General features: G+C 46.1%; 4 protein-coding genes across 7 annotated transcripts in view; 2 read left to right on the top strand and 2 right to left on the bottom strand.

The window, feature by feature from the left end:
- The window catches only part of POLR1H (RNA polymerase I subunit H), a 326,787-nt gene extending 87,379 nt beyond the window's left edge, over positions 1–239,408 (bottom strand). The window contains exons 1-4 of one of the 3 annotated variants that reach the window (XM_078669197.1): positions 238,752–239,079; positions 238,076–238,136; positions 203,860–203,991; positions 77,465–77,568 (exon numbers count right to left, since the gene is read on the bottom strand). In XM_078669197.1, coding sequence (XP_078525323.1) covers positions 77,465–77,568; positions 203,860–203,991; positions 238,076–238,097 — 258 coding nt within the window. In that variant the 5' untranslated portion in view covers positions 238,098–238,136; positions 238,752–239,079. Of the gene's footprint in view, positions 1–77,464; positions 77,569–203,859; positions 203,992–238,075; positions 238,137–238,751; positions 239,080–239,298 lie in introns of those variants that run through there. The other 2 variants (XM_078669200.1, XM_078669198.1) reach the window with 2 other exon arrangements.
- A 3-nt stretch (positions 239,409–239,411) lies between these two features.
- On the top strand, positions 239,412–277,440 carry DUSP23 (dual specificity phosphatase 23). Its single transcript, XM_078669196.1, has 3 exons — positions 239,412–239,561; positions 265,651–265,939; positions 275,627–277,440. Exons 2-3 carry the CDS (start codon positions 265,670–265,672, stop codon positions 275,810–275,812), a joined length of 456 nt encoding a protein of 151 aa, XP_078525322.1. The 5' UTR covers positions 239,412–239,561; positions 265,651–265,669; the 3' UTR covers positions 275,813–277,440.
- A 114,860-nt stretch (positions 277,441–392,300) lies between these two features.
- Positions 392,301–1,034,134, top strand: IGSF9 (immunoglobulin superfamily member 9). The gene is given in 22 exon segments (XM_078669195.1): positions 392,301–392,758; positions 498,353–498,847; positions 548,215–548,406; positions 662,404–662,556; positions 678,865–679,016; positions 705,867–705,984; positions 711,600–711,656; positions 711,659–711,734; positions 769,855–770,000; positions 772,066–772,208; positions 786,352–786,492; positions 797,491–797,607; positions 806,828–806,978; positions 833,752–833,875; positions 861,793–861,968; positions 888,506–888,756; positions 891,550–891,634; positions 916,880–917,050; positions 933,620–933,665; positions 934,124–935,737; positions 961,477–961,622; positions 1,030,369–1,034,134. Coding segments are annotated over 21 exon segments (4,338 nt in total). The 5' UTR covers positions 392,301–392,758; positions 498,353–498,789; the 3' UTR covers positions 1,030,590–1,034,134.
- LOC144798685 (uncharacterized) lies at positions 476,576–483,245 on the bottom strand. Of its 2 annotated transcripts, none has more exons than XM_078669681.1 (2): positions 482,173–483,245; positions 476,576–478,675 (listed from the first exon to the last, which is right to left on the bottom strand). In XM_078669681.1, the coding sequence occupies exons 1-2, from the start codon at positions 483,212–483,214 to the stop codon at positions 478,074–478,076; spliced, it is 1,644 nt and encodes a 547-aa protein (XP_078525807.1). In that variant the 5' UTR covers positions 483,215–483,245; the 3' UTR covers positions 476,576–478,073. The 2 variants fall into 2 exon arrangements, with proteins under 2 accessions (XP_078525807.1, XP_078525806.1); XM_078669680.1 differs by having other exon boundaries at positions 476,769–479,691.
- Positions 1,034,135–1,153,433: the final 119,299 nt, after the last annotated feature.

The following is a 1,153,433-nucleotide window of genomic DNA, read 5'->3' as shown; positions in this document are numbered from 1 at the left end:
AGCAACTTGGGGAGACAGGTGCTTCACTACAGCCACTGCTAAATTATGGAACACCCTCCCATTGCATATCAAAACTGCCCCCACCCTCATTAAATTCCGAAAGAGCCTTAAGACATGGCTTTTCTCCTCTGTCTAACTACCCTCAATGAGTAAGGAGTTTTCTGATCACCAGCGCCGAGACACCTGTATGGGTATTTGCGCGCTTTAAAAATAGCAAAAAATAAAATAAAATAAATAAATAAATTGGCTGGAATTTTACCTTCCAGCCAATGGGAAGGGGAGAGCGCGAAAAACACGCCCCCGAATCTGCCGGCCGGGATACCCCCGTGACGTCATTCCCCGGGCCGCGCTGTGATTGGCTGCCGGCCCGGGACTGACTTGTTTTTCTTGCGCATCCATTTCGGTGCTCAAACGAGGTCTGATTGTTTTTATTATCCATTAAGCACACCACTCGATTGATCCCTGTATTTATTAGGTCCTGGCATACGCTTGCTTTTTAAAGAAAACTATAGCTATAAACTAGCTCCAGATTTTGCATGGCAAAGTTTAAAGCAGCCCTGCACACACTGCCTGACATCTTAATCCTGTTATAAGCCGTTTCCGCCAGGGGTGGAAGCGCGTGCGCTGTGCCACCAGCTGCCAAGCGCTCCGCTCCCTGATTCCCAAAGTTCGCCACAACGCTGAGAAAGAGTGAGGTGGGGACGGGGGAGGGGGCGGAGGGCTGTCTGAAAGGGGTGCCTAATGGTCGCCACTTGCTCACAGTAACAATCAGCAAGGACTTGATCTAAAGTAGGGCACCAATACTGCAAAGTTAGAAGGGCCTGTCGAATGAACACAAAGGTCACCGTTCGTCACTCGGATGGGCGAGTGTACGGTTGGAGTTCACCAATCTCTGGGTCAGAATCACCCTCTGCCAAAGGCGCGTGGTCGGTCCCACTAAGGCAGGGCAGCACAGTGGACACCCTATGCTGACCTCCGTGACTGCGAGAGACAGAGGGGGCGGAGAGTACCCCAGTAATCTGTAGGAGGGGTGACGTCCCTTGGGAAACACTGAGCAAAACCCAAGCGACGCCAAGAAAGAGTCCGGACACTAACGCGCACTAACCAGGAAAGGAGCCTCCGAGCCATGGCCAGAGTCGGACCAGTATCTATCTACATGTCACGAAGTGCCACACCGTTCCCCAACAGCAGCTGGCACCAACGCCCACTGCACACCAGGCGCTTCTCTCCCTAATGGCCCGCCTATCTGACACGCATATTGACTCTTGCGCCAAGGCCGGGTTATCAGCGCGCAGGCAGGGTGGGAGTCGAAGGGAAACGGGCGGAGCCTGTTTAAGAAATAGAGTGAACTCTCCGGCCACCTCAGTTCGAGGCTGCTCTGCGCCTGGAAGACGCGGGCACCGTCCAACGCCTGCATCAGAGGCAGCTGTGAGGCAACGTCCAATCCTCGCGGTGAGTACCACCGGATATTCAAACTAGAAATTATATAATATTTGTGCTCGGCTCGTACTGCAGATGAACACCACAGATTTGGGGCATGAATGTCGCGTGTGAAAAAGTCCTTTCACATGGCTTTAGGTGGGCCGGGTCTCACCGGTGCTGAGCACCGGCAGTTTTTTTTAAAGGGGGCCTTGAAACGGGTCCTTATCAGGCTCTGTTTTGTGCCCTGGCACAGGCGGTCGGTTTTTTGCCAGACTGTAGTGGCATCAGGCACATCATATCGCTGCTCACACTGCTCACTTGTGTGTGTGTGTGACTGCTCCTGGGTGTGTGTGTGTGTGTATGTGACTGCTCCAGTGTGTGTGTGTGTGTGTGTGTGTGACTGCTCCTGGGTGTGTGTGTGTGTCTGCTCCAGGGTGTGTTTGTATGTGACTGCTCCAGTGTGTGTGTGCGTGTGTGACTGCTCCAGTGTGTGTGTGACTGCTCCAGTGTGTGTGTGTGACTGCTCCTGGGTGTGTGTGTGTGTATGTGACTGCTCCAGAGTGTGTGTGTGTGTGTATGTGACTGCTCCAGTGTGTGTGTGTGTGTGTGTGTGTGCGTGTGTGACTGCTCCAGTGTGTGTGTGTGTGTGTGTGTGTGTGTGTGACTGCTCTGGTTGTGTGTGTGGCTGGCTCTGGTTGTGTGTGGCTGGCTCTGGGTGTGTGTGGCTGGCTCTGGGTGTGTGTGTGGGTGGTAGTAATTGCTGTCTGCTGAGCTCGTCCGTAGGGTACAATAGTTCTCACATTTGCGAGAGATTAAACTATTGGCAATGTAAAAGACAATGCCATTTATTTATCTGTTTTCAAAACCAACACATACATACAAATTTTGTCATTTACAATGCCAATAGCTCTAACTTCTCCAAAGGCGAAACCGTTGCATTGTAAATGCTTGTTTTAAACGTCGCTCCTAATGGCAAGCAGAGGTGGGTTTAAATAACCGTGGCTGGTCACCACCTGCAAGTAGGGCAGAAAAAATGCAGCTGAAGGTGGTCAAAAGGGTAGCCGGACGTGGAAAATTCAGAAAGAGTCAACACAAATGTGCTACGCTGGAGGAGGAAGTCAGTCAATGCAAGAGCCTTGAGGCGTGACAGGAGCGTGACGTCAGAAGAACAAAGGATTCAAAAGAGTAAGCTTGTCCAGCGTATAGGGTGACCGGCCGCCTGTAAATTTCACAGACCGTCCATAATTTGGACCTCACGTCCGTTGTCCGTGAGGATACTTTTTATGGACGCCTTTTGTCCGTAATTTTGGGCCTTGCAGGGAAACAGAGCTGTTCCCTGCGAGAGGCCTCAGCTCCCTGATGGGGCGCCTCACACTCATCGTGCCAGCACAAGCGCAGCCCCAACCACCCATTGTCATTCTGTCTGCTACTGATTGCCTTGCACAGAACGATAATGGGCCAGTTTAGGGTCTTACAGCATGTGGTGGCCTCCTGCTGCTGTGGTCTTGAGTAGGGCATCCTTTCCAGGGAGAAGCCGCTTTCTCTCCAGTTTTGGCGAGCGTCAAGAAGTGCTAGCAACTTCCTCCTGAAACCACATATCATGAATAGAAAGAGAACTTGTCGTCGAGCCTTCTCAGGTGCTGCACCAAAGATCTGGAACTCTCTTCTACCTGATTTGCGCAGAATATCATCATTAACTGCTTTCAAATTTGAATCCAAAAAATTCCTAATGAACACATTTTCACCCTAATTTGGCCGATGTGCATTCGCGCGCAACAACTGATCATACAACAGGTGTTGATTGACTCTACATCCTTTTGCCAACCTGTGTTTGTGCTCCATGTTCCTCTCGGATGTAAGGCTTGCCCCCTGTAGCAGCCTGTTATTGACCTGCTTATTTCATTACTTGCTGTGTACCACCTGTCTGTGATTATTGTGACTGTAACTGTTTGGTATTCTTATATGATATCGTTATTGGATCTGTATTCTCCCTCTCTTCTCGTTGTGTATCACTTGTATGTGATTTTTGTGACTACAACTGTTTGGCATTCTTTACTGGAGTAGTACTCTCCATTTCATCCTTTTGTAAAGCGCTCTGATATACCTCGGGATCTGGTTTGCGCTATATAAAACTTTATTTAAAAAAATAATAATAAAAATAATAAATGCAAGTGCAAGAGGAAGGGCTGGGGAAGGTGGACTATATTGACTAATGGATTCAACAGTGTCGCTCTGTAAGAATTCTCTGGTCTGTTCACTGTGGAGAGGGCACAGGGAGTGCCAAAGAGGCCTTTATTGACTGTGCCTGTTCCCCCACTAGCGCTTTCCCTAGATCTGTGATAAAGAGGCTTCAAAACTACAGAGACAGGGATGACGTCCTGCAAAAAAGGAGAAAAGCTGTATATTTCATAATGGAAAATCCCAATGTGATATGGTTTCCAGACACACACCAACAGTGCAGCATCACATCACGCCTTTCTTGGAAGTAAAACAGAAACTGAGAGACATGGGGTGAAACACCTGCTCCTGTACCTCAAAATCTTGAGCAATAATTACATTTTTCTTTGAGGACACCAAAACAGCCAGGAATTGAGCAGGCGGGGATGCATATGCTGAATGGTGTACCGTCCCCCCTATACCCCCCCAGGGAACAATGCCCTAAAAGGACAACGGAACAGGGCAAGAACTGGGGAGAGGGACGACCTACACCAGCTCAAGCTAAAAGACAAAGAAGACTCTCTCGTAAAGAAAATCAAACGATTGCTGGTCCATCACTGAGAGAAAGCATTGACCTGGACTAGAGCCTCCTGAGTTCAGATTCCGAGACAGGCAGCCTCCCATAATGTGATGCAGATTACCCAGGTTAACCACGAGCACAGCGGGTGTCCTGCTCTGACTTTTGTCACTCACTCAAGCAGCGACTGCACCAGTGGAATCTCTATAACCCAGACACGAGGGAGGTTTCTAGTCCCATTTAGCAAACAGCTTATATGCAAAGATGGATGCATGAGTGGCTGGTGGAGGCTCCGCTCTCATCACTACGCTCTAGTCCCTGCTTCCTTGTGAGGAACTAGGGATCTGTTGGTTTGATGTTAAGTTGCTTATCGCAGAGGCTGCCTTCGAAGGGGGCCTAGAGGGCCGGCGCCATAACAGACGCCGGAGCCCTGTAAAGTTCCAATTCCAGCTGCCTAGAGGCAGAAGGGGCGCTTCCTTTTGGCAGATTTGCATCACCTGGCCATTGGGGGGGGCCAGGTGAGGTTTTGGAATCCCAAATCAGCAACCGCCCGTCTCGGCGGGAAAATCGGGGGGAGGGGGGCTGGGGGGTGGTCAGGTCTTTAAGTGGGGAAAAAAACCTGGGGGATGCTCTAAAAGGGGCGTGGCAAATTTCATAAAGGGGTGTAGCCGATCCGAGTAGGGGCGTGGTCTAAATCAAGATAACTAGCATTGTGTGCTTAAGAAAATCATGAAGTTGCATCCAGCAAAGGATAATAAAATAGGCAAAAAGATATTTTTATTAAGTATAAGCCATGAAATACCAAACACTTTCAAACATGTAAAAATTATATATGCCATTAATAATATTGCAGCCAATTACAAATGCACTGATATTATAGAACACAGGTGCGGGTAATGATGCAAGAAGGACGTAAAATACTTACATATACCACAATAAAATACAGCAGCAAATTATAATGGTGCAGCGTCCTTTGAGTGCGCACATACATTCTGCTGCATATACATTACTGCTGCGCACTTCACACCCTAACCCTGTAGAGGGCGCTTCTTTTTCACAATTGATATTTTCACCGAACGGACACCACTGCCAACATCTACAGGGTCCTTTAATTTCCCTACAGCGCACGGGCATCGCTCGTAGTCCGTATTTAAAAGCAACCGCTCTCCTCATATCCGCTTATACCCGTTGTCTAGGGCTTGCGTGGATTTCCCGCCGTTCGGGAGGTGACTAAAAAGTACAAGGGACAGTTAACTGTGCGGACTCGGGGGGACTGGGTAACCAGTGGTGCTCAATATTTGCCTTGATTTCCCTTCAGGGGGCTGTTCAATCTTTTCTACCCATACGCAGTGCTTTCTATGAAGGTGCTTTACCACCGCATATATAAATCAAGTCAGCATTGGCAGTGAGAGTGTTTTGAAAAAGATGAATGGTGCTTTGTGGCGGAATGATTAAAAAACAGCCATTAAAATACTCACGTCGCAGGCTTGCAGGCTGGGAGGGCAAGTCTTGTGTGGCTTCAGAAGGATCCTGGCTGAGATTTAGCGCTGCTCCCTAATACAGCCCATTACGATCTGTGGAGCTGGTAAGCGGCGCCAGAGGATTTTCGAGGAGTGTCATGTCAACTGATCATTTGACTGTTGCAGCTTGGCATATCTCTCCCCAGCTCTCACTGGGATCGCGCCCCTTCAATCTGTGGTATGCAGAAGTATTCCCCACTTGTGCAGACGTCCTGGGTTCGCGCCCTTGGTACCTTGTTGCAGCCCCCGTCAGCACAGGAGACGGTACTAGGCAGAAGGCACAAGACACTCCATGTTGTGGAACACCTTCAACCAACCCCGGTACTTGAAATTTCATCCTGGGAATTGTAGTCTTACTTTGCTAGAGAAGTCGTTTGTGAATCGGGGAAAGCAGGTTCGAGTCCGCTCAAACATCCTGTGATGCTGGATCCTCCAGGCCTGCGGCACAGCCGAGGCAGCGGAGCGGCGAAGTCAGTGGAGCGGCTGGAAATTCGATCAATGCGCGGCATCTGGCAACAGCGCGGCAACCCGAAGATGAGGAATCCTGCTCATTAGATCACCGAGCAAAGGGAAAATATGTGGCGTAGAATGATGCGCTGCCGAGTCCCGGGGGCAGCGCAGCACCCTGTCCACCTGGGCGGCTCATACTATTGCAGTCCAAACATGGTCCCAAACAAACAAAAGGCATGTTCGAGCCTTAGTTGCGTAGTTGAATTTGCTCCCCCTTTTTAATGCAAATGCATAGAGAGCCGTCTGCAGCCCACGGGGTAAGGATAAGCTGGTGTAGTGGGGCGAGGTTGTGGCATCAGGCTAGAGCAGCCTACTGGTGACCCCCCCCAAAAAAAAATCAGGTGCAATCCTAACGCCAGGACAGGAGTACTTTGGCCTAGTGGTTAGGGTTGCTATATCTTACGCCAAAGGTTATGTGCTCAAATCCTGATGTTTCAAATATATATATATATATATATATATATATATATATATCATCACACGTTTTGCCCGGAATGAGTCAGCCCACACAGGTAAGTAGGAGTAACCAGCTTTATTTCGTGAAGGAACGGCTTCAACTCCCAAATCGAATGCTTCGCCTTTAGTTCAGTCCTAGAGTTCCCGACGCGTTTCATGCCTCACCGGCATTTCCTCAGGGGATTCAGGCAGCAACTGGAGCACAGCACAGCATTAAAACGAGCACTTATTAAAGTAGTTAAGTCCCCGCCCTGGTGGGCGTGGCCACCGCCGTGGCCACTGGATCTTGTAGTGTTCGTTTGTAAACCTCCAGTGAGTTGCTCATGCTCTGTTCCACAGTGATGCTTATTAAAACCAAGTGGGTGGCTGAAGACAATCCGCTTGGGTGTTACTGCACAGGATAAGTTCATTCACCGTGGTTTACCTGTGCCAAAGCAGTGGCGCCGCTTGACACCACCGCAGGACTGCACGCAGGTACAGCTGGGCTTGACTCGCGGCTCAGGCTGGCCGCTAACATACCATCACACGTTTTGCCCGGAATGAGTCAGCCCACACAGGTAAGTAGGAGTAACCAGCTTTATTTCGTGAAGGAACGGCTTCAACTCCCAAATCGAATGCTTCGCCTTTAGTTCAGTCCTAGAGTTCCCGACGCGTTTCATGCCTCACCGGCATTTCCTCAGGGGATTCAGGCAGCAACTGGAGCACAGCACAGCATTAAAACGAGCACTTATTAAAGTAGTTAAGTCCCCGCCCTGGTGGGCGTGGCCACCGCCGTGGCCACTGGATCTTGTAGTGTTCGTTTGTAAACCTCCAGTGAGTTGCTCATGCTCTGTTCCACAGTGATGCTTATTAAAACCAAGTGGGTGGCTGAAGACAATCCGCTTGGGTGTTACTGCACAGGATAAGTTCATTCACCGTGGTTTACCTGTGCCAAAGCAGTGGCGCCGCTTGACACCACCGCAGGACTGCACGCAGGTACAGCTGGGCTTGACTCGCGGCTCAGGCTGGCCGCTAACATACCATCACACGTTTTGCCCGGAATGAGTCAGCCCACACAGGTAAGTAGGAGTAACCAGCTTTATTTCGTGAAGGAACGGCTTCAACTCCCAAATCGAATGCTTCGCCTTTAGTTCAGTCCTAGAGTTCCCGACGCGTTTCATGCCTCACCGGCATTTCCTCAGGGGATTCAGGCAGCAACTGGAGCACAGCACAGCATTAAAACGAGCACTTATTAAAGTAGTTAAGTCCCCGCCCTGGTGGGCGTGGCCACCGCCGTGGCCACTGGATCTTGTAGTGTTCGTTTGTAAACCTCCAGTGAGTTGCTCATGCTCTGTTCCACAGTGATGCTTATTAAAACCAAGTGGGTGGCTGAAGACAATCCGCTTGGGTGTTACTGCACAGGATAAGTTCATTCACCGTGGTTTACCTGTGCCAAAGCAGTGGCGCCGCTTGACACCACCGCAGGACTGCACGCAGGTACAGCTGGGCTTGACTCGCGGCTCAGGCTGGCCGCTAACATACCATCACACGTTTTGCCCGGAATGAGTCAGCCCACACAGGTAAGTAGGAGTAACCAGCTTTATTTCGTGAAGGAACGGCTTCAACTCCCAAATCGAATGCTTCGCCTTTAGTTCAGTCCTAGAGTTCCCGACGCGTTTCATGCCTCACCGGCATTTCCTCAGGGGATTCAGGCAGCAACTGGAGCACAGCACAGCATTAAAACGAGCACTTATTAAAGTAGTTAAGTCCCCGCCCTGGTGGGCGTGGCCACCGCCGTGGCCACTGGATCTTGTAGTGTTCGTTTGTAAACCTCCAGTGAGTTGCTCATGCTCTGTTCCACAGTGATGCTTATTAAAACCAAGTGGGTGGCTGAAGACAATCCGCTTGGGTGTTACTGCACAGGATAAGTTCATTCACCGTGGTTTACCTGTGCCAAAGCAGTGGCGCCGCTTGACACCACCGCAGGACTGCACGCAGGTACAGCTGGGCTTGACTCGCGGCTCAGGCTGGCCGCTAACATACCATCACACGTTTTGCCCGGAATGAGTCAGCCCACACAAGTAAGTAGGAGTAACCAGCTTTATTTCGTGAAGGAACGGCTTCAACTCCCAAATCGAATGCTTCGCCTTTAGTTCAGTCCTAGAGTTCCCGACGCGTTTCATGCCTCACCGGCATTTCCTCAGGGGATTCAGGCAGCAACTGGAGCACAGTTTTAATGCTGTGCTGTGCTCCAGTTGCTGCCTGAATCCCCTGAGGAAATGCCGGTGAGGCATGAAACGCGTCGGGAACTCTAGGACTGAACTAAAGGCGAAGCATTCGATTTGGGAGTTGAAGCCGTTCCTTCACGAAATAAAGCTGGTTACTCCTACTTACCTGTGTGGGCTGACTCATTCCGGGCAAAACGTGTGATGGTATGTTAGCGGCCAGCCTGAGCCGCGAGTCAAGCCCAGCTGTACCTGCGTGCAGTCCTGCGGTGGTGTCAAGCGGCGCCACTGCTTTGGCACAGGTAAACCACGGTGAATGAACTTATCCTGTGCAGTAACACCCAAGCGGATTGTCTTCAGCCACCCACTTGGTTTTAATAAGCATCACTGTGGAACAGAGCATGAGCAACTCACTGGAGGTTTACAAACGAACACTACAAGATCCAGTGGCCACGGCGGTGGCCACGCCCACCAGGGCGGGGACTTAACTACTTTAATAAGTGCTCGTTTTAATGCTGTGCTGTGCTCCAGTTGCTGCCTGAATCCCCTGAGGAAATGCCGGTGAGGCATGAAACGCGTCGGGAACTCTAGGACTGAACTAAAGGCGAAGCATTCGATTTGGGAGTTGAAGCCGTTCCTTCACGAAATAAAGCTGTGTGTTTACACTGACGAAGGACTTGACGTCCGAAACGCGTCTGTTGCACGAGTGTTTGTGGGCTGAATAAACTTTGCTGCTTTACCCCTGGAGTGCGCTTTTCGTTTCCTGAATGAAACGGTTCATGAGCTGGAATATATATATATATATATATATATACATATATATATATATATATATATATCAGTGAGTTCAAATTGAGCATGCCCCTGTGGTAAGGTAACTGGTGTCCACGTTGCGCTATACCAGGCGCGCAACATCCATTGGAATCAAAGGGCTTCACTACCTACTGCTTAAAGTTTCAGCCCCCCCCCCCGAAATTTTTTCTTAGCCCGCCCCGAAATGTGGCCCTAGTTGCGCCTCTGCGCTATACGAAACCGAGACACGAGTGTCTTTGAAGTTACAAGCTTTACAGCAAAAGTAGTAACAGGCTGTAATAGACAGGCAGAATGTACTAAGGGTTCAGTAGCTTCCACCCCCCTCCAAAAAAGGTTTGAAATACGCTAATACGCATTTAGATGTTTATACGCATTTGGGGCAATTGTGCACCTATGGTGTGACCATCAGGGTCAGGTTGTGGCGTAAGGCTAGAGCTGCAGACTTTCGATCTGTGGTTTGAGCCTCATGTCCCCTCGACATCTTATGATTCAAAAAATTAATATGTCCTTGTGTAATGTAACTCGTGCTCATGTTTGCTCCAAGTTTGCGCTCTATAAAAATGAAAAACGAGTCTCTTTGAAGTTACATCAAAAGCACTGACAGTTGCAGAGTTAAGATTTCAGTAGGTTCATGTGCTTTGGTCTGAAGGGTAATATACTTCGTTGTGCTACTGATCTCAATGGTCTTAGTCAAGACCACTTAGCAGCAAAGATAGGAGTGAAGCTATGTCCACCTTGCCACTACCAGCCACACGGGTACCCCATTATAGTTCACATACCACGAGGTCCATACATCTGGGGGTTAAGGGGGGCAGGGATCCCCCAAAGTAGTTGCTGAAATATCCAAACAAACCCGGAGGAATTATACTGCACACCTACATGTATGCACAAGGCTATTAACAAAACATTGAAACACTCAAGCCACATACACTGCAGATAGAATGATGGCGTCCACCACATTTACAGCAGTCCCATACCTCACTGTGATGCAAGCGCTTGAGTCTGTTTTCATTGGATGATGGAGAACTGGACTGGGGATGAGGGATGTAGACTACCCAGGGGAGGTTTGCTTATCGTATGTGACATTGGGCATACAACGATTTACAGGCATATAACGTGTTGCCCTGTATGATGCATATGCAAAGGGGAGGGCACGGAGCAGCACCCCAAGGCACAAAAAGTACTTGATTGAGTGTTGCTATGGATAGCCGAGGGGCTGCATGGGAAGCTGGTAGTGAGGGGAATAGGTGAAGTAGCAGATTATTCCCACCCAAAAGCCAGCTGTGGCAGCATCCAAAATAAACAAGCATTTACAATGCAATGGTTTTGCCTTTGTTAAAGTTAGAGCTATTGGCATTGCTCTTGACATTATTTTTATTTATGTTTTTTTTAAACATAAATAAATGGCATTGTCATTTACAATAGCAGGGCGGGGCCCAGGGAAGGGGGGCGAGGAGAGACGAAGGAGAGCTACGGGCTCAGGAAAGGAGGGGGGGCGAGGAGAGACAAAGGAGAGCTGCAGCTCAGGGAAGGGAGGGGCGAGGAGAGACGAAGGAGAGCTGCGGGCTCTTGTTGTAATGCTTGCATGGATGAGTTGGTGGATGCATGGATGGGTGCATGCATGGATGGGTGTATGGATGGGTGTATGGATAGATGCATGAATGGGTGGATGGATAGATGCATATATACAGCCAATCCCTCAACAATTTATGCAATCCACCAACCCATTCAACCAACAACCCATCCATGCATCCACCCATACATCCATGCATCATGCATACATCCATCCATCATGCATCCATCCACCCACTGCGTCCCACTCCGACCCCTCTAAATATAACTCATTTTTTCTGTATATAGAGATGACTGTATTCACTAGTATATGCAGTAGACCTTTCTACTCTAACATTCCTATGTGACTCTTGCACTACATCTATTCATATCCCTTCCATATGTATATAGAAATATAACGAGAAACAACAGTCTCTTCTTTGTGTGACTACATCTAGTACATTTCAATTGTTTTCCTGTTTGTATCTTTTACTTAACACATGTAAATCAAAGTCTTTAGGTTTGGCAACTGGTTCTTATGTAAAGCGCTCTGACACCTTTGGGTAAAGTTCGCGCTACATAAAATCACATTAAATAAAACTTTACCCCACAAATCCAACCATCCATTTGTGCCTAGGCTTACATTTTACGGCCTCGAAGCACACATAGAAGGGACAGTTTACTAAGTCGATGCTTTGTAGGGTGCATGGCAGGGGACAGTTTTAGGCGCCAAGGGAGGGTAGGGAGCAGAGTCAGAGTACTTCACGGAGGTAGGGGGCACTTTTTTATGGTTCAGGGCAGGTGGCTACGGTACTTTTTGGAGCATGGCCTTATTTTAAAGGGCTCAGTTCAGGTGGAGGAACGGCACAAAACACCAGGCAGACAGAGGGCAGAAGGACACAAAAACGAGGGGAAACAATTATAACTGAGGGCAGATTGGCACAAAAAAACAGGCAGACAGAGAAGAAGGACACAAAAACGAGGGGTGGGTGATTCTAACGGAGGGCAGAACGGCACAAATCACAAGGCAGACAGAGGGCAGAAGGACACAAAAACGAGGGGGGATGATTGTAACAGAGGGCAGAACGGCACTGTCATGTATTCCTATAGGTCCTGAATCGATCCCCCTATTCCTGACCCTATTCTAGTTAAACAAACCAACAAGTTAACTAGCAGTCAGCCCATGAGGCAGAAAACCCCCATGATGCAGATACCGTTATCTGACGCAGTCACACTACGGCACAGGAACGTGTTATCTGATTAGGTCATAACACTTGCGATCTAATTAGACAAGCGATATTCCTCCAGCCCCTGATAAGGCATACGGAGTTCTCATAACAAATCAAACCTATGACAACCTGGCAAAACCCTGCGGCCATTGTTTTGATTTCACCGAGAACTTTAGTAAAAGAATGTGCTAACGAGCAAGTCGTATGACATCTTTATTGACGTATCTATGTCCATCCTTACGTCAATCTCGGCACCTTAAAGGTATAAATATTACCGATCTTGCCATATGCAAAACACACGCGTGGTGACGAGACAGAGCAGCCATACTTGCCGAAGCCAAGAGCAGAGCAGACCCCGCTGGCAGCAGCCCCGCCTTCCTGACGCGCTGAGAGACGCGCTGCTTTCTCCTGCCGAGAATCCAGCACCGGCGTTTCCGGGTAGCCCTCGCAGGCAACCTGGAATATCGAGACCAGAGAGAGAGATACCATTCCTCATTCATCCTAAATTCCAGGTACAGAACTGAATAACCCCCCACAGAGAATTCTTTAGTTATTCACTTGGCAAAAACAAACTTAACTTAAACTGTAACTATCTATTCCCGCCCACGTATTAGACTTAGGTCAGGTACACGGGGTAGGCGTATCTAGAAACACCAGTTGAGTACGTTTAGTCAAATGTATATGTGTATATAATATATTTTATTCATTTTAAAACATCTTATGGCTTAGAAACCATATCAATGTTTTTACAGTATTATTTTATACTATTGCTTTTAATGTATGCACTTTACTTAGCTATAAGTATTGCAATAATATCGATCCATTTCTCTTGTATGAGAAAATAGACTGATCAATAAATAACACCTTTTTATTGAACACGCCCGTCTCTTCCTTTTCTCTACATTCTGATGAGACTAAGAATGCACGTACTGACTGAGTAAAATAATTTGCCTTTTGTTCACACGACTCTCGAGATTGACTCTTGATTAGGGGAGAGCAAAGTTGTCATGTTCTATGGTTGTCAGAAACTAAATCCCTTCTTGTCTAATCAGGGAAGTTAATTCCTCCTTGAACATTCGAGAAAGTTTCTAGTGAACTCTGAGCTAAGCTGGCAAACCCAAAACTTTAAGTCTAGTATCGACAGTAGTAGACCTAGTTAACGTCTGGCCTAGGCCTTTACTGCTGTAGGTATTATTCCAATGCGCAGAGCCTATTGGGAAGATAGGAACTACACTACATGGCGCCCAACGCGTTTGGAAAGGGCGATAAAACTAACGTAAGACATTTAGAGTAACTCAGTCGTGCTTTCTCACTCAGACCCCTTTTCCCAAATACTCCAAAGATGTCTGGAGTGGGTGAAAGGTTATATCCGCCAGACCTCGCAGGAGGGAACTCCTATGTATGGTTCTTGGTATAGTCAACGTTGAAGGATAAACAGTTCCAACATATTGTGCATCTAATCTTTGTTTCCATAAGAAACCTGATCTGCAAACAAACAAAATAACCTTCAGGACAGTAAAATGTCAGAAAATGAAGAAGAAAGAGAGGCAGTTAGATTAGCAGCTGACATAGCAGAAGCTGATACTGCACTACAAAATGCAGACCCGGATATAATACTCATCCCGGTCATTAAAAGAAAATCTATAACCTTGAAACTTATAGAAAATGGACTGACACCTAGAGGTGGCACAGTCATATTCGTAATTGAGGCACACGAATATCGGCAGACAGAGGTATATTATTCATGGATACATTTTCCAGCAGCAAATGCTGTAACAAAGTACTTCCACTATTACAAAATAGAGGAACCTCCTAATGAGTACACTCCTTTTGAGGAGGTGGAAGTACCACTCAAATTCCAAGAGCATTTGCTCTTATTTGATGGCGCCCTAAAACATAATAATCACATCACCAGGCTCGGTCCTTTAGGTAGACCAGGAGCAATGTGGCCGGTCCTAGCCGGATACACACCACATCCAGACATCAATGGGATGTCTGCAGCAGAACTGTTAACACAGCTAAAACAATTAATAAAAATTCATAGACAATTAGTTCAGTATGTGATGCGGACATCAACAATTCAGCCAGCGATTAAACTTCCACAGCTGACCCCTCAACAAGGGAACACAAATAAAATTACACCACAGAACATCCAATCCTGCCTAGGTAAAGTACCGACTAAACGGGAACAAATACCATTCTGGTTGGCACAGAAAATTACCCAAATAGAGGCGGTGTTTCCTGACACCACCCCGCTAGAAAAGCACAGGATTCTGACTATCTGTCTCCCAATGGGAATCGCACCACACATTGAGGACTGTGACACTTGGGGTACAGTCTTTGCTTCCATCTACACAAAAACGCACGGTGTTCCATCCATTTCGGTAATACCAGATGTGCTAAAACAAATTCAAGATGAATATGGTCCTGAACCCGCTTTAACTCTTGGTATGAAATTACTGAAAGACTTCAAGCAGGTCTCGGCTATATTATTAGCCAACATAAAAGGTGAAGCAGCAAACGTGGCGATCCGCCAGAGGTTAAAAGAGACAGATATAGCAGACCAACCAGCTGAAATTGCCAGAATCATAGAAAAATCCTATGAGGAACTAGGTAGGGACAGTTTAGGTGGAATACCAGTAAAACCGCAACTGACTGAAAGTCCTGAAAAAATATTTTTTAATAATAATTCACCAAAAAAGAACTGGGATGGAAACAAACAATCCAATCCTAAAGAAAAGAAATTCCAGTCCAGAGGAAGGTCTCCTAGGCGAAGGGAGAAATCTCCGAACCAAAGACACAGGTCACCGCAGAGTGACCCCTCTGGGAAAAGATATAACCTTAGAAATAGGGATAATATAAAAAAACCTGATAGATATCAAGACATTGATACGCGTCCCTCTCAATCTTTTCAGACTTCCTCGCAGAAATCGGAAAGAAGAGGACGATCAGAACAAAGAGAAGAGCACGCCAAGTCCAAAGACAAGGAACCTGCTCAGCTAAAAAAGAAATTACAATTTCCAAAAAAGAAGGTAGCCAGTATCAAGATAGTTAACAATGCCGAGAATACTGAGGACACAACTGAAAAACGGAGAGTGGGCTCCGACAATGCTAGACAGCGCAGCAGAAGTGAGCATAGCTCGCAAAGTCCTTATGAATCATCTGGGGACAGTGGACACGAATGAATATCTTCAAGTGGAAACTGCAGACACCAGGGTTAGCAAACCTCACAAGATATACGAGATAACATTACGTATAGAGGGAGATAAGACTAGGAAAATAAGGGGACTATTTTGGGATAATCTCTCCAAGGGCTATGACATCCTTCTAGCTGAAAAAGACTGGCCACCAGAGTTTGTCAGGGAGTGCCCTCATGGCGAAGAAGTAATTATGCCTGCCTTCTCAAATCAAATTCCAATTCATAAAAAATACACACTTGCTAGAAAGTGGGCAGTGGCTCTAGCACCTGCTTTATATAAAAATCATGTAGGATGGGATGAGGACTCCCCTCCTCACAAAATCCAGTTAAAATCACAACCTACTGCACAAAGGCAGTACCCAATTAAGCAAGAAGCTAAAAAACAGGTAAATGAAATACTAGATCAGCTAGAATACCAGGGGGTGATTGAAACTTGCACCTCACAAATGAACAATCCTTTGTTTCCGGTCTCCAAACCAGACAATTCATATCGTCTAGTTTTGGATTACCGACACCTTAACACATGTTGCAAAACTTTTGCAGTGCAAAACTCACACAGTGCTGCACTAATGAATAACATAGTGCGCAAAAAATACAAAACAACCTTAGACATCTCTAATGGATTCTTTTGTCAAAACATAGCACCAGAGAGCAGATATTTAACTGCATTCTCAGTAAATGGCACTCAAAAACAATTCTGTCGGTTAGCCCAGGGGTACAAGAACAGCCCGGGGGTATTCTCAGCGAGAGTAACAGAATTACTTCAACTATATGATGATGAAGCATTATCTTATGTCGATGACATTTACTTAACAGATGATGACTTGGAGACTCACTTGAAAAGAGTGAACACCATAATACTTGGGTTCGCTGCAGAGGGTTACAAATTCAACTTTAAAAAATCCAGAATTGCCCATCTGACAGTCCTGTTCTTAGGATATGAATTATCAAGCGAAGGCAAAAGCCTGGCTGACAATTTCCTAGAGAAATGTGCCGTACTCCAAGCACCTAGAACACTAAAAAACTTACAGTCGATTCTAGGCTTCCTAAATTTCGGAAGAACATACATTGCAAATTACGCAGAAAGGGTCAAACCCCTTTATGATCTAATGAAACCAGATTTTAAAAGATCCAATTGGACTCAAATACACACAGAAATTTTGAGATCCTTACAAACAGACATGCTAATTAAAACAAAATTAGAAACACGTGATAACACACGCAATCTTGTGATTCGAGTCATCCCAGGGAGATGCGGATTCACATACCTGACCTCTAATGAGGGAGAAAAGGTACCAATTGCATTCAAATCACACTTGTACACTAAGGATGAAATGAAATTTAGCCCAACGGAAAAAATTCTTACAGCAACACAGACAGCTATAGCAAAAGAACGAGCCCTGGCACAAGGTAAACGAATAATAATCGTGACACCAATACCAGCCCTAGAGGCAGTAACAAAGGCAAGCATTCCAAATGCTAAAGCACTCCATCCGAGATGGATACAATGGGCTAATTCTCTTGCTGCAACAGACGTGGTGTACAAATTTGATCCTTACTTAAAAACACAAGAATTTCTCCAATATGAATTTGAATGTCCTCCGCCAACCGAAATTCTGCCTCTAGACCACTACGGCTGTATAATATATACAGACGGATCAGCACAACCCGCAGTGGGGGGTAAGCAAGCTTACAGTGCTGCGTGCGCGATCGTTAAAGGTCGCTGGCACGAAGGAAAATTTAAACCAGCAATCACTAAAACACAATCTTTAGGAGATTGTACAGCTCAGCGAGCTGAACTACTGGCGTTCAAGATGGCGCTTGAAAATACCGATCGAGAATTCCCCACACTCATAGTGTGCGATTCGTATTATTGCGTTCAATCTTACAATGAATACTTGCAGATCTGGCTTCAGAATGGTTTCAAGGATGCGAAAGGTGGCACAATCAAGCATAAAATGCTCTGGGAACAAGTAGTTCTTTTACAAAAAGAACTACCAAAGACTCACGTGATACATACACTGAGTCATCAACGTGATGGCGTTCACGTTGCAGGGAATTCATTGGCTGATGAGGCCGTGAAGGCAGCTGTGCAAACGGCTTCCGTAGCTGCCGTCACCCGGTCAAAAACAAAAATAGACAGCGAAATATTACAAGCTGTCAGCGCTTCAGAAAAGGATTCGATAGAACCACTCCCTAAAGGCTTTCCAGTAAAATACTCATACATAACTGATGCAAACAATGTTCCTTTTGCTCGAATCCCTGGAGTGGGGGATAGGGCAATTCCAAACATGGAACATAGGTTAGGACTAATAATAGCGGCACATGAAGGGCTTGCTTCTATTCATGCTGGCGTCTCAGCCACAGTATCATTATTAAAGCAGAGATACTGGTGGCCACAAATGAGAAGACAAACAAGGAACTATGTTCTAGAATGTGAAATATGTCAAAAAATGAAAGCATCAACGGTGAGACGTCCAGCGCAGACGCCCCTTCTAATCTCGGATAAACCATTAGCATGTGTTTATCTAGATCACTGCGGTCCCTTACAAAGGGATGGTAACTATAAATATATCTTGGTCGCAGTGGATTCATGCACGAGATTCATATGGATGTGGCCCCAGCGAACGGCTGACGCCAGAACTGTTATAAAAGATTTGCGAGTCTTTATCGGCACATACGCAATTGGCATGCTGCATTCGGACAATGGTCCTGCTTTTAGCTCTCGGGCTTATAAGGAGGCCATGGTCAGCATGGGCGTGCAATTGCGGTACTCTTGTCCATTTCACCCTGAGGGGAACGGAATTGTTGAAAGAAAAAACCGTGACATAAAGCAATCTATAACGGCAAAGGTATTAGGTTCGGGAGCTGGGTGGGTCAAACATCTAATAAGTGTCCAACGTAGTCTCAATAACTTGCCAAGAAATTCTCTGAAGGGATTCAGTGCGTACGAATTATTATTTGGAACTAGGATGATGATCTCTGACATTGATAGTCAGACTTCAGTGGTGAAAGAAAAAAGCTTTGATATCAAAGACCGTTTGGCTATTTTGCAGGACTTAAACAAAACAAGAAAAGACCTGAGCAACATAAAGTTGAAACAACAGCCAACAACCACTGAAGAACCACCACCTGTCCCAGCAAGACCTGTCTGGATTCCAAAAGTCGGGGATCTAGTCAGGGAAAAGATCGCGGTAAAGAAGGAATTTGGGCCTTCTTACAGAAAAGCAGTTCCTGTCTTGTCTGTCAACGGGACAAGATCAGTTGTACTACCGCCACTTGCTGGTAAAAAGGAGAACCGAGTTGTATCCATCAACCTGGTAAAACCACAACATGTGGCCGATAACAAACAGTAGGCCAAGTGGACTCCCAATAAGTAGCAGAACACCAAGGTTTGATACCAGTACAGAGGTCCTAACGAAGAGGCTCATCACATTCGAAACGCCTACAGAAGAACAACAAGGACTATGCAACAATGCAATAGAACTAAGACCTCTGAATACCCAAATAAAAACATTTAGCAGAGACACACCAATCTACAATGAAGTACCAAGTGAAAATGCAAGAAACAGAAATCCTGAACCAATTGGAACAATTGACAGAACTGCATCCGGCTACTTCATTAAATTCGATGATTCCTCTGAGGGCTTCAGCGAATCAAAGACACAGCCATCATCAAAAACCTTTAAAGACAAAGCTAAGGAACTTTTGAGACAACTGAAAGAAACATATCTGATTTCTCCATGGATTGAATTTTGGGTGGGTTTTGGTGCATTTATCCTCATACTTTGGCTCATCATGGTACTTACTTTGGGACGCTTCGTTGAGGGAAAATATGCTAAAATGGACACAGCAAGTCAGAAAATCAACTTGATCCTCAAACCACACACATCTTCACACGTCGAGAAAAGAGAACTTTCTTCAGCCAACTTCACAGCCAATCCGATACCTGGTGGGGTAGCTTGGGACAACACTGACTATGAAATTTATGGTCCGGTCGAGATCCTGAAATATCCACACCAAATTAAGATCTCATTGAGTGACTTTGCAAAACCAAACTCATTTGCTGATGATTGGGACTTCGAAAGCATTAATAACATGATGTCTGACTTAGTAATGTCTGCTAAATTTACCAAACATGATTATTTGCAGGGTTCTACAAATTATGACAGTATGTATTGCTATAACCACTATGGTAACCACTTTCTACATAGATCTGCACAACCTAGAAATGTTTTAAATTATAATCAATGGGAACATTGTGCAACACCTCCAAAAGGGAGCTCAAGAACCGTTTACGACAAATATTCATATTTTTCAGGTTTTAACACAAGTAATGCTGAAGCATTTTATTTTAAATTGTCAAACAAGACAGGAACCAAAACCATGATAACCAACACAAAATTGTTATATTCAGACAAATTTTTTGAACAAATGAATACTTTTGGATTTGATTATTGGGACAAAAATGTTGAATTTAAAAGTGTTTGGGGTACAAAAGAATGGCAAGTACAGGGTATAGAAGCTTTGTTTAGAGCCTGCATGATCCCAGAACAAATGATATTTTTAGATGACACTGTTCAACAGACCACCTGTCTTGGCTTAGCCAAAATCAAAGATTTAAATAAACCGTCTATTCCAAAGCCAATAATGTTTAGCAATAACTCTGATACAGATGAAGAGATAGACGTAAACCATATATTAAACCAAAACAGAACACATCCTGAACTGGAAACAGTGGTTGATCTGGCCCACAGATACTAATAACTGTCAAGACAGATTCCTGAACAAAACACAGGGGTTCAAAATGACCAGGCCAGACCCTAGATATCCTCAAAGACATCACCCAGGGATAATAACAACCTACAGTGTGGGCAAATTATGCCTTCAGTGGCTACAAACTTCCACACTGGCAGAAATTAAGCAACACCTAACTTTACTTACTGATGGTGCTGACTTGCGTGATTTCACTTTGGGACCACGCAAACAGCGTCAAAAGCGTTTCATAGCAGCCTCTGTATATGCAGCATACAATGAGGCCTGGAAGGTTACTCAAATTGAAACAGCAGAGAGAATACGGGAAATTGACCGTATTAATTTGGAAAAATCACTTTCTGTAGTGGACAATGGGTTAATGACTCTGTCCTCCAGAATTTTTTCTTTGGACAGCATTGTGTCGTCAGCAATCGATATATTATCGCAAGACTTACTGCTATTACAACACGGTCCGTCACAATTGCGTTCTATTGTACAGCTTGGCTGGACGTTACAAAATCTGCGTTCAGGCTATGTGCCTTGGCGTTTAATCAACACAACGTCACTATTCCAAATCTTTAACCTTACTGATAGACAAATCAGTATGGCGCAAAAGGGTGCTGATTATACAATCTTGAGCATTGAAAAACTAGAAAGATTACCAATGACAATGTCAGAACGACCTGTCAATGAATGGATAATACATGGGATAATAAATATTCCAATCTCAACCTTCAGGTTTCAATACTGCCAAAAATATATACAGGCTGGCATGTACGAGAAATTGGGAAAGGGGTACCTTAAAACAACATGGAACCTGCCCTATTCACATGCATGTGTCAGTAATAAAGGACAGAAAGTGTTTCTTAGTGGCAACAATTGTGCGATGTCACTGAGTGGCACACTTCTGTGTAACGGAATTAGTTTGCATGGAGCCTGTGAAGGGAATTCATACAACCTTTCATGTCACCAGCAAGGCGCACCTGCAACAGAAATAGAACCATTCTTTCAAAGACTCTATAATGGGAGTTACATTCTTATTGTAGACCGCAGATGTTGTAGTCTTATGCCCGGGACTCCTTATCTTGTAACTACTACTGCGAAGGTCAAGTGCTGTGGACGCACATTGTTCCCCAGCTCCTTCCCAGACAGGGAGGCAAGGGCATGGCCCGATTTGAAAATTACTTCTATTCGAATAGATACTTTAAGCAGAATGAAAACAGTCCTTCTTCAGACGCCTACCAGGCTCTCGTCATCAAAAGAAACGTATGATCTACAAGTCGCAAGGACGACTGCAGAGATACATACATTATTATCAACTAATTCCCCCGTACATTTCGCGGAAATCCTGAATGAAATCTTAAATATTTCTGATACCAATGGGGTCTCAAAGGTATTTAAGACAGTATTTTCGATGGCATTAACACCATTCAAAGCCATACTGGGTATTTTTCCAGATTTCGTCAATTCGATTTTTGGCGGACTTCCCCTGATCCTGGGACTAATTGCAGGAATCCTATTCTTAGTCCTTATTTTTCGTTATGGCAACCCATGTCACAGACAAAACTCTTGCGACAAGGGAAGAAACAATCCTAGCCATTGGATACCGGGACCGGATATCAAAAATCCTGGGACTCTCCCGGCTTAGAGACCTGAACATGACTTGGTTTCTATCATTTCGACCAATGTGGCAAAGATGTGTTTTACCTGTATTGAGGTGTCTGCTATGCGGAGAAGAATGTGTGTTAGACACCTGTCTGACGCTACAATCGGATGCGCCGATGGATGCAGAAACATTGTTCAGCCCGATCAAGGTTCATGCTTTGTGCTGCCCTCAAAGGCTACCAATCCTGATGACGGCATTCGTGGAAGCTTCACCACTACGATTGATGGGTAGTGAAGTTCAAGATGAAAGCAGCATCGAACAGGTACGACCTTCTGTCAGTAATGCAAATCAGAATGTCAATGGAGATAATCATGCGCAAGAATGCATGATTACACCTATTTCCGAGTTAGTGGAACTTTCCCAGGAAGCTGTTGACAGTTTTTTCGAAAGCCTAAATGATATGATGTTCTCGCCAGAACAGAAATAGAGACTTTTGAACAAGCTCGCACACGGCGTTCCCTGAATTCGGCCTTCAACTTTAAAAATAAAGTCACATGAACATTTTCGCTCCAGTTCACGGACAGCAGTTTTTCCAGCAGCCCCAAATATTTTTGCATATTTTTCGGGACACTATCTTCTGCTTAAAGTAAGAACTATTCTTAGAGAACTAAGGTTTCTAAATTTTAGATAGCTTATAGACATTAGCTGCCCGCTGGCTTGTTCATAAAGATATTTTATTCTGTGATGGAATGGTCTCGAAACTTTTTTCTGTAAGAAACCATTTCATGTGTAATTCTCATATACCAAATAAGCAATAATGTATACAAATGCGATTACTTTGGCATTTTTCTACAGCTCGAGTGCATACCATATATATATGTCTGCAATTTTTTTTCAGTATATTTGAAAATTTCAAAATGCATTTATGTATTTTGGGGTGGTAAGGTATACACACTACTCTATAGTATGTTGTACTATGTTATACTATGCCTAGATTAGTAAATATGTCCATAGTTAGCGTGGAGTGGGTGTCATGTATTCCTATAGGTCCTGAATCGATCCCCCTATTCCTGACCCTATTCTAGTTAAACAAACCAACAAGTTAACTAGCAGTCAGCCCATGAGGCAGAAAACCCCCATGATGCAGATACCGTTATCTGACGCAGTCACACTACGGCACAGGAACGTGTTATCTGATTAGGTCATAACACTTGCGATCTAATTAGACAAGCGATATTCCTCCAGCCCCTGATAAGGCATACGGAGTTCTCATAACAAATCAAACCTATGACAACCTGGCAAAACCCTGCGGCCATTGTTTTGATTTCACCGAGAACTTTAGTAAAAGAATGTGCTAACGAGCAAGTCGTATGACATCTTTATTGACGTATCTATGTCCATCCTTACGTCAATCTCGGCACCTTAAAGGTATAAATATTACCGATCTTGCCATATGCAAAACACACGCGTGGTGACGAGACGGAGCAGCCATACTTGCCGAAGCCAAGAGCAGAGCAGACCCCGCTGGCAGCAGCCCCGCCTTCCTGACGCGCTGAGAGACGCGCTGCTTTCTCCTGCCGAGAATCCAGCACCGGCGTTTCCGGGTAGCCCTCGCAGGCAACCTGGAATATCGAGACCAGAGAGAGAAATACCATTCCTCATTCATCCTAAATTCCAGGTACAGAACTGAATAACCCCCCACAGAGAATTCTTTAGTTATTCACTTGGCAAAAACAAACTTAACTTAAACTGTAACTATCTATTCCCGCCCACGTATTAGACTTAGGTCAGGTACACGGGGTAGGCGTATCTAGAAACACCAGTTGAGTACGTTTAGTCAAATGTATATGTGCATATAATATATTTTATTCATTTTAAAACATCTTATGGCTCAGAAACCATATCAATGTTTTTACAGTATTATTTTATACTATTGCTTTTAATGTATGCACTTTACTTAGCTATAAGTATTGCAATAATATCGATCCATTTCTCTTGAATGAGAAAAGAGACTGATCAATAAATAACACCTTTTTATTGAACACGCCCGTCTCTTCCTTTTCTCTACATTCTGATGAGACTAAGAATGCACGTACTGACTGAGTAAAATAATTTGCCTTTTGTTCACACGACTCTCGAGATTGACTCTTGATTAGGGGAGAGCAAAGTTGTCATGTTCTATGGTTGTCAGAAACTAAATCCCTTCTTGTCTAATCAGGGAAGTTAATTCCTCCTTGAACATTCGAGAAAGTTTCTAGTGAACTCTGAGCTAAGCTGGCAAACCCAAAACTTTAAGTCTAGTATCGACAGTAGTAGACCTAGTTAACGTCTGGCCTAGGCCTTTACTGCTGTAGGTATTATTCCAATGCGCAGAGCCTATTGGGAAGATAGGAACTACACTACAGCACAAAACACCAGGCAGACAGAGGGAAGAAGGACACAAAAACGAGGGGGGGATGATTCTAACGGAGGGCAGAACGGCACAAAACACCAGGCAGACAGAGGGAAGGAGGACACAAAAACGAGGGGGGATGATTCTAACGGAGGGCAGAACGGCACAAATCACGAGGCAGAAAGAGGGCAGAAGGACACAAAAACGAGGGGGGATGATTGTAACAGAGGGCAGAACGGCAAAAAACACCAGGCAGACAGAGGGAAGAAGGACACAAAAACGAGGGGGGGGATGATTGTAACGGAGGGCAGATTGACAGAAAACACGAGGCAGACAGAGGGCAGAAGGACACAAAAACGAGGGGTGGATGATTATAACGGAGGGCAGAATGGCACAAAACACCAGGCACACCGAGGGAAGAAGGACACTAAAACGAGTGGAAACAATTATAACTGAGGGCAGATTGGCACAAAAAACTAGGCAGACAGAGGGCAGAAGGACACAAAAAAGAGAGGGAAGAAGGACACACAAGCTACGGCCGGAGGGGGCAGGCACAAAGGGAATACGGACAACGGGAGGGGTCGGGAGGAAACACAAACTACGGTCACAGATGCCAGCCAGTTATCCCCACATTGGGTCACGGGTCGAAATGCAGCCTCAGCCCCACCCCTGCCCCTTCTCTTAGACAGCAGGGACTGTTTATCACACCACAGCCCCCTCATGCTCTCACCTTAATGGTCTAGTCCATCTGGGGGGAGTCAGCCAGTTGCCCCCACATTGGGTAATCCTGGGGGGGAGCAGTAGCCCGTTCCAGTGTGGTCCCCTGTCTCCCGCTCGTGACACGCTCGTGTCGTCCGCTCGTGACACGCGATGCTTCCTGTTCCGGCTCCCTTCATTACGCTGTTTACTCAACCTTAGTCAATGAATGGTAGAGTCCTTCACCTAGGCAGAAGCGCGTCTCGGCGTATATAGCGTATCTTCCATGGTAATTTATGCTTTTCGGATTCCATTGACGACATGTCAACCATAAATGTATTATTTTTGTTCTTTCGAGAGCAAAGATTCGAGCGGGGGCCTTGTATGCTCCTCTCTCTCAAATAAGAAGCCGTGGCTAATAGTCTAGTATAACTCCCAGATTAAGGTTTATAAGGCGTCTAGCTTTCACAATCTGCGACGCCCTTGGTGCAGGAGCTGCTGAACGTGGCATCCCTTTTAATAAGATGTTCCATACTTTTAGTTCTTGCACTGTTACATAAAACAGAGTGCCTCTCAGACTTAAGAATCTTAAGAGGGGACAATTGTGTCAGAGAAAGAACAAAATGATTATAAAAGCAGAGAAGTGGTATCAGCCTAAACATCTGTTTCTCTCCGCCCCCCTGCTTGTCGGCTGGGCGAGAGCGTGTGGCTGTAAAGGTGGTGCAGTCCCCGCGGCGGGCGCCTTGCAGCGGCTCGGGGTCAGGCGAACCCTCGGTGCTTCTGGGATCACGGACGGCTTCACATGGCCTCTGCGAGCGATGGGCCAATCCCAGCGCGGCCCTGAGGCGAGCCCCCGATGACGTCAGAGCTCCTTGACCAATAGAAACGCGGCTCCCTCGTGCCAGCAGCCTATCAGAGCCTATCAGATACACACACATACAACCTTGACAGCTTTGTTTTTCTCGGTCTAAACCCTTCTCCAGAACGAGCTCTGCATATTTGTACCCGTCATTGCTTTCTGTCTCTTCGAGGACAAAATGCAGGTTACTGCTCAGCTTATAGCCCTGCAGGGCGTTGATGCCAATGTCGGGGTCTCGGGCATTCCCGACAGCAATGCGCGTTCCTGGCAACGTGGACTCCGATATATTTAAATCAACAGCATTCTTTAAAAAACTCGGGATGTTATCGTTAATATCCTGGATGTGCACGGAAACACGAACAAAGTTAAAAACAAATTAGACAGCGGGAGGGGGGGCGGGAACGGGTACACACTTACCTGCTCGGCAACATAAATCGCGCAGCCCACTCCTGCAAAAGGCAGGACGAGAGTAAACAAAACACGGCTTGAGAAGAAAAAAAAAAAGACCCCGCCCACCGCAGCGTGACGTCGCCAAAAGGAAAAATTCTCGGGATCGCCCCCGAATCTGGTCCGGGATTGACGGACAGAGCCGTCTCCCAATGGCTAGCCTCCATTTATGGAGCTAGCCAATGGGAGGAGGGGGCGGATACCCGACCCCACAGAGAAACATAAGATTTTGCTAGCGCATGCGTACTTCGTACGCATTGGCTAGGCAAAACCTAAAAAGGGGAAGTCAGGAGCCAATATGGCAAAACGCCAGAGATGCCCCCCTCCCCCTACCCCCCCAAAGTAAGACATGGGCAAGAGGTAATGGTCTGCCTCGGGGCGCTTCTAGGCAGCTGGAATTGGATCTTTACAGGGCTCCGGCATCTGTTATGGCGCCAGCCCTCGAGGCCCCCTTCGAAGGCAGTCTCTGCGATAAGCAACTTAACATCAAACCAACAGATCAGAAGTTCCTCACAAGAAAGCAGGGACTACAGCGTAGTGATAATGAGAGAGGAGCCTTCACCAGCCACTCATGCATCCATCTTCTCATATAAGCTGTTTGCTAAATGGGACTCGAAACCTCCCTCGCGTCTGGGTTATAGAGATTCTACTGGTGCAGTCGCTGCTTGAGTGAGTGACAAAAGTCAGAGCAGGACACCCGCTGTGCTCGTGGTTAACCTGGGTAATCTGCATCACATTATGGGAGGCTGCCTGTCTCGGAATCTGAACTCAGGAGGCTCTAGTCCAGGTCAATCCTTTCTCTCAGTGATGGACCAGCAAATCGCGTGCTTGTCTTTACGAGAGAGTCTTCTTTGTCTTCTAGCTTGAGCTGGTGTGGGTCGTCCCTCTTCCCAGTTCTTGCCCTGTTCCATTGTCCTTTTAGGGCATAGTTTCCTGGTTGGGTGGGGGAAAAAGGGTACACCATTCAGCATATGCATACTCGCCTGTTCAATTCCTGGCTGTTTTGGTGTCCTCAAAGAAAAATGTAATCATTGCCCAAGATTTTGAGGTACAGGAGCAGGTATTTCACCCCATGTCTCTCAGTTTCTTGTTACTACCAAGAAAGGCATCATTTGAAGCTGCACTGTTGGTGTGTGGTCTGGAAACCGTATCACCTTGGGATTTTCCATTAAGAAATATACAGCTTTGCTCCTTTTTTGCAAGAATTCGCAAATCCCCCCCCCCCAAATCTCTGCAGATGATACTGTCTTCAGAGCTGTGCAATGACAGATGATGGTCGAATAGCAAGCATACGCGTATTGATCTTCGAGTCCATGTTTATTAAAGAAATGGGGTAATATGACCCACAGGATCTTTCCCTTTCTTAGGGAAAATCACAATATTGGTCTCACCCCACAATTCTGGCACCTGACTGATTATAACAAAGAAGTTAAAAAGATCTCTTGGGATCAGAGCCAAGATATCCTCGAAAGTAGCATAGAAATCCAAGGGAATCTGATCACGGCCCAAGGCCTTACCTTGAGCCGAAGAACTAACAGCAGTTTCTACCTCTGTGAGAGCAATAGGTGCTTTCAGCCTTAAGGTTTCTACCTGGCCCAGTTTAAGCCAACAATACCATCCTGTAAATTGAAGAAAGTCCGTCATCGGTTGCCCGGAGCCAGGGGATGGCGTCGGGCCACGTTCCTATCCACAGGAGCCTCTGTGTTGGGCCTGCAGCAGGTGCCCAAAAGAACGTCTGTCAGTGCTTCATTAAAAGGCAGTAAGGGCTCCGAAGAGGTAGCCGCCGGTTGGAGCACTTCTGTCAGGAGGTTAGTCCTGGCGGCCACCGTAGGGAGTTCGAGATGGAGAGCCTCGGCTGCCCTGCATAAAACCACTGCGTAAAACCACTGCGTAACTGGCTCCCTCCTCTGTAGTCAAGACCACTGGCCTCTCCCAAATCCCAGTCCGCATAAGCACAGTCCTGTGCTAAAGGGTCCTCAGACCCCTCCCAGTCCTCCCCTTCCTCCGAAGTCTGTGGAACAGGCTCAAAATAAGAAGGAAGGATATAGGGCACAAAAGGCCCCATTGGCGTCGGTATTGGCGTCGGGCGACGTCGATTCGGCACCATGTCCGGGCTGAACCTGGGGATGTTGTCCCGAAGAGCAGGCGACGTCGGAAGCGGTGCCGGGGAGATTGGCACTGGTGGAGGAATCACAAGGTCAATCGGCGTCAATCGTGGTTCGATCACGGATCCCTGTGGGGCCTGCGGAGTCGGGGCCTGAGCCACCGGCGACACCGGGGCCGGAGCCCCCGGACATGGTAAAGCAGGACCCCCCCCGTCGGGCCCGCACGTCATGCAGGCGCACCGGCAGGGCCACATGGCGGCAGCAAGAATCTCTTGCACTGAGCAGGCGCGCCCCCACACCCGGAAAGGGGGGTAGACTGGAGGAGACGTCGCAGGCTCCGCCGGAGCCGCGGGGTTGGTACCATCCGCAACCTCGGCCGCGTCGCACGACAGGCGAGGGGAAGTCGAAGATCGACGATGCTTCTTCGAATTCTTCTTGGAATGCCTCAACTTACCTGACCCCGAGTACGAAGTCTTAGATCCAGAAGGATGGTGAGGAGGACTCCGCGACTGGTCCCTCGACCTCCCGCGGGACCAAGACCTTGAACGGTGCGCAGCCGACTGCCAGACTTCAAGCAACTTGCGGTACCGCTCCCGCAAAGTCTTCGGCGCCATGGCCCGGCAGTCGGGGCACGACTTGGGGTCGTGGTCGCGCCCCAGGGAGTAGAGACACGCGCGGTGGGGGTCCGTCACCGAAATCATGGAATGACAGTCCCCACAGTTCTTAAAACCGGGCATCCCTACGACACCAGGAGTCGATCAACTCGAAAAGATAAGGTAAGAGGCCTCAAAAAAATCTGTCAAAAATTACTGGGGGTACTTGTTCTTCCCGGATCTGCGCTTGCTGGCGCGGAAAAAGAAAGAACTGACGTCAGCGTGCGTGGGCGCGTCTAAGTAGCTCCCTCGACGTCATCCCGGCACCAACGACGCACTCGGAGCCGCACGACAACGCCTACCGACGCGCAGGGGTACTGCTGACTAAAAACTTTCCGGATCCAGTCTGACGCCTGGGGGTAATTCTAAGGTAAGGAATCTATCACTACGTGTTTCTTTCAGATATACCACTTTTAGAAAGTTGGCATTTTCTTACTTCAGCCATTTGGTGCCTGCTGCCTGTCTCTGATCACATGTCTGGGGTGGGTGACAGCAGGGCTTTGTATATTCCCCCTAGACAACCACACACATTGCGAGGTTAGGTGTGACTTAATGGACCATCCTGGTATGATAGGAGGGAGGGAGGGAGGGGCTGGACCTAGCTTTACTTACATCTGGAGAGACTGTGGCCTGTCCCCACACAAAGGGCAGCATCCCTCCATGTAGTGAGTCTGGCTCCAGGACAGGACCTCTGTGCATTTCAAAGGCCTATCTTTGAAGTCTCCCCCCACTTCAAAGGCCAAACTGCAGTACATTCCTTGACATGTGAAGACTCTGCCAGGAAGAAGGGATGCTGTGCTGCTGAAAGGACTGCCCCTCTGCTGGACTGCTGCTTTGCTGAACTCCTGCCTTGCTGTGCTGACCTGCTGACCTTTTGCCTGGTTGAGGGGACTGGTCCTGCATCACTTAAGCCCAGAGTGATTCCAAAGGTTGGCTAACTGGCTGGCCTCCTGATCTGAAGTCTTAGGGACGTAAAGACTTCCACCCAATCTGCTTTTACACCTTTACTCTACCATCTGTGAGTCTGCCTTGCCACAGAATTTCCCCATCCTAGTCCTTGACCCTTGGAAGTGGGCCTAAGGCATTCCCCAAGTGGAACAGATGCATTCTCTGCTGAGCGACACATCCCCGAGCAGACCAGATGCATCTCCTCGGCTGAGCGATCCATCTGCGAGCATAACCAATGCATCGCTGCTGTTGTTTGGATTGGATCCATCACAAAATACTTGCATCAAAGCTACATTCTCCATCTTGGGACTGATGCATCGTCTTCAGAACCGCCACTGAGCAATTCTTTTCTGGTGCAAGTTCTCCACATCCCCCATCAACGGCAGCCTTGGTGCCGTACCATCCAGCTTCCATGCTTATTGAAACAGACTCATCGTCTCAGCTGAACCTCCCATACTTAACACCGGCCTTTGCATCGCAAGCCACATCAACATCTCAGGACCTTGTACCGCAGCCTCATTACATCTAAAAACAATGCTTTGCCTCTACTGCGCTACACATCTTCGACACAGATCCATGCAACGCTATGAAACCAGGATTTAACGTACATTGGTTCAAAAGGCCTAACTATGTCCCTGTTGACAGCCGTTGTCAGTCTGAACTTTTGACTTTGTTCCGGTCCAGGCCAACCAGATATCCCTTAATAGCACTTTGTGATTTTCTGATACTACTTTTCATTTAAAACCTTAAAATTCAATATCTTAAATACTACGGAATGGATTTTTATTGTTCTGGTCTTGGTTGATTTATTAAATTATGGTCTATTCATCTAACCTTGTGTGGAATCTTTATGTGGTGTGTTCATTGTCTTACAATTTGAATTTTTTTATGAATTCTTTACACATTGCCTCTAAAGTTAAGCCTGACTGCTCTGTGCCAAGCTACCAGAGAGTGAGCACAGGTTAATTTAGGGTGTGCTTGTGCCTTACCCTGACAGGACTGTGGTTACTGCTTAACCAGGGTTTATACCCAATCAACTAGGAACCCAATTAACAGCAAAAGAGAAACAACTGACGGTGGACTACCCTTCCTGCACCTCTATGCCAGTTTCCTATTTTATCAAAAAGGACCCGCGCTACAGACCCAGACACCAACCGCCCTATGGTACCACTGTTTTCCAGATCATAGAATAATTCTTGAATGGTGTGCGCAGGAATACAAGTAATGTCCAGGGATTTGCTCTGGGAATTTTCAAAATTTCATTATTGATGATAATAAAAACGGTTCACAGAAAGACAGGGATTTTCAGCCAACGTGTTTTTTTTTTTTTTAAATTTTTCCAAAACCTTTATTTCACGCAATTACATTGTACACGGCGTGTAGCCTACAACCCTGGGGCCGGCAGCAGTTGTTCAATAATCACATTAGAGCACATCGGGGACTTATCACACAGCCATTCAGCCGACATCCCGGGGACTCGGCGGCGATCAAATTCAATCGTATTCAAGATAGTTTTCCATAGAGGCGGTAGTGCCTCGGCAGTAGAGACGCCGCGTCCCCACAAGTAAATGCACGTCCTCCTGTATACAAACAGTGTGCTCGCCATGCCCGACAGATCGCAGGGCAAATATCACTACCAAATGTGAGCGCAACACTCCTCTAAACTCCTCTAGGATCTCCGATTCGTCAGTAAGTACCACTCCCTTGGTTGTTAGTAACTAATCAATCACCAAAGGTCGTCGTTCCTGACGCATTAGTCTAGCTAAAACTGAGCTGGGCCTCTCCCCTTCTCCATATGTCCGAGCCGTGGCATACTTGCCCATATGTTGCACCTCCCTATCCGCCTCCTCATTATAGTCAGATATTAACGTGGTTATCTGTGCCGTAACATCGTCATGTGGGTTACTTTGCTGCCGCGCTTCCAGGTTCGCCAATTGTGTGTCGAGATGTTTTAATCTTTGTCTAATGGACTTAAGGACACTAGAATGTTTGGCCATGGCCATCCCTCTGATATAAACTTTGAACGCGTCCCACAAAGTCTGGAAACTATCCACTGATCCCAAGTTGGTTTCAAAGAAGGTATCAATATCATTTGCCAATTCGCCTCTGAATACCTCATCTAAAAGAGAATAAGGGGGAAAACGCCAGGTAAACGGCGGGATTCGTTTGTTTGGTACTCTCAACGTCAAAAGTATAGGGGAATGATCCGAGAGTGTACGCGGGAGCACCTCACAGCTCCGAACACAAGGGAGCGCCAAGTGTGAAATCAGGAAATAGTTTACTCTGGTAAGTATGTTGTGAACCGCCGAATAATGCGTGTATCCACCCTGTGCGGGGTGTCTGGTTCGCCAGACATCAGCAAGGTCAAGGCCAACCAGTTCCGCCTGCATGTGGGTGGCCGCCGCCGACTGCCGGCGGGGCGGACCGCTGGACCTGTCCAGGTCCGGATTGAACACAAAATTGAAGTCTCCCCCCAAAGCATTTCAGAAGAAGTGTGTGATCTACAGCGTCTGGCCAGCGCTGCGTAGAACTCAGGGTGGTCATAGTTGGGCCCATATACATTAATCACGATAAGATCGTGTCCTTTACCAACGCATCTGGTGATCAGATCGCGACCTTCCGAGTCAGCCTCAATCAGTGTCAGCTTCAAGTGGGACCGTGGATTAACCCATGTGACCACCCCCCTAGAGTGTTGTTACCCCCGTGTCCCTTAGCAGAAAGCATCTTACTCGTTGGGGGTGAGGTGTGACTCCTGGATCAGTGCCAGGTCAATGTGGTGTCTATGTAAATAGTTTAGCACTTTCCTAAGTTTGCGGTGATCGTTCAGCCCCCTCACATTCCAAGTCAAGATCTTCAATGCATCAGGCACACCGTCCCCAGCCATCACATTCGCGCCAGCCATTCCAGACGTGCAGCGGAAGCGTTATCCAAAGGTGTCTCCCCAGTACTGCAAACCAGGCTATGGGAGGCCATGTCAGTATCTATAGTACTCCTGTATGTAAACACGGGCAGCTCTCTGCCTGGCTCAACTTGTCGACCCCCCCGACCATACTACAACCTCCCGAAACAAACCCCCCCCCCCACCCACAGCAGACCACCCCCAACCTGGCCTGACAGGACCCGAACCCACCCACCAACTTACAACTCCCCACCTTCCCCTGATCACCTGAACCTAAACAGGCTTCCATAAGAACCATTATAGCCAAAAGCGCTAGGGCAGAGGTGGCAAGCGCAACCATACCACAGTGCATCAGCATTGAATATCCAACCGTTGCCCCAGCTCTACCGCCCTGTAGTAGTCTCTTAACGTGAGGTTTAAATCAATACTGTATGAGGATACTAAAGGCCTCGGCCTTCATCACCCCCCATCCTCAGCACTCATATCATTAGTACAGTTCAGCCACCATTTGTAATTGTTGACACGCTAAAGTCGTGTCCTCCTGCAATCTTGCACACCTCCACATGCTATCCAAAACATATACAGTGAAACGATCTCACCCAGCGATCGTGTCGCTTCTCCACCACAGGACTCTCTGCTTCCACGTATCAGCATATCTCGGCTTCCAAGGGTCCCTGCAATGCGAGCCGCAAGAGCACCAACTCAGTCAATCAACCCACAAGTCAAACAGTTCGGAGCCCTGAGAGTTTCTCATCCAGTTATTCCTGTTCGTCTAGGTGGCTGTTCTCATTCTGCTCCTCATTTTGACCTCTGGGACTACGCCTCTGCTCCTTGGACCATTCCTTAAAATATTTCTGGAGTTCTCTCGGATCCGTAAAGAAGTGAGAGTGTCCTTGTCTATTTATCCGCAGTTTCGCCGGGTACATCATAGCATAGTCTAGGCCAAGTTCCCGGAGCTGCTTTTTGTATGGGGCAAATTGCCGCCGCTCCTACTGTACTTTCGCAGTGAAATCAGGGTATAATGAGACATCCATGCCTTCGTATTGTAGTTTCCCTTTGTCTCTTGCAACCCTCAATGCTGTGTCCCGATCCCTGTAGTTCAATAGTTTCGCTATTATCGGTCTCGGGAGCGCGCCCGGGGTCCCAACGTGCGATGCGCTCTTTCAACTATAAACATCGGCGAAAAGACGTCCTCTCCCAACAGGGTGGTCAGGAGTTTCTCCACAAACAGTTCCATTTTCCCGGTTTGCGTTGTCTCTGCAATCCCCTTTATGCGTATGTTAGAGCGCCTCGAGCGGGCCTCCAAATCCTCTGACTTGTCCTGTATGACTTGGAGTAGTCTCGTGAACTGTTTGCGGTCTTTGTCCCATTCGGACTGTGCTTCTTCCACTTCTGTGAGACGTCGTTCTGACATGTCAATTCGCTCCGCATGTTTGTCCACACGCTCCGATATGCGATCCATTCGGTACGTCAGGGCGTCGATTTTCGAGCCTATGGACGCCATGCTGTCTTGTAACCCTTTTTCCATCGTCACCAGCATACCCTTAATGTCCGTATACAGTGAGCCATTCTGCCCCCTGCTTGACGGGGACGGCGCAGGTACCTGCGTATCCGGCTCCTTGCGTCGTCGCTGTTCGAAAGTCAGCTTGGACTGGGTTCTGTCGTTCTTGCCCATGGTTATATGTCGGCGTCCAAGTCATGCTGACTCCCAGCAAGTGAGTAGCAACTGTACTGACAACCGTGCTTCAGCCTCAAGGGCCGCTTAGCAGATCCCCGTGGCGAGGTGCAGCACCTCCACTCCCTCACCTCGCAAGGCCAACCACCAGTGCTGAAGGCTCGCACTGATCCGAACTATAGCACACCCTGTTGTGTCCCAGGAAGAGCCGTGGCGCACCCCACGGTCGCAGACGTCTAGATCTCGCCGCCGTCGTCTCACAGGCGTCGCATGGGCCAGTGCAGGGGAGTCCCGCCGTGATATCGTAAGGGGTTGGATAGCCGCAACTTGTTACCGCTCGCACAACTCCGTGCCCGTAGTTCCAATGTGGTCAGCCCCGAACGGTCTGAAAGCAAGCGCACCTCAGTTCCCTCTCTGGCCCCAGGGAGCTATGCCGTTCCTCCTTTCCAGACTCCTACCGCCTCCTGAGCGGGGTTCTCGGCGGGATTGTAGGGCGGCCAGGCTATTACAGAACACCGGTGCGAGCCTCAATGCAATCCGGCAGACCGTGCCTCCAGCCGTGCGTGCTCCCTATCCAGTGTGTATATACGCAAAATGTTGGGATAGTTGGTAAATCCCTCCAGGATGGCGTCCGCACTCCAACACCCCTCAAAGCGCGCAGCGCACCAAATCCACATATTCGTGCACACTGTAGCGCGATGGGTGTGCACGTGTTTAGCCTGAGGTGTGGGTCCCACAGGGCCTGCAGCGGATGCACCCACCTCCAGTCGGCCACTTCACCACGAGGCGTGCTTCGAACTGCTCTCTCCACAGCACTTTGCCTTCATGCGCTTCCCGCCACCCAGCGCTGGTCACATCAGGGGGATGGGGCAATTGTTTCAACACAGCTGCTCTCAATAGTGCAGAAACAGTCCCGAGTGCAGTCCATCCGTGTGCCTAGGACAGTATTAGTGGACATGGGGCAGGTTCCATTAATTACGGACACTTCCAGTAGTCAGCTGCTATTCCGCTGCCATGTCCATGAAAGGGGACCATGCAAGTCTCCGAGTCCCCCTCCCTCCGTCTCCTTGCCTCATCGCCGTCCGAGGAACCGACTCACATCAGGCACTGGCATGGACAGTTTCACATCCGTCTACCGCCGCTTTTCTCCGGGTCGCAGGCCAACCCCCGGTCCCTTCACAGCTCCGACCGGTACGGTGCCACCACTCCCCCGCCAGCCGCACGCAAGGGCACGTACAGCGGCACGCAGCCTAATCCAGTCCGCTGGTTCAGGCCTGGTCCGCAAGGAGACTCGCGGGTGTTTCAGCAGCTCCGCTCTCAGACGATTTTCAGCAGGGTGCCTGTCGAGTGTCCCCCACCGTCACTGTAGCATGTGCTGAGGCTTCAGGGGTATAATTCCTCAGTTATAGGAGGATTTTTAACAGGATTTTGTCGGCGATAGTGCGGAGCTCGGCCCCTACACGTCTTTCATCGGTGCCTGCAAGCTCCGCCCCCCAGCCAACGTGTTTCGTTCTCTTGGAGAACTTCATCAGGGCATCTCAGGGAAATACCCCTCTCGAAAAACAGAATATCAGAGTTCCCATAAATGTATTTGGAAGAAAATTGTCCTAAAAAACTAACTGGAAATGACTTGGACAATGGCGTAACCTCCAGCCCAAATAACAGCAGGACTCCAAAAATAATTAGAATCACGGGCTAAGTATGGAGATCCAAGGGAGAGTCTTCTATCAGTAAGGTTAGGTTAATCTAATTCGACGCAATATGTGGAAACTTTTCCCTATCCAAGTCGCTTTAAAAATGAGGTCCATTTACACTAATTATTCAGGAGCGGTGAACCGGTATCCATCTCAATAAAAGTCTGGCAAAGGCGCCCATCAAATATGTGGCATCTAAGAGGAATATTTCTTGTTCAAAATTTATGGATCTACTAATAGCAGTCGCAAAGTTACAATGAATCCTGAAGACTCCAGTTCAGCATTTCGGAAGCGGTGCTGACATCCGCCAGGCCGTATTGTGGCTACCGGGTTAGTTCCCATACTAGGCTTCAGGAATTTTAACTGGAGTCTTCAGGATTCATGGGCGAACTACAAGCATATGTTTGAGGAAGTCACCAGCTTGCAGCAAGTTTGTGAAAATATGTTGTTTACCTTGGTAGCAAATTCTAAGGTGCACCGGGTACAAATTTCCTACGGGCCTCCTAGACTGCCATGGTAAAGTCTGGGAATAAAGATATGGCATATCATTCAAAGTTGAGTGCACGCTTCTCCCTGGCCTGGCGGAGAGCGGTGTTGCGATCGCGATAGTTCAATAGGTGGGCAATGATTGGTCTAGGTGTAGTACCAGGTGGGGGGTCTAGCTATATGTGCTCTGTGGGCTCTCTCCACCTCTAGCATCTTAGGAGAAGGAGGTCACCTCAAACAGGGTTGTGAGTAGGCGTGCCACAAAGTCCTTCATCCGTCCAGTGTTTGCAGTTTTAGGGACACCTAAGATGCATATTTTGTTCCACCATGACTTCCACTCTAAATCTTCGTTTTTGACAGTTATAACTTTCAGGATGCGTTCCATTTGGAGAAGTTGTTCTCCTCTATGAGAAGATGCGTCCTCAAGAGTAGCGATCCTATGCCCTGCCTCATCAATGCGACCATCCGGTTGCTTCAATTTTTGGGATATGGAGTCCATTTGGGAGCACATGGAGTCCGTTTTGGACTTAATTGAGAAACTTTATTGGATTTTTGAATTATACACATTGCCATCATCTGGTACATGTCAATAAACCATAGCAGTTTACAACACATACAATCGACTCCTTTATCTTGCTGGATCTCCAAGCCCTAAGACCCTCAGTGTCCACTTCTTTGTCCTGGGTACAAGAGGGAGAGAATATCACATCTTCATGGCTCTTCTCAGGTCTCGGACAGCAGGTTTAGTCCTCTTCTGATCTTCCATGGGTCCGGTAGTGTACTTATGTGGTCTGGAAGTGGCACATATATGCCTGGCACAAGCAACTCCTTTGGAACGACCCCTGCAGACACCATCACCAAAGGGGTAAAGGTTCCTGGGGCTAACCCTAACCACTTTGGGCAAAAATCTTCAGCAACACTGAACTTGGGCTCCAAGAGCTAGGGTTGGTGTGGGGAGTGTGTTACAGTAACCCCGGTGTTCTCCCATATCTACCACTAACATCCAATTTTAGGCAGTCTGTGCACCCCCAACAGATGTCCAGTAAAATCAAAGCTTTACTTTCGGGACCAAGACAGTAGATACACACAAGGTGTTTTGGCATTCTCTTTTCCTCCTTTGAAGTACCCTCAAATGTTATAGGTAAACCCAGCAGACAGGTCTAACAAGCTGCGGCACAGCAATGGGAAAGAGTCCTAATTGTCTGGTGCACAGACAGACTGGTGGTACAAATGAAGGGCTCTGCCCATGTGTCAGCTAACATTTGCCTGTGACGGGGAGATCTCTTTGAAGCATGCCCCAAGTGTCATATAAAAATTCCCCGCAGATCTGTCAGACAGAAGTGACATTCAAGCAGGACTTGACACTAATGTCAAAGGCGATCCTCCCAGCATCCCCTGCATAGTCTATCAGGTTCAGATGGGACATCTCTGCCTATTTAGATCAGCCTATTGATTGCTCCTGGGAGCAGTTCATACCGCACCACAGGAGAACAATATGCTGCCAGGTGGCAGTGGAATTGGAAGGTACTGAAAAGGTCTTAGAAGCTTTAGGCAGGCAAAAAGGTAACTTTTCTAAAGTTTCTTCTCTGTAATAGTTAGACTATCATTTAAATTGATTTAGATTAACTATTATGAAGTGTCCTTGAAATATTTATATAGTCACTTTCTAGGTGGATATAACATTTATTAAACGTAATACTTCATCCCATTGCTTTCCCGTTGGACAACTAAACCTGCTGCAGTGAAAATAGCTTTGAGGGCATTCTCACTGTAAGGACATGTTTAACCTTACCATTGACATGTTGTACTGCCATAATGCAGTAAGCATACTTGTAGTGTAGTTCCTATATTCCCAATAGGCTCTGCGCATTGGAATAATATATACTATAGATTTGACGTAGGACTGAGGTCGACTAGGTCTCTATCGAATATATTAGACTTAATTGTGAGTGCCAGCTAGCTCAGAGGTCACTAGAAACTTTCTCGAATAAACAAGAAGGGATTAGTTTCTGACAACCGCATAAACATGACAACTTTGTTTCCCAAGAATACAAAAATGTATCTCTAGAGTCGTGGAAACAATAGATAGTTATTTCACTCAGTCAATCGTGCATGCTTCGTTTCAACAGAGGTGCAGAGAAATAGAGAGACGGGCGTTTTCAATAAAAAGTATTTATTGAACAGTCTTCTGTCTCATGCAGGAGAAATGAACTGCTACAATCATAATACTGGTTGCAAAGTACAATACGTACAGTACGAAGAGTATTATAAAACTATACTGTAAAAGCATGATATGGTTTATTTTTTTATTTTTTATTAAACAACTCCAGTTAATACAAAAGTCCATAAGAAAAAACATAACTAGAAAATGAAGCAATATGTACATCAAAAACAGATATTAAAAAAATAAGGACAATTTCATGAATTTATACAAAGTAGCTAGAATATGATATACATCTCATTTATCAAGCAATACAGTAATACAGAGAAAAATGTATAGTAATATTACATATTAAAAAAGGTCTTATATTGATCTTAACGCCGTGCTCCAAGCTGTTATAGGGGACCAGATCTTACTGCCCCGCATTCTAGATTGTCTTCCCCTGGTAGCATAGGTGGCTTTTTCCTGGTTAAACACCCCTAGAAAACGAGTTAGACACATTTGAAAGCTCGGTGGGTCTATGTCTTTCCAGCGAGCTGCAAGTATTATTCTATACACTGCTGTACCAATAAAAAGACTTGATTCCTCCTCCAAACTCAATTCAAGAGTGCTATCATAGCCCAGCATATATAAGGTGGGAGAGTCCGCTACTTTATGCCCAAACACCTCCTCCCAACATTCTAATATCATGGTCTTAAACAATGTTAGTTTATCATATTCATAAAACATGTGTATTAGAGTAGCTGGACCTATACCACATCTTGGAGACTCATCATTTATCCTTTTACCCCATGCATGCAGCTTTGCAGGAGTATAGTACAAATTATAGATAGTCTTATACAGCTGGGCTTTTAGGCTAGACGATAGAAGCAGGAGTGATGTTAATAATAGGCTCATGTCAATATCTACATTTGGGTTGGCCAGTTTACCAGCCCACAATACTTCAATATGCTCCAGGTCATCCTGTAATTTTTCCAGAAGCATCCCGTATATTATACCAATTCTGGTAGTAGTTTTACATATAATTTCTAGGAGTGGGATCCTTTCCAGTTTAATACTAGATGCTTTTAACCTTAGAATAGTATTAACTTGAATGAATTTAAAATAATTACCATTAGATACATTGAACTTTCTCTGTAAATTCGAAAAAGTGGCATACATATCATCGCCCAGAAAGTCCCAAGCTGTAATAATCCCCATGCCTTCCCATTTTTAGGTTTCGCCCTGGGCGTTGGCAACTGCATAGCAGTTGCCCCGCCCACGGCGAAACGTCATGATACTACATAGGGGCTTTGGTTCCGCCTCAGTCTCTCATTGGCTAGCTCCATAAATGGAGGCTAGCCATTGGGAGACAGAGGCTGTCAATCACGTTTTCTTGTGAAAACGCGATTCGGGGGCGTTTCTCGGTGGTTTTTTAAGTCCCGCACCTTTGTTCCGGGCCGCGCTCTCATTGGCTGCCGGCCCGGGACACCCCCGTGACGTCATCCCCGGGCCGCGCTGTGATTGGCTGGCCGGCCCGGGACCTGACTTGTTGTATTTATCAGAGCCGTCCAAGCCAATGCAGTTACATCGGCAGAAATTAGCAAATGAATCCCCAGACCTAAACAGATGACGGTATGCCTCTGGAGTTTTGGTTTCTTCTGTTCCTTTTGAAATTCGATTTATTGCCGGTTGCTGTCACGCCGTCGCATCTCTCCCCGGATCGGTTTTGTTTTGTTTCCCGGCGTGTGTGCAGCCGGGCCTGCTGTTTTGTAAAGCGACCTTCCAGGTCTTCCCCCCCCCCCCTGCGGTTCCTCAAGGTCGCGCGCCTGCGAACACCCCCCCCTCGCTCATTCCTATATTAAGAATGCGCGGGCCAGGGCGCCTGCTCTTGACAGTCACCGAGCCGTACATGGATTGGCTGCTCATGGACACACTAGCCGAATTCCTTGGCAGGCCGGGCGTTTGGTTCAGTCCAGCAATTCATTTTAGTTGCTGGACCGTCTGAGACAAACCAGGCCATCAAATTTAGGGCTTCACTGCCTTTGTGTCTTGTGGGTCATGTTCATTTAAACAGAGACTAGTGCATTACTTTTTTTTAACTTTCTTTTTATGGAAACATTTGTATTCAGTTTTCCAGAGACTGTACATTGATGCTCCTGACTCTTTTACTTCGAAAAGTTGTATAGCTCCCTTTCCTCATTTGCACGTTGTTCGACTAGCCTAAACCGATACTTTCAATGGTCTGTGACCCTTTTAGTCTTTACCCCGTCTTTTCTAACCTGTTAAAGATTTCCACCATCTTAGCTCTCCACCATCTTAGCTCTCCTTGGCTGTTCGGACCTGTCACGTACACAAACCATTGCAATATATTATATATTTTTTATATTACTTTTTTGCAAATCTTTGTAGATCCCGCTCTTTTCATACCTAGTAGAGATTCCACCAGGCACACGGTGTGTCACTGCTCATCACTTCCACTGTTTTCTCTTTCACTTCACAGGGCAGTTGCATTTCTGCACCCTCTCATTCCTTATGTGTCGAGTCCATTCTGCCCCCCCCCACAATGTTGTCAGTGTGTAATGTCTCCTGTGAGCGAACTTTTATTGCATTAGCGCTGTACTTTTTAATGATTTAATAGCTATCTCCTTGGGAGATGCAAGTGTCTTTGGCCTGTCAACATTCTCTAGTGGACTTGTCAGTTCCCCAGTGTCCATCTTTGTATTCTTGCATATTGCAGTGACTGTGTTCCGGAGTAAATCGAGAATATTCGGCCATTTGTGAAAAGCTATTTCAATATTCACTCAACGGAAAACCTGTTATCTACTCTCTCTGTGTGTGTGTGTGTGTGTGTGTGTGTGTGTCAGTCAGTCAGTCAGTCAGTCAGTCAGTCAGTCGGTCAGTCAAGTTTTCATGATAGCCTCTAACTTTGTAAATGATCCCCCGTGATTCATTGCTAAATCTGTTTCATGTGAATACTCAACAAATCAATCATGCCTTCTGGGCATACTTTGGATCCCACTGGTATGTGGTAACTCCCAGTTATGTAATCTTTGTCTCGACTAATATGAGTTGCATGTTGTCACCAGTGAGAACATCTGTCTCATTCATGAAGTGGAGATTTTCTTCCAGTTTCTTTTAGTCATGTATATGAGCCAATTTCATTGGTAATATGTAGCATTGCTAAGCACTGGAATTGCTACCGCAGCCATGTGGGGCAGTTTGTCATTTGCAGATTCCAAGATCTCCATTCACGACCCATCTTTACAATTCCGTATCTCCCCCAAATAATATCTCGAACTGGGACAGAGGGCATCTCTGCCTTTTCCTATTGTAAATTCATCTGACATGTCCACATTAGTACCAGTGCCCTGGGATTCGCGTACAAAATACAGTATTATAGGACCAGCAGTTTGTGTTGACTTCTTTGGAAAATATAGACGGTGAAATGGGAGTAAAAAAATGACCTATTGTAAATAAAAAACGGTATCATATTAGCCATAAGAGAGGATTTGTAGATTTTAAACTGCAGTTTATTCCACATCTTTATAGGCCAATTCACATTAAAAACTTGTTTTCAAAGTAGTTTCCTAGGTGATTGCACTCTATTTGCCGAGTTAAAAGTGAATAATCTATATATAAAACAAGTCCTTAAGGCTCAGATAGGGAGGGGTCTCCAGAAACTTTTAAATAGCTTCATAATCTTTCAGATCTGGGTCTTTATACGACTAAAACCAAATCATGCGCAATGGTTTGTTGGCAACCGCAAAGCAGACTAATCCCCTTTCATATCGGCGGAACAACCCTGAAATGTTCCTCTACATTTTCTTATTTGGGGGTACCATTCAAAAGCAGAGGCACCTGAAGGGGTAAGGGTTACACAGGGGTAGCGCCCCTGTGTAAATTTGCTTCCAGGTTCGGGTCTATGCCCTTAAATGCAGCAATTTACTATTTATAAAGTCAGACCCATATCAATCACTACATAAGGGGGAGGGGCATACTGACCCTTCACCCCTGCAGAGTAGCGAAACTCAATTTTGCAAAGACTTATGTCAGTCCCTCCTAGTATACCTGTAATTGTAGTCCATGAAGAGGTAGGTTTGCTCCATCTGGGAGTTACAGTAAGGAAGGGACCTGTACTATTGTGACTATCAATCTTGTCCAGGCCCAAAGCAGTTTTGACACAAATGGTGATTACAGCATCTGTAAATTTAACAGGGGAACATAAGTTCAAGTGTCTCATGTATGTAAATAATGAACTCCATGCTATCAATAGATCAGACCTGTTTTTTAAGCTGATGTCTATATACACTCAGTTCAGACCTTTGTGAAAAGAGAATTGTTAAATCGGCTAGAGGAAATGAAGTGGGGGCAATTTAAAGAAGGGGATGGTGGCGGCTTTCCTTCCACTATGTACAACACCACATATTGAGCCATATCTGTTAAAGGTCCCATGCCTTCAGAGATATCTGTCAAGATTTAGATTTGTCCTTGCTTACTTTCTGGTGTCTTACACCTCTGTGTTTGCTGTGAAAAACTTGGTTCCCTGCCCATGTAACTCAATTACGTCCCAATCACAACTGCATATGTTCTTTTCTGTGAGCTCTATAGAGAACAGAGAATTCTGATACTATTACCTTTTCTGAGAACCTTAAACATTACTTACAAGTGCTCCAGACTGATCAAGTATGTGTAACAGTATATCTCTTCTGTTGTCAAGTGCAGGCGTATAGTCTGGAAATAAGGATGATATATTTGATGCTTGCTGATTTTAAGGATCCATGGATTAGCAACTACTGTTGGAAAAAAATCTTTAAAAAAAATGTTTTAAATTCTAACATATTTGGGCGTTGTATTAGTTTATACGATAAACTACTTGTTGACATTGTATGACTGCTTAGTTAGCCCATAGAGGTCTGGGTAGTAATACAATTATTTTAAGTTATTTAAGTTTGCCTAAAATGTGTTTAGATTTTATTTTTATTTCCCAAATGCAGGAGAGCACCCGGGAATAGATAACGTTCCAAGTGAAGTAGCTTGTCCTCTAAATGCGAGGAAGGAGGAAAATTTAGCGAATTTTGAAGGATTGTTTTTAACCATTTTTTCTATGCACTAAGACTCTTTTTATACCGGGCTGCTTGCGAAATCATTTGCACAATTTTCTCGACTGCAAGTACCGTATACCGATAATGCATTGTATGGACATATATATATATACATATATATATATATATATACATATATATATATATATATATATATATATATATATATATATATATATATTCACGAAGGTTTTCCCAGTTGGATGTTCCCAAGGACAACAGATGACTCGCACTCCAGGGTCCGTGTTAACAATGTATGTTTATTGGCGATGCGTTTCGACCAGACGGTCTTTTTCACAAGCCAACTTCTTACAGTAACAAGCACTGGCGTTGCCAATAGGTCTCGCAGTAGGAAAGTTGGAGCTATTGGTTTTGTAAATGACATTTTATATTTATATATCATTATTGGCATTGTCAATAACAATCTATAAATATAAAATGTCATTTACAAAACCAATAGCTCCAACTTTCCAAATGCGAAACCTATTGGCAACGCCAGTGCTTGTTTAGCGATGTCATCGTTGGCCTGCATAGGGAGCAATGAGGAATGCCACAAAGGAGTGTATCGATTGAACCTAGGAATTAACATATATTTAGAAACTTTCGACCAAACTTTCCAAGCGCTAAAAATAACTTTGAATTTTACTTTTTTTAAATAGCTTGGCTCTAATTGTCTCAACAAGAGACGATTAGCTTTCATCCCAATTGATAGCTCATAGAGGTTATTTCTGTGCCCCCTGCATTCTCAGTGGAAGGAATGATGTTAAGGAGTGGTGCCATTTGTTGCAGAAAGGCAGCCCAGAAGTAGAGCAACATGTTGGGGATTGCTAGGCTGCCTCTATACTGTGTCAGTGATAGATATTTTAGGGATCTCCTAAAACTTTGCCGTACTTCCAAATAAATTTGGATAGCTGAGATTAGAGAGCCTTAATGAGATTATCCTCAACAATCAAGGGGATGGCCCGAAATAAATACAATACCCTGGGAAGTTCCCCCTGCCGATAATTGACAAATATAAGCTATTGACTTGGGCTAGGTCTTTTCTTATGGTGTTCATTAGTGGTTCGTAATTAAGTTTAGAGATGATTCGGACATCTGGATTTATACATACCCCTGGATATGTAGCTTTTTCCGCTCTTCTGGAGTCGATAAAATCAGTGTTATCGGTACACAGTATAATCGTTTTACCTTTATTGAGGGAATATCCAGAGTAGTAGCCATATGTTTATGTAATAGCCTCTATTTCTATAATTGCTTCAGCCGGGTTGGGTGTTAATACTACAACGTCGTCAGCGTACGCTAGTATTTCTGTTTCATATACGCCAACCACCACAGGTTTAATTGTTTGGCTTTCTAACAATTTCTAAATCAGGGGGTTAATATAAAGAGCGAACAAGATCGGGGAGCAAGGGCAGCCTTGCCTTGTTCCTCTTATTTGAATTGCACCAGATTCGAGACCCATTATTTGGAGCTTAGCTTTCGGATCTTGGTACATTGCTCTTATTGATTTTACAAAATTAGGCCCAAAGTTGTTATACTCCAAGACCAACAAATAACAATACGTTGGTGGAGGGCCTGAGGGATATTTACAGACCAGCCTAGGTTGTACCCCTCTCAAAACTAATAGAACAACAAGAAAACCTAGGGGTCTCTACAGGAAAATATCATGGAAAATCCCTATTTATTACCCTGACGTCTAGCATAGTACATCAAGAAAGGTCAAGACTAGATAGTTCTGACACAAGACAAGAAATGTTTAACAGGGGGCCACCTGTGATTGTAGATCAAAACTCTTGTAGGATTCCCATAAAAGACTTGTAATGATCAATGTTATCATTTGGTCATCCTTAGGGTCGTGTGTCTCTGGATCATTGAGACATAGATCGTACCCTATGGTTGATTAGGGTTCCGACCCACAATCACTGTTGGACCATGTGATATTGATCTGATGGAGTCAAGTGCAGTGCAAGAAATAATAAAAGTGGTGAGTTAAAATAGGATAGAGGACCAAAAATAGGAACTTTTTATTCGGGAAGGTCTCTTCCTGTTAAAACCAAGAACAGAGCAAAATTATATAGCAGTTTAACCAAATATCTGCATATGGGCCAACATGTTTCAGCCTAATGGGAAAAGGGAACCCAGGCTTTCTTCAGGGCCTCTGTTCTCATTGATAATGCTACTGCATATAGTGCAAAAAATATGCCACCAAAAAATGTAATAATGCAAAAGTGAATATAGATCTATAACAGCAAAGGATATATTTTCCGTCGTCTGTTGGGTCTCCTTGATGACACCTGGTGTGTTTGTTACATCCAGTGTGCCCGGGGACCAGACCTCACCTCTCCAGGACCTGGCTCAGGAACTGTGTGACCCCGCTCTGTCCGTCGTTGCCTCTAGCCGGTGCTGAGTCAGGGGGAGGCCAAGATCGCCCACAAGAACTCCCACGACACACGGTCGAAGGCCATCTCGGCGTCTAAGAGGATCATCGACATCTGGCCCCCCGTCCCGGACAGGATGTCAAAAAGTGAAATAGCTGGCGCGTGGCTTGGCTAGCGAGCATGGCGGTCGTGTGAGGCGAGAGCTCCGACCAGCCCTGTTGATATCCTGCTGTAATTTCCTGCCCTTGGACATCTGCAGGGCAAAGCTGAGCACCGTCGAGGTCGCCTGCCCTTCAGCGATACTCCGGTGTCTGCAAAGGGTGTGCTCCGGTGCTTTTGCGGAGCGAAAAACCCAGCGGCTGAAAGGGGCCTGCCGTGACGCGGGCGGAGAGCGGGCCGGGGCCTCTGGTGAGCGGCCAGGCCGGGACGCCTGTGGACCTGCGCCGATGAAGCACACAAGGAGTCGGCGCCTCGGTGGGTGGATGCCCCCCCCGGCTCGGCGGAGCATCGGGAGGTGCTGCTGGAGTGTCTGGTGCCGGTGGACTGGCTGCAATCGGGCCGCTGGATCCGTCCTCGGGAGTGCGGCCGTCATTTTGCGCTACACGCCGGGCGCCTTGAAGAGACAGGCGGCGCCGGTGCCTGGCCCAGCATTGGCAGACTCTGGGACGGTGGCGGCGGGGAGCTGAACGGGGGCCTCCCCCACCTTCCTTTTTCTTCATGGCCCTGGATGTGGCGGATCGGCCGGCCCAGCTGAACGGGAGAGGATTGGAACTGCTGAGGCTGTCGGCGCTGGCCCTGGGAGCACGGTGAGCCAGAGTGGACCTGTGTGGGGTGGAGAGTGCGGCGGCGGCGGCCCCCCACCCCCCTCCCTCCTTTTTCTCCCCAATCCCTGGCTGAGATCCTTGAGCAGCCACCATGCAGGATAATCTGGAGGGTCGGATCGGGCCACGGGGGAGGCTGTGAACTGAGGGGCCCTTGACTAGTGCGTAGGGGTGCCTGAGAGAAGGGAGTGGCGGCACATCGTTGTCACATCGTCCTGCTGTTCAAGGCGTGGGGAGCGGCCGCCGGTCCCACGTGTCTGAGACTGTGCTGAGGATTGCTGAGATGACACGGGACAGCACCGGTGGTGGTCAGAATAAGCAGGGGCCTATGGACAAGTTCACGGAGGCCGGACACGCCACTGGGTCGGTGGGGTCGCAAAGCCAGTCGCCCGATAATGCTGTCCTCCTGGCTGCCATCACCCAGTCCAGGGACATGCTCGATGCTAAAATCGGCGCGGTGGGCTCGGACGTGATGCTGCTTCGCCAGGACTTGAGGAAACGCAGTTGAAGGCATCACGGGCGCAGAGACTCGTATCTGGGAGGTGGAGGACGATGTGTCTATCCTGAAGAAGAAGATAGCGGATATGGAACGCTTGCAGAAGGGCCTGGCCCTGCGCGTCGAGGATGCTGAAGGGCGGGCTCGGTGGAACAACCTTCGCTTCGTGGGTTTTCCGGGGGGCTGCGAAGGGGACAGCGTGGAACGCTTCCTAACCCAGTGGCTGGAGGGCTGGCTTCCCCCGGAGGTGCTGTCTAGCTGCTTTGTGGTGGAGCGGGCCCACAGGGCCCTGACGCAGAAGACCCCCCCAGGGGCGCGTCCGAGGCCCATCATCTCCAAATTCCTCAATTACTCAACCGGGACACTATCCTGCGTCAGGCGCGGATTAAGGCCTCCCTAATGTGCAATAACACGAACATACTCATCTTTCCGGACTATACACGCCTAGTGCAACAGCAGCGACAATCCTTCCTGGCTGCTAAGGCGCGACTCCGAGGCCTCAAGCTCCAGTACGCCCTGTTGTACCCGGCCCGGCTGAGAGTCATTTTGCAGTCCTGCACGTTGTTCTTCGACTCCCCGGAGGAAGTGTTCAAATGGACGGACGAAACTGTCAAGCTGAGTGTCAATACGCCACCGGGGAGGGAATCGGATTCTTCCTCCAGCGGGATAGCTCGAGACAGCCTCAGGAGTCAGCGGCGACGGAACAGAAGAACGCGATCCGGGAACAGCTCTCGCTCTGGCTCCGCAGTCCGGCGGGGGGGTTCATCGTCGGAGCAGCAAACTGCAGTGAAGTGAAGCTGGAGACTTTTGGTTTGATTTGCATTCTGTTATGGGTGGATGTCTAGGTGGGCTAGTTCCTTCGGGCTGGGGGCCTTGCCTTGCAGGACTGGTCGGGAGGGAGTGACACCCTAGGGATATGGGGTACTGTTTGAGGATCCGTTGGAAGGGGTGGCCTTTGTTCCCCCGTTGGGGTCCAGGCTATACTCTGGCCGCGAAAGGTGCTTCCATGTTCGGGAGGTGCAGGGTGGGGGGTGGCGGGCCTTGTATAGCGGGGTGGGGTTTTGGGGTCTGTTTGTGCTTATCTTGATGCTGCCTTTTTGCCTTATTCTCTGTGTGTTGAGTCGTAGAAACACTACTAGCCTATTTAGAGTTGGTTCGCCATGTCTGATACTGAGGGGACGGGACGGGTAGCCCCAGGCTCCTTACGCTTCCTTAGCTGGAATGTGCGTGGGGTGCTGGACAAGGTGAAACGGGGAGCACTGCTTCAGTATGCCAAAAGGGCCGGGGCGGATGTTCTTCTACTCCAGGAGACCCACATGCTAGGCACGAAGGCGCTATGCCTGCAACGCTATGGGTTCCACCAGGTATACCTCTCCGGGTTCACCAGGGTGTCAAAAGGGGTAGCGATATTAATTCACCGCAGGGTCTCCTACATACATGATAGACTTTGGGCCGACACTCAGGGTCGATATGTGATTGTCCAGGGTAGAATAGGGGGAGACAGAGTAACCCTGGGTAGCATTTACGCTCCGCCGCCCTTGCAGTGGTCTCTTATGGAGCAGCTCATGGCTCTTTGGGGAGACATACCTGATGCCCTAGCTGTGGTTGGGGGGACTGGAACGATGTGATGGACCTGAGTTGCGATAGGTGGCATGGTGGTGCGACTGATGGGGTGAGGGCCCTCCCACGAAACTGCGCGCCCTGGCGACTGGACTGGACGGACACATGGAAACATATGCACGGCCTGCGTAGGCAATACACATATTATTCGACAGTTCATGACTCATTTTCCAGACTAGATTATATCTTCGTGCCCAGGGGACTGACACATAGGATAGTGTCGACTGCAGTTATGCAGAGAGTCTTTTCTGACCACTCACCGATAGCCCTCACATTTCGTATAGGTCCCGGCAGACAGCCTTTCAGGTGGCGGATGTCGGGGTGGCACTTGCTGAAAGAGAATTACTGGGAGCATTTGTCTAAAGAAATAAACTAATACTTTGTCTTAAATGTAGGTTCCATGGATTCTTCGGCCGCCATATGGGAGGCGATGAAGCCCACGATGTGGGGGGGGGTCGATATTTCTTGGTGCGCAGCGGCGCGTAGGGAGCAGCGACGTGATCTGGTGCTGCGAGAGGCGGCCATAGAGGCGCTGGAGCGGAGGGGTCGGGAGGTAGGCAGTGGACTGGCCAGACGACAGCTGGCGCTGGCTCAGTAGCAATACACTGCGGTTTTGATGGAAGAGGCTAGGCAGGCTTGGCTGGCCACACGTAGCCGGGTGTACCAGTGGGGCGATAAATCTAGTAAGATGTTACACCGCTTATGGCAGGGCACTCTACATGCCCAGCCGTTGCCCCGGTTGGTTGATTCAGAGGGGTTGCCTGTTACTGAGCACTCGGTCATTGCGGAGAGCTTCGCCGCATATTATGAGGAGTTGTATGCGCCTAGGGAGTGTCTGGCGGATGACGTAATCCAGCGGTTTATCAACGATCTACCCCCACGGTCAGTCACGGATGACGTAAGAGAGCAACTGGACAGGCCGCTGTCTGATGATGATGAGCTGGGCTCAGCTTTGGGGGAGCTGCGCCCTGGTAAGGCTCCCGGTCCTAATGGCTTTCCGTCTGAGTTTTTCAAGCGGTTTCACGTGCAGCTCGGGCCGCACTTTCGCCCGGTAATTGAGGAGGCGTGCGAGGGGGGATTGCTCCCCCCGGACTGGAGACATGCAGAGGTGGTGGTCCTTTTGAAACCAGGTCGACCCCCCGAAGACCATGCATCTTACCGCCCTATCTCCTTACTCAATATGGAGGCCAAGGTTTTTTGCTAAGGCCCTGGCCAACAGGCTCAAGCCCCATATCTCCAGCTTAGTCCATCCTGATCAGGCGGGATTTATGCCGCGGAGTGCGACTCGCCACAATATAAGACGCGCACACGTAGCGATCTCGGCCTGGGAGAGACTTGGGGAGCAGGCGGCGCTGTTACTAGCTGATATGGACAGGGCATTTGATTCCCTGAGCTGGGAATACTTATTCGCCCTCTTGCGGCGCCTGAATTTTGGTCCACGATTTATGTCTTACTTACGGTTATTATACACTGACCTTACGGCGTTGGTACGAGTGGGGGAGCAATATAGCGCTCCTTCCCGGTCCAGAGGGGCACTCGGCAGGGATGCCCCCTTTCCCCCTATCTCTTCGCGCTGGCCATGGAGCCCTTGGCGGTGTGGGTTCGTATAGATGCCCAGCTCAAGGGTTTCCGATGGGCACCGGGTCTCACCGACAAAATACCACTATATGCGGATGATGTCTTATTTTTTATTACTGATTTAGATCGCTCAGGCCACGCTTGCTTTGTATCTTAGAGATCTTCGGTGAACCCTCCGGTCTGTACATGAACCCGGCCAAGTCGACGTTGTGGGTGCTGGGTGGACAGAAACGGGTGGGCACATGGGCTTCGGGGCTACAGCTGGCGACCGGAGGGGTTAAGTATTTGGGGGTCTACCTGTCGGAAGAGGCGACTGCCTCCTGAGATCGCAACCTCACTTCAGTGTGGGATCGCACGCGTGAGGATCTGAAGGTCTGGTCCCGCATGCCCTTAACGATCTATGGCAGATCGGCGATCTTCAAAATGGTGGCGCTTCCCCGTCTACTGTACCAGCTACAGAACCATCTCTTTCAGATTATGCCCCATTGGTTCCGGCAGGTCAATTCTGCGCTGGGTGGGTTCCTATGGGAGGGGGGATTGCACGGGTGGCTTTGCTTACGTGTTTTCTGTCTACTTACTCGGGAGGGTTTGCTATGTCCGATATTCTTTCCTATTATCAGGCGGCGCATTTGTTGGTACTCAACGAATGGTGGTATGGGGACCGGGGCGACCCGGCCCACGCGGTAGAGCGACACTTGATGGGTACTGCGTCCGTCCATGCCCTGCTGTATTCTGCGCCGCTTCGGCGACGCCTCCCGTCCGCCACACAGGTGGTTTTCTCTGTCTGGAGGCGGGCTCTGAGTAGGATGGGATGGTGGAATGTGCTGACCCAGGAGACTCCTTTGTGGCGCAATGGTCGGTTTCCCGATCTGAATGCCCTGCGGGGCTTTGGAGGTTGGGATGCGATAGGGATCTCCTTGTTGGGCGATGTCATGATGGGCTGTACCCTGAAGTCCTTTCAGGATTTACAAGATGAGTACGGGATGCCACGTTCCCAATTTTTTTAATAGCTCCAGTTCAGGCACGCGCTGCTGCCTTACTTGACAGACGTAGGGTCCCTTCCTGAATTCAGCCCGATAGAGGCCAAAGTGTTCATGGGTGACCTCCCAGACAAGAAAATCTCACGTATTTACCAGACGTTGGTGCACCACTGCTCCACAGACCTACACAGACTTAGGGCAGCGTGGGGTGGGGACGTGGGGGACTTGGAGGAGGAGGAGGATTGGGCTGAGGCCCTGGCTAGTCCGAGGGGAGCGCCCATATCCACGCGCTTGCGACTGATTCAATTCAAATACTTACACCGCACATATTTCACCCGGATGCGCATTTGGAGGGCGGGCATGATCAGTTCTCCCGACTGCCTCTGCTGTGGTGTAGAGGAGGACACGCTTTTCCATACTGTGTGGGAGTGTTCGGCTCTGCAAGGGTTCTGGAGTGGGATGTTCATTTGTCTGTCTGAGGTTCTGGCGTGAGTGCTCCCGCGCACACCGAAATTAGCCCTGCTGCACGTGATGGAGGGGATAGGGGGCAATAGATATAAGCGCCACTTGCTAGTGCTCGGTCTAACGCTGGCAAAGAGAGACATTGCTAAGGCGTGGAAGGCGCCCCAAGCCCCGCCGCTGCCTACTTGGAAGAATGGGATGGACTTTTGTATGGGACTCGAGCAGCCTATATTCGTAGCCAGGGGATGCCCCATAAACATTTTAAGATATGGAAGCGATGGGCGGACTATCGTGGTCTGGACCTGGACCCGCCGCCTGAGCGGACTGACCTACCGGATATTTGACAAGTGGCTCCTGGATGGAGAGTAGGGAGTGTTTCGTTGGACTTGACATGCAATGTACAGATTCTACGTAATTAGGTGACAGCATTGGCACACATGGAGGGTGGGTGTTGGTTGTTTTGATGTAAAATGTCTAGGATTGTACTGCTGATATATTGATGTGTGCAGAAACTCCGGGTTTTGGAGCCTTGTATCATATGTGACCCCTGACAAATAAAATCTGTTTTAAAAAAAAAGTGAGCTAGCTATGCGAGTATGGTCCGTGGTACCCTTTCCAGGGATGAAGCAGTGCTGCCACGGGGAGACAAGACCCTCCCGAGCCGATTAGCCATGATCTTAGCGTATAGCTTTGAGTCCGAATTAATTAGTGAGATTGGGCGATATGGTGATGGAAGATCAGTGGGTTTGCCCATTTTAGAAAAAAATAATTATGTTGGTTTCTTTCCATGACTCAGGCGGAATGCCACTCCATTGTATACCAAGAAATAGATCAAGTAGCAGAGGCACTATAAACTCACCCAAAATTTTATATAATTCTAGAGGAATTTTATCGGGGCCTGCAGCTTTCCCTGAGGCTAGATCGGAAAGAGCAATTTGTAGTTCTGTAACAGTGATTTCTTTCTCAAGATCTTCTCTAGTTATAGCATCAATACCCATGCTCATACCTATATCAGTTATAAATTCCCTTAGAAAGTTTTTAGTTTCATCACTGTCGGCTAAGCTATCCTTCTGGTAGAGCTTTTGGTAATAGTGCTGAAACACTTCAACTATATCCTCTGTTTGTGTATGTACGTGGCTACCTGACTTAATGGATGAAATCACATTGTAAGAGATTTTCTGTCGAGTACGCAGGGCAAGTTGTTTACCAACACTTTCCACATTCTCATAAACATTTCTTTGGTGTACTCTATAAGTCTCTGCAGCTTTTTGGGTCAGCCCATTATTTAAGTCTGTTTTTAATAGAAGCATTCAGCGCATTGTGTGTTTCCCATCCTCCCCTCGAGCTATTAATGCGATATGTTCTTCTTCTATTCTGGCTAACTCAAGCATCCTTTAGTTGTTCTCGCTGTCGCGCTGTTTTTTGATTCTAGATACATAGCTACATAGCTAATTGTTTCCCCCCTAAGGGCAGCTTTAAAACAGTCCCATACCACACACCTAGGGGCACTAAATCGGTTTGTGTCAAAGAATCCTTGAGCCCAGCTTGTGATGTATTTAATATAATCACTATTAGTCAGGAGTTTCCTATCGAATGTCCAGTTAGAACGTTGTCTGCTAAAAATAGCCTAGGTCGATTGTGAGAATTAGGGCATTGTGGTCAGAAATTATTTTGGGATATTTAAGAACTTTAGCTTGGTTAGATAAGTCCCTCATTACAAATATATAGTCAATTCTGATGTACTTATTATGGCGGTCTGAAAAGTATGTATACCCAGGGTCTGGCTGGTCTTTAACATCCCAAACATCCACAAGGTCATAACTATCTCTAAGCAGGCTGATAGCGTTGAATACTCTCGGTTTGCGGCCTGAATATCTTTGCTGCCTCTGTTTGTTAAATGCAGACCCTAGCGAGATATTCAAATCACCGCAGAATATAAGTGATCCTGACCAGGAAGCAGGTTCAAGTTAAGGTCCAGATTTTCAAAAATAGAGAGATCATCCTGATTTGACCCTTAAACTGAACAGAGAGTTATACCCAGAGCCTGTTCGATGATAACCCATCTGCCATGAGTATCTGCTGCCTTACGTGTGGCTTGACCTATAAAGTTTTTAGCTAGTATAGCGACGCCACGAATATTTGTTGTTTGAGTAGTGCATGCCAGCAGATTATAGCCCCTAATTTTTAATAGATCCTTCTTATCCCAGGGCAGGTGAGTCTCTTGAAGACATATTATATCAGCATGGATTTGATTAATTATTTCACTCAGACGGGCGCGTTTATTCCTATCATGAAGCCCAGCCACATTCCATGTGCATATTGTTAGTCTCCCCATAAAAGTTTGTAAATTAATTCCGTGAGTGCTTGCGCTCCCAGTATTCTAGCTGTTTTTATTTTTTGGCATGATACATGTTCCTTTGATGTACTTTTTAATGGAAGTGTAAGATTGTTTATATCACTAGCTATTTCTATTTCCAACCTGAAGTTATTTTTTTTACCTGTTTTTACGCCCCTGCCCCCCCTCCACCACACCCCTGCCGCCTCCCCCCTCCCAGCTCATACCCAAAGGGAGGCAAACAGACTCCACGAGAGTCTGGTAGTGATTAACATGCAACACATGATCAGAGCCCGATCTATAAACATTTTTTTTTTTAAACTTGTACACTTCGAGATACCGATCTAAACATTTCATATCATATAGATTAATACATGAATACATTCTAATCCCCTGCGTAGACACGGAAATGCAAAAAAATAAGCCATATCGTTTCACTTCAATCAAATATTCTAATACCCATCAGATACACATCTAAGTGCATATGTTTGAGCGCAGCTAGCTTATTTTATCCCATCCAGATATTCTTGAGCTTTAATCTCGGAAAGAAAGAATTACGTTTGGCCTCCATGGATCACCTTGCGCCGTGCAGGGTTGTTTAAATAAACCTGCGCTTTTTTTTCTTGGAACGGCTTAATTAACTGGCGCAACTCCACCTTCTTTCGACGGTAGAGTGGCACAAATCGGGGCGCACAAAATAGGTGATCCCTTTGCTAGTGCGCTTAGCCTTGGGTGTGGCCTTCTCAAAAATTGCCTGCCGAAGCAGAAAATTTCCAAAAAAACCCAAGATAGCTCGGGGATAGGCCCCGGGTTTCGTCGGTAATTTCAGAGTAAACGGCATATGGTGGGCACGCTGGACTTCTGCATCCCAATTCCAGCTCAATAATTCTGGCAAAGAGTCACGGAGGAGGTTAATCACAAATAAGCAGGTGTCTTACCCCTCTGCTGCATCAGGTACCCCCAAAACGTGGAGATTATTTCTGTGCTGGCGGTTTTCAAAGTCCTCGAGTTTCCACCTAACGTCCACCAGCTCAGATTCGTGGGATTCAACTGGTTCTTGATTCGTAGCGAGTTCTGATTCATTAGAGAGCATCCTAGACTCCATCTCAGTCAGTCGATCCCCGAAAGAATTGCAAGTTTTTGTTAACTTTCGCACCACCCCTTGTACTTTGCGTAGGGCTGCCTGTGCATTGCGCCCATCCTGTGAAGTTTCCTATTGGTGGGATGCTATAGCTTGAAGCACCGTATCAAGAGTTGTGGGTGATGGGCCTACGAGTGATTGATGATCTGACTGTAGTGTCGGATTTGTTAAACAAGAGGGGCGAGTGAATTGGTCGGTAGGTAGTCCCAAGCCAGATCTGTTCCCACATATTGTTTCTTTTTTCGTTTCAGAGCTGTTTTAGATTTAACGGTGAAAGTTTCAGCTTTACCTCCACTAATGCTACCGCTTTCATCCGTTAGATATGATGTAGACTCATCCGACCATTCTGCCTCTACCTCTGCCTCATCAGAAAAAGAGAAGAAGTCACTAGGGTCTTTCTCCATATCTATGTTTGCCTCGGTATTATCAATATCTAGTTTTAATGTTAGTAGAGCTAATAGTACTTCGCTCTGAATTGAGGTTTGCCACCACAGCCTGAGATGTTTGAAGACCAAGCGCCGGCTTCTGTGAATTCTGCCTCTGAGTGCTGTTACACGCAGGGCTAACCATATTGCCCTCATCTATTATGCCAGTGTCGTTGCCCTCATTTACTATACCAGTGTCATTGTCAATAACAATTTCAGCAGTCACAATGCTTACTTCCTGAGTGGTTGTTGGCGCTTCATCGTGGCCTTTTGGAGCCTCCACGGCATTACTTTCGCCGTTCTTCGTCTTCTCATGTCCGGGGCCATCCATCAGTGTGAGTCCGCCTACGGCGGCGCTCATCTCTGCCGCCCTCAGCTCGCTGGTGGATGTGGTCTGACGCTTCCTCTCACGTTCCGGAAGCAATCCCGGGGCCCTGCGCAGCAGGTCGACAACTGATGGGCTGGTCGCGTCTCTCTTCCGGGCCACAGCTCCTTGCCTCGGTGACCCAGCAGCCGCAGATTCCGAGGCAGCCTTCTCCACAGCCCCCGTCGGATTGCCGACACCTCTCTGGCCAGACCGCTCAGCGATGTCCCGCTGGGCCAATCTGGCAGCTCTTGCTCGAACCGCAGCGGACAGTGAAGCCACAGCAACTTTCGGGGCCATTTCCGCGCTGCTACCGGTCTCGATGGATTTTACAAGGTAGGCACAGGTATCGGATTCCATCTGTACACTTGAAAGTGGCCTCAGCATATACCTAAGGAAGGCCCAGCCAATAACCGTATAGAGGGTAGATATTGGATTAAAACCCGGCTTCAGCAGTTTCTGGCAATCCTCTAGCATCACTTCGCTCTCTATTTTTTCCTCTCTGACTGCTCAAACCTTAAGCACCATGTCATCGGGGTTAGTCGGTATTCTCAAACATGAGATGTTGGGAGCTCTGAACCTGTGTGTGCACAGCGGTTACTGACAAACCACCATCTTGCCTCCTGGAGGTTCCTCTACTTTGTAGTAGTGGAACTCATGTGTTACTGGATTTGCTGCAGGGAACAGAATCCATGAATAGAATACCTCTGTCTGCCGATATTCATGTGCCTCTATAACAAATATTACTTTACCACCTCTCGATGATACTCCATTTGCTATACGTTTTATAGTGATTGTTTTCCTTATATTTACCGGGATGAATATAGCATCTGGGTTATTTTGTTGGAGACTTGTGTTGTCTAAAACTGCCTGAGCTGCTGCTGCAGCTCTCTCCCTTTCGTCGTCACTCTCTGGCATTTTGTTGACTGAAAGTTTGCAGAGCAAGTTTCAAGGAAACAAAGATAAGGTGCACAATATTTTTGGAACACTGTATCCTTCAACGTTGAACAAACCACTAACTAATACATAGGATTTTCATCCCACTCAGTTATGGCGGATATTATCCTTTCACCCACTCCAGACGTCTACTGGAGTATTTTACGGGAAAAAGGGGTCTGTGTGAAAAGCACGACTGAGTTACTCTAGTATCTAGCGTTAAATTATCGCCTTACCAAACGTTGGGCACCATGTAGTGTAGTTCCTATATTCCCAATAGGCTCTGAGCATTGGAATAATAAATACTATAGATTTTACGTAGGACTGATGTCGACTAGGTTTCTAACGAATATATTAGACTTAATTGTGAGTGCCAGCTAGCTCAGAGGTCACTAGAAACTTTCTAGAATAAACAAGAAGGGATTAGTTTCTCACAACCGCATAAACATGACAACTTTGTTTCCCAAGAATAAGAAATGTAGCTCTAGAGTCGTGGAAACAATAGATAGTTATTTCACTCAGTCAATCGTGCATGCTTCGTTTCACCAGAGGTGCAGAGAAATGGAGAGATGGGCGTTTTCAATAAAAAGTATTTATTGAACAGTCTTCTGTCTCATGCAGGAGAAATGAACTGCTACAATCGTAATACTGGTTGCAAAGTACAATGCGTACAGTACGGAGATCATTATAAAATAATACTGTAAAAGCATGATATGGTTTCTAAGCCATAAAATACATACATTAATAAATAAAGACTAAAAGTACTCAACTGATGCTTCTAAAATACGCCTACCCTGGTGTACCTAACCTAAGTCAGGTATGAGGGAAGAAGTAAGTGAGGTGTAGCTTAGTTTCAGTATTCTTTGCCAAGAATCTATTCAAGAGTTCTCTAAGGGTCTAATCAGCTCTGTACCTTGGTTTTAGAATGAAGGAGGTCTGGTATCTCTCTCTCAGGACTCGATTTCCCAACAACCCGCAAGGGTAGCTTGGAAACACTGGAGCTGGATTTCTCGGCAAGAAAAAAGACAGCGTCTCTCTCAGTGCATCTGCTGGAGGGTCGGCTTCCTTCCGCACTTGCTGCGGCGAGCTGTGTCGTGTAGGTAGATAGTCGAACTGCTCCAACCCACTGTGTGTTTGCCTGGGCAAGTGTGGGCATATTTATACCTTGAAGGTTCCTAGTTTGACGTAAGGTTGGACATAATAACGTCATCAAAGACTCAGTTCTTTGAAAACTCCATGAGTTCTTGGATAAATCAATATTCAAGCAAGGGGAAGTCCCTGACTGCTGAAAGCGGGTTTTTCCAAGAAATCGTTGTCGATTTTCGGAACTAGTGGAAGTAGCCATGCCGTATTTGGACTGCATAGGCTAAATCTAAATATGACAATAATAACTATGCCCCTGCACTTAGACATTTATGGGATGACAGATGGTAATTGTAAGAGGAAATTTACGGTTGACAGTTATTATATTTTTATACAAATCCAAACATGTAAAACATCTTCGAGAAAGAGTTCATATTCTTGAGTGTGGGTAATATCAGTAGAAACACAGTTCGTTCATAGTGTGGATACTTCAGTTTATTTGTTCCAATTCGTAAGCCAACACGTGTTTCATCGCAGGGAACAAGCGGCGAATCTTCAGGGCTGGATAAAAACATAAGGATACATTTTTTGGGGACATATTCATTCTATAGCACATTGAGTTAGTGACTTGGTGATGTCAACCCAATGTGAGCAAAGCATGCCATGTTATATGTGACTTCGTATAGTCTTCAATTGTTTACCATAGTAGTGACTATGGGTGAGACATGTGTCTGATGGTTGTAGAAACAGAAGCCGAATTTGTGGGTGAAATGGTGATGTGCAAGATTCTATCGTATCATCCACGCGTGATCCCAAGTGACTTGTAATAAGTGCCTAATTTTATACAAATTTAAAAATTGAAATAAATATAAACAAGTCATCGCAAAGGTCGAAATTCATCCATCTCGAACAGGTTTTAAATCTATTATTTGCATAGATCTATCGTGTGGAGACCTTATAACCCTTACGTATGTGCAAGTTGTTGGGTACGTGTTATACCTGAATAAGAAAAAGCTTTGAAGACTACAAAGAATCCGTATAGATCTCTAGTCTTTTGTCGTTAGGAATTTGGGTTGTTGAAGGTATTACGGCTTTATTCTATGTCTGTAAGTTGTATAGAAAAAACAGAAAGGAAACAAGGGAGATAGGATAAAAATCGTATTTTGAATAATCGGGAAAAACAGAATAGGATAACTAAGGAAAGTCCTCTCACCCTCGTAGAAAATATTTACGGGATGATCAGTCACAAGAAAACGCCCCGTCCGGGCGTTGCTCGAAAAATCCGGTCACAATCCAAATCGTTAAAAGGGTACCTGGGAAATATCAATTGTATGTACCCCAGTGAATGCACAGTCTAGTTGTTACATTGTTAGAAATGTATACAAGTAATGCTTGAGAAAGGCTTTCACAATGCAGTATTCTCACGAGTGCCTACCTTGTTCTGCACCGTGAGTTGAGTATACCGGGAGGAGAAAACGTTGCGAAGGAGGCGGGTGCGCCGTCTTGTCAACGTCGACAAAGTTCTGTTGAGAACATAATTGATTAGGAATGTCTTTGTTTGGTATTTTATGGTCTATGGTAAAGTACAAATGAATTTGTATAAAAGGGAGAAAATCCTTACTTTGTCAGTGTTAGTCTCCCTCTTTCAAGGTTCCCGGTCGCCGTGTTCCAGGTACGGACACGTGACCGGAAGTGAAACTGCCTTAAGTAGTGCTCACTCGTAGGGGAGAATGGACAACTAGAATGGCAACTGTGTTATCGTCAATAACGGTTGGCGTGGAGAAGAAGAGTTACTACTTCGCAATGCAAAAATCAAAACGGCCTTAAATATAGTTCACGATGATGAAGGAAAAGGTTGTTATTGAAGTGAACTGTCAGTGAAGAAATATAAAACAAAAAGGGGAAATAAAAATTATGTATAGAGACTTTCTTTGTAGAGTGAACAAGGGGGCGGGAGGTGAGGGGGTGGAACAGTTATTGTTCACTATTCTAACGATTCCAATGTGGTGCCATGTGATCAGATATCATTATTAACGAGTAATGGGCATTGGAATCTGACATATGAGGATACGTGTATGTATCAAGTACTGTCAATTATGTCAAAGAGCATGACGTAAAAGGTATGCATCACGTAGCGTTTCTGAATTGTGAATAGCGCAAGTACTGGATTAAGTTTGGACAGCCAGTAAGTTGCTGAGTCCTCTGGTCAGCTAAAAATGGGAATTGATCAACTTAGAAAAATAAAAACAAAGAACCTTTCCGAGATCATTATTCTTATCGTGAGCACCGAGTAAGTGATTGTGATATACACTTTTTCTGGTTATAAATACAAGCGAAAACAAAGCTATTTGGAGATGCCGTGGGACAATGTTACAGAAACAAAACATACTGTTATAGCATCAAATAGAACATACAGATTTTTGCAGGAATAGTAAAGATTAATTCATGAATCACTAAGTATTAATCTCCTAAATAAACTGAAGTATCCACACTATGAACGAACTGTGTTTCTACTGATATTACCCACACTCAAGAATATGAACTCTTTCTCGAAGATGTTTTACATGTTTGGATTTGTATAAAAATATAATAACTGTCAACCGTAAATTTCCTCTTACAATTACCATCTGTCATCCCATAAATGTCTAAGTGCAGGGGCATAGTTATTATTGTTTAATTTGAGTTGATCATTCTCACGGTCAACGTTTTGAGCGGTTTAGAGGTAACACCGCCCGCCTCATTGCCTAGACTCCTTAAAAATTCAGAAAGCACTTTGCGGATACTCAGGAAGTGCGCCCACCTATTTCTGGAAACTAAAAGACCTCTTAGTTGTTTTCATTGTTAAATCTAAATATGGTTATGATTTCTATGCCTATATAAGGATAGGGGGATTTATACCTATATATGGGCATGAAATCTGGAAAATTACACTAGGGTCCTAAATTCATATACAACACCCAATCCACTTTATTATGTTTAACATTACTAAATTATAAGCACTAAAACATATCTAAAAGCATGTGTTTACAATCCTACCCAAAATACACAAAATGCATTTGAGAAGGTTGCACACGAAAAATGAGCATTTGTACAGTACGCATTTAAAAGCAATAGGCGTCATTTAAAACATGAATTATGATGTTGGCAAAGCTAACTGAATGAATCATGTAATGACATTTATGAAATGGCTCTAAGTTACAGAATAAAAGGTTGAGACAATTCCATAGCAGTAATAATATACTGTTTGGTTTGCGGACAACGTCAAATATGGTCTCTGGGAAGTATTTAAAGAATTCATGTTCTCTAAGAATAGTTCTACTTTAAGCAGATTACTTTGTGCCAAAAGATTTTTCAAGATTGTTATGAAAAGTGAAGGTCGAATTCAGAGTTCATGGAACGCTGTGTGCAGATTTCAAAAGCTATTCTTGGTCTCAGGAGAAAACATTAAATCGTCTAGGCTGGCAAAGAAATCGTCTACCACAGTAGGTGAAAGTGGAACTACTTCATTAAGTAGATCAATTGTGCATAGATGAGAAGCATCGCCGTCAGCGTCATCCGCATTAGCAATGTTCGCAGTAGATGGTACCTGTGTGCCTGTTGTTCCACGTACCTCACCATTAGCTGTAGTTGCTGGTGATATCTCTACGAATGCGTTCATCAGGATTGGCAGCCGTTGGGGGCCACACGATGCATGAGTCGTTACCGGACCTAGCAAAGCGTCAACATCCGTTGGCAGTGCTGATGGAAGTGTAAGACAAACGTTCAACACGCATTCTTCTCCACAAAGCAGGCATCGTAGAACAGGTAAGATGCAATCTTGCCTTATTGGTCTGAACTAGAGAAACCATGCGGTGTTCAGATCTCTTAAACGAGCCAAGCCAAGAATCTGTGTAATTCTGTCACGGTACCGCATGGCTAGGAGGGCGTCCTCCATGGTAGTCTGGGTATCGCTGGTGACTGGACTTGCCATATCGGAGCAGAAGATACAAAAATAGAATTCCTGCTACAAGTCCCAAAAGAAGAGGCAGGCCTCCGAACACAGAGTGCACGAAATTTGGGAAAATGCCTAGGACTGCTTGAAAGGGTGCTAACAGTCCCGAAAAAACTGTCTTAAATACATGTACAATACCACTCGTATCAGACATGTTTAAGATACGACCTAACATTTCTGCGAAATGTATTGGATAATTCGTTGATAATAGGGCATGCATCTCTGCAGAAGTCCTTGCAATTTGCAGATCATACGTTTCTCTGGACGAGGACAGTGGCACAGTTTTTTACAAAAGAATGGCTTTCATTCTGCTTAAAGTATCTTTTCGTATAGAAGAGATAGTCACTGAAGGCCACAACAATGACTCCCCGTCTGTCTTCATTTTAGGAAACAATACTTGCATACAACAAGTGACCCTGGCTGACACACACATTCCACAACAGCTGTGATCACTCAACATTATGTAGCTACCATTGGATAGCTGCCTAAAAACTGGGTCTATCACTGCTGCTGGAGAACCGTGCAGGTGGCAAGAAAGGTTATTTGAAGAACCCTTGCAGGCTCTGTGTAAATTAATACCTTGACATAAAAGTGTACCACTTAGCGAGTTCTTACAATTTTTTCCACTAAGAAATACTTCCTTTTCCCCACTCCAACATTTGTGTGTGTATGGTAAATTCCAGGTTGACTTAATGTATTCTTTACCGAACCTTTCATACAGGCCTGCTGGTATGTGTCTTAAGCAATACTGAAACTGGAAAATCTTCACTGGTATCGTGATGGTGCCATGTATTATCCATTCCACGACTGGCTTCTCAGAAACAGTTAATGGTAATCTTTCCAGTTTTTCTATGCTCAGCACCGTATAGTCTGCTCCTCTTTGTGCCAAAGAGATTTGTTTATCTGTAAGGTTAAATACCGTAATAAATGACGTGGTGTTCATTAGACGCCATGGCACGTAGCCTGAACGGAGATTTTGCAATGTCCAGCCTAGCAGCATTATAGAACGTAATTGCGACTGGCCATGTTGTAACATTAGCAAGTCCTGCTCTATTATGTCAATGGCAGAGGATACAATGCTGTCCAAAGAATAGATTCTGGAGGACAGAGTTGTTAACCCATTGTCCACTACAGAGAGAGCTTTCTCTAAATTAATACGATCAATTTCTCGTATTCTTTCTGCAGTTTCTATTTGCGTGACTTTCCATGCTTCATTGTAAGCAGAGTATATACCGGCGTATATGAAACGTTTTTGACGTGGTTTACGAGGTCCAAGTAAGAAGTCTCATAAATCAACGCCTTCTTTAAGTAAAGTCAAGTGTTGTTTAATTTCTGGAAGTGTGGATTTCTGTAGCCATTCAAGGCAAAGTTTTCCTACACTGTATGTTGTAACTATCCCTGGATGTTGTCTCTGGCAATATCTTGGATCTGGCCTAGTTACAGTGAACCGTTGTGTTTTGTTCAGGAATCTATCTTGACAGTTATTAGTGTCTGTGGGACAGAATAGCCATTTTTTCCAATCAGCATTAGTTCAGTTCTAAAATCTGTTTTACGTCTACCTCCTCATCTGCAGTGCCATTACTGTCAGGTGTGGCTTTAGGTATGGACGGTTTGTTTAAATCTTTTATCTTAGCTAAGCCAAGACAAGATGTTTGTTGAACAGCGTCATTTAAAAACATTATTTGTTCTGGGATAATGCAGGCTCTGAATAAGGCTTCTAAACCTTGCACCTGCCAATCTTTTGTACCCCAGACAGTTTTTGTCTCAATGTTGTGTTTCCAAAAGTTAAAACCTAATGTAGACAGCTGAGCATAAAAGTTCGCAGAATAAATGTGTTTAGTATTAGTCAGCATGTTTTTCATTCCTGTCTTATTCACATTTTTTAAATAAAACGTGTCTGGATTTGTGACATTAAAACCTGAGAAGTATGGAAACTTGTCATAAAATGTTTTTGAGCTGCCCTTTGGCGGCGTTGGACAATGTTCCCATTGATTATAAGTAAAAACATATCTAGGGTTTGCAGATTTGTGCAAATAATGGTGACCATAATGATTAAAAAAATACATTTGTTCATAATCTGATGAACCTTCTAAGTATCATGTTATGTGAATTTAGCTGACATTTCTAAATCTGTCATCATGTTATTAACAGTTTCAAAGTCCCAATCATCAGAAAATCTGCTGGGTGAGACAAAATCACTCAAAGAAACCTTAAACTGCTGTGGAATCTTCAACAGCTCCACCGGGCCATAAATGCCATAATCAGTTGTGTCCCATGCTATACCACCAGGTATAGGAACGACTGTGATGTTCACTGATGACAGGTCTCTTCATTCACGATGAGATGATTTGTGAGGTTTCAGGAGCAAGTTGATGTTTTTACTTGCTGTGTCCATAGTACTGTATTTTCCATCTATCATATTTCCCAGACTTAAAACAAGAATGAGCCAAAGTAGGAGAAAAAGTACACCTCACACAATCCAAAATTCAACCCATGGTGAAACCAGATATATTTTTTCAAGTTGATGAAAGAGTTTTGTTATTTTTTCTTTGAAAGTTTTATTTGCTGGCGTAGTTTCAGGTTCACTGGGATCCTCAGAAAATGTATCAAAGTTGATGAAATAGCCAGAGGCAGTTCTATCAATTGTTGTGACTGCATCCAGATTTTTCGGAATCACTAGAGCTGTTTCTTCCTTTGTCATATTAGTATAGTCAAAGGCTATATCATTGTAGACAGGTGTTTCTTGACGAACTGTTATTTGGGTTTCAAGAGGTACAAGTTCCATGGCTTTGTTGCATAGTCCTTCTTTTCTTACTGCATGTTTATAAAAGGTGATTAGTCTTTCAGTTTGAACCTCTGGATTGTAGCAAGATTTATTCGTCTGCTACATCTCGGGAGTCCACTGAGCCTACTACTTATTATCGGCCACATGATGTGGTTTTACTAGGTCGATGGATACAGACCTGTTCTCCTTTCTTCCAGCAAGGGGCGGCAGTAACACTGTTCTTGATCCGTGGATTGCTAGCACAGGTACTGGTGTTCTGTAAGAAGGCCCAAATTCCTTCTTATCCGCGATCTTTTCTCTGACTAGATTCCCAATCTTTGGAATTCAGACAGGCCTTGCTGTGACAGGTGGTTTCTCTTCAGTGGTCGTTGGCTTTTGTGTTGTGTTGCTCAGACTTCTTCTTGTTTCATTTAAGTCCTGTAAAACAGCCAAACGGTCTTTGATATCAAAGGGTTTTTGTTCCACCACTGAAGTTTGACGATCAAGATCCTAGATGAGCATTCTAGTACCAAATAGTAATTCATATGGAGTGATTCCACCCAGAGAATTTCTTGGCAGATTATTAAGACAACGTTGGACATTTATTAGATGTTTGACCCATCCGTCACCCTAACCTAATACCCTGGCTGTTATAGATTGCTCTATGTCACGTTTTTTTCTTTCCACTACCGCATTTCCCACAGGATGGAATGGTCTTGAGTACCGCAATGCAACGCCCAAGCTGGGACGCTTTGTAAGCTCGAGAGCTAAACGCAGGACCCTGGTCAGAATGCAGCGTGCCGATTGCGTATGTGCCGATAAAGACTCGCAAATCTTTTAGAACAGTTCGGGCATCAGCCGAGCGCTGAGGCCACATCCAAATTAATCTTGTCATAATAGTTGTGGGACCGCATCCGTCTATGGTGACGTCTGCGTGTAGAAAGTCTAATGCTGTATAACAGTGGTGTCTGTACTGGGCTGGCTACACTGTAGTCAGGTACCTGGTGGCTTTCAAAAGTATGATCTCTATAACAGGTATCACAGTTAATTCCAAATTCGTAAACTTGGACGCTCATTCCCGGCCACCAGTACATCTCTTCTAATTCTATTAGAGATTTCAAGATCCCTTCATGTGTCAGACCCTCTCCCATATGTGCTTCGTGAACCAAAGCACCTCTCCGGTTCTTGTTTGGAATTACGCTATCCCCCACTCCAGGGATTCGAGCAAAAGGAACGGAGTTTGCATCAATTATGTATGTGTATCAGAGTGGATAATTTAGAGGTAACCCTGCATAGCTGCTTTTCATTGAGGCATTTACTGCTAGCATTGTTTCACCGTCTATTTTTGGTTTTTGAACGAGTGATTGCAGCTACGGAAGCCGTTTGCACAGCTGCCTTTGCGGCTTCATCTGCCAATGAATTCCCTGCAACGTGAATGCCATCACGCTGATGACTCAGTGTATGAATCATGCGAGTCCTTTGTAAATCTTTTTGTAATAGAACTACTTGTTTCCAAAGCATGTTATGCTTAATTGTGCCACCTTTTGCGCCTTTGAAACCATTTTTAACCCAGTTCTGCAGATATTCATTGTACGACTGGACGCAGTAATACGAATCGCACACTATGAGTGTGGGGAATTCGTGATTGGTATATTCAAGCGCCATCTTGAAAGCCTGTAGTTCAGCTCGCTGAGCTGTACAGTTTCTGAGTGATTGAGTTTTAGTGACCATAGGTCGAAATTTACCTTCACGCCAGCGACCTTTAACAATCGCGCACACAGCACTATAGGCTTGTTTACCCCCAATTGCGGGCTGTGCTGATCCGTCTGTATAAATTATACATCCGTTATGTTCTAGAGGCAGAATCTCGGTCGGCAGAGGACATTCGTGTTCATATTGTAGAAATTCTTGTGTTTTCAAGTAGGGGTCAAAAACGTATTCAACGTCTGTTGCAGCAAGAGAATTAACCCATTGTATCCATCTCGGATGTAAAGCCTTAGCATTGGGAATGCTCACTTGTCACAGCCTCTAAGGCAGGTACAGGTGTAACGATCATTATGCATTTACCCTGCGCGAGAGCTCTCTCTTTTGCTACTGCAGTTTGAATCGCTGTCAGAATCTTTTCTGTAGAAGTGAATTTAATTTCAGTTTGTGTGTACAAGTGTAATTTGTAAGCTATTGGTACCTTTTCACCTTCATTAAAGGTTAGGTATGTGAATCCACATCTCCCTGGGATGATCCGAATCACAAAGTTGCGTACGTTGTCGCGTGTCTGTAATTGTGTTTTTGCTAACATGTCTGTTTGCACTGAACGCAAAATTTCTGTATGTTTTTTAGTCCAATTAGTTGATTTGAAATCAGGTTTTATTAGTTCGTAGAGAGGTTTAACCCTTTCTGTGTAATTTAGAACATAAGTTCTTCCAAAATTCAGAAAACCTAGAATTGACTAAGTTTTTCAGCGTTTTTGGAGGTTGGAGCAGCGCACATTTCTCTAGAAAATTGCCTGCCGGGCTTTTGCCTTCAATAGATAATTCGTATCCTATGAATAGGACGTTGAGGTGGGCAATTCGTGATTTCTTAAAATTGAATTTGTACCCTTCAGAAGCGAACCCAAGTATTATGGTGTTTACTCTTTTCAAGTGCACGTCCAAATCATCGTCTGTAAGATAGATGTCATCGACATAAGATAATGCCTCATCATAATACGTTTGTAGTAACTCTGTTACTCTGGCTGAAAATAACCCTGGACTATTCTTGAATCCCTGGGGGAGATGGCAAAATTGCCGCTGTGACCCCAATATTGAGAAAGCGGTCAAGTTCCTGCTTTCTGGTGCATTGTTTTGACAGAAAAACCCATTTGAAATATCAAATGTGGTTTTATATTTTTTCCGCACAATGTTATTCATCAGTGCTGCACTGTGTGCATTTTGTACTGCAAAAGTTTTGCAACAAGAGTTTGAATGTCTGTAGTCCAAAACTAGACGATATGAATTGTCTGGTTTGGAGACAGGAAACAAAGGATTGTTCATAGATGAGGTGCATGTTTCAATCACCCCTAGGTTTTCAAGTTGATCTAAGATCTCCCTGACCTGTTTTTTAGCTTCTTGCTTAACTGGATACTGCCTTTGTGCAGTAGGTTGATTTTTTAACTGGATTTTATGGTGAGGAGAGTCCTCATCCCATTCTACGTGATTTTTGTATAATGCTGGAGCCTGGGCGACAGCCCATTTTCTGGCATAAGTGTATTTTTTATGAATTGGAATGTGATTTGAGAAGGCTGGCATAATTATCTCTTCGGCAGACAACAAAGAAAATTGCAATGAACCTCAACTGAATAGGTATTCTATGACAAAGATACCCATCAGTCACCACTCGGAACCGCCCTTCATCATTTGGGTTTCTTCCATTGCCATCTACCCAAGTAGGTTGTTCTCAAAGCAAAGAAGATCAAGGTGTATATAGATCTCCTTGGTTGAGTAAACCGGTAGTATGGTGTACCACTCCTTGAAAGAGTGGAATAGTGTAGGGTGACTGAGGCAGTGCAGTGCTAAAGGTGAAAGTGAAAATGAAATGTGTTTTAAAATTTGGATGAGGGAGTACAAAACAGTATTTATTCAGGTGATACTCACTCCACCAATGTTAAGAAATTTGTGAAGACAGTTTTGAAAATATATACTGTCCAAGGATGGAACTAGGTCTACATGTTTCAGCAATTCGGGGACAACTATGTCCTTGCTTTCTTCAGGACCTTATGACAAATTGACTGCTACTGCGAAATCATAAATGTGAAAATGTGATAATTAGTGACAAAACAAATTTTCAAAGACAAATACAGAGATCACCTGTGGTTTCTAGGTGAAAAAGGTCTTGTCTTGCTCTTTACAAGTTGTGTTGTTCACTAGAAAGGTCAGAGCGATACGTTCCTCATGACCCAATGGATTGTGCTCTTGTGCTCAGATATTCGTATGCGAATCTTGCGTGTCGTCATCCCCACGTATTTTAGCCCACACGGGCACGTAACCAAATACACCACTCGTTCACTGTTGCAATTAGTGAATTTAGTTTGTTTCCAAGGCCTAGATGTTCCTATGTCGATCTCTGTAGTTTTCTTGGTTTGAGGGCACGCCTGACATGAGCCACACGGGTGGTGTCCGACAACTGGAGGCAAATCCCATAACGTGCCCAAGGCCCTGGGCTGTTCTTCTCGGGGTCTCGTGTGGACCATTCTGTCTCTCAGATTAGGACCCCTCTTAAAGGAAAACAGGGGAGTCTGAATACTCATGTGACCAGAGTTGAGGATCGGCCAGTGTTTTTTATCCGACTTCTGGATCTTATTTGAAAGAGTTCCAAAGGTGTGTACGAAAGTGAGTCTTTCAAGAGGAGGTTTCGGGGCAGAAGGCTCCAACAAGGCTGATCGATTATTATTCATGGCCCGTTTCATGGATCGTTGTACTAGTCTCGGGGGGTAGTTGCGTGAAATCAGCTGTCTGGACAATACTGTAGAGTGTTCTTTGTATGCAGTAGTGGTAGAACAGTTTCTTTGAACCCGTAAAAATTGTCCAATGGGGAGATTCTCCCATAAGGACCGGGGGTGGTGACTGTTAAATAATAGGAGGGAATTTCTTGAGGTTGGTTTCCTATAAAGTTCAGACTGTAGGCCAACAGGAGTGGCCACAATCAAAAGATCAAGAAAAGCCAATTTAAGACCTCCTATCTCGATGGTAAACTTGAGGAAGTTGTTCCTGTTGTTTAACCATTCTAGAAACTCAATACATCTCTCACTCGAGCCACGCCATATGACCAACACGTCATCGATATACCTTCTCCAGGTTCTCAGATTATCGATGTAGGGGTTGTTGTCACCAAAAATGTATTGCTGTTCAAATGAATGGACGTACAAATTTGCCAGGCTGGGGGCGTAAACGCTCCCCATGCTTGTGCCAGACACCTGTAAATAGATGTCCTCTTCGAATCTGAAGAAATTTCGCTTCATGGCTAGAGTGGCACAAGCCATGATAAAGTGGACTGGTGTAATACTATCCAGGTCTCTTGAGTCCAACAAGTTATGGATGACTTCCAATGTCTCATCCTGAGGGATCGAGGTATAAAGAGCCTCAACATCGAAGGATACCAACAGGTCCGTCGTGACATCAAAATCAATGTTTGGTAACAGGCGTAGTACATCTGTAGTATCCTTTAGATACGTAGGCATTTCCTGAACCATTGGTCGCAGAAAATGATCCGTAAAGGTGGACAATGGTTCGAGAACCGATCCTATGCCTGAGATAATCGGACGGCCCGGGGGAGGTCTCTGCTGTTTATGGACCTTGAAGCATACGCCAAACCCCGTTATATTTGTTGTATATTATTTTTTTTTAAACATCTGGGCAATGTAACTGACATCTACTCTGAAACGTGTAAATAGGGTCCAGACATGTGTACGATATGCTCACAGGCGGCGCTTTTCCAATCCCAGGCAACGCCGCCTTTGTAATGTCAGAGACAGTCTAGCATTTTGGATTCCAATCTTATTATGCATATTACAAACATCGCATATCATGTTAGTTATTCGCTTCTGTTTTTCACAATTTTTCAAACCTGCATGTAAACCCCTTCGGGTTTCGGTTGACAAACATTCCCAGATCACTTGGATACCGTTCAACCAATAGAATGCCTCTTAACTAAATTTCCTGGGTCTGAGGAACATATCAGGGTCAGCTTTCCATTTTCACGAAAGCCTCTGAATACAACCTGGTATCCTAGACACCGATCTACCAATAGAATGCTATGTTTAACCGCATTTCCGGGGTCTGAGCAACGTATCAGATAATGGATACTGATACCACGTGACTACCTGGCCCAATGAGAACGGCCTTTATATTTCATCATTTGACAATCCGCTGGTACCTCCCCAGTCGGCTCAGACGCCGGCATCGAAGTACCGACGGATAGGTAAGCACACGATGGGGTCCGCTTTTACTCTATATATCGGTGGCATTTCTTCCTGTGACCACTCGCTATTGCTTTTATGAACTAGGTGATCTTTTTTGAATCACGAGCTGCAAAACTAAACAAGAGATTATCACTACTCTGCCTCTTGAAATAGAACACGCCTTTCTGGCGGTTCTTTCTGCTTCTTTAATCTCTTTTCTTCTAACTGGGGTCGTTTGCTACATGGGAGTCTTTTTCATGTTTAAGGGACGAATTTCTGATTTTGTCATTTATTTGTTTCTGTAGAGCGGTGCTTCACACTACCCCTGAGCCACTGCCAGGTGGGGTGAGGCCTACATTTCTTACAAGTCATGGTAAGAACCACTCTATTTTTTACATGGCATATAATTAATATATCCTGAAAAGTATGAGGTATAAATAAATAACGAATATGATCGTTTAATAGTCAGCATAGGGAGGCTGACTCGAGCTTTAGGTCTTTAATCTTCAGACCAGGCTATTTCCACTGTGATATGTGTTTGTGTGTGTGAATTTTTCCCGCTTGACACTTTATTTTTTGCTCTGACCTTTCTAGTGAACAACACAACTTGTAAAGAGCAAGACAAGACCTTTTTCACCTAGAAACCACAGATGATCTCTGTATTTGTCTTTGAAAATTTGTTTTGTCACTAATTATCACATTTTCACATTTATGATTTCGCAGTAGCAGTCAATTTGTCATAAGGTCCTGAAGAAAGCAAGGACATAGTTGTCCCCGAACTGCTGAAACATGTAGACCTAGTTCCATCCTTAGACAGTATATATTTTCAAAACTGTCTTCACACATTTTTTAACATTGGTGGAGTATCACCTGAATAAATACTGTTTTGTACTCCCTCATCCAAATTTTAAAACACATTTCATTTTCATTTTCACCTTTAGCACTGCACTGCCTCAGTCACCCTACACTATTCCACTCTTTCAAGGAGTGGTACACCATACTACCGGTTTACTCAACCAAGGAGATCTATATACATCTTGATCTTCTTTGCTTTGAGAACAACCTACTTGGGTAGATGGCAATGGAAGAAACCCAAATGATGAAGGGCGGTTCCGAGTGGTGACTGATGGGTATCTTTGTCATAGAATACCTATTCAGTTGAGGTTCATTGCAATTTTCTTTGTTGTCTGCCTTCACACACACCACAAATCATTTTTCTTTCAAGACCCTCTGGTATTTTTGTTGTTGTTATATAAGTATTGGGGACATACACAGAGTCTGGTCTATAAATATTCCCCTGGGTCCCACTTTATCGTTTTGTTGTTGTTGATAATTATCTCTTCACCATGTGGGCACTCCCTGACAAATTCAGGTGGCCAGTCTTGTTCAGCTAGAAGAATGTCATAACCCTTAGATAGCTTCTCCCAAAAGAGTGCCTTTATTTTTCTAGTTATGTCCCCCTCCATTCGGAGTGTTACTTCATATAACTTGTGGGGTACACTAACCCTGGTGTCGGCAGTTTCAACTTGAATGCATTCATTCAAGTCCACTGTCTCCAAATGATCCTTCAGGATCTTGCGAGCTATGGTGACCTCTGCTGCGCTGTCTAGCATTGTCTGGGCCCACTTCCCGTTCTTGAGTTGTGTCCTCAAGATCCTCGGCATGTCTGATCCTTACACTTGCTACCTTCTTCTTGGCGAATTGAGTTTTCTTATTTTTTGGAACGCGCTGTTCATCTTTGGACTTCACGCGTTCCTCCTTTTGTTCTGATCGTCCTCTTCTTTCGGATTTCTGCGAGGAAGTCTGAAAGGTACGAGAGGAACGTGTATCAATATCTTGATATCTATCAGGTTTTCTCAAAATATCCCTATTTCTGAGGTTATACCTCTTTTCAGAGGGCTCCTTTTGTGGAGACCTACCTCTGGACTGAGAGTGTTTCTCTTTAGGAAGCGTCTGTTTACTATTTTCCCACTTCTTTTTAGGAGTAGTGAGATTATTTTTAATAAAAACCTTTTCAGGATTTTCTGTTAGTTCGGGTTTTACTGGTTTCCACCCCAAACTATCTCTTCCTAGTTCTTCATAGGATTTTTCAATAATTCTTGCAAGTTCACGTGGTTGCTCTGTTATATCAGTTTCTTTTCGTTTTTGGCGGATTGCCACGGATGCTTCTTCACCTTTGATGTTAGCTAATAGTATAGCCGAGACCTGTTTGAAATCTTTTAGTAACTTCATACTAAGATTTAAGGCAGGTTCTGGTTCGTATTCATTTTGAATCTGTCTTAGGTCGTCTGGTATTACCGCCATAGACGGAACACCATGTGTTTTTGTGTAGACTGAAGCAAAGACTGTACCCCAAGTGTCACAGTCCTCCACGTATGGTGCGATCCCCATTGGTAAACAGATTGTCAGAATTCTGTGTTTCTCATGAGGTGTACTAACAGGGAATACTGCCTCTATTTGAGTAATTTTTTTAGTTAACCAGAACGGAATTTGTTCCCTTTTTTGCGGGCAATTTACCAATGACTGAATGTATAGTCTGTGGTGTAATTGTGTTTGTGTTCCCCTGGTGAGGAGTGTGCTGTGGAATCCTTACAGCAAGTTGGACTGTTAAAGTCAGCATGACATATTGAACCAACTGTCTATGTATTTTTATTAACTGTTTCAGCTGAGCTAACAGTTCTTGACCTGTCATTTGTTCAATGGCAGGATGTGGTGTATAGCTGGCTAGTACCGGCCATGTTGCTCCTGGTCTACCTAGTGGACCGAGCCTTGTGATGTGATTTTGATGTTGTAGGGCGCCTTTAAACCAGAGCTGATGCTCTTGGTAAGTTAGTGGAATTTCAACGTATTCCGCTGGAGGTTCCTCTACTTTGTAGTAGTGGAACTCGTGTGTTACTGGATTTGCTGCAGGGAACAGAATCCATGAATAGAATACCTCTGTCTGCCGATATTCATGTGCCTCTATAACCAATATTACTTTACCACCTCTCGATGATACTCCATTTTCTATAAGTTTTATAGTGATTGTTTTCCTTCTATTTACCGGGATGAATATAGCATCCGGGTTATTTTGTTGGAGACTTGTGTCGTCTAAAACTGCCTGAGCTGCTGCTGTAGCTCTCTCCCTTTCGTCACTCTCTGACATTTTGTTGACTGAAAGTTTGCAAAACAAGTTTCAAGGAAACAAAGATAAGGTGCACAATATTTTTGGAACACTGTATCTTTCAACGTTGAACAAACCAATAACCAATACATAGGATTTTTGTCCTACTCAGTTATGGCGGATATTATCCTTTCACCCACTCCAGACGTCTATTGGAGTATTTTACGGGAAAAAGGGGTCTGTGTGAAAAGCACGACTGAGTTACTCTAGTATCTAGCATTAAATTATCCCCTTACCAAACGTTGGGCGCCATGTAGTGTAGTTCCTATATTCCCAATAGGCTCTGCACATTGGAATAATATATACTATAGATTTGATGTAGGACTGAGTTCGACTAGGTCTTTATCGAATATATTAAACTTAATTGTGAGTGCCAGCTAGCTCAGAAGTCACTAGAAACTTTCTCGAATAAACAAGAAGGGAGTCGTTTCTGAAAACCGCATAAACATGACAACTTTGTTTCCCAAGAATAAGAAATGTATCTCTAGAGTCGCGGAAACAATAGATAGTTATTTCACTCAGTCAATCGTGCATGCTTCGTTTCACCAGAGGTGCAGAGAAATAGCGAGACGGGCGTTTTCAATAAAAAGTATTTATTGAACAGTCTTCTGTCTCATGCAGGAGAAATGAACTGCTACAATCGTAATACTGGTTGCAAAGTACAATGCGTACAGTACGAAGAGTATTATAAAATAATACTGTAAAAGCATGATATGGTTTCTAAGCCATAAAATACATAGAATACATACATTAATAAATAAAGACTAAAAGCACTCAACTGGTGCTTCTAAAATATGCCTACCCGGTGTACCTAACCTAAGTCTAGTACGAGGGAAGAAGTAAGTGAGGTCTAGCTTAGTTTCAGTATTCTTTGCCAAGTATCTATCCAAGAATTCTCTACGGGTCTAATCAGCTCCGTACCTAGGTTTTAGAATGAAGGAGGTCTGGTATCTCTCTCTCAGGACTCGATTTTCCAACAACCCGCAAGGGTAGCTTGGAAACACTGGAGCTGGATTTCTCGGCAAGAGAAAAGACAGCGTTTCTCTCAGTGCATCTGCTGGAGGGTGGGCTTCCTTCGGCACTTGCTGCGGCGAGCTGTGTCGTGTAGGTAGATAGTCGAACTGCTCCAAACCACCGTGTGTTTGCCTGGGCAAGTGTGGGTGTAAGGCTGTCCGAGTGTCTGATATATATAAAACAAAGAACGGGCTGTATTTTCCTTGTAGACTCTTTGTAAAGCACCTTTTATTGTCAGGACTTTGGTCTACTATGCAAGAGAAGCTTCTTATAGGTAACAACACATATTAAAGGAGAAGGAAAAAAAAACAAATGAGGATGAGGATGTTGTCGTCAGGGCAAGGCGTCCATTTCTTGGTCTCCACCTTTGGGACTTGATGTTCCTTCGGACTTCTCCCCGTCGGGCTCCAGGGAAGGGCAGAGGGCAGAAAAAGAGGGGGATCGGGATTAATCACACCTGTATTTCTTAAGGTTATATATTGTGTACTACCATCACCACGTAGTGAATAGGGAGGGGGAACAAAGGGGTTTTAAAGTAATAGGGCAGGGTGTGCGAGAGGGATGCCGACAACACCTGTGTTTTCTGCTGGTTACCCCATCAACCCCACCAGAACGAGCTCCCTTAATGGCACTTGCCTTGGTCCACGACCCGTCCACAGGGTCGTGGCATCCGGACCCGGGGCGTCCTCTCCCTCCTTGGGCCGCCGGGTATGCGCTTTGTATGTGCTCTTGGGTGTTTCTTCTCCACGCTCTGCTCCCTCCGCGGCTCCTCCTCTGCTGGTTCCTCCGGACGCTTGTCTCCTCCTCTGCTTGGTTCCTTCGGTCACTGGGCTCCTCCACCGCTTGACTCCTCTGACAGCTGGACTCCTCCACTGCTTGACTCCTCTGACAGCTGGGCTCCTCCACCGCTTGCCTCCTCCGACAGCTGGGCTCCTCTGTACCTCCAAGTCATGGCTTCATGACGGTCCCGCCCCTCCGTCCTTCGGGCAGTGTTTATATCATCCCTCTTCAGTGTTTGTGCACCTACGTCATTACCCAGAGCTAGACTGCTGGCGGCTTCCGGTCGCGTTAGGGAGTCCCCGCCCGTCTTCCTCCACTTCCGGTCGGCGGCTTCGGTGGCGTCCCGGTCCTCCTCACAGTGGGCATATTTATACCCTGAAGGTGCCTAGTTTGACGTAAGGTTGGACATAATAACGCCATCAAAGACTCAGTTCTTTGAAAACTCCATGAGTTCTTGGATAAATCAATATTCAAGCAAGGGGAAATCCCTGACTGCTGAAGGCGGGTTTTTCCAAGAAATCGTTGTGGATTTTCGGAACTAGTGGAAGTAGCCATGCCGTATTTGGACTGCATAGGCTAAGTCTAAATATGGTTATGATTTCTATGCCTATATAAGGATAGGGTGATTTATACCTATATGGGCATGAATCGGGAAAATTACACTAGAGTCCTAAATTCATATACAACATACTAAGGGATGACTTGCTAATATTGAAAAGGAAGATGTAGGCCTGTCTAAAGGGGTTATTTTTACATGAATGAATTTGCAGTTAAAACCCTTTCCACTATACTATACGTGGCAGGCCTGAAGTTATGTTTGTCCGGTCACTGCATTGGGTGGCAAAATAGGTGCTGCAGCGCACTTGTGACATTTAACTTTTAGGCCCTGGGTACAGCTTGGTACCAAATACTAGGGACTTATATTATAGGCAAGTTACATATGTCAATCAGATGTATATACAGTTTACCAGGTTGAAAGGAGGAGCACAAGCACGTAACCACTGGTTAGCAGGGGTAGAGTGTAAAAGGTTTTGTAGCCTGTAAGGTGACACTGCAAAAACAACAAATTTCCAACAGAGGAGTTTTAGAAGTGAACTACTCACCAAAGGCCCTTTGATCTCATCTTCCTCATCAGCCTCCAACTGTACAGACAGGGCATCACAGTTGTTGAAGATCATACAGGACTGTACTCGCTTGGCTTCAAAGTCTGAAAAAGAAAGAGCGAGAGTGTCATACACAAGTGTTCAGCTCACTGGGTAACAATGCAACAGAAGGCATGCAAGGGACAAGCCACCCCATCTGATACCTTTATATATTTGCACAATGAAACAAGAGTGGTGCACTTTTGTACTAGGAAAAGGAGTTTTGGGTGCCCCCCTACCGTGTCCTTAAAGATGAGATGGTATTTGGGCAAAATATGGAGTTGTAAATATAGAGACAAAACCAGATTAAAAAAAATATTTGTGATCCAAAATATTGTGATGCAGAAATATTGTCGTCAAGAATAGTGTATCTTCAGGTAAATAATATAGTTAAGAATTTCGTTGTTGTGAATATCATTTTTAAAGTATACAGTTGTAAAGAATATAATTTTTAAGTTGAGCCTGGGCAGCGCATGCGCTGCTCTGGGAGGCATGCTGTATTAGGGTATGGACCTGAAGCTCCGCCCACTCTTCGCCCATCTTTTCTATTGGCTGCTGTGACTGCCCTTTGTAAAATGTTGCTTTTGATTTGATAATATTATTAGTACTGCCTTAGCACCTCACTGTCTTCTTTTGTAACCTCCCATCAGGACTGGACCTTTAACTTGGCCGTACCCTATTGCTTGCATTAGCCCTTCCAGAGAACTCTTTTCCTAATTACGGAAAGACCACTGGTGGGAATGAACAGCAGCTTTAGCAATGGGGGCCGCATTTTTCTTTTGGTATTTATAGAACGCTCTGCACACTTACACTTTTACAATGGGGCCACACACACCACTAAAGGGACGGGCAGCGCAGCTCGTTCAAAACTTTTTTGTTGTTGTAACATTAAATCATGGCAGCTGCGCGTCTTGTGCGAAGCTCGCCCAACTCATTATCTTTAATTATAGTGGCTCGTGCAACGCCCTCAAGGATTTTCACACAATTACCACGATGATTATGTAGAACGAGTCACTATCAATTAACTGACCTATTACTTGTGTTAGGAAACGCCAGCTACTTGCCCAGCGGTGCTCTCGATGCTGCGTGTGAGCCGGCTGTCGTTGGCTTGGTGGACATTATCAGCAGACTTGGCAATCAGATTGAAACTAGGTGGTGAAGTACTTGCGGATTGAACTGAAATCGGTACAGAAAGTTCCTTGTGTACAAGTCATGAGTATGAAATCTTAAGTGAGCTTGGTGAATATTATGAATACTTGTGGACTGCCACGCTTCTGCCTTCCTATTTGCATACAAACCAGCTGACTTTCAGAGGTTCCTTCACTGTAAGAATCCTGTGCATGGGCGGTGTCACACAGAGCCTGTTGGATGTAAGGGCGTAACACCGAGCAAGGTGCAGCTCCCAGGGTGCCGAAGCACTGATACTCTTTTAATTTATCATGTGCACTCAGAGAGTACATGTGCCTGCAGTGCCTCTTCCTCGCCACTGCTTTCTGTCCTTGTTTTAACCCACCTACCATTGTTTCAAAACCCTCATCCTCCTCCCACTTTCCATTCTTTGTAACCCACTCTCCGTTTCACCCACCACCCCCTTTTCCACTGTCCTATATAAGTGTTTATTCGCAAGTAGATGTCAAAGGAAAATAATTCTTCCTCACTAGTACCACAACCAAAGTGTAAACATTCACAAAAAACTAAATTAATTTCTGTAGTTTCTGTGATGTATTCTTAGTCCCACTTCTTAGCCAGGTAAAGTAAGAAACAGCCAACGCATTTTTAAAAAAAATAAAATTATTTTAGGGGGGGTGGGGTCCGTTTTTTTTTGCCATTACCCCCGTGGATGAGACCACCGACCGCCACTGTGTGTCGATATGTCCAAGTCCCCAGATCCAGATTAGAGCTCGGACACAAGCACAAATATCTTTTTGGCGGAAGAAGGAAACTTACACCGAACGGGGTGACCTGCAAAACTCCATCAAGGTGTGTTACCACCTGTTGGACCTCGGTGTAACGGAGGAGGGCCCTTGTTTTCGGTCCATGGAACAGGAAAAGGCATAATCATAGGACCCGTGAAAAAAAAAACCCAAAAAAACCCGGAGATCCTACCTCTATTGTACCAAAAAGTCCCAAAAGACAAGCTTTTTCCTACTGCAAGATCTGGCCAAGTCCACCCTAGAAACTTCATATAGGGACGTCAGCCACCCCGAATATGTTGGAGGTATTGCGTCAACCCAGAAACTACAAATCTGTCTTCTTGCCAGGAGAATTGCGTAGAAGAGAAAAGATCTAGCATGCCCGGAGATGTTTTCGTCAGACCCAAAGATGATCAGGGGAAGGGTGATGCTCAATTTGATGTTAAGAATAGAGCACAGGGCATCCTTCACTTCCCCCAAAAGAGACAGATAGCGAGACAATCTTTAAACATGTGCACATCCGAAGCTTCGGGCAGGTCACATTTATTGCATTTCTTACCCGGCTGAAATTTTGCTAGCTTTTGGGGAGAGAGATATGCTCGATGTAATGTAAACAGATGGTTTCGCCTCAACCATGTTGGTTTCACGATCTTATGTGAAAGGCTAAAAGAGTCCAGCCACTTCTGCTCACATTGGGCACCCACCTCCCCTCCCCATAACTTTTCTGGGAGTTTTAAGTCTCCGTCTATCTCTTCCAGAATCGCCCAATACCAGCAAGAGACCTCCTTACCTCCCCCAGGCCTTGTTACCAATAGATTTTCCAGGTTGCTACATTTACCCAGGGGGACCCCCTTCCTACTTAATGCATGAGCCCAGCAAGCCAGTTGCATGTATTTGAAGCTGGGGAATCCAGGCCCAACTCTTTCCCGCAACTCTTCCCAAGATGCAATTGAGCCTCCTGCCAGCAAGTCTCCCTATTTCAAGATTTCGGCATCCTTTACTGGGCACGCCAATTTGTCTTTAAGACAAGATGGAGTACCCGGCGAATCCCACAAAGTAGCTAAGTTGGAAAAATAACCAAGCCCTATACGTTTCCTAAGTGTAGTCCAACTTCTGGCCAATGATTGAAGCATTTTTAATTTAATTTTTTTTAAATTTCTGGTCCCCGAACTTGAAAAGAAAGCCGTCAGGTGGAAGATCGGCACCTTCTAGCATGGCTTGAAACATCTTTCCCCAGGAGCTATCTGATGGTGTTTTTAGAAGCATTCTAGAATAAGATAGCTGAAATGCCCACGCGTAGTATTACAGGTCAGGAAGCGTTAAGGCTCCTTTTTCCCTCCTTCTCCTCAGCTTCTTCCAAGCCAACCTGGTGGCTCCATACCTCCAAATAAAGGAATTTATCTATTGTTGGCATTTAGCTACTTGCTTAATATCAAAAGCCATCGGGATGGAGTTAAACAGAAAGGTGTATTTGGGCAGGATAGACATTTTTACTAAATTAGTCCTCCCAAAGATGGATAAAGGGAGGTGATTCCATACTTTTAGCTGCTTCTGACATTCTTTATGTACTCGCTCCAAATTATGAGCAGCCGTCTTACTGACATCTTGGATGATTCTAATGCCAAGATAACGCATGGAGGTCGCAACCCCCAAATGCGTGCTTGTAGTGTTCCAGGCCATGATTTCCGTTTTATTAACATTAATCTCGTATCGGGAAACCTTGCCAAACTCCTCTGCCCTCTTAATCACTGTGGGAAAGGCCAGATCTAAATCAGATGTCGTTATAAGAATATAATCTGCATATAGGGCTACCCGCTTGTCCCACCCTCCAAAGCTAAATGATGGTATATTAGCCTCCTCTCTAAGAATCTGAGCACAGGGCTCGATATAGAGATTAAAAAGGAGGGGGGAGAGCGGGCAGCCCTGCCTTGTACCCCTTGAAATTTCGAAACGCGCGTTTCATCACCACTGTGACTTCCTCAAGGCTTATAATGTGTAATCTACGAGCCCTAATATCAATTTCTTTGGCTCCAATATCCCCGAAAATGCCGAGGGTTCTTGGCCCTGATTCGCAAATAAACGGCAGATGGCAAATTGTAGTGACTGATATCGATCCCCGCTTCTCCTATTATGTTCCGGGCATCAATGGGATCAAATGCGCATCTACTTCCAGCACCGAAAAAACACGGGCCCCAGTCAGAAGTACTCGGCCCGGCTGGCGTCGAAACAAAGTATACATGTACCTCAGAAAAGTCGTTTGGACAAAGTTCTAGTCTGTAAAATATTGACAGCAGCGAAAGAGTCTATGTTAGCAGAGTCTTCACACATATAAATGTCCACGACCTTGAAGTGTCATAACCAAAATCATTCCAAAGATATGTAAACTGCCATTTTGTTCAAGGCGCAGTTCAATTGTAGTATTCTGGGTACTATGATAAGACCCTGTCAATTAAGTGGCAACAGTTCCCGCACGCGATCCAGTCTCGTTTCACCGAACCATTGTCCTTTATGTTTCCGGCTGGCCTCCCTCATGTAGCTTGATTTATATCACCCCATCCATTCCTAGGTGTGTATTTGTGCCTTTTTGAGAACACCATAGAAGGCACTTCTTTGCTACAAACTGTTTCAGAATGAGAACATACAGTGTAGATTCAGGTGGAACACGGCTTGCACTCGAGTGCTTGCCGTCAAAGCACACTTTTTCTGGCTTTGACTGAGTTTTAACTGAGTTGGAAAAGATTTTGTAAGGTACAAGCTGTTTACAAGTTTATTTTATCAAAAACATAAGAACCGATTTCAAGAAATTCATAAATAACTGCACTGTGTTCCACTTCCAGATATATAATTATGGGATGCCGCTCATGCTTTGTTTGCGCCAGCGATGTGTCCCTGGGCCTGTCACGCACCAGGCTTCTGCCTTCTTGCCTGACTCTCAGAAATTCCTTGTGAGAATACTGGGCCTCCGCCTGTGCCACACACATCCGGTTAGATTTAAGGGTGTAGTACTGAGCAGGGTACAGCTCCCAAGCTGCCCCAGGACTGGGATGTTAGATGAAGGTTATTGTGGTAAATAAATAAATAATACCCTATTTTTGACTAGACTTATAGCATAACAGATAGCTCAATAAATAAGAGTCAAGATTCGAGGTAGTAGGAGTTTCTGCAGGTTTATTACAGCATAAGGACAGGGTCAGGACAACCTGCATGGGAATAGGACAATAAGGCCCGACAGCTGCCGGGGCTGGGTCTGGGATGAGCGCGCTAACATTCAATAACAAAACATTGACTTATATACATAGCGCAAACACATAGCAGTACATTGCAGTAGGCGTAACAGTAGGTGGAGTAGAAGGCGTGACGCGTAGCAGTCGCGAGAGATAACAGTAATAAGAGGTGTAACGGGGAGTTTACTTAGACATGTGATGCAAAACGTAACAGAATATGTCATGAATGGGCGGACACATAGGAGGAGGCTACCTAAGGAGCAGGGACCTCTGACCTAATGGTGCGCGAAAACTGGCAATGACGTGTTACTAGGAGAAGCTGGGGGCTATGAACTCTGTGCTAGGAGCAGAGACTGGAGTCTGGAGGGTCGGAGCGACATGTACCTAAACCCTATCTGGTATCTACTGTTTAGGGAACATGTTGATATAAACTAGAAGTCATGAGGGGAAGGCTAACCTGATTCTAAGACTGGACCATGCATTATTCTACATGTAGTGCGTGAAGAATATTAAATGACCATTAAATACAGTATTTCTCTAACATGGAGACGAGAAGGCTAGACAATGACGGAAACTATTGATGCAGTTCAGTAGCTTAGGAATGCAGAGGAGGAGGACTGAACTGATAACTGGAACTATAACATACTTTTGGCAGACTCAGAGGCAGAGCCAAGCTGCACCGGGCACTGCGAGGCAGGAAGTAAGTGAAGGGTCGAGGATACAGGTGGGGGCTGTATCGCTCCTCAGCGAGGCTTTCAGGAGACAGGAGCTGAATCTGTGGTCCGGGCCCTTTTGAGGCCTGGAAACGGAGACTTTATAATTGAATAACGTGCACACTGAGAAACGTGGCAACATGTCTTACATAGGCCTGATATTCGTAGTATTCACGAGGACTGGAAACTAACATATTAGAGGTGGACACAACTGTAATTGCGTCTTTAATCAGAAATGGGGAATAACATATGCATATTGATCATGCACACATAACATATGATGGATGAGGCGTAGGGACACAGAACATGGCAAAATTTACTTTTCCACATTCCCTCCTTGTCACTACGTTTCCATCAGGAAACATCAATATTCATGATACCGTCTATCATTTCATACAGTACCATTTGCTCGTCTCGAATTGTCTTGGAGCGGGATTTAGAACGGGGCTTGGGACTGGGAATACAAGAGGTAGCACACATGCTGCAAATCGCAGGGCCACATTGTATACAGAGGCAGCAGCTAAATATGATCGCTACTGCAATACCTAGAAAGGACAGGACTTTCCAACCCCATGCGGAAATTATATTCCAGAACCAACCGGACCATGTCCAGGTGCCTGGATCTTGGTGTAACAGATGGGCAATTTTATGGAGTCTGGTTATAGCTGAATAAACAGACGGCGCGTTATTTGGAATGAAAATACAACAACTGGATCCGAGAATTCTACAGGCCCCGCCCCTATCGGCCAGTATGACGTCAAGGACGAGACGATTCTGTAAAACGACAATTCTCATAAAGGATTGCTCTTCAGTTAAGTTACCTAGAGCGGAGGCAGTCTCATCTACTACTGCTTCAAGGGTTCTTGTTAACCTACGGATTAGCTTACTATTTACAACTGTACCTAAATAAGGGAAAACACCTTTATCAATATCAATGAATTGCTCTGCGGCAGTTTCAGTATAATCGACAATCGGGAGATTTCTCTTGTGTCTAGTGTGTACTAAGAAAGAATTCCTATGATAGTCAGGTGGGGCTAGAAAAACAGGTGGCAGTAGGAAAGCAATGTAACAGGTTCCCTCCCAATCGAGGGGCAGACGGACATATGCAGTTTGACCACAAATAAAATAAGAATGACGTGAAGCTTTAAAAATAGATTTCCTACTGTCACTATACTCGATAACAGTAGTACATTCACTATGACCTATATGTACAGAACCATAACTACGGACACATAATTCGCCTTTGACAGGTAGTACTGAAATAGCAGGTAAGTCTGGAGTAGTATCAGACTGAACATTCAGGACCATGAAATTCGACGAATAATTACCTAAATTATATACTTCGTTTTCTAGATCTAAACCTGTTCTGTGGGGAAGACCTTGCTTGTCTGGAAAACATGTACTGTTAAGAAAAGACATATCTGTTGAGGATGACGTTAACGTGGACCATGCTCCACACGAACCATTATGTGAGAATGGATAAGGAAACAGTGGCAGAACTCCCTTCGGTGTCTGGAAAGGGGGGAGTCGACCACACACCCAACAATTAGTGGCATTGCTGGTCTGGTGTGAATAATGTAACATACGGATAAATGTGTTATTACGCATAGCGAGGCGGTATGAATATTCGTGAGGGGGCAGATCACTAAACGTGTGCTCTACTGTAGCATGAGCAGACATATTTACATGAGGAACTGAAAAACACAGATAGAAAGCATAGCTGGTGCAGGAAATCATTATGCTGAGAAATAATACGAAACTCAGAAAAACGATACATTTGATTGAGCTTTGACTGACTCTCTCACTATGGGGGTCTATTTTATACATGTCAGAAACAGTCTAACCGTTTCACCTAGGGGAGGACTTATACAATCAAACTGGCTGACTTATTAGACCTGAGCTTTAACTTATACTCCTGTTGCGGAGTTTTCTCTAACAAGGGAGGGGTTGTAATAATGTCTGGTGCGGGACAGTCCTTTAAAACAATGTTCTGGCAATCCTTCGAATCCTGGGAAATGTTCTCGGAAATGCTTTTGAAGACTGGTTTCGGTCCTTTGAAAAGTTTTACATGAGAAAGGTGGACCCACCCCTTCCTGCCTTCCAACTTGACGGCAGTCCGGGTGGTCAAGAGGACCTGACGTGGCTCCTTCCAACGTGGTTCCAGCGGACTTGATCTGTCGAAATTTCTGATCATCACAAGGGATCCTGGAACGATCTCGTGCGGTGCCACCTCAGTATTGTCTGGAAATGCGGCGGCAACCTGTGAACGACATGAGTTGAGGGCAGACATCAAGGAAGCTAGGTAATCTGTCAGCATATTACATGAAACATCGGTAATACTTCGGGGTCTAGGAGTACCCCACATGTTAGGGGGGCGGCCGAATACGACCTCATACGGGGACAGACCTGATCTGGAATGTGCGACCATGCGCATATAAAACAAAGCGACTGGCAGAGCTACTAGCCAGTCTACACCTTTGTCTTTACAGACTTTTGCAATACGGATTTTCAGAGTCTGATTATGTCTCTCTACGAGACCGGCTGCTTCAGGATGGCGTACACAATGAAACTTCCACTGGTACCCTAACAACAGGGAAACGTGTTTCATGAGTTCAGATGAAAATGGCTGACCGTTATCAGAATATACGACTCTAGGGAGTCCGTATCTAGGGAAAAATTCACGAACCAACTGCTTGGCAGTGGTCGCGGCTGTGTAGTCTGGGACTGGATATGCTTCTGTCCACCTGGACAAAGCGCATACAACTACAAGGACATACTTGAAACCTCGACATCGCTCCATCTGAATATAATCCATCTGGAGGACCTCAAAAGGGTGGTCAGGGGGCTGGAAACCACCTTGTTCCACCGGAACACTTTTACCTGGATTAAACTGACAACATATCATACAGGTACGGACTTTCTGCTTGGCTGCAGCTCGTAAATGCTTATTGAACCAAATGTTCTGGATACTGTCTAACATAGCTTTTTCTCCTAAATGTGCTGGACTATGTGCGGTATTGATAATGACTTGAACTATAGAATCGGGGAGAAACCATGTGGCTCTACCCTTCGTTAACCATCCTTGATCTGTCTGGACCCCTCCTTGTACAGACCATTTCTTGATTTCCTCGGGAGTAGCATGTGACTGGATATCTATGACATCTTGAGTAGGGTCCTTAACTGTCATGCATGTAATCAGATCTGGAATATGTGTCTGATTAACTGGAATGTCTGGAGTCTGTGCTGTAAGCTTGGCTGTGCGGTCTGCTAAATCATTACCTTGGGAAATAATGTCAGTAACTTTCGTATGTGCTTTGCACTTCATGATAGCAATAGATGTCGGTAAATGTATGGCATCTAACAGGGCTTGAATAAGGAGACCATGCTGAATCTTGGTTCCATGAGAAGTCATGAAACCTCTCTCCTGCCAGAGCACTCCGAAGTCGTGTACAACTCCGAATGCGTAACGTGAATCTGTGTAAACATTAACCTTCAGGTTCTTGGCATGTATACAGGCTTGTGTCAGAGCAACTAGCTCTGCTGCTTGAGCGGACAGGGTATCAATACGGTGTGTTTCAATAACTTCAGTGTCAGTAGTCACTGCATACGCGGCGACTAGTTCTCCTGTACTAGTTCTCATACATGAACCATCCACATAAAGTGTCAGGTCAGGATCTGGTAACGGAATGTCTGTCAGGTCTTGTCTTGGCTTTGTCGTAATGTTAACTACTTCCACACAATCATGTGTGTCTGGATTTGAACTAACTGATGGTAACAGTGTAGCAGGATTCAGAACGTTGCAGCGTCTAATTTCTATGTGTGGCTGGAACAGTGTCAATTCATAACCTGTTAAACGTGCAATTGTCAAGTGCTGAGTTTGTGTTCGGTTTAAAAGAACTTCTACTGAATGTGGGACCTGTACTGTCAGGGAATGTCCTAAAACTATAGAATCACTTTGTCTGATAGCTAGTGCTGTGGCTGCAACTGACTTGAGGCACGCAGGCAACGCCTGGGCGACTGGATCTAATGTGCTCGAAAAATAAGCACAGGGCTTGTATTGACCTGCTTGATCTTGTGTGAGAACAGATAATGCTGTACCTTCGCGTTCAGTAACGAAAAGTGTAAAAGGCTTACTGTAGTTCGGTGTAGCTAGAACTGGAGCTTGACATAGGGCTTTCTTTAACTCGTTGAAACTAAGTGTATGTTCAGATGTCCAAGGGAGGACAGTCGATACGGCTGCCTCCTGTGTCGTTAACTGTATCAGTGGCTTGGCTAGAAATGCATACTGGGGAATCCATTGTCTACAATAAGAAGTAAGGCCGATAAAGGCACGTACCTCCTTCTGGGTTCTGGGCTGGGGAAGACTCGCTATTAACTGGATACGGTCGGGTGTCAACTGCCTACCCCTCTTGGACAGCAAGTGTCCTAAGTATACCACTTGCTGGACACAGAATTGAAGCTTCGAAGGTGACACCTTGTGCCCCATCTCGGCTAGAAAATACAGAACTGTAAGTGATGCTCGCTCACAGGCACATTCGGAACGGGCAGTGATCAGTAGATCATCGACATACTGGAGCAGGGCAGTGTCAGTTGGCATGTGAATATTGTCTAGCTGTCTCTTGAGTGCTTGACTGTAAATACTAGGGCTTTCTGTGAAACCTTGAGGAGCGCGTGTAAACATATAGCTCCTTCCATTTAAACAAAATCCGAAAAGAAACTGGCTGTCTGGATGAATTGGGACACTGAAAAATGCATTCTTGAGGTCTATGACAGTGAAAAACGTGGCTTCGGAATCAATGGCTGTTAACAGGGAAGAAATATCTGGGACAACTGGGTACTGAGGAATAATACATTTATTAAGCTCTCGTAAATCAATCACTAATCGATATACTGGGGGTGCATTTGGATCAGTACGTTTCATGACTGGAATGATCGGAGAATTACATACATTGGAGTCAGTTTCTACAACTACTCCTTGAGCCATGAGCTCGTCAATAATTTTGGATAAGGCTGCTACAGCCTCAGGTGGCAATCTATACTGCCTGATTCGTGGTAACACTACACCTGGTTTAAGAGTCACACGATAGGGTGTGATTTGCATGTAACCTACATCAGTTGGACCTTGCGCCCATAAATGCTGCGGAACATTAGACAATCTTGAATCAAAATCTCGTAATACATAGTGACCCTTAAAGTCACGTAGGAACAGACGTATTCCCTCTGGGGAACAGCAAATAACTGCACCTAATTCCTTCAGTGTCTTAATGCCTAATAGATTTTCTGGACATGACTTAGTAAGTAACAGATCAGTAGTACGGGACAATGGACCTACTTCTAGAGTAACTGGCTTAGATATCTCATTAACTATGGGTTTTCCTGAAAATCCAAGGGAAACATTTCTTGAGCCTGAGAGCGGAGCCCCTGGTACTTCGGCGTGACTAATTGTGGTCCTACTTGCCCCTGTATCGATCAAAAACTTTCTGTCTTTCCCTAATACTTGACTGTGAACATAGGGACCTTCTTGGTCTACAGGTATCTCGATGAGAGGCAAGCCTACCTCCCTCTCTAGGCTGTTTCATGAATATGACTGGTACTCTGGATACTCGGACTGTGCATACTGGTACATCTGCGATGTAACGTGCTGTGTTGCAGCAATAGGCTGCGGTACTGTAACTGTCTGTTGTGCATTCTGTGACTGAAGAGTCTGTGAAACTTGTTCTTGTCTAGGCGGACGTGGTCTTTCTTTAGTCTTACCAGTAGCTATGTTGTGTTTCAGAACTGCACACTCGTTTATAAAATGACCTGGCTGTTTACAATAATTGCAGTTCCCTTTAACGGGAGCCGCAAGATGACTGGCTTGATTCGGACCCCTCTTCTGACTGTCTTGAGGAATAGATTGTGCAACTAGCACTTTCATTTTCGTGTCTTTCATACGTTTTCTTTCGTGTTCTTGCTCTTCTCTGATTCTATTCTGGTGATACTGGAGCATCTGGAGCATCTGGGACGGAGTATTTGCTTGCCAGGTGCTTTCGACTTTCAAAACTCGGTTTTTAATTTGTGGACTTGAATTCTCGACTAATTTGGTAACGAAAAGATGAGGGTACGACTCACTACTTGTCTTGAGACCACTGTTGATACTGAAGCATTTCTCAAATCTAGAATAAAAATCACTAATGTCCTCATCTTGCTTCTGTTTACAGGCTGAGATTGCATCCCAGTCTTCTTTCCTAGTTGTCAATAATCTGGGTAAAACTTGAATCAATAATTCTGGTAATTCTTTACATTTATCTCCAAGACCGGTACCTGGTACTCGTGCCTTGTCTTCAGCTTCTAGAGCTGCCCAATCGATCTTTTTCTCTCCCACCTCCCATTCTTTTTCCTTTAACTTTTCATACACCCCTGCGGGTAGCAGGACCTTTAACATTTTAATGATATCTGGGTAAGTGTATTCTCCCATACGGAGCATGTCTTTTAATTCTCTATGGAACCCCGCTGGATCTTTGTCATGACTGGGAATTAATTTCTTCATTTCAAGGAGTTCCATCTTTGAAATCGGAGTGTATACAAACACTCGTTGCATTACGCCACCCGCCCCTTGGACTGGGTGGACTTCTCGTAGCGGATTCTGTCTGTCTATGTAAAATGGTTTACTTTCTGGGGGTGAGACATGAACAAAATGCGGATTCAGAAACGTTCTATATTTGTGACGCTGTTCTAGAATGACACTTATTAAATCGGTACCTAGACCTCTCCATCTGTTCTGGAGTAACTCGTTCAGGATATCATGTAACGGGCCTGGATCAGAATGTTGACCCTCATACAGGGTAATGAGGTGCTGGATCATATACATACCCACCAGTCGTTGCTCGGCTGGGGGCAGTTTCAGAAACATTTGTGCCACTATTTCGTCTGGAAAAGTGGTAGAATCAGTAATCCATCGGACTGCTGATCGGGCTAGTTCTTGTTCATGCATGGTACTTAATTCGCTATAACCGACTCGTGATTTCAGAATGTGATCGGTAGCTTGAAATACTTGTTCTAGAGAACCTCGTTCTGGTGCTGGATGATGAAAAATAGACATAGGTTCTAGACGTAAATGGCGATCTGGAAATCTGGATTTTCCTACATACGCTATTCTGGCGGGATTCTCGTCTTCCTCTTCAGGATCAGAGACACTTTCTTTCTCGCTTACTTGTGCTGCTTTACGCTGTTCGTGTAACCTTATTATTTCTTTACGAATTTTCTTGTACATACTTTCCATGGCACTAATGGTCTTGTGCTTACCCTCGGCTATATTATCACTCCACCTTGTCAGGATTCTCATTTCGGCGGGATCTTTAGACGGGTAATCTTGTTCTCTTATTAGACAATTGATCAGGAACTTTAATATCATGAGCTGAATCTCGGCTTTCCTTTGAGACATAATCTCGCCTATACTTTCTGGATCATCCCCTGTACGGATGAAACGATATATTCTGTCTAGATCTTCTTTCATATTTGGTAAGGTGACTAGATACTCGGTCACCCTTCTTACGCGTACGGAATATAAAACCATATTATACTCGCCTGGAACTGTGTCATAGACGCATTCGGCAAGGGCTTGTCTGATTTCTGTAACTGACTTATTACTTTTTGGAGTACGCTGTGATGCTTGAGCATGTAATTCGAGTGCTGACAAACGCTTGTGTGGCGGCGGGGTTTGAGGAGGACCTCCTCCTGCGGCCCCTAGACTAGAATCGTCGACTGACATTCTTCGTGCTTGCAGGGTCGGTAATTGTAACGTGGGCTGAACTTGTATGGCAGGCTGACCCGGGGGTACCGTAGCAGGTACTCCGGTGTCTGGAGGAACGGGAAGTGCCTGATTTACAGGGACAGGCGGAGCGCGAACAGGATTGGCATATTCGGGGACTGTGTCGTCCAGATAGGACGAAATAAAAATATCAGCTGCGGTCGGTTTGTGACGTAGTTTGGTCGGAACTAATGGTGGCGGGAAATTACTAGATGCCTCTGGGGTCGCTTTTGGCACTCCTTCGGCAAGAAGAGGATACATACCCTTAATAAGGGCATGCCTCTGTCTGTCTGACTGTTCGGCTTTGACTTGTTCACCTATCTCGATTAATTCTCTTTCTTGGGCTCGTTCCTGGGATTCTCTACTTAACTCTGACTTTCTGACTTCCTTTTCCGTTCTTCTATGAGCTTCCTTACGCCATAACTCGATGGCATCTTTCTGTGACTGTCTGGCTTTCTTTTTCCATAATGCTTCTTCTACTCGCATGATACATTCAGCATCCCATGTACCCGATACGGGCCATCTATACTTTTCTTCTAACTGTTTGGTATACTCTACCCATAAATCTAGATACAATATGGCGCTTATGCCATGTTTCTGATACATAAAGTGACCTGGACTGTCCCTAGGCGGGACAGGAACTGCTTCCTCTAACAGACCCTTTCTAGTTTTTAACTGACGTAACTTGGAAAATATAGGCATGACTGAACTGTAATCTGGACAAAATACAATACACAAAAAAAAACACGAAATCACATCGCACTCATACCACAACAGTAAATTACATGAAGAACATTATAAATAACAGTTCGAACAGAATATTACCTGGAATACTGAGAACAGAAAGAGAACAGATTTTCTCGAGAACGGAACAGACTAGAGTTACTGGATGCACTGCTGTAACAGTGCGGAACATACCGGTCCCATAAAGGGACACATCAAGACCCGTATCCACCTAGGTGAACACTTCGTTTGTGAGTCTGGGCACCACCAACCCACGGACCAGGAGTCAATTTAGATTGGTCCTGTCTAGATACTACCCCAGCAATGGTACTCACCGGGCAGCACGGAACGGAAGGCCTCGGACTGGACTGGACGACGGACGACGAATTTCGGACTTCGGACTTCAGTTACAGGTGGGCCTCCGGATACCTCGGACCTTGTACTCTCGGCTTGGGCTCTGGTCGGGACTCGCCGCGTTCCTCCACCGTCTCGTTCGGATGCTGGACCGCCTCCTCCGTCTCCTCCGTGGGCCTGAGGGATACTTGAGCAGAAATATCTGCCACTGCGCAGAAGAGTTCCGTCACGACTGCAGAGGGTCAGGGGGTCGGCGTGGCTTCACCGACGCGTGGGGAAAGGGCAAGTCCCTATTCGGGCGCCATTATGTGGTAAATAAATAAATAATACCCTATTTTTGACTAGACTTATAGCATAACAGATAGCTCAATAAATAAGAGTCAAGATTCGAGGTAGTAGGAGTTTCTGCAGGTTTATTACAGCATAAGGACAGGGTCAGGACAACCTGCATGGGAATAGGACAATAAGGCCCGACAGCTGCCGGGGCTGGGTCTGGGATGAGCGCGCTAACATTCAATAACAAAACATTGACTTATATACATAGCGCAAACACATAGCAGTACATTGCAGTAGGCGTAACAGTAGGTGGAGTAGAAGGCGTGACGCGTAGCAGTCGCGAGAGATAACAGTAATAAGAGGTGTAACGGGGAGTTTACTTAGACATGTGATGCAAAACGTAACAGAATATGTCATGAATGGGCGGACACATAGGAGGAGGCTACCTAAGGAGCAGGGACCTCTGACCTAATGGTGCGCGAAAACTGGCAATGACGTGTTACTAGGAGAAGCTGGGGGCTATGAACTCTGTGCTAGGAGCAGAGACTGGAGTCTGGAGGGTCGGAGCGACATGTACCTAAACCCTATCTGGTATCTACTGTTTAGGGAACATGTTGATATAAACTAGAAGTCATGAGGGGAAGGCTAACCTGATTCTAAGACTGGACCATGCATTATTCTACATGTAGTGCGTGAAGAATATTAAATGACCATTAAATACAGTATTTCTCTAACATGGAGACGAGAAGGCTAGACAATGACGGAAACTATTGATGCAGTTCAGTAGCTTAGGAATGCAGAGGAGGAGGACTGAACTGATAACTGGAACTATAACATACTTTTGGCAGACTCAGAGGCAGAGCCAAGCTGCACCGGGCACTGCGAGGCAGGAAGTAAGTGAAGGGTCGAGGATACAGGTGGGGGCTGTATCGCTCCTCAGCGAGGCTTTCAGGAGACAGGAGCTGAATCTGTGGTCCGGGCCCTTTTGAGGCCTGGAAACGGAGACTTTATAATTGAATAACGTGCACACTGAGAAACGTGGCAACATGTCTTACATAGGCCTGATATTCGTAGTATTCACGAGGACTGGAAACTAACATATTAGAGGTGGACACAACTGTAATTGCGTCTTTAATCAGAAATGGGGAATAACATATGCATATTGATCATGCACACATAACATATGATGGATGAGGCGTAGGGACACAGAACATGGCAAAATTTACTTTTCCACATTATGCAGGCAGACTCCACCTCTTATCTGAGCGGCTTTTCAAAATTTGGTTCTCCCGGTAATCACACTCCCCCGAGCACACATTATGGACACTACAATGAGGGACACAGGCCACTTCACTTGAATTGAATATAAGCATCTGTCCAGCATTTATTAATGAGTCCTTCCTGGATCCCCAAACAGATCTTCTTTCATGTACTCACCACTCTTGACTCTCTAAATATTATAGGTGGGCGAGCCAACAAATGAACTGGACACGAACCAGAGACAAGCCAACGGTCTGGCTCGAATCTTACAACCTGTTCTTGATGCGAGCATTGGAAATGTTTGCTGCGTATATGATAAAGTCTCTCCAAAAATAAAAAATGTTCAATAAATAAAAAAAACACTGACAAAGTCAATAGATCTTGCTTAGGAAAACCTTTTGGCTTTGCCAATGATTCTTTAATTAGTTCCTAAGCTGTATACAAATGATATGAAGAAATTTGTATCTCACTTTCAAATGAGTGTATGCTACATTGTACTGCTTATGTCTGTGTTCTTAGTCACAACTTTTTCCTTCTAAAACACTAGTGAAGGGCGTGGCCAAGATTGCGAGGTGAGCGGACGCACTCTCCGCGAGCTCCCACGAACCTAGGCCCCTAAACCGTGATTTTTGCAGATCTCCCCCCGGTCTGCTGGCGAATTGCACCGGAGGTGGTAGAGCATCGGTGGGTTCCTCCGGGGCCCTAGGCGACCCCCCGAAAAGCAGCGGCAGAGCTCCGAACGGCGAACAAGAGCCGGCGTGGAGCGGGGGAGGGGCCGAGAACCGAGGCCCACTGGCGGAGGTGGCAGGATAGCGGCCAGGCCTGGAGCGGCCCGAGCGGCATGCATCGCCTCCAAGGGGGGGCGAGACCTTGTTGGAGTCGCCGGTGGAGCCCCGCAGCGAGGAGGCGCCCAGCGCCGGACAGCGGCAGTATCGGGGCGCGTGACCCGCGCTGCTCATCTACGCAAGGCCGGGGACGTGGCCTACTGCTGAAGTGGCTTGAGCCCCTGCCGGTGACTGGACGGCTGCAGACCCGCTGCTGGTGGGGTGCAAGCGAGGAGCCGACGGCGGTGTGGTTACCGGCGAATGGCGAGAGCCCTGGGGTGGTGCCGAACCGCCGTCGAAGAGAGGAGTAGAGCCCCGGTTGGCCTTCACCGGTGAGCGCTGCCTTTTCGGCGGGCGGCCGGGAAGATGGCCGGCCTTTGCAGCGGAGGTTCGAGGCGCAGGCCGAGCTCCCGCAGATCCGGCCGGACCCCTGGTGGTGGAGGTGAGGAGCCGCAAGCGGGGAAGCCCCGGTCCAGAGGCAGCCCCCGGGGGCCTTAGCTCAAGAGAGCAGGAGAGCGTGACCGCACCCCCCCTTCTCCCCGGTGAGACACGAGGCAGACGCAGGACCGCCGGACCGGGCGGTGGCCTGGTGGGCCCCGAGACTAGCTGGGAATCCGGACCGTCTTGGAGCGGGGGCTCGCCGGAAACCGGGACGGGAGTGCGGCACACTTTACCGACTTGTCCCATGCGCGGGGCCTTCCTCTGAGTGCCCCTATAACAAAAGACAGGGGTGCAGCCGGGGTTGGCTGTAGCTCTGAAGGACAGACGCGGCGGCCCGAGGTGATCACTGAAAGGGATAGTGAGCACACCGCGGCGACATTGGCGGACAGTGGAGACAGCTAACCTGAGCGGCCAGTGGCACGAAAGGCCTGTGAACTGACGCACCCCTGGATTGTGCCTGGGAGATTCGGCAGGGGACGCAGTGGCGGCCTACCGCCGCACCCTGAAGCCTAAGGGAGAGCCTGCTGGACATTGCTAGAGGGACACGGCCTGGGAGTGGCCGTGAGGCTGTGACCCCGGCCGGGCCTGGGCAATCCGTAGGCCGCGGACGGCCGGAGGAGGATTGCAACCGGGCCGGTGTGGCCTGGGACGCCGGAGACGAGACCTGCCCGACAGTAGCGGATGCCCGGTGGGCCCAAGATCCTGTGAGACAGCGACAGCAGTGAGTGTGAGGAAGGCGGTGGTGAGGCCCGGACGCACTCCCTGGGACGAGCCCTACCGTGACCGATCTGGGGCTAGTGCTGGCCGCCGACCTCTGACAGAGTGCAGGGAGTGACCCAGAAGAGCTGCGGCAGGTGGGGCCGAACCGCTGCACCACCGGTTGGGAGAGACGAGCAGTGCCTTGGCAACAGCAGAGGTGGACTCCCGGAGTTGGTTGCTGTCCTTGAACATTGCTGACCTCTGAGGCTGGTCGACAAGCACGACAGGGCTCTTGCCCGGTGGTATCCTCTCATACGATGGCTGGCAACAGAGGGGGCAAGAAGGGGGACCGGACATTGCCAGAAATGCTGAACAGGGGCCCACCGAAACAGGACAAGGGGCAGCATTCGCCGGGCCCCTCGAGAGGCTCGCAGGATGCGAGAGGTGGGGAACCGCCGGTCACCAGATCCTTCCTGGAATCTCTCTTCAGCTCCCTGCGGGACAATTTCCAGACGTTGAAGCAGAAGGTGGCCGGAGAAATTCGTGAGGTGCGGAGAGAGGTTGATGGCCTGGGTGAAAGGATAGCTACCGTGGAAGGAGCGGGACACACACGGGATGAAGAAATCGAGCAGCTGCAGCAGGAAGTGCTGCGCCTGAGGGATCAACAGCTGGACCCCCAGGCGCACAATGAAGACCTCGAAAACCGGTCCCGCCGGAACAACATCCGGGTCCGGGGGGTGCCACTTAAAGAAGAGGGTGAGGACACTGCTGGGTACCTACAGGCCTTGTTTAGGGAGGTACTGGGTGAAGAGGAGGACGTCCCTATTAGAATTGACAGGCGCATAGAGTGGGCCTAACGTGTCGGGCTTCGGCGCCACCACCGGATATCCTGGCCTTTCTGCCTGACTTCCCGCTTAAGGAACGGATCCTCCGTGAATGAATGAATGAATGAATGAATGTGGGTTTTATAGAGCGCATAGTAACCCAGAAGCATCCCAGCGCTAAAACCGAGACAGCAGAGTCGGTGGAGTGCCAAGGAGAAAGGGAGGAGGAGATCAGGGGAAGAGGTGAGTTTTCAGTAGTTTCCTGAAACGGGAGTGATCGAATTCCGTCCTTAGTTTGAGAGGGAGGGTGTTCCATAGCCTAGCCGTGTTCACTGAGAATCGCCGACCTCCTGTACGTGCCTTTCTCACTCTGTGGACTGTAATCAAGCATTCGTGATCCAAACGGAGGGATCTTGTGGCTTTATAGGGCGTGATAAAGTTTTTGAGGATGAGGGGGCCCTTGTCCTGTAAGAGTTTGTGAGCCAGACAGAGAGCCTTGAATTTTACTCTTTCTCTTATTGGGAGCCAGTGCAGGAGTTTCAGAGCTGGTTTGGCCGAGGATCTGGCCGGGTTGTTGGTAAGAAGCCGGGCCGCGGCGTTCTGAATTCTTTGTAGTTTGTTAAGGGTGGCTTCAGGTGCTCCCAGGTAGATGGTGTTGCTGTAATCCAACCTGGAAAGGATCAGGCCTTGGATAAGCAGTTTCCGGGAGATTTGTGGGAGCAAGGGCAGAATTTTCCTGACTGATCTGAGAAGCCCGAAACAGATCCCAGCGTTTTTTTTTAGCTTGGGTTTTGAAGGACAGGTCTTTCTCTATCCAGATTCCTAAGCTCTTGATCTCTTCTTTGGGGGCCGGGGGTTCTCCCAGGCAGGTGGGCCAGATGTTTGGGGGAAGGGTGGGCCCCTTTTGACCGAGAAGCATGATTTCCGTTTTGGACCCGTTGAGTTTCAGAGCTGATTTGTTCATCCACCCATGGATTTCGGAAAGGCAGTTGTGAAGATTGGACGGTTCTTGGTTGGGATGGGATAGGGAAACTACCAGTTGGGTATCGTCAGCGTAGCTAATGATTTTCACTCCGAACGGGATCACTACCTCCTCCAGTGGGGACATGTAGACATTAAATAATGTCGGGCTGAGCGAAGAGCCCTGCGGTACTCCGCACTGGAGGGGGATCGCTAGGGAGCGGTTGTTATTCTCCCACACCTGGAAAGAACGGTGGTTTAGAAATGACGAGAGCCATGCCAGAGCGGTACCTTCCACCCCGATGTCTCTGAGTCGCTGGATTAGTACCCGGTGGTTGACAGTGTCGAAGGCCGCACTGAGGTCCAGGAGGATCACTGCCACTGATCCTCCTGCATCCAGAATACATCTGGTCTCCTCCACTACTGCCAGGAGGGCGGTGTACGTGCCCTGACTAGGGCGGAATCCAGTCTGAGAGTTCCTGAGGAGATTATTAGGCTCCAGAAAATGGGAGAGTTTTTTGTTCACTATTTTTTCGGTAATTTTACTGATTCCGGGAAGGAGGGAGATTGGCCTATAGTTGGCCAGGTCCAGCGGGTCCAGTAAAGGTTTTTTGAGAAGGGCTTTGACGACAGCAGCCTTCCAGCTGGGGGGGACCTTTCCCTGACATAGTGAAGAGTTGATGAGATCAGCTAGAGGGGGGGTGATAGTGGGTGCCACTTTTTTGAGGATGCGCATAGGCACCGGGTCGCTGGGGGAACCACTTTTAATAGTGGCAAGCGTTGTCAGGACTTCTTCTATTGTTACAGGGCCGAAAGTGTCTAGGTAGATGTCAGAGATAGCCGGGTGAGGGTTTGAGTCTAGGTCAGGTTTGAGAAGACCATTATCGTTTGCTCTATGGTTGACTTGGGGTAGGGTGGCGAGAATCTTGTGGATTTTCTCGTCGAAGTATTTTGCCAACTTATGGCATTTATCCTCGGAGGTGTTAAGAGCTGGGAGAGGGTCAGGGAAGCACGGAAGCAGCAGTCGCTGCACTTCCCAGGGCACCCGGTTGCTCTCTTCCAAGATCTGTCGGCAATCACGCTCCAGAAGCGCAAAGCATTTAAAATAGCAACAGACTTTTTGAGAGACCATGGGACACAATACTCCTGGGGCCACCCTTTCCGCCTCATCTTCCGATGGAACGGCACCCTGCACCAACTTCCCCAGGATACCTGCGAGGTACTGTGAATGACCGCGACGGACGGAGATGCACCTACTCCAAGGCGGCGACGCATCACCAGGGACGGCTGGCAACGGGTCTCTGGACGCCGGTCCTCTGAATCCTCTGCTCGACCGGACACGCCTACTATCCGAGCAGAAATGGACAATGCAGTGCGGGAGGTGGCCAGGGATACAGGCCCGAGTGACGTCGCGCTGACAGCCTAAGATGACTCCGGGGGGAGATCGACACAGCAGTCCTTGCAGCAGAGGTTTGGGGGTCTGGGGGGAGGGGTGGCGGGCGGGAGTGTAGTGGCTGGACGTCCACTTCAGTAACTTACCACAGACGTGTCCCCTGAGGACTGGACTGGGACTATGGGGTTCTGGAATTCAGCGAGGGCACAGGGAGGTGGGGGGAGGGGGTGTTGGGGTTGTTCTAAGTTGGGGTCAGGGGGGGAAGGGGTCGGGGGTGTTTTGGTTGGGGGTAGGGAACCCGGGGGGGGGGTAGGGGGGGTCGTCCAGTGCACTATGCAGGTCTTAGCCGCCCTAGCGGCATTCACGCACCTTGTGCCGCTCAGGCGGGAGTTTTACGCTTTTACTTCCATCATCTCACATGCCACCCACGACTCTTAAGGTAGTGACTCTTAATGTCAGGGGCCTCATCAACCCGGTCAAGAGACGGGCGGTGTTGTCTCTACTAGAGAGCACCCAAGCGGATATCTGTCTTCTTCAAGAGACCCACTTGCTTGCCCGTGACTCCCATAGGCTGCGCTCCCATAAGTTCCAGACACAATTCTTTTCTTCCAGCAACACTAAGACTGCGAGGGTAGCGATCCTAGTGGCCCGGCATTTCAGGGGGGAAGTCCTGCACAAACATGCAGAACACAAAGGCAGGCTGTTAGCTTACAGGTTTAGGATCAGGGGTGTTGCCCTTACGGTTGGGTCCCTGTATAGCCCTAATGACCAGCAGGAGCGCTTCTTAGGATCGGCACTGATAGACGTCACCGCCTCGCAGGACAGGCACATTATCATCGGAGGAGACTTCAATATGGTCTTCGACTCGGCCCTAGATAGATCCGCACAACGCTCTCCGCAAGCCGGGGAGTTCTCGGCCGGGTGTAAAGCACAGTTGTCGGAGGTGGACCTCCACGATCTCTGGTGCTGCATGCACCCCACTGATAGGGGGTATTCATATTACTCCCACGCACACAAAACGTACGCGAGACTGGACCATCTCCTGGTCACGACTCCAGTACGTGCTTTGGCCTCAACGATGGAGATGGGAGTGATATCCCTATCGGACCATGCCCCGGTCTCCACCACGCTATGCCTGCCGCCGGTATCTTGCCCTCCCAGGGTCTGGCGCCTTAGGGACACCTTATTGCACAGGAAGGTGGTGGTTAAACACATAGCCGGTGCTATCCGGGACTATTTGTCCCACAATGATAACTCCGACACCTCCCTGGCGACACAATGGGCGGCCTTGAAGGCTGTACTTAGGGGAGAATTTCTAGCCATCTCCTCGGCTGAAAATAAGGAACGGCAGAGTAAGAGGGATGAACTCACCCAGCGGGTCCGCGAGCTCGAACAGATACACCGCCGGACGGGGGCTCCCCGGATCTGGAAGCAGCTTAAAGAGGCAAGGAAGCTCCTGACGGCCCTGGACATGGACCGCGCGGAGTACGCTGCGCTTCGTTTGCGCCATACCTACTACACCGGGGGTGACCGCTGTGGCCGACTGCTGGCTAATAGGCTCCGGGTGACGCACCAGCGACAGTTGGTGAAGGAGATCTCGGACTCCACGGGGTCGATGGTCACGGAGGACGCCCATATTGCCGAAACCTTCCGCAGGTTTTACGCAGATCTCTACGCCGGGGATCCCCCGGATGATTCTGCGACAACGGCGTACTGGGACTCGGTCACCCTCCCTTCCCTGGCCCCCTCGCAGGCAGAGTACCTAGACAGAGAAATTCGAATCGAGGAGGTGGTCTCCGCCATCGCCAAACTTAAGCACGGTAAGGCTCCGGGGCCGGACGGATATACAGCTCTCTTTTATAAAACGTTTTGCACGTCGTTGGCTCCGCTCCTCACCCGCCTATTTAACTCGTTCGCTGCTCCGGGAGCCATCCCGCCTGACCTCCTACGGGCCTCTCTCACGGTCATCCCCAAGCCAGGAAAGGACCGGTCGCAATCCGGCTCCTACAGACCGATATCTCTCTTAAATGTAGATCTTAAGCTGTATACCGGGATCCTCGCAGCCCGACTAGCCCCCCCACCTACCGGGGATTCTGGAACCGGACCAGGCGGGATTCGTTCCGGGGCGGCAGACGGTGGACAACACCAAGAGGATCGTCCACCTTATAAAGAAGGCCCCCCAAATTCCTGGAGAAAGAATGATGTTGGCGGTGGACGCTGAAAAAGCGTTTGACTGGGGACACTGGCCCTATCTAGAACAAGTCCTGCTGAGGGTAGGTATAGGAGAGAAATTTCGATCCATGATCCTTAATTGCTATAAATTCCCGACAGCAGTAGTACGGATGAATGGTTACAGTTCACGGAGCTTTGACATTGAGAGGGGAACTAGACAGGGGTGCCCGCTCTCACCCCTGCTCTTCGCCCTTTATATGGAGCCCTTCGCCCAATGGATACGTACCAACCCGGCGGCCAGGGGGGTGCGGTTCGGGGGCTTTACTCACACCATAAGCCTCTATGCGGACGACATTATACTGTCGTTAGATGAACCCCGGTCTGCACTTCCGGTGTGCATTGAGGAGCTGGACTCCTTTGCTGCTGTCGCGGGCTTCAGAATGAATATGGGAAAATCGGTGGCCCTGGACGTATCCCTTGCGCCAGCCACAAGATCTTACCTACAAGGCCTGTTCCCGATGCTCTAGTCGTCGGATCTGGTGCCTTACCTGGGGATCCAGCTGGCTCCCACCTTGCCGGCTATGGTGACAGCTAACTACACCACCTTGGGTAAGAAGATCCGGGAGGAGCTCGGACGATGGAATCGCAGCACCCTTTCCTGGTTGGGCAGAATAGCTGCAGTAAAAATGACGGTCTTACCCCAGGTTCTGTACCTGTTCAGGGCCTTACCGCTCCAACCCCCCGCTGGGTGGATCCAACAGACGCAGGCAGACCTCTCGCGTTTTATTTGGCAAGGCAGAAAGCCCAGAATGCGGAGGACACTTTCTATGCTCGCCCCTGAGGCTGGAGGGCTAGGGATACCGGATCTCCGCAAATACTTCCAAGCGGCACAGCTGCGTTATCTCGTAGAATGGAGTAGGTGGGAATCGGACAAGCACTGGCTCTTCCAGGACCAGGCGGTGGCGGGCCGGCCTCTACAGGAGGTGCCATTTCTGCGCCGGACTCATCGCCCCGCGAATTTGTATGCCTCCTTTGTCACCAGGGTGCCCCTACGGGTCTGGGATGCCACCAACATCTTTCACAATCTTACCACATTCCCATCGCCACTCACACTGCTGGTAGACAATCCGGACTTTACTCCGGGGATGGAAAAGGGGGCATTTACCCACGGGCGAGCGGCCGGGTGTCGGGCCCAGTGTCATGTGTACGGCCCAGAGGGGGTCATCCCCTTCCCGCGCTTCCGACAGGTACACTCATTCCCAGAGTCCGAATGTCTCCGCTACATGCAGGTTTGCCACTGGGCACTACACCCACAGGTACGGGAGGCGGCCGATAGGCAACTCCTCCCTTATGAGAGATGGCTCATGACTCGCACGTCGGATGCGAAACTGATTACAGACCTCTATAAGCTACTGCAACCACCTTCTTCACACCTCTACAACCCGGGGAGGGAGCAATGGGAACGGGAATTGGGCAGGACACTGAGCCATAAGGAATGGGAGCAGATATCATACAGAGCAAGACACTCGGCATACCACAAGGGACTCACTGAAACACTGACTAAGGTCTCTACCTACTGGTACTATACCCCAGAACGAGTACATGAAATGGACCGTAGTAAGGACAGCGCTTGTTGGAGGGGATGCGGGCAAGTGGGCACACTGACACACATTCTATGGGAATGTCCGCTCCTAGACTCTTACTGGAAAGAAGTGTTAGATGAGATAGACTCCCATTTCGACACCGAACTGCCACGCTTCCCAGCATACATATTGTTAGGACTCCCAAACAGGTTAATGTATCCCCTTAGATCTCGCAGAGGCAGACAGATAGCTATTGCATTAGGCTCCGCAGTACAGAACATCCTACTACACTGGCGCACCACCACGCTTCCCTCTATCATAGACTGTGGCATGTATTGGGAATGGAGAAACTGTCGCTTACAGTGGCAGGGGATATAGAGCAATTTGATGATCTTTGGCAGCCGTTCCAGTCTCTACTGCTCACTGAAATCAGGGAACTCACCTGCCCCAAATACCTCCGCCTCTTAAGGCTCACGACACCTGCAGAATCGACCACTTGAATGGAAGCTGGGCTAGTTTCTTTCGCTAAAGAGCGACCAGGGTGGACAGCAAGGGATAGGCCTGCGCACTGGACGAGGGAGGGTAGGGGAAAGGGGATCCGGGAGTTGGGGCTTTGGGGGGAAATTCGGGAGTGGAGGGTTGTTATATTACTGCAACACTGCCTGTCTTTAAGTGTCGCGGCGGACTAGTCTGCGTTTGAGATGTCCTTTGGAGATGCTAACGCCGAGAGCACGGCCCTGGCCGCAGTGCCTTGACGCCTTATACGCCTCTGTATGTTTGTTTCTTTGTGTTGCACCAATAAAAATGCTTTAAACCTAAAACACTAGTGAAGCTTTATCTTAAAACATCTTACTTCCGAAGTGCTCACGTGTGGGTAGAGACACTTCACTAAAACACACAGGTAGGATGCAATATTGCACTGGTTCGGGGCAGTTTTGCACAAGTATTATACTTTTTGCAGTCACATTGGCACTTACCCGAAGAGGATTGCAAACATCTTTCATTTGGCCGATGGCACTCGCGGTCCTCTTTAAGGCATCCGAAAGATACAATTAACCAAACATTCTTACTTGCAGCTTGAAAGGTTTTGTTTGTTTGTTCAGCTGCAATACTTCAGCTAGAGTTCAGCCGCCAAAGTAAAATGTGTGGCAAAAATAAATGTGTCCATACCATCACATTTAAAATGGTGTGTTTCAGAGCACTTTTACAATTCAATACTTATTTAAATGGCAGACTACATTTTGGGTAAAAAAACACACAGTCCCCCCAAATCATGTAAACTGACACCTCTAAGTAAAGGTAAGGACATCTCTTTAGTAATCTCTTATAAGGTCCCAAAGGCGAGACCTATTGGCTATGCCAATGCTGGTTAGTTTAAAGTGTTTTAGTTTATATATTAATTGTGTGCTAGTATTGTTTGTAAAATTGTTAAAAATAATAATGTTAAAGTATGTGATTTTTTTTAAATTATGTACATTTTGTAAAATTGATTATTCTACTTATATTTTAGGTGTTGGTTGCTACATTTGTAGGGGAATAAGGTAGGAGGTTAATTAGGTAATTAATTTATAAATAATGTAATTGATTATTAATTATGTAAATAGGCTTTGTTATATTTTAGGTGTGGGCTGCTGGGTTTTGAAGGGTACACACTGCGAAGTTAAGCAATAATTATTTAACAATTAATTTATTCGTAATTTAATTGTTTATTAATGTAAATTGTGTAATATTTATATGTTTGTTCTATTTTAAGTGCAAGCTGCTGGGTTTGTAGGGGTATAGGGTGGAAAGTTAAGTAAATATCAATTATTATACATTATTTAATTGATAATTATGAACATTATGGAACACTGATTTATTTTTGTAAAATTTTAGTTGCAGGTTGCTAGGTTTATTGGGGTATAGGTTGGGAACTTAAGTAATTAATTTAACAAATATTAGTTAATTATCAGTTACGTTAATTGTACTATAGTTATTTATTTTAGTTACATTGTACACGTGGCCTGCTAGGTTTGTAGGGGTGTAGTGTGGGAAGTTAAGTAATGAAATAATTGTTTTAATTGATAATGATTAAATAGTTTAATAATCATGTACACTGTTTACTTTTTTAATGTATACTTTTTTTTGTTTATTTAATAATGTTCATATTAAGAGTTTTAGATTTGTTTTAAATTAATTCAGTTAGTCAAATATGTAATGTGTTTGAAGTGAAGTACGTTCCCTACTGTTGCTTAGACTAGAGTGGAATAGTACATTTTACCCCACCCAAATCCAATACTTTCCCTACTGTTGACCTATTTGGAGTGGGAATACTAAATGTAACCCCTCTGAAAGCCTAAGCTTTTACTACCATTGCATAACCTGGAGTGGGAATAGTATATATATTATTCCCAGTCTCCAATACTTTTCCTGACATCTTTTAAATATATATAATTTGTTTTTTTTAATTTGAATTTACTTGTTTATTTTAAAATATAAATATTATATCGAAACAGTACCCTTTCAGGGTTAGAGTGCCACATAAATTATGTAAAAAAGAAACAGCACTCTGGGCAGGTCCCAAGTTTAGGCGGAGGGCAGCTCCTGTATAGAGCACCCTATAACACCAGTGGCACTCTGAATCTGCTCACTTCAAAAATCTGTTTTTCTAGCATAGTATTAGTACAATGCCATCTGTGCCAAACTGTAAAATGCCTAAAGCTTTTTTACCATTCCAGGCAAACTGCTAGACAAACAGATGTGTGGAAGGGGGGCCTTTGGGGGAGGGGGGGTGTTGATATCCGGACGCCCCATTGCACACATTGTGGAAATGAGCCTTTTTAGTGGCCCACTGGTGCAGCGGTTCACCCTTATCTATCCACTGGTCCTTAAACCAACAAAATAGAGATTGGCACGGAAGCTGGAATATCAAGTAAACAAGTTTATTAACACTCATGAGTGGGACTACATCAATACAACACCCTTGGGCACTGTATGAGGTAGTACGTGGAATACAGAAACCAAGGGTCTTTTATACCCTGTTGGTTGCTGAGTAAGCATGGATGCTCAAATAGAAGGTACAGGCATTCACAGGTGGAGCTATCGAATAACATGGGCAGACAAATTTCACATGGTCAGCAAAGTGGGAGGGGAAACAGAACTGCTTACTTAAGTTGGAATAGCCTGACAGTTACATTCTAAAACAGGTGCATTCTAGCAGCTACTGGCCTTTCTGAGCTCAAACATTGCTCTAGCTTAGAATAGAAGAAGTTAACTAAAGCTGATGACTCAAGCAGAATAGAAAGGCAGGCAACAGTGAAGACGGCAGAATCACATGGCTAACACATTGCTGATAGATTGGGAAACAGCCATCCCATTGCACCAAGAGGATGAGCGACAAGATGGCGGATAACAGGGGCTGCCCGAGAGCCGGCTACTAAGAGCTTGCAAAGGGAGACCCAGGGCATCAGTGGGGAACATCCCACAAGAGAAGCAGCTGGAAGTGGTAAGCGCCGGGAGACATCCCTGACTCTCGTAGTGGGGGCCCTGACACATAGGACGGAGCGGACTGAAGGAGCCCGGGGCCCTCACGTCATGCCATAGTGCGATAGATATACAGGTTCCCTGCCTGAACCCCATATCAGAAAAAAGAGAGAGGGACCCAAATCACACATGGGTAGGGGACCAAAAGACAAATGTCAAGAGAAATCCCCTTGGAAACCGTTAAAACTGTTTTGTCAAACGTACAACACCACCAAACCTTTGTTCATAACTCGCACGCCAATCACCACACAATGAACCAAGGAAACTAATCAGTGCAAAAACAATTATAAAAAGTTGCATACAATTTATTGCAAGCGTTGTAACTAGCAACTTTACACCATTAAAAACACATTGTACAATTGGACAATAAAGTTTTAAAACAAATGTAAAAAAAGGGGGAGAAAAGAAACAGCTAGAACAAGTAGTTCCAAATCAGGAAACACAGTAGTTGAACATGTCAATATGTAAACACAGCTTTTACGCAAAACAAATTCATTGCCAAATAATCAAAAAGCAGATGTTTGCACTCATTAATTATCCGTGATAGTTTCCATACAACTAAGGCGTTGACGCGTTTCGGTGGGTCCAACCAGAATAACTCCCCACCTTCTTCAGGACAGAAAATTCTTCCCACTTTGTATATACAATTTCGAATAGAAATATTAAAACATACATATGTTAAAATTTGAACTGACTCCGTTCAATGGCTCACAATCCATACATCCACATTTTGTACTGAGAAATACACACTTCTTCTTGCAATCCACCAGGAAGGCACTATATTTATGTTGAAAGCCATGCCTAAATGGTATTGTGCAAACCATACACACATACTGTTATACTGAAAGATACCCTTTCAGTCGTACTTCGTCTTTCAAAATGCCAAGCAGGCATTATATTTATGTTAAAAGCATTGCCAGAATTGTATCGTGCTTGGGCTACTCTTACCGTAGTGCAGGTTATATAAAGGTAGTCAGTCTATAATTAAAGACAGACCTGCCTTCATGGAATTATACATAGGGCTCATCTAGTGAACAGAATGAACCAAGGTGTGGAGTAGTCTTCTATAGAGACTTCCTACACAAGTGTGAACTATACGCTAAACAATGATATTTGTCTAAATATATAGCATACAAGACCGGGCAAAAGTACCTTGTGAGTTCACTTCATCCACTGATATATAAACCAGTTGAATGTCTACAGATATTCATGTCACCAAAACACTGTAAAGAAAATCAAAAAAAGGGACCAAAGTCAAATTCCTGCACTATACATGTAACTCACAACCCATACCTCTCTCTATCTGCACAAAGTACCTTGAAATATCAAGTCAATCTACAGAGTAGCCGACGAGACGCTCCTTCCTAATTAAAATCCGGCCCTCCACGTGGCAACTAATACAGCTCAAGGACGAATATATCAGCCTAAGAAAAGGAAAAAACAGACAAAGGTCCGTATAGACACACAATAGTTCCATATAATTAAACACCGGACACTAGCCATAAAATTCCCAAGTTACCTGTTAGCATGTAAAAAACGGGAAAACATGCGAGGGAAGTCTCCGTAGTAAAATCCAGAAGAGCCCCTATATCCTTGTATATTCAAGGTCTTTAGCCCGATGGTATATCTCTAAAGAAAAAATATTTTATAAAAATGGATTAGCCCAGTTCATAGAATCAAAGCCTACCCACAGCCTCACATCTAAATCCTATTTAAAAAAAAGCCCATATCCCGACTTACTTGAGATATGGGTATCCTAGCAGAATAACTGGGAATCTGACACGGGGTGGAATACCTCCGTTGGCGTCTCTCCCCCGTCAAGATATTTCAGCGTGTTATATAGCGACCTCAATCAGCGTGTAATAGATACAACGATCAACAGCTGTGTGTAACACAGGGTCACGTGATACGACCTCCAATGGCGGGCGCCATCTTAGCCTGCCCACCCTATCTAAAAGTATCCGTCCAACAAAACTACAAATGCCCGCAGTCAGAGGGCTACTGCTCAAAATATGGAGTACCTGAGCATAGAATGACCATGGACAGAAATTATATTATATAAAAAACGCATATTATATAGAAAACGCTTTTTTGAAAAAACTATCATAACGGGGACATGGACTAAGTGGATAAGCCATCTTGCGATTGGCGGTTACTGGTGCATTAGTTATAAAAATGAATCCGCCTTCTTGAGAGTGGCAATAAACATACTACCAGATCTCTAGACCGAAACAATGCTCTCAACGAGGACATGAAGCAACTAAAGCGGCCTTAGTTGTATGGAAACTATCACGGATAATTAATGAATGCAAACATCTGCTTTTTGATTATTTGGCAATGAATTTGTTTTGCGTAAAAGCTGTGTTTACATATTGACATGTTCAACTACTGTGTTGTTTCCTGATTTGGAACTACTTGTTCTTGCTGTTTTTCTTTTGTCCCACCTTTTTAAATTAGTTTTAAAACTTTATTGTTCTATTGTACAATGTGTTTTTAATGGTGTAAAGTTGCTAGGTACAATGCTTGTAATAAATTGTATGCAACTTTTTATAATTGTTTTTGCACTGATTAGTTTCCTTGGCTCATTGTGTGGTGATTGGTGTGCGAGTTTAGTATGACAAAGGTTTGGTGGTGTTGTACGTTTGACAAAACAGTTTTAACGGTTCCCAAGGGGATTTCTCTTGACATTTGTCAATTTCCCTGCCTGAACCGCCAGAATACAATGCCACCCATTGCTGTGGGGGACTGTGGACCTCGCCCCAGCCCACCTCACCAACCAGAACCAGCTGCATTTAGTGATGGCAGAGGTGAGGCCTGCAGAGACGGCCAGTAGGGGGACTTTATTTGGCCAGAGGCGAGCAGGGGTTGGTGTGGTGGGCCCCCGGGAACAGAAGACCTCAGGAGAGGTGCCGGGAGCCCCTGGTAGAATAGAAGGGGTGAGTGCGCTGCCCCGCCGGCTCAACCGGGCTTTGCTCCTGTGGGCTTCTGTGGCAGGGCCTGAGTTCATACTACGTACTTCAGGCACCGGATTACCCTGCTGCAGGGAAGCCTGTAGTTGCCGCCCTGGGAGGAGCCGCTGGGGCAGGGTGCTGCAGTGGACTGGCAAACAGAGGAAATTGGCAGCAGCGTGTCGGCGGCAGGGATGGAGGCCCACATTCCTCCTCCCCCAAGCATTTTTTTGCCTCACCGTGATGCGCTGCTGCAGCCATAGCGGCATCTCCGGTGCCTCGCACTTAGTGCCTGGCGGTGCGTGGCACTAGGTGCATTAACCTGCTACATCCCTGGGGGTCGCCCCCTAACTAAGGCAGGGGTGGGGAATTCCTATTTCCCGACGCCTGAGACATCTAGATTTCTTAGGAGGGCAAGAGGTTTTAATTTGTATTTTGTCCAAAGGACAAGTAGACAGTCTTATGGTAATCCGATACACAGCTGTTCAACCATGTTAGTCACAGCCATGTTAATGAGCATCTCTGAGCAGTTTAATGGCAGTGAAAGGGTCAATGCAAAAGCCGGGGCCTGGACTTTAATTTCCCCAGAGCAGAACAACATGATAAAGCAGAACTCAAAGTTGCAGCCAGCTCCATAGGCTAGTGTGGCTTTCAGGCACTCCCCTGTTCCTTTTATTTTCTTCAAGCATGAGACAAACATCGAGCTTCTGCAGCTCCAGTACACTCATAGCACTGGCATGTAAGAGGCTGCCTTATCTGCCTCTTGGCCCCTTGCTCTGACTTGAACTGTAGGACCCCTGCCTTTTATTCTCTGCTCCACTCTTGCTCCTCATACGGCCCCAAGATCCCTGCTCATCTTCAACTCACTTTGCTTTCTCTTCTCATGCAGCTCGTGCACCCCCTTCTTTGCACTTTGCCTTTCCTGTTCACCTTATGTTTCACCCGGTGCCTAAACATGCTAAACCCACCCCACCACCCTCTCCGACAGCCCTGACCCGCTCCCCTTGGCCTCTCATATCTTACGTCATCCAGGGCTTACATTAAAGCTAAGTAGTTTCTTCATGAGGCTTTCATGCAGGCCTAAGGCCACCCCCATTTCTGTCCTTGCGCTAGGCCTCGCGTCTCACTTTGTGCCTGCACCAGGGGCATTTTGAACATACCGCTGTAGCAACTACAGCAGCTGTCGAGTTCTTGATGGGCCTCTTCAGTCTGCTGGTCCGCAGACAAAGGCATATAATGGATTTGTAAGGATGGGTGGGTGGGTGGGTGGGTGGGTGAGTGAGTGAGTGAGTGAAAGGGTGGATGATTGAAAGGATGGATGAATAGATGCATGGATGAATGAGTGAAAGGGTAGATGGATAGATACATGGATGAATAAGTGAAAGGGTGGATGTATAGATGCATAGATGAATAAGTGAAAGAGTGGATGATAGATGTATAAATTAATGAGTGAAAGGGTGGATGGATAGGTGCATGGATGAATGAGTAAAAGGCTGGATGGATAGATCCATGGATGAATGAGTGGAGTGAAAGGGTGGATGGATAGATGAGCGAAACAGAAGATGGATGGGGTGAAAGGGTGGATGGATGAGAGAAAGCATAAATGGAGGAAGTGAAAGGGTGGAAGGATATATGAGTGAAAAAGAGGATGGATGGGGTGAATGGATGGATGAGCGAAAGGATGGATGGAGGGATGAGTGAAAGGGTGGATGAATATGACTGAAAATGAGGATGTGTGGGGTGTAAGGATGGATGGATGAGCAAAAGGATGGATGAGTGAAAGGAAGGCAGGATGGATGAGTGAAAGGAAGGCGGGATGGATGAGTTTGATCGATAGGTTTGGAGATGGAAGGATAGGTTTGAACAGGGGCTTCGTGAATGCCCCACTTTTGCAGCTACAGTAGAGGTGGAGCTCTTGATGGGCCTCTTCAGTTTGCAGCTCGACAGACAAAGGCTCGTAATTAATGTGAAAGGGTGGGTGTGAGTGGATGGATGTGTGGGTTAAAGGAGTGAGTGTAAGGATGTCTGGCTAGGTGGATGGATGAATGAGTGAGTGACAGAGATGGCTGAGTAACGTGGATCGTGGATAGACAAAGGATGTTATAATGAAGGAAAAGATGAATGGATAGATGGGTTACAGGGTGTATGAATTAGGGAGCGAAAGGATGGATGAATGTAAAGATTAATGGATGGATGAGTGGAAGGCTGGATTGATGGATGGGTAGAAGGGTGGGTAGATGGATGTGTGAAAGGATGGATGGATGAGTGAAAGGGAGGATAGCTAGATGGATTGAGTGAAAAGGTGGGTGTATGGATGAGCGGAAGAATGGACCTATGGCTCAAATGGATAGGTTTGGAGATGGATGGGTAGGTTTGGATATGGATGAGCGAATGGACTGACAGATGAGCAGATGGACGAACAGATTGGTGAAAGGCTAATGGGTTAAAGAATGAGTGGATGACAATGTAAAGGTGAAATGCTAGATATCAGTGGGTGAAAGGATGAATGGATAGACGCTTAGCTGGAAGAGACAGAGCTATTCTGGAGAGGATTCCAATTACCTTTTTTTGCTTGCTTGGTGGCATAAGAGCTTTGGATCAAAGTTCGAGGGTATTTTAATTTTCTGGTTACTCACTTGGCCTGCACTATGCTCCTTTCTCTACCTGGGGATTATCAGGTAGGCGTGGTGCTGTTTGTCAGCGCGTTCCTACTAGACAGCCAGTATTTAGTCCATAAAGGCCACATTGCCAAAGAAATTCCTGGCACTGAACAAAACTACTTTATAAAAGAGCAGAATGATGTCACACACAATGAAGCTAGCCAATAGATAAGAAAAGAAAACTTTTTAATGAAAACAAAAGGTCTTGGTTAACTCAGATTTAATTAGGGGCTCAAATGTTACAGAAAGTCACAAAAGTGAACCCATGATATATGTCCTTGTATTAATGCAGATTTACATTTTTCATGAATTCACATGAATTTCCTTAAGTAGGCCAGGAAACCTTAATCCTAGAAAATATTTGTGAATTGCATTTTAGCATGAGCAAAGATGAATGTGCCCGGCAGAAATCTGTTGAGTGTTTATAAGTTCACTTTTTCCCCAACCACATTTTTTCCAGCCCTGGAAGAAACTTTACTTCTGCCGTTGTCAGGGGTAAATTTCCAACCTTCCTCAGTATGGGAAAAGATTAGAGAAGAGCTGGGGAAAACCCCCAAAATTCAAATCCATCTATAGTATAAGCCTGACATTACCAGAGAGGCTATTATAAGAGTCTTCTATAATGAGATTGCTGCCATTATTTGACGGCGCACGACATGGCACCAAAGGGACAAGTGGATTTTGTTACAGGACAGGTAGATTTATTAAGCTACTTGTCCCATGGACAAGTACATATTTCATTAAATTCCACACCCCTGGAAGGGGTAAAAAATGACTTGGCTATGGACCCTGAGGGATGCATCTTGGTTCTAGCAGCAAGCATCAGTGCAAACATGTATTAGGATCAGGACAAACAATACTGCCTTGCTTTCAAGCTGACTCTATAGGACGGCTGAGGAGGCGCATCTAGATGGGGGGCAAGCACCTGAGCCACGCCGGGGTAGAAAGAGTCTTCCACCTGAGGACCCAATAGGGAGGGTCCAATTAAGAGGGTGGCGAAATGGACACAGCACCCATATCACACAAGTGTCTATGGGCCCCACGGAGATGGCAAGGTCACAGGGAAGAGGGACACCAATATTCACGACTGGCCCCTGGACACTGCCTCGGGCTCAACAGGAGGGGTGGATGGACTGTTTCTAGAAGGCTGGGACAACGCTGCAGTGGACACTACACTTAAAGCAATCAAAGCCTCACGCAACAGGACGTGTTGTAATTAAAAATCAACATGCTGGTCACTGACCAGGCCTGCTTAGGGATGATCATAGATGACTGACTGAGAGGGTCACCACAACAGAGCGGACCCTGGAGGACTTACACCCTCAGGTGGCACTGATAAAGGGCGAAAAGGCTGCAATGGGTAGCAGAGTAAAGGTGCTTGAATTGCGGAAAGAAGATGCTGAGAACAGGACAAGATAAAATAATCTGCAGATTATGGGCCTGCCAGAGGGCATAGAGAACCAGAACATAGACATGGCGGCCTTCCTTTAAGACCGGCTTCGCACAGAGATTGCGCCAGACGGGTTCTCCTCATTGCAATAGAAAGAGCCCATTGGGTGCCTTGTGCTGCCTGGAGCAGGAACTAGGAAAAACCGAAAAAAGGTTGCCCCCTCTTTAATTTATGTCGGCTCCAAGGGAGTCCGGAATTCAATAAGATGCACAAACGAGCTCACCGACGCCAGAAACCAAAACAACTTTTTAGAAAAATATATTTTTATTCATTCTTTTTCAAATACACCGGATACTTTATCACAAAAACTCTTTTTATATATAATCATATAGTACTCCACAACATAATAAATTTGAAATGTGTTTATTCTTTACAGACTGTATGCTGTGTGCTGTGTACTCCTGTTTCACCCTCCCTCCGGTTGCCCTGATGAAGGTGTAGCCTTTTAATATCTGGCATTACACCGAAACGCGCGTTGGCGTTTGATTTCCTCTTCAGCTTCTAGATACCATCTGATCTCCTATTTTCCATTGTGGGAGAGTCTTCTGGACAGTTGATTGGTGCTACATCCAAGTCGGAAAGATTGTTGAGTGTCAGAAGAACTGAAGAATGCATTGGCTTATGTGTGTGTTGAATTTGTGGTATGTTAGTTTAGGTTGATTGTGTTGAAGTGTGACATCAGAGATGAGTGGGTGTGGGTGATGTATGTTTGATTCTCGAGTTTTATTATGTTGTGGAGTACTATATGATTATATATAAAAAGAATTTTTGTGATAAAGTATCCGATGTGTATTTAAAAAAGAATGAATAAAAATATGTTTATATTTTTCTAAAAAGTTGTTTTGGTTTCTGGTGTCAGTGAGCTCGTCTGTGCATCTTATTGAATTCCGGACTCCCTTGGAGCCGGCATAAATTAAAGAGGGGGCAACCTTTTTTCGGTTTTTCCTAGTTTCTGCTTTGCCCCTGCATGCTTGTCCCTTATCAGTTCCGTCAGGGGGCCTCTTATATTGATTGGCTGCCTGGAGCAGGGCCTCAGCCAGTGGTCGCCAAATTGCTGCATTTCAAAAATAGAGATTATATATTGACCTAAGGCCGAGGTAAGGGGGAGATTACTGTGGAGAACGAGAGGCATGACCTCTCCTGAATTTTCCAGAGCAGTGCAGCAGCAGCAGGCTTCATTCACAGAGGCCAAACTTCACTTATGGCAACTGGGCATCCCATATGCCATGTTATTTCCTGCACAAATCCGAGTCAGTCAAAAAGATTCAATACATTTGCAGAAGCCTCCGCCTGGGGCCCGCCCGACACCAGTCATTGCGAAGCTTTTGAACTATCATGACCGTGATGTTATCCTGAAGCAAGCACGACTTAAGGAACCATTACAGTACGATAATGCTCGCATCGTCATCTTTCCTGGTGGCCAAGGCTCGTCTGCGATATCTTAAGCTCCCCTACGCCCTGCCATATCCTGCTCGCCTGCGAGTAGTTTACCGCTCCCGTACTCACTCTTTTGACTTGCCAGAAGTGGCGTTTAAATGGACTGATGAAACAGTACGGGTGCAGGCCCATACACCACCTGGAATGGAGTCTGATTCCTCATTGTCGGGGGCGGCTCGGCGGGGGCCCCTGCTGAAATTGCAGAACACCAGAAGATCACGGTCCAGGTACCGCTCCAAGTCCCGCAAGGCGCCATCCCGGCCTGGCTCGGCCCGGGCCGACAGGCTTCTGCACCTTGACCGACACACCAATGAGGGGTGGCAGTGAAGTAGTTAATCTGTTCAGATCAGAGAGACTTACTGATGGGCTGGGTTCACTTAGTGGATCTGTGCTGAGTGCGAGAGTGCTAGGGTTAGATGGGTTGTGAGCTGGGGATCCGTTGGTTGGGGCAGGTCGGCCCTCCCGTTGGGGGGCGCAGGTCGTTCCCACCGTGACAGCTGCTTCATTGTTCTTGAAGTATAGGGTGGGGGGTTTGTTGGGTGGGAGGGTTGTTGAGTTGGTTGATTGCACTACATCACACTGACAGAGGGCTTATATACTCCCGCCGGGCTCATCTCCACGTCTGGGCAATGGCAGACACAGTACCATATGGCAGAACTCCCCTGTGGTGAGAGTAAGACCTTGGGTTCGCTTCGCTTTATCAGCTGGAACGTGAGGGGAGCCCTCGATAAAGTTAAACGTGGTGCCATACTTCAACAGGCCCAACGGGTTGGGGTGGACATTCTCATGCTGCAGGAGACACACCTTTTGGGGAATAAGGTTCTTTGCTTTCAGAGATATGGGTACCAGCAGGTGTACCACTCCTGCTTGTGAGGGGATCGCGAGGAGTGGCTATATTGATCCATCAAAGGGTTCCCTATGTACATGTCAAGCAATGGACCGACACTCAGGGGCGACACTTATTCCTGCAGGGAAAGGTTGGAGAGGAATCCCTAGTGCTAGGCAGCGTATATACCCCCCTCCATTAAAATGGAACTTAGTGGAGCGTATTATGACCATTTGGGTGGACGTGCCGGATGGGGTATCTCTGGTGGGGGGGGACTGCAATGATGTGATGGACATGGCAGCAGATCAATGGAGGGAGAGGGGGGCTACTGTGAGTGGTGGTACCACGAAACTACATTCCCTAGCAACAGGACTTGACTGGATAGATGCATGGCGACACCTGCATCGGGACGATCGGGAGTTCACGTATCTATCGTCGGTGCATGATTCTTATTCCAGACTCGATTATATTTTTGTCCCTTGAGTGCATGTGGGCAGGGCGGAGGCAGCGAACATTCTACTGAGAGGTTTGTCGAACCACTCCCAATAGCTCTTACCATACAGCTGGGACAGAGGAGGCAGCCATTCCGCTGGCGCTGGTCGGTGTGACATTTGCAAAATAATGACTATAGGGAGCACATGGGCATCACCATAGATGAATACCTGAGCGTGATTGTTGGGTCTGTTGTTGGGGCCGATGCGGTGTGGGCGGCAATGAAGCCTATCTTGAGGGGAAGGGACATATCTTGGTGTGCGGAGGCTCGTAGAGAACGTGGGGAGGCGCTATTTCGGACGGAGGCAGACATTGAAGACCTTGATCGCTGGGGTTGTGCAGCCAGGGGCGGGCAGGCTAGGCGGCAATTGCTGTTGGCCCACCAAAATTATGCTGCGCTCCTACTGGATGAGGCCCGACAGGCTTGGCTTGCGACGCGCAGTAGAGTATACCAATGGGGTGATAAAACGAGTAGGACGCTCCACAGGCTTTGCCATGGGATATATTATTCACAGACACTTCCGGGCATATTGGGCCCAGCTGGTGAGCCACTCAAGGAGCCACGGGCTCTGGCGGAAAGCTTTGCCGCATATTACGTGGATTTGTACGCCCCTTAAGAATGTGTCTCCAGACATGATCGATCGGTTCATTGCCGACCTCCCGCCCAGGGCACTATCGGATGCAGTGAGAGAGGAGTTGGAGCTCCCGTTCACTGATAAGGAGCTGGGAACCGCGCTGGGTAAACTCAACTCCGGGAAGGCTCCAGGGCCCAATGAGTTTCCTAGTGATTTTTTTAAACAATACTTTTTGCAGGTTGGTTCTCGTTATTGAGCAGTGGTAGAGGAGGCGCAAGATCGCGGCTTTCTCCCCCCGGACATGATGCATGCGGAGGTGGTGCTTTTTCATAAACCCGGCAGGCCACCGGATCAGAACGCATCATATAGACCCATCTCCTTACTGAATGTGGAGGCCAAAATCTTGGCGAAGGCCCTAGCAAATCGCCTACTATAGCACATTGCAACACTGGTTCACCCGGATCAGGCTGGTTTTATGCCTCAGCGGGCGACTAGGCACAACATTAGGTGGGTTAATACTGCAGTGGCGGCCATCCAACGACTGGGTGCTCTGGCAGCATTGCTGCTAGCAGACATAGATAGGGCGTTCGACTCCCTTAGTTGGGTATACCTCTTTGCACTGTTACGTCGGTTGAATCTCGGACCGCATTTCCTATCTTACTTGACCCTTCTATATACCGACCTCACGGCCTCCATGCAGGTAGCAGGTGCAGTCTCCTCCGTGTTTGCTATAGGTAGGGGAATGAGACAGGGTTGCCCCTTGTCTCCGTATCTATTTGCACTCGCAATGGAGCTACTGGCCACGTAGGTGCGTATGGACGCGCAGGTTCACGGCTTTGAATAGGCTCAGCGGTTGTCGGATAGGATCGCCATGTACGCGGACAACATTCTCTTCTTCCTCACAGAGGTGGATAGAATGGGACCCTGGCTCCTGCGTATTATGCAGATATTTGGGGAAACCGCTGGACTATATATGAATCCCCGCAAATCTATGCGGTCGTTGCTTGGAGGTCGGTGTGATCTGGGCAGCTGGGCATCGTCGATCCAGCTGGCGACGGGAGGACTGAAATACTTGGGTGTTTTTATAACACATATGCCTGCAGTCACCTGGGAGCGTAATCTAGTTCTGGTTTGGGAGCTAGTACGCAATGATATTAAGACCTGGTCCCATATGCCATTGACCATCTATGGCAGATCAGCCATATTTAGGATGGAGACACTCCCTCGTCTCCTCTATCAGTTGCAGAACCACCAGTATCCGATCCCCCCGTTGGTTCCAGAAAGTCAGCGCGGCCCTCGAGCAGTTCTTGTGGGAAGGGGGCAAGGTGCGTGTGGCCCTGCGGACGTGCTTTTTACCTACCTATAGTGGAGGACTAGTGTTGTCCGATATCCTGTCCTACTATCAAGCATCTCACTTACTCATATTGAACGAATGGTGGTATGGCAATCGGGAGGACCTGGCATACGCGGTAGAACGTCGGCGTATGGGTGATCACTCGCTGCATGCGGTATTGTACTCGGCACTGCTGCGGGGACCATTGCCCCCGGCAACAAAGGTTGTGTTCCAGGTTTGGAAGCAGGCACTGCGTAGAATGGGGTGGTGGAACAAGTTGACACAGGAGACCCCCCCTTTAGGATAATGGGCGCTTGCCGCAATTAGCTGCTTTGCAAGGTTTCAGAGAGTGGGATCTCAAATGGATCTCGGTCTTGGGGGATGTTATGGAGGGTCTGGCACTGAAATTGTTCCAGGACCTTCAGACGGAATTCCATATGCCACGGTCCCAATTTTTCGAATACCTTCAGTTCCAGCACACTTTGTCGCCCAGTCTGGTGGGGTTGGAGTCAGTGCCGGAGTTCAGCCCCCTGGAGGCAAACAGTCTTTATGGGGGAACTCAAGGACCGCAAGATATCTAGTATACATCAAACTCTGGTTATTCACTGCTCTTCCACACTGCAGAACCTCCGGGAGGATTGGGAAGGGGATTTAGGCCCTTTGGAGGAGGAGGATTGGGTGAAGGCCTTAGCCGCCCCGTGCGGGGCGACCATAGCAGTGCGTTTACGCCTGGTTCAGTTTAAATATTTGAATAGGGTCTATTACACGTGAATGTGGTTGTGGAGGGTGGGTTTGGTTGCCTCCCCGAGGTGTCTGAGATGTCACAGGGAGGATGGTACGCTGATGCATACAGTCTGGTAGTGTCTCTCTCTGGATCAGTTTTAGAGGGAGGTCTTCACTTGCTTAACAGAGGTTTTGGGCTTGGATCTTCCCTGTTCACCGAACCTAGCACTATTACACGCCCTGGAGGGGATAGACGGCAACGTCTATAAACGTCATCTATTACTGTTAGGTCTTACTTTGGCAAAGAGAGACATAGCGAGGGCGTGGAAGGCTCCGAGGCCCCCTGCAGTGGCCGCATGGAAGAATGGTCTGGACTTTTGTATGGGCCTTGAGAAACCTATCTTCATTGCTAGGGGATGCCCCCAAAACATTTCAAAATATGGAAACGGTGGGCAGACTATCGGGGATTGCTCCTAGACCCGGTTCCTGTAGAACGGGACCAGCGATTATAAAATTTGGGCTGCTTGGCGGGGACTCTGGGAGTGGTGTGGGGGGGTGGGACCATGGTGGGTAATTTGACTAACAATATTCGTGCAGCTCTGGTTAGGGTGGAGGAGTAGTGCAATCGGGGGGAGAGGGGGTGTTGGATTTATGTTGCATTTCCTTTAAGGTTTTATTGGATACAGCAGCGGAAAACGTCAAAGTCAATTCTGTATGTTGTGATTGTGCAGACGCCGCTGGGTTACAGGGCTCTGCTGTACATGTGCCGCTTGACCAATAAAATGTGTTTAAAAAAAAAAAATGATGATTCAATACAGTTCTTCATCACACCACACCAGCTCTGCGACTGGATTGAGCAGCTCCCTCAACATGAGAAAATGTGGAGCAGATTAATTCTAATCTGCTGGTGCAGGGTCACCACTCTTGCCACGGGTTCTTATCAAATAAGGAGGAACCAACACTGGAGTGCAGTCAAACCAAAGGTCATTTATTAATCATTCATGAATGGGTCTCCATCCAAAGAGCACCATAGAGATACTCAAGGAGAGAGCACACTTGAACGATGGTTACATGGGTTTTCATAGGGAATATCACATACATGGAACGCCCAGAGGTAAATTGAGCTCTGGGAAAAACACACAAATGAGACAATCGGTAAGAATCAAAAACCTTGGTGCCTTGTTTAACTGTCATGTCCTGAAGCTGCATGACAAGATAGGCTATCTGAGCAAACTTTATCAAAGGCTTTACCATTGTTTACAAAACACATGAGACCCACAGTGCAGACATCAGCTATTCTTTTTTTCTGACTTTGCAGGACAGGAAAAAGGTGAGCATGGATGAGGCACGGCGGAGTTAAAAAACGTGTGATTCAGATCCTAAAACGAGAGCTTCTGATTTTAAAGTTTCACAAACCGACCTCCCGTGGACAGACGGAGAAAAGGACTGAAACACCAACTGGTGACGCCTGCAGCGGGAGCGATCCCAACCAGAATGCAGTAGAGGTCATGGCGCCTATAAGCAAAAACAAATGAACCCCCTTGCCGGAGCAGGGAGATGGGAGAGAGAACTCCGACTCGGACCAGGCTTCAGGTTTCACCCGCACAAAGGAGGTTTCCCTCCCACAGGTTACCCCACGAACAGCAATTACCTCATTTAACATTATGAGACAGGGAGCAGTGGGACTACGCTTGGGGGTGGGAAGGATGGCAGAGTAGCCACAAGAGGTACTTTACACAAAGATATTGAAAGTGAATGTCTGCAGCGAGATTGGCTAGGTACATTTCTCTGATCGCCGGATGTGCACAACACAGGTGAGACATGCAGAGTACCACTACCGTATGGTGTCCGATCATAACCTGATACTCCTAGCACTAGACTGGCACAGGGAAGGTCTTCACATCCCAGACTGGTGCCTGTGAGTAGAGACCATAGATGACCCAGTATTCCAGCACACCACAGGAGAAGCCATCAGAGGTTACTTTGTTCACAATGCACAGTCAATGGCATCCCCGCTTACTGAATGGGATGCCCTTAAGGCAGTAATGCGGGGAAGATGCATTGCTAATGTAGTAGGGGCCAGGCGAATGCTGATCCAGGAGGTAGAAACTCAAGAGCGCATCTTGAGGGACTTAAAAAGGGTCTGCCCTGGAAACCCAGAACTACAACTACCACTCCTCGAAGCAAAATAACAATTAGCAGTACACATAGAAAAGGTCAGGGGCTTTGATTACAGAGAACATATGACCAGAGCACAAGCAGAGCGAGATAAAGTGGGAACACTTTTAGCCTGGCTCACCAATCTCATCCCTGAGGGTCCTTTATATAGGAACTGGAGTCAGCTGCAGAGGGAGAGCCTCTACAGACAGGCAGATATAAATAGTAGATTTGGGGAATATTACAAGGGATTGTATGCTCCCCCTCAAAGTCCCACCGGAGACCCTGACTGACTTTATGGGAACAGCGTCCTTATTGCTCCTTGGCGCAGAGGACTTGGATGACCTGAGAGACCCTGTAACAAAACAAGAGGTGCATGCTGCCATTAAGAACATGGCTCGAGGAAAAGTGCTGGGGACCTTGTGGAAATTAGCCTTTTTAGGGGCCCACTGGTGCAGGGGTTCACCCTTATCTATCCACTGGTCCTTAAAGCAACAAAACAGAGATTGGCACTGAAGCTGGAATATCAAGTAAACAAGTTTATTAACACTGATGAGTGGGACTACATCAATACAACACCCTTGGGCACTGTATGAGGTAGTACATGGAATACAGAAACCAAGGGTCTTTTATACCCTGTTGGTTGCTGAGTAAGCATGGATGCTCAAATAGAAGGTACAGGCATTCACAGGTGGAGCCATCGACTAACATAGGCAGACACATTTCACACGGTCAGCTAAGTGGGAGGGGAAACAGAACTTCTTACTTCAGTTGGAATAGCCTGACAGTTACATTCTAAAACAGGTGCATTCTAGCAGCTACTGGCCTTCCTGAGCTCAAACATTGCTCTAGCTTAGAATAGAAGAAGTTAACTAAAGCTGATGACTCAAGGAGAATAGAAAGGCAGGCAACAGTGAAGACGGCAGAATCACATGGCTAACACATTGTTGATGGATTGGGAAACAGTCATCCCAGTGCACCAAGAGGATAAGCGACAAGATGGTGGATTACAGGGTCTGCCTGAGAGCCGGCTACTAAGAGCTTGCAAAGCGAGACCCAGGGTAATGTGGGGAATATCCCACAAGAGAAGCAGCTGGAAGCGGTAAGCGCCGGGAGACATCCCCGACTCTCGTAGTGGGGGCCCTGACACATAGGACGGAGTGGAGTGAAGGAGCCCGGGGCCTTCACGTCGTGCCATAGTGCGATAGATATACAGGTTCCCTGCCTGAACCCCATATCAGAAAAAAGAGAGAGGGACCCAAATCACCACATGGGTAGGGTACCAAAAGACAAATGTCAAGAGAAATCCCCTTGGGAACCGTAAAAACTGTTTTGTCAAACGTACAACACCACCAAACCTTTGATCATAACTCGCACACCAATCACCACACAATGAACCAAGGAAACTAATCAGTGCAAAAACAATTATAAAAAGTTGCATACAATTTATTACAAGCGTTGTAGCTAGCAATTTTACACCATTAAAAACACATTGTACAATAGAACAATAAAGTTTTAAAACAAATTTTAAAAAGTGGGACAAAAGAAAAACAGCTAGAACAAGTAGTTCCAAATCAGGAAACACGGTAGTTGAACATGTCAATATGTAAACACAGCTTTTACGCAAAACAAATTCATTGCCAAATAACCACAAAGCAGATGTTTGCACTCATTAATTATCCGTGATAGTTTCCATACAACTATGGCGTTGACGCATTTCGGTGAGTCTAACCAGAATAACTCTCCACTTTCTTCAGGACAGAAAATTCTTCCCACTTTGTATATACAATTTCTAATAGAAATATAAAAACATACATATGTAAAAATTTTAACTGACTCGGTTCAATGGCTCACAATCCATACATCCACATTTTGTACTGAGAAATACACACTTCTTCTTGCAATCCACCAGGTAGGCACTATATTTATGTTGAAAGCCATGCCTAAATGGTATGGTGCAAACCATACACACATACTGTTATACTGAAAGATACCCATTCAGTTGTACTTCGTCTTTAAATATGCCAAGCAGGCATTATATTTCTGTTAAAAGCATTGCCAGAATTGTATCGTGCTTGGGCTACTTTTACCATAGTGCAGTTTATATAAAGGTAGTCAGTCTATAATTAAAGACAGACCTGCCTTCATGGAATTATACATAGGGCTCATCTAGTGAAAAGAATGATCCAAGGTGTGGAATAGTCTTTGTAGGAGAGTAGGGTCTGCTTTCCTATGGTCACCCCACTTTTTGCTTCACTGGTTTTGGACTTTAATGTGACTGTGGGCCTGGTCATCAGACCCACAGCCCTGCTGTTCTCTCTCTAAATTCACACCATGTACTTTAGGTACATCACCAATTGGGAATTGGGTCACTCTTGTGAGTCCCTGTACAGTGTACCATAGGTACCCAGGGCATAGGTGCACCCAAGGCCTACCAGGGGCTGCAGCGTATCTTATGCCACCCCTGGCTGGCCATCCAAACTGACACAACTGGCTGATCACTCAGCTGGGGAAAGATCGTGTAATCACCCCTTGTTTAGGTATAGTATTCCAAACCTACCATTATATATATATATAGACACATATGCACCTATAAGTCACTCCTATGGCAGGCCTTAACAATCCTGAAGGCAGAGTGCTTGGTTTTATGTGAGATGAGGCTCTAGCATGAGTTGAGCCTGTCTGCAGCATTGGGAACCATGTCCTTATAGCTGTTCTATGATATACCCATACCATATACTCTTAAGTGCATTATAATCCTCGCGGTTGAATGCTAACTTTGGTTTGGCTTTATCAAAACATGTCGTGTAAGGTGTCATACGCTTTGGAATACTACCCTCTCGCCAGTTTTGGTGACGGGGGTAGCTTTCCACCCTTCTAGAGGGAGAAGACATGTTGTTCCTACTAATCCCGGTTAAAGTTAACCAGAGCCCCAGCATCACAAAATGAATGCTGCTGCCACAGACACAAGTCTGAGTGTGAGAGATAACAAGGATCCCCTGATACCTTTAAGTTTCCTGGGTCAGGGCAGAATATCAAGTGTGAGTAAATTACCCAGGCAAATTGAACAAAACCAACTAACACATAAGAAAAAGTAATCAACTACAGTTTGTACATATTTAGAATACAAATTTAATACTTATTCCAGTTGCATACTAATTGATAAAATTGACATAATTATACACATAATATATAAAAAATATTTTGCATTATAACATATGCATGATTACAAAATATAAAACAATATACAAGCATAATAAAACTCCTGGATGGTTTTACTGTATCCTGTCTACGCGTTTCAACACTTTAACGTGCCTTCTTCAGGACTGTACCATCAATCTATATTTAGACTCGAATCAGGATAAGCTTCTACGGCCTAAGCAAGACAGTGCTTAATGCTGCATGGAGTTGGGTATCAAAGATGATAATATTCGTGTTGAGATAAAAAATCTTCAATATTTATTGTCCATAGGTGCCATATTTAGGTTAGTCAGACCGCATTGGTGATACATCATCTGTGATTATATTATTTACACATCACGATGGTTTGAGCTGCTAGCGTTTGGTACTCGTTATTCACGTTAGCTTGTTTCGCGTTTCATTAAGATGTCAGCGCAGCTTTTAGAATGTTGTTAAGCAGACGAAGAAAAACTCTGCACGTTCGATATTTCTCTGCTAACTCGTTTCACGCTCTCGTCGGCACTTATATGAGCACAACTTATTCTCGTGTTATCGAGTGGACCCTCTGGGCGGCGTCTCGACGGTTCTAACGGTATGGCATAACAGGGTGGTCACTCCTTGACCACAAGGGAGATTTCTTTCGTCTTCCAGTCAAAATGGAATGTAGAAGGTCCAGGATATATGTTGCAGAGTTTCGTCCAGGGTAATCTAAAGTCTTAGGGACTGATGTTCTATACTTATAGTAAGTTTAGGGGCTGAACTAACCTGGACCTGGGGACCTTTGTCCAGTTTTGCGCCAGAGCTGGGGCTGAGCGCCCCAGCAACCGGTTTGAACTGGGAAATGCATGGAGCACCTTATGTGCCCCAGTCAGTGTCTGAAAAGCATTCACTGAATGCAACCCACCCTGCTCCAATAGACTAACGCCTGTCTGGGGAGGTGCTGGCACCTCCCTGGACAGGAAACCTATTGTCCAGGACTCCCCTGCCGGAGTTTCGTCCAGCAGCAGGAGGGCAGACTCGTGTCTGCAGCAGCAGCAGCATCCATTTTGTGATGCTGGGGCTCCGTTTAACATTAACCGGGTTTAACAATAACTACATGTCTTCTCCCTCTAGAAGGGTGGAATGCTACCCCCGCCGCCAGAACTGGCGCGGGGGGGGGGGTAGTATTCCAAAGTGTTTGACACCTTACACGACATGTTTTGATAAAGCCAAACCAAAGTTAGCATTAACCGTGAGGATTATAATGCACTTAAGAGTATTTGGTATGGCTATATCATAGAACAGCTATAAGGAGATGGATCCGAAAGCTGCAGAGGGGCTCAGCTCATGCTAGGGCACCCTCTCACATATAACCAAGCACTCTGCCTCCAGGATTGTTAAGGCCTGCCATAGGAGTGACTTATAGGTTAATATGTGTGTATATATATATATATATATATATATATATATATATATATTACCTACTGGCGGTCGCCAGTAGGTATATATAGTTAGGATTGATTTCCATAGGGAAATCGCAACATTCTATTGGGAATAACTTTGGCGCCGGTTGAGGAATCTGCCTGAATGTTTCAGCAACTTTGCCTCGCGGCGCTCCGGTCCTTCCCTGTACGTTTGGGGGGGATTCGTCATGCGGGGGCCGAGATAAAAGGGGGGTCCCAAAACGTGTTTTCCCCATGTTAATTTCCATAGGGCGGTCTGTCGCTCAGCAGAAGCGAACCATCTGAAATATATGCTGAGAAGAAATTGGCACATTTTAAAAGCTGACAGTGTTATAGGTGAGGATGTTCCGGATTTCCCCCTGGTCACATTTAGAAAAGCAAGGTCTATTCGGGACCAACTGGTACATAGCCACCTAGAGAAAATACCTCCTAAAGAGAACACCTTAAGAAACATGAGAGGTTTCTTTCCTTGCCACAAGTGTAAGGCTTGTAAAAATAGCAAAAGGGCTCTCACATACACTATAAAAGATACAGGCATGGTGAAGAAAATCAGCAAGTTTATTACTTGCAGCACACCATACGTGGTATATTGTTTGGTGTGCCCATGCGGGCTCCAGTATATTGGGAGTACAGTTCATCCATTTAAAATCAGGATACTAGAGCACATGAGAGCTATTGACAAGGTGGACCAAGCGTACCCTGTTGCAAGACATTTTGCAGAAAAGCATAAGAGTGACCGCGATCAGCTACTATGTTATGGCCTAGACTTAGTCCCCGATAACATCAGAGGGGGGGACAGACTTAAGAAACTGCGTAGGTTGGAGTCTAGATATATCATCGACCTCCACACAAAAACACCATGGGGTATGAACAGCGGTGAGGATATGATGGTACACATTGGTACATAAGCTAGGTATAATCTGCAATGCAATATATGAGAAATAGATCAGAACCTGTAGATCTGTGGATAGGAGTGTATATATGTATATATGTACATAGAGACTATCGGAAGGAGAACTTTCCTAAATGAAGTAGGCACCTGCTTGTTTATTTGTGTACTTGTTTATTTGCTTGTTTTGTTTGCACATATCATTTTTCATTTGGATTGAAGTTTAATGAGTGCTATGAAGGCATAAGAGAAATGAAGTCATAATTAACCTTGGTGGTCCTCTATCTGCAACATTTTGCAATATTATGAAATTGATGAATTCGATTTAAAGATTTGTAGTAATGATAAAGCATTAGAAAAAACAATGAACTAAATGTATAGTAACTGTAAATAATGTATGGTTGATTTGTTTTTGCTCAGGATAAACAGACTTGAAAGTGGGTGTGGAAGGAGAATTGCCGATACACGGCTCAATTTTTTGTTAAATGGCATAATAGGTTAATCGATAATAAGTACAAAAAATGTACAGGTGATGCAGCTACAATCTTTGTACAATTACCTTTCGAAAAAACGTATGCCAAGAGTAGTTAAGCATGTTTAAAATAACGAATGTGCTTGTTAGTTGATTACATCATTGTAAATATTCACCACTCTAAGATGGTGCTGGTTTTAGCTAGCCAGCCGTTAGTCCTTCCTCTACCCTAAAGTGTGTTTATAAACGTGACGATGTCTCGGGGTCACCGACATTGAGAAAGGCTGAATGCCGAAACGCGAGGGCGTCTGTCTTGTCTAAATAAAAGCAACCTTTTTGAAAATATACCCCTGGAGTGCGGATAATTCTTTATCTGAGACTGGAAGAATTTGAGCAGCAATATATATATATATATATATATATATATATATATATATATATATATATATATATATATATATATTACCTACTGGCAGTCGCCAGTAGGTATATATAGTTAGGATTGATTTCCATAGGGAAATCGGAACATTCTATTGGGAATCATTTTGGCGCCGGTTGACGAATCTGCCTGAATTTTTCAGCAACTTTGCCTCGCGGCGCTCCGGTCCTTCCCTGAAAGTTTGGGGGGGATTCGTCAAGCGGGGGCCGATATAAAAGGGGGGTCCCAAAACGTGTTTTCCCCATGTTAATTTCCATAGGGCGGTCTGTCGCACTTTTAGCTCGAACGGCTGAATGGATTTTCACCAAACTTGGCAAAATTGTAGGGACTGGTACCCCGATGTGCCTTTGCTATGTCTCAAGATATATGCTCCAGTGGTTTTTACGAAAATTAACTTTGAAAAATATATATTGGGCTACATTGGGCTATATATATGTTAGAGCCCAAATGTAGCCCAATGTAGCCCAAAGATGGCCACCAGAGACAAAAAAAAACAAATGTAGCCCAAATATCAGCCAGATGTAGCCCAACTATAGCCCAATGACAGAATGTCCCAGAGTGTTCTAAAGTACAACTAGAGCGCTAACAGTCTTACTTATGACAAAAGTATGGCACACCTGAAGTCATCTTGATTGGAATAAAGTGTTAACACTTAAAACATTTAATTTGCAAAGGAACAAAATGAGGGGGTTCATTTTGCCATAGAAATTATGATTAGTGCTGAAGAAAGAAAAATTAGGGCACATTTTGAGTGACTTCTCAAATCCTCTTATATTTCATTAAAAAAAATTCTGATATGCAGTCTCCCAAGATGTCCACCAGAGACAAAAGAGCCCAAATGTAGCCCAAATATCAGCCAGATGTAGCCCAACTATAGCCCAATGACAGAATGTCCCAGAGTGTTCTAAAGAACAACTAGAACGCTAACAGTCTTACTTATGACAAAAGTATGGCACAACTGAAGTCATCTTGATTGGAATAAAGTGGTAACACTTAATACATTTATTTTGAAAAGGAACAAAATGAGGGGTTTCATTTTGCCATAGAAATTTTATATATATATATATATATATATATATATATATATATATATATATATATATATATATATATATATATATATATATATATATATATATATATATATATATATATCCCAGAAGCCGCTTGAGGGAATCAGATGCAGCGCGTTGTCTCCGGCATGCAACGAAAAGCAGACACGAACCCAGGTTGAGTGCAGAAAGTAGCGTTTATTTCTCGTTAGTCAGCCATAACGCGTTTCACCACCGGAGTGGCTTGATCACATGACAACGTTCAAACATTGAATGGACCATTAAGACAGCTAGCACCCTATGCACGTGACTGTGATGGTGATAGACATAAAGAAAAGGTGAAATACAACTATTTTCCTTCCTTCGAAAAAAGACTTGCTTTACAAAAACTGAAACTATTAAAAGCAAAGCATTCACCATCTGATAGGGATTTAGGAGTAACTCAGTAAAAAATACATGTAACGACCTAGGTTATTAACCATCGTAATTTACAAAAAACGGGAGAACTCATAACTTAAATGCATAAATAACAATATAAATATCTGGATCATTGCGTTAAGTTTAGAAGAAAGTAATAAGTGCAAATAGAAATATATAAGTACATGTTCTTAAAATGGTTATTTTCATACAAAAATAGATTCAGTATAAAAAATTCATTTCATATATTTACACAAGTATTTTTACCCGAGGGTTAAAGCCTATTGGTCATAACATAATTTTTAGCATAAATGCTTAGTTGTGGTATATCTGAGTATACTTTATTCTAAAAAAAACCCTCACGGGTATGTAATTACCCGAGGTCAAAAACAGATGGTAGTTGAAGGAAAATATTGGTTAAAGTGTCATTAGGTGCAGAAAGTGAATAAAGTGCATAAGTTTAAAAAACCTCAGTATAAAGGTTGTGAATTAGGAGAAGAAAATGGCAGCCACATGGGACAAAGTCCAATAAATGTGTGGTTTGGAAAATATTTTCATGCCGCTTGACAGGATGATTTAACTGAAAAGTTAAGTCTATGAACAAAAGGTTACAAGGAAAACGGGGAGGAAAAGGACACAAGGGACAGGTTCTCAATGCATCAAAAGATCGGGGGAGAGGAAACGAAATTGTCACTTCCAGGGGGGTTCAGTGAAATATTTATAATCATAAACAGGTGTGTAAATCCTCGGTGTTATTTAGTCCTCCAGGGCTTTTGCTATTGAAGTTCAGGATGTACCTTGTCTCCAACTTGTGCATTTTTTGTTCACGGTCACCTCCCTGTTTAGTTTTGGGAATCGTGTCGATGACATAGTACTTGAGATCCGTTAAGTTGTTCTCGTGGACCTCCCGAAAATGTCTCGCCACTGGGTAGGTAGGATCAGAGTTAGTGATTGCCCTAATGTGCTGCAATATCCTTACACTAGCTGGTAATTTGGTACTTCCCACGTACCGTAAGGGACACGTACATTCCAAGATGTAAATGGCGTACTCGGTTTTGCAGTGGAGGGATTTAGAAATTTTAATGTCTTTGCTGCTGAAAGCTGTACGGTAACTGGTTTTGTTGATGCCATAGGTACATGCTTTGCATGAATGACATTTTGTGAACCCCCGTGAGGTTTTCAACCAATCTTTGGAAGGAATAACTTCAGGGCAATTAGATACCAGGCTATTGTGAAGGGAAGTAGCCCTCTTGTAGGTGATACTGGGCTTTGCTGGCATGGTTTGGCCTATTACAGGATCAGAGCGAATAAGGGCCCAATTTTGATTAATGATTTTATTTATCGCACCTTTTTGGGCACTATAGGGCACAATGAGTCTGACCGTGCTGGGGTCTGGTGATTTGATGGATTCAGGTGTGGGTGGGTTATTTGTTTTTGGAACAAGGAGGAGGTTTCTATCCAGGTCCGCAGTTTTGTTGATGGCTGTTTGAATGATATGGATAGGGTAACCTCTGGCGAGGAATCTCTCCTTACATTCATTTTGTGCCATCACCAAATCGGTCGAATTGCTGCAAATCCTTTTTATTCGCAACATTTCCCCATAGGGGATGCTGCGAATAAGATGTTTGGGATGGAAACTGGTATAATGTAAGATGGAATTACCAGCTGTCTCCTTTCTGTAGAGCTTGGTTTCCAGTATATTTTCACGAATATATAGTTCTGTGTCTAGGAAATGAATGTTGGTATGGCTCATGGTGCAGGTGAAATCCAGATTGATATTGTTGGTATTCAAGAGGTTAACCCACTCCTGGGCCTCTTCCCTGGTGCCATTCCAGACAAAAATAAGGTCATCGATGTACCTATAATACATTTTGACATGTTTGTAATACCATTCACCTAGAGTACCCTTTAGGACCAGCTCCTCCCACCAGCCCATAAAAATGCAGGCATAGCTGGGGGAGAAGCTGGCCCCCATTGCCACCCCCCTCATTTGTTGGTAGAAAGTTTGATTAAAGGTGAACATGTTATGATGTAAACAAAAGGTCACCATATCTAACAGCATCTTGCTGTGTTCAGGGGAAGTGGGTCTATTTTTGGTGAGAAAATAACTCAAGGCTCTTATACCATCCTTATGATCTATACAGGTATAAAGGGATGATACATCCAAAGTAAGTAAGAGAAACCCAGGGTCCCAAACAAAGTCCTTGATTTTATCAAGAAAATCACTAGTGTCTCTTAGGTAAGAAACCAATCCAGTTACACAGTCCTGTAAGAAAAAGTCAATGTAGTTTGAGGTGTGTTCCAACAAACTATTCCTACCGGAAATGATGGGCCTTCCGGGAGGGTGCAGATAGTCCTTATGAACTTTAGGAATAAAGTAAATGTTGGGAATGGTGGGATGATCGATTTTCATGTACAGGTATTGTGGAAAAGTAAATTTTGCCATGTTATATGTGCCTACGTGTTCCCCATGTTATGTCATATGTGCATGATCGATATGCATGTATCCCCTTTCTGATCGATTAAAGACGCAATTACAGTTGTGTCCATCTCTAGTATGTCAGTTTCCAGTCTTCATGAATACAACGAATATTAGGCCTATGTAAAGCTACGTTGCCACGTTTTACAGTGTGCATGTTAATTCATTGAATTATCCCCGTTTCTAGGCCTCAAAAGGGCCCGGACTCAGATTCAGCTCCTGTTTCCTGAACCCTCTCCGAGGAGCGATACAGCCCCCACCTGTATCCCTGACCCTTCACTTACTTCATGCCTCGCAGTGCCCGGCTCGGCCTGGCTCTGCCTCCCAGTCTGCCAAGAGTATGTTATGTTTCTAGTTATCAGTCCAGCCCTCCTTCTCTGCATTCCTAAGCTACTGAATCACATCAATAGTTTCCGTCATGGTCTAGCCTTTATGTCTCCATGTAAGAGAAATACTGTATTAATATTCATAGAATATTCCTCGCACACACACTACATGTAGAATTATGCATGCACCAGTCTCAATGTCTGCTAGCCTTTGCCCTGATAACTTTTGGATTCTATCAACATGTACTATAAACACAAGATACTAGATATGCCTAGGTACATGTCGCTCTGACCCTCCAGACTTTCGTCTCCTCTTCTAGTGCAGAAGTCATAGCCCCCAGTTCTCCCTGGTAACACGTCATTGCCAGTCTGCGCGCACCACTAGGTTAAAGGTCCCAGCTGCTCAGGTAGCCCCCTCCATGTTTCCGCCCCGTTTATGACATATTCTATTACGTTTACATCACATGTCTATGTATACGCCCTGTACACACCTCTTGTTACACCCACTTTATGCCTTATCTTTCGCTACTGCTACGCCTACTGTATTGAATGCAATGTATTTGTTTAACTATAAATATTGTGCACTGTTATTAAAAGTTACCCCCTTATGCTCCCAGATCCTGCCCCCGGCAGCTGCCATCCTATTCCCATGCAGGCTGTCCTGTTCCTGTCCTTTTATGCCTGATTAAAGCCTGTAGACTTCAGCTACCTCGAATCTTGACTCTTATTTATTGAGCTATCTGTTATTAGAGTATCCTGAAAAATAGAACCGGTAATTAATTATTTATTTACCACATAATGGCGCCCGAATAGGGACTTGCCCTTTCCCCACGCGCCGGAGAAGCCACGCAGGCCCCCTGATCCTCTGCAGCCGTGACGGAACCATACCGGCCACGTGCAGATATTTCTGCTTCAAGTATCCCTCAGGCCCACGGAGGAGACGGAGGTTGCGGTCCAGCGTCCAGACGAGGCGGTGGAGGAACGCGGCGAGTCCCGACCAGAGCCCAAGCCGAGAGTCCAAGGTCCGAGGTATCCGGAGGCCCACCTGTAACTGAAGTCCGAAGTTCGTCCGTCCGTCGTCGTAGCAGTCCAGTCCAGTCCGAGGCCTTCCGTTCTTGCTGCCCGGTGAGTACCGTTGCTGGGGTAGTATCTAGACAGGGTCAATTAATTTGTCTCTGGTCCGTGGGTTTGGGTACACAGATCCAACACGAAGTGTCCACCTAGGTGGATGCGGGTCCTGACGTGTCTCTTTATGAGACCGGTAAGTTTCGTACTGTTTTAGCAGTGCATCTAGTCATTCCAGTAAGTTCTGTTCTGTTCTCGAGAAATTCATGTATTCTGTTTTCAGTATTCCAGGTAATATTCTGTCCGAACTGTTGTTTTAAATGTTATTTCATGTGTTTTCAATGTTGTGGTATGAGTGATTTGTTTTCTTAAGTTATTATTGTGTTTATCGTGTATTGTATTGTGTCCAGATTCCAGTCTAAGTTATGCCTCTGTTCACGAAGTTACGTCAGTTAAAAACCAGAAAAGGTCTGCTCGAAGAAGCAGTTCCTGTCCCGCCTAGTGACAGTCCAGGTCATTTTATGTATCAAAAGCATGGCATAAGTGCCATATTATATCTAGACTTATGGGTGGAGTACACCAAAGAATTAGAAGAAAAGTATAGATGGCCCATGTCAGGTACATGGGATGCCGGGTGCATCATGCGAGTAGAAGAAGCATTATGGAAAAAGAAATCCAGACAGTCCCAGAAAGATGCCATCGAGTTATGGCGCAAAGAATCTCATAAAAGAACCGAAAAAGAAATCAGAAAGTCAGAATTAAGTAGAGAATCCTCAGAAAGAGCCCAAGAAAGGGAATTAATCGAAGTAGGTGAACGAGTTAAAGCCGAACAGTCAGAGAGACAGAGAAATGCCCTTATTAAGGGTATGTATCCTCTTCTTGCCGAGGGCTTGCCAAAAGCAACCCCGGAAGCACCATGTAATTTCCCGCCGCCATTAGTTCCGATTAAGCTACGTCACAAACCGACCGCAGCTGATATTTTTCTCTCGTCCTATTTGGACGACACAGTCCCAGAGTATGCAAATCCTGTTCCGCCAGCTCCTGTAAATAATGTAATTCCTGTTCCTCCAGCCACCGGGGCACCTGTTACAGCACCTGTTACGGTACCCCCGGTCCAGCCCGTAGTACAAGTTCCCGCTACATCGGTCACTCTGCCAGCACGAAGAGTATCAGTCGACGATTCTAGTATAGGGGCCGCGGGGGGAGGTCCTCCTGGTACCCCGCCGCCACACAAACGTGTAACGTTAGTCGAGTTACATGAACGTGCGTTACAGCGTACGCCCAAATACCAGTCCGTTGCAGATATCAAACGAGCTCTCACCGAATGCCGTTATGATCCAGTCCCAGGCGATGATAATATGGTTATATATTCATTGCGTGTAAGACGGGTGACCGAGTATTTGGACACCCTACCGAATATGAAAGAAGATCTAGACAGAATATATCGTTTCATCCGTACAGGAGAAGATCCAGAAAGTATTGGCGAAATCATGTCTCTAAGGAAAGCTGAGACTCAGCTCATGCTTTTAAAGTTTCTAATTAATTGTTTAATAAGGGAACAAGATTATCCGACTAAAGACCCGACCGAAATCAGAGTCCTGACAAGGTGGAGTGATAATATAGCCGAGGGAAGACACAAGACACTCAGTAGTATAGAGAGTATGAACAAGAAAATTCGTAAGGAAATAATAAGGTTACACGAGAAACGCAAAGCAGCACAAGTAAGCGAGAAAGAAGACAACACTGATACTGAAGAGGTAGAAGACGAGAATACCGCCAGAATAGCGTATGTAGGTAAATCTAGACTTCTAGACCGACATTCACGCCTAGAACACAAGAAAGTTTTTCACCTTCCAGCACTAGAACAAGAGAATCTTGAACAAGTATTTCAAGCTACCGATCACATTCTGAAATCACGTATCGGTTATAGTGAACTTAGTACCATGCATGAACAAGAACTAGCCCGATCAGCAGTTCGATGGACTACTGATTCTACCACTTTTCCAGACGAAATAGTGGCACAAATGTTTCTGAAACTGCCCCCAGCCGAGCAGCGACTGGTGGGTATGTATATGATCCAGCACCTCATTACACTGTATGAGGGGCAACATTCTGATCCAGGTCCGTTACATGATGTTCTGAACGAGTTGCTCCAGTATAGATGGAAAGGTTTAGGTACCGATTTAATTAGTGTCATTCTAGAACAGCGCCACAAATATAGAACGTTTCTTAATCCGCATTTTGTTCACGTCTCACCTCCAGAAAGTAAACCATTTTACATAGATAGACAGCATCCGTTACGAGAAGTACACCCAGTTAGGACAGCGGGTGGTGAAATGCAACGAGTATTTGTTTACACCCCTATCACAAAGATGGAACTCTTAGAGATGAAAAAGTTAATTCCCTGTCACGACAAAGATCCAGCAGGGTTCCATCGAGAATTAAAAGACATGCTCCGTATGGGAGAATACACATATCCAGATATCATTAAAATGCTAAAAGTCCTGTTGCCCGCAGGGGTATATGAAAAACTCAAGGAAAAAGAATGGGAGGTGGGAGAGAAAAAGATTGATTGGACAGTTCTAGAAGCTGAAGATAAAATACGAGTACCAGGTACCGGTCTTGGGGACAAATGTAAAGAATTGCCAGAGTTATTGATTCAAGTTTTGCCAAGGTTACTAGCCACGAAAAAGGAAGATTGGGATGCAATCTCAGCATGCAAACAGAAACAGGATGAAGATACTAGTGATTTTCTATTCTAGATTTGAGAAATGCTTCATTATTAACAGTGGTTTGAAGACAGGTAGCGAGTCATACCCTCATCTTTTTGTTACCAAACTAGTCGAGAATTCAAGTCCACAAGTTAAAAATCGAGTTTTGAAAGTTGAAAGTACCTGGCAAGCTAGTACCCCGTCACAAATGCTTCAGATGCTCCAGTATCACCAGAATAGAATCAGGGAAGAGCAAGAACACGAAAAGAGACGTATGAAAGACACGAAAATGAAAGTACTAGTTGCACAATCTGTTCCACAAGACAGTCAGAAGAGGGGTCCGAATCAAGTCAGTCATCCTGCAGCTCCCGTTAAAGGGACATGCAATTACTGTAAACAGCCAGGTCATTTTATAAACAAGTGTGCAGTTCTGAAACACAACATAGCTACTGGTAAGACTAAAGAAAGACCACGTCCGCCTAGACAAGAACAAGTTTCACAGACTTCTCAGTCACCACAGAATGCACAACAGACAGTTCCAGCACCGCAGCCTATCGCTGCAACACAGCACGTTACACAGCAGATGTACCAGTATGCCCAGTCAGAGTATCCAGAGTATCAACAGTATTCATGAAACAGCCTAGAGAGGGAGGTAGGCTTGCCTCTCATCGAGATACCTGTAGATCAAGAGGGTCCCTATGTACACAGTCAAGTATTAGGGAAAGACAGAAAGTTTCTGATTGATACAGGGGCAAGTAGGACTACTATCAGTCATGACGAGGTTCCAGGGGCTCCGCTCTCAGGCTCTAGAAATGTTTCCCTTGGATTTTCAGGAAAGCCTATTGTGAACGAGATTTCAAAACCAGTTTCTCTAGAAATTGGTCCATTGTCCCGAACTACTGATTTATTACTTACGAAGTCATGTCCAGAAAATTTGTTAGGCATTAAAACATTGAAAGAATTAGGTGCAGTTATTTGCTGCTCCCCAGAAGGAATCCGATTGTTCTTAAGAGATTTTAAAGGTCACTATGTATTGCGTGATTTTGATCCAAGACTATCAAATGTACCGCAGCATTTATGGGCGCAAGGTCCAACTGATGTAGGTTTTATGCACATCAAGCCTCATCGTGTGACTCTCAAGCAAGGTATAATCTTGCCACGAATCAGACAATATAGATTGCCACCTGAGGCTGTAGCAGCCTTATCCAAAATTATTGATGAGCTCATTGCTCAAGGAGTGGTTGTAGAAACTGACTCCAATGTATGTAATTCTCCTATCATTCCAGTCATGAAACGTACTGATCCAAATGCACCTCCAGTATATCGATTAGTGATTGACCTTCGAGAACTTAATAAATGTATCATACCCCAGTACCCAGTAGTCCCAGATATTTCATCCCTATTGACAGCTATTGATTCTGAAGCTACGTTTTTCACTGTTATCGACCTCAAGAACGCATTTTTCAGTGTTCCGATTCATCCAGACAGCCAGTACCTTTTCGGATTCTGTTTAAATGGAAGGAGCTATAAATTCACACGAGCTCCTCAAGGTTTCACAGAAAGTCCTAGTATTTACAGTCAAGCACTTAAAAGACAACTAGACAACATTCACATGCCAACTGACACTGCCCTGCTCCAGTATGTCGATGATCTACTGATCACAGCCCGTTCTGAACGTGACTGCGAGCGAGCGTCACTTACAGTCCTGTATTTTCTGGCCGAGCAGGGGCACAAGGTGTCCCCTTCGAAGCTCCAGTTCTGTGTCCAGCAAGTGATCTACTTAGGCCACTTACTGTCCAAGTGGGGTAGGCAGTTGACACCAGATCGTATCCAGTTAATAGCGAGTCTTCCACAGCCCAAGACGCAGAAGGAGGTACGTGCTTTTATTGGCCTCACTTCTTACTGCAGACAATGGATTCCTCAGTATGCATTTCTAGCTAAGCCACTGATACAGTTAACGACACAGGAGGCAGCCGTATCGACTGTCCTCCCTTGGACATCTGAACATACACTTAGTTTTAATGAATTAAAGAAAGCCTTATGCCAAGCACCTGTTCTAGCTACACCGAACTACAGTAAGCCTTTTACACTTTTTGTAACAGAACGTGATGGTACTGCATTATCTGTTCTCACACAAGATCAAGCAGGACAGTACAAGCCTTGTGCTTATTTTTCGAGCACATTAGATCCAGTAGCCCAGGCTTTGCCTGCGTGCCTCAAGTCAGTTGCAGCCACAGCTCTAGCTATCAGACAAAGTGATTCCATAGTATTAGGACACTCCTTGACAGTACAAGTTCCACACTCCGTGGAAGTTCTTTTAAACCGAACACAGACACAGCACTTGACCATTGCACGTTTAACAGGTTATGAACTGACACTGTTCCAGCCACACATAGAAATCAGACGCTGCAACATTCTAAATCCTGCTACACTGTTACCGTCAGTTACTTCAAATCCTGCCACACATAACTGTGTAGAAGTCATTAACACTATGACTAAGCCAAGACAAGACCTGACAGACATTGCATTACCTAATCCCGACCTTACACTTTATGTGGATGGTTCATGTATGAGAACTAGTACAGGAGAACTAGTAGCCGCGTATGCAGTGACTACTGACACCGAAGTTATAGAAACACACCGTATTGACATCCTGTCTGCTCAAGCAGCAGAGCTAGTTGCTCTGACCCAAGCCTGCATACGTGCCAAGGACCTAAAAGTAAACATATATACAGATTCACGTTACGCATTCGGAGTTGTACACGACTTCGGAGTGCTCTGGCAGGAGAGAGGTTTCATGACTTCTCATGGAACCAAGATTCAGCATGGTCTCCTCATTCAAGCTCTGTTAGATGCAATACATTTACCGACAGCTATTGCTATCATGAAGTGCAAGGCACATACGAAAGTTACTGACATCATTTCCCAAGGTAACGATCTAGCAGATCGAACAGCCAAGTTTACAGCTCAGACACCAGACATTACAGTTAACAGGACACAGACATCCACTCCAGAACAGACTACTTGTATGACAGTTAAGGACCCTACACAAGATGTCATAGACATACAGTTACATGCTACTCCTGAAGAAATAAAGAAATGGTCCGAACAAGGAGGGGTCCAGACAGATCAAGGATGGGTGACGAAGGGAAAAGCCACATGGTTTCTCCCCGACTCTATGGTTCAAGTCATTATCAATACCGCACATAGTCCAGCACATCTAGGAGAAAAAGCTATGTTAGACAGTATCCAGAACCTTTGGTTTAACAAGCATTTACGAGCTGCAGCCAAGCAGAAAGTCCGTACTTGTATGATATGTTGCCAGTTCAATCCAGGTAAAAGTGTCCCGGTGGAACAAGGTGGATTCCAACCTCCTGACCACCCTTTTGAAGTCCTCCAGATGGATTATATTCAGATGGAGCGATGTCGAGGTTTCAAGTATGTCCTTGTAGTTGTATGCGCTTTGTCCAGGTGGACAGAAGCATATCCAGTTCCAGATTACACAGCAGCGACCACTGCCAAGCAGTTGGTTCGTGAATTTTTTCCCCGTTATGGACTCCCTAGGGTCGTGTATTCAGATAACGGCCAGCCATTCTCATCCGAGTTAATGAAACATGTTTCCCTTCTGTTAGGGTACCAGTGGAAGTTCCATTGTGTGCGCCATCCTGAAGCAGCCGGTCTCGTAGAGAGACATAACCAGACCCTGAAAATCCGTATTGCTAAGATATGCAAAGAGAAAGGTGTAGACTGGCTAGTTGCCCTGCCAGTTGCTTTATTCTACATGAGGATGGTTGCACATTCCAGATCAGGTCTGTCCCCGTACGAGGTCGTATTCGGCCGCCCCCCAAACATGTGGGGTACACCTAGACCCCGCAGTATTACAGATGTTTCCAGTAATATGCTGACAGATTACCTAGCTTCCTTGATGTCTGCCCTACACTCTTGTCGTTCACAGGTTGCCGCCGCATTTCCAGACAACACCGAGGTGAAACCGCATGAGGTCATTCCAGGCGACCTCGTATTGGTCAGGAACTTTGATCGTTCAAGTCCGCTGGAGCCTCGCTGGAAGGAACCGAGACTAGTCCTTCTGACCACCCGCACGGCCGTGAAGTTGGAGGGCCGCAAGGGATGGGTCCATCTGTCCCACGTCAAAAAATTCCATGGACTTTGTGAAAAATCTTTTGCAAAGGACTGTTCCATTTCTAAAGACTGCCTGAAACCAGAACTTAAATCTGAATTAAAAGTTCCTCTGTTAGAGAAAACTCCGCAGCAGGAGTATAAGTTAAAACTCCGGTCTAGTAAAATAAGTCAGCCAGTTTAATTGTCTAAGTCCCTCTCGGGTGAAACGGTTAGACAGGTTTCTGACATGTATGAGATAGACCCCCATAGTGAGAGAGTTAGTCAAAACTCTATCAGATGTATCGTTTTTCTAAGTTTCTTATTGTTTCTAAGTTTAATGGTTACCTGCACAAGTTATGCATTGCATTTATGTTTTCCAAGTTCACATGTAAATATGTTTTCTAATGCTACAGTAGAGCACACATTTAGTGATCTGCCTCCTCACGAGCTATCTTATCGTCTTGCTATGAGAAATAATACATTCATTAGAATGTTACACTATTCACACCAGACCAGCAATGCCACTAATTGTTGGGTGTGTGGTCGACTCCCCCCTTTCCAGACACCGAAGGGAGTTCTGCCACTCTTTCCTTATCCGTTTTCACATAATGGTTCGTGTGGAGCATGGTCCACGTTAACGTCATCCTCCAATGATATGTCCCTTCTGAATAGAACATGTTTTCCAGACAAGCAAGGTCTCCCCCATAGAACAGGGTTAGATCTAGAAAATGAAGTATATAATTTAGGTAATTATTCTTCGAATTTTATGGTATTGAATGTTCAGTCTGATACTACTCCAGACTTACCTGCTATTTCAGTACTACCAGTTAAAGGCGAATTATGTGTCAGAAAGAATGGTTCCGCACATGTAGGACATAGTGATTGTACTACTACTGTCAAGTATAGTGACAGTGGGAAATCTATTTTCAAAGCCTCACGTCATTCTTATTTTGTTTGTGGTCAGACCGCATATGTTCGTCTGCCCCTCGATTGGGATGGAACATGTTACATTGCCTTCCTACTGCCACCAGTTTTTCTAGCCCCATCTGATTATCACAGAAACACACATCTAGTACACGTCAGACATAGAAGGGAGATCGAGTCCCCAATTGTCGATCAAACTGAAACTACTCTAGAACAGTATCAAGACTTCAATAAAGGTTTCTTCTTCTTTATAGGACCTATCCAGAATAGTAAGCTAATCCGTAGGTTAACCAGAACCCTCGAAGCAGTAGTGAATGAGACTACTTCTGCTCTAGGTAACTTAACCGAAGAGCAATCTGCTATGAGATTTGTCGTGCTCCAAAATCGTCTCGTTCTTGACGTCATACTGGCCGATAGAGGAGGAGCATGTAGAGTCATCGGATCTAGTTGCTGCATTTTCATTCCTAATAACGCGCCGTCTGTTTATTCAGCTATAACCAGACTTCATAAAATTGCCCATCAGTTACACCAGAATCCAGGCACCTGGACATGGTCCGGTTGGCTCTGGAGTATTATATCTGCCTGGGGATGGAAAGTATTGTCATTCCTAGGCATTGCAGTAATGATCATATTCAGTTGCTGCCTCTGTATACAATGTGGCCCTGCGATTTGCGGCATGTGTGCTACCTCTTGTATTCCTAGTCCTAAGTCCCGTTCCAAGACAATTCGAGACGAGCAAATGATGCTATATGAAATGATAGATGGTATCATGAATATAGATGTTTCCTGATGGAAACGTAGGGCACAAGGAGGGAATGTGGAAAAGTAAATTTTGCCATGTTATATGTGCCTACGTGTTCCCCATGTTATGTCATATGTGCATGATCGATATGCATGTATCCCCTTTCTGATCGATTAAAGACGCAATTACAGTTGTGTCCATCTCTAGTATGTCAGTTTCCAGTCTTCATGAATACAACGAATATTAGGCCTATGTAAAGCTACGTTGCCACGTTTTACAGTGTGCACGTTAATTCATTGAATTATCCCAGTTTCTAGGCCTCAAAAGGGCCCGGACTCAGATTCAGCTCCTGTTTCGTGAACCCTCTGCGAGGAGCGATACAGCCCCCACCTGTATCCCTGACCCTTCACTTACTTCATGCCTCGCAGTGCCCGGCTCGGCCTGGCTCTGCCTCCCAGTCTGCCAAGAGTATGTTATGTTTCTAGTTATCAGTCCAGCCCTCCTTCTCTGCATTCCTAAGCTACTGAATCACATCAATAGTTTCCGTCATGGTCTAGCCTTTATGTCTCCATGTAAGAGAAATACTGTATTAATATTCATAGAATATTCCTCGCACACACACTACATGTAGAATTATGCATGCACCAGTCTCAATGTCTGCTAGCCTTTGCCCTGATAACTTTTGGATTCTATCAACATGTACTATAAACACAAGATACTAGATATGCCTAGGTACATGTCGCTCTGACCCTCCAGACTTTCGTCTCCTCTTCTAGTGCAGAAGTCATAGCCCCCAGTTCTCCCTGGTAACACGTCATTGCCAGTTTGCGCGCACCACTAGGTTAAAGGTCCCAGCTGCTCAGGTAGCCCCCTCCATGTTTCCGCCCCGTTTATGACATATTCTATTACGTTTACATCACATGTCTATGTATACGCCCTGTACACACCTCTTGTTACACCCACTTTATGCCTTATCTTTCGCGACTGCTACAAACTCCGCCTACTGCTACGCCTACTGTATTGAATGCAATGTATTTGTTTAACTATAAATATTGTGCACTGTTATTAAAAGTTACCCCCTTATGCTCCCAGATCCTGCCCCCGGCAGCTGCCATCCTATTCCCATGCAGGCTGTCCGGTTCCTGTCCTTTTATGCCTGATTAAAGCCTGTAGACTTCAGCTACCTCGAATCTTGACTCTTATTTATTGAGCTATCTGTTATTAGAGTATCCTGAAAAATAGAACCGGTAATTAATTATTTATTTACCACAGTATTCCTCTTTTGTAATTAAGCCAGCACTTTTCCAAGCTAGAAGTTTCAAATAAAATGAATTAGAGGTCTCTTTGACTGCTGACGCACTGCTGATTTTGTAACATTTGCGATCATTCAGTTGAGACATAGCTTCAATCATGTATTGGTTTTATCCCACAATACCACATTGCCTCCTTTGTCCGAATTTCGGATGACAATCTGATTGTTTTGTTGTATTTTGGCCACCAGATTGTCATACATTCTATTGCGCAAGATGTCGAGATTGGCTTCGGTGCAGACCAGCAAGGTCTGGGGCACTTCTCCTTTGCAGGGAAGCTGGAGCAAGCCTGGCGCAACCAGGAAAGCAAAGTAGTTTCAAGATTGGTCTTCTTGGGGGCTCACTAGCCAACGGACTAGGAACCGCGAAGACGCGTCGAGCTGAAATGCACAAAGCGGACCCACGGTTCACTCATGGAGTGTGGGCCTCTGAGATTCGGTGCAAAAGGGGAGCGGGGCTGGGGCTTCAAGCGCCCCAATGCACAACTTCGGGATACCTCGGGAAGTCGATGCAGGTAGCAAAATGCAGGCTGTCCAGGAGTTCCGGTCCCACGTCTCTCGTGTCCGCCACAGGTCTCAGCTTTGCTGGGAGCGAAGGTCGGGGTCAGAGATGTCTGGAAGTCCATGTCCTGTGTCGCAGATTCTTCAGGGCCCAGTGGGAGCAAAGATGCTGTTGGTGCTTGTTTGAACAGGGTGGTCACTCCTTGACCACAAGGGAGATTTCTTTAGTCTTCCAGTCGAAATGGAATGTAGAAGGTCCAGGATATATGTTGCAGAGTTTCGTCCAGGGTAATCTAAAGTCTTAGGGACTGATGTTCTATACTTATAGTAAGTTTAGGGGTTGAACTAACCTGGACCTGGGGACCTTTGTCCAGTTTTGCGCCTGAGCTGGGGCTGAGCGCCCCAGCAACCGGTTTGAACTGGGAAATGCATGGAGCACCTTATGTGCCCCAGTCAGTGTCTGAAAAGCATTCACTGAATGCAACCCACCCTGCTCCAATAGACTAACGCCTGTCTGGGGAGGTGCTGGCACCTCCCTGGACAGGAAACCTATTGTCCAGGACTCCCCTGCCGGAGTTTCGTCCAGCAGCAGGAGGGCAGACTCGTGTCTGCAGCAGCAGCAGCATCCATTTTGTGATGCTGGGGCTCCGTTTAACATTAACCGGGTTTAACAATAACTACATGTCTTCTCCCTCTAGAAGGGTGGAATGCTACCCCCGCCGCCAGAAGTGGCGCGGGGGGGGGGGGGGTAGTATTCCAAAGTGTTTGACACCTTACACGACATGTTTTGATAAAGCCAAACCAAAGTTAGCATTAACCGTGAGGATTATAATGCACTTAAGAGTATTTGGTATGGCTATATCATAGAACAGCTATAAGGAGATGGATCCGAAAGCTGCAGAGGGGCTCAGCTCATGCTAGGGCACCCTCTCACATATAACCAAGCACTCTGCCTCCAGGATTGTTAAGGCCTGCCATAGGAGTGACTTATAGGTTAATGTGTGTATATATATATATATATATATATATATATATATATATATATATATATATATATATATATATATATATATATATATATATATTACCTACTGGCGGTCGCCAGTGGGTATATATAGTTAGGATTTTTTCTCTATGGGTTTTTTGAAAATTCTATGTCTAATAACTTTGGCGTTTGTGGACGGAATTGGCTGAAATTTTCAGGAAAATGGCACATTTTGTTTCTGAGCAGCCCTTGAAAATTTGGGGGGGGTTCGTCCAGTGGGGGCCGAGAAAAAAGGGGGGTCCCAAAACGTGTTTTTAACATTGAGTTTTCCATAGGGCGGTTGGCCTCACTTTTAGCCCGAACGGCTGAATGGATTTGCACGAAACTTGGCAAAATTGTAGGGACTGGTAGCCCGATGTGCCTTTTGTAGGTCTCAATATATGTGCTCCAGTGGATTTTGAGAAATTAACGTTTAAAAAAAGATATATATCTGTAACAGCGGACCGGGCAGCGCTCTGGTTCGCGGACTTTTCGCGCAACGGAGCTTTGTGAAGCGAAGCTGATTGGTTCTCCGGCGTCTGTCAACATTCCAAACAGTCCGTAGCGGCCGCCATCTTGCCTCTCGGTAGGATCGAGAGACAAGAGGAGGTCAAAACAAAGGGGGAAATAACTATAAGGGGGCATAGTAGATCCTCGCTGACCCCCTAGGTTTGATGTGGAGGTTTTAAAAGGGCCCCGCGGGGCAAAAAAAAATAATAATAATAATAATCGAACGGCTGAATGGATTTGCACGAAACTTGGCAAAATTGTAGGGACTGGTAGCCCGATGTGCCTTTGCTAGGTCTCAATATATGTGCTTCAGTGGATTTTGAGAAATTAACGTTCAAAAAAAGATATATATCTGTAACAGCGCACCGCTTCGCGTACTTTTCGCGTTACGGAGCTTTGCGAAGCGAAGCTGATTGGCTCTCCGGTGTCTGTAAACATTCCAAACAGTACGTAGCGGCCGCCATCTTGTCTCTCGGTAGGATCGAGAGACAAGAGGAGGCCAAAGCGAAGGGGCAAATGACCATAAGGGGGCATAGTAGATCCTCGCTGACCCCCTAGGTTTGATGTGGAGGTTTTAAAAGGGCCCCGCGGGGCAAAAAAAAATAATAATAATAATAATCGAACGGCTGAATGGATTTGCACGAAACTTGGTAAAATATTAGGGACTGGTAGCCCGATGTGCCTTTGCTATGTCTCAATATATGTGCTTCAGTGCATTTTGAGAAATTAACATTCAAAAACAAGATATATATCTGTAACAGCGCTCCGCTTCGCGGAGATAAAATTATATCTGTATTACCTAGCTGTTGCTAACACCAGTTAGCGACGGCTAGTAGGAGATAGCGACCATCTTGGGTCCCACTTTGCATGTGAGTGATATTTATCACTAATGACATGCAAAGTGGGCATGCCAAGATGTTAGCGACTGGAAACAGTCGCTAACATCGCTATCTCCTATTATCAACTTTTGGAAATATTCGAGATACGCGCGAATATCTCCAAAAAGTAACAGCTGCCCTGAGCAGTTCTTAGCCATGTTATCCAATGGGAGGTGGATAACATGGCTAAGAGCATTAGCTCGGTAATGCATGAATATCGCGGAGTTTTCAGCGATATTAATGCATTGCGCTCGTTTTTTATCGTATTTGCGATAAACCTTGATAATAGCAAGGTTTATCTGCGATAATTTCTGACGGTAAAAAAATCTTTGCAATGCATCGTTAGGGATAAATATCGCTTAACTTTGGTAATATGCCCCAACGTCTGTTAACGTTCGATTCGAAGGAAATCAGGAATTGTTGAAAAACATTGTGTGCGCCATCTTGTCTTTTTTCAAATGCCACACTTTTGTCGTGCACGGCAGCCATTTTAGATGCCTTGACCAGACCCACTCTGTGCACGCTGTCGATCCTTAGCATGGCTCCCCACCCTCGCAAGCATCTCACCCAGGCAGTGGTCACCCCCGCTCTCTGTCTTATGCATGGGTAATAAACCTCCCCCCATCTGCGCTGCTCTTCCCTGAGAATCACACCCTGTGCCCGCCCGACACCTCCCTTTCGCCCTATTCACTACCGCACCCTCTGACACTCCTTTTCCTCTGTGTCCGATTGTCCAGGCCGGTCCTAGGCTATCAGCTAGCCCTGCAGATGTAGTTTATGGTCACAGCTGTAAAGAATCACCCCTCTTCAAAGGAGTTATAGTAGATCAAGGCCCACACTCGATGAGATCCGTCACAGCAGAAGCGTTGCTATTATCTGAAAACCATCCTGTATTGTGATTGGGGAGGGGACCGAGCGTGAAGCGGAAGATTCCAGGGATGACTCTTTGTACATCAAAGTTTTTACAATTATGTGTCACATTAAAAATATATAGCACTCCGACAAAGTAGTAAGATTATAAAACTTTAATAATTTATAAATATATACAAGAAAACAAAAATAGTAATAACATATAAACATTTTTAGGGAAAAACAACGAAGTAGCGGTCGGCTGTGCGAATAGTCCCAACGCAGCACAACGTCCAGATTTCCGGCGTGGGGCGTCGCGGGGGGTGGGTCATCAGTAGCAAACTGTTGTGCGAATAGTTCCAAGGCAGCAGAACGCGCCGAAATCTAGATGACACGAAAGTGATGTCTAGTAAGTTGCCACCCAGCAAATAACGGCGTGGGGCGTCGCGGGGGGTGGGTCATCAGTAGCAAACTGTTGTGCGAATAGTTCCAAGGCAGCAGAACGATGGCACCAAGGTGATGTCCAGTAAGTTGCCGCACTGGTTTTGGTATCCTACAATGCTGCTCCGAATAACGGCGTGGAGCGCCCCGGGGGAGGCGGCGTGAACGGGCCTCTCCAGGTGGAGTCTCATCTGTTTTAGTGGGGCGCCCCTTTACCGTTTCAGTTGCCATTCCGTCCGCTTTTGGTCCACTGTGTCAAAATCCGCCATTCAGCTGAGTTGCGCCCACTCTTGCGGTGCAGCGATAAGCGGCTGCCACAGGACTCTCAAAATGGCGGCAGGCTCTTTCCTTTTTGGGCGTGGTCCACTGAAATGGCCCTGGGACACCTTGGAAATCGGACGCTTGTCTGCTAGGTCTTGGACCCCATTCTCGAAAGCGTCCCCTCCGCCTTGAGAATTCATCAAAAGTTTTGGGGGCCCCGACTCCTGCAGGCTTCTGGTGGGGAGCGGCTGCCATGATTGCTCGCGGAATGACCACGACGGAGCTACGAGATGGTGGTGCTCTCATGCTGACGCCAGTTTAGTCTGAAACATCCAGAAACAAGGTGGGGCTTTCATCGTTTGGGGGAAAAAAAAAGTTTTCATCCAATGAAAAGTGTTGTTTTTAGGTCATATGATCAAGCCTTCCATCATTCGGAAACCAAAAGTAAAATGAACCAATGAAAAGTTTTATAAACAAGTCACATGACCTGTTATGCGGCATAGGGTATAAAATGCGGAGAAAATACGTTGGCACGTGAGGCGGCGTCAGTAGCGGACCGATGTGCGAATAGGCCGAAGGCAATACAACGCGCCAAGATCCGGATGGCACCGAGGTGGTTTCCAGCAAGTTGCAGCACTGGTGTGGCCATCCTACAATGCTGAAAGTCGGCGTGGGGCGCCCCGTTGGCCTGTGAGTTTGCGTCAGTAGCGGACCGATGTGCGAATAGGCCGAAGGCAGCACAACGCGCCAAGATCCGGATAGCACCGAGGTGGTGTCTAGTAAGTTGTCGCACTTCTGTGGCCATCCTACAATGTTGAAAGTCGGCGTGGGGCGCCCCGTTGGCCTGTGAGATGGCGTCAGTAGCGGACCGATGTGCGAATGGGGCCAAAGGCAGCGCAACAATATTTTCTGACTGACACCACAAGGCGCTGAGATGCCAAGATCCGGATGGCACCGAGGTGATGTCTAAGTTGCGGACTGATGTGCGAATGGGGCCAAAGGCAGCGTAACAATATTTTTTGTATGGAAGATACCACTAGGCGTTGAGATGCCAAGATTCGGATGGCACTGAGGTGATGTCTAGCAAGTTGGTGTGGTCATCCTACAATGCTGAAACTCGGCGTGGGTCGCCCCATTAGCCTGTGAGATGGCGTCAGTAGCGGACCGATGTGCGAATAGGCCGAAGGCAGCACAACGCGCCAAGATCCGGATGTCACCGTGGTGGTTTCATAGTTGAGAGGCACTTCATCTGCAGTGGGGCGCCGAGATCCGGATGGCACCGAGGTGATGTCTAGCAAGTTGCTGTACTGGTGTGGTCATCCTACAATGCTGAAACTCGGCGTGGGTCGCCCCATTAGCCTGTGAGATGGCGTCAGTAGCGGACCGATGTGCGAATAGGCCGAAGGCAGCACAACGCGCCAAGATCCGGATGTCACCGTGGTGGTTTCATAGTTGAGAGGCACTTCATCTGCAGTGGGGCGCCGAGATCCGGATGGCACCGAGGTGATGTCTAGCAAGTTGCTGTACTTGTGTGGTCATCCTACAATGCTGAAACTCGGCGTGGGTCGCCCCATTAGCCTGTGAGATGGCTGTTCTTTGGATTTGGGCCTGGTCCACCAAAATGGCCCTGGGACACCTTAGAACTCGGACGCTCGATTTTTTTTTCCTTTCCTGTACATGCAAAAAAAGGTAAATGCCCGGTACGTTACACGCTTCATCTGCCACGATGAACTCTCCAGAGGAACCGAAAAAAAATATAGTTGTGGTAACTATACCATGCATCGTCATATGGAGAGGTGGCACCAATTAATTATAGTGCTGCATAAAAGAGAGATTTGGAGGAGAACCCCTGACCTGCTAGTACATTCATCAAAGAAGTGGCACTGAGAGCTTCAGAGGCAAGGGAAACGGTCCCAAATATTTAGAAGAACTTTGGAAAGATTAAAATGACATGTTTAGATTGTAGCAAATTAATTTCATGTGGACAGATGAGTGTTACTCTAATAAATACAGCATATGAACATCATCATAGTCGATGGTTGGTAGAGACATTTTGACTATATCCTGGACCTGCCCGTCCTCGCCCAAAATGGCGCCAGAATAAATGGGAGTCGTAACTCCTTGTTGTGTACTGGTTGCAGAACATTGAAATCACGAGATACGTATGCAGTTTTGAAGCACATGGCGGGCGGGGACGAGAATTGATTGAATATTTCGACATCCCTATTGATATTAAGTTCTGATGTGTTATTGATTACTGTACTGTTGAAAGTTCGAATTAACGTCACCCATGGTACTTGCCCGCAAATGTATATCTAGATAATTTTATTGTAACTGGCCCTGTCGTATTTTAATTATAAAATGTACGTCCACCGATTCCGTAACTGTTAGACACCTTAGTTCTTGCAACCTAATGGCCCGCCCGTTACGTTCCTCTACAGTGTAAATGTCTATTCATCATATACGATTACAGTTTGCTCTGTGGCAGGCCCACGTGGTTATAGGCTCGTATTTGTATAATGAAATTTTCACAATAAAGGTTTTTAAAAGAAAACATGGTAGTAGTATATACATTGGTAAAGTTTTTAATAATAGTGACTGTTTTAGAATCATTAAAAGGCAAGTGAAATAAAGCAGACCAATTACATGAAGGGTAAAAGGTATAATACGAAGGAACGCAGTAAAGATAAATGGTCAAGGGCTGTTGTGTTTTCTATTCCTGCAACATAAAGTGATCGATAAGAATCTCATATTCAGGCGTATCGGCGACTAAGACAGCAGGTCGACCCTCTTTTGCTCAACGGCTCCGTCATGGGACGAAGAAACGCTCTTTTTCTCGAAAAAAGAATATATTTTACTTGCAGGACAGTTGTAAAATTTCCGGGAAAGTACATTAGCCTGGAACATTATAACATATATTTAAGAAAAAATAATGTTCGGAAGTAATGAAAAGCGTAATTTTTAGGTCATATGACCAAGCCTTTCATCATTACAATAAGAAAAGTAAAATGAACCAATGAAAAGTTTTATTAACAAGTCACATGACTTGTTATGCTTACGTTACGCGCTGCGCGCCCCGGATGACTTCCGGATGCGCTAACGCGGCGCGTCATATGACGCATTACGCGACAACGCAGGTACAGAATATAGTCAAAATGTCTCCACCAACCAGCGGTCGGAACACAACCCCTTTCAGCAGGCTAAATAGTTCTGTTAAATGACAACAGAAGGGACAGGCAACAAGAACCATCAGTCAAAGAGGGGAGAGCTAGTTCTTCTCTACCGGGTTACATTGGGGCGCTACCGGAACTGATCGAATTGGTAGTCTACAGTGTTTCTGGATGTTTCAGACTGAAGCTGGGGTTAGCATGAGAGCAGCACCATTTCGTAGCTCCGTCGTGGTCATTCCGCAACCAATCATGGCAGCCGTTCTTTATCGTTATTTTGGGCGGGGTGGGTGGCGGAGCCGAGCTGTTTTGCAGCCATCATTGTGTGGAGTTCAGTTCATCTCACTAGTTTTGTATTTGTCATGAGGGGTTGTTCCTAATGTTTCTATTTTAGCGAGGTCAAAAAGAGATCCCATTAGTGGCCTACTGATTTTGCTCGATTCCTTTTCTTTTTTTTTTACACGATTTTTCGTTATCTGCAAAGACTAAACAGAGTATTGCGACTCTGTGTTTGTTTGTAAATAGAGAATGAACCAAAGAGAACTCATTCTAAAACAGTAAATACTTGGATAACAATCAATCAAATGGAGAGAGAAGCAGGCACGACGGATTACAATGGGGGCAAAGACCTGCGTTAACTACCTTTCACTATCTGCAAAGAGAGAGTACTCCTAATAGAAATGAGGGGGGGGGGGGCACCATTCAAAGCAGATCAGTGTGCATAAACACGAAAATGTTTTCACTTACCACGTACTTGACATTCGACAGCTTATGATATTTGCTATTAAAAAACCATTGAAATTCACTGAAAAAACCATAGGTTATAGACCATATATAGTTAGGAATTAGCATTTACAAAACCTTGAAAATTCACTGAAAAAACCATAGGTTATAGACCATATGTAGTTAGGAATTAGCATTTAAAAAACCTTATTTTACTCACACAAAACCATTGAAATTCCATATATAGTTAGTTGCACTAACTATATATCGCGCACCTGCAATCCACTGCTGATCATGTCACATATTACATCATTCATGACATGGTCAGTGACATCACTGATGACATCACTGATGACATCTCAAATGACATCACTGATGACATCACTGATGACATCTCATTTGACATCATTCTTGTGCTAATACGATAAACCTCTTCAGACTCTAATATAACCTTAGATACACTCAGTGTATACAGACACTCACACACTGCCACTCATCCATGGAGTTACTCACACACCCAGTCAGTCATGCAAAGAAACAATCTCATCTCCATTTCTTCAACTATACAGTTAAACACACCTTACTTATTGAAACATATACTAACACATATTTACTCTCTTATACAATCCCTGATACAAGTTCACAATGATCGATACAACCACTCACTCATTCGGTGGCTCTCATGCACAGTTATTTATATATGCCAACTCTCACATGTACTGTGTTTTACATATGTACTTACTATGACATGTAGCATTGAGATATCCATTCACTCATCAATACACTCATGCACACAGTCAACTGCCCATGTAGCTGTTTCCACATGCACTCTTGAACTCATACACCTAGTGAATAAACTGTTCACACATCTATGCATAGAGTCACACACCTTCCAGCCACCCCCACACAAACTCAATCTCCCATAGAAATACTTGGGCAACCAATTAATAACACATATAGCCTCTCGTATAGCTAATGATCAACACATGCAGCAGTTTACAGAACAACAGACATAATGATGCACAAATTAAGACAGTTTAGTCACTAACCCATGCATTCAGTGAGACACATTTAATCACTCACTCATACAGTCAGTCACGCACCTACTAAATCCTTCATCCAGACACTTATACATCCACTCATTCTTCAATATGTAAGACATATTTTAACTTTACAGAAACATACAGTCACTGGATGTTGTCATCAGTGATGTCATCAGTGATGTCATTTGAGATGTCATCAGTGATGTCATCAGTGATGTCACTGACCATGTCATGAATGATGTAATATGTGACATGATCAGCAGTGGATTGCAGGTGCGCGATATATAGTTAGTGCAACTAACTATATATGGAATTTCAATGGTTTTGTGTGAGTAAAATAAGGTTTTTTAAATGCTAATTCCTAACTATATATGGTCTATAACCTATGGTTTTTTCAGTGAATATATATATATATATATATATATATATATATATATATATATTACCTACTGGCGGTCGCCAGTAGGTATACATAGTTAGGATTTTTTCTCTATGGGTTTTTTGAAAATTCTATGTCTAATAACTTTGGCGTTTGTGGACGGAATTGGCTGAAATTTTCAGGAAAATGGCACATTTTGTTTCTGAGCAGCCCTTGAAAATTTGGGGGGGGGTTCGTCAAGGGGGGGCCGAGAAAAAAGGGGGGTCCCAAAACGTGTTTTTAACATTGAGTTTTCCATAGGGCGGTTGGCCTCACTTTTAGCCCGAACGGCTGAATGGATTTGCACGAAACTTGGCAAAATTGTAGGGACTGGTAGCCCGATGTGCCTTTTGTAGGTCTCAATATATGTGCTCCAGTGGATTTTGAGAAATTAACGTTTAAAAAAAGATATATATCTGTAACAGCGGACCGGGCAGCGCTCTGGTTCGCGGACTTTTCGCGCAACGGAGCTTTGTGAAGCGAAGCTGATTGGTTCTCCGGCGTCTGTCAACATTCCAAACAGTCCGTAGCGGCCGCCATCTTGTCTCTCGGTAGGATCGAGAGACAAGAGGAGGTCAAAACAAAGGGGGAAATAACTATAAGGGGGCATAGTAGATCCTCGCTGACCCCCTAGGTTTGATGTGGAGGTTTTAAAAGGGCCCCGCGGGGCAAAAAAAAAACAAAATAATAATAATCGAACGGCTGAATGGATTTGCACGAAACTTGGCAAAATATTAGGGACTGGTAGCCCGATGTGCCTTTGCTAGGTCTCAATATATGTGCTCCAGTGGATTTTGAGAAATTAACGTTCAAAAAAAGATATATATCTGTAACAGCGCTCCGCTTCGCGTACTTTTCGCGTTACGGAGCTTTGCGAAGCTGATTGGTTCTCCGGCGTCTGTCAACATTCCAAACAGTCCGTAGCGGCCGCCATCTTGTCCCTCGGTAGGATTGAGAGACAAGAGGAGGCCAATGCGAAGGGGGAAATGACCATAAGGGGGCATAGTAGATCCTTCCTGACCTCTTAGGTTTGATGTACCATTTTGCCAAGTTTGGTGTAATTCCGTTCAGCCATTCAGGCTGTAGACGTATGTAAATGTCCTATGGAAAATTGCATGGGGAAAACACATTTGAAAGTGTTGAAATTTAGAACCAATTAAAATGTTACTTTGGTTTTGTATTTGTGTGTGATGAAAGTTAATTGGTTATGTATATATGTCAAATGAGAGGAAACCACAGCCATTTTGTGATACTACTGTCTGAGGTACATTTGTGAGGAATTTTTGGTGGTGAATTTCTGGTGTTTGATTTACACAGTACTAACACTTCTGCTACTTTTAAAAAGGTGAGTTGTTAATTTGTAAGGGGAACTATGTTGTACACTTGAAGATAATTTGAAAAATGTTTTCTGTTATTTATTTGCAGTCCTTCTGTTATAATAAATACTTGATAAAGTTAGTTTTATATTATGTATTACTAAAAACGATAAATGAAAGTGATTATTTTTTTCTGCAATTTACAGCAAGCAATTTCAAAATAAAATGGCTCACAATGAAGAGACCGTGGCAATTTCTTTTGAATTGTCCAACACATTGATTGAAATTGAGAGCACCAATAATGAAATATTGTCACAAGGAGGACATGACTTGTATGATTCCATTAGATTGATTGAAATGGACAGCACCAAGAATGAAATATTGTCACAAGGAGATGACTTGAATGATTCCACTACATTGATTGAAATTGAGAGCACCAATAATGAAATATTGTCACAAGGAGGAGATGGCTTGTATGATTCCATTAGATTGATTGAAATGGACAGCACCAATAATGAAATATTGTCACAAGGAGGAGATGACTTGAATGATTCCACTACATTGATTGAAATTGAGAGCACCAATAATGAAATATTGTCACGAGGAGATGACTTGAATGATTCCACTACATTGATTGAAATTGACAGCACCAATAATGAAATATTCTCACAAGGAGGAGATGACTTGAATGATTTTTTTGATCAATCTCTTGATGGCGAATTTATCGAGTGTTTGGAGACCATAGAGTTACAAGAATCATCATTGGAGACTTTTAATGAGGACATTGCTGATGAGGACATGTTACTAGTTCTTTCAAATTTAGAAAATTCTGAAGAATAAATTTATATTTAGAATTCAAAAATTGTTTGAGACATTATTCATTTTTATTTTTAATTTATGAGGTTGTAGCGAAGTGATTGTAGTATAAAATGAGACTTATAGTATAGAGTGCAACATTTTTATGTTACATGGTAAGTTTACTCATATTTACTTCCCTTCTGCCACTATATTATCTCCAATGTGTATTTGACATGTCTTCTTCATCTCCGGCCTCCTTTCTCTCACTGTGTGTCTCCGATGCATCTTATCGCTGCTATTTTGTGTAATTACAGAAGAGAGTAAAATAAAATAGTTCGGAACGTGAAAAGGGGGCAAAGTAGAGTACTCCTCACCCCCTAGGCCTTTTTAGGCGGTCCCAAAAGGATCAGTTTCTGCTTTCCTGAGAGATTATGGTATGAGTTCCATATACCACAATAACTTGCATTACAACATGCAAGATATCTATCTCCTATTACCAACTTTTGGAGATATTCGCGCTAAGCGCGAATATCTCCAAAAAGTAACACCTGCCCTGAGCAGTTCTTAGCCATGTTATCCAATGGGAGGTGGATAACATGGCTAAGAGCATTAGCTCGGTAATGCATGAATATCGCTGAGTTTTTAGCGATATTCATGCATTGCGGCCGTTTATTATCGCATTTGCGATAAACCTTGATAATAGTAAGGTTTATCTTCGATAATTTCTGACGATGCTTAGTGGTAAAAAATTGGTTGGTAAGCATCGTTAGCGATAAATATCGCTTAACTTTGGTAATATGCCCCAACGTCTGTTAACGTTCGATTCGAAGAAAATGAGGAAGTGTTGAAAAACATTGTCTGCGCCATCTTGCCTTTTTTGAAATGCCACACTTTTGTCGTGCACGGCAGCCATTTTAGATGTCTTGACCAGACCCACTCTCTGCACGCTGTCGATTCGTAGCATGGCTCCTCACCCACGCAAGCATCTTCCCTAGGCACTGGTCACCACCGCTCTCTGTCTTATGCATGGGCAATAAACCTCCCCCCATCTGCGCTGCTCTTCCCTGAGAATCACACTCTGTGCCCGCCCGACACCTCCCTTTCGCCCTATTCACTACTGCACCCTCTGACACTCCTCTTTCTCTGTGTCCGATTGTCCAGGCTATCAGCTAGCCCTGCAGATGTAGTTTATGGCCCCAGCTGTAAAGAATCACCCCTCTTCAAAGGAGTTATAGTAGATCAAGGCCCACACCCGATGAGATCCGTCACACCACACGTGTTCCTACTATCTGAAAACCAGCCTGTATTGTGATTGGGGAGGGGACCGAGCCTGAAGCGGAAGATTCCAGGAATGACTCTTTGTACATCAAAGTTTTTACAATTATGTGTCACATTAAAAATATATAGCACTCCAACAAAGTAGTAGGAATATAAAACTTTAATAACATATAAATATATACAACAAAACAAAAACAGTAAAAACATTTAAACAACGAAGAGACCGTGGCAATTTCTTTTTAATTATCCAATAGATTTATTGAAATTGACAGCACCAATAATGAAATATTCTTGTCAGTAGCGGTCTGTTGTGCGAATAGTTCCAAGGCAGCAGAACGCGCTGAAATCTAGATGGCACGAAAGTGATGTCTAGTAAGTTGCCGCCCAGCAAAAAACGGCGTGGGGCGCCGCGGGGGTGAGTGAGTCCAGTAGGCACCACAGCTATTCTTACCGGCATTGCAGAATTACTGCTGGGGACAATGCCTGTGCTGTAGCAGGGTCACAGCAGAAACAAAAAGGATTCTGTTGAAGATGTTGTTGGTTTTCAATTTGAAAACAGTTCTGGTGTCAACTGCTATGCTAATGTAGTGGTTAATGTTTTGTTTTCTCTAGAAAATGTAAAAGAGGGGGAGGCAGGCCAAAGTTCCGTTAAAAGGGCAAAGGAAAGGATCGGTGGTTTGAACTATCAGTCAAAAAGGGGAGGGGGTGCAATAATTTTTCCTACCGGGTCACACTGTGCTTTCACCGGAAGTGAGGTCTGCAGGATGCTAGTAATTCAAAGTGAGGCTGGCGCCAGCATGGGAGCGCCGACGTCCCGCGGATACAGTTTCGTCACTCCACGGGCGATCATGGCAGTCATTCCCCATCGGGGGTCGGAGACTCCCGCGGCTCCTCTAGAATCTTCAAGGTCGTGGAGGACTACGGTGGTGGAGTCAACCAGTGACCGGGCCATTTCTTTATGCTGGGCCCGCTCTTGCCAGGTCGACCGCCATTTTGAGAGTTCGGCAGCTACCGGCGATCGCGGGGTCACATGAGCGGACGGGCTCCACCCTGCCGGGCGAGACGTTGCAGCATGGCCACAGTGGAAGAACCGTTTTCCGGGCGCCTGGAGCGCTGAGGGTGCAGCTGGGAAGTCTCCACCTGGGGAGGCGGGAGAGGCCTGTTCGCACCGTCTCTCCCTCCCAGTGCACCCCACGGCGTCTCGCTTGAGATTTGTTATGGCCGGACCAGGCGATGAGGACGAGGGGGGGGTCGGAGGCATGTGCAAGACATCCCCCCCCAGTGTTGTCGCAGCCATTATAAAAGAAAGAAGTGTCCCGTCCGTCTTCGGGCCGGGCTTCCGGTGGATGTCGGCCGGACGCCCCTGGCTCTGGCCCCATGAACGGGTTTCTTGGTTTATCGGCTGCAGCCGGATCCCGTCGGCCTCGGCCCCCCGACCGTTGGTGGTCGGACCGGAAGAGCATGTGGCGGGACTACCTGCAACTCTCAAGGGCCACCGCGGCCGGACTGGGAGAGAGAGGGGAGGGTCGAGGAGACATTCCCCCCCCCTGCAACTGTTCAGCGTTGTAAAGGCAATCCCCTGGCCGGGTCCCGCTGGCCTCGGCCTCTCCTTCGGCTACACCCTACGTTAGGATCTCCTGGCCGAGGCGTGGCAGCAGGACCTGCCTTATATGGGCTGCTCCCGGCTGGGCGTAGCCGGAACCCTGCCCCACCTTGGAAGTTTCCAGAGTGGGGGTGGATGTTCTACTGACTTGCATTTTCCCTAGTCTATCGATTTTTTTGGCGTGGCAGGCGGTGGGACAGCGAGGGGTGATTTGGTTTCTCTTACTGTTTTTCTGGTCTCTCACCACTGGCATATTTTAACGTTTTCTTGTTTCTAGGACATTAATAGGTTTTATCATTACGTTATGTTATCGTTTCTTTGTTCGTTGTTTAATAAAAGTTCATGTTCATCAGTGGCCTACTGATTTTCGTTTTCCTATTTTTTTCTTTCCAGGTTGTTTCATGGTAAAGTTTCTGTTAACAGGATACAGTGATCACTTCGTTATTATTGCATATGTCCTTTTCACTAGGGGTGCTCTCTGGTCGGGCCAGATGACGTATCTCTAGTAAATGGTCCGGGTGAAAAAGGTGCATCAATCAGTGGGGAGTAGATAGGCATGACAGATTACAACGGGGGAGAACGGTCCGCATTACGTACCCTTTCACTACTTGCAAAGATTTTCCTACGTTTATTTGCAAACAGGGAATACCTCCAAAAAGAACTAATTCCCAAACAGTCAATGTTCGGACAATCAATCAATCAATGAGGAATGAAATAGGTACGACGTGTTAAAGGCTTGCGTTACCTACCCTTCACTATCTGCAAAGGGAGATAGAATATTCCTATTCTTCCTCGTTTGCAGGTAGAGAAGATCCTTAAGAGAATTAACTTCGAACAATTCAATGCTCGATTGAAACAATCAACAAGGGGTACTGTGAACACAAATGAACGCCGCTTATATACATACGCATTGCTATTTTCAACAGGTTGTTCCTAATGTTTCTATTTTAGCGAGGTCAAAAGAGATCCCATTAGTGGCCTACTGATTTTGCTCGATTCCTTTTGTTTTTTTACACGATTTTTCGCTATCTGCAAAGACTAAACAGAGTATTGCGACTCTGTGCTTGTTTGTAAATAGAGAATGAACCAAAGAGAACAAACAATCAAATGGAGAGAGAAGCAGGCACGACGGATTACAAAGGGGGCAAAGGGCTGCGTTAACTACCCTTCACTATCTGCAAAGAGAGAGTACTCCTAATAGAAATGAGGGGTGGGGGGCAGCAATCAAAGCAGATCAGTGTGCATAAACACGAAAATGTTTTTACTTACCACGTACTTGACATTCGACAGCTTATGATATTTGCTATTAAAAAACCATTGAAATTCACTGAAAAAACCATAGGTTATAGACCATATATAGTTAGGAATTAGCATTTACAAAACCTTGAAAATTCACTGAAAAAACCATAGGTTATAGACCATATATAGTTAGGAATTAGCATTTACAAAACCTTGAAAATTCACTGAAAAAACCATAGGTTATAGACCATATATAGTTAGGAATTAGCATTTACAAAACCTTATTTTACTCACACAAAACCATTGAAATTCCATATATAGTTAGTTGCACTAACTATATATCGCGCACCCGCAATCCACTGCTGATGATGTCACATATTACATCATTCATGACATGACACACACACACCCCACACACATACCCCCCACACACACACCACTCACTATTTTTTTTTATTTTTTTGAGGGGGTGCGCGCCCCGGTACACGTATCGGTACACGTACCGGTACGCGTACCCTGGAGAAAAAAAGAAAGACAGTTTTTTAAAAATGTAGCATTTTTATATAAATTGGAGGTAGTTCTGAAAAGAACTGTTTTTTTATTCTTATTGTTGTTTTATATTTTGTATTGTTTTTTTGCACCCCGCAACTTTAAAAAAGCAGGCCTAGGGGGTCAGGGTGTTTCTACTCTGGCCCCTTTGCGAGTTTCACACCTTTGCTTCACTGCTTTCTTGTGCCTTGGTTCGAACAAGGCACAAGATGGCTGCCAGGGACACCCAGTATGCAAGGGGAATTAGTTCCCCCCCTTCAAACATGCACGGGGGCTGCGTTGCAGAGAGGTGTAAAAAAGGGTGTGGCCTCATTACACCTCTATGCAATGCAGCCATCTGGTGCATACTGGAGGCTCCTGGTGGGCTAGTTGGCCCCCAGGGACCCCATTATGCAAGGGGAATTAGTTCCCCCTCTGCAAACGCGCCAGGCGGCTGCGTTGCAGAGAGGTGTAACAAGGGGCATAGCCTCATTACACCTCTGCAATGCAGCCCCCTGGCGCATACTGGAGGTTCCAGGTGGGCTAGTTGGCCCCCAGGGGCCCCCAGTATGCAGGGGGAATGAGTTCCCCCTCTTCAAACATGCATGCGTTGCAGAGAGGTGTAAAAAGGGCCGTGGCTTAATTACACCTCTCTGCAATGCAGTCCCCTGGTGCATACTGGAGATTCCTGGTCGGCTTTCAGGTCTTATATAGTTAGGAATTAGCATTAAAAAAACTTTGAAATTCACTGAAAAAACCATAGGTTTCAGGCCTTATATAGTTAGGAATTAGCATTTAAAAAACCTTTGAAATTCACTGAAAAAACCATAGGTTTCAGGCCTTGTATAGTTAGGAATTAGCATTTAAAAAACCTTGCAAATTCAATGAAAAAACCATAGGTTTCAGGCCTTATATAGTTAGGAATTAGCATTTAAAAAACCTTGCAAATTCACTGAAAAAAACATAGGTTTCAGGCCTTATATAGTTAGGAATTAGGCACAGGAAAGCAGAAAAACAAACGTGTAGAACACAAAAAGGGGGCAGGGTAGGAACACCCTGACCCCCTAGGGCTGCTCAGTTGGTCCCACTAGGATATTAATATATTTAAACGTTATCCGCTAATAGAATTAGCATTTAAAAAACCTTTGAAATTCACTGAAAAAACCATAGGTTTCAGGCCTTATATAGTTAGGAATTAGCATTTAAAAAACCTTTGAAATTCACTGAAAAAAACATAGGTTTCAGACCTTATATAGTTAGGAATTAGCATTTAAAAAAACCTTTGAAATTCACTGAAAAAACCATAGGTTTCAGGAGTTATATAGTTAGGAATTAGCTTTTACAAAACCTTTGAAATTCACTCAAAAAACTATATGTTTTAGTGGTGTTATAGTTAGCTGGACATTTTACTCATACAAAACCATTGAAATTGCTCCTATATAGTTAGTTGTACTAAGTATATATCGCGCACCCGCAATCCACTGCTGATGATGTCACATATTACATCATTCATGACATGGTCAGTGACATCACTGATGACATCTCAAATGACATCACTGATGACATCACTGATGACATCATCCACGTGACAATCACATACACCTTTTCATACACTATTACAATTTTTCATCACTCTTTGTAAAATACAGAGTATCATATTTTAATCCATTGTCACAGCAATACAAGTATCTAAAAATCCACTCAGTGATTCATACATGTATACATACATCTAATCCCTTACCTATGGATTCACTCATACATGCTGTCAATGAACAAAAGAACACTATCAAAAATAATTATACATCTATATCGACATTAAACAACAGCACGCATCCTATTCACATATGAAGTCATCCTACTCACTTATGCAAACAATGGATCATACCTACATATTTACTTAGCAAAACACTTATACAAACACCACTTCTTCTATTCATTTAGATAGTAAGTCATACTTAGTGAATTATAAAATCATTATTACAAGTATACAGTTATCCATACAGTCACTCACACAATCATTGTGTCTTATGTATACTTATTGTATACTTATTGTACTGGATTCAAGATAGCCTGGCTGATGAGGATTATGAATCCGAAACCGGTCCCAGGATGCTTGTTTCCGGTCCAGGGAAGACATGGCTTGGCAGTTCGGGCTGGACTGTTCCCATGAGGCACAGGGTCGGACTGATTTGCATATAGCCATGTCTGAACTGGGGTGGCCGAGTGAGCTAAAGAATGGTGATGGATTAAACCCAGATCAGTTGACTGGGGGTGAGTGTTTGATTTGCTCAAACGCTCCATCCATCATCCCCTTTTGTATCGCTTTGTTTGCCCTAAGTGTGGCAGGGTATGCTCAGACGTGAGTCCCTTGCTCACTTGGCCACTGGATTCAAGATAGCCTGGCTGATGAGGATTATGAATCCGCCAGTAGGTATATATAGTTAGGATTGATTTCCATAGGGAAATCGCAACATTCTATTGGGAATAACTTTGGCGCCGGTTGAGGAATCTGCCTGAATTTTTCAGCAACTTTGCCTCGCGGCGCTCCGGTCCTTCCCTGAACGTTTGGGGGGGGATTCGTCATGCGGGGGCCGAGATAAAAGGGGGGTCCCAAAACGTGTTTTCCCCATGTTAATTTCCATAGGGCGGTCTGTCGCACTTTTAGTTCGAACGGCTGAATGGATTTTCACCAAACTTGGCAAAATTGTAGGGACTGGTAGCCCGATGTGCCTTTGCCAAGTCTCAAGATATGTGCTCCAGAGGATTTTGAGTAATTTAGGTTAAAAAAAATGTATATATCTATGGCCGCGCCCCGGTACGCGCACCGGGGAGCGCTCCGTGCGCGCCACGCGACTTGCGCACGGGAAGCTGATTGGTTCTCGGGTGTCTGTAAACATTCAAAACAGTCCGCAGCGGCCGCCATCTTGTGTCTCGGTAGGATTGAGACACAAGAGGTGGCAAAAATCAAAGGGGGAAATGACCAAAAGGGGGCAGGGTAGACCCCCCCTGACCCCTAGGTTTGATGTGGGGGGCATTAAAGGGTCCCGCGGGGCAAATTTTTTTTTCTTTTCGTTTTTCGCGGGGGGAGCGCCCGGTACGCGCACCGGGGAGCGTACCGGGGAGCGTACCATGGGGAAAAATAGTGAAAAAAATTATATAATCATAATAATAAATAATAAAATAATCATTTTGAGTGATTACAGGTAGGGTAGCTCTGAAAAGAGCTTTTGGTTCTGTGGCTGTTTTAGGTACCTACAAGTACGTCCCACACACACCCACACGCACACAACCCCACACCTCCACACCCCTCACACACACCTCACCCCCACACCGACACCTTACACATCCACACCCACACATCCCACACACACTCACTCACACACACACCTCACCCCCCAACACACACACGCACACACAGATACCTCACAGACACACCTCACACATCCCACACACACACCTCCCCCCCCCACACACACACACACACGCACACCTCACAGACACACCCACACATCCCACACATACACACACATCCTACACACATACCCCCCACACCCACACACACCCCACACACACCTACGCCCCCCACCTACACCCAAACACCCCACACACCCACACCCACACATCCACATCCCCACCCACACAACCCACGCACCTACACACACCTCATCCCCCCTCAGACACACACACACACACACCTCTGACACACACCTCTGACACACACCTCACACACACACACACACTACACACACCTCACACACACACACACCCACACACACACTCCTCTCACACACACCCCCACACCCCCCCACACACACACCCACACACACACCCCACACACACACCCACACATCCTACACACACATACCTCACACACATACCCCCCCACACACACACCCCACACCCACCCCCCCCCACACACACCACACACACTCATTTTTTTTATTTTTTTGTGCCCCACACACATATCCCGACACACACACACCCCACACCCACCCCCCCACCCCCACCCCCACCATACCTCATACACCCACACCTCCACCCACACCCAAACACCCCACACACCCACACCCACACCATACACCCCCACCTACACCCACACACCCCCACCCACACACACCTCACTCCCCCCCCACACACACACACCTCACAGACACACCCCACACATCCCCCACACACACCTCACCCCCCCACACACACACACCTCTGACACACACACACACACACACCCCACACACACACCTCCACACACACATTCCTCACCCCCCCCACACACACACACACCCCACACACACACACATCCTACACACACACACCCCACACACATACCCCCCCACACACACACCCCACACCCACCCCCCCACTCACACACCACTCACACACACACTCATTTATTTTTATTTTTTTGAGGGGGTGCGCGCCCCGGTACACGTATCGGTACACGTACCGGTACGCGTACCCTGGAGAAAAAAAGAAAGACAGTTTTTTAAAAATGTAGCATTTTTATATAAATTGGAGGTAGTTCTGAAAAGAACTGTTTTTTTATTCTTATTGTTGTTTTATATTTTGTATTGTTTTTTTGCACCCCGCAACTTTAAAAAAAAAAAAAATATATATTTTGCCTTGGGGGTCCTTGTGGGACCCCCTGAGCAGGCCTAGGGGGTCATGGTGTTTCTACTCTGGCCCCTTTGCGAGTTTCACACCTTTGTTTCACTGCTTTCTTGTGCCTTGGTTCGAACAAGGCACAAGATGGCTGCCAGGGACACCCAGTATGCAAGGGGAATTAGTTCCCCCCCTTCAAACATGCACGGGGGCTGCGTTGCAGAGAGGTGTAAAAAAGGGTGTGGCCTCATTACACCTCTATGCAATGCAGCCATCTGGTGCATACTGGAGGCTCCTGGTGGGCTAGTTGGCCCCCAGGGACCCCATTATGCAAGGGGAATTAGTTCCCCCTCTGCAAACGCGCCAGGCGGCTGCGTTGCAGAGAGGTGTAACAAGGGGCATAGCCTCATTACACCTCTGCAATGCAGCCCCCTGGCGCATACTGGAGGTTCCAGGTGGGCTAGTTGCCCCCCAGGGGCCCCCAGTATGCAGGGGGAATGAGTTCCCCCTCTTCAAACATGCATGCGTTGCAGAGAGGTGTAAAAAGGGCCGTGGCTTAATTACACCGCTCTGCAATGCAGTCCCCTGGTGCATACTGGAGATTCCTGGTCGGCTTTCAGGTCTTATATAGTTAGGAATTAGCATTAAAAAAAACTTTGAAATTCACTGAAAAAACCATAGGTTTCAGGCCTTATATAGTTAGGAATTAGCATTTAAAAAACCTTTGAAATTCACTGAAAAAACCATAGGTTTCAGGCCTTGTATAGTTAGGAATTAGCATTTAAAAAACCTTTGAAAATTCACTGAAAAAAACCATAGGTTTCAGGCCTTATATAGTTAGGAATTAGCATTTAAAAAAAACCTTGCAAATTCACTGAAAAAACCATAGGTTTCAGGCCTTATATAGTTAGGAATTAGCATTTAAAAAACCTTGCAAATTCAATGAAAAAACCATAGGTTTCAGGCCTTATATAGTTAGGAATTAGCATTTAAAAAACCTTGCAAATTCACTGAAAAAAACATAGGTTTCAGGCCTTATATAGTTAGGAATTAGGCACAAGAAAGCAGAAAAACAAACGTGTAGAACACAAAAAGGGGGCAGTGTAGGAACACCCTGACCCCCTAGGGCTGCTCAGGTGGTCCCACTAGGATATTAATATATTTAAACGTTATCCGCTAATAGAATTAGCATTTAAAAAACCTTTGAAATTCACTGAAAAAACCATAGGTTTCAGGCCTTATATACTTAGGAATTAGCATTTAAAAAACCTTTGAAATTCACTGAAAAAAACATAGGTTTCAGACCTTATATAGTTAGGAATTAGCATTTAAAAAAACCTTTGAAATTCACTGAAAAAACCATAGGTTTCAGGAGTTATATAGTTAGGAATTAGCTTTTACAAAACCTTTGAAATTCACTCAAAAAACTATAAGTTTTAGTGGTGTTATAGTTAGCTGGACATTTTACTCATACAAAACCATTGAAATTGCTCCTATATAGTTAGTTGTACTAAGTATATATCGCGCACCCGCAATCCACTGCTGATGATGTCACATATTACATCATTCATGACATGGTCAGTGACATCACTGATGACATCTCAAATGACATCACTGATGACATCACTGATGACATCATCCACGTGACAATCACATACACCTTTTCATACACTATTACAATTTTTCATCACTCTTTGTAAAATACAGAGTATCATATTTTAATCCATTGTCACAGCAATACAAGTATCTAAAAATCCACTCAGTGATTCATACATGTATACATACATCTAATCCCTTACCTATGGATTCACTCATACATGCTGTCAATGAACAATAGAACACTATCAAAAATAATTATACATCTATATCGACATTAAACAACAGCACGCATCCTATTCACATATGAAGTCATCCTACTCACTTATGCAAACAATGGATCATACCTACAAATTTACTTAGCAAAACACTTATACAAACACCACTTCTTCTATTCATTTAGATAGTAAGTCATACTTAGTGAATTATAAAATCATTATTACAAGTATACAGTTATCCATACAGTCACTCACACAATCATTGTGTCTTATGTATACTTATTGTATACTTATTGTACCGGATTCAAGATAGCCTGGCTGATGAGGATTATGAATCCGAAACCGGTCCCAGGATGCTTGTTTCCGGTCCAGGGAAGACATGGCTTGGCAGTTCGGGCTGGACTGTTCCCATGAGGCACAGGGTCGGACTGATTTGCATATAGCCATGTCTGAACTGGGGTGGCCGAGTGAGCTAAAGAATGGTGATGGATTAAACCCAGATCAGTTGACTGGGGGTGAGTGTTTGATTTGCTCAAACGCTCCATCCATCATCCCCTTTTGTATCGCTTTGTTTGCCCTAAGTGTGGCAGGGTATGCTCAGACGTGAGTCCCTTGCTCACTTGGCCACTGGATTCAAGATAGCCTGGCTGATGAGGATTATGAATCCGAAACCGGTCCCAGGATGCTTGTTTCCGGTCCAGGGAAGACATGGCTTGGCAGTTCGGGCTGGACTGTTCCCATGAGGCACAGGGTCGGACTGATTTGCATATAGCCATGTCTGAACTGGGGTGGCCGAGTGAGCTAAAGAATGGTGATGGATTAAACCCAGATCAGTTGACTGGGGGTGAGTGTTTGATTTGCTCAAACGCTCCATCCATCATCCCCTTTTGTATCGCTTTGTTTGCCCTAAGTGTGGCAGGGTATGCTCAGACGTTAGTCCCTTGCTCACTTGGCCACTGGATTCAAGATAGCCTGGCTGATGAGGATTATGAATCCGAAACCGGTCCCAGGATGCTGGTTTCCGGTCCAGGGAAGACATGGCTTGGCAGTTCGGGCTGGACTGTTCCCATGAGGCACAGGGTCGGACTGATATGCATATAGCCATGTCTGAACTGGGGTGGCCGAGTGAGCTAAAGAATGGTGATGGATTAAACCCAGATCAGTTGACTGGGGGTGAGTGTTTGATTTGCTCAAACGCTCCATCCATCATCCCCTTTTGTATCGCTTTGTTTGCCCTAAGTGTGGCAGGGTATGCTCAGACGTGAGTCCCTTGCTCACTTGGCCACTGGATTCAAGATAGCCTGGCTGATGAGGATTATGAATCCGAAACCAGTCCCAGGATGCTTGTTTCCGGTCCAGGGAAGACATGGCTTGGCAGTTCGGGCTGGACTGTTCCCATGAGGCACAGGGTCGGACTGATTTGCATATAGCCATGTCTGAACTGGGGTGGCCGAGTGAGCAAAAGAATGGTGATGGATTAAACCCAGATCAGTTGACTGGGGGTGAGTGTTTGATTTGCTCAAACGCTCCATCCATCATCCCCTTTTGTATCGCTTTGTTTGCCCTAAGTGTGGCAGGGTATGCTCAGACGTGAGTCCCTTGCTCACTTGGCCACTGGATTCAAGATAGCCTGGCTGATGAGGATTATGAATCCGAAACCGGTCCCAGGATGCTTGTTTCCGGTCCAGGGAAGACATGGCTTGGCAGTTCGGGCTGGACTGTTCCCATGAGGCACAGGGTCGGACTGATTTGCATATAGCCATGTCTGAACTGGGGTGGCCGAGTGAGCTAAAGAATGGTGATGGATTAAACCCAGATCAGTTGACTGGGGGTGAGTGTTTGATTTGCTCAAACGCTCCATCCATCATCCCCTTTTGTATCGCTTTGTTTGCCCTAAGTGTGGCAGGGTATGCTCAGACGTGAGTCCCTTGCTCACTTGGCCACTGGATTCAAGATAGCCTGGCTGATGAGGATTATGAATCCGAAACCGGTCCCAGGATGCTTGTTTCCGGTCCAGGGAAGACATGGCTTGGCAGTTCGGGCTGGACTGTTCCCATGAGGCACAGGGTCGGACTGATTTGCATATAGCCATGTCTGAACTGGGGTGGCCGAGTGAGCTAAAGAATGGTGATGGATTAAACCCAGATCAGTTGACTGGGGGTGAGTGTTTGATTTGCTCAAACGCTCCATCCATCATCCCCTTTTGTATCGCTTTGTTTGCCCTAAGTGTGGCAGGGTATGCTCAGACGTTAGTCCCTTGCTCACTTGGCCACTGGATTCAAGATAGCCTGGCTGATGAGGATTATGAATCCGAAACCGGTCCCAGGATGCTTGTTTCCGGTCCAGGGAAGACATGGCTTGGCAGTTCGGGCTGGACTGTTCCCATGAGGCACAGGGTCGGACTGATATGCGTATAGCCATGTCTGAACTGGGGTGGCCAAGTGAGCTAAAGAATGGTGATGGATTAAACCCAGATCAGTTGACTGGGGGTGAGTGTTTGATTTGCTCAAACGCTCCATCCATCATCCCCTTTTGTATCGCTTTGTTTGCCCTAAGTGTGGCAGGGTATGCTCAGACGTGAGTCCCTTGCTCACTTGGCCACTGGATTCAAGATAGCCTGGCTGATGAGGATTATGAATCCGAAACCGGTCCCAGGATGCTTGTTTCCGGTCCAGGGAAGACATGGCTTGGCAGTTCGGGCTGGACTGTTCCCATGAGGCACAGGGTCGGACTGATTTGCATATAGCCATGTCTGAACTGGGGTGGCCGAGTGAGCAAAAGAATGGTGATGGATTAAACCCAGATCAGTTGACTGGGGGTGAGTGTTTGATTTGCTCAAACGCTCCATCCATCATCCCCTTTTGTATCGCTTTGTTTGCCCTAAGTGTGGCAGGGTATGCTCAGACGTGAGTCCCTTGCTCACTTGGCCACTGGATTCAAGATAGCCTGGCTGATGAGGATTATGAATCCGAAACCGGTCCCAGGATGCTTGTTTCCGGTCCAGGGAAGACATGGCTTGGCAGTTCGGGCTGGACTGTTCCCATGAGGCACAGGGTCGGACTGATTTGCATATAGCCATGTCTGAACTGGGGTGGCCGAGTGAGCTAAAGAATGGTGATGGATTAAACCCAGATCAGTTGACTGGGGGTGAGTGTTTGATTTGCTCAAACGCTCCATCCATCATCCCCTTTTGTATCGCTTTGTTTGCCCTAAGTGTGGCAGGGTATGCTCAGACGTGAGTCCCTTGCTCACTTGGCCACTGGATTCAAGATAGCCTGGCTGATGAGGATTATGAATCCGAAACCGGTCCCAGGATGCTTGTTTCCGGTCCAGGGAAGACATGGCTTGGCAGTTCGGGCTGGACTGTTCCCATGAGGCACAGGGTCGGACTGATTTGCATATAGCCATGTCTGAACTGGGGTGGCCGAGTGAGCAAAAGAATGGTGATGGAATAAACCCAGATCAGTTGACTGGGGGTGAGTGTTTGATTTGCTCAAACGCTCCATCCATCATCCCCTTTTGTATCGCTTTGTTTGCCATAAGTGTGGCAGGGTATGCTCAGACGTGAGTCCCTTGCTCACTTGGCCACTGGATTCAAGATAGCCTGGCTGATGAGGATTATGAATCCGAAACCGGTCCCAGGATGCTTGTTTCCGGTCCAGGGAAGACATGGCTTGGCAGTTCGGGCTGGACTGTTCCCATGAGGCACAGGGTCGGACTGATTTGCATATAGCCATGTCTGAACTGGGGTGGCCGAGTGAGCTAAAGAATGGTGATGGATTAAACCCAGATCAGTTGACTGGGGGTGAGTGTTTGATTTGCTCAAACGCTCCATCCATCATCCCCTTTTGTATCGCTTTGTTTGCCCTAAGTGTGGCAGGGTATGCTCAGACGTTAGTCCCTTGCTCACTTGGCCACTGGATTCAAGATAGCCTGGCTGATGAGGATTATGAATCCGAAACCGGTCCCAGGATGCTTGTTTCCGGTCCAGGGAAGACATGGCTTGGCAGTTCGGGCTGGACTGTTCCCATGAGGCACAGGGTCGGACTGATATGCATATAGCCATGTCTGAACTGGGGTGGCCGAGTGAGCTAAAGAATGGTGATGGATTAAACCCAGATCAGTTGACTGGGGGTGAGTGTTTGATTTGCTCAAACGCTCCATCCATCATCCCCTTTTGTATCGCTTTGTTTGCCCTAAGTGTGGCAGGGTATGCTCAGACGTGAGTCCCTTGCTCACTTGGCCACTGGATTCAAGATAGCCTGGCTGATGAGGATTATGAATCCGAAACCGGTCCCAGGATGCTTGTTTCCGGTCCAGGGAAGACATGGCTTGGCAGTTCGGGCTGGACTGTTCCCATGAGGCACAGGGTCGGACTGATTTGCATATAGCCATGTCTGAACTGGGGTGGCCGAGTGAGCAAAAGAATGGTGATGGATTAAACCCAGATCAGTTGACTGGGGGTGAGTGTTTGATTTGCTCAAACGCTCCATCCATCATCCCCTTTTGTATCGCTTTGTTTGCCCTAAGTGTGGCAGGGTATGCTCAGACGTGAGTCCCTTGCTCACTTGGCCACTGGATTCAAGATAGCCTGGCTGATGAGGATTATGAATCCGAAACCGGTCCCAGGATGCTTGTTTCCGGTCCAGGGAAGACATGGCTTGGCAGTTCGGGCTGGACTGTTCCCATGAGGCACAGGGTCGGACTGATTTGCATATAGCCATGTCTGAACTGGGGTGGCCGAGTGAGCTAAAGAATGGTGATGGATTAAACCCAGATCAGTTGACTGGGGGTGAGTGTTTGATTTGCTCAAACGCTCCATCCATCATCCCCTTTTGTATCGCTTTGTTCGCCCTAAGTGTGGCAGGGTATGCTCAGACGTGAGTCCCTTGCTCACTTGGCCACTGGATTCAAGATAGCCTGGCTGATGAGGATTATGAATCCGAAACCGGTCCCAGGATGCTTGTTTCCGGTCCAGGGAAGACATGGCTTGGCAGTTCGGGCTGGACTGTTCCCATGAGGCACAGGGTCGGACTGATTTGCATATAGCCATGTCTGAACTGGGGTGGCCGAGTGAGCAAAAGAATGGTGATGGAATAAACCCAGATCAGTTGACTGGGGGTGAGTGTTTGATTTGCTCAAACGCTCCATCCATCATCCCCTTTTGTATCGCTTTACTTATTTATATACAACAACTGACACATACACTGCCTTTTATTTTTCTAGTTTGTTGGACCTGTACCTTTGAGAAATATATTTGCTCATCACCACACCCATAAAGAGATTCCCTCACCCAAACTGTTAGAACATGTAGTTTTAACTTCATATATCTACTGAATAAACTATTCACACATCTTTGGACAGTCACACACCCTCCACCGAACCACACACACTTTCACACTCCCATACAAATACTCAGTTAACTAATCAATAACTAATATAGACTTTCACATAGCTAGTAACCAACTGTAGAATCAGTTTACACAACAACTGACAAAGTGATACAGATATTCACACAGTTTAGTCACTATCCACTATATTTAGTGAGACATTATAAATTGGTCAAATAAACAGTCAATTACACTGCTACTAAATCCTCCATCCAAATATTTATTTATATATCCACTCATTCTTCAATGCAAATTGCTATATATATAATGCATATTTAAATAACGAAGCAAACCACATTCACTGGATGATGTCATCAGTGATGTCATTTGAGATGTCATCAGTGATGTCACTGACCATGTCATGAATGATGTAATATGTGACATCATCAGCAGTGGATTGCGGGTGCGCGGTATATACTTAGTACAACTAACTATATAGGAGCAATTTCAATGGTTTTGTATGAGTAAAATGTCCAGCTAACTATAACACCACTAAAACTTATAGTTTTTTGAGTGAATTTCAAAGGTTTTGTAAAAGCTAATTCCTAACTATATAACTCCTGAAACCTATGTTTTTTTCAGTGAATATATATATATATATATATATATATATATATATATATATATATATATAGAGAGAGAGAGAGAGAGAGATATAGATATAGATATAGATATACTATATCTAAGTAATGGGTGATTACACCACCTTACCCAGGCTGTAAGTAAAGACCTGTGGTGTCAGTTTGGAAAGCTAACCAGGGGTGGCACAATACATGCTGCAGCCCCTGGTAGGCCTAGGGTGCACCTATGCCCTGGGTACCTATGGTACACTATACAGGGGCTCACAAGGGTGACCCAGTAACCAATCTGGTATGTACCGAAAGTACATGGTATCACTTTAGAGAGAGAACAGCTAGGCTGTGGGCCTGATTAGCAGGACCACAGCCATACCAAAGTCGAAAAACCAGAGAATCACAGTGTTGAAAATTAGTACGTTTTGATGAACATTATCTGCGCCATCTTGCCTCTTCCCCTGATGCCACACTTTTGTCGTGCGCGCCCGCCATTTTTTTTAGATGCCCCGATCAGAACGAACCCTTTTGCATGCCGCTGGCCCCTGACATAGCCCTTCGCCTTCACTAAACCTGCACGCTGACCACCCCCTGCTTGCACCTGCCTTGAGTCATAAACCCCTCTTCGGCGCTGCTCTGCCCCAGGCCCTCATCCTGTTCCCAGCGCGACACCTCCCTGCTTCCCTTTCATGATCTCCGGCCCTTAGACGCAAACCCCCTTTTCCCTGTGTGCCCGTTTTGTCTTCCCCGTTCCCAGGCCGACACCCAGCTCTGCCGATACCATTCCTTGCCCCTCCCCGTACAATAGAAAGCTTCCCCCATCAAAGGATCCCCGGGTTGATCAAAGCCCCCACTCCATGAGATCCGATCAAACCCCCCACATTCCGTGACTCGGCGGAATATCCAGCTGCGTGATACTCATCACCTGTTGTGACTAGGGTGGGGACTTCAACTGTAAATGTGTGTGGGAACGGGCCCAAAGGGGAGTTCCGGGAATGTCTTTTCCATACATCAAAGCTTTAACATGAATGTGTAATCTACAATAAAAGTCATAAACGTATGTATAAGAGGCCAGGCCTGAGGGATGCAGTTAGAGCACCTCAGAACGATACCTTCTGTCCGTTTCGTTGTGTTCTCCTCCGGAGAGAATAAAAACCTTGTTTCCTGCTTTCCAGTCTCCAGCGCCTGCCTCTTCATTGATTAATTAACTAGAGGGTCACAGAGGCAATACCGCCGGGCAAATATCGATTGTCCCCGACCCGACTCAGGTTTTTACAATTGGCGTCCCAAGCGTGGGGCCCATCAGCGACTCGTGGATCCAGTGGGAGAGGTCCCGACGACAGAGTGAACGACTGCAACGATCGGGAGAGCTCTTGCCCAATAGACCCTCGTCTGGCAGCCGATCATCCGAACTTCACTAGTTCCGAACAGACCTCTCTCGAGTGATCTACGGTCCTGACTGGGGACCATCAGGAGTGCCGTGAGAAATACGAGAAAAAGAGGACGATCGGGCGCTGGATTCGGAAGACAAGAAACTGTCCACATGGTCCGGGTAAGGTCGTGTAATCACGACAAGTTGCGAAATAATTGCTTGATTGTTTGATTGTTCAAAAATACTAGTATTGCTCTTTATTTATTTGGAGATTCACTGTCTACAAACGGAGAAACAACGGGCTCTCTCTTTGCAAGCAGTGGAGGATAGGTAGGGCAGCAGCCGTGCTTATTTTTTCTCCCCCACTCAATAATTACTTGAAACTGAACTGTTGTTCGCAAAACTATTGTTTCCTGGAGATTCCCTGTCTGCAAACAGGGAAGAGACCACCCTTTTTGCAGATAGTGAAAAGGGTAGGTAACGCAGATCTTTGCGGACCTACTCATTCTCCCCATTGTTATTTATTGGTCTTTTTGTTATTTTTGATCCATGAGGTATTCACTGCCTGCAAACAACGTTGAATAGAAATATTCTGTCCAGTCTTTGCACCTAGTGATAAGATAGGCAGTGCTGACTTTTTAGTCCCTCGTTACGAGCCGTCATGTCTGTCTTCTCCCCACTGATTAATAGCCTGTTTAGCCCGGACCGTGTATTAGAGGTGGACCATACAGCTCCACTAGAAGGCACCCCTAATAAGGACATGTTCATAAACTATGGATTAGTCACCATAGCCTATAATAAATTGTGGCACAGGTATACCGAAGAGAGTCAAGACAAACAGTGGCCACTGGCAGGATCCTTTGACCTTGATAAAATAGAAACGTTAGAAATAGCCCTTCGAAATAATAAGACAACGCCAATTATGCTTGACAGTCTCGGTATGTGGCGCAGAGAGGCTATGCTACGACAGAGAAAAGACGAGGACAAACCAAGTAGAGAAATATACCGACAGGACAACCCCAGGACATCGCTACCCACAACTTATCCCCCGACACTATGCAAAAGACGACCAGACTTAGGGCCAGACCAATGCGCTTTTTGTAGGTATGTCGGACACTGGAAAGCCCAATGCCCGACTCTACTGAGCGTGAGTAAAGGCAAAGGGCCGACAGGAACGACAGACCGGCAGTACGAGAAAAAGCGCGAGACAAAGAAGAACCCGACTTACATAGACAGACCAGACAGAACCACCACGTTTGATTATGCCCGATGGCACAGATTTCGCCAGGACAATTTCAGCGGCATGCTCAAGTTCTCCTAGGTCGGGCAACGACAAGACGGGAACCCAGCCTCGTTTCAAATTCACAGACGGAAAGAGATAATTATAACCAATAACTGTTTTATATTCGTCTTGGGTCTTTGTATGTCGTACTTGTACTGTCCCCCGTCTGAGTTTGTGTATGTAATGTACAAGTCTGCGTCATCCCTCTACACGTGTTTCCGTGTTATTCAACCTCTGTTAGCAGAAACTTAGCATAAGAGCAACCTGGAAAGAAAGAAATGGTAAAACAAAATCCGTAGACCATTAATGAACTTGAACTTTTAATTTAGCACAACAAACAAGGAATAATAACGGTAAACTGTAGAAAAATGAAAGTCAAACAGAACATTCGCCCCCCCCCCATTCTGGAACCTTCCAAAGTAGGGCAGGGTTACGGCTACGCCCAACCAACGGCAACCCATATAAGGCGGGCCCGGCCGCCAGCTCTTGGTCAGGAAATCTTAACGTATGGGGGAGCCGGAGGAGAGGCAGGAGCCAGCAGCCCGGGCAGTTGTAGGTAGTCCCGCCACATGTCTCCTCAGCCAGCCGCAACGGGCCTGGATAGACTCAAGTAGTCCCGCCACATGTCCAGAGGAGAACGAGGCACCTTTTTTCCTTTTCTCTTCCGTAACAGCCGCAGCAGCTCTGGACGGCGGGATGTCCTGCACGTACCTCCACAACAATTTGTCCAAGTTGGGCTGGGAGGGAGAGGCGACGCGGACGAGCCTCTCCCACCTCCACCGATAGGAGGTTTCCCAGCCCCCGGCCCGACGCCGAACACCCCCAGTCAGGCGATGGTGCCAATACTTCCACAGCACCGAACACACCATGGTGGCACCCCAGTACTTGCGCAGCACCGAACGTGCAATGGTGGCCATATTTTCGGAACACCGAACCTGCAATGACTGCACTGATACTCGTGCCGCGCCGAATGCGCGCCACAGGTGGCCATACCCCCACAGCACTGAGCACAGGACTTGGGGAACACCGGATGGGGAGAGACCTTCGTGCGGGCCGATGAAAAGGAGCAGCATGGGGTGCCCCGGAAGAAGGAGACGGCGCGAACGAGTCTCCCTCGCCCCCAGGTGGGGGCATCACAGCTGCACCCCAGCCGAACGTCCCGCTCTCACAAAACAGAGCCCTCTTCCTTTCACTCCGAAGGGTCTCTTCCACTCTTGCAAACTCGACGAGAGTGGCCCCTGGAGGGCCTCAAAATGGCGTCTGGGTCCGCTGGAAGGGCCCCGGCCACTAGAGTAACTTTGACCAGCAATATAACTCGAACATTTGCCCCCTGGAGCACGAGCCCCCATCTCCGACAGCATCTCCGCAGCCTTGAAGATCCTACAAAGGTCCCCGGCGGAACCTCCGGCCTTTGCAGGCTTCCGGTAAGGGACGGCTGCCTTGATCGCCAACGAAACAAACATGACATTGCCACTCCTTCTGTTAGCATGAATTCTAGAACTGCCGAAAAGGACTCTGGTCCAAACTGCCAGTAATGGGAAACATTTCCCCCTGATGCTGCTTCCGGACTGAGCCGGCCCCGCCCAAAATGACGCTGGTATCAATCGGAACTTACGAACACCTCGTGGTGTTCCTTCGCACTAATATAAACTTGATGTTCCGAGATTTTATATGATCCTTTGTACACTTGGCTAGAAAAGACAAGGAGAACTCACTCGACGAACAGTATGAAAGGATCCCCGTTACAAATGTTGATTACAAATGTACAATGTATTATATTTTTATAACTGATGTAAACCTCATTTACGACGCACACGTACGGTATGCATATAGGAAATCTGATTACCACTATTACGATTATGCTTCTAAATTATGAAAATAAATGCCCCCGAACCCCCAGCCAATTACTAGACGTTTTAGTCTCTTACAAATGAATGAGTAAAACTTTCCGATGTTTTTATTGCTGCAAACGACACCCCCCCACTGTACGCACTTTAGCCATTGCCACGACCGGCCAAATACGACCGCACCCTCATAATCCTCACGCTGAAATGATTTTGCAAAATAAAGTTTTTGAAACTATGGACGGGTATTGCATGCTTTATTTTAAAAATATGGGATCGGCGGGAAAGTTCTTTTCTGTGCACCCTACTCTGCTCTCTCTTTAAGGTTAAAAGAAGATGGTTGCCCAGCCCTGGAGGACGGATCGGATCGACAACACAACGCTCCGCCTTCAAAGTACGCGACTGACCCATGAACTATCGCGTAGAGGAAGACCTTGACTTCCAAGGATGGGTAAAACGAACTGTGTAAATGAGGGAATGTAAAAGGAGGGTGAAATGAAATAATGTAAATGTGATAAAGTACAACGTTCCAAAGTATCAGGGAACGGAGCTGACCCAAGAACCGAAGAACCTTAGAACGCCACAGCGTTGAAAGAGGTTTAAGGATCCCGATAGTGAGATACATCCTTTGACTAGATACCTCGCACTAAGCACCTCTGGTTTCCTTTTTACGTTTCCCCGCACACGACCTATATGGACACACTACCCCCCCCTCGACTCCAGAAACCATATCCCCGGGGACCCTGCCCCGAGGAGGAAAGACGAGTAAGAGGTAAGTAGAGGACTTATGAATCCATGTGTTTAAATATGCGCGAATGCCGTCTCCCCCACCCCCTTTTTCCTCCCTCTGCAGGTTACATCAGAGATTACAGCCGAGGTGTGGCGAAGATCTGAAGCCTTGCCATGTCTAATACACGAAGCGGACTAGCGCCGCAAGGTGGTGTCTAAGCACGCCTGCAAACTACTCATGTATCGAACAAACCCGAAAAATTAGCACAACCTGATAAAAAGTGATCACCCTTAAACCAGACCGGACGAATGAACCCATGTCACGTATGATGCGAAACTATGAGGGAATGTGTGTGTGTGTGACTGAGGCGTCGACCCAACTGGTCGAAGGACCGAGAATGCGAGAAGTGCGACAAAATGGTACCTCCTTTCTTCTTTCCTTTTTCTCAAGGCACGTCCCCTCTACCCTGTCTAATGCTCAAACTGCATGATTACAAGATTCTAACGCAGACCCGTGAATGCCCTTTACTGTGTAATGCACTAAATAGCCTTTCTTGAATACACTGCCACCCTCTCTGTTGCACGTGTACTATTTAGCCTGCCGTTGCACTCTCTCTCTCTCTCTCTCTCTCTCTCTCTCTCTCTCTCTCTCTCTCTCTCTCTCCCCCTATTTTTGCACTCCCACTCTTCCGAGTGATTAGCCCCGAAATTGGCAGACTGCCACCCCTAGCACACCACCTAATTGGCTTCAAATACCGTCAGTATTTGCACAAAAACTTGTCTTTAATACAATCACCCTGAGGCCGCGTCATTACCTCTCCTTTTCCGCTAGAAGTCAATGAACCAAGGTTGGGCCGTAAGGGAAAGGACAGGTAAGACGACAGAGGTTCCCTAATCTGGCCCGAAATAAGGGAACTACATGTCGACGGCTCCTATGGTATAAAACAAGGGCCTCAGAATACGCGACCCTCCCCTCCCCGAATTGTCGCAATACCCAAACCGGAAAAATGATCACCCCTGTTACCTCCCCTGTATCAGCCGCCCAAAAACCGGAATTATGAAACTACCCCTCATTTCCGGTTGTGAGAGATGGGTCGATTTATGCCCTTACCACAAGTTTCCTATGTCCCTGGTTGTTCCCCATAAAACCCCTGTCCTTCCTAATCAAGTAATCGGGCTGTAAAAGGTTACGTAGGATCCAGAGTGATGTTTTACAAGGTTAACAGACTAGTCCAAGGTAAAGAAATCATCGAAATGAACCCCGTAGTAGTTGAGAGGCAGGATGCATCGATAGAAAGGAAATGTTTAGCCATGTTCGTCTCTCAGCAAAATACCTGCGTAGTACCATGTTGACGACTCACAGTACCCTTTGTAAATGTAAAACTCTAGAGAAACGGCATATCTTTGCCAGGTTCGTCTCACGAAGGTGGGTCACTATCAGATGAACTGTCGTGACTGTAATAAATAATTGTAAAGGAAAGTCATAGTAAATCCAACAGGCCCGTCACCGGTCATTCATATGCCAGTTGTGAACACTAATATAACGGGCATTTTTCATTTTTTGCCTGGAGCTGGGAGAGAAATAGACTTTTTGATTATCTTCATCTGCAAATTCTCTAAAGACTGTCTTTTCAAACTTGTTTAAGGGTACTGCTGTTGGAGGAGAGAAGGACCGGATGTGGGAGCACGAGGCCTGACTACAGACTAAGGAACACCTGCGACATTAGCCAAGGCGAGACCACGACAGAAAAGAGCTGCAGGACGAGGCACTGTTTTCGACAACATGAGAAGAAAGGGTCGACCTGATGCCCCTGCTCGATGTCCAGTGTCTGTCGACAAGTCCCCGCTCTCTGAATTCGGTCACACGCCCGCCTATTTGAAGTCTCTCGTTCCCCTAGTTTGTTCCTAATTTGGCCTTGCTCCATCCCCCTTTTTCCTCTGACCTACCCTATGGACTGTTTCGTACACTCTTCTTCCATCTGAACTTTCTGACAATCACCTCAAAGGACACAGGGCGAAAAGGACCTTTCCGACCAGAAACACGAGGAAAGGGTCGTGCCCTGCAACGCAGAACTTAGAACAGAGCTGGACTTGTAGCTCCACCGCCGGTGCTCAACAGCGCCAACGAAAGGCAACAAAGAATGATGAGGACTCGTTAAACTTCGAACATTTGACATCCCCAATCGCCGTTTCTGCTAGACTTCATTTCTCTCCCAGCCGCCATTGTATTGATCATGCTCCAATCCGAACCTGATATATATGTAATAACCTGCCAGTATGAAATATGCTTGCTGCTCTCGCTACAGAATCGTTTTTGTATTGCATTCCTATGACTTTCCTGCTAAACAAATTGATCAAAGTTTATCAAATAGGCCCACCTCCTAAAAACTAGAAATGTTAAAATGTATTGTTTACGACTCTTTTCATCTAGGGTTCCTACCGTTTTCTTCCTCATGCCCACCTCAATAGAACCGAATAGAAAATGAACCAGCAAGATGTCTTGAATATGTTAAAGGGAGGACTGTTGAAAATTAGTACGTTTTGATGAACATTATCTGCGCCATCTTGCCTCTTCCCCTGATGCCACACTTTTGTCGTGCGCGCCCGCCATTTTTTTTAGATGCCCCGATCAGAACGAACCCTTTTGCATGCCGCTGGCCCCTGACATAGCCCTTCGCCTTCACTAAACCTGCACGCTGACCACCCCCTGCTTGCACCTGCCTTGAGTCATAAACCCCTCTTCGGCGCTGCTCTGCCCCAGGCCCTCATCCTGTTCCCAGCGCGACACCTCCCTGCTTCCCTTTCATGATCTCCGGCCCTTAGACGCAAACCCCCTTTTCCCTGTGTGCCCGTTTTGTCTTCCCCGTTCCCAGGCCGACACCCAGCTCTGCCTATACCATTCCTTGCCCCTCCCCGTACAATAGAAAGCTTCCCCCATCAAAGGATCCCCGGGTTGATCAAAGCCCCCACTCCATGAGATCCGATCAAACCCCCCACATTCCGTGACTCGGCGGAATATCCAGCTGCGTGATACTCATCACCTGTTGTGACTAGGGTGGGGACTTCAACTGTAAATGTGTGTGGGAACGGGCCCAAAGGGGAGTTCCGGGAATGTCTTTTCCATACATCAAAGCTTTAACATGAATGTGTAATCTACAATAAAAGTCATAAACGTATGTATAAGAGGCCAGGCCTGAGGGATGCAGTTAGAGCACCTCAGAACGATACCTTCTGTCCGTTTCGTTGTGTTCTCCTCCGGAGAGAATAAAAACCTTGTTTCCTGCTTTCCAGTCTCCAGCGCCTGCCTCTTCATTGATTAATTAACTAGAGGGTCACAGAGGCAATACCGCCGGGCAAATATCGATTGTCCCCGACCCGACTCAGGTTTTTACAACAGCAAAAAATTGGGGGTAATCATAGGAAGCAGACCCTACTCTCCTACAACCTCATGCCCAACGGTCTGGGGAAATTCTTCACCATAAAACCTGCGTACAGGGTCCTGGGTGGGTGACCCAAGCCCGGGGCGCCCCCGCACCCGCTGATTGCACGGGTTCTAAACTTCAGTGACAGACACTATCCTGCAATCCGCCCGAGCGGCGCCCCCCCCTGCGCTACGAGAATGCCACCCTCTCTTTCTTTCCTGATTTCACGCAGTTGGTGCAGAGGCAATGCAGGACTTTCCTCACCATCAAGAAGAAACTCAGGGACAAGGGACTTAAATATGCCATGATGTTCCCAGTGCGTCTGCGTGTGGAAGTGGATGGGAGAGCGTGGTTCTTCAACAATCCTGAAGTGGCTTCTGAAGACAGTCGTCCCGCCAGTGCCTCTGGGAGGGCGTGACCGAGGCGAGGATCAGGTACCACAGGAACAAGAATGAGAACCAGCGAATATACTTGCGGACTGCATGAACATGGTCCGGTACAGGGGTCATAGGACCCCAAGGTTGGACATGAGCTCTCGGCATACTATTGCACTTCAGCAAAGCATTCTATGAACACATGGGGACAATTTGCCTGTGAAAATGTGGGTTGGGGGGATGGAGGGATGGAGTGTCGGCCTTCCTCCTCTTTACTACCTTTAGGTATTTTCTAGTATTAGTGTATCGGGCGACAGGCACTCTGCCAGTTTGTTATGGGCAGACCCAGCGAGCAGGGGTGGAGGGAGGGGGGAGTGGGGTGTGTGTGTGTAATGTTCCTTAACTTTGAATTGTTGTTCACAGAATTGAGTTCTTCGACACCATCAAAGAGAAAAGCAGCGCTAGAGTGATTTCCAAAGATGAACAATGATGAGCACTAAACGAGAGTTAGGGGTCAGAGTACTCAGTTGGAGCGTAAATGGAGTGGGGGATAAGAACAAACGCGGCATGGTCAGCCAGTTTATTAGAAGACACACCCCAGACGCAATCCTTCTACAGGAGACACACCTAGTCGGAAACAAATGTATGGCCTTACATAGGGGAGGGTATAAACTGGTAGCACACGTGGGATTCACCTCTGGGTCACGAGGGGTTGGCATACTAATCAAGAATTAATTTCTCTTCACAATACAGGCCAATTGGTCAGACATATGAGGTAGATATATTGGGGTCTCGGCCTAATGGGAAGGGAAAACAGCGACATTCGTCCCAATCTACGTTCCACCCGGCTTACAGACAGACACATTCAAAGACATTGGCACGATTTTCTTATAATTTCCGATGGGCCTCCTGATAATGGGAGGAGATTTCAATGCAGTGCTGTCGGGTGAAATAGACAGATATCCACCACAGGACATTAGACAAGCTCAGAGATGGCTGCCAGACTTTCTAGAATCTGTGGGGCTGGTGGACGGATGGCGGACACACCACCCAGAAAAGACACAATAAACCCACGTATCAGGCGCACATCGTAGTCGTTCGCACATAGACTATATCCTTGTCCCGGCAGCACAGGCACGCGCTATCCGTGAGGTTGGTCATCTGGGGCGGGGCATCTCGGATCATTCTCCGGTGTGGATGAGAGTGGAGCTAGATCACACGAGCGTTGGAAGGGTAGCCCCCATAAACTCATGGTATTTGAAAGACCCGACCACCCGGAAGAGCATTGCAGAGGCCACTGATAGGAATTTCCAGACCCTATGGGAGGCATACAAAACAGTCATTCGGGGAGAGACGCTCTCCCTGATCGCGGGGATAAAGAGGGAAAGGAAAGGTGGATCTTGAGAGGGCAGAGGTGGAGTATTGAAGTCTGAAGACAAATTGGCCCAAGCCATAACCCCTGAAAACCTTCACCTCCTGAAATTGAGACAGGATGAGTTTAATAGCATCGCCAGGGACAGGGCCAGGGCGCAGAGTAGGGAGATCCAGAGTAGGGTATAAGAACATGGGGATAAGGCAGGAAAGCTAATAGCTTGGCTAGACAGAAGAGAGTGGGCGTCACGACTAGTGCCCGAGATAAGGGAGGTAACTCCAGTCCTATAACAGACCTGCAGGCCATAGCAGATACGTTTGCTGACTACTACCGTACGGTGTATAACAGGACCTGCGGGTTCTCAGAAGATTAAAACAGTGACCTGCTTAAAGACATTAGGCTACTCACACTCTCGGAAGAAAATAGGGAGTATCTGGAATCCCCACTAACTGAGGATGAGGTGGCACAGGCAATCAGGGGAGTGAACTAAGGAAAGGCAACAGGGCCCAATTGTATCCCCATTGAACTATACAAATTGAGGCCAAACAAGCTAGCCACCTACATCCGCACCATGTGACGGAAAGTAGAGACAAGGGAATGCTACCGTATGATCAACGTGTGGCCAACATAGTTGTCATATATAAAGAAGGCAAACCCAGGACTAGCTGTGCATCCTACAGATCAATATCGCTGCTAAACGTGAAACCGAAAGTCCTCGCGAAATTGCTGGCAACGCAGCTGATTAAAGTAATTAATACTCTGCTTCACCCTGACCAGTCGGGCTTTATGCCCCAATGCAATACTGCCCTTAAACCTGCGACAACTGCATGGAGTGCTCAGTAGAGCGTCCACCATACTGGAACCTACTGCTCTAGTATCATTAGACGCCACCATGGCGTTCGACATGGTGGAATGGCCCTATTTATTCGCGGTTTTAGACAAACTAGGGTTTGGCCCGGAGTTCACGAGCTGGATTTGTCTCCTGTATTCCGCCTGATGGCCCGGGTGGTGGTGAATAACCGCAAATCCCCAGATTTCCAGCTGAGCAGGGGTACTCGCCAGGGCTGCCCCTTGTCTCCGCTTCTCTTTGCGTTGGCACTGGAACCACTAGCGGCCTGGATCAGGCAAGATCGCGACATTCGCTGAATGCGGTGGTCCTTGGACTGGGAGGACAAGATATCCTTATACGCGGATGACATTCTCCTCTACATAACTTCTCCGAGAGCGTCATTGATTTGCCTCCTTGATGTACCGGCCATATTCGGGAGGTACTCTGGATTCATCATAAACTGGTCTAAGTCAGTTGTTTACGTCCTTCAGGGTGATCCGCCTATAATACCACGGAACTGCCCGATCAAGATTGCGCCTGAAGGCTTCCAATACCTCGGCATCTATGTGACGCTATATTTGAAGCTCCGCTTTGTCCGTAATCTGGATCCGCCCATCCAGAGGCTTAAAAGTGATGTCGCATATTGGAGATCCCTTCCTCTTTCCATGTTAGGTAGAGCGGTCCTATTCAAAATGATGGCCTTGCCTCGTTTTTTGTGTGCTCTTCAGAACACGATGGATCCTGTCCCAGCATCCTACTTTAAAGAAATAGAGAGTCTCCAAAGGAAACTTCTCTGGGACGGCAGGCCCTGCATAGCATTCTCTAAGTTAACTCTTAACTGGTACGATGGAGGTATTAGTCTTCCCAATCTAAAGAAATATTACCGGGCATCCCAACTCGCAGCTCCCAGGGGGGCGGGGGGGGCTATAACAGAGCATTATACGCCAGACCCCGTAGATTCCCACTAACCGAACCTACAGCATACGCCATCCAAGTATGGCATGCGGTCAACAAACATCTGAAATGGGACAATAAGCTCACTCTGGCCACTCCACTGTGGAGCTCTGAAAAACTGGGGAGCCTCTCGAAATCCAAGGGTTTTGCTAAATGGGACCTCATAGCGATCTCGCGAATCAAGGACGTCTGGGAGGAGGGAACGGTTCTTCCGTTCACTTCACCTAAAGTACAGTACAGCTTGGCAGATACGGAGTATTATCGTTATCTCCAAATCCGTCATGCATTGCTCACTCAGATACCAAGTAATACGACACTCACAGAAGCCTTCCCCCTGGAGGATAAAGTGCTGGACGGGCACCTCCCAGAAGAGACCATTTCTCTTATCTATAGGAAACTAATTAATAACATGACAGATCCACTACAGGTCCTCAAGGGAAAATGGAACAGTGATAGCTTAGAACTTGATGATGAGGACTGCAAGAGGTGATCTCTTCCCTGTGGGTAGTTGCAATCCAGGCCAGGATGAGATTAGTGCAGCTTAAAATATTACATAGGACTTCTATAACAGGGCCTTGCCTAGTCCCGATGGGAAGGGCAGAGAGTGTAGAAGAGGGTGTGGGGAGTTGGGGACGTTCATCCACATATTGTGGAACTGTCAGCAGATACAATTGTATTGGAGAGACATCCACCACACACTGTGGGCAGTACTGGGGGTCAACTTGCAGTCAGAGGCTCGGAGGCGTTTACTAAATGTTTGGAAGCCTACAGATCTCAACACGTACACGACACAATGAGCAACGCTAGCATACATGATAGCGAAAAGGAACATTGCACAGCAGTGGGGAGCAAGTCAGCTGCCCCAACTGAGGAGGTGGGAAGAAGACCTAGACTGGTGCATGTATAGAGAAAAGTCAGTCTATGTGGCCAGAGGGTGCCCTGGGAAATGGAGTTGGGTGTGGGGAGCGTGGAATCACTACAGAGGTGGCATTTGCCTCCCACCTTGTCGGCAGATCAACACTGAAACTCTTGAAACCCCTTGATTTAATCAGTATAATAACTGTGACTTCTCTTGAAATGTTCATGATGGTAATGAGAGATGATGAAGTTGCTTGCTTGTAAGTAATTGATGTGGTTTTGCCGAAACTGCTTAATAAAAAGAAATATTTTTAAAAAAAAAACAATGGTGTCTGCACTGGGCGTGCTACGGTGGACCCTTTTATCTGTTGACAGATATCGCACTTTAAGAAGTCTTTGGTCTGCTTTGTAAACCCTGGCCATCAATAGCATTGTTTCAGTAAAGAAACTGTCGCCGTAACTCCTGCATGCGCAGAACCCCGACCCTTGTGTGCTACCAAGATTAAACCTAACCTACAATCCATGTTTGGTATTACTCTATTCCCCACTCAGGAATCTGAGCAAATGGAACGTTGTTTGCATCTAACTTGTAGGAGTACTTGAGCGGAAACCTTTTGGTAGTGCTTTGCTGCTGTTGCGTGAAGCAATCACAGCTACCATTGTTCTACCGTCTACCCTTGTTTTTGAACGGGAGCTTACAGCTACGGACGCAGTGCGTACTGCCCCTGCAAGGCTTCATCAGCCAATGAATTCCCTTCAACGTGAACACCCTCACGTTGATGACTCAGTATGTGTATATCACGTGAGCTCTTGGTAGTATTTCTTCAACTCTGCTACATGTTCCCATAGTTTTCTATGTTTAATTGGGCCACCTTTTGCATCTCTGTACCCAATTTGTCCCCAACAGTGGAGATATTCGTTGTACAACTGGACACAGTAAAAGGAATCACACACTATCAGTGTGGGGAATTCTGGATCCGTATTTATCAGTACCAGTAACAGTGCTTTTAATTCTGCCAACTAAGCCATGCAATCTCCGAGAGACTGTGTTTTTGTACAGTTCGGATCTAATTTGCCATCCTGCATCCTACCTTTTACAATAGTGCATGCTACACTGTATTGTTGCTTGCTCCCTATGGCAGGTTGAGCAGATCCATCAGTATAAATAATGTATTCATACCGATCTAGAGGCATTACTTCATTTGGTAGATAATTTTCTTGTTCATATTGCAGGAATGCTTGTGTTTTTAAACTAGGGTCATATCTGTATTCTACGTCTGTTGCTTGCAGAGAGAGAATTAGCCCATTGTATCCATCTTGCATGTAACGCTTTTGCATTTGGGACATTTGCCTTTGTTGCAGCCTCTAAAGCCGATCCCGGGGTCATGACAATTATTAGTTTCCCCTGTGCCACCGCTCTTTCTCTCACTACAGCAGTCTGTACCGCCATCAGAATTTTTTCAGTTGGTGCAAAACGCATTTCAGCGTTAGTGTACAAATGCAATTTATATGCGATTGGTACGGTTTGACCCTCATTAAATGTTAAGTAGGTGTACCCAGATTGACCTGCAACTATGCGGATGACCAGGTTGCGTACGTTTACGTGTGTCTGTAGGTGTTTTGATGATAGCATATCGGCTTGTAGGGAAGGAAGGATATTTGTGTGTTCCTGTGTCCATTGTCTAACTGAAAAGTCAAGTCTTATTAGGTCGTTGAAAGGTTTTACTCTCTCTGTGTAATCCAAAATGTATGCTCTGCCAAAATTAAAAAATCCCAGTATGGACTGTACATTTTTTATATGATTATGGAGGATGTAGTAATGCGCACTTTTCTAAAAACAAAGTGGGCTGCCAGGCTTTTGCCTTCACTTGAAAGCTCATATCCCAAAAATAGGACATTGATGTGGGCTATCTTTGATTTTTTTAAATTAAATTTGTATCCTTCAGAGGCGAAAACCCCAAATAATGGTGCTTACCCTGGTCAAGTGTTCCATTAAGTCATCATCTGTCAGATAAATATCAGCTACATAGGATAATGCTTCTTAATCCAAATTCTGTAGTAACTCTGTTACCCTCCTTGAGAATAACCCCCGGCTATCCTTATACCCTTGGGGGATTCGACAAAATGGACGACTGGACCCTAGCGCTTAGAAGGCTGTCAAATATTTGCTTTCAGGTGCTATTTTTTGACAGAAAAATCCATTTGAGATATCTAATGTTGTTTTGTATTTTTTTCCGCACATGTTATTCATTAATGCGGCACTATGTGCATTCTGCACTGCAAACGTTTTTGTGTATGAGTTGAAGTGTCTGTAGTCTAAAACTAGACAATATGAATTGTCGGATTTCATTATGAGAAACAAAGGATTATTCATTGATGAGGTGCATGGTTCAATTACACCTTGGTATTCAAGTTGATCTAAGATCTCCCTGACCTATTTTTTAGCTTCCTGTTTTATGGAATACTGTCTTTGTGGAGTTGGGTTTGTTTTAATTGGAATAACATGGTGGGGTGACTCGTCATCCCACCCTACGTGGTTACGGTATAATGCTAGAGCAAGGGCTACTGCCCACTCCTGCGCGTATGCATGACTCAGGTGTCCGGGGACTAGGTCAGAGAAAGCTGGAAAAAATACAGTTTCCCCCTTTGGGCATTCCATAACAATAGTAGGCGGATAATATTTTTCCGCTAATAAGATGTCATAGCCCGAAGTCAGGTTCTCCCAAAAGAGACCCTTAACTTGTCTCGGCTTGTCCCCCTCCATTTGTAGTGTTATTTCATGTAACTTGTGTGGGACACTCACCCTAGTGTCAGGTGTTTTCCCCGTGATATACTCACTCAACTCTGCTGTCACAAGACATCCCATCAGGTTCCGGCATGCTATTGTTACTTCTGCCGTGCTGTCTAGCATCATCAGAGCCCATTCCCCGTTCAGTAGCTGAGTCCTCAGAATTCTGGGCATGTCTAACTTTGAGACCTGCTACCTTCTTTTTTAATTGAGGTTTTGCTTTTGGTTTTTCTTCTTTCTTTGAAGTGTAGTCTAAAGTGCGTTGCTTGTCTCTGGACTTTGTATGCTCTTCTTGTCTTTGATCTGACCGGCCTTCCCTCTCCACGTTTTTTGATGAACACTGAAAGGAACAAGAGGAACGAGTATCAGTATCCTAATACCGGTCAGGCTTTTTAATGTTATCTCTATTTCCAAGATTATATATCCTTTCTGGGGGCTTTTATTGAAGAGACTTTCCCCTGTAGTGAGATCAACTTTGTTGTTTATTATTGTCCCATTTCTCCTTTAAAGAAACTGGTGTTTGCTTTGCCTGTTCTTTAACCGAATCCCCCATTAATTGAGGTCTCTTCCTAACTCTGTATAGGCAGTTTAAATTATTTTAGGTAGTTCTGTCTCCTGTTGTAATGGAGTGAACTCTCTCAGGCGTTGGCGTATTGCCACTGATGCTGTGTCTCCTTTAATATTTGCCAATATTATAGCAGATACCTGGGCAAAGTTATTTAACCACTTCATCCCCAAGTTTAGAGCAGGCTCTGCTTCATACTCGTTCTGTATTTGTCTTAATACATCTGGTATATATTGCAGCAAAAATGGTGTCCCAAGAGGCATAATCCTCTATAGAGTGAGCTATCTCCATTGGAAAGCAAATAGTATGTATTCTATGCTTTTCCTTAGGACCAGGTGTGGAAACATCGCCTCAAGGTGTGTAATTTTCTGTGCTATCCAGAAGGGCATTTGTTCACGTTTTGTGGGCATTTTACCCATTACTGCGTGCAGTGTCTGAGATGTGATTTTTGTTATAAGAGCTTGGACTGGTCCTGGTTGTGTTGCCGGTGTAGGCTGAAGTGTGATTGTTCTCAACACAAACTGTGTCATGTTTCTGTAAAGTCTTATTAATTCTTTATGCTGTACAAGTAAGTCTCCTCCTGACAGTTGTCAATGTTAGGATGTGGTGTGTATGCTGCTAAAACTGGCCATGTTGCTCTGTCTCTCCTGAACGGACAGAGTCTTACTCTATTTCTTGTATGGGGGAGGCTGCTGTTAAACCAGTAGAGGTGTTCTTCATAAGTGAGTGGATTCTCAATGTCCTAATATGGACTAAACTCATTTGGTATATCGTCTTATAGATAGTAGTGAAATGTTTTCGTTTGTGCATTTGCCTGCTGGAATTTAATCCATGAAAATCATACCTCTGTTCTATATGATTTGTGTGCCTCAATCATGAAGGTCACTTGCTCACCCCTAATTGTAACACCTTATCCTACTAGTTTTAGGGTGACAGCATTTCTAACATCATCTGCAATATATATTGCATCTGCATTGTCTTCTTCCTAAGCAGAGAAGTTTAGTGCATTTCCTGCATCTGCGTCTCCCTGCTCAGTCATTATTTTTAGAATGGAGAGTGTTTCAAGGCAATTGAGATAAGGTGTTATGCACAATAGGAACACTGTATCCTTCAAGCTTGATTAAACCAACAGCCAATACATAGGAATTTTCATACTCGGCTGCGGCAGATTTTATTCCCTCCCACTCCAGAGGAATCTGGAGAATGTGAGTAGGGGTCTCTGAAAATAGCACGACTGAACTACTCAGATTTGACTGTTAAATAAGTGCCAATACCAACGTTGGCATCGCCATGTCGCGTAGTTCCTATAAGAACTATATAGGATCTCTGCGTTTAGACAACACACACTGTGGGACAGGTGTCCAGACGGATTCTAGACATGGCCACTGGGTATGTTGGCCTGTGTACCAGCTAGCTCACAATGCCCCTATAACCTCCTCTTACCAAGGAGAGAATAGTTCTTGGCAACTATCGAACATGACAACCCTGATCCCTCAGAACCGTGGACACAGTAACTTACTTTTTGCTCACTCACTCGTGCTCACTTGTTCTCAGAGAGATAAGAGAGATACACAGAATAAACGGTTGAGACGTTTTCAATAAGTATTTATTTAACAGTCATTATTCTAGAGTAAAATAAGTGCACTGAAATCACCAGTAGACAGTAACATATATAAATGAGTAACAGCACTAAGAAAGTAAAGATATGGTAGGTTTCTACCATTTTGCTAAAATCATTAATATAGGCGAGTATATAAAATACATGGCAATAAAATGCATACTACTACGATGCACCCTAACTAGATGTACCTAAGTGTACCTAGCATGTGAGTAGGTGTAAAGCCAAGAATCCCTCTGAGATAAAGCCAACTCCATTACATGATGTGAGACTGCGGGACCCCGTTCTGTTCACGAGCTGGACACCCCGCAAAGAATGTTCAGACCACTGAGAGCTGGAGTGTCTGCATGCAGGAACCTCAGCGTATCGCATCAGTGTGTCGGCACGGAAGTCGTGATCTACTCTCCCTATTTCAGAAAGATGTGATGTTTATATACCCTAAGGTATCCCCAGGGGGTTTTACCTCGCTGGGTCAGTGTCAGACTTAGGATGACATCAGGAATGAACTTTATACATAGTTATTATGCAGCAGATGATTGTCATGCTGTGATTCCAAGAAACTAAGAATCCTCATGCATAATTTATGAGACCAGTGTTCAGGGAAAAACCCTATGCACTGTGTATAGTATTGTAACTAGGTAAAAGGTCAGTCCCTCAAATCCGTTATGTATGCAATATAGGAGAGAATGTAGGTTACCTGGACCTATATGGGGGTCCCTCTATGGAATATAACAGAACTTCAGGTCCCACTACAGAGCCTGCATATGCCACCTGGCATGATCCACTAGTAGGGTGCAGGAGGCCATGAGACCCAGCAGTCTCAGGGTCATTCTGACCGAAACCTGTGATACAGGCTGAAAGATCGGAATCATAGACTGAATATCCAGGACTTGCTGTTCAGGAGGAGAGCCCGAAACTGCGCTGTGTCCAGAACCGCCCCAATGAAAAGGAGCCTCTGAGAGGGAATCAGGTGTAACTTCGGCATGTTGATAGTGAACCCCAGCGAATGTTGGAGGTCTGCCGAAGTCTGGAGATGGGAGACAACAGCCTGGGGCGAACTCACCTTCAACAGCCAGTCGTTGAGATAGGGGGAAGACTGGAACTCCTGATCTGCGCATATGAGCTACGACCACTGCCATTACTTTTGTGAACACCGAGGGTCGCTGGTTAGACCAAAGGGGAGCATGGTGAACTGAAAATGCTTGTGACCTACCATGAACCATAGGTAACGCTGGTGGGCAGGAAGGACAGGGATGTGAAAATAGGTGTACTGCAAGTCCAACGCTACGCTACCAAACTGTCTCCAGGGTCGAGGGCAGACAAGACCTGAGCCAATGTCAACATTTTGAAGCGATTGACGTCCCTGAGATCCAAGATAGGACGCAGGCCTTTGTCCTTCTTGGGTACCAGGAAGTAGTGGGAATAACAACCACAACCTACTTCTGCCACAGGGACTCGCTCAATGGCTCCCTTGGCCAAGAAAGCCGCAACTTCCTGACAGAGAAGGGCCAAGCGATCCTCCAACATGCGATGGAAAGCAGGTGACATGGAGGGAGGGGTAGGCTCTTAGAGGAGTGAGTAGCCCCTTTGGACTATCTGCCAAGCTGACCTGTCTGACATGAAGTTGTGCCAGTGGGGGAGGTGATGGCGAATCCTGCTGCACACTGGCAATTGGTGGCCCTGAAAAGTCAGACTAGGAAGGTTTGGAGGCTGCTGCAGGAGGGGCGCTGGTGGACTGGCCCGCCCGCTGGCCCCCAGACCCACAATGCTGGGTCCCACGTCCCCGGCCACGCAGAGGCTGGACAGCTTGAACAGGCCTGTGGCTCTGGGAGGAGCATGGTGGGGCGTAGCCACGAAAAGGGCGAAAGTGGACTCCGTGGGGCTAGAAGTGGTAGCGAGGCCCAAGGATCTGGCCATAGCCCTAGAATCCTTAATGCGCTCAAGCACTTGTCCGCTTTGTCACCGAACAAGCGATGGCCATCAAAGGGTATGACCAAAAGAGTCAATTGGACATCACCCGAAAATCCAGTGGCTCTCAGCCAGGTGTAGGGTCGCCGGGCTACAGACATTGAAATTGTCCTGCTTAGCGAGTCGGCGGTGTCCAGCCCACATCGTATGGCGAACTTTGCCGCATCTCTACCCTCAGCAACTGCCCGGGAGAGCACTGTCCGGGCCTCCTCCGGCACTGTGGCAGCACCTGCGCAACCGTGTCCCACACAGAGTGGGCGTAACGGCCCAAGAGACATGCAGTGTTCACCGACCGCAGCCCTAATTTGGCAGAAGAAAACTTCTTCTCAAAATAATTCAGTTTCTTGGATTCCCTATCCCTTTGGACGTGGAGGTTTGAACCACCAAGCTCCGATGGGTAGGGTGTTGGGAGAGTAAAGTGGAGTCACCCGGGGCCAGGCGGTGGCGTCAGGCAATCATCCTATCCACAGGAGTCCCTGTACTGGGCTTGGACCAGGTGCCCAGAAAGAGGGCTCTGAAGAGGCTGCTGCTGGTTGAAGCACCTCAGTCAGGTTAGTCCTCACTTCCACTGTAGGTAGCTAAAGGTAAAAGGCCTCAGCCACCTTACGCAACACCACAGTGTAGAAGGCTCCCTCCTCCGTGGCCACGGTAGGGGGAGAAAGCATACCAAGGACTGGGGATGTATCCAAACCACTGGCCTCACCCAGTTCCTCTCTCCAGTTTGGCTCTTTCACCTAGATCGATAGATATTAGACCCCTCCAAGTCCTACCCCCTTCCTATGGCTGCCACTCGGGCGATAAGGAATGCCAGGATATAACAGGTACAAAAGTACAGTCAGCGCAGGTACCGGCATCGGTTGACGCCAGTCCGGCTCAGTATCCATGTCAAGGTGTAGGCCAGGGTCGACGCCGACTGGTGCCACAACCGGAGACGGACGGGGCAGAGGTGTCGCCAATGGATTCTGCGCCAGAGGAGGTGTCATTAGGTCGATCGGCACCGATCTAGATCCAGGCCTGGATTCCTGGGGGCCCTGCGGCACTGGAGCTGAAGCCGCCAGCATCGAAGGCCTAGAACCACCAGCCGAGTCCGCAGGGTCCAAAGGCGCGCTGGCAGAGTCGGGCTGCCCAAAGATGGAGTGGAGGGCTTTGTAAAAGCTACAAAGTTGGACTGGGGTCGCCCCGGCTCCTGGGAAGGGACGGAGGCTCGGAGCCGACCCAACAGACTCCATGGGCAGAGCCGGACGACAACTTTCCGCAACCCCGGTTCGTCTGCGGGCGGAAGGGGAGAAGGCGAAGAACAAATGTGTTTCTTCGCCTTCCTTTTTTGCTTTGACATACCCGAAGATGAGTGATGGTGGTGACTCCGCAACCGGTCCCGTAATCTCACTCTTGACCAGGACCTCAAGGGGCACAGAGCTGACTGTCAGGCCTCGAGAAGCTTTCGGGACCGCTCGCGTAAAGACTTTGGGTTAATGGCCTGGTAGTCGGAGCACGACTCTGGGTCGTGGTCGCGCTCCTAACACCAGAGGCACACGAGATGTGGGTCCGTGACCAACATCAACTTGTGAAAGGAGTCACAAGGTTTGAAGCCGGTCCATCGATGTGACATCCCTTGCACCAGGAGTTGAACGACAAAAAAAGAAAAAAGACAACAAAAAAAAAAAGACAAAACGTCGAAAAAAATATTCAGGATACTGCTCTCTCAGGATCTGCGCAGAAAAAGAAAGAACTGATGTCAGCGCGCTGGGGCAGCGTCTAAGTAGATACCTCGCCGTCATTCCGGCAATTACGACACCAATGACAAACGCGGAATCGACTGACGTAACCTACTGACGCGCTCCATAACTAATAGTCTCTTTCAAATAAGGGTTTCAAGAGCGCAAGGCAGAGCTAGAAGAGAAAATATGCCTACAAGTGTCGATTTCCTGAAATCTTTCCGGAGGGATAAAATCTATATCTAGGGTGGCCAAAGCAGCCTGTACCACAAAGCTCGGATTAGATGGATATCTAAGAAGACAGGAGGGATAATCCAGAGTGGGACAATGCCTGTGAGAAATAGAGCAGTCCACAGGGAGTCCTGTTTCAGGTTTAGCTCAAGCACCCAATAGGATATCAAAGAGACCGTCACTATAAGGAAGGTGAGGCTCTATGCTTGACTGGGCAGGCTGTAGAACGCCAAGTAAAGTGTGTCTTGACAATTCCACAGAAGGAAGTTGTAAATCCTGTACAACCGAAACTCGATAGAGCATGTCCGCCAGAGCGGAACTAGTCTCCACAGACAAACCCCAGAGAGAGGCGACTGGAGAAGATTCAAAGCACTGGCATCACCCAAGTCAAGTAACCAGCTAGACTGCATAGGGGGGTGGAACGGTGTCAAAATGGTTCAGGACACACCATACCTTCTGTAGTACCTCTACTATCATGGACGTCAGAACAAAAAAAACAGAGGAAGGGAGTCTGAGACTGTCGGCTCCATTGGTGGTGCATCGTTTGCCATAACTGAAGCAGGGCGACGTGAGAAGGTGACGACTCAACGTTGGAAGGAGCATCGATCCACTGCAAAGGCACCACCACTGGAGCCGGCATACAAGAGCCAGATACCGAAGTTGGGGTTAGAAGACCAGAAGCCGGAACTGAAGGTGGCAGCCCTCGACAGGCTTTATACTGGTGTCGCTAAGGTGTCAAAAACAGGAGGCCGACCTGAAGTCGAAGGATGACCCACCGGCTTGGGCATAGGCACTCCAGAGGAAGGTGATGACTGAAATATAGAATTAAGAGATGTGGAATATGGTCTTATCTGAATCAAACATGCCCCGGATAGTGGATAGCTAGGGCAACGTGGGGTGGACTCATGCCTGACACTTCAACAGAAGAACAGAGACCAGCAGTCTGGAATGAAGGTGGGAGGCGCTGCGACTTCAACCGCCGATACTTCCCTCCGGACATTGAAAGAAAAGGACGCCCACGAGAACAGCTCCTAGAGTGGACAGCAGGCGGTCTATAGATCACGTTGGGGACAGAGTGCAATGAGAAGACTTCGCTGATTGTGATATCCGAGCCACAAAGAGCTACATGCGATGATGTCTTTGCGCCTTCAGTCGGAGCTGGCGACAAGAGTTGCACTCGTCGGAGTCATGGAGCTCACCCAGACACCACATGCAAACCGAGTGAGTCAGGCTTGAACCCCAAGGACTTTGAAAAAGGGTAGAAAAAGCTTGGTCAGCGAAACACGTCAAGTAAGCCGAAAATGGCCAGAGGATCTGCAGTGTGGATCTGCATAGATAGCGCAGAAAAGAAGGAACTGAGTCAGGGGGATGGCTTATATGGACTGCAGTGATGTCACATTCAGGAAACGATATTGCTACAGAGTCACTCGATGCCCCCTACCGACACGCAAAGGTACTGCTGAAAAAATGTCCCTATCCAGTCTGGCACCTGGGGTGGATTCCAAGATGAGGAATCTGCAGCTAGATTTCTCCATCAGATAAGGGAAGTAGTACGTTTTTAACCATAGGCTTATGTGAATGTGTGCTGGCACCAACCGCCTGGGTCCTGACTGCACTCTGAATTGCTATGCATGAATAAGGGGAAATTACACAGATTCAAATATTTTGCAAAATACTATAATTAACGTGAGCTGGTTGCTTCTACCAGATCTTGTTCGAAGCGCCTGGGTTTTCCTCTCTCTATTCGAACTTGCAATAAAACTGTCTCCACAACTGTGAATGTTTTGTCTCTCATTTGCAGTACCAGATTTTGTACCTTCACAAACTGGGGGCTCATCCGGGATCCCCAAAGTCAATCCAGATGGATGCGAGTCCCGTAGTCCAAGGGGCAGGTTGAGGAGCCAACTGACTTAGAAGGGATTGTGTGTACCACAGTCACAGTCTGAGAAGATCACCAGAGCCTCGAGACAGGAGGTGGATCCCAGTTGGATTCTTCAGAACCTGTGATACAGGGTTGTCGAGAACTGGTAAGATGTATGATGGGTATCTGTATGATGAATGAATAATATGACTGATGTCTCCTAATGTAACACGATGATGTCTCACTGGCTAGAAGGGGGATAAGTAGAATTGTTGTCCTAACAATAGATCCCTTGTACCGCAGTGATACAAAAGGTTAGCAAGTATCGTTAACATGGGTAATTGTGTGTCTTAAGGTATGGATGAGACGCAGCCCTGTCCACGAGATGGGTCCCCTGCGTGGCAAATGATGACAAAACAAGAAATGGAGACTGATGTTTTGTACAAATGGCATGAATATAGCATAAGCATAAGTGTAACGTGGGAAAAAACGAAATCATGCTCTTTGGAGAAGCCCCCCTTTTATGGACACCTGATTGGTGGCCAACTGACTTGGGCTCTTATCCGTCGCCCAAGCTCACAGTTAAAAATCTGGGTATTCGCTTAGACCAAGCCCTCAGCCTGAAGGAGCATGTTGCCCAAACAGCTGGCTCCTGCTTTCATGTAATAGGCCTGCTCCGCCGAGTGTTCTCCCTGCTCCCGGATTCTACCCACAAAACTCTAGTCCAGGCACTGGTACTAAGTCGCCTGGACTATTGTAATGGCCTGCTGATTTCGGCTAGTGATGCCTCATTCAGCAGGTTGCAGGTGGTACAGAACACTGCAGCACGGCTGGTCCATAATGTTTCACCTCGGATCCCCTCCCACCCTCTCCTTGTAAAGCTGCATTGGCTCCCTGACCGCCAACGGATCGAATTTAAAACATGCTGCACTATCCACAAGGCACTGGTCAATCTGTGACCTCTTTACCTCTCTGAGAAATTTCTACTCTACGTACCTCCAAGATCCCTCCACTCAGGTGCTTAACACCTTCTGGTGGTACCTCGAGTAAGAAGGACTAGACTAGGAGGAAAAGCTCTCTCTTATCTTGGCCACCACCTTTGGAACGAGCTCCCCCTCCATCTTAGACAGTGTCCAGAACATCTGCCATTTAGAAATGTGCTTAAGACCTTCTTGTTCTGTGTTCGCTGATCCTACTGGAATCTGTTGCCTCCCCTCACAGTCTGCTTCAAGCGCAGAGATACCCCTTCGGGGTCGATTCTAGCGCTATATAAACAAATAAATAAATATAATAAATAAATAAGACGCAATGGTGCAGTTCCCAGTAGATGGGACCTTTGATTTCGAGATATTGGTATATTTACGAGAGTGTATGTGTAAATTGGAAAAGAAAAAAATAAGATTAGGATCTGAAGTTCTTAACAAATGGGAAAAATATGCTAGACAGAAACATATTAAATATTAAAGACCGAAAGGGCTAGGGCATATGATGAGGTTAAATGGAAAGAAAAGGGAGAAGAAATGTCTCGAAAAACATCCCAGAAACAACAAACATTTGCAATGCAATAGGTCTCGCATTTACGCAAGATTGAGCTATTGACATTGCAAATAACAAAGCCTTTTATTTTTGTTTTAGTTTTCAAAGCATAAATGAAATGGCATTTTTATTTACAATGCCAATAGCTTAACCTTGCGTAAATGCGAGACCTATTGCATTGCAAATGCTTGTTCTTAGGATAATTGTTGAAAAGATTGCTTACCTGTGGAGTAGGTACCAGTTGTACATCAAGTGCACTGGCACCAGAGTCTGAAGGTGGGAGCGGAGCCGCTCTGCCCTGAGCCAGCTGACGTTATTTTCGAGGTATCCTGTTTATTTATTTTTAACTCAAAGCATGTGTGGGCCCTGGCTCTGTGTTTACTCTTTGGGGAGAGGTGAAGAAAGAGGGATACCAATGGAGTAGAAGAAAAGGAATAAATAAAGAAGAGAGACCTAATAAACGAAAGAAAAGGAGAGGTTAAAAGAACTGAGAGGTGAGGAAAATGTAGATGTCAGAAGAGAAGGGAGGATGAAGAGAAGGATGACTCAGACAAAGAATAAAAAAAGAGATAGAGGAAGGGGACACAGAGAAGAGCATGAGATGAATAAGAAGAAAGGACAAGACAGGGCGGCGAGAACGAAAGGCCTCTAAGCATCATTGGTGTAGCTCTGATTTGTGCAGCAAGTGCTGTGCCACTGGAGTCAACCACACTTCATTTATACCAGTATTTAAACACCAACCTTTCGCATACATGCCACTAAACCCGATTCAGAAGGGAGGTTCGATTTCGAAACCAAAAATGGCATAACTCCAGCTGTCTCCTACCTCGAATTGCCTTGGCTTCAAAATAAGTCGATAAGGAAAATAAGTTCCCCCGGTTCTTTGGGAAAATCTGCCACTTTCCTGCTTGAAAATGTTGATGCCGGGGAACCAATCTCCTTCCTACCAATAGGGCTATGACACCCAGGCTGCGCCACTTGCCCTCTGCGCCTGAAACGTGTACATCTAGCTCACTGGTTCAACGACCCTCTCTCTCCCAGTGACAGCGCTTCAAGCAAGATTAGCGCGAGACAGAGATGGTCGTTAAACAAGGAAAGACATAAAGGGAAAGACAGAAATGGGGACCAGCTGGCAAGAAAATGGGAGGAGAGCGATGGGGGGAAATGTTAGAGGTGGTAAGGAGTGAGCAAAGTACCGTGGCAGAGAATATATGCAGAGAGGCAAGGATGTAGGTATGTGGAAATATTGATGGGGTGATAGGGAGGGATGTAAGGAAGGCGAATGAGGGAGTGAATGGATAAAGATGGGCAAAAAGACAGATAAAACTCCTCCTCTCGCCAGCACTCTGTCCGGATGGGGATACACCGGAAGGTGCGTACGGCAGGATGACTGAAGCCTCTGTGGAGAAGAGGTGAACCGCTAGGCCCCAGCGCTCTTTGTCTGGCCTGTCATTCTTTTCCATCTAAGGCGCCTCGTCGCCAACGCGAGTGGTTTGAGGTCAACTTGGGTGGCTTCAAGACCTAAACAAATCACTGAATAAAACAAGCCCTTGTGACGTAGCATGTAAGGATCAAGTGCACCCGCCGTAAGGCGTGCCTTTCTCTGCGTGTGGCGCATGCGTGGTATAGCAGACACTACTGCCGCCATGTACGGGCACTTGGACCCGCAGCGCTCCCCGTCCCGGGATTTTAACAGCATCGTCCAGATCTGCAGCGCCAATGTACAGATGATCAGTGGCAACAGTGAGCATGATGGCACAAAAGTACAATAACAGAGGGCTTCTAGCTTTTATACTGAGGTCACCCACCCTTCAAAGAACAAGACGGAGCATGCCACGCTTGGAGCGCGCGTGCGCATTAAAAAAAAAGTGAAAATAACATGAAGCTTGCGAGGACGGAAGGGGGACAGGAGATGTGCACACTGCGTGTCTGTACAGGCGTGTTCACGAGCTCCAATTGCCCTATGCGTGCCCATCTCCTGTCTCCCTTCCGAGGCAAGTCAGCAATAATAGATCTCCCTGGCGACAGCGCTTCGCGCTGCGTCGCCAGGTGCGAGACCTAAAAAGGGATGTTTACAGTATAGAAAATTATACCTATTGCTCCTTTGCAGGAGGAGAACAGTATGGTCCATGATTTATTACAACGTGGAGGCTAGGGTAGACCACTTCCATATCAGCACAGAGAGAATGACAAGCATATGCAGAAAGACAAGTAAAGTGATAAGGAGGATGACTCAAAAATGTCTAGGAATTTATCAGTGGAGGAAATACGTGAAGTGACCGAGTTTCCCACCAGGGTGCAGGATTGCACCACCAGAGAGTAAGATATTGTATTTCCAAGTGGCTTTAACACCTCCATGTGGCATTAGGCTGTGAGGATGTTGAACAATAATATATGGAGGGAATGAACAGCTTTTAGAGTCAAATTTCCGAATGAAGAAAAATGCCTGCTCTCCATGCCTCCAGATCATAGAGAAATAGTTAGGCATAGACATAGTTGTAACATTGGGATTGAAGATTTTATGGACTTTCTGTAAATGTTTTTATAGCTTTATTTTTTCTATTAAGATGTTAACATAACAAGGGGAGGAGGCAATACCACAAATGGGTCCCTTGAGAGAAGTACCTCCATACCACGTCCCCTGGACCAAGTCATAATTACCGTCCTTTTCCAAAGATGACCCAGATATTAGAGAAAAGCCTGAGGAGGGCGGAGAAGATATTTAGGATTGGGGAGCTGACATACAATGATATTGAACAAATGTTTTTGTGCATTTTATCCCAGATATGTGGTGAAAGTATAGATATGAGGAAAGAACTGACCCTGAACAAAATTGTGATAATGTACAGAACGTGCAGAATACTAGAGATGCAGATATGAGAAAAGTACCTAAAATATTATCAAGCTTACCCTCAAATTTATTGCTAAGGACACAACAAATAGTGTAAAAGGTTGAATTGTCAGAAATTGAGAAGTTGCAAGCAGATAAAAGACAAGAATACCTCCACTTTCTTTTCTAGATGACAAAAGAGTTTTGCAGTTCAGCAAGCATTATCCAGATGCCTGATTATACAAAGGATTTCCACCCATTTGTGCATGAACATGGGCGTGCCTGGGGGCCCTTACACTGTATCATAGAGACAAGTAGAGACCAGATGCATATTTTTCCACAACACTACATGCAGTAGCCAAGGGACTGCCGGCATGCTTGCGCGGAGTTATGGCCCCCACGGTTTTAAACCAAGCCGAGATTTTGACATTGGGACATTCTGTCTATGTACATGTGCTACATTCTGTAGACCTTCTGTTAGACAGGATGCAGATAAAACATCTGACCAACGCACAGTTAACACATTATGAACTTTGGTTATTTTGAAGCATCACAAAATAAAATGACAGACTTTTCACACACTCGTCCCAGGCATAGATCTTGGGTTTAATACATGGTTACTTTGCTCCTCACCACATCAAGCCAGTTTGGACCCAGCCAGATGCAAATCAGTCTTGACCCTGCTTTCCATGGGAACAGTCCAGGCCCAAACTGCCAGGCCAAGTCTTCCCCGGACCAGAAACAAGCATCCTGGGACTGGTTTTGGATATCACCCCTCATCAGCAGGCTAGCTTGAATCCAGTGGCACAGCGAGCAAGGGACCCATGTATGGGAATACCCTTATCCACTTCGGGTGCACATAGCAATTTCACAAAATGGAAATGATGGACGGAGTGTTGAAACTTAGCAAACACTCATACTCAGTCACAGATCTGGGTTTAATCCATTGTAATTTTGCTCTCCACGTCACCCCAGTTTGGATCCAGCCATACGCAAGTCAGTCTTGACCCTGCTCCCCATGGGAACAGCCCAGCCTGAACTGCCAGGCCAGTCCTCCCTGAGCCAGAAACAAGCATCCTGGGACCCGTTTCGGGGTGTCATCTCTCATCAGCCCGGCTAGCTTGAATCCAGTGGCAGAGAAAGCAAGATACCCATGTCTGGGCATTTTTCAAAGCAGGACAGGCAAATACGACATGTTCAACAGTCTGTGAATCATTATAACATAAGGTGCATATGCTCTCCTCCCAGGTTACCTTCTACCATGCATCTCCCACAGTTTTTAACGGCAAACAATTTACTCAACATAGAATTATACATCTTCTTGCTTTGTGTTCTAAATTCCAAGTCAGATAAATTTGAAGAACTGCTGCCCGACATGATTGAATGATGTTTTTAAATCGACATTTCGCTATACATACCTCCATATCTTTTTCCATGGAGCAGGTGTACATAGTATGTTTTAAATACATTTTAAGATGAACATAACTCATTTCCTGGATATCTTATTTAGTTAAAGAAACGAGCTGGAGTGTAGTTAAAATATTAGTTCAAAATAATCCAGTACTCATGGTAGATGCAAAACATTCCAAAGCAAATACTCCTTGAGGACTTTTCTCTAGCATGTAGTAAACAAGGGTGCCACGGAAATATAGTGGTCAGCCCTCTTACAGAATTGCTCTCTAGCATTAATTCCAACCATAAAGCTGCTATAGAGACCATAGAGTTAAAGGTGAAGATAGTACAAAGATTTCCGCTCTACCTTATGCATAAAATGTTATTGGTCACTAGTTATTGTCTATAAGACATATAAAAGTGAAAGGGGAATATTCATTTTATATACTGTTAAAAGGTAATTGAAATGCCTATGCCCTGTTCTCCAGAAAGTGTTTCTAGTGCATTTCCACGGGGCAGCGCCTTATTTTATATATGTGCAAGATGCTCAGTGTCACTCGTTTGCCCACATTATTCTACCAAGATAAGTGTAGGATTTTACCATTTTTAAGATGGAATTAAGTGACCAATTATATTTTATATTTATCCGACCCCCCTCATGACCTTAGTTTTATTTATATTTGCCTTCAGGAATTGAGTATGTGGGCGTCTCTGAAGACCCTTAGAGGTCAGGTCCAGCAAAACAATGTTGTCTACATAAAGGAGTGTGCCTAAAGGATAAAAGCCTAATTTTGGGGCATACTCAGCACATCTGGAAAATCCACCATGTACAGTGAAAAAAGGAAGGGGGCAACAGGCACCCCTGTTTAAAACCATTTATGGTACGGATTCTCAGTCATACCCCACCTGCCTCCTAACATAACATGGCACCAAGTTTCAGTATGAAAGAAAATAAATTCTCACAGCACTCAACTTCCTCCAGAGGGTCTGCCTGTCTACCCTGTCAAAAGCAGTTGATTAATCAATAAAAGCTGCATAGACTTCCCCCTTCGCTTCACATATGCCTACAGATTAACATGTACTGCAGTTATATTATCGAAAGTTGAATGGCTTGCTTTAAAGCCTGCCTGCTCCAGTGGTATGATACACTTTTCCTCTGTAACAAGAGGGAACAGGCAATTATGTATCACATCTCGTAGATTGAGAGAAGATGAAGTAACTGTACCCATGTATTCAGTTTGGCCAATGCCTCCTGACCCTCACTACCAATAGCAGAAGGAGAGCATATTTATTTTGTCTGGGGACTGAAAGCAAACCCTTGGCTGTGGTTGGGGGGGGGCTTGTTATTTGGGCCTAGTGCTCTCCAAATCATACACAATCCTAAAGTACATATCAGCAAATATCTGCTAAAAACAGTATGGAGGGAGAAGGGAAATAGATCAGACTGAGATCTCTGCTCAGAAGTTTGGTGATTTGACACTATGCTATAAGTAGCATGGAATTCTAGAAGAATAAGGCAATTAGGCCGCCTTCTGGAAGCAACAATAAATGAAACAAGTGCCCTAGCAAACGTTAACAGTAGAAATTGTAGCCATGAGGAAGGTAACGTTTCAAAATCGTATGGTGCTCGGTATGCTTCAGGCTGAAAAAGGGGGCATGTGTAAAATCATATGTACGGAATGCTGTACATTTATACTCGATCAGACTAATGCCCTCATTGAAGGATGAAACGATTATGCAAATGATGGCTGTTTGAAAAAACTGAACGACCCTTTTATCTGTTACTTGATAGCTACTTTTCTATGGGCATGTATAAAAAGGATGGCATGCTGTTGATTTAGTAATGTATTAGCTAGCAAGAGACTGTGGTGTATATAACAGACTCTTCGGGAAGGTTACGTGGGGGGCATATTGTATTATTTTTAATCTGATGTTTTTATAATAAATGTTTCCCTTTTCTGTCGGTCACTATGGGACAGAACAGAACTGTTTGGTCAATGGGAGAATTTTTGATTTGTAGATGATTTATGAATCTTATTAGTGTGTATGATCCCTGTGTTATGGAGGAGAGAATTGTTTGATTTGTAATTTTTAACCCGATTTGTACTTTTATGATCTATGTTTTTAAACGGATCGAATGAAGTGAAATGAATGAACGGACACCGATGGAGGGGGGGAGAGAGGAGAGGTGAGGTGTTCAAAGGGCAGATTGAAAAAGCAGATAAAAGGGCACCATTGAGAACAGTAACTATTTTGTATCACTTGCAGCAGTTTATTCTGGTCTTACCCTTTGTGAAATAAATCTTGCCTTAAGCTCCCTTCTGAAAAGTGAGAAAGTGTGTGTGTGCGTAGAGAACTGTTTTCTGTATTTGTGCTACATCCATTATGAGTTATCTGAACCTTTTAAAGGAAGCAGAACATTTTTAACTACAGGCTTATGTGAATATGAGCCGGTGCGAACCATCTGGGTGCAGACTGTGCTTTCTGACACGCTATGTATGAATAATGGGAAATTGCACAGCTTAAAATATTTTGTGAACGGCTATAAATAATGTGAACTGGTTGCATCCAGCAGAGCTGTTCGAAGCGCCTGGCTTCACATCTCTCATTTTAACTTGCAATCAAACAGTCTGCACGACTGACTATGTCTCTCCCATTTGAAGTACCATATTTTGTGTGTTCCCACAACCCACTAGGAGAGGTCCATTCTCTCTCTCGTCTTCCATCGTGGGGCACAGAGCGACGGCAATGTACATTTTATAAAACACTACAGGTGTAGCAAGAGCACAGGAGCAGCACCACTGCATGTCTCGCATAACTACAGCATGTAGAGGGAAGGAACAGCAGGGCATGGTTGCCAAACTACAACACAGAACGGGTAGAAAGAAACAGGAGAAATGCAAACTTCACGCACAGCTGCATACCCTTCTCAGACAAAAAAAGGTAGTAGAACTACAGATGTCTTAAACATATTTGTCATTTACTGCATATATAGCAGCACAACTGTTAATACGAGTTAAAACTCACCTTTTACATTAATGCTATACTTGCACTGGGGGCATATGACAGCATCCTGCATCCCTGGCAAAGGTAGGACTGAGCCACAATCTGGGCAAAAGTCAGACTCCGAAGTGAAAAGCGAGCAGTGGATATCCATATCTGCAAAAATAAATTAGAAGGAAACTTGGAAAGAGTTTTTCTGTCAATACCACATCAAAGCTGATACCCATGTTTAGTTACCTCTATTCTTAATAAGGTGAAAGTAGGGAGCCCTGGAGGCTGGTGCCTCCAATAGCTCGGTAACACTCAAGTAACATCAGGTTGTTGGGTGGCAGGGCTATACGTCTGCATTTCAATTGGACAGACCTCAGTCTGCCACAAATTCCTTAGTTTTCCATGCAGACAGTCCGTCTTATGATTGTTTTTAATAGGGGTGATTAAATGAACAGTAAAAGGTTCTCACTCAGCACTGTATAAGGCTTATGCAGTTACAATTCTAAGAATCTATAGGATTCATTTCTCATAAACATTAAGAAGGGAAACAAAATGTGTCTTTGGACAGCGCCCAATTTAGCTTGGGTGCGATTATTCGTCATAATTATAATAAAGGACATTGATGCCTAAAAAACAAAGAAATAAGATGTGTTATTTACTTTTGTGTTATTGATGTAAATATCCAGGGATGTGTCCCAACAGTGTTTTGTAAAACCATTTAGCCCAACTGTAAACAATCTCAATTTTAGGAAGTAAGGTAATAAATGAAGGACTGCTTATTTAAATATCAATCAATTAAAGCTTTAGTTCGATATAGAAAATATCTTAAAAGCACATAACAATTAGAATGCAATACATTTTTGGTTAAAAAAAACGCTTCATAAATAGTTAAAAAACGAAGATAAAAAGACATTAAACCATTTACAGCTTTGAGCATGATTTTAAAAGTAAATATTAAATTAAAACTATTCGGAAAAATAAAGAGTTAAACAAAATAAAAGTGCACCCCAGGACATAGGATATCTTTTTCCGCCACTTCAAATCAGAAAAGGAATATTTAAAACCAACAATTCAAAAATACAGACTACAAGGAAGCCACTCAATTTGCAAACCCAGCCCTGCAGTACAAAAATAAAACTGTTAACTCACTGGGCACACTGAGCATAGTCCTGTATTAGAATACTTCGATTGATAATGTTCTGCCTTATACATGGACTATTGTAGTTGAACACATTACAAATATGTTATATTTTAAATCTTTCATATTCAACAGCCTCTTTGCAACTTCCAAGAACGTAAATATTTGTAATGTCTGTTGCATGTTACCACTTCTTATTCAGCGAATCATTGCCTCTACACGGACCCCCAGTTTAGTCGGTCACAGAGCCATCTCTTACGCTCACAAAAGATAGCAAGACAAAAACATACAAGCATTTGCAATGCACTAGGCCTCGCAGTTGAGAGATTTTGAGCTAATGCCTTTTATTTATGTGTTTAGAAAACCTGCAATAATAAAAGGCCTTGTCATTTACATTACCAATAGGTCAAAGTTTTGAAAATGCAAGACCTATTGCATTGCAAATGCTTGTTTGCACTGTCATTATAGAATTAGTTGTCTGTTTTCCATTATATAGGATGAATCTCTTTAGGAGATTTGGACTGGTGTTGTAGTTCTTAATGATAATTTTGAGGCTGGTCTATATCGATTTGTTTCTAAATGTATAATTAAATCCTACGAAACTCAAATTTAATTGTCAAGTGGATTATTATGTGACCAAATTGGTTACACTGTATCATAAACGTGATTGTTTTCTCCCTCTTACCTCCTAAGCTGCCAAAGAGACAGACATCCGCTACCTACCACCATGGGAAACAATTTCCATGGTGTGGCCTACTTAGATTGAGAAGGCCCAGCGCCAACATAAGAGAACAAGGCTCAAAACGAATTCTTTCTGAAAAAGAAATCTAACCCAGTGGATAAGATACCCTTCAATTAAGGAAAAGTAAATACTAAGGGAAAGTAACTACAAGCATTCACGAGCCCAACTACTAACAAGTATTTGCAATGCAATAGGTCTCGCAGTTACATGAGTTTGAGCTATTGGCATTGTAAATGACAATGCCTTTTATTTATGTTTTGGTTTTTAGAGCCTAAGTGTGAGGCATTGTCATTTACAATGCCAATAGGTTAAACTCTTGGTAATGCGAGACCTATTGCATTCCAAATGCTTGTTTTGTTTATGAAGTTTTATATAGTACGAACTAGACCCAAAGGTATTGGAGCGCTTTATATGAGCATCAGTTGCGTTTCAACCAGAGAGATTCATTTGCAAAATGGAAGCTGCGCACATAAAGTTGAAAAAAAAGTGAAAGTACACATTTATTGTACTGTTGGAAAAAAGAAACGATAAATCGCTACTGGAGGCTTGGAGGTGCAGTTCTGCATGTCAGTCAAATTTCTTGTAGTGGGTGCAGTCTGTGTGCTGAACTACAGTACGCCGGGTGGGGAGAAATAAATCGATGCTGCTTTAGATGCACTCTAGGTGTTGGAAATGGATGATACTACAAAATCTTTTTCAGGCAGAGTCGACGTCTGGTGAAGCAGCGTCGCTGCAGAGCTTTTGATTACCTCTTGGCGCTCCTATGAAGAGTGGGAAGTACTACAAACTCCTGACCAGTGGCACAACTGTCTCTAAAACTATCACGCAGTGAAAGACTATGCTGGTTCTCACAGCCAATCGCAAACCCACACTTTGACTCTGCGTATACTGACCCAATGAACAAAAAACAATTCTGTCCCTAGTTGCAGTTACACAGCCTCTCTACAGGGACCTCGTTTTGCCACAACCAATACATTGTTTCCTTATACCTTACTGTGGCACCTCTACTTCTGGCTTTTGCTGGCGAGTAGTGGGGGCGGGTCAGGGGGTGTCATGTGAGTCCGGGGAACGCAGCAGTGCTGGATGGCACAGAGCGCATCCGATACAAAGAAATTGAAAGTACGGTATGCCGCGCTGTTAAAAAGTATGAAATAAATGTTTGTAAGCTCTTTTTGGTGATGTGTGCATAAGAAAACAAAAGTGTGGCCACCACTTTACATATTTAGCATGGTGTGCACGCTATTATTAAAGTGAATGCAGGCCTGACCCGCTGTCAACGATTAAAAACAATAAACAAAAGAAAAGCACGTCTGCCATTATCTAATCTGAGGTGGCTGCTTAAATAAAACCAGACCTAACAAAAAAAAGTACTGGCACAGACAACAGAACACGGTTGAGACGGGTAGAGTAGAGAGGGTAGTGTACTGTTAGGGTGGGCGGGCTAGGAGCCAGGTGTCCAGAGGGAGGAAACAGGTTATGATTGGACGCAGCGGCAGAGCCTTGGGTGTAAGGAAGATAAGAGGCTGGAACAGCAAAGCCGAGTGGGTGGAGGGAGTAAAGTGATTGAAACTATGGACGCAAAGTCTAGCGCGTGCGTCTGTGCGTGGTGGGGGGGTTCAGGGTTACAGGCATCAGATATACAGTGCAAGGCTACAGAGCACACTGGTGAAGCCGATAAGACGTGTGGCGCTGGGGAAGCGGGATCTGTGAGCAGGCACGGTGTTGTTTTTAAACAAGCCCGTCAGAGGTCCGTGAACTCTGTTGCTTCCGTCTTTTTTCTGCTGCACAATAAACATTGACGCGCGAGGAGCAAGTTGCGAGGCTGCGACTGAAAAAAGAATGTTGCTGACGTGTGCTGCCTGTGTGGGCATGAAGGCACCGTGAAAACGTGCAGAGAAAAAACAGCGAGTTAAGTAGCAAACAGTGAGCTAACTGACCTCTACAATACCGGCGTGGTCTACGGCTCACGCACTCCCTCGCGAAAGTGAAAGCGTGGGAGAGCGCGAGAACAGACGTGCGCGTTCACCGCCCATGTCTGCTAAAGCGCGCGTTCAAACCCATTGTCTGCAATGGGTTTTTAAGCTCGTGCACATCTACTGTCCCAATTCGCACCCTACACAGCGACAATAAGACTCGCTTCGCGAGCGCGAGGCGAGACCTAAAAATGTGCAGAGCTAACTCCTGCTTGTTTGTTTACATATTCTAAATATTTTTTCTGTAAGCGTCTTACCCCAATGTGGCACAAAATCCATTATTGGGATTATTAACCTTCATTTAAATCTTGCCGGATAGCTTGTGGCTTGATATGGTTGTTTCTGAAGCTGGGCACGTGGATTTAAAACTACATCAAACATGAATCCTTTCCCAAATTAAATTTTTTCCATTGTGCACAAGATTGTTTCGACAAATGAATTTACAATGGATTTTAATGAAGTACGGAGAAACGCAATTTAATCAATTAAGGACATATAATTTTAGTGTCCTGTATGTAAAGTGGTGAAGTGCAGGAGCTGGGCTTACAAAACATATTTTTTTAGACTGTTAGCAATTTAACCATTAAACAGTACCTCATTGGGCGTGGCCAAGATGGCGGCGTGATCGGACGTCTCCCTCCGATGCTCCCGCCGACAGTGCACAGGCTAACCGGCCGTAATCGCCTCCTCTGTCGGTGGGCCAGTTACCCGGGAGTCGGAGGAGCATAGCAGATCGAGCGAGCACCGGCTTGGTGGCTCCGGGCGCCCGGCAGCAGTTGAAGGGCCGGAGCAGCGACGGAGGCTGGTGGGGGAAGTGCCGCAATACGGGCGGTGCGCTGGAAACCCCGAGGTGCGGATTGGCACCTGACTGAGCGAAGACCAGGGAACAGGGGTGCCGTGCAGAGCTGCTGATACACGACCGCGGGAGTGGTGAGCAGCGGTCCCCTTCTGTCACCGCTGGAAGAGGGAGAGGCCCCTGTACTGGCTGCAGATGAGTCCCCCCTGCCATTTTGTGCAGGTACGGCAGCTACGTGGAAAGTAGTGGACGGACGGCGGACCCCCCCCCGGGTCCCTCCTTTGCGGCTGGCGGCTGGTGTCGCGGGCCAGTGCTATGTGGGGGCCTGCTTGGAAGACTTTGCGCTGCCTGAGTGACCTGCTAGCGCTTGACGGCGGGATGGAATGGTCCCCATGAAGTTGGAGTGAGCCGCCATCTTGCGGAGCCTGGAGCCAGAACGGCGCGGATTTTGTGGTGAGGTGGCTGGCCAGACGGAAGCAGAGCGTGAGGCCCGTGGGGCGCCAAGAGGAACCAAGGGTGCAAGAGCCCTCTCCCCACTATCCCCCTGGGAGGTCTCGGGGGACTGCCCCGGCTGCATGAGGCGAGTGTTGGCGCCGGGCCCTGGGAGGCTGGGGCGGACGGCCATGCCGGTGTGAGGACCTGGTGAGGGAGGCTGAAGCCGGGACTGCAGTGGTGCATGTTTATTTATTTATTTATTTAAAAAATTTATAGAGCGCGACTGTCACCTGGCAGGTATCCTGGCGCTGTTAGCTACTCCTGGGGTTTATTGGCGGGGGGGGGGAATGGATTATGGCTGACCTGTTTAGAGGGGTGAAGGAAAGAGCCATGTTTTGATTCGTTTCCTGAAGGGGAGGAGATGAGGGATGTGCTGGCCGAAGTACTGGGCCGGGGGAGGCTTCCCGGCCCTATTGCAGACAGGATGCTGTAGACCTGGGCTGCTGCAGAGGGATCTGGCTGGCTGCACGGAGCTGTGGTGGTGAAGGGAGGCGGAAGCCCAGATAAGCGCAGAGTGGCCTAGGGACATCTCTTGAGTCAGGACGAGCCTTTGTATCTACACCGCCTACCTGGTTACTCCAGGTGGGACCCTGCTTCCCTGCAAAGGAGAAGCCCCATAGACCTTGCTGGTCTAAACCTAAGCGAATATTCGATTCCTGCATGGGTTGCATTTGCCAAGGCCTGTTGACTCCAATCCGGAAGCCGACGCCGCCAACAGCGAAATCCTTCGTGGGACCGTCCGTATCCAGCTCCTGGTCGTCGTCGACGCCTTCTGGTCCACGTGGCTGCAGAGTCAAGCTTCACGACATCACCTGATTGCTTCGTGACATCGCCTGGTTCCTTCCTGGTCACTGGCTAGTGACCCAGACTCTGTCCCCTCTGCTTTCAGGTACTCTTCATCCTCGATCCGCCCTTGGATCCAACCGGACACTTCTCTCCTGGTCGCCTGTGGCATCTTTTTCCAAGGCTCCATAGGATTCAGCGACGAAACCCGACACTATGCACCCGCTTCCTGTGGGTGACGTAACGCGAGTACTCCGGTGCTCCTGTGGGTATTAATTATCCTAGTGTCCTAGTTTTCAGTGGCTTTCTCCTAGTACATCTGGAAGTGTCCTAAAAGAACTAGTTTCTAATTCTTTCGTTCCTATTCTAACTCTATGGTAACTCACGTGTGTGACTAGACACTGCACAAGCATCTCGTGGGCCTCCTGCTCCCTAACTCTTGTTAGTACAGCGTAGCCCCAGCGATTCCCTAGGCCTATCCTTTGTTCGTGACGTGGTTCTTATACCACTATTTTAGTATATGGTTTTACGTGCCCCTAGGGCCCTACTGTATATTGTGCAACTTACTGTATGATAATAAAGTTTCTTGTTATGTGCTTTAGCCTCTGACCTCATAAAGAGTTCAGAGGGGTTGTGTTTATAATAAATACATATATATTTTATATATAACCTGTGTGGTGTCCTTTCATTTGGTATTCAAGCGGTTACATATGGTAAAACAGCTGGCTTCACATGCTCTCTGAAGTTCTAGCCTAAGACTGCTTTGTCGATGCTACCACTAGGATAGCTGGTCTATAAGGTTGACTTTACAACCATCACCATAAGGGTTGTTTGGACTGGTACAGGGTGCCCACTAGAATAGTGGACATCACATATCAGGCCAACGTCTCACACTCAGTTAAAACCAAGGAAATTAGGACAAACAATAACTCCAATAGCTGGGAGTTTGACGTGTCTTTACCCAGAAGAGCTCAGTAATTGGGTCAAAGAGTTAACTAAAGCTGATGTACAGCCTAAAATTGTAAATGTGAGTCAATTAAAAGTAGATTTGGAAGAAATGATTATGGGGACAATAAGTCCAGATAGGTTGGGAACTTACAATGACGAAGAGTTCTTGTTTTTGTGCAAAAGTATTACTTGTAGAGCAAATAACTTCCACAAACAATTGTCAGAAGTGGCGAGTGAATTTGGAATTGATGTTCAAAAATCAAAGGCGTTACAGAAAATGTACCGTATGGCTTTTACTGATAAAGATTTAGGGAGCTTGAATACGGCAGGAAAAAGATTGCAGATAAAAGAATTTGTGAATATCTTGAAGAAATGGTGAACAATAGAAAAATTGAGAATTAAATGGTTGAAAAAGAAGGAAGAAGCCAGTGGAAAGGGAATGTCTATGTTTCCACTAAAAGAAATTAAACAGACAGAAAAGAGTTTGTCCTATGAAAGAATTCCCAGGTGGAGGATACGTCCCTGTACCTTGGACTAGACAGATATATTGTCGTTCACCAATGATTTTCCTAAGTTACGAGAGAAACCGGTTGAGTGGTATAAGCAAGTTGATCGATCTGTGATGGTTTCCAAAGTATTACTGAAAGATTTGGATAGCTTATTTGAAATAGTAATTCCTGCTGATTTGTGGATAGATTGTAAGATTACTGTTGATTGGCCAAAAGATGAGTATCCAAGAGATGCAAAAACAGGTGCCCCATCTGAAGAGGTGATGAAAAAGTATCAAGTCATTATCTTTTTAAAGGGAAAGATCAGTCCAAAGGAAACAGATTGGGTTAAAATTGATAGAACAACTCAAGAGCCTAAGGAGTCTGTTCATGCCTGTTATGAGAGGCTGTTACAGGTGTTTAAACAGTATAGTTGGTTTGAGAATATTGTAGATCAAGATATGGGACATTTAGATATTGATTTATATATGGATTGAGACCCAAAATCAGCCATGATACAACAACATATGGTATGTTGGCAAAGCAAATCGATCAACGAGATTCTAAGATATGCCAAATATTGCAGCGACGACATTGAATCTCGTCTTACAAAGTTAAAGGAGAAGATGATCAGGACACAAGTGAAATTGGCAGAAAAACAAGAAACTAATAATGTTACACAAAAGCAGGGTAGGAGTGGACATGCAAACAATGACATTCGTGGGAAGTTTAAAATGAGTAAAGAAGAGGCTAAAAAGAAATATCCTGGTCATGCTTGCGGAAAGTTGGGGCACTGGAATAACGAGTGTAGACCTGTACATAAGGGTAACGGAGTAAATCAACATTTGAATCCACTGGTGCAGAGTGATGTGACTAGGCAGCAGAAACAGGTAGTTACGCTCCAGTTACAGGTGCCCCAACCGCCTATACCTCCTAACGTGAATTCTCGCATGCAGATGTACAGTGCAAATTCGGGATTTCAAGGAGAAGAGCAGTTTGGAAAGAGTCCATTAGTTACTCAGTATTTGGGGCATGGCAGTGAGCGTGAGTTGGATATGTCACAGTGACGGTGCCTGAGGGGGGAGGCAGAATGAGTACTTGCCGCATCTTTAGCGGTAGATCAGTCAGGTCCATTTATTGATGGAAAGGTAGAAGGAAAAACTATCACCTTCTTATTGGACACTGATGCTATCCGTTCCACTGTAAGAGCAGCGGAAATACCAAACCAACCCCTCTCGGGAGAAACTATCCAAGTTGTAGGCGTTGCATACAAACACTTAGAACTCCTGTCACAGCCCCGATAGAAGATCACATTGGAAATGTTAGAGACATGCATCGGTTTGTGGTGTGTGATACCAGTCTGGTGAATCTCTTGGGCAGGGATTTGTTATGCAAAATAAATTGCACTATTTATTGTACACCGGATGGTGTTGCAATAATGACACAGGATGGGGATGGCGAATACAAAATAATGATGGCCCAACGAGAATCAGAAGTAAGTGAATTAGATTCACTACTGACAGAGGAAGATTTTCCAGAAGAGTTAAAAGGCACAGTGAGATCAGATGTATGGGATTTTACAGGAAGGGAGATTGGATTAATGAGAAATGTGGACCCCATTCAGGTGATAGTGAAGGATGGAGCTGTGTACTCCAATACCCCTCAGTACAAAATGAGTCCAGAAGTAATTGCTTGAGTCACGCCTGCGATTGATCAGATGACTGAACAAGGAATTCTGAAAGAAGTATAGAGCAGTACTTGTAATTCACCCATTATTGGTATCAAAAAGCCTAACGGAAAGTATAGAATAGTACAGGATTTGAGAAAGGTGAATAAAATTGCTGTGCCATGTTGCCTAGTGGTACTGAACCCTGCTGTAATGTTATTCAAGATTCCAGGTGATGCTGAATGGTATACAGTCATTGATTTATGTCAGGCATTCTTTTCTATTCCTTTGCATCCGGATAGCCAATATTTATTTGCTTTCCAGTTTGGCAATTGTGTTTTGGCATGGTGCCGAGTTCCTCACGGTTGTACTGAAAGTCCCTCAATCTTTAATCAGATCTTAAAAAAAGATTTGGAAACACTAAAACTGCCCAGAAATTCTGTCTTGGTCCAATACATTGATGACCTATTACTGGAATATAAAACACAAGAAGCATGTGTAACTGATTCCATTGCTTTATTAACCATTTAGCTGAAGGAGGACACAAAGATTCCCCATCAAAGTTACAGTACTGTAGACAGGAAGTTCAGTACTTAGGCCATAAGATTGAAATGGGGTCTAAGGAAAGTGACACCAGAAAGAATCATTACAATCAAGAAAATGTATCAACACCGAAATCAGAAAGAAGTCAGGATGTTTTTGGGAATGGTTGGATATTGCAGACAGTGGCTATGTGGCTTTTCGTTGATTGCAAAACCTCTGCAAAGGTTGACCCGAAAGGATGTGAAGGACCTGATTGTATTGGATGAAGAGAATATGGAGTCTTTCAATCGATTGCGAAACAGTCTTTGTCAAGCACCTGTGTTGGGAATGCCAGATTATTCTAAAGAGTTTGCATTGTACTGTTGTGAAAGGGATGGATGTGCCCTTGCGGTCCTAACTCAGTAACATGGAATGGCAAGACGTCTAGTAGCTTATTTTTCCACTACTCTGGACTCTGTTGCCGTCGCATTACCTGGTTGTTTAAAAGCAGTAGCAGCCACTTGTGTACGCTTGGAACAGAGTGACTCAATTGTGATGGGTTACCCAGTGAAGGTCTATGTGCCTCACTATGTTGAGATACTTCTAACTGGTACTCATACTCAACATATGACAAATAGTAGGCTGACTAAATATGAGAGAATGATCCTAGGTGCTGAAAATGTGAAAGTGATAAGATGCACTACTGTGAATCCTGTCACTTTATTGCAAAATTCAAGATGTGAAGAGGTGAGAGAAGAAGCAGAACATGACTGTTTGGAAGTGACAGAGCTTTGCACTAAGCCCAGCCCAGATATTTCAGATCAACCGTTGGAGGAATCAGACTGTGAATTGTTTGTGGCCGGATCATGTATGAGGAATGCTAAGGGTGAATTGTGTGCTGGTTATGCTGTATGTACCTTGACCTGAGCCCTGGAAGACTCATGTCTAAAAGGCATAAATTCTGCCCAAGTTGCACAGCTGGTCGCTCTCACCAGAGCTTGTAAATTGGCAAAAGGTCTAAAAGTAATGATTTTCACCGACAGTCAGTACGGTTTTGGAGTTGTACATGACTTTGGTCAATTATGGATGCAAAGAGGATTCATGACCTGCTCTGGCTCACCAATTCGGAATGGGAAAACTGTAAAGGAATTACACGAAGCTTTACAGTTACCAAAAAGAGTTGCAGTTGTAAAATGTGCTGCACATCAATCTGGAGACGATAATGTGACCTGGGGTAACAGATACGCAGATCAATTGACACATTACTGTCCTTAAAATACCCTAGCCATAAATAGATCGATAGAAGGAGGAAATACTGAACGCCATCTTATGTTCACCACCACATTTGAAACGTGGGACGAGGTGAAACAAATGCAGGAAGAAGTTAGTGACAAAGAGAAGGAAGAATGGAAGAGAGCAGGTTGTAGGAAAAATGATGAAGAGATCTGGGTATACTATGATGGAAGACCAGTATTGCCAGATTCATTGCTTTCTCACATGGCCCGGATGTACCATGGGCATGCGCACATTGGACGAGATGCCATGGTAAGAATGTTCAAGCAATCCTGGTATAATCCCAAATTTAGGTTGATTCCTGAAAGCCTCTGCCAAAGGTGTGTTATCGGTCAGAAACAAAATCCAGGAAGGAAGACAGTTGTAAGTTGGGGTGTAATTGGTACAGCAGAGGGACCTTCTACCCGACTACAACTCGATTTTATTGTATTGCCGCCATGTAACGGACTAAAGTATGTCTTGGTCATTGTTTGTTTGTTTTCTCGCTGGGTGGAAGCCTACCCAACGAGAAGGAATGACAGTTTTACTGTAGCAAAACTGTTACTGAGAAAATTAATCCCGGTATTTGGTTTTCCCGGGATATAAATCAGATAGAGGATTACATTTTAATAATTAGATAATTCGAATGATCTGTGTTGCTTTACAAATTGAACAGACATTGCATTGTGCCTACAGACCAGAGGCATCCGGTATTGTGGAACAAATTAATGGCACGATAAAGTCAAGATTAGGGAAGGTGTGTGCATCCACAACACTAAAGTGGCCTGATGCGTTGCCCTTTATTAATGAGTCTCCGAAGTGTACCTGACAAAAAGGCTGGATTAAGTCCCCACGAGGTGCTGATGGGAATAGCAATGAGACATGCATACATACCTGCAAATAAATTGATGAACCTATCTGATGGTCGCGTACTGGACTATTGTAGAGGAATGGCGGATCCGGTGCGTTCTGTGTCTTGCCAGGTTGGAGAAGATTTTATGTAAAGAGAGTGAGCGACCCAATATACCCTTGCGGGCTTGGACAAATAATATGTTCAAAGAATGAGCCAGCAAGGGGTTTTGTTTAAAATTCTAGGTTGTTGCCACTGTGGGACTTAAATGAAAAAGTTATCCACACTACTATCAGTTAGTGGCTGAGTGTAATTTTTACTAAAACAAATCAATATTGTTACCACACTAACAAAATGAAAAAATACAAAAACCAGTTTTTTTTTGTCAAACGATTATTATTTTCTTTACAGCAAATGTAGAAAGGGTACTGTAAAATGTATTTGGGATATACAAGGAGCGTCCTATATACTCCTACAATACATCTCCAGATAAGTCTATACTGCTAAAGAGTGAAGACACAATGATTTCAAATCAACAAGATAAATGAAAATCAATGATGATTGGTAAATATCAAGCAGAGTTAGACTTTGTAGTCGACGTTTCGGTCTTTCGGAAATTGTTTCATAAGACCATCATCAGGACTTGAGTTTTGTGCATTAAAAATGATGACCCTGAGAGAAAATTCAGGTTCTGATACAAACACTTCACAAAAACGCTGTTGCTCCGACGCGGTCAACGCGAGTTGCTCCGTTCCTTTTGGATTTTTCAAATCGTGATAATCCATCCCCGTCTTCTGAAACCATATCAACAGTTGATAATTGGATTTTATCTGCTGTGCTTCAAAAACTATTCACACAAGTGCCTATTTTGCCTTGAAGCTCCGGATTTAATATTCTGCAGCACCTTATTGATTGGTCTCGACTAGCATCACTGACCCTCATGGGAAGTGTTTGTATCAGAACCTGAATTTTTCCTGAAAGCTTTCTCTTCTGTGCTCTACCATATCCAAAAACGGTCTTTCTTCATAATGCAATCCGCAAGTTAGATTATTATTATGAGCATAGTCTAGATCTAATGGTTTAATAAAATGGAAAAATTCACCCATATAACGTGCATGTTTCCCACTTTCTACTTTTTTCAGTCTTGGTATAATTAGGACTTTAGAAAATACTAAGTCTACATCTGTATATTGATACTCCAATTTACCTTCCATGTAAAATAGACTACTTAGTACACCTCATGAAATAGCATATGTTAAAGACAGATGATGGTAGGTTATACCCTCAGAGACGGACGGTGGTAATTTCAAGCAAATATTACAATCGCTCACATTCATGGTATTAGTATACTCAACAGTTTAGTAAATACATTTAAAGAGAAATCATTTGTTGATTCATCATGACGGAAAATACCTCCATCTGTTTGCATATCATTAGTTTTCGTTTTTTGTTTAGCAACCTCTTTCATTCTTCCATTAAAGACATTATTTGTGTTATTTCCCTCGTTATTCACATTAAAAATTGGTACGACAACAAATCATAAGATCCACAAGCAGGTTAGTAAAAGAACATTACATAAACAAAATGTAATACATCTACGTTTTAGTTTAGATTTTGATTGTCCAGTCACTTCGTTGCCTGCCATTTTAGTGTTCTACAAAAATTGGAAAAAGAGAAAAAAATCTAACAATTATTCTATGTTAAGGCCTAAGGAAACGATAAATGAACTCTTATAATAAAAATATATAAATAAAGGTCGTGTAATCCTACACCTAATGACGTTTGTCTTCACCGTCCTTGGAAATTTCCGAGTCCATAGATGTCTTGATCTGACAAAATAAATTTCCTTCATCTTAAATTGTAACTGTTCTTGCTAAGGTGGTCTTAATTTGTTCTCATCTTCTTTTTCAGTATCGCTGCTCTCGTGTTACTCACTTAGACCTAAACTTTCAAACTCATCGAGGATTACATAGGTCCATTCAGGGGCTTTGTATTTTCTGCAAGGAACTCTTGTTCTTTTCGATCGCCTTCTTTTGTTTTCAAGTAGACCTGCCTGATCTGTCTGACTTGAAATCTTGTTGCTTTGTTCTGGTCTTCTTCTTAATCTTCTTCTAACTATTCTGCATTTTAATCTTCTTGCCCCACTTGGCCAACAATCTCCCTTTCTAGGTTTCTTTGCCCGCACTATCTTATCACCTTCTGTGTTCTGTTCACCATTTCTCTTATTTTGTCTTATTTCTATCTGTTTTTCTTGGCTTTCTTGATATTCAGTCTCTGTAGGTTCAGTGCTTGATTATGTCTCACTAGCTATTTCTCCTTCTAATTCTTTCGAAGGCTCTTTTTCTTCATGAATGGTCTGTAATCTCATCGGTTTCTTCTCCTGTTTCAACAGCTATCTCACCTTCTCCTGGTTCAATAGCAGCCTCACCTTTTTCTGACTCAACAACAGTCTATTCTGTCCCAGTATCTGGTGCCCATTCTACTCAACTTGTGCTTGGCTGCTCATTGTCAAAAGGTTCATCAGAATCTGTCACTCCAGACTCTTCAGCTTAACACACTTCAGCTACTAGTTGTAGATTTTGGTTTCTCAGTTGCTGCTCTTCGGGTCTTTTGATTGGACTTGGGACTAAACTGGTATGGCTTGCATGAATCCAATTTGGCAAACCAAAACACTTCCATGCTGTGGTCATCACCAGTATGATCTGGTAAGGGTCGCTCCAACGGGGTTCTTGACATGTCTTCCTCACGTGCTTTTTCACTAGGACCCACTCTCCAGCATTCAGGTCGTGTGCTTGATCTCGCTGAGTCGGTGTGGCATCTCCTCCAACCTGTTCAAAGAATGAGCCAGCAAGGGGTTTTGTTGTTCATTCCTGGGCGCTGTCTTTTCTCGCCCCCCCCGTGCCCCTGATCGCTGTTCCCGCCGCTGCTGCCCCTGCGGCCCCGCCCCGCCGATTCGTTAACCCCTGCCTCCCCCGCCTCCCAGCTGCTCCTCCCTCCCAGCTCCCCTTAAAATGATGGCAGCTGCGCCGCTGGCGGGCCACTGGCGCGCCAAAAGCACGCCTAAGGCAAGCCCCGTCTGCACCTGTCCACGCCTGGACCGCGTCCAGCGCCAGAACCCCTGGACCCCGTGAACGCCACGATACCAGACTCCACTACGATGCCAGCAGCCTCTACGCACTCAACGCCGGCCTAAACCACACCTGCTTCCAGGCCACCCCGAAACGGACCCTTCTCCTGCCGCACCTGCAGCTTCACCTGCGACAAAACCACCAAACCTCCAAGGACTGGACCCAACCACCTCTGCTGCATACTCCTCAACACCCGCTCCGCACGCAAACACGCCGTCGAGCTCTGGGATCTGCTCGACACCTCCGCCCCAGACGTTGCCTTCCTGACCGAGACCTGGTGGAACGACTCCTCGGCGCCCGACATAGCCATAGCCATAGCCATCCCGGACGGCTACAAGATCACCCGCAGGGATCGCGCCAAGGGAAGCGGAGGAGGAATAGCCATCGTCCACAAGTCCACCCTCAAGGTCACCACCCACGCAGACGACACCCTCAACACTGCCAAACACCTACACTTCCGAATCCACACCGACCCCAACACCACCCTCAGAGGAACACTCATCTACAGACCCCGCGGACCCCGGGCTCAGTTCAGCAACTCCATCGCCGACCTCGCCAGCACCCACGCACTCGCCTCCACAGACTACATCCTCCTCGCGGACCTGAACTTCCACCTCGAGAACAACAACGCCAACTCCGCCACCCTGATCGCCAACCTCGCCAACCTCGGCCTCAGACAACTCGTCACCGCACCCACCCACGCCGCCGGCCACACGCTGGACCCCGTCTTCTCCACAAGCAGCCACGTCGCCTTCAACCACACCACCGAACTCCACTGGACCGACCACCACTGCATCCATTCACCTTCAAGAAACCAACCACGCACCACCGCACCCAACAGCTGCCTTGCCGCTGCTAGGGCAAAGTCACCGAAGACCCGCTGATCACCACCCTCGCCCAGAACTCACCCACTGACCCCACCAACCCAGACACCGCATCCCGTAACCTCAGACAGTGGATCGACGACTGCGCCAACATCCTCGCCCCGCTCAAGGAACCCTCCAACAGCCACGCCAGCAAGAGAGCCACCTGGTTCACCAACGAACTCCAGACCTCCAAACACGCATGCCGGAAACTGGAGAAAATATGGCTCCACGAACGCACACCGGACAACCACGCAGCCCACAAGGATGCCACCCGCAGACATCACCACCTCATCAGACTAGCCAAGAGATCCTCCTTCAAAGACCACTTGGATAACAACGCACACGACAGCAAAGAGCTCTTCAGCATCGTAAAGGAACTCTCCAACCCCAGCGCCAACCACATCCCGCCCTTGCAAGAACTGTGCGACTCACTAGCCATCTTCCTCCATCGCAAGATCGTTGACATCCACGACAGCTTCAACACCACAACCGCCCCAACTAAGCCAGACTCCACCTACCCTGTGAACACCACCAGTGCCATCCGCCTGACCTCCAGGTCCAACGTCAACGACGACGAGACACGCAAGGTCATGAACTCCATCCACTCAGGGTCTCCGTCAGACCCGTGCCCACACCACGTATTCAACAAAGCAGACACAGCCAAAGCAACCCAACTACGGAAGGTCATCAACATCTCCTTCGAAACAGCAACATTCCCGGAAAGCTGGAAGCACTTCGTAATCAACGCCCTCCTCAAGAAGCCCAAGGCGGACCCCAAAGACCTCAAGAACTTTGGGCCCATCTACCTGCTCCCGTTCCCGGCAAAGGTCATCGAAAAAATGGTCAACAAGCAACTGGCCCGCCACCTGGAAGACAACAACATCCTGGACCCACCCCAATCCGGATTCACACAAAACTATAGCACCAAGACAGCCCTCATCGCCGCCACAGACGACATCAGGTGCCAACTAGACAACGGCAAAACATCAGCCCTCACCCTCCTGGACCTGTCGGCCTCCTTCGACACGGTCTGCCATCGCACTCTAAAGACACGCCTACTAGAAGCCGGAATCCAAGAGAAGGCCCTTGACTGGACCACGTCCTTCCTCTCCGGCAGAACCCAGAGCGTCCGCCTCCCACCCTTCCAATCCGAAGCCATCAACATCATCTGCGGCATCCTCCAGGGATCATCCCTCAGCCCGACTCTGTTCAACATCTACATGGCCCCCCTCACACAAGTGGCTCACCATCACGACCTCAACATCATCTCCTACGCCGACGACACCTAGCTCATCCTCTCCCTCACCAAGAATCCACACACCGCCAAAACCAACTTTCACGAGAGAATGAAGGCCATCGCCGACTGGATGAGGAGCAGCCAGCTGAACTCGGACAAGACGGAGATCCTCATCCTCTGACCCACCCCCTCAGCCTGGGACGACTCCTGGTGGCCGATCACACTGGGAACAGCACCAACACCCACCAACCATGCACGCAACCTAGAAGTCATCCTCGACCCCTCCCTCTCCATGTCTAAGCAGGTCAACGCTGTCTCCTCCTCCTGCTACAACACCCTCCGCATGCTCCGCAGGATCTACAAGTGGATTCCGACCGAAACAAGAAAAACGGTTACACAGGCCCTCGTCAGCAGCAGACTGGACTACGGCAACGCACTCTACGCAGGAATCCCAGCCAAACACCTACGACGACTACAACGCATCCAAAACGCCTTCGCCCGACTGATCGTCAACGTCCCCCGCCGCAGCCACAGCACCCCCCACCTGAGAGACCTACATTGGCACCTCTTCGACAAGAGGATCACCTTCAAGCTCCTCACCCACGCACACAAAGTACTACACAACGCCGGACCAGCAAACCTGAACAGCAGACTCAGCTTCTACATCCCCACCCGCCAGCTCCGCTCCGCCAGCCCCGCACTCGCCGCTGTCCCCTGCATCCAACGAACGACCTCCGGCGGAAGATCCTTCGCCTACTTCGCCGCCAAGACCTGGAACACCCTCCCTACCCACATACGACAGCCCCAAGACCTACTCGCCTTCAGAAGACTCCTTAAGACCTGGCTCTTCGAGCAGTAGCAGAACCCCCTCCCCTCAGTGCCTTGGGACCCTCCCAGGTAAGTAGTGCACTCTACAAGTAGTCTGATTGATTGATTGATTGATTGATTGAAAAAGCTGCTAAGCTAAAAACACAAGAACCACCTTGGACATTTCGGGCCCGATGTAGGTGGCCATTACCGGTCGGTAACGGCCGAATTCGGCCGTTACCGACCGGTAAATGGGTCATTGAGATGTAGGGGGCTATATTTTACAGAATCGGTAAATTTACAGAATCGGTAAATTTACCGATTCTGTAAAATTCCTGATGTAGGTAGCACTGTTTCCAGTGCTACAGGCCTTTTAGATTCGGTATTTTACCACCCAATCCAATTGGATGGTGAAATACCGAATCCAGGTGTGCATGCACATCTGTGCATGCACACCTGTGCCATGTGACAGACAGACATGCCCTTAGGGCATGTCTGTGTGCCACATGGCACACATGCCTGTATTTGGGGTGCTAGAGGGTGTCAAAGTGACACCCCCTGCACCCTTGCTAAAATCGGTATTTACCGAATCGGTAAATACCGAATCGGTAATGCCCATTGATTCCTATGGGCTTCAATGCCCATAGGAATCAATGGGCATTACCGATTCGGTATTTACAGAATCGGTAAATACCGAATCTTAACGATTCGGTATTTACCGAATCAGAAATACCTACATCTCCCCTCCTCTTTTTTACCACTTCTTAAATACCGATTCGGTATGAATCGGTATTTAAGAAGTGGTAAAAAAGATTTACCTACATCGGGCCCTTCGTGAGGGAAAATATGAAAAGAGTGAAACTTATGCTGCAATGTCCCTGGACTGGTCACAGAAAGGAAAGGTGTGTTTGTTGAGAGCAAAGACTAACTACAACAATTATTTTATTGGCACTAGTGAATACGAGCATACTTTCCAAATTACTGGAGGTTGGGGATTAAAGGGTGTGACTGATCCGGTTTCCCATGGGATATATTATGTGTGTGGTAGAAAAGCATATTACAGGTTACCTGCCCACTAGTATGGGAGTTGTTACTTTGGGATTGTCTTTCCAAAGGTCTATCGTATAGACCAAAAAGATCATAGTGTCAAAGAAATAAAGCAAGGATGAACACGTAAAAAGAGAGCAAGTTTTTCTGAAATAGTAGGGGATTTATTTTCTACACTAATACACTCAGTTGGGGTAGTCCTAAATTCACATAAAATTCGAAAACTGTCTACAGTACTTGATCGTTTATCAACAAATACTGCTGGTGGATTTTCAATGATCGATACCGAAATGAGGCAATCAGATCAATGTTTTTGCAAAATAGACTTGCCCTTGACATTCTTTTGGCAACGTTGAAAATTCAACACTATTGTACCTATATCCCTGATAAAAGTAAAGGGATAGAGGGATATTTTAGGAACATTACTAAGCTGCTGTTTTTCAATATTTTGGAAAAGTCTTTTGGGAAAGATAGTAATGCCAGTGCTTTCAATAGCAACAATAGTTTTATTGATAATAATAGGGTATACATGTTGTAAGTACATGAAAAGAAGAAAAATTCTATTAGATAATAAGAATAAAAAGAGAGGAACAAAGAGAAAAAGAGATGAAAGAGTTAGATGAGATAAATGAAGAATATTATGATATAATGAAAAAACTAAATGAGAGTGCCATGAAATAAGAGAAAGTACTAAAACTCTAGATAAATTGAAAGGTGGTACTCGGTATGGTGAATATTTATGACGGCTTCAAAAGCCATCAGAGGGGGGAATTGATGGAGCGGGGTTTCGCAAACAGAAACCAGCCTGAATCAAGTACCGCTTTAATACGTACTAATTTTAAGTAGTATTAGTATGCAGCTACACACCACACATGGGGAATTTACCTTGTAGAATACATAGAATTAATCTTAGCAATACGTAAATGATCAAGTCTGTAATAATATTGTGTGTAGAATGTGTTTTGAATGTATTGCATGCAAAAGAAACAATTTATGGACGGAAGCTGGACAATGAAAACATTCAACCCCAAGTCACAAGGATCTGGGTTCAATCCATCATTCTTTTGCTCACCACACCACCCCAGTTCGGAGCCAGCCATATGCAAATCAGTCTTGACCCTGTTCCTTGTGGGAACAGTCCAGCCCGAACCGCCAAGCCAGGTCCTCCCTGGAATGGAAACAAGCATCCTGGGACCGGTTTCAGGGCATCACCCTTCATCAGCCAGGCTAGCTTGAATCCAGTGGTGTGGTGAGAATATCCCTAATTAGGATGGATATGCCCAAGCATGATTCCCTTGCTCACTGTGCCACTGGATTCAAGCTAGCTTGGCTGATTAAGAGTGACATCCCCTGAAACCGGTCCCAGGATGCTTGTTTACGGTCCAGGGAGGACCTGGCCAGGCAGTTCGGTCTGGACTGTTCCCATGGGGCACAGGATCAAGACTGATTTGCATATGGCTGGGTCCAAACTGGGGTGGTGTAGTGGGCAAAAGAACAATGGATTTAACCCAGATCTTTTGACTGGGGTAGAATGTTTGCATTTTCAGCATTCCATCCATCATTTATTTGCTATAACACTTTTCGTCCAAAGTGGGATGGGTATGCCCAGACGTGGGCTCCTTGCTCACTGTGCCACTGGATTCAAACTAGCCTGGCTGATGAAGGGTGACACATCCTGAAACGTGTACTAGGTTGCTTGTTTCCGGTCCAGGGAGGACCTGGCCTGGCAGTTTGGTCTGGACTGTTCCCATGGGGCACAAGGTCAAGACTGATTTGCATATGGCTGGGTCCAATCTGGGGTGGCGTAGCGGGCAAAAGAACTATGGATTTAATCCAGATCTTTTGACTGGGGAGAATGTTTGCATTGTCAGCATCCCATCCATCATTTGTTTGCTGTAACAGAATGAATGTATTGCATGGCATATTGCAAATATATGTAGTGAAAAAGCATGATGTGCGTTGTTTTGTTATAAAACATTTCTGCTTATGCTATGCTAGGGTAACTGTTAACATGGACTAGAGTTAAGGTGGGTGGTAAACAGTGAAGATTCCATTATCACATTATTATTAAATGACTGCTTTCCGTTCTTTTAGTAAATGGACGGTTCTCCATTTTGGGTCGTTAGTTGAACTGTGATGAGTGAAACTTGCAGCGCGCACAAACCACGTAGTGGAGTGGCCCAAGATGCTGAACAAACTGAAAGAGCATGGCACGGTGAAGGACATGATGTTTGACGTGCAGCCAACTCCAGAGGCTCCGTGTGAAAACCCACAAAATGTTAACTGTAATAAAAGTGTTCTTGATTTGATACATTCACCTCATGAGAGAATAGGAATGCATGCTGAATATGTTGGAACTAAAAGTTCGACAATGGGGTAGTCAAGGAAAGCATGACATAATGGTAGGATGATCATCCGCCCCCCCCTTTTGACCTATCATCTAGCTAGACGGGGTGTTTTAGCAACTTTAGTGTGATGAAATCTGTATTGGTAAGGGTATAAAGAATAGGTGATTTAGGGGCGGGTTGTAAGCGAGGACGGCAGACGAAGCTGCTGCATTAGGCATGAGGAGAGAAGGGTGCGTTGCCGATTGTCGGGTTGCAGAGAGGCCTAGCTGTTCCAGTCCTATCTTTATCCTGATCTTAGAGTCTTTAATCCCTGAATCTTTGTCTGGGGGTCCTCCACCGCTACCTAGGCCTGGGTGGTGGTTTTTTTCATTCTTGTTCTTTGGGTTGGTATATTTGATACTTAATCCATGTTCTATTGTCTCTTCATCTATCTTTCTCATATCAAGATTTGATTTATGCACTTCTGATGTCTCTTCATCTATCCCCTCATGCAACTTAATGTTATTTTGAGATTGATTTGTTGATGACTTTAGAGTGCATTTTCTCTCATGAGGTAAATTTAATGACTAATGCATTTGAGTTAGATACATTTAACAAATTAAAAACAATGAGTCTGTGATTATTTTTGTCTGATTATTGATTAACTGTTGCCTTCAATTTTTCAACTAATTGGTCCATCGACCAAGAAGACGAAAATTTGAACAAGAAGGTTTATAGTCGAAAAATGTTAATATTGAATATGAAGTGGTAAAAAATGTGTAAACTTGACACCAGAGCCACAGCGACTTGGGTGTATGTGTACGGGCCAAAGAAAATAAATAAATGAGTGTTTGTCCCTGTCCAATTTATTGGGTCTGCGCTGGATCACCCACTTCAGCCCTCTCGCCACCCCGAGACACGCCGTTGAACTTTCTTCCTGCACCTCCATGCGTGAACATCAGCCAAGGCATTCTAACATGTCCAAACAGGACACAGCTTTCGATAAGCCTCGCGCCAAAGAAACAGAATGTGAAGTGATGAAGTCTTGTATGCAAATAAGGACAGTTGCAAACGTGAACAAGTGCCAAGGCTGCCACCCTAGGATCCAGCAGCTGAGCTACAGCGTGGGCCACCACAGGCACTGCCTTCCTCGAGATAGGCTCTGCTTACACAATACCAGTGCCTGCTTTATGTGATTTCCACTGAATAAACAACAATCGCATGGTTATGCCCACAGAATTTTCACCGGTAGAAAAATGTACAAGCTTTAAGGGCTGTACAAAATTTCATTAAAATTACACTAAATTCAAACTATAAGAAAAACAGGCAAGCAAAACACCACAACGGCAATCCTCTTCTTTATAGCAAAAAAACACATCACACTGAGTCATCTCGGCCGCCGCAGGAATGCAAGCCTGACAAAACAAAAGCGTGCAGCGTGACGCTGGATGGCTGCAGTCAAACCCTCCGTGGCGAGCATCAAATGGCTGAGAGAGCCGAAAGTTCCAGTCAGGGCTGTCCTTCTTAAGACATGCTGTCTGCTGTGCCGGTGTTGTAACCGACTGGAACACCAGCAGGATTAGCCAAAATCCTCGATAAGTCTTGGTTCTCCATGTTCCCATGGCAATTAAATCTGCCTTTAAGCAGGCTTGTTAAATAAAGGCTGTGCCAGTTTAAAAGAAAAAAGTTGCGGCTGTGGGTTACAGCTCTTGCCCACGGCATATGTGCGCTCCGTGGCGGGGGGCGTTGAAGCAAGAAGCAGTGATAATGAGCGTGCAAGGAAAAAGAATGCATTAAAGCGGGTGCCATGCTGAAAGAAAGCATGGTGCTTGTGTACTGCGAGTGAAGCGGCCCCATGGTAATGAATAAGTTGTCCCCCAAAAAATACATTAAAGACCTACACTGTAATGAAACTGTAATTGGCCAGTGCTCCTGGCCTAAAAAGTGAAGTAATGTAACAGGAGCACCGGCCAATAAGGAAAATGGAAACAAAAGTGACGCACCACTGAACAAATGGCAAGCGCCAGGCGGGATTACACTCAGTACAAGTGATTACCACAGGTTTTGCAGACAGCGCATGTGCACTGATGCTCGATCTAAAAGTATGGGCAGAGAGAAGGAGAGGCTTCAACACCATACTGGACTACTGCATGCCTCGCAGATAGAGCAGCGCATGCGCGCTGCTGCTAGGCTCGACCTAAAAAATAGTACCTTTATCACAGCTCGATCTGCAGAAGTACAGCAATCAAGCAGAATCAATCTTTACTTGGCTCATGATGTAGTAGAAAGAAGAGGGAGTGAAACTGGCACACACTGGCCAATGAGAAGGCAGAAAATAAAGAGTGACAATGAAGTCAGTGAATGGTAAGCAAAGGGCAGGCTGCAAAAGCCCATTGTTGTATACAATATCTTTCACAAGCGACGGCATGTGGGAGGCCACTGCTCAATCCAATCTACTATTCAACTGGGCTGCCTTTACAATTAGTACACCACTGATTGCCAGCCTGCTTCAGAAGTCCTATGTTATCTGCTACTATGACCTCCCCACCACTGTAGATGTCGGAGTTGGATAAAAATGAAGACATTTTTTACACAATTACAAAAAAAGGCTGGTAAATGTCAAATTCTATAGAAATCAAAAAACAATGCTTTAAGCAGAAACTTCTGTGTCAAAGACTTGGACTTCTGCACTTTGTAGTTTGCAAATTGTAGTCTAGCACGCAAGCACTTAGTCCAACCTTTGTTACGCAAGCTAGGTTTTCGACTGTGTAGAGTAGCTCTGCTCCACTTAGTTTTTAAACGCAGATGAAACTTCATTATTTGCATGTGCCTTACTGAAAGCAGCCGTTCAGGCCAGAAAATCCACAGGTGGCCAACTTTCCTGCACCGACCCTCCCTATGTTGGACGGCGTTTGTAGGGGAGTAGGGTTTGCTTCCTATCGTCACCCCCACTTTTTGCTCTGATACACTGGTGTTTCGACTTTAGTGTGGCTGTGGGCCTGCTAATCTGACCCACAGCCCAGCTGTTCTCTCTCTAAATTCATACCATGTACTTTAGGTACATATCCAATTGGGTATTGGGTCACCTTGTGAGCCCCTGTATAGTGTACCATAGGTACCCAGGGCATAGGTGCATCCAAGGCCTACCAGGGGCTGCAGCATGTATTATGCCACCCCTGGCTGGCCATCCAAACTGACACAACTGGCTGATCACTCAGCTGGGGCAAGGTCGTGTAATAACCCCTTGCTTAGGTATAGTATCCCTATACCTACCATTACATATAGACACAGATATACCTATAAGTCACTCCTATGGCAGGCCTTAACAATCGTGGAGGCAGAGTGCTTGGTTTTATGTGAGATGGTGCTCTAGCATGAGCTGAGCCTGTCTGCAGCTTTCTGAACCATGTCCCTATAGCTGTTCTATGATATAGCCATACCATATACTCTTAAGTGCATTATAATCCTCGCGGTTAATGCTAACTTTGGTTTGGCTTTATCAAAACATGTCGTGTAAGGTGTCATACGCTTTGGAATACTACCCCACCCGCCAGCCAGTGGAGTAGTGTGGCTCACTGGTTAGAGGCAGCAGGCCTGAGAGCAGATGTCAGCCCGGGACCAGGGTTCAATTCCCGACGCGGCAGGGTCTTGGACCTGGGTCAGCGGACTCGATAATTCTCGCTTCGGTGCTTACTCTAATCAGGGGTTCCACTCGGCAACTCTGGGCATTAGCTTGCCTAATCTCCACAACGGCCCCACCAATTCCGGGGATGCCTGGCTCCACCTTGGGGACTCCCAGCAGGGACCATCCCACAGGGAAAGCCAGGACGGGTTCCCCAGAGTTATACAGCGCCGGGACGCCCCGTTGCTGGGGCAGCTGTGCGCTTTACAAGTATACTACATTTACATTTATTTACATTCCACCCTTCTAGAGGGAGAAGACATGTAGTTGTAGCTTTACCCGGTTAAAGTTAAACTGAGCCTCAGCATCACAAAATGGATGCTGCTGCCACAGACACGAGTCTGACCTCCTGCTGCTGGACGAAACTCCGGCAGGGGAGGCCTGGACAATAGGTTTCCTGCCTTGGGAGGTGCTAGCACCTCCCCAGACAGGCTATAGTGTATTGGGGCAGGGTGGGTTGAAAGAAATGAGACACTGCCTGGGGCACACAAGGTGCTCCATGCATAGCCCGGTTCAAACCAGTTGCCGGGGCACTCCAGCCCCAGCTCTGGCGCGAACCACCCCCTTCCCAGGTTCCACCCATAGGAGGGACCTAGCCGGTAATCCAGCCCCTTAGATTAGTATAAAGCTAGGAGCTGAGTCTAGAGACTTTAGATTATCCTGAACTGAAACTCTGAAACGAAACTCTGGACCTTCGACATTCTACTGCAACTAGAAGACTGAAGAATCTCCCTTGTGGTCAAGGAGTGACCACCCTGTGCAAATAGGCACCATCAGTGACTTGCCGGTTTGCTTTGTCGATGCTCCCGCTGGAACCCGAAGACTTAGCGACGCAGCCTCTGGACTTCCAGCCTTCTCTGACTCCGACCCACATCCACGGCAAAGCTGAGACCCGTGGCGGACACGAGAGACCGGACAACCTGCAGTACCTGCTTTTTGCTAACTGTGCAGCTTCTGAGGCGTCCTCGAAGTTGTGCATTGGGACCTGAGAAGCCCAAACCCCGAGCAGTAAGTGCACCGAAGCTCAGCCCTCCACACTCCACGAGTGCCGCGCGGGGCCTGTGCCTGCATTTCTCCTCGACGCGTTTTCGCGGTTGCTAGCCCGTTGGCTAGTGGCCCTCCTGAAGACACCCTATTGAATCAACCCTGCTTGCCTGCTTGCTCCTGCTTTCCTGTAAAGGGGAAGCTCCACAGACCTTTCTGATCTGAACTAGAAGCCGATCTTCCCTTCCTGCGTTGGTTGCCTTTGCCAAGGCTTGTTGACTCCAAGTCGGAAGCCGACATCGCCAACAGCGAGATCCTTCGTGGGACCGTCCGTATCCAGCTCCTGGTCGTCGTCGACGCCTCCTGGTCCACGTGGCTGCAGAGACAAGCTTCACTTCTTCACCTGATTGCATCTCGACATCGCCTGGTTCCTTCCTGGTCACTGGCTAGTGACCCAGACTCTGTCTCCTCTGCTTTCAGGTTCTTCACTTCCTCGATCCACCCTTAGATGCACCCGGACATCTTCCTCCTGGTCGCCTGCAGCATCTTCTTGCAGCTCTCCAAAGGATTCGACGACAAAACCCGACACGAAAGAACACCTATGCACCCTGCTTCCCTGGGTGAGGTAACTCGAGTACTCTGGTGCTCCCGTGGGTAATAACTATCCAAGTGTCCTACTTTAACTGGGTTTTCCCGTAGTCCACCCGGAAGTGTCCAAAATCAACTACTTTGTAAACTTTACGTTCCCATTGAAAGTCCATGAGAACCCGCGTGTGTGTTTAGACACTGCACACGCATCCTGTGGGACTCCTGCTTCCTAACCTTTGGTTATTCAGTGTAGCCTCAATGATTTCCAAGGCCCTAGGCCTACTCACCTTTTCTGAAGTGGCTCTTATACCCCTTACTTAGTATATGGTTCGTGAGGCCCCTAGGGCAGAATTGTATTTGTGCAACTTATAGTATGCTTATTGAGTAACTTGTGCTGTATCTCGAACTCTGACCTCATAAAGAGTGCAGAGGGGTTGTGTTAGAAATAAATACATATATATTTGATATATACCTGGTGTGGTGTCCTTTCATTTGGTATTCAAGGGATTATTGTTGGTAAAACAATTGGCTTCACATGCTCTCTGAAGTGTTAGCCTGAGACTGCTTTGTCCATGCTACCACTAGGATAGCTGGTCTATAAGGTTGACTTTACAACCATCACCATAAGGGTTGTTTGGACTGATACAGGGTGCCCACTAGAATAGTGGACATCACATACCAGGCCAACTTCTCACAGCGTTAGGTTGAGGTGGCCCCACCCAGGGCTTTAAGTACAATGAAAAAACTAGGGGGTCTCTAAAAGGGGCGTGGCCAAGGTAATTAAGGGCATGCCTTCAAAACATGTAGGCAAAAATTCTGCACTTAGCATAGTGTGCCGCCCGTCTTGTATTTTTCTGTTTCTGTCATTGCATCTAGATATATGATACAAAAAGTATTATCACACGTACAAGTCAGGACTATTGGCTTTGTCAATGTTGTTAGCTGCATATGATAAATTAGCAGCAACTCTCCACGTGGTGTCCTTCACCCTCCCCTCCTCTTTCCCGCCTTCATTACCTGTCTACTTTACTTCCCCAGCTCCTTCCCCCTCCCTTGAATCTTTCCCCTTGCTTGCTTTTCCCCTTACGTATCTGTGCTTATTGTTTATCTCGACCTTACAAGTAACTATGTTGCCATGCTCTAATAACTGTGTAACCTTTGTAACGATGTAACCTGTAACTATGATCTGATGCTCATGTAAAGTGCTCTGATACCTCCGGGTCTAGCTAGCGCTATATAAATCACCCTCAAAATAAAAATAAAAAATTCAATAGAATTAAAATGAAAAAGCTTCCACTTAAAGCCCTGGTGACACCACGACGATGTTGCTACTCCGAGTTTCAAAACGGGAATGGAATTAAAGAGAGAAAATGACTCTCTTTAAAGGATTTCCCTTCCCCTGCTGTCACTGCAGTCCGGAAAAAAATTGACCGCCTGTGCCAAGGCACAAAACAGAGCCCGATACAGACCCATTTCAAGGCCCCCTTTAAAAAACTGCCTGTGCTCAGACCCGATGAGACTCGGCCCACTTAAAGCCCTGTCTCCGCCTTTATTTTCAGTATCAGTTAGGAGCACACGTTAGACCCTTCTTGAGGTTTTTGTTCTCCTTTCTTAATTGCAAACTATGTTTGTGTTTTGTTAATATGGTTATACGATGAATTCAGAGACTTAAATCGCACTGATATAATCACACTTTGGATTGTTCTTAAATGAATGTAAATGTGTATTTATATTTTTGTTACACTATGGATTTGTGTCAGATATCAAGTGTTTTTATGGTCTCCTTATTTGACAAATAAAGAATTTGACTTCAATCAATCAATCAATCAATGACACTTGTAAAGCGCGCTACCTACCCGTAGGGTCTCAAGGCGCTGGGGGGGGGGGGTGCCGCTACTGCTCGAACAGCCAGGTCTTCAGCTTCCTCCTGAAGGAGAGGTGGTCTTGGGTCAGGCGCAGGTCGGTCGGGAGGGAGTTCCAGGTCTTGGCGGCCAGGTAGGAGAAGGACCTTCCTCCTGTAGTTGCTCTTCGGATGCGGGGGACGGCGGCGAGGGCGTGGTTGGCTGATCGAAGGTGGCGTCTGGGAGCGTAGAAGTTGACTCGGCTGTTGAGGTAGCTCGGGCCTTGGTCGTGTAGGGCTTTGTGTGCGTGGGTGAGGAGGCGGAAGGTGATTCTTTTGCTGACGGGGAGCCAGTGCAGGTCTCTGAGATGTCCGGAGATGTGACTGGTTCGTGGGATGTCGAGGATGAGTCTGGCTGAGGCGTTCTGGATCCGCTGGAGTCTCTTCTGGAGCTTGGCGGTGGTACCGGCGTAGAGGGCGTTGCCGTAGTCCAGGCGGCTGGTGACGAGGGCCTGGGTGACGGTCCTCCTGGTCTCGGTGGGGATCCACCAGAAGATCTTCCGTAGCATGCTTGGACTGCCTTTAAGAAGAGTGGAGTATATAATATACAAATGATTCTAATTTAACACATCCGTGCCACCACTGCCCTAATCCGTGAGTTCTACCCAAACCCTTATCACAGCGGTACAAAAGGGGGTGGTGATGGACGGAGCATCTGAACCAATCAAACACTCGCACCCAGTCAATAGATCGGGGTTTAATCCATCACTGTTCTTTAGCCCACTCTGCCACCCCAGTTCAGACATGGCCATATGCAAATCAGTCTGACCCTGTGCCTCATGGGAACAGTCCAGCCCGAACTGCCAAGCCATGCCTTCCCTGGACCGGAAACAAGCTTCCTAGGACCAGTTTCTGGCATTACAGCCGACTTCAGCCAGGCTTGCTTGAATCCAGTGGCAAAGTGAGCAAGGGACTCACGTCTGAGCATACCCTGCCAACTTATGGCGAAAGCGGTACAAAAGGGGGTGGTGATGGACGGAGCATCTGAACCAATCAAACACTCACACCCTGTCAACAGATCTGGGTTTAATCCATCACCGTTCTTTAGCCCACTCTGTCACCCCAGTTCAGACATGGCCATATGCAAATCAGTCTGACCCTGTGCCTCATGGGAACAGTCCTGCCTGAACTGCCAAGCCATGCCTTCCCTGGACCGGAAACAAGCTTCCTAGGACTGGTTTCTGGCATTACAGCCATCTTCAGCCAGGCTTGCTTGATTCCAGTGGCAAAGTGAACCAATCAAACACTCACACCCAGTCAACAGATCTGGGTTTAATCCATCACCGATCTTTAGCCCACTCTGCCACCACGACGATGTTGCTACTCCTGAATTTCAAAACGGGAATGAAATTCCAGAGAGAAAATTACTCTCTTTAAAGGATTTCCCTTCCCCTGCTGTCACTGCAGTCCGGAAAAAAAACGAATCGCCTGTGCCAAGGCACAAAACAGAGCCCGATACAGACCCAATTCAAGGCCCCCTTTAAAAAACTGCCTGTGCCCACTCTGCCACCCCCAGTTCAGACATGGCCATGTGCAAATCAGTCTGAACGGTGATGGATTAAACCCAGATTTGTTGACTGGGTGTGAGTGTTTGATTGGATCAGATGCTCCGTCCATCACCACCCCCTTTTGTACCAAACCCTTATCACAGCCCTACCCTACTCTCTACTTGGCATAGCCCTAGCAAACTCATTCCACTTCTTTGTAAGTCAAACTGTCCATCCATCCTGGTTCGTCCACTATGTCTATGCGCCCTAGCTCTGTTACTAGCCTCTGTCCCTTACCCCATTCCACAATTACAGCGTCAAGTCCTAGACTCGTTTTTTGGTACTTCGCTTTGCACTGATGACCCATGCCCTTCTTCCCATCACCTTCCCCAAACACACTTGCTTCCAACATTTCCTTCTCCCCTCTTGCCATAGTGCACTCTCCATCCTTCTCAAGCCAGGCAGCATTAGCACCGAGTGCCCCAGCCCTTACTATAAGCACCTACACTCCCACCTGCAAGGGGAACCTCAGTAACATCATCATCAAAGGAACTTTCAAATGCTTCTAGTCCTCTTTTGCCACTTCTCTCTCCACCACATTATCTCCAACCTTAGCCACAATAACCATAGCACCTCTTCTTTTGTTTAGTTGCAGTTTTGAACAGCGCGAACTATACCCGGAGGTATTTGTAGCATACACCAATAAAGCATGGAGAAAGATGTATTCAAGATTATGTTTATTATCAACAAGGACCCGCGGTAGCGGGATAACAACTAGCGTTAACAGGTCTCAGCTGTCATCTGTCACCGTGTACAAGTGACGTCACCTATATACAGAATGTGTTACCATGGTGATGTGGTGTGACGCTGCATTATAAACATGGAAAACATACTAACATGTACGACATCTCCCTTCCTTCATAAACAATAAACAGAAAACTATTCCATAATATAGTCTTTAAACTTGGCGGGCAATTTGACCACTCTGCCCGTTCTAGAAAGATGTCTTCCAGTTACGTTGCCCTCATTATCTCCCATGCTTGTTGCATTACACTCATTGCTTTCCTCACAGTTGTCTCCCCTAGTTCCATTCCGCACTGAAGTAGTGTCCACGGGACTGGAAGAGAATCCATCAAAACCTGCGTCTGAAACATCAGACGCTCCTTGACTGACTCTGGTGTGTGACCCATCTAGGTTACCACACGTGTCATCCCATTCTAGAATACTGTCATTTAGACCTCCTTCCTCCGTTCCTGCATTTTTCATTATGATCTGTTCTTGACCTTGTTTCAGTTTTACCACATCATCTTTACTGCGCCATCCCTCACCTTCAACTAGCACAGCTCCTCCAGTTGCTCTGTCGACTCTCAAAGGCCTGCTAAGCTTAGATTCTCCCTTAGCAACCAGACCAGGCTTCCTCACTAGCACCCAATCCCCAGGTACTATGACTTTATCTTTAGCACGATTGACATTGTCAGCATAAGCCTTATTCTTCAATTGTTTACACAGTATGTTCTCTCTTACATTGAGTTCTTTTTCACATACTTGTCTTGCTTCTACAGCTGCTGCTTTCCATTCACCTATTTTCGGCGTAATGACGCCGTTGCATACTCTTCCTCTCATCAGGAAAAATGGTGTAAACCCTGTTGCTTCCTTAGGAGTATTGTTATATGCATTTATTTTTACTTTGATAAAATCCTTTACATCCATGTCATTCGCAATAGCCATCTGGATTCCTTCTTTAAAGAATCTGTTGATCCTCTCAACTTGACCATTGCTTTTAGGACTATACAGGGGTGTTTTCTCCTGCACTATACCACGCTTTTCCAAGAAATCTACCATTGAACGCGATACAAGTTGTGATCCATTATCAGACACTATAGTTTTTGGTTGCCCTTCTCTCTCAAAGATTTTCTCCAGAAATGTTATGACTATTTCAGTAGTAATCATCCTCACAAACTTGTAACACACCCACTTAGTATAGTAGTCCGTCAAAACTATTAGATATTTACATTCGTCTAGTAGTAGATTGAAAGGTCCGGCAAAATCTATTGCAACCTTGGCCCAAGGTCCATCAGGGATTTGCACGATTTGCAGCTCATTTTTCTCCATTCTCCAATGTTTGTCTGACTTCAAACATTGCTCACAATTATCTACAGTATTTCTAACTTCGCTGTCCACACCTGGCCACCAATAGTACATTCTCAGAACATTTCTAGTGGCAGTGGTGCCAGGATGCCCTCTATGAGCCATCTGGATTATCTTTTGCCTGAGGCCTAGTGGCGGCACGAACATTTCACCTCTTTTCAGGAAACCATTTTCCATAGTCAATTCATCGCTCACTTGTTGGTAATTTTTTAGCTCCTTTGGTAAATTCCTCACATGTGGACAATTGGATTGTACATACTCCTTTACTTTGGCCAGGACATTGTCTCTCTTTGTACATTCTTCCCATTCCTCATCTTTTAGTGATCCTTCACACATTACGGTCGCGTCAATGTGTGCCACCACACATTCGTTGTCTTCCAGTACCTCATCATTGTTTTCCTTTACCGGTAACCGGGACAGACAATCCGCCCTACTGTTCTTTCCTCCTTTTATGTGTTCCATTCTGAAATTATACTCCTGAAGCTTTGACATGAGTCTGATAAGCCTTGAACTGGCATTGCCATTGCCACGCCCACTGCCGTCCATCATGTACACAAGGGGTTTGTGGTCCGTTACAAGCGTGAAACTTTTGCCCCACAAATAATCTTTGAGTTTGTGTACAGCCCACACACAGGCCAGAGTCTCACGTTCAATTGTACTGTAATGAAACTCAGTGTCATTTAACTTCCTGGAAATAAATGCAATTGTGTTTTCTTCATTACCTTTCCTTTGGCAGAACACAGCACCTATTCCCTCATTGCTAGCATCCACAGTTACGATGTTTTCTAGCTGCGGATCATATGGTTTTAATGCTGGCGCCTTAGCTATTTCCCTTTTGACAGTTTTGAATGCATCATCTTGTTCCATTCCCCATTCATATTTCACATTTTTCTTTAACAGTCTCCTAAGTGGCTCAACTTTTTCTGCATATTTACTGATAAACTTTGCGTAATACTCACTGAGGCCAAGGAATGACTTGAGGGTCTCTTTATTTTTTGGTTCAGGGGCCTCCCTTATTGCATGGATCAAATCATCTTTTGGCAAAATACCCTCAGCAGTCAGAACATGTCCTAAATATTCAATTTCCTTTGCCATGAATTTGCATTTGTCCTTAGCAACTGTCATGCCTCTACTTTCCAATACACTCAGAACTGTATCAATCAACTGTATGTGCTCGCTTTCCATGTTGGAGTGCAGTAATATGTCATCCTGAAAGGCTTCCACCCCTTTCATTTTCCCAAACAATACATCCATGAGTTTCTGGAAAACTCCTGAAGATGATGCTAGACCAAAAGGAAGTCTCACAAACCTAAATGCTCCAAATGGTGTACTGAAAGTTGTTAGTTGTTTTGATTTTTCAGACAAGCACACTTGATGGTACGCTGACCTTAAGTCTATAAGAGAAAAATACTTTGATCCAGATGTTGACTGAAGAATGTCCTTAATTTTTGGCAAGGGATGACAATTAATTACAATATTTCTATTAAGCGACCTCAGGTCGACACACAACCTAATTTCCCCTGTCACCTTCTTCTTTGATATAACTATGGCAGAAATCCATTCGGATTCTTCCGCCTCTTCAATCACACCTTCCCTCTTTAATTTTTCAAGCACTTCTCTTAATTCATTTTTCACTGACAAAGGCACAGATCTTACCTTGTGCTTACATGGAATAGCACCTTCTTTAAGCTTGATGTCATGACTGAATCCTTTTACACATCCAATAACATTTTTAAATACATCTTTATGTTTTTCCAAAATTTCACCCAATGTACTTTCTTCTCTCCCTACACAAATGCTGTTCATCCATTCCTCTCTTAGAATCACAGGGTCTTTTGCTCCCGGAACTAATACCACCCCCAGCTGGGCCAAATCTCTCCAACCTACCAGTATTCTCCCTTTTTCTGCTACGTAGACCTTTGTCTCAATCACTCTCCCTTTAAATGTTACGGTGTCAATGAAATATCCCAACATATTTATATCCTTCTCTCCAAAGGCTTTTGGATTCATATCAGATTCAGTCAACTGCACACCTTTCCACCTCTCTTCAAATAGGGTATCAGAAATTGTAGTTATTGGGGCACCAGAATCAGCAGTGAACTTTAACTCAACCTCCCCAATTTTTACATCACTAATGGGACCTTTTATTTTCCCATCCTCCATTTCTATGTACAACATAATAATAGCGCACATTTCTTCGTCAAAATTTCCAACTGTGTTTATGCTTGTACTATTGCTCATCCTTTTTGTTTTACATAAGGTAGAATAATGTCCATACCTCTTGCACTTTATACATTTTTTACCTACAGCTGGACAATTTTTAAAGTCAGCCAAGTGTTCACTAGAACCACATCTAAAACAGCATAACTGCTTACCTCCCACCTTTCTTTCACTCATACTTCTTTCGTTTGTCTTACCATCCCCTTTTTTCTTCTCCTGCAAGTAAAATACATTAGCATTATTTCCCGTAGATGACAATTCTTTTGTAGAAATTAAGGATCTTTCGATACCCCTAGCGATATCAATGACTTCTTGCAAACTTGGCCTTTTGCAAGCCAATAATCTCTCCTGCACCTTCCTCGTGTAGCAATAAAACACTATTTGGTCCCTTATGTAAATATCAGTCATTTCCTCATATTCGCACTCTACAGCTAAAACTCTTAAGCATGCAACATAGTCCTCGACAGACTCCCCTTCCTGTTGCTTCCTTTGAGCAAATTTATGCCTGGCAACCATTATATTTTATATATATATACGACAGTATTAGAACGTTTTACATGAGCACCAGTTGACATCACATTACACAAGATAACGTTCATTTTTATTTTTTAAGGCACGAGGGGATTAAGTGTTTGGTCAGAATCCCGAGAGGTTGAGCCAGCACCGGAGTTAAAGTTCCAGACGCAGATCGCGCTGCTCCGTCTCCTTTGCGCTGCAACTCAACAGCACCTCTATGATCTCAAACACCCGTACCCCCTGGTATTAATACTAAACAAGTACAATACACCTCCTACCAAAAACAGGAGCGACGTTCTCAAACGTGGGCCTTACCTCGCATCTACAGATTTCAAACTTCCAAGTCCCTTGATGTAGCTGCCAACTCTAACAAACTTCAATTTACGAAAGCAAATGAGATAGGTTGTTTTACGCTGATTCGCGTAGTAAGAGGCGGGATCAAGAGACCGTGCCGGTGCTGCAAACACGTTCATTGGTTAAAATAAAGATCCGTCCCTCCTCACATTCGCTAGTCACTTAAGTTCTCCAGACCCGTTGTGCCCCTTCTTGCCCTGCACCGGAAGAGATCGCCTCGTGCCAAACTAAGCATTATTACACTGCTGCACTTGAGCTGAGGGTGCAGCTTCAGTGCGTTTCGCTACTAACGGGCGTGCCAACTTCCCAGAGTCGTGAAACACGAGCGGAGGCTCAATCAGAATGCTTAACAAAATGCAGCCCGTGTACATATGTGTTATGTGACTTTTCATTGGCTGCGTTACATTGATATACAGGGCAGCAAAACCCAAAGAGACCCGTGTCAGGGAGATGGCATCTAGTGAAGTACAACCGAGGGGCCAACGGGCTCTCCACCCTAAAATCTTACCTTTGTTGTCTTATTTTTTCTCTGCTCCACGTCGCAAGTTATCACCCATTTCAAATGGGGATTTTTGATTGGAGAAAGCACGTAGGAGCGTCAGCAGTGACGTTCCACCAATGAGAGGGACAGCAGCTGAGATTGCAGGAAGTGCCGTGAAGTTTGCGGGCACAAAGCTCCTGTATTCCACTTTTGCTGCGTTTCCTTCCTAGTTTCCTGTGAATGTTTTTCTACCGTCGCCTCGCTGTGAAGGACTGCTGAAATCTGCACAGGTAAGAGGGCTTCTTCAAGGGGGGTGGATGTTATGGATGTTGGGCTGATGTTTGGCTGAAATGGAGGGAGGGGAAATCGACATGCCCAGCCTTCTGGAATTTCACAGGGTTAATTCCTACAGCTGAAATGCTCCCAGCTGCGGTGGGAGGCAAGGGGTCTCCTCTGCTAAAACCTAAAAATAACGTTTCGGTTTTAGCAGAGGATACTCCATGCTTCCCACTGGAATGTAACCCGGTCCAGGGAGGGTTCGCTTTTCCCAGAAAGGAGAAAAGGTTTATTTTAGAATTATACAGGCAGTAAAGTATGTATTGGCTTCCTAAACTGTATTGCACTCACAATTATATAGTGCTTTTTTATGGCTTACTGTGAGGGCTGAAGTACTTTTGGGGGGTTATGAGATATTCCTAGTCTTTTGTCTTCAGAAGTACCTGTAGGGCAGCTGTCCTTGGGCCTGCACAGAGAAGCTAAATTACACTATTTCAAACCTGTTTGTAAATATTTGGGGAATATTTAACTTTCTCTAAAATATTTCCGTACTGGAGTTCAACTATTACATAGGCCTCCCAGGCAATTGTGTGGAATGTTGCACTTGGGCTGCATTTAGAAGAGCACAGCAGGCAAGCTGGAAAATGTTATTTCTTTTAGAATTATACAGGCAGGCAGCAACACTTACAGGGCTAGAAGGGCTTCATTCCAAAAGAAAAATGCCAGCTATGTGTTGTATATACACCCTGCAAATTGCTTGTCTTGACACTAAATACGGGCTTATAAATAAAGAAGTACGTATTCATTTGCAATGTGACTTTACTGTCTCTGTTCCCTTTCAGTCATGGATCTTTCAGGCAGTCCTAGAACCCAATTTAATTTGCTTTCTATTTATATTTGCTGATCGAAGTATGCACAGATAAGTGCTGAAAATACAGTTTTAGGTGACTTCTTATTTTTGTACCGCCCATGACATCAAAATAAGAAGCTGGCGACCCTAATCATAAAATTGGAAGTTTGTTGAAGGATCAGCATGTTATTTATTTCCTCCACCCTCGATCCCTGCTTAATGCCATAATAGAAATAGTTTAACTTGTATTCCTACGCCGCCGTCAATAACATGCTGACATACTTTAAGTGTCTGGGAATGCACCCTACATTCAGACAACACACTCATTTTCGCCCTTAACTTTCATGCTCACCCTGCACTCACAACGATCACACAGTTCCCCATGCACCCACACCAGTCACCCGCCCACACTGCACTCAGTGATCACTCTGCACACGCAATGCACTTGCGCTGCTCACCCTGTACCTCACCCTGCAGTTGTACAAGCACACTACTCACCCTGCACTCATGTGACACTTCACTCACCTGTCCCCCTCAATTCTCACTCTGCAATCTCACTTCAATAAGCCTCTCACTAACCATACATTAATTTGTCCCACTCTGCACTTACATCCTCACCTAAATTCATATGGTCACCTCACTCACTCCTCTTATCCTACTCTCTCACTGTCACATGGCTTAATTTGCACTCACATGGGCACTCCTGCCACCCACACAGCGCAGAGGGTTAATGTGCTTGCTACAAAAACATGTACTATGCAGATGAAAGAACTGAGTGTGAGTAAACTATGAGTAGCGCTATAAGAAAGAAAGGTGCTATAGAGAGATGAGGTGCATTATTGGTGAGTGGTAGTGAGGTAATTCATGGAGGAGGAGGAAATTGCGTAGGGGGCACCAAAAAAGACTGTTGCAATGTGTGCAACCAGTGCTAGGGCCAGCCCTGTCTAAGAGTGTTAGCCCCCCCCCCCCCCCTGAACTTAGGGTCTAGTTTTGCCCCTGCACACAAGTATGGGTATGTCGTGCCCCATCAAGGTTTTCATCCTAAGTTAAAAAGGACACATTTACATGCCCTGAAATCCAGCCTTTCAGGGGACACCTTGATAGACAGCTCTGTTTTTGCCCTGATGGCTTGGAATAATTTCATAACAGATTCTTGTGAATACAGTTTTTTTTCCTCCGTATCTTTTTAATGTAGGTGATGTGATAGAGTCTATTACTATTTACAGAGAAATTTTGTTTCATGCAACAACCATACAGTTTATTTTAGATAAAAATGGGTACTCGCATAAGAGAAATTGGAGGATATCACAGATATTATTCGCTGTAAAATCAATGGGCTGCTGCTGCCTTACAACAGTGAAAACACACATCACTATCTCAGAATACTAGATGTAAACACTTTTAGAATTTCAACCATAGTGTGTGCACCGTTAGTAGCCTGGATAAAGAGGGTATGGCAGAGCTGAAAGTGAATCATAAATGCAAAACGGTTCTGAGCAGGGGGCCCCAAAATAGTTTTGGCCCAAGGCCCCCAAAATCCTTAACCTGTCCCGGTCACCACAAAGTCTGTCAGACAGCATTGCTCTGAAGTAAAATAGGCAACATCATGCATGTTTTATTAGTTCTATTTATTTAAACATAAGCCCGATGTGTCCTAGCCCCCCAAAGCTTTAGGCAAGCAACTTATCGTACCACTAAGGAATTCCCAATGAGGTGTTCGTTCAGTGCCCTCTCTGTGCACTTTGACATTTGTCTTCAGGTCCATAACAGGTTGGTGCGCAATGATCCCATTAACTCTGCCTAAAACATTTGTTAATGATTTCTAGAGAAGAATTGTTCCTTGTGTACCAGCTCTGAGCTACGGAGTGCTCAAACTCTGATAACACTGTCTCTCTTACATACACTCAAAGGTTTACATGGGTACACATTCTGTCAAACAAACACATAATAGTGCACGTGTGCCCACACACACACACACATCTATCACTAGCAGCCTTGAAAATGCTACAGAAGTTAGAGATTCAAAGCATCATGCACACATTATTGTACTTGGCATGATTCCACTTTGAAGATTGATTTGGGCTGAAAAAAGTATCCTTAAAATTCAAATTTCTGGCATTTTTAGGCTTTGTTTACATATAATGCTAACTCTTCATAGCTACCTGGGCGTGTAGAACGTTAGATGTCTGTAAAATCGGAGAGAGTGTGATTTATACTCCGAGCTGCTGACTTTGTAACTGGTCAGTCGGGTTTGAATCCTGGCCTTGGCACTACATCATGTGATCTTAGATAAAATAATGTAATTTATCTGTGTGTAATTTGTTGAATAAAGCTTATTTGATTGGATTGACAGAAAAAAACTTCACTAAGGCCCACATTTTGCATTGGATTGTGCCACTTTTTCAGAACAAGTCTAAAGCAAAGTTTGTTAAATCTCATAATGCACTTATGATTTACCTAATAAAAAACTAATGTGTGGGATCTTATCTGAAGTTAGTTAAACAAATATGAGGTTGGCTGCACCTGCACCCATCCAGCAACGCATTGGTCAGTGCACACACCCTCTGTGGCATAAATTTCAACCTAGACCAGTTCCTACTGCTACTGTATAGCTAACCTGGACGGAGAGGTAAGAATAAAAATTCACTTACTTAGGGGCGTGCTTCTTCTCAGCAGTTTGCCGGCCTCTCGGTCAGACAGATTCTCTCAACCGTCCTGGCGTCCTCAAAGGCAGCTACTCAAGGTAAGCCTGACCAGGGGAGGCTGGAGCAGGGGCCACAGCAGCACAGGCCAGGCCAGGACCAGTGCATGCCGTCTCCGAGCCTGACTCTGCGTGGGTGGGGTGAACGATGCGTGACTACTGAGTCTCCACTCCGTCCAGTGAGTGAGACTCGGGTCATACTCTGGGGACTCAGCAGGACTAGGAGTAATTTAAACGAAGGTCAGGAAGATGACGGTGTGTTACAGGCTCGCAGCAATCCAATCACTAGAGCGGGTCACGATGACACAGTCCCACACGTCCAGTAAAGTTCGGTCCACCGTCCGTCCCCCGCCAATTCTGAAAGAGAGAGCAGTGAGAGTGTGGGCATTAAAAATCACTGTGCGGGGGCTGGCCAAAACGTATGCCCTGGGCCGTCATTGGTAGACCCACATACATGGTACCACCGGCCGGCTTTAAACTACTAGGCTAGGGTGGGTGCGCAGCGCTGCACATGTGCAAGAGCAGGTGCGCTTGCACTTACAAATACACGTGTGCTGCGGCCTGCCTCACGTCTATGTGTGTGGGGGCAGTGGGTTTGGGGGTGGGCTGGCCGTGAACATACATAGGCTAAGGCAAGGAGCAGGCATATAGGCAAAACAGTCACGTGTCAATCGCACTGTGCGCACAGGCTGGGTTGGTCGGGGTCCTCCCCCCTCCAATCATACCTCAACAAACTCAGCGCGCTGTGCATTCATTCGCCAATCTGGATTCTGGACCTTGCCAACAAAACAATGCGCCACTGTGATAGGCACGCCACGGACTCCTCATGGTCGGCGCGCCCCAGCCAGTATTTTGCTCACAGTGGGCCTATATCTGCCCAAAAAGTAGCCCCCCGCCAGGTATGGGTTTTCCCTGCACAAATGAGAAAAATGTCACCCATTTGTGCGGGAAATAGTCCAATCTGCCAACACTGACCACAACATGCCCATATTTATCTCATGTACACCAGCCCAAACGGAGCCCAATTTGGGCCCGGGTCACACCATTGGCCAAAGCCCCTGGGGCGCAGGCCTCCCGTGCAGTGAGCTGCCCATCCAAAGCCCCACTGGCTATCGAGGCAGATTTTGAAATCCCCAAATGTCAGTGAAGTGAAACAACATGAAATCTCGTAGCATCTGCTGGAGTTTTCCCCTCCAAAATCAGCATTTGGGAGGTTGTTTGTCCACACCCGTGAAGCCACTGCTGGCTTTCTTTCCCTTAACTCATGCTGTTAAAAACTATGATAATAAAATGAATGCTGGTTCATCTCGAAGGAGTGGCTCTGAAGTCCCTAAAGGTGATTTACACTTTTGATACACTGTTCCCGCCTGTGCTTGGCAAAGAGATACACTAAAAGTGCCTATCTGAACCAGCAAAGATCGGTTCTCCCACCGCCATTCATGTGTAGAGGGAGGGGCCAACGTTTGACATTCTAAAACAAGCATTTGCAATGCAATAGGTCTCGCATTTGCGAGAGATTGAGCTATTGGCATTGTAAATGACAATGCCTTTTATCTATGTGTTTTGAGAACCTTCAAGCAGTGCGTAAACATGTATCTTGGACTTATAGCCCTTGCTTATGAGAAGCAAGGCTGTCAATAAAAGAGGCACAGTTACTGCCAGCCTTGCTTCTCGTAAGCAACCATTGTAAGTACGAAGTGCGTTTTTACACACCGTTTGCAGGTTTTCAAAACCTATAAGTAATAGGCGTTGTTATTTACACTGCCAATAGATCAAACTCTCGCAAATGCGAGACCTATTGCATTGCAAATTCTTGTTTTTAATATCTTGACTGGAGGCGGCCTGGAACCTCACACTTTAATGCAAATGCCACAGAGGAAAACAAAAGCACGCCGCTTGCATGCTGTTGCAGTTGTTCTGTCCCTGTATATAAGTGCAGACACCATAAGACTGTCAGATGGGGTGGTCTGTCCCAGTATTTACACACATCATTTAAATGTCACTATTTCTTTTATAGCACTATGTCGTGACGTTATGTGCTGTGATGGCACACGTCATGATGTTACTTGCATAGTGTCTAACTTGGTCAGTCCCCCCCCCCCTTCTTTTTATAGGAATTGTGTCCTGGAAATAAGGGAAGGTGAGGAACCAAAGGGGTGCAAGATTGAGGACAGTACACTAGGGTCAAATTCTGATGAACCCCCACTAATACTTTTGAAAACATGGCTTGGCGCCGACTGCTTGTGTAATGTGTGCTATGCCTGCTCTGAGCTGTTTGCATTCTGAGCATGGACTCTTCCAAAAGAAACTGTGACTGCTATTGATCCAGCGGCCTATAGGAAATATGCCATAAGAAATGCTACCCAACTCTATAACCTACTTCATAAAATACTACTCTAACTCATGGACCCATTAATCAAACATGACATATTTTGACCTACTGAATCAGGTGGTCAAATTAAACCTATATACACCTTATTTACAAATTATATACAAACTATATACAACCGCGGTAAATGATGACATTATTTGAACAAATCCTAACTATTTAAATGACCACCATGGCGATGGCATCTAGCTAATAGTAACCTGCGCTTCTGAATAACCAAGACCAGCTTGTTTTCAAAAGTAAGATTTTATTAACTAATTTTAGATTTAAGAATATAATTTTATAAATGCAATTTTATTAGAATCATAGCAAGCATGTTTGGAAAATATCATAGGGAAAATACAGTTTTAAGCAAAGAAATATAAGTTTAGCATTTCTAAAATCCTAAGTCCCTAGCTAAGCTAAATAAATGGAAATAAAGTAAAGTTCTTTGAGGATTCTTACGTGCTCCACGCAAAGTCCGACAGCACGACACCCTCATCTGAAAGTTAGAAAAGCAGCAGCCAGCCCATCCCTAGGGCATGGGTTTTTTATACCTTTCTATGCTAGCTAATCTAAGTAAAGGAAAATTTTCTGCAAAAGTCGATGTCTCATTGGTCCAAGAGTGACAAGTGACATGTCACCCACATTTCAAAACTTCCATTCGGTCATATTCTTTGGGACCATTGTCTTTCTTGTATGTGTTCCAAAGCTTCCTTGATTTGCAACAAATTTGAGCAAGAGTTCTCACTGACTTCATTTCACTTCCTCGGATGCCAAGTTATCAAATGTTCTTTCTACCGGTTTCTGACCTTGGCCACGTCCGACAAAATAATGACAACGCTTCTCCATTGTTCAGTGAATGTGATTTTGACGGAAACTTTTAAAATGGACATCTCATGCTCCTTGCAGAAATTAAATTCATCTTTTAGCAAACTCGAGCAAACTAGGCCCAAAAGCAGGCAACTTATTTTTCTAGTATAAAACAAACACAAGAAAAGTATTAATGCAGGAAATATTATTTATTCTGTTTCCACCCTTCGTTTACTAATTGATTAACCCTCCCAATTAGTCTAATGTTACCTAGCAAGAAGCAAACAAATAAAGCAGCATCTTATATCTACCAGTCTTCATGAATCCATGAAACCTTATATGCACCTAGAATAGTAGAAATGACATCACATAGACAAGGAAAGCAAAATAAGCACATGCCTCTTTTAAATCTGCTGCAGTTAGTAATGACAAAAACGAAAACGACAAAATTAATTTATTATTTTTGCACGAACAAAAGATGCAACAATTATGCACGTTTATGAGCACACATGTTAATGTCCCCGTGTGTAAAGTTTAATCTAGGTTGTGTTAGCATAACACATCACAAATCATTAATATTTTTATTTATGTTATGGAAATGTGACTTCACGAGTTTAAACAGATTTCTGTTTTCTATCCCGCTCCATCAACTCCCTCATCTGGTGATTAACAAATCACCACACCACCACCCAAAATTTGGAAATTTAGACTTTTTGGAAAATGATTCAAATTCATCTGTGTCAGTATTTCTAAAAATCTGTTTCTGCAAAATCCTTGCAATTGTCATAACGTGCTCTGTGTAATTCTTGTAACTCAATCTCCCTGTTGGAAATGGGATCCCCGGCTGGCCAGGGCTTTCGCCAAAGTCAGTCAGAGACCACCACTCCCAAGTCAGGGCAAGGGAGTTACACGCCAAGATAACCCCTACTCACCCTCTAGGTAACGTGGCGCGAGCAGCAAGGCTAAACTTGGAGGCGATGTAGGCTAAGTATTTGCGCACGCACCCCAGCAACAACAACCAAAGGCCCACCACAAAGGAAACTCCACACAAGGTTATATAAAAATAGCCTTTGTATTACACCAAAACACATTAGATAAAACACACACTTTACAATGTGCCAGAGGCACGGGCAGAATTTACAGGGGGATATTTACAAGACAGGGCCACCTGGACCACTGTCAGGAATCAGAAATAGCACTTAGTACATAGAATATAGCACAAAATAGCACACAACCAGTAATTACTTGTAACCAGGACCTCACTAGCACCACCTGTACTAGGGAGAAAACAACCACCTATGTATCACAATACCTGTAGGGGTGTAAGAGGAAAACACATGATGCAATGCATAACATTCATTCAGAGGTGTAAAGGCACATGACGCATAAACAATACATTCAGAGGTGCAAAAACAATAACAATTGCGCCAAACTCACGTAAGTCACCACCTGTGACTGTCCCTAGGCCAACTGGCCTCTCTGGGGCTAGGACGCCCTGTGTCCAATGTCAGGGGGGGCCTAAACGTAGCAGTTGCCCACAAAGTGCTGGGCAACTGGTGCAATTGAGGTTTGAGCCTTCTAGGGCTCAAGAACAACTAGGGGGCCAATGTGGGAACCTCGCTGGGCTCTCAGAACACTGGTGGGGCGAAAGGAAATGCCCCCTGGAGCCTCCTCTGGGCTCTAAACACACATGGCACCCAAAGAGCCTCACTGGGCTCTAAACACACATGGCACCCAAAGAGCCTCACTGGGCTCTAAACACATGGACTGCCCCCTTGAGCCTCGCAGGCTCTGAACACCGGAGGGGGGGGGCGCGAGCACCGACAATGTGCCCCGACAAGGTAGAGCCTCTCTGGCTCTAAACAAATGACGGGCCCCTCTGAGCCTCTCAGGGCTCTTTGCCAACAATTGCCCCCTGAGCCCTCCTGGGCTCTCTGCAATGAAAGGCCCCCACTGGTTGGAGCGGCCCCTGGCAACCGGGGCCGCTCTGTGCGCACAGCGGAACTGTCCCGCCCTCGGGGAGAGAGCACTGGGGGGGGGCGGGCACCGGCACGGCAATGTGCCCCGACGCCTCCCCCCTTCTCTGGGCAACACTGCACTCACCTCCTCGGAGGCTGCGGGGACGCTGGCAGTCTCCTCTTCTTGGGCGGCGGGGCTCTCCTCACCGCAATGGGGCCCCACCTACACCTTTCCGCCGCCTCTCCTCGCTGCTGGGCTCTCCTCTCCGGCGGCGAGGCGGGACTTCCGGTTGCTTCCCCGGGGCCGCGCACGGATTGGCCGGTCGGCCCTTCACTTCCGGGTCACCACGGGCAGCGCGGCGGCCCGATTCAGGCAGGCAGGCGGGGGATGAATTTACCGAGGGGTGGCCTCCCTCGAGGTAAATTGTAAATCAAAAACAGCGGCAATGTCCCGGGCAGGGTGGGCACCTGCCAGGGGACTCCACAATCAGCAAAAGCGGCGTGGGCAGCCGCGTAAGGACAACGACAGCGCTCCCAGCGCTCAGCTGATAAGCAAAGCGCTTCTAAGCGCTAGGGCCGCAAATAAAGCGCTTCCAACGCTTCAGGGGTAAGAGAAAGCGCTCTCAAGCGCTAAGGGCCACAAGGAAGCGCTTCCAAGCGCTAGAGGCAAAGTTCAGGCCCCAAAGTCCTTGTAGGCAGGCAGGGGGCAAGGCTGGGCCCAGAGCCAGCACACTGGGTCTCCAGGCAGGGAGACAGTCCAAGTGGCGGTCCTCTGGCCCAGCGTCAGCAGCAACAGCCCCCTCAGGATCCTGGAAAAAGAACAACTTCAGTGGGGACACAGCCCCATTTTTATACAGTGCATTCCTTTGTTCAAGGGTGCAGAGTGGGGGCGGAACCAGTCGCAGCTGGTTCTTGAGTACTCTGTTTACTTCAACCACCCTCTCTATTCACTGGCAGGGCTTGGGTCATTAGACACACCACAGGGGGGCGGAGCCAGCATTGTGTGGGGAAAACCCAGCCCATCCAGGACACAGGTACACTCCTCCCACACATTACTCATGCAAATCTCCCACTCACCACCGGGCAGACCCATCCAGACTTCCTGGAGCCTGGCATGCCAGCCAGCTCCAGCCAATCACATGCCAGCACCCTCACAGCACACGTACAGCCATGTCTAGAAATGGCGCTTCGCTACTAGACACATACAAGCCGCACATACCGTTGCGCAGCATTCATTCTCACGAGTTCACACATACCAGACTCAAGCCTGTACACCCCACGCATCAGGAACTACCAGGGACACATACATTCCCCATGCATTCCTATGGGCGGGCAGGCCTAGCTCAGCACATGCACTCAGAGTGCGCACGCACTTTCCACTGGGACACAGTGAAAGTGCGCAGAATCCCAAAAATCAACATTGCCAGGTCACCATTTAACGCAATTTCACGCAAAAAGTCTAGGGGTGAACCTGCCCTAAGGGCCAAAGTCCAACACTCCCTTTCTTCTTCTTTTTTGATTTTATAAATTCTTCTCTTTTCCTTCATTTGTTTCTTTCTCTTATGCAACAAACAACCGATTTTTGTCCGAATAAAAATGAATATTATCACAATCAAAGGTGCCAAAATCTTGCCAAGAACTGAACTTCCAATATCATGGAACCAATTTTTAATTGATTGGAATCTTTTTGAAAGTTTTTCTGTAAAATCTTCTACTTCTAATGGAATTATCTCTGAATGCATCTCTGTGATATTCTTAATGTACATCTCAATGTTCTTACTTTCGTCAGGGATATAGGTGCAACAATGTTGCACATGTAAAATGCCGCAGACTCCTCCCTCTTTTGCTAGGAGTATGTCTAAAGCAAGGCGATCTTGAATCACCATGGATCTAATTGCAATGACCTCAACATTCACTAATTGGAAACCATCAGCTGTATCTGTTAACAATCTGTCAACAATTGTAGACAATTTTCTGATTCTTCCTGCGTTCAGGGTTATACCTACAAAAGGTATCACTGCTTGAAAAATATCTCCCAAAACCTCTGTGAAAGTTTCTCTTTTAACCCTATTTACATAATTGTGAATTTTGAACAATCCTTCCGAATCTCTGTCAACATGGAACATTTTAGGGAAAACAATCCCAACATAACAAGTTCCATACCAGTGATCAGGAAGGTTGTAGTAAGCCTTGTCACCACAAACAAAATAAATTCCAGGAAAAATTGGATCTTTTCCACCTTTGAATCCCCAACCTCCCATGATCTGATATGTATCTTCACAATTACTTGCACCCACAAAGTAGTTATCAAAAAGTGTATTGTCTCTTCTAATGCAAAGCTTACCACTAATTGGTTTGTCTATGTGAACTGCAATATTATCAAGCATTTTGCCATTTAGCTTCTCATCCCCTTTCTGCCAGAACCTAGACTTAGTCTGCTTGACTATTTCATTTCTCTTGTAGATTGCTCTCCTCTTCAACTAGGTTCAAAAACTTCTTTCCTTCAGCACTTAGTTTGCAGGTTAGATTGTTCTTGTAAGCATACTCATAGGTGAGTTCATTAGTAACAAGGAAAAATTCCCTCATCTGTTTAGCTTTCTTATGCTTATTCAAAGCACCCTCAATTTTTAAATTTGCAAAAATTTCATCAAAATCTGAATAATAGTATTCTAAGCGTCCAGTTTGATAGAACAAGCTAGCTAACACACTGCATGTCACACCATATGTAAGAGGAAGCGTATTGTATGTTACTCCCTCAGAAACAGAAGCAGGTAATTTAACTCAGATGTAACAATCTTTTGCATCCATTACCTTGACATATTCACTCAAAAGCTTTGTGAATGTATTGCTTGAAAAATCACTAATAGATTTATCCTGATGAATGTTAGGTTGATGATCAATAACTTTGCCTGTTGCACTATGTTTGTCTTGACTAACTAAAGCTTTGCTTGTCATGTTGGCTTTGTGAAAATCTTTGTTAATTTCAAATGGAATAATAACAGCTAAAACTAACCAGAGCAGAATTAAAATGAGCAGACACACCAGAGTCATCTTACAGCATCTCTTAAAAATGGAACACCTTGAAGTACTCTGTTCCATGACGTAAGGCATCTTTGGTTAGTTTTGCCTTAAAAGAAAACAAAAACTATTTTAAAAATGAAATGATTAATTATTATTATTTACACCCCCCTTTAAAATATATATATATATATATATATATATATATGTCCTCCAAAGCGGTTCCTTCTCGGGAGCTCATGCAGCGCTCTCACATGTGCGGTATCCTGCGGCAGAACCCAGCCGCTTAATATTTCACCAAGACTTCCCCCCGCGGAGGAAAGCAACGGATCGCACAGCCAGTTTGGATTTAAGCAGCAATCCTTTTTATTTTATCAATTCACAGGGCAAATGGCGCATTGATCTACGCGTTTCGGTGTCACTCCACCTTGCTCACGATCACCGGGTTTGCCCCACCCATAAACATTTAAACACTGTGTTTACATTTTTTCTAACATTTCCTGTCACATGACCTGATAAGGATTATGGTCCTTGTAGTCTTTGCTGGATTGTTTGAAACAAAAATGTTAATAAAGTTTGCGCACCAAATTGCAAAATCAAAACTGTACAATGGTAATAAAGCTTGAACACCTACACCGCCTTCAATTAGGCTCATATGTCGCATTACAATTGTTTGTGCTGCCTTCCAATAGGCTTACTTCACATTTTAATTTTATAACTATAACACATTTTCAAAAGCGTTCGCTTAATTCCTATTTCCTTATCAATCTACAGGTGCACATGCAATTCTTCAGATTGATTCAACCCGTTCGGGTGCATAGTCCTCAGGTTAATGATGAATCTGGACTCAGCTCGCCTCAGTTTTTTAGCTCGGTCACCTCCCCGCTCTCCTTTGGTGATTGTTTGTATGCCATAAAATCTCAGTTTTAGCCAATCCCCTTGATGTAATTGTTCCATGTGTTTGGCTATGGCATTTGAGCGGTCCTTATGTATTGTTGCCCGCATGTGCTGTAAGATGCGATTTTTCAATTCCCCGGTGGTGCTTCCTACATATCGCAAAGGGCACGGGCATTCCACTATGTATACAGTGAATGGTGTCTTGCACGTGATGCATTGTTTTATTTGCCATTTCTTTTTGTTGGCCAATGTGATTTCTTTCGTTGGTTTGGCAATCTGACACATTTTGCATCCGTGGCATTTCACAAACCCCTTGGTTTTCAGCCAATCCTCCTGTCGTTTTTTCTGAAAATGGCTGTGTATTAGATGGTCCTTTAGATTTCTTGCACGCCTGTATGTGATTATTAACCGGTTAATAATGGATTTCTCCCAAGAAAGTGACAAAATATCCAAAATTCTCAGAAAAAATTGGAAACTCCTACAATTGGATAACACCGCAAAAGAATTGATGGGTACTCACCCTGTAATCACATACAGGCGTGCAAGAAATCTAAAGGACCATCTAATACACAGCCATTTTCAGAAAAAACGACAGGAGGATTGGCTGAAAACCAAGGGGTTTGTGAAATGCCACGGATGCAAAATGTGTCAGATTGCCAAACCAACGAAAGAAATCACATTGGCCAACAAAAAGAAATGGCAAATAAAACAATGCATCACGTGCAAGACACCATTCACTGTATACATAGTGGAATGCCCGTGCCCTTTGCGATATGTAGGAAGCACCACCGGGGAATTGAAAAATCGCATCTTACAGCACATGCGGGCAACAATACATAAGGACCGCTCAAATGCCATAGCCAAACACATGGAACAATTACATCAAGGGGATTGGCTAAAACTGAGATTTTATGGCATACAAACAATCACCAAAGGAGAGCGGGGAGGTGACCGAGCTAAAAAACTGAGGCGAGCTGAGTCCAGATTCATCATTAACCTGAGGACTATGCACCCGAACGGGTTGAATCAATCTGAAGAATTGCATGTGCACCTGTAGATTGATAAGGAAATAGGAATTAAGCGAACGCTTTTGAAAATGTGTTATAGTTATAAAATTAAAATGTGAAGTAAGCCTATTGGAAGGCAGCACAAACAATTGTAATGCGACATATGAGCCTAATTCAAGGCGGTGTAGGTGTTCAAGCTTTATTACCATTGTACAGTTTTGATTTTGCAATTTGGTGCGCAAACTTTATTAACATTTTTGTTTCAAACAATCCAGCAAAGACTACAAGGACCATAATCCTTATCAGGTCATGTGACAGGAAATGTTAGAAAAAATGTAAACACAGTGTTTAAATGTTTATGGGTGGGGCAAACCCGGTGATCGTGAGCAAGGTGGAGTGACACCGAAACGCGTAGATCAATGCGCCATTTGCCCTGTGAATTGATAAAATAAAAAGGATTGCTGCTTAAATCCAAACTGGCTGTGCGATCCGTTGCTTTCCTCCGCGGGGGGAAGTCTTGGTGAAAAATATATATATATATATGTATATATATATATATATATATATATATATATATATATATATATATATATATATATATATATATATATATATATATATATATATATATATATATATTTTTAAACCCTAACAGTATTTCTTCGACCTTATGTCACAAGTAAGTCTTCCTCAACTAAACAACTTTTCTTCGACCTTGTGTCACCTAACAAGATTTCTTCAGCCTTTTGCCAAAAATTAAAAACCCAAAAATCCAATAAAAAATTCTGTACTTCAATCATTGTCACTAATTTCTTCAATTTCTTCTTCTTCTTGACTACTATCGTAAATGTCAATGACAGGTGGAATTACTAGATAAGTCCACTCAGGAGATTTATATTTCTGATTTGGCTTTATAATCCTCTTTCCTTTTCTTGTCACTACTTCGATTTTTCTCCCAACTCCAACTTCCTTTTCAGAACCCTTTTGGCTACTGATTTCTTCCACCTGCTTCTTCGGTTTTTTGATCAACCTGACTCTCAAACTTCCACCAGGCCAGAAATCTGTTTTCCTCACGAATTTTCTCTTCGGTTCTGAAGCACTTGTCTCTGACTTCCAAGATCTTTTCTTTGGACTTCTACTTTCACCATCCACGTCACTTTCTTCAGTATCACAGTCTGAAACTTCAATTATTGACTCAGGAACTTCTCTATTCGGCAGTTTCACTCCTTCAGGAACTATGCTTTGTCTTCCATCACTGGTACTCGGTAATTCGTCTTCCTCCTCCTCTTCAATTACCTCCAACTTCCCAGATTCTGGTTTTCCGTTCCTTACTTCAGAGCTTAACTTCTGCTTTTCGATACTCTCCTGGTCAGAAATTTCTTTTGATTCAGCTTCTCTGTCCTCAATAGAACTTACTTCATTAATCTTCTTGACTGAATCTTCAGTCGTTTTTCCTTTTAATAGATTCTCTTCTTCTCCAGAATCTATTTCAATAATTTCCAAGTCTTTTCTTGTCAATTCCCCATTCACAGGCACAGGTTCCAGATGTCGACCTCTCTGTCGATCTTCAGAATCTGGATTTGTTTCACCTTCTACTTCAGAATCAGAATCTTCTGTAGTATCACTCTCAACATCAGAACTCTCAGGAGTAGGCACTGGAATAGTATGACTAGGATGAATCCACCTTTTCAATCCTCTGCATTTCACTGCATTTGTAGTGACCAAAATTATTTGTCTAGGCTTCTGCCACCTAGGAGCCAGACAATTTCTTCTTCGATGTACTTTTGTTCTGACCCAATCACCAGGTCTCAAATCATGTGTCTGAACTTTCTCATTTGATTGTGCTTCAGTTCCCACCTGATTAGACACAGAAGTCACTATATCAGATAACTTTTTACAGTAATCCAAAATAGCACTGTCATTTATGCTCAACAATTTGCCTACAGGTACAAAAGCTTGCCTCATGACTCTTCCCATCAGTATCTCATGAGGACTCAAACCTGTCTTTTTATCAGGTGTACTTCTCAATGACATTAAAACAAGTGGAAGAGCATCAGTCCACTTTACACCTGTTTCCAGACACATTTTTCCAATCCTGTTTTTAATAGTCCCATTAATCTGTTCAACCACCCCAGATGCCTCTGGTCTGTATGCACAATGTATTTTCTGCTCAATGCTTAATGCCTCACATATCAGCTTCATCAGTTTGTTATCAAAATGGCTTCCTCCATCACTCTCAATAGTGACTGGAAAACCGTACCTTGGGATGATTTCTCTGAGTAGCAGTTTTGCCTCTGTAACTGAATCACAATGTCGTGTAGGAAATGCTTCCACCCATCTTGAAAACAAACAAACAATCACAAGAACATATTTCAAACAATTGTGTAAGGGCATTTCAATGAAATCCATCTGCAACCTGGTAAAGGGACCACCCTCTCGACCAATTACCCCTGTACCCACAACTGTTTTTCTGTTTGGGTTCATTTGTTGGCATGACAAACACCTTTGACAAAAAGACTCTGCAATCGTTCTGAATTTTTTATTGAACCAAGTCTCTCGGAAAAGTCTGATCATAGAATCTCTTCCAAGGTGAGCTGGGCCATGATACAATCTGGCCATATCAGCAATCAAACAATTTGGTAAGACTATTCTGCCATCTTTGTAGGTCCACACTCCATCCTCATCACGTGGTCTACAATCTGCTCTTAACCACAGATCTTTTTCCTCATCATCTGCTTCATTTTGTAAATCTCTGATTTCCTGCCATGTCTCTACAACTGTTGTTAGCATTAATGAATTTGAATCAGATTCTTCACTTTTTCCCCGATTGAATGCACAACATTTTCTCGCACAGTATTTTGCTGTCTCATCTGCATAGGCATTGCCTTTTGAGATATAATCCACTCCTTTTGTGTGTGCAGCACACTTTACAATTGCGATCTCTTTCGGCAACTGTATGGCCTCAATTAATCTTTTGATGAAAACTGCATTTTTAATTGGTGACCCTGCTGAAGTCAAATAGCCTCTCTGAGACCAGAGCTGTCCATAATCATGCACAACTCCGTACCCATACTGACTATCAGTAATGATGGTAACTCTTTTGTCCTTTGATACTTCACAAGCACGAATTAAAGCAATCAATTCAGCCACCTGTGCTGAACGAATTCCTTCAAGACATGATGCTTCCTTAACATCTGCAACTGTACAGACCGAGTATGATGCTTTCAAAACACCTCCCTCTGTCCTCAGACAGGAGCCATCCACAAAGTAGACGACATCTGATTCAGGCAAAGGTACATCTTTAATGTCCTGCCTTGGTTTGGTGCAAAATTCCATGACATCCAAACACTCATGTTCCACTTCACTTTCATCAATAATTTCAGAATCAGGCAGTAATGCAGAAGGATTCAGATTCAATCATCTTGAAATGGAAACATTGTCTGCTCCTAGTATGATTTTCTCATACTTAGTCAGTCTGCTGCTGGTTAAATGTTGAGTTTTACCTCTTGTCAGTAGTATTTCAACCGAATGAGGCACAAAAACTTTCACAGGAAATCCCATTATGATTCCTTCGCTCTGCTCAAGACTGGCACTTGTAGCTGCAACTGCTTTCAAACAACCTGGTAATGCTTTTGCAATGGGATCAAGAACTGCAGAGAAGTATGCAATGGGTTTCTTTAGATTCCCATGTCTCTGGATTAACACAGACAATGCACACCCTTCTCTCTCACTGCAATACAGTTCAAAATCTTTCTCATAATTCGGCATGCCCAAAGCAGGAGCTTGACATAAGCTCTTTTTCAGGTTCTCAAAAGACTCCATCTCAGCCTCATTGAGAATAATTGGATCTTTCACATCAGACTTTGTCAATCTCTGTAGTGGTTTCGCAATTACCGAAAATCCACTTATCCATTGTCGACAGTAGCCAACCATTCCCAAAAACATTCTAACCTGTCTCTGTGTTCTTGGTGGTTGCATTGCTTGAATCATTTTTATTCTCTCAACTGTCACCTGCCTTTTTCCCTTTGCAATTCTGTGACCAAGATATTTCACTTCTTGTTTGCAAAACTGCAATTTTGCTGGAGACACCTTATGTCCCTCATCTGCAAGATGATTCAAAAGTATTATTGTGTCTGTCACACAATTCTCTCTTGTTTTAGCAGCTATCAACAAGTCGTCGATATACTGCACCAACGTAGACCTGCCAGGTAAATCTAAATCTTCCAAAGATCTTTTTAACAGCTCATTAAAAATCGAAGGACTCTCTGTATAGCCTTGAGGGATTCTACACCATGCGAGGGTCCTACTTTGAAATCTGAAAGCGAAGATTTCCTGACTCTCTGGGTGTAAAGGAACAGTAAAGAATGCATTGCAAAGATCAATGACAGTATACCATTCAGCATCATGTGGAATCTGATACAAGATGACTGCTGGGTTTGGAACCACAGGGCAACATGGAACAACAATCTGATTAACTTTTCTCAAATCTTGAACAATCCGGTACGTTCCATTCGATTTTTTAATTCCCATGATCGGTGAATTACAAGGGCTACTCTCAATTTCCTTTAAAACACCTTGTTTAATGAATTTTTCAATCACAGGTATAACTCCTTCAATTGTCTCTGCTTTCATCTTATACTGAGGAATATTAGGAAATTCTATTCCCTGCTTCAGTGTGATGTTGACTGGATCGACATGTTTCATCAGACCCATCTCATTCCCAGTCAAATCCCAAATTTCAGATTTCACTGTTTCCTTGAGTTCTTCTGGCAAATTTTCTTTTTCAAACGCAGGAAACAATTTTGTTTACTCTGTTTCCATCAACATCATTGTCATCCTGTACAAGCCATCTTCCTCCATTGTTTGTAATTCAACTCCTTCAGGAGAACAATATATTCTGCAATTCATCTTGCACAATATATCTCTGCCCAATAGATTCACTGGACTACTGTTACAAACCACAAATCTGTGTTTGTCTTTAAAATTTCCAATTTCAACTGGTACTGGATCAGTCAAATCAGTCCTAATTTGTTGATTGCTTACTCCGACAACTTGGATGGTATCCCCAGAGAGAGGTAGGTTTTCAATTTCCACTGATCTAACAGTAGAACGGGTAGCACCAGTGTCCACTAGAAAAGTGATGTCTACATCATTAACTTTCCCATTTACAAATGGACCAGACTGGTCAACCTCAAGAGTGGCTCCAACAACACACTCTTCCTCCTCTCTCGGGCACCGTCAGTAAAAATCATCAGAATCACTTTCCTGACCTTCTGTTAACAAAAACTGTTGTGAAGCATTTTGCACCTTTTGCCTTTGCGATTTTATTACCTGATCATCTCCTTGAAATCCCACACCAGAATTATATTTTTGCGTTCCCCCACAATTTGGAAAAGGAGGCTGTGGCAATTGACTCTGACGGTTATTCACCTGTTGCTGCAGCTGTCGCTGATGATTTAACTCGTTTAAATTCTGTTGCAACTGTAGCTGTTGCTGCAGGTCAACATCACTCTGCATCTGTGGATTTAACAATGGACTTTTTAAATTTCTAGGTGGTTTCTTACATTCGTCTCTCCAGTGTCCAATCTCGCCACAATTAAAACAAGGTAATCTTTGCTTCATCTCTTCAATCCTTGGGTTAATTTTTCTCACAAAATTATTACTTTTAAACTTCCCTTGACCTTGATTCGAATTTGTAGTTTGAACAAAATTTGTATTTTTATTACCAAGACTAGCAATCTGTTGCTCAGCCACTTTTACCTGAGCCCACATGGCTTTCTCCTTGAGCTTCTTTTGTCTCACTTCTAACTCATCACTGCAGTATTTTGCTTTTCTCAAAATGTCATCAACAGAAAGTGCTTGCCATCCGACAATACTATTCCTGATCATATCTGCAATTTCTGGTTTCAGGCCATAAACAAATCTGTAGACGAAATGACTCATATCTTTCTCGTCTAGTTTTTCATAGCCACTGTATTGTTTAAAAATCAACAGTAACCTTTCGTAAAATGAATGAACTGATTCTTTTGTTTCCTGGTTTGTTCTTTCTATCTTAACCCAATCGACCTCCTATGGTGGAATTTTGTTTTTCAACCAGTAAATCACTTTTTCATAAAAATCCATAACAATTGGATTTGGAGCACCTGTTTCTTTAATTCGCTCTGGTTCTATTTTTGGCCAACTTATGGCTATTTTGCATTCTGTCCAAAGATCTGATGGGACAGCAATATCAAAAAATCCATCCAGATCAATCCACAGAACTTTTGAGACTTTGATGAACCTGTCCACCTGCCTGTACCACTCGACTGGCTTTTCTCTCAGTCTTGGAAAATCATTTGTGAACAGCAATATGTCCTGTCTTGACCAAGGGACATGAACATATCCTCCACCTGCAATCTCTCTCATTGGAAATTGTTTTGACAATTTTTCCAATTTCTCATCTTCCTTCTTTCTTGTCCATTTCACTCTCCACTTACTCAATTCTCCCAGTTTTTTGATGTAAACAATCAAATCTTTTATGTGCATTATTCTTCCCATTGAGTTCAAATTCTCAATGTCACTTTCTGAAAAGTCTAATCTGTAATGTTTTGCAAAATTCTTTTGCCTGCTCAAATCCATTTCAAGTTCAGCTGCCAGTTCATCCAACTGATCATATTTGTTTTTTTGTTTTCCACTGAATACTCTTGCAAATGAACAGTAATTCATCATCTCGATAAAAATTTAAACTGTCAGGACCAATTGTACCAATTATTAATTCCTCAATATTTGCTTTTAATTTTGCAACATCAAGTTTAGGTTTTGTCACTCTGACTTCGGAACACTCAGCATCAGATTCTGCACCCATTGGTGATTTTGGTGATAAATCCTCATTAAAAGTCAAATTAGGCATTCTCCATCTTGAAGAGTTTATTTCAGATATGTCTGAGTAAAATTTTTCAGCAACCTTCTGAATTTCTGCATTTAAAGGAACAGTCAAACCTGTCTTATTAACTTCTCTTTGCTCAAAAACAGGCTGAACAGGACCAATGGTTACTGGAACTGTCACAGCTTCCATGCTTTTTGTTATTTGTCGAATTAATTCTTCCTATGATCGTAAATACTCAGAAGAATCTCCAGCCTCCACATTTCTGACTTCTCTCACATAATTTTTTGGAGCTTCCCTTGCTCTTGGAATTAATGAAAAATGTCTACCTTCATTACGGACATTTGCATTTGTCTCAGTTTCTGGTCTTCTTGGAGTTTCACGAATTTCACAATTATTTGGATAAATTTTAGGAGCTTCATTAATTGGAGGTGCACTCGGTGTAGTTTCTGTAGAAACCATCGGAGTAGACCATGACCTAGGGGGTCTCAAAGGCTCATTCCTTTTATCTGAAGTATAAATTTCTTCTAAAACTGCATCTTCAGATTCACTTTCTACAGGAGCATTATTTCTCTTTTCAGTTCTTTTTCCATCGGGAGAACCTAAAACCATCTCTCTAATTAAATAGAGTCCCTCACTCATGCTTCCCTGTCTCCACATTCGCATCCTGTCTTCATGTGTCTCTCTTCTATAACTCGGAACCTTAGGAGGTCTTTTAATTCCACTTGCTTCCCTTTGTAATTGATACATCTCATCCTCCCATTCAACTAAAGCTTCAAATTGAGTTGGTCTCGGCTTTGGAGTAAGAGCATTCATTTTCTCTCGCAAATTTCTTAAAACCTTTACATTAAATGAACCATCATCAGGCCAGGCCAAAGCACCATCATCCTTTGTGTAGTGTTTCCAAATATCAAACCACAAAACAGTATGATAACCATATTCACCTTCCATATACGCTGCAGGTGTTTTATACTTATGAAGTAATTTACCACCTCGCGTTTCAATTTTCTTATCGGGTGAAATACAATTTTTAAATTTCTGAAACAACGTTGGCTTTTTCTCAACGTGTTTAAAATGATAACTCAATTTTAAGAGTTAAATTCAATTAACAAATTCGTTCGTAAAATATTTCCGGGATGTTCCGCAAAAGCAACCAATCCGTGCGCGAAACACACCAACAAGCCAATAAGAGTTGAGCTACGTCACTTTTTTACTCTACCAATAAAAATGAAGATTTTCTGAAGAACTAATCGGCTTACAGTTCGTCAGAGATTCAAGAACCAATCAGGGCACAGCTTGTGACGTATATCACCCAATCCCAGCGCGGCTCTGTGACGTACACAGCAGCTGCGGTTTCTCACTTCTCACTCTTAGCGCTTACCCCTCCTTCACAAAATCTTTTCACAGCGCCATTTTGAAAACACTTTTTCAGTGGAAATTAATTTTTAACAATGACAATAAAGACTCATCTGTCTGTTTCTCTAAATAGGATAGTTTACATACATTCAAGTATTGTCATTCTCGGAATAGAAGGCTGCTATTCCCATAGAATATACACAATTGCCAGTACAGTAGTCTTTTTACTCTACCCTTCAAACAAGTAATTATGAACTCATTTCCCTCAGAACGCACAACTAAGTGACTGTCCGAAAGTTCCACTCGAACATAAATTACAAAACAAACTCGCCCCCTTCACACGGAAAAATCCCTAACTTCAAACACACATGAAATCCGTACAGGACTCTCACCTGTTTATAGAAATCATGCACCGTTAGTAGAATAACGACGTTATCCGTACAGGACTCTCACCTGTTTATAGATATAAAACATGTACCCTTACAGGACTCTCACCTGTTTATAGATAATCATGCACCGACATTATCCTACCCTTCACTCAAGCTCGAATATAACTAATACTCTTATCACAGTGAGTTTTACAACAGGCGCTTTGTCCCTATTCTCATGCTGTTCAAATTTCTTAGATAATCCTCACTATACAAGATTCACACCTAGCCCTAAAACTGTGTTGCACGGCCACAACACTTGTGATACACGACGATATCACTACTCAGAAACAGATCAAATGCCTTGTGTGACTACCTTCTCATCACACAATCTGTACCGGTACGACTTACATATAGCACGAGAACGAACTCAACATGTGTTAAACATCGATCCTATATCCATACCATAACATACCATAACACCTTGGTTACCCTTAGCAACCATCAATTTCTGCTACCAGAAGAATTGATCCAGCGGCCTATAGGAAATATGCCATAAGCAATGCTACCCAACTCTATAACCTACTTCATAAAATACTACTCTAACTCATGGACCCATTAATCAAACATGACATATTTTGACCTACTGAATCAGGTGGTCAAATTAAACCTATATACACCTTATTTACAAATTATATACAAACTATATACAACCGCGGTAAATGATGACATTATTTGAACAAATCCTAACTATTTAAATGACCACCATGGCGATGGCATCTAGCTAATAGTAACCTGCGCTTCTGAATAACCAAGACCAGCTTGTTTTCAAAAGTAAGATTTTATTAACTAATTTTAGATTTAAGAATATAATTTTATAAATGCAATTTTATTAGAATCATAGCAAGCATGTTTGGAAAATATCATAGGGAAAATACAGTTTTAAGCAAAGAAATATAAGTTTAGCATTTCTAAAATCCTAAGTCCCTAGCTAAGCTAAATAAATGGAAATAAAGTAAAGTTCTTTGAGGATTCTTACGTGCTCCACGCAAAGTCCGACAGCACGACACCCTCATCTGAAAGTTAGAAAAGCAGCAGCCAGCCCATCCCTAGGGCATGGGTTTTTTATACCTTTCTATGCTAGCTAATCTAAGTAAAGGAAAATTTTCTGCAAAAGTCGATGTCTCATTGGTCCAAGAGTGACAAGTGACATGTCACCCACATTTCAAAACTTCCATTCGGTCATATTCTTTGGGACCATTGTCTTTCTTGTATGTGTTCCAAAGCTTCCTTGATTTGCAACAAATTTGAGCAAGAGTTCTCACTGACTTCATTTCACTTCCTCGGATGCCAAGTTATCAAATGTTCTTTCTACCGGTTTCTGACCTTGGCCACGTCCGACAAAATAATGACAACGCTTCTCCATTGTTCAGTGAATGTGATTTTGACGGAAACTTTTAAAATGGACATCTCATGCTCCTTGCAGAAATTAAATTCATCTTTTAGCAAACTCGAGCAAACTAGGCCCAAAAGCAGACAACTTATTTTTCTAGTATAAAACAAACACAAGAAAAGTATTAATGCAGGAAATATTATTTATTCTGTTTCCACCCTTCGTTTACTAATTGATTAACCCTCCCAATTAGTCTGTTACCTAGCAAGAAGCAAACAAATAAAGCAGCATCTTATATCTACCAGTCTTCATGAATCCATGAAACCTTATATGCACCTAGAATAGTAGAAATGACATCACATAGACAAGGAAAGCAAAATAAGCACATGCCTCTTTTAAATCTGCTGCAGTTAGTAATGACAAAAACGAAAACGACAAAATTAATTTATTATTTTTGCACGAACAAAAGATGCAACAATTATGCACGTTTATGAGCACACATGTTAATGTCCCCGTGTGTAAAGTTTAATCTAGGTTGTGTTAGCATAACACCACAAATCATTAATATTTTTATTTATGTTATGGAAATGTGACTTCACGAGTTTAAACAGATTTCTGTTTTCTATCCCGCTCCATCACTATCCGTCAGTCACAACGTTCCTAAATACCAGAAAGAAGTGCTTTCAGGTGCTGAGAGCACAGTGGAGATTTTTTTAAAAGAAGAAACAGGAACTGGAGCAAGGCTCTCAGTTCCACTCAGATCAAAGAAAAGTAAACTGTATTCATGAAAAAATACATTTGTTTTGACTTTCTCAAGGCCCTCTTTGTATTTTAAGTTATCTGTGAAAAATGAGTGGCACTTGGGTGCTTGGACTAGGACGCTTCTCCACTTCTCGAAACACGGTCGAATCTGATGCAAGGACGCCAGATGCTTCTGCTACTAGACTCCTCCAGGAGGATGGCAGGCACAAAACTATGGATAAATAGAAATTTGTGTTTTGAAAGTCTGAGCCCCGGAAGTCTCTTCAACGCTTTAAAACTTTTTAGTTATGGGGCCTAAAAAATAAAAGAAAGACTATTGATTCCCAACGCCTAGCCGTGCAGCTGGCATTACGGCTAACACGCTCACCCAGGCGAAAATCAATTGGATGTAATCAGATATTTCCAGCAATTGGTTTACTTTGTGCGCCATGGATTCTTTCAGCGGTGCCATTAAGGAGGCCGAGCTGCCAGTTCAAGGCTGAAAATACAGCCGTTCCCTTTATTGGAGTCTTATTTTTCGCTTAAATCAAACAGATCTGTTTTGAAGCGTATTAAAGCGGCCCTCGCACTGATGGAAAATGAAAGCGCTGCCCTCAAAGGCTGCTTTGGCGGAAGAGGAAATTAGCGTTTAATACGATTGGCGACAGGATGGATGTGCGCGACAAGCAGGTGCAGCGGGCTACGGGGACAGAACAGTATTCCCTCTGGACGGAGCGAGGGGTGCAAATATGCTCTGCTGAGACTTGTCGATTACATGAAAAGAATAAATGTTTGTTGGTGGCGCAGGTTGTTGCTCTCACGGCGTATTAGCCTCAGTGCTCGCTCTGACAGGCCCTGGGGTGATGAAGTCACAGCCTTGTTAGTTTTTCAGAGCACTTCCCAGATGTGTAGTGGTCAGGGCCCGGCCTGGCGATGTAGAGAACAAGCATTGGCAGCGCAGCCGTGAAAGTGACACGGCCGCCCGGCCACGAAAGTGATCGCGATCAAGCGCGGCGAGCGATGCGCTTAATGAGCATGACGAGGAAAGCCATATGGCGCCTCTGCTCTAAGAGCGTGTAACCGCAAGCTGTAGGCCACAGTGGTAGCATTTTCTGAAGCCCTTACTAAAAGTCTCGCCAGAGCAGTGCATGTGCTGGCTCAGGCGAGAACTAAAAAAGAACTCTAAATAAGCAGATGCCCCACATCTGCCAAACTCTAAATTAGGTTCCCAGTGTGTGGTAGAATGAAACTGCATCAAAGACTTATGATATTTGTCGTGGTATTGTCTTTAATAAAAGTATTACTGAATAAAAGTGAAAGGTAAACCGTGCCAAAAAGAAAGGGAAAACAAGGACAGTTGTCTAAAACAAGTGTTAATTTCCAACAATCCCGGGGGAGTTCGGGATATTGTTTGGGTTCATACCTCAGCAAAATATTGTGGATGGTAAGTTTGTGTCTGCTGAGACATTTGGCCACTGTTTAGGTTTTAGACAGTGGTACACCTCTTAGTGTTCGAAAAATCCCCAGCACCTTCTTTTTGGACATTAAAATTGAGCCGAGAGTGACAACAGACAGGAGCTGGAACGTAACAATAATCAGGATCTTTTCCTTTCAAGCTTGTTTGTGGAACCAGTGCATCCATGGACTGATAAATAGGACATAACAGAATTTTTCTGAATACGCAAAACTGAAGAAATAACTTTCTTGTAATTTCATGGTGACACTATTTTATTTTAAGTGCTTTATTAAAAAACATTTTCTTTGATTCTAGTTGACTTTTCCAGAGAGTGATGGCACCACTGAATCCACCAAACTTTTCCTGGGTCGAACCGAACCTTCTGGCAGGTCTTGCACTGCCACGGCATCCAGGTCACTATGAGTACATGTACGCAGCTGGTATCCGCCACCTCGTGAGTTTGACAGAGCGGAACCCTCCTTACCACGACACATGCCCAGGCATTCAGCTTCATCACATTGGAATTGTAGATTTCTGCGCCCCATCTCTGGACCAGATTAAGCGCTTTATCAAGGTTGTGGAAGATGCCAGAACCAAGGGTGAGGTGAGTACTGGTGTGTGCTGCTTAGACTGAAATTAGAAAACATATTAAATGGTATGTGGTGGCCTGGTGGGCCATGGGTAGGGAGGTCAAGTTGTGGATCCGTGAAGGATCTGAGAGGTGGCAGAAAGAAACAGAAATTCTTGTGCTAGAAGTGTTGACAAAGCCAACAGGTCTTTCTTGATGCTTTTGCAGAACAATGTTTGTGCCTTTACTTATAAGATATGTTGGTGCCAGCGTTTTTTTGTGTTTAGTTAATTGCTAAGAACAGCACTGTTACAAAGAGAGAGTGTGTGTGTGTGTGTGCGTGTGAGAGATACAGTGGTGAGGAAGACGGTGGTGATGGTTACTAAAGATATTTTATTATAGCAGTCAGGTGATCTTAGCAGTGAAGGTTACATTTATACTATTGTATCATGTGTGATATTAGACCGCAGTAATTCATTTTGCGGATTTCATATCTTGTTTCAGTAGTTTTACATTGAGATACCTCGCATACCTTTCTATACAAGGTAGCAATTAATGTGTCACCTATCATCTAATTCACATTAGTGGAGGAGGCTTCTTTCATATTTTGAAAAAGCAGCGTTACCTAAAATTACAGATTATACTAGCATAGCAGCATTAAGTATTTTCACTTGTTTCTATAGATTTGTCTGTTCTTGCTTTTTACCTTATTTTCCACAATACTAAGGCCTTGATTACAAGTACGTCAGTGTTTTTTTAGCCCTGCATAAACCCCTGTTTGTTGGGTGGTAGTGACCACATTCAGTAATTACTGGGTGTTTTAAGTAGCTCAATCTTCGTTGCAATTTATCAGGGAAAGGTGTACAGTATTAACGGTACCTTACAGATTGTGGTGCGGGTAACACCAACATCTGCATGTTATTCCCCAGAAACTTGTAATAGAAACAACTTATCTCACCCAATAAATTAAATAGCCCAGGGTATCATTAGTTATCTGGTGTGATAAAAAGCACCTATATTCCAAAAAACATGGAATCAGAGCTTTAAATACATAGAGATGCAGCACATTGCACTCACAAAAGTGTTATCATCTGCCACAGAACAATGAAAATTGACAGTTTACAAGGTAAAATAAAAATATTCAACAGTGGGTATACCCGCTTCCTTTGGGTCTATTGGACTGAGAACAAAACAATAGGGAGTATAGAATCTTCACTGCTCTCACATATAAGTGTCACCACAATACTCCTGGTCTTACTTTTCCAGTTTAAAATGTAACTGTTCATTTGACTTTCACTCGAATGCGGATGACATCCATATTGTCATAAAACCACTGGTGTGTAATATTAATATGAGCAATGCATGGCCTACTTGGCCATATTGGTACACTAAATTAAAGACCGCTCCCTGCAAAATAATTTTGTAGAATGGAAAACATTATTTCCCCTCTAAAAGTCTACCCCGGTATACATCTGGTATGTTTTGTTTTTGTTTGAGTTAAATAAGGATTTGACTATAGACCCACAGATTAATACTACTCTAGACCACATTGTTTACAATCCACAGCTTGTTAAAAGGAAATTTAAATCTTCCTGGCCACATTCTCCCTGTGAGAAGTGAGTATACATTTCCTAATTACACTCTGGATATAAGAGGTCTCTAACTTTTTAGGCCTTGCATACCAACCAGCGTGAGCTGTCTGTTTTCAACAAATACCTTTTGTCAGATTATGATGAGCACAGAATCCGCCCATTACTTACCATTGCTTATCTTTACTGTTGCTCTCATTTGCTTGCTTTTTATTTGTTCTCTTGTGTGAGCTTGTCTTCTTGTGATTTTCCCTCCCCTGGAGCATGGACAGATTACTTGTGTACTTCCACTGCTTGCTTTTCAAGCGCTACATTTTTTCTATTGAGTGAAGCACTCCACAAAAGGGCATGTGCTTTCCAGTTGTCTCCCTTGTGTACTTCCCTGCCCTCACTCTGTATTGCTCTCTGTCACCTGTGTGCTTCTTCACCTTCCCTCCACGTTCCTCCTGCCCTCATGTACTTCTCCCTCCGTGTTGCTTTTTCACTCGTGCTTTTTCCTCGCCCTCTCCACATTGGCCTATCTCAACTGTTGCTTCTTCTCCCACCCCCCGGCCTACATGTTGCTTCCTGCTACCTGCGCTCTCCTCATTTGTTTCTCCTCGTCTACCCCTTTAGTGTTGGTTCCCCTTATTCTCCTCCTATGTGATGCTTCCCCAACCCCTGCCCTCTGTGTTGATCCCCATCACACGTGCTTCAATAATCAACTTGACAAATAAAAATAAAAAAAGCGATTGTGTCATTTTGTAGGTGGGCTTGTGTCTGGAAAAAGGGTGCACACACCATGGCATAACGCCTTTTTTTTTTTTTTTTTTTTGTGCTTTTATTTTAGCCATGCTGCACGGCATCGGGTTGCTGTACAGCATGGCTAAAAACTATTGGCCAACAGACCTAGTAGTTTTACCAGTCCTTGTTTTAAACAACGGATTACACTGAGGGGCTGAGTATTACTTCCTGTAACCCATCTTAATCCTCATGTAAAGCGCTCTGATACCTCAGGGACTAGACTGGCCTTCCTTGTCTCCTCGCTGTGTCTCCTACCCCCACCTCTTCCCTCCTTCATTCTTTGCTTGCCTTCCCCTATTCCTTTCCTTTCTCCCTGGAATCTCTTTCCCCCTGCCTGCTTTGTTTATCCTTGTGCCTATACTCAGCTTAATCTCCCTCTTGTCGCCCTTTTACAGTATCCCCATACCCACGCCATGAACTAACGGATGTAACTCGTAATTGACGTACCTTCTGTTACAATGTGTAACTTGCCACACATGTAACGCTATATAGTCTGACTCTCTAAATTGGCCCCCTCAAGTATGCCCTTGTCGGAAACACTCCTACTCCCCTTGTTTGGGATGGATCCAGCATCTTTTCCCTGGAGTCTTGGAGACCCTTCTGAGAGAGTCCACAGTGACAAGGGACTCTTACATAGTGGAGGACTGGGATTGATCCCCTTACCACTGGGAGCCGTCTCCTACCCTCGCAGAAGTCGGACACGGTGTTCAAGCTGGGTTTTTCTACCCCCTCCTTCTTCTTTCTTCTAAGTGTGCCTATGACCTAAGCACCCCTCGCGGCACCCGCGATTATACCAAAAAGCCGGTTTTATGGTCTGCTGAGCGGGTTTTTAGTGTTTATTTCTCTGATAGTGAAACAAATATTAGCTGCAGCCAGCACATATCCGTTCAGTCTTCCACTCGTTGCAAAACACCTATACAGTGTCTTTACAAATTCAAAACTGCCCCAATTTGAAAACATGGACCACTTTTCTTTCTATGTAATTCACTAATGGGGCCACTTTTATTTTGATGCCCGGCCATATATTCTGTTCCGGTCCGTACATGTGTGTGTGTGTCTCAAGTAAATGTAGTGTGGGGGATTTGTAGGGATTTCAGATGGTATAAGGGTATGTAGTTATCTGCTTGTAAGTTGGGTGGTTTGGTCTGATATATATATATATATATATATATATACATATATGTGGCCATATGTGGGGTGATGTGGGAGAGATGTGTTGGTAGGTATGAAAGGCTGAGAAGGTCTGTATGTGTGATGGTCCTGTAGTAAGGATGGGGCCCGTGTGAAGCCTTTGTGTGAGTGGTTTGGGGCTGGGATGAGATGAGTTGACGCTGAATGTGTGCGAATGTTTTTGATTTGGCAGACAAAAAGAGGGGCCAGAGGGGGTGGGTGGATGTTTGTAGAGGGAGGGACACTGAAGGCTGTGTTGGTGAAATTGTTATGGCACCTACTTTCCCACAGACGTGCACGCACATGATTACCAAACATAGGCCTTTTCTTCAAAGGACACATTTCTTATTATTTAAACTGGACTTGAGGTAATTTCCGGCCATTTTGGCACACGTTTGGGTCACACGAGAACGAGTGAGATTGTCGTTCACTCTAGGAGACTCTGACGAGGTCCGGGTTTCTCGGGGCAGCAGTAGACTCGCCAGCTGCACCCTTCTTTCTCTCTCCGGGTGCATTTTTCAAGCCGGCCCATAGGGGTCAGTGCAGTCCCACACCTGGGCAGAAGAAAAGCGTCTGTGGTATAGGCAGATTTATTGGAGTTGAATTTATCTCCGCAGATGCTTCCGGTGTATTCAAGTTTGCTGCTTGCATAGGTTCGAAGCGCTGAAATTCTGGTGTGATAGGGCGTGAAGAGATGGTGAAATGTGTCGGGGAGGGTGTGCGGTGGGCGTTGTTCAATTGGTAATGTTATGCCTGCCTCCCTGAGATGCCCAGTATGTGCTTTCAGGCAAATGTCCTCAGATGTCCTTTCGGAGAACCGTCGCCACTGGTGTGACCACGTATCGCTGACACAATATTCAATACAGACGTTTACATTAGAGGTTTTAAAGAGGTTTAAACGAGATTGTGACCCTTCAGGCTTGGTGTGTGGAGATGGAGGGAGTGTAGGAGTGCTGAAAAAGGCAGATATTTTTGAGCAAGAATACGACTCCTGTTTCAAATATGACCTCTGGCCCCAGTCTTTAAATTTGTGCAGATTCTGTTCACTCGTGGCTAGTTGGCAATTCGTTTCTAACAGGTTTGTCATTCTCATTTAACTCGCTTAGTATTACAGCCTTATAACCTATGCAATTTGTATTAGGGATTGCTGCCAACGAGTACTTACAGAAACCGCCGTACATTCACAAATGTTTCTAAAGAAATGTCTCTTTTAGCCCCGTCCTTTTCAGACGGGCTCGGCATGACTTACTGCTGCAGTAAAAGGTTCCTTATCTTCTTTATGGGGCGAAACAGATGGCCTCATAAAGATAAGAAACCTTTTACGCACTAGTAAGTCAAGTAAGCCAGTCTGAAAAGGACGGGGCTAAAAGAGAAAGAAGAACGTCACTAGGACCTCTTCTCCAATGGCTGGCCACTGTTTAGGACGCCAGCCAATGGTAAAGAGGGGCGGGGCTTAACCTCGCTAGAGAAAAATACTCTGTCATTAAATCTCGCCAGCTCGACTGCGCATGTGCGCAGTATTTCTCAGGTCGAGAGCTAACGAGGTCATAAAAAGTGGAGGAGGAAAGCAAAAAGTCGGGGTCCCGAGCACTTTATTAGGGATCTCTTCCTGCGTGAGTGAATAGATCTCTACCCCAAATTTGTTCAAATATGTTTATTAATTTCACTTTACAAATTGGAACAGAGAAATGCTTACATCACAACATTAGCATTGTAATGCGTTTCATTTTACCCATCATAATTGTATCTTTTCATAATAGAAGTAAATTACAATATAATAAAGTGATATAAGGCATTAACTTGTGCTAATCCATTACTGCTTCTTTGTGGTCTCATTTTACAATATAGACATAGTTTTTAATTCGGTGTTCACTATTGGGGCTTGGGCTTCACTCTGCATGCGAATACTGAAATTATACCGAAATGTGGTGGGTTTCCCCACTGATGGAAAGAGGTCAAAGGGAATGAAGGAAGAGGCAAATATTGATATTACTGTGTCTAGATGCTTGTTTAGATTTAATATGCACAAGCTGTAATCTGGTGGAGAATTGTAATCCGAAATCTGCATTGATGGGAGACATTACTTTACTGTGATCTCCTACGGATTAGATAGATCCCTGGCGCAGAGGGTCTCGTCTGCTCACAGTAAGCCACTCCATGTCAACCATATCTGGAGGCAGGATCGGGAAGGCAAGCCCTACAGAACATTCTGAGAACCGGGCTCCAGAAATTACCAATATGGGACTACAGGGGCCCCTGGAAAAACACATCACCAAGAAGCAGGGGGTGTTACTTGTGCCAATCCCCACAGAATCAGCTGAGCATATCATTTGTTGTTGACCAGCTTTGCTGGGTCTGAGGTGATTATATAGGGCTCCTGGTTTTCCGTTTAAACTGATTTTTACATATAAATACAGACCGAAAACATTTTTTCCTTTTTTCTATATTTATATGTTAAAACGGCAAACTACTAGTAAATTTTGCCAGGCTGCTGTGCTTCAGCCCAGAGTTGCCACACCCCTCTTCCTTTTGTTGCTGCCCCAGCCCTTCTTTTGACCTCAGCATCTGTTCGGTAAGTGTATTTGTGTGGCCTCAGGGGACAGATTAATGGCGCGCCACGCCATTAGGCTCCAAGAGCTTCGGACCCGCGAACCCCCCCTCATGTGTGTCAGCCCTGGCTGAGACAGTTTACCGGGCACATACAGCCGCACCCAAGTACTTCACAGGTCTAAGACCATTTATTTGCTAACAAGGCTTTGTTGTGTTTTCTGACCCCATCTTAGCGTTCCTGCCTCTCCTCTCTGCATATTGCTGGGAGAATCAGCCCCCGACATTTTTCATAGTCCCTACCCCGAAATTGGGCTCTACATCCCAGCCCAGGTAGAAGGGAGCAGGGCATTAGCAAAACAAAGGATTCTTGAGGATTCTTGGCAGGGCACATTAGTGAGCAATCACTGAGGTGTTACTCCTGCAGCGCCAAAGGAAGGCAACATGTGTCATCAATCTCCATAAAAAGGGGAATAGGGCACTCGAAAGTCAAACACGGACACCCACAAAGAAGCCTATTTTATCACATTGTTGCGGTTTGTGCTCGCTATTTCCCGCGCAGCAAAACAATTTGCGTAAACTCAAGTGTAAAGTTTTAAAATACCTTTCATACTTTACTGGGTGCTATTAACTTGAACCGTGTAGTTAATGGCCGAGGATGGTTCCATGAAAAATAAAGGGCCCTCTTTGCCAATATTCTCCCTCACAGACACCGCTATACTACCACGTGCACATTGGAGTGGACGGGTCTTGACTCTGCCACCACCAACCAAAGGCCCGCAAGCACACATTGCACCGAGAGTACCAGCAATACCTGCAAATCATGCAAGTGACCACATCACATTTCATGACGCCTGACATCATTGATGAGTAACAGAAATTCTGTCATGAAATGTAAGACCATTTTACAAGTAGCGGTGTGCAAATTGTAAACTTTACCGAAATTAGGTGAAATTAGAAACTTTTTCAGAATCCTTATCCTAGTCCCTGCATCTTGCAGTCCCATGAACCAAGTGTCTGCCAGCCCAGAATGGCAGTGGGCAAACACACTGGCTCATCGGCTACAAGATACGTGCTTGACATTGTCTGTAGTCCTGCCGCCATACAGGTGTTGTTAAATACAGTGTGAAAATAGTCAGCCTTATTAGATGCATGCAAGAAGCAATTCAGTCTTGTTTGCCCAGTGACCGAATATGCCGTAAGGTCGAACTAGATTTGTATTTGTTGTGGAAGCAGGTCAGAAATCTGTACAGTTTACTCAACTGAAATGGCATCGGTCGTTTCATTTCAGGATGCGTTACACATTCTGTATCCGCACTTTAAATTCGGCAACCATGCTGTGATGACACTGAACAGCACTGTGTTTTTATAATGGCAATAATACAATGCAGCATTTGTTTTACATCAAGGGCTGGTATTCTACATATACACGTTTTGTTAAAAAAAATGTTAATAAACGTTAGTGCGCAAACGCAGTTACACAAAGGAAAACTGAAATTCTCAAATTGAAAGGACTCGATAGTTATGTAGACAGGTGCAGCCTGTGTGAGGTTTTGCGTTGCCCCAGTCACTGTTTCCACTCCTATATTTGAGGACAATATTCCCCAGTGTAAAACTTTATTTCTCATTACACCGAGATCACCTTCTATTGCAAATACCTGGAGTTTAGCCGTCTCTCATTAGGCCCTTCCTCTGCTGCATGTGCCTGTACAGTGTTCAATGGTGAGTGGTGATTGTATATGCTGAGGGCTGTCCGAAATAATGTGGTCAGGCCCAGGATGTTGGGAAAACATTAGCCTATGTTATCTCTTGTTCTGGGTCTGCAACAACTAGTCCTAGATGCAAGCCTTTGAGCTGGACGCACACTTAACCCCATGTCTGCCTGCGGCATGGTGGCTTGTGGTGTCCCTTTTGCATTGTGACCGGTGTGTGTTGAGTTTGTTACAATTTAGTTTGTTGTTCCCTCGGCTCTTGTGTCTGTGTACTAGCAGTTGCACATGTGTTTTTGGGGACTGAAATAAATGTGGAAAAATACTAGCTGTAGCGTCGTCTTTTGCTTGTGGCAAAAATAAATGCGGATAAATACAGAAAAAAATGCCCAAAAAATAAATATGGATAAATACAGACAGAAATGGCAAAAAATAAATACCATAAAACAGGGAGCCCTAATTATACCCAAGAACAATGTTCCTTCAAAATGCTGTAAGATCGTGCAAGGAGGCTCTAATGTTCATCTACACTACCACAGTGCTGATGAACCTTGCACAAATTGGCAAGTTCTATGCGACAGCTGGAAGGACTCTACGAACAATGCAAAAATCGATCATGAAAGTTATTAAAACATGAGCTGCTGATCACCTACTGTGGCGGCAACACAGGCACCATATGATTTCTATACACCGTTTACCTGTACCACTGTTCATTCTTTTACATTGTACATTTTATTTTGGGAGTACTGTTTTTCCCATATGCCTGCCTAGGCATACAATAATTACATTTATGCTTGCACCACACAACATTGCATGAACACGCACCTATGCCTTACAGTTTTGCCCGGTGGTGCCTTTCTGCATTTGCTAAAAAAAAAATGAAAAGCTATCTGCTGCACCCATATTATTTTGCTGTTGCACTTTCAGATGTTCTTAAATTTATTATGGGTGACACGTCTTTACATTTTTATAGACCTTTTATTATTAGATGTAGTATGTTTTATGACTTAACACACACACAGTATTTGTAAATGATTTTAGGTAATCATACAATAAAGAATTTTAACCTACTTTACTGTGTTTGGTTAAGGTCCGATGTGTCTGTGGCTCTAAGGCACCAAAACAAGGTCTATCATTTGATTTGATTTTGGCCAACTCATAGAGGATTGTGTTCCACGCGATCTCTTTCTGATTACAATTTCTGCAGTTGTGGATCTTATCCAGGTACCTTTTTGGAGGTTGGCTGTCTGTCCCTGATTATTCGGCTGGTTATGTGGGCTCTGTTTCTGATCACATAACGCTGGGGAGGCAAATGAAGGCAATGGGTCTATGAACAATTACTCTATAATACATAGATGTATCCGTCCATGAACTGTGGGAAGTGATGACTGTAACCTTGATTAGTGTGCAAGATTACATACAGTACAGTGAGAATGTTATGTGTAATTGCACTTGGAGAGGTGATGGGGTCATACCCTAATCATAGTGTAATGGATGCAAGGCCTACCGTAATAGCATTGGGGGGGCTGTTGGATCTCCAGTTAATGCGAGAGTGCAAATTGTTATTTCTCTCACTAATTTCTGTAGAACGTTAAATGGCCTGACCTGGATTAAAAAGGCGGAACAACGTTTCTAACTTTGCTGGTGATAAATCTAATATTTAGTGTTGATCAGTTTTATTCTAGTCGTGATAAATGAATGCTAAGAAAAATACAGATATATATATTTTAGATTTATGGCATTTCTGAACAGCTTATGGAGTTGATTGATGAAAGTAAGTAATGTTCTGTTGTGTCTCAGTGTTCTTTAGCATACAGGGTGTTGTTGTCCACTATTTCTGAACTGGAAGATTCTCTGGTGTGCATGATTTTGTTTTTAAACTGCGATGTCCATATTCTGTTCTCTTGTGTCTTGTTGTTTCTCAGGGAGTTGCAGTGCACTGTCAACTTGGGTATGGGAGGACAGGCACTATGCTCGCCTGCTACCTGGTGAAAGCCAAGAAGGTGACTGGCATTGATGCCATCAATGAAATTCGCAGGCTGCGCCCAGGATCAATAGAGACATCTGAACAAGAAAAGGCCATCATCCAGTTTCATCACCATATCAAGTAACATCTCAGCTGACAAGGAGATGTGAACTACTAAATAAATTGCCAATTTAGTAATCAGGGACTGAAGTTCAGTTCACTTAACAGTCTGTCTATCATTATAATCCAGCCAGGGAGATTCTTTGCTGATCGTAATGAAACACCACTTGCTTGGGCTAGAGGTCCTCTTAGGATCCACCCTTACATTTGAATCTTAGGTGTCATCTGCAAGAGCATGAGGATCACAGAATGGAGTTCCCTGTAGTTTTTTCCTTCAGTTTTGAGTTTTTATATTTTTATCTTCTTAGCATAAACTAATTTGTTCTGGTATATCAAATATAATAAAATAGAAATATTTTGTTAACTGCTTAGATGTCTGTGATCATTTTCTGTCAACATCTAGATTTTAGTGAGACACAATAGTGAATTGAATTTTTTTAACTACTTGAATAAATCTACAACTTTGTGTCGCCCAAAATAATGCTCATCACCTGCTGTGTTGTGACCCTAATGTAACGCTTCAAATTAAATATGAAATTTGATTTTATAGAATTGAGACTTTTTTTTAAGCTACCATGAAAAACTCGAGAAAGAACCAAACCACCTGCTGCTTTTCATCATCCTGAAACTCATCTGATGTTTCCCAACACAGGACTAATATAAAACCACCGTTGCCTCCTGCTTCTATTCCCAAAATGCAATACAAAAATACAATTGTGCCCATCTCTTCGTTGGCTGCCTGCAAATTAGATGATCCCCTGCCATGCGTCCACATTGACTTTCCACACGAAAATGAAACCTGTGTTTTTGACCGATTCATATGAGTCCTGTAGATCCTCTGACTACCTCATACAATCCCGAATGACCGTGTGCGCTTGCTAAATGGTGTAACAAAGCACTGGATAGTTATTCATTGTGTTATAGGAAACACCGGATGTTCAGTCACTACATTATGGTAAACCTAGGATGGCACTACATTATGATAAGAGGCTTCTATAAGATGACTGAAGGCAGTCCAACCACTGATATATGCAGCTGGGAATGCCTTCCACCAAGTTTATGAGGGCTCGCATATTTGTTGTTGGCCATTGATCAAGTGGAGGTTTATTGTGTGTTCTATGTTGGTTGTCATGCATGAGTGCCAGAGGGTGTCTGCTGTTGTTTAATGGCGATCTTGTAGACGCAAATAAACATGCAGTGAAACAACCGAATGGTGTAAAACTGATATTTTTACTTGCAAATATATACCATCTTACACTTATTTGAACTCTGCATGTGTTTGGAAGCAGCCAGGTCTTTAACCCCTTGGCTGCGAAGCCTTTTCTCCCAAGAATGTTAATCCCTTTATTGTCTATTCGTGCTTAAGTCGCCATAACTTTATTATACTTAAGGTATCCAAGCCAAATATTTGTTTTCCAACATCCTAGGGTTTTCAAAGTTACCCAGAGTTTGTGGATTTCCCTGGAGGGGACTGAGAAAATAGCCTAAATATAGCCAATGTTGTGTTTTTTGTGAAAGATAGGAAAAAAGTGCTCTGCAAAAAAGTATGTTTATTTCCCTAGAAATTGCATCAATTATGGTTTGCTGCGCTAAAGTCACAATTTCACTGGCTTTCCGTAAGCTGCAGAGCTAAATAAAAAAAATAATACTTTTTTACCACTGTTTTGTCATTTTTCAAAGCGGTAGCCCATTTTTCCTAATTTGTTTGCTGTCAACCTACTTTCCGTTTGTGGTAGAAACCAGGGTGAAACCCATGGGTAATCCTGGAAAGCTATAGATTTCTGAAAAGTGAACATAGTTATGAATTCAGCAATGGGCCATTTGTGTGCAAGGGGTCCTTCAAAGTTTTCCCAAAGAAACTAACTGTTTAGCATGTGATAGAGCAAGATTTCGCATCGCGACTTGCTCGATTCATGAACCTCGAAACCGTTGTAACCTCGTAACGAATTGTACGTTTTACTAATATCTTTTATTTCCGATATATATGTATGATAGAGAAGCTTGCTTATGTGTTTTACTAATACGATTAATCTGTGTTTCTAAAATGGCCGCTGCTTGACTTTCCTCTTCTGCGCATGCGTCAGTCACACTCACGTGACTTCGTGTAGAGATAGTTTTGGAGGGAAAGGGTGCGCATGCGTAATAAGCAATAAGATGGCTATAACGTGGTGAAGCTTTGTGCTGCTGCTCTTGTGAAATTGTTTGTTGCACTTACCAATAATGCATAGTATATTTTTATAATGATGAACCTAAAATGTGAAATCATGACATGTAATACATTCATTTATTTTTATGTACTAATTTGTTTTCGCTTACTTTTCATGTATCCTCGGCACTGAGGGGTAATGGGGGCTTGGGAGTCCATCTTGGAGGGTACTTCTGCGCAGAATCAATCGATGGTGAAGATGGCATTGAAACCAAGCCAAAGAAGGTTGTTGGCAGAGCCTGCATGAGAACATGCACCTTCACCCAGCCAGAAGCATCTAGATTGTATTATATTGTAACACATTGTATTCTTTTGCATTGTATTCCGTGCGACTTCTCGTGGGAACCCCAAATCTTGCTAGGCGGCACCTTAGGATGCAAATTAGGCCTTAGAATAGTCTGTTCTGATTGGTGTGTTAACCAAAGCCTACCTTAGGACCAATCCAAATTGGGGATTCTGACACTTTGCAACATTTGGGGGGTGGTACCCTGTCCCAAAACAGTATAACTAGCCTAGGTTTAGCTAGAGAATTTGTCCGACTTGTCTGAATAGCTGACCTGTCACTGACCCAACGCACTCAATAGGTGACTTGATACAGAGGTGCTGCGGAGCTCTCAGTCCGAAATTTGACCATAGACTCTGAAGGTTTTACTGAACCTTAAGTGCTGGCGGAGCACTTTGCTGGGGAATTCGCTGACCCAATCGGGGTCCTGACTGATAGCTGCAGAGAGGGTGGAGCGCAGGCGTTGCTTCCGAACTGCGGGTGCTGGTCGTATCCTGGTGGTCCTGTCCTGATCCGAATCTAGGTTTCCTGTCCTGTCCTGGGGTGTCCATTCTGCACCTGCTGTCCCACTGAGGGTTATCCTTCCTTGAGGGTTTTCCTGTCCTTAACTGACCCGTGGCCAGGGTTGGTTTTCACACCAGTCTAGGTAAATATTGCTCTGAAATTCTTAAAACTGCACCTTTCTATTTTTCTGTCTTTGCTTCAATAAAGACATACCTTTGCACGTGATAATTTTCCATGCTTCCTCCTGCAACCATTGCATTTCATAAAGTCATTTGCATTTGATTTCATAGCGTGTTCCTATGTTACCCTACCTTTTAGAAATCATTTTCTGTATTGCAGTTTGCAACTTCCTGATATGGTTTTGGTTTTTCTCTCGAAAACTGACTAACTCAGATTTATAGCGTGTTCATCTTGCCCCTTATCTTAGTTTTCCTCTCACTTAGCGGGTTCCCTGTCGCACTTGTATTCTATTGATAAAGCTGTATGACTGCCCTTATTTGAATTTAAGATAAACTTTTCAAAACTTCCAGTTGTCCGTGGTCATTTTATAAAAAGCAAAGTCATATTTTGAATGGTGTATTTTGCTGCCTTTCCTTTTACAGCTAGCTCCCTGACCCATCGTGGTCATAGGTACCCATAACGGTGGATGGAAAGTTGGGTACACTGAAAATAAATCGAAAAGGAACTCACAATTATTGGTAGTAGATTGTGTGGGCACCTGATCAATGTATATGATAAAGTAAAGTATATGGGCCCGAAGCGGCGAAATTATTGGTCGGGTGACCCGCGATCTCTAGCAGTAATTTTCTGGTAGCAGAGTTCTGGTTAGGGACTAGTTAAAGGATAGGTAGGACTAGTTAGTCTAAGCTAAGTCGGATGCTGCTATAAGAGTAGGCGCTTCAAGAGAATTGATCACTCGCTTGAAAATTGTTTACTTTGAAAAATTATGAAATGTTTTAAAATTGTTGTTCTTGTTATTATACTGTTATATGTATTAATCCATTCGTACGTAAAGCGTCTTGCATGTTGTTAAGAATCCCCGGGGAATTGAATAGCGAGTGGTGAATAGAATCCATTCGCATTGAGGTCACCTGTTTTAAGGAAAGTTGGTGCAGGTTAGGCAGAACTGGAAGCACTAACTAGGGTTTTCTGAATATATGATTGAATAAATGTTAGTAACGAGGTTCATTGGCAAAATTCCCATTGTGGCGTAACCTAGTCAGGGTCACATCGGAAGAGTAGCGGGTTCATCGGAGCTTGGGAAGTAACAGGTGCCCCAATGCTAGTGTGAAGGGTAGGCAGAAGAGATCTACCCGTAGTGAGTGAAAAGTAAATGGAAGTAGTTTACTTGCAGCGAAATGAATTCTTTCCTGTCTAGACACTTGAGCACGGTGGCGAATGTGTATTCGTTGTAAATTAACCAAGCACTAAGCACTTTAAAAGGAAAGAAAGTTTCCGTTACCTTGTGAAGGAGGGACGTCACTCCGTGCCGCGCTGGGATTGGTAGACGCAGCGGGCTGATAGCGGAGCTGGAATTGTAAAGGAGGGGCGAACGCCGGAGCGTGGGAACTGTCTCCCGAAAGGGCCGCGCACCCATTGGTCGAGATTATTTGAACTCGTGCATTTCATTGGTCGCACGAAAATAAAAGACGCACTCGGATTGGAAGTGATTTTGTAAACAAAATCACTCGTAAAATCGTATGTGGCATTCGTATAGACCGCGTACCAGACCTGATCCACGTTATATGGGATTTGAGAACGATCAGTGGAAAGGAGTTAAAAACGACATTATGTACGGAACTAAGAGAAAAGTATCTCTTGTAAATAAGGTGAAGAATTATTTCAAAAAGGACAAGCCGATTAAAACTAGAGAAGGTGGTGTCATACCGCAACCTAACACTCCCGCATCTTTCATGATGTTCGATAAAGGGTACAACACGTGTATGGTTGGAGAATTGGGTGAAATACACGAAAGATGACGGGGTATTGGCTTTTCCGTTAGATGGAACATTTAACAGAAGAATTCCATTTAATTTGAGAACCCGAATGAATGATTTACATCCCAGACCTAGATTAACGCAGTATGAAGCGCTAGAGGAATGGGAAATCGAGGCTTTCGAAAGGGATAAGCCACGGATGGACAAAGGGTTAACTAAATTTTATCCAAAATTGAAGCAGGAAGCACGAGCTAAAAAGATGAAACAGTGGAGGCAGAATATGATAGTGGAGGGATTGTTTCCCATGATGCCAGCAGATGATCCTACTGGGGGACAGAAACGGTTGGAAAAATCTAAACATTGGGTGCCCATCGGAGAGTCGGATGATGAATTATTAGATGACCTATGTACAAGAAGTCCGCCTCCTTATAATGAGGGACATCGACCTTCCAGTACAGGAGATATTTCCCGAAGACTTCCTCCTCAGGAAGAAGTTAGGTCCGCAAGTGTAGGAGGGGGTTACCACATTCCTCCCTATACCGAGAGTCTAGGACCAGTGGATACCAGAAACATTTACCCCAGGATGTCAGCTAGTGGGGAGACAGGATATTCCCGTGAAGGAGATTTTTGTTCTCGACCTCCCTACGGAGGCGAGATGAGACCCTCAAGTTCAGGAATGCCGTTATTACAGTCACAGTATGAGGAAGAAAGAAGATCCCTAGGTACAGGAAGTTTATTCCCAAGAACAAATTATGGTGAAGGACCTAGTGAGACACATCCCACTGCCCCAAGTTATGCTCCCACACTAACCCCGCAGGTGTTACATGACAAATCCATAGAGAGATTACTGGAAGAAAAGGAGCGGGAGGTACTAGCAAAACAGAGAGCTGAGATCATTCAGAAAATGACCCAGTTAAATACCAGTCCTGAAGCATTGACAATCCCAGTAACAATCGGACCCGTAGTTTCATTGTACGGGGATCGGCATGAAAGTCCAAAACCTCCAGTTATTACTCCCGTAATAGCACAACCCAGACCAGAACCCTTAATTGTAGATGAACAGACGAGTGAGTGTGAGTCTGAAGTCTCACTGATGGATCTGCCCATTAGAAATACAGGGAAGAGAATGCAGAAAAGACATAATCCTTTCAATGCGAGGGAGATTCAAATGGAATCGACTTCGGGTACTAGAAGTGTCACTTTGGTCACACCTGAAGAAATTGAAAGATGGAGTCAAGAATTAGAGAAACAAACTTCGCAAACGAAACCTTTAGACCTCTACAAACTGAGAGTAGAAATAGAAGAATTAATGGCAGGAAACGTAGGATTAGACAGATTAAATACCTACTCTGAAGAAGAACTGTTGTTTATGTGCAAAAGTCTTACCCGCAATGTCCGAGTACTTCATGAAAAATTGACCGATACTGCTGCTAGTATGGGAATAGACATTTCAAAATCGAAACCCTTGCAGAAACCCTACCGAGCAGAATTTTCAGACAAAGATTTGGAAAACCTGAATGTGTCAGGGAAAAAGGCACAGGTCAAGGAACTATTGACAGTATTGCAGAAATGAGGAGACGTGGAAAAATGGAAAGCCAGATGGGCTAGGAAGAAAGATGAGGCCAGGTCTAGGCAGGTAACTCCCGAATTCGCTCTAAGAGAAGCTGAGAAACCAGAACAGTTATGCCCTATGCGTGAAGTGCCAGGGGGAAAATATGTACATGTCCCATGGTCTCGTCAGGATATTGTGTCTTTCACAAATGACTTCCCAAAATTACGAGAAAAACCGGTCGACTGGTACCGGCAGGTAGAGAGATTTGTAAAAGTGCAGAAATGCCTATGGAAAGACCTGGATGGGTTCTTCGACATAGTGGTCCCTGTAGATCTGTGGACTGAGTGTAAAATAGCCATCGCCTGGCCTAGTGAGGAATACCCGAGAGATGACAAAACAGCAGAACCATCGAAGGAAGTGATGAGGAAGTATGAACAAGTAATTCAACATTTGAAAATAAAAGTACCTGCAAAGGAAACTGATTGGACCAAGATAGATAGAACCACGCAGGAAAGGGACGAGACAGTGCACTCGTTTTATGAAAGGCTGTTGCAGGTGTTCAAAACATACAGTGGTATAGATAACATCGAGATGAAGGACATGACCCACTTCATTTACAGGTTTGTAAACGGTTTAAGACCCGAAATTTGTCAGTGGATAAAGGATAATAAAATCTGTTGGCATACCAAAAAGATAGATGAGGTCCTACGGTACGCAAAGTACTGTGAGGACGAAATGGCAGAAAAGAAAAAGGCCCTGAAGGAGAAGGTGATGTGGGCTCAAGTAAAGCTCGCAGAACAGCAAGAAAAGCAACTGAGTAAATTAATTAAAGTGACTCAGAACCAAGGTCCTGGGGGAGGGAATGGAGGAAAGCCCCGACCTAAAATGAGTAGGGAGGAAGCCAAAAAGAAATTTCCCTGCCATCAGTGCGGAGAAATTGGACATTGGCGAGACGAGTGTCCGTATTTACAAGTTGATAATGCCCAAACACCTGATTTAATTCCACAGACGCAGAATGAAAAGCAAAGAAAGACCCAGCAACAGGTAAAAACGATTCAAGTGCCTCGAGCGCCAAAGCCTATATTTAAAGGGAAGTCACCACAGGGTGATGATGTAGAAGTCTGGGGAGGGAATGAGGATAGAAATACAGCAACTGCGCAGTATTTGTTGAACGACACCTTTTTCTGTGACGACCAATACTGACGGGGCCTGAGAGGGGAGGACGAGGAGTGCGTACTTGGCGCCTCCTTGCCGGTAGACCAGTCTGGGCCATACATTGAAGGAAAGGTTGATGGAAATGATGTCACCTTTCTATTGGACACTGGTGCTACCCGTTCTACTGTGAGAACAGTGGACGTTCCAAACCTACCCCTCTCGGGAGAAGCAATCCAAGTAGTAGGAGTATCTAATCAATTAATTAGTACACCTGTTACCGAACCCATGGAGATCTCAATTGGAAACTTTAAACAAATGCACAGATTTGTTGTCTGTGATACCAGTCCGGTAAATTTACTGGGACGTGATTTGCTGTGCAAATTGAATTGTACCATCTTTTGCACACCAAAGGGCGTCGAAATTCAAAGCCCAGATGAAGACGGTACCTACAAGCTAATGCTAATTAGACCTGACTCAGAAATAAAACGAATGACTATACAGGACTTACCTGAAGAACTCCAGCAGACAGTGAAGTCAGAAGTGTGGGACTTTACTGGAAAGGATGTAGGGTTGATGAAAAACGTAGATCCCATACAGATAACAATGAAAGAAAATGCAGTTTACCCTAACACTAAGCCTTACAAAATGAGTGCCGAAGTGAGAGCAGGTGTTGCCATTGAAGTACAAAAATTGCTAGAAGCAAACATCATACCGGAAGTAATGAGTAGCCCGTGTAATTCACCCATTATGGGCATTAAGAAGCCTAGTGGCAAGTACTGAGTAGTGCAGGACCTGAGAAAGGTAAACAAAATTGTGGTTCCTTGCTGTCCCATTGTCCCAAACCCAGCAGTCATCCTGTATCAGATTCCCTGGGATGCTGAATGGTTCACTGTGATAGACCTATGTCATGCTTTCTTTTCGATCCCATTGCATCCAGAGAGCAAATTTATTTTCTCATTTGCTTTCAACAGTAACGTGTATGTCTGGAACAGGGTCCCCCAGGGGTACACAGAAAGCCCCTCTATCTTTAATCAGATCTTGAAAAAATGCCTTGAAACTTTAGTCTTACCTGGAAAATCTGTTTTAGTACAGTACATTGACGACCTGTTGGTGGCGTCTAAAAGCCATAGGGATTGCGTGGTTGACACCATTGCCCTACTGAATCACCTGAGTGAAAAGGGACATAAAGTGGCCCCTGGAAAATTACAGTTCTGTTCGAAATCAGTGAAATATCTGGGACACCAGATAGAAAAAGGTATCAGAAAAGTCACCTCAGAGAGAGTCAGAATAATTCAAAATATGCAGTTACCCCGTACTCAGAAAGAAATCAGAATGTTCCTCGGAGTTGTAGGTTATTGCAGGCAATGGATTGTGGGATTTGCAGTTCTTGCAAAGCCTTTGATACAAATGACAAAGAAAGGAGCAAAGGACCCAGTTGAATGGAATGACGAGAGCTTAACAGCTTTCACACAATTGCGAAATTGCCTGTGTACAGCCCCTGCTCTGGGAATGCCTGACTACTCCAAGGAGTTTGGTTTGTTCTGTGACACTTGTGACAATTGTGCATTGTCAGTCCTGACTCAGGAGCATGGGTTGACCAGAAGGCCTGTGGCATATTTTTCTGCCACTTTGGATCCAGTGGCTGCTGGACTACCTGGATGTCTAAAAGCTGTAGCTGCAACTTGCACCAGTTTAGAACAAAGTGAGTCTATCATTATGGGACATCCTGTAACTGTATATGTTCCACATGCAGTTGTGATCCTATTGACTCGTACAAAAACTCAGTATCTCACCCCTAGTCGGCTGACTAAATATGAGCGGATTCTCATGGGTGCTGCAAATATTGTTATTACCCGATGTAACATTTTAAACCCTGCCACTCTACTCCCTGACTCAATGGTAATGGAAGATAAGGGAGATAATGAGCATGACTGCATTAACCTGACAGAGTTCAGTACCAAACCTCGCCCAGACATTAAAGAAACTCCTTTGCCTGTGCATGATGTGGAATGGTTCGTGGATGGTTCCTGCCTAAGACATGAACTAGGAGGCCTAAGTGCTGCCTACGCTGTGGTCACGTTAAGCAAAATTGAAGAAGCATCTTATCTATTTGGAGTAAAGTCTGCACAAGTAGCCGAATTGATCGCCCTGATAAGAGCTTGCAAATTGGGAAAAGACAAAAAAGTAACAGTGTATACTGATAGTCAGTACTGTTACGGGGTTGTGCATGACTTTGGCCAATTATGGCTACAAAGAGAATTCCTGACTTCTTCAGGTACCCCCATTCGGAATGGAAAAGTTGTCCAAGACCTTTTAGAGGCAATCCAATTACCAAAAGAATTGGCAGTGGTCAAATGTGTTGCTCATAAGAAGGGCCTTGACCCTGTATCATTGGGAAATGATTTCGCTGATCGGGTGGCAAAACAATGTGCTATGGATCGACTGAGAATAAATCCCAATCGGGGTGGGGTTGGAAACAGCTGCCAACTTAGAATGTTTGAAGAAGTGCCTACTTGGGATGAAGTGAGAGAATGGCAGCATGTGACGCCCTGGGAAGAGAAAGAGAAATGGAAAGAACAAGGTTGTAAACCGAGACGTGAGGATGGTGTCATGGTGGGCCTGTGTTACCAAGACACCTGCTTGCCCCCATGGCTCGATTGATACATGAGGGATCACACATTGGGAGGGACGCCATGGTTCTGGTATTTCAACAGACTTGGTACAACAAGAAATTCAGGAAAGTAGCAGAGTCCCTTTGCCAGAGGTGCTTGACATGTCAGCAGTTCAACGCTGGCAAGAAAACAGAAGTTGAACTGATGAAAATTGGGAGATCAGGGGGTCCCTTTGTGAGAATACAAATTGATTTCATTACCATGCCTCGTTGTGAGGGAAAAAGGTATGTCCTAGTCATTGTCTGCCTATTTTCAAAGTGGGTGGAAGCTTACCCTGCCACACAGAATGACGCCATAACAGTAGCTAAGCTCCTACTAAAAGAGTTGATACCTAGGTTCGGGGTTCCAGTCTTTATTGACTCAGAGGCACTCATTTTCAGAATGAAATTTTGGCCCAGCTTTGCAAAGCATTCGGGATCACACAAAAGCTACACTGTGCATATCATCCAGAGGCTTCTGGAGTGGTAGAACAAATAAATGGCACTATAAAAAATAGATTGGCAAAAATATGTGATTCTACCGGCTTGAACTGGATAAAAGCCTTGCCTCTTGTTCTGATGGGACTCAGAAGCATTCCAGATCGAAGAACAGGCCTGAGCCCCCATGAGATATTGATGGGAAGAGTGATGAGACAAGCATGGGTACCAGGATACAAACTGTTAAGCATTTCTGATGATTTGGTACTTGAATACTGCAAGCAACTGGGTGACCAAGTGCGTTCTATCTCTCGCCAGATTGGGGCAGACGCCGTCGCCAACCCGACAACTCCAGTTCACAAATTGGTTCCTGGTGACTGGGTTAAGATAAAGAAGCATACTCGTTCAAGTTGCCTTGCGCCAAGGTGGGGGAAAAAGCGCCAAGTAATCCTGGTAACGACGACAGCAGTGAAGTGTGCAGGCGTTCCCAAGTGGATCCATGCCAGCCATACCCAGAAGGTGATACCAGACGAGGAGCCTGGAGCTGAAGGTCGTCCCGCTGAGGGGTCTACAGACGTTGGTCCTGAAGTAGCTGATATCAGACGGCCGAGCACCAGTCCCGTTGAGGGTCCTTTAGGCGTTGGTCCAGAGGCAGCCGATGACGTATGGCCAAGCACCAGTACTGCCGAGGATCCCACAGACGTTGGTCCGAAAGTAGCTGATGACGAGCTGCAAAGGATTTGGCCAGAGGATTGGATACCCATAATAGATCTTACTGGAGATCCACTGAGAACAAGAGAGCGAATAAGAGAAGATAGAGAGTGGAATAGAGAGGTCGAGCAAGGCATAGGCGAAGACCCTCAGATCATTGAGATTCACATCAAAACTGAGGATGAAGAAGAAGGTCAGACAGGGACAGAACAAGTGATCGATACTCCTCCACAGACTCCTGATATCGAAAAGGGACAGACTAGACATAGTGTAATAGTTCGAGCAGAAGAAAATCAAGGGATCGAAGTGCTCGAGCAGGATCAGACAGAACTAGGAGAACATGTTCAGGACATAGAAACAGAGACAGTTGAAAGCGAAACACAAAATACACCTGAACAAGGCCAGCTTAGTAACCAGGCAGAAGAAATAGATACAAGACCTGGGACTAGTCAGACAGAAAGGGAGAAGACAGAAATTGAAGTGCCACAAACAAGTGAAAATAAAAGGACATTAGAAGAAAGCCAAATAACAGTGCCAGCTAAAAGACTCAAGAAAAAGAAGCACATTGAGCCAAGGTATATTAAGAGACTAAGATTAAGCATAAAAACAGTCCAAGAGAAACTTGCAGACATAAGAAAAAGTCCCCGAATTGCAGAAATACCTGAAGATAACTCCAAGAGAAGGAGTGAAAGAATAAAAAGACAAAACGAAAAATACAAGGATCCAGAGTGGACCTACTTAATCTTGGAAAACTTTGAGGATCTTGATATTACTGACGAAAGCGACGGAGAACCAATTCCTGATTACTCTGCAGAGGAAGAGGAAGAACCTCTGTGAAATTGGTCAGCAATAAAATTACCTGGGAAAAGCTGCAAAGAGGGGTTAAAATTTCCTTCTGAGCCAAAATGTCTGATACAAACGTGAGTGGTAGACCTAGCCGCAGTTGTTGCAAAACATGCTGCAAAGTGTGTATATGTAGTATAGTTATAGTAATATTAATTTGGATAGGATTAACAGTTTTCATTCCCTTTATGGTTAGCAAAAATACTAATATTGACCCTACTCAGATTACCGACACTGAAGAACTGACAACACGAAGTGTAGAAAGACGTGAGAAAGCACTCAGACAGACAAAACGTGACTTAGAAGCATCAGATGAGGAAGGACTACATTACCACGGAGTTAGAAACAAGACACACTTAAATGTTTTCGCAAATTTGTTAGTGCATTATTTAGAAACTATGGAAATAGAAGATTGCTATGTCTGCATGAAGCTACCTACTTCTGTGTCTGAAGGCGTGACATATCATCACCTACCTCTGACCTATGGAATTTCCTGTAGTATTTTAGCAAGCTTATTTTACAAAAGAGGACCGTTACAGTACTATTACTCTAACAATGACGTGATCTTTTCTGAACTTCCCATTCGTGGAAATCTGAATCCTGTACATACCAAAAGTGACGTAATACGATATATGGGAGACTATTTTCTGACTATAGGCAATATAGACATAGCTGAAGCACACAGAGATAACTTGACCTGTACATTACATGAACAAGAAAATATATTTTTAAACATGGCAGAGAAAAGAAGGGAGAGTTTCCAAAGAAAGGCTAATGACAAGAAACAGAAAACACCTAAATGGGCTGAAAACATGGAAAGCACCTCAAATGGCGGGCCAGGGCCTGCTTTGTTGCTGGATTTCGAGAAGAAAGGGAAACTCTGTCTTCATCGCGAGAAGACTAGTTATTATAATAACATTTTCATTGGTTCCAGTCAATGTGAACACAATTACAAGGTAATTGGAGGTTGGGGATTTAAAAATGTGTCAGAGCCTGTGTTTCCTGGAATTTATTATATATGTGGAGACAAGGCTTATTTCAAATTGCCGTATCACTGGTATGGAAGCTGCTATTTTGGCATTGTTTTCCCGAGAATATACCATGTGAATGAAATTGCTGGAAGCAGTGAAAACACTAATGGCTTAGTGCGTAGTAAAAGAGAAAGCGTAGGTGAAATAATGGGTAGTATTTTTAGTGCACTGATACCTGGAGTGGGAGTGGTTCTGAACACTCACAGAATTTGCAAATTGTCCACAATAGTGGATGTGTTGTCTACTGACACAGCTCATGGATTCCTGCTGGTCAATACTGAAATGGTTGCGATCAGATCAATGGTTTTGCAGAACAGACTTGCTCTTGACACCTTATTAGCAAAAGAGGGCGGAGTCTGCCGGATGTTGAAAGCGCAACATTGTTGCACTTACATACCGGACAAAAGCGTACAGCTCAAAAGATATGTGAAAAACATTACTAATTTGGAAAAGGAACTCAAACCACTCGAGGTTGACAGTGCCTGGAAGAGACTAGTTGATGGTCTCTCCAATGTAGGTCATTGGTTTGCTAGTTTAGGTAAAAGCTTATTGTTTAAGGTACTGATGCCAATTGGAGTGATAGGTCTTATCCTATTTCTCATATTCGTCTGTTGCAAATGTCGCCAACACCGAAAGAAATACCAAGTGAATGCGAGAGGAGTGAAACGGAGTGCGGATGAACTTGAATTGGAAGAAATGAATAATCAGATTTATAAAAAGGTGAAAAATTCTCACCCTACCAAAACTGAGAAAGAGAAGCAGAATCGCTTGTTGGAAGAGATAGAGATGTACAAGGTGTGAAAGAAAGTTGGCATCTGGTTCCATTTTTTTGTGATGATAGTAAATATCATCAAAGAGGGGATTGATAGAGCAAGATTTCGCATCGCGACTTGCTCGATTCATGAACCTCGAAACCGTTGTAACCTCGTAACGAATTGTACGTTTTATTAATATCTTTTATTTCCGATATATATGTATGATAGAGAAGCTTGCTTATGTGTTTTACTAATACGATTAATCCGTGTTTCTAAAATGGCCGCTGCTTGACTTTCCTCTTCTGCGCATGCGTCAGTCACACTCACGTGACTTCGTGTAGAGATAGTTTTGGAGGGAAAGGGTGCGCATGCGTAATAAGCAATAAGATGGCTATAACGTGGTGAAGCTTTGTGCTGCTGCTCTTGTGAAATTGTTTGTTGCACTTACCAATAATGCATAGTATATTTTTATAATGATGAACCTAAAACGTGAAATCATGACATGTAATACATTCATTTATTTTTATGTACTAATTTGTTTTCGCTTACTTTTCATGTATCCTCGGCACTGAGGGGTAATGGGGGCTTGGGAGTCCATCTTGGAGGGTACTTCTGCGCAGAATCAATCGATGGTGAAGATGGCATTGAAACCAAGCCAAAGAAGGTTGTTGGCAGAGCCTGCATGAGAGCATGCACCTTCACCCAGCCAGAAGCATCTAGATTGTATTATATTGTAACACATTGTATTCTTTTGCATTGTATTCCGTGCGACTTCTCGTGGGAACCCCAAATCTTGCTAGGCGGCACCTTAGGATGCAAATTAGGCCTTAGAATAGTCTGTTCTGATTGGTGTGTTAACCAAAGCCTACCTTAGGACCAATCCAAATTGGGGATTCTGACACTTTGCAACATTTGGGGGGTGGTACCCTGTCCCAAAACAGTATAACTAGCCTAGGTTTAGCTAGAGAATTTGTCCGACTTGTCTGAATAGCTGACCTGTCACTGACCCAACGCACTCAATAGGTGACTTGATACAGAGGTGCTGCGGAGCTCTCTGTCCGAAATTTGACCATAGACTCTGAAGGTTTTACTGAACCTTAAGTGCTGGCGGAGCACTTTGCTGGGGAATTCGCTGACCCAATCGGGGTCCTGACTGATAGCTGCAGAGAGGGTGGAGCGCAGGCGTTGCTTCCGAACTGCGGGTGCTGGTCGTATCCTGGTGGTCCTGTCCTGATCCGAATCTGGGTTTCCTGTCCTGTCCTGGGGTGTCCATTCTGCACCTGCTGTCCCACTGAGGGTTATCCTTCCTTGAGGGTTTTCCTGTCCTTAACTGACCCGTGGCCAGGGTTGGTTTTCACACCAGTCTAGGTAAATATTGCTCTGAAATTCTTAAAACTGCACCTTTCTATTTTTCTGTCTTTGCTTCAATAAAGACATACCTTTGCACGTGATAATTTTCCATGCTTCCTCCTGCAACCATTGCATTTCATAAAGTCATTTGCATTTGATTTCATAGCGTGTTCCTATGTTACCCTACCTTTTAGAAATCATTTTCTGTATTGCAGTTTGCAACTTCCTGATATGGTTTTGGTTTTTCTCTCGAAAACTGACTAAGTAACTCAGATTTATAGCGTGTTCATCTTGCCCCTTATCTTAGTTTTCCTCTCACTTAGCGGGTTCCCTGTCGCACTTGTATTCTATTGATAAAGCTGTATGACTGCCCTTATTTGAATTTAAGATAAACTTTTCAAAACTTCCAGTTGTCCGTGGTCATTTTATAAAAAGCAAAGTCATATTTTGAATGGTGTATTTTGCTGCCTTTCCTTTTACAGCTAGCTCCCTGACCCATCGTGGTCATAGGTACCCATAACGGTGGATGGTAAGTTGGGTACACTGAAAATAAATCGAAAAGGAACTCACAATTATTGGTAGTAGATTGTGTGGGCACCTGATCAATGTATATGATAAAGTAAAGTATATGGGCCCGAAGCCAGAAGTGGCGAAATTATTGGTCGGGTGACCCGCGATCTCTAGCACATGTATACCCTCGCTGGTGACAAGCACTCTATATTTCGAATGACTGATTGATTGGTTGGTTGGTTTAACTGATGAAATAAAAATATTGAAAATAAGTAGGAAAAAACATCCATGTGTGACTACTTTTTTCATTTGTAACTTCTTTGCAGAATGACTGATTTGCAAAAGCAAAACACCATTATGTCTGCTAGATCTTTCTGGTTGCTGGAATATAAATATATATTCCCAAGAACTCGAGGTACCCACACCCAACAACTGAAATGCCCCTTACAATGGTTTTTCATTGTGTACCCAGAATAGAACAATTCATATTGTAAAATATAAAGACCAAAAATGGGTATCAAAAGTATGTATTTCTGAAGTAGATAGCAGATGAGTTTAGGAGCAGTGGTTATTTGTACTTCTCTACATTTGTGGATACCCACACTATCATGTGATTTAGGGAGCGTTTTTCAAAATTTCTTCTTTCTTACATACTGGCTTACATTTGGAAGGTTCAAATGCAGAGAAATACAATTGATAATAACCACTGTTCTACTAGTTGTGCAGCAGGTGACATTGACTCCCTAATTGAGGAAGTAGAGAGCCTATTAAAAGGCCACCCCAAGTGGGCCCCAAAACGGTTGCAATTTTTGCATTAAGCAAATGAAGGAGGAAAGCCCCAGGGACCAATCCAATGTCTAAGGGCACAACTAATTGTGAAGTGTATACTGATATTACTACAACCCAAACTCAGTCACAATCTAGTCAAATGGTCCTACTGCCTGCTCATGGTTGTACTATTATGATGATGGTGGAGGGAGGGGCAGCCCCGAATGTAGTATGTTCCAACCGATGTGACTCCCTTGCCTCAATGGAGAGCGCTGATGCTGAGGCCCACAACCAAATTGTATTAGGCCCAGGAACTGAATCAACTACCATCAATGCCGAACACGGAAGAACCATTGCTCCGAAACCTGCGAACACTAACACCCTTCTTGTGGAACTGGGCAAGCTTAAGTCTAACATGAAGGACCTTTCATCAGAAGTTATTGCCCTAAAGAGAATTGTAGGAACTTTGCTAGACAAGTTCAATAACATTCATTCTAGTATGACACAGGGAGCGGGGCCTGGCGATATGTATTTGACCAATTAAAAAGGGGAGAATGGAGGGGAGGAAAGGGTGGTATGGAGGGGCACGGATCCCATTGAACAATCCATCGACCCAACAAAAATACACCACTGCAAATAACTCCAACTATCACCAATGTTCCCAAGCTTGGCCACCTATGTATATGACGCAAGGGTTTCCAACTGCCCAGGCTACAACACAACAGAACTCACTCAAAAAGGGGTGCTACCACGGTGGAGCTCATGGCCTGGGAAAGGCAATAGGCAAAGAGCGGCCTGTGGAAAGAATTTTGGGGATACTATTGGAAGGCCATAATGCTACCAGAAGCAACCTACAGTCGAATGTTGTGCATGGGGAATATAATTTGAGACCTTGCCATGGGAGGATGGGCTCAACGAAGGTGAAGGGGAATCTGAAGGGAGTAGAAGCATGGGTGCGAAAAGCATATCTCCTAACGTTCGGTTGCAATAGGATGTTTTTGTTAAATGTATCCAAATTGTAAAGCAACACAAGGGGACTCAGGGAAACCGGGGATGCCCTAGTTAACAAAGCTATTCATTGTATTAGACCGGTGAGGCAGTGTTCTGCTATTATAAGATCAGATCTATTAAATGTGAAGCGTTGCCGAAAAAACAAAGACTCAGATCACATAATACTGGATCTTGCCTCCAGTGATTTAATAGAGGGGCTGGTTAACTTGGAGCAACGCGTTTTGCCCGTGACAGCACACAAATTCAGATCAAGTTTACACCCCAAGTATATTATTGCCTACTCCTAGGTATCTCCTACCCACAGGAATACAGTGCGCCCCCCAGATACTGTCACTAATCCCAACATACAGGTAGCCCTGGTGGATAGATCTATCTGACCTGCATTGGGATTGTTTCCTCACAGCGTTTCGCTGACCTCATCACAGGAAGGTAACCCTTAGAAGACTCCTAACATACTACCTTGGGCCTGCATTTCTTACGCAGAGAGGGGACAGTCCCCAATCCAGTCACTCACATGCCCGACCTCTTATGAGGCGGGCAAACACTATCTACCTGTGGTGTTGGGCCTCGGGCCCACATGGTGGGGAAAAGACGGACACAGGCAGACTGTTGTGTGGTGCGATAACTGGCCATGGGCACGTTCGCCCGGCCCCTTTTATTAACAGGGTCATCTGACTGGTGAAGCCTGTGGTGGGTGGGTGTAGTGTGTCTTACATCACAGGCTAAACACTAGACTGTATTCAGCCAGATACGACATCCCTCCCAAATTTTAATGAAAAAAACAAACAAAGAGTCCAACCTGTAATGAAAACGGATAAATAACACATACCACCAAATGAGTCTTTACAGGGGTTCCAGACTTGCCTTATTGCCGCTACCTGCCATTTGCCCTGCCCTGCTGCCGTAGAACAGTCAGTGGGGACTGCAACGTTCATCACTGCACCAGGGAGTCCGTTTCCCAGAGTCCCCGTGGCGCCTGGAAAAAGCGTCCTCAGAGAGTGCCAGGAGGCGCTTTTAAAATCGCCGTGGGGCTCCCGCAGCACAGGATGCGCGCGGGCGCTGCCCGGGCGAAGCCCGTCTTTGCCCGTCTCTGACCGGCTGGGCCCACTCTCTTGGCCTTTGTATCCTAATACAGTTAGAACATGATAGTAAGCTGTTATTCTTGCCTGACTCATTGATTAACTTTTGTGAATCCGCGTAATCTTCTGGCCTTGAGTTTGGACTGGAATTGATTGTTTTGTAACCATCCATATATAACAATCTAAAACACCATACATCAGCGTTTCCCAAACTGTGGTCCGCGGACCCCCAGGGGTCCGTTAGACATTCCCAGGGGGTCCGCAGGACTCGAGTGCCTGTCGTCGTAGTGAAAAATGAAACGCCTATGCGTCCTCACTGCACACAATAGCTGTGAACGTTGGCGCAGGGGCGGCGAGACCACAACAATACAATCGGGAGGCGGGGGCAGCGAATGGGCAGTCAGGGGGGTGGGGCCGCAGGGGGCACAGCGGCTGGGGAAACAAGTGGAACAGAAGGCAAAAGGGGCACAAAAACGAGGGAAAAAACGAGTGGCACAGAAGGGCACAAAAAACGAGTGGCACAGAGGGCAGAAAGGCACAAGACACGAGTGGAACAGAGGGCAGAAGGGCACAAAAAACGAGTGGCACAGAGTGCAGAAAGGCACAAAAAACGAGTGGAACAGAGGGCAGAAAGGCACAAAAAACGAGTGGACCAGAGGGCAAAAGGGCACAAAAAACGAGGGAAAAACGAGTGGCACAGAGGGCAGAAAGGCACAAAAAATGAGTGGAACAGAGGGCAGAAAGGCACAAAAAACTAGTGGAACAGGGTGCAGAAGGGCACATAAAACGAGGGAAAAACGAGTGGAACAGAGGGCAGAAAGGCACAAAACGAGGGAAAAACGAGTGGCACAGAGGGCAGAAAGGCACAAAAACGAGTGGAACAGAAGGCAAAAGGGGCACGAAAATGCGGGAAAAACGAGTGGCACAGAGGGCAGACGAGCACAATAAATGAGTGGCACAGAGGCAAAATACAGAATACAGCAATACAGGGGCAGCTAAGAATAGAAGGCAGAACGGGCAGAGAGGCACGGGGGCAGTGAGGGGAACAGAAGGGAAGAAAAAGGGGCACGGACCACGTACAGGCAGCGTGGGAAGACAGACAACAGCAGTCACAGACACGACAATGAAAATACAGGCAATACAATACAAGCCATAAAGCGTTGAAAGGCACATGTGTATAGGTTACCGTTACTTGGCAGGCAGGTAAAAATAGATGCAGCCAGGATCAGCAGTAGGATTTTCGTGCTGCTGTTTGATTGCTCACTTTCCACAAGCCCTTGGGTGAATTATGTGTGCTGTCAAGCTTTCATATTCAGACATATCAAGCTCTTATTCCGTGTACCCTTTGCAGTTTGTTGTTGGCAAGAGATGGGGCAGTGGGCATCCTAACAGGAGAGGGTCATGTCAGGTGCCACGCGAGGCCTCTCTGAAATATGCCTTAACTGCACTGCTCATCTCTTGGTGGTAAAATGTTGTTCTGCTAAATGTGACTAAAGATTATGTCTAACAGGGGTTTATGGTAATTGGCATAGCATTGTTCCATGATCTCGCTGAAACAATATGCCTCCTGTGCAGATACCTTCCTGCCATCTCTTGCACTTCCATGATGAACTCCTAATATAGACCTTGAATTTGCTCTGTACACTGGACTCATCGCTTTGTGCACTATACTGTTAGAATTTTCACAATATTCGCTGCTTCTTGGGACATGCCTTTATTATAAAATGCTTCATAAATGTATAATATTTTAGACCTTCTTAAACTGTGAATAGGTAAAAATGTTAATAATCCTCAATCATTTAACCTGTTGCTGTAAGGAAGGGTCGCTGCTCCAAGGCTCTGGAATGAGAATGTAGAGGTGCTGCTATGGCTGAGAGCAGGAGACTTGTACCACTAAATAATACACGGCTGTATGCATACATGTCCATGCCAATACACCCAATTCAGGCTGTCTCCCTCTTGAAATTGCCTCTGCTTCAAAAGACGTTTTTTTAAAGAAATTTAAATTGTACAAATTGCTTGGGGGTCCCCGGCTTCCAGTAGTGATTCAGTGGGGGTCCTCGGGAGTCAAAAGTTTGGGAACCACTGCCATACATAATTGTTCTGGCAAACATTCCAAAAAAGGGCTTTTCAGAAGTAGAGTCTTGGGAAACACTCAGAAATAAATCACTTCACTGGTTGGGCAGGAGATCAGGTTTAACCGAACAACTATTTAGTGAGTTCAAGATGGCGAGAAGGGTAAAGTGGGTCGGCAATTGTGAGAAAATATTTTCGGGAGACTGTATTGTTCTTACCTTTAGATCACCTCTGCTGGTTAAGAAAATTCTCTTGGGGGGGGGGGGGTTAATAATTTCTTAGAAATGGGTGCGATTAATATACTGCCGCTTGGTTTATTCTATCCTCCTCGGAACAGGCTTCAGGGTGTATCCAAGTTCAGTAACAACACATCAATCCAAGGCCATTTCTATGACATACCAACTTTTAATAAATTTAACTTACTATCAGGGTTGAAAGAAACCGACTGACTGCCCTTTTCAAATCTTAAGCATCCTGGGCCACGGGAAGTTTCGAACCTGGTTGATCAGCATCCAACAACACCATTATTTACCCTTAATCGGCCTTCACTTACAACCATTCCCACTCCAGAACCTACTATTCGTAGTGTACATCCCCAGCCCCCACCAGAGAATTTAGGCTTGGTTCTATCCAGGAGTGACATCATAAAACGAGTAGAAATTGGCCTTTTGAGGCTCCCCGAGCCACATGGAGGGGATATTATTCAAGGCCCTGTATGTTCTGGATCTCTGGGTGAACCTCACCTTAACATTGTTTATTGTTTATTGGAACGTAGCAGGCCTACGTTCCAAAATGGCCAATGACATCTGACTCAGATTTTGCAGGAAACTTTGATGTCCTTTGTCTCCAAGAGACATGGGCTACATCTGATATACACATAGAGGGCTATAAAACGTACTTCTTGCCAGCACTTCCCTCAACTTCCGGGAGAGCTGAAGGGGGCCTGATAACCTTCATCTCTAATCTTTTAGAGATTAAGAAAATTGTCCCATTTAAACTGGAATCTAATTTCCAAATAATAACTCTTCACCTGAGTAAAAGCGATACTCTTGTGCTTGTTAACTTTTATAACAACCTTCAACAGGGTGAGTTTAAAACAGTAATAAAGGACATTCTTCTTTCCTTGCAAGAACTAAAAAATCAAGCCGCTAAAAATCTCTTAATTATATGGGGGGGGGGGGTGATTTTAATTTAACTACATGTAGGCACGATAATAATCTAACTTGTGGTCTCCTGGATGAGAACGAAAATATCTTAACTCATTTTCCACATACAACAATTGGGGATTATCTGAACGAAACTTTATTTTTCTTGGAACTTGGGCTGGCGAATGAATTAGTGGTTCCTCCTGTTCCTCCTACTAGTACTTTTAACGGCAGGGGAGCGTCCAGTATTATAGATTTTATTTTCGTTTCAAGCAATGCTGCATCCTGTATTTTAAAACCCATGAAAATGCCACCAAAATACTCTGATTCTGGATAGGTTCAATGTGTATGCGCTCAAGTGGGATAAATTAGATCCACTTGTTATTACTACTGATGTAGTGAAAAACTCATTAACGTCCATTGAAAACTGTCTTGATCCCGTTACCTCTAATGAAGAGATTATGGATAATTTTGTGACCATAAGAAGAGCAGTAATAGAAGCTCTCACCATCAAATTAAAAGAAAGAAAGGGTAAAACCATAGGATGGTTTAACAACTTATGTACTAAAGCATACTCTTATTTAAAAGTAGCTCTTCACAAAACGGTCAGGGATAAACAGGAAATTGCCCATCTCAGAAAGGAGTACAATCAGGTTATAAAGTTTAGAAAAGCCGAACTGAAAAACGAATTATGGGAACAATTACATAAAAGCTGTACTATGAAGGACAATATCGCCTTTTGGAAAACTATTAAATCCCCATTCCTCTCAGAAGCTAGAGATCATCCTAAAATAGAAATAGTGATAGACGAAGCAACATGGGTAGAAAACTTTGGCGGATATTTGGCCTCCCCTCTCAGGAACACAATGCCCACAATGACATAGAAAGGATAAGCCCCCGAACCATGACAACTCCTTTTCCCATAGCCCTCGAATTCACTTATTTAGAACTAGAGCGAGCTTTGTTAGCTAGACAAGGGTCCCCAGTCGATTTTTTTAAACACAATTTTGAACTGTGGACTCCAATACTGACCAGAGTTCTCGAAGCATCATGTGCAGTCGGGCTGGTAGAATCCTGGTCAGACTCTATTCTGGTCCCGATCTTGAAAAAGGGTCATCGTCAGTCCCCCTCATGTTATCATCCCATATCCTTGTTGGATTCCCTAGGTAAAGTAGCGGGTCGTATCATTCTTGAGCATCTCCAACATTGGGCAGACAATAACATGATGCTCTCAGACTTACAATTCGGGTTCAGAGAAGGCCTTTGCACTACAGAACAAGCCCTTAACTGGACAAATATGTAAACGCAAAGGGTGAGAGTTTGTATATGGCCTACGTTGATTTATCTGCAGCCTTTGACTGCGTAAGCCATTCCAAACTATGGGCTATTTTAATAGAAATGGGGGTAGAGCCTCCTCTGGTAAATTTTTTACGCAAACTGTATTCCGATGCCAAGGCCAGAGTGAGATATGGCCTTGAGGGGGAATTAACTGCCTCATTCGGTGTGGAGAGGGGGGTTAGGCAGGGCTGTGTCCTGGCACCCTTTCTTTTTACACTCTACACAAATGGCTTGGAAATGCCATGGTAAAAGGGTGCCAGGACCTGCCCCTTATTGATAAACGCCCAATTCCCGCGTTACTCTACGCCGATGACGCCGTGATTTTAGCTCGCACCCCTCTAGAACTTCAACGTGCTCTTACGAGGTATCACACCTACATGTTTTTTCGCAATCAAAGAGAGAGCAAGGGATTTTGTCCACTTGAAAGTGGACCCGAGATTACTCCTATTCCCCTGGGAGGAATTATGTGAAAGCAAAAAGAGGAGTATCCCCAACGAAGATATAGAAGAAAAATCTCTGGAGTTTTTTGGCAAGAAGGAGAACATTCATCCTTTTGTTTGAAACCCCTCACTCACCAGCCTAGTGGTGACATGCTTCATCATCGGGGTCCACCCTGGTGACCTAGCGCCCCCAGGATGTGCTTCAACACCTGTAGTACAGTGGAGAGGGTTGTGACTGTAAGTGCAAAAAAATGTTAAAAATTGTCCTGGTTTAACTCAAAAATATGATTTTTATTATGGAGCAACTGAACAATATTAAAAACTTACTTGGCGAGATCCTGGTAGGAGAGTTACGACCAGAAGATCTCTATATGTGTTTGTGTGGATTGGTCACCATGTTTTTACCATATGGGCGGTTGCCCGGTATTCCTCAGGACCACAAAACAGGAGGACGGAAGGTGTGGGCCCCCTAAAAGGCGCACCCTGTCCTGATCCCCTGTGTACCTGCTGGTAAATGGCCAGTGGTATGTATGCTCAATCAAATAAATGAGCACGTGAAAAAGTAAAAAAAGAGACCTGTGAAAAGAAGAAGGTAAACAAAATTCAGTTATGATCATGCTTACTCTCCTGTAACGTCGTGAAGTGTCTCTGTGATGTGAAATTTCATGCCAATGAGGTTGATTATAACCCTCCGGGAGATAGGGTGTCCGTGCGAGGTGTTGCAGGGCATATATACTGATCAATAGGTGCGTGCATTGCTGCATGCAATATTGTTATAACACTCGAAAATATACTTGAAAGCATTCTTATCAATAGGTGCGTGCATTCATTGCATGCATTATCGACTCATAAGTTTTCAAGAGAGGGCGCGGAATTTACCGTCGTGTTCTCAGTCATTAGGCAGTGATTACAGATTAGGTGCTGCAATGAGTGCACATCATTATTGTGTTGCGTACGAGATCGTGAAAATAACGTACAAGACAGACACACATGTAACATTTAAGAGCACATATAAGCTGCATGGCATGGGCGAAGGCTTACTTAATTATAAGCTCTAGGGTGCTTCAACGGGCAGGGCGTAGGCTCTTTCACGTAATGGCACTATATTCTGCAATGGCGAAATTTGAGACGGTAAGAAACAAGCAGTGCCCAGGTTGGCCCGGTTCACAGAAGTGAACTGCGCCGTGAAGTCCGACAATCTGTCGGCTTCTCTAGAGAAAGGGGAGGTCTACTTACAGTTGCTGTGTGAAGGAACCGATTGAAACCTACTGCTATCGTCCTCTGCTCGGCTAGTGAATGCCATGCAGAGCGGTCTCGGTATTGAGACGTCGGCCGCTTCCGGGGTGGGCGTGGCCGCGTAGGGGAAGGGGGCGGGACAAGAAACGTCAAGTAGCGTGGTGACGTGTGGGCAGTACAGCGCTAAGGGATTATGGAAATGCGCTGTGAATTGCCTTGCCGAATATATACTATTCAAGTATATATACTCGCGTTATTCAATTGAATACGTGAAGGAGCACGGTGAATGGCATTATTGAGGTGATTATAGAAGTAAAAAGTAAAAGTGCCATCGTTGTGCAGGCGAATATGCTAAAGGGCATATTGACACCTCACACATTTGGTATGGATGTTCTGGTGTGGCATCATCGTATGGGACATTACCAGTTGGGGTGGTGACAGTATGTAGGCACCCCCGGGGTGTTTCGTGTCTTAAGGGGGCAGTGACAGTATGTAGAGGGCACCCTCAAGGTGTATTAGTAATTATGGGAGCAAGAGGAGACTATCCAATTGGAGAGTCATTAGAGGGGTACCTGGATATATTGATAGTGTCTATTAATAAGAAATAGTGGTGTTACTTGAGTACTGAGGCCCATGGAATATTGTCATTAAGACCGATCCTCTGGGTGGAAAGTCTATAAATCCACCGCTGTTCCTTTTCAAAGAGGCGTGTCTGTGCATTAGGACCTGGTTGAATTTGTTCGATCACAGTCCACCTCATGTGATTGGGGGTGTGATGTGCTGTTAGGAAATGGTCTGTGAGTCTTGTATTGTTCTTTTTGCACCTAATTGTACTACGATGCTCTGATATCCGTTGTTTCACTTTTCGTGTGGTCATTCCTATATAGGGTTTGCCGCAGCTGCATTTGATCAAGTATATAACGTAGGTACTGTTGCAGTTGGTGTGTGACCTCTGTTGCCAGACTTTCCCTTCTTCTAGATTCAGGGTCTTGGTGTTGTCGGTGAGGTGACAGACACTGCAGTCCCCACATCTGGAGTGTCCCGTGACTGGTGGAAGTCGCCACATTGCTGTAATGGTCGGATTGACTTGTTATTGTTGTTTTTGGTCTAGTGTTGACCAAAGTGTCTTTTAGGCTGCGTGCTTTCTTGTAAGAAAAGAGTGGTTTGTCCCATTTGTAGTTGCCCGTGTGGAGTATGGACCAGTGTTTTTTAATGCTTTTGCTCACATGGTTCGACACTGCATTATATGTTGTGACACATGTGAGTGGGATGACCTCATTGTTTTTAGGTGTGTCTTCAAGTAGTGCTTGTCGAGGTTGATTTCTGGCTCGCTTCTGACATTTTTTGATGATTTTTTCGGGGTATCCTCGACTGGTTAGTTTCTTCGTGAGGTCGTCCGCCTGGTTTTTGTAGTCGGACAATTTGCTACAGTTCCTTCTCAGTCGGAGGTACTGACCATAGGTTAGGTTTTCCCTAAGGGGGCGGGGGTGGAAGCTGTCATACCTCAGTAGGTTGTTTTTGGCTGTTAGCTTGAAGTGTGTCTTGGTTATTAGACTAAATATGTTCTAGTGACTGTCGTCATTAGACCCTTACCGCACTACCTTTGGCAGAGATCCGTCTGCCTTTGTAATCATGATTGAGAAACATTTGCTTGAAATTTTCAAAAAGTTTATTGATGTACTATTTTTCAAAAATTAAATGCGTTTGCATATGTCAGAAACAATCTATGTTGATTCTTTTTTGCTCAAACACTCAGTTCACTGATTTATTGAACTGAACATCGTTACACAGTTAATAAAAAAGAAAAGTTATCCTGTCCCAATGCATTTCGGGATGCTATCCCTTCGTCAGGGGCCCTGAAAAACATAATATGATAAACTAATATGGTGGAAACAGCAGAGGCCACAGGACACCTCTCCAAACAGGAAGCAGACTACTTAAGCAAAACAGAAGGCAAGATCCCTTATTTCTATGTGGTCCCCAAAATGCATAAAGGCAAGACTCCTCCCCCTGGTAGACCGATCGTATCAGGTATAGGTTCACTCCTAGAACCTCTGTCCAGATTCTGTGATTTCTTTCTGAAAACCATCGTACAAGGCACATCTACTTACCTGAGAGACACAAAGAGCCTACTAACACTCTTGGAAAACATCAGAATGGAACAAGACTATATCCTTGTAAGCTTTGATATAGAAAGTCTTTACATCAACATACCACAAGACGCTACGATCAACGTACTGAAGAACACACTGGACAATTCCATATGGGACTATCACACCCCAAAAGAATTTATCATACAATGTGCAACCTTCGCCCTCAAAAGAAATTTTTTTGAATATGAGGGCTCCCTGTACCTCCAAGTAGGGGGCACATCCATGGGCAGTGTTTTTGCCCCGAGTGTAGCGGGGCTCTATGTTTATGACTTTGAACAAAGATTCATCTTGGCCGCTGACAATCCCTATGGCAACCATATCAAGTTTTGGCGACGATACATAGACGACGTCTTTACCATCTGGCAAGGGCCACAAGAAACATTGATGTCATTTATTACCTGGCTCAACAATTGTGACCCCAATTTACGGTTTACACACTGCATAGACGTGAACAAGATGGTCTTCCTGGACATAGAAATCCAGAGAGACAATGACAGTCTAATAACCAAGACACACTTCAAGCCAACAGCCAAAAACAACCTACTGAGGTATTACAGCTTCCACCCCCGCCCCCTTAGGGAAAACCTACCCTATGGTCAGTACCTCCGACTGAGAAGGAACTGTAGCAAATTGTCTGACTACAAAAACCAGGCGGAAAACCTCACGAAGAAACTAACCAGTCTAGGATACCCCGAAAAAATCACCAAAAAATGTCAGAAGCGAGCCAGAAATCAGCCTCGACAAGCACTACTTGAAGACACACCTAAAAACAATGAGGTCATCCCACTCACATGTGTCACGACATATAATGCAGTGTCGAACCAGGTGAGCAAAAGCATTAAAAAACACTGGTCCATACTCCACACGGGCAACTACAAATGGGACAAACCACTCTTTTCTTACAAGAAAGCACGCAGCCTAAAAGACACTTTGGTCAACACTAGACCAAAAACAACAATAACAACAGTCAATCCGACCATTACAGCAATGTGGCGACTTCCACCAGTCACGGGACACTCCAGATGTGGGGACTGCAGTGTCTGTCACCTCACCGACAACACCAAGACCCTGAATCTAGAAGAAGGGAAAGTCTGGCAACAGAGGTCACACACCAACTGCAACAGTACCTACGTTATATACTTGATCAAATGCAGCTGCGGCAAACCCTATATAGGAATGACCACACGAAAAGTGAAACAACGGATATCAGAGCATCGTAGTACAATTAGGTGCAAAAAGAACAATACAAGACTCACAGACCATTTCCTAACAGCACATCACACCCCCAATGACATGAGGTGGACTGTGATCGAACAAATTCAACCAGGTCCTAATGCACAGACACGCCTCTTTGAAAAGGAACAGCTGTGGATTTGTAGACTTTCCACCCAGAGGATCGGTCTTAATGACAATATTCCATGGGCCTCAGTACTCAAGTAACACCACTATTTCTTATTAATAGACACTATCAATATATCCAGGTACCCCTCTAATGACTCTCCAATTGGATAGTCTCCTCTTGCTCCCATAATTACTAATACACCTTGAGGGTGCCCTCTACATACTGTCACTGCCCCCTTAAGACACGAAACACCCGGGGGTGCCTACATACTGTCACCACCCCAACTGGTAATGTCCCATACGATGATGCCACACCAGAACATCCATACCAAATGTGTGAGGTGTCAATATGCCCTTTAGCATATTCGCCTGCACAACGATGGCACTTTTACTTTTTACTTTTACTTCTATAATCACCTCAATAATGCCTTTCACCGTGCTCCTTCACGTATTCAATTGAATAACGCGAGTATATATACTTTAATAGTATATATTCGGCAAGGCAATTCACAGCGCATTTCCATAATCCCATAGCGCTGTACTGCCCACACGTCACCACGCTACTTGACGTTTCTTGTCCCGCCCCCTTCCCCTACGCGGCCACGCCCACCCCGGAAGCGGCCGACGTCTCAATACCGAGACCGCTCTGCACGGCATTCACTAGCCGAGCAGAGGACGATAGCAGTAGGTTTCAATCGGTTCCTTCACACAGCAACTGTAAGTAGACTTCCCCTTTCTCTAGAGAACCCGACAGATTGTCGGACTTCACGGCGCAGTTCACTTCTGTGAACCGGGCCAACCTGGGCACTACTCGTTTCTTACCGTCTCAAATTTCGCCATTGCAGAATATAGTGCCATTACGTGAAAGAACCTACGCCCTGCCCGTTGAAGCACCCTAGAGCTTATAATTAAGTAAGCCTTCGCCCATGCCATGCAGCTTATATGTGCTCTTAAATGTTACATGTGTGTCTGTCTTGTACGTTATTTTCACGTTCTCGTACGCAACACAATAATGATGTGCACTCATTGCAGCACCTAATCTGTAATCACTGCCTAATGACTGAGAACACGACGGTAAATTCGGCGCCCTCTCTTGAAAACTTATGAGTGCATAAGTCGATAATGCATGCAATGAATGCACGCACCTATTGATAAGAATGCTTTCAAGTATATTTTCGAGTGTTATAACAATATTGCATGCAGCAATGCACGCACCTATTGATCAGTATATATGCCCTGCAACACCTCGCACGGACACCCTATCTCCCGGAGGGTTATAATCAATCTCATTGGCATGAAATTTCACATCACAGAGACACTTCACGACGTTACAGGAGAGTAAGCATGATCATAACTGAATTTTGTTTACCTTCTTCTTTTCACAGGTCTCTTTTTTTACTTTTTCACGTGCTCATTTATTTGATTGAGCATACATACCACTGGCCATTTACCAGCAGGTACACAGGGGATCTGGACAGGGTGCGCCTTTTAGGGGGCCCACACCTTCCGTCCTCCTGTTTTTTGGTCCTGAGGAATACCGGGCAACCGCCCATATGGTAGAAACATGTTGACCAATCCACACAAACACGTATAGAGATCTTCTGGTCGTAACTCTCCTACCAGGATCTCGCCAAGTACGTTTTTAATATTGTTCAGTTGCTCCATAATAAAAATCATATTTTTGAGTTAAACCAGGACAATTTTTAACATTTTTTTGCACTTACAGTCACAACCCGCTCCACTGTACTACAGGTGTTGAAGCATATCCTGGGGGCGCTAGGTCACCAGGGTGGACCCCGACGATGAAGCATGTCACCACTAGGCTGGTGAGTGAGGGGTTTCAAACAAAAGGATGAATGTTCTCCTTCTTGCCAAAAAACTCCAGAGATTTTTCTTCTATATCTTCGTTGGGGATACTCCTCTTTTTGTTTTCACATCACACCTACATGGCCAACTTAGACCTAAGAATCAATATTAAAAAAACGTTTGTCATGCCTACAGGTTTTAGACTACAGAAAACAAGGGCCATTTTTAGGTTTCGCCTTTCGAAAGCTGCGCAAGCAGCGTTTCGCGCAGGCGAAAACGTTTGTGTACAGTGTGTGTGTGTAGTCCCGCCCCTCTGTTCCATTGGCTAGCTCCATAAATGGAGGCTAGCCATTGGAACAGAGATCTGTCCGTCATAGCCGGAGCAGATTCGGGGGCGATCCCGAGAATTTTAGGCTTTTGCCCACGTCATGCGGCTGTGGGCGGGTTTTTTTTTTTGTCGTCAAGGTTTGTTTTCGTCGTTTCTCTGAAGATGGCGGCCGGGCAGTAGCTTGTTTGTACAGGTCAGGACATTATTATGTTCGTGCCGTTAACCCGCCCCCCTCCCACTGTCCGTTTGCCCGTTCCCGACATTATTATGTTCGTGCCGTTAACCCGCCCCTCCCGCTGTTCGTTTGCCCGTTCCCGACATTATTATGTTCGTGCCGTTAACCCGCCCCCCTCCCGCTGTCCGTTTGCCCGTTCCCGCCCCCTCCCGCTGTCCGTGTGCCCGTGCTTAATGCTTGTTTTCCTTCCAAGCTGTGCTTCAAACCTAGTGAATGTAGTGAAGTGCTTCTCGGTGACACCGGGGGGCGCTGCCTAGAGCCTCATCAGCTCTACCCAGTTCTGGGAGCACCAGGGACAGAGCAGACACTCTTCAGAGGTCCAGCCCTTCATCACCGGTGCACAGTGGCAGCGGTGACGGGGACCAGCAATGTCTGTGAACACGAAGGGCAGTGCGGAGTGTCCTCCGCTGCCCCTCTGCGTGCTCCAGAGACAGAGCAGAGGTTCCCATAGCGCCCTGCTCTCTGCGTGAGTTTCACTGTCATTAGGGACGCTGTGCCGGGCAGCGCTAGACATAGAGCCGTGGCTCTCAGGGAGTCCGTCAGCTCAGGGGTACGGGTATTGGAGACAGGTGGACGAGCCCTGTCTGCCTATAAGGGCTCCGGGGATGAGGCAGAGGCTCTCCGAGCGTCCTGATGTCCGCACCAGGGATCTGGGGGTAGCGACATAGGGTCTGGTTTTTGGGACGCAAGAGACAGAGCCGAGGCCCTTGAAGCGCTCATCAGCTCATTCGTAGAGGCTGTGGGAACAGAGGGCCCAGCGCCAGCGACAAAGCTCTCAATCCCCAGTGATGGGGGAGTGGGGGGGGGGGGAAGAGGGCTTCTCGGTGCCTGACTTTGGCAGCATCAGGGAGAAGCCTCGTGCCAGAGGCCCCAGCAGTGGAAGTACCTGGTGTGAGAGGGACACAGGCTGCACCAGAGACTCCAGCAGCGCCAAAGAAGCAGGGAGTACGGGGAAGAAAGAGCGTCAAGATGCCCCGCTGCAGGGAATGTGATTAGTCAGTGTGCCGCGCTGGGAGAATCGGGGACAGAGGCTACAGCGGTGCATGCGGTGAGTAGCACCAGGCAGTGTCAGGATCATTCGGGACACCAGTGTTCATAGAAGCTGGGATTAGCAGCACCAGAGAACCACAAACGCAAAAGCTCTAGAGTGTCTAGCAAGTGCTGCACAGAAGGGCAGCTGATTGTACTGCAGTGCTGTGAAGCCCGGCATTAGGAGCACAGTGGACAGAGGCTGAGAGACAGAGTTTCCAAAGATGCTGGGGGTTAAAGGGGCCAAACACTGAGCTTGTTGCTGGCCCCGCTGCGGCCATTGTACGCAGGGCAGTTTTAAAGGCCTCGTGTTCCTCCCCATAGCAATGCTGTGTCTTTGCACTGGGGTCATCGGGTGCAATTCATGTCGATAAACCAGTTTTGGCGCCAATAATCCATTCTATAGGGCAGTTGCCCACAAGCCCAGTGAATGAATGAATACATTCTAATATTTCAATTAATTAAAATAGTTACAAAAGACTGGACGTGGTGTCCACAAGCCCAGTGTCTCTGTCACGGGGAAGTACAGTGTGACCACTTTTTTTTTCTCGTGTGTTGGGGCGCCGATGTATATATGTTTGCGATTGTAACTTCTGAACTGCACAGTCACAAATGGATCTCCGTGACAAACGCGGTAAGCCACCGAGCCTCAGCATAAAACACCGGTCTGCGATCTGCGTAGTATGTGCTCTTTGCAGCAGGAATATCAACCCACTGCGCTATCTTGGATGAGTCAAAACTGCCACTATGCAAAACGCTGATCTCTCTCCAGCAGGTACATTAATCGCCAGAGTTATCTTGACGCTTTTATTGTTGCCTGAAAACTTGGGGATACAAGGAACCCTCTGCAATGCTTTAATAAAAACTTGCTGCACTGCGACATCCCTACCCTCCCCTCATCCCCCCCCCCACAAGAACCACAGTCCAGTGCTCTTGTTGACCATTCAGTAACGTGACCTTTCCTCTAGTCTAGAGTGTATGTAACACACACCTTGCAATTTTTCACGTTGACAAAACAAACCATCAGAAGAAGAAACTGCCAACAATGCTCCATTGCAGAACCTCGATCCCAGTCCACACACCTAAAACCTCCCGCCATCACACAATATGCACAGCAAAAGTGGGCCCGCAGCATGAGTTTACCCACTTCCCCTCCTTGTTCTCGGGACAGCCCCAGCGAAGTGAATTCTGCAAGCAGCTGTGATTTCCTTTACCCTGCAGCAGTATGCAAACCCCGCCCCTTGTGCAAAAAGAGCACAATCTGCATTTCACTTCAGGATTTTGCTGGGATTGTGCTTCAGGCGCTGCTGGCTAAAGCCTATTGAAATTCACTCCCAGCCCCTTCCGGTTTAATTTTGTTTTATTGATAGTTGCATGCTGCTGTTACATTTTTTCAGTGTATGGCTGTAAAAAGAAGTTAATTAATTAAGCCTTCTCTTTAGAAAGAAGACTAATTAGGTGGTGTCATAAATCACCATCACCTAAATCATTCTAGTATTTTATGTTTGGGCAGTGCCTATTTACCCCACTTCTTCTTGCATAGCCGCCGTGTCCCGATTCTAAAACATGGCACTGGAGTCTTGTCCTTCTGGCTGCAGACACCGCTCCTTCTGCTGCCCACAATCACGCGCTGAACGTTGTGTATCAAAGCTATCTTCCTCCAAAGACTCGCTCTGCTGCCTCCTAGTCAGCTGTGGGCCTTTTGTGGCTCAAAAAGAGAAACCATGTTTTTTTTTTTTACATGAAAGTTTTGTTATAGCAGCTCAAGAAAGTGTCTTGTTGAAAGGGTGCCTGAACTAGCTGGCAAGATGGCACTGGAGATCCACACACTGGCGATGGACAAATTACCCTAGCCCAAGGCAGTTCTCTATGGTTGTAACAACAGCCCTTCGAGGTGAGGTTCGCTAAATCTGAGAAAAATTTGAAATTGACCCATAAATGGTAAATTATCCTAAATTCAATCTTAACACAACAACGCTGTCAAAAGTGAGCAGTAAGGTCCAGGCATACAAGCTCACCAATAAATCATTTTTACAAATGCAAGCTGTCCCTTTGCTTTTGGCCAGGATTAAAGTTCGGGTGGATTGCGATTGCGAGTTTTAAGAGGGGGAGTTTCTCCAGACCAGTGCTTATGGTCACACACTTGGGTCGTGGGGCCAAGTCAAATGTAAACCGTGTGAAAAAGGGGCATCTTGACTGTGCGGATATTTCCATGGGATCTGTTGTGATATCGTGTGTAGGTCACTGAATTCATTGACACATTTCCGTCTCATGAGTTGACGGATCTAGGGAACGTTCTAAATTTACCGTAAAGCTTTGGTAGGGCGCCCCTCACCTCTGTTAAGAGCCTATGGTGTGTAGAATACCGTAGAGCTTTGGTAGGGCGCCCCTTACCTCTGTTAAGAGCCTGTGGTGTGTAGATTACCGTAATAATAATAATAATAATAATACACATTTGTAAAGCGCACAATCACCCTTAAGGGTCTCTAGGCGCTGGGGGCCGTAGGGAAGATTAAGCAAGCTATTGCCCAGAGTCACATGGTGCTGGGCTAACCTGCCGCCGGAGCCGGGGATCGAACCGTGATCCCCAGATTCCAGAGTCAGTCGCCCTGGCCGCGGCGCCACACCTCTCCCCTGTAGAGCTGTGGTAGGGCGCCCCTCACCTCTGTTAAGAGATGTGCCAGAGATTAAACTATTGGTATTGTAAATGACAATGCCATTTATTTATCTGTTTTCAAAACCAACACATAAATACAAATTTTGTCATTTACAATGCCAATAGCTCAAACTTTTCAAAAGGCGAAACCATTGCATTGTAAATGCTTGTTATTGATAATACCAAACTTGAGAGCACAAACACGTACCCTTATTTAGGAATTTTAATAGATGATAAGTGTTCTTGGAGGCAGGCAATCGAGGCTAGAAAATTACTCTTTATTAGGGCTACTACAGCACTAGTCAATTTCTCTCAAAGATTAGGAAAGATGCCCCCTGCAGAACTGATCCAAATTTATCAGGCAAAATGCATAAGTACTGTGACTTACGGGGCAGGGGTGTGGGGTTATGGAAAGGTGGAAGCCTTACAAAAAGTGGAAAACTGTTTTTTGAGATACCTCCTCGCTGTACCGCGAGGTTTCTTGACCTATTGCTGTCATCTGGATCTGGGCCTCCCACATCTAACTGATATAGTTAAACTCCAACCAATTCTCTTCTGGCATCGTATCTGGTCGTCCAACAAAACTGCCTTTAGTCAAGCGCTTTTACAGGACTGTCTTTCCCTTGAAAATGTCCATAAGATTGGGTGGCGTGCTTATATTAAAAATGTTCTTTATGATCTGGGCATGGCAAAGTATTATCACACCCCTACATTAATTTCAGAATTATCTAGAAAAGGGATTAAAAATCTATGTTTGACACACCTAGAACAATTGCGACTGACCACCGAGGCAAGTAAAACTTCAGTTCAACATATGCTAACAGTCCAAACCACCTTGGTCATACAACCCTACCTAACCTTTAAATTGAGCAGTTACGAAAGATTTTTACTGACAAGGTTCAGGTTGAACATTTTTCATCGTTTGGTCACCTTTCCGAAAATAAATGACTGGTCAAAGAACTTACCAACTTGCCCCTGCTACCAAGTATCTATTCAATCCTCAATGCACACGGTTTTATTTTGCAAGTTTTACAATGAACCAAGGAAGCGTTGGCTAATCCCGATATCAAAAATCTTAGGCTTCCGAAGATGTCGTCCAGCCTTCCTCGTCCTCCAATTTCTAGAGGAAGAGTGCACTGCAAAAACCATGGCTCAATTTCTGAAGTTTTGCGTTCGCCATAGGTCAAATCTAGAGTAGATCTTGAATCTCATAGCCTGTCTAAGATAACACCTATCTCTTATTTCTTTGCACATACGAGTAGTTCTAGACTGTCTTTTAATATTTAGATTGTATTCTTGCATTTTATAACTTGGTTTGTTCGCCAATGTTTTTAACTTCTGTAATTTTGGAAGGATGACATTTTTAACTACTGTTTTATATGTAAAATTTCAAATGTACTTTTATGGTATTTCTAAAATCTGAAAACCGAATAAAGGATTATTTGATTTGATTTGATTTGAGTCTTTACAGGCCGTCAGCCAGGCAATACTGGAGCCTCGGACCGCATGGTTGGGTTGCCTTCAGTCACCGTGGCAATATTCTTCAGACCGGCCTGGTCTCGCGGTGTTGATGTATATGTATAAAAACTCAGTGTCGATGCATCTGGAGCTGTGGTGAAATCCACTTTGGATTCGGAGACAGTCTCTGTGAGTGAGGTCTTCCTGCAGAGTGACGTGCTTGGTGACCCTCCTTACTCCTGACTGCTGAGCGACGTTCGACTTGCCTTTCTCGCCTGGACTCCTCTGCCACTGGAGCCTCTTGGATGGCTTTCCTTGCTGGCTGTCATGGGACCATGTGGAGCGTGTGGGGCTTCTGTGCGCTGCGCAAAGGCGTCACTGAGGAACTGCCAGTGGATTCACAACCAAGTCGTTCATGTAGCCTCTGTGGGTGGTGTCGTTGTCTAGGCGTCGTCGCTGTCTGGACTCTAGTTCTGCACCATCCTCTGGTGAGCTTGTGGGCGACCGTCGTGCTTCCTGCGCCTGGCGTAGAGTTGTGGTCGACACATCTCTCCTACTCTGACTCCCTTCGCACGGGAACGCCGTCGAGGCCCTTGTCCCCTGAACTGCCACGTGACCGCGTGAGCTGTGCGGACCGTCTCGTAGTCTTAGGGGGTCGCTGCAGAACTCCCAACATGGCCACAGCCAAGTCTTGTGTAGTCCCCAAGGGCGGATCTTCCAGTGGCTGGATGTGCTTGACTTCGGCAGGCTGTAGGTTGACTGGGGTGAACAGACTGTTCCTGGGTGATTCGCCTCCTTGAGCTCTGGTTGTTCAGGGTGTGTGGATTCACTCGGGTGGCAGATGCTCCTTGGTGATGATGCACCTCGGAGGTGGTAACAGGATGTTGGTTTTCTTCAGTGGGCAGACAGGCGGTGATCTTCTGTCGGGGTGGCCTTAGGGAGTGAGGAGGACTTGAGGAACTTTGTGGCACTGCTCCGTTGTCTGCAGGCAGGTGCACTGCGAGGCGTTCGATGCTATCGATACCAAGCAGCCGGTGACAGGTGAGAGGACGGTCGAGAGGATGCAGATTGCGCTGCTTGCGGCTTACGGTTTGTCCTCCCGCGGAGCTGTCTCCAGTGACGTCTCTGCACCCCGGTGGCTGACTTGTGTGGATGAACACCTTCCTCAGTGCTGGAGCGAGTCCTTGGTCCTGTTGCTCTTCTCTGTTCCATCTTGCGCGCCTGTGCTGGTTGTCTGCCCTGTGGCGTGGTGCCACGCTCTTCACCTTCTTTTGACCAGGTTCTAACTTGGATGTGGCATCCTGCCTCCTATCTCATGTTGGCGCCACATGGACATCTCACTAGTCGCGTCAGTCTTGTGATGGTCTTCCATTCCTTTTGCGGGCATGTTGCTGACCTGTGCTCAGTCTTTTCCCTGCGAAGGTCTGAGCGGCCTGTTGCGGTGGTACGCAATGCACTCCGCCTTCGGGTGCTTCTCTCGGGCTTGCCATCCTGCTGGGCTTCGCTGTCCTTCGCTTCTTGGCACGTTCCTGTGCTGGGGTGGTCCTGGCCTCCTGGTTTCTTTTTGCTAGGTGTGGGTTTGAGGCTCCCCTTCTTTGAACTGTTGGGGGCGTCTTTCGCCTGATCTCTCCAGTGGCACTGGGAGCAACAGTTGTGAGGTGGTGCTGCCATCACCTGTGGTGCGAGTGTGGGACAGTCTTACTGTTGCTGAAGTCTTCTTGCTCTTAGCCATTTGCCTTTGACGCTATGGAGGGCGTGCTGCGGGCCTCCCAGTGTGCTGAGGACGCTGGCAATAGCGGGGGACTCTAAGGCTGGTGCGCTGTTCACACGCGGTACAAAAGGGGGTGGTGATGGACGGAGCCTCTGAACCAATCAAACACTCACACCCAGTCAACAGATCTGGGTTTAATCCATCACCGTTCTTTAGCCCACTCTGACACCCCAGTTCAGTTCACACGCAGCGGTGCAGGCATGCGGCCACCAGGGGCGCTGCACTCAGGCCTCTGCAACGCTTCTCCTCCTGTGCGCCATCCATGCGTGTGCGGGACAGCTTCTGCATTTGTGCAGGCTGGGGGTTTCGGTGCGCCCCGCGCACTGTTCAGCAGGCTGTGGTGGCGGGGTTACCGGCGGACGTTGCCAGAATTCAGGTGCCAGTTGGGTCAGGCAGCAGTAATTTCTATAGAGTGGCGCTTTTAGGGTTCTGCCGCCTGCTCAAATTCGCTCCTGTGGCAGCGTCTCCTTTCTTTCTCCTCCTTCTCCCAAAGTTGCACTTTGTGCCCTGTGTGCATATCTAATCTGTTTTGCTCGCGAGTAGGGAGCATGTTCGAGGACCTTCTGCATGAGATAATGCTGTGCCTAGTTGTTAGGGTGCAGTATCACCTCGGATTGCTAGGTGGCACCACAGCCGCTGCAATACTCCGCTCTTGTCAGGCTTCAAGCTTTTCTCTCCCAATGCGCTGTCCTGGCGCACCTTGGAGAGGCCGGTGTAGCAGACCTCACTAGTTGGGCGGACTGATGTAGGCAGAGTAAGCAATCCCAGGTGCGCTTTGGTTTACCCTTGGAGCTCCAGGGAATGCAGACATGAGGGTTATGTTTCCTTTTCCATGCAGTCTGTGGTGCGGTCTTCCGCTACACCATAGGCGCCGTGGATGCCGATACCGGCGTGGTGACGGCGGTGAGTGCCTTCTTTCAATCCTCTCGTCCAGGCGTGTCTGAGGGATCAATGCGGCCCTGCATGAGGTTGGAAACCTGAGCGCCTGATGGATGGGTTTTCCCTATGTCCTAGGGTTGCGGTTGGCGCCTCGTGTGTGATGCCAGAGTGGGCGAGGCTCCGCATTGCGCAGGTTGCTTGCGGGAAGGATAGGCGCTGCTGCAGGGCAGAAGCACTCTTACTCTCGCTGTCAGGGGCGGCTGGTACGCTGGTGTTGGTGCCGTGATTCAGTCACGCGCTATGGATGAGGGTGTGTTTCCTGCATGCCTTGTCTGGCGGGTCAAACACCACTGGCACGGCGTAGACTCAGCCGTCCTGCCTTCTGGTCACTCTCAGAGGGTCAGCGGGCGTGCAGGGTTGGTGGCGTTGCAGTGCCTCTCTTTGGCGCATCCAATGCAAGGTCGCAGCTGGCGGAGCTGCTTCTAGCTCTGGGGTAGTAGGGTCACTCAGGGTCGCTGCGTAGGGAGGTCTGCTGGGCTCCCTAGTTGTGGCAGAATGTGCCTGAGCGCGGTGGCGGCCATGTCCCATGCATGGTGAGGTACTGGGTTTTTCAGAACCGGTACCGAACCGGTAACCCAGTGGTGTCAGGGTACACCCTAAGACCTCGAGTACTTTCCTGATTCAGACCACAGAAACTCAGAGTCTTCTAGGTGAAGTCAAAGATCGAATTTATTGGCTGCAACCAAGTAACAGGCGTCCTAGAAGTACAACAACACGGTGTGTATATTCTCAGGAGACTGCTCAATCTTACAAAGCCAGTCTTCTCTTTTTATACAAAATATTATGCTTCAGGCAAACATTCTTAGATTTACAGTAGACTATTCACATATTTTCACTACAAAGAAAAAGCAGAGTCATGATGACAAGCCCACATTTCAGTTCGTCCAGCCCACAACAAATTACCCGGCAAGGCCCAACATTTTCATCAGATATCGGTGTACCCCCAATAAAAACGGGCACCTCCTCCTCATAAAACAAGACATATGTAAAGAATCAGGGACAGGTGTGAGCAAGGTTAGGCAGGGTGTGTGTGCGATGAAAAGGTTTATGGCATGTTGTGCCTTGATGCTATCTCGCTCGGCCACTGGGAAAGAAACTGGCCGGGCAGGTTCGGCCTGGGGCAATGGTTTCAGCTTGCCCAGGTCACAGAGAAGTCAATTAAGGTGTACGTGTCCTTTGGAATCGAATTTAGCTGTATTATAAGCCTATGTGAGGGCAACTCACAAAATGGCTGCTGTACACAAAATGGAAGCCAAGGGTTCAGGACGAAAATGATGATTTCAAGGTGAAATCGTCACTCGAATATGACGAAAATGCTTGTGCATAGTGTACTAGCCATTTTCGGTCTTTTGATACCAAAATCGTCATACTACGACAAAGTTTATTACACGAGTCCAGAATTTTCAGAACCACAAACCCTCCTTTTGCCCTTACATAGGCATTTTAACCTATCCTCATGCTAATCTGAGTCCAGGTCTATATTCCTAAAGTCATTGAGATGTTGCTGTAACTGGCCATAGAGCCCCTAGCGGCATTGTTGAGGGCGAGGGGAGCGGCCTGGGGGATCCCGCTGGCTGATGGTGTACATATAGTCTCGCTATACGCCGACGATTTACTTTTATATGTGCGAGACCTCACAGATGTGCCGGGCTCACTGTCCGACATTTTCCAAACATTCGCTGATATGTCCGGGCTCAAGGTGAATTGGGCGAAATCCGGAGTGTACCCGTTCGGCCCGGACGCGCAGGAATGCGACGTATCCTAGGGGGCGTCCGACTCACATGGTATCCACCGACTTTTAAATACCTCGGAGTGCACATTTATAGGGACACGCAGAATATATTGGAGGGCAACCTGGGGCGCGCTATATCCTCGCTGCGAGCCCAGATGAACTTATGGAAGACACTGCCTCTCAATGTGCCCAGTAGGGTAGCACTAGTCAAAATGATAGCGCTGCCCAGACTGCTCTACCACTTCGCCAATATCCCATTGTATGTTCCCACAAAAATATTCCGCGACCTGGAATCAATGGTACGTAACCTAATCTGGAACACAGGACGCCCCCGAGTGGCTCTGGCGAAACTCTACTCCCCAACTGCAGAAGGGGGGATGGCAGTCCCGAACCTAGAACTGTATTACCTGGCAGCACAGCTCCAATGGGTAACACACTGGCTGAGCGGCACGCACTTAGATGATACAGCCACCGCTACTTATGTATGGACACACACACAGGTGTGTGCATTGTTCCACCCCTTAACTAAGGGACCCCGCCCGCTGCCTATACACATGGCTGTGGCCCGAAAGTGCTTTCTCCGTAGCCTGCGGCTGACCCGGGAAGTCAAACCCTACGCTCCCGCGATTCCCCTGCTGGGGACCCCCAGGAGGAGCGGGACAGTGTTACAGCGAGCTCTTGAGAGCTGGACCACAGCTGGGGTGGAAACCATGGGCGACCTCTATGCAGACGGAGTTATGCTACAATTTGCGGAAGTAACGGAGGGCACGGGTCTGCCGGCGGGGCAGTTCCTGCTGCATGCGTCCATACTGCGGACGTATACGGAATCTTGGGGCGATATTCAGGAAGAACCGCCAATACACCACCTAATGCAATACCTGCATGTAATGGGCAACGGCTCTCATATTGTCCACTGGCTGGCACAGGCCTTACTCATGCACACGCAGCGGTCCACACAACCGATACGAGACAAGTGGGCGGCCCTCAGAGGGAGGGAATGGACGGACAAAGAGTGGACCATGATCCTAGCCAGCCCCGTGAATGTCCCGCGTAACTCCCGCTTCCGGACAATCCAATACTACATACTGCATCCGGCATATCTATCACCAGACAAGATCAACAGGTATTTCAGGATCGACACTGCCACCTGCCCCAGATGCAGCCTGCTGGGCGCGGATATTTTACATATGCTGTGGCACTGCCCTTCTCAAGCCTTATACTGGGGAGAGGTACATTCGCTCCTGACAAGCAGCACCGGCCCAGGGTTGCCACCCACATGGGAGGCTTGCATCCTGGGATTGTACAAAAGAAATAAACTCAATAGGATAGAAGCTAGGTTCTGGGACTTAGGCCTTATCACCGCCAAGCAACTAATTACTAAACACTGGAAGAGGGCAGAACCACCCATCCCTAAATACTGGTACGCTTCCTTCACCAACTGGGCTAGGGCGGAAAGCATGGCAATACACCGGGAGGAGATAGCGAACTTACGAAAATTTCCGATCGCACAGATATGGGATGACGTCCTCAGCTCCCTCCAGAAGGAGGGCACGGCCAGGGGGCTCGCTTAGGGACCGCCACAGGTGGGAAAACACAGGCGAAGAAGATGTGGGGACACCAAGGACACGGGGAACACGGCCCTCACACGACACACACATGCTCGGACTGCTGGAAATGCGGAGCTTGCACAGCTATGGGATGATGGCTCCCCCCCCGCCGCACAGCGCACAGAATGTAACAAACACCCGACGAGTGGGCCGCAGGCCCGGGCGCCCGCCCACACGAAGCAACAATTGTTTATGACAAGGAAAGATAACTACCTAGTCCTCATACAGGACGCACCCCCCCTCGCGTGCACTCTCCCTCTACACTCCCCCCCGAACATATTCCCCAGTTTCATTAGTTTTATCGAGATCCTATTTCTCAAATATGGCTCTTTCTTGCACGAGTACCACACCTGGGAGACACGCTTAGATGCCCAGACAGTTGTGAGACTTGAAACACGATGTGTCTACCCAACATAAGATCAGGCTACACCGCTTGTCCAAATACCGCAACACCCGCTGTACTGATGGTCGGAGGGGTTTCGACGCTCTGAGCCGGTGGCATGCACAGAGACACAGACAGACCAAACACGAGTACTTCATACACCTGCCACATAATGACATGCGCACAGGGTCTGTCGATGAACATTATGAGTCTCGGTACGGCGGACGCCGAATTGCTCCTAGATGACTCAGCCACCAAGCTGGGACACGTTGAAACGAACTGTCGAGTTTACAGAGTTATATTCCCCTTTTTTCTATATACTTATAAAAAGATAAAACAAGATGTCAATTACCTGCGCAACTTACATATGAGCATATGGGATACTGCTGATGTAATAATGATACCTCACAAGATGTGGTGATTGCAGGAGGTATATGCCTTCCTCTGTTTTCGTTTCTTTTACGAAATATCGCAAAGTTGCAGCCGGCCCGATGGGTTGTAGGCTTCGCTATATGTAATGCTCAATGATTCACTAATAAACGTCTTCCAAAAAATTTGAGATGTTGCTGTAACATCATCCTAGTACTTAGCTCGTCTCTTGATACAGGTTTCCTTACACATGATGTAGCACAGAGGCCATATATTTCAGGAGCACACTGCACGCACAGACAGAACAGGAAAAGAATGGCTAAGACCATCCCAATGACCATCAGAATTTTCCACCCCCAGGTGGATATCAGTTCCCAGAACCATCCCATTAACGACCAATCTCCTTTATCCACATGAATAGATTCGGAAATCTTATGCAGTTTGGAGATGGCCTGGTACACTGTTGGAGCGTTATCTGGAATGAAAACACAGCAACTCGATTGGATCATTTTACATACCCCACCTCGGTCTGCAAGTATGACGTCTAACGCGACCCTGTTCTGAAGGGTCATGAGACGGTCCGACTGGAGCTCAGCAGTCAAGTTACTAAGGGCACCGGCAGTTTCAACCACGGTGGATTCAACCACCCTTGTCATTTGCCTTATGTTTCTGCTGTTAACCATGGGTTCCAGAACGGCAGAAAACCCTTTACGAAGTCCCCAAATTCTTGTCCCGCAGTGTCTTCTTTGCTGAAGACACCTCTAACTATCCTTGTCTTGTGGTAATCTGCCGCAGCTGTGTAGGTGGGAGGCAGCAGGAACGAAACAAAACATGTGCCCGAAAAGTCAGGGGGCAACCATGTATAGGCTCTATCATGGCAGATGAAATAGGTACCCTTAGCTGCTAAGAACGGAGGGGAAGTCTGAGATGCAAAAACATATGTTTCAGTGCAGATGCTTTTCCCTAGCTGAGCTCTGGGATTCTTGCCAGTACCTTGCAGACACAGGTGACCCTGATGGGGTACAATCCAAATCGGGGAAGATCTCTTAGCTTGCTGTTTCTCACTCAGAGTAGCTCCATATCTGGTCACGTTCCATCCTATGTATACTAGTGTCTCATCTCTAGGGATAGTCTCGTAGGAAATATCTTCCTTAATCATGTCTACTATACCCTTAACTAGAGCACTATTCTTAGGATTGTCTTCCACAGAACGTAGGGGGTAGACTTCATGTGCATAGATGAACATTGTCCTGTATGCCCACACAGAACCATTGTGGCTGAAGGGCAGGACCAGATAAGGGATACCTTTATCCGTTGTGTGAGGCATAAGACCACACACCCAACAGTTGGTCGTGTTCATTACTAGTTGGTGTTGGTGCAAAAGCTGAACAAAGGAGTTATTAATAAACTCTAATCTCCTAGCGGATTCATGTTCAGGAAGGGGCTGAAAAGAGTGCGGGGAAACAGTAGAAGGAGGAGGTATAGGCGATGTAGTGGGTGCAAATGTCACTTGAAAAGAGAATAAAACATATCCTATCAAAAACATCATTACACTGAATAACATGAAAATGCACAATATCAAAAAGCTTTTCTTGGTCATCATTTTACATATTCTGCTTTTAAAGTTCATTTCCTTGGCAGATCTCTCTCATCTCGAAAAACTCCATCCTCTATAATATGCTGCTCGCGATGGTTGGGTGTTCTATGCTAAGGAATGCTTCTGTCAGTCCAGGGCAACTCCCTTAGACCAACCAGAACTGTCGACCTAACGTCTTCAGCTGCACCCCAAAGACTTTGGGCAACCGCGACCCTACAGCGGAACCCGGATGGTGGTTCGAAAAACAAAAATAAAAAAGTTTCTCAGATGGGAGAGCTGCACTTTCAAAAATAGCAAAAAGGAAAAATTTTATTTATTTGTCCATAGGTCTCGGCCTCAAATTATAACGTTTTCTCCCAGGTACTGTTTGGTCTTGGAAAAGGAGTTCAGGTTCTGTAGTGTCCAATCGAATTGACGGTGATACAGCTGGTTGCAAAATATTGTCACTTTCTTTCTCAGTAATTGTTCCTTTTATACGTGCATCACTGAAAGGCAGAAAACGAGGCACAGTTTCAGTCTCTGAGTCGGCGACACCCTCCTGGACCCACCAGTCGTACGGCAGAGGCAAAGGCACCCTCTTGCAATGTACACCGTGGACCCAGTGCTTCTTTCCTTCCACTCGAACAGCTGATCTTGTTGAAAGAAGGACGAGGTGTGGGCCGGTCCACCTGGGCTGGTCGTTCTTTGTTCGTTGAAAGTTTTTCACTAGAATCCAGGATCGATCTGATGTCCTGGAGCTTCAGAGACTTGAGGCAGAGTGTTGTGGACCTGTTGGTGTAAAACGCGCAATTTAGCCGTCAATTCGTACAAATAGTCAAGCAAAACAGGGTGTTCAATTTCACTGAATTTGGTGGGCCTTGGCACTCCCCATATGTTGGCCGGGCGGCCAAAAACTATCTCGTAAGGACTAAGTCCCACTCGCGAATGCACAGTCATTCTGGTTGATAGGAGTGCTAAAGGGAGAGTGTCAGGCCATTTAAGACCAGAGCTCGCTTGAATTTTGGCCAGTTTCAGCTTTTTTTTTTTGAGACCTTTATTAGTAGTTTCAACAAGAACACAGCCGAAGGCCTACAACCCAAGCCGGGCCAGCCGCTAATCGTTTCATACATATACCTCAATTGCATGAAGTTATACAAGGCAGTAGCAAAATACAATGCAGTACTGATTCTTGTGCCAATTTCCATTCACATTGTGAGCAGTCTCTTTTCAGAACATAATACATCAAACGTTCCCCCACCCAACATCCCCGGGGTCAGATCTAGGCACCAAAGAACTATAAACATGCGTAGGAGTAGCAAGAGTCAAGGCGGGAACATCGCATCGCTCCCCTGGCTGGTATGCTATCCGGTTGTACTTGGCCACCATAGTTAGTCACCAGGAGGAACCAGCAACTGGGCACAACTTGCGGAAATTAACAAGGAAGTCAGTGGGCCCGTGTATGTCACATTAGGTAGACACCTAGGTAGGAGGCTCCCCCTCCTCACACCTATGGCTCAGGCAATGTAACCTGCAGAGGAGAGCTATTTAATGATCCTCCTCATCCGTTAACTTCGACAACATATAGGCAGTATAGGGACCCCATATATCCCGTGGTCTGGAGGCTTCCGGTAGTTCCTCATAATAACAGAGCAATTGATCCCTACAGTACGCCAGATCGATGAGCCATAGTTTAACAGCCGGCGCCTGCTTCCCTCCCCATGCCATAGCAACTGGCCAGTTTCAGCTTTAGCGTGCCATTGTAGCATTCTACTAGTCCAGCTGATTGGGGGTGATTTGCAGCGTGAAATTTCTGATGAATGCCTAGCCCTTCACATACTTTCTTCATCACTCGACCCACAAATTCACTCCCATTGTCACTCCAGACCATTCTCGGCATTCCAAACCTGGGGAAGAACTCTTTCACAAGGGCTTTAGCTGTGGATAGGGCAGTATTGTCCTTTAGGGGGTAGGCTTCCACCCATCTTGACAAGGCACAAACAACAACGAGTACCTATTTTAAATTGTTGCACCTCTCCATGTGGATGAAATCTAGCTGCAAAACCTCGAACGGATACGTAGGAGGTGCAAAATGACCAGCTGGAGTTGGGATTCCCCTACCAGGATTGTATTTCAGACACACCATGCAATTCTTGACCACATTTTCTGCACACTTAGGAATTCCAGCATTTTGCCATACTGGAGCCAACAACTTGCAAATCCCTTTCACACTGATATGAGCCATTCCATGAGCCATTGTAACCACTGCAAGCACATACGCATCGGGTAGCAACCATCTCTGATGCTCTGACAATTCAATCCAACAACCATTGGCATCCAATTTACCCGTACTTTCTCTCCACACACTCAATTCTTTCTCTGTAGCTTCAGCTTGAATAGATTTCACACCTTCTATCGTGTCTTCACACATTCCAAAGTCACCAACCCATCTTGCAGGGCCTGCAACATACATTCGGCTCATCACATTCCTCGCTGTATCTTTTGCGATTTCGTCAGCAAATGCATTTCCACGACCAACATCATCAGTCACCTTCTTATGTGCACTGCATTTCACATTCGCAACTTGCAACGGCAAAGTAAGTGACTCAAGAAGCTCATTCACCAACTGACCATGCTGTATCTTTGCTCCATGCGAAGTCAGGAACCCACGTTCTTTCCACAATCGTCGAAAACTGTGAGCCACACCAAATGCATACTGGCTGTCGGTATAGATGGTCACTTTCATTCCTTTCGACAACACACATGCTCTCGTAAGTGCAATCAATTCTGCTGCTTGAGCTGAATTATGTGGGATACGTGCAGCTTCAACAATTGTATGCAAAGTCGTGACAGCATATGCTGCAGTCGTATCACCATTCGGAAGCTTTAAGCATGAACCATCCACCCATAAGGTACCATCACACTTTGCAAGGGGAGTATCCTGGAGGTCTATTCTCCCTTTCATTTCTTCTTCTGATCTAAGAAAACAATCATGCTGTTCTGAATCATCTAATTCCTCTACAATCGGCAACAACGTAGCTGGGTTAAGTGTGTTGCATCTTTTTATATGCACATGGCTTGCTAACAATGTCAACTCGTAACCTGACAATCGAGCACTAGTTAAGTGCTGTGTCTTGGTTCTGTTTAACAACGTGTCCACTGCATGTGGAACCATCACAATTAACGTGTTATTCATCACGAAACCAGCAGACTGTCGAATAGAAACAGCTGATGCCGCTGTTGCTCTTAAACAACTCGGCAATGCTTTAGCTACCGGATCCAAAGTCGACGAAAAATACGTGCATGGACGCTGCTTGTCTCCAAACAACTGTGTCAACACCGACAATGCACAACCTTCTTTCTCATGGACATACAATGTAAAGGGCTTTTTGTAGTCGGGGGTACCCAACACAGGAGCCGAACATAATGCACTGCGCAATTCAGAAAAACTTTTCTGACACTCTTCAGACCATGGGACGGGATTCGGTGTATCTTTACAAGTTAATGCCACCAGAGGTTTGGCCAGCAAGGAAAAATTTGGTATCCATTGCCTGCAATATGATGTAATGCCCAAGAAAGCACACACTTCTCTCTGTGTTCTTGGCACACTCAATTTCGCTATTGCCTGAATTCTTCCTGGGGTCATTTTCCTTCCCTCCTTCGATAAGAGATTACCTAAGTAGGTCACTTCTTGTCGACAATATTGCAATTTTGAGAGAGACACTTTGTGATGCAAATCACACAAATAACGCAACAATGACAACGTGGCTTCTTTACAGATTTCCTCAGTATCTGCAGCGACAAGTAAATCATCGACATACTGGACAAGGGTAGCACCATCAGGTAAAACAATCGTATCAAGCTGCGTTTTTAGAGCTTGACTATATATCGATGGACTTTCACAGTAGCCCTGTGGAGCGCGTTTAAAGCGGAAGCTTCGACCTCCTAAACTGAAGCCGAAAATATCCCTACTCTCATCTGCAATCGGGATGCTGAAGAAAGCATTCTTCAAGTCAATCACCGAGAACCAGGTGGCAGAAGCTGGAATCATAGTCAATAGGGCAGTAATGTCAGGTACAACTGGAAATTGTGGCACAACTATTTTATTCACCTCTCTAAGATCAATCACAAATCTATAAACAGGTGGCTGGGAAGGGTCAGTTCGCTTCAAACAGGCAGAACAGGACTATTGCAAACGTTGCCTCTTGTCTCTTCAATCACATATTTTTCAATCAGATCATAAATGATCACTAGTAAAGCTTTTTCACCTTCACTAGAAATTTTGTATTGGGGAATTCGTGGCATTTTAACATTGGCTTTCAATGTTACAACATATGGCGGTATTTCCAAGAGACCCACATCGTTAGGACCAGTAGCCCAAAGAATATTAGGAAGAAACGACAATTCTGTTGGAAGTTTGTCCTTTGACAAATACATTTGAGAAATCACTTTCTTACCCAATGTAAGTTGTACTCCTGAAGGAGAACAATATAGCATCGCATACAATCTTTTCAACAAGTCCAATCCTAACAAGTTTTCACCACAACCTGTCGTTAAAATAAGGGGTGCTTCGAATTCACAAGGTCCAACAGAAAGGGACAAAGGGTCAGAAATCGGATTTCTAACTGGGGCGCCAGAAAAACCTACTGATACATTCGTTTCGCCAGACAAAGGTGCGCCAGGGAGTTTAGAGTGCATAATAGAACTCTTTGTAGCACCAGTATCCAACAGAAAAGGTTCTGACACACCTGATGTAATCACCTCAACGTAAGGTCCACTCTGATCTACTGGAACTGAAACAACTTCCTCTCTTTGTATGGCTGTCCTAGCAATCATTACCTCCCATATGCTCATCCTCTGCATAGTAATCATCAGCATAGTACTGAGCTGTCCTACCAGACACATTATTCTGCTGATCAAAACTATTCATTGAATTCTGAGGCGGAAAGGAACGCGCATTTTGGGGGAAATTTCTACGTCCTCTACCTCTAGGTGCTTGTGAAATACCTCGACCTCTTGCACTGGAAACACCATTCATGCGCTGTAATAAAGCAGGACAACTACTTTTAAAATGACCCTCCTCTTTACAATATGCACACTGATTAGGGCCTACAGGAAAACGTTGTTGGGGATATTCGGTCCTTTGCGTGTCTCTCTGAAACTGCTGAGGTTGCTGATAGTTACTCTGACCACCACGATTTTGACCACCACGTGGCGGGTACGCTTGCTGTAACAGAACCTTCGTTTTTAACTCTTTAGTTTTCTTCTCTGCTCTATCTTTCTCATCTTTGTCCATATTTTCGTAGTACTGTGCAGTAGCCAATATCTGTGCTGAAGAGGAAACTGCCCAAGAACTTTCTGAATCTTTTAACTTCTTACACAACTCGGGCAACAAATTATGCACAAATTTATCGACGAACAACCGTTGTCCACCTTTTGTACTCATATCTTGACCACTGTGGTCGACAAACGTTTCTTCAAACCTGGTGAAGAAATCTGACACCGTTTCATCTTTCTTCTGCTTACACGCAGACAGCTTATCCCAATTCACACGCATCGCGGGCATTAAAGTTTTCATATAATTAATGATCCTACCAGGGAGATCTGCTACTTAAGGCTCGGGTTTAGCACCACCAACTTGTCGGGCATCTGCAGCAGTAATATTAGCCCATGAGTCACCTAACTCCTGATCACGATCTGCATGACGAATTTTTCCCCATAAAAGCTGTGGAACAACATTCCCAAACAACATGTCTATGTCAGCTAAATTCATGATGCATGAACCTGCAGTCTGTGACAATTCCTTGTAATACCCTGCAGGATTCTTACGGGGATCAGGCAATGTCTGTTTAAGGGCCAAGACTTCAGCTCGCTTCCATGGAACATGTACCCACACACGCTGAAAATGTGCTGGTATAGCTGGTGGAACATTACCAGGACCAGCCGCTACTTCTTCCTTCCATACAGGAGGAACTTCTCTCATGGGATATTGTCTTCCCTTCTTTTTAACAGAAGAATCAGACTCAAACAACGACCTGGAAACACCTTCAGTCCTAAGCGACAACAATGTCGCAACTGCTTTCTTAACATCTGAACCCACAATTGCGCCTTTTCCAAATTCGAACCGTACACGACACAACTCAGGCGGATTGGGCTCCAAATCATTTTCCTCTCTATCCTCACAAAGGAAAGTACACATTTTGTCAAAAACGTATCTCTGCTTCGGTTCTTCCCACTGATGGAAGACATCCATGACAGACTCTAGCCCGTACCTCGTCGGGTCGGTAACCCATTTATGTGCCAAATAATTCAACGTTTCCTTCTCCCTAGAATCAGGCAGTTGGCTACGCAACTGCTTACGCTCTGTGTCATGAGTTACACTTGTTGCTCCAAAGAGAGGATATAGAAGGCTAGCAACAGTGCTAGTCATTCTCTGGCGAACAGAGGGAGAAGTTGATGAAAGGACAGGCGGAAATGCAGGGTGAGGCAAGGCAGACGCAGAGGCAGTGTCAGGAGGAATACCAGGAGTGGGAGTCGCTATAGTAGTCAAAGTTGTAGGAAGTAAAGGCAGAGCAGATGTCAAAGCCGGTGACCCTTGAGGAGGCTGCACCGGAAGAGTAGGAACCAACTGAAGAGCAGCTGGTGGCTGTGGAGGAGCAGGAGGCAATACAACCAAAGGTTGCGCAACTAAAGGTTGCGGAGGTGCCGTAGCATTATGTGCGTAAAGGGGTGGCGAACTTAACAAATGCGACATTAGTGGATCTTTTTCAAGGTCTTTTGCTGCATCTTGCTGAAGAGGCGGCAAAACCGGATAACATTTATCGGTTACCATTTTACGTTGCCTGTGCAACTGCTCACTCATCTGTTCTTCTTCGTTATCTTTGAACTGCATAGCAGCTTGCATTATCGAGATACCCCTTTCTCTCTTATTTTTCTTCTCTAATTTAATTTCCTTCTGTTTGGCTTCCTTACACTATAGGCGGAAAGAGTCAAACATCGCCGGCCGGGCTTTCTTCTTAAAAAGTTTAACTTCTAGATTATCTAGGATTTCCGTGTCAAAGCTACCATATTGGGGCCATTTTAGAACACCATCTTTTCTGGTGTAGCGGATCCACACTTCATTATATGTGATGGGGCCTACTCCATGTTTCACATACAGTTCATAAGTTGGAGTTCCAATCGGAGGAACCGGACACGAGTCCTCCAATCGGGAATCCCTATTACAACCAAGACAAAACACATTTTCAAGTCTGCTAAGACCAGGCATCTTCGCTCACTAGTCTAGCTTCAAACTTCAAAGGATTATCGAATACGATATTCTCGTGAATACACGAGTCCTTCGGCTTTGGTACTTGCAGGTTCCAAATCAAAGATCCCGAAGGGATACCAAACTAAGAACCAACTAAGGACTGGGAGACGCTCCACTTATACTTAACTGAGATATCGATGAGGTCACCAGAAGACTCGTCTATCGTTTCGCTCTACCAAACATCAAGGGTCCAAATCAGGGCGATAGCCAGGGCAGCAGTCCTTCGTAGCCGTCGGGAAGCGGGGAACCTCGCAGCAAAGACTTTCGGACCACGTCGACATGCAGGGGTCGATGAAGTGGCGGCCTTCCTCCAGAATTTTCACACGAAGCTCGTCACGAACCTCTGGCTTGGACCAGTACCGTTGGTATCGCCCCACGTTTTGCGCCAGCTGAGGTACTGGGTTTTTTCAGAACTGGTACCGAACCGGTAACCCAGTGGTGTCAGGGTACACCCTAAGACCTCGAGTACTTTCCTGATTCAGACCACAGACACTCAGAGTCTTCTAGGTGAAGTCAAAGATCGAATTTATTGGCTGCAACCAAGTAACAGGCGTCCTAGAAGTACAACAACACGCTGTGTATATTCTCAGGAGACTGCTCAATCTTACAAAGCCAGTCTTCTATTTTTATACAAAATATTATGCTTCAGGCAAACATTCTTAGATTTACAGTAGACTATTCACATATTTTCACTACAAAGAAAAAGCAGAGTCATGATGACAAGCCCATATTTCAGTTCGTCCAGCCCACAACAAATTACCCGGCAAGGCCCAACATTTTCATCAGATATCGGTGTACCCCCAATAAAAACGGGCACCTCCTCCTCATAAAACAAGACATATGTAAAGAATCAGAGACAAGTGTGAGCAAGGTTAGGCAGGGTGTGTGTGCGATGAAAAGGTTTATGGCATGTTGTGCCTTGATGCTATCTCGCTCGGCCACTGGGAAAGAAACTGGCCGGGCAGGTTCGGCCTGGGGCAATGGTTTCAGCTTGCCCAGGTCACAGAGAAGTCAATTAAGGTGTACGTGTCCTTTGGAATCGAATTTAGCTGTATTATAAGCCTATGTGAGGGCAACTCACAAAATGGCAGCTGTACACAAAATTTAAGCCAAGGGTTCAGGACGAAAATGATGATTTCAAGGTGAAATCGTCACTCGAATATGACGAAAATGCTTGTGCATAGTGTACTAGCCATTTTCGGTCTTTTGATACAAAATCTTCATACTGCGACAAAGTTTATTACACGAGTCCAGAATTTTCAGAACCACAATGGCAGGCAGCTTCTGTATCCGTGCTGTCTTCCCCCCCAAGGCGCAGGGCTGTGTTGCGACGTGGAGCTTGACCCTCACTGCGGCCGGGGGCAGTGGCTCACAGGCTCATATCTCCACCGCCGCCCCCCCTCCTTCCCCCGAGGTAGCGTTGAGTAGCGGGCACGCGGGGTTTGCTAACCACCTCGTCGCCAATGTGGTGTTGGGCCTCAGGGTAAAGACGGACACAGGCAGACTGTAGTGTGGTGCTATAACTGGCCCAGGGCAAGTGCCCCCGGCCCCTTTTATTAACAGGGTCACCTGACTGGTGACGCCTGTGGTGGGTGGGTGTAGAGTGTCTTACATCACACGCTAAACACTAGACTGTATCCAGCCTGATACTACACTACCCATGAATCTGATCGGAAACTAAGACTACTGTCATGGAATCTTGCAGGACTCAAATTAAAGATTGCATGCAAAGACTGTCTTGGGTAGTTAATCTTAGCTTAGCTTTGCCTGCCTGCTTTGTTGAGGACTCCACCCGCGCTACACTTTCGTGCCCGAGGCGCTACAAAAGCGGACGCAGGCTGCTGTGGTGCCGGAAGCCCGTTAATCTTTGCCTACCTTTGCCTGCCTGCTTTGTTGGGGATTTTGCCCACGCTACACGTTCGCGCCCGGAGGCACTACAAAAGCGGGTGCGGGCTCCCCGGGCCAACGACGGGCCCGTCCACACCCAGAGGAGGCTGGGCTATCTCCCTAACTTCTTTGACCCAGGAAGCACGCAAGTAAGACTCTGTTGTATTGTCAATACTCACTGATTCAACTATTGCTATTGGCCCCCCCACGGAGCCTACTCTGGACCCTCTGACATATATAGATCTAGGGGTTGGGCTGCACTGATAGGTTCTTGATATTTTTTCAAGTATACTCCAATAGTCTGGGTCATAATCCAGCACTATCAACAAGGCATTGGGACCGCTTGTTAATATACGTTCTGATGTTAAATAATCAAAAATGTTAATCCAAAATTTCTGGATCAGGGGACACTGTGATATTATGTGCATCCAATTGGCAGAGGGATGATTGTGGCACCGAAAACACTGCCCTGATTGATTTGGATAGGCCTTAGCTATAAAGCTCGGAGTTCTATACAGTAGCCACTTACTAAAAAATAGCACCCTTTGCCAATTGGCCCCTCTGATCGTGCTGAAATGTAATTTATTTATTGTAGACCAGACTTTTGCATTAATTACCAACTCCGTATTTTTCCCATTTAATTATAGCCTTAGCTTCCAGATCTATCCTCTTGATTGAGGTAAGATGTTTTTTCCAATACCACTTTTTTTTTTAAACTGTATCTTCTAATAAGTCATGAACTAGACTTTTCTGATTGATAATCTGGACCAAGTCTAGATTACTAAAAAACTTCCTAAAAACGTTATATGACCCCAGGAGAAGAAAATTACTGGGAATTAAACAAGTCATTTCATATGACCCAGACTTCAGCCTACCTGACAAAACGATTAAACTCCTTTATATTGGAATGGCAGTTGCCAGGTCGCTTCTACTGCAAAGGTGGCAATCAGATCGAACACCATCAAAATATGAATGGATCTGGAAAATGGCACAGGTCAAAAGAAGTGAACGAGCGTATACCTTACGAACGGGTGGGCTGAAAAAAGTTTGATAAGATCTGGGCAGAGTTTTTCAATGGGGATGCTTAACTAGAAAGAATTGGTGGATTTTTAGGAAAAAGATAGTAGCAGCACACTTCGCTTAGAAGAGTTTGCGGGATTCAATTGAACTATTTAGGAACAAGTTATACTTTCGATATGTACTTTTACTAGATTCATATTTTAGGAATGGAAGATCTGAGAATATGGTTAAAATTGATGGTACTATGGGGCAATGGACGACATTTAATGGCAATCAGCATTTTAAGCTATTGGACTTGAAATGTTGTTTCTGGTTTATTAGCTTGAGGAATTCTTGATTAAGTGTTTGTTAAATTTTAATTCCTGCGAATCCAATGATGTCGATGAATTTTGATGTATGAATTTTGACATTTTGACATATGAATATTAAGGTGCTAATGTATGTAATATATGTATTTCAATATAAAAAAAGTATACTCCAATAGTCTATTTTGCCTTTTGCGCTCTTCTTCCAATCTTTTGTATTATTGATCACCGCTTTCATAATGGGAAAGAGGAAGGCTACTGAAGGGCCCATGGTTCCCACTAAACAGAAAAAAACAAAAAGAACAGGTAAATCATCTGGTGGGAACTGTCTCATTGATTGCATTGATAATTTAATCACCGAATGCAAGGACTTGCTACATTCTGAACCATAGGCATTTCAGGACTCTAACCACCTCGGACCCTACTCAAACAGGCACTTCTACATCCACTTTACAGCCACGCATACCTAGTATGTTTGGAAAGGTAGCTAAACAGCCTGTGGACAAGATGGTATCACTGGGAATTCTCTTAGTCCGGAGGCATTAGGATTATCTCACCCATCATTTTCAGCATAGGTTGTCTATTGTAGAAATCGATTTTTGCTGTTGCTGGACATGCCCGATGGGACTGTAGAGGGTATGGCAACCTCTGTTCCCCCTGTTTCTTTCCCTCCCAAACTCCTTTTGTGGATCATCTGACTCGCAATCCCAAATAAGCAGGGAATGTACATTGCTAGTTAATGAACTAAGGACTGAAGTGGGGGAACAAAAAACTGCCATATCTAAATTGGTCCTCATTATAAACAATTTAAGTGTGTAAATAACGCTGATACATCTATTATCCTGAACAGCCGGTACACACAGACCACCCAACCTATCCAACAGCTAGACATACAACAATCTGTGTTCTTACCTTTCATCTGTGATCAACAGGAGACCCATGGCACAAAAGAGATGGGAAGTCAGATTAGGAGACCCCCGCCTAGATGGCCAAATCTCCAGTATCCTTTGTATCCTCAGTATAACCAAAGTTACTCAAATAATCCTAGGATGCCTAATCCCCACCTGCTACAAGCTTCCTTTCCCCAGTTACTACTAAATCTTTGCACGCTTCTACTAATGGAGGGTTGAACTCTAAAACTCCCTCCTACACCAGAAATATGCCAATCAGAGAAATAAATTAATGATGATAAATGTTCCAAAACTACAGCCACATGAGAAGTTCGAATCCGAACATTCCCTTACAAATAAGACCACTCATTGGATAAGACATATTAGAGGGTGCAGTTGGATCATCAGCGAAGATATTCTCCATGCTCGAAGGACTCCCACGACTAATCCAATGTTTGATGTGATTGAATTATCTCTAAAAGATGCTAGAATGGTGGATGATTTAGTGGCACTAGACTTTAGGACAGATCCCTTAAACAATTCTCATATTAGATTCAAGTAGTGTAGAGTGGGATACGATTTATTGCAGGGTTGTACATCCCGGGTAGGGCCTTCATCACCATTACAAGATGTAGATTGACTCAGCAACACCAATAACTTTACCCTTCTCACATATGTACCTTCATGCACAATACTTCCAGAGGCTGATAATACCAACAAGTCTCCCGTAGCGAATCTACATCATGTGGCAAGTAACAATGTATCCTCTTCTAGTATTTCTGGTGTTACCAACTTCCCCCTTTTTTGGATTGCTTAATCCACCCATTGATAGCGAGCATCTTGCCGCTATAAAGACCTGTAGAGGCCCAACCATACTTAGAAATGAAGCAAATAATAGCTTAAATATAATATCCTGGAATTTGGCAGGGATATATCCTAAACTGCAAGTCCCAGAATGGCATGTTTATTAGTTCTAATGACGTTTGCATTTTCCAAGAAACTTGGGCAGTGGATAAGTTATATATAAATGGACTTATAGTGTGGAAGCAAAACCACCCAAAACAAAGGGCAGAGCAAGCTGGGGACTGATGATTTTTGTGAAGAAAACTATAGCTTGTAAATACAAACAGCTGATAATAGGATCTCAAGATATACTGGGGATTCAGCTTACTTTTTCAACAGGCCTCAACTTAACTATTTTCAATATCCACGCTAGGTCTGAACCCTATAACAACGAATCTGCAGTATTATCACAGTTAGATGATTTGGTGGGGGTATACCAATGCAACTCTAAGATCATAGTTGCAGGGGATTTTAATGCCATCTTTGAACCTTCTCCTTTATGAGATCTGGAGTATACCGAGTCTTGCATCGGTCAAAAAATTGTTATAGAGCAACGGCTGTGTCCCTGCCGTTTGCATCATTGGTCACAGGTAGGAGCCTGAGGGCTTGTAATGGGAGGACTGCTTCTGATAGGAGCAGGAAAACCACCTTCAAATGTGGCGTCAGCAAAAGCGTCCTTGTTGACGTCAGAATCTGGTCACTAGTTGAGGACATGTTAATTGCCCAGAGACCTGCCAGCGACCATAGTCCTTTGTAAAAAAATGAGGGGCTCGGACTGGACAGACAGCCATCTGGTTGCCTGTCCAGGGTGGACGAACCTGTTGTAACTAATAACCGTAGAAGAGTCACTTGGCCTAATGTACTCACAGACCCTCATTTATATGCTAGGATCTACATATAATTTGTACAATTTATGTCTGGTTTCTCCAGTAGCCTGGATTGCGAACACACCTGTGGATTAACCTCGATACACCCATTACATAATGATTTTTTGGGAGCATTGCAAGCTGCGTTTACACAAAAACAGCTTGGGTGGTATGCCTGCTATTAAAAGTATCAATAGATGGTTCAATTGTGAATGTAAATCAGCAAAGGCGGCCTTGCAGCTAGCCATTAAGGACAATAGCCAACCTGGGGTTCTTCAGCCACGCAACACATATAGAACTGCAATAACAAAAGCATAACGAGAATTTGCGGATATAAATTGGCAGGACCTGGTGCTAGCAGCCAATTGTAAAGACACCCGCCAGTTCTGGCACATCCTTGCAAAGGGTAATACAGATAGCTCAAACACTCCCAGTTATCACATTCAGCCGGAGGTTTGGGTTGTGCATTTTACAACACTATATTCTAAGAACTCAGAAGCTAATTGCATATACAATATAAGAACTGAAAAAAACACTTCTAATATTCTCCCTGCTATGCTCATGACTGACACAGTGCTACTTTTTAGTTTGGATGAGACTGTGCTAGCAATAAACAGACTTAAGGCAGTAAAGGCCCCTGGCCCCAATCAAATACCGGGTGACCTATATAAATGGGAACCTATGGTGTGGGATCCCTACATAAACATCTTAACAAATTGTATATCGGCTGGTGGGGCTATTCCTCCAACTTGGAGGGAAGCCGAGATAATCACCATACACAAGAAGGGTGATACTTCTGTCCCATCCAACTACAGACCAATTTGATTAATAGATAATCTGCAAAAAATATTCGCACCCCCAGTTCTGTATAAACTCCAGAGCTGGATGGATGACAAGATGATACTGTCCCCCTACCAAGCGAGTTTCCGTTCCAAAATCACCCCGTGTGACCAGGCTTTCAGATTTATTCGGCTAACCTGGAAATATGTGCTATTGAAAAAACAAAAGCTTTACGTGGCATTCGTTGACTTAACAGCTGCGTTCAACCTAGTGCCACGCTAACTGTTGTGGAAAGTAATGCTTGACCTAGGGATCCCAACTGAACTGGTGGCTTTGATAGCTAGACTCCACAAGGATAATTACACCCAGGTCAGATGAGGAACACTCGATGAATTAACTGACAATATACCGATGTAGCGTGGGGTGCGCCAGGGATGCGTGCTTGCTCCTACATTATTTTCTTTGTTTATTAATGATGTGGACAGCAGTTTACTGGACTGCAGGAATGACTCTCCTGTCATGAATGGCATGCCAAAGCCAACTTGGTTTAAGCATGCTGCAAGTTGGTTTACAACACTTGGTATTATGGGAACATCCAGAGAAGGCAAATAGAGGAGATTGTTGAAAGTTAAAGATTAGATATTGGGTGGCTGTGGAAGAACCCTACACCATGAGGTCAGTAAATAGCCAATTAGCTTCACAATTTTTATGTGCTAAGCCATGCCCTTCCTTTGAACCCTCCTGGATCAAATCACGCCACCACTTGCAAAAGTTTATATGTTAGATTTAGGTATGGTAACCTCCTACTACGGTTTCCTAGCAACCGGACTGCAGGTTTATCGCTAGAACTTTGCCCTGCATGTGCCAAAACAAAGGAGACAGAAGAGCACATTCTTTTTTTCTCAAAACACCCATAGAAGAGGAATACAACCGACCCGTTTAAACATTGGAGTTAGGCAACACCGGATTGCCTACAGAATCCTGAAAACTGATACTACAGGACCATTAGTCTATGCGGTCAGTTGTTTCCTATTCTCGTTCTGGATCAACGACAAAAGTTTTGCCCATAGCTGGCGCTGATCATTATTACAAAAATTAACCCCTGTGTTTTTAAAAATTGATCTAGTGGCACAGATGAACTGCATGCTGTATACAAAAATCTTATCACTGCTTCCCTAGTGTTGTGCCTTTTAAATACATGACAAGTTATACGATGCTTGTTTGATTACTGTATTTAGAATTTTAGCCAAGCCCTCCTTTACCCTTTTTAGATATGTCTGATGACTTTTTTAATTGTTTTAAAACCTACGTCTTGATCGTATTTGTATACTTTGATGGTTTTAAGTAAATAACCAAATAAAGTTATTCAACAGACATAGAGTGGGATTCACCAATCACAATATAGAAGCTACCCCGTCAAGGAAAGGTCGCCCTGCCGGTGGACTAATACTCTGGATCAAATCTAAAAGGGGGATTCACATTAAAAAACTCGAATTAGATAGCCCCAATTTACTAGCTGTAATTAGCCAAGACTCTGACACTAAAAGGGTCAACCCTTCTGGTAAACGTCTACAACAGGTTCAACTCACAACATCAAGACTCACCAACCATTGCGTATCTAGATACATTTCTTGAGATGGCTAGAGCACACCATCATCTAGTAGTAGCTGGGATCGTAAATGTAACATTTGAGCCTCTCAAAGCAACTAAAATCATCACTGACGAAGAAGATGGGGAATTAGGCATCCCATTGCTGAGCCACGAGAAACCAGCAAAGCACATGAGTAGCACTTCAAATAGCATCTTTTTCCTACAAACACAGGCTGAGGGCTGTGATTGGCCGCTCCATTTCCGATTCCCAACTTCATCATACATACAAGAGGGCAAACAGTAAAACCCCAATAGATTATTTTCTGATTGATGTCCACTTCTGGTCAACTCTTGTGGACATGTGGGCCATAGAAAGACATGACAGTGACCACAACGCTCTCTCTCAAGAACTTAAAGAAACATCATGCTCATCTGAGCTACTATTAGAACCCAAGTAACTTAACTGCATTATTACCAGGAATAATAGGAAGAGGGTTGGATGGCCACAAATAGAGAATAGTGCGGAGACCCTGGCACAAATATACAGTATAGCTAGTGACTTGCTGAAGACTCTAAAGGCTGATAATGTGGAAGAGCAAGTCAAGGTAGAATCATTCACAACCTTAGTTAAAACTATAAACACTTTTTTTCATAAAGTCCACAGTGGAAGGAGGAAGACCAACAGCAAAACAAATGTGTGGTTTAACGAAAACTGTGAATCGCCAGACCAAGCAATGATTGGAGCAATTAAGTCCGGCCTGGGATATAGGATGGCCATTGAGAGGAGGGTTTATAAAAATGTACAAAATGAGCCCCACAGGAACTGGCACATGGGGCTATTGCAAGATCTTTTAGTTGCAGCACGCACCAATAATGGCAGGGAATTCTGGCACCTAATTGCAAAAGGATCAAGATTTCAGGTAGTGGAAGAAGATTTCCACATTTTCCTACAGACATGGGAGGATCACTTTTCCAACGTATATGGAGGGCCAGTGGATGAGGATGCAGCGCCCATAGTACCCTTACTCCAAGGACCTAAAAATGACTGACTAACTCTTACCATAGAGTAAACCTTTTATGCAATTGCTACCACACACAGGAGGAAAGCTACAGGATTAGATCTGATACCAGGTGACCTCTTTCTATCAGAACCCCAAATATGGAGTGTCATACTCAACCACACATATAATACTATATTAAAAGGGGCAGAAATACCGGATTTCTGGCTAGGTGTGAGGTCGTCCCCATTTACAAACAAGCATTTGCAATGCAATAGGTCTCGCATTAGGAAAGTTTGAGCTATTGGTATTGTAAATGACATTTTTTATTTATGTTTTGTTTTTGAAAATAGCGAAATTAATAGCTTTGTCATTTACAATGCCAATAGTTATAACTTTCGCAAATGTGAGACCGATAGCATTTGTAATGCAATATGTGTTGTATTTACGTGACTTACATGTATTGATATTACAAATAACAATGGCTTTTAATTTTTCTAATTAATTAATACTTAAATAAAAGTTATTGTAATTTCTAATGGCAATAGCTTAAACTTTTGTAGGTGCAAAAGTTGAGGAACTCGGGATTGAATTTTCCCCAGATTAAAGTGCTCTGTTTTAACAAGAAGGGATTCAATTATAGAGTAGTTAAAAAAAAAAAAAAAAAGAGACAGTGGAGTCGACAACTATAGGAACCAATTCAGTATGTAATTTATAAACTTTACATACTTCTAAAAAGTGTCATTGGTGAACAACTACAAGAATGGAGCCTACATAGCAATTCAGACAGGTGAAAGTCCAGTTCGCAAGTCTACCACTATAAATGATGCACTCCTCTTTGAAAACCATCGATGTAATGGAAATGAAAAAAGGGTCTCTTGAAAAGTCCACTAACACAATACCAGATTTCTTCCGCGTTACAACAGCCCCCATTCTAAGAACATTGATATTTGCATACATTGCCGTTCACACTCATAACCTTGCACAAACAAAACATCTTAATAACAAAGAAAGTCAGACTTGCTGGCTTTTCTTTGCAGCACGCTGAACCTGAATGAAAGGTATAGTTAAGTGGCCTCAAATGTGCGCTATTCTTCCTCCTTCTAGTGCATGCTTACTGCAGACCGAGAAGCTCGCCTGGATGTCAGAAATGGCTGCCATGGTTACAAGAAGCGTCTGTGGGACGAGGCATAGCAGGGACACACAGCGTTCAGCTCCCCTGTAGATTTGGAGTGTAAGTGTATTGTGGTTTGATTGACAGAGCGCAGAGAATTTCTATTTTGGGATTATCGAGCGACAATTGTTAGCTTCAACAGGACCAATTCTTGACTGTGCTGAAACCCACTTATTAATGTCCAAGATGTGGTTATGATATTGGCACGCTATGAAAGTCTTTTTTGTGTGCAAATCGTACCAATCGTCGGTAACATACAACTCAATTTGGCACTTACCATTCTGTACACAAACACATGCAATGCTTAGAACATAAACAGAAAGCAGCCCGGGCTGAGCGAGAGGGCGGGGGCTGCCCGCGCATGTGCGCTCCGAGCCCCGGCGCCAAAGCGGAGTGTGGAGTGCGGCATCTGAAGTCCCGGGTCCCAGGAGGGGGCCCGGGTGAAGACCAGCGCTGCGGAGGAGACACGGAACACGCCGAAAGAGCCCGGTGAGTGGTGGGGGGTGGGGGGTGTACGCGCGTGTGTCTGTGTGTGTTCGAGTGTGTCTGTGCGTGTGTCTGTCTGTGTGCGCGTGCGTCTGTTTAAGGGGGGTGCGTGTGTGTATGCAGTGTGTGTGTGCCTGTGTATGCGTGTGGCTGTGTATGTGCGCATGCGTGAGTGTGCCTGTGTGAGTGTGTTTGCGCATGGGAATGAGGCACGAGAGGGGCACGGCGCCGTGCGCGCCCACGAGGTGAAATCTGCGCTCTACGCTCGTGCCCCTCTCGTGTCTACATTCCCAAATACGGCTGACAATAGGTCTTTCGCTACGCTCGACCTAAAAAGGAAATAAAAGTGACCTTGCAAATTACAGGCCCATCAGCCTTATAGACATCGCCCAAAAAATATTCTGCTGTCAATTGTTAGGGAGAATAAACAATAGGTTACGGGAGGGGGATCTACTTTCACCCCTGCAGGCAGGCTTCAGAGTGAAGACAAGCACCCTAGATCAGCGTTTCCGTTTTCTCCTCATTCAATGGAAACAATGGGAAGGGCACCCTATATGCGGTATTTGTAGATCTCCGCGCTGCCTTTGATTTAGTGCCAAGGGATAAACTTTGGGTAGCTTTGGATACATTTGGGATCCCAAACCATCTCCTGCATACCACCGAGAGACTACACACAAACAACTATGCCCAAATCAGATGGGGGAAAGAAGGTGGGCTCTCAAATTGGATAGGGGTGAGTCGTGGAGTAAGGCAAGGGTGCGTTCTCGCACCAACGCTTTTTACACTTGACATAAACGGCATGATCTCTACACTAACAGATTGAAAGAGCGACCCACCCAATCTTGCAGGCCAAGAGGTGCCTTCATTACTCTTTGCAGATTACACTTTACTCATTTCACGAACGCCGATGGGACTCCAAAATCTAGAAGACCAGTTTGGGAGGGCCTGTAGAGACCATGGATTAGAAATTAATACTAAAAAAATAAATTCATGGTTTTTAACCGTCCAAAGACCTTCAAGCGTAACATAATGTTGGGCTCAGCCAGATTAGAAGAAGTGAAACAATTTGATTATCTGGGGTTACGGTTTAAAAACACACTCTCTTGGTCACCGCAATTAATTAAATTAATAAATTGTGGGGACATATCAACGCAACCACCATTGAAACATCAGAAAATAAGTTTATTAGATCCGTTTTGGAGCTCCCACGAAATGCCCCAATAACGCTAATATGATTAGATCCTGGCATGAAGAGCATAGCTCATGTAATTCACTTGTGGCCTCTAATCTTCTGGATGTGTATTTGGTTAAATGAGATCCCATTGCCAATGAAAGAATCACTACAAGAAATACTACTGCTTGACACCAAAGGTAGTGTCCAATGGCTAACCCACATTAAACAATGGCTGGGTAAACTTGGCATGAGTGACCTATGGTTATGCCCCGGAAATATCCCAAAACAAATCTGTCAAATAGAAATACTTGAGCCAAGTAGAGGACACCTGACTAAAAGGGAACAATGCAGACAAAGACAAGATGCAGCAAGAAGAATTCTTGGAGAGAATGGAACAACCATTTGCAAGATCACTTTATTTAAAATTTAGATATGGCATCCTTCCAGTTAACAGCTTTGTTGGTTGCTGGAAGGGTGTCGATCTCTCAACCAGTTGTCCTGGGTGCTCTTGAATCAGAAAACCACTTTGTGTTTTTCTGCCCCATGTTTAAGCAAAGAGGAAGGACTTGGCTAATCCTGATCTGTCGAATTCTGGCAGCCAATCGCTTAGTAGAGGTTGTTAGAATCTTGAAAATCAATAGTACTGAATATTTAGTTTTTGACTTGTACTGATATTTATTCTACGCACGGTCGGCCCGAAGTAGAGCATTAAAAAACACGTAACGATTAGGGCCAGGGTAGTGTCTTTTATTGTGAAATATACTAGGACGCACCACTCAGTACATCCACTTCAGACATGCCATGTGGAGAAGTGTGGCTCAATGGTTAGAGCGGCAGACCCTGATGCAAAGGTCTGGCCCGGGACCAGGGTTCGATTCCCGCCTCGGCGGGTCTTGGGCTCAATTTCCCCGGACCTGATAATTCTCGCCTCGGTGCCTACTCTAATCATGGGTCCCACTCTGCAACTCTGGGCAATAGCTTGCTTAATCTCCACAACGGCCCCAGCAGCGCTGTGGATGCCTGGCTTCACCTTGGGGGTGCCCAGGAGTGGACATTTCATAGGAAAGCCAGGATGGGTTCCGCAGCGGTATGAATACAGCGCTACGAGGCCTCCGGGTAGAAGTGCGCTATATAAAATACAAACATTTACATTTACACATGTGACGGCTCAAACAACCATGCTGCGATTCTGTTCGCGGTGACTACCTTGATTTAAAAAAAAAAAAATTAATCTATTTTATTGACTTTTAAGTTAAGGTACAACATTAGGTATACCGGATCAAGCAGTGTTTGGGGGGGGGGACATCTAGCATATATGGTTCAGTGCATACATACATTAGAGTAACAGTTTGTCTAGTGCAGGAGGCGAAATAATCAAGGACAGAGCTTACAAGTACTTCTGCGAGTTGACACCAGGTGCATGAAGGAAAAAATGGATACTGTACGTGGGTAAGTGCACACAATGATCACATCTTTATCCTGCACATTAAGAGTCCTCCAAACCATGAGCACTGGAGAGCGTTTACTGCCACATGCCACTGCATGTATTGTCTCAAAGATCCTGCAGGAATGCTGGTGTTCAGCCGTAATTGAGTGTCCATCATAGATTCGTAATTAGAGAACAGAAATTGAAAACTGCGCGTATAACAGGGAAGGGGAAAAAGAAAAATAAAGAAGAGGGAATGCGGTTACACATATAACCAAGAACAGCCCGTATCTCCCCTCTTCATTTCTATGTGCAGAATTGCCCACAGCTCATGCAGCTAACAACGTCTGGCTACCATCTCATACCCAGGATGTGCTCCTATTGAGCATCACAATTAATCCATGCATATCTGCAAGAGAGTATTTTGGCTCATACGCTACAGCTGACTGCAAGGCCACTTGCTGTCTAAGGCTTGTGTGCCAGGGGGGCCCAAGAGTGGTGTGTCGAGGCTGCGTTGCAGCACATTGTATATGGTGGCCCAATATGTGGCAACAAGGGTTTTTCGCAATCCCAGGGTCTCCTCACGTTTAATGGCCAAACCTTCCGCTTTGGCCCATGCAAGCATAGTGCCGCCAAGCTTGTAGGCAGGGAGGGTCTGGTGCCTTCCATCTTTTGCTGATCAGCCGCTCGGCCACTATCATTCCCAGATCCATGGATCTGGATGTAACTTTCGTGTTAGGGGTTCTGCAAAATTTATGTAGCAAATATGTGGACCAAATGAAAGGCAGTTCCCGGTCAGTGCATTCTTGTAGCAGGGTGTCTACTTCCCTCCAATATGTACCCACCCTTAGGCAAGCCCAGAACATGTGTAGCAAATCAGCCCCTGTCTCACATCGCGGGCATGCAACATCTTCTCGATTAAAGTATTTATTGATGCTGGCCGTAGTGAGGTATGCTCTGTGGATGATGTAGGTCTGTATCTGCCTAAAGTGCATGTTCCTAGGGATGCGTGTGGGGCTTTCGAGTATCAGAGCCCATTCCTTGTCCGTGAGTTGGGCGCCCAGATCTTGTTCTCACTCGTGGCGAAGCGGTTGTGAGGCTGACTGCTGCATGAGCTTGGAGCGAGGCCGTAAACCAACATGTTAAGTGTCTGCCCCGTCCCATGACGTGTAAGTACTGCATGGTGAGATGTGTCTGCAGTTCTGTTGTGACATCGCCCCACCTGGCCATGAATGAGGCCACTAGTGCGCAGTGAGTAAGAAACTGCCCAGCCAGCAGCACTTCCTCGTCGCGAGCGTGGTATAGGGTGTGAGTGTCCCCTCGTGGTACAGGTCTCCCAGGGTGTGGATAACACTGTGGTGCCAGTCCCTGAGCGTAGTCAGTACTGATTGTCTGCTGGGAGTGCCCTTGAGGAGTATCGCCGGTGCATAAGGGAGCACACTGGGCAATACAAATAGACTTCTACAAAAGCAACGGTAGGCCACCGCACGTAACGGAGGCTCTGGCAGTTGTGTACGTGCCCCTGGGTGGAATAGTCAGATTATGCGGTCCAAGGTGTAGGGCGGCTGTGTGGTGGCTGTGGCTGCACAGTGTCTATCCGACAGCCAATGTGCAATCCACTGCAGCTGAGAGGCCAGGCAATAGTGCTCGAAACAGGGGGCCGCCAATCCACCCTGATGGTAGATACAACTTTTTCAGTGTCATCCTGTGTCTAGCATTACCCCAGATAAAATCCCTAAGGTGTCTCTCGAGGGCTGCGAAAAAGGAAGCTGGTACATAAAAAGGCAAATTCATGAAGTAGTATAGGAGTCGTGGGAGGACCACCATTTTAGATAGTGCTAACCTACCCATCACAGCCAGCGGCAGAGTACTCCAGAATGGCATTCTGCAACCTGATAGAGGTCACCGCTCTGCCTAGATTCCCCTCGAAAAGGTCCTGTGGGGGGGGAGGGGGCGGTAAATCTGCTCTCCCAGATAGCGAAACGAAGTGGGCGCCCATTGCACTGGGTTGCCACCTATAGTGATGCCCGGGTCACGCAGCCCATCTTTGAAAGGGTAGAGGCATGACTTAGCTACATTGACTTTCAATCCAGAAAGTGCAGCAAAGTCCTCCAGTAACTGGGCTAGTTGGGCGGGAACATGATTAATATCTCTGATACAAATGAGGAGGTAATCTGCGTAAAGCAAGACTTGGTGGGTAGCGTCTCCCAGAGGCACCCCATCCTCCAGTTGGGTGCGCAGCACTTCCCCCAACGGCTCCATCGTGAGTGCAAATAGAAGCGGGGATAGGGGACACCCCTGACGAGTGCCTCTTTGTACAGTAAGTCGGTCTGAAATGTAAGGGCCTACCTCGACTCTCACAGTAGGGACAGTATAGAGAAGGCGTACTAGTAGAATAAACTCAGGACCAAGGTTACATTTCTCAAACACCGCAAACAGGTAGGGCCACTCCAAGGAGTCGAAGGCCTTCTCGGGATTTAGCACAAGGCAGCCTGCGATGGGCCATTCCTCTGCTACATAGGTGGCCACTCTGAAGAACCGCCGTAAATTGAGCAAGGTACAGCATACAGGCACAAAGCCATTTTGATCTGTGTGGTCCAGCCCCGGAACGACCTGTGCCAGTCTCTCTGCCAGTATCTTCGCAAGTATCTTATAGTCAGTGTTGAGGAGAGCCAGGAGTCGGTAGGAGCCCATGTCCTACGGGTCTTTGCCCGGCTCCAACAAAGACACCAGATGCGCTTCACGCATGGAGGGAGGAAGCTGTCCTGTATCTAGGGCTGCTGCAAGCACCTCATCGAGATGTGGCTCCAGGGAGGCCTGGTAGGCTTTGTAGTACGTGGACGGCAGCCCATCCAGACCCGGGGCCTTCCCAGACGGCAGGGACTGAACAGTCATCCCAATCTCTACCTGCGATATCTGCTCGCCGAGCATCTCACTATGTTCTTCTGTTTCCACGGGCAGTTGTGGGCGGTCTAGGAACCCAGTCAGGTCGTATTCATTACAGCTATACTGGGATTGGTAGAGGTGTGCATAGTGTCGCGTTGCGTGACTAATAACAAACCCATGCGAGAACAGAGTGACCCTATGGGGGCACGAGTGTGCTCCTGCCGGATTAACCACGCTAATAGTCTGCCCGCTCTGTCTGCCGCAGTGTGAGTGCGGGTTGTGTGTGCATTGTAATTGTGGCACCGGAGTTGCTCTAGCAGTTCTGCATGCTCGGAGCGCAGTGTCTCCAGGTGTTGTGAGTCCCGGCCTACCCCTTCACCTTCTCGTTCAAAGCGTAGCAATTGGACTTCAATCCGCGTTAGGGAAGCAGACAATTGCTTATGTATATTCCAAGTGGCCCCCAAACTGTGGTCTCTGATTGATATTTTGAACGCTTCCCATTCAACAAGCGCATCACTGGCTGTGCCTTCATTCAGCTCGTAGTACATTAAAACCACTGTTCCCAGGGATGACCGAAACGTCAGGTCTTCCAGAGTCTCTGGTTGCAAGCGCCACGTGGGGACCGGATGACGGTGCGGTTCCCAGTGCAGTTGCAATAATAAGGGAGTGTGGTCAGAGTGGGTTCGCCCTAAGTACTCCGCCTCTTGGTTCAATGATAGCAATGCCGGCGAGGCCACTAGACTGTCCAGGCGGACATGTAATCCGTGCACTGCTGATTAATGAGAATAAATGCGGGCAGTTGGGTTTAAGAGTCTCCACACATCATGTAGGGCCTAGTCTAGTGCATCAGCTAACTAGCTAGTGCCTGCCCGTTAGATGCAGAGAGGGTGCTGTTGAGGGGCTGAAAAGATCAGTCTAAATCTACATTCAACACCGAGTTGAAGAGTTGAAGTCTCCTCCTAGTAGCCAGGGTTTCCCACTCCATCGGGCAGTTATTTCCGACAAGCGGGCAAGGGAGGAGGCGAGATCCGTGTTGGGGCATAGAGGGAGCCCAAAAGTATTTCTTGGCCGTTCAGGCGTCCTCTCACAAATGTGTACCGCCCATCTGTGTCATTTATGCTGTCCTCACTAACAAACTGGACTCCCGCCCTGACCCATATCATTGTGCCCCGCGCATGTGCTGAATACGTAGTGCCAAATACCTGGCCTCTCCACCTCCTAAGTAAGCGCTCCAGTTCAACCCTGGACATGTGTGTTTCTTAAAGCATTACTATTCCCGCCTTGCGGTGCTGTAGGTACAAGAAGATTGAGTAGCGTCTCGTGGGTGTGTGCATGCCGTGTTTGTTCCACATGATTACATGTGTTTGTGTTGTCAGATTAGTGTTCTGATGTAATATATGATACCAGCATCTCACACCAACCATCCTATTTGCCACATGCCTGGTAATTTGCCCCGCAGATTTACTCAGCATTACATAATTACTCTTGAGAAAATTAGCCACCTGATAGAAACTTAAACACAAAGCAACATTTTGGTTACCTAAGTGCGCCATTATTGCTTCCCACATAATTAATCAATCATGCTTAGAAAGGGGGAGGAGCTTCGTGCGCACCCAAGATGGTCGCGTGAGCACAGGGCTCCCGGACCCTCGCCACCTCCATCGACTATCCTGTACTTTATCCTGGTTCGGACGACGGGTGTTTACTGGCGCAGTTCTACTGATCATTTATCTGTTCCGAAAAACTTTTTGGGACTTCGGGGTCCAGAGCTACAGTTCGCCGCAGTTTTCTGGCCTGCTCCAAGGTGACGCCCCGAGCTATCTTGTCTGGCCTGCCGTCCAGTAAGTGAACAACAACGGATTGCCTGACTTGTATGGGCTGGCGACCGCTTTTGGTTTCGATTCCTGTCCGGAGATCAACCTGACTTTGTTAGCTACGTAGACGGCCGGACGTGCCTATACTTTTGGTCTATCCGCTTCTGATGCCGACCTGTCGTGGCTTTCAGTTTTGAGACTGGCACCATCTTCACTCTTTTGGTCCTGCATTTGCCACCGCAGTCACCATTTTCACCCGACAACAGGCGACCCGCACAGGTCCAGGATCTAAGATGGCCACCAAGCCAGAGAGCGAGAGGCGCAAGACTAGACCGGGCGTTCGAGGGAGTGCTCTGCAAACGAACATTATGGACCGGTACACCCTTACTAAAGGATCGCCGGGCGCAGCATCTAAACCCTCGACGGCAATGCCGGAGGACTCATCGATTGAGAGATTGCGAGATCTCATGGGCGCCATTACCGGTATGAAGGCTTCATTGGGGCAACAATATGAGGCCTTGACTCTCAAACTGGATACTGTGTCGATTGATGTCAATCTGATCAGGGCAGATTTGGCGAAGACAAACGAAAAGGTCAAATCCCTGGATCTCAAGACCACTAGCCTCGTCACTGACGTCTCTGACTTACAGGCTGAAGTCGGGAATCTGCGGAAAGCTAATGACTATTTCTCTGGGCGCCTAGAGGACTATGAAAGCCGTGCCAGGCGCAATAACATCCGCCTGATTGGGGTCCCGGAATCATCGACTGCTGCCTCGACGGACTTATTGGTGGAAGACCTGGTGCTGAATCACTTGGCGCCCAAGGGTCTCAGCAAGTTTTTCGCTGTCGAGCGCGCACATAGGATCCCCGGCGGTACGCCTAAATCGGGTGCTAACCCACGACCCATCATTGCGAGGATCTTTCATTTCCGGGACAGAGACGCTATCCTGCAGGCTTCGAGGCAGTCTGGTCCCATTGCCTTTGAGAACTCAACTGTCAGCTTCTATCCGGACTTTACACAACAGGTCCAGAAACAGAGGCTGGGGTTCCAAGGGGTCAAGAAAAGACTCCGGGAAAGGTCTATGAAGTATGCCATGCTCTTCCCGGCCCGTTTACGGGTGGTCCATAGGGATCGTACTTTTTTCTTTGACCATCCTGGGGTCATGAGTGACTGGCTTGACTCGCTGCCTACGGATCAAGAACCTTTGGAGGACTCTGGCAGATCGGATCGTGCGGACGGTGGCCCGACGGAGCAGGAGTAGATGTTGACTTTGACCCCGTACCCTTCATGTTGGCTTTGAACTATGCTATGCTGTGTTATTAATGTTTGCAAGTAATAGTCCTTTTGGGGGTGGGTGGGGGGTGAGCGGGTCCTTTCTCCTCCTGGGTTTTCTTTTCGTAGATTAGTTGGGTGGTTGGGCGACAGGCACACTGCAGTTTATGGGGCTTTTTGGTCTTCAGCAGGGGTGCGAGGTGGGGGGTATAGTTGTTTTGACATTGTTGGGGGGACTGGGTTGTTGGTTTGAATTTTATTGTTATTTGCAAGGCGAAGAAAAGGCAAACTCCTGTTTTATGCAGTTGCTTTGGGTGTGGGGCGGGGGAGGGGCTGAATTCGGGGATGGGGGGTAGGGGACTTCAGATATTGTGTTGGAACGTGAACGGGTTGGGGGATGGGATCAAGAGGAGGGTGGTGCTGCAATTGCTGAAACGTTTGTCTCCTGATGTTGTCTTACTGCAGGAGACTCATTTGCTTGGCAACAAGTGCTACGCTCTGAATAGGCGTGGTTATCGCCTTGTGGCGCACTCGGGTTTCACTTCGGGCTCCAGAGGGGCAGGCATTCTGGTTCGGACCTCCCTCCCCTTGGCCATTGATGATGTCATACTGGATGATAAGGGACGATACGCCGCCATTGTGGGGCGCTGGGAAGGGAAGGTTCTTATTCTGCTTTCCGTGTACGTGCCCCCGGGCCTCCAAGCCACCACATTCGCTGATCTGAGTGGACTTATCCTGGGTCTCCCCGAGGGTCTGCTTTTGGTTGGGGGTGATTTTAATGCGGTGGTCTCGGGGATGTGTGACCGTCACCCTCCCAGGGAACTGCCGAAGGCCCAGACTTGGTTGAGTGACTTCCTAGAGACGCTGGGGCTCACTGATTGCTGGCGCTTGCTTCACCCGGGGCAGTTGCAATATACCTATCATTCTGGTGCTCATGGTAGTCTCTCGAGGTTAGATCATATATTGCTGCCCTCGGCCCATGCCTCCCTCATACGGGAAGTTAAACATCTGGCAAGGGGTATCTCGGACCATTCTCCGCTTTGGCTGGTGGTTGATGCACGGCAGGGTTCGGCGGGCCGAGTGGCTCCGATTAACCCCTGGTACCCCAGGGTCAGGGCTGAGCTGGTTAAAACACACGATTGTTATTTTGCGGAAAATGTGGGCTCTGTTTCCTCCCCAAGTTTGCTTTGGGAAGCTTACAAGACTGTCATTCGTGGCCAGGCCCTCTCGTTGATTGGTAGCGTGAAGTTGGCCAACCGTGCTGAGATGGTTCGCCTTGAGGGGGAGGTCACAGCCCTGGAGGAGTGCTTGGAATCTGAGGTCTCCGCTGAGGGGTTACATCTATTGGAGTTGAAACAACATGAATACAGGGCTCTGGTTACGGAAGCTGCTAAGGAAATGGGAAGGGAACAGCAGGGCCGCCTGTATGACGTGGGTGATAAGGCTGGGAAATTACTTGCTTGGCTGGATAAGAGGGAGAATGCGAGTCGTGTCGTCCCTGTGATTGTTGCGGAGAATGGAGAGTGTTGTACTGACCCTGCTGATATTGTCACATGTTTTGCCGATTACTTCCGCGAGGTGTATTCCCAGGTGTCTGATCGATCTGAGCAGGATTCCCACCTGCTATTGCGGGATATTGCACTTCCCCGATTGCCTGACATTGATAGGGATGCTCTGGATGCGCCGCCTACTGTGGACGAGATTGCCGCTGCTGTCCGTTCGGTCCGATCCGGCAAGGCTTCGGGCCCTAATGGGCTCCCCATTGAACTATATAAACTACGCCCGGACACGCTAGCTCCACATCTGCGCTCTATGTTTCTCGAGTCTTTGGAGGTGGGTTCTCTCCCACCAGACCAGAGACTGGCCTCTATAGTCGTCATCCACAAAGATGGTAAACCTCGGGATCGATGTGCCTCTTTTAGACCCATTTCGTTGATTAATGCGGAGCCTAAAATTTTGGCCAGGCTGCTGGCGACACGTTTGGCGACTGTCATTGGGGACCTGGTTCACCCTGACCAATCCGGCTTTATACCGCAACGCAACACGGCGCTTAACCTCCGAAGGTTGCATGGCGTCTTGGCACGAGCCGAGACGCTACGTGAGCCCGCTATCTTGGCGTCCTTGGACGCTACAATGGCGTTTGATACGATTGAATGGCCGTATTTGTGGGCGGTTCTCGCCAAGTTTGGTTTCGGTCCGGAGTTTGTTCGGTGGGTCAAATTGCTTTACTCCGGTCCCATGGCTCAGGTGGTGGTCAATGGTCGGGTCTCTGCACCCTTTGCACTAGGCAGGGGAACGCGACAGGGCTGTCCCCTGTCCCCCTTGTTGTTTGCTCTCACCTTGGAACCGCTGGCGGCCTGGTTGAGGTGGGAGCCGTCCCTGAAGGGCATTAGATGGAATTCGGGGTTTGAAGACCGTGTATCTCTCTATGCTGATGATATTCTGCTGTATCTCACATCTCCCCGTAAATCCCTCATTGTACTGTTCGATGTCTTAACGTCCTTTCGCAAAAACTCGGGTCTTGTCATTAATTGGTCGAAGTCCTGTGTATACGTCCTGTCGGGAGACGCCCCTCTTCTGCCGAGTGGTTGTCCTATCGCGATTGTGAGAGATGGCTTTAAATACCTAGGCATTTTTATCACTCTGAATCCTGAACTGCGGTTTGACCGGAACTTGCTGCCCCCTCTTCAGCGCCTTCGGGCAGATGTTGTCGCTTGGGGGAAACTCCCTCTCTCTCCCCTAGGTAGGGCGGCATTGTTTAAGATGATGTCACTGCCCCGCTTCCTCTATGCATTGCAAAACACACTTGACATTGTCCCGGCTAAATATTTCCGTGAGGTTGAGAGTTTACAGAGATAACTGGTGTGGGGGGGTAGGCCCCGGATCGCCATCGCTAAACTGTCGCTCCCGTGGTACGACGGTGGAATTGCTTTGCCTGATATCCGTCGCTATTATTGGGCGTCTCAATTGGGGGCAATAAATCACTGCATGTATGGCCCTTTGCCGAATCCGGCCTTCGAGATGGACAAATGGTTGTTACCGGGGGGTGACTATAATAGAGCCCTCTACTCGAGAATCACCCCTCGAAACGTAACGGGCCCCACTAGGACGGCTGTCCAGGTGTGGAGACATGCTTCCATGGCGCTTGGGTGGACTGATAAATTGACTCGTGCCACCCCACTGTATGCATCCGATAGACTTGGCTCTCTCTGGCAGTCGAAGGGGTTTGATAGGTGGGACTTGATAGGTATCAGCAGGATTGATGATGTTTGGACTAAGGGGAGAATGAAGACGTTTGAAGAATTGAAAACCGAGTACGCTCTGAGCGATCGCGAGTTTTTTCGCTATGCGCAGGTCCGCCATGCGGTGCTCTCGGTCTTCCCTTCGGGTGTGGAGATTCCGGAGTCGTCCCCGCTTGAGGATAGGGTACTAGACGGACATGTTCCTGATAGTACGATTTCGCTTATTTATAAAAAACTGATCAACTCCAGGTCTGATCTCCTGTTTCGCCTTAGAGAGGTCTGGATTGGTGATGGGCTGGAGCTGGACGATGAGGACTGGCAGGCGGCGATCTCCTCCCCTAAAGAGGTGGCCATACAGGCGCGCCTTAGATTTGTGCAACTTAAAATCCTGCATAGAGTGTATGTGACTGGTCCCCGTTTGGTACACATGGGCTTTTCTGTGGATGGTTTGTGTCGGCGTGGATGCGGTCTCCTGGGCACCTTTTTACATATCATTTGGGAGTGCCCTGAGATAGTGCGATTCTGGACCAGTGTGCACGAGGTGATGAGTGAGGTTACGGGGGTGCGATCGATGCCAGAGGCTAGGAGATGCTTGCTGAATGTATGGGAACCGAATGACTACTCCGTATCGCAGCTTCGATGGGTGACCTTGGGCAATATGATCGCCAAAAGAGACGTCGCGCAACTGTGGGGCGCTCAGGGACCACCCGGGATTCGGAGGTGGAAACAAAACATGGACTGGTGCATGTTCAGGGAAAAAACTGTATATACTTCCCGAGGCACCCCCCGAAAATGGGGGAAGATATGGACTCAGTGGAACACTTACCGTGGTGATATATGTACCCCCCCTCTCCCTGACCCAGATGTTGAGCCTACGTCCCCGTAACCCGAGGGTTCCTCCACTTCTTACTGTGTATTGGATACATTTTGTTCCTCTGCCCCCCCCCCCATGTGAGAGTCTTTCTTGATGGAAAATACGCTCATTGGTTGACCTTCCCCGCTCCCCATTGTTTATATTGCTGTCTTCTCTTTTTCTTTATTCCTTGCAAGTTGTTTGTGTTTGTATTTATAAAATTAATAAAAAGTTAAAAAAAAAAAAATCATGCTTAGAAAAATCCTCAAGCTGATCGAAAACTAAAAACCCTGCCACACATGGAATATCCCTTTTAGACAACATTAAGTACCCGACCACTCAGTCTTGCATGGTATACTGGTATATGTCGTGATTTTAAGAACAGCTGCATTTGTACTGATAACACCAATTAAACCTTATATCTTGTTCTTTCGTAGAGTTTTGTCGACTGTAAAAAAAACTGGTAATTTAAATGTACTCTCATTTAACATATGATTTAATAAAAAATTATTGTAGGCCGATATTGTTTCACCTAGTTGTATTGTCAAATTAACCAGAGAGAACTGATAGTCTTTCGCAAAATGTGGTACTGCTAGACCACCATGCGCTGTGTCTAATTGAAGTGTAGATAATGTTACCCTAGTTTGCTCATTGTTCCACACAAACTTACAAATCATTACATCCAGTGCTTTAAAACAGGTCCAAGTAATTTTAAGGGGGAGATTAATAAAAAAAGAAAAATAACAGTGCGAGTATTGAGGTTTTAATCATGGAAATCCGGCCTATAGGTGATAAGTGCAAAAGGGTCCATTTATCTAATCATTTTTCTGACTTTCACCAGCATATTTCCATAGTTCAATGGAAACAATTGCGCATATTTGTTAGTTACAAAATACCAAAGTATCTGATAGGGTGTGATGGTACGAACTGTAAACATAGCAAAACCAAAGACGGCTGATTAGCCAGAAACCGGTCCCAGGATGCTTGTTTCCGGTACATGGAAGACATGGCTTGCAAGTTCTGGCTGGACTGTTCCCATGAGGCACAGGGTCAGACTGATTTGCATATGGCCATGTCTGAACTGGGGTGGCGGAGTGAGATAAAGAATGATGATGGATTAAACCCAGATCAGTTGACTGGGGGTGAGTGCTTGCATTCTTCAACACTACGTCCATCATCCCCTTTGGTTTTGCTTTGTTCACCCTAAATTGGCAGGCTATGCCCAGACATGGGTCCCTTGCTCACTTTGCCACTGGATTCAAGCTAGCCTGGCTGATGATGGCTGATTAGCCAGAAATCAGTCCCAGTATGCTTGTTTCTGGTCTAGGGAAGACATGGCTTGGCAGTACGGGCTGGACTGTTCCCATGAGGCACAGGGTCAGACTGATTTGCATATGGCCATGTCTTAACTGGGGTGGCGGAGTGAGCTAAAGGATGATGATGGATTAAACCCAGATCAGTTGACTGAGGGCGAGTGCTTGCATTGTTCAACACTCCGTCCATCATCCCCTTTGATTTTGCTTTGTTTGCCCTAAGTTGGCAGGGTATGCCCAGACGTGGGTCCCTTGCTCACTTTGCCACTGAATTCAAGCTAGCCTGGCTGATGACGGCTGATTAGCCAGAAACCGGTCCCAGGATGCTTGTTTCCGGTCCAGGGAAGACAAGGCTTGGCAGTTCGGGCTGGACTGTTCCCAAGAGGCACCGGGTCAGACTGATTTCCATATGGCCATGTCTGAACTGGGGTGGCGGAGTGAGCTAAAGAATGATGATGGATTAAAGCCAGATCAGTTGACTGGGGGTGAGTGTTTGATTTGCTCAGACGCTCCGTCCATCATCCCCTTTTGTATCGCTTTGTTCGCCCTAAGTTGGCAGGGTATGCTCAGACGTGAGTCCCTTGCTCACTTTGCCACTGGATTCAAGCTAGCCTGGCTGATGACGGCTGAAATGCCAGAAACCGGTCCCAGGATGCTTGTTTCCGGTCCAGGGAAGACATGGCTTAGGCAATTCGGGCTGGACTGTTCCCATGAGGCACAGGATCAGACTGATTTGCATATGGCCATGTCTGAACTGGGGTGGCGGAGTGAGCTAAAGAATGGTAATGGATTAAACCCAGATCAGTTGACTGGGGGTGAGTGTTTGATTTGCTCAGACTCTCCGTCCATCATCCCCTTTGGTATCTCTTTGTTCGCCCTAAGTTGGCAGGGTATGCTCGGACGTGAGTCCCTTGCTCTCTTTGCCACTGGATTCAAGCTAGCCTTGCTGATGGCGGCTGAAATGCCAGAAACCGGTCCCAGGATGCTTGTTTCCGGTCCAGGGAAGACATGGCTTTGGCAGTTCGGGCTGGACTGTTCCCATGAGGCACAGGGTCAGACTGATTTGCATATGGCCATGTCTGAACTGGGGTGGCGGAGTGAGCTAAAGAATGGTGATGGATTAAATCCAGATCAGTTGACTGGGGGTGAGTGTTTGATTTGCTCAGACGCTCCGTCCATCATCCCCTTTTGTATCGCTTTGTTTGCCTCAAGTTGGCAGGGTATGCTCAGACGTGAGTCCCTTGCTCACTTTGCCACTGGATTCAAGCTAGCCTGGCTGATGACGGCTGAAATGGAAGAAACCGGTCCCAAGATGCTTGTTTCCGGTCCAGGGAAGACATGGCTTTGGCAGGTCGGGCTGGACTGTTCCCATGAGGCACACGGTCAGACTGATTTGCATATGACCATGTCTGAACTGGGGTGGCGGAATGAGCTAAAGAATAGTGATGGAATAAACCCAGATCAGTTGACTGGGGGTGAGTGTTTGATATGCTCAGACGCCCCGTCCATCATCCCCTTTTGTATCGCTTTGTGCCTCGTTGGAGCAGGAGCTATACATAGCAAATTAACTCGGCAGGAGAACAACCTGTGGTATGCTCCCATCCTCATGTGCGTCTCCTGACCCCTCCGTGCCACCCGTGTCTCCCTCCCCATCCAGCTGTTGTAGTGTATTAAGCATGTGCTCCCAGCGTTCCGCTATGGGTTCCTTCCGGAGCCCCAACATTTCCTCCCTGCGCATGGCGGTCCACTCTACCAGAGCCCACGTCTGGAGGGAGGAAGTCCATGTCTGTACGCATGGTGGGTCACGCGCCTTCCACCTCCCTGCGAGGAGGCGCTTCACCACCACTAGCCCCAGGTCCAGGAAACGGGACGACACCTTGTCTTTGGGGGGTCTCCTGAAATGATGCAAAATGTACTCGGGCTAGTCAAAGGGTATAGTGCGGTTTGTGCATCTTCTTAGCAGCTCGCCAATGGCACTCCAGTAAGTGCCCAGCCCAGGACAGCTCCACAGTGTGTGCAGGGATCCCGCCCCCAGCTCTTTGCAACTGGGGCAGAACGCATCAGTATGACAGAAGTACTTGTTGATCAGCTCGGGTGTGAGGTAAGCCCTGTGGACAATGAAAAGTTGGATCTGGCGGAATCGCATGTTTCTGGGGATGCGCACCTGGCTTTTAAGGACCCTTTCCCACTCTTTGTCAGTTAGTGGCCGTCCCAGCTCCAGCTCCTACTTGCCTCTAAGGGGGTCCAAATTAGTTTCTGCATGCGCCCGTAAAGATGCCGCAAACCAGCGAACCAGGTGCTTGCCCCTTCCCATGACATGGAGATACTGCATAGTTAAATGCTGTGCAGGCTCTGTCGCCACGTCCCCCAATCTGGCAGACAGTTTTGCTATCAGCAAACGATGCATTAAGAACCCCCCAGGGGGTGCCCCTCCTCTCTTACCAGCGCTTCGTACGCCATGATTGCCCCATCTCTATAGAGATCGCCAAGCGTCTGAATGTCAGCCTCCCGCCACTCCGTGAGAATGGAGGATGTGAGCACCCCCTCACCACCAGGAGAGCCCTCCAACGGTATAGCAGGCGCGTAGGGAATCGTGGTACGGGTAAGGTGCAAGGTGATGCGGTAGCATTTGTATGCCACTGCCAGCAGGAGCGGGGTAGGGAGCTCTATCGCTGCTATTGGGTGGAAAAGCTTGGTTATACGTTCTAGTGAGTATGGCGGCAATGTCGTAGCCGTATCTTCCCTACCTCTATCCGCTAACCAGCGGGCGATCCATTGTAGCTGCGCAGCTAGGTAGTAGTGCTCAAAGCAGGGGGCAGCCAATCCCCCCCTGTCTGTTGGCAGGAAGAGTTTAGCTAGCGCCAGCCTGTGCCTGGAGGTGCCCCAGATAAAGTCCCGCAGCAACTTGTTAGGTAGGGAAAGGAGGAAGCCGGGATAAATAGAGGTAGGTTGACGAAGTAATACAGGAGTCGGGGGAGCATGACCATTTTGGCAAGAGCCACTCTGCCCGTGGTTGTCAGCGGGAGCGTGGGCCAAAAGAGTATCTGAGACCTGAGCGCTGCAACCGCCCTCCCAAGATTCCCATTGAATAGGTCAGCCAGGTGACGGTATATCTGGATCCCCAGATACCGAAAGGTGTCCGCTTTCCATTGGACTCGTGTGCCCTCGAGATGGTATCCCGGGTCTGCGGACCCTTCACTGAATGCGTAAAGGCAGGATTTACCCGCATTTACTCAGAGTCCCGACACATCCGCGAACGTATGTAGAAGCTGGGCCAATTGATCCGGTATGCATCCCACATCCCTCACAAACACCAGCAGATCGTCCACATAAAGCGATACCTGATGGACTGCGTCTCCCAGAGGGATGCCATCGCCAAGTGTCTGCCGAATGGCCACAGCCAGGGGTTCGATAACCAGCGCAAACAGCAGCGGGGACAGGGGACATCCCAGCCGGGTGCCCCGGCCCGCGGCCACCTCTTCTGAGATGTAAGGGCCAGGCGCACTCGAACTACGGGGTTCTTATATAAGAGATTAACCATTTGCAGAAATTCTAAATCAAGCCCATAGCGCATCAGTACTGCCGGCAGGTAACCCCACTCCAGGCAATCGAACGCCTTCTCCAGGTCTAATATCAGGCACCCTGCCCTAGGCCACTCCCTCGAGGCCTCAGCCGCCACTCTGAAATATCTCCTAAGGTTCAAGGACATGGATCTCGCTGTTACAAACCCGTTTTGGTCAGTGTGAATTAAATGAGGGACCACTGGTGCCAACCGTTCCGCAAGTACCTTAGCGAAGACCTTATAGTCCACGTTAAGCATTGCCAGCGGCCGATATGAGCCCAGGACTGTGGGGTTTCTGTCCGGCTTAGGCAGGGAAACCAAGAACGCCTCCCGCATAGAGGGGGGAAACAAGCCTTCTTCTATAGCCGTAGTATATACCTTGTGAAGTAATGGTGTCAGGACTTTCCTGTGAGCTTTATAGTATTCTGCAGGCAGGCCATCCGGCCCCGGGGTCTTCCCAGATGCCATAGACCGAATTGCCTCTCTGACCTCTTCCAGTGTGAGGGGTACACCAAGTGCATCCCTCTGTTCCTCAGAGGCATCGGGTAAGCGGATAGAGTCTAGGAACCCCTCCAAAACATGCCTGGGGCCAATACCCCAAGCCCTATACAGCTGTGTGCACTGATCAGTCAAGGCTCGGTGAAACTCCCCTTGTTGTACATAGAGCTCCTATCGGGGCACCGCGCCCCTCCCGCTGAATCAGCCAGGCCAGTAGTCGGCCCGCTCTATCCGCCCTAGCATGAGTTCTGGCTGTGTGCGCTGCATAGTTGTGACACCTTAACCTCTCCAGGAGCACCGCGTGTCTGGCCCGAAGGTCCCCTAGCTTACGCGAGTGCCCACCCGCACCTTCCACCTCCCTCTCGTATTATAGGAGCTCAGCTTCCAGGCGCTCCAGAGAGGTGGAGAGCGCTTTGCGTATATTCCAAGTGGCCCGCATGCAGTGCCCCCTGACAGCAATTTTGTGTGCATCCCACTCTACTATGGCGTTGCTCGCAGTCCCTTCATTGACGTCAAAGTAAGCGAGGAATGCCGTGCCTAATGAGGAGCGGAACTCCGCATCCTCCAACGCAGCAGGCTGTAGCCTCCACATGGGGACAGATGAACGGTCTGCCTCCCAACTAATCTGATACGACAGGGGGTTATGATCAGAGTGTGTTCTCCCCAGATATTCTGATTTTGCAATAAGTGGTAGCAGGGACTGGGTGCCCACTATTCTGTCCAACCGAACATGCAAATCGTGGACTGACGAGTAGTAGGAATGGACCCTGTCTAATGGATGCTGTACGCGCCATTTGTCATGTATCTTCCAGTGGGACAGCCAGCTCTGGAACGCTTGCGCATTGGACGCTACCGCTGCAGCTCGGAGGGGAGGGAAGGACCGGTCCAGGTGTACGTCCACCGCCATATTGAAGTCCCCGCAAAGCAGCCAGGGAAGGCCAGCATACGGATGGCGGACCTGGGTCAACTGTGTTAGGAAGGATGGTTGGTCTGTGTTCGGGCGTAAAGAGATCCTAGGAGGACCTCCTGGCCATTCAGCTGCCCATGCACCAGGGAATACCTGCCCTCTCGGTCCACCCTTGTTTCCTTGCAAATGAAGGGGACGCCCGCCCTTATCCATATCAGGGTGCCCCGTGCATGCGCAGAGAGGATCGTACCATATATTTGCCCCCTCCAGCATCTACGGAGTTTATCAAGTTCTGTCTGGGTCATGTGGGTCTCTTGCAAGAGGGCAATCCCAACCGCGTGCAGCTGCAGGTAGGAAAAGATAGAGTAGCGCTTTGATGGTGTGTGCATACCACGTATGTTCCAAGTTACTATGCTAGTGTGCGTCATGTGTCCGGATGTGTCGCACCAGCGTAGGGCAGGGGAGACGCCTCGGGGGGGGGGCCTAGTGTGTATCTGTGTGCCGCAACTGAAACATAACAACAACTGCAAACAGTACAACTAGTGGGGCGAATTCCCAACGGGGCATACATCCAAACCTCAAGGTGAACCACCAATGATGAAGTGTTAGTCCAGCGTAGTAGCTAGTGGTGTGCGTGTAATGTCAGCAACAAATCTACATTGTGCCCCTATCTTAAGCCTCCCGTGCTCGCAAGAGGAGCGTAGTGAAGCACAGGTTGGTCAGTCATGTAGGTTCGGCGTGGACCGCAGCTGTGGAGGCCCGCAGGTGCAGCATCTGCGCAGCACATCATGCCCTCAGGCCAGCGAGACAAGCCTTAGAAATACTCATACATTACATCAGGTAATAGATAACGCGCTCAGCGTATGAGACATTTCAGCAGCGTGCGCACAGACATATTAGAGAAATAGAATGTACAGAGTGCTCAAGGGCATGGGCCCTGAGAGGGTGCCTTATTGCATCACTTAACCACATGATCTGGTCCGCTGTTTGGGGTGTCGCTTCTGGCATGTTCAAGTCTTCGGAGAATACGGTAGATGGGGACGACGAACCACTCGTTCCCGGGTCACTGCGTGCCTGGGTCTCCAGGCGGGTAATATTGTTCGCTGCACCAAGTGTCGCCACTGCCTCAAGAGCTTCCTGCCGTTCAATTCTTATCTTCTCTGGGCTGGGCGCAACTGGGCCGGCCCCGTGTCCCGGCAAGCCCACCACATCCTGCGTCAATTTGATCTCCTCTCTTGCCAGCCGCCTTCCTCCGGACCTGTGGGTCTCGTTCCTTTCTATCTCCTCCAGCCTGTCCCAAACATCCAATGGGGCATCAAAAAATTCGGGCACCTTCCTTCAAGACCACATGGAGGCGAGAGGGGAACAAAGGAGTAAGGCAACCCCAGCTCTCGCATTTGTCGTTTCACCGCCATGTAGGTGCTCCTCCGTCTCTGAACCGCTGCCGTATAGTCCAGGAAGAACATCACCCGACTATTTTCCACCGTGAGGTCCCCCAGGTTCCTGGTTTCGCGAAGCACCACGTCACGATCTCGGTAGTTAAGGAGTTTGAAGAGGAACGGGCGGGGCCGAGCCCCCGGCCGGGGCTTCTGCGCTGGCACTCTGTGCGCCCTTTCCATCGCAAAGTGTGGTGACAGCACCCCCCGAGGCAGGAGTTCACGCAACCAGTTCTCGATGTACTGCTCCGGGTTTTTGCTCTCCTCATTCTCCGGAAGGCCTAACACCCGGATGTTGTTGCGCCGGGAGCGCCCTTCCGCGTCCTCCATGCGGTCTTCAAGCACGTGGACCCGGTAAATCATGTCTTGGAGCGCTATAGTGCGGTTTTGCACCACGGGCTGGATCTCCTGGAGTGTCTGATTCTGCATGACAACCGTCTCTGCCAGCTTACGATGGTCGGCATGTAGGAGAGTGAAATCTGACGTGACTTTATCAATCCGGGCTTTTAGCGACACTTTTCTTTGCTCCAGAGTGGTGCCGATCCGCTCCACCGCCGCCAGCACAGAGTTCATCTTGGCCGCAAGGGCCGCCGTCTGAGGTTCCATGTTGCCACTCTGATGCCCTAGGGGAGGGCCAAGAACCTCAACCTTCTGCTGTCTATTCTGGGATTTGACCCGCCGCCGGCCCATCACCAGTAGTTGCGCCGTAGGCATCCACGGATAGTCGTTGAGACGGGCGTGTGTAGTCAGCCACAGGTCCTCTGTGCCCGGGCCTCTTTTCAACAGCAGAGGAGGGAGTCACTGCACCAGTCCAATGGCCGTGCCAGCAGCAGGGGGGGGAGCTCCCTCCGTGGGGCGGTCACCGCCGCTGACAGGGGTCATGCCACGAATCGTTAGACGTCAACTCTGGGGATAGCTTAGGTGGCAGCCCTCCTTCCCCACATAGCACAGGGGTGCTTTGCGTTCTCCGCCTTCTCTAGGCGCCACCCCCTTGTGTGGCCTCGTCATCAAATGTTGTCCGGCTTCCCACTGGGGCCCTGAGGCAACGGGCGCTTCAATGCCGCAACAAGAGGAGTCCAACACGCCCAGGACCTCTTCGCCCGCCCCATGCTCCCTCTGCAAGCAGCGTTGCTCTTGCACTGGGTGTATGGACTCTTAGCTGCAGCGTGTTTGAAAATGCCGCTGTCTCCAAAATGGCGCCCAGGACCCTACGCACCAGGCCACAGCCACACGATCCACACCAGTAGGCCTCACCCCAGCACCACCATAGTAATGTTCGCACAACAGTCTCTTGAGTTAGCAGGCTGCCCCTTCAATCGCCTCACTAGGCGCAGTGTGATGCCTCGATTTCGTGCCAGCCCTGAGATCTCCCAGACATTTCTAGCTCGTAGGGGTGGCCGCCTCGGTTCTTCCCCGTCACCAGCTTGTCTCCTCACCACAACCCCTGCCGTGCCATCTACGAGCACCGGTAACACTCACAGTCTGCGCCTCCACTGCAGGTTAGGCCAGAATCTGGACTCGGGCTGCCTCCCAGTTGACCAGCATAGGAGTAGCAGCCGCGCCCTGTGTCCCCGAGCTCACCGCCGCTCCCCGCTGCAGTCTTCACCCCAGGTCTCAGCACCACACCAGCTGGGCTCCACCACAGTTGTTTCAAGTGTCGTGGGGCATCTACCGGGACACTTCCCCCAGTGCCTCGGCGCCTCCGCAGGCCCTCATTCGTCCGCCCCGGGTCCCGCTCCTCACCGTGGAGTATCAGCAGCAATGCAGGTGGGGCTGGCCACGGGTCTCAGCCAGCCCCAATCCTCAACCGGTGCAGGGCCCAGTCTCTGGTGGGTCTCAGGGGCCACCGTGCCCTTCACCAGAACCGATCCGTTCTCCGGCTCAGGCCCCCGGGGCTACCTCGCAGTGATTGCGGCAGTCCGCCCAAGCTGCAGGCCCAGGCCCCATCAGCAGTGCTCCGTTGTACGCCCGCCCTCCTGCTCCAGGCCACATCCCGACTCACAGTGCCCAGCAACAGCCACAATCAGCCCAGGATCATGGGGCCTGCAGATCCCTGAAGGGGCGCCACCTGGTTAGGCTCACCGGGGCGCCAGGGTCTACGGCAGCGCTTGACTCCTTCAGCAGTGTTTCGGCCCTGCTGCCGGCCCCGCCAACGGTCGTCTGGGCCCAGGGCACTTTTCGCGCCTCTCCCCGTCAGGACCGCTCTGCCACAGTTAGTCCAAGATCTCCGCTGCCGCAGCTCCGATCTGGGAGCTTCCAAGCCCGACGGGCTCCACGCCGCGTCCTTTCACCGTTCCCACACAGCAGGGATGCAGGAAGCACCTCAGGAGGATAAGCTGCAGGAAAAGTAGGGGTCTGAAGACGGAGCGCTAGCAGATCGCATCCGCCATGATGGCTGGCTGGCCACGCCCCCCCCCGCTGGGTGGTAGGACATTTGTATCGGCCCGGTGATCCTACAACTTTCCAACACAGAAATGTGTGAGAAATTTGATATTTTCAGCAAAATTTGAGGTTTGCAGGGGATTCTGGGTAGGAAAACGTTGGGGGACCCACGCAAGCAACTCCTTGCTGAACTCCCCTGGGTGTCTAGTTTTCAGAAATGTGTGGGTTTGGTAGGTTTCCCAAGATGGCCGCCGAGGCCGGGGGCCAAAAACCCAGGTGACCTCCCTTGCAAAACCCGGTTGTTTTGTGATAGGTCATTTTGATGTCTCCTCAATACGTTTTGGGCCCTTGCCTGTCACAGGTACTTGAACCACCCCCGTGAGTGAGGTATCATTTTTATCGGGAGACCTGTGGGAAAACTGGCTGGTAGGAAATATGTGAATCCACGCAGATTCCAGAACTTTCACTCACAGAAATTTGAGAAAAGTTTGATTTTTATCATCAAAATATGAGGTTTGCAGGGGATTCTGGGTGGGGAAACGTTGGGGAATCCATGCAAGCCATACCTCCCTAGACTTCCCTGGGTCTCTGTTTTTCAGAAATGTGTGAGTTTGGTAGGTTACCCTAGATGGCTGCCGACCCCAGGACAGAAAAAAAACACAGATGCCCCTTATGTCTCGAAAAATGACCTGTTTTTTAGGGAAACCTACCAACCCCACACATTTCTAAAAACTAGAGACCCGGGGTAGTCCAGGAAAGTATGGCTTGCATGGATCCCCCAATGTGTCTCTACCCTGAATCCCCTGCAAACCTCAAATGTTGATGAAAAAATCACTTTTTCCTCAATTTCTGTGTGGGAAAGTTGTAGGATCACCGGGCTGACACAAATTTCCTACCACCCAGCATTTCCCTAGGTCTCCAGACAAAAAAGGTATCTCACTTTTGTAGGTGGGTCAAGTACTCGCGACAGGCAAAGGCCCAAAACGTATTGTGGAGACATCAAAATTATCTATCACAAAACAACCTGGTTTTGCAAGGGGGTCACATGAGTTTTTGGTCCCGGGCTTGGCGGCCATCTAGGGAAACCTATCAAACCTACACTTTTCTGAACACTAGAGACCTTGGGAGTTCAGGGAGGTGTGGCTTGCGTGGATCTCCCAAAGTTTCCCTACCCAGAATCCCTGCAAACTTTGATGACAAAATAAAACAATTCTCAAATTTCTGTGTGGGAAAGTTGTAGGATCACCAAGCTGACACAAATTTCCTACCTCCAAGCGTTCCCCCAGGTCTCCCGATTAAAATGGTACCTCACTTGCATGGGTGGGTCAAGTACCCGCAACAGGCAAGGGGACAAAACGCATTTAGGAGACACCAAAAGGGGGTCATCTGGGTTTTTGGCCCGGGCTCGGCGGCCATCTTGGGAAACTACCAATCCTACACATTTCTGAAAACTAGACACCCGGGGGCGTACAGCGAGGTATGGCTTGCCTGGATCCCCCAACGTTTTCCTACCCAGAATCCCCTGCAAACCTCAAATGTAGCTGATAAAACCTACATTTTCCACATATTTTTGGGTGTAATCACCATGCCGGCGGACATGTCCTACCCCATAGCGTTCCCCTCAGTCTCCCGAGTAAAATGATACCTCACTTGTGTGGGTGAGGCAAGGGCTCGTGACTGGAAAGAGCCCAAAACTTAGGGATTAAGAGTATAGCACAGAGAATTCTAAGCTCTACATTTCTTTAAATAAGTTTTTAGCCAATTCGGCATTGGACACCCACACAAATGAGGTATCATTTTACTCAGGAGACTAAGGAGAACATTGTGGGTTAGGACATTTGTGCCGGCACAGTGATTCCACACAAAAATATGTAGAAAATGTGTTTTTTAGCTAAATTTGAGATTTGCAGGGGATTCTGGGTAGGAAAACATTGGGGGATGCACGCAAACCATACCTCGAAAGGACTACCCTGGGTGTCAAGTTTTCAGAAATATGTGGGTTTGGTAGTTTCCCAAGGTGACCACCAAGCCCGGGGCAAAAACCCTCGATTACCCCCTTGCAAAACCAAGTTGTTTTGTGATAGGTAATTTTGATGTCTCCTCAATACATTTTGGGCCCTTGTCTGTCGTGGGTACTTGACCCACCCACGTGAGTGAGATACCATTTTTATCGGGAGACCTGGGAGAATGCTGGGTGATAGGAAATTTGTGGATCTGCTGAGAATCCAGAACTTTCCCACACAGAAATTTCAGAATAAAAGTGATTTTTTTTCTGCTAAATGTGAGGTTTGCAGGGGATTCTGGGTAGGAAAACATTGGGGGGTCCACACAAGCCATACCTCGCTGGACTCCCCAGTGTCTCTAGTTTTCAGAAATATGTGAGTTTGGTAGGTTTCCTAAGATGGCCACCGAGCCCAGGGCCAAAATCCCAGGTGACCCCCCCCCCTTGGAAAACCAGATTATTTTGTGATAGGTCATTTTGAAGTCTCCTCAATACGTTTTGGGCCCTTGCCTGTCGCCGGTACTTAACCCACCCACGTGAGTGAGGTACCATTTTTATCGGGAGACCTTTAGGGATCGCTGGGTGGTAGGCAATTTGTGGATCCATGCAGATTCCAGAACTTTCCCACACAGAAATTTTAGAAAAAGTGATATTTACAGGTACATTTGAGGTTTGCAGGGGATTCTGAATAGGAAAACATTGGGGGAGCCACACAAGCCATACCTTGCTGGACTCCCCCAGGTGTCTAGTTATTAGAAATGTGCGGGTTTAGTAGATTTCCCAAGATGGCCACCAAGCCTGCGGCCAAAAACCCAGGTGACTCCCCTTGGAAAACCAGGTTGTTTTGTGATAGGTCATTTTGATGTCTGCTCAATACGTTTTGGGCCCTTGCCTATCGTGGGTACTTAGGGCACCCACATGAGTGAGGTACCATTTGTATCGGGCGACCTTTAGGGATTGCTGGGTGGCAGGAAATTTGTGGATCCATGCGGATTCCAGAACTTTCCCACACAGAAATTTGAGAAAAAGTGAATTTTTTCGGCAAAATTTGAGGTATGCAGGGATTCTGGGTAGGAAAACGTTGGGGGACCCATGCAGGTGGGGAAGCTGGGATTCTCATCTAGATTTTATCTTACCAAACTCGAGAATCCCAGGTCAGGTCGACTGGACCTTTTTACCTGCCTAGAAGCGTAGAGGGAAGATTTTTTAAACACATGACTTTAAATCACTCTAAACCCAAAATCAAATTCAAGGTAAAGAACCACCGACTACGAACTCAGTTAAAAATGTATTACATAGACAAGAATAACTGAACATACAGACATCTCAGCAAGAGATTCAGAAAATAAACCGGCACTAATATAATCCTTCGCAAAAGTCTCAGCCGACTTGGAATAAAAATCAAAGTCAATTCAAGAAGCATTAGGCATGCTATGATCGACAATGCAGGAAGTCTGGACTGCATTTACAGAAAGGAAAAGAATTTGGTTAGACTGTCCCTATGCTAATGCTAAAGTGACATCCCTACTTAACATCGCACCCAGGCAAGAATAAAGGTGTCAGCAGTGAAGACTTCATAAGAAGTACACTCACTTTTCAATGAGTAGCCTCAGCTACCGATCTCATTTTAAGATGCTCCTTCCTAAACCATACTCTGCCTTAAGTTTCCCAACTGTCTACATCCTGCCTTCCCCAAAGCCCAATCTCTGGCTCGGTCTACTCTTCTCTGTCTAGCAGTCTGCTCTCCACTAAAATCTGCTCAATACTGCACACCATCCGTGGTGTGCTGTCCCTAATACAAAACCCCCAAAACAGTCAACACGCCCCGAAGCACGCCCCTCTGGCAGGTACAGGTCCATGGATTTTTACAGCATGGCACCTCTCCATCGAGCGTCCGTTGGGGTGTCCTTGGGTCCCAGGCACCTTCCCCACCAAATGTTTCAGATGCACATTCCATTTGCATTTACTCGTCCTCACTCCTACCGGCCTAACTTCTAAACAATGGATCATTCTACCTAACAAGCTTTGTGGCCTTGCACCTGCAGGCCGAAATACGTGAGAAGCAACATTGCACACATTCGAAGTTACAATTCAATATTCGCTGAGGACAGCCTTTCCCAGGAGAGAGAAAATCATTTCTTTTTGACTAAGGCTAACCAAAGAATTACAGTTAGGCCTCTACTGGCTTCATCATATCCAAGGCCTTTGCATGTTTAAATACATTTCTAACACGGCATGGCATTACATTTCATCACTTTGAGGCATTAATTCTATTTTCAATGTAAGCAGCGTATCTCTCATGTTAAAAGCCTATGTTAATTCACTTATTAACATCTACGTGTGTACTTCAATAAAGCACATCATTCCTAATACGACATTTCACATATGATTACATTTTTACGTTATGCAACACACTATTTTCTAGTTAAGGCACTACATTAGTCTGTAATTAGCTGTAACACATTACTACATATTGCACTGATCCCCGGCCTAATGTTACATTTCTAAACCCATGCATTAGTAAGATCTTCTAAATATGCGGGTGCTGACTACGGGTGAATATGATGCACCCCTACAATTTTCAAAATAACATGGCGCTCTCTCAGTCCCCACCTTTGATGAACTGTGTCATCACATACTACACCATCATTAGGGGCAAGAGCCGACTTAAACAGAGCTTGTTGCCACTTTTCCTCTCTTGAGCATCTCCATGTTTTTCAGATTTCGATATTGACTGTCCCGCAGTCTCTCCATTCGCCTCTCCTGCATTTTCATTGACATCTCCAGTCTACTTGGCTTGCTCCACTTGTATGCTCTGATCAATCCCCATAGTCCAATCACAAATGCCACGACTATAATAATTGACTTTAGAATGTAGCCAAGAATTCCTTTTCCAAGATTTGCAAATCAACTTCCTACTTTGCCACAACCCTTTCCAACTTTTTCCCAAACAGTTTCTTCAGTCAAGTCTTCAATCTCATAGTGAATTGCGGTAATATTGCTTGTATATTTCTCAAAATCTTTACTGTTATCTGGTATATGAGTACAACATTCCTGAACCTTCAAAAGTTTACAGACTCCTCCCTCTTTTGCCAGAAGGACGTCTAAAGCAACACGGTTTTGTAAAACCATAGTCCTTATCAACAACATCTCACCTTCAACCAACACTAATGACTTAGCTGTATTTATTGACAACTCGTACACAACAGTCGCCAACCTTCTTATTTTCACATCATTCAAAATCACACCCAAAGTTAGTATCATAGCTCCAAAAATATCTCCAACCACAGCTGCTGCACTTTCACCTCGCTTCACTCTCACATGTTGTCCTTCTAAAAGCTCAAAGTCTTCTTATGATACATTTTAGGAAAAGTGATCGCTATTTCTCAGACAATCTCACATAGGCATTCCTTCCACAGACGAAATACACGCTCGGAATCACTTGCACCACGCCTTGCAAGAAATCCTTTGCATAATACTCCAAAGTGAAAGTATGCTCACATGTGGTGTGACCTACAGTGACATTTTCATAATAGGTCTGTGGTCTATGAATGCACAACTTTCCTTTCTGCACTTCATCTATAGCTATTGGACCATACTCCCTTTTGACTTGTGCAACTTCTCTTCGTCTGTCCAATCCACTTTACCCTGTCCTGAGTCTCGCAGCTGCTTTTGTTTTCGATATCTGTCGTCCACTTGATCTATGAATTTCTTCTCTGTATCTGACAACAGGCATGTCAGATTATAGCGATGAGCAAGGGCTGTATCCAGCTCCTGGGTCGGAATAAAATACGTTCTAAGCCTATCTTCTGCTTTGTAATAATCGTACTTGTTCAAGTGCTTGACAGCCGGTACTTCAGGAAGCACCGCATCATAATTGATTGCGTCCATAAAATATGCTAAGCAGCAAACTACATGAAATTCCATATGTCAATGGAAGGTGATGGTATCTAATACCCTCATCTACAGAAGCAGGCAACTGCATACACACATAACAATCTTTCGCATCCATTGCATCAATATATTCATACAACAACTTTGCATATGCATTAAGCTTGAAATTACCTCTAGGCAGATCTGCGTGTAACCTACGACTCTCCTCTAGTAGCAAAGCTCTTTCATCTCCTATTTTGACCTCTTTCTTGCTAGGAGTAGTAGGTGTAGGTGTTCCCTCAACCTCCACAGCCTGCTCATGTGTTGCCAACTACGAAACTACAACTACTAGAATAATGAAGAGTATCACTCCTCCTACATGTGTGCCTACAATGCACCTAGCTCTACGATTTGGGTATCCAGCCTCCATGGTCTCAAGACTAATTTCAATGAGTTTGTTCGGCAACAGCACACAAGAGTCTCTTTCTTCTTTTTCTTCTTATTGAAGCACTCGAACCACACCTCAAAGGCAAAAAATCCCCTCTTTAATTTCAGTTCCTTATTTACAGCAAACAGCAGACATCCCTAATCCTTCTCCGTCCTCTATGGGAAGTCCCTAAATTTCTTCTTCTTCCACTCGGACCTAGGTTATTTACAGCAAGATATTTACAGGAAAAGTCTCTTTAGTCCATAATCAGATTTGATCCAACCGCTTCTAACACATAAAAAGTTCAAGACGAAGAACAATAGACTGATGAGATGGTATTTCAGGACCAAATGTAGGAAAGATCAGTCTACTCAAAATCAGATGACGGATTCCACTCAGTATCGGGGGATTTGGAATGGTGATGGTCAGTACGCCTTCGATCTCAAGTCCCGGCACCAATAACAACACGTCCAGCTTGATGTTAGGACTGGTACTGATCACTGTAACTGCCGTCACCCTCCCCAATCTCAGTACACCTGGCATCAGTCACAGGGTAGGTCCACTCAGGAGTTGCGTACCTTCGGCAAGGTACCCTCGTTCGCCTTGATCTCCTCAGACCTCCACGAGCTTGCCCTTCTTCGCCTCCGTCCGCTTCAGACTCCTCAGACACAGGAGCAAGATCCCTTTCGGAGACCAACCTCAGGTACAGTTGCCTCTGTCTCTCCGGCCATTGCTCCTCTGCTCGGCTGGTTCTCTTGCCTTCTTCTTGTTCACTCTGCTCACAACTTACTTCAGCTGAGTTTGGCTCTGGGTCACCTTCACAGTCACTTCTCCTTTCTGAGGCAGTTTCAGCTTTGCTTCCGTCATGGCCCTCCTCAGCTTGATCTAGTGAGCAACCAGCTTAATCAGTCACCCTCACAGCTTGGCTTGTCCCCTCCTGTGGCCCTGCCACATCAGTTGGATTTTCATTCAGGAGAGGAGCTGTTTCTTCCAAGGTTGCTGGAACTCGACGGGTGTGTGAAGCGTGCACCCAGTTCAGCAGCCCTCCACACTTCACAGCAGTGTTCATGACTAGGATAACTTGGTAAGGTCCTTTCCAACGAACATCCAAGCAGCTTTTTCTCACGTTCTTCCGAACCAGTACCCAGTCCCCCAGGCTCAGGTGATGACAGAGATCACTGGAAGCCGGGACCAGTGCAGCCTGCACCTGATGGGACACAGAACAGATGACATCAGCGAGTCCCTTGCAATAATCAAGAATTAGATCATCTGTGATACTCAGCAAGGCTGTTGATGGCACCGATGGTAACCTCATTGCCCTACCCATCATCACTACATGAGGTGAGAGACTTGTTCTCCTGTCTGGGGTACTGCGCACACTCATTAACACCAAAGGCAAAGCATCAGGCCATTTCAGAGACTTGGATGAACACACTTTTGCCATTCCAGCTTTCAAAGTTCCGTTTATCTGCTCCACCATCCCAGAAGCCTCTGGATGATAACTACAATGGAGTCTTTGATCAATGTTCAGTGCTGTGCAAAGCATCTTCATGATCTCACTATGGAAGTGTGTTCCTCTGTCTGATTCCAAAGAGGTCGGAATCCCGAATCTAGGCACGAGTTCCCTCAACAACAGATTAGCTACTGTAAGTGTATCGCACCTGCGTGTCAGGTATGCCTCCACCCACCCTGAGAACACACACACCACCACCAAGATGTACCTCAACTGATTGCACCTAGGCATCTCAATGAAATCTAATTGCATCTGGTTGAAAGGTCCTCCAGACCTCCCATTGTGACTCATGGTAACTGCAGTTCTCTTTCCGACATTCATTTGTTGACACCTGACACACCTCTGACACACAGCTTCTGCCACCGTACAAAACGGTGTATTGTACCACGTCTGTCTGAACACTCACACCATTGCATCTCTCCCCAAATGTACTGCACCATGAATCTGTCTTGCCATCGGACTCAACAACTCATCCGGCAACACCTCTCTTCCATCACTTGAGACCCAAATGTCTACATCTCCTTTCACACAGCCTGAATTAATCCACACATTCTTCTCATGATCAAACACTTGTTCCTGCATGCACTTGAGCTTGTCCCAAGTATCTGCCATAGCTAGCATCATGTTGAACTCTGTTCTTTCTTGGCTCCCCTCTATGTCTTGTTCAGTAAAGGAGTAACCTTGTTCGGCACAGAAACGTGCAACTTCATCCGCATAGCGGTTTCCAAGCGACACTAAATCTGTCCACTTTCCATGAGCCGTGCACTTTACTACAGCAATTTCTTTAGGACATTGCAAAGCCTCTAGAAGCAACCTCACAAATTCCCCATTCCGAATGGGTGATCCAGACGATGTCATGTAACCTCTCTGGGACCATAACTGTCCGAAGTCATGAACCACACCAAACCCATACTGGCTATCAGTGTAGATGGTGATCCAAATCTGATCTGCTGCTAAGCAGGCATGAGTCAAGGAAATTATTTCAGCCACCTGAGCAAGGTATACTCCTTCCAGGCATGCAGCTTCAACAACTCCCGTAATGGTACATACAGCAAATGCTGCTCTCAACTGACCAACACTGTCTCTTATGCATGAACCATCAACAAAGAAAATTTCGTCAGGGTCAGTCAACGGTTCATCAACAATGTCAGGTCTGGAGGAGGAGCCTAGCTCGCGGACGTAATGGCCGCCTTTTAGCTCGGCTCCGTCGGCCCTCCGGCTAACTCCGACTATCCTGCCATATATCCTGCACTGCGACGCTACTTCCATACAGAATTCGAACTTTAAAAACCCACTCTTACTCACCGTCTGATCCGGAGGTCCCTTGGTGCTGTGGATCCGCAGCTGTGCCCTCGGTGAGATTGGGACCTCCGGGCGCTCGAGACCGGGACCTCGCCTGCGGGACCCGACCGGCGGAGAAGAGATTCCTGCGGGACCCGACCGGCGGAGAAGAGATTGCCGGCCCCTGCCGCGAAAGTGAGCCACTGGTGGGAACCGTTGTGCGTGTGCCCCGGAGATCCTGAACCGGCCCGATGACTGGGCCGTGCGGCTGGAGGGGGACGAGCTGTGTTGGGGGCTGACCGTGTGAAGGGGTCCCTTCGCCTTTGTCCTGTCCGGCGGTCCTGGACCCTGCGCCTGGCTCTCGCCTGTGGGGCCTGCCGCTGTTCGGAGGGGATCCCCCCCCATCGGGCGCTCTCCCATCCTGTGCCGGTGAGGCCGTTGTTGGGAACCTCCGGGGGTCTGTAAAGTCCTACATTTGGGAACTGTTTGGGGGCCCACGGTGGAGTGTGGGGCGGCGAAACTCACAAGATGGCTGCCGACAACGTGGGGGGTACTCCGCTCTGCACCGATGCTCCTTGCCGGCCGGATTGTGCAGAGGCGTGGGTGTGTACTCGAGCGCCCACGCCCGGAGATGTCCTGGACGCCTTGATGTCATTGTACGCTGTCTTGGCCCCCGGTGCCTCTGCTGACCCCGTGCGGCTCGCCGCCATTTTGGGCCGCCGCTCTTTCATGCACCCCTGTCATCCTGATGTCGCCATTGCTTTGCCCCCCTCGGCTGCGCCAGGAGTTGCTGTTGTTGTTCTTCGGCCGCTTGATGGGCCGGTGACTATTGACCCTCTGCTTCCTCGTCGCCTGGATTTCGAGGACTTCCACACGCCGCGGAGATCTGCTCCTTCCCGGGTACCTGGGACTCATGGTGGGCCGCTGTTTGCTCCCTCTTCGTTGGATTCGAACTTTTGTTCTGGAGGGATACCTTTGTACTGTCGAACTGCGCACCTGGACTCCGGCTTGCCTTTGCTTGCCCTGTTGTCGTTACTGCTACAATTGACTTGCTTAATTGACTTTTTGTATTCCCTCCGTACGAAAGCTCTACCTGATTTATATCATTGCCGTGACTCTGGACTACGTTATGATTATTTTTTGCTGGGTGGTCCGCTCTACATTATCTTTTATTGGGTTGGTTTCGTGATCAGGAAGGGTTGGGGGTGAGTTGCACGACATGATAGTTTGCTGGTATACCTGCCCATCGCATTGATGTTTGTATTCCCGACACGGTGAAACGTTACGATCTCTCCCTCCTCCCCCTCCCTGTGGTTCTTGCTGTATGTGAAGGTGTAGTACTGATTTGATACTTATTCATTTGTTGGTCGGGGGAGGGTAGTGGCCGAATGTGTTTGCTCATATCCTCTGGCTCCTCCCTCACGATTTATCTTTGTTTTGTATTCCCTCTTCTTCTATTTTTGTCTTCTTCCTCTACTTTTCTTTCACTATATTTCGGGTTTCGGATTAGGGCGACAGGCACGCTGTTTGGAGGGTAGGCCGTAGCCTTCTGCAGGGGTGCGGGGTGGGACGGGTGGGTGGGGTCTTTCAGATGTTTTCTCTTGGTTCTATGGCCCTTTTCTATCCCTTTATATCGGTGCCGCTTCTGTCCTCGCTTCTCAGGCTTGGGTGGGTTGGGGTCTATTGCTATGCCACTTTTCCCGGTTTCGATGCTTCGTTGCGACTGCCATACCCTTCTTTTCGCCAGCTATCGCTTTCTTCTGTACTATTAGCCGCGGGTTGCTTGGCCCGGGGTGGCGCCCATTTCGCACGGTTGTGTTTCTCTTTTATTTTTCTTTATTTTGTTCTTCTCCCTTCCTTTCCCCCCCCTTTTTTTGTCCTTTTTTGGTTCCTCTCCCTTGTTTCCTTCCTATTTCCCCCCCCTTCCCTTCTCTCTCCCCCCCCCCTTCCCCCTTTTTCCCAGGCTCGTATTGTGGGAAGTGGGCTGATTCGTACATTTTTTCGTTCCCCTTGCCTCCGTTAGCGTGTTATTGGGTGGGGGTCATTAGATCTTGGTAGCACTTGTATGCTTCTCCACTACATTTTGCGTCTGTTTTGTGCTACGGTCGTATCATGCCCTTACATCCTCCTCCCCCCACCCCCCCCTCCTCCTCTCGTTTTGGCATGGGTGTAATCCTGTTTTTGGGTTTTTCCGTATTTGTGAGTCAGTCATGAGCCTTGTCCCCTTATTATAAAATAGACCTCAATGATTATGATGTTGGGCCGTTATTGCTGCTTATCCCATTTCTAGCATTGTTCGATTATGTTTGCTTGCCTGCCACCTGGCCTTGTGTTGCCTATTTTGCCTCTTGATTGTCTCTGATTTGTGGCCGGCCGGATTGGTTGTAGGCCCGTACATGTTTATCCTGATAATGCAAATAAAGGTCTTCAAAAAAAAAAAAAAAAAACAATTTCAGGTCTGGTGCAAAGTTCAGTCACATCGAGACAATCATGGTCCGTGCAATCTTCATCAAGTGTGTTTGGCAACGGCATCAAGGTAGCAGGGTTCAAAACAGAACACCTCTTAAGGGTCACATTCTCCGCAGCAAGTATGACCTGCTCGTAGCGTGTGAGTCTATTATTTGTCAGGTGCTGTTTCTTGGTCATAGTCATTAACAATTCAACAGAATGAGGTACATACACAGTTAGCTGGTGACCCATAACAATGCTCTCACACCTTTCAATGCTGACACCTGTTGCAGCAACGGATTTGAGATATCCGGGCAACGCTGAAGCTACTGGATCTAAAGTAGCAGAAAAGTAGGCAACTGGTCTACAGACACCTTAATGATCCTGAACTAGGACTGCTAACGCACAACCTTCTCTTTCACAGCAGAATAGCGAAAAAGGCTTATTGTAGCCAGGCATTCCCAGCGCTGGAGCACGACAAAGGTGCTCTCGCAACTCAAGGAAAGCCTTCATACAGTTGTTGTCCCATGGTACCAGATCACTCACGTCCTCCTGCGTCAGTCTCTGCAAAGGCTTTGCCTTCAATGAGAAGTTGGCAATCCACTGACGACAGTATCCAACCATTCCTAGGAACATCCTGACCTCTCTCTGGGTTGAAGGAACCATCATGTTCATGATTGCCTCAATCCTATCGGGTGACACCTTCCTTTTGCCTTTCTCTATTCTGCAACCCAGATACTGCACCTCGTTCAAGCAGTAGTGTAACATATTTGGTGACACCTTGTGTCCATTATCTGCCAAATGATTCAATAAAGCGATGGTATCAATCCTACATGCATCTTCTGTCTCTGATGCCACAAGGAGGTCGTCTATGTACTGGACGATAACAGAGTTCTGCGGCAGTACTAGACTCTCAAGATTCTTTTTCAAGATCTGATTAAAGATCGATGGGCTCTCTGTGTACCCCTGAGGGATACGACACCGCGTTAAGACACAACTTTCCAGCTTGAAAGCGAAAAGAAATTGTCTCTCCTCATGCAGAGGTATCGAGACGAAAGCCTAACAAAGATCAATCACGGTGAACCACTCAGCTTGGCACGGGATCTGAAACACTATTACAGCTGGATTCAATACCACTGGACAACAGGGAACAACTATTTTGTTTATCCAGCGCAAATCCTGCACAATTCTGAATTTCCCGCTCGGTTTCTGCAATCCCATAATTGGCGAGTTACATGGACTGCCCAATATCTCCTTCAGAGTTTCCTGCTTAATCATAGACTCAATCACAGGCTTTATCCCTGCAATCGTCTCTGGAGTCAAATTATACTGTGGTGTTCTTGGGAACTCAACATTCTGCTTGATCTGAATCCTGATTGACTCAACTCTTTTAATCCATCCTATGTCTTCTCCTGTAAAGTCCCACACCTCCTGTGAAAGTGAATCTCTTAAGTCAGGTAGAAGTTCCTCCACTGTCAAGGCAGGTTACATTTCTATGCACACATGCTGATTCGCGACATTAAAGGTAGCATCATCATCATTCGTCTGCAGTTCCACTCCCTTTGGGGTGCAATAGATAGTACAGTTGAGCTTGCACAGAAGGTCCCTCCCTAATAAACAAACGGGATTCGAGTCACACACCACAAATTGATGTCTATCCCTGAACGTTCCTATCTTCACAGGAATCGGTTCGGTCAAGGGGTTTGTCATTTTCCTATTTGCAACACCTACAACTTGGATTGTTTGTCCCGAGAGGGGTAGGTTGGGGACTACTGCAGATCTCACAGTAGAACGGGTAGCACCAGTATCAACTAAAAAGGTGGCAGGGTGACCATCGACATCGGCTTCTACAAATGGTCCCCTCTGGTCTACCTCCAAAACTGCCCCAAGAGAGCAGTCTTCCTCCCCTCTCAGGCACCGTCATGCCAACGGATCTAGGTAACAATCATCGCCCTCATCAAAGAGTGCATCTGCTGGAAAGTCCGAGTCCCTGTCGAGATTCTCAGTGGCTGGGGAACTTTAACTCGTGGAGCCAAAGTCCCCCCGTTGACCTGGACCTGAACCACTTCTTCCTCCTGCTGCACCTGATTTGCAGGATTGAAGGGATACTTGCGTCTCCAGTGTCTAATCAGATGACACTGGTGGCACTCGGTATTCTTTTTCAAAGTTGCTAAATCAACCTTTGGTTTGGAATCATCTCCGTTTCCCTTTTTCTGACAATTCTGTCTCCTCCCCAGAGTACCTCCTCTGGACTGTGCTTGACCTCCCTTGTCTGCAGTTTGCATCTGAACCAACATTAACTTGTCTTTAAGCTTTTTGTGCTTCGAATCTATTTAATCACTACAGTACCTAGCATACCTCAAAATCTCATCCAGCGGTTTATTCTGCCAGCAAATCAAATGTTTTTTTTTAATTTATTTTTTTATTTGGGCCTTGAGATACACAGCTTGACTCGCCTACAACCCGGGGGCCGGCAGCGTCTACCAAAATAATGCATTCACTCTTAACACAGCTTGGTAGCCGACAACCAGGGGGTTCGGCAGCGTGTCTACTTGTTAAGCATGACAGTGCCACAAGTTTAAACGTTAGAGTAAGTCAGCAGGTCAGGATCAGGGGAATGTTCACGCCAAGAGACATATGTCACTGCTGTTCATCAGCCACTTCAACTTTTCAGAAAAAAGAACCCCCAACTTCCCCCCGTTACTTTCATGGTTGCAAAGGTATGCACGCAGTCTCTGGGTCCCATGTATAATATGGAATAAAAACATGTCAAACATTTGTCAGTATAGCAAAGTATCTTAAAATCAGGTTTTAAGCAGTCCTCCTACAGGACAGATTCAGCCAACTCCCTCCCCCACCCCCCTAGTTTCCCCGGAACAACCCCCTCGGGCATGATGGTAATGTGAATGAGTCTACAAGATTAATTCAGGTCACAGGAGTGAAGTCTGTATGTGACGTCTATAGTTGATTGCAGTGTGCAAAGGTGGCAGGTTGTGTCAAGTGGGATGGGCCAACGCAAGAACCCAGTGTCTTATACTGGTTAGCGCGAGTGGGAATCTTCAGTGTCCTCGTGGTCTTCCACCGCAGCCTCCTGCTGCGATCTAAGGTATGTTAGTAGAGGGCCCCAAATGTCTTTAGGTCTAGACTTCACCAGCATCTGCTCCGCATAGACCTGCAAGTTTTCCTGCCATGTCGTCATGTCCTGTATCCACTCCTTAAACTTAGAAGCTCTCCCTCTGCCCCAGCGGCATGCCACTTGGCGCCTCACTAACACTATACTAATGGCCAAGAATCTTCCGTGCGGGGTTGTGATATCGCCCGTGAGGCCCAGCAGGGCGATCGTAGGAAGTGGGTCGATAGAAAGGCCCAACATCACAGCGAGTCCAGCAAACACTTCTACCCAGTATTCCGCCACCTTGGGGCAGTTCCAGGCCAGGTTCATGAAGTCAGCCTGGCTCTGCCCGCATCGAAGGCACCGGTCATCTGGAAGGAGACCAATTCTGTGTAGGCGGGCTGGCGTGTGGTATAATCTGTGCAAGAACTTAAAATGTAGTAGACGAAGTCTGCTGCTACTCGATACGCGTTCCGTTTGCGCGCATGCCGATTCCCACTGCTCGTCTGTGAGCGGAACAGGCAGGTCCTGGTCCGATGCAGCTCTGGCCCTGGCCGGCAGTGGGGGGGGGGGGAATCAACCTGGCTCTTTTATATAGCACCGAAGTGGCGTGTTTCAGTGGGGCGCCCCGCAACATCAGATGGAAGGACTGAAATACATCTGGTTACGCTTTGTCGTATCCTGGTGTAAAGGAATAATTCCATGAATGTGGGAGGAGTGTCCCCGAAGAATTGCTCTTTGGACTGGAACTGTCCATCCAGGAATAAGTATCCAACTAGATAACAGCGTAATTTGGACATCATGTTCTGGCAGATTTTCTCAGTGGTGACACTTAGTAGCGGACAGGAGTGCAGGGGTATCCTAGGGGAGTAAAGATGTGTGAGTCCTTCAGCCTTCGCTAACCAGTACATTGCATTAACCGTGCAGTTCACAGTAGTGGGGTCGCTATTTTTACCTTTTGCGGGAGGAATATGTATCCCGCCGGAGGGACAGGCGCCATGTGTCCGTCCTCCACTGCCAGATGAGGCATGTAGGGCAGAGGGTGAAACCAATATACTGCAAAGTGCGCCTGCGCACTGTAGTAATATTGCTCGAAATCTGGGACGTCAAACCCGCCATATCTATACGGGAGCGACAGGGAGTCTAACTTCAATCGGGCCTGATTCCCGCCCCAGATCAGGCGAATGAGCTGAGTCTTCAGGGTAGCGAAGAAGTGCACCCCGGGATGGTAGGGTATGTTAATAAACAAATACAGAAATTTGGGGACAATCACCATTTTAATCAGCAATATACGCCCAGCCATTGAAAAGGGAAGTTTGAGCCAGGAAGTAATGTTGTCTGTCACACGGGTCATGACACGGCCATAGTTTGTCCTCATAAGTGTATCTTTATCCCTGGAGATATAAATCCCTAAATACCGAAAGTCCGAGTCTTCCCACTGCAGCGGGTAGTCAAGGGGCTGCGGGGCGGTGTTGTCCGTCAGCGGAAATACCGCTGATTTTCCCCAGTTTATCTGTACTCCCGCAAACATACCAAATGTAGTTATCTCCCTCAGTACGGGGTTAAGGTTTTCCCCCGGGTTGCGAATATAAAGGGTGATGTCATCCGCATACAGTGAGACCAGCACCTGTCGGGACGGATACAGCAGACCTCTGTGGTTATGGTGTTGCCGCAGCTTGGCGGCCAGGGGCTCAATAGCGAAAAAGCACGGGGGAAAGGGGGCAACCTTGTCTTGTCCCTCTGTTAATGCGGAAAGGGTCAGAACGAGGCCCATTGAGCAGTACCCTGGCTACCGGTGCTTCGTAGAGGAGTCTAATCCACTGCAGAAATTGTTCCGGCATGCCCATATAGGCCAATGTTCCCAACATGTAATCCCATTCCAGGGAGTCAAAGGCTTTGGTGGCATCCAAGAAGGTCGCCACCGCAGCACATTTGGGGTCTATATCCTGAAGGATCGCAAGTAGGGTCCGGAGGTTATGTGAGGTGGCCCTGTTAGGGACAAACCCTGCCTGGTCGGGAAGCACAATTTTCTCAAGAAGGAGATTCAGACTGGTGGCCAACACCTTGGCCAGAATCTTGGTGTCACTATTCAGTAGTGACAGGGAACGGTAGGAGTCACATTGGTCAGGAGCTTTCCCGGGCTTGAGCAAGGACAGTATATGCGCTTCTCTCATGGTGCCTGGGAAGTACGCCCTCTTCCAGCGCTTCATAGTATACTGCCTTGAGGATAGGAGCTAGGATATGGATATAGGTTTTATAGAAGTCAATGGGGATACCATCCGACCCCGGACATTTACCTGACTTCATGCTCATGATGGCGTCTTTGATTTCGTCCACCTCGAGTTCTAGCGCTAAGAACTTTTGTAATGCTGTTTGCCTACGTGAAGTGTAGAGGTCCTTGTAGTAGTTTGTCAGGATGTCCATCTGTCCCGGCAGTGATCTGCATGTGTCTCCCTGGGCATTCCGTAGCTCAGTCACATAATTTTGGAAGCGCGGGGGCCGCATTTCCCCAGCCAGCGCGCGCCCCGGTCTGTCGCCCTCTCCATAACGTCTGGCTCCACCCTGCTTACTCCGGAATCTACATTCTCGGTCAGCTTCCTCATTGTATGTCGTCAGTTTCTCCCGTATGCATGCATGAATAGGCCCTGGGTCCACACTGTTAGCAGCCACCCGTTCCAGAGCCTTAAGGTCTGTTTCCAGAGTGTGTAGTGTTCTGCGGAGATCCCTCAGAATACCGCCCCCCTTGGAAATGCACCACCCCCTGACAGTCACCTTAAAAGCCTCCCAAACGGTGGTGAGGCTCTCTACCGAGCCAGTATTTCTAGGGAAGAAGTCCGTCATTTCCTGTTCTAAGTCCATCCTAAAGGCGGTGTCTTGTTAGTGTGTGGGATTCAAACGCCAGCTCAGATAGGGAGTGAGGTCCACAGGGATCACCAGGGAGATCTTCACAGGGGAATGGTCCGAGTAGGTTCTAGCCATGTGCGCTGCCCCCTTAAGCCAGTGCGCCATGCCCTTCACCAGGAACAGATAGTCCAATCGGGCCCAGGAGTTATGGACGGAAGAGTGATGTGTCCTCTCCCTTTGTGTCCTGTGAAGTGAGCGCCATGCGTCAACCAAGCCCTCCTCCTCCACTACATCCCGTAGGGTCCGCTGCGATGTGGTGTGGTGCAGTGAAGTTGCGTGTGATCGGTCCCATGTAGGATTAACAACAGTGTTGAAGTCTCCTCCCCATACAAGATATCTGCAGCCTAGGGTTCTGATTTTACCTCTGAGTAAGTGAAGATAATGAGGATCGTCAACATTTGGCCCATAGTAGTTCACCAGTACAATATCGTGTGCTTGTAGCGTCCCCCACAAAATGCAGTACCGCCCCTCTGGATCCGACTCCCTCCCTCCCTCCCTCCCTCCCTCCCTCTACAAATCTTACCCCTCGCTTAACCAGGATAGCCACCCCGCGGGCATAAGAGGAATATGAGGTGAAACACCTATGAGAGGCCCAGCGTGTTGCAAATCGGGGGGATGTGCCCGTTGCCAAGTGCGTTTCCTGGAGGAAAGCGATATTAGCCTGGTGCCGATCCAAGTACCCTAAAACTTGCCGCCTCTTCCGAGGGTCATTGAGCCCCCGCACGTTCCATGACACAATAGTAAGTCCATCATCTATACCATCCCGTTCACCCGCCATTATCAAAACAGTAAATCAACCTTTGCCAAAGTGAGAGAGCTCCATCCTGTCACTCAATCCATTGCATAAGACAATTTGCATTCACCCGTCCCCCCCCACCCCCTCCCACATCGGCCACCCCAACTCGCCAAAGTAAAGCCCCCCCAACAGATTCCGTAGTACTCAGTGCCTCAGCCATACCTGTAGGCATGTAGATCAATGAAGAAACAAAGAAAAGGTAACTAGTCAAGGGGAACGCTCTCAAATGGGGACCACTAGGGGCTCCCGCCTATTCCACCACACCTCCCTATTTCACCCATCCACAACTCCCTGAAGCACAGGGAGTCAATTTGACGGGATGGAGGCAGGCTGCCAGGAGCATATTAGTGCCTGCAAGTCAATTAACATGGTTATACATCACCAGTCTGTCGATCGTCATAGTGCCACCTTGGCGTATCCCAGCCCTTAATCTCAGCAATGCTCCTATCAGGAAGGGTCCGATAAGGGTGAGTGAGAGCACGAGCGGCACCTTGCGGCCGCTTCTCGAGAGGATGATCTTCTGTCTTGTTTAAGGAATTCTTCGGCTTGTTGAGGAGTCTGAAGTATGTGTTGGCGCCCTCGATGATGGATCCGCAGTCTAGCCGGGTATAGCATTGCATATTGGATGCTACGGGATTGAAGTTGTTTCTTTACGGCGAGGAACTTTCGTCGCACATCCTGAACCGTTTGGGTGAAGTCGGGGTAAAATGATAGGATGGTGTTCTCAAATTTAACTTCACCCTTCTCCCTTGCCAGCCGCAGCAGTGTGTCCCTGTCCTGGTAATTAAGGAACCTCATGATGATTGGTCGCGGCGGTGCTCCCGGAGGGGGTCGCTGCGCTAAGGAGCGGTGCGCCCTCTCAATGACTAGCTGCGCAGAGAAAGAGTCCTTCCCAAACGGTTCTAGCAGTAGGTGTTCCATATACTCTTCCAGGCGGCCCGTGTTGGTCGTCTCGGCCAGGCCTAGCATGCGGACGTTATTTCTGCAAGAGCGCGCTTCCAATTCCTCATTTCTGTCAGCTACGAGTTTCAGTACTCTGTCCATTTGTGCCATTTGCTTCCTGTTAGTAGTTGCGCCATCCTCCAGATCCGACACTCTCTGTTCCACCTCCTTAATCCGAACTTCATGCCCATCCAGTTTCGCGACCACGTTATCCAGACGGAGGTTCATGGAGTCTATTTGGTTGTCTATGGAGGTGAGGCTTTGCTGCATACTGACTAGGAGGCTTTTCCAGTCTGCATCACGCGTGTCTGGCCGGTCGTCCCCTCCCTTGGTTGGGATGTTGCTCCCGGTGTTTTGCGAGTGTCAAATGGAAGCTTGGATTGCCTGGGTTCCGTCTTGCCCATCGTGTCGTGGGTCTAGGATGTCTGCAGCAATCTGGCAAGGAGGGATGCCCAAGACGAACCACTATTGCGCCCGTCCACGTCGTTGCAAGCAAGGGGAAGGTGAGGGATGACAATCCAGCCTCTGGAGACCGGAGGGCAGGATCACAGTAGCTAAGGCTTCCTACTAAGCTTGCCCGGGTGTTTCCTACCCCTCCAGCAGCGTGCAGCTTTACCAGCGTCCTCCTATCCGCATAAGCATTTGTTCAATGTTGAAGGATGGCAGGGATATGTGCAGTAATAGCAGATGGCGTAACTGTGCCGCCTTCTGGAGCATCGCCTATCTCCTCCCCACCGCAAAGTGTTTCCACATGAAGGGGCTCACAGCCTCCAGCAGAGTAGTATTGCGCCTTAAGAGAGTGTAGCGACGCCCCTACTTACAATGGCGATATGGAGCAAGACCCTCGCAGTCTCCATCACCACTGTGCCTTATTAATCCAGGGCAAGTAGCGCTTATGGCGTGCGCTCCCCCAGATATGTTGACAAAACTTCTCCTGGGCCGCTGTCAAATAATTGAAACAAGCAGCTACTAGCTCAATACTGATTCTAGACTTCCAATAATGTAATATTTTTAAATATAGACTCAAAGTTCATTTCTGCTTTTATTCCGCAGGCTCTCTAAGTACTGTTAACCTGACAACAGATTTTTTTCAAGGATATCATGCCCCCTTTGTTATGGTTTCTAGTCACTGTAAGTGGAATAAACATTAACTCGTCTTCCTGTTACATGACATTTGTCTTTGAGCCACCACTGTACTGTCCCTTCTTATTTCTGAAACAGACAATTCCTCAAACTGCTAATATGTAGAAACACAGAATAATTGCTTCTTAAACGAGCTCATATACACTTTTTAAATTTGGAAATAAATTAAAGCTCCACAAGGTGGCAGTGTTGTAGAAGATTTGATGCTGAAACGTGATTCACTTCAATTAAAGGTAAAATGTCACGTACATTGGTTCTGGCATAAAGTTGAATGTGTTCCGAACTCTCGGGCTAACTCTCATTCCACAAGATTTATGCAGATGGTCTCGCCTGCCGTCTAAGGCTCACCCGGCCTGCGAGGTGAAAATTGCGGCCCCTCACCTCATTCCGTCCTCCCGCTGCCAGCACCGGCTGTCGGTGGTGCTCCAGGCCTAGTTTACGGGCAGGGAATCTGCACGTGGGCCCCGGTGTCCTTGTCTGGCCCAGTCGCAGCTCCCCCTCCCCAGCAGGGCCTCCGGCGATGGTTTTGCGCGTTGCTGGGGCAGCGCTGGCCTCGCACCGATTAATTGCAAGGCTTCAGAGGGCAGGTGACATGCAGAGCCCAGCGGAGGTTTCTGGCGGCTTTTTCCCGGTGCAGAGCAGGCTCACGGTGTTTCCTCCGGTCGGCCGGCCTACTCCTCCCCGGCCTCGCGTAGTTCAGCCGGCCGTCCTGGTGCTCCGCCCTCTAACCTGTCCCTGCCGTACGGACGGCTTCTCTGCCGATTTTTGGCGCGGCGTGGCAGCTTCGGGGCTGGAAAGTCGCCCACGGCAGCAGCGCGTCTTCAGGCATGCATTTGTGGTGGTTTTCAGCCGATCGTGCCAGGCAGGATGAGGATTTTGTATGACTTTACTCCTGGCTCGGCAGGAGCTCTACGCGAAGGCGGCCATCACCGTCCAGCACCACCTAGCGCCTCTCAGCAAATCAAATGTTGTTGGATCATAAGACAGACCTCGGGTCTCAAGCCTAGAACAAACTTAGAAACAAACTGTCCCATGTCCTTAGGGTCCATTACATCTAACCCACTGTACTGCTTAAAAATGTGCAGAAGTCTCTCATAATACTCATGCACCGTCTCTTTAGGCTCCTGAACCATCCGATCTATCTTCACCCAGTCAATGTCCTGTGGTGGTACTTTATATTTCAGCCATGTAATCACCTGTTCGTACTTTTTCATAACTAAAGGTGATGGTCCATTTGTGGCAGCATCTCTATCTGGCTCAGAGGTGGGCCATTCGATAGCAACCTTGCATGTTACCCACAAATCTCCCGGAACCACAATGTCAAACAGAGTGTTCATGTCAATCCACAGCACTTTATAGATCTTGACGAACCTCTCTACCTGTTTGTACCACTCGACAGGGCTCTCTCTCAGCTTTAGGAAATCATTCGTAAATGCAGCCAAATCACCCCAACTCCAGGGCACATGTACATAGCCTCCATTGGCCACCTCCCATAAAGGGTATGCTCCAATTCCTACCATTCCTCCTTCTGGAAGAGGGGTCTCTGCCACACTCCTTCTAACACTCTTTTTCTTGACCACCTTTCTTCCCATTTGTCAACTCTGCTCCAGGCCTGTATCCCTATAATCAGTTTTCTAATGTGAGTCTTTAGTCCTATCACCCTTTTCTCTTCTAGATCCCGATCAGTATATTGCAGTCTGTGATTACCCTGCAACATCTTTGTCCTAGACAAGTCCACGTCATATTTGTTCGCCAATTCAGTCAACTTCTCGTGGGCCGACCAAGCTTTCCATGTCACATCCTTCGCTACAAACAGCAACTCATCTGGCTCATAAAGTTCCACTCTCTCTAAAGGCAAATTTCCCCCCACTATTTCATCCACCTCTGCTTTCAGTCGCATCACATCCAGTCTCTTTCCCTTTATTGCTGCCGTCAGAATACCTCGACTAGATGCATCACTCGATTCTCTACAAGCACTGTCTTGTTCCCTGCACCTGTTTGCCTCAGATGCGCCTCTGAAAGCCGTCCTGTTCTCTGCACTCTCATGGACCCAGTCCTCTCTTGACCTGTCATTCTGAGCTCCTTCAACTGTCTCCCATGTTCTTAAATCTGCCCTCAGTTCCCCAAGAGATTTTGGCCTTGGTTCCCTTAGATCCATCGGCCCTCTTGACGAGTCTGCCGTAGCTGGTAACGGGGTACTCGATTCCACAGGCCTCGACATTGGACTCAATCCACCCATCACTTAATTCCTACCAAAGCTAGTACTCCCTTCTATCCCTATCTGTGGTGGATTTCCACTTCTCATCTGCTCTGGATTGTACACTGACACCATGGGACCGATGGTAACCGGTAGTGTAAGAGCATCTGGCAACCTCTGAGAACTCATACTTTCTGCATTCTACATTTCCCCCATTGAGAGCTTTCCCACTACTTCAGTATTAGGTGGAGCTTGCGGTACCCTAGCGCTTTCTGTCGGGACTGATTTCTCCCCCTCTGCCTCTGGATTGTACGGAGGTGGTCTCTCAGATAACATCCTTTCTATCAAGCTGTCAACGTTCTTTTTCTGCGGGTCTCCTGTCTAAACTAACAGCGGATACAATTTGTCTCCCTCAATCGTCTGTACTCCCCACCTCTTTTCCAATGCATCCCACCTCGCATCTTGGAATGCCCTAACTGATCTTTTCAATCTTTCCTGTCGCCTGTCCCTGTTCCTTTCGTGTGCCGCCCTGATCCATGCATTCAATGCCTCAAACTGTGTTGGTCTAGGTAAAGGTCGCAAAGAAGCCATAATCGATTTCAACTGATATAACACTTCCAATCTAAAACTTCCGTATCTAGGAAAGGTCAACTCTTCATTTCGTTCAGTCATCTTGCACCAGTTTTCAAGCCACAATATAGTATGCAACCCCACATTTGTAGCCATGTAATGGGCTGGAGTATCCTCGGGCGGAGCCTCTTCCCCCCCCCCCATGCTCTAACTTCTTTTCTTTTCTGAACAAATCTCACAAAACTCTAAAACATTTCATGATGAAAACCCAACGTTTCTCCTTTCGCAGCGCTGTTTTACTTCCTGATGACAATCCACCAATCCCAGCGCAGCTTCACACCAACCGCCCTATCACAGCGCAGCACCTTTTGACGTCACTCGCCTCCACTTTCCACAGCAGTTCCCCTCCTTTACAGTTCGTCTCTCACTCACACACACGTCCCAATTATACATTGAAAAGATCACTTACGACCAAGCAATCACTGCGCTGACTATATGTCCACAGTCTGACTGTACGTCCACAGTCGCGTAATTGTCACCGAACTGGCAACTGTCTGTCCACGAAACGACCGGACAATCACCTCAACTGATAGGTTACAAACACACAGCAACTCACGACCAGCGTCAGTTACTCACGCACTCACACATTTGTTCCCCCTATCTCGGTACAGCGGGCAATCGATGGTACATCACGATCCCCTGAACAATGGTCGATAATTACTATGGGTGTACCGTACACCCGACCCACTTAAGCTACTCCTTGAGCCTAAGATTTTCCCGGGCTGCGCACACTCACAGCCTGATCTCCTTTCATACAACAGGCATTCCAACTCCTCAAGACATTACAACACAACACAACATATAAACACCGCAATCTAACAACATATAACCCTATTCATACTCACTCTCCCACAAACTGCTGCTTTTCGCCGCACCGTCACTCTCCGTCAGTTTCCATGAAATGCCGTCTTCCGCCAACAATCCACTGGGCACTCATCGCTTAATTTCTATGGGCCTTGGGAAATCCTTATCCTAATCTAGATCTTCCCTCGCTCTAGAAGGGAACCATCCTCTGCTACCAACTGGGGAAGCTGGGATTCTCATCTAGATTTTATCTTACCAAACTCGAGAATCCCAGGTGAGGTCGACTGGACCTTTTTACCTGCCTAGGAGCGTAGAGGGAAGATTTTTCAAACACATGACTTTAAATCACTCTAAACCCAAAATCGAATTCAAGATAAAGAACCACCGACTACGAACTCAGTTAAAAATGTATTACAAAGCCAAGAATAACTGAACATACAGACACCTCAGCAAGAGATTCAGAAAATAAACCGGCACTAATACAAACATAATCCTAGGCAGAAGTCTCAGTCGACTTAGAATAAAAATTAAAGTCAATTCAAGAAGCATTAGGCATGCTATGATCGACAATGCAGGAAGTCTGGACTGCATTTACAGAAAGGAAAATAATTTGGTTAGACTGTCCCTACACTAACGCTAAAGTGACATCCCTACTTAACATCGCACCCAGGCAAGAATAAAGGTGTTAGCAGTGAAGACTTCCTAAGAAATACACTAACTTTTCAATGAGTAGCCTCAGCTACCGAGCTCGTTCTAAGATGCTCCTTCCTACACCTTACTCTGCCTTAAGTTTCCCAACTCTCTATATCCTGCCTTTCCCAAAGCCCAATCTCTGGCTCTGTCTACTCCTCTCTGTCTACCAGCCTGCTCTCCACTAAAATCTGCTCAATTCTGCCCTCCACCCGCGTGGTGCTGTCCCTAATACAAAACCCCCAAAACAGTCAACACGCCCCAAAGCTCACCCCTCTGGCAGGTACAGGTCCACGGATTTTTCCAGCATGGCACCTCTCCACCGAGCGTCCGTTGGGGTATACTTGGGTCCCAGGCACCTTCTCCGCCAAATGTTGCAGATGCACATTCCATTTGCATTTACTCGTCCTCACTCCTACCGGCCTAACTTCTAAACAATGGAACATTCTACCTAACGAGCTTTGTGGCCTTGCACATGCAGGCCGAAATACGTGAAAAGCAACATTGCACACATTCGAAGTTACAATTCAAATTCGCCGAGGACAGCCTTTCCCAGGAGAGAGAAAATCATTTCTTTTCGACTAAGGCTAAACAAAGAATTACAGTTAGGCCTCTACTGGCTTCATCATATCCCAGACCTGTGCACGTTTAAATGCATTTTTAACATGGCATGACATTACATTTCATCACTTTAAGGCATTAATTCTATTTTCAATGTAAGCAGCGTATCTCTCATGTTAAAAGCCTATGTTAATTCACTTATTAACATCTACGTGTGTACTTCAATAAAGCACATCATTCCTAATACGACATTTCACATCTGATTACATTTCTACATTATGCAAAACATTATTTCTAGTTAAGGCACTACATTAGTTTGTAATTAGCTGTAACACATTACTACATATTGCACTGATCCCCGGCCTAATGTTACATTTCTAAACCCATGCATTAGTAAGATCCTCTAAATGTGCGGGTGCTGACTACGGGTGAATATGATGCACCCCTACAATTTTCAAAATAACATGGCGCTCTCTCAGTCCATACCTTGCTGGACTTCCCCAGGTGTCTAGTTTTCAGAGATGTGTAGGTTTGGTAATTTCCAAAGATGGCCGCCGAGCCTGGGGGCAAACCCACGTGACTCCCCTTGCAAAACCAGATTGTTTTCTGATAGGTCATTTTGATATCTCCTCAATACGTTTTGGGCCCTTGCCTATCGTGGGTACTTGAGGCACCCACATGAATGAGGTACCATTTTTATCAGAAGACCAGGGGTAACGCTGGGTGGTAGGAAATATGTGGATCTACGCAGATTCCAGACTTTCCACTACAGAAATGTGAGGAGCCAGACACATCACCCCATTCTGGATTCTCCTGGGTGTCCAGTTTTCAAAAATCAATATGTTTACTAGGTTTCCCTAGGTGTCTGCAGAGCTAGGGTTCAAAATCTACAGCTTGGCACTTTGCAAAAAAATGTGGTGTCCACGTTGTGCGTTGGGCCGTTTCCTGTCGCTGGCACTTGGCTTACCCATACAAGTGAGTACCATTTTTCTCGGAAGACTTTGGGGAATGCGGGACTGGTGAAATTTTGTGGATCCACGCAGATTCCAGAACCTCCCACCACAGAAATGTGAGGAAAATGTGTTTTTTGACAAAGTTTTAGGTTTGCAAGGGATTCTGGGTAACAGAACCTGGTGAGAGCCAGACAAGTCATCCCATCCTAGATTCCCATGGGTGTCTAGTTTTCAAAAATATATAGGTTTGCTAAGTTTCCTTAGGTCCCGGCAGAGCTAGGGTTCAAAATCTACAGTTAGGCACTTTGCAAAAAAAGCGTCCGTTTTCACTATGGAAATGTAGTGTGTCCATGTTGTATCCATGTTGCATTTTGGGCCGTTTCCTGTCACAGGCACTAGGCCTACCCACATTATTGAGGTACCAATTTTCATGGACGTCTTTGGGGAATGTGGGGTGGGTGGAATTTTGTGGATTCACGCAGATTCCAGAACTTTCCTCCACAGAAATATGAGGAAAATGTGTTTTTGGGGACACATTTTGAGGTTTGCAAGGTATTATGGGTAACAGAACCTGGTGAAAGCCAGACAAGTCACCCTATTCTGGATTCCCCTGGGTGTCTAGTTTCCAAAAATGTATAGGTTTGCTAGGTTTCCTTAGGTGCATGCAGAGCTAGGGTTCAAAATCTACAGCTAGGCACTTTGCAAAAAAAGGGTCAGTTTTCACAGTGAAAATGTGGTGTGTCCATGTTGCGTTTTGGGTCTTTTCCTGTTGCGGGCCCTAGGCCCGCAACAGAGAGGTACCATTTTTCTTGCAAGACTTTTGGGAATCGGTGGGAGGTAGAATTTTGTGGATCCACACAGATTCCAGAACTTTCCGTCACAGAAATGTGAGGAAAATGTGTTTTTTTGACTGATTTTGAGGTTTGCAAGGGATTCTGAGTAACTGAGCCTGGTGAAAGCCAGACAAGTCAACCCATCCTGGATTTTCCTGGGTGTCTAGTTTTCAAAAATGTATAGGTTTGCTAGGTTTCCCTAGGTGCCGGCAGAGCTTGGCTTCAAAATCTACAGCTAGGCACTTTACAAAAAAAGGGTCAGTTTTCACTGTGAAAATGTGGTGTGTCCACGTTGCGTTTTGGACCTTTTCCTGTCATGGGCACTATGCCTACCCAGACAAGTGAGATACCATTTTTCTTGGACGTGTTTCGGGAATGCGGGGTGGGAGAAATTTTGTGGATCCACATAGATTCCAAAACTTTCCACCACAGAAATGTGAGGAAAATGTGTTTTTTGACTGATTTTGAGGTTTGCAAGGGATTCTGAGTAACAGAACCTGGTGAGAGCCACACAAGTCACCCCATCCTGGATTCCCCTGGGTGTCTAGTTTTCAAAAATGTATAGGTTTGCTAGGTTTCCCTAGGTGCCGGCAGAGCTAGGGTTCAAAATCACAGCTAGGCACTTTGCAAAAAAAGGGTCTGTTTTCACTGTGAAAATGTGGTGTGTCCACGTTGCATTTTGGGCTGTTTCTTGTTGCGGCCAATACACCTACCCACACAAGTGAGGTATCATTTTTATTGGGAGACTTAGGGGAACACAAAATTGTGGAGCAACTGTTATTATCTATTGACTTTCAATGCATTTCTGCCTTCCAAATGTAAGACAATGTGTAAAAAATAAGTCACTTTGAAAAATGACCTATAATTCACATGCTGGTATGGGTACCCACAATTTCAGAGATGTGCAAATAGCTACTGTTTCTAAACTCTATATTTTGTTCCTATTTCAGTAATACATAGGTGACTTTCATACCGATTTTCCCTGTTTATATTTTTCCAAATAAATTGCTATATACCTGGTACACAATAAAAAGACGCTGCTCAGTTATTGGCTCTGGGTTCGTCTGGTTCTTGGTGAACCTACAAGTCCTATATCTCCCCACAACCAGAAAGGTCCAGCGGATGTAGCGTATATTGCTTTCAAACATCTGTCATACTTAGTAGAAGTTACAGGTGAAAACATTGGCACAAATTACTGTTTTTTTAAAACTTATTTTCATCATCATAATTTATTTATTTTGGTGTATACACCATAAAAGAACAAGCACATATAAATTTAAACAATGCTAAAACAGTTTACAAAAGCTAAAAGTCAGTATAAAAACAATTTTGAATTAAAAATACATTTGAAATTTAAAACAGTGAGAAGGTTAATCATAAAGCTTAGTCCATGGTTAAAGTTTAAGAAATGTCATCCTGTCCCACCACATGGAACTTAGAAAACGCAATACCGAGTAGACAATAAAAAGTTCAGTATTATATTTTAGGAGCCTGAATGCTTCTTTACAGTGTGTTGTGCCAAAGTTCCTACACAACTGGATCAACCATCTGTGCATAATGTTGTGGTAACCCTGGCAAAAGAATACATGGAGTTATTTTCAATTTTTTCTATTTTCAACTGTTAGTTTCTATACGAAAACCTTGAAGGATCTAGACAAATGACCCCTTGCTGAATTCAAAATGTTGTCTACTTTTCAAAAATGTATAGCTTTCATACCCATTTTTACCATTAACTGGCAGGAGGTTGAAAGCACAAAAAATAGCAAAAATAGGCTATGTCCCAGAAAAATGCCAAAACTGTGTAACAAAATGTGGTTTTCTGACAAAAGTTTACTTGTCCGTGTAAGCTGGGAAGATGGTCATTTTAGCACTACAACCCCTTTGTTGATACCATATGCAGGGAAAAAATAGATGCTTTCATCTATAGTCCTCCCCCCCCAAAAAAAAAATGTTGCTGTATTTTGGCTAATTTCTGGGTCCCCTCCAGGGGAAGCCACAAACCCTGAGTACCTTTAGAATCCATGTGATGTTGAAAGAAAAGGACGCAAATTTGTCATGAATAGTTTAGGTGGTCAAAAAGTTACAGGGGCCTAAGCGCGAACTACCTCAAATAGGCAAAAAAAAGGCTTAGCAGGGGGGGGGGCGGGGGGGAGGCCTAGCAGCAAAGGGGTTAAGGCACTCTGACCGCTGACTATTCAGATATAAATAAAACTCCTTCCTTAATTCCAAAAGAAGCACTCTCTGGAAGCAGGAATGAAACATTAACAATACTCATAGCATGACACAAGAAAAGTAAAACTTCTCCTGGTGTTAGCAGAGGCCCAGAGCATGTTTACTTTAAAGAATTAGTAACAAAATGTTTTGCGGACAGCAGCACTGTTAAGACAGACTTAAAAACACACCACTGTGTTACTGGGCCATGTGGTGGGACGTCTAGCAAAACGAGGCCAAGCTGTCAGAGCTGCCTTTCCTAAAACTGAGGAATGACGCTCGAGTCCTCTGCTTGTCAGGGTTCAGTACTGACTACCCGCCGCAAGAGGGCACCAGAGACTTTCAGCACAGCACATGAATCTTGGGCGTAGAGCCAAAGAATCACTTGCTGTGCTGAAAGTCTCTGGTTTGCAGTACCAGATCTGTGCCAGGAGAGGCGCTAAAGAAGAGCAGCACGTGCCTTTGCTGTCTCTATTCTCTCACAGAGGCGAGACTGCCTGACTGAGCGCAGTAGCTCCAATACGTCACGTTAGAGGTTTGAATGCCGCGCTACGATTGGCTGTCGCTATGGAGACGAGAGGCGCAGGTGAGCCTCCCCCCATATTGTTTTGATGGAAGTTTCAGGTTGCGGAGGGGTTTGGGGCATTTGTAAGGCTTTGGGGCGGGGAGTAACCTTGCGCAGCTAGGCCGGACGGCACCTGCAGCTTGGCTGTGCGTGATGTGGGAAATTTGTGACGGGCAGGGTTCTTGTAGCAAGAGAAGCACAGACCAAATTGCAGGATAGAGTGTATAGTTTTTTTTTATTTCAAATGATTTTATTGAGAAAAATGTTAACAACACAGAAGAAGGTGGGAATAGGACAACGAGGTAGTAGGTAGCCTGTGCATATTGCACAACAAACAACGTCCATATATTATAACACACGCGGTGTATATAGCAGGATAGACTGAATGCATACTGGAAGAGTGCATATAGTAAGGACAATAAGGGGGGCATGTGCACATGGAGTGACAGACTAACACGATGCATGTACCAACCATCTTTAAACGTGTATGTTGCAGTACAGCTATTGTGCATTTCGCAGATACGGTGTATAGAGTAGAACATGCGGCTTGTATAGTTCATTTGATTATGCATTTAACCGGGCACGCAGAATACCTATATCAGGGCAGGCAGGGTGCATAGAATAGAGTAAAACAGTACATACAGCATTACAGATAATGCTTTCAAGCATGATCACAGCAGGACATCTAAACTTTACTGAATTCAGTGTTTGTGGAATTATAGACTATACATACACTGAACATAACAGCAGAAAATCTTAACATAACAGCAGAAAATCTTAACATAACAGCAGAAAATATGTATTTATACGGAGCAGACGCACGGTGATATAATAAACATGCGACCTGTAGGTGAGATAGTGAATATAAATAAAGATATGGGGGCATAGGCAAATGGTACACATATATATACATATATATATACATATATATATATATATATATATATATATATATATATATATATATATATATATATATATATATATATATATATATATATATTTTTTTTTTTTCTTTAAGGCTGACATATTTGATACTTTCATTAAAAAAGGCCAAAAGTGACAGGATGTATCTATGGTTCAGCACTGGCTGGCGCGGAGTGTTTAAAGTAAAGTGGGACATTACAGGGGGAGAAATACACTATATAGTAGGGCAGATAGGCTGCCTTGCAGTGGGACACTGTGACTGCTTCCCTTACTTTGCAGCAATGTGCGCAGCGACTGCCTCCTGAAAGGGCAGTCAATGATCCCTGGGTGGATTAAGACCCCTCCCCCCATGACCAAGGGACAGAGGCCAGCTCTGCGAGTGAGCAGCCTGCGCCAGGAAGCTGAGAGCAGGCAGAGGCAGTGCAGCCAGGCAGTAGCCAGCTGGCTAACCGAGGAGCAAGCCAGGCGGAGAGCCTCAGGGCACAACCAGGAAGAGGACAGACAGCCTGCAGCTGACTAACCGAGGAGCAAGCCCCAGGGCACAACCAGGAAGAGGACAGACAGCCTGCTGCCCAACGCAGCACAGGAGTACTCCCGCAGTGTCCAGGGTGCTGAGAGCGACGGAGGCGACATCGGAACGGGGAAGGACACAGGGACTCGGTCGGAAAGAGGGACTCCGGCTCGATCGGCAGGGCGGCCCGGGGCAGAAAGCCTCTCTTGAGGGCGCACTCTGTCCGGGGACAGAGCAACTCAGTCTGGGGGGACAGTCTCCGGTTGAGACGGGTGCCTCATCTCGTGCTGATACCCCTGATAGTGGAGGATGCAAAGGGAGGATCCGGCACTGTAAGGTAGGCATTTATCACTTTTCATCCTCGGTGCTCCCGCGTGCTAAGCGCATAGACAAAGGCGCCGCACAAGTTAAAGTAATGAAGACATATGTTTTATTCCCGCAACAGTTCTCTCATGTAACGTAACTGGTTCTATTGTACAGTGCTCTGACACCTTCGGGTAAAGTCCGCGCTCTATAAAAATGCATTAAATAAATAAATCGAATAAATAAAAACTCTGCTTTGGATACAACAGCACATTGAGCCTCTCGGGTACAGGTGGGTGTGGTGGTAGAATTGTTTCCCGAAGGCTACAAAGTGATCTCTCCAGACAGACTCGTGTTTTTTCTTCTTCTTCTTGGAGTCCTTAGAAAACAACTGGTGATGGCACCTCGTACCTGGATACTTAGTGTAAGCCCAGGAAGCGTTTCTGCCTCCCAACTTTATTTAGAGGTGCAAATACATTACACCGAACTGTCACCCACGGGTGGCTATTGTATAATATGAAAACAGTTAGCAGTGTTAACTGGTGGGGTGGGAAATGCAGCCACATCTAGTGCAGAATCATAACAAATAAATATATATCAACACATATCCATATTAATGTAGCTAAACATCTCAATCAAATGTTTTTATTTAGTAACTCCCTCGCTGGTTTAATATTGGATGTGGCAAACGACAATCCAGACTTTTCAAAGTCCGTTTAAAGCTCTGGGGTCTCCACGTGCTCCTAGTTCGCCTCGTTTGATTGGCTGAAATCTTGGCACCGCGCACCCCCTGGGTACTGTCCCTGCTTCCCTACGCCATACAGCGAGCCAAAGCCCCTCGCTCGCATTTTCAACAAGCCTTTGTAATGCAACAAAGTCTCGCAATTACGCGAGCTTGAGCTCTTGGCATTGCAAATGACAATGCCTTTTGTTTATGTTCTGGTTTTTGAAACATAAATATAAGGCATTGTCATTTACCATGCCAATAGCTTAAACTCGCGTAAATGCCAGTCAGTCAAGTTTATTTGTTTGATTATTTAAAATCTTACAAAAATGCTTAAAATATCACCAAGTATAAAAAATGTAAAATTATATACATGATTTTTCTAATATCGCATAGTTAATAAAATACAAAAATATTCTCATCAAGTTTTTTACCAATAACACATAACATTTTTACAAATGCGGAGTTCATTAATACGTCTTTAGGGTTTAGGCATGCCATCAAAGCTTGTTTACATGTCGTTACTCCACGAGCATTGAATAGTCTCTTAAGGGTGATTTTCCTTTCAACTTCTAACGCGTAAATGCGAGACCTATTGCATTGCAAATGCTTGTTTTATTTACAAGAGATTTCTCATGCACAGTGCAATCGAACTCTAATAATAGCAAAAATAGGCCTCTGCAAAAGTTGTGCGGTGATGCCAGACCTAATGAAGATTGGCTTATACATGTCCTCTGAGGTTAGTACACCGAAGGCAGGGCTTGAGTCGGGGTTCCACGTGGGTGGAAGGCGTCCCCCCACTTCTTTCACAGGGTGGATGACGTCCACCCTGCCAAGAAGGTGAGCCCCACTGAAAAAGATGCTGATTTCGTACCGGGGTAATTTCCAAACACCTGGACACATTCAGCAGCGCCTGCAGGTTGTTGTCTGCTTTCCATCACAACAACGTGCAGGCGGGGACGGGGCTCTCTTATTTCTGACTCCTGCTGGGATGCTCTGCCATAACAAAGGCCGAGTCTCAGGGGTCCTCAAGCCTCCTTTTGTTGGAGTTTCCTGGCTGGCAGCAGTTAGGAGCCTCACACCTGATGCAACTGCAGCAAAGGGGAAACAAAGGCTCGCACCTTGTTAGCACCTCACATATACTTAGGAGAGGCAGCTTTTCACTTTGTTCAGGCTCTGTTTATTGATTTGCGTGCACTGTTAGAACATCAGATGTGTTGGTCTTTCCCAGTATTTGCACAAACTAAATTGCATTTATATACGCTTATTAACCTTGAGGAGGCTTTGTAATAATTTAAATAATCACTATTTCTTTTAAAGCACTATGGCTAGAGAAAGCTTAATGCTGACAAAAGGTAACATTGGTTTATGTGAAGTTTACAAAAGTGTGAATCTTCTGCCTAAATCAGGAGGGTTTGCAAGTATACTCGAAATGTGATCAAATGTACTCATGATACACCTGCTAAACATATATGTGAGGGCTTAAGATCTGAGATCACTTCTTGTGATGCCAGTTCCTGTGATGTCACGTGCTGTGATGTCACAACGCCATGATGTCACACGCTGCAATGCCACACCCTGCGATGCCACTTGCATACTGATTAACTAGGTGAGTCCCCCCACTTCTTTTTTAGGACTTGTGCTCTGACCGTAGGGTTATTGTGAGACACAAGGCTTATTGAAATGCCATACACCCCAAGTAGCACAAACATAGTCATATTGAGAGCTTAAATTCTCACAATGCATTTTCAAGAATGTTTAAAAATTAAATTAAAATAAACACCACTCTATAAGATAACCTGAGTGGGTTGCACTGGGGTGGATCACAGACTGTCCACGAAAAAGACAGAAATTGCTGTCCTACATGGCGAAATCGGATACAGCGAGTTGCGTTTTTGTTACACTAAACAGCTCACCTGGTTTGACACCTTAATTCACATATTATCATTCCTTACATCGCAGCCCCCTGTTTCAGTGACAGGCACATTCCATGGATCAGGAGACATGAAATAATACGGCATAGGGGGAGATTCCGAAGGACACAAAAGAAGAAATAAAAAGCATTTGCAATGCAATAGGACACACATTTAATATCCATGAAAAAGAAAAAAACAGCAGTAATAGAGAAGAGTTGGGCCTACAATTTTTTTTTAAAGTGACACCTTAAAAAAAGATTGTTTTTGAATGGAGCAACTGGTGAGCATCAGGTAGACTATAAATATATATAAATATAAATGTCTGCCTCCACGCATCTCTTCTTGTAGGCCTTTTTACGGCAGAATGCTAATTTGCATTCAGCAAATTTTTTAAATTTTATTTTATTTTAAAAGTTTTGTATAGCGCTAGCTAGATCCATAGGTATCAGAGCGCTTCACACACACATTGTGAAAAACAGAAGGGCCCTACATTACCCAGAAGGCTGACAGTAAGTACGCAAATCACGGATAAAGAATACAGCATGAACAATAAATAATTGTGCAAAAAAACAAGGTGATTAGCATAGTCCGTTCACCAACAATCCTTGAATGGGAGACAACTCGGAATATTGAGGTCTATGTTAGTTGACGTAGTTCAGGAAAGTATTTGTTAAGGAGATGGAGTTTGAGGTCCCTTTTGAAACAGGAGAAGGAGGGGTTGCATCTGAGGACCCCAGGGAGAGCGATCCATATCCTGGGAGCGTTGCCAGAAAACGATCGGAAGTGGGTGGTTTTCTTTTTCATTTTTGGTGGAATGAAAAGGAGTGAGTTGGAGCTTCTCAGGGTTCTGGTTTGCCCTGCTCTTACCAGCTTGTTGTTCAGGTAGTTGGGGGCCGGAGACTGGAGGGTTTTGTGTGTGATGCAGGCCAGCTTGTAAATACATCTCCCTTCCATGGGAAGCAATTTGAGGGAGTTGAGAGCTGGAGTGATGTGTTCAAATCTTTTTACTCCAGATACAAGACAAGCGGCCATGTTCAGCACTGCCCTAAGAGGGGCTAGGTGAGCTTTTGGAGTGCCTGTAAGGATGGCGTTCCCGTAGTCGATTTTAGAGGGAACCAGGGACTGAACTACTGTCTTGAAGTCCTCATGGGGCAGAAAAGGTTTCAATTTCTTGAGGTGTTTTAGAGAGAAAAAAGCACTTTTTGCAGAGTTTGTGATGTGGGCCTCCATAGATAGGTTCTTGGCAAGGGTGATGCCTAGAGACTTAACTGAGTCGGATAGAACGAGGGGGCAGTTTAGGGCAACCAGATTCTTGAGCCACTCTTGGATAGGACGATGGTTGCTTTTTGGATAGAATAGGATCAGTTCCGTTTTATCTGGGTTGAGCTTTAAGTGGTTGACGTTGAACCAGGTTTGGATCTCCATTAGAGTGGTATTGAGGTGTTGGGTGTCATCGGGGGACTTGATTTTTAAATAGATTTGGGTGTCATCCTCGTAAAGGTGGTAACTCACTCCAGCTTTTTTCAAGACGATTGTGAGGGGCTCCATGAAGAGATTGAAGAGGGACGGGGAGAGGATCGAGCCTTGTGGTACCCCAAGTGTTACCTTTGTTGGGTTCGAGAGACAGGAGTTGATTTTAATTTGTTGCGAGCGATGCTGGAGGAAAGAGGTGAACCATTTTAGTACAGTGCCATTTATGCCGGAGCGCTTCGACAAGGTCTCCAGAAGAGCTGGATGATTAACCGTGTCGAATGCCGCAGATAGGTCAATAAGGATGAGTAGGCAGGCATCACCGTCATCTAAGGCTTTGCGAATGTCATCCCAGACGTTGAGTATGGCTGTTTCAAAAGACTAACAAAGTACTTTTGTTGGGAAAATGATGTCGATGTTTTCTTTGGTGAGTTTTTTTTTTACCTGAAAGTCACCGTTTGGATAAAAAAATGGTATACAAGGCAAAAGTGGGATGTACCTTCGAGAGATTTCTGGGTAAATAAACTCAAATAGCTCAAAAGTACAAAGAGCGTCCAAAAGACCTGTGGACTGTTGCAACCTTCCCTCTTTTACATCAAGGTTTGAAAACTCTTCTTGGAGGCTCTTGTTGCAACGACTGAAGTGCTTATTTACGCTAGAGTCACGAACGAAACAGTAACCTTCCACAGTAATACCACGGATATAAGTTTTTGGAAACACTGAAAAGAGCAATATCATTACATGTATATATTAAATAAAGGAGGTGACATACACAGCTCTCTAAGGATTTAAAAATATTTATAAAAGTTTTCCTCCGTCTTTCGATTTGCAAAGCACACTCACGTTTAGTTCATTAGGCACAAGCAGCGCAGGTTAGAAGTGTACCACTGACATGCACGTTGAAAACGATTATTAAACGTCAAGAGAAATGCACGTTTGGTGTGCGCTATAGAAGTTACACACATTAAGTTAACTTCCATTCTCACTGCCTTCCGTCCTTTTGCTTGGCATAAATTATCATAAACCTGCTCTTCAAATCTCATGGTGGACGGTTGCAGGGTTGACTGCGAGCACTCCACGGTGTTGTAAGATCACAGTTTCGACAACAAAAGAGAAAATCCTTTGTCAATACAGTATCGCATTTCATAGTGCCTACTACTGTTTTGCTCCGCCCACTCGATGTTTAGAATCATGGCAAACCCGCCCATCAGAGGCGGTCTCTGTTTACATTCGTGCTGCAGGGTCTATACGCGCACGGTGGCCATTTCAGTAATGTATTTGCTACAGCCGCCGCAAAAAGCCTTTGAAAAGGCTAACAAAAGCATGTTCAGTATAAGCAAATCAGAAATGCCCGTGATTGGATAACGTTTAAAAATAGTTGCAAAATAATTGTATTGATGAAACGGTGAACTAAGTATAGTCACGCCCATCTAAAGCTCCCGCCTCCCTTTTCTTTTTGAGCAAAATGCACAGACTTCACGAAAACATTTGTAGAAAAAAAATGTTCTATAGCGCACACCAATTATATTGCAGTGTCACATTTATGTTTTTAACCACTGGGCGACTAAGTGATTTGCTACCTCCGGCGCATTGAACGCAACACTGACCCGGCAACACCAAGCAGCTGCTAATAACAAGCATTTACAATGCAATGGTCTCATCTTTGTTAAAGTTAGAGCTATTGGTATTGCAAATGTTATTTTTTTCATTTATTGTTTTTTTTAAACTGATAAATATATGTTATTGTCATTTACAATTGCAATTGTTAAGCATTAGAGAGTAGTAGAGAGTATTAGCAGTGATTAATGGATAGTAGAAAGTGACTAGTTGATTAATAGAGAGTATACTTGTATAGAGTAGTGTAGGAGTGAGTTGTAGGCAATAGTAGTTAGTGAGTATTGTAGATTAGTGGAGAGTAGTATAGAGTGAGTAGTAGATAGTGTGTAGAGAGCGTGTAGGAGTTAGTGAGTAGTAGAGACCGAGTAGTAGTGAGTAATGAAAATTAGTAGATAGAAATAGATGTAGTGTAGGGAGTTATAGATAGTATATGGAGCAGTATATTTATTTAGTATAGTGAGTAGCGAATGACTTAAAATAGAGTATATATTAGAGAGCAGTAGTTAGTACTTTTTAGTATTAGAGTGTAGTAGAGAGTAGTATAGTAGGAGAGAGTGAGTTTATATCGAGTTTTTATGAAAATACTTTCAAACAAGCATTGCTACACTCCTCTTATGGGCTTCACACTGATTACAATATTTATCAATATTTACCCAGAGGCATACTGCGCGGTATTGTACCAACGTCTAAATAACTCCGATGACCATAATGCATCGGGGCACGGTAATCTGAGCTATTGATACCTCCGACATGTGATGTAACGAATCAACTGTAAATGAAATAGACACTTAGAAGGTCCAAAATGGAAAGGGAGACCAGAAAAGGATGAAATGGCATTAAATGCATAAATCACCCCTGAAAGCCATTAACGCTGACGTGATGGAGCAGAGCCACAACAAAAGTTTTTTGTGAAGTTCGTCAGATTTGAACGTGTGAAAGAAACGCTGCCGGCTTCTCATTCGGACCCGACTGATTCCCAGCATCCAAACACCTGACTGGTAAACCTGTCGATCTGAATTATAAACTCCCAGTCGGGCCCTGTATTTGAATCTTGCCCCTTCACAGCATTTCCCAATGAGGCACCCTTCACGTCTTTATTTTGCAGTCCAACGCGGTGAGGGTGACCGGCCTCACACTGGGTGATCTCAGGAATCACCACTGGTTTTGTCCGCTTAGGACCTTTATGGTGTTCCCTGCCAGTACTTTACCCCTTGTCCTCCTCTATTGGTCTTGTTTTACACATCATTTAACTGAACCAGCAACCAATATAGCTGTAATTTTAGGTAACGTTTACCTCAGAGACCCCTATGGACCCAAGAACACCGCCCCTAAGTGCAACACCACCTCAACACTTGGCTGAACGATGGCAAGAATTTCTTGCTCTGTAAATATGTAATATATAATTGTCCAAGCCTAATCACTGTCAAAATGTAATCCTGAGTGAATTTGCAATTTGTATATATAGAACTCTAAACTCTAGTATATGTAGTAGACCTTTGTATTTACTACCACTCCTATGTGAACTTGGAGTTTATCTGTTTATATCTCTTCCTTGAGTGACTTTACGACTTTTACATTGGCAATTTTTTCAGTTTGTATCTCTTATGTAATCTCATGTAATCCAAAGTCCTCATGCAACGCAACTAGTTATTTTGGAAAGCGCTCTGACACCTTCGGGTAATGTTCGCGCTATATAAAATCGCATTAAATAAAAGAAATAAAATAAACCCCAGCCAGGCGCCCTGGGCCAAAGCCCCTCTTCAGCAATGGCCACCACTAGCACTGAGCCGTTCAGCACATCCTCGTCAGATAGGGCTCCCACTTGACCCCTCCGCGTGGAGCCAGTAACAGTATGTCAGGTGAGCCAGGCATACATAGGCATCTCCTGCAGGCACCACAAGAACAGGCTCCTCCCTGGTAGGCCTCCCACTGAGTACATGGCGTGGGGGCGGATGGTGAATTGTAGTGGGACTGGTTTGGGGCTTAAGGGAATGTTTGGCATGTCACCTCATTTAGAATGCTGTTGTTAAGAATGCTATGATGTATTTGGCGTGTGCGTCCCCGAGGGTTCGATCAGCTGTTGGTGATCGTGATCCGAGGGAACACACTGCTCCGCACCGTGGCTTAAGAAACCTTTGTCTTGAATAAAGAGGAAGACGCACTTCAATCTACCTGTAACTTTCTGGAGTTTCTTCTTTTAACATTTGGCGACGCTGGGAGTTTCTTTTGCCACCTGCAAGTTTCTTGCTGGAACCCGCAGAAGGATCTCTATTCACGGATATTGGGAGGACGGAGAGCATCGCCTGCTGAGGAATTCCTCCTCACATCCTGCAGCCCCTTTCCTCCGCCGCTTGTTCATTGCACCTCCGGCTCCGGCCCTCCTGGCTTTATTTAATTTTAGTTTTACCAGTTCATGGAAGTGCGGGTTTCATTGCCTCTCGTGCCCACTTTCCGCTCACTACTATAACTACACCCTCCTCCCTTTCACCCGCGTCATCCGTTGCTACCGCACCCCTCCCTGGTTCCAATTTTTTTTTTTAGTTTAGTTATAAAAAAAAGATGAGTGCCCAGCAGGTGCTAAACGCTACTGATCAACTCAAGCCTTTTCTTTTTGTACTTCAGCAGAGTTCTTTTTGCTGTTTAAAATGACTGCTGTCGACAATGTTTGAACTGTAACTTAAATTTACAAATACAAAGCCAACAGGGCTTTTGGTGCACCAGGGCGTGTGCGCGAGCATTTTTATATCTCCGCACATTTTCACACATTGGTTGCCATCATGGAGTTATTTTATTGTCTGTGGAAACCTGTTCCAAGATGGCAGTGGGTGCATCATGTCGTGATGATGCTCCAGCAGCGATTTTTTTTTCTTTTTAAGAATGCTTTAGACATAAGCATTAGCAAAGCAATAATAGCCTAACACTGGTATATAAAGTGAGACCTGTTGGGTCTACTAGTACATTTTTTAGAATATACATTTTATTGTTAGGATATTTTTGTTATATTTAACCCAGTGCTAATAAAGCAATCAATGCTTATGCTATATTCTCAAGTATTTATACCAGCATGGGGTTTCTGCTGGAAAGTCAGTGTTGCCTTTTTTGTTTCTGTAGTTCTGAAAGTCAATGTGCCATATACATGTCACTGTGAATGTTGTTATAGACTTCACTTGTTAACTATATCTATTAATTTTAATATTTAACTTTGACCGAGCATAACAGAGCTGTTGTATTATTGTCAGAATCAAGTAACATTTTTGTGAGGCAGGTTGTGAGTTTTGGAATGACTCTTTGAAAAGGCAAGCTGTCACATAGTGAAATGGAAAAAGCTATTTGAGTACAAAGTAAGAAGATTAAATAACCAAAATACTTTTAATGTAAATTAGTTACGCAAGTAGGTCAGTTTTTATCTGCTTTTATATGTGTTTTATTTGTAAACAATATTAAACTATTAATACAATACATACTGAAAGCCAGATGAAAAGAATGAACCATGAGACTCATTGTAGAAAAGCAGAATGGCATCTGATAAATACAGTAGAGGAACCAGAAAGACATTGGAGTCTGTGGTGCCCACTAGAGCATCTTACAGATACCACGAAGAACCGGATCACAGTAGAGGACAGAGGGACCCCTGGGGACTTGAGTAGAGTGCTCGAGAGCCCCACCTCCTGAAGTCCCTTGAGAGTCCCTCCCCCTCCTGAAGCCCCTTTGCTACTCTCTTCTCTTTTGCTATGTCCCCCTCCTGTTCCCATCTGACAGATTTCCTCTCCATCCTTTCTTTTTCCTCCCCCTTTCCCTTCACAACGCCCCTTCCACCTCCTCTCGTTATGAGACTCCCCACTTCCTCTTGTTCCATTCCGAACGCTCCCTGGCCCTTCCTCCCCTTCCCCCTTCGTCCTCTACATCCCCTTCCTTCTCTGTGCCTACTTTCCCTCCTTCTCATGTCTCGTTTCAACCCCCCCTTCTCCAGGCTCTCTCTCTCTTACCCACTTGATCCCACTCTGTCCCCTTCTTTAGTTCCCCCTTCCTGCCTAGCCTCTTCTCCCTGGAAAGACATGGCTTGGCAGTTGGGCTGAACTGTTCCCATGAGGCACAGGGTCAGACTGATTTGCATATGGCCATGTCTGATCTGGGGTGGCGGAGTGAGCTAAAGAACGGTGATGGATTAAACCCAGATCAATTGACTCGGGTGAGTGTTTGATTTGCTCAAACGCTCCGTCCATCATCCACTTTGGTATATTTATTGAGAGATATTGTTTCATAAAATGTTTACCCATCGTTTAAACAATTTCGTTTAATAAACACATTTTATTTGCAATTTTCAGCAAACACATAAGTGCACTCCTGCCAACCACCTGTCGCCATCCAACCCACAGTTCGGCTGTAAACTCTACAGATTTGTCTGTACTGGCCACTCAGATTCCGCTGTGCCTTGCAGTTCATATTAGTCCCACTATTTTTGGCACACACGTACACGTGCATATTTCTTCGGACATCTTGTGCCCTGTAGATGTTGTCCTCCAGTTTGTTGTGCATTATCATGCTTGGGTGGGACCAATGAAATAACCACCAACATCTGATCACCTCTATTCCCTCCAATGTTTTCGCAGATCCTCAATAGACCCACTTTGAGTGTGAGGTCAATGTGCCTCCCAAGAACCCGTGCAAACATTATAGCAATATGCCTCCAGTATGGCACAATGCCAGGGCACTGCCAGACCATGTGAAAGAAGTCTCTATCAGGATGGGTGCATTGGAAACATTTGTGCATGGAGAGGTGTCTGGCCTGCCAGAGGCGGCGGGCGTTCCGCTCAGAGCAGCAGTACTCAGCTGCGGCCTCCCTCAGTGCACAGCGTGCCTCTGTGCAGCAGGCAATCCTCCAGTCAGCTACTGGTCTCTGGTCTGAGGATCTCGTAAAATCTCTGCCTCCCATGTAGGGCCTCACACCTCACAGACATGCACAGGAGAGTAGGCGGGCCCATGCGAGGATCAACAGCGTCAGGCTATTTCTCCTGGGGTCCAGCCCACCAGCACGCAGCGGGCCCTAACGTCACTCCCAGGGGCCCCCTATTCCAGGGGGCCACTCAGCCGTTCACCTCCGGCCGCAGTACTCACAGGATCAGTAATACAATCGACAGCCGGGTCTGAGGATCTCACCAGCGTAGGTAGCAGGCAGCTGACCAGGCATGATCAGCTCCCTTATGAGGTCTGAGTATGGCACAGGCACTGTCAGGCAGATAGCCCGCTTCTGTGTCGCAAGACAAACAGCGTCCTCGCCAGGGGCGGCTCCTTCATGTGGGTAGAAGAGCACCGCCCCATTGCTTTCTTGCAGTGCGAGAAGCTGAAACATAAAATGGTATAATAGATACCATTTTATTTTTTTGCTTTTCGCACTGCAAGAAAGCAGAAGATTTTGGTTGGGGGCGGGCGGGTCTGCTCTAGGGCAGGGGAGGAGTGTCTTGCCCACTGCTGAGGGCACTGACTGTTTGGTCGGGCCACTGGGGCTGACCAAACAAAGTCATGTGCACTCTGCCTTTTCTCCATGTAGGCTGCATGCAGCTTACATGAAGAATAAGGTCTCCCCATAGAGACGCCTGGCTGGTCGGCGTCCCGACCAATCACAATGCTGCAATGGCATAGTTGTGATTGGCTTAGGGGAGGGAGGCTCCCTGTTTCCTGTTCAGGAGAGGAGCAGAGAAGCAGAGAGACGACACAGGATTTCAAAGGTAGGTTAACTTTTCTTTTTAATTAAACCTCACCCGGCGCGACCACCTCCCGCGAGTCATGCCGGCTGCAACTGGTCCTCGCCCATCAACAACCACAGGCCTGCCAAAATCCGCAACCACTGGCGGAGTCCTCCTGGTGACCAGGACACAGGAACAGGCAGCGACTGGTCCAGCAGCCTCCACAGGCCGGGATCAAGCAGGTACCACTCTGAGGTGTGACCTCACCCAGGAATCGCCCCAGCTCCTCACAAGAGCAGCAGGTTGCAGTCCCCAAGTCCCCGCAGCAGACATGGACGTTTTCACGGCAGGAGTCTGCAGGATAATGTGGTTGGGAGATGGTGCTCTCTAGAGGCACGTCCCATCCGCCATCTTGCTGCCCACGCCCCCTACTCTTGTGCTGTTACTTATATATCTATGAGCCACAATGGCACTCCTGTGAGCTCCTGTTAATTGGGCCCAGATTGGGGGTGTCTCCAGCTCAGAAGCAAAAATGCCTTTCTATTAGAACGTCCCCACAATACCCTTGCAGATAAGCAAATACAGTGTCCAGCAACGAGAATTATCTTTTTTCTAACCACCCTCCCAGTTTTAGGGGATAAGGGACTAAATAAAGTAATTTGCACAACACAGGCCCACACATTTTGCATAAGCAGAAACCCGGGACACTTAAGATTAAAAAGTCTATTTTTATCGCTGCCATGTAACCTAATTTCATGTTTCACACTGTTACCCCACCATGGCTTTTTACTATCATTGTACATTACAAAACTTGAACAAAGCGCCACCCCAGTGGTGGCGTCCCTGGATGCACAGCCGGGTGTCCAATAATGGAGCAACCCAAATGAATCAAAAGTAAAACATTGATCAGTTCTCAAAATAAATGTATTGAATCCTCATGGATGATTGCTCATTAATAGCTGAATTCATCTCATTCAAATCTTGACAGGAAAAATACTTTAGTGAGTCAGATTAGCGATCCATTACAAAACTTGTCATTGCCCTCTTGCTAAAAATGTGTATTGGCTTCCAGCTCCCATAATGCTTTGGGTTTATAGCTGGAAACCAGGCTTGCCAGAATATGCCAAACGAGGTGAGCCCCCCTTGCAGATACATGTCTTGAATTTGTGCATCATGTTTTTCGGGGATTGAAAACATCATTGGAAGGAAGTGATATGACTACTGCATGAAGTGCATCATCAGATAGACCCTGACATGGCAAGTGCACGTTGTGAGTGAAGCCTGTGTTAGTGTGTCACTTGTTTGTCTTCTGTTCGCAATAGGCTCAGAGATCTATATGTTGCCATTGCAGCGACTGCCCGAGATGTCTCAGAGTGTGGTGATGTTTTATTTAGTGCCATTTTAGGGAAACAAATCTGCCTGAAGAAGTGTGAGCGGGAGTAACGGAAGAAAAACAACACCGTCTTTCTCTGTTCAGCTCACGCCCACTACAGCCATTTATTGTTGAACCTAGAGAACTACCTAGTCTTTGGCTTTATCCTGGCTGCATTATTTCTGTTGTGTGCCAGCTATAGCATTTTAGAAATGATGTTTCTTAAATGGCATTAATATATGCTCACCTGTATGTCAATCCTTATGTACTGTGAGCAATATAGTGTTAAAACAACAGTTGATGGATAAAATGCAGAACAATGTCATACATTCAGTACAGAGATCTGGGCCTATATCCAACGTTTGTTTGCTCACCATGCCATTCCAGTTTGAACCCAGCCATATGCAAATCAGTCTTGACCCTGTGCCCCATGGGAACAGTCCAGCCCGAACTGCCATGCCAGGTCTCCCTGGACTGGAAACAAGCATCCTAGGGCCGGTTTCGGGCTTCCAGCCCTCATCAGCCAAGGTAGCTTGATTCCAGTGGCATGGAGAGCACGGAACTCACGTCTGAGCATACCCGTTGCACTCGGGGTGACAAATACAAAAACAACAGTTGATGGACAGAATGCAGAAAAATGTCATGCATCAACCCCAGTACAGATATCTGGGCCTAAATCCATTGTTTTTTTGCTCACCATGCCATTCCAGTTTGAACCCAGCCATATGCAAATCAGTCTTTACCCTGTGCCCTATGGGAACAGTCCAGCCGAACTGCCAAGCCAAGTCCTCCCTGGACTGGAAACAAGCATCCTAGGACCGGTTTCGGGCTTTCAACCCTCATCAGCCAGGATAGCTTGATTCCAGTGGCTTGGAGAGCACGCGACACCGTAGGAATAAATTCAACAGTTGCAACAAAACTGTCATATCGCCAATGAGATTACTATGGTGGGCTTACAATTATATCCCTCATAAACTGTTACTAATCAAACAATAAAGACTGCCAAAGGACTTTCCCCAAAGTTAATTTCGAACCAGTCTTAGGAATCAGATTTGAAATGTAAGTCTCTAAGAGCGGATGGAAAAGGGGATAGATAAACTAACCTATTCTTTTTTGTGCATATCAACCCTTGATGCATAAACTGGAATTATACAGAACCAGAAAAAGGACCTGCCGTCTATCACAGTGTCTGGACAAGGGCCCTCATCGCAACCCCAACTGGCCCAAAAGACAGGCGTGGGTTGGATTGGACCAATCAAAGTTAGCTGCCCAATAGGGGTCACATCATTTGAATTTTCACGGGTTTCCCGCAACAGTAACTATTGGTTGTCTGGGGGCAACGAGGTCGCCTTGCCAGTCAACAGGGGTAGAAGTACAGGTTAAACAAGCATTAAAAATGCAATGGGTCTCGCCTTTTATTAAGTTAAAGCCATTTGCTTTGCTAAACAATACCATTAGCAAAGCAAATGGCTTTAACTTAATTAAAGGCGAGATCTATTGCATTTTCAATGCTTGTTATTATATATAGACGGTTTGGAATCCTTCCTTGCCCAACATGCTGCCGATGTGTCTTTGGCTGGAAAACGCTCAATACCAAGCATGCTATATGCAGACGACCCAGTCCTTTTAGCCAGAATCGCAAATGCTCAACACATTGTATTATATGCTTTTTATGGTTTTTATGAGTGATCTTTGCACTTTTTGGCAGCCTTCCCTTATCAGGGAGGCAGGTTCCCAAGCCTTCCAAAATGCCCTTGTGACAACTTGTCTCAGCAAAGTAGTATTCATCTTACATTATTTTGCACCTTATATAGCACTGCACTGCACGGAAACGATGTTTAGTCTGAAACCTGCAGGCATATACTCTAAGATACTGTAAGCAAGGTATGGTAGATCTGCAACGTCTTGAGACACACGAAATGTGATGTGCAGCAGTATTACATTTTATATGCACAATTTTAGCAGTGAGGAAAAGGTACGAATTGGTGCAATGAATAATATTTGCACGTCTTAATTCCTCTGGATGTTAATGGATTTTAAATATGTGTTGACTTTATTAGTAGTGGATGAATTATTTTGTATGCACAAGTCGAGTGTATTCTGAACTGAAATAGCGAGTTTTTAATGTAACTTTTACGTAATTTTTCAGAACAAAGTTGTTTTTGAGTTTGAGACCTCTTTTCTCTTGAAGTGTATATTGTACTTAGTATTGCGTTCCTTCCGGAGTCTTATAAATTCGATCTCAGCTTCCGGGGTATTGTGTATTGTCTGCAGTAGAGTCCCGTGTGAGGTAAGCGCTTGGCTGTCTGGCTGCTACCTGACACCTTTAGGGTTCCATTGTATGCGGTGTTTGAAGCAAAGTGGGATAGGGTAGCGCACAATCGCGCGCAGACAAAACAATGTAAGGTTGGCAATGCCGGGGAACCTGCTGGGCCAGTTATGATCTTCTGGGAAGAGCAAGGTGGCCTCTCTCCGCAGACTCGGTTAGGTTCCCTAACACACACCAGATTGTTTCTTCGCTTTTAATGCGGAAGAATAAAGAAAAAATAGAAAATAGCTATCGGTTTGCACTCGCCTGACTAGAGTTTACACTTTAGCCAAAAAAGCAGTGGAAATGTAACTAGCAGGTGTGGTCAGAGAATGGCGCAGAGTGTTTTTTAAAGCAGATAATAGTATAAATACTCCGCAGCACATCTGCCACACAAGTGAAACAATTAACATTAACTTATAATAATGTCGAATGCCAGTAGTTAAAAATAAAAAATAAAGGGGCATATTATCAAGGGGGTTTATCTCCGCTTTTTTGGCTTTAAAAGCCAAGAAAGCGGAGATAAAATTATCTCCCTATTACCTAGCTGTCGCTAATACCAGTTAGCGACAGCTAGTAGGAGATAGCGACCATCTTGGGCCCCGCTTTGCATGTCAGTGAAATTTATCACTAATGGCATGCAAAGTGGGCGTGCCAAGATGTTAGCGACTGGAAACAGTCGCTAACATCGCTATCTCCTATTACCAACTTTTGGAGATATTCGCGCTAAGCGCGATGATCTCCAAAAGCTAACACCTGCCCCTGAGCAGTTCTTAGCCATGTTATCCAATGGTAGGTGGATAACATGGCTAAGAGCATTAGCTCGGTAATGCATGAATATCGCTGACTTTTCAGCGATATTCATGCATTTCGGCCGCTTTTTATCGCTTAGGAGATAAACCTTGATAATAGCAAGGTTCCTAAGCGATAAAAATCGCCGCAGCTCGGCGATACAAATATTGCCACTAAGCCAACATAGCGATAATTATTGCTAGTTGTTGGTAATATGCCCCAAAATACTTTAAAATCGAACTGTACTAGAATGGTGAAACTGGCTATAAAAAGCAGTTGCACTATTTAAGGAGAAAATCAGAAGCAGTATAACTTAGGGCCATATTATCAAGAAAGGGCGATACATTATCGCCGCTTTTATCGGCAGGAAATTGCCGCTAAAGCAGCGTTAATGGGCTTGATATTATGCCCTTGTGAATTCCCATAGAAGCCCAGGTTAACACCAGAACCTGGGCTTCTATGGGAATTCACAAGGGCATTTTATCAAGCCCATTATCGCCGCTTTAGCGGCGGTTTCCTGCCGATTAAAGCGGCGATAATGTATCGCCATTTCTTGATAATATGGCCCCTGGTTCCTTTTGCCCACTTCAATTTCTGTATGAGACTCAATCGAAAACATGCATGCAGGCAAGGGTACGACTGAAACGTACTGTATGCTGCAGCGTTGTGCAATGCGGAGGAAGAACCGTCCACGTACTGTACCAACAAGCATGGCAAAGCCAATAGATCTCGCCCATGCGAGGCTTATTGCTTTGACGTTGTATTTTTGCATGGTTGTACAGCAGCATGGCTAAATGTGTTAGGGAAAAAATTGTTACATGAGGGAGGGTGGGAGGAAACAACAACACGGACAACGGCAGGGTGGGAGGGAATAGAGGTGGGGGAGCCTACAAATTAACTAGGGAGTGCCGAGCCAAGGTGGAACGAACCAAGAGTTTGGCTTGGATCTTAGAGGCCATGCACAAGTTAAGCCCTGAGAAATGTTTGCATTGTAATTCATACAACAAACATTATGTAAAATATGACAAAGTCTATTCAAAATTCAAAAACCGTGTATTGAAGTGTGGAAGCTTTGACATTAATACATCACATTACACATGGTCGCATTTAAATGCGCAGGGATATTAAGTAATTTGCCTAGAATCACAGGATGTTGAGCTGATGTAGAGACTCAAAACTGGTTCCCCAATTTCTCAAATCAGCAGCTCTGGCCATATCCCCACGTCTTGGGTAGCGAGAATGGCAGACAGAAGACACATAAAAGTTTGGCTCGATATAGGCTGAAGGTTCCAACAAGATTGTGAACTGATCCAGAGCCAGGCTTCAGGCTCGAACCTGGCTCAAGCTTTCAGTGGCTCGCTCACCTCTAAGAGGGAAGAAGCCACATGGACAATGGGAGGGATATGACACAGCCTGCACTGGTTGAGTCATAGTGATTTTATTTCGTACGGTGTGTGGGGAGAGACAACACAGACAGTGGGAGGGTGGTTTTAAATGAAGAAGAAGCAACACGGACAACAGGAGTGTGGTAAGTGGCAGTGAAGGAGGAACACTGACAACTGGAGAGTGGGTGTGGAAGGGAAGAAGCTTCAGTCTGCTGTCCCTGCCCAAATTAATCCACGATACACCTTGAGAAATTTGTAAGGAGAGAAGACTCCTGCTGGTGCCATCATTTCTCATTACCTGGAAACTGAAATCTTCCGCAATCATCACTTGCATCAAATCTCAGATTTACCCCAGGCTCAGAATGAGGTGCCATATATGGAGTTTAGAGGGTAAAAAAAGATATTTGTTGAATCTTTGATAACTGCTTATCGCGGAAGTGTGTTAAAATGTTCACCTCAAATGTGAGAAAACAGAGTGAACATTGCAGCTGATTGCCTTTTTTCTCTCCCAGTCATGTCACTCTATTTCAAAGGCTGTTTGGGAATGGGGTGTGACTGGCAACAGCAAGACATGAAACAGAAAAAGACTAGTTTTGGGCAGATGAACTGTCTCTCAATTCAGTCAAATGACCTTCCAAACACAAGCTGCTCAGTCAAACATAAGAGTTATTATGCTGGCAGTCCACTTTCAAACAGGAACTGATTAAAAGGCTGGTAGAAAATATAAAATGGTAAAAAAAAAGGGTATGACACTGCCTGTTCTGGTTGTCATAGTGCTTTTTTAGGTCTCGCCTGACCCAGCGCTTTCTCTGGCCTGGTGAGACTTCAAGTAAGGCCTTCAAAAAATGCTACAGCCGGCTACAGCTTGCAGTGCATGTGCGCAGGCACGCGCTTCAGCAGATGCGCCATTTGGCGTGATTACTGCTGCACGCGCACCACTTGCGTGCTTCCCCGCGATCACTTTCGCTTTCACGGCCGCACGGCCAATGCTAGTCCTTAGTAAAACTTGTGTACATAATTCCCTAACTATTTCAGAGGGTTCTGGAATAATGCTAGCACCTCTGTATATGTTAACATGTAGCTCGAAGCCAGTCACCCTCTGCTCCTTCCAGGGCCTCTGGAGCTAATTTACTTCAGGGGGGCATTGTGCTCAAAGAGAGGCCCTCCCATGCCGCCATTTTTTTTTCCTTAATGAATCTAATAGGCTGACTCTGTGCGTCTCATAATCGCGGGGAATTCTTCTTTCATGTCACACTTCAAACTCTCCATGTTTCAGAACCTGCACAGCGTTTGCTTGTGGTTTGTTGTGGTTTTTATCTCTCGTCCCAGCTTCTTGTGACCTTGACTTCCCCGGCCTGCCTTTGAATATTAATAAAGCTCTTGAAAGGGGGATGGCGCATGTCGCCTGCTATTATTAACACGCAAATAAGCGCAAAGGGTGTAATGCGCTTTTCAAGCATTTTCCCTGCTTTGAGCTCGCCCTCTTTCATTTGGCGAAGGAAAGTTTTCGGAAGGGGCGGACGTCCTCGGCACCTGAAGCGTCGCCATGTTGCTGCGTACCTGGCTGTACTGATCTGTGGCTTGTTTTCCGAAGGCGGCGTCTGTTACGAATGTCTGGCTGGTTTTGCCCTTTATTTCTTTTTGATATCGCTGATGGTACTTCACCTGATGCAGACAGGGAGAGAGGGCGGGAAAGCACACAGTGTTAGGCGACTAATCACGCGACCCACTTTCTCTTCATGCTCTGCATGCTTGCTGCCTGGTGTCCTATCATGCACATGCTTACACCTCTCAGCCCCATCTCCACTAGAAGCGTCTCCCTCAATGTACCCATCTTAGAACTCTAAAGAAGTGAAATGCCTCCAGTAGACTTCAATGGCGAACCCCTCCTTGGTAACCTAGCTCCTAATCAATCATTTGTTCATCTCCTTTGATTTCACTGTGCTCATACTGCAAAACCTCCCCTTCACTGGAGGCTAAACAGGTTGGGATATATGTATTCTTTTAATTATTATTATTATTATTTTATTGATTGAGAGATAAAGAAAACAACTCCCCCCCCCCCCAGTTTTTATCCCCAGACCTCCTCCCAACCCAACCCACACTTAAATCAACACAGATTTCATTCCTGTGGTGGTGCATCAACTTTAAAAATACTGTCAATATACATTAACATGTTTAAAGTGCCAAGTGCTATACGTGCAAAGCTGTGCGTCTATGCAATCCATTCTCTCAAGCCTGTAACATAGCAGCATAAATGTTTAAAGTGAAAAAAGTGCTAAATGCAGATAGTGCCATGAATACATTAAAAGGGTCATGAAGCTGAGCATTATTCCTATTTAAGCTTATTTCTTTAGTTGAGCCACCACATCTCATAAGACACCCTGCCTTACAGATAAGCTTACTGTGCTATAACACACATTGTACCCAATGGCAAGGCTAACACTGTTAGATATTATCCCATGCCATCGTGCAATATATAACAAGCATTGGCATTAGGTCTCGCTTTTGGGACCTTATAAGTATTTAGTTATGCAACACAATATCCTTGGTGCAACACCATCAACTGTTGCATGGCTAAACACTTATAAGGAACAAGGTTTAGCCATGCAACAGCTGATGTTGTTGCACCAAGGATATTGTGCTGCATAACTAAATACTTATAAGGTCCCAAAAGCGAGACCTATTAGCTATGCCAATGCTTGTTTTCTTAAGCTGGTTGGATGGGGGAACACAGACGTTAGGAGGGAACAAGCAACATTGACAACGGGAGGGTAGGAGGGAAGAAGCAACTCATACAATGGGATGGTAAAAAAAACTATGTCGTAGCCAGCAAGGAACAAGTCGCAAAAGTACAGCAATAATTTTTCTGTGTTTTGTTTGTGAGCAATATATTGTTCTACGGTTCCTAAAATATAGCAGGACTGTGTATTAAACCAGCACGTACTTCAGATTATAGAGACTTAGTCCACATATACCATCAGTAAGTGTTGGTGGGTTTCAGCTAGCTTACAGGACAATATTCAACCGCTAAACCAACCAAGGTAACCAATGTTATGGGCAACCTTGAACATGGCACTCTGATTCTCTAGGAATCAGTGGAAACTATCTAACACATTCGTTTGGTCACTCTTGCATGCCCAAGGTAACACTAGAAAGATACGACAATGCATTTTCAAACATTTATTGAAATTATCGTATTCTTGCAAAGAAAGCATGAGCTGCAATTATTAGAAAGATGAGACATGTTAATGTAATCAGCATTATTAGAATGGTAAACAATATGAACAATTCAACCATGTTAATTTTTGCTAATGTTTGCTTACTCCTGCCTGTATCTAATGCTATACTAAAGAGAGCATACTGAGAGCACAATTCTGCCAGATCAATTGTGCGAGCCCAACACCCATACCTTGGTCATAGGTGTCAGGAAGCCGGTCGAAGTGAACAGGTAATCTTCTTTAGCAGGAAGGAGTTCAGAGTTAACAGGGCTGTATCTCCATCACAGTTTACAGCAGTTCCTTGATTTATTTATTTATAAAGTTTTATAAAGCGCAAACAAGATCCCGAAGGATATCAGAGCGCTTTACAAAGATATCCCCAGCATGGAAATGCTCCTCTCAAACAGCTCAGCACAGAAGCTGTTTATATAAAAAAAAGTACTGTTCTTATCAACTGTTGCTTAGCAGCTCATTTGGTTTCATCTAGCTAAAATGAATTATCTCCTAACGAGCACAGAAAGAACGGAAAACAGTGGTATCATGTTCTTCATGTACGACCCTGGAACTAACTGTTTAGCCTACAGGGCTTCAGTGTCTATCAGCGATACACAGACAGCACATTCATGCATTAGCTGAAAGTGTGGCAAAAGGCCACACGGGAAAGAGATGTCAAATTAAGGAGTTGATTCTAAAATGGAGACTACACTTGCACTGTGTAACAATATATATATGTGTGTGTGTGTATTTATATTTGTGAATCCATTGGAAGCCTATAATTCTAGAGGAAAGTGTACAATGTCTTAATGACAGGCTGGTTAGATAAGTATTGCCAATTGCAAAAGCTGTTTGATAGATTCAGATCACCAATGACAAATAATGCACTCAATCTAAATATTATTCCCGGTTTCAACCTATCCCCAGTATACACTGCCTTTCCTGACTAATCGAAACTAAGCAATCAGTACTTGGTTCATGCTACAGAGAGGTAGAAACGAAAGAACAGGAAGTGACATCTGAACACGCTGGCCAATTGGGAGACAGCATATAAGATTATCAATGAAGCCAAATAATGGTTAGCAGTGGGTGGGCTCCAAGCACCATTTAGTACACAAAATATCTCACAAGTAACCGAGCATGTGTGCTGTCTCAGGTGATACCTAAAAAACACAAGAGTGGGTCACTGAACACCATTAATTGTATATTGATTCATCTATTTTAGACAGGATTTAGGTGACATAAACTACGTTTATTCCAAAGTTATATAAAACGGTAAAATACCAGCACCTTGGATGCAAATAGCTATGAAGTAATCCACCAGTGCAGAATTGTCCAGTCCTCTCTCATCTAATCTGACTCTACCCCATTCTATTACAAAAAAACGAATTTTGACATCACAATGGAAACACTACTGCTGACCTCACATTCCAAAATGTCCTCCATCCTAAGCATTTCAAAATTCCCAAACCTATCTGCACTTTAATATCCCAGAACTCCTCTTGGTCTCAAGACCCCAAAACTACTTAAGACCCAACAGGTCTGAAATTCCTTTGGACCTTCCAGCCCCAAATGTTCTTCTGATTTGCTCCAGAACTCTAGAATTGCTTTCCTCCATTTTTTTTAGATGTAACTAAAGGAAGACTCCGCCCTCTGATGCTAATGGTCTTTTGTGAATATAATAACAGTTTTATACATCTTTTTTAAGTATTCTACAATGTCAACCATGCTAAGTTGGCATCAGAGCACTGTACGATAGAAGATGTAAAAGATACAAATAACAGTGATCGACCAATACACAGGCATCAAAACGTGTTTGGCATGTGCCAGATAATAAACAGGACAACTTAGAAAACAAGCATTAACAAAGCCAATACGTTTGCCGTGCGCTGTCAACCATGTAGCTTTGTCAGTGCATGTTTTGTTATGGATATTGTAAAATGTTGTTGTGGGATGAGCTGCCTAGCCAACACCCTTGGCTGACACCTGTATAAAGAAAATACATTGCCTAAAAGTAAAACAGTTTTGTGGTCTCAAAAACTACACAGTTTCATCATTGTCTCCGGTGCTGAAGGAACAATTTTTGTTTGTGGGTGATGCTTTTTTGGGGTGTGCTTCCCTCCACGCCCTCTGGCCCATTTGTTTCTCTCCCAGACAGTGTCTCTCCCTGGGGTGCCTCTGCCCCCTGCACTCCACGTTGCTCACTTTCATCCGTGTTCACTCCCGCTTGTTGCTTCTCCTCCACCTGCTGTGTTGCTTCACCCCCATCCCCTCCAAAACAGTTACAGCCATTATTTAGTTTCTCACGCTCATACACTACATTTTAAAATAGTGCATTTGTGCAACTTTTTTTTTACTTACTGATCCATCTTGGATCAGTAAATTTAAGAAAGTGTCCTTTTGTAGACGTGGATGTGTGTTGAACACGTGCACGCACATTCAAAAGGATGCCGCTGCCTTTCCTCCATATCGTTCTTTTTTTTTTAGGTCTCAGCTGGCGTGGCTGCGCACATGCCCAGCTAGCTCGGCGAGATTTTATGTTTTTGAGGAGCTTTCAGTAACAGGCTTTAAGTCCCGCCCCTCTTTTCCATTGGCCGGCGTCACCGTTTATGCTAAACGGTGGCCAGCCATTGGAAAAGAGGTTTGTATGACGTAGACTTTTCTCTTTTTCAGGCGGCCCACTTGCACGGGCTCGTCTGATTTCCGTTCGTCGCAAAAGCTTTCTTATCTTCATGGGGCCATGTGTTTCAAACACATGGCCCCATAAAGACAAGAAATCGTTTTGCGACAGACGGAAGTGAAAGCGGACTGTGCTTGATTTTTTATTGTTTGTGTTGTGTTGGCGAAGTGACCGGGACCCTTCGCCAGACATGAAACCATCTAGGAGTCTGGATTTGTTAAACCTGGTGTTGGAAAAATCCGAAGTACAAATCCAACAATACAGCGTGCTGTTCCCTAAAAACTGCTACTGCCTGGTGCCAGCAAACGTACTCGAGCCGTTCATGGGCGCAATACTTGCGGTACACCAGACAAGATACCGGAACCCTTTGTCAGGCATGAAACCTTCTGGGAGTCCGAATTTGTTAAACCTGGTGTTGGAAAAATCAGAGTTACAAATCCCACAATACAGCGTGCTGTTTCCTAAAAGCTGCTACTGCCTGGTGCCGGCAAACGTACTAGAGCCGTTCATGGGCACAATACTTGCGGTACACCCAACACGATCGGGCCAGGCCTTGGTGTTCTGCGGTGCGGTGCGCACGTGAAAGGAGTTGTGAAATAACAGCTCTGCCATCAGGTTGCTTTTTTACCATGTTTGCCCACTACTCCTACATTAACGGGCAGCTTACTCATGCCTTTTTTCCTTATATATTTATATTCTTTAAGGAATACTTTATGACTAAGTGCCAAGTGCCAGTTAGGCCCCTGGAAGCTTCCCACATAGCTCGAGCTGAAGCTGGCTGGTAATGCATTTGTTCGTGCCCTTTGACCACTTGTCCATAGTAATATTATTTTTAAGAGCCGGTCTTTGGTCCGTTAATGGCCCTTTGCATTCTTCACAGCAGCAGTCGGTGTGGCCAGGTAGAGAGGGGTTGTGTGAAGAGTACATTTCTAAATGACGCTGGGCTTCTAAAGAGCAGGGTCTGGTTTGCACCAGGTTGCGGGCTAGTGTGTTCGGAGTGAGTTATGTGTTGGTTGGTGTCCTGGGCAGAAGTGTAATGTCCCCCCGTGGTTGTGGTGTTTATGTCGTATTTCAGATAGAGATCTTTGGTCGTGGATATGTGAATTTGGTAACTCAATGAAACCTCCAGGAAAAAAAAACTATCGACACCATGTACCACAATCCTTTAGTTTTAGAGAGACCATTTAGTCGTCCGCTTAATGGCTGTCTCGGTGTTGGTCTTGCCTGTGTGTTGGGATATGTGTATTTGTGTTTGGTATATCCTAGTGAATGTTCTTTGCCTGGTTGAGTGATGTATCAGTTGTGTGGTTGATTATGTTGAATGTAGTTGGTGTGGTGTTGATTGCAAGACGGTACAGCTACTTTTATGTGAGTGTGTTTGAGAGATTCCTACCTTGTGTTGTGTTTGAGAGATTCATACCTTGTGTTGTGCTTGAGAGCGTGCTATTGATGTCTGTGGAGTTTTCTGTGTTTTTGGCAGCGTTGTAAATATTCGGTGCAACTGAAACTGATTCACTATGACATGGACCATAAGCTGACAATGCAATTTCCCTTTGGAGGGCAGTGTGAAGCCGGAGTGATTACTACATAAATGCCGTAGCACCAAATGTGTTACTACTGCTTCTGTATCTAAACAAGTTGTGTTTTTTTTATGAATATGCATTTGGCTGACCTTGACACTGGCATTCATATGTCTGAAAGATACATTACACATAAAAGACAATGTTGCTCCCTTTTTCTCAACTCAGATGCCCTCTTCACCTACCGCAGGAGATTTACTTGATAAATCAAAGTATATCTGTACAGTTTGAACTACCCACCGGGCAAAAGTCTCTTTAGTCATTGCAGTACCCAATGCCTGTAGTGCATGCGCTACAAGAAATTGCTTAAACTTCCTGATAGCCTTTGGCTCCTGTGCAGAGTATATTACATCTCTTTTCACATCCAACATATGTAATGCTTTATCTGCAGCATTTGTTAGTTTTTGGAAACAAGCATTTAAAATGCAATAGGTCTCGCCTTTCATTAAGTTAAAGCCATTTGCTTTGCTATACAATACCATTAGCAAAGCAAATGGCTTTAACTTAATCAAAGGTGAGACCTACTGCATTTTCAATGCTTGTTTTCATTAGCCGTGCTGCACAGCAGCTGCAATACTGTACAGCATAACTAAAACAATTACCAAAGATTGTAAGTTTTGTAGGAGAGACATATTGGCTTTGCCAATGCTTGTTTCATTTAGAACAGTTTTGTTCTTTATGGCTTGAGAAACGCCTGAAAGGTACAAAGTTAGCAAGATGTATCCCGAAACAAAGTTATATGAATTTTGATGAAATTTAGGCTGGTGTAGTTTACACACATTCCCACCGGAAGCAACACTGCAGACTTCCAAGGCTTCAACTAGATCTTTCTTTTTAATTCATGTTTGTTTGGAAAATGACTGAAGACGACAGTCGTTATAGTTATAAAATGTTTCCTGGGAAAGCTGTCAGCATCGTACTTCTGTTAGCACGTTCAGTTTGTTAAAATCCTTTTCTTTTTTAACAGCCACCAATTTGCAACATAATTTCTCCCACACAGAAGACATTTTAGTACGAACATGTTAAAGCTTGGGAACTGTTTGCACGGGATCTGCCATAGAACTGCATTATCGTCCTCTGCCCGCATTACGTCACCTCTTGGCAGGCACCTAAGGCTAATATTTTCCTTTCTGAAGCCTTTTTTCTTTTTAGTCCGTACATATCCAAAAGCAAAAACATCTGCATTTTCATATTGTTAATTCATGCTTTTGTGATATCCAGGGAGTTATTTTCAGAGAATTAAGGGGCATATTACTAAGATTAAGCGATATTTATCGCTTAACACGGTTAGCGGCAATATTATTATCGCCGAGCTCCGCCGATTATTATCGCAGATAAACCTTGCTATTATCAAAGTTTATCTCAAAAGCGATAAAAATGGGCCGTAATGCATGAATATCGCTGAAAAGTCCGCGTTATTCATGCATTCCCGAGCTAATGCTCTTAGCCATGTTATCCACCTACCATTGGATAACATGGCTAAGAACTGCTCTGGGCAGGCGTTAGCTTTTGGAGATATTCGCGCTTAGCGCGAATATTTCCAAAAGTACGCCTTTGTAGGTAATAGGAGATAGCGATGTTACAGTCGCTAACATCTTGGCACGCCCACTTTGCATTTCATTAGCGATAAATATCGCTGACATGCAAAGTGGGCCCCAAGATGATCGCTATCTCCTACTAGCTGTCGCTAACTGGTGTTAGCGACAGCTAGGTAATAGGGCGATAAAATTATCGCCGCTTTAGCGGGAAAAATTCCAGCTAAAACGGCGATAAGGCCCTTGGTAATATGCCCCTAAGTTTTCAACTTCTAGTGAGTATATTTAAAACACTCTATGCTCAACATTGACCCCAAACCAGCCCTTGAGTCCCTTGCTCACTGCTCCATCAGGATTCAAGCAAGCCGGGCCGAAGACGGCTGTAATGCCAGAAACCGGTCCCTGGAAGCTTGTTTCCTTTCCAGTGAAGAATTGGCTTGGTAGTTTGGTCTGCCCTGTTCCCATGATGCACTGGGCCAGGGACAGACTAATTTGCATATAGCCGGGTTCTGAACTGGGATGGTGCAGTGAGCTAAAAAACGGTGATGGATAAAGCCCTGATCTGTTGACTGGGTAGGAGTGTTCTGATTAACTCAGATACTCTGTCCATCACCACCCCCTTTTTGAAATTATTTTGGCCACCATGAGTGTGGAAGGGTATGCTCAGACATGAGTCCCTTGCTCACTGCACCATCAGGATTCAAGCAAGCCGGGCCGAAGACGGCTGTAATGCCAGAAACCGGTCCCCGGAAGCTTGTTTCCTTTCCAGTGAAGAATTGGCTTGGTAGTTTGGTCTGCCCTGTTCCCATGATGCACTGGGCCAGGGACAGACTAATTTGCATATAGCCGGGTTCTGAACTGGGATGGTGCAGTGAGCTAAAAAATGGTGATGGATAAAGCCCTGATCTGTTGACTGGGTAGGAGTGTTCTGATTAACTCAGATACTCTGTCCATCACCACCCCCTTTTTGAAATTATTTTGGCCACCATGAGTGTGGAAGGGTATGCTCAGACATGAGTCCCTTGCTCACTGCACCATCAGGATTCAAGCAAGCCGGGCTGAAGACGGCTGTAATGCCAGAAACCGGTCCCCGGAAGCTTGTTTCCTTTCCAGTGAAGAATTGGCTTGGTAGTTTGGTCTGCCCTGTTCCCATGATGCACTGGGCCAGGGACAGACTAATTTGCATATAGCCGGGTTCTGAACTGGGATGGTGCAGTGAGCTAAAAAACGGTGATGGATAAAGCCCTGATCTGTTGACTGGGTAGGAGTGTTCTGATTAACTCAGATACTCTGTCCATCACCACCCCCTTTTTGAAATTATTTTGGCCACCATGAGTGTGGAAGGGTATGCTCAGACATGAGTCCCTTGCTCACTGCACCATCAGGATTCAAGCAAGCCGGGCCGAAGACAGCTGTAATGCCAGAAACCGGTCCCCGGAAGCTTGTTTCCTTTCCAGTGAAGAATTGGCTTGGTAGTTTGGTCTGCCCTGTTCCCATGATGCACTGGGCCAGGGACAGACTAATTTGCATATAGCCGGGTTCTGAACTGGGATGGTGCAGTGAGCTAAAAAACGGTGATGGATAAAGCCCTGATCTGTTGACTGGGTAGGAGTGTTCTGATTAACTCAGATACTCTGTCCATCACCACCCCCTTTTTGAAATTATTTTGGCCACCATGAGTGTGGAAGGGTATGCTCAGACATGAGTCCCTTGCTCACTGCACCATCAGGATTCAAGCAAGCCGGGCCGAAGACGGCTGTTATGCCAGAAACCGGTCCCCGGAAGATTGTTTCCTTTCCAGTGAAGAATTGGCTTGGTAGTTTGGTCTGCCCTCTTCCCATGATGCACTGGGCCAGGGACAGACTAATTTGCATATAGCCGGGTTCTGAACTGGGATGGTGCAGTGAGCTAAAAAACGGTGATGTATAAAGCCCTGATCTGTTGACTGGGTAGGAGTGTTCTGATTAACTCAGATACTCTGTACATCACCACCCCCTTTTTGAAATTATTTTGGCCACCATGAGTGTGTAAGAGTATGCTCAGACATGAGTCCCTTGCTCACTGCACCATCAGGATTCAAGCAAGCCGGGCCGAAGACGGCTGTAATGCCAGAAACCGGTCCCCGGAAGCTTGTTTCCTTTCCAGTGAAGAATTGGCTTGGTAGTTTGGTCTGCCCTGTTCCCATGATGCACTGGGCCAGGGACAGACTAATTTGCATGTAGCCGGGTTCTGAACTGGGATGGTGCAGTGAGCTAAAAAACGGTGATGGATAAAGCCCTGATCTGTTGACTGGGTAGGAGTGTTCTGATTAACTCAGATACTCTGTCCATCACCACCCCCTTTTTGAAATTATTTTGGCCACCATAAGTGTGGAAGGGTATGCTCAGACATGAGTCCCTTGCTCACTGCACCATCAGGATTCAAGCAAGCCGGGTCGAAGACGGCTGTAATGCCAGAAACCGGTCCCCGGAAGCTTGTTTCCTTTCCAGTGAAGAATTGGCTTGGTAGTTTGGTCTGCCCTGTTCCCATGATGCACTGGGCCAGGGACAGACTAATTTGCATATAGCCGGGTTCTGAACTGGGATGGTGCAGTGAGCTAAAAAAACGGTGATGGATAAAGCCCTGATCGGTTGACTGGGTAGGAGTGTTCTGATTAACTCAGATACTCTGTCCATCACCACCCCCTTTTTGAAATTACCCAAACCAGCCCTGGCAAAAGTGTCGAAACCAGCCCTATGGTGAGCAGAGGCGCAACTAGACCCAAACTTTGTGAGGGGAGCTACCTGGTCAACCAAAGGAGGCGGTGCTAACACTTCAAGCAAATTGACAGAGCTATCTTTAGAGTCAATGGAAAATAGAGTGGTACGTTGTGCATTTTAAACATATTGGACAAAAAAGGATACGATTACAACAAACTTTTAATAAATAAATACACGGATGCAAAAAAGTATTTTTCTGACATTTGTAGACCTGAGTAGTGCCTTTGACTGTGTCATACATAAACAGCTGTGGGATGCGCTTGGTGCTATGGGAGTTGAACCTCCACTAATCCTATTTATGAGAGAATTGTACAGTGAAGCGGGGCCCAGAGTAAGATATGGGAAAGATGGCGAAATTTCTAAAAAGTTTTGAATCCAGAAAGGGATAAGGCAAGGGTGCGTGCTCGCCCCTTTCCTTTTTACGTTGTATATTAACGGCCTAGGACAATTTTTAATTGATTCTTGTAAGGATTATCCTTTTATTAATGGATCCCCGGTACCTATCTTATTATATGCAGATGATGCCGTTTTAATGAGTAGAACCCAGGTTGGACTACAAATGATGGTGACACATTTTGTGGAGTATATGGAAATGAGGGGCCTGAAGGTTAACAGTAGCAAAACCTATACCATGAAATGTGGAGCCAAGCGAGGAAAAAAATGTGCCATCCACATAGAAAATAGCAAGATTGATTGCACTGAATTTTTTCCTAGCTGGGTATTGTCTTTGAACATTCTGGCTCATAGTCTGCTGCAATACACGCAAGGAAACAAATGTTTCTGAGAGCCTCGGGTGCTTTAAAGAACTTTGCGAAGAGACTTGGGCGCAGACCAGTCCCCGAACTAATAGATATTTATAAAGCCAAATGTATTTCTACTGCTGTATATGGTTCAGGCATCTGGGGTATCTCTAATGTTAGCGCTTTGCAGTTAGTTGAAAATGCTTTTTTACGTTATCTTTTAGCAGTTCCTAATTCTACTTCTACCTATATCTGTCACAGAGAACTTGGTCTACCATATATTTCGGACATAATTATTACCAATGTAATTTTATTATGGCACAAGATCTGGACAATGGAAGAGATGAGTTTTAACAGAGAGATATTCATGGACTGCCTAAAGCTGGATAGGGTTTGTAAGATTGGTTGGTTATGTTTCATTAAAATGTTATCAATTAAGATCGGTAGACCAGAATTTTATGATTGCCCCTCAAGCTTGAGAAGTGTGTCCAGGAAAATGCTAAAAGATCTCTGTATGAATTTTCTCAGTATCAAGAGATGGCTAGAGGAATGTAGTAAAGTGAGCGTGAGAGACAACAATTTGCTTATAACAAACTGGGGTTTGCAATTATATCTGACCATTGTACAGGGTAGCTATGAAGGATGCTCCTTACTCGATTTAGTCTGGGCAATTTTCATAAGCTTGTTAGCTTCCCCAAAATCATGGACTGGTCTGAAGATACATTTATCTGTCCATGTGATGATATGTCGAGACAAACCACCTTACATACCACGCTGTTCTGCAGATTCTATGTACTTCCAAGAAAAAGGTTCCTAAAGCCAATTTTGTTATTACTAGGCCTAAGACAGTGTCGTATTGCTTTTCTTAAATTACAAATGCTGGAATGTGAAAAGTGTATTGAACACGTGGTGCCTTTTTTTAAAAGCAGTGATTAAATATAGAAATTCTATGGACTAGGAAAGATCAATTAATTTGTATAGGTAAAATATTTTAATATACTGGTTTTATTCTGTATTTTATCTCGTATTTTTATAGTGATTATTGTGCTTTTATGATCTTTTTGTAAGCTCGAATAAAGCATCTTTCTGATTCTGATTCTGATTACAACAAACTTTTTTAGTGGATGTTACAACATTTATAGGCTTCTGACAGATCTTTAAAAAGGCGAATACTTGATTTGATAATAATACAAATAGCTTCTACAGTTATCAATGCAAAGCACTTTAGAATCTTTAAAATGTAGTGCAAGATGAGAACCCTTTCTGGCAATTCTCTGAAAATGCCTTCCGTAAAATGACATTAAGTTTATGAAATATTTTGTATTCAATTTTGAGAAAGTCGCTCCTACTTGATTGTTGACCAAAGGGTAATTTTCAGTCTGTTCATCGGGACGTTGTAACTTTTGCTTATTTGAGGCTGAACACATGTACTTTTATTTTACAGTACATTCTGAGAAACTGGTCAAAGAGGCATTTACTTTAGAAGACCGATGAAGGCCCCTGTTCAAACATAAATGATATGTGCTATCTCTCAGTCTAGTAGGTCAGGCATCAGACATCTGACTTATCTCTCAGATGACAATGTTCCATCACCAAAGAACAAAAATCACAACCTATCCTTTCTACGTGGTTTCTGCTAAAATTACTACTAGTCCTACTTTTAGTGCCTGAGGTCACCAACTACATATTGAAAACATGCACATGCACAACTCTAGTTGAGCTGTTACTTGTGAAATAATGGTAGCATTAACAACACAAGCTTTCAGGTGGCACAGAATAGAAAGAAGGTATTTCGTCAAGATTCTCGTTTGGAGGTGGCAAGACGACCCCACTGCAAAAGCAAGAGGATCCCAGTGGAAATGCCATGACAGTAATGTATTCTGATGTCATTCAATACAGCCACAGAGGTAGTGTTGGTGCCTAAACCTGTCCTTAATCTCATCCATTTAGCATCTAGTAAGCAATGCTCTTCAAGATGTTTAGAAATCCATTAAGCAAGAACTTCTCACCAATTTTAGTGACTGCTGGCAAGAGAAAGAGGAGCCTGTAATTATCTTTTACCCTTTGGTCTCAGTCCTCTTCTTCCAAAAGAGTTTGACAACCCCTTTTTTTCCATCCATTAGTGACAGTTTTGGACTAAAAGAAGTATTACATATAAAGGTAAAATCTGATGTAACAACCGCAGGTCCTAATCGGACAAACATCATCTAGACTGTTAGAGTCTATGAAGTTGCAGCAGTTTGAAAAACTGTCAAACTAGGTGAATTTGGTGTTCCCAAGCTGAGCCTAATACATTGTAAGCTGTGAGAAGTTGGCCTGATGTATGATGTCCACAATTCTGTGGGCACCTTGTATCAGTCCAAACAATCCCTTATGGTGGTGGTTGTAAGTCAACCTTAAAAGACAAGCTATCCTAATGGTAGCATGGACTAAGCAGCCTTCAGGCTAAACTCAAGAGGGCATGTGAAGCCAGCTGTTTTACCATATGCAATCCTGTAATATCAAATGAAAGGACACCACACAAGTTATATATTATAAAAATATATGTATTTATTACTAGAATAATCCCCTATACTCTTTATGAGTATAGAAGCACAAGTGTTTAAACAAAAGCACAGTTTAACATATGAAAGTTGCACGTTTATGGATGAGGCCGGTGGCCACTCAAACCATATATCAAAAAAGTGGTATAAGTATCACTTTACGAACAGTGGTAAGACCTGGGGCCTTGGGAATCGCTGGGACTACACTGGACTAACAGCAGTTAGGACAGGAGTAGCCCGCGGGAATCGGGTGCAGCGCTAAAAGCACACGCATTCACCAATGCAAAGTCAATGGTGCGTAAAAGTTACAAAGCTACGGTTTTAGGAGTCTTCCGACTGGAATAGAATTACCACACTTTAAACTAGGACACTAGAGGTGTAAACCACTACAGGAGCACCGGCGTTCACGAGTTACCTCACCCACAGGAAGCGGGTGCATAGGTGCCAAAGTGTGTCGGGTTTCGTCGTGCAGTTCTATGGAGCCTGGAGATGAAGATGCTGCAGGCGGCCAGGAGAGGAGAGTCCGGTTGGATCCAAGGGTAGATCGAAGATGTAGAGTACCTGAAAGCAGAAGGGACAGAGTCTGGGTCACTAGCCAGTGACCAGGAAGGAACCAGGAAGCAACCAGGCGATGTCGGGCGCAATCAGGTGGTTGTCGTGAAGCTTGTCTCCGCTGCCACATGGACTCGGGGGCATCGAGGATGACCAGGGTCGAATCACGAGCTGTCCCACGAAGTCTCTCGCTGTCGGCGGTGTCGGCTTCCGGATTGGAGTCAACGGGCCTTGGCAAAGGCAACCCACGCAGGATTGGAAGATCGCTTCTTTCTCGGAACCGCAAGGTCAGAGGGGTTGCTCCTTTTCTGGGGAGCGAGGGCCAGTCTGGAGCAACCAGACTAGCAGAGCAAATTCAAAGGTTCGTCGGTACTGGGGCCACTAGCCAACGGGCTAGCGACTGGACCAACGCGTCGAGCAGGAAAATGCAAAAGGGCCCCACGCAGCACTCAGTGAGTGTGAAGGGGAGATCTTCGGTGCAAAAGCTGCTCGGGGCTGGGGCTTCTCAAACCCCAATGCACAGCTTCGAGGGAGCCTCGGGAGCTGCACGGTCAGCACTTCGTAGTTTTTCCAAGATGGCCGGCCCCACGCTTCAGGTCGCCTCCACGGGTCTCAGATTCGCTGGGACTGTGGATCGGGCTGTTGGAAGGCAGGAACGCTGGGTCTTGTCGATCTCTGTCGCTCGAGTTCCGGCGGGAACTGCAACAAAGCAAACGGCGAGGGGCTGGATGGTGCCTGTTTGCACAGGGTGGTCACTCCTTGACCACAAGGGAGATTCTTCAGTCTTCTACGTCGAGTAGGATGTCAAAGGGTCCAGAGTTTCGTTTCATAAGTTTCAGTCAGGATAATCTGAGGTGCATTGGCACAGCTCCTACCTTTATTCCAAATCAAGGGGCTGGATATCCTGCTAGGTCCCTCCTATGGGTGGGACCCAGGAAGGGGGTGGTTACATCCCTTTCCCTTTGTCCAGTTTCGCGCCAGAGCTGGGGCTGGAGTGCCCAGAACCGGTTTGACTGGATTTTGCATGGGACACCTTGTGTGCCCCAGGCAGTGTCTAGTTTCATTCAACCCTCCCTGCTCCAATCCACTATCTCCTGTCTGAGGTGGTGTAGCACCTCCCTGTGACAGGAAACCCTTTGTCCAGGCCTCCTCTGCCAAGTTTCGGTCAGCAGCAGGAGGTCAGACTTGTGTTGAGGCAGCAGCATCCATTTTGTGATGCTGAGGCTCTGGTTAGTTAACCGCGTTTAAAGAAAGTAACATGTCTTCTCCCTCTAGAAGGGTGGAATGCTACCCCCGTCGCCAGAACTGGCGAGGGTGTAGTATTCCAAAGTGTATGACACCTTACACAACATGTTTTGATAAAGCCAAACCAAAGTTAGCAATAACCGCGAGGATTATAATGCACTTTAGAGTATATGGTATGGCAATACCCTGGAACAGCAGTAAGGAAATGGTTCCGAACACTGCAGACAGGCTCAGCTCATGCTAGAGCACCATCTCACATAAAACCAAGCACTCTGCCTCCAGGATTGTTAAGGCCTGCCATAGGAGTGACTTATAGGTATATATGTGTCCAGATATATGTTTAGACATAGGTATACTATATCTAAGCAAGGGGTGATTACACGACCTTGCCCCAGCTGAGTGATCAGTCAGTTGTGTCAGTTTGGATGGCCAGCCAGGGGTGGCAAAAGATGTGCTGCAGCCCCTGGTAGGCCTTGGATGCACCTATGCCCTGGGTACCTTTAGTACACTGTACAGGGGCTGATAAGGTGACCCAATCCAATTTAGTTATGCACCTAGGGTACAAAGAGTCCATTTTAAAGGGAGAGCAGATAGCCTGGGGCCCTGATTAGCAGGATCCCAGGCCAACTAAGTCGAAAACCAGCTACAAACATGAGGCAAAAAATCTGGGGTAACCATAGTCAGGTATCCACCTTCCTACATAAGCTATGTACCTATATGGCTTGTTTCATGCTATCATCATGATAGAAGCACCGATACAGATTTGGAGTTTAAGGCCATGGTTATCAATTATGTGGAATTCAGATTCTAATTAGTCACGCAGATAATTGTTGCTATCCTGGTGTGGAATATGGAATGGATAAAATAGTCAACTTCTCCTGAGTTCCCAATCTCAGAATGAAGCCTAATGTGTGGGATCAGCGTTTACCACACCAATTACTGCACGTTTTGCATTTATATATTACATTTTTATCACCATAGAGTTCCTCAGGTCTTCTCTGGTGAAATGTTTCAAGAGAAAATTGCAGAAAGTGGTAATTGGTGCACAACTCAGATTCCAGATCTGTGTGCAGACATCCAGTTGTATCCTAATATAAAACACAACTTTGAATCAGAGTTTAAGTTAAGTCTGTGAGTTTATAGTCAGTAGGGGATAGGTTATGTCAAAAGAGATTTGCTTATTCCCATTATTATGGCTTCACAGTGCTGTATGGCTTGAGTATGTTGTATTGTAACTGTATTTATGCAGTGCTTCATAGTCTTAACCTACTACCAAAGCGCATGTGCAGAGAGGTAGCACGCTACTTCATCAATCAAGGGTTTATAAAGCACGACTGCTCACCTGTGGAGGGTCTCAAGCCACTGGGGGTGGGGGAGGAGAGCTGGGTGGAGGATCATTCGAAGAGCCAGGTCTTGAGGTCCTTCTTGAATTGGGTCAGTGGCGGGGTGTTCCAGGTCCTGGCGGTAATGTAGGCGAATGAACTTCCTCCGATTCTGGTCTTTTGGATTCTGGGAACAGAGGCTAGGGCGAGATGAGCGGAACAGAGTTGTCTGGGGGGTACGTACAATGCCAGGCGGTGGTTGAGGTATGCTGGTCCTTCGTTGTGGAGAGCTTTGTAGGCCTGTGTGAGGAGCTTCGTGGAGGGCCATAGATGAAACAGTGTGTGTTTGTCTTGCAGCCTATTTGGGGAATGTTTGATGTCAAGCATTAGAACCAGAGTTATGCAGTTAATACATTTTGTTGTTATGACCCTGCATTCATTTGAAAACAGAGTAAGTAAGAGATAAGCGTCTTCAGCATTCAATTATAATTGATGGACAGAAATGTATAATTGCAGTCTAGCCTATGGCTGAAGTGTTTTGGTGTGTGGATATGAATGAAACCGCTGAAACTGTTGTAAACAAGTTTGTAGCTGTGTTTATAAATGGGTTTAGGACCAAAGTGTGTGGCTAGACACGGCTGCAGAAGCCAATATCTTCCACCTATGGGCTGGTCTGTGAACGTACAGTTCGAACCACTTAGAATATAGAACTAAGACCGTGCAGAGAAATGTTGGAGTTTACCTTCGGGTTGTGCAGGCAGTTGGGGCTTAAGAGTGCCTCCAGTCAACCCCAAAACTGCTGCTGTGGAACGAAAAAGCTATATGAATTTCAACGTACAGCCAGGGCTATAGGACCCACAATACACTTTGCCTAAGGCAGCAATTACCTTGAATCACGAAAGTAGACAGGCTTTGGAGAGCTGGGCAATTAATTAGATTAATTGCTAAAACTTGAATACAGAGTATATCACTTTTTAGGTCTCGCCTAGACGAAAGCAAAGCGAAGCTTTGCTGTCTAGAGCGAGACAACTTATGTTGTCACTTTTGGGGGAATGTGGACAGCAGACTGTCACGAGCTTCTCCTGCCGGAGATTTGACCTCGTGGGCGCGCACGTCGCCGTGCCCCTCTCGTGCCTCATATTTCCATGCGCACACAGCCAGCCCCCACACCCCTGCACACAGATTACACAGGCACACGCTGCAGCCCCCCCACCACGCACACACATACAGACACGCACGCATACACACGCCGCTGCCCCCTACCCCCCCCTGCACAGACACACACCCCCGCCCCATGCATCGGGAGATCTGCCATACCTTCAGGGGAAGGAGCGAGAGTGGCAGCAAAACCGGCAGCTTCCCCCAGACCGGGGGCGCATCCCCGCCAGCCTCCGCCAACATCGCTGAGAGCTGCGGTTGCAGGCCCCCAGCGTAAGAAACAGGCCCCCGCACACTGGGAATAGCAAAAGGGGACGAGATCCATGGCGCGCGACACGGCACAGGGAGGCGGTGCGCGCCACGTCTCCGTCGCTGCCTGGAACGTGTGCGCGTGCTCCGCAGCCTCTCGCGAGGACGCCTCCTTCTGGTTGTGGTTTGTAAAATAAATATATTTCCCAATGTTAGATGCAGGCGGATGCTCTCACTTTTAACCACCTGTTTGATCTCACTACATACATTCACCGCATTTTTTGTACCAAGTATTTTACTTAAAATTCTAATCGCTAACAGATGTCTCTTGGGCGCCCACACCCCTGCACACAGATTACACAGGCACACGCTACAGCCCCCCCACCACACACACACATACAGACACGCACGCATACACACGCCGCTGCCCCCTAACCCCCCCCTGCACAGACACACACCCCCGCCCCATGCATCGGGAGATCTGCCATACCTTCAGGGGAAGGAGCGAGAGTGGCAGCAAAACCGGCAGCTTCCCCCAGACCGGGGGCGCATCCCCGCCAGCCTCCGCCAACATCGCTGAGAGCTGCGGTTGCAGGCCCCCAGCGTAAGAAACAGGCCCCCGCACACTGGGAATAGCAAAAGGGGACGAGATCCATGGCGCGCGACACGGCACAGGGAGGCGGTGCGCGCCACGCCTCCGTCGCTGCCTGGAACGTGTGCGCGTGCTCCCCAGCCTCTAGCGAGCACGCCTCCTTCTGGTTGTGGTTTGTAAAATAAATATATTTCCCAATGTTAGATGCAATGGAAACAGAACGGAACAGGCTTGCCGATAACATCTGCGGTCTGCAAGGTGATCGGCTTGTATTTATTTATTTCCCCCTCCACTTTTTACTTTACTTTAATATGCGCGGCGCACGCTTTAGGCACCCCGCTCACTTTATTTATTTATTTCCCGCTCCACTTTTCTCGTGAAGCCCAACGCTCCATTCCTCTCCCTTCTCAACATACTCTGTTACTGGCCAGACACGAGCTGTTGGAATACAAGGGCCCAAGGTTACGCCCAGCACTGCAGCACCCCAGTAGCAGAGGCATGGCCGAGTCCGCTGGAAGACTGGGGAGCGTCGCCATCAACCGACAACAAAGAGCTACTGCGTGGGGAGACTACGGAGCATGTCCCAACCTGTGAGGGCGAAATAGAGCGCTCCCCTGCTTCCCCTCAAGAGACTCCCCCGAGCCCCGCAGGGAGCACTTCGACAGGCTCATCAGGCAGTCTAAGCTCTAATGTTATGCAAAGGGCTGCAGTGCAGATGGGAAAGAGTTCCGCCTGACCTTCGGCAGGACTCCTGCCTCCAAAAGAGCTTGCAGTGGCGGCAAGGGCAGCATCTCATAAATGAACGCTAAAAGTAGAAGGTTTCCCAAGGGCACCGAGCCGGTGAGGCAACAAAGCCGTCGCCGCGCTAAATTACAAAGATTTCATTAAAGGTAAGTCTTTCACTTATATATTCTCTCTGTTCGTGACATCATTATTCTCACAGTGCATTTCCAGTTAAGCATTTCAATTAAAGCAGGTGCCTTTCAAATGCTACAGTAGTTTTGTTAAACACATCTCTGAAGTTGACTACAGTACAAGGTCCATGTTGTATTGTTATGCCACCTACTGTTGTCACCTCTGCCCCCACTCGTTTCTGTCCATCCTGTGCTCCGATAGTGCTTCCACCTTGCCTACCCACAGTCTTCTGTCCTTTGTGCTCTCCCTCTCGACCCATGTTCACTTCGACCTCTCACTTTTCTGTGCTCTCTGCCCTATCCTGACTTTTGACAATACTGTCGTGCTCTCTGCCCTATCCTTACTTTTGACAGTACTCTCGTGCTCTCTACCCTATCCTGACTTTTGACAGTACTCTCGTGCTCTCTGCCCTATCTTGTGCTCTCTTCCCTATCCTGACTTCTGGCTGTACTCTCGTACTCTTTGCCCTATCCTGACTTTTGACACTACTCTCGTGCTCTCTGCCCTATCTTGTGCTCTCTTCCCTATCCTGACTTCTGGCTGTACTCTCGTACTCTCTGCCCTATCCTGACTTTTGACAGTACTCTCGTGCTCTCTGCCCTATCTTGTGCTCTCTGCCCTATTCTGACTTCTGGCTGTAATCTTGTTCTCTCTGCCCTATCCTAAGTTCTGGCTGTACTCTCGTGCTATCTGCCCTACCCTGACTTCTGACTGTACTCTCGTGCTCCCTTCTGCTAGCTGCCCTTAATCCTTTGTGCACCATCTGCTCCTTACCTACTGTCACATTCACCCTCATGCCATCTGTCTTCTTCGATCTCTGCTGCCCCTTTTCTCTCTGCCCTATGCTCACTTCCCGCTCCTCCCTGTTCTCCTTGTTTATTCTGCCCTCCGACTCTCTCGCATCCTCTCTGTGCTCACTGTCCCTATCCTGTCTGCCCTCCCCCTGTCCTCCGTGCCTGTTCTACCCTTGGGGTCTCTTCTACCTCTCCTCTCTGCCTCTACCCCCACCCTTTATACCCTCAGGGTTCACTGTGCACTGTCCCTTCACGTGCTCTCTGCCTCTGTTTACTGTCTCTGTCCTGTCTGCCCTCCCCTGTCCTCAGTGCCTATTTTACCCTTGGAGTCTGTTGTACCTCTCCTCTCTTCCCTGCGGCTCTCAGCCTCCACCCTTTATACCCTCAGGGTTCACTGTGCACTGTCCCTTCACATGCTCTCTGCCTCCTGCACTTCCTGTCACATTCACCTTCACGCTGCCCTTGGTTTCTGCCTCCATTCCTCCCTGCTCTCTGCCCCGACCCCTCTGCATAGTTTCCTCATTCTCAGAGTTTGACCCTCAGCAACAGAGAGAACAAGCATTTGCAATGCAATAGGTCTCGCATTTATGCGAGTCTGAGCTATTGACATTGCAAAGGACAATGCCTTTTATTTACATTTTAAAAACGAAAAGTAAAATAAAAGGCATTGTCATTTGCAATGTCAATAGCTCAAACTCGCGTAAATGCGAGACCTATTGCATTGCAAATGCTTGTTCAATTTCTGTTTAAAAAGTTGCCTAATGTTATGAAGGGGGTCAAAGCATTCAGAAAATAAAACAAAGCACTGTTTGCACAAGATATGCGCTTTGGGCCGCTCAAGAATTGGGGAAGGGCTATCTATACAAATGAGAACATAATATCACCACCTCTCTCTATTACTTTTTGATAGAATACTGCACTCTCTGTCTTTTGTTAAAGTTAAAGAGTCATGAAGTACCCCTGCTCTGCATTTGTTAATTAGCTGTACTGTGCGGAATCAACCCACAAGTACATTGCAAGTTTGAGTTTAGGCTCACGGATTGGAGAAGTACGGTACAGATTTGCCAGGTGGTATTTCACATGCTAGCCCCATTTCCGTGGGCGGATAAGCACACATTTATCATCTTCTTTAAGCAGGTGCTAAAAGTGTGTAGGTAGTTGTGGTAAAATTGTGCAGGGGTCTGTTGGAAGACAGGGTGGAGGAGCGGAGGGCGTTGGAGGATGAAGGAGGAAGATTGTCTGGCAGGGCGTAGCATTTAATCCTTTCCCTGTGCCTTGTGTGAGGTTTGAGCAGGGGTTGTGGAAGGGATGGGGCTACAATGCAGCCTTTTCCCACAGTGATTTAACTGCTGGACTTTCCTGATGGTAAAATGTGGTCATTATTCCTGTACTCAGTAAATTTGAGTGCAGAAACACGGACGTTCCACTGAAATTAAGTTCTGACCAGTTCCCAAACGAGCCCATGTAATTTATCGGCACCTTGCAAGCGGGCTGATTGGGCAAAGAGTGCAACATCATTAACCCCTTCGCCGCAGGGCTAATTCCCCCGCGGCGCGGGCGGAGGGGGCCGCGCGCGGCGCCGCGGTGCTCGTGACGAGCTCAGCTCGTCATGCAGCACAGTGGAGCTGTGACTCCGCCCACTCAATGGAACGCCCCGCACAGGAGGGGAATTATCCCTGCGTGGGTGTTCCGCAGCGGTTATGACGAGCTCAGCTCCACTGTGCCTCATGATGAGGTCGAAGGAGTTAAGCAAGAGAAAAACAAACTGCCTCCTCTGGCTATAAATGACTTCTGGATGATCTCAGAGGTTGACGTTTTTGGAATCTATTGAGAAGGATTCCCAAACTTAAAATGTTTTACAATAAGGGTTACCATACTTTAAAAAACAAACAATAAAACAAGCATTGGCATAGCCAATAGATCTCGCCTTTGGGACCTTATAAGTGTTTAGCCATGCAACAGTTGATGTTGTTGCACCAAGGATATTGTGCTGCATAACTAAATACTTTTATGGTCCCAAAAGCGAGACTTATTGGTTATGCCAATGCTTGTCTTACTTTAAGCCATGGTGCACAGCAGCCTGCGCTAAAGAGCAAAATGTAAAAAAAAACAGAGTGAGGGGTTGGCACATGAGGGAGGTGAAAAACACATTGGAGAGCGAGAGAGGTGGGTAGGAGAAACAAGGAAGGTGGGTTAAACACAACAGAAAAGCAGGAGTGAGTGGGAGTTTAGAAACAAAGGAAAGCGGGATAGAACATTTGTCCTTATATTTTAGTAAATTTCAAACTTTTTCCAATAACATGTTCCCAAAAGTTGAGTCTTTTGCTTGTAGCCAACACGAAAGCAGAAATGGTAAACTGCAGCAGAATTTGTACACAAATGCGCTCCTAGAAACAGGAAAACCAACGTTGTCCCACAATTATTATGTGATATTCTGAGGTATTTACAATCCAATCCGGCTTGTTTGCTGGTGATGCCTTTACCCTGCAGCAGATCTTGGACAACGCGTGCTGAGGTTTGATCTCCGAGCACCTTGAAAGAGGGAAGAGTCTGTATAAGGAGGAGCAGGAGGAGGGTGGGGCGATTCACAACAAGGGTTGAACGAAAACAACAGCGAGCAGGAAAAGGTACGGAGGCGATGGTAGGTCATAAGAACGGAGAGCTGGGTGGTCAAAAGAACGGCGAGCAGAGTGGTCAAAACAACGACGAGCAGGAAGGGAGGGCGTTAAAGCAATGATTAGCGGGGATTAGCGGGGAGTGAGGGAGGGTCAAAGCAACAATAAGAAGCGCACGCCTCGCGCTGAAGGTTGAAAAAGTACGTGCATATGATCTAAGTGCCGTCGTATCTATGGTGCCCAGGATCACACATGGATAACTCAGTGGTGTGTAGACAAGAAGGAGCGAAGCAAATAATGGAGTTGTCTGAAGTGAGCGATGTGTATATGTTGCCTGAAATAACAAGCGCGCACCTCATTGGAGTTGTCTGAAGTGAGCGCTGTGTATATGTTGCCTGAAATAACAAGCGCACGCCTAGCGCTGAAGGTTTAATTGGTTAACCTGCAAATTAAGGGGCTGCTTAGTTTGAACTGAGTCATTTGAGGCTTCATGGTGACTAAGGAGGTAATATACGAGTACCAGCTGAGTTCTGCTGTGTGTTCCTCCATTGAAAACATAAAACAAGCATTTACAATGCAATGGTTTCGCCTTTGGAAAAGTTAGAGCTATTGGCATTGCTCATGACATTTCTTTTTTTTTCTTTACTTCTAAATAAATGGCATTGTTGTTTACATTGCAATAGGTCTCACATTTGTTGGAGTTGGAGCTACTGGCATTGTAAATGGCAATGTTTTTTATTCATGCTTTGTTAGCAGTGGAGTGATATTTTTTTTTAAGTGCCCACTATACCATATTATAAGCTTTTATAGCAACTATACAGTAAAGCTATAGCTATTTTAACGTAAAAGGGTGTAAATGGATGAATACAAATACCAAAAAGAATCTTAAACTGTATGGTGGAATGTATAGCAGGTGACAGACTACCGATCACAACATACGTACTTTAAGTAATTGTGGAAACCATATGTAATAAAAAAATCGGTAGTATGGGGTGTCAATGACGCTTATGCAAATGATGCTCCGCTGGTGAAGTGGTCAGCTCTGTTTGCAGATGCAAAGTGGTGAAAGGTGAAGTATTCAGCTCTGTCTGCAGGCACAAAGGGATGAATGGTGAAGTGGTCACTCTTCAGCTGTGAACATGCTCTTTACTGTTGCTCATGGGCATCAAGAGAATCTGCCAGGTCTGAGTCATTTCAGACACCTTATGTGAGGGCTGGGGTTTGTAAATGCACCTACATTAAACACCACTAAGAGATGAAGCGATTTCTGTGACATCACGTGATTTTTCTCCAAAATGTTTTTTTCACTTTCACTTTTTGGGTTTTCCGGGATGGTCTGGCATAAGATTCCCGGTTCCACCATGATTCGTTTTGTACAATAAGAAAACACAATAACTAAAAATACTCTCAAACTACGGTTTAACAGAGACACCTTTTTCTGTGTAAAAAGCACCTCACCATGGACCAAGCAGGGGCACGTGCCCCTAATCCACAGCAGGATTGAGACACTTCTCTGACAGGAGTTGTGCCAACCCACCTGCAGCCAACGCCATGGGTCACAGGAACATGAGATAGAGAGAAGGGGAGGAGATAGAGAGAAGGGGAGGAGATAGAGAGGGGGGAGAGAGAAGGGGGGATGAGAGAGAGAAGGGGGGATGAGAGAGAGAGAAGGGGGGAGAGAGAGAGAGAGAAGGGGGAGAGAGAGAGAGAAGGGGGAGAGAGAGAGAGAAGGGGGGAGAGAGAGAGAGAAATGGGAAATAGGAGAGAGAAATGGGTGACAGAGAGAGAAATGGGTGACAGAGAGAAATGGGGGACAGAGAGAGAAATGGGGGACAGAGAGAGAAATGGGGGACAGAGAGAGAAATGGGTGACAGAGAGAGAAATGGGTGACAGAGAGAGAAATGGGGGACAGAGAGAGAAATGGGGGACAGAGAGAGAAATGGGGGACAGAGAGAGAAATGGGGGACAGAGAGAGAAATGGGGAAGAGTCTGGAAGGGTGAAACGAAAGGGAGAGAAGGCGATAGTTTGGGGGGTACAGGAAAGGGGCAGGAGGTGGACAGGCAATATAAATTTTAAAAACAAGCGGTAGATTTGGAAGAGGAAAGCAAAAGAAAGATAGGGCGAGTACAATGTATCAATGGAGGATGTGAGAGGATGGGAGGGAGAAAGGAAAGGAGGGGGCATACTAAGTGGAGAGGGGTGTGTGAGGACAACGGTGAGCGGGCAGGAGGGACGGCGAATGGAGGAGGTTGAGCTGGTCAGGGTGCGAGGAGAAGAACGAGAGGGAAAGGCAGAGCGAGGAACCAACGAGGAAATAGAGGGGAAACGCGAGAGGGGACGGCTGGGGCATAGGGGAGAGTGAGGGCAGAAGAGAGCCCCCCCCCCACACACACACACACACCCAGAGCAGTCACATACACACACACTCTGGAGCAGTCACACACACACACACACTGGAGCAGTCACACACACACACACACTCTGGAGCAGTCACACACACACACTCTGGAGCAGTCACACACACACACACACTCTGGAGCAGTCACACACACACACACACTCTGGAGCAGTCACACACACACTCTGGAGCAGTCACACACACACACACTCTGGAGCAGTCACACACACACACTGGAGCAGTCACACACACACACTGGAGCAGTCACATACACACACACAGTCTGGGGCAGTTACATACACACACACTGAGGCAGTCACATACACACACACCCTGGGGCAGTCACACACACACACACACACACACCCTGGAGCAGTCACACACACACACACACCCTGGAGCAGTCACACACGCACACACACACTGGAGCAGTGACATACACATACTGGAGCAGTCACACACACACACACACACACACACACACTGGAGCAGTCACATACACACACACACACACTGGAGCAGTCACATACACACACACTCTGGAGCAGTCACATACACACACACTCTGGAGCAGTCACATACACACACACCCTAGAGCCCCGGTGTGTCTAAGACGACAACGTACGTTTATCAAGCATCTCAACAAAGCATCAAGGGAACCCTGTTTTGCAAGACTATTTCACCTCAGTTATCATACCACAAATGAGCGGTTTTAAAAAAGAGACCATATTCCATATTTTTAATTGTACACCATGCACCCATAATGACATTTATCCCATATTCAGGTTTAACCATGCTCATTTTTGCGCCTCAAGTTCCTGCTGAATGACTTGTGCAGAGGTGGTCATGGTGCAGTCAATGAGGAGAAAGGTCACAGTTCAAACCCTCTAATCAATACCACTGTCGAGAAGGCTGCACAGATTTACCAGCCCTGGATTTAAAGGTATCCTGGCAACAGCATCACCCCACGCCTGGGCGCTGACAGCAGTGACGGATTCACAGGGAGAGGACCCCCGAGCGGTCACAAACTATCCCCGCGCGTGCCGAGCAAGAGGGCGGCGCACATGTTGACAAAGACAAAAGAAGCCTTGGCAAAGCCAGAATGTTTGGTTTGCATTTTGAGTGCCGGCTAAAACATTAAGAGCGCCTGATGCACAGGAAAAAACGAACTAACCGATTTTTATATACGATGCATCTACGGAATATGTACTTTAATGTGCCATGATTTCAGAGTTCTTTTGAGATATAAAATATTCCTTCATGCGCTGCAATGCAATCATTCCATAGCAGGCTGAATACTATACCACCACACGTCAGTGCTGAACGCTTACATCCCTCAGTCTTCTTGCCTATTAACCGACCTCATCTTAGCTATCCGTTTGTTTTTTGCCACATGTAGTTCCGCATTTATCAAGCGAAAACCAAAACAAAGGGCAACAACAAACATACACTGGAGATCTTTTAATAGAATATCCCATTTTCGGAGTTTTGGTACAACAGCGCACAGTGCATGTTCTGGACACAGGGGAAGCTATTTTAATCTAAAACTATAAACTACACTCTGCAATTTCCCAAACGTCATATTCATGCTATTAGCGTAGATGGGATGAAAAGTATGACATTAGGACCCCACCAGGATGGAACATAGCAAAAATAAATGGTCATGTTCCTTTTAAAATAAAATAAAAATCTGATTGAAAAACGACGTGTCTATAGCAGTCCAAGTGTGCACGTGTTCACACAAATAAAGTGAGGCGCCTCCTGGCACGTGGCAAGGACAAAAGGTAATTTCGGTGAAATGCCATCTGCCACTCAGCCGCCCTGTACCTCAGGCAGCCTCCCTAACGTCTAAAGTCAAATCATTTCTTCTTTTTCGGACATCAAAGGGCTGTAATACAAAGTTTCTCTTTTTCTGCCCAGAAACAGTGTTCATTTTCCAAATCCTTCGTGTACACGTTTCACTTATCCCTTGTGCAGCCTCTGATGTGCCTGTCACCTTGCACACTTTTTATCTGAAAAGAAAAAAGCAGCTGCTACTTCCAAGACAAAACGCCTCGTGGAACACGTACGAAGTGGGAAGTGGGAAGTTGCAGCATAGCGCTGGCGGTACACGGACGGATGGGGGGGGGTCGCAAACGGACAGCGGGAGCGGGAACGGCGCAAGAAAAATAAAACAGCACTCACTGTGGTGTTTCCCAAATAAAGTAGACACTCACCTGGAGAGGGAGGCGGGGATCTGCTGTAGGAGGGGAGGGGGAGAGCGGAGGCCGTGTTACAACGGCATCGGGACCGGCTGCGGCTCGGGAGGCGGGGATCTGCTGTGGGAGGGGAGAGGGAGGCGGGGATCTGCAGTGGGAGGGGAGAAGGAGGCGGGGAGAGCGGATCGGGATCAGCTGCGGCTCGGGAGGCGGGGATCTGCAGTGGGAGGGGAGAGGGAGGCGGGGAGAGCGGATCGACATTAAGAGCGCCTGATGCACAGGAAAAAACGAACTAACCGATTTTTATATACGATGCATCTACGGAATATGTACTTTAATGTGCCATGATTTCAGAGTTCTTTTGAGAGGGGGGGGCGCAAACGGACAGCGGGAGCGGGAACGGCGCAAGAAAAATAAAGCAGCACTCACCTGGAGAGGGAGGCGGGGATCTGCTGTAGGAGGGGAGGGGGAGAGCGGAGGCCGTGTTACAACGGCATCGGGACCGGCTGCGGCTCGGGAGGCGGGGATCTGCTGTAGGAGGGGAGGGGGAGAGCGGAGGCCGTGTTACAACGGCATCGGGACCGGCTGCGGCTCGGGAGGCGGGGATCTGCAGTGGGAGGGGAGAGGGAGGCGGGGAGAGCGGATCGGCGGGAGAGGACACGGACGACGGGAGGGGGGCGGGAGAGAACGCAGCACTGCAAACTTGGGAAATGCTTAAAACAAAGAGCACAGAGGTACGAGGCACAGAACGAAGTAAGTTGCAAACAGAGACTCCACAATAGTCTGTGTACATCTGTCCAAACCGACGTTCGCACGGTAAAGCCAGACCAGTGCTCGTTTTATACCCGAAAGAGCAGCAGGAACGATAAACACAGGATCCATCCGATGTCGCATGTACCACCAACAGAGTCTATAATGACGGCAGTAATTTAAGCACAGCCACGGCCACAGAGAGCTGCTCTGCAGAAGGTTAGCGCTTTGGGTCATAAGCAAATGCAAATGCGTTACCAAGTACACTGCAGCCGAGCGCTCACGGCTGCCTGTCCCACAGGCTGCGCTTCATTGCGGTCCGACATAACTAAAAATGTCAAGCGGGAGGGGGCGGGAAAGGGGGAGGAGAGACGCAGAAGACGGCCGGAGCAGGAAGGCGGGTGCCGGCTCAATGCCGGACCAGATTCGGGGACGGGAGAGAACACGGACGACGGGAGGGGGGAGGGGGGCGGGAGAGGACACGGACGACGGGAGGGGGGCGGGAGAGAACACGGACGACGGGAGGGGGGCGGGAGAGGACACGGACGGCGGGAAAGGGGAGGGAACGGGGAAAAAACGTAACTCCGCCCTGGGAAAAAATCTCGGGAACGCCCCCGAATCTGGTCCGGCCTTGACGGACAGATCCGGCACTCAATGGCTAGCCTCCATTTATGGAGCTAGCCAATGAGAGCCGGGGGACGTTCCCGAAGTGCTTAGTGTCGACATAGGATTTTACCTGCGCTGAAGAGCTGCGCAGAGCGCAGCCTTCGGCAGGCGAAACCCAAAGAGGGTTGCACTTGGTATATATATATATATCGATTTAGAGTTCGACAAAGAGGGTACTCCACTGCACCGGCGACTGAGTACTCTATCTGCCAATCTCTCAGTCCACCGACACAATTTAGAGTGAGGTTTACACCAACTAAGAAAATTTACTCTGTTGACGTAAACCTTCCTCCGATTGCCCAACAGAGTGGGGGGACATCAGAGGAAGAAAATAACTCAATTCGCTCCATTTAGGGTGAACAGTGTTATATGTTTTATTTCCTGTCCCTTACTGCCAGGTAGAACCTGGCAGTAAGGGGCAGGAGAGAAAAGAACAAGCATTGGCCTAGCCAATAGGTCTCGCTTTTGGGACCTTATAAGTATTTAGTTTTGCAGCACAATATCCTTGGTGCAACAACATCAGCTGTTGCATGGCTAAACCTTGTACCTTATAAGTGTCTAGCCATGCAACAGTTGATGTTGTTGCACCAAGGATATTGTGCTGGATAACTAAACACTTAATGTCCCAAAGGCGAGTCCTATTGGCTATGCCAAAACTTGTTTAGCGATGTTGTGCAGCATGGATAAAGAGGAACCTCCATTAAAAAAAAAAAAAAGATGCTATTATACAGTCGCAGGAGCTGTGTAATTTTGTAGGTAAAAGCACAACACATGAACCCACCTACAGCGTGAGTGTGAAGTTTTCTTTTTTTTTATTTACTGATCCAAGTTGTACTGGTAAATAAAGAAAAACAAGCATTTGCAATGCAATAGGTCTCGCAATAGAAAAGTTTGAGCTTTTGGTGTGTAAAATGTAAATTTTTTTAATTATTGTTTATGTTTTTCAAAATATAAAAGTATTAATTTTGTTATTAGAAATGCCAATAGTTATAAAGTTAGCAAATGTTACATCTATAGCATTAGTAAAGGTACATGTTTAGTTTTCCCCTGTCTTACTTGTATTGATCTGACAAATCACAATGTTTTAACAAGAACAGAAGTGAAAACATTTAAAATCTTTTTATGACATTCGTAATAAAGCTTGAAACATTGACAGTAAATATTTGAACCAGTTGTTGTTGAATTGTTGCACAGATTGATGCTGTGGTGGCGCTGAGTGATGTTGTTTTGGGGACAAGTGATGCTGTGGCGTTCAGTGATGCTGTTGTAGAGCATAGTGATGTTGTGGTGCCCCTGAGTGATGCTGTGGTGGTGCTGAGTGGTGCTGTGGTGGTGCTGAGTGATGCTGTGGTGGTGCAGAGTGGTGCTGTGGTGGTGCTGAGTGGTGCTGTGGTGGTGTTGAGTGATGCTGTGGTGGTGCTGAGTAATGCTGTTGTGGTGCTGAGTGGTGCTGTGGTGGTGCTGAGTGATAATGTGCTGGTGCTGAGTGATAATGTGGTGGTGCTGAGTAATAATGTGGTGGTGCTGAGTGGTGCTGTGGTGGTGCTGAGTGATGCTGTAGTGGTGCTGAGTGATGCTGTAGTGGTGCTGAGTGATGCTGTAGTGGTGCTGAGTGATGCTGTGGTGATGCTGTGGTGATGTTGAGTGATAATGTGGTGGTGCTGAGTGATGCTGGGGTAGCGCTGAGTGATAATGTGGTGGTGCTGAGTGATGCTGGGGTATCGCTGACTGATGATGTGGTAATGCTGAGTGGTGCTGGGGTGGCGCTGGTTGATGCTGTGGTGGTGCTGAGTGATACTGTGGTGGTGCTGAGTGGTGCTGTGGTGGTGCTGTGGTGGTGCTGTGGTGGTGCTGAGTGATGCTATGGTGGTGCTGAGTGATGCTGTGGTGGTGCTGAGTGATGCTGTGGTGGTGCTGAGTGGGGCTGTGGTGGTGCTGAGTGATGATGTGGTGGTGCTGAGTGATGCTGTAGTGGTGCTGAGTGATGCTGTGGTGGTGCTGAGTGATGCTGTGGTGGTGCTGAGAGGGGCTGTGGTGGTGCTGAGTGGTGCTGTGGTGGTGCTGAGTGATAATGTGGTGGTGCTGATTGATAATGTGGTGGTGCTGATTGATGCTGGGGTTGCGGCGAGCGATGCTGGGGTTGCGCTGAGTGATGCAGGGGTTGCGCTGAGTAATGCAGGAGTTGCGCTGAGTGATGCTGGTGTTGCGCTGAGTGATGCTGGGGTTGCGCTGAGTGATGCTGGGGTTGCGCTGAGTGATGCTGGGGTTGCGCTGAGTGATGCTGGGGTTGCGCCGAGTGATGCAGGGGTTGCGCTGAGTGATGCAGGGTTTGCGCTGAGTGATGCTGGGGTTGCGCTGAGTGATGCTGGGGTTGCAAGGGGGAAAAACGATCCTAACAGGGGCAGAAAGGCACAAAAAGTGAGTCTAACAGAGGGCAGAAGGGCAGAAAAACAAGGGAAAAAACAAGTCTAATAGGGGCAGAAGGGCACAAAAAACGGGTCTAACAGGGGCAGAAGGGCACAACAAACGAGTCTAATAGGGGCAGAAGGGCAGAAAAACAAGGGAAAAACTAGTCTAACAGGGGGCAGAAGGGCACAAAAAAGCGAGTCTAACAGAGGGCAGAAGGGCAGAAAAATTATAAACAAGCATTGAAAATGCAATAGGTCTCGCAATAGAAGAGTTTGACATTTTTCGTTTTGCAAATGGATGAGTGACACCTATAGCATTTGGAATGCAACATGTTTTGTATTTACGTGACTTATATGGCAGCTCTGGTCGTTATGCTACATCTCTAGATAGTTTTATCTTTCGCAAATGTGACACCTATTGTAACACAATATGTGTTGTGAGGGTGAGTGAGGGTGAGGGGTTGAGGGTGAGGGGTTGAGGGTGAGGGGTTGAGGGTGAGTGAGGGTGAGGGTGAGTGAGGCTGAGGGGTTGAGGGTGAGGTGTTGAGGGTGAGTGAGGGTGAGGTGTTGAGGGTGAGTGAGGGTGAGGGGTTGAGGGTGAGTGAGGGTGAGGGTGAGTGAGGGTGAGGGGTTGAGGGTGAGTGAGGGTGAGGGTGAGGCTGAGGGGTTGAGGGTGAGTGAGGGTGAGTGAGAGTGAGGGTGAGTGAGGGGTTGAGGGTGAAGGGTTGAGGGTGGGTGAGGGTGAGGGGTTGAGGGTGAGTGAGGGTGAGGGGTTGAGGGTGAGTGTGGGTGAGGGTGAGTGAGGGTGAGGTGTTGAGGGTGAGTGAGGGTGAGGGGTTGAGGGTGAGTGAGGGTGAGGGTGAGTGAGTGTGAGGGGTTGAGGGTGAGTGAGGGTAAGGGTGAGTGGGGTTGAGGGTGAGTGAGGGTGAGGGTGAGGGTGAGGCTGAGGGGTTGAGGGTGAGTGAGGGTGAGTGAGAGTGAGGGTGAGTGAGAGGTTGAGGGTGAAGGGTTGAGGGTGGGTGAGGGTGAGGGGTTGAGGGTGAGTGAGGGTGAGGGGTTGAGGGGTTGAGGGTGAGTGAGGGTGAGGCGTTGAGGGTGGGTGAGGGTGTGGGTGAGGGTGAGTGAGGGTGAGGATGAGTGAGGGTGAGGGTGAGGGTGAGTGAGGGTGAGTGAGGGTGAGGGTGAGTGAGGGTGAGTGAGGGTGAGGGGTTGAGGGTGAGTGAGGGTGAGTGAGGGTGAGTGAGGGTGAGGGTGAGTGAGGGTGAGGGTGAGTGAGGGTGAGGGTGAGTGAGGGCGAGGGTGAGTGAGGGTGAGTGAGGGTGAGTGAGGGTGAGTGAGGGTGAGGGGTTGAGTGAGGGTGAGGGTGAGGGGTTGAGGGTGAGGGGTTGAGGGTGAGTGAGGGTGAGGGGTTGAGGGTGAGTGAGGGTGAGGGGTTGAGGGTGAGTGAGGGTGAGTGAGGGTGAGGGGTTGAGGGTAAGTGAGGGTGAGTGAGGGTGAGGGTGAGGGGTTGAGGGTGAGTGAGGGTGAGGGGTTGAGGGTGAGGGGTTGAGGGTGAGGGGTTGAGGGTGAGGGCTTGAGGGTGAGGGGTTGAGGGTGAGTGAGGGTGAGTGAGGGTGAGTGAGGGTGAGTGAGGGTGAGGGGTTGAGGGTGAGTGAGGGTGAGTGAGGGTGAGTGAGGGTGAGTGAGGGTGAGGGGTTGAGGGTGAGTGAGGGTGAGTGAGGGTGAGTGAGGGTAAGTGAGGGTGAGTGAGGGTAAGTGAGGGTGAGTGAGGGTGAGTGAGGGTGAGTGAGGGTGAGTGAGGGCGAGGGTGAGTGAGGGTGAGGGGTTGAGGGTGAGGGGTTGAGGGTGAGGGGTTGAGGGTGAGGGGTTGAGGGTGAGTGAGGGTGAGTGAGGGTGAGGGGTTGAGGGTGAGTGAGGGTGAGGGGGAGTGAGGGTGAGGGGTTGAGGGTGAGTGAGGGTGAGGGTGAGTCAGGGTGAGTGAGGGGTTGAGGGTGAGTGAGGGTGAGTGAGGGGTTGAGGGTGAGTGAGGGGTTGAGGGTGAGTGAGGGTGAGGGTGAGTGAGGGTGAGGGTGAGTGAGGGTGAGGGTGAGTGAGGGTGAGTGTGAGTGAGGGTGAGTGAGGGTGAGGGTGAGTGAGGGTGGGTGAGGGTGAGTGAGGGTGAGGGTGGGTGAGTGAGGGTGAGTGAGGGTGAGTGAGGGTGAGGGGGTGAGGGTGAGTGAGGGTGAGTGAGGGTGAGGGGTTGAGGGTGAGTGAGGGTGAGGGGTTGAGGGTGAGTGAGGGTGAGTGAGGGTGAGTGAGGGTAAGTGAGGGTGAGTGAGGGTGAGTGAGGGGTTGAGGGTGAGTGAGGGTGAGGGTGAGGGGTTGAGGGTGAGGGGTTGAGGGTGAGGGGTTGAGGGTGAGTGAGGGTGGGTGAGGGGTTGAGGGTGAGTGAGGGTGAGTGAGGGTGAGTGAGGGTGAGGGGTTGAGGGTGAGTGAGGGTGAGGGGTTGAGGGTGAGTGAGGGTGAGTGAGGGTGAGTGAGGGTAAGTGAGGGTGAGTGAGGGTAAGTGAGGGTGAGTGAGGGTGAGTGAGGGTGAGTGAGGGTGAGTGAGGGTGAGGGTGAGTGAGGGTGAGGGGTTGAGGGTGAGGGGTTGAGGGTGAGTGAGGGTGAGGGGTTGAGGGTGAGTGAGGGTGAGTGAGGGGTTGAGGGTGAGTGAGGTTGAGGGTGAGTCAGGGTGAGTGAGGGGTTGAGGGTGAGTGAGGGTGAGTGAGGGGTTGAGGGTGAGTGAGGGGTTGAGGGTGAGTGAGGGTGAGGGTGAGTGAGGGTGAGGGTGAGTGAGGGTGAGGGTGAGTGAGGGTGAGTGTGAGTGAGGGTGAGGGTGAGTGAGGGTGAGGGTGAGTGAGGGTGGGTGAGGGTGAGTGAGGGTGAGGGTGAGTGAGGGTGAGGGTGGGTGAGGGTGAGTGAGGGTGAGTGAGGGTGAGTGAGGGTGAGTGAGGGTGAGGGTGAGTGAGGGTGAGGGTGAGTGAGGGTGAGTGAGGGTGAGGGTGAGTGAGGGTGAGTGAGGGTGAGGGTGAGTGAGGGTGAGTGAGGGTGAGTGAGGGGGAGTGAGGGGGAGTGAGGGGGAGTGAGGGTGAGGGGTTGAGGGTGAGTGAGGGTGAGGGTGAGTGAGGGTGAGGGGTTGAGGGTGAGGGGTTGAGGGTGAGGGGTTGAGGGTGAGTGAGGGTGAGTGAGGGTGAGGGGTTGAGGGTGAGGGGTTGAGGGTGAGTGAGGGTGAGTGAGGGTGAGGGGTTGAGGGTAAGTGAGGGTGAGGGTGAGTGAGGGTGAGGGGTTGAGGGTGGGTGAGGGTGAGTGAGGGTGAGGGGTTGAGGGTGAGTGAGGGTGAGGGTGAGTGAGGGTGAGGGTGAGTGAGGGTGAGGGGTTGAGGGTGAGTGAGGGTGAGGGGTTGAGGGTGAGTGAGGGTGAGGGGTTGAGGGTGAGGGGTTGAGGGTGAGGCATCCTGATTGTGATACAAAAAAACATAGTGATGTACTAGTGAACGCCACGCACCTGAGTGCACAATGAAACCAGACTGATGTACTAGTGAGAATAATAGGACATGACGGGATGCTGGTAGCGGGCCACATTGAGTTAAGATGGCACTGACCCATGACCAGGTTTTAAGATGGCGGATGAGGGCCCCTTGTTCGGTTCTGCAGGGGTGACGAGTTTAAAACTCCCCACTTCCCTGTTGCTCCAAGGGAGACCTGGTTCACTAAATTCAAAATTGTACCACTATATTACGAGGAAGTTGACAAAAATAACACAAAGAAATATACAAACAGCGTCTTTCAGTGATATCACAGGACAGTCAGACGGCCTGACCTCTGACCCGCGCCCTCCCGGACACGTGGCTCTTGGCTTCACGTTCGTAGCCCGCGGCCGATAAAGAGTTAAAAAAAAAAAATCAAAATATATATATATGGGCAACACATTGTGTCCAAATGGGTGCCAATGAGTTCCAGATGTGAGAAGCTGCGCTCCCAACCCCTGGCTGCTCCTAAATAAAGGAAAGTATTCCTGCAATTCAGCTGCAGCCGCCGCTGCCAAGAACAACTCCCAGATAGGGTGGGGAGAGTGTTAGGGAACACGGGGGGGGGGCTGCAGAGACGCGTCTGTGAGTGGAGACAGAGAGAGAACGAGACAGCGGGCAGAATGAGAGTGGAGATAGGTAGAGCATTGGGGGGGGGGGGCGAGGGGTGAGGTTAAAAAGCACGTGAGATGTGTGAACCCCTGAAGGGGCTAGGGTAGAAGGGTGTTCTGGGGATATCGGGGTTGGGGGCGGGGGAATCTCGCGGGTGCAAAGTTGAAACTGCATAGCTGTGTGTGTGCAGGGGGAGGCTGAAGTATGGAGTAAGGGTGGGGGGGGTGGGGGGTGTCAGATCCATGGGATAGCGGAGAAGGGAGCGTGAGAACAGGAGCAGAGAGGAAAAGGGGTGAAAAGCATTGCTGGTGAGAAGTTATGGGAAAACACAGGCGGGGGAGGGAAGTGAATGGCAGGGCCCGAGAGTGCAGGAGGGGTCACACAAGTGTGAGAAACAAAGGAACGCAGCTAAAGCTAGAGGCGATCCTGTGTGTGAGAGGAGCGGGTTGTAGTGAATCGTTGACCAACGAGAAGCGGAAAGGAGAGAGAAAAGGAGAGAGAGAAACAGATGGTAGAGAGGAGAGAGAGAACCCGAAGGGAGATGAACTCTACACACAAGGGAGAAGCTTAAGAGAGAGAAATCATTGCAAGATTGGAGGAGGAGAGGGAAACAGGAGACGAGGGAACCTATAGCGGCGCCACTGGCATGCGCTGACATCAATTCTCTTTTTTTCCTCACCACTAGACATGGATCCAAATATCCCTCTTATCTCTTTGAGACTCCGATTACCTCTTCAAATTGTAAAACAGACGGAGGGCATTGCTGTGGGGAGGGGGTGTAGGAGAAATGCACACGGCGGGCAGGGGAGGGGGCGGAGCGGGGAGAGCGGCATGTGGGTGTGAAGAAGCCGGGCCTTTGAAGTGAAGCTAAGCTTCACTTCAAAAGGTGTCGGAGGAATGCGGCTGAGGGAACAGACGGCGATTGCGGCTGAGGGAACTGATGTGCACGCGCTTTTAAGCTCAATGCACATGCGCATTGAGCTTAAAAGTCACGGGCACTGCAAGGAATCGCCACGATTCCTTGCTTGTTAGTTAAAGAGTGGTTAAGCCGCAATAGTCTCGCAAGCTCGATGCGCATGCGCATCGACAGGCGAGACCTAAAAAACGAGTCTAATAGGGGCAGAAAGGCACAAAAATGCTTGTTTTTTTACTGTTATTTTTCCACCACCGACGTGACCCAGTGCCCCCACCCTTCCCCGTGCGTAGCCAATGTTAAAAGAACACAGCGTAATAAACTAGATAGAGTAGTAGAAAGAGTGTGTGAGAAAGAAAGAATGAAGGGGAGAAAAGGTTATAGATGCACAAAGAAGAGGAGGAGAGTGTGTGTTTGTGGTTTGGATTTAACAAAAAGTTATGGTAAAGAAACTGTGCTGAAAGACTTGAAGTGAACCAATATGAGAAATGCTGGATTAGTGAGTGAGAGAGGAGTGAGAGAGAGAAAGGGAGTATGGGGAGGGGCACTAAGGGGGGGTGAGAAGTGGACCTGTACTCAGTATGATGATGTATATGAAGGGAGCATGTGTGAGCAGGCAGTTTAGAGAGGACATTTTTAGTTTAAGGGAGGGATGTAAAGGAGCAGTGGAATTGTGAGATGAGAGGTGTTGGTGGTAGTGTGAGGGAATGAGAGGGGCAGTGTGCTTGTGTGGAAAAGATGATAAGCTTTTTTGAACTGCAATGTAGAGATGGGTTGTATTTACATTTTTTTTGTGGAGTTGTGTAGTGAAAATATGTTGCCTGGTGTGATGCGGCATTATGTGGTTAGAAATTAAATGGTGTGAACTGTAGCGGAATTATGTAGAATGAGATAGTGTGTTATGTATTTAAATAAGTGGATTAGTTGAAAGCGCTGCTTGTGGGAATTTGCAGCAGCGGCTAGCACTTTAAACAGGATTGTTTATGTTAAGGGCTGGGCTTCCATTGTTTACATTATGAAGAGGGGGAAGGGGCTACACCGTGCACTTCTACACTGCAGTCACTGGTTCACAGCACAGGGGTCTGATGTAGACTAAGCGGTGTCTACAGTTTGTGAAACATTCGTCAATTGTGATTAAAGCAGCATCAGTTTGCAACACTTTTTTAAAAGCATTTGAAGTCATCACTTTATTCAGTTCGAAAACGAGTAATCGGGGGACCAGATGAAAGTCATGTATGGGGCTGCACAAAACCTCACCGAACATCCCTGACAAAATGGTCAATTAAGCTGGGCAAGTAAACACGTTTTAAAGGAGAATATAAGTGTACCTGGTAACAGCTTGCAGTTTAAAAGACTATATTCCACAAAATGCAACAACCCACTCGTTCCAGAAAATTAAATGTCTCTTATTTTTTTCCTCTGAAAATTGTTTGATAAAAAACATTTAATTTAATTCAGAGTTGCGATGTTGTGTTGTTCTGCTGAGTAGAGACACCATTAGCCAAATTACAGCGCACTGCTCCACGCTGTCCAATGGCGTACAAAAGCTCCTGATTGCAGTGGTGTCTGTGGGCGCTGTGGGCACAGATCATACTCCCCGACCACGGACATCCAGAGACCCGGAGCAGTGGGGGTCATGGATAACAGGATCAAATACCAAGCTGCTGGGAGAGGGAATGGGAATGGGAGGAGGACGGCAAGGAAGGACGCAACAGGCAGTCTGTCTGAAAGCTACAGGCAGAGAGCTCTGTGACTGCACCGAGCTCTTCACAAAACTAGTGGCCACCTTCAGAAAACATATAGAAACAAAGCCCTCCAATGTGCATAAGCATCACAAAAAACGAGGCAAGCTTCCCAAAATGTATTAAAACAAAGCCGTACAAAACATCATGCACAAGGGTCACGAATCACAAACAAGCTCTTGGCATTGCTGTGGGGAGGGGGGAGGGGGGGGGGGAAGAAATGCACGGCCTGGCGGCCGTGAAAGTGAAGTGAATAATTAGGGGAGGAGAGCGCACGCTGGGGGAAGCTTCAGATGCCAGTGGGAGGGAGGCTGGGAGGGAGGCTGATTGCTTTGATGTGGACCCTCAGATGGTGCCTGTGGGGGAAAAGCGCGTGCTTGTTCTCTACACTGCAGTCACTGGTTCACAGCACAGGGGTCTGATGTAGACTAAGCAGTGTCTACAGTTTGTGAAACATTTGTCAATTGTGATTAAAGCAGCATCAGTTTGCAACACTTTTTTAAAAGCATTTGAAGTCATCACTTTATTCAGTTCGAAAACGAGTAATCGGGGGACCAGATGAAAGTCATGTATGGGGCTGCACAAAACCTCACCGAACATCCCTGACAAAATGGTCAATTAAGCTGGGCAAGTAAACACGTTTTAAAGGAGAATATAAGTGTACCGGGTAACATCTTGGGGAGTGCAGGCGGGGGGGGGGAGGGAAGCCTGTGGGAGGGAAGCCTGTGGGAGGCTGATGCCTTTGATGTGAGACCAGGGGGGAGTAGAAATACGAGTCACGGCCTGCGGCCGTGAAAAGTGAAGTGAATAATTAGGGGAGGAGAACTGGCAGAGGCCAGCCGAGCGCACGCTGGGGAAGCCTGTGGGAGGGAGGCTGATGCCTTTCATGTGGGGAAATGCGCGTGCTTGTGGTCACGTGATTCACGTGAACTGTTGAAAATCCGCTTTTGAGAGACTTTTGAGAGCCTTGGGTTTAAGTCTTGGTTTAGCGGTGGTTTAGCGGCATTAGACTCGCATATTCATTCCTGCGGAATGGAATAGGCGAGACCTAATAAAGCAGTGCCAACGGTTTTTTTTTTTAAGGCGGGTGGAGGGAAATAACGAAAGCAGACCTCAGAAGCAACACGGAGAGTACTGGTGCAGGAAATATCACAGAGGATGGGGTCAGAAGCAACACGGATGGCGGCTGAACAAGAAGGGCGAGAGAGAGCAACGTGAAGCAAGTGAGAGCAGAAGCACACAGGATAAAGAGAGCAACGTGAAACGGGTAGAAGCACACAGGAAAAAACTACAGTACAGTGCTACTACAGTAGTGCTAGGCCCTAAACTGGCATGCCAAGCAGAGCGAACATGCAGGATTTACTCACAAACATATTGTGACTATTCACAGCAGTGTTTCGGTACTCCAAGAGACAGCAGTAAAGGTGTTCAGATTAGGCACTGCCATGCTCGCGAATGCCTTACCGTGCATAGCAGAAGTCAAAAGTGCTTCAGCACTGCACACTGCCACCACCACGCCACCAGTGCTGGAGGCGTGAAAGGGAGCAAAGGGGTCCTTGTATCATACCACAGTGAAGCTAAAAGCACCAGTGACGGTCTTACTGTAAACAGCAGGAGTCAATGGTGCTTCGGCACTGCACACCACGCACTACCCCCACCACGCCACCAGTGCTGGAGGCCTGGCAGGGAGCATGGGGTCCTTGTATCATAATAAAAGCACCAATGAATGACTTACCGTGCGTAGCAGGAATCAATGGTGTTTCGGCACTACACACCAAAGAAAGAGAGAGCATGCATGTGTGCGTGAGTGCCTGTGTGTATGCACGAGGGAGAGAGAGAAAGAGCGTGTGCGTGGGTCTGTGTATGTTTGTGTGTGAGAGAGGGAGAGAGAGTGCATGTGTACGTGCAAACGTGTGAGAGAGCGAGAGCGCGCATGTGTCCGTGCGTGGGTGTGTGTGAAAGAGAGAGAGAGTGCATGTGTTTGTGCATGTGTGTGTGTGAGAGAGAGAATGTGCAGGTGTGCGTGCCTGTGTGTGTGTGTGTGAGAGAGAGAGAGAGAGAGAGCGTGCATTTGTGCGTGCGTGTGTGTGAGAGGGGGAGAGAAAGAGAGCAGAGAGCATGCATGTGTGAGTATGCGTGTGTGTGAGTGCGAGAGAGCGTGCATATGTGCGTGTGTGTGTGTGAGAAAGAGAGAGCAAGCGTGCATGCGTGCCTTCCCTATGTGTGTGTGTGTGAGAGAGAGGGGGAGAGGGAGAGAGCGTTCATGTGTGCGTGCATGCGTGTGTGAGAGAGCGTTTGTTTGCGTGAAAGAGAGACAGAGTTGTAGGGAGAGCGGGTATATCCAATCAATGAGAGGAAAGGCGCCCCGCACCGGTTCTCACGCAATCTTTTTGTGTTTTAGGTATTTCCAATTCTGTGTTTTTCGGACCTCTGTAATATACACAAGAGGGACAAGCGGGGAGCGTGGAGTAGAGCAGGAAAAGGTGTGAGGGAACGCGCACACACCACCCTAACCTTTCACAACCGCATCCACTGCTGACTCCGCAGCTGCAGGAGAATCATTAACAGGCACCAGCCCTGAGCAGCTGGAATGAATGATGCACCACCTTGACAGGGAGCAGAGGCCTGCCTGCTGTCAAGCCATGGAATGCCTTACTGTGCATAGCAGAAGTCAAAAGTGCTTCGGCACTGCACACTGCTACTGCACACTGCCACCACCACGCAACCAGTGCTGGAGACGTGAAAGGGAGCAAAGGGGTCCTTGTATCATACCACAGTGCAGCTAAAAGCACCAGTGAAGGTCTTACTGTAACTACCCCCACCACGCCACCAGTGCTGGAGGCCTGGCAGGGAACATGGGGTCCTTGTATCATAATAAAAGCACCAATGAATGACTTACCGTGCGTAGCAGGAATCAATGGTGTTTCGGCACTACACACCAAAGAAAGAGAGAGAATGCATGTGTGCGTGAATGGCTGTGTGTGTGCGCGAAAGAGAGGGAGAGAAAGAGCGTGCGCGTTGGCGTGTGTATGTGTGTGAGAGAGAGGGCATGCATGTGTGCGTGCATGCGTGTGAGAGAGCGAGAGCTCGCATGTGTCTGTGCGTGGGTGTGTGTGAGAGAGAGAGAGAGTGCATGTGTTTGTGCGTGTGTGTGTGTGTGCGTGGGTGTGTGTGAGAGAGAGAGTGCATGTGTTTGTGCATGTGTGTGTGTGTGTGTGTGTGAGTGAGAGAATGTGCATGTGTGCATGTCTGTGTGTGTGAGAGAGAGAGCGTGCATGTGTGCGTGCATGTGTGTGAGAGAGGGGGAGAGAGAAAGAGAGCAGAGAGCCTGCATGTGTGAGTATGCATATGTGTGTGAGTGCGAGACAGCATGCATGTGTGCCTGTGTGTGTGTGTGTGACAAAGAAAGAGAGAGCGTGCATGTGTGCGTACCTGTGTGTGTGTGAGACAAAGGGAGAGAGAGAGCGTGCATGTGTGTGTGCATGCGTGTGTGAGAGAAGGAGAGAGAGAGCTTGTGTGCGTGAAAGAGAGAGAGAGAGTTGATGCTGCATGGAAGAGCATGTTGGGGATCCCACAGCAACCCTCGAACCCCTGTAGGCATGTGTTTCGCAGAAAACATGAATACGAGTCCAACTCGAGGTTTGTAGGCGTGTGTAGGGCACCCTGCCATCCCAGAACAGTAGACTGGGTGTTAACTCTGATACCAGTACGAGGAGCAGATACCAAATGTTATTCACTTATTTATTAATGGAGTTTTATAAAGCGCTAAGCCATGTTATTAAGGTGACTTCCTCGTACTTCGTGGTAATTATGGCACAGAATCTGGTCAGACCATGAGCTACAGAAGGATGGGAGTTCCAATAAGCCCTCGGTGCCCTAAAAAAGGATATTAACCCCTTAATAGGACCTGTTGAGGAAATGTTTAAAAACGGTCACACAAGTAATTTTTTTGTTTTCGAAATCCAGTATCTTTGTCAGACAGACTGTTTTTAAATTGCTACTGCTCATGGCGTGTGTTAAAGTCCATGTTGAAATATGTAGTAGAAGTGTAGTGTAAACATAAAAACACATCGCCATCTTGCAAATGTCAATTGAGGCTACATTTCCATTATAGAATGGCATCACAACAAGGGGTGCAACTATGGTGGAGTAAGCTTTTGGCTGCACATGTAACATCTTGCATGATAAGTAAAGAAACATTAGCAATCTAGCACGTGTATCCTTAGTAGCTGGATTTCCCCGATAATCGTGGAAAATCAATACAAAAGATTGTTTCCGAAGCAGTAAAATACAATTAAAAGATGGTGATTATGTTATTCGTTGTGCAGCTTATTGTCGACGTCAGCATTTGCCATATAAACGATCACCTAAAATCGACTGCCTAGTGTGAACGCCACTAACGAAAAGGGAGGAGGGAGAAGCCAGCAGAGCATCAAAGGGCTGGGCGAGAAGGGAGGGGGGAATGCGAGGAGCCAAGGACCCAGAAGGGGGAGGAGGGAAATGCGAGCAGCACTTCAAAGGGATAGGCAACCAAATGTGATGCAGTGCGCGCAACGAAATTCTTTTTATTTATTTATATGTTTACTTACCTGTTAAACTTCGTAATCCATACATTACTACCCCCCACCCTGCCCCTCCCCCTCCCCACGTCACCGCCCTGCAGAAACTCCTACTACCGACCGCGGCTGGGATAGGCTAAAAGGGAGGGGGGAATGCAAGGAGCACAGGAGCCTTAATGAGCATGAGGAATGCCGTATGGCATCTCTGCTCAAGCGCGCGCCCGAGCACATGCACTGCAAGCTGTAGCCGGCGCATTTTTTGGGTAGCATTTTTTGAAGCCCTTCTTACTTAAGGTCTGGCCAGACCATCTCAAGCGATGGGTTAGGCTCGACCTAAAAACGTATAGACCTCCACGGGAAAATACTCACTTGGTGTAGGGGTCATTACTTCTTTTTTTCTCCGAAAAAATCCTGCTTTAAGAGTTTGTTTTTGATTTGTATAAAAACTTTGGAAAAGATTAAAGGCCGGCTGTAATTTGATGATGCCATTCGTCCAACTTTTTCAATATTGGCAGGAACCGGGTTCCTGACAACGTATAAAGATGTCAGTCAACAGGGCCGGTGGACATCTCTTATTTTGGCGCATGGACTAAAGGCAGGGTGGCAGACATAAGTGCTCCACCACCTTGTCTGACCCTAAATCTGTTTGCACATTTTGCAGCCTCCTATCTTATAATGTCTGTAATGCAATTTAAAATAATAACTTTGTTCTTGACAGTGCTTTTAGACACAGGCTGGGCCCTCGTAGCACAATAAATACACGCAACTGTTCCCCAGTACACTTACCTTTTAGCCCAATGGTCATTGCAAGCTTATAGTTGAGGCAGACTCTGTTCTATGTGTCTGGTCGTCACATCAAGTCAATTTTTGAAAAATGCGTCCGAACAGTGCAAGGTACAACACAATTTTTCAGTTATCTTGCCTACGTGTTTTTCAAACTGGATTGTGGAAACCCGTCCGTATCTTGCCTAAGTGCTTTTAAAACTGTATTATGGCAACCCATCCCTAGAAACAGTCCCTGAACTTCAAGTTTGGGAGGTTCCTGCCCAGTCTCAGACCTGGCAGTAACTGGTCCTCAAAAATGACTGTAAAAACCCAGATTCATGAAGCCAAAATCGGCTCGCAAAGGGCCAGATTCTTAGAATCTGGCCCTTTGCGAGCGCTATTTTTGCATTTGGGATTCATCATCCCAAATGCAAAAATCGCAATTCTAGAAATCGCTAAATTGCGAATAATTGCATTTAAGGAATCTCAATTTGAGATTCCTTAAATGCAATTCATGTACCATTTTAAAATTGCGATTTCGCAATCTGGGGCCGCTATTTACCGCGAAGTCTAACTACGTGGTAAATAGCGAAAACTTGGAAAAATGCACTTTGGACATGTGTGTGCGCAACACCAGTGTACATTGCCATTTCAGGGGTGCTATAGGGTGTCCTTTGGACACCCTGGCACCCTTGAAATCGCTTCCGTATTTGCGATTCGCTAATTGCTAATCGCAAATAAGGAATGACTCCCCATTCATTCCTATGGGAGTTTCAAGTAGACGTGCTGACGTCAAATATGGAAGAGCCAGAAGACACGGTGTGCTTGTACACCCGGAGGGAGAAGAGCTAGGGAGGTTGGACGGAAGAAGAGAGTGAAAGCGAACTGCTGAGACGAAGCTGAGACGAACGGAGGAAGAAGGAGAGACCCCGAAGCCGGAAGAAACGCCAGGAGGCCAACGTTCCCTCGAGCTGCCCAGCCACTCACCCGGGGGAGATGTGTGGCTTCTCCAGGTGTGTGAGAAGATAAGGGGCTATTCATTCCTATGGGCCTTTAGGCCCATAGGAATGAATGGGAAAGCCATTCCTTATTTGCGATTAGCAATTAGCGAATCGCAAATAAGGAAGCAGTAGAAATCACAAAAAATATTGCGATTTCTACATGCATCCCGTTTTGTGAGTCTTTAATAGCCATTCCTTAATATTCGCTATTAAGGACTCGCAAAACAGGACTTTGATGAATCTGGGGGTTTGGCATTTCTTGTCAGAGACGCAATCCCTGTTTACATTTAAAATATTTTACATCGTACGGCGTTCCCTAACCGCGTTTTCTTTTTTTTCTGTAGTTTTTTTTAACATCATCTGACTCTTGTGTAGTGCATAGGTTGAACTGAGTACCTGGAGGTGTCTGAGTGAGTTCAGGTTGCATGTGAGTGTTTGTGATGGCTCACAGTTGAGAGCGCTGGAGTTTAGGCGGAAGGCAGTGAGTGCGAATTTCTCGGTGGGTCATAAATGTGTGCATATGTGCTTACCCAACCCTCCAAAGCACACAGAGCCGTGGTGGTATCTGTCAGATCATTATGGGAAAGTGTGAGCTTTGCAGCTGGAACATTTCAGAAAGATAGGAGATAAGAGGTGTAAGTATCCAACAGAGTCTGAGACATTCAGAAGGCACCTTCCACGGACCTTAGTAATGTTTAACTAAAGTCTCATGCTTTCAGAAATATTGTCAGTTCTAATTATTTACAACGAAATCATTCTTTTGATTAATTGAGTTGATACAGATAACAAGCATTGGCAAAGCCCGTAGCTTTGGCTTTTTTTTTGTGTCAGCTATATGTGTTGGCTGTTGTATGATAGGTCTGGATGCAATAAAAGAAAACTCAGTGAGCCAGCCAAATAGTGGTCAGATGGCACGCTGTATGAAGCGCAGGGTTTTAGTTTGCACGTTTTCAGCCACTCTCCTAATTTCATATGCTCTGCCGCTTGTAAAGTATTCCTTTATGCCTTTTTGGCCACAGCACTTTTAGAGACCACACTCCTTTTTACATTCCACTTAAAGCACTAAACAGTACTCAAGTCTGCAGCCCACCTGGGATGTTTCAGATTGGCAAAATGTCCAGTTCTGTGCACACCTATGTCGGTGGCAGTGCCATCTTCTCAGGCGTGTGCTACCCTATCCAGGGCCGGCCTAAGGCATGTGCAAGCTGTGCACCTGCACAGGGCCGCCAAATCCCAGGGGCCGCCACGCCAATATATATCCTTAGATACATATTTGCGTGGCAGCCCCTGGCAGGGATTTGGCGGCCTCAGGCCCCCTACCTACACTCCCTGCTCAGGGCCTCCGTGAGCCTCGAGCAGGCCCTGCCCTATCAATGGTAAGCGTTTGAAGCACAGCGGTTTTGAGAGAGCGGTTAGAGGAATATTTACAGATCGAACACTTAAAGCACATAGGGTATAAAAACACTTTGACAGCCTCACAGTTCATCGACAGTAGGATACAGTTCAGTATTGTGCAGACTCCAAGCGAGGTGACAGTACACACAGATTGGCCCCTGATGAAGGTACCACAGAGTACCGAAATACATTGGGCAGAACAGTGATACTGTGTTAAAAAATGTGTATATAACATTGAAATGTATATTGTAAATGTATAATCAGATGTAAAAGTGAATGTTACATTAACATGTTGAAGCAATTAACACTGAGGAAAGTGTGCAAAAGAAACTAAAAGATAACAAGCATTTGCAATGCAATAGGTCTCGCATTAGGAAAGTTTGAGCTATTGGTATTGTAAATGACACATTTTTTATTTATTTGCTTGTTTTGAAAATAGCGAAATTAATAGCTTTATCATTTACAATGCCAATAGTTTTATCTTTCGCAAATGTGACACCTATAACATTTGTAACACAATATGTGTTGTAGCACTGAGTGGTATTTGGAGTGTATGTTGCATTGAGCGTAGTGTAATTATGTGGCATGTAATTATGTGGTACTGAGTGGGATTTGAAGTGTATGTTGCATTGAGTGCTGTGTAATTATGTGGCGTGTAATTATGTGGCACTGAGTGGGATTTGGAGTATGTTGCATTGAGTTTAGTGTAATTATGTGGTGTGTAATTATGTGGCACTGAGTGGGATTTGGAGTATGTTGCATTGAGTTTAGTGTAATTATGTGGTGTGTAATTATGTGGCACTGAGTGGCATTTGAAGTGTATGTTGCATTGAGCGCAGTGTAATTATGTGGTGTGTAATTCTATGGCACTGAGTGGTATTTGTAGTGTATGTTGCATTGAGCGTAGTGTAATTATGTGGCGTGTAATTATGTGGCACTGAGTGGTATTTGGAGTGTATGTTGCATTGAGTGCAGTGTAATTATGTGGCGTGTAATTATGTGGCACTGAGTGGGATTTGGAGTGTATAGTGCATTGAGTGCAGTGTAATTATGTGGCGTGCAATTATGTGGCACTAAGTGGTATTTGGAGTGTATGTTGCATTGAGTGCAGTGTAATTATGTGGATTGTAATTATGTGGCACTGAGTGGGATTTGGAGTGTATGCTGCATTGAGTGCTGTGTAATTATGTGGGGTGTAATTATGTGGCACTGAGTGGTATTTGGAGTGTATGTTGCATTGTGCGCAGTGTAATTATGTGGAGTGTAATTATGTGGTCCCCCCAAAACAGTATCCATAGCGATGTAATTCTCTTCCCAATGAATATTGCAGTGAAGTCATAAGCAATACATTCGTTAATTTATACATATATGGGAAACTGTAACTTTAAAAAAGAGAGTGCATATATTTTACGCAATAGATATAAATAAACAACTGGTTTTAACATGACAGTTATCACCTATTCATTTAGAAGGATCAACCTACTGTATGTTTACATAATCAAACTCAATATACAAGGCATATCAAGAAAAAAAAAATTGGGATAAACACAGAGGAGGTGGTAACAGAATGGGTGGTGGAGGGAGAGCCACAGAGAGCTAAAGAAGAGAGCGAGGTATAGAGGAGGGTACAGAGATATAGAAAAGAGCTGAGTGAGGAGGTAAACGAGTGTGGGTGAGGGGGGACCCAAGGATAGACGCAAATAAAGGCAAAAATTGAGGAGGGAATGGTACAAAATGTGGAGGAGTGAGAGGGGAAGGTCCAACGGGAGATGAAGGAAGTGGGGACGGTAAGTGGTCGGGAGGAGTGAGTTAAGAGACAATGGAAACATTATTGAAAGGGGAGGAATGGTAAAAACTGAGGAGAGAAAAAAAGTGAGAGGAGCAAAGAAACAGAGATAACAAAAGACAGGTGCATGTAAAGAAATCAGGAGGGAGCTAAATTGGTTAAGGGGGCAGATGGGAGGAAGAGAAAAGGGGAAGAATGAAAATAAAATGGGAGAGAAAAAATTCGGCTGAATCTACCCCTGAATGCGAGTGTCCAAAAGAGGAGGGAGCCGACGCCTAGACTTGAACCGGTTTCCCAGTTCCAAAGTCGGCAGCTTTTGCCGTTATGCCACATTCTGACTCAAGTAATAGGGCCTGAACACAAACACGAACATTATTGATCAAAATATTCTCTGAAAAGTTGAGTTCTGTTATTTACAGCTCTGCGCTATGTCCGGGTTTAAGAACACGGGAGCTGGAAGACAATTGCCTGTTTCAGACCGACGCCCGTAAGCATCTTCGTTCATGGAGGGGTCGCGAGCTGAGTGGCGGGAGACTAAAGTGCGAGGACGATGACGGCATCTAAAGAGAGGAGGAGCGCCATGTGGGTCGGCGAGGGAGGATGAATGAGCTAAAAATAAAATGCTGTGGGGTTTGAGCGGCACATGACCCGGCCCTGGCATTTCTCCACACACCTGCCCACAGAAGCATTCTGGCCTTTCTAATGTTATTTCTCTGTAATACTGACCAGTTCCTCGCTCGTCAAGTTGCCAGAGCGCAGGGTTCTCAAGCCCTGCCGCCATGTGGCTCTATCCATTTCGGCTCATGAGATGGGGTTGTTAGACCACTCTAACACTATAGTAATTTAAGGCAAACAGACCCTGGAAAATGAAGAATACGAGGCTATTAAAAGAAGCACTGGTAAAGAGAACAGGTCTTGTTTTTATGTGCTAACACATACAGCAGTAGCGCTTTCAAGTGAGGCACACAGCAGGGAGTCCGCAGGAGCGGACAAACGGGGCTGTAGCTGAAGTTTAATTGTAAGGTAGGAGCGGAGGGCTACCACTAAATATCATTAGGCGATAGGCGAGAGATAAATAATGAGGCCGAGCTAAGACGTGATTAACAAAGTCTCAAACTACTGGCGGAAGAAGGCTCGTGGAAGCAATCCGATGGAGGCAAGGGGCAAAAGTAAATAAAAATAAAAAATAGGAAAAGTTGAGTCAGTGCCCTGGCACAGCTCTGCGTCTCCGAGTGTTCATGTGTTTTTGCAGTTTTATATAGCATGAACTCGACGCGATGGTATAGGAGCGCTTTTTACATGAGCACAAGTTGCATTACACAAGAACACATTTTTGTTAGCAACGGAGATTAAGTGATTTGCCCAGAATCACAACAGGATGTTGAGCCGACGCCTAGACTCGAACCCTGTTTCCCAGTTCCAAAGTCGGCAGCTTTTGCCGTTATGCCACATTCTGACTCAAGTAATAGGGCCTGAAGACAAACACGAACATTATTGATCAAAATATTCTCTGAAAAGTTGAGTTCTGTTATTTACAGCTCTGCGCTATGTCCGGGTTTAAGAACACGGGAGCTGGAAGACAATTGCCTGTTTCAGACCGACGCCCGTAAACATCTTCGTTCATAGAGGGGGCGCGAGCTGAGTGGCGGGAGACTGAAGTGCGAGGAGGATGACGGCATCTAAAGAGAGGAGGAGCGCCATGCATGTGGGTCAGCCAGGGAGGATGAATGAGATAACAAGAATGTGGCGTAATGCCCAGAGCTGCAAGCGAAAAGCTAGAAAGCCAGGTACAAGTTAGAATGTCAGCTCACTATACTGTGACTGTGGGAGAATTAGTTAATGTTCCTGCGGCTTTAAGAAGGCAATGTGTTCTTGTACTATGCAACTAGCTCTCATGTAAAAGTGGTGCCGAAGGGTGTGAAGGATGGGGGTGGGCGGGGAGCGTAGGGGTGGCTCGGGGCCGAAGTAATGACAAAGGGTGTGAAGGATGGGGGTGGGCGGGGAGCGTAGGGACGGCTCAGAGGCCTGAGGCAGAGCGCACCATATGGAGAGGGAGGGGGGTGGCAGTGGGAGGGTGATTGATGGGCGGGGCAGTGCTGGGGAAGCCTTTGATGTGGCCTGGCGGCCGTGGAAGCCGGGCCTTTGAAGTGAAGCTAAGCTTCACTTCAAAGGTGTCGGAGGAATGCGGGCGGCTGTGCACGCGCTTTTAAGCTCAATGCGCATGCGCATTGAGCTTAAAAGTCACGGGCACTGCAAGGAATCGCCACGATTCCTTGCAAGTTAGATAAAGAGTCGATGAGCCTCTATAGTCTCGCTTGCTCGATGCGCATGCGCATCGACAGGCGAGACCTAAAAATATGAACTAAAACAAGTAATTGTCTTTTGGTAAATTTGAATAGGATGTTTTCAAATTTTTGAAGGTGTACATCACCAAGTGAACAGTGCGCATCTATACGGGTGTGCAAACCCGATATAACCCATAGTTTCAAACAAGGAGTGACTACCCTCATTAGCCACAGCACCGGTGGATCAATTTGTAGAAGGATAATTATTGGAGTGCTCCTCACACCCCCATAACCTAAAACCCTATCAATGGAGGCACTTTACACTAATACCTCACTTTTATTGTACTTTTGCATGTCTTTTTCACCTTAAGTTCCCCCCACGAGAGCGTGGACGTTCACCTGTTGCAGCCAACTGGGGAGGTCATGCGCTCGTGCTTCTTCGCCACTCGTACACTTCTGAGGAGATTCAATGTTTTGGATGCCCCACAAGCGGCTGACCTTCACCCTCTGGCTGCCAACCTCCTTCCCAGGTATGCAGCCTCCCACGCCCTTGTTTGCACTGGTTAGCTGGCCTCTCTCTGTCGTGAAACACCTCACAATACTGCCTTTGTTTTTCAAGGGACTGTGCTTTATGAGAGGGCTTGAGACGGGTGCCTTTCCCACAAGCCAACAGGACCGACTTTTTCGCCAAATGGGTTTTTACAAAACCTGCCCGAAGAGCTTGAACGTTGAGCGTTGGCTGTTCTGCTGTCTGTTTGCTATTGTCGGTAGAACATGCAACCACCCTCTTTACGCACTAAGGAGCCTTCTGTTTACTCTGCACCTCGGGGCATATTATCAAGAACGGCGATAAAATTATCGCCGCTTTACAGCAGGAAACTGCCGCTAAACGGACGATAATGGACTTGATAATATGCCCTTGTGAATTCCCATAGAAACCCAGGTTAACACCAGAACCTGGGCTGCAATGGGAATTCACAAGGACATATTATCAAGCCCATTATCGCCGCTTTAGCGGCAGTTTGCTGCCTCTAAAGCGGTGATAATTTTATCGCCGTTCTTGATAATATGCCCCTTGTTATTACTGGCTTGGATCTATTCTGCGGCGTCATATCTCCTAGCATGTAAACAAACATTTTAGACGAGAGAAAGTTTCTGGCTCAGGTATGAGGGGCATATTAGCAAGAACCTCATTAAAATTATCGCCGTTTTAGTGGCAGGAAACTGCCGCTAAACAACATATGGATCCCCTAAGTACTGACACCACAGGCTACGACCAATGGATCCCCTAAGTACTAACACCACAGGCTACGACTAATGGATCCCTAAGTACTGACACCGCAGGCTACGACTAATGGATCCCCTAAGTACTGACACCACAGGCTATGACTAATGGATCCCCTAAGTACTGAGACCACAGGCTACGACTAATGGATCCCGTAAGTACTGACACCACAGGCTACTACCAATGGATCCCCTAAGTACTAACACCACAGGCTATGACTAATGGATCCCCTAAGTACTGAGACCACAGGCTACGACTAATGGATCCCGTAAGTACTGACACCACAGGCTACGACTAATGGATCCCCTAAGTACTGATACCACAGGCTACGAGTAATGGATCCCCTAAGTACTGACACCACAGGCTTTGACTAATGGATCCCCTAAGTACTGATAGCACAGGCTATGAGTAATGGATCCCCTAAGTACTGACACCACAGGCTTTGACTAATGGATCCCCTAAGTACTGACACCACAGGCTAAGACTAATGGATCCCCTAAGTACTGACACCACAGGCTACGACTAATGGATCCCCTAAGTACTGACGCCACAGGCTACGACTAATGGATCCCCTAAGTACTGGCATCACAAGGTACGACTAATGGATCCCCTAAGTACTGACACCACAGGCTACGACTCAGCTAGAATGTGACAGCCAGACAGACACATGCTACACTTATGCAGACGCCTCCACAACACCCCGCCTGCTAGGCTCAGCACTAGCTACTAGTTGCTACACATACCTCTCACAGAGCCCATTTTATTGTTCACTAGGTGATCCATGGCTCAGACCGATTTTGCTTTAAACCGAACTCAATATCTACGTCTGTAGGAGAAGATCTTGAGTTGCATCCTCTTAATCGTGCTGTGTTCTGAAAATCCAACATCGGCCGTCTGTACAGGCTATAAAACTTTATAAATAAATAAATACATTCATGAGCTCTGCCTGCACAAGTAAGAACCAGCTAGAATTCTGGGAAGCAAGAACGACAAGGCTGTACCCTAATACTGCATTTGGCAGGCACCATTTCAAAGATAGCTTAGTGTATAAGTAACCTCATCTCCAAGTCATATTCCGAATTACTTTTCAATTAAAAGCGTCGCTAGAGGCCTGCTCTTACATATTTGGAACACACATCTGAGCCATGCGATCTATACCTAACAGTCTACATATAGGTTCTACTCAAAACCCACCCTCTAAAAACCATATATGACAAACTAACTACTTACATGAAATGAAATGAGATGAAATTATTACGCACTTGTATAGCGCACGACTACCCGTAGGCATCTCGGTGCTTGTACGAATACCGCTGAGGAACCCTTCATGGCCTTTCCCTGTGAGGAGCCCACTCCTGGGCACCCCCAAGGTGAAGTCAGACATCCTCAGCGTTGTTGGGGCCGTTGTAGAGATTAAGCAAGCTATTGCCCAGAGGTGCAGAGTGGGACTCATGATTAGAATAGGCACCGAAGCGAGAATTATCAGCTCCGAGGAAATTGAGCCCGAGACCCGCCGAGGCGGGAATTGAACCCTAGTCCCAGCCAGACTACTGCATCAGGGTCTGCCGCTCTAACCATTGAGCCACACTTCTCTACATGACGATCAAGAAAGCACTTTGTGGGTCTTGTCACAGGTTTAAAGCGCATACCAAAGTATTCTAAAGTACAATAGAATGCAATATTTACAATGCAGCACTGTGGTCACACTTCGAATGGCCAGGCTCGGTCAGTAGCTCATGAATGATAGGAATATTAAATATGTTCTGCCAGGATATCCCGTAAAATAGAACACCCTTTGGCCGTATTAGTAAATCATTTTTTATGATTTAAACAAATTCACACAGGACACCTCCAAGAAAAAACATAAGAGCAGATGTTTAGTAAAAACCCTCTCCTCTTGAAATTCAAACAGATTGAAATGATATCACAGTAAACACCACAACGGTCCAATGAACTGTAAAAGAGGCCATCAGTGGCTGTAGGCAACGATCCACTACTTCAATACTAGAACAATTCCAATGTCACCAAGCCCTCATCCTACTGCAGCCTATTCCCCAGACAATCACCACTCCCCAAATCAGGAGCAAAGCAGCTCCATGCCCTATTACCAAACCCAAAACTGGAAACAGGTAAACAAACAGACCCCTATTAACAAGACTCTTCAATACATAGCCATACATGAAGGATTTAACTGCATCATCCTGGGTGAGCACACTGTACTTGCCCTCAAGGGTAAATGTAAGTTTGGCAGGAAAGTGAAGAGCAGATCATAACCCTTGAAAGTCTATTTGTTTGTTCACTGCCAACAGAGCTTTTAACCTTTTAAGAATGTCGGTGGCAGATCTGGGAGCAACACAACACGTCTTTCGTCCGCGTAGGCCTTCTCACAATCTGTTCTTCAACGTCTGGAGACAATAAGAGCACTTTTACCATGACACATTGAGTCTGTTTGCACCTCGGATCCTTAGTTGAACTCCCAACGCATTCAAATCAGGGGCTACTGCTTTGCATGAGGTAACTCTAAAAGACTTAAAAACTCTCTCCAGTTCTAATCTTAGGTTGGTTTCAGGGATCTCCAAAGGTGCCCACTGGCCTCAAAGTTTGGCACATCTCTGTATGTTCTTCAAGGTCTCCTGTCCATGAACTAGCTGCAGCACACTTTCTTGGACACACTTTAAATTTAAATTCTGCAAGTTTTCAAGGAAGAAGGTGTCAAAGCACAGCTCCACTTTCTCCAAAGCCTGCTCAAAGCCCATTAGGCGACCAGTGAGAGTATCCACTTTATTTTGCTTTACAACAGCAGGTGACTGTCAGCTGCCTGTGGCGTGCATTTATGATCTTGAGTAGTGACCTCTTGCTGTCTTTGAGAGTTCTGTGGGCTTTGCTGAGATCTGCAAAGATTCCAGAAGGGGCAGTGTCCTTTCACAAATCTCTGAAGTCACCACCAGCTCCTCCACTATGAACCAGTTCAGGCTGCCAGGGCTGCTAGAAGCTGAGGCACATCACTGACATCTTGACCTCCTGCAAGCTCTTTCCCTTTGGTCATGTGTTTTCCTGGGGGGAAAAGCCCGTGGTCCATTTATTAAGTGGGTTCTAACTTTGTTTGCTCTGTATGATTGGGGAAGGGAACTTAATATCCAACCTACTTGAATAGTAGCCCCCTTAAGGGCACCCACATTATGCCCCTTTTCCTCCTCATTACAATAATATAAAAAACATGCTAAGTGTTCCCACAATATAACAGTTTACAATATACAAAATCTCACACCCACCACATCCCACTTCAAGTCACCCATCCACCATATAACAACCTAAATAATATGCAGTCTTTTCCTCTAATAACCCAAAACATAAATCTCTTTCCCACCACATAGTATCCCAAATATATCACGCCTCCTACCCACACTATCATTATCTGAAACATATCTATCTAATCTGTTCCCATATAAGAACCCAAACATGCCTAATCTCCCGGCCACGGTATAACAACCCAACATTTTCTGTGGATCTTGTTGACAGAACCATTTGCATGTGTATCTGTGTTTTTGTTGTTTTTGTTTTACTTTTAATCATTGGTCTTTAATCAGTTGACATTACAGAGTATATTGCAATAGGTTTACATTGTCCATGTGATTTTACTGGGTACATCTTACCTTACATTGTTAGTGATGGTATCTCATGTTTTGTAACAGACAGTGCATATTTTTTTTATTTTTTTATATGCTCATTCATCATGCTCCGTTTGCTCTTTCCACATGTAGTTATTCTTACTGTAAGTCAGTATCTCCCATGCGTTCTTAGCACGAGTTTAAGAAGAAAAAATATCAGAACTCTTTAAATCAATAATCTACAATTGTCCCCAGTTTTGGTCTTAAGCATATCCAGTGTGGTGTGCATGGGTGTGATGCATGTGTTAGTCTTCAGCTATTGTCGCAGTACCAGGGGCTTTTTGTCTCGTACCATCCAGACAGATCGGTCGAACAGGCGTTTGTTGGAACTGCTCTTGTTAATTTTTTTTAATTTTTTTATTTTAGAGGTTTTATATATCGCTGGCTGCACCCAGGGGTATCAGAGCACTTTACATTTTTGAGACAAGAAGGTCAATAAGACAGGGGACATACATAGCATCAATGTATATAAACAACATAAAAGTCACCGCCTGACAGATTTCACAATGATAAATATGGGAAATAAGCACACCAAAATGTGGAAGATGTGATAATCAAAAATATCATAAGGCACAAATTGAAAAGAGAGCCGGAAAATTGTCCGGATAGGGAGGCCAGTGGAAGAGAACAGATGTAAGGAAGCTTCTCCCTACTGTCCCACAACCTCTAAAAAACGGTCGCCACATCCGTCCATTGGTCAGCCTGTGGTGTCCTACAGATCCCTCTGTGCTCCCCCCCAAGGGCTGCTCACTCCACCTGCGCCCAGCTTCCCACTTCTGTCTTCCACCTGCTATGGGGCGGGCCATTGGGATTTTTCCAGTGGTTGCGCAAAATCTCTGCAGGCCATTCCCAGAGTTAGTTCCAGAAATGTATCCCCCGGCTTCTTCTTGGGCTGACTGCTGTACAACCCCAGAAAGCATGTCTCTACCTTAAGTAGCTGATGTCTTACCAAAGTGGGCTCTTGTGCCTCGGTGATTTGCAACTAGAACATCCCAATGATCGGGCAATAATCCCAAATCATCTGCAAAAAGTCTGCGTCAGCGTGTGCGCGGTGGGGGCATCTCAGGTCTGTAGTGTTCAACACCACATTTAGCCTATGGGGGCAAGGTAAGTGTAGAGCAGGTAGTTAAAGTGTGCAAATTTGAGGCAGGTATTACACGTGTATGTGTACGTGCACACTTGCGCTTGTTCCCATTCCTTCCCCATGAATTATATACCGATATAGGCCTCTGACTTAACCCATGGGGTTGGCATATTGTCCGCTGGCATAGCCTCCGCTATTTTTTATAACCAGGAAATTAAGTGGCTACCATGCCCAAATGTTGTCAGTGTGTTTGCAGAAGTTCATGGTTGGGGGTTATGGATCCGTATCCCCGAACAGTCAGCACAGTGCTTGCACCACTTCTCCATATACTAGAAGCTGGTCTTCCCTGAGGCTGCTCCTTATAGTCGTCTCCTCCAGTGTGCTTAAAGAGCACCTGAAGGAACAGTCAGCCAGTGTGTAATCTCTGCCTCTGTCCAGGCTGCCATTCGGCGGACCGTCAGCGGCACCACAGGAGCATACAGTGGAGCCGATCCCACCCAGAGTGTTGCCCCCGTCCAGCGACAAAGGGCAATGTGAAGGAACTTTGGTTTACGGGTCCGTGTTGTGGATGTCCACAACATCATTGCTAGTATCATCTCCTCTTTGTGCGTGGCTCCTAATTCTCTCAGCTCCACTAAGCCTAGGACTACTAACCATCTGGCCAGTCATTGTAGGCGTGCTGCGTGGTAATAGCTTTAAAAGTCTGAATCTCCCAGTCCTCCCTTGTCTGTCGGTCACTAAAGCGTGCGCACCGGTACCCATTTCCACTGTCCACCCCAGATTTTTTCCTTGAGCATGATATTCAAGGTTCAGAACCAGGCTTTTGTGATCCACACCATCAAATTTGCCAAAAAAGTGAAGGACTCCAGGTAACATGATCATTTTTGTTAGGGCTATCCTAGTCATTATAGGCAGCTGAAGCATCTGCCAAAAAGGTTGTGCTACACCACAGAACACAAATGTCCCTCTATCATATCCGAGTCTGCGTGGTACACCCTAATCCCCAGGTATTTAAAAGCTTTACACACCCACTGGATTTCAAGCTGCTACACAACGTTAGGGGAACCCGCGAGGTCCGGTGATAACAGGAACATCCACGTTTTCTTCCCGTTAGTGCGTAGTGCGTAACCTAGAAACGTGTCCAACATCTTCCAGTAAACTAACACATCACGGGATACCCATCTGGGCCTCTCGCAGGTAGAGGAGCATATTCATGTACATCATTTAGGGGTCCCAGTTGCGACCCCTGACTTGCCCCTTGCAACCCCTGGCACTGCCTTTGCGACCCCTGGCCTGGCTTGGCCAGGAATACAGGGGCATCTCGTCCTTATGGATGTCGGTAGGGGCTCCACTTGCCGTGTTTTTCGGCAGTTTTTTTTTATTTCAGTAATAGTAAATACTGTCATATTATTGACTATTAGTGTAATCAAAAATGGAGTGCAGTTAGCTGAAATATGACCCTGTCCTGCAGCTGAGGCAAGTAAGAAATGCTTTAAAATGCATGTGGTGTGCATGTTTGCGGGTGAGAGTGTGCTTATGTACGAGAGAGTGTTTGTATGTGTGAATGTATGTGTATGTGTAAGCATCTGTGTGTGAGTGAAAATAAAGATCAAAAGGGGTGTCATGTCTTCTCTGCTACCCCTGGCCTTTAGGTGAATTGACATCCATGAGCACATTATCTGCATATACTCTCCATCATGGAGATGGATCCCCCTAGTGTGGCCCCTGTGTATCTCAAACAGGTGTGAAATGTAGCATCCTGTGCGCACCAATGTTTGCGTACCTGCATATAGTAACATAACCCATTTACCCCATCTTTCCCCTAGGGACATTATCAACATGACATCCTGCAAGCAATTCCACCTCAGCATATCAAACGCTTTCCTGATGTCCAAGGATAACACCACTACCTCGATATGGAGGGTTTGAGGCATGTCAGTTAGACCATGGTACAAACGTCTAATATTAAAGGAGGTATTGTGCTTAGAGATAAACCCAGTCGGATCCTCATGTACTGAGACAGGAAGATGGGACAGCAACTGATTTGCCAAGACCTTACTGAGGATTTTATAATATAAATTTAACATTGACCTGGGTTGGTAGGCTGATACAGTCGCAGTGTCCCCTGAGAGCTTAGGTACAGACACCACTAGGACCTTTCTGGTTGTCGCCGGCAGAGATCTGCAGTTCACTGCATTTGCGTACATATCAGCCAGTTTCAGGGCCTGGAAAGATGCAAAGCTTTGGGAGAACAGGGCTGGGAGACCGAATTTTCAAGGGGTCTTGTCGCACACCAACTCTTTGATGGCTGTCCTAATTTCGGGTTATGAGATGGGGCTCCAAGTGATTGCCTGTCCTCCACCATTAAACCTGGTAACACCACCATTGCAAGGAAAGCATCCAGTGCCTCACTCCTCACAGGCTATAGCCTCTCCTATCGGCACCAGGCGGGATCTTTAAAGGCCTCAAGTATCTTCTGTTGTGCATGAAAAATGTCTCCACCCGGGCAGAAGATCAGGGCAACAGGGTATCATCTGGACGGACCAACTATGATAGTAGCCCCCGTGGAGTGGGCAGCTGTCAGGTAGTCATGCCGCTTCAAAGAACAGAGCTTTTCCAATACCCGTGTGGGTTTCTCTTGCTCTTCCTGCAACGTGGGCTTAATTTGCGGGTAGTTAGGGAGCTCTCGCTCAATTGGCGAGTGCCGTTTTGCAGCGCGAATCCTTCTGGATTCACTATGCTGTGCATTATTCCGCGCTCTATTGGTTGGGTCCGTAATCGTAGGGGGTACATGTAGGTCGTGCACCGGGAAATTGAAAGAGTATTCTCTGCAGGCCACATTTTGCACTCTTCAGACAGCTTGTAAAGCTCAGTTGCCTATCAGATCCCTGAAGCCCTGTTACAACCATATCGCTGGATAATCTATGAGGGGAGGGACAGGCTTGTCCAGGGCGGTATCTGCTACACAGTTATTGTCTCCATCAGTAATAACAGTGTGTCAGGATCAGCAGACAAGATGTGGGAGAGGGATCCAAGAAATGTGGCTGTCTTACATTAGGGGCGTGACCACAAACAGTGGTTATCCTGTATCCGTTAAGCTAACCCATCAGGATGACATATCATCTATGTGTGTCGCCGTAGCCTCGTAGGGGATCCCAAGGTGCACCCAATTTCAGGGAACGCAAAATACCCATAACATGAATTTGTCTCCTCCACTTTCACTGGAGTTTGGTTGCCTCAGTTCTCACCAGATGTGCCTCTTGGAGGGGCGTCACATCTGTTCCTCAACGACATAAGAAAGACAGAACCTTGTACATCTTAATAAGAGACCCTAGTCCCCTGACATTCCAGGATAGAAAAGAGTATATGTTGTCACTCTCTCCATCAGGGAAAGCTTGCAGAACAGCCCTCTGCCCGCATCCACATCTGCAGCAACTGTGCCTTTACATCGCACTAGGCATCCACCGAGCCCACCACTGCTTTTCAGCCCCACCACTCTCATGAGCATTGAGAACCAGGAGTACATGCCAAAACTGGGTAAAAACATTAGAACTAATCCAAACTCCGCAACCCCAGGTCAATGCAGCGACAGCCCTCCATCCAAAACAGAAGATAGCAAACAGTTGTTTGTAGCAGACCCCCCCACGCTGAACAGTGTCTTCCGCTGAGGAAACCAATGGAACACTCGGTGTCAGCTGTGCCATAGTGGTCCAATATGTCTCAAAGAAAGTATGAACGAGATTTGGCCATAACCAGAGAACTCCCTTTTCCACATTACCAGGTACATAAGACACCACAGCACAATTCGCAAGCCCCTTTCCACACTTAAAGCATTATTAAGTCTGTTTTGATATTGCCAAATACAACAAGCATTTACAATGCAATGGTTTCGCCTTTTGAAAAGTTTGAGCTATTGGCATTGTAAATGACAATTTTTATTTATGTGTTGGTTTTGAAAATAAATAAATGGCATTGTCATTTACAATGCCAATAGCTTAATCTCTCGCAAATGCGAGACCTATAGCATTTGCAATGCAGTCCTCGCTATGAAGAGGCCGTGTGTGTTGGCACATCTCACAACGGAGGCACGTGTCATGCATAGAGTGGGATAAGTATCTTATGCTGAAGACACAGTTACACTGTGCAGGGAGAGAACGGTCATCTTGCAGTGCGAACATACATCTATCAGAGTGCTGACTGTGAAAGAAAGATGCTTATACTGAGGATATATATTTAAATATACACACACACACCTCACAGTAAACGCACACACACACCTCATAGTGAGTACACGCACATGCCCCAATGAAGGCGGGTGTACAGTGAGAGCACGTGCGTCTGACAAAGTATCCAAAGTAAAGTGTCCGGGTACATGAACCTCTCACACTGATGGCTCATGGACACCTTTTTGTGATAGCACAACGCTCCCCAAAGTCTCACAACAACTTTGTTTATTGATTTTTTGTGTGGCATGTTTTCAATGGACAGCACCTTTCTGTGTTTCTATTATTTGTTTAATGCATTTAATATTCCGATGTCATGTCGATCCCAAACACCCGATTTCTGCCGATCTGAATCCCTCACTGTTCCTCAGGCTTACTGTATATTTTAGACCGCACGAGCCGGCCACCGGTTTTAATTGTTACAGGGTGGACATAAAACGCATTCCTGCAGTGTTAAGCCGCCTCTGTCCCCACAGCTACAAGGGTCCGTACATTTCTGTTACCAGGGCTCTATCTGCGCGAACAGACTTTGACATCACTATGGTGTGTGCCGCTCCTGCCAGGTGCAACAAATCAAACAATTCGCTCTGATTGCCACTTGGCATCTCGTAGTAGCCAAAATGTATTTTATCTGCAGCTTCCACTGGTGATCCCGGACCTGTGGTACCGTTTGTACCTCTCTGCGGTCCCCGCCGTTCACGTTCCCGTGACCGCAGCATCGCTTCGAAGCTTCCGCCTGGGAGTTTCAAGCGCTGTAAAGAATGTACTTAAAAATAATAAACTCCAGAATCTTGTGAAAAGAATAAAATCCAGAATCTTGTGAGACCACGGCTGAAAACAGCGCGATCAACTGGCAAGTGTTCAATTCCCTACTTCCCTGAAAAAGATTTCACATGGACGGCAAATGTGTTCATTACCCCTCGTAGACACCGACATTCCTCTGATGTCTGCGATGAATACATGAATTAATGGGTGGGGAGGTGAATGCATTCATTGAATGAAATGCAGGCGGCATAGTCGTAATTCCGTACACAACTCGCTGGAGAAAAGCAAAAATACCAATCTTTCACCTTGAAATAATTAACGTTACTGCTGGAAGCTGGTCGTTTTACACATGGGCAAGGAGGGGGGACGGGAAAGGCACGGACAGCGGGAGGGGGGACGGCAAAGGCACGGACAGCGGGAGGGGGGGCAGGAAAGGCACGGACAGCGGGAGGGGGGGCAGGAAAGGCCCTCACCTGGACTTCTTCCGGCGGCGGTTGGCCTGCAATGACCAAAACAAACCTTCCCCCCACAAAAAAAAAATAGGAACCGCCCACCACCGCAATGACGTTGTCAAAGGGGCAGGATGAGTAAAAATGGCCGGAACGCCCCCAAATCTGCTCCGCAATTGACGGACAGACCTCTGTTCCAATGGCTAGCCTCCATTTATGGAGCTAGCCAATGGAACAGAGGGGCGGGACATAAGTACACATCTCTAGACATAAGCTTTCGCCTTGCGCAGAAAGTCTGCTGCGCAGCCTTTCGGCGAGGCGAAACCTAAAATCGTAGTAGGACCTAAAGTGTGCCTGTTTATACATTGATAAATATGTAAAGTTTCCTTTTTCATGACGAGCCCATTTCCACATTGCAAAGTATGCAAAATACCAAAGCACCACTGTCTGTTACCACATTGCCAAAGCACTGACTGTACGATTATGAAAAGCATCCCACTATTATGAAGATGTGCTCTTTATGCTTGCTTTGAGGTCCAGTGATTTGAGCAAATGTATTGTGAAAAAATAAGAAAAGTAGAAGCCTTTTTCTTTATTGTTGTACTTTGTCTGAAGGGATGTTAAACAAATGATTGCATTTTAATAGTAGCAACTAAGCGAATGAATGAATGTATGTCAAATGTCGCAGGACTGTACTGTGTGTCAAATAGCTTTGGGGGTAAACTCCTCTTCGCCAGTGGAGTTTGTGAAGTTTTGCCCACTCCGCGCTCCAAGTGCAGAATTTGGCAAAACTACAGCAACCGCGATGTGACAAAGTTTTTCTCACGCATGACTCGCCAACATTAACTTGATGATCAATGACAAGCATTTGCAATGCCATAGGTCTCGCAATTACAAGATTTTGAGCTATTGGAATTGTAAATGGCAATGCCTTTTATTTATGTGTTTAAAAAACCAGCAATAATAAAAGGCATTGTCATTTACAACACCAATAGGTAAAAGTTTCAAAAATGCAAGACCATTTGCATTGCAAATGCTTGTTACAAATGTTGTTAATTACACTTGTTGGCTTTGCCAGTTCTGAGAAACATAAACATAAAAACGGATTAACACGCACAGGTGAGAAATGAATAACAGGAGGGTGATTGGGTGTTCTTTTAAGATATAAAATAGTCCATCATGCATTCCAAAGTAAGTTTTTCCTGGAAGTCGTAATGACTTAAAAAACAGGGATCAGTGAGGCCTAGCTATACAGTCACACTGGAAGAACAAGGAGAAGTGATGTCTTATTCTGGAATAAACTGCTTGCTAAAGAGAAGATGATGGACTGAGCATTGAAACTTTTCAGGCACTCCTCAACCCCAAGTGACTCTTAGATCTGGGTTAAATCCATCAATGTTCTTCTGCTCACTTCGCTACCCCAGTTCAGACCCAACATATCAGCCTTGACCCTGTTCCTCATGAGAAGAGTCCAGCCCGGTTATCCCTGGACCAGAAACAAGAATCCTGGGACCGATTTCATTAGAAAGGCTAGCTTGAATTCAGTCAGTTATATGTGTGAACAGCTATCCATCTAGTAACAGTCTCGGTGGTATCAAAGGGAGAAACAGTATTTTGAAATGATATTGTTGAGACATCTCTTCCTGCGCAAAGTGAGGTCACTGCCCACTATCTATTCTAAACCCTTACTTGTTCAGAGCAAATTATGTATTTAAGTATCCTGGCTCCCAAAATTGCCCTTCTTGATCGCTGCAACTCAAAGGGATGCTGACTGAGCCTTCTGCAAAAGTCCTTCCACGGCTGTGCAAGCATACCGCTCCCAAGGTGCATGGCTACGCAAAGCTAAAAGACGTAGCATGTTCGAGACCGCGCTTAACCCCACCCTCTGCTCTACAAGCTGTTTCTAACTTCGGATCATGACAGGAAAGTGAAAGTGCAATTGAAAGTACATTTTCTAACTGTCAGCAGAAAGGACTACGGCTCTAAATGCGTAAAGCTTTCCGGTTTCGCTCTCAACCGTAGCACGATTGCCTATGCTCATGGTTCCTCACTGCGCTAATGATTTGGGTCACAGTCTGTGGCTGCCGCAGGAACCTCTCGAGGTCGAAGCTGCCGCCAGAACTAGGAGCTCCATAAGCCCCTCGGGCCGCCCCGCTTCCGCCGTCTACCATCAGCCCGAAAACCTGTACCGACCTGACCGCCGCCTCAACTGTCAACCGCTTCACCTGGAGCAACCAAAATGCAGCCAATCGACTCTTGCCACGTCATGCGACACGCGCATCACGGGACTTGGGGCCAACCAGAGTCACGGGATTTTGGGCTAACCACTACACCGGCAACTTGGGAAACCCGGAAAACAAAAACGTAGCTTCATCTTTACGAACCCCCAATCGATTTAAAATTGAATCTTTTAACTTGCCAATTAACTTTTGTTCTGCTTTATCAAACTACAAATGAATTTAGTATGCGTCTTAAAAACTCGGTCAAGTATACTAGACTTGTTTACGCTTCGATAGTCGCGAAGTCTCAAAAAAGTGGCCATGTTTGTGTCAGGCACGAACTCGCCATATCGTCGCGCGTTCACAGACCTGAATCGGCTCGTGCCCATACTAGAATCGGCTCGTGCACAGGTCTGTCTCCAGGTCTGCCTCCCTTGGAGGCAAACACGCGACTATAAGTCTCGTTGGCGGCAGCGCTTTGCGCTGCAACGCTAGCGAGACCTAAAAAACGAGTGCTAGACTGCCTTCTGGCGAGATTTCTCAACATGGGCGGTCGCGGCAGGTCGCTTCCGCTCGCGCTGAGAAAGTTGCCGCTTGAATTGCGAAAGCTGCTGCTCGAGTAGAAAATATACTCAAGAAGCAAAAAGAAGCACAGCCCTCTGGTGTGCCGCCAGGTGCAGTTCGCACTGAATTTACAGCGCAGAACAAGCTCCCAGTGCAATAAATCAGCATGAGCTATACTAGGACCAGAATTCTGTCACAGGTGGAACTCCCAGGAATCGCCCAGAGTTTTTAGATAACTCTGCAGAATTCCGCAGATTTAAACTCCACGCTTTCCACCCACTCCTCGTGTCAAATTATCGGCTGTTTTCACACGGTCACCCGATGAAGAGCTGATATCACACAGTGAAAGACAATGTGAGCTGGAAACCCTGTACAGACTGAGTTCACAGCTTGTGTGTTGAGGCGCTGCACAGCTGACGTCAAACTCGGGTTTTGTATGCTCACCAGGACCTTGACAACAGCCTAAGAAGCTTTCTCAGATTTTTGTTCGTGGTTAATGAATGTGCAATTCGTATATTTATTGAAAATATTGTACTATTGTAAGTCATGAAATAATTAAGCTCGTAGAATTGTCCTTTGGTGGTGAAGGGGAGGTAAGAGGATGTATTTACCAGTGATCAAACTGCCCAAATCCCAACTTTCCCACTTAAATTGTTGGTCCCTAGTACTTCTTCTTATTTTACTGTGCCTCGTTTTGATCGAGTGTACAATCTGAAAGCATCTTGAGTCGGATTAGGATGTGTGCTCAATAAACGCTTCCTTTGGGAGAGAGGGCGAGGGGTGGGAGAAAAGTAGACCAAAAGTTGTTTGTGTGTGTAAAAGGCCGCTTTATTAAGACACAGGTGCACATTACAAACACAAACCTTGGCAACGCCTTACAAAACTAAACCTCACTAAATAATTAAATAACTACAAATTCAGCCCCCCGGACCCTCCCCCACCCCTAAAACATTTGAGCCCTCCCGCTCCCAACAATACATCAATAAAAATATAACAGCATTATAACATTACGTCATCAATAAAATTACATCATCAATAAAACATTTCGTCATTAAACAAACATACGTCATCGTTAAAACTTTATTCGTCCAACCACAATTGCAATAACAACGGTCAGGTCCTCCATAACCATAAACCCTGCCTGACCCTGCACTCCTGCAGATACCCCCCCTCACAAAACTGAACGGTCAAACCATGACCAACATACCCCAGCACTTGTCAAAGAAATACTTGAACTAATACTCAACCAGCAATCTGCCTAAAAACCGTAATGATACCCAAAAACACCGCACAGCACCTGTGTCTAGCGACGGATACAAATACAAGAGAAACAACCCCTGCACACCGGTAGCCCACAAAACAGCCTTTTACTTAAAAAAGAAAATAGGGGCAAAAAACGCCCAAAAAATGGGGAAAAAACTGAGCAGCGAGGGGAAAAGCGGAGCATTTAAAGCGAAAAATTGAGGGAGGGAGGGTGGGACAAAAAGCTATGAGCCCACCTAGCCACCAGGTCACCAAACCTAAAATGGTGGCTGGTAGGCAGTGGGCGGGGGGTTTATAATTGGGCTATGCTGGTCCTACTGGACCAGCCCAATTCTAGAAACTTCTGTCCCTCTTAAAGGGACACCCCTCGCAGCTCTCCCAAACCGCCCGGGGGAGGAGACCTCCCGGCGGTCGGCTCCCTCCCCCAAGCCCCCCTTGGGAGAGAGGGCGAGGGGTGGGAGAAAAGTAGACCAAAAGTTGTTTGTGTGTGTAAAAGGCCGCTTTATTAAGACACAGGTGCACATTACAAACACAAACCTTGGCAACGCCTTACAAAACTAAACCTCACTAAATAATTAAATAACTACAAATTCAGCCCCCCGGACCCTCCCCCACCCCTAAAACATTTGAGCCCTCCCGCTCCCAACAATACATCAATAAAAATATAACAGCATTATAACATTACGTCATCAATAAAATTACATCATCAATAAAACATTTCGTCATTAAACAAACATACGTCATCGTTAAAACTTTATTCGTCCAACCACAATTGCAATAACAACGGTCAGGTCCTCCATAACCATAAACCCTGCCTGACCCTGCACTCCTGCAGATACCCCCCCCTCACAAAACTGAACGGTCAAACCATGACCAACATACCCCAGCACTTGTCAAAGAAATACTTGAACTAATACTCAACCAGCAATCTGCCTAAAAACCGTAATGATACCCAAAAACACCGCCACCCAGAAAGGTAGGCGGGGGAAGCAACGCCTCCCTTTCTGCCCCCCAACCGCAAAGCGAAAGACAACCAGAAAATCAACGCTGCATGGCCAAAGCCCGGGCTAAAACCTCACGAATCTCCAACAAGTAAAGTTCCATGCCCACCCGGGACAGATGAACTCCATCATCCCTAAAGAACTCAACAGCCTCAAACTTAATGTCCCTGTGTGAAATCCTACTGAAACCAAGGCTCCTACAGCAACGAGACACCTCCGAATTCACTTTCTTCCTAGCCCGATCGACAGCCCTGGGATTCACCGCTCCCCTCCATATCCTGCGAGGAATCAACTCTGTCCAAAAAACGTGACACCCAGCCCATCGTTCCTTAATGAGGCCTAAATCTCGTTTCATAGCTCGCAGCAAGACTACACCTTTCGTTGCACATAGGTCATTTTCTCCCAAATGAATGACTAAAATATCCGGGCAGACACCGCCCACCATGTTGTTGTTCAAACAAGGGATCAACTCTCTCCAGAGCATCCCACCTTTACCCTTCCAAAGAACGTTAAACATTCGATCATTGAAACCAAGTAGATCTCCAAAGTAACTCCTCGCCGCCTGGACTCTGGCCCACTTGACAAATGAATGCCCCACTATCCAGACCGTTACCACCGAGGAGCGAGGCCCAGCAACGGATCCTGAAAAAGAAAAAAGAGTTAGAATCCTGTGAAGGAGGATGACGCATGCGCCTCCTCCGCCGAGCTCCTCACGTAACGCTGGAAACAGTTAGAAGACCAGCGCCCCAATCGCTTAATATCCCTTTCAGACCAATTTCTGTGAAAAGCTTCAGTGGCAGCACCTATTCTGAAAGAGTGAGTACCATAAATATTGCCATCGAGACCTATGTGCTGTAGCGCTTTGCGCAAAACCATACGTAATTGATAAGGTGTTACAGGGGTGCCATTGATATGTTGGAAAACCAGGACTTCATCGCCACCCCCACACAAGGAACGCCAGCGCCGCGCAAGCAGTAGAGGGCAAGTAAGCTTCGGAGCACATGCCTGTAACCATACACCTTTCCCCTGACCCGTCTGATCCGTTTTAGAACTGGCCAACCATACATGAACTCCCTCATCATAACAGAAAACGTCCTTCCAAAACAATCCACACTTATACTTTGAACCCAACAACTCAGATACCCTGAAAGCACCAAAAAACATGAAAGCCATCAACATAGAGAAAAGACATGCCTCAAAATCATCTGAACAAACTAAAGGCAAAACCGTAATTAACCTGGCAAGAACTTGCCAAGATATAGGGGCTCTGGATCTACCAATGTGCCCTTGCTCCCTGGCCCAGCCCTCAAGCATCCTTCTACCAATTTCCCCCGCAGATGGAGGATAGCCCCACCACAACTTCCCCATGAAAGCAATCCCCGCCAGTTTCCCAGCAATGGTTACTTTGGTCAAACCCTTATCCATGAGGTCCAGTATAAAGTTGACCACATCATCCGACCGACTCGACAGATCCTCCCTTCTGACAGCACCAGATTCCAGAAATTCCTTCCACGCAAGGGAATACGCAGAACGCGTGGACACAGACAGAGAACCTACCACCAATTGAACGACCCGACCTCGCCGACGTGCCACAGATGACTCGGCATCGGAGTCGGGGATCTGTCCGCATCCTTCGCCAGACCACGGAATCTCTCCCACTGTGAACGAGACAGAGCATCCGCAATGTCATTGTCCACACCAGGAATGTGCAACGCACGAAAATGAATATCGTGTTTCAAACAACCAAGAACAAAAACTCTCATAAGTTTCAACACTTGTCCGTCCCTGGCCGATTGGCGATTCACTATCTCCACCACCGCCATGTTATCCACACGAAACAGCACTTTCTTGTGCGCCAATTCCTCCGCCCACAATGTCAAGGCGACCAATAAGGGGAACATTTCCAGAAAAGTGATGCTGCGACCTCCATTCAACCATTCATCAGGCCAACGTTCAGCACACCATTTGCCATTCCAAAAGAGCCCAAAACCATCACTGCCAGCAGCATCCGAAAACATTTGTACATCCCACTGAAAGTCAACCTCTCTGACCAAGGGGACACCATTGAAGGAGTTCAGAAAAAACTTCCACATTCTCAAATCCTCCTTGACGCCAGCAGACAGACGAACACGATGGTGGGGCAAATGATGACCTGCCAAAGCCCTGCCCAGTCTCCTACAAAAAGTCCTGCCCGCTCTCACCACTCTGCAGGCAAAATTCAAATGACCCAAAAGCACTTGAATCTTTTTCACCAACACTTTTCTCTTTGACAACATCACATCCAGTAATGCAATCATGTTGACCCTTTTGTCTTCCGGCAGTCGAGCAGACATACTCACAGAGTCTATTTCAATACCCAAAAAGGATAGGACAGTGGCAGGGCCCATTGTTTTCTCGGGCGCCAAAGGAACTCCCAAATCATCCATGAGCCCTTGGAATGTGTCCAGAGCCTTCTGGCACTCCGCGGAGCCCGGGGATCCAACAAAGAAAAAATCATCGAGATAGTGTGTTACCAGGGTATGACCGGACTGATGGGAAAAATACCATTGCAGAAAAGTACTAAAACACTCAAACAAGGCACATGATATGGAGCAGCCCATCGGCAGAGCCTTGTCCACGTACCACTTACCATTGAACTGAATACCTAAAAGGCTCCAATCGTCCGGGTGGACAGGCAATAGCCGAAAAGCAGACTTGATGTCACACTTAGCCATCTCAGCGGCTGCGCCCGCTGTCACAACAAGTGACATGGCCACGTCAACCGAAGAGTAAGAGACAGACACTGCCTCTGGGTCAATAAAATCATTAACAGACGACCCTTCAGGCCATGACAAATGTTGAATCAGGCGAAACTGTCCCGGTTCTTTCTTCGGGACAACTCCAACCGGTGAAACAATCAAGTTACGGATCGGCCAATCGTGAAACGGGCCAGCCATCCTCCCTTCATGTACTTCCTTAGTAAGTTTGTCTTGTACCACTGTGGCATGTTCAGAAGCTGATTTTAAATTGGCAGACCACCTCCGTTCCCTAGCACCTAAGTAACCGAGTCGGAACCCAAACTGAAAACCTTCCAACAGTGTAACTTTTGCTGACTGATCTTCGAAACCATGGAGGGCAATGCGCAGCCTTTCTAAATTAACTGGCGTACGAGCCCTTGGACCCAGCACCCTTAGCACCTCTGTATCCCCTTCCTCCTGAAAACTGTGAAGTCGTATTTGATGTTCCTGAAACTGTTTGCTTTCCCTGTGTACCGTCCGATGGCTGATTGTTCCAACACTTGGACAACGGGTGTTTCTTACCACAACCTGAGCATTCATGTTTAAATTTACAATACTCCCTGGTACATGAGCCCTTATTAAATTCCCAACAGAAACCAGACCCTGAGTACAAGGTTGCAGTGGCCCCCACCCCTCCCCGGGTGGGCTTCCCCTGAAAGGGCCGATAAACTAACGGCAAACCACTTGCCGTGAAAATGGTTTTCCCCCCTGACGCTGACCCCATTGTGTGTTGCCACAAGTCATTATCTATCTCCCCCCACTTAGCTTCCGGGTCCCAAGCCATTCTGGCCCTAAATTCCTCATCATATTGAGACCAAGCAAAACCACCCCCGGTGATCTGGGCCTTGCGAATGACGTCCATGTATTTAAAAAGGGACACGCTGCGCTCAGGGAACTTTTCGCAATATACACTAGCATAAATCAAAAATGCAGCTGTCCAGTTTTCAATAGTTAAAGGCACTCTGGGGCGTTTAGCCAGCTCAAACTCCTCCTCCTTAGACCCTTCTTTAGACCGGACTTCCCTGTGGAGTAGCTTCAGTAGTTCCACATACTCACCATTCCAAATTCGTTCCTTTGTACTTAACATGAGATGAGCACCTAACGGTTTCGTAACCCCCATGTAAGGCATTTTCTTGATTTTTAGTTCTTTACTGGCCACAGGCTCTTTAACTTTGCTGGAAGCACCAGCCATAACATGTCCTACCACTGTGTTCTGAATGTCTACCACATCATCTGTACCAACTGCTGTGTCTTTAACATATCGACCTTTAACCAAACGGCCATCACTACTAATCACTTCAGTTTCACCACCGGTACCCACAGACACCATCTTAGGTTTGGCCTGTGTGGCTGATTGCTCACCTGGCAACAGAGAGACCACTCTCGATGGCTCCGCCCGTGTCTCCGAGGTCAATGCATCCGGTCTGCGAGGCGCCCTACTCGATGGGCCGTGCTCTCTTCTCCCTTGCACTTGACTTTGGACCACTGGAGCCTGTAACACACTAGAAGAAACATGAGAGGGCACCCCCCTTTCCGGATCCCGCACTTCACCTTCTTCAGGACTGTCTTCGTCGTAGTCCAACACCACTGAATCGACAGTAGTGTGCAACAAATCACCACGGGTCTTACCTAACCCGGTATCAACCACCGTACATTTAAATGATTGTGAAACTCCAGGAGGGGGAGCAGGCTGTACACGCCCGTACCTCCCTGTGCGTTGACTCTGTAGCTCCTTAGCCGCCGGCAAGGCCTGCCACCTATACCTGCTACTCGTTGGGGCCAGCGGGGTCACGCCAGACCCTCGTGTGCTGGCCGCGGCGGGATCCCTCGGTGGAAAAGAGAGGGCCGCGCTAGGCATTCTCCTCACTTCCCCTTGGCGTGATGGGACTGGACCGCGCCCTGCCAAGTCTGGACCTCCGCACCTATTCCTATCCTGAAAAGAAAAAGTTTGGACTGGTGTGCTAGGGTCCCTGAAAACAACACCCGAAACAGACCTGGATCTCTGCAAATTATCCTCAACAACCCTCCCTTGCAACCTGTCCAAAGAACTCCCTCTAGGACAACCCCTCATAGGGCGTCCCCGGACCGGAGAATCACCAATCACCTCATCTTCATCGCTCACGTCCAAGTTACCCTCTGCCTCCGCCGGAGAGGAAGCCAGAAGAGGGGCCCTCGCGCCCCAAACTTGACCTTCACCCACCGACTGAAAACCACGTTGCGCCAAACTTGCAGTGCCAAAATGATCCCACCCAGGGGAGCCAAACATAACATATGGGCCTCTCACCTCACCTGACCAATTTGGGACCTCCCCAGCCCCTAAAACAGGCCCAACACGCCCCTGCCGAAAACCACCAGTCGGCCCCATCCTAGAACCATGCAAACCAGAACCCCTTGAACCACTCATGACAGGTTGGCAAACACCTGCCCCTGCACCCACAACCGTCCTTCCATACCCTGAAATCCCTGCACCGCGTACACGTCCTGCCACACTAGCATCACAAGGCAGTGGGGCACGGCCCACCTGCGATATGTTCCTGCCTACCTTTTGCAAACTTACATCCAACTCCATGAAACCATAAGCTCCGAAACCACCCAACCCGGAAACCTCCTGCCCTGAAACCAAACCAGAAACAGAACTCCCTTCACCCATCTGTGCCCATTCACCCTCCCCCCTCGAGCCCCCCCCCACAGACAACGCAGGACCCTCAGCGGAGCCAGGGGTAGAAAACAACAATGGGCTACCCACATTACCCTCCACATCCCTCATGCCAGTATCAGAAGCCTGACCCAAAACAGCTTGATGCCTAACAGGTGCCACCTCCTCGCAGTCCAACTCACCATGAGTAAAAACCACGTTTGCCTCCCTAGTTTCCCCAGCCTGCCTCTCAAAAACCACATAGCCGGGAGGTGACCCCAACAATAAATGTGCCGCCTCAGGAGCAAACTGCGAGTCCTCAACAGCCCACTGCACATTCTGAACCCCATGCACCAAACGCTCCTGGCCTGATACCTGCACCACACATGGAACAGAGCCTCTGCGCGCGCTACGAGCCGGGGCGGGCTCCACATGCTGCACTCGCCGCTCCACTAGCGGGTCCGAAGCGGAGCGCTTTTTGCTCCCCCCCCTGCCCCCCCTACCCCGCCCTCCCGCCGAGGCGGCCCTTGAAGTCACCGGACCAGAGAAAGGGGGAGCAGCAGCCTGGAATAACGGGGGGGGCGGCAGAGCGTCACTGGACACATGCGCCTGCCCCACTAAAGCGCCAGACGTAGTCGGAGCACCCCCCGCCCCCACCGCAACACCTACCTGACACTCTGGAGCTACGCGCGTCCCCCTACCGCCCTCACCAGACGGGCCGCGTAACGCCGGAGCTGCCGCCTCACTTGAAAACACACGCGCAGCCTTCTGAGGGGCCGGCTTCCTCGAACGGGACCGGCCCCTCTCGCTTACCTGGCTCGGGCGTCTCCTCTTCGGCGACGAGCACGCCAGCACCGCCGCCCCCACGCCAGCGGAGGCCTGGCGCTGGGGACGCGCCGGCACACCTCCAGAAATTAAATCCATGCGCCCTGCCTCAGCCAGCAGCCGCATCGCTTCCACAACACGAGAGTCTTCCATCGTAAAGTAGCAAGAGAATGTTAAAGACAATAACCTAAATACCCAATTCACAATACACGCACCACAAAAAGCTATGAGCCCACCTAGCCACCAGGTCACCAAACCTAAAATGGTGGCTGGTAGGCAGTGGGCGGGGGGTTTATAATTGGGCTATGCTGGTCCTACTGGACCAGCCCAATTCTAGAAACTTCTGTCCCTCTTAAAGGGACACCCCTCGCAGCTCTCCCAAACCGCCCGGGGGAGGAGACCTCCCGGCGGTCGGCTCCCTCCCCCAAGCCCCCCTTGTGTATGGTTTAAGAGTGAATAATGTCGCTCCACGAGAAAAACAATATTCGCCACATATACAGTGCCCAGAATCAGAGCAGCAGGGGCGTCGAAAAGTTTATTTTTAATTTCTATTATTTTAACAGGTGTCTATGTATTTATTTACGATAGCGTATTACATACAGCGAAACACAAGCGTTCAAGAAACAATCAATTTACAATTCGAAAACGCTTTAATGTCTATTGTACATGTAGTTTGCCGTGTCATTTACAAGTCGGATCTTTTGATGGCTTTCTCTCTAAATGTCCTGTCCTGACAGTGCGCTTCCGATAATGGCTTCCGCTGAAGAAGGGGATCCCCGCGCTTCCGCCTCGTGTGCCGTGAAGGATGGTGGAGCATTGTCCTGTGGCGTCAGATGTACCTGTCAGGAGGAGCAGGCTTTGCACCAGTCCCTAAGCAGGAGATAAGTAGCTCCCGGCTCCTGGTAACCGCGTTCCAAGAACTCGTCTTTATGAAGTGGCCGTGAGTCACTCGGGATAGTGTCTTAGCTTTCGTTCAAATGGAAGAAACACCATTGCAGGGAGTTTAAAGGTGTCCTTCCGTGTTCAAAACGTCGAATAAAACGGGCGACCATGCTTCCAAAATAGACTGAAATGAGTGGCAAACATTTTTATTAGTTTTCTTTCATTATAACCGTACACACCACCCCCACATATATCCCAAAGGCCAGTGGTGGTAAGCAGAAGCTTTCTTGACAGGCAATTGTTTGTACGTGGCATGTAGGGATGGGGCAGAGTTTGTTATGTACCAGTTTCTTAGGCGCCTCGTTTTCTCTGCACCAGCACAGTTGACCTTTCAAAGATCCCAGTCTCTCAGGAAATTCCATATTTCTTTTTTTTTTGTTTAAGAAATTTTTATCAAGATTTTTTCAAATACAACAAAAGCCATAATAGTACACATTAACATAAGTAAAATAAGCAATCAGGCATAAAGTCATAAGAGAAATATGTGATAATAAAGAGATAAAAGGGAAGAGAGAGAAGAAAGAGAAGGAGGAAAAGAAAAAAAGGTGAAGGAAAGAGAAAGAGAAAAAAAAAGAAAGAAATAGTGACAGAAATAGAGAATAGTATTATGAAGAAAAGGGGTTAACGAATATGAGGGTTAGAAGAGAGGTAAGTGGTAAAAGGAAGCCAAAGGAGTATTCCATATTTCTCATTAGACCAATGTGCGTTGACCATTGAGGGTTACTAAACACTCTACTCTACAATAGTTTCACTTTCTATGTACTAAATATACTAAATCTTACAAAGGGGTGTCAGGACCACATGGTTAATCTCCCAAAATAAGAAGACATAGTCAAAAGAGAGGTGATGAAAATAATTAGTAATTTAGATGTGTACGTTGCTTCCACTAAAGGTTGCATTGCTAAGACATTTTTCACTTGGACCCCTTTGCAGTAAGTTTGCCCATTGCACCTGCGCGTGGACTTAACCTGAAATTTAAGAAGCATTTTTCTTGCAGGGATACCCTCCAGACCTTTACTCATTATGCCTTTTCTTGCACGTGAGGGGGAGTCTTCTAACTTGAAACCTATGAATTATTCATATTTGTTGGTATTGTGTTTGAAAATTGTATTTGGTTGAACCCTGTCATTGATGGGAATGCACCTAAGCAAGCTGATTGGTTCTGTAGCGCTTGTTATATTGTTTTATCTATTTTATAGGACACAGATCACCACACTGGCATGGCTCTGCTGATTAAAAAAATGTGAGTGCTAATCAACTCTTGATCAAATCACTATTATCAGGGTGTACCAGTCTGATTCAGAAGCAAGACTTGATATTGCATTTCGCTATTCTGCTCCAATTCCATGGTGTCTTAATGGTTCAATGGACCAGTCAATGTTGTAATAAACCCTACTGCATTCTGGACTATAAAATTTGGCAACTTCTAGTGCATCATTCTCAGCTTCCGTGGGGCGTTTTCGGACATCCTGTCAAGGGAGGATTTTACCAAATGGTCACAGAAGAGGGGGCAAAAAAGTGCCTGCCAATATAAGTCTTATAACGAATGCTTTTATAACTTCCATGTTTAATCTAGCCTACAGACCGCTTTAAATGTTTTTTGTCAAAGCCTTATTGTCCCCAATACATCATAGTGGGCTTGGGTCAACTCCTTGCTCTTGATTGTTTGACTTTCTTGACTATCTGATTTCCCTACTTCGTATTTCATGGCTTTCCTCCCTTTTTTAGGTCTCGCCTGAGCCAGCACGCATGTGCTGCGCTGCGAGGCTTTAGTAAGGGCCTTAAACTAGGAATACATGCTTGTGCTTTTTAGGTCTCGCATGCCAATGCGCTTGCGCATTGCTGGCGAGATTATAGTAAGCGCAAAAGAACAGTCTACCAACGGCAGATTAGACACAGTTCATATGAGACAGGCGCGTGCACGAGGCCAACCACGTCACACCACCATTTGTCTGTGCCTCGCATCAGACTTAAAAGGCTGCCGCTCCCCCCCAATCACACTTCAAAGGCTGTTGCTCCCCCGTGTGCACATCACACACCAACTCTCCTACTTCCCCTCCCACGTGCTCTGCAGGTCACCATTTGCCAGCATGCAGCCGCTAGCGCTTTCATTCCTATCACTCCCCCCTCTCCTACTTCCCCTCCCACCTCCCAAACAGCATAGAGCCGCGAAGACTTGTTTTTAATCTTGCCTCCCCCTGGGATCCTCATGCACCCTTGGATCTTAATTAATGCACTCAGGCGCTGTGCTGCCTATAGCACAGCGCCTGGTTTCATGGTATTTTTTTTTTCAATTAATGTGCTCTGGTGCCGTGCTCCCTAGCATGGCGCCCGGTTTTATGTCTTTTTTCAACATTAATGTGCTCGGGCGCTGCACCTCCTAGCATGGCGCACGGTTTCCTGTTTATTTTTTAATTTAATGTGCTCAGACACCACACTGCCTAGTTAAATGCTTTTATCTACATAGATGGAGCTACACGCTGCAATCCGTGCGTTGCCCTACTCCGTGTGGGGCCCTCCCCCAGGCATTACTCATATTGCTGTTTTAAAAAAATGCTTTTCTCGACCTACATGCAGCTACACTCCGGGCTGTGCCCTACTCCGTGCTGTGCTCTTCTCTTCCTATGCTTTGACGCCGACTGCCACCTTCCGTCCGTCACTGCTAGTTTTTAAATGCTTCTATCAACATGCATGCAGCTACACGCTGCACTCCCTGCGGTGGCCTACTCCGTGCGGGGCCCTCCCCAAGGCATTACCTCATGTTACTGTTTTTAAAAAAAATGCTTTTCTCGACATACATTCAGCTACGCTCTGCACTTCGTGCTATGCCTTACTCCGTGCTGTGCTCGTGTCTCTCTCTGCTGTGACGTCCGACCGCCACTTCCGCCCGTCACTGCTTGTTTTTAAATGCTTCTATCTACATAGATGGAGCTACACGCTGCACTCCCTGCGGTGGCCTACTCTGTGTGGGGCCCTCCCCCAGGCATTACCTCATGTTGCTTTTTAAAACATACATGTAGCTACACGCTGCACTTCGTGCTGTAGGGCACAGCACGAAGTGCAACGCGTAGCTGCATGTATGTCGAGAAAAGCATTTTTTTCGACCCGCCGCCATTCACAGCACTCCGTGCTGTCCTCTTCTCCACCATTACGTCATATTGTATTTTTTACATGCTTTTCTCAACAGAAATGCAGCTACGCGCTGCCCTCCGTGCAGTGCCCTACTCCGTGCAGTGCCCTCCACCACCATTGCCTCATGTTGCTGGTTGACAAAAAGAAATGCTTCTGTTGACATAGCTGCAATTACGCGCTGCACTTAGTGCTCAATTATATAGCTGCGGTGACCCAATTTCTTAGAAACGATGTGCCGTGCCGTGATCAAGCACATTGTTTATCTGACTATTCTGTGTAAAAGAGGAGCACTGTAATATTGGCTAACTCCTCATATTGTACAGGCCATATCTACATGCAGGGTGTGGCTTACCATCTAGGGCGGCCGACTCTGAAGCTGAGGAAGCGGGTTCAAGTCTGGTGGGAGGCTCAATCATCCTGGGATTCTGGTCGAATCACTTAATCCTTAATTAATTAATTACCTAATTCCAGTTGCTAATGCAAAGACGTGTGAGATCAATTTTTAATTACTTATATAACTTATTATTAATTATTATTTGCAGAAAGTATGCAAGTTACTATTTGGAAACACTTCCGCAGTGATAAAAGTAAAAAGGCTGTTATCTGTCTGTCGCAAAGCCCAATAGGCAACAATTGCACAAGTTCTAAAATTAGAAGCAACTAAATATAAACCTGCTGGGCTCCTATATTGCTTCCACCCTGTCTACCCACAGTCTTCTGTCCTTTCGGTTCTCCCTCTCCACCCACGTTCACTTCTACCTTTCAGTGCTCTCTGCCATATCCTGACTTCTCACAGTACTCTCGTGCTCTCTGCCCTATCCTGACTTCTTGCAGTACTCTCATGCTCTCTGCCACATAATTACACGCCACATTATTACACAGCACTCAATGCAACATACCTTCCAAAACCCACTCAGTGCCACATAATTACACACCACATAATTACACTGCACTCAATGCAACATACACTCCAAATACCACTCAGTGCCACATAGTTACACGCAACATAATTACACTGCACTCAATGCAACATACACTTCAAATACCACTCAGTGCCACATAATTACCAGCAACATAATTACACTGCACTCAATGCAACATACAATCCAAATACAACTCAGTGCCACATAATTACACGCCACATAATTACACTGCACTCAATGCAACATACACTCCAAATCACACTCAGTGCCACATAATTACACGCCATATAATTACACTGCACTCAATGCAACATACACTGCAAATACCACTCAGTGCCACATAATTACACGCCACATAATTTCACTGCACTCAATGCAACATACACTCCAAATACCACTCAGTGCCACACAATTACACGCCACATAATTACACTGCACTCAATGCAACATACACTCCAGATACCACTCAGTGCCACATAATTACACGCCACATAATTACACTGCACTCAATGCAACATACACTCCAAATCCCATTCAGTGCCACATAATTACACGCCACATAATTACACTGCACTCAATGCAACATACACTCCAAATACCACTCAATGCCACATAATTACACGCCACATAATTACACTGCACTCAATGCAACTTACACTCCAAATCCCAGTCAGTGCCACATAATTACACGCCACATAATTACACTGCACTCAATGCAATATACACTCCAAATACCACTCAGTGCCACATAGTTACACGCCACATAATTACACTGCACTCAATGCAACATACAATCCAAATACAACTCAGTGCCACATAATTACACGTCACATAATTACACTGCACTCAATGCAACATACACTCCAAATCACACTCAGTGCCACATAATTACACGCCATATAATTACACTGCACTCAATGCAACATACACTGCAAATACCACTCAGTGCCACATAGTTACACACAACATAATTACACTGCACTCAATGCAACATACACTTCAAATACCTCTCAGTGCCACATAATTACACTGCACTCAATGCAACATACACTCCAAATACCACTCAGTGCCACATAGATACACGCCACATATTTACACTGCACTCAATGCAACATACACTCCAAATACCACTCAGTACCCAACGCACACACACAACCCCACACACATACACAACCCCACACACATACACAACCCCACACACAACCCCCCACACACACAACGCCACACACACACACAACCCCCCACACACACAACCCCACACACACACAACCCCCCACACACACACAACCCACACACACACAACCCCACACACACACTACCCCCCCCACACACAACCCCACACACATACAACCCCAAACACACACAACCCCCCCACACACACACAACCACACACACACAACCACAGCACACACACAAGCACACACACAACCATCTATCTATCTATCTATCTATCTATCTATCTATCTATCTATCTATCTATCTATCTATCTATCTATCTATCACCCTCACTATCTATCTATCTATTGCCCTCACTCTATCTATCTATTGCCCTCCCTCTATCTATCTATTACCCTCACTTTATCTATCTATCGCCCTCACTCTATCTATCGTCCTCACTCTATCATTGTATCCAAACTATTTATTTGGCCTAACACTTATTTCCACAATATTTTCCGTTATGGCTGGAAAGGACCTGCACTCAATGCAACATACACTCCAAATAATACCACTCAGTGCCACCTATTTACAGGCCACATAACTGCACTCTGAATGCAACATACACTCCACACAATACCACTCAGTGCCACTTAAATATATGCTACATAATTACACTGCACTCAATGCAACATACACTCCAAATAATACCACTTGGTGCCCCATAATTAGACGCCACATAAATACACTCTACTGAATACAACATGCACTCCCCATAGTACCACTCAGAGCCACATAATTACACGCCACATATTTACACTCTACTCAATGCAAAATAAATACACTCCACATAATACCACTCAATGCCATATAATTACACGCCACATACTTACACTTTACTCAATGCAACATATTATACTCCACATAATACCACACAGTGCCACATAATTATATGCTACATAATTACACTGCACTCAATGCAACATACACTCCAAATACCACTCGGTGCCACATAATTACCCACCACATAATTACACTTTACTGAATGCAACATTCACTCCACACAATACAACTCAGTGCCAATACAACTCAGTGCCACGTAAGTATTTGCTACATAATTACACTGCACTCAATGCAACATACACTCCACATAATGCCTCTCAGTGCCACATAATTACACGCCACATAATTACACTCTACTTAATGCTACATAAATACACTCCACATAATACCACACAGTGCAACATAAGTTTATGCTAAATAATTACACTGCACTCAATGCAACATACTCTCCAAATACCATTCAGTGCCACATAATTACACACCACATAATTACACTCTACTGAATGCAACATACACTCCATACAATACCATTCAGTGCCACATAATTAAATGCTACATAATTACACTGCACTTAATACAACATATACCCCAAACAATACCACTCAGTGCCACATAATTACACACAACATAATTACACTCTACTGAATGCAACATACACGCCACACAATGCCACATAATTGTATGCTACATAATTACACTGCACTCACATACACTCAAAATAATACTACTCTGTGCCACATAATTACACGCCACGTAATTACACTCTTCGCAATGCAACATACATACACTCCATATACCACTCAGTGCCACATAATTACACGCCACATATTTACACTCTACTCAATGCAACATAAATACACACAACATAATACCGTCAGTACCACATAATTACCCTCACATAATTTCACTCAATTCAATGCAACATAAATACACTCCACATAATACCACTCAGTGCCATATAATTACATGCCACATACTTACACTCTACTCAATGCAACATAAATACGCTCCACATAATACCACACAGTGCCAGAATATTATATGCTACATAATTACACTGCACTCAATGCAACATAAAATGAAAAATACCACTGAGTGCCACATAATTACCCGTCACACAATTACACTCTACTGAATGCAACATACACTCCACACAATACCACTCAGTGCCACATAATTATTTGCTACATAATTACACTGCACTCAATGCAACATACACTCCACATAATACCACTCAGTGCCACATAATTACACGCCACATAATTGCACTCAACTGAATACAACATACACTCTCCATAATACCACTCAGTGCCACATAATTACACACCACATAATTACATTCTACTCAATGCAACATAAATACACTCCACATAATATCACTCAGTGCCATATAATTACACGCCACATACTTACACTCTACTCAATGCAACATAAATACACTCCTCATAATACTACACAGTGCCACATAATTATATGCTACATAATTACACTGCACTCAATGCATTATACTCTCCAAATACCACTCAATTCCACATAATTACACACCACTTAATTACACTCTACTGAATGCAACATACACTCCACACAATACCACTCAGTGCCACATAATTATAAGCTACATGATTACAGTGCACTCAATGCAATATACACTCCAAATACCACTTTGTACCACATAATTACACATCACCTAATTACACTCTACTGAATGCAACATACAATCCACACAATACCACTCAGTGCCACATAATTATATGCAACATAATTACACTGCACTTAATGTAAAATACTCTCCAAATAATACTACTCAGTGCCACATAATTACACGCCACATAATTACACTCTATTCAATGCGACATAACATACACTCCATATAATATCACTCAGGGCCACATAATTACACGCCACATATTTGCACTTTACTCAATGCAACATAAATACATGCAACATAATACCACTCAGTACCACATAATTGCATGTCGCATAATTTCACTCAATTCAATACAACATAAATACACTCAACATATTACCACTCAGTGCCATATAATTACACGCTACAAATTTACACTCTACTCAATGCAACATTAATACACTCCACATAATACCACACAGTGCCACAAAATTATATGCTACATAATTCCAGTGCACTCAATGCAACATACACTCCAAATACCACTCGGTGCCACATAATTACACACCACATAAATACACTCTACTGAATGCAACATACACACCAAACAATACCACTCAGTGCCACATAATTATATGGTATGTAATTACACTGCATTCAATGCAACATACACTCCAAATAATCCCACTCAGTGCAACATAATTACAGGCCACATGATTACACTGTACTGAATACAACATACACTCCCCATAATACCAATCAATGCCACATAATTACACGCCACATGATTCCACTCAACTCAGTGCAACATAAATACACTCCACATAATACCACTCAGTGCCACATAATTACACACCACATAATTACACTCTACTCAATGCAACATAAATACACTCCACATAATACCACTCAGTGTGACATAGTTACACGCCACATAATTACACTCTACTCAATGCAACAAATACACCCCACATACCAGTCAGTGCCACATAAATACAAGCCACATAATTATACTCTTCTCAATGCAACATAAATACACTCCACATATTACCACTCAGTGTCACATAATTACACGCCACATAATAACACTCTACTCAATGCAACATAAATACACTCCATATATTACCACTTGGTGCCACATAATTACATGCCACATATTTACACTCTACTCAATGCAACATAAATAGACTCAACATAATACCACTCAGTACCACATAATTACGCTTCACATAATTACATTCTATTCAATGCAATAAATACACTCCACTTAATACCACTGTGGCACATAATTAGATGCCACATAATTATACTCTACTCAATGCAACATAAATACACTCCACAAAATACCACTTAGTGCGACATAATTACGCGCCACATATTTACTCTCTACTCAATGCGACATAAATACACTCCACATAATACCACTCAGTGCCACATAATTACACGCCACATAATTGCACTCTACTCAATATAAAGTAAATACACTCTACAGAAATGCACTCTATACCACATACCACAATCAACATAAATGCACTCCACACAATGACACAATTTCACTAAACATAAATTCACTCAACACCACAGTTCCAGGCCACACAATCCAACTCCATCATCAGTCTGCCCTTGGAATCTGGCATCTGTTGATTCTCCCCTAGTGTCCGTCCGCTGCTTGTGTTCTAATTAAATTACTGTTTTCCAACCTCCACTCCCCCGTTATTTATGCCCCGCTCCCCCATAACAAAAAAATTATAACAAACAGGCAGGAAGAAGTTGCCAGCAGTGCTAGTACAAAGAAAGTAGAAGATATTTTCATGTTAAAATCTTTTTTTAATCAGATTTTTCAGTTGTATATAGTGTCATCTTCGTCTGTATAAAGGTAACCAAAATGCTTAACACTTTTTATTAGAACTTTTCAACATGATGCACAGCAGCCACAATGCTCTACAACATAGCCAAAAGCTCTGGCTAAACACATAAGGTCCCAAAGGCGAGACCTATTGGCTGTGCCAATGCTTTTTTTTGTTTGTCCCACTTCGGGAGCATTTCTTCATTACAATTATGATTTGAGTCCTTCACTTGTTGATTCAGGAAACTACTGTTTTCTCTTGCCTTTAGCTCTCTGTGGGAGTGCATGTTTTTTCTTGTCTCCTCCCTTGTGTGTTTCATATCCCTTTACGTCCTTGCCGCTACCTGGACTCTCCGTATTGCCTAACCATCACCATCCCTGAATATACAAATATATTTACTAAATCTGCGAACCAGAGCGATATTTTATTTGCCATTGCAAAGTCAGATGAAAGTGGTTTGATAAAGCATGTATTGGGAACTTCTGAGGAGTGGGACACCTGTGACATTTCCCATTTTCGTCACCTTCAGTCACCTTTTAATCTTCTTCTGATTCACTCATTCAATCTCCTGACTGTCCCAACTTCTTTATATCAGCTGAAAGGCATTCCTCCCTGTTGAGACAGTAAGCATTTTCTTTGCCCTCGAACATGCTTTAGTTATATTCCCAACTCTGGGCGCTGTTCCCCTACAACTCTAATTACTCTAGAGTTGAGGAAATAACTCAGGACTCCTTTTTAAGCCCTCTCCCCATTCCATCACTTCGGCTGTTTTTTCTATGCCCTGTGACGGTGTCAAGGTGCTAGTTTCTTTGATCTGTTCTCACTTGTTGCCATATTTGTCATTTGGTCAAGTGCAGAGTAAACTACTTTCCGATCTACTCGTGGTCGTATTCAGGCCCGGACTGGCAGTTGCGGGCACCGGGCAATCCCCCGGTGCTCCGCAAGGGTGGGGGCCGGTTTTGGGCCCTGGGGGCCGTATTTGCAGCTTAGCTGCAAAATCGGCCCTGTAACAAAATCGGCCGAAAACCGGCCCCTGCAAAGAGCTCGGTCGCACCCCCAGGGGGCCGGCTGAGCACTTTGCCAGGGCCGATTTTGGTTCTCAGCCCGGCCCTGGTCGTATTCGCAACACCTACTCCACCTTTGAACTGGAACCTGCTTCTACTTACACCTGGTGTTTTCTCCCCCTTCATTCAACGTGAGCCCGCCTCTACACACTCTTCACATCTTATGTTCTTGAACTACTGTCGGCCACTTGCTTCTCCCATTTATACTTCCTGTTCAAAATAATTCCCTCTCTTTGTCCTCTTTCTCTCTGTCTTCATGAGCCTCGCACTCATTAATTTGCTAATAAAACTCCATGCATCTGACGTACCTGCTACCTTTACATTGCCAAAAGTGCTGCACAGCCTCACCCCGATCAACCTTACCATCTCTCTCGATTGCACAGACCCATTGTGGGTTGAAGCTGAGCTATTCACAAGCCTCTTGCGCCACTTTTGCATTATTTTTAACATGGGAAAAGTGATGTACGGATGAAGCAAGGGGCTTCTAAATTAGCCCCTTAGTGTTTTGGCTGTAAAAGTGGCGCAGAGTCATGATCACTGCTTCACTCAAGAAATTGGTTTTCTACGGCATGTAGTTCTGGAAAAAATAGTTTTGTTAACTTAGGTCTCAAAAACGGGAAAACCCCAAACTTTGGTTGTTATTATGGCCCTACAACCGTCACCCTTGGACACTCCTTAAGTGCCTTGTAGGAGACTCAAACATCACTTCATACTCTACTTATATTAGAGAGAATTTTATAGTACGTATTCTTCTGTGTAGTACTGACTTATTTAAATAATGTGGTTGTTTGGTCAGTTGTGGATCTGTCACAAGTAGGGGTGGGCGTAACATGATAACTTCCATGTAGTATAATCACACGCAATTGTCTAAAGATTCTGCATTTAGCACTATGGACGTGAGGTTGAATTTTATGTTAAGAAATAGTGCTAAATGCAACAGAACATGAATAGCAGCACAAGCAGCCGCTCACAGTCTCTAAAAGTGCACTTGGGGTAGAATTTTCCCCAACTTACTCCCGGCATTTAGCGCTAGTTTCTTAGTGCAAAATGGACCCTTGTGTCCGAAATGGATTTAATGTATATTACGTTAAAGCATAGCGCTAATGCAAAAGAACATAAAAAGCAGCTTGAGCAGGCCTGGTAAATGAGTTTTTGCAGTAAAATGTTTCCCTCCAAATTTCTCTTAATTCCTCGAGCAGACGTAATCAAGTTATCATCGGCTGTTCCACATCAAAGAGTAACGAGGAATAATCAAAATCACTCTGGAATAATTAAAATTACTCCCAGGAGTGTGATAAGACGCAAGGGGCCTCATTTATGAGGCTGTGCGTCACTTTTACGCCGCCGGTGCGTCACTTTTTGTGACGCACCAGTGGCGTAAAAAATGTGCCTTGTTGCACCATATTTACAAAGTGACGCATCTATGTAGATGCGTCACTTTGTAAACCCCTGCGCTATATTATACCTGCGCCAGGTATAATGTATGCAGGGGGGGCGTTCTGACGCGGATGTATGACATCACAACGCATGCTTTTACATCGCATGCCTTTACAACGCGGTATTTAGAACGAATACCTTTACAACGCATAGTGCTTTGGGGCGCTGAATAGTGAATAGTTTAATTTACTATTCCAACTCCAGTCCCCGTGGATAGTAGGGAAGGTGTTGGATAGTAAATTAAACTTATTCCCTATCCTAGAGCGCCCCCAGCGCAATGCGTTGTAATGGTTTGCGTTGTAAAAGTTGCGTCATAAAGGCACTGCGTGGTAAAAGTTGCGTTGTAAAGGATGTTTCCCTCTGACGCAGGAAAGGATCATAGAAGTGACGCAGTGAAATCTATAAGATTTCACTGTGCCACTTCTAGGATGTAAATGCGTCAATTTCTTACGCCTGCCTCACAGCAGGCGTGAGACTGACGCAGGCCCTTTCACATGGGGCTTGCCCCATGTGAAAGGACACATTGCTGGAGTTGCTTCACTTTTGTGACACACTCCAGCAATGCGTCACTTTTGCGCCATACAAATACGTCAGAAATACTGACGTATCTGTAACTCCTGGCGCCATGAGGCGTCATACTGTAAATATGACGCATCATTGGTGTCGCAAGGAGGGCGCAATGAAAAGTGACGCATCGTTGTTTTCACGCAGCGATGCGTCACTTTTCATAAATGAGGCCCAAGGTACTCACTGTGAGGATAGAGACCGCATGTGCTTCTTACCTGCACACCCAAGCTCAGCTGATGAGTCCGCTATATCATCCGTTCCGTTTTCCACCCAATCTGTAGGGGCATCATTTTTGCTTTAGGCACAAATATGTTTTGGGCGCATAAACCAAGACCTGTGTTCCACACATGGCAAGGTGCACAACTGATTAAAATAAATCCGTTCATTAAGTTTGCTTAATCTCATCTTCTACATAACGTGAAAGGATGTAATGTATAATGAGTCCACTTGAAAAGGCAGGGCTCTCGTTCATAGCTGGGGTACCTGGCATTTTACACCCGTATTAACTTTCCCTTTGACATGTCTTCTGTTTCTCTTACTTGCAGATCTCTATCCCTGGGAGCCCTACTCCAGGAAGTCAGATGTACCAGCCGGCGCGAGCAGCACAGCCAGAGACGTAGAAGTTGGTTCTGAGGATTGATCACCCAAAGTGTCTCCTTCATAAACCTAACAGCACAAACTCAATGATTACGCGGATTCTCCCTAAAGACTGTTTGGTGTCTTCTCCATCTCATACGGCTGCGTGGAAACTCGAGGCTGGTGGACTCCATATTCTACGCCGCCATATTTTTCTCGAAACATTACGTAACCACAAATCTATTATACCCGATGGGACATTCTTTTTGAAAGCAAAAGGAGAGGAAGTGGGCACTTGGTGCACTGTACTCTGTTTCCTACTCACCAGGTGGGCTGATATTCTTCAGGTTTTACTGGAAAAGGAAGACTTTGGACAGTCTGAACTTCAAACCGGGGTGTCTGTGCTATGCATTGGGGTTTATGGATTGCCTGTCTTGGCCTGGTCAACATCTACGTAACTGAAGGTAAGATGCTTTGTTACTTTAGTCTCTCTACCACAGCTGCCCTAGTCGAGGTTTATTAAGTGTCAAGAACCTGGGCATGTGTATCGAGCAAATATTTGTTTAAAGAAAGCAGTGATCACTTGCCCCTGAAAGGGTTATTTCTTCCTTATCTCAATCCCCTAACGAGCCTTCTCTGTGAGCATATCTTCCTAAGCAACGCTGCTTTGGTGACGTCCCTAATAATGACATGGGTGCTTGACAGCCTTTTTTTTATATGTCATGGCCGGTTAAGATCTGCTTGAAATAAATCACTGCGGCTACCTGTATAAGACTTCATGGGTCTGCATTTGGGGTGAGAGGAGGGGGAAGCGAGAGACTTCTTACAAGCTGTGTAGTACTTCGGTGAATTACTCGCATCAGGATATAGTGGTGGTAGATTTGGCCACCATCTGGACATATTTTGTTTGTGTGTAAGCCTACTGCAGTGTATGTAGTGAGTACGGCTTTTGTGAGGATTGGTATGTGCACGTAGCCTTACCCCAGAATGCATTAGAGGTGGATTCAGACTTCTGATTACGTACGTCATTGGTAGAAACACACCTCCTATATCAACACAAAAAGTACTGAATCCAGAGTCTGCGATATGGAACGTCTAGTTCAAGAAAATAATTCCCAGGAGGGTGCTGTTTGACTTTATTTATTTATTTATGTATGTGTTCCTCAAACAAACAACTCAAACCCCTCACCCACATTAGGTGACATGCTTCATTATTGGATTGGGGGATGCTCTGTCAGCCACAACAGATGTTGCACGCAGGCTTAGTTTGAGCTCTTTGTGCGCTATTTTTTGGTGTGAGTGTGTACATGGTTGGGGATCGAATATAGCACTTTACTACGTGATGTACTACATTGCGTGCTATTACAACGCGGTTGTTACAACAATTGTGTTGTTAGTACGCGATGCATTTACATCGCAAGTCTTTACAACGACTTCCACTAGTGGGCGCGCTGGACTTAGTAATAGTATCATTTACTATTCCTACTCCAGCTTGCGCAACAGTAGGGAATTAATTTCCAATATCTCAGCGCCCCCTAGTGGAAGTCTTTGTAAAGACTTGCAATGTAAATGCATTGCGTACTAACAATGCTATCGTTGTAACGACCGCGTTGTAAAGGTATCAGCGGTGTATTGACCGCGTTGTAAAGGTTGTTTCCCTAAGAAGGCAAAGGTGATGATTAGAGCTATTAGGGCCATTTATATCATTGTGGCTTTGGACTACATGTCTCAGTCCTTCTTTACCGCCTCCAAGAGTTAGGGGCTTTATTTAAGACCTGAAAGAGACCTTTATGATTCCTATTGTCCTATACTGATCCTCCTGTTTATGTGGTGTGTTTGGATGTAGGGAAAATGAAGTAAAAAAACGTTTAGAAAATTGTCACAGGTGAAGTCTCTGGCTCGTATGTATCGCTTGTGTACAAAAACCAATATATTAATAGTATTATTAAAAGATAAATATAAATTGTCAGTATTTCAAGGAAACATGCACACATATTCCATTCTAAAGGAGAGAGGGTTCTTTCTCCAATTGTGTTGAGCTCGTAAATTATTTCCTCCAACGCATGCGCCTCCATTCGTGCAGCACGCAAAACAGTAATGATAGGCGTGCGGTATAAGAATGTTTTCTCTTGTTTTTCCAAGCTGTAGTGCAAAACATGAGTCCTAAAGAACATCAATATTACAGTGCCTACGTTTGCCACCCTCCAATACAATAATTATGGGCCTACAATACCCACAAAGCACCATGCCATAGAAGACACTTGTAGCAAAAAGACGGATGAACCCACTTGATTAGCAGCCAATCAGCTCATAGTATGCGGGATATCATAATGTAACGAGACAATGATGAAATGTGAGATTCATACTTATTCTCCGGCTCTCTCTACGCCTCACTTCGAGGTAGCGGGGCCAATCAATCAGGTAGGGAGGGCATCCTTAAACTAACCTCTCACTTCCCCTCCCGCAAGGTGCAGATGGCAGCTGAGTGAGAGAGGAGGGTTGAGCGCAGGGTGGGGGGTGGGGGGTGAGGAGAGGATGAGAGAGGAGATATGACTTGACAGGCCTGTGTGCTCCACTTACCATCTGAGCTTTAAGAACTTACAGGCAAAGTAAGGAGACCTGTGAGCCCCACGGACACCGCAGGAGGGGGGAGCTGCAGAAGGACGAGGGCATTTGGAGGGAGGGGAGGTACAGAGACAGGAAAAGATATAGGGGCTATGTGAGGAGGGACGAGGGGAAGGGTGAGGAGAGAATTGCTTAAAGGGATGAGGGAGAAAGAAAAGAGAGGATATAGGAGAGAACAGATCAAGGAGAGGAGGCAGGCAGTCAAAGGCCGGCACTTGTTTCTCCGTGTCCTTCCAGGCCTTCGTGCGCGAGACGGCCCATCTGGAAGTGCGTATGTGAAAGAATTAAGGTTATAGAAGCATAGTGGGGAGATTAAGGTTTATCTGTATATCGAAAAAAAACGGCCCTGCTATTGTTTGGGAGACTATTTGCCATTCTAGGATATAAGTAGGCCCGAGTGAAAGTTTAATCGCAACAAATGAGAATATCGGAATTGCATGAATTTTATAAATTAATTTTTGTTATTTTGCTATTGTGAAATTTTGCTTACTTTTCAACCAGAGGGCACTAGTTCAAGGAGAAAAGTCCTCGCAAGAACGTTAGATCTGTGGTTGAGATGCATTTGTTCTCAAACCAGTCTCCTGCTGGTACCTTTTGTGACTTTTTTTATTACCTGGAGTAAGCCCTTGTGTGTAAATTTCATTTGAGATATTGGCCAAGAGCATTTTAGGAAATTTGCGTCATTTTTTGAGATATTTGTAAAAGAGACGTCGATTTTGAGAACAAAATTCACAATTTTGTCGACCCCCAGCGTGGAGTGGATCTCCTAATTAGTGGTGAGAAAACTGCATTCTGGTTAAACTCCCTGTTGTTCTTCATTGTTAATGGTAATGATACGGAGTTGTGAATACTTTCGCTGCCAGTAAGGAGTGTACAGCATGCAGCTATTCAGTCTTCATGCTACCAGCTCCTAATACAAGTTCTTTAAGATATTTAATTAATGCTTTTTATATCTAATTCTTCTAGCCTGGATGACAGGGGGAGAGAGTGATGGTAGTAAAAGGGAGGGGGCGGCATTTTTCAATTCTCGCCTAGGGTGGCAAAACACCTAGAAACGGCCACATACACCTAATGTGGACTGCAGGTCTTTACCAGGGTGGGTGTGTACACGAAGTTCGGCCACTAATTTATATATTTTTTATATTTTTGCCATTCTTTCATATTGCATATGTTTGCACACAAAAATATTTTAAAGAACCATAGGAAAGTCAGCTTTTTAGTTTTGCTAGTGCCTGTTTTTAGGTCTCGCCTATGGCATTGCTTTAGCAATGCTTGTTGGGCGAGATTATAGTAAGGCACGCAATGCCGAGAGCTTGTTTTTCTTTCAGCAACACCAAATTGCCGCACTCCAACAATGGCACCGCACTCCAACAATGGCACCCGTTCGTCCATTGTCAGCATTTCGGCGACTTCTAACATTTTCGTCCACTTTCCCTACGTGACTACGTTGGTGCTGTTGTGTTGCCTGGATGAAGTACCGAGATCCCTACAGCCCCTGCAGACCTGACGGGCAGAGGCAGAAGGTTTATTTACTTCAGATAAGTTAACCTTCTCCCTTCATCCGAAGATAACCTGGGTAACTTGACAACCTAAAGTTAATTATTAGGCATGGGTGGCTCGGCTTGTTATTAGCACTTATGAGATGTAGCGCATACCTGACCGGAAGGTATTGGAATGCTTTACATGAGCAGTACTTCTGTTCAAGAGGCAGCTCGCCACGCTTTGTTCCTCGACTTCCTTGTCGAAAACCATGACTTCAACAAATGCCGCTCACCCTCTTTTTCGCGATTTGTTCCACTGTGAAATGGATCCAAAAACACCACTATGGCTGCAAATATCTTCAGACATTTTTCTATCCAAACATGCAGCCATTGGTTTATAAGTGAGGCAGCAGCTCTTTTTCTCTTCCCTTTGCATGCCCCACACAACGTAAACGTTTCCATTCTCCAATGTTTTAGGGAATGCGCACTGCCTCAAAGAGTCTTTCCTCTACAGCAAGGCACTGCAGGGAGGGAGGAAAAGCACTCCCACCTCTCACGCTTGCTCTTTCAGGGATAGCACGGGGAGCCCCTTGCGGGCAGCGCCACCCTTCACAATAAATATATCAAGCCATGGCCGCCAGTCGGCTCGCTCCCTTTCTGCCTGGTCCTAATAATAGGGGGCTGATTCCCAGCTGTGGCGAAAGCATCAGTTCGTGAAATCAGTTTAAACTATTTACCTTAGCACTTGTTACATCTGCTCCAAGATTAGTACAGTAACGTACACCAGGCTACTTGTGGGTCATTGTTCCCTTTTCTTCTCAAGTTTATTTTCCTTAAACCGGAGAAATAAGGATTCCTCTCTAACGGGCTCCTTTGAACTAGCAGACGCTTAATCCAGAAGGGGTGGCAGAAGGACAAAGGTTTTTATATGCCACGTCAATTGCAGGGAAAAGGGGCGTGTGTGGTAAAGGATTACAAATTCTTATTGAAAATGATCCTGCTGCTGGAACCCTGGATGTTGTTTGTAGCTGTATTTGTACATTAACAAAACATTGCTTAACTTATGCCCTAAAATGTCATTACAGCTAATGATTTCAAGTTGTCATTTGCTTTCCTTGTCTGTAAACTTGTGAGTATGATACCAGGTAATGCTTTCCTCTAGGAGCCTTACTCAAGCAACTTGAGTCCGCTTATGCAAGTCCTTAGCTTAATAAATTCAACTAGTCCTATTGAAGCAAAACAAATCTACAAATCCCAGAGTGCTGTGGGTAGTTCAACCAAAAGCCCAACAGTGGCACATCTAGTCCCTTGTCACATTAAGATTTGCTGTGGTCCGACCAGCACTGGAATTTCTGGTCTTGGGTGACCTGAAGCTCTCTACTATTTCCTGCCACCCCCCCCCTTCTCTTGAATGTCAGCAGCCCAATAACAGTAAAATTACATACAACTCAGCTGGTTGTAAGAAAAACAGCTCTGCTGAGGCACATCTTATTTAGTTTCTTTTTGGCTCTAATCATTTTGGGACCTTAAACATTTTCCACGCAGCCCGCAGGTGTTCGCTGCTGAACTCTAATGACTTTGAACTAATAAATCATTGAGGGAATAGACATTCAGGTGTATGCTGAGAAAAACCGTAGTCACTTATTTTCTGCCAGAACAGTTCATTTGTTTAAAATGAACAGGAAAACAAGTAACGGGTATTTAGGATGCTCAAATCACAGAACAGTTTGTCGATCATCACACTCCACACTTTCCGTATTATTATTTACAACTTTTCTTTCTTTTGTTACTCTTTCCTTCCCTCTTCCTTCACAACATCCACCACCACTACGTCCACCACCACCATGTCCAATGCCACCATGTCCACCACCACCACGTCCACCACCACCACCACTACCACCACCACATCCACCACCACCATGTCCACAACCACCATGTCCACCCCCACCACGTCCACCACTACCACGTCCACCACCACCATGCCCACCACCACCACGTCCATCACCACCACGTCCATCACCACTATGTCCACAACCACCACGTCCACCACATCCACCACCACCATGTCCACCACAACCACACCCACCACCACCACGTCCACCACTGCATCCACCACCACCATGTCCACCACGTCCACCTTCACCACCACCACCACGTCCACCACCACTACTACCACCACACCCACCACCACCATGTCCACCACGTCCACCACAACATCCTCCACCACCACCATGTCCACAACCACCACGTCCACCACATCCACCACCTCCACCACCATGTCAACCCCCACGGCCACCACGAGGCCACTACCACATCCACTACCACCACGTCTACCTCCACCACCACCACATCCACTACCATTACCACGTCCACCACCAAGTCCACCACCACATCCACCACTACATCCACCACCACCACGTCCACCACCACCACGTCTACCACCACCACCATATCCACCACCCCCACGTCCACCACCACCATGTCCACCACCACCACCACCACCACATCCACCACCACCGCATCCACCACGTCCACCACCACCACCACCATGTATACCACCACCATGTCCACCACCACCATGTCCACCACCAGGTCCACCACAAGGCCACTACCACGTCCACCACCACCACCATGCCTACCTCCACCACATCCACTACCACCACCACTGCCACCACCAAGTCCAACACCAAGTCCACCACCACCACGTCCACCACCATCGCGTCCATGTCCACTGCGTCCACCACCATCGCGTCCGCGTCCACCACCACCGCGTCCACCATGTCCACCACCATGTCCACCACCAACACACCCACCACCACCTCCACCACCACGTCCACAACCACCACCTCCACCACCACGTCCACCACGACCACATCCACCACATCCACCCCATCCACCACCACTACGTCCACCACCACCATGTCCGCCACCACCACCACCTCCACCACCACCACGTCCACCACCACCATGTCCACCACCACCACGTCCACCACCACCACACCCACCACGTCCACCACGTCCACCACCACCACGTCCACCACCACCACGTCCACCACCACCATGTCCACCACCACCATGTCCACCACATCCACGTCCACCACCATCGCGTCCACGTCCACCGCATCCACCATCACCGCGTCCACCATGTCCACCACCATGTCCACCATCAACACCACCACATCCACCACCACACCCACCACCACCTTCACTTCCACCACCACGTCCACAACCACCACCTCCACCACCACATCCACATCCACCACATCCACCCCATCCACCACCACTGCGTCCACCACCACCACCTCCACCACCACCACCACCACCACGTCCACCACCACCACGTCCACCACCACCATGTCCACCACCACCACGTCCACCACCACGCCCATCACCACCACGTCCACCACCACGCCCATCACCACCACGTCCACCACCACCATGTCCACCACCACCATGTCCACCACATCCACCACCACCATGTCCACCACCACCACCATGGCCACCACCATGTCCACCATGAGGCCACCTCACTCAATCTATCTCTCTCACTCTATCTATCGCCCTCACTCTATCTATCGGTCGCCCTCACTCTATCTATCTGTCGCCCTCACTCTATCTATCGCCCTCACTCTATCTATTGCCCTCACTCTATCTCTCTATCTGTCGCCCTCACTCTATCTATCTGTCGCCCTCACTCTATTTATCGCCCTCACTCTATCTATCGCCCTCACTCTATCTATCTATCACCCTCACTCTATCTATCTATCGCACTCACTCTATCGCCATCACTCTATCTATCTATCGCCCTCACTCTATCTGTCTATATATCACCCTCACTCTATCTATCTATCTATCTATCTATCTATCTATCTATCTATCTATCTATCTATCTATCTATCTATCTATCTATCTATCACCTGCCCTCTATCTATCTTTCGCCCTCCCTCTATCTATCTATCGCCCTCCCTCTATCTATCTACTGCCCTCCCTCCCTCTATCTATCGCCCTCTCTATCTATCGCACTCACTCTATCGCATCACCACAGCATCACTCAGCACCACTATAGCATTACTCAGGGGCACCACAACATCACTATGCGCTACCTCTGCATCACTGAATGCCACAGCATCACTCGTCACCACCACAACATCACTCAGCGCCACAACAACATCACTCAGCGCCACCACAGCATCAATCTGTGCAACCATTTAACAACAACTGGTTCAAATATGTTCTCTCAATGTTTCAAGCTTTATTACAAATCTCACAAAAAGATGTTAATATTTCACTTCTGTTCTTGGATTTTCGTCACAATAAAATACACTGAACATAATCTTCACAAAAGTTATTTACAAAAGTTTAAGCTATTGCCATTATAAATTACAATAGCTTTTATTTAAGTATTAATTATTTAAAAAAATTTAAAGCAATTATTATTTGTAATATCAATACATGTAAGTAACGTAAATACAACACATATTGCATTACAAATGCTATAGGTGTCACATTTGCGAAAGTTAAAACTATTGGCATTGTAAATGACAAAGCTAATAATTTCGCTATTTTCAAAAGCAACACATACATAAAAAAATTGTCATTTACAATACCAATAGCTCAAACTTTCCTAATGCGAGACCTATCGCATTGCAAATGCTTGTTTCTGGAGGTTCAGCCCCTGCTTTGGGTCTAAGATTCAAGCCGGAATCTTGGCTCGTCTCTGTCTTGGCTCCTACCACGAATGATGACACCTGCACACCTTTACAGATGGAGGCCCGTCGACTTCTGCCTCTATGAACAAGGTGTTGTTGATTCTCTTGCCTCAGGTCACCTTCACATTATCTTCCTTTTTACAATATACCTGTGCAAAGTGAACAGGAAATAGTGTATTTGCTTGTACCGAGAGCTATTGTGCAATACTTTCCATAACATTATTCACAGAGGAAGTTATAGATTAACCCCGGTCGATACTTTGTCGTCCTCAGCGCCTGTGTAAAGGCTATGTGCTTTGATAGCTGCCACTCGAATTGCTACTGTAGCTGCACTTTAAGTACAGAGTGTGTAACTATGTAACAAGGTCATTTCTTTAACCCCTTCGATGCTCATGACGAGCTGAGCTCGTCATGCAGTACACTGGTCGTGTGCTCATGACGAGCTGAGCTCGTCATGAACAATGGGAATAAATCAGAAGTAGCACAGAGGGGGAATTGCTGCAGCACTGATGGTGTTAATGAATCTAAGCGATGCTCTTAATTTGAAGAATTGCAAAAAAACACATAGCACCGGTTGGGCCCCCGCGCCCTCATATATTCCTCGCACAGCTTCCTTTTCTCTCCACAGTGATTCAGACTCAGTACACGGCTGTTCAGAAAGAATCTTTCTGGAAACAACCCGGTTTCTTCACCCTACTTGTCCATGTGCTTATTTCCATAGGATATTGAAACACTCGCTGATTACACCAGTTGATTCTATATCTGCATCGCATGTTACGCTCTTTGTACTAGGCGAGTGGTTTGCAAGCGACTCTTTATCCACCAGGCTGCCTTACCAGTATTCCAGGCCTTGACTGGAGGTTACATGCAATGCTTTGCAGCCGACATGTCAAGACTGAGCTACTTTATTATCATCCAAATTTACACCGAGCAGACTACACATAGATTTGTGGATTTGTGCTCCACACACAAACATTTCTTGAGCTTTTTACCAGTATTGTGACCTGAGACTTTCTGGATCCACTGGTCCCATTTTTCAGTGCGTTGATGTAGCATGGGTAGGGCTTAATTGTAAAATAAAACTAACAGCAAGTGCAGACTCCAAAGATTTTCTGAGGAGGCCATTGCCAACAGCAACGAATGCTGGCGTTGCCAAATACCACGATTTTCTATTCTTAATACCACCTTGTGGCTCTTTCTTCCACCCTACACTTCTTGTCCCTTTATATCACTCTTACCAGTTCTTTAGGTTACAGCCTACACTGTCTGTTTTTCTAAAGACCCTTTGGGGAGATTCTGAAAATTGACCTGGGAATGCATTCTGCCCATTGCTTACCATTGCCATTTAAATCTTATTCTTATCTTGTCACCTTTGCTGGCCATTCAAAGCTAGATGTCAAATGTCAAGCTGTGTCTTCCAAGGGAGCTTGGTGTTTACCTTTCTTTTAGTGAGAGAATGTATGTGACAATCCATCCTGCTGAGTGCTCATGCAGGCTGTTGGATGTTATTTTTTCTAGCACACAACAAAAATGAATGGTGCTAATATTTTAGAGTACATCAGAATGAGAAAAGTAGAGATGAAGCATATTTTTTTGTAATTTTGAAGTGGGCTGGAAAAAAATATTTGAATACGATCACATCAATACATGATGACATTTCCACATATTATGGTTTGTGCTCGGTAAAACTGTATGTCTGTGCAAATGTAATGGCCATTTCAATTGGAAATGTGTTGTCTGTAATGGCAGTGCGCAATCACAGCACACTTCTCCACTATACACCACTCCACTCTAAACCACTTCACTCTCCAGCACTCTGCTCCACTCTAAACCCTTCCACTCTATGCAATGACACTTCTCTCTACGACACTCCACTGTAAGACACTGTACGACAGATCTCGCCACTCCACTGCACTCTATGCTTCTCCACTTATTCCACTGCACTCTACCCCACTTCAATCCTCCCCAATCCACTCCAATATACCACACTCCACTTAACTACAGTCTAGCTCAAGCGACTGCACTCTAATCTACCCCACTCCGCTCCACCCAATCTAGCACATACGACTCCATTCTAATCTACCCCACTCCAATCAATCTACCCAATCTTCTCCACACCACTGTATCCAGTCTAACCCACTTCACTCCAGTCTACATCACTTCACTCTACCAAACTCCAATCTACCCTATCCCAATCTACTCAGACCCGCTCTACTGTACCCAACCCTACCCTTCTCCAATATACCCCAATCTACCCCACTCCAGTCTAATCTGTCCAATCAAATCTAGCTCGATCTACCCCACTCCAGTCCAATTTACCCTACTCTAATCCACCCAATCTTCTTCACTCCAATGTACCCCACTTCACCCTAATCTAGCCCTCCACTCCACTCCATTCCATTCCAATCTACCCCACTCCAATTTACCCAATCTACCCCAGTCAACTACACTCCAATATTTCCAACTCCACTCTACCATACTCCACTGTACCCTACTCCAATCCACCCAATCTACTCCACTCCAGTGTAGCCTACTCCACTTCACTCAAATCTATCCCACGCCAGCCAGCCCACTCCAATCCAACCCACTCCACCCCAATCTACCCCACTCCAGTCTAGCCCAAGCTACTCCTCTCCAATCTAATCCACCCACTGTACCCCATTCTACTCTAATCTACCCCAATCCATTCCGATCTACCCCACTCTATACCACACTTGTCAAGATACACTCCGCGGAATCCGGATGCAGCAAGAATGGTCCACCTCCTGACCTCACCAACACCCTGATAATATATATATATATATACAGAGTATTCGAGTGATCAGGAAAGGGAAGGATAGGAAGGGAAAAGCGGGGAAAGGAACCTGAAATAACAATGCACACGATTAGTACTAATTCACATATACATCCTACACTGATATATTCTCGCTAATGTTTGTTATGCACCTTGAGTAAGCACAATGATTCTTCTGACATCTAAAGCACCACAAAAGGCTCTCTGGTGTCTTTCATACAGAGTTAATGCAATACACTCATGCAACCCAGCAACTATGTCAATTGTTATTGAAGGCCAACCTACCCAAGGTTCCAATAAGGAAAACCGAAAAGTGATGGGGAAACTCTTCCCAACAAAGATACACCAAACTGCTATTAAATGCCCCAAAAGTCATGAAAGAAAATCCATTAGAAAGAACACAAGGATTAAGCCTCCAGTGAATCGTTCCCTCCCCTTTCTTAGTCCAATGTACCAGAGAGACAAGAAGACGTGGTTACCTCACCAGTGCCTTCTGCTCATATAGCAAAGATTCCAACAATATGTACAAATATGTCCTCCAAACACGGTAAAGCGTGGTAGCAACCACTGCTTTCCGCTTTGGCACCTGTAATCCACAAAGAATATCGGCAAGGAAACATTAAATGGAAATCTATCCCTATCTTCGTAACAGCAATGCGTGGCCCTCTACCACCGCATCCCGCTCACTAAGGATCAACAGTAACAGCCGTCACTGCCAAATGTGAGGAGGTTAGTATGAAGGCGGGAAGCCTCTCCGCCAAATAACACGCCGCTCACCTCCGAGCTCCATAGCTCAGAATTCCAGCGATCGTGGAGCGAAACAGAATCCTTCTTCCAAAGGCATGTCTGAGCCCAAACACGCCGGTGCCTCGAACGCTCTCTCGACCGGGAAAAAGCAACCTGGAACAAACAAATTCACGCACGGCGTTGTGCGCGTCATCCCTCATTAAACGTCGTTCTCCCTGCCCTCTGCATCATGGGAGTTGTAGTCTTTAGGGCAATGTAGGCGCGGTTGCGCTAGATCCTGACAACACTCTACTCCAGTCTACTTCACTCCAGTGTACCCACTCTAATCTATCCATCTCCCCTCCACTCTAATCTATCCCACCTCACTCTGCTCACTGTACCCTGTGAGAAGTTGGCCTGATATGTGATGCCCACTATTCTAGTGGGCACCCTGCATCAGTTCAAACAACCCTTATGGTGATGGTTGTAAGTCAATCTTATAGACCAGCTATCCTAGTGGAAGCATGGACAAAGCAGTCTTAGGCTAACACTTCAGAGAGCATGTGAAGCCAATTGTTTTACCAATAATAATCCCTTGAATATCAAATGAAAGGACACCACACAAGGTATATATCAAATATATATGTATTTATTTCTAACACTACCCCTCTGCACTCTTTATAAGGTCAGAGTTCGAGATACAGCACAAGTTACTCAATAAGCATACTATAAGTTGCACAAATACAATTCTGCCCTAGGGGCCTCACGAACCATATACTAAAGAAGTGGTATAAGAACCACTTCAGGAAAGGTGAATAGGCCTAGGAAATCGGTGGGGCTACACAGAGTAACCAGAGGTTAGGAAGCAGGAGTCCCACAGGATGCGTGTGCAGTGCCTAAACACACACGCTGGTTCTCATAGACTTTCAATGGGAATGTAAAGTTTAGAAACTAGTTGATTTCGGACCTTCCGGGTGGACTACGGGAAAACCCAGTTAAAGTAGGACACTTGGATAGTTAATACCCACGGGAGCACTGGAGTACTCGACTTACCTCACCCAGGGAAGCCGAGTGCATAGGTGTTCTTTCGTGTCGGGTTTCGTCGTCGAATCCTATGGAGAGCTGCACAAAGATGCTGCAGGCGACCAGGAGGAAGATGTCCGGGTGGATCCAAGGGTGGATCGAGGAACTGAAGAACCTGAAAGCAGAGGGGACAGAGTCTGGGTCACTAGCCAGTGACCAGGAAGGAACCAGGCGATGTCGAGATGCAATCAGGTGAAGATGTGAAGATTGTCTCTGCAGCCACGTGGACCAGGAGGCGTCGACGACGACCAGGAGCTGGATACGGACTGCCCCACGAAGGATCTCGCTGTTGGCGGTGTCGGCTTCCAGATTGGAGTCAACAAGCCTTGGCAAAGGCAACCCACGCAGGAAGGGAAGATCGGCTTCTTGTTCAGACCAGCAAGGTCTAAGGAGCTTCCCCTTTACAGGAAAGCAAGAGCAAGCCCAGAGCAACTGGCCCCATGTGGCACTCGTGGAGTGTGGAGGGCTGAGCTTCGGTGCACTTACTGCCCGGGGTTTGGGCTTCTCAGGTCTCAATGCACAAATTCGAGGACGCCTCAGAAGCTGCACAGTTAGCAAAAAGCAGGTACTGCAGGTTGTCCGGTCCCACGTCTCTCGTGTCCGCCACGGGTCTCAGCTTTACTGTGGATGTGGGTCGGGTCAGAGAAGTCTGGAAGTCCAGAGGCTGCGTCACTAAGTCTTCGGGCTCCGGCGGGAGTGTCGACAAAGCAAACCGGCAAGTCACTGATGGTGCCTGTTTGCACAGGGTGTTCACTCCTTGACCACAAGGGAGATTCTTCAGTCTTCTAGTTGCAGTAGAATGTCGAAGGTCCAGAGTTTTGTTTCAGAGTTTCAATTCAGGATAATCTAAAGTCTCTAGACTCAGCTCCAAGCTTTATACTAATCAAAGGGGCTGGATTACCTGCTAGGTCCCTCCTATGGGTGGAACATGGGAAGGGGGTGGTTACACCCCTTTCCCTTTGTCCAGTTTCGCGCCAGAGCTGGGGCTGGAGTGCCCCAGCAACTGGTTTGAACCGGGCTATGCATGGAGCACCTTGTGTGCCTCAGGCAGTGTCTCATTTCATTCGGCCCACCCTGCCTCAATACACTATAGCCTGTCTGGGGAGGTGCTAGCACCTCCCAAGGCAGGACACCTATTGTCCAGGCCTCCCCTGCCGGAGTTTCGTCCATCAGCAGGAGGTCAGACTCGTGTCTGTGGCAGCAGCATCCATTTTGTGATGCTGAGGCTCTGTTTAACTTTAACCGGGTAAAGCTACAACTACATGTCTTCTCCCTCTAGAAGGGTGGAATGCTACCCCCGCCGCCAGGACTGGCGGAAGGGGGGGGGTAGTATTCCAAAGCGTATGACACCTTACACGACATGTTTTGATAAAGCCAAACCAAAGTTAGCATTAACCGCGAGGATTATAATGCACTTAAGAGTTTATGGTATGGCTATATCATAGAACAGCTATAAGGACATGGTTCCGAAAGCTGCAGACAGGCTCAGCTCATGCTAGAGCACCATCTCACATAAAACCAAGCACTCCAGGATTGTTAAGGCCTGCCATAGGAGTGACTTAGAGGTATATATGTGTCTATGTATAATGGTAGGTATAGGAATACTATACCTAAGCAAGGGGTGATTACACAACCTTGCCCCAGCTGAGTGATCAGCCAGTTGTGTCAGTTTGGATGCATGCTGCAGCCCCTGGTAGGCCTTGGATGCACCTATGCCCTAGGTACCTATGGTACACTATACAGGGGCTCACAAGGTGACCCAATACCCAATTGGATATGTACCTAAAGTACATGGAGTCCATTTTACAGTGAGAGCAGATACCATGGGGCCCTGAATAGCAGGATCCCAGGCCAACTAAGTCAAACACCAGCTAAACACTAGGCAACAAGTGGGGGTAACCATATAGTCAGATATCTACCTTCCTACATACCCTATTCAAATCCACCCAATCTACCCCACTCTACTCCGCTCCAATGTAGCTTACTTCACTCTACCCCACTCCACTGCACTCCAATCTATCCCACTCTAGTCACCCACTCCGCTCCAATCAAACCCACTCCATCCATCCCAATCTACCCCCTGCTAGTCTAGCCCAAGCTACTCCCCTCCAATCTGCTCCATCTGACTATAGCCCACTCTACCCCACTCCAATCTACCGCAATCCATTCCAATCTACCCCAGTCCACTCCAATCTACCTTACTCCACTCCACTCCAATATACCCCACTCCAGTACATCACACTCCAGTCTACTCAATCTACCCCACTCAAATCTTACCCATTCCAATCTACTGGACTCCATTCCAATTTACCCTAAGCTAATCAACCCAGTCTACACCACTCCACACCAATCAACCTGACTCCACTCTACCCCAACCCACTTCAATCTAACCTATCCACCCCACTCCACTCTTCCACAATCTGCCCCACTCGCCTACCCAATATACCTCACTCCACCCAAACCCATTTACTGCACTCTCATCTACACCCTATCCCTATATACCTCACTCCACTCTACCCCACTGCACTCTTAATCAACCCCATCTACACCAGTCCTATCTACCCCACTCCATACAAATCTAACCCACTCAATATACCTCACCCCATTCCTCTCCAATCTACCCCACTCCACTCAATCTATCCAACCCCATTCCATTCCACTCCAATCTATCCCAGTCTACTACACTCCAATCCACCCCACACTAAGTTACCCCACTACACTCCAATCTGCCCTACTACAATCTACCCCACTCCAGTCTACCTCACTCCACCCCAATATACCCCACTACAATTGACCCCACTCCACTCTAACCCAATCTACTCCACTCTATGCTACCCCAATCTACACCACTCCACTTGTCTACCCCAATATACTTTATCTACCCCACCCCACCCTGCCCCAGTCTACCCCACTCCACTCCAAACTACCCCGCTCTAATCTATCCCACTCCAATCCCATTTACCCCAATCCATTCCAATCTACCCTATTCTAATCCACCCAATCTACCTCTCGCCAAGTACCCCCCTCCACTCCACTCTATGTCACGTCAAAGTGCCCCACTGTTATCTACGCCACTCCACTCCAATCTACCCCAATACATTCCAATCTACCCTACTCTAATCCACCCAATCTACCCCACTCCACAGCAATCTGCCCCATGTCACTCTACCCCACTCACTTCAGTCTACACCAATCCACCGCACTCCACTCATCCCCAATCTACCCCATGCCACTCGTCTACCCCAATATACCTCATTCTACTCCAATCTACCCCATTCAATCCCACTCCTATCTACTGCACTCATATCTACCCAACTCTACCCCACTCCACTTCAATCTACCCAATCCACTGCACCATACTCCAATCTATCCCACTCCACTTCAATCTACCTCACTTTACCCCAGTATACCCCACTGCAATCTACCCTATTTCCGTAAACTCTGTCCCACTCCACTCGAAACCAATCTGCCGCACTCCACGCATTATGGGAACTATGATGGTTCTGGATTATTTAGTATCTAGTGACTCATTTGTTTGATGTTTTATCTATCATGATGTCTACAATATTTATGCTTGCCTTGTAACCCTTATCTAACTCAGACGAATTATAGGTTATGTAATTATGCTTCTATTAAGTTAATTTCTACTTTCTATAGTATTCTATTCCTGTTGGGTGCGATCTGACCCCCCTCTGGTAATGGAAAATACAGTGGGTGCTCTTGTTCTGTATACAGGTTGATTTAATCTTTGTATACTTTGGGGATTACTTTGGACCTTGGTTTTACATTCCTGCAACGGGGACGAAACACATGTTGGCTGCACTTTTCATGTGCTTCATACTTTGGATCACCAGAACTACTTGGATTAACAATACAAATTGAGAAAATGGACATAGCTTTGAATAGACTTGCCACCTGTCTTTCATTAGTTATCCATCGGGCCAAAGGATTGATTACTATACTCTGTTACCAGCTCTGTCCTTCACCCTAGTCTAAATCTGTTACCAAGAGGTTAGGGGTTCTTCATTTTTGGACACCTAGTGCTAGCAGATGATCCCTTTGAATGAGGACAGACACCAACGGTACCTTCACCCCCTTTTAAAACTGTACTTGTATGTCATAACTTTGTACAGTTATTAGGTGAATCAACATGATCTGCCTTGAGAGTTTGTGAATACCCATATACATTTGAGTTTGCAGGCATTCACAAACTCCTCTATGACTCTCTTGAACCTTGGAAAGTGTCAAAGAATTGCTTCGGCAAAGCACTAAAGGGAATTATTTTCCAGGGTGTGGTGGATAATGAAACACCCCAAAATTGTGTGGGGTAAAGCAGCTTCTCCACAGAGAAAATTATCTTCCGCGTATAAAAAAAACGTCCAGCTGCAAAGTAGTCTTTTACACTGGGGAAATTTACGGGATCTATAATCAGCATTTTGTAAATATTAGCATTCAAAAATGTATCATGACCAAAATATCACATGCCATTGCCTGTAGTGTGCCATGAAACCTCTTACTGGTACAGCATTCCAAGCCTACTGCTACCAATATTCGTGAATTTAAAAAAGTAGTAAATCTGCATCCGTACATAGGAGTGTCTACAGTAGGTCAGAGTTAGTACTTGTTTGGGGAAATTCGGACGAAAGCATGCTTTTAAATAAAGAAGTTCTCTCTGCATCAAAACGGGAGAGAAACCAACTCAAACATGAAAGAAAGAGGCCTGACTTGGGGCTAGCAGACACAACTAGTGTACCAAGAATGCATGTATTTCAGAGGTTCCAACCCTGACCCCCCTCCCCCCCCCTCCGCAGCTATGGCCCTGTTTATCCTTCTATCATACCTATTGTCTGCCGTTCTTTCTATGGAGCTGTAGGTCTTCCTCATTTTGCTGTTCCTTAATCCTGGAATCAAATCAACAGAGAACCATTGTGATAGCCATATGGCCAGGCCAGAGTCCCTTGGCAGGGCTTGTATTGATTTTAAATCTAACCCATTCTAGTACATGAAGTAATTTTTAACCATAGAGTTTTTAACCACTGCATCAACAAAACCTGACCAGTGTATCAATTTATTTAAGTAAATGATTGCTGTAAAAATGTTTATCTCCTGAGTAAATGTTTTGTGAACCTTTGTCTTTAGGCTTTTCCAATTTATGTTCTTTCTTCGTTTTATATCAAATAGCTGTTCTTGACTATCTCTCTTATGCAAACATGGCATGCTGGCATGGCATACTTGCAAAAACATACACAAAGGATTCTGGCTATTGAGCTTCTGAATAATATTTAGTAATCCCCTATTGTGTCAAAGGAAAAGTATGGTTGAGACTATACATACTGTGGGATGACTTTCGTATCAACAGACAGCCAAACAAATGAAAGGGTTGTCTACTTCGTGCATGTTATAATATAAATGTAACATGTTGTGGCTTTCGTGACAGAAAGTTTAACTTCTTCTATGGACACGGAGGTGAAGATTATGACCATCTTTCTCGTTTTAATTCAACTCCAACAGATTCAGTGTTTAATCTAAAACTATTGTAGTGTAGTTCCTATTATCCCAATAGGCTCTGCGCATTGGAATAATACCTTCAATAGTATAGACCTAGACCAGACGTTAACTAGGTCTACTACTGTCGATATTAGACTTAAAGTTTTGGGTTTGCCAGCTAGCTCAGAGTTCACTAGAAACTTTCTCGAATGTTCAGGAAGGAGTTAACTTCCCTGATTAGACAAGAAGGGATTTAGTTTCTGACAACCATAGAACATGACAACTTTGCTCTCCCCTAATCAAGAGTGTATCTCGAGAGTTGTGTGAACAAAAGGCAATTTATTTTACTCAGTCAGTACGTGCATTCTTAGTCTCATCAGATTGTAGAGAAAAGGAAGAGACGGGCGTGTTCAATAAAAGATGTTATTTATTGATCAGTCTCTTTTCTCGTACAAGAGAAATGGATCGATATTATTGCAATACTTATGGTTAAGTAAAGTGCATACATTAGAAGCAGAAGTATAAAATAATACTGTAAAAACATTGATATGGTTTCTAAGCCATATGAAGGTTTTAAAATGAATAAAATATATTACATACACATATACATTTGACTAAACGTACTCAACTGGTGTTTCTAAATACGCCTACCCCGTGTACCTGACCTAAGCCTAATACGTGGGCGGGAATAGAAAGTTACAGTTTAAGTTAAGTTTGTTTTTGCCAAGTGACTGACTAAAGAATTCTCTGCGAGGGGCTATTCAGTTCTGTACCTGGAAGTTAGGATGAATGAGTGATGGTATCTCTCGTCTCTGGTCTCGATATTCCAGGCTGCCTGCGAGGGCTACCCGGAAACGCCGGAGCTGGATTTCTCGGCAGGAGAAATAGGCAGCTGCTCGATTTCAGCGCGTCAAGAAGGCGGGGCTGCGCCAGCGGGGTCTGCTCTGCTCTGGGCTTTGGCAAGTCTGGCTGCTCCGTCCTCGTCACCACCGCGTGTGTTTGCATAGGGCAATATCGGTAATATTTATACCTTTAAGGTGCCGAGATTGACGTAAGGATGGACATAGATACGTCAATAAGGATGTCATACGACCAGGTCGTTAGCACATTCTTTTGCTGAAGTTCTCGGTGAAATCAAAACAATGGCCGCAGGGTTTTTCCCAGGTCTGTCATAGGTTTGATTTGTTATGAGAACTCCGTATGCCTTATCAGGGGCTGGAGGAATATCGCTTGTCTAATTAGATGGCAAGCGTTATGACCTAATCAGATAACACGTTCCTGTGCCGTAGTGTGGCTTTATCAGATAACGGTTCCTGCATCATGGGGGTTTTCTGCCTCATGGGCTGACTGCTAGTTAACTTGTTAGTTTGCTAACCAGAATAAGGTCAGGAATAGGGGGATCGATACAGAACCTATAGGAATACATCACACCCACTCCACGCTAACTATGGACATATTTACTAATCTATGCATAGTAAAACATAGTACAACATACTATAAAGTAGTGTGTATACCTTACCACCCCAAAATACATAAATGCATTTTGAAATTTACAAATATACGAAAAAAAAACAGTTACATGTATTGTATGCACTCAAGCTGTAGAATAATGCTAAAGTAATCACGCATTTGTATACATTATTGCTATTCGGTATATGAGAATTTACACATGAAATGGCTCTTAATACAGAAAAAAAGTTCGAGACCATTTCATCACAGAATAAAATATTCATGAACACGCCAGCGGGCAGCTAAAGTCTATAAGCTATCTAAGTTTAGAAATCTTAGTTCTCTAAGAATAGTTCTTACTTTAAGCAGAAGATAGTGTCCCGAAAAATATGCAAAAATATTTTGGGGCTGCTGAAAAAATTGCTGTCCGTGAACTGGAGCGAAATTTGTTCATGTGACTCTATTATTAAAGTTGAAGGCCAAATTCAGGGAACGCCGTGTGCGAGCTTGCTCAAAAGTCTCTATTTCTGCTCTGGTGAGAACATCATATCATTTAGACTCTCGAAAAAGTTGTCAACAGCTTCCTGGGAGAGTTCCACTAATTCGGAAATAGGTGTAACCATGCATTCGTGCGCATGATTGTCTCCATTGACATTCTGATTTGGATTGCTGACAGAAGGTCGTACCTGATCGATGCTGCTTTCATCTTGTACTTCACTACCCCTTAATCGTAGTGGTGAAGCTTCCACGAATGCCGTCATCAGGATTGGTAGCCTTTGAGGGCAGCACAAAGCGTGAGCCTTGATTGGACTCAACAATGTCTCTGCATCCATTGGCGCATCCGATTGTAGCGTCAGACAGGTGTCTAACATGCATTCTTCTCCGCATAGCAGGCACCTTAATACAGGTAAAACACATCGTTGCCACATTGATCGAAATGATAGAAACCAAGTCATGTTCAGGTCTCTAAGCCGGGATAGTCCCAGGATTTTTGATATCCGGTCCCGGTATCCAATGGCTAGGATTGTTTCTTCCCTTGTCGCAGGTGTTCTGTCTGTGACATGGTTTGCCATAACGAAATATAAGGACTAGGAATAGGATTCCTGCAATCAGTCCTAAAATGAGGGGAAGTCCGCCAAAAATCAAGTGGACGAAATCTGGAAAAATACCCAGTATGGCTTTGAATGGTGTTAATGCCATCGAAAATACTGTCTTAAATACTTTTGAGACACCGCTGGTATCAGAAATATTTAAGATTTCATTCAGGATTTCTGCGAAATGTATGGGGGAATTAGTTGATAACAATGAATGTATCTCTGCAGTCGTCCATGCGACTTGGAGATCATACGTTTCTTTTGATGACGTGAGCCTGGTAGGCGTCTGAAGAAGCACTGTTTTCATTCTGCTTAAAGTATCTATTCGAATAGAAGTAATTTTCAAGTTGGGCCATGCCCTTGCCTCCCTGTCTGGAAAGGAGCTGGGGAACAATGAGTGTCCACAGCACTTGACCTTCGCAGTCGTAGTTACGAGATAAGGAGTCCCGGGCATAAGACTACAACATCTGCGATCTACAATTAGAATGTAACTCCCATTATAGAGTCTTTGAAAGAATGGTTCAATCTCTGTAGCAGGTGCGCCTTGCTGGTGACATGAAAGGTTATTTGAGTTCCCTTCACAGGCTCCATGCAAACTAATTCCGTTACACAGAAGTGTACCGCTTAGTGACATTGCACAATTATTGCCACTAAGAAACACTTTCTGTCCTTTATTACTGACACATGCATGTGAATAGGGCAGGTTCCATGTTGTTTTTATGTACCCTTTTCCCAATTTCTCATACATGCCAGCCTGTATATATTTTTGGCAGTATTGAAACCTGAAGGTTGAAATTGGAATATTTATTATCCCATGTATTATCCATTCACTGACAGGTCGTTCTGACATTGTCACTGGTAATCTCTCAAGATTCTCAATGCTCAGGATTGTATAATCAGCTCCCTTTTGGGCCATACTGATTTGTCTATCAGTAAGGTTAAAGATATGGAATAGTGACGTTGTGTTGATTAAACGCCAAGGCACATAGCCTGAACGCAGATTTTGTAACGTCCAGCCAAGCTGTACAATAGAACGCAATTGAGACTGACCGTGTTGTAGCAACAGTAAGTCTTGCGATAATATGTCGATTGCTGAAGACACAATGCTGTCCAAAGAAAAAATTCTGGAGGGCAGAGTCATTAACCCATTGTCCACTACAGAAAGTGATTTTTCCAAATTAATACGGTCAATTTCCCGTATTCTCTCTGCTGTTTCAATTTGAGTAACCTTCCAGGCCTCATTGTATGCTGCATATACAGAGGCTGCTATGAAACGCTTTTGACGCTGTTTGCGTGGTCCCATAGTGAAATCACGCAAGTCAGCACCATCAGTAAGTAAAGTTAGGTGTTGCTTAATTTCTGCCAGTGTGGAAGTTTGTAGCCATTGAAGGCATAATTTGCCCACACTGTAGGTGGTTATTATCCCTGGGTGATGTCTTTGAGGATATCTAGGGTCTGGCCTGGTCATTTTGAACCCCTGTGTTTTGTTCAGGAATCTGTCTTGACAGTTATTAGTATCTGTGGGCCAGATCAACCACTGTTTCCAATCTGGATGTGTTCTGTTTTGGTTTAATACATAATTTACGTCTATCTCTTCATCTATAGAGCTATTGCTGTACATTGTTGGTTTTGGAATAGACGGTTTATTTAAGTCTTTGATTTTGGCTAGGCCAAGACAGGTAGTTTGTTGAACAGTGTCATTTAAAAATATAATTTGTTCTGGGATCATGCAGGCTCTAAACAAAGATTCTATACCCTGTACTTGCCATTCTTTTGTTCCCCAAACACTTTTCAATTCAACATTTTTGTCCCAATAATCAAAACCAAAAGTATTCATTTGTTCAAAGAAGGAATCTGAATATATCAATTTTGTGTTGGTTATCATGGTCTTCATCCCTGTCTTGTTTGACAATTTGAAATAAAATGTTTCAGCATTACTTATGTTAAAACCTGAAAAGTATGAATATTTGTCGTAAACGGTTCTTGAGCTTCCTTTTGGAGGGGTTGCACAATGTTCCCATTGATTATAATTTAAAACATTTCTAGGTTGTGCAGATCTATGTAGAAAATGGTTACCATAGTGGTTATAACAGTACATACTATCATAATTTGTAGAACCCTGCAAATAATCATGTTTGGTAAATTTAGCAGACATTACTAAGTCAGACATCATATTATTAATGCTTTCGAAGTCCCAATCATCAGCAAATGAGCTTGGTTTTACAAAGTCACTCAAAGAGATCTTAATTTGGTGTGGATATTTCAGGATTTCAACCGGACCATATATTTCGTAGTCTGTGTTGTCCCATGCTACCCCACCCGGTATAGGATTGGCTCTGAAGTTGACTGAAGAAAGTTCTCTTTTCTCGACGTGTGAAGATGTGTGTGGTTTGAGGATCAAGTTGATTTTCTGACTTGCTGTGTCCATTTTAGCATATTTTCCCTCAATGAAGCGTCCCAAAGTTAGTACCATGAGGAGCCAAAGTATGAGGATAAATGCACCAAAACCCACCCAAAATTCGATCCATGGAGAAATTAGATATGTTTCTTTCAGTTGTTTCAAAAGTTCTTTAGCTTTATCTTGAAAGGTTTTTGATGATGGCTGTGTCTTTGATTCACTGAAGCCTTCAGATGAATCATCGAAGTTTATGAAGTAGCCGGATGCAGTTCTGTCAATTGTTCCAATTGCTTCAGGATTACTGTTTCTTGCATTTTCACTTGGTACTTCATTATAGATTGGTGTGTCTCTCCTAAATGTTTTTATTTGGGTTTTCAGAGGTCTAAGTTCCATTGCAGTGTTGCATAGTCCTTGTTGTTCTTCTGTAGGCGTTTCGAATGTGATGAGCCTCTTAGTTAGGACCTCTGTACTGGTAGCAAACCTTGGTGTTCTGCTACTTATTGGGAGTCCACTTGGCCTACTATTTGTTATCGGCCACATGATTGTGGTTTTACCAGGTCGATGGATACAACTCGGTTCTCCTTTTTACCAGCAAGTGGCGGTAGTACAACTGATCTTGTCCCGTTGACAGACAAGACAGGAACTGCTTTTCTGTAAGAAGGCCCAAATTCCTTCTTTACCGCGATCTTTTCTCTGACTAGATCCCCGACTTTTGGAATCCAGACAGGTCTTGCTGGGACAGGTGGTGGTTCTTCAGTGGTTGTTGGCTGTTGTTTCAACTTTATGTTGCTCAGGTCTTTTCTTGTTTCATTTAAGTCCTGCAAAATAGCCAAACGGTCTTTGATATCAAAGCTTTTTTCCTTCACCACTGAAGTTTGACTGTCAAGATCAGAGATTAGCATCCTAGTTCCAAATAATAATTCGTACGGACTGAATCCCTTCAGAGAATTTCTTGGCAAGTTATTTAGACTACGTTGGACACTTATTAGATGTTTGACCCACCCAGCTCCCGAACCTAATACCTTTGCCGTTATAGATTGCTTTATGTCACGTTTTTTTCTTTCAACAATTCCGTTCCCCTCAGGGTGAAATGGACAAGAGTACCGCAATGTAACGCCCATGCTGACCATGGCCTCCTTATAAGCTCTAGAGCTAAAAGCAGGACCATGGTCCGAATGCAGCATTCCAATTGCGTATGTGCCGATAAAGACTCGCAAATCTTTTATAACAGTTCTGGCGTCAGCCGTTCGCTGGGGCCACATCCATATGAATCTCGTGCATGAGTCCACTGCAACCAAGATATATTTATAGTTACCATCCCTTTGTAAGGGACCACAGTGGTCTAGGTTGAAGTACCGAAAATTATATGATCCCCTCCCAACAATAATCATTACATTACCAAATCCCCTTACCATTACCAATAAGCAGTCGGTCGGCAGCGTAGAAGGTTCAAGCGTTTATTAGACAAACACAAAACTCTGCCAGAGGAGCTCCTTGCGACCTAACCCAAAAGGTCCGCCAAGAAGACTGCTGGCACATTGTCAGCACATCACATATATACAATTGCGTTGGCACCGGCATGGCCTAACATGGAAAAATACAAATTGGTACAAGCTAGTACAGTAATAGGAAAACCCATATAAGGCACACAAAGAGCTCCTGATTTCGCTCAGGCAGCAAGGTCAGACGGGTGACTCCCTTCTGTCTTCTCAGAGACAAACCACCCTGCACCCCTCCCGGAATGTGCTTATCGGCCCTTCCTCGGCTAACTACGACCTTGCCGAGCCTACCGAGCTGAAACAGCAGTTTCTGCAACAGTTGGTTTCTTTCCCAGGAGCAGGGCCTTTAGAGCTAAGGGAGAATAAGGCCTGTGCATGTACGATATTAAAGAAGGCCATAGTATGGTATTCATATAGCGTAACGTGGCATGAAGCTAAGTGAAAGTAAATACCGTAAATGCTAATTATGCATGTCTACAGTGTGAGTTTAGAGACACCATGCTAATCCTAACATATCGATTATCAATACTACGTGATCAGGAATCGATTCTGGTACCTCAAACCCTCCTTTTAGCGTGGTGGCGCTAAATGACAACAGACATCTACTCCTCGAATATTTCTTCATCGATGACCATCATATCATGTACCTCTTTCTGCAGCATTTGGGCTTTAACAGCGATAGGGGATGGGACACACAGAGTAGTGATACGGGAAGCACAGTAAGAACAGCAGGCTGGACCACAGTGCATCAAGACACAGCACGTAAAAATGATGGCAGCAGCTCCTCCTAAAATTAACATTATCTTCCATCCCCATGTGGCCAGAAGTCCCCAAAACCAACCTGACAATGACCAAGACCCATTGTCAACATGCATTTCGGAGGCAATGCGATGCAGTTTCTGGATGGCTAGATGGACGGAGGGGGCGGAGTCAGGAATATATACACAACAAGAACTGCCGATGACGCGGCATGCCCCACCCCGATCAGCTAAGATAACGTCTAGAACCATTCGATTTTGAAGCGCTACAAGGCGAGTAGCCTGAATTTCCACCGTTAGGTTTGTTAAAATATCAGTAGTGATATTAATGACGTTCTCCACTATTCTAGACAGTCTCCTAATTTCCCTACTATTGAAAATAGGCCCCCAAAAGGGTACTAGACCCTTGCTGAAATCCGTAAATTGCTGCAATGAAGTATCTGTCTGATCAACTTCAGTCATATCGAGCTGTCTACGTGCTCTGTGTAAGAGTGTACTACGGGAATGGCTCGAGGTCACCTCGGTGAAGCTTGCTATCGGTGTGCTTGTGATTGGAGCGGCTGGGTTCCCATGATACGACCGCATCGGGTATAACTGATGCGTTTTATGATAGTTGGAGGGAGCCACATAAACAGGGGGAAACAGAAAGGACAGATAACAGCGTCCCCCCCAGTTTCGTGGTAGCCAAGTGTATGCATGTTCCCCACACACGAAGTACACATTGTGGGGAGTAATCAAAGGAGGGCTAATACGTTTTCGCAGTCGATAGGTATAATTGCAGATGCTATTCCCCATTTGTACCTTACCTATCCCTTGCACACAAAATCCTGCAGAAACATTCAAAATAGGGATGGGGACAGTGCGGTCTCTGGTAACATTTCGTTCGATGAAAATCTGAAAGTATTGAGTGGCATTAAAGTCTTTAAAATCATACAGTTCATCTTGTAACCAAGTTTTGTTCATTACCGCTAAATACAGCTGTATACACCCTTGTGGGTCAATTATCACCTTATCCCCATGTCCTGTTCTATTATAAGCATAGTGCGTTCGAACATAATCAAGAATAATATTGTGCTCATTGACATCTAGATCCCTGAAATGCTCACTCCCATGCCGGTATATCGCCAGAAACAGTTTGTACCATGCTTCACAACTACCTAGATAAGACAGAGGGCGGGAGAGAAATAGATCATGATTGCGCACCACAGTAGGCAGGAGTCCACAAACCCAACAATCCGTGGCGTTAGTAACATTGTGCGTCTGATGCAACATTTCTATGAATACATTTTTAGCATATTTTTGGCGATGTCTTTCTTTGTGGGGCGCTAGGGTAAACAGGAAATGTTCGGGAGGTGCGGCAGTTGTGGGCAAAAACTTTTGTAATGGGTATTTATGTTCTAGGTATACAAACAGACTCATGAACACAGCTACTATAACAGTTATAGTTACAACAAAAGCTATTTTGACCTTCGTGGTCCATGTGGAAAACATTGGCTCATAAAAAGGTATGCGTCTAGGCGCAATAGGAAACTCTTCTTCTAGGATTACACGACCAAAAGGGTACATTGCTAGCTAAAAGTCCAGAAATAGGCCTAGCAGTCCGACCTGCCAGAGGGTTTCTTCGTTCCTGCGTCCGTCAGAGTCTCACAGGCAGACTCGTATCCCTTATTCCAAGGTAGAAGCCATATCCGTTTGAACAGAACCTTCTTTCTGAACAGAGCACAATGATTGAAAAGTTCCAGCTCTCAACGAGTTCAGTCCAGTGTCTTGCTCAGCGCTCAGACCGGTAGTCTAGCAAACCCTATCTTATGCAATGAAGTCCTTCCCTATCTCCTGACAATGTGGTCTGAGGCGCCGTGTGTCGGCCTTCTGGGCCGAAGATTGTATCGCTCACGGCCCAACACTTCAGGGTCAGAAAAGAGCACACCCGGGGCTTTCCGTACTGGTGACGTTTGGTCGTCTGGGGTACTTGAAACAGAATTCAACGCTATTGCACGCTCACTTGCAACTTCAGTGGAGACCAAGTCATCTGATCTCGCCGATCCTTCCTGTAGCCTCCGCTCAATCTCGCAGGCGTCAGAAAAGGGCACAAATGCGTCAGCTCTTTCAGTTTCCTGTGTTAGAATTTCCCCTGGACGTGACCGCTCACCAGGGAGTGGAAGTGGTAGTCGTTCAGATGCGAAACATGTATCCAATGTTTTCGGCCATCCACTTTAACCGCCGTCCGGGTGGCCAACAAAATCTGCCGTGGTTCAGACCATCTAGGAGCCAAGCTGGTGTCTCGCTCAAACTTTTTGACCAGGACCCACTGGCCGGGCTGTAAACGATGACCGGGGCCCTCTGGCAGTGGCTGCAGTACAGAAGCTACCTGCTGATGAACAGAACGAAGGTCTTTAGTCAAAGCATACAGGTAATCAATCAACATAGGATATTCAATATCTGCAAAAGAACGAGGTCGAGGTACCCCCCCACACGTTAGCAGGTCTCCCAAACAGTATCTCATATGGAGAGAGACCCGAACGTGAGTGCGGGGTGACACGTAAAGACATAAGGGCTAGAGGTAAAGTGTCAGGCCAGTTCAACCCCGTGCTCTCCTTTATTTTTGCCATTTTCAATTTTAGAATGCCATTGTACTTTTCCACGAGCCCTGCTGATTGGGGGTGTCGGGCAGCATGGAACTTTTGTTGTATGTGTAAGCCCTCGCAGATATGCCGCACAAGGGCCCCATGGAAATGTTGCCCGTTGTCCGACCAGATCAAGCGAGGCAATCCGAAGCGAGGCACAAACTCTTTCAGGAGAGCTTTTGCAGTTGCCAATGCTGTGTTCTCCTTAGTAGGGTATGCCTCAACCCATTTGCTAAATGCACAGACTACGACCAGTACATATTTGAGATTATTGACGCGGTCCATATGAATATAATCCATTTGGAGCACTTCAAAAGGCAATGCAGGTGGTGCGAAATTCCCGGCTAAAACAGTTTCTCCTTTTCCTGGATTATGCTGCAAGCAGACCATGCAATATTGGACCAAACGGACAGCCGTCCGTTGGATATTCGGATTATTCCAAACTGGATCTAAGATCCCACAGATACCTTTTGCTCCTATGTGTGCTGGTCCGTGTGCCATTGTTACCACAGCCTGTACTAATGCATTGGGCAGTAGCCATCTTTGTTTTTCAGTCAAGTCGATCCAACAATCATTTTCATCCAATCTCCCTATCTCTTGTTCCCATTTCTCTAGTTCCGCTGGGGTGGCTTCCTTCTGTAGTATTCTCACACTTTCCATAGTATTATCAAATAATCCACAGTCTCCCCCCACCCATCTAGTAGAGGAATGAACGTACATGGGTGACATCAGCGACTGAGCTGTCTGCTTGGCCACCTGGTCCGCAAAAGCATTGCCTTCTCCCACCTCATCCACAATCACTTTGTGAGCACTGCATTTGATAATAGCCACTTTCTTGGGGAGAGTGAGAGCATCCAACAACCTCAAAACCAGCTGCCCATTCTGTATTTTCTGACCGTGTGAAGTAAGGAAGCCCCTTTCTTTCCACAGCCGCCCAAAACTATGGGCTACGCCAAAGGCGTATTGGCTGTCCGTGTAAATGTTGACCTCTAGTCCCTCACTCAGCTCACAGGCTCGTAACAAGGCCATAAGTTCAGCGGCTTGGGCTGATCGGTGGGGTAGTCTAAGTGTTTCAACAACTGTTTTCAGGGTCGTGATCGCATATGCAGCTGTCGTTGTGCCATCTGTTAGTTTGAAACAGGAACCATCCACATATAGCTCTCCCTGGGGTTGATCTAAGGGTGTGTCTGTGAGGTCAATTCTACCCTTGGTCTCTTCCTCTGTGCGATATATGCAATCATGTAAATTAGTGTCCTGTTCACTCGTATGGAGTGGTAACAATGTGGCTGGGTTCAGTGTTGCACATCGAGTAATCGTAATATGTGGTGCAAATAAGGTCAGCTCATACCCAGTAAGGCGTGCACTCGTAAGATGCTGCGTTTTTGTTTTATTTAGCAAGGTGTCTACTGCATGCGGCACCATTACAGTCAAATTGGAATTTAAAACGAGTCCTTCTGATTGTCGGATGGCCACTGCTACTGCAGCCGTAGCCCTCAGACAGCTAGGAAGTGCTCTTGCAACATTATCCAATGTCGCTGACAAATAGGCGCACGGTCTTTGCTTACCTCCAAAGGCCTGCGTTAAAACAGACAATGAACAACCGTCGACCTCGTGTACATATAGTACAAAAGGTTTACGATAATCTGGAGTACCCAGAACAGGGGCAGAGCATAAAGCAGTTTTTAGAGAGTTAAAAGAGAGCTGACATTCATCCGTCCAGGGTAGGGGTTCATGCACATCTTTGGTAGTCAAATGCAACAAAGGTTTAGCCAGAAGTGAAAAATTAGGTATCCATTGGCGACAGTAAGATGTGATGCCAAGAAAAGCGCGGACTTCACGCTGCGTGCAAGGTACAGACATGTTAGAAATGGTAGCAATACGTTCAGGTGTTAGTCGTCTACCCTCCTTCGATAAGAGATGACCTAAGTAGGTCACCTCCTTTCGACAATACTGAAATTTAGATAAGGATACCTTGTTCCCCTTGACAGCCAAATGGTGCAACAATTTAACCGTAGCTTTTTTACATCCATCCTCTGTGTCAGATGCAATGAGTAAGTCATCTACGTATTGCAAAAGGACATTGCCATCCGGCAATTCTAAGTCATCCAACAGTGCCTTCAGAGCCTGGCTATATATACTCGGACTTTCAGTGTAGCCTTGAGGAGCGCGACAGAAGCGGAAGCTGCGTCCGGATATTGAAAATCCGAAGATCTGTCTGCTATCAGGGTGGATAGGAATGCTGAAGAAAGCATTTTTCAGGTCAATGACCGAAAAGTACTGTGCAGTCGGAGGAATCATGGTGAGAATGGTAGTGATATCGGTCACCACAGGATACTGTGGTACCACAATTTTGTTAACGGCTCGCAAATCAATCACAAAACGATAGGCAGCACCCATCTCCCCTTGGTCATGGTTCCTTTTCAAAATCGGGAGGATCGGGCTATTGCAAATATTGGCGTTTGTTTCTTCTACAACCCCTTTGTCAATCAGTTCCTGGATGATGTGCAATAAAGCCCGTTCCCCCGCCGGTGCTATTTTGTACTGTGGGATGCGTGGTAGTTTAGCGCCTTGCTTCAACGTGATGTGAACTGGGGGTATGTCCAGTACACCCACATCTGCGTCCCCTATCGCCCAAAGGGAGGTTGGGACGCCATCGAACTCCGGTGGAAGTCGTTCATTTTTCGTAAAACATTGTTTAACAGGTGTTACAGAGGGACGTATAGTTAGATAGACCCCATCCGCAGAACAATGTATAGTAGCATTCAACCTTTTCAGCATATCCAATCCCAACAGATTCTCCCCACAATTCGATGTCAATAGGAAAGGAGTGTCCATAGTGGCTGGACCAATCGTAAAGGGGATAGGTTTAGAGATGGGGCTTACAACGGGGACTCCGGAAAAACCCACCGAAACATTGTTTTGCCCGGACAGAGCTGCCCCTGGAACCAATGATCGAGCAACGGAACTGTTCATTGCTCCTGTGTCAATTAGAAAATTTTCAGATGTCCCCAACACTTCCCCTCTGATGTAGGGTCCCCTCTGATTGACCGGAATTGACACATGGCCCCCCCTCTGTCCCTGGCTATCCTATGCTGGGGCATATTCATCATCATTCCCTTCGGCATAGTCACCATGGTAGTATTGTCTGCGTTGGGGGTTATCAAAATGATTCCTTTCTGACCTGTCTTGTTGAACGTCTCTGTACTCGTCTCTATGCATATCACCTCGGTCGGGGCCCCCTCGTCCTCTACCTCGTCCGCGAATCGCTGCGTTCTGGGCGGCCAAGTATGGACACTGAGCCTTCCAGTGTCCCTCCTCTTTACAATAGGAACATTGGTTGATGCCGATTGACGGGGCTCCTCCTGAACCCCTTCCTGTCCCCGCCCCTCTCGTCATTGGGCCCCGACCACCTCTACCTCCTCCTTGCCCTCGAACCACTTGCTGTAACAGTACTCGAGTCTTCAGATCCTTAACCTTTTTATCCACCTTATCCTTATTTTCATTTTCTCTATGCTCGTAGTACTGGGCCATGCTGAGGATTACAGACGGGGAAGAGGTAGTCCAGGTACTCTCTGCCGCCTCCAGTCGTGCTGAAATTTCCGGAGCCAGGTTCGTAACGAACCTGTTAACGAACAACCTTGTGCCCCCTTCTGTGGCCAAATCTTGCCCGCTAAAATCAATAAAAACCTCTTCGAACCTGGTAAAGAAGTCGGACACACTTTCGTCCTTCTTTTGTCTACAGGCGGACAGTTTATCCCAATCGACTTTTCGGGGTGGGATCAGAGTATGCATAAAAGTTATTATTTTCGCTGGAAGAGAAGTTATTTCCACTCTTGGTTTGTCCCCTGGTTTGCGATCCTGGTCCCAGCCCCTTAACTCCTCCCACGTGCCACCAAATTCAGCATGATTAGAATCGTGCACCTGTCGCCATATATCAACCTGTACTAGCAGTCCGAAGAACAATTCAACATCGGCTAAAGTCATTACAGCTGACGCAGCTGCTTCGGTCAATTCTTTGTAGTACGCAGTAGGATTCTTCCGGGGATCTGGCAGCTGAGATTTCAACGCCAGTACTTCACTTCTTTTCCATGGGGTATAAACCCACTGTTCCTGGAACCGAGCCGCCACCCCTTGTCGTATGATCGCCTGATTACCATCTCGTTGTTCGGGGATTTCGGGATGATAGATTGGGTGTACTTCTCGCATAGGGTGTTGCGTAGTCCACTGTGGACTTTTCAAGAATAATCTGTCGCGATATTGTACCAAAGTGTCTACATTCTTAAATACTTCTTCCGGTGTTAGGCTAAATTTATGGGCCCAATCTCTGATAGTATACAGGATCTGGGGGGCTGTCCCGTCCCTAAAGTTTATTTCCCAAGATCCAATGAGCGAATTGGACATCTCGTATAGCACATGTTGTTGCATGACCGGCTCTAGATCCTTCACAGTACTCCATATGTCAATCAGGGTATATACTTCATTCCGTACCCACTTGATAGCCTGGTCTCCTAATGCTTCTTTTTCGCCATATTCTACAGATGCTCTAGTGAACAATCGCTTGCTATCTAGGCCCCCTACAGCTCCCCTCGGGGTCGGGTCAAACCCTCTGGGTGTAATACAAACTCGGGGGGAGGATATCTCCGGCATAGGGAGACTCAAGTGCGTCTGAGGGGAAGTGATCAGTTGTGTAGACTCGGGGACAAGCGTAGCCAAGGCCCCACCTTGAGGAGAGGAAACATCGTTATGTTGTTCATTGGTAACGGAGCCCCGTTCCTCGGGCGCAGATGCCCGTTGTCTAATTTCTGGCTGGACAGGTATTGCAGGGTATATACGCTCCGGGGCATATGGTGGGGGAGGCCTTGCATTTAACAATTCCTCAATCTCATCTTCCGCCCCTTCTCTGGCTACATAACATTGGTCTACCTGAAGTTTAAACCGCCTGTCTGCAATTTCAATATTTTGTTCTACCTTATTTTTATCATACGCGATAGCCTTCTGGGTAATAGTCTGTCCCTGCTCTATCTTCATTAATTTTTCAGATCGAATGCGTCGTCTCTTTGCTTCTTTCTGCCATTTGTTAAGGGTGTCGAACATCGACTGCCGGCTGCGTTTAATAAAAAGACGTTCTTGTAAATATGCCAGTTTTTGTTCATCGAAAGACCCTGTTTTTGGCCACTGTAATTCTATATTGTCCTTGGTGTATTTATGCCACAGAGAGTTAAAAATGAGGGGGCCAATACCATGCTTACAATACATAAAGTGGCTAGGTGTCCCCTCTGGGGGGTTCGGCTGACTCTCGTCTAACCTCCCTTCCTCACTATGGACACAACCAAAACACAATTTGCTAAGGCACGGCATATCGTATTATCTCGTTTCTAGCTGAAAAGGAATTTCTCCGTTAGTACAAATTCAACTAAATTAAATATCACGTTATCTTTGCGCTCTCATTCTCATGGCCATGACACCCATCATCCTCACATCCGTATTTTCCTTATACATCAGACAAACGTAAAACGTGACACATAAGTTCCAGCAATTGCAATCGAAAAAGTGGAGCCCGTCGGCTCCCACTTGAGGAGAACTCTTCTGCTAATTTATTCAAAAGGCTGCAAAAAACACGACCAACAACAGTCTCGTCCTCAGACTGCCTAAAGATAGTTACACAGGTTTTAAACCACAGACCGGTCTACAGGCCATCCGACAGCATTCATGGTTCACCTCCCGAACTGTTCTGGCTAAGCCCGCGTTTCAGCGCCGCTCCAGATTTGTCCGGGTGCTACCCAATCTCAACCATCGGCTTTCCCGAGAACAGTCCGGCCGAGCAGGAACCGCAGTTCCCCTAGGCGTATAATCCTTATCTTTAGTGTACCCAGAGCGTTCGCACGTGCAGTTCCACACTGCCCCCGTCGAACCTCCGACCAAATCCTCTCTGTGACAACTAATGCAAAGTCAGAGTTTCTCCGTGACCATGGGCCACCAAATGCTTAAATCCCGTTATTTAAATCTGCATATGCAATTCAACATATAACGAGACACAACACTCACCTGGTGCACGCAGGTTTGCCGGAACGTTCTTCACTGCCGACGTTTGCCCAGTATCAGCGCTGCAGGTTCTCGGGTTGCACCCGAAGGACTCCGGCGTGGGGTTACTAGCAGCTGAAGCCCTCCGGACCGGGAGGGCAGAGCAAAACCCCAATTTCTTATGCGTCTGGTCTGCAACTCTCCCGATCAAGAGGACCCCTTTCGATGTCGCCTGTGGCTACACAGGGACGACCCCAACGCGGAGTCCCGGCGGAGTCGCCAACTGAAGTACCGAAAATTATATGATCCCCTCCCAACAATAATCATTACATTACCAAATCCCCTTACCATTACCAATAAGCAGTCGGTCGGCAGCGTAGAAGGTTCAAGCGTTTATTAGACAAACACAAAACTCTGCCAGAGGAGCTCCTTGCGACCTAACCCAAAAGGTCCGCCAAGAAGACTGCTGGCACATTGTCAGCACATCACATATATACAATTGCGTTGGCACCGGCATGGCCTAACATGGAAAAATACAAATTGGTACAAGCTAGTACAGTAATAGGAAAACCCATATAAGGCACACAAAGAGCTCCTGATTTCGCTCAGGCAGCAAGGTCAGACGGGTGACTCCCTTCTGTCTTCTCAGAGACAAACCACCCTGCACCCCTCCCGGAATGTGCTTATCGGCCCTTCCTCGGCTAACTACGACCTTGCCGAGCCTACCGAGCTGAAACAGCAGTTTCTGCAACAGTTGGTTTCTTTCCCAGGAGCAGGGCCTTTAGAGCTAAGGGAGAATAAGGCCTGTGCATGTACGATATTAAAGAAGGCCATAGTATGGTATTCATATAGCGTAACGTGGCATGAAGCTAAGTGAAAGTAAATACCGTAAATGCTAATTATGCATGTCTACAGTGTGAGTTTAGAGACACCATGCTAATCCTAACATATCGATTATCAATACTACGTGATCAGGAATCGATTCTGGTACCTCAAACCCTCCTTTTAGCGTGGTGGCGCTAAATGACAACAGACATCTACTCCTCGAATATTTCTTCATCGATGACCATCATATCATGTACCTCTTTCTGCAGCATTTGGGCTTTAACAGCGATAGGGGATGGGACACACAGAGTAGTGATACGGGAAGCACAGTAAGAACAGCAGGCTGGACCACAGTGCATCAAGACACAGCACGTAAAAATGATGGCAGCAGCTCCTCCTAAAATTAACATTATCATCTTAATTTGGTGTGGATATTTCAGGATTTCAACCGGACCATATATTTCGTAGTCTGTGTTGTCCCATGCTACCCCACCCGGTATAGGATTGGCTCTGAAGTTGACTGAAGAAAGTTCTCTTTTCTCGACGTGTGAAGATGTGTGTGGTTTGAGGATCAAGTTGATTTTCTGACTTGCTGTGTCCATTTTAGCATATTTTCCCTCAATGAAGCGTCCCAAAGTTAGTACCATGAGGAGCCAAAGTATGAGGATAAATGCACCAAAACCCACCCAAAATTCGATCCATGGAGAAATTAGATATGTTTCTTTCAGTTGTTTCAAAAGTTCTTTAGCTTTATCTTGAAAGGTTTTTGATGATGGCTGTGTCTTTGATTCACTGAAGCCTTCAGATGAATCATCGAAGTTTATGAAGTAGCCGGATGCAGTTCTGTCAATTGTTCCAATTGCTTCAGGATTACTGTTTCTTGCATTTTCACTTGGTACTTCATTATAGATTGGTGTGTCTCTCCTAAATGTTTTTATTTGGGTTTTCAGAGGTCTAAGTTCCATTGCAGTGTTGCATAGTCCTTGTTGTTCTTCTGTAGGCGTTTCGAATGTGATGAGCCTCTTAGTTAGGACCTCTGTACTGGTAGCAAACCTTGGTGTTCTGCTACTTATTGGGAGTCCACTTGGCCTACTATTTGTTATCGGCCACATGATTGTGGTTTTACCAGGTCGATGGATACAACTCGGTTCTCCTTTTTACCAGCAAGTGGCGGTAGTACAACTGATCTTGTCCCGTTGACAGACAAGACAGGAACTGCTTTTCTGTAAGAAGGCCCAAATTCCTTCTTTACCGCGATCTTTTCTCTGACTAGATCCCCGACTTTTGGAATCCAGACAGGTCTTGCTGGGACAGGTGGTGGTTCTTCAGTGGTTGTTGGCTGTTGTTTCAACTTTATGTTGCTCAGGTCTTTTCTTGTTTCATTTAAGTCCTGCAAAATAGCCAAACGGTCTTTGATATCAAAGCTTTTTTCCTTCACCACTGAAGTTTGACTGTCAAGATCAGAGATTAGCATCCTAGTTCCAAATAATAATTCGTACGGACTGAATCCCTTCAGAGAATTTCTTGGCAAGTTATTTAGACTACGTTGGACACTTATTAGATGTTTGACCCACCCAGCTCCCGAACCTAATACCTTTGCCGTTATAGATTGCTTTATGTCACGGTTTTTTCTTTCAACAATTCCGTTCCCCTCAGGGTGAAATGGACAAGAGTACCGCAATGTAACGCCCATGCTGACCATGGCCTCCTTATAAGCTCTAGAGCTAAAAGCAGGACCATGGTCCGAATGCAGCATTCCAATTGCGTATGTGCCGATAAAGACTCGCAAATCTTTTATAACAGTTCTGGCGTCAGCCGTTCGCTGGGGCCACATCCATATGAATCTCGTGCATGAGTCCACTGCAACCAAGATATATTTATAGTTACCATCCCTTTGTAAGGGACCACAGTGGTCTAGGTAAACACAGGCTAATGGTTTATCCGAGATTAGAAGGGGCGTCTGCGCTGGACGTCTCACCGTTGATACTTTCATTTTTTGACATATTTCACATTCTAAAACATAATTCCTTGTTTGTCTTCTCATTTGTGGCCACCAGTATCTCTGTTTTAATAATGATACTGTGGCTGAGACGCCAGCATGTATAGAAGCAAGCCCTTCGTGTGCCGCTATTATAAGTTCTAACCTATGTTCCATGTTTGGAATTGCCCTATCCCCCACTCCAGGGATTCGAGCAAAAGGAACATTGTTTGTATCAGTTATGTATGAGTATTTTACAGGAAAGCCTTTCGGGAGTGTTTCTATCGAATCCTTTTCTGTAGCGCTGACCGCTTGTAATATTTCGCTGTCTATTTTTGTTTTTGACCGTGTGATGGCAGCTACGGAAGCCGTTTGCACAGCTGCCTTCGCGGCCTCATCAGCCAATGAATTCCCTGCAACGTGAACGCCATCACGTTGATGACTCAGCGTATGTATCACGTGAGTCTTTGGTAGTTCTTTTTGTAAAAGAACTACTTGTTCCCAGAGCATTTTATGCTTGATTGTGCCACCTTTCGCATCCTTGAAACCATTCTGAAGCCAGATCTGCAAGTATTCATTGTAAGACTGAACGCAATAATACGAATCGCACACTATGAGTGTGGGGAATTCTCGATCGGTATTTTCAAGCGCCATCTTGAATGCCAGTAGTTCAGCTCGCTGAGCTGTACAATCTCCTAGAGATTGTGTTTTAGTGATTGCTGGTTTAAATTTTCCTTCGTGCCAGCGACCTTTAACGATCGCGCATGCAGCACTGTAAGCTTGCTTACCCCCCACTGCGGGTTGTGCTGATCCGTCTGTATATATTATACAGCCGTAGTGTTCTAGAGGCAGAATTTCGGTCGGCGGAGGACATTCAAATTCATATTGGAGAAATTCTTGTGTTTTTAAGTAAGGATCAAATTCGTACACCACGTCTGTTGCAGCAAGAGAATTAGCCCATTGTATCCATCTCGGATGGAGCGCTTAAGCATTTGGAATGCTTGCTTTTGTTACAGCCTCTAAGGCTGGTATCGGTGTCATGATTATTATTCGTTTACCTTGTGCCAGGGCTCGTTCTTTTGCTATAGCTGTCTGTGTTGCGGTAAGAATTTTTTCCGTTGGGCTAAATTTCATTTCAGCCTTAGTGTACAAGTGTGATTTGAATGCAATTGGTACCTTTTCTCCCTCATTAGAGGTCAGGTATGTGAATCCGCATCTCCCTGGGATGACTCGAATCACGAGATTGCGTGTGTTATCACGTGTTTCTAATTTTGTTTTAATTAGCATGTCTGTTTGTAAGGATCTCAGAATTTCTGTGTGTATTTGAGTCCAATTAGTTCTTTTAAAATCTGGTTTTATTAGATCATAAAGGGGTTTAACCCTTTCTGCGTAATTTGCAATGTATGTTCTTCCGAAATTTAGGAAGCCTAGAATTGACTGTAGGTTTTTTAGTGTTCTAGGTGCTTGGAGTACGGCACATTTTTCTAGAAAATTGTCAGCCAGGCTTTTGCTTTCACTTGATAATTCATATCCTAAGAACAGGACTGTCAGATGGGCAATTCTGGATTTTTTAAAGTTGAATTTGTAACCCTCTGCTGCGAACCCAAGTATTATGGTGTTCACTCTCTTCAAGTGAGTATCCAAGTCATCATCTGTTAAGTATATGTCGTCGACATAAGATAATGCTTCATCATCATATATTTGTAGTAATTCTGTTACTCTCGCTGAGAATACTCCCGGGCTGTTCTTGTACCCCTGGGCTAACCGACAGAATTGTTTTTGAGTGCCATTTATTGAGAATGCAGACAAATATCTGCTCTCTGGTGCTATGTTTTGACAAAAGAATCCATTAGAGATGTCTAAGGTTGTTTTGTATTTTTTGCGCACTATGTTATTCATTAGTGCAGCACTATGCGAATTTTGCACTGCAAAAGTTTTGCAACATGAGTTAAGGTGTCGGTAATCCAAAACTAGACGATATGAATTGTCTGGTTTGGAGACCGGAAACAAAGGGTTGTTCATTTGTGAGGTGCAAGTTTCAATCACCCCCTGGTATTCTAGCTGATCTAGAATTTCTTTTACCTGTTTTTTAGCTTCTTGCTTAATTGGGTACTGCCTTTGTGCAGTAGGTTGTGATTTTAACTGGATTTTGTGAGGAGGAGAGTCCTCATCCCATCCTACGTGATTTTTAGGTCTCGGCCTGTAATCGCATCCGAAGGATGCGTCAGGCTGGAGACTTATAGCGAGCTGACACGGGGGAATGACGGACAAAAAACTGTCACGCGCTTCTCCCCGGCTGGATTCAGCTGCTTGCACGCGCACACTCACGCATGCGCACATCACAGCCGCGCACATCACAGTCACAGCCACACCTCCTCCCTCCCCCCCCCCCTTCGCCGCCGCACCTACACACACACAGAGCAGGCTGTTCACAACACATGCACACGCAGGCAGACACGAGCGCACACATACAGACACACACTACACCTCCCCAGAAAATGTCCTCTGTTCTCCATTGTAGGACTGTAGGTCCCTGCGGCAAAGTGTGGCAAAAACTTCATCTGGGGAGTGCTAGCCTATGTGGACAAAGGGAGTCTTGTGACTCGTACCTGGCCTTCAGTACTTCCCAGTAGGACCATTTACCCCTCAGTTGAGCCAAGACCATCATAAAGTCTAAAACTAGGCGCAAGGACAGATCAATGACACAGGGGTTTTCTGACCCCGAATGCTTTCTTGTCTTGTAAAGGGAGCTGCTGCTATTGCTGCTTTTCAGATAAGCCTCTGTGTGCATGTGTCCTCTGGCAGCATGTGCACGCTTGCGGTGTGAGACGGTTTCGGGTTTGTTATTACAGCCGGTTGTAAGATGGGAAGCAGTGCCTGGAGGCCTCTTGCTCGCTGTCCGCCGGGGGAGGCTGTGCTGGACGGCAGAGGTGGTTTGCATGGAGTGCGTGCGAGGGCTCTTTCCCAGCTGCTCTGCTCGGCTCTCTCTCAGTGAACGCGAAGTGCTTCTCTGTTTGTGCATCGATATATTTCTCAGCTGTGGCTGTTTGCTGAGGTCTGTCCGGGATATTGCAAAGTGATGGTGTGCTGTTGTCAGGTGGTGTGTCCTCTTGGTCTGACAGAGAAGTCATTAGCAGCAGTTTCCTGTGCAATCTCAGAAATGTACAGAAAATAGCTGCACTTCTGTGGTTTTCATCACGCAGTGTAAACAAGCCGCTCGGATTGTCACCAAATGAGGGCGAGAGAGAGGCACGCCGTAGGGTCAGCATAATTTAGAATAAGAAACTAAGCAATTGAAAAAACTTTACCGTGTATTGTAGTTTTTTCTTTTGGACATACCACAGTTCCAGGACTTGAAATATTTATTTCAGACTAAACCCATTAGCAGTGGGAAGTAAAAGCAGTCAGGACTGCTTAGTTCTAATGTTATTCCTCCTTTTCTATAACATTTTAAAACCGCTCGTCCCCTCTCCCTCCGCCCGCAGCTCTCCTTCGTCCTGCTCCCACCTCCCTCCCTCCGCTTTGCATGAAAAGAGCTGTTTTGCCTGCAGATAAGCCTCCGTGTGCATACGTCCTCCGGCGGCATGTGCACTCTTTCACTTTTGCCGCCGCTATTATCTCCGTGTAAAGGGAGCTGCTGCTATTGCTGCTTTTCAGATAAGCCTCTGTGTGCGTGCTCCCACTGGTGACATGTGCACTATTTCACTTTTGCTGCCACTATTATCTCTGTGTAAAGGGAGCTGCTGCTATTGCTGCTTTTCAGATAAGCCTCTGTGTGCATGTGTCCTCCGGCAGCATGTGCACGCTTGCGGTGTGAGACCCCATCAAAGTGTTTTTCACAAACACGGTAGAAGCAGTGTGAACATTCCCACCAAATAGTTCTGCCTTTGAAATCAACAAGTGTAGCTATTGTGATTGTAAATGACAATGCCATTTATTTAAATATTATGCTATTGGCAATCTAAATGACAATGCCATTGATGATTTAAAAAAAAAAGAAATGTCATGAGCAATGCCAATAGCTCTACCTTTAATGATGCCGAGACCATTGCATTGTAAATGCTTGTTATATAAAGCAGGAGCTAGAGCTACTGCCCACTTTCTAGCAAGTGCGTATTTTTTATGAATTGGGATGTGATTTGAGAAGGCAGGCATAATTATTTCTTCGCCATGAGGGCACGCCCTGACAAACTCTGGTGGCCAGTCTTTTTCAGCTAGAAGGATGTCATAGCCCTTGGAGAGATTATCCCAAAATAGTCCCCTTATTTTTCTAGTCTTATCCCCCTCTATACGTAATGTTATTTCGTATATTTTGTGAGGTTTGCTAACTCTGGTGTCTGCAGTTTCCACTTGAAGATATTCATTCGTGTCCACTGTCTCCAGATGATTCATAAGGACTTTGCGAGCTATGCTCACTTCTGCTGCGCTGTCTAGCATTGTCTGAGCCCATTCTCCGTTTTTCAGTTGTGTCCTCAGTATTCTCGGCATTGTTAACTACCTTGATACTGGCTACCTTCTTTTTTGGAAATTGTAATTTCTTTTTTAGCTGAGCAGGTTCCTTGTCTTTGGACTTGGCGTGCTCTTCTCTTTGTTCTGATCGTCCTCTTCTTTCCGATTTCTGCGAGGAAGTCTGAAAAGATTGAGAGGGACGTGTATCAATGTCTTGATATCTATCAGGCTTCTTTATATTATCCCTATTTCTAAGGTTATATCTTTTCCCAGAGGGGTCACTCTGGGGTGACCTGTGTCTTTGGTTCGGAGATTTTTCTCTTCGCCTAGGAGACCTTCCTCTGGACTGAAATTTCTTTTCTTTAGGATTGGATTGTTTGTTTCCATCCCAGCTCTTTTTCTGTGATGTTGAGTTATTATTAAAAAATATTTTTTCAGGACTTTCAATCAGTTGTGGTTTTACTGGTATTCCACCTAAACTATCTCTACCTAGTTCCTCATAGGATTTTTCTATGATTCTGGCAATTTCAGCTGGTTGGTCTGCTATATCTGTCTCCTTTAACCTCTGGCGGATCGCCACGTTTGCTGCTTCTCCCTTTATGTTGGCTAATAATATAGCTGAGACCTGCTTGAAGTCTTTTAGTAATTTCATACCAAGAGTTAAAGCGGGTTCTGGACCATATTCGTCTTGAATTTGTTTTAGCACATCTGGTATTACCGAAATGGATGGAACACCGTGCGTTTTTGTGTAGATGGAAGCAAAGACTGTACCCCAAGTGTCACAGTCCTCAATGTGTGGTGCGATTCCCATTGGAAGACAGATAGTCAGAATCCTGTGTTTTTCTAATGGGGTGGTGTCAGGAAACACCGCCTCTATTTGGGTGATTTTCTGTGCCAACCAGAATGGTATTTGTTCCCGTTTAGCCGGTACTTTACCTAGGCAGGACTGTATGTTCTGTGGTGTAATTTTATTTGTGTTCCCCTGGTGAGGGGTCAGCTGTGGAATTTTAATCGCTGGTTGAATTGTTGAAGTCCGCATCACATACTGGACTAATTGTCTGTGTATTTTTATTAGTTGTTTTAGCTGTGTTAAAAGGTTTGCTGCAGACATCCCATCGATGTCTGGATGTGGTGTGTATCCGGCTAGGACCGGCCACGTTGCTCCTGGTCTACCTAAAGGACCGAGCCTGGTGATGTGATTATTATGTTTTAGGGCGCCATCAAATAAGAGCAGGTGCTCTTGAAATTTGAGTGGTACTTCCACCTCCTCGAAAGGAGTGTACGTTTCAGGAGGTTCCTCTATTTTGTAATAGTGGAAGTACTTTGTTACAGCATTTGCTGCTGGAAAATGTATCCATGAATAGTATACCTCTGTCTGCCGATATTCGTGTGCCTCAATTACGAATATGACTGTACCACCTCTAGGTGTCAGTCCATTTTCTATAAGTTTTAAGGTTATAGATTTCCTTTTGATGACCGTGATGAGTATTATCTCCGGGTCTGCATTTTGTAGTGCAGTATCAGCTTCTGCTATGTCAGCTGCTAATCTAACTGCCTCTCTTTCTTCATCACTGTCTCCCATTTTACTGACAGGATGGTTATTTTGTTTGTTTGCAGATCAGGTTTCTTATGGAAACAAGGATTAGATGCACAATGTTTTGGAACGGTGTATCCTTCAACGTTGACTAAACCAAGTACCATACATAGGAGTTTCCTCCTGCGAGGTTTTGGAGGATATTACCTTTCACCCACTCCAGACGTCTTTGGAGTATTATGGGGAAAAGGGGTCTGAGTGAGAAAGCACGACTGAGTTACTCTAAATGTCTTACGTTAGTTTTATCGCCCTTTCCAAACACGTTGGGCGCCATGTAGTGTAGTTCCTATTATCCCAATAGGCTCTGCGCATTGGAATAATACCTTCAATAGTATAGGCCTAGACCAGACGTTAACTAGGTCTACTACTGTCGATATTAGACTTAAAGTTTTGGGTTTGCCAGCTAGCTCAGAGTTCACTAGAAACTTTCTCGAATGTTCAGGAAGGAATTAACTTCCCTGATTAGACAAGAAGGGATTTAGTTTCTGACAACCATAGAACATGACAACTTTGCTCTCCCCTAATCAAGAGTGTATCTCGAGAGTCGTGTGAACAAAAGGCAATTTATTTTACTCAGTCAGTACGTGCATTCTTAGTCTCATCAGATTGTAGAGAAAAGGAAGAGACGGGCGTGTTCAATAAAAGATGTTATTTATTGATCAGTCTCTTTTCTCGTACAAGAGAAATGGATCGATATTATTGCAATACTTATGGTTAAGTAAAGTGCATACATTAGAAGCAGAAGTATAAAATAATACTGTAAAAACATTGATATGGTTTCTAAGCCATATGAAGGTTTTAAAATGAATAAAATATATTACATACACATATACATTTGACTAAACGTACTCAACTGCTGTTTCTAAATACGCCTACCCCGTGTACCTGACCTAAGCCTAATACGTGGGCGGGAATAGAAAGTTACAGTTTAAGTTAAGTTTGTTTTTGCCAAGTGACTGACTAAAGAATTCTCTGCGAGGGGTTATTCAGTTCTGTACCTGGAAGTTAGGATGAATGAGTGATGGTATCTCTCGTCTCTGGTCTCGATATTCCAGGCTGCCTGCGAGGGCTACCCGGAAACGCCGGAGCTGGATTTCTCGGCAGGAGAAATAGGCAGCTGCTCGATTTCAGCGCGTCAAGAAGGCGGGGCTGCGCCAGCGGGGTCTGCTCTGCTCTGGGCTTTGGCAAGTCTGGCTGCTCCGTCCTCGTCACCACCGCGTGTGTTTGCATAGGGCAATATCGGTAATATTTATACCTTTAAGGTGCCGAGATTGACGTAAGGATGGACATAGATACGTCAATAAGGATGTCATACGACCAGGTCGTTAGCACATTCTTTTGCTGAAGTTCTCGGTGAAATCAAAACAATGGCCGCAGGGTTTTTCCCAGGTCTGTCATAGGTTTGATTTGTTATGAGAACTCCGTATGCCTTATCAGGGGCTGGAGGAATATCGCTTGTCTAATTAGATGGCAAGCGTTATGACCTAATCAGATAACACGTTCCTGTGCCGTAGTGTGGCTTTATCAGATAACGGTTCCTGCATCATGGGGGTTTTCTGCCTCATGGGCTGACTGCTAGTTAACTTGTTAGTTTGCTAACCAGAATAGGGTCAGGAATAGGGGGATCGATACAGAACCTATAGGAATACATCACACTATCTTTCCCATGAACCATACGAAAAAGGAAGTGGAAACAATTTCAACCAATCAGAACGCATGAATGTCCCCTAATACTCCCTGTCTCTCCTCTATGCTCCCTCTTTCTTCATGTAACAATGGCCCCAGACTTAAACTTTCTTGCTCTATTTTGGTATTCTCCAAACCGGAAATAGGACAAGAAAAATAAATCACAAGCTATTCATGAATCAAGACTGTATCACAAGAAAGAAAAAAATGTACATCAATTTCTTCGTACATTCAACAGTTTGTTGTGATTACCAGAAACAGTGTTGACATTATAGAGTCAGGACGATAAATAAAAATGCTTCAATACTTATACCAGAAGGAGACATCTGAATATTCATCAGTTATAAAATGTAAACATCCCTGTAAGTTCAGGGTAGAGCATGGTTCCTAAAAAGCCTTTTGTGGGATTAATCCTCACCTTTGTGTCCTCCATAGAATTGAAACTTTTTGTTCCGAAAGCTAGGAAATTTTACATTCTATGTCAAGACAAGAGGTGAGGAATATGCTCATTTTAAGCTTGTCCACCACCAAAGAAGCCATATCCTGGACTAGCTTAAAATAAAATCTCTTGAACATAGAATCTGAAGACCAGTCCGCTGCATTCATCATATCCTCTAGCCTTGTGCCCAAACAAAAAACTTTGGACGCCATGGCCCCTCATATAGAATAGGCTCCTAACCGAGACACATCAATGCCTAGCAGTGGTAGGAGAGGATACTGCCTTAAAGGGCTTCCTAATGGAAATAAAGAGCCAGTGTTTCCCAGGAGAGGGTAACTAATCTGTCTTATTTTCGTGGGCCTTAAGACAACGCACCACACATAGTTTGGAGTCTTTATTAAAAGCCGGGTAGGACACCATTTTTAATTATATTTCGTTCTTCTGGAGATGTGGAAAGTAACCCCTTCTGGAGTAAATTCTCTACCTGTAATGTCCAGAGCTCGAACATCTGAGACTCTGTGGCAAGAAACTAGACATAACAGCATTACCATCCTACCTGCGAGTTCTCTGCGACGTAGGTATTCATTATTTCGCCATGACGGAAATATATTTAGAACTGTGTTACCATCTCAAAATGAGGAATATTTTGACTTCAGAGGAAGAGAAAGTCTGATACGCCGCAACAATTTACCTACCAGCAGGTGTTACCCTACCAAATACCTTTGGTAGGTATTATGACGTGCAGAAATGGCTCATCTAAATGTGTTAATCCTCCTATAGGCCTGGCCATCCGATGAAAAGGAAGATAAGAAATTAATGACATGGACAATATCGGACCCCACAGGATCCTCACCCTGTTGTAGACACCAACAAACCCATTGTGACCATGCTGATCTATATAGCTTGACCGTGCCATCTGCCCGCAGTTTAGCCAGTAGCCTTTCAGCCTCCTGCGCCATGCCATTAGGGGCATCCTCCCTTGCAGACCAGTTGGTGAGGATTGCTGAGATGATTGCTTAGAAGGACTTGAGAGTGGGGTAGATGGATTGGAAAATCCCAAGAAAGGTGCAAAACAACTGAAAAACAGACTTGCGACCTCCATATGGGCGTTATGAGAACTATGTTCGCTTGTTGCCTCCTATCATTTGCACACAGCCTTGTTCTCATTACAAATGGGGGAAAGGCATAGCCCAGTTCCTGAGACTAATCCTGTAGGAACACGTCTGTCACCGCTGCAAACTGGTCCAGTTTCTAGCTGAAATACCGGCCACTTGATGATCCAGCCTTCGCGTAAAGAGATCCACTGTGAACAGTCCCCATCTGCTCTCGAGCGCTGCAAAGATCATCGAATCCAACTTCCACAGACTATTCGTACACTCTCTAGAGAACTAGTCTGCCACCTTATTGTTCCTGAGAGAGATTCCGCTGTGACCTTTGTGCCACCGCTCCTGCCTCAGAAGAAGCTAGATCCTCCAACTTAGGATCCCCTTTGATGAGAAGAGAGTGACATCTCTCTGTTGACAAGGCACAGTTTGCATTCCCTAAGAACATCACGGCCTGCTAGGCCCACACTGACAACACTTCTGGTGGAATGAGAGCATAAGATTGTTTTGCCTCCTCTGCCATATCTAGTATTTTTTGTGGGGGGCCCTATAACGTTGAGTTTATCCATCCTGGCAGGAACACCAAGATCTATCAGTGCTCCTCTTTGGGCAATGAATGTACTGCCCCAGGAACGTGGCCATCCACGACTCTTTAACTCCGGGTGAGCGCAACCTTACCAGTCTGCCAAGGGCACAGACATTCTGCCCGGAGATGGGCCCTCACCCCCTTCTCCTGGGGAGGGGGGGGGGTGTATGTGAAAGGCCATCCACCTGTTTAGCTACTTTATCCAGTGGCAATCACTTGGTATAACATGGGTGCATAAGGTCTTCAGGGTCCGACATATTAAAGGCCACAGCGCCTGCTTCCTAAGGCACAGGTGGAGATGCCTGAGACTGAAATTTGAGAAAGATGCCAGGGTTTGGAAGGACCCTGTTCATCTTTAGAATCCACGTCGGAGTCATTATCATCCCCATACGGGGCAGGAGCCTCGGGGGAGAGTCCTGGAATTGCAATTGGATGCCCTTGCCCCACATAAGGGCAGGAGCGGTAAAAAAAGGCTTTTTTCAGTCCCTCAAAGGCCCCTTGGTCAACTCCTGATTTCTGTTTATGTTTAGCCGGGCATTGCGTCTAAATAGGTGCTTCTTGGTGAGCTGACTGGATGGGGCTTTGAGAATCGAGATGCTCTATTCCCAAATTAGGGGGTCCTGGGTATACATAGACCAGTTCCAGGAGGTGCATCTCAATGGGTTCTATGGCTGAGCTCACAGCCTGGTGGATAGAGACATCAATCGCCTCACAGAACTCATCTTCCATGGGAAGTATGGAGACTGACTCCTCTTATATATACTCTCATTCCATACCCTGCATCATGGGCTAGGAGAGGTGTATAACTGTACATAAGGCAGGTTGTGCTATGGCACTGGAGCGAACCCAGCTCGGCTTTTTTGTGTCAAGGAGACACTAAGTGGGTCAATCCCTGGGCCAAGTGCATCCTGTTAATATATGTACATAGGGTAGTAGGCCTGGGCCTTGCCCCTACGGCGCAATGCCTTGGTAGATGAATAGCCAATAGGTACTTTCCTCACAGACGGGATAAAATGTGGGTTACTGACCCGAACTTGTCGGGTGCTGGCACCGCTTTGTTTTGATAAACTACAGATCTCTGCTGGGCGTTGAGGCTTCCAGGCCAGACGGGAGCCGGCATAGCAGAAGCTCCTTGGCAGCACCGGGAACTCGATTGACCCCCGAGTACCAGCGCGCTGACTAGGAACAGCGAGACACACTTTGCGAGCTTGCAATGTGATTTATTGCCCTGGATCGCATTCTAGAGTGTGTATAGCATAACCACCGTCATGCGGGCTCAACACCGTAAATGTTTACATATCGTGAGTGGAGCACTAAAATGGGCTCCCGCAGTGAACTGCACAACGGCAACCAGTAACAGAAAACACTTCAAGGCATTTGAAGAAGTTAAGCGCACGTTTCCCTGATAGCAAGTGCATGGAGCATAAACGGTAAACAGCGTTTACCACGAAACTTTTTCTCCGCAGGGAATCACAACGCAGTCGTAACAACGACCGCGTTGTGATTCCGCATACCATTTCTCCGCAAGTCGGAACAACGACTTGCGGAGGGGGGGTGTTGGATTTAAAATCCAACACCTTCCCTAGTGTCCGCACAGACTGGAGTTGGTATAGTACATTATACTATTCCAACATCCAGCGCCCCCCTCCGCAAGTCGTTGTTCTGTCTTGCGGAGTAATGGTATGCGGAATCACAACGTGGTCGTTGTAACGACCGCGTTGTGATTCCATGCAGGTAAAAAGACTGTGGGATAAGGACATAGATTCAGCATAAACAAAATGTAAGAGACTCATCTGAAGGTTGCTGGAGAAGGAAAGAAAGAGGAAACATAGAGGAGATACGGACTGTTATGGGACATTTATGCGTTCTGATTGGTTGAAATTGTTTGGATTTCTTTTCCTGATGGTTCCTGGGATAGATATTTTTTTATTAAATGTTGAGGTTGCTGGAGTTTAAATAAAGGGAGAAAGATTAGCATAATCCTAGCCACCGGTCCATAGATAAGATTTATTAATGTTATTTTTTTGATTAATGGTTTGTAGTCTTTATTTTGTCATTTAAGATTTTGAAAACAGGATATGTATTGCGAAATGAAAACTACTTTGACTTTTTGCTGGCAATGGCATAACATTGAAATGTCTTGAAACACAGTATTCATAAAGGAGTTTACATTCAATTTCCAAATGGGACTGGCACTCACATTATTATCATCTACTTCATCTCCCCCAATACCCTTTTCTTAACCTCATTTAGAACCAACAATGTCTTGGCTCTGTAGAGTTTTTAATGATGATCCAATGGCTAGAAATCTGGAGGTAACAACTGATTAAAGTCCTAATTCTTCTATTGACATTTAATTTTATTTTTAACAAATACATTTCCAAACACGCAGGATATTAACAATTTTTGTTTTTTCCCCATAGGTGCTGACAAGAAGGAGTCCCAGACTGTGATAGGGCGCATTGGGGAAAGTGCGATCCTGAAGTGTGACCTCCTGCCCTATGACGAGGACCGTCCTCCTCACTACGTCATCGAGTGGGTGCGCTTCGGCTTCCTTCTCCCTATCTTCATTAAGTTCGGCCTATATTCTCCGAGAGTGGATCCGGAGTACTTGGGTGAGACTTCTGTTTGTATGTCTGTGCATTAGCATTTGGGGTATCCGGTCTGAGCAAGCTGGGGTCCCACAATCCCATCTACACTTTCTTTTTGTGTTCATGTGTGATAATGATGTTGAGAATTGGGCGTTTTTGTGTTGGAAGTTTCCAGCTTCTTTTCAGATTGCAGGAGAGTTGGGGCAGTTCTGGTGTTGGTGGGTATGTTGTTCCACACCCTCAGCAGAGATGGAGAGGTTTGCTTTTGAGGATAGAGGGTGGGATTTTCAGACAAAAATCTAGAGCCAATCTGGTAGGAGGTAAGGTACGTATTTCATATTAGGCCACTAGGTTACTACAACAGCAGGTAGATCCTGTTAGGTTTCCAATCTACCGCCAAATGTGTCTCTGTTGTAGCTTCCACTCCTGACCACACACCACCATTCTAGTTCATATATATTGGGAATGTGTAAACACAGCATACTACATTTCACCCTTTCTTAAAAATAAACAAAACAGCAAACAGCCATTTCCTTGCATATAAAGTACAAGGATAATCATTCACAACCACTAAATCTCCAACATGTCTAACTTACACATTCAACCAAAAACAACTGTTAATCCCCGCATAGTCACACAAAATTAACTAATAGCAGTCCCAGGAACTCTTCGACAGGTCAAGACAAGAGGTTCCCCACAGCCGACTCCCCAAACCTCATGTCACACAAAGAAACTCAACAACAACAAGGTTGTGACTACCATTGCACAACGGTTCAAGATGTGAAACACACCAAAATACCTTTAGTGTGCTGATTTGAAGACCCACTTTACAGTTGTTATGGATTTATGTTATTAATAAGTGTATGCTGTCAGGATGTATAGGAATGCTGAAAAAAGCATTCTTCAGGTCTATGACAGAGAAGTGTGTGGCATCAGAAGGGACCATCATTAAGAGGGCTGTAATGTCGGGGACAACAGGATATTGGGAGATTGTTATTTTGTTAAGTGCTCTCAGGTCAATCACAAATCGGTATATTTTAGGGGAGAGAGCATCTCCATTGGTATTTTTAAGAACGGGAATAACGAGACTGTTACAGATATTGCCACGTATCTCCTCCACTACGCCCTTGTCCATCAATTCAGATATTATTGTCAAAAGGGCCAGTTCTCCTTCCGCGGGTAGTCAATACTGTCGGAGGCGGGGGAGAAGTGCACCTGGCTGGGTGCGTACCACATGAGGGGGAATGTTGAGACACCCTAATCAGGGTCTGATGATGCCCAGAAGGAGGAAGGTAAAGACAGCAACTCTGGTGGGAGGGGACCGGACCGATACATGTAGGAAGCTGCGGTGGGAGAAATTGTTAGGGATACACCTTGGGGACTACATGATATGGTCGCATACAGAGCTTTCAGTAAATCCATGCCTAACAAGTTTTCACTGCAACCTGTAGTAAGGACCAAGGGAGCGTCAACATGTGCAGGGTCAATATCGAGAGTGAGGGGTTCAGAGACAGGGCTGGTCACAGGTGTTCCTGCAAAACCCACGGAGACATTCATATTGCCAGAAAGGGGTGCCTCCGGGACTGACAGACGTGCAATAGAAGACCTGGTGGCCCCAGTATCCAAATGAAAATTCTTATTGTTCCCCACAACTGACATTTGAACATACAGTCCCCTTTGATCCACTGGAATTTGCACTCTGGTAATACCCCTTTCCTGGCTGTCCTATGCTTGGTAGGATCCTGTCTCATCAACTTCGTCATAATCATCATTGTAATAAGTGCGTGTTGCTTCGTACCCATCAAACCTGTTGGCCGGGCGCGGCCGGACGGGAGCGTCATCCCTGGGCCTACGTTCTTTATCCTGTGGATGGGGCGGGCCATGGTCCCTAGTCTGCCTCGCTTCCCTAGGAGCGCGAAGCTGAGTCTTCCCTGTTCGGATGTTTTCAGCTAACACGGGACACTCATCTATACAATAGCCGTACCCCTTACATTAAGCACACTGATCTGTTTGGAGGGCTCCCGTGCGTTGAGGGCTGGAGGGGGTAGACTGGCGAGCCCTCGGAAGGAGTTGGAGTAGAGGTCTAAAATTTCTGCGGGCATCGGGACCTCGGGGAGGGTAAGCCTGCTGCAGAAGTGCCTCAGTCTTAATATCCCTAACCTTCCTACTTTCCCTGTCTCTATCTTCATTCTCCCTATTCTCGTGATATTGTGCCATAGCCAAGATACCAGTCATAGTTTAGGCAGACCACGTACTTTCAACTTTCTTAAGCCTGGCGGAGATCTCAGGAAGCAAGTTGCTGACAAAGTTATCGACAAATACTGGGCCAGAACCTGGGGTCAGGGGATCCAAACCACTGTGTCCCTTGTATTCTGTCTCAAAACGGGTAAAGAAGTCAGCCACATTCTCATCTTTTCGATGCCTACAGGCGTTTATTTTATCCCAGTTAATGACAGTTTCCGGCAAAAGTGTTTTCATAAATGTCATTATTTTACCGGGCAAAGTCAGGATGGCAGCTTCTGGTTTAGTCCCTCCTACCCTTGCTTCTTCCATAGCCTTTAAGTCAGCCCATTTACCTCCCAATGCCACTTCATGGTCAGTATGTCGAATCTTGTCCCAAATTTCAGTGGGGACAACCGTACCAAAAAGTAAATCTGTATTCTCAAGAACGAGAGTACCTGCAGATATAATCTGACCGAATTCTCTGTAAAAGGCAGCCGGATTCTTCCAGGGATCTGGTAATTGTCCTTTTAACTGCATTACTTCTGACCTTTTCCAAGGAACATGAACCCAAAGCCTGCGCCAGTGTGCTTCAACAGCCCCGGCCATTATTTTGGGCATCGGTAAGTGCGTTAACAAAGACAGGGGCCGCCTCTCTCATTGGCATAGCTGTTTCCAGAGGGGTGTTAAGAAAAGCTGTCATATCACGGTAAGCCATTACAGCAGACATAGCGGCAAAAATCCCCTCTCCCTGAACATCGCCTCTTTTTATTTGTGACCTAAGGTCCATTAATTTGGTGGGTACCTGTTTAAGCGCATTCTCAAATCTTTGCATGACCAAAGTACACATATATTCGGCCCAAGTGGTCTGTTCCATAATCGTCCACTGAGAAAAGGTGGACCATATTTCTTTAAAGGTATAAATATTCCCGTTATTTATCCAACATTCACACTGTTGCCTCTGTAGGTCATTTTCTCGAAGGGACGAAAATCTGACTGCAGAGCGCAGGGAGGCCAGTTGGGGGGAATTCAACAATTTATATAAATCGTGCTTAACTGTAGACCACGGGGAAGTAGGAAACGGGCGGGTAGGGGTAAGGCCGCAGGGGTTGGGCGGATGGAGACTTGTTGTCATTCCCGCAGCGAGGACAGGGTTAACGGGCATGGTTGATGTCATAGGAAAAGTCAGGAGGGTCGGTGTGACAGGGAGAACAGTAGGAGGGGCAGTGGGGGCAGGAGTGGGTGGTGGCGGAGGGACATGCGGGGTGTGAGGCGTCAGGGCAGGGTACATTGGGGCATATGCAGGAGGGCTTTCTAGCATGGCATCAAGCAAGGAATCACCTTCTTCTCCCCCTTCCATATGGCCCTTCCCTTTCTCCTCACGAGCTGGATAACATTTTTGTACCCGTGCCCCATGCTCCCTATCGGCTATTTCTACTGATTTTGGGGCAGATGTATCATCCGTTTTTTTTCTTGCAAATGCTGCGATTCCTAAAAAAGCCGGGTTTGCGACAAAAAAATCGGCAAATGCGATGTATGAAGAAAATCGCATCGCAAAATTAAGGAATCGCAAAATTTGCGATTCCTTAATCTTGCGCTAACATTTAAGGAATCACAAAATGCGATTCCTTAAATGCTATGTAAGGAACAATAAAGTTTTGCAATTTCACACTAAGAAATCGCAAATTACCACCAATTTGTAGTTGGTGGTAATTTGCGAATTCTTTTACAAATGTACTTTTTTACATTTGTAAAGGTGCCATGTGGCGCTCATACACGCCATTAGGGCATGTATGTGCGCCATATGCGCACACATGTAAATTTCAGGGGTGCAGCAGGGTGTCCTTGAGACACCCTTGCACCCTTGAAATTATTCTCAATTTGCGATTAGCGAATTGCGAATCGCAAATTGAGAATAACTTCCCATTCCTTCCTACGGGCCTACTGGCCCATAGAAATGAATGGAAAACTATTCCTTAATTGCTATTAGCAATTTGCTAATCGCAATTTAGGAATTTTAAGAAATCGCTCAAAAAATAGCGATTTTCTACATAGATCCCAAATTGCAATTCTCAAATAGCGATTTCCCAAATATCGCTATTTGAGAATCGCAAATTATGGTGATGATACATCTGCCCCAATGTCATTTGATTTTGTAAATTTTCTCTGGCGTGGTCGGCCATTGACATACGTTCCTGTTTTCTTTCTTGAGCCTTCTGTTTTCTAGCTCTCTGCTCTATCTCTTTCCTCCAAAATCGGACAGATTCAAACATAGACGGGCGCGTTTTTATTTCTATTAATTGTTCCTCTAAGTTGGCGAGAACTTGGGAATTAAAGGAGCCATAAAGTGGCCACTGTAATTCCGCGTTACTTGTTTTTGTATGTTTACCCAGAATGAGGAAACCATTATGGCAGAAGGACCATGTTTAACATACATTGTATGGCCAGGGGTCCCTTCTGGAGGAAGCGGACAGTCCGCCTCCAGCTGGGAGTCCTGCGTACACATACAGCAACATAATCCCTTGAACTTACTACTGACTGGCATGCTTAAAAACAGATAACAGACACCAGCGGGTTTTTTTAAAACTCACCTCGCTTGCTTGGCTTTTGCAAAAGTCAATAACAGCAGAATCATACAGAACAGACACCAGCGGGTTTTTAAAACTTCACCTCGCTTGCTTGGCTTTGGCAAAAGTCAATAACAACTTGGCTTTTGCAAAAGTCACTAACAGAATCATACAGACTTGGTGGATGATCAGTCCACCCTTACCTTACAGGGGTAGTTCTCTTCTGCAGACGTAGGGCTGTGTCCTGCTCCAGAAATTATTTGCTAGGGGACTCCAGCGAGAACGCGGTCATGTGGCCCAGACCGGGTGTGGAGGGACAGTGGGCGAGTCGTTCGGTCTACCAGAATAAAAGAATCCCTCGGGTAGGGCGCCTCCGTCGGAGTCTCTCCGTGCACCTCCTCACATCCACTGGGCCTGACCTTCGTACTCATGGAGTTCCTGTTCAGGCGCCATTTGAAGAACCGGGATAACCCACTTACTGGGTCTCGGCGGCGGAGGAACCGCCCAAATCTTCCATACCTCCCATACTTAGTAAAAGGAGACACAGGAGCCGTCGTCTGCAGGAGAAACCCAGATTTATTTCAATAGCTCGGGCTATGGACCGAGTCCCAAGCTAGTCAGAAACAAAACCCAGGAGGCTGCTACTTCACTCTGTAGCTTACAAGCCTTTTATACATTTTTCATCCCAGTCTTTTGGCTGTCAGACCATTGTTTAATCACTCGGCTTTGATCAAGGCTCAGTTTTTCAGGTCATTGTTCAATTGCCTTGATCAAAGCCCCGTCCTTCAAGTCATTGTTTAATCACCCTGATCAGGGCCCAATAGTGAGACCATTGTCTAGATAACCTGATCACGGTGTCAAGGATGTTTACCAGGCTGGGAGCAGGAGATGGAAAACATGCTTGTTTATACAGGGCGTGGGTGTCTCATTGCTTTCTGTTGAACTGCAAAGAACAGGGGATTGGGTGTGCGACAGTTCCTGGGAAGAAATGCAGGCTGCAAGATGGTTTTTGTCGTGTCAGTTTAGATTTTCCTCAGGCATCAGCAGAAATTGACCAGGTGGGTCATGTGGAAGTGTTTGACACGAGATGGCAATGAAAAAAACAATGGAGTCCCGGTACAGATGATGCTGATCAGAAAAACACTTTTCCTCAGGTGATTGTGCTTGGGGTGAGAGTAGTGCGGGTAGTGTTGTAGTGTCGTAGTGTTTTAGGGTTTAGGGTAGTGTAGGGGTGGGAGTATTGTGGGTAGTGGTTTAGGGTAGTGTTGTAGTGTTTTAGGGTTTAGTGTACTGTAGGGTTGGGAGTAGTGTGGGTAGTGGTTTTGGGTAGTGTAGTGTCGTAGTGTTTTAGGGTTTAGGGTAGTGTTGTAGTGTTTGTGTAATGTAGTGTTTTATGGTTTAGGGTAGTGTAGTGTTTTAGGGTTTAGGGTAGTGTTGTAGTGTTTGTGTGGTGTCGTAGTGTTTTAGGGTTTAGGGTAGTGTTGTAGTGTTTGTGTAGTGTAGTGTTTTATGGTTTAGGGTAGTGTAGTGTTTGTGTAGTGTTTTAGGGTTTAGGGTAGTGTTGTAGTGTTTGTGTGGTGTAGTGTTTTAGGGTTTAGGGTAGTGTTGTAGTGTCTGTGTAGTGTTTTAGGTTTAGAGTGGTGTTGTAGTGTTTGTGTAGTGTAGTGGTTTAGGGTAGTATTGTAGTGTTTGTGTAGTGTAGTGTTGTAGTGTTTGTGTAGTGTAGTGTTTTAGGGTTTAGGGTAGTGTAGTGTTAGTGTAGTGTTTTAGGGTTGAGGGTAGTGTTGTAGTGTTTGTGTAGTGTAGTGTTTTAGGTTTAGGGTAGTGTTGCAGTGTTTGTGTAGTGTAATGTTTTAGGGTTTAGAGTAGTGTTGTAGTGTTTGTGTAGTGTTTAAGGTTTCATGGTAGTGTTGTAGTGTTTGTGTAATGTAGTGTTTTAGGGTTTAGAGTAGTGTTGTACTGTTTGTGTAGTATTTTAGGGTAGCGTTGTAGTGTTTGTGTAGTGTAGTGTTTTAGGGTAGTGTTTGTGTAGTGTAGTGTTTTAGGGTAGAGTTGTAGTGTTTGTGTAGTGTAGTGTTTTAGGGTTTAGGGTAGTGTTGTAGTGTTTGTGTAGTGTTTTAGGTTTTAGGGTAGTGTTGTAGTGTTAGTGTAGTGTTTTAGGGTATTGTCGGGGGGGTCGTGCAGAGTGGTGTAGTTTTATTGTAGGGAGAGGACTGGGAGTCGGGGGAGGGTTGTGCAGGGGTAAGGTAGAGTCACTTACCTTGCAAAATGTAACCACGAGTATAGCTCTACCACGCATGCCTTTGCGTTGTAATGGCATGCGTGGTAAAAGCAGAGTCGTGGCAACATTTTGCGTTGTAATGGCATGTTGTTGTCATTCACATCGCGTAGCAACACCCACGTTGTAATGGCATGCTTGGCATTGGTATGGTATGTAATGACATACATCCAGTCCAAGCCACGAATGGCACAGGAAGCCCTATTCCCTACTTCCATTAGAAAGCCTAATTCTACTCTTAGTCCCACACCTAGTCCAGCAACCAATCACACCAGAAGCCCTAATCGCTACTTCCAATCAAAGGCCTAGCCCTAGTCCCACCCTAGTCCCAACAGCCAATAACACAGGAGCCCTAGTCCCTGCTTCCAATAGAAATCCTAACCCTAGCCCTAGTCCCAACCCTACATTGATTGAATCACAGACATAGAAAACAATCAGAACCCTCAAATGACTTGTGTGCAAACAAGGGTCATTATCCATGTGCACCCACAAAATTATGCAGGCGCAATGTTTATTATTTATTTATTGATTAAATATGGCTCTGTAAACGATAAAGTAGTGGGCACTTTTTTCCACCTTAAAATGAAGGGGCAAACAGGAATGTGCTGCCTAGTGATGCCGCCCGCAAACCCCCCACGAATGGAGCGGAGTTCACCGCCCAGGCCTATTGAATATATCCCATTTGATGGTGGGAACAGAGAGCCCTCACCCCGCCAAAGATGGAAAAGATTACTCCGGGGGAAGATATTTTCTTCATGAAGGAAAAAAACGCTCGTTTGTGTTTCTTGCCCTGAACTGTACCCTCAGGGTAGCAGTGGGTGTGCCAGACACTGAAAGGGCAAATTATCTTTTTTTACATCGATCCTAGAATATTTGGGGAAAGAGCAACCTTCTCCCCAAATATTCCAGGGGGCACAGTTACTATTCTAACTCCACTCCTAGAACGAATTGGGGGAAAGTAATAAATTCCCCAGGTATTTTTAGGAAATACTTGGTTAAAGTAGTAATTTTGAATTGATAAATATGGCATATGGCATATATAAACAGGTGAATCACATAAAATACCTGCTTCAAGAACAGTGGTACCCACTCGGCTTTTCAATATTTTGCCATCAATAAAACGAGTAACATTTAGGGCCAGATGTAGGTAGCCTAATACCGGTCAGTAACGGACGAAATTACCGAATTTCGGCCGTTACCGACCGGTATTAGGCTTTCCAGATGTAGGAGGCCAAAAATGAAGGATTCGGTAAGTTACCGAATCGGTAATTTAAGGAATCGGTAAATTACCGAATTCTTAAATACCGATTGGGTAAATTACCGAATCCTGATATGTAGGGAGCACTCAAATGAGTGATTTTCCCATTTTAGGATTTGTTATTTACCACCAACTACAAGTTGGTGGTAAACAATGAAAACCTTTGAAAAAGCATTTTTTTTGCTTTTCCAATAGTGCCATGTTGCGGACATACATGCGGGCATGTAGGTCTGCAACATGTGCACCCATACACAATTGAGGGGTGCAACAGGGTGTCAAAGTGACACCCTGCCCCCCTTCAATGTTTTCCCCCTTTTACCGAATCGGTATTTACCGATTCGGTAATTGACATTCATTCCTATAGGCCTTCAGGCCCATAGGAATGAATGGCAATTACCGAATCGGTATTTACCGATTCGGTAATTACCGAATCTTAACGATTCGGTAATTTTTAACCTACATACCATTTTCCGAATTTAAAATACCGAATCGGTATGATTCGGTATTTTAGAGTCGGTAAAATGGAATTACCTACATCTGGCCCATAGTTTGGTAATAGTAATATGGAGATTTCAGCACTTAGAGACTTACATGATTTTTGAATGTGAAGATGATTACACAGCTGCCATTACTGCGAATGGCTAGTGTTTTGCTACAATATGCAGAGGCTCCTGTGGGCACTTCTAGTTCTGCTGCAAAAGGTTAAGATACAGCTGTTTACTCTGGCGGGAAAGAGGCAGAGTTTTGTCGTGCTGCTAAAGCGCTGGATGCACCCTGCAGTGTGGAGTGCTGGCGAGTGCCCTTCTGTTTTTTAAACCTTCCTTCCTGTATACTCTGAGCAGGAGGTTAATTGGGGCTTAGTACTGGGGTTAGTCGGTTCCGCTTTAATACATTCACTTAACACAGACTACTAGCAATTGCTTTCTGTGTTTTATGAAGTCCTATTTTTCACGAGGTCAGGGCTTTAAGTAGGATGAAAAAACTGGGGGAAGGTCTCTCAAAGTGGCGTAGCCGAAGGAATTATGGGCGTGGCATAAAAACACGTAAGCGAAAAATCTGTGCTTAGCATAGTGTGCTGGTATTTTGTTACTTCCAGATCTCTGTACTGGGGTGAATGTATGACAATGTTCTGCATTCTGTCCATCACCTGTTGTTTTTGCATTTGTTACTTCTGTCATTGCATCCAGATTTATAATACAAGTAACAATACACCTACAACACGTCGGGACTATTGACTTTGTCAATGGCTGTTGCCTATGATAAATAAGCACCATCTACAGCTTTGTTGTATATAACATTGAAAATGATTCAGTTCTGAAATGCTGAGACAATGAAAGAACATTAACGAGTCTCTTTGAAGTTACATCAAAGCAGTGGAGGGTGGCACTGCTGCAGAGTTCAGATTTGTTTTTCACCCTGAGGGTGAGGGCAAAAATGGAGAGCCCGATAGGGATCCGCCTCAGCACCTGCTCTTTAGATCTGCAGGTGCTGAGCACAGGCAGGACCCGCATACTTAAAGCCCTGCCCGAGGTCCCTCCATTTACTGTGTGTTGGAACAGTATCATTAAGGAGACGATGCTAGAAACCATGTCAAGGCTCTCAGTAATGTGGCTGGAGATGCATGTGCAATGCTCTCTTGTTTGACAGCTCTTTACGGGCTCTCTAATGGTTGTATGACGTTCCAACGCATACTTTTACAATGCACACCTTTACAACGCATTTTTTACAACGCAACATCCATTACAACGCATGCCATTACAACAATTTTTTTTAAACTACCTTTACAACGCATTCCATTACAACGCATACTACCTTTACAACGCATACCATTACAACGCATAACATTACATTGCATGTATGATAAGTATTGGATAGCAGAGGGGTAAAAATTACTATTCTAACTCCAGGGGGTGCAACAGTAGGGTAAGTGTTGGATGGTAATGGTATGCGTTGTAATGGTATGCATTGTAATGACTGCGTTGTAATGACATGCATTGTAATGGTATGCGTTGTAGTGTCATGCGTTGTAATGGTTGCGTTGTAAAGGTTGTTTCCCCTCTCTAATGCTTCACTTCCCAGCACTATTGTGTCTTCAAATTCTCTGGCATCCCCACTGTTGAAAGTTCACCCGGTCGCTGGCCTCCCCTACTGAGAACCAGTGATTTAAAATGTGCTTTTAGTTGCACATTCCCTAAACCTGTCTAACAGCTTGGTAGTTGTCCTGGTGGCCAAGAGTACAAGCATAATTGGTTTTACCTTTGTTGTTCATTGAAGAAGAGAATTAACAACTTCTCTTACCCTCTTCATAATTGTTTTCGTTTTTTACCTCATTTGGCTGGCAGCCGCTGGCCAGCAGATTGACTCGTATAGAAGTTACTAGGCCCTAGTTAGAGCACCTAAAACTCAACAGTTGCTCGATGCTGCCAAAATTCAGCTAAGCTCATTTCGGCAGCCTGATGGATCCAGCTCCGGCTCCTGCGTTATGGCAGGGAAGATTTGCCCCCATTGTCAGCAGCCTCAAAAAGGTAAAAAATAAAATGATAATAAAACATGTTTACTACCGTTTTATTTTTGCTCTTGGAGCCGAGGCTGGGGGGTGGAGCCATTGCGGTGGCGGCAGTCACAGGGGGAGTGGTGGGCACAGTTATCAATGCGCATGACAGTTTGGCTGGCTGTCTAAGGCCGGCCAAACCGTCATGCTCACTAAAGCTGTCTCCAACCCGAGCTGCGTTACGGGTTGGAGACAGCAGGCACAGGCTCCCAGTGTCCCTGTGAGCGCAAATCGAGGGTTCTGAGGCCAATCCTGACACTGCTGTTATGACATGAGAGCAGCTTCAGGATTGGCTACAGGGTAGCCTCGGAGCCTGTGCTGTCTGCAGTGGAACCTGAAGATCGGAGGAGTGGCGATGCAGCAGGTAAGTTCTTATTTGTATTTATTTTTTTATTTTTGTCTTCCTCCGTTGTCCGTCGCAACCCCCGCCTGACCTCTCTACCCTGACACTAGCCGCCACTGGATGTATCTTTTCTAGAAGATTGACCTTTCTAAGTGGCCTTTAAATCTTTTTCATCCTCTCAGTGCCATCTGTTTTTTAGGGTCTCGCAGGGCTCATCCTTAGACACTTTAAAATCTATGTCGGCCCAGTTTCGGATATTGTGGAAGCAGCTGGCGTCTGATTAATTGCTTATGCAGATGACACTCAACTCATTTTGTCATTAACATTCTACATAAAGAGTGAGCCTTCTCAGTTCAGGAACTGTTTGTCATAAGTTGCTGAATGGATGAGCCTTAAAGCTTAATGGAAGCTAACCGGACGTTTTGGTTGTAGGAAACCAGTCTGACATATGGGGCCTTCAATGGTGTCCGGAAACTGTGGTATACATTCCCACTCCTAAAGCGCCGGTGAAATATCTTATTATCTGGTTAGAAAGTCCCTAACCCCTGAACATCGAATTTAAAAAGTTTTGGCTTCCCCACACGCCTAAGAAAAATCGTTTGGACTTTCTCTGTACAAAACAATAATATTGAGGCTGTCATAATATCTCCCCTAGACTAGGCCTCAATCAAAGGATTACAGATTATAAAAAATGGGCACACCCCTAATCACCTGCTGGCCACCCAGCACTCCACCAACTGCATTGGCTTCCGGTTGAAAAGAGAATTTAATTCAAAGCGATTTGTGGAGAAGTGTGGCTCACTGGTTAGAAGCGGCAGTCCCTGAGGCAGAGGTCTGGCCCAGGACCAGGGCTCAATTCCTGACACGGCAGGGTCTTGGGCTCAATGTCCACGGACTCGATAATTCTTGCCTCGGTGCCTACTCTAATCATGGGTCCCACTCTGCAACTTTGGGCAATAGCTTGCTTAATCTCCACCTCGGCCCCAATAGCGCTGGGATGCCTGGCTTCACCTTGGGGGTGCCCAGGAGGTAGCATCTCACACGGAAAGCCAGGAAGGGTTCCACAGCGGTATACAGCGCCAGGATGGGGCAACAGTGCGCTTTACAAGTATACCTACATTTACATTTACATTTACATTTGCTTTGTCTACTGAGCCCTCCGTAATGTGGACCTGGGTACATCACACAAATAATTCAATCCTAATCCTTACCCCGCGCTCCCCGCCCTCACGTGCTCTGAAATCATTTAATTTCAGTTTAGGTGTGATTCCTCAACTAAAAAGCGCCAGACAGTGTGGTCCTTCCGTAAGGTCTGGAACGATCTCCCCCTTCAATTGCTTTCCAGTCCCAATGAACTCACTTTCGCAAACCGCTGAAGAACTGGCTCTTTTAAGCAGTGAGTCTATATGACGTTTTGGTAGTTTGTGGGCGCTGGAAAGCACCAGTCTGGGACAGTTATGTGTGGTAGGGATCCACGTGACATTAGCATCTATTACTTATTGTGTGGAAACATCATGTGCAAGAAACTTAATATTTTTGTACCAGTGGTGGCACAATCCAAATATGAGCCGGCGGTAACCAGTGACATTGAAGGCAGTACAGTAAATATGGCCTTTTAAATGATAAACATTTAAGATGGGCTACTGGGTAAACAGTAACCACCCTCAGCAACTCAGCCATACACTATTTCATAAGAAATGTCAGGCTTGTAATTAAACTCTAAGATTAGTTCTTACCTTCACCCAGTGGACCCACCACCACAATGGTTAGAAAAGACACTGCACAGCTTTGGCACGAGTAGAGTCCTGAAATTGGATTTGGGTCTAAGAAATGAAACCATAAAACGTCATTACGCACACCGTTACCTATGCCGGCAGCAGACCTGTTATCAAGGAATTCATTGTGGCGCCGTCCCCTGCATTTCCAAAGGGTGGACCCTCTGGTGACTTTCCTCTCACAGGTTCACTGGTGTACCTGGCTTATCTTTCAGAGTCAGTGCTGCTCCAGTTCCTCTCCAGGGTCCTTGTAAACATTGTATGGATTTGAACAGTGCTCCTCATCCCACTTTACAGTCCAAGAGCAATCCCAAAGTCCAGAGCCAGATGCCATTTGTTGGAATTTCAGTTCTTACAGTCACAACGTACAACTGCCGTACTGTTGTATTACGTTGAAGTAGGAGTTCATGTTAGTGCTTGGAGGGGTATGCTTTTCACATGCGTGGTTCGCACACATGTTGCACCGGTATTCTCAAGGTAGATGCAGTTCAGTCAAGCCATTCTACTCAAATCTCAATAGTTGCAGCAGTAGATGCTTGATCATGCTTATTTTACGCACAATAACTGAAAAACCTGGTTCAGCAGTCTCCTTGCACATGTCATGGCTTATGCCACTCATTCAAGAGGTATGGCATGCATGATTGCCTAGCAGCATTTGTGAAGGATGTTAGAAAGTATGGATCTATGTGTTGGAACTTGAAGTCAGTTGGATGCTATACTATATTAGAAAGTTTGAGTACAGAACAGTTGAAGGTCGACCAGCATTAGTTCATGAGGGATGGCCGTTTTTGTTTGTCTTCCTTAAATTCATAGTGCAGTGGACACCGAGAAACCACCTAGTCTTTACTGATGTGCCCAACAGCCAAGTGGACTGCGGAAGGAGGTGCTAGCTAATTCTAGCAGTCGGGTAGCTGACAGCCCCCCATAGGTATCTCCTCATAGTTGTCTTTCATTCCCAGTGAAACAGATGATAATAATTGTGCAATGACAACACATACCCCAAACCTTTACTACAAAAAAGGGCAGTTATTTAAGACAGGTTTCCAGCATAACTTCCTACCATTACAGAATACTTTATAAAACTAAAGTTCACTAATACATTACATTTCTCTCATTCTTCTCCCTTAAACTTGTAAACATTGCAACAACACTAGCTCATAAGCTTCCAGCTCTTTCCTTGCTTCTTCTATTCACAGCCTTTTCCTTGCATTCCCTAATCTCCCTCTCTCACCTCAGCCTGCATCCCCAAACAAGCTTCCATAGTGTTGTTCCAAAGCCCCAACCTAACTCTTCCCTTCCCCTGTGCCTCCCTCCTCCCCTGCTCCAACGGGGTGGATATACCCGCACCAGATTCTCCATCCCTCCAAACTACCCTCATCCTTAATGCTCTGACCTGGCTTACTGTGGTAACGCTGTCTCCATATCCCCCCAACTTTCAATGCCACCCAACAAATACTTTATTTTAAATATGAAAACAAATGGCGGGAGGTTCTGGGCCTCAACTTTCTCTACCTGTTCACTTGGTAAGTGGAGCCCGCAAGAGACTGGACCCTTGACCTCTTGCCCTTATATACCCTTCCTTTACAACCCGACCCATTCCTACCCTCAGCCTATCTTTTCTCCCCGTCTTGTGGCTTGGCACCTGGAGGGAGACTGTCCGTGGCCTCCCTCCCCCTGGGTCCCTATAAATGTAACTGCTGTTCCTCAGCTAGCAAAGGTGGCAGAGGCTGAAGTGATGGAAGAAGTGTCTCAGACCTCACCCAGCTCCATGGGTAAGAGCCAATGCCCGGAAAAGGGCTGGGATTTGCAGATTCATGAGAGTGATGTTTATCTGTAGGTACCAATCCATGTTTTTGGAGCTTATTGATTCTCATGCTCGGTTGGCATGCCATGCTTTGTAGGTCACTTTCAGCTCATGTTCTGGGGGTAATTCCTGCTCTGAATGATGTATTTTGAATTAGAAATACTGGAAAGAATGCATGCGTTTTGGAGGCTATTGTTTTATGAGAGACACTTCGTACTTGTGTTAGCACTTCTGATATTGTTTCAACATAGTCCATTTTTGAAAACTGATGTTGATATTCGTCAGAATTTTTTATTTTTATTTTAGGAGTTGCTTAATGTTTATACACAGAATCATTCCTTACCTTTTTGGGGGTAAGGTATTTGATATGTATGTAAGTCTACAACGTATGCCTTTTAGGAATTGTTCGGTGTTGATTTTCTGAAGACAATTGATATTTTAAAAGGACATTTTGAGAACATTTAGGGGCATATTCTCAAGAGCCCCTTGGGAAAAATACACATCACCACCCCACAGGCCACTGCCCTCACTCATAATCACCAGGGAAGGGACACTAAGGATACATCACTCTTTTCAGTCTCTGTGCTTCTCAACCCGTTTCTCATCACAAGTATCTCTTTTTATCTCCAGGTCTCCATCCAGTTTGGACTAAGTCCATCACTCATTTTCTCTGATAGCTTAAATCTCTCTGAACTGACCTAAATTCCACAACAGGTCTCATACTCACTCATAGGCTAACTTCGCTTCTCACTGAAGTGGATACTAAAGCTGGGATTGAGCCCATCTCCAGAAGCCCTGCTTGGCTCAGTCACCTTCCCAAGCTTCCCAAAGGCCGCACATGGTGGGCATATTATCAACAAAGTGGCGAAGAGAGGCATTAGCCATCTTGGCTTAACGTCTCTCTTCGCCACTTCAAAAACGCTAGGCTGCACCATATTACCAAGGATATGGTGCAGTCTAGCGCTTCCCTCTGCGCTCGCGATAGGTTTTACAACTTATCGCCAGTGCAGGCATCCTTGCACCAGAGTGCAAGGGTGTCTGCGAGCAGGGAGGTTTGTTTATGTTCAGGAAGGAGTTCCTTTCTGCACATAAACAAACCTTAAATGACAATTTGTAACTTACATGTGTGCTGCTTTATGCAGCACACATGTAAGTTACAAATTGGCATTTTTAAAAAGAGGTTTGTTTATGTACAGGAAGGGACACCTTCCTGTACATAAAGAAACCTAGGCATTTTGCATTTTCCATGTGTGCTGCACAAGGCAGCACACATGAAAAAAGCAAAAACGAGGAGAAATGAAGCATTTCACCTCGTTTCGCCACCTTATCACCAGGATTTTTCTGGTGTTAAATTCGGCGCTGCCACCTATTATCACCAAGCTTGATAATAGGTGGCAGCGTCGAAGTGAATGGGTGTTGCGGTGGAACGCCCACCGCAACACCCACAGCACGCCCTCTTTCACGATGAGTTTGTCGTGAAAGGGGCCCTATTACCAAGGCAGCGTTAAGTCAATTAACGTGGCTTTAAGCCACGTTAATTACCTTAACGCTGCCTTGATAATAGGGCGATGCAAATATCGCTGCGTTATCGACAGAAAAGTGCAGATAACGCGGCAATAAGGGGCTTGATAATATGCCCCATAGTTCATTAAAATGCCCCAGTCCGACCAGAGAGGCCCTTCTTAGCTACGTCCTAGCCCCATTCTCTGGAAGCTCTACTTGCTTCATTCGAGACTTATCCACCTCCTGTGGTCCTTCTTGGCTCGGCAGCATTTGAATCTCCAACCAAAGACCCCCTTGCCGGAGCCGCTCTAGCTCAACTTGTTGTCCAGCTAACTCTAAAGAGGGAGTGCTCAGCTCGATTTGCAGCCATCCACCTCTAGTTCACCTCCACAGATTCGACTTTGGCTCATCATAACTTTAGCCCGCACCCACCTAATGAAGTAACGATTACTGCACACTCCTGCAAAGGGCCATGTTTAGTTGAGTTTCCTCCTAACCGGCCCCCAGTGGCCCTGCTTGCCCTCTCTCTCGAGAATTGCTTTTTAAAAGTACACCAGATTTCAGGTCTGATTTTAAAAGTGCTCTGGACAAACAAGGTATTGCATACTAGCTGGTTTTCACACCACCATCCGGCCTCACTACCCCCTCAAGAAAACTGCCACCTTCAAATGAGTCAGGCTTTCCTCACAATAAAGACACAATTTGGAAACGTACTAGCTAACAGGAACACACATTAGCAAACCAATAGGCCTTGCCTATACATGAGCTTTTTGCTTTGCCAATGTGTTTTAGCCATGTTTACACCAGCGAGCTGCTGTCTAGAATGGATAAACCTTACTGGCTTAGAGGAGAGTGGTTTGGAACGTCGTAGAGAGGCATGGCGTAGAGTGGAGTGGAGACAAGTGACATAGAGTGTTGCTCAGTGGTAAAGAGTAACAGAGTAGAGTGATGTAAAGTGGTGTATAGTGCTGTGGATAGAGTGAAGTGGAGTGGAGTGGCATGGACTCGCGTAGAGTGGCATGGACTCGCGTAGAGTGTCAGGAATTGCTGTAGAGTGTTGTGGAGGGACTAGAGTGGAGTGAAGTAGATTGGAAGTGCGTAGAGTGGAGTAGAGTGACATACAGTTGAGTGGTATAGAATGGAGTAGGGTGGAATAAAGTGTCCTATAGTTGAGTAGCATAGAGTGTCCTATAGTTAAGTGTCGTAAAGTGGCGTGGAGTAGAGTGTCACCAAGTAGAGTGAAGTGGCATAGAGTGGAGTAAAGTGGCATGGAGTGGGATAGAGGGAGTTGCATATAGTGTAGTAAAGTGTTGTGGTGTAAAGTGTAGAAGATTAGCATAGAGTGAAGTGGCATATCATGTCATAGATAGGAGTGGCATAGAGTGTCATGGTGTGGCGAAGAGTGTCATGGAGTGGTGTGTCAGAGTGCAGAAGCTTAGTGTGGCATGGAGTGTTGTGGAAGGAGTAGAGGTTTATAGAGTGGAGTAGAGTGGTGGGATGTAGAGTGTCATGGAACGGCATAGAGTGGAGGAGTGTAGAGTGGAGTATAGCGTTGTGGAGTGGCATAGAGTTTCATAGCGTGGAGTGGCAAAGAGTGGAGTAGAGTGTCATAAAGTAGAGCAGACTAGAGTGGCATGGAGTGGCGTAGAGGGAGTTGAGCGGAGAAGAGTGTTGGAGAGTAGAGTGGCATAGAGTGGATAGATTGTCAGAGGGGATTGGCATAAAGTGGAGTAGAGTAGAATAGAGTGGAATAGAGAGGAGTGGCTTAGAGTGTTGTGGAGTGGCGTAGAGTAGGGTGGTGTAGTGGAGTAGTGTGTCGTAGAGTGGAGAAAAATGGCATGGAGTTGCGTAGAGGGAGTTGCATAGAGTGGAGTAGAGTGCTGCAGAGTAGCATAGAGTAGAGTAGAAAGTTTTAGAGTGGAGTGGCATAGAATGGAGTGGCGGGCATAGAGTGTCCTAGGGTGGAGTACAGGGTCGTAGAACGGAGTAGTGAGGAGTGGAGTGCTGTAGACTGGAGTAAAGCAGAGTGAAGTAGCGTAGAGTGGAATAAAGTGCCATAGAGTGGAGTGGTGAGTGGAGTGTTGTATTGTAGAGTAGAGAGGGATGCCGTAGAGTGGCATTTAATGTAGTGACATAGAGTGGAGTAGACAGGAGTGCTGTGTCATCAAATAAAGTGGAGTGGCATGTTGCAGAGTAGCGTGTTATAGAGTATCTCAGAATGAAGGGGCATAGTGTGGAGTGGCATGTCGTAGAGAGGAGTGGTGTGTGTAGAGTGGAGTGACGTGGTGTAAAGTGGAGTGACATGGCGTGGCCTAGAGTAGAGTGGAGTGATGTGTCATAAAGTGTAGTGGTGGAGTGGTGTGTCATAGAGTGACAAAGTGTAGGGGCATAGAGTGAAGCAGAATGTTGTAGAGTGGAGTTGTGTATAATGAAGTGGAATAATGTAAAGTATTAACACCATCGGCGCGGGGGGCGGAGGGGGGCCGCGCGCGGCGCTGATGACGAGCTCAGTTCGTCATGCAGCACGGTGGCTGTGTGCTGATGACGAGCTGAGCTCATCATGGCCACGCCCGCTCAATGGAACGCCCAGCACAGCGTGGTAATTATCCCCACGTGGGTGTTCCGCGGAGCTCATCATCAGCACACGGCCACCGTGCTGAATGAGGAGCTGAGCTCGTCATCGGCACTTTTTTAAATGTATTTATCGATCCAAACACATCCATTAAAAAAATCCTTGTGGCATTGTGTAGGTGTGTGCATGGGTGGTGCACAAGCCTACAAAAATATGCAATTGCAGCATCATATTTCCCGTTTTTTTTCTTTGTATTTTTAGCCATGCTTTACGACATCGGGGATGCAGTACAGTCAGGCTATAAACCATTAGCAAAGCCAATAGGTCCCAAAGGCAAGACATATAAAGGCAAGACATATTGTATTTGCCAATGCGTGCTGTACAACTAACTTCATACCGATTGATATGAGTGTAGTTACTGTGCCTTCGGTGTTCTTTCTGTTCTGCACATTGCTGCCCCAGCGTGCCACACAATCCCCTTCTAGGAGCACTTCTTTCTACCCTATACGTTATTTCTAATAAGAGACCTATATTTCCATAGGGGTTAGACTCACAATCACCGACGACAAGCGTTGAGTCGTGACTGAAGGCTGAGTGCGTTACCCCCTTGTCTAACACGCGTGCACAGTGGGTGCTGACACAGACACTAGGGCAAAGAGCTCAAAAGGGCCACTATATACTGCGGCCATGGTAGTAAATGAGGAGGGAGTGGAGGTAGGGGGAGGGGAGTGCATTGTTTGGTGAATAATGGACCCAGTCGTACCACCGCCTAACAGTTGAGGAGAAACAAAGGGCGGCTCTGGCTAGGGAGCAGAAGTCTGGCAGCCCATGCTCAGGACGCGGCTGTGTGATGGTTTGGAGAGCTGCAGAGCGTCTCCGCTCCGTTCACATTCAGCTGTCGGGTCGTTAATCCTTCCTCTTGGGGGAGGGGCGCTCGTGGGGGGAGAGAGGAAGCAGTGCGAGGTCAGGATGTGTACCTCGTCTATGGAAGGACGACCCTTCAGTGGCACGTGGCTGGGGGGCCGTAAGAGGATGCATGTATCACAAAGCACCTGGGGGCAGATTTACAAGCCCCTTGCGCCACTTTTGCGTCACTTTTCCCATGTTAAAAGTGACGCAAAACTGGCGCAGGGGAGTTGTAAATCTGCCCCCTGGTGTTGGCCCAGGGGGCGGCGAAGTGCTGTATTGCGTGGTTCGTGAATAGGGCCATGACGCAGTGTTGTCTCAAGCTTTGGGGGATCCAGCACTAAACGCTTGGCCCGGCCTCCCAAACCTAGTAATTGTATTTCCCTCGGAAGGATGAAAAGCTGGGAGCACCTACTAGGATTTAAAGCTGAGAATTGCAGGTTGCATTCAGGCATATAGAACATACGCATCAACCAAAACTAACTGCACCCACAATATAATAATTCACTCAAAACAAACACAGTTAAAATGCAGTTATGGCTATCAATCAAAACCCCTGAAATTCTTTAAGAGATAATCTTACAACTTTACCTGCCTTTAGGAGGCACTGGCCCGTCTAAAATTCTACAGCTTTCCAAATAGGTACCTGTGCTGTAAAAAGCAACGGAGACTCGATATATCTGTACAGTGCTATGTTTTTCCTTTACAAAGGAGCGCGTGTTGTGAGAATTAGTATTTTCCTACTGGGCCCTGCAGGCAGGCCATATACCCTGCAGTCTGTCTGCACCGACAGGCTCTGCCAGTAACCGCAGCTGTAAACATAAGGCACGGCAGCTGGCAGGTTGTAAAGTGGGAGCGATCATTTACTCAGAGAACAAAGTGCACTTCCTGGTCAGGTGATGGCCTGGCAGTCTTTGAAGCTTCGGAAGAACGGTTACGGGATCAAAAGGTTTCGCAATTTGTTTATCTCTTGTCACTGCTTTATTCCAAACAGGTCCCCGTTTATATGCGACTGCGTACAATATAACCGAAAACTGTCGTGTTGTCTGTTAAAAATATGAAATGGAGGCAAACATTCACAATTGAACCATCAGTCATGAACATTAATTTTCTTACTCTTGGCCTGTACTCCTTATCCCAGGAGTTGAATGTTTAACGGGGAATTCGACAGAGGCTGAGATATCAGAGGTATTATGATCAAAGCTTTTCAAGTCTCGTTATTTGGAGGAATGGCAAATGAGCATTGAAAAACTGAGGTGCAGATTTACAAGAACTGACGTATCACTGCATATCATCAGAGATGCGTCAGTTAAGTTGTGTCACGTTAAAAAAACCTTGCGCCACCATGGATGAGTCGCATTTGCAATGCGGCGCACCGTGGTGCAAGGATTGACAGATGCGTGACGCCTCTGTCGGCGTAAAGGTAACGCCGTGCTGGAGTCGTGTCACAAGCGTGATGTAACTCCAGCACTGCTCAGGGGCAGCCTATACTTGCTGTGCTGCCTCACTCCTTACGACTCCTTCAAACAGGCGTAAGGTTTTGACGCAGCAGCATCGTAAAAGTGACTCCGTGAAATCTTGTAGATTTCACTGCATCACTGTTACGAGGCTTTCTTGCGTGGGAAAGCCCACCCTGCATACATTATACCTGACGCAGGTAGATGCGTCAAGTTGTAAATTTGTCGCAACGTGGCGCATTGTTTACAACGCCACTGCATCACAGAAGTGACGCAACGCTGGCGTAAATGTGTCGCAAGGGGCTTGTAAATCTGCCCCTGAGAACGTTGCCCAAAGGTAAGGCAACCGTTCCACAGTGAACACCTTTGCAGTATACTGTTGAGAGAAACCGGTGAGCGTTTTCAACATCAAAAATATTTGCATAAATACCAATGTGACTTTCGGGTTAGACACAACATGTGGTGAATGCCACATCCGCAGGGTTCGAAGGCCAAACCGAATGTGTCTGTTGCTCCATCTCTATAAGAGGAAAGGTGGCGCATGGGTCCTAGCTCCAGGTTGCACGGTTACTGCAGGCGTGGCTATAGGCAGATGGGGTGGTCCTGGCAACCTTTCTTTTCAATCAGTATCTTTGTGTCAATTCGTACAAGGTACGCGGAGACCCAAATAGTGAAGCCAACCATGCAGTGGTGGAGCTGAGCGTATGTTAACGTTTCTACTGGTCTAAATTTATTATGTGTCGTGGCAAACATGCTTAGCATTTGAAATTATACTTTGGAGAGGGATTTAAGAGCCAGGGAGAGGGAGGAGAAAGGAGGATAGATGTTAACGGATCATTGTTGGACTACAGGAAGCTGAGCACTGATGTGAAAGGGTTAGAGCACCTTGGCAGTCACTTGTCGTGCTGCGGTGCAGGGTAGCAGTCGTGGGTTAATCTATGGAATAAAGTTCCTGCTTTAACCAAATTGGACTACAGTGTGGTGTTTCCTTCAGGCACTCATATTACATTTTATTGATGACCGATTTTGGATTTCGACACCCTGTCAATTTGGTTTATTGAATGGTATGCATCCCGTAGGGTTGTGACTGCATTTACCGCATTTCCATCTGTTGTATCTTACATGTTGTGTCCCTGCGTGGACACCATATTTGTTAGTGCTCTCTTGTGTCCCTGCGAGGACACCGTACCACCTGTATTGTCACCAGCTGTCAACTGGTACTTGACAGTTGACAGTTGATGCCTCACGGGAGTAGCCGTTTTACTTGCGCTCCATTCTGCCGGAGCCTGTGTTGGTGAATTAATTAAAGAACCTATCTTACTACAACTCCAATTGTCGGACCGTTCTTTACACCATCTTATTTGAATTTCGGCAGCATTTGTACTTTTGAGTCGTGACTCCTTCGTCCTCATTTGGCTGGTTTCCATCTTTTGGGCCTACGGTGGTCTAGAGTTCAGCTCAGCCGTAGCTGTTGAAAGTTGAGCAATCAGCAATATTTGATTCTCACCTTGTGAGCTTAGTGTAGCTGTTGTGGAGACTCGTGGAGAAGGTTTTTAAACTCGTGGGGGCTTATTTACCAGCCTCTTGTGCCACTTTTGCATCACTTTTCCCATGTTAGAAATTACGCAAAAGTGGTGCAAGGGCCTTCTAAATAAGCCCAGTGGTTTCCATTGAAGCCGCTTGCTCCTTCTCATGATAACCTTCTCACGATATCTGACTTCCTGAAACATTTGATTTAGCAAAACATGCTCTACTTTCTCCGGAAAGCACAATACTGTTGTTTTACTTCCTGACGCATTGGTACAGCAAAACAAGCACTACTTCCTCCAGAAAGCACGTAGACTGCGACCTCTGCGGCCATTTTAAAAGATTTGGGCATTTATCATTGAAGTTATTCATACACACAACATTGTGTGTTCCGTCCAGCACGCAGTGTTTTCCTGCTTTTTTCAGTGACATGCTCACGTCGTTTGCCTGTCCATGCTCTGTGATGGGCACACATTAAACAGTATTCTTCGTCATAATCTGCAACTTCACCATCGTCATCTTGCTGGTTTCTGTGACAAGAACACCATTTCTGGAATTCATGGTGACTGTGAGATTTCAAGTTATTTAATGTTATCTACTGTTTTACCCGCATTTTCCTCATTATCATCATTTATGGTTTGATTGGCATACCACTTTAATTGAATATTATTTTGTTCTTGTTTTTATTTACTTTTATTTTTGGCCACGCCCACTCTTGCCAGGCCACGCCCACTACAACCTACATTAATGTGCATTCCCCAGACGCGCAGCGGGCGCGCCGTCAGCGCGCCGAAGGCGCGCCAAAGGTAAGCCCGTCTGCGCCCGTCCGCGCCAGACCGGGCCCAGGGGCCAGCCAAGCTGGCTATTCTATCTCATACTCGGCTGACTCCCTGAGGGATCTACAACTCCCTAACCTTGCGCCCTCCCCCTCCACTATTAGACGCATCTCCATGACTGGTATCACTTCGTCCGATCGGCGCCCCACTAGTAGGAGCGCGCCCCCCACCCAAACTACCGAGAGCAACACTACCATCAGGGTCCTCTATTTGAACACCCGCTCCCTGGTAAAACACCACGCCGACATCTTCATTCTCCTATCCAACGAGAAACCGGACGTTCTCCTGCTCACCGAAACATGGCTGACTGCAGACTCTCTCCCTGACATCCTGGCGGCCCTCCCCCCAGACTATTACATTCTCCGTGCCGATCGACCAGGCAATCGCTCTGGGGGTGGAGTAGCGGCCATAATATCTAAATGCCTCACCTTCTTCTCCACTCCGTCCATCTCCCTCTTGGGAGTAGATAATCTTATCTTCAGCCTAAAGACGGACAGTGGGGCCTTAACACTCCTTCTCCTCTATCGTCCCCCCCAACAGATGCCTTCCTTCGCGGCCACCCTGACCGATCAGCTGATTAACCTTCTCACCTCTAACCCCAGATTCGCCCTCTTCGGTGACCTTAATTATTGGTTTAACGACCTCAACACTGGGCCCCACGCCTTGGAGGTCTTCGAGGCTCTCACCAGCCTCAACTTGACTCAACAAATCACCTCGCCTACTCACATTAAGGGCCACATTCTGGACCAGATATGGACCAAAAAACCAAACTCTCTCCCCCCCAACCGTCTCACCCTGTACCTGGTCAGACCACCACTTAATAGATACCACCCTCACGGTCAGTGGCAGAACTTCTACCCCACTGATGGCTGGCGGCCTCTCTCGCAAATGGAGTTCATATGACTCCGAAGGATTTCTTGCGACTCTCTCAGATACCTGGCCTGCGCTCGATTCGCGAACCAACATCGATAAACTAGAAAGTGACATAGGCACCTGGCTGCAGGCAGCCAGTGACCAATTTGCCCCTTTAATCAAATTCCCCCCAACCAGACACCACAACTCCCACAGATGGTTCTCGGACAACCTCAAAAAACTTAAACTGAAGGTACGTCAGCTGGAAAGGACATGGAGACGTAACTACTCTGAATCAGACAGATGCAATACACCTCGGATCGCAGAGACTACAAAATCGCAATCGCCTCAGCTAAATCAGCCCACTTCTCCAACCGAATTTCAACCTCGGACAACAAATCTAAAGAAATTTTTAAAATTATGAATGAACTCACATCTGATGACAGAACCCTCCCAGGCCAAACCCCCACCCAAGAAACTTGTGACGCTCTCAATCTTTTTTTCACTGAAAAAATTAATAAAATCAAAGCATCGATCCCCACCGTCCCTCAGACCACTCCTTCTTTCACTCCCCTCAACAATTCATCCGTTTTCACCGAATTCCCCCCCATCAACCCTGCCTCCCTAGCACAGCTTGCGTCCCGGATTAAATCAGGCTCCCCGAATGATGGCTGTCCACCCTCAGTTCTACGAAGCGTCTGTCATTCCCTACCGGAATACATTTTACCTTTACTGAACGGCTCGCTCAGCACAGGTACTGTCCCCAGCTCCTTCAAAGAGGCTATCTTAGTCCCGCTATTGAAGAAACCTGGCGCGGACCCAGCTGAATTATCCAACTACCGCCCCATATCGCTTCTGCCCTATCTTTCCAAACTACTCGAAGCGCATGCCACTAGATGCCTCTCCAACTTTATTGAGACCTCTTGCTACCTGGAGCCTAATCAGGCCGGCTTCAGGCCTTCCTTTTCCACTGAAGCTGTCATCCTAGCCGTTCTGGACACGCTGAGGAGAAACGCCAACTCGGGGACCCCCCAGGCCCTCGTCCTCCTGGACCTCTCGGCCGCGTTCGACACGGTTGACCATAACATCTTGCTTCACCGTGTCAAACAGGCTGGTATCCAGGACCCCGCCCTAAGCTGGATCCGGTCTTTCTTGTCTGGTAGAACTCAAGCCGTCCGGCTGGGCCCCTACACAGCACCAAAGACCCCCATGTCATGCGGAGTTCCCCAGGGCTCCTCCCTGTCACCTTTACTGTTTAACCTTTACCTCCGGCCCCTACTCCACTCACTCCGTAACTGGGACGTCACAGTTTATAACTATGCTGATGACTTGCAGATCATTTTTCCACTCAACTCCCCCAATGCGGTAGATAATTTCCACTCCGTTATGCTTCACATCCAAGATTGGATGAACTCCAATCAACTGAAGCTGAACCCCTGGAAAACGGAGCTCCTTCTCCCGGGCTCCAGCCCCTCTTTTTGGGGTACCCAGTTCTGGCCCACTGAACTGGGCCTTCCACCAACCCCCTCGAACTCTGTAAAGAGTCTCGGCGTGACCATCGACGCCGAACTCTCCCTCCGACCCCATGTCGGCTCCGTGATCTCATCCTGCTCCTTCCAACTCAGAAAGATTCGAAAGGTTAGCCATTTGCTTCCCCCACCGGCTCTGATCCAAGTAATCATCTCTCTTGTGCTCTCCCGCTTGGACTTTTCCAACTCCATCTATCATGGACTTCCTAAAACACTTCTCTCCCGCCTTCAGGTAGTCCAGAACCAGGCAGCCCGCATCATCTTCAAATCTCCAAAATGGCAATCGGCCAAACCCCTGATTCACAAATTGCACTGGCTGCCTATAGAACAGAGGGTGGCCTTCAAGCTGGGCTGCCTCACGTTCAAAGCTCTCCACTGCACCAGCCCCGCTTTCCTGACCTCACTCATCACTCCTTACCGCCCAAATCGCAATCTACGCTCTGCTCATCTTCACTCGCTTGTCGTACCCAAAACCAGAACCAACAAATTCGGTGGACGAAGGTTTGCCCGCTTGGCCTCGAAGTTTTGGAACTCTCTCCCCCTGACCATCAAATCCAGCAGCTCCCTCCTCCTTTTTAGGAAGCTGCTCAAAACCTTCCTCTTCCCCCCACCCTGCTAACCTTGCCAAACCCCCAGCTTGTGTTTCACCTCTGTCCTATAGCGCCAGGAAACCCACGGTGTCAGTGCGCTTTACAAATCTCATTTAATAATAATAATTTATTTGTAAGTGTGTGATACTATGGTCAGTATACCCAGTAATATTGGGCACCCACCACCGTTCCTGCAGAAACCAGGCAAACCCATTTATGCCTTGGAATTAGTGGCTTAGGTTCTTCGAAAATCATATAGTTGCCATGCACGCTTCGAAATTCAATGCTACACGTTGTGCTGCATTGTGTGACATTTTTATAATTTCAGTGTAATTATGAGTGACATTTCAACCACTATGAGTGACACTTTTATCGCCGAGCAAAATCAAGCAGTAATGACTAGGGAAATTTATAAACATAAGAAATGACACCCATTTGAGCAACAAGAAACACGTTTTTTGGAGGAATATGCAGTGCATCATTGGTACAGTCAAGTGCTTTCAACAGTCCGAAATCACTGTTGTAGCGTTACATTTATAATAAATACTTCGGTCTCTAGTAAAGTCACAACAATACACTGGTGCACCTAGGTGGGGGAAAAAATAATAATGTAGGTGCCGATGTCCTTGAGAACAGTGTCTATGTCTGTTACACTCAGTGGCTCAGCCAGTGGCGAAGTTATTCTGCCCGCAGTCACAACGCTGGTGAGGAAGGAGCTCTGATTGAAAAACTGGTCACGGAGGCACAGCTCTGCCAATGTGAAAAACGCCTGCCCTAAACACCGCCAGCTCAGCTTCTCTCAGGGCAGAGTTCTAAAATTGCCAGGCGTGTCGACAGCAACACTTAGTGAGGGCCTGGGCTGGGGCACAGGGTGCTGGAGGAAATAGGAATCGGAAGTAGCCAGTACTACACTAACCGCTCAAAACTGTAACAACAATCTATACACGGCAACTGTGGAGAAATGTTTACAAAGATGTAATTTTTGAAAATTACAGTTTAGTTAATAGCTTACCTGCTCTCTCAGGCACTTAATTATTCATGATCGTCACTGGGCAGCTGAGCCCGGCCACGGCCCGGTAGCAGGCTTGGTCACATTTGCATGATTATTACTGCCACCGATGTGCCATCAGTCATGCTGCAACCAGTGAGCACAGCAGCTTGCTGCGCCCACTCTCACTGTGACTGCACCCCCCCCCCCCCCCCCCGGCGCTGCCTCGGTGATCCTGACTCGTGAGCCAGCCCCTCTGGCCCTGTCTTTGGCTGACTGGTGCAGGGGGGATCGCCACACCTTGCCTAACGACTCCCGCCACAGCAAACACCGGCCAGGGCAGATGGTGTGGCTGCAACTCCAATGGCTGCCCCGGTCTGTGCGGGGGTGTTAGCTCAGCCGCTGGTCGGGCCTGATGCCTGTTTCATAAATAACCATTGCACAACTTGGTCATGCTGCGAGGCAGCGCGGCCATTGCATGCAGCCTGCCACAAGTTTAATTGACCTGTAGCCGCCCGCACTTCTTAGTTTGCGCCGCGGCGATCATCACCACGATGTTGATGGCGGCCTTAAAACTCTCAACCCAAGTGAGTGACTACTCAAGTCACATGATGCTGGCCGCCTCCCGCCGGTCCAACGCGGGTTTTATTGGGAGACAGCTCAGCTGCGAGCCACTACCAGGACTCGCCGACTATTGAATCCCCCGCCGTTTCTCTGACCTTACCTCACTTCCTCTTGGCTCCTCCAGGAGTTGACGAGGCACGAGGTCCCAATCTCGGGGCCCCCCAGGGTGCCACACAGCTGCCATTAGCAACTACTGCTGATGCCAGGTCCTGGCCGTCCCCGGGTCTGATGAGAGTGCTAGTCAGTGGCGTCTGAAAGCCGCGCCACGGCAGGAAATGAAATACAGCGAGGCAGATTGTAACATTGTAGCGCTCTGACTTCAGAGCTGAGAAGTCAGTTCTTTAACTATTTACTTACTGAGGCAGAACGCTGCTGGCAACGCACGTCTGTGGGACGGGGCACAGGATATGCTACAGGCGCCCAGTTTCAGACTGGCATGATTAAAAATGCGTGACAATGCATTTCAGTGCGGTGATGCGGATCACCACACTGAAATGCGTTAATGTCACACACGATGCGTGATACTTGGCTGGCATGATCCAGTGGTGATGTACAACCCACTTCACAGGTTGCCACAGTGTGTGAGATGAATGAGGTTTAGGTCAACACTGTGTCTAACCAGAATAATGTTAAGAAGAGCATTGAGGGAAAGTTTTCAGGGGCGTGTTACAGGTGTGGATCTAAATATCATATAGGGAACAGTGCTTCTTGCCCAGTACAAGGCAAGAGGTACAATAATTGTAAAAACAATTGGGGATTTTTATACTGTTTGTAAATCTGTCAAGCCCAAAACCAAAGTGAGCTAAATATGTAGGGAAGAAGACAAGGTGTATGAGGATTTGAACAATGTGTTGTTGACTGTGGAGGTCAATACTTAGTGTGATCGACATAAACGATGCACAGATTTCATTTGCGAAGAGGAGATTGGTACTGTCAATTTGGGCGTGATTGCTGATTCTGGCTCTCCAAAAACCATTACTGTAGTCACCTTCGAAAAGTTATGGTTAAAAAAAGGTCTTGTTACCTCCTAATGTTAATCCACATTGCTATTGGAGATTATGATATACTTATGAGGTGTTGTTTTACAGTGTGATCTGTTTCAAAAGAAAGGAAATATTTTCAAAAATGTAAGTGGCTGAAAATGGGCATGATATTTTTCAAACTGGAATGGCATGGGGAGCAAGCAAAAAAACAATGGTTTTAGACCCAGATCTCTGTACTGGGGTGAGTGTATAACATACTTCTGCATTCTGTCCATCAATTGTTCTTTTTGCATTTCTCACCCCGCGTAAGACGGGTATGCTCAGACTTGAGTCCCATGCACTCCATGCCACTAGAATAAAGCTATCCAGGCTGATGAGGGCTGAAACTCCGAGACCAGTCCTAGGATGCTTGTTTCCAGTCCAGGGCGGAGCTGGCCTGGCAGTTTGGGCTTGACTGTTTCCATTGGGCGCAGGGTCAAGACTGATTTGCATGTGGCTGAGTTCAAACTGGAATGGCAAGGGGAGCAAAAAAAACAATGGTTTTAGACCCAGATCTCTGTACTAGGGTGAATGTATGACATTGTTCTGCATTCTGTCCATCAATTGTTCTTTTTCCATTTGTCACCCTGAGTGGGACTGTATGCCCAGACGTGGGTCCCTTGCTCTCCATGCCACTGGAGTCTAGCTATCTTGGCTGATGAGGGGTAAAAAGCCAGAAACCGGTCCTAGGATGCCTGTTTCCAGTCCAGGGAGGAGCTGCTCTGGCAGTTTGCTACGTAATAAACAGGGGTTCTGCCCAAAATACCCTCCCATACCTGGGCAAGGAGCATCGCAAGGATGAAAAAGTAGAATAAGTGGTACTGAGGAATCAATAAAACATGGGCTACTTCAAAACAAGATACATTTTATTATCCTGTGTTCTACAGTTATTTCTGTCGTCATTAAATGATATAATTTAAGAAGGACAATTATATGAATCACAAGACAAGGTGGCCAAAATATATACAATAGACAAAAGACAAGGACCTATAAATGCAATATATACATTATATATACAACAGTGTACCCTAAACAAAAAGAAAAAAGAAAAAAGAACACAATCAATTTTCTGTCAATACCCACTCCTCAGTTTGAGTGGAATATCACAACCAAGGTAGTCCTTGTAGCGCGTAAGTTATTATTCCTTATAATCACAAGCAGAGTAATGATTATTCAGGGCGCCTAATATTATTCACAAAATATACAATGTGGTAGGACTCCTTAAGCAGGTGTCGACGCAGTCGCGTTTCCGCCAGTAGTATCTTATGGCTTCATCAGGACAGGGGTACTTTAAAGACTAAAGTGGTCCCCCCCCAAGGGACACAGCCCTGGGGATACAGCCAACCTCCTCGTCAAGGGCATACAAGTCGGGCTCTCCTTAATACTATAGGTTATGGATTCTGGGTCTCAAAAATGTATATTCCAAATGTACGTATTCAAACACACACCGGGGAGTATCAAACACCGTCAGCTGAATCACGGAAAAAACCTCTAAGACTTCAGCTCCCCAGATCACCAGTCAACAGGAGTCGCACTCAACGGTCGCCCAGCCGGTCCACCGTCCGTGAGTAAGCAGTCTGGCAGTTTGGGCTGGACTGTTGACATTGTTCTGCATTCTGTCCATCAATTGTTAAGTATACCCAGACGTCGGTCCCTTGCCCTCCATGCCATGGGGGTCAAGATAACATGGCTGATGAGGGGTGAAACCCTGAAACCGGTCCTAGGATGCTTGTTTCCAGTCCAGGGCAGACCTGGCATGGCAGTTCAGGCTGGACTGTTCCCATTGGGTGCAAGGTCAAGACTGATTTGCATGTGGCTGGGTTCAAACTGGAATGGCATGGGGAGCAAAAAAAATGATGGTTTTAGGCCCAGATCTCTGTACTGGGGTTAATGTATGGCATTGTTCTGCATTCTATCCATCAATTGGTCTTTTTGCATGATATTTTAGGGTGGCAGGATCAAGCGAACATGGGAATTATTCTAAAAACCTGGCCACAAGGAACTTCTAGTTTTAGGAGAATTACTGATGCGATCTGTAGAACACAAGGCAGGTGCAAGTGCTCCAAATGTTTTACTGGACAAGTATTCACATGTACTTACAGAAAAGGTAGGTCTTCTCAGAGATTTTGAACACACCATTAAGTTAAAAAGCAATGCTTCACCCCTTGTTCAAAAGGTTAGACCTGTTCCAGTGTCTGTACGGAAAGACTTAAAAATATTGGTTGATAACATGTGTACTCAAGGCATTATTACTCCAGTGGAGTCTTCTGAGTGGGTGTTGGCTGTGGCTATAGCCCGGAAGAAGAGTGGGGCTGTCCGCTTATGTACAGATTTAATAATTTTGAATCATATTATTCTGGTGGATTATCTTCCTCTCCCCAGGATTCATGATATGCTTGCTAACATGGGTCTCACTAAATTATTTTCCACCATAGATCTGTTTATCACCAGAACCCTTTGACAAAAGAATCTCAACCCCTCACTATGTTTATTACCCCTTTCGGGGCATATGTGAACATGCAAATGCAATTTGGACTTGTATCAGCTACAAGTGATTTCCAGAGATTAATGGACACAAATGTTGATAGGCAAGTAGGTATTCAAGCGTTTCAGGATGTTATCCTGATTCACACGGATAATTTTGATCACCATATTGAACTGTTGGAGGTTGTGATGCAAAAGTTGGAAAAGCACATTATCACTGTCAACAGAGATAAGGGCAGGTTTATGGAAATTCAAGTTGACTATCTTGGTCATAATCTATCGCATGAGGTAATTGAACCAAAAGCAATTCTCTTGAAAGCAATTAATGATGCCCTGGTTCCTGATTATAAAGATACTCTCGGAAATGGACCGTATGGATGAGGGAGCCAACTCTCCTATTATAAATGACTACCAGTGGGTACCACCCAATACCAAAACCTACACCAACAGCTAAACTTGGCTACCCCGATATCTCAAGGGGGTACATTAACAAATAGAAACAAGTGTAGCATCACTGGTAGCCCCAACAGCTGCACAGCCTAATGGTTCTAACCCAGCGTTTCACAGCCCAAATCACCAGTCAACCCTGAGAACATCTCCTGCATTACCCACAAACCCTTCCGGTTTCCGAATAGCCCACAGTATTAACAATCACACAGAAAACAGTGGAGATTTTTTTAATCAATCAAATTCATCACCCAGCATTTTAATTCCAGAATCGATTGAAGGCTCTCCTACAGAATCAAGAAACAACATGGCCACACACAGAACTCCTTTAACCCCTTCAGTGCTAATGACAAGGGTAACTCGTCATGGAGTTTCCATTGATTTCAATGGAAATTACATGAAGAAGAGCAAATAGGCTTAGCATCCAAGTGGTTAAGGCTTCAATCGCAGCCTTTTGACTCTTCTTCCGTGACTGCTGAGTTCACAAGTCAACAACTCTCACCCAAATGGTGCCCTAATCTTTCAAATTCCAGCTGTCTCCCACATGTAAATGAGCCTCGGGCCTTTGGTTCTCCTAAAACTAGAGCAGAAATTGGTCTGCAGCCTCAAAAAATCGAGAATCATCTTGCGCTGATCAATGACGCCTTGATTTATATGGCAAATTCAGCCATAATGCATGCAGATAAGTTAGATACTCAAATAAATATATTGCAAACAGTTGCTGGCCTGATCTCTGGACTAGACTCAAAACTGGAACACTTAAATTCACTGATCCACAGAGCTCAGGCAAATACGGCTTTAATGGTCAAACAAGAAGACTGTGGATGCAGTCCACTACTGCAGAATCTGGAAAAGCTGCCAGAGATAATGAGCACTCTAGTTAAGGACCTCAAGGTCAATAGACGACTGTGCATCTTATACTCCCAGCCTCAACAAAACTCAAAGCTGACCACAAACGCGAAGGATTTACAAACAAACGATAAGAAAGATTCACATGAAACAACAAGGGCTATGGGAGACCAAATAAACAGTGCAGAAGAACCCGAAACAGAAATCTGCTCCAACTTAGACAAAGGTTCAGGAAGATCAACAAGTCAAAGCCCACAACTTTAGAAAGTCAACACGTATCTAGAAAAAATAAGAAAAAAAAAAAAAGTTAAAAAAAATCAAAAAAAGTCAAAACCCATAATGATGGGTCTTGCTTGCATTGGCTCCAGCTGGAAAACAAGGCGAATGAGGATCAAAATAAAGATCACCGTGAGGTTATTACCTCTTCTCAAATAACGACTCCAAAAACTTCAGGTATACAAACGGACGACACAACCATTAGCAAAATCATCGCTCCAGGCACCTTAGGATATTCTGTGGTGCATCCGGCTAAGACCCTGGATATGACTATCCAAGAACCGAGGTGGCACTTTAATAATACACATGTTGAAGAAGCAAACCATGAACAAAAGAAAAATCTGGAACCTAATTTAAAGTGGTCTTTAGTGACCAAAGTGGATAATGTAAGTATGAATATCATCAATTAAGGAAATCCTAATCCATGCAAAACAAATAAATGTGATCCCACGCCAACAACACACCACAAGGAGCCTCAACTAGTAACCACAACTATTAATCATAGGGAGATGAAGTCCATTCAAACATGCACCGACAATTTACTTTCGTCCACCGCCCACTATCACAAGCTCAGGAGCAATGCTCAGCGGATAGTAGTAAGCTCAACCTGCCCGGGAAGACTTGGATACCCGGGAGAAATCAACTCCGTACTCCATCGAGGCCCCTGATGCACAGGAGGCAACTCTCCATCAAAGTCTGTAACTCACCGACCAAACAAAAGATCAAGAAAAACTAAAAGTACTGCTGTATCCCGAATATATCTCGCAGGGGAAATGGGACATTCTCAATAGAGGCAATCTCCTGAAGCTGTGTGTAAACATTCCGGGCTTAGAAAAAATAAAAACAAGTGATATTGACAGTGTGTCTTTCCTCGCCCCTGGACCAAGCGAGACAAATGAGACAACAGAGATAATCTTCGCCAATCTGGCTATGGCCGAAGTCCTGATAGGAAATAACAAGCAACAACTGGAAAACTGGGGTATAAAAATCAAGACCCCCGTCTGCTATAAAATATCCAGCGATCCTGAAAAGTAGAGACCCGAAGGAACAGGTGGGACCTCAAGATCTGAACGATCAGAAAAGGACGTTCAAAAAGGATACAACTTGGCCAGCAACAGGGTCCATTCTCCATGGCACCAAAGGTGGACCAAAAATAAATCTGACTACCAACAGTTCAATCCAAATAACAACATGAGCAGAAGGGGGCAACCGCTCCTGCTCAACCATGGGTGAAATCAGTAAAGACTGGTCCTAGCTCCCACAGGCCCTATACCTTAGCCCCGAACACCAGGCCCCTGCAAGTAAGGAGTCTGCTCTGTGAAAGGTTTGGCACCTCCTAAGAACCAGCTCTCTCCAGCATATATGCCCTTTGGACAACATGACTTGGAATGTTGCAGGGATCACCAAGGTTCTGCAAAGCCCACTGGCAACTACATTCCTCGAAGGGGCTGATTTAATTTGTACCCAAGTAACTTGGGCAACTACATCTACACCAATAGGAGGCTATGCAGAATATTCCAAACCTGCCACCAAAGGAAACATATTTGGGAGACCCTCAGGGGGGATCTCCGTATACATTAAGCATTCACTGAAAGTACACTTCACAAAGAAAAAGAATTCCTTGGACATGTTTCTGGCTGGTGCCCTGAAAAGCCTTAATACGGTTGACGGCCCACTATCAATACTTCTGATTAACATCTACTAAAACCCCCATGGGCCCTAAGGACAAGCTTACTTGGTTGATAACTGCTTTGCGAACACTGGGATTTTCAACGCCCTTATGCGGGCATACAATTTGGCAACAACGCACTCTCTAGCTATAAAGTTTAAGCCTGGGGCATTCTTTTCACCCACTTACAACAACCAGACCACAATAGACTATATCTTATTAAGTGAGAGATTACAAAAACGTATGTCAAACTATACTGTGCACCCACGAGAGAAAGCGACCATGCCACCTTAATTGTTCAGTTAACCATCACAGCGGATATTTTCCATTTTCTTTGCTATATTGGGGCATCCAAAGGGGAAAAAGAGCACAAACATCTCAGAAGAATTAAATGGGAGCTGATGTCAATCAATAAATTTGACTCTTGGAAACTAACGTGGACAGGCTGGCAAACCAGCCTAAATAATGGGGTTATTATAGATGAATGGGATAATCTCGCCTACAAACTAGCCTCATTGCTTTGGGGGAGCTCCACATATAGAACTCCCATAAATTCATCACATACCCTGGGACACTTCCCAGCAATCAAGGAAAGCGCAAAGCAATTAAATGCCAAACGCAGAGTCTAGCGAAATCCGGGTCAGAGTCGGCCAAAATGCAACTCAAATTAGCTGCAAAAAGCCATTCACAACAGGTTTGGGAAGCAAAACGTGAACTCACAGAGGCAAAATGGCTGAAGATCTTTGAGCTACTGGCACCGTGTAAGTTCCAAGAATTTTGGCAATACTTAAACAACATAATCCACGGGCCACTAACAGAGAGAGTCCACTTAACGCGGGCACTTGGGTAGCCCATGTGAAAACCCTGTACTCGGACGATCCGAACACAACTCCTCCAAATAGTCCCACAACACTAGGTGAGGGAACTGGCAACACCACAGCTGAGACTACTGTACCGTTAGATGATTCAACCCTCCCAGGTAAAGGAGTAGTTTGCACAACTCTAAAAAAGATTCGACACAATGGGGTGCCTGGCCCCAATGGTGTGCCTGGCTCCCTCTTTAGGGAAGATACAGACTTTTGGATGGAAAATTTGGCTCAGTTATATGACGCATGCAGGCTCTTGGGGGCTGTTCCAAATTCCTGGAGGGGATCACTGCTGCATCTAATATACAAACAAGCATTAGCATAGCCAATAGACCTCGCTTTTGGGACCTTAAAAGTATTTAGTTATGCAGCACAATATCCTTGGTGCAACAACATCAACTTTTGCATGGCTAAACACTTATAAGGTCCGAAAAGTGAGACCTATTGGCTATGCCAATGCTTGTCGACTAACTTTTGAGCCCTCGGGCTGTATGAAGAATATTTCTTTTTAGTCAGCACAGGATTAATGGACATTTTTGCACCACTTATGGTCATTCTTAGTTGCTATACTATCTTTGTTTCTTGCCTTTGCAGTTATCTAAGATGCTGGAAATTCAGTTGTCCTTTAGAGGACTCATTGATTTGTCTGTCCAAAGAGAGCAGAAACATCAGCATTATACAACTGCCACACTACTGGACTCAATTATAAAATGTTGTCTCTTGCCCTGCTAACTTTTGTGCCACTGGTATATATTTGTTTCTTTGCCAACTAAAACATTTTTTAAAGTGCCTCAAACTGTTCGGTGTAGTTTCTAAATTACTGATGCGTCTCTGGAGCAGACGGGATTTCATCACAAGCATATAGGGGAGCCCACTAGTAATGCATGCAGAGGGGTATGAAGCACAGTGGGGAGAGCACTAGTAATGCGCACAGCGGGGCGTCCAGCACTCTCTTGTGGAAAACACACAGAGGAGTGCACTAGTAATGCGCGCGTGAGTGCTCTCTTGCGAGAAGCGCATCTCTGAGGGACAAGATCATGAATGACAGCTGGGGTCGGGGTGGAGGGGCCGAAGCACAGCTGGGGATGGGCGGAGGTACTCCCTACTCCGATGAGCACATCTGAAGCAGACGGGACTTCATCACAAGCATATAGGGGAGCCCACTAGTAATGCAGGCAGAGGGGCGTGAAGCACAGCGGGAAGAGCACTAGTAATGCACACAGAGGGGCGTTCATCACTCTCTTGTGGGAAGCACACAGAGGAGTGCATTAGTAATGCGCGCGTGAGTGCTCTCTTGCGAGAAGCGCATCTCTGAGGGGCAAGATCGCGAATGACAGCTGGGGTCGAGGTGGAGGGGCTGAAGCACAGCTGGGGATGGGTGGAGGTACTCCCTACTCCGATGAGCAGTATATCAGAGGGTGGAGGAGGGCGAGAATCACACTGGGATTGATGGAGGCATAGCGGGGTGAGAGGTGGTGTTGCTGCAGCAAGGAGTTTCGAAGTGAGGCTCTCTGCTCACTACACAAATAACTTAATGTGCTGCGATGCCATAACTATGATAGTAAGCGTTAAACAAGTGACAATAACTAACTCTAGAAAGCAGAAAGGGGTGTGTGTATGGGGGGGCTCCAGTGCAAAACGCAGCAGTAGAGCCCTGGGTGCGAGGAAAGGTAAGAGGCTGAACTAGAAGCAGCAAAGGCGAGTGTGTGGCTCAGGCGAGACCTAATAAGGGGATACACAAGTGACTTTACAGAAATGGTAGTAGGTGATACCATCACCTGTAACACACTATAAAAAGGCCAATAAAGAAGTGAGCAAGAAGTGAGACAGGTACATATAGATTCTGCCCACATATCCAAGAGTGATCCTAGAAGAATCCATAAAGTAAATAAGAAAACTAACGTGCTGGAAAAATCGGAAAGATAAAAAAAGAAGAAATGATGTGCTCATAAAAGAAAGTTATTATCTAACATTCAAGAACTTACAAGGTACGGCTCACAACATCGAGCCAGACGTCTGAGTGAAAAACAGGTTCGGCAGGGGTAACTGCTGGTGTAGAACAGAAGAAAAGACCAAATGATCAATAAATAAGCCCCTCGCTACTATCTAGGTTAAGAATGATCTCGGGTCCCGACAACGTATGTTGGGGCCTGTAAGAAAGCAGTAAATAGCTACCTCAAATGTTTAGAGTCTTTCTACCCGGCAACAGGATAAAATAATTCAACTTTTAAACCGGAAGTTTCACGGTTCAGAAGAGCCCGGCGTGAGAAAAGGGCAGCAATCAAACGTTAATGTAGCGATTAGTGCCTTTGAAAACAAAGGGAAACAGTAAATAAGGTATCTCAAAGGTTCGGTGACCATAAATCAGGCTGGCCTGAAGAGTCAGGTCAAAGAGTTCACATGACACCAATAAACAGTCTGAATCAATGGGAGAGAACAATTAACGTGTCGGAGGCTCTCAGCGAAAATCTGCTGTAGACAGGCAAGAAGCTAAACCCAAGTTAACCCTGAGAAGTCTAGATGAATACCCCGGGGAGCCAAGGAGCTTACCTAATGCGGTGCGATATGGTTCCGTGACCTCCAGAACGTGTCTGGGGCGGGACCCCCTTCCTTATTCTCTTTTCGAGTGAGGCTGGACCTCGAGATATGTGGAGAGGGTCTTCGGACAGGAAAGGACTGGAGCCTTGGACGGGTACAGCGTTCCTGTATTCGGCATCTCAAATGGCGCAGTCAATGGGCGAGTCGTGTAGGAAAGGTCACGCGAGGTTGGTCCGGAGCGCGGACTTAAAATACAACCCCAGATCAGATGGACCACTCAAGAGTAGCAGACTAGAGCGTGATCCCGCAGAAGAGAAATAAACCGGCGACCATAAGTAGAATATATTGTGACCCCAAAATAGAATTAAACTGTACAGCACGAACTACGCCGAGCTGGTAAGTGAGAGCAAATGAAAGTGAGAATATAGTCAGAGGGATTTTGATAAGGCGAGAGTAAAAAGCCATAGAATTAAAAGAAAAACTACTCTAAACAGATTCTAGTGCTACCACAAGATAAGGAAGGCAGTACAAAATCCACTTCTAACTGTGAATCAGTACTATGTCACAAGGCCATTGACTAAAAAGGGACCAACGCCAATTGGAGCCAATAGAAATCCGGCAGTACATCAAGATAAGTGCAAATGTACGAAGCCCCAGAGGGAACAGTGGCATGGGAACAGGGGCGTCTATAGAGGGTCGAGATAAACAAGCCTGGGAGTTGTGTGTGCGTGCTAAAAGACATTTTTTAAAAAGCACGCGTGCGGTGCGCCCGCGCACAACGGCAAAAGTGAAAGCAGGCTGGCGAGTGGTGTGCGATGTGCGCGCACCATGACTGAGAGGAAAGCCAGATGGCGCCTCTGCTCGTCATTGTGCGCATAACCGCACGCTCTATTCCACCCCAAAAGCTGTGGTCGGACTTTTGAAAGCCCACTTACTAAATGTCTCGCAGAGCAGTGCATGCGCTGGCTCAGGCGAGACCTAAAAAGGGCCTAACACTGACCCCAGGAACTACCTCATGATCGGCCTGTTGGACATTGAGGGCAAGGCTTATGCAAGTACTCTTTTGGTGGAACTAGTGGACCTGGTTTGCACTGAAGGTCTCTTGGAAGTCTCCCATGTGAACCACAGGAGATACACGACAATATTCCTGGGCACAGAAAAAATGGGGACAGGCCTCCCCATGCCCGCCTTAACAGGTAACCAGCTGGGAGACGCCAAAACCGTGTGACCGACCCCCACAGTAGCCAGCAGGATCACAGAGCTGCCACAGAGCAACAAGAGCACACAAAAACCGCACCTGTGCCTCAGGCCCCACAAAGTGGCCGCCAACGCACCTGCAACGACAGAGCCCCCAACAGCCCACAGTGCGGCTGCCACACGGGCAGACACACACCCTGGCCGTAGAAAGGCACAGGAAACCTCTGGCCAGTGGAAAACAGCCTGGACAACAGGCCACGCCCATTCCGGTCGAAGTAAGGCACCGCCAACCTCGGGTCGAAGCTGAAATATGCAGGCAAGTAACATAGGGGAGAAGGCGCCAATATCACCGACAACAACTCCCAGCAGAGAGGAGGAGACAAGAGAAGCCCCCAGCCAGCAACTTGCAAATGCCTACAAACCGGATGGAGGCCAGCAGCGCAGACCTGCGGCCCTGCAAGAAACGGCACCATGAAGGAGTCCAGAGCCACCGCCCCTAGGCAGACCCACTCCTCCCCTCACCTGAAAGACAGGACCATCAGCACCATGAACGCCGGAGCACGCGTACAGTGCACACCCTGAAGCAGAACACACACCGCAGCCAGAATCAACATGCCGCACCGCGTGGCGAAAAAGGCGGCATACAACACCAACCTCAAAGACGATCTTCAAAAGAACAAACCCACACTAAAGCTAGCGGGCCGCACCCCACTGTGTCTATACACACAAAAGAACAGGTGTGTGGAGGGGACGGTGCCTTTTTATAATGGATGAGGGGATGTCTACGAGGCACAGGGGCCTCATTGCGTAATGGAGATCATCGAGAGGGACGTTGAGGTAATTGAGTTTCTCTGGAGAATTACAGGTGAAAGTAGTGTAAGAGGTGCAGAGGTAGACAAAGGTGTTACACTTCCTGTTGATTGGCTATGACAAGTGTGATGTATGATTGAGGACATTGTACACAGTATTTTATGTACTTTTCGGCAACAATTAGCCATAAATATCAGGAGAGGACAGTAAAAGCACGAGTTGTGTAGTTGATTAAGGGAAAATGAGAAACGCAGTGTTGCTGCATAAAACATATTGGCCGAATACTAGGTGCTGAACATGGCTTTTCCCAAGCCAAACTGGAGTTGCTTGCCCTTGTCCTCATCCCCCCTTAGCCGAGGTTGTCAGAACAAAGACATGCAGAGGAAACCAGAGAAGAACGGGTGAACAAGTGACCTGCTGCTGATGGCGGCGAACAGTTCGCTTGCTTCGGGTCCTCGTGGGCACTTTATCCCTCTTGCAGTTTCAAGCCAGAGAGCTGAGTGAACAAGCTGTGCCGTTCCTGTGGGTGATTAAAGTTGTGTCACCGAGTGGCGTCTTACTCCTTCCTTCCATTGAACCCAGACACCCAGTGGTGTGTCACACCTTCCTATCACTGAACTTAAGCTTTCAAAGACTAACTCCATCCTGTTACTGACCTTCCACGTCGTTCTCCAGAGCACGTCATTGAGGACTCTCTGTACGCATTTCACCCCGACTGATTTTCTTCATCTGAGTGCCCCTGCTTGACCCAGCCTTTGGCACTTTTTATACCTATCCTCCCTCTGTCTCTGCTGAAGAGAAAAGCAGATTGACCTTGGAAACCTAAGCTTTAATCCACTCCTCCGCCTTGCCACCCACGTTACCTCCCTTATCTCGCCCTCCTGAGTGCTCCCATTAGCACTTTGGAATGGTGCAAAAATATATTCACCTAAATATTGTGACAGAAATAACGTGTGTTAAATATCGTTAAAAAAAATATCGCCTCGTAGGAATTCATAACAACGGGACGGTATTTTTTTCGAATGAAATGTAGGCCACAATATTTCTGCCAGACTTACCCCCAGATTCATCATTGTCCTCTTTTGCGAGTCCTTAATAGCGATTATTAAGGAATCGCTATTAAAGACTCGCAAAACGGGATGCATGTAGAAATCGCAATATTTTGTGCGATTTCTACTGCTTCCTTATTTGCGATTCGCTAATTGCGAATCGCAAATAAGGAATGGCTTTCCCATTCATTCCTATAGGTCTAAAGGCCCATAGGAATGAATGGGGAGTCATTCCTTATTTGCGATTCGCAATTAGCGAATCGCAAATAAGGAAGCGATTTCAAGGGTGTCAGGGTGTCCAAAGGACACCCTGTAGCACTCCTGAAATGGTAATGTACACTGATGTTGCGCACACACATGTCCAAAGGACATGTGTGTGTGCAACATACAACTTAGAAAAATGCACTAAAGTGCATTTTTAGGTCTCGCCTGTCGATGCGCATGCGCATCGAGCTTGCGAGCCTATTGCGGCTTAAACAACCTTTAACTAAGAAGCAAGGAATCGTGGCGATTCCTTGCAGTGCCCGTGACTTTTAAGCTCAATGCGCATGTGCATTGAGCTTAAAAGCGCGTGCACATCAGTTCCCTCAGCCGCAATCGCCATCTGTTCCCTCAGCCGCATTCCTCCCGACACCTTTTGAAGTGAAGCTTAGCTTCACTTCAAAGGCCCCGGCTTCTTCACACCCACATGCCGCTCTCCCCGCTCCGCCCCCTCCCCTGCCCGCCGTGTGCATTTCTCCTCCACCCCCTCCCCACAGCAATGCCCTCCGTCTTGTTTGTTAATTTCCTCCAACTGCCCATCTCCTTTCAATACGTTTCCATTTAATCGCCTACCTCTCGATGTCCCTCATCCTCATCTCAACTCATCTATCACTCCAGCTATCTCCTCTTACACGTTATACGAATATCTCTCTCTTCACCTCCGTCCCACGATCTCTCATCTCTCTTCCTTTCACCCTCTAATCACGATCGTCTATTCTGTTGCTCTCCCCTCGCTAGCCCTCTCCCCCACCTATTAATCTTTTCTGTTTTCTACGCATTTTCACCCTCTTACGTCTTCCTTTTCTCCCTCGTGCTTCCTTCATCTTTCCTTCTCTAACCATTTTCCTCGTCCGCCTCCCGCCATCTCTATACACCTCTCCCCTTCTGTGACCGTCACTCTCCTTCCCTGCATCTCCGTCGCTCTAAGCACCCCTATATCTCAGCCCTCTTACCCCCGTCGCACCTATTTAATCTCTAACTTCTGTCATGTCTCCCCAGTACCCATCTACTCCTGTTGGGTCACCTCGTGCTCTTCTCCTCTGTCCCACATGTCCTTTCATTTTCCCTCTCGCAATCCCATTTTACAGCTGCTCTTCTGATGTGTTCTCTCCATTGCTGCATGTTTCCTCTTTCTACTTTTTCCTATTGTCTGTTTCCCTACCCTCGCTCTCCCCAGCCCCCGCCTCCATTTGTCTCCGCTCACTCTCTATCCATTTCTCTGCACGTTTCCATCTCCCGGTTAAATAATATTTTATTGGCAAGACAAATCAGCTAGACATTCACGGAAGAGAACAGGACGAGCTGCCAGCCCTCCAGCCCTCGACCCTGTTCAATATGCCCTGTTCAGTGACGAGGGAAGGCACATGCTGAGGTGCCATTTCTGACAGGGTGGAAATAAGCCGTTCTGCAGGCCTGTGCGCGTTTCCCTCAGGGGAAAGAGTCCGAGTTTTTGTGCCGCGCTATGTTGCCGTTTGTGGGAGACGTTCGCTTGCTGTGGAGCACGATGCCATGGTGTAAATCTACATGATGTCACCCCGTCCTTCCGAATCCCCCCCCCTCACCAGTTTCTCACAACTCAGGGATAGTTCCGCCTCCCGCCATCTCTATACACCTCTCCCCTTCTGTGACCGTCACTCTCCTTCCCTGCATCTCCGTCGCTCTAAGCACCCCTATATCTCAGCCCTCTTACCCCCGTCGCACCTATTTAATCTCTAACTTCTGTCATGTCTCCCCAGTACCCATCTACTCCTGTTGGGTCACCTCGTGCTCTTCTCCTCTGTCCCACATGTCCTTTCATTTTCCCTCTCGCAATCCCATTTTACAGCTGCTCTTCTGATGTGTTCTCTCCATTGCTGCATGTTTCCTGTTTCTACTTTTTCCTATTGTCTGTTTCCCTACCCTCGCTCTCCCCAGCCCCCGCCTCCATTTGTCTCCGCTCACTCTCTATCCATTTCTCTGCACGTTTCCATCTCCCGGTTAAATAATATTTTATTGGCAAGACAAATCAGCTAGACATTCACGGAAGAGAACAGGACGAGCTGCCAGCCCTCCAGCCCTCGACCCTGTTCAATATGCCCTGTTCAGTGACGAGGGAAGGCACATGCTGAGATGCCATTTCTGACAGGGTGGAAATAAGCCGTTCTGCAGGCCTGTGCGCGTTTCCCTCAGGGGAAAGAGTCCGAGTTTTTGTGCCGCGCTATGTTGCCGTTTGTGGGAGACGTTCGCTTGCTGTGGAGCACGATGCCATGGTGTAAATCTACATGATGTCACCCCGTCCTTCCGAATCCCCCCCTCACCAGTTTCTCACAACTCAGGGATAGTCGTAGAAATTGAGTTCAAGGGGTACCCCAGCCTGTCCCAGCCTCCCCCTGCAGGAGCCTGCGCTACGCCCCAGGCTCCATACGATTTTTTTGCTACTCGCAATCACTCACCCTCAGCCACCCTCACTCACCCTCACTCACCCTCACTCACCCTCACCCACACTCACCCTCACCCTCACTCACCCTCAACGCCTCACCCTCACTCACTCTCAACCCCTCACCCTCACTCACCCTCAACACCTCACCCTCACCCTCACTCACCCTCAACCGTTCACCCTCAACCCCTCACTCACCCTCACTCTCACTCACCCTCACTTACCCTCAACCCCTCTGCCTCACCCTCACTCACCCTCACTTACCCTCAACCCCTCAGCCTCACCCTCACTCACCCTCACCCTCACTCACCCTCAACCCCTCACCCTCACTCACCCTCACTCACCCTCAACCCCTCACACTCACTCACCCTCACCCTCACTCACCCTCAACTCCTCACCCTCACTCACCCTCAACACCTCACCCTCACTCACCCTCACCCTCACTCACCCTCACTCACCCTCACTCACACTCACTCACCCTCACTCACCCCCACCCTCACTCACACTCACTCACCCTCACTCACCCTCACTCACCCTCACCCTCACTCACCCTCACCCACACTCACCCTCACTCACCCTCAACACCTCACCCTCACTCACCCTCAACCCCTCACCCTCACCCTCAATCAGCCTCAACCCCTTACCCTCAATCACCCTCACCCTCACTCAGCCTCAACCCCTCACCCTCACTCACCCTCAACCCCTCATCCTCACTCACCCTCAACCCCTCACTCACCCTCAACCCCTCACCCTCACTCACCCTCACTCAGCCTCACCCTCACTCACCCTCACTCACCCTCACTCACCCTCACTCACCCTCACTCACCCTCACCCACACTCACCCTCACCCTCACTCACCCTCAACGCCTCACCCTCACTCACTCTCAACCCCTCACCCTCACTCACCCTCAACACCTCACCCTCACCCTCACTCACCCTCAACCGTTCACCCTCAACCCCTCACTCACCCTCACTCTCACTCACCCTCACTTACCCTCAACCCCTCAGCCTCACCTTCACTCACCCTCACTTACCCTCAACCCCTCAGCCTCACCCTCACTCACCCTCACCCTCACTCACCCTCAACCCCTCACCCTCACTCATCCTCACCCTCACTCACCCACAACCCCTCACACTCACTCACCCTCACTCACCCTCAACTCCTCACCCTCACTCACCCTCAACACCTCAGCCTCACCCTCACTCACCCTCAACGCCTCACCCTCAACACCTCACCCTCACTCACCCTCACCCTCACTCACCCTCAACCCCTCACCCTCAACACCTCACCCTCATCCCCTCACCCTCACTCACCCTCACAACACATATTGTGTTACAATAGGTGTCACATTTGCGGAAGATAAAACTATCTAGAGATGTAGCATAACGACCAGAGCTGCCATATAAGTCACGTAAATACTAAACATGTTGCATTCCAAATGCTATAGGTGTCACATTTGCAAAAGTTATAACTATTGGCATTGTAAATGACAAAGCCATCAATTTAGCAATTTTAACATCGCAAAAAAAAAAAAATTATGTCATTTACAAGACCAATAACTACAACTTTTCTAATGCGATACTTATTGCATTCCAACACCACTCATCCACGCAACGCCACTCACACACGCAACGCCACTCACACATGCAACGCCACTCACACACGCAACGCCACTCACACACGCTACGCCACTCACATACGCAACGCCACTCACACACGCAACGCCACTCACACACGCAATGCCACTCACACACGCCACTCATCCACGCAACGCCACTCATCCACGCAACGCTACTCATCCACGCAACTCCACTCTTCCATTTGCAAAAAGAAAAATGTCTAACTATTCTATTGCGAGACCTATTGCATTTCCAATGCTTGTTGTACGTTTTTGCTATTTACCACGTAGTTAGACTTCGCGGTAAATAGCGCCCCCAGATTGCGAATTCGCAATTTTAAAATGGTTCATGAATTGCATTTAAGGAATCTCAAATTGAGATTCCTTAAATGCAATTATTCGCAATTTAGCGATTTCTAGAATTGCGATTTTTGCATTTGGGATGATGAATCCCAAATGCAAAAATAGTGCTTGCAAAGGGCCAGATTCTCAGAATCTGGCCCTTTGCGAGCCGATTTTGGCTTGATGAATCTGGCTGTATGTTTGGTGAAACATATTGACGTACGCCGTCTCACTGGTTTTTAACTTTTACCCCGCCTCGTGCTCAATCCTGAACCTTTTAAGCGAGAATGCGGTGCAGTGCTTCACGAGATAAAATGGATGGCGTCATTTCTTTATGTATGGGGCGTTGCATGCCCCATCCTGTTTCCTCAGTGCGCACTAGGAGATTGGAAGAAGAAAAGTACATATTTTTATTCCCAAAATCTTTTATTTCACAAAATCTTTTAATTCCTGATATTTCCCCACTCTGAAAGTAGAATACCCTCCGTAGCAGTACACCCGAGGTTTTGAATGTTGGGTGATTATAGCAGGCTGTCCTCAATGAGAGCCACGGTCCGTTGTACTAAAGAGGGACATCATTATGGCTTGGATGAGGCCTTTCCTGGAAGTACATGGTGATGGTTTCCGAAAGCCATGAAGTCTGAAAGTTACCCCTGAATGCTTTAATCATTCTGGACGTTATGCTTCTGGTGAGCCTGGCAAGATGCCCATTTGCAGCCCAACACACTTTGTGAACATGAGCTCTGTAATGTCAGGGACTGTCTGGGACACAGTCAGGGACTTGGGCAAGACTGGCGACTGGGTAGAAAACATAATTAGAATAAAGGGGGTTTGCCCCAGTACTCCACCCGCACCTGGGCAATATCACAAAAAATACAAGAAATTGATGCGGCGGAATAGATCAACAATAAACGTATTTTTTGAAGGAAAATTAAATTAATCCCTCATATGGAACGTAGTGTCCTCAACAATTCATCTTATTACATGTATTACTTTATTGAATTTGTGTGTAGATAGTGCATGTATTGTTTCATCTAAACAAATATACATATAGAAACATACATTTGGATCACGTGCTGGGGTGTGTTTATGAAATAAGATGAATTGTTGAGTATACTAAGTTCCATATGAGGGATTAAATACATTTTCCTTAAAAAAATAAGTTTATTGTTGATCTATTCCGCTGCATCAATTATTTCTTGTATTTTTTGGGTAGAAAACATAATCAGAAAGCAGAGTACAGCACTGCCTAGGATCACACAGGAGGTCAGAGGAGAAAAGAGATCCAAAGGGGAAGCCTGCAAAAAGGAACAACTGTTGCCCTCCCACCAACACAGGTGTTATGTACCTATCAGTCTCCATTACTACTGCACTTTAGGCCATTCAATGCATATCGTCATAAACATGAATGTAATCCCTGGGTAACCTGCCCACCTATGTCTATAAGTCACCAGTAATGTTTTTTACTTTAGCTCCATCACCGTGTAGCTGTACAGAGCTTTAAGCTTCATACGAGTGCTGCTGTAAGCTAAGCCCTTGCAGCCCTGTAACAACCATGTGTTACAAGAACCATACTGTGGTCCAGAATCCAAAGTTCAGCGCAAGCACAGTGTGCGGAACACGGGACACTTTTGACTCCCTCTTCGAGAGGACGCCTCACCGCATTTATGCTCGCGTCTACCGAATCAGTGTCCCTCCGCTACGACTCGGGTTCAGGCATTGAGTTGTGACCATGGAAGCAGGCCCACTAATAACAGCGTCACCAGGTCACCAGGCACAGTAATTACGAACTCACAAGGCTGACACCTATCTCGTGATCGAAAGACACCCGTCCACTCATTAACAACACAATTACAGACCCAAGCGCCTATTTAAACTGCGCTTACTTTCTGAGTCAGTTACCAGCGGGGAAGCACAGAGGATGGATCGTATGAGCATAACAAGGGATTCACCTTGAAGTAGTAAAAGGTTGCATGTAGGCCTGAGTAAGAAACCTGGAGCTGGTCTCATTTACATCTTGAATGAATACCTATGTTTAAGTGCTAATCAAGTGCATTGGTACACACTGATGATTAGTATTCGTCTCTTAAACTTGGTCTTTTAGAGTATGACTACACCGGTCCCTCAAACCCTCCCTTCCCATGGGACATTTCTACCCCTTACCAGGGGAACGTTTGTGAGCTGGCATCACTACTGTTTTTATTCTTGAGCACCACGTTTGCAGTGACACGAGTGCTCACTACTACGTTTCTTGTAGCATTTGCATCAATTTTTATAATCACTCAACTCACATTCTTAGAACGGGCCCCCACTTAGTTCTAGAAGTGCCTCCCTGTCTCCATGTGTAGGCCCGCTCTTTATCAAACACGGTTTTTAAAGAGTGAGGACTGCCGATGATGAAGCATGACACCAGGTGGTGTGTGAGGACAGTCCATATATGCTTTTGAGATGCCCAACAGCATATAGGTTACAGGCATAGTGTTCCTCTACCCCCTGTAGGAATCAGACGTTTTGTCAGGGTAGCTTCATGTTGTGTGATATATGTTGAGCGGAGGCCAGCTTACCCGGACTACCCCGTAACCTCTTGTTCCCTCACCCTTTGGACACAAGGGGTTTGTGTTTATATATTGACTGCAAATGCCCACATATAGGATATGCATGCAAAGGCAGGGTCTGTGGAGCTTATACCTATGGTGATGTTAACACCTTCGCTGCGGCGGCTATTCCCCCGCAGCGCTAAGGGGGCGGGTGGGCCGCGCGGCGCTCACACGCTGGTGATGGAACCGCTCCGTCACCAGCCTCAGGTGAGCTGTGCTGATGACGGAGCGGTTTCGTCAGGGCCCCGCCCGCTCAATAGAACGCGCCGCGCAGGCGCGAAATCAGCAGCCCGCAGGCGCATCGGGCGGGCCATGATGGAACCGCTCCGTCATCAGCACAGCGCCACCGCGGCTGATGACGGAGCGGTTCCGTCATCAGCGTCGAAAAGGCTATAAATTTAACTCAAAGACAATACTCATAGTGAACAAGAAACACCACCTAGGTAGTCATCTGTGCCCACAGATCCTGGCGATCAAACAGGAACACGCAAGGCAGTAACAGCAAGGGTGTAGAACTAAACACAAGCACAATAGACAAGGAGCTAGCAAGGAGGAGTGCTTAACAGGAAAGGAAGGAAATCACGGGGCAAACTTGGCAGAAAGCAAGTAACAAACATACAAGTTAATAGAAGCAAGATAGCAGGAATAGAAAGACTGTAAACTAGGAACTGGAACCAAGGAAATGGGAAGAAAAGCAGGGACTGGAAAAGGATATATGGAAGGGGGGGCTACAAGGGTATACTAGAATAATGCAGGTTAATGAATCAAGAAAACAAAGTAGCACTGAAGGCAGTGCTGGAGCAGGAACTAGAATTGAGCAAAGGCTCACGAGTCAAGGTAGCACTCCAGGCAGTGCTAATTCAGGACAAGGGAAACTGCTGCAGCTCAGGAACAAGGAATGACCTCAGGAGGCAAGGTAGCATTGTAGGCAGTGCAAATTCAGGAATAATGAAACCAGCAGCAGCTCAGGAACAAGGAATAACTAAAGCTCAGGAAAAACTGGAAACAAGGATATTAAAAGCTCAGGAAACATTGGAAGCAAGGGTCGGTCTCTCCGGTACACAGCTACAATGACCAACCTTGGAGTGAAGGGGGCTGGGGCTTAAAAGAGCTCACAATAATAACGTGCATCAGGTGTGAGCAGGCTAGCAGCAACCAGTCACAGGTGAGCTGAATTGCTCCACCCATCCTGGCCTGCAGGGGTGGAGACGAAGCAGTGATCAGGGAATTCTAGGTAACAGAGTGTCAAACATGAGCAGGCTGGCTTCAAGCATGAGCAGATTGGCTTTCACAAAACGGCATGGATTGGGAATGGATGTCAGTTCCCAAATAGTGTCCAAATTGCTGAAAGTCAGTATATGCATGAAGGGGAGGGTCTGGAAGCTTATTAGAACACTGGAGAGTCCCACAGTTCAGCCCCCTGGTGGTGGACACAAGAACGAAGGGAGCGAGTCGTGACATGTAGAAGTGCATGCAAGCAGTAGAATTGGTTTGCATGAGAAACTCGGAGGATGAGCTGCAGCACAGGCGGTGTGATGCACAGTGCCACTTTAGAAACACACTTACCTTTAGGGACAGTAATAAGGAGGGACTTCATTGCTAGCAGTGAGCTTTTCCTAAAGCAGACAGGACTAACTCTTCAGTGCATTCTGGCGCTCACACATTAGCCCACTATAACTTAATGGCCAGTCTGCCCCTGCCCCTAAGAGTTAATGGCCCACTGACTCTCCTTGGTGTCTTACTGGCCAGAGCTGTATAGTCTGTCTCAAACCGCCAGAGTCTGATCATCAATGGCACCTGTTAGCTCTACCTCTTCCCCCACATTAGAAACATTGTTTACCTCTAGTGAAACCTTAGCTTGAACATGGCTTCACCTGACACCGCAATGCCTGCAACGGCCCGGCCAGGCATCTACCACTTGGACCTACATTTATTGTTTAGAGAAACTTGTGTCCTTTGGTGCTTATGAAAGAGTGCTGTGTGTGGGTGTGTTTGTGGGTGGGAGTGTGCGGAAAAGGGTCGGTAGCAATCCATCTACATGTTTATTTTTTAAATGGAGTGAATTTGCATCTAGGGCATGTGGGAGAACAAAAGCACGGAAGTGGCAAATGAAACCAGACAGCTTAGTAGTATTCAGTTCCCAGCGCACCTGCACATTCGCTCACCCAGGTATACTTTGCTTACTCAGGTGCACATCACCGTGGAGGACTCTGCTAATACAACTCAGCCCTAGTAAGAATTAAGAATTGTTAGAACTCTTACCGTTCCAGGAGGTAGACAAGTAACATTTTGATACGTATTTCCTACTGGCGGTCACCAGTAGGTAGTTACAGTTAGGACCTTATTTCTATTAAAAAGCTGTTTTTGATTTGCCAATAACTGTGGCTCCGTTTGACAAATCTTTGCAAAATGTTCAAAACTATTGGGCAGTCACTGCAGCTGCGGTCTTGAAAAGTTTGGGGTGATTCCATAGGCAAGGGCCAAGAAAAAGGTTCCAAAACGCTTTTTCTACATTTTAATTTCAATAGGAAACTTTAGACACAGCTACAGCCTGAACTACTGAACGGAATTACACCAAAGTTGGCAGAAAGGTAGCTCTTAGTTCAGAAAGCACTCTTTTTGTTACATGCTGTAAATCCGTTCAGTAGTTCCTGAGAAATGTAAAAATATCCCAGTTGTATATCTAGGAACACGAAGGATCCGCAAACCCTCCCGAATTTGCGCCTGAGATCTGATTGGCAACCAACACTTTAAATCAGGAAGTGTTGGCAGCTATCTTGTGACTCAGTTGAACCGAGTCACAAGAAAAAATATTTTAAAAAAGAGAAGGGGGCAGGGTAGAAACACCCTGACCCCCCAGCCTCTTGGAGGGGTCCCACAGGGCCGCCCAGGGACAAAAAAAGGATCTGCAAATCCCTCCGATTTTTTTTATTTTTTAAATGAAGCCTGATTTCCCGTGCTTTGTTTAATTAGGCCCCTGGGTGGGTCAGGTCCCGGGGCGATTACAAATAATTATGGAGGGGGTCCACGCAGCCCTGGCACGGTCATCTCCGCCGGGGCTGAACAAAAAGGAAATGCAGGGGTGCCAGGCAGCTTCCCCACTCAGCCCCGGGTACCGCCAGATCCCTGGGGCTATAACAAATTATAGTGCGTGGGAGGGGCTCCATCCCGCCCATGCAGGACCACCACCTCGCCAAGGCAATATTTTAAAATAATGCTTGGGGGTCCAGCCACCCACGCAGCATCGGGACCACCAACTTCCAGGGGCTTGGAACAGGGGTGGGAGCACACTGCTTCATCTCCCAGCAAGGTTCACCCCTGGCATTATGGTAAATGCAGTTTCAGTTACTTGCTTGCTTCAAGAGTGTTTGGGTGTTTCGCCACAGTTGGCGCAGATAGTGCTGATCTCTAGACACATGTTTCTGGTTCTTTAACCGTCATCAGTAGAAATTACAGTCTTTCAAATTTGGGGTTTGCTGAGTAGGCTGCCAACATCTTTGTCAGGTCACGTACCTCTCACAGGCATGCGGGTGCTTCATCCACAAGCTTGTCAGCTCAATGACTCACGGTAGTACTATTAAACAGGAACAGGGGTGGGAGCACACCGCTTCACCTCCCAGCAAGGTTCGCCCCTGGCATTGTGGTAAATGCAGTTTCAGTTACTTTCTTGCTTCAAGAGTGTTCGAGTGTTTCGCCACAGTTGGTGCTGATAGTGCTGATCTCTAGACATGTGTTTCTGGATCTTTAACCGTCATCAGGAGGTGAAGCAGTGTGATCCCACATTTGTTTCCTGTTTAAAAGGCTCCCTCAAGCCGCTTTGAGCTGACGAGCTCGTGGAGAGGCACCTGCGCGCCTGGAGAGGTACTGTGACCCGAGAAGACTTTGGCAGCCTGCTCAGCAACCCCATATAATTTTATACCTAATCTCTACTGATGACGGATAATAATCCAGAAACACGTGTCTAGAGATGGTCAGCATTGATCTGCACCAACCTGGGGAAACACTAGAAAGAACTTTTGTGCAAGTACAGACGCTTGATGAACTGCATCCACCATAATGCTTAGGGTGAACCCGCTGGGAGGTGAAGCAGTGTGATCCCACATTTGTTTCCAACTTCCAGGGGCTTAATTGTTGTTAAAGGGGGCACGCGGCCCCCCTTGTTGAGCCGTAGATGGCCATCGGGACTGCCATCCCTCCCCCCGGGCCAGCTCCAGTAATGTCCTGGGGTGCCCACACCCGACACTGCAGTTTACTATGGCTTGGCGGATGGGGTCAGCAGGGCAATATCGGCCCAGGGAGGGGGGCCACGTTGGCCCACTCCCCAGTTAAAAAAAAAATGTTAAAGGCCTGCTGCGGAGGATGTGGTCTCCACCTTTGGAAGGGGGGCCATGTGGCCCACTCCTATTTATTTTTAAGAAAAAAAATATAAATGGGCCTGCCCTGGGGAATGGGGTCCCCGGGTCCGTAAATGGCCTGGGAAGGGGCCTGTGAGAAGTTAGCCTGGCATATGATGTCCACTAGTTCTAGTGGGCACCTTGCACCAGTCTAATCGACCCTTATTGATGGTGGTTGTAAAGTCAACCTTATAGAAAGCTATCCTAGTGGTAGCATGGCCCAGCAGTCAATAGGCTAAGACTTCAGAGAGCATGTGAAGCTAGTTGTTTTACCAATTATAATCCCTTGAATACCAAATGAAAGGACACCACACAAGGTATATATCAAATATATATGTATTTATTCTAAACACAACCCCTCTGCACTCTTTATGAGGTCAGAGGTAAAAGCACAATACAAGTTACTCAATTAGCATACGATAAGTTGCACAATACACAGTAATGCCCTAGGGGCCTCACAAACCATATACTAAAATAGTGGTATAAGAACCACGTCTGGAATAGAAAGTAGGCCTAGGGAATCGCTGGGGCTACACTAATCAACCAAAGGTTAGGAAGTAGGAGGCCCACGGGAGACGCGTGCAGTGTCTAAACACAGTCGCGAGTTACCATTGACTTTCTATGGGAAACGAAGAAGTTACAAAGTTACTGTTTAAGGGCACTTCCGGATGGACTACGACAAAACACCTTTAGACTAGACACTTCGAGAGTCAAGACCAACAGGAGCACCGGAGTACTCGTGTTACCTCACCCAGGGAAGCCGGGTGCATAGGTGCCTTTTGGTGTCGGGTTTCGTCGATGTTTTCTATGGAGATCTGCAAAGAAGTGCTGCCGCCGACCGGAGGAAAAGTGTCCGGGTGGATCCAAGGGTGGATCGAAGATCTGAAAAACCTGAAAGCAGAGGGGACAGAGTCTGGGTCACTAGCCAGTGACCAGGAAGGAACCAGGCGATGTTGCGATGATCTCAGGTGAAGAAGGTGAGCGTGTCTCTTCAGCCACGAGGTCCAGGAGGCATCGACGATGACTAGGCGCTGGATTTGAGCTGTCCCACGAAGGATCTAGTTGACTGCAGTGTCGGTATCCGGATTGGACCCAACAAGCCTTGGCAAACGCAGCCCACGCAGGATGTCGAGATTGGAGGTCTGCGGCGCTTCTCCTTTGGAGGAAAGCTGAAGCATGCCTGGAGCAACCAGGAAAGCAAGTTTGTTTCAAAGAAAAGTCTTCAGGGGGCTCACTAGCCAACGGGCAAGGAACTGGGAAGACGCGTCGAGCACAAATGCAAAAGCGGGGTCCACGGGACACTCGCGGAGTGTGGCGGCCTGTGCTTCGGTGCAAAGGGTGCTCGGGGCTGGGACTTCTCGTACCCCAATGCACAACTGCGAGGGTACCTCGGGATTCGAGCAGTTAGCAATATGCAGGATGTCCAGGATGTCCGGTCCCACATCTCTCGTGTCTGCCATGGGTCTCAGCTTTGTTGTGGATGTGGGTCGGAGTCAGAGAAGTCTGGAAGTCCAGTTCCTTGTCACAGATTCTTCGGGATCCGGCGGGAGCCTTGAAAATGCAGACTGGCAAAGTTGCTGATGGTGCCTGTTTGCACAGGGTGGTCACTCCTTGACCACATGGGAGATAGCTTCCGTCTTTCAGTCGAAATGGAATGTCGAAGGTCCGAAATATGTCTTCTGAAGATTCATCCAGGGTAATCATAGAGTTTAACACCTGGATCACTCAATCCCTAGACTCCATCCTGCCAAAAACCCACTCGCTAAAACATACCAAGAGAGTTAACCCCTCACCTTGGTACACCCCGGAACTCAACATTCTGCGCAAGATGTGCAAAAGGAACGAACGGCTGTGGAGAAAAAGTAAAACAGAGGAAAATAAAGAAACATTCCGCACCTCCATAAAATCCTATAAAAAGGAGCTACGCACCACTAAAATTTCCTTCTATGAGAGCAGAATTAAAAATGCTGCCTGTTCGGCCCACGAAACTTATTCTGTTCTCAAAGAACTCCTTCAGGCCCCAGACCCCCCACTCAAAGTCCTCGATCCCAAGGAAGCAGAAAATAAATGCAGTAACCTAGCCACATTCTTCGATGAGAAGATCCAAAAAATCCTTCTGGACATACCCCCTCCTGAACCGGCCCACACGGATCGGAATCTCACCTTCACTACCACCAATCCCCTCATTCCGGCCGATAACCTTCAACCCTCCCTGAACGCTTTCGGCCCAGTGACAATGGAGGAGGTAGAAACAACGATGGCCTCAATTAAAAGCGGCTCCCCCCTCGACCCCGCACCCCTCCGCTTCTTGAAAAAAGTGTCCAGTGCCATCATCCCCCCCCTCACGGCTCTAATTAACTCCTCCCTCTTGGAAGGCATAGTCCCCCCTGGCTGGAAAGCGGCAGCTGTCAAAGGCCTCCTAAAAAAACCCTCCTTAGACCCGAAGGACCTTTCCAACTACAGGCCCATTTCCCTTCTCCCAGGAAACAGTAAGATCGCAGAGAAGTTGGTGAACAAACAACTGTCACACTTCCTAGAAAACAACAACCTGCTGGGGGTCTCTCAGACAGGGTTCCGTCCAGGTCAGGGCACTGACATCGCCCTCCTGGCGGCGGTAGAGAAGGCCAGAAGCATTCTGGATACGGGAGGATCAGTGGCAGTGATCCTCCTGGACCTCAGTGCGGCCTTCGACACTGTAGACCATCCCACCCTAGTCCAAAGACTGAGAGAAATTGGATTAAAGGGTGTGGCCTTGAAGTGGCTAAAATCCTTCTTAGCGGGTCGATCCTTCCAGGTTTGGGAGAACGACAGCCACTCACCCATCATCCCCCTTCGATGTGGAGTACCGCAGGGCTCATCCTTGAGCCCTACGTTATTCAACGTATACATGGCTCCACTAGAGAAGAGGATCACCCCGTTCGGCGTGTCCTTAATCAACTACGCAGACGACACCCAGTTCGTTGTCACCCTCACCCACCCCCATCATGCCCCCTCTGACCTCCACAGCTGCCTCTCGGAAGTCCACCGATGGATGAATCTTTCTTCGTTAAAATTGAACGGATCAAAGACCGAGATACTACTGTTAGGTAACACGGGCCCCGCCCTCCCACCTCACCTCTGGCCCAGCTGTCTGGGCGCCCCCCCCGCACCTAAGGACGAGGTCAAAAGCCTGGGTGTTTGGATTGACAAGGACACGAGCTTCAAAACCCAGGCAAAAAAGACAGCAGGGACATGCTTCGGTCTCCTCCGAGCCTGCAGGAAGATCTTCCCTCTACTCCCGGCCACTGCAAGGAAGCTCCTTATACAGGGCCTTATCCTGGCGAGATTAGACTACTGCAACGCCATCTATCTGGGAGCTCCTGAAGCTACCCTGAACGCGCTGCAGAAAGTTCAAAACGCCGCTGCCCGCCTACTCACGGGCACTCCTACAAGATCCTCTGCTAAGCCAGCCCTCAGGTCTCTGCATTGGCTGCCAGTCAGAGAAAGAATTATCTTCAAGGCCCTCTGCCTGGCCCACAAGACCCTCAATAACAACGGTCCCCCCCTTCTTAAAGAACTCCTAATCCCCTACAAAGCGAAAAGAGACCTCCGGTCCAACGGGGAAAATCTCATCTCAGTACCCAGAGTCAAAAAAGCCAAAACCGGTGGCCGTCGTTTTTCAGTCCACACGGCCAAACACTGGAACTGCTTACCACGTAGTCTGAGGACAGAATCAAACCATCTCCAGTTCAGGAAATCCTTAAAGACCCTCCTTTTCCCGCAACCATAAACCCCAGTCAGGCGGCTGAAGCCCCAGGAGAAACAGGCCAGCGCTGGGATGCTCATCGAGTTACTACGCGCTTTATAAAACCATTAAATAAATAAATAAATAAATAAAGTCCTGGGGACACAGCTCCTATACTTATACTAAGGTTAGGGGCTGGACTACCTGGCAAGGTCCCTCCTATGGGTGGAACTGAGAAGGGGTGGTTACACCCATGTCCCTTTGTCCAGTTTCGCGCCAGAGTGGGGCTGGAGTGCCCCAGCAATGGGTTTGAACCGGGCTATGCATGGAGCATCTTGTGTGCCCCAGGAAGTGTCTGGAAAAGCATTTCTGAATGCAGCCCTCCCTGCCCCAATACACTACAGCCTGTCTGGGGAGGTGCTGGCCCCTCCCTTGACAGGAAACCTATTGTCCAGGCCTCCCCTGCCGGAGTTTCGTCCAGCAGCAGGAGGTCAGACTCGTGTCTGTGGCAGCAGCATCCATTTTGTGATGCTGAGGCTCTGTTTAACTTTAACCGGGTAAACCAGTAACTACATGTCTTCTCCCTCTAGAAGGGTGAAATGCTACCCCCGCCGCCAGGACTGGCAGGGGGTAGTATTTCTCCCTCTAGAAGGGTGAAATGCTACCCCGCCGCCAGGACTGGCAAGGGGTAGTATTCCAAAGTGTTTGACACCTTACACGACATGTTTCGATAAAGCCAAACCAAAGTTAGCATTAACCGTGAGGGTTGTAATGCATTGAAGAGTTTATGATATGGCTATATCATAGAACACCTATAAGGTGATGGTTCCGAAATCTGCAGAGGGGCTCAGCTTATGCTAGGGCACCCTCTCACATAAAACTAAGCACTCTGCCTCCAGGATTGTCGAGGCCTACCATAGGAGTGACTTATTGGTGTATATGTGTCTATATATAAGGTAGATATAGGTATACTATATCTAAGTAAGGGGTGATTACACCACCTTAACCAGGCTGTGTGAACAGACCAGTGGTGTCAGTTTGGAGGGCAGCCAGGGGTGGCATAATACATGCTGCAGCCCCTGGTAGGCCTTGGATGCACCTATGCCCTGGGTACCTATGGTACACTATGCAGGGGCTCACAGAGGTGACCCAATACCCAATCTGGTATGTACCTAAAGTACATGGAGTCCATTTTATAGTGAGAGCAGATAGCCTGGGGCCCTGAATAGCAGGATCCCAGGCTAACTAAGTCGAAAACCAGCAAAACACTAGGCAAAAAGTTGGGGTAACCATATAGTCAGATATCCACCTTCCTACAGGGCCCCCCTCCCTTTGTACTTAAAAAAAATAAAAATAAATGGCGGGTCTCAGGAGATGGGGTTCTCGAGGCCGATAATGGTCCAGGAAAGGGGGGGATAATGTGGCCTTTTTTTTAAAAAGCCGCAACTCACAGGAGACCCCCCCCCCCTTTCTCCACTACTATGCAAATGCTCCTCCTGGCGCGATCCGATTAAGGGATGAAGTCCCCTTGGTTCTTGAGGGTCCTGGTGGGTTAACTAGCCTTCCTTTTACCTCCAGTAAGTCCCACACAGCAGGATTTCTGAAAGGTGGTCAGAGGCACACCCCCTTCTCTACCACTCTGCAAACATGCCTCCTGGCACACTACTAGTTAAGGGATGAAGTCCCCTTGACTCCGGAGGGTCCTTGGGGTCCAAGAAGTTATCAAGGTGCCTCCAGTAAGTCCAACACAGCGGAATTCCTGTGAGCGGGTCGGAGGCCCCGCCCCCTTTCTTCACTACTTTACAAACGTGACTACTACTTTAAAAACCATAGAAATTCTCTGAAAAAGAAACAAAGGTTACAGGGACATTATAGTTGGGTATTAGCATTTAAAAACCTTTGAAATTCACCTTAAAGACCAAAGTTTACAGGGACGTTATAGTTGGGGGAAGATTTTACTCATACAAAACCAGAGAAATTCAGCTGTTATCGTTAGCTGAGTGTACTATAACTCGCACCCCCGCAATGCACTGCTCATGACCTCATGTATTACATCACTCATGACATGGTCAGTGACATCACTGATGACATCTCAAATTACATCACTGATGACATCATCCACAGTATCACTGATGCACCCACTCACACTCCTATAGAATCTTTTATACAACCACTCATCTATGCAGCTTCTCACACACGCACTCAGTACCCATATACCCACTGACTCACCCTTTCATTCATCCATACAGGTACTCACACACCTCACCCACATACACTGCCATCCAGACAACCATAGAGGTAGCCAGACAACCAATCAATCAGCCATATAGCCATTCACATACCCACTAACACACCCATACGCCCACTTAGACATCAGCTGACAGAGATACACACATTCACACACCAGTCACTCACCCATACATTCACTGAGACACCTAATCACTCACTTATACAGTCAGTTCCGCACCCACTGAGTCATCCATACAGACACTCATACACCCACTGATTCACCAATATATATATATATATATATATATATATATATATATATATATATATATACACCACTCATAAACGTTTTAAAAACTCTCACAGTCACTGGATGATGTCTTCATCAGAGATGTCATTTGAGATGTCATCAGTGATATCATGAGTGATGTCACTGACCATGTCACGAGTGATGTAATATGTGAGGTCATAAGCAGTGCATTGCGTGGGTGCGAGTTATAGTTAACTCAGCTAAATATAACTTCTGAATTTCTTTGGTTTTGTATGAGTAAACTCTTCCCCTACCTATAACGTCCCTGTGACCTTTGTTTTTTTGTGTGAATATATATATATATATAAACCAAAGGTTACAGGGCCGTTATAGTCCGGAATTAGCATTTAAAAAAACCTTTAACATTCACTTAAAAAAACAAAGGTTACAGGGATGTTATAACCTCAGACATTAATTGAAAAAACTAAAGGTTACAGGGACTTTATAGTTAGACTCAGGTTTCACTCGTACAAAACCACTGAAATTCTGCAGTTATAGTTAGCTGCGCTAACTATAATTTGTGACCCACGAATTTCTATGTTATTTTTTATTCCATTTCTAAACTATAACGTCCCTGTGACCTTTGTTTTTTCATTGAATTTCAAAGGTTGTTTAAATGCTAATTCCTAACTATAATGTCCCTGTAACCTTTGTTTAATTCAGTGAATTTCTATGTTTTTTTTAACTAGTAGTCATGTTTGCAGTGTGGCTGAGAAAGGGGTCAGGCCTCCAACCGGCTCTCAGCAATCCCGCTGTCTGGGACTTACTGGAGGCAATAGAAGGGGTTATTGGCCCCCAAGGACCCTCAGCATCCAGCAGGACTTCATCCCCCAACCAGCAGTGTACCTGGAGGCGCGTTTGCAGAGTGGTGGATAAAGGGAGCACGGCCTCCGTCAATCTCTCAGCAATCCGACTGTGTGACTGTGTGGGACTTACTGGAGGTAACAGGAGGGCTTGTTGGCCCCCAAGGATCCTCAGCGTTCAGCACCCCCTTTCTCTACCACCTGAGTGGTAGAGAAAGGGGGTTTGGCCTCCTGCGACTTGTCAGTTCTTTTTTTAAAAACAAATTATAAATTCGGGGAGGGGGGACGTGTGGCTCCCTTACATTGGCCAATTTCTGCCCCAGGGAGCCCATCCCTTGGGGCCAGGCAGCTTTTGAATGGGGGTGGGGGTGTCAACCCCGGTGACGATTTCGCCCAGGGGACCCAAACATTTTCCATAAACTTAAGAGAGGGGGGCTGAGGAGCCCCACTCCTGCGCTGATTTTGACCCCAGTGACTCCTTGCTTGTGGGCCTGGCCAAATCGGCCCCCCCATTACAGGAAATAGCTCAGGGAGGGGGTGGTCCCCAAGGCGGCAAGGAGCCGTGTGGACCGCTACTTTTAATTTTACCATTTACCCTGGGAGGGGGCAGTCTCCAGGGCTGCGGTGGGGGGTCAAAGCCCCCCCACATTGATATTACATTTGCCCCAGGGGCATAGAGGTTCCCCGGGCTGTGGGGGTGCAAGGCCCCCTCGCAATATGGAAACATTTGCCCTGGGGAGGTGGCGGTCATAGGGGGCAACTCTCGCATCAATTACGAAAAATGCCCGGGGTGGCAGTCTCGAGGGCTTTAGGGATTGTAGAGGGGGCCCATGTGCCCCCTCTTACATAATTTGAATATGCCCAGGGACCTGGCCCAACTGGGGGCCCGATTTAAAACGAAGGGCGGATGACCGCGCACGTTTGCTTTTTTTCAGCAAGAGGTACAGATCCAGTACGACCCCTGCAAATGTTTCTTTTTTTTCTTTTAAAAAAAATGCTTTTTGTCCCTGCAGGGTCCCTATGGGACTCCTCCAAGAGGCCTAGGGGTTAGGATGTTTCTACCCTGCTTCCTTTTTTTTTGTGTACATTTTTTGTGGGACTTGGTTCAACTGAGTGCCAAGATGGCTGCCAGCACTTCCTCGTTGAAGTGTTGACAGGCAATCAAATTTTAGTAGGATTTTGGGCTCCCAGAAATCTGGGTCCTGTGCTCATTTCATCACTGGATTCAAGCTAGCCTGGCTGATTAAGGGTGATGCCCTGAAACCGGTCCCAGGATGCTTGTTTCCGGTCCAGGGAGGACCTGGCTTGGCAGTTCGGGCTGGACTGTTCCCACAAGGAACAGGGTCAAGACTGATTTGCATATGGCTGGGTCCAAACTGGGGTGGTGTGGTGAGCATAAGAATGATGGGTTTAACCCACATCTCTTGACTGGGGGTGAATGCATGATTTATTCAGCATTCCGTCCATCATTTGTTTCTTTTGCAGGTGTTAACACTGACAGCATAGAGATATTATTATACCTCAGCCTGAGATTTGAATGTACACAAAGCTCAGGGGCAGTTGACAGTGATGTATCATGAAGTGAAACTCGAGCTCGCGGTGGCTGTGCAAACAGTGAGCTATTGCTTCCCCTCCCATCTACATTAGATGAGAATGAAATGAGAGTGGCAGGTTCCCATGGCAGCACCCTGTTTACTTACAAGCATTCCCTGCCTGGGCGGCCAACCAGTGGGGCCTAAGAGGAGGCGGACGGCCAGGAGGGAGGGAAAGGCCTGCTCCTCCCTGGATGCGGGAGCTGAAAGAAAGAAAGGGTGGGGGGGTGATAGGGGCAGGGAAGCAGCCACCAAGGCCAGTATTTCCACACGGGGCCTTGATTTGGTTAAAACGATAGATTGCTACAGTTTACGGGCGGACTAGGCGGGGAGAGAGGGAGGTCACTGTTTAGAGGGGCTTGTCAGAGTGTTGGCACTGGTGGGCACTGATCTCTCTGTGCCCGTGCGTGGAAGCTTCCACGTCAAAGGCATACAGAACACCGCCAGAAGTGCGCTAAGTAGTATTGCGACGGAAAACATTTTTGAACGCTGTATCAGTGCTTTCGGCCCAGAAAGGTTGAAGAAAACAGGACTTTGCCGTGGACCCAAAACACGACCTTGAGCGGGCGAATAACATAGAAGTAAAGTGAACCATAGTCTTGAGCCATGGGCAGGACGCCAAACTGGCGGGGCATGGACTCCGGAGAGTACTACACACTCAGAAAGTTGAACCGAGGAAAAACAGCACGCGTTAATCGATCTCGAAATGGAACATATATATTACCGAGCCCTTTTCAGTCGTGAATAAAACAAGTTAAAGAACGTCATTGGCTCAAGACACGCTGTTTTGAGAAGCCATTGCATCAACACGACTCCAGAACAGTACCCCAATCCATAACATGATGGGAAACTGTCTGCGAAATGTGCCCGGGACTGTAGGACTCGATGTTATAGCCAGGCCGACCATTCCCATCCCACTCTGCTCCCCAGTACAACCCGACGAGAAGACGTGCCCTGTCTACTTGTGCCCCGTGAGAGAAGTGCGTTCCCTGGTTAGCCAATTCTCGGAGGGTACTACATGTGTAGAAAGGTGCGTTCATTACCACTCCATGGGTTTTGTAGCGACACCTGTTAACCATATTTTCCGCCATATTGTTTATAACGTTGGTACATTTTCTGCTTTCGTTTGTACCTACCTTCTCAATTCCCAGTAACATATTTACCGTGCTTCTTGTAATAAACATAACCTGATTCCGTTTTCTGAATACCTGGCATTAGTGACTCCAAAGTAAGTGATTTAATTGCACTTGGACTACAGGCCCTGGAAGGATGGCAGACCAAGTTGTCCCTGCAGGGATTCAAACCTGTGGCCAGTAGGCCACGCCAAATGTCAACAGGAAGCACTTCACTTGCTGAGCCACCTTGCTACCCACAGGACACCTTCCCTGAGCCTGGCCCTAATGCTTCCGTGCCTGACTGGAGTTACCTCGGTAGAATCAAAGAGGCTGCGGGAGGGGGCCCTTCCTAATCCTTCCCCCCATAGTTACCAAAACATGGGTCAGAAAGGAGAACAGGCGGCGTTATCTTTGAGCCGGTTTGGTTCTCCCTGCAATCAGTAGGTTTGGGGAAATGGCTTAGTTGTGACTGAGGCCTTTTGCATACCGTTTTTAAGTGACAATTACTTACGTTCAATAGGAGACGTTCATCTGAATTGAAGTGAATTAATTTAGCGCCATATAGCACTATGTTAGCTACTAATCAACAGTGGTCGGTTTCATCCAGCTTCAGTGGTGCGGTGCACTTTGAGCCCCTATGGCTCATTTGTAGGCTTCCCACGAGACTTATTTCGACTTGCAAATCATGAGACCTAAATAAGATGAAACATGTCTGTAGACACTGGTGATCCCATTCACACGAATCGTAGCCTGAATTCTGCCACGAAGCCTTTGTCTGGAGACTCTCCATCCTTGGGGGAACAATGCAGCTCATTAATGTCTGAGAAGGGCACTGCCCTACTTTACTCCCGATCCATAAAAAGAACACTCAGGGTCTATTGTTGACATGAGTTTACTTTACTCCCAAATGAGGGCACCCCATGCTGCGCAGAAGTGGGGGTCTAAAAGACACTTTCCCACTCCAGCAGAAAGAGTTGATTCAGGGGTTCAGGCTTCTCCCTTCACAGAACATTTGCTGTTGTGTCAGTCATTAGCTTCATGAAAATGCTGTATTTACTCACCTTAATCTGAATGTATTTTTCAAGCATTAATGCCACCAAGACTAAACGCGCTGGGCTGCCACAAAGTATGAATCGGGGAGAAATCAGAAAGCCAGAGGCTGACCCTCTCACACGCCAGGTCCCTGCCGCAGGGCAGGTGAGGTGGTGCAGTTGAGGGTTTGCAGTTTAATGGTTTCAAAAGTGTCTGACCCTCTCACATGCCATGTCCCTGCCACAGGGCAGGTGAGGTGGTGCAGTTGAGGGTTTGCAGTTCAAGGGTCTCAGAACTGGCTGACCTTCACACACGCCATGTCCCTGCCGCAAGGCAGATGAGTTGGTGCAGTTGGAGGTTTGTCGTTACATGGTCTCACTACTGGCTGACGCTCTCACACGCCATGTCCCTGCCACAGGGCAGGTGGTGCTGCAGTTTTATTTATTTAAGGGTTTGTATAACGCCAGAATCGACTCCAAGGAGTATCTCTGCGCGTTTGTGGAGGCATATCAACTGTGCAGTGGAGACTATGGGGTATTTTTATTAAAAGAAAAACAGAGTGGTTTTAAGCAATTTCCTAAAAGCTAAATAATTTGAGCATTCTCTTAGAGAAAGGGGGAGTTCATTCCAGTATTTCGGTCCGAGGTATGATAAAGATTTTCTTCCTAATCTCACTCTCTTAATTCTAGGGACTGTCTGTTTAGTTTAGTGCTGAACCGCAAGGATCTCGGGGGGTGATAGGGGGTAAATTTTTCTGACAAATAGCCGGGACCAAGGTTGAATAGTGCTTTGTGAATGGTACAGCAAATCTTACATTTTATCCGTTGGTGTATTGGCAGCCAGTGGAGTTTTAAGAGAAGAGGACGGGAGGCAGATCTGGGCGGCATGTTCGAAACCAGTCGCGCCGCCATGTTCTGAATCACCTGTAGTTGATTGATTGATGCTTCATTAGCAGAAAGCAACAGACCTTTGCAATAGTCTAGGCGACTCAGTATTAGAGCCTGAGTCAACGTCTTTCTTACAGAGTCTGGAAGTAAAGGAAAGACTCGCCGAAGTAAGCCTAAAGTATGGAAACATGTACCAACTGTCTGGCCAACATGTTCTTTAAAAGTAAGGGCATGGTCTAGTCGGACTCCCAAGTTTTTAACTGAATTTTTGGGAATAGGAGACTTTCCAAGATTAATGGGCCACCAATTGGGGGACCATAACCTGGGGGCTTCTCCAAAAAGTATGAGCTTGGTCTTCCCGATATTGCACTGCAGAAAATTATTCCTCATCCATTGTGATATGGCATTCATGCCCAGAGAGAAGGTCTCCTGAATGGTAGGAGTTAGTTCATCGAAGGGAAAGAGTAACTGCGTATCGTGGCATATGATATCGGAATAAACCCATATTTCCTTAGAACATTAGCCAAGGGAGCCACATATATATCAAATAAGGTAGGGCTCAGGCAAGAGCCCTGTGGAACTCCCTTGGTAAGTTCCATGGGTGCCGAACGATACGGGCCCAGATTGACTGTCTGAGTTCGACCAGATAGAAAACTTGCCATCCAACGAAGGGCAGAATCTCTGAGTCCTATTTCCTTCAGCCTTCTGAGTAATGTTTGATGGGAAACAGTGTTGAATGCGGCGGATAGGTCCAATAGCACCAAAATCATGGAGTGGCCTTTGTCTAGGGTCATTCTGATGTTATCTGTGACCACTAGCAAGCCTGATTCGGTGCTATATTTGGGCCTAAAGCCTGACTGAGAAGGGTCTAGGTTGCCTGACAATTCAACATAACTAGAGAGGTGTTTGTTGACATACCTCTCTAGTATTTTACTCAGAAATGGCAAGAGTGAGATAGGCCGAAGATTGGTCAGATTGGTCAGAGGGGCCTTCGTGTTTTTTCGGATAGGCATTATCTGAGCTGCTTTCCATTCTGATGGAACATAACCTTCTTTAAAAGAAAGATTCAAAAGATATTCAATGAATGGGGCAAGTTGAGGAATAAGAGTTTTAACTATTCTCGCAGGAATCAGGTCACAAGAGGAGCCGGTCTTCCCTTGGTGCATTAAGGCTTCTACATCTGTAGTAGTAAGTGAAGGGAAGTTTTCAAGCAGCATAGGAGAGGTCAGTCCTGCTGCATCTAATGTCACAGTTTGCATTAGAAGTGAGCTCCCCGAAGAGACAATATTATCATAAATTGATTCAATTTTTTGTAAGAAATAAGATGCGATGTTATCACAAAGTGTTTGTGAAGGTGCTTCTGCATTCACACATGCCTTGGGGTTTGTAAACGACTGAAGTATGTTAAATAAAACCTTCGGCGTATTATCGGCCAATGTAAGTTGAGTGGAGATGTAGTTCTTTCGTGCGAGCTTCATACTACTGTGATAGCTTGACAGAGAGGTTAGAAACTTGGTTTTATCGCTTTCCTCATGCATGGTGCGCCATTTCCTCTCATGTTTTCTACATACTTTTGTTTTGAGTAAGTAGCTTGAGGGTAAACCTGACAGCTTGCTGACGTTTTGGATAAGTAGAGAGGCGTTTCGCTGGCGCAAGATGGTCAATAGTCTCAGTTAGTGCAGAGTTGTACTTAAAGAGCCCTTCTTCTAGATTATCTAAGGGTTCATTTCGAGGTACTTTCAGGGAGGCTTGGAAGTTCTCCAAAGAGACTTTCTGCCATTGCCTATGGGTCATGCCAGTATCTTGACGTGGACCCCTATGTTCAACTTTGTGGTCTTAATGACAAATCCAATTAAGGCATGGTCAGTCCATGTAAGTTGCATTGATTGTTCACACTGTATGTTAGGGGAATTGGACAAAACAATGTCCAATGTGTGTCCAGCCATGTTTATTTGTGTATTCAGTTTATTTCGCTGGCTTTTAGTTAAGGAATGTGGCTCACATGGTGAGGGGGCTGGGTTTATATAGTAAGGTGTCTTATTTGATAACTGATGGCCAATTGTTACCCAAGTCCGCCTTATATTAACAATGTTACTTTGATAATGGCACTTTCTACACGAAAAAGGTCCTTCAATTAGTGGCAAAGAATCACATTGACAGTATGATGAATTAGTGTTCCTAAAATCAAGTAGTTCCTGGCTAGAATAGCACTTGATGTGCTTACGATATTTAGAGCTGTAGCGGCCCGACCAGGAATCCTGGCTTCTGGTGCTGTCCTGGCACCGACGGGCGCAGACGGGCTTGCCTTTGGCGCGCCTGCTGCCCGTCGCTTGCAGCATCCGGTTTATATGGGGGAGGTAAGAGCACTAGAACGCCAACCTCCTTCTGCCGGAAATGAGTGAAATTGGCAGCAAAGAAAGAAGTTTAAAAAAAGAAAGACTCCCTCCACATCAATCGAGCAGCGCTCGCTGTGGACCAGGGGGTCTAACACACAGCAATAAGTTTAGCAGCAGTAGGTAAAAGTAAAATCAATAAAAATGATGGCAGTTCGGTTTTTGCAGCATACAAAAGGTAATTTAAAGAAAGCACCGCTTACAGGTGACAGCCCGTCCTCTGCGCGTCGCTTGCAGCATCCGGCTTATATGTGGGAGGTTGGAGCACTAGAGTGCCAACCTCCTTCCGCCAGAAATGAGTGAAATTGGCAGCAAAGAAAGAAGTTAAAAAAAGAAAGACTGCCTCCACATCAGTCGAGCAGCGCTCGTGGTGGACCGGGGGGTCTAACACACAACAATAAGTTTAGCAGCAGTAGGTAAAAGTAAAATCAATAAAAATGATGGCAGTTCAGTTTATACAGCATACAAAAGGTAATTTAAAGAAAGCACCGCTTACAGGTGACAGCGCGTCCGCGTCAGTTGAGGGTTTGCAGTTCAAGGGTCTCAGAACTGGCTGACCCTCACACACGCCATGTCCCTGCCGCAAGGCAGATGAGATGGTGCAGTTGAGGGTTTGCCGTTACATGGTCTCAGTACTGGCTGACACTGTCACACGCCATGTTCCTGCCACAGGGCAGGTGAGGTGGTGCAGTTGAGGGTTTGCAGTTTAATGGTCTCAAAAGTGGCTGACCCTCTCACATGCCATGTCCCTACCGCAGTGCAGGTGAGGTGGTGCAGTCGAGGGTTTGCCGTTACATGGTCTCAGTACTGGCTGACGCTCTCACACGCCATGTCCCTGCCGCTAGGCAGGTGAGGTGATGCTGTTGAGGGTTTGCAGTTAATGGATCTCAGAGCTGGATGACCCTCTGAAACGTCATGTCCCTGCCGCAGGGCAGGTGAGGTAGTGCTGTTGAGGGTTTGCAGTTAATGGATCTCAGAGCTGGATGACCCTCTGAGACGTCATGTCCCTGCCGCAGGGCAGGTGAGGTAGTGCTGTTGAGGGTTTGCAGTCAGGGTCTCAGACTGGCTGACCCTCTTACATGCCCTGTCCCTGCCGCAGGGCAGGTGAGGGGGTGCTGTTGATGGTTTGCAGTTCACAAGTCTCAGAACAAGCTCACCCTCACACACGCCATGTCCCTTCCGCAAGGCAGGTGAGTTGGTGCAGTTGAGGGTTTGCCGTTACATGGTCTCAGTACTGGCTGACACTCTCACACTACAAATCCAAATGGGGTGTGGCTCCGCACTCGTTTTCAATTGTCTGGTAACAATCTGTGTTATTTTCAGCAATGTGATTGGTGCTTCATGTGAATCTCCCGCTCTCACACGCCATGTCCCTGCCGCAGAGCAGGTGAGGTGCTGCACTGGACGGTTCGCAGTTCAGGGGTCTCCGAACTGGCTGACCCTCTCACATGTAATGTCCCTGCTGCAAGGCAGGTGAGGTGGTGCAGTTGAGGGCTTGTAGTACAAGGGTCTCAGAACCGGCTGACCCTCTCACACGCCATGCCCCTGCCCCAGGGCAGGTGAGGTGGTGCAGTTGAGGGTCTCAGAACTGGCTGACCCTCACCCACGCCATGTCCCTGCCTCAGTGCAGGTGAGCTGCAGTTGAGGTTTTGCAGTTCAAGGGTCTCAGATCTGGCTTACCCTCTCACATGCCATGTCCTGCCGCACAGCAGGTGAGGTGGTGCTGTTGAGGGTTCACAGTTCACTGGTTTAAGAATTGACTGACCCTCTAATACCACCACAACACGTACCTGGTTGGTCGTTAAACCCGCCCTGGGACCCTCCTCCAAATATTTGTTGTGTATATGACCCTCTAATACGCCATGTCCCTGCCTCAGGGCAGGTGAGCTGCAGTTGAGAGTTTGCAGTTCAAGGGTCTCAGAACAGGCTGACTCTCTCACACGCCATGTCCCTGCCACAAGGCAGGTGAGGTGGTGCAGTTGAGGGTTTTCAGTTAATGGACCTCAGAGCTGGATGACCCTCTGAGACGTCATGTCCCTGCCGATAAGGCAGGGGAGGTGGTGCTGTTGAGGGTTCACAATTAAGGGTCTCAGAACTGGCTGACCCTCTCATACGTCATGTCCCTGCCGCAGAGCAGTTGAGGTGGTGCAGTTGGCGGTTCGCAGTTCAGCGGTCTCAAAACTGGCTGACCCTCTCACATGCCATGTCCCTGCCGCAGGGCAGGTGAGGTGGTGCAGTTGAGGGTTTGCAGTTCAAGGGTCTCAGAACTGGCTGACCCTCTCACATGCCATGCCCCTGCCGCAGGGCAGGTGAGGTGGTGCAGTTGAGGGTTTGCAGTTCAGGGTCTGAGAACTGGATGACCCTCCCACACTCCATGTCCCTACCGCAGAGCAGTTGAGGTGGTGCAGTTGGCGGTTCGCAGTTCAACGGTCTCAAAACTGGCTGACCCTCTCACATGCCATGTCCCTGCCGCAGGGCAGGTGAGGTGGTGCTGTTGAGGGTTTGCAGTTCACAGGTCTCAGAACAGGTTGACCCTCCCACACTCCATGTCCCTACCGCAGAGCAGTTGAGGTGGTGCAGTTGGCGGTTCGCAGTTCAACGGTCTCAAAACTGGCTGACCCTCTCACATGCCATGTCCCTGCCGCAGGGCAGGTGAGGTGGTGCTGTTGAGGGTTTGCAGTTCAGGGTCTCAGACTGGCTGACCCTCTCACGCGCCATGTCCCTGCCGCAGGGCAGGTGAGGTGGTGCTGTTGAGGGTTTGCAGTTCACAGGTCTCAGAACAGGTTGACCCTCTCACACGCCATGTCCCTGCCGCAGGGTAGGTGAGGAGGTGCAGTTCAGGGTCTCAGAAGTGGCTCACCCTATCACAGGCTATGTCCCTGCCGCAATACACGTGAGTTGATGCAGTTGAGGTTTGCCGTTACATGGTCTCAGTACTGGCTGACGCTTTCACATGCCATGTCCCTGCCATAGGGCAGGTGAGGAGGTGCAGTTGGCGGTTTGCAGTTTAGGGTCTCAGAGCTGCTGACCCTCGCACATTCCATGTCCTTGCTCCAGGGCAGGTGAGGTGGTGCAATTTAGGGTTCGCACTTCAGGGTCTCAGAACTGCTGACCCTCTCACACGCCTTGTTCCTGCCGCAGGGCAGGTGAGGTGGTGCAGTTCAGGGTATCGGAACTGGCTAACCCTATCACACGTCATGTCCCTGCCGCAAGGCAGGTGAGTTGGTGCCGTGGAGGGTTTGCAATTCAGGGTCACTGAACAGGCTGACTCTCTCAGACGCCATGTCCCTGCCGCAGGGCAGGTGAGGTGGTGCAGTTGAGGGTTTACAGTTCAAGCATCTCTGAACTGGCTTATCCTCTCACACGCCATGTCCCTGCTGCGAGGCAGGTGAGATGGTGCAGTTCAGGGTTTGCAGTTCCAGACCTTGGGGTGCAAAGCAGGGATGGTTAGATAATCCTGTAGGTTGGCGGGTAACCATTTGCCAGTGGCTCTCAACACTAAACTCCATAACCAGGACATTATTGAGGATGCCAGGAGGGTGTACAAAATAGCCCTAGGGAAGCGAAAGGTGCAACTCAAGGAAGCATCTTGGGATCAGCTGGTGTCTACTTGCTCCTCTAGAGATTCTAAGGGTTTTTTGGCAGTGGTTAGTGGAAGGCAGCCCAATGTGGCTGTGCAAGATGAGAACGGTTCTTCTATCTCTCCAGCACTTTGGGTCACCCATTACCATAAGGTATACGCTCTGGGAAAAGAACTCCCCATTCTTTAGAATGATGTTGATAATTTGTACCCACTAGAGATCCGGTTCGAGTACGAGGAGGTCTATGAGGCTAGCATGGGTAGCCCGTCCAATAAAGCACCTGGGCCAGATGGGATACCATGGATTTATATACGGTTGAACCACTTCTCTGGGCTACAGTTTTGACCAATGTTCTTAATGGCGTGACCCAGCTAAGCCTACCGCTGACTTGGAAATCTGCTACCATAGTCCCAGTGTTCAAGAAGGGTAACAGACAGGACCCTACCTATTATAGACCAATCTCACTGGTATGTTCAGGGGTAAAGGTGGTTGGGCGTATTGTCCTTCAGCGAGTGGAAGCTTAGGCCCAGGCAAATGATATTATCTGCCCTGTCCAAGATGGATTCGGGGAAGGGATGGGCACATTGGAACAGTGCCTGAACCATAACCTTATCATAGAGAAGTATGTTGTAGCGAAGTAGGGGTCTATTTTTCTTGCCTTTATGGACCTCAGTAGTGCCTTCGACCTGGTGATTAGGTCCGAGGTTTGGGATATTCTTGGGGAAATGGGACTCCCAGCCCAGTTGATCGTCTTTCTTAGAGCTTTACATGTGAACATAAAATCCCCCGTCAGACATGGCACAGGGGGGGGGGGGCAACTGAATCTTTTAGTCTCCCACGGGGTTAGGCAGGGATGTGTGTTGGCCCCAATATTGTTCTTATCATATATTAATAGCCTGAATAACTACTTGAGTGAGAATGGGGTTGACCTGCCAGGAGTAAAGTCTGTCAGCGTGCCTACCCTGCTATATGCCGATGGTGCTGTACTGATGGCCCGAATGGCAAACAGATTAAAACTTCTGGATGATAAGTTCGTAGCGTTCATGCATGATCTGGGCCTAGATACAAACATCTCAAACACCCATTATATGGTCTGTGGGAGGAAGAAAGCTAGAACACGATGTATTGATATCAAAGGGCAAAAACTCACTAGGGTTTCCTAGTTAGGGGTATATTTGAACAACTGGCTTCCTTGCATTTCCAGTTACTGCTCCAAGTTCACACAAACCTGGCGTGCCTCGTTTAGATTTTCACTGTCGGTGGATCATAATAAACCCATCTTGCCCCTGCTGCAGATCTACAGAATGAAATGTCGCCCAGTCCTGACATACGGTGCAGCCATTTGGGGGTACCGTAGGTGTAGGTCGATCCAACTTGCAGAGGACCGATTCTGTAGAAAACGTCTGGGGCTGAGCCCAAAAATCTCCTAGTTTGCAAACCACGAAAAACTGGGTTTCAATTATGTGGAGGATCAGGTTAAACTGGCTCCACTGTTACTCTGGATATCTGTTTCGGTAGATTGTAGACTGGGGTTCAACAAGAGCGTGATTGAGGATTGCATGGCATGCACGTATGGCCATAAGATACCGTGGATTAACTATATAAAATCCGTTGTCCATTCTTTAGACTGCATGGATATTTTTAACCGCCATATCTACTTAATAAGGGCGACCGTGGTCTCGTCAAGGAACATATTTTAAAGATGACAGGGAAACCTTGGTGCTGGAGAAAAACTCTAACAGATCCTATTTACTGCGGAAATACATTGTTAGTGTTGAATCTTATTTCACAGCAGTTAAACACCAAAGGGACAGATCTTTGCTTACAAAATTTTGTCTGGGTTCCATACGCTCAATGATCTGCTTCCCTCTGTGCCAGTTGGATCCCCATGCTCTTCTATCTTGCCCTTGTGATGACAGTTCACCCCAGCCCTTGATACACCTGGTTTTACTCAGTAAATATTACTAATTTTACGAGAAGGTATTTATTACCACTTTTAAAAGCGAGGGGCTTTACTCAGTTTCGTCCTGCCTTTTTGTATTTACAGATCAGGAGGTGATTTTGGCGGGTACTAGGTATATAAAAGGCGCCATACACTGGAATAAAACAATGTGTGCCTAGTTGACTAGGTTAGGGTGGGTTGCAAAAAAATGTACATACATTTTATACAGTTCTTAAATGTCCACACATTGTTTTGGGAAATTAATTGTACTGTATCATGTTTATTAATAAGGCTTTTAAGGTTTTAATGTATATGTTTTTATCTTTTATGATTATGAAATATATATAACTGAATAAAGATGAATTGATGATGTCTGATTTACCAAAAATGGTCTGATTTACCAAAAATGCATGGGAGAGAACTGCTGTTGATTTCTTTGGTCCTCTTGACAATGGACATCACATGATGGTGGACATTGATGAATACTCCAATGTTCCATTGATACAAGGTCTCTCATCGACCATTCAAGAAAGAGTTGTCGACAGGTAAGATGGCACTATTGCAACATGGGGTGTTCCTTCAATTTTGAAGGCTGACGTTGGCAACAGTAGAGAATTCAGAGACTTTCTTAATCATCTTAATGTGCAGCATCAGAAAAACACACCTCTTTGGCCACACGCAAATGGCATTGTTGAGCGCTTTATGAGCACACTTAAAAAGACTGTACAGGGTGCTACATTTGAGATGCTTGATGGGACACCCCCCCTTCATGCTGCTCTTCGAGCTTACCGGCAAAATCCTCATTCAACAATAGGTGAAAGTCCTCCCACCCTGATGTTTGGAAGAGACATGACGACCAAGTTACCACATGGACCAGCAGAAGATCTACTACAGATGGTGAACATCATCAACAAACAGACTTGTGCCATAAGTAAAAGATGAATGTATGTACCAACAAGCGCTGATGTGCCAAAAACATTACTTTCAAGAAAGGTACCTAAATAAATAAAGGTGATCAAGATTAGTCCAATAACAGAGAAAATGCTAATCTGAAGCTCCCTTTGAAGCTGAACCCTTCAAAGTTGTGCCCAGTAAAGGACACATCGTGGCTGCTCACCGTTCTGGAAAGTCCTTTACGCGAGATTCTGTGCACTTCAGGAATTTGCCTCATCATTTGCAGTACCTTACGTCAGCTATGGGACTGGTTCCATTGAGACTGTACAGAGCCAGTTGACTGCGTCTGTCCCCACATCACCAGTGCCAGTCATGGACACCTTCTCTTCTCAGCCTCAGAGGACATGATCTGGGAGTTTGTTCATACCTCCACCACAACTTATCGAGGAGTTTTAGTGTGTGAACATATATATATCTGTAAAAAATTTGTTTTTTCATTTAACAAGGTGAGAGATGTAATGTTTTGAGAGTAAAAGATGACAGAGCCCTTTTGGTTGCGTATGGACTCCGCAGAACTATGATGTAAGTGTTCGGGAGTGGGGAACACAGCTCATGTTTAGAACACGGAGTTCAAAGTTACATGCACAGGAATAAAGACGTGCAATACTAAGCTCCAAGTGTGGCGCACTCATAAATGCCGGTAAGCTCGAAGAGCAGCATGAAGGGGGGGGCGTCCAATCAAGCTTCTCAAATGTAGCACCCTGTACAGTCTTTTTAAGTGTGCTCATAAAGCGCTCAACAATGCCATTTGCGTGTGGCCAAAGAGGTGTGTTTTTCTGATGCTGCACAGATGATTAAGAAAGTCTCTGAATTCTCTACTGTTGCCAACGTCAGCCTTCAAAATTGAAGGAACACCCCATGTTGCAATAGTGCCATCTAACCTGTCGACAACTCTTTCTTGAATGGTCGATGAGAGACCTTGTATCAATGAAACATTGGAGTATTCATCAATGTCCACCATCATGTGATGTCCATTGTCAAGAGGACCAAAGAAATCAACAGCAGTTCTCTCCCATGCATTTTTGGTAAATCAGACCATTTTTGGTAAATCAGACATCATCAATTCATACATAAAAGCCACATTAAAACCTTAAAAGCCTTATTAAGAAACATGATACAGTACAATTAATTTCCCAAAACAATGTGTGGACATTTAAGAACTGTATAAAATGTATGTACATTTTTTTGCAACCCACCCTAACCTAGTCTACTAGGCACACATTGTTTTATTCCAGTGTATGGCGCCTTTTATATACCTAGTACCCGCCAAAATCACCTCCTGATCTGATAATAGCTGTAAATACAACAAGCATTTACAATGCAATGGTCTCGGCATCATTAAAGGTAGAGCTATTGGCATTGCTCATGACATTTTTTTTTCTTTAAATCATAAATAAATGGCATTGTCATTTACATTGTCAATACACACCACTCTGCACTCAACTGCACTCACCAGCACTGCACTCAACTGCACTCACCAGCACTGCACTGCACTCACCTGCACTGCACTCAACTGCACTCACCTGCACTGCACTGCACTCAACTGCACTCACCTGCACTGCACTGCACTCAACTGCACTCACCTGCACTGCACTGCACTCACCTGCACTGCACTCACCTGCACTGCACTCACCTGCACTCACCTGCACTGCACTCACCTGCACTGCACTCACCTGCACTGCACTCACCTGCACTGCACTGCACTCACCTGCACTGCACTCACCTGCACTGCACTCACCTGCACTGCACTGCACTCACCTGCACTGTACTCACCTGCACTGCACTGCACTCACCTGCACTCACCTGCACTGCACTCACTTGCACTGCACTCACCTGCACTGCACTCACCTGCACTGCACTGCACTCACCTGCACTGCATTGCACTCACCTGCACTGCACTGCACTCACCTGCACTGCACTCACCTGCACTGCACTCACCTGCACTGCACTGCACTCACCTGCACTGCACTGCACTCACCTGCACTGCACTGCACTCACCTGCACTGCACTCACCTGCACTGCACTGCACTCACCTGCACTGCACTGACCTGCACTGCACTCACCTGCACTGCACTCACCTGTACTGCACTCACCTGCACTGCACTCACCTGCACTGCACGCACTGCACTCGCCTGCACTGCACTCGCCTGCACTGCACTCGCCTGCACTGCACTCGCCTGCACTGCACTCGCCTGCACTGCACTCACCTGCACTGCACTCACCTGCACTGCACTGCACTCACCTGCACTGCACTCACCTGCACTCACCTGCACTGCACTCACCTGCACTGCACTGCACTCACCTGCACTGCACTCACCTGCACTGCACTCACCTGCGCTGCACTCACCTGCACTGCACTCACCTGCACTGCACTGCACTCACCTGCACTGCACTCACTGCACTCACCTGCACTGCACTCACCTGCACTGCACTCACCTGCACTGCACTCACCTGCACTGCACTCACCTGCACTGCACTCACCTGCACTGCACTCACCTGCACTCCACTGCACTCACCTGCACTGCACTCACCTGCGCTGCACTCACCTGCACTGCACTCACCTGCACTGCACTCACCTGCACTGCACTCACTGCACTCACCTGCACTGCACTCACCTGCACTGCACTCACCTGCACTGCACTCACCTGCACTGCACTGACCTGCACTGCACTGCACTCACCTGCACTGCACTGCACTGCACTCACCTGCACTGCACTGACCTGCACTGCACTGACCTGCACTGCACTGCACTGCACTCACCTGCACTGCACTCACCTGCACTGACCTGCACTGCACTCACCTGCACTGCACTGCACTGACCTGCACTGCACTCACCTGCACTGACCTGCACTGCACTCACCTGCACTGACCTGCACTGCACTGACCTGCACTGACCTGCACTGCACTGACCTGCACTGCACTCACCTGCACTGCACTCACCTGCACTGCACTCACCTGCACTGCACTCACCTGCACTGCACTCACCTGCACTGCACTCACCTGCACGCACTCACCTGCACTGCACTCACCTGCACTCACCTGCACTGCACTCACCTGCACTGCACTCACCTGCACTGCACTCACCTGCACTGCACTCACCTGCACTGCACTCACCTGCACTGCACTGCACTCACCTGCACTGCACTCACCTGTACTGCACTGCACTGCACTCACTTGCACTGCACTCACCTGCACTGCACTCACCTGCACTCACCTGCACTGCACTCACCTGCACTGCACTCACCTGCACTGCTTTGCACTCCACTGCACTGCACTGCACTCGCCTGCACTGCACTCGCCTGCACTGCACTCACCTGCACTGCACTCACCTGCACTGCACTCACCTGCACTGCACTCACCTGCACTGCACTCACCTGCACTGCTTTGCACTCCACTGCACTGCACTCCACTGCACTCACCTGCACTGCACTGCACTCACCTGCACTGCACTGCACTCACCTGCACTGCACTGCACTCACCTGCACTCCACTGCACTGCACTGCACTCACCTGCACTGCACTGCACTCACCTGCACTGCACTCACCTGCACTGCACTCACCTGCACTGCACTCACCTGCACTGCACTCACCTGCACTGCACTGCACATACCTGCACTGCACTGCACTCTGCACTCACTACTCTGCACTCACTACACTCACTACTCTGCACTCTGCACTCACTACTCTGCACTCTGCACTCACTACTCTGCACTCTGCACTCACTACTCTGCACTCACTACTCTGCACTCTGCACTCACTACTCACTACTCTGCACTCACTACTCACTACTCTGCACTCACTACTCACTACTCTGCACTCACTACTCTGCACTCACTACTCACTACTCTGCACTCACTACTCTGCACTCACTACTCTGCACTCACTACTCTGCACTCACTACTCTGCACTCACTATTCACTACTCTGCACTCACTGCTCTGCACTCACTACTCTGCACTCACTACTCTGCACTCACTACTCTGCACTCACTACTCACTAACCTGCACTCACTACTCACTAACCTGCACTCACTACTCTGCACTCACTACTCTGCACTCACTACTCTGCACTCACTACTCACTACTCTGCACTCACTACTCTGCACTCACTACTCTGCACTCACTACTCTGCACTCTGCACTCACTACGCTGCACTCACTACTCTGCACTCACTACTCTGCACTCACTACTCTGCACTCACTACTCTGCACTCACTACTCTGTACTCTGCACTCACTACTCTGCACTTTGCACTCACTACTCTGCACTCTGCACTCACTACTCTGCACACTACTCTGCACACTCTCTCTGCACACTCTCTCTGCCCACTCACTCTGCACTCACTACTCTGCACTCACTACTCTGCACTCATTACTCTGCACTCACTACTCTGCACTCACTACTCTGCACTCACTACTCTGCACTCACTACTCACTACTCTGCACTCACTACTCACTACTCTGCACTCACTACTCACTACTCTGCACTCACTACTCACTACTCTGCACTCACTACTCTGCACTCACTACTCACTACTCTGCACTCACTACTCTGCACTCACTACTCTGCACTCACTACGCTGCACTCACTACGCTGCACTCACTACTCTGCACTCACTACGCTGCACTCACTACTCTGCACTCACTACTCTGCACTCACTACTCTGCACTCACTACTCTGCACTCACTACTCTGCACTCACTACTCTGCACTCACTACTCTGCACTCACTACTCTGTACTCTGCACTCACTACTCTGCACTTTGCACTCACTACTCTGCACTCTGCACTCACTACTCTGCACACTCTACTCTGCACACTCTCTGCACACTCTCTCTGCACACTCTCCCTGCCCACTCACTCTGCACTCACTACTCTGCACTCACTACTCTGCACTCACTACTCTGCACTCACTACTCTGCACTCACTACTCACTACTCTGCACTCACTACTCACTACTCTGCACTCACTACTCTGCACTCACTACTCTGCACTCACTACTCTGCACTCACTACTCTGCACTCACTACTCTGCACTCACTACTCTGCACTCACTACTCTGCACTCACTACTCTGCACTCACTACTCTGCACTCACTACACTGCACTCTGCACTCACTACGCTGCACTCTGCACTCACTACTCTGCACTCTGCACTCACTACTCTGCACTCTGCACTCACTACTCTGCACTCACTACTCTGCACTCACTACTCTGCACTCTGCACTCACTACTCTGCACTCACTACTCTGCACTCTGCACTCACTACGCTGCACTCACTACTCTGCACTCACTACTCTGCACTCACTACTCTGCACTCACTACTCTGCACTCACTACTCTGCACTCACTACTCTGCACTCACTACTCTGTACTCTGCACTCACTACTCTGCACTTTGCACTCACTACTCTGCACTCTGCACTCACTACTCTGCACACTACTCTGCACACTCTCTCTGCACACTCTCTCTGCCCACTCACTCTGCACTCACTACTCTGCACTCACTACTCTGCACTCATTACTCTGCACTCACTACTCTGCACTCACTACTCTGCACTCACTACTCTGCACTCACTACTCACTACTCTGCACTCACTACTCACTACTCTGCACTCACTACTCACTACTCTGCACTCACTACTCACTACTCTGCACTCACTACTCTGCACTCACTACTCACTACTCTGCACTCACTACTCTGCACTCACTACTCTGCACTCACTACGCTGCACTCACTACGCTGCACTCACTACTCTGCACTCACTACTCTGCACTCACTACTCTGCACTCACTACTCTGCACTCACTACTCTGCACTCACTACTCTGCACTCACTACTCTGCACTCACTACTCTGCACTCACTACTCTGTACTCTGCACTCACTACTCTGCACTTTGCACTCACTACTCTGCACTCTGCACTCACTACTCTGCACACTCTACTCTGCACACTCTCTGCACACTCTCTCTGCACACTCTCCCTGCCCACTCACTCTGCACTCACTACTCTGCACTCACTACTCTGCACTCACTACTCTGCACTCACTACTCTGCACTCACTACTCACTACTCTGCACTCACTACTCACTACTCTGCACTCACTACTCTGCACTCACTACTCTGCACTCACTACTCTGCACTCACTACTCTGCACTCACTACTCTGCACTCACTACTCTGCACTCACTACTCTGCACTCACTACTCTGCACTCACTACACTGCACTCTGCACTCACTACGCTGCACTCTGCACTCACTACTCTGCACTCTGCACTCACTACTCTGCACTCTGCACTCACTACTCTGCACTCACTACTCTGCACTCTGCACTCACTACTCTGCACTCACTACTCTGCACACTCTCTGCACACTCTCTGCCCACTCACTCTGCACTCACTACTCTGCACTCACTACTCTGCACTCACTACTCTGCACTCACTACTCACTACTCACTACTCTGCACTCACTACTCTGCACTCACTACTCTGCACTCACTACTCTGCACTCACTACTCTGCACTCACTACGCTGCACTCACTACTCTGCACTCTGCACTCACTACGCTGCACTCTGCACTCACTACTCTGCACTCTGCACTCACTACTCTGCACTCACTACTCTGCACTCTGCACTCACTACTCTGCACTCACTACTCTGCACTCTGCACTCACTACTCTGCACTTTGCACTCACTACTCTGCACACTCACTCTGCACTCACTACTCTGCACACTCTCTGCACACTCTCTGCCCACTCACTCTGCACTCACTACTCTGCACTCACTACTCTGCACTCACTACTCTGCACTCACTACTCTGCACTCACTACTCTGCACTCTGCACACTCACTCTGCACTGTGCACACCACTGATATCATGGAATCTTCCACCACACTTTCTAAAACTCTATAGTCCGAAGCATAATAGGCACAGAACCAAAAGAAGGGTAGACATTGCTTAAAATAATCTTATTGTATTTATGAGAAGCAAAAGCGAGACTGTGAAATGTGCTGAATATCAGTTTGTTACGAATCAACAGAGTGGAGTTAGAGAACCAAGAAATAGTAATTTAGAATCCGGGTTAGAAGGAGTAGTAATCACAAGCTGAGGATCAACGGGCGCGAAACAACGTGGTGGGCGCGCAGGAGACGCAGCGTGAGCGTGCACATCAGCTGAAGATCGCCGGAGAAGACACCGAGCCTGCCTGCTGCCGTGACTGACCCGCTGCAGAAGGAAAGAGCCCGGTGAGTGGGGGTAGAGGGGGGGGGCGGCAGAGAGGGAGTGGGCAGAGAGGGAGGGTGTGTGTGTGTGTGTGTGTGTGTGTGTGCGCGTGTGTCTGTCTGTGTGTGTCTGGTGTGTGCCTGCCTGCCTGCCTTTGTGTGTGCGCGTCCACAGACCCTGGTCGGCTCGTGCACCGCTCTGTACTCCCTTGCGAGCTTACTCGGCGACAATAGTTCTCGTTGCCGAGACCTAAAAAGGCAGGACGAAACTGAGTAAAGCCCCTCGCTTTTAAAAGTGGTAATAAATACCTTCTACGTAAAATTAGTAATATTTACTGAGTAAAACCTAGGCTGGGGAGGATGCTACAAGTAGATCAAAACTTATAATTCTACTATTTAAGTGCAGAGTCTGATTGTATTGATAATCCTCTTTAAGGCCTCATTGGGATTACAAGTGTCCTGGTATTTCTGCGCACATATCCACCTATAATAAGCATTGAAAACGGCTGAGTTCTGGAATAACATAGTAGCAAAAATGGACATAGTAGCACCTCTTTCCACGTGTTTTTTCCCAATTCGATGTTGAAACTTGGATTTGCCAAGTAATGGCACAACAATGCACCGTTGTATTGGCAATACACTGTGCCTCACCACCATCTTAAAGTGTTACCCTGAGTGCCTAGTATTCATGAGTAAGGTGCTAAAAGTAGCTTGCAGCCAAATCGGGATTGCCAGAAGTGCATAGTTACCGCACTTCTGAGATGTTTTGGCTGGAAAATCCTACAGAAATTTGCAACAGTGAATAGAGTACTGTTCAAACTGTATTTTTTTATATGTATTATGTTGTTCCATCCCAGTTTGGTATGTTAGCATACTTTTGTGTAACTATGTATTTGCAACCAAGGTTATTCCCCAAGAAACTTTGTACGCCATATTCGCACTGATCATTTCTGACTTAATAAAATATATAAATAAAGAAAAAGAAAAAAAAAGACATTTGCAACAGTGAATAGACTACTGTTAGGACTTGATTTCGAGCCAATGTTGGTGCCACAGCCAATTTGTTCAAATTGCCTTTTTTTCACCACTAAATGCTTTTCGAACAAGATGTTTCCAATGATTTGCCTAATACAGTTCAGCCAGTGTAGCAGCTATACTACAAGGCCAAAAAGGGAAATTCTGTATGTCGTATCCACTACATTAATGACGGGCAGTTAATAACATTAGGCCAGTATGTTAGGATAAATCTTATTCGACATGCAATCTTTTGCACTGTAAATCTGTGTCCAATTAAGAAAAAACATATAACATAACTAATAACAAAAAGGTTGATTGGTGTATTTTCCCATAGGCCTGTGTGCTGCGGGGGGGGGCAAGATCCTCAGATTTTTCTTTTGTATCGTGTCAGTTAGGAAAGTTTGGTGGGAGTCCATAGGGGAAGAACTTTGATCATCAGTATATGGTGGGAGCTTTTCTATGCCAAGCAGGCGCCATGGTCCATCTCAGTCTAAGGGTCCCTGTCTAGAAAGCTGCTCTGCACCTCCACCCACAAGTCAGCAACTGGTTGCCTGTACAGTCCTCTATATTTTTGAGGCACTAAGCGCCACCCCTTCTGCCAAAGCCCAAGTCTCCATCTCCTTTCTTCATCAGCTATGTGGGTGACAGTGAGGGGATTTCTAATAATGTGCAACGTTTCTGCGCACTAGGAGGAATCGATTGCCTGCTTTTTTTCTCTGACTGCATTTTATATAACCCCAGAAGGCATTTTCCGGCTCTTTGAAGCTAGAGTACGTTCCAGGTCTCTCGTGACCTGCAGCCAAAAGCGCTCAATTGTTGGGCAACTCTACACCATATGGGAGAAGTTTGCATCCATCAGGGATTGTTTAGGGCAGTCCAAGTCTGTGGTATGTAACATCACATTCAGTCTGTATGGTGCAATATACCCACAGCGCAGATAATGGCACTGCGTAAATTAAATCTCATGTTGCAGGTGTACTTGTATGAACATTTTAGGTTTAGGTCCCACTACTTGCCAGTGAAAGCCCTACCGAACAGTTTCCCATCGGTCCCACAAATGCAGCAGGCCATCAACCGTCATGGAAAGTACAGTTCTGTATAACCAGGAGATCAGGTAGCCTCCTTGAACAAACGTCAACAAGTCTGCAGTAGGTCATGTAAGGGGGTTTCCGGCTCCAGGGCCCCGTACAGCTGTAGCACAGCCAACGTCAAGACCCTGCATGTTAAAAACGGGGTACCTGGTATGCCACTGTCAGTCTCCAGCTCCTCTGCCGTGCAGAAAGAGCCCTCCAAATAAAATTCCTCAAGAGTTAGTCACTAGGGTGTTAAATAACCTCCTCTGGTGGAGTCTTTGGTTCACAGACAAATACTGCTCCCACCCTGCGGCGGCTCCCCCCCACCCATCCAGCATTGGAGGGCTATCCACAGTATAGACACGTCTGGCCAGATGGAGCTAGCTTGACCCCCAGCATCATGGCTAATACAGACCTCTCCTGTGCAAAGTGCCAAACTCCCTCAGCTGGACAAGACCAGGTCCCACCGGCCTACAAGCAATCCACTGCAGCTGTACCACATAATAGTACAGCTCAAAGTCAGGGAGCCCCTGTAGAGTTGGCCATTGGAGGGTGCGCAGTGACACGCAGGTACGCCATCCGTCCTGGATCAGTTACTGGAGCACGCTATTAATGGATTGAAACCATGACTTGGTATCCAGACGGGCAAATTGGTAAAGTAGTAAAGGAATCTGGGCAACATGATCATCTTGGTTAAAGCTATGCGGGCCAAAAAATGTGTGAATTTCAGCGTCCTCCAAAATGTAACGGTACCTTAGAGGGAGCGCAGCACGACTCCAAGGGTGCCCTCTCTGATGTCAATGTCAGCGTGGTATATCTAGACACCCAAGTATTTGAGTGCCGAAGGCTAATATCCTACACCACTGCTGGAGGTTCTGCCAGCCCAAGGGACGCAGGGAAGGTGCATGATTTTTGACACAGGATTCAACACTTAGAGCTTAATTTTCAAGATGAAAATGTGAGCCAAAAGGCCAGGCTCACAGAAGCCTTATAGTACAATGGAATTGTCTCCATATATAGAATATACCAGGCATTGTGATTGTGCCAAGTGAAATACATGTTGAAAGAGTTGCTATATCTCTAGGCTTGTAAGTGCAAGGCAGCTCTTCAGAAAGGAGCCCTCTGATAGGCAGACGGAGTTTCTACCTTACACAACGTGTAGCACGTTCATTTTTCCCTAACTTCTCAAGGTGACTAGGCTCATTTCACTCCTAGTCTAGTGGAGAATGCCAACAGCCTTCCAGTGTGACTCCCCTAGAGTCCCTGAAAACAAAGCAATAAACACGGCCATGTGCTTGCTCTCTGTATCACAACACGATAACAAAGACAAAGAACACGAGCCGCCACCTGTTGGCTAACCCGTGTTGAAGTCAAACAGTGCCCCCTGAGCTTTCCCCCTCACATGTGTGGGAGGTAAGGCGGGACTGCGAAAATGAGAGCTGAGCGCTCAACCCATCAAACCTCAAAATAATTCTCTCAAATAGGTCAGATCTGGATTTGCCAGTGAATCTCGCCGTTGAACAACAATAGAGAGCAGGTGGTCACTCACAAAATGTGCAAGGAAAGATACTCGCCCACTACAATAGCAAAAGACTTCTTGTGTGCATACAGGTGCACTGTGGAATGGATTCCTACCCATTGTGGAAGCGCTAAAATGGCACTGGTGGTGCTACCCCTGACGCAGAACCTCAAATGCAGGAGTGTTGATCACAGTACTTAGAGCTCGACTCTAGTGCAAAGAGAAAAGGGCATTTTTCCAGCGGGGACTGGAAATAAGGAACACAAGAAAATGTATTTCCTTCTGCTCCTCTCAACCTCTGGTGATAGTAACTCATGTCAGAGGTGCAGGGTGAGCCAAAATAATGGAAGCCTATGAGATTCAAGGGCTGCGGTCTCTAAGAGAGAGGGGACATTCTTCAAACTAGAAGCACTCCAGCAGAACAGACAGCACAGTCATATTCGCCAGTCACCAGGGTGTGTGGAGCCTCGGACACCTGCTTTCTTTGCTCTTTCTCTGGGGCTGCAGATCTTTGCAGCATCTCGGCAACCCACAGCAGAGGGGTAGACAATCGCAACTCCAGGGTTCAGGCCTTCAGGGCACTAGTGATGGCCTACTACACAACATACTTATCTTAACAAAGTAAGCGCTGAATTCCAAAGTAAAATGGCCCTCCATTCGGAGTACAATTAAATCCAGGTATTATTCGACCATCGGATATGTAAATGAATTACCAAACTTGCCTTTTCCATGCAGCCTTTACATTGCAGATGTCTTTACAATGCATGCCTGTATCACTAATGCCCTTCCCACGCATGGTAAGTATGTATGTATATTATGAGGTAAATATAACATTCTTACCTCCCTTTACCGATACCACACTAAACCCTAAAATTACCTTTACCTCGCTTTACCACTACCACCTCTAAACCCTAAAATTACCCTTACCTCGCTTTACCACTACCGACCTCTAAACCCTAAAATTACCCTTACCTCGCTTTACCACTACCCACCTCTAAACCCTGAAATTACCCTTACCACTGAAGACTCCTGAACCCTAAAATTACTCTTACGCCCATTTAACACTACCCACTGCTAAATCCTAAAATTACCTCTCTTTACCACTATCCAACCCTAAACCCTAAAATTTCCCTTACCTCCCTTTACCATTACCCAAATCCTAATATTACTCTAACCTACCTTTACAGCTACCTGCACCCAAACCCATCTGCAAATAGCATAACAATTATGTTATTTAAAAAATACTTACCCAAGTGGGAAAGGCAGGTGTAAAAAGGCATCAAATACTTACCTGCGTGGCAAAAGCTGCGCAGTAAAGACATTGCATGGTAAAGACTTCTTTACAGACAGTCTGTTAGGCTTAAAAGAAAGTTGAATCTGAATCTCTCAGGTATACAACATAAAAGTGAAACCTGACCCCGTCCTAACCTATGTACTTACTACTAGGGACCCGGAAAAGCAGGCCCTGGGCAAAGCGACACAACAGCACAACACAGTGGGGGGGGGGGGGGGGGAGTTCAAAAGCCAAAACCCGAAGTTAAAAGGGAGCTCTCGTTAGATTGTTCCCACAATCCCCTCCTAACAGGCTCCCCGAGCCCCTCCAGGCGCTGAACTCGCCAGGCTCCTTCATTCATCAAGCTCTTTCAACAAGCCTTCATTGTCCTGAGTAACTGCAGCCAGCCATCACCTAGCAACCGGCGTTCAAAGAGTCAGGGTGAGGGGCCTTCCGTTAAGTCGGAGTCCTCATTGGTTAGCTGGGCTGACAGTCTAATGGAGGGATTTAAAAACTGGAAGCGAATCAGTAACGCATCACCTTCAAAGTATTGGAGAACCAGGGTGGGGAGGGGACGAAAAGGGTGCTTGTGGTTTCGAGCAGCCAATCACGACGAGAGAAGTTTGACGGTTGAGGCGAAGTGGATTTAAAGGCTCAGACAGCTGGCGACGTGCTGGGCGGCCGCCGGAAGTATCTCTGGTTACCCACGCGCGGCTTGCAAGTTGCATACAGGTTTAGTGAATGCACACTCTTAGGGGGTGTTTTCGTGCAAAGTGCAACTCCCAGCCACGAGTTGACAAAGCAATTCGTCTTTATTGAAATTGCAATTGCATCTCTTGTCTACGCGGACATTGGCATCGCCGTGTGGTACCTGCAACCACTACCAGTCCCAGTCCGCACCAATGGAAGACAGTTCCATCGATTTTATGGAATGACATTTTTTTACCATGTTATATCTTGGTAACAGGTGGTCGCAGCTGGGTGCCGAGGTTGCGGATAGTTTTCACACTGCTCGTTCTCTTTGTCTATTTAGTGTAATATCAGCCATTGGTGTAAACTCTTGGCCCTTGCTAAGGGATTGAAATGTTCTGTTCTTTCTTCTTTGCTATTGCTATTTCTTTTATTTCTATCTCTATTCTCTCTGTCCCTTCCATTCTAGAATTCTATTTGAATTGATTCTCTTCTGCTGTCCTTCACTGCGCTAACCTGCTCTGCTGTGCGTCCGTTATTCATGGACTTAAGACTTCAATAAAAGTCTCAATCTGAAACTCCTGCCTCGGATCATTCCTTCATCGGTACAGGGATGCACTGTCACTCCTTCCGGCCTGCTCCTGGACACCTAAGTATGCGGAAGTGACCCTCACCCACTCCAAACGTTTTTCATGACTATTGATTCAAATGGGTGACAAATGTCATCCATCAATAATGGGGAGGTGGTGGCCGGAGGGCACAGAACTGCACCAGATACAGGGACAGGGAAGGTGATAGAAAAGGGAGATGGGCCACTGAGAGACAGCAGTGAAGAGATGCACAGGCACGAGTGAGAGACTGGGTAGGATCAGGGGCGGCGAGGGCAGTGGGGACCAGCTGCATAGGGAGGAGGCAGACCAGAGGGGTTAGGGAAAGGGGGCGTGGCAGTAGGAATAGGAGTGAAGATAGGAAGATATAAAGCCCTAAGCTCAGTAGACGTTTTTTCCCCTAACACTCTCAGGCGCGAGGAAATGTTTGATACCGTTGAAAAGTGTTCCCTTTCCCCAAAAAACAAAAAGAAACGGAAGCAAGGCTGCGAGCGCCGTAGACGGCCCCTGTACGCAACTGAACGCAGCATTGCAGCATTGTTTCAGGTTTAAGAGATTACCGGATATCACCCAACACAGTGGAGCCCAACAGGCAGGAAAGCTGGATTTCCCCTGCATGGCTTGGCAAGGATAACAAGTATAAGTCGGCCTGGGGTGGCAATGAATGCTCCAGTACTACAGGCCCTCTCCGAGTGTCCACCTCGGCCAGAGGCATAATGCAATAAGCAAATAAGCAGGGACAAAGGAAATAGGCCAGGCTTTTGAGACATGCATGAACGCAGCGGCGCAGAACAGAAGTGCAGAAGTAACCATACGCGCAACACTCAGACCAACTCTTTTTTTTGTTGTCCTCATTTAACCTTAATAAGTGAGAAGTCTTTAGGCAAACCAAGGTTTATTTGGGAGTCCCCATGCAAGTCTGTTGATACCTTCAAGTTGCTGGGCCCAGGGGATTCAACGAAACCAGTTGCCAAGATTCTAGTAAGGGTTAGTGAAACAAGTAGCAAGTGAAACCCTTTCACCTCTACGAGATATAAACACCACCTCCACTATCACTTATTTAATAATCACTGGACTTTTATGTGTACCAGAGCAAACCAACTCTTGGCAACAAACAGACCAACACTCACAAAGGCATAAACGTACACAAGGTTCTACAACAAACTGCCACCCAGGAGCAAAACATACCGATCCACAGTCCACATAACCGTGTGCAGCAGCGGGTACTAGGTGAAGTGCATTATAGAGGTGCCAGAGGGATGGGTGGTGGCACATGAAAGGGGGCAGGGAGACAGGGGGGCATTGGAAGAGGGACACTTCAAGGCAATTTACTGGCTGATGTCAAATATGCAAGAAAAGTAACAATGTGATGGGTGGGGACAGGGTGATATCTCAGTGGACTAAAGATGCCCCAAGTTAACAGCGAGCAGCTCACCCACTCATGTTTTTCTGCATCGAGTACTGGATCTTGCGGCACATTTTTCATTACAATATAAGCCTACAATTGCCAAGATGCAAAGACAAACAAGCATTGGCATAGCCATTAGGTCTCGCTTTTGGGACCTTATAAGTATTTAGTTATGCAGCAAAATATCCTTGGTGCAACAACATTAACAGTTGCATGGTTAAACACTTATAAGGCCCCAAAGGCAAGACCTATTGGCTATGCCAATGCTTGTTTTTTAAAGGACAAGCAGTGCTATCAGGCTCCAGCGGCAAGCAGTGCTATCAGGCTCCAGCTGCCACTTAGAGGTAGAGCGAGAGAGGTGTGTAGAGAGAGAGAGGGGTGTGTTGAGAGAGAGAGTGAGAGGGGTGTGTGTAGAGAGAGAGAGAGGTGTGTGTAGAGAGAGTGAGGTGTAGATAGAGAGGGGTAGAGAGAGGTGTGTATAGGTAGAGAGAGAGCAGTAGAGAGGTAGGGAGAGGTAGAGAGAGAGAGGTAGGGTGGTAGAGAGAGAGAGATGTAGAGAGAGAGGTAGAGCGGTAGAGAGGTTGAGGAAGGAGGTATGCAAAACAAACATGTCCACTGTCTGAATAGAAATCCCCTTTATTATGCCTCTTACAAGAATGCATTACTGCAAGATATTTATTTCCATAAAATTCCCAGCTGCAGACACAAAAGAATTAATCTTTCTATTACCAGTTTCCTTTGTGCCTTTCATATTATGATAAAAATACAAAAATGCATTACTCAAAATATATTTTGAAATGCTTGCAAACAAAAAGATAAGTCTTTCTCAGCCGGTCTGCTTTGTTCCGTTCTAATAGAACCTAATAGCTGTCACAGTCTTGCATAAAACAAACAAAAAAAGGGTAACCATGTTGAAAAAAAACCCATGGGCGACAGAAAATCCCAGGGAAAAACTAGTAATTTTGGTGCAAAGCAAACAGTGATATGTGATCTAAAAGAGTTGCACGTTGCCGTTGCCCGGGTTCAGTCCGTTCAGCTTTTCCGCCCCCACCCTCTAGCTGGCAACACAGAGGAAAACACTGAAAAATACATACATCTGCAGAGCCCCATATTTCATCCTCGGTCTCAAGTTGTGTATATCCTATCTTTAGCAACGCCCAACAGCCACTTTTAGAAGCAGAACGCTATTGATGACCCATGTAGGGAATGAGTACAGATCCATAGTTATAAGAGTGCAATAATTTTCGGTGAGTGTAATTTACAAAATGTGTAATTATTTGTTTCCCCTTTGGGGATTCATATCGCAATTGAGTGTAATTATTCTAGAAAAGCACACTGGTGGTTCTAAAAGTTATTTGAAAATGCTTCTTCAGTGGGAATGGAAGAGCAATCAGCTTGCTTAAGAGGAAGACTTTTATATTCAATATGTCAAGCACTGAAGGTATCACGTAAAAGCAAGAATATATATTTTTAATGAGTCGGCTCTGTAAACACATAAAATGGAAATAATGTTGGTCTAATCAAAAGTATTGCATGGTGAAAGATGAGGGGAGAGTGCAGTTCTGGGAGATGTTGTTTGCAGCACACAAAGCCGGTCGAAAGCCTGAGCGAGTCACTGCAGACATGAACGCTCTGTTTGGTGTGTGGCGAAAGTGAAAGCAGCGCATCAATTGCGACACGCGGCATGGGAGGGGTGGAGGAGCGTTCAGAGAGCAAGTGAGAGTCAGCTTGCTTCATAGGGAGACTTGTATTCAATATATCGAGCACTGAAGGTAGGAGCTTTCAGAGAGCAAGCGAGGACAGGAAACTGCTATGTGGGTCTTGGTTTAAGGTTAAGTTGGAAGTCGCAAGAAGTAAAGTAAACAAGTGGGAGAGGTGGGGGAGTGCATGCGCGCGCACGCCTGCAAACACGCGAGTGGTGCGCGCGCAGCAGCGCCAAAAGTGAAAGTAATCACACTCCAGATGGTGCCTCGGGCGCTCAAAGCTGGCAGCTGTGCACATTCACGCTTTCGTGAATGCAAGCTTTAGGCCAGCAAAAGCCGGTGGGTAGCACTTTGAAATCCCACTTACTAAAAGTCGAGCAACAGCGCATGCGCTGCTCTAGGCTCAACCTAAAAATACCTACATGCAATATAACCCATTCCTTCAGGGCTCAGCTAATGAAAGAAAATGGATGCTCCTCCTGACAGGTCCAGCCCTCAATGACGATGGCGATTGGAGTTGGCTGGCGAGCCTTTATTTGCCTAGCAGAGCAAACTGGTTAACACAGAGTAGACTAAGGGGCCTGGTGGTCTGCAGGAACATCGTAAGGATTTCGGGGGGCATCGGCCACACGTATTTTGGGAGGCCCGCTTGTTACAATTTTGAAATGTATGATACAAATTCAGCACTTTCATGCCGTCCTAGCCAGGTTACTGACAGTAAGTACACAGGCACACGTCCTAATTCAAAATGTGTTTACATCTAATATTCATGGATAGTGACGTGTGCTTTCAATATTATAATTCAGCAGCATGTCACTAACATTATTGCTTATAATCTTTTGAGACCTCCTGCGATTTTTGATATGTGAGGTCCTGTTTTGATCTAAAAGAAACTGTTTTTATGGCTGTCACATGGGGTTGAAAAACAAACACTTCTCTGCCATGTGTCTGCAATAGACTCCAATACATCACCCACACTGAAAATAAATGAAAGGTAAACGTATGTTAAAAAATCGGTTAAGAATTATTTAGGGTCAGCAGAGCAAAAGCAAAGCTGGCTCTATCAGTCCCCCCCTGAAAGGCTGCGGCCCTGGGCCATGGCCTACTTTTCCCGTGCCCTAAACGCCTCTGATGGTCAGCGCTGCACCCTTATGTCATGGAACTCCACAGGTCTTAGTTAATGTTAATGTTAATGTTAGTGATATTTATAGAGCGCACTGTTGCCCAATCGCGTCCTGGCGCTATAAATGATGATCCCCTGCAGGTGAACTAACGTGCTTAGATTTTATGGGTTAAATAGCCAAGTTTTTAATGCTTTTCTGAAGGTGAGCAATTCCTTTGTGCCTCTGAGTGAGATAGGTAGGGCATTCCAGGCCTTGGCTGCACCGACAAAGAAACTTCTCCCACCCCAGTTGGCTTTCTTTGCCAACGGAGTCCGAATCAGTTTAGCATCAGAGGACCGTAGGGATCTAGAAGGCACATACCATTTTATATTTTGGATCATGTGTCTAGGACCCATACCATGCAAAGCTTTATGGGTTATGCACAGGGCTTTAAATAACACCCGCTTCCTTACCGGGAGCCAGTGTTGTTTTTTTATTTCTGCCAAGATTGATTTATGTTTTGGCGTGCCCGATAGCAGTCTCGCAGCAGCATTTTGTAGGAGTTGCAGTTTCCTAATTAGACCCTCTTGTACATTGATGTATAGGCCATTACAATAGTCCAGCCTGGACATTGTTAATGCTGTGACCACCGTTTTTTGACTCGTAGTAGGAAGAAAGTCCAATATTTTCTTGCAAGATTTGAGGATGTACGATGTTGTGGCCACCACTGAGTTAATGTGCTCTTTATGGGTTAATTTATTATCAATGATGAAACCCAAATTATTGTCTAATAATATTGATGTTCTGTCTTTCTTTTCAAAATGGGGCACTGGGTGCCTGCAAGAAACATGGCTCATTCAGTCACTGCCTGTTCCAGGTCACTTGCAATATTTTACACCAGCAGCAAAACTGTCCGCTCTACTGAGGCTCAAAAATCTACATTTCATTGTCTCTAAAGGCTGAAGCGTTGCCCTGCTATCACAGTCAGTAATTTTTAGGTTTTGCCTGCACAGAGCATGTGAAATCTCTTGTCTTTATTATATATTAAAAGGGGTCTCTTATCAGTTTTCATGGCCCAATTACTGTGCTCATTTGCTTTTGTGTGGAACTTTTTTGTTTGTTAACTTCCCCAGGCTGCACGTATTTACGATATTTCTACTAAAAATGTTCACACTGTTTAAGCCCCATTCACAGTCAAGATAAGATCTCCCCCCTCGTAAAAGGCAGACAGCTTTTAAGAGTATGCTCGAATGCTTGCTTTTTATTACTTAGTTGTGTAAAGCAGATGCTTTAGCCTTAGTACATTTGTGGCATTTCCTATTCAAGCCCCAGTACCTTTCTTTGCACTTTTTTAGGCATTATGGAATTGATTTTTTCAACTTAATCTATTTGTTCATTATGATCAAATTCTAAATGTTGCAATAAACATTGTATATTAAAAATAAAGTTAATATACAAAAGCAATGCTATATTGTATTACTAAAGAGGTAGCCACAAGTGCAGTTACCTTGCAGACAACAGGGTCAAGATTTGAATGGTGCTGCAGGTGCAGTAGCACCGGGCCCAAAAGTTGTCAGCACTCCTCTAAACATATATTATTGCTATATTTCACAACTAAACAGGCAGTCACAATTGCAGTTACCTTGCAGTTAAAAGGAACTTCATCTGAATGGCGCAGTGGCACCGGGGTCATAAGCTCTAGGGACCCAACTAAACTCAGATTATTGTTAAAATGTTAAACTAAAAAGGTAGTCACACGTTCAGTTACCTTGTAGATAGCAGGGTGATGATTTCAATGGTGTAGCAGGTGCAGTGACACCAGAACCAAAAGCTCTAGGCACCCCACTAAACACCTAAAATTGCTATATTCTACTACGAAACAGGCAGTCACAAGTGCAGTTACATTGCAGACAACAGGACCATGATTTGAATGGTGCAGCAGGTGCAGTGGCACCAGGCCCAACATTTGTCAGAACGCCTCTAAACACCTAATATTGCTATATTTTACTACAATACAGGCAGTCACGATTGCAGTTACCTTGCAGTTGTAAAGGGCTTGATTTAAATGGTGCAGTAGATCCAGTGGCAAAGGGGCCAAAAGTTGTCATAACTCCACTAAACACCAAATATTGCTATAATTTAATACTAAAAAGGCAGTGACAAGCTCAGTTATCTTGCAGGCAGCCGGGCCATTATTTGAATGGTGCAGAAGGTGCAGTGGCACAAAAGCTCCAGGCACCCCACTAAACGCCTAATATTGCTATATTTTATTCCTAAACAGGCAACCACTAGTGCAGTTACCCTGCAGACAACTGGGCCATGATTTGAATGGTGCAGCCCTCCAGGCCCAAAAGTTTTCAGAACTCCTCTAAACACATAATGTTGATATATTTGATTACTAAACAGGCAGTCACAATTGCAGTTCACTTGCAGTTAAAATGGACTTAATTTGGACTGTACAGTAGGTGCAGTGGCACTGGGGCCAACAGCTACATTTTACTACTAAACAAGACAGTCACAAGTGCATTTATTCAGCAGGCAATAGGGTCATGATTTGAATGGTGCATCAGGTGCAGTAGCACCAGGACCAAAGGCTCTTGGCACCCCACTAAACAAATAACATTCCTATATTTTACTACTAAACAGGCAGTCACAAGTGCAGTTACCTTGCAGACAACAGGATCATGATTTGAATGGTGCAACAGGTGCAGTGGGACACAAATATCACAGTTTTGAAATTAAATAAACACGCTGCACTGTAAATTACCCCACTAGCTCTCATTTGGGAATTAGTTCCTCCCTATAATATTCTTGCTCTTTTTGAAAACATCTCTGAGCTCCTTCATTAAAGATGTCTGGGAAGTCGTAGCTCCCAGTTAAGACTAGGATTTCTTGCTGGTAAGTAGGAACCCAAATGATGAAGCATGTCACCCAAGGGTGAGTGAGGGTTTCAGTCCTTAACCGCATGCGCGCTAGCGGTTTTCCCGCTGCGATTTTGAAAATCGCGCGTTACGTGACAAAGCCAGCTCGTCATGCGCATAGCGCAGGTAACGCCCATGACGAGCTGGCTTTGTCATGCGCGCGGAAGGGGTTAAGGGATGATTCCCCAATAGGCATAACAGCTGTGGCACTGGGACCAAAAGCTCTGGGGACCCCACTAAACACAGAATATCACTAAACTTTACTTCTAAACAAGTAGTCACAAGTGCAGTTATCTAGCAGGCACTAGGGCCATGATTTCAATGGTGCTGCAGGCGCAGTGGCACCGGGGCTAAAACTTGTCAGAACTCCTCTAACCACCAACTATTGCTATATTTACCTACTAAATAATCAGTCACAAGTGTAGTTACATTGCAGGCACTAGGGTCATGATTTCAGTACTGCAGCAGGTGCAGTGGCACCAGGCCCAAAAGTTGTCAAAACTCATCTAAACACATAATATTGCTATTACATCAATTAATTATATTATTTCTCTCTTTCATTTCATTTTCCAAAATGTTGCTATAATTACCCGCACTATACCACTACTAACAGCACAATATATTGTCTTTTTTGTACATAAACAAGTCATAACGATTTAACACTTTCTGTAACTTATATTGTTCAATTACTCAGCAAGCTACAACTTAAAACAAAAAACAGCTTATTATTAATCACATAGCCAATGATTGTTTAGGCAGTACTCATTCAGCAAGGACTAAGGGGCAAAGCTCTGCACTGAATTCTATTAATAGATGTGTACTTAAATGTGGACCAGAGGGACAAACATCCCAAATAAAAGTGGTTCTGACAACATATAAGGGAATTACTCTTAAATCACAGCAGGAGTAGCATAATCGTGGTCTTGGACTTTATTCTAAACTTGATGAAATCGTAGGCTAGTCCCACTATTGTACAACTACGAGATGCCGAAAGGTCCATCTCTAGTAGTGTTCCAGCCGAGAAAAGAGAAGGAGCAACGGGATGGCAACTGTTATAGGAGCTACATTCATTGAATTAGAGAGCTCCAAGTGGTGGTGATATCTCTGATGCTTCAGGCCAGTGTACACAACTCACATTTCAGAAAAGCCGTATTATATTATATAATTGTATCATTGCCATAGTGTATTATACGCCGACCGAAAGGTTTATTCTAGAAGAGAGAAGCCACCTTGCACTGGCTTTTTTTCAAAGGTTTTAAAAGTGATCCAGGTGACATATTAGATGTCATTGAGCAGTAAGATGTTTTAGCGAGGAAAGGTAGCTCCAGAAATTACAAAATATTTAATAAAGCAAACAATTCAGCACACTGGGAGCATCTCGGAACAAAATAATAAACGTGGAGGGGCTCGTTAGTATTTTTGGCAGGGTTTACACAAAATTGAGTACTTTAGAAGCATTTTTTTTAAAGCTGTATGTTTACAGAAAATGGTGCAGATCCCCTCAAGAAATAGACGCAGTGAGTTAAGACCCTATTTGTGTGGCAGATGCCTGGAACCCCACTACAGAAATTCTGCGCCACTCCTAACTAACCCAGTTAGAGCGCTCTCAAACACACATCTTCTCTTCCCAGCCAGACTTCATCATCTCTCACAGAGTCTCTCACAGATTCTCTCACTCCTACGCTGTTCCGCCACTTCTTCAAAGAACACCTTTCCGGCCAAGCCCTCTTCCCCTTCCCCTGACTTTTCTCCCACCAGGCAGGTGCCTCATAGGTCTTATAACCATGCACTGGGATTCCAGAGACACTACTATTTATCGCATCTCTTAGGGGTGTGCCGTGTGAAACTCTGCGTCCCTTGTGTTTTTCCTCATTACCATTAAGGAATGGGCCTGCAAGATATGTTCTACCCTGCACTGAAACAGCCCTTGGTTTTATCCAATTGAAATGTGGCTAATGTCATCGTAAGAAGATTACAGGACTGATAATAGCACAAGCAGATTACGCAGATTGCATCTGCTCTTTCTTAAGGCTCCTTATCCTCAGTTTCATCAAAAAGTCAATGTGGCCAGCAGCAGCAAACTCTCTGCCGCCTCCTTACCAGCCCTTTCCTGCTCTTCGTCTTCTGTTCATCAAATGACTGACAGTCCTTCATGGGTAATAACGACAACTGAGTGCCCGAGGATGGCATGTTGCCATAACATAATGCAGCCATGTTGCAGCAATCAGCGGTAGTCGCATCTTCATATTCCAGGTATCTTCTCATATTACAGACACAAGATAGGGCATAGAAACAAAAGAAGGTCTTGTTGACATCGCGGGGAAGTCGGCCGCCTCCTATTGAAAGACTCCAGAAGGGGAAGCGCACTAGAGGTCAGCGCTGGGAACATGCCACCCATCATTGACATCAGAAGGGGCAGCGCGCTAGAGTTCAGATGTTCGGAATATGCCACCCATCATTGACATCAGAAGGGGCAGCGCACTAGAGATCAAGCGCTGGGAACATGCCACCCATCATTGACATCAGAAGGGGCAGCGCACTAGAGATCAAGCGCTGGGAACATGCCACCCATCATTGACATCAGAAGGGGCAGCGCACTAGAGGTCAGACGATGGGAACATGCCACCCATCATTGACACCAGAAGGGGCAGCGCGCTAGAGGTCAGACGCTGGGAACATGCCACCCATCATTGACACCAGAAGGGGCAGCGCGCTAGAGGTCAGATGCTGGGAACATGCCACCCATCATTGACATCAGAAGGGGCAGCGCGCTAGGGTTCAGATATTCGGAACATGCCACCCATCATTGACATCAGAAGGGCAGCGCGCTAGGGTTCAGATATTCGGAACATGCCACCCATCATTGACATCAGAAGGGGCAGCGGGCTAGAGGTCAGACGATGAGAACATGCCACCCATCATTGACATCAGAAGGGGCAGCGCACCAGAGTTCAGACGCTGGGAACATGCCACCCATCATTGACATCAGAAGGGGCAGCTCGCTAGGGTTCAGATATTCGGAACATGCCACCCATCATTGACATCGGAAGGGGCAGCGCGCTAGAGGTCAGATGCTGGGAACATGCCACCCATCATTGACACCAGAAGGGGCAGCGCGCTAGAGGTCAGATGCTGGGAACATGCCACCCATCATTGACATCAGAAGGGGCAGCGCACTAGAGGTCAGACGCTGGGAACATGCCACCCATCATTGACATCAGAAGGGGCAGCGCGCTAGGGTTCAGATATTCGGAACATGCCACCCATCATTGACATCAGAAGGGGCAGCGCACTAGAGATCAAGCGCTGGGAACATGCCACCCATCATTGACATCAGAAGGGGCAGCGCGCTAGAGGTCAGACGCTGGGAACATGCCACCCATCATTGACATCAGAAGGGGCAGCGCGCTAGAGGTCAGACGCTGGGAACATGCCACCCATCATTGACACCAGAAGGGGCAGCGCGCTGGAGTCCAGATGCTGGGAACATGCCACCCATCATTGACATCAGAAGGGGCAGCGCGCTAGGGTTCAGATATTCGGAACATGCCACCCATCATTGACATCAGAAGGGGCAGCGCACTAGAGGTCAGACGCTGGGAACATGCCACCCATCATTGACATCAGAAGGGGCAGCGCGCTAGGGTTCAGATATTCGGAACATGCCACCCATCATTGACATCAGAAGGGGCAGAGCACTAGAGATCAAGCGCTGGGAACATGCCACCCATCATTGACATCAGAAGGGGCAGCGCACTAGAGGTCAGACGATGGGAACATGCCACCCATCATTGACACCAGAAGGGGCAGCGCGCTAGAGGTCAGACGCTGGGAACATGCCACCCATCATTGACACCAGAAGGGGCAGCGCGCTAGAGGTCAGACGCTGGGAACATGCCACCCATCATTGACATCAGAAGGGGCAGCGCACTAGAGGTCAGATGCTGGGAACATGCCACCCATCATTGACATCAGAAGGGGCAGCGCACTAGAGATCAGACGCTGGGAACATGCCACCCATCATTGACATCAGAAGGGGCAGCGCGCTGGAGTCCAGATGCTGGGAACATGCCACCCATCATTGACACCAGAAGGGGCAGCGCGCTAGAGGTCAGACGCTGGGAACATGCCACCCATCATTGACACCAGAAGGGGCAGCGCGCTAGAGGTCAGACGCTGGGAACATGCCACCCATCATTGACATCAGAAGGGGCAGCGCGCTAGAGGTCAGATGCTGGGAACATGCCACCCATCATTGACACCAGAAGAGGCAGCGCGCTAGAGTTAAGATGCAGGGAACATGCCACCCATCATTGACATCAGAAGGGGCAGCGCGCCAGGGTTCAGATATTCGGAACATGCCACCCATCATTGACATCAGAAGGGCAGCGCGCTAGGGTTCAGATATTCGGAACATGCCACCCATCATTGACATCAGAAGGGGCAGCGCACTAGAGATCAAGCACTGGGAACATGCCACCCATCATTGACATCAGAAGGGGCAGCGCACCAGAGTTCAGACGCTGGGAACATGCCACCCATCATTGACATCAGAAGGGGCAGGGCACTAGAGGTCAGATGCTGGGAACATGCCACCCATCATTGACACCAGAAGGGGCAGCGCGCTAGACGTCAGATGCTGGGAACATGCCACCCATCATTGACATCAGAAGGGGCAGCGCGCTAGAGGTCAGATGCTGGGAACATGCCACCCATCATTGACACCAGAAGGGGCAGCGCGCTAGAGGTCAGATGCTGGGAACATGCCACCCATCATTGACATCATAAGGGGCAGCGCGCTAGGGTTCAGATATTCGGAACATGCCACCCATCATTGACATCAGAAGGGGCAGCGCACTAGAGGTCAGACGCTGGGAACATGCCACCCATCATTGACATCAGGAGGGGCAGCGCGCTAGAGTTAAGATGCAGGGAACATGCCACCCATTATTGACATCAGAAGGGGCAGCACGCTAGAGGTCAGATGCTGGGAACATGCCACCCATCATTGACATCAGAAGGGGCAGCGCGCTGGAGTTCAGATGCTGGGAACATGCCACCCATCATTGACATCAGAAGGGGCAGCGCGCTGGAGTTCAGATGCTGGGAACATGCCACCCATCATTGACATCAGAAGGGGCAGCGCGCTAGAGTTAAGATGCTGGGAACATGCCACCCATCATTGAAATCAGAAGGGGCAGCGCGCTAGAGTTCAGATGTTCGGAATATGCCACCCATCATTGACATCAGAAGGGGCAGCGCACTAGAGGTCAGACGCTGGGAACATGCCACCCATCATTGACATCAGAAGAGGCAGCGCACTAGAGGTCAGATGCTGGGAACATGCCACCCATCATTGACATCAGAAGGGGCAGCGCGCTGGAGTCCAGATGCTGGGAACATGCCACCCATCATGGACATCAGAAGGGGCAGCGCGCTGGAGTCCAGATGCTGGGAACATGCCACCCATCATTGACACCAGAAGGGGCAGCGCACTAGAGGTCAGACGCTGGGAACATGCCACCCATCATTGACACCAGAAGAGGCAGCGCGCTAGAGGTCAGATGCTGGGAACATGCCACCCATCATTGACATCAGAAGGGGCAGCGCGCTAGGGTTCAGATATTCGGAACATGCCACCCATCATTGACATCAGAAGGGCAGCGCGCTAGGGTTCAGATATTCGGAACATGCCACCCATCATTGACATCAGAAGGGGCAGCGCACTAGAGATCAAGCACTGGGAACATGCCACCCATCATTGACATCAGAAGGGGCAGCGCACCAGAGTTCAGACGCTGGGAACATGCCACCCATCATTGACATCAGAAGGGGCAGGGCACTAGAGGTCAGATGCTGGGAACATGCCACCCATCATTGACATCAAAAGGGGCAGCGCGCTAGAGGTCAGATGCTGGGAACATGCCACCCATCATTGACACCAGAAGGGGCAGCGCGCTAGAGGTCAGATGCTGGGAACATGCCACCCATCATTGACATCAGAAGGGGCAGCGCGCTAGGGTTCAGATATTCGGAACATGCCACCCATCATTGACATCAGAAGGGGCAGCGCACTAGAGGTCAGACGCTGGGAACATGCCACCCATCATTGACATCAGGAGGGGCAGCGCGCTAGAGTTAAGATGCAGGGAACATGCCACCCATTATTGACATCAGAAGGGGCAGCACGCTAGAGGTCAGATGCTGGGAACATGCCACCCATCATTGACATCAGAAGGGGCAGCGCGCTGGAGTTCAGATGCTGGGAACATGCCACCCATCATTGACATCAGAAGGGGCAGCGCGCTGGAGTTCAGATGCTGGGAACATGCCACCCATCATTGACATCAGAAGGGGCAGCGCGCTAGAGTTAAGATGCTGGGAACATGCCACCCATCATTGAAATCAGAAGGGGCAGCGCGCTAGAGTTCAGATGTTCGGAATATGCCACCCATCATTGACATCAGAAGGGGCAGCGCACTAGAGGTCAGACGCTGGGAACATGCCACCCATCATTGACATCAGAAGAGGCAGCGCACTAGAGGTCAGATGCTGGGAACATGCCACCCATCATTGACATCAGAAGGGGCAGCGCGCTGGAGTCCAGATGCTGGGAACATGCCACCCATCATGGACATCAGAAGGGGCAGCGCGCTGGAGTTCAGATGCTGGGAACATGCCACCCATCATTGACATCAGAAGGGGCAGCGCGCTGGAGTTCAGATGCTGGGAACATGCCACCCATCATTGACATCAGAAGGGGCAGCGCGCTGGAGTTCAGATGCTGGGAACATGCCACCCATCATTGACATCAGAAGAGGCAGCGCACTAGAGGTCAGACGCTGGGAACATGCCACCCATCATAGACATCAGAAGGGGCAGCGCGCTGGAGTCCAGATGCTGGGAACATGCCACCCATCATTGACATCAGAAGGGGCAGCGCGCTAGAGTTAAGATGCTGGGAACATGCCACCCATCATTGACATCAGAAGGGGCAGCGCGCTGGAGTCCAGATGCTGGGAACATGCCACCCATCATTGACATCAGAAGGGGCAGCGCGCTAGAGTTAAGATGCTGGGAACATGCCACCCACCATTGACATCAGAAGGGGCAGCGCGCTAGAGTTAAGATGCAGGGAACATGCCACCCATCATTGAAATCAGAAGGGGCAGCGTGCTGGAGTTCAGATGCTGGGAACATGCCACCCATCATTGACATCAGAAGGGGCAGCGCGCTAGAGTTAAGATGCTGGGAACATGCCACCCATCATTGACATCAGAAGGGCAGCGCACTAGAGGTCAGATGCTGGGAACATGCCACCCATCATTGACATCAGAAGGGGCAGCGCGCTGGAGTTCAGATGCTCCGAACATGCCACCCATCATTGACATCAGAAGGGGCAGCACGCTAGAGGTCAGACGCTGGGAACATGCCACCCATCATTGACATCAGAAGGGGCAGCGCACTAGAGGTCAGATGCTGGGAACATGCCACCCATCATTGACATCAGAAGGGGCAGCGCGCTGGAGTTCAGATGCTCCGAACATGCCACCCATCATTGACATCAGAAGGGGCAGCGCGCTGGAGTCCAGATGCTGGGAACATGCCACCCATCATTGACATCAGAAGGGGCAGCGCGCTAGAGGTCAGATGCTGGGAACATGCCACCCATCATTGACATCAGAAGAGGCAGCGCACTAGAGGTCAGACGCTGGGAACATGCCACCCATCATTGACATCAGAAGGGGCAGCACGCTAGAGGTCAGATGCTGGGAACATGCCACCCATCATTGACATCAGAAGGGGCAGCGCACTAGAGGTCAGATGCTGGGAACATGCCACCCATCATTGACATCAGAAGGGGCAGCACGCTAGAGGTCAGATGCTGGGAACATGCCACCCATCATTGACATCAGAAGGGGCAGCGCACTAGAGGTCAGACGCTGGGAACATGCCACCCATCATTGACACCAGAAGGGGCAGCGCGCTAGAGGTCAGATGCTGGGAACATGCCACCCATCATTGACATCAGAAGAGGCAGCGCACTAGAGGTCAGACGCTGGGAACATGCCACCCATCATTGACATCAGAAGGGGCAGCGCACTAGAGGTCAGATGCTGGGAACATGCCACCCATCATTGACATCAGAAGGGGCAGCGCGCTAGAGGTCAGACGCTGGGAACATGCCACCCATCATTGACACCAGAAGGGGCAGCGCGCTAGAGGTCAGATGCTGGGAACATGCCACCCATCATTGACATCAGAAGGGGCAGCGCGCTAGGGTTCAGATATTCGGAACATGCCACCCATCATTGACATCAGAAGGGGCAGCGCACTAGAGGTCAGACGCTGGGAACATGCCACCCATCATTGACATCAGGAGGGGCAGCGCGCTAGAGTTAAGATGCAGGGAACATGCCACCCATTATTGACATCAGAAGGGGCAGCACGCTAGAGGTCAGATGCTGGGAACAGTCCACCCATCATTGACATCAGAAGGGGCAGCGCGCTGGAGTTCAGATGCTGGGAACATGCCACCCATCATTGACATCAGAAGGGGCAGCGCGCTGGAGTTCAGATGCTGGGAACATGCCACCCATCATTGACATCAGAAGGGGCAGCGCGCTAGAGTTAAGATGCTGGGAACATGCCACCCATCATTGAAATCAGAAGGGGCAGCGCACTAGAGGTCAGACGCTGGGAACATGCCACCCATCATTGACATCAGGAGGGGCAGCGCGCTAGAGTTAAGATGCAGGGAACATGCCACCCATTATTGACATCAGAAGGGGCAGCACGCTAGAGGTCAGATGCTGGGAACATGCCACCCATCATTGACATCAGAAGGGGCAGCGCGCTGGAGTTCAGATGCTGGGAACATGCCACCCATCATTGACATCAGAAGGCGCAGCGCGCTGGAGTTCAGATGCTGGGAACATGCCACCCATCATTGACATCAGAAGGGGCAGCGCGCTAGAGTTAAGATGCTGGGAACATGCCACCCATCATTGAAATCAGAAGGGGCAGCGCACTAGAGGTCAGACGCTGGGAACATGCCACCCATCATTGACATCAGGAGGGGCAGCGCGCTAGAGTTAAGATGCAGGGAACATGCCACCCATTATTGACATCAGAAGGGGCAGCACGCTAGAGGTCAGATGCTGGGAACATGCCACCCATCATTGACATCAGAAGGGGCAGCGCGCTGGAGTTCAGATGCTGGGAACATGCCACCCATCATTGACATCAGAAGGGGCAGCGCGCTGGAGTTCAGATGCTGGGAACATGCCACCCATCATTGACATCAGAAGGGGCAGCGCGCTAGAGTTAAGATGCTGGGAACATGCCACCCATCATTGACATCAGAAGGGGCAGCGCACTAGAGGTCAGACGCTGGGTACATGCCACCCATCATTGACACCAGAAGGGGCAGCGCGCTAGAGGTCAGATGCTGGGAACATGCCACCCATCATTGACATCAGAAGAGGCAGCGCACTAGAGGTCAGACGCTGGGAACATGCCACCCATCATTGACATCAGAAGGGGCAGCGCACTAGAGGTCAGATGCTGGGAACATGCCACCCATCATTGACATCAGAAGGGGCAGCGCGCTAGGGTTCAGATATTCGGAACATGCCACCCATCATTGACATCAGAAGCGGCAGCGCACTAGAGATCAAGCGCTGGGAACATGCCACCCATCATTGACATCAGAAGGGGCAGCGCACTAGAGGTCAGACGATGGGAACATGCCACCCATCATTGACATCAGAAGGGGCATCGCGCTAGAGGTCACACGCTGGGAACATGCCACCCATCATTGACATCAGAAGGGGCATCGCGCTAGAGGTCAGACGCTGGGAACATGCCACCCATCATTGACATCAGAAGGGGCATCGCGCTAGAGGTCACACGCTGGGAACATGCCACCCATCATTGACATCAGAAGGGGCATCGCGCTAGAGGTCAGACGCTGGGAACATGCCACCCATCATTGACATCAGAAGGGGCATCGCGCTAGAGGTCAGACGCTGGGAACATGCCACCCATCATTGACATCAGAAGCGGCAGCGCACTAGAGATCAAGCGCTGGGAACATGCCACCCATCATTGACATCAGAAGGGGCAGCGCACTAGAGGTCAGACGATGGGAACATGCCACCCATCATTGACATCAGAAGGGGCATCGCGCTAGAGGTCACACGCTGGGAACATGCCACCCATCATTGACATCAGAAGGGGCATCGCGCTAGAGGTCAGACGCTGGGAACATGCCACCCATCATTGACATCAGAAGGGGCATCGCGCTAGAGGTCACACGCTGGGAACATGCCACCCATCATTGACATCAGAAGGGGCATCGCGCTAGAGGTCAGACGCTGGGAACATGCCACCCATCATTGACATCAGAAGGGGCATCGCGCTAGAGGTCAGACGCTGGGAACATGCCACCCATCATTGACATCAGAAGGGGCAGCGCACTAGGGTTCAGATATTCGGAACATGCCACCCATCATTGACATCAGAAGGGGCAGCGCACTAGAGTTCAGACGCGGGGAAGATGCCACCCATCATTGACATCAGAAGGGGCAGCGCGCTAGAGTTCAGATGTTCGGAATATGCCACCCATCATTGACATCAGAAGGGGCAGCGCGCTAGAGTTAAGATGCAGGGAACATGCCACCCATTATTGACATCAGAAGGGGCAGCACGCTAGAGGTCAGATGCTGGGAACATGCCTCCGATCATTGACATCAGAAGGGGCATCGCGCTAGAGGTCAGACGCTGGGAACATGCCACCCATCATTGACATCAGAAGGGGCAGCGCACTAGGGTTCAGATATTCGGAACATGCCACCCATCATTGACATCAGAAGGGGCAGCGCACTAGAGTTCAGACGCGGGGAAGATGCCACCCATCATTGACATCAGAAGGGGCAGCGCGCTAGAGTTCAGATGTTCGGAATATGCCACCCATCATTGACATCAGAAGGGGCAGCGCACTAGAGTTCAGATGCTGGGAACATGCCACCCATCATTGACATCAGAAGGGCAGCGCACTAGAGGTCAGATGCTGGGAACATGCCACCCATCATTGACATCAGAAGGGCAGCGCACTAGAGGTCAGATGCTGGGAACATGCCACCCATCATTGACATCAGAAGGGGCAGCGCACTAGAGGTCAGATGCTGGGAACATGCCACCCATCATTGACATCAGAAGGGGCAGCGCGCATCATCGTATGGAAAAAACCATCTCTTGAAGGTAGTCTACACCCCCCAGCCGCTCTCTGCAGTCCCCGTGTTTTTGGTTTCAAGGCAGATGGTGCCACCCCAGGGGTTCCTTTAACCCATGCAGGATAGGAGATATGAAGTATATCCCCAGTGTCTGCATGGGGTAATCTCTAGGGATTAGTAAATGGTGCCGCGTGGGTGTGGCTGTATGTTTGAGTACTTAAGTATTTTTGATCCAGCTATGTCTGCATCTTAAGAGCCACATGCAAATTAGTGCCTCATTGCAAATGGTAACCCCAGACAGGCGTTCTTGTTTGTCTGAAATTAAAACGTACTATGGGGCAGATTTACGACTTCTGGTGCATCACTGCTAACCAGCAGAGATGCACCAGAAGAGTTGCAACGCCACTGATCCGCCGCATTTAAAGTGCGGCGCACCGTGGCGCTCGGACGGGCAGATGCGTGACACATCCCTGGCGGAAATTCGCCGCATTGCTAGAGTTGTATCGTAAGCGCGACGCAGCTCCAGCAAGGCTCGGGGGTGCCCTATCTGTAACATGCTGCGTCAACCCTTATGCCTGCTTCAAGCAGCATGGCCCTAAAAGTGACTGTAGATTTCACTCAGCCACTTTTAGGAGGCGTTCCTGCACCGGAACCCCCCCCCCCTGCGCCAGAACACCTACATGTGGCGCAGGGCTTTACAGCGTCACGCAACTCCCAGATGTGTCACGTTGTAAATACCCCTCAGCATGGTGCTGGCTTTGCGCCGCCGCTGCGTCAGAAAAGTGACGCAGCGGAGGCGTAAAAGAGGCGCAAGGGGCATGTAAATCTGCCTCTTAGAGTTTGGAAGCTGGCATGACTTCCCCGTTCCGGACCTGATGGAATGTGTACACTTGGGCTGACCATTGACCAATCCCTGTTCTGAGAGACGGTGCTCTCCACATGGGACACAGTGCCTTTTAAAAGTGCACAAGAGGAGTTTGCAGCCAGCCTAGCTGGTCGTCCTTCTCTGTGGTTTAGCTGCACCCGGGCATGCATGTTGCCTACTAAGCTTGATCTAAATGTGACATGCATTGTATTCGCACTATATGCAGTTGGAGGAAAGAAGGCCACAGCTCCCTGTTTCTAAGCGAAGAATGTCAGCCTATTCTCTGACACCACCTCTGATGTGAATCCACGTGGTTCAAAGGGAAACATCCTTTACAACTAAACTTTTACAACGCACTACCATTACGACGCAACTTTTACAACGCAAACTATTACAACGCATAGCGCTTGGGGGCGCTCTAGGATAGGGAATAGGTTAATTTACTATCCAATAACCTTCCCTAGTGTCCACGGGGACTGGAGTTGGAATAGTAAATTAAACTATTCACTATCCAGCGCCCAAAAGCATTATGCGTTGTAATGGTATGCGTTGTAAAACTTGCGATGTAAAGGTAGGCGTTGTAAAAGTATGCGTTGTAACGTCATACATCCGGTTCAAAATCTGTTGCCCTGCCTAAGTACTTGGGTACAAACCTGCGTTAGTCAGCCACCTATACAATTGATCAGTGCTGTTTTTAATCATGCATTTGATTTGAAGTTACAGTTCCAGTGTTACAAATTGAATACATATTTGGTGTGTGGGGGGGGGGCTTGGATTGCCTTACCCCGCACAGCCTCTTTGTTAAGCCAATGAATGCTTGGGCTGCAGTTCTTATCCTTCCTTGGACCTTGGATTTAGATCTCCCGGTGGGCTCCTGCTCTCTGCCACTCTGCGAGAGAGAGAGCCATGTCACCACCAGCCTCGGGCAGAGTTTGTGGCGGTATGTAAACAAGAATCATAGTTGTGCTGCAGTGCTGTCCCATCGAGTTAGAGCCCTATGCCACACTGTCCATGCTGAGGCAGCTTTACACCTCCCTGGGACAGATTCGTGTATTAATACCGTGTTATAGGCAGAGCAAAGTGAGAGCATAAGGTGCATGCAATAAAAAATGGAGTGTATGTTATTAACAACAAGTTGTGCCATGATGCCATATATGGCCGGGGAACAGCGTTTACAACGCAACTTTTACAATGAAGTACCTTTACGACGCAACCATTACAACGCAACTTTTACAACGACTTGCGCTGGGGGGCGCTCTAGGATAGGGAATAGTTTTAATTTACTATCCAACACCTTCCCTACTATCCACGGGGACTGGAGTTGGAATAGTAAATTAAACTATTCACTATCCAGCGCCCCCCATCGCAAGTCGTTGTAACGACTTGCGTTGTAAAACTTGCATCGTAAAGGCATGCGTTGTAAAAGCATGCGTTGTAACGACGTACATCCTATATGGCCTACAGTGTTTTACCCGGTGCCTCATTTTACCAGTGTTTTGATCTTTGCTTCTGGGTGCGGAAGCTTACTCATTAGCCAGACCTCAAGTGAAGGATCGAGGGTGACTGGCGCTCAATGGCTCACCGCACAAAGCAAACATGGAGATGATGGACGGAGCGCTGAAACTTTTCAGACACTCACCCCCTGTCACAGATCTGGGTTGAATCCATCATCTTTCTTTAGCTCACTTCGCCACCTCAGTTCAGACCCAGCTATATGCAAATCAGTCTGACCCTGTGCCTCATGGGAACAGTCCAGCCCGAACTGCCAAGCCATGTCTGTCCTGAACCGGAAACAAGCATCCTGGGACCGATTTCGAGGTAACATCACTCATCAGCCAGGCTAGCCTGAATCCAGTGGCAAAAGTGAGCATAGGACGCACGTATGGGACTGGTCTGCACAGACCCCATGGAAAAATGTCCTAGTTAAATGATGTGGCCCTTTAAATGGTATACAACTGTCTGTAGTCACGATCCAAAGTTGTGAATAAATGGTGTCATCAGGCGGCTGGCATCTGCAGCCACTAGGAAATGACCATTCACCTGTGCATGGATGGCTGGCTACCGTGACACAGATTACTCCAAACTTGTGCCTGCTCCCTTGGGTATTGTGCGAAGAAGAGGGAGGCCTAGCCCAAACAGCTTCCATAGCTGAATAAGAGCATAATTCCTTCCACATGGACACATCAAAACTTAAAGACACCAGAAACTGGGTAAACAGACAATAAAGCTACTAGCAGATTGGTGTCCTTTTAAAAAGGTCAGCAACCGGTCCCTGCACTGAAACAGGGATGTTCTGATATGTGTATCTGTACAGCGTACTATCACACGCGAGGATAGCCTGGCTCCTTGCAGGTGTGTGGGTGGGCCTAGCCCTGCCTAATGTAAGGTGGTAATTTTAAAGCCAGATCTTCATCTTCTTGTGGAATTCAAAAAGAAAGGAGGAGGCTCTGATGTGGAGTGAGGTTGTTCCATGCTTTAGAAGCTCCGCAAGAGGACGCCCATCCTCCTGATCTGGTTCTGTGTATGCTTGGGATGTGTGTGAGTAGGAGTCCTGCAGATTTGAGTCTTTGGGTGGTTGATGGTATGAGTTGTGAATGTTCAGTTATGTGGGGCTTGAGTTGTGTAGTGCCTTAATTGTGTGTGTTAGAAAACTTGAATTGAGCAAATGTGTGTATCAGGAGCCAGGGTAGTTCCCTGAGGTGTGGTGTGATGAAAATTAGTGCAGGGAATCCAGGCTTATTTAAGGGCATCTGATTGCTTCTGCCTCCTGGCTTGGAGGCTACTCAAAGGTTAACTTGGTGGTTTAGTGTCTGAGAATGCTGTTGGCTTGGGTTTTTTCAAGGCCTCTTCTCTGACAAGGGATCACTGACACAATAGATAAGTAAACAGTGTCATTTGACACAGATATCCTGTCAAAAATATAGTTTACCAATATATTGAGTTCCTATACTTACAATTGTAAGTTCAAAAATATTGGAAAGAAAATATCGTTGAGCATTAATATCATCCAAAAACATATAGCAATTTTTTATATATATATATTTTTAAAGGAGTACATCTTACATATTTTAGTATATAACATTAATATAATGTGAATTACATAACTTCCACAAATACTTAACACTGTGTATAAATATATGATTATATAAACACACACACACATATGTATATATATATAATGTATATATACTGAAACAAATGTTAAAAATATATTTTATATTACATTATTTTTGTAATTACTACTATGCAAAGCAAAAGCATATATATCTGTGTGTGTATATATATATAATATATATATATATGTATGTATCTTTCTCTCTCTCTATCTATATCTATCTATCTATCTATCTATCTTTCTATCTATCTATCTATATGTATATATATATATCCCAAATTCCACAGCCAAAAGAAACACTCGTGCATGGCACCAGTTTGTGGTACATCAATGTATTTAATGTGCAAACAAAATGACGCATTTCACTGTAAAACAGCCTTGATCACAGGCCGTTTCATGGCCAAAATACGTCGTTTTGTTTACATATTAAATTGATATACTGCAAAATGCTATGCTGCTTGAGCGTGCCTTTTTGGCTGTGGAATTTGGGATTTTGTTGCCGGTGTGCTCCGCCGGCTTCCACTCTCGACCCCTTATGGTTCTGGATTTTTTGGGAGAATCAGGAATTTAAGTAGGATCTAAATATATATTTCTGAATTTAAATACAAAATATGTGTATTTAAATAAAACTTACAAAAATTAACAATTCAATTACAAAATATAAAATACATAAATGTACAATTCAACAAAATATGAAAAAAATTAATAGCTAAACACAATTGCAAAAAATATAATCATTTTTAAGAAATTAAAAATATAAAACATACATAAAATAAAAAACAAACAATAATACAACAGTAGGGAAAGTGTTGGACTTTTGAGGCGTTAGATATATTATTACCACTTTAGTTTAAGCAACAGTGCGGAAAGCGTGAAACCTTTGATAAACATTTAATATTCCTACTCCAGTCACTGCAAGGATATGGAAAGTGTTGGACTGTGGAGAGCTTGACTTTACTATTTCCACTCCAGTCTATGCAATAGCAGGTAAATCATTATATTTTGTAGGGGTTGTATTAACTATTCCCACTCCAGTCTGTGCAATAGTAGGGAAAGAGTTGGACTTTGGAGGGGTTACATTTACTGTTTCCACTCCAGTCTAAGCAACAGTAGGGAAAGTACTTCACTTCAAACACATTACATATTTGAATATCCCTATCAGTTTAGAAAAACGATTAAACTCTTAATATAAACATTATTAATTAACATTAAATATACAGATCTATGTGAAAAAAATAAAAACCAATTAAACAATGTTCCTAATTATTAATTGATGAAACAATGATCAATTAACCAAATAAAAAATATGCAATTTATTTATTACTTAATTTTAACTTCCCACCCTACACACCTACAAACCTAGTAGCCCACACCTAAAAGAGAACAAAACATTTATATATGTTTTACACAATCAACTTAATTAGTATTTAAATAATGAATTCAATTTAATTTAATAAAATAATTAATGAACAATTAATACATTACTAATTATTACTTAATTAGTTACCCACCCTACAACCCTAGCAACCCACACCTACAATATAACTAAAATATGTATTATGCAATTTACATACTTGATAAACAATTCAATAATTAATTCCAAATTAATAATTATTTGTTAATTATTACTTAACTTCTCACCATATCCCCCTACAAACCCAACAACGTGCTATAAATTATAAATTACTATTACAAATTATCAAAAAATTCTAAATCACTTAAAATTACAGACTATATTTAAAAAATGTAATAACGATTATACAACCAATAGTAATATATAAAATTAATATATGAACTAAAACAACTCAAAATAATTAAAAAATAATATTTTTTACAACTACACTTCCTAAAATTGATATTAAAAACAATGATATTCTTACATTTTTGACAAAAAAAGCAATGATCTTCTTAAAAATTATATTACTTACCTAATTTTTTTTTTTCTTGACAATGATATTCTTGCGTCACAATATTTTTGTATCACACTATTTTATTTCCGATATTTCTGTCTCCCAGTATTTACAACTCAATATTTTGCCGAAACACCCTCACAAATACCGGCCTGGGCTGCCAGTCTCTTTCTATACCTGAAGGCATGGTGACCACTGTACCATTAACTTTGAATTATAACCTCCTGCTGGTCATACCAGATTGGCCCTGTGTACTGCTGAAATTACGACACCTGTGTCACTCCACTGCTACTGGCACACAGACCTCAAAGTGGATGTTTCACTCTCCAACTTCTATCCCAAGCATTAGCTGTGAACACATCACTTGTACATACACATATATCCGTACAATACTCTTTTAGAAGAGGTTACCCTGCTGACCACCATCCTACCACCTCTCTTACCTTATTAAAATAAACGTTGCTAATGGTAATAAAGGGGACTGGCCACAGCATGCTTCCAGAGTCGCTGGTAAGAGAAAGAAATGTGAAGATCGTTGATATGTTGTGAGGCATTGCAGGCTCATGGTCAACTTCATGAGGTATCACACAGATGCAATCCGAGATTAATGCCTAAACTAGAACAAGCATTGGCAACGCCAATAGGTCTGGGCAATGCCCAAACTATTGGAGCTGTCAATGTGAATGTCTTTTAGCCATGTTGTACAGCAGCACATCTGCTGTTCAACATGGCCGAATATCACGGAAAAAAGTGCTATGAAGCAGCCAGCACTGGTCACGTCATAGCGCAATTTTGTGTGTCAGGAGGGGCAGGACAATGGACTGAACATGGGGGGGGGGTGTAGATACAGTGCATGCACTGTTTAGCCAAGACGCGGACTGCAGCTCACTGAAGAGACAGCACATGCGCTGTGTACCCGAAACTAAAAAATAGCCTCTCTGTTAAAATTGAGGGAGGAAAAACATCCTGGGTTCAGATGGCTGCCTAACAAGAAACCCAACAGCAAATAGCAGTCATTTTCCCACTGTTCCCAAGTCAATTGTTTTCCCGCTTGAAGGCTGTATGTCTCCTGTGTTTGAGATTGGCCACAGTGTAATCTTTCTGGGTCAAATGCCAGGGACGATCACTTTGAAGAGAGGGCAGAGGGCCTGCAGATTTAATTGCCGGTAAATCAGAATGACTTCCTCTCGATGGTAATATTTTATAATGGCCTTTTCAGGCATAAAATGAAGAGGTTGGTTTTACTGAGTATGCTTTCATTAGTAGTGAGAAAACAGCCAGGGCACCCGTGTGCTGTGTTGCTGTTTTACTTGTTCCGCTTTTTAACATACAGTTAACGTCCTGTATTTGCATAATGTCCATTAAGCATTTAACATGAATTTATCAAAACTGCAGATGGGTCTCAGGGAAACTTTCTTCAGAATTTGATAGGAACAAGAGGATGTCGATCTTGATGAAAAAAATGTGGGAATAATATTTGCAATATTAATGGAGAGTAGTATGAATGGTCTACGGAGCGAGTGAAAACACGAGCACTTGTGTGGAGTGCTCAAACACAAAGAAAAAATGTGGCTCCTAAAACGGGAGCATTACTTGGTCCATGCTCCGTGGGAGGGCTAAACTCAAGAAGAGGCCTGAGACATGCATGTCATAGACAAACTGAAACAAAGGATACAAGTGCGACGATGGAGCAAACAAATGGTAAGCCTATGGGCGGGCTGAAGCCCACTGAATTGTAAACAACATGTCTCTTTGAGACAGCGCATGAGCTGTCTAGCACAGACCTAAACATTATTTTTTACAAGTTTTTCCTGGACCCAAATCCTACATGTCAGAATATTGCACAGTATGTGAATCCAATATAGGTTAATGCTGGAAAACATCAGTGATACTGCTGTGTGTATATCATCAGTAATCCTGTGCATTGTGAATGAACTCGCCATGTGTATCATCATCATTCCTGCTCTGTATATCTTTAGTGCATTAGTAAATTACTGTATGTCTTTTTAATAATATTCTGGTGTGTTTTGTGTGATCCAGATATGTGTGTCAATAACTCTGCTGTGTGTACCATCTCACATTCTGTAAAGTATGTATATCATAAATTGCTGGCTTTGTCAATATTCCTCCTGGTTGTATTATATCATCCTGTTGTGTGTATCCTATTATTCTGCTGTGTATGTCTTCAGTGATCTTATCAGTGACTCCGATGTGTGTAGCATGTTTCTGCCTTCAGTGAATTGCTGTGTTTTGTCAGTAATCGCCCTGTGAATATCTGATGATCCAGCTGTGCCTGATGTGAGCATGCCATGTACTAACATTGATCCAGCTGTGCGCATCTTCTAAGATTCTCTTTTGTATGCTGTTACTAATCCTCTTGTGGGCATTGTCAGCTACCCGAGTGAGTGCAGTCAAAGGTCCTGTTGTGAGAGTTGTCAATAGTTCTGCCCCGTGGATTGTCAATGACCCTCTTGTGTGTATCTTCCAATATTTAAGTGCACATATAATCCGTGAATTTCCAGTGATCCTCTTGTGAGCATTGCCAGTGTCCTGGTGTGGAACTGCTTCGTGTCTTGGCAGCGCCTCTGCTGAACATTTCACCGTGATGCCGCGTTGTATATCTGTGCCCTCTGTCGCCAGTGATTCCGGTGTGGGCATCATCAGAGATCTGCTGTGTGCTTTAAAGATACATGTACTGCATGGCCAGTGATTTCATTGTGGTTATAGTCCGTGCTGCTTGTGTTGGCATTGTTGCAGTCATTGCATAGTTACATCCCACATGTCTCCATTGCAGGGCGAACACGACTCGAAGAAGGCGCCTCCCTCCAGGTCGATTTCTTGCGCTCTGAGGATCAGGGTTGGTACGAGTGTCGTGTTTTATTCCTGGACCTCTACCACAGCGACGAGACCTTTCAGAATGGGACCTGGGTCCACCTCACTGTCAACTGTAAGTCCTACTGAAGAGAATCCAGGCAAATGCTTCGAGTCATTGTATCCATATTGCACACCCCCATGAGGCCCAAAGCTCTTTGTCACATGCGGGTAACTGGAAGTGCTTATGACTGAGATAGTGTGAATTGAGGGTCGCTCATTCAGAGAATCCCATTGCCACAAGTACGGGTAGTGTTTGTAGCTCAAGTCTCCTCAACCCTTTTATTTGGATTACACGACTGGTCGGTATGGCGGCCAGGGCTCGGTTAATGTGCCTTCCTGCCTCTCCACCAAAACCCCACGGCTCAAAGGTCAGTAGCAGCTGCACTGCCCTCCCAGTCCATGGCAGATCAGAGGCAGTCTTCCAGTTTGGCCCATGAAATGGGAAACCTGCAGCCCCAGGCAGAGAAGAATGCCTGACCTAATTAGATGAGACGCGCAGCTCAGATTACCGCTGAACTTTGAGCTCAGCCAGGGGCCCAGGCTCCCACCTCTCTGACAATACTGCGGTATCGTCTGAGTGGCTGGTGGACCAGAGACCTTTAGAAACTCCGTTCACAGTCCCGCTGCATGACCTAACAAGCATTGAACATGCATTATGTTTCGACCTAGTTTTAGTTAAAGCAATTCTGTTTGTAATTAGGTGCCTTTTTAGCTCTGCTTTTATTAGTGTTTTTCAAACTTTCATGTACATAACATGCATATGTATGCATGTATGTATATGTATGCATGCATTTATATTTGTATTTATATAGATATGCAGATGTGTATATATATATGTTTATATGTGTATGTATGTATAAATATATACATACATATATATAAATGCATATATGTATGCACATATATATATGCACATATATATATATATATATATATATATATATATATATATATATATGCGTATGCGTATGTGTGCGTAGAGAAAGGTAGAGAGAGGTAGAGGTAGAGAGGTAGAGGTAGAGAGGTAGAGAGAGAGAGGTAGAGAGAGGTAGAGAGAGAAGTAGAGAGTGAGGTAGAGAGAGGTAGAGAAGTAGAGAGTGAGTAGTAGAGAGTGAGTAGTAGAGAGCGAGTAGTAGAGAGTGAGTAGTAGAGAGTGAGTAGTAGAGAATGAGTAATAGAGATTGAATAGTAGAAAGTAGTAGAGAGTGAGTAGTAGATCGAGAGTAGTAGAGATTGAGTAGTAGAGAGTGAGTAGTAGAGAGTAGTAGAGAGTGAGTAGTAGAGAGTAAGTAGTAGAGAGTAGTAGAGAGTGAGTAGTAGAGAGTGAGTAGTAGAGCGTGAATAGTAGAGAGTAGTAGAGAGTGAGTAGTAGAGAGTAGTAAAGAGTGAGTAGTAGAGAGTGAGTAGTAAAGAGTGAGTAGTAGAAAGTAGTAGAGAGCACAGTCCTGTGTCTGGTGAGGGGTGTCTGTGTCTGATGAGCACAGTCCTGCGTCTGGTGTGGGGTGTCCTGTGTCTGGTGAGGGGTGTCCTGTGTCTGATGAGCACAGCCCTCTGTCTGGTGAGGGGTGTCCTGTGTCTGATGAGCACAGTCCTGTGTCTGGTGAGGGGTGTCTGTGTCTGATGAGCACAGTCCTGTGTCTGGTGAGGGGTGTCCTGTGTCTGATGAGCACAGTCCTGTGTGTGGTGAGGGGTGTTCTTTGTCTTGTGAGTGTGCTCCTCTGTCTGGGGAGTGGTGTCGTGTGTTTAGTAGGCGCAGTCCTGCGTCTGGTGAGTGATGACTCTAGTCTGCTGAGGGGTTTTCTGTGCCTAAAGAGTGGTGTCCTGTGCCTGGTGAGAAGATTCTCGAGTCTGGTCAGGGATGTTCTTTGTCTAGTGAGTGGGCTCCTTTGTCTCGTGAGTACTACCTGTGTCAGGTGAGACAAGTCCCATACCTGGTGAGCAGTGACCTGTGTCTGGTGGGGAGTGTTCTGTGTCTGGTAAGCTTTAAATCCCGCCAAAAAGAGGAAAGGGGACAGAGCGAGCTCAAAAAGTGTGCACCCCCGCAAGGAAATAAAAAACAACAAACAAACCCTCCTTCCCGGGAGGGAGGTAGGGCTGAAACACTGCAAACAGTAGTGAAAAGGTTTGCCTACAGGAAACGCATATAGAGGGAGCAAAGGGATACCTTTTGGAGCAACTGGGGTTTGCAGTATTAGCGAATACCAAGCAAGGGACAAGAACCAGAGGGGTAGCAGTACTAGGGAGACGTAGGGATGTGGTGGTGAGAAGGAAGAAAGAGGACCAATGGGGCTGGTGGGTGTTATTGGAGATAGATTTCAAAGGAGGCAAGCTAACGCTGGTTACAATTTATGGCTCCACGGAGGATGATCCGGATGTTTTCCAGTATCTGGATGCAGAGTTGGCTCAGTGGCCAGAGCCTATTGTTTGCTGTGGCGATCTGAATATACATGACCTCAATAGTTCATTTGCACAGTCAGGGGGGCAGTACTCAGGGAGGAAAAAGAAGACCCATAGAGCACTCTCAGATATGGTATTGCACAATTCTTTGGAGGATCCTTGGGTCAAGTTACATCTGCATTTAGATAGCAGTACATTTTTTTCAGCTCCCCACAAAGTGATGGTTATGTTGGATTATTTTTTAATTTCCAATTCCCTGTTACCTGGCTCACAGATTGAAAGGCAGCCACAGATCATTTCAGATCATAGTCCGTTGGTATTAACAATAAAAATAGGCCAGGTCCAAAGAAGAGATATGCAGTGGACTTTCGAACGTGCTTTATTGAAGGATGAGGCATATCAGAAGTATATGGAAGGTTGGATCAAGAATTTGTGGGATATTAATAGAGGGACAGCACCCCCGGGGGTGGTATGGGATGCTTTTAAGGCTGGGGTCAGGGGCGAGACACTGAGATTTGTACTATTTAAACAGAAGAAGGAGAAAGCCAGGGCAGTGGAACTATGTCAAAATCTTCTTAAAGTAGAAGAAGAATTAGCTACAGCTATACAGCAGCACTCCCCGCTTGAACAACATCTGCTTAAAATTGTAGTACTCAGAGCAGAAGCCACAGAGGGGATTGTCAAGAAAGCAGCAGAGAATTATTTGGTTAAAAGGGAAAATGCATATGAGCTAAGTGAGAGAGTGGGCCACATCCTAGCCATACGGTCCAGGCAGAGACTAGCTTCAACGGACATTAAGGAAATCGTGGATGTCCAGGGCAATTCTCTTTTTGATGCTGGCTTGGTGAGAGAAGTCTTTAGGCAATTTTATACAGACCTATATGCTTCCGATGTTGTAGGGGGGTTGACGGAGATAGAGAGGTATCTTAGGGACATTCTTCCCCCATCCATGCCCGAGGAAGAAAAGGAGGTGTTAGACGCTCCATTCCACCTAGAAGAACTCATTTCAGCTCTGAGCAGCCTCCCCTCGGGTAAGGCAGCGAGACCGGACCAGATTCCGGTGGAGTTTTTTAAAGTGATTCAAGGGGTGTTGATCGTGGATATGTTTAACATTATGTTACAGGCACAAAAGGGGGAATCGATTCCAGACTCATGGGGGGGGGGGGGGCGGACATCATTGTGATATTAAAAAAGGGGAAACCCCCAACTGCACCAAGGTCATACAGGCCAATCACGTTAATGAACGCTGATGCAAAAATATGTTCGAAAATGCTAGCAAAAAGGCTAGCTGGGATCATTGAGTGTTTGGTAACCCCCTCACAACATGGGTTTATCCCCGGCAAAGGCAGCATGCTAGACAGGTGGTCACAATGTTTGATGCGGCAGGTACCCTGGGAGACCCTATGGCAGCGCTGTTCCTAGACGCGGAAAAGGCGTTCGATAGGGTCTCCTGCGACTATCTATGGCTAGTTATGAGGTGGAGTGGCATAGGAGAAGGCTTCATAAAGGCAATTCAGACATTATATAAAGGACCATTAGCTAGGATCAGAGTTAATAGGGGGTACTCAGCAGCGGTTAAGATCTGCAGGGGGACTAGGCAAGGTTGCCCCTCATCCCGCCTGTTGTTTGCGCTTTATTTGGATCCGCTACTACGAAGGTTTGAAAGTAACCCTGAGATCCCACCTATGAGGGCAAAATGGCTGTGTGGTAAAGACCCTGGCGTATGCGGATGACGTGGCCATCTTGACATCCAATCCGCCATTGGCAATTAGGGAGATGGAAGCCGAGGCTCACTTGTTTGGGCAGGCCTCTGGCTATAGTCTGAACAGATCCAAGACCCAGATAGTGGAAAATAGGTATTCAAGTTGCAATGATTTACGGGTCGTTGGTTTGGCAGTATATCTGGGAGTGGCAATCTCGAGAGATCTGGATACTGTGGTAGAGAATAACATGGATCCCTTAATGGCTAGGGTAAAGACAGATCTCGACAGGATGAATAATTTGCATCTGTCTCTCGAAGGCTGCACTAACGTTATAAAAATGCTTATTCTGCCCAAATTCCTTTATTTTTTTAGGTCCCTTCCCCTATACTTTGAAGCTAGATGGTTTAATGCAGTGGTTCCCAAACTTTTGACTCCTGAGGACCCCCATTGAGTCTCCACTGGATGCCGGGGACCACCAAGCAATTTGTATGAGCTAAATTTCAAATAATAAAACAGTAATTCGAAAAAACACATGTGTGCACACAAAACAAATACTCAAAGTACTAAAGAATTTTGGGGCCAGATGTACGACCATTTCATATAGCGTCTCGCAATTGGCGACACATTTGCGAGTGGCAAATTGCAAGTCGCTAAATGTAATGTACAACAATGTGTTTAACACTATTTGGGATTCCCAATGGGGTCGCAAATTGCGAGGCTCATTAACATTAATGAGTCTCTCACAAATTGCGAGCCCATTGGGAATGCCGGCCCTTCCAGGGATAGTGGCCTGCTAGGCTCAGCAGACCACCATGTGTGGGACTGCTTTTAAATAAAGCACTTTTCTTTTTAAAAATACAGCCCTTTTCCATGCATCTAAAAAAAAAAGAAAATTAAACGTTTTCGTTTCATTTTTTAAGGTCAGGCAGTGGTCCATTGCAAAGGGGAAGGGGGTCCCCTGAGGACCCCTTCCCATTTGCGAATGCATTACCATCTACTTGAAGTAGGTAGTAATTGCCAGTGTTTTGCAACCGCAATTGCAGTCGCAAAAAATGTGTACATGGTTTTGAGACTCGCTATTTGGAAGGGAATTCCCTTTCCAAATAGCAAGTTGGAAAACTCATTTAGCGAGTCGCAAAAAAATTGCGACTTGTGAAATAGGCTATGTACATGGCCCAATAGGTTTTTGCATGCTCAAACGGTTCGCGAACCCCTTTGCGCATAAAAAACGGGTCGTACAGCTGTCCCCTAGTATTTTATTTTGAAGGAAAAGCCCCTCAGTCACATGTATTTCATTTGTTTTATACCATCTCTCATACCATTGTAGGATGTCAGAGCACTTTACATCACACATATATAGAGACCATGAATCATACATATAAACCAGTGTATAGAAAATGTTACATAAGGTAGAGGGGACTAAAAGGTGTAGTATTCACATGTCTTTCATACTGGTAGGCATTTTTAAAGAGTGCTTGGTCTTGAAAAGCACAAACTCAGGATTCAGAACAAAACACAGTGGCTGGCACTGACTTTAGCATTAAAAATGTATTTCCACCCAAATAAATCTTTTTAGCAGCATCAGGATAATGAATAACTGGGAAAAAACTTAAGTTACTAACTGGTACCATGCAGTTTGCAAGCAGCTCATTGATGACAGTTTATAGGTCCCTCTGCTAGATTACGATTGTCACTTATGAAGTGCACAGTAACAAAAGAATCTCTGTGACAAAAGCAGTAACCACGGACCTATGCACATAAACTACTGCTTTTTAAAATGCATGTTACACATTCTTTGCAGTAGGCACATTAACCCTCTGTGCTACATTAGTTAAGTCAAAGCTGCCACTGAACAAAACTCTCATCTCTCTCCAGCAGGTACATTAATCACTGGTATTATCTTGACACTTTTATTGTTGCTCCAAGGCTGCTAATTATACAAGAAACGTTTCTGTGCTTTTAAAACTGCTTCCTACGGACTCCCTGGGAATGTGTCACGGACCCCTGGGGGTCCGGGGACCCCAGTTTGGGAAACACTGGTTTAATGCATTGGAGGGAATCTTGAATAGATTTATCTGGGCTCATGGTAAGACGCGGAGGGCTTATAGATTCATTTCCCTCCTGAGAGAGAGGGGCGGGTGGGGCGCTCCTGATTTCAGGCTTTATTACTGGGCAGCAGCTATACAATATCTTCAGGGATTGATTGGAGGTGGTGGTGTGGATCAAAGAGTTACTAGCATGTCTACCGAAGTCTATACAACGGTTCTAGGGGCAGAGACAGAAAATTGTTTTCTAAATTGTACGGATTTTGGATATTACAAAAGGACGAGGTTTAAGACGGTCAGCGCAGCTATTAAGATCTAGAATGCTTTTTTGAAAAAGTTTGGATTGGGGAGATATAATAGGTACACTAGGATGTATAAAAATAGGTCCTTTCCAGCTGCAGTTTTTGCAGATTTAACAATGGCGGGGTGGGCAGATAAAGGGATTGTACAGATAGGGGATTTGATGGACTCAGAGGGGGTGGTCCAGTTTATTGAATTAATGGATAGATATGGTATCGATATGGATAGATATGGTATCGATAGAAGGTTTTTTTTAAATACTTGCAGGTTAGGAGTTTCTGTAAAAGGTGCTGTCCCTCTTCTATTTCTCTTTTTCTTCGCTGCGTGCAGCCCATGTAAGTTAAGTGTTGGGACTCTGGTCCCCTTTCATGTTTTATTTTGGTTTTGCATTGAGCTATTCGGCTTGCTTTGTCTTTGAAATGAGGCACCTGTGCCTCGTGTGCATAAGTGGGCACGGGAACACCTTGCCGATCAACAGTTTATGTTCTCTTATATGTGAAGGCTTAGGGGTTGGGGCGCGCAGCACTCTGCCAGCTGCTGGACGGCACGTGTTTCTCACAATTCAGATTTAGAGGCTCTTTTTCGTTCTACTGCGTTTCCCTACATCGCTGAGCACCTCCTTTCACGCTAGCAATGAACTGGGTGACCCCCTGTCAGCCTGGAGCCAGAACATGCTGCGGGGTAGGAGTATTTTAGGAGCAGTGACTCCTACATTAGAGTTCATACTTCCCAGGCTGCCATTTCTCCAATAAGTGCCTGTTTTATACTGAGGGCAAGTTGTCTGTAGGGGCACACACCCTTTACCTTCTGGAAGGACTCACAGGGCATGTAGCCCATGGGAATTTTCCCTATCCACCTTATATAATTATAGGCCTTACAAGGCCTGTAGCCTGCCATAACCACTGTAAGGGTTCTGGCCTGCTGCATTACCCCTTTCTTTTATTGTAGACCTTACAAGGTCTGTAGCCTGCTACAGCATACTCCTTGGGACCTATTTCCCACAGTGCCTAATTCCCTCTTACCTGGTTGGTGGAGGATTTTGGGGACTACTATGCGGAGGAGGAAGAAATCATACTTCCCCGCCACAGATGAGTATTGTGATGCTGTGAGCGCCTTTATAAAACGAGTCCTCTCGGATGCATTGGCCCCTCCTTAGAGAAGAGACTGATGGACATGACACAACGGTGCCTACAAGCTCTTGCACAAAGTGAAGACCTTCCGGGGCCTTCAGTCCTAAAACCTCCAGGGCCGGCCTCTGTCTCCCCCATTGAGAACCTGTGCAAGCACCCACAATCCTCGTGGGTGGACCTAGATGCTTTTGCTAGGCTAAACAAGCATTAGAAATGCAATCGGGATCGGATTTATTTGAGTTTGAGCTAATGGCATTGTAAATGCCAATGTATTGTTGCTATGTGTTATGGAGTGTGTTCATGTGGTGTGTACTGCCAGTGATCTCCTTGTGAGTGTGAGAATATTGCACCGTTACTGCCTGTGATGTCCTTCTTGTGAGTGTGAGAAGCTTGCACCTCTGCTGCTTGTGGTCTCCTTGTGAGTGTAAGAAGCTTGCACAGCTGCTGCCTGTGATGTCCTACTCACTACTCTACTCTACTCACTACTCTACTCACTACTCTGCACTCACTACTCACTACTCTACTCACTACTCTAATCACTACTCTGCACTCACTACTCTACTCTACTCACTACTCTACTCACTACTCTGCACTCACTACTCACTACTCTACTCACGACTCTAATCACTACTCTACACTCACTACTCACTACTCTACTCACTACTCTACTCACTACTCTACTCACTACTCTACTCACTACTCTGCACTCACTACTCTGCACTCACTACTCACTACTCTACTCACTACTCTGCACTCACTACTCACTACTCTACTCACTACTCACTACTCTACTCACTACTCTACTCACTACTCTACTCACTACTCTACTTTCTACTCACTACTCTACTCACTACTCTACTCACTACTCACTACTCTGCACTCACTACTCACTACTCTGCACTCACTACTCTACTCACTACTCACTACTCTCCACTCACTACTCTACTCACTACTCACTACTCTACTTTCTACTCACTACTCTACTCGCTACTCACTACTCACTACTCTACTCACTACTCACTACTCTACTCACTACTCTACTCACTACTCTGCACTCACTACTTTACTCACTACTCTACTCTACTCACCTCACTACTCTACTCACTACTCTACTCACTACTCACTACTCTGCACTCACTACTCACTACTCTACTCACTACTCTACTCACTACTCACTACTCTACTCACTACTCTACTCACTACTCTACTCACTACTCACTACTCTACTCACTACTCACTACTCTGCACTCACTACTCACTACTCTGCACTCACTACTCACTACTCTGCACTCACTACTCTGCACTCACTACTCTACTCACTACTCACTACTCTCCACTCACTACTCTACTCACTACTCACTACTCTACTTTCTACTCACTACTCTACTCACTACTCACTACTCTACTCACTACTCACTACTCTACTCACTACTCACTTCTCTACTCACTACTCTGCACTCACTACTTTACTCACTACTCTACTCTACTCACCTCACTACTCTACTCACTACTCACTACTCTACTCACTACTCTGCACTCACTACTGTACTCACTACTCTACTCACTACTCTGCACTCACTACTCACCACTCTACTCACTACTCTACACTCTACTCACTACTCTACTCACTACTCTACTCACTACTATACTCACTACTTACTACTCTGCACTCACTACTCACTACTCTGCTCACTACTCACTACTCTACTCACTACTCACTACTCTACTCACTACTCACTACTCTCCACTCACTACTCTACTCACTACTCACTACTTTACTCACTAATTTCTACTCACTACTCACTACTCTACTCACTACTCACTACTCTGCACTCACTACTCACTACTCTGCTCACTACTCACTACTCTACTCACTACTCACTACTCTACTCACTACTCACTACTCTCCACTCACTACTCTGCACTCACTACTCACTACTCTACTCACTACTCTGCACTCACTACTCTGCACTCACTACTCTACTCACTACTCTGCACTCACTACTCACTACTCTACTTACTACTCACTACTCTACTCACTACTCTACTCACTACTCTACTCACTACTCACTACTCTACTTTCTACTCACTACTCTACTCACTACTCACTACTCTACTTTCTACTCACTACTCTGCACTCACTACTCACTACTCTACTCACTACTCTGCACTCACTACTCACTACTCTACTCACTACTCTACTCACTACTCTACTCACTACTCTACTCACTACTCACTACTCTACTTTCTACTCACTACTGTAAATACATAAAGTCTTTGGATCTGCCCTCTTCATCCAGTGGCCTGTTACATTGTTACTCTCGTTTTGCTTCCGCCCACCGTAGCATACACCGTGGGGTAATAGGTCTCCCACTTTTCATCCATTGACAGTTGTACACTGAGAATGACCACATGCACCAGGGCTTGACGGGCCAATATGTCTTTCATTTCTATTTTATTTGTTCTGTGAGGGTCCTGTAGCTTCCCAACTTGCAATTTTACTATTTTCACTTTTAAAACTGTAATGTCTATTGCATTTGCTACCCAAAAAATAAATAAGGGCAGGCTTGCAAGGCTAGACCTGTTGCGCTTGACAATGCTTGTTTTGATTCTCTGTTGGATGCTGTCTCTTGAAGTCTAAGATGGGAACAAATTAATTCACAGGGCAAGATCTTCGTTTACATTTTGAGGTTTTTTTCGGTTTTAAAACATGGACGCGCATTACTTGCCATGAGGATGTGAGGCTTGTAATGTTAGCACGTTAACCGGGGGCGGCTGCAGCACGACCCTCTTGGCCGCCCCATAAAAATAGGTCATTTGGCTGCAGCACATTAGACGCTTTGAGAGGGGGACACAGCGCCTCATTGTGCTGTGGCGCAATTCTGACATTTAGGACGTGCCGTTGAGGCAGCAAAGCCTTTGTCGGGTGACAAGAAATGCGACCGGCTCCTCCGAAATAAAAACGCACTGTTACGTTTACACGACCAGTGATGTCAACACATTTCCCTGTCATCCGGGTTATTTTTGTCGCATATTTGGTTAGAGCGCTGGCCGTCTAGATTTGCGGGGAACGAGGCGCAGTCTACGATTTTACAAAGACCCCTCGCGCCTGGAAAAAGATGCCCCGTACAGCGCATGCGGACACTCACTGAAGAGATCAGATGACTTTTTTGTATGCAATGCAATGGTGAACGCGCTCGCACCATCTGGATTGCATTACACGGGCACTCTGACAGCTCCTAATTAAGATTAATAGGTCTGCCGTGCGCGAAACCGCCGAAAATATGCCAAATCGGGCACGCGTACATTACATATAGCCTATCACGTCAACGCTACTAAATAGACAGCACAGCGAAGACGAATCACTACGCAGATGCCATAAAAAACTAAGGAATGTGCCAGCCGGACCCCTTTCTGAATTCTTTTTTTTTTTTAACGCATAAGAGCTCGGAAGCTCCGCCCCCCACTTCGTGAAGGCGTAGGCCCGAGCCCTTAAAAGGCGTCCTTAGGCAATAACCCTCCCCCCCATGCCCTCGGAGTTGCCTGTCCCAACTGGCTTCTGTAACCCGAGGGACACTGCCAAATTCCCCCCCCTGTCCTCAGAGGGTCTTCACACAGGACTGGATGGTGATTCTGACCACTTCTGGAGACCTACCTCCAACCCCCCTGCTGGGGCAGGTCCCACCTCTGGGGGAGCCTGGGGTCTCACATTCAGATGTGTTAGAACCTAAGGAGCTTATGCATCCCTGCTCATCTGAGTGGGCTCCAAGTGACAAAGTAGTGTGTGGCTAGTAGACTCCGCGAGCCTCTTGACCAAGAGGTCATAAACCGCATCAGGAAGATCACCTCTGTCCGTCTTTGGATGGGAAAGTGGCGATCACGCCAGAAATAGAAGCGCACATGGCCGCTTTTCTGGCCAGATATATGAAGGACCTAAAGAATGGCATCGGCCGCTCCTGGCGGTCATGCCAGGACAAGCTCCTGGACATAACTGGCCCATTAGCTAAAAATGTTGACATGGCGGAGGACGTCAAGACGTCCGTGGCCCTGATGTCCCCAGAGGTTCTTTCTAGCTTGGCCCAACTAGTAATAATATTTCTTGGTAACGCCAACTGCGCCATCTCTATGGAAAGACACAGGTCCTTGCTCATAAAGAGCTACCCCAAGTTAGGGGAGTTTTCGACATTAGAGGCAGGGCAGATGGCATAAGGAGGGCTCTTTTGCGACATGTTCATCAAGGAGCTCAGCAAATTTTTGTCGACCTTTAACTCCCTCGACAAGTCCCAGTCAACCACCAAGCGCATTTTCAATGTACATGTTTTCATCTGAGCCGGTCGCTGTAGTGGGCACTTGGCTGGCCCGGTAAGTGCCAATCAGCCCAGGGAGGACAATAGGAGGACTCCTCATTCTTCGGGGAATTCTACCACAACAGAGGATTGTCCCATCACAGAGTTTACCGCAACAGACTCTGAAGTTGAGGTGCTACCTCCAGTTGGCCTTGTGAGTCTTTCACTCATTCCATGCATTCGTTTGGGGGGATCGAATGGCGCATTTCATAGTTTACTGGTGGGCTTTCACATCTGACGCCTGGGTGCTCTAGAAGAATTCTATGGGTCCCCCTTCCAGGCCTTACCTCTCCGTCCTCTCCATTTCCCTGGACAAGAGGCCACACTTATTCAATTGGAGGTTCAAGAAGTCCTAGCCAAAGGAGCAATTTGTCCTTCCAACCCACACTCCTGCAGGTTTCTAAGCAATCTGTTTCTGGTTCCAAAGCAGGATGGGGATCAGCACCCGGTGATTAATCTCCAGTAATTCAACGAGTGGTTGGTTTGCCACTAATTGAAGATGGGGGGCATCCATCTCCTTTGGGACCTTCTCTGTCCCAATGTTTGGATGGTCCAGATGGACCTCAAAGATGCTTACCTTACAGTCCCGATCTTTCCGCCTCATCGCCGGTTTCTTCAGTTCCAATGGCATGGACAAACTTTCAAATTTCCTTCTCTCCCTTTTAGCCACCAAGGTTCTCAAGCCAGTGATAGAATGCTTGAGGGCATCCGGAGTACGCACAAGACTGTTTCTGGACGACATGCTTCTCATGGATCAATGTCCCCATGCTCTGTCATTTCATCTAGAGATGGCGGTGAATCTACTTCGGTCTCTGGGGTTTGTTATCAACTGAAGAAAGTCAAGTTTCTCCCCTTCTCACTCAATCACACTCCTGCGGTTAATGATCAATTCGGTTGAGACAACGCTGAGCCTACCCTCCAGGAAGATGGCCAAAATATGACACGAGGTGAGGAGAATGTTGGCGAAACCACAGACTTCACTCCGTCAGATCGCCAGGTGGTTGGCCTGTTGTCATTCTCTATTCAGGCCATTTTCCCCGACCCCCTACACTTTCGGGTTCTCCAGTGTTTGAAAGTACCTCACCTTCGCTGCGGTCTCACCTACTCCTAGTACGTTCTCCTTTCAGAAGAGGCCAAAGAAGAGCTCAAAGTGGTGGCTCTCCCACATGGAGGCTTGGAATGGTCATGCCATTTTTGGCTCGCAACCAAATCTAGTGATCGAGTTCAATGCCAGCGGTTCAGGTTGGGCAGCTCGTTCTGGGGAGTTAACCACTGGCGAAGGATGGTCCACCTCAGAACAGTCCCTACATATCAGCTGCTTGGAACTGATGGTGGGTTCCTTTGCGATCAAATGTTAACAATCTTGTGTCCTTCTGAAGATGGACAATTTGATGGCGGTCCGCTATATCAACCATCTGGGAGGTGTGCGGTCTAGAGCCCTCTCGAATCCTGCCAAGAACCTTTGGGAGTACTGCCTGGAACACACATTCCGGTGATGGCGGCATCAGCCAACCAAGTTGTGGATTGGAAGACTACACATCTCTGGGATTCGAGATTGTGCCAATCACTTTCGTCCATGTTTCTAGACCTTTCTGCCCTTTAGGGCCCCTTCACAATCGGTTTATTTCTGTCCAGACTTGACCTTCAGCTTCTCCGGTACTTCAGTTGGAGACCAGACCTGGGAGCAGTAAAGACCAATGCCTTCCTACAGGACTGGTCAATGGACAAAGGGCTATGCCTTTCCCCCCTTCGCCAATATCATGGGTTTGACAGCTCAGGAACACAGGCAGGCGTTAGATCTGGTAGTGATCACCCCGGTGTGGAATTCACGAGTATGGTTTCCAGTTCTGATGGAACTTTCCTGGGCTTCCCTAATCTGTCTACCCCAAAATCCACATCTCCTGAGCGCTCCCTCCGGAAATCCCCATCATTTGGTGACGAAGGAAACCTCCAGTTTATGGCGTGGAGGATCACAGATCTCAATGGCAAGTCCCTGGCCTTTCAAGAGATGCAGTGGACGTCCTTTCACGAGCATGGGTAGATGGTACAGTCTGGATGTATTGATCGGCCATGTCTCGATGGATGGATGGGTTGAAGTCTGCAACGAAGTTTGGATCCTGTGTGGGCGGACGTTGTCCACATCCTGAATTTCCTGGCCTCCTCAGCATCAGATGGACTGGCTTATAGATTGGTCAATACATTTAGATTGTCGATCTCTGCAGGCCACGCTGTGATTGCAGGTCTGCCAGTCGGGTAACATCCCTTGGTTAAGAAATTGCAGTGTGGCATTAGATTGTCTCTTCCTCCGGAACCTAGGTATTTGATCCATTGTCAATAACGTCTTAAACCTTCTTTCCTCGTGGCCAATTTTCAGGTGCCTCTTCCTAAACAGTTGTCGGCCAAGCTGGCCATTCTGTTGTGCTTGATCTATTGATATGTCGGATATTAGAGCCCTAGACATTACGGGAAGGACCTTTACTCTGGACAGTGTCACATTTCATGTTGTTTGACGGACTACATGTCATTCCCGCCTGATTTCATATCCAGCCTTTCCTGACTTGCCCAAGTTGTGTATTTTACGGTGCATCAAAGCCTATGAGACCATCACTGAAGAGCATCGTCCCCAAGGGCAGAAGCAAATGTGGATTGCTCTAAGGAAGCTTTTCAAGGCTATCTCATCACTGAAGATGGGTATGGTGGTTAATGCAAGATGCAGGTATTGATACCAACATTTTCGGGGCACACTCTACTCGAGGAGGGATGGCCTCCAAAGCCTTTACTCTTAGAGATAGCTTGAAGGATATTTTGAATGCTGCAAACTGGTCCTCAGATTTGACCTTTAAGAGGTTGTATTTCAAACCAGTCTCTTCCATTGCAGCTCTTGACGTGGATAATCTTTCAACTAGCATAATCCTAGACTCTGAGTCCTTAATATAATTGACACTTTCCTTTACGGTAGCTAGGACATTTTTCATTATACTGTAGCATCCACATTTCCAAGGCAGTCCCCTTATTCCTCCAGCATCCTAAATCTTTACTCACATAGTTGTAAAACCACTAATCACAAAGTATTGTACAATAATTGTATTACTGTAACAAAATATGAATAAGTATGGATTAGGTGGGGCGCAGAGGTGATATTTCAAGAAACAGACCCCAAATGTCCATTGCCAAAATAATACAAGTACTTGAAATTAATTGGTTCAATTCCTCTTTTCATATTGTTGGAAGTGTCATAAATCAGCAAAAATAGATGTGCACAAGAGAAGAATAGATAAAATAAAGGGGCAATTCATCTTACCCACTAGTAAAACACAACCTCATTTATACAGAAAAAAACCCTAATAAAAACTGTTCAAGTGTATCAGTGCTCTACGTTCACGATTCAATGAAGATTAACACAATACTAGTAACGATGCAAAACCATACCACTTCCTGCCTAAACCTATGGGACCCAAACAACAGAAAAGATATGCCTAAAACTTTTCATTGCACAATTAATCCCAGAAAATCAAAAAATGCATGTTATATCCACTGTTACCCAATGCCATAGTACAGTCAAGAAATCAATTATTTGGTGGCTTAGTACAATTCATGCTATTAATGTATTACATGTGAACATGTATTCAATGTAGAGCAAGGGGAGAGTTGATGTTTTGGACTTGTGTCTGTAATAAGATATTTGAATCAATATGTAATACCCTCAGCCCTGAAGAAGCTGTGCAGTAACCGTAAAATACGTGTTGGAACCTTGCATGCCTATTGCTCAAGGTCTAAGGATTGGTTATCTAATACTTACCTTTAGGAGAAATGTGCCTTTTGGAAACAGAATTTGAAAAGATTATGGACTAAAAATCTTGAAGTTCAATTAAGTTGTAATTATATAATGAGAAATGATTTAACAGGACTTGGAAATACCTTCCTTTGTTTACTGTTTTAGTTTTTTTTTCTCCTTTTCTCAATTACTATGTTTATTTCATGTTGTCCTCTCTACCAATTTATTGTAAAGCGCTCTGATATCCTTCGGGATCTAGTTCGCGCTATATAAAACTTTATAAATAAATACATTGTGAAGGTTAATGAATTTTCAATTTTGTAATTAAACTAGTGATAAGGAAATAAATGCTATATTGAACTAATTTGAGTATGTGTCATTACACATAGGAATATTGTTTTTCTTTGTTTGGCATTACTTTCTCTATGCCATTGGTGCTTTATTGCAAACATTACTGCCCTTGACCCATTAGCATTCAATCCATCAGTGTTTGTTAAGAGCGGCTACTCACCCGTGAGGGTCTCATGGTGCTGGGGGGCCGGGGGAGAGGCTGCAGGTCCTGAGGGGCGCTGAAGTTCAGTCGTTGAGCCAAAGGGGTAACTGCGTTTGTGGTTAGAGTGTGCAGGGCCTTGAGTTCTGTTATCCTGAAATACAATATATGTAACCATATCTCTTTTTCTTGCAGCTCCCCCATCATTTCGAGAGACTCCGCCTGCGTTAGTGGAGGTGCGGGATGGGGACTCCATCAGTCTCACCTGCGTGGCCTCTGGTAACCCGCAGCCGCTTATTGTCTGGAAGCAAGATGGCATTATCCTCTCAAGTGGAGGCCAGCTGCAGGTGAGTAAATTCTGAATGGGAATAATCAATACTAGAGATTATATCTACTTTTACACTCAAGATATATAGGTAAAGATAGACGCAGTAGCAAAGATGGTTCATCCCTCATTGGTAGATGACTTTCAGATAGGGTGTCGGGCTCTGTTAGAAGGTACATTTTGTATAGTTTTCTTCTAGTACCCAAATTACTGTTAGAAATGGGGTTTCGGGTTGGCTAAGGTATGTACCTAAGCCAGCATTATTCAGGACAACTCAGAAACACACCAAGATAACCTGTGATCACCCTCTGGTAGCTTAGCGGATGTATGACGGAACCCTGCAGGCATTTACAATGCAGTCCCTACTCCGATGTTACCATGCTTTCCTATCCCATGCAAGTTGTTACAACGTCTTACCATCGAAGGGGGGGGCTAGACTTTGGAATAGTATAACTTACTATTCCAACTCCAGTCTACGCAACAGTAGGGAAAGTCTTGGGGCCAGATGTTATACCCATTTTTGCATGGCCAAACGAGTTTGCGACCCGTTTGTGCATGCAAAAATACCAATACGCCATGTACTAACCCTATTTAGCGAGTTACAATTTATTTGCAACTCGCTAAATAGGATTTGCGACTTTCTATTAGAAAGGGGCGTTCCAAGGGCGTTCCTTCCTAATAGCGACTCAGTACCCTCTGTAAGAATGTTTTGCAACCTCAATTGCGGTTGTAAAACACTCGCAATTTACCGCCCTCTTCAAGAGGGTGGTGGAGCACTCGCAGAAGGGAAGGGGTCCCCAGGGACCCCTTCCCCTTTGTGAATGCAGGGAGAAATATTTTTTAGGTGAAGGCCGTGGTCCCAGGTACCACTACCTGCCCTTAAAAGATGAAACGAAAATGTTTTTTAATTTTTTTAAATGCATCCCGTTTTCCTTTAAGGGAAATTGATGAGGCATGCAATTTGCAACTCGATTGGGAATCGCAAACAGTGTCTCTGACACTGTTGTACATTGCCATTAGCGACTCACAAATTGCGACTCGCAATTTTTCGCAATTTGCGAGTCGCTAATGCCAATGGTCTTACATCCGGCCCTTGGACTTAAAATTTAAAACCAGTCCAACAATGCACCATTGTAATGACTTGCATGGTAAAGAAACATGTGGTAATGATGCAGTTGTTGTATTGACTGCATTGTATAGGCAGATCGTGGTAATAATTGTGTAGTAAAGACTGTTTCCCAACAAGGCGCAGCAGAGCAGACAGGGTTATCATCAGAGGCAATGTGCAAAATATTTGTGCAAAACACACTCACACACACACACGCGCACACACCTCAAAAAAGACTCTTCACAGGGTTATAATAATAGACTTTTATATAAGAAACTAATTTGAATCAAAATAATTAATGTACACAATATACTTTGCGAAATGTGTCCTGCCAATACAGGTAACACATAAATATGCAGTATTAAGGTATCCCGGTAGACGCAAAGCTGAACATTTCATAGATATCACTTTAAATACATTTGTTACTATGGTGGTGCTTATAGCCCTATTAGTGCAGTTGCAGGGAAAAGTGGTAGGGTAAGTCACACAAATGTCAGTGGACACATAGGGCACATTGCACCTGCGCTCCTATACCACTTTATACTGTAATTTCCTAAGACCCCCATTGAAAGGATGGTATTCAGGCACAAACCCTAGGCTGCAGAAGCATCTGCGCACCTACCACACATGTTATGGTATTGTGATGTCTCCCTCAACAGTTCTGTCCCTAATGATGGCTCCACAACACTCTCTGGGTCCTCACCTGAGGTTTCCGTTCTACAGTGGCAGAACCGAACAGTGCCCAACCCTGAGCTAGGTTCACAGGAGGATCGGGCACCAGCTTGCCAGCATGCGAAAGACCTCACTCCCAACTCCCAAACCCAGCTGCCCACAATGGTGTGGTGCAGCTGCAGGAGCTCAGTTCCTTTCAGCGGTGCCACTCCGGGGGGGGGGGGAGGGGGGGATGGCCTTATGGCTTGGGTTGCCACATAGGTCTTTTTCACACAACTGTATGGGTGGCATTGGACTCACGAGCCATCTGCAGCCGCATCTCAGCAGAGGGTTACACCAGAAGAGAACTCCCTTGTGCTGGAACACGTGTTGGTGCGCCTCGTAGGTGGGGCCCACGCTAGCAAAATCAGGCATTTTCCTTCGTTGACGTGCTAGATGTTTACTTTTTCCGAGGCCGTGTGCCTCCTTAGTGGCAGCACAGCAGCACACCTGGAACCCATGTGGATAGATCTCTGAGGACATGCCGATCTCTGGGCAAGGGTGGAATGATCCCCCCTCCCCCCAAGCTGGTTACGAGCCTGGAGCATTCAATTACAGCTCATGACCAAAACAAGATGGCGTGCTCACCATGCTCTGGTTATGAACATGGAGCAGTGTATTTCAGCTCTTCATTAAAACACCCTACTGCTGGACTCACAGGTGGCCGTGATCCATGGCAGAGGGGTTCAGGTGCAATCCCTTATGGCCCTGAGTTTGCAGAAATGGGGCCATGACAACAAGCCCTTGGAGCATACTTGGGGGGGCACAAAGAGAGCAGCAGGTATGCAGGCCAGCAGAAAAGTGAAGTTGCAGAGTCGCAGTCCCTCCAGCAGCCCAAAAGTCAGCAGCCAGTAGGCCAGGACAGCAAAGCAGGTAGTCTAAATGGTGGTTCCTCCTGGCAGCACAGCTGACCTCCTGGCAATGTACAGATTGTAGATCTAGCCTTGTCTTGTTACAGGTCCCACACAGTGTCTAAAATCATGGGGTCAGAGCCCCTACACTTATTCTCCAAAATGTCTTTGGTGAAGGGATGACTTCAAAGGAACCAGTAGAAGTACACAACAATCCCTTTCAGGTCAGCCTTGGCTCCAGACGATCACTAGGGGGTAAATCAGGCCTTTCATTGAGGTCAGGACACCACCTATTCAGATGTAAGTGTGAACCACCTCTCCCGGCCCAAGAAGACTGTCAGTATGCTTATGAATGCAACTATATCCCCTGTCACACCCAGCCCTTCCTGTGTTGTGGGTGTCTGGAAAGTATGCACAAAATGCAGCTGACAACCATGCTAGATGTATATTGGAGTCAGCCTGCAAAGCACATGAGTCAGAAGCACAGAGAAATGCCCACTTTCTAAAAGTAAACTGACACAGCAATGTACCTCCCAGCCCATGAATTTACATTGATTTATGAATAAGAATCTATATGAGTCTTCCTATTCAAGTCCAAAAATGAACTTTTTGTAGTTTGTATTTTTTTTCTCTAAATAAAAGGTCCTTCCCTGTACTTGATTTTTAGTTCCAAAGAATACTCTTTTGCCGATAGTTTGCCAAGTTTATGTTTATTGTTATTTTCTATTCAAACATATATACACATTTTCACATATACATTGGTTATTTACATATTACACCATGACAATACAAGACATTTGGTGCGTGGCATTATTTTAGACAACGTGCAACACATTAACTTGCACAAATGTTACCTTTACAAAGACTTGAAAGTGACTGACAGTACAGTTCTACAATACATATATACAACACGTATTTACAAACTCTTCACACCTCAAAACTTTTGAGGATGAATCGACAAAAGAGTATTCATGAGAACAAAAAATCAAATACGGGGCAGTACCTTTTATTCAGAGATAAAAGTAACAAACAACAAAAAGTTTCTTTTTGGACTTGAATAGGAAGAGTCATGTTGATTCTTATTCATAAATAAATGTAAATCCATGGTCTGTGAGGTACATTGTTGTGACAGTTTACTTTGATTCCAGTCTCCACGGCCCTTAACTGAATCACTCCCCAATAGGAGATCACCTTTCTAAAAGTGGCATTTCTAAAATAGTTATGTAAAATCCAACTACGCCAGTAAATTGGATTTATCACCACTATTCTGAACATACCAAAGACGATAACGCAACTCCTTTCTGATCAGGAATTACCACTTAAAAGTGTATAAGTGAATTCCCAATGCTAGCCTATGAGAGGAGTAGGCTTCGCAGCAGTGAAAACCGAAATAGGCTGTTTGTCACTACCGGGATTGGCCATGCAAAAAGGCGCATGTCCTACTTTTTACTTACATAGATCCCTGCCGATAGGGCTACCTAGAACCTACCTTAGGGGAGACCTATGTTTAATAAAATGGGAGTTTAAGGCTTGGCAAGTAGTTTTAAGTAGTTTTAAATGTCAAGTTAAGGTGGCATTAAATAGCGCACACAGACCCTGTGGTGCCAGCCTGATACAGGTTTGAAAGGCTACCTCTGTGGGTGGCACAAACAGTGCTGCAGGCCCTTTAGTAGCCTTTAGTAGCATATAATTAACAGTCCATGGGTATATGAGATGTACATTACATGGGACATACAAGTAAATCAAATATGCCGAACGAGTGTAAACCAATCATACCTTGTTTAGGGGAGAGAGCACATGCACGTTAGCACTGATTAGCAGTGGTAAAGTGGCCAGAGTCCTAAAGCCAACAAAAGAAGGTCAGAAAAATAGGCGGAGGAAGACAAAACATTTGGGGATAACCCTACAAAAAGGGCCAGGTCCAACAATCACATATGGAAATTAATGGCAAGTAGGGCTGGGCTGTGGAGAAACTGGGGGTTAAACAGGTGTGTACTACCAACCCAGTCACCTTGTGCATTACAGCCAAGTGTTACTAATGCACTTCAAATTACTGAGACCCTGACCACATCCTGAATTCACTTTTTAGGTCGAGCCTAGATTGCGCTGCTTGCTCGACGTTTAATAAGGTTTTGTTTAAAGTGATACCAGAGGCTTTTGCTAGCCTCAAGCTTGCGGTCACAAGCGTGTGCACACACGCAGCCGCCATGTGGGTTTCTGTGAAGGCTCATTAAGCCTTCCAGCCTTCCAGCGAGTGAATCCCCTCCCCTACCCCTCACTTCTCCACTCCTCATCAGTTTCATTTTCCTTTTCCCCTTCTTCCCGCCCCCTTTGTTTATGATCGCGATCAGTTTCACTTTCACGGGCGGCTGCGGCACTTTTTCGTTTTTACCGTTTGTCTGATCTAATCTATCTTATCTGGCTTTAATGTGGTCTACTGTGTAACCAAAATATATGGAGGTGTACATGCCAAAGGTTCTTTTTTAACATGTCCTTGTCGCAATGAGGCGTCTGCTTTGCCATGACTGGCTCCCAGTTGGTACGTGATGGTATAAGCAAATCACAATATAATGGTGACCATCTAGCACGCCAGGCATTGGCACACTTTTTAGGGAACTTTATTTCTTATGGTCTGAACATACTGTAACAGAGAACTCTGGGACTTCTAAGTAATGTTGGCAATAAGCTATGAGTTGCACGTCATTCATCTTTGAGGTAGAATGGCTCCAATGGAGTGAAACTGAATGATGCGGTTTTTACACAAAATGCTAGTGCGCAGTCTGGATGGTGGAAGATTGGAGCAGTTGTGAAGGCAGTCTTGATGTGTTGGAATGCATCGTCATGTTCTATCCCGCATAAAATAGATGACCTTTTTTATTACTGGTCAATTTACTACATGAAAAGGTTTCCTTTATTTCTTATTTCAAACCTTTATAAAATGTCACTTCTGCTGTTTCGTTGGGTATTTGTGCCTATGACCCGAGTTGTCGGAATAAGCTTTCCTTATCACAAAGGAAATCTATTTTGTCTAATCTATTTTGTCTGATGCCCGATGGAGCTACCTGGTTTAGCTATAGCGGAGATGGGCCGTGGATTCCCTCCTTGGTCGTCACCTACCCAGTCGGTCTTTAGACAGACTTCCTTTCGTCTCTACGGTTGTCTCTTCCCTTATCCTCACTCTCTCTCCTCCCCTACCCCCCACTACTTTCTCTCTCCTTTCTCTCCTCCCCTAATGTATTGCTGACTGTTTGATTTAATGTTTACTTTTTTGTTCTTTTTCTGGTATATAGTTGAACCACATTGTTGCAATTCCTGTTGTCTCCTCCCGCATCCTCCCTCTATTTATGTCTCTCCTTCCCTCCTCTCTCAATATATTGAGACCGAACTATTTTGTCTGATGCCCGATGGAGCTACTTGGTTTAGCTATAGGGGAGATGGGCCGTGGATTCCCTCCTTAGTCGTCACCTACCCAGTCGGTCTTTAGGCAGACTTCTATTCGTCTCTCCTTATTGTCTCTTCCCTAGCTCCTATCCTCTCTCCCCTGAATCTCTCCCCTTGCCTGCTACTCTGCCTACCCCCTGTCCTTTGTGCCCTTTGACTAAGCACTCCTTCTCCCCTTGTTGGGGAAAGATCCAATAATTTTACTCTGGAGTCTCAGCGAACCCGCTGAGTGAGTCCACTGCGCCAAGGGAGCCACTCACACTTGAGGTATGGTATGGCACCCCTTGCCAAAGCACTCTCTCTCCCCTTTTTGGGGATGGATCCAGTATGTAGGCCTTGGAGTCTTAGAGACCCCTCTGAGAGAGTCCACTGCGTAAAGGGAGCCTCTCGCAATAGAGATAGGGAAGGGATACCACTTCCCTGGGATCACAGCTTACTGGACTTAGAATGTTGCCTTGACTCGTCTACCGGTTTGTGTCCCCGTCACCCTTCCCCTCCTCTCCCCATGCTGTGTCTCTCACCCTCCCCTCCTCTTTCCCGCCTTCATTATCTGTCTACTTCCCCTGCTCCAACCCCCCCTCCCTGGAATCTCTCACCTTGCCTGCTTTTCCCCTTACGTATTTGTGCTTATTGTTTATCTCGACTTTACAAGTAACTATGTTGCCATGCTCTAAGAACTGTGTAACCTTTGTAACGATGTAACCTGTAACTATGATCTGATGCTCATGTAAAGCGCTCTGATACCTCCGGGTCTAGCCAGCGCTATATAAAACTTTTAAAATAAATAAAGAAAGAAATACAAAGCCAATAATCAGTGGAATGTGCCTTCTAGTGGAACTATTTCTCTCTGAGACCACTCATACTTTTTTTTTAAAACACCAGATGAGTGTCAAAATGTATATTTATCCAGATGACACGCCACAGTCGAACTCTCTGCTTCCTGATTGTATGCAGTTAATTAGTTGCCTTCAAAATCTTGAAGTTAAAAGCCAGCGAAATGGAGACACCTCTCCAAAAATAAAAAAGAATGGATCATTTATGGCCCAGTGTACTAGGAACATCTCTGGTCGCGCAGCACAAGTTCGAAATTCGGGCATCCAAATTGATGCTAATATCGAACTTCAATGATATGTCTTAGAAGTTTATTAAACTTGTTTTTTCCATTTGAAATTCCAGAAGAAGATTAGCCCATCTCTAGACAAAGAAATAAGGGTATCCGGGATGATCCCCTTAGTCCAACTGGTCTGGATTGAGGTAACGCTACATTTTTAAATGCCCCAAAGATTTCATTACCTGCATGCAACTTGGCCAAAATGCATCAGCCCATTTATTGTTTAATCAGAAACTTTACTAGTATATCTCCTGCACCTTAAAGCATTACATTGACTACAAGTGAATAACCGAATCATCATTGTGACAAATCTCTCTCCACCCAAAAGAAAAATAACGTTTTTGAGGAAAAAGATAGTTGTAGTACACTCCAGACAAACTGCGTTGTGACTAAATATTTGCTTCTATTCAAGGGTGTAGCTTAATAAATGTATTCTGTGGTAAATGGTTGGGTGCTTTAATTCAGTTATGGTGAGTTGTTTGTCGGATTTCACTTAGGATATTTACATACACATGCATACAAACACACACATTCTTGTCTCTGTTTTGTCTTAAAAAGTGTATTTTACAAAATACTGAGTTATAAGTACCCCTCACAATCTGCACTCTTCTCCCTTCCAACTGCTCCTTAAGGCTCCCCTCCTGCTTTGCTTCTCCTATAATGTATTTTAACCCGCGTGATTGTTGTGAAATCCTAAACTCACACCCCCTCCCCCAATCTTATCTCTCTGCATGAAGGCTGTGCATGCATCAATCTTCTGACTGGGCTCCAGTTATTCTTCATTAACTGCTTTTCTCTTTTCTTTTCTTTTTAATACGCTACGGGCACCGTGCTTGGCACCTATTAACTCTCGCAATAACCTGTGCCGCCGGCCACCCGGTCAACCCCTTACATCCCTCCCAACATGAAGTACTCATGCTACTTGTTTGGAGTATTAAGAGTAACACGCAGGAAATCACAACACAGAGGGCACACCACTTTTATACCTTGAGGACATTTTTTTGCAATTTTTATTAAGCGTATACTAGCATAGGTACATTATGTGACTTTTCCAGAATCACAAGGTTTTGAGCGAAGTCGGAATTTGTTTTTAAAAGTCCTGTTAGCTAACACTCGCCCTCCCTTCCGCACACCCTGATTTACTGCCTATGATTGCTTGTAACATCCTATGTAGAGGTCCTCGATGCACTCATTGATTTACCACAAACTTTGATGTTTTTAATAGCTAATGTAATGGATAATGTGCTGCATGGGTAAACACTTATAAGGTCCCAAAGGCGAGACCTATTGGCTATGCCAATGCTTGTTCTAACTGGAGTAGTTTAGAGACTTTGAGTGGATTATCGAATTGTGAACTGCTACCATTTTGTAAAATTATTTCTAAAAACAGTGGTCCCTAGACAAGGATTAATGAGAGCAAACAATAAATATCGACCCAATCAATACTATATTTTACAGCTTTCCAGCCGGACAGGTGTTTTTAATATATAGTTGCTTAAATATACACAAAATTCAGCAAGAAACAAATAAAGTGCGACATAAGCCTGTATCCAACTTAGTGGGAAGGACGTACTACATGAAACAAAAAGGCTCAGGCAGAGTAAATTGCTTGTATGAGACATATTTTGGTAGGACAAACAAATTATAGTGGAGACACCATTACACATAATAAGTATTAAATAAAGAGGTGTATATGGCGTACAACAAGTCGATGGCGTTTCGATCCTTACAAAATATATAGGATCATCATCAGGACATTAACAATGGTATGCCTGTATACATTTTGCCTGCAATAAATAATACCGTAGGAGGGAATAAGGGATGAAAAAAGAAAAAAGAGACATTTGAAAGTTGTTCGGGCGAAAAACCAATTTGAAAACAACTTGGGTGCTGTTGAGGGCAGTGTATGTCAGGCCAACGTAAGATTATCGCACATGAGTACATTTATACCGGAGAAGTGAGCAAAACGTATAAAATTGCTAAGCAAGAGTTAAAGAATATGACAATAACTAGCAATATTTGCTAAAAGTCATAGTCATACGCGTGCAGCGATAAATCACGCAATACGGTAGAGAGCTTGATTAGTGGTGAAAAACCCACAAAACTAGTGGAGTGCCAGTAAAGCACCGGTGTTGAAACAAAATGAGCGTGGGATTGCGTAAGAGATACAAGGATTAATTTAAAAAGTGGCAAACGCATGCACAGGTGAAGCTCGTGTGAAAACAGTGCCAGTGGGTAGAGTGCTTGAGGGCAGCGAGCGAAAGATAGTTAAAGTAATACCTAGATCCAGGTCAAAGTGACTTGGAGGAGGTTTGTTTCAGGCAAAGACCGAGTAGAAGTCGAGGCCAAGTACAAGGAGAGTAAAGGATGCAGACAGCCGCAGCCGTGGTCTGTGCAGTTGGATGCTGGGTCAGAGTCGACCTATATGAAAAATGACAAGTGATGTGGATCTAAGAGAAGATCGTAGAGATTGGCGGGGCGCCGAAGGAGGAAAGGAGCTTACCTAATAAAGGCTGTAACAGCTTAAAGGACGCGTTTGAAATTTTCGCGCCGTGGAGCGGTCTCTAAATCAGAGTCGCCTGAATGAAAGAGAGTGGACAATTAAGAAGGGTGAGATCAAGGTGGGCGGGACAGTACCAATTGCAGGCGCAATGAGGCATACCTATTGCAGTGGGCTGCTGTATATCAGGGATGGTGAGCCAGTAACTTGTGAGCCACGTCCGCAGTCTCTAGTGACAAAGAATGGGGTTGAGGCCAATGTAAACAAAAGTTTATGGAGATTTAGTATTTAGGTAGTAAGGAGGTGAGGCAAAGGGAACTGGGTGCAGGGCGCGCTTACCTGTGAACAACCTCTGTTACAGCATGTCTTGCCTGTCGGGATCGGGGATATAAAGCAACGAGTTGCCATGAGGAGGCAGTTTAAATGGGCACGGAGCTAATTGGATGATGAGGTCATGTGACAGAATCAAGAAAATAAGGAGAATAAAGGACAGACAAGGTTACGTAAAGTAGGCAGCCAATTTGTAGTGGTGAATGAGAGAAGGAACTAGTATAGCGTGAATGTTAAGGAAGTGATAATTACACTTAGATTTATGTGAGACACTACATAGAAGAGTCAGAAAGAGATGTAAGAAAGATAGAGGAAAAATAATTAACCACCAGGGGGTTTACAGAACAATTACTGATATTGTACAGAGAGTTTGGAGTTATCAGAGAGAGGTTACAGAATGGCACAGTAAGACAGGTTAAATTAACGTAGTCCAATCCTCAGGACGGTTGAGGCCACTGTGTATGCTGCCAGTTCGTAAAATCCACTTGAGTACTTCCTTGTTGAGGAGCTGTGAGAGATCCACGCCTCTTGGTGGTGGCTTGATCACACTGATGATGGTCCAACGGATGTCGTCCTCTGTATGGCCTGATGCCAGAAAATGTTCCACAAGGGGGGCATTTGGTGTTCTGCAATGTAATCGGCTGCGATGTTGGCAGATCCTTATTCGTGCTTTTTGTGTGGTTTGGCCAATATAGATTTTAATGTAGGGACATAGAAATGCATATATAACATTGCAAGCATTGCAGTTCGAAAAATCTTTCAATCCAATTTTGATTTTGTCGAAGACAAATTCCTTGCATTCAATAGTAAATTTGCATGCAATACAGTTCCCACACTTGACATGCCCAGTGAGTGGGGCCAAGTCCCAATGGTCATTGAGTGTACCTGTGCGTGTTGAAGTTGGCAAGGCTGTTCTGACCAAATGGCCCTTTATGTTTTTGTTCTTTTTAAATGCAAACAATGGGTGTTCCAGTTTCAATATACCTGCATTGATGACCTCCCAATGTCTAAGAATGCTTTTACGTATGGTATGTGAAACAGGGGAGAAGGTTGTTACACATACTACGCGGTGTTGTGAGTGTTTAGTTTTCGGTTTTAGGAGACAATCCCTTGGGCAATACCAGGCTCTTTTCAGGGAGTTGCGAACTAATCTGCGAGGGTATCCTCTTGCTGTCAATTTTTTACTTAGGACTTTGGTTTCACTGAAGTAATCCTCTTTCAGTGTTTAGTTCCTTCTAATGGGTAGGAACTGTGAGTAGGGTAGTGAATCTCTGAAAGCCCGTGGGTGGTTGCTGTCGTACTTCAGGAGCGTGTGACGTTTGGTGAGTTTCCTGAACAGACTTGTGATTAGTGTACCTTCCTTATGTTGGATATTGAGGTCAAGGAATGGAATCGTGGTCTTTCTGTGTGACAGTGTGAAATTGAGCACCTCACAGTTATTGTTTAGCCAATGAAGGAATTGTTTCATAGTCTCAGAGTCTTGCCAGATCATAAAAATATCGTGAATGTATCTCTTCCACACTAAAATGGCTGTGCGTAAAGGATTCAATGGAGACAGAATCAATCTGGTCTTCAAGGGAGTCCATATAAAGTATGGCCAGGTTGGGGGCAAAAACGCCCCCATTGATGTCCCCTTAGTTTGCTGGTATTATTGGCCATCGAAGAGGAAGAAATTCCTTGTGAGTCAAATATCCAATAGTTGTGATCTAAAGATGGTGGTACTGCATGAGGGCCTGGACGTGTATTGAGGATTTGTTCAATGACCTGTAAGGAATCATTTTGGGGGATGTTTGTGTAAAGCGACTCTACATCAAGCGTGTATAGAGTGTCAGAGGCTGGGTCAAAAGGGTAATTGTCAACAAAATTGATCATTGCCATGCTATCACGGGTGTAACATTCAGTTATCGGAACAAATTCCCTAATGAAGAAGTTTACATATTGGCTGAGCGGTTCTAAAATAGAGCCACAGCCCGAAACTATGGGGCGGCTGGGTGGGTTATCTTGATTTTTGTGTATTTTGGGTAAAGTATAGATTACTGGCATAGAGGGTGACTTGGTATTAAGAAACTGATGCTCAAGTTTACTCAGAAATCCTTGTTCTAAACCCTGATCAGTCTCTTGAAGGATCATATTTTGGAGTTCTCTGGTGGGGTTAGTATGCAATTTATAATAGTGGTCGGTGTTTGCCAATTGTCTGTGTATTTCACTATTGTATACGCCTATTTCTTGAAGGACTATTCCACCCCCCCTTGTCAGCTGGTTTGATGACCAGAGTCTCATTATATTAGATTTGGGTTCTCTTGTTCTTCATAACACCATTTTGTAAAATGGCAGCTCATGATTTCTCTGTCACACGATTTATTGTGGACATGTTTTAGTACAGGCTGTAAATGAGAGAGGGTAACTTTAAGAAGGTAGAGCTTAATGATTTATTACAGCTATACAGATGAATGTCTTGGAAATAGGGAGACAAGTGTCAGTCCGCTGGTAGCCCGGAAGCTCAGACAATAATCCCTCAAACTCATTCTCATAGCTCCTAAATGGGCATGTCAACCTTGGTTCACCACCCTACTAGAGCTCTCTATAGTTCCACGCCAAATGCTGCATCTCAACTCCAGTCTCCTCACTCAGAGCCATGGAGGAATCAGGCATCCAAATCCCAAGGAACTCAACCTAGCGCTATGGCTCCTGAAGTCATAGAGTTTGGTTATTTACAATTACCAAAAATCAATTGTGGAGAGAGAAGGAAGACGTGATCCGTTCAGCTTCCTTAGTATTCAGTATATCTCAATCAATGGGGAAGGATCACTTGTCCTGCATAACCGGGGTATGCAGGTCGCGTACCGATTTTGTCCCAAATTAAAAACCCTCATACACGTGTTAGAATTAACGTTAGAGCGGTATATCTTGGTTCTCCGCTGCTTGGTCACGTGTTTGTATAATCACAGGGTTAGTAGTTATGCATCCTCCAGCCGGAGGTTTTACCCTTGGTTAAAACAGGAGTGATCAGTGATATGTGGTATATGTCCTATTTAAAAACTCGTACAGCCAGATGAATATCTTTAATGGGTCTGGATTCGAGTATATTCTTTAAGAAGTTTGTTGGTGTGTGTAGGAGAGAGATAATGACTCTCACACACTCTGATTATTGTTAAAAAAGGTCGACATGTTTCAGCCCTTGGTTGCCTGGTGGGGTCAAGTGGGCTTTCTTCAGGACCAAGTGAAGGGTGAGAAGAGACCGATGGCGTCTCAGTGACTGTGGTAACCTATGAACAGTATTGGCTGTTCATATGGAAAATAGTGAGTAAGATGGATGTATTAATCCTTCTCATGAATAGGTCTCAAGGTACCTATAAAAAAGTGACAAACGCACAAAGGGAAGGGTAGTGGGGAATTATTTAGGACATAAATACAGAAATTTTCTGTTTGTGTTTCAAAAGAATCCGTACAGCAACTGGAAAATGGCAATACTTCTCTAGGACACACATCTCCATGGTCAAGAATGACTCACTCATTCCGTGATACTATACTTATATTTTTAGATTCATCTTAAACTTTTGGCAAAATTTCTCTACTCATAAGGTTTTCATTCTGAATGCTTTGTTTTAAGAACTCATACACGTAATTACCATGGCGCCGTATTTAGGGTCAAGTAACACCCATTTCTCATGCTTGCCAAGTGATCACATATCGGCATACGTTCGTGGTTGGAGGATATCAATTGCTTTTATATTAAGATATTCCACTTAATGGCATCGATATACATCAGCACGCGGTATTTTGTTACAACTCGCAGCCATTCACTCAAAATGCCAAAAGTACACGTGTGCACATTCGTTCTAAATCTGATAATACGTAGGATATCAATTGCTTATATATTCAGATATTCCCCTTAATGGCATCGATATACACCAACACGCGGTATTTCGTTACAACTCGCAGCCATTCACTGAAGTTGCCAAAAGTACACGTGTGCAAATTCGTTCATAATCTGATAATACGTAGTGCCACCATCCCCACCAATTCAAAGTGGGCTATATTGCGGCGTGGCGAAAGGCATAGGGTCGTGATTGTAAAAATATTCAAATGAGGTGCCTAAGCCGTTAATGCGGCGAATATTGCACGTACCTTATAGTATTCAATTCATGCCTCAACGGGTCCCCATTGAGAGACGCTTGGTCCTACTGAGATAATTCATAGAGGATTTAGAAAAGGTACAGAAATACGTTACGGTTTTCGCAGCAGTATCATGCGCGTCCTTCTGCTACCTGCGTCCTCCGTACACGACTTGTGCTGACTCTACCTCACGGGGCCCGGGAAACCGCTGTTGTTTCCGGGTCCCTTTTGTTTCATGCTGCCAATGATCAATAAACAGCAAGAGAAGACCTGAGGAGCATAGTCTGTTGTTTGTACTCGAGTTGATTGAAAAAATAAAAATACATTTTTTTTTTAAATGTTCGATCTAATTGAAATTATGGTAACCCAAAAATATTTCTGAAGGTTTAATTAAGATGTGGTCATTTTCTTCTGCGTTTTGTGTAGCATGAAGCAAGAGTATCACGGCAATGGTGGCAAAGGTCACTCGTGATGGACTTCTGGGTCTATTGTTCTTTAATTTCATGAATATTGCATTAGACCTGTCTGTTTTATGAGTCCTATTTGTCGTATTGCAGTTCCATTTTCTGACATGATAATGTTGTTGGAATAGTGTCACAGTATTCGGAATTTGATTTAAAAAAATAATAATAATAATGCAGTACCAGAAAAAGAGATTTTTTCGATGGATGTAAGGTGGCTTTATATGACAGGTCGTGGAATCTAATTATTCAGGCTCAGCCAATGGATATTGTCATTCTATCCCTCCGAATCTGTTTTTAGTCCATGCCCCCATCTCTGCTCTTTCTCGAAAAGGTTTCTTTCAGCATTCTGATTTTTATTGGTCAAGGTTTCTAGTATGAGCCAATTCAGATCTCCTATTCCGTGGCCTGCTTCAATGTAGTGGCTAGACATTTTTGTGGTGCCTTTTTTGCATTTCACGTTGCTGCGATGTTTGCAGATGCGTTGTTTTGCCTTTCTACATGTCATACCTATATAGCGCTTTTCACAGGGACAGGTTATCATATATATGACATGACTCGTTTGCAATTGGTGTGAGTTCTTATTGTCCACTTGAAGTCTGTTAGTAGTTGTATTTCTTTCACTGGTTTGGTCAGTGAGCATACTGAACAGGACCCGCAGGGGAAATGTCCAGTCACTGGGGGATGATCCCACATAGGGGAGACTTCTGATCTCTGTTTTGTGGGTGGTGGTCTTGTGTGAACCAGAATGTCTTTGAGATTTCGTGTTCTCTTGTTTGCGAATCTAGGCTTTGGCCATTTGATATTTGCAGAGGTTAAGATTCTCCAATTTATATTGATTATTTTCTTGATGTTGTTTGAAGCAGTACTGTAGGTGGTGACGCATGTCATAAGGTCTGGTTCAGGTGGTTTTTGTGCTGATTCTAACAGGCTGTCCCTATTTTGGTTTCTCGCTCTTTTTCTGCATTTATTGATCACGCTTTAGGGGTAATCACGATCCTTTAGTTTCACACAGAGTTCAGCTGCTTGTTTCTTGTATTCCTGGGTTTTGCTACAATTCCTATGTAATCTGAGGAATTGACAGTAGGGAAGATTTTTCCTTAGGGGATGAGGATGGAAACTCTGGTATGAAAGTAGACTGTTTTTTGTAGTTGGTTTGAAGTATGTTTTTGTCTGAAGGGCGTTATTTTCTGAGTAGATGGTAATGTCAAGAAAGTCCAGTTTTTGTTTGTCTGCTGTGTACGTGAATTTTAACCATTCGTCTCTTGTATTGATCCAAGAGTAGAAGGCTTGAAAACTTTCTATGTCTCCTTGCCAGATGACGATAATATCATCTATGTATCGCCGCCAGAATAAAATCCTTTGCTGGTAAGGATTGTTAGGGTTGTTGACGTGTTGTTCCTCAAAGTTACTGACGTATAGGCCTGCTACGCTAGGAGCGAAAGTACTCCCCATTGACGTGCCATGGCACTGCTGGTACAAGGTGTAATTGTATTGAAAATAGTTTTCTGTAAGGGCCAGCCTGCAGCATTCCAGCACGAAATGCCTAGGTGTTTTGTAGGGCCACTCATTTTTTAAGACTAGTGTCTCAACAGTGTCCAAGTTCTTCTGTTGTGGGAGGCTAGTGTAGAGGCTCTCTACATCTAGCCCCACTAGGATCATACTTTATTCTGAATAGTTGATGTCTCGAAGGAGATTGAGGAGGTCCCTAGTATCTCTTAGATAGGTGGGAGTTTTTTGTGTGATCGGTTTTAGATATTGGTCAGCAAACTGGGACAATGGTGCAAGAATAGAACCAATGCCCGAGACAATTTGTCTTCCGGGTGGTGGGTTGTGTGCCTTGTGAGTCTTTGGGAGTGAGTAAAAATAAGGAATAACAGGAGTTTTGGTCTCCAGAAACTCTGCTTCTTTCTTAGAAATCCAGTTGTTTGTTTCAGCTTCTTCTACCATCATTGCAATGGTCCTCTGTAATCGAGGTGTGGGGTGTACACAGTGATGATTCTATAAAACTTCTCATCTGAGAGTAGGTCCATGCATTGTCGGTTGTATCCCTCCTTACTCAGGACGACTATGCCGCCTCCCTTCTCCGCCTGTTTTATTATGATCTCTCCATCATTTCTTAGGTCATCAAGGGCTCTCTTCTCCATTTTTGATACATTCTGGAAGGGTTTCTTTGTTATGTCTTTCATGCCAGCAATTTCTTTCATAATTGCTTCTTCAAAAGCAATTGTCTCTATTGGGACTTGAGAGTTCTTAAGACAAAATGTAGATTTTCTCCGTAGTGTAGTATCTCCATCTGGAGTTGGGGTTTCTTGATTATTGAAAAAAGCCTCAGTTTTAATTTTCGGCAGAACTCTGCAATCTCACATTTGGTCTGTCTTAAGAATATCCAGATTTGGCGTTGGACATATCCCAAACCTTTATTAAGGATTTTTTCTTGATCCTCTGTGTTAGACCTAGGGAACCTAGTCTACATAGGGTAGCCTGGCACAGTGGACAAAGCTAAACTCCGAGGCTTTTGTGTAGTGCTTACAATCCCACTCACCATAATTCAGCGACTTACCATTAAAAATAAAGGACGCCACACCAGTTTAGAAAAATACCAGTACCTTTTATAAAAGTTCTCTTTGTTCCTTTTCAGTCAAATTAGTGTATACATTTAGTTCAAAAGAGGTTTCCACATTCAATTAGCAATATTCATCAACTTTCTCAATTCAGTGAAGATTAATTCTGGTTACATTTCATTTGAGATTAACCACCATCAATATCAACAGTATTGCTTGTCAACTTAAATAGTGCAGAATGGGTAGGTCACTGTACAAGATTAATGCACCACATTATATAACCTGACATGTACGTTACCCATCCGAACTCAGGGTCTAAATTAGCTCGAGCTCACGGCTCCACAGAGTTCTACCCCCAGCAGCGTTCCTGGCAATGGTCACAGCCAGCTATACGGCCAAAAGAAGACAGGCAAATTAATTACACTTTCTTATTGCTACTTTTATGCTCTACTTCTATTGGGGACGTTCTGGCTCTTAAAGGTCATTTACTGCCCTGAGGAGTTAATAGTACAATGATCTCTGGCTGTTACTTTCACCCTGTAGTCCGGTTCTTAGCACTCGTGCCCAGGGTTCGTTTACTCGGGGCACCGTTTCCCTTCTCACACCCTCAATACCTCAGTGGTTTCTCAAGTGGGTTAAATCAGGACTCTAAAGGTTAATGTCCCGAAGCCGGGATGTCTATTTGCAGTTATTCTTTAGTCCGGCGAGTCAGTGTTCACAGTTCACTCGCTGTGCCGCCTCCCGCTTCCCCACAGATTTCCCAGCTTACTTCGAACTGAAGGGACAACTCGGCTGGAGTTGCCTACGCGCTCCGGTTACCCGTTCAAGCGCCGACGATGAGAGGACTCAGCTGGAGTTCGCATCGATTGGTTCTGTCAGTTCGTGTTGCTCCTCCGGCGGGACCGTAGCGGCGCTTGTTCCTCCTTCCGCGATCCCTCCGACACAGGCTCCGCCTCTTCCGACCAGCCTCCTTCGCTTCGGGCGCACCTCCTCCGACGCCGCAGGGGTCTTCCTGGTTCCGGACGCCGCCTCTCTCGCAGCGTCACCGCGGATCTCCTCCTCCTGTCTGCCGGCCTCTGCTGAGCCCCGCCTCCACCACAGCGGTCGGGTTCGGACCCAGGGCTGACAGCTGATGTCTCGCACACAACGTCACTCCCGCAGAGGGGATACTCACTCCCACAGCAAAGCGGTGAGAGGTTCCAGTTCTCTTAAGTTGGCAACCACCTTTTGAAGCGTAACTCTCACTTTCTGGCAGTCTCTAGGGCAGTTTCACGCTCCAGCACCTTGGTGAGGTAGAGTTATTGGACCTGCTTAAAAGTTAGTTATGGGTCCTTCAGGTCAGGGTTCAGTCAAACCAAGAGGGTCAGCATCAGTATAGGGCGATAGCCGGCCCACAGGACGATCTTTCCCTATTGAAGCGCTGTCCTCCTCATTTAGTTGCCTCCCTCCTGTCCTTGACCACTACACTCTCCTCTGGTCAGTGTGTACTACAAAATGGCCGCCCTGGACTTAGCCTTTTATAGGCTAGCCCCTGACTACTAGAACATGCCAGAGGGTTCCAGAACTTTCCTCACTTGGTCCAATGGGTCAGCCTCCCTAAGTAAACCGTTATGGCAGTTGCTGGCCACCATTTTAGGTCCTTTGGTTTCCCTCAATTTCCAGGAGGTAGGCTAGGCCTCAAAAAGAGAAAATGGAGGAATAGCGTCAAGGAACACCTAGCCCCCAGACAACACTAGCAAAATCCAGGTGGACATTACAGAAAAAAAACTGATAACACTAGGGGCTAAGGGAGACAAAATAAATAATAATGGTAAGGGAACTCACAGGGGCAGACAGGTCTAACACTCTGAAAGTATTTTGTCTGTGAGATTTACTATGAAGGCATTGTGTTTGTTCCGGTTTTTGCTCTGGTCATGCTCCTGGTGTGGACCTGGCGTGCTTGGTCTGACCAGGTTACTGCTTTCCGTCTCGATCTCTGGTTCACCTGGCCTCTCCCTAAAAAAGGCAGCCTTGGTTGAAAATTTGGTCCTGTTTGGTGTTGCATTTGGGGATTCATTGGTGGTGGTCCTTGATAATATGGATTAACCCAACCATGGAAATGTGGATTAAACGGTTGGAAAGGCATTCCTTGTGGGTTCATTTGGTAATTTGGGGTGTGCCACATATTGCGTCCTCTCCGATTGTTTCTTCTGTCCTGACTTCTGCCTCTTCCATGTACAGGGAATTCGTCACCGCTCCAATCTGACCCATCTGTCGAAGACCCGCTGTTGAAGCTGTAGTTTGAGCCATTATCATTAGTGGTGTAGTCTTTTTGGCTGTATGGATGTATCCGTTCTAGAGAGAATTCCTTAGATAGTTAGAGAAAAGCTAGAATTTTTCTGCATATGTTTACACATTCCAAGCTAATGCAGCTTTTTTTTTTAAAACGGACTTGTATTGAACTGTTTCAAATATATATTTGCAACAAATAACTAATAGGTTTTGATGTTTTTAATTTTGCACTAGATTTTTTTTATGTTTACAAACATTCTTACTTTTCATATGAAAAAGCAAGGCACCAAAGTTTTGAGTGGTTTGTGGGATTGGTGATGGTAGGACCATTTATTATGTGGGATAAAGTACTCCCTGGCGTCCTTGATAAGGTTATTGCAAGTCAAGTGCCAGGAAGCTCTGCAGCTCTGTACCAAAACATTTCCCTGGTTGTGAATCACCTGGGGGGATCTTTGATCGCTATGGCGGCTGAACTTGGCAGGCGACACCTAGCGTATCATAAATGGCAGTTAGTAGCATAGGGCATCTGCCAGCAATAGATATAATCATGGCACAACCTGTTTGCCACTGCAAAAATGCGCATTGTCAATACTTTTGCACACTGAATTTCCCAAGAAGACTCCCCCTTGGAGAAGGATTCTGCCTAGAGTGCAGCTCGGCACTCCAGTTTGCCTTCCTGCTTTTTCCTCTCCTGCTTAGAGTTCTGAAGAAAATCAAGAACAGGCCATGTAAGGAGGGGAAGGGAGGATAACCGGTCCAGCACACGCTCTCCCTCAAAAAGTAATATTACAGTGTGTGAGGCTCCGAAGTAGTGGTACAAGCTATCTATAGAGCAAAAACGTGTCATCAAAGACAATTTAGTTGCAGAGCACAAGCCTTCACCCAACAAATGGAGGCCGGCTTCATCATCAGATTGTGCTCCTCGTTGGGCTAGAGCTGCAGTGGCCAACGAGACCCTCACTAAAAGAGGGCCCAGCTAAAGGAGTCCCTAAAGGCACTTTTAATATTAGGGAGCCTATGTCTAGGTTAAAAGCAGCGAGGACCCCTTGGGCAATGATGTCCCAGGAGATCAAATATTGGTCAGCATGTTTCTTGCCTCATATTGTCCCCCATAGGATCAGTGGCAATTCATCAGGACTATTCTATTTCCTAATGTACAAGAGGGGCTCTACCTTAATCAGGTGAAGTCGACGTGCCTATAACATTGACCTACATAATTTCCCATGAGGTCCCCACTGTTTTTAACCTTGACATAGACACCTCATGAGATTTAGGGGCTGCAATTGACTGCGTTCAGCGTTCCTCCTGAAGTTGTGGATGCCATTTTGGTTACCAACACCCATCTACAAAATCTCTCTATGCATCGTGCTGGGGTAGGTTCATGCCCTAGTGTGGTTTCTGCAATACGGACCCATTACAGGCAGAGCTGCCGGATGTCTTGTGTTGTCTTTAGCCCAGCAAGGACTTGCAATAGCAACTATCAAAAGTGATTTGGCGTTTTGCATTTACCAGACCAACCACACCTTTTGTGATGTGTTTTCTTAAAGGTTTAGAACCTATGTTTCCACCTAAACCCTTAGTGATGCGTCAGTGGGATCATAGTTTGGTTCTCACATTCGTTATGTACCTCATTTGAGCCAATGCACAACTGTCCTTTGTGTCCCTCTCATTGTGCTAACTTCAGCTTATCGAGCTCAGGCTCTTTCAGTCCAACTGTCCTACACGTTTATCTTTCCAGACAAACTAGTGTTACTGGCAGAGCAGAGTTTCTTTTGAAGAGTGTCATTCCCTCTCATGTTAGACAATCCATTATTTTTCTCTTCCGACATCCTTTGCTTCAGCTCGGCCCTTGAAAGAGGAAGTGAGACTCAGTCTTTTGGATGGCAGAAGAAACTTGAGCTTTTACATCAATCGTACCAATGACCATTGAGTGGGCAATCATTCCTTATATGGGTTCTCTAAGCCTCTGGCTCCAGACTCATCAGATCCTGAAAAAACGCAAAGAGAGGCAAAGCGATGTCGAAGCGGACCATATGACGATGGACAGTCCTTTGTTTTAAGATCTGCTATACATTTGCTAAGGAGCAGCTGCCAGGAGGTCTGGGGGTCATTCTACCAGACCCAAGGCTGCAACGAATGTGTTAGAACATAGAGTGCCTCTGCATGATATCTGTCAGGCTGTTACGAGGGTGTTACTGCACATATTCACAAAGCACTATTAGCTTTACAGTCTGGGTCATCACGATGGGCATTTTGCCTGTTCGGTCCTGCAGGACATTTTGGTCTGAGCCTTTTCACTGCCCCACCCCGTTTGGAGATACTGCTTTGGCAACTATTCACATGGTGAGGAATCTGCAGTAGGAAGTATCCATCAGAAGAACAAATTACTCAGCAACACTCTTTCTGGTGGATACTCTACCTTAACCCCTTCCATGCTTCCGTCGGCCATTGGGCGACGGCATCACTACCTCGCTGGTGCTGCCATCGGCCAATGGCCGACGCGACCGAGCCCATTTTTTAAAACGGCCGCACTGCCGCGAAATCGCGGAAACAGCCAACGGGTTAAAACAGATTCCTCACTGTATACTCACCCTCCCGTTGTATTGAATAGTCTCTTTTTCCATACATAAAAAGGTCTCAACCTAGAGATCTGCACAATGTCACATCTAATCTGTTATTGAGCTCTGCGTCCAAGAGCAGTGACATAGTCAAGAAAGACAGTGGCTCCAGTGAGTACAGGCGACGATTATAAGCGACCCCAGCGGCACTTCTAGCGAAGTACAAAGACCATGCAGAGCCACATGAGGCTACCTTCTGGCACTGGATCAACAGTTTGAATAATCTCCAGAGGCAGTCTGGTGCCTGTGGGTAGTCACGAGGTGAGGAATGTGCGTTTAGATAGAGGATCCACAGAAAAGGCATTATCAAAGGTAAGTAACTTATCCTTAATCTCATTAAATGACGTGACTTCTACTCATTGTGTGAGTGAACTCTAAACTCTCTTGGTGCAGCCGCCTTACTCCTCCTTTTGCCTAGACAAAGTGGTGTTGAGGACCAAGGTGGCATTTTTGGCCAAAATTCATGACTGGTTTTTACATTGGGCAATCTGTCACTCCCTCAAAGTTCTTTGCTCTACCTCCCCCCTCATAAGAGGGTCGGCTGGACCCCAAAAGATCTTTAAGCCTCTCTGCCAGTAGCACCGAAGATCATCAGTTGAAGATCAGCTCATTGAGAGGTTCACTGGGAAAAAGAAAGGCGAGGCTGTTGAGGAAAGGACTTTGTCAATGTGGGTAGTCCTCTGCATCAAGATATGCAAGGCTCTAGCCAAGAAGCAGCATCCAGAGGGATTTCCTCGGTAGGGATTGAGACCCCATTCCATTAGGTCAAGGCTGCCACTACTGGGCTGGCATGCGGGGTGCCTGACCTTGACAACTTTATGGCTGTGGTGTGTACACCAGTACATACGTTGTGCAAGCACTACTGCTTCGCAATGTCCAATGGGATGGGCATTTCATCCGTTTAGTCCTTCAGGACTTTTTGGTATGAGCCTTTCCACAGACCTGCCACTTTGAGTTGTTCTGCTTTGGTTCTGAATGTAAAGGTGAGGAATCTGTGGTTAGAAGTATCCATCAGCATAACAAGTTACGTACCTTCTATAATGCTCTTACTAGTAGATACTCTATTTAACTGCAGAGTCATTACCGCCCTTCCTCCTTGCTTGTTCCTTGGATGGTCTCTTTTTCACACCTAAAATGGACAAAAATTGGAGATCTGCATACTGGTACCTCCAATTATTGTTGGGCTTTGCATCCAAAGGCGCGGACAGAGTTAATAAACAGAAGTGACATCAACCCACAGGGGTTGGACTTCTATCCGGTTCTATTTTTACTTCCTGGGCAGAACAAAGTTGATGCATAGCCACATGGCGTCTCCTATCAGTGTGCTGCAGCAATGATGTTTAAGTATTCCAGATCCAGTCTTGCGCCTGGGGATATTCTGAAAGTGAGGAATCTGCAGTTATGAGTATCCACCAGAAGGAGCCTTGCTGAAAGTGGGTAACTTGCCTTTTGTCATCGGGCTTATATGTTCGGGAACACTGCTCCAGGATTGAAGTATTCTTAAATGGTTTTCTTGGTTCAAGCTACTTGCTCAATGAACCCATAGCGGAAAACACAGTTATTGCGCCTCCCACAATGTCGAGCTCATAGACCCAATAATCACAACCCTTGAGACTTTGATACACCACGCCAGCAAGCCTTAATCTTCAATGAACCTCAAGTCTTTTCAATTTTTTCTCAAAAAATGCATCCATTCAATGTGTGGAATGTACACCCTTCCAATTCTGCCCTACTTGTTAGACTAAATTCCCCAGTAGTAAGCATCCCAGTGACGGTAATCTCTGCCTATCGCTAGATTATGAGGAGTCCTCATGTAAAGCCATCATGCCTTCCACTGCAATAAGAGTTTCCAGTACCAGAGGGAAATAAGTTGGGCATATCACAATATACAGAGGCAAGCTTCATTGGAGATTCCCAACATTTTCAAGACTCTAGACCTACCCGGTGCCAAAGGAGAAGAAGTTGGGCTATCCGGTATTCCAGCAGGCGAAGCAGGATAGTCCAGTGGGCATCTTCGCAAAGGGCTCTGATGCCAAAGAAGAGGTAGAGTTCTTCAAGCCTGCGGTGAAACACATGCCGGCCCAGTGGCTAAAGACCAGGTCGAATCCACATGCCTTTGAAATTCTTCATGCCCCACAAGGCCATTCTCACACTCCAAAATGCCCATCTATAGAGACGAAGCATTGTTCCTGTGAGTGGGGCTTCGAGCCCCAAGTCATGGTATAACCGGCAAAAACCTTTGGGTTTGGCTACTTCACTTGGGACTTCCGAGACCTGAGAAGCAGGGTCGATGCCAGTGAAGACCGGTCCAAAGGTATCAAACATATCACGCTTGAACACCACCTTGTACCCAAATCTCCAAAAAGCCACACTCAGAGCTGAAATCGGCACAGAAAACACCTCTGCCACCTGCATCGAAACCTGTGCCGAAGCCCCCCTTGATGCCAAAGTCAGACATCACAGAAGGGTCAGTCTTTGGGAAGATTTCAAGGGCCCGGAAGCAAAACAGAAAAACAGTTCATACAAACGGACACAGGCAAGATTCTTGCCAAGCCTCTGGCTCCAGGACTCATCCAGATCCTGAAAAAATGCCAACTGGCCTTCAAAGACAAACCAAGCGATGATCCTTGACCCCCTCAAGACCACCCACCCCAAAAGGGTTAGAGACTCAGCCACTTGCCCAATAGTATTCCCACCCTTACCCATAACAGCTTCACTTCTATCACTACCCACACATTCCTCCCCCACCCTCTACTGCAACCACAAGACACAGGTTCAGATCCTGGCCACTTCTTCTCCCCCTGTCACCCATATCACAAGCTCTTCATTCCACGGGAGGCAGATGATCGTGGGAGGCCTATGTAGCCGAGTATCTCTTCTGTTTCTTTCTCCTTGCATTCTTGCTCTCTGCCCCACTATGCCCACCTGATTACCAGTGCCTTGAGTGAAGTCGGGTATTGGGAATATCAAACATGGCTGTCTGCTCTCATTAACTCTCACTAAAGTATCCGTGCTTTCTTTGTGCTGATCTATGCTCCAACGTTTCCCCCTCAGATCTCCCCACCTTCACTGCTGCCTCTTCCACTCCTTACAAATACAAACATCACCTTTTCTTAAGGCGTCTCACTACTGCACATCCCCTTAGTTTCACGGAGACCACCTCTTGCTGTACTCATGCTCTTATTTCACCTCCATGTTAGCTTTTCTTTCAGAGGATCTTTTGCTATTTCATTCTAAAACACAAAGACCCAAGAGATCCGCTATAATGGATACGTTTATGACCCCTGACATTTTTCTAAGGCTTTGGCCTTTTGCAAACAATATACCGTATTTTCTGGCGTATAAGGCGACTGGGCGTATAAGACGACCCCCTACCTTTCCTTTAAAATATAGGGTTTGGGCTATATTCGCTTGCTCATAAAATGACCCCGGCGTATAAGACGACCCCCGACTTTTGAAAAGATTTTTAAGGGTTAAAAAGTCATCTTATACGCCAGAAAATACGGTATATCTTGAAGTTGCAGGCAAACTGCTTTAGTTCCTTGTCCCTTCATTTGTGTATACACCAACTGTACGTTGTACTCTGGCAATTCATTTAGCTGTGTGTCTATATCCATGGTTCCATTTTCCAGTAGAGTAATGCAGGGTTACTTTGAGTATGCCTTTCATCCCATGTTATGTGGGGCTCCTCCCTAGATTCCAAGAGGTTTGTTGTCTAGATTTGTTCAGTTTGTAGTCCTTTGAATTAGAAAGATTTGTTGTTTGCTTTTCTGGAGAGATAGCAGAACTTGATGGTCTGTTTTTTTATGTATTAAGTTGTAGTCGCTGTTCCAGTTCTACTTTACAAGTGTTTACAGAGGGAACAGATGCATACTTTGTTATGCTTGTATCCTACTTGTTATAGTCTTGCCTGTATACCTGACGCTAAAGTTGATTGGAAAACTGGTTTGTCATTGTTGCTCGGATATGAGTTTACCTTAAAATATGAAAAGACAAGAGGCGTTTGGGAAAGCAGGAACAAGTTGCTTTTAAAAACAAACGTTGCGCCGGAAGAGCCTCAACAGAGTGTGTCTGCTCAAAGTCTCTCGGTGTATAAAGTTTTGTCCGCTGTTATATACAGTTCATGAGGTACAATAACACTATTTTCTACATTCCAAAAAGCATCTCAGTTGAAAATCAACAAGCACGGGCATCTGATGAACACACAGATGTTTCTTGACCTCGGTGAGAGCCGCGTGTGTGTGTACTTGTACAGATGTATGGCATGAGAAGTCCGTGTTCACTACGTTTGGTGTGTGTGTCCTGATTGGGTGAGCGTTTCTATCTATAAGTGGCATCTACCATAGTGGTATTTTGTGGAACGCCAGCCGTTTGTCAAATGTGTTTTATTGGGGCCGGTTTCCTTAGACATGTTTGTGTTGCATCTACCTATCTGTGGGGGGTCGATCTGGGTATTCCCTGCGCAAGCGTTTGTCTTCAGGTTAAGAGAGACCCCACCTGTGACCTGTTAATCGAATGGCTTGGGTGTGGGTTGTAGGGCTTGTCTAGCCATGTAATTGGCATTGCCTTTTATTTATGTGTTGATTTTGAAAACATAAATAAAAGGCATTGTCTTTTACAATGCCAATAGCTTAAACTCTTGCAAAGGCGAGACCTATTGCATTGCAAATGCTTGTTTTTGTCTGTATTTAGACTGAGCACACCAGACCTCGCAGACGCGATTTTGCTGACCTCTAGTGGCCACCTTTGCTCGTTTCTCACTGCTGCTGTCACTATTTTCTTCTCCTCAGGTGAACAACGGTTCCTTGAAAATTGGCCGCGTGGTGCGGACCAGCGCTGGCGTATACACTTGCCATGCCACCAGTGGGGAAGGCGAGATCACACACACCACCCGCCTGCTCGTTCAAGGTAATCTGGGCGATGTACGTTGTGCATACTGTCCGAGTGATGAAATGAAGGTAGTTAAGGTTAGGGACGGATATGTGTTTACCATATGAAAATCTGAACGTTACTCCAGGGAAAATCAATGTAATGTGAGTGTGGCGTAGATGCTTCCAGTTATTCTGCACACTGGTGTAATGAGTGTTTGTGAAGCATGACGAAACTTTGGCTTCTTTTGCGCCTGTAACCGAAATCTGCAAGAGACTACTGAGACTGGAAACAAAGAAGGGACTCCTTCCTACAGTGAATCTGTTAAATAAGATAACCATGCAGGATGTCTGGCTTTTTTGTTTTACTATTTTTGCCCAGTTTGTGAGCCTAAACTGCATATTTGAAGACACCCAAAGGCACGTTTGTGTAGTGAGATTTTGCCCTATGGCAAGGATTTAACTACTTCTGCCAAGCGATTGCTATTAAAACTAACCCTGGGCGAAGCACTACGCTACGCTCGCGGAGTTTGCGAAGTTTTCGCAACTTCGCACTACGCGAGCTGCACGTAGCACAGTGCGAACATGCATAGTGCAGCCTAGCGTAGTGCAGCGGTCATTTTTTGCTTGTTCGCGGTCCTGAACGTCATGTTCGCGACCGCGACCAAGCAAAATGACATCCCGGCGAGATTCTCAATGCGAGGAGGTCAGGTTTCTCATTGTGAGTGGTTGCGCATGCTCGCGACCGCTCTCAATGAGAAACTACCTGTTCGCGTTGAGAAAGCTGCCGCTCGAGTAATAATCTACTCGAGCAGCAGAAAACTACAGCTCGCACTGTGCAAGATGCCGTTTTCAATGCTTGCACAGTGCCGGATGCTTGTCCGCACTGTGCAATCATTGAAAACGCATCTTGCACAGTGCGAACATGCTACTAAGCAGCTCGCGTAGTGCTACGTGAAGTTCGCGTAGTGCGAAGTGCACTTCGCGTAGCTTCGCGTAGCGCTACTACGCGAACTACGCCCAGGGTTAATTAAAACCACTTAATGTGATGTCAATAACCAGGCAATTGAATTTTTAAACTGAAATATGTGTTGTATCGTGTTTATATGAGTAGGCTTGAGACTCTGCATGTGTAAGGCATTTGTGGACGTGGATCCACTTAATTTCGATTGGATGTTGTTGAAGAACAACACTGAAGGACCAGCACCTGGCCGTCTTCTTTTATATATTTTCATTTCATTTTTTTTTTCATTTATGAACTTTATTTCGATTTAAAAAGAAAATCACAAAAGTCAGCACAATATAAGAAATACAAGGTCTAGGAAATCAACAGCGAACAATTCATTACACTATTCCAATACCCGTGGCTGAGGGATAATCCTATACTAGGGCCGGATTGGTAACCCTCCACTGGCTACCGGTGCGCCAGAGAGTCCTGTTCAAGGCTATGTGCATAGCACACCAGGCCTTCTGGAACACTGGCCCCAAAATTACTCGGGACTTAATCACTCATTACATGCCCAACAGAAGCCTCCGCTCCAGTCAGACCTTCCTTGCAAAGGCCCCCAGAATAAAAAGATCCAGATCCGGAGGCAGGACGTTTTCCTATAATGGCGCCAGGGCTTGGAACGCCCTCCCGCTACACCTCAGAGCCAACCCCAATCTCTTGGCCTTCCGCAAACAGCTGAAAACCTTTCTATTCCATCCAGTCTAGTCAACTTCTACTTTTCTCTCCTCCTGGGCCTTTGTGTGGGGCCATGGTATTCCCAGCGCTTGGACGCCTCCGGGCAGCAATTTGCGCTCTACAAATGTACATCCTATCCTATCCTATACTACTACAACCTTAAAATTATAAATATATAAAACTATGTTAAAACCCACCTTTGGGGTGGACCAGAAGCAGTTAGTATTTTAAAAAACAATACTTTGAGACATTAAAACATATCGGCAGATAACACGAATAGATGAATAAAAAAGGCAAGGTGATGGAAGTGCAATGTAAAAAATTACAAATGCCTCCCTTCAGACCAGCGAATCACCCATACTCGGCCCAAAAACTTCGCAAGAGCTATCACAAAGGGGCCATCCACAGCTGATTTAAGTAATCTAAATGCTTCACGGTGATCCCTGGTCCCCATCAAAGTACAATGGGTTTAAGCCAATAACTCCTCGGATTATTATTTTCTATAATACAGCAAATGAAGGACAGGACAGGACAGATAATGCTATACAACACTCTAGCTTGCACCTAGGATAAGAAGATACCTAGCTTTTGCGTTGGATGAATGTGAAAAGACCTTGAAGGCTTCATACAGCAGAGTACAGTAGAAAGCAGATGACACCAAACCTGTAGTTCTCACTTGTCCGTGCCATTGTCCAGGCGAGGCTGCGCTTACTCAAATAGCCAGGCTAAATTTGCAGCGTACGCCATTAGAATACGAGATGGCGCACACTTAAAATGTGTGCTAATGTGCAATGATGCAAGGCTTTTTTACGAGGTATCAAACTATTTCAGTGTCTACACACAAGAAGGATGTTATGTGTATGGAGTATGGATCCCCACAAAAGAATGTACCTTACTCATGAGCAGCGTTTCGTACATTCTGTCGGAAGGGCAGATTGCTACAGTGAGCTTTCCTGATTACAACAATAGTAGATGTGCATTGACCGTAGTCAGGTGCATAGCTCCAGGAGGGGTGTTTGGGGCGATACAACCTCCTAAAAAATATATTCTATATTAAATAGTTGGGTACAAATGCTTTCAGTAGGGTAATGTGAAGTGCCTGTCGGATTTCACCTGGGATTTGTACGTGCCCACATTAACAGAAACACAGACACTCTCTCTCGTCTATGTTTTGAAGGCCTTCAAAAATGTTGATTAGTTTGAAAAGTATTGCATTATAAGTACCCCTAACACTCTTCAGTCCTCTATCTTTCCACTGTCTCTCAAGCCCCCCTCATTTCCTGCTTCTCTTATAATATGTTGTAACAAGATGTCCCAGCGTGATTGTTGGGAAGTCTGAAGCTCAGCCCAGCACCGCCCCCCTCCAATCATGCTGATCAAGCTGCGCCCCTGATTGTAGTGCGAACATTTGATTGGTTTCTGAGTGTGATGACTTGGTGATGTAGAAAGATGGACATGAGTGACTGAAGCATTTTTTGTAAATTTGAAGTTGACTGGAGGAGGGGGAAAAAAAGACACACAGATAATGGACGGAATGCAGAATAAGTCTTGACCCTATGCCTCATGGGAACAGTCCAGCCCGAACTGCCAAGACAAGTCCTCCCTTAACTGGAAACAAGCATCCTGGGACAGGTTTCGGGGTATCACCCCTCATAAGCCAGGCTAGCTTGAATCCAGTGGCACAGAGACCCACGTCTGGGCATACCCGGCGCACTTAAGGCAAGAACACAAAACACAAACATGATGAATGAAATGCATAGCAAAAACTAAGGTGTACGACTTGACTTCTGACGTTCTACTATTTAGAGTGATATCCGAGGAGATAACCTCATTTAGTGTAAGTCTTAAGTGAAGGCTCCTGAGCATTGCGCCCTGTAAGTGAGGCGCTGTGGAATTGTAGGTTGAATTGTAAGTCGCTGAGAGGTGGACTGTGAGATAGCAACGTCTTATGTCGATTTGTGGTTTCCTGGTGCTTCCGGGAGGATACGAAAGAGTTTGAAACATGTGGCGAAGGAGCGCTAGCAAGGGGGAAAAGAATCCTCACTTGCCTGGCTGTGATGGAAGCTCGACGTGTGGAGCAGAACTGTATGGGACACTCTTCATGTTGGAGGATATGTAACTCGTTCAGGTAACACCTTTTCATAGACGAATATTCCTCCAGGAATAAAGAAGTATGGATCTGCAGTGTGAGGTCCAATACCCTTATTGGATTTGTGAATGTATCTTATCTATTATTATATGTTAAAGATGTTCTGTGCAGCACCTGACCATGCAGTTGGTGCTTCAGTTCAGGTAGATTGTTGTCCGGTTCATGTTTATTTTTTGTTTTGCTTTTAGGTTTACCCACCAAAAAAGAATTAATTATATAGACTCAGAGGCACCTAAGACATTAAAATTGAAGTATTTATACACTTCTTTATATGTGTTGTTAAAGCCCTGAAGTCAAAAAGAACTGCAGATTCATGTTTCTCAGCAGATAGCCTCTTCCTCAGAACAGCAAGCCAAAATACAGAATATCCTATCCCCGTCATATCAATGCTCCGTTGAAAGAGTTACAACAGTACAAAAACTATGGGGCAGATTTATGAAGGCCTTGCGCAGCTGGTGCGTCACTTTTAACATGGGAAAAAGTGACTCACCGGCGGCGCAAGGCCTTCATAAATCTGCCCCTATATATTCAAAAGGCGACCTCGGTTCATTCATTAAGAGTCGCACGTTTGTGTTGATGTACAATCTAATTCTAGTGTCTGCATCGAAAGCCACACACCAGAATATTTGCATAGTAATGTGGGGTATGAATACCATGATGACAGACTGATTACATACACGTAGATCAGAACTTGTGAACGATATACACTTTGCAGCAGTAGACAAGGCTGTACACATACATGATGCATGCAGTTTTAGTAAGTGGTCAGTGAACCGTATTTATTCTTGAACTGCCTTTTGGACAAGGTATTATTTGTATTTACTCAAACTGAATTTTCTCCTACACCTTATAGGAATGGTCAGTCTTTGACCAAGGTCTCTGACCGCTTACTTTTTGTAAGGTGAGGATGTCACACCATCTCTCATGCCTATCAGCGCCCTATATTTGTAGTGTATGTTCCCATCATTGGAAGTGAGTATGTGTAAAACACCAATGGAAAGTACAGACTGGCTGGCTTACTCAGGCGGTCGCCTATGAAAAGAGTTGCATATAGGTGATATGTCATAATGCTGCCTGGCAACCACAGAGTGCATTAAGTGGTCTAACTTCTAGAACCCGAGGATGGCAACAGTCAGTCAGTAGTGAGCTGTTGTCCTGTCTAGCTGTGCTTGAGGTACTCACATAGCATCTTGATTAAAGGGTTTACGCTTCCTGCCTGAAAGGTATTCAAATGCAAGATTGGTTCCGTGCATTTATTTCGGTGTTATTAATCACTTTGAGATGTATCCTGGCTGATTAATCTCGGAGCGATTAATGTCGGAGCCCTAGGTTTTAATTATGGGTTAAATACTCTGGGGATTGTTTTCGATAATTCCCGGTTTAATCTAAAATCTTAATTTTTGAAGCATGAGTTGTAATTAATGTTCAATGGGCTACCCTTCTACTTTTCTATACCTTGACCCTTTGCTCTTTACCGCTTTTATTCCTTTTTTGAAATTGATTATTCCTTAACCCTATTATTTTAGAATTTAACTTCATTAATTTAGTTAGAGGGGGAATCTCTCAGGCCACCATCTACCTTTTTACTGTTCCCGACTTTAAATTCTTCGTTTGTCCTTTTTGTAATTTAAACCATCAAACTCTAATATGTATATGTGTTTTCCCAGTGGTTTTGTTTCCATTGGTGTTGGTTTCAAATTTATTTACCTCACAATTTTTGAATTCAAAAGTAAGGTTCTCGATTAGACAACCAGGTCCTGTTCTTATTACGAGGCACCTTTTGACTGCCAGATGACAACATTTTACTTAAATTTTGTTTCAGGGCCCCCCATAATTGTGGTGCCGCCGGAGAACACCACTGTTAACATTTCCCAGAATGCCTTTGCCAAGCGGAAGCCTACCCAGCAAATCTTACCTACACCTGGTTACAGGGGAGCAACAATGTGTTCCATCTCAGGTAAGGGGGTCTTTGCCTCTGAATAGTGGTGGGCAACAGGAAATGTCACCGGTAAAGCTAACACACCTGTGTGCATCGGATGCTATTTAAAGACAGCGGAACAATCAGTGTGAGGTAAATGTTGTTTAAACTTGGTTTCACATTTCCTAATGTTTAAGGTAGTATAAACTAATATCTAAAACAATGGATCTTTTTAGAACTCACCCATGCTCGCTTTTAGATTACTGACAATAGACTGAGTGTACAAGATTCGTAGGATGCTCATTACATTATGCACCTATTTGCACAAAATACATACTTGTCTATGACAGTGGTTAAAATTCAACATTCCAGACCTTTTGTTCCCCACGTGTTCTCTATCTTAATGCATTATTGAACCTCTTAGCTGCGATATCCTAATGCTTCCCTGTACACCATCATGCAGAGCAAGTTAATCACTTCTAATTTCTCGACTTCTATGAAGAAAGAACACTGCCTCTCTTTTTCTGTCACTAATATGAGTTTGCAGTATGAATCCTTTTCTGGATTCACATGCTGTGCATTATGCTGCCATCTAGTGTTTGGATCCAGAATTGTCCTTTTTTAGGTCTCGTGACCTATCAATGCGCATGCGCATTGAGAGAAGCGAGACTATAGGGCTTTAAACAAAGTTTACCTAACTGTGGCGATTTGGTGCTGTGCCCGTGGCTTTTAGGTCAATGCGCAAGCGCATTGACCTAAAATGCGCGTGTGGCTTTTAGGTCAATGCGCAAGCGCATTGACCTAAAATGCGCGTGCACATCACCAAATCGCCGTCTGTTCCCTCAGCCGCACTCCTCCCACACCTTTGAAGTGAAGCTTAGCTTCACTTCAAAGGCTCCGGCTGCTTCACACCCTCATGCCGCTCTCCCCGCTCCGCCCCCTCCCCTGCCCGCCGTGTGCATTTCTCCCCCCCCCCCCCCCCTCCCCACAGCAATGCCCTCCGTCTTGTTTCCTTTCTTGTTTTTCTTTCAGGTGAGATATCTTTTCCATCATTTGCGATAATACAGTTCTCATATGCATTTTTTAATTATTAGCAGCATATACACAGGCGCCCCTTCGGCGCTTTTGCTCTCAACCCTACTATCCTGTCAGCCGCATCTCTATAAGTTACTCGAAGCATGGCCTGACATGTGCACAGCTTATTCCGGCACCACCATCCTGCCAGACGCTTCTGCTTTGTTCGCCCACCGCATGGCCCTATTTGTGCACATTTTACTTTCGTGCATACCCTTACCCGCAGCCTCTCCTTCCCCACTTCTGCCTTTTCGGGTCTCGCGCTCACCGCAGACCCCTTCACATGGCTCACACCCACCTTTTTTTCAGGTTACCATGCCATTCCCCACCTATCCCCCAGTCATTTCCTGGTAGGACGCGTGCACCCAGTGGACTCTCGGCCTTGGCCCGCTTATTCTGCCAGCCGCTTCTGCTTTGGTCGCCCACCGCATGGCCCCATTTGTGCACATTCACTTTCGTGCACACCCTTACCCGCAGCCTCTCCTTCCTGACTTCTGCCACCCTCACTCACCCTCACCCTCACCCTCACCCTCACCCTCACTCACCCTCACTCACCCTCACCCTCACTCACCCTCACCCTCACTCACCCTCACTCACCCTCACCCTCACTCACCCTCAACCCCTCACCCTCACTCACCCTCACCCTCACTCACCCTCACCCTCACTCACCCTCAACCCCTCACTCACCCTCAACCCCTCACCCTCACTCACCCTCAACCCCTCACCCTCAACCCCTCACTCACCCTCACTCTCACTCACCCTCACTCACCCTCAACCCCTCACCCTCACTCACCCTCACCCTCACTCACCCTCACCCTCACTCACCTTCAACCCCTCACCCTCACCCTCACTCACCCTCACCCTCACTCACCCTCAACCCCTCACCCTCACCCTCCCTCAACCCCTCACCCTCACTCACCCTCAACCCCTCACCCTCACTCACCCTCACTCACCCTCACCCTCACTCACCCTCACTCACCCTCACCCTCACTCACCCTCACCCTCCTTCACTCACCCTCACCCTCACTCACCCTCACCCCCTCACCCTCACTCACCCTCACTCACCCTCAACCCCTCACCCTCACCCTCACTCACCCTCAACCCCTCACCCTCACTCACCCTCAACCCCTCACCCTCACTCACCCTCACCCTCACTCACCCTCACCCTCACTCACCCTCAACCCCTCACCCTCACTCACCCTCACTCACCCTCACCCTCACTCACCCTCAACCCCTCACCCTCACCCACCCTCACCCTCACTCACCCTCAACCCCTCACCCTCACTCACCCTCAACCCCTCACCCTCAACCCCTCACCCTCACTCACCCTCACTCACCCTCACTCACCCTCACTCACCCTCGCCCTCACTCACCCTCCCTCACCCTCACTCACCCTCAACCCCTCACCCTCACTCACCCTCAACCCCTCACTCACCCTCACCCACCCTCACCCTCAACCCCTCACCCTCAACCCCTCACTCACCCTCACTCTCACTCACCCTCACTCACCCTCAACCCCTCACCCTCACTCACCCTCACCCTCACTCACCCTCAACCCCTCACCCTCACTCACCCTCACTCACCCTCAACCCCTCACCCTCACTCACCCTCAGCCCCTCACCCTCACTCACCCTCAACCCCTCACCCTCACTCACCCTCACCCTCACTCACCCTCAACCCCTCACCCTCAACCCCTCACCCTCAACCCCTCACCCTCACTCACCCTCAACCCCTCACCCTCACTCACCCTCAACCCCTCACCCACCCTCACCCTCACTCACCCTCAACCCCTCACCCTCACTCACCCTCACTCACCCTCACCCTTACTCACCCTCACCCTCACTCACCCTCACTCACCCTCACTCACCCTCACCCTCACTCACCCACCCTCACTCACCCTCACCCTCACTCACTCACCCTCACCCTCACTCACCCTCACCCTCACTCACCCTCAACCCCTCACCCTCACTCACCCTCACTCACCCTCACCCTCACTCACCCTCACTCACCCTCACCCTCACTCACCCTCAACCCCTCACCCTCACTCACCCTCAACCCCTCACCCTCACTCACCCTCAACCCCTCACCCTCAACCCCTCAACCCCTCACTTACCCTCACTCTCACTCACCCTCACTCACCCTCAACCCCTCACCCTCACTCACCCTCACCCTCACTCACCCTCAACCCCTCACCCTCACTCACCCTCACCCTCACTCACCCTCAACCCCTCACCCTCACTCACCCTCAACCCCTCACCCTCCCTCACCCTAACCCTCACCCTCCCTCACCCTCACTCACCCTCACTCACCCTCGCCCTCACTCACCCTCACTCACCCTCAACCCCTCACCCTCACCCGCCCTCACCCTCACTCGCCCTCAACCCCTCACCCTCACTCGCCCTCAACCCCTCACCCTCACTCACCCTCAACCCCTCACCCTCAACCCCTCACTCACCCTCACTCTCACTCACCCTCAACCCCTCACCCTCACTCACCCTCACCCTCACTCACCCTCACCCTCACTCACCCTCAACCCCTCACCCTCACTCACCCTCACCCTCACTCACCCTCACTAACCCTCACCCACCCTCACCCTCACTCACCCTCAACCCCTCACCCTCACTCACCCTCACCCTCACTCACCCTCACTCACCCTCAACCCCTCACTCACCCTCACCCACCCTCACCCACCCTCACCCTCACTCACCCTCACCCTCACTCACCCTCACCCTCACTCACCCTCAACCCCTCACCCTCACCCTCACTCACCCTCACTCACCCTCAACCAGTCACCCTCACTCACCCTCAACCCCTCACCCTCACTCACCCTCAACCCCTCACCCTCACCCTCAACCCCTCACCCTCAACCCCTCACTCACCCTCACTCTCACTCACCCTCAACCCCTCACCCTCACTCACCCACACCCTCACTCACCCTCACCCTCACTCACCCTCAACCCCTCACCCTCAACCCCTCACCCTCAACCCCCACCCTCAACCCCTCACCCTCAACCCCTCACCCTCACTCACCCTCACCCTCACTCACCCTCAACCCCTCACCCTCACTCACCCTCACTCACCCTCAACCCCTCACCCTCACTCACCCTCACCCTCACTCACCCTCAACCCCTCACCCTCACTCACCCTCACTCACCCTCAACCCCTCACCCTCACTCACCCGCAACCCCTCACCCTCACCCTCACTCACCCTCACCCTCACTCACCCTCAACCCCTCACCCTCCCTCACCCTCACTCACCCTCAACCCCTCACCCTCACTCACCCTCAACCCCTCACCCTCACCCTCACTCACCCTCACAACACATATTGTGTTACAATAGGTGTCACATTTGCGAAAGTTAAAACTATTGGCATTGTAAATAACAAAGCTATTATTTTCGCTATTTTCAAAACAAGCACATACATAAAAAATGTGTCCTTTACAATACCAATAGCTCAAACTTTCCTAATGCGAGACCTATTGCATTGCTGTGCTTCTCTCCCCTGCTGCACTCTCCTGCTCTCTAGAGATGTGGCCTAACGACCAGAGCTGCCATCTAAGTGACGTAAATACAAAACATGTTGCATTCCAAATGCTATAGGTGTCACATTCGCGAAAGTTATAACTATTGGCATTGTAAATGACAAAGCCATCAATTTAGCAATTTTAAAAACCAACAAATAAATAAAATATGTCATTTACAAGACCAATAACTCCAACTTTTCTAATGCGAGACCTATTGCATTTCCAATGCTTGTTTGTCTTTTTGGGTGTTGTCGACCACTACTTGGTGGTATGTCCGTCCCGTGTGTGACGTCAGATGGCACCCCATATGTTCCTGTGAGTAGTCACCATCTTCAAACTCTTTTTTCCACTGTTGGGTCTGGAAGCAATGGAGGAACTCCAGGAGTATTTTCGAAAATGTGAGTTTTTGGGAAGAAAATGTAAGGATTACGCTTAAGAGCGCGAAAGAGACAATGAGGAGAGAGAAGGGGACCCTTGTCTCTTCCTTTCCATGGGGTCCCCGCCTGCACCATACACTTGGTCAGAGAATGAGGGCAGGTAGGGGACATGGAAAAGACCCCCTTTAAAATCTGCCCCCGCTGCCACCACAAATTTGCACAAAGAGGCCCCCACAAGGTCTGCAACCTCTGTCTCCCGAAAGACCATGAAGACGAGGACTACGAGGCCTGCGCCGCATTTGTACCAAAGACTCTTAAGGTACGCCGAAGACAAAGGCTGGAGCACTACATCACCATGTCCAGTACTCAGTGGTAGCAGGATCCAGCGAAGGATATTGCCCTGTATAGCAACGACAATGTCGAGGAAGCAGAGACAGCTCATGGCGGAGAATTGGATATCACAATATACACGACCGATGCAGAAAAAAAGGCAGTGAAGAAACCAGTAAAAGACACGGACCAGAAAAGACACCAGGTAGTAAAGCTGTTGAAAGGCCTGAGCCTAGACACTCAGACAACAATTCCCACAAGGTAGCCCTGGCGCCGAAACAATCGCCGACTGAAGGTCAGTCAAAACCAAAGAAGCTGCATGGTTCCTGAGCGAGAGAAACTGATGCAGACAAGACTCAGTTGAAGCCCTTGATGATTCTATCCGCTCTAGAGAGATCGAGAGAAAAAACCAAGCCTTTGGAGATACCAGAACTTTTCACACCGAAGAAGAGCCCTCCACTGATGCTCGAAGCAGAAGAGAAGCCGCTTAAGGTTAAGAGAAAGAAAAGAAGTCTTGAGGCTGAAATGGCAGCACTCCTGCAAAGAAAGGAGGAGTTTGACGACTTCTTAAAGGATTTTCGGCTCCCACCTAAATCGTCGACGTCCCTTGACATCGAGGACGAACAGTCTGCCTTGAAGGCTACAGCAACCCCAGAGGCCCTTGAAGAAGAACAAGAGGAGTTGTACAAACTTAAGGAGGCCGAAGAGGCATCAGGCTTCACCAAAGAATTGTGGCATGGTCTCAATACTGAATCCTCCAAAGAAGGAATGGACAACTACCTTTCAAGGCCATCACCGCCTGGCGACCGATCCATGTACAGCAACCTCATTAAAAGGGCTGCTGAAACATTTGGAGTCCAGCTGGAGGAAGAAAAGGGAGACCCTTGTTTTGTCCTCGAGAACTTACTACCAGCCAGCAAGGGGAACCTATACCTTCCAATGCTATCCAGCATATTGGCTCAAGGGAAGAAGGCATTTCGGAAACCTACCAAGGCGGTAACTCCCAGAGTAGAAAAAAAGTACAAGCCATCTACTCAAGACCCAAGATACATATAGGCAAGCGCTCCTGCTGACTCATCATTGTAACAACTGCAAGAAAGTGGAACAACGCCCACACCTCCAAAGGCCCACCACCTGAAAAAGGAGAGCAAGATTATTGGCATGGTCGAGAAGAAGATGGAGAGGGAAGCTGCAACATAGTGGTGGACGGCCAACTCTAACACACTGCTAAACAAATACAGCCACCAACAATGGGACGAGATGGAGTCCCTCATGCAACACCTCCCAGAAGAGTACAGAAAGAGGGCCAAGGCAGTTATGCAAGAGGGGCGAAACATAGCCAACACATGCCTGAAATCAGCCTTAGATGCTGCCGACACTGCCAGCAGGAAGATGTCCACCGGCACAACTCTAAGAGGACATGCTTGGCTCAGAGTGTCAGGATTCAAGCCATAAGTACAATCCTCCATGTTCAATATGCCCTTTATAAGAGACACACTATTTGGCTAGGCGGTTGATGAGTCCTTACCACACTAAAAAAGAATAATGAAACGACCAAAGCAATGGGGGCTCTAAAATACAAAGGTTCATTTTAAAGGGGAGGAAACACAAGCCGGATGCCCACTGGCAGAACACCTTTCACATTGGGGCAGCAACAGCAGCAACCACAAGGCAGCTCACACGAACCCACACAGCAGACCACATACACAGTAGCAACATCCAGCCCTTTTGACTGCCCTAGACAGCCGTTTTGTGTGCGTGGAAGAGGACAGACTACCCAAGGGGAAGGAGTAACAGGCTAGTGACTTGCCCAACAATCTTAGCCCCCACATAACACCAGTGGGAGGCAGAATAGGAAATCACCCACAGGAGTGGGGAAATAATCACCTCAGACAAATGGGTTTTGAAGGTGATACGTGCCTATACTGCATAGAACTAATAAAGGAACCACCTCAAATTCATGGAAAACTATAAAGATTTCAAGGGGAACAGATCAGACAACTAAGGAAAGAGGTGAAGGAACTCTTACAAAAGAAAGCCATCAAAAGGGTACCAACATGGGAAACAAACAAGGGAAACTATTCTTCTAATTTCCTGGTCCTAAAACATGATCTAACTCTGAGACCAATCCTAGGCCTCAGATTCTCAAACAAATTCATTTGTACTCAACACATTCAGGATGACAACACTTCAATGAGTTATACCACTTCGCAGGAAAGGGAATTAAATGATAACCTTAGTTCTAAAGGAAGCCTATCTACACATCCCAGTGAATCAAGGGCTCAAAAAGTAACTCAGATTTGTATTTGACAAGGTGCACTACCAGTTCACTGTGCTGCCATTAGTTGCAGCATACCTTTGAGGAAAGGGTATCCAGGTACACCCATACTTGGATGACCCGCTAGTAAGGGAAACATCCATTACAACGAAACTTTTACAACGCACTACCATTACGACGCAACTTTTACAACGCAAACCATTACAACGCATAGCGCTGGGGGGCGCTCTAGGATAGGGAATGTATTTAATATACTATCCAACACCTTCCCTACTATCCACGGGGACTGGAGTTGGAATAGTAAATTAAATAAATCACTATCCAGCGCCTAAAAGCATTATGCGTTGTAATGGTATGCGATGTAAAAACCGCGTTGTAAAGGCATGCGATGTAAAAGTATGCGTTGTAACGTCATACATCCGCTAATAATGGCGAAATCAAAACCGAAATGCCAAAAAGACATTCAAACAGAAATCACCACATTAGAACATTTGGGTTTTTAATAGATCCCAAAAAGCAGTCTCTAGTGCCAGACCAGGAAAAGGTGTTTCAGGGAGCGACACTAAACTCAAGGACAGCCCGGGCATACCCTGTCCTGAAGAGGGCAAAGGTGATCACAGAACAAGTTCACCTATACCGGAAGGGGCAGTCTCTGACGGTGAGGACAGTCATGAATCAAATGGGCATGATAGCATCATGCATACCACTCATAAAATATGCAAGACTGCACATGTGACCTTTCCAAGAATGGATCTGCAATAAATGGTCACAAGCCACGGGAGTTGGGAGGATCTAGTGGTTGTCACAGCAAAGGTACAAAAGGAAGCACAATGGTGGAAATCCAAAAACATGACAGTAGAGAGACCATTCAAGACCCCGACTCCAAAGGTGACCATCACAACGGATGCATCTCTCAAGGGTTGGGGAGCACTCACAGGCAACCTGTAGGTATGGGGACAATGGAGCAACACAGATGCCCTGAAACACATCAACTACCTGGAGATGAAAACAGTTTCTCTAGCTCTGTAGGCATTTCAAACATCCATCATAGGTTACATTTTACTAATACACATTGACAACACAATAACAATGTTTTATCTCAACAAACGGAGGAACAAAATCATTCACCCTGAGCAAGCTAGCTCAAGAGAAATGGCAATGGGCAATACCAAAGATGATCACACTGATGTATACCGAGGAGAAGCAAGATGGCTGTCGCATAGTGGCCGCTAGCAGCAGCATGTTAACAAGTGGATATATGGTGGAATAAACCTACCTCCGAGATGCCAGTGGATTCAGACGCGCTTCACTACTGCCTTGGAGACCCCGGGGTTTGTCCTTGAGCCGTGATAATCCTGAGGGTCCTTGCAGTCTTCAGGTGTCTGGGGGCTGCCGTCCTATCTCATTCGGATTGCTCTCTCTGCCGAGATTCTGCTTGGAGAATGGGACCCAAAGCTGCTTCTGTTGGCACCCAGAAGGTGAAGACAACCTTCTTTTCCATCCAGACGGGCTAAATTCTGCAGGGAAGTGAGACCGCGGTGCCGACTACGTGGCCAGGATGGCGCACTCACCAGGAATCAGAAGCTGAGTGGAAGGGAAAAGGTGGGGCTGCCGGCAGTGCACGTCCGACTGGCCTTACTATTGTTGAGTTCCTGAGGGGGTCAGGTCTGAGGCACGATTGACAGGAGCAGGAATAGAATGCAGGGAATACCCAGAAACAACAGAAGCCTGTGGAGACAGCCGCTTCGGTGCCACTAGATGGATCCAACACTTGTCCTCAGCTGGCGGGGAATAAAACCTTGGTGCCAGAATCCATCACTACTGAACATAACAAAGGTATGGAGGAGTTCTCCTTTACCCGGCCCCTTGCCCCAGCTAAAAACAATGTAATTATAACAATAAGTAGCGCTTTCAACATGGCTGAGGAACTAAATATGAAGACTATTACTCCTGAACATCCAGGGGGGGGGGGGGGTAAAGGTGCAGTCGGGACTGATATAGGGGTAATATAAGCCTAGGTCCACAGAGCTTGCAGCCAGAAATTGCACATGATGAGCTTGATTTTAATCCTCCTGGCTCAGCTACTGGTACATCATTAGACCAGAATGAAGTACCTACTGTGGGCTCTGTAGCAGCGCTTGGATTACAACGGGGGGGGGCTGAGGCTACCAAATCTGAAATTAGCGTTTGTTTCTTTTCAATATCCGACGCTGCTGTGTGGTCAATGGAGGAGTCAGATACCTCCTCCAACTTTAGCGGGAGCGACTGCGAGCGATCTTGAAGAGGGACCACCGCAAGATAGGCAAAAAGTCAAGCCAGAGAACTTCAAAGGATGAAGATCTAACCTGGGATTACACACCTACGGAGCACTTGGCAGACTCCCTCTATGTTAATCTACAGAGGGCAGGCGGCTCCCACTCCACTACACTAGATGCTATCTACCAAGCAGTCTCGATGCATCGTGAGGAGACACATCAGGAGAGCCGCAAGGCTCAAACTGCATTAAGGAAAGTCCAAGGGGTGGTGAGATAGCTGACAAAAGTGTGTAACACCATTGGAGATCATCTCACAGATCTTGAGACAAGAACCGCTGCAACTGAGACAGATCTTGCGGTTACCAAGGCACAAACTGTGGATCATGGAGTGCGATTAGTGGATATACAATGGAAGTTAGAAGATCAAGAAAATCGCCAGAGGGGCAATCATTTTCGCTTACTTGGGGTTCCGGAAAACGCAGAGGGGTCAGATATTCGGACCTTTTTAATAGAGCTCTTACGGACAACCCTCCCGGAACTATCAGGTTGGAATTGGGCGCTGGAAATCCAGTGGGCCCATAGGGTACCCTTCGTATAAAGACGGCTTCCAAGGGAAGGAACAAGACCCAGGGCTATCTCATCTACTTTGGGAACTTTCTTCTTAATCAAGCCATTTCAGAAAAAGCAAGACCTGAATCAAAGCGCTGCAGCTGAGATATATCTTTTTTTGTACAACCAGAGTTTTGTCGTGCTACGGTCAAAGAGACGTTGACGTCTGAGGCAGGTGATAAAACCTTTCCAGGATCTAAATGCACAGGCTTATGTGATCAACCTATCCGCCTTAAAGTGATCTGGCAGGGCAATACACATTTTTTCAACTCGGAGATTAAGGCGAGGGAGTTTTTAAATGGTATTAAGCCATAATAATGTTTTTTTTTAAAGTGAAATAAGAGAATACAGCTATAAGGTTATAAGCCTACACTGTGGATGTAGATAATACGGGCACTGATGTTAGGCGTAAGATCAGGTTTAAGGGTAGACTCAGTAAACCACTTTTTTTTGTACTAGTTCATTATTGAACACTTGGGGGTCTATTAGGATGGCGGACGGATGTCCACCGCCAGCCTGGCCGTGGACATCTGTCTGCAGTCGAAACCTGGAAAGCCACTGGTCAGATTAGTATGGCGGTGGTGACTGCGGCGGAGAGAAATTCCGACCACCGCTTTTCTGCCGGTAGCAAACCACATGATTGCCTGATGGACGGAGCTGGACCGCTACAATGGTGGCGGTGCCCAGCAGGCTCCGCCGGCACAATTATGATGCCGGTGAAAGCCATCCTTACCAATTCGGTCAAACCGCCATTGCAAGGCTGGCGAAGACAGGTTCCGGGGGCCGTTGTGGGCCCCCAATGTGTTGGGGGGGTGTGGGTGCACTGGGGCCCTACATTTCCCTGCACCAGGTGGCGCAGTGCAGGGAAATGCAGGACATGCTCCTTTCTACATTTCGGCGGTGCTGCTTAGCGGTCTGTTAGCTTCTCAGGGTAGGGGGGTGTGGCGGGTCTGGGAGGAGGGTGGGGGGCTCTGGGCTAGGGGCGCTCAGGGGGGTGGTGCAGTGGAGAGGGGATACAAAATCAAAAAAACACTCAGAGCAAGAAGTAAATTGGTTTGATGCATCTATTTTTGCAATAAATTCAACGAAGATATAATCAAGAACAACAAGGTTTTTTAGGAAGTAAATGTATATGGCTAAAATGACTATATGTCCAATGAATGTAGGGGGGGTTGAACGATAGATCAAAATGAATAAGGGTGGCAGAGTTTTTGCGGGTAATAGCCTCATATCTTAGGTGTATGCAAGAGACGCATCTTCCTTCGGTGAAAAGCGAGATGATGACAATGAGGGGATATAACCTACTGGTATGTTCTTCACAGAGAACTAGTATTCGGGGGTGGCCATATTAGCCAAACCACATATAGGCTGGTCAAGCGTAAATCCATGGATACCCAGGGTCGGTGGGCGCTAGTCAAGCTTGAGCTAGGGCTTGTAATTTGTGTAATGTACGGATCAAATACAAGACAACCCATAGATATTGGCCTCAGTCGCTGGTCGTATGCGGAGATTTCAACATACACCACGCTACTGGTCTCCAGCGAGTCCATCAATATCAAGGTAGGAAACCTCGTGTACGTAGGGCATATGGATAATCATGGTCTGGTAGATACAAGGAGGTATCAACATCCTAGCGACCCAGGATACACCTATTACTCTTGCCACCATAAGACATGCGTACGACTCGATTACATTTTAAGTTCACTCAATTTATCAAGGAAAAGCAGAATAAGGAAACTCCCAAAGGTAGTATCGGATCATAATCCACTAGTTTTTGAGGTTGAAGTCCAAGCAACTGTTAAACATCGTAGAAAGTGGACTTTCGATGGAAACATACTTGCAAAAACTACATTCATCGAACATATCATGAACTAGTTACAGGGGTTCTACGATGTCAACAGATATAGTGCTTCACGTGCCATAGTATGGGATACCTTCAAGTCCGCTTTTAGGGGGGAAATTATTAGTTTTGTCGCCCAGGAAAGGAGACAATTTCAGGCTGAAAAAAAAGACTACTGAGGGAATTGGCAGAGACAGAGCAAGAACATGTGCTACAGATTTCACAGGGGCAGGGGGTGGCCCAAACCAAGCTTAAAATAATCACTTTGAAGGCAGAACTTAATAGTTGGATAAATCGAAGGACAGCTAAGGAATATCAGACACATAGGACCGAAGCAAATGAATTTGAAGAGTCAGTTGGTAGAGTACTAGTGCTACATATAAGACAAAGGGAAGCCATGAGTAGGGTAGCCTTGATACATAAGGAAGGTAGTGCATATACTGAGGTTAGGGATATACTTGGGATATTACAGGAATGTTATCAGGATCTATACAAGGGGGGTGATGGGTTACCTTCAGATAACTCTCATATTATCTCAGAAGGGGATCTCGGGGCAGCTTTAGACCAATCCGCTAAAGCTGAGTTAGAGGCAGATATAACATTAGAGGAGGTTGTGGCAGCCATGCAACATCTGTCTTCAGGGAAAGCTATACCTATCAAATTTGATAAAATATTCCAACCCCAATTAGCTCCCATTCTATTAGATCTGTTTCTGGGGGTGCAATATACTGTGATCCCCCCGAAATCATGGAAGGGTACAGATCTGGTGATATTCCACAAGAAAGGTAAAGATCCGGCCAACCCAGCCTCATATAGGCCAAGCTCACTGATAAATACAGATACCAAGATCTTCTAAAAAATCTTGGCAACTCTGCGGGGTGGGGTCATAGCTCATCTAGTATCGCCATGGCAGCATTGGTTCATTCCCGGCAGGTGTACTACGGACCATAAGCGGCAGGCGATAACTCTATTCGACATCGCAGCCGGGACAGGGGGTCAGATGGCTATGGCCCTACTCGATGCCAAGAAGGCCTTTGATCAGGTGTTATGAGAAATTCTAGTATTAAGAGGGTTTGGTCCCCAAATGATTACTGCTATAAAAGCCATGTACTCCTCTCCACATGCACGGCTCCAACTAATGGGAGAGGAATTAGATGTCATAAGGGTTTAGAGGGGGACTAGGCAGGGGTGTCTGTGTTCCCCCATCCTATTTGCACTCCATATAAACCCCTGATTGAAAAGATTATAAGTAACCATGTGTGAGAAGTTGGCCTGATGTATGATGTCCACAGTTCTGTGGGCACCCTGTATCAGTCCAAACAATCCCTTATGGTGGTAGTTGTAAGTCAACCTTAAAGACAAGCTATCCTAGAGGTAGCATGGACTAAGCAGCCTAAAGGCTTAACTCAAGAGGACATGTGAAGCCAGCTGTTTTACCATATGCAATCCTGTAATATCAAATGAAAGGACACCACACAAGTTATATATTATAAAAATATATGTATTTATTCTCAGAATAATCCCCACTACTCTTTATGAGCAATGAAGCACAAGCGTTTAAACAATAGCACAATATAACATATAGAAGTTGCACAGTTATGGATAGGGCCGGTGGCCACTCAAACCATATATCAATAAAGTGGTATAACAATCACTAATCGATCAGTGGTAAGGCCTAGGGCCTTGGGAATCGCTGGGACTACACTGGACTAACAGCAGTTAGGACGGGAGTAGCCCGCGGGATTCGGGTGCAGTGCAGAAAGCACACGCATGCACCAATGCAAAGTCAATGGTGCATAAAAGTTATCGAGTTACAGTTTTAAGAGTCTTCCGACTGGACTAGAAGGACAAAACTTCAGACTTAGACACTAGAGGTGTAAACCACTACAGGAGCACCGGCGTTCAAGAGTTACCTCACCCACAGGAAGAAGGTGCACAGGTGCAAAGATGTGTCGGGTTTCGTCACGCAGTTCTATGGTGCCTGAAGATGAAGATGCTGCAGGCGTCCAGAAGAGAAGTGTCCGGTGTGATCCAAGGGCGGATCGAAGATGTAGAGTACCTGAAAGCAGAGGGGACAGAGTCTGGGTCACTAGCCAGTGACCAGGAAGGAACCAGGAATGAACCAGGCGATGTCGGGCGCAATCAGGTTGATGTCGTGAAGCTTGACTCCGCTGCCACGTGGACTCTGGGGCACCGAGGATGTCCTGGAGTGGATCACGAGCTGTCCCACAAAGGCTCTCGCTGTCGGCGGTGTCGGCTTCCGGATCGGAGTCAACAAGCCTTGGCAAAGGCAACCCACGCAGAATTCGAAGATCGCTTCCTGACCGGACCAGGAAGGTCAGATCGGGGCTCCTTTTCAGGGGAGCGAGGGCCAGTCTGGAGCAACCAGACTAGCAGAGCAAATTCAAAGGTTCGTCGGTACTGGGGCCACTAGCCAACGGGCAAGCGACCGGACCAACGCGTCGAGCAGGAAAATGCAAAAGGGCCCCACGCAGCACTCGTTGAGTGTGGAGGGGTGAGCTTCGGTGCAAAAGCTGCTCGGGGCTGGAGCTTCTCAAACTCCAATGCACAGCTTCGAGACGGACTCGGATGCTGCACGGTCAGCGCTTCGTAGTTTCTCCAAGATGGCCGCTCCCACGCTTCAGGTCGCCTCCATGGGTCTCAGCTCTGCAGGGACTGTGGATCGGGCTGTTAGAAGGCAGGCACGCTGGGTCTTGTCGATCTCTGTCGCTCGAGTTCTGGTGGGAACTGCAACAAAGCAAACGTCGAGGTGCTGGATGGTGCCTGTTTGCACAGGGTGGTCACTCCTTGACCACAAGGGAGCTTCTTCAGTCTTCTACGTCGAGTAGGATGTCGAAGGGTCCAGAGTTTCGCTTCATAAGTTTCAGTCAGGATAATCTGATGTGCATTAGCACTGCTCCCACCTTTATTCCAAATCTAGGGGCTGGATTACCTGCTAGGTCCCTCCTATGAGTGGGACCCAGGAAGGGGGTGGTTACACCCCTTTCCCTTTGTCCAGTTTGCCGCCAGGACTGGGGCAGGATGGCCCCAGAACCGGTTTGACTGGAATCTGCCCGGGGACACCTTGTGCGCCCCAGGCAGTGTCTAGTTTCTTTCAACCCTCCCTGCTACAATCCACTATCTCTTGTCTGGGGTGGTGTGACACCTCCCTGTGACAGGAAACCCTTTGTCCAGGCGTCCTCTGCCAAGTTTCGGTCAGCAGCAGGAGGCCAGACATGTGTCTGTGGCAGCAGCATCCATTTTGTGATGCTGGGACTCTGGTTAGGATTAACCGCGTTTTCAGTAAAGTAACATGTCTTCTCCCTCTAGAAGGGTGGAATGCTACCCCCGTCGCCAGAACTGGCGAGGGGGTAGTATTCCAAAGTGTATGACACCAAACACGACATGTTTTGATAAAGCCACACCAAAGTTAGCATTAACCACGAGAATTATAATGCACTTAAGAGTATATGGTATGGCAGTATCACTGGAACAGCAGTAAGGAATTGGTTCCGAACACTGCAGACAGGCTCAGCTCACGCTAGAGCACCATCTCACATAAAACCAAGCACTCTGCCTCCAGGATTTTAAAGGCCTGCCATAGGAGTGACTTATAGGTGTATATGTGTCCAGATATAGGTTTAGACATAGGTATACTATATCTAAGCAAGGGGTGAGTACACCACCTTGCCCCAGCTGTGTGAACAGCCAGTTGTGTCGATTTAAGTACCAACCAGACGTGGCAAAAGATATGCTGCAGCCCCTGGTAGGCCTTGGATGCACCTATACCCTGGGCACCTATAGTGCACTGTACAGGGGCTGGTAAGGTGTCCAGTACCAAATTGGTGATGTACCTAGGGTACATGGAGTCCATTTAAAGAGAGAGCAGATAGCCTGGGACCCTGATTAGCAGGATCCCAGGCCAACTAAGTCGAAAACCAGCTAAACACTAGGCAAACAATCTGGGGTAACCATAGTCAGGTATCCACCTTCCTACATAACCCCACCCCCGAACGAAAGGAGATAACTCTATCCTTGACCAGGTAAGCCTATATTGCCTGAGTGGCCATATAAGGAAGTACCTGCACTAGCATGGTTACCCCCTGTCTCATGGTCCACTAAGCAATCCCACACCCTAGGGGTATCAGAGGGTCTCCACCATAGGGAATCACTACCTGTGGTGTGTTTTGGCAAAGTAAAAGGCTGGTGTTGAGATGGAGTACTGAAGTGAGGCTCCACTAATGTAGGGCTCAGCTTCCTCCAATCATCTTCCACCATGTGTGCCTTTCTTTCCTTGACTGAGTTGCACTGTGCTCTCAGGGACAAGCTCTGGCTGCCTACAGCTGGAGGCTGGGTCCCTTCTGTTGGCTTACTGGAGGGACAGGTCAGGTTTGGGGCCTTGGGGTCCCAGGTTTGGCTGTGCCCAACAGTGTCCATTTGGGGGAGGTCCCTAACTAGTGGTAAGGGGGATCCCTCAGGAATTTTTAAAGTTTTCACCTTGCTAGGGCCGCTAGCTTTGGTGCCCCTAATCTGCTGATGGGGGTGCTTTATTTGACAGGGGGATACAAAAGGGGATGATGGACGGAGCGTTTGAACAAATCAAACACTCACCCCCAGTCAACTGATCTGGGTTTAATCCATCACCATTCTTTAGTTCACTCAGCCACCCCAGTTCAGACATGGCTATATGCAAATCAGTCTGACCCTGTGCCTTATGGGAACAGTCTAGCCCGAACTGCCAAGCCACGTCTTCCCTGGACCGGAAACAAGCATCCTGGGACCGGTTTCGGATTCATAATCCTCATCAGCCAGGCTATCTTGAATCCAGTGGCCAAGTGAACAAGGGACTCACGTCTGAGTATACCCTGCCACACTTAGGGCGAACAAAGCGATACAAAAGGGGATGATGGACGGAGCGTTTGAACAAATCAAACACTCACCCCCAGTCAACTGATCTGGGTTTAATCCATCACCATTCTTTAGTTCACTCAGCCACCCCAGTTCAGACATGGCTATATACAAATCAGTCTGACCCTGTGCCTTATGGGAACAGTCCAGCCCGAACTGCCAAGCCATGTCTTCCCTGGACCGGAAACAAGCATCCTGGGACCGGTTTCGGATTCAAAATCCTCATCAGCCAGGCTATCTTGAATCCAGTGGCCAAGTGAACAAGGGACTCACGTCTGAGTATACCCTGCCACACTTAGGGCGAACAAAGCGATACAAAAGGGGATGATGGACGGAGCGTTTGAACAAATCGAACACTCACCCCCAGTCAACTGATCTGGGTTTAGTCCATCACCATTCTTTAGTTCACTCAGCCACCCCAGTTCAGACATGGCTATATGCAAATCAGTCTGACCCTGTGCCTTATGGGAACAGTCCAGCCCGAACTGCCAAGCCATGTCTTCCCTGGACCGGAAACAAGCATCCTGGGACCGGTTTCGGATTCATAATCCTCATCAGCCAGGCTATCTTGAATCCATTGGCCAAGTGAACAAGGGACTCACGTCTGAGTATACCCTGCCACACTTAGGGCGAACAAAGCTGCCACGTGGACTCTGGGGCACCGAGGATGTCCTGGAATGGATCACGAGCTGTCCCACGAAGGCTCTCGCTGTCGCTTCCGGATCAGAGTCAACAAGCCTTGGCAAAGGCAACCCACGCAGGATTAGAAGATCGCTTCCTGACCGGACTAGGAAGGTCAGATCGGGTGCTCCTTTTCAGGGGAGCGAGGGCCAGTCTGGAGCAACCAGACTAGCAGAGCAAATTCAAAGGTTCGTCGGTACTGGGGCCACTAGCCAACGGGCAAGCGACCGGACCAACACGTCGAGCAGGAAAATGCAAAAGGGCCCCACGCAGCACTCGTTGAGTGTGGAGGGGTGAGCTTTGATGCAAAAGCTGCTCGGGGCTGGAGCTTCTCAAACTCCAATGCACAGCTTCGAGGGGGACTCGGATGCTGCACGGTCAGCGCTTCGTAGTTTCTCCAAGATGGCCGCTCCCACGCTTCAGGTCGCCTCCACGGGTCTCAGCTCTGCAGGGACTGTGGATCGGGCTGTTAGAAGGCAGGCACGCTGGGTCTTGTCGATCTCTGTCGCTCGAGTTCCAGCGGGAACTGCAACAAAGCAAACGTCAAGGTGCTGGATGGTGCCTTGTTTGCACAGGGTGGTCACTCCTTGACCACAAGGGAGATTCTTCAGTCTTCTACGTCGAGTAGGATGTCGAAGGGTCCAGAGTTTCGTTTCATAAGTTTCAGTCAGGATAATCTGATGTGCATTAGCACTGCTCCCACCTTTATTCCAAATCTGGGGGCTGGATTACCTGCTAGGTCCCTCCTATGGGTGGGACCCAGGAAGGAGGTGGTTACACCCCTTTCCCTTTGTCCAGTTTGCCGCCAGGGCTGAGGCAGGATGGCCCCAGAACCGGTTTGACTGGTTTCTGCCCGGGGACACCTTGTGCGCCCCAGGCAGTGTCTAGTTTCTTTCAACCCTCCCTGCTACAATCCACTATCTCCTGTCTGGGGTGGTGTGACACCTCCCTGTGACAGGAAACCCTTTGTCCAGGCGTCCTCTGCCAAGTTCCGTCCATCATCTCCTTTTGTATCGCTTTGTTCGCCCTAAGTTGGCAGGGTATGCTCAGACGTGAGTCCCTTGTTCACTTGGCCACTGGATTCAAGATAGCCTGGCTGATGAGGATTATGAATCCGAAACCGGTCCCAGGATGCTTGTTTCCGGTCCAGGGAAGACATGGCTTGGCAGTTCGGGCTGGACTGTTCCCATTAGGCACAGGGTCAGACTGATTTGCATATGGCCATGTCTGAACTGGGGTGGCTGAGTGAACTAAAGAATGGTGATGGATTAAACCCAGATCAGTTGACTGGGGGTGAGTGTTTGATTTGCTCAAACTCTCCGTCCATCATCTCCTTTTGTATCGCTTTGTTCGCCCTAAGTTGGCAGGGTATGCTCAGACGTGAGTCCCTTGTTCACTTGGCCACTGGATTCAAGATAGCCTGGCTGATGAGGATTATGAATCCGAAACCGGTCCCAGGATGCTTGTTTCCGGTCCAGGGAAGACATGGCTTGGCAGTTCGGGCTGGACTGTTCCCATTAGGCACAGGGTCAGACTGATTTGCATATGGCCATGTCTGAACTGGGGTGGCTGAGTGAACTAAAGAATGGTGATGGATTAAACCCAGATCAGTTGACTGGGGGTGAGTGTTTGATTTGCTCAAACTCTCCGTCCATCATCTCCTTTTTTATCGCTTTGTTCGCCCTAAGTTGGCAGGGTATGCTCAGACGTGAGTCCCTTGTTCACTTGGCCACTGGATTCAAGATAGCCTGGCTGATGAGGATTATGAATACGAAACCGGTCCCAGGATGCTTGTTTCCGGTCCAGGGAAGACATGGCTTGGCAGTTCGGGCTGGACTGTTCCCATTAGGCACAGGGTCAGACTGATTTGCATATGGCCATGTCTGAACTGGGGTGGCTGAGTGAACTAAAGAATGGTGATGGATTAAACCCAGATCAGTTGACTGGGGGTGAGTGTTTGATTTGCTCAAACTCTCCGTCCATCATCTCCTTTTGTATCGCCAAGTTTCGGTCAGCAGCAGGAGGCCAGACATGTGTCTGTGGCAGCAGCATCCATTTTGTGATGCTGGGGCTCTGGTTAGGATTAACTGCGTTTTCAGTAAAGTAACATGTCTTCTCCCTCTAGAAGGGTGGAATGCTACCCCCGTCGCCAGAACTGGCGAGGGGGTAGTATTCCAAAGTGTATGACACCAAACACGACATGTTTTGATAAAGCCAAACCAAAGTTAGCATTAACCGCGAGGATTATAATGCACTTAAAAGTATATGGTATGGCAGTATCACTGGAACAGCAGTAAGGAAATGGTTCCGAACACTGCAGACAGGCTCAGCTCACGCTAGAGAATCATCTCACATAAAACCAAGCACTCTGCCTCCAGGATTGTAAAGGCCTGCCATAGGAGTGACTTATAGGTGTATATGTGTCCAGATATAGGTTTAGACATAGGTATACTATTTCTAGGCAAGGGGTGAGTACACCACCTTGCCCAGCTGTGTGAACAGCCAGTTGTGTCGATTTAAGTACCAACCAGAGGTGGCAAAAGATATGCTGCAGCCCCTGGTAGCCCTTGGATGCACCTATGCCCTGGACACCTATAGTGCACTGTACAGGGGCTGATAAGGTGTCCAGTACCAAATTGGTGATGTACCTAGGGTACATGGAGTCCATTTAAAGAGAGAGCAGATAGCCTGGGACCCTGATTAGCAGGAACCCAGGCCAACTAAGTCGAAAACCAGCTAAACACTAGGCAAAAAATCTGGGGTAACCATAGTCAGGTATCCACCTTCCTACACCATGTTTAAAGCCTTATAATCAATTAAGGTTATGAGACCAATGTTCTCACATATGCCAACGACATCTCTGTTGTCACCACTGATCCCAGAGGAGCAATCAGGGAAATAGAAGCTATGGCTTAAGAGTTTGGTAATAATTCAGGCTATTCTCTGAACAAAAGTAAAACTCTGATTATCTGTACAGATAATCTTACCTTTCAAGATCCTCGATTTGTCAATCCAGCCCTGTATCTTGGAGTTCAAATCAGCCCTAAAGCAACGACGATAGCAAAAACAAATTTGACGTCCTAATGGAGAAAATGTCAGCTGATTTAAGACGTATAAATGGGTAACACTTATCAATTATTGGTAGGACTAATGTTCTAAAAATGACCATGCTGCCTAAGGTTTTGTATCTCTTTTGATCAATACCAGTGGTTATTGACGCAATATTACTGATGACCCTGGATGCTATATTTATTAACTCTATCTGGCTGTATGGTAAGGTGAGGCGCTCAATAAAATATCTCTCTCTCCCGCAAAGGCGGGGGTGGTTTGACAGTACCTAATATTAAACTATGCTACTGGGCGGCCATTATACAACAAATGCGTATATTATTTTTGTCAGAAAATAAGGAAGGGACAGATCAACAAAGCCACAATAGACTCTAACAATTTCAGTTTCATAAACTTTTATTCGATTATAAATTTGTATAATCATAAAAAGTACATTTATATATAAAAAACACAAGTTTGCACAATTAAAAAAGAAAAGGGTCATTTACATAGACATTTATATGATTAAGAAACGATTTCACGACGAGTTATTATTACTGATTTTAAAAAGTTCGCCATCATTTTTGCCTCGTGAGGGGTTTTCGGTGTCTGGAGATAAGCGAGTGCTGGATATGTATATCTGAGTCCACTTAGTCGGAGAAGGGGCAAAATCCATCTTTTCCTTGCTGGGCTATAGTATTTGCAGAACAAAATGACATGGACCGTTGATTGTTTAGAGAGTCCATCGCAGGGACAACATGTCATGTTCCGTGACCAGTTGTTCAATTCGGGGAATGAAACTATGCGAAAGAAAAGGTCGAACCGTAATCTTGTCAATAGGAATTTTTCATAGTTTGAAAGAAAAAACCTCAAATAGGGCTGCATCAGTTTCTCTGGCTGCAATATGCGGATTTTTTCATTTTGTATTTTAACGATCTCGGCTTGATTGCGAAGCTCTCTTAAATGTCCCATGCAGAGTTCTTTAAGTTGTTTCTTTGAGATGTCTTCTATTGAGGGTGGTTCGAGGAAATATTGCTCTCGATCTAGATCTTGGAAAAATTTATGGATATAGTTGAGCCATGGTATTTTTTCCCAGTGTGCTAGGCCAAGGCATTCGGTGATAAGGGAACGTGTTATGTGGCTTGCAGGGTTACACCATATCCGGTGCCATAGTATGAGTGGCTGGCATCGTATGGTGTCTGTTATATGTTCCATGCCCAGCTCCCGATGTGTAGATAGGGTCGGGGAGCTTTGAGGAAGGGCTAGAATATATTTGATAAAAGCGTTCTCCGTTACCTGAAGTTGATCAATGTGGCTATAGCCCCAAATGCCTGCTCCGTACGTGGCCACACTATGGCATTTTGCATAATAGATCGTCAGCAATTCCGCTGGTGCGGGTTTACCAAGTTTCCTGGAAAAAGCACTTAGTGCTGATACTGCTCGACGGAAATTGAGGTTCCTGGCTTCGATTGCTTTGTGCCAGGCCATTTTCTCATCCACAAGTATACCCAGATATGGGTATACCGAGGTTTTATCCAGTCTGCTATTGTTGATAAATATAGATTTTAATGCTCCCCGTTTTGGACCAATGGTCATTGTGAAGGTTTTTTTGATATTCACTTTTAGGCCTAAAGAGTCCATATATGCCACGTATTTGCTCAGCTGTCGTTGGAGTTGGTTGGGTGTCCGAGCCAGGATGACCGAGTCATCGGCGTATAAAAGAATGGGTATCGGGCGGTGTGCGATCTGTGGAAGGTCCTGGCTCCCTTCCAACATAGCCTGTTCAATCCCGTTGGTATATAGATTGAACAGGAAGGGAGCCAGCACACACCCTTGCCGTACTCCTTGTGATATTTTGAAAGGGCGTGATAGTTCGCCACCAGTGCCATAACGAACTCGGCCCTCCGCGTTGGTGTATAATTCCCTAAGGAAGGCTAGTATCGATGGATCCACTCCAAGGCCTGCCATGGTCTGCCACAACTTTGCATGTTGAACGCAGTCGAAAGCCGCGCTCAGGTCTACATAGACCAAGTAGATGTTACCTCCCTTCGCGCGTGTATATTTCCCGGCCAAGAGGATTAAATTTAGGGCCTGTTCCACCGTCCCCAACCCCTTCTGGAAGCCGTATTGCAGGTCTGTGATGATACTGTTTTCCTGGGCCCAAGATTGTAGTCGGTCCAGGAGTAGTCGACCTGCAATCTTGCCCGTAGAATCCAGAAGGGAAATTGGTCGGTAACACGCGGGGTCGTTGCGGTCCCCTTTCTTAAATATTGGCAAAAGGGTAGAAGTTGACCATGATGGGAGGAGTCCAATTTCGGTGACTGCGGACATTACCCGGGTTATTATTAATGACCAATAGTCACTTTTGTGTAGAAACAAATCCATGGGTACCCCGTCTGGGCCCGGGGCCTTACCGGTTTTTGAGGCTTTTATGGCTTTACTTATCTCAGTAACTGTAAAACGTAGGTTGATGGGATAGACGCTATTTGTTACTTGTTTCTGGCGTTCTGATTGTGGCGAGTCCGTTGTTGAGCCAAAGATTTTTTTAAAGTGACTGACCCAGTCGTTCTCAGTTATTGCCACATCTAAGTGATGGGGGTCGGTGCAGTTATCCAGAAAAGGTGATCTTACTGTCTGCCAGAAAGAAATGCTATCTTTTTTTAATGCACTCTCGTGTAATTGGCGCCATAGGTCTTGCTTTATCTGTCGCCTACGTTTATTCCGAGCGTTGTTGTACTGTTTCCGCCGGTGTGAGATGAGTTGGACATCTTTGGGTTTTTGGCGAAGAGCTGCTTTGAGAGATGTAAGGGCCTTTCGACAATTGGAATCAAACCATCTCGTCGTTGGGGGTTTTAATTTATTTGATGTGTTTTTATGTAGCTCTTCCCTTATTACTCCTTGGATGTTATTAAAAGAAGTAATAATTGATTCAGGAGATGCTTCTGCGGACAGACAGTCCGTTAGCCATTTCTGCGTTTTTGCGAATATCTTTTGAGTAGTCTCTTCAGGATCGATCTTTGACCATTTAATGGTGTAACCATTCTTCTTCTTTATGACTAACGATTGTTGGTCAAGAGAAGAGGCTTTTGCTGAATATGAACCCACTTTTCCCATGAGGAGTTCCACACTCAGGGGATAGTGGTCACTAATTGGACTGGATCCTACTTTGTAGTTTTTTAGCGAGCCTTTACAGGTGTTTGATGTTAGGATAAAATCAATGGTTGTCGTACAGCCTCGCCCGTGGAAGGTAGGTAGAAATTCTTGTTCCGGGTCGACTAGTTTATTGACAAAATCTAGGTCCAACGTGAAGAGAATTTCGTTGAGCTTACTTCCGCCAGGAGTGTGAGCAAAGTGGGGAACGGGTGTTTCAAATTCGTTCTGTAGTCCACAGATCCCACTTTCGTAGTTTGAACATAGTGTTTGATTAAAGTCACCTCCCCATATGAGGTTAAACATTATGTTGGGATTTGCGCTTTGAAATGATAGTATAAATTCCATCATTCCGTCTAAGTGAGAGCAGCGTTCTAAGGTGCCTGCATTGTTATAATAGTTTATAAGTATAAATGAATTTTCCATTTCTTTCGTTTCTGCCACCAGTTGGGTAATTTGAATGATTTGGAAAAAAAGTGTTTCCTTTAATAATTTCACTGTAAGTGGGACAGTGTTAGAGACGTAAATTATAAGACCGCCTTTTGGTCTTCCCATGGCGCTAGGCGTTGCTTTGGTAAAGAAAGTCTTATAGCCTACTAGATGGAGAGGGGTTATACGCCAGGTCTCTTGGAGGCATAAGATTTGATAAGACCTTGCGGTGTTCAGCCATATGGGGCATGTTATTTTTGCGGTTAGACCCGCAATATTCCAGTAGGCTATATCTACGCTCATGAGTTCTTTGTCGTTCACATTGTTGACTGTTGTTGAGTTGTTAGTATTGACTTCCCTGGCTATAACTAACTCAGTGTTTGATCTTTGACTGATATCAGCTTCTGCTGAGGGAGTACCAATCCGAGGGTCAGTTGGATGAAAGAATGGAGTCTCAGTTATAGGGGTCATCTCTGTTTGTACTACGTGTTGTTTATCTGGCAGGGAATATTGTATGGTATCAGCTTTATGGTGGCTAGATCTGTTCAGAAATGGTCAGTCGACCGTTTCGAGGCAATCGAAACGGTTTTGAGTAGGGAAGCCCTGCCATCCCTCATATGGTTGGTATGATCTATCTTGATGGTAAGAAATTTGGCGTTCTACATACCTTTCTCTCGGTCCACCCCTAACTGGATAATCATACGGGTATTCCATCTGGTTCCACGGTTCTTGATACCATGGATCCTGATTTCGAGGATCTTTGGGTTGGTGGTGCCATACCCACGGAGGGGGGTTGCGATGTTGCTTCACTGGGGGGTAGAAGTAGGAAAGATGGCGGGCATCTATTCCCCCTTTCTTATCAAGTTGAGGCCAAGCACAAATGTAATCTACAGTAGCGGGGTCTCTACAGGTCACGATGATGCAGTCACCGCGTATGTTTTTTTTCGTTTTGCCTACCCAGGCTACCCTTCGGGCTGCGGTGATCCCTCCCGAGAGATGCGATTCAAGGGGTCTGTTAATACTAAGCCACTGCATGGTTTTATTTTTAAGTGACCATGCAGTTTCTGATATATCGTCTGTTAACTCGGGTACTCCTGTTAGTACTATTGTATGTGGAGTGGCTTCCGGGGGCAGGTGGGCAGGACGTCTAACTGTAAGGGGTTTTTTTGGTGTGTTTTTGGGTATATTTTGGGGAGGCAGGGGCTTTGATGTGTGGGGTTCAGATTTCTCTGGACAGGTTCTACTAGAGTCTATATTTGCTGCTGGGCATGGAGTGCTCGCTATGGATGTGTCTGTTGACACTGTTTGCTGTACTGTTTTCTTAGGTAGTATCTCCTTCTGAGGGTGGGACGTATTCACATTGGATTCAGATATTGTGACAGATTGCTTTGAGTTCTTTTGCGCTATTGGTGCTTGGTTTGAGTGGTGAACTTTTGTCTGCATCTGTGATTGATTTTGCTTTTTTGGTGGGTGTGGGATGTTACGCTGCCCTTTTATGTCTATCCGGGTATTTGAATCTAAAAGAGTGGCCGAAATTACTGTTAGCTGGGCTTCAAGGTTTCTGATACTTAACTGAATTGGTTTTAGGTAATGGTACAGTAAGTCTTTAATTGTGGTAAGTACTTGTGAGGTAATACTGCACGTCTTACATTGATTAGGAAAGTTATCACTTGAAATTGCCCTGTGTGGGAGAGTTGTTTCAGGGATATATAAAATGCTATTAAGTGTTGAAGAGTTTGAATGGGACGTTGGATGGTCTTGGCAGACTAAGCTGTGTGTATCTCCACTGTTTGTAAATCGGGTTTTCGGTACAGCTCCTTCTCTCTCACCTAGCTGGGGCAGGTTGTCGGTGGTTTCGGGCTCTCCCTGAGTTTGACAGCCAACTAAATCGGGAGTTGCTTCTAGGTCGTCCGTTGTTATGGAAAGATCCGTCTCAGAGTGCGTAACCGATAGGTCAACTACTGATGGTACGGTATTTAAGTCAGGAGCTATTAGAGTCGCTGGAAGGGATATGTTCTGGGTGTTAAGATTGATTGGGGAGGCTGCATTAGCTATGGCACCTAGTGAGGATCGCTTAGCGTTTGCACTCATGAGGTCCAAGGATACTCTCTTCTCCATGAGAGCTATGCTTTGATTTATAGTCTCGTTTACCCGCGTTATGAAAAGGTCAATGGGGCCTGTCACCTGTGCTACCTCCTGAGCGTGTTTGGATTTTGGTTTTGAAGTACTTCTTGTTTTTGCTGGCATATTTGCTTAACTCCTGTGTCGTGGATAAAAGAGGGGTGGCCCGGACCGGACTCTATCGGGCACTAACGGGCAACAACGGGCCCGCCCTTGGCCCGGGCTTCGCCCCGGGCTGCGTCCCGCGCGCGTCCCGCGCAGCGGGTGCCGCGAGATGTTGTAGCGGTCTGCTGGGGGCGGGGCACTGGAAGGGGGCGCGGCTCTCGCAGGAAGAGGACCAGCTGGAGATGGTGAATGCTGGTCCTCGCAGTCCTGGGGCCGGCGCCTCGACCTCCTCTGCGGCCTCGCGTTCACTCGCTCAGCAGGGCTCTGTCAGGAAAGGCTGTGCTACTCCTGTAGCTAGAAACCGGTGGCAGGAACAGGAAACAAGAGTCTCAGGACGGTGGGTCTTCCACGAGTGGCACCCGCGCAGCGGGTGCCGCGAGATGTTGTAGCGGTCTGCTGGGGGCGGGGCACTGGAAGGGGGCGCGGCTCTCGCAGGAAGAGGACCAGCTGGAGATGGTGAATGCTGGTCCTCGCAGTCCTGGGGCCGGCGCCTCGACCTCCTCTGCGGCCTCGCGTTCACTCGCTCAGCAGGGCTCTGTCAGGAAAGGCTGTGCTACTCCTGTAGCTAGAAACCGGTGGCAGGAACAGGAAACAAGAGTCTCAGGACGGTGGGTTTGTTCTGGGCGCTAAGGCGGCTCCGCTCCGTCAAGGCTTCTGGGCGCAACTGATGGACCAAAACAGACAGATCAACAAAGCCACAATAGACTCTAACAATATCTGAACTTGTCTTGGGAATAAGGGCTGGTGGGCTATAGCTGCGGCAACTGGAGCCAAGTTATAAAAAAAGTACGCTTTAAGGTTGTATTTTGTGCATGGAAGATATGGAATAAAGTCTGTAAAGTTATGGATTTCCCTAAATATAGCAGATATACTCCCCTGTGGCGCTCCTCTGTTATGCTATGCTGTTTTATGATGTAATGGGCAGACAATGGGAGCGGCACGGTTTGATAGTAATCGGGGACATACTCCACTAAGGCCAGTTACTTCCTTTCACTACTTTACAGCAAAGATTTGGTATCCCAGTAACTCAGTGGTTCAAATTTATGCAAATCAGGGAGTTTTTGAATAACACCAGGGAGCTTATAAACACTGATAAAATATCCTTGATTGAGGCAATCATCTGTGATGATTGTAAAATTAAAGATTTATATAGTATTATTTCAGAAAACCTCCCGCATGACCTTGAAAAAACGGAGGCAAGCTGGGCCAGGAAGCCTGGCAACCCAGATGTCGATCACTCGTTGGCAATAACCGCAATAATATTCTGATCAGCGAGCCTGAAAGCACAACATTTTGAAACATTGTTTAACTTATATTTTACACCGGCTAAGCTCTTTGAAAGGGGAAAACGAACAGATGATAAGTGTCCTAGATGTTTTGAAGGCTCAGCTACCCTCATCCACATGTTTTATGATTGTGTTAGGTTAACACTCTTAAAAAGTGGGCTGGAACTATTTTGGGTAAGACTGTTTGAGATCAGGATCAAACTTAGGCCAACTCTTATGATTCTGGGGTATGATAATAATATCGGTCTTAACACAACACAGACTTATTTTATATTTGTATCAGTAGCTGTTGCTAGGATACTAATTGCAGCCAGGTGGAAGGACTCTGATCCCACCCCGTTCGAGGCCTGGTTAGCTCGGCTGCTTGCTGTATATAAGCAGGAGGTGCCGCACTAGATAGACAAAGACGAGACTCTCTGAGGAACCATGCTACCCGCGGCCCATCACTGAGCTGACCATGTGATACAACCTCAACTGTGACAAAGCGTCACACATCAATAAGACAACCTAAACAGCGACTAAAAAATTTGAAATGAATGTGGAGTAATGAGGCTACTGCCTCGGTATCCAAAAACTCACCACTGTCAGAAGGAATCTGACAGACGAAAACAAGACAGATGAATGCAGGGGTAGACACTCCTGGGAGCTAGGGAAAAGGATCTGGTCCCGTATTAAAGATTGGAAAGACAATATGAACCACGCAGTAGAACTGGATTGATTTTTATGAAACCATAATAATAATTTCTTAACGTTAAATACCCCTCTAATAATAAACGAAGGGAGAACCCATGGTTCTTATTTAAAGAGTGTTAATCTTTCAGGCTAAAGATATGGTCGATATTGTTGTACTGTACACATTGCATGAAATGTATTATTTAGGCTGTTTTTAATATTGTTATTTATTACATAATTGTATATATAAGCTATGAATTGTATAACAGATATTATTTATGTATAATGACAATTTGTAATGCTCTGAGTTTAATTTAAAAAAAAAAGGAAAAAAGTAAGATCACACTGCAAACAGTCTACCTAGCAGATAAAGAAAACACAGAGGCAGACAGACTAAGCACTCAAGAAAGCAGCTCCCACGAATAGGAGCTAATACAAGAGACACTAGAGGAAATACAGAACCTGGGGAGACCAGCAATAGACCTGTTTGCATCATCAAACAAGCATTTAGAATGCAATAGGTCTCGCAATTACGCAAGTTTGAGCTATTGGCATTGTAAATGACAATGCCTTTTATTTTATATTTTGGTTTTTAAAACATAAATAAAAGGAATTGTCATTTACAATGCCAATAGCTTAAACTCTCGTAAATGCGAGACCTGTTGCATTGCAAATGCTTGTTTAAAAGCTGAGCCGGAAAGGCAGGTGTTAATTGGCCGGGCACGCTTCCTTCCATGAATACTGGAACCCGAGGAAGGCTCAGCTTTCATCCTGCCGGGGGCTCCGAGTACAGGAGGCAGAAAGAGTTGTGGAAAAACAGGCTCGGCAGGGAGCTGGTCTGTGCCCTCAATGGAATGCATTGCTCATTTTGCATAACCTGCCCATTATTTATCCGGCGCTGAGGGGTGAATACCGCTCCGACGACCGGCCCATGTGCGCTATAACCTATGTTTGAAAAGAAACAGAGGTCCTGGTGGCAAGTGAAAGAAGAGCTGAGTGGGATGGTAGTGTGGTTGTAATCGGTGTTTAACCCCACGCTGCTGCCCACGTTCAGCGGACGTCGCGTGCACTACCTCGGTAGTGCTGCGCACATCCGTTGAACGTCGCGGCCCCGCCCGCGCAATAGAACGTTCCGCACTAGCGTGGAACGTTCAGCACAGGCAAGGGGTTAAAGCGCATCGCCCATGTTGATAGTATGAAAGCAGGCGCTGTGCTGTGAGAGGAGAAATAATATTGAGAAGTTGGCAGGCCACCATTGTTGAAGCTAAAACATGGCATGCACACTGCTTTCAAAAACAGCTGAAGCAGTGCATGTCATGCCTCCAGTTGGAGAAACTCATTAACGAAAATAGAGCTTACAGACCAAATAACACATATGGTGTAACAACCGAAGTAAAAGTGGCAGTATTCGTGGGAGGTTGCAACTGAAGACAAGGCCTACTAAGGAGGGACTAACAAGCCTATTTACGAATCAGAAGTCAGTATTTACGAAGGACAATGACACAAGCCAATGAAAAATATGGGCAAAGAGTGGGCGGGGCTTCAAGTGCATACTCCAATACTGCTCAAGCTCGACCTAAAAAATGCTATGGAGGGAGCAGCTGGCAAGGGGAGTAGGAGATTGGAAGAAATAGTACCTCAATCACGTCAGTAGCTGCTTATGGGCACTGAATAAGTTAAATCAATCTGTGCTTGGTCAGTGTTCCACAGAAGGGATCGCAAGTGATCTTTGGCCTGCTCTGTCCAAATAATGAGGCTGCATAGAACAGTGACATGGAGCCAACAAATGGTAAGCAATAGGCAGGCTCCAAGCCCTTTTTGTTAACAATAGTGTCTCGCAATCGAGAGTGCAAGTTCTTGCAGGCTTGACCCTAAAAAACACTCCAAAATAAAGTACATCTCTTCCTGAAGTGCTATGCTGGACATCACTGTCATGTGGTTTTAACGAAGCCGAGCATCACTCGCCACAGCCTTCTGGCATGCATATTATGGTGATGGTGGATAGGTGGAGAGTTTTTTATTGAAATTCTTGTAAAGTTATGATGTAACGAGAAGAAACAAAACATGCTGTAAAGGACAATGGGAGCGAAAGACCACCTGTGATTACTCATGCTCCAACGCATCGAGTCAGTCAATGATTATGGGTAATGCTTTTGTCTGACCTGCACAGAGGAACCTTGAAAATAAGAAACCAGTAATTTATTTCATCCTTCAAATAGAGAAAGTGATTACTAGAAAAACTTTGCACAAGGCGTACACTCCTAAGAACGGAGCATCTGACTGTGCTCCGTTTACTATGTACTTTTTGCAGAACTGTGGTGGCCGACCAAGCTCTAAATTCCGAAAACCCTCAACTCCTGCAGATCCCGAATACACGAGACCTACATACCGTTCTGTGTTGTTTCTACGTAAGATTTACTCAGACGAAGGAAAGTTAAACAGGTAGAGTAAAGATCCGAGATTGGGTGCCCGCTTTCTGAAATTAAGCTCTTCTCTGTTCTGAAAATTGCTATAGGACATGTTAAGCAAATGAGGTAGCTGGCACTAATGTAATAAATCCTGCTAAAAGTCAAATGGACACTAATGGGAGTCCACCCAGGAGCAACAGATGCCCAACTTTCCAGAGACACTGTTAAGCCACAAGAAGTGTTTCACATGTACACCATAGCGCAATTCAAGTAATACAAACTATGGATTTGCTTACTGTATGCACGGAACAGTTGTGGTTTGTATGGTGATAGCTGTAAGAAGAATATGTTAGTTTAACAGATTAAGAAGAGTAGGGGGTAAGTCATTACATTCTAATATCACATATAGGTAGGTGGCACCATGACCAAGCATGTTCCAACTCGTTTCACTAGCCTGAGGATGAAAATTCTGATCTTCTGACCCTTAAATCGCACTAACATACTTGAGCCCACCATTGGGTGGTAGACGAGGAGTCTGTGTGAGTTGTGTGGTGAACATCAGAGTTGCTGAGAGCGGGCAAATGGGCCCAGCTGCCTCGCCATCAGTGTTGCTCTGTCTTACTGGCGCAGACTACGGGAAACAAGCATTTGCAATGCAATAGGTCTCGCATTAACACAAGTTTGAGCTATTGACATTGTAAATGACAATGCGTTTCATTTATGCTTTGGTTTTTAAAAACATAAATAAAAGGCATTGGCATTTATAATGCCAATAGCTCAAACTCGCGTAAATGCGAGACCTATTGTATTGCAAATGCTTGTTAAACCCGCCCTGAATTATATCGGCCACGCCTCTATGAGAGGCCCGCCAGTTTTTTCCTCCCCCTTAAAGCCCTGGTGTTAACCCAAAATCTCTGACTGCAGTGCTTTTGGGCTGATTTACTGTCTCACCCTGAGAGCCCACTCCAAAGCAGGAATGTGGAAGTTGAGCTGATTTTCTTTTCCCCTTGGGAACTGCGAAGGCTGGCCCTGAATCGCCGAGTTAAGTCAAGCACAGAGGGTGGAACCAAAAAAAAAACACAAACGTGAAATGTCAAATTAACACAACACTGGAGCCCCCGGCACTGAAGAAACGGGACAGGAAGGAATTTTTCATAATTCAAAATGTATGGAGTTAAATTAAGAGAAAGGGGATAGGAGACACGCTGTGGAAATAGGACATCAGCGTGGATGCTGGTGCATTTTCTATTGTTTAAAAAAAATATTTAATAAACAAAAAATTATCATGTGCCCAGAAAAGGGAGAGAGGAGGGACGAGGGAGGGGGGAGGGGGCGGGAGCAAAGGTAAGACGGACGGGTACTGCTCGCGCACGGAGCACATTAATGATATTAATGATATTTATAAAGGGAATGAGCAGCAGCTTGTAAGCGAGAAACTGGTTTTATATAGCGCAAACTACACCTGAAAGTATCATCAGTGCTTTATATGAGCACCAGTTGCGTTATAAACGGACACATTAATTTGAAAAATGGTAGCTGGGCACATAAAGTTGAAAAAAAGGGAAAGTACAAATTCAATGTACTGTTGGAAAAACAGAAACAATGAATCACTACCGGAGGCTGGTAGGTGCAGTCTTGCACGTCAGTCATACCTTCTGCGATGGGTGCAGTCCATGTGCTGAATACGTGGGGGGTGGGAGGGAGAAATAAATCGATGCTGCTTTACATGCACTCTAGTTGTCAGAAACTGATGATGCTACAAACTCGCTTTAGGGTGGAGTTGACGTCTGGTGAAGCAGCGTCAGTGCAGAGATTTCGATTATCTCTTGACGCTTCTATGGAAGACTTGGGAAGTGCTCCAAATTCCTGACCAGTGGCACTGTGCAACAGTCTCTAAAACCTCAGCCATTGAACAACTATGATTGGTTTTCTCAGCCATTCGTAAACCGACACTTTGACTCAGCATATACTCGCCCAATGAAAAACAAACAATTATTCTGTCCCTAGCTGTAGTTACACAGCCAATCCAAAGCGACCTCGCTTTGCCACAACTAATTGATTATGTTTCCTCATACCTGACTGTGGCACCTCTGCTTCTGGCTTCTGCTGCCGAGTAGTGAGGGCGGGGTCAGGTGGTTTCATGTGAGTCCAGGGATGCAGCATTGCTGGAAGGCACCGAGCGTGTCCGATACAAAGAAAGTGAAAGCGCGGTATGCCGCTGTTAAAAAGTATGAAATCAATGTTTGTAAAGTTGTTTTTGGAAAGCTGCACATAAGAAAACAAAAGCACGGCAATCACTTTACATATTTAGCGTGGTGTGCACGCTATGATAAAAGTGAAAGCGGGCATGGCCCGCTCTCAACAATAATTAAAAATAAATCCTGCGGCACGCCGCACTACTAATGATCGGGCGCTGCGTGTGGCCACATTGTAAAAGTGAAAGCGCAAATAGGGTGCTATAAATACAAAGCAAGCATGTCGCCATAGCGCAAATAAAAAATAAATAAATAAAAGAAGCATTAGACATTAAAAAAAACACAAGCGCTGTGCTATAGCGCGGTACATGGCTACCCGTGAAGCGTGAGCGGCCTTGCTAAAGCAGAATGAGCACAAAAGAGTGCTTACCCACTAATAAAGGAGACAGTGTAACACCGCAAGTGAAAGATCCTGTCCTAATGGGCCGTCCGAGAAGGAGACAGGGCGGTAACAAAGAAGCCTCATTTTGAATTGGAAGCCAGCGTTTAGCATAAACGATGACTCCAGCCAATAGGAATGATGGGCGGGGCTTCAAGTCCACTTCAGAAATCTTATCGATTACAAGACGACTCGCAGAGCAAGGAGCGCATGCGCGCTCCAACGCTATGCGTGACCTAAAAAAGGAAATTGAGGAGGGATGCAGGGAGTGTTGGTGTGGAGATGCAGGGACCTTTGGGAAGAGAGCCAGATACATGTGCAGGAAACAGGGGGTAAAGACTGCACCCCAGCCAAAGATATTACGACCCAAGCCATGCAAACATATTGCACAGCATCTGATATTCCCATCATGTACTATTATTTGTGATAAAAATAGGAACAGTTCACTTTGAGGCAAAAGTTCTAGCAGCAATCTGGTGAGACTGACCAGCAAAACGCCTGGCACTCCATGACAATGGATGAACCATGACTCAACACATACCGTACATGACAGAATTAGACAGCAATTAATTTGGCTATCATGGATATTGTTGGTGAAAACGAGCTGGAACAGATAGCGTTCATGGTGAATTTTACAAGTAATATGCAGGACGCCTGGTGACAAAACTGGTAAAGCTGTTGTGCCAGAGCAGCAATGCAGATGGGAACGTTCCATTTGGCGGTGGCCATGGCTGGCAGTTTTTGCTGCATTTGCTTGTGTGAGTGCCTTCGATTCAAGGGCACATGCCGGCTGCTTTTGACCTGACTTGGGTGCACTTCGGGCCTCTCTCCTCCAGGCTGGTGGTCATATCATGCTTCGCCGGACCTTTAGCATGCCTGCTCACAATTGCCTCGGGGTGTTGGCGGGCTTCTCTTCATTGTGCAAAGGCAATTTCCAGAATGGTGTGGTTCACTCTCACTGAGGGGGTTCTGGGGCTGTTTTGGCATCTCGTGACGAAAACAAAAATGACTGCTCTCCACAACATATTTTTGTTGCAGGAACCACTTTCTATAGGACCAATCCAAGAAGGCTTCCTTCATTGTTTCTGGCATGTAAAACTTTCTAATCCAAGATCGACTATTTTGTTTTCAGTTCCTGTTGCTTCCGGGTGTTATAGAGACAATACTTTTCATGGGCACGGTGGGCTTTTAAATGTCCTGCTAATTTGTATCTGAAAATCGTTTTTAATAATCTGCACTTTAAAATCGTTGTTATAAATTGAATTGAATTGGAAAGCGTTTGTAATAATTTGCACTGTAAAGTCGTTTTCACCAATTGAATTGAAGGTGTGGGTTGCTCAGTATACTTTAAACAACTTTAGCGCTAACGCGGCGTCCAGGAAGTGAAGCCGCCTGAAGAGTAGCGCTCTAGTTGTGGCTGCAGCAAAGGAGCTAACGAGGTCCCTCCCCCCTACATCACTTCCTATATCAAGGCAGATGCACCGACCGCGAGCCCGTCTGCGCCCGTCCGCGCCCAGACCGTGCCGAGGGCCATAAGTTCTGCCCAAATTCCGAGGCTCATGTAATCCAAGGAACAATTACTCCGCTTAGAGTTGAATACATGCACCCCTCACAACATTACAGGAAACTCACATGGTACTATCAAATGTGACCACTGTAAATGTAGGGTAGATCAAAAAAGTAGCACAGGCGATGATGATGTGACAAATGGAAAGGCACTTTTAAGATGCATTCTGCTAAATACTAGATCGATCGGGAAACATAAATTTCAATTGGAATGCCCCGCACTTTACAATATTGGGAGATCGTAACTTCCATTTGGAAGATACAAACAACCCTGACACCAGTTGCCTATTGGATAAATTAGCCAGTCTGGATTTTAATCAGATCATTGACGAGCCCACACACATAGCAGGGCATACGTTAGACGGGATATGCACTAATAGTTCTGGCATATCCATCAGGAAAATCTGCATTTTACCATGGACCGATCACTCGGCGATTTATTTTGATGTATCTTATCTATCAGCCAAGAGAAGATATATCCCGCAGACTCCAGACAATAAGTATAGAATCTGGAAGTCAGTGAATGAAGCACAGATTGTATCAGCCCTTGCAAATATGCCGGTAATATCGCACGATCTAAATCAAACCATCGATAGCTTTCACAGCTGGATAATCACAGCGGCAGACAAAGTAGCACCAGAAGTGTCGAAAAAATCTATAATTAAAAAAGCTTCCTCACCATGGTATTCACCTGAATTAAAACTAATCAAGATTAAGTGCAGGCAGGAAGAAAGAATCTGGAGATCCCAATACAGTCCTACTCATAAGAAAGACTACTGTGCAGCCCTGGAGGAATACAAAGCTGCCATCATATCAGCAAAGGCCGCATACTATACAAACAAAATCTAGAATGCTGCAAATTCCTCTAAAGAACTATTCCAAACAGTCAACGCCCTGATGAGATGCCCTCGAGATAGCATGTTCATACCGGAACAATCATTTGTAGACAAAATTGCCACTTTCTTTCAGAATAAGGTTCAGTTCTCTTCCAGGGGATACTCATCAATAGTCATAAGCACTGAATAGTCCCGCCCACGTGCGGGACCCCGGAGCAATAGCCAATAATATGCATATATCTACACATATATATATATATATATATAAATACATATAAATACGCATAAAATAACCATATATATATATATATAGATAATATGCATATACATATGCAGCCTAATATACACCATACTAGGCTCAAAAACTGCCATTATTGCCTGTAAAATCTTTACATTTGCTAAATAAAAACATATAAATAACATTATATGACAATGCAAAGAAGAAAACGCCGCCTTGGTTTTCTTTGAAACACACAACCTTTATTTTCAACCCATCTCCTGTCTGCCTTTCACAGCAAAGGTGTTGGAAAAGGCTTTAAACACTGAACTCATGTCCTTTTTTGAGAAAAACAACTTATTGGACACCACTCAACATGGATTCCGACCCAAACATTCCACGGAAACTGCCTTAGTTTTAGCAATAGATGAAATCTGTAGGGCAACAGATGGAGGCGGGAGTGCTGTAATGGTCCTACTTGACTTAACGTTATTAGAATACAGCGGTCCAAGACCTCTATAGTTTTCAAACTGAATTCATCAGTAAGTGTTCATTAATTCAGCAAATTGAGGAGCATATATACATTGATCAGCTCTGTCCATTAATGCATATGTTTATAAAAACAATACAATGGTCTGGGCATAAAGGTAAGCAACAGTATCAATAAAGAGCAATATTTTTAATCAATTACTCCTCAGTCAAACAAATTACAAAAGTTTATGATTGCAAAACATTACAGTCGATAGTGGTTGCCCCAAAAGGAGTGTGCAACATAGCAAAGAGGGGCTTAATCGATTAACTTGAATATTTGTGTCACGATCTATTTGATTTTTTCTTTTCTCTCTAAATCACCATCCACATCCCTTTTGGCACCTCTTTGCAGACTCCATAGCCTTGGACTTCTGTTGCTGCATGTCATCCGTGATGAACTGGATGAATGCTAACTTTTTAAAGTTAAACGCAAGCAAAACAGAGGTCATTGAATTTGGCTCAAAAGATCAAATCTGGAATCAGTTATGGTGGCCGAGCACGGCCGGAACACCTCCGACACCAGTTGCAAAGGCAAGGAATCTGGGAGTAATGGTGGAAAAAAATCTTACCTGGGCAGCACAGATCAATCAGGTAACATCAGCCTGTTTCTTTACCCTTAAAGGGTTGAGAAAGATCCTCCCATATATACCATTTGCCTTAAGGAAAGCTGTCGTCGTGTCAACCATACTCTCCAGAATTGACTACTGTAATGCTCTCTATCTTGGACTGGGTGTAGCCCAATTAAACAAACTCCAGGCAATTCAAAATGCTGCGGCCAGAGTATTGCTTGGGCTGCCAAGACATCATCCTACCCCGGCAGCTATAAAAAATCTTCACTGGCTTCCAGTGTACAGACGTATAGAATTCAAATCACTCTGTCTAGTCCATAAGGCTTTGTTTGGAGAGGGCGCGGAAGAGGTGCGGAATCTCTTCTCGAAGTATGTTCCTGCGCGGACCCTTAGATCCTCGTCTTTGAGTCTGCTACAAGTTCCAAAGATACAGAAAGTACGCTGTGGAGGAAAGTGCTTCTCATTTGTGGCGTCAAAACTCTGGAACAAACTTCCACTGCACATAAGAAGCCTGCCCAGTAGACATGCATTCCGCAAGGAAATTAAAACCTGGCTCTTTCCCTAAAGTCATCCGAACGTCTGCACAGTTGATGTCTCGTTCCTAACACAGCGCCAAGTCGCCTCAGCAATAGTGCGCTTTACAAGTAAAATCCGTCAGTCAGTCAGTCAGTCAGTCCTTTCAGTGTCAAAGTCATCCTTGACTGCATCAGAACCCACTTGAAGTATTTTACGGCAGTATCAGTGCCTCCCGTGCCCTTATTTTTGCCCCTGTCTTTTTTCGTATAAACTGCAGCATTTGCTTCTTTTGGAATTGGGTTCACTTCAGCTAGGTTGTACTGTACTGAATGGTCCCAAGTTCCTTAAAGGACCTTCTCTCATTCTTCAACCTTTTTCAGCATTTCTGGAGTTATTTTCTGCAGTTGGGCTTTTTCTCCAGAATCTGTGGCCCTTCGCTAGACACCGATTCCTCATATATGTAGTTTATTTGCGTGAAGGGCACAGTGGCCTTACATCGGACAAGCCCTTTCATGACGTAAGGAGTTCTCCTGCCATCCAGAGCTTAACAAGAGCTTTATTTACAAGGAGGTTTTTTACATATGTGAATCATCCCACCGGCTATGCATGATGCACTAGTAACTGTGATATGTAAATGCATCTCTTGGTAGTGTTGAAACAACCTCGACCTGACAATATCTGCTTTGTCTTACCCATCATACAAAGACAAGCTTCCTCCAGATTGGGCTGGCCATCTTGTTATACCATTAATATAGCTACCGTAGGCCCCTAACCAACAGACAAACGAAACCCTCTGGAACACCTCCAGGATCATTTAAAAAATCCCCATTCAACATTATTGCGCAATGATTTCACACCCGTCCACTACCCTGGCTGGCCCTGGTACAACATACTCAGCAATGATCAATGCACGTAAGGCTTGAGTAGATATCTATGATTCCTTTGCATTTGAGAAAGGTCAGATTAAACCCCTCTGCAACCTGGTACACTGAAGGACTGAACTCTAGCAGAAGAAACATCCCCAAACATGAAAAGGCTTGGTGCAAATCAACAGTACCAGCAACCCACACCCTCCACTAAGAAAGCAACCCAAAGGAAAAAAATGCGACCGTCAAAAGAAATGACTACTTAGAAATCGCTATCAAGGGCAGCAACCAGAGCAAGGCATTATTCAAAAGGGAAAAATACGGTTTCAACCCAATTCCACTTTTACCTATTTCCTGCAACGTTAAGATCTATTACAAATTATGGATGAAATGCATGTTTCATTGCTGGTTGTTGTAACTGCTAGTGTGCAATCCATCTTTACACAGTGCCTGTGTGTGACAAAATGTATAGCATTCAATGACTTTGCATTGGTTCTCTTTCTGTGGGTACTGTGCAATGTAAGAGAGAACTGTTGTGAATATAGAAAGGAGCTCAGTGCAAATGGAGATAAGCTAACAGGGCAGAATCTTGTGGCCTTGGAATATTTGCTTGCCAGCCCCTGACACTCAAAACATTACTGAAGCGTCTGCCAGTGGCACCTGCAAGGGGAGGGGAGTTTCAGGCACCAGTGGTGTAATAAAAGCCCCTGCAGTGCGGGGGGGCCTAGGTATGGAAGGGGGAGGGGGCTCTGCATGTACTTTGCAGGAGGGGCCCCCTCAACTTTCGTTACTCCACTGTCACACGCATCTGTTAGAAGCAGGCTCTGGGCGCATTCAGCACTCAGAGGCTTCTCTAGGAGGAGTCATCTGAGTTGCTCTGTATTACAGCATTAATCTGAACACAGGAAGGGCTTCAATTGGGATACGATTACCAATAAGTGCCTACAACTACGTTCTTAGATCTCTGAAAAAGTATTAAATTAAAAAAAATCCATTCCGGTCTGGAAAATGGGATAGTGCTGCTCCATTAGCGAGCGTGGGAAGGGAAGTGCTCGTAAGTGAAATCAAACACCGTTTCATTTAAAAACACCCGGGGTCAAAACAGCGGACGTGAACCATTCCTATTCTCGTACGTCCCACAGTTTTGAGCATTTAACACAGCCCCACACACTCAGGAATTAGCGACCATTCTAATAACAGAAAAAGCACAAGGAGAGAGCGAGTCCACAAAGCTATGTGACACAATAGTGCTCTGAGGCTGTAATTAAAGCGTACCGAGCAACTACACATGTAACAGGGGGTGTCTGCATGGGAGGTTACAAAATGAGACAAGGAGGGTCTACTAAGCCTTTTAACCAATGAACAGCCACAGTTTACAGTGGACAATGACACAAGCCAATGAAAAATATGGGCGGAGACTGGTGGGAGCTTCAGGTCCTTAACTTTCTCTAACTCAATGGAGCATGTCTCACAGAGCAGCGCATGCGCGCTGCTTCTAGGCTCGACCTAAAAACTCAAAATGCCAACACTACGCCTCCAGGTTTCAACACCACCAATCAGAGTGGAATGCCCTGTCAATTAACTGGTCAGGGAGATTTGCTTATGCATTTTCTCCAATCCCTTTAATACCGAAGGTACTAGAGAAAGCCAGACAACTAGGGAAGCACCTCATCCTCATAGCACCACAAAGGGCAATACAGACTTGGTACTCGGACCTACTAAAGATGTCCAGGGAGCAAATAATAACAATCAAAGCAGAACAGAATCTGCTAACAATACAGAAGGGGAGAGTGTACCAGCCTGAACCATCAACACTCAGCCTAGCGACCTGGCTCCTGAATATTTCGAATTTAGACACCCCCAACTGCTGCTCAGAAAAATGGAATCCTTAAGGGAGCAAGAATAGCCACTACATGAAAAGGCTATGCAGCAAAATGGAAAAGATACATTCACTGGTGCACAAATAACAGCTTTATGGAGACAAGGACAAAACAGGAAATTGTGCTGACTTATCTTATTTGTTTGCTGGGTACCAGGCTAACCTATTCATCCTTAGAAGTACACCTGGCAGCATAGTAGTCTACAGCTGAGGCACTTCATGTAAGAGCTTCTTTACATCCGCAGTGGTGATGAGATTCCTAGAAGGAACGAATAGCTCCACCAAGATCAGTTCCAGCACCACTGTGGAACGCAGTTTATGGGAAAGACCTTTGACCCAATGCACAAAACAGATCTAAAATCACTAACGTTCAAGACAGCATTTTTAATTGCAATCACATCCCTCTGCAGAGTAAGCGTACTGCAGACCCTAACAATACAGGAACCATACTTGCAAATAAATACACAGGGAGAGGGTGGTTCTCACCTCTAACCCACAGTGTTTGCCAAAGGTGGAAACCCACTTTCATGCTAACTAAAGTATACAGCTACCAGTTTCCTTCAAAGAACCTATAAGTATCTATGATAACATCTCCAGCTGGGGTTGGAGTAGAAGCAGTCTGAGAGGGGCTCACTAGGTCCTCTAACAGGTGGAGGGGACTTGGGGGGTGTTGCAGGAGTGGTCTATGTAGCATAGATGTGGCTTGTTGCCCTCTCGTGTACCTCCAGCATACCCTTTTTTCTATCCTGAAGTTTCATGGAAAGATTACACAGCTATCAAATGAAGCAACTCTTACAAGACTTTTCAGGGAGAACACGCGCACCAAGCAAAACTCTAAAATGTAACAAAAACCGAATCAGCCTACAGTTAACACAGGGCTCGGATCCCAGGAAATACACAGCAGGTTATCTAATCAGACAGGCTGCCACAGGAGATGATTCAGCTGGAAATGTTAGTATTAGACTACGAGACGAGCCCAGGGGGGAATTCCACCGACATCATGCCAAAATGTTACCCTATCTTGCTATCTCCTGGAAATAGGGTACAGACCCCTACCTCAGGAAGTACTCTGCTAGATAATCCACTGCTTCTAAAGATAGACCAACGTATCGCATGTGCACGCCAGCCAAGGACTACAAAAAGAGAGGGACGGCAAGTTCTAAGGGACTACAAAAAGAGAGAGGGACGGCGGACCTGGCCCAAGGACAAATAGGAGGTCAGAGTGCAGCAGTTGCTCTCAATCGTTCTACTATGATAATCACCCCGATAGTGCAGGGAAATTCAAACTTGATGGAGAACGCCCCAAATGTGCCAGCACTTTTCCCGTCTCAGGGGGGAGTGTCATTCCAAGCTTTGTCAGCATCCCAAATGCAGATACCACCAAATGAAGCGATGCTAAATCAGATTCTAGGGTAACTTAGAAAGATGAAATTTTCACAAGAGGATGCATACGAGGATCAACTGTGGCAGATCAATGCTAGCTTTCAATTACTCACTTACCTCATTTCCCAGGTGGAACAAAGGATTGTGGAAATGGAATATTCAAGAAATAAGCATGATTCAGCCACTTTCAAAATCCAGGCTGAATTAGAGGAACTCCAATTGAAGCTGGACGATGCAGAAAACAGATCTCGCCGCTTGAACCTAAGATTCGTAGAAATTCTAGAGGAGCGCGAAGCAGGGCAGACAGTCATCAAGCAAATTTCAGACATTATTAAGCATGTATGCTCTGAGAAGGCAACGAAAGGCACGGATTTAACAATTACTCAGGCACACCGTGCTCGTGTAGCCCAATCTACCAATATCAAATCCCATGCACTATTCTGGTAAACTTTGGTATGTTTAGAATTAAGGACAGATCTTGTCACATGTCATTAAGAGTAAATCATATTCCACTTTAGATCATTTTTCCTTCAAAATATTTTGAGATATTTCAAACTCAGAAGCATGGCACCGCAGAGATTTCATAGGACTGATTGACGCTTTCAAGAGACATGGGTCGCCGGCAGGCATGATCCAGCCGTCAAAACGAAAAGTTATTTTTAAGGGACAAGTGCGCATTTTTCATACTGTTGATTAGGCTAAGAGGCTTTCACATTCAATAAGGATGGAGGAAGGAGGGGGAAGCAAGAAGTATCACCTTCTAAGGTATAGTGGGTTTTTGTCTATTTGAATTGATTGATTTGGTTGAAATCCGAGATTATTAGACAGAATAACGCTGTACTTGTTATTAGACTAGGCAGACAAAATTCATATGAATAGGCTCAACCTCTGTTACACTCTAATGCAGATTCAGAGAGTGCCATATTGTGGCACTCATCCGGGGAAAAGGTGTGGAAGGAAAGGGGAGTATGGGCACATGGATCCTACGACAGATAGCACTTTGAGGTCGGCAATAGTGGGGTGGGGGATGTGGGCCACTCTGGGGAGAAAAAATACAGGTAGAAAGAAAAGAATTGTTTTAACTTTTGTGTTAGGTACATGGCTGGAACACAGCAATGCCACAAACGACTTAAAGTGTCTAAGACATAAGCAGTCAAACAGGGAAAAACAAACAAGTAGGGCAAGGTCTGTGGCATATCCATTAACATGAATGTTAAAACTTTTAGTATATCTTCATGTAACGTTAATGGGATAAGTAACCAAGGTCATGGAAGGCGCGGCATGTTCGTTTTAATACCAAATTTTTAAGGCTAAATGTTAAAGGGTTTTTACTATCTCTTGTGAACGTACTGAATATTGTTCTTTTAATTTTGCCTATCTGCACCTAGTTCTTCCACTCTCTGGTCCGCCGTGGGGGCTCCTGATTGAGCGGAGAGAGTGTCACGCTGATATTACTGTGACGACCGCCATCTTAGTTGGTGGTGGTTGCCGGTCTAGCTTACTCATTACTTCCGGGGGGGAACATATTTATTCCATTTGAAACCGGATGCACGTGGACGCGACGCTGGCGTGCTGAAGCCAAACCCATTTGCGCTAAAACCGTGTTGAGTGCCAGGGATGCTGCCCATTTTACTATCTACCCAACGGAACGCCAGCTATACTCTGGTAAGGACCTGCGCAAGCTAAATACTTCTCTTGCTAACAGACCCAAGGATTGTGTCTACCTAAACTTTAGCAGTCTGGCCTTAAAGACAGCAGAGGCCTGTTCTAACTGTGGCTTCCTGCTGCAACCGGACCTGGCACCCCACACACCCTTTTCCTCCAACTTGCCAAGAAGGTTAAAATTCAATAGTGCAACACGCTGTGCACTCGTTAAATCCCGGTCTCTGCCTAAACATAGGATAGACATCGCAGAGCTGATTGAGGCTCAGCAATTAGACATGCTCTTTATTACCGAAACCTGGGATGATAAGGAGGTAGTACTGGATTTCTGCTGGGCTGTTCCCCAAGGTTTCACAGTATTTAGGGACGTTAGAACTGCGAAAAAAAGGAGGTGGAATTGCGTTAATTTATCGAGACACCATTAAAGCGTTCTTCAAGCCCATTCCCTGCCTTAAATGTAAAGCTTTTCTTTTTAACCTGAAAATAGCTAACTGCCTTGGGTGCACAGACAGAATATCGAGTTGTGATAATCGAAGTGGCATAATATCGACTGCAAGAATATCGTTGACCAGAATATCGACTTGAAGGTAAGAAATATCGTTTTCTGTAATATCAAAGTCAGTAATATCGTTTGTAAAAAAATTGTTGTTAATAATTTCGATATTTATATTAGTGTTCTGTATTTTAGTATGTATGTTAAAAGTATGTAATCTAATTTTTTTGTATAGTTATAGCTGATTTTTTTAATGTATGTGAAATTTTTAGAAGTGATTAATTTTATGTTAATTAAATGTTGCTTATTTTAGTACTGTAGCGGGTTGTGGGTTTATATGGGAATAGGGTGGGAAGTAATGTAATTATAATAAAGTAATTAATAATTTTTATTTGTTAGTATTTATAGTAAAAAATATATAATTAATTATTAGTTGGCAATAATTTTTTATAAATTAGTTAAATGATAATTATGTAAATTGTGTTATTTCTTTATGAGGGGGTTGTGGGTTTATCAGGGAATAGGGTGGGAAGTAATTTAATTATAATAAAGTAATTAATATTGTTTATTTATTAGTATTGATAATTAATTTTGTATTAATTTATTATTAATTGGTTATCACATTTTAATTAATCAATTAATTGATAATTATGGAAATTGTGTTTTTTATTTTTAGGAGGGGGTTGTGGGTTACAGGGGAATAAGGTGGTAAGTAATTTCATTATAATAAAGTAATTAATATTTTTTATGTATTAGTATTTATTTTATATTTCGATTGTATAGTGTTTGTGGTAATTCATTTAGTATCAATTATTAATTGATGATTATAATTAATTGTTAAATATGTTAATTGTGTCAATTATGTAGAAGTTGTCTGTGCGTTTATTTATGGTGTGAAGTCATTTATTTAAAAATCATTAATAATTCATTTTTGATTATAATTAATTTATATTAAATATAGTTATTTGTTTGTTCAATATTTAAAACAAACTTTTCTAAATTAATGTTTGTAGTTACTTTTTAGTACTTTTTAACATACATTTTTTTCTATCTTTTGTAATTTATTATATTTTTATATGTTTTTTATTTTTGTGTTATTAACTATTTTTGTATTGTAGTTGGTATTTTGTTTCTTTTTTCTTTTTCTTTTAATTTTTGGGAAATATTAATTTTAACCCTCTGCTATCCAACACTTTCCCTACTGTTGAACCAGGTGATGTCGAGATGCAATCAGGTGAAGAGGCGAATCTTGTCTCTGCAGCCACGTGGACCAGGAGGCGTCAACGACGACCAGGAGCTGGATACGGACTGTCCCATGAAGGCTCTCGCTGTTGGCGGTGTCGGCTTCCGGATCGGAGTCAACAAGCCTTGGCAAAGGCAACCCACGCAGGATGTGAAGATCGGCTTCTTGTACAGACCAGCAAGGTCTGTGGGGCTTCCCTTTTACAGGAAAGCAGAAGCAAGCCCAGAGCAACCAGGCAAGCAGCGTTGATTCAAAATGGAGTCTTCAAGATGGCCACTAGCCAACGGGCTAGCAACCGCGAAGACGCGTTGAGAAGAAATGCATGCACAGGCCCCACGCGTCACTCGTGGAGTGTGGAGGGCTGAGCTTCGGTGCACTTACTGCTCGGGGGTTGGACTTCTCAGGGGCCAATGCACAACTTCGAGGACGCCTCAGAAGCTGCACAGTTAGCAAAAAGCAGGTACTGTAGGTTGTCCGGTCCCACGTCTCTCGTGTCCGCCATGGGTCTCAGCTTTGCTGTGGATGTGGGTCGGGGTCAGAGAAGTCTGGAAGTCCAGAGGCTGCGTCGCTAAGTCTTCGGGCTCCGGCGGGAGCGTCGACAAAGCAAACCGGCAAGTCACTGATGGTGCCTGTTTGCAGAGGGTGGTCACTCCTTGACCACAAGGGCGATTCTTCAGTCTTCTAGTTGCAGTAGAATGTCGAATGTCCAGAGTTTCATTTAAGAGTTTCAGTTCAGGATAATCTAAAGTCTCTAGACTCAGCTCCTAGCTTTATACAAACTAACGGGGCTGGATTACCTGCTAGGTCCCTCCTATGGGTGGAAGCTGGGAAGGGGGTGGTTACACCCCTTTCCCTTTGTCCAGTTTTGCGCCAGCGCTGGGGCTGGAGTGCCCCAGCAACTGGTTTGAAATGGGCTATGCATAGAGCACCTTGTGTGCCCCAGGCTGTGTCTCATTTCATTCAACCCACCCTGCCCCAATACACTATAGCCTGTCTGGGGAGGTGCTAGCACCTCTCAAGGCAGGAAACCTATTGTCCAGGCCTCCCCTGCCAGAGTTTCGTCCAGCAGCAGGAGGTCAGACTTGTGTCTGTGGCAGCAGCATCCATTTTGTGATGCTGAGGCTCTGTTTAACTTTAACCGGGTAAGGCTACAACTAGATGTCTTCTCCCTCTAGAAGGGTGGAATGCTACCCCCCCTGCCAGGACGGGCAGGGGGGGGTAATATTCCAAAGCGTATGACACCTTATACAACATGTTTTGATAAAATCAAACCAAAGTTAGCCTTAACCACGAGGATTATAATGCCCTTAAGAGTATATGGTATGACTATATCATAGAACAGCTATAAGGACATGGTTCCAAAAGCTGCAGACAGGCTCAGCTCATGGTAGAGCACCATCTCACATAAAACCAAGCACTCTGCCTCCAGGATTGTTAAGGCCTGCCATAGGAGTGACTTATAGGTATATATGTGTCTATATGTAATGGTAGGTATAGGGATACTATACCTAAGCAAGGTGTGATTACACGACCTTGCCCCAGCTGAGTGATCAGCCAGTTGTGTCAGTTTGGATGGCCAGCCAGGGGTGGCATAATACATGCTGCAGCCCCTGGTAGTCCCTGGATGCACCAATGCCAAGGGTACCTATTGTACTCTATACAGGGGCTCACAAAGATGACCCAATACCCAATTGGTTATGTACCTAAAGTACATGGTATGAATTTAGAGAGAGAACAGCTGGGCTGTGGGTCTGATTAGCAGGTCCACAGCCACACTAGAGTCGGAAAACCAGTAGATCAGAGCAAAAAGTGGAGGTGACTATAGGAAGCAGACCCTACTCTCCTACACTTACTAACTATTTGAAAGTCTATATTAGTTATTGATTAGCTAACTGAGTATTTGTATGGGAGAGTGAATGTGTATGTGGTTCGGTGGGGGGTGTGTAACTGCCCAAAGATGTGCGAATAGTGGATTCAGTAGGTACATGAAGTTAAAACTACATGTTATAACAGTTGTTTGGGGGAGTGAATATCTTTATGGGTGTGGTGATGAGCAAATATCCCTCTCGATAGTACATGTCCAACAAAGAAAAATAAAAGGCAGTGTATGTGTCAGTTGTTGTTTATAAATAAGTTTACATAAGACTCAGTGATTGTATGCGTGACTGTATGGATAACTGTATACTTGTAATAGTGATTTAATAAAACACTAAGAATAAGTTACTATCTATATCAATAGATAAATTGGTGTTTGTATAAGTGTATAGCTAAGTAAATGTAAGTATGATCCATTGTTTGCATAAGTGAATAGAATGACTTCATAAGTGAATAGGATGTATGCTGGTGTGTAATGTCGATATAGGTGTATAAGTATATTTGATAGTGTTCTATTGATCATTGACTGCATGTATAAGTGAATCTGTAGGTAAGTGATTAGATGTGTGTTTAGATCTAGGAATCACTGAGTGTGTTTTTAGAAACTTGTATTGGTGTGTCAATGGATTCAAATATGGTACTCTGTATTTTACAGTGAGTGATAAAAGGTTATACTAGTGTATGATGAGGTGTATCTGATTGTCACGTGGATGATGTCATCAGTGATGTCATTTCAGATGTCATCAGTGATGTCACTGACCATGTCATGAATGATGTAATATGTGACATCATCAGCAGTGGATTGCGGGCGCGCGAGATATAGTGAGTACAACTAACTATATCGGAGGAATTTCAATGGTTTTGTACGAGTGAAACGTCCAGCTAACTATAACACCCCTAAAACCTATGTTTTTTCAGTGAATTTCAAAGGTTTTTTAAATGCTTATTCCTAACTATATCAGGCCTGAAACCTATGATTTTGTCAGTGAATTTGAAGGTTTTGTAAATTACAATTTTTAAATGTATTAATTGGTTTGTTTTATACTGATTTACTAAATTTTTTTAACTATTTATTTTTAGATATTTTATTTTTTAAATTACATTATAATTACATTATACATTACATTGCAAAATATACTTTCTCAGAATTAATTACTTTAGTTTAAATACTTTGCAAATAGGCAATAGACTTTTAAGTACAGTAGTTACAGTTGTTGCAATGGGCAACACAATGCAACATTGACCTCAATGTGAATTTCTAGTTAAATGCAATTAGTTACTTTATGGATTACTTTTCTAACCACAGGACTGGATCCTAGATTCAGTCCTTGGACATCTCCTGTAAACGGTTGAGTAAAAGTGTTTTAGTTACAGTAGTGATTTTTAAGGAATATTATTGTATTTTAAAAGTTGACACTTGGAATTTTTTTCACATAGAATCACCAATGTTATCCTATAGCAGGAAATTCCTTTAGCAGGTAAGTAGTGCTATTGTCACTTTTTCTTACTCAGTGGTGGATCCTGGATACTGGTGCATCTCCTGTAACCAGTCTAAAGAATGCGTTTCAGTCATACAGGCGATTTTTAAGGAATATTTTTAGTTTGTGAAAATAGACACTTAGAAACTCTTCTGGTGAAAACCAGACAATGGATTCCTATGGAAGGAAAAACAAGTTACTGGTAAGTACGGTTAGAATTACTTTTCAGGGTGACTGCTGCGCTAAAAGATGCAGCACTGGGTTCTCTCCTGATAACAGGTGAGTAAATCGGAATTCGTTGTTCGGATGATTTTAGGTGAATATTTTAAAGTTCCAAAACTCCACACTTAGAAGAATTTCCAAGTGAAACCAGTCAATGTTAGCCTATGAAATGAAATTCAAGTTACTGGTAATTATGGTTAAAATTACTTTTGAGGCTCAGTACTGGGCTCAAATATGCAGCACTGAGGTCTCTCTTGATAACAGGTGAGTAAATCGGAATTCGTAGTACATCCAGTATGCGCCACAGAGCTGTGTAGCAGAGAGATGTAAAAAGGGGCACGGCATGCACCACCTCTCTGCAACGCAGCGCAGTGGCGCTTCCTGGAAGCACCTGGTGGACTACTTGGCCCCCATGGCCCCTCAGGTTTGAAGTTGAATTTTTTCCCCAACTTAAAACACGCCACAGGGCGTGTGTTTGCACACATCACGCCCCGTTCCCTCCCTTCACCACTGTGTAAACGCGCCCTGTCACCGTTCTAAGTTGAAAGATTAAGTCCCCTTCAATCCTAAGGATCCCTAGGGTCAAACTAGCCCACTAGGTACCTTCAGTAAACACCACAGAGTTGCGTTGCAGAGAGGTGTATAAAGGGACATGTCCTCTGAACACCTGTCTGCAGCGCAGCTCCCTGGCACATACTGGAGATACCTGTTGGGCTATTTGGCCCTCAGGGACCCTCAGTATTGAAAGAGAATTCATTCCCTAACTTAAAACACACCACAAGGCGCGTTTGTACACTGATGAAGGAAGGGGGCGTGGCCTGAGGAGACCTGTCTGCAAACACGCCCTGTGATGCGTTTTAAGTTAGAGAATTAATTCCTCCTCAATCCTGTGGGTCCCTGGGGGCCAACTAGCCTACCAGATACCTCCAGTATGCGCCAGGGGGCTGCGTTGCAGAGAGGTGTTCAGAGGCCACTTGGCCCCCCTCCCGGGCCACTTCTAGCCCCGGGGACCCCATGCCCCGGGGCTGGCCCTGTCCGTTGGGGACCGTCCCCCCACGGTCCCTGCCGGCATTCCTTTTCTACATGGGGAGCAGCTAACATGCTGCTCCCCATGTAGAAAAGCAATAGTCTTTTGTTTTTGGAAGAGAGAGCAGGTTTCCTGCTCTCTCTTCCAAAAACCAAATCAGTTTGCTATGGTAGGGCAGGAGCCGCGAGGCTCCCGCCCTACTATAGCAAACTAAAGCGTCCCTTGGGTAGGCACCCCGGGACACTGCAGGAGCCGGCCCTGGGGGGTGGCGGTCCCCAGGGCGTGTGGGGGGCTTGAGCCCCCCACACAGGTTTTTTTTATTTTATTATTCTTTAAAACAAGCCCCGGGGTGTGGTGGTCCCCGGGGCTGCGGGGCCCCTCTGGGCCCCCATTATTATAAAATTTCTAGAATCCCTGGGGGGGTGGCAGACCCCGGGGCGGCGGGGAGGCCGTGAGTCCCCCGCATGCGTAATGGGCCCCCCCTTTATAATTAAGCACATTGCCCCCGGGACTTGCCCCCCCCCCCCGGGGGCTAATTAGCACTTATGCGTGCTTCTGTTCTTTTTTTTTTCGCGGGATACGCGTATCCTATGTGCATCCCGCGATTAAAAAAAATAAAATACTTTTTTTGGGGCCTCAGGGTCCTTGTGGGACCCCCTGAGCAGGCATAGGGGGTCAGGGTGTTTCTACCCTGCCCCCTTTGCGCCTTTTGCGCACTTGTTTTTCAGTTTTCTTGTGCCTCGGTTCTACCGAGACACAAGATGGCTGCCAACACTTCCTGATTTGGAGTGTTGACAGACAGTTGACAGCCAATTAGCATGCAGCTCGTGCTCGGAAGGGTACGCGCATGATCCTCGGAGGATACGCATACTCTACTCCGTCCATAGATATATCTATGATTTTACTTTTGATTTTCTCAGGAACTACTGCACATATTTACATCATTTAACAAAAAAGTGTCATCTGTGAACCAAACTCTACCTTTTTGCCAAATATGGTGTAATTCTTTTCAGCAGTTCGGGCTGTAGCCGCGGCTAAAGGTCCCTATGGAAAATTGCATGAGGAAAACACATTTTAGGACCCCCCTTTTTTCTCAGCCCCCGCTTGACGAATCACCCCGAAACTTTCAGGATAGGAGCGGAGCGCCCCATCTTCTTGGAGAATTTCGCGAAGATTCGTTGACCGGCGCCAAAGTTATTCCAAATAGAATGTTGCGGATATCCTATGGAAACTAGGTCCTAACAATATCTACCTACTGGCGACCGCAAGTAGGTAATATATATATATATAATGTATATATTACCTACTGGCTGGCGCCAGTAGGTAGTTATAGTTAGGATTGTTTTCCATAGGAAATCCGCAACATTCTATTGGGAATAACTTTGGCGTTGATGGACGGAATTTCTCCAGGAAAATGGCCAGCTCCGCTCTGCCCCTTCCCTGAAAGTTTGGGGGGGATTTGTCAAGCGGGGGCCGAGATAAAAGGGGGGTCCCAAAACGTGTTTTCCCCATGTTAATTTCCATAGGGCGGTTGGACTCACTTTTAGCCCGAACGGCTGAATGGATTTCCACCAAACTTGGCAAAATTGTAGGGACTGGTAGCCCGATGTGCCTTTGCTATGTCTCAAGATATGTGCTCCAGTGGATTTTGAGTAATTTAGGTTAAAAAAAATATATATATCTATGCACCGGGGCGCATACCAGCGCGCTACGCGAGTAGGCGAGCGGAAAGCTGATTGGCTCTCGGGTGTCTGTCAACATTCCAAACAATCCGGAGCGGCCGCCATCTTGTGTCTCGGTAGGATCGAGACACAAGAGGTGGCAAAAACAAAGGGGGAAATGACCAAAAGGGGGCAGGGTAGCCCCCCCCTCACCCCCTAGGTTTGATGTGGGCGCCATAAAAGGGCCCCGCGGGGCAACATTTAAAAAAAAAATTAAATTTTTTCGGGGGGAGCGCCCGGTACGCGCACCGGGGAGCGTACCGGGGAGCGTACCCTGGAGAAAAAAGAATGACAGACTTTTTAAAAAATTTAGCATTTTTTTATAAATTGGAGGTAGTTCTAAAAAGAACTGTTTTTTTAATTCTTTTTGTTGTTTTATATTTTTTTATTGTTTTTTTGAACATTTTTTACTTTTTTTGGCTTTTATGAACAATTTTATATATTTTTTGTAATTTTTATGGGGACAAACAAAAAACAGGGAATTGTAAACGGCTCAACTGGAGCAAAAAAAAACCAGGAAAAAATTAAGGTTTCTTTCTGCAGTTGTGGTTGTCTCCAGCACGGTTGATTAGTTTGATACTTTTCTCTCCATAGGAAATTGTAGTCCCGCAAAATATACAAACTATTTTAAAATCTCCAAACTGGGGTTGAATATTTGGGACCATCTCCCTTGTCTCTGGACCCGATGGAGTGGGTTGTTTGCTTTTGGAGGTGCTGGGAGAAGATTGGGGAGGGTTTCGTGTCAGTTCTCTGACCTCTGCCGCAGCATAGTTGTTTGGGTGCCTGCGTTGCATATGGCGAATCATAGTATTGTTGCCAAAAGAATACTTTTTTGCAGGGTTCCCCCTGGAAAGTACAGTGCCACAGATGAGGCATGTCACTTTTGGTGCATTTACTTTTTTTAGTCCCCTTGGGATTTTAAAAACCCCCCAGACAATGTGCTCCTTTGGTTTATAGGGGGTATTATCTTCAGGCAGGAACTGCCTCTCCTCCTCCTCCTCCTCCTCTTCCTCTTCTTCTTCACCACCACTGTGGTGTTGTGGTGGTCCTTGTGGTGGTGGTGGTGGAGGTGGTTGAGATGCTCCTGCTGCTGCTGCTACTGTAGCCATTTCTCACTTCTACAAACAGGTCTTCCTCAGTCAAAGTACAAAGTGAGAATGAGGAAAAAAGGTGGGGGCTTTCATCATTTGGAAAAAAAACCTGTTCTGAACCAATGAAAAGTGTTATTTTCAGGTCACATGACCCGACGCGCTTACGCTACGCGCCCCGGGGCACGCCCCGGGCTGCGCCCGGGGGCATGTAGCGTAGCGCGATGGTATGCGCTCGGGCGCTTCCGGGTACGCTTACGCCGTGCGTCATAAGACGCATCACGCGGCTACGCGATACGTCACGATGATGTTTTCGTTCGCGGCAATAGCGCTAACGGGATGCTCACCGGGGCGCGCCGCAACACTTCGCTTACCGGTGCGCTCACCGGTACGCGCACCAGGAGCGCTCCAAAGCAAAAAAAAAATACAAAAATAAATGAACAATATACATTAAAAAAATAGTATTACATAAATATACAATATAGGATTCATTATAAAAAATTATAAATTTCATAGCTATAGAATTTTGCTATTAAAAAACCTTTTGAAATTCACTAAAAAAACATAGGTTTGAGGCCCTATATATAGTTAGGAATTAGCATTTACAAAACCTATGAAATTCACTGAAAAAACCATAGGTTTCACACCAGTTATAGTTAGGAATTAGCATTTAAAAAACCTATTAAATTCACTGAAAAAACCATAGGTTTGACACCAGTTATAGTTAGCTGGAAATTTTACTCACATAAAACCATTGAAATTCCCACATTATAGTTAGTTGGACTCACTATAACTTGCGCGTGCAATGCACTGCTGATGACGTCACATCTTACATCACTCATGACATGGTCAGTGACATCACTCATGACATCACTGATGACACCAGAGTGACAGACCTCCTTTCACTGTAATGATACCCATACCAGTTACAACAACCAATTCAGTAATATCACCATCTATATACACATCCACTCATTCACCAACAGTTCTATATAGTCACTCATATATATACTCACTCATCATATGTAGTGATACACCTATACATCCTATTACACACCGACAGTCATCCAAAAGTTACTCACACACATACTCACACATGCAAATAAACTATTGAACATCCATTTATTTGCATATACAGCCATACACATACTACCACCTTACTACCACCTTACTTCTAAGGAAACTTACACATACTTACTCTCTTAAACAATCACTTATAGAAACACATACTTATTTAAACAGGAACTCTTACAATCTCTTACTCTCACATATACTCACTTATATACATCAATATTCACATATACTAGATTAAAACATATGTAGTTACTGATAAAGACACTAGTGAGACAGTCATTCACTCACTAACACACACATATAAACACTCATCCACCCATACAGTCCTGCACATATGCTGTCTTCAAAACACATACAAACAGAGAGTCAGTCATTCATGCATCTATATGCTAAGTAATACCCCCACCAAACCATACAGACACTCATACTGATACTAAAAAAAATCTAATAACCCATATACATACACATGTAGCTACTCACCAATCCATGCAGCCACTTATACACAAAGTGAAACACTAATACATATATTTAAATATTTAAACATTACTCACTAATATATGTATTCACTAAGATACACTTAATAAGCCAGTTAACCAATTAATTTTTTTTTTTAAACATCCATTTAGACACTTATTTAAACATTTATTCTTCCATCAACTTTTACATATACATATATTAAACATATTTATTTTTCAGAAAGAAACACATTCACTGGATGGTGTCATCAGTGATGTCATGAGTGATGTCACTGACCATGTCATGAGTGATGTAATATGTGACGTCATCAGCAGTGCATTGCACGCGCAAGTTATAGTGAGTCCAACTAACTATAACGTGGGAATTTCAATGGTTTTATGAGAGTAAAATTTCCAGCTAACTATAACTGGTGTCAAACCTATGTTTTTTTCAGTGAATATATATATATATATTTCCGCTTTGGGAGAGACGCAGTTGCGGACTTACCCCCGTGAATATGGATTCCTGCAATTGCTGGTTGTGCAGTTGGGGACGCGAGGTGTTTGTTTGTTTCTTTGGGCATGGAAGAAACATGCGAGAGGGTTTTACACCACACTGCTACTCGCGCAACCACTTGGCCGCCCGATCCCGGCAGATTGCTGCCTGCTGGGAGATGCAGTCTCATTCTACACCCAGTGAACTGCGATAGGTGAATATCGTCATCGGAGGGCGGAGCGAAATCTAACTATTTCAGTTGGTGCAGGTGATCTACTCTGGTGGCAAACAACTCTTCTTCCGATCCACACTGGGCGCTGAGGAGGCTCTATAGCCGAAATGCATACGCCCGTTATCTGCCAAGCCTGAAATAAAGAAGCACCAAGCTGTTCCCCTTGTGTGGCCTCTGCCTTTCTTTTGGAGAGTTTGTTTGATATATATACATATATATATATATATATATATATATATATATTGGTGTGTGTGTGTACTATACACTTGGAGACTGGAAAATCCCAGATGGGTACAGACTACAAATACGCCTTTGGATAACTGTGACTAGGAAGAGGGTAGCTTTAACTGAGGAAATGGTGAGTATATGTTCCTTTATATGGATTGTTTTATTAATGCAGCCAGAGACTGAGAAACAGTTCAGTAGAAACGGGCCCATGTGTTTTGCCAGTTTGTTGAAATAACTAAAAGCGTTCTCAATCACTATAGTAGTGAGACAAAATTGGGAGCTGAGAGACCAATGAATACATTAATTAATGAATACTCAGAGTACGCAAGGAGAAGGGTGAAGACTACTTGCAGTGTTTCTGATAAGTGATGTATCAAAGAGACAGGCACTCAGCAGTGACGTTATGTCAGAACATTGCAAATTATTTCATCAGATAATATTCTCTCTGAATTTGAAAAGTAACAGGCCTCATATGAGCCTTGGGTGAGTCATTTACTTATGTGCTGAGCAACTTTATGGGTTTTTGCATATTGTACTGAGATGCAGGTGCTCTTTGCCATTATATGAGTTGCAAGTGCATTGTGATTTCTTTGGCTTTGCCATTACTGTGGGGGTACTGGTCAATCTGCACCAGCAGTAAGAGCGCGCTGCTTTTATGACCGCTTTGTTCTTGGATATATAATATATTTAGCTAATGTCTTTTTTGGGATTTTTATAGTTTAATAATGTGGTAATGTATTTAAAGTTTTTCAATTGATTTCTAAATATTTTGTTAGGTATATATAGCTATATAAATTCAATACAATGATTTGCATTGTTCGGACATATCATCAGAACTGAGTGCTTGTCTTTTGAATAGTTCAATTATCAGAAACACTGCAAGTGGTCTTCATCCTTCCGCTTGTGTTCGCTTAGTATTTATTAATTAATGTTTTTATTGGTCTATCTGGTCCCAATATTACCTCATATGGTGATTATATATGGTGATTGTGAATGCTTTTAGTTATTTCAACAAATTGTCAAGACTCCTGGCCCATTTCGTACGGAATAGTTTCTGTCTCTGTCCGCATCGATAGAGTAGTAAATTTAAAAACATAACCCAAACAATAATGTAATATGATGTAAAATATATGTTTATTATTAGTGTTACATTATATATGTGTATATATAAACATACATACACAGATATATGTGTATCTTTATGTAGTTATATATTTGTATATAGTATTCAATATATTTTAAATGTATTTAATGTATATTACATCAATGTTATATATTAAAATATTTGGTATTTTCAACTATTTAATAAAAAACAATGTTTTTGTATACTTTATACGAATATTAGTGTGAAACTATATTTTTTCGATATTTTTGTACTTACCATTATACGATAGGGACACAATATTTTAGTTTCACTATATTGTTGTTTTCAATATTGTGTCAGTGATCCGTAGATACACATGGTGTGCATACTCCTGCCATCTCTTGTTGAACTCAGACATTTGCAAGTAGCTTTTCTTTGAAGAAGTGTTTTCGATCGACAAGGAATAGTGTCTCCACTTACTGCTGGTAATGCGCAGGGGCATCGGCTCCATTGTTATATTGTTTTTTCCGTACTGTTGGGTTCATACGAGTCCCTTCCAGCTCTGGTTCAATGCCATGTAGTGTTCTCGCCGGGCCAGCTCAGATCCGTTCCTTGTCGGTAGAAGCTACAGTTGCACTTGTCGGTTCGACCCGTCACGTATCCTCTTTGACTCTGTACTGAATTCGAATATGTTATCCAATATTAATCTTAGGTACCTTATACATTGTTTGGAAAGCTTCTGCATGTTAATTGAACTGGTCTCCATTATTAATGGTTAACAACATGCTTTTCTTGAGGATTACTTGTTGGTCTCAATCAAAACAATCCTTTATCACGGTCTCTAATTCTCGTGTACCGTGGCTGCTACAGTACTGTAATTTTTCCTGCATATTCTGTGCCTATCGTATGTGCGAGAAAGCATGCTTGCTTGCGCCCTGTGTTGTAAATGTTCAGCATGTTTGGGAAGAAAGCTTTCCCGGCTGCTGCTCATGATGAATCTGTGATGGGTGTTTGTGAAGTGTGGTAAAACGTGTTTACATAACAAAAGCCAAACAATTCTATTACTCATTTTATGAAATAACATTGATGCACTTCCAAACTTGCTCCCTTGGAAAACTATTTTTCCATCCAGGTAAGAGATAGAATATCTTTGAAAAGATTCCAGCCATAGAATAGGAGACTGCCATTGATACATTTTCTGAGGTAGTCACATCAAGGCATGTTTGTGCATGTCATTAGAAGTGAATGAGTGCATTGTGAGACGAAACCTGGATGGCTTTGGAAGTCCTTATCCTCTGTTGGGTTTTGCAGGTGATATTTGAGAGCCCACAATTAATTGTTGCCTCTTTTACCCAATTGCAGGGCCCGAATGGGAGAAGAATGAATTAAACATAATTCACACATTTCTTTTATGAAAAATTTGTATAAATGTCTGACAAAATCCAGTTGTTTCACTACCTTATTAGTTAGATTTTGCAGGGGTTAAAGTGGTACAGTATTTTTTAATTCATTTTGTATACCATATAATGCTTTAACAGATGACCGTTGGGGTTGAAGCAAAGAAGGACTGTGGCACTGCTGGTTCCAATGAATACAGAAAAAAAGCTGCTTTTTTCACTCTCTTACAGTCACCTGCAATCCAGAGTTCGCATTCTCGTTGATGGAAGCCTTCTTCTTCAGCAAGTTATCCCTGAGGACACGGGAAAATACACTTGTGTCCCAAGTAATGGAATTCTCCAACCTCCTTTGTCATCAGCCTACCTCACTGTGCTGCGTAAGACTGTCTACAATGCCTTCTTTGGAAAGGGGTCTTGGATGTTTAAAGGTTTAGACTAGTGGTTATGGCACTGGATTAGGAAGATTGAAATGTAGTACTGAATAGCAAGAGGTCCCATCTCTCTGGGCTTCATTATTCATTCATTTATTGACTATGCATTGAAGTGAGGGTTTCACAACAAAAATACTGAAATAAATCCCTTTTATTCCAAGACAAATTACTCACTTTCCTTTCAAATCAAATTCTTGCTTTCCTTGGAACAGTTGCTCTGCAGCTTAACTTGGCTGTAATTGAAATACATCCATATACTGATCTTCCTTGATATAGTGCTCCCAGTATGGAAAGCTATGTATGGGTATACATCTGCATGCACATGGACTGTCTACTTCTCACTGTGGATGCATTGCTTACTCTTTTATGGAACCTAAGCACATATATTGCATTGATCTGTCAATCATGATGAATAAAGCCCAATGACGTTTGGTCACTTTGGCTCTTAGGCTCTTATCCCTCATGCTTAGCCAACTATTCCAGTTCTTATCATATTGCACTGCCTCTCAAGCTGTCTTCTTCATGGTTTACATGGCTCCTATATGTCTTCCCCATCTCTTCTTCCAGTCCAGCTGCACATCTTCCTCTCCTTCTCATATCTATTGGACCCTCATCTATTCTGTATCATGATGTTTGTTGTTGTCCTTCTATGGTTCCCACCCATCAAAATTCTTTCTCTTCTCTGTTACTCTTTCCTAATCGGTCTCTCCTTTTGTTGTCTTCTAGTTTCTCTTAACCACCTTGCTCTGAAAGATATCATTGATCTTGGGTGCCTTCTTTTTCAGCTTTTCATCACTCAGTTTTCTCCCTATCCACTGGATTCCATCTCTAATTATGTTCTCTTTATCAGTTTTGTCTCCTTTCGGTGTTTTCTTCTCTGTTGTTGTTCTGCTCATAGGTTTAGTCTGGTGTGTTCGTCTGATCATTTTATTTTCATCTATTTCACATTTGCTTTTTATTCACTTGCTCCTTTTCTTTTCGACACTTACATTTATCCACTATTCCCGATTTTCATTAATGAAGTTCTGCAAATCTGGTGACCATCACATATTGTTTTTCCCTTGAGTTGTTGTTTCTTCTTTTCATTCTAGTCAGTCCCTATCGCTCACTATTTGTCTGCACCTGTATTTTCCATACCCACTTTTCCATTACATCCTAGTCCTACTTTTCGTGTTTTGATAGTTTGTGATTCTTTTGGTCCTCTGAATCCTTTTTCTGTTGGTTTTGCTTGTACTGAAAACACTATGACTAATGTTCTCCCCTTCTAGTTCAAATAATAAATTTTTCTCACTATCCTCTGATTTCAGTTTTTCTGTGTTCACCTGTTTCCCATTCTTCTTCTTAACCTGTCCTCTCTTTGCCTCAGTGGTTCTATTTCTGCCCCTGACTCAGCCTCTTGTTTTTAACATAGTTAATTGGTTTCTGTCTTTCATTCACCTCATTCCACCTTTTCTGTCCACATAACGATTCTGTTTCTGCTTATGCTCCAGTCTCTCATTGTTGAATTTCATGTGTGTCTCTTATATTTCATATAATTCTTCTAATTCGTCTATGGGTTCGGACCCAGGTTCTGTCCCTGTGACTTTGTTATTCGTTAGTCAACTACTCACCTTTCCTGGTTACAGTCCTGCTTGATTCTTCTTGTCCTTGTGGCTTCCCCCATTCCTTCCCATCTCTTTTGTTTACTTGCGTTCATAAGTGTCATCCTGTGGTTTTAACCCTTATGCCATTCCTGATCACTTATGGACGTTGTCATACTATAATTTGTTTTTCTCATTATCCTCTTCAGTTGTTAGCCCACAGCATACTTAATCCTACAATTTCCATCCTTCTTGATAATAGTTCTGCTCTGGTTTAATCTCCCCACTATTCACTTTCTTTAATTAACATTTATTAGAATGCTAATCATTTGCATGTTCCCTGAGTGTTTCATCTAGTTCACCACCAGCCATCCACATGTATAATTAATCTAAACCTCACCTTTCCTTTCTATTTGTCCCCATATTTACAGACCCTGCCAAAGTGACAAATATGCCGCTCGACACTTATTTGCCAATTGGGATGTTAGGGGTGATAAAGTGCCCAGTGAGGGCGAATCCTCCTCTTCTGTTTGTCAACTGGACCAAAGATGGACACCCACTGAAATTGAACACGGTCAGTAGCATTAAGTGATATAGCTTGTGTCTGTGAGCTATCTCAGCTCAATCAGTACTAGACATCCTTCCTACTCTCTTCCTTCTTTGTTTTGTGAAAGCTGTCTTTATGTTTATTCTCTATGTCATAACGTTTCTTTTCCAACCTTCACCTCTTGTGTTTGTTCTTTTAGCTAGGAGTTTCTTAGGCTGTGATCTTGTATAGATTCACATGTTTTGCATGTTTTGGTTTGCAGTTCTTAGATATGGAATAAGTTAAAAGGTTTGTAAAACTGGTTTTACTTGTAAGTAAGTTATCCTTTTTAATAACGTTTCCTTCCTCTTCTTGCAGTATGTCATTTTATTTGTTGAGCTCACTTTTACAGTTTAATTTGCAGAGTGATAGCTCACTTAGATATTAGGCAGACCATTTTGCAAGGAGATGAATATCCACTAAAAAGAATCATCAAATAGTTGAAGAGTTACTGACCATAATTCTGCAATGGAAATATACATTTTTTCAGGGTTTTCCTAGAAGGGTAGTTTGTCTATGTTTGATTACATTTGTAGCGCCTTAGGAGTTAATATGTGTGAGAAGTTAGCCTGGCATATGATGTCCACTAGTTCTAGTGGGCACCTTGCACCAGTCTAATCGACCCTTATTGATGGTGGTTGTAAAGTCAACCTTATAGAAAGCTATCCTAGTGGTAGCATGGACCAGCAGTCATCAGGCTAAGACTTCAGAGAGCGCATTAAGCAAGTTGTTTTACCAATTATAATCCCTTGAGTACCAAATGAAAGGACACCACGCAAGGTATATATCAAATATATATGCATTTATTCTAAACACAACCCCTCTGCACTCTCTATGAGGTCAGAGGTAAAAGTACAATACAAGTTACTTAATTAGCATACGATAAGTTGCACAGTATACATTTTGCCCTAGGGGCCTCACAAACCATATACTAAAATAGTGGTATAAGAACCACGTCTGAGATAGAAAGTAGGCCTAGGGCCTAGGGAATCGCTGGGGCTTCTAGGAACAACCAGGGTTAGGAAGTAGGAGGCCCACGGGAGAAGCGTGCACTGTCTAAACACGGCCGCGAGTTACCATTCACTTTCTATGGGAAACAAACAAGTTACAAATCTACAATTTAAGGACACATCCGGATGGACTACGATGAAACCCCTTTGGACTAGGACACATCGAGAGTCAAGACCCACAGGAGCACCGGAGTACTCAAGTTACCTCAACTAGGGAAGCCGGGTGCATAGGTGCCTTTTGGTGTCTGGTTTCGTCGTCGTTTTCAATGGAGAGCTGCAAAGAAGTGCTGCATGCGACCAGAGGAACAGTGTCAGGGTGGATCCAAGGGTGGATTGAAGATCTGAAGAACCTGAAAGCAGAAGGGACAGGGTCTGGGTCACTTGCCAGTGACCAGGATGGCGATGGAAAGCTGCCAGCCAATGTCGGCTGATTTCAGGTGAAGAGGTGAAGCTTGTCTCTACAGCCACGAGGTCCAGGAGGTGTCGACGACGACCAGGAGCTGGATTCGAGCTGTCCCATGAAGGATCTAGTTGACTGCGGTGTCGGTATCCGTATTGGACCCAATAAGCCTTGGCAAACGCAATCCATGCAAGATGTCGAGATTGGCTTCTGTGCAGACCTGCAAGGTCTGTGGCGCTTCTCCTTTTTAGGGAAGCTGGAGCAAGCCTGGAGCAACCAGGAAAGAAAGTTAGATTCAAAATGGAGTCTTCAGGGGGCTCACTAGCCAACGGACTAGGAACCGGGAAGACGCATCGAGCTGAAATGCAAGAGCGGGCCCCACGGAACACTCGTGTCGTGTGGAGGCCTGAGCTTCGGTGCAAATGGTGCTTGGGGCTTCAAGTACCCCAATGCACAACAGCGAGTTACCTCGGGAGTCGATGCAGTTAGCAAAATGCAGGATGTTCAGGAGTTCCGGTCCCACGTCTCTCGTGTCCGCCACGGGTCTCAGCTTTGCTGGGAACGAAGGTCGGGTCAGAGATGTCTGGAAGTCCGTGTCCTGTGTCGCAGAGTCTTTGAGTTCCGGCGGGAGCCTCGACAATGCAGACCGGCAAAGTTGCTTGTGGTGCCTGTTTGAACAGGGTGGTCACTCCTTGACCACAAGGGAGATGTCTTCTGTCTTCCAGTCGAAATGGAACGTCGAAGGTCCAGGATATATGTTTCAAAGTTTCATCCAGGGTAATCTAAAGTCCTAGGGACACAGCTCCTGTACTTATACTAAGTTTAGGGGTTGGACTACCTGAAAGGTCCCTCCTAAGGGTGGACCTGGGAAAGGGGTGGTTACACCCCTTTCCCTTTGTCCAGTTTCGCGCCAGAGCTGGGGCTGAGTGCCCCAGCAACTGGTTTGAACTGGGCTATGTATGGAGCACCTTGTGTGCCCCAGGCAGTGTCTGTAAAGCATTCACTGAATGCAGCCCTCCCTGCCCCAATACACTAAAGCCTGTCTGGGGAGGTGCCAGCACCTCCCTGGACAGGAAACCTATTGTTCAGGCCTCCCCTGCAGGAGTTTCGTCCAACAGCAGGAGGTCAGACTTGTGTCTGTGGCAGCAGCATCCATTTTGTGATGCTGGGGCTCTGTTTAACTTTAACCGGGTTTACCAGTAACTACATGTCTTCTCCCTCTAGAAGGGTGGAATGCTACCCCCGCCGCCAGGACTGGCGGGGGGTGTAGTATTCCAAAGTGTTTGACACCTTACACGACATGTTTTGATAAAGCCAAACCAAAGTTAGCATTAACCGCAAGGATTATAATGCACTTAATAGTATATGGTATGGCTATATCATAGAACAGCTATAAGCAGATGGTTCCGAAAGCTGCAAAGGGGCTCAGCTCATGCTAGGGCACCCTCTCACATAAAATTAAGCACTCTGCCTCCAGGATTGTTAAGGCATGCCATAGGAGTGGCTTATAGGTTACTATGTGTCTATATATAAGGTAGATATAGATATACTATATCTAAGTAAGGGGTAATTACACCACCTTACCCAGGCTGTGTGAACAGACCTGTGGTGTTAGTTTGGAAGGCAAACCAGGGGTGGCACAATACATGCTGCAGCCCCTGGTAGGCCTAGGGTGACCCTATGCCCTGGCTACCTAGGGTACACCATACAGGGGCTCACAAGGGTGACCCAGTAACCAATCTGGTATGTACCTAAAGTACATGGTATCAATTTAGAGAGAGAACAGCTAGGCTGTGGGCCTGATTAGCAGGACCACAGCCATACTAAAGTCGAAAAACCAGAGAATCACAGCAAAAAGTGGGGGTAACCATAGGAAGCAGATCCTACTCTCCTACAGTGCTGACAGGAGTAAGGCCCTTTAACCCAAATGAGACTGGGCGCAGTTTATAGCCAAAAACAATGTCTCAACTGGACAATATTTAAAAACAAGACAATTCAAAACAGTGGTGTAAATCACAATTGGGGAAGGGGAAAAAGGAGAGGGAGACCACAACGTAATGGTAGGGTGAACTGAAATAAACTATCATTTCATAAGTAGTTAAGAAGCACTACAGTACATAAATACATAATGACCATAACACACAAGGTAAGCACTGGGCGTGTGTGTGAGAGAGAGTAGGACGGCGCGGGGATACAGGGGTGTAGAGAACAGCGAGAAAAGTAAGGTTAAAGTGGTCAAAATTGCAAGTTATATACAGTGTTTTTGTACAAGATATTCAGTTAAATAGATTGACCACAGCAGCGCCTGAGTTCTAGGCTGGGTAGTCGACGGTATTTCAACCTGAATGATTGCAGGTCATCATCAGGACAATGGTCATACAGTTTAGGGTAGTGCTCTGAAGGAAAAGAAAGGAAGGATAGATAAATAATTAAGTGGTCCAAGGAAGAGGGGACGGGATAGGAGAGGTATAACAATTGAGTTATGTAGAAATTACCTAACAAAGAGCGGAATGATCCAGAATTGTTCAAGTACAGCGGGGCATCAAGCGAATATGTAGATGCTATAGAATAAGTGGAAAGAGTAAGGAAGCATGCTGTGTATCTGGTTGAACATGGGTATGGGGAAAAAAAACGTAATGAGCAGGCATATATATAATTAATATATAATTACCAGAACGGGTCCTGGAGGGTAAGAACAGTGTGTAAGGAGCCTGCGAAAGCCGCGTGAATCAAGGCAAACCGCAACCGGTAATAGGGCAATGGGCTGAATCTGAAAGGTAAATGGCAGGAGGAAGGAGTCAAAGCAGCGCATGGCAACATGCTTTGAAAGTGAACAAATCGGAACTGGCCGGCAATTCGGTAAACCAACCGCTCGCTTAGGGTGGTCGAGGCGGGGACTATGCGGTACTTACTTCAGTAGGCAGAAAGTCCAGGGTCCGGGTGGCACGATGGCCGAGCTGGATAGTAGTAGCTGTAGCGGAGGAATGAAGCCTCTGCGCTGCGAGCAGTGCTGGGACGAATTAAGCGTCCGAGAGCACAATACCGGATGGAACCGGGAGGAAGAAGCGGAGAGTTTTTCTTCTCAAGCTTACACATTAAGGTGTTATATAATGTGTGATTAATACACACAATTATGTCCTCAAGGGAGATCCCTACGTACACGGATGACTACATCCAACGCATCTTGAGTGGTCCTTCTTTACTTTCGCACACATCCACCGCCCCTCACAGCAGCCCCGAATTCCTCAAGGGTTCTATTGGAGAAACTCGAGAATCTGAAGAAAAAACAAATCCGTACAGACCTCCACGCACACATGTTAACGGAATACCTTAAATCTGACACCATACCACTAGGTCTTCAAATACGCAACGCTCCGGCCATCTTCGCACAAGACCCAGAATTCCGCACTGGTTTCAGCCACCTTGCCCCACCTGCTCCAGACACTGGATGGTGTTAGGCATAGATACAGCCATAGAACACAGCCGCAAGGAACTAGAAGAGATTGCGGAACATGAGAAATGAATTCTCTCTGACTCATCCATTACTGACGCCAAGGCCCTACTGGACAGAGTAAACAGCACAATTGCCACATTCCACACTTTCGAGCAGAAAAAAAAGATAACCAAAATTCAGAAAAGATATCAAGAATTACAACAAGGACACTACTTATTTTTTGAGGTCGGTGGGGTCCGCCGAGGGATTCTTCAGGAGGGGGTTGACCTCGGCGTGTTTCCAGTCATCGGGTAAAAAGGCGGTCGTCAGGGAGCGGTTGATGGTGTGGCGGAGCATGGGTGCGATGGTGTTGGCGGCTCTGTTGAAGATGTTGTGGGGGCTGGGGTCCTTGGGGGCCCTGGAGTGGTGACCTAGGTGCCTAGGTAAAGTGTCTGATCAAATATGATAATAAGGTAACAGAGATGGAAAACAGGAAAGGGACTGTTAACATACTGCCATGGCATTAAGGAGCCCTGCTAACGGTCCTTCAGGGAACTCAGCACCATCTGTCTTTGATGGATTACATTTCAGCCAGTTCCCTCCATAATTGCTTGCGTACATTTACAAAATCAGTTGAAGGGGTTTTCTGTATGGATTGTTAGCATTATTATATGGCAACAGTTCAAGCAATAAGATGGTAAGCAAAATGCATATTTTAACAACCTTTAAAAGAAATAAGGGTGTGAGTCCCAAACGCGGGGCCCTAACATAGTTCATCCGACTGTGTTCAGATTTAAAAAGCAGGTTTGATAGTTCTGAGATACAGTCACTTGGAAAAGACCCGTGGCAATTAAGTGCTGCTCCCCGAATAGGAATATTAGCAAAGTATTGACCTGGATTAAATACTTCACACTATTAAATCCAGTGGACTGGACTCTTCTTCACCAGTCTTTTGTTCAAAAAAAGAGGTTAAGCCACTTATGCCTTTTTTCTGATTCAGTGTGTGTGCCATTCTCACCTCTCTAAGCCTAACATCTATAACTTATCTGCAGAAACATGAGAAAGAGGCAGTAGATATTTTAGAGAAGCGATCAGTTTTTGTCTCTCAGATCACCTATGATAATAGTTCAAAGCTTTTAATTATAATTAATTTTCGGATTGTATACGATTGCCCCACCAAAGGTTTATTCCATGATCCACGTGATAAAAATGCATGTTGTGCATAACTTCATTAGAAAAGTTCTTAAAGTGTCATATGTAACAAGCTATTATGAACTCTCAGATAAAATTGTATATTTCACATTCACACCAGAATAGATCTCTGATCTGTCCAAAATATATATTTTTAAACCATCATGTTCAAGAGGAAAATCTTTATGTGACCTTTTTCCTTGTTTTCAGTTACGAAGCCTCCACTCTCCATTAAAAGGTCCTGGAGCAAGTACATTGTCTGTATATTGCTAGTCATTCTTCATATAAAAATTGTCCCCTCTAATGAACGATCTATTGAGCTAAATGAAATCGACTAAATGTTCAGGGCCTGTTGTCGATGTTCATCTACCAGCTCTCATCTCCAAGATCTTACAAAGTGGCAGCTCGCCCCTCATTAAAATATCAACCTCTAGGTACTTTTGGCCCATTTCAAAGAGCTGAGATCTACCATCAGCCAGAGTTAGCCCAGATTGACAATTTACAAAATCCAATCAGACAGGTTTCAGGCTTCACACAGATTCTTACTCTCTTTTACACCTTTTTTTCCTTCACTTTTGGGCTCTCCTCACTTGTAGTGTTGTTGCCCTTCCTTTGTCATATTTTAGAGCTTGATTGACTTTTTCAATATTTGTTTATTTTCCTGCATACACACAGGCATTCCAATGCATATACACTGTCAGACCCCGTACAGTGGCCACATTGCACGCAGGGGCTACTGGGCCAATACTGTGGTGGTTCAGATTGTTTTGCACTGTGTCCTGGGGTCCGTCCTACTACGGCTATGAAACACAGCCAAGTATGTCCCTTTACGCACTTGACTTTCACGGTAACTAGCATGAGCCGTTATAGGCTGCTCAAGGAGTTTCTGTCGGGGGTTTGAGTTCAGAGCTCAGCAGTCAATCAAACAGACACAATAACTTTAATGTCCTGCCCGATGCCTGTCTTTTGGAAAAAGAAGGCACTTTTTGTTCACACAGTAAAACCCAATGCTATACAATTCATTTAAGAATATAGGGTGGCGGATCTGATCACAGTTCTGTTGGGGTTGCTACGTCCCTTATCCCTCTCTAAGTGCTCTCCCTCCTGGGTGACCCTAGTTTGATTTCTCCCTTACCACAACTATGGTAAAACATTATTAGAGCACAGACGTAGTTTATTTTCCCACAAGTCAATCACCCACTGTTTACTCTGGTTCTTGCCCCGAGCCTGGTAGATGGTCGAAAATCTAAATTTTGTCATTTGCTTGTTCAAGCTCAACAGCTCAATCCCACTGCAGACAGAGGCTCAAAGTTGTTGAGTGTAGCTTCAGCGGTGGCCGCCTTAGGAGTCTGATGTGACTCTTGGCTTCTCTTAGTGCAGCCAACGTGGATGGTCAGGTATCGTTTGTCGTCACATGGCAAGCTTCTTTGCACACAGCAGACCACGAGCATCTCCAGCAGAAAGTGCAGACTGCAGGTGAACTCTGAGAGACAGGCTGTCAGGCAGAATAGCAGCTCTGGCCTCACAGCAGTCCTATGTGTACTCTGCGGATCTGAAAGAAACAGGTTAGTATTAGATTCCTTACCTTAGAATATCCCCAGGCGTCAGACTGGATCCGGCAACTTTTGCGTAGCAGTACCCTTGCGTGTCGGTAGGCGTCGTCTGCGGCTCCGCGTCCGTCGTCAGAGTCGTTGGCGCCGGGATGACGTCGCCGGAGTACTTAGACGCCGCCCTCGCGCGCTGACGTCAGTTCTTCTTTTTTCCGCGCCAAGCGTCGATCCGGAAAAAGTTGTACCCTAGTCAATTTTTGACTAACTTTTGCGATCCTTTTTGATCATCTTTCGAAGTCTCTCGACTCCGGCGGTGCCGGTAGGGATGCCCGGGTTCAAACCCTGCGTCGATTGCAACCGGCTGATGTTGGTTACCGAACCCCATCGCCGGTGCCTTCACTGTCTGGGCTCCGACCACGACGACAAGTCCCGCTCCGACTGCCGGGCCCTGACGTCCAAAGCTAGACGGGAGTGGCCCCGTAAGTGACTCGCATTCCGGCAGTCCGCCCCGCGCTGCTCAAGGTCCCGGTCCGGAAGGAGGTCGAGGGACCGGTCGCGGGGCCGGAGTCACCACAGTTCCGGGAGTCGTCATCAGTCTTCGGGCTCGAAGTCCTCAGGTAAGAGGCACAAGACGTCGAAGAGGCGACATCGCTCTTCTGAATCCCCCCGACGCTCGCGCGACGCGGCCGGGGGTTCGGGCGACACTGGCTCCGCCGGAGCCGCAGGCGTTGCGGCCTGCTCCATACCCGCCGGTCCCTGGGCAGAACGAGACGCCGGAAGAGATCGAGTCCTTCCTCATGGCCATGAGGTCGCTCGCTCCTCCGTCGGGTTCCGCGGTGCCTTCGGGCCAAGCGGCCCCGACTGGGTCCCCACGCAGGCCGGGTGCTTCGGCCCCAGCGCCGTCGGGTGCTTCGGCCCCAACGCTGTGGGCGACTTTGGTCTCGACGCCGCAGGGCCCTGCCGGATCCGGCTCCAGATCCGTGTCGTCGACCTCGCCGGCGCGACCCCTAGGGTGTCGCCCCCGGCGCCGTCCCAGGATGACGCCGTCCCCGGTCCTACCCTCGATTCGGGTCCGGCGTCGGAGCGGCGCCGCTATCCGCGTCGATGGGAGACTTTTACTTCTACGACCCGGCCCCATCCTTTGAACCTGAGTACCAGGTGATGGGTGACGGGGAGGATTGGGAGGGGTCCGAGGACCCTCTGGCACGTGAGTGTCAGTCTTCTCAGGACTGGACAGGTGAGCTTGGGGAGGCAAGTGGTCTGGACACTACGCCCGACACTGGTTTTGTCTCCCCTTCTACCGTGGCTTCGGAGAAGGGGCTGCCTATAGTGTGGTGCTGACGTGGGCTGCCAAGGCCTTGAGCCTTGAGCTCCCCGTTGCGGCCGTGAAGTCCCTAAACCGCAGGCAAGCTCGGCCGAGCCTCTGCTGCCCTTTAATGAGGCCTTGTCAGACGTTCTTCTGGGCACTTGGTCCAAGCCCGCTACAGGTCCGCCTGTAGATAGGAACGTGGCCAGGCGCCACCCCCCCAGCTCCGGGCGACCCTTGCTTCCTGTCCACCCACCCCACCCCTGAGAGCCTGGTCATCCAGGCCTCTAACTCCCAGACCGCATTCCCGACGGCTCCCCCCGATCGGGAATCCAAGAGGTATGAGCAATACGGGAAAAAGGTATTCTCCTCCCTGAGTTTGGGGTTGCGGTCAGTCAACACCACATGCCTCTTGGGCCGTTCCCCCCACTCTCTGTGGGACAATGTCCGGAGGGGGTCCGGATTAAACTCGCCCGAGCCCTTGCGGAGGGTCGAGATGCGGCACGGTATTCCATCCGGTGTGGGCTGGATACCACGGTCTCACTGGGCAGAGCGATGGCAACGACAGTGGCGATTCATCGCCACGCCTGGTTGAGGTCTGCCAACTTTTCGGCTGATGTCCAAAACACCCTTACGGACATGCCGTTTGATGGCCGTCGCCTCTTTGGCGACAAGGCAGCCCATGCGCTTGAGCGCTTTAAGGACTCCAGGGCTACGGCCAAGTCCTTGGGCCTGTCGGCCCCGCGCCAGCAGACTGCTGCCTTTCGCTCCTTTCGTGGCCAAGGAAGGGGCACCCCCACATGTCTTGCCAGCCACGGGCCGCAGACTAACATCCAGCGCGGCGGCGGACGTGGTAACCGCCGTGGCGGTGCCAGGGGACAACGGCGAGGCCATTCCACATCCACCCCCGCAGCATTCACCTCAAAGCCTTCCTAGTCTGAGCTTTCAGGCCCATTTAACGCCAGTGGGGGGCAGGGTTCGCCATCACCTCCTCCACTGGCGCAACATCACATCGGACACGTGGGTGCTGCAAATCGTCTGAAGGGGCTACTCCCTCCCCTTCGAGACGACCCCTCCAGCCATGCCACCACAGTGCCACTCCGTGTCGGGGGATCACTTGAAACTTCTGCAAGAGGAAGTTATGGCCCTCTTGGCCAAGGGGACCATCGAGCGTGTTCCTGGGCCAGAAGTAGGGTGTGGTTGTTACTCCCACTACTTTCTAGTTCCCAAGAAGGGCAAAGGGGGCCTACGCCCTATCTTTGACCTGCGGAACGTCAACGGCTTCCTCTGGAAGGAGAAGTTCAAGATGCTGACTTTGGCTCAGGTCTTAGCTGCCCTAGACCCTGGAGACTGGATGGTAGCGTTGGACTTGGAGGACGCATATTTTCACATCCCCGGCCCACCGGCGATACCTGCGGTTCACGGTAGGCCACGAGCACTTTCATTTTACCGTGCTCCCCTTAGGCTTTACCAGCGCCCCACGGGTGTTCACGAAAGTGATGGCGGTGGTTGCAGCTCATCTGCGCAGATTAGGGGTGTCAGTCTTCCCCTATCTAGACGACTGGTTGTTGAAGGCAGGCTCGCCCCAGACTGTCGTCAGCCAGCTCTAGACTACGGCCAACCTCCTGCACCTGCTGGGGTTCTCTATCAATGTGCCAAAGTCACACCTGTCTCCCTCTCAGAAGCTTCTCTTCATCGGAGTGGTTCTAGACTCGGCGCAGTTTTGGGTTTATCCTCCCGAACAGTGGGTTCGGGATATTCAGGCTCTGATTCCGATCTTTCAGCCTTTATCCCGAGTCTCGGTCAGGTTGACGCTGCGGCTTCTGGGGCTGATGGTCTCCTGCATCCTTCTGGTGCATCACGCCAGGTGGCAGATGCGGCCTCTGCAAAGGGACCTGAAGCTTCAGTGGCCCAGCATCAAGGCAACTTGTCCGACCACGTCTTGATCTTGGAGGGCACTGCAAGACAGTTGCAGTGGTGGCTCACGGACCGCGATTGGGTCAGCAGCAGATCCCTCTCCCAACCCCAACCGGAGCACGTAGTTGTGACCGATGCGTCCCTCCTGGGCTGGGGGGCCACATGGGAGAGGCGGAGATCAGAGGCCTCTGGTCTCCGGCGGAGTCCCGGCTCCACATCAACCTTCTGGAGCTGCGGGCGATCCGGCTTGCACTGAAGGCATTCCTCCCCTCTGTCCGGGGTAGTGTAGTGCAGGTGATCACGGACAACACCACCGCCATGTGGTACTGCAACAAACAGGGCGGGATGGGGTCGTGGACCCTATGCCAGGAGGCTCTGCGCCTCTGGCAGTGGCTGGAACATCAGGACGTGACCCTGGTGGTTCAACACCTGGCAGGTTCCCTGAACGCCAGGGCGGACAAACTCAGCCGTCGGTGCATGATGGATCACGAATGGCGTCTGAACTCGGACGTGGCACAAGGCCTCTTTCAGCAGTGGGGAGAGCCTTGGTTAGATCTATTCGCCACAGAAGAGAACGCGCAATGTCATCAGTTCTGCGCGTTGGAATTTCCAAGGCGGCACTCGCTCGGAGACGCTTTTCGTCGCGAGTGGAGCTGCGTTCTATTGTATGCCTTTCCTCCTATACCACTTCTGCCCAGAGTGCTGAAGAAGATCAGGCGCGACCGGGCCCAAGTTATCCTTGTGGCTCAAGACTGGGCACGAAGGTATTGGTATCCAGAGCTACTCAGCATGTCTGTCGATCCCCCGATTTGTCTGCCTCTTCAGGAGGACCTTCTGTCGCAGCAGCAGGGGACGGTCCTCCACCCGAACCTGTCCAGTCTCCACCTCCATGCTTGGAGATTGAGCGGCGACAGTTGAGGCCATTTGACTTGCCTCCTGAAGTTTGTAATGTGATTCTGGCAGCCAGGCGTCCCTCCACAAAGTCAGTATACGCCTGCAGGTGGAACATATTTGTGGCATCGTGCACAGCAAAGGCTGTGCATCCACTCTCTGCCCCCCTTTCTGAGGTTCTCCTCTTCCTTCTTTCTCTTCCCCAGCAGGGCTCTGCTCTGGGCACTATCAAGGGCTACCTTTCTGCCCTTTCCGCCTTCTTGAGGCTACCTGATCAGCCTTCTTTGTTCAAGTCCCCGATTGTTAATAGATTCTTGAAGGGCATCACTCATATGTTCCCCCCTGTTCCTTTCGTGATGCCCCAGTGGGACTTTAACCTGGTTCTGACTTACCTGATGTGCGCTCCTTTTGAGCCGCTTCATAACTGTCCTCTCCGTCTTCTTACACTTAAGACTGCTTTCCTGGTTGCCATCACCTCTGCCAGGAGAGTGAGTGAGCTCCAGGCTCTTTCCTCTAAACCTCCTTTCCTTTCTGTCCATCCGGACAAGGTTGTGTTGCGGACAAGACCCTCTTTCCCGCCCAAGGTAGTCACAGCCTTCCACATCGGGCAGTCCATCACCTTGCCCACCTTCTTTCCGCCTCCGCATCCCTCGAAAGAGGAAGGGAGGCTCCACCGTCTGGACCCAAAACGTGCGCTCTCTTTCTACTTGGATCACACACGCCAGTTCCGGGTGGATGACCAACTCTTTGTTGGTTACGTGGGCGCTAAGAAGGGGCGGGCGGTGCACAAACGGACCATCTCTCGGTGGGTCGTGTTGTGCATCAAGGCATGCTACTCTTTGGCTAAGAAGGAGCCACCTGTTGGGCTGAGTGCCCATTCCACTCGTGCCAAGGCGGCTGTTACTGCCCTGGGCCGGGGAGTCCCCTTGCAGGACATCTGTCAGGCAGCTACGTGGGCCTCGCTGCACACGTTCGCAAGACACTACTGCCTGGACAGCCAAGTCCGGAGGAATGGCTTCTTTGGCCGTTCCGTCCTCCAAGACTTTCTGGTGTGATTATTGGTTTGCAGACCCACCACCGGGGTTGGTATTGCTGGGGTATCTATTCTAAGGTAAGGAATCTAATACCAACCTGTTTCTTTCAGATGCACAAGTTACTTACCTTCGGTAACGATATATCTGTAAGAAACAGTAGTTAGTATTAGATTCCTTACCGCCCCACCCATCCTCCCCGTTCTGCGAACCGATATCTAGGGTTAAGGTCATCCCCTTTCAGGGCCCTAGTTTCTTGGCACCAGTGTTGGTTTTTAGCATGGCTCTGCGTTTCTGGCGCAGAAAAGCTGTGTATAAGAACTGACGTCAGCGCGGCGTCTAAGTACTCCGGTGACGTCATCCTAGCGCCAACGACGCCGACGACGGACGCGGAGCCGCAGACGACGCCTACCGACGCGCAAGGGTACTGCTACGCAGAAGTTTCCGGATCCAGTCTGACGCCTGGGGATATTCAGGCGTCAGATGTGCATCACTCCCTTCCTTGGTCATCAGGAACTTAGAACTGAAACATGTTTGGGTCCTACTTTTATACGGGAATGTGGATCTACTGTCCCAAATTCAGATCCTGTTTGGGATGATTCTCTTCCTGAGGCTGCTTTCCAGACACAGCTTTTGTGTAAAGTGGTGCTTTACCCAGAAGGCAGCACTAAGTCAGTCTCAAACTGATGCATATACAACATGGGCACAATGAAATGGAATTTGAAGTTTCTGTACCTACCTGGCTATCATCTGCCTATTTCAAGTAATAACCAGAGACAAAGGGGCAAGCCTGAGCTAGACACTTCTTCACCTTGCGCAGTAGAAAGTGCAATTTCGCCCTTCACCCCTACAGTTTCCCAAATGGCAGTGCTTCGGAAGAACTAATAAGCATCCCTATGCTATCAAAGTCTTCATGACATTTCTAAAGGTAGCCTTGTCAACATCTTCCTCACTTTAGTATCTGGATCACTACCCTTCAGCCACAAGAATGTTCTTCTTCAAAAAGTAGACGGATTGCCGTTAGAAATGATAAAGCTGTTCAAACACATTAAATGGGCAACTATCTCTGTACTTGACATGTACGTGACTTTTTATAGTTGGGGGTAAAGGGATTAAAAGTGATGAGCATTTGAGCCTGCACGATTTCAACGAATTATTTTTAAACTCAAAATGCTCACCCTGAAGGAAATACCAAGAAAAGGACGTGCACTTCCATGGTATAATTTTTCACTGCTAATTTCTAACCTTACTGGTAGGCAATCGCCACTTCCAGTAGTATCCCTCTACCTTGGACAATAACCAGCTCTGTAGTCCATATCTTTTAAATTTAGACTCTTTCTGTTAATTAAGTTTAACTGGGCTCAGTGATGGTCCCTAATATTAACTCCATGCTCTCTTTCAGTTCCCTGGCTGGTACATGCAACAAGATGGCTCCATTGTGATAGCAACGGGGAACGATGATGCTCTGGGGATGTACACGTGCACGCCTTACAACAGCTACGGCACTGCAGGAGAATCGTCACCTACAAGGGTTCTGTTGAAGGTAAGGAGAAGACTGAAAGGGACAGGGGTTTAAAGTTAGGACTAACACCTGCAAAAGGACAAGTATTCAGACATCATTTTTTTACCACGAATTTCCATTTTTTACTTTTTTACTTTTCTTTCAAAATATGTTTCCCGTTATATCTTTCTGTCTTATTGTATATGAAAATCTAGATGTAGAAAAGTTAGATGTACAGTGAGTGCATTAATATTTTAACCTTACAATCGGAAAATGTTTATTTAAATTGTGACGTATTCATGTACATATATTGATATCTGGATGTCCCCCCCTGCATTGTATATGACAGCACAATGTTGTTTTTCCTAAACATACTTTTATTGCCATTTAGGTTATCAGCAGTGTTACATATTCATTCTGTTGGGTTTGCTTGGCATATTACAAAAGAGTGACAATTATGTACAGAGGAATCTCTCCTTTTCATACAGAACTTATATCTGCACCTCTCTCATTTGGAGTTTATAACATATCGCATTTTCTCCCGGTGTCGACTTTCCATATCTCCAGTGCAACAGCTATGCATTCTACAACTTACGTTTTGTGTAGGATTGCCTTCAAATATTTTAATCAACCCAGTATTTGGGTATGTCCACAGGAGTGCTTTCTGTTTGTTGTTTACTAGATTTAAGATTAACCAAATAACTAACAATTTAGGGGGACTTGCAAGAGGGTCGTCACTGCTACAATTACAGCTTTCAGTCAGTGATATTTGATTACAAGGTGCCAGAGGGCCTCAGGGTTACTTCTGTGTTTCCCTGTTATGTTTATGTTTAGTTCCCCACACCTGTACCTGCTTTTCAATACATGTGTGTGTGTGGGGGGGGGGGGCAATAGTTATGGGTCTTGGTCTGTTTCCTTTAGTCTTTGCCCTATTTGCCTCTCACATGTCTGGGGGCTCTAATCTTCACGCCTATAACTCTCCTAAAGGGTGGTCATATACACTGTTTATTCATGAAGTCGCGTCTACGTCCCCACCTTGTAGGTCATTCTCATTTGCATTCTCATCGCCCTCCTCCCAGGCCTGTGTCGGGTTCTCCCAATTGTACAACACTTCCCTCCATTGCTCTGCTAGGGGTGGCATTTTGGGGTCCTGGTCTCATCCCGGACCAGAACTCTGCCCCTTTCCTCTGCTCAATGAGTGACATTCCGTCACCAGAGTCCCACCGGGGGTCCAGTGAAGGACTTCCAGGACATGGCTATCCTCCTTTTAGCTAATATCAAGGCCAGGCCTATAAAACTGTTGTCCACTTTTTTTTAGGTGGCCTGGGGAAGAGTCCCAACAAGCATACTTCTATTGTAGAATCGAGTGAACGCCCCACAGCCGTGGTTATTGTTAATAAGACCTCACACCATAATGAGCGCAATCCAGGACAGCACCATTTTTTGTTAAAAAAATCTTCTTTAATAACAAAAAAGATATGTTACAGGATTAAACATCTCAATACCCTGTAACCGTCGTCACACAGACACTGATAACTATTTCTCTGGCCTACATTATAAACATCAGCATCAACTTTGTCAACCAGAAAACCAGATGTGGGGGAAAGATATAAGCGAGAGTAAGGAGATGAAACATCACACTTTAGGCACAAAGGAGAAGGACCTATTCCACTCCTCGTGCTGCTTTACTTCGAGTGACGCATGTCCCAATCACAGATGTCCAACCACTCAGTCAACGAGACTCCAATTATGCACAGCCCATGTTGCTAGAAATGGTGGTGGGCCAGCCACCCAATCTATAGTGAATAGGCAGCCATCATGTTTGGTGATGTTTGCACCATTAAAGACTTCATTGGAAATGATTGCCATCCTAATGGAATTGTATAGCGTCTCTCTTGCGTGTCAGAAAATGATACTTGGCATGTCAGTACTGATAATGTACTCCCACTTTATTGGTACGTCCTACTGTCCAAGTGTGGTGGTGGAAATTCTCTATCCTCCCGTGCCTGGTGGAATATATTCTGTGGGTTGTTCTCATTTCACAGGTAACCTCTATAGTAGAAAAAGCACTTCCTCAATTTGAGAGTTCTTAACATCTTTCGTAAATACTGTTGGTAGTCTGACAAAATTAGTACTGTCGCCACAATGCGTTTTATCGAGTGCTGACAGTCTGCCCTGGCTGTTCCTTCATATAAACGCTCCTTCCCCTGTCATCTTTGGTGCTGCTATACATATCAGTCTCGCTCAGAAAAATATCAAAACTACAAAGCTTGATTTAATTTTGAGAAGTTGAATCTGTGTTAAGACTAGTTCTAGCGTTGCAGTCTCCTAGGTTATATCAGGAAGTAAAATTTTATTTTGAGCGCTTTGCCAGTCTACACTGATGTCATGCTACACATTTGCGATAGGGTAGTTGTTACTAACATTTTATGTGTACATGTGTTCAAGTTAGGTTTGACAGAAATATTGATGGCACAGTGAGTAGGTCAGGCAAGGGACGCACCTGGCAAAACCTGTTTTTCTGAACAACAACATCATTTTACAAGAGACCAGCCCACTGAATTCAGTAGTGTGACCCGTTCGAGCCAGGTGAAAGTCAGATTGCGGTGGCATCTTCGAAGCGAGGTCTGAGATGTGTACTTCTCTGAGATTTATGTGAGTGCATACTGCTTGTCGGGCTTTCACTCTATCTAGGAGGAGAGGAGTGCTTCTCTCTCCACCTGCACTAGATTGTTGAGAGTATCAGACAAGGCCCTAGCTCCTCCAGAATCCAAAGTAAGCTTTTCTATAGTGGGATTAATGTGGGTGTGTTTACTACATTCTGTAGTAGGGGTTAAAGGCCATGCCCTCTGTTAGATAAGACATTAAAGTGAAAAGAAATCTTAATACCATAGTTATAGGTAAAATATACAATTGTTTCCTACACAACAAGTAGCAAATGGTACAGTTTGTCAAACAAAACTGACCAGCTGTTCATTGGTGACTAACTTGTGTATGTTAGTTTCAATCGCTGGCAGCTGGTGCGTTCTGTTGCAACCAAGTTGTTACAATTGTGTTGCACAGTATTACCTGGGCTGACATGAAGCGAGAGAGCCGTATGGGATACCCCCTTACCGTTTGCTTGTTGGTGGGAAAGAGCTGCTTCGATGTCACGCAATGGTCTATGTGGTCGAGCAGCACGTGCCATCGGCGCTGTCATGAGACCAGGGTTGTACTGTGAACGAGTAAATTTATACCAGTGTGGAAAGGAGTGTTCTCCTCCATACCGGCCTTGCGTCGTCATGAACGGGTTGTATTCTTCTTTCGCCTCACCTAAATTATCGGTATGCTATACATGTCTGCTTCAATGCGTTAACTAGTTATCCATCTCTCCCTTCACTGCTTTGCTTGCTTCCTATTTTACTTAAGATATTTAGGGGTATATTCACAAGAACGTCTGATAACTACTGCAAGAGTAAGAGTAACGCAACTTTCAACATCGCAGCCTATCGTGGGAAAATAACCCAGTGTCAACGTGGAACTCACAACGCGGCGGTAGCATTCGATAGACACCAGACAACGCATCAAATGTCCGTATGAAAATTAACACCATACTGCAAAAATGCGATACGCGAACGCTAAAAAACATGCGTTGAGGCCAACCGCGGTACAAAAAGTAGCGAAAACCAGCCACAGGCCTGCAAATCCCACGCGTCTGGCGGGACAATGCACCATAAAAACAACAGAAACAACACACCAGAAACAAGCCAAAGCATGTAGCAACATGGATGCACCCTGACTCAGCGCAGAGGCCAACTCGAAACCCACAGACCACCAGCAAGGAACAACGGGGTCGAGGAAGGCCAAGGAGAAGAGGGAGAGGAAGACGGGGTGCAGACCGCAGGAAAACAAGACCAGCGTCACGGAGGTGACCGAACACTACCAGCCACTGACCCACAAGCAGACCACCTGGAATGCAGTCGGAGTGCCGAGGAGGCCAATCGAGGAGGCCAATATGCGCCGGCATGACGTGACAACCTAAACCAGGCAAAAACCCACTGCCAACATGAAGGCAGCAACGGCGACAGGAGGTGGCAGTCCAGCGCAACAGGAGGAGCTGGAGAAAACACAGGCCACAGTCATCAGTGTGGAGACGGTGCAAGGAGTAGGGAGTACGGACACAGCTCAAGAGGACCTGACACAACATCAACAGGGAGTGCAACAAACAGGGACTGGGGGGACGTGGGGAGATGGGCACAATGGCACACATTCACAACGAGATGTAGTACACTGCACACCCGCAATTACCCAACATCATGTCCCAGATCCCAGTGGCACACTGCGGCACACACATATAGCAAGATCAGCACACCCACATTGACGACAACATGGTACAATGCTCAAAGCCAACACTGCAGAACAGAGCACACAACTGGCTCCGCACATGCGCAGAAACATGCCTACTACATCTGACAGAGCCGGAAACTGTGAAATCGAAATGTACGCATACGACCTCACATCCGTCATGTTGTCCATGTGTACACCGTCCCGCAGAAGACTCCAGCACCTCCCAAGCAGTCACAATGTACATTACCATATAGTCTGCATGCAAACCAGCACAATGTACCAACATACATGTCAGCACAATGTCAACATGCATCTCCCCTTCACATTGCAGAGGGGCACATAACACCTTCAGCAGAGCACAGAATACAACACATCTGTGATGCCGGAGAGGACCACCACACCGTCGGCACCGATGCCCTACAACAGCCCATGGGTATCCCACGCAACCCCCCACCAGGACCCGGCCAGCCAAGCTACTCAGAGGAGAACACTGAGCCTGCAACAGACCACACAGCAGGAAGCACCCGCACGCACAGCCACCCACACATGGCACCCCAATGCCATGTGTCAGCACGAGAAAAGGAGGTGGCCCAACAGCTGTGGGTGGGGGCCGAACCCATGGAATGCAAACTAGAACACATACGTAGGTGTCTTATCACCCTTCAGGGACCACCCACACCCCACTAAGGAGACCCACACTGCCACAGAAACTCATGCAGATGCACATTCACAGTATAGAACTATGCCCAGGGGCACTCAAATAGCAGTCACACACCCATGATGGCTCTGCTTACAACAGCCTTGGCCACTCCCTTTACGAATTGAGTGGGTGACGATAAAGCTACATGTCCAAACTCTAACCGACTGCCTACGGTGACATGTCTGCAACCGATGTACACGGCACAATATAATGTCGTATGGCCTAGGCCCCTCATGCATATAACAAGACCACAGGGACACACGCATATATCATGTTGAACTGGCTACGGGCACATGCGCCCGTCCCCTTTATTGGCAGAGACACATTTACAGTGACGCCTGTGCTGGATGTGTGTGGGGTGAGTGTAAGCCATTCCACACGGAATGTCTTGTGCTGGCAACCACTTGAACATTGGACACCAGTGCAACGGAAACAGAAAACACATGCATAACAGAGTCAACTACTGAGCAACATGGAGTGAGCCGGAGAAAGTCCAGAGGACAGCCAACATGCAAACAGAAGTGTCCGTGAGTTGCAGTGCACTGGGGTTCGGACCCTAGAGATGAGCCCGGTCATGTGAAGAAAAAGTCTTGGATTGTGTCCCTTCAATATATTCCTGATGCAGATGCAGCGGGGTATGTTAGACCTGCTTCATCTTCCCCATCAACGTCTCAGGGCCCCTACACTGTTTGAGGTGACATAGCTGCGCAACCGCTCCACAGCACAAAACTCAATCAGCAACTGACAATGGCCTGCGGTGCACTTAGTCACTGGCACCTGGAGGGCTGAGCAGGGTAAATGTAAATGTACAGGAATTTATATAGCGCAAATCACCGAGCGGTTTCTAAGCGCTTGCTTAGGGAACCCGTCCTGGTATTCCCCTGTGAGATTACCCCGGCAGGGTATCCGCAAGGTGAAAGCCAGGCATCCCGCCGCGAGGGGCCGTTGTGGAGATTAAGCAAGCTATTGCCCAGAGTCGCAGAGTGTGAACCCGTGAATCGAGTAGGCACCGGTGCGAGAATTGTCGAGTCCATGGACATTTTAGGACTCAAGACCCCGCCGAGCCGGGAATTGAACCCTGGTCCCGGGCTGACCTCTGCTTCCAGGTCTGCCTCCTCTAACCAGCGAGCCACACTTCTCCACAGGGCACTCTGGCAGATGTCGGTTGAAGGGGGTCCTTGCGGTGGTGGCGTGTGCCTCCTGCGGTGATGCGACGTCCAGGCCAGTCTGGACTCGGTTTGGTGTGTGAGCCCTGGTGGGACACATTTGGGCGCAGAGGCTGCATGCAGCGCAGGGCCACAGAGAATTGGTCTTGATGACCCCAAGTCCAACGCTTCAGGGGCCATCCAATATCTCAGAAGAAGGGGTCCTGGACCAGACCAGCACAGAGTTCGTGGCCACAGATGTACTGCAGCTGGAACAGGCACCCAGCCACGGGACGGTGACTTGCATTGAAGTCAGATGGGCCATGCAACCTGAGGGGGTCCTCATCAATGTCTGAGGTGTATGTTGTGGAGGGTTGCGGGCTGACAGTGGAAGGTGTCCTCCAGGGCATGATGCAGAAGGTTTGATTTTATCCGGTAGCAGCAAATAGTGGGTTGGAAAGCGCAAGTCTCGTTTTCACCACCAATTCGGTGTCAGCTACATGAGGATGAAAACTAGCCCCTAGTCCATAGACTCAGACGCCACCAATGTACGACTAGTGAGTGTCCATTAATGTCGGGGAACAGACTTAGTGGCACCGGGGCTGAGAGGGGAATGCAGTGTGCGATGATGCCGGTACACTTATATGAACTCCGCCATTGCTAAATCATGACTCTGTGACCTACTGGACCGCAATGTAGGCTGGAGGCAGCGGTCAGCAGTGGCCCACAGCCAAGTGTCGTTGGCTCGCGATGCACATAGTTAGTGACACTAGGGCAGTAGTTGGTAGTGTTTGATCACCTCCATAACGATGATCCTTTTTTTCCGCTAAGATGCAACGCGTCATCCTCTTACGCCTCTCCTCGCGTGCAATGATATGTAATCTGCCTTTGCATAATCGATGTTCAGTTCCAATTCTGTGACCTACTCAAGCGCAGCCTAGGCCGAGAGTAGTGTAGGTCGGAGGCAGCGGTCAGCACGGGCCATTCACCGAGTGTCACCGGCATAGGTTGGTGGCCCCACTGGCCTGCATAGTTCAGGTTCAGTGGAATCATGTGTTCGGTCACCTCCGTGACTGTGACCTGGCTTTCATCCGGACTGAGCTGCATCTTCCTCTTACTCCTCTCCGTGCGTCCACTGGTGTGGATTCTGCCATTGTGATCCCTCATCCACGTGTCGCCGGCTGGTGTTGAACAGGGTTAGTGGCACCACGTGTAGCCGGCTGGCATTGAACAGGGTTAGTGGTACCAAATGTAGCCGGCTGGCGCTGAACAGGGTTATTGGCACCACGTTTCGGTTTGCTGGCGTTGAACAGGGTTAGTGGCACCACGTGTCTCAAGATGCCCATATGGAACTATGCCTCACGGATCTGGGGTTCTGGTGCTGTGGCCGCTAGCCCGGATATGGGGTCACTGCCATTCAGGAGCAAGGACACAGTTTCACATATGGGACCTACTGGACCAAAGAGGACGCCGGTGTAGTATGTGAATGAGGGCCAGCGTTGGGGCCAGTGATGGTCTGAGAGGCTGGCTGGGTCGCGGGCCTCAGGCCTGGAGCTTGCACAGGCATGTTGTGGATCCTCCTTGACACACGCCGGTGTCGGCAATTGATCAGTGTGGCCTGGCTGCGCAGGGTCAGGCCTGACGGGTTCGTGGTCCAGCGAGCCTGGGTACGGCAGGCGCACAGGATCGCAGGCATCTCCGCTCAGGAGAACAGCGTCGGCCTCATGGCGGGGTGAGAGGCGCTGCCCTGGCAGAGACGTTGGGCTTTCCGGAAGAGGACCACGCCCAGGGCTTCGTGCTTTTTATTCACACCCACTCTGCTCACGCTTATGGGGGGACGTAACAGGCAACATTTCCACGAGGACCCCCACTGGCTGGGGGGACATGGTTGCATCCACTGTCCACTACACTCCCTACACCAAAGGTGTATGTCGCCGTGGATATAGGTGTGTTCTGCATACTGCGGTCTGTCCAGCACATCTCTGCCACTCTTGGCATTGTGTACTTTCCCAATCATGGTTCTGCTGCATCCTTCACACATGCCTGGTTGCCACCTCTCCCCACATTTGGCTATTGTGTGGCTGAGGTGCCATGCCATTGATGGCTTATGTTCACGGCTTGCCCAGGTTACCATTGTAAGTTGTTCTGTCGGGTCTGGTGGGTGGGCATGTTGTTGTGCATGTTGGTTGTGATTTTGTGACATGCGCATTGCCAGAGTTGTGAATTGCTCGGGTGTGGAGTTGAGGTGAGTGGAGTGTTAATTTGGAACTTGCCAAGAAGCTGTGCATTTACCTTGGTGCCATCTTGGGGACGCTGGTTGCTGATGGACTGTCGGAGGATGAAGGACTCATGCACACTGGCTGTGTATTTGGAGCCGACATTGGTGAAGGTCCCACGGTGTTCTGATGTTGCCTGCACATTGATGTGTGGCATGTGTTTCCTGTTGCGGTGATTGTGTGCTGTGTCACCAGGGGGCACAGGTAGGACATGTGTGCTGTGGATTTTCCCCTACATGTGCGTGCATCCGGCTATGGCGAATGGTCCATGCTTGGTGTCCAGCGGATCCTGCGCATTGTGTTGGATGTATCGGGACTGGGGTGCCAGGGTGATGGTGATGTCCAGGACAGGTGTGGGGGACTTGGATGTGGCTGGCTGTAAGACTCCTCCAACTCTGGCGGGTGTTGGTTGGGGTGTGCCAGGGGCCAACTGGTGCAGCACAGCCAGCAGCTTGGTGTGGGGTGGGTTGTTGGTTGTCTGCTGTGTTGGTGCCATAGGCTTGTTAGGCGATGTTGGTCATGATGCGTAGGATGGTTGTCCCTTTCTGCCTATAGTGGACAGTGACATTGTCAGATGTTGGGTCTGTGAGGCAGGTGCGTTTCCTGGGGGGCCGCTGTCTTTGTGTGCGCTGCCTCTGTGCTGGTCCGGGGGAGGGGGGTGTTCCGGGTGGGGGTTGGGGTCCTGAGGTGGTGGCAGTGGGTGTTGTGGCCCTCTTGGGTGTCCGTGCTGCATGTTCAGTTCCTTGGGGGCATCTTTTGTTCTTCATGTGTGGCTCTGGGCTGTGCTCCCTTTTGTGGTGCAGACTGTGGTCCGACTTTACATTAGGTCAGAGCAGGTGTTAATTTCCTGCTGCTAACGCGCCTTATCGCCTATTTTGTGTACTTATCGCGGTTCTGTCTGGTCGTTGTGAATGTTGTGGTGTGGTGTTGTCGCAGCTTTTGGCACTGGAACGCCTACTCTGCATCTCATTAGCTATAGTTGCGGGGTCTTCTGTGGCGATGTTTTTTGCGACTGCTATCGCGGGTAAACTGGTGCTGTGGGCTGTTAACACCAGCTTGTAAATGTATCACTACTTTGGCTGCGTTAAAGTGCTGTTAATTTGGCAATAGTTCCTTGTGAATATGCCCCTAAATATATAATATAGCTTATTTATAGATCTCACGATTGTTTGTTCTTGTGTATTACTTTTCACCAAGCTGAACAAAAAAGAAATGTTACCTTCTAATTCTACTTTTGCAATAAGCACAGTGTATTTCCACATCGACTGCTACAGGCTCCTACTGATTTGATTTTGACTTACATGTGTACCATAGGCAGCCCTGTGCTGTGTTAACAATGCTCACATGTTGGCTGAGCATCAATAAAATGCAAGCTGTAAACTTAAACTGCACTGAAGAGTAAATCCACCCTGTGATAAAGCAACCTGCAGAAAAAGAAAAGAAGAATAAATTATGTTAGTTCTTGACAAATTGTATAATTTGCTAATTGTTCTGGAAAAGCATTGAAGATAACCATTGTGTTTTCAATTACTGTTTTCTCTTTAATATTTGGTGTATTATTCCATCGCCTTTGGATAGCTTTTGCTGCGATGGAAGGACTATTTTGCATCTCAAAAGTACTCTGAATCATTACACATTAAATTCGTTATTACATAAGTTCATTTTATGCAGAAAGCAATCGTTTTTCTTTCTTTATTTTTTTTACCATAACCGACTGGACTCTAAATGCAACACAGACATGTACTTGTTCTTATTGACATCAAAGGTATGTCTTATGTTTCAGAAATGTAACTTATGCTCTCTGAAACATAATAATTGTTTCGCTCAAGAACCCAATAAGCTGGGGGCTAAGCAAATTGTAATCTATTTCGACCAACCTTCTCTTCCTTCAAGCAGCCTTTTGTAACACTTATGCCGATGGCTGCTGTGCTGCATTTTCTTACATTTCACATTCTAGTTTTTTTCTTCAAGTTCTAAGGCAAACTTTCGTGATGAAATATCCAACAGCTGATGCAAACCTAGGTCCAGGCAGATTGCCCCGCTTGGGGCGATTCTTGTGTGTTCACGGTGTCAGTAGCCTCTCCCATCTCTTCTTCAATGTTATTTTACCTAATGCCATTGGAGAACTCAGCCAGGCCTTACAAATGCCTACACTTAGTAATGGCCCGGTTGATTGGCTGCCATGTTTGCAGTTTAAGCATTTTAATCCTCTCATGTTTAATACGGTTTACAAAGGTGAATATACTATCTTACCTCGTATATTGTGCTGGAAGATATTGTTTTTTTAACGTCTAGCAATGCCATGCTTGGGTGTATCACTAATAATGTTGTTTTTCTTTAATCAGTGTTCTAATTTAAAAGATGCTTCTGGCAATTGAACACATTTTGCTTTTGTATATAAATGGGTCTCTTACATTTATAGCCCACTTCATTTTGTTCATTTTACATAACCTGTGTCTTGCTGCATCTGTCCCTCTCTCTTCTGCCCTGTCACCTTTATCCCCTCTCTTCTTTTGAGCCCTCTGTCTTTTACTCTTGAATTCTCTTCCACACAATATTTGCATCATAAACCATGGACTGTTTTCATTTTCAGGATCCTCCCGAATTTGTGGATCGCCCCAAAGAAGAATACTTTCAGGAAGTGGGAAGGGAGCTGATTGTTCCATGCTCTGCCAAAGGAGATCCAGCTCCCACCATCATTTGGGCAAAGGTAAGGTGGAAGGGTCTTGTTAGGTTATATTGTAAAGAACTGCTTTTGTGTGCCCAAGAATGAGTACTTCCTTAGCGGATGTGAAGGGGATGGCAAAAGTTAAACTTAATGAAAAAAATTAAAAAAACAAGTAAACCAGGGGGTCTGTCACAGAGTATAGTGTACTCGAAACCACTAAGACTCAAGGCCAATTGATTAAGTGCCAGGTAAACATACCTTGGAGTCTACAAAGAATTACTCAAAACCAACACAAATATAACCACCAGTAATCGTAGGTGAGACCCATTGTCCATAGATGGATTCCCATCAAAATCTTGTTAGTGATCAAAAATATCATATGGTAATCCAAAAGTTGGAATGGTGAGTCTCCAAGGTATTTTTACCTGGCACTTAATCAATTGGCCTTGAGTCTTAGTGGTTTCGAGTACACTATACTCTGTGACAGACCCCCTGGTTTACTTGGTTTGTTCATTTTGGCTCAATAGGGGATGATAACCTGGGCAGGTCTATAAACGTCCCTTAGACCCTCTATTTCCTGTGTTGTTGTACACGTACAAAAGTTAAACTTAAACACTGGGTGATTCAGTTGGAGGGCACAGGGTTAACAGCTTTTCTTCAGCAGACCACAGGTGCCAATTCGTTGCTTGAGAGGTGTGAGTTAATTCCAATCATTACACTCTTTTGGGTCCGTATTTCAAAAACTGCCCGGGGGCACAATAGGCCTGTGCTTGCTTGGTGCACCCCCCCATGCACTTTGGTATTACAGAAAGAGCTTATGCATCCCCATCTTCAATATATGTCTTACCAACACTTTTGTAAGAGGGTGTTCCCTCATTTGCATGGGGGCATTGCTCCATTCCCATGCAAATGAGGGAATCACTTTGAGTCTGCACCCACGTCAGTGGCGGCTGCGGCAAAGTGGGGGTGGCAGGGCAGGGGGAATAAAAAATAAAAATATAGATCATGTTCGAGGCATGTGTGCTGTAGATATACATGCTTTACATACTCCTGCCATCTAGTGTTGGGTCCGAATGTTTGCAAGTTGTTTTTCTTCGATTAAGTCTTTCCTAGTCAAAGGGTAATAGGTAATAGTGCGCATGGTCAACGACTAAATTGTTAGATTGTTTTGTTCCGCCATCGGGCTCGAATGTGTATTGTGCGCTTCGGTTCGAAAGCGTTATAAGGGTTCCCTTTGACGCTCTATCCTCTCTACCCTCGATGGTATCGTTTCCGTATGTATTTCCCACTTCTCCGCATATTGTTTCGACATCGGATCCGACTTTCGATCGAAAGGCTTTGTGGACGGCCTTCGAGGCCTAACCGCGCTCAGTCAGCTCTCCGTCGATGGACCGGACTGTTTAAATTCTGTCCTCGGTGCCACGTGAAGTATCCGCGCACCGACTCACACGAAGTGTGCAACTTGTGCCTGGCGCCGGAGCACAAGTAAGAAGATTGCGACGCTTGCAGATCTTTCTGATCTAAGAAGGCTCTTCGCAATTGTCGGGCTCGACGTCGTGAGATGCAGCGTCAAAGCATCAAAGACACGCCGGACATCTTTGGTGAAGACTCCGGCCAAGAAGACATCCAGGCATCAGCGGAAGAGGAGGAGGAATCCTTCTCTGAGCAAGACTCAGAACTCAAGATAGACCTCAATGCTGAAGACTTGCCGCAGGGACAAAGTGATGCGAGTACCAAAGATCCCTTGCCCCCTCAAAAAATTCTGAAAAAACGCAAGGCTTCGGCACCACCTCTGCCTTCTGGCCAAGGTAGGCACCAAAAACCGTTTCTGACGTCCCGCCTTCGGGCCCAGCACCAAAACTACCAGTCAAGCCTTCCGGCTTGATGCCGAGTCCACGAAAAGCCTCCTCAGAGCCAAAAGCCTCCGGTTTGAAGCACAAGTCCGTCTCGGTGCTGAAATTCTCCGCGCCAAAAGCCAAGCCGTCTTCGGACCTAAAACCGACCACGCTTACAGGTCAGCCTCCGTCAACACTGAAAACTTAGGCGCCGAAACTCAAAGCGACGCCTTCGGATTCGAAATTGGACACTATCCCGTTACCACCTGATCGGAAGCAAAAGAGGCTCCATATTAACCCTGACACTGGCCATATTCACGTTACGCCACCTCAGAAATGCAAGATTAAAAAAGAGGACACTTACAAAATCCCCTTGAAGAAAAGGTCTGTGGCTACAAGTCCTTTTCCTATACCATCGCCTCCACCTCCAGCACCTCCGTCCCCACCTGAGAATCCTGTGCAAATTACACCTCAGGGTTCTTCTCAATCTCATCATGACGCTGATGATGCAGATGATTAGGGGATGGATATTCCAACAGATCCATGGACAGATTACACAGGGGATCCCCCAGGTGATACTGATCCAGACCTTTGTCCCAGCCAAACCATCTCCTCCAGATGACAATGCGTTCCACCAAGAACTCATTGCCAGAGCTGCACATTACCATGGGTTAGAGCTCCACAAAGTATCACTAGAAGAAGATTTTTTGTTTGCTATCCACACACAGGTCATCACAATTACTTCCAATGCTTAAAGGCATGATGCGACAAGCTGATGAGATTTTTAAAGACCCAGTCAGAGCACGCATCATAACACCTGAAGTGGACCAAAAATATAAGGCCTCTACTACAGACCCCATTTGTATCAAGGGAGAAGTGCCATTAGATTCCCTAGTCATATCCAATGCTCGTAAGAGAGCAAATTCTCAGACATCAGGAGATGCTGCTCCGCCAGATAAAGAATCCAAACTAATTGATGCTTCTGGCAAGTGCATAGCTGCTCAGGCAGCACATCAATAGCACATTGCAAATACCCAAGGACTTTTAGCTAGATATGACAGAGCACACTGAGACGAAATGGAGTAATAGCTCCAATATCTCCCAGATGAGCATAAGGCTAAAGGACAAGACTTAGTGAATGAGGGTAAGCTTGTTTCCAATTCCTGTATTCGTTGTGCTCTAGATGCAGTAGACACCGCAGTTAGAGGTTAACACTAGCATCCGCCTTAGGAGACACACTTGGTTAAGGACTTTGGGTTTTAAACCTGAGGTCCAACAATCCATCCTTACCACACCATTTGATAAGGAACACCTATTTGGCCCTAGCGGTGACCAGACGTTAAAAAAAATGAAAAAGGACACCGAAGTCGCTAAATCTATGGGAGCGCTTCAGACGGCATCCAACAGAGGTTCCTTTCCTCGCTTCTCGTACAGAGGTGGGTCAAAAACCACACCCCCAGATCAAAATATCTCAGTTTACAAAGGTAACAACCAGTCCTCTCCCTCCAGAGGTTTTTTCCGAGGAGGTTATAGAGGCAACAACTTCAACGGTAGGGGTAAGGGTAACACACCCCGTAACTGTCCTTTCTCAAACAGTGACTTGCCCACGCTTCCCCCCGATTATACCACACTTGTCGGAGGAAGACTTCAATAATTCCTCCCCATTTGGCAGTCCATAACATCAGACAAATGGGTGCTTGGAATTATCCAACATGGCTATTGCCTGGAGCTGATCAGCAATCCCCCAAACATTCCACCTCGATTTCACAAGTTATCTACAAAACACATACACTCGCTAAAACAAGAGGTCCAGTCTCTTTTACTAAAAGGAGCTATAGAGCTAGTTCCAATACAGTACCAGGGCTCAGCGGTTTACTTTCTCTACTTTCTCATCCCCAAAAAGGACGGTTCCCTAAGACCTATTTTGGATCTGAGAGAGCTAAACCACTATATACAGTCGGAACATTTTCACATGGTCACATTTCAACAAGTACTCCCACTTTTACAAAAAGCAGACTGTATGTCTACTCTAGACTTAAAGGACACATATTTTCATGTTCCAATTCATCCAGCTCCTTGCAAATACCTTAGATTTGTGATAGCAGGCAAGCACTACCAGTTCAAGGTGCTTCCCTACGGAATGACTACAGCACCCAGAGTTTTTACCAAATGCCTGGAAGTAGTCGCTGTTCATCTCAGAAGACAACACATTCATGTCTTCACCTACATAGACGACTGGCTCATCAAAGCAAGCACTCACCAAAACTGTCTACGGCACACACAGATCAAAATAGATCTACTTCATCTACTGGGCTTCACCATCAATGTACAAAAGTCTCACCTGTATCCCTCACAGGTGCAGTCTTACCTAGGAACCACTCTAGACACAGTCAAAGCTCTAGCCTCTCCCAATGTATTAAGATTACCCAATATTCAAGCTGCCATATAACAGTTTCAGCCCAACCTACCATTACCAGCCAGAGTGTTCATGCAACTACTGGGAATGATGTCGTCTTGCATAGCAATTGTACCCCATGCAAGGCTTCACATGTGCCCCCTACTAGAGTGCTTAGCACATCAGTGGAATCAATCACAGGTTCTATAAACCGATCTAGTGTTGGTAGATAGCCGTACATATCGCTCTCTGAAGTGGTGGAACCCACAAAACTTATCAGCAGGCCGGCCTTTCATAGACCCTGTTCCATAGATTGTATTCACAGCAGACATATCTCTACAGGTTGGGAGGCTCATCTCAAAGATTACACAATACAAGGCTTGTGGAGCAACAAGCAAAAGACTCTCCACATAAACTATCTGGAGCTCTTACCTGTCTTCCTAGCACTAAAAGCTTTTCAGACTCCTCGTGTAGCCAAAACTGTCCTAGTGTGAACAGACAACTTGACAGCAATGTATTATGTGCAGAAGCAAGGGGGGACATACTCTCTCCAACTGTTAACACTCGCTCAAGCCATTTGGAATTGGGCGAGCCATCACAACATTTATCTCCTGGTAGGTCATCTCCCAGGAGTAGACAATCAAATTGCCGATCTCCCCAGCAGAAGAAGGCAACAAAATATTCACCCCCAGGTTCTCCTTCCGTACTTCCATCAGTGGGGATTTCCACAAATAGACCTATTTGCCACAGTCAAAAATGCAAAATGCCTAAACTTTGGCTCCAGGTACCCACACCCGCAATCAAGGGGCAATGCCCTATGGATGAACTGGTCAGGGATATTTGCCTATGCTTTTCCGCCTCTCCCGCTCATTCCAAGGGTGGTTCGGAAGCTCAGGCAAACATCCCTCATACTAGTTCTGGTAGCTCCCACATGGACTTGTTAACCATGCTACTCCTCCCTGTTGGAGCTGTCACTAGTTCCACATCAAAAAGTACGCCTGAACTCCAGTCTTCTCACACAGAACCATGGAGAAATCAGACATCCAAATCCGAAAGAACTGCATTCAGCAATTTAGCTCCTGAAGTCATAGAGTTAGGGTACTTAAATTTACCACCAGACTGTATGAATATTCTAAAAGAAGCAGCAAGAAAGCCTACCACCAGAGCTTGCTATGCTGAAAAATGGAAATGATTTTCCGGATATTGTAACACCAACAAAATCAATCCTTAAGACGATTCTATACCAAAACATTATCTGTTATTTGTTACATTTACAACGAAGAGGACGGCCCTACACGTCTATTCGTTTGCACCTTGCAGCGTTAGCTGCGTACTTACAAAATAGGCAACATCTGTCACTATTCAGAGTTCCAGAAATCAAGGCCTTTATGGAAGGTGTAAAAATGGTAATACCACCAAGGATTTCTCCTGTCCCAGTCTAAAATCTCAACATTGTCCTCACAAGGCTCATGGGTCCACCTTTCGAACCATTACACAAATTCCCTTTACAGTTTTTCTCATGGAAAGTCGCTTTCCTCATTGCTATCACATCACTGAGGAGAGTTGGTGAGCTACAGGCAATAACGCTAGAAGAACCATTCTTTCAGCTACACAAAGACAGTGTAGTTCTCCGCGCCAATCCCAGATTCCTTCCCAAGTTAGTTTCTGCTTTTCATATAAATCAATCGGTTGAGATACCAGTTTTCTTTCTTCAACCTCGTTCCGTAGCAGAACGCGCTCTTCACATGCTAGATGTTAAAAAAGCTTTATTGTACTAAATACATAGAACAAAAGACTTTCGCAAAATAAAACCACTATTTGTAGCATTTGCTCCACTTCACAAAGGCAATCTTATCTGTAAATCTGGTATTGCGAGATGGATTCTTAAATGCATTTAAACATGCTATGCTAAAGCCAAAATGACTTTGGGCCATATGTATCAAGCTAATTAGCATTCACAAAGGCCGAAATTCTGCGAATTTCGGCCTTTGCGAATGCTAATTAGACAAATGGTATGTATCAAACATGTTTGATACAAAATAAGAAATAGCAAAATTTGCTATTCCTTATTTTGCGATTGCACTTAAGGAATCGCAAATTTTGCAATTCCTTAAATGCAATGTATCAAACAAAAAATATGCAAAAAATGCCATTAAGGATTCACAAATTACCACCAATTTCTAGTTGGTGGTAATTTGCTAATTCTTTTCAAAAAGCTTTTTTCCAAAAAACAAAAGGTGCCATATGACGCCCATACAGGCCCTTAGGGCATGTATGTGCGCCATATGCCCCCAAATGTCTTTTTCAGGGGTGCAGCAGGGTGTTCTTGGGACACCCCTGCACCCTTGGAAAAATTCCTAATTTGCGATTAGCAAATTGCTAATCGCAAATTGCACTTTCATTCCTATGGGCCTCCTGGCCCATGGAAATGGATGGGTAATTTGCGATTAGCAATTTGCTAATCGCAAATTAGGAATGCTAAGGATTCGCTATTGAAAAGGGATTTTGTACATACATACCGTTTTGCATTTCCTAAATAGCGATTCCTTAAAATTCGCTATTTAGGAAATGCAAAATAGTTCGATGATACATATGGCCCTTTGACTATACCGCCTAGAGCGCATTCCACTAGCAAAATAGGGGCTTCTGTGGCATTTTTAGGTAACATCCCTTTAGCTGATATATGTAAAGCTGCTACATGGTCTACACCACACACATTTACACTATTGTGTAGATGTGTTAGCACGACAACAAGCTAAGGTACGCCAAGCAGTACTTAAAACACTATTCCAAACACCGGCAACAGCTACAGGTTAGCCACCGCTTTGGGATAATACTGGTTTTTAGTTTATGCAAAGCATATGTATCTACAGCATTCATGCCTCAAACGGATAATGTTACTTACCTAGTAAACATCTGTTCTTGGCATGTGGAGCTGTAGAATCACATGCACCCACCCGCCTCCCCGGGTACCTGTAGTTGTTGCAGTTCTTTATTATACATTTATATGCATGGACATCTCTATACTACACTTACTTACTCCATTCTCACCTTCTTGTGGGAAAACAATCTAACAATGGAGTTGATGACCATGCGCACTATCACCGAAAGGAGGAGTCACCTTTCCTTGTGACTAGGAAAGACTTCTTCGAAGAAAAACAACTTGCAAACATCCGGACCCAACACTAGATGGCAGAAGTATGTAAAGCAAGTGAATCTATAGTTCTACATGCCAAGAACAGATGCTTACTGGGTAAGTAACATTATCCTTATCTGTTCAAGCTGCACGCTTCTCTTCGTCCTCTACTCTTCCTCGCTTGGGAAAGCAGGAAGCACACAGGAACCCCTAAGCCAGTCACCAAGCTAATGTCACCATGGCAGCACCGTTGTGATTGGTCTGAGCGCCCTGGTTCGGCGCACAGACTGTTACTGCAAGCCTGTGCATGGTCTCCACTCAGGCTATGCATTACAGCCCGATGGAGAACATGCGAAGTTCGCATGACTGTTTGGCTAGCCCAAGACGGACAGCCAAAATGCCATGCACACTTAAGGTGGATATACCACTCCTCCTCCTGCACTGTGACAGGAACCCATCCCCACCCAACCTGGCTCGGTAGAGAAAAATAAAATGATGATAACATCCTGTTATTATCATTTTATTTTTCCTTTGTTGCACTGCTTAGAAGCAGTGGGGCGACGCTCCTCCATCTTAGCGAAGGAGTCGCTGCTGCACATTGTATTACTGACATGGGCACAGAGGCAAACATGCCCTTAGAGGCACACTGAAAGTGCTCCATGAAAAAGTGGCACACTGTCAGTGTCCCCCCGCCGTGGGCAGCCATCTCGATGAATGAAAGGTGTACCACGGACCCCCTCAGATGTCGCCCTGCAGGAAGGTGCATTCATTCACTTCACCCACCTGCAAGGTCATCTCTAATCCCTCTTGAAAGTGCAGGCAGGTTACTGCCTACACTGTGAAATACGGAGCAGCTTTTAAACAGTTGCTCCGTATTTCACCTGAAAGTGCTTTCCAACGGCAGCACCAGTTCGCCACTGCCCTCAGGGCAGCCTAGTCATCATAATAGGGTGCAAATTCCCTGTTTGCGCCCGGCGCAGAAAGCGTGCCATGATGAAAACAGGGATTACGCCCCCTTTAAGTAATACTGGCCTGGTAGTCTTGTAGAATGATTGTAACAAGCTGCTGGCTGCAGCCATGTTCGTATAAACACATGGCAATGTCACTAGAGTCACAATGACAACTCACCCCAGGCAGCTGTTTCTTTGCCTGTTTTAGAATGACTGCCAGATTACTTTACCAGTGGATAAAGTCGTAGCTCCTTCTATTCCGAGACACCACAATTTCAAAGATATTCCTGTTTTGCAGGGTAAATCTGGTATAGATTCTCATTTTTTGCATTGTCCTGCTGTATGCGTATTAAGCCCGAAATTGTATGAGTAGACCCACAAAAGTGTGAAATTATTTGATGACGCAAGTACCCAAATTGTGAATTCCTCGTCATGTTGCTGAAGCACCACAACAACCTGTTCCAGCACCGTCTGTTTTCCTCCTTTGAGTTCAGCCTCACATTTTCCCACAGGTCAGCACAACTCTGGAGAATATAGAGGGGAACAGCGTTTACAACGCAACTTTTACAACGAAGTACTTTTACGACGCAACCATTACAACGCAACTTTTACAACGATTTGCGCTGGGGGGCGCTCTAGGATAGGGAATAGTTTTAATTTACTATCCAACACCTTCCCTACTATCCACGGGGACTGGAGTTGGAATAGTAAATTAAACTATTCACTATCCAGCGCCCCCCAACGCAAGTCGTTGTAACGACTTGCGTTGTAAAACTTGTGTCGTAAAGGCATGCGTTGTAAAAGCATGCGTTGTAACGACGTACATCCGAATATAGATAACTATCACTGTCTGCTACTGAGGATTTATTTTTGAATGAGCAAGTCAGTTTTAGCAAGTGTTTCTGGACCTGTTCCCTGATAAACTGATTGATTTTTGGTATTGCAGCTGGGCAGCCCAGGTAGGATTGGCACCCACACTGATACCAACAACAGCTTGGTATTGAGGCCCCTGACCAAGGAAGAGCATGGCATCTGGGAATGCAGTGCAGCTAATCGCGTGGCCCGGATCAGTACACTGGCTTCCATCTATGTCCTAGGTAAGGTTCTTGTTGCTTTTTATTACATGTGGGTTGGAGCTTTATTCAGCTGGTTATTGGTTTTCCTCAGGTTTGATGTCATTAGCTCAGCTCCACACCATTGTTAGATGAAAGAATAGGCATGGCAAACAGGAGTGGTGTTCATATAGTGGGAACTACCTAGTCTTTTTTTCAGGAGTTCTGGATGCGCCTTAAACCGTTTGGAATGTGACTCATAAAGAAAATATTTCTCAGACTTTGACCTTTTATTTGATCAAGCGACCAACTTAACTTCTTCTGCATAAGGAAATATTTTGGTGACTTTTGCAACACAAAAATCCGCAAGGAACCATTTTGCAGGCTATCGTCTGCTGCCCATCCCTCATACCCACTTACTTTCTCCCAAAGCAGGCAGCTCCCACCAACAATAGGTCTTCTTGTGAACACGTAAGTGAAGGGTGTAATGTTGGATTTCCTGAATTTCAACAGCATCATGTTCATTGGTGGGGTTCCTTTTAAGACATCATGGTTTTGACGTGGCGCTGAATGCCCCATTTCCCTGTGATCTGGCTTCATTACGGCAGTAGGGTAAGAAGGCCTAGGTACCGGAAGGGAAACATCCTTTTCGACGCAACTTTTACCACGCAGTGCCTTTACGAAGCAACTATTACAACGCATGTCATTACAACGCATAGCGCTGGGGGGCGCTCTAGGATAGGGAATAGATTTAATTTACTATCCAACACCTTCCCTACTATCCACGGGGACTGGAGGTGGAATAGTAAATTAAACTATTCACTATCCAGTACCCCTTAACGCTATGCGTTGTAAAAACTGCGATGTAAAGGCATGCGTGGAAAAAGCATGCGTTGTAATGTCGTACATCCGTACTGGAAATCTCTGACAGACAAACATTGCTAAATGTGCAGACCGAGATTAGATTCTGCAACTCCAAGACCTATTATCGCTGTTATTTCTTTGAGAAATTTCATGGCTATATTTTCCCGCGCAAAAACGAGATGGGTGTTTTATTTCCTCTTTAAGCAAATATTGAAAGTATAATCTACATAGTTATGGAATTCTCTTAGCATCTCATGATGTTTAGTCAATATCACCGGCTCTCTTTCCTTAGTAATGTACTACATTGCATTTACAGAATATAAATGTAAATTAACATTACAGTCTTCATATTATATGACATACTGTTATGTCTTTTGGGACCACACACACAACCTCTCCCTCGCACTCTCTCTTTCTCTCTCTCTGTGTATCTATCTCTTTCTCCTGGATCTTTCAGTGTTCAACATAGCGCTATTCCAATATCCACACAATTTAGACCCTTCTGTGAAGCAACGGTATGATTGTTGTGTACATGACTTCAGGACCTTTCAGTGATTAGCTTTGTCCGATTACTCTGTCCCAACATGTTGGGATCTTTCAATGTTCAGGGCCGCGTTATTCCTACGTAAATAAATACACTTCAGAAATACAATGTTCAGAAAAAAGTGTTTCTCATATGCTATTGAGATATATCCACATTTTTGTTGGCTAATGGCTACTATAGTATTCAGAATGAGTATTTCAAGACTTTTGTTCTGTATATTGATTAGGGGAAGCGTTCTTCTAAGATTGGCATTATTGTTGATTTGGGGGTAAATAAATCCTAATCATTGCATTCAGTTTATTGTAGCATTATTGGGCATTCGCAAGACATAATTCATGTGTGCCTTTGTGACTAATGTCTGTTTTCCCTATCTGGATCTTTCAGTGACAGGGACCTTGTGTCTTGCAGACAGCAGTGTAATAATTGCTGAATCTATTTTATAGGCATCTGAAAATGTTTCGTTCCATGGTTTTCTATGCCATCCACTAGTCTACGCTTAATCTTCTGCACTAATCCCAAGCACTTGCTTCTAGTAAAGTCCAGATCGCTTTATTCACTAAAAATGTCACTATGAATTTTGTGGTTTGGTGTCCTCGAAAGGGCCCCGACTATGAACTGTTATTGCATCCTATGCCGTTGCTGCATTGTTTGGATTCGGGTGAATGTATTGCAGCATGACGTGCTTCTTCCAAACCAGAAAGTGCATCTCTAAAGACTCTTGGTGCATGGGCGTCCGCAGAAATTTTTCCTGGGGGGGGGGGGGGGGGCAAAATGTTAACGTCATCACCATCCTCAGACATGAGGTGTGCCAGGTGGGGCACAAGAAACACTGGGGCGCAGGAGGAGCCATGGGGGGCAGGAAGCAGGCCGCATATGATCTCATACCCCATAGAGTTGTTGTGCCACAGCCATCTCTTTCTTTTGTGGCACCCCAAAATCCATACCTGCCCTGGTCCCTAAAATTATCCCCTAGCACCCCAAAACCCATACCCACCCTGAACCCTAAAATTACCCCAAAATCCATACCTGCCCTGGTCCCTAAAATTGTCCCCTAGCACCCCAAAACCCATACCCACCCTGAACCCTAAAATTACCCCCTAACACCCCAAAACCCATACCCACCCTGAACCTTAAAAGTAACACTGCCCCCCAAAACTCATACCTGCCCTGAACCCTAAAATTACCCCCCTGGCACCCATAACCCATACCCACCCTGACCCCTAAAATTGTCCCCCTGGCATCCCAAAACTCATACCCACTGAACCCTAAAATTACCCCCCTGGCACCCCATAACCCATACCGCCCTGACCCCTAAAATTGTCCCCCTGGCACCCCAAAACCCATACCCACCCTGAACCCAAAAATGTCCCCTCCTTGCACCCCAAAACCCGTACCCGCCCTGAACCCTAAAATTAACTCCCTGATACCCCAAAACCCATACCCACCCTGAACCCTAAAATGATCCCCCTGGCACCCCAATCCCTAACCCACCGTGAACCTTAAAATGACTCCCTGGCACCTTAAAACCCACACCCACCCTGAACTCTCAAATTACCCACCGGCACCCCAAATGCTCAACAATACATTCTGATTGTGTATCGCGCCGTCTCCCTGCTCAGGGAGGATCTGCTGGTCCGGATCGGCTCGCCCTGGTCCAGTTCTGCTCACCCTTCTCTGGAGCTGTTCTGCCTGCCCTGTCCCTCTTCCAGACCCACCGAGCCTGCCTCCTTGCACACTGCCTGGACCTACTCTGTCTGGCCTGGTTCTTTCTCCTTTGGACCCGCTGTCTTCACTGGCGGAGTTAGAACTTAGGTCTCACTTCTCTGAAGCTGCTCTCCCTCACCCAGACCCCCCACTCGCCCTCCACTTGCTCTCTCATCTTCCTTCCTCCATACTTCTCAATCTCTTTTCCCCCACTGGCTCTCTCTCTCTTTCTCTCCCCCCTCTTCTTTCACTCTCACCCCCACCGTATCCGTCTCCCCGACCCCACCAATTTTGCCTCTGTCACCCCTCTCTCTTCCTCCTCCTCATGTCGGTAATAGGGAGCCCGGGCCCTCTCTGAAAATGCGAGCTGAAGGTGACTTTAAGTGTGAAAGCACCAAGGTGTGAACCGGAAAAGAGGCGAGGAAGGGGTGGCCGGCATGTAGAGGGTCAAAGGGGCACTGGCTCTCACAGAGGTGAGACGGGACGGGGAGCAGCCCGAGGACAAAAACAACACCAGAGTAAGATACAGACGATACTCTTTTATTCAAATGTGACTATTCTTTCTGCTTGGTAATTTACTTAACAGCAACTGTTCTAGGCAGTCCATCACTATACTTCAATAATTATTTGAAAAGACTTTGCCTCAATCTTGTTATGGTGTCAGAGCGCGCTATAAAGTCCGAGGTCTCCTGGCGCTTCTGACTAAATTATAAGATAGAAGGGGGAGAGGGGGCAGAGGGTACTCAGAAGGATCTAGAAAAGAGCAGAGTCTCCAGGTGTTGTCTAGATGTGACATGCGATGAGATGCACAGGAGTTCACAGAGAAGAGAGTGCCAAAGGGACGGTGCAGGAAAATGAAGCCCGCGTCTTGTCCTACTGAGCCCTGAAACGCAGGAGAGCTTCAGAATAGAACAGAGAGTGCGAGCTGGAGAGGAACCGTGGCTGGAGCACCATGTGTAATGCATAGTGGCTTGGGTGTCCGCAGGGGGCAGGGCAAGCTTTAGTGCTGGTGGCACCCAGTGCGATAATGTTAGTTGGCGCCTCCAATGACCACCTCCACCACAGATTCTCTCACTAGCACCCTTTAACAGTGACCAAGACTCCATAACCACTCTCTCTCAGATGCATTGAATTCGTTATATAGCGCTACTCATACCATTAAAGTATGTCAGAGCACTTTGCATCACACACACATTACACAGACAATCAATCATCACTGTAAATCAGTGTATAGGAAATGTTACATTAGTCAAGGGACAAAGGGGCATATTATCAAGGCCTAGCGATATTTTTATCGCCACGTTTGCATTCATTTTTGGACAAAATGCGACGATAAAAATATTGCTTTATTTACAAGAGCACGCTAACGCGTGTTCAATGGGATTAGAGCTGGTTTCAACATCGCATCTCCTTGCATCGCTAATGAGATGCAAGGAAGTCGTGCCCCGTGAAACAACATGGGATATCATCACTAACTCTGATTCTCTCTATTTTCAAGTGTATCGCTAACACACATAGCGATATTATAATCAACGCTAACCGGGTTTTTCGCCGCTTTGTAACGCCTGTTATTTTCCTTACTAAGCCATATCTATAATGGGAGATGGATTGTAATGCTGAGTCCATGTCTCCCGTTATAGATTAGGTTTTCCATAACGCAGTTTTCTATCGCTGGAATTTCAGCGATTTCGACTCTTTCCGCCCGTTTGCCTGGATTTCTATCACCTGGGCGATGTGCCTTGCTGATAGAATCCGATAGATGTGATAGAATCCGGCGATATGCGGCGTTAATTTTTTGAACGCTACACACAGCCAACGATAATTATCGCTGGTCGTTGATGATATGCCCCTAAAAGTGTAGGAGTCACATGTCATCCATACTGGTAGGCAGTATAGTTTAGGAGTGCTTGGTGTGGAGAAGCACAAACTCAGGGTCGAAAAAGAAACAGCATAGTTGGGAGTTTTCTTTAATAATAAGACTCCATTTCTACCCAAATTAACCCCTTTTGCAACATTAATCAATGTTCTATACTTAGCAGAGTGTATGCACTTCTATGAGGAAAGTTAATACCTCACTATTCTATATTAGGACTTTCAGTTATAAATTGCAAGTAAGAAAAGGATGGGTCTTTTAAAAGCAGTAACCTGCTGATCTATTTACATTAAATGCACTCTTTAATCTACTTGGTACACGTTCTTTGCAGCAGACATATTATATTAAACCCTATGTACTACCTTCACAAACATCAAAAACCTCAACTACACAAAACTGATCTCTGGCCAGGAAGAACATTAATCACAGGAGTTATCTTACATTTTTGTGAGGCCCCGTAATTGCAGGAGGAAAGGAACATGCAGCAGGTGCTTTTAAAATCATAATTAAGTTGGAAACGCGGCACCCCCAGAAAGCCAGCACCCGATGCTATGGCACCGGTCAGACCACCCTAGAGCCGGCCCTGGCAGGGGGCAAGAAGGGGTGCTCCGGGGGGGGGAGGGGGGGGGCAAGCGCCCCTCCTTGCCCCCCCCCCCCCCCCCTGCGGACGCCCATGTCTTGGTGAGAATCTAGAATTTCAGTGCCAAAAAACAAAGATTAGACCGGACATGGTAACCGTATTCTGAAAGAGAATTTGACCCAGGACTGAAGAAGCTGACACTAGTGACAGATCAATGGTTTCATGCCAATGTGCTGGAATTGTGGAGGCAAGTCATTATGATTTTTCTAACTTGACTTTTGGTTTTTTTTTCCACTTCGGATGCAGAAATGCTGACATAGATAAACTATTTTATACACAAAGAAACGATAAATGAAGCACCAGTACTAGTAATGCTCAAACAGCCAGTGACCTGTCTCAGCATTCACGACCTGTCAGTGTCTCAAGTCATGTGTGATTTGGAGAGTAATACTTGTTCTGAGGGCACTTCACTGAGAGAGATCGAGTTATGTTATGATGATCAGGGAAGCCATTACTTCTGTAGCCAAAAATTGGCTTAAACTGGAAAACAGCTTGCATTACCCAATTAAAACGATGAAAATGCAAAGCAGATGTTTAGTGACCTACTTACCGAAGGCTTGAAAATAATGAGCAAACCATGACACGTACACAGTGGAGTGTGTCCAAGGCAGATATACAAAAGAAAGAACCAGCAGTTAATAATCCCATAAACATAAAGGTCCCATCAAAAGGATTGCATTGTAATCATGTATACAGGGTCCTAACAGTGTCTGTTAGGGTCCTGGCACAAAGATCTGTTAAGACTCAGCTTCCTTGTCCTGAAATCAGCTTATGACATTTGCTTCTTTTCATCTGGTTTACAGCTGATTTAAGCATTTGGCCGCTGCCGCCTGCTTCTGAGCCCCCCCCCCCCCCCCCTACATCTTTGCAGGATGAGGGGATCTTGGAAAGAATAACTGAACAAGCGATTAGGGTGATCCTCACTCCGACTTTGAATTTGCATTCAGAGACAATTGTGGAGTTCTCACATTGTGCCATGGACAGTGCTACATAAAACACACAAACTCAATTGAGAATGGACCCTAAAGAACAGAGATCCCACCCCCTACTTTTAGTAGGGCAACATGAATCGGCTTAGGATGAGATGGACAGAAAGACCTGTGGAGCTGGCTTGCCATGTATGTAGCTCGTGACCTTGAAATATCAGTAGGGGACATGTCAGTTCCAAGTCTGGCCTGAGCTTTTGAGGAGCCAGAAGCACTGTAGCAATACGTTAGAAGACACCATTGCCTATGCAAGGAGAGTATGGCAGCGCCAGAGTTAGTCACGTCAGTACAGTACCTCGGAAAGGCTGCCAGGGATGCTACAGATTGAGCGGCACGTCTGTATGTTGCCTCTCTCCTGACTGGTTTGTGTGTACCTTTTACAAGAGCACCATCACAATCGCCACGTAGTTTGGTGTTTTGTAAATCGCCTGGGAAGAAGCAGGCACGCGCACCTGTGCGCCTGAGTGGTACTAAACCTGGCAATATTTGGCAGCCACCGGCAACCCCAGAACATGGCCTAATCCCTGCTGATGAGGGGTAAATACCCCGAAACACGTATCCAGGGATGGCGAAGATAGCGAAGATAGCAGAGAATCGAAGAAGATGCATCGCGGAACACGAACTACACTTACCACAGTCCTTAGGGGCAATCCCGCTGGTGTGTGAGTAGTGTGCGACCCCACCCCCAATTGTATGGATTGATGATCTGCACTGTTCCAGAACCCTCAGCTGCTGGTCTTTGGTCGGCAGTGAAACGCCCCTAGTACTCCAAAGCATGAACCCAAATAATGCCTTGCACTTGTACAGACAACTCAGAGTGTTTCACATCTATGTTTTTCCTATATAGAGAAAGTCACTCAGAGTCCATGACTGCGGCTTTTTTGACCAGTCCGTTAATTTAACTCTGCATTACATACATCTATTGCCTGTGTTCACCTCTCTGCCCTGGATGCTCTGTTTCTGCCTGGTATCTTGACATCCTGTCTGTCTTTGGTTTTTATTTTCAGTTGCGAGCTTTATGGGCACCACCTGTGAAAAGTAGGTTTGTCAGCAATGATCTAGTTTTCATTAGCTGTCTAATTGCTGCAATTAATACAACCTTAAATGGAGACTTAGTAAGAAAGGCACCTCTGCAAATTAACTGCCGAGAAACAGCCTATGCTTTTCTAGCCAAACCCTATATATTTATCCTGTGGACAACCGTGTGGAGAAATGTCTTATTATCGAATACTTCCGTACTGAAAGGAATTACTTACAAGAAAACAAACTTTATGGACCACATCTGTACATAAGAGGAGCCCAGATTCTGAGTGAATGTGTAAAGACTGTCAATCCGACCACCAGAACCAGAAAAAATAACGAAAGCATGAAGACATTGGATACACTTACCATAAATGAGAAGTTAATATTTAAAACACAGAAACTTCTAACCTGAAATGTACGATTATCCTTATGTTTACCTCTATAAAATAGTCCTCTGCTAAAAGTGAAATGACAGGAAAATAGCAACCCATTTCCTCCCGCAATAGGACGGCACACCATGCCAAAGAACAAAGCTAGAAGAGGTTTCTCCCAGTTTCGACTGGCTGGACAGTTAAACTGGAATGTTACGCGAGTTCCGTGCAGTACACAGCTCAGAAATATAAGGTTTGGGACTACACAGTCATTGCTACACCACATGAACTATACCTCACCCCTTCTACGCGCAGTGCTCATTAGCTTTTGTATAGCATCGCTTCTACTTTAAATATTAGCTTTCCTAACAACACCTATCATAGCTATAATGACATTTTTACTGTCTGAGTGGTGTTGGGTCTTCAACAGTGTGGGGTATAGGACTATTATCCCCACACTGCAACGTGTTGTGAAGGGAGGCTAGAACAGGATAGGGCAACCCGATAGTTCCTTAGAGACTGGGTATATTCAATCACAAATTATAACTGTACATAGGGGAATCATTCAATATCATTTATCACTCAAAATCTTGTCACAATAGTGATCATATAGTATATCCATACAGGGAGAACCAAGTTTATACCAATGGTTATTTAATTCCAAAAGGTTTTTCAAATGTGAATTTCGAAACTGGCAATAGACATACTACTGATGTTTAACATTCAGTTGACTGTAGTATCTTGAACACCTTTTGCTTACAAAACATATGGAAAATGAAACACCATATTGAAGGAACTCGAACAAAACATTGCATTTGATTTATGTTCTGCGTAATCAGTTTATTAATATAAGCAAAACGATGTTCTTTCGTCGACGTTTCGGTCCCACGACGGTCTACAAGATCCCAGAGACCATCATCAGGACGGTATAAGTTGCACATCCAAATCTAATATAATACAAAAATGTACATACTCAAAAACCCTGTATATACAAAAAGGTATTGGCTGCTTCACACTCAAGACAACAGTGGCCCACAAATAATCCCAGTGAAGGCCTAAATCATGCCACCTCTCTTATATGTACCAAAAGAAAAGAAGAGTGAAAGCCTTCAAATCACCCATAAAAACATCTGTGTTAATGTTTTACAAAGGTGATGACGTTTTAACACACTAGCTACCAAAGCCAACTCACTTTGTCACAATATCTCCAAGGAATGTCCCAAAGGGGACTATCCTTCGTAATTCTTCACTTTAAAGCGTCTACAAGAATAGAAGAGAGCCCAACCATTAGGTGAGCCTGCTCTATCCAAATTTTAAACTTGAATGTATCTATTCAGAACTCCATATATACAATACTTACATGTCTTCCAATGTATAAGACAAACAATAACCTAAAAAACATTGAACAAAACCACGTATTTTGTTAACCTAAATATCCGTAAAAAGTACTAAAAACACACCCATAGTCACCCAAGAAGTGCCGGTATATAACTGCATACTCACGAATCTTTCGTATTTGTACAATGTGTATTTTCCTGAAAGTAATACACAAAACTAAACATTAGCAATGTCAAACCATACACGAAAAACCTCAGGGTAAAAAGTCTACCATGACCCCTTGAAACGTACTTTGTAATGTGGAACCGGCAAAAGCTCTGTCCTGTGAAGGGAGGCTGTCAGTGCTCAGTACTCAGTACTCAGTTTCTGGAAGGAGCACGGGAAGGAGCACCTATTCCGGCCAGAGTGGGAGTTCAGTACTATTTTCTATTCGCCTATTGCTTTGTGTAGCTTGTGTAGCCCAGTCTATATGACTTGGAATTTGGAACTGTCTCTGTACCACTCTGTACCACTCCGTATTAAGTGACTATATTACCGGTCTGTCTACCTTAAATTGTTTGTCATTTTGTACCGAGCACCACGCCATATTACTACATGAGTGGAGATATCACTAGGGTGGGGAGCGCGTTAATACCCAGCGCAAGGGAAAAATTGATTGATGCTCTGTCTACGTTCACGAGTAGGGGTTTCTACTCCCTCTTTTCTTTTTAAAGTGTGTGATGAGTAAGGGTAAGGCACTAACTGGGAAGGAGGTGGTGGGAACGCTTGATGCCTTTCTGACAAGAGCAGAATCGGCACTAATGCATGAAATAGCATTAAACTAACGCTGACTTTCCCTTGAACCCATGGTAAGGTCATTGCAAGTGAATTCAGATGTATATGACCTAGCTGGCATTAATGGCCAGAACAAGGAAATAGCTCCAACCCTGGTACTTTTGGACTCACAACCCACAGAGGTAAATCTACCAGATTGTAACCAGGGACAACAGGAACCGATTGAGCATAATCCAATAACTTCTAGGGCCAGGGGACAAAAATCTAAAATTAATCAATCAAGACCTCTTCAACCACCTGCCAAAAAAAGAAAGGGTCAGGGGGCAGTCAGACAGGTTTCTGCAAGGGGGGGGGAAATCAAACTCTTAATTCGAAAGTGACTATGGGTCAGCTAAACACCGTTTTGTCAGAGTCAATCCCTGTAACTAATACTATCCAAGAAGTCAACACCGGAGAATTCTGGAATAAAGTTAGAGAGATCTTTACAGATTCATTAAAACCTGTGCTAAATATGTTGAGTGACATGGAGGGTCGACTGTCTAGCATAGAGAAGCAATTAAATACCCAGACTGGTACATTGACTACTAAAAGGAATACCCATGTACACGTTGAGCCTCCCCAGTGCGCAGGTGAGCAAACCCCTATATCTCATTCGAGTAATATTACTGATAAGAACTACCAAAATTGCATTCACAAATTGGAAATGCTAGATCAGTAGGACTACCCCAACCTAGAAACAACATTTGACTTCCACAATTCATTTAATCTCTGCCTAACTCGCTGTTCTATCGGAGAATACATATATGCTGACTCTCCTAATGATTATTACAAGATGGTGGACTCTTCTCTCGCTGAGCAATGTCTATACCAGCACTGATGTAGCCTTCATTTTATGCTTATGGTAAAATGCTTAACGCTAATTAAAATTAAGTAATTTACCGTTCACTGACATTAACATGTCAGAACTTTTTAACCATTTGGACTAGGTTATCGCTTATATAACTTTTGCCGCAATCTTTCATGCAATGACTAATACAGTGACTTGCCCTCGCTCATTCACCATTCAAAGATGGCAGATCCTTTACAAGCACAGGCAAACACACCTATTAAGCACCTCCTACTTGAAGTAATGGCGACCATACACCACGCGTAACCTCTACTTGTTGATCTTACCAAGACGGATTCCGCTGCACAGACCGCAAACTAGTAATTGATACAGCTTTCCTAGCCCCCCTCTCACTTGCCCACACCGAATAAATGTCCCTGTGATTTAAACTCACGGACCTTTAGTGCCCGATTTCACAACACGCGATGCCTTAATATCTAGACGCGCAGACCAGAATCCGCATAGCGTTTCACTATTGTGACCGCTAATGCGTGCACTCTAAATAAGATATATGAGCTAGTTTGTAAGTTTTGAAAAAATCTTCACTTTTACGCTTCATCAGCTTAGTCTTTTGAATATATAGTATAATCATGTTACTTACTAAAATACGCAGTCTAAAACGTGAAGCTTGCACTAGGTCCTGGCTATGGTACACGCCATATCAATACTCAAACCTAGTGATTTTGTTTTATTTACAACCATCGCTTAATAAACTAAGCCCCCTCAGGCACACGGTTTAATGTCCCAGAAATGTCCGTATTAAAACGAGCAGCTGTGCTTCCAGACGGCACCTACTTAAGCGAATGTTATCAAATCCACCATTTGGATGCTGTCTGTCTATGCATTCTTTGATCGATGTAAATACATGGATATGCTTTTGCTTATGTTTTAGATTGTTATTGTTGAACGATTTTTGTGCTACAAGAAATATCTACCCTTATCTGGAACTGTAAGAATTGGAGTTATTCCTATGAAAGGTATATATATACTACTAATGCAAACACTTCTTTTCACATATTTGGGCTAATTACACCAATTCGCTATTCTTTATACCAATAACACAATTTAAGGTGATTGTTTTGCTAGTGACAATACTTCTTCCGCACGCTATCACTATTAGATAGGAGGCACCATATAACTAATAGCACATGGTTCTACCAGATGAATGCCATAGTATCAAGTCTCTAGGGAACAAATCCACGATAAGACGCGTATAAGTAACCTTATCTCTATAGTTTGATATGGGCTGCCAGCCAGCACCATAGGTAAGCAGGCGCAAATCCCTGAAACTCTCGTTCGTAAGTCTTTGTTATGTCTCTAATCTCACTTCTTTCTTACAATATTTTCACATTATGTCACACTTCGTCTTTCTATTCACGCTACTCCATGTAAAGGCGATCATAACGCATGGCATATAATTCACAGTCACTACTTATCCCTTGTCACATAGTACTTGGTGTTGACTTTGTTTAACCACCTGAATAAATTATCACAGATCTCTGGTTCAATTTCATTACAGCCTTGAGAAAGCCCTGGTCTGGATGACCATGTAAGGGCGAAACATGTGTCGGCTGTTGAAAGTCTCTAATTGCACCTTACTTTGCTATGAATACCGGACAGCAAAATAAATAGATCTAAAACCACCACCTGGAATCGTAACGTATTTCTTTATCCAAAGTACAGAGGAATGGAGGAGGAGGCCTTCACACACTCCTAACCTCTGGTGCACATGTAGTGCCAGTGCTATCACCAGCGGGCGTTCCCTCATTTGCATGAGGACATGGCCCTATGTAAATGAGGAAGTCCCTTTGCCTCTGCACCTTATTATAGACGTGGGCGCAGAGGCAAAGAAGCTGTCAGGAGGCGCACTGACAGTGTGCCACCTAAAAGGTGCCACACTGTCAGTGTGCCCCTGATAGCAGTCCTCTAGAGGCAGGCAAGGGAGACCTAAAGACCTCCCCAGCCATCCTCTTGCAGGCCGGTGCAGTCACTTACCACACCCACCTGCAAGGAGATCTCTAATCAAACTTAAAATTTCAGGCGGGTTGCCGTCTGCACAGTGAAACACAGAGCGGCTGCTTCGAAGCCGCTCCATTTTTCACTTGAATGCTCTGCCCCAGGGCAGCACAACTTTGTGGTTGCCCTGGCGGCAACACATTCAATGGATTAGGGGGCACTTTCTATGTTTGCGCCCGGAACATCTGTTTTAAAGTGTGCTGTGGCACAAAGTGGGGAAGAGTGCCCTATGTATAATAGGGTCCCTGATGTGGAAAGTTGCGTAAAGAAACTGACTTTAATGCGTTGGGGTAGCGCCTATTTAGGCACTGTGAACGTCACTTCTGGCGCTGATGACGCCGACAACGCCACAAGAAGCTGAATGGCGCCACCTACTGGTGTGCAGCGGTACTGCTCATTAAAAAATTCCAAATCCAGTCTGACGCCTGGGGATTATTCTAAGGCATGGTTACTCATAAACATTTTCCCATGGGCCACAAATTTGGTCTGTGATGTGAGGGGTTGGTGGTAAGGTGGATGTAAGGACAGCTAGGCGTAAACATCTAGTGTCTTAATTGCACAATGTGAAACCAAAAACGTGGGATTAATTCCATCTCCCCCCCTTAACCAAACTGTGTGATACTAGGCAATTATTTTATTTCAATTTCCCTCCTTTTTCTTCATTAGCACATAAGGACCTCGAAATACATGACTTCCGGATGTGTGCTGTACAAAACCTTCTCCAGCGTTTGATTTAATAAACTATATGTTGTTATTGTATAATAGAAACCCAAGCCCCCAAAAGGTGCACATGACAACTGACTTGTATCTTCGTACACTATTGGCATTGTTATCAGGGTGTAGGGAATGAATGGTTCTCAATTCATGTTTGTAAACTATCACTTTAAAAAAAATACTTCTCAATGCACTGCTAATCTGATGTACTAAGGTGAAACAGTTCTGCATCTTAATTAATTATTTACAGACTTTATCATGCTTTTACTGCAAGATGTTTTAAAAAATGATGGTGTTCCTAAAGTTCTAAAGTTAAGTAGTTTAGGACACCCTAGTTACTTCCTTTCTTTAATTTCAATTAACTTTTAAAGAAAAGCTTGCCGTTTTCTTTGACATATTTTCTATGTTAGTGCCTAGTCACGTAAACATTAGCTCAGTGCTTCTCTTGACCACGGGCCGTATTTAAAGATCAGGAGGGCCGCACTTTGAGTATCACTGTTCTAAGGTAAGGAATCTGCGGCTAGATAGAGTCTGTACCAGATAAGGTTTTATTGAAGGTAATTAACTGGTTCTTCACCCGTGGGTATCCTGTCACTGAATAATAGTGTTTGTTATTAGACTGCGTGGTCCTCATTTAATGACTTTGGGTGAGTGAAAGGCTGCGGTGGTCTGCTGCCACTGGGACCCGTGCCAACTTGGTGAACACATATTATTGTAGTGGATATTTTAATATGCCACTGATCCAGTGAAATTCAGACTCTCAAATCAAGCTTTGCAGTAAATTCTTAGTTTTCCCCAAAAATAATTCTGTTCCGGCCTCATTTTTCACATCCTTTAACCGCATGCGTGCGGCCGTTTTTCCCGCTGTGCGCTGGAATTTCATAATTACCATGTTGAGTGACGAGTTCACCTTGTCATCCGCACAGGGTAGGTAATGCTGATGACGAGCTGAGCTCGTCATCAGCATGGAAGGGGTTAATATTCTCTGTTCGTTAGTCTTTCCTCGCAAGTACAAAATAGTCAAGTCTTATAACTGAGCACAGTAGTGCCAAACTTGCGATTCAGACACTTTATGTAATTAGGACTAGATGTACAAAATTTCCATTCTCAAAAAGTAGTTGCAAACTCTGTGCCACAGACTTTTTGCGAATGGAATAGTGTTCGTGTACCGACCTATGTACAAATTGCTTGCAAGGGCGGCCGGCACGGCTCTCGGGGGGGGAGGGGAGGCACCCGCCCGCCAACAAAAAAAAACATAACTAAAAGTTATTAATGCGCGAAGATGGCCGCCGGGTAGGAGCTCTTGGAAGGAGCTCCGAGTGCTGGAGATCCCAATTTGGACTATATCTGCGCTAGCACCCAGCTGCACCCCCCACCTTCCTATGCAAAGTTATTTCAAAAGTAACTGGAGTACCAGAAACTGGATTGGAGAACGAGTAACTGGATTAAATGATCTTTATGCCTCTTACCAGTCTGACGGAGGACGAAGCCTGCGGATGATCCCCGTCCTGACCGGGATCGACACATCGCAGGAGAAGACAGAGACACCCCCTCCTCCCCATCGGACCTGGGACCCCCCCTGGCTTGAGACGAAGAACGACGACTCTGATGATTCCTGCCTGGTTCCAGCGGCCTATGGCGGATGCTCGCTGTGATTGCCCGTGACTGCCTGCGGGAGGAGCTGGCTGGTGGTGCTTCGGAGGTGTCCGACCCACCGGCGTGCACTGCTGCAGGTGACGGTTTGACCAACAGAGGCGTCTGGTGCGCTGCCACGGAGGCGCCGGACGATCCCGGAGGAGAACTTGAGGGACAACTCAGGGTCCAGAAATCGAGTGGAGGCGTGCTGGCGCTGCCGCAGGAACAGCTTGAGTAGAGCCCTGGGACGCGGGGGACCCGGAGGAGCAGCGACGCATAGCAAGAGCCTGCACTGCCCCTGCGACGTGAGCCGAAGGTGACCGGAGGTGGGGCGCCGCCGCCCAGAGAGCAGCAGGAATGGAGCCATGAGGCGCTCGGGTTATTGGGAGACAACGGGGGTCGGTCCGACCAGAGCCTGCCCCGTCTGCACAGGGAATCGAGGTGAATTGAGGTGACGGTATTGTTTGCACCACCGACGGTGGAGATAGCTGTCTCCTGAGGCAGAAGGGAAAACACACGCCGCGCACACACATCAACCTGCCAGAAGGCGGTGCATTAGCGGTGTGCGTCCTTTCCCTAATTATAGATCTGAAAAAAAGGCTTCAATTTGCACCACTCCGTTGGTAACATCGTGGTCTGGATGGGCAGAACTACAAGAAGGTATTTATCGACCCTGCACACATTTTCCCTTTTTCCTTTGTTCCTTTACTCAAAATGGCTGTGGCCATAAAACGGCAGCAATAAATCGTCTCCTGCACCGAAGAGGCCCACGAGGCTCCCAGGTCTGACACTGACTCCCCCACACAAGACCAAATTACAGATTTTTTATTTATTTTATTTTAGCGATTTGTAGAGCGCCTGGTGACCCGGAGGCATCCCCGCGCTATAACATTTGTGGAGACCAGAGGAGAAAAGGAGGGGACTTTATTTTGGGAATAGCAGCGTTTTCAGTTTTTTCCTGAAAATCAGATGACTGGGTTCCAGCCGCAGGGGGCGGGGAAGTGAATTCCACCCGGAAGATGCTTTAACAGAAAAGCGTCGGCCGCCGGTACGAGTCTTCCTGTATCTGGGGACGTTGGCCAGACGCTCATTATCCGAGCGAAGGGACCTGGGGGCCATGTAAGGGGTAACCTGGTCTCTCAGAATAGCAGGGCCAAGACCATTAAACAGTTTGTGTGCAGTGCACAGGGCCTTGAATTCGACCCTTTGACGTATTGGAAGCCAGTGGAGGGCCTTAATTGCTGGTTTGGCTGATACTCTGGAAGGGATGTTCATAAGTAACCGGGCGGCTGCGTTCTGCGTGCGCTGGAGTTTAGCCATGGTAGCTTCTGGAGCTCCCAGATATACCATGTTGCTGTAGTCCAGCCGCGCAAGGATCAGACCTTGGACCAGGAGTTTCCTGGATAGGGGCGGAAGTATTGGGAGGATCCTGCGGATAGAGCGCATGAGACCAAAGCAGGTACCTGCTGTTTTGGATGCTTGGGTTTTCATCGACAGCTCGGGTTCTAGCCAGACTCCTAAGGTCTTAATTTCTTGTTTCGGGGTGGGAATTTCCCCCAACACGTCTGGCCAGACCGATGGGGGGATGGTGGTCCATTGCTTGCCCAGAAGCATGACTTCAGTCTTTGACCCGTTTAGTTTGAGCGATGACTCGCACATCCAGTTGTGAATTTCCTTGAGGCAGTTCGGCAAATTGTCTGGATAGTTGTCCAGTTGGGAGAGTGAGACGACCAGTTGCGTGTCGTCCGCGTAGCTCACTATTTTGATCCCAAAGGGGGTGACCACGTCTTCGAGAGGGGCCATGTAAGCATTAAATAGAGTGGGGCTTAGTGATGACCCCTGGGGGACTCCGCTTGTGACAGGGAGGGTGGCAGAGTGGAAGTTGCCGTCCCATACCTGGAACGAGCGCCCTGAGAGGAAGGATTCTATCCACGTGAGCGCCGAGCCTGCGATCCCTGCCGCAGCCAGCCGATGGAGTAAGACACGATGGTTAACTGTGTCGAAGGCTGCGCTGAGATCCAGGAGGATCACTGCCACTGACCCTCCTGAATCCAGAATGCACCTTGCCTCCTCGATGACGGCGAGAAGGGCGGTGTCTGTGCCATGGCCCGGGCGAAACCCAGTTTGGGACTGCCGTAAGAGGTTATTTGCTTCTAGAAACTGTGACAGTTGCCCATTGACCAGTTTCTCGGCCATTTTGCTGATGCAAGGGAGGAGTGAAATTGGCCGGTAGTTCGCCATGTCGGCCGGGTCCAGCTGGGTTTTTTTAGGAGTGCCTTAACTACTGCACTCTTCCAGCTGGGGGGGACCAAGCCTTGAGAGAGCGAGATGTTTATAAGCTCCGTAATCGTAGGCACGATGACAGGGGCTACTGTTTTAAGGAATCTGATGGGGGCGGGATCCAAAGGGGAACCGCTTTTCATTTTGGCCATGGTTGTGTCAACCTCGTTCCGTGTTACTGCCCTAAAAGCAGTCAGCTGTGGAAGCAAGCTGCTTCCTGTGCGGTTGGTGGATGCCTCATTGTCCATGTGGTTCGGCAGACAGGGAGGGGGAAGGGAAACTAGAATGCGGGCGATTTTAGCGTTAAAGTAGGTAGCCAGTTCGTTACTTCTGTCTGCCGGGGGTGAGTTGGAGGAGGGTGGAGCTGGTATTTTCAATAGCTCTTTGGCAATGAGAAAGGATTCCCTTGCCGAGTTGGTGGAGTTTTTTATTCTCGTATCATAGTGAGAGGCTTTAGTGAGTTTCAGGGTTGATTTATAGATTCTCACCGACCTCTGATAGGCTTCCTTGCTGGTGTGCTGCCAGTCTTTCCTCCATAGCCGCTCTGCTTTTTTGCAGTTTTTGCGGAGAGTCCGGAGTTCCGGGGTGTACCATGGGGCAGATCCTAGTTTCCCGTTTTTATCCTCACGGGTTTTTATAGGGAGGATGGAGTCCAATGACGTGGCGATCCACTCCCTGAATTTACTGTCTGCGGTGACCGGGTCTTCCGAGGAGGTAGGGGTAGCAGAGTTCAGGGTTCTGGTCCAATCCTCTGTGGAGAGTCTGGGCCATGCCCTGTCCCTGGTGTAGGTGGTGGGTTTGTGGAGTTTCTTGAAGGCTCCTGGTAGGCGGAGAGGGACCATGAAGTGGTCCGTCCATGGGAGAGGGAGGGACTCTTTGGCTTGAAGGGTAGGGATGTTGGTGAACACCAGGTCAAGCAAATGACCTTTAGTGTGTGTGGCTCCGGAATTTGAGAGGTGGAGACCGTAGGCCGCCAGTTCAGCAATCAAGTTGGCTGCCCCTGTGTCTAGGGGGTCGTCAAAATGAATGTTAAGGTCCCCTAGTATCAAGAAGTTGGTAGTGGAGTGGGCCTGAGCAGCTATAACATCCAGGAGAGCGCTGGAGAAAGGGCCCGAATGGCCAGGGGGGCGATAAACTAGGAGGCCTGACAGTGAGTTAGTCGGTGCTAACTGGATGGTGAAATGAAGGCTTTCGGAATCCAGGATATGCGCGTCGTTGGTTCTACAGGAGAGATAGTCCCGGTGGATGATGGCCATGCCTCCTCCTCTACCAGATGGACGAGGTTGGGACTGAATAAGGAAGCCCGGGGGGATAGCTAGAACAACGTCTGAATCCGAATGATCAGTAAGCCACGTTTCCGAGAGGAACAGAATGTTGAGCTCGTGGTCTTCTATTAGATGATTAATTAGCAGTGCATGCCTAGGGAGTGAGCGACAGTTCAAGGTGGCCAATTTAAGAGCTGAGGGCATGGTGGGTCGGCTGGGAAGTTTGAGCTGAGCTGGGCGGCAGCGTGTGCAGCTGGTAAATGGTCCTTCAAGATCATGAACATAGTTGCATGCGGTGTCAATAGTGGGTCTGAGACTGAGGAGGTCCCGGCGCGAATAGCTTACCTTAGGGGAAGCTTGGTCCGGTAGGGGTTCTGGCCCTGGGCCCGGCCGTGCGCGGACGGGCGCAGGCGGGCTTGTCTTAGGCGCTCCCGCAGCGCTCGTCCGCTGCGCTGGTATGGCCGACACATTTTGTGGCGTGGGGGGTGGGCGTGGCCTCGTAATGGGCGTGGCTACGCCTTCGAGCCGCGATGGCGGTTTGGGTGTTTTCCCTGTGTCAGCGCTAGGTTCCGCTGTATCAGGGGAAGTCAGGAGGGCTGCTCGGCGCGTTAGGCAGGCTCTACTGAGTTCAGGTAAGGTCGATTTTTAAAAACAGTGCAGGTGAAAGAACGTAGTTTTAAAAGATCACAGAACAAAAGAGATAGGGACTAGAAAACGTGAGGGTGAGGGTCAAGCAAAAATCTTGGTGGGATTGAGAGGCTGTAAGAGAGGAGGGAAGATGGGAGAGGTGGGAGGGCAGTAGACAGGGATTACGTTTGGGGGGATGGCGGAGTGAAAGGTTGGGGATAAAGAGATTGAAAAAGGGTGTAGGGAAGAGGAAGACAGAGAGTAGGATTGAAGGGGATTATAAGGATAGAAGACAGTGGAAGAGAGGAGTGGAAGAAGTAAAAAGTCAGAAAGATATGACTCCCTCCCAGCAAGAGAGGATCTGGGAAACAGAAACTAGAATCTGACTCTGCCCTTCCCTGTGCCTAAAGCAACAGAAACTAACAGAGGACTGCCGTAGCTATCTCCTCTACTTTTGTCGGCCATCTTGGAGTGGTCTGACCCTCTCTCTCCTCTCTCCTAATCTCAAGTACCGAGTGTCTACCGTTTATTGCAGTATTATACCTCTACATGTACTTAATGCTCTGACGGATACCTTATATATTTCTGGCTGCTCACTAGGGGCATCTCTGACTCCTGCTGCTTTGGTTTGCACATGTATTATGTATATATACTCTGACCCGGTATATCATTAATATTATACTTCTTTGTGTATATTACACCCCTCGCACTTTCAATATAGTATTGCACCGTTAACTACCTCATATTTCTAAAAACTCCATATCTCTTCACTCTGTGCACCTGTATCCTGTTCTAGTGTATCACTAATATTACACCTCTAGACTATCCACTGTTATAAGCTGTACCCTTCCTCCTCTATTTCTGTACTGCACCGACTGCTACCTCATACTTTCATTATCACTATTACTATGCCACCTCATACTTGTATTATCACTATTAGTATTTTTATGCTTATTTTATTTCTATCTCCAGTTATATATTCCTGTCTCCTTCCTTTGCTGTAAGGTGAACCCATTCCACTCCTCTCCTTGGACTGCACCAATTACCACCTCCTATATTCTGTTATCGTTGTTTTTTGAGTTTGATTGTGACTATTGTATTTAGATTTTGATTCTGACTATGTTTATATCGACTGCTGAGTCTGATTGTGACTATTGTATTTAGATACAGTGATTTAGATTTAGATACATACTACCTCATATTTCTTTTGGACGCTACCTCATATTTCTTTTGGATGCTCACTAGTGTCACTTATGACGCAAGCAGCCTCTGTCTGCACCTATACTCTGTTATTATTATACTAGTATTTGTTTTTGTATTGTATATGTATCTTCGTGTGATTAAGTGACCACCCTACATTGCAGTTTTATACCTCTACTAGTATTCTATACACCCTGCGTAAACTGCACCCATTTTCCTTTGCCCTCTAACCAACGGCTGTCAGTTCTTACTGTCGTCCTATCTCCTACACCTAACATCACAGCCTTTCTAAAATGGAGCTCAACGGCAAGCACACTTTTAGAATTAACTACCCTTCCACTCTCACCAAAAAAGCCACTAAACGTTTTAAACATAACTTCTTGAGGTCGCACCCTGAAACACCCTTTGCCGACACCTACTTCTCACCGGGCAATGGAGCCCTGAATACTGATATCATCTTCCACACCTCACGCAGAGCCCAATGGAGAAAAGCGTTCCTAAACCTACTCACCGTCTCCACCACCAGGAAAACAACTCATGGCCTAACTCTCTCTATCACACCTTCCCACCTCTTCCCTGGCAAGACTACCATTACTATCTACAATAACGGGATTGTCCTAATTCAAGCCACGGACAAGAACCTGGAACTACTAGACAACCTGTTCCCCAAGTTCAAAGAGCACCTCTCCAAGCTGCGGACCCCCACCCAGATCTCCACCAGCACTATCACCCCTGACGTCGCAGCCCCCACCTACAACACCTCTACTCCCAGCACCCCAGTAAATGGCCAACCTGCTGTTAACGCCCCACACTCCCCAAGGACAGACACAAACGTCGCCACCTCTTATACTAACCGCCCCTCTAACATGACCCCTTTTACCCCCACCCATACCCCCCCATCCCTCTCCCCCCTGACATAACAACCCCCACCCGCATCACGCCACCATCTGAACACACCACCGCTCGGAGTTTATCCACCCCCCCTCCCATCCCCCCCACTGCAGACCCCTCTCCCTCCCCTACTCCCTCCCCACTCTCACCCACGACACTCTCACACCTGACAGAACAACTCTCACCCACAACACGCCACCATCTGATCACACCACCATTCGGAGTTTATCCACCCCCCCTCCCATCCCCCCCACGGCGGACACCTCCCCCTCCCCATTCCCACCCACGACACTCTCACCCTCCCAACAAAGCATGCAGAACATACCGCCTCCCCTACCTTAGCATCCCCCTCTCTCCCACCTCCTATTCTCAGCCCTCACTACCCTCCTGTCTCCCCCACTGTCCTCAGCCTTCACTCACTCTTCTACTCACCAGCACCGTCTCCCACTGACGGCACTACCTATGCCTCCCACCCACCGCCTTCACCGCCTACTTCACCCACACCCCCCGCCCACAAACACGCCCACTCTTTGAATGCCATCCCACTCACTAGCACCGCAGAACCTTCCAACAACGCTAGTATATTCCCCCCTCGATACCCTGCCCGCTCTCCAGCTCACTACTCAACCAGTCACCAATCGCTCTCACCACCAACCCCATCCCCAATCCACCTCCTGACCTGACTTTATCCACCCTCCAACAAGTCAAAGAGGATATTCTACAAATCAAAAAAGATATACACACAATCAAAGACCTTCTCTCCTCACAGCCCAGTCTACCTCCCACCATCCCTCTACCCTACAAACGACGCACCCTCCCTACATACCCACGCCTCCAACAACACCCGCGCTGGCCGACTATCCCCGTTCGCAATAACTCCCACCGCCCCCGTCGCGTCCTCAACCCACTGTCGGACCATGACCTATGCTCTCTCCTACGCTCTTATGGCCCAGGTCCGGTAAACCACATATCCAACACACACACCCCCATACCCACAATCCTTACAAACCCTCTGAGGCGCCCAACACTCAACAACAGAGGTTCGGTCCCTAAAAACCTCAGAAAAGTACCACTCACTCTAGAAAGCTCGACCACCCTTCTCTCTCCCAAACTCAAATGCATCCTACTCAATTGCAGATCGGCCCAAAGACACTCTTCCGACATCGCCTACCTCGTCTCAGCTAGGGATCTGGACCTAGCCATTTTAACGGAAACGTGGCTTACTGAAGCCTCTACCCCGATTATGGACATACTATTCCCCCCCAATTATCACATCATTAGGCTGGACAGGTCCCCTGGCAAGACGGGCGGGGGAATTGCATGCATTTTTAGGAGCAACCTCTCCGTTACTAAAGTCAACTCCCCCTCCCTTTCCTCCTGTGAACTCCTCTGCCTCGACATCACCAGTGAGGGCAAACAAGTTTGTGCTTTACATCTCATCTATCACCCGCCTGGTGACAATCTCATATTCACCCAACAACTCATGGACATGATCACTTCCAATGCCGGTCGGCAGACCACCCAAGTCTACCTGGGTGACTTCAATCTCCACTGGAACGATCAGAAAGACACAGTGGTGAATAGTCTCAAAACTTTCCTTAATGCGCTTGACCTCACCCAAATATGCGATAGACCAACACACGACAAAGGCTCGATACTCGATCTCATCATTGCCAAAGAGAACTCTACACAACTGGAGGCGATCCAACCCTGCGACTGGTCAGATCACCACATTATCACCTTCTTTATCATTGAAAAAGTTAAACCTAACCCGGCTCAACCAATCAAATCCAAAACATGGAAAAGGGACATGAAGAATCTTAACCCCTCTACCCTGCCTCCCCACATCGGCAATCTCCTCCTTCCCCCTTCAGGTGCCTCGGATGTTCAATCACTGACCGACCACTACCTTGACTCTATGAATACAATAGTCAATGAAGTCGCCCCACTGCAACTGAAGAGAGTCTCCACCAAAATTTCTAACCCCTGGTATGACGATAAACTCAATGACGACAGGCGTGCTATGCGAATGGCAGAGCGCACCTGGAGATCGGACCCTTCAGCACTGCACCTCAAAAGGCTTAAGAACAAGAGAAATGCCTACTTCAGGAAAATAAAGCGCACAAAGTCGGACTTCTTTAGCCGCCAGTTGGACCAAGCAAAAAACAGGCCAAGAAAGCTGTTCGAACTAATCAAGACCCAAACAAAGACACAACCCTTACAATCAAACAGCACAACAAGCGACACCCCACACTGTGAAGCCTTCTCTGCTTTCTTTAAACTAAAGTCTGACAACATAAGAAATGACCTCATCATGGATGTAAGCCAATTCCCCAACCACACCAGAATGTCTAACAATCAACCTAAAAACAAGGCATCCTGGCTATACTTCGATACCTACTCGGAAGAAGCAATACACAAACTGCTCTGCACCGTGAAGCCCTCTAATCACCTCACAGACCCTCTACCTGCTAATGCTGTAAAAGACTTCATCCCCTTGCTCCTCCCTCTCTGGACCAAAATCATCAACAGCTCACTACAACAAGGCCTCATTCCAGACTCCCTCAAGGTGGGGCAAGTCACGCCTATACTCAAGAAACCTACAGCTGATCCGTCTGACCTAAACAATTACCGACCCATCACCAATATCCCCACCCTGGCCAAACTGCTGGAGAAATGTGTCCAACTCCAACTAACAAAACACATTGATCAATTTGACCTCCTCAACCCTCATCAATCAGGCTTCCGAGCGAAACATAGCACGGAAACAGCTATGACACACATAATTGATGACGCCCTCCAAATTCTTGATCGCAATGAGTCCTGCCTCCTCATCCTTCTTGACCTCTCTTCAGCATTTGACACGGTCAAACATGAGAACTTGCTGGAGCTGCTAAGCACTAGAATGGGTCTAGCGGGAACTGTTCTCAAATGGTTTTCGTCCTTCCTTCACAACCGGTCTCAGAAGTTCAAGATCGACAATGTGCTATCTACACCGGTGCCTGCAGATCTAGGTGTCCCACAAGGATCTTCCCTCTCCCCCACACTATTCAACGTCGTCATGGAACCGCTCGCCACCTTGCTCCAAGCTTCCAATGTCCAATTCCATATGTACGCCGATGACACACAACTTTACCTAAAGCTTCAATCCCCGGAAGATATCAAACATCTGAATTCCACACTTATTAACACTCAATCATGGCTGGCCGATAATCACCTCAAACTAAATGCTCTGAAAACTGAGTTCCTACTCATCTCACCCCCGGCGAAAATCTCCATCACCCAAACCTGGCTCAATAACCTAACAGCACTCAATGTCCAACCTACCATCGTGGATTCGGCAAAATCCCTAGGCATCACACTCGACGCCAAGCTCAACATGCAGCAGCACGTTAGCAAAGCCACAAAAGGAGCTAACTTCCAAATCAACACACTGAGGAAAATTAAACCTTTCCTCCCTGCCAAAGACTTCCAAACTGCTGTACAAGCCTTAGTCATCCCTCGAATAGACTACGGAATTGTGGCCCTCAGCGGACTCCCGCTATCCACAACAGCACCCTTAAGAGCCTCCCTGAACGCTGCCGCGAGACTCATTACTGGCTCAAGAAAACACTCGCATATATCCCCAGACTTAAAGTCTCTAAAATGGTTGCCTTTTGAAACCAGAATAAAGCTAAAAATTGCTGTTATGACACATGCGGCCGTGCACCACAAGGCACCTAACTACCTCGCTCACAAGCTGTCTATATCAGGAGGTTCGAGATCCAATAGAAGTACAAAAAATCTACTCCTGAAACCTCGTAGATTTCGGAAAGAGAAAACATACAAGCGCTCCTTCTCAGGAATGGCACCCAGGATCTGGAATGCGCTCCCTCCTGAAACCAGGCTTATCTCCTCCACTGCACTCTTCAAGAAAGAGGTGAAAACCATCCTTCTGGCCAAGATCTCCTGAACCTTATAGGTGCTGGATCAGAGACTCTGCATTGCTCTATATCACTGCTCTCCTTGTCCTCTGGCACTATACTTCTACTTGATGGGGGACACTATTACGCTACTCTCTTAATACCGACCAATATATGTTACACTTTGGTTTACTGATTCACTCTCCCGATGCCCCCACTCATTGTTCCCTATACACTAAGACATTGGTATAAGCCATCCACACACCCAAGGTGTACCCGAACACCTCTGTAGTGGTATCAATGACTGGTGCCGTCTTATATTACTTGTTTACCTGTTTGCATATTGATATGTTTTATGTATGTTATTATTATCCTACCATGTCAGTGACTATTATACTACTTCCATTATCTCTGTTCATTCCCACCGCCCCTACCCTGTCTTTGTGAAGCGCTCTGATATCCGTAAGGATTTTGTTCGCGCTATATAAAACTTTGAATAAATAAATAAAATAAATAAATAAATTACCATTTTATGTTTTTGCTTCTCGCACTGCGAGAAATTAGTGAGGCGACGCTCCTCCGCCATAGCGGAGGAGCCACCACTGATTGCTCGCTTTGCAAAATTCCCATTCAGAGTGGGTTACAATCTGCTCTACCTAATTATTATTATCATCATGAGGAAGGTCACAAAGTGCTACTCACCATGTCTGTGGTGCTTTTCAGAAATTTATTTTTTAATGCTTGGTCTTTCACCACCCAAGCTCAAGAGTCTGTAACTTTTAATAGTTGGTTTCGAACAGGGTTTACACTTGTCATGTAATTTGACTGCTAAGCTGCAATATATACTTCTGCCACAAGATGGCGAAATACTTTCACAAATTAACAATCGAGTAGCATATGAGCAACAACACAAAAATGAATAGAAAGAGGTAACTAGAAATTGCGTTTATCGTAATACCGTTTGTTCCTTAAATTGTAAGGTATTTTTATTCGCACATTTCTTTCTATTCCAAATTACCTCTAATAATCTCACCGATTTCTGCTAATTTATGAAACGTCGTAACTCCGCCTGGTTTGTGATTAGTTCATTTATCTCCCTTGTAAGTTTGTACTTTTCAAAAGTCTGTGCTTTCTCATATACAAGAGCCCCATTTTATCGTAAATAGCTGCTCTGTTTCCCGGTGTCCCTGCTCGGACTGTGCTGGCGAAGTTGTTGTTTGCTGTCTTCTCTGTGTTCATTTTCAGGTTCGACTTCTCAGACGCTTGTGCTTCTTCTCTCTTTCAGGTACCAGCCCTCATGCAGTGCTGAACGTGTCTGCTGTGCCCTTGGTGTCAGCTGTGAATGTGTCCTGGGTCCCTGGCTTCGACGGTGGATATTTCCAGAAGTTTAGCGTCTGGTATGCTCCGGTGTGAGTGATATCTTGGTAACACTGTCCTTTCTCTCTGGTTCCCAAATAATCTTCCTTTTCAATTTTTGTGTTTCTTTCCTTCGTCTTCGTGTTGCTGTTTGTTTCTATATATCTTCCTCATATCATTCATTTCCCCCCTTTTCTTCGGGTAAAAATTACCTCAGTTCTTCCCGTTCGGTACTTTTTGTTACTTCCTTCCAACAGTTTTTCCTCTTTACATGCTTTCTTTACTGATATTACTTTGATGTTCTTAATTATGATTTTTTTTATCTTCTTTTTCTTGTGCTCTGGTATGTTTCTATTGCTTCTTTTCATAGTTTTTTGTTAACACGCATTAATGCAGTGCACCATGCCCCTTAGTCAGCTTTAGGTGCAGTGGGCCTCACAGTATGGCGCACAGGGAGGTCGAGCAAAGGGACAGGGGCGGCTCCAGGCTCATGGCGGCCCTGGGCAGGGAGCGTAGGTAGGGGGCCCCGGAAGAGGGGGTCCGGGCGGGGCGGAGCCCCCCCGGAGCTCAGGAAGGTACCAGCGGGCCAGCAGTGGGTAGGGAAAAAAAGAAGCCAATCAGGAACCAGGAGGAACGCAGGCGCGGAGGCCAGTGAAGAGGCGGGGTCAGGGTGTTTGGAAGTGGAACAGAGCTGAAGGCCGCCAAATCCCTGCCAGGGGCCACCACGCAAATATGTATCCATCTCAGAGGATTATTATATTAAGGATATATATTGGCGTGGCAGCCCCTGGGGTTTGGCGGCCCTGTGCAGGTGCACAGCTTGCACATGCCTAAGGCCGCCCCTGAAACGGAGAAGCCATAAGCGCACATGACAAGTGACGGGGCAGGCGAGAGGGAGAAACTGGAGAAGAAAGAGTATTAAGAAAAAATACCGTCAGCGGTTAGGGACATATGGATCAGGTTTGCTGAACATATGGTGATCAAGGAGCAGTTCTCTTCTCTTTGTCATTGATGTTGCCTCCTTATGCAAACTTGCGACTTGGAACATCTGCCTGCTCCACTCCCTTGAAAGCAGGGCTCCGTGCACCCCTTCCACTCTGTAGTGTAAGTCATGCAGCTTGAAGAAGCTGACCCCACCCACTGACTGTAGTCTCTCGAGAACTGTAACAGAGACATGCAACTGATCCTCTCTGCCACCTTCTGGAGGTGTGCAAAGGAAGATGGCTATCGTCTAGCTGCACCTCCTAAACTTTCGTCGGGGCATGAGACAATACACGGCCCTCTGTCCTCCGTGTTTAGTACGTCGCTAGAATACTGATACGAGACTCGAAGGCGGGCTTCGGGCACTCTGATGCAGGTATATCACTACTACATAAGGCATCACTCTTGTAGTTTGAGAGGCTTTATGCACAGGCTGATTTCTTTCTGTGACTCTAATGGAGAGATGCAAATGTACCCTTTCCACTGGCCGTTGCACTCTAATGGAGACAAGCGAATTGAAAAGGCTCCCTGCACCGCATACATATGGCCATATGTATCATGCCCCAAACGCCAATGCATTTTCTCAAAATGGTGTGTATCACACAAATCTGCATGCAAAATAAGGAATCGCAAAATTTGCGATTCCTTATTTTGCGATTGCATTTAAGGAATCGCAAATTTTGCGATTCCTAAAATGCAATGTAAGAAGCCCAAAAAATTTGCTAAATGGCCTTAAGGAATCGCAAATTACCACCAACTTCTAGTTGGTGGTAAGTTGCGAATTCCTTGAAAAATGCAAATTTTTGCATTTTTCAAAGTGCCATGTGACGCACATACATGCCCTTAGGGCATGTATGTGCGCCACATGTGCACCCATGCATATTTCAGGGTGCAACAGGGTGTCCTTTGGACACCCCTGCACCCTTGAAATTATTCTCAATTTGCGATTAGCAAATTGCGAAACGCAAATTGAGAATAACTTCTCATTCATTCCTATGGGCCTCCTGGCCCATAGAAATGAATGGGAATGTATTCCTTAATTGCGATTCGCAATTTGCTAATCGCAATTAAGGAAGTTTAAGAAATTGCAAAAAAAAGCGATTTTGTACATACATACCTATTTGCGATTCTCAAATAGCGATTTCTTAAAAATCGCTATTTGAGAATCGCAAAACTGGATGATGATACCCTTACTCACTACAGCACTCTAATGGAGAGGTAATCCTAGACGGCTCTCTGACAGTGACGTACAGTGAATTTTGAAACTGGTGAGGCTTAAATTGATGACCTGAACCGAAGAAGCTGAGCCTAACATGAAAGCCTAATTTTCCACCAGGCTTTCTACAGATGTTCTTTTCAAGAACGTTTTGAAAAAGTGACCCAAATTGTACTTTTTACAATACAGTTTGCAAATACATTTGTTAAAAAGCCACAGGTTTTACCACGGTCCTTAAGGGCACTCATCAAAATATTCACTGGCGGGCTTCTACCAGTGATTAATTGGTACATATAAATTAAGTGCGGTGTCCAAACATTTCTAAGAAGGCTACTGCAAAATGTCCGACCTCCAAACATCAAGATAATAGGTCAATTGGAATTCAACAAATGTGCAATACCCAGAATGCTATAGATGTTAAATGAATGCTTAGTACTGGTCCATTTATCTCACAAAGACATCATCTGGCAGCTGTTTAATTTTGACACTCATTTTCTTCAGGTCAGACAGATGGAAAGCAGAGTATCCGGATTTAAACAGTGACCTTAAAATGATGAACTGCTCTACGCAGCAGGAGCTGAAACATATGAGCTACTCTGTCATATTGTATATTATCATGAAATTACATTTACTAATGTACTACTGAACTACAAGTAGAATTGCTACCCTGCAGCCAATCTACAGCTACCAAGTGATCCCTGGCCTATGTGACAGCAGGCAATCCTGATGTGTCCTGACAACAGGTGTTTACATTATAGCATGTACGTTTGTTTTCCTCTTTAAAGCATTGACTCCCGGGCCAGGCATGTACATTGTATTGGCATAAAAGACAGATTTGTCTGCGAGTGTCACACATCCAGCGTCTGAAATATGGAATATTCTTACGGTTTTGTGACAAAACAAATTCGATTGTTGTGCCTGTAACGCACAATGGTCTGCAAAATCCCACTTCTGAATTCACCTTGTGCATCACAAACTGGCTCATGAAATTGGTAACAAAATAAATGTGTCTTCCTCAAAAGCATGCAAACAAACATACAAATGTCCCTCAAATATGCCAAAGTTTGCACCCCTTTGGATAGCCCCTCACATTTGCATATATCTGTATGTCCAAAAAACACAACTATCTGAGTCCAAAATAAACATGTGAATGTCCTGAAATTTGCTTTGGACACACTGCAAATGCCGCCATTATGCATCAAACGTCCCTTGAAAATGTGTATGAGACTGTACCCCAAGTGCTCAGACTGTCTCCTGACCATGCAGACTAACACTCAAATATGCATCTGACTGTTGCCAAAAGATGATCTACACAGCTTCACAAATACTCATGGGCAGACCCACAAGAAACTAACACAGTGCCACAAGTTATTTTGCTGAGCCGCGGTGCGTTAGTTTCAAATCACAGGGATATGCAACATATTTAAAACAATATTTGGCATCTCCCCTGCGCTGGTGCACAAACTGCTGCCATGTGCCGGCACCCTTGCACTATGGTGCAAGGATTCCTACGTCGTGGGGAGATTGTTTTTGTGGAGGAAGGGGCCCTTCCTGCACAAAAACAATCACTTGAGATGATTTCCTCTTCCAATGTGTGCTGTAGAATGCAGTACGCATTGAAAGGGGAAAACAACAAGGAGAAATGAAAACATTTCTCCTCGTTGTACCTTGCTACGCCACCCCTAGGGAGGCGTAGCATTCTGACGCATTTCCAGATTCACGATTTCTCGTAAATCTGGAAATGCATCAGTGGACATGGGTGTTGCGTGGGAACACCCTCAGCAACACCCATGTCACGCCTTTAACACGCAGAGTGTTGCGTGAACAGGGGCGATATTTACAAGCACAGGTTAAGTCACACAGGGTGACTTTACCTGTTCTTGTGAATTACTCTTAGCAGGCTGCGCCATCGGTGCATGATGCAACGTCATGAACCGGCGTCGCATGGGGCTTGTAAATCTGCCCTATAGTCTCCACCAACGTTGTCTATCTAGGTTCTGCTTAAAACAAAGTAGTCATGGACCAGCTTTTCAGGCATTCTGGCACTGCCAGATTGGCAATCTTGAAAGGGCCAGTGTGCGGGCTGTGTTTTTGGGTCTCGTCACAGCCTGTGGGACCACAACAATAGCCCACACACTGGCCCTATCAAGCTTGCCCATCTAGCAAAGCCATAATGCCTGAAAGGCCAGCTCAACAATGAAAATATCTGCACAAATCCTTTCCCTAAATGAATAACAGGCCATGCACCTCATCTGTATGAAGCTTTGCTAAATGTACGCCAAAAAATGGACGCAGGTTCCTGCGGAACATTTCACTCCTCTTCCCAAAACAACATTTGTACACATATTTATTAGAGGTGCATCACACTTTCTATCAAACATGCCTCATATTTCTGTCCATTGCTGTTACCCTCCCACGCGTGACACTGCTCTCTTCATCTTACGTCTGCCAGTGAGGGCCTCTCAATGTTTTTATGTTTTCCAGGTGTAAGGTCATGGTATATGAGGTAACCCAGCAGTAAAAGTGGTCTACAGGTCTTATTCCTAAGACGTGCCCTTCTCCATCACCAGGACTCACCTTAAGTGCGTCCAAAATTACTGTGCTTCTGAAATCACAAGATATTAATGAGGTATCCTCAGACAACACCAACTATAAAGTACACCTAGTTATGAGTGGTTTTAAAACGGTCGTAGTGTTTCCAGTGTGAATGAGCATGGAGTCGGGAGTATTGACTTACAATCCCATTCTGTAAGCCTGTTTACATGCCCTCCTGCTTCCAAAGAACAGTAAAAGCAGTAGCTCTGCTGTGATCTGTACCATATAGTAGATATCAGAGGCTGCTTGTTGTGCACCTTGTGGTGTGAGGATCAACTTTACAAGTGTGGACACTGTGACTGCCCGTTGCTCGGCTAAGTGTGCCTGCTGATGTTGCAGGCTAAATATTATCATGTAAAGCCCCTCAGTTTGAGTCAGTTTTGCACTGCACCTGCCTACTGGGTGCAAGTGTGAGACCACACCTATCTGCAGCTCTGTGGTGGGGGCTGCAAACTGGCACATGCAATTGTGGCTGGGCTTGACAGACTTCATGAACAGTGAGACTGGCCATGGCCCAACAACTGCTCTGTGAGCTGACTTCCAGACAGTGATGTTTCAGTGCAAGATTCGCCTCTGCAGGCCTGTCCTCGCCCCCACCCCCTGCATCCTCTGCCTCATCTTTTACTGCGAAGGCAGAAGGGCTGGCTCAGCTCATCTCCTTTTAAAGAGTCGGACTCTAGTTTAACAGACTCTGTCAGAGCAACGTGGTTTGTTATGGTGATTTTTTTTACTGCTGCTTTACTGAATCACAGCAAATTCAGAATGCAATAGCTGCTAAGCTTTTCTTTTTTTTAACTTACTTATTTCGCCTGCTGTCTTGGAACTGACGAGTCTGTCACTGGTGAGTAAAGCTTCTAGATGACGCCGACACGCACCTGCAGACACGAGAGCAGGAGCTCCAATGAATGGTGTCCACACAGTTATGGAATTAACGGCAGAGCAGCAAGAAGACACCTCGAGTCTGCGCAGTGTGTAATGACACACAGCGCAGACTCGATTTCTCAGCTTGGCACCTGCCTGCAGTCTCTACCCCACTCATTCCCAGCTCGTTACAGGACAGGACCCAGCTCACTGTGACGAGTTGGGAAAGGGTGGAGTGAACTTCCTCCCACTCTGTGATTGACATGAAGCCCCTCTGGTCAATGGACCATTACCTTCAGTTGAACTAGTTGACGGTGAAAAATGACTTAAATGTACTAGTATTCAATGTAAATAACCACAGATTCAGGAAAGTTTTAAATCTTTATCTAAATTAAAGCATGTGAACCACTTCAAAAATACAGTGCAGTCACCTTCATTTATAGGAGAGGAAATTCAATTCATTAGACAACAAGCATATACTTCAGACTCACACAATGATCAATACTCAGAAAGGGAGAAGATAGAGAGAAAAGTACATCAGTAAAAATAATGAGAAATTTATAATTATCTGATAGACTACTAGCCGCAGATTCCTTAACGTAGAATTATCCCCAGGCGTGAGACTGGATCTGGAAAACTTTTCTTTTTGCCTCAGCATCCCTGCGGGTCGGAGGGACGGCATCACACGACTCAGCCCAGGCGTCGTCCGTGCACGTGACGTCAGCGAGGTCACATAAGCCCCACCCCGGCGAGCCTATGTCAGTTTTTTCCTTTTCCGCGTGCAACGCGGATCCGGTTTGTGTTACCTTGCCTATTTAGGCCCTTTTTCCTCGCTATTATGTGTGTCTGTGGGAACAGTGTCTGGATGCCTTCGGGCTTTAAGACTTGCTCGTCGTGTGGACGCCTTATGTCGGCGACGGACCCTCACCTCATTTGCATGTCGTATTTGGGGGAAGATCACGGCTCCACTGATTGCGAGGCGTGCCAACAGTTGAAGCCGAAGTCGCGGCGGGAGCGCTTGATGAAACTGCTCTCGGCTAGTCTGTCCAGGTTGGCTTTGTCACCTCGATCAGCTTCTGCGGAAGGTTTTCGAAGTAGCCATCGTCGTCGTCCTAATCCCCCTCCTATGCTGCAAGAGCGCCGCTCCCCTGTTGGTAAGTGTCGCAGTTTGTCCCCGATATCTGGTTTCTGGCCTGTTGGGGGCGTGGGCTCTCCGCGGGTGATGCGGCCCACATGTCGTCCCCCTATCCACCATTTCCCGGTGAGGGGGCGTTGAGAGCCCAGATGGAGACATATGCGGCGGCTTTGCAGGCCTTGCTGGCTTCTCCTCCTCCTCCTTCCCCTCCTGGGACGTTTGTGGATCCCTTGTGTTATGTGGGGCCCTCCGCGGCGTCGCCGGCGACACCGGCCCCGGCGCCGACTGGCTTGGCTCCAGGCTTGGAGGATGTGGTGCCGTTGGGGTGCGGCCCTTCGGGGGTCTCTCCTTAGGACCATGGCACCTCAGCCTCGCCGCAAACTCCTGCGGGAGTCCCTGTGATGTCGCGGGAGGTCGCCGGGGCTAGGGTCGCATCCCCGAGCCCCTCTCGGCCCTCTGGACAGGCCGCGGCCTTGTCTACGGCTGAGGTGATGCCGCTACGGCGCCGGCAGCTGGTGGCGCCACAGGGGTCTGTGGACCCCCATCAACCCGTTATGGGTCGAGGCTGGCTGGGGACCCCTTGTCCCCCTCTGGGCCCCTTTCATTCCTCCACAACGGCGGCTGCCTCATTGGAGGTCGAGTCGGAGGTTGAGTCGGCCTTGGTGGCGTCACATGGTTCGGAGGACCCCCTTTGTCCCATTAGGGGTCGAGGCTGGCGGGGGCTCCTTGTCACTCCCCGGGTCCCTCTCGTCCCTCCACGCAGGTGGCTGCCTCGTCGGAGGTCGAGTCGGTGCCGTTCCGACGCCGTCCCTTGGCCACCTCGGCTCTGGCCCAGCTACGGTCCCCTGCGCTATGTGGTGTGTAGGATGCCTGTCCGGCGTCTCCTTTGGCGGCGGACGATGATGACGTCCTGCCCTGGGCTGCGGACTCTCAGGCGCCGGACAGGCGTCGAGTCGCAGACTCGTCTTCAGACGCCCCTTCTTTTCCAGAGGTTGGGCGCCTGCTGGTGTCGTCCTCACCGGAGATGGGCCGCTGCGTAGTGGCTTTTTCCCCAATGTCATCAAAAGGCGACTCCTCGCCGTTACCACGGCCGTGGTTTTCACCGGAGGAGCCACAGGTCCCCCACTCCTCGGTCCCTCTTTCTCCCTGCCGGACCTGGCCTTTGCCCGCTCCGGTTGGCTTCGGGGACGGCTGCCTTAGCTTGCAGCCGTCACCCACAGAGGAGTTGCTTTCCCCACCGTGGGGCCCTACGGAGGCGGGTGCGGCCTTCGCTCGCGCTGTGTCCACGGCTGTGGGTATTTTGCACATGGGTGATCCATTTCCCCGCGGATCATCTTCTGGAGGTTCTCCACCAGGGCTCTGGTGGGAGGGAGCTGCTGCTTCCTTTTGAAGGTTCGCTCCATTCCTCCCTGATGGGGACTTGGGAGCGTCCCGCCACGGGAGACCCGGTGCCTCAACACCTTCTGCTCAGGCACCTTCCAGCCCCGCGTGACCTGGCGTGTCTTTCCCTGCACCCCTCTGCCTCCAGCCCGCTTTTGTGGGCTGCCTTTCCCTCCCTGCCGCGCTGCTGTCTCCACCATCATGGGAGGCCCGCTGGCTGGACTCTTGGGGGCGCAACATGTTCGCGTCGACATGTGCAGCCCTGCGGGCCCTTAACTCTTTATGTGTGTTGACTAGGGCCTCCTCTTGTTTGTGGGACTCGGCTGAGTCCTTGGGATCCGCCGTTTCACAGGAGGATGCTCGGATGGATTTGCGGCACCATACGTTGGATGGCCGGGAGCTGGCGGCATTCATTCTCCGCTCTGCTCTGGACGTCCCGGAGGTGCTGGGTCGTGCCATGGCTTCTTCGGTTGCCTTTCGCCGCCATGCTTGGCTTCGGGACAGTGTGTTCCCGGAAAATGTTAGGGAACGGCTGGTTGATCTTCCCTTCGATGGCACTCTGTTGTTCCATGCCCCAGCTGACTCAGCCATCTGGAGGTTCTTGGCAGGGCTTTGGCCTCCTCCTCCTCCAGCTCCTCCTCCTTCTCCTTCTCCTCCCCCTCAGTGACTGGTGGATTGATCTGGTTCTTGGAGATGCTCCTCCTTTTTGGGCGAGTCGCCCTCGTTGTTGATTCTGTGTGCTGTGGCCACTTGAGTCCACCTTGTTTGGACTGTGGCTCTGTTGGCTGCTGGACGGCCCTTCTTGACTATGTGTGTATTTTGCTTTGGGTTATCTGCACCAGGTTGGCCCTGAGTTAGGCTTCCTGTTTTTCTCTTGGGCTGCTTGACAAGCCTTCTGATGTTTTTTGTTTTCCCCGCGGCTCTTTCTGTTGTCCTCTCCTGCGGAAGTTTCTTCCAAAGAGGGTTCCCATGTCCTGGGTCTTAACATACCCTATGTGGGGTAGTGGTAGCTGTTAGATACCTTGTGCTGTGCAGTTGTGTTCGCCTTCGGGCCTCTGCTCTTAATGGCGTTTATGTACGTTGCAGTTGCAATTTCCTTGCTGGATTGGCATGCCTTGGTGGTGCCCCGGGGTGTCCTTCTCCGGGGTCGCTGCGCTGTTCGCCGGGTCTGACCTGCAGTCTGCGGCCTGGCGTCGTGGCTCTGGTTCTGGTTCTCAGGTCGTGTGCGCAGACCCCTTGCTTTCATGCTCCCTGTCCTGGGGGGCGGAGATGGTTTTGTGTTTCTCCTTCTTTCAGACGCAGCCTGCCCGGGCTTCATAGGGCCCCGGGCTCTTCTTCCTGCTTCCGACGGTTTATTGCTGTCGGCGCCGTTCTGTCTGGTCTGTTGACTTCCAACTGTGGTGGGCCCGCCTTCTTTTCCCTAGTCTCCTTGGGCCCTTTAGGTTGTTCTTATTCCTCTTCCTTGCCTTGGCATTGGCTGGAGGTTCTGCTGCCTTGTAAGGGCGTGGGGGTGCTTCGGCCTCCCCTGGCCTTGCCCTTGTTTCCTCTGTTGAGTGTGAACGGGCTTCCCTTTTTTCTTCCCACACCCCTTTGGGGGTCGGTTGTATTCTGCTTGTGGGGGTTCCCCTTGCCTGGGGGGACAGGGCTCCTCGCCCTGTCCGTTGGACTGATCCCCTGTGGGACCCTCTGTTATGTCCAGGCTGATGGGGTCCTTTCACAGACCCTCCTTCCCCGTTATTATGGCTAGGGTATCTATTCTACGTTAAGGAATCTGCGGCTAGTAGTCTCTATCAGATGTACGAGTTACTTACCTTCGGTAACGATGTATCTGGTAGAGACGATTCTAGTCGAAGATTCCTTCACGGCCCGCCCTTCCTCCCCGTTCTGCGAGGACCTTTTGGCTTGGTCTTCTGCACTCGCCTCCCCGTTGGGTGGCTATGTCTTCTGTGAGTGCATTCATTCGTTCTTCTGACAGGATGTTTTGTCTTGTTTCTCTGCTCTGGTTGCTCCAGGATTGAGGCTTGCCTTTACTCTCGTCTCCCCCCTTCCTCCCTCTTTGTTCCTAAGGGACCTGGTCCCTTTGCTAACCTCTGGGTTGGGTCATCTGGCCGTGCCTTGCCCTTTGTTCCTTTGGGGGGGTTGTCGAACTCTGTGCTGGGGTTGCCTTGGAGGTTTGACGTTCCCTGTTTGTCTTGGAACTGGTTCCCCTTCGTTGTTCTTGGTTGGGGTTATAATCCTGCTGCATGTTGTCATGACATTTTACATGTGTTCCTTGTCTCAGGGGGGGAACTGTCTACATGCTGGCGGGGTGGCTGCTCAGGGCTGTGCTTTGTTCTTTCTTATTTCCCTGCCTTTGGGTACTGCAGTGTTAGCACTGCTCCTTATGGTGTTGTTCGTCACCATTCCCTTTTCCATTCTCTTCTGTTCTTCGCACACTGTTCCCATGCCCCCACAGTTTGTCTGATGGCTCCGCATTGTGGCGTGGAAAAGTTCTCCGAAGAAAACTGACTTAGGCGCGCCGGGACTTATGTGACCTCGCTGACGTCACGTGCGCGGACGATGCCTGGGCGGAGTCGCGTGATGCCGTCCCCCTGACGCGCAGGGATGCTGTGGCAAAAAGAAAGGTTTTTTGGATCCAGTCTCACGCCTGCGCATAATTCTACGTTAGGGAATCTGCCGCTAGAATCGTCTCTACCAGATACATCGTTACCGAAGGTAAGTAACTCGTACACCAAGGATGGTGTGAAAGACCAACCCCCTGGCCAAAGGGCTGGCGAGGTTCCCCTCAGGACAGATTCAGGACAGGATAGTTACCCTCCCTAAGATACCGACGGTTGCGTCGCACCCCTCTCTGACACTCTCTTCCTCCTCGAGATTCTTCTGCGATCTTCTGATGTAACCCAATTAAATTAGAATAGAAGGTTCTGCTTTAGGCTTGCATTTGATTCAGCATCTCACAGCATCTCTCCCAGCATTCGTCATCTGCATCTCTTGTTCTTACTAACTAACTAAAGCTATTTCAATTATACCTTTCGTTCTGCATGTTCCACCCATTAATGTTTCAATATCGTAAAAATACTAATTCTGATTGGTCGAGCAAGGGGGAAGCTCCACCACACCATGCGTACATGTCATTAAAATCAGTTAAACTATTGTTCGCAAACCCATCCCCTTAATTTTTATTCATAATTGTAGTTCTCATACATTACTAAGTTTACTTAGCAACATTTTAATTAACTTTTTGAATGCAAGTCCTCATAGCTGAACTCTTCACCATCCGTTCCTAGAGTATATCACTTGTGTCCTTGGCTCCCGTTCAATGTTTAGGTCATCATTCCGGGTTAACTTTCAGCAGTCATGCGCAGTCCTCACGTGACTCAGGTTAATTCAGTTATACGAGAGAGGCCCAAATACGCACTAGTGATAAAGTCAGAAAGACAGATATTAAATTCACAATTAAAGTGGTCACAATGTATACCACCCACTTCTACTCTATTCCCCTTTACATAGTAATACTTTTCCCGCATTAGCATTAGTAAAATAGCTTGTTTTCGTTTCAAGCAAAGCAGATACCATGCAGATGAGTCTTCAAGACTCCATTTTAGGATCTTCTGCTCATGGGCCAGAATTTCCCTCCAAACATTAATACGTCATGCTACGTAGTTGCAGTTGACGCATGCGCACAACAGTTCCCCGTTTAAAGCGGATCATCATTCATATTATCCACGTTAGTAAACACATAAGCAAGCTTCACTAACCCGCATATTCATGTGGTGCGCATTAGTTTTACACTAAACATGGTTTAATATCTTGTTACTGAGTTAAAGGAGTGGATTGCCTCCGAGCAAGTCTCTTTTCTACAAGTCCTTGCTCCATCAGATTCATAGAAGCATCAAAGCATTTTTAAAAATATTTTAAAACATTTTTAAGGTGCATAGAGTACACTATTCCCATTGTTATTTACATTAAGGACTATCCTCATCATGTGAAAAATACACAGTAGTTATACAGATTGAGGTCTTCAATTCATCTCGTTACTGAGAATTATTTATCTGTTTGTGATGTTTTATGGAAAGATGCATGTAAACTGCAGGTGCAAGCTCACGTGAGATTATTTCAGGATACACAATTGTTAAAAAAATAATGCTATAATAATTTGTTGATATCAATATAATACATTCATAATAAAACTACTCTACTTGAATAGATTTAGGTACAGCCACACATACTTACTATATATATATATATATATATATATATATATATATAGAGAGAGAGAGAGAGAGAGAGAGAGAGAGAGAGAGAGAGAGAGAGAGAGAGAGAGAGAGAGAGAGAGAGAGAGAGAGAGAGAGAGAGAGAGAGAGGCAATAATAACACACTTGGCAAATGCAACTGTTAAATACATGGATAATAAAACACAAGCAGGAATAAAACACAAGCAAGGTATACTGGACGTCCTGCAAGAAATCAGAAAGATATATACATTAAATACATCAAATGTTTACCTTGGGTGTGCACACAGACTCTCACTCATCACAAAGTCAATATTCATAGAAAACACCTCAGATGATTATAGCCACTGGAAACTGAAGGTACACAGACAGCCACACATCACAATGACTGTTATAGCCACTGGAAACTGAATATGCACACAAACAGCCACACATCACAAATTACAACAATCAAAAATCAAACACTTCACCTAGTGCAAGCTTCATCCTGGCCCACTCCAGACTGGGGGATTCACAGCCGGGGTCAAGAGACTCAGCAACCAGATGCCTGCACTGACGATGCGTCCACCGTTCAGGCTCAAAAAATCCCGGTCTCTAAGTCAACAAGCCTCAACTTTATAGTCTCAAAACACACTAGAATGTTCCAAGAGGCTTTCACTTGCACCAAAGAAACTTACTGGAGTTGGCAACTTTCCATCCAAGCATTCCAAGGCAAAGGAGTTCTCACCATCCTTCTGTATTTTTATGTGTCCTAGCCTTTATCATTTTTTTAAACACATTTTTATTGATTTTACAGTTAAAGGAAAAACAGTATCTGTGTATATAGTTCACATGAGCCATATGATATTGCAGTTCTTATAACAAGCATTACAATAAATATCCATATTCACTGTCCATGTTTCAATACATTCCAACCAAAGTGTCACCTATAATAAACTTTGCATTCAAATTGTTTTTATAAAAAGAAAACAACAAACTCTCACTCCCACCCCCTTGGTACTTGGATTGCCATGTCAATGGTACATTGTGCTCACATCATACATTTGAGCGCGCTGATGTAGGCTAAACCCAGGAATATTGTTTTTAAAAAAAACATCAAGGCGAAGATGGGGTATGTCTAAATACCTGCAGGTTGCGTAGCCCACCAAGGCTGTACCCCAGTATTAGTACTATTGACTGGCCCATACTAACTATCCATACACACCAGAATCACTCGGCCACTTCCCTTACATTGCATTATGCGTAAGTGTGGGAGGAATGTAGTCCTATTCTGGTTGTGGGTCAAGTGCCTTAAAAGCTTCCAGTAGTGTGTTCCATAGATATTGGTGTGTTTCGAAGCCCTCTATACTCCTCCCTGTGTAGCGATTTGCTCTCGGCCCTCCCCCATTTAACGACATCCTCCCGCCACACATGTATAGGGGGTGCGGTTGGTGATTTCCATCGTCTCGTTATAAGCTGCTTTGCTAATAGTAATAACAAATCAGTTAATCTAGTATTTACTTTTTGTGATTTGGGTCTACGGTAAACCCCGAGTACGCAGCTCTCAAGAGATCCCAGTTTTATCCCTCCTATCACTTGGTTAATTTCCCCGATTACTTGTGTCAAGTACCCCAACAGAGTTGGGCATGACCATAACATATGTGTCAGTGTTGCATCTGGATCTACACACCTGGGGCATTGTGCCAACACTCCCGGGTACATCTCATGTAGCCTGTGCGGCGTAAGGTATGCCCTCCGCAACATCATGTATTGAATACATTTAAATCTCGTGTTTCTTGTTTAGGGTAGGCCAGCGTTTTTTCCCACTCCTTGTCTTGAAGTTCTTTACTTAATTATCTATCCCATTTGCCCCTTATTGTTATGAGGGATATCGCTGCATGTGTACGCAGTCCTCTGTATAGCCACCTAATTAAGTGTTTTCCATTGCCCATCAGGTGTAGTGCATGCACTAGTTCATGTGTTGGTGGTTCTATATTTATAGCTGGGTCTGGTGGCTCAGTGGACTAATGCATTCACTGCAGGGACCTGTGTTCAACCTCATGGTCACAGGTTCAAATCCCAGCGGGTCCACTCAGCCTTTCATCCATTTGAGGTCGATAAAATGAGTGCCATTGAGTTGGGTAACAATATACATTTGTTATTTCAGCACCAAGATGCCCTTGGTGAACATGCGCTTTACAAATACACCTGTTATGTTATGTTATGTTATATTCTCTGGAGCCCAGTGCTTTCTGACCCAACAGGTCATATGTGCATGCAGTAGAAACAATGATTCAGAAAGCCCTTGCTCGTGTACAAAGTCCATTTGATTAAGCAACATTCCGTCTCTGAATAGTGTTCCCACTGTTGTTAACCCGCCTCCTCCCACAATCGTATTCTGCGAGTCGTCACTATGCCATTCGGAGAGGGTATACCCTGAAGCGGTATATTTGGAGCATATGGCATGGTATGCCTTGTGTATTGCATTGCACTTTTCCAATACATGAGGGCAATTCGGAGCAGCCGCGGCACATCAGCTGGAACCCGTTTCGGAGGCAACAGTAGTGTCTGTAGAGTATCTCTTGCGATTGTGGAGGTATCATAGCCTATTTCATGGAGGTTACGACCTGCCAACCAATACGACAAACATTGCAGTTGGCTGGCATAGCCATATGACCGGAAGTCCGGTGCTCCCAGGCCCCCTTTGTCCATTGGTAGCTGTAGTTTTGTCAGTCCCACCCTCCTCTGGCCCTTCCCCATATCAGTTCTATTGTGTTTAGTGCTGCGAAGTAGTGTGAAGGAAACAGGACAGAAAGATTAACAAAGTAACCACCATTTTGAAAATTGCTATCCGAGCAGCTACTGTGAGTGGGAGAGATGTCCAGAACGTAATCTGGGAGCGTAAGGACGTCATTGATTTATGGAGATTGCCTTCAAGCAGGTCCCGAGCAGACCGATAGATCTGAATCCCTAGGTATTTAAAGGTGTGTTGTGCTATCGAGAGTATCTGGTTACCAAATGTTATATCTTGAATCTGTTGATCTTCTTTGAATATATACGCATACATTTTATCCGCATTAATAGTCAGTCTAGACACTTTCTCCAGGTGAGCAAAGGTGTTAGCTATTGGGGCCATATTCTTGTGTAGATCCCTAACATATATAATAATGTTATCCGCATATAGCGACAGGGCTTGAATGCCGTTTCTTGTTGGAATGCCCCAGTCCTGTGCACCCTTGCGCAGTTGTAGTGCTAGCGCCTCCATAGCCAAAACAAATAGTATGGGGGCCAAAGGGCACCCCTGCCTTGTGCCCCTGCACACTGGGTATGCATGGGAAAAGTACCTTCCGGTCCCAACCCTTGCTGTCGGTCGGGTGTATAACAATTGGACCCATTTAATATATTCTGGGGGAATTCTGAATCTGCTTAAGGTTGCTAGCATGTACTTCCAGCCCACCATATCAAATGCCTGTCGCATGTCTAGAGATATACACCCGCTCCCTTCAGTTCAGTGGGTACAGTATCCATTACGTGGTATAATCTTCTAATATTTAGAGATGTGGTTCGACCCGGTACGAAGCCGCATTGGTCTACATGGACTAACCTGGGCAACAGAGGGAGTAATTGTTGCGCTAGTACCTTAGTGAGTAATTTATACTCTGTATTTAGTAACGACAAGGGACGGTATCCCGTAAAATCTTTAGGGTCCCTTCCGGGCTTTGGAAGCAAAGTCACCAATGCCTGCATCGTGGTTTCTGGAAGGTGTCCCATTTCTAGGGCTGTACTGTACAATCTTTCCAAATACGGAACCAACAGCATCGAGAAAGTGGCATAAAACTCCACTGAGAGCCCATCCAGACCAGGCGTCTTATTGCGGGGCAGTTCGGAAATAGCTTCTCTTACTTATTTCTGTGCACATAATCGGGGCTGCCAGTTCTTTTCGGTCTGATTCTGTCAGCCGGGGGAAAGAGAGCCGAGACAGAAAGTCATCCATATCTCGGTTCTCAGAACCTGGGGGGGGGGGGGGGGTATCATATAGAGATTCGTAGTAATCACAAAAAGCTGCGTTGATCTAAGTTTGTGTGTTAATGGACACGTTATTTGGCGTTGTGACTTCGATTATTGGGGTCGGGGTGGGCCGTCCCTTAATATTTGTGCTGAAAGTGTACCAGTTCTGTCTGCTTCAGCATGTGATTTCTGTATGCATGCCTGGCTATCTATAATTAGAAGTTGTTCCAGCAAGTCAGCGTAGCTAATACACGCCTCTTGTAGTGCCTGCGCCTTAGTGGGGTCACATATAGCCGTCAGTTCTAATTCTCCAAGCGTTTCTTCCACTTGCTGCAGTTCCCTGTACACTGTTTGCAGTGCCCCCACAATCCATGCTCATAGCCACCCCCCTGATCACTACCTTGAAAGCCTCCCATTCTACCATTCTTGTGGAAGCTGTATTTGTATTTTCATTAAAGTAATTACTAATAGTGGATGCTAGCGTGTCACGAAATACCGAGTCCTCCAACGCCCTCGGGTTTAGTCTCCATGTAGGGACTGGTGTGGGGACTCTCCCCCAGGACAGTGTAAGTCCTAAATAAGTGGCCTGTGTGATTCGTGACAAGAGTCTGCTGGTGAAAAAGTTATGATCTATTTATGCGTGTATTGAGTGGGATGGTGAATAGAATTAATATTCCTGTGCCCTTCGTGTTTGGATCGTCAGGCTTCACTTAAATTCCAACCATGCGGCCACAGATCTAACCCCTTGGCCTCTCGGGCTGCCATTGTTCCCTGAAGTGGGGGGTGGGAGCGATTAGGATTGATATTCAATACCGCGTGATAGTCTTCCCCAAGTGTCCATGGGTATCCCACCCAGTCTGCCAGTACCATATTTAATCACTGTATGAATTGGTCCTTTTCCGACTTTGGTGCATAAATACAACCTAGTACAACATGTTGTGCATCTAGAGTGCCCAGCAACAAGACATACCGGCTGTCTGAGTCAATACGCTGTGTTAGTTCTTTTAAGGGGGTGCCACTCTTGATCCAAATCGCCGACCCACGTGCAAATGACGAATATGATGTATTGTATACTTGCCCCCTCCATTTTTTCTGTACCTTGATCTCTTCTGCATCAGGGAGGTGCGTTTTCTGCAGGATGCTATTTGTATTTGTCGCCTGTGGAGCTGAGCATATATCCTGTGCCTCTTGTGCACCAACCCCATCCCCCTGACATTCCAAGTAGTTAAATTATATAGTCCTGGTGCAGCCAAGTGTGTCCTAGTTTAAACATTGTGTTGCACCTTCCATCCTTTATGCAGGTGAGGCGGATTTCCATCCGGCCCCTCTGACATACGATGTACCAACCAAGTATCAAAACCCCATATAAACTTCCCAATACAAGGTCCGGACACCGTAACTGTTTCCGACCAAACTAACCCAAACAACTTCAGCCATACGGACTGTTAACTACAATGTGTGATCGCTGATGGGAACTCGACCATAGTACCACCCTGGGCTACTATCACCCGACAGGCGATATGCCTCATCTTTGATGTGTAGTAGCACTAGTGTGTTGTCTAGTGTGGGATAAGGGATAGTGCCGTCATATAGTGAGAGGGGTGTCCCTTAAGCGCTGTGTCCTGTCTGGACCCATTTCCCCGGTCGCCACGTAAATCAGTGCACTTGAATGTCCTCATATTTGGTGAACATTTCCTGTGTAACATAACCGACTTATCTAGTATACTCACATATATGGAACTTATCTACAGTAAACAGATCAAATTGCCTACAAGATATATATATACCATGCATTATACATTACCACCCCCTGTTTGAGAGTAACGAAGATGTCCCTACTTCTGTTTATCAACCCTGGAAGCAATCTGCTGTTTGTGGGGTAGCAGTGGGTAACAGAGTCAAACTGTTCTCAGATTGTGAGTGCTTTGGCGTGTCTTCTGATGAAGTCTCCGATGCCTGGTATCTCGCATCTGTAAACACTGCTGCCGTTTGTATTGCTGTTCGTTGACTTTCTTGGACTTGCTATATTGGCAGGGTTTTACTGGTATCATCTCACTTGTCTTGTAGCTGCCACCGTCGCTGTGTTCCTGAGAGGGCCCCCACGTTTAGCCACAACTTGCTGCCTGTCCAGGAAGGTTTTATACAGCCAGGTATATGTTTCTTCTGGGTCATTGAAAAATTGGCTCTTCTGTTCGTGGATTCCTTCCAAGCGGGAAGGGTAGAGTAGTGCGTATTTGAGATTCAATTTTCTGAGGTCCGCCTTTACGTGTATATATGAAGCTCTTTGACGCTGTAGTAGCATAGTGTTGTCCGGAAAGAGGGAGACCCTTTTTTTCATGTTGAATAGAGAAGCGTTCTCTGGCTCTGCGAAGCAGGGTGTTGTGGTCTTTATAGTTCAGTATTTTTGCAACTATAGGCCAAGGCGGAGCCCCTGGTATCGGTTTTCTAGCTGGTACTCTATGCGTTCTCTACACGCAGAACATTGACGAGAGTCCTTCCAAAGGCACTGCTTGATTCAACCAGTCCTCCACAAACTGGGTCGTGTTAGGTCCTTTACAATTTTCTGGCTGGCTAACAATACGGATATTACTACGTCTAGAACGCCCTTCGACATCCTCGACGCGTTCCTGCAGTGTAATCACTTGGTGTTGCAACTTTCGTACTGACTCGGCCTGCTCCTTCTGTCGTGGGGCCATGTCCGCTAATACAGTCTTGTGATCTTTCACAGGGTTGGCCAGCTTAGAGTGGTCAGCTTTGAGTAGTAGGAAGTTCGCAGACAGTGCTCCCAGCTGTTGTTCTATAGCACGCCTAGAGTAACGTATCTCTTGTAAAATTACATCTAATTTATCTGGGGAGGATTCCAGCATTGTTGGTGGTACACAGCTCAATGATTATGTGTTCATTCAGTCATCCTGGAATTCCTGCTGCAGTGGGTTATTATCTGCTTGATCCATATTTTTCCATATTTTCCATATTTTTCCATATTTTTCTTTAATCTCTTGAATACAGACTCCCCAGATTATTTATTCCTCACGGAAACTTGGTTTTCCGTCGATTCCCTTCCGGACCTTCTGGCCATTCTCCCCGATACCCACTATGCCCTCCGGGCAGACCGCCCGGCTGGTAAGGTCGGGGGTGGTGTGGCGATGATTATTCGTTCCACCCTGAAATTTCAACTTCTTGTTCACCCCCCCATACCTAACGTGGACTACTTGGTGGCCCGTTCCCTCAAACTTCCTGCCCCTCTTACCATTGTTCTCATGTATCGTCCCCCCCAAGCTATGCCTTTATTTGTAGCGGCTCTACAGGATCTCTTGGCCACACTTGTGGTCAATAACTCCTCGGTTATCCTGCTTGGCGATTTCAACTTCTGGCCAGGTGACCCCAGGGAAGACCTGTCTTCTAAAGACTTTTCTGCTACCCTCCAGAGTCTCAATTTTTTATCCCACATCAAGGACCCCACCCATGCCCAGGGTCATATCCTGGACCAAATCTGGTCATCACGCTGCAACGTTTCATCCCCTTCCATACTCCCCTGTATTTGGTCTGACCATTCCATTATTTCATTTCTCATTTATTCGGCTTTAGCCGATAAGTTGCCTCTACCCAAAAATATTCTGGCTCGCAGTTGGAATCAAACTGACCTTGACTCTCTTTCGCTCTCTCTGGCCTTTTCAGCTCCGGATCTCACTGACCTCTCTTTGGATTTGCAGACAGATGCCATCAGCACCTGGCTCTCCTCTTCATGTGATCAGGTCGCTCCGCTTAAAAAGGTCAAATCCGTCCGCCCTTATGATGCGCACAAATGGTTCACTAAGGAGCTCAAAGATCTCAAACTTGATCTTAGGCGGTCGGAGCGTCACTGGAGACGGAACTACTGCCCTAATCTCCGCGCTAAATACAGACTTCTCCTGAATGACTATAAAAGAGCGATCCTCGCGGCCAAAACCAAATATTTTACCGAGAAAGTTGCCCTCTCTGCCAATAAATCCCGAGAAATCTTCTCCCTGGTCCACAATCTAGCTACCTCTGACCGCACTAGCGCCAGTCTTGTTCCATCTCAGACCCTCTGCTCTTCACTCAATGATTATTTCATTGATAAGATCACTAACATAAAGGCCAATATCCCTATGGTGCTCCAAGCTGGCTTCTCCTGCTCCCTCCCCCCGCCCCCCTCCTTCTTGGATCACTTCCCACCTATTTCCATGGACCGTTTCCTTAACCTACTCACAAAAGTTAAGTCTGGCTCTCCGGCGGACTGCGCTCCTGCACGGATCCTAAAAACTCTTTTCACGAGCTGTCCTGCCCCCCCTCTCGCCCTTCTCAACGCTTCTCTAGCTTTGGGTTCTGTTCCTTCATCTTTTAAATCTGCTATAGTTTTTCCCATTCTTAAAAAAATTGGTCTGGATCCCTCTCTTCCTTCTAATTTCAGGCCCATTTCTCTTCTCCCTTACTTGGGCAAGATCCTTGAAAGCTATATTACATCTTGCCTGTCCAACTATATCGAGGAGAACCATCTCCTGGCCTCCCATCAGGCGGGTTTTCGCCCAGGCCATTCCACGGAGTCAGTGGTCATCGCGGTCCTGGACGAACTCAAAAGGAAAGCTGACATCAATCTCCCCCAGGCCCTGGTCCTCCTCGATCTGTCCACTGCGTTTGACACGGTTGGTCATTCTATCCTCCTCGACCGTGTCAGCGCAGCGGGCAGCCGGGGCGCCGCCTTCTCATGGCTTGCGTCCTTTCTCCAGGGTAGGACCCAAGCGGTTCATCTCTCAGGCTTCTCTGCTCCTCCTCGCCCGGTCACCTGCGGGGTCCCCCAAGGTTCCTCACTTTCTCCTCTTCTCTTCAATCTTTATATCTACCCTCTTATTATTTCTCTGCTCGAGCTGGGGGTCTCTGTGTATAACTACGCGGACGACCTCCAGCTTGTCTTTGATCTTTCTTCCCCTTCTGTTTCTCTTCCTAAATTTTGTTCCAACTTAGTCTTTATATCCGAATGGATGAGCTTCAATCACTTGAAGCTCAATCCGGACAAGACGGAGCTTGTCCTCACGGGTGGCCCCTCTAATCCTTGGTCCGCGGCTCACTGGCCCTCTTCCTTTGGCTCCCCCCCTTCACCGGCTTCTTCTGTTCGGACCTTGGGCATCAAGGTCAGCCATGATCTGACTATGCATGCCCAAGTCAGTTCCGTAGTATCCTCTTGTTTTCTGTCCCTCCGCCTCATCCGGAAGATCTCTCGGTATTTCTCCGCGGACGCCCTTAAAACCATAGTCATGGCTCTTATCACCTCCCGCCTTGACTATGGGAATGGCTTGTACGAGAGCATACCCGCCTATGAAACCCGCCGTCTTCAGGCCATTCAAAACCAGGCCGCCCGTTTCATTTTTCGCCTTCCCAAATCTTCCCACATCACCCCTGCACTCAAGTCTCTCCATTGACGTCCCATGCACTTTAGATCTTTTTTTAAATTGGCCTGTCTGGCCTTTCGTGCTCACACCCATTCAGCTCCCCTCTTCATCGGATCTCTCATTACTCCTCACGTCCCCAGCCGCACTCTCCGCTCCTCCTCTCTTTCCCTTCTTCACGTCCCCTGCTTCCGTAAATCCAGAACGGGAGGCACCCGATTTTCGGTTCTGGCCCCCCGGATCTGGAATAGTCTGCCTCTGTTCATCCGTTCCATCCCCATCTATACCCACTTCCGCAAAGCTCTCAAAACCTTCCTGTTTTCCCAGGCATTCCCCTGCTAGTTTTCCCGTGCCCCCTCTGTGAGTCTGGTCAAACCCCCAGCGCCAGGAAGCCGCTTGGCCGCAGTGCGCTTAATTAAGTTCTTTTTTTCATTTCATTTCATTTCACTTGTTCTTCCCATTGCTTCAGCTGTTCCTGGCAGATGCTGTTAACTCAGTCCACAAGATGCAGCACCCTATATTAGTCATCTGATGACCTTTACATCGATCCAGACACTGCTGCCTCCCAGTATACTCTAGCTCTGTGTTGTTCCTCTGATACAAGTAAAGAGCAACTTGCCTGAAGGGTCAGCCAGTTCCCACATATGCCTAAAAACACCAGTCCTCTCCCTCCTCTTTGCAGCACTTCTCAGATTTCTCGGATTCTGGGACAGGCTCCCCAATAATCCACTATACTGCACTGAGATGGCTGCAATTGGCGTTGATGGCTTGTATTACTCTTGGCTACCTCTCATTCAGGACCACGCTCAATGCCTTGCTCACTGGATGGATACACTCACCGGGAATTGAGCAGGTCTCACGCTCTGTGTTCCGGCACCTGACAGGGCCCCCAGCCCCTGCAGTCATCCAGCACACGAACACCCGCCGGGTCCCGGCTGCGCAGCACGTACCTCCGTATTTGGCCTCTGCTGTTCTAGGCCTGCACTGCCGCAACACCAGGATCGGTATCTGCCCTCTGGGCAGCACCAACGGTGGTCAGGCCCCCGCTTCCCAATCACTGTATAGAGTGCCTTGGTCATTACTTCTCCCAGCCACTCACTGCACCTTCTGTTCAGATTTGTCCCCCCGAGCCAAAGGAGGCTACATAAGATGGCGGCCACGGCCCGGCGCAGCTCCCCCTCTCCTTCTTCCACGGCTCAGTTGTCCATGCAGTTTGTGTCCACTCGGTTGTCGGGCGCCTCATCGCATATGTGGGTCATATAATCTTTTGATTCACGAAAGAACTCATACTGATGAGAGACCCTACACATGTGACATTTGCCATGAAGCATTCAGAAGACAGAACCACCTTAGACATCACAGATACATCCATTCAAAGGAAAAGCCGTTCAAGTGTCAGGAGTGCGGGAAAGGATGTTGCCAATCCTGAACTCTTGCTTTGCACTAAACACTACACACACAAGTCAAGGAACTCAAACCCACCAAAATAAAATGCTGAGATGCTGTTGAGCAAGAACTGGTGTTGCTTGTGTTTTTAAAACACACAGACAGTTTCACAGCCAAACGTGGAAGAGTACTGCCGACCAAGCAAGGGGTGTGGGGTGCGACACAGAACTGCCCCTATGCCACCCAAAAAAGAGCAGCCCAACAAGGTCTCCATCTACTTTGGGGCGCCCAAAGCAGGAGGGGTGTAGGAGGAAGAGGGCACCCAGGAGACGGGGGAAATGGCGCTCTCCTGGGAGTACCTCCTTGCGACCCTGAAGGACTTCAAAAAGGAGCTCAGAGAGGACATAAAGGTGAACATAGGAGCCTCCTTCGACTCCTTCTAATCGGAAATGTGCACAAATCTTAATGCGCTCCAGGCGGACTTGGACTCCATTGGGGCGCGCACCCTTGACTTAGAAGCGAAATGCCAGGTCCTGGAAGGTCGACTCCAACCCAAGCCTGTTCCTGCTCTCACACCAGGACATTTACTCTGGGAACCCTCCCTCGACTGATACATAGCTATTCTGACTGATGCCCGGTGGAGCTACCCCAATAGCTATTGGAGAGAAGGGCTGTGGATTCCCTCCTCTGCAGTCTCCTGATGCCCAGTGGAGCTACCAGATAGCTAAAGAGGAGATGGGTTGTGGACTCCCCCCCACCCCTGCCGTCACCTACCCGGCCGGACCTTGGACAGATTTTCCCCTCGTCTCTACGTCTTATCTTCCTCCTACCCCTTTACCCTATCCCCTTACCCTTCCTTGCTCCATTCACATTGTCCCCTATGTTCTTTAAATGCTTTTCTTGATACTTATGTAACTTTTAACTGATGTTAATTGCAACATTATTGTTCCTCATGTAAAGCACTCTGATTCCTTTGGGTCTAGCCAGTGCTATATAATAACTCCTTAATTAAATATGTTCCCATTTAGTACTCTTTCTCTCTTTGTCTACTTCCCTAGCTCCTATCCCCTCTCCCCTGAATCTCTCTCCTTGCCTGCTACACTGCCTAGCCCCCTATCCTTTGTGCCCTTTGACTAAGCACTCCTTCTCCTCTTGTTGGGGAAAAGTCCAATATTTATACTCTGGAGTCTCAGCGAACCCGCTCTTAGTGTCCACTGCGCCAAGGGAGCCACTCACATCTGAGGTATGGTATGGCACCCCTTGCTAAAGCACTCCCTTTCCCCTTTTTAGCGAAGGATCCAGTATGTAGACCTTTGAGTCTCAGAGACCCCTCTGAGAGAGTCCACTGCGTAAAGGGAGCCTCTCGCAACAGAAATAGGGAAGTGATACCACTTCCCTTGGGATCACAGCTTACTGGACTTTGGACGTTGCTTTGACTCGTCTACCGGTTTGTGTCCCCGTCACCCTTCCCCTCCTCTCTCCATGCGGTGTCTCTCACACTCCCCTCCTCTTTCCCGCCTTCATTATCTGTCTTCTTCCCCTGCTCCTACCCCCTCCCCTGAATCTCTCCCCTTGTCTGCTTTTCCCCTTACGTACTTGTGCTTATTGTTTATCCCGACCTTACAAGTAACTATGTTGCCATACTCTAATAACTGTGTAACCTTTGCAACGATGTAACCTGTAACTATGATTGATACTCATGTAAAGCGCTCTGATACCTCCGGGTCTAACCAGTGCTATATAAAACCTTAAAAATAAAATCAAATAAAAATCCCTAGAGTAGGATATAATGCAGGATTTTGAAGCTCGTCCCGGGAGCTCCTTCAGAGCACGTCCGACATCGCCAGTTGCTTGCCACTCCGCTCGTGTCCTAGCCTTTATCTTAATGAAGCTTACGAAGGTCTCCAGCAGTACATTCAACAATTACAAAGCAGCCTTGAATGTCAATAACCTAAACAACTTAAGTAATCTGGTGGCCGGCCTGTGCATGCAAAAAGCTCAAGCAAGACAGTCAGAATTCAAGATGACATGAGGGCATGTCAGAGCCAATAGTAAGAACTTTCTCAATGTACAACATGATGCACATTTGTGCACCACTGCCTATAGCATTCCATACTTCTGGTCTCAATGTACAGCACAGTGCACATTTGAGCACCACTGCTTACAACACTGCACTTTGAGATCAAAAAGTACATTCCACACCTCTCTCTCTCTCTCATGCTTTCAAATGCACATCCCACACGTTCTGTTCCTGGCAAGGCTGTTCCACTCTGTGACAGCTCCCACTTTAAAACTGCAAAGAGATTACACTAAAGAAATATTCAGGGAAAAACGGCATATGCAGGGGAAAATATCGTACATTCATGCTAGGGTAAAATAAAACACCAAAAGTCAATTAAAATCATGGTAGTCAAAGGTCATCACGTGGTTTCAAACCATAGGAGTGCCTCTTGCATTACACACCCTTAAATATGTATGCAGAGAGTTGTGCATACACAGAGAAGGCCAAGCATCCCATGTAGCTGTTAGAAGCAGCTGGTGAGTATTAAGATGAGATTACAGTTGAAATGTTTCCTTTCTTTCAAAGAGTTTGCCAGCCAGGTAACTCTGCTAATAGGTAAACCCCCACAATAGTTTTTGAAGTCCAGTGTGCTTTATGTTTTAGTGGTTACAGCTGGCATTCAAAGAAAGATGCTGGTTAGTCATTACACAAGTCAGCTACGCTGTTCTTCATGGCAGAGGATATGCTCCTCTCTGGGCAAAGCTTGCTCAACAGGTGTGATTGTGTTAAAGGGAACAGGTTCCGTGGGCGATCCCATGGATTGCCAAACACATTAGACTTCCCATAATCTACTACACTGAGGTTCTACAGCCCATTTGAGAGGTATAGGACTTGAATACAAGACGACAAGATCTTACTTCTTTCCAGTCCCCATATACATCCCTGTGGCAGAACACAGATTTCACTCAAGGGGGAGAATGAGGGAGGAAGAAGGGCATCGGCCAAAAGGGCTTTAGAATGCTTTGTAACTTGTTCGTAGGATGGTATATCAATTCATTTGACCAATGCAAAATGGAGTTTAAGTTCAGAGAGACCGACTGGATGTGATATTGTCAGTTGCAGCATTGGGCCAGGCACCCAGAAAATACAAAGGTGGAAAATAGATCTCTGACTCAATGCAAAAAATTATTTTATGCTTATACTTTACAGAAGAGTTTAATATTGAGCATTTACTCGTTACCAAAGGATGTGAGACCCAGTGTTCAATGATCGCATGTGCAACGGTGGCAGTGTATTTTACATAAAGATATCCTGGGACACCAATGGCAGAAACTCTGGGTAGATATACCCTCCATGTGCAGAAGTGTACAGAAAACGGAGTCAGTGTATCACATATGACACTATGGCATATTACACCTATGAAATTGACTTATGCACAGGTTTATGCTGGATGGAGTACAGTCAAGAGGGTGTTTATGTACAAATCTGGTGGTTCTGTCCTTGATTGAAAAGTTTTTGGAAGAAAATGCTAAGTCATGTGAGGGGGTGTTGGGCTACCTAGTACGATCCGACTCTACCACAATCCTATTACATTTGCTACGTATTGCTTTGCAACATCTTAACACTTCAAATTAGAGAATGGTCACCAACATGACATTAGCTGAGAAACAGCTGATTGCCCACAAGTGGAAAACTGCTGGGATACTGACAATGCATGAATGGACAAGTAAGCTATGGACTTTGTTGGCAATGGAGAAATTAAATTGGGAGCTCCATGATATGGGCAGCAAATTTTAAAGTATGTTGCATCTTTTGGTTGACTACTTAGCCAGTAATTTTTCATCTCTGGGATGAATGCGAATATTGAGACCCGTGAAATTAACTACTTTATTTGATGTCAGGTCTACTTAACTATCACCAAACTTAAGATCATAATTGTCTAAAAAAGACAAAAAGGTTTGTTATATAGGTGCTTGTTTTCCATATTCTGTGCCGACACACTTGGGAATATTTGGGGGTTGGAGAGAAGGGTACAGGTTTATAGGTTGGCCTCAATGAAGGAAGTTGTTATTTGTCAATGCCCAAAAAATCCCAATAAAATACAGTTGAAAAATAGATGTAGGGTGTGTATTGAATATCAGCACCTTTTAGAAGAGTGGTAGCTACAATAAGCAACAAACACATTAACTGATCATATGCAAGATTATCCATTATCACTTTTTAACAACAGTTTCATACTGGATGGCAGTGGTAGAAGGAGCATATGGAGAAGCCCATCCAGATCACCTCATCAATTTGGCAAGTATTTTACGCCAAATCATCCAGATGAGCGATGCTAAAGCCTGACACTCCAGCATGTGTTGTTCTAGTCTTAACAATCCACCAGTCAAATAACAAGTGTCCATTTAAGGCTTAGCACAGTGAGTAACAGACATACACAAGAGCCGAGATCTTGATGTGTGTAATTGGAAATCCTCCACTGATAGCGAGTATTTAGTGATGACAGCAGAGAATTAAGTAGAACGTGAAATGGCATATGGCAGCTTCTAGGCTAAAGTGATGTTCTTGTTCAATGTCTAGCAAACATTTTAAGCAAAATGAATAAAATAGAAAATGTGCCTTATTATGCCTTATTAAAGTGAATGTTTTTAATGAATTGTCTTTTATTATAAAATTACATTTTATGTATTTGTCTCAGGGTTCACAATGTTCAGATTGTGCCAGCACAAACTTATCAGGTATCACACGGTTGCAGAAGACTTTAGTTATGCATCATGCTTTTCCTTTCAGGCTGAGACGACTGAGCCGTGGCCATCACGAGTGGACCACACTGACAGTCCCAGTAGGAGTAACGCATATCTTGGTGGAGAACCTGCTGCCTGATGTTGGCTACCAGTTTAGTGTCTTATCTCAGAACAAGCTAGGCAGTGGTCCGTTCAGTGAGATTGTTCCTGCCTATCCCCTTGGTAAGTAATTACTCCTTGCTATGAGCTAATTCCTACCTAGCATGCGGGTAAGTGCTATCTGATTGTTGTAAAGTAGTTCCTGCATACATGTTCCATGAATAGTTATTATCTATTTACTGCTTGTGATGCTGCGTGCACATAGGGCAGCAACAAAAGACCTCCACTTCTATTTGTCTTGGGCAACTTTTTGTACTGTGCCCCAGCTGGGGTTCAGGGACTTCAGTTCTGTTTCCACAGTTTGCCTCCTGGAGATCTTTGGTCTGCCTCTATTCTCTTGTCTTCTGGGTTCCAGTGAAGAGCTCTTCTTGTAATGAGTTTTTGTTCTTTTCTGAGGGTGTGTCCTATCCCTCGCCATCTTGATCTCGTAACAGTGGTGTTCATACCCTCTTTCCTGCATCTGGGAAGAGTTCCTGGTTTGAGATAGTTTGCGGCCAGAAAGCACACAAAATTCTTCTCATGCTACTGATGTGGAAGACAGAGTTTAGTGGTGTTGCTTTTTGTCATCTGCCAGCATTCTTATCCATAGAGGAGTGTGGACAGAACTCAGCTCTGGTGTTTGTGTTATACTGAGATGGCCTCCTCAAATTGTTAAGCATCCTGAAGGAATTCATGACCATGTTCAGTCTGCTCTTGATGTCACTGCCTGCCCCTCTTTCGTGTCTGATGGTTCTGCTTAGGTAGGTGAATTCTTCAGTCATGCCTAGCTCCTCTCCATCCACCTTGATTGGTGAAGGTTTAGGAATGTTGATTGTCAGGACTTCTGATGTCTTCAGGCTAATGTTCAGGCCCACTTGCTGTGTATAGATGCTGAGGCAAGATGTATTTTCCTATGCTGGTGTGTGTAGGATTCATGTAAAAACTGGGGGTGAGCCTATATCTTGAAATATTTAAGCATACAACTTATATAGCTTAAAGGATCAATACTTCTTTGTTATATCAATCCTGGTATATTTATCAATCCTGGTATATTTATTTGTACCTTTTTAGGTTTCGCTGGAGGGCGGAGCTCTTAGCTCCGCCTCCAGAGAAATCTCTTGATTTTAGTAAGGACTCTGGAATACGCCCCCCTGTCCCATTGGCTAGCTCCATAAATGGAGGCTAGCCATTGGAACAGAGATCTGTCCGTCAAGGCCGGACCAGATTCGGGGGCGTTCCCGAGATTTTTTCCCAGGGCGGAGTTACGTTTTTTCCCGTTCCCTCCCCTTTCACTGATGCGCTGTCCATTCCCGCCCCCTCCGTGTGCCTTTCCGCCCCCCCTCGCTGTCCTGTGCACGTTTCCCGCCGTCCGTGTCCTCTCCCGCCCCCTCCCGCCGTCCGTGTCCTCTCCCGCCCCCTCCCGCCGTCCGTGTCCTCTCCCGCCCCCTCCCGCCGTCCGTGTCCACTCCCGCCCCCTCCCGCCCCCTCCCGCCGTCCGTGTACACTCCCGCCCCCTCCCGCCCCCTCCCGCCGTCCGTGTACACTCCCGCCCCCTCCCGCCCCCTCCCGCCGTCCGTGTCCTCTCCCGCCCCCCCGCCCCCCGCTGCTGAATCAGAAAAGCCCATTGGTCACTGCTCGATTGTCCTATTGGCTAATCCGACTCTGCCCCATAGAATTCTACAGCGTACAGCCTCATAACCGAGAGTATGCCGCCTGGCCGCAGGGACTGACATATTATGCGGTGCTCCCTCCTCCAGTTACGGCCTCAGTGACTGCCTGCTAAAACCTGGGCCACTAGATGGGAGGGCACCCTCTCCGACTTCGGGAAGCGAGATGCAGTAAATGCACTCCAGGTTCTTTGACCTGTAAGGTTATTGAGCGGCTGCTATGTAGATGATGTATTGAGTCCATTTGTGCCAGTCCTTTGCGAGACACTGTTGCCAGGGCTGGTGTGGTCTCTTCATCCACGTGGGCACTGAAGGTGCGTGGGGGCAGTACCAGTGCAGCAGGGACGCAAGTCCTTTTCCACCTCAGCGCTCATTGGGGGCGGGGCCACCACATGCAGGTTACTTGGCACTGCTTGTCGTGTATGGGTCTACAGCAGCCTTCGTAGCACTGCGGGCCGTGACTTCCTTGCGGGCTCTGTGTGCAAGGCCGCAGTGGGGGTGACATTAATGCTGGCTGCAGCAGGTCTGATCTACACTCACCTCTCCTGCAGGCACTGCAGGAGGGAGGTGGCTTCTCTCCTTTCGCAGTGAGGATCGACAACATGGAAGCACCTCAAGCGCGGTGTTGGCTGTGACGCTTCATCCCCTTTTATTGCTCTCAGTGGCTGTAGTGCTAGGAGCAGGTGTGGGGTACCCTTGACACAGGCTACACTTCTCCCCATGAGGAACAGCAGACTGTAATTTGATCCATCACTTCCAAACCAAACCCTGAGAGTTCGGTAAATTATTTCCTTGCGATGTTACCAGGCAGTTTACAAGCTCCCAAAAAAATAACTGTAAACGTGAAGCCGCCCTCGGGTGTCGTCAAACGCCCCCACCCCCCATCCAGACTCTGGTAAAAAGAAAACCTTGCTAACACTAATCACACCTACGCTATTAGGGGCCCCAGGGCCCCTAGAGAGGTCTGGTCTATGCCCCTCCTCTAACCTGAAGCGCTCTATAGCGCCTCGTTCCCTGCTCCTCCTTCTCTGCGCACAGAAACCCCCTGATACCACCGCCCTAAGGGGGCCGCCCTCTTTACCTCGGTCCCTTCCCCGTCTCCCTGTCTTCGCCTCTGAAAGTGCCTTGAACGTGGGCATCGAGGCACTACAGACACATCATGAATAGACCTACATGAGGTGGGCGCCGCCGCTGCGCGGGCCGGGCCCCCGGGTCTGCTCGCCCATCCGTCCCAGGTGAGAACGGCAGGAGGTCCCTCTGGGTCCGGGGCTGGTGGCAGCTGACTGCCAGCATCCGATGCCAGCCCTGGCAGGCGGCACCTGGCTCAGGTGTCCCCGCTGCATTATTCATGCGCACGACTGTCTGTGGTCCCAGGGGGGGGGGGCCTTGTGCGGGCAGGGAGGGGCGATGAGCGCCTGCAGAACACACCTTCACAGCAGCAGGACCCGGGGACACCGGGGCACAGATTTATGGGCACTTTGTGATGGGTTTGTGTCACAAAAGTGCAAAGTGTTGCTTTGGTATTTACTGGAAGGTAGCGCTATGTTCTGCTTTACCTCAAGGGGGCGCACCCCGGGTGGTACACAGCCGTTCCCATGCAACTACCCGGGATTTTTCACTCAAATCGCTTTCTACAAGAAAAGGGGAAAACAGGCATTTGCGTCAAAAAATTCACCTACCTCCAGGAAGGGGTGACGTTTTCTCACATCGTTTTTTAAGATTGTATGTGCTCTGTAAAGTGCTACACACATTAAACGTTAGAATAACTTGTTCCTATGTCTTACTATTTTGTACGGGAGCAGGGCCCAATGCAAAGGCTAGTCTAGACATCACGCACAACGGTCAGGGGCGGTGGAAGTACCACAGGAGGGGGGGGGCTGTACATATAGAATCCTTGGTATGTTGGTGTAAACACAGAAACAAAGGACATGGACTCATCAAGTCTCTCTGATGCCTTTGCGATCCCATCTGTGTGTGCATGGACAAATATAAGCCAACATTACCAAATCAGGTCAAGCATCACACCTTCCTAAAAGGATCCTAAATAATCCAATCTCGTGCAGCTAGTAACTGCACACAAAATGATCATTATGCACTAAATCAGTGTGCTGCATGGCCAACTACAGCAGCAGAAATCTGTTCTCATCCGAATCATGACGCACACTGAGCTGGGCATTCAAAACCAGAGTTTACCTCTGTGTAATAAATTGCCCAAGGGGTGACCAGCATGCAGCTGGGTGAGCTCTTCTGATGTGACTGGATGGCCACTGTGATATTTGTGCACATCGCCACTGCTTGACCCAGCCGAGGTTTTACACAATTAAAACTTTGTGATGGATGCTTGAGGTCTGGATATTCTGGTATAAAACAGAACTGGCTGCAAATTGTATTTATATCACACTTACCACAGACAAGGCTTTGAAGCACTTTGCGGCATGTAGGATGCTACTCTGGAACTCAAAGCTGGAGGTAAATAGATAGAGGACTAGTAATAGGCGCTTCCTTTTCCTTGTAGGATTAGTTGCTTTAAGTTTGTGTTCTCGGGGGTCTCATGCTTTTAATTTTGTGTTAAAAAAACGGATAGGGTAAGTGAAGTGGATTAGTAATGGGAAGAGGTTTTTGGGAGTGGTGGGCATGCATGATTGCTAGTTGGATGGACTGAGGAATGTGGTGACCTTTTGACAAAGCCAATGATCTGCTTTATGTATAGTGATGTGGTGACTCCTCCCGCCCTCGACAATGCCAACAGGCCTGCTTTTATAGACTGATGTTTGGACATTTGACAAAGCCAGGATGTGTGCCGCATTTAAAAGCATGGATCCCAGTTGCCTGTTTGCTACGAACAAGTTATGATTTCTCACGAGTGAACAGTGACTCAGACTGTTGCCAATTAAATGAGAGGCACCAGCGACTTTTCTTAAATGCATGGACTATTTCACATGCAACAGGAGAGACTAGTTACGATTTGATTTGTCACGAGAGTAAGAGAACAAGTGTCCAAGGCCCAGAGAACACCACAGACCTCAGAGAGAAAGAAAGAGCAAGGGAGAATGAAAAGGGAAGAAAGAAAAAGAGAAAGAAAGCAAAGTAGTAGAAGAAACACCGGCCTCCACTAATCATCTAGCACAGTAAGCAAGTAAGGACACCGTGGGCTTCTATAGACAGGCAATGAAGAACAAACAAGACAAACACCACAGTGTAAATGCTACATGCAATCAAATGGGCACCTAGTACCATACAGAATGTGTTAAATTACAAAATGAAGAGAAACTCTACTATTAAAATTTAATTCTCAGAGTTGTAGATGCCAATTCCACATTTCAAATCCAATGAAGATTCACAGCTAAGATCACAACGATGTCCAGTAATCATAAACCTTTAGACCTAAAAGCATTTTCCACCAAAATCTCCTAAAAATCATCCAACATTATATAATCTCCAGAAAGTTCTAGTCACAACCTATCAAGACTTTTTTGCTCTGCGAGTATGGATCCTACAGAGTACGCCAAAGCATACAATGTACAAAACAAATGGAGACATTGATGCTCAACAGTCATCTGATATGGTCCATTCTGTGCACATGCCAGTACACAATCCCAAATTCCAACATGTGACCTCTTTAAATGGTAAACAACGCAGACACTGCAGCAGTGTTGAAGGACTCTACACAAATTGACCTCCAGTTGCAACTGTGAAACACCACATTTTGGGCGCATTGCCAGCTAAACATTTGCAGCGGTGATTTAAGTGAAATAAAACAAATACTTTTCACATACGTGCACTTTCCGTAACAAATTAGAGCCCAACTTATGTTTCAACAAATATAAACAAATACTATGGAGAATTGTAGAACAGAGCCAAATTAGGTCAAAACAATTGCAGGACCACCACCAGAAGTGCCCATTGTATAGGGTAATTGAGGACCTTCACTGGAAGCAGCTAAAGTCAACCACTTCTTTCATCCCATTAGGTTGTGTACAATCCAAATGGTCCACACAGAACACTACAAAAGGTAAGAATAGGACTGACCCGCCATTCTCTGTTGCACACCGCGCTTCCAACATTACATTATGGAATTACACAGCACAAACGCCTCAGGTCTGTGGTACACAGTCCATAAAACAAGCATTAAAGAACTAAATAACCCACAATCCTTGGTCAGTGCAACATCCCCAAGTCTCACTGGGAAAGACAAAGAACTGATAGATGCAATGTTTGAATTAATCTCAGCCACTAGTAATTGCTCTTTACAATGCAATGGTTTTGCCTTTGTTAAAGTTAGAGCTATTGGCATTGCTCTTGACATTATTTTTATTTTATTTATGTTTTGTTTTAACATAAATACATGGCATTGTCATTTACAATGCCACTAGCTTTATCTCTCGCAAATGACAGACAAAAACACCCACACAATGCCCTTCCACACACACAGCCACACAGAGCCCCCCACACACACAGCCACACACAGCCCCCCACACACACAGCCACACACAGCCCCCCACACACACAGCCACACAAAGCCCCCCCACACACAGCCACACAAAGCCCCCCACACACACAGCCACACACAGCCCCCCACACACACAGCCACACACAGCCCCCCACACACACAGCCACACAAAGCCCCCCCACACACAGCCACACAAAGCCCCCCACACACACAGCCACACAAAGCCCCCCACACACACAGCCACACAAAGCCCCCCACACACACAGCCACACAAAGCCCCCCACACACACCCACACAGAGCACTCTACACACACTTACACAGCTCAAGCAGGCAACAGGGGCACACGGAGGCACAAGCAGGCAACAGGGTCACGAAAACGGAGGCACAAGCAGGCAACAGGGTCACGAAAACGGAGGCACAAGCAGGCGACAGGGGCACGAAAACGGAGGCACAAGCAGGCAACAGGGGCACGAAAAAGGAGGCACAAGCAGGCGACAAGGGCACGAAAACGGAGGCACAAGCAGGCAACAGGGGCACACGGAGGCACAAGCAGGCAACAGGGGCACGAAAACGGAGGCACAAGCAGGCACATGGAGGCACAAGCAGGCAACAGGGGCACACAGAGGCACAAGCAGGCAACAGGGGCACACAGAGGCACAAGCAGGCAACAGGGGCACACAGAGGCACAAGCAAGCAACAGGGGCACACGGAGGCAACTGCAGGCAGGACACTACCGGGCTGTGCCTTGGGACTGAGGACGCCGTGAAAATGGGGCATGTTATAGCGCCATAATTCTGTGAGTACTGACCCCCCTCCTTAAGGTGTGGAGCTCTCGGCACTGACCACTCGGCCGCCCGTAGCACAGGACACTGGTGGGCGTCATCACTGTACCAGCCCTCTCTTGGAAACTGGGAGCCCCGGCTCGTGCTGCTCTGCGGGGACAGGGTAGGTGGACAAATTCTGTCCGGGCAGCGGACGAGGGTGCGGCGGGCCTGCTGTTGCCCGGATCCTCCTGCTGAATACTGTGAGGAGCGAGGGAGCTCCGAGTGTGTGTGTGCGGCTGGTTGTGTGTGTGTGCGCGGCTGGCTGTGTGTGTGTGTGTGTGTGGCTGGCTGTGTGTGTGTGCGCGGCTGGCTGCGTGTGTGTGCGTGGTCGGCTGTGTGTGTGCGCGCGGCTGGCTGTGTGTGTGCGCACGGCTGGCTGTGTGTGTGTGCGCGGCTGGCTGTGTGTGTGTGTGTGCGGCTGGCTCTGTGTGTGTGCGCGGCTGGCTCTGTGTGTGTGCGCGGCTGGCTCTGTGTGTGTGGGTGGCTGGCTCTGTGTGTGTGTGTGTGTGGCTGGCTCTGTGAGTGTGTGTGTGTGTGTGTGTGCGCGGCTGGCTCTGTGTGTGTGTGTGTGACTGTGTGTATGTGTGGGTGCAAATGCAATAGGTCTCACATTTGCGAGAGATTAAGCTATTGCCATTGTATATGACAATGACATTTATTTATCTGTTTCCAAAACCAACACATAAATACAAATGTTGTCATTTACAATGCCAATAGCTCTAACTTTTCCAAAGGCGAAACCATTGCATTGTAAATGCTTGTTCTTATATATTTTTTCTGTTGTAATTCTTCAATCATTAATACATGGAAAATAGAAACATTATCTCTTCATAATTACACTTCATCAAAATAACATTTTGTGTTTACAATTAATCACAATTAATCACAATTAAACAAGACAGTGTTCAAAAACAGAAATGACTGTGCTTTACAGAAACAATTTTCACACATTAAAAATTATATAGCTCCAATAAATACACAATGACAACACATATGAATTTAGTTGTCCTAATTCAAAAAGACTTTCCTCTGATATCTACTTTATACTGTCCTATTGATTTCGACTCAAGTAAACATCACTATTATTCAATTGCAGAATTTGTTTCCCTTTTTACCCTTATTGTACGTAATGGAATTAACCACCGAACCCCAGTATCTTAAAGGGTATGCCGACGCGTTTCAAGTCCTGGTATTCCTTTACAGGGCTCTCATCAGGGCTTATAATCTTTATTTCTGCAAAGAATTAGTGACATAAATAGATTTATGAAAACCATGCTCCCTTCTTATTGTTATCTTTCTCACTATATGTATGAAATTATGTGGTTTTTACCTTAAACACAGTGTTTTCTTGTTCTCAGAAATTGCACCTCTCTCCTCTAAATTGATTGCATGTACTTTAGGTACACTCCAGATTGGAATCTGGGGTACCCTTATCAGTCCTTAGAAAAGGGTATACTATGTACCCAGGGCATAGATACCCCAGAGGCCTCCCAGGGGCTGCAGCATGTATTGTGCCACCCCTGAGAGACCATTCAAACTGACACCACAGGTCTGCTACTGCAGCCTGTGTAAGGTGGTGCATGTACCCCTTACTTAGATATAGGTTCACTGTATCTATCATATATCACTGCACATATAAACCTATCAGTCACCCCTATGGCAGGCCTTATCAATCCTGAAGGCAGGGTGCTGGGTTTTATGTGAGAGGGTGCCCCTGCATGAGCAGAGCCCCTCTGCAGCCTTCGGAACCTATTTTCCGGGGTTCTTTGTAATGCAGCCAACCATATAGATTTAAGTGCATTATAACCATGCGATAAATGCAACTTTAAAACGGCTGCACAGAAACATGTTGTGTTTGGTGTCAAACACCTTGGAATCATACCTCCACAACAGTAACTGGTGTGGGAGGTATGATTCCTGCCTTGTAGAACCACTAATGTGGGGTACCGGTCTACCCGGTACCAGCTTTATCGATCTGGGCATCACAAAATGGATGCTGCCAGCTACAGACACGAGTCTGCCCTCCTGCTGCTGAGCCAAGCTCGAGCAGGGGACGGTTGGACAATAGGTTTCCTGTCACAGGGAGGTGTGACCACCTCCCAGACAGGCTTTAGTGTATTGGGGCTGGGCGGGTGCACTCTGAGAGTACTTTGATGTCTGCACTGGGGGCACATTTGGTGTCCCTGTGCATAGTCCAGTTCAAAACGGTTGCAGGAGCCATTGGCTCCTGATCTGGCACGAAACTGGACAAAGGACATGCGTGTAACCACCCCTCTGTCCTGACCCTCCCATAAGTGGGTCCCCAGAGTTTGTTCCACCCCTTCCTTGGGTATAAAGTAGGACCCCTGGCTACAAGACTTTAGATTTTATCTGGACTAAACTCTGCTGCAGAAACCAAGTACTTCAACGATCTACACTACGCTGGATGACTGAAGAATCTCCCTTGGAGTAAAGGAGTTACTCCCCTGCAAGGCAGGCACCTAAACGCATCTGACCAGTCTGTATCTCCCGAGCTCCTGAGGACTCCGAAGATTTCTGCAACACAGGAGGTGGGTTCCCGAGGTTGATCTGCACTCTCTGCATTTCTGAGGCCCGTATCCCTTGTGTGGACCATGCAACCCGAACCCCTGTGCACTGTGTACATTTGCAGCAGCATATGCTTTTCGGCGATCCCTAAGGCCATGCTTTAGGCTACTTGTAGTCCTGACCATGAGCAGTAATTGCACCGAAGATTTCTGGCCTACACTCCTCAAGTATTCCGTAGGCTGGTATTTTGTGATTCATCTCGATGTCCTTTCGCGATCCCTGGTCCGTTGGCCTGTGGGTCCCTGTGAAGGTAACTTTGACTTTCCATGGGCTTTCCTGGTTGCTCCAGGCGTGCCCTGGCTCTCCACAGCTTGGAGAGTCTCCAGGACCTTGCTTGTCCTCACCGAATCATCTTCCCTCTGCCCGCGTGGGTTGTAGTTGCCAAGGCTTGTTGGTGTTCAATCTGGACACTGACCCCACAGCACTCGACATCCTTCATGGGACAGCTCACCTCCGGACTTTGGTGTCGTTGACGTCTCCTGGTCCCTGTGGCTGCAATGTAAGGCTTCACCTCTTCTCACCTGAAACACCCGACATGGGTGGGCATTCGTCTATCGTGCCTCTGGTCACCGTGAAGTGAGCCAGACTCTGTCCCCTCTGCTTTTAGGTTCTTCTCACCTCGAATCCGGGGTTGGATTCCACCGGACACATTTCATCTTCCCGTCAGCAGCACTTTTCCACATCAAGCCATTGAAAACGACGAAGATTTCCGACATCACTTGACACCTATGCCCCCGGCTCCCCTGGGATAGGTAACACGGGTACTCCGGTACTCACAAGGGTACTGGCCTTAGAACCTTCTATGTTTTAAAGGTTTGCTCGAAGTCCTCTCTGAAATGTCCATAATATATAACATTCCAACCACGCCTTTCCCATAGAGTTGTACGGAGCTAGCGCCTGTGTTCTTACACTGCACCCATCCTCCGTGGGCCCCCTGTGTCACTAATTTGGGTGGTTCCTTTGGGTCCCAGCGATTCTAAGTGCTCTAGGCACTGTGTCTATTCAGGTCGTGGTTGTTATACCACTTTCTTAGTATATGGCTTTCTTAGTATATGGTTCAATCTCCCCCTGGAGCCCGCTGTGTATTGTGCTATTTACTGTCATTCTAGTGATTTAATATTGTGTGCTTTGTTCTCTAATCTCATAAAAAGGTTAGTAGAGAGTGTTTAGTAATAAATACATATATTGTATATATTCACATATTCCTTGTGTGGTTCTCCTTTCATTTGGCCATTCAGGAGGTTCTGATCTGGTAAAATAAGCTGTTTTACATTCCTTCAAGACTTAGCCTGAAGGCTGCTCTCCATAGCTACCACTAGGTTAGCTCTCAATAAAGGTTTCCCTTAACCTAATCATCAATAAGGGTTGTTTGGACTGGTACAAGGTGCCCACTATAATTAGTGGTCCGCATATACCAGGCCAACTTCTCACAGGGTCGGTCTTGAACATTTCTGCATTCAGTTTCTCTTGGCCATTAGCTTTTCCGTTCTTGAGCGACCAGATGGGGTCTGTGGTGAGGCAGTGTTCACATCTACATCTGTCTCTGCTTCCTAGGTGTCTACTTTGCTTGTTGGTATTGGTCTATTCAAGACTTCTTTGAAGTGCTCGGCCCAGTGTGCTTCCTGCTCTATCTTTTTTGTAAGTAATCTTCCCTGCTTGTCCACAATAGGGGTGTTGAATGTTGCACACGATTTACAACGTACCTTGTCGTGTTGAAGACCTTCCCATTGTCTCCTCTACTTGTTGCCTTCTCTGCTTAGCTGGGAAGGTTCCCATGCATGCCCATTCGTCGGATCTTGTCATTCTTTTGACTGCTCTGTTTGCTTCTATGTACTGTTGCTTGTACTTCACTTGTTTTTCAGATTTGGCCCCTTGAGTTTCTGTTTTTTTCTTTCTTCTTGCCTGCAATAGCTTTCCATGTGACTTGTCTTATCCAATTATTTTCTGTTCCTAGGCTTGGTCCCCAGTCATGTTTAACTGTTCTTCACATATATTGAAGAGACCTGTTCCCATTCTTCTTGACTGCATATGCATCTAGCTCTGACTGATCTTCCATGTCAGGAGTTGAAACTTGTTTTTGATTTGTAGGACAAATGCCGTCTTGGGGTCCTGTCATTTTGTCACATGCAAGTACTGTTTTTTTTTTTAGTTCAAAATATTTTATTGAAGATCATTATAAGAAACAAAACAATAATCAAGACATACAAAAAAGAAAATTCATATGAAAATCCCCAAAACACTATGAATGAAAGCACATAGTCGAATTCAATTCAGTATAGATAAAATTAGACGTAAACATATATATAAATAAAGGGAGAGGGAGGAAGGGGAATCAAGACATATCCAAGTATAAAAAATGTGTAAAAAAAGAGCTACTTTGCATTAACAATTCTTACAATAAAGGAGCAGAAACGGGGGAATAAGCAATAAATATATCATGAATTAGATAAATAAATATCAACAGGAATGCAAAATGAATGATAAATAGAATTATGAGAAACCCCAGATAAAGATAATTGAGCACCTCTTCTTGTAAAAATAACCCAAGACCACCATGCATGAACTGATCATTTTGAAACATCTTTCCAACAAAAAGTAATGGATTTTATAGCAGATGAAATTAAGAAATTAAAAAGCTTACATTCCAGATCAGTTAAATCCTTTGATAACACAACAGATTTACAAATTAAAATTTGATAAGATAAAGATAAGTCTTCCTGAATATTCAGAATCTTCTTAATACTATTCCAAACCTCAAACCAAAATTTACAGATTAAAGGACAAGTAAAGAGCATATGTCGTAGTGATTCATGGTGCAAATTACAATGCCAATATAGATCAGATTGAAGGAGTTTAGCTTTAAATAAACGCTGTGGAGTACATAAGCAGTTAAATAAAATATACGAATTGGTTTGAAATAAGGAAACAGGTAGCCATCCAGATATATTACTAAGCCAAATCTGTTCCCAAATATCAATAGACAAGGTAAGCAACAGTTCATTATTCCAAAACGTTGAAATCATAGGTATATTACTTCCTAAAGTATTGGACAATTTTTTGTATAAAAGAGAGACACCATGGGCATTCATTGATATAGTTTGGATAAAAATAGACAAATCAGCTTGAATATTGGAAGAGCTTCTGAAAAAGAGTCTAAAATTGAATTACATAAACATTCATATTTGATAAGTTCAGAATTAGCTAAACCAATTCTTGCTTGTAAAATCTCAAATGGCACAAAAGTATTACTAGAATAAACATCTTTAAGATAAAAAATACCAGCATTTATCCATGAAAGCCAAAAAGTAACATTTCTATTCAGTTTGATAACATTGCTATGCCATAACGATAATTCATCAGTACTACACATGGGGATTGAAATAATGAATCTAAATCATTGAAGATCATTTTAGTAGATTTGAGGATAACAGATTTATGAAAAAATGTAGATGTATTAGACATCGTTAACAGAGTGGGCAATGGAAAAGGTGCCACAATAGATTTTTCAATGTGGAACCATGAAGGTGGGTGATGAAAAAATAAATGATTAAACCATATTGCACTCTGTTTTAAAATAAACGCTTTGTGATAAAGAAGGAAATCTGGGATACCAAAACCAGCATTACGATTAGACATTTTTAACTTAGGATAACTAATGCGGTGTGCTTTGTTATTCCAAAGAAATTTGGAAAGAAGTTTATCAACATCTTTATAAAATGTTAAAGGAAATTGAGTGGGAATCATCGAAAGGGTGTAAAAGATCTTAGGAGCCACATTCATTTTAGTAGATTCCATTCTACCCCACCAGGAAAGATGTAATGAAGACCATTTAGACGTTTTGTCTTTAATATAATTTAAAACAAAATTACATTTTAAAGTTATTGTTGATTTTAAAGAAGAAGAGAATAAAATACGCAGATATTTCAATTTATTCTTTTACCAAATAATTTCATTCGTGGGAATCATATCAGGAGTACAATGGGGTAAACAACCTTTACCACGAAGTTTTTACCACGCGGTACCTTTACCACGCGGCCGTTACAACGCAAGTCGTTACCACGACTTGCGCTGGAGGGCGCTGTGGGATAAGGAATTTTATAAATTTATATTCCAACACCTTCCCTACGGTTACGGGGACTGGTGTTGGAATATAAAATTATAAAAATCCTAAAACCGCGCCCTCCAACGCAAGTCGTGGTAACGACTTGCGTTGTAGCGGCCGCGTGGTAAAGGTATGCGTTGTTACAACCTGCGTTGTAACAACGTACATCTGTACAATGGACATTTTAAGGGAAAAATTCAGTTTTGTTAGTGTTTAATGTATAACCAGACAACATAGAGTATTGTTTTAATATTGCTACTAATGATGGAAACGAAGAGGAAGGATCACTGATAAATAAAAGTACATCATCAGCATAAGCTAAAGTCTTAACAAGAACATCATTAACAATAATTCCTTTAGTAGCGTCACAATTTCTTATAGAAGTAAGAAAGGGTTCAATACCAAGTAAAAACAATACTGGAGAAAGGGGACATCCCTGACGAGTACCTCTAAAAAGGGAGAATTGATTAGAAACTTGGCCATTAATGAACAAACGAGCAGTAGGGGCAAAATATAAAGCTGAAATCATGCGGATTAAAGCATCCCCAAAATTAAAGGACGATAAAGTATGAAATAAAAATTGCCAATGAATTTTATCAAAGGCTTTTTCTGCATCCAAAGCCATGACACCTGAAGGGTTAGTCAACGTATGTCCTTGTTCAATGACGTGTAGCAAAGTTCTGGTGTTATTAGCTGAATATCTATTTTTCATAAACCCAGATTGATCTGGATGTATGATAGAGTCTAATACAGGGGATAATCGTGTGGCCAATATTTTAGCATATAATTTACAATCTTGATTTATTAAAGAAATAGGACGATTATTAGATACAAGAGTGGGATCTTTGTCTGGTTTAGGAAGAACAATAAAGCCTCAGTAAAAGAACCAGATGTTCTTTATAAAACTCTGCAGGTAAACCATCAGGACCTGGGGACTTATTTAGTTTAAGAGATTTTATAGCAGACAAAATTTCATCCTGAGTAATAGGTAACTCCAATTCAAGTTTGTCTGAATGAGAAATCTTAGGCAGATTACAGGAAGATAGGAAGGAGTCCACCGAAGACTCATGATTAAAATCAGGTTTATTATACAATTTAGAGTAGAAATCTAAAAATTCATTAACAATATCCTTATGAGACAAAGCAATTTTACCATTGGGGTTATGAATAGAAGTAATTTGAGTTTTATCTTTCTTAATACGGAGATAGTTCGCCAAGTGTCTCCCAGATTTGTTTGCATTAAAACTAAATTTAGCTTTAGCTTTAGAGAGTTGAATGCCAGCCCTCTTACTAAGAATCTTGTTAAATTCATAACAGAGCTTTTGTAACTTAACTCTGTATTGCGGATCACTAGATGTAATAAAGAGTCTTTCGTATTTCGCTATTTGTTTCTCTAGACATTTAATATTAGCATTAAAAGTCTTATTTTCATGGGCCATAATAGAAATAGTAGCTCCTCTAATAAACGCTTTAAAAGCATCCCATCTGTTAACCATAGAAGTAGAACCTTCAGGATTCAGTTGAAAATAATCATGAATGGCAGATAAAAGTTTAGGTTTATTATGATCATTTAGAGCTATTCCGGAATTCATTCTCCATCTAGATTGTTTAGTAAATGATGAATTTAAATTTAAAATACAGGAAATCATAGCATGATCAGAGACATCAATATTTCCAATCATAGGTGTTTTTATAGAATTAATAAATTGCCTTGTGACCAATATATAATCAATTCTAGAGTGGGAATTATGAGGGTTTGAAAAGAAAGTAAAATGTTATCCGTAGGGAAATTGAGACGCCAAATATCAACTAATTTAGTAGTTTGAAGAAATGATTTAAAAGCTAAATAAACCTTGTGGGGATGAAAATTTGAACTAGACAGTCTATCTAATAGGGGATTAGAGATAACATTAAAATCTCCTGCAACAATTAAAGGGGCTTTCCCAATTTTTAACACTTCCATAGCAAGAGTATTCCAAAACATAGGATCATCCGCAGTAGGGCCATAAACATTTAATAAAAATAAAATAGAGTAATAAACTTTAACTTTAACAATTAGATATCTCCCATCTGTATAGTAAACCTACTCAGAATCTGGCAATGAGATTTCTTCGCAAATAGAATAGCTACCCCATTTTTCTTGCCAATTGCAGGAGAAGAAACAATATTGTCAACCCATTTTCTTTTCATATATTCTAAAATGTTATCATCAACATGAGTTTCTTGTATAAAGCAGAAATCGGCTTTAGAACTACCTAAATAATCTAAAATTTTAGTACGTTTAACTGGATGACGTAAACCTTTTACATTCAATGAAATTACCTTAATATCAGCCATAAAAGAAAAAGAAGAAAAAGAAAGACAAGAAGAGGATAGGAAGAAACAGCAAATATAATACGAAATAAGTAGCTCCAAGAAATATAAAAGGGAGAAGGAGAAAGAAAAAACATAGAAAAAAGACAAACAAAATACATAAATAAGAACAGTGAAACGCACACACGTTCTACAAGCATGGCCAGAACCGCTCGAGCCCAAAAAATGTATAAATTACTCATAATCTGTCAGCAAAGCTCAAACTAGAAAGAGTCAGGTAGTAGGGTTGTGAGTATCCATTGAATGTTAAACTTGTTGATCAAGAAAGTGTCGCAATTCTTCCGGTCAATGAAAGGATTTGGAGAAGTTATCTTTCCGTATGCGCATTGTAGATGGATCAAAAAGTCCATATATGAATCCAAGACTTCTTAACTGTGGACGAAGGGCAGCAAAATCCTTACGTATTGCAACAGTTTCTTTGGCAAAGTCTTGGTGAATAAAAATGTTATTGCCATTCACCATCAGTGAGGGAATTTCTCTTACAGCTTTTCTTATCAAAACTAGATGATGATGACGAAGGACTTTAAATATCATTTGCCAGGGTTTAGTATGGTGAGGGCTGCGATGAGAAGGGATTCTATGGGCTTTATCCACTTCAAATTTTTCTGGAAACTTGATATTTAAAAGACCAGGAATCAAGTTTTCCAAATATAAACGACAACTAGAACCCTCAACTTCTTCTGGCAAATTAAAAATGCGAAGGTTGTACTGTCTATTGTGATTTTCCATATACAAAAGCTGAGAATGCATAGGAAGTATTTTCGCCACCAATGGTGTAAAAGCATCCACTTTAGTTTTAATATCTTGAATTTTGATGGAATTATCAGAAATTTTCATAGACAAACAAGCCGTGTCTTTACGCACACTTTTAACTTCTGACACAATATTTTCAGTATTAACACGAAGTGCTTGAATTTCTTCCAAAATTAATGAAAGAGAAGGTTCAGAGGACTCCACTACCTTTGATTTAACTGGGGGAGGTGAAAATTGCTGTCTTCTTTTATTGTTGAATGGATTTTTATTTTCCATTTTGAGGAGAAAAACCCACAAATAAACTGAATTGAAAGTCAAATAAGCAATATTAATGCAATGAAATGAAAAAAGCAGTGAAATAATCTTCAAAGGCACTGGTGCAGCAGCTATACAGGACTGTGGGTGTGGCTAGGCCCAAGCCAGGCCCTTTTCTGATGAACACTCCTCCCCCTGGGCATACAAATCAGGCAGCACCTTACTGAGAGGCTGGGAGCAGGAGCCAGGGGGCATGAAACAGCACTTCCGGCGAGCAGAAAAGCCTCAAAACTTCACAAAAGGTAGGGATCCTCTTTACTTCTAATGCGACCTCATTTGTGCTTCAATTTTGACAGAAAAACTGTCGTAATTAGTAAAAACGTGCTGTCGACGCGACGGAGCTCAGACGTCGGCGGCCATGTTGGATTACGCGCTCGCGTGTCTCCCCATGAAAGTACTGTTTTGATGTTTTGAGTTCTGTTTTGTTGAGCTTTAGCTGTAGAAGAGTGGTAACTGGATGGTGATCACTGTCAATGTGCTCTCCCCTCCTCACTCTTACGTCTTGCAGTGAGCATCCCCAGGTGCCACTTATGATAAGGTGATCAGTCTGGTTTCTATCTCTGTCATTGGGTGAGCACAACATTAGTTTGTGAATATCATAGGGAGTTGGTGTGTGTGTGTGGGGGGGATTGATACCCTTCTATGCCCAGATTTGTGACACAAAATTCCAACAGTCTTTCTTCATTGTTCATTGCTCCACAGTCTTTCTTTTCCACTGTTCTGTCATGGTTCTTGATGTCATTTCCCACATTAGTATTCAAGTCCCCCATCACAATCATCAGGTCATGGTTCAGCATAGCTCCAAGCTCAGCTTATTACATCTGTTGATAGAATATGTTTTTGACTGTTTCCTCTGCATCGTTCATTGGAGCCTAGCATGGGATAATGGTCGTGTTGAAGTGTCTGTCTTTTAACATGGGTGTCATGAGTCTGCTGTTGACTTGCTTCCACTCAAGTAGGCAGTTTTCTGTCTTCATACTCAGGATGATGGCTATTTTTGTGGCATTGAAGCAATTTCAGGGAGTAGACAGCACAAACACAATCAAACCAAATTTAAAAACTATCTGAAAATTCAATATATCATAAAGAATGATTTATGATCAATCTTTTTTCTTTCATTCACTTTATTTCATTTATTGATATATTGAATGTTCATATTGTTTTGACATTTAATTTGATTGTGTTTGCCCTGTATCCTCGATGACATCACTGTGATATATTCTTAAAATTGTGACCAATGGGATTTTCTGGCATTTCTTTGGTAGAGGACAGCAGGGCCACCCGAGCTCACTCTCACATTTGTATTGTTTTCTCAGTGATGTTGGTCACCGTTCTTTCCCGAGTAGAGTACTTTCTCTCCTTTGGTAGTTTTCATTCTACTGGATCAGGTCCACCTATTTTCCCTGACCCGCATGATGTGTAGGTTGTAGGGCCTCGGCTCAGATATTACTTGAGACAGCTTTCCTGTTTCATACAAGTTCGGTTTGTTCCAGAATCTGTTTCTGTTTTTGCACTTGGAACTTAGAACTTGATTATTCTGTCAGTATTTTCTTTGCAACTTTGACTACTGTCCACCATACATGTCTCATGCAGAGACTCTGGAAGTCCCTCATGCACAGAATGTTTAACCACTTGGATGCTAAGCCTATTTGTTCTTCTTCATGTAATTTCCATTGAAACCAATGGAAACTCCATGACGAGCTGGGCTCGTCATGAGCGTCGAAGGGGTTAATGGGCATTGCTGCTGTTTCCATAACAACTGTTTTTTTTTTTAATGGGCCAAAGTTATTAGCCATAGCCCCACCCCAACCTGGAAGACCAGTGGATTGATCTATGTCTGGTTTCTACCCTATGACCAGTCTGGCTTAGTCAACCGTGCCAGGAGACTAAACTCACGCTGGCATAATGCTCCAAGTCACTGAGACACGCAAGACTCTCGACCACTGCAAGATGGCGATTCTCTGAGGAGTTTAGTAGTTACCGCTTACAGTGAAATCATATCTGTCTATCCACACAGTAATTTAGTTCTGCATTTGACCAATTTGTCCCTTCCTTGAACCTTAATATATAAGTAAAGGAAGTAAACTGTTTATGTCAGATTTTTCAAACATCCATAAAATTGCAACAGTATACGAAGAAAATAAGGAACAGTAAGTATCTCATCATAAAAGCACACACTCATTGAAATGTTAATAGTAGTGTGATCTGCCATGCACATTACAACCAACTAATGACGTTAGATGCTGCAAAACAGACCTCTACAACTTACTTCTGACTTTCATGGCATAGAGAATTTACAAACAAATGCAACCAGCTTGTATTATTTACATTTTAGAGAGCTCAGAATGGGGATAATGTTTGTTCTATACATCTAGGTTTAATGTGACTGAACCATAATATGCACTGCATGTTGGTCTCTCAAGTATTGTCTTGGATAACAATAATGCCCGGCTCTATTGGATCCCTAATTAAATCTGTTAGCCATTTGGAATAAAAAATGTTAATCTTCGTCGAGTTGAAGAAATGTGCTGTTTAGTTCTTACATCTAGTATAAAATATAATTCAAATGTACATAAAGTAGCTAAGCCCAAACAGTGGGTTCTTTAGCTTAGTGGGCAGTGATCCATTTTTTTAAACCTATGTCGATTTGTAAGGCGTTCTGGCATTCCCATGCAACTGTGTTTATTCTGACTAAATTTGGGCATGGAATACATCCATGACCATGTTAGAGAAAATAATATCTTGAGGGGCGAGTGCTTGTTTATATCAAGAGATACCAAAACAAATTACAGGACAAAGCTTGATTCAGTCCACATGATGTTTATTCACCATCTCATCGTGGATTAAGCATGTTGCTTTAGATTGGGGTTACTCCAGAAGTCTGTAAAGAAACGGATTTTCCTCTTTTTAGAATATGAAAGAATCAGTGTACCTCAGTAGACTACTGCTACCCAGAGCCACAAGCACATATACCATAGCAGTTACAACATTTTAATAAATCCACATTCAACTATTCCATTTGCTGTGTTAGTTGGCCAACCCATATCATCACAGTTGAAGCTAAGGCCTAAAGAGCACAATGTGTTAGTTATTTCAACTGTTTTCCCTTAATGTAAATCAGCTTTCATTTTATATTTCCAAACCCCACAACATGATTGTAGTCTTAGATAAACTCATCATTTCTTGCAGTTTATTTGTAATATGAGGTGTAGGAGCTGCATTTTAGGCATTAAAGCCAAAGGGGGAGGGGTCTCCCTCCACCTTATGGCATTCAAATAGCATACTTAATAGCACAGAATACACACTATCTGTATAAATATTAAAAAGAAAAAGTGCTAAGACGTATTTGTTCTGAGGCCACAAGAGCAAGTAAAAAGCGCTCTACTTTATCTACATGCAAAAGGATAAGAAAACCCTTTGATGCTTTTTCCAACGCTTGTCTCAGCTAAAAATAGCCCAAGGGTGAGAAATTTCTGCTTGATCCTCAACAGTCCCAGCCTACTACAATTGAATGAATGATAACATTTGTTAGGTTCACAGTACCTAGAAATGAGGTCTCTCCTCACTGCAAGGCACTAACACAGGCTTACCCTCAGTAAGGAAGTGTGGTTACTTCACCTGAGTACTTCATCCTTGCAAGATGGTTTACCCCACTCAGGCTACTTCTCAGGGTATGTGAAGTGTGGTCATTGCATAACAACAATGACTACTTTGATTCACCGATGGCACTCTTAGAACTGAATTTCTCCTGGCATTGGGGTAGTAACTACCTGCCCACTCAGTACAGTGAGACATTACACTCATGAAGGACAGCTTTTATTTCCACTATCGGACAAACAATATGAATGAAGTAGGAGTCCCAGGTCCTGGTGAGAGTATATTTTGTTCGGTAAAGTTCCTAATTTTAATATTTTATTTGGTAAGGTCTGTTATAATCAGGCTACTTGAAACAAATGTTGTTTCCTTGTTAGATAGGATGAGGCACGAAAGGAAGACTCCAAAGAAAGAATATTTAAACCTGTTAATAAATGAGGGTTTGGACTTTAATAAATTCAATTTTCCAGCTTGACACTTTCCTTTAAATAGGGAATTCATTACTTTCTAATGTGTTATTTGTAAGAGGACCATATAACAAATTATTGGGATATGCCCCTGAATTGGGCCATTCACAACTTGTTTGGATGCAGAAGCTTCTTGATTGTGGTCTTGTGTTAAATTGAATCAACAATTTCTGTCCATAGGAAGGCAGGCCAACAAGAAAGGGCACTAAAACATTGACAGTAATTGCCACATTGAAGAGACTGCCTGTGCTTATGTAACAATAAATAACTTAGTTGTGTAAAATTACAAATTATTGAAATACATGTGACTTGTATGTTTATCAAAGAATTTATTGATGTCACCCAAATAATTAAAATATATCTGCTCGGTTGGATTGTACTTTAAGAGTGTGAATGCGGAGTCAACAATTTAAGATAACTCCTCTCTATAATGGTTGCTGTTTGAAATAAGAAATTTACAAATGGATTGTTGAAGACGGTATCCACTTTGTCCTGCTAACATGAATGTTTGTGGTCATTTTACAGCTGTTTTAGTCTGCCTAATTTTCATAATTTTTTATTGTAGAGTTTTATTCAGGTATATACATAAGATGAGTTAATGCATGTATTGTTTTTAAGCTGTACATGAAGTTGAAACACCCTTATACATTTTTTGTACTTTCATTGCAAAAATGTAATATAAGGCTAGTGTGAAGAAGGTCATGGGGAGATATGAAGATGGCTGTAAGGTGGAGAGTCTGAAGACCCTCATATTGCAGTAGAGGTGCTTGTGAGAAGTTGGCCTGGTATATGCCTCCCACTATTCTAGTGGGCACCTTGCAGCAGTCCAATCGACCCTTTTTGATGGTGGTTGTAAAGTCAACCTTATAGAAAGCTATCCTAGGGGTAGCAATGGCGAGCCGTCTTCAGGCTAAGATTCCAGAGAGCGAATTAAGCTAGTTGTTTTACCAATTTATAATCTCTTGAGTACCAAATGAAAGCACACCACACAAGGTATATATCAAATATATATGTATTTATTCTAAACACAACCCCTCTGCACTCTTTATGAGGTCAGAGGTAAAAGTACAATACAAGGAACTTAATTAGCATACGATAAGTTGCACAGTATACGTTTTGCCCTAGGGGCCTCACAAACCATATACTAAAATAGTGGTATAAGAACCACGTATGGGATAGAAAGCAGGCCTAGGGCCTGTGGAATCACTGGGGCTTCTAGGAACAACCAAAGGTTAGGAAGTAGGAGGTCCACAGGAGACTCGTGCAGTGTCTAAACACAGCCACGGGTTACCATTGACTTTCTATGGGAAACTAACAAGTTACAAATTTACAATTTAAGGACACTTCTAAATGGACTACGATTGAACCCTTTTAGACTTAGACACTTGGAGGGCCAATACCCTCGAGACTACCAGAGTACTTGTGTTACCTCACCCACGGAAGCCGGGTGCATAGGTGTCTCTTGGTGTCGGGTTTAGTCGTTGATTTCAATGGAGATCTGCAAAGAAGTGCTGCAGGCGACCAGAAGAAAAGTGTCCTGGTGGATCTAAGGGTGGATCGAAGTACTGAAGAACCTGAAAGCAGAAGGGACAGAGTCTGGGTCACTTGCCAGTGACCCGGATGGCGATGGGAAGCTGCCAGCCAATGTTGGGTGATTTCAGGTGAAAAGGTGAAGCTTGTCTCTTCAGCCACGAGGTCCAGGAGGCGTCGACTCTGACCAGGAGCTAGATTCGAGCTGTCTCACGAAGGATCTAGTTGACTGCGGTGTCGGTATCCAGATTGGACCCAACAAGCCTTGGCAAACGCAATCCACACAAGATGTCGAGATTTGCTTCGGTGCAGACCAGCAAGGTCTGTGGCGCTTCTCCTTTGTAGGGAAGCTGGAGCAAGCCTGGAGCAACCAGGAAAGCAAGTTAGATTCAAAAGAAAGTCTTCGGGGGGCTCACTAGCCAACGGACTAGGAACCGAGAAGACGCGTCGAGCTGAAATGCACAAAGCGGGCCCACGGGACACTCGTGGAGTGTGGCCCTCTGAGCTTTGGTGCAAAAGGTGCTCAGGGCTGGGGCTTCAAACACCCAATGCATAACTTCGGGCTACCTCGGGAAGTCGGTGCAGGTAGCAAAATGCAGGATGGGCAGGAGTTCCAGTCCCACGTCTCTCGTGTCCGCCACGGGTCTCAGCTTTGCTGGGAACGAAGGTCGGGTCCGAGATGTCTGGAAGTCTGTGTCGCAGATTCTTCAGGGTCCGGCGGGAGCCACGAAAATGCAGACCGGCAAAGATGCTGTTGGTGCCTGTTTGAACGGGGTGGTCACTCCTTGACCACAAGTGAGATTTCTTCCGTCTTACAGTCAAAATGGAATGTCGAAGGTCCAGGATATATGTTGCAGAGTTTCGTCCAGGGTAGTCTAAAGTCGTAGGGACTGGGGTTCTATACTTATAGAGTAAGTTTAGGGGTTGGACTAACTCTAAGGTCCCTCCTATGGGTGGACCTGGGGAGGGGGTGGTTACATCCCCTTCCCTTTGTCCAGTTTCGTGCCAGAGCTGGGGCTGAGTGCCCCAGCAACCGGTTTGAACTGGGAAATGCATGGAGAACCTTGTGTGCCCCAGGCAGTGTGTGGAAAGCATTCACTGAATGCAGCCCTCCCTGCCCCAATACACTAAAGACTGTCTGGGGAGGTACTAGCACCTCCCTGGACAGGAAGCCTATTGTCCAGGCCTCCCCTGCCGGATTTTCGTCCAGCAGCAGGAGGCCAGACTCGTGTCTGTGGCAGCAGCATCCATTTTGTGATGCTGGGGCTCTGTTTAACTTTAACCAGGTTTAACAGTAACTACATGTCTTCTCCCTCTAGAAGGGTGGAATGCTACCCCCGCCACCAGGACTGGTGGGGGGGGGGGTAGTATTCCAAAGTGTTTGACAGCTTACACGACATGTTTTGATAACCAAAGTTAGCATTAACCGCAAGGATTATAATGCACTTAAGAGTATATGGTATGGCTATATCATAGAACAGCTATAAGGAGATGGTTCCGAAAGCTGCAGAGGGGCTCAGCTCATGCTAGGGCACCCTCTCACATAAAACCAAGCACTCTGCCTCCAGGATTGTCAAGGCCTGCCATAGGAGGGACTTATAGGTTAATATATGTCTATATATATATATATATATATAAAGATAGATAGATATAGGGATACTATATCTAAGTAAGGGGTGATTACACCACCTTACCCAGGCTGTGAGTACAGACCTGTGGTGTCAGATTGGAATGATAACCAGGGGTGGCACAATGCATGCTGCAGCCCCTGGTAGGCCTAGGGTGCACCTATGCCCTGGGTACCTAGGGTACACTATACAGGGGCTCACAAGGGTGACCCAGTAACCAATCTGGTATGTACCTAAAGTACATGGTATCAATTTAGAGAGAGAACAGCTAGGCTGTGGGCCTGATTAGCAGGACCACAGCCATACTAAAGTCGAAAAACCAGAGAATCAAAGCAAAAAGTGGGGGTAACCATAGGAAACAGACCCTACTCTCCTACAGTGCTGAGTGAAGGAAGGACCCTGACAGAGAATAGAATAGAGGTGTCAAGCCCTGGTATTTGGCCAAAACTTGTTAGGGAGGACATAAGCAATTGCGTGTTTAAAAGGCTTTCAGAGATCTCAGTGCAGAGTAGCATTTTACTCAGTAGTGAGGTAACACATAATCCGGAGTTCATATTTGGGCCCTGATTTAGAGTTTTTCAAACATGGTACTCAATACCCTGTCTGCCAAACTGATTGTCCTGTAGCTCTATTTAGAGTTGAGCATTTAGTCTGTTCCTGTCTGGGTAGACCCCCAGGCTTTGCTGGCAGAAACCTTACACCGGCGGTCTGACAGATTTGAGACTTGGTGGCAGCTCATCTAAAGGCGTAGAGATCTCCACCAGGCAGGCAGAGATGCTTAATTACGGCAAGTGATAGTCCGCCTGGCCTGCAAAAGTTATTTCCTCTGCTCCACCAGCAATTGTGAGCCACCCACCAAAGCTGAAATGAGGGTCTAAGGCCCTGATTTAGAGGTTGGCAGACAAACTGATCTTCTGCATTACCCATTTAGAGCTAGGTAGACAGTCATGTTTCTGCCGATGATGCCCCCATTGGCTCTACCCACTGAAACCTTACACCAGCGGCCCAATAGACTTGGTATGGTAAGGTAATACTTTATTGTACAGTTAATTAAAACCATTACAAACCATCATCAATAAAAACAGTTTCCTGTTTCAAGACAGACATGACAAATTAAGATAATACTATGGTAAACCATAAGTAAAAACTGCTATTAAAATAATAAAGCTAAAACTATTAAAATGTGGGTAGAGTATAAGATTGGCCTAAGAACTGACCCGATTTTGTCAGGCCAATAAAAACTTTGCGGGGTGGCCCTCTGCATAGGTTGTGCTAAATTGCATTCCTATTCAATCCAGTTAATTATTGAAGCCCTTAGTGCACCTGGGCCATAAGAGACGATCCACCGCATAAACTTATGCTTGCTTAATCCAGCCCAAGAAAGAATAACCACATGTACTACAAAGAGAGCGAACAATAGAGTAGGAAGAAAAGAAAAAAGAAATCCCAATAATGCCCTTGAAACAGCACAAACAATTGGTTGCTTAAGGAACAAAAAGCTTCAGAGCGGCATCTAAGCCGTGATAGTTTGGTTCTAAAACTCTGGCCATTAACTGATCAAGTTTTAAGATTTTAAAATTTATAGCAGCAAAGCTCAATGAACTCCAAGATATCGACTAGTCCCTTGTTGCCATCCCATTACTTTGGCTCCTAGGGTACAAAGATTGCCCTGGATTCCGTCACTGTCCGTCCTGCTTTTCCGCTTATGCGAGTTGGAGCCTTCTTCATGAGCATTTTAGCGCTTGATTCTGCTCTACAACCTGGCCAATTTGACTTTTTTTTATACTTTCACTTTATTAAGGTCAGCTTCTACAGCTTCAAGACTTGGGGCTTTCAGTTTAATTGCAGCAGACTATCCCCCTTATTTAGAGCAGACATTCTGATTCACTTTGTTTCTGTTTGCGACTGCCTGGAAAAGCCTTGCAGTCTCTAAGATTAAAAACAAAACTGAAAATTGGCACTGCTCCTTGCAAGGAAAAACCAGAGTGTCAGGGTCACTTTTTTTTATTTATACAAACAAGCACCCACTTTGCACAACCGCTTTGGTGTTGGCTCCTCAAAAGGTATAGAGATCTCTACTAGGCAAGCTGATATCTGTAAACAACGTGGGCGTTAGTTCACCTGGGCAGCTAAGATCATTAGCCTCCACTCCCCTGGTGGACTGCGTGCCATCCCCCAGCACCTAAATTAGGGCCAACTATTTCTTTCACTATTCGCTAAGCTGCAGGGTGAAGACCTCTAAAAAAAAAGGTCAATTTGTTTGTTCTGATCTTGAATTAACAGCCTGTTAATGTTTCTGATTTATTAATACATGTTTGTTTCCATATGTAGCTTTTGCAGTAACCACAGTGGCTCCTGAAGTCCCCACCAATGACCCTGCACTTCTCCTTTCATCGCCCCGCTTACTGTCAGCCAATGAGACCGCTAGGGGAGTGTTGCTGTGGTGGAAGCCACCTCTCCACACCTCTGTCCCCATCACTGGTTACGCCTTGGAGTTTCGCCAGGACAGTGGGGGTTGGGAGCTGCTGGATGACACTGTGGCTGGAACCGAGACGAGGCTGTTCGTCCCCGGCCTTATAAAGGTGAGAAAACTGTATGTCACACAATATCTAAGTATGGCTTGATGGTGGATTGTCAGTGTTTGAGGGCCTTCTTGTACCACCGTTTGGTCAGGCCAGCATTCACAAGGGGTATCCATTGTATCACCAGCAGCAAGGCTGGACCATTAAGCATCTATGTAGTGAATAGTTTTGTGAAAGAAAGCCGATTAATGAATCTGCTCATTCAAACGAAATCAGAAGATAAAGACTGACATATCCCTTAGGTAGTCTTGCTTCCGATATGCGCAATGCTCAGTGCGCGACACTTCCATTCTGCTAGCCTCATTTGGAGTTTTGAGTTCAATCCATGGGCTCAGCGAGTCCCATTACTGGACCCACTGAAATTATATTTCACTCTGAGATTTTGACTGCTTTAAGCCGCTGATAGCTGCAGGTAAAATTCCAAACGATGCACCTTGTCCTCTCTGCACCCTGGTATTGGGAGATAGAGGAACAGCCTTACTAGAGAGAAGTCAAAGGGCCTCCTAATAGGGTACTTAAAGCTCTTTGTTCAGCGTTGCAGACACATTCCTATTTTAATTCCCTTAACATTTATACTTTGTGTTATGCTTGGAAACTATCTTACAATTAATTTGTTAATTAGTTTCTGTACCTTTTGTTTCTGCAGCGCCTGCAGGTGTCATTACTGATTTCCACCTATGGGAATGCTGCCATTCCGTCAGGTGCTGCCATGGTGTATGACACCTACCGACTAATCTCTCTGATTGGTGCATGCACACATTGGCTCCAAATATTCCTTCAAGTTCGAGCATCTATTACTACATCAACTGCCACTTCATTTGGTTTATTTTGTTCCCTTGTTGATGACCCATTAGCACTTAATTTCTTTAGGCTTTCTCGTGGTTCCTGCAACCACTGCTTTCTCATTCCTTCAGTTGAGTCTTTCACTGTTTTCATCATCCACTGGAACTAGCATTGTTACTTGTGTTGCTGGTTCCTGTATACATTTCCTACTCACTTCTTTTTCCCTTTAGGTTCTGTCTCGCTGTCTCTCTCTGTCTGCACTCATGTACGCCAATGTTTACCTTTAAGTTCTGCCTCTAGTTAATACCCCTACTGACTTCTATATTGTTCCAGACCCTAATGGCATCAGTATCGCACCTGGCTGGTTCTATGGTTGCTGTAACCACTAGTTCCTCCACTTTGACCTGGTTCTACTTTCATTTAAATGTTGTTTGGCTTTGTCTCTCGAAAACCCAGCATTAGATCTTTCACAGATTCACATGCTTGAAATATTCCCCATCATCGGTCTGGGAATCGAGATTAACAGTTTGATGAAAGGGGCTAGTTCAGGCATATAAATCTCAACAAACATCCATACCAGAGAACTAGAGTTACAGGTAAATTGCCATCTCTCTCTTAAGGTATTTCAGTGGATCTGATCTAATTCTAGTATTCCACACTTGAACAAGGCTCTTCTGGTTCTCTGTTTTGATTCATGTTCTGCTGGTACCTCAGAACAGGTTGCCTTTCAGTAGTGACGCTCTGATTGAACAGTTAGGATTGCTTTGAATTAGGAATTCTACAGTGTTGTCTCCAAAAATAGGGGGGGGGGGGAAGGAATTGTTGCATGTGAGTAATGTTTGTTATCTAGAACTCTGCTATCAAAAGACATCCACTTGCATATGCATAGTCAAGAGGGGGATGTTGTGTGTAGTGTTATTCTGATTATTATTTTGTTTGTGTAATTTGTTTATAAAATAAATGTGTCTGCAAGTGGCATCCACATGTTACTGTCTATGTGAAAATCTCAGTTAATCCTGTAATTCATGTCTTTATAGCAGGAGTTAAATCTGTGCTCTAGCTTTTCGTTCTCTTTAGGGGATTCAATATGAATAGTCAAACATCAATAATAGTCCTGTTTAAATAATTAAGTAAAAAATCATATCAAATTTGCAATAAAAATATTTTGTTACAGGCCACACTAAGCCACTCTGGCCAAATGGATACTTTGCCACATTAAAAACACAGAACAAAAGTACATTTTTTAGACACCCAATAACATGTTGCAAAAAAAGTAAACAGGTCATAATAATTATAGAGGTTGCCTTGATTAAACTTTAGTTTTGTTACAGAAACTGTCCAAAATTGGCTGAGGGAGTGTGTTATGTGCTTAAAGGAAGGCAAAACCGAAATTCTTTTACTTGGTGGATCTGGGCTACTAAACTGACCCCGAGCCTAGGACATTCACCTATCTAGGTGTCTTTTATCCCCTCAAATCCATGCTGTGCTCAGCTTGCAGCCTTCCCCTGCTGCAGAAAATAATCCTGCATCTGAAAACTTATTGCCTGGTCTGTTTATGGACCACATAGGGTATTTCATTGAGATTTATAAGAACTTGCAATGATTTCAAAGTTAGGCTGCCATATTGTTTCTGAACCTGCAGAGACATGATCAAATAACCCAATTAGTGGAGGCCAGGATTAAGTTCAAGACACTTTGTACTGTTCTCTAGTCCTGTTGAAACTAAGATAATGCTTAGCTACAACTACTGGCTCTTCATTAAATCCCCTCTAGGAACCTTTGGTCAGCATCCTCTCAACTGATTGCTCGATATTCATTCAGATGACAGAGAAATGGTGGGCCGTCACTAGACATTCCCTTGGTGTTTTTTGTCTTTTAATATATTTTTGCACTATGAGGTTACCATAAAGAGACACTCCGCACTGTACGAAATACAGAAATACAAACAAATAATCCAGTATTAGCAATAATATTTTCTCTTTATCACTAAATTCTCTTCCTATCTCCTAGGATTCTGTCTATGAGTTTCGTCTCGTGGCCTTGGCTGGAGATTACATCAGTGACCCCAGTAACACTGTAAACATCTCTACAACTGGTGAGAATATTTTTCTATAAGGGTGGTTTGAGAGGGAAAAAGGAGGTAATGAGGTGTGGGCCTGGTAAACTAATGAAGGAAAGAGGGAAGAAAGAAAGTGTTGGGACCTACAATGAATTGGAAGATCGATGGTAAAAGGCAAACATGGTAAGCCAACCAAGAGGCAGCACTGTGAAGCAAAGTATAATGGTTCAATGTGACGACTGCTTGGCATTTGTGGTTAAGGCAAATATCTAAATGTTATCATTTGTTGCAGTAAAGAAATCAAGTCTATTGGAACTTGGACCATAGGAACATATGATACATTTCTGGCATTCAATACTGGATCATAATGTGCACCTTCTGGTCCTTTGAAATAATGCCCTGAGTGAATTTTGTAAGCAGGAAGTGTTCTTTCTGTTGGCAGAAACTGAATGGGAACTTGGCCTGGGCGTGTACCTTGTTAGTTCTCATCTCCTTTATCCTCTGATGAAAATAATGCTTCTTTCTGTTCTTCTTTGTTGTTTTCTTCTTGTGAAACCTCTTTATCTCTGATCACGACTGTTTTTTGCTGCAAACGTTTTGGTGGCAGCAATAAAATATGTAATGGTGACACCAACATGGATTGAATTGATAATGTTGCAGGGCTTGTCGAAACAGTCAGGTTTGAAAAAGTGGTCTTTACTGTTGCACACTTTCACTCCATTGTCAACGGTAGGTTAGCCGTCTTAGATGATAGGTATTATTTCTAAGTTGGTAAGTGTGCTTCGTTGATGATGATGGGTTTTCTGTCATTGGGGCTGCTAAAACTTCCTTTATCTTCGCCCTTGTGAAAATCTCCTCTTTAGCAGGGGCAGAGTCTGCTTCAATGACAAGTAATCTTTCTTTGCAAATGTAGGTCTGTCACTGGCAATAAGGCCACTAAAATTGGTTTATTAAATAGGAATACGTGATTTAGCAGTTGCAGCACCTGAAATGTTGTTATTCTCAGGGGTGCAAATGCTATCTATCTCACTTGATAAAACTGGCATTTAGTTAATCTGGCCAACTGCAAAAAAATGTAAGGTTTTAATATTAGATCATTCAAATTCCCCTCACACTTGAAATCTGCAATTCAGATTATTCATTTAACAACAGTCAGCTGACACATTCAAATGAACCTTTGAATTCGTTAAATTTAGTAGAGAAAAATATGGAAACCCAAATGTGAATGAGCAGCCCAACAGTTGGAACAGATATCAGTGCACAAGATGAAATAAGCAATACATGTTGTGTGTGTAAGTCTCAACTCAATGCGCATATGATGCTTAGCAGCTTGTGCTCAAGATATACACATGCTATGTTTGACCATTAGCAGTCATTGTATGTTTCAGTCACTACTTCTTTTAAAAATAAATGATGCATGAACCACCCTCGGGCTGCCGGTTGCAACTACTGACAGCATTCTGAGCCACAAAACTGAAAAAGTTTGGTCTGGCTGCATGGTGGCCTAAAAAGCGTGGCATTATAATACATATCTGTCAGCCAACCTGTGAAGCTTAGTGACCAGTATTCCCAGTGCTCACATCACTCTGTTTTCTAATTAGAGCACTTGTCACTAGGGAGTTTGGAATGTTTCACAGATAGAATGGTGTTTCTGAAATGCGGGTAGTGCTTGGGATTAGTAGGTCACATGTAAAGAATTTCTTACCAAGTTCAACTATGCCTTTGAGAGGAGGAAAACGTTGAATGCCTCTACAGGCCCTTCTGTGTCTGCTATTTATTGATACTATCTGCACAAAACATACAATGACAGACCCTCAAAACAACCCTAGATTAAATCAAGGAATTTTCCACGTCTCAGATGAGTGTTTGTTACTTAATCAAGGGTACCTCCATTCACAGCCATGCCAGATGGAAGAGAAATGGTAAGTTCTGGGCGTAAGGCAAAGGGGAGACAGAATCCCTGAGGTATAAAGTATCCCTTTATTCACTTCTTGAAACTGCCTGCAGAATTGTCCATTGGTTTTGCCGGATGCTGATTATCCTAGGGGCAAGAGTGTTCCCCTACCTTTTTAGGGTGAGCCTGGGCAACGCATGCACTGCTCTGCGGGCCACGCTGTATTGGAGTATGTATTTGAAGCCCCGCCCACTCTCCACCCATATTTGTCATTGGCTTGTGCCATTGTCCTTTGTAATTGCTGGCTTCTGATTTGTTAATACGCTTGTTAGTCCATCCTTAGTACCGCCTTGTCTTCATTTGTATCCTCACATGTCGACTGGCCCTTTTACTTCTCTTGTTACATGGTATGCCTTATTTAGTGTATTAGAACTATTTTCTTTAACAAGTTTCTCCTACTGCAGGCACGACATGCTTTCACTTTCCAAGCAGCCCGCGACAATGGCAGCGGTCCCCAAAGTCCTAACCATGTCTAAACACCTTGTTGTGCTCTGAATTTCTTGAGCACGCGTCTCACATCAGCGCTATATCTTTGGCAAGGATAGCGCTGCATGAGTTCTCTACCTCACTTTAAGTACCTTGGGCTGCAAAAACAGCCTTGAACTCTCTAGCCATGTTTATCATTAACTTTATTATAGCTCAGACTGTGCCGTCATCGACGTCAAAGCGCTTTCCATACATTGAGGCACATTCACAACGGATCACATTTTAAGCATTGCTGTTTACACGAATTTTAGCAAATATAGAAAACAAATCAAGAGTTGGAAGGCATGGGTCTGCAACATGGGCTTTATTAACTTCTTTAAACTTACTGAGGAAGGTCGTTTCAATGTACGAGTTGCTGCGCATTTTGGTCAGCTCGAACGTGCAAGACGGTGATCCTCAGCAACTTTCATGGTCTGTTGCTTAATACTGCACTGTTAACTTTTCTGTCCGTTTTATTAAGCAAGTTTCCACACATCCTGGATCTTGCAAGTCACTGATGACAGCCAAAGTAGAGAAATCTTACTCCTGTTTGGTAATTAGTTAAACTGCTTCCTTATCAGCTCTTTGCATTGGTGATTCTTAACGTACGATACAGATGGCATTGCATCATGTCAAAGTGTTGATCGCATCACTGGTTAGCTGACAGTAACACTGAGTAGAAAAGAGCGGTATTATCTTATTCTTAAACGCATGCAGTGGTACACAACAGCCTGTAACCAACCTGCAGGTTTCTATCTCACATAAACTGACTCAGGATTTCATCATTCCAATGTTGACAAAACGAATAAGTGTTTTAGAAATTGTTGTAAAAGCACACATACTCCAGAGAGAATATTAGACCACCTCTTTACATGTATTATTCTTTGTCAGATAGAGAAGCTTGTAATAATGCTTGCCTGTAATTTTCATATTACAGTGCAGTTGTGACATCACTACTCTTCCGTAATGAAAAAACAACATCGGTAGTCTGCTGTATGTTGAGTTGTGAAGACACTGTATTACAAGAAGTCAGGGATCCTACCCTCTCCCTACCTTATCTTCCAAGACCCTCTGGAGATCTGTGACCTTTAACTTACTCCCTGCCTGTGTTTCTATGTATTTCTATACATGTTATGCTGTATAAATGTTACAGGGGTGTGCACAGATTTACAGGGATCCCACCTGCAGCCCTGAACATCTGTATGGTCCTGAAATCTTTGGTGACTTTCAATATCTTTATGTCGTAGAGTGGGGTCATTTTACTTATTCGTCAATAATGCTCTTTTTATTACAATTGTTTGATGTTGGAGGCTCTCATGATAACAGTATCATGGAAAAGGGGCACTAAAAGGTGCTAAAGGCCCCCTGACCTATCATTCCAGTGTTTGTATTTCTGTTTCTTCAAGTTTAATTGACAACCTCGCATGCTTTCACTTTCCAAGCAGCCCGGACAACTCTTCTTTGAAATAAAATAGGTCTTGCATTTACATGAGTTTGAGCTATTGGCGTTGTAAATGACAATGCCTTTTATTTTTGTGTTAATTATCAAAACAGATCAATAAAAGGCTTTGTCATTTATAATGCCAATAGCTTAAACTCTCGCAAATGTGAGACCTATTGCATTGTAAATGCTTGTTTTATGTTTTGTTAATCTTAAGACGTTTCCACTACGTGAACCTGGTTTCCTTGGGTTCCACCCGATTCAAGATCTCCATCTGTCCAGTGAATCTTACCGTGAAATCCATATCTTTTAGTGAGTGACTCTAAAAGAGTACTTGCTTATCCTTGGTGGGATGCCCTACCTGTGTTTGCACCTGGAAAAGAGCTCGGTCACATGTGGCATCCATAGGTAACTTGCTTATCCTTGTTTTCCTCAGTCCTCCCTAGATGGTCCCTCCTATAGACAGTAGGCTTCCTGGGAGTAGAGACCATTAGGGCATTGCTTCTGATAATTAAAAAACTAGAGGGGGAATAACTACTAAATTGCTCCCAACTTCCACATCCAGACATTGGATGAGATTCAGTTTCATGTTAAGTGATACAGGCACATAAGCATGGACACAAGTGGAAGACTAAGCGAGCGGTATTGGGGCACAAGGAAAGACAATTGCAGCCATGCCCTGCAGGAAACCTGCAAGTTAGATTTTAAGATAGAGCAGCACATGAACAAGTATGATTCAAGCAGGACTGTATTAGGTACTAGAACTTACGCTTATTCCCGCAATCGCCTCAATCACTCCTTCCTCTTCGCTCAAATCTCTAGTCCCATTCCTTGAAAGTTGCACATTCTAATCACCCTTATTCCTTCTATATTCTATGTGACATATCCAAGTTTTGCTGCTTGAATCTTTTCTTTAATCACATGCTGTGCAATATTCCGCCTTCTCGTGGCTGGGTCTGAAATTGTAGCTTTTAGTCTTTTCTTCTTTGAATATATTTTGTGGGCGACATGGAGTTGTTGACCATCCGATGCTGTATCCCTTGGATGACATCAGGTGTATGTCCAGGAAGCCCCTAAGTGTGGACACCAGCTTTGGGTTCTTTTTTCCACCGTTGAGTTGGGAAGCATAGCGGATAACTCTGGAGCAGAAATGATGGAAAAACATTTTTTTTTAGGAAAGCACCAAAAAGTCAGCGAAAAACAGAATAACACAGCACCACTGTCGATAGCGTAGAAGGAAGACACAAATCCACAGAAGAACACCGAAGTTTGAGGGTTTATTCCTGAGAACACATCAACCACATGGTTTGGAGAATGAAAACTGGTAAGGAGGATATGTCCTTCAGATTCTTTCTGAAGTGTATCACAAGTTCACACAGAAAGACAACCATGAGAACTGTAACCTCTGTCTGACTTGTGCACAGAGTTCCAGCCAAAGACTTGAACACCTAGGATAAACAAAGGTGTGCTCTACGCCATAGCACTTGCATAAAAGCATAACTTGCTCAAGAACCTGGGGCTCTCCAGCAATGAGGAAAACACCAAGGAAACATACGTGGCATAGGGGGAAAGCTCCGATGCTGAGGAAATTGCCAGGGTTGAGAGGTAAAAGACACAGAAGAAGCCATTGTTGAAGGGCATCGACGTTAAGAAGTGCCTGGTAAAACCCCAGAGTACAGTGGACTGGAAGTCCTTGATATTACCCTGACCACTGGCTATGAAGGCCAAGCTAGCTAAACCCAATGATGATCAGAAATCCCTCTGCATTGAAAGAAAGATGCAGCATCCCAAGGCTGAAATGTAGGCTCACATAAGAAGAAAGGAGAAGTTCAAGGACTCCTTTAAGGCCTATCTAAATCCACTGAGGGAATAGGCTGATGAAGAGTAGCAAACAGAACTTGAGCCTTCGTTAACACCAGAACCTCAAGAAGAACAGGAGTAAGAGATATTCCAGTATAAGGAAGAACAAGGGAGAATGTTTGAGCACAACAATTTCCATCATCTGCAGACACCTGAGGTAAGGGTTGACAAATAGCCATCAAAGCCATTGCCCCAATTGACATCTGTTAGAAATGGGGGCCTCTAGTTGGCAGCTTGGTAGCTTGGCACGAGCAGACAGGCTTATCTCAGTGGCAGCGTGTAAAGCATTTGTGAACACATACAGTAATACAGTAAAAACACTACAAACAAACACCACACCAGTTTAGAAAAATAATTAATCTTTATCTAAACCAAAACGACAAAAATCCACAATGCAGTATTAAAAATATGACTTTCAGATGTTAGAAATAGTTCAGTTCAAAGCAAATTGCACTTTTCACACAAAGTACCTTGCATGTGTCACACAAACAAACAAACCGGGCCGCAGGGAAGGTGATGCGTAGATTCCTTACACTCAGGGAAGGTGATGCGTCGGTGCCTTGCTCCGGGGCGGTGATGCGTTGGTTCCTTACTGCTGCGCAGGGGAGGTGCTGCGTCGGTTCCTTACCGTAGAGGAGGTGGTGCGTCAGTTTCTTACTGCGTGGGGAGGTCAGGGCTCGAGTCGGGGGCATGCGGGTGGACGACGTCCCCCCACTCTTTTCACACGGTGGACGCCGTCCCCCCTGCCAAGAAGCTGGGCCCCACAGAAAAATGCTGAATATGTCCCAGTGTAATTTTCAGACACCGGGACACGTTAAGCACGTGACATCATGAGGTCATTTGCATATTATCAGTCCCCCCACTTCTTTTTATAGGAATTGTGCCCTGGGGAGGTGATGAATCAGTTTCTTACTGCGTCCCCCAATGATGCGACAAACTTGGCACGGTGGTGCGTCGATCCAGGACGATGCGTGGATTCTTCCACCTCCCAGTGGAAAACAGTCTCTAGAGGTTCAAAACATCAGCAAGCACCCCTTTGCAGGTCAGAACTCCCAGCAAGGAAGTTCAAGGGAGCTGGTGGTGAAGTTTTTGTGTCCCTGAGAAATCAGAACAAGAGGCAAGCTCAGTTTCAAGCCCTTGGAGATCTTCCTCAAGCAGTTCACACAGCAAACAGCAAAGTCCTTTTCTCCTTTCCTTGGCAGCAAGTAGCCACTGCAGGCCAACCCCAGACAACAAACAGTCCAGGGGCAGTATTCCTCCTCAGCTTATCCGGCTCTTCTCATTGGCAAAGGTTCCTCTTGATGTCCCAGAAGTGATCTAAAAGTCTGGGGTATGAGCCCTTCTTTTTATACACCAAAATTATTTGTTCTCTGAAGGCAGAGAGTGTCTATACCCAGCCAAAACCAGTTCTGTGGGGCACTTTGCCGGTGCACAACAACGTCCTTTGTCAGTGTGAGCCCGAGCTCCAGACACATCACAGGGGGGCGGAGCCATCATTGTGGAAGGCAGGCCCAGCCCTATTCAGGTGAAGGTACTACTCCTCCCACTACTCCAAATCCAGACCAGGCCTATTCAGCCCAGCCCTGACTCATCATACTTCTGGAGTCACTGCCCTTCTTCAGCCCCTGCCATCCTAACGTCAGACATGCAATACACAAACCTAGCAGAGGCACACTGGATGGTTAGGCAAGAAAATACCTACTTTTAAAAAGTGGTATTTTCAAACACAGAATGTAAAAATCACCCTCACTAAAAGATGTATTTTAACATTCTGAATTCCTTCATACTAAACTTTATTTTTCCCATCTTGTTCCCAGGGTCAGTTATGTTTATAAGATGTTATAAACAAACTCCCCATTCTGGCCTATGGGAACAGACAGCCTTGCAATAGTGAAAAACGAATTTGGCAGTATGCCACACACATTAGTGCCCACCCTACCTTTCACATACAATGCATCCTGCCCACAGGGGCTACATTGGGCCTACCTTAGGGGTGACTAATATGTAGAAAAGTGAAGGTTTAGGGACTAGCAAGTGTGTGCACTTGCCAAGTCGACATGGCAGTCTTAGACTGCACACAGGCTCTGCAATGGCAGGCCTGAGTCACATTTTACAAGCTGCTTCTGTGGGTGGCACAATCAGTGCTGCAAGCCCACCAGCAGTATTTGATTTACAGGCCCTGGGCACACATAGTGCACTGTACTAGGGTCTGACAAATAAATCAAATATGCCAATCATGGAATCACTAATCCATAACATCAATTTACAAAGAGAGCATATGCACTTTAGCACTGATCAGCAGTGGTAAATTGCCCAGAGTCATAAAACCACCAACAACAGTTCAGAAAACATACAGGAGGAAGGCAAAAAGTGTGGGGATGACCCTGCAAAATGGGCCAAGTCCAACAACATCCCAATATTCAAAGCACTGGTGAAAAGGGAAGTGGAACTTATGGGGTTTGCTTATGCTTCTTGTTAGAATCACTGTTGCCCCCACAAAAGAAGAATCGCGTTCTTCCTATGCTGTTCAATGTGCTTGACAAAGGACAAGAAGAGTTCAGAGAATCTGCTGCTGCTAAAGCAGTAACTCTCAAGAAACAAACTACAGACTCTATCCAGAACTCGACCTACATCAAGGGCAATTTTACTGCTGCCTCCATTATAGACAAGACACCACAGAAGAAGGCTCAGCCCACAAGCTGCCATGGAGCCCCCACCAGATAAAGATTGTAAATATTTTGAGATTTTGGGGAGGGAAGATGGAGAGGTCTGCAGGTGTTCAATAGCACCTTGCCAAATCTAATGTGCTGCCCAAAAGGCACGGGCACCAACAGTTGGAGGAGATGAAGGAACTATTGCATCTCCTCCTGGAGAAATGTAAAAAAGGGCGAAGGCAATTATCAACAAGGACAAAATAATTGCCAACACAAACCTCAAGTCAGCACTGGATGCATCAGACACAACCAGCAGACAACTGTGCTCAGGTCCCACCTCGAAAAAACATGCTTAGCTAAGGGTCTGTGGGTTCAATAAAGAAGCCCAGGCTGCAGTCATCAACCTGCCCTTCACTCGAAAGAGCCTTCTTTGGGAAACACAGTGGTTGATTCTCTTCAGAGAATGAAAAAGGATAATGACACAGCCAAGTCCATAAGCTCTGCATTTCAAAAACCTGTTCAAAGGGGGATCCTGCTGAGGAAAAGGATTCCAACAAGGAGAGAAAAACACCATACAACTACGCAGACCACCTTCGTGCCACAGACCAGTACACAGACGGCAGCTCCACAGTGGCAGAACCCCTGCATTGTAAAGCAGAGATCTGAAAGAAACAGGTTAGTATTAGATTCCTTACCTTAGAATATCCCCAGGCGTCAGTCTGGATCCGGAAACTTTTGCGTAGCAGTACCCCTGCGCGTCGGTAGGCGTCGTCTGCAGGCGTCTCCTGCGGCTCCGCGTCCGTCGTCGGCGTCGTGCGCCGTGATGACGTCGCTGGAGTATATAGACGCCGCCTCCGCGCGCTGACGTCAGTTCTTCTTTTTTCCGCGCCAGTTAGCGCAGATCCGAAGAGCAGTACTCCGGTCTTTTGACCAAAGTTTTTGAATCTTTCTGTTACTCTTAAGGTGCCGGTAGGATGCCCGGTTTTAAGAATTGTGACGGCTGTGACCGCACGATGTCGGTCACGGACCATCACCGACTCTGCCTCCGGTGCCTGGGCCCGGACCACGACGTGGACGCCTGCGTCGATTGCCGGGCCTTGACGAATAAAGCTAGACGGGAGCGGTCCCGCAAGCTACTCGAGCTCCGGGTGTCGGCCCCGCGTCGAGAGCGGTCCCAGTCCGGACGGAGGTCTAGGGAGCGATCGAGGGAGCGGTCGCGGAGCCGTCACGAGCGCTCCGAGAGTCGTCACCATTCCTCTGGTTCCTCAGGTAGGAAGCACAAGAAGTCGGGGCGTCGTCATCGTACCCCCGACTCCCCCCGACGCCCGCGCGATGCGGCCGGGGGTTCGGGCGGCTCCGCGTGAGTCGCCGGCGCGGCCTGCTCCATACCCTACGGTCCCTGGGCAAGGAGCGACGCCCGAGGAGATAGAGGCGTTCCTCATGGCCATGAGGGCACTGTCTCCTCCGACGGGGCCTACGGCGCCTGCGGGCCCGGTGGTCCCGTCCGGGGGCCCTAGCGGTTCGGGTGCTCCTGCCTCGACGCCGTCGGGTGCTCCGGCCCCGACGGCGCCGACGGCTCCGGCCCCGGCGCCGCAGGGGCCTTCAGGGTCGACGCCGGCTGGTCCACCGGCCTCTCCGGCGCCGATTCCATCGGGGCAACCCACGGTGCCGCCCCCGCGCGGCGCCGGGTCTCCGGCGCAGGCTCCGGGCGGCGCCGCCCCCATTCCCTCTCCGACTCCGGACGCGGAGTCGGACCGGCGTCGCCCGACGCCGAGTCCGACGCCGATGGGGTCTGTTGACCCCGGGAGCCGGTCTACATTGTTGACTCCGAATATGGTGAGGATGTAGATTGCGGAGAGGAGTGGAAGGGGTCTGAGGACCCTCTGACCCGCGAGTGTCAGTACAATGTGGACTGGACAGGTGACTTGGGTGACGCCAGTGGTCTGGATGACTCCCCCAACCCTGGCTTTGTCTCGCCTCCTACCGTGGCTACGGAGGAGGGGGCTGCTTATTCAGTGGTGTTGATGAGGGCTGCCAAGGCCTTACACCTTGAGCTCCCCGTCGCGGCCGTGAGGACTAACATCCTCACTGAGGTACTCAAACCGCAGTCATGCCCACAGGAGCCACTGCTGCCGTTCAATGAGGCCTTAACTGACGTTCTTTTGGGCACGTGGTCCAGGCCCGCTTCAGGTTCGCCTGTTGATAGGAACGTGGCCAGACGCCACCGTCCGTGTACGGATGACCCAAAGTTCTTGTCCACCCATCCCACCCCTGAGAGCCTGGTGATCCAGGCCTCGACTTCCCAGTCCGCATTCCCGTCGGCCCCGCCCGACCGGGAATCTAAGAGGTACGACCAGTATGGTAAGAAGGTCTTTTCGTCCCTGAGTCTGGGACTGCGGTCTTGCAACACCGCGTGCCTCTTAGGCCGCTACACCCACTCTCTGTGGAATACGGTCGCGGAACTGCTGCCTGAATGCCCGCTGGAGGTACGGGCTAAGCTCGGCAAGGCTATGGTTGAAGGCCGAGACGCAGCAAGATACTCCATAAGGTGTGGTCTTGATACGACTGACTCACTGGGCAGGGCGATGTCCACGACGGTGGCGATTCGTCGCCACGCCTGGCTGAGATCCGCCAATTTCTCGGCAGATGTCCAGAATGCATTGATGGACATGCCGTTTGATGGCAGTCGCCTGTTTGGCGACAAAGCGGACCACGCGCTGGAACGCTTCAAGGACTCCAGGGTCACGGCCAAGTCCTTGGGTCTCTCGACCCAGCGCCAGCAAACGGGTTCGTTTCGCTCCTTTCGAGGCCACGGAAGGGGCGGTCCCACACGTGCTGCCAGCCACGCGCCGCAACAGACTTCTCAACACGGCGGCGGCCGTGGGAACCGCCGTGGTGGCGGTCGGGGACAGCGGCGAGGTCAGTCCACACCTCCCCCCGCAGCTTCCGCCTCTAAATCCTCCTAGTCCGTCCTTTCAGGCCCATGTGACGCCGGTGGGCGGCAGGGTTCGCCATCACCTCTCCCACTGGCACACAATAACATCGGACAGGTGGGTGCTGCAGCTCGTCCGAAGGGGCTACTCCCTCCCCTTCGAGACGACTCCTCCAGCCATGCCACCGCAGAACCACCGTGTGTCGGGGGACCACTTGACACTTCTGCAGGAGGAAGTTACGGCCCTCTTGGCCAAGGGGGCCATCGAGCGCGTTCCTGGGCCAGAAGTAGGATGTGGTTGCTATTCCCACTACTTTCTGGTACCCTAGAAGGACAAAGGGGGTCTACGTCCTATCTTGGACCTAAGGAACGTCAACGGCTTCCTCCGGAAGGAGAAGTTCAAGATGTTGACATTGGCTCAGGTCTTGGCTGCTCTAGACCCGCAAGACTGGATGGTAGCGTTGGACTTGCAGGATGCGTATTTTCACATCCCCGTCCTGCCGGCCCACCGGCGTTACCTGCGGTTCACGGTAGGCCAGGAGCATTTTCAGTTTATCGTGCTCCCCTTCGGCCTTACCAGCGCCCCACGGGTGTTCACAAAGGTGATGGCGGTGGTCGCAGCCCATCTGCGCAGATCAGGGGTGTCAGTCTTCCCCTATCTAGACGACTGGTTGTTGAAGGCGGGCTCGCCCCAGACAGTCGTCCACCACCTTCAGATGACGGCAGACCTCCTGCATGGGCTGGGGTTTTCCATCAATGTGCCGAAATCACACCTGTGTCCCTCCCAAAAGCTCCTTTTCATCGGAGCGGTTCTCGACTCGGCGCAGTTTCGGGTCTATCCACCGGAACGGCGGGTCCAGGATATACAGGCTTTGATTCCCATCTTCCAGCCGTTATCCCGGGTTTCGGTCAGGTTGACGCTGCGGCTACTGGGGCTGATGGCTTCCTGCATCCTTCTGGTGCATCACGCCCGGTGGCGGATGCGGGCTCTGCAGTGGGACCTGAAGTTTCAGTGGGCCCAGCATCAGGGCAACTTGTCCGACCATGTCTTGATCTCGGAGGGCACTGCGAGACAACTGCAATGGTGGCTTACGGACCGCGATTGGGTCAGAGGCAGACCCCTCTCCCTTCCCCAACCGGAGCACGTTGTTGTGACGGACGCGTCCCTCCAGGGCTGGGGAGGCCACTTGGGAGAGGCAGAGATCAGAGGCATCTGGTCTCCGGCGGAGTCCCGGCTCCATATAAACCTGTTGGAGCTACGGGCGATTCGCTAGCACTGAAGGCATTCCTCCCCTTTGTCAACGGGAGTGTAGTGCAGGTGTTCACGGACAACACCACCGCCATGTGGTACTGCAACAAACAAGGCGGGGTGGGGTCGTGGACCCTTTGCCAGGAGGCCCTGCGTCTCTGGCAATGGCTGGAACGTCAGGGCGTGACTCTGACGGTTCAACACCTGGCCGGTTCTCTGAACGCCAGGGCGGACGAACTCAGCCGTCGGTGCTCGATGGATCACGAATGGCGTCTGAACTCGGACGTGGCGCAAGGCCTCTTTCTGCGATGGGGAGAGCCTTGGTTAGATCTATTCGCCACAGAAGAGAACGCGCAATGTCATCAGTTCTGCGCGTTGGAGTTTCCAAGACGGCACTCGCACGGCGACGCCTTTCGGCGCGAGTGGAGTTGCGGTCTGTTATACGCCTTTCCGCCTATACCACTTCTGCCCAGAGTGCTGAAGAAGATCAGGCGCGACCGGGCCCAAGTCATCCTTGTGGCTCCGGACTGGGCTCGAAGGTACTGGTATCCCGAGCTACTCAGCATGTCAGTCGGTCCCCCGATCCGCCTGCCCCTTCAGGAGGACCTTCTGTCGCAGCAGCAGGGGACGGTCCTCCACCCAAACCTGTCCAGGCTCCACCTCCATGCGTGGAGATTGAGCGGCGACAGTTGAGGCCATTCGACTTGCCTCCTGAAGTCTGTGATGTGATTCTGGCAGCCAGGCGTCCCTCCACGAAGTCGGTATACGCCTGCCTGTGGAACAGATTTGTGGCATGGTGCACAGCAAAGGCTGTGGATCCTCTTTCTGCCCCTCTTTCCGAGGTTCTCCTCTTTTTTCTCTCTCTTGCCCAGCAGGGCTCTGCTCTGGGCACTATCAAGGGCTACCTTTCTGCCCTTTCGGCCTTTCTGAGGCTGCCTGATCAACCTTCTTTGTTCAAGTCCCCTATTGTAACAAGATTCTTGAAGGGCATCACACACATGTATCCACCTGTCCCGTTTGTGATGCCTCAGTGGGACTTGAACCTGGTTCTGACCTTCTTGATTTGTGCTCCCTTCGAGCCACTTCATTCCTGTCCTCTCCGTCTCCTGACTTTAAAGACGGCCTTCCTGGTTGCCATCACCTCTGCCAGGAGAGTGAGTGAGCTCCAGGCTCTTTCTGTCAAACCTCCTTTCATGTCCATTCATCCAGACAAGGTGGTTCTGAGAACTAGACCTTCTTTCCTGCCCAAAGTAGTCTCTGCTTTTCACATCGGGCAGTCCATCACCTTACCCTCCTTCTTCCCGCCTCCGCATCCTTCAAAGGATGAAGAGCGGCTCCATCGTCTGGACCCAAAACGTGCGCTTTCATTTTATATGGATCGCACACGCCAGTTCCGGGTGGATGACCAACTGTTTGTTGGCTACGTGGGTGCGAAGAAGGGACGGGCGGTACATAAACGGACCATCTCTCGGTGGGTCGTTCTGTGCATCAAAGCGTGCTACTCTTTGGCTCGGAAGGAGCCTCCTGTTGGGCTGAGGGCCCATTCCACTCGGGCCACGGCGGCTACTACTGCCCTGGGCCGGGGAGTCCCTTTGCAGGACATTTGCCAGGCGGCTACGTGGGCCTCGCTGCACACTTTTGCGAGGCACTACTGCCTGGACAGTCAAGTCCGGAGGGATGGCTTCTTTGGCCGTTCGGTCCTCCAGGACTTTCTGGTGTAGGATTGTATCGGTTCGCAGACCCACCACCGGGGTTGGTATTGCTGGGGTATCTATTCTAAGGTAAGGAATCTAATACTAACCTGTTTCTTTCAGATGAACAAGTTACTTACCTTCGGTAACGATATATCTGTAAGAAACAGTAGTTAGTATTAGATTCCTTACCGCCCCGCCCATCCTCCCCGTTCTGCGAACTGATACCTAGGGTTAAGGACATCCCTTTCAGGGCCCTAGTTTCAAATGGCACCAGTGTTGGTTCTCGCATGGCTCTGCGTGTTCTGGCGCGGAAAAGCTATGTACAAAGAACTGACGTCAGCGCGCGGAGGCGGCGTCTATATACTCCAGAGACGTCATCACGGCGCACGACGCCGACGACGGACGCGGAGCCGCAGGAGACGCCTGCAGACGACGCCTACCGACGCGCAGGGGTACTGCTACGCAAAAGTTTCCGGATCCAGACTGACGCCTGGGGATATTCTAAGGTAAGGAATCTAATACTAACTACTGTTTCTTACAGATATATCGTTACCGAAGGTAAGTAACTTGTTCTTTTTGAAGGGAGGTCCAGGGTAAGAGGATCCATTCCACAGGGATTGAGTTCAACAAAAAAGTGACTCCCCATTGGAGTCTTCCTAATACAAAACACTGGTGGGGGAGGATCAGAGGATCCCTCCAGGAGTGAAGCGATATCATCTCCGATAAGTGGAGCCTAAACATCATCCAACAAAGCTATTTATAGAATATAGAATGGTTACGAAGGCCAAAGGAAAAGACTGCAACAAGCAGACTTGATGCAGAAAAGGGCCATAGGAAAGGTACTACCAGCAGAGGAGAATCCAAGGGCCGAACCTAGCTCCTTCCTGAGATAAAAACTGGACAAGTTGCTCAGACCCCTCCTAGAAAACCGTGAGGAACTCATCTTACATCTGCAGCAGGGGGCACATGGCAACTATAGATTTCAAGGACTGGTACCTGCAAATGCCTGTGAAGACAAGAACAGACTGAGGTTTGCTATAGAAAAGGTGCATTAACAGTTCAGAGTTCTGTCCTTTGGGGTACAAATCGGCACAGCGGCTTTTCTCAAAATGTCTGGTGGCAGTGGCAGCGCACCTGAGCAGACGGGGAATACATATATACCTAGGGATTCCTGTTTACAGTTTCTATTGGTTGTGAATACCAGTGAGGGGGTTTCAGTGCTTTCCAGTGTTTTCAAAACCTGCAATTGTCAGTGGGTATCAGTGGTTAAACTATTTTGTGGCGTAACAAATCATGGGGTTGTGTTTTTCAGGTGCTTACAGGGTGTTTGTGCACTGTTTGCTTTCTGAGTCAACACAACATGATAAATGAAGTTTAGGGCATTTGCATAAAGTTATAGCCTACTTGTTTCCTGAGCAAATTGCTGTGAGCTTTTCAGTCACTATTTGTATGTTGGAGGATGTTAGGCTCCTAGCATCTGGTTTCCTTGTCCTGTCATTACCACCCCAACCAGTAATTTCATGTCTGTTCTACCATATGTGCAACCCTCAAACATATGTCAAGATAAACCTTCTAACTTCAAAAACTGTCCTACTGAGTCCATTCTTTGTGGCACATCTCTACATATGCTGGATCTAGGTAATATAATTTACTTAAGGGTAGCGGCCAAAGTTTCCTGAACAGATGGAAGAAAAGCCTGTGGAACGTCCATGGGGAACAGAGGAGTAATTGGTGTGTCGAGATATGGACAATAAAGCATAAACCACAGTCAAAATATTGTTAGGTGACAAATGCATACCCTCCGGGAGAGGGAGGGTGATGGAGAGACTCTCTGTAGGGTGTGACTTAAATTGTATTTCAGAATGTATATGGTCCTTACTATCCCTATGTGCTGCGCAGAAGCGCTTGCCTACACGGGAAGCACACTACACTGCATACGGTGTATGGTTGGAAAGGTGTTTTGTGTGGAAAGTGTTTCAGTGTCATGCGTGGTGACCACTGAGGTGCGGGTATCGTGTTAGTGGATGAAGCGCATAGCAGTGTGGTGGATGATAAAATGTTAGACAGACTTTCAGTTTTATGGTATTCAGTTTGCTTGTAGCTTTACACAGCTCTGCAGGTCCTTTATGGTGTTTCCTATGATATAGGTTGCTTAGCTGGTTACTGCACTGGGTTGTCCAATCTGAGATTTTATGAATAGTTGGGGTCCTGAGCTGGCATGTTTGGAGGAAGAGAAAAGCAGAGAGATCTGTTGAGATGGGCATTTTTATCATCATTCCGTATCTGAGTGTCTTAGAGAGATGCAAAGAAGCAGTCAAATTGTAAAGATATTAACCCCTTCCATGCTGGTGACTGAACCGCTCCGTCACCAGCCTCGGTCGCGCTGTGCTGGTGACGGAGCGGTTCCGTCACGGCCCGCTCGGCGCGCCTGCGCGGCACTGATTTCACGCCTGCGCCGCCCGTTCTATTGAGCGGGCGGGGCCATGACGGAACAGCTCCGTCACAAGCACAGCGCGCCCGAGGCTCGTGACGGAGCGGTTCCGTCACGAGCATGGGAGCGCCGCGCGGCCCCCCCTCCCCCCTAGCTCTGCGGCGGAATTGCCGCTCCAGCAAAGGGGTTAAAATCCCAATTCCTGAACGTTTGGTGATGAATGTTTATTGCAGTAGAGTGCTGGTGATGGAAAACCCTCTTAGTAGATATGTCTCATACATATGTATTCTCAGTGACAGGCGCACATGTAGCATCCACAACACTCTGATCCCAGCTATGGCGTCATCCTTTGTACTGTGTATAGAACAATATTAGTGAGAAGGTGTCATGTCTAATGGACGTATGTGTGCTGCATTAAAAGAAAGTATGCCATGGACATGGCAGCAGATTCCATCAAAGGATCTGTGAGTTTAGTGCTCATGTTCTGTTTTTCTTACCAGAGCTCTGGGGCGGCCTCTTGACATTCTGAGCGAATTACAAAAACAATAAATAAACAGGGCAAATGCAAATAAGAAAAGCACTTTTAAACGTATTATAATCACACATGTATCTTTTCCACATGTTAGTGGAATTTGACCTTTTAAGTGGCATCGGGGACAGTATTATGAAACTAAAGGGAGGTACGTAAAATTATATTCTCAATGTATTTGTTTAGAGATGTAATTTTTAAGGCCAGTGTTAAGAGTGAAAGATGGCATCCAGACAGTTGTCTCCCCCGCAGCTTTTATCCATACTAATCCGACTATTTCACACACTCTTTCAAGCAGACGGCACCTTGCACCTGGCAATAGCGAGCCGTGCCTGTAGATAAAATTATTTACTTGTGTCTTTCTGAGGCTACCCTGCCTTGCCCCATGCCTCGTACCTTTACCTCAGAGCTCGTGCTGCTGTATGGATCTTAAGAGGAACAGTATGACAGCAGAGTGCCCGAAGAGTGTATAAGGTGGATTTATGGGGAGGAAGCGGGTGGTCTGCAATTTGCATGTGGTCTGTGTGAAGTCTGACAGAGAGAGACTGTGCACGTGGTGTGACAGTGTTTTCCCTGTGGTCTGTGGTTGGCAGAGTCCATGTTAATATTAAATGCATTACTGTTTAAGGCACATACCGTAGTACTTAAACCGGAAACATAAAGTCGCATTTATTGCAATGCACAGTGAATAAAGCCAGTAAACACAATAACGTCAGACAGCCCCTTAACTCTCCGTCCCCCTAACAGGACGTTCATATGTGAAAAAATCAGTTTTGTGTGTACCGTTTCCGTTGGAATTTGTTCGGTCATGCAGGTGTAAAAACAGAACACAAACCATATTATGCAGACACTTCACCCAGTACTTTCAAACAGAATCCCAAGGAACTAGCCTCCGTTCCCATTTATTCAGTGAAAAGAAGCACAAACTGCTAAAATATATTATCTTTTTTGTGTTTATTGCTATATGTGCATTGCAACTTGAAAATTAACTTTTGTATGTTTGACGTAAATGTATAGACCGGTGAAATACACAAAGCATGGCATGTGTCCAGACCTTTGTGAAATCTGTCTCTGCAATGCACAAGTCCTATGTTGTTAGCAATCCACAGAGGGCTTGTTAGCTACTCCGTACCCACAGCTGTGACCACTGGCTTCTACTTTTACCCCTGCTGCTCTTCTTTGTTTGTTTCACTTAGAAGGGATGTGACAAGTACCAAATAGTGAAGAATTTGTTAGTCAATTAAAATCTGTGCGCAAGGTCAGCGTATCGTGAGTACCGAACCTCCCTTGCCTCAATGTCCAACTCAGCCCAAGAAAAAGGCTACGGTTCCTCCTATGCCTTCAGGCCAAGGTTGGCACCGAGAAAATGTTTCCAACGCCCCGCTTTCCGGCTCGGCACCAAAACACGCAAAAAAGCCTTCCGGCTCGGGATCGAGTCGGCCACACTCGGGCACCGAGCTGAAACCTTCGGCCTCAAAACCAAAACCAGTCTCAGAGCCGGCTCCTTCAACACCAAAATCAAAAGCATCTTCAGATCCGAAAGCTTCGGCACCGAAAACACAGCCACATAAAATCTTGGAACCTAGACACAAAAATGCTCCTTTGCCGCAACAGGAGCCCCATTTCGACGTCCCGCCTTCAAAACCGTACCCGAAACAAAAAGAACTGTTTATTAACTCTAGAACTGAATATATTTCCACCAAATTGCCACTTAAATGCAAACCAGAGCTTGAGAACACTTCTCACATTCCTCTTAAAAAGAAGCATGCTGGTTCTAACCCTACTATCCTCCTCTAACACCTCCTTCCCCACAAAACAAAAATTTAACGGATAACACCTACTAATTCACCACAAACACCTGATGCTCAGGATGATGGTGATGGGGGAGATGATACTATGCCTGCAGACCCCTGGACGGATTACAATACTGATACACCCACAGATAATGATCCTGACCTTTATCCTACAGTGCCTTCTCCACCAGATGATAATGTAGGGTATATAGAGCTATTAAATAGGGCTGCTGAATATCATGGGGTTCAATTACATAAGGAATCCGTAGAGGAGTACTTTCTCTTTGAGACCCTTAGTACTTCTCGAAGATCAAGCTACACACTCCCGATGCTCAAAGGTATTGTGAGACATGCGGACGACATATTTAAAGACCCGGTTTGTGCACACATTCTCACCCTTACAATAGAAATGAAATATAAACCTGCCCCATCAGATCCAGCTTTCATTAAAGGCCAATTGCCATTAGATTCTTTAGTGGTTTCTGATGCCCGTAAGCAGGTAAACTCACAAATGTCAGGGGATGCCCTCCTCCAGACAAAGAATCTAAACTAATAGACGTTATGGGAAAATAGCCGCCCAAGCATTAAATCACTTGCGTATTGCTAATACCCAGGCCCTTCTGGCTAGGTTCAACAGAGCGCACTGGAACGAAATAGAACAATTGCTCCAATTTCTACCAGATGAACATAAATCCAAAGCTCAAGACTTAATACAAGAAGGAAAGCTCATCTCTAATTCGCCAATTAGCTGTGCTTTAGATGCCGCTGACACTGCAGCTAGGGCCATTAATTCCAGTGTTTTATTAAGAAGACACGCCTGGTTAAGAATTTCCAGGTTTAAACCCGAAGTCCAAGCTTCCATTCTGAACACACCGTTCGACAAACAACATCTCTTTGGTCCCGTTGTAGACACCTCCTTAGAGAAAATGAAAAAGGACACAGATGTTGAAAAACCTATGGGAGCCCACAGTCCCCATCCAATCGGGGTTCCTTTCATCACTCTTTCCTCTACACCATACAAAGGCAACAATCAGTCCACCTCTAACTCCATTCTCACCCTCTGCGGGAAACAATCGGACTATGGAGTTGATGCCCATGTGCACTATCACCGAAAGGAGGAGTCACCTTACCTCCTGACCGGAAATAATTCTTCGAAGAAAAACAACTTACAAACATCCAGACCCAACACTAGATGGCAGGAGTATGCAAAGCATGTGACTCTACAGCGCTACATGCCAAGAACAGATGCTTACTGGGTAAGTAACATTTTCCTTCCTAGCCCCAATATCCAGCAAGGTTGTCACATAAATCCTTACTTTGAAGTGCGAGAAAGAAGGGTAGACAAGTGCTCTCAGACGACAGCTCTTGACATTTGACCTCGGTCTTTTGAATGCACAGCAAATGTGACAAGATAAGACCAAGATTTAAAGGCCTGTCTACAGAAAGGGAGTTTTGCACAAGGATACAGAAAATACACTTTAGCGGACGGGAGGGATGAACTGAACCTGAAGAGCTTAAATCAAATACAGCCAGCATAGAGAAAGCCATAAAATGCGGGTTACAAGCCTCAAAGCCAATGGCAATCAACGGGCAGAATGCATTCCTAGGTCAACTTTCTGAAAGTCCACAAGATGTCTTTAGCAAAGCAGACAGCTGTGCTGTCTGGTAGGCTGTGACCTAAAAATGCAAAGGAGGATCTTGAGGTACCCAAATAGCCCATCTCCCAAGCAAACACATGCACACACACTTGCCAGACAGGTGCTTTTAACTAAACATCTGGTATCTAGGTAGTTTACTTTTACCTTTAGTGTACCTACCAATGGTGCAGTGGCATCACAGTCCAGAAACCTGAAGGGGGCCCGCACCCCAGTTATGACTGTTTTCCTACCAGATGAAGGAGATGGGTCTATTCTCCTTGCTTGGACTGTGGCCCACGGTAACGTTTCTACACCACTGTAGTATCAGATACAAAATTGGAGAGATAGTTAAAACCAGAATCAGAAGTCCTCTCGGCTACACAATTCAAAGTTTCATAAACTTTAGCACAACCTGCTGGTAGCAGTTGCTAACAGACTAACATAAATGGATCCAAGCAGACCGCGTAAGTACCTCCAAGGATATGTGGAGACCAGAGCCTGGTTTGAGCATCAAATATAAACAGTGGCCAGCAATGTGGGTGAAATGTAAACAAATAAGCAACATAACAGCTCGATAAAATAAAGACAGGTATTAGTGGTTTCTTACCAGTCAATCGACAGGACAATTGTATTGGTGTGTCCAGTAGTGTCTCTTTCAATATAAAACCATGGGGCCACAAAGTGGCTTATCAGAGCATTCATTATTTTAGCAATTATCCGTGAAAATAGCTTAAAGTCTGTGCATAGCAACGATGCAAGTCTGTATGAGTTTGGAAGTTGACAGGATTTGTCTTTTTTTAAGCAAAACTGTAACACAGGCTAACCTCCAGGATTCTGGGCGTGGAGCTCCTTTACAGATCCTATTTATGATAGACAGAAACAATTGCATTATTTCTTGCATTAGGCAGCCTTACCCCTAGAGTTGGAATTTATTGCCTCTTGTAATTTCTCAATAGGAATAAGTGGCATTAACGCATAGATTTGTGCTGGTTAAAAAGAAGGTTGTATGTATGTAACTGAGCTTGTAAAGCGCCTGGTTACACTTAACAGTGTTTCCCCGCGCTGTACCGCTGAGGAACCCATCCTGGCCTGTTCCTGTGAGGCGCTCACTCCTGGGCACCCCAAGGTGAAGCCAGGCATCCTTAGCGATTAGGGCCGGTGTGGAGATTAAGCAAGCTATTGCCCAGAGTTGCAGAGTGGGACCCATGATTAGAGTAGACACCGAGGCGAGAATTATCGGGTCCGCGGACATTGAGCCCAAGACCCTGCCGCAACGGGAATTGAACCCTGGTCCCGGGTCAGATCTCTGCATCAGTGTCTGCCACTCTAACCTGTGAGCCACACTTCTCCGCTAAGGTGCAAAACGGAATCAATTTTCGTTTCTAGCTGTTTATCTGAGATCTGTTGGTCAATCTGGGATGTGTACAGGGTGGTGTCATATTTACGAAAACCCAACATTATCTCAGGGATAATCTTGTGTATAAGTCCCTCATCATCCTGTATTTCGTGAGTATTTTGTTTCTCTGAATTATCACAGGCTTGATTTGAAAATAGTCCAATAAAACAGAGAGTGACTCGTCAAACAAAGGAGACAGAGTTGTCGAGACCAAACCTATAAATGCTCCCCTCAGTGTTTATTAAAGATTATATTCACCCGTACTCCACATTAAATCAGTCTCACAAAGCTTGCATAACATTACCCGTAATCCAAAAAATAGCAGTACCAAAGTACTAGAAACATATGACTTTAATCAGATAAAAATAATACGTATAATGTTATTTTAAAAACTATCACATATATACATATAAAAACATGCATTTCAAATCATCACAAGACAATAGGAAGATTTTTCGAAGACAGATCAACCTGTCTTTAAGCTTTTACACCTCTACTGTATATATAACTGAACATCCATGAATTTTAATCATTGTCATATAAGAATGTCCAGTGATGGTAGAACATGTCTCTGTGTTTCTAAAGCACGGTTTGGTGGAGTTCGCTTATAAGTTATTTAACAAACAATATTTTATTTCAAAGAATATTTTTTTAAAATGGGTACATATATCACGTGTGAAATGTTTTCCTGGCGAGGAAGGGCAATCTATATGGTGATGTTGGTGGCCAAGATTGAAAGAACAAACTCTGGGGTCGATTACGATGGCGGGCGGATCGCCACTGCCGGGCCGGCGGTGAGGGCCGGCAGTGGCGATCCGCCCGCCATCAACCCTAAAATTCCCACTGCCAAATTAGGATGGCGGTGGGAATGTGAATGGTACCACGGCGGACGGAAAGACCGTCCGCCGTGGTCCCGCAAGGTGGTCCTTTTCCACCCACCTTGCGGGTCCAGGTACAATGGGGCATTTTTGCTGTGCCGTGGAGGCACCGCCGTGGGCATTACGATGCCTGTCTTTTTCGGCGGAAATCCCGCTGCAAAAAGACAGGCGGATAATGCCTTCGGGGGCCTGTTGCGGGCCCCCGGTGATTGGGGGGGCTGCACGTGGCGGTACCTATGGTGCCAGTGTGCCTATGGTGCCAGTGTGGCGGGCGCATCCTAACTCGTATAGCGGGACCGCAGCACCTATGGCGGGCGGTCCCTTTTGCCAATGCGATGGCGGGCGGACTTTATCCACCCGCCATCGTAATCGACCCCTCTGATTTTGAATTGGACATAGAAATTGTTCTATGCTTGGTCTTTGAACCAGGTATGTGTACATAATTAATCCCAGGTGCAGCTCGACTTTCATTTAATGGAGCCTGGGACTCTTCTATGCTTCCGTATTATTTATCTATAGGAGTAGTTTTGCAGCTTGAAGAACTTTCTAGATTCACATGCTACCCTCCTGCCTTCCCAAAAAAAGAACATGAATTTGCAACAGGGGGAGGTACATCGACATACAATACAATACAATGTTAAAACTACAAAAGGGTTGTTAAAGGGAAAAAAGAATCTGAAGGTGGCGTCCACGTCGAGAGGCGTCCAGGATGGATGTCTGGCTATGTTCAAGGAGAAAGATTGTATCAAAAGGTCAGCAACTTGACAATGACCACCAAATAAAAGTAAATAAGGAGGAAAAAAAATAATACCATTCCGGAACCAACCGTTAGGTTGTAGAATAATGCACAGCTTGTGAATTTAGAAAATTCTCAATGCTGCTAAACCTACTACAGGCAAACGACCCTTTCGTTCTGCACATTAACCCACATTGTGTGGAACCCTCACCTGACTTGGAACCTGACAATGCACCATATGTCCAGTGAGTTCCATTTAGCAGTAAGGATGTGGAGTAACGTAGAACACAGATGCAGGCAGACTGCCACAAACAAGAAAACGTGCACTCATCCCATCTACTACTTCGATGCAGTCCTTTTACTGTGCAAGCTTAGTTACAATTTTCCAGTTACTGTTTTCCTTTTAGCTGTTGAGGCTCTTCATGAACTGAACAATATACATGCCAGAAAACTAAAAAAAGATGAATGGGAGAGAGAGTTTGCACAAGAGGACTGGCCATTCTTATCACCATTCTTTTCCTAACGATTTTCCTCCAGAATATCGAGATTCAAATATCAGCGTCCCAAAATATTGTGGCTAAAGTACGGGCTACCTTACTATCGTAAGTATGCATGTGACCATCACGTGACAATTCGTTTTTCAAGACCACCAGAATGAGACTCTTCTTTTGGATTTTCTTCTGGTATTTTTTTCAGGTATTCGCGATTAACAGATGGGCTTCCGTATTCAGAAATCACAGTCTGCTTTTCCTAATCAGCCATGAGAACCCAACAACATATCTGACCCAGGAAGCTTTACAGGATGCTTTCATGCTCAGTCTTTAAGCATGTATACAAACATACCCATTTGCAGAAACCTATTTGGGAACAACTCAAGAGATGTTACTGATCTGTTGATTTATGATAGTAATTGTAAAGAGTTTAGATTGATACACCCATTTCTTGCCTTGTATTCTTATAGAACCTGTAAGATTTACGTCGATGTGTCTCTTATTAACATATTTGTTGTGATAGTTTAAGAGGGAGGTTACTTATTCGCTTGGACCCTGTAAGAGTTAAGGAGACATGTTAATCACCATTCATTAGAAGGGCCCACCAGAAAAAAATGCTTCCTAGGACATCTCTTAAAACGAACAATACATGGAACTCTCCTTCTAAGGAAAGAGAGGTGGTTGGTCACCACTAAATTTCTGATCACTTACGGTCTTTCTCCAATCTAGAGCTGTACCGAAAGCCTCAGATCAGTGAACTCCAAATCCTAATCTAAAGGAATTCGCAGACCTTCAACAAAATATGCATTGACAATATAGCATTGGCTGCCCTAAGTTTAACCAACTGCAGCTCACCCTTCCATCATAGTAATAGTTTAATTTGCTAGTCATGGGTTTGACATAAAATGTGTGTCCTTTATTTATCTCTTTCTGCCACCTTGAGGACTTTCTTTATTTGTTATTTTGTAATGTTAATCTATTGGAGTTAGATTAAGTGATTAAATAATTGTGGCGTGCCATGGTTGTTCATGCACTGTTTGTATGTTAGCAGTATATTTGCAAACGTCTAAGTGCACAATTCTGCCCAACATCCTGAGCTGGGTACCCAGACTCACTCCTGGCTTGTACTATATCTTTTCAGGTATGGAGGTGTACCCATCCCGGACACAGCTCCCTGAGATCTTACCGCAGCCTGTGATGGCGGGTGTCATTGCGGGTATCTGCTTCCTCTGCATGGCAGTGGTCTTCAGCACATTGGCTGCCTGCATCATGAACCGTCGGCGTGCCCTTCGGCACCGGAAACGCAGGCATGGTAAGAAGTAAGATTTAAAAAATGATGCTAAATTTCAGCGTTGACAATATTATTTCAAAATGTACTACTATTATAATTATTATTGAACATATACTACTACCCATATAATTGTGAATATTTATATTTGTAAAGCATTACCTTAGATTTGGGGAAAAACTTAGCAAGTTTTTCAGGACATGTAAATATATCAGGCAAGTTCAACTTTGACTCCAACCAAGTAACTTGCATGGCACGAGCTGTTAAAGCAATAATGATGTACCAGTAAATAGTGATATGTTGCCTGTTACCCTGTGCTAGAAACAATGGATTGCTGAATTACTATTGTGTTTGCCTCTTGAAAGGTGCCGGAATGAGAGAATAGGATACTCAAGTCAGCACCAACACTGCATGCGCCCGTCAGCGTTTCAGCAATGCAGTTTGGTGCCTGCCCCCAGATTCCACGTCCCTCACTGTTGCCAGTACTGCACATTCCCCCCAGTCTGTCACATATTGAAAATGTTTTCAAATGGCCCACTAACACGAGACACCCTCCCACAAAGCTGTGCTCACTACCATTGTATTCTGTTCACAAAGTAGTAAAGTATTGCATCCTCTAACCGAAACAGGCTAATACTGCAGTGTTCACCTACAACCTGCTAGCACTGAATCCATCAGGAACAGAGTTCGATATAACTGCATTCTTCCTGCATCACCCCTTAGAATTTCACACTGTGTGTAGCATGTACTTTCATTGCACCCTCCAAACACAGCCTGTACCCCTGCTTACTCATTCCTGAGAACCCAAAAGCATTGCTCACAGCATACACCATCAAATCCTATGCACCCGCGAGAGAGTAAAAGGTGGTGATGAAACACTGTTCCTTGAAGTTAAAATGAAGACGTAGGGCCATTTGTAGGAAGCCTAATTGCGCTCACAAATGCTGAGATTCGCAGAATTTCAGCATTTGCGATCGCAATTAGGGCAGTGTGCTATGTAGCACACAAAAACCCACATGCAAAATAAGGAATCGCAACATTTGCGATTCCTTATTATGCTATTGCATTTAAGGAATTGCAATTTGCGATTCCTTAAATGCAATGTAGGAAGCACCCAAGTTGTGCGAATTTTGGCTTAAGGAATCGCAAAATACCACCAACTTCAGGTTGGTGGTATATTGCGATTTCTTTGAAAAATTCACTTTTTGGCATTTTTCAAAGTGCCATGTGGGTCTCATACATGCCCTTAAGGCATTTATGTGGGCCACATGTGCAGACATGTCAATTTCAGGGGTGCAAAAGGGTGTCCTATTGACACCCTTACAACCCTGAAATTGCATTCTCAATTTGCGATTCTCTAATTGAAAATCGCAAATTGAGAATGTCTTCCCACTCATTCCTATGGGCCTTCTAGCCCATAGGAATGAATAGGAAGTTATTCCTTATTTGCGAATCACAATTTGCGATTCGCAAATAAGGAATAAGTGGGATTCGCAATAAAATGTGCTAATCCTACCTACATTTCGTTTTGCAATTCTCTAATTGCGATTCCCTAAATATCGCAATTTGAGAATCGCAAAATGAAAATTACCTACATATGCCCCGTAGTCCTTAACCGGTGTAATTCATTTTAATGTGGTAATCTTTCACACAACCAGCCAACACGTGTTTCGTCAGTGGGTAGTGACACCCTTGACTTCATCAGGGCTTTCTGCGATCAGGATAACTGTTTAAACCTCTCAACCGGTGATAATTCCAACCCGGCTGGTCTCGTAATAAGTGTTGTATTCAATTAAATAAAAACAATTCCAGATCTCAGATCCAGAAAATCGTGTCTGGTCCGAGCCTCTTGAGGTTGGAAAGCCACCCCACCCGTGGATACCATAGTACCCGAGTTACCTATCCCAGAGGAGCCGGGTGCATTTGTCTGGAATGGTGTAGGAAACCGCCATCGTTCTCAATGGAGGGCTGGGAAGACATACTGCTGTCGTGAATGTGAAAAGGGTCTGGTGGAATCCAAGCCTGGATTCTGGAAGGAAGGAACATGAAAGCAGAAGGGACAGAGTCTGGGTCACTTCAGAGTAACCAGGGGCACGGTAGACGAATGCCCACTATGTTGGGTGCTTCAGGTACGAAGAAGGGATGCTTGACTCTGTAGCCACGAGGACCAGGAGACGTTGACGATGACCAGGAGCCGGAGGTGAGCTGTCCCACGGAAGATGTTGAGTGCTGAGGTGTAACCCCCAAATTCTTGATTGGCTCAAAGCCTTAAACGCTCTAAATGTGCCGCTTGTTCCATCGAACTCCATAAAATCCCTAGGGATCACCCTTGACCCCAAACTGGATATGAAAGAACACATTTCAAAAACTGCCAAAAGTGCCTTCCTGAACCTGAAATTGCTCTACAAACTAAAACCATTCCTCCCCACAAAAGACCTGAAACAGGCCACGCAGGCTCTGGTCCTCTCCAGAATTGACTACGGCATCGCCACTCTGACTGGAACAGCCAAATCTCACCTACGTCCTCTGACCTCTACCCTAAATGCAGCTGCAAGAATGATCACGGGAACAAAGAAATATGAACACATCACCCCAGCTCTGAAGGATCTGAAATGGCTTCCTATTGACCAACGAGCTAGCTTCCGCACAGCCTGCCTCACACACAAAGCCCTGCATACGGGCAAACCGGAATACCTGGCCAACAAGCTCAAAAGGGCCGGACAGTCTAGAAACCTCAGAAGCTCCAACACGCTCCTACTCATTCCTCTGAAATCCCAGAAACTCTCAACATCTAACAAATCCTTCGCGGGCAATGCTCCCAAGATATGGAACTCCATCCCCCCACACATCAGAATGACCGCATCCTTCCCGAAATTCAAGAAGCTACTCAAAGTCCTCTTCCTTGAGCGCTCCGGAACCAACTAGAACCAAACCCAGACTTTATAGTTTCATGTTCTCGCTCACCCCAGAGCTGATTGACTTGCCTACGACTCTCCGCCCTGGCTCACGCCTGGCTGCTACTGTATAGAATGTACTCACTCCTGTGTTCAGTGACCTGCTTTTTGTCCACATTATCTGTCTAACCCATGTATATTTGCTGTGAAGCGCTCTGATACCCTCGGGTCCAGCCAGCGCTATACAAAACTTTAATTAATAAATAAATAAAAAGTGTAGCTGTCCGGCTGGAGCGCCAACAAGCCTTGGCAAAAGCAACCCACGCAGGAAGGTCAAGCAGGTTACGGTGTGGACCAGCAAGGTCCAGAGGACTCATCAAGCAATGGGGAGTCAGGGCACATCTGGAGCAATCAGGGAAGCCCAACAGAAAGCAAGATGATCCTCAGGAGGACCCACAGGCTGAATGACCAGGAGTCGAGAGGGGACCTCGAGTAAGATTGAAAAGTGCCAGCCCACTGAGCACTTGGAGTGAGGAGGCCAGAGTCCTTTGGTGCAAATACTGCTCAGCGTCATTGCTACATGGAGTCCAATGCACAAGCTCGGGAATCGCCAGCAAGCATATGCAACTGCAAATGAACGCTGTGCACAGGGGTTTGGGTTATGCAGTGCCCACGAGGGATACTGGCCTCAAACTTGTAGAAAGGGCAGATCGACCTTAAGGACCTTGAGAAACCCACCTCCTCTGTTGCTGGAGCTCAGGAGCAGCAGACTGGTCAGTTGCGTCGTTGAGGTGCCTGCTAGTGCAGCGGAGTGAATCCTTCTCTCCAAGGGAGATTCTTCAGTGTTCCTGAGTGCACCACAGGTCCTGCACGGAGCCTGTATGGGGCAAGGGCACAGACAAAGCTTTGGACGGAGAGGGAGACTAAGTCGGGCCCAGTCGAGGTCCAGCAAAGTCCAGAGTGTCCAGATGGTCGAAGGTCAGTGGTTTCTTCTTGTAGAATCTTGTAAAATCTAAAGTCATACAGCCAGGTAAGCCCTTTTGTACCCACTGGAGGGAATTGGACTGATTCGGGGAGCCCGCCTACGGGAGGGTCAGGACAGAGAAGTGGTTACACCCATGTCTTTTGTCCAGTTTCGCACCAGAACAGGAGCCAATGGCTCCCACAACTGGTTTGAGCTGAACTATGCACAGGGACACCAAATGTGCCCTCAGTGCAGACTTTTAGGCACTCTCAGAGTGCACCCACCCAGCCCCAATACACTAAATCCTGTCTGGGAGGTGGTCACATCTTCCTGTGACAGGATGCCTATTGTGCAGCCTTCCTCTGCTCAAGCTTGGCTCAGCAGCAAGAGGGCAGAAATGTGTCTCTGGTCGGCATCATCCATTTTGTGCTGACCGGGCCGAGAAGGCTGGCAACGGATAGACCAGTGACCCCACAAAGCTTGCTTTAGAAGGTCGGAATCATACCTCCCACACCTGTTACCAGTATGGAGGTATGATTCCAAGGTGTTTGATACCAAACACGATATGTTTCTATGCATCCGTTTTCGAGATAGCATTTACCGTGAGGTTATAATGCACCTCTACCTACATGTCCGGCTGAGTCACAGACAACCCGGGAGATTGGTCTCTGCTGGCTGCAGAGAGTCTCTCCTCATGCAGGGGCACCCTCTTACTAAAAACCCAGCACCCTGCCTTCAGGATTGATAAGGCCTGCTACAGGGGTGACTTATACGTTTTAAGTGTAGTGAACTATAGATATAGTGAACTTATATCTAAAGTAAGTGATGCAAGCACCAACTTACACAGGTTGCAGTAGCAGACCTGTAGTTCCATTTTGCATGGCCTCTCATGGGTGGCATATTGAATGCTTCAGCCCAGGGGAGGTCTCTGGGGTACCTATACCCTGGGTACATGGGTCCCATATACAAGGGACTGACAAGGGTACCCCAGTATCCAATATGGAGTGTGCCAAAGTACATGTAACATTTTAAAGGAGAAAGTATATTGACTGGGGTCCTGATGAGCAGGATCCCAGTCAGACTAGTCGAAAACAGTGAAACATCAAACAAAAAGTGGGGGGTAACCATAAGAAGCAGATCCTACTTTCCTACACAAAGGACATATAGCACAGAATTACTGGAGAGCATTTGTAAAAAAATAAAAGCAGGTCGTCCCCTGTCTAAAGTTTGCTTTCTTTAAAATAGGAATGATGAAGACTTTCATTATGGATCGCTCCCCAGCCTCACACTGTGTTGGGTGCATATTATGGTTTTATATCCTAATCACTTTTTATTATCTGTCAAAAACACACACCATAGGAGTATTAGATACACAGCGGTAAGCCTACAACCCTATACAGGGCCGTCCGCATGGTCGGACAGTGCGTTAACTTCGATAAGATTCTATGCAGAAAGTTAGATTGTACACGGCGTTGCGCCTACAACCCACGAGGGGCCGGCCGCGTTCCATATTGCAGAGTGTAATATCAGCTGGTCCTGTGGGGAGGCAAGACCCTTAAGGACCACCTTCGTAACAAACAGGCAACTAGCCCAGACTCAGCAATCAACCCAACGGGGCCCAGGAGCCCAGAGAGTGGTAGAGATAGAAGTGGAAAGGATAGACAAAGAGAAATGAGCAAAAAAGAGAGAAGGAGGGACAGAAAGGCGAGAGTAGGAGCGGCGTGCGCAGGGGAGGGGGAAGAGTGGCAATAAGTCTGGCCCAGTGTCGGCGGCCAAGGGGTTGCATTGCAGGGGGGCAGCTATGGAAGCAATCTGCTCGGGTCAGGGGGATAACAGCATCCTCAAAAAGGCGCAGCGTCCTAAGTTTGGTGGGCAGATGGCGCACATGTTCAACAGCACAGAGATATTTAATTAGAGGTTGCCTTAAAGCGGGAGTCGCGCGCCTTCAGCCGAACTGTAAAAAGCTCCTGTGACAACATGCCATAAACGCGCAAACCAGGCTGCGATTGGAGGAGCTTCGTTTTTTTTCAATACAGGGCTATAAGCTGTTTGGCCGCTCCTAATATTTGGAGTGCGAAGGTCCAATCACTCCTGGTGAGGGCCTTCAGGCCAGCAGGCATAACACCCAGTAGGATTGTGCTCGTGACCTCAGGCAAAGGGAATCCCAGCGCCCTCCTGATGTGGCTAAGGACCTCCTTCCAGAATAAAGTCAGCGACGGGCATGCCCACCAAATATGAATGAGATCCCCCAGTGTAGATAGGCACCTCCAGCACAAGGGGGAGGATGTAGGAAACATCTTGTGGAGACGTTGGGGCATGTAGTACCACTGAGTCATGAGTTTATAGGCGTTTTCCCGCTGCGGATGCTAAGATACACTTTAGGGATATCTTGCCATAGCCTACCCCACTGTGCAGGGGTAATGTCCGTGTCTGATACTGTTTGTCATCTGCACTGATAGGGGTGGGAAGGCGGAGTGTTTGGGTGTTGCAAAATCCGGGAAATAAGCCCCTTAGATTCAACAGGATGTCAGACCAGCCGTTCAAAGGGGGTGATGGTGCGTGTGGCCGCCTGGTACACTTCCTCCTCAGACACCCAGTGCCTCAGCTGGGCATATTGCAGCCTCGCCGCCAATGGTACACAGAACTCTTCCCTACATTGAGCAAAGGATTTAAGCTTACCGTCCTCAAACAGGTCAGTAATCACCCTGCAGTCTCCCTGCGTCCACTTGGCGAAGGCACGTGAGTGATGCGCCGGTGGGAAGGACGGATTCCCCTCTATCGGGGTGTGCGGTGAAGGAAATGTCGTGAGGCCTCTGCGTACAGCTACTTTATCCCATACGTCTAGCACCGTCCTTGTGGGCACCGCAATATAAGCACTCTTGGAGCGTGCCGCCCGATGACGCCAGGCAAGGTCCCAGATGGTTCGCCCCGTCACTACCCGGTCCATGTGCAGCCATCCCTTCTCACTCTCCGTCACCCCCCATTCCACCAAAAAAAGGAGGTGCGAGGCCCAATAATAGTCCACTAGGTTGGGGCATGCTAGCCCCCCCCCCTCCCCTCTCGATGTCATCAGAAGCTTCTGTGAGAACCGAGGTCGTTTCCCGCCCCAAATAAAGTTTGTGAGGTCGCGCTGGAGGTCCCGTATACAATGTAGCGGAATGGGTGTGGGGAAGTACTGAAATAAATATAACATTTTAGGGAGGATCGACATCTTGATGGCAATGAGTCTGCCCAGCCACGGCAGTACTAGGGGTCCCCACTTCCGCAAGTCTTCAAGGACCGACCTTCGACATTCCCACCAATTTACTTGTGTCCATGTGTCCAGAGAAGGAGTTACCTGGAGGCCGAGGTAGCGGATGCCTTGGGAGGCCCACTGGTATGGCACTAGCTTCTCCAGGAGGGGGATCTCTTCCTTCGGGATGGTAAGGTTGAGGGCCCAGGACTTGCTATGATTAATCTTGAGGCCAGAGGCCCACTCAAAGAGGTTCAGCGCTGTATGGAGTGCCGGGAAGGACTCCCTGGCATGTTAGAATAAGAATGAGATCGTCTGCGAACAACGCCACCTTATTCTCACGGCCACCCATTGAGATACCATGTATGTCGGTCGCCTGACGAATAATCTCTGCCAGTGGTTTCACCACAAGGGCAAATAGTAAGGGTGAGAGGGGGCACCCCTTTCTGGTACCCCTATTAATGGTGAACGGCGCCGAGAGCTGTCCGTTGATCCGAATCCTAGTCTGCGGAGCAAGATATGGTGCCATGATCCGAGTGATCATGTTCTGACCTAACCCAATCTTACATAGGACCGCCCGCAGGAAAGTCCAGTCCACCCGGTCGAACGCCTTCTCCGCATCTAGCGACAGAAGGCAAGCCGGAATTCCCCAGTGGTGTGCTTTCCCTTCTAGGCGCGCAATTTTGCGCACTTTATCCGCCCCCTGCCGGTTGCAAATGAAGCCAACCTGGTCCGGGTCTATCAGACCCGGCATATGGGGATCCAGACGCTTCGTGTAGATGTTAAAGTCAGTGTTTAGTAGGGCAATGGGGCGGTATGATGCACAATGCGCGGGATCCTTCCCCGGCTTCAGGATCAATGCTATCTCCGCCATACCCATATCACAGGATGGCCCCTCCGTATCTGTAAACGAGTTATATAGCCGTAGAAGATGAGGCCAAAGCTGCGACTGAAACATGCGATAGAAAGACAGAGGTAGACCATCTGGCCCTGGAGTCTTCCCAAGGGGAAGATCCTACATGGCTGCTGCTACCTCTTCTTGGGTGATGGGGCTTTCCAGGGTCTTTGCATAGTGTGGATGTAGCGGCGTCCCCGCGTGGTTGCTCAGACGGTGGTTCCTGCTTATACAGTGCAGAATAGTAAGCCCGGAACGCCTCGCTCTTGTCTTTCTCCAAGGTGACTCTCGTGCCTTCTGGAAGCTGGACATTGGCTATATGAGCCCTGGCAGCACGCGCCCTCAGCCGCCCTGCCAACAACCTGCCCACCTTGTCCCCTCCCTCAAAATATTTCTGCTGCAAGGCCAGCAAGGATTATTCCGCCTTGTTAGTGCGTAAAAGCCGAAGCTGCCCTCTGAGGTTGGCAAGCCGCCGCCTGGATGCCAGCGAGGTGCCACCTTGATCTCGTCGTTCCTCTATCTTTATGTCCTTTGCCAGGTTATCTTCCAAAGCCCGAGCCGCGCGCGTCCGTGCGATCGAGAGAGTGGTAATGTGGCCCTGGATCGTTGCCTTGAAGGCATCCCATACCATGGCAAAAGGCGTCTCTGGCAGGTCGTTACTAGCAAAATAGGAATAAATCGCCGTTCTAATACTTTCCACATCATCTGCATCCCGAAGAATGCCTGGCGGCAGAAGCCACTTCGCCTCCTGCGCCGGGCAAGCGGCCGGGTCCTGCAGGAGCAGCTCGACATGCGCATGATCCGATAGCGAGATATCTGACATGGAGGCTCCCAACACGTCACGCAGCAGAGCATGGGAAATGAATAAATAATCTATACTGGAGTCCGAGCGGTGGGCGTGAGAGTAGAACGAATAGTCCCTCAACCACCGGGAATGATAACGCCACGCATCAAACAGCCCCAGTTCTGCTACTTGGGTGGGCAGTGCAGAGGACATGCCCCCAGCTCCGCTAAACGAAGCATCGCTGCGATCCGCTTCCGGGTCCCAAACTAAGTTCAAATCCCCCCCCCCAAAATCTGCGATGGGTCTCCTTGCGGGTACCGATCCTGCATCTGGTTGGGTGCGTATACATTACATAGAGTAAATATGCGCCGCCCAATCCCTACACTTACTCTAAGAAAGCGTCCATCCCCGCTCCTGAAGGGTTTGGCCTCTCCCCGCCTGATGCCACTCCTGCACAATATCGCTACACCTGCTGCCTTGGTGCCTGCTGCAGCCCAAAATTGGAGAGGGTATCTAGGGTGCGCCATGCGCCCAATATCTGCCTGCAAGAGGTGGGTTTCCTGCAAAAATATGATGTCAGGGTTCTGCTGCAGAAGGTAACGCCATGTTTACCGCCGCTTAATGGGGGAGTTCAGGCCTTTGACACAACTGCTTCTGGTCCTCCGTGCGAGCATCCACTGTTTTCTCCAGCCCATCGACTCGGTCCCCCAAGTCAGTCACCTCCTTTCGAAGCTCTCGCAGACATGAGTGTACCTCCGTGCGCAAAGCGCCAATCTCCGATTTGAGCTCAGATAAGAAGGATGTCATGAACGCCTGGGTCACTGGTGCCGAGCCTCCTTCAGCTTGCGGCGCCACCACATTGGGAACCGATGCTCCCGCCCTGTCCCACATGGCTACCACGGTGTTGTCTCTGGAGGCTGCAGCTGGGTCCGCCTTGCCCCCCCTTGGAACGTGTCATCGCCAGGCTGGTGATATCTTGTCGGCCACCAGGCCGCGTGATCTGTGTGCGCTTGCTCCAATGTAGGTGCCTCGACAATGACGGGGGAACTATCTTTCCGTGCCGCTCTCCGGTGGCCCCCAACCACACTGTACCTAATGCGGGCCCCTACAGCCCCGCAGCGGAGTGATTTCAGGCCAATCAGCGTGAGAGCAGCCTCAGGCCTCCGCAGTGCTAGAGCTGGCCGCGCAGCACCTCCGTTCCTTCCCACTTGATGGTCGTAGTCTCCTTGTCCCCCCACCGATAGCACCACCGAGCGCAGAGGCCCCGAGAAGAGTATAGGGTCCCCGGCTGCAGCAGCGCACAATGTCAAATGTCCGAGGGCCGCCCGGTGAAGCAGTCTCAAAATGGCAGGGGAGCGCTCTTGTTGGCGTGCCGCCCTCCCACGGCCCCCAGCCACGCCGCACCTGTTATGAGCCTCACGAGCCCCGCAGTGTGGTAGTTGCAGGTATTCCCACCGGGTGCCGCACCTCGTAGTCCCTCCGGTTGGGCCCTACCAGGCCGCTGCTCCACTGGGCCGCTACTGCTTCGCTCTCTGCCGCCTCGCTGCAGCCTCCGCCGGCGCAATCCTCAGGGCGCTGCCCGGTAACCCACCTCAGTCGCCACTTATCCCTGTCGATTAATTCGGACCCCTACAATCCAGGGTCCCGATGTCTCAATGGGAGGCCTCCCAGGTGCGTCTACAGACAGCCCCTCGACTGGATGCTGGAGGCAAGTGATCGACAGGGTAATGTCCAGTCCTGGAAAACAAATTACATACACCACCTCCAATCCCCTCCGTGGTAGATAGGCCATGGGCTCAGTAGATCAAAGGGGCCCAAACAATTGGGTCAGTGCAGCAGACCGTTCAGCCACATCTCGTTAACTCTTTCCTTACTGCACCCCACGCGGCATCTCCAAAACGTAGTGTGCCCCCAGCACCTGATAGCAGGGGCTGCACAGAAAATACAGAAAGCACAGGGTCCCCAACCACAGCAGCGCAGGGAAGTCAATGTTGTAGGGCCCCACGATGTACAAGATTCAAAATGGAGGGGGTGTACTTGCTTCACTGCTCCCTCTCCCCAGTCGCCCTCAGCTGCAGCCGCTCCGCACTCCCCTCGCACGTCCCCTAAGGCGTAGTCCAAAGTTCGCTCACCCCCTGGACAGCGAGGCAGAGCAGGGCAGAGTGAGATCCCTCGCTGCACCAGGGAAGAATGTCCAGGAACTCTATGCCGTACTACAGGCTCAAAATGGCGACCAATGGTGCTGCCGCCCTGTACTCCCCCTCGTCGTAGCTCAGTGACCTGGCAGCAGCAGTCTTCCGCAGGCACTCTTCGGGGTCCCTCCTCGGCAGCGGGGCAAAGTAGGGCAGTGGGCAGCAGGAGGGACAGAGGCCTCCAGGGGCGGGAGCGCCCAGGGGCGAAATCACTAGGCCTCTCAGGGCAAGGAAGCAAAGTGGCGGGGAGAAGCGCGCGCCCAAACTCTCCTCTCACCTTTGGTGCCGATTGTCACTGGGCTCCGCAGCCCCGGGGGGCAGAGGCCGCCCGTCCCGCACCCAGGAGGCCCACCGCCGAAATCACCCCCGGATGCTCCACAGGACTGACCCGGCTCCGCTGCTCGTCCGCTACCTCCAGCGGTTCCAGCCCAGGCACCGGAGTCCCTCTCAGGCTCCCAGGCAGAGCGCCAGCCGCTCCCAGACAGAGCGCCAGCCGCAGACGATGAACGGGGCCTCCACCGCTCCACTCAGCATGCAATCCAACTTGGGGGGGGGGGGGAGATCACCAGCTCCACCCGGGCCTCAACCCCCTGGCCGGGTCTCTATTCCGCAAGCCCCAGGATCACCGCTGCTACTCGGGGGTCAAAGGCGGCACTGCAATCGCTGGCTTCCGTCAACCACCAGCTCGATCTCCGCCGCCCCCTTCCCACATCCACCAATGCGGGATCGTTGCGAATTTCAGGGACACGGGGACCCCTAGATACAGGCAGGCCGCAGGACGGGCTCCACGGCACAGTTCACAAAATGGCGGCTCCGGCCTCAGAGCCGCTACACACCCTCCGCCGTCTGCTCAGGGGGACACTGCAGGCTGGGAACTCACTGCCCCGCAAGCTCTCCCGTCCACCGCAGTCAGCAACCACCCCCGGGGGGGTGGGGACAGTGTTCACACCCCAGCTCCGCTTTAATGGCTTGAAATGGCGGCGGAGGACCGGAGCTCCCAAGGGAGACGTCTCACCGCATTGTCAGTCAGACCATGCCCCCCCTAATCACTTTTTAGTATATTTTATGGCAACACTTTAGGTTGTGAAAATGATCTACTTATGTCCCATATTTAGTTTGGATTTATAGATTAAATAAGGGGGCAGATGGGATTTACTCATGATTAGTATTTCTCTTTCACAGATAATAATAATGAATGTTTTATGGTGAAAACAAGTAAGGTTAAGTTAACCATTCAGTAACAATTGATCACAGAAGGATATGGACCAAACTCTGAGAGGGATCTTTACCCTGAAGAAGGCCAGTGACCTAAAGGGCATTAATAGTTGGCCGAAACATGTTGATAGATTTGGAGGGGGTATGGAGTAGTAGCTCCTCCTTGGTACCCCTCATTTTGCTTTTTTAATCCTGCCTAGGTGGTCCAACAATAAAGGAATATTGGTGGAACCTCCTGAGGCAGTTGTAACACATTTCTTTCTGCACAAGTGATACCTCAAGAAAGGATACTATCCTTCTTCTTCTTCGTTTCTTTACCTCACAAACCAAAAAAAAACAGCGCTCTGTCTAGTGTGTTGGTCTGCACCTGGGCGTAGAAGCGGCCCTATGATGAAGCATGCCACTAACTAGTGGTTGAGGGCAGTATTTAAAAATCTAAGGATTTTCCTTTCTATCCCTTTCTTTTCTCTCAACTCTGTGTGTTGCTGTTTTTATCTTCTTTCTTGTGCCAGAGATATAAAGTAAAGTCTCTCTGGCGGGCTTCTCGTTAGTCCTTCTCTTTTTGTGGGTTACAGTAGTTTTGTTAGGGGAGTCAGAGAAGGCTAACTCCTTAGTCTCTCCTTTTGTGATAGCAAGACTTTTTTGGGGCCTCATAAAAACTGAAAACATTAAAAAATGCATCATGTCCTGTGGAAACGTCCCGTCGCAGCCACAGGGAGGGAGACTCTGGCCCCTGTGTGCCCCACCTGGATGGGCCAACAGATAATGAAAAAAGTCCCGGCGGAACCTTGTCGGTAAAAATCGGTCGTGAGTAGTTTTAAGCATTAGAAGATAGGGCTCAGTCGATGGCACAGTTTTCAATAAAAAGTACATACGCTCACTGGGCTTCCTCAGCTCCCCTTCTTCCCTGTCCAGCTGCCATTTTAAAAAAAGTTCACCTTCACCCAGTACTTGTCTCTTCTGCACATACTCTCTGGGTTGGTATAAAGGTCGACCCTTCACAAATTCGTGAAACATTCTCTGACATAATTGAGTCAGGGAATACGGTGATAGTGATTCAGCGAAAGGAAGTCAGTTAAAATAGCTCTGCTTAGAGTGATTCCTTCCCTGAGCCACAAGTTCATCCACAAGGTTAGGGGGCGGTGAGAAAGCAGGTCAGAAAGAAAGACCATCCCTAATTATTCGTGGAACTGGGTATTTAATATTGCACGTAAAATCACCTGCAGAGTACCTTTCCGCCCAGTTTTCACGAAAGGTAAGGCTGAGGTTTATTTTGTCCTAATGGAGGTATCTTTGTTAAAAGCAAAGTTACATGTCAAACATCGATACCTGCCTGGTTCACTATTAAAATCATTGATTGTTAGAGGAGACATACTTACCGTCACTGCGTGCGTCAAGAAGGGCTTCCCTACGGTATGCTGCGATGGAAAAGGGGGGACCTGCCACAGTGTGCAGTCCCTGCTGTGAACATGTGCAGACGGGCTTGCCTTTGGGGCGCCATCGCGTGCCCACTGCGTAGACCTGCTGCACCATTCTTTTTTAAGGACCGGCATCAAGGGGGCGTGTCCAGGCTTCCGAGGCCCAAGGAAATGCCTTGGATGGAAAAACAGGAAGGAGAAACGAAATAGATCAAACTGGGGTCCAGCAACCCCTTTCCCGCGAGCAGGCTCCCCTGCCGGTGGGAACTACTGATAACCAAAAACAAATTAACTAAAAAGTAAGATGACCCAGAAGCATATAATATTTATAAAGGCAGTACCGCCTACCAAACGGTGCAAATGTGAATAATAGGAGCCGGGCATCTCCTAATATGGGTTGTATATCAATACAACGCGGTGTTTACACCGCACTACCATTACAACGCTGGTTTTACAACGCAAGTCGTTACCACGACTTGCGCTGTAGGGTGCTGGACTTAGGAATAGTAACATTTACTATTCCAACACCAGCCTACGTACAGTAGGGAAGGTGTTGGAATAGTAAATCTACTATTCCGTAGCCTAGAGCACCCTCCAGCGCAAGTCGTGGTAACGACTTGCGTTGTAAAACCATTGTTGTAATTGTAGTGCGGTGTAAACACCACGTCGTAATGGATGTTCCCCCCTAATATGGCCCTTTGAGAGCCTACAAGGAAACCAAAATGCCGTCAGTGTGGTATTCAGTCAGAATGCTGTTTTACTATTTGTACAAGGCTTGAAAACAAATTTCCTCTGCTTAGAATTTGACTAAGATAGCCTGTTGGATCAACATTTTAAGACTTTGTTCTCGCACTTCAGTGCTGCCAGATGCCTAAGACAAAACTCCCTCTCTGCAAACAAACTGCGCTTGCTTGACCTCCTTTGTCCTATCCTAGTCTTTTTTCATCATGTCTGCTGCCACCTCTAGTGTCACAATATTCCTCAAGTGTGTTAGCTTCTTTTCCTCTACTTGAAGTGCATTTGCAACAGTGGTCTTTCTTGTTCTACCAAATAAGCTCTGGGTAAGCCTGACATGCTACACACATTTAGCAAATAAATATCATGCTTAAGGGTGAATTGTGTTAAATTCAGGTGCATCTCTGCAAGCATTTGGAATCCGTCTAGGATGTGTGTGACTATTCCACTCACACTTAACCTCCCAAACTTGAAAATTACTTACTTAGAATTCACATAGCCATTGATTTCTCAGTTACCCACGTCTCTGATACCTTGTAGAGTTCTGTAGAGGTTGTGCCTGGGAGTACAGCGCCATTTGACTACCAATTTCTCATCTAATGTGATGCTCTGAGTACATTTATTTGTGTAGAATACCACTGCTCTCACAGCTAGCTTTGTAGTATAAAAATATTTTGTGGTAAAGGGAATGAGGAAGGCAGCCAGGTTTGATTTCTCTTGAACTAGCTTGTGGCTTAAAGGTGTGCCCCCTGTAGTGATGTTTCCTGGACAACCATTGCTCAAATCCATTTGGTGCAGGCAGGGTGATCCATTTAATGTGACAGACATGCTCCAAGTCATTCACCGGGCTTTCAGGTTTTTAGGGTTATTAGTCCTGAAAAGCATTAATGACGTCTTTGAGGGCATCTTTGTTCCTAAAGTATTTTTTTCTTTTAGACCAATTCTTCTCCATGCCATCCTTCATTGCAGGTTTGTACTGTTGATAAAAATGACTTCTTTTAGCTTGGGGATTATTTTCTCGGTGGCTCTCGTTCTTAGATTCTCAGAATTACCACTCGATAATATTGCCCAAGGATATACCATTACCACAGTATACCTTTGTTCTCCAGTTCGGTATTATCTCCCCATTTGAAGTTCTGCAGTTCGGAATGGGGACGGATACTATGGTAATAGCCCTGTTGGGTGCTACAAAACTCAGAATATTGTTCACTTCCCACACCCCCACATACCACACAAATTCTACCAAGTTACACATCGAGAACATTGAAACGGGGACAAGCTGCTGGGTCGACTTTTCTAGCTGCTCGTTTGTGTGTTTAGACTAGCATCTTTTTGTTGGATGGACTAGGACTGTAGTGAAAGAGAGTTTGGCAGTAGCAATACTTAGTCCCATTATATTTTGGTGTTAGAAGTCAAAGAGATTAGATTGTTCCAATTCCCATTTTCAGTGGCTAATATAATCTTTCTTGGTAGGTGAAGTCCATAGCTCCAGAAAATTAAACAGTCCTAGCAGTAAAAACAAAATCTGTGTGTGTGTGTGTGTTTATGTGTGTATATGTACATGTATTTATGTATATTTGCAGGCATACAACCCTCAGACAGAACTGTGAGAGCGAAATCTGTCAATCACTAATAAATGTTACCTTCTTCACCCTCAAAAAATCTGTTAGAATTTCGGTTCAATGTCAGAATTAACTTGAAAGATTATGGTCTCCAACAGAAAGATCTTTATGCAAAAAAAACCTATTTACCTTGGTGATAAACTGGTTGAAAACTCTCTTACCCATCCAGTGTCTCCAAGAGAAGGGTCAACCTCGAAAGGACGCTGTCTTTATACCATTATCATTAAAATCCTGCCTCAACTTGTAAATGTTCAGAGGGTTAATCTAACCTGCTCTTTTTCCTCCTTTCTATAGTTTGTCAAGGCTAGCAAGCTATGGGCAGGGAAAGAGCGATGGGTGCACTCAATAATATCATATGATAAAGACTAAATAATAAATCACTGGTACTATGTACAACAAACTGAACCATAAGAGGAAAGTATTTACAGCCCACTCAAAGTCATGTTTGAGCTCTGGTCGCCTTTGATATTGGCTTCTCCAGTGGTGTAATTAATTCTTGAGAACTTGAGAACAAGTCTGTGATTTGGCAGAGGGACTGTTCACTAGATATATAATTCGATTTGCTGTAGCAGAAGTCATCTTTCATTGTCATTTTTCACTAGCCTTTCATTTGATCCCTTTGTGTTCTCATGGCATTTCCAGATCTACCAGTCGTCTTCTCCCCAAACAAGAAGTCTTCACCTTCACAGTAAGTGTCCACCATTTCCATGATGTCTGCAATTGTTTTGTCCATCTTTTGTCCTGTCTTTCTCTTGCTGCCTTCCCTCATTCACTTTTTTGATTTGCCTTTACTGTTTCTTCCATCCCTTGCATTTCTTTATTTTTCCCATTCTCTGCTTTTGTTCTTCTAGATTCGCAAATGTATACATTCGAGTTTAGGATGGCAAGGAGTATAATATATGTAATCTGTTTTAACAAACACGTCTAAAACATGCAGCTCAACTAAGATGTAAAGTATTAGTTTTTGTAGATTATCTGGAATTCAAAAGTACAAATAGCAAGATAAAATAAAGTTTACAGTAAATAATATCTGTAAATTTGCAGTGTTTTAAATACATCATTCCCTATTTACATGTGTAGAATAACGGAAGCGTAGCTATCTGGTCATCTATTTTTTTAATGTTGTTTTGTTGATCTCTTTTCCAGAAATTCTAATGGCTCTAGTAGCTCCGATAGTATAATGAAGTTTAAGATGCAGGCCTCACCCTACCAGAGCTTCAGGAAGTCGCTGCTGTTTGGTGAGAAGGCTGGAACTAGCTGTGGTGCAAGTGCAGCTCATGACAATGGTGCAGGCTCCAAATACACTATGTATGAGAGCCACTTTGGAGAGTCAATAGCATTGGAACGCATCAGCCGCGGGCCAGATGGTCGATTTATGGTGGAGAGGGAAAGCCCACCTAAAGAAGGAAATATTGAGGGCTTTCCGTATGTTACACATACTCATCTCTACCCAAATTTCCACACAAGAATTTCCCCAGTGGTAAGCCAGTGTTTAGATGTCACGCATGAGCCTTACTTGCAAGTCTCCACCTCGACTCAAAGAGAAGACACTGTGTGGGAGAATGACGTAACGCTGAGACCAAAGGCTGCTGGCCAGGCTCGAAGAGAGGCTAGAGCTTCCGGTTATCGCCAGGGAAGATACTTTGGCCACAGCAGCCCTTCTGAAGAGACAAAACCACTTAGCATTATTAATATCAGCCCTGTGACATCAGCAGCTACCCTCCCTTACAGCAAGATTGAGGAGAAACGACAAGAGGTTAAATCTCCTGAAGAAAGGCTGGACAGAACAATGTCCCCTCTCAAAGATTCGGAGTATGACTTTTCATTTTCTCTACCCAGACTGGGCAATTCTTCATCATTGACAAACCATAAGTCATTTGACTTTCAAACCAAAGGAAGTCAACTAAGTACATCAGCTCAGAGTGGCATTCTTCAGTATTTGAGCCTTCCATTCTTCAAGGAAATGAGCGTCGATGGGGATTGGCCCTTGGAAGAAGAGAATTCATGGCAAGACTTTGACACAGTTTCATCCAAAACAAAGAGCCAGGAATTTCAGACAGTTGTGGATCTCGATAACAGGACTTTAGAGGTTGGTGATAGGCTGACAGAGCACCTGAGGTTGGACAACAAGGTACCACTACTGCCCTGTCCAGATTACATGGACACAAGTGGCAATCAAGAGTCATCGCATTGTTTTTCCTCAGTTAAGTCATTTCTTAAACCACCAGAGCCAGATTTACGGCCTGCAAAGGCCGCTTTGACTGAGCAACATCTTTGGACATATCACCTCAATGAGGATGTCGATAGGTCTACAGCTGTGGACAGCACAAACTGGAGCCCTACACTATCTAGCACAGAGCTTCCGGTGGACAGCACACCTGAGAAGGCCTTCAATACTACTTTCCATTCAGAGCGAGAGTTGGATAGATCTATAAAAGAGGACCCAGAACACAGGTTTACAGACTTCCACATGCTTGAGAAGCAGACATCTCCACCCTTGGACAAACCCTTGGCTCCATTGTTCCTCCAAGGCTCGCCTTCTGAGAAGGTCCTGAGGAACAGTTTGACCAGCCAAAGTAGTGGCAGGGGAAGTCTATCATTTCTGAGACCATCTTCACTGGCACAGTCCATTGCGGGAAGCTACCTCAGTTCTCCTGTTGGGGAAACAGCCAGCTGGCACAGCGGAGGAGGATCCCAAAGTTCAGGTGCAGAAGAGGGCAGGAAGAAGAAAGAGTCATTCATTCACACCATTGGAAAAAGGTGAGCGAATGATTTAAGTACTTAAGCTTTTAACATGAACATTTTATTTGGTGAAAACGTTTTATAAATAAGATGTTTATCTTTATTTGCTCATGTATATATTGTCAGGTGACTGTGGATTTATGTTTCGGAATGCCATCACAGCAGTAGACCATACTTTACTTATCTTCCTCTGTAGCCCTTATAGTCTGTTTTATTTTTCATTTTGGTTTCTTCTTCATCTTTCTCCCATTACATAACTGTGTTCACAACTTTCCATTTTCTTCCTACCTTTGTTAATTCTTCTTTCTCCCTCTTTTAATCTTCTTCTCTTTTTTTTCCTCATCTCACCAACTTCTACCCTCTTTCTCCTGACTAATATTTGTCCTTGTTTTTTCTGAAAGAAGCTTCTAGCCAGAGATTCCGGACTTTTTGAATAATCCCCAGGCATCAGACTGGATCTGGAAACTTTTCAGCAGTTCCATTGTGCACCAGTAGTGGCTACGTGCAACTCTGCCCTGATGCCATTCTGCTCCAGAAATAACGTTTGGAGCCTAAAGAGGCACCAATCCCATGTGATAAACACAGTTCCTTTCTTTTAACACCACCCAACGCGGACCGAAGCCCAATCTCATCTCTTTGAGACTCCTTTTATCTCTTTATATTGTAAAACAGTGTGCAACGGAAATGTCACCTTCTAAAATGACAGGTCATAAACCTTGTAGGTAGTGTTGCAAACAAATGTCTGTGACAGAACCTCATCAAGTTTGCCTGTGGTGTCTGTGGTTGTGTCGCGACTTCAAAGCCTGCAATGATAGCACATTGATAAACCCAAAGGCCATCGAGACTAGGAGGTGAAAACCGCTAGTGGCACTGATACCTGCTCAGAGTTTTGGGCTCTCTTACCCCTTAGTCCTGCCGCTGAGAAGCGTGTTTATGCTCCATGGTATTGCGTAAGGAGGCCTAAGTCCTTGACCCACAGCAGCCAACCTGGGAGGCCAAGACCAGCTTCCTTACAAATGTCCTTCAGCTGGGCACGCATCTTCTGAGCTCCTCTTACTTTTTAATAAGGTCCTTCTAAACACTTAGTTGGGGTAATGGGCAAACCTTACTCTGGCCCCTCAGTCAACTGCCAGATTTCGCGCCACCACCATCTGGCATTATGGCTACCCATAATTTGTATCACAGCACCCTCCCCTGAAAATTTGACGGTGTAGGCACCGTTACCAACTACTCCCCCTGATAGGGAGTGGAAAAGTTGGAGACATTCAGGAAAAGGATCTTTTCGTCCACTAGTGTGGTACTTCGATCTGTAAATGCCAGCTGCCTGATTCAGTGGCTGAAGACCTCTCAGGTGTACCTGAAGATCTACAACCTGTCCTCAGCCAGGCAATACAGAATGGTCATGACACAACCAGGTTCGCAATTTGTTGTGACTTGGACACCACTGATTCCATAACTAGTGGACCACTGGCATTAAGGCTGCCATTCATCTCCAAGCTTGGCTGTGATCCACTGGTTTTCAGTCTATGTCCAGTTGTTCCTCGGGACTCGCCTATTTGGGGAACAAGGCAGATTCCACAATTGAGCCGTTCAAGGCCATGGCAGGTTCCCAGGGCTTATCTGCCCCCACTCACCAACCGTATCATCCCTACCGCTCCTTCCGGCAGCTTCTGTAGAGGTACCCTATACCACCAGCCACTCTAACTTCCACAAGTCGGCCAGAAGTCTCCCCCCCCCCCCCCCCCCACAGCTCCACCTGCCAAACTTGTATAGCTTACCCTTAGTGGAGCATAGCCACCCAGGGGGAGGCAGAATCTGACAATTCTTGCTGCTTTGGTAGGCCAAATCATACAGGTGGTTCCTGCACATTGTTTGCCGAGGATATACCCTTCCTTTCATTCTCTCACCGGCGCAGCATACACTTCCCCCCCAGGGAGAGTGGGAGGATCATCTCTATTTTGCATTAGGAAGTGCAAACACTTTTGGCAAAGGGGGTATTGAGAGGGCGACCATGCCAGAAGTAGGACGTAGTTGTTATTCTTGCTACTTTGTGGTGACCAAGAAGGACTGAGGCCTTAGTCCTATTTTAGACCTGCACCCTCTCAAGGCCTTCCTCCCCTTTGGTCTCACCAGCGCCCCTTGGGCGTTCACTTAAGTGATGATGGTGGTAGCAGCATACCTTTAGAGGTCATGGGTGCCAGTCTTTCCCTACCTCAGCGACTGGCTGTTAAAAGTGGGCTTGACCAAGACAGTTGTAAACCACCTCCAGACTACTTCTAAACTCCTGTCATCTTTGGCGTCCACTATCAACATGTTAATGTCACCCATGACTCCTTCACAGATGCTCCCCTTCATCTGAGACATTCTGGACATGGTTCGGGTTTGTGCCTTTCCCCCAGGAAAGAGAGTCCAGCACATTGTTATGTTATGTTATGTTATAGGTTTTTGTACCGCGCACAGCTACCCCAGCAAAGGGGCGTCCTGGCGCCAAGGAAAGGTCAACACAACATCACTGAGCGCACCTGAATCCAGAGGAGTTAGTTAAAAAGGACAGTTTTAATAGCACGTCTAAAAAGGAGTAAGTCCTCATTCAGGGTATGATCCCAATAGTTCAGCTTCGAACTTGTATTTTAGTGAGGTTGACTTTAAGGCTGCTGGGACTGATGGCCTCCTGCTGCTCAAGCACACCAGGGAGCATGTGTGGGCTCGGCAGTGGAATGGGAAACATCATTAACAACGAAGGCATTACTACGCGTAACGTTTACAACGAGGCACTTACCACGTAAACGTCTTTTCAACGCGTATGCCTTCTACGATCGTCTTTACCACTCATAAAAAAAAGCGTAGGATTAAAAAGGGGGGTTGGGGGCGTCTCCCCCCCATAAAAAAACGAACCCGCCGTGCCTAAGAAATCAGCGTCGTTAGAGAGGAAGCGGAATAAACGTCCGCTTTCTCTTTACGACGTAAGAACGACGTGGTAAAGGTGATGCGGGGAAAACGAATTCCGTGGTAACGCATGCGTGGTAAAGGCATGCGTTGCAACGGAATTCGTAGTAACGACATATAACCCAGTGGAATCTGAAGTCTCGGTGGGCTCAGCATTAGAGGGACCTCTCCAACCATGTTCAGATTTCAAAGGAGACTGCAGAAGATCTGCAATGGTGATTTCTGGACCACAGTTGGCTCAGCTTTCGACCCCTCTCACTTCCCTTACCAGAACTGACAATGGTGACCGATGCATCACTTGCTGCTCCCCAGAGTGAATCTACAGAGCAGCATATAGATACCACCCATGCGTACTGATGTCAGTTCCTAACTTTACCAGCCCTTCGATGCAGATTTGCAGCTCGAGTTCCAAATTTTTTGGCTGTACCAATACCAAAATTCAAAAGACTTCCACAGCATACTACAACAACTAGGTTAATGGAACCCCTCAAAACCATAGACTTTAAATCATGCTATGACTGCAAGCCCTAGATGTCGGCCATGTATCCACACCCACCTTTGCCTGTGGTGCCTAGGTTCCTGGCTTAACTTGGAAATTGGGCCAGAGGTGCTCTTTGATACACCCGAAGGCAAACAGGAAGCTTGAAACAAAACTCCAAATTGCAGAACACAAAAACAGTTTCACCCAAAAAAAAACTCCCACTACAAGTCTCAGGAGCTGCTCTCACTCCAAGTCATTGGATAGGTTCAAATTCTAGTTGTGCCATATGCGCAAGAAGGCAAAGCAGTAGTCGTCTCCTTCTCGCCACTTTCGCACAGGGTAGAAGCCGATCAGATGACACACTAGGGGCCCAACTCCACTAGCACCATCTGTCTCTAAGCCCATTCACGGAGCGACCTAAGTTTCTCTGCCATCATCGAACTTGTAGCGGATCTCTATCCTTCAAATAGGCTATACTTTGGAATTTACGATGATGCGTGCTCCCACTGCAGCTCATTTATTCCCCAGAGTTCTATATAGCGCAAACTTGACCCGAAGGTCTCTGGTATCAGAGCTCTTTACATTAGCACCAGTTGCGTTACGCACGGGGAGATTAAGTGATTTACCCAGAATCACACGATGTTGTACGTCGATGCCAAGACCCGAACCCGGTTTCCCCAGATTTCGACCCATTGGTGCTACTAGCACCCAGTTACACTTCCACCGGCGATCGCTCCCTTGCATCAACTGTCCCATACCTCCTTGACCCCCCCATTAGGCCTTTTTCTGTCTCTTGCCTCCACTTGAGGGCCTGGAGGCCATGACATTCCAGATCAAAAGGGTGCTGACTCCCACTCCAATGACCGACCATACCAGATCTGATTCAATGCTGATTTCCTTCCCCAAACTTCATTGGGTCATGCAAGGCCCATAATGCCGTAAAACATAACCAAAGTGTAACCATCAACATTAGATTATCCCTAGTCCTTTCCTCGTCCTAGTACTACAGGAGGTCGTGTGCTTTTGGCTATGGCTGGGCCATCAAGAGATGTTCCTTGTAACCAATGTTATGGCATGGTTGTGTAATGTCAAGGCGGACACTCTCAGCAGAGGTAAACTAAAACTGGTTAAATACAAATGGGAGATAACTGCACTGCCAGAACCAACAATGGTTAAAAACTACAGCGACTTGAAAGTGCGAACTAACTGCATTTACCAGGATGCAACGGGGTCAAACAGCGCTGAGATGACAAGCAGGGTGCTCCCGCCCCCATTTCCTGTTTCTTCGGCCTCGAACTGACGAGCTGAAGAGCTCTCCGGTGTAGCACCTGTGTGCCTTGGAAGGGTACTGTAACCTGCGACGACCTGGGCTCCTTCTCAGCAACCCCCAAAGACTTTTTTCATGTTCTAAAATAACTATATGCTCTCTACTGACGATGGGCTAACCCCTGAAACACTAGTGTCTAGAGATCATCAGTTCAACAAGTACCTACTTGCACCCACATGGGTGAACCACTCAAGAACGCCATGTACCAGAGTCCCTAGGGGCGATCCGGAGGAGGGGCTAGCGGTGTGCGGTCCATTGCGATGGTTTCTAAAACTGGTAAAATACAAATGGTGTCTTCAACTTGGAGTGGCTCAGGACATCTTTGTGCTCTAGCTGGTTCTTGTCATAACTACCTAAAACTCACAATATCCCAAATAATGCTCACTTATGCTCTGATCGGATCCCTGGGTGATAAATTCCATCTGCAGTGGAGTGTGGGCCTCCTGTATGCCTTTCCACCTCTCCCTATTTTGCACGAGTCTTGAGGAAAATCAGGACAGACTAGGTTCAAGTGATCTTCATAGCTCTAGATTGTGTCAGGTGAGTGCCGATTTGGTGTCCTTGAGCATTAGCTCACCAATTAATCTGCCTCTTCTGGAGGACCTTTGGTCTCACAAGAGGACAGGGTCCTACACCCGAATCTCCACAATCTACACCACCATCCGTGAAGATTGAACGGCAATACCTGAGCAGTTAGAATGTAACTGCTGAAGCTGCGGATATGATTCTTATTACTAGGTGTCCCTTGACTAACTCCATCTATTTGGGGAGTTTGGAGAAATTTATAGCCTGATGTGGAGACTGTCAGCATGATCCACCTCAAGCCAAGTTATCTGATATTTTGTTGTTTTATCTTTGGCCCAGCAAGGTTTTACAGTGGATAAAGTTAAAGATAATATGTCAGCCCTTTCGTTTTTTTTACATTTGACTGACCAGCTTCCTTATTCAGTTCACCAATTGTGATGAGATCCTTAAAGGATTGGCACACATGTTTCTGCTGAATCCCTTTATAATGCCTCCATGCTAACTAACTTGTTCCTCACATTTCTGATGTGTATGGCATTTGATCCTAACCCAGCTGCTCTCCTTGACTCCTCAACATCAAGGCAGTTTTCCATAACGGAATCACTTGTGTGCTCTATCAATGAGCTGCAGGCACTGTCAGTATAGATTTCGTGCAAAACTTCCTTTACTGACAAATTGGTTCAGTTTATCCAGCTTCCTTTTTGCCAAAGGTTTTATTTCCCTTCCACATGGGTCATTCCACCAGTCTTCCTGCTTTCTTATCTCCCCCACATCTCTAGAAAGAGGAGGACAGGCTTCACCAGCTCAGTCTGAAAATAGCTATGAGTGTTTACATCTAGTGCACAACAGAACACTCAGGTGGTGACCAGCTTTTCCACTTTGCCCGTTCTAAGAAGGGTAAGGCGGTCTAAAACAGACTCTGTCTAGGTGGATCATCCCATGCATTAAGACATGCTCTGCTCTTGCCAAGAAGGAGCACCCTGGGGCCAACGGGTTCATTCCACTAGAGTCAGTGCTGCCTCAACAGCTTTGGCAAAGAGAGATCCTGTCATCAACATCAATTAGGCAGCTACATGGGTGTCCATGCATACGTTCACCAGCACTCCTGACTTGGCAGTCAAGTCCGCTTTGATGGCGATTTTGTCCCCTCGGTTCTGCAGGATTTTTTAGAGTGAGTCCACTCAGACCTTTCACCTTTTGTGAGGTACTTTGTGGGTATCTTGTCAACAGGTGAGGAATCAGTGATTAAAACTGTCCTTCAGAAGAATGTTAGTTCTCTTCTGTAAATCCTTCTCTAGTGGAAACTAACCATAAATTAATCACGGTCCTTCCTCCTCCCCCATTCCATGGTGTGGACTTTCTTATCTGCTAAAAAAAAGTCTTAATTTATATTCATCATTATTTCACATTCACTTTGTCATGATTCATCAACGTCTGAGGGCTACAAAAGTGTAAGACAAAACTGATGTGAACGTGCTGAGAAGGCACCCATATGGGGCTCCGTACCTTCACTTTTAAGGCGACCTGAGGCCGTTGCTGAGTCCGAAGTAATCAATTACCAACATGGGGGGAAATTGCGGTTGAAAAATCCAGATCTAATCTAGCATCTGGAGATATTCAAAAGGTGACAAATGTGCAATTCAACAGGGTATCCCCAAGAAAGTGCGTTACCACAGATAAATAACTTATTTTTCTGATGGCTAAATCTAACCGCTAATTCCTCACCTTTTGAATTCCCACAGATGCCAAATTGGCTCCATAACTTTTTCTTAGTAAATGATCCCGTGTGCCTACATGTGGCGCCATTGGACTCTACGATGACCACTCAGTGCATCTGGAAGTAATGACCAGATTCATACATAGGTATCATCCCTGTGCACTGACATCAGTTCCTTTCTTTCGTGTCCTATGACGCCGATCTGGAATTCCACTCTCAAACATTTTCTGTGTTTATTCAAATCCACATTTGTTTTAGGACATTGTGCTAGGGAAATGTGTCCCCCGAGCACCACAGTCTTCAAACCGTGCTTTTACTGCATCAATCATGGATCCACACTGCTTCTGTCTAGGTTTCAAGGGTATAAGCAGGGCTCAGTCATGCAACAAATGCCCACAGATGCACCCAGGGTCATAATGGCTACAGGTCACCATCTTTGGTAAATCAAAGATGAAGTTGAGAGACAAGTCTCTCCATAAGCAATAGAAGTTCAAGTGCGTCTCCTCTTCGTTCAGTTATTTCTGTTCTTGGGAGAAGTTGCCGAGTCGTTGCTTGAAGAACCAGCCTCTACACACCTCGTCTGACTCACAACCTAAACCCAGGTTTTTCTCAGGGCACTCTGAGGTAATTTTTTTTTTATTTTTTTATTTTTTTTTTTGAAAACCTTTATTGGTCCATAACACAAATTACACTGCTGTAACACCTACAACCCCCCTCAGTAGGCCGGCAGCTTTGACATGTCTTGTGAAGCTGTATATACTTTTTTCGATGGGGGTGTACTCTTAACACAGCATGTCGCCTACAACCCATCCGGGCCGGCCGCGATGTATCTAGTTGTGGGCCATATAGTAAATTTACAGCTAAGCATCTTGAACATAATGCAGTTTATAAGCAACGGAGTTTTGAGGTTACTTTTTATTTTTTTTATTATTTTTCGTGTTTTTTTCCTTAAATCTACTTTATAACATATCCTGCACTTTTCCTTCCCCTAATGAGGCCACCATACGGTGTATGTGGCGTGGTGGAGCTTGCAGTGTGGATTGCCAGTGTGTTGTCCTGCAGCAGTTCATATTGCCGGGCAGTCTCAATATTACAATCCCGCTCCGCGTAAACGTCACTCATTATCAGGGAAGGTATAACTTTTTGATGCCATTCAAAGAATCTGATGTTGTGCTATGTCCTGGATGTGATGTAGTGAGTGTTTCCTAGTGTAAGGAAAGTTGTAAGAAAACTAGATTCAATACACCCAAACAAAGTGTACCCAAGGGGGGGGGGGGGGGCAACCTTCTCGCAGTCTGCTCCTCCTGTGTAGCTACTGGTTTTAATCAAGGGTGTCCCGTGCGATGTGTCATACGTCTATACATGTGAGGTCTGGGGCGTGCATACCCTGGCCGAGGGAAGAGATTAGGGGGTGTGTATCGGAGTTATATTGCCCCGCTTTTCGGGGGTGTGAGCTCTCGGAGAGGGGCGGTGGCCTGGCTATTACCACGTATCTCTCCATTGTCCTCCTCTTCAGATTCGTCGTTATCTTGTGCTTGGAGCAGATATGTAGTGAGGGGACCCCATAGGTCTTTGGGGCGTGACTTATGAGGTAGAAGGTCAGCGTAGTTGTGGAGTTGCTCCTGCCACGTAGACATAGTGCTAAGCCAGTCCTTGAATTTAGGCGCTCTTCCCCTACCCCATCTGCACGCCACTTGTCTCTTAGCCAATAGGAGGCTTAGCGCAAAGAATTTTCGGTGTGTTTTCAATGCCGGGTTGTTGTGTCCGAGTAAGGCTATTTTTGGGCACGGGTCCGTGGATATTCCGATCATTGCCGATATAGCCTCAAACACTTCTATCCAGTATGTGGCCACTGCCCGGCATGCCCATGCTAGGTGTATGAAGTCAGCGCCAGGCCTGCCACACCTAAGACATCGATCGTTGTCTCTGAGACCTAGTCGGTGCAGTTTAGCAGGCGTGAAGTAGATTCGATGCAAGAATTTGTAGTGTACCAATCTGAGGCGGGCATTACCTGTCACGGCGTGTGTATGAGAGCAGCTCATCTCCCATTGCTCGTCCGTCATGGGATCGCCCAGGTCAGTGTCCCAATCCTGTCTAGCTCTGAGGGGGGGCGGAGATGGGGCTATCTGAACGTGTTTGTACAGCAAAGAGACCACATGCTTTGGGGTGTCTGTCTGGAGTATGGAATGCAGAGGCGCCATGGTTTCCGGCTCATCCGGGAAGTTGGGTGTGATTGTTTTAATGTTTTGCCGGAGCCGCACATACAGGAAAGTATCCATAGTCGTGGGGGATCTGTCACCAAAGAGCTGTGCTACCGTGCGAAAAGTACCTTGGAGGTAAAGGTCTCCCCAGGTGTGGATAGCGAGTTTTGCGAGGAACTTGCGTCCAATTTCTTCACGTGCGACACTCACTCTAGGATCGTTTGCCAGCCCCATCAATGGTGAGTAAAAAAATTGCATTTCCATATGGTCTGCGATACGTTTCCAAGCCCTGATAGTACAGTCTACTGTAGTGGGGTCCCTATCCTTCATACTGACTGTTGTATAAAGATAACCCGAAGGTTGTATCGGTCTCATGTACCCATCTTCAACCGCCAAGTGGGCCATGAATGGAGGTGGGTGGAACCAGTACGCGGCGAAATGACCTTGGGCGCAGTCGTAGTATTTTCGGAAGTCCGGGACTTCAAACCCGCCCTGGTGGTAGGGGAGCATGAGCGTCTTCAGACTGAGTCTGGCCTGCTGGCCTCCCCAGATAAGTCGCGACAGCTGAGAGTCGAGGGCGCGAAAGAAACATGAGCCGGGGTTATAGGGAATATTGGTGAACAGGTATAGTAGTTTGGGGAGGACCACCATTTTAACCAGGGAAATGCGGCCTGCCATGGATAGTGGAAGGTGTATCCATTTGGTTACGTTGTCGGTCAATTTGTCTAGTGCAGTTCCGTAATTGGCTCTGATAAGGGTTTCCCGGTTTCTTGTGATTATGATTCCTAGATATTTTATTTCTTCCGATTCCCACACTAGGGGGTAATCTAGAGGAAATTCCTCGGTCTTTTCAGTCAGAGGGAGCATGGCCGATTTTGCCCAATTTATCTGTATCCCCGCTATTGCACCAAATTTGGTTATCTCTCGTAGCAGAGGATTTAGATTTTCTCGCGGTTTGTCCTCATATAGGGTCATGTCATCTGCGTATAACGCGATCAGGAGTTGTCGTTCCGGGTAGATGAGGGAGGGGTGGTTGTGGTGTTGCCGAAGTTTAGCGGCTAGGGGCTCAATGGCGATCGCGAAAAGTATTGGGGATAGTGGGCATCCCTGCCGGGTGCCTCTCTGAATCTCAAACGGAGCAGAGCGGGCCCCGTTGAGTAACACCGTAGCTTGGGGTTTACAATATAGGAGCCGAATCCAATCTATGAAATTAAAGGGGACACCCATCCTTTCGAGCAGTGCCAGGAGGTAATCCCATTCCAGGGAATCGAACGCTTTTGTGGCGTCCAGAAATACAGCAGCTGCTTCGCAGTTAGGGTTAATATCCTGCAGCACCGTTTGGAGAGTGCGCAAATTATGGGATGTAGCGCGATTCGGGACAAACCCTGCCTGGTCTGGAAGGACGAGACGCTCCATAAGGAGGTTGAGACGCGCAGCGAGGACTTTTGCTAAGATCTTACTGTCGGTATTTAGCAATGAGAGAGGCCTGTATGAATCGCAGTGTTCTGGTGGCTTTCCGGGTTTCAGTAATGATGTTATTAGTGCTTCTCGCATTGTAGGCGGGAGAGAGCCTTCCTCTAACGCGTCATAAAAGACCTGCTTCAGTATGGGTGCAAGCAAATGTATGAAGGTTTTATAAAAGTCAATAGGTAGGCCATCTGATCCTGGCGCTTTCCCGGACTTCATGGACATAATTGCGTCTTTAATCTCATCCAATTCAAGTTCATGATGAAGGAATTTTTGTTGGGTCGGTCCTAACCAGGCTATTGCAGTGTCCTCTAGGTATTCCTGCAAGTTGAGTTTGTCAGTTCTATGTGAGGTGTAGAGCGAGGTGTAGTGTTCTGTAAGCACTCGGAGCTGCTCTGTGAGATCACGTTGTGGTATGTCGTGTTTGTCTAGTAGCGTAGAGACATAATTTTGGTATCTAGGGGCTCTAACTGCAGAAGCGAGTGCCTTACCTGGCCTGTCTCCCTCTCCATATAATCGAGCAGTGAAGGGCTTTCCCAGGAATTTGCATTCCTTGTCCGCCAATTCCGAGTAGTCATTCAATTTGTCCCGGAGCTGGGCCTGGGCTACGCGGCCTCCGTCTCCCTGAGCTATCTCTCGCTCTAGCTGTCTGAGCTCAATTTCTAACTTTCGTATGTCTTCTCGTAGTGTTTTTAGGACTCCTCCTCCCTTGGCTATACAGTTCCCTCTTATTGTCACTTTGAAGGCCTCCCACACAGTAGTGAGACTAGCGACTGAATTAACATTCCGTTCGAAGAATTCCGTGATGTCTTGTTCTAATTCAGCCGTGAAGGCCGTATCTGTAAGGTGTGCGGGGTTCAGTCGCCAATTCAGGTACGGGGCCATGATGAGGGGAATCTGCAGGGAAATTAGGACCGGTGAGTGGTCCGAGAACGTACGTGCCAGGTGGTGTGCCTTGGATAACCATGGGGACAGTCCTGCTGACAAGAATATATAGTCAAGTCGGGCCCATGTGGAGTGGAAAGTGGAGTGGTGGGTGCCTTGCCTGGCGGTGGGGTGTTGGTGTCGCCATGCATCAACCAGGTGGTGTTCATTCACTATTCCCAATAGTGCTCGTTGAGTATTCGTGTAATGAGAGGCTTGCGGACACGATCTGTCCTTCCCGGGTATTAGAGCAGTGTTAAAGTCCCCCCCCCAGTACCACGTGAGCAATCCCCAGTGTTTGTATTTTCCCCCACAGTGTAAGGAGGGCAGTAGGGTCATCGGTATTAGGGCCGTAATAACATGCAAACAGTATTGTATGTGCGTGTAATTTCCCCCAGATCATACAGTAACGTCCCTCGGAGTCTATCTCGGTTCCCGCCAGAGCAAAATTCGTCCCTCGTCGTACAAGAATTACCACCCCTCTAGCATAATTAGAGTAAGATGAGAACGCTCTGCTAGTTGCCCATTTTGAAGCGAATGAGGGGGATCCATTCGGAATTATGTGTGTCTCTTGCAGCATAGCAATGGAGATCCCTTGCCTGTCTAGATACCCCAGAATCTGTCTCTTCTTCCTCGGGTTATTTAACCCCCTTATATTCCAGGAGGCAATCTGTAACTGCGAGGTATGTTGCGGTCTAGTTACGTCCCCCATTTGTATATCAGAAAATATGTCAAACAAAGGTCTACAACATCCGTGTTTTTATAGCATTTGGCATCAGATTCGTAACATGATCCCCAACTTCCCTCCTGGCATGCCCCATAACTGGAATGAACGACATTTAGTACTTTCATGCATGCATCGTATTGGGACACTTCCCCTCCCACTCCGGCAACCCCAACCCGCCGGGAATTTGGAGCCCACCCACCCCTAGTCATCCCTCCCTCTCCCCAACTAGAAAACAGAAGTAACGATACAGACTCCCCTACTCTTCTTGCAGAAGGGGGGTAATGGGGCTCGCCCATCGGGGGTCATTTCTAGAGGCGCCAAACCTGCCATCCTCCTCCCTACTTGCACCCACTAGGAGCCAGGTAATTACCCTGTCTCTCTGCGTGGGACGGAGGTGGGTGATCGAGCCTAAACAGTAATATAATCCGGTTCATGCAAAAGTTTTTTAAAGTCTACCTCACCAGATTATTGGGATATTGTTCGTGAATACTCAGCTTAGGTGCGTCAGACGCCATGTTAGTCCTGCTGGTTCATGGGCGAGGGGGATCTGGAGCGGTGTCTTTCAGCATTGTCTCTGGTGTCGACTCTTTGTTTGTGTTGTTTGAGGAAGTCCTCCACCTGTTGTGGGTTTTGGAAGAAATATTGCTTGCCCTGTAGGGAAACCTTCAGTTTTGCCGGATACAGCATGGCGTAAGTCATCTCTCGTTCTTGAAGTTTCTTCTTCACTCCTGAAAATTTCCTTCTGGCTTCCTGTACCGCCGGGGTGAAGTCAGGGAAGAAGGAGAGCGTGGTATTACAGTATCCCACCGCACCGACCTCCCTCGCTCTTCTCAGCACTGCATCTCGGTCCCTCTAATTTAGGAATCTCGCGATGATGGGGCGCGGCTGGGCCCCTGGTGGTGGGCGCGCGGCCAAGGATCTGTGGGCCCGTTCCACTATTAGGTGCGAGGAGAATGATTCTTTGCCAAATAGTTCAATGACCAACTTTTCGATAAACACCTCCATTTTCCCCGTGTTGGTGGACTCCGCAAGGCCCAAAATGCGAATGTTGTTGCGCCTGGACCTCGCTTCTAAATCTTCGTTCTTTTCAGCAATGATTTTAAGGAGCCTGTCCATTTGGGTCACTTGCCTGCTATTGGAGGTGGCGCCATCCTCTAACGTAGAGATCCTTTCCTCCGCATCTTTGATTCTGGTGTCTTGTTGTTCCAGTTTTGTGACAACACTGTCCATGCGAGTATTTATCGTGTCAATTTTGGAGTCGATGTTAGATAAGCTTTGTTGCATGCTTATCAGCAAGGTTTTCCACTCCTCGTCCGGGGGACCTCGTGCGGTAGGGCTATCCTCCGGGTCCAGTGGACCTATGGGGTTCTTTTTGGCTTCAAACGGTATCTTAGATTGTTTGGCATCGTTGCGGCCCATGTCGCGTCTTGGCGTTCGCGGGGCCGGCTTGGTAGCAGCAGCCAGCGCGCAGTGAGATGGATCCCCGTCCAATGGTCCGGAAGTAGACGGGGCAGAGTGGGTCTGCGGTCAGTATTCCGTCCGCGTGGTGAGGTGAAGGTTACGTCCGTGCGTGGCTCACTGGGCGCAACACCGGTCTGTGGCCCCTTCCCTGGCGCAGTTTATCTTCCCATTTGGCGTGACGTAGATGGAGATAGCGGGACTAGAAGTGTGCTCCTTATATCTTCAATCTGGGCTGGAACTGGTTATGGGACAGAGTACTTCATGTAGCGTCCCGGACCACAAAGTCAAGACTTCAGTAGGTGAGCTCAAGGGGAAGCAGTGTCACCCCAGGTGGGGTCCGACTGAGTAGAGGCAGGTGTTAACCTATATCGCGATGGATCTGTAGCCCAATGCCTGAGTTGGGATTAGTGTGTCTCTTTGGTAAGCCACCAAGCGACTGTGTGCGGCACAGGTATATCCTGATCTCAATCCCAAGGCGCTTTACTTCACTGTCTCGTTCAGGCGGCAGCTTCCTTATCTGGTAGGGCTTTGAGTGCTCTTTTTGAGGGGGAGCACCCTAGGGTGTGCAGTTGGGGGGAGAAACGTCTTCCTCTCGTGCTAGGTAGGCAGCCCCCACAAGGCAAGCCGTCCCTCCGTGAGCTGCCAGCAGTACTCAGGGGCCGGCGGAGTGTTTGGGCTCAGGCGCCGCCCGGGAGGGTAGTGCGAGGGGCAAGTTCGGCAGCTATAATTGCCTGGGGGGCAGTCCGCTGTGCTTATCAAACTCCCCTTGCCCCAAACGTCTATCGGAGCCACGGGTGCGCAGTTCTTCCTGGCAGGTGTAGGCCCCTAAGCCTCGGGGTAAATTTCCGATCCCCTGCTGGTCAGGAAAAGGCGGTAGGGGGGTCGCAGCGTGGGAGCGGCAAGGCACTGTCGGCGGCCGAGGCCGTGGGGTGTGATCATCAGCGCACTGGCACTTACTGTGTGTCCGGCCTTGCTAGCACCAGTTCTTGGCCTCCAGGCCTCAGGGGAAGTTTCTGGCGTTTAGTAGGCCGTGGGGGGGCCTCCTTCGGTAATCGGGCGGGTCCGTTCGTCCGCCGCTGCCCAGTGTCATGTAGCGCTCTTCTATTGCCCTGTCCCGGTCTCCACCTGTCCCGACCCAGCCGTTCCTGTAGTGTGTGTTGGAGCGCCGATCGCAGCTACTCACAGCCGCCGGGTTCGCTGAGTCATCCGGTCTTCCCGCCAATGTTTTGAATATTCGCGCTTTTTGCTGCTCCTCTTCTATCGGCAGGGCTCGCTGTCTTTTCATGCAGGTTTTCTTGCAGCGCTGTCGCCGGTGCCTTTCCCTCGGCAGCGTCAATAATCACCTCCGTTCGGCTCCGATGAGGCCGCAGAACCCCGGAGTTTCCCAGCAGGCAGGACCCGCAGATGGGCAGTTCTCGGACCCTAGCCTCAGTCCGGTCTCAGGGATTATGGTGAATATCTCCACCCCCGGTAGGTCGATTTCGATGGTTTTTGCACCGCTGTGATCCTTGGAATGGCGCAGACACGATGGCGAAGTGTCCGGGCCGTTTAACCGGGTCAGGATGGTCAGAAGGATATTACAAAGGCTCGATCTGGCGAGAGCCTCACTGCAGTGCGGCCATCTTGGTTTAGCGCCACCTAGCGCCCCACTCTGAGGTAATTTTAAAAGAAACAATTGATGGACGGAATGCTGGACAATGCAAACATTCACCCTCAGTCACAAAGATCTGGGTTAAATCCATCATTCTTTTGCTCACCACACCACCCCAGTTTGGACCCAACCATATGCAAATCAGTCTTGACCCTGTTCTTTGTGGGAACAGTCCAGCCCGAACTGCAAAGCCAGGTCCTCCATGGACCAGAAACAAGCATCCTGGGACCGGTTTCAGGGCATCACCCTTCATCAGCCAGGCTAGCTTAAAGCCAGTGGTGTTGTGAGTACGGGACCCACGTCTGGGCATACCCTTCCCACTTAGAGCGACATATGCAAAAAAAACAATTGATGGACGGAATGCTGGACAATGCAAACATTCACCCCTAGTCACAAAGATCTAGGTTAAATCCATCATTCTTTTGCTCACCACACCACCCCAGTTTGCACCCAGCGATATGCAAATCAGTCTTGACCCTGTTCTTTGTGGGAACAGTCCAGCCCGAACTGCCAGCCAGGTCCTCCCTGGACCGGAAACAAGCAGCCTGGGACCGATTTCAAGGCATCACCCTTCATCAGCCAGGCTAGCTTGAATCCAGTGTTGTAGTGAGCACGGGACCAACGTCTGGGTATACCCTTCCCACTTAGTGGAGAGGTGTGGTGCAGCGGCCAGGGCAGCTGACTTCGGAACACAGGCTTCACTGTTCGATCCCCGGCTCCGGCGGCAGCTCAGCTCAGCACCATGTGACTCTGGCCAATAGCTCACTTACTTTCCACGAGGGCCCCCAGCGCCTTGAGACCCGTAAGGGTCAGTAGTTTGCGCTTTACAAATACGGATTTACATTTACTTAGGGCGACATTTGAAAATGAAACAATTGATTGACGGAATGCTGCACAATGCAAACATTCACCCCTAGTCACAAAGATCTGGGTTAAATCCATCATTCTTTTGCTCACCACACCAACCCAGTTTGGACCCAGCCATATGCAAATCAGTCTTGACCCTGTTCTTTGTGGAAACAGTCCACCCCGAACTGCCAAGCCAGGTCCTCCCTGGACCGGAAACAAGCATCCTGGGATCGGTTTCAGGGCATCACCGTTCATCAGCCAGGCTAGCTTGAATCCAGTGGTGCAGTGAGCACGGGACCCACGTCTGGGCATACCCTTCCCACTTAGGGCGACATATACAAAAGAAACAATTGATGGACGGAATGCTAGACAATGCAAACATTCACCCCCCGTCACAAAGATCTGGGTTAAATCCATCAATCTTTGCTCACCACACCACCCCAGTTTGGACCCAGCCATATGCAATCATTCTTGACCCTGTTTTTTGTGGGGACAGTCCAGCCCGAACTGCCAAGCCAGGTCCTCCCTGGACCGGAAACCAGCATCCTGGGACTGGTTTCAGGGCATCACCCTTCATTAGCCAGGCTAGCTTCAATCCAGTGGTGTAGTGAGCATGGGACCCACGTCTGGGCATACCCTTCCCACTTAGGGCGACATATGCAAAAGAAGCAATTTATGGACGGAATGCTGGACAATTGCATTAAAACGATGGATTTAGGCCCAAATCTCTGTACTGGGGTGAATGTATTACATTGTTCTGCATTCTTTCCATCAATTGTTCTTTTTGCATTCGTCACCCCGAGTGGGACGGGTATGCCCAGACATGGGTCCCGTGCTCTACATGCTACTGGAGTCAAACTATCCAGTCTGATGAGGGCTGAAAGCCTGAAACCGGTCCTAGGATGCTTGTTTCCAGTCCAGGGAGGACCTGGCCTGGCAGTCCGGGCTGGACTGTTCCCATTGGGCGCAGGGTCAAGACTGATTAGCATATAGCTGGGTCCAAACTGGAATGGCGAGTAAAAAAACGATGGATTTAGGCCCAGATCTCTGTACTGGGGTGAATGTATGACATTGTTCTGCATTCTGTCCATCAATTGGACAGGGGAGAGGAGGAGGAGGCTTGGGGAGAGGAGTTGGCCTAACGGCTAGGGCGCTCGACCTCGGACCTGGAGGAACTGGGTTCGAGTCTCGGTAACGACGCCAAAACCTCCTGTGATTCTGGGCAAATCACTTAATCTCCCCGTGCCTAAAATGAAAGTAACTGGAAAACGTAAAAATGTAACGTAACTGGAAAAATATGTAAAGCGCTCTGATACCTGATTCGGTTCGGGTCTAGTTCGCGCTATATAAAACTCTGCAAAAAAAAAAAAAATTGTTCTTGTTGCTCTGAATTAATTGGACCACTGTTAGCCCTGCAGCAAGTACTGAGGGAGGTGACATCACCCGCAAACGAGTCAAGCCATTCTGCAACGTTTGCGGGTGATGCCACCTCCCTCTGTAGGGCATTCTGGCTCCATGAAACTGTAGGGGTCCCTAATTGAATTTCGCTGGTGGGGCCTTCCCTAGCACCAGCTCACCCTTTGGACCTTCATGCATCTGGCGCATGCTTCCATTCCAGCATAAAAAGCCTAATCAGTCCCAGTGGCCCTGGCCTATGTTTTTGTGGTGCCTTCTCCCAGTCCGATCCTGATGCCTGTTTCAGATGCAGAACTGATGTTGGCCAGCTTCAGGCTTGCTACAAAGCTACCAAGGCGCAGCCGCCAACATTGGAAGACCCTCAGCCTCTTTTTTGCCACTCCCATTATACTGGCTCTAGCCTTTTTTTAGATTCACAGAACGCCAGTGGCCTAGATAAGTACCCTGAGACAGAATTGGACTACCAACTGGGCTACCATAGCGGACACCGCACATCTTTTATGGCGTAGTCTGCTGGCTGGACCTTCAGCTGCGTACAATAGGGATTAAAGCAAATCTGCTTTCCTGAATACTGCAGACTGGTCATGCTACTTCAGAGCCTTTGCTTCCTTTTTTTGAGGCTCAGACAGAAACGCAGATGGCAACTTTGTCTAAACCATGTTAATTTCCCCAGTAGGTCACCTAGTGGTAAGGCATCATAGGGCTACCCCTCCCTGGAAATGTGTTCATTTTGACCCAGCACACAATTGCTGAGTGCTTGGTAATTCAGGTTTCTACTGGCAGAGTTAGCCCCTGTGCGTTAACCACAGTTCCACCAGACAAGGAATCTAAGCACATTGATGCTTTTGATGTACACATTTTCTATTCCACCAGTTTGCCATTGAAATCCCTGAATATCGTCTGCCTGCTAGGATGCTATATACCTGCCCTTAGAGACATGACCGATGAGATTTTGTCAGACGTTCCTGTTGTGTTCAGATATGCTTTTACGCCATAAGTGGATGTGTGTCACAGGATTTTCTGTGGATATATAAGCACACTTTTATGTAAATGCTATTCTATGGTTCCAGAATTTATCTGAGAGAAAGCTGACTGTGCTTTAACGCTTTATAGACAATCATACTACAGCCTGATCCTTTGACTTGCTATCCCACTGCCCATCAATTTCCTCAATAATACCAAACGTTTAGAGGATATTTTCTGGGGCTTTCCTATAGTCAGAGGCAGCCCTCTCTACCCGTGCGGGAGCCTGTACAGCCTTTTCATGGCTCCAGAAGTTGAAATGGTGGCTGAGATCAAAGCCATCAGCAAGGACAGTATTACTTTCTCCTCCTTGTCGTCTTCTGTGACTATAGCCAAGCCAATTATATTCACCCTCTGTGTTCAAGGAGGAGTCAAGTATTCGGCAGGGTTTGTTTTTACCTGCCCATCTAGCCTTTAATTACTTCAGAGCAGTGGGCTTTGCAAGTTGTTCAGCATGGCTACATCCTTCCCTTTACATGAGCCCTCATCCCATACCTTTTTTGTTCTGGCTTAAGCAGATCATGCCTTCATTCTTGTCCATGAAGTTGATTCACTTCTGGCTAAAAGATCCATAGAGAGAATCCCTGAAGTGGAGAAGTATAGGGGGTATGGCCTCTGGCACTTTTTTGTGTTAAGACGGCAGTCTTAGACCAATATTGGGCCTCTGCTTTCTGAATACCTTCCTCTTGAAAGAGGAGTTTGAATATGATTCTGGCCCAGGTAACTTCAGCCCAGGAACCTTGGGACTGGTTGCTTTCCTTTGACTCGCAGAATGTGTACTTTCATCTTCTGATCTTGCAGTCTGACAGACGTTTCCTTTGGTTTAGGGTCGGGTTGGTGCTCTTTCAGTTTACTGTCCTGCCCTTTGGCCTTACCCCAGCCCCCAGGTTATTTAGAAGGGTGAAGGAGGTGATGCCACTTCTCTTCACAGATTGGGACAATACGCATATTCCTGTACCTGGACGATTGGCTCCCAAACGTGGGTTTGCCACAGTCAGACGTGGACACCTGGAGACAGTTTTCAGCCTGCTGTCATACCTTGGGTTTTCCATCAAAGTGACAGAATACCTCATTCAGCCTACATAGAGGATTCCCGTCATAGGGACCAACCTTGACACTGAAGCCTTTCCACCTGTGGCTCAAATGCAGGGCGTTCATTCTAGGACTTTGACGTTTTCAACTCTCTCCTGGGTTCTGGCGCTTCTTCACCTCTTTGCCTCGTGCATCCTGCTGATCATTTGTGCTCTTTGACACATGAAGGCCCAGTAGTGGCCCTCTGCCTGCAGCAGTAGGCACCGCACTGTTGTTGCCTCTCGGACAACATTTGTATCTTGGAGAAGGCATGCCAGGACCTCTAATGGTAGACATCGGAATCAGCTTGACCTGGGACAGATTTTTCTCCCTACCACATTCAGCTCTCAAAACAGCGACTGATGCATCGGCTCTTGGCCTGGCCACTCACCTGAGAGATGTGAAAATCAGGGGCTTTAGTCCACCCTTGGAGGAGAGGAACCACATTAACCTTCTGGAGCTTCATGCCATTCTGTTGTCCATGAAGGCCTTACTTCTGGCCATCGAAGGGAAACTATTCCAAGTTCTAACGGACAGCACAACTGCTATGTGGTGCTGCAACAAGCAAGATGGCATTTAGTCCAAGATACCATGCCACGAAGCACTGGTGCTGGCATGATTTCCACAGGATCTCCCTAATGGCTGTCCATTTGGTAGGCTCGTTGATTTACAGAGCAGATGAACTCAGCAGCCGCCATTTAGTGGATCCCATATGGTGTATGCCTGTAGGTGGTCCAAGGCATCTTTTCCCAGTGGGTCCAACCTTTGTTTGATCTTTGTGACACCGCTGAGAAAGCGCAGTGTGAACAAGGTGAGGAGACACCAGGTTCAACTTATCCTAGAAGTCCTAGATTGGGTTAGGAGACTGGTATTTCCCCCTGATGAGCCTCAGCAGTTGCCCTCCAAATCAGCTTTCTCTTCTGGAAGACCACCTAACTCATCAAAAGGGCAGGGACCTGCACTGAAATCTCCAAAACTCACACTTCCAGGTGTAGAGGTTAAGTGCTACCAACTTGAGTGGGATTGATCTACCAGCAGAAGTTGTTAACGTTATCCTTGCAGCACCCGTCCACCAATTCTGTCCATTCTGGTCATTGGGAAAACTTTTCAGTCAGGTGAGAAGCCATTCAGTTGATCCCCTTCATGCTAAGTTATCTAGTGTTTGATATTCTTGTCACTGGCCCGACAAGGCTTTGCTGTGGGCACATTTAACGTTTATTTGGCAGCTTTTTTGGCCTTCCTATGTTTGATTGACTGACGTTTGTTATTCTTATTGCCGGCTGTGGTGCATTTTTTAAAGGGGCTTACATATGTTTCCTCTGGCACCCTTTATGCCTCATTGAGACCCTAACAAGGTCGTCACGTTTTTGATGTGCACAACATTCAAGCCTAGGTACAGTTAGTCTTTGAGATTACTGACCATTAAGACAGTATTCCTCATTGCAAATACTGTCTTGATTCTCAAGACTGCAGAGATGGGCATTTTGCCTGCTGAGTTCTGAAGGACTGACTGCCTGGTGTAAATTCCACTCCTCAGCCTCTCCACTGTTCGTGAGATACTGCTTTGGTATCTATTCAAAAGATGAAGAATCTGCTGTTAGAAGTATCCATCAGAAAAAAAGTGAATAACCTTTGCTAACGCTCTTTCTGGTGGATACTTTATCTAACTGCAGATTTCTCACCAGTCTTCCTTATCTCCTTTCTGTGGAGAGGACATTAAAAGCTCTTTCTGGTGAATACTTTATTTAACCACAGATTCCTCACCATGTTCCCTGCTTGCCCTTCTGTGGAGTGGACTTTTAAGGTGCTTAATAAGGTGATAAGTTAGATTCTGCACGCTGCCACGTTTGAAACCAATCACTGTTGCTCCATGTCTGAGGGCAAGGAAGAGGAAAAAAGAAAAAAAGATTTCAATGCGTAGGGATGGTGCCGCCATATGACTTCGGTCATCCCTTTTGGAGGTGGTAGGAGTTGTCACGGAGTCCGATGGCACCACCTTTCGACATGCGTCTGAATTATGCCCGTCCTTCTTTGCTTTGCTTTCACTAGTAAGCAAAAGAGAACCCACCTACCCTTTCAGGGTAGTTGTTCCACTGCCAGATGAGTAACTGAGTCATGAGTGTATGGTAGCCGATTAGAGTAGTGGGTGGTTGTCAGATTGTCCTGCTTGATTCCATGTAGATGGTGCCAGCTTAGTACATTCAGGCAGCTGTAGCCATGATCCTAGTGCACAATTACTCAGTATCTAAACTTGTGCCCTTTAGTTGGTAGTGAAAGCTTGCTATAGCGGAATTTGGTTTTTCTATATGGCAGGTGGCTAGGTTTTGTCGCTTGTGTTATTTACAATAAGATAAATGCACTATAATTCAGTTGAGGGGTGATCAACATGTATATTATGGCTGATATTACTATAACCTCTTCGAGGTAGAAGTGAATGTCCTTCCCTGACCGGCCTGTTTGCTGATCAAAACTATTTAGGTGCTTTACAGTACAAGTCTTATGAGGAGGGGGTCAGAGAGGTGGGCCCATGAAGAAAGGGGCGGGTCTGTAGTCATACATACATGAGCGGCATCATATGTTGGGATGATGGACACATAGGAGGCCCTGGTATGGAGTGAGTGTGATGTTTTCATTCATAGCATGCTCCAAGGGGAAACATCCTTTAGAACGGAACTTTCACAACACGGTACCATTACCACGCAGGTTTTACAACGCAAGTCGTTACAACGACTTGCGCTGGAGGGCGCTGTAGGATAGGGAATAGTTTAATTTACTATCCAACACCTTCCCTACTATCCACGGGGACTGGAGTTGGAATAGTAAATTAAACTATTCACTATCCAGCGCCCCCCAACGCAGTCGTTGTAACGACGTGCATTGTAAAACCTGCGTGGTAACGGTACGCGTTGTGAAAGCACGCGTTGTACCGTCATACATCCGCTCCACGAACTCGAGATCGCAATGCGAGACCCAGGGATAGCAGAACTTGGGAGCAGTGTTAGGAGATAGTGTTTCATGGGAAGAATACCGAATGCATGGGACAACCTCCAGCAGACGCTGCCGAAGCACAGAGCCAACACATGCATTACAAAAAGAAGGAACGCTTACACACTGTAACAATCACATTTGTTTGCATAGTATGAACCTCAATGTCAAAACAAGGCATTTCAGTGATGGGAATGTATTTGTTCACTCTCACTGTCTTTATTTTTTGTCTACCAACATGCAATCTTCACAAGGTGCCTGGCATGGCGCTTCTTCGTTCGACTTCCGGTAGAAGTTCAAATTGGACTCTTACAATTAATGAAAGACAGGTGACTTTATTGGATATTACCTTGATAAAGTATCAACCATATCCTAGCCCCCCCCCTCGACAATCAATACCAAAGGTGTTAGAGTTGTCAGTTGTTGTTGTGGAATTACTGTGGTTATTGCTACCCTTATGTTTATGTCCTCCCTCCTTCCACTGCAATTCCCGGTGTCCACTCGAAGGGCACCACGAGGTGGCTGGCTTCCCCCTTTCAAATCATCTGATCTGGGAGTCCTCTCGGCTGAGGGAGTCCATCTCCTTGGTTAAAAAAGTTTTATGTTATGTTCACTCCGTTATATGGCCTTCATACCCTGCATTCTATTTTTTTACTAATAATCTACTATTTATGTGGCAGTACTGAGTTATGTGTAAACTATTTTGGTATGTTCTGTAGCAGTTTGGAGAAAAACAATTAGCTAACAAAGTAAACTTGGTTGTCGAACCTTATTAACTCCATATCCACATTTTATAAATCAGGGCTCGGGGAGAAGGTTCTTTCCACTGGGCGGCTATAAATGCGCGTGCAGGTCCTTTCCGTCAGATGGCCTCATGGGCACAGACAGAATTATACCTTTTTACTCCAGTGTTAGACAAGTTATTTGATTTTGCTAAAATTATGTCTAAATAATGTACTTACTTATAGTGGCTTTCAGCCAGCCCTCTCCAGCCATCGGTCCCTTGTGTCATTCTCATGATGCTTCCTCCTACTACAGCATGTATGCATTGGGCGACAGGCTAACTTTATGAATGACATCATTCTGCTCTTTCACAATGAGCACATCCACACAGAAAGGATCTCCCTTTAGTGCCAGGGAGTACTAATGCAATGTGTGCTTTATTAAACCAATAACATTTTTTGCTATGAGTGTTTTCTTTTGTATTGGCTATATCAACTCTCTCAACAATGAAGTTTTACAAAAACTGTAAAAAACCAAACAAGCACCGGCAAGGCCAAAGGCTGGCAACCTATTAATTTTTGGCTTTTCCAACGTTTATCAGTGCTTTCTGGAAGGAGTTACCAAACAACATTTTACATGACCCCCACCTCAGAGCCTCTCCGGGATAGATTGTAAAAGTATTGGCATGCGTCCGAAATCCTAAGGCATGCCACCCTTGCAACCAGAACTCGTGTTTGCTACACTCGAGCTAAACACAAGCCTGCCCTGCCTAATACTCAGCGTCTTCTTTTGTAAACTGTGACCTCTTCAACCATTTCCAAGTCTAATCTATGTTCAGCTTGACACACAAACACATACACACCTAGGACATCCTTAAAAGATTAATGGTGCTCCTGCCAGTACCGGGTAGTCTTTACCCCATGTATACCCAGAGGAGGGCTGCCTACTGAATCGAGAGATCCCAGCTGGCTTGGTGGAGACAGTTTTGTCGAAAGAACTTCCACAAACTAGTCTGGAGCACTTCGATCAAAACTGGAATGCGAGACCAGCAGTCATGTTGTGGCTGCCCTTTCTGCATTCTTTTTGTTTCTTAGAAACATTTTGTAAAAGCGAGGTTTTGTTTCTGAGAAGCAACACTTAAGTGGCTTTCTCCCCGGTTATTCGGGCAATCGTTCCTTTTTTCCCGCCTGCGACACAATGTTTCGGGTGCCACTTTTTAATAAAAAAGCAGAACTGCCCGTTTAGCTAGTTGCAGTCGCTGCCCATTTACGGTGTGGTTCCTACACCGCCAATCTCTAGATGAGGCACAGAGACTTGTACTTCAAAATGCAAATAGATCTAACGACCAAGAAACACATGCACTCACATACACATATACTCAAGCTAGTTTGATGCACATACACTTCAACAATCAGGCACACACCTAAACACACTCAAACACAAAGACACACACAGATATACACTCCCCAACTCATGAATCTTGCATAGAGACAAAAACTCAAACTCACAGAAACTGTAACTCCCCCAGACACAAATAGCAAACGGTATAACAGCCTTACAAGGGCTGACTTGCACACAAACATGCAGATGCAGGGACACACAGATACACACATTAATAGAGACACAGAAACAGATTCATACACAGTCATGAAGACATGAAACAGATGCAATTGCACTCAGAACTACACATTAATGCACATGTGCACTCCCACACATATATGCCTTCTGTCACTGCCCTGGTGTAAATGGTTGGAACAACCAACCAGGTCTTCTTCAGTTTTTGTTTCTTTTGTGCTTCCTACCTCCAACCCGGCCACTTTTATGGAGTCCTTTTACTAGTATGTACATGGCAGGCAGTGAAGAACCCTGTCCATGGCTGGACTGGTCTTGTGGGATGCTGCAATAACCCAAAAAGCACCAAGTGTTTCTCTTCAGAACTATCTAAAAAAAGCTGTCAGGTCAATAGGAACAAATGGGATGAGGTGTTTTTAATCATCATTAAAAATATAGATCTTGGGAAAGAAAGCCCTTGTGCCGTAGGAGAGAGCCTGACTGCTCAATGTGTGTAGCATTCCAACAGCAGCTTTTATTTCCAAGTACTTCCCCAGCTGCCTTTCCTCGTAGAAAAAACTACTTACCTCAGTCAAGCTGTTGTGCTTTGTGGCGCTTTGTCATTGGTTGTGTGGTGATGTTATACCTGACAGCTCTGTAAGGCGTTTCTTACCAACTGCCTTGTAATCTAACCTACCATTTGATTCTGTAGGAGGAACACCTCGGTTGACGAGAACTATGAGTGGGATACAGAGTTCACTATAGAGACTGACATCCTTGACGCACTTCATCTGTACCGCAATGGGCACCCCAAGAGACCGGTCTCCACTATTGCAATGCAGGAGCTCGAGAGGCAAAGTAAGTGTATGTATATATATATCAATCTATATCTATGTATATGATGGTATTGGTATTTGCATACCACAGACCTTGCTGGGGATCAATGAAGAGTGGGGGGTGAGGAATCACGGGCCTGAGCACCTGAGGGAAAGTGTGGTACACATAAGATATTGCAAGTGGGGGATATGCGGCCTGAGTTGGAGATACAGGTTATGCCGCCTAAAGACGTGTGATGGTACTGGCCTAGTGGCTCCCCGCACAGAGTACATGGTCATTATATTTGGTAAAAGTCACAAAGAAGTACAACCTTACTTTGTTTTGAGGAACAGGGTGAATTTTATATCACGCCAACTCGACCCAAAGTTTTTGGAGTATTTTACATGAGCACCAGTTACATTACATAAGGTCACCGATTTTCAGCTGTGCAAATTCACAAAATGTTCCAGATGTAAACATGGGAAGCAACTCGAATCAAACATTTACTCCCAGTCACAGATGCATATGGCTGGGTCCAAATTTTGGGTGGCGTGGTGAGCAAAAAAAACGATGGATTAACGCAGATCTGTGACTGAGGGTGAATGTTTGATTTATTCAGCATTCCATCCATCAGCAGTTATTTTTGGTTTTGTCACCCTAAGTGGGAAGGGTGTGCCCAGATGTGGGTCCTGTGCTTACTGTGCCACTGGATTCAAGCTAGTCAGGCTAATGAGGGGCGATACCCCGAAACCTGTCCCAGGATGCTTGTTTTCGGTCCAGAGATGACCTAGCCTGGCAGTTCAGGCTGGACTGTTCCCAGGGAAGCAGGGTCAAGCCTGATTTGCATATGCTTGAGTCCAAAGTGTGGTGGCGTGTTGAGTAAAAAAACATTGAATTAAACCCAGATTGGGGGTGAATGTTTGATTTGTACAGTATTCCTCCCATCATCTGTTCTTTTTGAGATTCAGTGATAGCCTGGTAACTCAAGATGTGATAACTGTAGGGAGGCATTTAACAATGGTAAATGCTGGATGAAACACTTGATCTGACATATATACTATAAAGTGTATCACTCAGGCAGAAAATACGGCAGTACCCAGCAGTTGTGTTTTTATTAATCAGCAAGTGAATCAGGTTATGGTACCTACATATTAAGGAGATCCAGCGGCCCCTCTCCTTGGAAAGAAACAGCATTCGTTTAAGATTATATGCTGTGACAGGCTAGCTATGAGTGTCAAGAACAAGGATGAGAAACAACCCTAAAGACTGAGTTCGGTTTGAAATAATTCAATGTCAGGTGAACATAAATAGCTTGGTATCTGACTGGAAGCATTATCTGAGAATCAAAGGCAAACCGAACATGAAACAAGTATGCATCTGAGGAGTAACAGCAAAGGCAGAATACCGGAGCATGGACAAAAAGAATGATGGCAAAAGGTGAAATCCAGGAGCGAGTGTCTAAGGCACCAGTTAAAATGTAATATTATAGAGTGTGGGTTGGGATCTAATGGTAAACTGAGTTTATTGTTCTATAAAAAAAATTGAATACCAACATGGAAGCTAGCTGGAAGTAGTGAGCTGAGGCTAGTTTTAAAACATGGATCCAGAGCAGCTCTGTATGATTATTTCAGAGAAAAGCTGGTGGTTGAGTACTGTGTTTTTTCACATCCGTGTCATTGTTCATTTCTTTCTACTCGATGTTGATGCCAATGGAGTTTTTAGCCATCTGCTTGTCACTAATGTTCAAGATTGAGACACTGACCTCTGGAGCTAGACTTCACGTGGGAATCCGGGACTGGTAGCTAAGGTACAGAAATATGTTAATTGTAGAATTGTAAGGGAAAGGAGAAATTTTTAAAAAGGTAGCGGGAGAGATGCTATTCATCTTTATTCTAATTGTTTAAAATAGAAGTAGTAGTTGAGGACTTGAAGTTTGAAGTTAAATTTTAAACCCTTTTTAATATAAATGTTTCATAAAGGGATGTGACATAGGACAACAATATGGTTATGTCTAGGGGTAGATCTGGTAGACAAGAATTGAGGGATGCAACAATACACACAAAATATATAACACATTTTAATGGTAGCTTATTACATGGAGAAATACAAGTGCGGGGGACTTGAGGGTAAGGTTAGATGAAAGACATTGAAATATGAGAAGTAGCCACAGATTGGATGTTCGTTTGAAAGCATAATCGGCGCTCAGGATGGAGTTCCAATGTGGGGACCTGTCATGCTGCAGAAACCAATCTGGATGATGCAGAGGTTGGTTTTGTCGTAGCAAGAAGGTATGGAGTGGCCAATCTCATTTTGAATAGCAGGGTATCTAGTTGGAGCTTGTGTGAAATAAAAAGCAAGTAGAAGAGTGGGCCTAAGTGTTCTATTTCTTGAATAGAAGGCACCCAGGTGAGAATTCTAATGGACTTCACATTGTCCAAGAGAGGGTCAACCTCTCTGGCATTGGTCAGAGCAATGACTAAATAGACTTTGTGAGCAAGGACAAGGTAGCAAGCCGCAATTGTATCTAGACACAAGGAAGTTGCCCCAATCTTCCAAGGTTGAGGCATTCCCAACATGGGCTTCTTCACAGTGCCACAAATCTCCAAAACCTCACTTTTGACCAGCAACTAGCATTATCCAATTACTCTAGTTGAAAGCGTTTCCGATTTCCTGGTACTGGGTATAGGCCGAAGCTTTTCCTGTTGTGTCTTTGATTCCATGGCTGCTCAGACACAGCAGCCTGGGCAGTAAATACTAGCGTACTGCTTCGTAGGCGTGCTTGGTTAAGAATTTCAGGATTTAAATCTAAGTTGCAAGCCTCTATTCTCAACCAACCATTTGACAAAGAACAACTCTTTGGTCCAGCTGTTGAAACATCACTGGAAAAAAATAAAAAGAAAACTGAGGTTGCAAAGTCCGTGGGGGCCTTACAATCACCTTCCAACAGACGATCCTTTTGCTGCTCATTTTACAGGGGTGGCTCCAAAAATATATCTACAGAAATTCCCTCCTCCTCTTACAAAGGCAACAATCAGTCACCTTCTTCAAGAGGTTACTTTAGAGGTGTATATAGAGGAAATAAAGGAAAGGGACGAGGCAGAGGTAATTCAACACGCACTTCCCCTGCAAACACCAAACAGTGACGTCATTTCCATACCCCCAATCATTCCACTCCTGTCGGGGGATATCTTTCCCAGTTTCTAATCATTTGGAATATGATTACATCAGACAAATGGGTTCTACAAATTATCCAATCTGTTTACTGCCTGGAGCTTACAAACACTCCACCAAACATTCCTCCAAGGTCACACCTCATGTCACAAGAACATCTTACCCTTCTAAAGCAAGAGGTTCTCTCTTTGTTGCAGAAAGGTGCAATAGAACCGGTCCCTTTCCAATACCAAGGGGCAGGTGTGTACTCCCTCTACTTTCTAAATCCCAAAAAAGACGGCTCTCTCAGGCCTATATTAGACCTCAGAGAACTAAATCTGTACATTCAGTCGGACCACTTTCGTATGGTAACACTCCAACAAGTACTACCGCTCCTTCAGCAAGGCTAATTACTCTCCACTCTGGATTTAAAGGACGCTTATTTTCATATCCCAATACATCCTTCACACCACAAATACCTCAGGTTGATGGTAGCAGGCCAGCATTATCAATTCAAGGTGCTCCCATTCGGAGTAACAACCGCACCCTGGGTTTTCACAAAATGCTTAGCAGTGGTGGCAGCCCATCTACAAAAACAACAGGTTCATGTCTTCCCATACTTAGACGACTGGCTCATAAAGGCCAGCTCGAACAACAGCTGTTTACGCCACACACAAAAAACTGTGCAATTGCTATACGAACTGGGATTCACAGTAAATCTGTCCAAATCCCATCTCCAACACTCGAGCATATCAAGGGGCTACTGTAGTCACAAAAAAGCTCTAGCATACCCAACTCCAGCCAGGGTCCGGAATATACAAGTCCTGCTGTCTCAATTTCAGCCTCAACGCCCTTCACCAGCTCGTGTGTTCATGCAGTTACTGGGAATGATGGTGTCTTGCATTCTAATAGTCCCTTACGCAAGACTTTAAATGTGTCCACTACAGGAATGCTTAGCACATCAGTGGAACCAGGCTCAGGGTCTGTTATCAGATCTAGTGTTGGTAGACGGCCGCACCCATTGCTCTCTGCAGTGGTGGAACACACAAAACCTTTTAAAAGGGCGGCCCTTCAGCGACCCGGCTCCACAGATAGTACTAACAGAAGACGCATCACTGACAGGTTGGGGAACACATCTCCAAACCCACACAATTCAGGGCATGTGGAGCTTGCAGCAGAAACAACTTGATAGAAATCACCTAGAGCTGCTAGCAATTTTTCAGGCACTGAAAGCGTTTCAAGTTCATCTAGTACGCAAGACTGTCTTGATTCGTACAGATAACATGACAGCAATGTATTACATACAAAAACAGCGGGGGACACTCTCTCCAGCTGTCACAGCTAGCACAGACCATCTAGAAATGGGCCATACATCACAAAATGTATCTCCTAGCGGAACACCTTCCAGGAGTAAACAATCAGATGGCAGATCCGCTCAGTCATCAGACACAATAAATCAACGAATGGGAACTACACCCTCAAGTTCTCCTCCCATTTTTTCAAATGTGTGGCTTCCCAGACATAGATCTGTTCGCCACACACCTAAACGCAAAATGCCCAAACTTCGCGTCCAGGTATCCACACCCATTGTCCAAGGGCAATGCACTATGGATGAATTGGTGTGTGATATTTGCTTACCCTTTTCCTTCTCTCCCACTCATTCCATTAGAGGTTTGGAAACTCAAACAAGCGTCCCCGACACTAATCCTAGTTGCTCCCACGTGGGCACATCAACCCTGGTTCACAACCTAGTTGGAACTGTCAGTAGTTCCTCATCAAAAACGACGTCTTACACCCAATCTCCTCACACAGAACCATGGAGACATAAGACATCCAGACCCCAGTCAACTCAACCTGGTAATCTGGCTCCTGAAGTCCTAGAGTTTGGCTACCTTAATCTACTTTCAGACTGCATGAATATTATCAAAGAAGTTAGATGTTTTACCACAAGAGCCTGCTGTGCAGCAAAGTGGAAGCGGTTTGTAATATACTGTACTAACAACCACATCAAGCCGCTTGATGCTTCTGTTAAAAAACATTATATGTTATTTCTTACATCTACAGCGTTCCAATTTAGCGTACACATCCATACGCTTACATTTGGCTATGATAGCTGCATACATCCAGAATAGACAACATCTATCTCTCTTTAGAGTGCCTGTCATCAAAGCTTTTATAGAGGGATTCAAAAGAGTCATTCCCCCAAGACATCCACCTGTTCCAGTGTGGAATCTCAACATTGTTCTCACCAGGCTAATGGGTCCACCCTTCGAACCATTACACAGATGTGAACTGTAATTTCTCACATGGAAAGTAGCTTTCCCCATAGCCATTACATCACTGAGGAGAGTCAGTGAGCTTCAGGCAGAACTATAGAAGAACCCTTTTTGCAGATGCAGCAAAATAAAGTAGTTCGTCGGACCAATCCTAAATTCCTTTCTAAAGTCATTTATGCCTTTCATATCAATCAATCTGTTGAGTTACCTGTGTTCTTCCTTCAACCAGATTCTGTGGCAGAACGTGCCCCACACAATTAAGATGTGAAGAGTGCATTACTTTATTACATAGAAAGGACAAAACCTTTCCGTGAGACAAACCAAATTTTTGTCACTTTTGCTCCACCACATAAAGGCAATCCCATATCAAAATCAGGTATTGCACGGTGGATAGTCAAGTGCATTCAAATATGCTATGCAAAAAGCAAAACGAACATTAACATTTCCCCCTATTTTATTTTATTTTATTTTGAAAGTTTTATATAGCGGGAACAAGATCTTTGCAGATAACAGAGCGCTTTACACAGGCAAGTGGGGGGTAGGGGAACAAGAGGGCATCGTAGGGAGGTAGATCATCAAGTTCATATACATAGCAAAAATATTACGTATAGTACAGGTATGAGGTAGCATGGCATAGTTGGAGCGTAGGTCATCAGAACGATGTAAATAATACAGAAATATAAGTCAAAACACACGTGCATAGGAATATAAAGGCTTTATCATAATAAAAAAACTGGTAATACTGTTTGACGCAATGTCAATCAAACGAATTGTTCAAGTGTATTTAGCCATAAGGATATTTTTGACTTCTTTCTTAAAAAGAAGGGAGGAGGAGATGAGCCTCGTTTGAGGAGGAAGTGCGTTCCAGATCCTGGGCGCCATACCAGAGAAGGAGCGTTTGTACGTTTTTTCCTTCCGGAATCTTCGCGGTTTCAGCAGAAGATTGTTTATGCTCCTGGTAGTTCTGGATCCGCCGGAAATTGTCAACTTATGAGTGAGGTAGCTGGGTGATTTCAGGTGTATAGCCTTGTGCGTCATGCAGGCAATTTTCAGCTGTATTCTGGCTTCAAGGGGCAGCCAGTTCAATGCTTTGAAGTCAGGGGAGATATGCAAATGTTTTTTTGATCCAGTGATGAGTCTTGCTGCCGCATTTAGTGACGCTCTGAGGGGTGCAGTTGTCGTAAGGGGGAGGCCGCAGAGGGCCACGCTGCCGTAGTCTATGCGAGGGATGACTAGTGCTTGTACTGCTGTTTGGAAGTCTTTTGCTGGGAGGAAGGGTTTCAGTTTCCTCAAGGTATTTATTTGGAAGTTCGCCCCCTTAGTAGCCTTGCTGATATGCTGCTGCATGTTGAGGTTGGTGTCAAGTGTTATGCCTAAGGATTTTGCTGAGTCCACGATGGTCGGTTGGACATTGAGTGCTGTTAGGTGCTTAAGCCATGTTTGTACGGAAGGTATTTTCGTGGGAGGTGAGATAAGGAGGAACTCAGTCTTCATAGCATTGAGTTTGAGGTGGTTATCGGCCAGCCAAGATTGGGTGCTCCTGATCGTTGAGTTCAGACTCAGGATGTCTTTGGGGGATTGTAACTTGAGATATATTTGAGTGTCATCGGCGTACATGTGAAAGTGTACATTGGATGCTTGTAGCAGGGTGGTGAGAGGTTCCATAACTAGGTTGAACAAAGTAGGGGATAGGCAGGATCCTTGAGGGACACCTAACGATACCGGTACTGGTGAAGACATCAGGTTTTTGCTCTTGAATTTTTGAGACCTGTTGTGTAGAAAGGAAGTGAACCAGCTAAGCACAGTCCCAGAGAAGCCCATTCTTGTCTTTAGGAGTTCGAGTAAGTTCTCATGTTTCACTGTGTCGAATGCTGAAGAGAGATCAAGAAGGATGAGGAGGCAGGTATTATTTTGATCTAAGATTTGGATGGCGTCGTCAATTATGTGAGTCATAGCTGTTTCGGTGCTGTGCCCTGCTAGGAAGCCTGATTGGTGTGGGTTGAGGAGATCACACTGTTCTATGTGCTTTTTCAATTGTAGTTGGACGCATTTTTCTAACAGTTTGGCAAGAGTGGGAATGTTGGTAATCGGACGGTAGTTGCTTAGATCAGTGGGGTCAGCTGTTGGTTTCTTCAGTAACGGTGTAACTTGTCCAACTTTAAGGGAGTCCGGGATGGTTCCTTGTTGTAGTGAGCTATTGATAATTTTAGTCCAGAGTGGGAGTAGCAAAGGGATGAAGTCTTTTACGGCATTAGCGGGAAGAGGGTCAGTGAGGTGAGTGGATGGTTTCAGGGTGCTGAGTATTCTGTCAATTTCTTCTTCAGAGTAGGTGTCAAAGGATGACCATGTCGCATTGTTTTTTAGTTTATTGGGTGTTATGCAGTTGGGTATTGAGTAAAGGCTTGCGTCATTGAGGAGGTCGCTCTTTATATTGTCGGTTTTTTTGTTAAAGAAAGCTGCGAAATCTTCACAGGAAGGAGTGGTGCTCATAATGTCGACAGCTGGGGGTTGTTCCTTGGATTGAGATCGGATTAGCTCGAACAATTTACTTGGACGGTTTTTTGCTTGGTCTAGCTGGAGTCTGAAGAACTCTGACTTCGAGCGTTTTATTTTCCTGAAGTATGCATTTCTCTTTTTCCTCAGAGTATTAAGATGCAATGTCGAAGGAACTGATCTCCAGGTGCGCTCTGCCGTTCGCATAGCCCGTTTCTCTTCATTAAGACTCCCGTTGTACCAGGGGTTGGATATCTTAGTGGATACTCTTTTCAGTTGCATTGGAGCGGCCTCATTGATTATTGAGGCCATGGAGTTGAGATAGTGGTCAGTTAGGTGCTGAACGTCAGTAACGTTGGTAGGGGGGAGTAGGAGATTGCAGCTGTTAGGGGGTAGAGAGTTTGGATTGAGTTTCCTCATGTCTCTTTTCCAAACTTTGGGCTTGGAGTATTGCACCGGGATGAGTTTTACTTTTTCCTTGATAAGGAATGTGATAATATGGTGGTCTGACCAGTCACAAGGTTGGATTGAGTCAAGTTGAGTGGTGCCTTCTTTGGAGATGACCAGGTCGAGGATAGAGCCTTTGTCATATGTCGGGGTGTTGAAAATTTGAGTGAGGTCAGAAGCGTTAAGGACATTTTTGAGGCTATTAACTACTGCGTCACTGCAATCATTCCAATGGAGATTGTAGTCACCAAGGTAGATTTGTGTGTTTTGCCGTCCTGCGTTGATTGGCACACTCTTCATGCAAACTGGGGGCTTCTATGGCATTCTTAGGAAATATACCCATAGATGACAAATGCAAAGCTGCAACATGGTCTACACCTCACACATTCACAAAACACTATTGTGTAGATGTGTTAGCAAGACAGCAAGGTAGTGTGGGCCAAGCAGTTTTACGTACACTATGTCAGACAACTGCAACAACTACAGGTTAGCCACCGCTTTGGGAGCTAACTGCTCTGTAGTCTATGCACAGCATATGACCTACAGCTCATATGCCACAAATGGAAAATGCTACTTATCCAGAATGCATCTGTTCTTGGTATATAGAGTCATATGCGCCCACCCGCCTCCCCAGGTACCTATTCCTGTTATAGTAACATCTTACTTAGATACATGCATTCATGCACATTTCCTTTTACTACACTTACTAACTCCATTATCACCCTCTGAGGGAAAACAATCTAACAATGGAGTTGATGCCCATGCGTACTATCACCGAAAGGAGGAGTCACCTACCTCGTGCTTGAAAGACTTCTTCGAAGAAAAAACAAAGTGCAAAACTCTGGACCCAACACTGGATGGCTATTTATGCACAACATATGACTCTACAACTCTATATGCCAAGAACAGATGCATTCTGGGTAAGAAGCATTTTCCTTACCACACTGCTGCCTAATGATCTGGAGTTTGGATACACAATCATTCAAGTAAACTCCAGACACATCATTAGGATTGCAGGGCAAAATCAGCATCAACAAACCTATGCCTTGTAGAGGAAATGTTTTAATATTTGGCATGTACGCACTGTATCAATCAGCCTCACAAACTGATGTCATATCTACTGCATCTATTGGAATTAGACCTGTAAAACCTGTCTACCAGAGTCCATCGAAGAGCCATTTAAATGCTGTCTATTTTCTCACTCTGATTGATCAAGGAATTAATCGGAGGTCTATTTTGGATATTTCAACCAGTGGTAAAGCTAGCCTTACAGAGGAGCTCAACAAAGTTTTTGCAGCACAGACGAGGTCTCTTTACGGACCAATTCACAAGGTGCATCTAAAGCAACAGTCTTGAAAATAGCCTAGTATGTAGCAATAATGTTCGCATCAAGGGTTATTGTGCAAGCTTTTACTATCAAACCATGTTATTATAAGACTTTTAATAAGCACAGGTTTTCTAATGACAGGATTGTCCTGAAGTTCAATCCCTGCTTTATATAAGAGCTTACATTTGAACCTGCAGGTTAAGTTACCCACCTTTTATTTCGCATTCTACAGCCCCCACAAGAAATCTCTGCAAACCTTGGACACCAAGAGATGTCTACAGTTCTAATTGAACAGGATGAAAGAATTTCACAAAATAGACCCACTTTACATAAAAGGGATTATCCCGTGGATTGCAGCTTGTATTGTTCTCTGTCACTGTAAAGTTGGATACACTTGTAGAACATTCCAATAGGGAACTGTTGACAACAGCGACTCTCTTCCGGGTGTCCCTCTTACAGACATTGGTAATGCTACATTTAAACAGCATTCATGCTTGGATGTCAGCACAAACTGCAATGGTGGAACAAGAACAACTTGTGAATGGGCAGGTTGTTTCTCAACCCACATCCTCTGTTGACTTTCAATACAGTTGCCTCTTACCTGGGATGGGAATCTGACATGGGCGACCTCACAGTCCTAGGCCAGTGGTCCCTGCAGGAGTGCCTGGCACACCTTACTATGTTGGAGCCCATGGCCCTAAAATTATCTTTTCGAGCCTTTGAAACAGGTTCACAACAAAGTTTTGTTCATCAAAACAGACATTATGACCACCCCATATTACATACAAAAACAGGACACACATACACACAATTTGGCCATCTAGTGTCTTTCCCGGTGAAACGCTTTCCTGCGGTGAACACTGGCTTTGTGAATCTCAGCAGGAGCCATAAAAAAATTGTGGATTTGAGCTCAACCCGCAAGTGCCAACAGTGTGGCCACCCACAATAATTCAAAATACCAAAACTTCACTTCTAGTAATCCTCACCCTCTGAACTGACAAGTAAATCAGCTAGTATTGAATATTCGTTAATGGATTGACTCGCTACCACTGATTTCATACGTAGTCAGGAAAATATAACAAGCACTGATGACATTATATGGTTCTCTACTTCTAGAGATATCCATCCACCTTCATGAGAGCTTACAACTGCACTAGATTTGCTCACACATCAGGGGCAGCACTTAGGCGTCAAATCACTAGGTTCATCGCATTGAGGTTGGGGTGTACTGAGGTTTTAGAGGCTGAAGATTTACTACATGAGCATGTAATGCAGCTAAATTGAAACTGATTTTGACACTACTTTTAATAATTTTCACATGCAGCCCTTAGCAGTTACAGTACGAGGTATTATTTCCTGCTTGTTATACTTTCAGAAATCATTTCTTGACTACTACTCAAACAGGTACGCTGACCTGCAAAATCTGTGTATCTCAAAAACAGACCACTAGCAAATATTGACAACTCCTGCTATTAAAGCCTTTATTGGAGGTCTTAAAATAATCATCACTCATAATCTGCTTCCAATCCCTTCATGAAACGATAATATTATTTTTAAGAAGTTTATGGGACTCCAATTAAAATCCCTCAATTCATGTCCTCTGCAGTTTTTCTCCTTCTCAGTAGTTTTCTCTGTGGCAACCTCATCTCTTCGAGAGTAATTGAACTTGTGTCAGTTGAAGACCTACTTATGTAGGTACTCAAAGACAGAATTGTTCTTGGAACACGCCATCGTTTCTTCCCAAAAGTCGTCTTGTCTTTTCTTGTGAATCCGTCTATTAACTTGCCTTCCTTTTCCCCGCTACCTCAGTCAATGGGAGAAAGTGTGCTTCATTTCTTAGATGTTATAAGAGCAATTATATGATATATTGACGGTACTCAGCCCATTAGAAAAACCAAGCAACTGCTCATTGTATTTTCACAGGCTCACTTAGTAAACCTATTTCAAAGGCCGATTTACACTCTGTACCTAGGGCACTTCACTCACATAAGAAAACAAGCCACAATAGCCTTCTTAGGTAACATCCCAATAGATATATGTAAAGCTGTTATTCTGTTGTGGATCCACAGGTCTACAAAGTATTACTGTTAATATTCAAGCCCGACAAGAAGCACAAGTTGTACAAATGTTGCTAAAAACACTGTTCCACATGTATCCCATTTTTGCTCACAAACCACTCTAGGAATTTTGGAATTGATTTTCTGTCTATGCATAGCGTGTGATCTACAGAAGCATATTCTGCAATAGAAAAATATGGCCTACCAGTAACAATCAGTTTGCAGCGTGTATTGCTTTAGATTCACATACTCCCTACCTACAATTCCAGATGCGAGCTCCTGGCAACCTGTGTGGTAACATCATTGACGCCTACCTACTCTGTTAATACACATTCCTTCCCAGTTCCCAGACCCAGTCAATAATTTGCATTTCGCCATACATACTTAGCCTCTGGAGTAAAACATTATCTAAGTTGGAGTCTGGATCCTGGCGGATTGTTGTTTTCAGGGGAGGTGTCATGAGACACTTCTAAACCGAAACATCTATGAGCTCAACAATATATGACAGGAGAGTAAACAGTGTGTGACTCTACAGACCCACAAGCTGCAGTCTTGGTGTCTTTAACATACGTCTTAAGTGAGCAGATAATTTGGGCTAACCATGGCTGAGCCTGTGAGGTGTGAACATGTACACATAAAGTTCAAGCCAAATGTGAAGTATTGAAAGTCATTGAACTGTTCCTTGGTGGTACATAGGATTACAGGTTGTGTAAAGTTGTGCTTGGATCTGAGTATAGGATGCAGAAATGGTGTGTAGAATTTGTCAGAGGGACAGACATAACCACTTTATTCGATTAATTAAAATCACAAAAGTACAATACAAAAGGATCCATAAAAACAGTGCATATTATCAGACAATACATATGAGCAATGATAAAATTAAGCATAAAAAGTGTCAGCAGCACATATATGATTCATCAGCAAAGATTTTTGATAAAACTGCATACAAATTTAAAAAAATTAGAATTTCATACAACAGATAGCATAGGGAGTCTTTTTTTCCTAAGGTGGACCGCAGCAACTAAAAAATTAGCAACATTAAAAATGGCCCAAGTATTATTCAGCATCTGGAGGTAAAGCAATGCCGGTCTAACTTGTAGGAATCCCCTATCCCTCAAAAGGGGGATCAGGAACCTCCTACGAATATCACTATAATAATCGCAAAACATCATAAAATGCAGCGTATCTTGTGGGGAGAAATTATCACACTGACATGTGCTTAAATCCTCTGGTTTGCACCAGCTCGTAAAATTGGCAAGCGCGAAATGGATTAGATTAAGGCGGAACCTGGTCAAGAGCCAGCGGTGAAAAGGCTTAGTTACGATTCTCAAATATGGCTCCATTAATAGTGAGGTTTTTGTCAAATAGTGAGCCCTGGCTGTGGATTTCTTTAACTCCAGCTCTTCACGTTCTGTTATCAGAGTGTTCATGAATTGTAACTTAACCCATTTCGCTTCCTCCTTTTTAATCCTTTCAGGACATTAAAAAGTTCAGGGCGCCCCAGTTTCAGAAGCATAGACTTAACACAGGATAGCCATGGAATACTATTGGCTTTATCCAAGGCGACACAATCTCTCATAATTAGGTGGTTCAGTGATAAATCTGGGTTGAGCCAGGTTTTAAGCCAACATATCAATGGAGCTATTCTCAGCAGGTCAGACACATAACCCAACCCCACTTCCTGATGGTTAACAAAGGTGGGGGAATGATTGAGGTATGGACAGAAGAATACGTAAAAATCTGTTTTCTGCTATCTGAACCCTGGCCAGCTATTTATATCCCCAAATGGCTGACCCATACATTGCAATAGCCAAACGTTTGGATCTATACATGCTAAGCATGGCTTCCATGGGCCTCGCTCCCAAATGCTGCGCGAACCCTAATAGGCCTGACGTTGATCTTACAACTGCATATTTCTTAGCCTTTTCTTGAGGGACCCAGGAGCATCTATCGTCAAATAGGACCCCCAGGTATGTAAAAGAGGTCACCCTAGACACCTCTATTCCATTACAAAAGAACGTATAGGCTTTTCTGTTTCTTTGGCCCATTGACATGACATGTGATTTTGCAATGTTCACTGTCAAGTCCAGGGACTTCATATAGGCCCCAAATGCATCCAAAAGCCTTTGAAGACCCAGGGCAGTGCGGGCTAATAGGACAGCATCGTCCACTTATAGGAGAACTGGAATAGTCCTTTCTCCTACATGCAGAATGTCCAAACTGGCCTGGTCTAAAGTTTTTTCTAGCGCGTTAATATATAAAGTAAAAAGTAGTGGCGCCAATATACATCCCTGGCAGACACCTCTGCCCGATTTAAAGTGCCTGGTGCATTTACCATCCTGGGTTACCCTGACTGACGCTGAGAGATCCCCATGCAGATCTGCCAAAAAATGGACCAGAGGGGGATCAAGACCCCTGTCAAGTAAAATAGTCAGCAGCTTTGATCTGTTCACCAGATCAAATGCTGAACTAAGATTCATAAAAGCCATTTGTAAAGAGCCCTTTTTTGCTTTGGTGTATTTACTTATTAATAGGTATAAGTTAAGGCAGAATTTGTCAATGTGACCACTATACAAGAGGATGAGAGCATCATTAGGTCATTAGTCATATCTGTCAATGTTTGGTGGTCTGTTGGGAGAGGGTAAAAAAATGAAAGGAAAGTGAGATATTGTGCCACACATACGGATGAAGTAAACGTTGTGGGGGGCGGGGTAGTGTGTGTGTCTGTGAGCATGTATTTGATGAGATGAGAGATGAGTTTCAGTCAGAGTGGTCAGAACTGAGCTGGTGTGACATCCTTTTTGTTCTCACAAATTATGTAGGAGAAGCAAGGGAGATGTCAAGATTATTGAAGGAAGTCCAGAAGACCCCACAAGTTCAGCAAATAACCTGAATACGTGCATGACATGGTGCAATAACAGTAGCAGTGATGTGGGCATGTGGTAAGGAGGGTAGTCGAATGCAGGTAGAGTAGTAAGTAGTCCCATAGGGAGAAGGCCAGCCCTGTCACGGTGCTACTGGACGTGCTCTCCTAATGAAAGCTATGCCCATGGGGCATAGCTCTCTGTAGCGTAGCACGTCCAGTGGCACCGTTACGCTGGGTGTGAAGGGCCAGCTCAAATTATGGCTATCTTGTAATACTCACCTATGGGAACCTGTAGAGCATTTTTATGCTTGTATTCAGCCATTGTTACTCTTGCTATGGTGAGGCAGAGTGTGGGAGAAGGAGACATGATTACTCTGGAGTGAAGTCAGTTTAGTGCTATCTATGGGCTTGATCACAGTTTCTGGGATTGCTGTGACGTAGAGAGGAGAATAGAGAGGATCAAAGTGTCCTATAATAAACAATGTCTTATTACAGATTGATGGGGCGTTCCACAGATCTATGGGATAAAGTACCACTGCTGTACATTATAAGGATATTGCAAGTCACAGAGGAGTTCTGTAACCATTGTATTCCTTATAATACATAGTCACACAATGAATTGGCCATTTTGTTTAAACTGCAGGTGTAATGATAGTCCAGAATCTACATTTCACCTTGGCAGCTGGTTCTGGGAGCAGGCATTATGATGTCACAATTTTACTGTAATAACAATATGGCTAAGTAGTTATGTTTGTAACCATTGTATTCCTTATAATACATAGTCACACAATGAATTGGCCATTTTGTTTAAACTGCAGCTGTAATGATAGTCCAGAATCTACATTTCACCTTGGCAGCTGGTTCTGGGAGCAGGCATTATGATGTCACAATTTTACTGTTATAACAATATGGCTAAGTAGTTATGTTACTTCATTATTACAGGTGACTAGAGATTTCTCATGTCACCTGTCATAAGGAAATTAGAGAAGAGCTGTTATGCAGGCACAGCAGACTCCCATGTATGGCAAAGTGATACAAGGTGGTAGTATGTTTTTTTAAAAGTAAGTAACTTTAATTAAATATGGTTAATTAAAACCCTTTACAAAATACTTTTAAATAAAGCTCAGTTCAGTAAAATAATTTGGTACACTAAAAGTTTGTAAAAGAGATGAATAAGTGCATTGTAAAAAAGAAGTAACATTTGTGGGGACCACGCAGCCATGTTAATCTAGTTCTGTTTGGTTTGCGTGGTCCTTAATTCTAGGCATGGCCGGACTGGCCTTAGCGGGCACCGGGCGTTTCCCTGGTGGGCCGCTAGGGTGGGGACCGATTTTGCGCCCCTGGGGGTCGTTTTTGTTACAGGCCGTTTTTGCAGCATAGATGCAAAATCGGCCCCTGTAACAAAATCGGCCGAAATCAGCATTGGCAAACAGCTCAGCCGTCCCAGGGGGGCCGGCAGAGCTCTTTGCCAGGGCCAGTTTTGGTTCCCAACCGGCCCTGATTCTAGGCTGGCCGAAAGGGCCTCATCTGCCAACTCTTTGCAGTTTCATTTCTGCCAGGGTTAGAAATTTCACCAGCTTGCATTTCAGTTGGGGGTCGTCTGGTTTAAAGCACGCTATCACTACTTGTCTACGTGTAGGTTGAATAGTGGTTTGAGCAACCAAGCCCTTTCTTTCTTCAAGTGAATGCAGGTGCGGATCATGTGTGCCATGTCCTCCATTCCATCACTTCATAGGCGGCAGCTCATTGAGGTTTGCCCCCTCAGCCATGGTGGGAAATGCAGGATAGCAGGAGGTTTTCCCAGCTGATGTTAAAGGAATTTTTCTTTCGTGTATCCCAGGCCGAAGCATATTTGCTGGCTCAGTGTCTTGTAGCCATTGATGGTCATCCATATATGGCTCCTTTTTGCAAAGGCAGCTTTATCTTCAATTAGAGAGAGGCTCCTCATGGTCCTTTGCGCTACTTTTTTGAATAGTGCTTGGGTGGTTGGAGTGTCCCAAAGCTGGGAAAGACCTATGGTTGCAAGACTTAGTGCAAAAGAACAGGGTTTTCGTAAAAGGAAGTAGTGGCACTCAGCTTATTCACGTTAGTGTGTAAAACATGGAACAATTGGGTATGGTGTTACCTGGGATGGGGAGACCCTAATAACCCCTTAATCTGTGCAGGGAAACCCTATCACATGTACATATAACAACAGTCCCCTGCACACATACAGTATTGAACTAAACACTGTGAATGTGACTCGGAAGCAAATGGTACAAAATCCAACGCAGATGTCTTTGTTTCTTAAATTGGCTATTGCACAATGCAGCCAGCCGACACCTGTTTCGTCAGAGAAACAGTGGTCTCCGACTCTTCAGGGCTGGGAATGATACAATAGATGACCTGAGAAAAAGGTATAGGGTGACAATGCCTTGAGAACACATGTTCTCACACAAGTGGAAATTTAGATCACCAGACACACGTGGAAACCATATTACTGAGAAACCCACAACATTTGGTGTGGGGCGTACCCCCTACTAAACTCTAATCTATTGTAATTATGGCTCAAAAGGTGTATCGTTTGTACATAACTCTGACCACACATCTAACAGAATAAATCATGTGGTCCAATGCATCAGGTGCAATCAGAGCGCGAGAGTCCACTACCCAAGGTTGCAAGACAGAGAGAAACATTAATGGATTGCTCTGATTCAAATGCAGGTATAGAGGGGAATGAGGAAACCCCCGGGTGACAAGAAAAATTGGAGATAAGCACTAGGCAAATCTCAAATAACAAGTACCTCTATGGCTAATTCCAGGTTCAGTGTAGTCTAAAAGAAAAAAGTAGAGAGGAAATGGACGAAGTTATAGTGTGAAACACAGCAGAGGGGGGATGTATTGTGGCAACGTTAGTAGGAAACACAGTCAACACCTGCGCAAAATCTTACCCCTGAACCGGTGGTAATTCCAACCCGGTGGGGCACAATTCAAAATTAGATTGGTGAGTTCTGTCAAAGATGAATACAAGTAGCTATAAGGAAAAATAGAGACAAGGAGATAAGGGTAAGTCTGGATAAAAAAAGGGGATGAGCAAGGTGGACTCAAAGTATAAGGTATGTGGACTACCTGTACGATGAAGCCTCAGATGGCGTAAACTGTGAATTTTTTTTTGAGAAAGAGAGAATATATCAGGAAGGAGCCACGATCCAGCGGGGAACAACAACATGCAATAGAAAGGACCAAAGAAAAAATAAAAGGAGGTTACAGTATTCTCACCGTGTTGTCGGTTATAATTCCAAACCGGCATACACTTTGTTAGTTTCAAAATTACGTGAACTGCAAGTACAAGTGATCTAAAAGACATGAATCATGCAACTGTCACTGTTGAGGCTCCAGCAGCCAAACCAATTGTTTTAAAAAGGGTATAGAGGCATACTCAATGGAAGGGAACCTCACCTTCAAGGAATATAGACCCAAGCCAAAAGACGCCAGTACGATTTAAAATGGGGCTAAATGTCAAGAACATGTGAAGTAGCACACCCAGCATGAAAATCTCTAGGGTGCTATGGCTAAAAGCTTACTTCCATTTACATAATAGTGTGTGCGCTTGAATCCGCGCCAATCCCGGTGAGACACGATTGTGTGTGTCTAAATTACCTGCGGGGCAAAGAGGAGAGAGACAGGACACAGGGTATCAAAATAGGTACTAAAACTCAACAGTGACAGTTGCAATGATTCATGTCTTTTGGATCACTTGTACTTGCTGTTTACGTAATTTTGAAACTAACAAAGTGGATGCCAGTTTGGAATTATCACCGTCAACACGGTGAGAATACTGTAACCTCCTTTTATTTTTTCTGCAGCCCTTTCGTATGCATGTTGTTGTTCCCTGCTGGATCGTGGTTCCTTCCTGATATATTCTCTCTTTCTCAAAAATGTTTTCACAGTTTACGCCATCTGAGGCTTCATCTTACAGGTAGTCCACATACCTTATACTTTAAGTTCATCCCCTTTTTTTATCCAGACTTACCCTTATCTTCTTGTATCTATTTTTCCCTATAGCTACTTGTATTCATCGCTGACAGAACTCACCAATCTAATTTTGACTTGTGCCCCACCAGGTTGGAATTATCACCGGTTCAGGGGTAAGATTTTGCGCAGGTGTTGACTGTGTTTCCTACTATCGTTGCCACAATACATCCCCCCTTTACTGTGTTTCACACTATAACTCCGTCCATTTCCGCTCTACTTTTTTCTTATAGACTACAATGAACCTGGAATTGTTATTTGAGACTTGCCTAGTGCTTATCTCCAATTTTTCTTGTCACCCGGGGTTTCCTCATTCCCCTCTATACCTGCGTTTGAATCAGAGCAATCCATTAATGTTTCTCTCTGTCTTGAAACCTCGTGTAGTGGACTCTCGGGCTTTGATTGCACCTGATGCATTCGACCACATGATTTATTCTGTTAGATGGGTGGTCAGAGTTATGTACAAACGATACTCCTTTTGAGCCATAATTATATTAGATTAGAGCTTAATAGGGGTTTCGCCCCACACCAAATGTTGTGGGTTTCTCAGTAATATAGTTTCCACGTGTGTCGGGTGATGTAAATTTCCACTTGTGTGAGAACATGTGTTCTTCAGGCAGTCACCCTATACCTTGTTCTCAGGTCATCTTTTGTTTCATTCCCAACCCTGAAGAGTCGGAGACCACTGTTTCTCTAGCGAAACATGTGTCGGCTGGCTGCGTTGTGCAATAACCATTTAAAGAAACAAAGACATCTACGTTGGATTTTGTACCATTTGCTTCCGAGTCACATTCACATTGTTTGGTTCAATACTGAATGTGTGCATGGGACTGTTGTTATATGGTTGCAAGACCTTTGTTTGTTAAATATGGGGAACGTACAGTTGATGAGGCAATGAGTCTTATTTTTTACATGAAATCTGCAGACATCTGTTTTTATACTGCTGTGTTTATAAACAAGTCTATTAGTGTGCGTAAAAGCATGATATTTTAGTGTATTTGGTCTGTATTCCATGATATTCATTTTAAATTGTTGATTAATTTATCATGTACTTTTCATATGTGCTATTATGGTCATTTCCTTTTGTACCGAATAAAGCTTCATGAATTGAATTGAATTGGTTGCAAGACTGTTTTCTAAGAAGCTTCTTCCCGGTGATGTCGATCGATGCTGTAGGTTTTGCCAGAGTAGGTGGTTTAAAGTGTTCGGAGGGGCATTCCTGATTTTGTGGCAACAGTTTATATAGGCCTCCTGGCTTGCTAAGTGTTGTTTGGTGAGCCCGAATTCCAATCTGATCTGAGCTGCTGTATATTGAACAGGATCCTATAGACTCTGATAAAAGTGCTGTCCATAGTTTTAGGGTCTCGTCCTCTCAGGGCTTCGCTACCATATGAGATGGTAGGTAAGGTTTTGGATTGTGTGACCCTGAGTAGAGGGGAGAGCATGGGACCTGTCAGCTTAAAGTTTAGCTGCTTCAGAGATGTTGCTAAGACCAGTCTTTTCCTTCTGATTTTTTCGACCTGACTAGCGAATTGGCTGCCATCATCAATGGTTACCCCAAGATATTTGTAATTTGACGCGTTCTGAATTTCTACGTTCCCCAGATTCCAGACATGAGATCTTTTCAAGGTCCTTTTTATAGATATAGTTTTCGTTTTTCCAAGATTTATTTCTAAGAAGTTGTCTGTGGCGTAGCCCTGTAGTGCGTTCAGTAGGTGTTGCATGCCTATTTGAGTGTGGCTAATCAGAACCATGTCATCCGCATATAGGATGTTGGATAAGGTCTTACCACCCATTGTACACCCATTGAACAGGGTTGGAACGAGCATGCACCTTTGTTTAAGCCCTTTGGTGGTAGTGATGCTCCTAGAAAGGTATGTGCCATCGCCCAGTTATACCTGCATCCAAGTTCCTGTGTGGAGATATATTAGCATGTCTTAAAAAGTGTGTGGGATTTTCCAGCTTGCTAGTTCCGTCCACAGCCTTGCTCCATCTATGTAGTCAAATGCTGCCCTAAAGCCTATGAAGCAGAAATGCAGTACCTATTTGGTTGCCTTGGCCATGTCCATGAGGAGTGACATGGTTAGAATGTTGTTTATTGTGCCAGTTGCTTTACAGAAACCTGTCTGGTTAAATTGAATCATGCTGTGTTCCTCAGCCCAGTCTTGAAGTTCAGCTAATAAGGTGCTGACAAAATATTTTGCCTCAATGTCAAGCAGGGCAATAAGGTGCTTGTTTTTCGGGGAGGTTTTATCACCTGATTTATGGATGGAGAAATGATGGAGCCCTTCCACGAAGCTGGAAGATGACCCATGTGCCTGATTTCACAGAAAATTGGGTCTAACGTATCTGCCTAAAAATCTGCGTCTTGTTTAAAAAGGGTTGGCAGAATTCCATTTGGTTCTGGCACTCCCTTTCTCCTGCCCTTGGAGATCTGGTGTTTGATTATGGCTTAACGACTTGGCCTGTGTGCATCCTGGTATAGTGTGCTGGTGTCCGGAGAATCATTGTTCTGATGGCTATCTGAGCGATTGGGCCTGTCGTTGCACACTCCTGGGCATTTCTTAATTGTTGGTGAAAGTGGAATTTCAGGAAGTGAGTCCAGGTCTCCTCAGAAATGTGCGATGTCACTCCTTCGTGTAGCGGGCACATTGCTTTGTTCACCAATGCCCAGAAGCGTATACTGTTTTTAGTTTTGGAGTTGTGAAGCAGTTTAGTCCAGAATTCATCATCCCTGGATCTCTTAATGTCCCATTTTATTTTTCAAAGCAAAGACCTTTGTTGCGGTAGTGAGAGGTTGAGGTTTAGATTTCCGGGATTGTGTTTCAATAGTCTGAGGATTTTGCTGATCCATTTATTTACTGTTGTTAGCTGATACCGTTGAACGCTAGGTATCCATCTTGCTTCCTTCGCTTTTTGGGGCGATCTGCATTTGATTGTTGAAGAGAATATGCTTGGTAGCTTGATGGTGAAAGTTTCTCATATGTTGGCAAAGTTATTTTTGTGCTCTTGGCAGTTATGTAGCAGGTCCTTTGTTGCCTGAAGTACTTCCCCAGTATTGCTAGCCAGGGTTTAATTATTTTGAGATTGATTGTGTAGTTGGAGCAGGAGCCTTCTGGTATGAATTCAAATAGTGCTGCAATGGCCTGAAGGAGTACCTCTTGCAGCCGATGGTCGCTATCCCTCTTGTCACTGAGGGAGAACGCTGTGGAAAAATGGAAGGGAGACCATGGTGTAGTCTAATGTGGAGCATGTAGACTCAGTGTAGTACGAAGCTGCTGAATGGGAGTCGTCGGGGAATCTGCCATTTAGTACCTGAAAGTTGATGTGCTCTAGGTCTTCCAAAATGCACTTGGACGTCTTACTTGCTCTGCCGTGCAGGTTTCCATTTTGTTTGGGAATGGTCCACGCTGAAGACTGAGTCAGTAACTCTTCTGTGGACAAAGAGCCCAGAAGATGTAGATTGAGATCCCCTGAGCGAATGAGGTTTGGGGTATCCGGTTCACTTATGGTTTTCAAAAGATGGTCCATCCGGTGGATAGCATCTTGGGTTTTTCGTTTTGGGTTTACGTGGGCATTAAAAATGATCACTTACTTGTTTTTCCCTTTGATGTTGAGGGAGGTCTTGATTGTCTCGACCGACGATGAGGAAGAAAGAATTTTCTTTACAGTGAGTATGCTTGTTGTTGACACATAGGTTTCCAGCCCGCCGGATAGGCGCCCACATTGCTGAACCTTTCCATCCTGTTGTACATTTTGTCATTGCACGGGGCTGTTAATAGTTCTGTAAATCTGCTGATTGTCTGAATGTGCGGGTAATGGATGTTTTAGCTGCCTGAGGACACTGGAGCGGTTGGTATGTCCCTGCCCCCTTGACGGTGATTGAGGACACTGGAGCGGGTGGTATGTCCCTGCCCCCTTGACGGTGATTGGCGCCGCGCTCCCCTTAGGACTGAATGAGTGATTCCTCTGCCACTGTTGTTTTTATTCTTCACGTTTCAGAGTAGTATCCTACTTTAAGGTAAGGTGAAATACTTATTCCCCATGATTTGAATGTTTCGCTTTCGTTTAGCACCTGGTTGCAGAGAATGGGAGACCTCCATGTGGATTTGGTGATTTCTCTTAAGTGTGAGTCGGTCCTGATGAAATCTATTGAGAGCAAGTCAGTTGTTTTTATGTCTCTTATGGCTGGAATTGTTCAAGTAACTGGAAAATAGTGCCTCTGTTTAGGATGTCATAATTCCCTTTTGATTCAAATCCTGGTTTAAGGAGTAAAGCGCAGGGCTCTGACTGCTGTCTGAACACAGTTCCCAAATGATGGACTCCCCCACCATGGTGCTGGTGGTATATTTGCTGGTTCTGTACCCTGTTGTCCCGGTCTGCCTGTGCAGATGTTATATGGCAGTTGTCGGCCAGTTGTTTTCAATGCCTTCTGACAGCCAGTTGGGGCCTATGTCTTCCTCTACCTTTACTTGTCCCCTTATGTTGTCTGGCTATGGTAAGGGACCAGTCCTGGATTTTGGGTCGTCCACCATCACTGTCCCCCGGCTCATGTAGTTTGTCGCTAGCAGAGTTGGGGCTGAGTTATTTGTGTCTTTGCTGGTTGTAGCGGGTGCCAGATATCTGTTCTGGTCCCTCTTCAAATGCTGCGCAGTTGCTGTCTCATTTGTTGTAGCGTTTGTTGGTCTAATTGAGATACTTGGGATCCCTTGGGGGTGATTAAAGCCTGCTTCTCTTGGGCCTCCTGTAGGACTTTCAGCTTTAGAGTTTGACTTAGCCTGGGGAAGGCCCCATTGTAATTGCTGTTCTTTTTGCCAGTCTCCTGGCTGGTAGGATCTTCATTGCCTGCTGTTTGAGGAGTTAGGCTAGGCTTAGTTCCCTCTGTATTTTCCTGTGTGGGACATAAGAGGGGGAATCTGCTGCTGGGCTGGTGACTGGTCTTTTATAGCAACCTTTCTTCCTTAGTTTGCGCCTTTGTTTGGCATTGAGGGCTGGGGCTGGGGCATTTCCAGTTTGCGGCAGTGGAGGACCGGTAGTGGGAGATTCCCCAGATATGCTGCTGTTAGCTTCGGTGTGTGGTATTTTATTCTTGGCTTCCGCATGGCTACATGGTTGGCTCTGTATTTGCATTTAAAGCCTACTTGTTACCCACAGACTTTTGTTTCAGATCGTTGAAAAAGTTGGACAGCATTGATGGAAGGGATGGTAGATTGTCCACCAATGTTGTGTATTCAAATGTTTGATGTATGCTCAAACAGGAGGGGGAGAGCAGTTCAGGTTGTGTTTTCATACGACGTCAGTACATGGTTGGGTGGGTCTACTGGTGAAGTGCCTATTGTGAATGCATGGGTCACAGAAAAGCAGGGTAGGTAGTCCAGTGATGCGTTGCAGTGTAATGCACAGGAGAATGATGATACTCCACAGAGGAAGGAAGCTCTCCACCCTCTATTGCCTAACATCGTTTACTGACTGTGGCAGAAGGTGTTGTGATGTAACAACTCATACATGTCCTATAATACTCAGTCGTTCTGGGCTCTCAGGCAAATGTTACTTTTATCTACATGAAAAGGAGATATGCTAAATTAGGAGGCCATCGACATGCCTATCCTGGGGAAATATTTTCCACGTGTCAGTATAACAGAAAACCAAATGCTATGTGAAGAGGCCATCTAATAAAATCAACACAATTCTGTTTACCCAACCCTGTGTCACCAGCTATTATGACCAATAAAGGTTCCTTATAAAGGGACAATCTATTGAGAACAATACAGATCTCTTTACCTAATCCCTTATCAACAAATACCACTGTATGTAGGGGTTGCGGGATGTGAATGTTTTGTGAGCCGAATTGGGATTGAATGCTATTGGGACATCATTCACTTGATCACAAAAAATATCTGACATATCCTTGTAATTTATTTATGTGTACTGGGAGTCCCTGTAGGAATTTGGTATTTCCTAACAAAGGAAATTACAGAGAGTGGTTTTCCCAATAAAAAATAGTGTTTTATTGTCATGCCACATGAGACCTGTAAAGTGGATAGGGGGTTAGATTAGCTTTGGTAATGTCTACTAGACACTGCCTAGCGTAACTACTCTAAAGATCTCAACCAGATGGCATAATCTTATGCCACACTCAGTCAATATGACCAAGTTAGGCTACACCAAATCAGACAGGAGTAGTCTCTTCTCTTCTCTTGGATGACTGAGTGACAGGTGTGTGATTTTATGGAGTGAGGACTGATAGGGTTACTGTAGGAGCAAAGAGACCATTTGCTCAGATGAATGCCCTGGACCCTGTTGGGCCTTAATTGGGGCCGAAGCAAGTTGACATAATACTGGGGGACTGCATCATACTGCCACTTCGAACCTTTATAGGTTTTAATCATATGATAGTGACAATAATAAAAACTATTCAACTCTTACCCATCTACACATTTTCTATCCTGTTCATGGTCCCTCAGGACGTTTGAAAACAAATAGGTACACTCACCCACTCCTCCAGTTAATGAGCTCCAATTGAAGCCCACTGTGTGTAAGAATCCTTTTTCCTTGGTAAAGGAGGGGTCCAGTGATTAAACATATCTCCTTGTTGAGTGATGGCCTTCGTCCTGTTTTCTTTATTAAGAAAATATTCATTTTATGAAGTGCTCCCCCCATAAAAAACTAGGATGTCTTATATATATGTTTTGTCGTTAAGTGTATTTGGAAAATGTACTCTGACACCGTAAACTAGATTTTCTCCACCCCTATTCCCCCTTTGCACCACTTTGCATCAAGGAAGTATTACATGGGTGCAACTTGGGTGCCCTATTTACAAATATAGCCTGATGGACCTTCCGTCAGACAAATAAAGTCTTGAAACAGCTACTGTCTGCTTTAATTTCTCCTAACATACCACATATTGCATTTGTGCTAAACATTATAGCACGCTTCCTGGAAGTGAAATGTTTTAGACGTTGTCTAGGCATATGGTTCTGTAATGGAGGGGTATGTTTCTAGTGCAACTTCAATGATGGAAATCCCACAAATAACTTTGCATTAAGGTGCAAAGGTTATGCAAGGCTGTAGGTAGCCTCTTTGTGCACCAGTGCAAGGGATTTGATCAGCAGCACACTATTTTTTCAAGTCCCGCCTACCATACAGCATTTAACTGTCTACAAGTTAAAGCCTTTTGCGAACCATAGTGAAAACAGTTGGGTTGGAGCCTGGCCATTGCTTACCATTGGTTGGCTTTATTGTCACTCTCATTTACTTACTTCTTATTCAATGGCTTCTTCTTGGCTTTTTCCCTCCCTATTAGGAAAGCCTGTTTAATATCTTTTTGATTGGCTGACGTGTGTACTTTCACTGCTCACAATTAGAGAAAGACTTTTCTCTTCTTTGTTAAGCACTCCATCACAGTACTTGTGTATCTGGTTGATACTTCTAGCCGCCGGTTACTCACCATGTGAATATTCCCCAAGTGTCAAACTGGGTCCAGAAACTTTAAAGCAGTATTCCTGTGTGCCAGTAGGTGGCATCGAATGGCTCTACACCAATATCATTCCACGCCAGAAGTGACAACCAGAGCCGCATATAAGCGTCACTGGTGCACAAAGATGTCTTTCCCCCTTTCTGTGCCTTCAGACACAGATTCATGGCTTCTCAAAAAAATGTCTTTGTGCAAGGGAAAATGCCACCCCCTAAAACAGCAGGGTTCAAACTATCTATGTGCTGTTGCAAACAAATGTCTGTGATGAACCTTCACAAAGTGTATCTTTGGTGACTGATGTTGGAGCATGACTTCAGGGACAGTGATGACTAAATTCAGATGAATTGAAAACCCAACTTTACGTCACAAAGCATTTGAAGACTCGATGCTGTGAGTGATTAAAGTAGAAAGGAAGATCCTGTTCCAGTACCCAAAGTTGTTCCGCACTGTAGAGGTTTTAGACCTACAGCTCCCTGCTATGGATGTAAAAAAGAATGCCTTAACTGAGGTACTTCAGACAGGTTTTAAACCAATAGAGCATCTACTGCCATTAAAGAGGTCATAACAGATAACCCTTTTGAGCACAGCCATGTTCAGGCTCACCTGTTAATAGGCAGATCGCATGACGCCATCGTCCTGCATGTTGCATCCAGCTGTTGTAATAACTATATTAATTAAGTTTCCCCTGTTATTTGAACATTCCCTCTATCACCTTCTTTCCCTGTTACTTGTTATTGTCTTTTGTTATTGTCTTGCATTATAATTTTGTTGCTCTTAGGTTCTACCCTGCCAATGTAGAGATCTTTGGCAATCCTGTTGGAAGAGTAGCCTTTGAGGTTGAGCATTCGTGTTGGTGAAAATAAATCGTATTTAAGCAATAACTTTGTGTCAGTGGTTATGGCACAATACTTTGGAAACAAGGATGGTTGAATTGAGCTGTGCATAGGACAGTGTACCACTCCACCCCTGAACTGCCAAACCAATGCACTACCTGTGGACTCCACAATTAAGTGACCTGCTTTCAAATCCATATACTACTGTTTACGCTTAGGAAGAGCGAATTAAGTAAGTCTTTTTATTAATTGTTCTCAATGTCTCATACAATACACAGCAGTGATCAGAAGACATACAGAAAATCAGCAGTACGTTTTGCTTGAAAGGACGCACTGGTAGTGGAATGGGCAATTAATACAATCCACATTATCCCGCCCGCTCAGCCCGGTACCTGCGCCAGGGGCCCCACACCTTTTTCCATTTCTTCAAGCATCCTCTGGACTTATCCGCCTCCTCCACCCTCTGACACCAGTCCAGGTCCCTTGTCCACTGATCCCACTGAGGGGGTGCCCGCGCCCCCAAGTTACTGGCTATATTTCGTTTCGCCACCCGCAGCTGTTGCTAACCAAATCTCGTTGTATCTGGACCAGTAGGTGGCCCCTTTAATCATTAGTAGTAACCACCTCGGATCCACCGGTACCGCCGATCCCTCTACTGACACCATTGTTTGTGCTGCTTTGGTCCAAAATAGCACTATGTACAGGCAGTCCCACAGTATGTGGATAAAGGTCCCCTCCCCCTGACAGCCCTTCGCACACAAAGGAGACAGGCACCTCCTCCAAGAGAACAAGTGGGTACGCAGGTAATAAACCCGGTGCAGGATTTTCAGTTGTACAAGGCGGAACCTGATCCTAATTGCTATTTCACGGGGACTTTGCAGGGCATCCTGCCAATCTTTATCTTCAAGGCTTCCGATGTCACCCTCCCATCTTTCCCGCAGGGTCGCCAGGGGGTCAGGCATGTTGTTAATGATCTTGCGGTAGATGGTAGATGTGGGTTTCTCCGGGATTGGGTCAAGAAGGAGTCTGTTCTCCAAGGGAGAGTATTCTGGGAGCGAGAAGTCCGTGTGTATGTGTGTTAGCAGGGCATGGGTAAGGCGCAAGTAGTGGTAGTGTTGGGAGTCGTGCAGTTGGTATTCTTTTTTGAGGTAGACAAAGGATCTGGGCGCGTTCCCCTTCCACACATCGCCCAGGGATTCAATTCCGATGAGCCTCCAGCCCTTGAAGCCAGTTAGTCTTGTGACCTCGGCTAGCTGGTCCCCAAACCAAAGCGGCGTCCTGCCCGTTAGAGTACCTGCCCAACCCAAGAATTTGTTAGCCTCCCTCCAACAGTGCAGCACCACACCTGTATACGACGGAAGATCTCTGCATTGCTTCTGCGTGTACAAGACTGGCTCACAGCTGCCCCCCCGGCATGACATGCCTATCTACCCTGTAGGCAGGCTCCGACCTCGTTGTGTAGACCCAGTCATTAACCACCTGCAACTGTGAGGTCCAATAGTACTGTTGAACGTCCGGGAGGGCCAGCCCCCCGTCGTACACTCCCCTTGTGAGCTTTTGCATCGCTATTCTCGGGTTCCCCTATCCCAGAGCAGCGTCCGCAGTGATAGGGAGATGCATGTGAACACCCCTCCGGGGATCGGATAGGGCGAGTTTGCAGGATATAAAGAAGGCGTGGCAGTGCCAGCATCTTAAAAAGCGGGGTGAGCTCCATCCGGGATAGAGGCAAGGAGCGCCAATGGGTGACATCCGATGCTAATCGCGCCAGGTGGGGCTCAAGACGCCTATTGAAGAACTCCGCTCTGTCTCTGGTAACATACACCCTCAGGTATTTAAACCCCTCAGTAACTATCGAGGCCCAGCATCACGGGGCCAGAGAGGGGGTAGATCAACGATTTGGTCAAATTAATCGTGTACCCGGAGTAGCTGCCAAAAAGTTAAAAAAGATGGAGCGCCTGTGCCATCGAGTGGTATGGCCTAGCCATGTAGAGGACAATATCATAAGCGTATAGTGATATATGCTCCTCCCACTCCTCTGTGAGCGGCAGACCCCAAAAAGACCTGTCTCCTTGAATCCAGTGGGCCAACGGCTCTAGGGCCAGAGCAAAAAGGACAGGGGACAGGGGATACCCCTACCTGGTGCCTCTGAGCAGGGGTAATGCCCGGGACATCGCTCCGTTCACCCTCACTCTCGCAACTGGCTGTTCGTACAAGAGGCGCACCCAACTGCAAAACACCGGTCCGAAGCCAAGAAGCTGTAGAACTTTTGAACAAATAAGGCCATTTGATGCTATCGAAGGCCATTGAGGCGTCCAGCGCCATCAATGCCGTTTGAGTATTGTCCTCCCCCTCTGTCATCTATAGAACCCCATAGAGGTTTAGTCTAGTGCTCCTGTGCGGCATGAACCCCGACTGGTCAACATGCGCCAAGTCAGGCAGCACCGCGAGTAATCTCGTCGCCAAGGCTTTGGCCAAAACCTTGGCCTCCACGTTGAGGAGCGAGATAGGGCGATATGACGAGCATTGGTCGGGCGGCTTCCCGGCTTTGTGGATGACCACAATGGTGGCTCCCCACTGATCAGACGGGAGCCTTCCCACCCTCCGCGCTTCGATGAACATCTGTTGCATGGGGTCTAATACAATGTTGGCTTGCCTCTTGTAGATTTCGACCAGTAGCCCGTTAGGCCCTTGAGCTTTCCCGGCCTGAAGGAAATTAAGGGCTTCTCCCAGTTCCAACCCCGTGAGTTCAGCCTCCAGATTGTCGGCTTGCTCGCTGGACAGGGTGGGCAAGGCAAAATCCTGCAGAAACTCCTCACAGTCCGACTCCATCTTGGTGCATACCGGGGTGTAGACCCCCTCGTAGTATGATGCAAAGGCCTTTGCTATGGCCATGCTAGTGGTTGCCAAGACTCCGGACTTGTCCTTCACTTCGGCCACCCAGGACCTCTCCCGGTCACGACGTTCAAGCCATGCCAGTAGCTTCATACACTTGTCTCCTGCGTCATATATCCTATGTTGCATGGCAAGGGAGTAGGCACGCGCCTCGCCCTCCGCCATCACACGGAGTTCCTTCTGCTTAAGGGCTAGCTCGTGACATCTCTCCACAGAGGGAGACCCGCTGATGTCTTTCTCCATGGATTCAATTTCACTCTTCAGTTGTTTAATTTGAAGAGCTTCCTCTTTTTTTGGGGCGCCAATCAGTGCCTGAGCCTGACCGCGCAATACGGTTTTATAGGCTTCCCACAGGATCAATTGGGAATCGACCGAGCTCTTGTTCATTGCGAAGTATAATTGGGAGCTCTCCCTAAATTTGTCAGTGATGGAGTAGTCTCTGAGACGCCAGGGGTCAATCCTAGGAAAGGCCGTCCTATCTGTCATTGGTCCCTTGAGAGTGACACCCACCGGTGAATAGTCCGAGATACCTCTGGAGTCCATGAAATCACCTAGTTGATCCCCCAGCACAAAGAGGTGGTCTATTCTGGAGAAAGACCCATGCCTAGCAGAATAGAAGGTATATTGTCTGTGGGAGGGGTTGTGTGCGCCATATGTCCCTGAGTCCCATCGCTGCTGCAAACTCTCGCTGACCCATTTCCCCTCTATTGCCCTGCCTCTCCCCAGAGCGATCTAGGTCAGCATACATGACTGCATTTGTGTCACCCCGAGTACCAGGGTGCCCCCAGAAAGGTCTGTCAGATGGGTCCCCAGTTCCGAATACGTCTGGGCATGTAGACCGGGTGGAATGTAGCATGAGCTAAGTACTATCGTGCGCCCCTCCCATCTGGTCAATACCGCTGCCATGCACCCGGAGTCTTCGGTCCACGTTCCCGTGACAATGAGAGGTAGGGCACTATGGCCTAGTATACCCACCCCTCTAGAGCCGGACGTAAACCCAGAGTGGGCCACCATCGTATACCCGCACCGGTCCCAAGCCCTGCATTTATTATCTCGTAGGTGGGTCTCCTGAAGGAGCACTACGACTGGGAAATGGGGTTTCAAATATTGCAGGACCAAAGTGCGCTTAATTTTATTGCCCAAACCATTGACGTTCCACGCCTATATCTTTAAGCATGTCTGGTCACCCATTCAAGTACAAGAGCTTGAGTTGTCTCGAATCTTTTCCTGGCCAGTGCTTAAATCCACTGTGTAACACATGAACTTGTGCATCTGAGACTTTGTGACCTAAACATAAACTTCCCCGGAACTCCCTGCCCCCCTCACCTTGCACCCCCCTCCCTGCCTCCCTGCTAAGTGGGCCCCCAACCACCCACCATTGTACCATGCAGAGTGCCTGTCGCCCCATTAATCCCAAAAGCAACAAAACTAGGGAACGTAAGTCTGCAGCCGCAAAAGAAGTCATACTGAGAGAACGGAGTGCACACCCCTTGGAGGGATCCTAAATAACGGTCCCCGTCCCCTTCCTCCCCAACTCTCCCACCTTCCATCAAACTAGTGCCGGAGTCTCTAAATGTTCACCATAAGGCACAATACTAGCCCGGAACTCCCAGGTTTGTAGTAGTCCACAGTACCTCGGCCCTACTCCCTATGAATACTGAGAGGCCAGGACCCCGGGGGCAGGCCGCCCCCCTTACCTTCCTTGTCCGGATCATTCTATGTCGGCACAACTCATACAGTCACTTAACCAAAGACTGCTCAATCTGTGGGGATTCTTGTGACGGAGTGTTGCTGGTCTGGGTCTCCTGACCCATGCGGTTTTGAGTCGAACGTCGCGATCCACCCCGGCGGCCCATGGTCCTCCATCCCTCCATCCAGTTGCTAGCTTCCTCCGGTGAGTCAAAGAAATACGTCTTTTCCACATCTAGGACCTTCAGGTGTGTGGGATACAACATCATGTATTTTACTCCTTGATCCCTGAGGGCTCTTTTAACACCCTCGAACGTCCTGCGCTGAGGCTGTACCTTTAACGTGAAATCAGGGAAGAAGCGAATTCTGGCGTTGTCAATCTGTAGGTCACCGGACACCCTTGACGCCTGCGGGATGGCATCACGGTCCCGATAGTTCAGAATCCGCGTAATTATGGTGCGTGGGGGGCCCCTGGCATGGGCCTCCCCCCTAATGTGCGGTAGGCCCGTTCCACTGAGAAGAAGTTGGAGAGACGCTTCGGCTTGAGATGCTTGAGTATGAGATCCTCCACAAACCAATCCGTGGACGTGCCCTCCATTCCCTCCGGGAACCCCACGATATGGATATTGTTGCACCTCGCCTGACCCTCCCTATCCTGGAGGCGGGCAGTGATGTCAACTTGGCTTTTCGTGAGCGCAGCAACTTGTTCCTCAAGCCTCTTCGTTTTGGATTCCGCTCTCAGCCTCTGCAACCTTGTCTGACATTTTGCTGAAGTCTGCGCGTAGTAGATTAACATCCTCGGTAACGGAGTCCAGCTTGGGTTCCATGGTACCTCCCATGTCTTTTAGGGCACCGCGCATTTCCTGTATAGCTACATTATGTCCTTGAGCAAAGGATCCGGCCCATCCTCGGCCGCCTCGTCCTGCTGGTGTCTGCGTTACGGGTCGTCCTCCCTGCCCATGCTGACCGTGTACTTGTCTATATGATTTGTTTGGCTCTGGGTTTGTGGCCGATTGCAGCCCATGCTCCTGGTTTCCGCCTCGACACTCGCTGCTGTCCGCTGGGCCCCATTCCCTGGCCTGTTCGAGGCCCACTCGACAAGGCCTCTAGTAGCCTGCTCCACGACGATGACTGGTATCGCTCTTCCGGCCCACACTACTCGTGAGAGCCCTCGAACTAAATGGAGTCGGCTGCGCCCGGGGGGGGGGACTCTAACAGTTCTAGACAAGGACCCCGGAGGAACCCAGGGTCTGGCTCAGAAGCACCCTTCGATCGTCGAGCCGCAATTCAAAGTTCTGGGCCCCAGCTTTCCAAAACGGCCTGCGGCTGCTCCTGTGCACCCCGCCATGGTGGGGCCGCCGGAGTGAACCCCAATGCTCGGCTGCGCGTCTTGCCCGCCGGCGTCAGAAATGCCTAGTCCCACCGGTCCTCCACCAGCTCAATGCAGCCTGCCGCTCCCGGCCTCCCTCTTGTCCACTGCCTACTCTGAGGGCACGCTCTCTCCCTGTGTACTGTGGGGGCCTCACGCCCGCTTTGCGCTCTCACCTGGCCCGGATCTGTACTGACTGTCCAGTGCCCCAGTGCTTCAGGCCCCGTCGGGCTCCGTCCGCCTGACCAGGGCTCTCAGGCAGTCACCAGAGTTATGGAGCACTGTACCGCAGTCATCTGGTCTGCATCCCTATCCTCTGCCAGGTGCTCCACTGTTCCTGGGGCAGTCGCTGGACCAGCCGTGGCACACCAGCTTTCCACGCGCCCGGCCCTCCACTCAGGCCGAGGAGCAGTCACCAAGCCCCGCACGACCGCCACCGCCAACGTCAAGTCCGGATCTCTTTGGTAGCTGAGCCACTACCCGCTCAGCGATGTTGGGGGGACTCAATGTCCGGCGGCCACCTTTAAGAGTCTCCCCTGCGGCGTGAGACTACAGGCCCGGAGCTCGGCTGCGGCGGGCACCATTTTGACTCCGCAGGACTCCCGGGCCGCGTTCCTGCACGGCAGCCAAAGGATGCTGAAAGCGGATCGGTACTGGGACCGGAGGCTGCCCGCCGCTTCCCTCCAGCTACTCAAGGTGGTAGGTGCCGCCAATTCCGTCAGATTAAGTCGGATGTGGGGTGTTAAAGCAGGATCTGCCGCGCTTCTCCCATAGTGTGCGGCCATCTTCTTTGGCTGCAGGCCACGCCCCGATACTTAAATATTTTTTAGAGTATTTGATAAAATGCCTATCTTATAGGAAAGCGGTACAAAAGGGGGTGGTGATGGACGGAGCATCTGAACCAATCAAACACTCACACCCAGTCAAAAGATCTGGGTTTGATCCATCACCGTTCTTTAGCCCACTCTGCCACCCCAGTCCAGACATGGCTATATTCAAATCAGTCTGATCCTGTGCCTCATGGGAACAGTCCAGCCTGAACTGCCAAGCCAATGCCTATCTTATAGGAAAAGCAGACATAAATCTGGGTGGGTACAATAAGGACCCCATTCCTTTAGTTGAATTGAAAAGTGCATATTGGGAAGAAAGGATCAAATCTGTTAGGGTAAGTTAAGTACACTAAAAGGAGGGATCATTTTTAATAGCAATGCTAGAGATGAGGAAGGCAACTAGTTTCCAGACCTTTTCTCTATAAGATTAGGGCATCTTTCTGATTTCCAACGTAAAAAAAATAAAAAATATGTAGGTGTGTCTGTGTTATGAACCCCAATGTACCCCAATATAGGGCTAGGTAGTTGCACAACTTCTTAACTACATTTGTCCTATCATTGTTCTACATAACGGTTCTGGTGCTGACCTTTTACCTAGTTAGGTGCCGAATAAATGTTGTGTGCTCTTCTCCCAAAACTAGCCTCATTTATTATGCATGAGAATTCTTAGTATCACATCAGGATTACCATCTTCTGCATAATAATTCTGTACAAATGTCATCACTATCGTCATCCTTGGACCACATGCCCACAGTACCATGTCACAGCTAGGTAAATCCCTTGAGGGTACATTTCGGGTATATAAGTACCACATCTTTGCTGGGCAAGCCAGAGGAGAAAACTTCCATGCTGACACGAGACACTGAAGTCCCTACATGCAGACACTCCAGCACGCAGCGGTCTGACATCCCTCGCGGGGTGTTCAACTCGAGACCAAGATGGGGTTTTTCGTTCTCTCCCATCAGGTAATGGGGTTGGCTCTTTCCGAGGGGGATTCTTGGCTATACACTTACATACATGCTAGGTACACTTAGGAACAACTAGTTAGGGTTGCATCGTAGGAGCACTCATGATTACAGCCATGTATTAATATGCCTTCATATATTCCTTGCTTTAGCACCATGGTAGAATTCTACCTTTTATTTGCACCGTTTGTGTATTATTGGTTACCTGATCGTTTATTGGTATTATTTTTTACATGTTTGCTATCCTATTTTGCTACTCACTCACTGTCGACTACTATATTGTTCCCAATAGTTGGTTTAATCACCCTCTTGTTGACCCTACCCCTCGTTTCTGTAAAGCGCTCTGATATCTGCAAAGATCTTGTTCGCGCTATATAAAACTTTGAATAAATAAATAAAAACTCTGATGGTGCTTGTAATCGTATATGTCTGTTTCTGTCTTATGGTTGTTGCAGCACACATGTTTTATACACGAATGACGCTGGTTCAATAAATGCTTATTGAAAACGTCCCCACCATATATTCTGTGAATGTCTCTGAGACAAAGTAAGCAAGAGTGACTGACTGAGAAATACTGTACTGTTTCCACGATCGCTGAGGGGTCAGGGTTATCATGTTCGAAAGCAGCCAGAAACTATTCGCTCCTTGGTAAGAGGGGCTCCTAGTGGGTCTGCAGGCGAACATATCCTGTAGGGGTGTCTGAAATCAGTGTGGACACCAATCCCATAATTTATGTTGTCTAGATACTATAAAGATTTATAGGAACTACAGGACATCTGTAGTAGACAAAGTTCATCCCAAACCCCGCTTAATCAAAAAAAACCTTAAGAAAGAATTTGGCAGACTTTTAAGTTTGAAAGTCACTGAACTCATTGGAAGCTCACTGTGGTTGGCCCCCATAGTCATTTCCTCAAAACGCCGGAGGAAAACATATACTCCTGCATGTGGGCCTGCAAAATCTCTGTTCCAAAATATGGGTCGACCGCCATACACTGACACAAATAAACCCAATATTTAGTATCATTGATAAGGAAAGCTGCTTTACAGTAATAGATTTATTAGAAGCTTACTAAGTTGAATTACATCCTGATTCTCATCGCCTTGCATCTTTTATAACACCATTTGGTGCTTTCCAATTTTGCTGCATGCTGTTCAGGTTAGCTTCTGCAGCTGCAGTTTTCCAACACATTATGCAGTGGGTCTTAGAAAATACCCCAAATGTTATCTGTTTCCAGGTGGATATCTTAATATTTGGTAGAGAAAAAGAATGTCATGATGTTACACTAATGGAAGTTTTGAGAAGACACAAAAAAGCACGTCTTACCATAAAAAAACAGAAGTGCCAAATAGGAGTAGGGTCATTTTCTTACATAGGACATATCCTATCTAAGGAGGGTATCAAAACCAACCTAGATTTGTTTGGAGCTGTAGGCAAAGCTTCCCATCCACCATACCGAGATGAAGCAAGGTCCTTTGTGGGATTTGCTGAATATTAATCCAAATTCCTAAAAAATTGCCATCATAGTTGAACCCACTCATGCATTAATCAAAAAAGGTTTCTCCGTCTCTTGGACCTCTTGGCGCAATGTTGCTTTTGAGGCCATCAAACAATCCATTGTGGAGGATCCTTCGTTACCCAGTTTTGACATAAGGGACCACACAGTTCTTACTTAGTGAAGGAGAATAGGAAAGTAGTCAAGTCAATAATTTTTTATTCGGCGAATATACACCATAGAAGCACGGATTCGACAGAGATAAAAACACTCGAAGACCAATTGCAAAAAGGGCAAGTTAGGGCAAGACATTAGAAGAGATGGACAGAATCACAGAAGCAGGGGTTTAAAACTTAGCATATAAAGTGCATAAGGGTCAGGGCATTCACAGGAGCAGAATTGTCAAGTTCAATCCATAATGAGTACCACGATTAAGTGTGTGCAAGCCCTACACATATGCGCTGGAACAATTGTGAGCTCTCTAGTCCTTAAACAGCTTCTTCCTATGTCTTAGGGCTCCTGAAAGATAGTTTGCAACCCCAAAGCAGGCCATGGGGGAAGAAAACATTGGTAAATACAACTGAGCAGGCCTAACTTGTGTAAATTGACAGGTCCTTACCAAAGGGAGGATACATTTTTTTCCTGCATGGTACCATAAAAATCACAGAAAAACAAAAAGTGCATGGTGTCCTGCTCTGAAAAATTATCACAAGGACAGGGCTTTAGAGCACCTGACTTTGGGAATACTTTGGGGACAGCTACAAAACAGTGTATAAAATTAAATCTGAATCTGATCAACGGAAAATGATGATAAACATTATTGACAAATGACAAGTAGGGCTGCCCCTGTGGTCTTGAGCTCCTTATTATATATTGTCTCACATTAGGCTTAACAAGTTCCATGCCTTCTCTTCCTCCCAGCCACCTAGTCAAAATCATGCATTCTACAGCACACATAGAAAGGGGAAAAGCCTCTTGTGATTATTTTTGTACAGAAAGGTTTCCCTTCCTGTACAAAAATAATCATCCCCGCAACACAGGCACCCTTGCACCATTGTGCAAAGGTGCCTGCGTTGGCACAGGAAGCCCATTGTGCGCCGGTGCAGGGGAAAAGGACAGGAATGCGCCGTATCCTGCCCTTTTCTTTTGTCGTAGGGAAGCGCAGCAGGAAGTCCTTCTGCTCTTCCCTACGGCAAAACCTCATAAATGAGGCCCAGGGTATTTAGAGGTAGAAAGATTGTTTCCTACCAAAGACCTGTGTGACAGAATCGCTAATTATGAACATGAAGGTCATCCAGGAAGGAGTTTGTCCAAGAACACTGTTTGTTCACAATATTGGTGGCCTAGGATAGATAGCCTTACTGAGCAAACAGTCAGATTGCAATAGCTGTGCCAATAGTGACACTTCCAGATTTGCCAGGAATGTCCCCTTATCCCCTGTTGAAGTGCCAGACAAACTGTGAATGACGCTTGCCATGGACATAATAGGTCCCATTCAGCAACATAAGTTCAAGGTACGCCATTGCATTGGTTGATTACCACTCTAAGCTGATCGAAGATAGTACTGTCCAACAAATAACCACAAGTATCCTTGTCAATTTCCTGAGAAAGTATTTCATGAGGGAAGGGGGCAGCCAAAATTGTAGTCACTCAAAATGGAGTATAATTTAACTCGGAGTTCATGCAGAGATTTCTTCACGCAGGGTCAGTTGAACAGCTCAGAACTGCACTTTACTGCCCCAGAGCCAGAAGACTGGTCGAAAGAGTCAATCGCATGATCAGGGAATGTATCCAATTAGCATGTGCTTCAGAAATGCAAATTGAAGATACTATACTTGAAATGTAACAGCCATACCACATTACTTCCTACAGTGTCACAGGTGTGGGAATAATTGTTTCCTGAATAGTAGGCTAACAGGTACCAACCTTGTTCCTGCCTTTTGTCAGTGTAGGATTGAGTGTAGATGTGAAGCAGGATGCTATCACGAATAGAGTTAAGGACCACTAATAAAATTACAAACAGCTTTATGACAGAATGCTTTGTGTTTAATGTGTTGACATAAGGATTGGAGGATATGTGTTAATTAAGAAGCCATGCTTGAGAAAGAATAAGGTTTAATCTTTTTCCAATTGATTGGAGGGTAGTAGAAGTGAATCGCAATGTAGTAAAGCTGGAAAATGGACAAAGCATGGACAAGTTAGTGAAAGCTATTTCATGTTTTCCATAAGGAGTGGGTCTGTTGGATTGTGCGCCTACTACAGTGAGACCTACCTGTATGCAGAAATTGACCATAAAGGTTAGTCCTCCTAAATGGCATAAAGACTGCTTGTACCCCGACCATATGGGCATGAGTATCTGTCCTCCGATCAAGCTGCCTCCTCAGGATTAATCTTCTGTTGTAGCAGAAGAGCAGGGTCCTGCTCCCCAGCCTGCACAATTTCAATCTCCATGCTTAGAGACTGAGCGTCAGCAGTTGACCTTTTTTTACCTTTCTTCTGAGGTCATTGATGTCATTTTGGCGTTGAGGCCCCCGTCCAAAAAATTGGTGTATGTCTGTCGTTAGCACAAATGTTTGGCTTGGTACAGCACCCGACAAATTGTTTGTTTTGACTCCTAGCCCACACCAAGGACTTGCTTTAGATGCAGTTAAGGACTATTTGTCGGCTCTTTCAGCTTTTTGCAGTTGCCTCATTAACTTTATTTATTTAAAACACCTGTTGTGAATCAGTAACTAAAAACACAGATAGAAAAATGGCAATGTCATCTTGTAAGCATGCTCGGGGATGCTCTACAGCGTGGCTACAAAGCATTGGCAAAGCCAGTAAGTCTCAAAGGCGAGATCTGTTCGCTTTGCCATTCCTTGATTTTAATGTCACAGAATTGTCGTTCTCGCAGCAAAGTCCTCCTCTCCATAAAACATGCAGAGTCGAGGGAGCATGGGAGAATCTGAGAGCAGCCAGAGACCTACAGATCCCGCCTCGGAGTCAGAAGGAGGCGGAGGCTGCGAGCTGCTTGCCAAAAATGGGCAAGCAAAGAATTTATTAAGCACTGCCAGATGTTTCCTGAGCCTCCCCTGGGGACTGAAAATCCACTCTTCTGCTTTCTAATTCCACTTCTTAGCCTACACTAAGTTTGTCTTCACAAGCCTTCTCACACTGTACACATGCCCTTACAGCTAAACCGAATGCACCTTGCCTCTCCCTGGGCTGGGGGAGGCATATTACCTTAAGGCCCTCAACTACTGGCGGCCCAGACCCCTCTTTTGGACCCCAGCAGGAGTATGCTTCAGTAACGATATTTCAGCTTTGACTGTGTGTGCACCCAAGGGTTTTTGCCTTCTTGCTATTCACCAGGGACACTGTGGTGCAGATGGTGCCGGCAAATACATCACATTCATAACCTGCCATTAGCGTTTATTTCCTATACTAAGGTGCATAAATGGAAATGGGGCGCAAATTAAACACGTAGGGGCAGATTTACAATAACTGGCGCATCCCTGCATATTAGCAGGGATGCGCCAGTTAATGTTCGCCGCGGCTCCGCCACCATGGATGCGCCGCATTTACAATGCGGCGCACCATGGGGCAAAAACGGCACAGATGCGTGACGCTTCTATGCCGTAAAGGCTGCGCATTGCTGGACTTGCGTTGCCAGCGCAACGCAGCTCCAACAATGCTCTGGGGGGCCCTATCTGTACACTGCTGCATCAATCCTTACGCCTGCTTCAAGCAGGCGCAGGGTTTTGACACAGCATGGGCTCAAAAGTGACTGAGTGAAATCTTGTAGATTTCACTCAGCCACTTTTAGGAAGCGTTCCTGCGCCGAAACGCCCCCCCCCCCCCTACGCAGGAACGCCTACCTCTGGCGCAGTAAACTTCTTATGGGGCAACCCAGTATCCCTCAGAACCTGGGCAATACAATATTGATATCAACAATGGTGCTGTCGGGTATGAACAAAATTGCTTCAAAATCTGTACATATCTTGCAACATATACTCAGACATAATTGTACTACTTATTATGACATCTAGATTCAATCATTGAGTGCAAATCCAAACCAAGAGAAGGGTCAGTTACTGTTTTAATCATTGAATTATTTTCCATTCATGATTTGTTTTTTGGCTGACACCCTATAGTATGCATAGAAATTATTTATAAAAACGGCGCATCAATTCAAGTCAGTGAAATGTGACCTAAAGTGAAATATTGTGACTGAGTGACATAACAATTAGTGATCTATATACAAGTGAATGGGGAATGTTGAGGGGGAAAAAGAAATTCAGAAGGCCAGTCTCTGATTTGATAGTTATCAAATCCAACGTGCCATATTAGTTGGCTGTGGTATGCTGCACTCGGTTGACTGGTCCCTGTAGGATTTCTGTCGACGTTTCGACCCTATTGACGCCTTGATTGTGGGTCTCTGGCGGGTCTTCTTCAGGACGGGGGCAGGGAAAGTGATATTGCACCTGTTGGTTAAATTGAAAACCATCAGGTTCGGATTTTGCACAATGCTTCCATTTAAAAGGGGATAAAATGTTGGGGCCGATGTGACACTTCTAAGGCAGGACCTGCGCAATGCAGTGGAGCGCATCACTGAAGCGGAGTCCAGGGTCTCAGTTGTGGAGGATGATGTCGGGACCCTGAAGAGGAAAATGGCGGCGATGGAGAGTATCCAGAAGGGTCTAGCACTTAGGGTGGAGGACGCCGAAGGGCGGGCGCGCAGGAACAACCTTCGTTTTGTGGGTTTTCCGGAGGATTGTGAGAAGGGGGACATGGGACGCTTCCTTTCTCGATGGCTGGAGAGCTGGCTCCCTCCGGATACCCTGTCCAGATGCTTCGTAGTCGAACGCGCGCACCGGGCCCTGACGCAGAAACCGCCGACAGGTGAACGACCCAGGCCGGTGATCGCCAGGATTCTGAACTTTCACGATCGAGACGTTATCTTGCGAGAGGCGAGGACCAAGGACTCTCTTTCATTTGAATCCCACAAGATCATGGTCTTCCCCGACTACACCAAGATGGTGCAGCAACAGAGACGCTCTTTCCTAGACGCCAAGGCTAAACTCCGGGGCCTAAAGATACAGTACTCCTTACTCTATCCGGCCCGCTTGCGGGTGGTCTTCCAATCTAAAACTTACTTCTTTGAGACGCCGGAAGATGTTTTCAGGTGGACAGATGAGACAGTGAGGGTCAGGCCGCATCCCCAACCGGGCCTTGATCCAGGCCACACGAGTGATTCCTCGCAAACCCAGAGTGATCACCAGGCCCGTAGCCGGAAGAATAGGAAGTCCAGGTCCAGGCGCCGCAACGCCTCTGACACTGGGCGCATTACCGCTGAGCCAGCTGATCCAGACGCTTCGGGGGGCATTGGATGAGGTGCAATGGGTGGTCCTGACCGCCTACGGTTACCAGCCACTCCAGCGGTGGACGGGGTTCCACTGGGGCCTTGCATACCTGGGGACTGCAACATGTGCTAACTGTTACGTTTTCTGACTGTCCCGCAACAGGTTCAGACTTTGGGACGGGTTCGGGGTGCTCCGATACAGGGGCTGCTAGCCTCCTGCATAGTTGGGAGTAGATAGGGGGAGGTGGGAAGCGTTAGAGTAAGGGGGTGTTCGGGATCCATTGGTATGGTAGGCTTTGGGCGCTCTGTTTTGGGCCCGAAGCCGCCCATATCGCGACAGGTACTTCAATGTTTGGTGAGGTATAGGGGGGGGAGAGGGGGGCAGTTGGGGAGATGGGTTGGGGGACAGGTTGGGGTTGGGGTAGTTGGGGGGGTAGGGGAGGGTGGCACAGTGTCTGCTTTACTTAGGCTACTTTCTTGTGTGTGTGTGTGGCTCCGAGAGCCCGGGTCCTTACATCTCCTCCCCATTGACTATGGTTGATCACCAACGGTCAGGCCTACCAAGGGCAAAATTGCGAGTGGTGAGCTGGAATGTCCGGGGGATGCTGGATAAAATTAAGCGAGGGACGGTGCTGCAGCTGGGGAAGAGGGAGGGGGCGGATGTCCTCCTCCTCCAGGAGACGCACCTTCAGGGCACCAAGACCCTTAGTTTACAGAGGTATGGTTATCAACAGGTGTTTCATGCCGGGTTTGCAAGGGGGTCCCGGGGGGTGGCGGTCCTAATACACCGAAGGCTCGCATATGTACACGAAACTCATTGGGTCGATGCACATGGTAGATACGTGTTTGTTAAAGGAATGATTGGGAATGAGCCGATGGTCTTTGGTAGTGTGTATGCCCCACCCCCGCTGCAAGATGCCCTTATTGAGAGGTTGTTCGAAGTGTGGATCGGTATCCCGGATATTTTGGCGATTGTGGGAGGAGACTGGAATGATGTGATGGATGGGCGGATGGATCGCTACAGGCCCGGCAGGGAACCCCAGACAGCGGCGCCGACGAGGCTTCATGGCCTGGCACAGGGCATGGGTTGGACCGATACATGGCGCTACCAGCATGCCTTGAGCCGAGAATACTCCTATGTGTCGGCTGTGCACAAGTCCTTCTCTAGGCTAGACTACCTGTTCGTACCGACTCCTTGGCTGCCGAGGGTCGCTGCCACAGCCGTGCTCCCCCGTGGCGTCTCGGACCACTCCCCCGTGTCCCTGGACCTGCTGCTGGACAGGAGGCGACAGCCCTTTCGTTGGCGCCAATCAGCGTGGCACCTACAGCAGGATGGATACCGCACACGTTTGCGCGAGTCTATCTCCGATTATTGGGCAGAGAATGGCGGGCCGGAGGTCGACGCCGTCACCCAGTGGGAGGCGATGAAGTCGGTGCTCAGGGGAGTGGACATTGCCTGGTGTGTGGAGGCCCGAAGGACCCGTCTGCGCGAGGTGGAGGAGGCGGCGGGGCGGGTTCGGGACCTGGAGAGGGACTGTACCGCGAGTGACACGGACGAGGCGGTGGGGCCGCTCCTACAGGCACAGCAGTTGTACTCCTCCCTGCTGCGCAATGAGGCGCGCCAGCTTTGGCTGGCCACTCAGAGCAGGATCTATCAATGGGGGGATAAATCCAGTACCATGCTATATAGACTTTGCCAACACACCTTCCGGCCCCAGGCTCTGCCGGGCATTAGGGATGTCCAAGGTGTCTAGTTGGCGGCCCCTGAGGCCTTAGCTGCCAGCTTCGCGAGGTATTATGCCGATCTTTATGCCCCCCGCGAGGTCCTCTCTGCGGAGGATATAGACAAATTTTTGGCAGATCTCCCGCCGCGCGCCCTCCCAGAGGAGGCCAGGGATCGGCTGGACCTTCCCCTCTCTTTGGAGGAACTGGGCACGGCACTTGGGGAATTGAACACCGGTAAAGTCCCGGGACCGAACGGATTTCCGTGCGAGTTTATGAAGACCTTTCACATCCAGCTGGAGGGGCGCTACCAGTTGGCACTGGAGGCGGCCAGGGAGAGTGGACTCCTACCAGCGGATTGGCGACACGCAGAAATTGTTGTTTTCTGTAAGCCAGGGAGGCCCCCGGAACAGCATTCTTCGTACAGACCGATTTCCCTCTTAAATTTCGAGGCGAAAATATTGGCCAAGGCCTTGGCCAACCGCCTTCTCCCGTACATCACTGACTTGGTACACCCTGACCAGGCGGGGTTCATGCCCCATAGAGCAACTCGGCACAACATTCGCCGGGCGCAGGTGGTGGTAGAGACAGCCCGGGCCGCCGGGATCCCAACGGCGCTCCTCCTGGCAGATATCGACCGAGCCTTTGACTCGCTCAGCTGGGTGTACCTTAGGGCACTGCTGTCCCGCCTCAATCTCGGGCCGGTCTTCCTCTCGTACTTGAGCTTGCTCTATACGGACCTGACCGCGTCGGTGCGGGTGGCGGGAGCGGCGTCCGAGTCCTTCCCCATCGGACGGGGCACCAGGCAGGGATGCCCTCTCTCCCCCTACCTATTCGCCCTGGCCATGGAGCCTCTGGCGGCGTGGGTGAGAATGGATGCGCAACTCCGGGGACTGGAATGGGACATGGGCCCCTCCGACCGCATTGCGCTCTACGCCGACGATGTCCTGTTCTTCCTCACGGACCTCAATAGGTCCGGACCCAGGGTCCTGGAGATAATGAAAATCTTCGGGGAGGTTTCGGGATTGTATCTGAATGTGCAGAAGTCCAAGCTGTGGGCTCTGGGCGGCGGGGACGGGCCGGGTGATTGGGCCTTGACACTGCAGAGCGCGGTGGGGGGCCTCATGTACCTGGGTATCTTTCTTACAGATGTTCCAGACTTGGCATGGGAGCGCAATGTGGTGCCTGTGTGGGACAGGGTGCGTTCGGACATGAAAACCTGGTCCAGAATGCCGCTGAACATATATGGCCGGTCGGCGATCTTTAAAATGGTGGCCCTGCCGCGCCTTCTATACCACTTGCAGAACCACCCATACCCCATTGCCCCGCAGTGGTTTCGCCAAGTGAACGCCGCCCTAAGTCAGTTCCTTTGGGCTGGGGGAGTGGCGAGAGTGGCTCTCCGCACCTGCTTTCTTTCTACGTACTGCGGGGGCCTGGCCACCTCAGACATTTTATCATACTATCAGGCGGCGCACCTGCTGGTGCTCAACGACTGGTGGTATGGGGATCGGGGCGACCCGACTTATGCCCTGGAGCGGTACCTGATGGATCCAGATACGGTCCACACCATTCTTTATTCGGCAGCTATCAGGAAACGACTCCCCATGGTCACTCAGGTGGTCTTCCGGGTGTGGCGCGCTGCCTTGCGCCGCATGGGATGGTGGAATAGATTGACGGGGGAGACCCCGCTGTGGCAGAACGGCCGTCTCCCGGAACTGGCGTCCCTACGGGGATTCAGGGGCTGGGATGATATCGGTATCTCCACGCTCGGCAGCGTCCTGAGGGGCACCACCCTTAAGTCTTTCCAGATGTTGCGGGAGGAATACGACATGCCCAAAACTCAATTCTTTAAATATTTGCAACTACGCCATGCACTATCTCCCTCCCTGGTGGGCTTGGAATCTCTGCCCGAGTTCAGCCCCCTGGAGGCCAAGGTGTTCATGGGGGAACTAGAGGAGAAAAAGATTTCCAATATATACCGAACTCTGGTCACGCACTGTTCCTCCTCTCTTGATGGGTTACGTACTGCATGGGAGAGAGATCTTGGTGCGTTCGAGGAAGAGGACTGGAGAGAGGCCCTGGAGGCCCCTAAGGGGGCAGCCATTGCGATGCGCCTCCGCTTTATTCAGTTTAAATACTTACATAGGGCCTACTTTACCAGAGAGCGGTTGTGGAAAGCAGGTTTGATTGCCTCCCCCGAATGCTTGAGATGTGGCCGGGCGGTTGGAACGTTTGTCCATACTGTGTGGTCATGTGCGAACCTGGCCAGGTACTGGGTGGGGGTCTGGGACTGTTTGGCTGAGGTTCTGGGCTGGGACCTTCCCCGAACACCGCAGCTTGGCTTGCTTCATGTTATGGAACGGGTGGGGGGCAACATTTACAAGCGTCACTTACTGGTCCTGGGCCTTACTGTAGCCAAGCGGGACATAGCCAGGGCCTGGAAGGACCCCAGGGCCCCTTTGTTGGAGGTTTGGAGACGAGGATTGGACTTTTGCATGGGACTTGAGCGCCCGATCTTTGAGGCCAGGGGATGCCCCCGGAAACATTTTAAGATATGGAAAAGATGGGCGGAATACAGGGGGCTGTGGCTGGATCCACCGATGGCCCAGGACACTGGGGAAGACCTTTAACTACTGTACCCGGGGCGACAGGGAGTACGCACACTGGATATTATTATTTTCTATGCCTTGAGATTAGCAGACACTGGGTGGAGGGCGGGGTTGGGTCAGGGGAGTTAGGGAGTTGGGGGGTTGGGTGTTTAATGCAATAATGCTTGTACTGAATGCATATCCTTTTTTCTATATGCTTATGCTCATTGGTCCTGCGTTGTGATGCGGGACGATGTCCTTATACTCTGTGCAATGTCAGTACTTGAAAGAATAAAATTTTGTTCTGAAAAAAAAAAAGGGGATAAAATGAATTTTAATATTAAAAATCCAGGATTCCACGAGTTAGGACACTCACCTCTGGTCCCTTCATGAGCCGGACACCATGGAGCTATACTGGCTGAGGTCTCATCTTCTCGGTAGGTAAATCTGTGTAATATGATAAAATTGTCAGGGGTGTGACAATTACGCCCTGTCCTAAGCTTTTGAATGAGCCATGGGGAAAAAGTGAATCCTCACACACCAATTGAATGCAGAATCGTGCCTCCGATGGTTGACTTGATTCAGTCTTTTGATTTAGTATGTTTTCCTCGTTTTGTGCAGATCGTCTGTTAATTACTTCCAACGATCTGTAGATTAAAATTCGGGTGAATCAATGCAAAAGCATTATGTCCGACATCTAACAAGCTTTAAACTGGTGCCGATCTCCTCGTTTTGTATGAGCGCTAGCCGCTACACTCACCATTTGGTAAGGGTTTCAATTTCTCCTCCGTGGGCCTCCGAAACGATTCAATGTGTTTGCTACACCCAGATCGTCTGTCATTTATATCCGGCGATCTGCAGGTTAAAATAACGGTCGGTAAATGCCCAAGCATTGTGTTCAGCAAATTGCGGGCTTCAAAGCCGGCGTGTTTGATACGTACAAGCGATAGCCGCTACACTCACCATAGCTTGGGACTCTCAATATCTCATCCGGGAGTCAGAAAACGGTTACCATCCGTTACGGTCTCTCCGTGTTAGGTTGGCTCAGAGTGCGGGACCGCTAATACACCTTCTTCCGCGATTACCCTCCAGGACGTAGCCTCGTTGCTAGGAAACCACACGTCTGGGTCCAGGATTACGTTGGTCCCGATGACGTCATGGCGCTAGAGGGCGTGCCATATTATGTTACTAAGCGACCTGGTACCAGGCTTCTCGATTCAATCGCAATTGAGGTGTTTTTTCTCATCCAAGTTGCCATGCAATGTATCACAATACACCCTTAATCGGCTTGCTTGCATTTTGCTTAAAAAACGGAACTTTTTATTTTCGAATGGACCTGGGAAAGCATTATTATGGATCAACATTGTATAACAGGGGCAGGGAATGGATGATAACATAGTTAGTACATTTCATGAGTTGGTAATGCATGGTCACATAATCCTGTGGGTGTATAATACAAATACAGATCAAAACACGTTCTTATACATTTCTCTTACATTTGGTTACAGTTGTCCCATCTGCCTTGCTGTTTCCTCTCTTTCATTCAAGCCCTGTTGTACACTGTTTAGAGAATGTATCCACCTGCATTCTTTATAGTTCATTGCCCTTGTTAGTGAACCTCCTCTAGCGCCTGTCGTTACCTTTTCCAAAACTCTCCACTCAAGTTCCCCTGGTTTGTGTCTGTGGGTGTTGTAATGCTCCACAAGTGGAGCCCCAGTGGTGTTGCATCTAAGTCTGCTCATGTGCTGTAGAATTCTCGTTTTGACTTTTTGCATCGTCTGACCCACATACAGCAACCCACAGGGACAAGTGATGGTGTATATAACGTGGGAGCTGTTGCAATTGGTGAAGTGGGGTAATCTATATGTTTTGGAGTTATAGGTGAAACTTGATCCTTCTTGGCACAGATCACAGTCTTTACAGCCCCCACACTTGTGGTGCCCTACTACCGGTGGCAAATTCAGCATGCTCCTCAGGTCTGGCTGTTTAGGTGGATCTAGGAATGCCCTGATCACTGTGTCCTTAATGTTTCTTCCTCTTTTAAATGCAAACAGCGGTTGCTCTTCTGTCTGCAATTCCGCTGCTACAAGGTTCCAGTATCTTTTTATAATCTTTTTGATGTCCGTACTTCTTGTGTTGTATGTGGTTACACACACCAAACTCCTTGTTTCATCCGTTCTCTCCTTTGTTTCAAGTAGTTGCTCCCGTGGTTGATACCATGCACGTTTTTTTGCACGTTTGAGTAGTCCCGATGGGTATCGCCGTTTCTTTAGTCGCAAGGTCAAGTCATCTGCCTCACGAAAAAAGTCTTTTCTCTGGTAGCAATTCCTTCTTAGCCTCAGATATTGCCCATAGGGCAAGTTGTCCCTCAGGTTCCTTGGATGATGGGATCCGTACATTAAAAGCGTATTCCTTTCCATGGGTTTACGATATAAATCCGTGTACAAATGACCATTCTCAGCTTTAAATGTGAGCTCCAGGAAGTCGATGGAGTCTGGGTCATAGGCCATTGTGAACTGAATGTCGTCGCTTCTGCTATTCAGCCAAGCGTGGAATTCTTTGAGGTCTGCTTCATTCCCCGACCAGATCATCAACACATCATCAATGTATCTCTTCCATACATCGATTTTGTCCAAGTACGGGTTACCTAGGTCGTATAGGTGTTCCTCTTTGTAGTGGTACATAAATATATTGGCCAGACTTGGGGCATAGGTAGCGCCCATAGCGACTCCTTTACACTGAAAATAGAATTGGTTTTTAAATACAAAGAAGTTCTTCCTCATTGCTATTTCCAGGATGTTGATCAGGAAGTGAGTCGGGATCCAATGCGGTCTTTTCCTTTTATCGAGTGTGATCTTGATGACTTCTATCGCAGTTGTTTGGGGAATTGACGTGTATAAGGATGACCAGCATCTGCTTCTTGCCATCAAACGGTTGGCCTTCTAGTAGCTGGATGATGTGCATGCTGTCACGTACATAAGATTTTGTTAGTGGAACCCAGGGCTGCAGAAAGTGATCTATGAACTTATTTAGTGGCTCTAGGATCGAGCCACAGCCCGACACTATGGGCCTACCAGGTGGTTTATCGAGCCTTTTGTGCACTTTTGGTAGGACATATATTGTCGGAATCCTGGGTTCCTGTTGATTGAGAAAATCATGTTCATGCTGGCTCAAGAAGCCGTCTTCCATTCCAGCTCTGGTCGTGGATTCAATTAATGCCTTTATTTCCGAGGTGGGGTCTCCTCTTATCTTACTATAACTGTCTTCCACTCGAAGTTGTTGTTCAATCTCGCAGACATAATCTTGTGTATTTTGTACCACGATTGCTCCCCCTTTATCAGCCGCCTTTATCACTATGGCTTCATTACGCGCCAGTTCATACAGTGCTTTTTTCTCTTCCTTACTCGTGTTGTATTTTATGTACTTCCGTTCTCCCATTGTTTGCATGGTTTCCTCTAAAACTATTTTTTCAAAGGCCAATATCCTTTCACTCATCCTGAATGAGGCCGGCGTGAATGTGGAAACTGGTCTGAACATGGTAGCCGATCGTGTTGGTGTAGGGTTGTTTTTTAGGAAGAAATATTTTAATATGATTTTTCTGAAAAATCTCTGTAATTCTAACCTTACTTGAAAGGAGTCAGGGATGGCTGTTGGTACAAATGACAGCCCTCTGGCTAGAATGTCTTTTTCCACATCTGTCAGTATATAGTTAGATAGGTTAATCACTGGATCCAAGTTTGACATTATCGCAATAGTTTGTATTGTATTAGATACACCTTCTTCGATCTGATTGACAATAGTTTGTTGGCTCGGAATCGCAATTGCCAACTCGGTGTGATTTGGATCCAGGATAAATTCAGCAAGTACTGCAGAGTTCAGGTGTTCCGCTAGTGGAGCTATGGATGTTGTTGCTTCAATATCAAATATTAAGTGTGGTGATCGTGCCATAGTCTTTGGTGGGAGGTAATCCCCATCAGTGGTAGATCTTTCTGAATTAGGCGTGTTGGTATCTTCCAGTGTAGTAGTTGGAATATTTTCATGGGACATCACCATCGGTAGGTCTGTTTCCTTGTCGATATTTCCCCATGTGAATCCGGTTGGAAGAACCTGACCCGGGATGTGCCCTGTGTGGATCTTGCCCTCCCCCATCTCCTGGGGCGATCCCAGTTCTGTTGTCTCCCCCCGCCTCTGTTTCCTCTGGTGGGGCCCTCCCCTAAAAAAGGATTCTGTGTCTGGTATTCAGAATTACTTGTAGAGGGCTGATTGGCGTCTGAATCTGATCCGCTCCCTAAAGACGAGTTTGAAAAAGTGTAGAACCTTCGTGGTCCCTGTCTTCCCTTGTTGGTGAAGAAGCCCTGACTATCTTGCTGGTAATAGTTGTTGGCAAGGTATGGGTATGTAACCTTTTTATCGTAGTTTTTTACATCTTTAGCTAGTTTATCAAGCTTTCTACCAAGTGTGATGGTGTTGAAATCAACTAGGGATTTTTCCGCGCGCTCCAACGCTTCTTTTGCGTTCGGGAGTGCTGAATCACCTAGGATTTCGTTTTTAAGATCTGCTATTTCCTGTATTAATTTTTTCCCATACTCAATGGCCGTCTCCACTCCAAGCACCATCCAGTGCCTGGAGCAATTATTGGCCACGTAGCTAAACCCTTCTCGGAACTTTGGAATGTCTATGAAGATACCTGGTTCGTTACGTACCTGGAGGCCCTGTGGTATTATATTGGCTTCCAGGTATTTGGTCAGAACATGACCATGCAGTCGTGATCTGATCAATTTCTTCTCTAGTCGTTCCAATTTGGTAAGCTTTTCATTGAGGCCAGCATCCGCTGGTAATCTATCGTTCCCTAAAAGGAAGCTAGATGCACCCTGTTCCTGGATTAGCTTGGCTATGTATTCTTCACTGTATGACATGGTTTCTTTGTCAGACATATTCAACTATACAGCTGTTTGTGTTGAAATTGTTTATTAAAATATTGAATAAAATACAAAGATAAAAGCAAAGCAGTAAAATGTCATAGCAAGAGAAGAAAATACATATTATAATAAATCAAATGCAAAATAGAACAAATATGTGAAAAGGATAAAGAAATAATTAATAGCAAATATACCATAACCCAATATGGGAGAAGAATAGAAAAAATGTGGATATATTGTGGTATATAAAAAGCAGAGAGAATAAAAAGGAAAGAAAAATGAGAGATAAAAGATAAAAGCAAAAAATATGAAGATAAGAAAACAAGAAGAAAAAAAAAATAATGTAAAATCTAAAGTAAGGGGGGGTACCAGAGTAACAATGGGAAAAGGAGCAGAAGCGGAGAAAGAGGGGAAGAAAAGAATAACTAGAGTAGAGTAATATGGAGAGAGTCACTGAAGGTAAAAGTTAAGTAAATGAAACATGAGTAGAAGAGGAAGGAGTAGATGAAGAGTCATCATCAACCGCAGTTTCCAAAAATGGAGCCCAGATTTGAAGAAAAATGGCAGCCTGGTCTTGAAGATTATAAATTGTGCGTTCATGTAAAGCTGTTTGCATCATGGCCACCAACCATTCCTCCGGAGAAGGGGCTGAGGGAGGAGATTTCCAGTGACGTAAAATACAAATCTTGGCTGTGGCCAAAGCAGTATGGAGAAGGCGAGTTTGTGGCTTAGAGAGTTTCGGAAAACCTCGAAAATCATGGAGAATAATGGTAGCAGGTGTAAGAGGTAATGTTAATGACATTGTAGAATTTAATGTCTTCCCCACAAAGAGCCAAAAGGGCTTGGTACATGAACATTCACAAATGATGTGCGTTATGTCACAACCAGGAGCAGAACATCTCCAGCAAGAAGTATGCGATAATAACTTAGCTTGGTGTAGCTTAACAGGAGACCAATGCCATTCATGAAGAATTTTAAAGATACAGAATTTAAGACGAGCTTCCCGAACTCCTTTATGTAACCCCTCTAAAATTAGATCCCATTGAGTATTGGAAAATGTAAGTGATAAACGGGAGTGCCACTTCATCTGAAGAGTATATGAAAGGGGTTGTGAGAAGAGAGGATGTAAAAACGTTTTATAAAGACCAGAAGTAATTCCTTTAAAATTCCCCCACAACTGTAAATAAGATAAAATGGGGGATACTTGAAGCAGTCCAGGCGAAGAACCTAAGTGTTTTGTAAGACATTGCTGAAGTTGGAGATACTTAGAAGAGTGTAAAGGTGGAAGATGATATTCCTCGCAAAGTTGGGAAAAGGATTTGAAATCTCCATTGTGCAAAAGTTGATCAATGGAATAGATGCCAGCCTCTTTCCATAAAGGCCAGAATAACGTACGGCCACCAATACGAATAGCTGAATTATGCCATATGGGAGCTTTAATGTGAATACACGAGTTAGATTTTAGTATACGATGACCTCTTTGCCAAGATTTATGCATTGCAGACAAAATAGGGTTGGTAGGGTCATCAGAACTAGTCCCTGTGCCGTATAAAAGAGATAATCCTGAATCTTGAGCCAAAAGATGACGTTCAATTGGTACCCATTGAGGAATATCTTTAGATTTGGGTAGAAAAGAGGAGAGTTGAGAAATATGAAGGGCAAGTGAATAGTGCTCAATGGAGGGAAGACCCAGGCCCCCATATAATTGGTGAGCTTTCAATTTGGCAACAGCAAGGCGCGGTTTAGCCGTACCCCAAATAAAGAGTTTTATTTTGGAGTCAATGGAGCGAAGAGTGGCCAGAGGAATATGAAGAGGGAGCATACCTAAAACATAAAGAAATCGTGGCAAAGTGACCATCTTAACCGCTTGAACCCTTCCCCAAAGAGAAAGGCCCAAAGCCTTCCATTTATCGAAGTCCCTTTGCATTTGTGTAAATAAAGGAGTCAAATTATCGGTAACCATATTATCCAAGCCTCTATTGATTAAGATTCCTAAGTATTTAAGACGGGACTGTTGCCAATGAAAAGGAAATCCGGAGATTGCTGTCTTCGTGGTACCAATTGACATGGGTAACGCTTCACTCTTATCCCAGTTTATTTTATAACCTGAAAAAGAGGAGAAATCATTGATAATTTGAAGAAGGGCGGGAAGAGAACGGGGGAGTTCAGTAAGAGTGAGAAGAATATCATCGGCATACAAGTAAATTTTGGAATGGCCAATTGGAAGAGGAACTCCTACAACGTCATTGGATTGTCGTATTGTCGCAGCCAGAGGTTCCATTGCCAAAAGAAATAGAAGAGGGGACAACGGGCAACCTTGACGAGTACCTCGTCGAATTGGAAAGGGGGTAGATAAAAAACCACCACAGTTAACTTGAGCTAATGGACTATCATATAGCAAACGTACTTTATCAATAAATTGATCACCCAATCCAAATCGTTGCATAACTGTAAACAGATATTCCCATTCAATGCGGTCAAATGCTTTTTCAGCATCAAGGGAAAGAAGCAAAGCATCGTCTGACAAGTGTTTAGCAGACCACAAGGCATGGGATAAAGTGCGGAGATGGTTCCGAGATGAACGACCCGGAACGAAACCCACTTGAGAATTATGGATTAAGGAAGGTAAGACTTTACGAAGACGAGATGCAAGAATACTAGCTAGTATTTTAATATCAGAGTTCAAGAGAGATATAGGCCGATAATTGCCACACAGCAAGGGGTCTTTGCCGGGTTTTGGTAAGACAGCTATAATTGCTTTGTTAGAAAGAGATCCTAGAGAGGTTTTCTCATCAGCTTCTAGAAACGCGGCATGCAAAGTATCGATCATATTCTGACCAGTCCATCTATAAAATTCGGGAGGGAAACCATCCTCTCCCGGGGCCTTATGATACGGTAAGGCAGTTATAGCCGAAGAAATCTCATCTTTTGTTATAATACCATCAAGTAAAGCTCTACCGTCATCTGAAAGCCGTGGCAAAGTAACCTGATCTAAAAAGTTGGACATTTTGGTTTTATCTATGTAATCACTCGGGGAGTAAAGAGATCTATAGAAAGAAGCAAATTCGTCAACTATTTCTTGGGGCCTAGTAAGTATATCGCCATGACTAGACGTGATAGCTGGAATCGCCATAGCAGCCTCTCTCTGACGCAGTTGGGCAGCCAGTAGTCGACCAGCTTTTTCCCCCTGTTCGTAGTGTCTCCCTTTCATTTTTTGTAAAGCATATTCGGCCTTAGATGTAAAAAGACTATTCAGAGACATTCGTGCCTGTTCCAATAACTTACGATTCTGTAGGGTAGGATTTGAAATGTACAAATGGGAAAAGTGTTGGATGTCTTGCTCAAGTGCTATTTGTTTGGTAGAATTAGTTTTGTTGATAAGAGCAGAATCGCGCATTAATTGACCTCTGATGGTCGCTTTAGCTGCTGCCCAGACAGTTCGCTTAGAGGAGATTGATGTCTCGTTAATAGTGAGATAATCCTGAAGGTGCGATTGTAAAAGAAGTTTGCCTGCAGGTGTCTTGTATTTGTGTATACTCATTCTCCATGGTTTGCGACCTGGTCTAGAAAGTCCTAAATCGAGAGACAGAAGAACAGGAGAGTGATCAGATATGGCTGCTTCTAAGATTCTCGAGTCCGTAACCAACTGAACTGCCTGTTGGGAAAGGAGGAAATAATCTAGACGAGAAAATGTGCCATGTACGGAAGAAAAGAATGTGTATTCTTTATCTTGTGGATGACTAAGCCTCCAATGATCAACTAGGCCATTGTCGGCGAGAATATCTTGCAAGATGGCTCTGTCAGAAGCGTTAACAGTATCCAAGCGACCTGTCTTGTCGAGAATGGGATCTTGAACCAAATTCCAGTCCCCTCCAATGAAGAATTGAGAAGTATTAATTTCTGTAAGAAGACGATTCAATCTAAGGAAAAATTGTTTTTAGCACCAATTGGGGCACATATGGATCCGAGACAAATGAAAGAGTTTCCAATTTTCAACTTAACAAAAACATATCGACCCTCTGGATCAGACCATGTCTTTGAAATCGTGAAGGGAAGTGACTTCCGGATAAGGATGGCTACACCACATTTACAAACAGGGTTAGGGTTGGTGGGATCAGGCTTGGAGACACTACTATGAATAACCTTTCCAACCCAGTCTCTACTGAGTTTATTGGATTCAATATCATCCAAATGCGTTTCCTGCAGTAAAGCCATGTCCACATGTTTAGAATGTAAATATGAGAGAACTTTCTTTCTTTTAATATAGTGGGTGAGACCATGAACATTCCAGGAAACTACAGATAAAGGATGAGCGGAAGACATGATAGAAGAATTCAAGAATAAAATAGAGAAGAGAGGAAGAAAGAGCACAAGAAAAAATGGAGAAAAAGGTGTTACTCTGGGTAGAAAAAAGGACAAAGTGTGTAAAAGTCTAAGAAACTGATAGAAGAAAAAAGAAAAATGGGGAGGAAAAAGAAAGAATAAAAGGTTGCGAGAAATTTAGAAAAGCAAACTTTTTAGAAAAGCAAAGTAAATATTCTGTGTAGAAAAAGTAAAAATAAAAATAAAAGAGACAAATAGAATAGGGGAGATAGAAAAACTGGAGAGGAAATAAAGTAAAAGGGTAGATAAGGAACCGAGACTGTTAACCGCGGGCCTGGGCGCACTAGGGCAGCGCCGTGGGATAGGACCCCATTTGGAGAGAGAAAAATACTGATCAAATAACTGAAGGATAACGTGGAATATATGAGAAATATCAAAATGTAAAGAAAGTAAAACAACATTATCAGACCCATATTGAACTTTAACATATAACAGTATAATATAAATCCGTGAAATAGAAATATTCAAAACTTCAATATGACACAACTGATGATAAAAGAATAAGAAAATCGCGCAAGAAGGAAAGGCAAAAGTTATTGGAAAGGAAGGAAGCAATAAGACATAATAGAGAAAATACGAAAACAAAAGGTAGGGAGGCAGAAAAGACAAAATACAAGAAGAGAGAACAGATTGCAGAGTGGAATATATAAAGCAAGAGGAGAGAGAGAGAATTAAAGGGGAAGGAAAACATATAGAAGGAGACCTTGGAACATAGAGATAAAGGAGACAGCAAAGCTTACCTTGAAACACATAAAGCAATTAAATAGCAACACTAATTATAACTCTTGAATAACTAAGAATAAGAGATATACATTGCAAAAGTAAATAATATGAAGATCCCTAAAAGGAGGGGAGCAACAATGAGGAAAAAGATATGGAAGATGGTAAGTACAGTAACCTGAACATGGAATAAGCAGTACAATAGTAGAGAGATATGCGCTTCAAAAACAGAAAACAATGCTTACGCGAAATTACACAATAGTATGAGAACAAATTCTGCAATATGAAATAGAAAGCAAAGGTAACTACATTATATAATACAACAAAGCATCAAGATGAATAAGTAAACAGTACGGATTGTATCAGTCAGCATCTACAGTGCTAGTTAAAAGGTACATCAAGAAATCACAGAAGTATACAGGTGAACAGGAAAAGAGTATTCAGTCAGCATCTGAGGGCTTTTTAAGAGGAGATCTAGATTTGTCCCTGTGCGGGGCATTAGTAAGCGTGGAAATGGAGTGCAGAGCAGAAACCCTATCATCTTGAGAACGAGTCAGACGATTGAAATCCCTACCACGTTGCCTAGTTTCACTAAAGGTGGTTGTGGGTGGCATTGGTAGATTTGGAGATGGAGAGGTAGACGGTTGAGGCTGATCACAATGAGGAGATTGAGTGTCCATGTCGTTGAGTTTGATGTCATCCAAAAATTGTTGCAGAAGTGCAGGATCGTAGAATTCCTTGGATTCTCCATTCCTGGTAATACGAAAACGTGCAGGTTCAAACAGTCCATATTTGATGTCCAGTTGACGCAATTGCGGCCGCATGGAGAGAAATGCCTTCCGCCGTTCGTTGGTCTCTTTCGAAAAGTCTGCAGCTACATGAATAGTATGTCCTTGAAAAAGAAAGGAGCCTCGTGAGCGGGCCACAGACAAAATTTGTCGGGCTTGTTCATGTCAAAGAAAACAAGCAATAATTGGTCTTGGCCGCGCAGAGGCATCTGTACGTGGAGGACCAAGTCTGTGAGCACGTTGTATCTCAAGAGGAGGAGCAAAGGAGATACCAGTCAGAATTGGAAGATTGTCGCAAAGAAATAATTTCATGTCTTGTTTTTCCATTTTTTCTGGAAATCCAAAAAAACGGACATTGTCTCTACGGCTGCGATCTTCCAAGTCAATGAGTTTGCTATGCAGGAAAAGGAGGTCTTGATCTGAACTATGAACTGAATCCAGTCGGCTCTCCATATCCAATATTTTAGAATCAAGATTGTCAATCCTTGTATGAAAAGTGGTGAGATCTGCTCTAATTGATTTAGTTTCTGCAGCCAGGGATGTGATGGTGACATCCAACCCCTCCAACCGGCGATTGACCCCAGAAAGCTCCTGCAAAATTCGTTGCATAGTCTCGGATAAGGTCTTGTCACTTTGAGGTGACAAAGCTTGGGACAGAGGTGGTGATGAAGACAAGGTACCTTTCGCTGGCAAATTAGGAGATTGCTTTACCACTTCAGTAAAAAGTGGTTGTTTAGGTGGTCTACTACCAGTTCTGTTATTAGACATTGTGACACAGGATTGCACAGGTGCTCTACAAAAGCGGATTGATGGAATATTTCGATATGAAGCAATGGTGAAAACAATGTCGCATTAGCAAGTTTCAGGTTAAGAATAGCACAACATATGAAATAAATAAATGTCTTATATAACCTTGCAATTTGACAAAATGAAAAAGCACTTTACTGCTATCGCAGGGATAAGTGACCTAGTCACAGAAACAGTCTCAATACAGTAATAGAGAGAGTTGCGCGCCAAAAGAACACCATCACATCATGACAAAAGGAACAGCAAACTGTAAATTAAGACAAGAAGCAGCGTGGTAGTGTCAAAATGAGGAGAGCTGCAAAGTTCCAGTGTGCACATGAAAAACGGTGTTATAATACCAGAAGAGAATGCATGAAAAGCATGGAGACATAAAGAAGCTGAGGTAGTGAGCTTTTAGAGATGAGGAGGCATCACATTGAATCAATAAAGAGATCAAGCATATTCCATATAGTATCATGTAATAAAACAGCAGAATAAAATCAATTATGGTGAAAGAAGTGCATATGTAAATAGTACAGGAGATACTGGTCCTGAAGAGAATATAAACACACTTCCAAAACTAGTTGTGCTGCGTAGACACAGTGAGGAGACAGTCTGAGGTATCATATTCGAGGGAGAAATAATGTATGTGATAACATTGCCCCTCCTGCTCAAAACATCAGGCAAGGCAAATATAATTATGGTAGCAAGGCACAGTTCGAAGAAACAAGGAGCAGAAACAAAGAACGTGAGGATCCTGTGGAAAGACCTTCATGCGTCATAAAGGTAGTTAATGTCACTCTATCATTAATTCTTGAAAAAAGAGTCTGCCAATATCGGTGAAAAGAAAGCCTCTCTCTATGTAACAGGAGGAGGCGCTGTCAGCCGATAATGCGCGCAGTGTTAAAGAAAGTACGGCCTCTTTGTGTGAGGAGGCGCGGCCTACGGTGTTGAGAGGCGCGGCCCTGGTTTAGTGAAAGGGGCGGCCTTGCTCTGTGAGGAGGCGCGGCTACGTCGACACGCAAGCTCCGAGGAGCGGAGCAGGCTGAGGCGGTCAGCTCACCGTCATGCCGGAAACCAGGGTACACTGTCACTTTTTGCAGAGAAAAAATTACCGGAGCAGATTACATGGGCTCCGGAGTCGGCGGAACACGAAAGGAGGATCCAGCTGCACCAGGTATGTGAGGAAAACCCGTCAGGGGTCCGTCCCACAGCAGAGCTCGACCTTCAGGCGGCCATCTTCCTGCGTGGCCAGACCACGCCCCCCCTATACAGCTGTTTGAAAGAGACAATACAATTCACATTTATACAATACAATACAACAATGAATGAGAGTAAGAAAAACCCTCGCAGGTAACCACCTGCACTCTGTAAAGTAAACTTCTTATGGGGCAACCCAGTATCCCTCAGAACGTGGGCAATACAATATTGATATCAACCTCTGGCGCAGGGCTTTACAACGTGACGCATCTCCCAGATGCGTCACGTTGTAAATACCCCGCACCATGGCGCATCTTTTGCGCCGCTGCTGCATCACAAAAGTGACGCAACGGCGGCGTAAAAGAGGTGCAAGGGGCTTGTAAATCTGCCCCTGAGCAAATAAAGGGAAACAGCCACTACAACGCAGCCGTTTCCACGCTATACATAACCACGCATGCTTTACAACGCATGCATGGTTACCACATATAGCCTTTACCACGCATTCCTTTACTACGAGATACGTAGTAAAGGAATGTGAGTAAAAGGAAGAATTAAAAACGGGGGGTAGGGCGTGGGCTTGGGGGGTCTCCCCCCCCATAAAAAAAACTAGTGGGTTTAATAAAAATAAATAAATAACTTACCTAAAAACGCTCTTCTGTGCTACTTGTCCTTCGTACAATGAACCTCAATAACGGCGTAATAATGTATGTGCGCTAGGTACTGAATTTACAAAAACATTGAAAAAGGACCACTTAAAACAGAGTATGAAGAAGGAGAAGTCCGTCAAAAGAAAAATAAGGAAAACTGTGAGTAATTGTATTTATTATACTAATTTTTAATGTTAGGCATAATAAAAAATATATTTATAGTTATAAACTAAAAAAACAGCACAGCAGTCGGCAAGGGTGTGGTAGGATTGGGGGCTGGGGGCGAAAGGAACATGTAAGGTATTGGGGCAGGGATCGGAGAAAGCATTTACCATGAAAATACCATTATCATGCATAGTTATACAACGAAAATCGAAATGCATGTTTTGCCCTCTGCATACATAATTCGTGAATACCTGCCCAGATCTGACCAGTTTTAAGATACTCTTAAGCAGGTTTGTGTGCATCCTGTAGGGAAAACAATAGTGAGATGGAATAATTCCCGGCAACACTCAAAATCTGTCACTGTCATTGGGCCAAAGTGTCGTACGTTGAGAAATTTTCAGCAAGATAAGAAATAGTTATTTGTTCATTCTTTTTTCTACAGCAACGTTTATTTCCTGAAAAAAACAGTATAATTTTTAAATGATGAGAAATCTTCAATATGCGGCTTGAATATTTGATTAAAAATGTTAACATTTCTGCTATTTCTGAAAAGCACGTTCATATCTCTCTATTGTCCCATGGCCCAAGTCCACAGACGTCATTAGCATTGCTCACGTCAGTCTCCAGGGTCCAATCAGCACTGGGCTGGGCCTGCTGCCCTTGGGGTCAACTTGATGAACCCAGTTAGACTTGTTTGGTTAAAAGTATTATTCCAAAGGAACATCCGTTCCAAACGTTTGCGGTGAAATACTTCTTTTCCAGATAAAATTCAGCAAAATCTCCCTCATCCATAATTTTACCCGGTCTCCGCCTTCCACTGGGGAATAAATTGGGCGAACCCTTACGCTTTTGTCGTTTTCTACAAATTTTCCCTGCCCACTCCCCAGCAGCCTGGTGTCCTCCCCACCCCACTCGCCCCACCTGCTCTCCTAATGAGTGACTGGCCATCATTGATCCACAACCACACACACAATCACACACACACACAACCACACACAACCACACACACAACCATACACACACACACAACCACACAAACACACCACCACAACCACACACAACCACACACAACCACAACAATCACACACACATAAACACGCAACCACACTCGCAAACACACACAACCAACACACACAACCAACACACACAACCACACACACACAACCACACACGCAACCACACGCGCAACCACACACATAACCACACGCACAACCACACGCACAACCACACACACACAACCACACACACACGACCACACACACAACCACACACACACATCCACACACACAGAACCACACACATAACCACAACCACACACCCAACCACACACACATCCACACACACACAACCACACACATAACCACAACCACACACACAGCCACACACACACAACCACACACACAACCACACCCACACCCATACACACAACCACAACCAACCGCACACACAACCACATACACAACCACACACAACCAAAACTACACACACAACCACACACACAACCACGCACACACAACCACACACAGACACACAACCACACACACCACACACAACCACACACATAACCACACATACAACCACACATACAACCACACACAGACAACCACACACAACCACACACACACACATACACAACCACATACACAACCACACACATAACCACACACACAACCACACACACAACCACACACACACACAACCACACACAACCACACCATCAGTGCACACTTTCACCAGACACAGACACCATCAGTTGTCAGTGCACGCTTTCACCGGGCACAAACACCACCAGCCGTCAGTGCACGCTTCCACCAGGCACACACCACCAGACATCAATGCACGCTTTCACCAGGCACACACACTCCAGACGTCAATGCACACTTTCACCAGGCACACACACACCACAAGCCGTCAGTGCACGCTTTCACCAGGCACACACACACCACCAGCCGTCAGTGCATGCTTTCACCAGGCACACACTCCACCAGTCTTCAGTGCATGCTTCCACCAGGCACACACTCCACCAGTCTTCAGTGCATGCTTCCACCAGGCACACACACCACCAGCTGGCAGTGCACACTTCCACCAGGCACACACACCACCAGCCATCAGTGCACAATTTCTACAGGCACACACACCACCAGCCATCAGTGCACACATCAATTGTTAACGCATCCACAATTAACTATTGTAGCAATCGCAGTATGGCGCACTGTACTTTTAAACATATTCATCTAAAGCGCAGCATACCACCAATTCTACAAAAATAAATACACTTTTTTTGGTCTACAATTTATAGACTTTTGTTGCAATTGGTGTTGCAATATTTAGCAATGCCAATAGCTCAAACTTAATTAATGTGAGACCTTTTGCATTGCAAATGCTTGTTATATTTGTATTCCTCTCATCAAAATGTTTAAGTGCCCCAGACGGTGCTTGTACGAACAATGGACTTGTTTTTGAAACAGAGAAACTTAGTTGTGAGTCGTACATGTGTAACAAACTCAAGTGTATCAACAGAATATCCCATTTACTTATTGACTTGGATCAATCAAAGGAAGGAAAACGAAGAAGGAATACACGGAGAAGGTAAATTATTTTTCAGAAAACTTTTTTTGTATTAAGTAATGAGACAATAGATTTACATCTTGGGAGACGGATACACAAAAGTAAATTCAAGCAAAAGCTGGGAATAGAGGTATAGATAACAATCACCCTTCAGTTCACAGCTAAAACATCAACTCCTGTTAAGTTTAACTAACAACCAAAAATAATTAATAAACAATGGTCGTATGTTGGTGACAACGCAACGCTTATGGAGATGATGAAGGTGTCGACGTTTCGGTCTAATATGCAGTCGTCATGAAGACCATCATCAGGACAGACAATTCATTGCAAGAGGAAACTCCCTGAAATTTCCAAAGGGTGCTTAAAAATTAAGTGGACAACAAAGGACATGGAGCAGGGTCACCAGTTGATTGAATCAAATCTATTAATCTGATATATGAAGAAACGCTTCTGATGTATAAATCACAGACAGCAATCGAGCTTACAGCGCAGTTTTGTATTTTTGGATCGTCGGGAAATAGCGTGATCGGTCGGTATGCCGGGTCGTCATACCGACCGATCAATAGATCATCTCCATAAGCGTTGCGTTGTCACCAACATACGACCATTGTTTATTAATTATTTTTGGTTGTTAGTTAAACTTAACAGGAGTTGATATTTTAGCTGTGAACTGAAGGGTGATTGTTATCTATACCTCTATTCCCAGCTATTGCTTGAATTTACTTTTGTGTATCCGTCTCCCAAGATGTAAATCTATTGTCTCATTACTTAATACAAAAAAAGTTTTCAGAAAAATAATTTACCTTCTCCGTGTATTCCTTCTTCGTTTTCCTTCCTTTGATTGATCCAAGTCAATGAGTAAATGTGATATTCTGTTGATACACTTGAGTTTGTTACACATGTACGACTCACAACTAAGTTTCTCTGTTTCAAAAACAAGTCCCTTGTAGCACACTGTGACTTTAAATATTCAGTGCCCAAGCCTACAGGGGTTGATTGGGTTTCCCCTGCCTCTAACACATGTACGAACAATGGAGCATCCTTTGCCTAACAGTATTCTCAGCACTGACTTTGTGTTTATAGTGAGAAGGTGTGTGTTATGCATGAAATTATTACCTCACAATTATGTAAATGATTTATTTGCACAAAAAAATCTTTGCAGTAAGGAGGCTGTGTGTCTGTGCCATTGTATGTTGTGCCTTGTTTACCTTTGTAAGGCAAAGTATTACACATTTTCATAGTTCTGTCTAAAGCTAAATTGCTGTCAGATAAAGTGTGATCCGTGCTGCTGTAATTGAGCGATTTCACAGTTGTAATAAACTCTGTGCTGTCTTGCAGTATTTGCCACAAAATGTTTCAGGGGCCACAGATTCTTCTGATTTAAGCACATAGACATTTTTATAGTTCATAGGGATCAAAATAAAAAAAATCCATACAACATGCAATACTGAAGTATATAAAAAGTATTTGATGGAATGCTTGAATTAATCTCAGCCACTGGTAATTACTCAGGTCGCATCCCAGTCCATCATTATTTTGCACAGATTGTCACCTCAGTTTGGGCTCACTCCTATGCAAATCAGTCTTGACCCTGACCAATGGGAACAGTTCAGCCCGAACCCCCAGACCAGTCCATCCCTGAATTGGAACGCAAGCAACCCATGACTGGTTTGGCCCTTATTATGGGCTCATCAGCTGAGTACAGCTTGGTTCCAGTGACACAGTGTGCACTGGACGCTTGACTGGGCATACCTGTCCCACTTAGGGTGATATACTAAAGTATACAAGAAATGACGGACTGAATGCTAAAACTAATCTAAAAAACCCAAAAACCTAACAAAAAAATGAATGTGTCCACCTGTAACGAAACTGTGCTCACGTAAAGCACTCTGATACCTTATGTTTCGGGTCTAGTTCGCACTATATAAAACAAAAACAAAAAAATCATTCAAAAAATCGTCACTAAATGAGTGGGAGTGTGTGCATAAGGTGTTTAGTTCTGCATTGTCGGATCTTGGCCTGTTTGAGAAGGAGTAAAGTATTTTGCCTCGCGGAGCTTCAGCCTAATGTCCGATAATGACAGGATCTTGGGCTTGCCTCCTGGCCTAGGAGGATTTGACAAAAACATTGTCAGCCTTATCTTATTCTTTTGATAGATGTGATTCAATAGCATCTGTTTCTGGCTGAAATAAGGATACAAACTATTGACCTGGGAAAAGTACCCTAGTGAGTTTTTTTCTGGCAGGAACAAAAAATTATGTGTAAGTAGCCAAATGCATAGCTTTTCTACCAATACTTCAGATGATAATTGAAATTTGCTTGAACAAGTTTTAGTTGAGTCTATTCCATGCCACAAATTTGAGCATGCTGTGTAATGTGGTATTGCATTGCCTCATAATTTCAGTGGCAATAGGTATTTTTAAGGAACCAACCAGATAAATGCTGCTTATGCAGTTGATACTCCTTTTACTTTGTCTTTTGGCACACCCACCAAGCTCTTGAAGAGCTATTGCAGTGGAGTGTCATGAAAAGGAGGTATAAAGCAAGCAAGACTGATAACTGTATCATTCTTCATCATTGTAATACTGTGATCTCACTGTAGGTTCTAATTGAGGACTACCAACAAAGCTCTGCATGGACAGCGAAACATCTATTTATTACAGTGACGACATATTGATCTCTTTTATGCCTAACCACTTCTTGCCATTTTCAATGGAAATCAGGCTACCTTTGAACATAGGGGATCTAGCGACTGCCTGCGTCCTGCTCTGCTCTTTACGGGCACCTTTCTCCGGAAACCTTGCCTCTTTCCCCAATACTTTGTCCGAATCCAATTTTTACTTTGCTCTTCCTCCCAAAGTGCTCTTCTGCTCTTTTCTTTAATTAAATTAGTTCTCTCTTTACACTACATGGGCGGGGAGAACATGGTGTGGTTAGGTACCAATATTTAGAGCAAGCATAGACAGCGATGTGAGAGCTGGCACAGAGAAATAAGATGCCTGTGTGTTGTTGCATACAGAAATGTCAGTACCAGTTGCTCAGGCAGCCTTCAACTAATGCGTCAACAACAGAATCATAGGAGATCATTAACAAGCTCAGCGTGTCCTGACTAGCGATGTATGCAGCCACGGTGCGTCCATTGGGGCGTAGGGGCGTAGCCCCACTAGACCACATGGACCCGCGGCTGCAAGGAAAATAAACACTGTCACTGTTTTAAAAATAATCATCATGATCATGAATAATTTATTTAGTAAGCGCCGAGCGCCGCCGGGAATCCGGGCAGCACCCGACTTATCCGGGAGTGCGCTGCGTGCAGGGGGGCTGGACTGCTGCGCAGCTTGATTGACAGTCCGCGCACTCACTCAACTGCAGCAGCAGACAGGTACCTAGCGCGCAAGTGAAGCTTGGGGCTGAAACTAGCCCGAGCATCCGCATTTAAGTTCCCCCCATAGAGAGTGACCAGGGGGGTGCTGGTTTAACCGGGCCGCAGCCCCCGGCGTTAGAAAGGGCGACAGGGCGAGCAGTCAGTGTGCCCCCCTAGCCAATCCTGGCGCTGCATGCAGTGCCAGGATTGGCCAGTCACCGCGCAGCAGGGCAGGGCAATCCATTACTGGATGCCGCGCGTGGGTGGTGCACACTGCTGCTCAGCCGCACTGCATAATGGCCAATCACTATGTCTGACTTCATGTAGTCATGCAGTGATTGGCCATTTCATGGCGTGCGGCGCTGCTGACGTCGGATCCGGTTCTAGTACTCTCTCTCTGGGGCCCTGGGACTCGCCTCGTGGTGTGTGCGCATCAGCCAGCCTGTGCCCTGTGGTTTCTCTCGACCGTCACCCGTCGTCGATCGTCGTCATCACCAGACTACAGTACTAGTCTCTCTTGCATTTAGTGAGTATCAGTTCTTACATACGCGGGGCAAGTACCTCCTTCAGTTGATATAGTTATAGTAATTTATTGTGTTTGAGTGATTGAGTCTCAGTGAGTCTTCTAGAACGACAACGCTGGGCCTTGTGCAGCCAGAGGCCTAGGCTGTTTGTTTCATCATTCCCTAGTGTGTGTTCTACTAGGCAAACAGTTCTACATCTGTACGTTAAATAACATTTATGGAGGAGGTTAAGCATTAAGTATTTTTTAAAGAAATCGAGATCAATGGTATTTATAAAATCAAGGATGGACTGTGGAGATTTCTTTAAGACTGAACAGCTGCAAACAACCTTTCCCGTAAAAAAAATATCTCGGCAATCATTTCCGTGTGGTTTCGTTTTTTTTTTGCATCTACTGATTTTTTGCAATAATTTCACAGTAGCGATAGAAAATAGGATTTGCATATTTAGCAAATTTGATTTGCAAATACATTCTAAGAAAAAAACTAATAACATCTTTGCTTAGGCTGCTACTATGGAGGATTCATACCAGGATTATAACCGAAGCAGACTACTATTATAGACTGCACTGAAAGGCATCAGGGCTAATCATAAAGTCACTGTCTTCCTCTGGTGCAGGCATAGGCACCATATTCTGTTTAAACTGGGCGTCACTCACTTTTGAAACCTCACCAGCTTCTCTCATTGCAAAGGATTCTATTATTGTGAGAAACGAATGATGAGTATGAGCTACGACCTCTGGCCTTGTGGGGAGAAAAACAGGAGCAATGCTTTACTTGGAAATGAAGGAATTGGCAGCTCTTTTAGCCTACCTCGAACTTCTATGTGCAAACATCTCAAAACCATACCATTAACAACCTTCAGTGCACCCTGCCAGGCTCCCCACAGACACCCGTCGGACCCCCACCTGTGGCTATCTCATCGATGACAGACCCCCCCCCCCCAAATCTGACTGTATAAATTATCACTACACACCCCCTTTACTGCAGTGCACAGCTCCCCCAACCTGGTTGTAGCCCTCTTAATGTGGACAGACCTCCAGAAGCAGCCACCCCACAGAACAGAACCCAGACAATCCCCTCCCGCCATGCCCCCCCCTCTCGGCAGAAACATGCCAGAATCCCCCCCCCACACTTCTTTCTCGCCCATGACAGTCCCCTGCCAGCACCCCCTCACTGCGGCGCAACCCTTACCAGCCGCCCACCCCTCCGTGTGGGTGACCTAAACACTGAGTACGGACTGAGTACTGGGGTAAACCCCAGCTCTCGGGAGCTGGCGTTGGAGCTCAGTGCAACAAAATAATATTGAGCTCAGTGTAAGGATTTAGCCTCAGTGCTCAGTGTAAGGAGCCAGCGTTAGATTCTGTGTCGGGTGCCAGTGTCGATGCTCACTGTACGGAGCTAGTCCTGAACTGTAGCCGTCTCATTCCGGGCTCCACACTGACCACAGCCCCCCTCCTCGCTGCAGTGCACGTCCAACCAACCCTTCACCTGTAACCCCCGCCTGCCTGACACTTTGTACCCCCCACCGAGAAACCCCTGACAACCCCTTCCATCAATGTCTCATCTGCCACGCTCTCCCTTGTGCCTTCTCACCCAGACCCCCAGCAGCCCCCACAGCAGATCCTCACCCTGGCTGCAGTGCACCCCAGTGCCCCCCTTACCTGCCGCCCTCTCCCATCTGAAGCCCTCCACAGACCCTTTCGTCCCTCTTCTATTTTTGTGAAATGTCCCGGTTATTGGCTTTAAAATTCTGGTCACCCTGACCCTAATTGATAGAACACTTCCAAACACGTGGGGACTCATCATAAGATGCTGGAAATCCAGCGACCGCCGGTCCTTGCGAGCTTGGTCCACTCCTATTCCATACTCAACTGGGCTAGGGCGGAAGGAATAGCCCTTCATATGGAGGGCACCCGGAGCCTACGTAAATTCCCAATCTCATCCAGCTGGGATGCAATACTGGTACTCTCCAAACACTACTAACACCAGAGGACACTGATGCCCTTGGCAAAATGTAACTTGTGAAGTAACAAGCATGTACGCACAAACTATGGTCTCTACAGTCATGCTGTTCTTGAACACACGCTCTGTAACTGTAATGCGTAACACAAGGCAAGTAAGTGGTCCAAGGTAATGATGGTGTTTACCCTGTGTCAGCGAGGCACCGCACGGGGCGATAGCGAACCCTTCCTGTTAGTTATCCCCCTCGCTTATTATTGATCTTGAGTTTTCTTGATTGATTCATTTTCTAGTGTTTGTTGTACTTAGGGACTAAACAGATTTTACTGATCAAATGGCATATTATTAAGTACATTCTGTAGCACCTAAACAATATAAACTGTGTGGAAAGACGTGTGATAGTCACATGCGTTGTAATGGAAACGTGGTAAAGGTAATGCGTGGTTCCCAGTGCTTTGTAAAAGCTGTTTCCCAACTCCTGTGCAACTTCTGCTACTCTTAGAGCTGAGATTTTCATGAAAGTCTTATAGTCTGAATTCAGCAGCGTAATAGGACGGAATGTATGAAGCTCTGTGGTTATACTGAATAAGCAGCTACCTATGTTATGACATCTATTAATGTAATAACTGCACTTTCACAATTGCTTTATTAACCTTCCTGCTTTCTCAAATTTGCTTGAAAATGCACCATTTGTCCACGCTTTTTTCAAAGGGGGGGTTCGGGCTCGCTCGCTACGGTGCAGTATGATTATCATTTTACGCCAGACCACTTTCAAATGTCACCAGCCGCCCCTGGATGTATGACATAGTGAACAATTGTCACATTGCTAGCCAGGATGCGCCAAGCTTGTTGATTTTGTTAAGAGAGCTCCAAAATTCCCACGTGAATGAACCAGTATCCAATCCATGTTGACTGTCCTCTCCTTTTGCTTCTTTCCAGGTTTGAAGGTTCCCCCCATTGACGAAAGCACTCCTGGTAACTCTTCGTCCTTGGACGTACTCGACTTCCCCCGCTCCCATGCCCTGGTGAGCCCGGAAGAACGCTGCGCAGCCCTGAAGGAGGAGTTCCTTGAGTACCGGCGCCGTGGCGAGGATGGGCGGCGACAGCGCGTCAGCGGCGTGGACTTTGAGGACGGTGTAGAGCAGACAACACTACTTTGACAGCACATGTGTTATGAGCATTACCACCGTAGTGCGTTTGGAATAACTTGAATTACCTGGTTTTCCTGGTTGACTTCGTGCCACATTTGTCATCTTGAAACTAGGCAACGAGGACCGATTTGTGGGAGTCCCCAATTCTACACAGAAAGACTCATTTGAGACTCTGATTCTAAATTAGCCATTACATTTCGAAATGGTTACCCATTCAACGAGTGGTTTTATAATGTGCTCCTCCTCAGAGAGCAGATTGGGTTACATTGTTTTTTTCTCGAACCCTTTTGCTCAGTATGAAGGCTTTTCAATCAAATTTAGATGCATTGTGAATCTTTTTCGGTATTCTAACTGCTCGATCCACAAGAAAATATGACGATAAGGCCAGTAATGTTGAATATTCTTCCAAGGCATGTAGTTAAATCAGCCTTAACCTGTTTACTGTTCGGCCAGAGCGTGCAGCGGTAACCACATGACATTTTGAAGATCTTCTGATATCTCCCCTCTGCCAATGTTAGAAACTAGCCTAGGTCCTTCACACGACTTATCTCCTATTAAACTCTATTCTCGGGTCACTGGAATTCGTGGAATCTTGCTGTCTCCTAAGTAGCTTCATGCAGAGGTTTTCCTTACGACCCAAGGCCTCCTAAAGTGGGCTTCCATAAGTTTATCTAGGCTGCATTCCTGCCTCGCAGATAAAGCCCATGGGCCTGGGCCTGCACACAACAACAATAAACACTGACCAAGTCTTTTGGCGCTATAGTCATGAGGCTTTCCGGGGTTCTTGAATTTCCCCTGCTGAAACCAGGCATCACACAAAATGCTGTTGTTGCCGATTTCAATTCTGTTAGAAGACCTTACACCCGCTTTCATATCTAATGTGTCAAATGCACTGTGTAGACATGAACCAGGGCTACCAAAGGAGGCAACTACCGTACTGTGCCAGCACTAATCGTTTCGTTCCAGAAGGGTATGGGTATTGCTTTAATCCACATTGATGACGTGTTGCCCAGGTTGCCCGCTTTTCAGCCACAATGGCTTCCATTGCAGTGCGTTCCACCTGTCTTCTGGGTATACTGGGCATTCAGACCCGGAGACCAACTGTGTGTGTTTTTCACTGTTGTCCCTCATGTTGTATATATTTATGTAGCTGGAGATTATTCTGGCGTTGTTATTGGTTGTCACTTGTACAGTGTATATATGTTCATTGCACACATTAGGCTGTTTGCAACTTTTCAGTGTTGTGACTGGTTGAATGGGCATGGATGCTCTGTTTTGTACACTGAACGCCTTATGCCTGCTTTAGCCATGAAAGGGAATGCGCGCCATCTCAATGTTCACTTACGGGCCATATTAAAATGAGACACAGGTTTGGTGAGATGGATGTTGGAAACAGTTCAACTGGCCGCACAATATCAGATGCAAAATACATCACTCAACTCAGCCATTCTGGGTCCGAGACTCTTTACAGAACAAGTCGGCAAAATGTTAGGGCCAAACATTGAATTCTGGGACATGCAGTTTATCTTCTTCTCCCACATATTTTACTAGTGGTCCAAATCATATTTAAGAAGAGATGCAAATTGAAACTGGTGCACGTTTAGAGATGAGACCGTTGAAATAGGCCGTATCGTCGCCTAAAAAGCGGTCCCTCTGTTTGCAAGTAGCTCTCCAACCCATGCTGGAATTCTGGTCTGTGTTTCTAACTCCACATCTCGATTGGTCAAGAGGCTGTGGGGAAGCACCCAGCTTTAAATGTCGTACACTGTGAACAGCGTGCCGACTAGTATAGTTTTAGGTGATCATTTAAAATTCATAAATAGCCTTTCGGAATATCTTACATCCACACACTTTAATCTACTGACAAATAAAAATCGAGGGGCATATTATCAAGATGTGCGTTAAAAAACGCACATCGCACATTTCCCTATCGCTGGCTATCGCCGTGATAGCGCGTTATTATCAATGCGCAACACGTAGGCGATATTAAATCCGGCAATAGTCGGCAATAGGGAGCATTAGCACGTGAAAACAAGCGTTGTTGTCACGTGCTAATGTGTGCCTTGATAATATGGGGGGATGGATTCAGCTTTATGATCCACAACCCTATGTTAACAATGCCTAACACCTGATCAAAGCAGGTGTTGGGAGACCTGCGATAAACGAGTTTATCGCAGGTCTCCTTCTCCCAACGCCTGACTTGATAATAGGGTGTTACCACCTCCAACCACATACTACATGTGGTTGAACGTGGGAACGCCCACACTGCATCCCATTAGCGTTATCTATCGCCCCCAGCGCGAGGGCGATAGATGAAGTCAAGAATACGTCTCTAACTCCGGTTAGAGACGTATTGAGAATAGTGCGATAATAAAAAAAATGCGTTAGCGACTTTAAAAAGTCGCTAACGCTTTTATCGCGGGCTTGATAATATGCCCCCGAATTTGTAAGACTGCAAAACGAATTGCCACCAATTGCTATCCATGTCAACCCATGGGTTCCTCTCACTCACGTGTTTACTGTCTCCTGCTCTACATACTCGCAAGCATCAGACTGCACTCATGCAATCTTGTGTATATGAGTGGGGCTCAGGACAGCTGATGGAGTCCTCCAAGCTCTGTATCCCACATTGCTGGTTGGATCTTCCACTCGAGCGGGATGCATTGTCGTTCCAAAACGTGCCTCTCATTTGAGATGTGCCCTTTTATTCTCACTGGGTGACTGACCCCAACACTCATTTTCAGGCTTTCTAATTACTCTCTGGTGTCCATAAAAATGTAAAACATATTAACTAGAAATATGTCGTCTGCCTACCTCAATGATAGGCGGATTTATGTGAATGTGTGCATTTGGCATATTTGTAAAATAAAGACACTTATGGGAAGGGCTCAGCAGAGAGAAAATTAGTGCTGAAATCACAGTGTAAAAATTCTGTTTGCTTTAAGCACTGTGGTTTCCTGTGTCAAATGAATATAAAATTAACTACTGCGGATACCTCAATATGTTCTTTGGCTCATGTTTTATTTGAGCATCCATCAATATATGCAAACCAGGACGCAGTCTTACTTACTTTTGCTCCTGTGTACCCTGGGTCCTGCCAGAGCTGTTAAAAGAAGCCAGACCTAGATCCAGTCACCCTTTGCTTGTGCTCCCTTTTCATTGCATTACACATCACAATCCGGGATTTATCTTTCATTTAAAAAAGGTGTCTGTGAAGATACATACAATCTTTCCAGGTTTCATTACTATGAGAGGTTTAGAGGACGACAGCAGACAGACCTACAAGAAAATGGCCCATTCCAGACACTGTGAAATCATGGCTCAGAATGGACACGAGTTCAGAATTGGCTTTGTCGCTAACCTTGGTGCTAGGTGTAGACCCCGGAGTTTTGTTTCTTCAAAGACTGATCATAGATCGAACGTGCTCAAATTGTGAAAAACAAATCATGTAAAATAAATTTGAGATGAAAACATTGCAGAAAATATTTTTATATGAGAGCATTTTGCTATTTTAAAAGAACTACTATGATTCCAATAAAAAAAATAAACCATCACATAACGCTTTTCTTTCTGTTTTATGTCGACTCGACATCTCATTCTCTAAATTTGTTATTTTCCTATTGAATTGCGGACATTCAATTTCAATCTTTATTCAGGTACAAACGTATCCATGAAAGTGCATGCAGAAATAAAAATGTTTAAAAAGCAATTATGCATTTTTATATCATCATTCCAAAGTAAAATGCTCAGTAAAATTACAGCTGCCTCCTGACGTTAAAGCTAAAACATAGTCATTGTAAGGTGGGCCCTCACAGCAGTTTTCATTAACAGACCTACGTAAAAGAATTGTGGACTTGCAGGCACATGCATCAATATTGCATTTTGCGATTCCTTAATTGCGAAAAATAAGGAATCGCAATTAAGGAATTGCAAAATGCAATGCATCAAGAAATTGCTAAAAAAAATTGCGATTTCTTAATATTCCTTAATTGCGACTCGCAATTTGGGGGCAAGATGGCCGCTACAGCGTTGTGCTGAGAGGTCGCACTAATCCCTCTCTTGCTTTAACCAAAAGACTCATGTAAAGGACGCTGTACTGCAGAATCAACCCGAATTTCTACCGAAATGGTAACTAATGGGGCCGGAGTGGTTGAACAGGTCTGCAGCAACTAAGTTTATACAGAAGCGTCTGCTCCGGCTTCGGGTGGCCTGGACTTGGGTTAAGCTTAGAGCGGCAAACCTACACGTCGGCCGTACTATGGCACCGAAGATACCCCCTCGGGAGAAGGCACACGAGAGAAGTAAGAAGGCGCCGGAGCTTTCTACAGCTAAAGCGGGTTTAAATGCAAATATGAAACTGGATTCCCCTGCCGGGAAGAGTGCCGGGGCAGTAAGAAAGATATTACCCCCTCCTGCGCTCGACAAGGGCTGGGGGAAGAATGGAGAGTTGCGGGGAAGGTCGAACATAGGAGCGAAAACTACGAGTGGACAGGCGATGGAGGAGAGCTTTCCAGCCAGGGGTGAGACGCGCCATAAAGATAGCATCAGCAAGAACCGAGAGGCAGTTCTGAGACAGCCTACCTTGGCACAGGTGCTGGCAGGGAAAAGCGCGGAGCTGCGCACACCGCAGAAGAGCTCAGCCGATCTAGCCGATCCATCGGCCCAACACGGTAACGTCCTCGAGGACGCAATGGACGTGGCAGACCTGGGAGACGCGGCGCTGATGGTTGCCGAGCAACGATTAGTCTCGGCAGAGAGCACAGAGCAAACCATCACCCCCGAGGGTTCTGAGGCCCGCGATGCGACCTGCACACAAATCAGAGGTGAGAGCCTTGAAGGCCCCGTAGTGAATATCAGAGGGGGCCCCAATAATTTGGATACAGAAACGCCAGATACGACAGCTGATATGCTTGGAGCTCTGTTAAGAGTTGAGGAGGAAATGAATACATTAAAACAGCGGGACAGCACTTGGGGTAGCAGAGCTAGTTTGGACGCTAATATTATTACACAAAGCATTCAAGCTGCGGGTGGAGGCGACAATACCTCTGTGGAGCCAGAATTTTACTCAGTAAATGAGGACTCTGAGTCAGCTGTATCTACAGATATTAGTTCTGAGGTGGAAGATGAGGATTTGTCAGGCACAGACTATACCACCTCAGGATGGGAATCTACAGCGAGGAAAAAACGAGGGATGCTAAGGAAGCTAAGGAGTCAGAAGACCGGACATTCTGAGCGCATGGAGGAAAAGCTGATATGGGATTATTCAGCAACTTCACAGGTATACCAAGAGGAGGACAAGGAAAAGACTAAAGATAAGGGAAACACCAATGCAATAATGTGCGATGAAGGAGCTACAGGCCCACCCCCCAAGCAGGACTCCTTTGGAAACTTGTACAGCATTCTCAAACAGATGCAAGGGGAGGCCAGGATAGAATCACGAAGAGCAAGACAGGCTACAAAGAAAATACAGATTACTTTGAGGAAAGTTAACAAACTTTATGAGGGTATAGCGGAAAGAGTAACGGAAGTGGAGGAACGCACAGGAAGATTGGAAGACGATGTTGGAACCTGGCAGACATTTAAAACAGAACAGGAGAAGCTATCAGTGGACATGTCCTGGAAAATGGAAGACTTTGAAAACAGGCAGAGGAGGAATAACGTCAGGCTGCTGGGTGTGGCAGAGGGGACAGAAGGGCAGGACGTCAGGCAATTTGTGGTTAACCTACTCAAGGGGGCTTTCCCAGAATCCCAGTGACAGTGGGATAGGGAGATTCAGAGGGCACATAGGTTCCCGTTTACAGCAAAGAAAATCCTTGGCCCGGGGGGTGTAGTGGGAGAAGGAGGCGCTGGGCAGAGAAACCTCCCAAGAGCTATCCTGATAAATGTAGGAAATTTTTTGCTCAGAGAAGAAATTATTAGCAAGGCTAGACCAGACAATAGGAGGACATTCGAAGGCGTAACTTTCTTCGCCAGGCCTGATTTTTGCCATGCCACGATAGAAAGGAGATGGAAACTTCGGGAGATGATCTCCCCTTTTCAGACCCTAGGGGCGGAGGCTTACCTCATGTTCCCAGCCAGACTTAAAGTGATAGTGAGGGGTAAGCCTTGGATATTCACTTCGGAGATCAAAGCACAACTATTTTTGGAAGAGATGAAGAAGAAGGGAGGTTAGAATGGGTGGTTACAACAGTCACTGATAGTAGAGTAATCGTAGAGGGTCACTAGGGTGTTTAAGTAGTACAGCACACAAAGAGAACTCAGGCGAGAGAGGGATGCGACTAGCGCAACCTAATGCGGGCACACATAGGTCTCTTGACCTATTTGCCTGTAGAAAGGGGGAGAGGGGTGGGAGGGGGGGTGGGGAGCCAAGGGGAGGAGGGAGTCGGGTCAGGGGGGGTGGGAGGGGGAAAAAAACAGTAACTATAACTTTTGTTTTGACATATGATTTAACACATTGTTATTTGGTTAGAATTGATGGTATGGCTATACATTGGTTGATAAGCTTAAAAAGAATTGGACTCAGTGGGTATGCTCTTCAACTCTTTTACAATGACGTGTAAGATAGCAACGATGAATGTGTGTGGCCTCAATGACAAGAACAAGAGGATGAGGGTGGCGGAATATTTAAAAACCCTGCGTGTAGACTTGATCCGTCTGCAAGAGACACATATAGAAGAGAGTAAGAATTATCTTCTGGAGCAATTAGGATTCAAGGTTCTCGCAAGTACTAAACAGGGCACTAGGACTAGAGGGGTAGCAATCCTGGGAAAAGGTAGGGATACGACTATGGTGAGAAGGATGGAAGATAAATGGGGAAGATGGGTGATTGCGGAAATAAAATTTAGGGGACAGACAATAACTATTGTTTCAGTTTATGGATCGACAGCAGATGACCCAGAGGTGTTCCAATTCTTAGATACTGAGTTGGCCCAGTGGCCCGAGCCTATAGTGTGCTGTGGGGATTTTAATATACACGATCCAAAGAGCTCTTTCACACAATCTAGTGGATCTTACTGGGGAAGGAAAAGGAGGGTATATAGGGCACTAGCAGCTATGGTGACTCACAATGCCTTGGTTGATCCATGGGTTAAGTTACATCCACACCTAGATGCGAGCACCTTTTATTCCGCACCACACAAAGTAATGGTTAGGTTGGACTATTTTTTAACGTCCACTACCCTACTTCCTGGATTGTGTATAGAAAAACTCCCACAGATTATATCCGACCACAGCCCACTGATCTGCACAGTTAAAACTACCCAAGTACAAAGAACACCCTCGCAATGGTCTTTCGAGAGAGCTTTGCTTAAAGATATTACATACAGGGAGCACATGACCCCATGGATTCAAGACTTTTGGGAAATTAATAGAGGGACAGCATCTCCAGGGGTGGTCTGTGACACGTTTAAGGCTGGAGTAAGGGGGGAAACTATGAGTTTTGTTCTCGCTAGGCAGAAGAGGGAAAGTGATAAGAGAAAGCAAATAGAAAAAGAGCTACTCAGGGAGGAAGATAGCTTGAGTAGGGCTATTGGTCAGAACCTACCTCTGGAAGAACATCTATTTAAAATCATAGCATTAAAAGCTGAAGCTGTTGAAGGACTGGCCAGGAAAGCGGCAGACAATTACCTGACGAAAAAAGAAAGAACATATGAATATAGTGAGAGAATAGGACAGGTATTAGCAATAAGAACTAGACAGAAAACTGCAGCAGCAACAATAAAGGAGATAAAGGATGAACAGGGGAATGTGGTAACAGACCCTAATTTAATAAGGGAAGTTGTTAGAAGATTCTATTTAAATTTATATACCCGAGAGGATATAGCAAGTCCGACAAATATGGAAAATTATTTTATGAATATTATACCACCGATTTTGCTAGAAGAGACCCGCGTGGCAATGGAGGGCTCTTTCCACTTGGAAGAAATAGAATCTGCCATTGGAAGTTTACCACCGGGGAAAGCAGCAGGACCAGACCTAATTCCAATTGAATTTTATCAAATATTCAGGGAGGTGTTACTTGTAGATATGTTTTATATAATGACGCAAGCACAATTAGGGGTATCTATTCCGGAATCCTGGGGTGGCGCTAACATCATAGTTATTTTAAAAAAAGGTAAACCACCAGATGTACCAGGGTCCTACAGACCCATAACACTAATGAATGCCGACGTACAAATATACTCCAAAATATTGGCAAAAAGACTGGCAAAAAATATTGAACAATTAGTAACCCCCACTCAACATGGGTTAAACCCGGGAAAGGGACAACCCAACACGTCAGGACTGTAGTTACCATACTCGACGCCGCAGATGTTTTAGGAGACCCTGTCGCAGCGCTTTTTTTAGATGCGGAGAAGGCGTTTGACAGGGTCTCCTGGGACTATCTGTGGTATGTTATGAAGTGGTGTGGATTGGGGGATGGGTTTATAAAAGCTATGCAGGCCTTATATATCACTCCCACTGCTAGAATTAGCGTTAACGGAGAGCTTTCTGCTCCCGTTAGTATTGCTAGTGGGACAAGGCAGGGGTGCCCTTCCTCACCTCTGCTATTCGCACTATATTTGGAGCCGTTATTGAGGCGTATTGAATCTAATGTGGATATACAACCAATAAAAGTTAATAATTGTATAGTGAAGACGCTAGCATACGCTGACGACGTAGCAATCTTAACATCGAACCCTACCTTAGCGATAAAAGAGGTGGAAGTAGAGGCCCTCATGTTTGGACAGATATCTGGGTATAGTTTGAATAGAGGGATGAGAGAAAGCCGGCGACTCTCCGTATAGCGTGATTCATCGCGCAAGGAGAAACCTCGTGAACTCACGATTGGAGTTCCTTGGAGTTTGTTTTTAAAGACCTCTCGGCTGGTAGGAGACACATTGGCTGATCGAGGTATCTACAACCCTGGTGTCCTAAGCAGTGGCGACTAAAGATATGCCCTGAAGAAATTGCCTAAAATCATTAAGGCAATGAAACATGTCGGCAAGTTGATAGTGGCTCTATAGGGAGTAGCCATTTTCACCTTTTTAACTTGAAGAGCATCAAGCATATTAGAACAAGAATAAAGTTGTCTGTTCATGCTTTTTGCGGGTTTTATATATGTGGTATTGTTTCACTATATGTATGTGTTGTCTGTTTGTTCCACTGCACTCATCACTATTAACACTTGTTTGGTTGGACACGTTTCCGTTCAGCGTGATAACACCGATGATGATAACAGGGCCATCCTGGTGAGTACCAGCCAGGGGTCCCATTGGTGGTGCGCCCGTGAGGTGTTATCACGTTTTTCACACATTTTTTCTACACATTATGGTGTGGGTGGTAGGACTGTTGTATAGAAGGAGACAGGCTTTTTTAAGATGGGCTATTGACTGGTGTACCCCCAACCCTACACAGCATGAAATGGGTGGTTATTGTTAAAAGAATATGACATGAGGTACCCAAGTCGTACGAAATAAATTGAATGCCCTTGATCTGGGTCATTGTTGTATTGATATAGTTTGAATAGAGCCAAAACCCAAATTATAAAGAATGTATATACTAAGTGTGATGATACTAGAGTGGTAAGTTCGGCAGTATACCTGGGGGTTACATTATCGGCGGACCTTAGAGTAATAGTTGAGACCAATATGGCTCCTTTAATCTCAAAGGTAAAGAATGATTTAGAGAGAATGAACAACCTTCACTTTTCCTTGATGGGATGTACTAATGTTATAAAAATGTTGATACTGCCCAAATTTCTTTATTTGTTTAGAACTATTCCTTTGGTATTTGATGTTAAATGGTTTAATATGCTAGAAAATGTACTGAACAGATTTATTTGGGCACACGGAAAGACCCGGCGCGCATATCGATACATGACCCTTCCAAGAGAGAAAGGGGGGTGGGGGGTTCCCGATTTTCGAATGTATCATATGGCAACAGCATTACAGTACATGCAGGGACTAATCGGGGGTGGTGGTCTTGATGAAAGAGTTACGATCATGTCCACAGAAGTGTATTCAGCAGTACTAGGGGCCGAGACAGAAAATTGTTTCTTAAATTGTGTAGAATTTGGATACTACAAAAGGACTAGATTCAAGACCGTAGGAGCAGCAGTTGGGATATGGAACGCTTTTTAAAAAAAAGCGCACCTAGGCAGATATAATAGGTATATCAGGTTGTACAAGAATAAATCTTTTCCAGGGGAAGTTTTTGCTGACTTAATAATGGCTGGATGGGCGCAAAAAGGGATAAATCAGTTAGGGGATTTAATGGATGAAGATGGGATTGTCCAATTTGAAGAGCTAACCCGAAAATATGATGTTGCAACTAGGGATTTTTTTTAATTCCTACAGATCAGAAGTTTTCTCACCAATAAGCAGGGTGGGGCAGCCGGCTTCAGTCGAAATGAAATATTGGAGAAAATTGTATTAGGAGGGGATTGCACGATAAGATCTTTCTATCTAAGTCTTGTAAAAGGGAAGGTGGATGATTTAGATAAATTCAGTAATAAATGGATTGAAAAGTTGGGGGGAGAGTCTGGAAATTTTGCGGAATCTCTTGAGCTGGGGCGTACCATCTTATGTTCAGGTCCTCTCCAATCCCAACATTATAAAACTCTTTTTTCGCTGTACCACACCCCGGCTAGAATAGCCAAATGGGGAGGCTCGACTGGCACCACCTGTCCCTGCTGTAATGATGTAGATGCAGATATTGTCCATATGTTCGCCACCTGCCCGCAGCTACATACCTTGATTAAAAGCATAGAAGAATTTTTGGGTAATATGTTAAGAATACCCGTCCAATTGACATCGTTGTTAATATTGCTGGGAAGAGATAGGGGGGAAGAGTATACCCATATTGAATTTATGTTTATTGTCACTGCAGTATTAAGATTAACAATAGCAAGAGCATGGCTGGACAAGACGCCTCCAGTACTTCAAACTTGGCTTTCTAATTTACTAGGCATGTACAATCTGGAGAAGGCAATATATGCACGTAAGGGGAAAAGAGGAAGAAAATTAGGATTAAAAATATGGGAGCCAATTGCGAATTGGAAAGAGACCATGTTATTATAGTTATTTACTTGATTTGAATACAGAGTAGGAAATGCAGATATACTTGTAAAACAAAAGCCCAGAGGGATACTGAATAATCTAAAAGTATCTTTTTTTTTTTTTTTTCTCTCTTCTTTTTCTTTTTCTCCATGTAATATTCTTGTAGTATTCTTGTGTATTGTATAGTTGGAGATGCCTTATCTAATCAGAAGTGGTTAAGTATTAATGTAAAATTATCAATGGACAAACTTAAAATGTATGTATAATATACCTGATACAATGTGTATAGAAAGAAAAATAAAAATATAATAAAAAAAAAAAAAATTGCAACTCGCAATTTGAGAGTCGCAATTAAGGAATACCTCCCCATTCATTGAATGAATGGGAAGACATTCTCAATGTGCGATTAGCAATTAGCGAATCGTAAATTGAGAATGCGATTTCAAGGGTGCAGGGGTGTCCAAAGGACACCCTGTTGCACCCCTGAAATCAATCTGTGCACATATGTTGTGCACAAACATGCCCTTAGGGCAACGTGAAACTTTGAAAAATGCACAAAAGTGCATTTTTCAAAGTTTTTGCAAATTACCATGAGGTTCAACCTCATGGTAATTCGCTCCTCCTAAATGCGAAACTGCAATTTTTGAAAGTTTCATGCATTGCATTTAAGGAATCGCAAAATGCGATTCCTTAAATGCAATCGCAATTTGAGAATTCGCAAATTTTTGCGAATTCTCAAATTGCGAAGGCCTTCACCCTTCATGCATTCCAAAAGCAGATTTTGCGATCGCAAACGACCGATTTTTGCGATTCGCACCGTTTGCGATCGCAAAATCCTTTGATGCATGTGCCTGATAGTTCAGTGTGCGATTGTAGTTATGTTAACATGGCTAATAGTGTAGAAAAAAATAGTTGAAGGGTTTGGTTCTGTTGAGTTATGAAGACCAGTCAGAGTTGTAGTCTACTGTTTATTTGGCTGTCTTTCATGTGGGCAAGTGTTGATTTTCATCACTCGTAAATTCATTGCATATTTGTTTCCGTATCCTATTTCTTTAAGTTCAAGATTAGGTTTATTCGAGAAAATTAATAAGATAGTAGTAACAATACTTCGTGCAAGTAATTATTCACTATTGCAAAAGTACAAGATAAAGAAATAATAATAACAATGGCGTACATGAGCTTGAGTCAAAATACAGAAATCGGTTCACAGTCATCTTAAGATAGTGGTACTTTCTCAAAATATGCAGTCGAAAAACATATTACTAAAGTATTGTATTAAAATAGAATCATATTTAAAAAAAATGGGAAGTCAAGGAGGCTTAGTAACTTCCTGTAGTGAGGGTGGACGTAAAGAGGCTTTCTTCGCGCTGACGTCTAAGAATAGTGTGATGGGACACCAAAGATATAAACTTTTTTAGCAAGAGATATGGGATATACAATTGCTGTGTTTAAGCAGTGATTATGGCAAACAGCATTCCACCAGGCTAAATAAGACAATTTGGAGGCATCCTTCCAATTTTTTGTTATCTGCTGAAAGGCCACCGCTAATAGCAAATCGATAAGCAGCAATTGGGATTGTCCCCTCTCCCAGTCTGGTGCCAAGCTACCTAAGAAGAGATTTGTGAAGGAAAGGGGGGCTGTAGTGTTAAAAATAGTATTGATTTGAAGCCAGACCTGTAACCAAAATTTTAAAACTTGTGGACATGTAAATAGCATATGTTTCAGATTGGCATTGTCTTGAGAACACGTCCAGCAAGTACTGGGACTTGTGTTATGTATCCTGTGCAAGTGTGCAGGAGTAAAAAATAATCCGTTATATATTTAAAAAAAAGTGTTTGTGTTGTGCTAGCCGCTCTAGATGATCTAATTTTTATCCAAATTCTGTTCCACAGGGAGATAGGCCAAACCATTTCCAAATCGATCTCCCAGGAAAGTTCCAATTTAGTTTTGTCCCGATTTTCTGGGGGATCCATCAAGCGGGAGTAGATGGTAGAAGCGTTAGGGATTATACGTAAGAAGTTATGCCACAGAAAATGAGATTGGGAAGGAGGAGATGGTGTGATTGAAAGTTTAGAATATACATCAAGTACTGCCTTTCTTAGAACTAAGAATTTATGTTGAAAAGAAGAAGGTAAATGATAGAGGGACTGTAACAGTGTAAATTGAATAGGTGAGCTTTGATCAAATAATTGATGAACCCAAAGTAGACCCTTATTTCTCCATACTTTCCAGTATATAGGTTTCCTGTTGATAAGGATTAATGTGTTGTGCCAGATTGTGGACTTGAGAAAGGTATCCAAGTCATTCTCAGCTAAATGGGGTGGGGCATCTAAAAACTTACAGGAATGTTTAATTACTGGGGTAGAAAGCTTTTGTGGTTTCCGAGTGAATGAGATATACTCTTGAAGTGAAAAAGGGGCTATAAATTAGGTCTCAAGGTCAAACCATAAAGGCTTATCAGGTGGTTGAGCATTAACTCAGTACGATAGCTGTCTTAACTGAAAGGCTCTGTGATGTTAGAGAAATTAGGAAAGTTAACACTACCTTCCAATTTTGGCCTTGAGAGGTGTTGCAGCACCATTCTTGTTTTTTTAGCGTTCCATAAAAAGGATAACAAAATAGTGTTGATTTTATGAAAGAATTTAGCTGGGATGGATAAAGGTATATTGTATAAAATTATAGGAGTGAGCATCATTTTAATTGTGTCTAAACGACCCCACCAAGAAAGATGCAGGGGGTGCCATTTTGCAGTCAATGTTTTAAGTTTATGAGTGCACTTGTCTATATTTCGAGAGATAGATGACTTTATAGAGGGAGAAAACTATATACCAAGGTACTTAATGTGCTTAGGGTTCCAGGTGAAATTGGAGATCTGAAAATCATCCTTAAAGGTATACTTGATCAAGGGCAATATCTCACACTTTCCGCTAATCAATTTGTAACCTGTCACCAAACCATAAGCTTCCACCTCTCCCATAAATGTTATAAGTGAAGACTGTGGTTGAGATAGAAATGAACCCTGTTATGCTGTTATTCTGTCGCATTCTAGACAATAAGGTTCTAAAGCTAAGTTAAAAAGAAAAGGGGATAGAGGACAACCCTGGCGTACTCCACGTTGAAGGTTAAATTAAGAAAAAATGAGGCCATTAGTGGATATTGCAGCTTTGGGTTCAGAATAAAGTAAAGCAATTAAAGAGGTAATTTGCGGTCCAAATCCAAACCATTTGAGGGCATGGAACATAAATGGCCAATACACCCTGTCAAAGGCTTTTGCCGCATCCAAAGCAATTGCTGCCAGTGAATCTGAAAAATGCGTTGATTTAGATAGGATGTCAATGAATAAGCATGTATTGTCGATGATGTTACGACCTTTGACAAAGCCTGATTGTTCTTTGCCTAGTAGTAGTGGAAGATGAGGTTCTAATCTCAGGGCTAGAGCTTTCGAAAAAAATTGTAATCCACATTTACTAGGGATATAGGTCTATAATTCTTACAGTGTCTTAAATCCTTATCATCTTTTGGTATTAGACATAGCAGAGCATCGGAACAGGAGTATGTGAAATTACTGGAAGTAAAAAAGGAAGAAACAAGAGTGTATAAATGTGGAAGAAGTAAGTGGGCAAAGTGTAAATAGAATTCTACTGTAAATTTTCAGAGCATTTAGCAATTCTGTTTGCGTAATATCATTTGCTAAAATATCAAAGTTCATTTGGGAGTTAGTTTGCTTCTGGATTATAGAGAAATACTGGGATATGTCTTCATTTGAAGGTACATTTTCTGGTGTATAGAGAGATTTATAGAAATGTACACATTCTTGGAGTATTTCAGGGTCTTTGTAATGTGGTTGTTGGTTATCATCTATAATAGAGTCAATATGACGTTTGTGTTGCTTAATCTTTAGAAAGTTAGCTAGGAGTTTGCCTGACTTATTCTGGCCACCATAGTATTTCGCAGAGGATTTTAGTAAGTATAGTGAGGCCTGTTCAGTGGATGTTTCATTAAAGGCAATCTTAGCACTTATATGATCTTTAAGACATTCTTTTGACTTGGAGGTATAAAAGGAATGCTCAAGTTTCTTAATCTTAGTGAGAAGTGCATTATTTAACATATGTGATGCTTTGCGTCTGTTTGACACAAATCTTATGATGAAATCTCGAGCAGTAGCCTGAAGGCATCCCAAATGGTGTAAAAGGAAACATCATTCGTTTGATTTATATGAAAGTATTCATGAAAGAAAGAAGTAAAAGAAGTATTGAATTTAGTGTCATGAAGTAAGGAATTTTTAAAGCGCCATCTTTTGGGTTGTGTGGACTTATGCAAAATATCTAATTGAATCGAAACGGGAGCATGATCTGATATAAGAATAGGGCCTATATCAGCTGAGCGCAAGGACTGAGAGACATTGCGTGGGATGAAAATGTGGTCTGTTCTAGATTGTGTTTGATGTGGAGAGGAGAAAAAATAATATTCTCGTGTGCATGGATTGCAAAGTCGCCAGGTATCCAATAAATTTCTTTGTTTGATAGCACTTAAAAAAGCTTTGTCTGCCATGTTTGGAATGAAAGGAGATTTAGAGTTCCTTTCGATAAAAGGATTCATCACTTGATTACAGTCTCCTGCTAGAAGGAAATTTTCTGAAGGATACTTTAACAATAGCTGAGAAATATGTGACCAAAACTAAGCATCTTCATTGGTAGGGGCATAAATGTTAAGCAACAATAAAGGGGTTTCCCCCAGCAGTAGGTTAGTGAAAAGCCATCTGTATCCGATTCTTGAGAGATGAGTTTAGCGCTTTATGACATAAAGGTATAACACTGTTCCTTTTACGGTCCCCTGACGAAAAGAAGACTTCACCAACCCAGTTTCTTTCAAGTTTTAGTGATTCGCTCTCTATGAGATTATAGTGTAGTTCCTATTTCCCTAATAGGCTCTGCGCATTGGAATAATATACACTATAGTTTTGGTATAGGACTGAGGTCAGTATGCCCCTACTTTGTGTGCCATCTAACTCAGAGGCCACTAGAAACTCCTTGTAAAACAAGAAGGGAGTAGTTTCTGGCAACCGCATAAACGTGACAACTTTGTTTCCCTTTAGAATCGGAACAGGTCTCAGAATCGTGGATACAATAGATAACAGTTTCACTCAGTCGATTGTGCATGCTTAGTTTCTTCATAGTTACACAGATAGAGATAGATGGGCGTTTCAATAAAAGGTTTTATTGTACAGTCTTGTTTCTCGTGTAAGAGATATGAGCTCTTACAATCATAAGACAGTATGTGAGATATATTACGTATAGCGTAAGCAGTAGAAAGAAATAATACTGCAATAGCATTGTCTTTTAGCTATGACACATATTCATATACATATACATAAATAACACAGGCAAAAATGTGGATACTCGTCTGATGCTTCTAACTAGTTCAACCCCAGTGTACCTAACCTAAGTGTAGTACAAGGTAAGAAGTAGGTGCTGCATTCTATAGTAAAGTACGCTATAGTTTGGTATGCCAAGAGTCCCTCTAGGTTCTAGTCAGCTCCATACCTTAGAATGAGAGAGGTGGGAATCTCTTTCCGGGTCTCAAACTCTAACACCCCGCCTGGAGTCAGAACACTAGAAGCTGGATTCTCTGCGAGCAGGGATGACAGCGTCTGGTCAGTGCGTCAGGCCGGGATACGATCTATTCCAAACTTGCCGTGGCGAACCGTGCAGCCAAGTCGAGTAGTGCCATGATTTGCCATGGTAAGGGAAAGTATATTTATACCTGGAAGGTGCTTAGGAATGTTTGCATTGGCGTAAAGTCGGGCAGAGGAAGACGTCATGAATGAGCCCTTAGGGAATAGCGGTTCATGCATTATAGATGAGTTCTTGGAGAAATCAATAGTCCTAGGCTAGGGAAAGTCCCAAGGCTTAAGGGTCTGGTTTCTAAGAACTCGCTGTGACGTTGGGGTGGACGGATGTAGGTGACCATGCCATATTTGGAGAGCATGGCTAATGCCTAAATAAGGGCTGGGATCTTGTGCCTATATAAGGGCAATACGAATTGTACCTATATAAGGACATGTATCAGGAAAATCTATATACGGATATCTAAATCGAAACACAACACCCACTCCACCTACGAATGAACGATAGTACTAAATGCTAAACAATAAAATTGTGTATCATATGTTTTCTAAAAAGCATTAGTAAAAGCATACTAAAATATGTCTTTGGTATATATAAAAACTTGCTAGACATGAAATGCAAAGGTGCTGTACATATTAAAACAGTGATTCATCCTAAGCATATGTTTACAGAAAATGCTAAATGACATAAATATATACATATGATGAAATGGTTCATACTATATATGAAATTCTCAAAAGCCATTTCATGTCATGGGTGAATAAAGGTGACAATGTGTCCCTGGAGGAGTTCAAAGAAGTCTGTTCTCTATGAATAGTTCTACCGTAAGCAGATTACTTTGTTTTTGAAAAATGAAGGCCAAATTCTTAGCTGTCCCGGTACACTGTGAGCGGAATCAAAATCAGTGTAGGGGTCTGGTGAAAACATGAAATCCTCTACTTCTGCAGACAAACTATTGTCTACTGATGTCGGTGACAGTTGGAATACCTTGTTTAGAAGATTAACTGCACATAGATGTGAAGCATCGGCAGTTGCAATGTTCGTTTCTGATGTTACCTGTGTGCCTGTTCATCCTTCTCGTACCTCAGCAGTAGCATGTTGCGTCTGTGCGATCTCAAAGAATGCCGTCATCAGGATTGTTAGCCTCTGGGGACAACACAGAGCATGGGCCGTTACCGTGTCCAGCCGAGTATCAATATCCGTTGGCATGACTGATGAGACCATTAGACAGATGTCCAGCACGCATTCTTCACCGCAAAGCAGGCAGCGTAGAACAGGTAAGATGCAATCTTGCCAGGTTGGTCTGAATGACAGAAACCATGTGGTATTTAATTCTCGATAAGCCCAAAAGCTGTACTATGCGCTCACAAAACTTCCGTTCTTGGAGAGCTTTCTCCAAGGTCCTGGGAGTAACGCCGGTGGATTGGGTTGCCATAGCGTAGTAGTAGGAATAAAAACAGGATTCCTGCAACGAGTGCTAGAATTAGTGGCAGACCACCAAACACAGAGTGCACGAAGTTTGGAATGATTCCGAGGACTGCTTGAAAAGTTGTTAACAGTCCTTAACAGATGTTCTTAAATACATGCACAATACCACTCGTATCAGACATGTTTAAGATACGGCCCATCATTTCTGTGAAATGTATAGGGCAGTTTGTACTTATTAAAGCCTGTATCTCAGCTGAAGTACTTGCAATTTGTAGATCATAGGTTTCTTTGGCCAAGGTCAAAGGCACGGTTTGTCGTAAAAGAAGGGCTATCATTCTACTTAAAGTATCAAATTGTATAGAAGAGACGTTAGGTGAAGGCCATAAAGGCGACTGCAGGAGAGTAGGGTCTGCTTCCTATGGTTACCCCACTTTTTGCTGTGATTCTCTGGTTTTTCGACTTTTGTCTGACTGTGGCCCTGCTAATCAGGCCCACAGCCTAGCTGTTCTGTCTCTAAATTGATACCATGTACTTTAGGTACATACCAGATTGGTTACTGGGTCAGCCTTCTGAGCCCCTGCATAGTGTACCCTAGGTACCCAGGGCATAGGTGCACCCTAGGCCTACCAGGGACTGCAGCATGGATTGTGCCACCCCTGGTTTGCCTTCCAAACTGACACCACAGGTCTGTTCACACAGTCTGGGTAAGGTGGTGTAATCACCCCTTACTTAGATATAGTATACCTATATTTATATACATATATAGACACATATACACCTATAAGCCACTCCTAAGGCAGACCTCGACAATCCTGGAGGTAAAGTGCTTGGTTTTATGTGAGAGGGTGCCCTAGCATGAGCTGAGCCCCTCTGCAGCTTTCGGAACAATCTCCTTATAGCTGATCTATGATATAGCCATACCATATACTCTTAAGTGCATTATAATCCTTGTGGTTAATGCTAACTTTGGTTTGGACACACAATGATATATCCTGAGCTCGATAGGCTGTAAGAAACAATTTTTTTAGTCCATCAAATCCAATCAGAGAAAGTAGTGATTTTTTATATCTTCTTCATTTATTTCCAATTTGATCAGGAAAAACTTCAATCTTCACCCAGAAAACAAAACAAAAAGCCGTTGCCAACACGTGTTTCGTCTTGGTATGGTAACCAATGACTTCTTCAGGGCTGAAATAATTACAATAGAAGCAGTCATTTATCTAGTAAGCTAAATAAACATATATCAAACATTAAGACCACACCTAAGATGACAAATATCATACAAAGTGGCTGTAGTTGTGAGTAAGGATCCATAATCCAGTCCTACCCCGATTAAGCAGGTCTCCAATATTGAGTATATTACAAAGGTTGTTTATATATACTAAGATGGTTAAACTTTTAGGTTACCCAGAAAAACCTTATTCATTTAGACATTCAGAATCAACCACCAATACTTCTCATTGTTAATTATACCACAAGATATGATACAATCATGTAACATACACTGGAGGTTAACACAAGGTCAGCAGAGAAAGAGAGAGATAAAAGTCAAAATTAAGCTAAAGGTAAAACACCACACCCAAAACGTGAAGAAACGGATAAATTCCAAGTTAATCCAAGTAAAGAACAAACAAATAAATATCCAAACTCGCAAGGCCCATAGTATACCAGTGTAAGCAGAACAGTAGTTGATAGAAACCAAGGTAAGGGTATACTAGTATAATTCGCTCACCTATGGCTAAGGTAAAATCGGTTCATAAGCGGCAGGTTATATTTATACTGATCCACCGCTTTCACCAGTGTAATCTAAAATGAATAGGAATTAATAAATCAAACTGATACGCTATGTCGTATACATCCCAATAGTCAAGCAACACAGGTAAGTACTAGTTATAACATCCATGTGTAAAAAATTATAAAAGGGCACTCACTAGAAAAAGTTGTATTCCACGCTTTCGATGGGTGGTGAACAGTTTACCAATCAATAGATGGAGATCCGCCGATCTCCATAGAAGTTATATATCAAGGTCCACAATGAATACTATTTTCGTGTATTAAACACGTGGTACCCTACAGAAAAAACGTTTATTCATAATCCTTAATATATTTATAACCAAAATATAGTTATACCAACCTACAGTATGTAAAGTTAACATTTAAGAAAACAAATTTATTATTTTATCCGTTTTACACTAATAAACCTATTCATATAAAAACGAGTAATTTAAACAGTCCATTTAAGTATCGTAACCGAAAATCCCAGTTAATTCCTATTATTGGATGATCGATATCAACATCGATACCAATGTAGTTAGCAATTTTCTAAGCAAAGACTAGTTAAAAAGTAATGTACCGATCATTATTCCTAAGTTAAAAATGACGTCTGACATCAATTCCTTACCTCCGAGTACAGAGAGTAGAAACGACAGTGTCTCCGTGAATTTGGCGTTCAACACGGGCGCCATGTTTGTAGCCTCATATACTCCTCCATGAGTAATGAGAAACAGAAAGAGGACTCAACAGTATACTTCCGAATAAAACGAGATTCGCATCCATCTTGGAGTGGCAAGAATTGTAATTAATGATAATTCGAAAAACAAAAGCTTAACTACTTATTAATACGCCAAAAAGAGGGCCTCAAAACCAAAGTTTCCAACCTCAATTATTTGGAAAACACTCATATTTATAGCGAGTGTCATAATATTTCATAGAAATCGACCAGTGTCACAAGCACCAAAAAGGGGGGGGGGGGGTGGGTACCACTACAGTTACGTGCAGTAAATATGCAAAAGTGAATAAAGAGGGGTGAGAATAAATTTGTATATAAATGTGAAAGGAAAAATAAAAATAGAAGAAAGAGGAAGGAATAATGAAACAAACAACAGATTAGAGTAATAACAGAAAAGACAAAGTTTCTAAACCTTACAACACAACAATCATATAAACATATTCATAAACAAAAACATTATTCAGAATGATATTTACAAAAGAATCATATTGTCACAAATCCGTCCGGAGTCAAGACATATGATACAATACATCAAAATTACGGAATTTTCTAAACAAGCTCATCATCTATCTAAATACTTTTCAACATAAGAAGTATTGCATCTCCCCATCAAAATTGAGCCCCTCATCCACCGCATTGGCACGCATAATCCAACGCGCCTCTTGTTGTCTCAGCTTCAATTCACGGTTCCCACCCCTAGTTCCAACAGGTACGACTTCTATACCATGGAAGGACATAGTTAGGTGTTCCGTTTGCGATGTGCATTTCATTGCATGTGCTGCTATTGGAACTCTAGCATCTCGGTTTTTAAGAGCTCTAAAGTGTTCACTGGTCCTATCCTTTAATCTTCTAATAGTACTACCTATGTACACCTTTTTACATTTACATAGAATGGCATATATAACATATGTAGTATTGCAGTCTATGTGTGTTTTGATGTTATAGACTCCAGAATTGTTATACTCAAAGGATTTGATACCATGCAAGGACATTCTACACATACTGCAATCCCCGCATCTGAAAGACCCCTTATTGTGGGTATGAAGCCAAGATGGTTTATGGCTACTTCTGGGATAACTGGGGCTGATTATGTTTTTAATCGTTAAACCTCTTCTATAAGTTATCGATGGATGAGGTAATAACAGATCTTTTAGTGAAGGGTCAGATGTGAGCATAAACCAATATTTGTTGAGAATTTGATAAATCTGTTTTGACCAAACACTGTAACTCGTGACCAATCTAATAGGGTTCTTGGTTTTGACAGGTTTACTTTTCAATAAAAGAGTTTCCGTTCGTTTCAGTTTCAGAGCTCTATTCTTAGCCCTTCTAACCACATCATGTTTATACCCTCTAGACAGAAATCTATTCTCAATGTCGTCCACACACTTTAAAAATTCAGTATTCTCATTACAGTTTCGACGAGCTCTATGGAATTCCCCATAAGGAATCGAATTTATTTGGGAAATCGGATGTGCACTACTTCCATGTAGAACTGAATTACATGATGTTTCTTTTCTAAACAACTTACTACATAGTTTACCATCATGAACATATAGTTTGAGGTCAAGAAATACTATTTCAGTTCGACTATAGTTGATAGTAAAGGTCATGTTGTACAGATTATTATTCATGTAGTTAAAAAAGGTCATAAGATGTTCCACACTTCCTGTCCAAATAAATAAAAGATCGTCAATATACCTTCCATAGTAGTTAATATATTGATGCCACGGAGCACCACCCGAGCCCCAGATGTGCACCGCCTCCATCCACCCCATATAGAGGCAGGCGAAGAACGGTGCAAATCTGGAACCCATGGCTACTCCACATTTCTGTCGATACCATCTATCATTAAAAAGGAAAACATTATTTTCAAGAATAAGTTTAGACATGTTTAGTAACATATTGGTGTGGTCAAGTAATTCTACCGGTCTTTTGTACAAAAAGTATTCTAGTCCCTGGATACCCTTATCATGTCCGATGTTGGTGTATAGCTGTGAAACGTCCATGGTGACTAATAACATTTCAGGTTCCCAAGTAAGATCGTTTAAAATATTGAGAACATCCTTCGTATCCTTGATATAAGAGGCTAAGCCAGTGACATATAGCCGAAGAAAGATGTCTACGAATTCCGATAATTTCTCGGTTGGTCCCCCTATACCGGAAACTATGGGTCTCCCAGGGGGACAGGTAGCATCTTTGTGCACCTTAGGCAAGGTGTACAGGCATGGGAAACGGGGGCGGTCCACCAATAAGTATTTGTATTCCTCATCTGTTAGAATAGTTTCATGATGGCATTGTTTAAGGTACATATTGATTTGTGAAACAATTGAAAAGATAGGATTAGATGGTAATTCAGCATACCAGACACGATTATTCAATTGGGTATAAACCTCCTGATCATATTTTACTTTGTCCATGAGGACGACGTTACCTTACATTACATTTCAATTGTTTCACAAATCAATATGTACCTTAAACAATGCCATCATGAAACTATTCTAACAGATGAGGAATACAAATACTTATTGGTGGACCGCCCCCGTTTCCCATGCCTGTACACCTTGCCTAAGGTGCACAAAGATGCTACCTGTCCCCCTGGGAGACCCATAGTTTCCGGTATAGGGGGACCAACCGAGAAATTATCGGAATTCGTAGACATCTTTCTTCGGCCATATGTCACTGGCTTAGCCTCTTATATCAAGGATACGAAGGATGTTCTCAATATTTTAAACGATCTTACTTGGGAACCTGAAATGTTATTAGTCACCATGGACGTTTCACAGCTATACACCAACATCGGACATGATAAGGGTATCCAGGGACTAGAATACTTTTTGTACAAAAGACCGGTAGAATTACTTGACCACACCAATATGTTACTAAACATGTCTAAACTTATTCTTGAAAATAATGTTTTCCTTTTTAATGATAGATGGTATCGACAGAAATGTGGAGTAGCCATGGGTTCCAGATTTGCACCGTCCTTCGCCTGCCTCTATATGGGGTGGATGGAGGCGGTGCACATCTGGGGCCCGGGTGGTGCTCCGTGGCATCAATATATTAACTACTATGGAAGGTATATTGACGATCTTTTATTTATTTGGACAGGAAGTGTGGAACATCTTATGACCTTTTTTAACTACATGAATAATAATCTGTACAACATGACCTTTACTATCAACTATAGTCGAACTGAAATAGTATTTCTTGACCTCAAACTATATGTTCATGATGGTAAACTATGTAGTAAGTTGTTTAGAAAAGAAACATCATGTAATTCAGTTCTACATGGAAGTAGTGCACATCCGATTTCCCAAATAAATTCGATTCCTTATGGGGAATTCGATAGAGCTCGTCGAAACTGTAATGAGAATACTGAATTTTTAAAGTGTGTGGACGACATTGAGAATAGATTTCTGTCTAGAGGGTATAAACATGATGTGGTTAGAAGGGCTAAGAATAGAGCTCTGAAACTGAAACGAACGGAAACTCTTTTATTGAAAAGTAAACCTGTCAAAACCAAGAACCCTATTAGATTGGTCACGAGTTACAGTGTTTGGTCAAAACAGATTTATCAAATTCTAAACAAATATTGGTTTATGCTCACATCTGACCCTTCACTAAAAGATCTGTTATTACCTCATCCATCGATAACTTATAGAAGAGGTTTAACAATTAAAAACATAATCAGCCCCAGTTATCCCAGAAGTAGCCATAAACCATCTTGGCTTCATACCCACAATAAGGGGTCTTTCAGATGCGGGGATTGCAGTATGTGTAGAATGTCCTTGCATGGTATCAAATCCTTTGAGTATAACAATTCTGGAGTATATAACATCAAAACACACATAGACTGCAATACTACATATGTTATATATGCCATTCTATGTAAATGTAAAAAGGTGTACATAGGTAGTACTATTAGAAGATTAAAGGATAGGACCAGTGAACACTTTAGAGCTCTTAAAAACCGAGATGCTAGAGTTCCAATAGCAGCACATGCAATGAAATGCACATCGCAAACGGAACACCTAACTATGTCCTTCCATGGTATAGAAGTCGTACCTGTTGGAACTAGGGGTGGGAACCGTGAATTGAAGCTGAGACAACAAGAGGCGCGTTGGATTATGCGTGCCAATGCGGTGGATGAGGGGCTCAATTTTGATGGGGAGATGCAATACTTCTTATGTTGAAAAGTATTGAGATAGATGATGAGCTTGTTTAGAAAATTCCGTAATTTTGATGTATTGTATCATATGTCTTGACTCCGGACGGATTTGTGACAATATGATTCTTTTGTAAATATCATTCTGAATAATGTTTTTGTTTATGAATATGTTTATATGATTGTTGTGTTGTAAGGTTTAGAAACTTTGTCTTTTCTGTTATTACTCTAATCTGTTGTTCGTTTCATTATTCCTTCCTCTTTCTTCTATTTTTATTTTTCCTTTCACATTTATATACAAATTTATTCTCACCCCTCTTTATTAACTTTTGCATATTTACTGCACGTAACTGTAGTGGTACCCACCCCCCCCCCCCCTTTTTGGTGCTTGTGACACTGGTCGATTTCTATGAAATATTATGACACTCGCTGTAAATATGAGTGTTTTCCAAATAATTGAGGTTGGAAACTTTGGTTTTGAGGCCCTCTTTTTGGCGTATTAATAAGTAGTTAAGCTTTTGTTTTTCGAATTATCATTAATTACAATTCTTGCCACTCCAAGATGGATGCGAATCTCGTTTTATTCGGAAGTATACTGTTGAGTCCTCTTTCTGTTTCTCATTACTCATGGAGGAGTATATGAGGCTACAAACATGGCGCCCGTGTTGAACGCCAAATTCACGGAGACACTGTCGTTTCTACTCTCTGTACTCGGAGGTAAGGAATTGATGTCAGACGTCATTTTTAACTTAGGAATAATGATCGGTACATTACTTTTTAACTAGTCTTTGCTTAGAAAATTGCTAACTACATTGGTATCGATGTTGATATCGATCATCCAATAATAGGAATTAACTGGGATTTTCGGTTACGATATTTAAATGGACTGTTTAAATTACTCGTTTTTATATGAATAGGTTTATTAGTGTAAAACGGATAAAATAATAAATTCGTTTTCTTAAATGTTAACTTTACATACTGTAGGTTGGTATAACTATATTTTGGTTATAAATATATTAAGGATTATGAATAAACGTTTTTTCTGTAGGGTACCACGTGTTTAATACACGAAAATAGTATTCATTGTGGACCTTGATATATAACCTCTATGGAGATCGGCGGATCTCCATCTATTGATTGGTAAACTGTTCACCACCCATCGAAAGCGTGGAATACAACTTTTTCTAGTGAGTGCCCTTTTATAATTTTTTACACATGGATGTTATAACTAGTACTTACCTGTGTTGCTTGACTATTGGGATGTATACGACATAGCGTATCAGTTTGATTTATTAATTCCTATTCATTTTAGATTACACTGGTGAAAGCGGTGGATCAGTATAAATATAACCTGCCGCTTATGAACCGATTTTACCTTAGCCATAGGTGAGCGAATTATACTAGTATACCCTTACCTTGGTTTCTATCAACTACTGTTCTGCTTACACTGGTATACTATGGGCCTTGCGAGTTTGGATATTTATTTGTTTGTTCTTTACTTGGATTAACTTGGAATTTATCCGTTTCTTCACGTTTTGGGTGTGGTGTTTTACCTTTAGCTTAATTTTGACTTTTATCTCTCTCTTTCTCTGCTGACCTTGTGTTAACCTCCAGTGTATGTTACATGATTGTATCATATCTTGTGGTATAATTAACAATGAGAAGTATTGGTGGTTGATTCTGAATGTCTAAATGAATAAGGTTTTTCTGGGTAACCTAAAAGTTTAACCATCTTAGTATATATAAACAACCTTTGTAATATACTCAATATTGGAGACCTGCTTAATCGGGGTAGGACTGGATTATGGATCCTTACTCACAACTACAGCCACTTTGTATGATATTTGTCATCTTAGGTGTGGTCTTAATGTTTGATATATGTTTATTTAGCTTACTAGATAAATGACTGCTTCTATTGTAATTATTTCAGCCCTGAAGAAGTCATTGGTTACCATACCAAGACGAAACACGTGTTGGCAACGGCTTTTTGTTTTGTTTTCTGGGTGAAGATTGAAGTTTTTCTTGATCAAATTGGAAATAAATGAAGAAGATATAAAAAATCACTACTTTCTCTGATTGGATTTGATGGACTAAAAAAATTGTTTCTTACAGCCTATCGAGCTCAGGATATATCATTGTGTGTCTATTTTACAATAGTGATTGGCTCCTCTTATCACATTGTTTGGTCTTTGTTGGGTGACTGAGACCTTATCCTTAGAGTTCGAACAAATATTGACTTATACCTGTGTATCTTCCGAGCGCAATCTAAACTCATTCACCTGTTTCGCTTTGTATTTGTATAACTTTGGTTTGGCTTTATCAAAACATGTTTTGTAAGGTGTCAAACACTTTGGAATACTACCCCCCAACCAGTCCTGGTGGCGGGGGTAGCATTCCACCCTTCTAGAGGGAGAAGACATTTAGTTACTGGTAAACCCGGTTAAAGTTAAACAGAGCCTCAGCCTCAAAAAATGGATGCTTCTGCCACAGACACGAGTCTGCTCTCCTGCTGCTGGACGAAACTCCGGCAGGGGAGGCCTGGACAATAGGTTTCCCAGACAGGCTTTTGTGTATTGGGGCAGGGAGGGCTGAATTCAGTGAATACTTTCCAGAGACTGCCTGGGGCACACTAGGTGCTCCATGCATTTCCCAGTTCAAACCAGTTGCTGGGGTCCTCTGCCCCAGCTCTGGCGTGAAATTGGACAAAGGGAAAGGGGTGTAACCACCCCCTTCCCAGGTCCACCCATAGGAGGGACCTTAAAGGTAGTCCAGCCCCTAAACTTAGTATAAATATAGGAACCCAGTCCCTAGGACTTTAGATTACCCTGGACGAAACTCTGAAACATATTTCCTGGACCTTCAACATTCCATTTCAACTGGAAAACAGAAGACATCTCCCTTGTGGTCAAGGAGTGACCACCCTGTGCAAGCAGGCACCAACAGCAACTTTGCCGGTCTGCATTGTCGAGGCTCCTGCCAGATCCCGAAGACTCTGCAACACAGGACACGGACTTCCAGACATCTCTGACGCTGCTCGACGTTCCCTGCAAAGCTGAGACCCGTGGCGGACACGAGAGACGTGGGACCGGAACTCCTGGACATCCTGCATTTTGCTAACTGCATCGACTCCCGAGGTATCTCGCAGTTGTGCATTGGGGTACGAGAAGCCCCAACCTCAAGCACCATTTGCACTGAAGCTCAGGCCTCCACACTCCACGAGTGTCCCGTGGGGCCCTCTCTTGCATTTCAGCTCGACGCGTCTTCCCGGTTCCTAGCCCATTGGCTAGTGAGCCCACTGAAGACTTCCTTTTAAATCTAACTTGCTTTCCTGGTTGCTCCAGGCTTGCTCCAGCTTCCCTACAAAGGAGAAGCGCCACAGAACTTGCTGGTCTGCACCGAAGCCAATCTTGACATCTTGCGTGGATTGCGTTTGCCAAGGATTGTTGGGTCCAATCCGGATACAGACACCGCAGTCAACTAGATCATTCGTGGGACAGCTCGAATCCATTTCATTTCAAAAATCTTTATTTCGATCACAGATCATAAAAGATATATAGCATTTGTACAACTTAAAAACTGATTAAACATGTGGTGATCCAATATTTAAGACATTTAAAACGCTAAGAAAGATAAAACAGTCTCGACGCCTCCTGGACCTCATGGCCGAAGAGACAAACTTCACCTTTCCACCTGAAATCACCCGACATCGCCTGGTTCCTTCCTGGTTCCATCCTGGTCACTGGCAAGTGGCCCAGACTCTGTTCCTTTTGCTTTCAGGTTCTTCAGATCTTCGATCCACCCTTGGATCCACCCGGACACTTTTACTCTGGTCGCCTCTAGCACTTCTTTGCAGCTCTCCATTGAAATAGACGACGAAACCCGACATCAAAAGACACCTATGCACCCGGCTTCCGTGGGTGAGGTAACACGAGTACTCTGCTAGTCTCGAGGGTATTGACCCTCCTAGTTTCTAAGTCTAAAAGGGTTTCATCGTAGTCCATCCGGAAGTATCCTTAAATTGTATAATTGTAACTTGTTTGTTTCCCAAAGAAAGTCAATGGTAACCCGCGGCTGTGTTTAGACGCTGTCCGTGGGCCTCCTGCTTCCTAACCTTTGGTTGTTTAGAGTAGCCCTAGCGATTCCACAGGCCCCAGGCCTTCTTTCTAACTCTCACGTGGTTCTTATACCACTATTTTAGTATATGGTTTGTGAGGCCCCTAGGGCAAAACAATTACTGTGCAACTTATCATATGCTAATGAAGTTACTTAAATTGTACTTTTACCGCTGACATTATAAAGAGTACAGAGGGGTTGTGTTTAGAATAAATAAGTATATATTTGATATATACCTTGTGTGGTGTCCTTTCATTTGGTACTCAAGGGATTATAATTGGTAAAACAACTTGCTTAATGTGCTCTCTGAAGTCTTAGCCTGATGACTGCTGGTCCATGCTACCACTGGGATAGTTTTCTATAAGGTTGACTTTACAACCACCAACACTATGGGTCTATTAGACTGGTGCAAGGTGCCTACTAGAACTAGTGGACAACATATGCCAGGCTAACTTCTCACATTGGTGTGCAGTGGATGGGATAAGGGCTTGCATTGCTTTACCAAATAATCTTGAGAATATCATTTGAAAAATCACATCAAGGTACCTGTAAGTGCATATGCATCAAGTCTTATAATACATAAGTTCTACTGAATTTAGCAGTTGTAGGTGGTAAGGGCTGAGCACACCCTGACTACAACTTCTAGAGAGGTTCTAGTAGGAAAAAAAGTAGTGTAGGTAGGTGCACACACCACACCTCACAAGTCATGTCTTTAAGAGCAGGAGGTAGTACCTCTGTGCCAGATGTCAGCCAGGTGCAGATAACTAAGTACGACACCTTTAGTTTCCAAGATTTGAGAAGCTTATGTGTGGGCAGAAAATTAAGACAAGGACAGGGTCCAACCACACAGCACCTAGTAAATCTTTTTGTGGCAGATGACTTAGAAAAGACAACAGACCCAGATACACAGGGTAGCAGGGAGGGGGGGCCAACCTGCTACAGAAGAGGATCCTACTGGACCAGGCCCACTGGATTCTGAAGAAGAGGAAGTTGTAGACCAGGATGAGGAGAATTAACCTAACCTGGGAAACACGGCTATCTGGAGGAGGAGAGGGCCCTAGGAAGGCCTCCCCAGACCTCCAAGTAGGCTTAATGGTGGGAACAGAAGACCCAGATCACTTTCTAGTGGATCTGAACATTCTGACTCATCAGTAGGGTCCAATGCCTTTGCTCAAAGGAGAATGACTTCCCCTCAGGGAAGAGAGCATAAAGCTAGAATGAAAGAAGTCAAGCTTAGAATCAAGAGGCAAGAAGTTGCCCTTGCAAAAGAGACCCTAGCTCTTGAAAGAGAGAAGAAATTGTGTGGGCTAGAGCCCACTGGTGGCAGCAACAACTCTAGTGTTAGGGAAAGGTCTCATGACCATAGAAACCCGAACAAAATTGTCCCTCCCTATCAGATTGGGGATGATATCCACAAGTGGATCACTGCTTTGGAGAGGGCCTGCAAAGTACAGCAGGTACCCCAAAGTCAGTGGGCAGCAATTTCGTGGCTCCTTTGCAGACAAAGGAAGAGACAAGCACCTCACTGTTAGAGAAGAGGATTCTGACAACTACTATGTCCTGAAGAGTGCTTTAATAGATGGATTTGGCCTAACCACTGAACAGTACAGGTTGCTGTTCAGAGACACCCAGAAGACACAGACTCAGGACTGGACTGACTTTGTAGATTGTGCTACTAAGGCTTTGGAAGGCTGGTAACTGGGAAGTAAAGTAAGTGACTATACAGGATTGTATAACCTTATTATGAGAGAACAGATTCTTAGTAATTGTCAGAACCAGTTATAGCATCAGCACTTGGTTGACTCTGATTTGACCTCTCCCCAAGAATTGAGTAAGAAGGCAGACAAATGGGTCAGAACCAGGGTGAAGCAGAAGGTACAGGACCAAGGTGGTGACCAGAAGAAGCAAGACCAAAAGGGTGGGGAGAAAGCAAAAGACCAGAAGTCTTCTCAAGGTTCCCAAAAGCTTCTAATGGTGGGGTTCCCAACAATCCAAAAAGAAAGAAGGCCCAAAGAAACCTTGGTGCAAGATTTGTAAAGTAAATACTCACTGGACTAGTGATTGTGCCAAAAAGGAGACAGCTCCAGCCAGCATTGCCCCTAAGGCAACTGTTCCCCCTAGTTCAGCTAATAGTGGTGGTTCTCCACAGAAGGGTGTAGTCGGGTTAACCTAGGGAACTGAGATGGATTCTGGCCTAGTCAGAGTACCAACTCAAACTGTTTTGATCTGTGATGTGGACATACCCATGTCCTCTACTGTGAGCCCCAATAACTTGGGCAAGTACAGACAAATTCCTTTAATTAATGATAAAGTGGCTCCGGCCTACAGGGACACAAGTGCTAGTGTCACTATGGTGACACCCAACTTTGTGGACCCTGGACAGATCATACTAGGTGAAAATTACCTAGTGACCAATGCTAGCAATGTCACTACCACACACAGTATGGCAGTTGTTAATTTCTCCTGGGGAGGGGTAACTGGCCTAAAGAAGGTTGTTGTTATCTCAGACCTCCCTGTAGAATGTTTGCTTGGCAATGACCTAGAGACTTCAGCCTGGTCTGAAGTGGAGTATAGGACACATGCAGAAATGTTAGGCATCTCAGCACATGTGCTTGCTGTGACTAGGTCACAGGTCAAAAATTGCAACACTGAACAGGTACTGGAATCTGGAATAATGGACCAGTTGCCTACCAGGAGGAGAAGCCGTAGGGTTAAGGCAGTGCCTTCCCCCTTGCCTCAGGATGAGGATCAGCCTTCTGAGGAAGTTAATTGTGAGCCTGAAGAAGGAACTGTCCTAGAAGAGCTTGAGCCTGATCAGGTTGAGTTACTTGGGACAGGGGGACCTTCCAGGTCAGATCTGAGGCAGGCGTAGTTGGACTGCCCTTCTCTTGAACCCCTCAGACAGCAAGCTGCTGCTGAGGCTGCAGGGAATGCAGGAGGTTGGTCATACCTTTGGCATTCGAGGGCTTCCTTTTGACACTAGCCCATGATATTCCCCTCGCAGGACATCTTGGCAAGAACAAGACTTGGGACAGGCTTGTCCCTTACTTTCACTGGCCTCACATGTCAGAAGATACCAAGGAGTGTTGTCGCTCCTGTGTCACCTGCCAAGCCAGTGGCAAATCAGGTGGCACTACAAAGGCCCCCCTTATACCACTACCTGTTGTGGGGGTTCCCTTTGAACGTGTAGGGATTGACATTGTTGTACCAATGGAGCCCCAAACAGCCTCTGGGCACAGGTTTATTCTGGTGGTAGTGGGTCATGCCACCAGAAGCTATTCCACCTAGGACCACAACAGCAGCTGTTGTGGCAAGAGCCCTTTTGGAAGTTTTCTCAAGAGTGGGCTTCCCTAAGGAGGATGTTTCAGACAGAGGTGCAAACTTCATGTCTAGTAACCTGACTGCAATGTGGAAGGAGTGTGGAGTGAACTATACGTTCATCACACCCTATCACCCACAATGCAATGGTCTAGTTGAGAGATTCAACAAGACCTTAAAGGGCATGATTAAGGGTCTCCCTGAAAGCTCAGGCGGAGATGGGACATCCTGCTGCCCTGCCTTTTATTTGCCTACAGAGAGGTTCCACAAAAGGGGGTTGGCTAAGCCCTTTTGAACTTTTGTTTGGGCATCCTGTAAGAGGACCCCTTTGTCTGGTGAAGGAATGATGGGAGTTAACTCTCAAACTTCCTAAACAAGACATTGTGGACTATGTACTTGATCTCCGCTCCAGGATGGCTGAGTATATGAAAAAGGCATCCAACAACCTTGAGGCTAGTCAGGAATTCCAAAAGGCCTGGCATGACCAAAAGGATGTGCTGACTGTTTACCAGCCAGGGCAGAAAGTGTGGGTGTTGGAGCCAGTGGCCCCAGCAGCTCTCCAAGACAAGTGGAGTGGACCCCACACTATTGTTGAACAGAAGGGAGAAGTCACCTATTTGGTTGATCTTGGAACTCTCAGGAGTCCCCACAGGGTGCTTAATGTCAACAGACTGAAACCGTATGTGGACAGGGCAGACATAGGCTTGCTCATGGCTACTGATAAAGGACAGGAGGAAGAGAGTGACTGTCTCCCAGACCTGCTCTCTCAGAACCCTGATGATGGGTCAGTTGATGGTGTAGCCTTGGCAGGCAGCCTCACTGATCAACAGCAGAAAGACTGCAGACAAGTTCTGCAGGCCTACAGAGATATGTTTCTCTGACTCCAAGTCAGACTACCTGGTGCACTCATGAAGTGGACACTGGGGACAGTCTGCCTGTTAAAAGTAAGATTTACAGGCAACCTGATCATGTCAGGGACTGTATCAGGACAGAAGTCCAGAAGATGTTGGAATTGGGAGTCATTGAGCCCTCAGAGAGCCCTTGGGCCAGTCCAGTAGTCCTTGTGCCCAAACCTCACACCCAAGATGGTAAGAGAGAGATGAGGTTTTGCATGGATTACAGAGGTCTCAATGCTGTCACTAGGACAGATGCCCATCCAATACCCAGGGCAGATGAGCTCATAGACAGATTGGCATCTGCCAAGTTTCTGAGCACATTTGGTCTGACAGCTGGCTACTGGCAGATCAGACTAGCTGATGATGCAAAGCCAAAGACAGCATTTTCAACCCCTGGTAGACATTATCAATTTGTGGTAATGCCCTTGGTCTGAAAAATGCACCTGCCACATTTCAAAGGTTGGTGAACCAAGTCCTCTCAGGCCTGGATGACTACTGTGCAGCTTATCTAGATGATCTAGTGGAGAAGCGTGGCTCAGTGGTTAGAGGCGGCAGACCCGGAAACTGAGATCGGCCGTGGACCAGGGTTCGATTCCCCGCCTCGGCGGGTCTCGGGCTCAAAAAATTCCACAGACTCGACAATTCTCGCTCCGGTGCCTACTCGACTCACGGGGTCACACTCTGCGACTCTGGGCAATAGCTTGCTTAATCTCCACTACGGCCCCTCGTGGCGGGATGCCTGGCTTTCACCTTGTGGATACCCTGCGGGGCTATCTCACAGGGGAATACCAGGACGGGTTCCCTAAGCAAGCGCCTTGATACCTTCGGGTGATACGTGCGCTATATAAGTCGCAATACATTTACATTTACATATTGCTGTCTTTAGCTCCACCTGGGAAGATCACCTGATCCACCTGAAAAATGCTTTGGAGGCTCTGCAAAAGGCAGGCCTAACTATCGAGGCTACCAAGTGCCAGATAGGGCAGAGTCAGGTTGTATGCCTGGGCCACCTTGTGGGTGGAGGCCAGGTTCAACCATTGCAGAGCAAAATCCAGACCGTAATGGACTGGACTGCTCCAACCACCCAGACTCAGGTCAGAGCTTTCTTGGGCCTGACTGGGTAGTACAGGAAATTTGTCAAGGAGTATGGTTCCATTGTGACACCCCTTAATGACTTAACTTCCAAGAAAATGCCTAAGAAAGTTCAGTGGACAGTCAGCTGTCAAAAGGCATTTGATGACCTAAAGCAGGCCATGTGCACTGCACCAATTCTGCAAAGTCCAGACTACTCCAAAGAATTCATTGTTCAAACAGATGCTTCTGAGTTGGGAGTGGGGGCTGTGCTTTCACAATTGAATAAAGATGGTCAAGACCAGCCAGTAGCTTTCATAAGCAGAAGGCTGACCCCTAGAGAGAAACGTTGGTCAGCTATTGAGAGGGAGGCCTTTGCTGTGGTTTGGGCACTGAAGAAGCTGAGGCCATACTCGTTTGGTACTCACTTCAAAGTTCAGACAGACCATAAGCCCCTCTTGTGGCTAAAACAGATGAAGGGTGAAAATCCCAAACTGCTCAGGTGGTCCTTTTCCCTACAGGGGATGGACTTTACAATGGAACATAGACCTGGGAGTAACCATGCCAATGCAGATGGACTCTCCAGATATTTCCACTTAGAACATGAGGACTCAACTGGTCAAGGTTAGTTTAATGTCCCTGCGGGGGGGGGGATTGTGTAGGAGAGTAGGGTTTGCTTTCTATGGTAACCCCCACTTTTTGCTGTGATTCTCTGTTTTTTTTTCTTTAGTCTGGCTGTGGCCCTGCTAATCAGGCCCACAGCCTAGCTGTTCTCTCTCTAAATTGATACCATGTACTTTAAGTACATACCAGATTGGTTACTGGGTCACCTTTGTGAGCCCCTGTATAGTGTACCATAGTTACCCAGGGCAGAGGTGCACCCTAGGCCTACCAGGGGCTGCAGCATGTATTGTGTCACCCCTGGTTTGCCTTCCAAACTGAGACCACAGCTCTGTTCACACAGCCTGGGTAAGGCGGTATAATCACCCCTTTCTTATATATAGTATACCTATATATATATATATATATATATACATATATAGACACATATACACCTATAAGCCACTCCTAAGGCAGACCTCGACAATCCTGGAAGTAGAGTGCTTGGTTTTATGTGAGAGGGTGCCCTAGCATGAGCTGAGCCCCTCTGCAGCTTTCAGAGCCATCTCCTTATAGCTGTTCTATGATATAGCCATACCATATACTCTTAAGTGCATTATAATCCTCGCGGTTAATGCTAACTTTGGTTTGGCTTTATCAAAACAAGTCGTGTAAGGTGTCAATCACTTTGGAATACTACCCCCCCCCCACCCCCACCAATCCTGGTGGCGGGGGTAGCATTCCACCCTTCTAGAGGGAAAAGACATGTAGTTACTGGTAAACCCGGTTAAAGTTAAACAGAGCCTCAGCATCACAAAATGGATGCTGCTGCCACAGACACAAGTCTGCCCTCCTGCTGCTGGATGAAACTCCGGCAGGGGAGGCCTGGACAATAGGTTTCCTGTCCAGGGAGGTGCTGGCACCTCCCCAGACAGGCTTTAGTGTATTGGGGGCAGGGAGGGCTGCATTCAGTGAATGCTTTCACGACACTGCCTGGGGCACACTAGGTGCTCCATGCATTTCCTAGTTCAAACCGGTTGCTGGGGCACTCTGCCCCAGCTCTGGTGCGAAACTGGTCAAAGGGAAAGGGGTGTAACCACCCCCTTCACAGGTCCACCCAAAGGAGGGACCTTAAAGGTAGTCCAGCCCCTAAACTTAGTATAAGTAAAGGAACCCAGTCCCTAGGACTTTAGTTTACCCTGGACGAAACTCTGAAATATATATCCTGGACCTTCGACATTCTATTTCAACTGGAAGACGGAAGACATCTCCCTTGTGGTCAAGGAGTGACCACTCTGTGCAAGCAGGCCCCAACAGCAACTGTGCCAGTCTGCATTGTCGAGGCTACCGGCGGATCCCGAAGACTCTGCGACACAGGACACAGATTTCCAGTTATCTCTGACGCAGCTCGAAGTTCCCAGCAAAGCTGAGACCCGTGGCGGACACGAGAGACGTGGGACCGGACCTCTTGGACATCCTGCATTTTGCTAACTGCATCGACTCCCGAGGTATCTCGCAGTTGTGCATTGGGGTACGAGAAGCCTCAGCCCCGAGCACCATTTGCACCAAAGCTCAGGCCTCCACACTCCACGAGTGTCCCGTGAGGCCCGCTCTTGCATTTCAGCTTGATGTGTCCTCCCGGTTCCTAGCCCGTTGGCTAGTGAGCCCCCTGAAGACTTCCTTTTAAATCTAACTTGCTTTCCTGGTTGCTCCAGGCTTGCTCCAGCTTCCCTACAAAGGAGAAGTGCCACAGACCTTGCTGGTCTTCACCGAAGCCAATCTCGACATCTTGCGTGGATTGTGTTTGCCAAGGCTTGTTGGGTCCAATCCGGATACCGACACCACAGTCAACTAGATCCTCCATGGGACAGCACTTCTTTGCAGCTCTCCATTGAAATCGACGTTGAAACCCGACATCAAAAGACACATACGCACCCGGCTTCGGTGGGTGAGGTAACACGAGTACTCTGGTAGTCTCGAGGGTATTGGCCCTCCTAGTGTCTAAGTCTAAAAAGGTTTCATCGTAGCCCATCCGGAAGTATCCTTAAATTGTATAATTGTAACTTGTTTGTTTCCCATAGAAAGTCAATGGTAACCCGCGGCTGTGTTTAGACACTGCACGCGTCTCCCGTGGGCCTCCTACTTCCTAACCTTTGGTTGTTTAGAGTAGCCCCAGCGATGCCCCAGGCCTGCTTTCTAACTCTTAACTGGTTCTTATACCACTATTTTAGTATATGGTTTGTGAGGCCCCTAGGGCAAAACGTATACTGTGCAACTTATCGTATGCTAATCAAGTAACTTGTATTGTACTTTTACTTCTGACATCATAAAGAGTACAGAGGGGTTGTGTTTAGAATACATACATATATATTTGATATATACCTTGTGTGGTGTCCTTTCATTTGGTACTCAAGGGATTATAATTGGTAAAACAACTTGCTTAATGCGCTCTCTGAAGTCTTAGCCTGATGACTGCTGGTCCATGCTACCACTAGGATAGCTTTCTATAAGGTTGACTTTACAACCACCATCAATAAGGGTCGATTAGACTGGTGCAAGGTGCCCTCTAGAACTAGTGGACATCATATGCCAGGCTAGCTTTTCACAATGACTCCCTGACTGTGTCTATTTGGGGGAACAAAACTTGCATACAAGAAGTGACGCTGGCACTAAACGTTACTAGATATGGGATGCCTGGCAACATGCCACAGCAGCTCTGATCATTCTACATGAGTTAACTCCTGTAGGAAGGTGGATATCTGACTATATGATTACCCCAACTTTTTGCCTAGTGTTTAGCTGGTTTTTGACTTAGTTGACCTGGGATCCTGCTATTCAGGGTCCCAGGCTATCTGCTCTCTCTGTAAAATGGACTCCATGTACTTTAGGTACATCTCCAATTGGGTATTGGGTCAACTTGTGAGCCCCTGTAAAGTGTACCATAGGTACCCAGGGCATAGGTGCATCCAAGGCCTACCAGGGGCTGCAGCATGTATTATGCCACCCCTGGCTGGCCATCCAAACTGACACAACTGGCTGATCACTCAGATGGGGGCAAGCTGTTCTATGATATAGCCATACCATATACTCTTAAGTGTATTATAATCCTCGCTGTTAATGCTAACTTTGGTTTGGCTCTATCAAAACATGTTGTGTAAGGTGTCATACGCTTTGGAATACCACCCCCCCGCCAGTTCTGGCGGCGGGGGTAGCATTCCACCCTTCTAGAGGGAGAAGACATGTAGTTGTAGCTTTACCCGGTTAAAGTTAAACAGAGCCTCAGCATCACAAAATGGATGCTGCTGCCACAGACACAAGTCTGACGTCCTGTAGCTGGGAGCCCTTCCAGCGAGGGAGGCCTGTACAATAGATTTCCTGCCTTGACAGGCTATAGTGTATTGGGACAGGGTGGGTTGAAAGGAATGAGACACTGCCTGGGGCACACAAGGTGCTCCATGCATAGCACGGTTCAAACCAGTTGCTGGGGCACTACAGCCCCAGCTCTGGCGCGAAACTGGACAAAGGGAAAGGGATGTAACCACCCCGTTCCCAGGTTCCACCCATAGGAGGGACCTAGCAGGTAATTCAGCCCCTTTACTTCGTATAAAGCTAGGAGCTGAGTCTAGAGACTTTAGATTATCCTGAACTGAAACTCTGAAACGAAACTCTGGACCTTCGACATTCTACTGCAACTAGAAGACTGAAGAATCTCCCTTGTGGTCAAGGAGTGACCACACTGTGCAAACAGGCACCACCAGTAACTTGCCGGTTTGATTTGTCGATGCTCCCGCCGGAACCCGAAGACTTAGCGAAGCAGCCTCTGGACTTCCAGACTTCTCTGACCCCGACCCACATCCACAGCAAAGCTGAGACCCGTGGCGGATATGAGAGACGTGGGACCGGACAACCTGCAGTACCTGCTTTTTGCTAACTGTGCAGCTTCTGAGGCGTCCTCGAAGTTGTGCATTGGACCCTGAGAAGTCCAACCCCCGAGCAGTAAGTGCACCGAAGCCCAGCCCTCCACACTCCACGAGTGCCACGTGGTGCCTGTGCCTGCATTTCTCCTTGACGCGTCTTCGCAGTTGCTAGCCCGTTGGCTAGTGGCCATCTTGAAGACTCCATTTTGAATCAACGCTGCTTGCCTGATTGCTCTGGGCTTGCTCCTGCTTTCCTGTAAAAGGGAAGCCCCACAGACCTTGCTGGTCTGTACAAGGAGCCGATCTTCACATCCTGTATGGGTTGCCTTTGCCAAGGCTTGTTGACTCCGATCCGGAAGCCGACACCGCCAACAGCGAGAGCCTTCATGGGACAGTCCGTATCCAGCTCCTGGTCATTGTCGACGCCTCCTAGTCCACGTGGCTGCAGAGACAAGCTTCGCCTCTTCTCCTGATTGCATCTCGATATCACCTGGTTACGTCCTGGTTCCATCCTGGTCACTGGCTAGTGACCCAGACTCTGTCCCCTCTGCTTTCAGGTTCTTCACTTCCTCGATCCACCCTTGGATCCACCCGGACATCTTCCTCCTGGTCGCCTGCAGCATCTTCTTGCAGCTCTCCATAGGATTCGACGACGAAACCCGACACGACTTCACACCTATGAACCCAGCTTCCCTGGGTGAGGTAACTCGAGTACTCCGGTGCTCCCGTGGGTATTAACTATCCAAGTGTCCTACTTTAATTGGGTTTTCCCGTAGTCCTCCCGGAAGGTCCGAAATCAACTAGTTTCTAAACTTTACGTTCCCATTGAAAGTTAATGAGAACCCGCGTGTGTGTTTAAGCACTGCACACGCATCCTGTGGGACTCCTGCTTCCTAACCTTTGGTTACTCTGTGTAGCCCCACCGATTTCCAAGGCCCTAGGCCTATTCACCTGTTCTGAAGTGGCTGTTATACCACTTCTTTAGTATATGGTTCGTGAGGCCCCTAGGGCAGAATTGTATTTGTGCAACTTATAGTATGCTATTTGAGTAACTTGTGCTGTATCTCGAATTCTGACCTCATAAAGAGTGCAGAGGGGTTGTGTTAGAAATAAATACATATATATTTGATATATACCTTGTGTGGTGTCCTTTCATTTGGTATTCAAGGGGTTATTATTGGTAAAACAATTGGCTTCACATGCTCTCTGAAGTTTTAGCCTAAAACTGCTCTGTCCATGCTACCACTAGGATAACTGGTCTATAAGGTTGACTTTACAACCATCACCATAAGGGTTGTTTGGACTGATACAGGGTGCCCACTAGAATACTGGGCATCACATATCAGGCCATTTTCTCACAACTCCCATTTGATAGTTGGCCAAACATTGGATTAATCACAGCAGCTGGTGAACCTTGCAGGTATCAGGAGAGGTTTGCCACAGAACCGTTACAAGCCCCATGTAAACTAATATCCCTACAAATGAATGAACCGCTCAGTGAATTTTCACAGTGTGTACCGCTAAGAAACACTTCATGCCCCCCTCCAACATCTGTGTGTGTAAGGTAAATCTCAGGATGTCTTAATGTATTTTTTAACCAACCTTTCATATTTGCCTGCTGGCATTTGTTTGAAAAAATATACAATTGGTTCTGTCGGTGTGCACTATTTCTTCAAATGTATCTGACTATTCAACAAACTACTCATAATCAAACGAGTTAATCAAAATAAATGTAAATCCAAATCATCTAGGGTTTATCAAAAGACTTTTATAAATTGCTTCATTTATAAATACCCTTATTTCAATATTTACAAGGCTAACAGTACATAGTGACACATAATATGTGAAGGAGGTGACAGTAAGTGCTCAGTGATATTTGTGAAGGTGTAATATATACAGTGGTGATTTCGGGGGGGGGGGAAGGGGTATTGGCCAGAGATACAAGATATTTCAGATAATTCTGCGGACCACATGAGTTAGTCTTGTCACAGAGTCCTTATAGCTGGTCCAAATGTTCTAATGTCGACGTTTCAACCCTGGAGATGCAATGTTAAAGGGTCAATGCGGGTCTTCATCAGGACTAGGTAAGGGTGGTGACAGCCTGTTGATTACAATGATCAAAGGTCAGGTTTGGATTTAAAAAGAGAGGTGCCAAAACTGTGTAGTAGCACTTAAGATGGTGAAAACTCACCTCAAAGGGGGGCCCAGACAGCGCTCACCGGGGATTAGCTCAAGCAGTGCCACATGCAAAGCTGTGGCTGTCAGAAGGCTCTGGCTCCCTTTGTTCATTGATTCTAAAGAGAAATGGGCATAAGGATTACTATCCCCTTCTACACTCCCACATGGGTCAGGAATACATGGAGGTCAGGTGGGAGACTCACCTCTATTGTGGAAGGTGGTGAGTCAATGCAATACACTCACTCAGTACTTAGGTTAAGCATTTCAAGGCCAGTAAGTAGTCTATAGGGAGGAGAGTGCTAATTAATTATCTCCGTCCGGCGAATCATTTCATAAATTGGAGAAATAGTTTCTTGTTACTGCAATTTGCTCACCTTCACGATCAACGTTATAAGTCCTTAGTCACTCGGGTGGTTTAATTCCTTTTCACCCCGTCCGCGCTCGCTGTTGCTGTAGCTGCGGCTCCAATGCAGGACCCGTTTAAACCTATTTCGCAAGCGCAAGGACGCTTCGCTTGCAACGACGCGAGACCGGTTGCCAGGCAACCAATCGGGCGTGAATGATTCATGTCCTCTGACGTACCGGGACCGTTTAGGGTTCGAGATGGCAGTCTGCCAAGGGGCATTTTGATGATGTGCAAATGTAATTGCTACGGTGGTGATATTTACAATCCTACGTAGTTATGAATGCAACGAGGTGCATGGGGTGATATTAACTGAGATTCGCATCCTCTGAAGTAACGAGCCAGATTAGTGTTCGTGGTGGCAATCAGCACTGAGGTTTCTAAATTATTGCAGTGGTGATATTCACAGAGTGACACAAATTACCATTGCACATAGTTTTATACTTGCAACAAGGTGCATAGAGTGACATTAAAACCGGAATTCCTATCCTCTGAAGAACTAGTGTTCGCAGTGGCAGTCAGCCATGAGGCATTTTGGTATGTATACAACAACAATTCAATCTTTATTTCGACAAGATTTGTCATAAAAGAATCATAACAATAAAACATTTAAAATGATACCATATGGTACATATATATTTAAAATCAAAAATAAGAACAGTAATCCATGACCACGGCATAATTACTACATATCAGATTTTAGGTACAGCTCAAGAGAATTGGAAATCAAGGACCAAATATCAGTGCGGTTGTAACTACTATGTCAATGTGTATGTATTCATTACAAATGACCTTCTAATATGCCACACAGCTGCTAGGAATTTAGTAACAGCAAAGATTGTGGCAGGTGAAAGGTCCGTTTTTAAAATCCTATACGCCTGCGCACAGTGGATTATCCCCAGATTTTTACAGATTGGGACAATCTATGTCCGTCTCAGTTTTGTATAGGCGGGACATAAAAATACACGATGCACCTCATTTTCCAAATCTGAGGTGCACCCTGGACAGTTCTTAGGAGATGATGGGTACCACTTGGACGTAAAGGCTCTAATGGGTAGTGAGCCATATCGCCATTGGAGATAGATCTTCCTCGCAACAAGAGGGCTAACATCGTCCAGAACCTGCTCAAATTGGTAAGATTCAAGCAAGCCGGGCCGAAGGCGCCTGAAATGGCAGAAACCGGTCCCCGGAAGCTTGTTTCCTTCCCAGTGTAAGAATTGGCTTTTGTAGTCTGGTCTGCCCTGTTCCCATGATGCACTGGGCCAGGGACAGACTAATTTGCATACAGCCAGGTTCTGAAACTGGGATGGTGCAATGAGCTAAAAAATGGTGTTGGATCTAGCCCTGATCTCTTGACTGGGTGAGAGTACTCTGCTTAATTCAGAGACTCTGTCCATCACCACCCCTTGTTGTAAATTATTTTGTCCACCCTAAGCGTGGAAGGGTATACTCAGATGTGAGTCCCTTGCTCATTGCACCATCAGGATTCAAGCAAGCCGGGCCGAAGACGCCTGAAATGGCAGAAACCGGTCCCCGGAAGCTTGTTTCCTTCCCAGTGTAAGAATTGGCTTTTGTAGTCTGGTCTGCCATGTTCCCATGATGCACTGGGCCAGGGACAGACTAATTTGCATACAGCCAGGTTCTGAAACTGGGATGGTGCAATGAGCTAAAAAATGGTGTTGGATCTAGCCCTGATCTCTTGACTGGGTGAGAGTACTCTGCTTAATTCAGAGACTCTGTCCATCACCACCCCTTGTTGTAAATTATTTTGTCCACCCTAAGCGTGGAAGGGTATACTCAGATGTGAGTCCCTTGCTCATTGCACCATCAGGATTCAAGCAAGCCGGGCCGAAGACGCCTGAAATGGCAGAAACCGGTCCCCGGAAGCTTGTTTCCTTCCCAGTGTAAGAATTGGCTTTTGTAGTCTGGTCTGCCCTGTTCCCATGATGCACTGGGCCAGGGACAGACTAATTTGCATACAGCCAGGTTCTGAAACTGGGATGGTGCAATGAGCTAAAAAATGGTGTTGGATCTAGCCCTGATCTCTTCACTGGGTGAGAGTACTCTGCTTAATTCAGAGACTCTGTCCATCACCACCCCTTGTTGTAAATTATTTTGTCCACCCTAAGCGTGGAAGGGTATACTCAGATGTGAGTCCCTTGCTCATTGCACCATCAGGATTCAAGCAAGCCGGGCCGAAGACGCCTGAAATGGCAGAAACCGGTCCCCGGAAGCTTGTTTCCTTCCCAGTGTAAGAATTGGCTTTTGTAGTCTGGTCTGCCCTGTTCCCATGATGCACTGGGCCAGGGACAGACTAATTTGCATACAGCCAGGTTCTGAAACTGGGATGGTGCAATGAGCTAAAAAATGGTGTTGGATCTAGCCCTGATCTCTTGACTGGGTGAGAGTACTCTGCTTAATTCAGAGACTCTGTCCATCACCACCCCTTGTTGTAAATTATTTTGTCCACCCTAAGCGTGGAAGGGTATACTCAGATGTGAGTCCCTTGCTCATTGCACCATCAGGATTCAAGCAAGCCGGGCCGAAGACGCCTGAAATGGCAGAAACCGGTCCCCGGAAGCTTGTTTCCTTCCCAGTGTAAGAATTGGCTTTTGTAGTCTGGTCTGCCCTGTTCCCATGATGCACTGGGCCAGGGACAGACTAATTTGCATACAGCCAGGTTCTGAAACTGGGATGGTGCAATGAGCTAAAAAATGGTGTTGGATCTAGCCCTGATCTCTTGACTGGGTGAGAGTACTCTGCTTAATTCAGAGACTCTGTCCATCACCACCCCTTGTTGTAAATCAAATTGGTAAAAGTCCTTAATCAATAAAAACATAGCAATAAGAGTACCAGACTGAACGTTGGACATAATAAGCACAATTTTGTTTCCACGGTACCGCTCAGCCAACTTCTTACGTGAAATTCCATTGCAGGTATGCTCCGGGTCCGATCACATTGGTGCAAGGCAGAGTTTCTCTAGTTCCTCTCTAACATACTTAGGCCATGGGAGTTTGGCCACGTTTGCCAGCCTTAAGACATCTTTTAACTCTTACCTATATTTCTCCAGCTCTGGGGTGGCCCAGAGTCTCCGCCAGAAAAATAAGGGTTTAAGGCCCAGTTCTTCGTCTATGGGTCTAAGGCCCAGATCAAGCCTTAGCGGTAATAACTGTGTACTCTGGGGCAACCCTACCAGCTGTCTCAGGAATTTGTTCTCCGCGACAGCAATCGCGGATCCACACTTATGCCCACACAGCTCAGCCCCATAGGTCGCTGCCCCACGCGCCCGTAGTTTATATATTTCCAGAGGCGCGCCAATCGGCTTAACCGAGGATTTACTCAGAAGTTTAAGAATACCACCAGCTATCTGTGTCAGCTTAAGTTGTGATTTTAATTGCTGCTGAACCCAGGTAAACGATTCATTTAGGGTGAGCCCTAAGTACTCAAACGTATGAACCCTTTCCAACCGTACTCCGCTAATCATAGGGTTTGGATGTGTTGTTGCAGGGGGGTTAAAAATCATATATTTAGTTTTTACGGTGTTTTTTTCCAGACTCCGATCCTGACAAAAAGACACAAACCCATCCAAAACTCGCTGAATGCCCATCGGTGTTTTTGAGAGCAGTAAGGTGTCATCAGCGAACATGATCGCAGAGATCCGACTGCCAGCAAGCCTTGGGGCGTCACTATCTAATACCGCCTCTAAATGGGCGATTACCCCGTTGACAAAGAGGCAGAACAGGGTGGGTGCCAGCACGCACCCCTGCCTTACCCCCCTGCCAACGGGGAATCGGGCTGTCAAGGTACCGTCCATACCACACCTAACCTGGGCATAGTTCTTAGTGTGAAGTTGGATTATCATACTCAAAAGCGAAGGTGGAATGCCCAAGTCCCTGAGCACAATCCACAGCTTCCGACACGGGAGCAGGTCGAAAGCCGCGCGAACATCATCAAAGACTGTGTAAAGTGATCCACCCTCAATCTTAACGGTTTTCCAAAAAAGCATAGACAACCAAAATATTTGGTCTGTGGTAGAAACCTTCTTTCTGAATCCTGCCTGGTAGGGGCTTAAAATAGAGTACTCCTCTGTCCAATCTAAGAGGCGATTTAAAATCAGCCTTGCAAAAAGCTTTTGAGGCACATCAATAAGACTAATTGGCCTGTAGTTTGCTGGGAGCAGAGGAGAGCCCTTCTTGAAGATAGGAACTATCTCTGCTCCCAGTCAAGTACTAGGGACCGCCATGCTACCCCATATTGCATTAAAGATAGCCGTTAAGTAGGGGGCCCAGACTACAGGTTTATGCTTTAACAGGTCGCCAGGTACTTTGTCTAGGCCCGGAGCCTTGGCTGTTGGCAACTTAATGATGGCCACCTCGACCTCCCCCTGCAAGAATTCAGGCTCACTCATTTCTGTGTGGGTATCGAGGGCCAATGCACTCATATCCGAGTCACTGGGAGGGTTGTCCCCCCGATACAAAGTAAGAAAGTGCTCTTCCCAGACCTCCGCTGCGATGTTAGGTGCTATAGCCGCAACAGGGTCTGCCGACCCGGTGTTCACAATTTGCCAGAAATTCCTGGCGTCTTTTGCTGCCAGGGTCCTTGTTAGATTATCCCAGTACGCAATTTCCCACTCAGCTTTTGCATGGTGGATTATATATCTATATGCTGCCCGCCTTTCTTTTATTAGTGCCCTGTTATTGTTTTGTTTCAGAGCACGAAGATGGTCTGCCTTTGCCTTCCTGCATACCGTATTAAACCAGCTAGATTTAGTGCCTGGTCTTTTCCCTTTTCCAAGAGGATTTAGGATCTCTGCTAGGCTGCTAGTTAATTCCTGGTAAAGTTTACTCAATTTAGAATATACAACAAAAGAGGGGTGCTGGGTGGACAAAGCACCAGTAACTTCCAGTACTGGGATAGCCTTGGCATATATCTCAGCCACTAACTCTTGGTGGGTTACTGCTTGATCCCATCTAATTCTGCGCCTGTTACTAGAAAGGGATACCGGGTTATCTAATCCACTCCCTGCGTTAGGACCATCATTAGGAGCACCAGGGGAAAGGAAATCTAAGATCAAGGCATTATGATCACTTTCCCTCCTAGATTCTACTCTAAAGTCAACGACCTTGTGCCAAGCACAGGTCTCGACAAAAATATAATCCAAGTGAGACTCTTGGCCAGGTTTGTTGTAAGTACACTTTGCAGGAGTGTCTGCTTTTACACCGCCATTACATGCCCTAATTGAATGGTTTAGGGTTAGGGCAAGAATTTGGACAGCCAAAGGTGCCCATGACCTCAGAGAGGGACCCACCACCTGAGGTATTTTCCAGTGGTCGTCCTCTTCCCGAGATGCTCCAGCCATCAGATCTACCAGGGGCTCAAAGTGGGAGTTGAGATCTCCTCCTAACACAAGGGTGACCCCCGAAGGGATCTTATTCAGGAAGGAGGAGAGCTCGTCGATGGTTTTGGACTCGTCTGCAATACTCACAGGTCTCGAATAGATGTTGACCAGAGCAAGTCTGGAGGAATTAGGCCACTCCAGTAGTATACATTGTACATCCACCGAGGAGGTCTCTAGAACCTTGGCTCTGCAACCCAGGTGTGTTCGCACCCAGATTGTTAGCCCCCCTGATGGTCTTCCCTTCCCCCCCCCATTGTGCGGGCAGTGAGAATGAAGCGAAACCGGTCCGAAATTGTTCCTCTCTAGCCCAGCTTTCTTGTTAGAGGCATATATCATTCATATCTATAAAGGAGCCCCACTCCGGGCAGGCCAGTTTGTTACAAAGGCCTGCAACATTCCAGGACAGAATTTTAAGTGAAGTTTTGCCCGTGACTGGATTTAAGATTACCTCAGAATATTCCAAATCACTACTTTGTGAGTGCGCCGTATTGGGACTACCTTCCCTCCTACTAGAGTGGTCAGTAGTGTGCCCACAAGGAGCCAGCGTCCTTAGCCCCGCGTCGTCATTGAGGACGATGTCCGCTGGGTCGATTGTTTGCTGGCTCTCATGGGGCAGGATCCCCTCACAGGCCTGATAGGTTTCATTTTCTGATGCCCCGCCCATTTACATTTATGAGTTAGCATAATGTGCCTAACTAATGATGTATTCATTTATGCATTTACGTTTATATTCTCCATCTCATTATTCATTATGCGTGTGATGTTATTCAGTTTTCTTAGCTTAGCTTGTGTGCCACCATTTTGGGGTGCTTCTCTCTGCGTGCGAGTCGCACTCGCTCACTCCCCCTCCCGTAGGAATAGGAAAAACCCTGAACGCAGCAGTTTTCGTTTCTTAGCTAACTGTAACCGAAACTAATAACAAAAACACTAATCAGTAATGTTCTCATGCGCTGGAGATACTGAGGCCCGGCTCCGCGGCCTTGGGCAGAGATAACCAAATGTTGCTATTGCAGGTGCAGATGCCTCTTGTATGAGGCCATTGTTCACCCTCTCCGGGGTCCAGTGCTTTTCCAGTATGGGCGTGTTTTACTTTGCTGTACCATGTTATAATGTATTGCTGTGATGAGATGAGTCAGTCCTCTCGGCGCACTCCTAGGGGTGAGGTCGGACAGGGCCCTCTCACATGGGAGTTTGTGGCCTAATAAAATACTTTGTTTATTCTTCTTCACTGTCCGTCTGACTTCTTACTTGGTAATTATAGGTGAGTGCGGTAAGTCACTCGGGTGGATTTGAGCCATGCTTATCAGATGGCGCCCGAACAGGTACCCCGCGACAAGGAACTTTCTCACCCGTAAGTGGGTAGCAGACGGCCGGGGACTCTCTGGTCGGCACGGTGGGTCCGGGTACCCATTTGATGCCGAGCTTGGTTCTCGCAGCGCTGCCCCACCCTGCTGATCGGGAGAGGTCCCGGTTCATGATCTTGCGCCGGGGTCCGGGAAGGCGGAACTTTGGAGCTGACCGTGTTGGTCCCAGCAGCCGGCGGTGGAGAACGGTAGAGGTCGGCACCGTGTATAGAAGGTGAGTGGTCCGACTGTTGATCGAGGGAGCTGGGACGCTCCAAGAGACTGGTGTGTCTCCGAGACCGGCGTGTCTCTAGTGGTTGGAGGAGCCCGTGTGCTCCTGGGGCTAGTGTGCTCCGGGGAACTCAGAGTGCAAGTGGTGCTCTGACAGACTTGGCGGAGGTTGGGTGGACGTTTGTTTGTGGTCATCCGACCGGGTGATACTGCGATCGAGGCGTGGCTCATTGCGGGCGGATTCTGGGACTCACCCGAACCCCTAGTGTGTGTGGTTTGTTGGGAGCGGGTCCCGGGTCTCCCGTGGTAAAGTGCGCAGCGATCTGTAGTGCCGTCCGGGTAGCGGATGTGTTCCCCAATCTCGGAACAGTGAGTGTGCTGTTCGGTCTGCGGTAGGGTCCAGGTTCCCCAGGACTTGGTCGACGGGCCTTGTCCCATTTTGGTAACACGTGTTTGGCAGGGATTTGACGCATAGGAAGCGTGAATATATGTGTGTGTGCTTAGTAGTGATTGTGCGGTCTGGGTGTCGGTGAGAGGGTGAATGTGAATTTTGTGTTGGTGTGTGATTGAGTGGGTGAAGATGCCGTGTTTCAGTAAGCTGCGGTGCCTCGGGTGCTGCTGCGGCACCTCGGACACTAGATTGGCTGAGAGCCAACCCGCCCCAGTGGAGGGCTCACCTAATTTGGAGATGTATGTTAAACATGGATTGACTCCAATTTTGTTTAATACTATGTGGCACAAGTATACCAAGGGTAGCGTAGATTTGCAATGGCCGTTGACTGGTTCTTTCGATGTGGCAAAACTAGATTATTTGCAGGACAGATTATTTGCTAAGCGTAGTCGCCACAGTATGTTCGATTCCTTAAGGATGTGGCAAAAAGAAGTAAGGGAACGACAGATGAGAGAGGAGAAGGTGGCTCAGAAGAGAGCAGCGCAGACGATGGCACGAGAGAACATACTAAGAAAGAGAATGAGAAACAGATTGAGCGTGCAGACAGACTTCATAGGTTACAGACGGATAAAAGCTATGTAGTAAGAGAGGAAGAGCAAGGTGAGATGGAGGACATTTTGAATGTTCGGCCCCCTCCTCCGTATGCTCCGCAATCATTGTACCCCGTGTTGACAGGTTCTGCCTCCCCTGCGGTGGTTTCAGTTCCACAAACGGTTGCTCCTCCCTTGTCCGGCACCCCCACTTCCTCTGTTTCGGCCCCTACTTTGTTGAGAGATGTTGAACAAGCATTGTCTTCTGTCACCTCTTCCGTGACTGCGCCCTTGGTTTTTCTCTTTGCTGTGAGCCCACCTGCCCCCTCTGTGATCTCTTCTGCATTTCCCACTGTCTCTGCTAGCGCTACCTCCAAGATGAGTTGACGACCCCGACTCGAGGTGCCGGAAGTGGGATACTTATCCAAGTACGTAAATTGCTTACACGTTCTACTGTTGGGTTGGATGAAAAAACGATAGTGGCTAATCAGGCTTGTCAGTGGGCTAGGAGTCCTATTCATGCACTGGAAGACATCTGGTCCACAATGAAGGATTATGAGCCTCCGATGCAGCAGCATGATTTATGGCATATGTCAACGACGCTAATAGCGTTGTGGGAGCAGGGTTATGGTGGAACGGCGCCCCAGGTTCTTTATGACATTAAGGACAGAGCCTATAGGGCTAATACTAGTATGAGGGATGTGTTACAGAATGTGCAGACTTTGCTGGAATATAGAAATGAATTGCCGTCAGCAGGAAGGCCAAATATTTTTGGAGCGCATCCAATGCGCGAAGTCCACCCTATTTTCCTTCCTGAAGTGCCTGAAGTGGTAGACCTAGTAACTAATAATGTGACCAGAGCTCGTGTAGAGGCTCGTTTCCAGGAACAGTGGATATACACACCTTGGAAACGGAGGGAGGTGTTGGCGCTGAAGGCGCAGTTGCCCGACTCTAGAAAAAACCCGACTGCTTATTACAAAGAATTGACGGAAGCAGCTTCCTCGACGGTCATGACTTTAGCTGACATAGAATTGTTCCTTGGATTACTGGTTCCGGTGGATGTGTGGAGGCAGGTGAAGGGTACAGATCATGCGGAGGAATTGGGAGGTACTTGGGAGGAATTTAAGGACTGGGACAAGGAACGGAAGCCAGGAGAAAAAACGAAACCCGAGATCTTAGCATTACTGGGACGAATAATAAAATGTATGCACTCTCTTATTCCTCCAAAGAAGGTGGATTGGGATATGTTGACTGCATGTAGACAAAAAAAGGACGAAGCGGTTTCAGATTTCTTCACTCGTTTCGAGGAAGCCTTTATGGATTTTATTGGCCAGGATCTCTCTCAGGATGGGGGCTTGCGACTTTTCGTGAATAGGTTCGTAACCAACTTGTTACCAGAAATATCGGCTAGATTGCAGGCATCGGAGAGTATGTGGACGACGTCCACCCCTCTGGTATTCTGAGTATGACTCAGTATTATGAACATAGAAAGAACGAGAACAAAGACAGACAGGAAAAGAAAGCCAAAGACTTGAAGACAAGGGTGCTGCTGCAGCAGGTGTCGAAGGGTCGGGGACGTGGAGCCCCACCTATGGTAGCGGGTCGTGGAAGGGGAGAGAAGAGCGAGAGTCTGGGGTTGTGCGAACTGCAAAAAGAAGGGGCACTGGTGGAGAGATTGTCCGGAGCTTCGGTCCAATGCTGGACCAGGCAGAGGTAGAGTTTGTGGTGAATTTCGCAGGGATGACAGACAGTTTGATGAAGGAAGGCGACCAGGGAGAAATTGCTTTGACGGAGAGAGGGATCTACAACACTGTCAAACTGAGGGTGACCATGACAGAGACAGACAGTACTACCACGACGCATATGCATTGGATGACATGACTGGCTTCTTCCATAACTAGGACAGCGTAGGACAGAGCATGGGACCTGTTTCTGTGGATGTTGATCAACGAGGACCCTATGTGACTGCGGATTTGTTGGGGTCTCCTCAGAAAATTTTGGTGGACACGGGTGCTATGAAAAGTTCTGTAGCACGTTCTCAGGTCCCAGGGGCGGCTCTGTCTGGCCAGAATAATGTTTCCGTTAGGTTCTCAGGTACTCCGGTAATTAGCACCATTTCTAAGCCTCTTACACTTACGATTGGTCCTTTCACCGTTGACTCTCCTTTCCTTTTGACTTCGAATTGTGGCGAAAATTTGCTGGGTTTGGATTTGTTGAAGAGATTGTATTCCACCATTTATTGTTCTCCGGACGGTGTGTACGTCACTTTGGGTCCTACTGTCGCACGTGCGCAACAGTGCTTCTCAAAAGACAAGCCTCTTCCAGCTGAGTTTGTGGGGATTCCGGAGACTTTGTGGGCCAGTGATGATACTGATGTGGGAAAGGTGGATATTGCCCCCGTGTCCATCAAGGTTAAGGTGGGAGCCCGATTGCCCCGAATACTGCAGTATAAAATATCTAGGGATGGTGAAAAGGCTTTGCTACAAATAATACAGGATTTGATACGGTCGGGTGTAGTGGAAGAGACAGCCTCTAACATTTGTAATAGCCCCATTCTCCCGATTCTTAAAAGACCCTCTGCTGATGGAGGTGATGGTGCACCTGGTGTTTATCGTTTCGTGATTGATTTACGCCACATTAATAAGGTGGTTGAAACCCAATATCCGGTGGTCTCTGACATTACAACGATTTTAACGATTATCCCTCCCACCGCCAGATATTTCTCTGTTTTGGATTTGAAAAATGCTTTCTTTAGTATCCCGGTACACCCTGACAGCCGTCATCTTTTCGGATTCTCATTGGCTGGCCGCAGCTTCAGATTTTGTAGAATTCCTCAAGGCTATACCGAGAGCCCTAGCATTTATAGTCAGGCTTTGAAGGCTCAATTGGATGATTTGGAACTCCCCAAGGGCAATGTTTTATTGCAATATGTGGATGATCTTCTCATAGCATCTGACACCGAAGATGGGTGTCGAGATGCCACAGTTAAATTGTTGCACCATTTGGCTCGAAATGGACACAAAGTGTCCCTTCCTAAATTTCAATACTGTCGACAGGAGGTTACCTACTTAGGTCATCTCCTATCGAAGGAGGGGAGGAGGTTGACACCGGAGCGCATCAAGGCGATAACTAACATGGCTGTACCTAACACGCAGCGGGAGGTGCGCGCGTTTTTGGGCATAACCTCGTATTGTCGCCAGTGGATACCCAATTATGCCTTACTAACCAAACCCCTTCTGTATCTGACTACTAAGGAGGTGCACAAACCCCTACCCTGGACTCCAGCATGTCAAGAAGCTTTTGAGTCACTAAAAACTGCTTTGTGTTCTGCACCTGTTTTGGGACCTCCTGATTACCAGAAGCCTTTTGTGCTTTATGTACATGAGGCGGAAGGTTGCGCGTTGTCTGTCCTAACTCAATGTTTTGGAGGGAAACAGAGACCTTGCGCTTATTTTTCTGCTATGCTTGACGATGTGGCGAGAGCGTTGCCGAGCTGTCTAAGGGCTACAGCGGCTGCTGCAGTCTCAATTAGACAATCGGCGGGGCTCGTGCTGGGTTCTGACCTCACACTAATGGTACCGCATGCTGTGGACATTCTATTGAACAGAACGCAGACGCAGCATTTAACTAGTGCTCGTCTTACTGGTTATGAGATCACATTATTCGCACCCCATGTTACAATTAAAAGATATGCCACTTTGAACCCGGCCACGTTGCTACCAATCCATTCAGATGAAAAGGACGATGACGTCCATGATTGTTTGTTTCGGACAGAGGAGGAGACGAAGGGAAGGATAGATTTAACGGACACCCCCCTAAATGATCCCGACGGGGAGCTGTATGATGACGGTTCCTGTTTTAAACTTGCGGATGGTACCTCAACTGCAGCATACGCAGTCACAACATTGAAAACAGTGGTGGAGACTTCTAGGGTCCCGTACCACTCAGCCCAAGCTGCAGAAATAATAGCATTGATGCGAGCATGTGAATTGAGTGAAGGACTGGACATGAATATTTACACCGACAGCCAATACGCCTTCGGCGTGGCTCATAGCTATGGGCAACTGTGGCCAGAAAGAGGGTTTTTGACATCACACGGACAAAGGATCCAGAATGGTCTGTTGATATTACGACCATTGACAGCATTGACGCTTCCCAGAAGACTGGCTGTGATCAAATGTAGTGCACACAAAGCGGTGATGGATGTTGTAGGATGGGGCAATGCATTTGCAGATCAGACAGCTAAGGAGACAGCTAGGACAAAACTCCCACAAATGTTTGTGGCAGGACCAGCTAGGTGGGTACCGGACTTGACATGTTCATGAATACTGTACAAAGTGTGCGGAACATACAAGAAAAGGCGACTGAGGATGAGTTGAGGACATGGAAGGATGGTGGGGGACGGTTGGACAAGGATGAGTGTTGGACGGATGTGTCAGACAAAAGACGATGGTTACTCCCGGACGCATATTTTCTCCCAGTGGTGACAATGGCTCATGGGCCAGCTCATATTAGTGCGAAAGGAATATGTAAATTACTAGACCCCGTGTGGAGTAATAAGAACATTTCCAAGGTGGCAACGCATTTAGTGCAGCAGTGCATGGTTTGGGAACACTTGTTCCGGTTGGCAATTTTGCTCCCCCTTCTTTTCCTTTTGAAGTGATCCAAATGTATTATATTGAAATGGAGAGAGTCAACAACCTTAAGTACGTCTTGGTGGTGGTATGCTCCTTTAGTAGGTGGGTGGAGGCTTTCCCAACTAAGGATTGTACGGCTATCTCAACAGCTAAGATGTTGATAAAGATCTCCGTTCTGTTCATCAGCAGGTAGCAGACACCCTGAAGCCGCTGCCGGAGGGGAAAGGACACACCATACAATCCGGGGACTGGGTTGTCATCAAGAAGTACATGCGGAAGTCCTGCTTGGATCCAAGGTGGTCGGAGCCGAAGCAAGTTCTCCTCACCACCCGCACTGCACTCCGGATCCAGGGCCGCAAGGCGTGGACACATGCGTCCCACGTGAAGCGCGTCCCACTGCCACTGCCATATGACGAATGGGTGAGAAACGGCGTCTCTGATGACGAATGTGAAGTAGTTCCTCGGTACATACCCTTCTCGGATGCTTTGTTGAGGGGTGAGGAGCCGGATCAAAGAGAAGAGAGGCCGGCTCTGATTGCAAGTGGTGAGGCCTCTCCTGATCACAGTGAGCAAACATCAGCGGATAAGTCCCCTGCCATTGAGCGCCCCATTCTGTTCACAGATCCAGAGGTGCGAGGGAGCACTCGTTATAATCTGCGGCCCAGGAAGGAAAGGAAGGAGAGCTGAGCACTGGAAGAAGGGCTGAGATAGGGACTAGAAGAGAACGGTGCTGAAGAATAGTTAAGTGTTAGGGACGGACTGATGGTATGAGCCCTGGTGCACTGTCGATACATTGTCAGATGAGACACTAGGATTGCGCCTGGGCCCGGATTAAGTGCTCCTGAGTTGCAAAAGCTGTGCGACTCCGTCGTGGGATTAGGGAGCGAACAATAGAAGCCTGCCTGTGAGGCTTTAACGGACACAGGAAGAAGATCCCTTCTGAGGGTGAAGAATCCCCTCTGGCCGGCTTCGGTGTGACTGTGACTGTTTGATTACCTTTTTAGTTAAGTTTTGGACTTTTAGTTAGGGAACATGTACCCCTTTGGCCGTCCCATTCCTGAGGAGGAGCAGCCTTTTGCAGCTCCTCGTAGACCAGAACCCGACTCTCCATGGCTCGCCCTGTCACGAAAAGGAAAAATTGTGGCCATTGTGATATTCATCATTGTATTTCTAATAATTCTTGGAATACTGTTTTTCCTAGATGAAGCCTATCCTGTTCATATGTTTGTCCCTACCCCTTCTGCCCTTCCCGAGCACAATATGGTTACTGTTGATTATGGTGAACAATGTTTGCGAAAAGGTTACCGTGATAATGTTTTTATCAAGACTCTACATCATGCCCATGCCGTGTATAATGTGACAGATTGTTGGGTTTGTGGGTTGCTACCTTCTGCTGCCTATAAAAAGGATAGATTGCTGGCACTCCCTTTAACTCCTGTGAATAGTTGTGTGGGATGGTACACTTTAATTGGAATGGTGAAATTCTTTCAACAACCTGATTTTCTGGATCCTCGATTACCTAGTAAAGGATCTACTTTGACAATGAGAGTACGCCCTATGCCCACCTCTTCTCTTGGACAGTTGTTTACTGATGGACGTTTCGATCAGACATTTCTGGAAACATGTTCGAAGAAAGTGGGACGATTTGTGACTCCTAACGACACTGACAAAGTTAGGGAGAGTTTTCTACAGTTGAACTCTTCTCTGGCTTATAGACACCCTCCTGTGACAAATGGTAGTAGTCATTCTTTGGTGTCCCGGGTGGTTGTTGGGCCCTCACCATTCTTCTGTATCCTGGGGAGGGGCCCTATAAAGGTTGGGAACAGTTCTTGCAATGTGACTGCTTCGATTCGCTTGCTCCTTAGTCCTTCTTTGGTCACTCCCCCAAATATTTACTTTGTTTGTGGAGATAATGGATACCTGTGGTTGCCTGAGGGTTGGGGTCTGCTATCTGGCTTATCTGCTTCCTCCTGTCTATGTAGCACCCTCAGACTATCATAAGACTCATCGTCGGTTTGCTATAATGCCTGGACAGCGTCAAAGGAGGGCACTCCAAGTTGAGGATGTAGATCAGACTGATACTTCTTTGCAGCAATGGACAGATTTTTCTAAGGGTTTACTGCCGTTCTGGGGTCCCATATTTACCAGTAGGGCTATTCGGAGACTGTCAAGAGTGATGGAGAAAGTAGTGAATACTGAGGCAGACATTGCAGCTAATATGTCTGTTGAGATGCAGGCTATGAGATTATTTACGATTCAGAATAGGATGGTGCTTGACGTCATCCTAGCTGATAGGGGAGGAGCCTGTCGCATCATCGGGACGTCTTGTTGTGTGTACATTCCTGACTCGGCCCCCACTGTTAACTTAGCTGTACAGAAACTTCATAGATTAGCGACTGAACTTCATCAGCACACTGGTACTTGGTCACTACAGAAATGGCTATGGGGTGTTTTCTCCTCTTGGGGCTGGAAGATTTTGATGGGTGTTGTAGGAGTAGTGGGTATATTGCTGACTTGTTGCCTATGTGTTTATTGCCTTCCCCCTTGTTGTTCCATGTGTGCCAGTAATTTGTAACATCCTAAAAGACCGACCCGCCAGTATCCTGTTTCTACTGACATGGAGCTCAATGATGTTCACTGGTTGATGCTTATTGATGCTGATGTTTTTGATTAATATGTTTCCCCGTCACTAGTATGATGTGTAAAGACCTTATCTTTTAGCTAATAAAGGCTACATCCATGTTAGCCACATAATGCTAAAAGGAGGGTCTGATAGGTTTCATTTTCTGATGCCCCGCCCATTTACATTTTTATTTACATTTATGAGTTAGCATAATGCGTCTAACTAATGATGTATTCATTTATGCATTTACGTTTATATTCTCCATCTCATTATTCATTATGCGTGTGATGTTATTCCGTTTTCTTAGCTTAGCTTGTTTGCCACCATTTTGGGGTGCTTCTGTTTGCGTGCGAGTCGAACTCGCTCACTCCCCCTCCCGTAGGAATAGGAAAAACCCTGAACGCCGCAGTTTTCGTTTCTTAGCTAACTGTAACCGAAACTAATAACAAAAACCCTAATCAGTAATGTTCTCATGCGCTGGAGATGCTGAGGCCCGGCTCCGCGGCCTTGGGCAGAGATAACCAAATGTTGCTATTGCAGATGCAGATGCCTCTTGTATGAGGCCATTGTTCACCCTCCACGGGGTCCAGTACTTTTCCAGTATGGGCGTGTTTTACTTTGCTGTACCATGTTATAATGTATTGCTGTGATGAGATGAGTCAGTCCTCTCGGCGCACTCCTAGGGGTAAGGTCGGACAGGGCCCTCTCATATGGGAGTTTGTGGCCTAATAAAGTACTTTGTTTATTCTTCTCCACTGTCCGGCTGACTTCTTACTTGGTAATTATAGGTGAGTGCGGTAAGTCACTCGGGTGGATTTGAGCCACGCTTATCAGGCCCCGTCGCTCGGTGCGGAGTGTAGTCAGTCTACCTGGTCTAGGCAGCTAAACCTATTATTGTAAAAATGATTGGTAGGTATAAAGGTGTCGTAATAATTGGGCCTTGGCTTTCTGTAGCGTCTCCTAGATTCGACCCTCATCCACCCCTCTTCCGCCCCTAGGTCGAGTTGATTACTTATTGGTGGATAGAAAAATGATAGTGGCAGAGTTTGGATTGAAGTGCCGACCATATCGCTCCCCCAGTTACAAATATGGGAGACCATACCGGTGTTCTTGAAGTTTACCAGCACGCAATCACCCACGATTTTTTTTAGAAGTTTGTCCCACCCATGCCACCCTTCTAACCATTACGATTTCAGCTGCGATATGGTGAGGAAGAGGTCTGTGAGTATTCAGCCAGCTAGCCACTTTGTTTTTTAAGGAGGAGAACGATTCTGGAGTAGAGCCGTTAAGCTCACAAACTCCAGTTAGGACCACTACCATGGGAGCCGCCTCAGGGGGCAGGTTAACCACCCTCCTCAGCCTTTGTCGCTGCCCCTCGGCACTGGACCGCTCACCCCTCTCCCTAACATTAATACCATTTGAGGGAGAAATGACGATGGCAGAAGCAGCAGGCACCTGCGCCACAGTGGGTAAGATTGCCCGGGCCAAGTCATCAGTTGGAGAGGATGCATTAGATAGAGGTGCCCCCCCCCCGCCCTTGATGATGTCCTCTCCCCTCTGAGCTAAGGGGACTGATTTCAGGTGGTTTAACATCTCCCCAGTTGCTGTTTCTATAATTTGTAACCTGTGGTCAATAGAATTTAGTCTCTGTACTAAAGGGTCAAGCAAAGATTTCAGGGTGCTGCACATGTCAGGGATCCGCCGGTCACCGCCTGCCTGGACCATGTCCCAAAATCTAAATGCAGCGGGCTGCGGTACCACAGCGATTAGGGACAGATGGTTAACAGCACCATTATTTACAGAGGGTGTCTCCCTTCCTTCAGCACAATCAGTGGAATAAATTAGGTTGGGGGCTTTATCTAACTTTGCTTTTTCCCCCCCTTTGCCTGGTCCCTATGTTTTCTCTTTGGCACCGCCCCTTCCCGAGTTCCCTGGGAATGTCTACTCTCTGGAACATATCCACCAAGGTCTTGTCCAGTATTAGCAGCTTTGGCAATAAGAGAGACTGCTTCCACCTCGGGGATGACGTGGAGAGAATCTCTAGACACTCCAGGACTATTCCTAATATCTTGCAACACGGCTGTTATTGTCTGATCAATACTGTCCAGTAAAGCAGTGGAAGGTCCCCCCTCCTTCTCTGGAGTTTTCATATTGGCTATGAGACCCAAAGAAGATCTTCGAACATTATCTAGACCCTGTGACAAACGCCTTTCTACAACAGAAAGTTAATTAATCAAAATGGAATTAGCTCTGAGCAGAAAGGCATCCAGGATACCTGCTACCATGTTGCTAGAGGCCGTAGCCTTGCTCCTTGTCTCACGACCCGCCATAGTCCACAGAGTTCTATGACCGATACGTCCGGGTCAAGGTAGGTGTCCTTTGGACAGAAGCACAGTCACCTTGGAGCAAAGTGATCGAAGCCAGTGTTCCAAACCAAGAGGGGTGGCCCGGTCCAGTCCCTCTCGGTCTGTAACGGGCTAGAACGGGCCCACCCTTGGCCCGGGCTTCGCCCGGCGCACACCCGCGTGCGTCCCGCGTTGCGGGACAATTGACATCAGATTAATCCTTCCTGGCAAGGGGCTTGTCCACCGAGGGAAGAGGCACCAGCTGTGGGGAGTGTAGCCTGCTGGTCCTCGCAGTCCCCCGGTGCTTCCTCCCAGGTGCTATAGGCTGAGGTCTCTCGAGTCGGCAACCGTGGAGCGGGGACTGCAAAGCGCAGGAGAGTTCAGGGCTCCGACCCTCCGTACAAATCCAGAAACTCCGGATCAGGCAAGCAGCTTCAGGGCAAACAACACAAGTGAGCGGCACCCCTACTTGGTATGAAGGAATAGCAAATTAAATTGCTATGAGGTTGATATTTACATAGTGACAAAAATTACAGTTGTACGTGATTTAAGAAATGCAACAAAGTGCATGCAGTGATATTAACACTGAATTCAAAGACGTTTTTTCAAAGTATGCATTCAGTTAAAAGGCATTTCAAAAAATGCAAACAGTTACAGTGCAAACATATAGATCGACCGTAATCCTGACTCGGTTCTGTTACACACTTGGTCTTATGATGAGGTACGATGAGTGCGTACATCATTGTATTTATTGTATAGTAAAACGATACCAGCCCTTAGCGATATTAAATGACGGCTTGTGTCCTGATCACGAGGTCCCTGACAGGTCACCTAGCTCGAGGCTGGATGTTTAGGAGGGCATTTTAAAAAATCTATACATGTGGTGCAAATATTTACAATGTGTTGCCAGGTACAATACAAATTCAAAGATAGAATACTCTGTAGCTGATTACATTGCTGGTGGTTTGGAGTGCAACCATTTATGATATCCTGTGAGCTGGCAAAGTAAGAATAAATACTATGTGAATTTGCATTCAGAATTAACTATGAGCTGTAGGTAAATGGGACCCTCAGATGAAAATTACTTGCAGTGTACCAGTGAAAATTGGAGATAGTACAAGGTGCAGATATTTACAGTGCATATCCAACATTTGTGATGTTATGTTGCCGTAGCACATGTCGTTCTATTCAAGGTAGACTCGAACGTCACATAAACCCATTCAACTACAGCTGTCCCATTTGTCTGGCAGTTTCCTCCATTTCGTTAAACCCATTCTGCACTGAGTTGAGAGAATGGATCCATCTACACTCTTTGTAGTTAAGTGACGTGGTGATGGATCCCCTTCTGGCATTTGGGCAGATCTTTTCTATGGCCCACCATTTCATGTCATCAGGTGCGTGGTTGTGCGTAGTGAAGTGTTCAACCAATGGTGCCCCCAGTGTTTTACATCTTATTCTGCTCATATGTTGCAAGATCCTAGTTTTAACTTTCTGGGTTGTCTGGCCACCTATATTTGGGCACTGGGGCAAAGAATAGCATATATCACATGGGAACTATTGCAGTTGGTAAAGTGTGGCAATTTGAAGGTTCTGTTGTTATATGTAAAGTCAGTACCCTCCTGGCACAGATCGCACGCTTTCCAGTGTCTACATCTGTGATGCCCGGTCACGGGCGGGAGGCCAAGGTAGCCTCTAAGGTCTTGATGCTTGGACGGTTCTAGGAAGGCTTTCACAACAGTGTCTTTAATGTTCTTTCCCCTTTTGAAAGCAAACATTGGTTGTTGAGTAGTGTGTAGCTCACCAGCAACAAGATTCCAATACTTCTGTATAATTTTTTTGATATTGTTGCTCCTTGTATTTAAAGTTGTTACACAGACAATATTGTTAGCCTCTTTGGGTCTCTCTTTGACCTCCAGCAATTATTCCCGGGGGCAGTACCAAGCTCGTTTTTTGTCACGTTTCAATAGGCCTGTCGTGTATCCTCTCTCCTTCAAGCGGGTGGTTAATACTTCAGACTCCTTGAAAAAATCCTTTCTCTGGGAGCAATTTCTCTTCAGCCTCAAATACTGTCCGTAAGGCAAGTTATCCCTTAAATTACGGGGTTGATGTGAACCATACATCAACAGAGTATTAGTCTCCATGGGCTTCCGGTAGAGGTCACAATATAGCAGTCCATCTTCTACTTTGAATGTGAGATCCAAGAAGTCTATTGCTTCTTTGCTGCATGTCATTGTGAATTGGATATCATTACTCCTGTTGTTGAGCCATGCGTGGAATTCCATCAGTTCACTTTCTTCGCCAGACCATACCATTATCACATCATCGATGTATCTTTTCCAAACCTCGATCCTATTTAGGTACGGGTTTGACTGACTGTATAAATGTTCTTCTTCGTAGCTGTCCATGAAAATGTTTGCTAGACTTGGTGCATATGTTGCTCCCATTGCTACTCCCTTACATTGATAACAGAACTGTCTTCTGAAAACAAAATAGTTCTTTTTCATCGCTATTTCTAGTAGTGAAATCAGGAAGGTTGTTGTGATCCAATGTGGTCCAGGTCTTGAGTCCAAAGTTATTCTGATTATTTCCACTGCTTTGTCTTGTGGGATTGATGTGTATAATGATGAAACATCCATGGTAACCAATATTTGGTTTTGGCAATCAAAAGGCTGACATTCCAATAGTTGTATTACGTGCATGCTGTCTCTTACAAAAGATTTTGACTCAGCAACAGCGAGCGCGGACGGGGCGAAAAGGAATTAAAGCACCCGAGCGACTAAGGAATTATAACGTTGATCGTGAAGGTAGCAGTAACAAGAAACTATTTCTCCAATTTATGAAATGATTCGCCGGACGGAGATAATTAATTAGCACTCTCCTCCCTATAGACTACGTCCTGGCCTTGAAGTGCCTAACCACAACTTTGAGCAAGTACCGAGTGAGTGGATTGCATTAACTCACCACCTTCCACAATAGAGGTGAGTCTCCAGCCCGACCTCAATGTATTCCTGACCCATGTGGGAGTGTAGAATGAGATAGTAATCCTTACACCCATTTCTCTTTAGAATCAATGAACAAATGGAGCCATAGCCTTCTGCCATCCACAGCTTTGCATGTGGCAATGCTTGAGCTAATCCCCGGTGAGCCTGCCTGGGACCCCCTTTGAGGTGAGTTTTCACCACCTTAAGTGCTACAACACAGTTTTGGCACATCTCCTTTTCAATCCAAACCTGACCTTTGACCACTGTAATCAACAGGCTGTCACTCCCATTACCTATTCCTGATGAAGACCCGCATTGACCCTTTAACAGTGCATCTCCAGGGTTGAAACGTCGACATTAGAACATTTGGACCACCTATAAGGACTCTGTGACGAGACTAACTCATGTGGTCTGAAATATCTTGTATCTCTTGCCAATCCCCTTTTTCCCACCTGCCCGAAATCACCACTGTATATATTACACCTTCACAAATATCACTGAGCACTGAATGTCACCTTCTTCACATATGTGTCACTGTGTACCATTAAGAGCCTTGTAAATATTGAAATAAAGGTATTTATAAATGAAGCAATTTATAAAAGTCTTTTGATATACCCTAGATGGTTTGGATTTACCTTTCTTTTGATTAACTCGTTTGATTATGAGTAGTTTGTTGAATAGTCAGATAAATTTGAAGGAATAGTACGCACCCGACAAAACCAATTGTGTATTTTTTCATTACTGCCCAGGTTCTGAGGGATACTGGGTTACCCCATTGTGACTAAACAGCATTTTTTTGAGGCAATACTGAAAATGGAAAGTTGTAACAGGCAGAGTTATTTTGCCATGAATGATCCATTCTGTAGCTGTTTTTTCTGCTACCGTAAATGGCAATTTTTCCAGTTTTTCAATGTTCAGCACTGTATATTTGGCTCCCCTTTGTGCTAGTTCGATCTGTTTATCAGTGAAATTGTATTCTGTAAACAGAGACGATGTGTTGATGAAACGCCAAGGCACATACCTTGCATGCACGTTTTGTAGAGTTCAGCTCAATAACATAATAGAACGTAATTGAGACTGGCCCTGTCGCAGCATGACCAAATCTTGTTCTAGTATGTCTATAGCAGAGGATACAATGTTGCCCAGTGAATATATCCTGTTTGACAAAGTTGTTAACCCATTGTCGACCACAGCGAGAGATTTCTCTAAATTAATATGATCAATTTCTCGTATTTGTTCTGCAGCGTCTGCTTGGGTAACCTTCCATATTTCATTATAAGCAGCATAGATTATGGCATATATGAACCGCTTTTGACGCGGTTTTCTTGGTCCTAGCAAGAAATTCCTAAGATCTGAGACTTCCTAAGTAAAGATAAGTGTTGTTTCACATCCTTATGTGTAGATTTCTGTAGCCAATCAAGGCATCATTTTCCTGCACTGTATGATGTTACTACCCCTGGATGTTGTCTTTGAACATATCATGGGTGTGGCCTATTGATAGTAAAACCCTGTATTATTTTCAGGAATCTTTCTTGACAAATCTTTGTGTCTGTGGGCCAGAGCAACCATTCTTCCCATTCAGGATCTGATCGGTTGTTTTGTAAAATTGTGTCTACTGTGACCGCTTCCTGTGTAGTGCTATTGCATGCAGGATTTGGTACAGAAGGTGTGTTCATGTCTTTGATCATGGCTAATCCAAGGCAAGGTGTTTGTTGGACAGTGTCATTCAAAAACAATATTTGCTATGGGATGATATAGGCTCTAAACAAAGCTTCTATCCCCTGTACTTGCCAATCTTTTGAACCCCAGACAGATTTTGTGTCAATTGTGGCTTTCCGCTGCTGGCTTCCGGCTGCTTCCTCTCAGGTTGCGGCCACGCCCCCAGACCGGCGCGCCTCGGCCTGCCTTCCGGCTCGCTCTCTCTATCCTTCCTCAAGGTCGCCGCAGGCAGAGCGGCGGCCCACAGTGAATCCCTGGGTCGCGGCGGTGATTGTATTGTATGTATTGTATTTATATTTTTAGAGCACTCTGTAACCCTACGGGCATCCTGGCGCTAATTCCGGCCCCTATTACAGTTTGGCCATATGCGGGGTAGGCACCCGCTTTGCCAGCAATGTTGGAAGGCAGCACACACTCGGGGTAGGCACCCGCGGTGGTCATTAATCACGCCACATGCCGGTTAGGCACCCTCTTTGCCAGCAATGTTGGGAGGCAGCACACACGCGGGGGCAACAATAGCTTCTAGAGACACAGCGCTTGGAGACACAACGCTCACTGGGGCACAGCGCGTCTCGCAGTCCCTGGCAGTATAGCGCTCGACAGGCTCAGCTCTTCTTGGCACAGCGCTTCCAGCACACAGCGGTTTGGGATTGCACAGTTCTTTTAACACACTCGCTGTAGGACTCTGCAGCATAGCGCTTAAAGGCAGTACTTCTTCCCAGCCCTGACAGGCAGCGCTTCCAGGGCAACAGCGTCTTTACGGCACAGCGTTTTAAGATTATCAGTCCCAGTAGCAAGCCCCAGGGTAACGCTCCTCACCTCCTGGGGGGGATCCAGTCCCATTACAGCGCTCTCCTCTGCTTCAGGGGCTTCTAGGCACAGCGCTTGCGTGGCGCAAGGTCCCAGCAGCCTTAGGGACCTGGGATGGCGCTCCTTCTTCCGGGGCCAAGGAACAGAGCAGCAGGCACTACTGGGCCAGGTCAGCAGTTAGTGGGAACTCATCAACACAGGGCGGTAGGCTTTCACCATCCTCCACTGTAGCGTGGCTCTCCTCCTACACAGCTGCCTGAACTCCTGCAGTGGGGCTTCCACTAGCCTTGGGGACAGCAGAGGGGTTCTAGATAGATGCAGGGTCCAGCACACAGGCCCAAGTGGCGGTATCCCCTGGCAGCAGGTCCCCTCACGTTCTTGTCCCTGCTCTGTCTCAGCACATGGTGGCACATCCTCCTTATTTATATGCCCCTCACCCCACCTACCAGGCAGTGCCAGAGCCTTCTAGAATTCTCAGGGGAACTAGTTCTAACTGGCTCAGGGGGAGTAGTAGAGCACCCTGGATGCCAGGCTTTCCCTCCAAATGCAGGGATGACTGGGTACCTAACATCTAGACCGCTAACCTACTGCAGTCAGGTGGCACAACGCACAGCCATGGTATCCATTTTAAATGCAGCATTCCATCAGGGTACATTTCTATAATGGGGGTTAATAACTGCACACCATCGCATTGCATTTAGCATGGCGTCTCACACCACACATGGCCTATACAGTTTTCCTACCATGGGGGAGACATCCTACAATAGGGGGGTGAAAAGCGAAACATTTTGGGGAAAAGGGGCCAAGTCCAACAGTATACAAATGTGATTTGTATGCAATTGGTACTTTTTCACCTTCATTAAAAGTTAAGTAGATGAATCCGCATTGACCCGAAATTATTTGGATCACTAAATTGCGTGTATTTACACGTGTTTGTAAGTGATTTGTTGCTAACATGTTAGCTTGGAGTGAACGCAATTTTTCTGTGTGTTCTTATGTCCGATGCTTGATTGAGAAGTCAGGTTTGATTAATTTGTAGAGAGGTTTAATCCTTTCTGCGCAATTTAGAATGTAAGTTCTTCCAAAATTTAGGAAATCTAGAATCAACTGTAAATTATTCTGCGCTTTTGGAGGTTGGAACAGCGCACATTTTTCTAAAAAGTTAGCTACCAGGCTTTTGTCTTCACTTGAAAGCTCATATCCTAAGAAAAGGACATTGAGGTGGGCAATTCTGGATTTTTTAAAGTTGAATTTATAGCCCTCAGAGGCGAAGCCCAGTATAATGGTATTCACCCTGTTCAAGTGCCTATCTAGTTCATCTTCTGTCAGATAGATATCATCGACATATGACAATGTCTCGTCGTCATAAATTTCTAGTAACTCTGTTACACTTGCTGAGAATAACCCCGGCTATTCTTGAACCCTTGTGGGAGTCGACAAAAGTGACCATGAGTTCCCATTATTGAGAAAGCTGTTAAGTACCTGCTTTCAGGTGCTATGTTTTGACAAAAGAAATGTCTAATGTTGTTTTATATTTTTTACGCATAATGTTATTCACTAATGCTGTACTATGTGCCTTTTGCATTGCAAATGTTTTAGAACAAGTGTTTAAGTGTCTGTCATTCAAAATTAAATGATATATATTGTCTGGTTTGGATACAGGAAACAAAGGATTGTTCATTGAGGAGGTGCATGTTTCAATCACCCCTTGGTATTCAAGTTGATCTAAGATCTCCCTAACCAGTTTTTTAGCTTCTTGCTTAATTGGGTACTGCCTTTGTGCAGTAGGTTGATTTTTTAGCTGTATTTTGTGGTGAGGTGAGTCCTCATCCCATCCTACATTGTTTTTATATCATGCTGGTGCCTGGGCAACTGCCCCCTTCCTGGCATAAGTATATTTTAGATGTATTGGAATATGGTTGGAGAAGGCTGGCATAATAATGTCTTTGGCATGTGGGCACTCCCTGACAAATTTTGGTGGCCAGTCCTGTTCTGCTAGAAGTATATCATAACCCCTTGACATTTTTTCCCAAAAGAATGCTTTCACTTCTCTTGGTATGTCTCCCTCCATCCGGAGTGTTATTTCATATAACCTATGTGGACAACTAACTCTGGTGTCTACAGTCTTAACTGTGATGTATTCATTCAAGTCCACTATCTCAAGAAGTTCCTTCAGGTTCTGGTGAGCTATTGTTACTTCTGCTGCACTGTCCAGCATTGTCTGAGCCCATTCTCCATTCTTGAGGTGTGTTCTCAGAATTCTCGGCATGTCTGATCTTCAGACCTGCTGCCTTCTTCTTGGTGAATTGAGGTTTTGATTTATTTTTCTGAATGTGTTGATCGTCTTTGGACTTCACGCGTTCTTCTTTGTGATCTGACCGTCCTCTTCTTTCGGATGTCTGTGTCGATATCTGAAAGGTACGAGAGGAACGTGTATCAGTATCCTGATACCTGTCAGGTTTTTTCAAATTATCCCTATTCCTGAGGGTATACCTCCTTTCAGAGGGCTCCTTTTGAGGAGGCCTACCTCGGGATTGAGAATGTTTCTCTTTTGAATGTATTTTGTTATTTTCCCACTTCTTTTTAGTAGGATTTTGTTTAATAGAGTCCTTCTCAGGAACTCCAGACAGTTGTGGTTTCAAAGGTTTTCCACCCAAACTGTCTCTGCCTAATTCTTCTTAGGAATTTTCTATTATTCTGGGTAGTTCATGTTGATGTTCTCTTACACCAAATTCCCTTAAGCATTGGCGGATCGCCACTGATGCTGCCTATCCTTTAATATTAGATAATATTATTGTTGAGACCTGGTCGAAATGTTTCAGTAATTTCATACCTAAATTCAGAGCAGGCTCTGCCCCGTATTCGTTTTGAATTTGTTTCAGGACATCAGGTGTTACCGCCATTGACGGAACACCATGTGTTTTAGTATAGATGGCAGCAAAGACTGTGCCCCAAGTGATGCAGTCTTCCAGATGTGGTGTGATTTTATTGGCAAACAGATTGTTAGAATTCTGTGTTTCTCATAATGTTGTGTACCGATTTAGATTCCAAATGAATTTCCCGATTCATGCCCTTATATAGGTACAATTCGCTTGGCCTTAATATAGGCATAGAAATCCAGACCTTATTTAGGCATAGCCCATGCTACCCAAATACAGGCATGGCTACTTCCATCCGTTCATCTACGTCACAACGATTTCTTGGAAAACCAGACTCTTAAGCCGTTAGTGTCATGATGCTCCAACTTAGTCTCAAGGACATGCCCTGAAAGAACCCTACGATCCGCCATGTACTTAATGGCGATTATTTAATCATAAAAACTCACCCCTTTCCCGTGCACCTGCACGCCCTAAGTTATCAGTATGATTTGGTACAAACGTAATATAATTTGTATAATGTGACTTGCACTTTATGATTTCATATTTTGTACTTTCATATCACTTGATTGTATTGTGCTTCTTTGATAATTGCAGGTATAGTTTGATTATCAGGCTTTTGTTCGAGCATTTAGGTAATTACGGGTAACGTTTTAAATGTCAGCCTTTAGGTCCGAGCAATGTTTTTTCCCCTTCTAGTTTGCTAAATTACAGAGAAATGCTCGGGAAGTTGTTGTGCCAAGCCGCGCTGAGCCGAACTGCTTGAGAGCTCAATCTAGGCGCATCGGCTTAGCGTGAATGTGCGCACGTTTGTTTTGGGTGCGGCTGGGTGCGGTCGTCTATTTAAACCGCACCCAGCCTTCCAGAAGACGCTTTGCCTTCCGCCTTTGGAGAAGAAGGATCGTGTCTGGAGGTTCTCACTGTAACTTACCTGATTGAAGAATCCTGCATCCAGATTTCTCTCCAACAGCTCCTTCATGTCTCCGATCCCTTCAAAACAAAGACGGAAAGAGATAAGTACATCTTTCAGTTAATTAATCAGGCGCCCTTCGCAAGAAAGGTCAAGAACAATTTTTGGAACATTTTCTTAAGGAAAGGAAATAGCAAAGACAACGATAATTTTGAGAGACACTTGGTTAAAAGAACAGAATTACAAGAAGCAATTGTGATGTTATTAAAAGCTTTGAATGTTTGTTACACAATATTATAGTAATGAGATGTCCTGATGTTGTACAAGAAAGGCCTTCTGGTATTGTTCATGAATAGGTTGTACCTTTCTCTGTGTGTTTAAACTATTCTTTTCAAAACAATATAGGATCCCTCTTTCTGCGACAAAAGAAGCAATCGCAAGTAAGTGAAGGTCTAGTTAGTCAAAGCTTTAGATTCAAGTTCAAGGGCAGAATTGTTTGTAATTTAATTCTTTGCCTTTTAGCAATTCCACAAAAAGACGCACTTAGAACAACCGCCAGAATACTACCTGACGACTTGACCAACAAAGACAAGACAAAGACATACTGGACGTTTGCCAAGACACAACTGTTCGCAGGTAGGCGTTAAGTAATCACAGAACACACAGAATAAGGGGATAGGTTAAGAGGTCACTCTTCGAAGAATAGTCTGGAATTAATCTTTAGGTTTTATAAGTAAATCCTTGATACTTGCTGTTTCGCAGGTCGACAGCAAGAATCATCCAATCATCCAACGTCCAGTACCGGCCCTCCTCCCCTATTTCTAGTTTTATACTTGCTGTGTATCCTAAATCAGCAAGTCTATTGTTAGTCATTTGGGAAGTTGGTCCCTTGCGTCTCTGAAAAATCATCTACGTCATCCAAAAGGCTTCAGTGACAGGACGAGGTAAGAGACGACATAGCCTGGTTTGACAGTTAGGGAAATCCCCCTGCTTGAATATTGATTTTTCCAAGAACTCATTAAATATGCATGAACAACTATTCCTTAGGTGTTCATTCATGACGTTCATATGCCCGACTTAACGTCAAAGTTGGCATTCCTAAACACCTTCAAGGTATAAATATACCTTCACTTGCTATAGTAAAGCACGGTGTGGTTCGGTGCAGTTCGACTACCTACTTGCACGACGCAGCTCGCTACAACAAGTGCAAAAGGAAGCCAACTCTCCAGCTGACACAATGAACAGAAGCTGTCATCCTCCAGACGAGATTCCAGCTCCAGTGTTTCTGACTCCCCTTGCGTGGTGTTAGGAAATAGAGTCCAGTGAAAGGGATACCAACCTCTCTCATTCTAAGGTATGGAGCTGATTAGAACCTAGAGAAACCTTTGGCAACTCTTGGCAAAAACTAAACTTAGCTAAAGACAGCATCTACTTCTTCCCTCGTACTAGACCTAGGTTAGGTACACTGTGGTAGGCGTGTTTAAGAAGCACCACTTGAGTATTTTAGCCTGTGTTATTTATGTATGTAGTTTTATATATCATAGCACACAGACAATGCCATTACAGTATTATTTCATATTACTGTTTACGCTGTGCGCATTATACTTTGCATTCTGTCTAACGATTGTAGCAGTTCACCTCTGTTGCATGAGAAAGAAGACTGTTCAATAAACCCCTTCTATTGAAAATGCCTGTCTCACTATTTCTCTGAAAGTCTGTAGAAACGAAGCATGCACGATTGACTATGTGAAATAGTTATCTATTGTTTCCACGACTCTGAAGATATTTGTTCCAGTGCTAGGGAAACAAAAGTTGTCAGGTTTATGCGTTTGTCAGAAACTAATCCCTTCTTGTGTATTCGAGAAAGTTTCTAGTGACCTCTGAGTTAGTCGGCACACTTAATTAATTTTAATATACTCGATAGAGACATACTGACCTCAGTCCTATGTCAAATCTATAGTGTATATTATTCCAATGCGCAGAGCCTATTGGGAATATAGGAACTACACTACATGGCGCCCAACGGTTTGGTAAGGCACTAATTTAATACTAGATACTGAAGTAACTCAGTCGTGCTTTTCTCAGAGACCCCTTTTCCCGTAATACTCCAATAGACGTCTGGAGTGGGTGAAAGGATAATATCCGGCATAGCTGAGTAGGACGAAAAGTTTTATGTATTAGTTTTTGGTTTGTTCAACGTTGAAGGATACAGTGTTCCAAAAATATTGTGCACCTTATCTTTGTTTCCTTGAAACTTGCTCTGCAACTTTCATTAAACAATGTTGAATAACGGCAACACCACCGAAAAAGGTGGAGCTGTGGCTGATCCAGCCGTTGCAGTTTTTGACTTTACAGGTTTCCAAGAAACCGACGAGGATGCTATAGCCATTCCTCTAAATTTAAGGAAAGCCATCACTATAAAACGTATAAAACATGGCCTAACATCAAGAGGTGGTAGGGCAGTTTTTGTGATAGAGGCACATGAATATCACCGGACAGAGGTATTCTATTCATGGATAGTCTTCCCTGAAGCAAATCCAGTAACAGGTGTTTCACTTCTACAAAGAAGATTAACCACCAACGGAATGTATTCCTTTCGAGGATATTGAAATTCCACTCACATACCAAGAGCATGAGCTCTGGTTTAATGGCGCCCTAAAACATTTAAATCGCATTACCAGGCTCGGTCCACTAGGTAGACCAGGAGCCACATGGCCGGTTTAAGCTGACTATACACCACATTCTGACATTAATGAAATGACAGATGTGGCACTACTAGCTCAACTCAAGGAGCTGATCAAAATCTACAAATAATTGGTTCAATATGTCATGCGGACTCTCACAGTCCAACCTGCAATAGTGATTCCACAACATACCTCTCACCAGGGGAGTACACTAAAAATGACACCACAGACTTTACATTCAGTCATTGGTAAATTACCTGCAAAATGGGAACAAATTCCATAATTTGTCAGGGTATGCTCAGACGTGAGTCCCTTGCTCACTTTGCCACTGGATTCAAGCAAACCTGGCTGAAGACGGCTGTAATGCCAGAAACCGGTCCTAGGAAGCTTGTTTCCGTTCCAGGGAAGGCATGGCTTGGCAGTTCGGGCTGGACTGTTCCCATGAGGCACAGGGTCAGACTGATTTGCATATGGCCATGTCTGAACTGGGGTGGCAGAGTGGGCTAAAGAACGGTGATGGATTAAACCCAGATATGTTGACTGGGTGTGAGTGTTTGATTGGTTCAGATGCTCCGTCCATCACCACCCCCCCCTTTTGTAGCGCTGGAGAAGGGAGCGCATCTACGGTCAAAGGACCACCCTCATTGTACTCCGGGATGAAGAAGTCATCAAAATGTATCACCTCAGGAAAGCGTCTATTGTGACCCTGCTGAGGCAGATCACACCATGGCTACAGACTCCAACTTAAAGGGTCAGCAACATCCCACCACAGACAAAGCTACTGGCAGTGTTTCACATGTTGGCCTCCGGATCTTTTCAAGCAACAGCAGCACAAGTGGCAGGGGTCTCACAGGCATCTTTCTCCGCCTTCCTCCCCTCAGTCTTGGATGCCATCATTCAGCTCACACCACAGCACATCCATTTCCCAAACACACCCCAGCAGCAGATGGACATTAAACAAGGCTTCTATGCCATTGCTGGCTTCCCACATGTTCTCGGTGCAATGAACTGCACACGTGTTCATCTGGTACCACCTACAGCAACTTCACACCTATACAGCAACCGGAAGCACACACACTCCATCAATGTCCAGGCCATTGTGGACCATCGGGGGCTATGCATCAATGTACTTGCCAAATATCCTGGGAGTGTACATGATTATAATAATAATAATAATAATAATAATAATAATAATAATATTTTCCAAAATGGACAATATGGCAATGGGCTCCTTGTATGTAAGCATAAATAAATTTACATACAACTATACTCAGAAAAAATAGCTGGCCCTCTGCCACATTACATACCCATGTGTCCAAATGATGCAAGAAATCAATATGAAGATGCCAACCCACATATACACTATAACCACATAACATACAGTCCAAAGCTGCATACATACATAGCAGCATAACCTAAGGTGTCAAGGGATACCAGATAGGAATGCATGCAAATATCCCAATAAAGTTGTGAAGATCAATAAGTCACACAGTCAACATATGCACACATGTCATCTAACACAAATGAACTATTAAAAGGTGCGATGCATTGTAAGGCATGCATGGAAATAGCAAATGCGCCAAATTGAATGTGTATGTGCATTTTGGTGTACAGAAGTGTACTTATCTATTACACACAGGATGCATGTATTGGTGCACCATGTGACAAAGGTACATGTGCAGGGGCATGTAAACCATATGTGGGATAATGCAGGGTCAAAGACATCAAACCATAATGTTTACAATATGTGTAGGACCACTATGCCATGCAACTGACTATCTTTTGCACAGAAAAAACATTTGTCGTACTCACATATTGAAATGTGCCTAGATGTACAATGCACAATGTTGGAAAGTGTGCATTCAGCCAAAACATCACACATGTATCACTCACACACTGCAACACCACACACCTTTCAGTCAAATAAAACATGCACTGCAACGCACCATCCCATGCCATACACATCAATTGATAGACAGCAAGTGTAGTGACAGGTGTCACAAACAATGGGAAACTCAGGGGCAGATTTACAAGGAAGTGCCGCAGCACGGCATCGCAAGCCCTTTGGCTGTGCCACGCTGCGGCACATATATCGGAAAATAACAAAGACACCTTGTTGAATTGATATGGCAATTCCTAGGGCAGGGTACTTCAAGTCAAAGGTATATCCCTAGGCAATTTCTGAATATGTAAACGTCAAAGATATATATATATATATATATATATATATATATATATATATATATATACATATATTACATCGAAAAAGGCACTTCCGCCGAAACGCGTCTGTTTGCTGTAATAAACTAGACATTTGCAATCACAGCTGCCCGGAGTGCGGTTTCCTTTGTGCACGTCAAGTGCGATATTGGATTTGAGCTTTATACATATATATATATATATATATATATGCCATTCTAGTGCAAATAATTCTTTAAAAAAAACTGAGTGTAACAAGCAAGGCAAAAGCATAACATGAAACCTCTATTTATTAAAATATTAAAATACAGTTCAAGGCATATGTAAATCTATTGTTCCATATTTCTAATACATAGTTATACATACATCCACATCTCTCTCTATTTCTAGTACATGGTTATATATCCATCCACAGTTCTCTATACAATTCTAAAAACAATAACAAGTGGTAGAGAAAATAATGTCTTCCTATACAATTTTAAAAACAATAACAAGTACAATAACAATATTCTTTGTGGCAAAGAAAATAATGTCTTTGACATGCGCTTCGACACAAACTGCCTCTTCTTCAGGAAAGCCACACGATGACCCAAAACATAATTCAAGAGTTACACTACAGTTGATTGATACTATTCTAGATCTATTGACCTTCACCTTCACCCAGTGTGTATAGCATTGATCGCAGTGATTACAGTGATTTTAAAGAAAAGAGGGAATAAAGAGTGGATTCAGGTTATCTATAATAGATAATGGAAATTTCAGATTTAATAGAACCTGCAGCGCTTTTAATTAATTTGGCGCTGAAACAGAAAGGTATTTTTATTAACCGACTATAACGATTATTCCAGTGTCTTAATGCTTACTTTGTGTATCATACACTAATACTGTCCATGGACTTCTTCGGTATCTACCACTTTTCTCTCATCGGTATGTCCGCATATCTTTTTGGTCTCCCTTACTACAAAAGATGTTGGAAAAATTATTTTTTTATACATAGATTCCTGTATTCTAATTATTCAAAAAACAGTAGGGTCACCTCCTTACTCACTATAAATTTCCAATTCACTGTATTATTAATTTTATATGATGCCAAACAGTGATTTATGCTGATAAGTTCTGATGGATGATGTCCACACACAAATATTTTGTTACCCAACTCTCATCTTAAAAGTCGGGGTGCCACAAAACATGCAGTTCAGATTTGGCAGGACGCCACGGGTTCCCTGGGTTGGAGAGATAAGTTGACCATGGCCACCCCGCTCTGGGATTCCGAGAGACTTGGTAAGCTCTGGATGACAAAAGGTTTCAACAAATGGGACCTTATAGAAATCTCCACTGTCAAGGATATCTGGGGGAAGGGGAGGATTAAATCCTTTGAGGAAATACAGGAGGAATATGAACTAACAAATGCTGAATACTTCCGATATGTGCAAGTCCGGCACTTGCTTCTCTCAACATTACCCGGGGGTATGGAACCCCCAGAGGCCTCACCTTTGGAGGATAGAATACTGGATGGTCACCTTCCCAAAAAAACGATCTCCTTAATATATAAAAAACGAATTAATCATAAAGCTGAGCTGATCCCCTTAAGGCTTTGAGGGACAGATGAGTACAAGTTGGGGTAGAACTGGATGACGAAGATTGGCAGACAGCAGTGTCATCCCCAAGGGAAGTTGCCATCCCAGCTCACCTGAAAATAGTCCAGCTTAAGATTTTACATAGAATCTATATCATGGGACCCCGACTGGCACATATGGGATTGTCAGACACGGGGTTATGCAAGCGACATTGTGGTCTCACAGGTACCTTTATGCATATCATCTGGGAGCGCACACACATTAGCACCTACTGGCGCAAAATACATGACACAATACATATGGTATTGGGGGTCTCCTTGAGACCGGAGGCGAGGAGGTGCCTCTTGAATATTTGGGAACCCACTGACTTAAACACCTCACAGACGCAATGGGAAACACTGGGTTTCATGTTGGCCAAAAGGAATATAGCCCACTTGTGGGGGGCAGAGCAACCTCCCACCCTGGAAACGTGGGAAAGCAATTTAGATTGGTGTATGTTTAGGGAGAAAACAGTATATCTTGCGAGGGGATGCCCTCGAAAGTGGTCACTGGTCTGGGGGCCCTGGAATCGCCACAGAGGAGAGATTTGTACGCCACCTAGAAATGCTGTTCTGGATGATCCCCCTCCCCGTGAAGTTCCTTTTCAATTGTATGTATTGATTATCCTGTTACCCCCTGATGTAAAATCTGCAACCTTGAACGAACCTCTGTAATGTGTCTCTCTGCTGGTGTTTTATTTCAATCAAAAGAATTATATATAAAAATAAAAGTCGGGTGCTATCAATTATTCTAGTGTCTATTATTTTATATATTGAGTTAGTAGCTGTGGATATCTTTTCAGTTTCTTGGTGTACAAATTTCATGTAGTACAGCCAACACAAGAAGGTAGTTTTAAAAGCTGCAAAAATATGTTACAGATTTCAATTATTCTAAGTTTGTCATAATCATTGTATCACATCATTAATTTCTTATTTTGATGTTTTTAATTCTTGCCGTGTGCTGTTAAATCAATTATTTAACGCAAAGAGTCTCTTTTTATATCTTTGATCTAAATAATCAATTTTATAACTTCCTCTCAGTTGCTGGCTAGATTGATGTTTTAAAACTCACAACGTAATTGAAGTTAAAGGCTTCTTCGTGTCGCTACCAACTAATATATCCTGAACCTTATTATTGAATTCTTCACAAGTTATCGACTCACTGGAAACAATATTTAACATTCTCGCAATTATAAAACTCGATTTGCGAGTTAGCAATCGCTGTGGCACATCCAAAGCATAGGAATGCAACATATTTACAATAATATATTGCATTCCTGTGCTCTCCCGTGCGCTGGCACACAAACATCTGCCATACGCCGGTGCAGGCACCCAAGACCATGGTGCAAGAATGACTGCGTCATGGGGATATTGTGTTTGTGCAGGAAGGGGCACCTCCCTGCACAAAAACAATCACTACAGGCATTTTCCGATTTCAATGTGTGCTGTAGAATGCAGTACATATTGAAAGAGAAAAAAACCAAGGAGAAATAATAAACATTTCTCCCTGTAACGCCTCGCTACGCCACCCCTAGGGTGGCGTAGCCTACTGACGCATTTCCAGATTTAGGAATCCTCTTGAATCTGGAAATGTGTCTGGTTCCATGGGTGTTGCATGGGAACACCCACAGCAACACCCGTGGAAGCCCCTTTCACGCAAAGTGCTGCATGTGAAGGGGGCGTATTAACAAGGACAGGAAAAGCCACACAGGGTGGCTTTTCCTGTCCTTTAAAATATGGGGCAGTATAATGCGCTGCCTGTGCGTCACAAAAAGTGATGTACTGGCAGAGCAAGGATCTTTTAAATCTGATCCCCAATGTTAAACACAACATGTAATCGGCACCAACAGAAATCACTATTACAATCTTCACAAACATGACGTACAACACATGCCATGTATACTGATGTCACCCAAAAGTTAACACATTTTACTTACTTTCCACGTAATGTTGGTCAAGGATATGTACTACAGAAGTGGCTGATGACACCATTTGGCCATCCACAGACTGATCCACAAAAGGCATACAACCTTGCCCATTGCCAAATTAGAAACACCATTGAAAGAATCTTTGGAATGCTCAAGCCCAGGTTTTGTTGTCTAGATTTATCCGGCGGAAGGCTACTCTATTCACCAGAAATTGTGTGCAAGATGTTAATGACATGTGCGATACTCCATAACATATGTGTCAAAACAAATGTTCCCTGGGATGAAGAGGAACAGCCGCCTGAACAAATGGATGATGGAGATGATGAAGCTGAAGCAGAAGGACGAGACATACTCCACACTGCTGCAGGGATAAGACGTTGCACACACAATTCTTCACATGATGTTGCAAATCTATTTTTGTAACAATATGCACTAATGTAACAATAAAAAATAATTAAGAGCATCACATTTGTGTCCATTGGGTTTACAAGTCTTATGGTACAAATACATACGGGCAGATTAACACGAATCTGCCGCTGCATGCCAGTGCAAGCAATTTGACTGTGACATGCTGTGGCACTTTTGGAGCACAGGAATGCTACATAATCACAATATATTGCACTATCCTGCAATTGCACACAAACAGCTGCCATGTGCAGGTTCTGACACCCTTGCACCATGGTCTAAGGATGGCTGTGTGGTGTGGATGACATGCATAGTTACAGAAACTGGCACCTCCCATCACTCATTAAAACACAGGGGGTAATTCAAAAGCCCCTGGTGCCACCGGTATGTCATCTTTTCACATGTAAAAAGGGGTGCACCGGTGCCGCAAGGGGCTTGAAAATATGCCCCACAACATTTTGCAGCACAAATGTTTAAGATGTGTGATGTGTAAATCATCACATATTGGAATAGTGAAAAAGGAGGTTGCCCTGTGGACTTGGCCCTTTTTGAAGTGTAATCACTAAACTTTTTGCCTTTCTCCTAGCCTTTTCTCTGACATGAAAAGAGAATTACTGTCCCCGAGCACAACACAGCAAATATTGAGTCTTGAGAGAAAAGAAGAACCAGATCAAATTCTTTCCATATTGTAAGTTCATTAAATCAGTTCCTTTTATTTTCTTTTCCTTTTCTCTTCACAAACATGAGATTTCCATCACGTAGTCAGTCTTCATACAGTATTCATTGGAATCATACAAAATGTAGCCAGAAAAACAAAGCCGACACGTGTTTCATCACAGGAAGCAATCACCCAATGACTTCTTCAGGGCTAAAACAAAACAGCAGGAACAAATAATGTATACAGATAAAATTGCAGAACGAACTGTTCTTCACCACCACCAATATTGGAAAAAGGAAGGGTGTACTTCAGAGCAGAATGTCAGAAAGGAAAAGGTCGCAGAGTCACCAATAAGTCACCCAGTGTACTCATAATAGATAAATAATAAGATAAATAATGTAACTCATCAGAGCACATATAAACAAAGGATAACAAAGAGGGAGGATTAACAAGCACTGGCGTTGCCAATAGGTCTCGCAGTAGGAAAGTTGGAGCTATTGGTTTTGTAAATGACAAAGCCCTTTATGTTTTTAAAATGAAAACAAAAATAAAAGGCATTGTTATTTGCAATTGTAATAGCTCCAACTTTCCTACTGCGAGACCTATTGGCAACGCCAGTGCTTGTTTTCTGTGCTAGGAGTCTCTTGGTGCTCTGCGCGCGCACTCAAGAACCGTCACTTCTGTCTGTCCAGTCCACCCACATGTGCCGTCACTACATGGTGCTGTCTCAGTTCTATCAAGGGTGTCTACTCTGACTCTGCTCTCACCCAGTGGTGGCTGGTGACTTTTAAAAGTGGTGTGGCGTAAAATTGTCGTACTGCAGTACGGCGAGCAAGCGAGCTCGAACAACCTACAAGGGGCTTTTGCAGGTCTAACTAAGGGACATAACATGGTCCTAACAGTGCAGCCTTACATGTTGAGACATTCACGCGATGCCTTAACTTGTACAACTGTGCTTGTAAACAGAATAAACCCTGCCCTGCACGTGTTTTAAAATGATCAACTTCCACAGGCTGCATTGCCCCCACCGTCCCCTAACACGACGTGTCCTGGACTGCCTCAAAACCCAAAGCTTTTGCCTCACAGGTACCAGTACAGCACGTCGATACCACTCATGTGGCATACAACGCTATATAAAACCAAATGAATACATGAATTCTACAATTTCATCTCCAACGTCTATGATATCACCAGCAGGTTACCTGTTAGCTATTGTCCCTCTCGAAATATATAGTTACACAGCAGCGATTGCCACTGTAGACAGCAAATGTTTCAGCTGAAAAGTACATTTAAAACTTCGTATTATGCTTTTTCATCTAAATATGTGCGCATAGTAAATTATGTGTGCATATTAAAGGTGTAACAATTTACAGCGCTGCCAGACACAGGACTGTGGCAAGGAGTGCTACAGACAATCAAGATCCCATTGTTTTTTATTTGATACCCATAATTGAATGGCAAGAGAAAGTTAAGAATCCTCATAATCACAGCCAGAGTACCTATTACTGACCTTAGAGAAGGGAAAAACATCGTAAAAGCCCTCGGATGTTTTTCATGACACAAATATTTTTTTTATCTGCGCCAATAGGACCGTAGATGGCGCACTCAACGCTATACAAATGCACGTAGCTGTAGGTTGAGAAACAGCAATCTATCTATCGTGGAAGAGAAAGCTACTGCAATTTTTTATGGATATCCTTCCTCTGGGATGATGTATAAAAACTTCAGATTACATTTTTTTTTTTAAAGTGACATAATGCGAGCCAGCTTGAACAAAAACACGTTGCCATGTTTCCAATATAATAACGTGCAGAAAAAACTACCAGGCTCGTGGGAGGACCATATCATTTCCTTAAACATCGTCTTTCACATAAAAAACTAAACATGAGTCAGCGCTTGATTACTGAAAATACTGTCACGCAGTGGTGTTCTGAGAATGACAAGCATGTATTAAAAGAGAGAGGGAAAGGGTTCGACGGAAAACGAAAAATAAAAGAAAACATCAAGAGGGGCATGTAAGAGACAGAAGGATATTAAGAAAGAGAGGGAGGAAAAACAAGAAGTATTAAAGAGAGAGCGAGGGTGAAAACAGAGTGAGAGGGGCAGGGAAAGAGAGGGGGACAGAAAAAGATAGTGAAAAAAGTGTAAGAGAGAGAAAGACAAAGAGAGACGACTTACTAACTGTATTTGCATTAAAGGTATTTTTGTGCAGTGTACTCCTAGAGGGAGTGCCTGATGCAGAGCTGGAAATACCAGTACTTTATTACATGTTATTAGTATTTACCCTTTGGCTTCTAATTTCATTAATAATAACAGGTATTACTTCAACATCAAAATATTGACTTGTTCAACTGCAGGATCGCAAAAGGCTGTGACACCAGCCAGGCCTCAAATGTGTGCCCCTCCGGGTGCTGACATGTCTCTACTGCACACTTGTAGTTCTCTAAGTTATCTTCACAGGTTGTAAGACCTTCCCGCAGCTTTAGGAGTGGAGCCAAGTTTGAAAAGAGATCTTACAACTAGGACTGGAAGTGTTGTCATGTAGCTGCATATGCCTTACAAAGTTCAGTCATAAAACTGCTTCGTGCTCGTCATGTAAAGAGAACGTTGTCTTCACCGTCCCACTGTGAATTGATTATATTTAGCTGTAAGTACCGGTCAGTGGCTATGTAGGCAATTAAAATCATTGCAAGACTTTGCAATCTGAAAAAAAAATATGCGCACCTGCCTGCTGCACACAGCCCGCAGAACTAAATCCTCCATATTCCAGCCCGGGGCAGGGCCTTCCTTAACTTAACGGTTCCCCGGCCCTAAACTAAATTCACACAGACTATGGTAGCCTTTGCAAAATAAAATCACACTTCTACTGTGCCTGTTTGGGACCCGACAACAGGACTTACCCATGGACTCCCTGACCTCTCAATCAAACCAAGGTCTAGCCTATTTGGCTCTTTTGCGTAGAATAAGATGCAGTGTGTAGAATCTGCATATTTGGCTATTATAATGTGTACGGCTGACGGCCACGGGCCCCTACTAGGCCAGGGCAAGCACTACAGTAGTGCAGCATGGAATCTTGTGGAGCTGGAGCAATCAACACGGTGACCGGCTTCACCTTTACGACACCACGCTCAAAAAAGAAACAAGGTTAAACAAAAAAAATATAAAGGTCAGTGTCTATGGGTATATATAATCCCTATAGCACCTACTCTGGAGAAACACAGCTCCAATGTGGTCCTTGAGTCCATTAGGGTTAAAATCAGACGGGTCAAAAAGTCCACAGGAGTCTAACAAAAGAGTAACAAACAAATAACTGGAAAGGCCTCCACTAGTAAGACCAAGGTAAGAATACAGGAGTAAAAAAGCAGATGTGAAGAAGCAAGTATTACCACAATGCGAACCAATCGCGGGTAGGCACTAGGTCCTAAAAGGCCTGCTGTCGATGGTAGGGCTAAAGGAGACCGTCTCCGACCGATATTTTGAAAGGAACTGGGGGGACAAAACATATACCCTCAAGTTCAGATGAAAATGAAATTCTCTGCTAGCTACTAATGGAAGGGGAGAGTAGTGTTCCAAAAGGCAGCGGTAGATGTACCTACCAGATAACCTGGGGATCAAGGTGGCTGGGCGTAGGGTACAGCGTTATACAGCCCGAGAGATAGGTGGGGAAAGGACGGCACAGGTTGCAACCTCAATCTAAAGGATTTAAAAAAAACATAAGTGCTCCATAAGTTAAGCGTCCCGGTGGGTCAAAGGGAGTGCCCAAGAGGGATATACTTACATACAGCTAGAGGTGCTGGGTCCTATTAGCCATAGACAGACCGTAAGTTAAATGATGTTCAGGAAAGGGTGTATATCGGCGGATGTAGTAGGTATAACTTCTGTGTGACGTTCTGGGAAGATAAAAGAATATAATAAGGTAAACGTCATTTGCACGGTCTACCGTAGCACAGGGACTACCCGACAGACCGCCTAGTGATTCATGAATTATGAGCTTCATGGCTTAACGAACATTCAAATTCCACTGAAAAGTGAAGGTCAAAGGGGCCAGGGATGAAGAATAAAACACACCCGTCATAGTACCGAGACTGCCCTCTTGGCAGTGGTGGAACATATCAGGAAAATATTAGACCAAGGTCAGACGGCGGCACTGATCCTACTGGATCTAAGTGCCGCTTTCGACACGGTCTCCCATCAGATCCTGTTACACCGCCTTGCGGAGGCAGGAGTCGAAGAACTAGCACTTGATTGGTTTCGATCATTTCTTATGGATCGAACCTTCAAAGTCTCCACACCTCCCTTTACTTCTGCCCCTCGCCCCATTCTGCAGGGAGTTCCACAGGGTTCGGCTCTCAGCCCCACCCTTTTTAATTTGTATGTTGCACCGCTGGCGCAGGTAGCTGCCAGTTTTGGTCTTACAATAGTGTCATACGCCGACGACACACAGTTGGCTGTGTCACTCAATGGCGACTCTAATATGAGCGCCTCCACCTTTCAGGCTGCCCTTAAAGCTGTCGCCGGCTGGATGGCGAATAATCGCTTACAACTTAACGCCACCAAGACGGAGGTTATTCTCTTTGGTAGGGACAGTGAGCTATGGGGAGACCAATGGTGGCCTCATGAATTGGGCCCTGCTCCCACTCCTGTAACTGAAGTCAGAAATTTGGGCGTATGGCTTGATGATCAACTGTCATTTATTCCTCACATCACACGTGTCGCGGGAACTTGTTTTGGCGCTTTACAGTGCCTACGGCCTATTTTTAAATTTTTTGACGCAGACACCAGGCAGATCATAGTCCAAGCTATGGTATTGACCAGATTGGACTATGCTAGCTCCCTGTTTCTGGGTGTTAATCAAGCTGAGCTAGCCCGTCTTCAGCGGATACAAAATGCGGCGGCTAGGATGCTGGTCGGCCTCCCTAAATTTGTTTCTGCTCGCAGCACCATCCATGATCTCCACTGGCTCCCAGTAGGCCAAAGAATTAAGTTTAAGGCTTTGTGCCTTACTTTCAAAATTCTTAACTTGGCCTCTCCTCCTATTCTCACCCAGACCATTCTTCACTACGTCCCCTCAAGAGCCCTTCGGTCTGCAGGGTCAAATCTGGCCATTATTCCCCGTTTTAAAAAGTCCAGAATGGGTGGCCGGTCCTTTTCGGTGATGGCGGCTACACTGTGGAACTCTTTGCCTGCCTCACTTCGCTCCATCCCTGATTTGTTTCAGTTCAGGAAACAATTAAAAACTCATCTATTCTCCTTTGTTTAGCTTCAGTGCTACCTGGTCCTTTCTGTTGTGTTGTGTATTCCTTCTCCAATAAGCGCCGGGACGCCTCTTGGCTGCGGCATCTGTGCGCTATACAAAATAAAATAACATAACATAACATAACATAACCCAGGCCCCGCAGCGAATAAACGAAGTAGTAGGGCGATTGCCTAGCTAGGTGTGAGGTAAATAACCTAAACATGGGCACACATGGGGCTATAGGTCTAAACAATAAATTTAAATGTATGGGGGAAAAAAATCCCGCTGAATCGAGCGGCGATGTCCATCAAGAGATTAGAACAGCCGGGTACTCGTTTGAGGGAGGGAAACGCGGAGTTGGCTGCAATGGAAACAGGGGCGGGGCTGTGTGGCACTGTGAAATGAAGGTGAGCAGGTAAAGAGATCCCACACTGCCACATGAGCATTTTAAATAAAGATACTGTATATAAACGCGCATGGAAACAAGGTAGTGGCTGCGGGGCACAATGGAATGGAGGCGAACCGGTAAAGAAATCCCACACTGCCGCATAGCCTTTTAAGTAAGAATACTATACATACACGCGCATGGCTTACCTAGGAACAGAAATGTGAGGATCCGTAGCGGCTTCTCTGGTCCTGGCGTGCCAGAAAGAACAAGGGCAAAAAGAAATAGCAATCCGTGGGGGAGAGAGCGGAGGGGCATGGTGTGTGGGGGCCGGCCTGCCGGCCGGCCAGCCAGCCATGATTAATTAAGGGAGGAGAAGCCTTAGGGGAGGAGAAGCCGCACAGCGCACGATGGGCGAAGCCCTTTGATGTGCTGTGCGGCCGTGAATGCGCGTGCTTGTTTGTTCACGTCATTCACGTGAACTGTAAGAAAACCGCAGTGCAAGAAGCCCTTAGTTTGACGAGGATTTCGAGCACTTGAATTCTCGATCCCTCAATGCGCTTGCGCGCATTGTAGGTCACGAGACCTAAAAAGCATAAGCGGTATAGAGTAACGAAAAATATCTGTAACACCATAATAATCGCAAGAGAAAGACCCGTATCTTGAAAGGTTGTACACATGTCTTAGTTACAGCTAAAGTGCCATAATTCAGTATATCAATGTAGAATAGATTCCTATTGGTAGTAGACCGATCCTATTATGTTCCAAATGGACAGGCACGCCATTTACTCACCATGAAAACAACTCCTCATAAAGTCATACACCACATTCCAGGTATGACCTGTCTATGGTCCAGTATTATATAAGACTAATAAGATATAAGGGAGACACAAAGAATAATCAATATACAACCTTGAGAGTTATCTACAATAGACATAATAATGCGATTATTAATACCTAAGTAACGTCGTATTGTCTTCAAACGGTCAAATTTTCAACCATCTTAAATCGATTCTGTATCTAATGGAAGAGATATTTATATCCTTAAGTTTCTCAACTTAGATATTGGTTAGACCTCATTCACATAAGAAGATATTTATACAAAAGCATCTACACTTGAATAATACATCTCACAAATAATGTCTGTATAGTATTATCCAAACAGTGCGGTTAAGAGGGAACTAAAGATAGAAAAACTTCTTCATAAAATGAATTACCTCCAAATAGTCGTTGAGATTCAAACAAAGAGATTGTATATACATTTCTGAAAATAGAAGATAAGAAGTAGATAAATAAGAACACTTATCTGATTTGAATACTCACATCAAATTAATTCACCGTAAAATGATAACCATTCGTTATCAGAGCACCATATATTTGATACTATTCATAAAAGTATTCGAAAGAGTATATTCAAATTAAATAGTAGTCTCTTTCATGAAAGTGAGTTGTTATGACAGTTTAAACTAAATAAGAATAATTATCCAGGCACATTTATTACAACCCCAAAGATCATATCGCAAACAGTCAATGAGGAACGGTCTAATCTTTTAATAAAATAAGTACTGTATACATATTAAAATATATGCGTATCCTACTAAAAACACAATATTATCAATCAGATCCCAGAAAATTAGGCATCATATATATAATATACCCCGCATCATAAATGATGTATATATCTCCATAATCTGTTGGGTAAAGCAATGATATTAAATACCCAAATACATAATGCTCTACTTATTATCAAACATAACGGTATCATATTTACCGCTCTTCCAGTATGTTTGGCTCGCATATTTAAAAGTATATATTATCGGCATGCAGTCACTAATGTAAGATAATGTCTCGAAAAAATAAAGACAAAAGACGGGTAATAGACACAAGCCTAAAACCCCCAGGCGTTCCACTCCAATCTTCAACAAGCATTAGAAATGCAATCGGGCTCGGATTTATTTGAGTTTGAGCTAATGGCATTGTAAATGCCAATGTCTTTTTGCCATGTGTTATGGAGTGTGTGCATGTGGTGTGTAGTGGAAGTATCTTGGTTGAATTGTAATTTTACCAATGGTGGCATGCTGTGCTTTATATGAATATGTTTAAAAGTAAAGTGCACCATACTGCGATTGCTTGGTGGAAAAGTGCACTGCCGGCTGGAGGTGTGTGTGCCTGGTGGAAGGGTGCACTGACGGCTGGTGGGTGTGTGCTTGGTAAAAGCGTGCACAGATGGATGATGGTGTTTGGTGTTTGTGCATGGTGAAAGCATTCATTGACGGCTGGGGGTGTGTTGTTGTGTGTGTTGTTTTCTGTGTGCTGGTGAGTGTGTGGTGGTGAGTCTGTGGGGGTGAGCCTGGGGAGTGAGTGTGGTGGTGAGTGTGTTGTGTTGAGTGGTGACAAGTGTGTGGTGTTGAGAGACTGAGGTGTGTGGTTTGTGTGTGCGTTATGTGTGTGTGGTGTATGTGTGTGTGGTGTTTTCTGCACACTCACACACTGCCCCTACACATTCACACACTGCTCACCCGCACACTCCCAATGTCACCCTGCATAGTCACACACTGTTTACCCTGCACACTCATTCTGCACACTCACACAATGTGCACCCTGACACACTGTCTCTGCAGTCACTCTGCACTCACTGTCACTCTGCACTCACTGTCACTCTGCACTCACTGCCACTCTGCACTCACTGTCACTCTGCACTCTACAGTCACTCTGCACTCACTGTCACTCTGCACTCACTGTCACTCTGCACTCACTGCCACTCTGCACTCACTGTCACTCTGCACTCACTGTCACTCTGCACTCACTGTCACTCTGCACTCACTCTGCACTCACTGTCACTCTGCACTCACTCTGCACTCACTGTCACTCTGCACTCACTGTCACTCTGCACTCACGCTACAGTCACTCTGCACTCACTGTCACTCTGCACTCACTGTCACTCTGCACTCACTGTCACTCTGCACTCACTGTCACTCTGCACTCACTCTGCACTCACTCTGCACTCACTCTGCACTCACTCTGCACTCACTGTCAGTCTGCACTCACTCTACAGTCACTCTGCACTCACTGTCAGTCTGCACTCACTGTCAGTCTGCACTCACTGTCAGTCTGCACTCACTGTCAGTCTGCACTCACTGTCACTCTGCACTCACTGCCACTCTGCACTCACTGCCACTCTGCACTCACTGCCACTCTGCACTCACTGCCACTCTGCACTCACTGCCACTCTGCACTCACTGTCACTCTGCACTCACTCTGTACTCACTCTGCACTCACTCTACAGTCACTCTGCACTCACTGTCAGTCTGCACTCACTCTGCACTCACTCTACAGTCACTCTGCACTCACTGTCAGTCTGCACTCACTGTCACTCTGCACTCACTGCCACTCTGCACTCACTGCCACTCTGCACTCACTGCCACTCTGCACTCACTGCCACTCTGCACTCACTCTGCACTCACTCTGCACTCACTCTGCACTCACTCTGCACTCACTGTCACTCTGCACTCACTGTCACTCTGCACTCAGTCTGCACTCACTGTCACTCTGCACTCAGTCTGCACTCGCTGTCACTCTGCACTCAGTCTGCACTCACTGCCACTCTGCACTCTCAAACTGCACTCTACAAATGCACTCTCAATCTGCACTCTCAATCTGCACTCTCAATCTGCACTCTGCACTCTCAAACTGCACTCTCAAACTGCACTCTCAAACTGCAATCTGCACTCTGCACTCTGATTCTGCACTCTGATTCTGCACTCTCAAACTGCACTCTCAAACTGCACTCTCAATCTGCACTCTCATACTGCACTCTCATACTGCACTCTCAAACTGCACTCTCAAACTGCACTCTCAAACTGCACTCTCAAACTGCACTCTCAATCTGCACTCTCAATCTGCACTCTCAACTCTCAAACTGCACTCTCAACTCTCAAACTGCACTCTCACACTGCACTCTCACACTGCACTCCCACACTGCACTCCCACACTGCACTCTCAAACTGCACTCTCAAACTGCACTCTCAATCTGCACTCTCAAACTGCACTCTCAAACTGCACTCTCAAACTGCACTCTCAAACTGCACTCTCAACTCTCAATCTCCACTCTGCACTCTCAAACTGCACTCTGCACTCTCAAACACCACTCTCAAACTGCACTCTCAAACTGCACTCTCAAACTGCACTCTCAAACTGCACTCTCAACTCTCAAACTGCACTCTGCACTCTCAAACTGCACTCTGCACTCTCAAACACCACTCTCAAACTGCACTTTCAAACTGCACTCTCAAACTGCACTCTCAAACTGCACTCTCAAACTGCACTCTCAACTCTCAAACTGCACTCACAACTCTCATGCTGCACTCTGTAACTGCACTCTCAACTCTGAAACTGCACTCTCAACTCTGAAACTGCACTCTCAACTCTCAAACTGCACTCTCAACTCTCAAACTGCACTCTCAACTCTCAAACTGCACTCTCAACTCTCAATGTGCACTCTCAACGTGCACTCTCAACTCTCAATCTGCAAACTGCACTCTCAAACTGCACTCTCAAACTGCACTCTCAATCTGCACTCTGCACTCTCAAACTGCACTCAAACTGCACTCTCAAACTGCTCTCAAACTGCACTCTCAAACTGCACTCTCAAACTGCACTCTGATTCTGCACTCTGATTCTGCACTCTCAAACTGCACTCTGCACTCTCAATCTGCACTCTCAACTCTCAAACTGCACTCTCAAACTGCAGTCTCAACTCTCAAACTGCATTTACAAGTTGTGAAATGAATTCTTTGGCAGACTGTTCTAAAAACGACATAATCAAAGTATGTGTTCCGAGTTGCTAGACTTGGGGAGTTCTACAAACTTTCCTACCAATGTTCTTTACTTTATAAAAAATAAAAACAATAAAACTTAGCACACTTCCTCTTTTGCCATCGCGCAAACGCTGCAACTAGCAGGATACCTAGATTCCATTCGGGGTTTCTCCCAGAGCTCGGAAGAATAGAATTTAAGTCAAGAACGGAAATCTACTTCTGCTGCTCCGCCTTTCAGCACGACGGTCAATATACAGTCCCCAATGTTGATAGGGCGCGAGCATCTGTATCAGCCCCACGCAGCCCTCGTGACACGCTTTGCCAGGCGCGTCTTACAAGCGCAGCTGTGGGCAGTCAATTTTCTCGCAAACACCAATCCCATTAGGAAAAACAATACCAATAAAAACCCCAAACGAAAGTCCGTAACTGCAAGCAAACAGTTACCTCACCTTTCGTTGTGTCAACAACTGACGGGCTCCTTGAATCATTCCTTTAAAACTCTGCTTGCTGTCTGAAGGAAGTAACAAGGCGCATTATTCAGAGAGAACAAAACTGTTGGAAATTCGTGTGTGGAAAAAAGTTGACGCAGGCGGTATGGGAAAATACAAACAATACAGCAGCCTGTCAGACTATGCTGAAGTTCAACACCACTGCAGGACTCTGCCCAGAAAGCAAACAGTTCTAAAAGGCGCTGCCTGCCAGCTTGCTATTCATTACCTCAGCTCCGAAAACAAAAGCTGCTGCAAAGAAACACATTATAAACTCGAGAGAACAATTCCATTCACACCGGCCACGGACCATTCCAGAAAAAAAATGAAACTGAGATTAAAAGAACAGCCCATGACAGAACGTCAGACTCTTGTTCTTGAACTAATGAAGCCCTTTCCCCGGCCTGGCATGGAGCAGCTGCGCGCTGAGCCCTGCTGAATGGTGAACGCGCCCGGCCATCTGGATTCACTTACGGAGGCACCCTGACAGCTCCTAATTATAATTAATGTACTTCTTTGCGCGCACACGAACGAAAAATGCCCAACATGGCGGACGAAAACTACATTTACCCTATCACTTCAAGGCTATTAAAACGACACCACAATGAAGACGAATCACTGGCCAGATGACATAACACACTAAGGAATGTGTGGAATTTGTCTCGCCAAAGCCCTAGGAGATACTTTTTTTTTTTCTTTAACATTAGGATCTCGAAACTCCTCCCACTTACGTGGGCGGAGGCCGAGCCCTAAAAAGGAGTGGAACGCTTAGCAAGTAAGGCAAAACTACTCAGTGCACCCACTATAATAACGCTACCAGTCGTACAAATGAACAGTTAAGCTAATAGGGCCTCTGCCTCCCAATGTAGTCTTACCTGGTAGAGTACTCCCTTCGTCATCTACCGAGCTTCAGAAGTTGTGGCGAACCGAAGCCGCCCCAAGTTAGCATTTAAATATCCAGCACCGATAGGTGGATTGCATATTGCGAAAAAAGCGCACTACAGTATCGATGTCAGAGCATTTTTGGGCGCCATATTTAAATGGTAAAAGTATCCTACTACACACTATAAGTCCTCGAATGTTTAAACAAAATTACCGTATCATCGATAGCATTCCACTAAAAAAAGCCACATTAAAATTCCTTATATAACGAAGCCACAGTAATATTCTATTGACTATTTTTAGCCGAGTTTCAGCATACACCAGATGATGCCAAAATAGTTACTAAATGGCGCCTAGCGATTAGTCCCAAAATGAATGCGCCAGTTCCGCACTGTTAATATCTCTTAGCGTAATCCTCAGCATGTAGCCCGTATCGGGTCGCAAGATACGAGCATATACGTCAAAACATACTCGCATAAAGGCGTCATCAGTTCCTCATTACAAATTATCAGTCAAAGAATATATTGTGTCATTAAACCAATAGGAGAAATAAAAGAAAAGAAAAGAAAAGAAAATAAAGGGAAGGGAAGAGAGGAACCATCATAGAGGCAAAGATCTACACCGTGCAATAGTTCCTTTACATAGTAGAATATCGGTTCAATATAGGTCATCTTGTCCCACATAAATGAAGGCAGGCAAGAGAATATGCCACATTGTCTAAAAGTCAGACATCATTTTGTTATTCATATATTAGAGTAACCATCCATATACACATATTAAAATTAACATTTGAAAGATAATCACTAGAAAAATGTATTCCAAAATATGTGGCCCACGGTTCAAAGATATCATTAATAGTGAATTGAAGCCTCAATTCACAGGAGATAAACATAATACTGTCATCCTCAAATCATACGTAATGTGCATTACAATTATAATTTCACATTGTCAGAAAGTAAACCGAATACATAAGTGCTTCAAAAACATTCAGTTGTATGTGAGACACACATACCCTCTGTAGCATATTAAAGAAAGTAATGCAGTTCCTGATCTACATTAATCCCGCATTCCACAGCCCGAAGCCTAAGTATCCATTTTGCTTTGCATTGTCGAAGTTTATGTTCTCTATTTCCGCCCCTATCATTAAATATACCATGGCATTGAAATCCCAGTTTTATCTTTTGTTCTTTTGTTCGGGACAGTTTGCAGCGTCACATCCTATCGGATATCTCTGATCCAAATTTTCAGGGCACGGAAATGTTCAGTCATTCTTTCTTTTAATTGGCGAATAGTACTGCCCACATAGATTTTTTTACACTTGCAGACAATAACATATACTACATACTTTGTCATACAATCTATATTTTGGCGGATTTGAAAAGTCCGCGAGCCGTTATATCCGAATTCCTTGACTCCTTTCATAGCCATCCGGCACATGCTGCAGTTACCACACATAAAGGAACCAATATTCAGTTCCCTCAACCACATACTCCTTGTTCCTGGTTGTGTTGGATAGTTTGGACTTATCATACTTTGGATCGTTTTGCCCCTTCTGTAAGTTATACTAGGGGAACTAGAGATATGTTTCAACAGTGTTTTGTCCGCCATAAGAAGTGGCCAATTCCTTTTCAATATCATGAAGAGTTTGTTGGACCACGGATGGTAATTCGTCACTAGACCTACTTTGTTATTTTTACTCTTATGTGATTTACTAGTAGTTTTCAGGGTATCTGCACGTTTCAACATAAAAGCTCTGTCTCTAGCTCTTCTTATTACCTCACCAGGGTAACCCCTGGTATGAAATCTTTTTTCAATATCTTCCACATTAGTCACAAAATCCTCATCTAAGCTACAGTTTCTCCGTGCCCTCAGCATCTCCCCATAGGGGATAGCATTTATCTGACTTTTTGGATGGGCACTGTCCGCATGCAAGAAAGCATTGCATTCTGTTGTTTTCCTGTACATTCTGCTTTGTATTTTACCTTCAGAGTGAAATAATTCTAAGTCGAGAAAGACAATGCTATTTAAATCTGATGTCATTGTAAACGTCATGTTATTTAGATTATTATTCATATGAGTAAAAAACTCTGATAAATCTTCACCTGTTCCTGTCCAGATCAGTATACATCGTCTATGTAGCGACCGCAATATAAAATAAATTCCTGCCACTTCGCCCCCGATGGGCCCCAGATGTGCCCCGCCTCAAACCATCCCATGAAGAGACAGGCAAAAGACGGAGCAAATCCAGAACCCATCGCAGTACCACAGGTATGTAAATACCAGTCGTTATTAAAAAGAAATGCATTATTCTTGAGAATGAGTCTTGACATTTCAATGATCATTTCAGAGTGTTCCAATAATTTGACTGGGATTTCAATTCCATGGTATCGAAGTCATATTTAATGATCCTAGGGGCGGAGATAGAGAACATAAACTTAGACAATGCGAAGCAAAATGGATACTTAGGCTTTGGGCTGTGGAATGCGGGATTAATGTAGATCAGGAACTGCATTACTTTCTTTAATATGCTACAGAGGGTATGTGTGTCTCTCATGCAACTGAATGTTTTTGAAGCACTTATGTATCCGATTTACTTTCTGACAATGTGAAATTATAATTGTAATGCATATTACGTATGATTTGAGGATGACAGTATTATGTTTATCTCCTGTGAATTGAGGCTTCAATTCACTATCAATGATGATCTTTGAACCGTGGGCCACATATTTTGGTATACATTTTTCTAGTGATTATCTTTCAAATGTTAATTTTAATATGTGTATATGGATGGTTACTCTAATATATGAATAACAAAATGATGTCTGACTTTTAGACAATGTGGCATATACTCTTGCCTGCATTCATTTATGCGGGACAAGATGACCTATATTGAACCGATATTCTACTATGTAAAGGAACTATTGCACTTGGTGTTGATCTTTGCCTCTATGATGGTTCCTTTCTTCCCTTCCCTTTATTTTCTTTTCTTTTCTTTTCTTTTATTTCTCCTATTGGTTTAATGACATGATATATTCTTTGACTGATAATTTGTAATAAGGAACTGATGATGCCTTTATGCGAGTATGTTTTGACGTATATGCTCGTATCTTGCGACCCGATACGGGCTACATGCTGAGGATTACGCTAAGAGATATTAACAGTGCGGAACGGGCGCATTCATTTTGGGACTACGCTCTAGACGCCATTTAGTAACTATTTTGGTGTCATCTGGTGTATGCTGAAACTTGGCTAAAAATAGTCAATAGAATATTACTGTGGCTTCGTTATATAAGGAATTCTAATGTGGCTTTTTTTTGTGGAACGCTATCGATGATACGGTAATTTTGTTTAAACATTCGAAGACTTATAGTGTGTATTAGGATACTTTTACCATTTAAATATGGTGCCCAAAAATGCTCTGACATCGATACTGTAGTGCGTCTTTTATCGCAATATGGAATCCACCTATCGGCGCTGGATATTTAAACGCTCACTTGGGGCAGCTTCGGTTCGCCACAACTTCTGAAGCTCGGTAGATGACGACGGGAGTACTCACCCAGGTAAGACTACATTGGGAGGCAGAGGACCTATTTGCTTAACTGTTCATTTGTACGACTGGCAACGTTATTATAGTGGGTGCACTGAGTAGTTGTGCCTTACTTGCTAAGCGTTCCACTCCTTTTTGAAGATTGGAGCGGAACGCCTGGGCTATTTTGGCTTGAGTCTATTACCCGTCTTTAGTCTTTATGTTTTAGAGACATTATCTTACATTAGTGACTGCATGCCGATAATATATACTTTTAAATATGCGAGCCGAACATACTGGAAGAGCGGTAAATATGATACCGTTATGTTTGATAATAAGTAGAGCATATGTGTTTGGATATTTAATATCATTGCTTTACCCAACAGATTATTGAGATATATACATCATTTATGATGCGGGGTATATTATATATATGATGCCTCTTTTTCTGGGATCTGGTTGATAATATTGTGTTTTAGTAGGATAGGCATATATTTTAATATGGATACAATACTTATTTTATTAAAAGATTAGACCGTTCCTCATTGACTGTTTGCGATATGATCTTTGGGGTTGTAATAAATGTGTCTGGAGAAATATTCTTATTGAGTTTGAACTGTCATAAAAACTCACTTTCATGAAAGAGACTACTATTTAATTTGAATATACTCTTTCGAATACTTTTATGGATAGCATCAAATATATGGTGCTCTGATAACGACTGTTTATCATTTTACGGTGAATGAATTAGTATTCAAATCAGATAAGTGTTCTTATGTATCTACTTCTTATCTTCTACTTTCAGAAATGTATATACAATCTCTTTGTTTGAATCTCAACGACTATTTGGAGGTAATGCATTTTATGAAGAAGTTTTTCTATCCTTTAGTTCCCCCTTAACCGCACTGTTTGGATAATACTATACAGACATTATTTGTGAGATATATTATTCAAATGTAGATGCTTTTGTATAAATATCTTCTTATGTGAATGAGGTCTAACCAATATCTAAGTTGCGAAACTTAAGGATATAAATATCTCTTCCATTAGATACAGAATTGATTTAAGATGGTTGAAAATTTGACCGTTTGATGAGAATACGACGTTACTTAGGTATTAATAATTGCATTATTACGTCTTTTGTAGATAACTCTCAAGGTTGTATATTGATTATTCTTTGTGTCTCCCTTATATCTTATTAGTCTTATATAATACTGGACCATAGACGGGTCATACCTGGAATGTGGTGTATGACTTTATGAGGAGTTGTTTTCATGGTGAGTAAATGGCGTGCCTGTCCATTTGGAACACAATAGGATCTGTCTACTACCAATAGGAATCTATTCTACATTGATATACTGAATTATTGCATTTTAGCTGTAACTAAGACCTGTGTACAACCTTTGAAGATGCGGGTTTTTCTCTTGCGATTATAATGGTGTTACAGATATTTTTCGTTACTCTATACCGCTTATGCTTTTTAATCCTCCCTCTTTGTTATCCTTTGGTTATATGTGCTCTGATGAGTTACATTATTTGTCTTATTATTTATCTATTATGCTTACACTGGGTGACTTATTGGTGACTCTGCGACCTTTTCCTTTCTGACATTCTGCTCTGAAGTTCACCCTTCCTGTTTCCAATATTGGTGAGGGTGAAGAACAGTTAGTTCTGCAATTTTATTTGTATACATTATTTGTTTTTGCTGTTTTGTTGTAGCCCTGAAGAAGTCATTGGGTGATTGCTTCCCGTGACGAAACACGTGTCGGCTTTGTTTTTCTGGCTACATTATGTATGATTCCAATGAATACTGTATGAATACTAGGTGATGGAAATCTCACGTTTGTGAAGATAAAAGAGAAAGAAAATAAAAGGAACTGATTTAATGAACTTACAATATGGAAAGAATTTAATCTGATTCTTCTTTTCTCTCAAGACTCAATATTTGCTGTGTTGTGCTCGGGGACAGTAATTCTCTTGTCTTCTTTGTGTTCACACAAAGGAACTTTGGGAACGTAAGTGGCCGTTTTTCACTTGTCCCCTGGAGCAACTTACTGTAGGATTTACTGTTTAAATTGGCTTCGCGCAGGGTTAACCCAGCCACATTCTGTGTTCCACTTTTCTCTGACATGGTGTTGGTGGTTTTAGGCCTCTGGGCACTTTAACACTGCTGTCCATTGTAAAGGGCATGTGTTCTCTGTGTTACATATGGTAAGATTGGTCCACACCTGTTTGGCCTATTTAATTTACTTGTCAGTCCCTTGTAAAGTGGTATCTCAGATACCCAGGGCTGGTAAATTAAATGCTTCTGGTGGGCTTGCAGCGCTGATTGCGCCACCCACCAAAATAGCCTTGCAAACCTACCTCAGGTCTGTACCACTGCAAGGCTTGTGTGCGCAGTGTTACTGCCGCTGTGACGTGACACCTAAAGTGTGTGCCATGTCTGTGACCCCCTGTTTCCTGAATGTCAGTCACCCCTAAGGTAGGCCCTAGCTAGCCCTATGGGCAGGGTGCATTGTGGGTAAAAGATAGGACATATACCTTAAGTGTGGGACATGTCCTGGTAGTGACAAACAGCCATTTTGGTTTCTGTGGGGTTGCCCTCCCATATGAATGCATTTTGGATTCCCTGATAAGTGTTTCAGTGGTAATTCCTGATATGAGAGGAGCAACGTCGTCAAGTTTAGTATATTTGGGATGGTAATAATAAATGCTGCACATTGGTGTGCGCAGATTTATTATAACTATTTTAGAAATGCCACTTTTAGAAGTTGGCATTTCTTTGTGCTATGTGTCTGCCTGCCTGATGTGAATTGCATGTCTGGCTTTTGAGTGACAGGGGCTGGTGAGGTGTGTGTAGCTCCAGGAAGGGCAGAGTGAGTTCAGCACTAGACTGAATAGGACATCTATATTTGGAGTAGTGGGAGGAGTAGTTCCCTGACCCTGAATAGGATTGTGCCTGCCCTGTACAATACTGGATCTGCCCCCATGGGGTGTGTCTGATCACCGAGCCCCCACCTGACAAAGGGGATGAGGAACCTGGTAAACAGAGTGCTCCAATTCCCCCCTGAACCAGTCTTTGCTGGTTCCCCCAAGCCCTGTACTGCAGACAAAGAGGAATGTATAATATAAATATAGGGGCTGTGACCCCATGAAGGTGTGCTGTTCCTGGACTTGTTGGAGGCTTGCTGCTGCTGGAGGCCCAGTAGGAGCCACCACAGGGGCTTGCCTGCCTTCGGGAGGGCCCAGTGTACTGGCCTCCCTGGGCCCAGCTATGCCCCTCGAACCTTAAGAGCTTTTTGTGCCCCCTGAGCGGTATACTTTTATTGCTGGTGCTCCAGAGAGAGAGACTCCAGCCTTGCCAAAGAAAAAGGAGCATGAGGGCTCTGCAGCGCTGAGCTGCGATATTGTCAGATGTGGGGATTCCCCCTAATTGAGGGGCAAAGAGACGGGTGCCTACCCTGCATTTTGGTGCCTCTCGCAGGTGCTCACCCCGCATACCTGCGCTAAAACCGAGCGGGAGCCCACCCTACATCGGTACCTTTAAGGCGGGTGCCCACCTCGCATTCACCTTTTCCTTCGTGGGTGCCCACCCTGCATTGATGATTTTATTTTGGCGAGCAGGTGCCCACCCCGCTCTTATGCAATTTTAAATGCGGGTGGCCATCCAGCGTTTATCTTGAATCAGATATATGCGGCCGAAGATGAGAGCCGCCGCTTTGAGTCCGGAGAAACCGGAAGTCAGGCACCTCCCCCTAACAGTGGGTGTGGCCAAAAGACGCGAGCAGAAGCCCGCCGGAAGGGAGGAGAAGTGCTGCAGCCGGTCAGCGGGTCTCCCGTGGTGAAGAGAGAGCCCCACGTATTGCTGCGCCGGCCGACATCCTTCGAGGAGACTGGATGAGACCCAGGAGGGCCCGGTGAGTGGGGCTGGCTGGGGAAGCGAGATCGCGCACAGTGCCAGTGCCTATTTCATGAGTGGACCTGCTGGAGAGCGGGCCGCTCCAAAGTGGGCCACATTGCGTATAGGGCCCCAGTGGTGGACCCAGAGGGCACTGAGGTGCCCAGGCCTGCATGTATTTCCCGAGCGGACCCGCAGGAGAGCGGGCCACTCCAACGTGGGGTGCATTGTTATCAGGGCCCCTGTGGGAGTCCAGAGGGTCCAGGGGCATCTGTGCCTCTTCTGTTTGGCTATTTTTACAGCTGCCCCGCCTGATAGAGGGCAGCTGCAACATTTGGCAGCATTTTGTTATAGAAGTCCCTGAGTGGGACAGGAGAGGCACAGTGGTGCCAGGCCTCTTTGTTTTTTCACAGCTGCGCCGCACCAGTGCAGGCAGCTGCAATGTTTCCCTATATTTATTTACAGAGTCCCAGTGGGGACCCACCCAGATGGCACAGTGAGTGCCAGTGCCCACGTTTTCCTTCACAGCTGCACAGCAATTAGTGGCAGCTGCAACGTTTAGGCCAGCGCAATTTCACACTTCTGGATTCTGCTGTATTGGCAGCACGCCCTGACATTATGGATATAGGGCATTTGAGCCCTCTGAGAAGGACAGTTGGCCAGGGGGACAGTATGAGGTTGGTAGGGAGCCAGGCCCTAATGTGATTTATGTGCTAATATGCTAGATGTGTTTTATGCACCATGATTTGTGCCTCTGATGTTTATGTTTAGGAGGTTATTCCCCAATCTGAGGTTTATGCGTGTGAGGTTATTCTCTACTGGGATTTATGCCTCTAATCTGTGATTTATGCTTATGAGGTTATTGCATACTGTATTTATGCTTATGAGGTTATTGCATACTGTGTTTATGCTCGTGAGGTTATTGCATAATGTGTTTATGATGGTGAGGATATTATTGTCTAATGTGTTTAGGCTTATGAGGTTGGCGCAGAATGTATTTTAAGCCTAATGTGATGCTGATTGCATAACATGATTTATGTTTCAGGATATAATGCTGAGTATAGTGGTTTTCCTATTTGTGCTTGGTGATGGTTTTGACAGTGGCCCAATTGGCCCTGTCATGTGTATATAATCCCCTGTAAATATTGCCTCTGGGATAGCGTGACTGCTCGTGCCAAGTTACCAAGGGGGTGAGCAGGGGTTATCTTCAGAGTGTAACTACCTTGTGCTGACTAGAATGGTGGTTTCTGTCTGGCTTAGGCGCAAGCCCTAGCCAACCAGAAATCCCATTTCGAACAGTCCCAAACAAATTTTGATCTCATTGTGGGTTGAGACATCAATGCAGGTATGTGTACCAACTGAATGCTGAGATGCATGTCTTAATGGACATGAATGTTTATATGCAAAAGTGGACTTGTGTGTTGAATGCTAATTCCTCACCAACACCCAGGTCTACACACAACATGAAAAGCTTGTGTGTGGGGGCGTGGCTAAGCGCGCGATGTGAGCGGACGTGCCCGGGCTGAGCTCCGAGTGAAGCTCCCCTACCACGGGCCATTTCTCCTTCATTTTTGGTGGTGGCGAGCCCAGACTCAGACCGAGTGCACCCGGGAGCCTGATCCACCGCCAGGGCGATTTTCAGGCAGATCGGAGAGACGGACCCTCCGACCGACTACAACCCCGGCACCTACCCGCCCTGGACTCACTTCCGGCCGGCGAACTTAACCACCTGGGACCGGGGATCCGGCCCTACGAGGTAGGCCGCAACAGGTGCATCCTCCCCGGTGCGGCCTAGGGCGAGGAGCGGGATCGCGCCGCGGCGCCTAGTGTCCCCAGAGGCCCCACTGCTAGGGAGCCCCGGACGCTGTGAGCGGACACGGCGCCCTGGCCCGCCACGGACTGTGACACCGGCCCACCAGGCCTGACGGCGCTGGGACCACCCGGCTGTGCCTCGTGGTTGCCGGGGGGAGATCGCGCCCTATCGTTTGGGGACCCCCGCTGCCAATGTTGCCCCTGGGCCCCGGCGACCACCAACGGAGGCGGTGAAGTCCTGTATCCTGGGCCCCTGTTCCCGCCCTCCGCCCTGCAGCAGCCGCTAACCGGCACTGGATCTGGCCACCTCTCGGGGACCCGGCCCACGCGGCGCACAGTCCACGACCACTACTGAGCGGCCCCACCGGCGGCCGGCCCTACACAGGGGGGACTAACCAGTGCCTGCACGGGTGAAGAAACAGTGTGGCCCCACACTCATCGACACTGCTTACCTCGCGCTGAACCGCACGGAGCCCCGCACAGCGCTGGGTGGTGTCCGGAGTCGCCCAGCCAAGCGTGCCCTTCCAGACTCGAGGGGCAGGTACGACCAGAGGGACCACGCGGTCCGGCCTAGCTGACCTGCGCGTGGCACTGCCGGGAGGCGGTTCGCCATTGAGACCCTTACGGTGACAGCCAGTGACGCATGGGGGCTCCCACATCAATCACGACACCGCCATCTCGCCCTCCTCAGACGGTGTCGTAGAGCAAGATCCTGAGGGCCTGGCAGTATAGCGGTCCCCCCACCCCGCTGACTACGCACCGCCCGGAACGAATGGTGCAGAGCGCCTAACCCTGTGGCCTTCCTGCACAGGTCCCGACAGTGTTCATCGCGAGGGCCTACCCACCCGGCTGCTTTGCAGCGTCGACCAGCCCCATGTCAGGGGGGACCAGAGCGAAGACCGGCACCGGTGGGACGCTGAACAAAGGGAAGATGGCGAAGAACTCTGAGACTGACCAGACCGCCTCCAAATTGGACACTATGCTGGCGGCCATGGAGCGCCTGGAGGAATCCATGCAGCTGACCCGTACATCGCTGGAGACCAGGATCGACAAGGTAGCGGTGGACCTGACGCATCTCCGAGCGGACCACAAGAAACTGTCCGAACGCACCACGGCCCTGGAACACACGATGGCGGAGACCACACCCAGACTGACACAGACGGACAAGCACGTACGAGACCTACTCAACCGGGTGGAGTTCCTCGAGGACAGGGCGGAGGACGCGGAAGGACGGGCCAGGAGAAACAATGTGCGCATAGTGGGCCTGCCGGAGCGATGGGAGCGGAGGGAGACCGCGGAGCACATGGAGACCTGGCTCCGGGAACTATTGCCGGAGGGCACGCTGTCACCACATTTTGTAGTGGAAAGAGCACACAGGGTGCCGTCCCGTCCACCCCCGGAGGGCTCCAATCCGAGACCAATGCTTATGCGGGTGCTGAACTACCGTGATCGAGACGCCATCCTGCGCGAAACACGGAAACTATCAGACATAAAGGTGGACAACGCCAAGGTGATGTTCTTCCCCGACTACACCGTGCAGGTCCAACGACAACGTCAATCGTTTTTGGAGGTGAAGCAACGACTCAGGCGACTGGCACTCAAGTACTCATTACTGTTCCCGGCACGCCTCCGGGTGGTGGCACAGGACAAGACCCACTTCTTTGACTCCCCTGAGGCAGCGGCGTCCTGGCTGGATTCTGGGGTAGATGCGGGCCACGGGTCCGCACCGATGGAGCAACGTCGGAATCGAGGTACCCGCAGGCGAAGACACCGGCGCACCTCGAGGGCCGGATCGCCAGCCACGAACACGGAACTCGGCCCCACTCCGGAGCAAATGCAGAGTGCACAACAAGAGGCCCTCCGGATGACAGCTGAGATTAGTGGATCACAGTCACCCATCCTGATCTCCAGCGCCAGCCCACGGTCGCGTGGGAGCGAGGACGACGAATACTTGTACGGACTGCCAGATGATCCGAATACAGAGGGCCTACCAGATGTCACACCCCAAACGGCGGACCTGATAGCATAGCGACCCTCCTAGCCCTGGCTGGGCTACTACAGCTGGCGACACTTAGCGGTTTGTACACTAACATGGTTGACCCACTTGGGGGTCCCCACCGGCACTCCTAGTGACCCCGGTGACCACAACTGGCTCCGTCCCCGGGGCCTGAGCTCTGCTGCCGACCCCCCTCACCTCCCGGATGGGCATTGGGCTGCCGCTGCCGCCGGGAAGGGGGCCCGAGCCGTTCCTCTCAAGTAACGCCGGAAGTATTATGTTGGAGGGGTGGACGGACCCCTAGAGGTGAGTGCCCCCTCGGGGGAAAAGCGGATGAGGTCCCCCCCCCGGAACTAAACATCCGAGTCCTGTGACATTAGACACTCTGGCCCTGAATGTGGGCACTGCCATTGACTTCTGATGCCCTTCGGCTCACTGCCCGTGGAGGGGGGCCACCACGGCTCTCTTGGCCTAGTGAACTAACTTGTATTACCTAAGTGACGTACTTTGTCATCCCCCCACTGAACTAACAGATTGATTAAGCTCGTTAGAGCGTTTGGGCGGCGACTCGTTTTGTTGTTGCCCTTTTGGTATTATGGTTCTGTTCCTGTTCTTTCTGAGACTAGTGTTGGCATTGAAGTGTTACAGCGCGCATTCCTGGGACTGTGTGGGATGGCGGGGGGTAAAAATGGTCATCGATAACTGCTGCTGTACGTGTGTGGGCGGGGCGGGCTGGGGGTTTGGGGGGGGGGCGAGTGCTTGGGCGAGATAGATGCTGTGATGACTACGGTTAAATTTTGTACCTGGAATGTCAGGGGCATGCACACACCCTCACGTAGATATCAGGTGTACTCCTATCTTAAAAGACATCAGATCCAAATTGCACCACTGCAGGAGACCCACCTGGTCGCCACTGAGGTAGCCACACTTCGCCGTAGGTGGAGGGGGCAAATATTCGCCACAACCTTTTCGGCGTTTGCACGAGGGACACTGATCTGGGTACGGCCGGGGGTTCCATTTGCATTGACACACAGCAACATTGACACTGAGGGGCGCTATGTCTTCATACAGGGCAGACTAGACGGGCAGCAGATTGTTATGGCTTCCATATACGCACCTAATGTCGAGCAGGGGAAGTTCCTAACACGATTATCGGCAGTGATTGCACCTTGGCCTGAAGTGCCCCTACTGTTAGGTGGGGATTACAATAGTGTGCTAGATGTCTCTCTTGACCGCTCGTCCCCCCCGGCGACGATCGCCCCTGCGCAGGCAGCCTCCTGGGCCCTACTTGATTGGGCGGCGCAGTGGAACCTACAAGATGCCTGGCGAGTTAGAAACCCTACCGCCCGTGTGTATTCCTACTACTCTGGGGCCCACTCATTACACGTCAGGCTAGATAGATATATGATGTCCCGCGACCTGATTCCTTTCGTGACGGACACTGACTATCTGGGGCGGACGCACTCAGACCATAACCCACACACTCTAGTTTATGGATGGAGGCGCCCACGCCCACCTGTACCTACATGGCGCCTACAGCCGGATCTCCTACTCGACACCCCATTCCGAGAGGAGATATCTAGAAGGATAATACAGTATTTCGAGGACAATGGCGACTCGACCTCGTCCCCGACAATTGAATGGGACGCCTTCAAGGCAGTGGTTCGGGGGAGCTGCCTCGGCGTACAGGCGGGACTACGGGGACAGGTGGAGAGAGATCTGATACGGGCAGAAGAGACGCTGCTAGCTAAAGAACGAGAGGCGGCGGAAGGCGATGACTCCCAGCTGGCCTCGGCCAGGGCGGATCATGCTCTTTTGATGGAGAGGCTGAAGAACATTAATTTTGCAGCACACTCCGCACACACCCACAACACAGGTGATAAACCTGGCAGGCTCCTGTCGTGGCTGATACGACAGGACACCCAGTCCGCGTCGGTGCTATCGGTCCGTACGACTCAGGGCGTTGAAGTCTACACCCAGAAACAGATACACGAAGCGTTCACGTCGCATTACAGGTCCTTATACAGCTCACGGCTGCGGGCCACCGTGGTGGAGATCACGGACTATCTGGCGACACTGCAACTTCCGACAGCCACTCCTGCCCACCAGGCGGAGCTAGGTGCTGAGCTTACCAGCGAGGAACTACGGGAGGTGATTTTTTCCCTCTCCAATGGCAAGGCACCGGGCCCTGACGGGCTCCCGGCTGAATTTTATAAGGCCTACTCATTGGTGTTAATACCGGAACTGCTGAAGGTGTATAAGGCGGCATCGGAGGATGCTGAACTCCCGGCGTCCTTGAACGAAGCCAACGTGATCTCCCTGCTAAAACCGGGCAGAGAGGCAAGCGAGCTCGGCTCGTACAGACCATTAGCGCTCCTCAACACCGATTACAAAATCTTAGCAGCGACATTGGCTCGGAGGCTTGCACCCCTAGTCCCCACGCTGGTACACTCTGACCAGAACGGCTTTGTGCCCACCCGGAGCACGTCTTACAATTTGCGCCGTTTCTTCAGAATCCAACGGTATGCGACCCCCACCTGGCCACGTTCAGGATGCATAATCCTCGATCTGGAAAAAGCGTTTGACTCGGTGGAGTGGCCCTATCTCCTCCAGGTCCTCGAGAAATACGAGTTAGGCGACGCTTATGTCCAGATGGTGGGGCTCCTCTACCAGGCACCCGAGGTACGGGTCCGGACTGGGCGATTGTTCTCTGACAGGATCCGGATTGGGAGAGGCACCAGGCAAGGCTGTCCCCTCTCCCCTCTATTGTTCGCCCTTGTGATGGAGCCATTGGCAGAACTACTTCGCGCCTCCGGCGACACCTGGGGTATCCCACTGGCAGATGGCATCCACTCGGTGTCTCTGTATGCCGACGACTTATTGTTATATATCAGGGACCTTGCCCATATACCTGCGGCAATCACGGACATCTTTCAAACGTTCGGGGACATGTCAGGGCTCCGCGTTAACTGGGCTAAATCGGGAGCTTATGCATTCAGTGACGAGATGCCGCAATGTGCTGTGTGCATGATGGGAGAGACGCTCCGGTGGCACCCGACGGTATTCAGGTATCTAGGGATCCTCATATATCGGGACCCTATGGATCTCCTGGAGGGCAACCTCGTGAGAGCCATATCCTCGCTATCGGCCCAGGTCACGTTCTGGAACTCCCTCCCACTAAATGTGCCGGCCCGAGTGGCGCTAACCAAGATGATAATGCTCCCTCGGCTCCTCTATTTTTATGCTAATCTACCAGTGTATGTACCAGCACGCATATTCAAGGGGTTGGAAACCCTCACCAGGCGCCTCATCTGGAATAAAGGGCGCCCCCGGGTAGCATTGAGGACACTCTACGCGGCCTCGGACTCTGGAGGCTTAGCGGTTCCCAATCAGGAGCTATATTACTTAGCGGCCCAGCTACAGTGGGTGGCTTGCTGGCTGAGCGGTAAGAACCTGATGGATACGGCCACGATCGACACTACCCTGTCCCCCGTGCAGGTGCTGACGCTCTTCCACCCACTGACGCGGGGCTGACCCCCCACTCAGATCCATGTGGCGGTCGCGTGGCGGTGCTTTATGCGGAGCCTCAGACTCACCAAGAGTACGGTACCCTATGCCCCGAACCTGCCTCTACTGGGGACACCCCTGGGCGCTGGCGCGCTGTCTTCAACTGAGCTACGCAGCTGGTCTGAGGTAGACTTAGACGAACTGGGCGGCCTGTATAGCGACGGAGAGCTGTTGCCCTTCGAGACCTTGGCCGCAGACACCGGTCTGCCAGTGGGCCAATTTCTGGCGCACGCCAGGCTTCTCCGTGAGCTAGCGGAGGCTTGGGGTGACCTGGCCCACGAGCCGTCCACTCATATGCTTATCCAGTACCTACATGTGATGGGCGATGGTTCCCATATAGTGCATTGGTTAGCACAAGCGCTGAACAGTCATACTCAATTCTCCTCCCAAAGGCTGGGGGAGAAATGGACGACTGACCGGGGTAGTGCCTGGACAGACAAACAGTGGGACGCGGTGTTGGCAGGCGCCAGACATATTCCTCGCAACGCGCGATTCAAGGTCATTCAATATTACATAATACACCGCGCGTATCTGTCCCCAGACAAACTGAACCGTTACTTCGGACTCACAACGTCGGCGTGCCCCAGGTGCGGCCTCCTGAACTCGGACTTCCTACACGCACTATGGAGTTGCGCGCACCTCACTTTATACTGGTCGGCAGTCGCAGACACATTGACGACGGCCACGGGCGATACCCTCCCCAAGACGTGGGAAGCATGCCTATTGGGGCTCTACAAGAGAACCAAACAGACCAAACTAAGGGCGCGTTTCTGGGACCTAGGACTCATTACGGCTAAGCGACTCATCACGAAACGATGGAAGAGTGTCACCCCCCCCGCGCCCTGCTGACTGGCGTCGCTCTTTTGACAACTGGGCTTGCGCGGAGAGTGTGTCTCTACACAGGGAAGAGACCGCGGGCCTCCGGAAGTACCCGATTGCCCAGGACTGGGACGCTACCCTGACTGCGTACCACCGGGCGTGCACCCGGGCCGGTATAGCATGATCGCCCCGACATGGAATAGTGAGGGTCCTGTCGTCTACTGTCCGATTGTGGCACGAAACCCCCCCCCTTTCCCCCCCCCTCCCCCCCGGCCACCGAGGTCGTGCCCGACAGGAGATGTCCCCTGTCGTTCCCCCCCCCTTTCCCCCCCCCCGCCCTGCGGTCGCGGCAACCCTACATCCTCAGACATCCCCACCCCCACACGGCCCACATAGGGTGCAGCATACACAGCTAGGATCACTGATACATTACTGTACACGTCACTACTAGTCCAACTACTGTTGTTGAAATGTTTCTCCCTCCCCCCCTTCTTTTCATTCCCTGTTGTGTCTTCTGGTTGGCAGTGAGATTGTTTCTGCTGCATTCATGATGATGTTTGATTTCCCCTCCCCGTTTACTCTACACACAATGCCTGTTGGACAATGCCAAGATCGGGAGACTGTAACCCAACGACTCATGTGACAATATGGGATGTGATCCTGCCTTTGACTGCTTCTGTGCCAACCGGGGAACGCGGCCTCAGACAATGGTTGTTGGCCTTTATGACCACCTTGGTCTCTTTGCAGTGCTGCGGACTGCGAGCACTGCATCCCGAGACTTTTCCTGGCACTGCTGATTGCGGACTAATGCATCTCCCCTGGCTACTGTTTATTTTCACTTATGTATGACCGACATGTCAAACCATACTACTAGCTGGGTATCGTTTGTAGTAGTTATCCTTTTTAATGACATTGTGTGATCGATTGCATTGTTACTTGTGAAACTAAATAAAGTTTGGGACCATTGGTCTTAAAAAAAAAAAAAAAAGTAAAAAACGCATAGACTTACAATAAATCGAATGCCTTACAAAGCAAAAAAAAAAAATAAAAATGAAAAGCTTGTGTGTGAGGTGGGATTTGACACAAGCATATGTGAAGGCACACATGGGGGCTTATTTACAAGCCCCTTGCGCCACTGCTACATCACTTTTTACCATATTAAAAGTGATGCGCCGGCGGAACAAGGTGCTTGTAAATGAGCCACATGGTTCCTCGCTGTGATATGGTAACAAATGTACTACAGGTAGTGCAGATGAGGCGTGATGCAATGTAATCCACCTGCTGTGCAAGTCCAACTTAAAAATACCACACATTTTGTGAATGTTTGATTTGAGGTAAAAGGTCCACTATTAGGTTTCCTTGAGCTATGAGGAATCCATACTAGCTAAACGAGCTCGCTGGCAACGGGGTGGGCTTGAGAGCTGGGAAAGCACACTGTGTTTACAGATCCTTGTGATGCACCACTGCTCTCGGTGGCGGCCCCGTCTGGGTCTAACTGGGACTCAATCCTGTCCGCCCAAACGCAGAACACTATGAACTTATGGCAGACAGTCCAGAGGTGATTCAAGTCCTTGGGAAGCACTGACACTTCCGCTTGCCTTTGTTGTATGTGATGAGCTCAATATTTCGAAAGGCCCCTGCGTGGGCTTGTTGGCGGATTGTGCCTTGAATTTTTCGTTGTGGACAACAATAAAAATTTGTTTGATAAAAAAAAAAAAAAAAACACAAATAAACTAATTAATTTTTATCAAAAGTACGTACACATATCCCATGATGTACGTAAATGTTGGTAACACAAAATAGCACAGCTCATCCAAAAATCATGCAACAGTTTGAAAAGGAATACATACATGTACATTACGTGACACACCCCTTGCACAACACCATACATATCAATCTATTCACTACCAAATCTGGGTTGAGCCACTCAGACCCCTGAAACGCGTTGCATTTGACCGTGAAGTGTCGCAAAGTCACAAGCCCGAAGCATCTTCAAATCTGGTCTGACTCAATCAGACCCCCTGAAATGTGTCGCATCTGACCTTAAGGTGTCGCAAAGTCACAAACCTGAAGCATCTCCGAATCTGGGCTAACTCACTCAGACCCCCTGAAACGTGCTGCATCCGACCGTAAAGTGTTGCAAAGTCACAAGCCTGAAGCATCTTCAAATCGGGCCTGACTCACTCAGACCCCCTGAAACGTATCGCAACCGACCCTAAAGTGTCGCAAAGTCACAAGTCTCAAGCATCTTCAGACCTGGCCTGACTCACTCAAACCCCCTGAAACATGTTGCATCCGAGCGTAAAGTGTTAAAAAGTCACAAGCGTAAAGCATCTTCAAATCTGGCTTGACTCACTCAGACACCCTGAAACATGGCGCATCTGAACGTAAAGTGTTGCAAAGTCACAAGCGTAAAGCATCTTCATAGCATCTGTACGAAATGCGACGCAAACTTAAAACCATCACGCTTTCCATTGACAAATGCATGTTAACGCATGAGGCCTAACGCAACAAACTTGAAACACACGCAAAACAAAGAAACGTCATGCATGCAGATGTGAAATGAAATGGCAAATGAGCCAAAAACACAAAGCATCGTATGAAATTTTACGCAAAACATCAAAAAGTGTCGCATCTAAGCAGGAAATGATGCAAGGATTCTAGAATGTGGAAAACCAGAAAGGACACAGTTACTTTCACTTTCTCTTACTATCTCTAGTAGTGTGCTTGGTGGAGGAGGGCGGTGTGGAGTGCTGAGATTGTTATTGGAGTTTTAGGTTTAAAGTATTTTATTCAAGACAACACGTAAGGACAGACAAACATTTCAAGAGAATATAGCAGGGCAGAAAAGCAAGTGTCCAAGAGTGCCGTTAAGGAATGGTCATCCGTTGACTCCACCTGCACTGTGATAGAAGGCACCTGTCGCCTCAACATGTTATGACATTTCCCAGGAAACCCCCCCACCCAACATGCCCCCCCAACACCCAAACTCCCATCCCCCCCTCCCAATCCCACCCCCCGTCCAGTGCACAGTCTCTAAGCGCAACACACATCAGTGCTACAATACTAAGGAGAGAAACCTACAGGAAGATCAAGGGGCAGGCCCCATCCGGGCCGGAAGCCTCAAAAGGCGGAGATATTTGGGACAGGTAAGTTCCTTAAATTCGGTAAGCAAAAGGGAGTGAAATGGTTGCCAGAGCTCCCTAAACTGATCCACATCCCCCGCCACCGTGAGGGATAGCTTCTCCATACCCAGCACGTGCCACAACCTGTGGAGCCAGCCAGTGATAGACGGTACTGCAGCAGTGTGCCAATGAATCAGGATGTTCTGAACCGCGGAGCCCAGAGCTATAGCTATTTGTCTTCCTCTACGGGAACGAAGGGGATACATCAGATCATTCGGAAGTCCCAGCAAGGTATAGGCAGGGAAACGTGGCAATTCAATCTCAAAAGCAGAATCAATTTCATCCAACACTTCCGTCCAGTAAAGTTCTAGGAGCGGGCAATCCCACAGTATATGCGTAAGAGTACCCTTATGTCCACACCCCCGCCAACATGCATCCGCTTTACTACGGTCAAACTCATGCACTCGTTCCGGTGTGTAATACCAATAGGTAGAGATTTTAGTCAGTGTATCAGTGAGTCCCATGTGGTAGGCCGAGTGCCGCGCTCTATAGGCTATGTGTTCCCATTCCTTATGGCTCAGTGTCCTCCCCAGCTCCCTCTCCCAACGCTCTCTCCCAGGGTGATAAAGGTGTGTTGCCGGGGGCTGCAGCAGCTTGTACAAATCAGTAATCAGTTTGGAGTCCGAAGTCCGTGTCATGAGCCAGTGCTCATAAGGGAGAAAAGGCCGATCGGCCGTCTCTCTCACTTGCGGGTGGAGGGCCCAGTGGCGGGCCTGCATGTAATGAAGTCGCTCCGTCTCTGGAAGTGAAAACTCCTGGCGAAGGTGGGGAAAAGGAACCACCCCGTCCGGCCCATAAAGATGACACAAGGCTCTGCACCCCGCCTGTTGCCACCTCGCAAACGCTCCCCTCTCCATCCCTGGGGTGAAGTCTGGATTATCTACCAGCGGAGTAAGCGGTGACGGGAACGTGGTGAGGCCACGTAGAACGCTCGTAGCATCCCACACCCACAGTGGCACCCTCGTAACAAAGGAGGCATAGAGATTTCTGGGCCGATGAGGGCGACGCAGGAAGGGGATTTCCTGCAGCGGTCTCCCCGCCACCGCCTGATCCTGGAAGAGCCAGTGCTTATCAGACTCCCACCTACTCCATTCCACCAGGTAACGCAGCTGTGCCGCCTGGAAGTATTTGCGAAAGTCTGGGATACCCAGCCCACCTGCTTCCGGGGCCAGCAGCGAGAGGGCCCTACGCAATCTAGGCTTCTTCCCCTGCCAGACAAACCGAGAAACATCTGCCTGCAGTTGCGAGATCCATCCCCCGGGCGGTTGGAGCGGCAAGGCCCGAAAGAGGTACAACACCTGAGGTAGAATCGTCATTTTGACAGCAGCTATCCTGCCAAGCCAGGAAAAAGCGCCCCGATTCCATTGGCTCAGTTCCTCCTTGATCTTGGCCCCCAGGGCCCGATAGTTTGCCGACACCATCGCCGCCACGGTAGGTGCAATCTGGATGCCCAAATAGGGCACTGCTCCCGAAGACCATAGCATGGGAAACCGCTGCTGCAAACAGGCCCTAGTGACCGGGTCAAGGGAGATATCCAGTGCCACCGATTTCCCCATGTTCATCCGAAATCCAGACACCGCGCCAAAAGAGGACAGTTCCTCCATGCATGCCGGGAGAGCTCCGGCGGGTTTGTCAATGGACAAAATTACATCATCAGCGTAAAGGCTGACCGTGTGTGTAAAGGCTCCCATCCGGATGCCGGTCACTCGCGGGTTATCTCGCACCCGCTGGGCAAAGGGCTCCATGTAGAGCGCGAAAAGCAAAGGTGAAAGCGAGCAACCCTGCCTGGTGCCTCGTTCAATGTCGAAGGAGGTAGAAGCGTGCCCATTAACGCGGACCACCGCCGACGGACGAATGTAGCAATTAAGGATCATGGTGCGGAATTTCTCACCTATACCCGCTTTCATAAGCACCCGCTCCAGGTAAGGCCAGTGGACTCGGTCAAACGCTTTCTCTGCGTCCACCGCCAACATCATTCGCTCCCCCGGAATCCGGGAAGCCTTTTCCAGCAAATGAACAATTCGTTTCGTATTGTCCACCGTCTGCCGTCCCGGGACAAAACCCGCCTGGTCAGGATCGATAAGGCCGGGCAAATGGAGAGCTAGTCTAGCAGCGAGGATCCCCGTATACAGTTTTAAATCAATATTCAGAAGGGAGATCGGCCGGTATGATCCACATTGCTTTGGATCCTTACCTGGCTTAGGGATAACCGAGATCGAGGCCCTGAGCAGATCAGGCGGAATGGCCCCGGGCTCCGCAAAGGAGTTGAAGAGGCGCGTCAGAATGGGTGCCAGCGTCATGCAAAATGTTTTATAAAACAGCGCAATGTAGCCGTCCGGGCCTGGTGCCTTGCCGTGTTTGAGTCGGGCAATGGCGGAAACTACTTCCTCAATCCTAATGTCCCTGTCCAGAGAGTCCGCCTGCATAGGTTCCAGAGAGGGAAGTGTGGTTGAGGTCAGATAAGTGTCCATCGCCTCCTCATCCGGGGGGTCCCCGGTATAGGGGTCTTTGTAAAAGCCCCGAAAGACGGCTGCTATTCGCTCGTCCTCAGTTTCCGGCATGCCCATCGGGCCAGAGATCTCCTTGACCAGCTGGCTCTGCCGCGCCACGCGGAGCCTGTTCGCCAACAACTTGCCACAGCGGTCCCCTCCAGTATAAAAGGCGTGTCGCAACCGCAAAGCGGCGTACTCCGCCCGGTCAAGGTCAAGGGCCGCCAGGAGCTTCCTGGCTTCCTTGAGCTGCCGCCAAATTCGGGGGGCCCCGGTTCTGCGATGGATCTGTTCCAGTTCCCGAACACGATCTGTAAGTTCATCTCTCTTGGACTGCCGCTCCCTATTGTCCGCCGAGGAAATCGCTATAAATTCCCCCCTGATGACTGCCTTCAATGCCGCCCATTGCGTGGCCCGACTGGTATCTGCATTATCGTTATGGGATTGAAATTCCTGAATCGACTTTTCAATGCGAGCCACCACTTCCGCCCTGTGCAGCAGCGTATCACGGAGGCGCCACGTCCGCGGGCGGAGCGCCGTCGGGGGCATAGTTAACAGGACCTCGACCGGGGCATGGTCCGAGAGGGAGATCACACCCATTTCTGACCCAGAGGCTAACGCTTTCACTGGGGAGGTAACCAACAGGTGATCTAACCGTGCGTACGTTTTGTGTGCATGAGAATAGTACGAGTAGTCCCTATCCGTCGGGTGCAGATGTCGCCATATATCAAGGAGGTCCACCTCGTCCAGCTGAGCCTTACGGTCCGCCGAGAGTTCTCCAACCTGAGGGGAGCGCTGCGCCGACCTATCCAGTGCGGAGTCGAAGACAATATTGAAGTCTCCCCCGAGTATGACATGTCTATCCTGGGAAGATGTGACCTCCTCGATCGCCGCCTGAAGAAAGCGGTCCTGTCGTTCATTAGGACTATAGAGAGACCCTATCGTAAAGACGAGACCCCCGATCCGAAACCGATAAGCCAGTAACCTACCCTTTTGTTCAGCAAATTTGTGGAGAACCTCCCCCCGGAAATGCCGCGCTACCAGAATCGCCACCCCAGCTGTTTTAGTGGTGCATGAGGAAAAGAATTGTGAGGGGAACTTGTGTGAGCGGAGCCTGTGTGTGTCCTGTGACAGTAAGTGCGTCTCCTGGAGGAGACAGATATCTGCCTGTGTGTTCTCTAAAAGCGAAAGGACGGCCCACCTCTTCACAGGATTATTCAGACCTCGGACATTCAGGGTCACTACCTTACATGTATTTGGAGGCATGAGTGGTGGTGTAGTAGAAAGCAACAAGGACCCACCGCAAAAACGGGAGGACAAGAGCGTCATTCAGCCTGTGGTGCAGCAGAGTACTATGCAGAGAGCATTGACACAAAAAGCAGACAGTTCCAAGCAAACCATTAAGCAGGCTACCCAACCAGCAGCTCACCGCTCTCAATAAGCATCCGGCGACCCCTCCCGCCTCCCCCCAACGTCCATGCCAGGCAGAGAGGCAGAGCGCACTGCTGAAGCCACAGCCAAATAGAAGCAGAGCAAAAAGCACAGACAATTTCAAAATGACCAGGAACCCCCGTGTGCACTGGACGACCCTCCCTCCCCATTCCAAACATCCAAACACCATCCTCCACTCCACTCCCCAACTCCCCATGCCCCCCCAACCATTCCCCGTTCTCCCCGCCCACCCTCTCGCATCCCGTCCCCACCCACAACTGGGACCAGATCAACAACTTCAAACACCCCCCTCCCTACCCCCCAAAAACTTGTAGGCCCATTGTCCCAGTCCGGTCCTAATCGGACAAGCCTGCGGAAAGTCAAAAATAGTGGACGTCCAGCCACTTCGCACCCCTCCGCTCCCCCCACCCCCCCAGACCCTCAAACCTGCAGCTCCACCACAGCGATGCCGATCTCCCCCCGGAGTTCACTTAAGCTGTCAGCGCCACCCCAGTTGCAGTAGCAGCTCCAGTTCCCTCCTGCACCGCTGTGTCCGACTCCGCCCGAGCCATAGGAGAGTCCGGCCGTGACAAAGGAGCAGAAGATCGCCGGCCAGGGATTGTCTGCCATCCATCTCTGGTAATACGGCTCCGGTGCGGTGTGTGAGCTCCGTCCTCAGTGGCAGTGATCCCCAGCACTCCACACGTGTCCTGCAGAGAACGCAACTGGTGCAGGGTTCCGTTCCACCTGAAAATGAGCCGGAAGGGATGTCCCCAGGAATATTGAGTGCCATGCTCCCTGAGAAAGTCAGTCGCAATTTTAAAAGCTTTGCGTTTTTGCAGAGTAGATGCGGCCAGGTCCTGATAGAGAGCTATCCGGTGGCCTCTGAATTCCAGGGAGGGTCTCCTCCGAGCCTCCCTCAGTATCCGCTCCTTCAAGGGATAGTCTGGCAGGAAAGCCAAGATGTCAGGAGGAGGCGCTGAATTTCGACGTTGCAGGCCCACCCTGTGCGCCCTGTCAATCCGAATGGCGAAGTCAGCCGGTTCCCCCAGCACCTCTCTGAACAGCTCCCCGAGGTAGGCCGCCACATCTTCCCCCTCTTCCCGGGACGGAACGCCCCGGACGCGGATGTTGTTTCTCCTGGAGCGATTCTCGAGGTCCTCCGTGTGCGTCTGCAGGTCAAGGTGCTGTTCCCGGAGTCGGATGACCTCCTGCTGCAGCCGTGTGATTTCCTCGTCCCTAGCATGGCCTGCTTCCTCCACCGTGGACACTCTGTCACCGAGACCGTCCACCTCCCTCCGTATCTCCCGGACCTCACCTGCGACCTCCTGCTTAAGCGTCTGAAAATCGTCCCTCAATGAGCTGAAGAGGGACTCTAGGAAGGACCTCGTAACTGGGGGTTCTCCTCCACCCGCTCCCTGGGCACCACTCGAGTGGGGTGGGGATGGTTGACCTCGGTCCTGCCTCGCAGTGCTCCGGTGCAGCATCTCTGGCAGTGTGCGGTCCCCCTTCCGGGGCCCTTTGTTGTTCGACATGGCGGCTACAGAGGTGTTCCCCTGAAAAGTCAACTGCCCAATCCCTGTTGCAACTTCGGAACCGAGCTGCCTGATTCCCACCAGTGGTCCGTTCCCTTGACGACAGGCCACTCTCCCGGGCCCTCAGCACCAATCCGCCCGTCGCTGCTCTCTTCTCTCGGTGCACAAGCCCCGTGGCCTCGGGCTCGGAGTCACCTACGCCACTGAGGGATCGCCCATCAAGCTAGGCCACAGCAGACCCTCAGGGCCCACGTGGGGGTTGCAGTAATGTCCGGGCGTCTCCCTCCTTCTCCCACGGTCAGGCCCAGAATGCCGCCAGAGGTCCGCTTGAGGAAGGGTCCGTCCCGGTTCTATACAGGTGGCCAAGTGTAAGGGCGGACAGAACCACCGGAGCCCAACTCCCGGTCTCCCGTGGCCCCCAGGGGTGACGGCCGCCACAGTCCTCACTGTTGTCCCCCAGCTGTGTGACTCACCACAGGGTTCTGCGTCTGCCCAGGAGCGCCGCTCCGTGCTCCGCAATGTCTACCGGAGGGCCGGGGGGCCACCGCCGTGCAGCGTCTCTGAGGCCCGGGGCACAGGCCGAAGCCGCGGCCTCGCGTAGCAGGGTGCCCCGAGTCCGGGACCTCTCCTTCCTCACCTCCGCTCCAGCCGGTCCACGCTCCGACGGGGTGACACAGGACCAGGCAGGTCCGTCCGGGTCCGGCAGGCAGGGCCCACAGTGCTCGCTGACCCGCTCAGAGGCCGTCAAGGTAGTCGAGGCCTAGGACCCAGGCCCGAGCCCCGGCCTTGCGTGAAGTCCGACGCCGGCCCGGCGTCGGAGTCTCTATGGTTCCGGGTCCGGCAGCCCAGACCCCCGGCCCCCGCGGCAATGAGAGGCTCAGAAATCCGGGGCAGGCGGGCAGGGTCGGCGAATCCGCAGCAATCACCCGGGCTTACGTCTATGGCCGGCAGGGTCCGTCTCTGCACTAGGTCGTGTGCTAGGCCCCGCTCGCCCTCCGCAGTGGTGTCCCGTCTGGCGTCAGCCCAGCTCCCCGAGGGGGGGTCCGGCGATCTCACAGATGCTCCTCCGGTGTTATGGGCCCCCGCTCTATGTAATGCAGCGTCCCGGGGGGAGAATCAGCGCATTTACAGCAGGATCAGGGTCTCGGGATGGCGGAGCTCACTTAGAGTGCGACCACTCAGCCCGCCATCTTGGCCACGCCCCCCGTTATTGGAGTTTTAAGTGTGTTTTGTCTGTCCTGTGTGTACTTTTAACATTTGTTGGTCAGTCTTTTGTCACTTGAAAGTCTTGTTTGTGGTCTAACTAGTTGTATCTTGGGGTGTGTGTTTATTAGGGGTAGTTAGTTGTAGGATAATCATACGGGTGGGGTAATTTTCATTTTGTTTTTGACGATAAGTTTCCTTTCTAACTATTTGTAAGTTTCATTTTAAATAACAACTTATTAAGTCAGCATGTCTGGCAGGTCCAAAAACCTGTCCAACAGACGGTTTGGGGGCCTTATCTGGCTAATATATCATTTCCTGCCCAGAATGATCAGCACGGGGGGCAGGGTGTGCAAGGGCTACCCAGGACCTGAATGGAGGCAGAGGTGGGGCAGGCTCCAGCACCACCCGCCAAGGATTTTTGATGTCCAACGCACACACCACCAAATTAAACACCGCTGACAAGATGTGATAAACAGAGAGGGAGACCTGCTAGACCATCTTGGCCTGGAAGTCGGTGGGCCAACTGGTAAGTAAATGTATAATATGAGTTATATTGTTTAGTAAGAGGTGCACAGCAATGCCATATATTGCACTGTCCATATTTTCACATAGATTCCATGGTGTTGCAATGGTCTATGAGAAAATACATCTGACCTCAAGGACCAAATTGCATGTTTTGCGGTCACAGCCCCATATGTTGTAACCAATTTTTTGATGTTGACTTTTCAATGGTATCTGTGCACACACACAAGCACCAGTGCCAAAGTTGGAAATCTTTATGTGATGCTATAAACTATCTTTTCACTGTCATCACATCAATAGTGATGTATGAAGCTAATGTGTATGACATACATTGGCCATATAAAAACATCACACTTGTGTGTGATACTCCTACAGCCATGTTGCATAGGTGTGGCGGTCCCCACACAACACCCATGGAACCAGGCACATTTCCAGATTGACGAGGAATCGTACACATGGTAAATCGTCTGTATGCTACACCACCCCAGGGGTGGCGTAACAAGGCACAATGTGGATGAATGTTCCAATCATCAATTATTTTTAGCTCTTTCAATGTGTGCTGCATTCCACAGCACACACTGAAAGCAGATTATGTCTGTAGCGATTGTTTTTTGTGCATTAAGGTGACCCTTACAGTACCAAAGGAAATTCCCCATGATGCATGCATCCTTGCACCATGGTGCAAGGATGCGAGCGCCGGCACATGGCACATGTTATTGTGCCTGCGCAGGGGTGAGTACAGGAATGCAAATTATCATTGTAAAAATCTTGGGCACGCTTTACAAATAAAGTGACTCAGTGCATTCTGCAAAGACATTTGGCTCTGCCGCACTGAGTCAGTTTCAAAGGACAGGGATGTGCAATATTTGCATCAATATGTCACATCTCTGTGCTTCCCCCCTGCACTGGTGCACAGACTGCAGCCATGTGCTGGCGCAGGTACCCTTGCACTAGATTGCAAGGGTTCTTGCGTCGTGGGGAGATTGTTTTTGTGCAGAAAAGGGCACCTTCCTGCACAAAACAATCACTACAGGCATTTACATCTTACAATGCATGCTGTAGAATGCAGCATGCATTGAAAGGTGAAAAACTAGGAGAAATGTAAATATTGCTCACCGTTGTGCCCCGCAACGCCACCCCTAGGGTGGCATAGCATACTGAGGCATTTCCAGGTTTACAATTCCTTTGAAATCTGAAAATATGTTTGGTTACATTGGTGTTGCGTGGTATCACCCACAGCAACACCCATAAAACATCTCTTTCACGCAAACTGCTGTGTGTAAAGGGGGCATATTTACAAGGGCAGTGAAAGTCATGCAGGGTGGCTTTTCATGTCCTTGTAAATATGAAGCAATATAATGCACCACCAGAACGTCAACACAAGTGGCGTACTGGTAGTGCAGGGGGCTTGTAAATCTGCCCATTGTATTCAAGTGTTCAGAAAGTTACACAGTGTGGTGCAGACAAAGGGCTTGTGGTGCCTCACTGCAGCACTCTCTTGGAAAGCTGGCCCTATCCTTTGTAAATCTCATGGTATACATAAGTCAGGATGTCTATGTAAGCACTAGGCATCAATCAACCAACCAATTAATCAATCATGGAAATTAGTTTGCTACTCACATGTGAGGGTCTGATTACGTGGGGGGGAGCATCTGTGTGTAGTGGAAGAGTAAGGTCTTTACAGTGGTAATGAAGATGTGCAGGGTGGGATGTGCACCAGTTGTTGATTGGTAGCTCATTGAATGTCTTGCCTGTGATGTAGTCGAAGGATTTCCTGACTGTCATTGCTCTGCAGATGGGTGGGGTTTAGGAAGTGTGTGCTTCAAGGATCGGAGGTTCCTCTTGGGGGTGAGTATATTGAATGTGACTGTTTGCTATAAGGAGCCAGAGGGTGTCTCACAGGTGTTGGGTGATGTGTATGTGTCAGGGGATGGCGAGGACGGACTTGGTTACGGTGTTCAGAACGGGATTGAATTTACGGAACAGAGATTTGTGGATCGAGCATAGAGGGTGTTTCTGTACTCCAGCATGCTGGTAATGAGTGCGTGGGTGATGTGCTTCATTCATTCGCGGTGGATCCATTGGATCGTATTTCTGAGGACGCAGAGGGTCTTGAAGCATGTGGATGTTACAGAGTATACCTGTGGGCCCATGGAGAGGGGTGAGTTGAGTATGGTGCTGTTGTTCTGGGGGGATACTGTTTAGAGCAGTGGCCCACCAGGAGTTGTCCCATGCACTGGTGGAGTGTCCAAGGGTGAGGAGCTCTGTCTTCTCTGAGACCAAAGTCAGGCTGCTGTGGCACATCCAGGATACAACGTCTACCATAGCTACAAGGAACTTCAGTCTGGTGGTGATGGTGTTATTGGTGAGGTAGTGGATGATCTGGGTGTCATTGGCCTAGGATACTTTGCAGAGTCTGTGATGTCTGGTGATGGGTGACATGTAAATGTTGAAGAAGGTGTGGCTGAGTTACAATCCTTGGTGTACTCAACAGTTGTGTTACATGGGTTTAGATAGAAAATCTGGAAGTGTGCATCTTTGTCTTCTCACGGCAAGGAAGGAGTGGAGTCCTTCAAGGGTGGATCACTGAATGACAGATTTGTGGAGTCTGGCGGTGACTGTGTGGTGGGAGATGGTGTTGAAGGCTGCACAGACACCACGTATGCCCACGTCTGCGATGTGTCCCTGTACAAAGAGTACTTAGTTGACTATTGCAGCAAGTAGAGCGTTATCTGTGCTGTGGTTGCCACCTAATCCAGATTGTGAGTGCTGATGGATGTTGTTTATTCCAATTTTATTCCCTTAGCTGGACGTTGTCAGTCTCATGTGTGACTGTTTCACAGAAATGGGAGGAGGGAAATGAGTGGCTAGTCAATGAGACCCGTGGGGTCTGCTGAAGGCTTCTTGAATGGGGTCTGAGTTATGCGCACTTCCATTTGATGTGGAAAATGCCAGTTTTGACAGTGGTCTTCATCGTGAGCTTTTAGTGCTGGAGTGATGGTTGCAGCTACTTTGTGGAAGAAAGGTGGGATAGTGTAACCATCCAGGTGTTCTCGGGATCGGGGAAGGACAGAAGAGAACACGTTCAATAATGCGCCACCAATGTTATGTTCCTCAATAGGTATTTATTGGTTTGTATGCGATAATAATAATACATGAAGAAAATAAAGTGTTAGTCCCGCTGTTTTACGGTGAAACCAATACCAGATAGTTCTCTCTGGAATAAACAAGAAAGTAGTTCAACAATCGTCATTAACAGCCCAGGTCCGTTTGTCTGGCTATTGCTCAAACCGTCCTCCGCATGAATACCGGTCCCGGTATTCTCCAACGGAGGGCACTGTACTAAGTAACGACCAAAAACGCAGTTCGATCGTTGGTAATGGGTCTTGGCAGTGTAGCCGGTATTCTGCGCCTGTATGTGGCTCTGGCTCAGTGGTTACCAACTCGGGAATGCCCAGCCGGGCACTCAACCGTGATGTGCTGGATGGCGTTTAAGGGAGCAGTCGCTCAACCTTCTATAAAACCTTAAGCCAGGAAATCAAGACGATAATTCCACCCAGTACAACGGTTACACACAAACCCAAGCAGAGACGCGGCAAACACCTCCGTGGTGTGCGTCTCTGCCCGTTCCTCACTCGGGAATGCAAAACCAACACTCGACCTCGAAGAGGTTAGGACAGGTGTGAAGAGAGCAGCCGCTCGATCTCACCACCGCAATGTCGCTAAAGCTCCGAACAAGTCCACGGTTGCTTTAGAGAAAGGCACGGGTCCGCGGTCTTCAGATACAGGAAAGGCCGGCAAGGATCACAATATCTGACGCTCTTCCTCGGTTGTCTATGCCTTTTATGGGCGTTTCCGGTCCGTGCGTTGGTCGCGCTAGGCATGCTGGTACTAGTAGTTTCCTTTGCCCGCCGGCTGTTTGCAATGTTCGTGCCCCGAACTGCGCTGCTGTCAGCAAGCGGCAGGGGTGAGGGGGAACTCTTGACAGATAGTGGTCCATTTGAGATCATGAGTGGATGCCTTTCATGGTAGATACGTTGTCTTGGGTGCGGATTGTTGTTAGTGATGAGAAGGAGGGGTGGCTGGCGTGGCTTGAAGATTGTGTGGTTTCAGAGACCTGTGTCTCGTCTTTGAAGTTGTCTTAACGGCATATGAAATCTGTGTGGATGTAGGAGCAGAGCTTGTTGTAGTGGTCCTGGAGGGGGAGATGTCTGTATTATCAACGTGTGTTTTGACAAATCACTGATGATGCAGAATAGTATCTTTGCGTTACTGGAGTTTGTGAGAATCTAGTGTGGGATTAAGTTCCTTTTTGTAAATCTGATGTGTGGGTGGAATTCAGATATGGTGTTCTTGTAGGTGGTTCATTCTTCAGAGGATTTGCTGTTACTTTGGTTCTCCACAAGGTGCCTGCATGTGCGTCAGGATTGATGGGGGTTGGCCTTGAACCATGTTGGCTTCCTCTGCTGTTGTGTGTTGGAGTTTTGTAGGGGTGCAAGTTCATCTACACATTTTGAGATCCATCTGTGGAGTTCTTTGTCTGCAAAGTTGGCATTGTTCAAGGTGTTGGTGGCATTTTGGTTTTAGGCTGAGTTGAGTTGTTCTTTGTTCATCTTGTGTCTGTTCCTTTGTGGAGTACAGGGAGGAGTTTTGTTTGCAGATGCTTTGTCGGCATCGATGTGTACGCCGTGCTGGTCAGTTATGTGGGCTGGCTGTAGTGGATGTGGTGATGTTCTGCTCTGGCTTGTGGGTGGGGGTGGGGTGGTAACAAGTTGTTTCTGTCAGAAGTTTGCAAGATTGTCCATGCGGGTGGCAAACTTGGTGTCACTGAGGTTGTCGAGCTGTGAGTTGAGGTATGTGATAAGTATGTAGTACATGTATGCAATGGCTTGTTATGCGATTATGTTGGCGATGTAAGTGGTGTACACAGTTCGAGGTCTGGATGTTCTGTAGGCAAGGGTCCCTTGCAGGGTTGTCCTTGGGCTGGCCTAGATCTGGAAGTGGAGGATTTTGGTGTTGAGCATGCTGTTGCTTGAGCTGGAGTTCCTAAGTCGGAGGTAGCTCTTATGTGCAATGGGAAGGCCTCATCCAGGGCAGTTGTTGCGGGTCCTTCCTCAGATTCTTGTATCAGTCAGTGATGGCATTGGCAATGTTGTTGGCAAAGCTGGAGTTTTCCATGGTTACTGTGAGTAAGGTAACATCTGGTGAAAGGATGTTGATGATGATCCAGATCTCCATGACTAGTCTGTGCAGGGAGTACACGTTGAGGAGGATGCATTTCAGGGATCCAGAGGTGGTGCAGTTTGGTGTGTGCGGTGTTTGTGTGTTTGTGGTCAGTGGTGAAGGTCTGGGGGCAGTGTTGTCAGGATAACTGTCCATGGTTGCTGCTCTACGTGTACAGCTCGCAGTTCTGACATTTTTCACAGCTATAGTGCAAGGACATTTGCTGAGTCATAGCGGAGGTATTTGGGAGATCCATGATCTTTAGCACTGGTTGTGTTTGGGTTGTTGACGGCTGCAAAGAGATTTGGCTATTGAGCAAATACTGTGCATGCCAGCTGTGTGAACATGCAGCGAACACCATCAAATAGGGAAGGGGAACAGAGGCACAGCTGAGAGTCAGGAACCGTCAGGGGAGAGGCACCGCGGGTGTATCAGCAGCAGGAACGGAGGGGAAAGCGGGTGGCAAAAAGAACAAGACATGGCCAAAAACAATGCCAAAGTGACAAGCAAGGTCCAATCAGTGTGCAATCAAGCAACAAGATAGAGGTTAACATGCTGCAAGCATGTAGATAGTCAAACAACTATTGTGAGTCATTACATCCAAGAATGTGTTCACATGTGCATGTACAAACCAATTTTGAGAACCAGACATCCTTCCATCATTGTGCAATTGTGTCTGAGTAAGGGCATGTCTGATGAATCTGTCGAAGCACAGGCAAACTTCCAGGGATGCTCCACATAATTGTTTCACCCTCAGTGAACTATGATGTGGAAGTGACCCAGCATTTACAATGTCCAGGTTTAGGTGGCACAACATTGCTGTACTTGATGTGAATGGAGTTACATGGTCTAGTAATTAGCTGCATGTCTCATGATAGCTTTAATTTTGCATAGAATGTACATATGTCCGCAATTCCAACCTGATTGTACATCTGTTCATGTTTCTGAGGTGGACCCCTGCCATATACACAGGGGGAGGTAGACACATTTGACGACCCCAACGCTACCAGTGAGTATCATTCATCATTGATTTTGATGTTGGTGTATTGCAAAGATGGACGGTTGACTCTGTATGTGCGCAACTATAGGAAGATCACTACATCCAGCTGCAGTCTCAACTTGTCGCATGCTATCAAAGTTCAAAGACCATGAGGAAACACATTGTGAATGTTGTACTGTGTGAAGACATGCCTGGACAGCAGCTTCAGATGACTGATATTTGGAGGGGAAGTGGTGGTGTTGTACCCAATCGTTGAACAGGATTGTGTTCCTGGGTTGCAGTGTGGGTGCAAGGTCGAAGTCAGCTTGGCCAGGAAAGTACATGGGTTGCAATGCTTTGTCACTGAGAGTCAATGTAATAACCCAGAGTACAACCAAGCACAATATGGCCATTCTCAGTATCCATCATTGTCATACGTCGCTTCATGAATTTGACATTTACGTGTGAACATGTTCAGTTATCTGACTGTTATTCGTCATCCAAGCCTCAAATGCCTGATGTATCATACTAGGAATACCTGATCGATGCCGCACTTTCAGACGACATCCATAGACCATACTCACTGGTATGCAACTGAGCTATAGGAATGGCAGTCTGCCTTATGTATTTGGATGGGGTAATCCTTGTGCTGTGTTAAGAACAAGATTTAATTGTGTAATCACACAAATGTGGCACATCTTGTACTAAAAAATTGCCTTCACGGGGTGTGGCCAAGATGGCGGCGGAGTAGGAAGTGTTTCCCTATCCTTCCGGCGCCGCCTGCCATAAGCTTTGTATAGCTCCCCTCCTGATGCCCATCCGCGCTGAACATTGAGCATGGCTGTCCCTGCTGACACTCCCGCACCGGCAGTGTGCATATTTTGGCGATTGGTGGCGGATTCCGGTGTCTGTCTGGGCCGTCCGGCCCCGGTCTTGCTGCAGCCCGGCGGGCCTAGTGGAGGATTGCTGCTGCCTTCGATCTTGGCCCCGCAGTGTCCCCAGCTGCTTAGTGGGGTAACTGGCGGCTTCCTTGGAGTAGCGGCGTGGTCGACTGCCCGAAAAGCCCGACCTACGGAGCTGCCGGGAGCGGGTTGACCTGGGGCCTGCTCTGTGGCTGCCATTTTGCAATGTCAGAGAGGAGGAGTGGGCCATGTCCCCTGGGAGCCAGGATCGAGTGAAGACCAGCAGCGTGTGGCGCAGACACCCCCTCTCGGCGAGATGACAGAGGGTGGACCCCCCCCGGTGAGCGA

The sequence above is a fragment of the Lissotriton helveticus genome, chromosome 12 (assembly GCF_964261635.1).
Source record: "Lissotriton helveticus chromosome 12, aLisHel1.1, whole genome shotgun sequence".
NCBI classification, from domain to species: domain Eukaryota; kingdom Metazoa; phylum Chordata; class Amphibia; order Caudata; family Salamandridae; genus Lissotriton; species Lissotriton helveticus.
Note: the sequence above shows the minus strand (reverse complement) of the source record. Positions and strands in the feature narration are given on the sequence as shown.

Bases quoted from the DNA above. Each gene is read 5' to 3' on its own strand.
- LOC144798685 (XM_078669680.1), bottom strand. From the start codon at position 483,214: ATGAGTGGTTCAAGGGGTTCTGGTTTGCATGGTTCTAGGATGGGGCCG. The intron at 479,692-482,172 runs GTGAGCAATCAG...TCTCGTTCACAG, and splicing joins AGTGGTCTCTCTGTTGCCAG to TGGGAGAGATTCCGTGGTCT.
- DUSP23 (XM_078669196.1), top strand. From the start codon at position 265,670: ATGGCACCACTGAATCCACCAAACTTTTCCTGGGTCGAACCGAACCTT. The intron at 265,940-275,626 runs GTGAGTACTGGT...GTTGTTTCTCAG, and splicing joins ATGCCAGAACCAAGGGTGAG to GGAGTTGCAGTGCACTGTCA.